Source organism: Hemicordylus capensis, chromosome 5 (genome assembly GCF_027244095.1).
Source record: "Hemicordylus capensis ecotype Gifberg chromosome 5, rHemCap1.1.pri, whole genome shotgun sequence".
Taxonomy (NCBI): Eukaryota; Metazoa; Chordata; class Lepidosauria; order Squamata; family Cordylidae; genus Hemicordylus; species Hemicordylus capensis.
In genome coordinates, this window is record NC_069661.1 from 141,427,095 (window position 1) to 142,367,500 (window position 940,406).

The 940,406-nt window shown below is 43.5% G+C and overlaps 4 protein-coding genes and 2 long non-coding RNA genes across 28 annotated transcripts in view; 3 read left to right on the forward strand and 3 right to left on the reverse strand.

Moving 5' to 3' along the window:
* Positions 1–18,189: 18,189 nt before the first annotated feature.
* On the reverse strand, positions 18,190–73,409 carry LOC128325715 (uncharacterized). 2 transcript variants are annotated; one of them, XR_008307571.1, is made up of 4 exons: positions 72,982–73,409; positions 64,491–64,610; positions 19,065–19,173; positions 18,190–18,858 (listed from the first exon to the last, which is right to left on the reverse strand). It is a non-coding gene; the product is annotated as an uncharacterized LOC128325715 (long non-coding RNA). The 2 variants fall into 2 exon arrangements; XR_008307570.1 differs by lacking the exon at positions 72,982–73,409 and adding an exon at positions 68,817–69,111.
* A 100-nt stretch (positions 73,410–73,509) lies between these two features.
* Positions 73,510–188,485, forward strand: FAM107B (family with sequence similarity 107 member B). Of its 5 annotated transcripts, XM_053251385.1 has the most exons (6): positions 73,510–73,624; positions 85,475–85,550; positions 173,842–174,025; positions 183,764–183,914; positions 184,389–184,554; positions 187,228–188,485. In XM_053251385.1, the coding sequence occupies exons 2-5, from the start codon at positions 85,508–85,510 to the stop codon at positions 184,503–184,505; spliced, it is 495 nt and encodes a 164-aa protein (XP_053107360.1). In that variant the 5' UTR covers positions 73,510–73,624; positions 85,475–85,507; the 3' UTR covers positions 184,506–184,554; positions 187,228–188,485. The 5 variants fall into 5 exon arrangements, with proteins under 5 accessions (XP_053107360.1, XP_053107361.1, XP_053107364.1 ...); XM_053251386.1 differs by lacking the exon at positions 73,510–73,624 and adding an exon at positions 159,486–159,564 and having other exon boundaries at positions 85,532–85,550; positions 184,389–188,485; XM_053251389.1 differs by lacking the exons at positions 73,510–73,624; positions 85,475–85,550 and adding an exon at positions 123,863–123,885 and having other exon boundaries at positions 184,389–188,485.
* Positions 188,486–261,004: 72,519 nt separating this feature from the next.
* FRMD4A (FERM domain containing 4A) lies at positions 261,005–875,976 on the forward strand. Of its 13 annotated transcripts, none has more exons than XM_053257645.1 (24): positions 261,005–261,019; positions 261,605–261,742; positions 655,192–655,257; positions 692,026–692,120; positions 701,229–701,321; positions 714,287–714,371; positions 732,632–732,688; positions 749,236–749,258; positions 759,039–759,122; positions 770,192–770,257; positions 771,774–771,831; positions 774,315–774,401; positions 799,853–799,929; positions 808,181–808,319; positions 819,605–819,746; positions 833,504–833,637; positions 845,197–845,319; positions 849,368–849,596; positions 852,424–852,480; positions 855,765–856,002; positions 857,590–857,754; positions 861,727–862,586; positions 864,420–864,516; positions 871,326–875,976. In XM_053257645.1, the coding sequence occupies exons 2-24, from the start codon at positions 261,680–261,682 to the stop codon at positions 871,426–871,428; spliced, it is 3,141 nt and encodes a 1,046-aa protein (XP_053113620.1). In that variant the 5' UTR covers positions 261,005–261,019; positions 261,605–261,679; the 3' UTR covers positions 871,429–875,976. The 13 variants fall into 13 exon arrangements, with proteins under 13 accessions (XP_053113620.1, XP_053113619.1, XP_053113621.1 ...); XM_053257644.1 differs by lacking the exon at positions 261,005–261,019 and adding an exon at positions 261,022–261,156; XM_053257643.1 differs by lacking the exons at positions 261,005–261,019; positions 261,605–261,742 and adding exons at positions 550,398–550,740; positions 868,426–868,497.
* LOC128328070 (uncharacterized) lies at positions 603,823–621,727 on the reverse strand. The gene is made up of 3 exons (XR_008308982.1): positions 621,703–621,727; positions 621,213–621,446; positions 603,823–605,370 (listed from the first exon to the last, which is right to left on the reverse strand). It is a non-coding gene; the product is annotated as an uncharacterized LOC128328070 (long non-coding RNA).
* A 260-nt stretch (positions 875,977–876,236) lies between the features above and the next one.
* Positions 876,237–897,635, reverse strand: PRPF18 (pre-mRNA processing factor 18). Of its 5 annotated transcripts, none has more exons than XM_053257657.1 (11): positions 897,416–897,629; positions 892,552–892,629; positions 892,413–892,439; positions 890,198–890,305; positions 889,513–889,626; positions 888,593–888,739; positions 888,352–888,420; positions 886,927–887,067; positions 885,151–885,222; positions 883,684–883,839; positions 876,237–883,340 (listed from the first exon to the last, which is right to left on the reverse strand). In XM_053257657.1, the coding sequence occupies exons 1-11, from the start codon at positions 897,479–897,481 to the stop codon at positions 883,260–883,262; spliced, it is 1,059 nt and encodes a 352-aa protein (XP_053113632.1). In that variant the 5' UTR covers positions 897,482–897,629; the 3' UTR covers positions 876,237–883,259. The 5 variants fall into 5 exon arrangements, with proteins under 5 accessions (XP_053113632.1, XP_053113630.1, XP_053113631.1 ...); XM_053257655.1 differs by having other exon boundaries at positions 888,563–888,739; XM_053257659.1 differs by lacking the exon at positions 876,237–883,340 and adding an exon at positions 884,213–884,255 and having other exon boundaries at positions 883,703–883,839; positions 888,563–888,739; positions 897,416–897,635.
* A 23,026-nt stretch (positions 897,636–920,661) lies between these two features.
* Positions 920,662–940,406, forward strand: part of BEND7 (BEN domain containing 7) — a 115,105-nt gene continuing 95,360 nt past the window's right edge. Inside the window, exons 1-2 of one of the 2 annotated variants that reach the window (XM_053256808.1) lie at positions 920,662–921,692; positions 929,797–929,880. In XM_053256808.1, coding sequence (XP_053112783.1) covers positions 921,632–921,692; positions 929,797–929,880 — 145 coding nt within the window. In that variant the 5' untranslated portion in view covers positions 920,662–921,631. The remainder of the gene's footprint in view (positions 921,693–929,796; positions 929,881–940,406) is intronic. The other variant, XM_053256807.1, reaches the window with a different exon arrangement.

Consider the following 940,406-nt stretch of genomic DNA (forward strand, 5'->3'; position numbering starts at 1 on the left):
TTCAGGCACAGGAGTGCCTGAAAACCAGGTTAAAAGATTGTGTGTCGCTGCAGCATGGCTCCACGCCTCAGCGACTCATGAGTTGCCTCCCGACTGGGAGCCTACAACAAGCCTCCCGGCATCAGGAGACTCCCCGCAAGGCACCGTGCACTCGCACTGTGTCTTATGGAACTTTTGCGGGCCCCAACTGGCTCCATGACAGAGCCGGTAATTGTCTGGGTGGCTGATCTGGCTGCCCAGGGAGGTCTGCCTGATCGTCTGTGGGAACAGCGGGTCAAGCCTGCTTGTAAAATGCGTGCGGATGTGCTGTAAATGTTTTATTTACTGGTCAACGTCAGGTTTCCCCATAGGAAGAATGCTAATTGTTCAATTATGGCTGCATTCTCACAATCACAGCGTTCCTGGTTGTTGTTGTTCTTGTTAATTCGATTTCTATACCGCCCTTCCAAAAATGGCTCACGGTGGTTTACACAGAGAAATAACAAATAAATAAGATGGCTCCCTGTCCCCAAAGGGCTCACAATCTAAAAAGAAACATAAGATAGACACCAGCAACAGTCACTGGAGGCACTATGCTGGGGGTGGTTAAAGGATTAACCAGGATTGCTGAGTCCTATGGAGCTGGTTGTGAGAGTGCAGATTTCCCAGGCAATCCTGGTTAAACCACATTTAAGATGGATAACCAGGATCTGATCTTAGGGTGGTACACCCTACTAGGGCCCACTGTACCACTGCAGTAGGGTGGTACAGGGCCTCAGCGAGGTGAAAAGGCAGCACAGAGATGTGGGGCTCAGGCAATGTGGCAACGGTGCTGAGATTCCTGCCTGGAGTCTCCTATACCCCACCATCACCAGCCCTGGAGCACAGCTCCTGACATAGCAACTGCACTCCAATCCAGTCAGACCTTGCGGTATGCTCTGATTGCGTGCAGAGGTCCTCTGGCCATTGCACACAGCATGAGATAGCATAAAACACAATAAAGGACAGCAGGAATAATAAAGTCATACACAAGATAAAACAGCAATCAGGACTAAAAACTAGTTGGCACCAAGACCCCATTGCAGCCAGTTTATAAAAACGTCTTTTAAAAGGAGAGTTTTAAAGTTCTTTTAAAAACTAGTCAAAGGTGGAGACAGATGAAGCCCCTCTAGGAGGGCATTCCAAAGATGTGGGGGCACCACTGAAAAAGCCTTATCTCTGGTCCCTGCCAACTTGTTCCCCGCCATGCGTTAATGGCAGCGCTGAGAAAAGGTCTCAATTTGACAATCTGTTGAGTCCAGGAGAACCACCACCACTACCACCACAAGCTACAGCCTTGGTCTTTCAGAGGGAACATGATCCTGTCCAAGACCAGATTTCTCTCACTACTCAGATCACCATTCTGACTGACCCAAAGCATTTCTATCTTACTTCGATTAAGTTTCCATTTGTTTACCTCCATCTAACCCAGAAAAGTCTCTGAACATGGGTTCAGGACTCCCTGGTATCAACAGATTTAAATGATAGGTACAGTTGAGTGTCATCAGCACACTACAGTCCACGACCTCTCAGTCACGGATGACCTCTCCCAGATATTTCATGTAGAAGTTAAACAGAATGGGAGACAAAACAGAACCCTGGAGTTCCCCAGGACCATCTTCTGGGTAAATCCTCCAGGTAGGACCAAAGCCACCCTAAAACAGTGCCCTCAAGTCCTAACCCATAAGAGTGACCCAGAAGATACCATGGCCAATTGTTACTGAAAGCTGTTGAGAGGTCTAGAAGCATCAACAAGGTCATATTCCTTCTCAGTTCCAGACAGTCCTGGATGAAAACAACTATTTAATCCTCCTGCTTATCAGCCAGCGTAGGTCATCCACCAGCACAACCAAGGCAATTTCCATCCCCTATACACACCAGAAATTGGACTGAAAAGAATCTAAATATTTGTTTTCATCCAGGATTGCATGGAGCTGACACCACCACATGCTGCAACACCTGGCCCAAAAAATAGCAAGTTGGGCAATGGTCAGAAAATTATCCAAGATGGCCAGACCCAAGAAAGGTTTTTTTCAGGAGAGGCCTGACAAACATCTTTTTTTCTTTTTTCTTTTTAGCAGGGGGCAGTTCTCCTGTTTTAGGGAAGCATTTATCACTCTTGCAACACAGGACCCCAGCCCAACTCTGGCCACCCTTAACAGCCATGAAGGGCAAGGGTCAAGCATGCAAGTGGTATGTCTCAGACTACTAAGCAGCCTATCCGATCCAAAACATATCCATAACAGGATGAGATAACACATTGGGAATATTCAGTCCTGGCTCTGCAAAAACCTTAGTATCAAAGTTGGTGCAGATTTGAGTGATTTTCTCCGCAAAATGTAAAGCAAATTGATCAGAGCAGACTGAAGAGGGTTCAGTCTGATGGTCTGTATGGCCCTCATTCAGAAGCTCCCGAGTCACTCAAAACTAAGGATGTGCAGAACATTTCTACATCAAAACATTTTGGCTCAAAACAGGCCATTTTGAGTGTTTCGAGCTCAGGGAAAAATGCCCTTTAAAGGCCTGTTTCTAGCTCGGAACAAAATGGAACATTGGTTTCACTTACTGTGAAGGCTCCTTCTTGATGCTGGAGCCGAGGACATCTCTCAGTGGGTTATCCTTTCCACGTGCTCCCAGGCAGGACTAATCAAAATTTGTTACTAGCCTTAAGAGCCCTGGACAGATAACCCCGCCCAGTTCTTTTAGGCCAAATGTGCAAATAGCATGGAACCAACTATTATTCAAACTGAATTAGAACAACATATATAAGAAATATACATGGTAGAGGAACACAAAGGCCTCTGGAAATAACAATTCTGCTCTTGTTCTATAATTCTAGTTTCCCATGGAGTAGGCCAGGACACCGCCTGGGAGGGCCGAGATGTCCTCGGCTCCAGCATCAAGAAGGAGCCTTCATGGTAAGTGAAACCAATGCTCCGTTCTCTGATGCCTGGATCCGAGGACATCTCTCACTGGGACATACCAAAGCCCTGGCCAAAAAACTCTCTGGGAGGGAGTGTCCGTGCCTACTCCAGGGGGAAGAACCTGGTGAAGCACTCTGCGACCAAATGCAGCTTGAGAGGACACATATAAGTCAATCTTATAGTGCTTCATAAAGGTTGATGGAGCCTTCCATGTCGTGGCCCTGCATATTTCATGCACTGGTGCGTTGGTTAAGAAGGCCGCAGATGTGGCCGCTGCCCTAGTTGAGTGAGCCAGAACATGCTCTGGTGCTGGAAGGTGTTGACATTCGTATGCTAGTGAAATTCAGGCACGTATCCATCTAGCGATAGTCTGTGAGGATACTTAACTTCCCATGGAAGCCGGTAAAAAACTAATGAAGAGAGCCTCCGTCTTCCTGAAGCTGTCCGTGCGCCTCAGGTATCTCTTCAAACATCTGCGCACATCCAGCTTATGCCACTCACGTTCCTTTGGATGAACTGGCCTAGGACAGAACGATGGTAGTATGATATCTTGTGAGTGATAGAATGCTGAAGAGACCTTTGGCCTGACAAATGGACTTGGAATGAGACTCACAGAATCAGTGGAGAAAACACATAAATTTTTCTGTGGCGATAAGGCTTGCAGTTCCGAAATCCTCCTCGCAGATGTAATAGCTATTAAAAATGCTGTTTTGTATGACAAAATCCTTAAAGGAATGGTTCCTATATGCTCGAACGGGTGCTTCTGAAGCGCCTTAAGGACCAAGTGGAGACTCCAAGTTGGAAAGCGGTGAACCACCATAGGTGACAGCAAGGTGGCATCCCCCAGGAATCTTTTTAAATGAGGGTGGTTTACCACCTTGGATTTGGATAGACCTGGTATAATACCTGCTAGGGAAGCAGCTTGCCTTTTTAAGGTATTCACCTTGAGTCCTTTGTCTAATCCGTCTTGTAAAAATGCAAGGAGATCTTTAATGGATGCTGCACCCTGAGCATTCTTCCTATGGGGAAACCTGACGTTGACCAGTAAATAAAACGTTTACAGCAGATCTCTTCAGGCGGAAGCATCCCTGATAATGGACTGGGTGGAGATTCACCTGGCTTCGATCATAGCCCATCATGTTCAGGGGGATCTCAACTCAGGGATGCTTCCGCCTGAAGAGAGCGAGACCTGGTCCTACCCTGTCTGTTTATGTGGGCCTTCGCCATCGTGTTGTCCGTACTTATCAACATGTGGCAGCCGGCAACCAGATCCTGGAATGCTATCAAGGCAAGATGAATGGCCCTCAGATCCAACCAATTGATGCTGTGAGCACTCTCGGCCAGTGACCAAAGGCCCTGAGCTGTTCTGTGATGATAATGGGCTCCCCAGCCGGTCTTGCTGGCATCGGTCATGATTAGAACCTGAGGCAGGTCGAGGAACCCCTTTCCTCTTTGAATGTTGGAATCCAACAGCCACCACCGCAGGGACGCTAGTATGTCTTGGGGAATGAGGATGGTTACATTGATCTTCTTCAAAATAGGAACTCTGAATTTCAGCAGAAACCATTGTAGTGGTCTCAGATGAAACCTGGCCCATGGTACTGAGTCCAATGTGGCCACCATTAGACCGAGGAGACTGCCAAGGACAGTAGTTTGGCCTGACGAGCTAACAGCACCTCTGACAGTTACTCCCTTAGGGTCTCAATCCGTTCTTCTGGTAGGAACAGACTGTCTCTTCGTGTGTCTATTAGTATGCCCAAATGGCGAATCCTGGACGATGGTTGTAAATGACTTTTTTCTAAGTTTATTAAGAACCCGTGCTGTTCCAGTGTGTGAAGGCTTAGCTGGAGGTCTCTTGTAGCCGACAGTTCCGAGGGAAACCTTAAAAGCAAGTCGTCGAGATAACAAAAAATGCGAACTCCTTGTAGTCTTAGATGTGCGATCAAAGGGGCTAGCACCTTGGTGAAAATTCTTGGGGCTGAGGATAGACCGAATGGTAGCGCCTTGTACTGGTAATGCACCCCACTGTATTTGAAACGCAGAAGGTGACAACTTCCTGGATCTATCAGAATGTGTAAGTAAGCTTCCTTTAGATCTATAGAAACTAATAGGTCCAGATGTTGTAGCGCTTCCGTTATGGTGTGAAGTGACTCCATGCGAAATCTGCACTTTGGGACCCACCGATTCAAGAACTTCAAGTCCAGAACGGCTCTGAGGGAGTTGTCCTTCTTTGGGACTGTAAAAATTATGGAATAAATTCCCTGACCTTGTTGTTGGGTTGGCACCAGTTCTATAGCCCCTATATCCCTTAAGTGCTGAAGGCCTACATGTTTGGTAAGCCAACACAACCTTGGGGTCAGTAGAAATCTGTTGGGAGGTAAAGATGTTAATTCTGTCTTGTAGCCCATTGCCACTGTTGAGAGCACCCACATGTCTGTTGTTTCCTGCCATTTTTGAAAGAAGGCTGACAGATGGCCTCCCAGGGCTCCTGATGGGGAGTCATTGCTGCTTTTGAGACTTAGGTTGATTGGCAAAAGGCTGTCTGCCCTGGTTGAAAGGCCTGGTGCCTCGCTGTCTGCCCCATTGGGGTTGTTGGAATCTGGAATCTCTGTCCCTCCCTCGAAAGGAGGGTCTGAAAGACCGAGGGCTGGTATTGGAACTGAAAGGCCCTTCTGGGAGGGGGGCATTCCTGTTTACGTGGGATGGCTGGAAGGGGCATGGTCTTACGCTTGTTTTTAGACTCGACCAACACTTCTTTAAGGGCTTCCTCCCCAAAGAGTTTAACCCCATCAAAGGGAACAGAGGCCAAATTGGACCTTTTTTTTTTTTTTGCTTTTAAATTTTTTATTGATTTTTACAATATCTTAACAATCTTGTTACATCCAATTAAACAAATGTTGACTTCCCACTCACCAATTGGCACGAATCACTAACTATACAATTCAACCATTGCTATAGTAATTCAAAACATATATCCTATACCTTACAAACTCGATTTTACTCTACTCAACCTGCTAATATTACTAAATTTCAAACCCTGTTGAAAAATCAATATTAGAAAAATAGTTCTTTAGGTATAATAAGAATGGTTTCCAATCTTCTTTAAAACATTCCAGGTTTTGATCTCTTATCAGTACTGTAAGTTTTGCCATCTCAGCATATTCCAAAATTTTTATCAACCAATCTTCTTTTGAGGGCAATTCATTATCCTTCCATTTCTGCGCATATACTATTCTGGCCGCCGTGGTTGCATACATAAAGAATGTTAAATTTATTGTGGAAAACTCTCCTTGTGTTATTCCCAGTAGGAAGGATTCTGGTCTCTTAGGAAATGTCATTTAAATTTTTTTCTTTAACTCATCATATATCATGTCCCAAAAGGCCTTTGCCTTCCTACAGGACCACCACATGTGGAAAAAAGTTCCTTCACAGTGTCCATATTTCCAATATTTGTTGGAAACATTTTTATACATTAGTGCTAATTTTTAAGGTGTCAAATACCACCTGTACATCATCTTATAATAATTTACTTTTGAAGTATAGCATGCAGTGAACTTTAAATCAGTTTTCCATAATTTTTCCCAAGCTGCCATATCTATATTATGACCCACATCTTGAGCCCATTTTATCATAGTCGTTTTAACCACTTCATCTCTTGTCTCCTCCAAAAGCAACAGCCTATACATCTTAGAAACTAATTTTTCATCATTTTCACACAGCTCCTTCTCAAATCTCGACATTTGATCCTCAAATCCAACTTTAAGATCCTTCTTATAAACTTCATTTAACTGATGATACTGAAACCAATTACTAACCAAATTTTGTACTTCAATTAGGTTTTTTAATTTACAGCCCTTTTCTTGGAAACATAACAAATCCCCATAGGTACCCCATTCCGGTTGCATATTTATCTCTTTACGTGCTAAAGCTTCAATCGGGGATAGTCACAATGAAGTTTTAGGTTCCAACCATTTTTTATATTTTACCCATACTCTCATTAGACTTCTTCTTACATAGTGATTAAGGAAATCTTTATGTACTTTACTTTTATCATACCACAAATATGAATGCCATCCAAACCTTCTACCAAATCCTTCCAGATCAAGTATTCTAGGATTTCTTAATGTTATCCATTCTTTTAACCACATCAAACAAACAGCATCAAAATACAACTTTAAGTCTGGCAGGGTAAGACCACCTCTTTCTTTAGCATCTGTTAAATTTTTAAAATTAATTCTTGGTCTTTTCCCTTGCCAAACAAATTTGGTTATGTCCTTTTGCCATTGCTTAAAACAAGTTAAAATATTAATTATAGGAATAGTCTGGAAAAGAAACAGCATTTTAGGTAAAACATTCATTTTCACAACTGAAATTCTTCCCATTAAAGATAAGTTCATTCTAGACCATCTTTGCAAGTCAGTTTTTACTGTATTCCATATTTTAATATAATATTTAAAAACAACAAAGCATTTTTGTTTGTCAACCAGATGCCCAAGTATTTAATTTTCTTCTCCACTTTCAGTTCACTTATTTTTAAAAAATCTATCCTTAGATTTCTGATCCATATTTTTTGTCAACACCTTCGTTTTAGTCTTATTTATATAAAACCCAGCCAGTTGGCCAAATTGTTGTATATTTTCCAAGAGTCTCCGATCTTCTCTAATGGATTTTCTAGAAAAAACACTACATCATAGTTTATACTCCTGTTTCCTAATTTTTGGGCCTTGTATTTGATCATCTTCTCTAATATTTCTACAAAGCACTTCCAGTACTAATATAAAAAGTAATGGGGAAAGTGGACATCCTTGTCTAGTTCCTTTTTGTATTTTACAATTGTCTGATGGTTCCCCATTTATAATAATTTTAGCATATTGCTCCAAATAGATTGTCTTGATAGCCCTAATGAAATTGTTACCAACTCCCATTACATCTAATAGCCTCCACATAAACTGCCAGGAGATATTATCAAAAGCTTTCTCTGCGTCCAGAAAAATCATAGCTATCTGTTTATCACTGTGTTTTTCGTAATACTCCAGTACATCCAAAACTGTTCTCACATTATCTCTTAATTGCCGTTTTGGCAAAAAACCTGCTTGATCTTCATGAATAAAAAGTCTTAATATAACCACTATTCTCCTTGCCAAAATGGCGGCAAAAAGTTTGTAGTCATTGTTTAAGAGTGAGATTGGCCTGTAGTTCTTGACTTGCATTAAATCTTGATCCGTTTTGGAATTATTGCGATATTGACGTACTTCCAAGACTCCGGCATAATCCTCTTTGCAAAATATCATTCATCATCCATTGCAAAGGCTGTAATATTTGATCTTTAAATGATTTGTAGTATGAAGCTGGTAGCCCGTCAGGCCCTGGCACCTTATTAGCCTTGCTTTGATTTATTACTTCTGTTATTTCCATTATTGATATAGGTGCATTTATAATTTCTATATGTTCCTTAGAAAGTTTTGGAATATTTTGTGTCTTGAGAAATTTGTCGATTTTTATATCTTCTACTTTGTTTCCTTTATATAATTCAGAATAGTATCTAAAGAATTCCTTTTTTATTTCCCTTTCATCATAGGAAAGCCCATTTTTTGTTAGTATCTTGGATATATACTTATTCTTTTTCTCAGTTCTAATTTTCCAAGCCAACAACTTGCCTGGTTTGTTTGCAAATTCAAAGGTCATTTGCAAATGACTTTTGATTTGCATATTTTAAGTTCAACTTCATTTAATACTAACATAGAGAGATGTTGCTGAAGCATTTTAATGACTTGAGTAATCTTCTTCTTATCCTTGGCCCATAAAAGTTCTCTTTCTTTTTTAGAAATCTCCATCAATAATGCCTCTTTTTTCAGTCCCCTTTGTTTTTTAAAGTATGCATTTTGTTGTATAAAAAAACCTCTCATAACCACTTTTCCTGCATCCCAAACTATTTTGTTATCCATTCCTTGGTTTAAATTCAATTCAAAATAGTCCTTTAACTTCCTTTTGGCTTTCTCCACAACATCCGGTTTTTTCAGCAAGTGTTCATTCAGTCTCCAGTGAAAGGAAACCGTTCCCTTCTTTTTCCATGTAAAGCAAATTGCATTATGATCTGAGAAGGTTCTGGGCAAGATATCCATTCTTTTTATACATGGCATAATAGATTTGGATGTCCAGACCATATCTATCCTTGAATGAGATTTATATCTTTCAGAGAAATAAGTATATTCCTTTGCATTTGAGTTTTTGATTCTCCACAAGTCATAAAGATCCATATGTTCTGCTAAATCAAAAAAAGCTTTAGGTAGCTTGCCTTGTAGGTTCCTTTCAGACATATCAGATTTTCTATCCAAGGATGTAGAGACAACTCCATTAAAATCTCCCAGTAAAACCAAATTAGCATTTGATAACTCAGCCATCTTCTGTTCTAGATAATTATAGAATTCTACTTTTTTTTCATTGGGTGCATAAATTCCAATTATCACCGTTTTGATTCCGGAAACTAAAATGTCCAAAGCTAGCATCCTGCCTTCTTCATCTTTAAAAATCAACTTGGGTTCAAGTTGTTGTTTCACATAAAACACTACCCCTCTTTTCTTTTCTTATCAGAGGAAACAAATTCTTGTCCCAAGGCTTTATTAACCAAATATTTTCTATCTTGTTTTCTAATATGTGTCTCTTGTAAGCATACAATGTCCAAACTTTGTTTTTTAAGAAAATGAAAAACTTTAACCCTTTTGGTTTTGCTATTTAACCCATTAACATTCCATGGAGCTATTTTGTAATCCATCTAGGCTAGTTAGAATTATGTGTTGAAGGCACTGGGTGCTCAGAGGTTAAAGTTTTTTTGTATTTCTGCCAAAATTCTTGTGCTTTGGGGAGCTCTGTAAATCTGTTCCTCTTTCCCTTGTAGAAAAAGGAGACCCCTTCAGGTAGTTCCCATCTAAAACGTATCCCATTGGCGTTCAAAGCATCTGTCAAAAATTTGTAATCCTTACATTTCCTTAAAATCCTGGATGGTATTTCTTTCAGAACTTTTACCTGTTGGGCTTCAATAGTAAGGGCTTTGGCAAAATGTGCTTGGAGTATCTGCTCTGTAATTGATTTAGTATTGAATTGAACCATGCAATCCCTAGCTAATTTATTTTTTGTGGCAAATTCAGAATTCAGGCGAAAAGCTGCATCAATCTGCGGATCCATCTCTTCACTTGAAATTCCCAAGAGTGATGCAAGTTCCTTCCTAAGCACTTTTTAAATGTCTTGACTAGTTTTTTCTGGGATTCCTCTAAACCTCAAGAAATGCTATTTTAGCCTCAATTCCAACAAAGCCATTTGATCTAATAATTTTTCCCTGTCATCTCTTAGTGATCCTACGTCTTGCTCCAAACTTTCCACCCTTGTTTTAAATTCTTTGTTATCTTGCGTCAATTTTTTCACTGTCTCCTCAATGTTTGATGTTCTCTTATTAAGTGTTTGTATGTCTTGACTTACATGTTGGAGGGTGCCTGTATTAGCTTCTAGTAACTGTTTCATAGCAACTAGTGTCTCATTTAACTCTGAAGACATTTTCCCTTCACCCAGGCCTGGGTTTGGAACAGAAAATCTCCTAGCTTGTGATTGGGTCTGTGTTTGGCTCTGTTGCTTTACCTTTTGCATTATTTACAACTCCTCCAGCAACACTGCTCTTACAGCAGGATTCAGCCTCCTTGCTCTGCAAGAAAGTACAGGCCTGCAATTATTTTCCAAATAAACTCAGCTCCAGACCGCAACTCTTGTATCTTATCACTGCCAGTTTAATTTTTCTCATGGTTCAATAATCCGCTTTCTTCCTCTAATTGGTAGACTTCATGATAGACATATTCAACAGCAAACAGCAAATCACTTATCCCTTAAGTTAAACTCTCTCAAAAGGTACTAAAAGAGAATAATAATAGTTCCCACTGCTTTGCTTTTTAAAAAAGTTTTAAAGCTTTTAGTCATCAGTTCAGATTTTCAATTCCAGCATTTAGTAAAACAGATTGAATTTCCATCCTTGATTTATAATTAGCAAACTTACGACATCTTCACAACAAGGGCTTGAGCTCCGTCCAATCTTTACAGCAAAAGCAGGTAGAATTCCAGAAATTTATCACTAATCACGCTGAGAGGTGAGCTTCTTGAACTTTAAGCATTAATTATAATCCAAACCGAAAGAAGTTAGATGCCTGACCGGCTTCAGTCCATTGGATTTCCGATGGAGGAGTGTAGCTTGATGAATTCCAACCCCCACCGCTCAACTTAAATCAAAGCTGTACTTTCCAGCACAGCCCTGAGATAAGGAGCAGGCTCCGGGGGGATACAGTGGTCAATCTTGATCCAAACCCTTTAATCCAGGGTGGTGAGGGGGGGTTATGAAGGCTCAAAACCCCCCTTAAAATACTCCTCCTCGGTCTCCCCTGTCGGGAAGCATGCAGCCTCGTTAGCAGTCCAACCGGAAGTCCTGAGGCCAAATTGGACCTTGAAGTTGCATCCACAGGCCAATGCTTTAGCCACAAGTTACGCCGTCCCATGACAGTAGCTGTAGAAGCCCTAGAGGAGAATCTTATAGCATCTAGGGTTGCATCTGAGACAAAGGCTTGAGCCTTTTGAATCTTTATGAGTTGGTGCCTTAAAGTAAATATATCCGTAGGAGGATCCTGAATAAGGTCATCTAACCAAACTATAGAGGCCCGAGACAACACTGATGCTGCCGCCGAGGCCCTAATGGACAGAGATGAGGCCTCATTAGCCCTTTTAAAAGAAGCTTCCAGTTTCTTATCATTTTGATCTTTCAGGGCTGATTCTCCATCTCTAGGCAGTAAAGCCCCATTTAGAAGGGCAACCACTGGAGCATCTGCTAATGGCACTTTAAACATGTCCATAGCCTCTTGTTGGAAAGAGTAATATTTATTTGCCAGTGCCAAGGATTTACGATTAGAAGTGGGAAGTAACCACTCCTCCCTAACCGTGTCAGCCAGAAGTTCTGGTAGAGATAACAGTAACTCCTTATTCTTAAGTTTAGGAAAAAGCAGAGAGCCCTTAGTAGGTGGAGCAGACTCCATGGCTACAGGTGTTTGGAGATCTAATGCATTAATGGCCCTAGACATGAGAGGACCCAGATCCTCCTGGGAAAATAATCTTTGTGAAAGTGTGGATGCAGGGTTGTCCTTGTGTTCCGGCCACTCTCCCTCTTCATTGTCAAGCCGGTCAATAGGAATATCCAGCCGAGCAGTTGGCATTGAAATAGGTGTTGGTACCATAGGAACTGGACATTAACAGGTCCTACAGGATCCGGTATATTTAGAGGTACCGCTCCTGTTCCAGAAGGAGTTGGGGAAACCGGTACATTAGGGTGAATGAGTTCACTTGGAGGAAATGGAGGCAAGGGGTTACTAGGTGTAATATCAGGAGACTCCCCCCCAGACCCCTCTGATGAGCGACCACCCCCTCCTACAACAACCACATCCTGAGGTGGCACTAAGTCAAGCCTCTCAGTGTTAGTATGCCTTCTCTTGTGAGTTGCTTTCCTGGGCGCCTGAGAAGTGGATTCCTCAGAAGAGGATGTATATACACATTCCCTGGCCCTTCTCTTCTTCCCTTTTTTAACCACCTCCCTTAGAGAAACAGCAAAGGTCTCTTTAATCCAATTCTGCCAATTAGCAGGCATATCTACAGGGAGACTAATGGTTTGAGGAGGCAAATTCTGAGCAGATTGCTGGTCATTTATAGGAGGACCCTGGCTAGCCGCGACAAGGAGGGATCTCACCGGTCTTTCTGGTCCGGAGCCAGCTCCCTGGCAGTTCGTGGAGGAAGCGCGGCTTGGACTAGCGGCGGTTCCTGGGTTTCCCGCCAAAACTGATAAACCACCATTTTCAGAGCCAGTTGCAGGGCCGCTAGTTGCAGGGCCACTAGAGGTCGCAGTGATAGAAGTAGCACGATCCGTCTCCCTGAGCTCTGGAGCTCAGGAAGGGGCGGGAACGAGACCAAGGTCTGGCCCGCACCATCCAAGCTCCTATCTTTCCTTGCTCTCGCTGAGCTTCTCATCGTGCGGGTGAGCAGGGATAGACCCGGTCTGGCGCCCATGCCCGCGGAGCTCGAGGGACCCGATCCGGCGTCCCTCAAAAAAATTTCTTCATCTTGAGCGGCCGTTAATGACGCGGCCACTAATGGCAGTGATATGGGCAGTGACCCCGGTGCTCAAGTAGCGAACGGGAAGCCCGCCGTTTGTCCTCCCCTGGGGACTAATATGCGTCTGATAGCCTGGCGACGCTCCATGGGCGCAGGAGAACAGAAGACAAATACAGAAGAGTAAGCGGGAAAGAGAAGGGCGGTTTTTTTGTTTGTTTGTTTTGTTTTTTTAACTAAAGTTAGAAGGCTAGGAAAGGCTTAGGAAAATTCACAGCAAATTAGAAGTACTGACATAAAGTAATACACAATTAGAAAGATTTGGAAAGAGCAATACAAACGGTCTCTGCCTAGGAGCACTGCAGGACTAAAAGAACTGGGCGGGGTTATCCGTCCAGGGCTCTTAAGGCTAGTAACAAATTTTGATGAGTCCTGCCTGGGAGCACGTGGAAAGGATAACCCAATGAGAGATGTCCTCGGCTCCAGGCATCAGAGAACAGCCCTATTTCGAGTTGAAATGTTTTGACGTTCTGAATACCATTTTGGATGCCTGTTTTCCCCTTGCTGATTGGTTTTCTGGCACTGGCTTCCAATCATATGGGAGTTTGGGGGAAAGATTAAAAATGTGTCTAAAATTGCCTGCTTGCCCATTTCTTTTGTGGGTTGGGTAGTAGATAGCACCCATCATGATCTACCACTCAACCCTCTTTGGTGTCCTTAGGAGCTATCCATGGGGATCAATGGGGTATTTTGAGTTTCCCCATTGTTCCCAATGGCCGAAACACTCAAAACATTTTGAGTTTTGTTTAGTTGAAACAACTGGGTTGACCACTGTTGCGATGAAATATTTCGGCCATCTCCAGTTTGTTTTGAGCTCAAAGCAAAACACAAAATATGTTTCATGCACATCCCTACTTGAAACAGTTCCACTGGATGACATTGAGGAGACACTATGTTGGTGAAGAAATAAGATATGTTTGCCTGCATCACCACCACAGAGTAGGCCCTAATATGGGCCCTAGCTTGTGTTTGGTCATTGCACACAACCCTTTTAGCTTCAACCATGGTTTGGGTGGAAGCAGACAATTTGCTACATCGAGGAGAGGGGCTACAATTGTGAGCTTCTGCAGTCAATTCCCAGTCTCTAATTGTGGTTGAAAGGTCCTTTGTTATGTACACATGATTCACAGTGACAATCTTGTCACAAAGGGGAGGGTGGGGAATATACAGCCCTAAGTCATCAGCTTTCATTCCTACACTGTAATGTAAATCAATCAATTGTTTTATAGCACCAGTTGGCTTTTTTTGCCTTTGTGGACCCACCCTCTTTTTGGTTGTAGTAACACTGGTGTAGCCAGAATGTGAACACTATTGCCATGTAAAATGTTCACAAGTGCTGACATGTCTCATTTCAAGGGGGAAAATCCCAGGATGTTACACCTTGAAGCTGACCTGCACCTAAAGAGGTCATTTGAAGAAACCTCAGCTGTTCTAGCAGCTCTGATTTCCATACCCACCTCGAGTCAGAGTCTAGTCTCATTTACAGTGACATTACTCTGTTGGGCCCTGTTTGGGTCTATACATACATACATCTAACATACATCTAACACATGTATGTATATATCTATACAATATTGAGCAAGAGAACAAGGGCATGTTAATTGAGCAGGATCTACTGGCGTATTTAATGGCATGTACCGTAGGAAACATGGGCTTTTGATTGTTTTTTATAAACAATCCTGGTGCAATAAACAATTTTATAAATGACTCCTGGTGCCCACAGAGCCCTGTGGTTTTCTTTTGGTAGAATACAGGAGGGGTTTACCATTGCCTCCTCCCACACAGTAACCTTCTACTTGTTAGTCAAGCATTTCCCCGCTGCACTATTAGGTGGCTTATTTTTTATATTGGGCCACAAAAAAGCAGAGAGATGACATTAGCAGCAATTTAGCCTTATCATATTTATAAATATATAATGCTGTGGTATTAAAAATTGTAATTCTGTTATGTAATACTCTTCATTTTCTTTTGGGCTGGTGGCCCAAAGAAATCCATCTCTGCCAATGAGCAGAAAGAGTTTCTGTTTTTCTCCTGAAGGAAATAAAATGTAATATAAGGCCAGGTATGATCCATGTGGATCATGGCTGGTAGAAGACTTGTTGCACCACCTGTTAAAGGGTTTTTGTGTGTGTGTTTGACTTCACTTAAAAGGAATTGTTGGATTCATGAAATCCAAATTTTTGTTTGGTTTTTATAGGGAAACAATGATAAATCCACCAGCTAAAAAGTTGCTTATTCACTGCAATAGCAATCTAAATTAGGGATGTACATGAAACACGGTTGAAGCATTTTTAGGTAAATTGGAATGGGAACTTTAAAAAAAGGAGAGCATGGTGTTGCTGGCCATGCAAATGGCACCTGCACATGCACAGACACCATGTGTGTGCTAGCGCCATGTGGGGGGTTATTGGGGTGTGCACTGCCCCAGCAGGAAGCTACATGGGGCAGCAGAGAGCAAGTAAGGACCTGTTCTCCTTTTTCTTAAAGTTCCCAGTTCAATTTACCTAAAAGTGCTCAAACCGCAGTTCAAACCACAGTTTGTGCACATCCCTAATCTAAATTAGCAATGACTTTTTTTAAAAGCAAAAATGTTAACTGTTGCCTTGGAAAAACATATTATTTGATTATTGTATTTTATTTGTTTGTAATGTATCATATTAGTTGTATGAAGTTGCTTATCTATCTATCTATCTATCTATCTATTTATCTAAGGCATACCCATCGCTAATCTCATGTGTGGCAGCTCTCACGAGAGTTTGCAAGCAAGCTGCTGACAGTGGGAGAGGAGAGCAGTGCCGCTGGCAGACAGGATTGCAGGCGAGGGGGGAAAGAAATCAGCGGTGGTGGAAGAAAACGGTGGTGGGCAGGGCAGGCAAGGAAAGAAAATGCCACTGCCGGCAGCGGGCTGGCAGGTGAAAGAAAGTGGCAGTGGCCGGTGGGGTGGTGAGAACAGAGGGAAAACTGAGAGGGGGGAAAGGAGGGGGTAGAACTAGAGGCGCAGATGCTCTGCACCTGGCCCAGCTAGTTGATGATTAACTGTTGAAATCACTAGTTGAAACTATTGACCTTGCCTTGTCTCTCATCAGAATGGAACAAGATGTTACAGCACAGGTATGCTACCACCAACAGCAGCAGCTCTGCATCTCCTCCTTCTCTTTCGTCTAGCATAGTCTAGTAATACAATACTTGTGACATGATGTCATCACATTGAAAGTTTCCCCGGCCACTCCAGCAGCAGCCAAAGTAGAGCAAGGGAGAGAAAATTTGCAACACAATGTTGTCATGTCATGTGTTTTGTTATGGGAGAGAAACAGGAGAACACTCAGGACTACTATTTTTTGTGGCAGCCACAGGTATGCCTCAATGCATACCTGCCAACATGTCCCTATTTTCCCATTCACCTGAAGGCGAAAATAGGGACATGTTGGCAGGTATGCTTAATGTATCATTCATGTTCTCTTTCAGGAGGTGAGTTCTTTTAATATAACAGAGAAATGGAGGAAGCAGGAAGAGGAAGTCCATCACAATTGATGTAGTACCTTTTAAAATTGTCACATTGATCTTATCAATTGAAAGCTGCTAGGGAACCAAAACGTAATCTAAGAGATGAATGAGAGATATATGGATGAGTTCATAAAAATAAAAGACCAGCACCTTATTCATAGTCCCCATGATGCACAGAAAGAGTTCTAAAGCCAGACTCTTGTATGTGCACCTGATCATGAGACTGGAAGGATCTTTTGATATAATTGGGATAGCAGAAGTGATCTAATCTTCTTCCTCCCAACAAAAGTTTAAAACCCATTTCCCCTCTTTAATTATAGATGGTCTGGCAGGAGTTTGGAAAATACATTTTTGATCTTCATTAGTGACAGACAAAGATTTCAATTTTGGTCCTTTGCTAAGAAATATCCGATTTGCGTAACTAGAGCCACTTATGCTATTGTTATGATGTCACCGATACACACGTTGAGCCTATTATAGCTGGGCAGATCAGGCTACATTTTTTTTTTTTGCCTCTTCAGCCAAGTAACTTGAGGCTACAGCACTATTGACTTAGCACTACCTCACCAGGAAGCATCTGTTCAGCCTCAAACTGTAACTGTAGCTTGCTGGGGAGATGGCTCTTTTGTGAGAGCTTTTTGTTTAGTCACTGACAGCTTTGGTGAAGAGTGTGAATCCATCTCGAAATAACTTCCTTCACCTGTGCCTCTTCTGCCCAAAGTGGGACATAGGACAGTCACTGTCTCCATAGGAGACCTGAGAGAAATGGTTCCTCAGTCCACCGTCTCTAAGACAATGGAATGTTCTGGAGTTCAGATAATGGGAGAGTAACAAGAAGACTGCCTGCTGGTTTTTGGGTTTTCTTTCCTCTAAGATGTGATGGTTCTACAATAAGAATGCCAGTCCCAAACATGGGATAAACAGTTGCAGCACCCTGCTATTCATGATGCATCCATTTCCTTGTTCGGCACTGCTCACCTGTTTTGGAAGTGTGAGAGAAAGCACTCCTTTTGACCAACCTGAGCCAAACTGCCTACCTGCCGAAGTGCAAAAGGCTGAGACAAACTCCACAATATGCGGACAACCATCTGCAGAAACCACCCACCCCTCCTCGAGTCACCAAGGAGAAGAGGTCGAAGAAAAAATCTTCCCACGCAGCCACTGTGCGGAAACAAACAGCAGTGTGGTTGCAAATTGCCATTCAAGCAATCATGTTGCTGCCCAGTCTGTGTCCACAGCTACTGATTCATCTGTATTTCCTGCTAAAGGGCTGAGCCATGATACAGTCACGGTTCATACGCATATACCCAGACCATCCATCATTGGAGTGCCAAAGGTGAGTGCTGGCAGATGTTATTATGCGCACAGATAAGGGAAGTGGCTCTTTAATAAGCTGAAGTGTACAACACAAAAGAGTAAATCCATAGTTCATATTGATCAGAATGTGGTTGAGGTAAGACTAATAGTAGCTTCCGTTTAAATAATAGAACGTGACAGCTCTTGCTTTTCTGGGCTGTAAAAGACAACCTTAAGGGAATAGATGTAATAAAACTAAATCTCTTGATTTATTGATGTATTTATTTTTAAAATTGATATCTTACCTCTACCAGAAGGAGAAGCCTACTTCTGAAAGATGCTCAGGAAAGCTGACAAATCAACAATAAAAATGCACTGAATCTTCATACAAATGGGCATTACAACCCTACAACACTTTAAAACTAAAATGGGGCAGACTTATAAAGAGTCCACAAATGCATCTAAACAAGTACATATTTTGTTAGTATTCATTATTGTTATTGATGCCTATAGTACTATAATTGCATTGGCAATTTACAGAGTAATGTAAGAGGGAAAAGTAGGTGCCTATCCCAAGAAGCCGCTGCCTACCATCTAAACTGAGAGTGGAAATGACAAAGAGAGTGTATGTTTTTACATTTCATTGAGCTCTGGATGAGATTTTTGATAACCTATGAAATACATTTTTTATCTCGACATATGTAAGTTAGGGTGAAAAATCCTGAGAATGTAGGGAAAAATGAGATATTTTAATAAGATATTTTAAAATGAAATTAGTAGTGTTTTCAGTTTAGCATTTCAAAACTGAGCTTTCGCATCCCCAGACACAACTTGCATTGTACTATTTCGTATTTAGAGCCAGTTCACATGTGCATATAAATCAGTTGGTTTGCAGTGGTGCCTGCAAAGGTGATGCTCACAAAAGTATTACCTGTGAAAAGAAAAGAAAAGAAAAATGATTGAAAAGACCTGCTCTAAGCCACTTAGATAAATAAAAAATGAATCCCCGTTTCATCTCCAGGAAATAATGCCAAAAATCAGTAAACTGACACCCAAGGCCTGCAAAACCTTTCCAGTTTTATCTTTATCACATAATTATTTTAGCAGGATTGTAACACTGGAGACGGTGAGGATTACCTTGTTAGGGCAAGAGTTCAAAGGTTAGAGCGGCAGTCAGGGGTTCTGATTCTCTTCTGCATGATGTTGACAGGATCACTTTAATTTTCCTGCCTTTCCATTTCTGGGCCTATATGAATGGATATATTTTATTAACACTTACCTAATGCCCAATGAAATGTATGAATTAAAATTTAAATGTAGATGAACAGCATAACTGCAGTAAGTATGTTACTGCACAAAGTTAGCACCAGCAAAAGTTAGTACAAAGTTAAAGTGTGCTGTTGAATCGATTCCGACTCCTGGCGCCTACAGAGCCCTGTGGTTTTCTTTCGTAGAATACAGGAGGGGCTTACCATTACCTCCTCCCGTGCAGTATGAGATGATGCCTTTCAGCATCTTCTTATATCGCTGCTGCCCAATATAGTACCAGTGGGGATTCGAACCAGCAACCTTCTGCTTGTTAGTCAAGCATTTCCCTGCTGCACCACTTAAGGGGGCATAGTACAAAGTCAGCACCAATAAAAATACCTTTTCATATTGTTCTGGCCATATTGTTGTGCCAAATGAAGAATTGGCCCTCACCCCCACACCACATATACACACCCCGCTTTCTCAAAGCCTGCTGTCTTTCATATGCTACAGGATGTTGGTAATTAATGCCCATCATGCTACCCTTTATCTAAATACCCATCATGGAAGATACCTAAAGACTCATCAGCCTGTTTAGTGGAGAATGAAAGGAACAGTTTATGTAATTTCAGTTTAGGGGACAACAGATGGAACAAAGCAAGGGTGGTGTCACGATGCAGGGAGTCCTAGGCAAAGCCCTCACCTCCCCGACCCATAGTGCACTGGGTCCTCCCCCTGTGGTGCAAACAGGCATGCATGCACACTGAGCCCTTTGGAAGTTCCTGGCCACTAGGGAAAGGTAAATGGGGAGCAGATGGACAATCTCTTTCTGCTTCCCATTTGTGGGCACATGTTGTGGGTCCAGTGCTGCCCAGCCACCAAGGAAAAGTAAAAGGAGAGTGGATGGAGAGCATCCATTTTATCTTTCCCAGGTGGCCAAGCACTATCAGAGGTGGAGGAACTCACTGGGCATGCCTGCATACCCACTAGGTCCTTGCTTCCCACCCATTTTGCTTGGTTTCATGGGAAAGGTAAAACAGGTCTGTCTGCTCCCCTTTCCCCCATGGCCCAGTGTGCATATACATCAGTACCACAAAAGGCCTAGGATAGGGTTTTGTCCTGGGACCAGGGGGGCAGGGCATTAAAAACTGAAATAGTGCTGCCACTGCGAGAAGCTTTTGCTGATGCCACCTGTCATTGCCCAGTAAGCCAGGGTGCAATGGGGAGGCTTACTGGGTGTAGAGAGCTGCAGCAGCGGCAGGCCCTTCAACAGGGGCATAGCAAAGCTGGAGTTGGCCCTGGACAAGAAATGAAGATGGGCCCTCCACCACCCCCTCCTTTCCCTGACACCCATGGCTTTACTGCAGTAGAATTATAAGCACTGTCCCTGGTTCAAACCTCACCTTAGCCATGAACGTTTTAGGTGGCCTTAGCAAGCACCATTCTCTTAGGTCTGAGCCAATAATAGCTCTTGTCCCTGTTAAAATGGTAGCTCTCTCTTACATGTAACAGCAAAGGGACAGTCATTGTCCCTTTTTAGCCCAGCATATCCTCTCTGCAGTGGCTTTTGCTGTGTGTGTGTGTGTGTGTGTGTGTGTGTGTAAGACTGTGGGCCTTCTTGGTGTGGTGTTTTTGGTCAATCCATTCCTTGATACAGGTCAGCTTTTGAATGGGGCTTGTATTCCTGGAGTAGAGGCAGGACTAACAAAACAGCCAGCAGCAAGAGCACTGAAAAGCCAGCTGCACTTGCCTCTCTGTACATAATATTGATTTCATTAAACTAATAATATTCCTTATTCCACTCCACTGCCTTGTTCTTGCATGCCACAACTCTTTCCTTTGGATTCTATACTTGGGACAGGGAATCATTTTCTTGTACCTTTTGCTATGGAAACTACTTTAAGATATATAACACAAACACATGTATTGTTTGTACTATACAAACAATATTAACTGAATAGGAATGTTAGTTATATTCACCAAAAGTATTTAAAAGATCAGTCGTGAACAATAAAAACCTGTATCTAACAGCACCTTTAAAAGTCAGCATACTTTTGTTCATTTGCAGAATTATTTATTTAAGCCAAGAGCTCTGGAGAGCATTCAAACTAAGCAGCTACTCAGTAGAGTTATTTCTTTTTCTCCAGCCTCTTTAGTTTTTGGCTTGTTTTTTTTTTTAAAGTACTTACCTTTACATTCATAAAATATTTGCTAGGGTCTCATTTATACTCTTCAAGGAAGAAAGGGGGGGGAGGGAGGAAGCTGAAGACTTTTATAAAAGGAATTGCAAATATTTGTAAATGTATTATGCCTTCCAGGTACTGAAGAATTAGGTTTTTCATCTGCATTACTTTCTTCCTCTCCATTGATGGTGGGGGAGGGGGAGGAGAAAAAGCCCACCAAGGACAGAAGATGCTCTCCCCTTACCAGACACAGTGCTTCATTGGTGAGGAGGGGAGATGCTAAAAAGCAGCTTAACTAAAGTAAAGCCACTCTGTTTATTTCCAGGAAAGTAAGTTACTGCTGTGCTGACTGCCAGGCAGTAAAAAGTATAGAGACAGTAAAGAGTTAAGTAAAGACCGCCAGGGCAGTAAAGAGCCCTGTCCCTCAGGGCTCCGTATTGTCTCCAATGTTGTTTAACATCTGCATGAAACCGCTGGGAGAGATCATCAGGAGATTTGGTGCAGGGTGCTGCTATCAGTATGCTGATGACACGCAAATCTACTTCTCCATGTCAACATCATTGGGAGGGGGCATAACCTCTCTAAATGCCTGTCTGGAGGAGATAATGGGCTGGATGAGGGATAAAAAACTGAGACTGAATCCAGATAAGACGGAGGTACTCATTGTGTGGGGTCAAAACTCTGGAGAAGAGATTGATCTGCCTGTTCTAAATGGGGTCACACTTCCTCGGAAGGAAAAGGTACATAGTCTGAGGGTGCTTCTGGACCTGAGCCTCTCCCTGGTCTCCCAGGTTGAGGCAGTGGCCAGAAGCTTTGGCTGATATGCCAGCTGTGTCCATTTCTTGAGATAAACAACCTCAGAACAGTGGTACATATGCTGGTAACCTCCAGACTGGATTATAGTAATGTGCTCTATGTGCAGCTGCCCTTGTGTGCAGTCAGGAAACTACAGCTGGTTCAGAATGCAGCAGCTAGGTTGGTCTCTGGGTCATCTTGGAGAGACCATATTACTCCTGTATTGAAAGATTTACACTGGCTGCCGATAAGTTTCCGGGCAAAATACAAGGTGCTGGTTATAACCTATAAAGCCCTAAATGGTTTTGGCCCTGGGTATTTAAGAGAATGTCTTCTTCCAGGGGCATAGCAAGGTTGGAGTGGGCCCAGAGACGAGATTTTAAAATGGGGCCCCCCCACTCAAAGTCCAGGGCCTCCACACACCCCAGGCCCCCAAGGATTTAAGTCTGATATTCCAAAATAAGTATGCTGCCTGGAAATACATTTCACTGAATACACACATGCACACGTCACAATATATAGTGATATACATTGAGTACTATACATTTGTTTTACTTTTAATGCCTAGAACACACTAGAAACACTAATTATTAAAATGGCCCCCTCGCTGCAGATTAGCAAAGGAGACTTTCAACCATGCAGGGTGAGCCTATGTTTGTTTTCTCAGAATTCTGAACAAATTCAGGAAAGTTCGATTCCAGGAGGTTTTTCACAGGAGGCTTTTAAAGCCCTTTAACACACATCTCCTCTGGAATGGAGGTGCTGCATTTACATGTTGGCCAGATTTACCCTGAAGTCCCTGCAAGTTATTGGGGAGCAGTTCACACACAAGAAAAATAAAATAAAATAAAAGCACAAGACATGCTTCACAGTTCTCACTCAGACCTTCTGGGTTGCAAAACAACTTGAACATAACTGCATTTATAAATGAATGAATGAACGAATAAAATAAATATAATACTGTTTCTTCCAGAAGTTTTTGTAATTTTCTGCCATGAAACAAGCCACTTCTAGGACTTTTTAGATAGTTTTTTTTTAAGCCAGCAAATTTTCCAAGCTGTTTAAAAATAAATATTTCTCAGTCCCTCCCCACCCCCCATATCCAAGCCCTATGGCAAGCAGATGCCTATATATCCGGGGGGGGGGGGAAGGTAAGCACAAAAAGGAGTTCACACTCTACCTGGCAAATGCTGGGTTCGGCAGGGCAGCAAGGGGTCTGCTGCAGAGAACAGTGGTGGCCTCTCTGGCTGCCTCCTCCTTCCTGGCTGGCTTGGGCCCTACTGGAGTTCAGGCTTCACAGCGGCCTACACGAGGCCTCCGTGGAAGCCCCGCCCACCCGCCGATCAGCTGAGAGGCGGGAGAAAAGGAGATCTTTGCAGCTTGCCTGCTGCCTTGATTGCCGGCCAGGAGAACAAGCTGGAGAGATGGCGAAGAGGGCAAGTGGCTGAGGGGCCTTGGGGCTGGGCAGGGGGCAATGGGGAGTCACGTGAGGTGCCTCTGGGGGGCCCCTCCAGGCAGTGGGGCCCCCAGACAACTGTCTCCCCTTGCCCGATCGTTGTTACGCGCCTGTCTTCTTCGTTATGAACTCCACCACACATTGAGATCATCAGGAAAGGTCCGTCTGCAGTTGTCACTGGCTGGTTTGGTGGCTACTCGGGGATGGGTCTTCTCCGTTGCTGCCCCAGAGCTTTGGAACATGCTCCCTGCTGAAATAAGTGCCTCCCCTTCTCTGACAACTTTTAAAAAGTCTTTAAAGACACACCTATTTACCCAGGCTTTTAATTAAATATTGTTTTAATAGTTTTAGCATTGTTTTAAAATGTTGTTTTAAAATTTTAAATTGTTGTTATATTATAACATTTATTATGTCATTTATTTTGTTTTAACGACTGTTTTAAGTTTTTTTGTTGTCATTTATTTTTACTAATTTTAGCTTTTTGTTTGTTGTAAACTGCCCAGAGACGTGAGTTTTGGGCAGTATAGAAGTGTGTTAAATAAATAACATAAATAATAAAATTGTTCACCATCACTCTGTTCTTCTGTCTCCACGGAAGAGAAAAGAAAAAACGGCACCAGGCTTTTTCTCCTCCCCACCACTGAGAGAGAGAGAGAGAGAGAGAGAGAGAGAGAGAGAGAGAGAGAGAGATGGTGCTTCTGTCCATCCTTTGGTCAGATTGCTGAGAATTCCCAATGCTGCCCCTTCCAACTTGCTCTCCAAGACCTGACCAAGGCACTGGCTGAAGTGCACTTTCTCTTGTGTCTGACCCACATGGTCCCTAAGTGGGAGACCTGAAAGCATAGTTCATGCACAACATCGCATCAACTATGGGTGCAGGGGCAGCTATGGCGCCTCGTTCCTAGTGGGCTAGTCCAGGTGCAGTTGTCACCCCTAGTTCTATAGTAGCTAGGGTCCTTCGGAGGTTAGTTGGGCTGGGTTGGGTGAGCCATTCTGTGGCTGTGGACCCTTGGCCTGTGCCTGACGCTGCTTCTCAAAGTAGGTGTTATGGAAGATGCATGGCTCTAGTTAACAGAAGGAAATAGTTCTATTTAAATCTAAAGCCCTCATAGTCATACGTGCACTGCTACTCACACAGCCAATGTTTGATCTCCAGTACCAATTCTATTAATGTATAGCAAAAATTTAGCATTAACAACGTACTAGGCACTCCTGGGATCACCATCATCAAGACGCACTTCTCTATGTGCCTGTCAACTATATTGATTTCCCAAAAGCTTTCAAGTTTGAAAGGATAATGAACTAATTACCTATATCTTCCAGCTGACTCACCCCACAGGGACATGGTCTCAAATATTTAGGAACATTATGGAGATGAATGAATTCAAGATTTGCCCAATTATTTATTCTAGGTAAATTACTATCAGAGTCCATCTGTTATAGACAGTATTCAGTCCAAATCTGATATATATATTTTAACTTCAGTAAATGCAAAATATGCGTTTAAGATTCTTCCCAGCTTTAATCTAGTTGCCAATGAACTATTTGCTTGAAAGACAGTTTTATTGTTTCAACTGTGTCTATTTAGATATAAAACAGCTAAGGAAAATTATATATATATAAAGAGAGAGAGAGAGAGAGATCTATTTTTTAACATGGTAAATTAATTTTTGAGAAAAATGTAGTTTAACCACTATAAATTTGTTTTGATGTAAACTGCCCTGTTTTTTTGTAAATCGCCCAGAAACTTGCGTTTTGGGCGTTATACAAATATGTTAAATAAATAAATCACAACTCTGTATTAGTTTATTTTATTAATAATATTAATTACATTTTTGGAGTGAATATAGATGATTATTTACTAGAGAGAAACTTCTTATGGCGTGCCTGTAACCACTTGTTAAACCAGTCATTTCTGCGGTAATATCCTATCAAGTGGCAAAGAGAATTTTACTGCACATCCATGCCTGATCAGAAATCCAGACCAGCAGAAGAGAAGTAAAACACTACAGAAAACTAGCTTAGGAAGTGGTTATTTTTACACCATAATAGCATACAACTGTTTATATCTTGTTTGTTTATTCTTCCTCCAAATAGCTCAGGGCAGATGCCCCCTCCCTCAATTATCCTGACAATTTTTGAGAGTGTGAGAGAGAACTCATAGACACCCAGTGAAATGCTCTATATAGACTTATGACAGCCTCACTTTTCTACATGGCCTACCATATTGGTGAGAAGGAGCAAGAGAAGGGAGCAGGACTATGGCACCCCGCCCCCATGGCAACACAAAGAGGATTATTTATCCCTAGTTCTATGACTATTCTGTTCAATAATGAATATTCAATATTGGTTATTCTGTTCAATATTCATATGAATATTACAAGGAACAGGGCTCTAGACATCCCTAAAGTGGTGGATATTATCACATGATATAATTTACTCCAATTCTCCCTCCAGGGATGTAAATGTAATTGTGCAGACGTGTTCAAAGAATACAAGCTGCCTATTGTGAGAAGCCATTGAGGGCCCCTCACCTGTTGCCCTGTCAAGCTCCCCACTCCCTTCTTTGGCCATGTGGAGTAGGGGCCAGCACTAGGTCCTCCATGCCGCCCCTTGCCTTGCTGCTGCCACCACCACTTTCTTCCTCTGTCTCCTCTCACCGTTCCTGCTGCCTCTGGTACCATTGCTCAGCTGGCTCTTACAGCAGTGAGAGGGAGGAGGATGGGATGTTTCCTCTCTTGCAAGACTGAGAAAAGAAACATCCCATCCCCTTGCTTGCCACTCCAAGAGCCAGCTGGGTCGTGGTGGTGGGAATGGAGGTGGAAGGAGGGAGGAGGCAGTGGCGTCAAGGTGGCTAGTGCCAGCCCTCAAACACAAGCAGCAGAGGGAAATGATGGGGATGGAACACAGTCCACCAAGTGGCTTGTCACACCCCTGTCTTCCTAGGGGGGAAAGTTCTGAAATGTATTGCTGTAGTATGCATGTGTGAACACTGCAGATGCAAAGCTCACACTCCTAGATAATACCTGAAGAGGTACCTAACATTGTTTGTCTTTGTTCATGTGAATGCTTACTACATTGCAAGAACTGGGTCTGGCCAAAGAGAATCCATGTCCCTTCTCCTACTTCCTTTCTGTTTGATTTCTCTAGAGCATTCAGAGGGGTGCATTTGCTTGGGTGGCTTTGGTAAAACACTGAGTTGTCTAATGCTTTGTAAACAAACTGAAGGATTTTGCCTGTAGTCACCTAGCCAAGGTCAGAAAGCAAACCTGGCTTAACTTGGGAACAGAATTGTTCTTCCTGCCTCGAATTACTGTGACTTAACTGCAGGACTTCCTTCCCATAAGCAACCAAAATATCCCTGCTTTCTACCTCTTACTCTAGCCCAATTCAGACAATATGTTGTATGAGTGTACAGATGTGCATACACTCTTATATGTGTTTGTGTGAATGACTGTACCTGTGTTCATTTTAAAAGTAAACCTGGATACTGGCCCTTCAAATGCATGGTACAGATAGGAAGTGTACTTCTGTACCTACATTCAGCATAGCATGTGAATGACTGTAGCTGTAAACAGATCTGAACCTGTGTACACTATACACTCATTGTACAAGTGTTGAACAAGTGCTGAATTGCCTCTTGTCATGACTCAAAGCTGCAAGCTTCCAACCATCCTGGAGGATTCCTCAGAAGAGGAGCCTCCAAACAGGTTCAAACACTGGAAGGTTTGAAGGCTCGGAGGTGGGGGTGTGTGTGTGTCAGACTTTAAAGGTGGGGGAGGGGGCACTTCCAGTATGATGCTGACTGTTGGAAGTGAAGGACTATGTGCTGTCTCTTGTCTCAATAACAGTGGAGGACAGACTAGTGAGTCAGAGGGTAGAGGGTGAAGACATTGATCATCCCTTCTCTACTGCTCTGACACTATCCCTTTGGAATGTAGATTGCTACTCTCAGGGATACTTCCTTCCTTCCAGCCACTTCCTTCCTCTCTCTCTTCTCTTCTTGTTCCTTCTACCTTGCAACATGGCAAGCTCCTCTCCCCTGCACCATGTGTGCAGAGATGCAGAATCCATCTGCATCCAGCTAGACAGATAGATTAGAGATCCTAACTCCTCACTTTCCTATCTAGAATGGAGTTCTTTAATAAGTGCCATATATATTGATTTGAAACTATGAACTGGCTCCAAGTTACTTTACTCTCAGCATACACGCATGCCTACTAAATTCCGCTGTGTTGTGCCTCTGTGCACTCTGCTATAATGAAAAAGGGATTCTCTTACCAGAGAGCATTTCCAATTTCTCTTACCAGAGAGCATTTCCATTTCCAATGGTGGAGGTGTGTGTGTGTCGGACTTTAAAGGTGGGGGAGGGGGCACACACCCACATGCGCATCGGCCACTTCCAGTATGATGCTGACTGGGGCTGTGAGGAGGTACACTGAAGCCCCACAGCACCAATTTTGGGGAGAGCGCTGGTGGGGGGAAACAAGTGGGGTAGGTAAGGGCACCCTCCCTCCCTTTGAGGCTCCCCTGCCTCCTGGGAGTGCACAAACCAGTTTGTGCACATGCCTAGTTGTTTGGACTCCTTGGAAATCTAGTACTGGGGTTGAGAATGGGTTTGGGGTTGGACAAAAAGGTTTGAAAATAACTGGATACTCCCTGTGAACCTTTAAGAAAACTAACTTAAAACCAGAGAGTTACAGGGGAAGTGAGGTAACAGTCTAAAGGAAAATGATCTCACACTAAAGAATTTCAAGAGAAACACGGAAATGGCTTGTGGCTGCAAATGTAAGTGAATAATGGGCTCAACTTGGGGTGGGGGGAATTAGGATGATATGGATGGTCAAACAGGCAGGCAGAAGATGGGTTCCCCTGGCTGTGATAGCTTTAAAATACCTTTCTCTATCATTTGGAGCTCTGGAAAAAAAATTTCTGAAGGGGGTTGGAGAAGTCCATTCTGAACTGGGGGTTTTAAGCTTGGGTTTGTGCGCTCTCTCCTCCACCCCACCCCACCCCCCACTCAAAATCTGGTAAAATTGGCCCTGGTCTGATTTTATGGATCCAATTTTGCACAACACTAATCTGTATCATGTTCCCCACCTGCTCAGTTCAGACCCTGGAGTAATTTGCAGCTGACTACAGAATGTTTGAATTTTTAATAAGGTGAAGGATGTATGTGTATACATGCACATGCGCTTTAAAATACTTATTTCAAAAACACAAAGCATGCCTGAAGCATGATCCAGTGGGCAAATGAAGCAGTTGCTGTGATCACTGTGGAAATGTTGTGTCTTCAGCTTTCATTTTTAATTGGTAATGGACAGAGAAAGTTGTCAGCCAGACATTCCTGGACTTTTAATATAATATGGATGTAGGCAATACCAATTTTTGCTCATTACAGCTTCTTCTTTCCTTTACGCTCCTCTAATGTGTCTCTGAAGACAAATGCCTGAATCCTTCACACCCATGTCAACTTTTAAGTAATTAACTTTTCTTCTCCAAAACATTAGGCCATGTGATTCAGAGTTCACCAAAAAGAGAATATCTCATTCAGAAGCCAAAGGTATAAATCTGTCATGTCAGTTAAGGCTGATTTACACATTAGGCAAACTAGGAATCTTCTATGGCAGAATGACAGCAATGAAGCACTAAGTGCATAAGCCTTTTAGAGTCTACAGGCAGGGTGCATGTACATTCAAAGAAACTTGACTGATCTGTACAAGTAACTTGTGAAAAACAAATTCACCTGGTAGATTCTAGCCATAATCACACCCCTCTTCCACTTGCTTCAAAGGATTTCCTGTGTAATTGGCTAACCCATTTTAATTTAACCTGTTTTAATTTTATTTTACAGGTATATTTATTTTAACAGTTTATATACCACTAGATATATACCACTCCTAGATAGGGCCAATAGTAAAAAAGATAACCCAGCAGACTCCCCTCTTGTGAGTGGGAGGAGCCATCCCTGGACTCCCAGGTATGTACTGACCTAGCCAATGGTGCAACATAAGAACTAGAGAACAAGAAAAAATGTAGTAACAGACTAAAATCAATCGGAATTAGAAGGATTAACCAGAACCAAAGAGCTTCCAATGTTTATGAAATGCAGAGAAAAGGTGTGGCAGATGTATTCTGTTTCCCTGATGAGAATGGAGCCTTCAGATAAGTACAATGTACCATTCTCCACCAGGGAAGGAGTGCATCTGACAGCTGGGCTTACATCAGCTTCAGTTCTGCTGGGAGGGAAATCTCTGCAGACTACGTTTTGACCACCTTTTGCAATACTCTCCTGCCGAAGGAAGAATCTGCTGATGCCAGAATTTAATTTGTAGTGCTGCATGAAGGTGGACAGAAAAGACCACATCGCCTCCCAACATATGTCAACTAGCAGAGCTTGTGTGGAGAAAGTGGCTGAAGTCACAACACTATGGATCACAGCAGGCGGTTGTATGCCGCAAAAGGAATAGACATGTGAAATGCAGGCTCTGATCCACCTGGAAAGGGTGGAAGGAGAAAACATTTTATCCAGTGAGCCAGCACTGAAGGAAACAAGGACTCTGATAACCAGAACACCTTAGTGCACTTCAGGTAGACCCTGATGGCCTGCCTCAGATCAAGGGTATGCTGGGACTTCTCCTTGGCATTGGCTGGCTTAGGACAGAAGGATGGAAGAAATAATTGTTGAGCGCTATGAAAGACTGTGTTAATCTTTGGAATGAAATATGGGTCCCTACAAAGAAACACATAGTCTGGAAAGATCTGGCAGAGCTCCTTCCTGACAGAAAGCCCTCTCAGTTCAGATACCGTATGGGCAGAAGTAACTGCAACAAGAAACAGGGCCATCCAGGTCAAGAACATAAGCTTCACAGACCTTATAGGTTTCAAAGGGAGCCTTGGTGAGAGCTTGAAGAACCAAATTCAGGTCCCAAGTTGAAAACCTGTGGACAACTGGTGGACTTAAAAGAGCTGGTCCCCTCACTTGTTTGGGATGCTCTAGAACCTGTCTTGGTTGAGACTAAAGAGAAAGAGAAGGCTATGTTGTCCTCCTACCTACGGCGTTGCAAAAGACTCTATGAACCTTTAAGCATGCATTAAGACAACCTATTTTGTAATTCTACTAAGTATTCATAACAGTCTAAAAGCTGAGAAAGCCTCAGACGGAAGCAGTCTGTAGTAATTGAATAAAACTGGGGTTTTTTAAAGTTCTTTTCTTTTTACAAGCCTCTCTGAGTTGGTTTTTAACTCAGGAATGTGGGGGGCGAAGGTGGATTTCTCTGGTGCAAATACATCCTCAAATGTTCAGCAGCTATCAGTTTTCTCACCACATGTAGGCTTGCACGTGAAAGATTTTTGTACTTTTCCAAGAGCCAAATTAAGAGAGTTTTTTTCTAGGTTATCCCATCCCAAGCCCAGAGAGTTTATGTTGATAAAAGGGGTGGTGGCGGCAGCATTTTGAACCTACCGATAATACAGAATAGTTTTAGGAGAAGCCTAGCCAGGCAACTGTCAAGGTCTGGCCAAATGCCAGGGAAGTTCACGGCTTGGCTGAACGCTGTCGACTGAATGACGTATGTTCTTTTTCAGCAAGGAGTAGATGGCTGGTGACAGGATTTATAGTGGAAGCCGATAGCTCCCAGCTGGCAATAATTCACGGCTTATCAGCCTTCACAGCTTATCAGCTGGCAGTAATTCACGGCTTATCAGCCTTATCAGGCGTTTGCTTCTTCTAATAGATTCTAATTGCGTCCTGCGTTTAGTGCGCCTGCGTTGTTGTGGTGTCAGTGTTTCATTGCATAGTTGTTCTTCCGATTGGTCCCTTACGCCTTCTGCTGACTCAGGCTGCCGTGCCTGCTCTAAATCATTAGTTGGATCTACCACAGCCGTTTCATGAACGCTGACAGCAGGGCTCTGCCCCTCAGACACTCCTGAATCGGCAGGAAAGTTGACAGCTTCCCCTTCCTCCTCGCTGTCGGAGCTCGAGGGCGTGACAGCAGCACAGCAGGGATGAATCAGCATTTCTTTCCCTCACATGAGTTTGCTCTGAGGCAAGGGCTTTAATCTGCTACAGTGGGCTAGGGCTGAAGAGCCCCATCAGCAAAAGGAGTCCTTGATTGATTGATTGATTGATTGATTGAAACTGGACCCCAGGATCTGCTGGCAATCTTGTCCTGGTGGGGAAGCAAGACCCACTGAAGGGGCACGAGTGGAAATGAGCCCATGGAATCAGAACACAGCAGGAGATCATACTCCCCAGAAGATGCACTATGGTAAACAGGTAGGGTCTGAGGTGACTCCACTCCTTGAGGCAGGCCTATGAGATGGACAACTGTTTGGCTTGTGGGAGAGAAACAATAACCCTCAAGGTATACAGGCTCCCAGATGGATTATTTTGCAACTTGGCTGTAGAGTGCTTTTCTTTAGATTGACTATGAACCCATGCTCCTGAAGGAAAGCAGGGTGAGCTCTATATCTGAAAGCCCTGTTGGAAGGTTCTGGATGTGACCAGTAGATCGCCCAAGTAGTGGTAAATATGAATGCCTTTTGACCTTAAATGCGCCAACACAGCCACCAATATCTTGGTGAACACCCGCGACGCTGAAGAAAGACCAAAGGGCAGAGCCCTGTACTGGAAATGACTGCCATTGTAGGCAAATCTCAAGAACTTTCTGGAATCCAAATTAATGGGCACATGGAGATAAGTCTCAATGAGGTCTATTGATGTCAAGTAATTCCCCGGTTGCAAGGCTGCCAGGATTGCCCACCACTTGCCATTTCTGGGGGGCACCAGAAAGAAAATCGAGTAAATGCCTAAGCATTTCTGGGTCTGAGGGACCCTGAGGGGCTTGAATGTCTAGGAGATGCTGGATGACCTCCAAGTCCAATCTGTGTTTTGTCTCCTTGTGGGATCTTGGGGATGGCATGTATCGAATGAAAAGTTATAAAGTTAGTTCCAGATGATACTCCTCCTTGATGGTGTCCCACACCCATTTGTCTGAAGTCATCTTTTCCCAAATGCTGAAGAACTTTAGTAGACGTTCTCCAAACAGGGGAGTAGGTGAGTCATTGCACCTGTTGAGGGTGTCTGAACTCTTTGGCATGCTGCTGGGGCCTGGACTGACCACTGTCCTTGGCTGGACCCTTGCCACGGGACCAGTGAAAATGGTCTTGCTTGGGCAGGGAGCCTCCCTGCCTGAAACGAAAGGGACAGTTGGAACAAAAGAAGGAATTTTGCTGGTGAAATAACTTTGTCCTCTTTGCCCTGGGAGGAAGGCATAGCCCTTCCCTTCTCCTTAGTCTCAACCAAGACAGGTTCTAGGGCATCCCCAAACAATTTTCCCCCTGAGAAAGGAGAGGATGCCAAGTTAGACCTAGGTTTTTGATTAACCTTCCAGTTTTTCAAACAGAGTTGTCTACGAACTGAAACATCTGCAGCAAGGGCCCTTGCTAAGTACTGGAGAGAATCCAGACCTACATCTGTCATAAAGGATGAGGCCTTTATTGAAGCCTTGTTTAAGCCACAGGTTCCCTTGTAGGACCAACTCAAGTAGCTCCTTGGTCCACATAATGGACACCTTGGAGAAAATAGAAGTAGCCATAGATGCACGAATAGAAAGCACCGAAGCCTCATGCGCTCTGGGGAGGACAGCCTCACAGCACCTTTCCTCAAAATCTCTAAGAAGCACATACCTGTCTTTCACTAACACTGCGCCACTGACCAAGGTGGCCATGGGTGCATCAATTAGGGGAAACTTTAAGAATTCTTGCCTCGTGACTAAGCCCATAAAAGTGCTTTGCGCATGCTGAGGATGGTGGTTTGGCAGTCCCTGAAGCTTTCCATTCCTCCAAGATAGCTTTCTTTAAATATTTTGGAAATGGAAAGTGAAGGTTTGTCATGAGTAGAAGGAAAGATTTCCAACTCCCCTTCCACTGAATTACTGCCTTGATCCCTCTCTTACTCACTAGATTCCAACTTAAGCACCCTGCCTGCCTTATGCAGTAGGATTGCAAAACTGACCTGCTCAAAGAGATGATTGGAAGGAGCAGTATCTGAATTGTCCTCCTCATCTGAAAGGTTTGCCCACTCATCATCAGAAACATGGTCCTTTGATTCAGAATGCTCTGACTATTAACCTTCTCCAGATCAGGTGTGGGGAGGGAGCCGTGGTCTTCCTTGTCCCAATGGGGTGAGTTAGGGATGACAGGGGCAGGATCATATGCGCAAGAGCCCCCAGCGTTACTGTTAAGTCTCCCCAAGGGGGATGGGGACCCCCTCTCTGAGTCCTCAGATGAGTGGGAGTAGAAACAGGGCTATTTGTCTTGTTGCTGAGCAGAAACAGGGGTTTTCCCACCAAAATTGGCAGATCATGCCTTTTCAGGGCCGGACTGGGGGCACTGAGAGGGTGGTGGATAATATGTGGGGAGGGGGCAGGTTTTAAGCAGAATGGGTAATTAAGGGTGGGAGTTGGGGCGCAGGGGTGGGGCGGGGCACACCAGGTGGGGTGGGGTGCAGCAGGTGGGGTGGGGCAGGTGGGGCACACCGGGAATATGCCCTGTTGCCCTAAGGGCAGTCTGAGCCTACTTCTCACAACCAATCGGAAGGAGAGGAGGTGGGGCTCTCCGGACAGGGAGAGGGGGAAAGGGGAGCCGGGCAGCTGGCACGGGGAGAGCGCAGCGAGCGCAGGAGGGTGCACCAGGCGAGGGTGCACCAGGAAAATGCCTTGCTGCTCGGTGAGCCAGTCCGAGCCTGTGCCTTTTTGGTGTGCCCCCTATTGTTTTGCAGGATTTTCTTGCCTGAAAGGCCCTTACTGACCTCCTTCAATACAATACCCCTCAGCCACAGCTGAATGGGAGAGGCCTGTCCCCCACAAAAGGCTTGAACTTGCCCTCCCCTTCATCCTCCTCCAACGCCGAGTTCAGGGCTATATCTTCTGACTCTGAGGAGCCTTCTCCGAGCGACGGTGTTGGAAAGGGAGGAAGCTGCATTCGCTGACTGTGAGGCCCTTTCTCCCAGCCTGATGGATTGCATGCTCATGCCTGCAGCAGCCATTTGAGGGCTGATTCCTCCGCTTGCTTTCTCTTTTTGTTTGGTGGTGCTAAACAAACCCCTTGAGGGCTTGGCATGCAAACTGCGCCAGGGCAGGGTGGAGCAGCATCAGCAGGAGAGCTGTCAGAAAACAGGGCACACTCCCTGGTTGACATGCCTGTTTGGTATCCTTTTTGCTTTTTAACTGTCTCCCTCCCCCCACCTTCCCAGGACTCAGAAAAAATAGCAGAAGATACCAAGCTTGAAGAGCACCCTGCCTTCTTGGAGCCAGACAGAGAGGAACTGGGAGTCCATGAATGGCTCCTCCCACTAGCAAGGGAGGGGGTCTGCACTGGGTTCTCTTTTTTACTATTGGCCCTGTCTAGGAGCAAGTGATAAGGAGCAACCCGCTGTCGGATGCACTCATTCCCTGCTGGAGAATACCTGAAAAATATTTGTCAGCCATTTAACCACTCCCGTATGTCTTCTGTAACAATTTCTCTGACTGTCTCCCAGTCTGTGCCTCTTTCCTGCCTCAACCCTGGCCCCAGTGTTTCTGTAGGGGGGGCTATGGTACCAGAATGTTGCAAACACCAATAAGAACACACAGAGTTGTTCACATTTTAATGACTCCTGCCTCATTAATTCAGATTAATGAGGCAGGAACCAATTACAAGGCTTGCCTTTGTTTTTAGAAGGGTTAGGATTAATATAGGATTAATGGGACTCAATATTCTCACCACATGCACACTCCCAGAGTGTGTTGTGAGAAGCCAGAAAAAGTTGGCAATTTTGGATTTAAACTGTGCCAGCCAACATTTCCCTAAAATGAATAATCCAAGTTCAAATATTAGATTGTTTATCTCAGGTAAAGGTAAGGTTGGCACACTGCCAACCAGAGATAGCTAACTTTTTAATGCACGTAAAGGACTTGCTGCAATTGTGTTGGCACATCTTGCCGTGATAAAGTGGGGACATTTGTGCTAGCAGCCCCAATATTATGGTACGCAGGACTAAACCAGCCCTGTAATAAGTTTTACACAGTAACAATTACAAGAAAGACCACTGACTACAACATAACATCTTGCATCTTGCTGTAGCTAATCCTTTAATTACCAGGTAGTGATTTCTGGAGATAAAATAATACACTCCTTCATAGCCAAAATAAAAACATGAAAGGCCTGAAGACCTCACAGGAGATGCATTGTACTCATTTTTTAAAAAAATGAGAGAAGAATTCTGGAAGTGTTTTGTGACAGATGTATGTAGGAGCATTGTAATGTGCTTTTCTAAAGCCATCATTATGAAACCGGAAACTATTGGAGAGATGCCTAGATCTGGGTTTCATTGCTCACTCTAAACTCAATCCAGGTGTATAGAAAAGGTCATCAAAATGTCACACTGAGCATTCCACACCCCTCCCTCTCTCACACACAATGTATACGTGAGAGCTGGAAGTTCAAACACCTATTGAGAGGTGATACCTCAATGGCACTCACTTATATAAGTACTGTAATGTTCTTTTGAGCCTTTTGCAGCAATGAAGTCCTACAATGTGCCCATTACATATCTTTACATAGACTGAAGAATGGAATCGATGTGTTATAGCATTTGCTGATTTTTAGGAAACAAAAGTTGTGTACTGTGTTAGAACCATTCAAGGAACAAGAGAAAATATTGAGTCACTTGTAACTGAGAAAGGAAATGACACTAAATCATATGGTACAGTGTGATCTGATTCAGGGATGGCTCCTCCACGAGGCAAGGTGAGACGACTGTCTTAGGTGTGCCCGCAACATGGAGCAGTGTTTGTGGGCATCCAGCCCCACCCCTACCCCCGGGTGTCACCTCACTTGTTGCTGCCGCCCCCCCTTCTTTCTTCCCCACTACCTGCTCCTCTCCTTCCCCCTTACCTTATGAATAAGGTAACTCTTACCTTATAACTCTTATAAGAGTAAGGTAACTCTCCATGACAGCCCCCATGGCCATGCCCACCCCACCAGCCAGAGAAGCTGAGAAGTACCGGCACTCCCTCCCCGAGCATCCACCCGCCACTATACCCCTGGGAGGCACTTTGAGTGGCATGAGCACTTGAGCTGGTACTGATCTGATTTGCTTCACTCATACAAAAAGCCATGACAAAATTCTCAGGGGATGCACATATTCCTCATATTGGCTTCTTTATGAAATAATCCATGTTGCTTATGTGGGACAAAGTAAATTTTGAGTCTTTGATTAATGCTTTATTTAGTTGTTGTTTTTTTTAAGTGGTTAGCGTGTTGGACTAGGACTGGGAAGACCTGAGTTCAAATCCCCATTCAGCCATGAAACTCACTGGGTGACTCTGGGCCAGTCACATATTTCTCAGCCTAACCTACCTCACAGGGTTGTTGGGAGGCTAAATATAACTCTGGGCTCCTTGGAGGAAGAGCGGGATATAAATGTAACAAACAAACAAAACAAACCATGGGTAGCCAATGGTGGCCTGCAAAGCAGTTTTATCTTTCTCTTGGTAAGCCCATCCAACTTAAATGTGAAAAAGTTGCACAGACAATTTATTGATCTGAGAAAATATTCAAGATTCCAATGCATTGTGGGATATCTAACCCTTGTTTAGCAAATACGGGATGCCAAAAGTAGCTTCTCTCATTTTTTTAAAAAAAAATCAAATGGGCATAATGGCCTTTGATTCTGACAGTTCAAATAATTTAAATCTTAGAGACAAACTAGATGTGGTGGGGGCAGACACATTTCTTCTCGAATGTATAGCCTGTTAACATATAAAGTGAGGGAGGTGCAGTTCTTGGTTTAATTCTAAAATAAGCAGCAGGAAGAGGGACATTAAATGGAGATGGGAATGCAAAACAGTGACTGGCAGGGCTGGTCCTTGTGTTTTTGGCATGCTAGGCAAAGTTTGACTTCCCACTGGGCAAGAAGGGCAGAGCCCCAGCTTTAACTTCAGCTGCCCAGACAGGGCACTTTCCAGATTAACCTTTACCATAGTGTCACTACGGACAGATAGGTGTTTCCCATAGTCTGGGAAACATACCAGCAGGGATTCGAAGTGGACACCTTCTGCTTGTTAGTCATTTCCCTCTGTGCCACTTAAGGTGACAGTGCTCTGAATACTGGAACTTAATAATTTCATGAATCAATATGGGGCAGTTTGCACAAATAATGGTCCAAATAAAGGAAGAGGGAAGCAATGCACCAATAGCACATCAGCCATAATGTCACTGAAGGTCTGTTTGGGTGCCCTTCAATTGTGTGGGGGGGTTGTTCATCCAAATGGCCCCTAATGGCCACCCTTACTGGCATTACAACAATAGCGTTGAGTAGACAGATGCCCCTATAGTTATTTTGTATTTTTTGCAAGAAGTTTATTTGCTGAGACTTTGTGTCATCATTTATATTTGACTTTTAGTTCTCATCATGAGAGGCACCAGGCCTGGTGTACTGCTAAGAAAAAATGGTACATGTAAACTCTCCTGCCAACCATCCCCAACATCGATTGCTTCCATTCACAAAACTCTCATAAAGTAATTCAGAACACACAACATTCATCTGGTACCTACCCTTAATCATTCTTTTACACATAGGCTTGTTTGGTAAGGAAGGCATCACAGTTTGATCTTTATTTTTCCAACCATTGCAGTCTGTGGGCCAGAAATTATGGTTGAGGTCTATAGACATCTGATAATTCTATCCATATGTCCTAATTACCAGACACAGTGACTGTAAACACAGGGTGGGGGGATGGGTTGCTATGGAAGCTGATTTATTGCCCTAAAATCAGCTGTGGATTGGGATAACCACACATGTCCTAAATGTTGGCCCCAGCCCAATGATTTATAACCTGGTTATATATAACAATGCTTATTTAGCACTGTTCCCAAGAGCTCAAAATCTTCACATACACTATCACAGCAATCCCTATCACGACCTGTAAGGTAGGCCAGTTTTATTATCCACATGTGTCAAGCATGCTGGTGAAACTCAGTGTGACTGAGGATTCTGGAGCATGTTCTAGGCAGCAATTCACATGGGACAGTGCTGGACCTCACCATTGCCATTATTAATGGAGAATGTGTCCAAGAATACATCCAACATTCCCCTATGAATGCAATTGCTGAGGAAGATCAGTAATGTTGGGCAAGTTGTGTCTCATTCTGGGAACACCTGGGTTCAAATCCCTGTTCCATCATGAAGCTCACGGAGTGACTTTTCATCACTAATTTATCTCTCAGCCTGACCTATGTCACAGGGTTTTTGTACATGTACATACTAAGGTACATCACAATGATGATTATAAGACTCCACTATAATGCAGAATATACTACAACTATTTAAGAAATATATAGAATATAATGCAATTCACTGTCTCTTTAGAATCAGCTTTAAACGTGCCGTGGAGGAGGGTATTGGACTGCCAACACTGTAATGATAAATTTCCTTTTCACAAACCACAGAAACTTTATGGTTAAAAAACACCTGCCAGTTTATGACCAGAGTGAAGGCTATCCACTTTCACTATCGCTATGGATAGATATAACTCTTTCTGGAAGTGTTACTGTAAAATCATTAAAAATCACAGGATTGACCAGTTTCATTGAAATAAAAATACAGAGTCCTGCCATCTTGGACTACATGAGTGCCCAATTTCTTAGTCCAGTCATTCTAGAAATGTTAATGGCTGGGCAAAGCGGAGGGCATGTTGCACTTTTTTTAATGAAGGCAAAGGGCAGATTCCTTCACATAGGGGTGGAATGATGGTCCATGGTGGGGGAGGGGGGGTGCACCTTCAGTTCCATTTTGTGTGTGTGTGTGTGTGTGTTATTTTCTGCCTCTTATAGGACTTTTGAATCTTTTAAATATCAATAAATTGACTGATCTGCTTCTAAATCAATACACAAAGTTCTGATGACCTGTCCTACATCTGTGCCAAATTTCAGAACTCTAGGCCAAGTCATTCCAAAAATATAAAAGGTGCCCTCTTTTTCCTTGGGGAAAATAATGGGAACCTCTAGGAGAGTGGACACATGGACCTGGGCCCCCAGATCCATACCTGACAGCGCCCCTGTTCCCATCTAGGATAAATGCTGTGGGAAAGTACAACTAGATTTCTGGGTTAGTTAGAAGGTCAGAGCCATCTATGATGATGAGTTAATTCTATTTGAAGAGACGAGAGACAGGCCGTGGGGCTGCCACCATCCAGCTTGCATATGGCAGCTGAGATGGCTCTTTCCTCCCAAACTGCCACCACAGAGTGACCAGGGACCATCCTGCTCTAATGAGAGAAGAAATACGTGATCCTAAGGCGCTCACCATATAAAGATCTATACATGTGGCTTGATGTAGTGTTCTTTAGTTAAGCTTTTTTTTTTAATTGCTTTGGGAAAAGCTGAAAAGCGATCTACTAATGCCATAAATAAATAATAAATATTCCAAGAGTAAATTCATGGGGAATTATCCCACTGCTATAGATTATTCTTTCTCCTTGTCCTTTCATCACTTGCCTTAGCCAGTTTCCTAGCTTGCTGGTAATTTGGTAATCTCTAACTATAAATATAGATCTATGAAAATGGTACACATTCCCTCAATATCATTTCACAGTCACCCTCCAAGAATATTATGCAGGCATTACTGGGGGGTTAAGCATGTATTTCCTGATACTCCTTACTTATGTTTAGTATCATCAGGGCCATGATCCATGACCTACTATGATTTGAAAATGTTGCAAAATCATTTCAAAAAAGGAAGTCTGTTGAAATGAATGAGATAAGTTAGTCATGATGTATTTGAACTATTTATTTCACTTTCTTAAAGAGAACTAGCATTGTCTGCATTGGGACCCAGGCCTGTTTCTCTTGGAAATTATAGTTCTTAGAGTCCTATTGGCATTTCTGTACTATTCAGTTTACTAGTAGTCTTGTCAGTCCTCTGCAAGGCATAGTAGCTCAGTCTTCTGCAAGGCATAGCGACATCCCATGCATTCATTGCCTGTTCCTAGGAATGAGCAACAGTAGCATGAGATGCAATCATGTCATTGCACTTGCCCACATGATGCTTCTTTACAAACATAATGCAGTAACATGGAAGTACCCTGTGTTGCAAAAGTAATGTTTGCATTTGGCCTATAAGGCCCTTTATATAGGTTTGCCATTGAAGAGAGGCTGTGGAACTGGAACCTTATAACCAGCTGGCATTTATGAATGGTTGTCTCAGGAATAAGTGGTGCTGACACTGGACAGTGAACTATGAAGAACAGTGTTGATTAGGTGTGAAACCACATGAAAGAAGGCTCATGGCTTGGTTGGAATACACCATATGCTGCACTAACTGAGATCAAGGCTTGTACATGGAAAATTGGGCCTACTTGGTTGGAATGGTACCGATGTGGTCTCAGCCAACAAGCACACCTGTAAGCATTTTATTTTAGGTGTAAAATGAGCCAGACACTATGATTGTGGCTACTCTGGGAAAAGTAAAATTACAGCCTGTGTTGATCCATCTGCTGCAGCCCTGAACTTAATATTTGCTTTAGGGACATTTACAATGCTTTTAACTGGCCACTCCTGCATTTCTTCCCAGTAATGTTTTATTCATAGATAAATGCATGCAGATTTAATTATATAAAACTCATACCAATGATCAACTAAGATTTCTTTAACTGGGTGACAGCCCTACATCCTGAGCAGTGGAAGGCATAGGGAAATGTGCCATAATATCAATTTAACTTTAGACTTTAGCTGATACAGCATGAGAACTTGTCCAAGGAAACAATAAACATAATAATATTGATCAGCCTAGAAAAACTGAGAGGTAATTCTTCTAATTCTTCTAATGGATCTCCATGGGTCCAGCCATTTGATAGACAGAGGCACTTAACAAGGACTTCCTTTCAAGGATGTCTATGTAACATTGACATTTTACTCAGTTCTGAAGGGGGAAAAACAGCATTTATTTGGTTTTAGGTTATACATGTAGATGTCGCAGCAAGGCAATCCATGGCTGAAAGGAGAAGAATTTTTTTTTTAAAGACAGGACTTGCCACGCAAGATCTTTTGAAAGTACTTAAATTAAATGAACAGTTGTCTAAAAATATCTGCTGCCAGACTGGTGAGGGCATCTCTTTAATCAAACAGTTCAGCTGATTAGCTTGACCTATAAAATGAATGAATATTGCATCTCTGTAAACAACTTCTCTTTACAGTGACACAATGTTTGTTGTTTCTCATAATCTATCATAATTGCTGGGTGGAATGTAAATAAATAAAATATAGGTTGCTGGTTTGTTTTTTTATGTCCTGACACTGCCAGATAGAGCTATGCTAGAAAACTTATTTTTAAAACTTTGGCAGGAAACAACAGCAATAACAAAACCTCTTCTGGAAAGCTCTGCTTGAAATGCTGGAATCCAAAAGCAATCTGATTCGTTTATGTCCAAATGGAACTGTTTGTTGCAAGGAAGATCAAAATTTTAAAACCATGTGTTATGATTCAAGGCAGTTTCATGCTGTGTGTTAACTTTAAGAGCTGGTGTTTAGCTTTTCTTTGTTAGCATTTTTCTGCATTTTGTGGTTTTATTGGTAAATTGAGATCCACTAGGAAAGTTAGCACATTAATTAAATATAAATTTAGCAGTGCCTTTCAGTTCAGTAAGAAAGATATTGCAGTGCTACTTGGAATTTTCCGGATTATGAGATTTGCAAAGGGTAAAGTGTTGCAAAGGGTGATGGAATACTGCAGTGGTTTGAAACCAAGAGTAAAACTTTATTCAATACTTCATTGTAGGCTGGTGGCCATTCATATTTTCCATCCATTGCAATGTGTTTTCAAGTCAGGACTGTCCATATTCTCCTTGAAACGTGTTTTTCTGCCCCTCCTCCTGCTCCATTTGGGCCAATGGAGTTGTGGGGGGGGGAGTTTTGACGTGGATTTTTTTGGGGGGGGGTAACTTCTTGGCTGCCTTGCACAAATCTGCCAGCAGGGGGAAGTGCCATTCCAAAAGAAAAAAAATTAACTTTGTCTTGCATCATTCCTGTTTTGCACAAGCAATAACGGGTCGGGGTGGTGGTGTTTAAAAACAGGGAGAGTGGGGTGCATGAGGAGATCTTTTGGAGTGACAAAACAAGGGAACTGCTTATCGGGGGGGGGGGGATGAAAGGGAATCCTGTGGCAAGCCAGGAAGAGGGAAAGACAGGAACTGGTGTGCCTCCAGAGAAATAGATAGATAGATAGATAGATAGATAGATAGATAGATAGATAGATAAAAGGACATGGAGGGGAGGGGAGCGCTCCTCCAGCAAGGGCTATGGGATTGCACAAAAGTAAATGAATCATCAGTTCAATGGGCTTGCTTTTAAGTAAGTGACTGTTCTCTCTCCCTGCCCTTTGCCTTGTAGTAAGCAAGTGGGATTGCACAGAAGTAAATGATTTATTCAATGGGCTTCTTCTTCAGTAAAAGTGCACAAGAAAGGGTTGGATTAAAAAAATCTGCTCAGCTGCACTAGTATGAGTCTCTGGCCAAAGTAGCAAATTAAAAGGGGACTGCACAAAAGAACCCTGGTAGGGGAATAAAAAACCAAACCTCTCCGATTTCCTCCCTCCCCCCATCTCCCTTCCCCTTCTGTGTTGACAAGCTCAAGTTATATTGGAAGCAAACGGAGGAGGAAGGAGGAGTGGGGTTTGGTATCTGTGGGGAGGAAAGGAGAGGAAAGCTGAGATTTCTCCCTGCCTGTTTCTCTCCCCGTGGCGAGGGGGCGGAGGAAGCAAGCATGGGGGGGGGCAAAGAACTGTCCATACTGCAACATGCTGCAACACATAAACACCATTGCAAGCCTCCCTACCACAGGAGGAGGCTACTTTCCTGCAGTGCTATTAACACGTTACAGGGCCATAACACATCATTAAAATGTGAATCATACCCCGAATCATTAAAACATCATTATTATGTTTCATAATGATAAAACATTATAATGTTTTAATTGTTTATTATTTTATGTAGTTTTATAATTTCTGTTTTAATTGTTACTTGATTTTAATGGTGTTTTAATGTAAACCACCCTGAGCCTTTTGGAAGGGCAGTATAAAATTTTAAATAATTAATAATTAATAATTAATAATTAATAAAATTCAAAACAAGGCATCAGAAATATGGACGGCACCTTGCTGACAGTGCAGCGAGCGCAATATCAAAACACTGGCAATATGGAGGGGCACTTATGGGACACATGGCAGCGTGTAATCTGGAAAACGCCCTGATGTGTGAAATGCGTCAAAACAAAGGAAAGTGAGGGGTTATTTTTAAATCACTGATTGGCCCTTCTAAGGGGCAATAAATGAATCATTTTTAATTCTATGCTCTCCATTTCTCCTTTAACATGCATCTTTGTCCAAGAGCCTGCAGGGCAAGGCTCTAGGCTAGGTTGTTTACGAGATTTTGCTTGTTGCCATAGTCTGTTATCAGGAAGTTTTTCACACGGGACTTTTAACTCATATCTCCTCCAGAATTGAGCGTGTTCATTCACATATCGGCCAGATTTACCCCGAAGACCCTGCAAGTTATCAGAGAGCAGTTCACACACTATTTGGGTTTTTCACTGCGTGTTAGAGTGTAGCCCAATTTATATCTGGGGTTAAAACTCCACTATTTGCGTTGGGTTTTGGGGACAACTTTGAGTTTGCAGTAAAGCCTCTGTCACGCCCTCGATCTCAGACAGCGAGGAGGAAGGGAAAGCTGTCAACTTTTCAGCCGATGCAGGGGTGTCTGAGGGGCAGAGCCCGGCTGTCAGCTTCCAAGAAACAGCTGAGGCAGATCCGGCTGATGATTCAGAGCAGGCACAACAACCTGAGACAGCAGAAACCGTGATGGACCAATCAGAAGAGGAGCTATGCAAGCAACCTCCACTGACTCCACAACAGAGGTGTGTTACAAGATGAAGAACACAGCTAGAAACTATCAGGAGGAGTAAACGCCTCTTGCAGAGGGCTGACAAGCCTTGAATTCCTGCCAGCTGGGAGCTCTCGGCTTGTACTATAAATTACGTCACCAGCTTTCTATTCACTGCTGGAAAGCAATGTTTGTCAATTTTGGTGTGGACAGCTTGCAGCCAAGCCCGATAAAGAAGAATTGTTCTGAGCCGTATCTTGTTTCTGCAGCTCCGTTTGGTACTGTGAACTTCCCTGCCAGGTGGCCAGATACTGACAGCCTCCCAGTAAACTTGTGGTAAAGCCTGCTGTGTGTAAAAGTCACAATTTTTGCTCAGAAATGTGGCAGTAACCACCCTTCATGATTTTTCTTTGCTTAGGAATGAAAAAAATTAGCTTCAAATGTTTAATATGTTTCAGGGATGAGGGGAGTCGACTGGTTCTGGATGGAGTTACACTCCCCTTGAAAGAGCAAGTGAGTACTGCTTGGGAGTACTGCTTGGGAGAGCTTGGGAGTACTGCTGGACCCGACTCTGCTTTTGGAAGCACAAGTGGAGGTAGTGGCCAGAGGTGCTTTTGCACAGCTTCGGTTAGTGCGCCAGCTGCGTCCCTTTCTCAAGAAGGCAGATCTGGCCCCAGTTCCCCATGCCTTAGTCATTGTAACATGCTCTTCACGGCGCTGCCATTGCAGAATATTCAGAAACTGCAGCTAGTGTAAAATGTGGCAGCTGGGATTTTATCAATAGCTTCCTGCCACCGAAGGTGGCGACTGGTGACGGCAGCTGCAGGTGGCCAGCAACAGTGGTGGAAGCCTCAGCCAGGGGAAGAGGGGTCAGCACGTATTTCTAAGACATGGAGCAGGAAATGAAGCTGGCAAAACACCCAACAGCATGATGAAATATAGGAGCACATGGTAATTGCAGGGCAAAGAGTCTGCTCAATATGAAGGTTTTGGCTTTGTGGACCATAGAACACTCTGAATATAACAGCATCTTGCGCTGGGCCATCTGAAGCTCACTTCCTTGATTGCTACTGCCTGGCTGTGCCTCTTCTATTCAAACACATTCTTGCCTCTTAATAATGACTAATAACTGAGTTATTCTCCATGAGTCATTCCTTTATCTGTCTCTCCAATTATTTCACCTTAAATCTTTTTCCGTGCTTTTCAAAATGCATTGAACAGATGCCACATGTTATTTTCTGCCAGCTTGCTCCATATTGGATTTGCCCCATTCTGGTTTGGCCTTCTCCTCTCTTTTGAGCGTTCTCTTGCCAAAATGTCCAGTGCTTCTTTCCTGGACAGATCTTGAGATCGCTTCTCATTTTATCTGACCCATGTGCAGCTGGTATAGCCAGTCTCTGCCATCCTTTTGCATTAATGGCAAAGGAGTTGCCACTGGAACAAACCTAGTTGTTCTTAGCTCATTCTTTTTTCTTTGCTTCTGGGTCAGAAGAAAGGACAATTTCACTGTCTTTTCATGTTTCATCTTTAGACGATGATTTAGGAGCTAATTTAGTGTAGCAGTCAAGTAACTATGCTGTGAACTAGGAAACTGTTTCAAATCTCATCTCTCTAATTATCTCACTAAGCAACCTTAAGCAGCCACTAATCTCGCAGCCTCAGCCCCTTGTCTACAATATGGTGATAACAATACTGGCCTACTTTGTAGGTCTGTAGTACAAAGACTGCTGATATAAAGGGATGTGAAGCGCTTTGGATGCTCTAAAAAGGTGGGCTGACTGCAGTTATGCATGCCCTGACTATGGGACTGCTTTTAAAGACTCTTCAGAAAATATAAAGGGTAACAAAATGAAGTAGTTAGGCTGCTACTGGTCCAAATAATAGGGAACACAGCTTGCCAGGTTGGAAAAAAGTGAGTGGCCACCAGTTTGTTACCAGACACAATTCAGAGTGCTGGTTTTTGTTGGAGATGGAGTTCCAGTGCATCGATCTTTTGCACTCAATATCCTAATGACCACTAGGGGCATTGGGAGTAGAGGTAGTTAGTGAGGGTGTCCTTACCTGTCTCTGCTTGCCTCTATGAACTCTGCCTTGACTCCTCAGGTTCTTCCTGTATAGAGTCAGTCCTCTTCCTTTCCTCTTAGAGAGTAGATGGAAACATATCTCTCTCCCCCTACCTATTCATTATGTAGCTGATAGTTAGGATAGGTCTTTCCTATCTCAAATGTACTTAATCAATAAACCTATTTAGTTTAGATTGTACAACAATCTCCATACGTGTTCTTTAAATAGCTGCAATGACTAAACTCTGAATTCTGCTCTGTAACTGGAGTGGGTAGCTTCCTTTCCCTTTTTTGGCACTTTGCTCAGGGGCGGAGCTATCACTGGGCGAATGGGTTCAAAGAACCTGGGCCCTGCCCAATCAGGAGCCACCATTCGTGGCCCTGACACGCCCCCGCGTCTGACGTCAGACGCGGGGGGCGGTAGTTTAGCTCCCAAGCGGGGGCCGCGTGGCCCCTTCGGGAGCTAAACAAAGACTGGTGCTGCGTTCACAGCGCCAGCCAGGAGCGGCTCTTCCCTGCAAAGGCAGGGAAGAGCCGCTCCTGACTGAGCACTGCGAACGCAGCACCAGCCGAAGTAGCTCCTGAAGGGGCCGCTCGGAGCTAAAAGACTGGTGCTGTCTTTGCAACACAGCCCAGGAGCAGCTCTTCCAGGGAAGAGCCGCTCCTGGGCTGTGTTGCGAAAGCAGCACCAGCCTTCATTTAACTGCCAAAGGGGCCATGCGACCCTTCGGCAGTTAAAGATTAACTGAAGGTCTTTCAGCCGAACGGAGCCTCCAGGCTCCGATCGGCCAGACCACGCCCCCACGTCAGACATCAGACGTGGGGGCGGGGTCAGCGAGGCCGCGTGGTGGCGGCCGTACACAGGCCGCCAGCGGTCCCGCTACGCTCCTGGCTTTGCTGAATAAATACAAACCCCAACAGTTTTTAACGAGGATACCTGAAGGAGGGTGTTGTATTCTGTTCAGTAATCTTTTGCAGTTTGCTGGTTTGGACATTTGTCCCCAGGGGGATCCTGTAGAGAGTGTGGGGGAGGAGTTGAGAGGGAAAGGGAGGGAAAGGAGAAGCAGAAAACTGAGTTGTTGTTGAATAAACCTTTAGTTAAATCTACTTAAGATTTCCTTGTGTGTATGAGGGAAGAAGCTACAAAGCAAGTGTTAAGAGCTACCTGGGTTGAGAACATACAGGAGAACCTCAGTATTTGTGGGGTTTTTATTCCAGGCTGCAGCCACGGATATGGAAACCGCGAATATCGAGTAATTGAATCCTATGGGATCACAGGATTAGGTTCCCGATTGGCCAAAAATTGGATGAAAAAGGCCGAAAATCAGACAAATTTCAGGGTGGGCTTCTTACCATGCTCTGCTGATCCCCCTGAGTCATGCTGTGCCCCCAAATTGGCCAAAAAATGGTTTTCTCCTCCCTATTCCCCCCCCCCACAAAGGACGGGAGCCCTTTTGTGGCTCCGTCAAAAAAAATGGTCGGAAATTACCTCCGCTGTCATTTCCAGCCATCTCTGACCCGCATATGTGAGGTAGGCATGTATCCCCCCACCTTTTCCCCACGTATGCCAAGGTCGGGTGTCTTTTCTCTCTAACCACGGATACGCGAATCCACGAATGTGTAATCCGCGGATATTGAGATCCATCTGTGTTCTCTCTACAGCTATCCCGTTTGGCGAACTGCTTGACTGCAAAAGACTTCACAGGATATAGTAAATGCAAGCCCTGGACTGTCCCTACACAGCTGGGCTGATCATTGGATTCCTCCTGAACAGGAACAATCAAAAGGCTTTCTGTATGAAGAAGGCTTTGCCTCTGTATCAGGGGTCTGCAGTTCCTAGTTTGTCTGCTTGATCTTGCTTCCGACTCTTGGCTTGCCTCTAATTCTGCCTTCCTGGTCCTGACTTTGGATTCTGAGCTATCTTGTAGTGGCTGCCCATGGCCCACCCTTGACAAAGGGTTATTTGCTTTCATATGAGCCGCATGACCGTTAAGAGCTTTGTCAGAGACCCTACTCTGACAAAGTGCTTCCAGCTTCTGAAATGAGGTGGGTGGCAACAAAGAACAGGACCTTCTTGGCCATGGCCCCTTGCCTTTGTCTCTTCATCAGGCTTTCTCTCGATGTTTTCCCAATGACAATTTACTTCTGCTTCACTACAATTAGGGTTAGGGGGGAGGGGGGTTCAGATGAAGGAGGCATTTACAGCTACTTCAATACGGTGCTGCTCATATAGCCAGTGGCATGATTCAGCTTTTTTCATGACAATTGTCCCTTAATGCATAATATATATGTCTTTAAAATATTGTATTTTAGGGGAGTGTAGAACATGGTTGTGTGCAATACTCAAGCATTTTTGTGAAGCCATATGGCGAGACCCCTGAGATGAAGCATGAGATAGAGGAGTGGCTAACTGTCTGGGAGTGACTTGGAGGGGCATCTGCTAGGCCTGCCACCCCTTTCAATTCCACTCCTGAGCGTAGTTGCTTCCTGTGCCCTGCAGTCTACTTCTGGTCCAGAGCTCCAACTAATAATGATTCCATGCCCCACCCTCACCCAGTGTTCTAGCACTCTAATAGCAGTGCACTAGAACAGCAGGAAGATCCACCTACTGCAAAATCCATAGCAGGTTTCAAGCTCTATAGTGCGGGATGCAGGGGATTATACGCCTGGTACACAGAAAAAGCAAATAGTGGTGGGGGGAGGTGGGAAGCCCGTGTTCCCTTTCAGTCGGTTATCCTTAAAAAAAAGGGGGGGGGCCTCCACAAGTGTTCTTGTGCAAGAACACCAGTATATCAGAACATCCCAGCAACATTTCCTTGCATAAACAAAGAAAGGAGTAATATCAGTCTGGCGGGGGTGGGGGTCGCTGTGGTGCACTGCTGAGATATCCTTTTCAATGAGGTAATAATTTGGTAGATCTTCCAGTTGCTCTAGTGTACTGGTGATCTTGCACAAGGACACCACTGTAAAATATTTTTTTAAAAAACAAAAAAACCCCTCCAGGTGACAGTGAGAATTGAAAGCACCTCCATTGCAGTTAGAAACTCCCCAGCCCCACCCCGTGTGAGACTGCAAAACATGGTTTGGAGTTAGTGCTCCATTACAGTAGCTGGAGCTTCCCATTGAACAATTAAGCTTCTCGTGGTTGCTCAAGAACACCGGGAAAATATTAAAGACAGAAGATTACATCTGATTACATAAAGATAGAAGATTATGTTTGGGGGGAGGGATCCGCAGGCATGCATGTGCATGCACATGTACTCTCCCCATTCTCTTCACTTCACTACCTGGGCACAGCTGAATGCACCAATTGGAAGCAGGAGGCAGGGCCTTCTCTACAACCCTCTTGGCCAGAAATGGTGGGGTGGGGTGGGTCGGGGGGAACTGGCTGTGTGAACAAACCAATGTTTGCAAAAACATAATGAAATGTAATAAACCATAATAAAAAGCAGCAATGTGAATGGCCCTGATTTACTGAATTTTTGCTCAATTTATGCTCATTTATGCTTGTTTGCGCTTATACACACCTTATATAATCTCATCCTAACTTATACCACTTCCTCCCACAGTAAAGCTCTCACTCTGGGAAACTCCTTTAAAAGGACCTGAAATTTTGTTTTCTTAAATGTTTAAGATGATTTAATGCTACTGTTATATTTGGTCTCCGTTGCTCCTTGTTTTGTTTCATTGTGACTTTGGAACAGTTATATTGTGAACTGGCTCATTAACCTTCTTGGTGGCAGGTAAAGAGGGAGAGGGAGAGAGAGAGACTGTATTATTTCCCCAAACTGTGTTTATAGCCTCAATACTGCACATCCAGACAAACATAATGAAGGTGAGTGGGGAACCTTGCTAATAATGTATGGCCTGCACCAATGGAGCTTTCTTTCCCTTAAAAAAAAAGGGGGGGGGAGGGGGGACAAATGGGAGGGGAAACACAAGACCATCAGGAACTGAATGGCAAAACAGGAATTTATTACGGAAAACAAGCCCTAATGCAATTCAAGGTCAAGTACCTCTTCCTCAGGGGACTACATAATAACACAACAAAAATTATAATAGGTAAAAATACATGTATATATTATAATTCTTACTATTTTACATTTTGCAGTCCCCTGAAGAAGAAGTACCTGACTTTTAAACACATTGAGACTTGCTTTTCATAATAAATTACTTTTGCACCGTTCCTGGTCTACCCTGATTTTATTATTATCATCTTCATCATCTTTTAGAAACTGCTCATCCTACTTAATCCCAAGAGTTGAACTGTTACCAGAGTGGCCACAAGCAAGCTGTAACCTCCCTCTCGTAAACCATAGGAAACATAGGAAACTGCCAAATACTGAGTCAGACCATTGGTCTATCTAGCTCAGTATTGTCTTCACAGACTGGCAGCGGCTTCTCCAAGGTTGCAGGCAGGAATCTCTTTCAGCCCTATCTTGAAGAAGCCAGAGAGGGAACTTGAAACCTTCTGCTCTTCTCAGAGCGGCTTCATCTCCTAAGGGGAATATCTTGCAGTGCTCACACATCAAGTCTCCCATTCAGATGCAACCAGGGCAGACCATTGTTGTCGTAACATAAGGACTGGACTATCTTTCATTTATTAGCTCTGTTGTTGTCGTCATTTACCATGCTTTCTTTGATGTCATTCACACAATCAAAAACTATGTTCTGCCCGGGTTTGGGAGATGTGTGTGCTCTCAATTTTCAGTTGTGTGGAAGCAAGGTAGGAGGAAAACCTGGGTAGCTGTGACTTCTACCTTGCTTCCACACAATCACTTCTACCCAGGATTTTCCTCTTACCTTGCTTCCACACAACTGAAAATTGGGAGCACACACATCGCCCAAACCCAGGTAGAACACAGTTTTTGATGTGTGAATGACTTCTCTGTGGTGGTGGTGGTGTGTTGTTGTTTTAAACAACTGATATTTTTTTACTGGTAGTAGCTCCACTGTAGCCACCTCCTTGTGATCATCATTTTAATCATGCATATATTCTGGGATGCAGTGTTACCATGGCACACTGTGGATAGAAAGAGGCTGCAGTCACGGCCAGAAAAAGCAAATCAAATAGCTTCTGTTATTTAAATTTGTTTTAAAAGTAGGTCCATTTATTGCCATTCCTTCCAAAGCACACTTGCTTCAGGACGAATCCACTTGCCTGTATACTTCTTATCCATACCACACATATTTATTAAAGGAAGTTGCAATCTGAAGAACAGCAACTACTTCAAAGGACCACTCACTATAGGATATTATCCCAGTAATGGTTACCAACAGTTGACTTTATCTGCATTTTTAGCATCACAGCCAGGGACAAAAGCTTATGAGATCATCATACCTGTGTGTCCCCCTCAAATAACGTTTGTGTTTACAGTCTGACACAAACAAAATCCACAGCATATGGAAGGAGGGGACGTGTGTGTGTGTGTGTGTGTGTGTGTGTGTGTGTGTGTGTGTGTATGTGTGATGGTTCAAGATAGTGACCACTCAAAGTACAGATAATTCATGTGCTACACATGTAACCTATGTGCTGACAGCTGGATACAAACCAATCTCCCAGCACATGGAAGGGGGTCCTAGGAAAGAGTCACCAGGTCAAAAGAAGCAGAAAGTGGATTATGTTCGTTCTGTTTCAAACTACGTGTTTATATGTTGTGTGCAGCAATTTCTGTGTGAACTGTGAAACATTTTAATCTTTCAGCTAGCCATCTTTTACTCACTCTGTAATTGCTTTACTCAATTATGACTCTTACAAAAAACAAACTTGACAGCTGTTCTAACAATGATGGTTGGCATTCCCTACTTCCCCTGTAATTCAGTTGGAATAATCTGACACTCCACTTCCTAAACCACATGTACAGCAGAAATAACTGAAACAGAAATGTTAACTACTGAGTTAACAGCTCTACTAAAATGCATTTTCCTTAATCAATTATGAATATGATGGTGGGGGTGGGGAGGACAATGGAGACAATACAGCCATCCTAACTAGAACATATGCATGCTGTTTATATAAAGACCTGCTTCTCCTGTCTTAGATACCATGGGAAGAGATCTGACATAGCTGGCAATAATAAGTGCAGTGGAGTGAGAGCCAGCTAAATATTGAAAGGTAATTTGCTAAATACTTCAGCATTTAAAAAATTGTTTTAACTGCAAACAGTTTAGGACTATTCTGCCAAATACTCACAAAAGCAGACTCTGAAGAGCAAAACTGATAAACTGATGAACCCAACTGCTAGGGTTCCGTTCTGGCAAAGCCTCACCATTGGCAAATTCATAGTTGGTGAGTCATTAAAGTCTATGGGAAACGGGGTTAGTGGAACCACGACCGCAAAAAGACCTAAAAATAAAGGAAAAAATACTCCCCAAAGTGCTAAAAAAAATCCTGTAATATCACCAAGTGTCACCAAGAAGAATGAGCAGAACAAACCGCTGAAACCCCCCCCATTACTGAACCCCCCCTTCCCACATCACTAAAAAAACCATGCCAACCATGGATACTCAGGTTGCGGTTGGCAAGGCCTGTCACAATTTCCTATTCGCATATACTCAAAACTGCGGTTGGTAGAACCGTGGTTGGCAAGGGATGACTATTTAATTCCCTTTTGAAAGTCTGGGATTCAGGGGTCTGAGTGTGTTGTGTTGTGTTGTGTTGTGTGCGATTATATTCATATAATCTATAATATAAAGCAATTTTGGCCTCACTCACTCACTCACTCACTGACATGAAACTCCCAGACCAAACCACAAAAGATAGAGACATGTCATTTTCGTAAGTAGGTTCCAGACCTCACCCAGACCACCAAACAATCCAAACGCCTAGAAACAGTCATTACTTTCCTGAAAAAATTGGACAAACTCTCCCATTGGAAAGAAAGTACGAGGAGAGCTGGTCTTGTGGTAGCAAGGATGAATTGTCCCTTTTGCTAAGCAGGGTCTGCCCTGGTTTGCATCTGAATGGGAGACTATATGTGAACACTGTAAGGTATTCCCATTAGGGAATGGAGCTGCTCTTGTAAGAGCACCTGCATACTTGTATGCAGAAGGTTCTAAGTTTCCTCCTTGGCACCTCCAGATGGGACTAAGAGAGACTCCTGCATGTAGCCTTGGATAAGTCACTGCCAGTCTGTGTAGTTACATTGGTCCATCTAGCTCAATACTAAGCTAGATGGACCAATGGTCTGATTCAGTTTAAAGCAGCTTCCTATGATACCTCATTGACCTACATGAAGACTAGACTACAATTACAAATGCCCCCGGAGACTCAGTTAGCAGGGGACTGCTCAGTTAGCAGGGGATTGAAAAGTGGTTGGCTAAGCACATTACCAAGTTGCTATACTAGGAACGGGGATGGAGGTCTAAGGGTGAAAGAAAGAGAAAAGAGGAAAGCTGTGTGTCATATCTACCTAGATCTCGCTGGTGGGAATCCTGCTCAAGCACAGAGCGAGCTCATGGGCATACCCAGGCAGTGTGTGGTAAGGTGCACATGGATGTATGGGCAGCAAGTGAGGCAGATTCAAGGACAGCAGGGAAAGCATGATTCCATGTTTGCATGGGATTCATATAGGCAAAAACATGTCCCAAGGCAAGGGGGAGACTGACAGATGGTTCCCTCAAGAAATTTTCCTGGTGACTTCAGGAATTACTGCTCCTGCTAAGGTGTGAATATTAGTTCTGATTAGGTTATGTCTGGATGATGCTTTCCTAGAGCAAATCACCTGGGGAAAGGGGAGAGAGGAGGGAACATCACACCCTCTGTCACAGACTCGCTCAACTCTGATAAAGATGGGGAGGAAGAGTTGAGTAGACCTTGGCTCAACTCTGGGAACTCTTATCCAACCAAAGAGGGGAGAGAGCTGGCATTCCTTTCTCTTTTGTTCCTTAATGTCCACGTGGGTCTGTTCTGTATTTCACCTGCTTATGCCATCATACAATCAGCGAGGGTATTTCCTTGGGCTTGTGGCAGGTCTTTTGCAACTAGACCTGAGTATGGGCCAGGTCTTTTGCAACTGGGCCTTTTGTCAGATCGACCGTTCACCTGGAATGCAGTCAACATTTCTCTTCCAGGCAATCATAGGGACAGAAAATGGCTGATACTTGAGTTTAGGAAGTACACTGAAGTACCCCCAAATGGAGCACCAAGCGGGTCTGGTAACAGTTTTTCTCCCCTGCCTCTACTATTCTTTGCAGTGCCCCCAACTTTTCTATCTAGTAATGTCTGCCAAACAGGAGTTCGTTGTATGCATGAAACCACCAGAGTGATGTAGTCATGGTTGCCCTTTGCCTACATTAAAAAATGTGCACAAGTGATTCTTTAAAATGAGAGAGTATGAGAATGAGCAAGCAAGAGAGTTTCCCCCCTCATGGTTCTTCTAAAGAAACGTGCTTGAGATTTGTTAAATTCTTTTCAATACTCCATGCTAGTTTTAGCTCTGATTGGGTGCCAAGTATTTGCTAAAGCTAAAGGGAAAATTGGACTAGAGGGGACAGGAAAAATAGTCCAAGTTTCTGAAGCAAGAGAAGTTTACAAGAAGAGTTTAGCTTCCACAAAGGAATAAATCTTTTGAATTCTCTTAGCCAGAATCACTTTTTCGCAGGACTAGTGTTATCCACTGTCCTTCCCCCCTTGATTTCTAACCCCTAAATTTAACTTATTTGTCATATATATATTTAATCTACTTGGATATTTAGGCCAATGCTGCTATGGTTATCATGTGAGAAAAATCACATTTTTTAGGCTTACCAAGTAGCTAAAGATGCTTTATCAGTGGTAATTAATGATAAGATCCTTGCTCAATGGCTTGTAAAGACTGTTGGCTACTAGCTACTGAAATATCCCACATGCTTGAGTAGGTGCTAGGCACTTTCCAGACTAGACCCTACAACGGGGTCAGGACGTATCTTGGAAGAGTGCTTCTACACTTGACATCATGACACCGCAGTCCCTACGTGGACAGCAGGGTGCTGTTCACATTTCCAATGCCTTGTTGAGAATTTAATCACTGCAATATAGAGCAAGGATGTCGTATATCCGGCATGAAAAAGTGGCTGTTTTGTTGGATTGTTAGTTGCTGCGAGACTGCTCCCCCTGCTGTTTACATTCCGAATGCGACTTGCCCGAATGGAGGCATTTTGCTCCTGATGAGCAGCTAGTCTGGAAAGCGCCCTAGAAAGAAAATAGTTGGGATTTGGAACACAGTGGATGAGATGTCTTATTTATTTATTTTATTTATTTATGCAAATTTCTAGGTTCTTCAACTTGCTTTGTGGAAAGGTGATGTGTATTACAGTCCAAAAATGCCCATCTGTGTGCTTGACTGCTCTCCTTTGCTCAACCTATGTATTAGTCAATAAACAGATACTACATGTATGTATGTATGCATGTATTTAAACATTTATATACCACCCAAAACTCATGCCTCTGCACGGTTTACAATAAAATAATATAAATTAAAACTAAATTAAAACATTAAAATAATTTAAAATTTAACACAAAATTAAAAACCTTTTAAGCCTAGTTAAAAGAGGTGGGTGAACAAATGTGTCTTAACCAGTGTTCCCTCTAACAGGGATTCCCAGATGTTGTTGACTACAACTCCCAGAATCTCCAAGCAAAGGCTATTTCAGCTGGGGATTCTGGGAGTTGTAGTCAACAACATCTGGGAATCCCATTTTCTTACTTACAATATTTCTATACCACCCCAAACCTGTGTCTCTGGGTGGTTAGAAGGAACACTGGTCTTAACTGGATTTTTAAAAAATTATCAGAGATGGGGAGGCTCTTATTTCTGCAGGGACTGCATTCCAAAGCCTCAGGGCAGCAACAGAGAATGCCCGTCCCTGTGAAGCCACCAGGTGAGCCAGTGGCAACTGCAGATGAACCCCTCCAGATTATCTCAATGGGCTGTGGGGCTCATGGTGTAAAAAATGTTTTCTTAAATATCCAGGGTCTAAGCTGTTTAGGGCTATATAACCAGCACCTTGTATTTATATAGTTATAACCAGCACCTTGTATTTTGCCCAGAAACTTATCAGTAGCCAGTGAAGCTCTTTTAGTATAGGAATAATGTGGTCTCTCTGAGATGATCCAGAGACCAACCTGTCTGCTACATTCTGGGCCAACTGCAGTTTCCAGACTACGTACAAAGGCAGTCCCACATAGAGCGCATTGGAGTAGTCAAGTCTGGAGGTTACGAGCATATGTACCACTGTTTTGAGGTTATTTATCTCAAGAAATTGATGCAGCTGGTATATCAGCCGAAGCTGATAGAAAGCACCTCTGGCCACCACCTCAACCTGGGACACTAGGGAGAGGTTTGGTTCCAGAAGCACACCCAGACTGTGTACCTGTTCTTTCCAGGGAAGCATAATGAGCTTTCAATCTAGAACAAGCAGATCAAAATCATTTCCCAAGTTCCAACCCCACACAATAAGTACTTCTGTCTTATCTGGATTCAGTCTCAGTTTGTTATCCCTCATCCAGCCCATCACGATCTCCAGGCAGGCATTTAGGGAAGTTATGCCTTCTCTTTCTTCTGTTGACATGGAGAAATGGATTTAGGAGTCATCAGCATACTGATAATACCCTGTACCAAATCTCCTGATTACCTCTCCCAGTGGTTTCATGTAGATGTAAAACAGCATTGGTGACAATATGGAGCCCTGAGGGATACCACATGAAAGTTCAGATTTTGAAAAGCAACAGTCTCCAAGGGACACCATCTGGAATTTACCTGAGAGGTAGGATTGGAACCACTGCAAAGCAGTGCCTTCCAACCCCAACCACTTCAGACGCTCCAAAGGGATACTATGGTTGATAGTATCTAGAGACACCAAGAATTCCAAAAGGACCATCGGAGTCACACTTTCTCTGTCAATTCCGAATTGAAGATCATCCACCAGGCCAACCAAGGCAGTCTCCACCCCATAGCCCGCCTGAAAACCAGTTTGAAATGGGTCTAGATAATCAGTTTCATCCAAGACTGCCAGGAACTGGGAGGCCACCACCCTCTCAATTACCTTGCCCAGCTACGGAAGGTTGGAGACAGGCTTATAGTTGCTTAACTCTAAGACAGCCTGCTCAACCTAGGCCTCCCAGCTGTTTTTGGACTACAATTCCCATATTCCCCAACCACAGTGGCCAATAGCCACTGGTTATGGAAACTGTAGGCCAACATCTGCAGGAGGGCCAAAGTTGAGCAGCCCTGCTCTAAGGGATTCAATGCAGGCTTCTTCAGAAGAGATCTAATGATTGCCTCCTTAAGATAAGGAGGCATCCTGCCCTCCCTCAGAGAAGCATTTATAATATCTACCAGGCCTACTCCCTGCCTGATAGTATAAGGATAATGGTCAAGAGAACAGATGGTAGGCCGCACCGTTCCAAGCCGCTTATCCACATCCCCAGGAGTCACAAACTGAAACTGATCTAGCCTAACCACATAAGAGGAGTAACTGGACACCTCCCCAGTCGTCTCCCTTGCTGCTTTAGCCCCCGTAGTTCTTCTACAGGGAGAACTACAAAGGGCCAGCTATGAAGCAGGCTGGAAAGAACTCTTAGGAGTGATCATGTCTACTGCCCATGTGAGTTTGCTGCTCCAATTCTCCACCAGGGCATCAACAGGATCACAGGCAGAGCCAACACTAATACTTTCAAGGTTTCTTGGAGTCCAGTTAGATCAAATAATCTTCTTGGGTGGACCATCCTAATAGACCCCTCACCCCTGTGGAGGAAGGGCATGGTTGTAAGTCCAACCTTGACCAGATGGTGGTCTATCCCTTACAATGTCCCCACCCACACAGGAGTCCCAACCCACGGAACACCACCCTGATCAGAGTAAAAGACCAGATCAAGTGTGTGACCAGCAACATGCGTCAGTCTTGAGACCACTTGAGATAGGCCCATAGTGATCATGGCAACTATGAAATTCTGAGCCACCACGGACAAATTAGTCCCAAAGTGAACACTGAAGTCCTCCTCCACCACAAGCCTGGGGAACTCCAACACCAAGTCTGAGACCAAGTCCATCAGCTCAGTTAGAGACTCTTGGGCTCTAGCAGATCAGTACACCAACAGATGTCCCAGTCTATCCCTGGCCCCCAACCTTAAGTATACATACTTAATATGGTCAGATACGTTAAAAGGGATCCTGGTAAAAGAGATGTTGTTCTTAGAGACCACAGCCACTTCACCTCCCTGCCCATGTCCCCTCACCTGCTTCTCAACAGAGTACCCTGGAGGGAGAAGCTGGGACCAGACTGGGCCACTAGCCTCCCCGAACCAAGTCTCTGTGATACATAATGGGTCAGCCCCTTCATCCAAAATCAGGTCATGGATTATTTCTGATTTATTCTGGACCAGCAGGATCAGAATATGCCATATGTAGTTGGTATTCTTGCTTTCCAATGAAACAAATTATATTAAAAACAAAAACAAAAAATAACTACCCCTGAAATGTCCTGCCCAGAAAAAAGAGAGAATTGCGTGCATGTGTGAGTTCATGTGCGTGTGTGCGTGTGCACAAGATGAACATGTATTCATACAAATATGCTGGGTTTTGCCCCTGATATTTATACTGTGGTCCAGAACAGCTCTCTAAGCATAGCACTCTTGATTGTCCATTCGTAGACATTGATCTAGTTTTAGCCTCAGTTGCTATGTGAAACCCTTAATTACTAGTTGAACATTGAAGCTTTTAAATCTATAGAGAAACCGTGAACCTAGATGTCTGACTGAATAGGATTTTACTGGGAGGTAAATCAATAGGTCTCAGATGGGAAATGTCTTGGATTAGAAAAACCTCAGTCCAGCTGTTTCATTGGAGTAAAATCCGATCAGCCTTCAAAGCAGAATATAAATTTATTCTGCCCCGTGGCAAAAGACTAAAATGCTACTCTCTAGGGATTAGTGTTGAATAACAATCTGGATTGCCAAATTCTAGTTGGTATTTACATATCAGTGTGTAGCTACCATAAGTGGTCATCTTATCTGAGATGAGGGAAAACATCTGTGATCTCAAAATTACATTTCTTGTCAGGTCAAGTGGCCAGATTTACTCTTAACTCTTAACATATTAAGAATTATTGTTCTTTTTTCCATTGTAATTTTCATTATCAGAAGATTATCAGGTTAATATTGCATTGTCAAAACTTTATCTTTCAAGAGCAAACAAATGAGCTTGGCTAAAACAGTATCATTTTAAGGAAAGGAATGAGATCTTAAATGACTGGTCTCAAGTGTGTTGTATTCAGGCACATGAATTATCTGTGCACAATCACAGATTGTGTGACAAACAAATGCTCAGCTTCCAGATTGCACCCTCTTCCCTTGGTCAAGATGAAACCCGGGCAGGCCTCTATTGAACAGTCAAGGTTCAAAAGGCAACCAATTAGGAAAGCATCATTGTGGCAGCTCAAAATTTATTTATTGTTAAATTTCTATACTGCCTTTCATTAAAACAATCTCAAGACGGTTAACACAAAACTTAAAACAGGACTACAAAAAATATACAATTAAAATATTAGCTAGAATATAAAAATACAGATCTAATTAAAAGATTAAAAAACAAGCACAATATAAATATAAAAGAATACAAAGCAGCGGCAATAGAAACAATCATATAAAAGCCTGGGTAAAATGCCATGATTTCACATGCTTTCTAAAAACTGTGATGGAGACTGATGGCCACTGGGAGAGCATTCCAGCATCTGGGGGCAACAGCTAAGAAGGCCCTGTCCCGTGTGCACGACAGCCGAGCATCTGTCATTGTTAGCAACCAGAGCAGAGCCCCTCTGGATTACCTCGCCAAGTGGGCAGTAAACTTTGGGACAGGGGCATAACAAGGTTGGAGTGAGCCCAGAGACAAAATTTTAAAATCCCCCCGTCACTGTCTTCCTCTAAAAATTGAAAATATATATATTTAAGGAAGCTCGGGTGGGCGTTGGGTGGGGGAGACACCTCTCTGGGGGCCCGCCTGAGGCAGGGCCCCCCAAAACAACAGTCTCCCCTTGTCCTATTAGTTACGCCTGTGCTTTGGGAACAGGCGGTCCCTCAGGTATCCAGGATGTTGGGCACTCACTAGATTCCAGTTGGATAAGAGGCTCATTCAGACACTTGCCTCAAAGATGGTGTACTGCTCGAATACACCATCGAGTAACCACCATCCCACCATCCAAAAGTACCCACCATTCCCATCATCCAAAGTGGAAATGTTAGTCCAGCCTCCATCATTCCCCTAATTTCCCCTCCTGCAGTGCTCATGCTTGCCAAGGAAAGCCTTTAAAAGCTTTCCTCAGTAAGCATTCCTCTGAAGAGATGACAGCTGTAAGCCTGATGGCAGGCATTTCTATAAGCAGGAGTCTCAGGCCCCCGCATCTCTGGATCATGGAAGCACCCGCCTGATGGCTTACAGCCTTCACCACTTCAGACGAAGGCTGTAAACCTCTGTAAGTGTGACTGCTGCTGGATGTGCAGGTGGGTGGGTAATGATGGACAACAGAGGTGGAGTGGGACTTCTGTTCCCACTTTGGATGGTGTACTCGAGTACACGGTCCTTAGGGCAAATGTCTGAAAGAGGCTAGGATGATTGATGGGTTGATGATTACTGATATGCTGAAGTTCTATAGATTTAAACATGTGCTTGTAGTTCAGCTGATTGCACAGTACAATACATAATAAAATGATAATTCTCAGAATGACAATACACAACCTGGGAGAAAATGTCCAGTAAACAGGTCTCCCCCCTCCCCGAAAATGCAGACCAAGTAGACATGATTGCTCATCCCAAAGCCCAACAAACAAATGATCCTGCCACCTAGTGACTAAACTAGAGTATGATGTTGCTCACACATTTTGTGAATGTGCTAAATGGCTCTCCATTGATTTGGGCTGATGCTGAATTGTTCTGTGACAAGAACTGAACAAAGAACAGCCTAATGTGGGGGGAAGCAGTTAGATGTTATTGATAGGAAATGACTTCATGAAATAGGCTTATTCTCTTTAAAACATTGATAGGATTTCCATGTACAGGTTGACCACGCTATATGCGGATCCACCATACGCAATTTCACATATCCGCAGTCAGGTGATTGACACCTAACCTCAGCATATGCATAAAAAACCCAGCCCACAAGGGGTTAATACTGCATATCTGTGGAATGGAGGCAGCTGGAAATAACTGCAGAGGTAATTTCCTGCCACCATTTTGTGAAACAGAACCAAAAATAGCAGGAAATGCTTTTAAAAGGACTATTTCCAACTTCTGGGGGCATTGCTGGAGGCCCAAAGATCACAGTAGGGCACTTTATTTTGCCTCTTTAAACCTTTCCTTCCTGTTTTGGGGGCAATTTGGGGGCCTCTGGGAACCTAACCCCTGCAATCCCATTGCCCCAGTGATTCAGTATTCACAGTTTCCATATCCACGGTAATTGCGGAGAACGGAACCCCTGCGAATACTGAGGTTCTCCTGTAGCTAGAACACTGATGAAGGTAGTGAGCATTATGAGTTCAAACAAAACAAGCTAACAGTCTGATTTAGTTGCTGTTTAGGAAGGCCTTTGCAAATGAGTGATGTTAACAAGAGCTACTGGAGCAAGAGTTTGATACTGCTAGTTGTCCTTTCAAATAATTGTTTTTCAGTGGTTGATTTTGATGATTAACTTACAGTTTAAATGGATATTTTTTTCCATTAGTTTTGAGTACTAAAAAAAAAAAATCCATTAAATAAATAATGAAATATCTAAATGTTGTTGTAAACTGCCGAGTGTTGCTGTAAAACCCCCCAGAGATGGAAGTCTGAGGCGGTCTACAAATCTGATATGTAAATAAATAAAATCTGGATATTTAGCATTCCTCACATTGACTTCAATCTCCACTTACAGCATTCTCAATAAGAGCCTTGCAAATCATGGTCATTCTAGTGCACGCTCTTTCCAGCAGCATTTAGCTTAGCTATATAGCTGCCAAAGGGGCAAAAGAAGCATGGTGCAGATTAATTGCTTTCTTGCAATAAGCCAGGCTGGGAAAACAATCTCTATTGTTTATCCGGATTTTCTTCTTGTGACACCTGCTAAAATTACATTGAGACACTTTCAAGTCAAAGTCCTTTTACTTCTTGGAGATAAATGGTTGACAGAAAAAGAAAAAACAGATAGTGAAGAGAGAGCATTCCTGAATATCTTATTGTACACTCTCCTACCACCATTTTGCTTCAATAGAAATCTGTAACAAATCATCATCTGGCATCATGGGCACTTGATGAATAACCGGAGATGAACTCCCAGCGGATTAGCTAGGCAGTCGCTCTTTGTGGAGGAGCTTTAATCAAAGGAAGTGAGCCAAAATTAAAGGATGCATGTATTATCCTAGCTCTATTATTTGCTGTAATTCTTTAACACTCTACTTCCCCCATGCAAGTATTTAACATTCATGAGGCCACAGGCAGTGGGTTCAGCTCGCAGGGGGAACTGGCAAGCTGAGATGGGCTAGTTCTTTAAAAGCAAAGGCAGCATTTGGATACCTAGCTCAGCTTAACTTCCATTGTCTGTCAAATGCCCTCTCTGTGACTTTGAAAGTAGAGCCCTCTGCCTCCTCTGCCATAGAACAGACAGCTCATACCTCAAACCTCCCTCCCTCTTTCAGGCCAGGACCAACACTATTAGATGCAGGGCCTGCTGGAGACATTTGGCTACTCTAGGCAGTTGTGCCATGCGCTCCGACGAGGGCTTACGTAACTCTCATGAAACCAACATGTCACTTACTCTTAAGTATGTCTAAAAATCTGAGCTTATGAATAACTTCAGTGGAAAAGTCACAGGAGTTGCCAATGAACTAGCAATTGCCAAAGTTCAGGACAAGCCAATTGTAGCTCTGAGTGTATGGACAAAGATCAGGAAAGAGGCAAATGCAAAAAATGAATTTTCTCTCTTGGATCACAGGAAGAGGGAACAGGCAGATGATGGGATCTGACATTCTGCCTCAGCTTCTGCTTATTGTCTGCCTGTCTTGGGATTCCAAAGGAGGAGGAGCAGACTTCCTCCCATTCATGGCTAGAACAGCTAACAGGGGACTGGAAAAACCTGCAGCAAGCCTGCGTTGCCCCTTGCCTTGCACTTAGAATCTTAGAGAGGATGGATGAGTATATTCTCCAACCACTCCCCCCCACCCCCGCTGCTTTTCTTTGCTTGTGGAGTGGCGGGGGGGGGGGGGGGAGAACGATTAGGATACTGTAATTCATGGGTTTTCTAGAGAGAGAGAGAGAAAGAGAGAGAGAGAGAGAGCTTGTGTGAGATGGGGTGCAGGTGATCCTCACCAAGGGGGATCACCAAGGTAAGGGGAAGGAAGGCAGACTAACTGAACCCCTGTGGACTGAGCAAAAAAGCACCTTTTAAAGGGGCAGATCTCTTGGATTAGTTGATAAATCAGCGATCTCTATTAAGCAGGAGGAGAGCAACTGTCCCTATCCAATCCCAGCCTTCCAGTGGCTGTTGCTAGTGTCTACCTTAAGTTCCTTTTTCTATTGTGAGCCTTTTTTTTGAGGAAAGATACCCATGTTTATTTTAGCTATCTAATCTACTTCTGTAAATTGCTTCGAGGACTTTTGTTGAAAAGTGGTATATAGGTAGTAGTAGTAAGGCAGGGAAGGGTGGTCATTTTGCGGCTGCTCCTCTCCCAAATGGGCTGGAAAAGGCAATATCTCCCCCTCTCTTTCTTATGACGAGGCTGCAACCCAGGTAGGGGGAATTGAGGCGGTGAGAGCAGCCACGCCGTTTGCTCGTCGTCAGGTGCCCCTCAGCTGGCTGCTTCCAGCATTGCTTCTTCCCCAACTTAATTCACCTGCTCTGTCCTCCCTCCTCCTAGTGCTGCTATCGCCACAGTTTCCTCTTAAGTGTGCACTCACTTGCTTCCTCCTCCTCCTCTTTTCTTCCGTCACCAGAACTGGCTCCTTCAGCCAGCCTCTCCGGTTTCCTCACAGAGTTGGCTTGGAATACACAGAGTGCAGGGAATACATATGTGTGTGCTATCAAGGTTAAAAACAAACAAACATAAAAGCTTATTTTCCATGAGATACAGGGGTGTGGGTTGGTTATAATAGTCTGTGGGGTATATGTGCGACAATACAGCAATTAATTAATTAATTAATTAAAAATATTTATACCCCGCCCCTCCAGTGCAATACTGCTCGGGGCGGCTTACAACAATAAGATAGACACAGATACAAGTAATAAAATTGATTTTTTAAAAAGTCACATTAAAAACAATTATTAGGTTCACAAATTCACAAATTTTCACTTCTCAAATTCTCACACATAGGAATAATTCACATATCCTTGGGGGCATGGCTAACAGACGAACCAGACCTCTATAATACCTTAAGCAATATACCTAGGGGCATAAGCCTTTAGAAAGATTGCACAAGCTGACAGAATCTATTTTATTTTATTATCACCCTTATGAACAAAATCACATTTTTTTCAGGATTGAAAAAATCCTGATTATCTCTCATTGTCTGGACAAATGTTTCTTTCTGTAGTCTAGAGTCACAAAACATTAATTTGCAATTCTTTAGTGTTGTTCCAAGCACCTGAAGCACTGATTGCACAAGGGGCCATTAACAGTTATTCAGTACCCCTTACCTCTCAAGTGTCCCTTCCGTCATTCAGTACTACTGCCTATTATTGAATTTATGTGCCTGAGCATGTTTAGCCTTCACAGCTGCATCTACATCCATGCACAGGAGTGAGTGAGAAGTATGGTATATAGTACTTAGAGGACTGAACCAGGGGCGGAGCCACCGTTGAGCAAACAGGTTTGAAGAACTTGGGCCACCGCCAATCAGGGGCTGCACCTGGAGCCTCAGCTACGCCCCCTGCATCTGACGTCAGATTCAGGGGGCACATCTTTGCTTGCAAATAGGGTCATGCGGCCTTGTTTGCAAGAAAGCCCCGCCCCTGTGTCTGATGTCAGATGCAGGGGTGGAGCTTAGTATCTGACATCAGGCAGGGGGTGGGGCTTGGGGCCATGCCAGTGAGCTGGCCTTTTTCAACAAAAGTTTCCAAAGCAGTTTACCTAGAGAAATAAATAAATAAATAAATAAATATGGCTCCCTGACTCCAAAGGGCTCATAATCTAAAAAGAAACACAAGGTGACACCAGCAAAAGCAACACTAGGGATGGTGTTGGATAGGGCCAGTTGCTCTCCCCCTGCTAAATAAAGAGAATCACCACTTTAGAAAGGTGTCTCTTTGCACAGTTAGTAGGGGGAAATGGTGACTGCTATTGTGTTTTTCTTCATTTTCTTCTCTTGAAAATGAGGGTCATGCTGGAGCAGCGGGGAATGTCATTTCTGGAAAGCCAGCTGCAGTATGAAAGAAACTTCCCTCATGAGAATTTCGGAGAAAATTCAATAGTTTGCTAGAAATTCATCAGAATTTCCTCCATCATATTCTTCTGATAAATTGTTGAGAATATTGGGGGAACACATTCTCCCCAAGTCTGCAACCATCCAGTTTTTGTCTTCTGCAACAACAGCAGCACCACTAAGCAGAACTACCTTGCTTTATTCTGTATGAGAGCAAATGGAGCTGCTGCCCAATTTGACTGGTGTTAAAATATAAATGAAGTTTTATTAGTCCAGTTCACTGCAAATAACATTAATATTTTTATACTTTCATTCAGAAGATTATTTTACTGTTAATCATTTATAGAGCACTTTTAATGTGCCATGCAAGCTAGCTGAGGACAGGGCAACAGTGCTTGGATATGTGCTGCCTAAGTGCCTGCAAGACTCTCCATCCCAAATTTGACTGTTGGGTACCCGTGTCTTTCTACCGGCAAGGCCCATTCTTCCAGGCCAGAGAAGCAAATACCTGGAGCGGGGAGGTGATGATAGACTATACCCAGGGGTGTCGCTATAATTGAGAAGATGGGTACAAAGAACCCAGGTTCCCCAGCTCCTGAGGGCCCCCCAGCTCTACCCCTCCCTATTTTCTTAATTATCTCCCTTACTTCAAGGGGCCGTTGGGGAGGGTGCAAAGATGGGCCCCCTCTCCCCTAGCTACACCTCTGACTATACCCCTGCTGCACTTCCAGAAGGTTGGCTAGCCAATCTGCCTACAGCTTCCCTCATCACTGAGGAAGCCAGGCTGAAGGAATACAGCAGGCCTCTTATCTATGTAGTAGGCAGTGGCACAGGCTTGAATTCTCAGGACCAGGAGGATTCTGGCCTGCATTGTTAATGTCCTTGCTAGAATTGCCTGCAATTCCTTCTCTGATGAGTGGCGTAGAGTGTCAAGGATTCATGCTGGAGCCTGCTGAGCTCTCCGTTCAAGCTTTGTGGTACTTGCCAGTGCTCTTTTATATGTGCCTTCTATGTTGTTTCCCTTTTGCATATTGTATTTACCTGACTCTAAGACTAGATTTTTTCCAGGCGCTTTAATATTAGGAATCAGGAGGTTGTCTTAAAGTCAGAGTCCAGTTCCTTTTGAATAAATGCAGGTATAACCCATATTTATCCTCTACATTTTAAGGGGTTCTTCTTAAATTCAGTCTTAAATTCGGATAAATACAGAAATTATTATTTATTTATTTTTTAAAAAGAGGTCCAAACACAATCTTTTGTTTGGACATGCAAGCAGTCCCAACTTTAGTTGGGCAGATGCTCATCCGAACGTAATGTATAAATCATTCCTCAGCAGTACTTTTTTCAGCTGCTCTTTGCAGTTATAGCAACAGCTACAGAACTATATTGCCCAATTCATTTCTCTCTTCAAGGGCATATCGGGAAATTTCAGGGTTGCTAGTGTGGATAGAAAAAGTGCAGGAGCAGGGTTCACATAGTAGGTTTCCTTGCTTGTGAATGCACTTTGTTCCTAAAGTATTTGTGTTTGTGAGAAATCTAAGAGAAGCTAGACAATGCAGCCCAAGAAGTCAAAGTGCAAAGTGCAAGTTAATCAGTTTTTAGGCTTTTGGCTATCTTTACAGTTACTGAAAAATTGTAGGCAATAGACTGCAGCTGTATTGACTTCCAGGGCCAGATTCATCCATTTTGCAGCATTAACTGATGAGGAAGCTCAATATAGGCATGCTTTATTTTTACAGTCTGTATTGGTAGCTTTATGCTTCCCACTTGCTCATCTAGAACAACAGCAACAACAACAAATGGGTATGTTCTTAATGAGATATTAATCTAAAGTTGTCTTGGGCAGGAGGAAGAGAGAGGGAAGAAAATCAGACTCCTCATATGCAGGAATTCCCATTCTACAATCTGTTCCATTTCCCCCCCACGTTTGCATTCTGGAAAACTCCTCCAGGCAGGAGCACTTCCTACACAAAGCAGCTTCTGCGGTTTTTTTTTAGTAAATCTGCTTGCATGCTTTCTAATTAAATTGTGCTTTAAAAGAAAATGCAGTTAGATAGATCTCTACTATGGGAATGTGCCAACTCGAGAGGAATTTTTTTGTTGCACTCAGAAGCCTTCCTTTAACCAGAATTTTTCTCATCAGCACACTGGATTCTCTGGGCTTGAGGGTCTTGTCATACAAGATGATATATAACATATTCCTTTTCCACAGAACATTCTCTATTTTTATTTTTTTAAAGTTTCCAACCACCCCTGTAAAATTCTCCTCTTGAAACAGTCAGCAAGAGAGCTTGGCTTAAGCATTCTTCTCTCCAACTGTACAAAGCATTTCCATTGACATCACATTTCCCCCTGGAGGCAGGAAATGAATGACATGTGAAATAAGCTTGAAAAATACTAAATATAAAAAGATGTGGCTGTTTTTCTGCTGTAGTAGATGGGTCTGCTTTGTATTCCCTCTGACCTGAACTGGAAACAGCAGTGTGAAATCAAATGGTTGGTTCCCAGAAAGTTGTTGACCTGAGTTATTAATTTCACTTCCCTCCAGAGCTGCTATAGATGACTTCAAACTGTTTGGCCCTAACAATTTGACTACACACTGTGTTAGGTCTGTGTAGGCTTAAACATAACTATACATTATGTTAAGCCTGTCATTAAGAGATAGGCCCAAACTAAAAGTCTATCTTAAATTTTAAAAAGCAGCTGTGGGAAGTGGGGAGCTGTGAATTAAAACCACAGCATATGGGGAAGGGAGGAGTTAACACTTTTCCCCAGCTCCATTTTTCAGCACAAAACTGCCTTTTGAAGCTGCTATAGGCTGAATTCAAACCATGGATAAGCATGCCCACGGTTGGCATTTCTTACCTTCCAAATGCTGGATTTCTTCCCAAGCACAGTTCTGTTAGTGTTTCGAAACCTCGATATGAACCCTCAGTTTCAAGTTAGGTTGCTGCAACCACGGGTCCACTGGCCCCACGGTGTCACGTGAATTCTGCACCTGCTGTAACCTGGGGTTCATGCTGAAGCTCCTCTCAAAACCATAGAGAGAGAACTTCAGAGCAGCTCTGAAATTCATCAGCTCTAGGCAGCCTGAGCCTCTCGCTGGCTGTTTCTCAGAGTGAATGCTCTGCCTTTTTTCACCTAGACTAGTCCATCTTACCCCTCCCTTCACTGCCTGGCAACAGGCATGCCAGGTTCCTAGATTTTCCTCATTTAAAGGCACAGAACCAGAAAAGATTATAAGGGCATGGGGAGGGTGGGTCATTGGGCACCTAAAACCTAAGAAACGCCCCTAAAAAAATGAAAAAATTGAACACCATGCTGAACACACAATAGCATTCCCTCCCCCACCCTCCAGAACAAGGGTATATGAAGATTTCTTCATATTTATCTGGGTTCTGTTTTCTAACCAGTATGGTGGGGCAGTATTTGGGGGCCACCTCCTAATACCCCTAAAAATTAGGAGCAATCATTCTGCTGTCTTAAGAGCAACTGTTTCACTCTAGAGCAAAACAATTCTGCAAGAAACAACAAGCAATTTTTCTAGAAACCAGAAGTGTTAAATTCACCCTGATACAGAGGCGTATCTAGGGTAAATAGTGCCTAGGGCAAACACTGAAATTGCGCCCCCTGTCCAAGCATCTGACACCCAGCTTTCAGATAACTTTACCATAATATCAGCTGGAAAATACAAGTCAAGCTCGTTAATCTTTTAATATTTCAAAAACTATTTAGCAGTGGACTTAGCCAGACCAAAAAATGCTGGAAAACTACAAATTTCAGTATGCTGGGGCTCATGAAATACCCAAATACTATGTGGAGATGTACTTGGAAAACTAAACAGAAGTGCCTGTCTAATTCTCTACTATGCATTGTATCATCACCATTACATAAGTTTTAAAAATAAATGGAGAATTTTACTTTTCCCAGATACTCTGTAAATAATTAAAGGATATGCAGAGTAAACTGTGTCACTGCTTGGAATATATTCTAGTCTTTCAGAAAGACAGTTAAAATGAGAGAAAGAGAGCAAGAAACACCCAGTGGGCCTTAATATTAAGGGTTTCACACTGATTCAAAGACAAACTCACCATTAATAGCCATATTAGCAAGACATCACATTTAACTCACTTATCACAAGAAGCAAAGTAAGAGCAAATGAATACAATCCTAGCTCTTAAGCGTCAGCTCAGTATTCACAAGCCCTGATTCTCTGTCAATCTGAATATGTGTACAGTGTTTTATATTATATTTTTATTATTATTATTTTTACCTGTAGCCCCTTTTGGGGGCTTCCTAAAGGCTGGGGTTTTTTTTTTGCAAAGATTCCCCCTCACCCCGCTGGCCTATAGGGCCTCTCAAGGACCATTTGAGCATGTGCAGTGGCCGTTTTTAAAAATAATCTTCTTTTTTTAAAAAAGGCCACTGAAAACAAAATGGCCACCGCGCATGCTCAAATGGCCTCTGCAAAGCCTGGCATGACCTAGAGCCTCACAGAGGCCATTTGAGCATGCACGGTGGCCATTTTGTTTTTGGCAGCCATTTTTTAAAAAAAAATTAATTTTACAAAATGGCGCCCCCCTTCAAGTGGCGCCCGGGGCACATGCCCTGCCTGCCCTACCCCTAGATACGCCCCTGCCCTGATAGAAGAACCCTCCCTCCTGGCTGCTGGCAACAGTATTCTAAGGTATAAGGACGGTGGCTCTTTGCCTGGTATAGAGGCACATTTTTTACTGTCTGATGCTGGGAAAAGGATTCTAAGAAGTCCAGCCTCACTACTCATAATTAAGGCAGCATAGAGCCCAGAATCTGTGGTCCCAGGATGCCACAGTGCTCAGATTTGCCTATGACCATCCCCTTTGGCAAACTGCCACAGTTTATTTCCTTTGTGTGCCCTTTTGGTTTCAACTTCATGCATGGGGGAAGTAATTTCAGCCTTGGAGTGGAGCCATGTGATGGTTGGGAGGAAAGGGTAATTTGTCTTTGCTGTGTCAAAGATGACTGTCAGATGTCAAGATGACATGAGGGAATCCAAGCACAGTGTACATGCTCCCGCTCACAATCATAGCCAATGGTTGCTGGGTGAGTGACACGCTGATGCCATGCCCACAGTCTGGCAATGCAAGAAGTGCCTGGAAGAGAGAGGAATGATTCTAAGCAGAAGGCGGAGGTAACAAAACCTCACTTACTGGCTTGTATATGGTGCAATTTCAGCTTCAGCACTTAACTTCATGTACGTGTACCCATGGTTTGGCATTATATCTGAATTTGGCTTTAGCCACTCAGGGGAGAAATAACCCCAGGGGTGGGGTTGGCAGGAGAATGGCACAGAGGGAAAGTATTTGGCATATAGCCATATGATTTTGAGCCAAAAACTCCAATGTGCTCCATATTAGGCTTCTTTCCATGCCACAATTGAAATGGTGTTGTATTTATAACTTTAGTAGACAATCTGTTTGTAAACAAGTAGCAGTTATAATTGCCTCTCCCCCAAACTTACTGTGTAGTCCTGCATCCAGCAGCATGCATCTGGCCATTTCTATTAAAGAATGTCTGGGTCTCACAGATGCAACAACATTTTGTTCTGGAGTACAGTGGTCCCTCGACTTACGAACTACTCGACATAAGTATTTTTCGAGTCACAAACGGCAGTTTTAGATCCGGTTTTAGATGCGGTTTTTTCGACTTACAAATTTTTAGATGGGGTTTCCTCGACTTACAAATTTTACATGTGGTTTCCTTGACTTGCCTGCCTGTTTACTGCCTGTTTATTCTTGAAAAGAAATGTTCCTGTGCAGTTTGCAAGCCTTACTGGGGGTCTGGGTCTTTTTTCTAGGCTCCAGAACGCATTAATCCGTTCCCAATGCATTCCTATGGGAAACCGCTTTTCAACTTACGAACTTTTTGACTTACAAATGTGCATTTGGAATGGATTAATTTCGTAAGTAGAGGGACCACTGTATATGGCATCATCATTTGCTATTCAATGCCCTCCATTTTCAGATAGTCAGTTATCTCAGAATTTGAGGCTTCCTTCCAAACTTATTACATACTCTTGCAACATATCTTTCAATTTTTCAAGTATTTGGTTTCTTTCACTTCTTTGAGAAAACCTTATTTTCTTATTCATGCTAATTACTTTCTTCAGAAGCCTCAGAGATCTGGGCCCATAACCTGTTGAGGGCTGTGAGGAGAAACATTAATTCTCACACAGCAGAGTATGCTATGGTGGGTAAAGAAGTTTAGCCCAAGAGATTATCTGGAGACAGCAGGTTCAGTTCAAAAAATAAAGATTTATTAAGAAACTAAAACATCACATACTAAGAGAGAGCCATTGAACAACAACACACAGACACTAGTTTTCAACAACTGAACAGACATAATGGACTCTAACTGACCAAGGCAGACCTATTAAAATCTCATTGTGCCTCTAGTGGCCAGAAGACTGCTAAGTGCTAAGCACTGCTAAGAGCAATGCTATCTAATTCTTACTTCTAACAACCCCACACCTCCTCCCCTTCCAAACCTTTAATAGTTCCTTTGGGGTTTTCTTCTTCCTTCCTCTTTCCCATGGTTCCCCCATGGGATGGGGGTTACTCTAGGCTTTCCTGAGATCTGCCCTCGTTAGAGAGATTGCTCTGATCCCAATTTAGGAGCACACCACACTCTTTCAAGGTAGGCTGCCACCAGTTGAACACTGATTTAAATCCACTGACCAGGCTTAGATACAGCTTCAACAATCTAGAACGGCCTGGCTTCAGACTTGCAGGCACTGTACAGCTGGAGTCCACACAACCCAGCTCTAGACAAACAGTATATCAATCTAAAAATAACTCAGCAGTAGCGCATGACCTTATGAGCCACATGGGGAAGAGTTTTGCAAGCAACCCTCCAGAACATTTTTAACTAGACTGAAGCCGCTTCTAAGTATATAAAATTTATTAAGAAATAAGGGGTGCACACAAAATAAGGAAGGGGGGAGTAAAGAAAGGCACACAGGAATACAAAACTAACTAGCACTGAATTTTACCTTAGTGTAGCAGTAGTCAGGTCCTTGGTTGAGAGAGTGTTCCTCAGCTTCTCCCTTTCTGGACACTAGTAGCAGCTGGTGATATGGTGTCTGGCAATTTATTCATGACTCTGCTGGTGACAAAGTAGTGGGGGACTGGGCCCCTATTTTATAGTGATTAAAAAGGCGGAAGGCTTTCCCACTCATCCAGAGATAGCTCTGGGATCCAATGGAAAGAGCCAGTGCTTCTCTGATATAACACCAGTCTTGTGAAATCCAGGGTTGAGGTTTTCCCTCCAAACTGTAGGTTCCTCCTCCTTAATGGATCTGAAATTATGGCCCAGGTCATATGTAATGCCGAACCACAGGTCCAATGGACCCATGGTTCCACACGCACACACCGCACGCGCTCACTTTCCAGTTGTAAAAAAGAGAGCTGCCTCTCTGCAGTCAGCAAGTATGAAGAGAGGCGGGGGATCTGGCTAGGCAGGCTTCCTCTTTTCCTGAAGGACAGCCCACTCAGCCAATAGCAGCCAGGGGGAGGGAGGCACTTTCTCCCTCAATTCCTGTTTGCAGTGAAGGCAAACTGTGGTTCCAGGTTCTGAAGTACCTCTGTTGCAACTGAAATACAGTTTATGGCTGCAAAATTTACTACAAACTAAAGGTGACAAATGGCGTTTGGGGAGGGAAACTTTAGGTCCATTTTGTTGTTGTTGCTGTTGTTTAACTCTAATTGCCCGGGTTCAAACATACAGGTTTGGGAACCAGAGGTGAAGGGACCTCCAGTTTCCCTTTACCTATCCACTGGGCCACTATGTCTAAAGATAGGTCTGGTTTGAGCTGGACACCTATTGTGAAAAAGGGGTTTAGGACTATAGCATGATAGTTCTGTCCCTTCAATGACAAAAACAAGGATTGTCTTCATTCAGTAACAAAAGAGAGGAATATTCCCCTTTCAGAGCACTCAGGGTGGAGTAGAAGCATCAGGCATTCTTTAGCTAAGGTGGAGATCTGTGTTTCATCACATTTCTCCCACTTTAGATCAGGGCGCTGTTCTTTGCTGTATACGCCCACGGAGCTGAACAGGAAGTTCAAAGTCTTACTATCATGACACTATAGCAAAGAATATATATATATACACCAACTACTGCACATTCTAGCAATCAATAGGAATACAAGACACACACATGGTGTGGAGCTACAAATTTCACCAAAACGCTGTTCCCTAAAGTCACTATGTAAACAAGCAAAGAGATACATAACTAAGCAAAGAAAAGTAATTCCATTATAGTGCTGAAAATGTAGATGGATCAAGAAAGGCAACAACAAATATTCAAAAGTACAAAGTTATAAAATATTATTGGCTGAAGAACCCTAAATAACAAGAATAACTATATGATTCTAAAATAAGGTTTTAGATTTCATTGAGTTCCAGTTTCTGGCACCTGCAAACTTAAACCATATTTGATTGAAGCTCCTCTAAAAATCATTGTCCACTTCTCAGCATCTTTGCGTGATGGTAAGCAAACAGGGCTTCTGGCATTCATGCAGAAATTCTGGCCAAAACAGCAGCAGCAGCAACAACAACCTTAAGCAAGCAGACAAGTATTGTGGGGGGGGGGAAGTATTGTATTGTATTGTATTGTATTGTATTGTATTGTATTGTAGAAAAAGTATTGTAGAAAAAAAATATTAACTTGCGCATTCACAGAATGCTGAGGTAAAATCAACTGTAAGGTTTCCTGCTTCTCTGGAAACTCATTTGTCCAGTCTTTGTATCTCAAAAGGTTGACCTGCTTCTTTAACATATGTATAGGCTCTACAAGATTAGATGGAAACTATAGCTTCCAGCATCAGCAAGTAAGTAAAATGGTTGGAGTCACAATCAGTCATATAGCATTCTTCAGATGATGATGATGATGATGATGATGATAATAATAATAGGCACAAAAGGCACACATTATTATAACAAAAGGCACACATAAAAAAAGGCACACATAACATATAACAAAAGGCACACAAAAGGAACACATTATTATAACACCAGAGGCACAAAAGACCAGCTGCTGATTGACAAAATGATTTTAGAAAATTGCAAGAGAAGAAAAACCAATCTAAGTGTTGCATGGATTGACTACAAGAAAGCCTTCTATTCATTGCCTCACACATGGATACTAAAATGTTTAGAAACAACTGGTGTCAGCAAAAACATTCAGATATATATTTAAAAAGCAATGAGCATGTGGAGTACACAGTTAACAATCAATGACAAGACACTTGGACAGGTTAGCATTAGAAGAGGCATTTTCCAAGGGGACTCACTATCCCCTCTGTTGTTTGTAATTGGCATGATCCCACTTTCACAAATACTAAACAAAACAGGCCTCGGATACCAAACATCTAAAACATCAAGTCAAATCAACCATCTGCTGTACATGGATGATCTGAAGTTGTATGGAAAGTCCCAGTCAGAAATCGAATCACTGCTAAACACTGTCCGTATATTCAGTAGCGATATAGCAATGGAGTTTGGACTAGACAAGTATGCTGCATTAATAATGAACAGAGGGAAAATAAGAAAAACAGAAGGAATAGAACTGCCCAATGGAAGCAAGATCAAGAACCTGGAAGAGAAAGAACATTACAAATACTTGGGCATTCTCCAGGCTGATAACATCGCACACACTGAAGTTAAAAGAAAAATTGGAAGTGAATACATCAGGAGAGTTAGAAAAATCCTCAAGTCCAAACTCAATGGCGGGAACACCATACAAGCCATAAACACCTGGGCTATACCTGTTATCAGATACACTGCAGGAATAATAGACTGGACCCAGGCAGAGCTAGAGACGCTAGATCGTAAGACCAGGAAAATCATGACCATCAATCATGCTCTGCACCCTCGCAGTGATGTTGATAGGCTATACCTCCCTCGCAGCTCAGGTGGAAGAGGAATGCTGCAAGTCCATCAAACAGTAGAGGAGGAGGAAAGAGGCCTTGAAGAATATATCAAGGACAGTGAAGAAGATGCACTTCAAATGGTCAATAATGCGAAACTATTCAACACCAATGAAACAAAGCAGGCCTACAAGAAAGAACAAGTCAAGAACCGAGCAGAAAAATGGAAAAATAAGCCCCTGTGTGGTCAATATTTGCACAATATAAGTGGAAAATCAGACATCACCAAGACCTGGCAATGGCTTAAGAATGGCAACTTGAAGAAAGAAACAGAGGGTTTAATACTCGCTGCACAAGAACAGGCACTAAGAACAAATGCAATGAGAGCAAAAGTCAAAAAATCCACCACAAACAGCAAGTGCCGCCTTTGTAAAGAAGCAGATGAAACAGTGGACCACCTAATCAGCTGTTGTAAAAAGATCGCACAGACTGACTACAAACAAAGGCATGACAAAGTAGCAGGGATGATACACTGGAACATCTGCAAAAAATACAAGCTACCTGTAGCCAAACATTGGTGGGACCATAAAATTGAAAAGGTTGAAGAAAATGAAGATGTAAAAATATTGTGGGACTTCCGACTACAAAGAGACAAACATCTGCCACCCAATACACCAGATATAACTGTAGTCGAGAAGAAAGAAAAACAAGTCAAAATAATCGACATAGCAATACCAGGGAATAGCAGAATAGAAGAAGAAGAAATAGAAAAAATCACCAAATACAAAGATCTACAAATTGAAATTGAAAGGCTGTGGCAGAAAAAGACCAAAATAATCCCAGTGGTAATTGGCGTCCTGGGTGCAGTTCCAAAAGACCTTGAAGAGCAGCTCAACACCATAGGGGCCACAGAAATCACCATCAGCCAATTACAAAAAGCAGCTTTACTGGGAACAGCCTATATTTTGCGACGATATCTATAATAACCAACCGTATTGATGATAAAATTCAGCCATCCCAGGTCCTTGGGAAGGACTCGATGTCTGGATAAAACAAACCAGTCAATAACACCTGTCTGACTGTGTAAACAAGAAATAATAATAATTCAATTTCTATACCGCCCTTCCAAAAACGGCTCAGGGCGGTTTACAAAGAAAGGTTTACAAACAAATAAGATGGCTCCCTGTCCCCAAAGGGCTCACATTCTAAAAAGAAACATAAGACACACACCAGCAACAGTCACTGGAAGTACTGTGCTGGGGGTGGATAGGGCCAGTTACTCTCCCCCTGCTAAATAAAGAGAATCACTACGGTAAAAGGTGCCTCTTTGCCCAGTTAGCAGGGGATGATGATGTAAGTTTCCTCAACACATGTACACACAGGTATTAGCAAAAAGGACGACAAGAAATTATTAAGAGAGCCAGCGTGGTGTAGTGGTTAGAGTGCTGGACTAGGACCGGGGAGACCCAAGTTCAAATCCCCATTTGGCCATGAAACTAGCTGGGTGACTCTGGGCCAGTCACTTCTCTCTCAGCCTAGCCTACTTCACAGGGTTGTTGTGAAAGAGAAACTCAAGTATGTAGTACTCTGGGCTCCTTGGAGGAAGAGCAGGATATAAATGTATAATAATAATAATAATAATAAAAAAAATTGCCTTTTTTCATTTGGAAATTATCTGCAGCACTTCAGACTGTGGCTTCAACAATAGCAAAAAAAACCCAAACATAGGTATAGCAAATATATATAGCAATTTCAACATAAGTTGCCCAGTTGTGGATAACCTTATCCCACAATGGGGTAGTTCTCTTAGGAGCTTCTCCTGCATAACAAAAGCAAAGTAAAGTTTGCAAGGCAAAGTTATGCATATAGTAAATTTTATTTACGGTCATTGACCAGCAATAAGCCTGTTAATTTGATGGTTTAGGCTTAGGTTGGCAAGGAGAACAGATACAAGCATACATTAAGAAAGCTTAACATTAACATAATTATGAACAGTGATGTGAGTTTCGGGAACACATTTTTCTTCATTCGCTGAGCCTAAAAGAAAAGTAACATGGTAAGGACTGAGGTTTCTAGTGCACACAGGGTGCTTTTGTGAGACCAAGGTCTCCATGCTGGGTTATAAGGCTTTCTCCTGTAATATCTCTGGTGCAAGCAAAGTCTGTGGTAGGGATATGCATTAGTCACAATTTGAACAGCAATTCGTATCACATCCCCCACACCTTTAAAAGGGAGGAGAACAGGTCCATACCTGCTCCTCCTCTGCTCACTGCCACTTCCTGTTTTGGCTAGGAAGTTATAGACTAGGTATAGAGGTCCTTAACTTTCAGGTGTGTACTGCTAACCTAAACTCTGAATTTCTGGGGATATAAGAAGGTTGCTTAACACTGGTATATATGTTTAAAATGCTCCCAAAACATTTAATAGCTATAACTCTGAAAGAAAGGTATTTTGAAATATATCAGTGATATATCTGATATCTTATGAATTACAGAAGTGTATAAAACTCAGACTGTGCAACAAAAACATTTCTTCTGAGTAAATGTTGGGGAAATCATGCATAAAATAAGATGTATCTGGTTATGAAATATTGTACAATCCAAAGTCAGTTCTTTAAGGAAGTATGAATGGTATAATAGATCAGATAGACCTGGAATACATTATGCAACCCTTATGCAAAAATTAGTATTGCACTTCACTGGAAATGAAATAAATAACCCAACCTATTTGATTGGTATTCCAGAATCTAGACTGTTGTGTGGATGGCGAAGCTCACAAACTATTTTAAACTCAGGGAAGGAAGGCAAAAAGAATTATTGAAAACTTGTCAACAATATAATTGTTATGACTCTATTATTTAAACGTATATTTTTTTTTAAAAAAAAAACTGGTACAGGGAACTAAAGATCCAAGGTCTTGTTACCTGGAAAGTTTCAAAAACCTATTTAATTTCCCCATGGCCATCTGTGTTACCAGACTCATAGATCTGTTTCATGGCTTAGGCTACTTCTGAGAGAGAAAGTGACTGGAGAACTACAGTTTTCATTACTTTTAAACAAACTTGTAACTAACAGGAGAATGGGATTGTGAGTTTCTCACTTCCCCTGTAAAAATAAATTTGGTTGCATCCTCAAAGTTAGAACTCCAACTCCCACTCAAATTAATTGGACAAATTAATCACGACTAACCTGTTTCATTGATTTAAATTGTGCCTAGTCATGACATCTTTCTTAGGCTACACCCAATATGTTTCAGATTTCCCTCCTCCTGAGCTGTTTCTGAATTTTTCAAAATGGGTGCTTTTGTATTTCTATATGCAATGAGCTTTCCCCCACCCCATGATTAAATATTCATTCCTTTTCCAAGTATGGGGAGGGCATCCGTCACAGGATGGGTTGTCAATCACTGCATGCTCCGAGACAGGGCCAATGAAATTTGAACACGTCCATTACTCCCCCTGTCGAGCCCCAGCATACCCAGTTCTGGTTCTGTCTTCACTCCGGGACAGTACTGCTTCTCTGGCTCAGCTTGCTTTATCTATCTTCTACTGTGTACAAGGGGGGGGGAGGAGTTGTGTCATCCTTATCGGTCCTTTCTTCAGTGCGGTCGGTTGAGTATTGGCTTTTTGTCTGCCCCGTTTGTTTTTGGTCCCTTTATAGTTCATATCTTCCCGATTCACTCCTCTCTCTCCCCCCCTCTCCCTCCATTCCTTACCGTCATTTTGACCGCATACTATGGAGATCACACACACTGGCGATATGCTGCGAGGTTCCCTCTCGGAGGGACCTCTGTCTGATGTCCCAATGGCTAAGTCCCCAATAGTTCCTTCGGGGGCTGGGGAGAGCAAAGTAGCTGCCACTTCGGGCTTGCTAACTGCCGAAAATGCGTCATCGCTAATTCCTGAGCAAGCGCAAACAAAGAGGAAAGTGCTCATGGAGCGCTCTAAGGCACTTAAGAAATTGAAGCACTTGGTGGCTGAGGGCACAAAGCCTAAAAAGAAGGAAACGTTTAAGAGCTCTGACTCTGCCAAAGCGCCATTGAGTGAAAGGCTACAGCTCAAGGCAGTGAGAGAGCAGCAACCGGGGGAAAAGCTAACTGCTCTTCCCACTCAAATCGCGCCCGCCATTTTGTCTGCGCCCTATCCCTCTGCGGCTCCTTCAATGTCGGTCGGGACCATTGCGGGGCCACTGGCTACAGCTATGCAAGCGCCCATGGGGGCGTTGGGGCAAACGTCTCTACAAACGTCTCTACCAACGTCCTTGGGGACGATTTCAGGATAATCGGGGCTATTGCAGGCTTCGCAATTGGTGGTGAGTGATTTGGTGGGAGAATCGCTGACGGACGCTGTGGGCCCAGGCAGGGAACTGTTGTCTACGAAAGAGCTTGCCTGGCTCAGTACTTTTGTCCAAAAGCATTGCCTGGCGGTGGTTTCCCCCCTATTGGCACAACAGGGCATTGCAGATCACCCCGGGCAGGGAGCCAGGTCTAATGAAATTGGAGGCACATCCACTCTGATTGCAGGTAGCTCTGTGCAGGGAGCTGGTTTGAATGAGACTGGGGGCTCCTCCATGCGAATTCACCAGCCACGCAGGGGGAGGCGTCCATCCTTTTCTTCCTCCCCGGACTCCAGCCCGGTTAGACAATCTATTCCCGTTGGAGAACGGGTCTGGCTGGCTAGGAATGCTAGAAAGAGGTGCCATAGAAGGACATCCTATGTATCTTCCTCTGGGGAAGGGGACCCCCCTATTGCAAAATGCTCCTGTTTAGCGGGGGGACACGTACTGGCGATAAAGCCCCTACAGCCGAACCAATTTCAGCTTCTGCCAGGGGGACTCAAGGGAATCAGGGGGCCCCTACATCTCACAGGGTTACACTTGATGCCAATTCGGGCGGAGTTTTCAGTCCACGGGGCTCGAGTTCGAGTTCAATGAGTCGGAAAAAGAGGAGGGGGAGCTCTCTGATGAACAAACTCCATCTGAAAAACCTTCCACTTCACGGCTCTTTTCTATTAATGAGTTTGAAATCCTTTTGACCAAGGCCAAAAGGGCTATTAAAGATGTCTCTAACGAGTCTACTCCTCAACCTGTGGCTGGCCTAGATCAGGATGTCTTTCCTTCAACTTCGGTATCCCCGGCCACAGTTCCTTTCCCCTCCCTATTCAAGGAAGTGATGTTAGCGGAATGGAGCGTACCCGTGGCATCTAAACCCGCTCTAAATTTCCCTAAAAAATTGTATACCTTGCCTCCTGATATTATGTCCATGTTAGCCGTCCCTGTGGTTGATGCTCCGGTGGCCCAATTGGTGACGGGAGCATTTGTGAACAAAGAGGGCGAGGAGTTCCTCAAGTCACCGGAAGAGAAGAAGACGGATCACCTGTTGAAAAAGGCACATGAGGCCTCAGCAACTGTCATCCGGGCAGCGTCCACCAACTCCATCTTCGCAAGGGCAACGATACTGTGGACAAAGGAGCTGGCAAAATTGGTACCACCAGAGCTCACCAAACTACGTCAAGGTTTGAACAAAATAGCCAGGGCTTCCGCTCTTATGGCGGACTCGAGCCTGGATTGTTTACAGCACGCCTCCAGGGCTATGGCGGCTAACGTTGCTGTCTGTAGGGGACTGTGGCTCAGGCAGTGGAACGTTGACACAAAGTCAAAGTCGGCTCTGGCTGCCACTCCCTTTCGGGGGGTGAAGTTATTTGGGGAGGCACAGGAACCGGTGTTGATAGAAATGCGTGATAAGAAAAAAGCCATGCCTGTAGGACGGGGAGAAACAAGAAGGCCTTTTCGGGGTGGGGCCAACTTTCAAAGTTCCTTTCGTCCCTTTAGGTCATTCAGAAGACCTGGAACTTCTGGCTTCCAAGACAACTTCAGAGACAGGGATTTCAGAGGGAACCAATACAGGCAGCCCTGGCGCCAGTCCTGGAACCCCAGGCCCAGAGGAACAGGCAAGAGAGGCGGTTCGTTCAGCACTGGACAAGAGCGACCCAACCGTAAGCAATGACTGCTCCCAGGTAGGGGGCAGACTACGAGCCTTTGCCAGGGTTTGGGGGGACACGTCCACAGACCGTTGGGTTCTTCACACTGTTACTCAGGGGTACCGCATAGAATTTATTTCGACACCCCCAGATTTTTTCTTCAACACACCCCTGTCAAAAAACCCTGCAAAGCAAAAACTGATGCATGGTGCCATACAACATTTGATGGACATTCGGGCGATAGAACCGGTTCCTATACAACAAGTTTCCGAGGGAGTCTTTTCCCTCCTTTTCCTGGTCCCAAAGAAGGACGACTCATGGAGGGCGGTCCTGGATTTGACAAGGCTGAATCGGTACGTGCGGAAAAGACACTTCAGAATGGAGTCCTTCAGATCCATCAAGGCTGCGGTTCTACCGGGGGACTGGTTGGCCTCTCTCGACTTGTCCGAAGCCTATCTGCACGTACCGATTCACCCGGATTTTCGCCGTTACCTCCGATTTGCATACAATGGACATTACTACCAATACATGGCCCTACCATTTGGCCTCTAATCAGCTCATCAGCTCCGAGAGTCTTCACGAAGCTGATGGTAGCAGTCATCGCCCACGCCCGGATGCAGGGCATTCACGCATATCCGTATCTGGACAATGTTTTGGTCTGCGCGCATTCAGCGGCAAAGGCAGAGGAAAATGTCTGTCATACGGTCCAGATCATGCAAAATCACGGCTTCCTCATCAACGTGGCAAAAAGCCACCTATGGCCTGCACAAGTTCTATTGCATCGCGGCGTTCTGTTCGACACAAGGGCAGCCGTTGTCCGTCTCCCAAGGGAGAGAAGGATAAAAATCTCTGCGGCAGTTACTTCTGTCCTGCGCAAGAAAAAGGCTCCGCTCCTAAGCCTGGCACAGCTCCTGGGGATGATGGTTGCCTGCTTCGACTGCATTCCCTGGTCAAGATGGCACTCCAGGCCTCTACAGTGGCTGCTGCTGCCTCACCAGGAGGACATTATGAACAGGAGGAACATCTGGGTCAAGATGTCCACAAGAGTCCAACGATCTCCCCTGTGGTGGACCTCGTTGGCTATGCTCCAAGGGCTTCCCTTGGAACTCACGGAGAAACGTGTGCTCACGATGGACGCGAGTTTTTTCAGTTGGGGAGCGCACTGCCTCAACCAACAGGCCCAGGGAACATGGGATCAGGTAGATCTCGAGCACAACATAAACTGGCTGGAGATGAAGGCTGTATGTCTGGCCCTGTTGAAGTTTCAAGTCTCACTGGAAAGACAGGATGTCCTGGTACGCACGGACAACATCACGACGAAGGCCCACATAAATCATCAGGGGGGCACAAGGTCACGGACTCTGATGCGCGAGGCCGATGTATTGTTCAGTTGGGCAGAAACTCACCTGAAATCCATAGCTGCAGAACATCTGGCAGGACACTCGAACCTACTGGCAGACTGGCTAAGCGGGCAGTCACTGGATCCAGGAGAGTGGTCACTACATCAGGAAGTGTTCGAGCAGATCGCTCGGATGTGGGGTCGCCCTGCGGTGGACCTCTTTGCATCTCCCTCGAACAGCAAACTTCCGAGATTCTTCTCCCGACACCTATGCTTTCACGCGGAGCAGGTCGACGCCCTGGTTTCCAAATGGCTGCAGGGAATGCTCCTATATGCATTTCCTCCATTAACTATTCTGCGAATTGTCATCAGGAAGGTGGTGGCTGAGAGGGCCGAAGTCGTCCTGATAGCGCCATTCTGGCCACGGCGCCCATGGTTCTCGGATCTGTTGGCTCTCTCGATCCGGAAACCATGGGCTCTACCCACGAGACCCGACCTACTGAGTCAAGGACCGGTGCTACATATGGATCCGGATTGGCTCCACCTTCATGCGTGGAGGTTGAGCGCAGGGCACTAGAGAATAAAGGCTATCCTGAAGCGGTTCAACAGACTATCCTGGCGGCGAGGCACCAATCCACGCACCGGATCTATCAGATGACATGGGCAGCTTTTTGTTCATGGGCGCGCAATGAGGGTCTTGAACCTTTGCATGCCAGAGTACCTTCCGTTCTTAGCTTTTTGCAGGCAGGGATTGACAGAGGTCTACGCCCCGGTACTCTGAGACGTCAGACCTCGGCGTTATCATCCATTTTAGACATTGCCAGCATGGACTCCCGTTCGCTACATGGCGACATTCGACGCTTTTTGAAAGGGGCGGCTAACCTAAATACTCCCCCGATTCCCAGGTTTCCTTCCTGGAATTTGGATAAAGTTCTTCAGGCACTCACAAAGGACCCCTTCAAGCCGTTGCAGAAAATTTCCCTAAGGTTACTATTGTTTAAAGTTTTATTTCTGGTCGCAATAACCTCGGCCAGACAAGTTTCCAAGTTAGCAGCTCTATCGGTGTGCGACGAGCTCTGCATATTCCAGAAGGAAGCCGTCGTAATGAAGTTAGACCCAACATTTCTACCGAAAGTGAATTCAGTATTCCATAGGTCTCAGGAGCTTGTTTTGCCCTCCTTTTGCCCTAAACCGCGACACCCTAAGGAGCGTCTCTGGCACTTTCTAGATGTGCGGAGGGCTCTTCGCATATACCTCAAACGGACCAAAGTGTTTAGGAAGTCAGATTCTCTATTTGTTTCATTCTTACCTTCGAAGCTGGGCACAAAGGTCTCTAAAGATACACTAGCGCGGTGGCTGAGAGCCACGATCTCTTTGGCCTATGAGGTTTCCAAGCTGAAGGTACCTCCAGGTATAACAGCGCATTCTACCAGAAGTGCGTCCACGTCCGCAGCCTTTTCGGCACGTGTTCCTGTGGAAGACATCTGTAAAGCGGCAGCCTGGTCTTCCACGTCGCCTTTTGTGAAACATTCCAAAATTCCTTCATTCCATGAACCACAGGCGGCCCTGGGCCGCACGGTTCTCCAAAAGGTGTTATAGGTATTCTATGGGAGCTCTGCATCCGTTACCCACCCCAGTCATTAGCTTGGATACGTCCCATCCTGTGACAGATGCCCTCCCCATACTTGGAAAAAGAAACATTGGTTGACTTACCGTGAAGGGTTCTTTTTCAGGTATGGGGAGGGCATCCGGCCCGCCCATGGATGCACAGGGGGGTATCTCGGGGTGGCGGAACAACTCCTAGGGTACACAGATCTCATGTATCACTGAGTCTCTTCTTGTCTGCTGTTCTCCAACTTTGCTCATTGACTTCCTATCTCTTCCATTTCTTGAGCTGAGTACTGAACACTGAGATACTGACATTGTCGCTTCACAAGACCAGAACAGGGTATGCTGGGGCTCGACAGGGGGAGTACTGGACTTGTTCAAATTTCATTGGCCCTGTCTCGGAGCATGCAGTGATTGACAACCCATCCTGTGATGGATGCCCTCCCCATACCTGAAAAAGAACCCTTCACGGTAAGTCTACCAATGTTTCTTTTTCTTTTGTTCTTTCTTGATGTAAAAGTGTTTTTAAAGATCCTAATTCTTTAAAAACCAAATTACATTAATTTATGAAAAGGAGTACATTTTCCCCATGCATGTTTTAGCTGTGACTTTAAGTATTCTGTTTTTTGTTGTTCAACAATGTTGTTAATTTATTGTTTTCTTCCATACTTTTCTTGTTAACAACTTAATAGGAAAATCAAGGAGAAAAACAAGTGGAATCACAAATGGATTCACATTTGCCAGCCCCTGACAACAGACTGTTAACAGGTATGCATTAAGTAGCTTTTACAGTTTGTTTCCTGACAACCGTACACTATACAAGGTGTGGCCTGTCTTATTTATGCAAGTTATATTCCCAAAGTCACTTCAAGATTGCACTGTTTCCCTGTCAGGCTTAATAGCTCCTTTGCACCTGGCTTATAGTAGCAAGATGGCTCCATGGCATAAACAGAGTACCAGATGCAAAGAAGAACAGATAGGGCTACAATCGGGACAGGGCCAGTGGGTTCATTGCCTCACCTATGACATTTAAAAACAAACAGGATTTTTAACATTTTAATTTGTGCCTTTTCTACATAATGAATGGATAGAAATTGAAATAGAAAATATTCTGATTAAAAAATTCCCCATGTGATAGTACTCCACATACCACCAATCTGACACACCCACCCAGGATTCCCCCTTGTGAATTTTTCAGGATCACTGTTGCCTTTATATTGACGTAATCTTAATAAAAATATCTTCTTTTACCTATTGCAAGTATGAGCAGGGTGCTTATATGGAGCAAGGGGTTAATGGTATTTATTTAAAGAAAGATATACATGGGTAAAAGATTCTGATCTTGAAAATAACTGAAGTTATCTGTTTCTGATGCTAAGAAGACATAATAAGAAGTCACACTAAAATATACATAGACATTTGTGCCTGAAAATATGATTTTATAAATTTCTATTTAGTATGAGGAGGAAATGATTGGTTTTTCACTCACTTCTTTGAAGATGTGTCTAGAACCCTGCTGGCACTCACCTTTGGTGAGGAAGGCTGGCTAGCTACAGCTCTAACTTACTTAAAGCTGTGATGATCCAAAGTACACTGTGGTTCACACACATGCATGAATATCACTTGACTTCTCTTATACATTAACAGCTACTTGATGACTCTTTGCTAAATATGTGAACTTGCCTCTATCAAAAATTGTTATATTGGAGTTGACTTCAAGTGATATGAACTAAATCTGTAGTGATTGAGTTCATGTGATTAAGCTATGATGGCTATTCAGATATGCAAGTCAACACTAAATGCTATAGCCAATGAAGATTAATATGCATGTGCCAAAGGCCTATATATATATATATATATATATATATATATATATATATATATATATATATACATACACACACACACACACACACACACACACACACACACACACACACACAGGTTGAGTATCCCTAATTGGGACATCCAAAATCCGGAAACCACCACAGCGTGCGTCCGCAGCACCAACTCAACGTTATTTTCACATGAAATATGAATTTTATCTCCACCTAAAATGCCATGTTTGAATCTAACATGACCAGAAGCATTATTGCGGTGAAAATTTTCTCGCAATTAGTTTTTATTACATTTATAGCTACTTGTAGTTATCATAAATTCAATGCTTATTTGTTTTTATACTTTAAATAAAACCTAAAAAAATAAAATACAGTGTACAGTAACCTTTCGTGTTTAGACTTGGATCCCATGCCCAAGATATCTCATTACAGTATGCAAATATTCCAAAATCTGGAAAAGTCTAAAATCGGGAACACTTCTGGTCCAAAGCAGTTTGGATAAGGGATACTCAACCTGTGTGTGTGAGATACATACATACATATATATATATATATAGAGAGAGAGAGAGAGAGAGAGAGAGAGACAGAGAGAGAGAGAGAGAGAGAGAGAGAGAGAATTTCATTGAAGAGCTAATCCGAGCAAATAGAATGCAGGATTATTAGTTTGCTTTGGGTTGGCTGGTGATTGAATGCATACTGAATCAATATGGCATGAGAGGCTAAGCATTTTTGCCATTAAACCATATTTTGGTATATCATCCCAATTTGGTACTTACTGAATTTAGAAGGCACCCATGCCCTTTCTGGCAAAATCTGTTCTGAGGTCATGTTGTATTCTATCTAGTAATATTTTGTGTTTTGGAAGTTTGTAGGGGGTGGAGTCAGAGAAGAAAAAGGGAGGGAAAGGAGGAGAAAATGGAGTTTTTTTCTGGAATAAAGACCTAGTTAATTCTACATAAGATTGTTTTGTGTTTACAAGAAAAGCATGTATAAAAGGTACCAGTTTTTACTCATCTTTGTATGCCAACATTCATTCTTGACCTTTTGCTGCCAGGCAAATGGTAGCTTAACAACCATTGTCCCTTTCATTCAGATAAGATGTGTTGGTTGTTAAGTATGCAAATTGTTTTGAAATGAGAGTGGAGATTAGTGCATTGATTACTGATGTCACAAAAGCACAGGGGAAAGGAGCAATTCTTCCATATGTAGTTCCTAGGAAGATATGGGGTGAAAGGTTGCAGTGAACTAGTTTGTGACTATACTGGTATATCCTGAACAGATGCATTAAGTGTGAAGTGCAGATGTGCATTTTGCCTTGGATCCCTAGCAGTGTTCCCTCTAGCAGGGATTTCCAGATGTTATTGACTACAACTCCACAAATCCCCAGCCAAAGGCCATTGTAACTGGGAATGTTGGGAGTTGTAGTGAACAATATCTGGGAATTCCTGTTAGAGGGAGCACTGGTCCCTAGCATGTCCACCGCTTGTTTAGGATGTCCCTAGAATGTTCACCTTCTTTTATTTAGGCTGCAGTAAGGTTATTCCATTGGAAACATTCTTGGGAGCTTGAGTTTTTACAGTAGCTCGTCAATATGATGCGATTTCTCTAACAAGGACCATATGGAATTTCTTGCGTCCCAACAGTCCTCCTTTCTCTGAGGTCCCTTTTCATTGTCATTTCTGATGAACAGGTTAACACAGATACATTGACCTGTCCGCTTGACCAGTAAGAACCCATATTGCATAATTATCCATTTTGGAATACCCCATGACAGTCTGTGACATTTCCAGCATTGTTTAGATGAAAAGTATTTCAAAGAGTCAGTGAAGATAAATAGTGGACAGAATTTTAGACAAGACTGGGGAGATCTGGACTCGGATCCCTATTTTGTCATGTTGCTTACCTTGGGCAACCCGCTCTCTCTCAGCCAAACCTACCTCACAGGGCTGTTATGAGAATTCAGGTGAATTCTCCATGGAGAATGTGTGGTGTGCAGAAAGAGGACCACTTCTATGAGGTAAGCACTCAATTCTATTTCTAGCTAATGAAAAATGAAGGAAAGAGCTCCATGGGGAATAGCTGGAGAGGTGAGATTGTGTTACATGTATTTTTCCACACTTCACATGACAAAGATGTGTAAGTTCATTGCTGTTGAAATTCACCTGTTTGCAGATCCTCCTCCTCTACACTTTCTCTTCCACTCTCTTACCTTGGCTTTTAAAAAGCCAGTGGCAGGAGAGCAGAGGAGAAAGAAGTAGCAGTGGTTAGTGGGATTGCTGGGTGAGGCAAAGTGGAGAGGTACAGCCAGGGGAGGTTGGAAGATCTGCTGGAATGAGTAGGCAAGATTGGGCGGCTGTTGCAGATGAGGGAAGATGGGGTGGAGTGTGATGGGGCAGGGGAGTTGGAGAATGGTGCTCTGCATGCTCTGGGGATCAGGATGGAAAGACTGTGCACCATTGGGGTGGGGAAGTATTGGGCATTTGAGGAAGGTTACCACACCACCTCAGGTTCTGGGGCAGGGCTTGGGTTGGGCCTGAAAGGTTGGGAGATGGCTCTGGAATATTCTAGTGTATGGGGAAGACATCAAAGTTGCCTTATCCTTCCCCACCCCAGTCAATGATGTGTGTGATTAGTGGAAACCAACTGCATACAGGCAGCTTTTAGGTTTTATTTAAAGTATAAAAACAAATAAGCATTGAACTACAGGTAGCTATAAATGTAATAAAAACTAATTGCGAGAAAATTTTCAACGCAATAATGTTGCTGGTCATGTTAGACTCAAACATGACATTTTAGTTGGAGATAAGAAAGAAAGAAAGAAAGGTGGAGAAAGAAATAGATTGGGAAAGAGAAAGGTGGAGAAAGAAAGAGATTGGAGTGGATACAGGGGAGAGACTGAGCTGCTAACTGGGCAAAGAGGCACCTTTTACCGTGGTAATTCTCTTTATTTAGCAGGGGGAGAGTAACTGGTCCTATCCACCCCCAGCACAGTACTTCCAGTGACTGTTGCTGGTGTCTATCTTGTGGTTTTTTTTTTAAGAATGTGAGCCCTTTGGGGACAGGGAGCCATCTTATTTATTTACAGTGTATTATCTCTCTGTGTAAACTGCCATGAGCCATTTTTGGAAGGGCAGTATAGAAATCAAATTAATAATAGTAGTAGTAGTAGATGGAAGTCACATTAGGGTGAGGGGGCATCTCTCTGGGGATCTGATGTAAGCTTCTGCTGACATATTGGGGTATTGCTTATTTCCGCCTGATGCCCAACTTGTAAATAAAACAAATCTTACTCATTCATGATCTCTCTTCTCCATAAATCTCTCTTTTCAAGGAAGTGCTAATCTAACAAATCTTAATAAAACATTTAGAGGGAAGCAGAGAAAGAAGGAAGAATGGAGGGCTTAGGAGAGGGATGGCAGTGATTAGCAGAAAGGAAGGAAGAGGGATCCAAGGCTTGTGAAGGCAGCATATTACCAGGATCAGAGGTTCGAGAGCGGTGGGGCTTTCAGCTGAAGGAGAGATGCTGTAGCTGGGAACAGCAGCTTGGGAGCAATGCAATCTTCTAGCCGTCAAGCAGGCTGGTCAAGCAGGCAGTTTGCTCAGAGCGAGGCAGAGAGTGGGAGTACCATGGCTGGGGAAGTCTTGACTTCTTACTGTGCAGCAGAAGTCACAGACAGTTCCTGTCCATGGACAGAGTTCCTGCTTGTTGCCCCGGGGCTTTGGCAGCAAACTCTGTGATGGCTCTTGAGCAAGTATGCTTTTAGGCAAGATTGCTAGCTCTCTGTCCAGTAAGCCTCATTCTTTATAGTTGTATCTTCCTTTGATCTCCATAGAGTCTATTCAAAATATCCTCACCCTTCCTGGGTCTCCCAAAAGGTGATAGTTTGCTATTACCTTCTGGATATTGTCTTTTAATTATTCAGGCAGTCCAGGGAGATCTTAATCCCATTTTCTGTAAGCTGCTATCTTGGGGAGGGGACAGTTCTATTTTGCCCAAAGCAAATCTGCATCTTTGAGCTGCAAATGGGCATCTTCTCTTGTCCCCAGATTTGGGGTCTGGTCCCATAAAGTGTTAAAAGGTGTTAGTAAAATAAGAATTAAAATCTATAGGTGTTTTCTTTGTGTGCATTTAACTAGAGTGGAATTTCTATAGACAGCAGTTGAATATCCCCTTTGGGCAGAGCAGAGGCATCATTGACAAGGATTAACATAGACTTCTTGCAACAGGAAAGAGGAGCTCAGCCTCTGGCCTCTTCCACAGACATTATCTGATAGTTAGTTACATTTTAGCATATTGATAGTTCAGGCCTAGCCCTTGTGTTTCTTTGAGTACCCATTTCACAATACAATGCTGCATTGCCTCCTCTTTCACACAGCAGTTAACAGAGGTAGTCATGAGACCTGGGTGTCAGTTCACCTTGAGTTCAGGCATTTAATTGAACTCTTGATAAAATAGAATCAGACACAGGCCTGAATCCTACACAATTCTGGGTTGGTATTCTGGGTTTAATGTTGGGGGTGGGTGGGTGTCCCCAACACTACCTTGAAACTTCTCACCACTTTGAAGGGGGGACGGGACACACATGTAATGCTATGGCATGCTAAGATTTTCTTTCACCTGATGAAGAGCACAGGCCCAAATACATATTGCAACTGTTATAGGATCCTCATTAATACATATGTCTCCTGTACCTGTTGGGTGGTATTGCTATTTTTGGTTTGTGGTGCTTGCTCTCCGTTATTTTTGACAGGCCATCAAGGAGATATACTGTGGCTATTCCTGACAACACTGACAAAGAAATAGTCATCCCAGGATGCCAAGCTGCATTTATTTAATAACTGCTACTGTGCATATACTTCAGCACTTGCTTTTTCTTTAATATATTGCCTTTGAACAAAATGAGTGATGTCACCAGAAGTGGGAAATTGAATTCTGAATTTGCTGGTGACAGGTGGCAGTGCCTTTGTGGCTAGATTTGTTTCCCTAGACTGCTGGTCCTGGTCTTGACTCTGATGTTGTTGAGGGATGATAGAAGCCCAGACCCCTCCCACTTTTTAGGACCCACACAGTGGTTCTTTCAGAGCCAAGGAGATTAATTAACACTTCCATGCAGCTGGCACGCACACAAATGACTCTTTTCTTGGATGAGAAATGCTCTCAGGTAAAGACTGAGGATTGATTCACATATTACCCTCCTCATGAGGATACACATGCATTTAAGTTCTCTGCTGTCTGTTTTGGAATCTCTAAATAGGGGTGCCAGCTGACTGGAGGCAGGGAAAACCTTATCTTCTCTCATATCTTTAATGGCACCCTGAGCTGCAGAAATCAGGACATAAAGATTAGCATTAGCATTGACATCTGCCAACCACGTTTGCTGTTACAGGTACAAGAGCAAAGCCTGTGTTTTTTAAGTTGGTAAGCAGGTCCTCAACCACCAGTAGCCAGAACTGGCAGCCTGGGATTAGAGAGGCTTTTGGGATCTGCTTTACCTTTTGGCCTTTTCTTTGCCCAGACAGGAGGAGGAGCTGCACTATACACTGCCAGTCAGAGCAGCTCAACCTACCTCTTTCGATTCAGAAGTGCCCTGCTTGATTTGGCAGCAGCTGCACTCCTGTTACAGAACAGAGTGAGATGCTGCTGCTTTCCAGCAACTTGGTAATGTTGTTCTGAAAATGGGCCAGTGTGTGGAAGCTCTTCTTCTCTGGCCTCTGCTGCTCCCTGATTTCTTGGGATGCAGCATTCATGAATTAGAGTCCTAGTTAAAAGTGTGAACCCAAAGATCTCCCATTCAATCTCACCGCAGCAATGAAGCTAGTAGGTAGTCTTAGGCAAGTCACTGACTTTCAGCATCTGCCACCTGATCAGCAATAGAAGGACATTAATACTGATCTGCCTTATGATGAATGTGCAGCATTTTGAATGTTCTGTGGTCACAACCCAACACAATTAGACAAGCTTAAACTCGTTGATTTCAGTGGGCTTAAGTATTTCTTACTCACTTGGATTGTACTCCAAAAGCACAATATAAATGCTCTGGATTAGTAGCTGAGCTGAAATTTCTTTTATGAGCATTTTCAGCTAACTGGGAGTGCTACATGTGTCTGAGGATGAAGGAACAAAATTGGTGATTTCAGGGTGGAGCAGAATTCTTAGTTTTGGGTGAACTTATCACTGGTTAGTGGTGGTTGTGGTAAGTGTCCTTTTTCTTTTCTTTTTTGAACTTGTTTACATCTTACCTCTGTGTGAGGTGGTGGTGGCAGCAGCAGCACAATAAGCACTGAAAAGTGTCCCTGCAGCTGGTTCCATCCAAGAGCCCCTTTCCCCCCCTTTCTGGAATGCCCCTCAAAGGATGCTACATCATGACATAGCACCATTCCTGGGACTTTCCAGGGGTGGTGGTGGTGGTGGTGGTGGTGGATTTAGATCCCCAGGCCATCACAAAGAAGATGCATGTTAGGAATGTGCACAAATCAATTTTTTGCCATTTGATTCGAGGTCGAATGGGATCAACCAGATTCAATTTGAACTTGAATCTGAAAACTCAAATCTGATCAGATTCAATTTGAATTGGATTTGATGATTTGGCCCACTTCTAAAGGTCCTGGGGCAAAAAAAATTGGGTGGTGGGTAGGTCCCCGTGGGTGCCACCTACTACCCAAATGTGTAGGCAGTGGGACACTTGGTTGACTTGTAATGATTTATTTTAGTTTTTACTGATTTTGTATATTTCCGCCATAGGAAATAATGGAGATTTGAACCCTAACATGGATCCCCAGCTTGCTTTATTTATTTATTTATTTATTTATTTATTTATTTATTTATTTATTTATAAAAGCTAAGCTCTAACCCTTGTAGAAGTGGAGTTATAGAGCAAAATGTGTTGTCACTATTTTTCAAGTGTTTTGACCACACATTTTGCTCCATAACTCCACTTCCACAAGGGCTAGAGCTTAACTTTTTTTTAAATGGAATCTGGGGGAATTAATAGAAGAAACCTGAATCTCAAATCAAATCCGGCGCAATTTGATTTGAGCAGGAATTTGGCCAGGAGTATCTGGGCAGATTCATTTCAAGCTCAAATCACCCGAATCAACCAGATTTGGGTCGAATCTATTTGAATCTAAATCGATTTGCACATCCCTAATGCATGTAGGCTGCTAGTCAAGCTGTGATGTGGGGGTTGTTTTCTGCCTTTCAGCAGTGCTAGATGTCCTGTTCTTTGCCTTCTCTGCACTAGATGTCCTTTTGGGAGTCCCAGACTGATAAATAAATTATCCACACATTGGGCAAAGCTGATTAAGATCTGGTACTTGAATAGCCACCTAATTTTGCCTAAAGCAAAATTTTGAAGTGAAGAAACAGAAAAAAGTTTAAATAAGCTGTATTATAGGTATAGTAATAATTATTAGAGGTAGTAATATTATTTACAATGCTGAAGTACAATAATACAAAGTTATTATTTAATTCAATGCACAAGCCACAGAAACTGTATGAGAAATTTGTGCAGTCCTCAAGCTTGCCAATGTTCACTTCAGCATTTCCTGTTTCTAATATGACAGCACCTAACATATGATACAGAGTGAGAAGTGCACTGAACAGAATCCAGAAGGAGGACTTATCTGAGTTGAGTGACAAAAAACAAAGGCCACAAGTCGAAAGACTGTAGGGAGGAAAAAGAGATCTTGAATGACAAGTTTTTAACTTACTTCATCTGTAGACTCTTTTCCATTAACAAAGGGTAGCAAAGAACAATATGTTTTTTATATACAAATCTTAGAAAGAAAGAGAAATATTTAGGAATAAAAACAAATGCAAGTGTTTTTGACTGTGCAGTGGACCTTCAGAGAGAATCAGGAAATGGAAACTTGCCTTCCTGAGCATATAAACCATCTTAGATTAGCAGTGATGTCCCAAGTGATATTCTAGTGTGTTTGAAGGAAACGAATGATCAGCAAGAGGGCAGCAGTGGCTGCCATTTTGAATTGCATTATACACATTTCTTCATCAGAATCAAACTCCTTTGTTATCTTCCAAAGTCTGCAATATGACAGACACTACATTTATTCTGTGCTTTGTTATCTGGTCTTGGATTCAGGTAGACACTGTATAATATCCTTTGTGGACTCTATAGCTAGATGGACTGTTCATCTGAGTGGAAATGCAGCAGCCGTATTCTTAGTGTATATTCTGATGCTTTGAAGTTTTCTGTGCCTTCTCACTTTGTAGCAATCCATCATTAGCTTCATCCAAAGTTCATGTATTGTATTTCAGTATAGCCCCAAGCACTGTGCTTCTTGTCTTGACTTTGCTATGTCCTAATAGCCAGAGGAGCAGCAGAGGGGACCTCTAGCTCCAGCCTAACTTCCTTGACCTCAGTACATGATTCGAGAAAAGGGCTTGAGGGAGAGTGTGGAGGAAGGCTGTTTTCACTTACCTCTCTGCAGACGATCCCTCTTCTCTCCCTGGGCAGGTGGATCATCCGTCCACACGATTGCTGCCACCAGCAGTGCAAAAAGTTGGGGGGCTGAGGCGCGTCATCCCAGATCCCAGAACTCACATAAGTTCTGTGTGTGCAGTACATTATGGGGATTCCCCGGACACCAGCTGGGAACCCCACAGTTTAGTTCTCAACACCATTTAAGAGGGTGGCTGGCTTGGTGGGTTTGCCACTGAGGTGCCCCCTGGTCTGGATTGGGCACGGACCTGACAGTTCTCATACATGGGGAAGACTGGGCTTGGCTTTGTTAGCCCAGTTTTGCCTGTGCATGAGAACAGCCTCTAGGTCTGTACAACTTGTGATCCACCAAGGTAAATGAAACTTACCAGGTATGCATTGTAGCCTGCCACGTGTTTGGCCCCTGCTTAAAAAAAATAAATTAAAATAAAGATTGAGGTAACTGGCAAAAACCAGGAGGCTTTTCAACCATAATAGACCTTACTACATGGTTGGTGGTGGATTCAGCTTAGTCCTCTCTGAAGCCTGCTATTACATCCTGGCCTGCAAATAGGGAAGTCTGTAAAAATAGTCAGATTCCCACTTGAATTGCCTTGTTTAATGGTTTTATTATGAGTTTCTGAGCGCTATTTCTAATTTAATTGGGTTGACTAGCTTTCAGAGAACTTCAAGTACAACTAAAAATTTTATCATCTTCACTGGAGAGAACATCCTGTAACCGATTAATGAAGTGCAAGGCAGGCAATAAAAGAGCCTTTCTGTAGGCTCAGCTTTCTGATAATGATTTATACTATAGGGCATAAGTACAGTGAGTGAGGTCATGCCCCCAAAAGAATGGAATACTTTGTTTAGTATGCACTGTCATTGAAACATTCATCTGCGTGCTTCCTCTCTCTTTATTACCATTTTACTGCATTTTTTCATATCAGGTATACTAGACAATAGTTCACACTAGGCAGAGTCTGGCTTGGAACATCCTATGGCTGAAAGATGTCTTGAATATATCAAACTGCCTTCTACTGACCTGCAATTGAGCCAACTAGCTCAGTATTGTTCTCTGGGATCAGTTCTCCAAAGGCTCAGGTAGGGGCCTTTCCCTACACCACTTGCTGAGGTGCCTGGAATTGAGGTATCTGGGAGCTTATACATGCAAGGCAGGCATGTGTTTAACTGTTGAAGTACCACTTGTTCCCAAAGTATTATATAAGGAGCTGCTATTGGTCCATGTCCATCTAGCCCAGTACTGCCTCCTCAACCTAGCAGAGATCTCATTTGTCTTAGGCATGAATCTCTCCTACCCCCACTACCTGAGATTTTGAACCTGCAGATGCTAGAAATTGAACCTGGTGTATTCTACATGGAAAGCATGTGCTTTGGCCCAAAGCTATGGACTCCCCTCTTAGTTTAAAATGTTTATGATTAGGGCCTTGTTTATATCTTGATGCACATAATAGCTAGCAGTTCTGGATGGGAATACTCATAGTGTAAGGAGGACCTGCCAGGGCTACAGCCAGATCTGTGCTCTGCTGCCCCCTGTGGCAAGCTTTCTCCTCCCAGTTCTATTTCCTGTGGTTACTTCCTTCCCACCTCTTCCTGGAAGTTCTTCACACCAGGTTTTTAGTTTGCATCTCCTCTGGAATGGAGGGGTGCATTCACTTATCAGCCACATTTACCCTGAAGTCCCTGCGCAGGGGTGTAACTATAATAGGGCAAGGGGAGACAGTTGTCTGGGGGAACATTGCCTGCCCCCCCCCCGAGGCAAGTCAAATGACTGACTCCCTCAGCCACGCACCCCCCCGGGCTTCCTTCAGTTGTATTCATCCTCCGAAATTGATGTGAGTGTTAAGACCTGGAGCTAGCAGAACAGCATGTCTTTCTTGAGTACCATTAAATGACTTGCATCGTCCACAATTTACAAAACCTTTAAAAAAATTTTAGGATGATGTTCTATTGTGGCACATAGGTTTTATATATAATGCTTTTTGTTACCACTATTCAGCCTCGTTTAAGATTTCTTTACTTCATGAGCTGAGCTTCAGTGAAGGGGCGGGGGGAGGCATTTTAAAATCTTGAATCTGGGCCCACTCCAACCTTGCTACGCCCCTGTCTCTGCAAGCTATCAGGGAGCATTTCACACACAATTCCAGTTTTTCAGCACATGTTTGAGTGTAGCCCGATTTATATCCGGGGTTAAAAAAATCAACTTTTTGTGTTGGGTTTTTTGGGCAACTTTGAACTCGCAGTAAAGCCTCGCAGAAAACCCATGGTAAAGCCTGCTGTCTGGGAAAGCTCCTGGCCCCAGCCATATCACTGGTCCAAATGCATTATGAATGCAATGTTTTGACTGCTTTTCTTGAGCCCTTCAGCTTCAAAACAAGCCACTGAGCTACAACATTATTTAATTTTAATTTTGAGGCATTTCTCTGTTGCTTTTTGTCTAAAGGCCCCCAAAACAGCTCGCAGCAACATCAAAAACATAATACAATAAAACCACATAAATCATTGTTCCATTTTTATAGATGGGGAATTGAAGGCCAATCTGGACAATTTGTAGACAATCCAGACATAACTGGATCTTTAAAAACCAGCTCTCTCTTGCTCTCTCTGTGTGAACTTTAGTTGAAGAGCAGTATATAATTATTCATAGTACTAGTAGAGATTACAGTTGCATCAAATCCATGGCATTGGGGGAGGTTTTATTATTTTAGCTCTTTCTCCTCTCCCCCACCCCCTGCAAAAAATATAAATTACCTGCCAATGCTATTTGCCCTGTTAGGGGCAAATAACAGGCGGGCAAAGGATGGAATTAACATTGGGAAAATGACATAGTGGGAAAGATTCTGTCTCCCAATACTACAGACCCGATGTAGTTAGACCCGATCTCTCTTTAAAGAAATTTAAAGAGACTGGAGATACAAAAACAGATCTTCAACATCTCTTCTGCTTTGGCCCTCAAGTGTGAGAAATGGTGTGACCTACTTAAAGCACAAAGCGGTCTTCAAATAAACCCAACAGGAAAAAGTCCAACACTTTATCTTGTCACAGTTAATGGACCAGTACAGTATATGGATTTAAGAGAAGGAAAAGTGATGATTAGTGGAGATATTTGTGTGCACTCTTTCCTAGCCCTTATTTCAATGGTGGATTTTAAAAGTAATTCAAGAGCACTGTTTGACATGCATCCTGACTAAATTACTCAATATACTACTCAGGAGTTGCTCTAAAGGACTACTAAATTAGGGATATGCATGAACTGTGGTTCAAGCACATTTCGGGAGTGGAGCCTGGGAGATTTAAGAAAGAGGAGAGCAGGTTCTTGCCTGTTCTCCGCCACCACATGCAGCTTCTTGCTAGCGGGGTGTGCCTCCCAAGAAGCCCTGTGCGGTGTCAGCACACATATGGCGTCTGCGCAGGCACCATGTGTGTGGTCAGCAACACCACGCAAATGTTCAGTGGTCAGCAACACCATGCTGACCACGCAAATGGTACCCACACATGCATCGACGCTTTGTGCATGCTGATCCTGTGCAGGCTTCTTGGGACGTACGTCATCCCAGCAGGAAGTTGCATGGGGTGGCGGAGAGCAGGCTCTCCTGCTCTCCTGTTTCTTAATGCTCCCAGGTCCCGCTCTCGAAATGTGCTTAAACTGCGGTCTGTGCAATCCCTATACTAAATTTCAATAGAACTTCCTTTAGCACATTTAGTCAGGATGTCACCCACTGTAGGTAACCATGTTGGGAAAAGTTAAATAATTTGGAGCCTTGCATTGTGTTTTAGAACACCCTGAATGTTACATCAAGCAAAACCACATTCCAACAGAAAAAAAAAATTTGGTATATATATGCCATGTTCTCATATTGTTTCATGTACATTATCTGACGACAATACACTAGGAATCCCCATACGATCCTGCCAGGCGCGGTTCATGAATGTGCCTCGGTGGGGGGGGCTTCTTTAAGGTAAACGGAGCCGGTGCTCCGTGCCACCCAGCAGCCCCCCCCCCCCCCCGCAGCAGGGAATCGCCTCCGTCACTCACCTGGCCTCCCCGGAGGCGAGCCCCCGCCAGCAGCCAGGTGAGTGGCAGAAGTTATTCCCCACCGTGGGGGCTGATGGGCAGCACGGAGCACCGGCTCCGTTTACCTTAAAGAAGCCACCCGCTGCCGCCCTGGAGGAGAGTTCACAAGCCGCACCTGGATCCTGCTCATTTGTTATGTCATCTATCAAAATCTGGCTCCAAATGCCTCCTCCATCCGAGCTTTGGTAGGTTGCTAAAACCTTTTTCGCCAGGCTTTTGCCCTTTGTTTTTTATCTTTTATCTTGTTGTTGTTGTTCACCGCCTAGAGTCCTTGGAGGAGGTGGTATACAAGAAATTTTAATAAACAAATATTACAAACATGGCTTTTTTGTTGTGGTAGTTCACCAGGTTCCTTCACTGACATGGGTTAGGTGCCAGACCTCATTTACCAAGACTTTTAGCAGTGTGTGCCTATGATAGTCCTTCTTGACAATAAGTCCTTTACTTTTTCATCCTGAGGCACACTTACATTATTTAGGGGTACACTGCCTCCCCAACACAACCCCTCCCTTTAGTGCCGGGAAAGCTGCCATGCAATTGTTTATTTATTAGTTTCGATTCCTTCCTCTTCTTTACTCTTATATAATTTTATTTTTATTGGTAGCTGTCCCTCCTGGAGCTGATTCATACATTAGTGCACCGGGATAGGTCACTCTTGGCACACAAGGGAGTAAGCTAGCTCCAAAGGTGGGGAGCTTAAACTTGCTCCCTTAGGCAATGGGAAGGAAAAGGGAGCAGATCTGATCTTGTGGTAGCAAGCATCAATTGTCCCCTTTGCTAAGCAGGCTCTGCCCTGGTTTGCATTAGAATGCAAGACTAAGTGTGAGCACTTTAAGTTATTCCCCTTAGGGATGGGACCCTCTGGTCTGTGAAGAACATCTAGGTTCAAAGTTTCCTTCCTGGCATCTCCAAGATAGGGCTGAGAGAGACTCCTGCATGCAATCTGGGAGAAGCTGCTGCCAGTCTGTGTAGACAATACTGAGCTAGATGGACCAATGGTCTGACTCAATAGAAGACAGCTTTCTATGTTCTATTATGTGGCAAGTCTTCATCAAAAGTAGGGAGTTTAAATTCCCTTCCTTTTTAGCTGACTCAGCAAGCCAGCTGCATACATCAGCCAGAGTCCTATGACACACTAGAGTGTCACGACACACTAGTTGGGGAAACACTGCTCTAGAACTGCTTTAAAAATAATTGTGTTTGGAGCAGTGCTGCAGGGACAGGCAGGGTATTTCCACCTAGTATTCCCCCCCACTCCATGGTCTCAGCAGGGATTCAAAGCCTTTGGTTTTCTACTATTCCAACCATTTGTATCATTCTTCCTGCCTTAGGAACAGAAGAAGCCCTTCTTGGAGATGCTGCCAGGGATTGAACCTGGGACTGTCAGCATGCAATTTCTATGGTGGACTAGTGTCAGGACATCCTAAAATGAATGATAGGGAATGTCCACTGAAATGCACTGGTTCCTTCCAAATGGCCTTAGAATATATTGAATTTCTGAGTGGCTGTTGGCCATTTGGAAATGCCATGCATTCCTATGGCCATTTGGAAGGCACCAGTGCATTTCACTGAGCATTCCCTGTCATTCATTCTAGTACATTCCCTAGATCCTTCACTTCTTGAAACAGAAACCTCCAAATTATTGCATCTATCTGAAGGATGTGACCAGTGGGATGGGCAGGGCTATGGGGCATGGCTGTCAAGGTGGATATGGCTATGGGGGTTGTCATGGAGAGCATCCGAATTTCTGAATTTGCAACTACATCGCTGTATTGGGGTGAGGTTCATTTGAATTGATTTTAAATAAGTTGCCACAGACATTTTTGTGAATGCTTGCAAAGCTGCCACCATTTTTTTCAGAAACATCACTTGGTTCAAAATACAGCTGGCAGGTTACAAACTAAGGCTGGTCACAGGCAATATCCCTTACTAGTTCTCAAACAATTGCACTGGCTGAAGGTCCCTTTCAAGGCACAATTTCAAGTGCTAGTGATTACTAGACTTGTGTACCACCACCAAAAATCTTCAAATTCCAACCCAATTGACAGTGGCACTGTCAGGAAGGGCCATGTCAGGTCCTTCCATCCTGTCATTTTGTGTTGGGGCATGTTGGAGATCCAACAGCTCTGTTGGACTTTCCTCCACTCACTGCTGCCTCATTCTCTTTACCTGTGACCAGCCAGGAGAAGGCAACAGTCTGTGTTGCTTCATCTTTGCTCCAGAGTGAGCATGTGCATGCAGGGAGCTGTCTTATGTGGCTTGAAATTTAAAAGGGATCTGATGGAGAAATTCCAGGAAATCTGGGTTTGTTTAATGGGCAGAGGCCCTCACCATCCATCAGGTTCAAGCTTTTATTAGTCACGGCATGCCGGGTGACTCTCTTCCAAGAGCACACACTCAGGCTTTTTAGCAAGAGTCTTTTATACTGTTTTCATACAAGCTATAGGATTGAGTACAGAGCCTATCAGAGGCCAAAGGTTCGTGGTATACACCAATAATACTAGTACAAGCAGAATAAAGTTTAACCATTGGTAGACAAGGTGAACCAATTACAAGGCAGAGACCAGCAATAATGCACCAATCAGCTTTAGCTGTGCTTATGCCTAGTCAGGCAGAGCAAGCTGTGGTCAACAGGTGTCTATCTCTACTCAGGCAGGGCAGAGTATTGTTTCCAAGAAAAGAGGTGCTTGTAACAACAGGGTGCAGAAACCTGTGACCTTTAGGACTTTTGTAGGTTACACAACTAGGTGAAAGGGGATAGTGGAATTTTCCTTCATCAGGTCCCCCCTGCCCCTGTTCTTTCACTTCTAGGTCCTGTGAGTGTATCATACAGGCTGGAGCTTCAGGGGAAAAAATCCATTTCCAGTCATGCCACTCAGGAAGACCTAGAAGGAAGTTTAAAAGGTGGGGGGACCTTTTAAATCTCAAGCCATGGAAGCCTATGTGTGCGTGTTACTTCCAGAGCAAAGATGAAGTGATACAGCCTGTCCAGGTAGAGGAGGAGGAGGAGATGGTGGCAGCAAGGGTCTAATGAAGCTGTTGGATCTTTGATGGAGGAGGATGCCACAAGAGGAGGGAGTTTCTGAGTTTCTGACTGTTGGAGGCTGCCTGCTGTTGTGTCTGATGGAGTTTTGCCAATTCCCAACACAAGATATGTTGAGTCCAAGTAGGGCATTGCTTCATCTTTGCTCCTCCTGAGTGGAGGAAAAAAAGAAAAGCTTAGATTTCCCAGCCTACTTCCAAATCTAACTTACAGGAGTTTGGCCATCACTAATGAATTTTGTGAAAGGTTCTAATCAAAATTTAATTGGGAGAGCAAACAATTCTCAGCCAAGATTAATGCAAAATAGATTCCTATCATGAAGAAAGAATCCATTGCACTCTCAGTGCTTTTTAATAATCTTCTAACACTACACGAGCCAGCGTGGTGTAGTGGTTAGAGTGCTGGACTAGGACCGGGGAGACCTGAGTTCAAATACTAGCTGGGTGACTCTGGGCCAGTCACATCTCTGTCAGCCTAAACTACTTCACAGGGTTGTTGTGAGGAGAATCTTAAGTATGTAGTACATCGCTCTGGGCACCTTGGAGGAAGAGCAGGATAGAAATGTAATACATACATACATACAACCAGCCTAAATATATATTCTTCCCTTGTCCTTAGTGAATAAAGAACTGTGGAAGTGGAATGCATGCCCTTTTATGATAGTGTTCATAATTCAACATTCAGCGTATAGATGCTTAAAAAGAAAGAGATCAAGATGAGAATCCAATAATAACCAAAGCTTAGAATCCATTACTTGAAATGTGTCAGACAGTGAGAAGACAGGTATGAGTCAGGGGCTATTGAGTCAGACTCTGGGAGTTAATAGCTGCATCCGGCTTGGCAGGCAGTCTGTGCCTGAGCAAAGATGGAAGAGCCAGGCAGAGCCAGCCGTTCTAGAGGGCCAGGTGGAGCCCTACTTGCCCCTCCTGTCAGCTGCTTCCTGCGGAGCTGTTAGCTGCAGACTCTTGGGCCGGTGGTGGGTTGAAGCACAGCAGGTGAACAGCTGCTTCCTCTGGCAAGCCACCAGAATCTCATGCAGAGACTTGTGGTCAGACTCTGCAGTTTGAGACCCCTGGTGCCTGCAGTGACTTCCTGACTGGAAATGACTCTGTCCCCTCCCAAGTTTTTGAAACCCCTTTAAAGCTTGGTTTTGCTTTTTTCCACCCCGCAGCTTATTGTGCCCCATGGTGTCCTTTATACTTGGATTACACATCCAGCCCCAGCAGACATTGGCCTCTTGTGAGAAAGACATTTTAGCTGTTCCAGATGAGTCCTTTTGATAATAAATAAATTGGATCTGAAAATTCTGCTGGGAGCAAGTGTGGCAGGAAGACGTGAGGGACCAGCCCTGCTCTGTAGCTGTGATACAAAGAGCCAGACTAAACATGAGCATTGCAGGGAAGGAGCAAAAGAAATGTGCTGCAGTGCTTACTTAGCTTTCAGTGTGCTCTTAGATTGTGCTCTTCACTCTCCAGGCCTGAGACTTGCACTTAGCCCCAGCCTACAAGATGAGATGCAGTGATAGCAGTTTTCAATGTTTTTCCTTTCCCATTGGAGGATGTGATCACAGTTAGCAATCCACTGTAAAACTGACTGCTTTTCAACCAGCCTTTGTAGCTGTGCCTTTTATAGCTTGTCATGCATAGATGTTAGCAATTGGTGATATTTATCTCCCTGCTATGAAAAGCTTCAACTACTGATACAAGATACAAGAGCAGGATAGACTGTATTTTCCTTGTCCGCTGGCAGCACTAGTCCACAGACACTGCTGTTAAGGGTGGTTGGTTTGCAACAGTTCTGTAGCTGCAGGTGTAGCTTTTTCTGTCCTACTTCTCTCCCAGATCCCATTCCTTAAATGTGGGAGAAATGCACACATTCACATTGCATCTGCAAGATCATCCCGACTCACCTGCAGCATTGGGCCACATTATGTGCACCAGAGTGACTGGCACAACAGTATAGGTGCACAAATACAACCAGTCTGGAGTCATGCCAGCCTCCCTGGCATCTCCAAGATAGAGCTTAGAGAGAGACTCTGCCTGCAATCTTGGAGAAGCTGCTGCTAGTCTGGGTAGACAATACTGAGCTAGAAGGACCAATGGTCTGACTCAGTAGAAGGCAACTTCCTATGTTCCTATAAGATGTAATTGTTATATGCCAACTGGCTCAACCTGAATCTGTATCAGGAACTGATAGACTAAAACCTAAGATGGCTACTATGCCGGCTCATGAAGCAAGAGACTCCTTGGCTGGAGAGCTCAGTGGGTTCTGTGTGAACTTGTTGAATTCTGGGAAATGTCTGCTAAAAGGGATTTGTTTGTAGTTACTCTGCGATAGTGTTTATTGCTTGTATCTGGTGAAATGTATACCCTTAATTATGCTTATCTTGAAAGCAAGTGCCTTGAGCTGGTAAAATATATAGATTGATTGTATCACACTTAGATCCCCGATTTCCCTCTTCCTCCACCCTGAATTACTTATGTGCCAATAATTGAAATAGAAAAAGACCAGAGACTGCAGTTTGAGCTTACATGTTTTTGCATAGTATACCTGGACTTCCAAAAAGCTTCGACAAAGTTCATCATCAAAGACTCCTGAGAAAACTTAGCAGTCATGGGATAAGGGGACAAGTACATATGTGGACTGCTAACTGGTTAAAGGACAGGAAACAGAGGGTAGGGATCAATGGAGCGTTTTCACAATGGAGGGAAGTAAGAAATGGGGTCCCCCAGGGATCTGTACTGGGACTGGTGTTTTTTAATTTATTCATCAATGATCTAGAAGTAGGGGTAAGCAGTGAGGTGGCCAAATTTGCGGATGATACCAAACTCTTGCAGGTAGTGAAATCCAAAACGGATTGTGAGGAGCTCCAAAAAGATCTCTCCAAACTAGAGGAGTGGGTGACAAAATGGCAAATGCGCTTCAGCGCTGGCAAGTGTGCACATTGGGACGAGAAAACTTCAAGTATACGTTGATGGGAACTGAGCTGTCGATGACTGATCAAGAGATCAGTCTTGGGGTCGTGGTGGACGGCGCCTAACTTACCAATGGTCTTGCTTGCCAGCCAGCCAGCTGGCATGATCCAGCAACAGATATAGTCCTTGCTGATGACTGCCTTGGGGTGGGGGAGACTTAGGGCAATGACTAACTTGTCTGTCCAACCTGTTCCGTATCTGTGCTCCAAGACCCACCTGAATCTGTGGCCGATGCCTTCGTCTAACTCAGGGGCGTAACAAGGCCCAGAGACAAAATTTTAAAATGGGCCCCTCTCTGATACACACACACACTTCACAGTATATAGTCATGTGACTTGCCTCATGTGACTTGCCTCTGGGGGGCCCCTCGAGGCATGGGGGCCCCCAGGCAGCCGCCTCCCCTTGCCTGATAGTAGTTACGCCCCTGGTCTAACTCCAACTATGAGCACTGCTAGTGCCAGCCTTCGCCGAGCCGCACCGAGGCAGGCTCTGTATTATGGGTGACTCTTTCCCCAAAATTCATAGCTCCATTCCTTTCTTTCCCCTTCTGTCCTCATTTGGTCTTGCATCCTTCTTCTCCTCCTTCTTCCTTGCCCTCCCCTGTTTTTCACAATGTTATATATTGTCAACAGTTAGATACTGCTAGCCACTGAGCTATCACACACCCTTGCTAGCTCATCTCTTTGTAATGCTTTAAAAATGTTTACTTAGGTTAATAACATATAGTCTGTGTCCGTGCCTGTTGCGTCCTTTGCGCCCAAAGTGCCAGTTTGGGCAGAGGCTTTGCAGAGAGAGGAGCTCTGTTTGCGAGCTCCTCTCTCCTTCTCAGATTATGGTCCTTGATCGCCTGACTGACGCGGGCCTAAGACGGGGGTGAGGAGGACTCGGGCAGCTGGGTGGGAGGGCGGTCGGTCGGGCGGCGGCGGCGGCGGCAGTTGTTTGGGCCGATTTGGCCCTTAATCAGGTGGGGGCGGGCGGACGGGGAGATTAGAGCCGGCAGAAGTGTCCGGCCTGACCGCTATTGTCTTTACTGCAGAGAGCCCAGAGGCGGCGATGGTGGGTCTGGCCCGGCCACCCAAGCACAATTCAAAAAGTTAAAGAAATAAAGGAAAGGAAAGGAATAAAGGGGGGGGGAACCTAGCGCCCGTTATTATAACGGGCTTAAAAATACTAGTAAACTATAAAAGTTAACTAAATTAGAACATGTCTCCTTATATTAGCGAAGTGGATCTACCGCATATAGATATGTTTGGAAGCCAAAATGGAGGTGGGAACAGGGGAGGTCAGGGAAAGAAACCTCCGCCCCACAAACACACACATCCTTTAACTTGTGAAAGACAATGTATCTTTGCAGTTTCAGGTATTGGGGTATGGGGAGATCAGTCTCAGATAATGCCTTTCCTCTAAAGTCAGTTCTCCCCCTCTTAACCTGTGAAATATTTTAATAGGCCCCACCCCTGGCAGTACTTTGGAGAACTTATTCACTTCTGCTAGTCATGAGAAGGGAAAGCAGCTACATAGAGCATGGAGGTCCTGCCCTCTTACTACTAGAGTTCCCCCTGACATCAGAATGAGGCCTTTCCTCAACACAAAGCCTATCTTATTTTATTTACATAAGAACAGCCCTGCTGGATCAGGCCAAAGGCCCATCTAGTCTAGCATCCTGTTTCACACAGTGGCCCACCAGATGCCGCTGGAAGCCTACATGCCCTCTCTCCTACTGTTACTCCCCTGCAACTGGTACTCAGAGGCATTCTGCCTTTGAGGCTGGAGGTGGACTATAGCCCTCCGACTAGTAGCTGCTGATAGACCTGTCCTCCATGAAGTTATACAAACCCCTCTTAAAGCCTTCCAGGTTGTTGGCTGTCACCACATCTTGTGGCAGAGAATTCCACAAGTTGATTATGCATTGTGTGAAAAGGTCTTTCCATTTGTTGGTCCTAAATTTCCCAGAAATCAATTTCATGGGATGACCCCTGGTTCTAGTGTTATGGGAGAGGGAGAAGAATTTCTCTCTATCCACTTTCTCCACACCATGCATAATTTTATAGACCTCTATCACGTCTCCCCGCAGTTGTCTTTTTTATAAACTAAATAGCCCCAGGTGTTGTAGCCTTGCCTCATAAGAAAGGTGCTCTAGGCCCCTTATCATCTTGGTTGCCCTCTTCTGCACCTCTTCCAGTTCTACAATTTATTTAATGTATATCCTGCCTTTCTTCCACAATGGAGCTCAAGAGTGGTGTATGTGGGATTCCCAGAAAGTCTCCCATCCAGACCTGGACTAAACCCAGGACCCTTCCAGATGGAGGCTTATTCCATCATGTATGCTCATTGTTATGGGCCATTTTGTGGGGTTTCCAGATGACCTTCTCCACATTCCATTAGTAATCTGTCCCACGTCCATGAAACACCAGTCTGTTTTCAGACCTCATTTATTCTCACTTAACGAGGCTAGCAGAACTTGTGTGAGCAAAAGTATTGATGTATCATAGTGCAGCTGACTGGGTCTGAGGAAGAGTGACTTTCTGCATAGGTGGTGGTGATACATCAGAAGATTTGCTCCCATGAGCAAACCCCTGTTCCACACCACAGCACTCCTTTGCCTCTTTGTTTCCAGGCATTGCTCTTTGCAGTTGTTTTCCCACTAAGACCAGTCTGATCACTATTACAATCTTTCACCCTCCCTTTCAGGAGTTTAGCTATAATTGAACGAATGGGTTCAAAGAACCTGCCCCCCGAGCTCCTGAGGGCCCCCCAGCTCCACTCCTCCCTTTTTCCTTCATTATCTCCCTCACTCTGAGGGGCCACTGGAGAGAGGGATGAACACAGGCCCCCTCTCCCATAGCTACGTCCCTGCTCTCTTTTTATATTTATTTTTAAATGACATAGCCTGCCTGGTTCCCCCATCGTTGACACAAGTGGAGCCCACTCCCCTTCATGATGTAAGCCACTCCTGGCGTAGCGTCTACCTTGAGCACTGAGAGAAAGCAAGGCCGACAGCTGAGGGCAGCTGCAGCCACCAAATGTGCCCTCTGTTCCCATCTCCTCTGCCTGCCTCTACAACTCATTGCTCTTCCATTGCCTCTCTTCTGTATGGCTTAGTGTGAGGCAAATGTCTCCAGCAGTGAACTCTGGCAAAATCTATCAATAATACATGTGCCTTAAGTGTTTTGCTGCTGCTAATTCAGGTGTTTGAATGAAGCTAGTATCCTCCAGCCTAAGAGTGCCCCACCACCACCACACTGCGCTCTGACCACTGAGAGGAAGGATTGCCAACCAGTGTTCCTTCTAACAGGGATTCCCAGATGTTGTTGACTACAACTCCTGTAATCCCCAGCCAAAGGCCGTTGCAGCTGGGCATGCTGGGAGTTGTAGTGAAAAACATCTGGAAATCCCTTTTAGAGGGAACACTGTTGCCAGCCCACAGGAACAGGCAGCTGCTTCCCCCACCTTGTCCCCTCCTCTTTAGGCTTCAGCAATGCCTAAGAAGCCGCCACCTCTTCCTAATAGCAACAAATAGCAATAGCCTAATACAAGCAATATTATTTATCAGAAAAGTGCATGGGCACAAATTTAAAAGAGAGAGAGAAGGAAATGATGTTCTCAATATTACAAACTATTTCTGTTTATGAGGGAGTAAGTCCCACAATGTTAAATGATACTTATTCCCAGGAAAGTGTTCATAGGGTTGTAGCCAATCAATTCAAGGGGAAGCCTCAGGTAAGTGGAAGAAACGCATTAAAGGAAGTAAACCTAATGGACTAGGTAGAGACAATGGCAGGGCTGGTGAAGGTACAGACATCAACTAGTGCAGATGCAAAATCGTGACATGGATATAACCCCACCCTGAGAACTGCTGCATGTGGAAGCTCCATTTCTCTTTTACATGCAGCTCAATGTGGAAACCCATGCACATTAGCACAAAAGAGCTGACTGTCTGGAAGACTCCCAGACTTAATTATTAAGGAGAAGTGACTGCATCATGTACCTCGGGACCATAGCTATAACTTTATCTTCCATCTTATCTTAGCAGCTATTAGAGCGAGAAAGTTTGCTGTCTGAAATGTTCAAGATGCTGTATTCTGTGCTCAGGGCCAAATTATGAGGCTTTTTTGGAACTTGTTCAACAGTGTTAAATACACACAGCCCTGTTCTAGGACTATGCTTGGGGATTATGGATTTGCACCTATGGTATCAAGTTTCTGGAAGTCCTTTCCCTCTTCCCTCTCATGGGATACTTGCACAGTCTTTAGTGCACATGGTACATAGAGCAGATCCACATGTGACAATCTCCGTATAAAGATGGTTTCTTCTGAATTGTGGCAATAACGTTCCTGAAAAGAAAGACATCTATAAACAATCCTATCTCCCATTTTGAGTGCATAAATCCTATTTATTTATATACGCATGGCCATGAGCAAACTGCAGCCATGGTTGCATTGTGGGATCCTCCTCCCCTTTCTCAAACTATTTCTAATTATTAGGGAGAAGTCTGTGGGAGCCCATCTTCAGATCATTCCTGTGGGAGCCTTTCTTCCAACATTCCTGAAAATGTTTTTACTCAAATATACACACACACTTATGCCTCTATTTATTTCATTCTTTCCCCACACCCTAGAAATCCTGGCAAGTTCATTACAGAGTTAGTTGGCTATACAGCCCTTTTAGTAACCCTCTTGATCAGTTGGGAATGTTGCTGCTGCAGATGTACAAAAGGCCTCCGCCTCCACCCTTCCCCTTCTCCCTCTTTTTCCTCCATTTCAGCACATTCCCATGATCTGAGAGACCCTCCAGAATTACCAAACTGCTTCCTGTTTCCTGCAATTGAACCACACCAGTAGTGTAGCTATTTTAGGTCCTATTTTAGGACATATTTTCTGATATGTGTAGTCTGTGAAATATTTATGCATACATGTCTACTTTGATCAGGACCAGTTCATGAAGGCAATTTGTCTTTCTTATAAGCAGTTTGTCCATGGCCATATGGAGAGCTGAGAATTTGAAACTGACTGTACAAAAAGATACCAGCATAGTGATTCCCTGATCAAGGCAACTTGGAAAAAGCATTATTCCAACAGCAGACCTTGCTTCCAACTCTATTTGGGCAGAATTTAGTTCACACTGGTATTCTCCAACAAGTTTGAAGGTAGCACAAAGGAGTGGTTGCGGATGCTTGTGTGCATGAACCTGCCCAAATTTCCGGAATACTCTGGACCAGAAGCACAGCAGGCTTCAGAGGATTCTGAGGCATGTTCAAGGGTGCTGGTGTAATTCATGTAGGGACACTGAACAGGCTCTCTCTCACTGTTTCCCCATTTGAATTGATAGTACACTCTGGAACATACCCAACACTCCCCTTATAGCACCACAGAAGAGATCAGTAGAGGTGAGCAAGCTATCTTTCAGGGAATTTTGTCTGCTATTAATGACCTTCTCATGAGAAAACCCTCGTAAGTTCCTGCTAAACCCTCAGGGGTTCAGCAATATATACTGTTTAAAAAGCAGTATATTAGGTTATCATAACAGTATTTTAACTTGCATCTGTGATCTTTTAAATTGTATCATTGCATTCAGAGAAGGGTTCTGTGCACAATATTAATTTACAATTGTGTGATTCAGTTACATAAGGACTTACAGAGTGAATGCTTTCAGTTAGAACAACTACCAAAAAAACCCCACCCCCGAACTTCCAGGAAAAGCAAGCAGGAAGCTTTTTTGTTTCCATTTATCTTTGTGATTAATATTTATATATTACTCCTTCTGAAGAAAAGTGTTCCATTGTGACTAAGAAGTTGCTCTGCATGGTGTTCTTTCTTTCTTCAGACCAGCTACCATATACCTCAGCCTATCCAGCCTCTTGTTGAAAATGCTCATATGAAGAGATGCCACAGTATCCCCCAGAAGCTTATTCTAGCCCTGCTCAGCCAGTCACCTACCACAGCCTGCCAGCAGGGGCGTAGCTATAATTGAGCGAAAGGGTTCAAAGAACACAGGCCCCCAGCTCCCGAGGGCCCTCCAGATCCACCCCTCCCTATTTTCTTTATCTCCCTCACTCTGGAGGGGCCGCCAGAGAGAGGGATGAACACAGGCCCCCTCTCCCCTAGCTAGGCCCCTGTTTACCAGCCCTGTATTGTGGCCTGCTGAGTGCTGACATTCCCCCTGTTCTGCAGCCCTAGGAAAAGCAGCAAAAGCAAAACCTTTATCAAGCTCCTGGTGGGCTGCCATACACAGCTGGTAGGCTGTATTCCTCTTGTTGGATCTCAAGTAGGGATGAGCCCGAAGGTGCTTCGGCACTGGCGGGGGTGGTTCTTTAAGGGTGAGGGAGGGTGCACTCACCTCTCCCGCTGCATTTCCCCTGCCGCTGCTCCATTATTTTCAAGCCCCATGGGGCGGCAGCGTTCCTCCCTGCTGCCCCGTTGCGCTCATCAGCTGAAGTAGCAATTGCGTGCGCAACAAGCACACACGCGATCGCTACTTCCGGCCATTTCCGGCCGATGAGGGCAACAGGGCGGCAGAGAGGAATGCTGCCACCCCGAGGGGCTTGAAAATAATGGAGCAGGGGAATAATGGAGCAGGGGAAATGCGGCGGGAGAGGTGAGTGCACCCTCCCTGCCCTTAAAGATCCACCCCCGCCAGTGTTGAAATGCCAAGCCCCGCCCCCAGAGCCGAAACGTTTAGGAGGCCTTTATAATGGGCTCAAGCCTAGTCTCAAGTTGTGTAGAGTAGGCCTGGCTTTTTCCCATGCTGAAAAGCTGTTGTGGCTGAAATAATCAAAAGAGTGAACAGCTTGAGTTTTCTAGGCAGTTATATCATCTGATAGCTCTATTTTGCCATTGTGTCAAACCACTGTGCTTGCCTAGTGTCTGGAGGCTGACAGGGTCTGGGTGGGCCAGAACAAGCTCAGACTTAATCCCACCAAGACTGAGTTGCTTTTGCTTACTTCTCGACCTCGCCATTGAATCTGAGTGTCTCTCTAGATGGCGTTTTGCTGTCCCTGAAGGAGGTGATCCGCAACTTAGGGGTCCTCTTGGACTTGCGGCTCCTGCTTGAGCAGCAGGTGGAGGCCATGGCCAGAGGTGCCTTTGCCCAGCTTTGGCTGGTCCGCCAGTTGCGGCCCTACCTCGACCGGCAGGCCCTGGCAATGGTAACTCATGCCCTCATCATCTCTTGTTTGGATTACTGTAATGTGCTCTACATGGAGTTGCCTTTTAAGACGACCTGAAAGCTTCAGCTGGTCCAGAATGTGGTGGCCCGCCTGCCTTATGGGCGCTAGAAGATATGATAGTGTTACATCTCTCCTACGGTCGCTGCACTGGTTATCTATTTGCTTCTGGGTCCAATTCAAAGTGCTGGTTCTTACCTTTAAAACCCTTCAGGGCTTAGTGCCTGTTTGCATTCAGGACCGCCTCTCCCGGCCAGTCCTGTCCCATCCTGTGAGATCTTCTCAGGTTGCCCTTCTTTCGGTCCCTGGTCTTAGAGCAGTCCATAATATGAGGGCCCATGGAAGAGCTTTTCCTGTTGCTGCCCCTTCACTCTGGAACTCTCTTCCTCCCCCAGATTCAGTCTGCCTTCTCCTTTTCAGCCTTTAAAACCTTATTGAAGACATTTCTTTTCCGCCAGGCATTTGCCCTTTAAAATATTTTCTTAAAAAATAAATAAATAAATCTCAGATGCTGTTCTTGCTTTGTATACCTATCAGAATAGAATGCAATTAAACTCTTAGAACATTGTGCCGATGGCAGTGTACTTGCCCAAAGCTATTCGTTTTATTAGAAGACACGAACTCCCACTGCATTGCTTTTTAATGTGGATATGTTTATGCATCTTTAGAAAACTGTACTACTACAGTAGTCATGGTGGCAAGAAAAATTTATTTGATTATGTTAAATATTTTGTTTCTAATTAATTTTGACCTGAACATAGCTGCAAGTGGAAATCACCATCTAAGAGTGCTTTGACATTTTCTTTATTTTGCTCACTTTCTCAAAGCTATACTGGAAGGTGACAGAAAATGAAATAATTTGTCCTTCTTTTCAGTGACTGAGTAATGAATTGCTCCCGTGCACTCTCCTTTTCAGTTGACACAGTTTAATCTCTTTTTGACATCTGAGATATTCTATAATTACTAATGCTTGATGTGTAGTGACGTCAAAAGGAATATACAACTTTCAACTACTTATGGGGCATTCTGTCTCCATAAATTTAGCACATTTGTTATTTTTTCAATGTCAAGTGACTCCCACTTCTTCCTGAGGGAAAGTTGGCTTTTGGGGGGGTGTCTCATCTTTGAAGTTATAAATGAAAGAAATGTATCTAGTGCATTTATTTCCATCAACATTGATGTATTGATGTATTTTCTAGATGCATGATAGTTGGCAGTAGGAATTGTTAGTTATGTTCAGCATTAGTGTTAGCACAAATAGATTTCTGCCATCACACAATAAAATTGCATTAATTGGAACAGTAATGATATATTGTTTCAGTAGAAGACGCATGCATTCTTGACTTAGAAAGGTTTTGCCATACTCCTGAGCATTCATGTTTACCATACTTATGAGTACTTTATCTTCCTCGTGTTCACTGGGGAGGTCATGTTTTCAATTGCAGTCTTAGATAATTGCATGAGGCATGCAGGATTAGATCAGGTTTTATAATGAGGGTACAGCAGCCAAGGATCTGATGCTTTTAGACAGAAGATGCATAATTCACTGCAATCCTCAACTGTGCTATGGTCAGTCAATACCACAATCTCAGAGAATATAAAGTTAGCCTCAATACTTGTCAAAATGTGAGTGCTTTTGTAAAGAGCACTAGATGGTTACACAAAAGGAAGGTCAGAGAGAAGAATGCTGTATGATCACATAGGGAATGATGTTTAATTTCAAAGGCATGTGGATTTAGAATGTATTATTGATTTGATTAATTGTTTCACTATCAACAGGGGCAAGAATGAGAAAGGAGATGAAATGAGAACTAAAACTTGTCAATATTTTTTATGTTGTGTTGCTTTCATCACACAAACATAATTTATTTGGCCGAGGGGGGGGGGGGACCCAGGCCATGAAAATAATAATATTTTCTGATTACTTTTACCCTCAGGTAGAGTCCAAGCATGGGGGAGGGAAGAATGGAACACTTTCTCTGGGTCTGGAGGTCCAAGCCATTCCAACCTGGTCTGCAAGCCTATTACAGTGACAAAACGATTGAGGCTAAATTGTAAATCTTGTCTGAAGATATTTTTAATGTTATTTCTCTGTAATTAACTAAATAATTGAATATATATCCCACCTTCTCACTATAGATAGAGCACTCAAGGTGGCATATAATGTACATAAAATAATTTAAAAAGATACATTACCAAACCATACAAAATTAAAGTCCAGCAGAAGGAGAAAAATAACAATAAGACTGAAACTATCAAACAGAAGGAAAGCCAAATAATTGCCTAAATAAGCATGCAAATTTAGCAAAGTCCCATGCTAACTGAGTAAAGAGACACATTTTAAAAGTGGTGGTTCTCTTTATTTAGCAGGGGGGGGGGAGCAATCGGCCTTATCTATCCCCAGCACAACATCCCTCCAGTGGCTGTTGTTGGTGTCTGTCTTATGTTTCTTTTTAAGATTCTGAGCCCTTTGGGGGACAGGGAGCCTATGTATGTGTATGTATGTGTGTATGTACATATGTAAATCGCTTTGGGAACTTTTGTTGAAAAGCGATATATAAATATTCATTGTATTGGTATTCTAAATAGAAAAATCCATTGGCAGAAAACTGAGATAAGGCAAAACAAAGTCAAAAGCTGGGGAATTTCACAGTCTGGGCCACAAAGACTATCTTCTTCCTTATTCTCGTCAAACTGTACTTCCTCGTGAAATGCATCAGGGCCTCTCCTGCTGACTGTAGGGAACGGGCAGGATCTCGTGCTGGAGATAGATTTTAAAGTAAAAACAGCTCCTTAAATTGCGCTCAGAAATGAATGAGCAGCCAGTGAACACGGTATAGGAGTAGAGAATCTTTCTTTCAGAAACTGGCTACACTCAGCAGCCTCACAGCAGCATTTTGTACCAACTGAAATTTCTGAATGCTCTTTAAGGACACCTCCATGTAGACCATGTTACAGTAGTCTATCCTTGATGTAACTGCAACATGCCTAACTGTGGCCAGATCTGTATTTTTCAGAGCTAGTGCATCAGCTGAAGATGGGTAGAGATGCTCCTGGCAACCACCATGAGGTGAGACATTAACAGCAGCACCAGATCCAGAAGTACCCCCAGGCTGTAAACGTGATTCTTCAAGGGGAATGCAGTCAAACAGGCAGGCTTCCTATTCCTGAACCACCTAACCAAGAGTCTGAATTAAGCTTTCAGTTTGTTTGCCACATCTGGCCCATAACTGCTTCCAGGCACTGGTTCAAAACTTCCACTGTCTCCTTGGCTTGAGAAGAAAAGGAGAAATGAAGTTGCATGTTGTCTGCATATTGATGATGGGAAACTCCAAAAGTCTGAATGCTAAAAGACCCCGTGCTAATTGAGCAAAGAGGCACATTTTAAAAGTGGTGATTATCTTTATTTAGCAGGAGGAGAGCCAGGGGCGTAACTATCATCGTAGGCGTAACTATAGGGGGGGCAGGGGGGGCACGTGCCCCGGGCGCCACCTGGCAGGGGGCACCAAAAAGTGCCCCCGCCGATTTGCCGAAAAAAATTATTTTTTTATTTTATTTTTTATTTTTATTTTTTTGCAGAGCAGTCCCCCTCCCCCGGTCCCGGCGTGCCCCCCCCATTGGCATTGCTCATCCAGCACTGGGCGCTGCGGCATCTTCGTAGTCCAAGTCTCTGACTCTCACTCCCTGGCGCACCCGCCGCCCCGCCACCAGTCGCGCATGCGTCGAGAGGAGGACACGCACCAGAGCAAACTTCCTGAACAACTCCCTCTTCTGAACAACTTCCTGAACGCCCGAACCAGTTCCCCTTTTTGCTCATTCAAGTCCTTCCTCCCCTATAATCTAACCACATTTTAACTGAAAATGTTCAGGGAGGGGGATATGGGGGGATGTGGAACCTTGGGTTCCACATCCCCCCATCTCTCCCTTCCTGGACTTTTTCACTATGTAATGCAAGCTAATTTAATTATATGTCATCATCAAAATGGATTAGCTGTTTCAGCCCATCAGGAAAGTCTAAACCTCCACCGATTTAATTAACCAGACTGAAAATCAGATGAACAGAGAATGTTTTAATGAAAGGTGGTATATAAATTTAACAATAAATAAAACTATCATTAGGAGCAATTAGCGATTAGTTAAACATTGGTGCTGCCAAGCAATTTGTAAATAAAACTGAAGCCCTTTGAAAATAAGCTGGAATTAATTGTAGGTTGGGCAGGGGGTGAAAGTATATACTTCTAAACATTTATTGTTAAATTTATATACCACCTTTCATTAAAAACAACCCCAAAGTGGTTTGGTTTTAGTCATGGATTTTAATTTTAATTGCTCTTTTTGTCAATGTGATGAAGATTAGTTAAATCTGAGTGGTCTTAGGCAACCAATGTTGCATCTGAAATGCCATTTCATTTTTTATTGTCATAAATACTCTCCAACCAATTTAAATAGCAAAGGTGTATATTATTGCTTTATTCAATTGCAGGGAATCTCAAAAAAGCAGGATTTGCAGCTAAGGCAGTGCATATCTTCTCTAAAATGGCCCTTTTATAGTTTTTCTAACTTTGAAATCGTAACATAAAACAAAGCATAAATGCATAAATGCTTCCCCCTCCATTTGAAACCTTTTCTGGTGTAAATAGCGCGCGGTTTTGGAAAAGGGGAGTCTTTCTTTAACAGTGGGAGAATAAGGAGTCTTTAGCACTATCACCCTAGTCCCTCGAATTACTTTGGAGTCCTTGGTTTTCGTTTTGTTAAAATACAGTCACTCACAAGGGAAAGTCAGGAACAGAACCAGGGCGTGAGGGAGGGGCATCATAATCATAATAATAATCATTGCATCATAATTCTGATGTTTGAGATACAAGCCAACTTCACAGGGTTGTTGTGAGGAAAAACCTAAGTATGTAGTGCATTTTGAAATTTTTGGTAATTTTGGTAATTTTTTAAATTTTTAAAATAAAAGTTTTCTGAAACACGTGTGTCAGTCAGATGTATGTTGGGGGGGGGCGCAATTTCAGTGCTTGCCCCGGGCGCCGTTTTCCCTAGTTACGCCTCTGACTATCATCAGGCAAGGGGAGACAGTTGTCTGGGGGCCCACTGCCTTGGGGGGCCCCCCAGGGGCAATTCACATGACTGACTCCCCCAGTCACGCACCTGCCTGGGCTTCCTTCTGTTGTATTCATCCTCCGAAACTGATGTGAGTGTTAAGACCTGGAGCTACCAAAACAGCATGTCTTTCTCGAGTACCATTAAATGACTTGCATCGTCCACAATTTACAAAACCTTTTTAAAAACAATTTTGGATGATGTTCTATTGTGGCACATAGGATACACACACACACACACACACACACACACACTCTATGTTTTTTGTTATCACTATTGGGCACATAGGTATGTGTGTATGTATGTATATGTATAACACATTTATATCCCGCTCTTCCTCCAAGGAGCTCAGAGCGGTACATGCTTATTTTTATCCTCACAACAAAGGGTGGGGGCGGATTTTAAAATCTTGTCTCTGGGCCCATTCCAACCTTGCCCTTGAGGAGAGCAACTGGCCCTATCCATCCCCAGCACAGCATCCCTCCAGTGGCTGTTGCTGGTGTCTGTCTTGAAACTTTTTTAGATTGTGAGCCCTTTGGGGACAGGTAGCCATTTTATTGATTGATTTCCCCACCTCTGCTTTGGGAACGTTTTTTTGAAAAGCGATAGATTCGTCGTATTGATATTCGTGAATGACTTACCCTAGTGGTTCAGTCATAAGGAGCCAGATAACTACAGAACCCTTTGGGACACCTCAGGCCCAAAGCTTTGAGCTGGAATCTCCCAGATTTAGTACTACTTTTTATGAACTTCAGCTGCTAAAGGGTGGATCTTCACCTTTCCTGGAGAAGATTGACCTGCCCAGTCATTCATGTTGTAGTAAACTCTAGACTGGACTTCTGTAGTGTGCTCTATGAAGGGCAAGTGTTTGGGAGCATCACCTGGTCCAAAATGCTGTTGCCATACTCTTGTCTGTGACTGGGTACACTGGGCATAATGTGCTGGTCCTTTATAATCCTCAGTGGTTGCCTATTCATTTCTGCAGACAATTCAAGGTGCTGGTGCTTACCTTTAAAGTTCTAAATCAAATGGCTTGGGAACTGGGTGCCTGATGGACTACCTTCTGCAATAAATGCCTCCTCTATACTTTGATCAACATTTGAGGTCCAGTTCAGAGTTCCCCTGAGTTCTGCAAGTGAGTTCAAGGGGCATGGCCTTTCCTGCTGAGATGCTGGCAGAAGTCTGCCAGGTCCCATCTTTCTTTTCAACGCCTTGTCAAAATTTGGCTCTTTAAAGAGGTTTTGGAGAAGGCTGAAGGGTTTGCTGGGCTTCATTTCTGTTTGCTTTGCCTGGGGTTGATTACCTTTTTGATTCTGCTAGTTGCTTTTCGATTGTTGGTTTTTAATGTGTTTTAATGTTATGGTTCTATATTGTGTAATAACTTTTCAAAAGCTGCTTTGAATCTTTTTTTTTTAAGAAACGCAAAAAAAGATTTTTAAAATTACTTTAAAATGCATGTTTTTCTACATGAAAAAGTACATATCTGAATACACATCCACATAATTTCTTTTTTTCTGAAGAAAACCTGAGAAGTCATTAACACAGTCAAAAACTGTGTTCTACCCGGGTTTGGGATCTGTATGTGCTCCCAATTTTCAGTTGTGTGGAAACAAGGTAAGAGGAAAACCTGGGTAGAAGTGATTGTGTGGAAGCAAGGTAGGAGGTTTCCCTCCTACCTTGTATCCACAGAATCACTATCACACAGTCACAATCCAGGTTTCCCTCCTACTTTATATCCACACAATCACTTCTACCCAGGTTTCCTTCCTACCTTACTTCCGCACAACTGAAAACTGAGAGCACATACAGCTCCCAAAGCCAGGTAGAACACAGTTTTTGATTGTGTGAATGACCTGAGTATTTTTCAATGTGCCAAACTTGGTTCTGATAAGAACAATTCCCATCTATTATTGATCTTAAAATGTACAGTATGTTTTGCTGTATCTTCTGCAATGTCCAAGGCAGCTACCTTGAATGTACTTCCAAAACTGCCTATATGAAACTAGACATCCTGCTAAAATATCTGTTTTCTCTGTGTACATTTCATATATACTAAAATGTGCCTGTGGTCTTCATAAATTACACATTGCATACCAGAAAACATCCTATATTCTACCAAAACTATATTCAACTTCAGAAATAATGCGCCCTTTCTTACGATCAGGGACTTGGGCAGGAGAGAATGCAGGGAGGAAGGCTACAGAAGCTTACCTCCCCCGCAGATGGCTGAGTCCCAGTTGCTGGGCACACAGATCACATGCCCCAATGATCCGCTGCTGCCCCAGGCAGTACAGAGTTGTGGGGGTCGGGACTCGTCATCCTAGCCCCTGGAAATCCCACAATGCACCACGCAAATGCACAGTGCATTGTGGGTATCCCCTTGGCAATGGGCGGGCACTTCTAAGTGTCTCAGTGCCAGCTGAAAGCAGCCAGTGAGTGTTGACACATGGTCAGTTAGGAACATAGGAAGCTGCCTTATACAGAGTTGGTCCATCTAGCTCAGTATTGCCTACACAGACTGACAACAGCTTCTCCAAGGTTGCAGGCAGGAGTCTCTCTCAGCCCTATCTTGGAGATGCTAGGGAGAGAACCTGGAACCTTCTGCATGCAAGCAAGCAGATACTCTTCTCAGAGTGGCCCCATCCCCTAAGGGGAATATCTTACAATGCTCACATGTAGTCTCCCATTCAAATGTAACCAGGGCAGACCCTGCTTAGCAAAGGGACAATTCATGCTTGCTACCACAAGACCAGCTCTCCTCCGTTAACCAGCGCTCACTCCCTTAACCTTGTTTAACAGCTGGGCTTCATAGCACTGTTCCCTCTAAAGTGTGTGCGTGCTCACAAGTTTTTGGATGTCCACTCAGTTCATTTTCGATCCCACCCCGGTTTAATCAGGAAGGCCCCATTCTGAATGCAGGTGCACACACATTGCCTTGCTACTGCCACCCAGAACAAAACTCATTCCACACAGATATGAAAAAAATTAGGGGGACCACTGCTTCATAGCTGGGTCTACCACTGAGGTGCCGCTGGGAGCCACGTGGCTCCTGGAAGTTCTCAAGGGCAGCTAAGCCCAGGCTTGGCTGCTTTAGCCTTCTTTTGGCTGCTCTTGAGAACAGCCTCAATGTTGAGAACAGCCTCATTTCTGTGAAAGAGCAGATCTTCTACCAATAATATATGGTGTCATAGGAATGACTGTCATAGGAATGATTGGTAACCATCTAAAAAAGGTGAAAGAGCAGATCTTATCAAAAACTTATCAAGTTTTTCAGTATGAGAACTGGATACATACAAATACAAGAAGGGACAGAAAAAGTATAAAGGGCACATTGCCACTAAGTGTGAAATGCTTAGTGGATAGTAGTAAAATATTCAGCATTTCTCAGAAGAGAGCAAGAAAAGTTTCTAAAAGTGACCCAATAAAACTTGTTTTTAAACAGAATTCACATTTTTCTAATAGCAGGTGGAAGATCTCAAACCAAGCAGGTGGAAGATCTCAGCACACAGCACAAATCACAGTTCTTGATTTTGAATATTTTGAGTCCAGCAGTGGTTTTCCAAACGTGTTTTGAGGTACCCTGAGGTCCCTCAGGAGTTTAACAGCCATTCCTCAATGAAAAGATCAATAATGGTGGACAAAATGTCCCTAAAAGACAGCTTGCTCCTCACTACAAATCTTCCCCAAGATGTTCAGCCACAGAGACATGTTGTCCTGGGAAGTGGTCTTAGACAGATAGATAGATAGATAGATAGATAGATAGATAGATAGATAGATAGATAGACAGAAAGAAAGAAAGAAAGAAAGAAAGAAAGAAAGAAAGAAAGAAAGAAAGAAAGAAAGAAAGATCTTTTATTACGGTCATCAACTAGATAGGCAATCATAATACAGTTTGCAGCAGACAATAAGAACCTACATCAAAGTAAGCATCTCTTTGCGTATTTTGCAAGTGATAAAGCAACATTTGGCCATATTTAGAGAAATCAAATCATCATGATCAGACAGAAGGGTTAGAAAACATATCAGTATTGCTGAGATAATTTACTTTAAAAGGTGAGATAAAACTATTCCAGGTATCCTTATAGAATGACCAATAAAGCAAAACATGCACATTGTTTCAATGGCACCTGTGCCACAAGTTGGCACAGTGATGGTGCACTGGTCCACACCATCATTGTGTGGCACATTGCCACACAGTGATGGTGACATCCAAGGTTTGGTCAGTGCTTTATGTAAACAGACTCCATTTCTAGAAAATGTCCCAGAATCTTCTGCAATGCACAGGTGTTCTATGGCAATGTGTGGGGATTCTTCAAGTCAGACTGGAAAGGTTCCCTGAAGGCAAGTTAAAGTGTGCTGTTAAGTCGTTCTGACTCCTGGCGCCCACAGAGCCCTGTGGTTTTCTTTGGCAGAATACAAGAGGAATTTACCATTGCCTCCTCCCACGCAGTATGAGATGATGCCTTTCAGCATCTTCCTATATCGCTGCTGCCCAATATAGTACCAACGAGGATTTGAACTGGCAACCTTCTGCTTGTTAGTCAAGTATTTCCCCACTGCGCCACTTAAGGTAGAATGTCTGAAAACCACTGAGCTCTAGGATAACACCAGACCAAGACTGTACTCCAACTGCTAACAGGTAGGTGATAACTTTTACTTGTATCCCACCCACATAAAGTTATGCTCTTCTGGACTACAGAATTGAGTGACTTCATACTTAACAGGAAGCATCCAAACTAAGTCTTGATTAAGCACCACGAAAATCAACAAAACAGATTAGATTAAGTCTCATTGATTTAAATGAGAGTTAGTCGCGACTAACTTAAACTGGATGCTACCCAATGCTCTGAGGTTTGCTACACAGTAGTCTCACCCAACATAATTTTTGTTATGTTTAGAACAGGAGAGGAAACCAAAGTAGTAGCCTCACACACCTTTTTTTACAGACAGGAAAATTCTGAGGAAATATAACCCTCTCGCCTTATCTCCTGCAACTAAGATCTCACATTATTCATGTATATGCAGAAAACAGGTGCAAAACTCTGTTTGAAATGTTTAACTTCTTGTTTGCTGAGCAGGACCATTTGAAATTTATCTTCAATTTTGCTTTTCTTGTGAAGCAAAAGCACATGACAAACACACAGTTTTTTAAAAACTCCGTTAAAATGCCCAGAAGAACTGAAATAAAAACAATTTTAAAGGCCACATACAATTAAAAAGAGAAACAAGAAAAACAGTAGCAACATTAATGTTTAAGGAAGGTTCTATTAAGCAAAACAGCTGTTGATGGGTTTGCAGATTTTTCTTGGCAGACAATTCCAAATGATGGGTGTCAGTTCAGAAAAAATCTTGTTCTATATAACAAGCAATTATACTTGTGATGAAGTGGCAACATAAAGCAAAATCTCACTTTCTGTTTGGGAGTGGGGTTGCTTTAGGCAAAATTATATGACAATTTTACTTATGGTGATGACAAGCGGTCAGTCACAAGCCCTAGAAGGGTTTCTTTTTCTTTCCCTTATCAAGAACAATTTGCCCTCCTGGGGAGAGTAGCTGGGTGTCTCTAGGGAGTGTAATGGGAAAATGAGTATTGTGCAAGGGTCAACCTTCTCTCAGCCACAGGGTCAGGACCTGGGTGGGGAGATTGCCAGGGTCTGCTCCTCTTCATGTCCCTAAAGGGGCTTTCCTTTCCCTTCCCTACCAACCAGCTAGTGTGAGCATGGGGAGGGGGCAGTTATAGGCTAATCCAGGGTTAGCTGTTTTTGGTCTACAGCTCCCAGCAGTGGTTTCCAACCAGGGTTCCTCCAGATGTTGTTGAACTACAACTCCCAGCCTCCCCAGCCACAATTGTGGCTGGCCTATAGTCAGGGATTATGGGAATTGTAGGCCAACATCTGCAGGAGAGCCAAAGTTGAGTAGCCCTGGGCTAATCAATGGGTTTTTCTCCTGGTACAGTTGCTGCTATATTTTTGCTTTGGCCATTCTTCTGGGCCTTTAACAGCAGTCTGTCATGTAGAAATGAAATAATGCTTTCCTCATCTTTCCTTCACACTAGATTTCTTTGTGACAAGCTTCAGTTAAAACAATGAAATAGGGCGGGGGGTGGGGGAGATGACTGTCCTATCTCTTGGATCCAAATTTCAGTCTAGAGACCTGGTGATACCAGCAGACTCGCTGTAGTACGTTTGAGTCAAAAGCATGCCATTTACAGAATATTTGGATGGTTATTTAATTATTTGCTCTTCCTTTTCAGATGTTTAGTACATTCAAGAACGATGTAAGAGCCAATCTATTAAAGCTCATGTGGTCACAACCTGTATACCACAAACTTGATTTTAATCTTTTAGATATTTCACTGCTGTGTTGTTGCAAATACATGCTTCATTTTTTCTTTCTTTCAATAGGCAGATGGAGAATCCAATATGATGCTATCCAAACAGCAAGAGTAAGCACTTCACTACCAAGCATGTTAGCGTTTGAGGGATAACCTATACAATGTTGCTTTAGTAGTCTCTCTCTTTCTCAGCTTTAATTGTGAGGTTGTTGAGATGATGTATCACATGAGCAACTGCTCATCTTCTTTCTGCCATGAACTTCTTGGGTAATCTCCAGCAGCAATATGGAGATAATCATACTTATTTGCCTTGCAGGGTTGTTGTAAGGAGAACATCAACATAATGCATGTGAAGCACTTTTCACACTTAGAAAGTGCTATACCAAGACTAACTCTTATGTTATTATATGAACACTGTAACACTGGAGGAGGATACTTGAGAGTGAGATTGCAGCATGAACTGGCTTTGTGTATTATGAAGCATTTCAGCCAGTCTATGAAAGCCTATGCCACGTGGTATTTACAAATGGCACATTTTGTGCTAATAACTTTACTCCCCTTCATCCTCATAACAGGGCTGTGGAAAAAGGAATGTTTTAAAGATCACCAGCTCCCCAGATAAAAACTGAAAGGACAATCTAAATGTTCATCTGTATCCTATGACAGCATTTGCTGAATTTTAAGCAATATGAATGCTTTCTTGTCCTAATAAATTCTTGAGCAGCTACACTTTCACTTCTCCAGCCTACAAGCATTTATGTATGACTGCAAATCTTCTTGGGTATCTTTCGACTGAAGGCTGTTAGAAGGGTTAACAATAAACACGTGGGGTTTTTTGAAACTGCTTTCTTTAAACACACACTAAGCTGGTAGTGTGAGGAATCATTTTGATTCTTTGCTGCAGTACAAAAACAACGTGCAGACCCATCACGTGATTAGGCAACAACCTGCCCCTCTAAGGTCAATGGAACTGGCACCAAAGTAAAAGGTAAAGTGTGCCGTCGAGTACACCACGTAGATATTTCTGCTGTCCATTCCTGTTTGTTTAATCGGAATCAAGTCCCATTGCATTCAGTGCGACACACTCCGAGGTAAGCGATTTTAGGATACATCAACTCTTGCATGGGAACAAGCCCAAATGAATTAAACGGCTTCGTTTCACAAAAACGTGCATAAACTTGCGCTCCTAAGCATGCTTACCAGGCAGTGAACTTCCACTGTCCTCAATAGGACTTTTGAGTAATACTCTCAGGATCGCCCTGCAGGGGCGCAATATTCCCTGAGAATATTGCGCCTATTAAGGCTACCATTACTACGGTAGGTCCCATTGAAATGGTGAGATTTCCTTTCAAGTTAAAAAAAATTGCATAGGATCGGGTTGCTCAAAGCAGAGTAAGTCCTAGTTCCACTTGCACACGCCTCCCGTCTTTTTATTTCTATTCCTGTATTTGGTCTTTGGTAGACACACTCTCCCTCGCCCCACCGCGCGATTGTAACAACAAAGAAAGACACAAAGCTTTTACCGCGACTACTAAGGGAAGCGGGCAAAGGCAAGGGGGCGGAGCCACAACCCGTGACTCAGCAGCCAGGCTCCCTCTCATGCTCCGCCCCGCAGCCTTTACAAGGCAAGGCTCCAGACCGTGCTGCTCGTGCTCGTGTGCGCGCGCTCTGGGTAGTGGGGAGTCACCAGCCAAGCCGTAGGAGTGAGTGGTGATGAGGATGAGTAAGTGACCGACCGACCAGGCAAGCTGTAGAAAGACGCACCTTTTGCAGAGCTGCCTTCCCCACCGTCATTGACCGGGCTGTGTCAATAGTGGCTAAAGCGGCACCTTTTGGCTTGTTTGGAAGGAAGTTCTCCTTTTCTTCCTTTGTAGGGCTGGGCAGCTTAAAGCCGAGGTAAGGCTTTTCTTTTTGTCTTTCTCTTTCGCTCTCTCTCTCGGCACACAAAGGCTCTCTGCTTGAGAAATGCGGAGAGAGTAAACGTGCGTTTGCGGGGCGGGGGGGGGGGCGGATGAAGAGAGGAAACGGATGGAACATAAACCTCTCCAGATGTTTAAAATGAGGGAGACTGAGAGTAGCCAACTGTGTGGAAAAGGATCCCCCACACACAATGAACGGTCTCCAAGTTAACAGAAATGTAAATCTTTAAATATGCTTATGTTGCAATGTTGGGCACGCGATTGAGAAGTCAACCGTTCCAGCTCTCTGGTGGAGGAGAGGTTTCCCCTGTTCTCCGCCCCCATTGTCGTCTGTTGGCTTCTGTCAGATAAGAGGTATTGTGCTAGGAAGGATGGTGGAAATGGATGGGTGGTGTATGACTAGAAGTAGTATCGGCGTTCACTTTCAATCTCCAATATATAATCATTTGGATAAGCCAAAGAAAGAGATTCCAGTGAATTACTTGGTTCTTTGAGAGAGTACACTGGGCTAAATCTGAACCTCGGATCCTGGGGTTGGGGGCTTGCATACATTTCGGTTTAGAGGCCAGAAATAACTTTAAAGGAAGCCTCTTCCTTTTATATTCCCGCTTTCTCTCCCCCCCCCATTTTAGTGGCGAATATTTGTTTGCCAGTTTTAAAAGTCTCCTGGGAAGCATAGCGCTCTCCAGCATTTCCCAGTGACTCTTTCCAAAGTCCTCTTTTCTGTGTTAAAACTTTACTGCCGTGCCATGCAACTTCCACACACCAGAAGGAACTGGAGGGGACAGTCGCATCCTCTCTTGCAGAATTCAAGTGTCTAGAGAGAAACTTTGTGGCTCTTGGTTGTAGAATCCGGAGGGGCGGGGGTCGTCTTAGCACTGCATAATTATCTATGTTGCTTTTGTCCTTAAATGGGCAGCCTTTTGGCAAAGGCATTCTAATGAGCAGGGCCATTGTGTTGTAGGTGTCCCTTCCCCACGTTTTGTGTAGTAAACATGCAGTGATTTTCTTTTCCTTATTCCTCTGGTATCCAGGTCTTGTTAGTTTAATTTGCTAGCTTCTAAAACACACACACACACACACACACACACACACACACACACACACACACACAAACACACACACAGAGGATCTGGGCTGAAACCCAGTATAAATCTAGAAGAGCAAGAGTGTGTTGGTTCTTAATATATTTTTTAAAAATATTACACAAATCCTGTTTGTGCTTGGTTATAAGGACTTCAAATGTGAAGGGTTTAATTACATTGTTCTTTGTCATGTCATTAATCTAAAGCAACTGCATATGTTCTGCATATGGTATACTGCTCAATGCTATGGGCTTTCTAAACTACATTCCAACTCTATGCATGTGGTTTGGTGCACATCTGTGCATGTATGTTTGTGGCAAACTTTTTCAATGAAATCCCAGTGAGGCTTTTTCTACATTAAAACATCAGAGGAATGAATGAGACACATTAGTGAGCCTAGTAGGGTTGCTTCACATCCTACAGCAATGTTGTGCTTGGATTTTCCTTTCCCATTACCCATGTATTGTGAGTGAATCTGTGTTTTCTAATACTGCAAACCTGCTACTGATAAGGATCTTGATTTTGCTACCTCTTTGTTGTCTTCATTTATATGACTGGTTGTCTATGCTAGAAGAGGAGTATTACGCCTTTACATATGATTAGCACTTCACAAATTCCTCAGCTCAAATGGTGTTAAAAGTAAACAAAAATTCCCCTGCTGTTTCAGTGTAAAGGTCCTTCCATTCCAGCATTCTGATTCCCACAGCAGCCAGACAGATGTCTCTGGGCATTCACAAGCAGGACAAGAAGGTGACCTTCCCTTGCTTTTTACCAGTATTTAGTTTTCAGAGTTATACTGCATTTGAACTTGGAGGTTCTGTTTTGCTCGTGTGGCTAATAGCTGCTGTTAGGTGCATGAGTTTATCCTCTTTAAAGAAGCCATCTAAGCTACTGGAAATCATCTTGTGGCAGTGAATTACATAAGCTAATTAAGCATTTTTTGAAGGACCTGTTTTTTCCATTTCTGAATCTACAATCTGTCAACTTCATTGGATGAGCATGAGTTCTAATACTAAAAGGAGAAAAGTTTCTCTTTGCCTTGCATAATTTTATAAATGTCAGGTTTTTGAAACTAAAATGCATGTAACAATGTAAATGAGAATTGCTTCTTGAAAGTGATTATGTGCAATGTAAACCTAGTCAAAAAAATTCTGCTGTCGCTTCTCCCTCCTTGCCTGCAAAAGAACTTAAGGATAACTTTGTCCACAGTCTGACACTATTGGCTTCAGAGAATGAGACACAGCTTTTGGGCAGTATATAAATATGTTTGAAAAATAAGTGGTGATGAATGTTTTAGCTACTTCTGCAATAACTGAGCCATGAAAATCCAATGTTAGTGTTGCTATTTTTCTGTATTTCTTCCATGTTATAGTGGCACCTGGTGATCCTTGCCAAAAATCAGATCTGCTAGAGAGGAAGTGAATTGCAGCTCATGTGGAGCACACATTGAATGAAGTTGGAAGCAAATGTTGAAAGTCCTGTAGTGTTTGATCAAGTTGAAGAACTGTACAGAGGCTGAAATGCTGATCTGTTCAGTCATCTGATCAGGCTGCCTCCTGAATGTTTTTTGTCTTACTCTTTAACTGGGTGTCTTGCTAGGTTTCCCTCTAACTCTAAAGTAATGGAGTTTTGCAGTGGTTAATCTGAATATTTACACCTTCAGAAACCCTAATTGTAGAGAGTGTTGCCTGCAGTAACAAATGTATAGCCATAGTAGGCTTTAAAAAACCTGTTGACAGCTGAAGTTCTGAATACTTTGGCCACACTGAGAGAAACTCAGCATCACATGAGAATTGTTTGTGTGGCAGCCTAAGACTGTCAGAAGTAAAGAATACATTATAGGCAGGTGTATTGTCCTATGTAACTGCACTTGGGATAGTTTGGCTGACTTCAGTAAAGATGTGTGTCTTCTGCATTGTTTTTTTATTTTTAGTATCATGCATATAAGGTGTCTAACACTTGGCAGGGAGGTCAAAGAGCAGTATTGTCTTACAGAGCTTGGTACAGTGTACCTAATACAGACGGGAGGAAGAGAAGGTTCAAAGTCGGAGGAGAGAAAAGGGTACTAGAAGTAAAATTGGGTCTCCTTGTGAACTACCAGTTAGGAAAAGGAAATAGTTTGAGGGCCAGTTACAGGTTACATCATCGCGTATTATATGCCATTATCCAATCACAGGTTAAATTATCACCTGCATCCTGTCCTTATCCAGTAAACTTGGGGTGGCGCATATAGGCTTATACTTCTTTATTCAAAAACCGCATAAGAGAAGTCTAAGTTGAGATAAAACCCCGTGAGCTTTGTAGTTGAACTGGGTATTTGAATCCTGGGCTCCCCGATCCAAGTCCAATATTCTGCCACCTGCACCACTTTAGCTCTCCTTTGACAATAGATAGCAATATTGTTTCATTTGACAATAGACAGTAAATCAGCAGAGGCTGGCCCGAAAATAAGCTGAAAGTTTCTCCTGGAAGAATGCTGCTTCAAGTTGGTGGTTGTAGGTTTGTGCCTTGCCAGTACAACCAACTGAAGGTAGTAAGATCTATGCTAGCTAAAAGATTGGATCTGTCCCACTTCTACGTTTGTATAATGACCAGCTCATGCTTCATTAAACTTGATGAGTGCCTTCAGTATGAGCAGGAATGCATAGTAATGCAATAGCCATCAGTTGCCTTTATTGCATATGGTGCTTTTCATCAGAAGAGAGAACATTCTATGGGACTAAGGGGAACTGCTAAAATTAGGAAGTGGAATTAATCTAATGAAACTTGGTTTAGTGGGTTAAAGTAAAGTGTGCCTTTTGAGTTGGTGTTGACACCTGGCGACCACAGAGCACTGTGGTTTTTCTTTGGTAGAATACAGGAGGGGTTTACCATTGCCTCTTCCCGCGCAGTACGAGATGATACTTTTCAGCATCTTCCTATATCACTGCTGCCCGATATAAGTTTTTCCCATAGTCTGGGAAACATATCAGTGGGGATTCAAACTGGCAACCTCTGGCTTGATAATTAAGTCATTTCCCCACTGCGCCATTAAGTGTTTAGTGGGTTACTCTAGTTTTATTGCGTGTTTGTTGTAGGTCTGTACTATCATAAAATGAGAAGAGGCATAGAATTGCACATCTTGCTCATGGAGGAAGACATAGGAAAATGTATCCCTTTTGTTTCCTGAAATCAGGACACCTGCACTCCATTTAAAAAATGCATCTCCCCACACCCCCAACATATTTGAAATGTGATTCCTTCATTGGGTGGTATATTGTGAAATTCATTAGATTTACTATATTCAGGGCATCCCAAGTACATCAGATTATAACCTATCTAGTATGGCTGTGCACAGAAAAAACATGTCTGTACCACAACAGGAGCAGCATGTTGTTACTGTGGCTGAGAATGATGCTGATATATAATGAAGAGGTCCTGTCTGAGTGTAGAGAGAGAGAGAGATGTCTGTTTACTCCTCTTAATGCTAGCATTTTCCCCAGCCCCATAATTTAGAGAATCAAAAGTGATGTAAAATTGACCACATCATTTGCAAGAAGTTCTAGTCTAGTCAGTTTCACTGATTAGAGATGCTGCAACGTTTTTCTCCTTGATACAGTTAATCTTGGGCAAAACAAAATCCACAAAATGATTAAAAAGGAAGACTCCACAACAATTAACTCAATTAACTAACCAGTGCTGATTACTGTTCTGTAGTGGTGATGATCAGTCTGTTTATGCCCAATCCAACAGGGTGAGTTGTGCAGGAAGATCAGCATCCATTATCGGAGCCCCAGCTGGGGCACAAGGAGGATCAGGGAGGTACAAGAACTAGGCAGGGTTGAGGTCACTGCTGGAACTGCTGACTGGAGCTCTTATGTGGAGCTGCTGCACTAGCAAAACTTGGATCATGAATGAATGAAGGACATGGTGAAGCAGGAGCCCACCCTGGCTGGCTGCTGGGGCCCACTCAGCAATGCTTCAGAGTGCCTGCCAGTTTTATTAACTGTGTAAACTCTTTATTAATTTATTTATTCAGTGCATATACTGCCTTCTCTAAAGTGACTCAGGGCAGTTTTAAACCAGATTAAAACTCAAACTAGATATCATTAAAAGCCAGGTTAAAAAGATAGATCTTTAAGGCTCTCCTGAAGGCCTCCAAGAAGATAAATCTCCTTATCCATGTGGAGTGCATTCTACAACCTAGGGGTGACAACAGAGAAGGTTTTACCAGGACTAGCCTTCCTGTTGTGACTTTGAAAACTTTGTAGCATCTAACTTCCATGCCCAATCTGAAAAAGTGCTAAGTAGTTGGGGGTGGGGGGAGCACCAAACACACACTAGTTTGTGCCAAGGGCAAAAAAAATTACTTGTGGATCTATCCCCCCGTCAATGGACTCATAGTTTTAACCAAGGATAGTGGGCAGAGAATAGGTGCTGTCCTTGTGCTCAATGAGTGGGGCCTCTAGAGTGCATGTCAGCCCCAAACAAATGCCAAGTCCTCTTCTCTCCCTAGTTGTTGTTGCTTTCAGGCTGCAATGCTAGGCATGCTTACATGGGAGTAAGCCTCACTGGGCACATCATGGAGCATATTTCTGAGAACACATGCACAGGATGGTGCTATAAGGCAGTTTCCAGCTCTTGTGTTGCTGCAGAATACCTGAGGGGCCAGTAAAATAGTCTCTGCAGGCCGAATCCGGGCCTTATGTTGTGCAGGCCTGATCTAAGAGCTTCAACCCTCTAGGCAGCACCAGCAGCAAAGTTGCTCTCCTGCTCACTTGAGTTGTCAAAAAAGCAGTATTAGTTTTTAAAGAACTACAGAAGGATGAGTGGAAATATGCAAGCATCCTTTCATATACTGAGATGCTTATAAAGAGTTCATTGAGCCTCATTTCTAAAGCAGCATTATATAAAGAAAAAAAGCTTTATAGCTTATATAAGCCCCTGGTGGCGCAGTGGTAAAACTGCCGCCCTGTAACCAGAAGGTTACAAGTTCGATCCTGACCAGGGGCTCAAGGTTGACTCAGCCTTCCATCCTTCTGAGGTCGGTAAAATGAGTACCCAGAATGTTGGGGGCAATATGCTAAATCATTGTAAACCGCTTAGAGAGCTCCGGCTATAAGGCGGTATATAAATGTAAGTGCTATTGCTATTGCTATTGCTATATGGTGTGGATGGCCACCTTAACTTGCAATTTCCATTCTCCTTAGGGCACAAAGTGTATCTTGAACTAAAGGGTTTTTGCATAACTGAATCGGCCAGCTTTTTAAAAAAGGAAAATCTAATTATTCATTGTGGGAAAGGGAAGTTTAACATTAGCTCTTACCCATGCTGGATTTTTTTAAAAATGTGAAATCTCTACATTCCTAGGCAGAATATCTCTGATGCAGAAAGTTCCAAAAGCAGTCTCCACCACCTTGTGTGTCCTTTCAAGGCTCTCTGCCATCTCAGCTGCTGCTTCATGCTCTCTCTCCTAAGTTGATTTGCCACCTCATTCTAGATTGTGTGCCCAGCCACTTCAGTTGAGAAGATGAATGTCCATAAAAGGAAAGGAGGGAGAATGGAATATCTGCTTTTCTTTATAATTGCCAGGGTGCTCCTAGATCTTCCTTATCAAGCAGCTATATTCAGAACCAGGAAGTCACTTGCCAGGACTTGCCCCTCCCAACTCTGGCTTCAGAATCCTCAAGGGGCAAAATGCCTGATACAGTAAATGCCCTTTGTTGATTTTACCCTTTTATTATGGGGACTTCAGAGGCTAATGAGGAACTTATTATTCAGGAAATACTGGATTGACCCCGCCCCCAGGCCAGCACAGGATTATGCTCTAGCATAAGCCTAAATTAAAAAAAAAAAACAATTTAAAGGGACATGGAATTATATTATCTGATGGCAAAAATGCATAGGCATCTATTGTTTGACATGTTTGATCACAAAACATGTGAGGCATCTCTCTTCAGGAGTTGAATTGCTATATCTCAGCCATTTTTTTTCAGTGGAACTGCATCAAATTTGAAGGGGTGGTGTCTCTGATTACCTAGTTGATATCTGCATGTGATCAGGTAGATCTGACACAGTTCTGATTTCATGACCGATATAATATTCTGGGTTTATAATGATAGAATACTGAAACAACTCCACATCTTAACTATCTTGGCACTACTATGCCAGTATAATCGCTGAGGTAAGTGGGGGAGGCAGCAGGCTTAGCTCCTGGCCTAACACTGTCCCTGAATGTGCTCCTTGACTTTCTCTTGCAGCTCATAATTGTGTGTGTGTGTAGGGGGGGGGGGAGTTTAGAGCTGTATTAGGACACTATTGTGATGAGGTAAAATCTACCTTCCATTTCCAGCCACTGGGTTCCTTGCAACATATATAGTCCAATATATGGCAAATATATCTCTGGACAACCCAAGATAGATACCTGTACCAGACACAACCAATAGTAAGGCAATAATACACCACCATTGGAGGGGCCTGCCCCAGCCCTCATTCCCACCACCAAAGGCCTCCCCTTTTGCAGCTGGACTGCCCACGAGCTGCACTGGCCGCTGTGCCGGAGGCTGTCCCCCCGCCATTGCTTTCCTTTATAGGGGTCAAAGGTTGGGGGTGGGGGGAACCCCACCAGGTGACTATCTCTCGCACCGTATGAGGCAGAGCAGGCCCAGGTGCTCAGTGTTAGAGCAATTGGGAAGAGCAGAACAACCAATAAGCTGCCAGGAGGAAGGCCGGGAGAAACTAGTCTTCAGCGACAGCTTAGATTGCTCTCGCAGCCCAGAAGGGTGAGGCGTGGTGGTGGTTGGGGAAACTCGAGTTTCTTTCCAGCATCTCCTTCTGACTCAGGAAGTTGAGCTGAAAGTGGCAATATGTGACTCAGGGCCAGGTCTTCTCTGTGGCTGCCCCAGGGCTTTTGGCATGCACTCCCTATCAAAATAAGAGCTTCTCCATCTTTGATTGCTTTTAAAAAGACCCTTAGAACAGTTTCCCCCCTCAAGCTTCTAATTAAACAAATTTCAAACTGTTTAATGGTTTTTATCCTGTGAAATTATTTTAATTCTTTCACACTGTGAATTGTGTTTAATTCTGTCAAAGTGTGTTAAGTTTATTTTTATATTGTAATTTAGATTGTGCACACTGCCTAGAGATTTATATATCCGGCGGCACCTTCACTAGCTTAATATGTTAAAACAATGGCATTTCATCCATACAGGGTTACATCAGTAAGCAAGGAGTAACCATTTTACTTGGCTTGGCAAGATTTTTGCCTAAACTGAAGTATTTTCTCATCTATATTTTTTTTACAAATAGCTTGCTACTGTTTAATTTCCTCTTGAATTAGTTTCAGTAATAACTACTACTCCTAGCCTAGTTCTCACTGAGGTGGTAAACCTGTATATGGGCTGCACCACTCCAGACTACAAGTGGGGACATCACTTGATGAACAGCTCCTTGTTGTTCTCCCTGCCCGCCCACACACACACACATTCTAAGCACACAGGAAAAGCAAGAACTATCAAGAAGAGAGGTTCTCGTATATACTTCTCCTTAGCATTACTGATTTCCGTGGCCAAGCCATTTTATGTATTGCAGAACAGTTAATGATGTGATCTCCATCTCTAGTGTGATGGCACATCCATGCATAGGTTTACCACCTTAGTGAATACAAGGCCTTTCATCATGCTAATGATTTCATAAATTGCTGTTTTTGTCAACTGGTTTTAGGAAATGGATGGGTATCTAGGAGTGACTGACTGCTCTGGATGTCACCAGTCTACCAGTGACTGGCACAGTGTTTCTAGTATGAATGTGTTTGTTTGGAGGGCAAGAAGTCAGAATGACACACTGTTGCTTTCTTACAGTATCCCTTTCTGTATAATATTAACATGACCTCATATTTGTTTGCTGTTCTTTGTCCAACTGAAAATTATGCACATAAAGTGCATTGTAGTAGTCCAGCCATGACGTGACTAAGGCATAGGTAACCGTGGCCAGATCTGCCTTGTCAAGAAAGGGACGCAGCTGGTGTACTAGCCAAAGCTGTGCAAAGGCACCCCGGCCACCACCTCCACCTGAGCATCCAAAAGCAGAGCCAGGTACAGCAGTGCCTCCAAGCTGCACACTCACTTAAGAGTCTTATCTGACACAGCTAAGTTTATTTGGCAATGGCTACTCATGTGAACACATGCTTGCTCCGTTCACCTATAAAGCAGGGGTGGGGATATCTTGTATCAAAAGGGTTGTGGAGAGGAAGGGAGTGAAAAACAATCAGTTGATTGTTTCATTCAGTGTGTAGCTTGACCATCAAGATTTCCTAGGACCTGCCTATCAATGCTTTTCCAGAGAGTTGTATATAGTTTGTAATGGGCATGATTGCTTATGGTCTGTATGCTCCTCTCACTGTTGCTTCTGATAAACAGGTGTTGCAGATCTTCGTATGGTTTCTTCTGTTTCTGGATAATACTGACTTTAAGAAGTTCAGATAATAAAAACTTCATTTTATTTACTACGGTGTTGATGGTTTCTATTTTCAGCTTTCCCCCCCCGCCCAATTTTTTCAACTGGCAAAAACTAAGGAGTTTAGGTATCTTTTTGGCTGCGTAATAAATCCCATAATAGAGATGGGGTATATTTAAATACAACTAAGGCATTTATTCCGTTGATAAATATATGAAATAATACTGTTTTCTGCCCTAAGTCATGCAGAATATATTCTATGTTAAAGTAGTAAAATACTTCAAAATTTTCCAAAATTCCTGTGGGTCACTGGGAAAACAAGGTGAAATCCACTTCAGTCTCAAAATTTCCATAAATTTTACATCTCTAAGGGACATCTTACAGGGACATTTTGAAGAGTGTGGTGATGTACTGAGCTGTGCATAGTATGGAACTGGATGGCTTGCAAACAAAAGTTAGTTTGCATATTACTGTGGTTCTGCTCCTACCTCTGTATTTGCCTTTCATTTTGTGCTGTTCATACTTTGTCCTCTTTAAAGGGCTTAGCTATATTCATGAAACTTAACACAATTCTTTTGGCAGTAATATCTTGAAATAAAAATCACACAATTTGCTTACTCGTGAGATGCTAAACTTGTGTATGGAAACATGTCCATAAAAGGAGGATGGATGGGTGAATATTCTCTTAGCTGGCTGTCCCTTCCATTTCCCCCTTGGGACTCGCACCTCTGTGTTCTGCTCATTTGTACGCTTCATGTCCTGTCGCCATCCAAGACTCATCAGTCATTACACCAATCCCCTCTTTATTTCAGAGAACTTAGTCCTTTCCTAAGGTGTGTTGGTTGCTAAGCATGCAAATAGGTCAGAGCTGAGGGTGGTGTAACAGTTGCTGATGTCAAAAAGCTACAGCTTTCTCCCTTAAAGTGGAGGAAAGGGATGCTATACAGATTAAAGTTTGCAGGGCCTCTAAAAGCACTGTTAGCTTTCCCTCTCAGATTTTCACAACACCTTTATTCATCCAAGCTAGCAAAATAATTTGGGAGGAGGAGATGGATGGACAAATTCTCAAAGAAGTGGGATATGGTTATATAGAGTGTTAACTTAGTTTGAAACTTCATCCACCAGCCTGACTACCAGCAACAAAGACTTGTGCTGTGAGCGTACACATCCTCCCTCTCCTCACACTCCTGGTATGCTGTGGCACTTTACCTTAAATCCTTGGTTCAGTGGTTTACTGCTGTTCTACATACATTACCACACATTATAGTTTAAACAACTATTTGTAGCACATGTAGAGGGATGTTGAACTGAACTGTCATGCTTGTGCAATGAATAAATAGTGCCCCAGCAGAGGGGAGAGGATGAGTGCACTCAATACACGTGTGCTCCCCCAGCCCCCACTCTGATTCTACATGGTTAGTTGGGTGGATAGAGTATTGTTCAAACCAGCCCAGTGACTCTTTCCCAAACCCTGAGGACACTTATTCCTAACATTAAAAAAGTTAACATTTGTTGAAACTTCTTTTAAGGTCCAAGAAAGCATTGTGCCCAAGTAGATAAGGCTCTTTAGCACCTCCAAGTTTTACTTCCTCCTGTACTTAATGGCTTTCTCTTTAGATAACACTGTCTTTAGAAACTGGAATAATAACAGCACAATGCTGTGCATGAAGTAAGTCCCACTGTGCTCAGTGAGACTTTGTCCAAGAAACTGGACATAAAAACACAGCCTACCCTTTTTTTTGTTCTAGCGAACCACATCCCTTGGGATTAACTAGGAGTCCTATAAAAGATACTGCAGGTAGCAGCCTTGTAACCAGGCAGTCTGTCTAGGATCCAAAAGGCATATATTTTAAATTTATGCTGCTTGGTGAATCTTTGCAAACTAGTGTCTTCACTTCCCGTTTCCCCACTGTAATCGGAGCCCATCCTAGAATAGTGGTATTCCCAACATGCCTCAAGGAATAGACAGGAAGTTATCCCCACCAAAATTTCCTCTTCTTTGAATCCCCGCTGGTATGTTTCCTAGACTATGGGAAACACCTATATCAGGCAATAGCGATACAGGAAGATGCTGAAAGGCATCATCTCATACTGCACAGGAAAAGGCAATGGTAAACTCCTCCTGTAGTCTACCAAAGACAATCACAGGGCTCTGTGGGCTCCAGGAGTTGACACTGACTTGACAGCACACTTTACCTAATAAAGTTGCCATAAGACTGCAAGACAAAGGCAGGTAAAGTTTAATTGATATCCCAAATAAGTTTTGGCTGACAGAATAAGATTAAAGCAGTGATAAATGACACTTTTGGCAAGAGAAGCCTTAAGAGCATATTGGACAGAGAACTGTAGGGTGGAGACTGGAAAAACCTGATGATCTTCATACTACTGGAATGAATACTACTTTATTTCTTTACAACAAATAGTATATTGATATGTAAAGCTGTTGTGAGGTAAATGGAAAACTCCTCTTATGATAAGAACTTCCATTAAAATACAAGGAGGTTGACAGCAAAGTATGTAATCAGTTACTTTAAAAATTGGAAGTTCTGCAACAAGGTTTGATAAGCTGTGTGCTGTGCAGGCATTGCCCAACTTAAAAACATCCATGCTTACAAGGCTTTGTAACTCTGTAAAGGAAGTCCACAACTTACACATACAAACAAGTTGTCGTTCTTGGAATGATACGTGTTCCGAGTTAGCAACATCTGACTTCCAGATGAACTTTTGAAACACAACCTGTTTTTAAGTTGGGGTCTTCCTGTGTTAGTCTGGGAATAGAGTAGAAGGCTAGAAAGTGTCATCCAACCAATATATGTGTGTGTTTTTAAACTTGTATTTCAGATGTGCTTCCTATAAATAATGGTGTCACCTTGGCACCACTGAGCAATTAAGTGGCCATAGTGATGCAGTGCATATGATTTTTTAAAAAATTCAAAGGTATGAGTTATTACATAAATGACAGGAAAAAATTACAAAAATCTATTTCTTTCCATTCTTGTGTGTGCTCCTGTATAGAATAATAGGCATTATGCTTATCTGTTAAATTAGTAACAAAATCAAATGTCTACCACATATATTTATTTTTATTTATTTTACATTTTATATCCTGCTCTTCCTCCAAGGAGCCCAGAGCGGTGTACTACATACTTGAGTTTCTCTTCACAACAACCCTGAGAAGTAGGCTAGGCTGAGAGAGAAGTGACTGGCCCAGAGTCACCCAGCAAGTATCATAGCTGAATGGGGATTTGAACTCGGGCCTCCCGGTCCTCGTACAGCACTCTAACCACTACACCACGCTGGCTCTAGAAAACAAAGAACAACATCTTACCAGCATATCAATCTTGGCCTAATGATGTCCATTAAATGTCTCCCTCCCTCAGCATTATTTATATGTGTGTGATTGTACCATTGCCTGCCCAGCCCGCCAAATTAAAAAAAAAAACCTACACACTTTATATAAAAAACAAAGCGAACTCTATGAACATAATCATCACCCAAGTTGTACAGTAAAATAAATCTTGTAGCGTGCACACATTTAACGAAAGGCTTTTTCAAATGAGTCCTTGCCATATGCCTAATAGCTAAGGGGCTGGATGAGCCTGACTTGAGAAGGAGTTCCAAAGAGTGGATGCCACCATTGAGAGAGCTTTGCTCCTCATTGCCACTAGACTAGCCTTTGAAGACTAAGGCCCTTAAAGCAGGTGTTGTGAGTTGATATAAGCACATGTTAGGAGAGAGGTGCCATATGGCTGACACTAACTGAAGTATCCTTATCTTGGGACATTGAGGGCTCAAAGGTAGGAAGCAGCACTTGTCTTGTGCCTAGAAGCTAATGGGCAACCACTGGAGTTCTTCCAGTACCACTGTAATACTTTCACTGTAACCCATCCAGCTTAAAAGCTGTCGGGCTGTATTTTGGAGCAGCTGCAGCTTCCTGATGGTCTTCAAGGACCATCTCCTATATATAACAGTGACTAGAACAAAAAAAGGTGTGGAGTACTAGTTAGCGTGTTGGATGAAGAAGTGAGTTGTACGATAGTACCTAATGGTGAGGAGATACAGGGTCTATTGAGGCAATGGTCTAACTGGCACTGCCCACCTGCTATGGCGACAGAAACATGTGTGTCGAGCTTCTGGTGTGGCGCCTGCCATGCAAGCATGAGACTGCAGGTTGGCACACTTGTATCCCTCCTTGTATGATAGGAAACCAGTGCATATCAATAAATACAAACTGGTCCATACTCATTAAATGTGGCCTTCCAGAAAGTACATCTGGTGCTCACAGTGCACCAGAATGGCTGATGTAGGGTGAGTGGAATCCTGCTAAATGATACAAAGGTTGAGTTCACATTTCTGATAACCGCACTTGAAATTGTAAGAAAACATGGGCTTCCTGTTTTTTTACTCATCTGCCAGATTAAAGGATAAATTGAAGCAGGAAGAGTTGGTGGCTGTTAATATCTGCCACGGAAACCAAAGCGCAACTGACAAACAAATGATCGCCCCTATCAAAAACATGAGCATACAAAGTATAAGAATTGTGACTGTCAAAGAGCACTAAAGAACAAAGTGTTCTGGTAAAAGCCAGATCCTTCTGTGTTGATGGTTAGTTTATGAGTTGCTGCAATAGCTGAGCAAGTGCTGGCTGACATAGTATGCAAGGGGATGTGGGCAGCTGGAGTACCATCCATGCCCTTGCATGCATGTAAAGGGCTGCAACTGCTAATATTATAATGCCCTTATACAAAACTGGTGCGGCCACACTTGGAGTACTGCATACAATTCTGGTCACCACATCTAAAAAAGGACATTGTAGAACTGGAAAAGGTACAGAATAGGGCAACCAAGATGATCAGGGGCCTAGAGCACCTTTCTTATGAGGCAAGGTTACAACACCTGGAGCTATTTAGTTTAGAAAAAAGATGACTGCGGGGAGACATGATAGAGGTCTATAAAATAATGCATGGTGTGGAGAAAGTGGATAGAGAGAAATTCTTCTCCCTCTCCCATAACACTAGAACCAGAAGTCATCCCATGAAATTGATTGCCAGGAAATCTAGGACCAGCAAAGGGAAGTACTTTTTCACACAATGTATAATCAATTTGTGAAATTCTCTGCCACGAGGTGGTGACAGCCAACAACCTGGATGGCTTTAAGAGGGGTTTGGATAACTTCGAGGAGAGGTCTATTGACAGCTACTAGTCGGAGGGCTGTAGGCCACCTCCAGCCTCGGGGGCGGGGTGCCTCTGGGTACCAGTTGCAGGCAAGTAACAGCAAGAGAGAGGGCATGCCCTCAACTCCTGCCTGTGGCTTACAGCATCATCTGGTGGGCCACTGTGCGAAACGGGATGCTGGACCAGATGGGCCCTGGGCCTGATCCAGCAGGGTTGTTATGTTCTTATGTGACAGAGATGAGACCAAGCCTTTTCCCTTGCTAGATTCAGTGTTTTACTATCTGCCGTGTTGAGGTGCTGTATGGCCAGAATTCCTGTTTCAGAACATCAGCGTCCAGGTGGTTTTGGGGAAGTGGAAGATTGATCCATTTATTTTTTGCTGTAATTTCTACAATGGCTTATGCGATGTGTGTGTTTTGGCCATGGCTTAAGGTTTATTCTGGGAGACATTTAGGGCTCTATGCAAAAATTTTAATTGGCTGATACCAGGACCTAAGTCACAAGGAAAGTAGCCAACCTTTTAGTGTCTGCCATTAAAGTACATAGCAAGCTGATGCAATTTGAATTCTGAGTCAATGTTGTTGGTTGCTTTTAGTGTCCTGTGAATATATAGTGTTAACGGCTTAACCTTTTTTTTAATAAATAGCATTTTTAATGGGTATAGCTAAACTGATAAATGAAGATAGCTGTTTTTAGGTAACTTTGTAGAGCTTATAGACTCTACCTGGACGAAGAGATTTATTGAAACTGGAGGACTACTAGATGCTTATATTACAGAACAAATGTCCAGAGGGAAGGCATTTAGCATTCTTCAGTGCTCTTTAGCAGTCACAATTGTGGTTATTGTTTCTTGGGTGATCACTTGTTTGTCAGTCAATAATTGTGAGCATTGAGAATTGTCATTCTCTACTATTGTCAGTGGAGAACATTCAGTAATTTAAAAATACTCTATGGTGTGTTTAAACATACAATGCTCAGTTTGTTGTGTGGCTTTAAGCATTTTTATTATCTGTTAGTATCTGCCAATAAGTGGGAGGGATTGGGATAACTGGCTGGTGGCAGTATAGACAGTTGCTGGCTTTCTGTGAACTATGATTAGACAAATAATACACACACACTTTTCTGGGAGTAGGACTTCGCTGCAAGAGTTTAAACTTCAGTATTAGCAGTGTTCCCCGCCCCCTGAATTGAACTGCCCTATAGAATTGTCATGATGCAGTCTAGACTGTATTGGTATTCAGTGTAGGGGAATTGTCTGTCAATACTACCTCTCTTCTAAAAACTTGTAAACTTATACAGTATGTTATTCTTAATTCTGTATATTCAGGGGATCAAAGCTCAAGAATGGCTACTTGAGTGCACCTATTCAGACAGTAAAGTTGTGCCGTCAAGTCGGCGATTCCTGGCTCCCACAGAGCCCTGTGGTTTTCTTTGGTAGAATACAGGAGGGGGTTACCATTGCCATCTCCTGCGCAGTATGAGATGATGTCTTTCAGCATCTTCCTATATCTCTGCTGCCTGATATAGGTGTTTCCCATAGTCTGGGAAACATACCAGCAGGGGATTCGAACCAGCAACCTCTTGCTTGCTAGGCAAGTTACTTCCCTGCTGCGCCATTAGGTGGCTATTCAGACAGTACTAACATGAATAAAAGCACCTCCAAAATCCCCCCTCAAAATGGGTGGGGGGAGGAAGGCAGGTATGGACAAAAATGATGGAACTGGAGTAGCACAATCCTCCGATTTCATGGTTGGCAACAAATTTTCTCAGGATCCATATTCTGAAATGAATCAGGCCAGAAGAGTCCGGAATATTAGCTGCATCAATAGGAAGGTGCTGAAAGGCATCATCTTGGATGTAGGAGATGGCAATGGTGAACTCCTCCTATATTCTACCAAAGAAAACTACAGGGCTCTGTGGTCGCCAGGAGTTGACACCGACCCGACAGCACAACTTTACCTTTTACCACTGATTGTTTACATCTCAGCTCATATGAGAAGGAAATGACTTGTCACTCCACTCTTCTGAATTGTGAACAGCAACAGGACCCTTGATAAAGCCTTGTTTTCTTCTATTATGCCGCTCGTTCCTCCCAGACACACCCAGAGGGCTGAGATATGTAACAGGAAGGCTCTTACCAAGGTCTCTCTTCCTGTTCTTGCTGGGGAAGAGGCAATTAAAGAACTTGTTGCCTGTGTGGAGCTGAGGAGGGTATATGTGGGTGTCTCTGGGCTACCAGTTGCCTGGCCTTTCCCTAGCTCCATTGTCTGTTAAACTGCTTTTGCAGCACCTTCTCCAGTTCTGTGGTAACTGCTGTTGTCAGATTGCTGGCATGGCAAATTCTTTCCTTTTGCAAACTGTCACATGGTTTTTCTTGCTGTTGAAATGTTCTCAACTAGAAGGGAAATGTAGAAATAAACCATAATGGCCAGATAACATGAATTTTCCCTCCAACAATTGCACATAGATAAAGGTTAGCTCAACCCAAAGGAGGAAGTGATGGGGAGCTTCCGTTGAGTTCAGAGACACTGAAATTCAGCTCTGTAGTGATCTACAGAAAACAAATATCTAATAGGAGTGGAATAAAGCTTTATTCTAACGCTTTTAAAATGTGCACACGATTTAAAAACCCATGAGTATGACACTTCACTATTTCACAATATTACTAGTCTTCTGTACTGGCTGAATGTGGAAAGACGATAGAACATCTTACTCTAGGGGAAGAGCTTTTGAGCAGCCTTTATTGGTGGTTGTTAAGCTAATGTGATCACATCAAAAGGGAAGCCAGATTCCCAGCAAGGCGTGTGCTCATAGAACTTCTTACTGCCCACGTGTAAGTTAGAATGTGTGTGTGGGAAGTAGTATGCTTGAATATCCCCTCCCTACATGCATCAAAACCTCATTTATGTAGAAAACTTGCACTCCAGAGAGAAGATTAGACTTCTCCTTGCATTCATCCAAGCAGTGCTAATGTACTTTCATTAGTATAGTGCCTTGTTCTTGTATTGTATTGGCTTTTATTCAGAATAAATATTGCACATGCAGCCCCACAAAAATAACTGGAAGTTTGCTAACCAGCTTGGTCTGGTTATGAAGCAATGTGAAGTAATTGCTTCACTTTGTATTGTTTGTCTGATATCCGCTAACATTTGGCATGTACATGTGTGGAAGAAGGATTCTGCTTTGTTTCATTGCTTAGAACAAGGCAAAATCTCTTGTTGCATCCAAACCTGGGGATTCTGACTTACTTAACCAAAGTTTCACAATAAACCAGCCTTGGATCCTGGTTTATTTTGAACACTGGCTAGAATAAGCCAGGATTGCCTAGTTTGGACATAACAAGAGATCTAAGCCAGGCTCAAAAGGAGAGTTCTTACTTGTCTTATGCTCTTGAGACTAGGGGATGTCTTGAGCAGGCCTGAACAACTCAAATCGTTCAGTGGGCCAGAACCAACCAGGACATGGTGTGGGGGCCAAGGTCAACTTGCACCACTTCAATTATTTTTAAAAAATATTAAATTTAATGAAAGACAAAGGCATTGAAACTAGTAAAATTTGATTCCAGAATCAGAACAGTAGTTCGACAATGTGCTAAATAAAGATGAAATAAGAGTCTTATTTAGCATATTTTTATACCGCTCTGTATATAAATTTCTGGGCGGTTTACAATATTAAACACTATAAAACTTAATAATAAAGATTATTGGGCAGCCTCCCAACTAAGTTAGTCATGGCTACTAAGCACCATGGATAGCAAGAGACCAGTTAGTCTCGCTTGGTTGAAGTCTCATTTTAGTGGGAGTTAGTTGTGACTGACTAGTCTGGGTTATGGTGAACCCTTAGCCCTGACTAAGCACCACTGTAAACAAGGAGCCGAGTTGGCTGTCACTCACTTCAGTCTTAATCATTTCAGTGGGAGTTAGTTTTGACTAACTTTGGATGCTACCCACAAGTTTACCAGTTACTTGTGTGTTGTGGCAGGAGCTGAAGCAAACCAGAGCCCATCTCCTTTCATGTCAGGCTTGCATCAAAGGAATTGGGCTCCGGTGGGTGAAGCCGGCTCTAGTCCACAATTTCCCCCTGCCACCAGTCTTTAAGGTGCTATAAAGCATAATCAGGGTTCTTTAACAGACCAGCATGCTACCCCACACCCCCTATAATTTTGTCTTTGTCCCACTGAGTTCAAATGGAGTTGCACTTGGATTCATCAAAACATTTTGCATGGCCTTCAGATTCAGAGCCTCAAACAGAAGCTCCCTTGCTCCTTCATGCTGCTGCCCACCACAGCTTGCTCTCGTAATGACGCTTCCTGCCAGTGTTTGCCCTTAACCCACTGTTGCTTATTAGTTGCTCTTATAATTCTTCTAACAGCCAGCACTTCCTCTTAGAAGCTGGTTGATAATCACAATCTGGATCATACACACTCTGTGCAGCTGTTATTTGTTTTGGAGAAAAGGCTCATGTTGGCACCATTGGCTAAAGATTACAGTATTCTGCATCCTGGACCCCCACCACCTCTCACTGCTCCTTGCCCCACCACTGCCTCTCACCACACTGTTCCACATCCAGTGGGCTCCCGGGCAGTGGGAAGGAGGAAGCTACCATTCAGGGCTTTCTTCCTTACCCCTTGCAAAAAGCTGCTTGGATGCAGAGGGAAAGAGGAAAGGTGGCCTGCTGGGCTGTTGCCTCCTCCTCCTCGTGGCTCCTGCTACTTGTTGCCATCTCTTGCCTCCCTTTGCCATGCTGTTCCTCATGCAGCAGGCTCCTGGACGGCAGGAAAGAAGAAACTCCTATTCAGGGCTTTGCTCCTTCCTTTCCTCCAAAATGGTCTCTTGGATACAGAGCAGCATGGAGTGCAAGAGGAAAGCCTAAACAGCAGCCTTCTCTTTCTGCCTGAACTGGCAACAAATGAATGACACATGCTCATCCTTAGGATGGTAGCTGGCACCCAGGGGTACCTGCCACCCAAACCCCAAAGCAATCGGACACTCGTAGGATATTTTTTTCTCATAGGGTATAATGGGACTCGAACCAGCCCATTATTCCCTATTGTGGAGCACCCATGGGTGCCAACCATGCAAACCCTGAAGCAATTGGCCACCCCTATGATTTTTTATGAATATTTGAAATATTTTAAATTTTCTCATAGGGTATAATGGGACCCAAACCAGCCCATATCCCCTATTGTGGAGCACCTAGGGGCATAAAAGTGGGGTGGGTGGTAGAAAACCAGGGCTGCCTACTATCCACAAAGTTCAAAGGCAATCAGACACTCCTCTGATTATTGGTGAATTTTAAAATTATTTTGGAATTCCTCATAGAGAATAATGAGGATTGCTGCAAATGTATAGCTTCACGTCGAGGAGAAAGGCACCCTCTTTGCACTAGACCACCACTCACTCTGGGCCACCCCAGCACCCCACAAGTGGCTTTAAGGTTTTTCTCCATTGGGAAGAATGCAGCTTTCAGTAGCCCCATAACTGCACATGGGTGCATTGGGGTGGCCCAGAGCGAGGGTGCCAACCACCTCCATGGGTAGCTAACCCATGGGGTACTGGGTTTTGTTGTTTCTGAGGTGTTCTGAGTGTAGATTCTTTGGTAGCATATAAGATTTTCAATGACAAACCATGAATCCACTCTCATCTGCTAACCTTAAAGACACATAAACTTCAAAAATCACTTAAAAACCAGCCTTTTGCCCAATTCCTTTCAAATAATTCTGATAGCTTCCTGGGCACACTTGGGCACTACTACCCACCACACTCTGCTCTAGGCCACCCCTTTCTCCCCGACATGAAGCTATACATTTGCTGCAATCCTCATTATTCTCTATGAGGAATTCCAAAATAATTTTAAAATTCACCAATAATCGGAGGAGTGTCTGATTGCCTTTGAACTTTGTGGATAGTAGACACCCCTGGTTTTCTACCACCCCCCTAGGTGCTCCACAATAGGGGATATGGGCTGGTTTGGGTCCCATTATACCCTATGAGAAAATAAAAATAAATTTCAAAAATTCATAAAAAATCGTACGAGTGTCCGATTGCTTTGGGGTTTGGGTGGCAGGTACCCCTGGGTGCCAGCTACCATCCTACCAATTTTTGGATGTCCAAACCAGTTCAAATTCGAACCGAACCAGGGGGAGGTTCGAGCAAAACCAAAACCGAACCACCCCCTCCTGGTTCTAACCTGTTTCGAATTCGAACCGAACCGCGCCAACTGGTTTTGTGCACATCCCAACCAGATAGTAATCTAGTTTTCACCAGATAGGACAATGGCAGCAAAACCTAGTAAACAACCAACAGAGTACCACCATCCAGTGTTGACCAAGAGACCAAATCGAGCATATGACGCACAACGTGCCTGGGACCAGAGTTCAATTGAGACAAGCGTGTGTGTGTGTGTGTGTGTATGTACACACACACACACACACACACACACACACACACACACACACTCACTCCTTTACAGACCCATGAGGGATTTTGAGCCAAACAGCCTGGTCCTCACCCTCATTATCCCCCAAAGGGGCAACCCCCTTTGGTGTCACCCCTTCTGTGGCAGTCCCACTGGTGGCGGGCCTGCCACCACAGGCAGCATTCCTATAAAGGTCCAAAGCTGGGTAGGTGATCCCATGAACTGCTGAGTCTCTCAGGAGCTGGTCCCAGTCCTGCACACGCTCCCCACAGGTGTTACACAGAGGCATCAGGCAGCGGCCCCACAGGGGAAGCAGGAGCAGGCAGGTATCAGCAGAAGGCGCCAACAGCACCCATCTGGCCTCTCAACCCAGGCAGCACTGGATGGAAAGCAGATGGGCTCTTCCTCTCCTCTGCTGGGCTTTCTTTTGAAATGGGCACATGTCTTTTTCCTATCCTTTCTTATTGGCTTTCATAAAAAAGACATTCAGGGCGCTAAAGTAAAATGTTTTACAATACAGTACTATCTTCATTTATGTTCAAAGAACTATACTCCCCACCAACACATCTTAAGATCTATGCAGTCACAATATCTTCTATGGATGATGTAGGAAAAAGCATTTGGTTTGTAACTCCCCCTCCCCCCCCCGTTTTCTAAATCTTAAGAATAGGGCCTTATTGCTCTGTGCTGACAGATATTTGTAATACTTATTCAAGTGGTGTTCATAAGTAAATAATTCAGATTCCTTGGGCCTGATTGTATAGTACTGAATCTGAGTGGATACAGGCCAGGACTTGACTAATGGAAAATGGGAAGTAAATAGCTGATATCCATTGCAAAGGAAATCATGGAGAACTAAGTGCAATGAGACCAAAAATAGTTGTTGTTTTAAAATCCTCCAAAAAGAGACACTTTAGTTTTGTTAATTAGCTGAGAGATTTTGGCAGTATCAAGCACCTAAACTGCTTGTTCCACATGTTCTGCAAAGACTAATCTTGTTTATTTATTATTTCTGTGTAAACTACCCTGAGCCATTTTTGGAAGGGCGGTATAGAAATCGAATTCTTCATCATGATCATCATCATCAAGGACCAATGCTTATTATTATCCCATTCCCTTAACCGAGCAATTCCCAGTATGCTAGCTTATTGCAGCTCACAGGAGCCTTATTTATTTATTGCAAGTACCTGCCCATGGAGTCACGGCTCTTGGCTTCCCTACTTAGGCACTTACGGGCAGAACAGTGACTTTACAGACATACAAGAAAGTGAGCTCTTCTGTAGACAGATAACTTTTAGATTCTGTTCACATATCATAAAAACCCGGATGATCCTGATTTCAAGCAACTTTCCCTAGCCTAGAAATGAACAGTGGTGTGCACATTAAGGAATAACTATTGAACTAGGCCTGACTCATGCACCCAAAAAGCTTTACTTCTGGTCTAAAAGAGCAAAGGGTGTTGCCAAGCCATACTTCGTAATTAAGGAAAAGGCTTCTTCGATATTGAAAGTTGGGGAAAGGTGGTCTTAAGAGATGTGCCAGCCTAGAATTAAGGCTGTTAAGAGATTTGAAACCTATTTCAAATCCTACTTTAGCGAACCGTAGCTAAGATTAGTTCTAACACAAGCCTTTCCAATTTTTATGGAGGTACAGTACAGGAACACCTCAGTATTTGCAGGAGTTAAATTCTCAGCTAGTGCCATGTATACCAAAACCACAACTACCAAGACATTACATCAGTGGAATCGTGTGGGTTAGGTTCTGAATGCCAAGGAAAATTGCAAAAAATGGGCAAAAAGCACAAACTCAAATATAGTGCCCTACCATGCTCGGTGAGTTCCCAGCATTCCAGCAATGCTCCCCAAAAGTTCTGCCATTTTTTGGTGGAAAATCACAATTTTAAGCATTTATTTATTTTGAAAATGAGCCTCAAAATGGCGGCCAGAAATGACCTCCAGAGGATATGCAGATTTGACCCTTTTAAATTGCCATTTCCCCCCTCATATATAGAGGCCAAGCGGTTGTATCCGCTACCTTTAACTTAGTGAGGTCATTCACACAATCAACAGCTGTGTTCTTCCCAGGTTTGAAAGCTGTGTTTTTTCCCAATTTTCAGTGGTGTGGAAGCAAAGTAAGAGGAAAACCTGGGTAGAAGTGATTGTTTGGAAGCAAGGTAGCTTTCCCTCCTACCTTGCTTCCACACAACTGAAAATTGGGAGCACATACAGCTCCCAAACCCAGGTAGATCAAGGTGTTGTTTTTTTTGACTGTGTAAATGACCTCTCTGTGTGTAAGAGCTCTGTGACTGCCTAGATTTGTTGTTTGTGAATACTACACAAGGTCTTTAAAAAGGTGCTGCTTTTCACTAAACAAGTAGCTTAATAAGAAATTTTATTTATTTAACACATTTGTATACCACCCTAAACACAATTTTATGTGTGAATTTTGTGTGTTTAATGTGAACTTGGGTAGGGACCCTCTCAAATGCATGGTACCGATAAGAAGTGTGTTGCTGTACATATATTGAACATAATGAGAAAATATGTACGTACTATGCAGCAGTGAAATGACTTGACTAGCAAGCCAGAGGTTGCTGGTTTGAATCCCTGCTGGTATGTTTCCGAGACTACGGGGAACACCTATATCGGGCAGCAGTGATATAGGAGGAAGGTGCTGAAAGGCATCATCTCACACTGTGCAGGAGGAGGCAATGGTAAACCTCTCCTGTAATCTACCAAAGACTCAGGGCTCTGTGGCCACCAGGAGTCAACATGGACTCAATGGCATACTTTACCTTTACAGAGTTGTACATATGTACACTGCACAAATTGTGCATGTGCTGAGCATAACGTGTGGACAGGACTTGAGTCTAACCCTATGTACCAGATAGTACTGTCTGCTCTTGCAAACTGTGGTTCTCCCCCATCTTTCTGGTCTAATGTTCATCTTAAAAAAGAGTATTCTGTACATCAGATTGACTTCATCAGATTGACTTCATTAAAACAAGGAACAGAATAATCTTTAAATTGGTACATGGATTAAATGGAAATTATTAGTGGGTGCCTTAATTAAAACATAGCAGCATGTTGTCAAAAGCCAAACTTGGATTATTTGCATTTGTGCTCTCATCAGTCCTTATTTGTTTGTTCTAGGTTATGCTTCCTTTCGCTTTGCATTTTCCCTCAAGCACTCAAGGCAGGGAGCTGCCTTGAAGTAGTTATGAGAGAAAGTTACTTTCCTTGGCTGAGCAGATTTTATCTAGAAGTTCCGTGTCTATATGTTCTAAAATTATGGTTTGTTTTAAGAGTACATCAAATAGCAGTTAAATTATTGCTGGGTGGGTATGTGTGATGGAGAGTGAGCAGCTATATTTCTGTGTTTTCCTGTCAGTAAAGCCCACTTACTGAAGCTTGAGAAAGAAGGGGTGGGGGCTGCTTTTTTCAGCTGTCAACTAGTTATAAAGGTGTATTTATTCAGATTCTTTTCTTGCACAAACTTGATAATGGATTCATACATGATTGCTGTCATGTTTGTCAATATGTTTCTGAGAAAAATACGAAGTGCTGGTTATTGCCTATAAAGCCCTTTATTAACAGCTTGGATCCAGGGTACTTAAGAGAGCGCTGTCTTTGTCATGAACCCTGCCGCTTACTGAGATCACATGGGACAGTTTGATTATGGCTGCCACCAGCTCCGTTGGTGACACAGGACTGGGCCTTTTCTGGCTGCCCCGGGGCTTTGGAATATTCTCCCTGTTAGTATGAGAGCATCTCCATTTCTGGCTGCCTTTAAAAAAAAAAAAATCATGCAAGACATCTGTTTTCTTGGGTCTCGTGCTAAAATCCTCTTAATTTTTGTGTTAAAACTATTTTTAAACTTTATGCTTTTATATTGTGTTAATTGTTTCAGTTCTATTTGATTTAAGTTGTGTAAAGTGCCTTGAGATTGAGGTGTGAGGCAGTTTATAACAGAAATAAATAAATGAATAACAAATGTAGCATTATTGAAAATGAGAGAAAGGAGTAGGAAAACATGCATTTGGACACTGCCTGTGATGGATGCTTTCAAACGGGAAATTGACAGAGGGAGTACTACTCAGGTCCTTTTGTATCTCCTGGCAGTTTTCTATACTATCAAACATTGTATCCTTCTGGACTGTCTGAGAGGGTTGGGAGTAGGATTTGCAGTGGTTCTGATTTGCACTGATTTGCAGTGGTTCTGCTCCTACCGCTTGAGATGATTCCAGATGAAGTCTCTTTGAGACAGTTGTTCTTTCAAAAAGTGAAAAATATGGCGTTCTCCAGGGCTCCATACTGGGAGAGATCATTCAGGAGATTTGGTGCAGGGTGTTACCAGTATCCTGATGGCACCCAAATCTATTTCTCCATGTCACAGCCATTGGGAAAAGGCAGAACCTTGCTAAACACCTGCCTGGAGGCAGTGATGGACTGGATGAGGAATAACAAACTGAGACTGAATCCAAATAAGATGGTGGTGCTTATTGTGCAGGATCAGAACTCAGGATAGTGTTTTGATCTTTTGGTTCTGGACAGGGTTAACTCCCCCAGAAGGAACAGTTATGCAGACTAGGAGTGCTTCTGGATCCAAACCTCTCTCTGGTGTCTCAGGCTGAAGCAGTCACCAGAGGTGCTTTCTATTGGCTTTGGCTGATACACCCAGCTGTATTTGTTACTTGAGATAAACGTCCTCAAAACAGTAGTACATATGCTGGTAACCTCCAGACTGCAATGTGCTTTATGTGGGGCTGCCTTTATATGTCCAATTGGTGCAAAATGTGGTAGCCAAGTTGGTCTCTGGGTTATCTTGAAAAGGCCATTATTACTCCTATATTAAAAGAACTACACTGGCTACCAATATGTTTCCAGGCAAAATACAAGGTGCTGGTTATAACCTGTAAACCTCTAAACAGCTTAGGCCCAGGGCATTTAAGAGAACGTCTCCTTTACTATGAGCCCCATCACTCATTGAGATTGTCCAGAGAGGTCTGTCTGTGTTTGCCACCAGTTCATCTGGTGGCCACTCGGGGATGGCACTTCTGTTGCCACCCCAGTACTTTAGAATGCACTCCCTGCTGAAATAAGAGCCTCTCAATCTCTGACAGCTTTAAAAAAAAAAGTCTTTAAAGACACATTTATTCACCCAAGCTTTTAACTAGAACTGTGATTTGAATTGTGTTTTTGTGGTGGTTTACAAATATAACAAACAAATAAAATTTGTGAACAGCATTATGTGTAGTTTCCTCAAAGAACCTTTTGGTTTTAAAAACAGTGCATAGCCTGGGTCCAGTCTAGAGAATTCACCAATTCTCAGGGGCTTAGCTAGGCCAGAGGGGGCCAGTGTTCTCTCCCTGGCAGCCCCTCAGATTGAGGGAGAAAATGAAGAAAATAGGGAGGGGTGGGGGCAGGTTCCTGGAAACCATCCACTCAATTATAGCTACATTCTTGCCAGTTCTGTAAGGTAGATGTAAGATGGGGCAGACATTAGGTAGTTAAGGAGCTATTAGCGGCTTCTGGGCTTAGCTTAGGCCTGCTGTGTAATTGCTGGTTTTTAAATGTCGTTGTGGCTGTGGGATGAACCCAGGTAAATGCAGTTCCCAGGGTGTGATTTAGAATCATGCATGATGTTATGCTGAATTTATTAACGCATAACAAACTTTTTTTTTAAAGCTTAAAAGTGAACTAGCAAGGAATTTTTGGAAATTGAAAGCTTTATTTGGGCGGAGGTTTCTGAGGCTGATTTTCAGTTGGATTTGTGTGTTTTTTTCCACCTAATTCCTCTGTATGTAATGATTGGCCAGTGTACTTAGCTTGCATATCTGTGACTTCGTAGCCCTGTTCGCACACATGCAACCCGTATTCTGCATCCACATGTATGGATCTGTCTGTACATACAGTTCACACATTCAGTGCATGTACAGTAGTCCACTTCCTATTTATGCCCTGCATTTGAGAGCACCTGGACCCAAGTTCATGTTCAGAGTGAACACAGATAACAGTCACTCACACAAAAGAATGCATACTTGTACAGACATGTTCACAGTATGGCATAATATCTGAACAGGGCTTATGTTAGTGATTTATTTTGATAGCTTACTGTAATTGTAAGTCATTTCAAGAGCTCAATGAGCAATGGAGTAAAAAGCTCAACAAGTGTTTGACATTACTGGTGGAAAGCATGTATATGCTTGCAATTAAACTACAAGCTGAATGGATCAAAGAATAAATTTTAGATTATTCTGAAGTTTATTATTATTATTATTATTAATTATTCAATTTCTATACCGCCCTTCCAGAAATGGCTCAGGGTGGTTTACACAGAGAAATAAACAAGATGGAACCCTGTCCCCAAAGGGCTCACAATCTAAATGTATACTAATGTGTATACATTATGTAACTGGGATTTTAAAAGCAAGGAAAGTTCCTTGCATGTATTGGAATTGTCAGGACTCTAATTTTGTCTATCTTGGCCACTCTGGGAAGAGCAGCGGGTTCCAAGTTCCCTCCCTGGCATTTCCAAGATAGGGCTGAGAGAGATTCCTGCCTGCAACCTTGAAGAAGCTGCTGCCAGTTTAGCTGGACCAATAGGTCTGACTCAGTATATGACAACTTCCTATGTTCCTATGGAAGTTAGAAAAGTCCCAGTAAAATTAGCTGTGTAAAGAAGTACACAATCAATATGGTTCAACTGACTTCCAGTGAGTGGTTTTTGACATGGGTTGCTGCAAGTGTTAAATGGAAATTTTAAGGCCAAATTTGCACAGTGATGTTGGGAAACCAAAATTGAAGGTACATTCTCAACCTAAATGAAAGTTCTATGTACAGAAGTAGTATACCTCTGAATCAGTGTTGCCTATAAGATGTGCACATGTGCACGCATTAGGGGTGTGCACAAAATGGATTTTGCATTTTGTTTCTAGCTCAAAATGAAATGCAAAACAGCGGAAATGTTGCATCAAAACAGCAGTAGAACAGACTGTTTTAACAAAACGAACTCAACACATTTTGAATATTTTGGCCATAAGGAACAATGGGGAAAATCCCAAAATACCCCATTGTTTCCCATGGGTAGCTCCTAGGGATACCAAAGTGGGTTGGGTGGTAGGGCATGCTACCTACCTACCACCCAACCTACAAATGAAATGGGCAAGCAGGCAATTTAAGCAAGATTTTAACCTTTTTCCCACACTCCCATAGTTAAAAATTGGTTAATTGCCTGCTTGCCCATTTATTTGGTGGGTTGGGTGGTAGGTAGCACCCATCATGCCCTACCACTCCAACCCACACAGTCCCTAAGAGCTACCCATGGGCAACAATAGGGTATTTCTAGTTGCCCTATGGCTGGCACATGCTGCACTCTGTGCACACACAGGTTTTGCATTGCAATTTGCTCACAGTAAAAGGAATCTGTCCCTCCCAACACAGAACACACATTTCAAATACAGTCCAAAAATGGACAAAAAAGAATCGTTGACCCATAATCCACTGCCAGTGAAGCACAAGGTAGTTTCAGGGCCAGACATGGAGCTCACCATCACCAAGATTATTTATTTATTTATACACACACACAGCTGCTACTGTCCATTTCGTGCTACAACATTGTTCTCACAAACAAAACAAACCACAACTCAAGGAAGGAAGGCGCCCAAGTTCTGCCTTTGTCAATCTGAGATCCAGCAAAACCAGATTGTTATAGCAGCAATAGCACAGCATATTATACTCAGTGTTGAGAAAATAATATGAATACAATGAATATTTATATACTGCTTTTCAACAAAATTTACCAAAGCGGTTTACATAGGGATAAATAAAATGGCTCTCTGTCCCCAAAGGGCTCACAATCTTTAAAAACAGAACAAAAGATAAGCAATAGCCATTGGAGGGATGCTGTACCACAAAATCAAACCTTCCTTGATTCCTTCCTCCTGAAAGGCACAGTGTAAGGGTTATCTGTTTCCCAGTCCCTTTGAATACATTTTGAAATTACCTTCTATGTCCCTCGCCCCAGCCAATGGGGCGGCCTTGCCCATGACAACACTTGATTGACTTTGTATGATAACTAGCCAACCAAGAAGCAAGGAGATTGCAAGCCAATCGGCAATGGAAAGAACAGGCCTCCAAAATGGTGCCTCATTGAAACTTCTCAATCGGAATGTGGTGGTTGTTTCCCGAGCTCAAAACAGGTCTTTTATTTAAAGGGCATTTTGTTTTGAGCTTGAAATGGCTCAGTTTGAGTCAAAACACTTCAGTGTAGATGTTCTGTACATCTCTAGCACACGCGCATAAGGTTTTGATGTCTGCTCAGTTAATTTTAAATCCTGCTGAATCGGAAAGACCCCACTTTGAATGCATGTTTGCACACACTGCCTTGATACTGCTGTCCAGAACCAAACTCATTCTGCATACAGATGAAAACAATTAGAGCGAACGCTGCTGAATACTAAGATGCTGGGAACAAGCAGGGGTCGGGGAGGACTGGAGCCATCTTCATGCCTCGCTTTCAGCATCCTAGAGGCATCTGGCTGGCCACTATTGAAAATTGAATTAAAAACTAGATGGACCCTCAGCAAGGCCTTACTACTACTTTTACTGATAAAGCACTTTTCATACACAACTCAAAGTGTGTAGGCTGACATGTGGCAAGCAGCTGGACTGTGGCCCTTTCTGGGAACACTTGCTGGACCTCTAGACCTGCCTTACATCCATGTAATGATCATACTTCTTTAAGTGGTACTCTGAGTACTCCCAGGAAATGTAGCATGTGTGGAGCTAACCTATGTTGTGTTGTGATAGCTGGATTAATTAGGAAGTGATTTCCTAAAATATTAAATTCTGTACTGAAATTTTGAGTGCAGGTTCTTATCTATGTGGTCGCTAAGAGTTGACAACCACTTGACAGCACTTAATCAATCAATCTTCCTTAGCTGCTTCTTTCATTCTACAACTGATGAATTGCTCTTTTTGTCCATCCACCCGCTGGACGCACACCCTTATTGGGATGCAACTGATATCACTTTTACAGGACTGTGTAACAATCTTGAAATGTGTAGAACCATTTAAATGTTCAATGTATAAGTGAGGCAGGAAAGATGCACCTGGAAATCAATGCAGGCATTACTGCCTGGTTCAAATTCCTTGGGAGGTTAGATTCTGCCTCATTTTCAAGACACAGAGCAACTAGAACACTTGTGGTGCTTGTGGCCTAATAAATGTTAATGTTCCTCTGTAGTGTCTCATTTTGTTCAGCATTGGCCTCATCTGTTGCAAAACCGGCAAAAGCAAAGGAACTGCCAAATCCGTTTGGAAAGAATCTGAACAGCCAGTGACCCTTGGCTTTGGCTGGTTTTCAGGCTGAAATTCTTAGTGGTTTTGCTTCCCTGTTCTACCCAGGTGTGTGTTTGTGTGTGTATTAACTAGATAAGATGGCTTAACATTTTAAAATTCATGATGAAATATTCTTTGGTCTAGTCAAGTATCAGCTGTTTGTATAGGGAAATTAACCAGCAGGTGTGCAGCAAATATCAAGCAAGTAACATGAATTATCCATTAACAGTGTACCCTGGCATGAAGATCTCTTATCTGCTTCCTAATACCTTGAACAAGCAAGACTTCATTAATCTTTTGCTCTTTGTTTCCTTTTAATAAGCATGTAGTATTGTTGGATAGGCCATAAAATATTCTTAACTAGAAAGTTTGTCCCGAGTGTGATTTGTATTGGGTGGGGTACTATTTAAAAAATAAAATGCATAAAAACGCCAGTTGTCATATCCTGTATTAAAAAGCTGACTGCATGCTATAGTTTTAGAATACTGCTCTATAGGATTTAGAAGAACCATAGCTTTGTGGTGTGTGTGTGTGTGTGTGTACACACACACACACACACACACACACACACGCACACACACACAGTGTTCATAGGCTGTTAGGGTGTCTGAATTCTGTAGCACTTTCTGCCTGTACATCTACCAATAAGAAAAACAAAACTCTGTGATTTGAATGAATTGTGGACTTTTCATAAACCATTGCATATGTTTGGGCAGGGGTATAGACTTCTTCAATTTCCCAGTGGTGGGGGGCACTAGGCTGAACCTGGGAAAGGTGCATGCAAGCTTACTCTAAACTACTATGCAGTCTACACTAACTTTCACATATAGTCCTATACTTTATTGCCTACATATTGAATCCCCCAAAAAAACGTATTACAGTGCTTTTTAAAGGGAAACTTGGAACTTCACAGTGGCGTGTGATCGAAATTCTCTCCTGCACACTGCACACTTTAGTTATTGGAGATTAATTTTGTTGCTGATCAGGTTAGGATTCTGTTTCCTCCAGTGACTATCATAAGGACTGGACATAGATGGAGAAGGGAAATAAATTTGCATGAGCATTCTTATGAATGCTTCTACACTTCAGCTTCAGATATTTCCCTCAAAGTAATCAAACTGCTTGCAGTATCAAAGTCTTGGATTCTGGAGGAGTTTGAACCCACTTCAGATTATCAGTCATTTTTTACGTCAGCTAACATAATAAAACTCTTTTCACGGCCAGAATATTAGAAATTGCCCGCCCTATTTTATTTCATGAATTAAAACAAACTTATTGCAGCTATCCAGAGAGCACCAGTTAGAAGAAATACATCATATAGCCATTGCTAGAATTCTTCCACACTTCTTGAATGTATTACTTCTGATTGGTTGGATGTGCTCTGATTCTTATGTCCAACTCCCAAGAGGAAAAGAATTGTTCCTCCTGTAGGCAGGGCAGACCTTCTGAGGCCCTGATGAGTAAATGGATTCCTCAATAATGTATTGACCAGAATCTGTCAATCTACTTCCCTCTAGGGATGTGCAAAAAATTTCGGGCACAGAACAATCTGTGCCCGAAACGAACAATTTTGGGTGATTCGGGGCCGAACCGAATCACCCCCGATGTCCCCCGATATTTTTCGGGCACGAGCCGAATCACCCGAATTTCGGACCCAAAAAATTCGGGTGATTCGGTTCATGGTTGATTTTTGGCAATTTTTTGAAGTTTTAGTGACTTTGGGGCAGTTCGGGGGCATAGCATGGGATCTGGGCAAAAGGAGTGGGATGGGGTGGTAGTGCCTAATGGGTGCAGGCTGCCACCCCAATTTCAGGGGGATTGGGCAAAGGGCTGATTTTTGGCAAATTTCTGAAATTTTCATGTCTTTGGGGCAGATTGGGGCATATTGGGGCAGAAAGTGGGGCCTGGGGCAGAATAGTGGGGTGGGGTGGTAGTGCCTAATGGGTGGAGGCTACCACCCCAATTTCAGGGGGATTGGGTAGAGGGCTGATTTTTTGAGAATTTTTGAAGTTTGGGTGTCTTTGGGGCAGATTGGGGGCAAAAAGTGGATCTGCCCCAAAGGAGTGGGGTGGGCTGGTAGATAGTGCCTAATGGGTGGAGGCTACCACCCATCCCCAATTTAAGAGTGATTGGGCAGAGGGGTGAATTTTGGTGAATTTATTTTTATGAGGTTTGTCTTCATAAGGTGAAGTGTGCTAAATTGATTACTTCCTCATATTATTCATAGTAAAGGAAAGTGTGAAAAAGTGAAAGTGGGGTCATGAGAGTTGTTTAATTGAAAAAAATCTCATTTGCTATGATAGAATGAGAATTCACACCTCAGAAAAAACTGAAAAAAACAATCCAAGTCCCCAGATGACCTTTCCCAGTAGTTTCATGTAGACGTTAAACAGCACGGGGGGCAAAACCAAACCCTGCGAGACGCCATAAACCAATGGCCACAGAGCTGAGCAGTAGTCTCCCAGCACCGCCTTCTGGACTCTTCCCCCAAGAAACAACCGAAGCCACTCCAAAGCAGTGCCTCCAATCCCTTTACTCATGAGATGGTCTAGAAGGATACCATGGTCAATGGTATCTAACACCACTGAGAAGTCCAGAAGAACTAACAGAGACTCACTCCCCCTGTCAAACTCCTGGTGTAGGTCATCCACTAGAGTGAACAAGGCAGTTTCAGTCCCATATCCAGGATGGAAGCCAGGTTGAAAAGGGTCTAGATAATCCATATCCAAAATGCTCTGCAGATGGGATGCCACCACACGCTCTGTCACCTTGCCCAAGAAGTGGAGGTTAGAAAATGGTCTATAGTTGTCTAGGTTGGAGGAATCAAGGGAGGTCTTTTTAAAATAATGGTCTTACCATCACCTTCTTGAGGCATGGTGGTAGCTTGCCCCCCCCCCATGAGGCATTGATTATAGCCTCCAATCATCTACCTGTATCCTCTCTGGCAGATTTTATTAGCCACAAAGGGCAAGGGTCAAGAGTGCAAGATGTTGCCCACACACTGCGCAGAATCCTGTCTACATGTGCAATAAATATCAATGCCATTGTCTCTTTGCTGCTAAGAAACGGAAGGACGGTGCTGGGGAGAGACTAGAACCCACGAGCCTTTGGGGACAGAGAACTGTGGGAATTATTTTGCCAGTGAATTTAAGCCATAGAAGCTGGAAAACTGCCAGCCCATAACTGTGCCCTGTAATCGGCTGAGCATCTCTCAATATGGTTCAGAAAGGATTTTTCCCATTAGCTGCTGAAAATATTTCACATGTCAGTGGTTCATAAAAGGATAAAGTAATTAGAAATACTTCTTGCTGTGTGTGCTGAAGTCTTTCCCTTACTTATAGGTGCCATGGCTGCTGAGGATTTATCATCTCTGCCCAGAAAATTCAGAATTTTCTTCACTTTAAACTTGGATCAAAATGAGTAAATGAAATTTAATTCTATTACATTTAACTTGCAGCAGTAATGATTTTTTGCTCTAAAATGTTACCTTTTACTATATATAGCAGCAGGGGAAAGAAAATATTCCTTGTTTCTGATTAAGAAATCAAGACATCAGTGTAATTCGCTAGACTTAGTTTTTAAATGAGCTGTGCAGTGAAAATACCAATGATAAATATATGAAAGAGAGGCTCGGCTCTTACGTATACTTAAAAGCACAGCCTTGAAGGTATAAAATGAATGTATTTTACAAGATAGAAATAATCAACCTTTCCCATCTCTCCTATAGCCTCCTATCTGCAACTTGCAATACAGGCACTTTCAGACTTAAACGCCTAACTTACGAACGATCCGTACTTAAAAACAAAGCTCTATAACATATTAAATTAATGAAGTCTGTAACCTACAAATGCCAGCCTGCACATACAAACAAGTCATCCTTCACAGAAACGATATGTGTTCAGAGTTATGGACATCTAACTTAGAAATGAATTTTTGGAACACAACCCATTTGTAAGTTGGGGACTCCCTGTATATACCATCTTCTCTCTCCACCCCTCCCTTGTCCAGGGGAACATTTTCCCAGGTAACTGAGCAGAAGATCTTTAGTAAATCGGTGATGGTTCACATGTTAGCTTCAGTACATATATAATCTGTGTACAGTATGTGTCCAGATCTGTACATATGCTGCACAGTTATTTGCACTATGCCTCAAGAAAGCATTTTTAAAAGTGTGGGGAGAGATCTTCCCTGTGATTAGAAATGCTGGGGTGCCCTGGTTACTGAACTCCTGAACAGGGCTTTAGTGCAGCATAGCTGCTAAGATAATAGAGCTGTCAAGTACCCAGTTGAAATGTCCCTTATGCCATGAACTTGCTAGATAATTTTAGGCAAACCCACTATTTCTCAGTTTCAGTGCCTGTTCTCCACGCTACTCAGATCCCCATCTGCAATATATGATGATGATGATGCAAGGATTTCTGAGATGCCATGTGAAGTAGTGTTATAAATGCTACCTAATATACAGAGTAGTTGCATATTTCTAATAGTGCCTTTTTAAAGATCTGTCTTGTTAAGGAAAGAGAATGTCCAATATTAAACAGTTTACTCTCATTGGAAAAAGTCAAATAGGACTGCTAAATGCAGAGTGCGGCTAAAACCACAGCTACATTATGCAAAGTTTCTTGGGGGGGGGAAGACGGCATTCAGATAGCTAGCGCATGGAGTTGCATCACTCCATCAAAACCCATAAAAAGAGTGTGTCCATTGTCAGGAAATGGGGAACTAGATTCTGCTATCCAGCATTTGAGAAGTGAATTTAGGTGATCAAAGCACTTCATAAAATCTTCATAATTCCTTACAAACAGCTCTATAAGGTAGGCCAGCATTATTATCATTGAACTGCAGTTAGAGTTACTGATTCTGACAAAAACAAAATTGTTTGGCTTGGGTAGGGGTTTTGTTTATACCAGTTAGCATTCTTTTAAATAGTGAAGCTGGAGTGTGTGTGTGTGTGTGAGAGAGAGAGAGAGGGTAAAATCAGCATAATTTTTCTTCATGTGGAAGCTTAACACTGTGTTTGTTCATATATGCTGCTGCATGAGGGACTGCAGGTGGTTCTTCCATAACTTTCCCACAGCTCTGACCCGAGAGAATGGTGTGGTAGGCAGAATAATGATGTGTTATCTATGGGGATTGCTCCCAGACCTGCTTCCTCAATGGACCCGGCCCTTCTTGGGTACTGGAATTCTTTTTAGTAGAGAGTTGGCAATCCTGGGTGGGGAGTTTAGAAAAGTGTGGATTGCCTGCAATCACCTTGGATAATCCCATCTCTCTTTACAACAAACTTATAAATTTCCAGCCTGTAATAATAAAGTGCGTGTGGAAACCCTATGAGAGACTTCTTTTTGTAAAAGGCTCAAGACTGCTTTTTTATGAAGCATTCACTAACTTGGAGGTAAATCTGTTTTCTTGCTGCTTTTAGAATGTCAACATTCTTTTTAAAAGGATTTGATATTATAATGCATTTTAAAATCTTATCTTATCCGTATCTCTCCCTGGGCATGATTTACCAGGGAAAGGTGTCTAGCAAATGATACTAGTAATATGCTAGGCTCATGTATTCAGCTATTACGTTTGGGTGCTGGTAGGACATCCCTTTAGCAGGAAAGTTGAGAAACAAAAGATATTGTAAACTAGATTGTGTGTGAACCACAGCAGTTGTTGAAACTTAAGCAATTTATGACGAAATATCTGTTCTGCAGAGGAGAAGGGAAAGCCTGTTTTGCCTCAGGACGGTGTTTGGCTAGAATTATGCTGAGTTCAAACTCATTTGTTCATACAATATTAAAAGATACTAGCTGGGCGCAGAGTATCTGCGCCCCTAGTTTGGCCTAGCCATGTTCTCCCGCTCACCCGACTGCCAGCCGCCAGCAGCACGGCTCCGCTGGCAGCTGCTCGCAAACTCTCGCGAGAGCTGCCACTCATGGGATTAGCGACAGGTACGTCTAAAAGAAATAAATATAAAGAAGATTGCTCATACAACTAAGAGAGTGCCTTTGTCATGAACCCTGTTGCCTATTAAGATCAACTGGAGAGGTCCAGTTACGATTGCCACTGGTTCGTTTGGTGGCGACTCAGGACCAGGCATTATCTGTGGCTGCTCTGGGGCTTTGGAATATGCTCCCTGTCAAAATAAGAGCATCACCATCTCTGATTGCTTTTAGGAAGACCTCAAGACCTATTTTCTCAGGCTTTTAAAATGAAACTAATTTTAAACTGTTTAATTTTTATCCCATGGAATTGGGTTAACTTCCTTTTGTGAAATTGGTTTTTATAAATGTGATATTGTTTCTATAAATATATTATTTATAAATATGATAAATATTATGTATAAAGCTGAATTTACCATGAATAGTGTAGGAGCTCTATATAAACACAATGGGACCTGCCGATGAAGTGGGCATCTCAATGGTGCAAATAAATATTCATATCTATTTGGACTCCATGAGGACAGTGTAGGCATTAGAGAGAGAAAAGAGAAGGATTTATTTTTTTTGAAGTGTGCGTGTGTGTGTGTGTGTGTGTGTGTGTGTTCTGTAGGATTCTGGGATGTGTACTACTTGCATCTTGAGAGTGGCGGCTGTTCTTACAATACCAGTTCAGTAATATTTGAACCCAAAGATCATGTGAGATGACCCAGGGAAATAACTGCAGCTTGGCCCTTTTCTTGGGATCTTGCTGTTCTAATAAGATAGGAATGGTGTGGGAACTGCAACTATCAGACTGTCCATGTTTAATACACCCAAATTATTTTTCCTTTGTATTAACATTCACAAAAATGTCTTAAATTTCTCTTATGCAAACTGACTCAGTACAGGCTGCCCTAACCTTTCCACTGCTGAGGTATGGAGGAGTAAAGCCTTAAAAAATAAAGTAAAATAAAATGTAAAGCTATTTTCTTACACAGTGTAGGAGGGTCCATGACAATGGGTTGTATTCCTCTACTTGTTCTATTTAGAAAGAAGTCAGGATTGGTCTTGGGTAGCTAGTTCAGATAAACAGGAAGCTGGTCCAGCCCCCTTACCCAGCAGGCAGTGGGAAAGAGAAAATTGATTTTTCTCCAGTTTATACTCGAGGCATCAGACTAAAATTCCCTAATCTGCTATCTGGAAGTAGCAACAACAATTCCTAATGACACCAAGCTGTTTTCTGTTACTCTTATGCAAACGGCTTCTGCTTCAAAACCCCTCAAGTATTGAAACTTGTACATATCTCTCACTAAATGAGCATTTGTGATACCCTTGCCAAAAATGAGACTATTGGATAAGAAATTATCATGCCCATAGCATAACTATCATGAACCTTGCTCTACCCAACTCCCCAACAGGTTTGGTTGTGTGGAGATTATGAAAATGAGCTGGATAGATTCAGCATGCACATTGGTTGTAGTACTGAAATGGATTTTGGTGAGGAGGGGGAGATTCCTGCATTTCTTGGGGGAATTCTGATTTGTGTTCAAATTCAGACTTGTAAAAAACACTACAGTTAAAGTTACTGTTGAATTAGGGGAGAGTGATTGTAAGAAAAAACTCTTCAAGTATTGAGTATGGTATACAGATACTTAACATTATTGCTGCCTTAAATACAAGGTGTGTGTTTTTTAAAATCTCTTCAAGTCAAACTTCAAAATCAAAGTTTTGAAAATGTGTTAATACTCAAAAGGTCAAATTGCAACTTTTAAACACCTTCAGAGGGTGTGTGTGTGTGTGTGTGTGTGTGTGTGTGTGTGTGTGTGAGAGAGAGAGAGAGAGAGAGAGAGAGAGAGAGAGAGAGAGAGAGAGAGAGAGTGAGTGAGTGGGGGAGGGGGGGGGAGAGAGAGAAATACTTGGTTTCCAGACTATTACAATGAATTTGTGATTGATTAAGTGCCGTCAAGTCGATGTCTACTCTTAGCGACCACATAGACTATTCTGGAGAGAATCTATCTTCAACTTGACCTTTAAGGTCTCTCAGTGATGCATTTATTGCTGTCGTAATCGAGTCCATCTACCTTGCTGCTGGCCATCGTCGTCTTCTCTTTTCTTCAAATTGACTTCTCAAGGGAGCTGGGTTTTTGCATAATGTCTCCAAAGTATGATAGTTTGAGCCTGGTCATTTGTGCCTCGAGTGAAAATTCTGGATTGATTTGTTCCATGATCCATTTGTTTGTTTTCCTGGTTGTCCATGGTATCCTCAAAAGTCTCTCCAGCACCAAAGTTCAAAAGCGTCAATGCTTTTTCTATCTTGCTTCTTCAAAGTCCAGCTTTCTCATTCATAGAGTGCCATGGGAAAAACCATTGTCAGAACGATTCTAATCTTTGTAGGTATAGACACGTCACGGCATCTAAATATCTTTTCCAAGGTCTTCATTGCAACCCTACCAAGTGTTAGTCTGCGGTGTATTTCTTGACTGCTGGATCCTTTACTGTTGATGGTTGATCCTAAAAGGCAGAAGCTAGCTACCACTTCAATATCTTCATTATCAAACTACTACAAATACAGTATTACAAATGCAGAACTAGAGGAAAGATGGAATTTTGACATGTCAGTTCAAAGTTACTACTTTTTTAAAATGTTTCCTCTAGTTAGCCCCTTGCTAGTTTCACCCTCAGAGCCCCTGCAATATTCTTGATATATCTGAATCTGGTTTGTTCTGTTATATCTAGCTTGTTTTAGTGGTGTCACGCTCTCTCACTCTCTCTTTCCCCCTCCCCAACATGAAGATGCTTCTGAATTTCTTACAGCCTACAACAAAGATTACTGCTAGTATTTAGTACAGTTTCAGATCATATTGTTGATTTTCTTGGTGTGCTGCTTGCCTCAGGGGGTGAAATACACTCTGTCCTGTGTTCTCTCTAATTTTTAGCCTACTTTCCAGTAGGCTTATGAGATAACCTGGCTTTCTGTGTGTGTGTGTGTGTGTGTGTGTGTGTGTGTGTCCCCACTATCAACTTCGCAACACCTGGACCAATATGAACCAAATTGGGTACAGTTGTAGGGACACCTCAACGGCATAGTTTTTAATGATGTCATCCACCTTGATTCAAGATGGCGGATGCGTAAACTTTGGAGGCTCAAGTGGGCTAAATTGTGAACCGCTTAACCAAGTTGAACCAAATTTGTTGCAGCTGTAGGAACACCTCAGTGGAATAGTTTGTGATGATGTCATCTACCCCAGTCCAAGATGGCAGATGCTTGAACATTTGAGCTGCAAGATATCTAATTTGTGGACCTCTATTTGAACCAGATTTAGTTCAGTTGTGGAGACAGTGAAAGGAAAGTAGGCTGATTAGTTCTTACTAGAACAACTTGTTTTCATCTGTGTGCAAAATGAGTTTTGTTCTTGGGGGCAGTACCAAGACAGTTTGTGTGCATGTATATTCAGAGTGGGACCCTCCTGATTCAACATGAGCGGGATCTAAAATTAGCAGACATCAATAAATTGTGCACACCTTAGAGGGAACATTGCCTGTGTCCGTAGGTTTCCAGTCTCTTCAATGACAATGTATGTAGGGCTTAAAAAGTAGCCTATTGAGTTGCTTATTCTCCACAGTTGAGGCAAATTCAGTAATGAAGTGGTACATCTAATGACTGACTGTTTTATTTAAGAGTGAAAGGTTATTCATAGTAATTAGGCTGCAGGGAAAATAAAGCAGCTACATTTTAGTCTGTTCTTAAAGGAGCCAAAAGAGCCTTAAACTCAAAGAGCAATTTTTTTTAAAATGTTGGAGCATAATTAAAAGGAGCTATTGGCAGGGGGCAAGGAGAGGGGCAAATGTCTTGCTTCAGTATTTGAAATGAGAGTAATACTTTTCATTTCAGGCAATAAAACTAATTTAAAATATAACCCCAGGATCAAAAGTTAGTTCAGTGTTTTGGGTTATTACATTGACACAGAATGCAGTGGCTGCCATACTGAGCAGTTATTTACAAGTGGAAAGCATGTTGTCCAGAGAGAAAAGGATTTGCAGGGGAGTTGTTCAAATGAATGTTCTGCCACTGGGCCTCTCAGGGTCTTAAAAGGGACCTGGGAAGGAGAGATCTTTCCTCGCTGCTTATCCCCTATACCAGGGCTGCTCAACTTTAGCCCTCCTGCAGTTGGCCTACAACTCCCATCATCCCTTGCCATTGGCCACTGTGGCTGGGGATTGTGGGAGTTGTAGTCCAAAAACAGCTGGGGGGGCCTAAGTTGAGCAGGCCTACCCTATTCTCCTATCTCTAGGGGAAAGAGAACTTTTTTGTGATGAAGCTTGTTTTCTAGTGGTACAATTACATAAAGATTCTGCCCAACTTTTAAAGATAGGCATTTGAGAATATGATTGAGATTACTGTACCTGTCTACGTTAAAACACAGCCTGCAGCTGGAACGCCCTAACGCAGAACAGAAGAAGCTGGGAGGAAACTCTGAAGTTTTAAGAGTTGCATTTATCTACCCTGCAGTTGTAAATGCATTAAAAAGAGAGAGGTTCAGCACTGCTTTTGAAGTGGAGAGACCTACACAGCATGTTGTTCAGCCATGCTGCAAGCGTTGCTTTGTGATTGAAAAGGCAGATGTACATACCACCAAACTAGTTTAGGCATTAGCCTTGCCCCTCTTGCCCTACTCCTTTCCCCACTACCTTACAAAGCTTTCCACAGCTGGATGCTTGAAACTGGAGGAGACTGCATTGGAACCCTTCAAACCCCTCCCATCAAACCTGCAAGAGGTTGCCAGGAAGGGGAAAGAGGGAGGAGCAAGTGATCACCTCCCTTTGTCCAGGGCTCCAAAGGGGAGAAAAAGCAGCAAAAACTCCTTAAGCTTTGGCTTGCAGGATGCTTAACTTTCCCAAGAGGGATGTAGTTCAACAATAGCTGGAGGGGCCAAGTTTGCCCACTCCTGATGTAGATGTTGCCGTGATAGTAGAATATGTACGATGAAAGGAGTAGCAAAACTGGGCTGTACTTGTGCTGAGTCAGCAGGCATGAAAGTGCATTGGTCAATTGGAGCAAATTTCTCAGATGCCTTCTCATAGGATCAAATCCATGTAAAGCACTGAATATAGTTTCTACTTCTGTCTCTAAGCTCTTTACCACTGGGTGACACTGTTTGACTGTGTCCTTGTGGCTCACAAAAGAAAGCACTAAACATCCTAGAACATAATATAAAAACTTGCATTGACATTAAATATAGTATAATGCCTAGGGCAGATCAGGATTTAATCTGTAGCAAACAGTGGATTTATCCAGGGTTCTATACAGATTGCATATGAATGAAATTTCTCATTACTACTTTGGAACGATGTTCCTGCAAAGGACTTTGTCTTATTTATTTCCCAGGGGGCCATCATTTGGGGCTATGTGATTCTTACTATACATGCCATCATGGTTTCTTTTGGGGTTTTTAAAAAATCCGATAAAAGATTATATTGCTTGCTTTGGGCTCATTAGTTATGGATATATTTTATCACATAATTTAGAAGTGGCATTGATGTGATACTGTGGCTGATTAAGGCCCTCTGAGGGCAGCTCCAAATTCTTGTAGGCCTTGAACAAGAGGTTTAGCTTTGTCTCTTCCTCTCTTAGTCATTCCATGTAACCACATTAGGCTTGTAAACCGATCCAGAATTACTGGGGGTGGGGGGGAACTATTCATCTGGCCCCTGTACATTCACTCTAAATACTAGTTTAAATATTTGGTGTGTTCAGATGTACCATGAAGATTCTGTTCATCAAATAGTTGGTGGGGTAAGAGCTATCCCATGGCTATGATATTTTTGTCTTTGGACCATGTAAAAATTTTCAGTATATATAATCTTCTCCATATTGTTGGCATTGAGCCTACAAAAGGATATCATATAGTCTCTCTCTCTCTCTCTCTCTACACACACACACACACACACACACACACACACACACACACACACAACGATGAATGAAAAGCAAACAATTAAGCATGAACTTAATTCTGGACGTTGGTATATGAACCTGCCAAGCATAATTTGCTTTTGCATTTTTATTATTCTGGAGGAGCATAATTAAGCAGGGAACTGAAAGAGTGCAGTGATGGAGGATATGGGGTCCTTCCCGCCTCCTTCCTGTGCTGGTCAAGATGTTCACCATGGATATCCGCACCTTAATGGAAAATGTTCCACTGTTAGTATCCTAGTAGAACTCTTCACAAGAGTTAGGACCATCCTGCTGTGCATTTTTGCTGTTTTTGGTCCATGTGAGTGGTATTTGCCATTGGTGGTTCTGACTCTCATGGAGTTCTAACTCATCAATACAGCCATTGGCGAGGTGGGGGGGGAGGATTTCAGTTATGGTTGTTGACCTCTGTGGCAGTTATAATGCCCAAACTAGTTCTGAGCCTGGCACTGGTGAGTTAAAGGAGGCAAAACCCTCCAAGTTACTTTCTCTACACAGCAAGGATTGGAAACAAGGTGGCTTTGTGTACCAAATAGTTACTTGCCCATGCTTCTGTCATCTTCTTAAGTGCATGGACCATTGCTTTGGTGGTCCCTTCTTTGTGCCAGCCTCAGGGTTTCTGTGATGCATCTGTTGGCCTATACTTTCAAATTGCAGCTGTGGGATCAAATATTTGAGTGCTTGGGTAGAAATGGAGGAAGAGAGGTTCTTGAGCATCATTAAACTTTTTCTGAAGAGGCCTCTATCCAAAATTTTTTGGAGGGAAGGGCAGTTCTAAAGAATGTTCTGTGTTTCAAAAAGTTAGCCCGTCCAAGCTGATAGCATAGGGCTGCAACCATGTCCAGGCTGTACTCCCATCTTGTTTCTCACTATTGCTGAGCTCTCTGTTGCTGTTGCTTATATCTTGCTTCCAATGGCAGCCAGCATATGGGCCAAAGACATTACACAGAGCTCTGGTTTTTAGGGCTTCTCAATGAAGGATCAGTAATAGTGGAAAGGCTCAACCGAGGGAGCTTGCTGTCATGGACTTGAATCCATTGTCACACTCTTAAGGGCTGGACCTTGAGAGCTCAGGATGAAGCGCCGTAATGGACCCCAGGAAATAGCTGTACATCCTGGCTGTGCACTGTAACTTGATCGTATCACCAGCAGTGTCTGGACTGCGTATGGAAGCTATGGGGATGAAGAAACCAAAGATGCACATGATACAGAAGAACCACCAGGCTGGGTGGTAAGGGGCAGTGGGAGATGGCTTTTCACAATCATTACCTGGTTACTGCTCAGCCCCTGCAAGCAGCAGCGCCCTGCCTGCCATCCTGCACCGAGGCTGCCCGACCATCAGCGCTATTCTGGCCTCTGTGCATGCGTGGCAGCCATGTTGCATGTACAGAGGACAGAAGAGACGCCGTAGGCAGGGCAGCCTTGGCATAAGATGCCAGGCTGGGCGCCGCTACTTGCAGGGACTGAGCAGTAGCCAGGTAATGATTGTTAAAGGTATCACTTGCTGCCCACCCTGGTGCTGTTCTTGCAGACAAGAACACTTGAAATATTCAGACTCGGAACATTGTCATTCCTTTGGAACAACCGGCTTGACTTGTTGTTCAGATGGAACGTTCCGAGGATTTGTGTTCTGTTTCAAGTAAATCCTGTTCTGAGCACATCCCTAGAATTTATGTAGCCTCTTTTAATTAGAGGCTGCAGGATTAGTGGCATTGGTACTCTTAATAGCCATGACCAACCAGTAGAATTAAATAAAATTGGAAGACACAGATACAGTTAAACTCTAAATCTGACATTAAGACTTGATTCTGGGGCTGGATCTTTTTTCCACCATTCAAGCAAATCTTCTTTGCCTTTCCCACTAGTACAAGTAGATGCAAGGCTTCACACTCTGGACTTCAGTAACGACTCCCATTAACTGCATGAATTATTATTGCCATGTTTGCTAGCTCAGCTGACTGTGCTTGCTGCTATTCTAATCAATGGAACATTTTGCGATAATCTTCTGATTTTATGTTTCAGGCATGGCTGGCTTAATTGCATGTCACTTACCGTTGACCTTCCAAGTCTTCCCCATTAATACTGTAAGAAACTGGGTGGATTTGTGAGAAAAGCCTACTGCTCTATGAAATAGCAGATAAACAGTAATTAACAGTCTGAATAGACACTGATATTTGGTGACTAGATTGCTAGCTTTTTCTTGTTTCAGCTAGTGCCTTTGTAGCCTTAATGGACAACCTCCGTGCTTTGATCTGTAGGGTTGGTGTTGCTAGCCATCTAGTATTTACAGTCCAAAATATTTCTGAATGGGCACTTTAAACAATGCACACATTGATATATGCAATTACTTATGCATATTCCCTCTTTTCTTCAGCATTCACATCTCCTCCTCCTCCTATGCAAGTAGGAGAATGTGACTGTCATGAAGTACATAAAGGCAAGCTGTTAGGCAGAAGTAGGTTTGTATTCTAGATGTTTGGCTATGGACATTTTGACACAGAACAGGCTAAAGTGTCTTTCTACATCTCTGATGCAATACCCAAAGTGGCATGTCTCCATGTGAGGTATATGTTCATCTGGAACGTGCTTCTCTCCTTCTGTGTCATTGGTCACTGCTTCAGACACTTCACTGGAAGCATGGAAAGAGAATGCATGAATCATCTGTGCATCCTGTTTAAGTGGTTCATGCACCCCCTGTCTTGGTACAGGGATAGGTGTTGGGTAATGAGGTACTCCAGAGAAACTGTATGTAATTAACCTTAACTATTGTTCCATAGTACTGCCTCACATTTTATGTAGCACTTGTAGTGTTCAAATACTTGTATTGGGTTGCATATTATTACAACACACCAGTAAACTAGACCCTGTCTGCATGTTGCAAATAATGGCAATGAGGCAGAGCAAGAATGGTGGAGGTGAGATTGGAACTGGGAACTTCCTGACATAGTTCAGCCCCAGTAGATCTATGCATATGGAAGCAATACCTGTTTATGCAGCTGAAGTTTTGTTCTGGGTATGTGCCACAGTACCTGCAACTGTCCTATTGACAGCAGAGCAATAATAAACTTTGCACTGGGTGCAACAAGCATAGGTTCTGCAAAAGATATGTACTGTATTTATAGTTTAATAATTAAACCTGGCTGATAGTGCCCTTCATTAAGTTCCGCAAATAATCATAAATGAAATCACATTGTCGTCTTGACTTAAACGTGCGTACAATCTTGTGAGTTGTTTGTGATTTGCACCATTTATATTGAAATGTGTGAAATGATGAACTTCCCTATAAACCGAGCTACAAGCGTTTCATGCTTCTTTAAGAAAACATTTCCTCAGCTTATCTCCAAAATACACCCATGCTATGAAATGTTGACCTTTTGAAAAAAGTCTGTATGTGCACACAGTAGCAAACAACGTTTTCCTTGCTCTGTGCTTCACTGATTATAAATTACTGAAGGGAATTTGGGCGGCCCAAAATAGAGAAATTTGAGATATAATAATATTGGACCCCAAATCCCAAGGTTTTGCAGATGCAGCTTGAAGGGTTTGGGGGGGTAAAAGATCTTGAGCTGATGGGTAAATGCACAAAGCAAGAGCCAATAATTAAATTGCCGGCATCTAACTTAGAGAGAAGTTTGGGGTGGGCTCTGCTTCTGAGGGACCACAGAGTGAGTGTGTGCTCATGCGCGCACTCTCTCTCTCCTTCCATTCTGTCTGTACTTTAACTCCTTTCTTTAAACGAATATATGGAACTTTGCTTAAGTGTTCCTGACTGAAGGCAGTGCAGCTGTCCAATGTGATGCTTGGATGCAGCTAGGCAGTTTTGGATACTGCACAATTAAGTGTAATGTAAGCTTTGGATGCAGATTCAGTTTGCTTTTTTTGGATGTTACAGCTGAGGTGAGTTAAGGCTTGTGAACATATGAACCCACTTAACTGAGCGATCCCTTCAGACTGGCAATAGCTCTCTAAGATTTGCGGCAGAGATCTTTTGCACAAGTCCCTCCTGTAATGTCTAAATGTGCTCAGTCTTGTTAAAAACAGAATGGGAAGGGCTCTTGGACTGCACCAGGTCAATGATGATGATTTTTTTAGAGCCTATGGTCTAAAAATATATATATATTGCTGTGAAACTATACTACCACCATGACTGTGGTGAAAGGCTAACCCAAACACCAGAGCTGCCCTTCTTGCTCTGAAAGCTTGTGTTCTGTCACACAGACTCAGACTAGGTTGCTGTTTGTAACCAAACATCAAATGCGAGTGTGCACAGACCTTTTATCGCAGTCCAAATTTGGACCGAATTGTGGATCTGCAAACGGGTTCAGTCGAACTGAAAGGTTGGTCCAATCCATTTGACCAAACCAGCTCGAGCCAGTTTGAGAGGCTATATAAAGTGGCTTGTAAAGGGGAATCCAGTTTAGATTCCCATTTTCAAGCAAAGGGGAATCATTCACAGAAGATTGTTAAAGGTGGCTTGGCCCTCACCATCTCCCAGGCCACTCTTTAGAAACCTTTTGTGAAAGATTCCCCTTTGCTGGTAAATGGGAATCTACAAGCCACTTATAACAAGCCACCTCAGCATCCCCCTTTACAAGCCACGTTACATAGCCTCTTGAACTGCCGAACTGGTCTGCCATGGACCGGGCTTGACTTCAGTTGTGGACCAGGTGACCTTCCTGAAGGCCAGTCCGGTTTGCTGCAAACCATTTGTGCAAACCCCTTACACCAAATGGTGTTAATGGGCAAGCCATTATGTAAACTGTTCTCCTGTTGTCCTTTGTATGGGTGATCATCAGAGTGATGGCTAAGCCACTGAGGTGAAACCACAAGTTCACACAGATATGCAATCTTGTTAACTGAGAAGTCAGTGTCGAACAAGGGGAGCAACTCCTTCCTTCACTTATAAATGTGAGAGATAAAATATACACGGGACTTTGGGGGTAGGGGCTTCTGTGAGGGACTCTTGCCTGAGTCCAACCTGCATGCTCTAGAGAGCATGCAGAGTTCCTTTCTCCCACATGGGCAAGGGAAGGCATCAATTGTGCTATAAGGTTTTCTAACATGAAATTCTTTTTTTTTTTTTTAAGAGGAAACTACCTCCTAGGCCCTGCCATCTTTAGCCTAGGATGTAAGTGAGAAGACAGTTTGCTTTTTAAAATAACCTTTGCTTTTCAGCTTTATTGATGGTAAACTGTTCCTTCAATTTTTACTTACTAAACTAGACTTTTTACTAGTTCTGCTATAATTCTGATCTGTGCTAGTAGTTCGCTCCTCATGCTGCCGCTTAGGTAATTTCGCTACAGAAAGGCTCTGAGATGTGTTTGAGGTTTCCCCTTTGGGGCTAAAGGGGGAACTCCTGTATTGACAAGCTGGACCTTCCCCTGCATGCTGGCGGAGGTCCAGGCTCCGGTTTTCAGGCTCCCAGTTTGCCTGTGTAATAACTAGGTGGTGGCAGCAGCAAAATGGCTTTGGGCAGGGAGTTCAGAGGTGAAGGGGCCAGAAGGTTAAGATTGTCATGCTCCAGGCACCCTTGCGACCACCACCTATTTATTTACTTTGAGCTGCTGTACGGATGCAGCATGTGAAATGAAATTAATGGCAACCATGTTACATTGTAACATGCTATGTTGTAGTTCCTGTAAGCTTACCATGTGGCACCTGTAACAACACAAGGATGCTTCCCACTCACCTCTGCAGCTCCAAGATTTGGGGTGCCTGCCAGAGAGCAGTGGCCCACTTCCTTGTGTAAGGAAACAAACAGAGCCCTATTGCTGAATCAAGTTGATTAAGCACAACTGTTTCTCTGCATTACAGATAACTTCAGTGAGGATTTTAAATTCAGAGAGCCTTCTCTCATTCTAAGAGATATCATGGCTGAACCGGACTACATAGATGAAGATAATCCGGAACTAATTAGACCTCAGAAACTAATTAATCCTGTAAAATCATCCCGGAATCATCAAGACCTTCACAGAGAGCTCCGCATGAATCAGAAAAGGTAAGAAATATGACATTCTACAGCCAACACCCAAACTCTGCACTGTTATATTTGCACGACACTTGCCCCTTTTGATGCAGTACCCTTTGGGCCTGATGATATCCATCAAATGATATTCAACCATTTTCTTTCATTGCAAGATGGTAATTGCAAAAAGGGATAGTATGTACAAAACTCTTGGCCTCTCCTCCCCGCCCCCCTTCCCAGTATTACCTTAGGGGTGGAATATTGCCTGGACAGGCATATGAATAATATATCCTTATATGGCTAGTGTGTAGATGATTAAATATGCATTTTATTGGACAGCAGTGTGGTGCTGCTAGTGATGTCCCAGCCCCACCCCACCCCTGAGTTCCAGCTTGAAATATTCTATGGGGTATTTCTTGTGAAAATTGTAGATCAGAGAGACATCTTGGGAAAACAGCCAATCTTCCTTCTGTATGGCTAGGAGACAGACATCTCTCCTGCTCTGTGGGTAAAGATTCTGCTGTATGCATAAAAAGAGGTAACCAATGTAGCATTACTGCACTTGCTTGTATCCATGCCCAAACCACACAGTCTGCATCATGCTTTGAAACCAAAATGGAGGAATTACCTGGAACCAAATGTGCAACCATGAAATACATTTATCATAGTCCAGACGGTGGCAAAGATATATTGGGGTACCCCAGAGAAGCAATAAAGAAATAGTTTGTCTTTTGTACCAAGCAGAAGCACAACACGAGTGTGTTATTTGGCAACTTTGGTAGTAGTAGGAGTGAAGGGAGGTCTGGGAGGGAGGGAGAGGCAAGGCAGAGATTTAGTTAGCCTAGCAGTTGGCAGGCAATGGAGTGTGAATGGACATGGCGGGGAGAGTAAAGAGGAACCTTTTATACCTATCCTTTAGTCAGCTTTCTTCTGGGGTCTCCTTGCAGGGACTGCAGAGGCAGGAAAGATCAAGAACCAGAGGAGATAATTGGGGATTTCTGTGTTAGAGACAGAGGGAAATGCACTTCTTGTTTAGATAGATTGCTCAGCCAAAAGGGTGCTAGAATGCCAATTCAATTAACTGCCTTGGAGCTTGCCTTGATTGCTTTTTAATCTGTGGTTGTTCAGTTCCTCTGGGTTTGTCTTTTGTCCAAGACTTCTGCTTTGTCCATATGGAAATCCAGCTTTATTCAGAATTCAAGGATACAGGATGGGTGCTTTGCCTTTCCAAGCTGCATGTGCCATCTTGGGTTTTGCTTGACTCTAATTGGACCCAATGGAGGCCTGCTTCTCACCAGGCCCCAAATGTCTCACCACCACTACGATGACGATGAATGTTCAAAAAAAATTCTCAAAGCGGTTTACATAGAAAAATAAATACATAAATAAGATGGTCTCCTGTCCCCAAAAGGGCTCACAATCTAAAAAGAAACATAAGGTTGACACCAGCAACAGCCACTGGAGGGATGCTGTGCTGGGGCTGGATAGGGCCAGTTGTTCTTCCCCTGCTAAATAGAAGAGAATCAGCACTTTAAAAGGTGTCTTTTTGCTCAGTTAGCAGGGGGTCAAAGCTGAAAGTGATGGAGTAGAGGCTGTTGTAGGAAAAGTCTGAAGATAGCCAGCATGTGAGACCTTCAAAATATAAATTTATATCTGATCAAAGTAGTATATGGAATACACATAAGGGAAAACAAATCCATGTGACTTATGATTATGTGAGTTTGCCCTTTTATATGTGTGTGAATATTTGCTTCCTGGGGCATATGGTGACCTCATCCAAATTTGGTTGTATAGCATATGTGTCAGACTATTGACTGTTCATAAAATGGATAGTTCTGTTAACATCATCCAAGTGTAGTTTGGTAAGAAAATCAATAGCATGACCTTTTGAAATCCAGTCCTCAGGAAACTTGAGCTTATTGTGGAGACTCCTTACACCATTTTGACTCCAGGATAGGATAGTAAACGTGTTTCTTTTTATTTTTTAAGAAATTAAGTCAAAGATAAAACTTGCCAGGAAAGAGCTACGGTCATATTAGTCGTCATTTTTCATTTGATGTAGCTTTATAGAGTATCGTAAGGCCTAAAATCTATAGAATCCATCTGTCTGCTCCAAGATGGTAACAACTGATGCTTGAAACCTGAATCACTACATGATCAATGAAGGCACATTTATTGGGTCAACTAAGCTACTTTCTGGTCTTCATGGTCAATGTGGCATTTTCCTTCCCCCACCCCTATCTATACTATTAGAACTTTTGCCAAGTGGAGCAATTCAACTTTCTCCAGTGTCTCAAACTCTCCCTAAATACCTTACTTCAGTACATGCAGTATTATTTCTCAAAGGACAAGTACACTTGTGTTCAGTGAGAATGGAGTCTGAGAATGTTGGCAGTGAGGTATGCCCTGCTTTACTGAATGGAATTAAACATCAAAGTCCAACTACCAACTCTGGTAACATTATTAAAGACCTAGAGAGAGAACTCTTAAAACCTAGAAATTACCATTTTAAAGGTTCTAGGAGACCTTAAAGGCAGTATTTTACTGTATTTACACACAAGTATGAAACCTTTCAAGCAATGTTTCCTGTACACGAAATCCTATTTAGTAAATCTGCTGATGATCATTATTATAGTAAAGGAAATACGAACACTGAAGATAGCAAAGTATATAATTCTTGATTTCCCCTAGTTTTATTGAAATGGCACCCCTTTGTCCCCTTTGCTAAGCAGGGTCCATTCCAGGTTGCATTTGAATGGGAAGACTACACGTGTGAGCACAGTAAGATATTCCACTAAAGGCATAGGGCTGCTCTGGCAAGAACACCTGCATGCTTGCATGCAGAAGGATCCAAGTTTCCTCCCTGGCAGCACCAGGGCTGAGAGAGACTCCTGCCTACAACCTTGGAGAAGCTGCTGCCAGTCTGTGTAGACAATACTGAGCTAGATGGACCAATGGTCTGACTCGGTAGAAGGCAGCTTCCTGTGTTCCTATATTAAGAAGCACATTGCTGAGTTGTGGAGCTAAATTTCCTTTTCTTTTGGTCAATCCCACCCTCCACCCCGCAAAAGGGGAAACAGTTTAACCTTTAAAAGTGAATGTGCAAAATGAAAAACAAGCCAAATGGCAAGTTCTTAGAGATGGCAAATGCCATCTCTAAAAAAGGCAAATGTGTCCAATTATTTGCTGAAATTGGCAAGTAGCCTACAGCCTGGCATTGCTCTTTGTCTGTTAAAATGAAAGTGATGTTGGGGAAACAGGGAAGGTTGCAAGGTAGTTGTAGAGCAGAAGAGACTAGATTTCAGCACTTGTAGCTTGAGCTGGGAACTGTGGAGAGAAGTTTCAAAGCCCAGCTCCACCTCAGATTATCATCAACAACAAATGGACCATGAACACCTTTCAATTAAACTGCAACTTAATTGAATTACACTTTTGATTCAAGTGCAAGGTGGTGCAATTAAACTGCACCCCCATCTTACAGATGGTGCAGGGTTGTAGGACCTTCAGGGTGGAGGAAGTCCCTCCCCCACAAGACAACTTGCTTGCCTGTCTGCTGCCCACCCCCAGTGCTAGCCCTTTTATATAGAGAGCACACATTAAACATATCAGGAGCGCATATGCATAGGGATTCTCACACACACACACACACACACACACACACACACACCCCTACCTTAACCACATCACTATCTCAAAAGCATAGAGATGGCATGGGTGGGTGCACAGTGACGCAGGCATGCATGTGCAAATAGAGGGAGCTAGACCTGGGAAGTTAACCCTTGACAGGATGACATAAATTTAGGATGACATAATTTTAATAAAATTAAAATAAGTGCCAGTACTTGTTAGCTATTCTAGTGTTGACACAATGTTAACTGCTAGACTAGAAAGCAACAGCTGCTTTGCTTTTTACTGAACCATTGGACAGAGTACTGCTTGTTTGCCTTCCTCCAATATCACCATTTGAAGGGGATGGGGACTTAAATATTTTTTAAAAATGAAAACTGAGAATTCAGGCTAGTAACTTAAAATCCCTGACTCCCTAAGAGGGTCAACCCCCCCTTTTCAAGCATGATTGTAGCCCAGTTTCAATCTGCTTGCATGCAGGGCGATGCCTCTAATGGCCGTTTTGCAGCTATTGGTTAGTCTCTAAAGTGCTGTCAGGACTGTCGGAATTAAACAGTACTACTTGTGTTTCTCTTCTCACAGTTAATATAGTTTGTTCTCCCTTACCATAGGTAATGATGGGAAAAAATTGTTTCAGAGATTAAATAGTCATCTTTCTTCTGTTAGGGCTATCACATGTATTCCATCACTAGATGCTGCTCTGTAGCACCACCTAGTGTTACATAATATTAGAACACCATTAGCCATGAAACCAAGCATCAATACAACCACTTGTAAAGTTGCAGGGGTTCCAATTTTTTATGGATAGATTTATGGCATCCCTTGGGCAAAACTGTACATAATCCAGGGCTTATAGTGACTAAATGCATTATTGTATAATCAATAGGTAAAACAAAGCATAGCCCCCTACTAATCCACATGGCTATTTAGTGTTCAGAATAGGGCTGACACAAGAACACTATTTAAGTATTGCTCAGATTTTAAAATTAATACATCTCTTTCTGCTGCTATTCTTTGCAGTCTGATCACCTGGAATGACTGGGCATAGGGCTTTGGTTTTGAGCAGAGAGATGTGGGAGGAATATGTATATTTAAATTGAAGTGGATTGGACAAATTGTTGGTTTTTAATATTTTTTTAAATTAAAAAACCAAAGCCCTATAAGTGGCTTGTTTCATGACAAAAAATTACAAAGTCCTTTAGGTTTCAGTGAAATGTACTTTCAGCTAAATGTGGTTAGATTTGCTGCCTGAGACTGCAATTCTCTACACACTTTTCTGGAAGCAAACTGTACTGAATTTGTTTATTTTCCCCTTCAAAGTATAATGTATAGAAATTGGAATGTTGCTTTATAGGCTTAATAAAATAAATTACAATCTGCTCTGAGATTTGAGGTAAAATAAGGCAATTGTGGAAACAGATTGTACTTGCTGAGGGAGGGTACAATTCATGGAAGTCACTAGAGATGCTTCTGTAGCTTAAAGCATTTTTTTAAAAACAGTGGGGGAAAGGAAAGGTGGTGCCATCGAGTTGGTGTCGACTCCTGGCAACCACAGAGCCACATGGTTTTCTTGGTAGAATAAAGGAGTGGTTTACCGTTTGTTTGTTTGTTTGTTTGTTAGTTAATGTTTTTATACCACCCAAAACTTACGTCTCTGGCTTACAACAATATAAAAACATTAGTTGAAAACAAAAACAAGACATTTAAAACACAACAATTTGAAAATTGTAAAACAATATTCTAAAACAACATTAAAAACAATCGAAACAGTATCAGTTAAAAGTCTGGGTGAACAGATGCGTCTTTAAAGACTTTTTTAAAATTGTCAGAGATGGAGAGGCTCTTATTTCACTAGGGAGCGCATTCCAAAGCCTCGGGGCAGCAACGGAGAAGGCGTGTCCCTGAGTAGCCACCAGACGAGCCAGTGGCAAATGCAGACGGACCTCTCCTGATGATCTCAATGGGCGGTGGGGTTCATAATGAAGAAGACGTTCTCTTAAATACCCAGGGCCCAAGCTGTTTAGGGCTTTATAGGTTATAACTAGCACCTTGTATTTTGCCCGGAAACATATTAGCAGCCAGTGTCCTTCAAAACAGAAGTAATATAGTCTCTCCTAGATGACCCAGAGACCAGCCTGGCTGTCGCATTGTGAACCAACTGTAGTTTCCGGGCTATATACAAGGGCAGCCCCACATAGAGCACATTACAGTAATCCAGTCCGGAGGTTACCAGTGGATGTACCACTGTTTTGAGATCATCTATCTCAAGAAACAGACGTAGCTGGCATATGAGCCGAAGCTGATAGAAGGCACCTCTGGCCACTGCCTCAACCTGGGACACCAGGGAGAGACTTGGATCCAGAAGCAGCCCCAGACTGCATACCTGTTCCTTCTGGGGAAGTGTGACCCCCATCCAGAACAGGCAAATCAAAATCGTCTCCCGAGTTTCAACCCTGCACAATGAGTATCTCCATCTTACCTGGATTCAGTCTCAGTTAGTTATCCCTCATCCAGCCCATTACTGCTTCCAGGCAGGCATTTAGGGAGGTTATGCCCTCTCCCGATGATGCTGACATGGAGAAATAAATTTGAGTGTCATCAGCATACTGATAACACCTTCCACCAAATCTCCTGATGATCTCTCCCAGTGGTTTCATGTAGATGTTAAATAACATTGGAGACAATACGGAGCCCTGAGGGACACCATACAAAAGTTCAGATTTTGAAGAACAGCAGTCTCCAAGGGACACCATCTGGAACCTGCCTGAGAGGTAGGAGCAGAACCACTGCAGAGCAGTGCCTCTCACTCCCAACCCCCTCAGACGCTCCAGAAGGATACTATGGTCGATAATATTGAGCCACCGAGAGATCCAAAAGGACCAACAGAGTCACACTTCCTGTGTCAATTCCCAATTGGAGATCATCCATCAGGCCAACCAAGGCAGTCTCCACCCCATAGCCAGCCCAGAAGCCAGTTTGAAATAGGTCAAGTTAATCCGTTTCCCCCAAGACTGTCTGGAGCTGGGAGGCCACCACCCTTTCCCTCTCAATTAGCTTGCCTAGCCATGGAAGGTTGGAGACAGGCCTGTAGTTACTCAGCTCTGAGGGATCCAAGGTAGGCTTCTTCAGAAGCGGTCTAATAATTGTCTCCTTAATACTAGGAGGCAGCCTACTTTCCCTCAGAGACACATTTCTAATCTCTACCAGGCCTTCTACAACAACCCCCCTGCCAGATAATATAAGCCATGTCAGGCAAGGGTCAAGAGGACAGGTGGTGGGCTGCACTGTTCCAGTCAACTTGTCCACATCCTCAGGAGTCACAAACTGGAACTGATCCAACCTAACCACATAAGAGGAATCACTGGACACCTCCACATCAGACACTGAAGTAATTGTGGAGACTGAATCTAGGTCGGCTGGAATACGAGAGATTTCCCCCACAAAGAATTCATTAAACACATCACAGCGGGTAATCTATGGTTCCAGATTCCAATTCAAGGGAGGAGGGGCACATACTAGCCTTCTCACAGCCCTGGACAACTCCACTGGATGTGGATGCAATACAGGCAGGAAAGAATTGCTTCTTTGCCGCACGTATTGCCTGAGTGTAGATCTTCAAATGAGCTCTATGTAGCAATCTGTCGGATTCAAGCCGAGTCTTTCTCCACCTGCGCTCCTGTCGTCTACCTTGCCGCTTCAGCCCCCTTAGTTCTTCTGTATACCAAGGGGCCAATTTTGAAGCGGGTAGGAGAGGATGCTTAGGAGCAATCATGTCTACTGCCCTGGTGAGATTTCTGTTTCAATTCTCCACCAGGGTATCAACAGGATTGCTAGCAGAGCCAACACTAAATTCCTCCAAGGTTTCTTGAAATCCTATGGGATCCAATAACCTTCTCGGGTAGACCATCCTAATAGGTCCCTCACCCCTGCAAAGGTGGGGTGTGACTGTGAGTCCAACCTTAACCAGATGGTAGTCTGTCCATTACAATGGGGAAATCACAGGATTCCCCACCCACGGAACACCACCCTGATCAGAGTGAAAGACCAAATCAAGCATGTGACCTGCAATGTGTGTTAGTCCCGAGACTACTTGAGATAGACCCATAGTCATCATGGCCACTATGAACTCCTGAGCCGCCCCGGACAAATTGGTCCCGAAATGAACATTGAAGACACCCAGCACCACAAGCCTGGGGGATTCCAATACCAAACCTGAGACCAAGTCCGTCCGCTCAGTTAGGGACTCTGTTGAGCAGCGGGGCGATCTGTATACCAACAGATTTTCCAGTCTATCCCTGGTCCCCAAACGTAAGCACACACATTCGATATGGTCTGACACTCTAACAGGAATCCTGGTAAGGGAGATATTATTCTTATAGACCACAGCCACTCCACCTCCCCACCCCCGGTCCCTCACCTGCTCCTCAACAGAGTACCCTGGAGGGAGAAGCTGGGACCACACTGGGCCCCCAGCCTCCCCCAACCAGGTCTTTGTAATACATACCAGGTCAGCACCTTCATCCAGAATCAAATCATAGATGGTTTCTGATTTGTTCTGGACCAACCTGGCATTACAGAGGAGCAAGGTGAGGTTCAAGGGTGGTCGGCACTGCTCCCCAAGGTCAAAGAACTGGCAGGACAGTCGGAAGGGGAAATGGCTATTAAATTTCCATGTCCCGTTACTTTGTAATGGCCTGCTGACCTGCCAATGTTACTTCTTCTGTTCCCCACCACCACCGGAATTGCTGCCCCACAGTCAGTGGACACGCCCCCTGTCTCCCCATCTCCAGGTAAGCCCAGACACATTATAAAAGATCATCACCCAGGAAAAATTAAAACAGAAGCCCCATTATTAAATGCCCACAACATACAAATAATTGGACCAAGAGACCTGGACCTCTCCCTCACTGTCCCCCAAAGGGGCGACCCCCTTTGGTGTCACCCCGCCGGTGGCAACCCCGCCGGTGGCAGGCCTGCCACCACAGGCAGCGTCCCTTATAGGGCTAGAGATTATCTCCCTGGTCAGGTGGAAAGCAGGGACTGCTGAGTCACTCTCAGGGCCCTGATCCTGCAAAGCAGCCACTGCCAGAGGCCACAGTCCCACACGTCAGGCAGGGGGCTGTCAGATGGTCTCACCCTCTCCTTCTCCTGCAGGCAGGCACTCAAGAGCAGTAGCAGACAGCCAACACCTTCATTGCCTTCTCCTGCGCAGTATGGGATTATGCTTTTCAGCACCTTCCTATATCGCTGCGGCCCAATATAGGAGTTTCCATATTCTGGGAAACACACCAGCAGGGATTCAAACCAACAGTCTCCTGCTCTATGGGCAGGTTGCTTCCCTGCTAAAATTCTAGACATTGTTCTATGTTGCAAGGAGAGGATGTTTTGTGTGGAAGCATGTTTGATACCAGGGTGTGCCTTGTGATTTGTTTCTATAACATCAAAGTATTTTGGAGATAAGCCCATAAACTATCTGAGAGCTCTTTAACCTACGAAGTTTTGAGAGAGAGAGCGTGTGCATGCATGAAATAGAGCTAAGTTTTCCTGGCTTTAGGAAATGGTTTTAAAACTACAGACCACCTGTTCTGAAGAATTTTGTTTTGAATATCCAGACAGTGAAACTACAATAATGTTTTGTGTTAACATTATTTTAAGATGATGTGCTGAAATAGTGAACAGTCCAGTAAGGCTGCAACATTTTGTTCAGATAGACTGAATGATTAATCAAACAAACATCAATCTGATCTATTAAAGAGTTGGAACTAAACTTTTTAAAAAGTTTGCTTTAAAAAAATAGTCTAGTTTTTTGTACAGCTCCTTACAAAAACCACTGGTGGCAGTCTCCATCTTAGAAGAGGCATGCTCCCCACTCACTTGAATTTCTCAGAAAAGAGGAAACCTCTCTTCTAAAATGGTGTGTGTAGTGACTAAAGACAGACTAAGGGGAGAACTAGTGCTAGTTTTCTCTTCAAAAGGTTTATTCATATTCTGTGTTAACCTTCCTTTAACATATGGCTGATTTTTCAACAGGTGCCACCTGAGTAGTCAAGTAATATAGTGAAAAGAAGTCATGTCAAAGATTTCTAGGTCAATACACAATCTCTTTCCTCTCTCTCTCTCTCTCTCTTTTTTTTTTTTGGTAAGGGGTCTAGCTCCTCAGAATAAGCCAGAGTTGCAAAAAGTGATGGAAAGACGAAAACGAGACCAGGTTATCAAACAGAAGGAAGAGGAGGCACAAAAGAAGAAATCGGATTTGGAAATTGAGCTACTTAAACGGCAACAGAAATTAGAACAGGTAAGAGGGAGAGAAATGGTGCTAGTAGACCTGATGTACTTCAAAATAGATGAGTGATTCATTGACCCAACAGCTTAAAATCATTTTGAAACACACAAAGAAAGATACAGAAAAGTGTCACATCTGGCTATTTCCACAGTTGTGTTTTTGAAAACAATTGGCAGTATTAGGTTCAAAAATTATAGGGGCACATTCATGGAAGATAGCTATTGACAACCCTATCTAGCAAGACGGTCAGAGGATGTATTTGAATGCAAGGTGACCCTGAGAAGTTGGAAGTGCGTGACAAGGAAGTGGAATTACTTCAAAACTTTCTACCAAAGCTGAACTTTGTATCCTGTCACCAAAGCATTTAATCTGATCCCCCCCTGCCCCGTAATGAATATTCTGAGAAACACTGCTACTTTGCTTGAATTTGTTTCTAATCGCTCTTTTAAAATGGCCAGAAAAAATAATCCTCTGTGTTGCTTTCAGCTTGAACTTGAGAAACAGAAGATCCAGGAAGAACAAGAGAATGCACCAGAATTTGTCAAAGTGAAAGGCAACTTGAGGAGGACGGCCCAAGAATCAGCAGAATCCCAAAGCTCCTAGAGGAGTAGCCTTTTAAAGACTTGAAGCCATACTCCCAGTGACTGCTGGGGTGAGGCTTCGGCAGGTTGTCTCACCCACTTGCCCTGGTGGAGAGGGAAGATAATTGGCATCTGGATGTAAAAATGTGCTCAATATGAGGTCAATTTCTAGAGCTTGTGTGGATCAATGACTGCACAACAAAACAGATTAAACTTGCCAATAAAACTATGGAGTTTGGAGGAGAAACAAGCAACCTGTTGTCAGTTGAAAGACCTGTCCAAAGTACTTGACCAGGGAAACAATTTGAATTGTTACATTGCTTGTTTGTTATTTAGTGAGCATCTCAGGCTAGCGTGTGTGTGTGTGTGTGTCTGTGTGTGGTTTTTATTATTATTTTTCTACTTTGTGGAGTTCTGCTATGCAGAAAAACAAAGTATTCTGAAACCACTTCTCATTACATTCTCTATTAGAACTCTGCTTCAGAAATGAAAGCACGCGCGAACACACACACACACAGACACACACATTCTTTCTACTATTAATATGCATTTCTTTAGACTTGAAGTTGAATTAATCTGGTCCACTACTAATGTGTGCCCCCACCCCCACAGACCCACACATCACCATTGCTGTGGGGCAATTTTGACCATGAAGAGCTTCATGTTTTCAGTGAGTAGCTGAAAGGTGTCATCGGTCACTTCTGTGCTCCTAGGAGAGTGCATATTTTGTGTACTGGAATGTGCACAAATGAGTAACTGATCTCTCCCTCACCCAGCCTTGTTTAGCAGCCATTCTGCTTTTTCATGCAACATTTCCTTTAACATGCACTTGCTCTAACTGAATTGCAGTTGGCCTTTCTTTGATACTTTGCCTTGCTTGCTTTCATGGGGATCTAGAGAACTGTACGACTAATTCTTGTAACTGGGTGTGTGTGCATCGCTGTGTTTCTTTACAGCAGCCCCTCAATGTGATTTTGAAAGGTGAGGGAACTTGCAAAAGCAATTTGTGGTGCAGCATAGGGGAGCTGCTTTTCTAAGAACATGGTTGTTTAAAACAAAACAAAAAAAAACAAAACCCCACTGCATATGCTTAAGACCTTGGACATGCCTCTGTTAGTGCTTTGAACCACTCCCTTTGCTCTTTATCTTGCTGCCAGCAGTTAAAAACTTAAAAATCAAAGAAGTGTACCCTACCTGTTCTACTGTAAAATCCTTTAAAGTGTTCGTCAAGACTTGATTACAGAGTGAGGTATTCAGAAGCTTGAAATCATCAGCTTCAGTGCCTAACTCATCTAGTTGGGTTTTTTGTTTTGAAAAATGAACCCTCTGGCTCCCTTGTTCAAGAAACTTTATTCCGTGGCTGGCTTTCTTTGTTAGCTGGTGGAAATGCCACTGCACTTCAAATACTGAACCTCGGGAAGGGGAGTTAGCTCTCCTGCTATACAAGCAGACTGTGGCGTTTTCGTCAGAATCACTTTAGGCTATAATTTGCACCAGCATTCTACCCAACAAGCCTTCAGCTGAGCTTGGATAGCTTTTAGTGAGGTCGTTCACATGGCCATGGCAGCAGCAGGGAGGGTGGACAGGTGGAAGGCAGGCTTGGACTTAACTCTCCTCCCCCACCCCATGATCCACGATAGGCGCCGCTGCAAGCTGTGCAGCGTCCTGGAGGCTGGGAAAATGAGTCCCAGCCTCCAGGTATCCCGCAATGCACTGCACAAGTATGGTGCATTGGGGGAATTCCCCCTGAGTTATCCGCTCAGTTGTCTGATTCTGTGTGCTTGGGCTGTACACTACCTCGGCCCTGTGTTTTGAGGGCGCACTCATGCCCTCTAACCCCGGTTAAGGGCCGGGATTAAAAGCGGGCTTGCGGTTGAGGGAGCACCAGGATTGGCCTCGATCCTGGCTCTGCACATGAGCAATCCAATCCAGGTTGGGCTGTCCTTGCCTGGGTTGGGCTGCTTGGGTGCACAGCCTCTTTCACTTTCTGGTAGTATGATTCTCTGCAAGAATTCCTACTGAATCTGAAAATGTTCCTTAAGACAGCTTTTTATTCTACAAAATCTGAGACAAATTACATGGTAGTCACGGAAGTTTTCGCACATTTACAAAAACAAAAAGTTAACCTAAAAAAGGCAACATGCAAAGTCTTGTCCTGAATGTGAACTGTATAGTCTTATTTTAGTACACATATGTGACCATGTGCAAGAGATTTGTAGAGATGTTTCTGGGTATGCTGATAAGGGAGTGATGCCCACCACTACAAGTCTGCAAAGCCAGCCTCTCAGTAAAGGTCAAATAGGTGTATGGGGAGTTTATCAAGACTGGTACAGATAATGAGTCAATAGCTACAGTTCAGTTGTTGCTTGCAGGCCCATTTTCTCTTGCCTAGGAATGCTGAGCAAAAATAAAGTTACATCCAAGCAAAATGCTTGGCAGTGTTTTATATCAGACTAGCCATGAGAGCAGGTGATGGTTTATGTCATTGCCACAAGTAGTGAACACTGGAAAAACAACTTTGCTTTTGGTCTTGGCCATAAAATTGACAGTGAGCTGTGTTCCCTTTGGCATGATGCTCTTCAAGTTGTCAGTACCCCAGCAGCTTTTCCAAGAGTACAAATTGCATTATCAATCCAAGTTGACAATAAATAAGTTTTGCTGGGATTTAATTTATTTCTAATTGAAATCATGACACAACTTATTTATCACTGGCCTGGACTTATGACGTGGTATGCATTTTTTAGGAGGCTAAATGTGAAGGCCACTGATGAAGCCATGCTGCTGGATTGAAAAAGATCTAACTTGGAATATTCAGTTTGGAGGTAGTGGCAGCTTGAAGATTCTCTTGCAAAGGAAACTCCTGAGTGCTACAACTTTTCATTTCATCTCATCATCCTGGAGGCTGGAGCTGGAAAAGTTTCTCATTTCTAATATCTAGTTCATATACTTGCACTGTAGTTTGATTTGCCATTTATCTTTTCCACAATCTGTGTATGCATGCAAAGAGTCGGGGTGATGGGAACATTCCAAAAACTGCCTTAATGCTTGTATCAACTGCTGTGTGTTCTCTCTCAAACATAATTTTGCCCCACATTCTCTAGACAACTAGACACACTTCTGGATTCCAGTTCCATAGCCAGCCTCTGGCTCAGTGGCTATGTTAAGGTGAGGAGGGAGCCCTTGCCTTGTATCACCACTTCAAAACCTAACTAGTACATTCCGGCACAAAGCCCTCTGAACATAATCGGGAGGATCCCATAGATTTCACTGGACTCTGGGTTAGACCTTTAGCTGAATGCACTGCAGAATTTCTCTACACCTCAAACTGTCATGGGTATAAACTTGCTTGTAAGGGGTTTTCTATAGCACCTGGGGGGAAACTGCTACAGTACGTAGTAGTCTTGGGGGTGGGAAAGTAATATTTTTAGTACAATGGAAGCATACTTTTAGCCCATCAAAGTCATCTTCAGACTCCCTTTTCTAGGAATCCAGAATTCTGTTTTGCATTGATATGACTGTTTTGAAGTGTGGGACTTGCCAGATTCTTTAGAATGGTTGAACTCTTTATTTACGGTGATGGAAGACCACAGTGCTGGCTAAAGTTCTGTTGAGTTCACAATCTTACCCTTCCTAAAATGTTTAAACTGCTGAATAGTTCAATTGAGCTACCTTTATTAAGTATGGCTAACTTCTTTTAACCAATTGTCTCTTAATGGATTGCTTTTAAAACTCATTTTGTTTTTAGGTCATTATAGTAGAAAGTTAGTGTTTCCCCCCATTTCCTTAAGCTGTATTTTAATCTTATATGTCTTCTCTTGTTTCTGAGTGTACATATATAAATATTAAAAAAGGGAGCCTTAATGGGTTTTGTTTTCATAATTTAATATTTTTTTTGTATTTGCTCATGCCTATTTGTTTTTAACTAAAAAGTGTTTCAAAAATGAGGGTGGAATTCTTAGAACCAAAGTTAATACTTAATAAAAATCTACTATGTGCTTGGAATATGCAACTGTGTGCGTGTATGACCTGGATCTCTTTTGCATTTAGTGCTTGGTCATTTTAAAATTGAATCCCGTTTCTCACTCTTCCTGCAGGGAACAAGTTCAAGGTCACACTGACTGATGCCTTTGAATCTGCATCCATAGTTATGCCCATTCAAGGAGATATTGTTTGATGAAATTAGCTTACCAGAGAGAGTTTAGTTTCCCAATTTGCTCTGAATTTGGCCTTGCTTCTTAATCTGGATAGTTGAGTCCTAAATGACATAAGGAAAGTGTACTGAGCTACTCTGGCTCCCTGACCACTCCTTTTTAAAAAATGGTTACAGATTAAATAATCTCTGGGAACTGCCTTTCTAGACTCAATTTAATTAACAGTTGTTCCACAGTTACAGCATTTAATTCTTATTAATCTGAATAAGTTTTGCATACTAAATCCATAGAATTTTGCTTTTGAATAAACATGGCTAGACCCTCAGCTGAATCCTCTGTAGCTGTGGTCAGCAACACATGTCACCAAACCCATGCAGTGCCAACAGCAGGCCTTGCTACCTTTCAAGAATCTTCTTCCTGGGAATTGAACAATTGGGGGGGGGGAGGGGATAGCACCTTGTTAAATAGGAGTTTGCTTAGTGTAAAGTCCCAAAGGAAGGCAACGTAGTTTGAAGAACTGGAGTTTGGAAAGGGTGTGGATGTGACTATGTCTACTCAGAGAGGAAGAACAGAAGAAAAGGGTCATGTTGTCCATAATCTGCCTGTCTAAGTTTAGGTTCCTGATTGTATTCTGGGGTGTCTGAATAGGTTAAAGGCTGCTCCGGCCTCACATGCCTCATAGCACATGAACATGTCGATCAGAAGCATCGGCATATAAACCATGTCCATCAGAAACTGAGGCTTCCTTAAGGGTGTGCATGACTCAGCAGCAGGGAGCCTCCCATTTCCAGGTGGTTCTTCCACTAGTCTAGCTTTGCAGTGCTGCTATCCAGTCCATTGTGAGGCCGAGCTCCTCAGTGGCATCAAATCCCTGCTTATGCTGAGGTGCGTCTTGCAAGTCAGGGATATGCAGCACAGAAAAAAGTGAGAGGGGGAGGATAATGCTTACGTTTGGTTGATTGTAGCCAGTTTTAGTTCCAGCATGGAAATCCTTCTCAAACTTTCTCATGAGGCCTTGTTTGTACACACTCTTTTAAGCTTGTCTTTGCCATTTTAAGACTGAAAAAACATAGCTTTCATTTAAAATAATCACAATTTTTGGAATGATTAATCCTGCAACCAGTGTGAACTTTGTGGTGTTATATAGAATGGCAAAACACTCACAAGCTCTGCCCATCATCAAGAATGTGGTCATATTACCAGTATGATTGAGGTGTTGATAAAGGCTAGGAAGCAGTAGTACTGGTGTAGCAGAGAAAGGAAAACTGAACTTGGGAACAGATGCCAGAAACTCCTTTTTCCCTTTAGAAAAACCTGTTTGAGCAGTTCAAATTCAGGTTCTCTCCAGTCCAGAGTACCTCAGATCTGGAGATATGAAAGTAGGATGATGGTTGCAGACTGATTTTAATACGTGGCCTTTGGATTTGGTTTGTGCCCTGTATTCTTCTCCTTGCATCAAGGCACACTGAGCTTCTGTTACTCCATCTGGATATTGCACAGTTCTTCAGAGCCACATAAAGATGGCTGGTGCTAGATCAGCTCCTGCATCAGCTCCCTGATTTAGATAAAAGGGGGAGGCAGATGATCAGTCATTTTCTCCTCACTCCATCCAGCCCTAGTTTTCAGTTGTGGTATAAATTTGCTAGGCAAGTCAAAATCTGAAAAAAGAAAGTTGTCTTCCTGGGTTATTTTACTGAACACTCCAGTGATACTTGCTGAGAAGAAATATGATTCAAGACTGTCAAATGCATAATATTGTTTAGCTTCCAGCAATCCTTGTGATGTTTTTAGAATTGCCTGCCTTTGCATAGTTTAAGGTGGTATTCTCCATTCTGTAGGGCCTTGCCTTAACAGCTTGGAGCCCTGAAATGTCTAGTGCTGCCCTGCAGTGGGGGGGGGTGGTCTGTGGGGGAAAAATGTCCCCTTCCTCAACCCATGTGTGTGTGTACACACACACGTACATTTCCCATCTGCTCTTCATCTGGAATATTCCAAATACAGTTGTTTGGTAAAGTTGCAATTGATTCCTATCTGGGGGGCAACTTTAATCAGGCTATTTCCTTAAATGCATGCTTCAGCACAAAAGCAATTCTTCCAAAATTTTGGTGTTTGTGCATTCCCTCTAATATAGAACAAAAAAGTAAATATTAAAGATACTCTTTTAACTTACAGTTTGTTACTTTATTTCACAATCCTTCAATAACTCTTCTTGTAAAAAAAAACAAAAAACCTGTATTGAGTTTCGTTCTAGAAATATACCAGGCTTACCATTAAGTAAATTACTAGAAATTTAGTTTACCTCCAAGTGGTGACTCAGACACCTTGATTTCACAAACTGTTATAGAATATTTATAGACTACTTTTCAATTTTTAAAATTCTCAGAAATTTACATAGCACAAGGAATGAGAAGATGGTTTCCTGACCCAATATGGCTCACAGTCTAAAAAGAAACACAATAAGACGCTGGCAACAGGCACTGGAATGGATACTGCTGGGATGAACAGGGACAGTTGCTGCTACTTGCATTTTTGGTTAATCCATTCCTTGATCCAGGCCAGCTTTTGAATGGGGCTTTAGTTACTTGTATTCCAATTTCCAGCCCTGGACTAGAGGCGGGGCTAACAAAGCCAGCACTGAAAAGTAGTCTCTGCACATTATATCTATTGCATTAAATTATTAATATCCCTGATTCCACTCTACTGCTTTGTCCTTGAATACCACAGCTCTTTTCCTTAGATTCTTCACTACTCTGCTACATATCAGAGCCACCACTCCAATAAACTTTGCCAGTTTGCTCATGGCTATGGACATTCAGTTGCAAAGCTGCTTCTGGCTGAACATAAGTGCTAGTTTGGGCAGGAATACTTTCTGATTTGTTGGTACAGAGACCAGCAATGAAAGTCTCCTATTGGGTTGTTGCCAAGATTTCCCAGTAAATTCCATTGTGCTCCTGTTGAAGTGATATCAAGTTAAAAATGAGGCACCATATCTCAAGCACCTCGTTTGGCTTGTGTTTTCTTTTATTAATGTTTTAAAAATCCACAATCTCAGAACACGCAGCAGTGTAAGGCTGTATCTTCCAAGTCTGAGATGAGAGATGTTTTTAAACAAGTGGCTTTTACATTCATATATCTGCTGTTATGCAGGCAAATGGAATCATAGGCTAGTAAGTTTTATGGATGGATGATTGCAAGGCTGCAATATTCAAATATATGAACTTGCTAATCAACTAATTAATCATTTTGATTGGGGGGAAAGCCATTAATGGAAAACCCTACTTTTTGTTAATTCTCTACTGATGAAACAGCCTTATCAAGCTGCTTGCTGAAAAATGTACTTGCAGAGATGCCCTCACCTCACCAACTCGTTGGTTTATTGATGTAGTCATTAAAGTGACACTACTAGAAATAAGGAGAAAGCAGCAGCCGCTAAAACTTCAAAGTGCAGCTATTTCTTTCTAAATATATGAAATGCCAGAGCTTGTTTTTATTTAACTTCATGCCTACTAGCAAAGCATGACCTTCAAGTAGTTATTCTAGAGAACGAAGCTGCAACTGTATCTCAGGAGGAGAGATGATGGTCCATCAGGCCTTAACATCACTACTGCCAGAGGGATGAAATCCCAACATTAGATTAAGGCACATCCAGAATATCTCTTGCAACTGCTTTTCTTCTCCTGTAGTAAATTATTTTGATAGCAATTTTGTTATGGATGTTTTCTTTTAGTCATTGTTTATACTTTGACCTTTCTGCAGAAGAAAATCCTATTTTAACAAGGAAAAAAGGGAAAAAAGGCTTGCCTTGGCAGTTGAACAATGAAGCAGCTATACAATGAAACTAGTTAGGCACTGTGTGATCCTGAGGTGGTTTGGCACCTGTCAGGATCAGCACATGTCCTCGTCTTTCTTTTTTAAAAAAGAACATGCTAATTATGTGTGTAATCTTTGATAAAGCTCTATCAGACCCCTAGTTTAGTTTGCCTTCTGTAATTCAGATACCATGATAGTTGGGATACTGATCCAGTGATGCATGCTCATATGAGATCACAGACTTCAGGAAAACACAGGATCCATGATAAATGCTTGGCTGTGGGTATGTTTCAGAGCCCATTTTTAGACTAATTTTACATATGGCAGCTATGATCTTTAATTAGTTGGTATTAACATTTATTCACAAAGTTGGTTGTGTGAAAACCCATGTCACATGCAAATTCTAAGCACAGGTTAAGAATATAGCGATGGGCCACTTCAGATGAACCTCTGCGCACAGTGGTGTGAACACGCCCACTCAAATGTCACTCAAGGACATGCTAGCACGATTGCAGTATGTCATAGGAACATAGGAAGCTGCCTTATACTGAGTCAGACCATTGGTCCATCTAGTTCAATATCTACACAGACTGGGAGCAACTTTTCCAAGGCTTCAGGAAGGAGTCTATCTCAGCCCTGTCTTGGAGATGCCAGGGAGGGAACTTGAAACCATCTTCCTGCAAGTATGCAGGTGCTCTTCCCAGAGTGGCCCCATCCCCTGAGAGGAATATCTTACAAGGCTCACAGATGTAGTCTCCCATTCAAATGCAAACCTGGGCAGACCCTGCTTTGCAAAGGGGACAATTCATAATTGCTACCGCAAGACCAGCTCTCCTTCCATATAATTTTGATTGATCATTTAATTGTGTGTGAGGGATCATCCAAATCACCCCCTACATGTGCTAGAAAAACCTGTTTAAACAGTGATCAGTTTGATCAAAGCTGCTTTAGATTAGCGATTGGGTAGGTTTGTTTAAGGCACAGGCACACAGCCTCCAGGGCAGGAAAATTGACTGAATCTTGTTGCATCACTACTAGCCATACATAAACATACTGTTACAGACCAGGCCTGATTTATATACTAAATATGCTCATTAGCCAGTATACAAAATAGGTCTGGACCAAGTTCTTTTATATTAGTGACCATGTATGATCTGGGCGCATGGAAGAAAGGAGATCAAACCAATCCTGAAAGAGTTCAATGGGCTTTATTGAGTATAAAAAGACTAACAACATAATCTAGCAAAGCAGAAAGCAGAACACTCTATCATATCAGCAACAGTATTTAAACAGAACATCCTAACCAGTACCAATATTCACCCGTGTGCCTAACTAACATATGTGTGTGCAATTAAATCTTCCTAGAGCCTAATACAATTCAGATGCAGGTGGAAAAGGGGGCGGGGTTGAGAGAGGCTGAGGGCTGGCATGGTTTTGGAATTAGTAGGGGAAAAGAGGGGGGGAAGGAGAAGGAGGGGGAAAAAGATGGAGGGACCCAAGGCTTGTCAAGGAGCAGCATATTTATCCAGGACCAGAGACTTCTCGTCAGCTGAAGAAGTGAGGCGCTTGGCTGGAGACAGGAGTTGTTGCAGTGCTCAGATCACGGCAGCTTGGGCAGAAAACTCTGGGATCCTCGTGAGCAAATCTTGCTGTAGGCACAAGATAGCTAAACTGCCATGTCCAGAGACTCCTTCTTATAGTGGTTCCATCCTTTGATGTCCATTTGAGTCTTCTGGATCACAAAAGGTGTTTATTCCTGCTATCCTCTGAATATTGTCTTTTAATTACCAAAAATCTCTCAGGATATTTGGTCAGTCCAGAGAGATCTTAATCCCATCTTCCGTTAGCTGCTATCTTGAGGAGGGGACATAGCCCAAGGCGAATCTGCATCTCTAAGCAAATTGGCCCCCAGATGTGCCAGCCTGGTCCCAAAGGGTGTTAAAACTCAGGAGTTAGTGGGAGAGAGTTAGTTCTATTGGTGTGAGACATCAATTACATTATTTCTTGTGTATTCAAAGTAACATCAAAAGGTATGCCTGTGTGAGGCAAGTTAATTAACACATTTGACTTAAGGCAGAAGCATCCTGTTACTGGACAACAGGTTAATTTCATCAGTGTGAGACTGGTAATTAAGCCTGACCCATTGTCTCAGTGAGTTTCCACAGACGCTGATAACCAATGCTAGCTTACCCCTGCCTCTACAACTCATTTACCAGGCAGTATCCAGGCAGATCTAATTGAACTCTTAATATAAAATGAAATCAGACACAGGCCTATATTTCACATACTTCTGATTTGGTACCTCTGGTTCTGATATGTTATGGACCGTTCATAACAATACATGCATCTTGGGTGGAAATGGAGGAACATCTCCAAAATGGAAAACCTCTCTGGATTTCAGGGCTGCCATGATGTCCCCGAAGAAGAAATTGAAATTCTCTCTGGAGAATGTGGACAGTTTTTTTCTGAGGGTTTCTCCCCGACCTTGCGGAAGGAAGATGCAGGCACTAAAGAAGAAAGGGAATACACATTCATGAGGAGAGGATGCTTGTGCTAAACCAGGGATAGGTAGATTTGGCTCTCCAGCTTTTGTTGTTCCAACAACAATAAATTGTGGCTGAGGATTATGGGAGTTGTAGTTCAACAATTTGGTGCTGGAGAAGACTTTTAAGGATACCATGGACAGACAGGAAAACAAACAAGTGAATCACAGAAGAAATCAATCCAGAATTTTCACTCGAGGCACAAATGACCGGGATCAAACTATCATATTTTAGACACATTGTGTGAAAACCCAGCTCCCTTGAGAAGTCCATAATGTTGGGAAAAGTTGAAGGAAAGAGAAAAAGAGGATGACCACAAGCTGGATGGACTTGATTATGACAGCAATGAATGTAACACTGAGAGACCTAAAAGGCCAAGCTGAAGATAGGTTATTCTGGAGAGAATCTATGTGGTCGCTAAGAGTCAACACTGACTTGATGGCACTTCATCAAACAATCAGTTCAGCAATTGGAGTTAAACTTGCCTACCGCTGTGCTAAGCAGTCCATGGAGGTGTTCCTTGATTCTTCATATTGTTCATCCCCCCACCATCAGATAAGTAAAGGGTAATGCTAGGCCTGGGGTCTATGGCCACTACTTAGATAACAGACTGGAGGGCAAGAAAGAGAAACCCTTCATCCAAGCAAGCATTTCTATATTGAACTTGAGCAATTCAGGGCACTCCCACATTAGAAGCTTGGCATGTCTGAAGGATAAGAGTGCTAAACAGTTTGACACATGTAATAAACTTCTTCTTGTAGCTATGAAACGGAGTGCAGTGCCACTGCATTGATTTTTTGATCAGGGGCTAACTGAGCAAAAAATAGTCACAAATTGGTTCCTTCTTTCTATACATTCCTTTAACACTTTCTGACCAACATAAGGAGAGTTTGTGCAACCAAAAATTTAGTTTTATTAACCATGTTTTAAGATCTGCCTTTGGGAAAATCTGTAAGAAAGCCATATAGACTGTACAGAAAAAGATTCCTTTTGGGCCATAAAATCTAGCATTTCAGGTAGTAGGATTGGGTGTCTTCTAAAGGAAGATCAAACAAGCCCTTCATTTTTAATGAACCCTAAGTCACTACAGAGAATCTAGCAGCGGCTAGAGAAATAATTACTCTCCAAGTGATGTATAATAACGGGCACTTCTGAATCTTCTAAATCAGATACATCATTCAGTTTAAATTAGCTGAAAATGCCCCCCTCCCAACTCTAACCTGCTATGAAATCTGAAAATGTGTGTGGGAGTGTGAAAGAGGAAGGATCCTAATTGACAGAAATGGAAAAACCTAGTTACAGAGATAAAAGAGGAATTTGAGGACACGGCTGCCTCACGTTTATATCATCAGAGCTGCCGACTTGCATTATTTTCGAGTGGATTTCAGTTTTTCTCTCTCCTTTGAAGAAATCCCAGCACCACCATGTTCGGGAGGAGGCCTTACTCATGCTTGCTATAAAAAAACACTTGATGCTGAAGTTGTGGTTCACTTGTGGAATATTTTAGAACAAACAGAATGGACTAAAAAGATGGGGGTGGAAGGAACAAAAGATGATGATGAAAGACACTGCAGGAGATTTCATATGCCCAAAGAGATGTGAATTAAGCAGGAAATAAGTAGCTATAGTTTTCCTTTACCTGTAAAAAGTGCCTGTCGCTTGTTTCTTACCCCCCTCCTACATTTGTCATTTCTAAACTTTTTTCTCAGTAGGAGAGCTGAAAGCTGTCAGATCTATATCGGCTCCAGAGTTATCTAGCATTGCTGAGCTTCAGCTGCTTCCTGGATGAGCTGCTTTTTAGACACTGTGGGAAGATGGTTTCAAGATGGACACAATTCCCTAAAGAGGCGGAGTTGTCATGGTATGTTGTGTTGTCTTTTAAGATCAAAAACCCTCATTTTGAGCATGCCCCAAGCACAGAGCACGAGTGTACACCAAACACAGGCACTGTCGCAGTGGCCAGATGTTTGAAATGTCTGCTCTATGCATTGTTTTTTTTCAAATTCTGCACAATAGCACTCCAAGGCAGGTTACTGTTATAGAAATCCAGCTGTAGGCCTTCTATGAGGCAAGGTAGGGGAATGGTTGCCGGAAGAAGATTTTCGGCATCATTAAGGGTGAGAAACCCATGAGAAGCAGACAGGTGCAACCCATGGGGGAGAGCAACTGTCCCTATTCATCCCAGCATTGCATCCTTGGTGGTGGCTATTACTGGTGTCTCCCTCTTGTCCCTTTTGTGGCTTGCCTGTCTTCATGCCTTGTGTACATGTTAATAATTGTGTGTGGGGAAAGGACTGGGACACTGTATGGATTTTCTTCCTTCCACACCAGCATGCTCGGGGCTAACTCTATGGAAATAACCAGAGATATAATCTTAAATTATTGCCATAACCATAGGTGAGAAGTTTTTGAAAGCAGACAGCCAATAGGTGTGTGTGTATGTATGTGTGTATATTGTAAGTATGTGTGTGTATGTGTGTGTGTGTGTGTGTGTGTGTGTGTGTGTGTGTGTGTGTGTATACACACACACACAATATATATTTATTCGGTCCTTGACCAGCAGTATTACAAATACAGACATACAAACATAAACTAAACATTTGCATGTATTTTACAAAGAATATAACAGTATTTAGCCAAATTTCTAATTTTATCTTCATCACATAGAGAAAATAAAAACCTCAATAAAACATCATCTGCTCTTCCGTTAAAATTTACCGGAAGGGGAGAAAGTAGCTTTCCTCTGGCTTCATCATAGAAGCTACAATGTAAAAAGGCATGTGCTATTGTTTCGACACAGCCCTTATCACAAGGACATACATGATTCGCCAAGGGAATTCCTGCATATCTACCAAACAGAACTGCAGATGGAAGGTCATCCAACCTGGCCAGTGTCATGGCTCGTCTATATTCAGGAATCGTAACTACCTGGAGATAGAGGGCCAAATTAAATCCAGTCAATTGGTCACCCAAGAATGATCTTTTAGATATCTGGGAAATTTCATATTGCAACTCAATATCCATTAGGCATTGGATAATTTGGATGCGAGCTCTGTCGTAATCAAGCTCCTGTATGGCCTCTAAGGAGTATCCACAGCGGGCCAACTTATCAATGGCCTCAGTATGCCATCTAAATTTAAAGGAGTCCTGTTTTATAAAAGCAAGCAAACCCTCCTGCAAAAAATAAATTTTTAACCAATAAAGAATAATAACTCTCCATAAGCATGTCTGAAGCCTAATCATTCCGACCTCTCTTCTCAGAGCCACTGTGGGGGCATATCTGGGAGCAGCCAGTACAGCTCTTAAAAATTTTGACTGCAGTGCCTCCAATGGATCAAGATTTTTAACTATGCCCAACTGAGCTCCATTAAAAAGTTGAGGCAAAACCTTTGCCGAGAATAGTTTGACCACGGCCGAAACATAGGATGCACCCTTAGTGTGATAATAAGAGAGTATTGATTTAACTACTGGTTTGAACTCCTAAATACCTAAAGGATTAAAGAACATAGGATGCACTCTTAGTGTAATAGTAAGAGAGTATTGATTTAACTACTGGTATGAACTCCTAAAAACCTAAAGGACTTAACCTGCTCTATCCTATGTGAGCTTATTGACCACTGATGCCCTCTGGGCCGGTTAGCAAAGACCATGACTTTTGTCTTTTGATAATTGATCTCCAAGTTCTCCTGTGTACAGTATTTATCTAACAGAAGGAGAGCATGCTATAGGCCATTGGTGTTAGCAAAAGAATCACCATATCATCTGCATATAATAGAATGGAGATATGCCTATTCACAATCTTGGGAGGATGTGTGAAAGGGGAGGAAATAAACGAAACTATAGAATTGATATACAGGTTAAATAATGTGGGGGCCAGTATACATCCTTGGCGGACCTCTCTATCTGAGGGGATTGGAGCAGTCAAAGCCCCTTGGAGGTTATAATGTACCTTTAGAGTGGAACCAGAATATAAAGTAAAAATTAACAAAAGCAGTCTTTTCTCGATGCCAAAATCCCAGAGTCTTTTCCAGAGTCTTTTCCAGAGTCTTTCTCGAGGGATAAGGTCGAACGCTATATGTCTGTCTGTCTCTCTATTTATTTATCTATCTACACACACACACACACACACACACACACACACACACACACACACAGAGGCTAGGGCAACCCAACCTAGGTTAGGATGCACCTGTGGAGGGCCAGGATCTATGTGGATCCTGGCACTGCCCACCCACCTGGCCCAGCTTGACCTGACAGAGCACACCCTTAACCCCGGGGTCATGTGACCACTCAGGTGCAACCTCATCACACAGAGGTACTGTATGCAATTACAACCTCTCTCTCTCCCCTGCATGTCTGGAGAGGGCATTTGTATGTAACAAGTCTAGTGCCTTCATCACAAAGTATGCAATTTCTAACTCTCATTGTGCCTCAAATTAAGATAGGTGTTCCTATTACGTTCAGAAGTCTCATTAGTAGCTATGGTGAGGAAAAGCAAAAAGAGAATATTGTCAGGTTGGGTTTGAAGCAGAACCCAGTTAATCAGATATAAATATGACATGTTTAATCCAGGGTATTTAAGAGAGAACCTCTGCGTTTGCAGTGCAGCCAGAAGACTCTTAAGATGCACCTTTTAATTATTTTTAATTGGTTTAATATCATAAAATTGTTTTAATCATTTTATCCTGCTTTTATATTTGTGGTATTTTAATTTATGGACACTGCCTGGGATGCACATCAGGTGGTATATAAATATGATAGATAAGTTGTCTATCTGTCTTAATACTCAACTAATGGAGTAATCCTATTCTAAGCCACCTAATGGCACCACGGGGAAATGACTTGAATAGCAAGCCCCACTGGTATGTTTCCCAGACAATGGGAAGGAAACTCTTATATCGAGCAGCAGTGATATATGAAGATGCTGAAAGGCATCATCTCAGACTATGCAGGAAGAGGCAATGGTAAACCGTTCCTGTATTCCAGCAAAGACAACCACATGGTTCTGTGGTCACCAGGAGTTGACACTGACTCGATGGCACACAGTGGCGGAGCCAGACTGCAAGCGGCCCGTGCTTGGTCGCTGCAGCGGCCCTGCTCACCCTGCGCCCCCCATGTCTGACGTCAGACGCGGGGGGCATGTTTGCTGCCCAGTATGGGAGGGAAGAACCGCTCCTGGCTGTGCCATGAATGCAGCACCAGCCATTTCACTTTCGAACAGGGCCGTGTGGCCCCGCTCAGGAGCTAAACCAGCACCCCTATGTCTGACGTCAGAAGCAGGGGAGGGGGGTGTCAGGGCCGCAAAGCATGGCCCCTGAGGGTCAGCAGCCCGGGTTGTTGTTGTCTTTGTTGTTGTTGTTATTTTATTTATTTGATTTGTATACTGCCCTTCCAAAATGGCTCAGGGCGGTTTACAATTAAAACAAACCACTAAAACAGTAAAGAGCTAAAACAAATTAAAAAACAATATAACAATTAACAATTTAAAAACATTTTAAAACAACAATTAAACAATTTCAGTGATTAAAATCCCAAAATCAGGTTTTTAATTTTAAAATAAACCAGATATTAAAACCCCCCAAATTTAGGAAGCTGAGAAAGCTTGGGTGAAAAGATGGGTTTTCAGGTGTTTTTTTGAAAATTGCCAGAGATGAGGAGGATCGTATCTCAGCAGGGAGCCCATTCCACAATCTCGGGGCAGCGACCGAGAAGGCCCGTCTCTGTGTAGCCACCAAACGAGTTGGCGGTAACTGGAGACGGACCTCCTCAGATGACCTCAATGGGCGGTGGGGCTCATAATGAAGAAGATGCTCTCTTAGATACCCAGGGCCTAAGCTGTTTAGGGCTTTGTAAGTTATAACTAGCACTTTGTATTTTGTCCGGGAACCTTTTGGCAGCCAGTTTGACTCCATCAGTAAAGGAGGTTCCATCAGTAAAGGGTTCTTTGAACCCGTTCTCCCAATGGTGGCTCCACCCCTGATTACAGACTTTACCTTTACCTTAAACAAAGCCTCAAAGTTGATGCAGGAGCAATGGTTTCCCCTTTAGCTCAATGTGGGAGACCTCTCTGCATGACATCTCTGTCCCATTTGTCTTCCACTAGAAATGCCAAAGAATAGATTGTAATAGAGTCTTCTGGCATAGGAACATGCTCAATTAGCTATGGCCCCACACTTTGACACTTCTGGGCATGCCAAAGAGTGTGTGCGCTTTCTTTTTCTATTGATCCTCTGCTCATTCCTCTGTGTAGCTTCCTCCTGCTGCTGTTTTTATCACTTGATCAAGATAAGCATGCCTAGTATCAGCTAACCTCCATTTTGATGTTTAAAAAAAATATTTGCATAAAAGCTATGTTATATCAGGGTAGCTAGATGGCTTGACACATTGGTATATGCATGTTTGCTGATTCAACTGGTACAAACAGTGCCAGAGCACAATAAAAAGTAATGTGAAATAGGGATTGCACTGGGAGGTAGGCACAGAATAGGGTTGCCAGGTTGCAACCCAGAAAGCCAAATTCTTTTTACATTCCTTGAGATTGTGTGAGCTGCAATTTCTCCTTTTAATTTCCTCCTATTGCCCATTCCCTGGAGTAACACTTATGGAGTCCTGCTCACTATCAGCAGATATAAAAATGGGATGAGAGAAGCCATGTCAGCCTTGGATGTCCCATCTCCTACTGCATTAAGGAATTTTAAGGTATGGTATTCCCAGACTATGGGAAACACCTATAGCAGCAATATATGAAGCAGCTGAAAGGCATCATCTCACACTGCTCAGGAGGACGCAATGGTAAACCCCTTCTGTGTTCTACCAAAGACAACCACAAGGCTCTGTGGTCACCAGGAGTTGACATCGATTTGATGGCACATTTTACCTTTACAGAATATAAGGTATGGCGTGGACCCAAGGAACCCTAGCACAGACTGTTTACTACAGTCCAGATGGAATCTATGGCTGTGTGTAGACAGGACATACCGTGTAGACAGGTTGGCACCCTCTGTGCACTACACCACCACTCACTCTGGGCCACCCCAGCAACCCACAAGTGGCTTTAAGGTTTTTCTCCATAGGGAAGAATGGAGGTTTCAGCAGCCCCATAACTGCACTTGGGTGCACTGGGGTGGCCCAGAACGAGGGTGTCAACCACCCCCATGGGTTGCTAACCCATGGGGTACTGGGTTTTGTTGTTTCTGAGGTGTTCTGAGTGTAGATTCTTTGGTAGCATATAAGATTTTCAATGACAAACCATGAATCTACTCTCATTTGCTAACCTTAAAGACACATAAACTTCAAAAATCACTTAAAAACCAGTCCTTTGCCCAATTTCTTTCAAAAAATCCTGATAGTTCCCACATTGGGAACTACCACCCACCACACTCCACTCTAGGACACCCCTTTCCCCTTGATGTGAAGCTATACATTTGCTGCAATCCTCGTTATTCCCTATGAGGAATTCAAAAATACTTTTAAAATTCACCAATAATCGGAGGAGTGTCTGATTGCCTTGGGGTTTTGTGGGTGGTAGAAACCCCTGGGTGCCTACCACTCACCCCACTTTTGTGCCCCTAGGTGCTCCACAATAGGGGATAGTGGGCTGGTTCATGTCCCATTATACCCTATGAGAAAAATAATTTAAAAATTTCAAATATTCATAAAAAATCGTAGGGGTGTCCAATTGCTTCAGGGTTTGGGTGGTAGGTACCCATGGGTGCCAGCTACCACCCCACCCATTTTTGGAGATTTGAACCGGTTCAGAACAGGGGGGGTTTGAGCAAAACCAAACCACCCCCTCCTGGTACGAACCCGGTTTGAATTTGAACCGAACTGGGCAAACCAGTTTTGTGCACATCCCTAGTCAAAAAGCGGGAGAAATTGTGTCCCGAACAGGATGAGCATTTCCCCGCTGAAAGTTGGGACATCCCACACAGTGCGGGACAGCTGGCAATCCTAGAACATAAGAACAGCTCTGCTGGATCAGGCCCAAGGCCCACCTAGTCCAGCATCCTGTTTCACACAGTGGCCCACCAGATGCTGCTGGAAGCCTACAGGCAGGAGTTGAGGGCATGCCCTCTCTCCTGCTGTTACTCCCCTGCAACTGGTACTCAGAGGCATCCTGCCTTTGAGGCTGGAGGTGGCCTTTAGCCCTCCAACTTAGGTCCAATTGCAACAAATGGGGCCTGTTTCCTTACCTGCACTTGGGCAGTTATAGCTGTCCATGTGTGGCAAATGGGGTCTGTTTCCTGATGTTGGGATTTAGAGGTGTTATTCTGAGCCAGGAATCCCTCATGCAATCCTATGCTCAGCTGCCAACATGCAACAGAATATAGTACTCAACAATGTCTGTTCATCACTCAGTGGGAAGCTACAGGATTTACAATTCTGCCCTGAGCAAAAGGTGCATGACTCATCCACTAATTAGAAGGGCTGCAGGGACAGTGAGAGATTTTATCACACTGCATACATCTCCATATGTAGGTCAAGCGTGATCATTGGACCATGAGATTTAACAGCTTGAGAGCATATTTCAATTAATAATGGAAACATGGTTGCTCTAATTGATAATCTGTCATAGACAAACACAGTCCAGCCAGGGCAGAGTCTTGATAAACTCATGTTACTGTTTAATATCAGCAAAGATGCTAATGCTTAGGCTTTCAGCAGTATAGCTCTAAGCTTTCAGATTTTCTCCCAAGATGATACTTAGAATTAAGTTTACTTTAACTTAATAAAAACTTTTCCTATTTATTCTGAATACTATCCATTGTCTCCACAGTCTCTGCCTTGTGTAGTATCTTAATTTATCTGGATGGGAGGCATTGAACTAGATGCTTCAATGTTTGAATAAATGGAAGAGCGTGTTGTAGAGATGTATGTTGAAATGAAGCTGTAATGCTGACAACAGTGGCTTCTGAGAAGAGTGAGATAAATGGTCCTGATACAGTGCCATTGTAATTAAAATGTGTCATCAGGACTGTTCCACCCCAGCACAAAAAAAACCCCAATTCTGCTCCTAGAAATATAATGCAAATCATTAGCATTGCTTCTCAGTTTCCAAGTTTTCTTCAGCAGCGGGAGCTGAGTTTTCCCGAGAATTGTATAAGAAAGTGTTAGAGGAAGCAGGAGAGGTGTATGAGTTTAGGAGGTGAGAGATGCAGATGCAGCTCTCTAACAGCCATGACTGTGTAATAAATTAGGAATATAGGAAGCTGCCATATACTGTCAGACCATAGGTCCATCTAGCTCAGTATTGTCTTCACAGACTGGCAGTGGCTTCTCCAAGGTTGCAGGCAGGAATCTCTCTCAGCCCTATCTTGGAGATCCCAGGGAGGGAATCTGGAACCTAAATGCTTTTCCCAGAGTGGCTCCATCCCCTAAGGGGAATATCTTACAGTGCTCATACTTCTAGTCTCCCAATCATATGCAACCAGGGTGGACCCTGCTTAGCTAAGGGGACAAGTCACGCTTGCTACCACAAGACCAGCTCTCCTCTGGGTGGGGAGACACTGTACTCTTGCATTGGGCCATGGCAGCAAATTCCATATTTCAGTGGGAGTGGGAAGGGTGATTTCTTTTCCAGAAACTGGAAACTGCATGGAGTATACATGGGAGTTACATTTAGCTGTTGATAGACTTGTCCTCTATTAATTTGTCTGATCTATTTTAAGTCATCTAAACTAGGAACATAGGGAGCTACCATATACTGAGTCAGACCACCATAGGTCTATGTAGCTCAGTATTGTCTACCCAGACTGGCAGCAGCTTCTCCAAGGTTGCAGGCAGGAATCTCAGCCCTATCTTGGAGATGCCAGGGAGGGAATTTGGAACCTTCTGCTCTTCCCAGAGTGGCTCCATCCCCTAAGGAGAATATCTTGCAGTGCTCACACATCAAGTCTCCCATTCATATGCAACCAGGGCAGATCCTGCTTAGCTAAGGGGACAAGCCATGCTTGCTACCACAAGACCAGCTCTCCTCTCTAAGGGGACTGGGTGGGGAGACACTGTACTCTTGCATTGGCCCACAGCAGCAAATTCCATATTTCAGTGAGAGCGGGAAGGGTGATTTATTTTCCAGAAACAACCATTTGTCTGGTGGGTAGTGTACAATCTAGTAGCAGAGGAAATATTGACTAACAATATGAGCATATTATTAGGATTAATAGACCAGCAATAATAGTACACACAGATGAGGTGTTAGCCTGGCTTGAGCATGGCTATTGAACTTTAAAAGAGCAGTATAACCTCTGAACTATCATTTCAGCTCTCTACAAAATGTAAGGGTCCTATTTTCTATATCTATAGTTCCATTTTCCACACATGGTCAAGTTTCATGGTTCTGATCAAGCTCATCTTATAACAAAAGCTCTAAGTTTATAATTTAATTGATGTACACATATTGGGAGATATGAAAGGTCAAGGAATAAGGGAATAAAGGTTCTAGTCTACCAATGTTCCAAAAAGACAAATAAAGGTCAAGGGTAACATGTTTTAAGGGTTTTGTTGCGGGACAATGGGTATAAAAGTGGTAAAGAAAGGATGGGGAAGTGTTTGCCAGTTCTGCAGAGAAAGTTCTGAGCTAACTCTCCAAGGCCTGGTCACCTCAATTAGTTGGAAACAGTTGTATTCATCTTGACCAGTGGCAAGCATAATAAGTACTTTTATATCATTAACTGAATACAGTAACTGTGTCTGGACATTTTTCTTTGGGTCAATAAGACAAATAGTTCTGGAGGGCGTAGCTATTAACTCACTGCTCTTCTGCTGAGGATAATGACCACCATGCAGAGGATAGTGAATGTTTCAGTAAAACTATAGTAACTTTGTGCATTGAAGGATTGAAGGAGCAAATGAAAAGACACTTTGTAAAGCATCCCTTAAGAAGAGAATGCCAGTGTCCAATGCTACTCCTTGAATGTTCATCTTAAAGGTAAGCCTCTAGACTTTTTTGCTTATTGAGATATAAAGAGAAATGTGCAAACTTACTAAGAAGTTAATTGGCTCCTCATACTTTGACCAAGGAATATAAAGGCTCTGGGATAACTGACAAAGCATGTTGGCACTTGAAGCTTATTTTAGTTTATTAAATGTTAACCATTTTAATAAAATTAATACAATTAATGCAATTAAAGAACTTTATTTTAACCATACTGGCTGACATCCAGACTAAAGTTTTATTGGCAGGTATTGCATTTTGAACATATTCCATTTTTTGCTAATCCCATTTTGTATCCTAAAAATATGTCCCTGAGGGCTGGGAATTGGCAGTCCTCATCCAGATGGAAGAGGCAATTAGCAAAAAAGCACTCCTCCATCCCATGCAATGTTCTTTTGATGACCGTTAGGATTATCTGCATTTAGATTTGTACTGATCTCTCTCTCTCTCTCTCTCTCTCCTAGCTACAGCCTGTACATACCCCCAATGTTCATATGTAGCACCTTTAAAAAAAATTAAGCACATCTCCCACCTCCCTTGAAAACATTCTAAGAGCACAATCAAAAAAAGTTGGGGGGTATTTCTAAACCACTGCTCAACCTTCTGCTGGTACTCAGTATCTGAAAACATCTGCTTGTCCAGCCTCTGAGTCCAGGCCATCTAGCCATTATAACCATTTGGAGGCCATATGCAACATAATGCTTCTTCATCGCAACCTTTCAAATATTGCTTCCTGAATTTCCATCAGTATATTCAAGATACACATTTTTTCTTCTTCAGAGTTTTGTATTCAAGCCTTGCACTGGTCTATCAGTTTTAAAGCATATGAGGATATGCTAAATTCGCATGACAGGCATAAGTCCTCCCTTATTCAATAAAGCATTCAAATGCCTACGGATGTCCCATTGAAAGTACTGATTAAGCAATTAACTTTGAAGTTTCCAAGCAAAAGCTGTGAATAAAAAGAAAAAGAGACAGATAATGCTAAGAGAGATAATCGGCTTCTTGGTCTTCGCAATCAAGGCCTTCATTCTAAGAAGTTGCTCATCTTGCTTCACGTGACCTTTTTCTGCATGACTTTGCAGAAAGAAGCTTCAAAGTACAAATACTAAATTTTGAACATCGCATTAAACTTGAGAGTTAATTTACGATGGGTGTATTCTTCTCATTATTATTTCTCCTTTGATGTAAGGCATTACTGGAATTAGGTTAATTCATAGACTCAGGGTTTATTCATACCCTTCTCTATCAGCCTAAATCCTCCAAGTTTAAATAGTAATTTCTCTGGCTGTATGTGTGTCTGTGTCATGGCACATGCATAAAGCTACTAATAAATAAGACATATAAACAGCCAAAACCTTAAAGGCATCATCCAATGGACATGATTCTGAAGCTGACCAGATGCAGAGCCAGACGCAGGCAAAGCTCCTACACCTTTTTCAAGTTGTACAGAAGAGTCCATTGAAGCGGTTGCAATTTTCACACCCATGACTCTCAAGCTACATCTGAATACATTTTCTCTTCTATGTTAATGGAGCTCAAGGGAGTGTAGTGTTTTAAGGACTGCCCATTAGCCAAGCTGAGTACTCATCCTGTGTACACCAGCTATTTAGAACAGGGGTCCATTCACTTAGCAGCAAATTCGTCTTTCTGCTGCAATTAACTGTGCTTTGTAATAGTTCTTGTGGAAGGACAGAAGATTTAATGTAACCTTTGTGACATTAAATTCAGGGTCAATTTGGAAAAATATAGAAGCAGTTGCCTAGCAACCACTAAAGGCTTTCTTATCCATCCCTCAACAGAGAATGCCAAAGTGGCATAAACTCCAGCCCCAATGAAGAACAGCTTTTTTTATAATAGGGCTCCACCAAGTCTCAGAAGAAATACATTCTTACTCACTTTTTACTGCAGTCACACAAACATGCTTCTTTATTGCTGGGCAGCACATACACTAACTTTGAAACCGAAAGGAACAAGAAAGGAAAGGTCGATGGTGGAGTCTAACTTCAGCACATTATAGAAATGTCTAATATTTAACTCTTGAATGGTCATGTTACTATGTATCTCCCCTTTTCATTTACAACTTAAAAATAGTCTTTCAAATTAGGAGTTCTTTTTTCTCTGGCTGGATAACAATGTTCTTTGGAAATTGGATTCTCATCTGGTATAGGGGATGTCTTCCCTCTCTGAAGTTCTGGCTACATGAACATCTGGAGGACTTCATCACAGGTTTTTGATGCTTAAGTAACACTGTTTGGACTCGGTTGCTCTGACTATTCGTTCCTCTCAGTCAGTGACCCACACTGGTTTGTCTGTGGGTGTGATCTTGATGTCATCTGATCATTTGGTCATCATGTAAAGCCCATTTTCTCAAGGTTTCTTCTAGATTATTCTACTTAGAAATGCTAAATTGGTGGTATTTTCACTGCCTGACCTGTTCCAAGTCCCTTCTCCTGCCCATATTGAAAAGGTAACACTATTTGTCATTATATAGCATTTTAAGTAGACCCTTAGTGTGTGTGTGTGTGGGGGGGGCGTTTACTAAGAATCATTGGCTGTCATTCCTGTTTGCGATGGAGTTCTTGTGCATCGACTTTTTGCACTGACTATCCTGATGACCACTAGGGGCACTGGGAGTAGAGGTAGTTAGTGAAGATCCTTACCTGTCCCTGCTTGCCTCTACTCTATGACCCCTGCCTTGACTCCTCAGGTACTTCCTGTAGTGAGTAAGTCCTCTTCCTTTCCTCCTAGAGAGAAGATGGAAACATCTCTTTCTCCCGACCTACCTATTCATTACATAGCTGATAGATAGGATAGGTCATTCCTATCTGAAATCTATTTCACTAATAAACCTATTTAGTTTAGACTTTACAGTGATCTCCATGCATGTTACTTAAATAGCTGCAACAACTAAACTCTGTAACTGGAGTGGTAGTTTCCTTGGCGCTTTGCTAAATAATCACAAACCCCAACAATTCCCCACTGTGTTCTAAAAACAGGAGGCCAGCAGGGATGCAAAGAGCTCAGAAATTAATTGTATTTCTTTTTCTGCTGCCCAGCAGCAGTGGGGCCTCCTAGCTTTCTCCTCCCTCCAAAGGGGCCATTCACTTGCAGGAATGTGTCCCTGAGGACTGTGTGATCCTAGAGATACATTCCTGCAAGCAAATAGTTGTATAGGAGGGAGGGAAAAGCTGCAAAAATTGTTCCCACACCCGCTGCTGCTGCTGGGTAATGGAAGAAGAAAGAAATGCAACTAGCTTCCAAGCTCTTTACATCCCTGCAGGGCTCCTTCCATTGTCAGAGCACTAAGGCAAATGTCAGCCATTGTTCTGAAATTAAAAGTTGTATGTATCATGCACAATTAGAGATGAATCAAGAACGAAGTCTTCAGCATAACAATTTCCAAACTGTATGCAGTGCCAAGGCACACTAGTGTGTACCACAAGAAAGAAAATGATAGATTAATAATAATAATAATAATAAGAAGAAGAAGAAGAAGAAGAAGAAGAAGAAGAGTAAGAATAAGAATAAGAAATAATAATAATAAATAAATAATTGTCCCCCAGTGAGGCACTACCTTGGCGTGGTTGTGGGGCTTGTGTGCTCTGAGAAAGGTGAGAGCTATGCCAGAGGTCCAACCATACTGGACAGGTCTCATCAGAGGAGCCAAAGAGTGCCTCTCCCATCAACAATATGGTAAGACGTAACTTTAATAAATCTATACCGGATCAGTCGTCGCCCAGGTCAACAAGGACTGCGCCAGGTGCTGGAGTCCCTGGACATCTGGTGGCAAGTGGGCAACAGGACTCAGGATCTTCAGTTGAGCAACCAGGGCTGGAGACTGCAAGGTTACTGGAAGAAACGTCACTTAAATGGAAAAAATATACAAAAAACGCCAACAAGGAAATAATGATCTGCTATTACAAGTCTAGTCCAACTAGTAGAGGTTATTTAAAAAGAATGTAACAAATTTGGAAAGAGAAGCATCCAGATACAGAAATAACAGAACAAAGGCTAGCAGACCAGAGAAGATTCATAATAAGAAATAAAGTATTCACAGAAGTTGAGCTGGAAGAACTGCAAAGAGCAACACAGGCTCAAGATATGGAAGAAGAATTACCACCAACTGAAGAAGTTGCTCAGGCGCAGGTAGAGGAGGAGGTGTTGAAAATAGAGGATGCCACTGTTGCTGAACTGTTTCAAAATCAAAACCAGGCACCCTTCCCTTTGCCTTAACCTCAAAAACCCAAATGCCGTTTAACAGAAAAGCAACAAGAACTAAAGCAAAAAAATAACTGAGCACATGAACCAAACAACCACCAGGTTTCGACTTCCAGCTCTAAAAACAGTTGCCAAAAAAATAACTTGCTCAGGCATTAAAAGATGTCAATGCTTCACTTGCAGAGATAACAACCAATAATTTGCAAGAAACAAACCAACTAATGTACAGTGCAGCAATAATAACACAAGAGCTCGGATATAAGATCAGTGGACCTGTAAAAAAAGAAAGTAGTACATCACCTAAATGGAAGATTAGATAAGAAAATAAAATCTCCAGGCTCAGATCAGATGCTAGCAAATTGAAAGATATGAAAGACAAGAAGCTGAAGAATGAAAACACCAAACAGTATCTGATCCAAAAATACCACCTAGATTCAAGGAAAATTAGAGAAGTCCTGGAAATAATAAAGCAGTAAATAACAGCAGTGTCAATGAAGATTAGCAGATACGAAGGCAGAATTACACAACACAGGCAGAATCTCCAATTCCAGTCGAATCAGAGACGTTTCTACCAAAGCATAGAAGGAGAAACTGCAAGAAACTTAGAAACACCAAATAAAGAAGAAACAGTGCAATTCTGGGGGAAATTATGGGACAATCCAATAGATTATAATAAAAAAAAAGACTGGGTGAAAGAGGTCGAAAAATGTAACCAACAAATGCAAGATCTACTAATAACACCAGAATTAATAAGTGAAAGAGCAAACAAAATTAAAAATTGGACTGCTCCAGGTGACAATGAACTGCATGGCTTTTGGCTTAAACACCTAACAAGCCTTCATAAACAACTATCAAAACAGTTTAATCACATTTTGCAAGGAGGTGATATTGAACAATGGCTAACAACTGGGAAAACTCATCTCATCATGAAAGACCCAGCAAAAGGTGCAGTTCCAAGTAATTATAGACCGATAACCTGCCTGTCAACCATGTTCAAATTATTAACTGGAATAAAAGCAGATGAAGTAATTCAACACTTATTAACTAACAAACAGCTTCCAGTTGAACAGAAAGGAAATTGTCCAAACACCAGAAGCACAAAAGACCAGCTGCTGATTGACAAAACGATTTTAGAAAATTGCAAGAGAAGAAAAACAAATCTAAGTTTTTCATGGATTGACTACAAGAAAGCCTTCGATTCATTGCCTCACACATGGATACTAAAATGTTTAGAAACAACTGGTGTCAGCAAAAACATTCAGATATTTATTTAAAAAGCAATGAGAATGTAGAGTACACAGTTAACAATCAATGGTGAGGCACTTGGACAGGTTAGCATTAGAAGAGGCATTTTCCAAGGGGACTCACTATCCCCTCTGTTGTTTGTAATCGCCATGACTCCACTTTCACAAATACTAAACAGAACAGGCCTCAGATCCAAACATCTAAAAACATCAAGTAAAATAAACTATCTGCTGTACATGGATGATCTGAAGTTGTATGGAAAGTCCCAGTCAGAAATCGAATCACTGCTAAACACTGTCCGTATATTCAGTAGACATATAGCAATGGAGTTTGGACTAGACAAGTGTGCTGCATTAATAATGAACAGAGGGAAAATAAGAAAAACAGAAGGAATAGAACTGCCCAATGGAAGCAAGATCAAGAACCTGAAAGAGAAAGAACATTACAGATACTTGGGCATTCTCCAGGCTGATAACATCACGCACACTGAAAAGAAAAATTGGAAGTGAATACGGCAGGAGAGTTAGAAAAATCCTAAAGTTCAAACTCAATGGCGGGAACACCATACAAGCCATAAACACCTGGGCTATACCTGTTATCAGATACACTGCAGGAATAATAGACTGGACCCAGGCAGAGCTAGAGACGCTAGATTGTAAGACCAGGAAAATCATGACCATTAATCATGCTCTGCAACCCCACAGTGATGTAGATAGGCTATACCTCCATCGCAGCTCAGGTGGAAGAGGAATGCTGCAAGTCCATCAAACAGTAGAGGAGGAGAAAAGAGGCCTTGAAGAATATATCAAGGACAGTGAAGAAGATGCACTTCAAATGGTCAATAATGCGAAACTATTCAACACCAATGAAACAAAGCAGGCCTACAAGAAAGAACAAGTCAAGAACCGAGCAGAAAAATGGAAAAATAAGCCTCTGCATGGTCAATATTTGCACAATATAAGTGGAAAATCAGACATCACCAAGACCTGGCAATGGCTTAAGAATGGCAACTTGAAGAAAGAAACAGAGGGTTTAATACTGGCTGCACAAGAACAGGCACTAAGAACAAACACAATAAGAGCAAAAGTAGAAAAGTCAACAACAAACAGCAAGTGCTGCTTTTGTAAAGAAGCAGATGAAACTGTGGACCACCTAATCAGCTGTTGTAAAAAAACCACACAGACTGACTACAACGGCATGACAAGGTAGCAGGGATGGTACACTGGAACATCTGCAAAAAATACAAGCTACCTTGGGACCATAAAATTGGTGGGACCATAAAATTGAAAAAGTTGTCGAAAATGAAGATGCAAAAATATTATGGGACTTCCGACTACAAACAGACAAACATCTGACACACAATACACCAGATATAACTGTAGTCGAGAAGAAAGAAAAACAAGTTAAAATAATGAACACTAACCGACCCCGCACAGAGCATCTGTTTGGCACTTTGGGGCCGGTTGTCCCCCCCCCCTTCCTCCTACCCTGGTCTCTCCTCTCTTCCCCCTCCCTCCAGCCCTGCACTCTCTAGCCCTCCTCCCCTCCCCTTTCTAGCTCTGCCTGGGTCCAGTCTATTATTCCTGCAGTGTATCTGATAACAGGTATAGCCCAGGTGTTTATGGCTTGTATGGTGTTCCCGCCATTGATTTTAGACTTGAGGATTTTTCTAACTCTCCTGATGTATTCACTTCCAATTTTTCTTTTCGGTGTGTGTGATGTTATCAGCCTGGAGAATGCCCAAGTATTTGTAATGTTTTTTCTCTTTCAGGTTCTTGATGTTGCTTCCATTGGGCAGTTCTATTCCTTCTGTTTTTGTTATTTTCCCTCTGTTCATTTTTAATGCAGCATACTTGTCTAGTCCTTGTCTAGTGTGCTGCATTAATTATTGTTAATTATTAATTAATTATTATTGTTATTATTATTATTATTAATAGTAGTAGTAGTAGCAGTAGTACTAATACTACTACTAGTAGTATATAAAAATAAACTTTATTTTTTAGCTGTCCCATAACAAATTGTTCTCTGCGTGGCTCACAGCACAGCATTAAAACATCAAGTAAAAACACATAACACATGAAGTCACAACATACCAAAAGAATACAAAATACAAAAACGTATAGCTCAAAGAACTCATGTGAACTCAAAGAACTCATCTACAGCAAGTGCCCTCTGAGAGTGAATCATTCTGATGCATATCTGCATCTGGCATGATTGGATCATTAGACCACTCTAGTATTGGAGATGCAGTGAATTAACTACCTTCTGAGGAGGCTGCTGATTACATTTCTGTAGGAGTCATTGCTCTGGGCTTGCCTCCTTCCTGTCAGATGTGCAACAGAGACTCATGCAACAACACAGGGAGGAGCTTCTCTGGGGCCTGGAAATTTTACTCTTTCACACTCTACAGCTACAAATTTTCAGGCAAAAAATTGAAATATACGTTCACTTTTAAATTGGGGGTGGGGGCGGGAGGACCATGCCTAATTTGCCTAAATTATCAGCAGCCTGGGATTAGTCCTTTAGCTATTAATGTAATTATAATACTTCCTCCAGAGAACATCTGTTTATTTGTGTGCCATACAAACTCAAAGCATAAAACAACAGACTACCCCATCTTTATTTCATGTTTTATCAACATACAAGCTGACCTGGCACATAGCATCTGCACCCCTAGTTTTCCCTTGGTTGTCGCTTTTCCTCAGCCTGCCGGCCAACCCACCAGCAACCACTTCTCCTCAACCCCCCGGCAGCCACTTCTCCTCGGAAGATCAGCCAGAAGTATGTGTGCTTCTTGGGTGACTTGCAGTAGGCATGTTAATACTTTAGGCAAGTATTTTTTTGGTGAAAGGTCATCATGAACAGTAACTTTGTGGATGTCTTTCTCCCAATCAGAATAATTACCAAGCTTGTGAAGGTCATGATTTATTCTTACCCCAGAGGAAAGAGCGTCTACATCACACTCGTCACCTCAAAAGCAGCAATTACCACACCCAACCCCAAGAGGCCCCCTGGAATATCGTGTTCCAGGAACACCTCACACTGAATTTGCAGCAGTGACAAAAAATGAGGATGCATGTCCATCACCATCCCTAACTCCACTAGAGCAGCAGCTGCCCAATGTGTGGGAAGTACAGCTGGAACAAGCTGCAGCAGAACCCATATGGAAGACTACCTCCATCGGCTGTGTGGCTCATTGCACCCAACCCATCACTACCCTACTAGGAACCCCTATACTGGCCCCTGCCAATATCACTACTGCCTGACATCGAAAAGACCAGCTACAGTTCATGTTCTCTCTCTCTCTCTCTCTCTCTCTCTCTCTCACACACACACACACACACACACACATGGAGCAGAAGCCATTCTGCCATACTGGAGGAATTCTGTTATTCAAATGTGTGTACAAAATTGTTTAGACCTCAGTTGTGGATGTGGCTCTAATCTACGTGTTCCAGTATAACTTATTTTTAAGTACATATTTTAATACCAAAAGGGGCGCAATTTAGCCAAAGCTAAGCACTCCTTAAGCTACTCCCATACTAAGAATGAAAGGTCTGGAGCAATAAAAAGAACTGGAACAGCAGTTTTCCAAGCACGGTTTCACTTTCTTTGCATGCAGTTCAGCAAACTTCTGAAGTCTTAGGCAATGGGAATTCATGCTCTGTCCAGGTGCAGAACAGGGTCCTTGTGTGGTTTCCTCAACCCCACCAGCTGGCCAGCTCTTGCTTTCCGTGAAGAACTGATTTCTACTTTTCTGGCAAAAGCTGGTTCTTCACAGAAAGTAAGAGAGTATTTATATACTGCTTTTGAACAAAAAGAAAAGTGTTTAGAGTGGTTTGCATAGCAAAAATAATAAGACCAAAATGGTTTGTGGGATAGCCTGAAGAGAGCATATAATACTGATCTTAAAAGAACTGCACTGGCTGCTGCTATGTTTCCAAGTGAAATACAAAGTGCTGGTTATTACCTATAAAGCCCTTAACGGTTTGGGTCCAGAGTATTGAAGAGAGCGTCTCCTTTATCACAAACCCTCCCACCTATGGGGAGGTCCAGTTACAACTAACACCAGCTCATTTGGTGGCTACTTGGGACCAGGCCTTCTCTGTGGCTGCCCTGGGCTCTGGAATGCGTTCCCTGTTAAAATCAGAATTTCTCCATCTCTGGGTGTTTTTAAAAAGACCCTCAAGACACACCTATTTTATCAGGCCTTTGATTATTTGTAATTGGTTTTATATCAAAATTGGGCTAGTCTTGTGGCAGCAAGTGTGAATTGTCCCCTTTGCTAAGAAGGGTCTGCTCTGGTTTGCATTTGAATTTGACTACATGTGAGCACTAGAAGATATTCCCCTTAGAGGATGAGGTCGCTCTGGGAAGAACATCTGCATGCTTGCATGCAGAAGGTTCCAAGTTCCCTCCCTGGCTTCTCCAAGATAGGACTGAGAGAGATTCCTGCCTGCAACCTTGCAGAAGCCGCTGCCAGTCAGTGTAGACAATACTGAGCTAGATGGACCAATGGTCTGAATCGGTATATGGCAGCTACCTGTGCTCCTAACACTGCCCATTTTTGGAAGGGCGGTATAGAAATCGAATCGAATAAATAAAAATAAATATGTCAGGTGCACATGTCAGGTGGTATAGAATTCATGCTCTGTCCAGATGCAGAACAGTGGGTAAGTAAAATGGTTCCCATTCCCCAAAAGGACTCACAATTTAGAAAGAAACACGAGACACCAGTAACAGCCACTAGGAGGGACCCTGTGCTAGGACTCTCCCTGCAAAACACGTCACCAGAAAGGTGCCTCTTTGTCCAGTCAGCAGGGGCTAATGCTCTGCTGCATTACATATTGAGTGCTCTTTCCCTCAGGAATGCTGCTCTGGGTTACAATATTAAGTTTCTGCACATGCACAGTCAGCATTTAGCAGACCAGGTGTTCAAAAGCCAGCTGCTTTCTAAGTGCAGATGTCCTTTAACATTAGCCTTCCACTGAATTAATTCTCATTGATTTGCTGCAAAACTTCATGGATGTTTAATATGGGCAAGTAATTTACAAAACTACACCACAGTATGTGAACCAAAAATCTGGGGGAATGTCCAAGCCATGATTCTGAAACATATGTGTTCACAGAAGTTTCAATCATGTATATCTACAAATCCCAAGGAGCAATATGTATTTGTTTGTTGCCCTTGTGATATACACAGTTAGCGTGCATGATTGGACATTATGAGCTACATGAGTGTTTTTCTGGACTTGCTAAGAAAGCTTGTAACTACTGAGAGGTAACACTGAGGAGAAATTTTACCATCTTTAAACATGTCAGAAGATTCAACAACAGGTGCCTAATGTGGACATGCAATAAATTAATGTGCATCTCTTTCTCTCTCCCCGCTCCCTCTTGTTTCAGAGCTGCTCTAAATATCTGAAGAACAGCCTCTTCGATTCAAATCTTTGCACTATGTATTAAAATAAAATCAAAAACCCAAAAGCTTTTTAAAAAGAAAATAATTACACATTTTCTATGCATACAATTACGGTTATTCAGCCTTGAGCGGCAGCTAAAAAAAGCAGAAATCTTTCCCCTGAGACATTGGGTTTGCTTCCAGAGAGATAATTTCTGAGAATTGCCACTGGCAATACAGTGAGCTTGCTAAAATAGGACTGATGGACTATTTTTATTTATGACTATATTTTGAGGCATGAGCCTATAGACATTGTTTTTCCAGAAGCACACAGGTAAACCCTTCTTAATGTTGCTAATTCTGTTGAAGCAATTTATTCTCACACAGCTAACAAAAATATTTCACTCCCAAATGCCAAAGAACAGTAAATGAATGTTGTCTGCTTCGGCAGCTACTAAACCACTAATTAATGTGAATGATTCTGAGAAAAGGAATTCTGAGAATTGTCCTCCTATCTTGGAAATCTCAGTCTATATTACATTGTGTGTGGAGTTGTCATGAAGAGACAATCTTGCACAATATAATATGGGCTGGGATTTCTGCTGGTTGCTGCCATATGTTTCATAGGGGCAGTCCTTCCACGAGGTGAACTGAGGAGGCAGCAGATCGAGCAGTGGATTCCTGAGGCATGGGGTGTGAGTGTAAGATACCCCCTACGCCACCTCACCTGCCTTCCCCTGCTCCCCCATCCCCACTATCTAAGCAGGTCTTTGCCCTCATTTGGCAGTTCCAAAACAATCCTCCTCCTCTTCACTTCACTTCCTCTTAAGTAGACCAGAGGTTCAGGCGGGTGCGCATCAAGTCAGGCAGTGAAGAGGCTGAGGTGTAAGTGGTTGTGTGCATGTGAATAGAGAGGAAGCATTTGGCACTCTGCCTCAGGCGCACTAAGCTCTTGGGCCATTGATTCTCCTACCAAGGTTCACTAGCTGACATACAGAGTTAGGATGCACTAGTGCAGTGCAGTGAGAGGGCAGCCTTCCTCTAATGGGTGCAGCGGGGAAGTGGCGATTTTTGACATTCTCCCTTCCCTTTCCCCATAAAGCCCTCTGGGCCACCCAAAAATATTTCCTCGAGGGTTGAGCAGCTACTAAATTTAGTTTGGAAGTGCTGTTAAGCTGCTCCAGAACATCCTTGCTCTGTATGTCAGTCACTGACTACATCCTCTACACTTGCACAGCGCTGTAGGGAGCTTGGCCAAGGCCATGTCTGACCAGCAGCTCCTCCACCCTCTAGTCTCTTCATCGAACGTGCCCCATGCCCCTTGCATCTGACATCAGACACGAGAGGGCAGGGCCAATGGAAAGGAGCTCCTTTTCAAGAATTCCACCAGCCACTGACAGGGGAAATGAAACTCTGCTGGGGCTGATAGCCCCGTTCTCAGCATTGGCCATACCCACTTGCATCTAACGACAGGCCCAAGGGGCAGGAAATGCCCTGGAGAGGGTCCATTCCTCCCCAGCCAGCATTTCATTGAAACACTGGAGAGGAGAGGGGTGTGCCTCGCGCTCCTAGCCAGCGAGTGCTTTGTTTGCTGGCTGTGTGTGGGGGGAGGTAAGAGGGAATTCTGGCCAATTGGGAGCATTGGGGGCTCCCCCAGATCCTGGTTGCCTGTGGACAATTGTCTGCCCTTGCTTCACGGTCCCTGTGGCAATTCTACTATATCTACAGTATTTGCTTTGCAATAACTCATCATATGATGGTTGTTGAAAGCAATGAATGTTAGCAGAAAGTTGGTGACAAGGTGATCATGTTCTAAAAAGGCTAAGGAAGTGTAATAGAATGGTTAATCTGACAGTGGCTCTGGTTGTATTTATTATAGATAAGTCACCACTCAGACGTATTCAGCAATGCTTAGGGGAAGTGAAGCATCAGCATTCAAGATTAACTTCTCCAAGTGCACCATGTGCAATGGCAGGCAGTAGACTACATAGTCTTAATGCATAGTTTTAATACACACATGCATAAGAATCCAGATGCATCTGCCATGGCTCACAGATTTAATTGCTAGAAAGCCAAGGGAGGCAGCTGAAACCTGAAAAATGGCAACTTGAGTGAATATTTGTGCACACAAGGATACAATAGCTACAACATTTGTCAATGGGGGTCAAACTAGCAGTTGTTTGAAGCACAGGATCAGTATTTGTTTTTTATTCAGTAAACTGTGGCCAGATCAAGGCCCCCTTAGAGAATGGGTCTCTACATGGGGGAAGATAGGCTTTAATCCTCTACCCCTCCAAGGTCCTGATCTGGATTTATGATGACTGCTATTTGCCCTGTGACGGAAAGCTCCCATTGGCTATTTTTTGGAGCTTCTCCCCAGTGGGAGGCCTTTCACCAAAACACCAGCTGAGGGGAGGATCCAGATCAGGACCATCAGAGGTGGGATGGAGGTAGAGGGATAAAGCTTCTCATACTATGGAAATATGGCAAGTGTTTGTATCTTTTGTGGGACCCACCATGCTGAACAAAGCCCTTCTGGCTTTGTGAATGGCAGCCCACTGGGACTAGAGAAAACTACTGCTTTTGCTACCTGCCCACAATTGCAAAAACAGGGGGTTAAGCACTTGGCAGGCCACAAAACAAGGCTGATGGTTCACAATTTATGCATCATGACCTATTGATTTTAATAGCAATCTTCTGTTGTAAAATTTAATGTTATGAATAACACTGCTTGTTTGCTGTCACCTTGAGTGATTAGCTATTTGCAGTCCAGTAGCCTACAACAATCTTTCATGCTATGAGATTGAAAGAGGGAGTGATGGAAGGGAGGCATCCTGAATATATCCATGAAACAAATGGAATGATGCTGTATTGATAAGGCCGGAAGGTGACTTGTGCCTTATTGTCCTCTGGAATTGTAGCATAGATGGATTACTGGGGTCTTAGTATCTTAATGGAGAATTTAGCAGGCATTCATCTCTCTTGGTAAGCAGACTCAGCCATGATGGAAATACAAATGGGAACGTTTATTCAGACTGACAATTGCCTCTCAGACAGTGGCAATGTGTTCAGACTGCTCAGGGTCCTGCGAAGGTTTCCAGCATCAGTCAAAATATTTCTTCACTGGTTCTTCATGAAATAGCATTTCAGATTTTTCCTCCCTGCCGTGTGTGTCATACTTGGGTCTATAACATACAGGTTTTCATTTCTCGTTTAATGCAGCATTGAACATATCACACCAGACAGAGTTAGATTTGGCTCTATCCGCAGCGCCAGTCACCTAGAGGGGCAAGTGAGGAGGGGCGGCAATGGCCTAGGTCACATGTCACCCCTGTGGGCTGGTGGGGGCGAGCCAGGGAGCGGGCTGGTGGAAGTGAGGGAGCAGGCAGGCGACTGGACGACAGACCAAACAGACACTGCCCATCCATCACCCACCCCTTGCTCTCTTCCCCTTGCTGGCCTGCACCCCCTCCTGCAGTGCATTAAAATACCATTGCCACAGTAGGAGAGGGTGGTCTGCCATGGCAAGAAGAGTGAACAACAGGGATGGGGAATGCCCCCTCATTCTCCTTGCCATGGCAGGCAGCCCTCTTCTGCCTCTGGCGGTTCACCGTGGCATGTTATAATGGCATAAATAACTCACTGTGGTAAACCACCATTGGCAGAAGCAGGCTTCTGGCCACAGCAAGGAGAGAGAGTGAGTGCTCCCCATCCCCATCGCTTACTCCTTGTTCTTCTTGCCATGTTGGGCGAGGATGGAGAACACCACCCCTTCTTTCTGCCACAGCTGTGAGGATGGAGAGCAAGTGGGTGAGTGATGGGGATGGGGAGCGCCTGCTCAGTCCATCACATGCCTGCTATGTGCCTGGTCATATGAGCAAAGGGGTGGGGCATGCGGGGCAGAGGGCACCTGCTTCGACTGGGGTGGCTGGCTTTGTCTATCAGCTTGATCTTAACTGTTGGCATGCAGAATAATGCTATAATTTAAATAAAGAAGGTCTGATGCTTGCTAGCTACACATTGCCTATGGCTCTGTACGAAACAGAAGACATGAGGTATAAAAATCTAAGTCCTTGCTTTATAATCTTCTGAAGAGAATCTTACATTGTGTTCAAAGATGATACTAAAGAGCATGTCAGCCTCTCATACTACTTATGTATGTGTGTATGGTGAACAGATGTAGAAGAAAAATCAAATACAGGAAGTCCTCTATATTTGGGGAGGTTCCGTTCTCACCTATAAGTGCAAATACAGAAACCATAAAGAAAGAAACCTTACCCCTATCCCCCGCCAATTATAGACCCATTAGTTTGCTCAATACATTAGTAAACTCTACATGAGACACCAATATGGGATTGGCTGGAGCAGGAAAATCTTCTTGCTGAGGAACAAGCGGGCTTCAGGGAAGGTTGCTCCACCATCGATCAGTGCTTAGTTCTTCAGCATCTCATTGGGAAATACTCTTCCTGCAGTGCGACCTCTCTCTATGCTGCCTTCATTGAACTTAAGGCAGTATTTGATTCCATCTCACACGTCAAACTATGGAAGAAGTTGGAAGCCTCCTCCATTGATCGGCACCTGCTATATCTTCTTTGCATCTTGCATGCAACAATATCGCTTAAGGTGAGGTGAAGCCCCCAAGGCCACCTTACAAGAGCTGTCACAACCCAAAAGGGCGTCAAGCAAGGATGTAGACTGGCTCCATTCCTTTTCAATTTTTACATTAACAGTATGGTGGGCCAGCTCAGCAACCCAGATTTCCATCCTCCAAAGCTCGCTGGGAGACACATTGCTATCCTGTTATATGAGGATGATGCAGCAATCCTCTCAAGCACCCCTATCAGCCTGAGAAGAGCATTGAGGGCCCTGATGGCTTTAAATGCTCAGAGGAGCTCCTCTGCCATTCTCAAATTCTTGTGGATGAGAGGAGACCATTATATACCTGTGGCTCTCGAAACTGTTCGTAGCCAAGCCGCTAGCTCAGCAACTCTATGGCACCCAACTGGGCCCCTTCCACAACTTCACAACTCTGGAACTTGTGCAATCTAAATTCCTGCAGGCAGCATGCCAAGTACCAATATGTGTCTCCAACGCCACCTTACGCCTGGAGACAGGCCTGATCAAGGTGGAGGCTAATGTGTGGGTGGCCATGCTTTGCTACCGGCTCAGACTATCTTTTTGCCCAGTTAGTCTTGCCCCCCACCGAACCCTACATGATTATTACCAATCTAGTTGGACTAGGTCAACTGAGACAAAAATAGCTACCCTGGGCTTCTCTCCTTCGACCTTATTTAGCATGGGCCAAGCCCAGGCAAAAGGCAACATCAAGCAGCACATTATAGACACTGAGCATCAAACTGATCTCAGCAAGGTCCCAAACTTTCATATCAGTGATGGGCTTAGATACTCTGCCTCTCCAGTGGCATACCTTACTCAATTGGAGGTTCCAAAGCATAGGAGGGCATTTGCTTTGGATCGCTGTCATGCTTCCCCCCCCCACCAGCAGTGCTAGAAGGCCATTATAGAAGGGCTCCATTTGAAGAGCGACTTTGCCCCTGTGGCTCAGGGCAGATTGAAACTGCCAAGTATGTCCTCCTCCACTGTTTGTTTTACAGAGACATTCACGCCTCCCTCATTCTTCCATTGCTATGCAAGTATCCAGGACGCTTGAGCCAATTATATGTCTCTTTCCTGCTTTCTGACTTTAAGCCTGCTATCGCATATAGCATTGCCAGGTTCTGTGCAGCAGCAACCAGCATATGTCAGCGGATGGTAGGCAGTGGGTACTATCAGCCTTAGTCTGACTTTCAGCATTCAGAATGGTCTCTACACCACGCTCATTCAATACTGCATGCCTTAGACTCTTCTCTTGGATTGATTGATTGATTAAGTGCCGTTAAGTTGGTGTCAACTCCTAGCGACCACATAGATAGATTCTTTCCTAGAAGATCTGTCTTCAACTTGGCCTTTAAGGTCTCTCAGTGGTGCATTCATTGCTATTGAAATCAAATCCATCCACCTTGCTGCTGGTCATCCTCTTCTTCTCTTACTGCCCTTATAGTCCTATAGCCTAGATCAGGGATCCTCAACGTTGGGCCCCCAGATGTTCTTGGACTTCAACTCCCATAATCCCCAGACCCAGTGGCCTTTGGCTGGGGATTATGGGAGTTGAAGTCCAAGAACATCTGGGGGTCCAACATTGAGGATCCCTGGCCTAGATACTATCCAGTTTTATTACTCATGCCTTTATGCCTTTTTTGTCTTTTTATCTCTCCTAAACTTTTTATATACCTTTTAATGCTCTCCATCCTTTTAATGACTTTTTATGACTTTTGTGCTTTTATATGACTTTTATGCCTTTTTAGGCTTTTTATGCCCTTATGCTACTTGTATATTTTTTTATATACCCTTTGATTATCCTCCTGTATCTTTACCATATGTGATCACTCCTTATACTTTATGCTGGTCTATGACCATAATAAAGATTGATTGACTGATACCCCTATAGGAATCCAGGGGCTTATTTATTTTATCTATTTAATACATTTCTATACCGCCCAAAACGCAAGTTCTCTGTTAGGTTCCTCACACCAAAAAAAGAATCCAAAAGGGGTGGGGTGGAGGAGCGAAATAAGATGACAAAGGCACAATACCTTGCTCTCGAGGTCTCCAGCAATGCCCCCTAAAACCTCCAAATCCTCAATTTTTTGTAAATTTTTTGTGGGAATCTTTTTTGTTTGTGTACAAAACAGAACAGAAAAGAACTTTATTATGGTTGTAGACCAATATACAAGAAATACAAACAACGCATCATGTAAATACAATTTAAAAAGAAGAGAGAAATATATAAACTACTTATGAAATGCATTGCTAAAGATCAGATCAAGTTTTGCAGATTATAAAGCAAAACCTGGCCACTATATTAATAATTTTTTCATCTGGGTTAAGTAATAAAAACTTCAAATAAAAATCATCAGAGTGTCCTAAAAACGTAGACAATAAGGGGGAGATTAAACTCAAGCGGGCTTCCTTAAAAAAAATCACAATGTAAAATTGAATGTGTACTGGTCTCCATGTGGCCAGAACTGCAAGGGCAGAGGTGGGCGGGGAAAGGGATGCCCTTGAACCTGCCCTCTAAAATGGCAGATGGAAGAGCATCCATTCGGGCTAATGTCAATGCACGTCTGAATTTGGGGATAATAACAGAATACAGATAGCCTGCTGGCTTGAGATTAAACAATTGCGCCCTGAGATAGACGGTCTTAGAAATAGAAGCAGCTTCCTCTTGCAATCCTACATCAATGATGCATTGTTTGATCTCCCCCTTAGCCTGCTCATTGCCCATCTGCAGCAGAATCTCTGGAGAAAACCCATAGTAAGTTAATTTATCACCAATCAATGAAAACCATTTAGATTTAAATGAATCAGTCTTAATGAGGGAAGACAAGCTTGAGCTGGAGGACATAAATTTTAACCAAAATAGGAAAATAGTTCTCCAGACTCCGGATTCCATTTGTGGCAGGCCAACCTCTCTTCTCAGTACCACCAATGGAACACAACGAGGGATAGCTAATAAAGATCTCATGAATTTAGCTTGCAAAACTTCTAAATTCGAGAAGTTTCAAGGTGGACCTAATTGGGCACCATAAAACAACTGAGAATACACTTTGGTGGTAAGTAGTCTAACCGCTGCGGGGATAAAAGAAGCACCTCTCGAATAGTAAAAGGAAGTTATGAGTTTTGCAGTGAGTTGAGCCGACATCAGAGAGGAATTATAATGGGCACTACGAGACCCTGAGGACTGAAAAGCAACTCCAAGGTACTTGAAAGAATTGACTTGGGCTATCTTATGGCCATTCAAGGACCAATTGTGGAGTCTAGGGCACTTAGCAATGTCCGTGATCTTGGTTTTTAAAAAAAAAAAAATAATTTATCGCAATAGCCTCTTGAGCGCAAAATTTTGATAAGAGAATCAAAGCACATTTCAAGCCAATTGGGGTTTGAGATATGCCATATTGTTGGCGTATAGCAAAATGGATATGCCATATTGTTGGCGTATAGCAAAATGGAGATATGCCTATTAGCAATTTTAGGGGTGGTGGGTGGAGGGGCTGGAAACAAAAGACACTACAGAATTGATATAAAGATTGAATAACATGGAAACTAATGAACAACCTTGACGGACCTCACTACAAGAGGGTATGGCAGCTGACAAAGCCCCAGATGCACTATAGTGGACCTTCAGCAGGGCACCATTATAAAAGGAAATTATCAGAAGTAGCAGTCTCCTGTCTATTCCTAGATCCCATAATTTCTGCCAAAGCCTCTCCCATGAAATTAAATCAAAGGCAGATTTAAGGTCAATAGAGGCTGCGTAAAGCCCCTGAGCTGGCTTGGTGGGATATTTCTCAGAAAGACTCTGAAGGATAAGGGCATGATCCAAGGTTGAGCAACCAGTCTGAAAACCAGCCTGCTCCTGGGCTAAAATATTGCCTTCATCAATCCAGTCCATGAGTTTAAGAAGGAGGTGTTTAGCATAAATCTTACTAATGACACTTAATAGACTGATAATTATTTGGATCATCCCTGTTGCCTTTTTTATAAATAGGGATGATTATGGCTATACCCCAGTCATGGGGGATTTTAGCCGTCCGATCTATATATGTAAAGAGAGAGGCAAGAAGGGGGACCCACCAGTCAAGTTAGCCCGGAGTGCATCAATAGTAATAAAGTCGTGGCCTGGGGCCTTGCCACAAGGGAAAGAAGAGATAAGCGTCTCAGTTTCAGAGAATGATACCGAGTCCCAACTAGGAAGTTCAGAACTATGTAATTCTTTGAAAACATTCAAATTATCGTCAGTGCCCAGAGCCTTTTTATACAGAGAGCGGTAGTGTGCTTCCCACACATCTGCTGAGATGTAGTGTGGAGGGGTAGACTTAGTTTTGCTCAATAGAGGTGAAACCAGCCTCCAAAAGTTAGTTTGACTGGAAGATCTAGCTGCCTCAATAAGATGAGCCCTTTTTTGGGGGGGAGAGCTGTGAGTTTCTTATCTCTTATTGTCCTTTATAATGGGATTTTTTCATGGAGACTACAGATTTAGAAGAAGTTGAGGAATCAGCCACATGGCTTTTTAAGGCCCCAATCAGATCCCTCTTTGCATTTAGACAATCCCTATTGAACCATGCCTTGGATATAGAACTAGAGAAATAACTAAAATTGGAACGGGATTTGGTAAAAACTGGAAAAATAAGCATCATAATGTTCTAATAACTAGAGAGGATACTCTCATCAACTTGAGGGTCAAATGGGGTTAATATAGCTTTAGAGCAGCCATTTCTGGCTGCTCTAAAATGGCAGCCAGAAATGGCCAGTGGTCATTTCCAGCCATTAAGGAACCACAGATAAGAGAAAATACCCTATTTTTACACACACAGAGACACAGACACAGACACAGACACACACACACACACACAGAGAGCAAAATTCTACACAAAAAATAAATAATTGAGGCTCCCTCTTCCCTCGCTCCCTCCTTCCTTCCCCTCCTCCATGGGTGCACACATTGCTGAACAGCCCTGATGTGATCTCCCTCTGTGCACCAGCAGTGGCTCTCCTGAGGTCTCCCTCTGAGACTCCTTCCCCTGCCCCAAGCTTCACTCACCAGTGCTCAGGTACCTGGGGCTGGTTGAGAATTGCAGAGAGCTGCAGCAGTCCTGGAGACGGCTGCTGCTGCTTTCCACCCGCTTGTGCAGCAAGACTTTGGTGAGGAAAATCCATGTGGCAGTTGAAGAGTTCTGTGTTGTTCGACAACCCTGGAAGAACAGCAGCATGCTTGCTGAGGGGGTGGCTGGCCATTTCTTGCCTCCCATACCTGCAGATTGGGTCCCATTGGTAAGAGGATTGGGGCAGATGAAAGGAAATAATTCCTCACATAATACATCACTGACTTGGGGAACTCTCTGCCACATGATTTGGTGATGGCAGGTACTCCCTTAAATGGTTTTAAGGTCAAATGAAAGAAAGAGAAGAGGCCTGTCAATGGCGGAGAGTCCCATGATTATTGGGAATGGAGGCTCCATGTTCAGAGACAATGTGCCACTGAATACTGATTACTGGAGAACAAAAAACAAGAGAAGGTTGTTGCCTTCAGACTTGAAGCATCTGGCTGTCCATGGTTAGAAACAGGAAGGGCTGGACTGGGCATGATCCAGCAAGGCAGTTCTAACCAGGAACAAAGGGAGACAAACTAAAGACTATCCAAGGCGAATTTAAGATAAAGAAGCATAAAAAACCAAACAAACGGGGGCCTTGGCAATTTAGCATGTAGACAGCAGACTGAGCACACACGGGTCATAGGCTTCCTCACTGTGGTGAGTTGTGCATATAGTAAAATTATATCATTTCTAAAATTACATCTACACATATAAATTAACACATGTACATTTTATGTAAATGTGTTCCCTCTTATTTTGTAATGGTCTTTGCCCTCTTTTTTTGGTGGCAAATATTTTCTTTTTTTTGGCGGTGTATCTAGCCACCCTTGCACCTGAATACCCAATGGCCCACCACTTGTATGGGATTCCCATACAAGATAAGTACATAAACTGGCCCTTAGAGGAAGATTTTCAGACATAGGAGTATGGTTTTTGTTCAAGCCTGTTCAATTTGTAATTTGCAAAGTGGAATACAGCCCACTATATATACCTTCACATATGAAGGCCCACCAGGCACTTGATAAATATCTTGTTTTGCTACCTACTGGTATTTGCAAAATGGACCTGCCAGGCGCCTGTTAGGTCCCAATACATAGCTACTGGATTTTGTTTGGCTTGGTGGGCCACAGGTTGTACAGGTTTGGTAAAACTTGGTTTGGTAGATGTAAATGTTTGGCATCACCAAGATCAGTTATTAGTACTAAGGAATATAAAACACTACAAAATTTAAGTTCAAATATATTGGAATTTTTCCTGATTATTCCTAAACTAGTGATTGGAGACAAAAACTAGCAGTGGTTTAGAGTTAAGATTCATTTTTTAAGATGGCTTGGACAACCCCCCCCCCTTTTTTTTTTTTTTTTTTTTTGCAAATTCAAAATAACCTTAGGCATCTTCTGTGACAAATATGACTCAGTCTGTAAAACTGTTCTTGGGAATTTTCCCAACAGCAACAAAATAATTTTACACTCCAAAATGATCAGGAAGATGTGCTCAGTTCTGTTACATAGGGGGAGTATCCCAAACTCATCCCTCCCCCAGTAAGTTCCACCATTTCTTTTTGATATCTGTTCACAACAAAATATATCTTGATATAATTAAGAAAAATTAATCAAGCACCATTTGAAACAATACACCTTAAGCTTCAAATAAATATTTAAGACTCTGAATTGGTAGCAGCCACTACCAATAAGCTGGGTGCTTTCCAGATTTCACCCTACAACAGTATCACTTTGTGTCCATTAAGTGTACTTCCATACTGCCTGTGTTTCGACATCGCAGTACCTGCGCTGACAGCAAGGTGCTGTTCACATTTCTGATGCCTTCTTTCGGATTTTATTCTTGTGTTTTAGTCCTACAACGTTGCATGTGCATCACCAAAAAATAATGATGTTTTCCCATTGTAGGAGGGTTGTGCAAGCTATTTACATTTTCAGAATAATCCTGCCAAGCCAAAGCATTTTACTGCTGAACAGCGTGTAATCTGGAAAGCACCCTGATGGGGTTCCCTTCTCTCAAGGGTGCTTCAGCAGCTTGCTTTGCAGGGAAGCAGGTGAATGACCAGCCCAGGTGGCTGGCTGTGAGGCGAGCAGCACATGAGAGAAAGGCAGCCAGGGCGGAGAGTGGAGGGAGCTCAAGCTGCCGCTTGTTTGCTGCCCCCTCCCCAGCTCATCGTTACCAGCCAGGACTGCATTCAAACTATGTAATGATGTACAAGATGGGACTTCCATTCAACATTACAAAATCAATGTATAAACACTTTTCTGGGGATCATTTGTATACCTCTTTTATACATATGTATAAAAATGTATACTTTCAAACATTTTGTGGTGCACAAAATATAATCTGAGCGATGACTTTTTCCAGAAAAAATAAAGCAGAAGACATCTGTATGCAACTTGTTTTCATAGATGGTCATGTACATTTCATATTAATTGGTGCCACATATTCATACTGAAGCACTTTAAATCAGTATTTTATGAAATTTATCTGAATAACTAATTATTTGACACAATGTATCCAAAAGGACTAATGCATACAAAAGCTTAATAACTGCTATTATGAAACATAGCTTAGTCTAAGACAGCAATTGATTTCAAACACAGAAAAAGTACAATCATTCCTTTAAGAATGTAGCACATAGGTTACTTCTAGGATAACAACTTGTTGCCAGCACAGATAATCTTACTACAATAATTTAACTTTATTTTTGGATAATTTATTTAAATGTACTGAATGGATTTTCTTGCCCTTTCCTCGCTACCACCGCAAAAATAAATTATATATATATATATATATATATATATATATATATATATATATATATATATATATAATCTTTGATTGGAAAAGGTTGGTAAAAATAGAACTTTGGTCAGCAACCAGAATTGCTGATGAGTATACAGTGGGAGATGGTGGGCCAAATTTCTTCTATCTTTTAAAGGGCCAAATAAAGTGCCCTGCCATGAGCTGTGGGTCTCCTGGTATCCAGCAATGCCCCGTGAATACATGAATCTGCAGATACAGAATCCACTTATAACAAGGTTCTTCTGTATTAGCTACCACACAAAAGTTTGCCATACAATGTGTAACTCCAGAAACCTCGTCTGAGAACAAGTACAAATATAAAAATTATCTGCACGGCCTGGAAAATTACATAAATAGGGAGCAATAAGTTAAGTTCAAAAATCATTATAAAATTTACAATATAGGAGAACATGAGAAATTGACTCAACCATTCCATTGCCACATGGGCATAAACGTGTTGCATAAGGGACTTTTTAAACCTACCCTCCAAAACTGCAGACGTCAGCTCTGTTTCCAATTAAAACATTCTTCTATATTTAGGAACTGTAAGCAAGTTACGATATCTTATGGATGCAATATTAGACAAATGATATTCATAGATAATTTTATTAGAGATACAGTTTAGCTCATCTTGCTGTGCATGTGCAATATCCAGAATCTTCTGCTTGAAGGCTACTTTGGCCCAATCACAATGCCCCTCAAGTATTAATTTGGGTGAAAATCCATATTGATGCAGTTTCCTTTCAAATTTGGGTTCTCCAGCTAGACAGGAAACTGTATGACTATTTCAGCAGGGAAAACTCAAAAGCTTTGGTCCCACAGGAATAACTAGCTTTTTTTGGTAAATTAAAGCCTTAAAATGAGTATAATCTAATAAAAGCATCATTTCATATTCTACTCGGATGTGCAATTTATTTTTGTTAATTGAGCTCAGTGCAAACATTTGATAAGGCCCAACTCTAGGCATGATATCTTAAAATGTGTCTGACAAGTGGAATAAGTGTGTGATATTTTCATCGTCCACCTGTTAGGATGTCAGGAAAAAGGATTGCATTTAACATTGCTTGTGGCAAACATGGCAACAAATTTATTAACTAAATAGGACCTGTGCCACAGATGAATGGAATCTTAATTTCATCCCATAGCATTGCATTGATATAACTGAATTTGACATTTTAAAATAAATTATCACTATTTAATTCAGAAAGAGCTATCTGAGTTGGCATTAGAAGGCAGCTGTTTCAGTTTTCTTCTGCCAAGTCCTCTGAAAGGTCACAGGCTTCTGTAAAAACATCCTCAAAATGGGAAATACATTTCAAAATATGTTGGCCAGAGTTATATTGTTCTTCATTTTGCAGATGCAGAAGTAGATGGTACTGATATTTTCCCAATGTGTTCTTCCCTATTAGTGTCTAGGCCTTTTTTGAGTCTAGTTCACAGAAACAGCAGATGGAGTTGCAAAATGGTTGCTGGACCATATCATCTCAGACTATAAGGGCTTTGCCAGACTGAGTTCTGTGCCACTTTCCCAACACGCTCCATAAAGTCTGAATAGGGCTTTTGTAAACACACCTATATACGATTTCTGATAGTACAGAAATGTGAGGCTCTTGGAGAACCAGGCACCTTCAGGCAAGTGGGAGGTACCGGCAGACTTGGGATGATCTGCAGATATGTTGGTGTTGAAAAATCAGAAGGAAAAAGTCTAAGGGGAGGCAATCCCCCACAACTGCCCCATGTTAGTCAATGAGACAGAATGTTCATGAGTTCAGGCGGTTACGGTTGGCAGACAAGCAAGTGGGCAAAAGTAATGAAACTCTGTAGCAAAGGAGGGCTTGACGAAAAAGAGCAGGGAATTTATCAGCTTGAACAAGATATTCAGGGGGAAAGGTGTATAAAACTCTTCTTTTCTCACAGCCATTTCACAACTTTGTGTTTCTGAAGGGAAGGAGTTTGAAAAGAAGCTGGGACTAAGCACCTCACCTCCCCCACAAAAATACTCAGAAAACAGAAAGGTTGCATATGAAGTAAGGCACTCCTGTCTTTGTTGCTAACATATGTTTTTTCACCATGTTCAGTCACAAGCGCAGGTAACACTTGCACACCAGGGATACACTGAGACATTCTGTTGCGGGCCCATTCTTGTAAACTGTTAATAGTTCAGCACTGGAGTGTCTCGGAGTGTTCTGTTCCCACAACGTAATAGCTGTCATCCCATTTTTGTGCATATGGTCTTTTGTGAATGGAAGAGTGTTCAATCATGTAAGCTGCCACCTGCATTATGAAGTGGTACAGTCCAGGGTTAGCACGTCACTGTTTGTAAAAAAAAAAATGAAGCCATTTTCTCTCTGCCATGTCATATGGCTTCTCTCAAAACATCCTTTCTTGCACCAGACTATTAATTTGAGTGAACTGCATTGGATCTAGCTGCAGCTGCCAAGCTGCCAAAGTGAGTCTTTTGTTCCAAGAAAATACAAAATGGGAGAAGCTACATTCATTCATTCAGTCATTCATTTGGTTTCTAGACCACCCTTCCAAAAATGGCTCAGGGCAGTTTACACAGAGAAATAACGAACAAAGAAGATGGAACTCTATCCCCAAAGGGCTCACAATCTAAAAAGAAAAATAAGATAGATACCAGCAACAGTCACTGGAGGTACTGTGCTGGTGGTGGATAGGGCCAGTTACTCTCCCCCTGCTAAATAAAGAGAATCACCACGTTAAACGATGCCTCTTGCCAAGTTAGCAGGTGGCAGGTGATTATCCATACCCCCTTTAATATGCCATGCATCTAAGACAGGAACACAGGGAATTAATTCATCATATACAGGCCTATCAGCCTGCTCGACTCCGTCAACAAGCTGTATGCCAGACACCTGCATGGAAAGCTCAAGGACTGGCACTTGCCCAGTATTGCAAGAGTGACCTCCTTGATACAAATTACCAAAAAACCAAAGTCCTGACCTTCATCAGAAGGCCCAAGTCGCACTCATGGAGTATCAATGGCCACAGAGTCAAACAAGTCACTTGCTTCAAATATCTGGGTGTGGTCCTCCATGCCTTCGGCTCCAGAAAGATTCACTGTGATCACGTTGCCATCTCTCCAAAGAAGAGCTCCACTGCTTTTTAAAGGTTTTTATGGACTAGAGATGGCCAATACCTACCTACAGCACTTAAGTTATTTGACGCCAAGCCACTGGCACAACTCCTCTATGGTGCCCACCCAGTGGTCCCCTTCAATATTACCACATTAGAGTGAGTCCAGTTCAATTTTCTAAGAGCAGCTTTTCAAGTGCCATGCTGCATCTCTAATACCACCCTATGCCTGGAAACAGGTAGGCTAAAGGTTGAGGCCAGAATGTGGATAGCTGTTCTTAACCACTAGCTTAAATTATCGCTTAGCCTGCAGGGCCTGGCCCTGCTGACACTACAGGACAAATTTCAATCCTCAAGGAAAAAGGCAATCTGGACTAAAGTGGCATTATTGGGATTTCTCCCTCCTCTCCTACTTGCTATGGGCCGTAATGGGCTAAAGCAGCTATCAAGCAGAGGATAAAGGACATGGAGAGACAAGCCGACCTAAGCAGGGCCGCAACTTTTTTAACCTCAGAAAGACACAAATACATCACCTCTCTTGCTGAATACTTGGTGCAACTGGAAATCCCAAACACAGAAGGGCCTTTACCCTTGCCCACTGTCACACCCTACCTTCTGGTGTTCTAGAGGGCAAATATAGTATAGTTCCATTCATGGAGAAGCTTTGTCCCTGTGACAATGGAGAGATTGAAACCATAGAACATGTATTCCTCTTGCCTCTTTTATCGAGACACTTGGGACAAGCTCTTACTCCCATTACTCCGCAATGACTCTGGAAGATCAATCTGAGCCTACACCTGGATGCTCCTAACGGACAAGGATCAGGCCCTCACGTACAACACTGCTAAGTTCTGTGCGGCAGCATGTAAGATTCATTGGACCTTGACTGCCAGTTTATAACCATGCTACTGATTTTCTTAACTGTTAACTACAGACTTTAGCTTGTCTGCTCAGTTAGATGTTCTTTTATCCATATCCTGTTTTTTAACCCACATACTGGTTTTCACACTTATTTTATAAACTGTACATTCTTAATTCCTTATGACCTGTTTAGGGCTTTATAAGTTATAACTAGCACTTTGTATTTCACCTGGAAACCTATCAGCAGCCAGTGTAACTCCATCAGAAATGGAGTAATGTGGTCTCTCCGAGATGACCCAGAGACCAACTTGGCTGCTGCATTCTGAACCAACTGAAGTTTCAGGACTATGTACAAAGGCAGCCCCACGTAGAGCACATTACAGAAGTCAGGTCAGGAGGTTACCAACAAATGTACCACTGTTTTGAGGTCACTGATCTCGAGAAACGGGCGCAGCTGGCGTATCAGCCGAAGCTGATAGAAAGCACCCCTGGCCACCACCTCAGCCTGAGAAACCAAGGAGAGGTGTGGATTCAGGAGTACTCCCAGACTGCGGACCTGTTCCTTTTGGGGAAGTGTAACCCCATCCAGAACAGGTAGATCAAAATCATCTCTGGAGTTCTGACCCTGTACAAAGTAACTCTGCCTTATCTGGATTCAGCTTCAGTTTATTCTCCCTCATCCAGCCTATTACTGCTTCCAGGCAGGCATTTGGGGAGGATATGCCATCTCCTGAAGAAGTTGACATGGAGAAGTAGATCTGGGTGTCATCAGCAAACTGATAACACCCAGCTCCAAATCCTCTGATGATCTCTCCCAGCAGTTTCATGTAGATGTTAAAAAGCATTGGAGAGAGTATGGAGCCTTGAGGGACACCATACTTAAGCTCAGATTTCGAAGAGCAACATTCTCCAATCGACACCATCTGGAATCTGTCCAAGAGGTAGGAGTGGAACCACTGTAAAACAGTGCCTCCCACCCCCAACCCCCTCAGATGTTCCAGAAGGATACTATGGTCGATAGTATCAAAAGCTGCTGAGAGGTCCAAAAGGACCAGCACAGTCACACTTCCTCTGTCAATTCCCAATTGGAGATCATCCATCAGGCTGACCAAGGCAGTCTCCACCCAATAGCCTGCCCAAAAACCAGTTTGAAATGGGTCTAGATAATCAGTTTCCTCCAAGACCACCTGGAGCTGAGAGGCCACCACCCTCTCAATTACCTTGCCCAGCCATGGGAGGTTGGAAATGGGCCTATAATTGCTCAACTGAGGGATCTAATGCAGACTTCTTTAGAAGAGGTCTAATAATTGCCTCCTTAAGACAAGGAGGCATCCTGCCCTCCCTCAGAGAAGCATTTATGATTTCTACCAGGCCACCTACAACAGCCTCCCTGCTAGATAGAACTAGCCATGTTGGACAAGGGTCAAGAGAACAAGTGGTAGGCCTCACCAATCCAAGCAGCTTGTCCACATCCTCAGCAGTCACAAACTGAAATTGATCCAGTCGAATAACATAAGAGGAGTTGTTGGACACCTCCAGTTCAGACATAAGATAAATTGTGAAGTCTCAATCTAGGTCGGCCCGAATCCGAGAGATTTTGTCTGTGAAAAATTCATTAAACACATCATAGCAAATGACTGATGCTTCCAAATTCTGCTTCAAGGGAGGGGGGCAGATACTAGCCCCCTCACAACCCTGGACAACTTCGCCAGATGTGAACTCGCAGATGAAATACGGGCAGAAAATAATTGCTTCTTTGCCAACATATCGCCTGAGCATAGATCTTTAAATGTGATCTACGTCGTAATCTGTCGGATTACCAGGGCATCAACAGGATCACTGGCAAAACCAACATTGAATCCTTCCAAGGCTTCTTGGAATACTACTGGATCCAATAACCTCTTCAGGCGGACCATTCTAATAGGCCCCTGGCCCCTGCGGAGGTGGGAAGTGGTTGTAATCCCAACCTTAAGCAGATGGTGGTCCGTCCATGACAATGGGGAGATCACAGGAGTCCCCACTCATGGAACACCACCCTGATCAGAGTAAAAGACCAAATCAAATGTGTGACCTGCGATGTGTGTCGGTCCAGAGATCGCTTGGGATAGGCCCATAGTTGTCATGGCCGCTATGAACTCCTGAGCTGCCCTGGACAAATTGGTCCCAAAATAAACATTGAAGTACCCCAGCACCAAAAGTCTGGGAGACTCCAACACAAGTCACACGACCAAGTCCGTGAGCACTTCTCTCATTGTATAAGACATAGTGAGGCTATTCACACTATGGGAGAAAATCGGGCTAGTGGAGGCCACCAGGCTTGGCTGCGAGCCCGGTGGTTCTTAAGCGGGTCACCTGCCCTTAAACCAGGTTTGAAGAGCAAGTGCTCCGCAAACCTGGTTTTTCTAATCGTGTGTTGCCACGATGCGGCTCTGCGCCACAGCAACTCACTTTGACCGGAAGGGTCAAAAGCAGCCTCCCAGCTGGGGGTCTCTCCAGCATGCCCTGCACACTCGCACAGGGCATGCTGGAACTCCTGGGGGGCACCGGCCTCCAATCTCCCCAGCCCCCGCCGACTCCATAACAAAACTGGCAGTCATGTGGGTGGCTGGTTCGGCCGCCTGGAGCAGCCTGACTGCTCATGTGCAGGGAGAGCAGGCTAAGCCCGCTCTCTCTGCTAACCCTCCCAAGGTGGGTTTCCTTGATTGTGAGACCCACCTCATTGGCTTTATAAGCTCTGTAGTTTGTAGTTTGATAATACCAGTATTTTGTAAATATATAATACAATTTTATTGTAGGAGAGTAATTGGCTAATAGTGATATTTTAGATTGTGATGTATTTTTTAGCATATGATGTTTTTTCCTTGCTCACGCCACTGTATGCTTTTTATTCTTGTGCTGGTCTAGGATCTTAATAAAGATTGATTGATTGGTTGGTTAGTAGGTTGAGGCATCCTTCAATTGTTTGTGTGTGTGCAGGGGGGCTAACCTAGTTCCCAAATGCACCCCCCACTCCGTGCTGCAAAACTCCACAGTAGGAACCACAGAAGCATGGTCCGGCACTGGGGGGAGTGTCACTTTAAGGGGGGGTGATAGTACTTACCCCCCCCACCGCTCTTCCCCCTCTGGCGCTGGTGCTTTTAAGAATGTTCTTAGGGCGGCAGAGTTCCTCCCTGCCGCCCCTGCCCCCGTCGTTGTCCCTGTAAGCATTTACCGATGAAGAGCTGGCGGCGCGCATGCGCCCTTTGTGGCGCGTGCTCGTCTCTGCTGCTGGTGTGCGCGAAGGGCGCATGCGCGCCGCCAGCTCTTCATCGGTAAATGCTTACAGGGACAAGGCAGGGGCGGCAGGGAGGAACTCTGCCGCCCCAAGAACATTCTTAAAAGCACCAGCGCCGGAGGGGGAAGAGCGGCGGGGGGATTTAAGTACTACCACCCCCCCCTTAAAGTGACACTCCCCCGTCCTTCTGAACCACCGGACCGCCAGAATTCCGGACCGGTCCAGACGTCTCTCCAATGGCCCCGAACCGAACCATGCACACTACTACTCCACAGCCCTGTCTGCGCATGCTTAGAATCACATTCTTCTTTACTTCCATTACGTCAGATAATCCAGGGACTGTTTAAAAAATAACTCAAGTTTTATCCCTGATTATTGTTTTTTATTATTCTGAAAACTATTTAACAAGCATGACAGTCATTTTAGGTAAAGCAGGGTACATTCAAAGTAATTTAGTATGCTTCTATTGGCTTATGGAAAAGGCACCCACTAATTGTATCTTAAAATGAAATATGATGCTATTCACCATGTTTCATTTCTTACAAATCAACTTTTTAACTAGTTAATTTATTTTTAGCTTAACGGTTTAGCTGAAAATGGAATTATTGAACTCCATGTTTAAGGTTAATAACTGTTTGCTTAAACTAGTTCATTTTTTCATTAACTTTTCCAATGGCTGATTAAAAACATATCACTTTTCATCAAAAAAAAAATTATCAAAGCAGTTTACATAGCAAAAGGTGTATGAAAACAATTCCCAGTCTCAAAAGAGCTCACCAGCTCGCTCTCTCCCTCCCTCCCACCGCGCTCCCTTGTGCTCTCTCTCTCTCTCTCTCTCTCTCTCTCTCTCTCTCTCTCTCTCTCTCTCACACACACACACACACACACACACACACACATACGACATCAGCAACAGCCACTGGAGATGCTATGCTAAATTGAGTAGGGACAGTTGTTCTCCCTCTGCTAAAAATGAGAGAGAGAGACTACAGGGAAACCTTGTTATTCACAAACTCACCACCTGTGGTTTCATGTATCCGTGGTTGGGTAAGGTCCATGGAACATGGTAGGGCACTTTATTCGGCCCATTTTCATGTTTTGAGGGCAATTTTGGGTGATTTGGGGGTGATTTGGGGCATTTCTTTTAAAGTCCAGGATCCTAACCCCTTCAATTTCCATTGACTTTAATGGACCGTTATCCACTATTTACCCCACTGTGGAACCCCCGCAAATAATGGGTTTCTCCTTTAGTTTAAAAGGTGCCTCCTAACTTTCTATTATTATGTTTACTTTCATTTATTCCTCATTAATCTTGCATCACTCATTCCTCCACTCTCTGCTGTTTTGGTATTCTTGTCTCCCATCTCTTCTTCCTATTTACACAATTTACTTTGTAAACTCCATCGTGGTAGGACACCAAATGGGGAGGGGCAGTTTACATCTCTCTAAACTTCTATGTATGCAGATGACACCATATCAATAGGTAGATAGATAGCCCAGTCTGCTATGAACATGAACAGAACAGCAGCAGACAAGAAAGAGGACAGGCTCAACTTGCAAGCCTCTCTAAAATGAATTTTCCCCTGGGGCTGCCACTTACTGGCACTGCTTTAGATTAATAAAGAAAAACATTTGCCATAAAACTGTGTTATGTTATCACTGTTAAACGCCTAGCAGCATAGTTAAATATGTAAAATACAGCCCTTGCCTCAAATTATTTTCATCACTGAGACAATCCATCTTAACATCAGTTCATTTTTCCGGGTGCTTTTAATAAAGCAATTTGCAAATTAGCAGCAACAGTATTTATGTCTGATTACTAATGCATTCTTGCTGTGAACTTTAGTGGTTGCCTCAATCTTTTAAGTGAACCCTCAGCAGAATATAGGAAACGGTGTAAAAGCTGTGCAATCACTTCAATGATAATTTATCATAATTAATTCATACGTACTTCCATATAGATGGCACCCTGCCAACAAAGCACTTGGGCCACTTGTGAATAAATTTATCCTTTTAGACGATATTTAGGTAGCAAAAATGACCTTGTTGCTTGGAATATGTTATTAAACTGGAGAAGCTGGGTGTGAGAATCTTAACACTTAACAACATGAGCAGTCAATACAGAAAGACAATGGGCCGGTTTGGATGCTACTTTTCTAGGTCACACAATTAAAAGGGGGACACATGCCAAGAGCACGCCCATTGAGACGTCTTCTGCGGATGTCCCAACACCCTCCCAGCATGTGCCTTTATAGGATTGGGGGGGGGGGCTGTTTGCCTGAACAGCCACTCCACCTATATTCCAAATACTATTTTAAACTAGTATTTGGGACACATGTAGAGCTGCTGTTAGGATGAACTGCCCCCTCCCACAATGAAGGGATGTGCTGAGAGGATATAAGAAGTCGGCATGCGATAATGTTCTATGCACTCCCTTTTAATCATATGAACCAGGAAAGTATAGTCCAGTCCAGCTCTGTGTTTATCTTCCTAGTCAGCAACTAGTTTTACAGGAGGGCCATTTGAGGAGCAGACAGAATGGAAGGTGGCGAGATAGACCAGGCCTTAACAAAAATTCTTTAAGCCAGTCCAAACAGACTACTCTTTCAGACCTCAGGGTTTCAAATGTTGCCTCTATGACTTATGAAAGACTGGAATTTACTTCACAAACACAATCTTACACCACCTTCAACTGCATATGTGTACAACAATTTAAAAAAAAAATACTTGCAAAGATATTTCTAGTTGCTTGGAACTTTTCCTCTAAGATAACTTCTCCCCCCGCCCCATCATAACAATACCATAATGACCAGTTCTTAATAATCTGAAAATATACACATGTTGAACCAAATGTAAAATTATTTCCATAGCAACAGCGATGGAATAGAACTTGTGAAAGCTAGTGCTTCATACATTTTTAACATGCACAGTAGACACTGTTAATGTTGACATTAGTTATAATACATTGTAACTTTATTTATTTTACTTACTTATTTACTTATTTGCAAATGGAGGTCACAGGTTGCTTTTTCCCAACTGGGTACTTTTTTAAAATTAACAATTGAAATGAATAAATGATGAGATTTCATCAGTTTAAAATTTAAATTTATTGCAATGTATTAAAACCAGCTTTTAAACATCTCATTAGCAAAGATTCATTTTCATACCGCAGATTCAACTACTTTTGGTGTCTGTTTTTCTTTTAGGTTAAAAAAGCTGGAAAACACTCAGATTTTGTTTTGTGATTTATTTTTGGTTCCAGAGTTGTTAAAACCAACCTTTAACTCATTTACTGACTAAGCAACCTATCTATCTATCTATCTATCTATCTATCTATCTATCTATCTATCAGTCTATCTATCTAAGGCATCTCCATGACTAATCCCATGCATGGCAGCTCTTGCGACAGTTCTCAAGCAGCTGCCTGGATAGCGACAGGTTAGGCAGGGGGAGAAAATGGTGGTGGTTGGCCAGCTGGCAAGTGGGTAACAAAAATGGCAGCGAATGGTGTTGGGCGGCATGCCAGCTGGCCAAAGGAAACAGTGGTTGGGTGGGGAAGAAGGCAGGGAAGAAGATGACCGGAGGGCAGAGGCATATATAGGGTGGGGCAGCCAGGACACATGACCTGGGTGCCACCTGAAGGGGGGGCAGGGCTATGCTGCTTCCCACCACCTCCCCAGTTTGTGATTTTTTTTTTTAATTAACCTGTAGCCCCTTCAGGGGACAACCTAAAAGGCGTGGGGGCCCCTGCAAAGGTTCTCCCTCCTCTGCCGGCCTTTTAATTTAACTCTGCAGCCTGTCCCAGGCTGATTTTCAGGCCCATTTGGGCCTGCAAACATTGGTGTGACAGCCATTTTGGAGGCTGCCACACATGCTCAAATGGCTTCTACAAGGCCTAGCATGGTCTAGTGCCTTGCAGGGACCATTTGATCATATGCGGTGGCCATTTTGTTTTCGGTGGCAATTAAAAAAATTTTTTTTTAAAATAAATGGTCACCGCACATGCTCATAGGGTCCCTGCGAGGCCCTAGGCCTTGCAGAGGCCATTTGAGCATGCTTAGCTGCCTCCAAAATGGCCACCATGCTGATCTTTGCAGGCCTGAATGGGCCAAAAAATCAGCCCGTTATGGGCTGCGGCAGTAAATTAAGAGGCCAATGGTGAGAGGGGGAACCTTTGCACACACACAACCCCCCCCCAGCCTTTAGGAAGCCCCCCTCCGAAGGGGCTACAGATAAAATGAATTCTTTTAAAATTTAATATAGTATAAGTCAGTGAGAGCCACTTCCCGTCAGAGAACACTATGCCAAGCTAGATGGAGTGTCTGACAGTATAAAGCAGCTTCCCATGTAATCTAAGTTGCTTCTGTAAATCTTCAGGAAAGCCAACAAGCATCAAAATCCCAGTGTATGACTATCAGAAGTTTTATTCAGCACTTTATGGCTTCTGAGTTTTTTGGTTTTAAAAAAAATATTTTTCAAATATCTCCCCAGCCAAAAGTAATAGAAGGGCACTTCCAGACTTGTCTGAAACTGTGACACTCTGTTTACTGGGTACATGTGTGTGCTACACAATGTAGTTCTCCATCCTTTGTCAGCCTGTACTGTTTATGGAACTGCCTTGGGGGTGATTGGTCAACACCCCCAGTTTGGGCAAATGTGGGGAATTTAGCTTAGAAGGGGAGAGAGTTCCAAGCAGTTTTAATTTGTGCAAGTGTCTGAACTCAAGAAAACTGGCTTGGGAGAGAGGTTTTAATTAACAAAAGGAGTTTATTGTAAGAACAAATAAAAGTAGTTTTTGCTACAGTAAGAATGCAAACCCTACAAGTATCTTTACTCAAAGTCTGAAGAGCTTGTGATAGGTGGATCCACTGCAGCTCTAGCCTACATATTCATTAAAATGATGTGGTATAGCCCTGAGGTGAAAGATTGAACACTGTACCACTTCAGGGTTGGTAAACCCCTCCTGTATTCTGCTAAAAGAAAACAACAGGGCTCTGTGGGCGGCAGGAGTAGAAATTGACTTAACTGCACACCTTACCTTTACCTTTTACTTCAGGGTGCCTGTGGGAATCAGGTTTTTGAGTGTCCCCCTTTCAGGTTTGAAACTAAAATGTGGGAGACCATATATAGCAATAGCAATAGCACTTACATTTACATACCGCTTTATAGCTGGAGCTCTCTAAGCGGTTTACAATGATTTAGCATATTGCCCCCAACATTCTGGGTACTCATTTTACCGACCTCGGAGGGATGGAAGGCTGAGTCAACCTTGAGCCCCTGGTCAGGATCGAACTTGTAACCTTCTGGTTACAGGGCGGCAGTTTTACCACTGCACCACCAGGGGCTCATTATATGCCACCCAGAGTTCATTATTATTATTATCATTATCATTATTAATTCAGTTTCTATTCTGCCCTTCCAAAAATGGCTCAGGGGGGTTAAAAAAAGAGAAATAACAAATAAATAAACAAGACTGAACTCTGTCCCCAAAGGGCTCACAATCTAAAAAGAAACACAACATAGACACCAGCAACAGTCACTGGAGGTACTGTGCTGGGGGTGAATAGGGCCACTTACTCTCCCCTTGCTAAATAAAGAGAATCACTACATTAAAAGGTGCCTCTTTGCCAAGTTAGCAGGGGACTGTTAACTTCTTCTAAGCAGGGGACTGCTAACTCTTCTCTTTAGAAGAAGAGTGGCATACAAATGTAAAAAATAAATGTCAAAGTAATTATTTCTTTGTTTCTCGGTTGTTGAGTGCAGGGGGTTCTCAGACATGGGTCCCCAGGTGTTGGACTACAACATCCATCACCCACAGTGGTTTTTTTGGCTGTGGATGATGGGAGCTGTAGTCCAGCAACATAAGAGGGCACACATTTGAAAACCTCTACTGTAATGAATTATGCTTCCTGTAGGGATCAATCGTGGATGGCTCAGTCAATAGGGAGGCAACAATTTGGGGGAGTGTTGGAAAACCCAGTTTACTGGGGCAGAAGGTGGGGGGAGGGCAGGAGAGGCACTGGGGGAGTAGATGGGGAGGGCAGGAGATACACTGGGGCAGGAGAGGTGGGGGGAGGGGGAACTGCCGGCCCCAAAGAGTGCACAGATGCTCTGTGCGGGGTCAGCTAGTAATTTAGTGATCCCTGTCTCTCCTCTCATTTGCCCCCCACCCTACCCCAGTTTGTTCTCCCTCAGTGGCTGGCCTGGCCACACCTTCTCTGCACAGCTTCTCCCTTGAGGCTGGCCGGGCTGCTGCTTTTCCTCTGCAGCCTAGGAGAATTATATATAAAGATATTTGCATTCTGAAAAGTTCACTGTCCAGGATTCACTGGACAGTAACAAACAGGAGAGGAGCTGACCAAGCAAAAATAAATTTAAAAAAAAATAAAATAAGAGCACAAATAAAGTATATGTGTGATAATGCAGTCACAAAGAGGTAGGCATATGTGAGCCAGCTCTATATCAAACCAGCGTGGTTCACATGGTTCAAGTTCAAACTGGACCAGCTCTGGTTCAGTAAAATAGTCTACTTGCCAGCCAGATGAGTTTGTCCTAAACAGGATAAAAGGATGAGTCCTTCTAGCTCTGCATGCTTGCTGTATGTACAGGAACTGGGAGGTATCTGGTTCGGTCAACAAAATCCCATAAGGTGCAGGTGTGCACATGTTTCGGATAAACCAGAAGGGGACAGAGTAGAGCAAGTTGTTGAGCAGAAAGAAATGTGCCAAAAAGGTCAAAGGCTGGAAAGGGGAATTGTACGTGCCAACACCAGGTGAGGGACTTGGCATATAGGTGTCTATATACCAATACCAGAAGCCTCTGAGCAAAGATGGGAGAGCAGGAGTGCTTGGTTACTAATGAAAACATACTATAGTGGGTGTAACACAAACCTGGTGGAATGATTAGAACCAGTGGGACATGGTTATTCCTGGATATAAACTCTACAGAAGGGACAGGGAGGGCATGATTGGGGGAGGAGTAGCACCATATATGAAAAAAGGGATAGATTCCAACAAGCTTGCAAACCTAGGTGGACCGGAGTCCTCCACAGATTCATTATATCTCCATAGAAACATTACGAGGACTGAAAGGAACGGAACCAACCAGAGAGATGGAGACCTTGGACATAATCCTGAGTGGTGACCAGGACCTGGTGCAAGATGTCAGAGTTGCAGAACCATTACTCAGCAATGACCATAGTGGGATCTAATTAAGCATATATGCAAGTGGAGAATTCTCAAGGAAGTCCAACGCAGATATGTTAAACTTCAGAAGATGAAACTTCTCAAAAATGTGGGGATTGGTAAAAAGGAAGTTGAAAGGGAAAGTCACGAGGGTCAAATTTATTTATTTATTTATTTTTAACACATTTGTATACCACCCAAAACACAAGTCTCTGGGAGGTTTCACTCCAGAAAGCATGGAACCTATTTAAAATCACAATACTAGAAGCTCAGTTGGAATGTATACCAAGAAGTAGGAAAGGTACCACCAAGTTCAGGAGGACACCAGCGTGGCTAACAAACAGAGTCAGGAAAGCTATAAAAGGGAAGAAGATTTCCTTCAGAAAATGGAAGTTCTGCCTAAATTAAGAGAACAGGAAGGAACTTAAACTCTGGCAAAGGAAATGCAAGGACACAATAAGGGATACAAAAAGAGAGTTTAAGGAACATATAGTGGAATGTGCTGCCTGCTGAGATATGATCCTCCCCATCTCTGGCAATTTAAAAAAAACACCTGAAAACTAGGGGTCTGCATTTTGGAATTTTCTTGTTTCGATTTGTATCCGAATCGAAACACCCCCGTTTTGTTTTGTACCCAAATTTTCTGAATCTGAATCAGCCCTGTTTTGTTTTGTAGCCGAATTTTCCGAATCCAAATCGATTTGGATTTTTAAAAAGGGTCCCAGGGCAAAAAGAGTGGGTGGTGGTGGTAGTGTCCAATGGGTGGAAGCTACCACCCAAATTTCAAAGGAATTAGGCAACGGGCTGATTTTTTGTGAATTTTTTAAGTTTACACATCTTTAAGAATTTTCCCATAGGGAATAATGGGGATTCCAGCAAATGTATCCTTCAAATCAAGGGGAAAGGGATGACCCAGAGTGGAGTGTGGTGGGTGGTAGTACCCAATGGCAGCAAGGAAACTTCCAGAATTATCTCAAAAGAATTAGGAACATAGGAAACTGCCATATACTGAGTCAGACCATTGGTCTATCTAGCTCAGTATTGTCTACACAGACTGGCAGTGGCTTCTCCAAGGTTGCAGGCAGGAGTCTCTCTCTGCCCTATCTGAAAACCCATCTTTTCGCCCAAGCTTTCTCAGCTTTTTAAAATTTTCTGTTTTAATTTTATGGTTGATTTTAAACTGTTGATTTGTTTTAACTTTTATATGTGTTTTAATTGTTTTATGTTAACAGCCCAGAGATGAAAATTTGGGCAGTATATAAGTTTGATAAATAAATAAAAATAAATAAAAATATAGTAAGAATTGTCAAGGGAAATAATAAACACTTTCTTAATTATATCAGAAGTAGAAAACCTGCCAGGGAAGCGGTTGGACCGTTAGATGATGAGGGTGTGAAAGGGATTATTAAGGAGGATATGTAGGTTGCAGCGAAGCTGAATGAGTTCTTTGTGTCCATCTTCATGGCAGAGGATACTGAGCATATACCTCTCCAGAATTGAGCTTTTCAGGTCTAGCGGCTGAAGAACTGGGCCAATTTGAGGTGACAAGGGAAGATGTTCTAAACTGTCTTGAAAAACTAAAAAATAACAAATCACCAGGGCCACATGGCATCTATCCAAGAGTTCTGAAGGAACTCAAATGTGAAATTGCAAAAATATGTAACTTGTCCCTACAATCAGGCTCTGTACCAGAGGACTAGAAAATAGCCAATGTAACTCAGTTTTCAAAATGGGATCTGGGGGGGAGGGGAGCCGGGAAATTACAGGCCAGTCAGCTTAACTTTGGTGCCAGGTGAATTGATGGAAAGCATACTTAAGGACAAAATTGTTAAACATATAGAAGAAAAGGCCTTGCTGAAGGAGAACCAGCATGGTTTCTGCAAGGGCAAGTCTAGCCTCACTAATCTTTTGGGGTTCTTTGAGAGTGTTAACAGGCATGTGGATAAAGGTGATCTGTTAGACATTGTATACTTGGACTTGCAAAAAGCTTTTGACAAAGTTCCATACCAAAAGCTCTTGAGTAAACTTAGCAATCGTGGGATAAGAGCCAGTGTGGTGCAGTGGCTAGAGTGCTGGACTAGGACCGGGGAGACCCGAGTTCAAATCTCCATTCAGCCATGAGACTAGCTGGGTGACTCTGGGCCAGTCACTTCTCTCTCAGCCTATCCTACTTCACAGGGTTGTTGTGAGGAGAAACCTAAGTATGTAGTACACCGCTCTGGGCTCCTTGGAGGAAGAGCAGGATATAAAATGTAATAATAATAATAATAATAATAATAATAATAATAATAATAATAATGGAATACGTGTGGATCGGTAACTGGTTGAAGTACAGGAAACAGAGGGTAGGAATAAACAGACAGTTTTCACAATGGAGGTAGGTAGGAAGTGGGGTCCCCCAGGGATCTGTATTGGGACCAGTGCTCTTGTTCATAAATGATCTAGAAGTCGAGGTAAGGAGCAAAGTGGACAAAATTTGCTGATGACACTAAACTATTTAGGGTAGTGAAATCCACAACGGACTGTGAGGAGCTGCAAAAAGATCTCGCCAAACTGGGGGAGTGGGTGACAAAATGGCAAATGCAGTTCAATGTAAGCAAGTGTAAAGCGATGCAAAAAACCCCAACTTCATATATATATATGCTGATGGGATCTGAACTATCAGTGATTGACCAGGAGACAGATCTTGGGGTTGTGGTGGACAGCTCATTGAAAATGTCAACTCAGTGCGCGGCAGCTGCATGATGCCTCTCAATACCAGTTGCACAGGAACAACAACAGGAGAGAGGGCACAACATACCTCTTGCCTGTTGGCTTCCTGGAGGCATCTGATGGGCCTGGCCACTATGTGAAACAGGATGCTCAACTAGGTAGGCCTTGTGCATGTTTACTCAGAAGCAAATCCAACTGAATCACATGGGGCTTACTCGTAAGTGCATAGGACTGAAGCCATGCAGCCTAGTCATGTTTACTAGGGATGTGCATTTCGTTTCGGGCACAGATCGTTCTGTGCCCGAAACAACGAATTTCGGGTGATTCGGAGCCGATCCGAATCACCCCTGAGGACCCCCGAAATTTTCTGTGCCCGATCCGAATCACCCCGATTTCGTGGAAAAAAAATCGTGTGATTCGGACCTCCGTGGGCATGTCTGCAGCCTCCATTTTGTGGCTGCAGAATTGCCTTCTTCTTCCCCCTCCATTTTAATTCTGACAGCTCTTTGAATTTCCCGCCTTTTTTTCTCCATTGACTTCAATGCAAAAAAATTTTCCCATTCACCTCCATTGAAAATAAAAGTTCCTACCTGCAGAGGAAAATGACCAAATAAGGTTTGGATAGTAAATCACACCCTCCCATTGGCCAGGTACAGGTGGAGGTAGGGTCAAGGGTGGGGGTGATTTTTGGAGGGCTTTGCAGGAGGGTATTTAAGGGGCCACCAGTAGCCATTTTCTTCCTTTCTGCTGCCTTGCGTGGGAGAAGAGACACAAGAGAGAGATCTGCTGCCTTGCTTAGTAAGTCTTGCCTCCATTTTGATTTTGGATTTTTATGGGTGCTGTTTTTCTGCATTTACGCCAGTGCTCTGCCTTGTTGGTTGGTTTTCTGCTTTATTTAAGCAATTTTTTTAAATAAAGAGAGAAGAGGGTGGAAATTTTTTTTAAAGAAACCTCTGCCTTGCAGAGGTTTCCCACTGCTCATTTTTAAATCCTTGTTGGGGCTAGAAGAGGGGGAGATTTTTTTTTTTTTTTTTTTAAGGAAACCTCTTCCTTTCAGGGGCAAACCGCTTTTCAATTTTTAATCCATTTTTGGATTAAAAGAGGGTGAGTTTTTTTTTTTAAAGAAACCTCTGCCTTGCAGAGGCAAACCCTCTGCTCATTTTTTAATCCTTGTTGGGGCTAGAAGAGGGGGAGATTTTTTTTAAGGAAAGGAAACCTCTTCCTTGCAGAGCAAACCTCTTCCCATTTTTTAATCCATTTTTGGATTAAAAGACGGTGAGATTTTTTTAAAAAAAGAAACCTCTGCCTTGCAGAGGCAAACCCTCTGCTCATTTTTTAATCCTTGTTGGGGCTAGAAGAGGGGGAGATTTTTTTTAAGGAAAGGAAACCTCTTCCTTGCAGAGCAAACCTCTTCTCATTTTTTAAAATCCTTTTTTGTGAAGAGAAGAGGAATAGATTTTAGATTTAAAAAAAAAAAAAAAACATCTGACTGGCTGCAAGCATTGCCAGCCTGCAGCCCTTGGTGGGAAAGGAGGGGTTTTTTTCTCCTTTTGAATACCCCCACCCTATTTTTTGCCAAACCACTTTTTTGGGCAATTTTTTTCTGCGGAGAGTCACTGCTGCCTGTCCCTGCCTGCCTGCCTGCCTGCCTGCCTGCCTGCACTCCAGGCCCGCCTGTGTGACCACCAGACCAGACCCTCAGAGGTGGACGCCAGAGACCCGGCGTTGGAGAAGCCTACACCTGAGTGAGATTGGCCCAGCCATTTATATTTTACACACGCACACAACACACAGACACACGCACGTCACACACGGCGTTCTAATCTGTAGTGTTCCGTTCCTTTAACTGTGCGTTTGGGGTTTATTAATTTTTCCCTGTTTTTAGGTTTTTGGGGTTTTCACTTTTCTCTATAAGTGTTGTGTGATAGTTGTAAGATTGGGTTTTAAATAAATAGTGTTTTAAATAAATAGGGTTTTAAAGTGTTGTGATAGTTGTAAGATTGGGTTTTAAATAAATAGTGTTTTAAATAAATAGGGTTTTAAATAACTAGGGTTTGTGTGTAGCCTTCCCCGGTAGCTAGCTATTAGGAGGAGGTTCAACTGTAGAGTAGCATTAGACTGTAAGAGTGGCCTGGCCTAGTAGTGCTGCAACTTTATATTTCTGTTGCTGCTTTCGTGTATTTTGCAGAAATATTTTTTAAGGGCCTAGTCTGCCCACAGTTACTTTTCCATCTTGTTTGCCTGTGAAATTGACACAGAGATAATTTTTTGAAACATTTTTGTAACTGTGTGTTACTTTCAGACCACAGAGAGAGTAACTTTCCCCTGTGGTGGAGTGCGTTCGATACATTAGTAACAACACAAGTTACTTGCAACAAATAAATTCTCCAGTCCATTCCATTCAAAGTGACCAACAGTCAGAGAAAGATAATATAACTAAACTTACTTTCACTTCTACTGACTAAGTGCACTGCACACTGTGTGCGCAAGGCTCCAGCCTTAAATAACTCCTCCTGCACCTGTGCACTGCACAGCAGCTGAGCTAATATTTTAATTTTTAATTTTTATATTTTTTTGTTGCACAGCCTGCTTCTGTTGTATCGCGCATCAAGTAACTCCCACTGTCTCCCAGTCCCTCTGTGACTGACTGACTGTGTCGTGTGATACACATTCATTGCACGGCGTAAGCAACTTCTGACTGGGATCTTGCAGCAACAGCATTTGTGCCAACAACAACAAGCCTTAAGCAAGGAGGCATTGTAAAGTCACCGGCACCGCAGCACATCCACTGTTTTTCTGGCCCTCTAGTATACCTGCTGCCCCCTGAGACAACTACCCCTTCTTCACATTTTGAAATTTTTAAAAAAGTTTTTAAAAGCAATGGTTGGGAGGACAGCAGGAAAAGGGAGGGCGCAAGTAAGTGGGAGGCTTGTCTTCCCTACAGCTGGTCATGGCAGGGGGCGGCAAGAGGGGCCTACTCCCCAAGTCACCCCCGGTCCTGCTTCGGCGCGCAGGCTTGACTTCTTCTCGGGTCAGCCTGGCCCTATGCCAGGGCCTGCAGCCAGGCAGGATTTAGTGGGGGGGGCTCCCAGATTGCCAGGGAAGAAGATCTTCCTGTGGCAGCTGAGGAGGTGGTGCTGGTGGAGGAGGTTGGCAGTCCAGCCAGATCCACCTTGCGGACCCCCCAAACGGTCACTATGGGGGGTGGGGGGGCTCAGTCTGGCATCTGAGGGGGCTCAGGAGGAGGGACGATCTTCTCCTGCCCCTGGGCCTTCCCATGCCAGCGCTGAGGGCATCGGTGGTGGTATGCCCGAGAAGGAACCAGCAAAAGTTCCACCAACAAAGCGGCCTCGTGTTGCTGGGGAGTCTGGCAGTGTGGTCTGGGATCACTTTGAGCATAGCCCTGGTGATCCCACCCATGCTGTGTGCACCCACTGCAAGGCACTGGTCAGCAGGGACCCTATGCACTTCACAACCTCGGGGCTGTGGTCGCACATGCGTCGGCGGCACCCAGGTGTGGAGACCTCTGCTGGCACTGGCAGTAGGCCCGGTGCCTCACCTGGTAGCAGAAGCAGTAGTAGTGGCAGCAGCAGCAAGCGGCCAGCGGCTCCTGCCCACAGGCAGGAAAAGCTGACCGACCATCAGTGGGTGCAATCTCTTGGGAAGCGGTCTGATCGTCCAAAGCCTCATCTTGTGACTCGGGCCATTGGTGAGATGATCACTCTTGATGACCAGCCGTTCTCCATTGTCGACAATGTCGGCTTCCGGCGTCTGCTCCAGCTGCTTTCTCCGGAGTACAAGATCCCCTCAAGGACCACTTTCAGCAGGAGGGTGGTCCCCTCCCTGTACCGTGCGTGCAGGGGGGCCGTGTTGGCCAAGCTGCGTGCAGCTGGGCCAAACACCAGTGTGCATTTCACTGCGGATATCTGGACTAGCCGCAGTGGGCTGCACACTGCCTTCATGTCCCTGACAGCCCATTGGTGGGGGCATGGGGGTGAGGGGACATCTGGCGCTGCTGGTGCTGTATCCAGCTCCTCCCATGCATGCACGCCTTCTTGGGCAGTGTTGCATGTGGAGGCGATGGACACAGACCACACTTCAGATGAGTTGGCTGCCGTCATGGAGTGGCAGGTGGGGGCGTGGCTGGCTGGGGAGCCAACCCTCCGCTGAGGCTTCATGGTGACGGACAACGCAGCCAACATCACCAAGGCTGCTAGGCGGGTTTAAGGTGTGAACATCGCTTGCGCTGCGCACACCTTGAACCTCGTAGTGAAGGGTGTGCTTGGCCTCAAGGAGGCACCGAAGAAGGCCAAGGAGCACCAGCGTGTTCGGGGCTCTTCTAGTAGTTTAGGTCAGGATCCTGCTGCTCCCGTGGCCGCCCTGGTGGAGCGTTGCCGCCAGGTAGCAGGCCACTTCCACCGGAGTGAAAAGGCAAGGCGCCAGCTCAAGGCCCGACAGATCGAGCTGGGCCTGCCTGAACACCAAATCCTCCAGGATGTTCCTACCCAGTGGAACTCCACTTTTCTCTTGCTCCGGCGCATGCATGAGCAAGAGGGAGCACTCAACAGCCTGGGGACGCGTGGTTGCTTGGATCTGTGCAAGTCTCTCTATGATGACTGGCCGGTGATCCGCGAGCTGGTCTTAGTACTAGAGCCGTTCTATTCTACTACGAACGACTTGTGTACTCAGACCGCCATGCTGAGCCTGGCTTTGCCCACTGCTATTCTCCTGGAGAAGGCAATGAGCGATCTCCAGACCACTCTGACCACTGGGGATGCGATTGCCCTGGCAGGTCGGTTGAGGACTGGGGTAGTTGAGTGGCTCAAGACACCATGGGCCGCATCTGCATGGCATGTCCTGGCATGCATTTGTGACCCAAGGATGAAGGGCAGCGCTGTGCCTCCTGGCGAGCTGCCCAGGTGGAGGGGCCACCTGGTCGAACACGTGAAGCGTGAAGAGGAAAGGAGGCTAGGGATAGGTGATGCAGCAGACGATCAGGAGGTCTTGGTCGCAGGCTGGCACTGCGCATCCCACCCCCAGCAGCTGCAGTAGCAGCACTGCCACCACCCCCACTTCTTCCCAGTCCAGCGGCGTGGTTTCTCCGGCAGTGGGACCAGCAGAGCAGCCAGTGCGACCTCGAAGCACCACCCGGTGGTTCAGGGGCTATGCTAGTCTCATGCCGGGGAGACAGGAGGAGCCTGTCCCTCGCCCCAGCCGTGCTGAGCAGACTGTTCTGCAGTACCTGGAGGAGGCAATGGAAGACGAGGAGAGTGAGCCGTTCCCCTTTTGGGCAACGCGTCGCAAAGTCTGGCCGGACTTGGCGTCTGTTGCTGTCCGGTTTCTCTCTTGCCCGCCAACCAGCGTCTCGAGCGAGAGGTTGTTCTCCATGGCCGGGGATGTGGTGACTCCTCTGCGCTCACGCCTGGATGCTGAGTTGGTCAAGCAGCTCATCTTCTTGAAGGCCAACCTCCCCCTGCTGGGCTACCCCAAACTGGCTGTGGAGGGCGAGTGACTCGCGTCACCCCCCCTATGCAGCACCTCCCACGCCACGGCAGTTCATCCTGGCCAGAAGATGTGTCACAGTCCATCCCTCTAAGACCACCCTGCCACTAAAACATGCCCCTTAGTGCTGCTGGCACATCCAGACACGCATGCATACACAGGCACCGCTGCACTGTCAGCCTGGGATGGTGGACTGCCAGGTGAGTGCTCCCAGCATGAGGGAGGGGTTACCACAGATGTGGCAGAGAGAGACTACAACTCCCATTTCCCACTGTCTCGATGGCTGGCCACCATCAAGACTAGGGACAATGGGAGCTGTAGTCGCTGTCTCTGCAGAAGAAATCTGTGGTGCCCCCCCCCCGATGCTGGGAGCACCCACTTGCCCAGTGCTGAAGGCTGGGCCGTAGGGCAGCGCACCATCCATCCACAACCTCAGAGACAGGCTGCTGCGTGTGCGTGTGGGGGGGGGCACAGTCAGGATTGGAAGGGACATCCCTGGGGGAGAGTAATGCCTCTGTGCAATGGGCCTGTGCCTCCTGGCGAGGGGGGCACACACACTGTCACTGGGAGGGCTTGCTGCTAATTGCTAGCCTGCTTGCCTGCTAAAACTGTCATCATTGCTTCCTCCCATGAACAATAGCATTGAAGCTGAAATCTAAAAAACGTCTGTCTGCTGCGTTTCTCAATGTGATGTGCTTATTTCTGATTTTGGCTTGCTGGTCAGGTGATGTTCTTTCTTAATCTTCATGCTCTCCTCTGTTCAAATCCAAATATGTGGTTTGCCTTGGTCTACTGAGCTATTAGGTTGTCGCTGCCACCGCTGAGTGAGATGGTCTGCTCTGCTGCTGCCTGCTTTTTCTGGCCACAATGGGAATAGTACTACTGCTGTGCCTGAAGCGGCACACACACACACATGCACCCCCCTCCCCTCCCCTCCCCCCCAAAAGCTGTGTTGCCAATGATGAGCTTGATGCTGGTGCAGCACAAATGTCTGTCTCACGCAGACAGAGAGAGCACACATTGCAACCTGAGGCGACACAGCCCTTTCAGCCCTAACCCTCTTGCAGAGTGTGTGAGCAGCACACCCGCACAGTGCACACACACAGGGGAATAAAGGCATCTAGACTCCAAACTAGTGGTAATGTTGTATCATGTGATTGCACACAGTCTTTCTGCCCAGTATCTGCGGTATGCATTGGGATGCAATCCGAAAAAGCCTGCAAATTCTAGCTTGCTTTGTTGCAGAGACCTCTTCGTGGTGTGTGGTGTTGTTGTGTGATGTGGTGTGGTGTGGTGTGGCCGCGTGGGGCCCGGTAAAGGACAGGACAGGTGCAATTCACTGTGCCTGTGCGTGTGTGTGGGGAGATGTATTATGTTTCCAAATGAAGATCGGGTCATGTTTGAGAGTTGATTGACAGCATTTTATTTGAAGATTGTGCTTGCCCATACATAGATGCGGCGATCTCATGCCACAGAGTCAGACAGGAAAAGAAATGTCCAGAGACACGTGCGTGCTGCCATTCTCTTCTTATCTGCCATCATCATCCGTTACTCTTCAAAGCTGTGTGGGCTAGGAGGGGGCAACAACAACATGCCAAGCCTTGCTGCTCCACTTGCGGAGTGTTGTTGTCTTGTGTGCGTCCTCCACATGCTATGCGTGTTCCCTCCTGGCTGTGCCTGTCTGTTTACTGTAGTGGGCCAAAAAAGTTTGGATGAGGTGAGGTTCAGGGCAGGGCACTGTTGCTGGACTTGGAGTGGGATATGGGGCAGCAGAGTGGGGTGGGGCGGGGTGGTAGTGCCTAATGGGTGTAGGCTGCCACCCCAATTTCAGGGGGGTGGGACAGAGGGCTGATTTTTTGTGAATTTCTGAAGTTTTTGTGTCTTTGAGGCAGATGGGGGGGCATAAAGTGGATCTGCCCCAAAAGAGTGGGGTGGGGTGGTGGTGACTAATGGGTGTAGGCTGCCACCCCAATTTCAGGGGTGTGGGACAGAGGGCTGATTTTTTGTGAATTTCTGAAGTTTTTGTGTCTTTGGGGCAGATGGGGGGGCAGAAAGTGGATCTGCCCCAAAAGAGTGGGGTGGGGTGGTAGTGCCTAATGGGTGTAGGCTGCCACCCCAATTTCAGGGGGATGGGACAGAGGGCTGATTTTTTGTGAATTTCTGAAGTTTTTGTGTCTTTGGGGCAGATGGGGGGGCAGAAAGTGGATCTGCCCCAAAAGAGTGGGGTGGGTTGGTGGTGACTAATGGGTGTAGGCTTCCACCCCAATTTCAGGGGGGTGGGACAAAGGGCTGATTTTTTGTGAATTTCTGAAGTTTTTGTGTCTTTGGGGCAGATGGGGGGGCAGAAAGTGGATCTGCCCCAAAAGAGTGGGGTGGGGTGGTAGTGCCTAATGGGTGTAGGCTGCCACCCCAATTTCAGGGGGATCGGACAAAGGGCTGATTTTTTTGTGAATTTCTGAGGGTTTTCTTGGGTGCAGCAGAGTGCTAGATTGATTCATTCCCATACTCGTCATAGTAATAAAGGAGAGTGTGAGAGAAAGTGAGAGTGTTAGGGTCATTTAGAGTTGAGAGTACTATGCTGCTTGATGAATGAATGAATGAATCTAGCACTCTGCACCCAAGAAAACCCTCAAAAATTCACAAAAAATCAGCCCTTTGTCCCACCCCCCTGAAAAAATCTCCAGCTTTTTTAAAATCCTAAAGCAAGGATGAGGGGGGAGAACTCCAATTTTTAGAACAGTAGTGATGAGAGATGGGGCGTTTAATTATTTTCGTTTGTGCCATTTTCCCATTCTAAATTGCCTCCCCTGCAGCAGCTGTGAGCTCTGCTGGGAATAGAGTGTGCGTGGGGGAGCAGTACCAGTGTCAGAGGTACCTATACCTGGGAGGAAAACTGGTCTTGTGGTAGTAAGAATGAATTGCTCTAGTTTGCGTTTGAATGGGAGACTATATGTGTGAGAACTGAAAGATATTCCCTTAGGGGATGGGGCCGCTCTGGGAAGAGCTTCTGCATGCTTGTATGTGAAAAATGTCAAGTTCCTTTCCCAGCATCTCCAGAACAGGGCTGAGAGAGACTCCTGCCTGTAACCTTGGAGAAGCCACTGCCAGTCTGTGTAGACAGTACTGAGCTTCCTATGTTCCATGCCCATATTTGTTTTCTTATTATTATTTGGACTAATAACTTTTGCAAGAGTGTCATTTAGATCAAATGTCAGTGTGCGGGAAGGGGTTAAACACTACCTTCTGCAGAATCATTGGTCCAAACTGGACCCCCAACAGCAGCTATAAAATTCTCCTGCATCACATCGGTTTTGACCCTTATTCCTGAGTACATACTCCTGATGAGTACTTTCCCTCCTGAGATTTCATAACCTGGTGAAGACATGGCTTTTTAATTAAATTTTATCTCCAACTGGTTAATATTTATTTATTTATTTATTGTTTGCACAGTCACACTCGTGTTATTTACTGATTTGTTTTATTATCCAGACATCGAGTCCTTCCCAAGGACCTGGAATGCCAGAATTTTGTTATCAATATTGTTGTTGTTATAGGTATCGCCACAAAATGTAGGCTGTTCCCAGTAAAGTTGTTTTTTGTAGTTGGCTGATGATGATTTCTGTGGCCCCTATGGTGTTGAGGTGCTCTTCACGGTGTTTTGGAATTGCCCCTAGGGCACCAATTACCACTGGGATTATTTTGGTCTTCTTCTGCCACAGCCTTTCAATTTCTATTTGTAGATCTTTGTATTTTGTTATTTTTTCTGTTTCTTTTTCTTCTGTTCTGCTGTCACCTGGTATTGCTATGTCGATTATTTTAACTTGTTTTTCTTTCTTCTCAACTACAGTTATATCTGGTGTATTGTGTGGCAGATGTTTGTCTGTTTGTAGTCAAAAGTACAATAATATTTTTACATCTTCATTTTCGACCACTTTTTCAATTTTGTGGTCCCACCAATTTTTGGCTGCAGGTAGCTTGTATTTTTTGCAGATGTTCCAGTGTATCATCCCTGCTACCTTGTCATGCCTTTGTTTGTAGTCAGTCTGTGCAATCTTTTTCAAAAGCTGATTAGGTGGTCCACTGTTTCATTTGCTTCTTTACAGAGGCGGCACTTGCTGTTTGTTGTGGATTTTTCTACTTTTGCTCTTATTGCATTTGTTCTTAGTGCCTGTTCTTGTGCAGCCAGTATTAAACCTGCTGTTTCTTTCTTCAAGTTGCCATTCTTAAGCCATTGCCAGGTCTCGGTGATGTCTGATTTTCCACTTATCTTGTGCAAACATTGACCATGCAGAGGCTTATTTTTCCATTTTTCTGCTCGTTTCTTGACTTGTTCTTTCTTGTAGGCCTGCTTTGTTTCATTGGTGTTCAATAGTTTTGCATTATTGACCATTTGAAGTGCATCTTCTTCACTGTCCTTGATATATTCTTCAAGGCCTCTTTTCTCCTCCTCTACTGTTTGATGGACTTGCAGCATTCCTCTTCCACCTGAGCTGCAAGGGAGGTATAGCCTATCTACATCACTGCGGGGGTGCAGAGCATGATTGATGGTCATGATTTTCCTGGTCTTACGATCTAGCATCTCTAGCTCTGCCCGGGTCCAGTCTATTATTCCTGCAGTGTATCTGATAACAGGTATAGCCCAGGTGTTTATGGCTTGTATGGTGTTCCCGCCATTGAGTTTGGACTTGAGGATTTTTCTAACTCTCCTGCCGTATTCACTTCCCATTGTTCTTTTAACTTCAGTGTGTGCGATGTTATCAGCCTGGAGAATGCCCAAGTATTTGCAAGGTTCTTTCTCTTTCAGGTTCTTGATCTTGCTTCCATTGGGCAGTTCTATTCCTTCTGTTTTTCTTATTTTCCCTCTGTTCATTATTAATGCAGCACACTTGTCTAGTCCAAACTCCATTGCTATATCACTACTGAATATACGGACAGTGCTTAGCAGTGATTCGATTTCTGACTGGGACTTTCCATACAACTTCAGATAGTCCATGTACATCAGATGGTTGATTTTACGTGATGTTTTAGATGTTTGGATCTGAGGCCTGTTCTGTTTAGTATTTGTGAAAGTGGAGTCATGGCGATTACAAACAACAGAGGGGATAGTGAGTCCCCTTGGAAAATGCCTCTTCTAATGTTAACCTGTCCAAGTGTCTCACCATTGATTGTTAACTGTGTACTCCACATGCTCATGGCTTTTTAAAAATAAATATCTGAATGTTTTTGCTGACACCAGTTGTTTCTAAACATTTTAGTATCCATGTGTGAGGCAATGAATCGAAGGCTTTTTTGTAGTCAATCCATGCAACACTTAGATTTGTTTTACTTCTCTTGCAATTTTCTAAAATCATTTTGTCAATCAGCAGCTGGTCTTTTGTGCTTCTGGTGTTTGGACAATTTCCTTTGTGTTCAACTGGAAGCTGTTTGTTAGTTAATAAGTGTTGCATGACTTCATTTGCTATTATTCCAGTTAATAATTTGAACATGGTTGACAGGCAGTTTATCGGTCTATAATTACTTGGAACTGCACCTTTTGCTGGGTCTTTCATGATGAGATGAGTTTTCCCAGTTGTTAGCCATTGTTCAATATCACCGCCTTTCATAATGTGATTGAACTGTTTTGATAGTTGTTTATGAAGGCTTGTTAGGTATTTAAGCCAAAAGCCACGCAGTTCATCGTCGCCTGGAGCAGTCCAATTTTTAATTTTCTTTGCTCTTTCACTTATTAATTCTGGTGTTATTATTAGATCTTGCATTTGTTGGTTACATTTTTCAACCTCTTTCATCCAGCCTGCTTTTTTATTATAATGTATTGGATTGTCCCATAATTTCCCCCACAATTGCACTGTTTCTTCTTTATTTGGTGTTTCTAGGTTTCTTGCAGTTTCTCCTTCTATGCTTTGGTAGAAACGTCTCTGATTCAACTGGAATTGGAGATTCTGCCTGTGTTGTGTAATTCTGGCTTCATATCTGCTAATCTTCTTTGACATTGCTGTTATTTGCTGCTTTATTATTTCCAGGACTTCTCTAATTTTCCTTGAATCTAGGTGGTATTTTTGGATCAGATACTGTTTGGTGTTTTCATTCTTCAGCTTCTTGTCTTTCATATCTTTCAATTTACTAGCATCTGATCTAAGCCTGGAGATTTTATTTTCTAATCTAATCTTCCATTTAGGTGATGTACTACTTTCTTTTTTTACAGGTCCATTGATCTTATATCCGAGCTCTTGTGGTGTTATTGTTGCTGAACTGTACATTAGTTGGTTTGTTTCTTGCAAATTATTGGTTGTTATTTCTGCAAGGGCAGCATTGACATCTTTTAATACCTGAGCAAGGTTTTTTTTTGGCAACTGTTTTTAGAGCTGGAAGTCGAAACCTGGTGGTTGTTTGGTTCATGTGCTCAGTTATTTTTTTGCTTTAGTTCTTGTTGCTTTTCTGTTAAATGGCATTTGGGTTTTTGAGGTGAAGGCAAAGGGGAGGTCGCCTGGTTTTGATTTTGAAACAGTTCAGCAACAGTGGCATCCTCTATTTCCAACACCTCCTCCTCCACCTGCGCCTGGGCAACTGCTTCAGTTGGTGGTAATTCTTCTTCCATGTCTTGAGCCTGTGTTGCTCTTTGCAGTTCTTCCAGCTCAACTTCTGTGAATACTTTATTTCTTATTATGAATCTTCTCTGGTCTGCTAGCCTTTGTTCTGTTATTTCTGTATCTGGATGTTTCTCTTTCCAAATTTGGTACATTCTTTTAAAATAACCTCTTCTATTTGGACTAGACTTGTAATAGCAGATCATTATTTCCTTGTTGGCATTTTTCGTTTTTTTTTTCGGTTAAGCGACGTTTCTTCCAGTAACTTTGCTGTCTCCAGCCCTGGTTGCTCAACTGAAGATCCTGAGTCCTGTTGCCCACTTGCCACCAGATGTCCAGGGACTCCAGCACCTGGCACAGTCCTTGTTGACCTGGGCGACGACCGATCCAGTATAGATTTATTAAAGTTACGTCTCACCATATTGTTGATGGGAGAGGCACTCTTTGTCTGGCTCCTCTGGTGAGACCTGTCCAGTATGGTTGGACCTCTGGCATAGCTCTCACCTTCCTCAGAGCACGCAAGCCGCACAACCACGCCAAGGTAGTGCCTCACTGGGGGATGTGTTTTAATTGTATTTTTTTAAACTGTTGTTAGCTGACTTAGATTTGATTAAAAGAAAGATAGGATATAAACCTTTCAATGAAATAAATCAATAAATATACATAGGATTTAAGCCATGGTGTTTTCTTTCAGCTTGATAATAAACATCAGCCTTTGCTGTTGTGTTTGATAAGTTACGTTTGCCTAACAGTGATAATGAGGCAGAGACTGTGTGCAAAGGATAGGGGGCAAACAATGCCAGTTGGTGCCACTACTGTTCCTTGTTGCTGGATCAATAATCAGTCCATACTGTATAGGTAGGGCTGAAGGCTGAATAATGGAGATTCTCCCTGTATTTCACTATTGTCTGGGAGTTAAGGCAGTGGTGGCTTCTCCTTTCCCCTGTTGTCTGCCTCTCCCTGTACTTTTGGCAGAAGTACTGCTGCTCGCTCACCACAGCAGTGGAGGTGGAATGCAGGTACAAATGCCAGGATGGTGATCAGATTGCTAGGATGTAATAATAGTTCGCAATTATGAACTTTGAGTGTTTGTTACACTTCATATGCATTTTCTTAAGACTCCATAATTAAGTCAGTAATAATATCCTCACACTGTAAATGGGAGTTGAGTCTGGAAGAGAGTTGCCTAGGAACATCTGTTCAATTCATGCTGGAGATAAGATTGAACCAGCAGTTTCCTGATTCAGAGTTCAGGAACTATGCTATACTAGCTTCCTAAGCTACATTGCTAACCACACTTACTAGGGAGTACATACACAGTAGGACTTTCTCATGAGTAAACGTACTGCATAAGTTATGGGGCAAAGTCCCTAATTCTGGGATAGGGAGGTTATGTATAGCATGAGCATAAGCCTGCTTACTCATAAGGAAGACCCACTGAATTCAACAGGAATTATTCTAACATAAGGGTGTATAGGACTGCAGTATCTATCTGGAACAGTATGAGGTTGTGTTAGTGTCTACAGAGGCGCTCTTACCCCCGGACCTTGGGGCTCCAGCCTGTGACCTCCAAGTCCCAGGGGGCCTCCCGCTGCTGCTGCAAGCCCCCTGCCACTGCAAGCCCTCCTCCCCACTGCCACAAGGCTGAACCGCCAATTGAGTAGAGGTTAAATTTTCTCGCTATTCCAGGTGACCAAAACCTTTTAAGTCTTGTCAGCCGTTATTTGTTCAGCCTCATCCAGGGGTCTTTTCCTTGGTCATCTAAAGGGAGTGGTCGTTACTTAGTGGTAGAAAATCCACATTTGACATGCTAAGGTCCCATGTTCAAATCCTGACACCTCCATTTAAAAGAGTCTTTGGTATCTGGGCCAGGAGAACTGCTGCCAACTACAGCAGACAGCACTGGGCTAAATGGACCAATGTCTGACTTGGTATTGTTCAAGTCCAGGATTTAAGGAAGCGACATGGAGTTGCCCTGACATTCTTGTGTCCAGGCATATGTTCTTTATGGGAAGCTCCATGAGAAAATCAATTTGACATCTGTAGATAAATAACTGAAATGGAAATCAGTGGAGTGGCTTTCAAAACAAGAAGCTTTTTTTAGATTCCATTGCTGTTTTCCCATTTACATCTACTCGACTTTAAACAAGGAGCTCATTATCTGGACTAATTCATTGTTGCCTTAATGGTCTCCTGTCTTCACCATTAGCCTTTGTGATGCCCATCTGAGCATCACAGGGGACTGTAACATGCATCTCTCAACTGAAGCAGAGACGAGTCAGAGAAAAATGGGAAGCTTGTCTGCCGCAGACATGCAGTACAGCCAGCGTGATCAGAACGCTAACAGGGCAGGCTGTGTAATTACATGTTTCTTGTAAGTGTGTTAGCTCCATGGGGAGCTGAGTCCATTTGGAGACAAGGAGAAATAGTTTTTTTCCCCTTTCAGTAAGGTGAAAAGGGTCAACGCACATCCCAGTTGTCATTCAGATATAATAAAGGTAATTGTTGTTCTCAAGAGCTTGTTCTCCTTGCTTTTGCTCAGTCATAGCTCATGTCTGGATTATGCAGATGCCTGCTTTCCAAATAGGGAAGCACGTTGCTTGGGGGAAGAAAGAAGACATTTGTTTTGCAAGCGGTATGTTGTGATGTATTTTTGCATTATTTCTGCACTGTTGGAAGGGAGGGGGGAAGGCTAAAATAAAATAGCAACATCTGGGCTGTAGAAGCTTGATATACAATGGAGATTTGTCTCCTGACAGTTAAAAGCAATTAATTCTATTTCCCAAGCCGAGGTGGGAGGCTTGGTAGAATTCTTTTATTTTTAACCTGACATGTAAGGTGTGTGTTACACATGAGTGCCATGTTCCTACTGCTGTGTGCACACATTTTTTTTAATATCCTGCAGATTCTGATCTGATGCTTCATCTTTCCAGCAAGCTCTCCATTTCATCCCTCTTCTCTCTCTAGTGTAAAATTTGGCCTAGCTCAAGCTCATTCCTGCCTTTCCAAATTTTTTTTAAAATTTTAACCTTTTCATTTTCCTCAAAGCATTTTCTCTCTGATTCTGGATTCTGTGTTTGTAGATTGGAAAAGGTGCCAGTGAATGCTTTGTCCTTGACAGAGGGCCAAAAGCTGAGTGAATCCAAGGGAGGATTTATATGCGAGAGGACAAGACGATGGCTGCGCAGCGAGCTCCTGAATCTGCTCTTAGTTTGTTGCTGGTAAGTGACTTAATGAAATGTAGAACTTGTGGTGGCTTCTGTTCATTCCAGATACAGAACATGCTGAACTGCAATGGGTTGTTCTGGCATGGGGTGAGTGTGTGTGGTGGTGAGGGGGGACGCTTTACAAAATGCATAAGGAAGGTGATGTGATGGTGCTTCTCAAATGACCCCAAATACAAAACTACTGCTAATATTTTGGAATAAACTTCAAAGTATGGAGATAATATTTTAATTATACCCTTTGAAAATGTGATTGCGTCTTTTGTTGTATGGGATACTTCAACAGAAAAGCAGATAAGTGTATTAATAAATATTAATGAATAATGAGAATATTTCTGCCTGTGCATTGAATATTACTCCTGCCAGTACATTGCAACCACTTGGGGTACAGTCATCTGTGTTCCTTAAGCTAGTGCCTGAATCTCTGCATTATTCAGTAAGTAAACACTAAGGGCCTGTACCTTGCCTGCCTACATATGTGTCCCCAATTAACAATTAATGGTGCCTTTAAGGATGGTTGGATTAGCAACTAGAGAATGGCTCCTAGGCTGCTGCATGCATATCCATCCCCCAGAATACCTACAGACCATGCAGAACCTGAAACCAAGCCTACATCAGCAGAGAAAAAGTAATGGATTGTGCATGCATTTCAGGCATTTTCTGCAACATGTAGAGCTACTGACCCCCTTTTCAAAATTCTGCAAATTTATACCATTTAAAGTTGGAGACTCATTTTGTGTAACATGGAGGCAGAATTCTTTCTGCTTTAATTAATATAAAACCTTGAATATCATATGGGACTGGATTCTAAATTATGTATTTCTATTGCTTTCTTTTTTACCTTCAGTGATAATATCTGTGTTGGACTTTTTAAATATTGGAGTCATCTTTCTTTGCTGGGGATTGGGAAGATTACAAATAGAGATCAACACATGTTGCATTTCTGCTTTCGGATGGAGTTAGAAATGGTCTCCTGGTACACAGCATTTGCAGACATGATAAGAAGCCATAGTATAATGGCATCTGGAGTGGTTAGCAAAGGTCAAGTGGAGAAGAGCACATTTTATGTCCATTAGTAAATGCTCTATTAAATATAATGATAGTTTGTCTTTATATTTATCATTGGCTGCCATATCATGCAGCCTGCAGTTTGTCCCTTGCTTGTCTATGTCCCCGATTCTTTAAAAGGCTGCTGTCCACCCCCAGCTGTTTCATCTTCTGCCAAAGGATCCCTTTCTTTAGGTTTCTGGTCCTCAAAGTGTTCTGCTGGCATTAATAGCTGTGGCCGACATCCTGACTAATGGATGCACTTTGAGGGACTGCAAAGATGCACCTCACACAATTAGCCCCCATCTACCCCTGCCCCCACCGTCGCTCTGCATGTGAACCAGAACCCTTCAGAATACTACTAAATAACCAACAACAGCTACTCACTTGTAGATTTTCCCAGTGCAGAAAACAGCAGTACTGCCGTTAGAGCAAAATCCTATCCTCGTTGCCACTGTTAAGTCTATGGGTCATACACAGACGGGACAAAATCCCCAGTAACAGGTTCTGTATTAATAGGCAACCAGCAGCTCCCTTAAGCGAAACAAGAACAGAAGCCCCCTAGAGGCTTGGCTTGGCAGAACTTACACAACATATTTGACCACTGCAACATAGTTCTAGTGCCTGATTGGTCTTTTCTCAAGCAACTGGGACTGTGAATAGTACGAAGAGCAAGTGTTGGGGAGTGTTGCCAATCCAAAGTGTTGGGGAGTATTGCCAATCCAAAGAATATACATTGCAGCACACATGTACAATTCCTGATCACCTATGTCATGCTACATCTCTTTTTAAGACGGCTGGTCTACAAATCAAGTACACTGAAGTATCAGTATTTAAGCTGTTTCAGATCCACTGACTTGGCTGAGACTTGAAATTAGTTATGCATGGACATCCCTTGATTTCTAATCACATGATGACTCTTAACTCAATATGTGAATTGATTCTGCTGAAAATCAGTGATTTTTGTGGTAATATGGAAGTTCTGAAAGTGACATTTGTCCTGTGACAGCTCATTCACATATGCATGTCACAAAGTGATAAACATGCATATATAAATGAACCCTAGGTTTGCAATATGAAACATGCTTACTACTACTACTACTACTACTACTACTACTACTACTACTACTATGGATATTTATGTACCACTCTTCAACCAAAGTTCTCAGAGTGGTTTACATAGAAAAATAAACAATACATAAATAAGATGGCCCCCTGTCTCCAAAGGGCTCACAAACTAAAAAGAAACATAAGGTTGACACCAGCAACAGCCACTGGAGGTTTGCTGTGCTGGGACTGGATAAAGCCAGTTGCTCTCCCCCTTGTAAATAAAGAGAATCACCACTTTTAAAAGATGCCTTTTTGATCAGTTAGCAGAGGTAACTTATTAGGCAGTAAACAGATTCAAACTCAGTGGCCAATATCCTGAGCTACTTGTGCAACAAAATTGTGCTAGTGCAAGAAGATTATGTAGCTGTGCCCAATCATTTGGATTTGCATGGTTTGCACTAGTACAACACTAGTCTGGAACACACACTCCAGACAGTGCAAGTTTGGCTAGTGCAATGTTAGCCAGTGGTACTTCCTACTTTATAAAACATCTTTAGGCTCAGGCTGAAGGTCTGCTTAACCTAGCTTGGATACAGAGGTCACCATAAAATCTTCTGTTGCTGGGAAGCTCATGCTATTGGTGTGGAAAGCAAATTCCAGCTAAGAGGCAATGATGTGCCTAATTCTTTCTCTTCCCCTCCCTTTCTTTTCTACTATGCTATAAACACCAGACAGAATTCTCTATCTTCCTAACACCTGTTTAGCTTCAATGCACTTCCTCTTAAAAATGTTTCCACCTTTCCGTGAGATTTGCTAATATAATTTCTTTATCCCATCACACTTCTGCAGTATGGGCATCATATTCCTAACCCATGTGAAAGGTACAGGGAGATGGCTTTTAATAACAAAATGGGCTATTCATGTCATGGCAGCAGTTTCTTAGCAACTAGCAAAATGCCCATCATTATGGTAAGTAGGGTCTGGAAGCATTTATGAAAAGGAGGGAGCATTTATATCTTGCAAGGATCCATGGGGTGGGTGTGCAGTGTTTCATCCCATGAGGGATCCCTGTCACTGAGAGCTACATCACCCAGTGTCAGGGATGAAGGGCAGGTTCTGCAACAGCAACCCCAAGCACAGCATTAAAAGAGGTTTAAAAGAGTGCATTAGATGGGTGCTGAATGTGTTTCGTTGATAATAAAGCTTGTTTGTGTTTCACAACTCTGCCCCTTTATCTGCATAGTGCTATCTTGGAATTCTGTGTCTTGGTTACAGTTGGAGGAACTATGTTGGGAACTGGCTTACTTATATAGTTAAGGAATAGCAGGCTTAGGCATCTACAATTTCTGGAAATCTTCTTGAAGTCATGGGGGGAAACAATTTTTTCCTTCCCCACCCCCCAGAAAAGCAGAATTCTTTTTGGAAGTTGAAATATATGCAATTTTTTTCCCAAGTGCCCTTTACAGGTCTAAAGTCACATTGTTTCTTTAGGAGCATTTATTATGCATAACCTACTTTGCTCATAACATTGATCATGTTTGGTATACAGATGGACCACGTCACACATGGTCCTGAAACCCATGGTTACGCATATCTGCATACAGGCAATGGAGACCTGACCTTGGTATATGCTTCAAAACAAAGGGTTAAGATCTGTATATCCGCGGTTCCTAAATTTTGCTGAAGGTCACTGAAAAATGACCTCCGAGGTCACTTCTAGCCACCCTTTTGCTTAAAGGAATCATTTTGCTGCTTTCAGATTTAAAAGAAATTCTGCAATTTTTTGGTGGGAAATTGGCCGGATTGGGGTTTTGGGTGGAAACCAAAACCAGCTTTCTTTTCTGGAAAGCTGGAGACCTGGAGAGAATGGTACATTGCTTTTTTGATCCTATTTCTGCCTTTATCTGACTTTCTTTGCCCTCCAAGAACTTAACCACCCAATTCCCATTCATTTAATGACTCATTATCCGTGGTTTCGTTATCCACGGTTGTAGGGCAGTACAAAACCCGCATGGATAATGAGGTCCATCTGTATTATTTAGTGGCACTATATCACTCAGCAGTTTCTGCTTCTTCTGATCCTTCATTTTTATCGTCTTAATGACTTATGAAAACTGAATTGCCTGTGTTGAGACAAGCCTCTCTGCCTTTTCACATGTTTCCAGTTTCTTTCACATGCTGCAGAAGATGGAGAAATCTGAAGCAAGCAAGAAACTTGGGATAGTAAAGGCCAGAACACCTTTCCTTATATGAATATATATGAACACATTTTCTTAAATATTTTATTCATAATCCCAAAAGAAAATATTTCATATTTTTTAAATTGGGGGGGGGGATCAAAAAAGTGCATCAGGGGGAAATGTGGGGGACTCACTTTCTCAGAGTGTTTCTGGAGGAGCTTTTTCTTTTATACTATTTTGGTAAGTCTGCTTTAATGCTTTTTTTAAAAAGTGGTTTTGGTGGTAATAGAAAATATTCTCAGTAAAGTTTAAAGACCTGATCTTGAATTTATTCAAGATTAAATCAAACAAAATACTGCATCTTTGAAGAAGACAGCCCACTTGAAGACAGCCTGCTCTCCCTGCAGACAACCAAGCAGGGAGCCCTGGGCAGCCAGATCGGCTGCCCACATGGTTGCTGGCTCCGTGACAGAGCCGGCAGGGGCTGGGGGGAGTGGGGGCCACATGGCCCCCGGAAGCCCCAGTATGCCCTGCGCGAGTGCGCAGGGCATACTGGGGAGAACCCCGGAGCCGGGAGGCGGCTTTTCGCCTCCCGGTCGGGGGTCTACTCAGGAGTAGCTGTGCCATGGAGCCGCACCGCGGAGCCGCACTGCGGCTACTCACGAGCAGATAGCCTGGGTTCGCGGAGCACTCGCTCCGCAAACCTGGGCTAAGGGGCGGGCTACTTGAGCGGGTTAGCTGCTCAAGAACCACCGGGCTCACTTGCGAGCCCGCTGGTTCTTATGATTAACAAAAATCGGGCTAGGCTCTCCTAGCCCGATTTTTGTTAATTTTGATAATAGCCCCCATGTGTTTGTGGTGCTGAAGCACCGCACTTGATTTCTGCCATGGAATCCTATGGCACTCTCATGACATTGAATCTCATGAGCTGTGGAGAATTTCAAAGTAGTCCCACCATCCAACGTTACCTTTGTCTTGGTTGCCTTCCCTTGTTCTGTCTCCTCTCATGATAGGAATTCAAATTGTAGATCCCTATCCCAATGAATTTGTTGGGGGTTTTTTTGCTATGTAAATCACTATGGCTTGGTTCAGACAATCATCCAAACCTAGGTTTAATGTGGCTTACAGTGGAGAAAGGAGTATTTTTTTACTTTGTTAAAGGTTTGCATTAGTTGACTGTATGTTAAGTTCTGGTTTGTATGTGCATAAAGACCTGGTGTGTTTAGTGTGGCTGCTAAAGAGTTAACAGAATATAAAGTGTGTAGCCAGGGCTTTTTAATAGAGCAGCCCCTGTGTTGCCCAGGAAACCCTATTTGGATTGTTGGGGAGAGAAGATGACAGTTAACGAGGCACTTCACACGATTGCTGTGAAGCACCTCAATGTGGTCTGTGGGGAGAGTGGGCTTAGCCTGCTCTCTCCGCAGATGAGCAGCTGCTCGTAGGCTGCCAGCTCTGTCATGGAGCTAGTGGGGGCTGCGAGGATCAGAAGCCACGTGGCATCCTGGAGAGACCCCCAAGCCCGAGAGGCTGCTTGCAGCCTCCTGGTTGGGGGGTCTGTTTGTGTGTTGCTGTGTGCCATGGTGACACACGAGCAAAAAAGTGAGGTTAACGGAGCACTCGCTCCGTTAACCTCATTTAACGGGAGGGGGAATTAGGCAGGCTAGCCACCTTGGGAGCTCTGGGCTCACCTGCAAGCCCAGTGGTTCCCACGATCCCTGGAAAGCGGGCTAAGCTACCTTAGCCCACTTTTCAGAGATCGTGGGAATAGCCTCAATGGGTTTTTTCTGAGTGGATTAGGAAATTTGGTGTCTGACTCTCAAGAGGAGAAGTTAGTTCAAGACAGTGTCCTGCTGTTTGGGAGGAATGGACTGATTTTTTTAGTTAAGCTCTCAATGAGAGGCAGGGTACAGGTTTTAGGGGCAGGATTGTATGGCTAGTTTCCTCTTAGCTGAATCATATACAAAATAAGTCCATTAAGAATTGCAGACCTTTAAGCTCATATACACAGGGAATGCTGTGAGGAGCAGTAAATTCACCTTAGCACTTCGGGAAACAGAGTGGGGAAAGGGAGTTTGGTCTGTTCTTAATTTAAAGGAAAAGCTCAAACTAACAGCAGGAAGGTAGCAAGAAAGCCAACAATATAATATGGATGTTTACATGACCAAGAGAAATGGGGGTGGGGTGGCCACCAACCTGCGTCCCCACACACGATCAAAGTTTCCTAGAAGGCTCTGCTGCTTGCGTGACACACTGGCTACACCATGGTGAGCGGCAGAGCTGGGAGCCGGAGGAGTAAGTCCTCTGGCATCCCACAATGCACCATGTCAGGAACATTGTGCACTGGGGGATTCCCCCACTGCTGGCTGCTCTTGTCACCCAGCGTTGTGCATGTTTGGGCTTCAGGCAGCCCAAGTGTGCATACAACTGATGACTGGGGCAGAAGGGTGTGCTCACCATGGAAACATTTAGGGGGAAAACATGGGCTACCCAGCGGGTCAGCGAAAGGATCGGGCCCAATCTGGCATTCCACACAAACAGCCCTACCCAGGTAGGGTTGTGCAAGCCTGGGTAGGGCTGCTCATGAGAACAGCCCCAATTTGTTGAAACTATTGTAAATGTACCATTTAGAAGAAAACATTAAGAAACTAGCTAATCTAGTGTAGAGCATCTGCACCCCTAGTTCTCCCTGTCTCTCCACCCCCCATCTTCATTTCATTCTCCCCACCCAGCCCCATTTCATTCTCCCCCCCCCAACCCCAGTTCATTCTGCCTTGACCAGCAGGCGGCCTGGCCGCCGCTTCTCCTCTCCACTGCTTCTCCCGGCGGCCCAGCAGCCTGGCCTCCACTTCTCCTCCCCACTGCCTTTTTTTGCGGGTGGGCGGCTTGGCTGCTGCTTCTCCTCCCTGCCTGCTCAGCCGTTCTCCTGGCCAGCAGTTTCCACCCATCCACATCACTAATCAGCAGCTGCTCTCAAACTCTCGCGAGAGCTGCCACACATGAGAGTAGTGATGCCTTAGAGAAATAAAAATAAAGAAGATACTGTAACCAGCCACTAAATTTGTCATCATATGCCATTTCAAAGGTATATCTGTAATCAAGTTAAGCATGAATACTCTGAACCTTGAATCCCCCTTGTAAATAAAAACTTTAGTATTGTTATTTTTATATGAAGTGTGGTGATTCGTATATGTGTTGCTTAAGATTTCTTTTCATTATGCTGGTCTTGGACTATAATGAGTATATCATCATGCTGAATTGTCATACTTTAAAATGCCATGGAAACCTCAAGTTGAACTATACTGTGGAGGGACTCACTTGTCTCTGGTTCAAACTTTCTCACCTGCCTACATATGGACAGACACAGGGACAAACAGCATTTTTCATACTGCTACAATACAGGAAGCATGAAACTGATACAGGAATTACCCATTATGTTCTGAACATAACTTAATTTCAGAGCAATCCAGTGTAGAAGACAGACAGATTCTACACAGCAGCAATTCCGTTTCTGGGTCCATACACTACTGAGTGTTTAGCTTAATGAGTCTTCCAGTCCAGTTTGAGAGACCCATAACATATTGCTCAGATTACAGGAGATAAAGTGTCACTTTACCCTCAGAGCTGGGGAATTAGACGACTGCTTACCGCAAGTATCTCTTTTTTATATCATTGCTGGTTGACACCTGGATTGCAGCTGCCTGGCTGTTTAGGCTACTATAAGATGTGCAGCTTCAATGCAGAGTGGCTATTGGATTTCTCATGTGGTTAGAACCCAAAGCACTGGTGGGAATAGCTGCTATTGGATGCCTGGTATTTTTTAAATGTTCACTTTATCCATCCGCAGGAAGGCTTTGAAAATCGAAAAGCATGTATTGATCAAAGAGTATTGAATGGCACTATAAGTTATGTCAGTTGGATTTGGTTGCAACAGCATCATGGCATTCCTGAAGAATGAGATCTGAGAGACCTGACCTCTAGACTGCTAGAAGTTTTTGTGCTCTGTAATCAGTATTTACTTGATGAAAGTGGTTCATAGCAAGAATGTGTCCACTATGCTCCCATTAGTTAAACTCCTGCCAACCACTGTGATTGCCTGCTATCCTCAGTAGCAGCCTGCATGTTTGCATGTGTCTGATCCCATAATGTGTCTTCCCCTTGTCTGTGTTCTTTCCAGTTTTGAGGTCTTTTAGACAGCTTTTTCTTGCTTCTTACTGTTAGGATCAGACTGAGGACACTGCAGTAGGCTTTTGAGCTTCAAGGCCTTTCTTCCAGGCCTTTCCATGGGATCAACCATAGGTTTCCCTTGCAGCAGGGAGGATATAAAAAGCTTCCTGTCTGACAAAGGTCTTTGGGGAACGAGTGGGGCTTCAAGTTTTCGCCTTAGAAGTCGAAGGGGGTGATTTTTACATGTCATTCAGTATCGGTGGCTCCCAGCTTGTTTTTGTACGGCTCTTGTATTGAGCTTGTTGCTGAATTTCGGTTTTTGGGAGTAGTTTTTGACTCCAAGCTAACGTGGATCCCCCATGTTCGTTCCCTTGAAGATCGTTGTAGGCCGCGTCTCAATTTACTGAGAAGTATTTCTGGTAACTCTTGGGGTGCGGACCGGGGGTCTCTTCTGTTGGTGTATCGTGCCATGGTTCGCTCGGTGATGGACTATGGATGTCAGGCCTTTTCATCTGCTTCCAAATCTACTTTGCACAGGTTGGATGTAATTCAGTCTACAGCTCTCTGGACTGTTTGTGGGGCTTTCCCTACTACTCCTTGTAGTGTTCTCCGGGGGGTGACTGGCGAGATGCCTGGGGCATTGCGTCGGGAATACCTGGATATTGTGCTATGGAACCGGCTCCGGGATTTTTCATTTGGGAATTGGGGCTCCGTGTATGAACAATGCTGGGAGTTTAGCGATCCTGGAAAGTTTGATGGAGGTCGCTGCCCTCATGCGGTAAGATTGTTCAGATGGCTTAAGTCGGATCTCACTGAGGGGCTACGGCAGGCGCAGAATGTGCCTTTGATCTATCCAATTTGGCTGTATAGTCCCCCTGAGGTTCTGCTGGACGGTTTGGGGGGAGGCCCTTTTAGGGAGTCCGACACTGTGTCAAAATCTCTGGCTTTGGAACGGTTATCAGCGGATTCTGGTTTTTGCAGGATCTATACAGACGGTTCCAGGACCATCTAGGGAGATAGGGTGTCTGTGGCGTTTGTTGTTTCCAGTTTGGGCGTGAGAAGGGGATATAGGTTGACTGGGGGTGTCAGCATTATGACGGCAGAACTCACCGCGATCCTCTTAGCTCTGGAATGGGTCCAGGGAATGCCCCCTGGGATGTATGTGCTTTTGTCAGACTCTAAGTCCGGTTTGCAGGCTATTCAAGGGGGTGCTTTTTTGAATAAATCCCCCGTTGTGTCTGAAATCTGGAACCTGAGTAACTTTCTCCATTTGGGGGGTTTTTGCGTCCGGTTTTGCTGGGTATGCTCCCATGTTGGGATCTTTGGTAATGAACTTGCGGATGCTGTGGCAAAGGAGTCTTTGGACTGCCCGGATGTGGATTGCAGAATCCCATTTAATGGTATGGAGGTTAGATCTTGGGTACAGTCGGAATTGCGGAAGGTCTGGCAGGTGGATTGGGATGTGGACTCCACGGGTCAAAGGGTTTATGCTTTCTGCCCGAAGCTGGGTGGTTTCAGCTTGTTTGGTGTTCTGGGTAGGCCCGGCAAGTCTCTTTGTTCAGGGTGCTGTCAGGTCACTGCTCGACTAGGGATAGGTTGCTTCTTCTTGGAAAATCGGGGGATGATTTGTGCCAGTTTTGTGGAGTTTCTGAAACTGTGGACCATCTTTTGTGGGATTGTATCCGTTTCAGCGACGATCGTGTTGGTTTTCTTCTCTCTCTTCAATCCGCTGGTTTTAGCGGTAGGTCTATACGGGAGTTGTTTCTGGATCGACGAGGTTGGAAACTGGCAATCTCACTTTTATGGAGTTTTCTCAAGTTGTCTCGTTTATTTGAACGTTTGTAGATCTTTATTAGTTTAAACGCTTGAGCTCTTTATCGATCTTCCAGTAGGGGGCGTTAGTGGGACCATATGGTCCTGGTACGCCTTTACCATCCACAGGAAAAAGAAGAAGAAGAAGGTCTTGTCTCAATTTCAAGGTCTCTTTGTGCCCATTCACACATTATGGTCAGCACTCGTATGACGAGTGTACAGTGCACACAGGTACAGTTATTCACATGTTTTGCTGATTGCAAGTACAGAAGTGCACTTCCTGTCTGTACCATGCCTTTGAAGGGCCTATATCCAGGTTTACCTTTTAAATGAACACAGGTACAGTCATTCACACAAACATGTGTAAGAGTGTACAGACATCATAATGTCTGAATTGGTCTTTGGTCTTGTGCATTGTGTCTGTTGTTGTTTTCTGGCTTGCACCAGAGACATTATTAGGTTCTTAAAAGATCTGGAGCCTGGTCCCATCCATTTTGATAATTAACCCTTTCATGCTGTCTATCACATGGACCGTCCCTGTTATATCTGGCTTGTTTTGGCCTGCAATACTTGCTTTATTTTCAAATGTCTTTTGCAATCACTTCCTGCAATAGCCTTGCCACCACATGTAATTTGGGGAGTGGGGGTTCCTTGTGTATTTGTATCTCACCCTTCAACCTTTACTTTCCTTAGGAAAGTAAGCATATGAGATCACCCAGCTTTGTGTATGTATATGCATCTGTCCATGTGTGTGTGTGTGTGTCCATGTGTGTCCCCCTTCAACTTTGCAATGCCTGAACCAATTTGAACCCAATTTCGTATAGTTATAGGGACACATAGGGACAGCTCAACGATGTAGTTTGAGATGATGTCATCTACCCCATTTCAAGTTGATGGACGTGTGGACATTTGAGGCACAAGTGGGCTAACGTAACACATAAGGACACCTCAACAGCATAGTTTGTTCTGATGTCATCCACCCTGATTCAAGATGGAGGATGCATGAATGTTTGATGCACAAGTGGGCTAATTTGTGAATATGGTAATTATCATTTAAGATGACAGTGAAAGGAAATTAGGTAGATTAGTTCTTACCAGAACTTCTTGTTTACTTTGTGGTGGTTTTGCCACCACACACTTTTAAAAAACAGGGTTTTGGGTTTGTTTGTTTTTGCAAGGAGTTAACAGTACTTTGCGGGGAGCTACCTATCTCTACCTGGGCCATAACTACCACTCTCTGCACCATGCTGAACAGGTGGGTTGCCAGCTGCCTCCTCTACATTCCACCACGCTCAACAGTTGGGGTGCTGCTGGGCATGATGGTTGGCTGCCACCCACTCCACCATGTTTGACAGCTGTATTGGCGCTGAATGTGAGGGCCATTTGCTGCCTCTCCACCATGCACAATAGCTGGGTTGCCACTCGGCAGGTGGGCTGCACACCACTGTGCACATCAGTTTGGATTTTTTGGTGGGGGGGTGGTTGTAGGGGTTTTTTTTTACATTTTATATCCCACTCTTCCTCCAAGGAGCCCAGAGTGGTGTACAACATACTTAAGTTCCTCCTCACAACAACCCTGTGAAGTAGGTTAGGCTGAGAGATAAGTGACTGGCCCAGAGTCACCCAGCTAGTATCATGGCTGAATGGGGATTTGAACACGGGTCTCCCTGGTCCTAATGTAGTCTAACCACTACACCATGCTGGCTCTTTTGGGTCTGCAAATCAGATCAGTTGGGTCTATCCCTCCCTTTTTCATTAAAATTGCACAGAGGATAGAGTCTCAGTGACAGAGGAGAGCAGGCAGTGATGGGGAGAGCCTTCTGGATTGGAATTTTTCAGTTCCAGCCCAGAGTTTGCTTCTCTCCACTGTCTTCTGCTTCTTCCAAAGAAGGTCGGGGTGGTGGTGGTAACCAATAGGATTGAGGCACCTAGCCAGACAAGGGGAGGCATGTGCTGCTTGTGCCCAGTGTTAGCCACACCAATACCTACCACTTTAGCCATTGGGCAATATAATGGCAAATGCACTTCAGTGTAAGCAAATGTAAAGTGATGCATATTGGGGCAACCCCCCCCCCACTTCACATATACAATGATGAGTTCTGAGCTGTCAGTGATTGACCAGGAGGGAGATCTTTGGGTCATGGACAGCTTGTTGAAAGTGTCAACTGGTGCGCAGCGGCCGTGAAAAAGGCAAAATCCATGCTAGGGATCGTTAGGAAGGGGAATGAAAATAAAAATGCTAATATTATAATGCCCTTAAATAAATCTATGGTGCAGCTACCCACACAGATTGGAGAGATCCTTTTGGAGCTCCTCACAATCTGTTTTGGATTTCACTATCCTAACAGTTTATTGTCGTTTGCAAATTTGGCCACTTGGCTACTCATCCCAACTTTTAGATCATTTATGAATAAGTTAAAGAGCACTTCCTGCTGCAACGGCACTGTCCCCAAAAATGTGCATGCTTGCACTACATACGGGTTCTTTTGGGCAGCGCCATCTCAGCAGGGAGCTGCATGTGGTGGCAGAGAGCAGGTTAAAACCTCCTCTTTTGTAAAGATCCTGCTCACCACTCTCCATGGTGCTGAACCAGTGCACGAACCTCAGTTTGTGCACATCCCTACTAGACAATCAGTCAAGCTAGATGTGGCACAGGACTTCCATGACAAGAAAGAAAGAGGGAGGTCTTGTCGTGAAAGTCTCATCTAGCTTGGCTGATTGCCTGGGTCTTATTGTACAGCAACCCAAGTTTTTATCTTTCAAAAGGCAGCCATGGGGTGTGTCCCAGTTTTTAACTGGGGTCACAGCACAGGGAAAGGATGGGACTAAAATTATCCCTCCTCATCTTAAATCACCCCCAAAGTTGCTATTAGCCATGGAAGGGAAAATATTTCAGTACAGTTTTTGTACGGGTAAGTTTTCCTTTTAATGACTACTGTAAGCTTCAGAGTCCTGATTTTGCTTGCCCAGCAGCAACAGGTTATCCCCCATCACAGAACTCTCACATAATAATTTCCACAGTTTGGCCTTCTCCAGAGCACAAGAACCAAAAGAGCAACAAGAAGAATCTTTGGGAAGCCGTTCTATAAATAATAGTGAGAATGGGAATGCTCTAGCTGTGCTCTCAGTAGCATCCAACATGCCTTGATAGGAAGAATCACGTTAAAGTTGAGGATGCTTTGCTGGTGGTATCACTTCTCAGGTTGAAATGATCTGCCTGTCTTTCTCCCAAGCCCAGCTTCTAATATCATGTGGCACTCTAACCTTCTTTCCTGTGGGGCCATTAACTATTAACCCAGAGCAGTCAGTGCTAGTCATTGTTGTATCATATGTCTCTGAGTTCACAGCTTCTTAAAGACAGTGAAATACAGATAGGATAATTGAATTTGTTTCATTGATGTATTTTTAAGTTTAAAAGCAAAATGGCAAAATATCCAATTGATTAGATTTATGTATTTGTTTATGTGTGTTGTCATATTTATATACAGTGAGGGAAATCAGTATTTGATCCCCTGCTGATTTTGTCCGTTTGCCCTCTGACACAGAAATGACCAGGCTATAATTGGAATGGTAGGTTTATTGTAGCTGTGAGAGACAGAATAACAACAAACAAACCCTCAAAAGCCCAGTGCCCAAAAGTCAGCTATGGATTTGCATTGTAGTGAGGGAAATAAGTATTTGATCCCCTATCAACCAGCAAGATTTCAGGCTCCCAGGTGTCTTTTCACTATATGCAGGTAACGAGCTGAGATGAGGAACACCCTCTGTAAGGGAGTGCTCCTAATCCCAGCTTGATACAGTACCTGTATAAAAGACACCTGTCCATAGAAGCAAGCAATCACTCAGCTTCCAAACTCACCACCATGCCCAAGACCAAAGAGCTGTCGAAGGATGTCAGGGACAAGGTTGTAGACCTGCACAAGGCTGGACTGGGCTACAAGACTATCGCCAAGCAGCTTGGTGAGAAGGTGACTACAGTTGGCACGATAACTCGCAAATGGAAGAAACACAAAATAACTGTCAATCTCCCTCAGTCTGGGGCTCCATGCAAGATCTCACCTCGTGGAGTTGCAATGATCATGAGAACGGTGACAAAGCAGCCCAGAACTACACGGGGGCAACTTGTCAATGATCTCAGGGCAGCTGGAACCATAGTCACCAAGAAAACAATTGGTAACACACTACACCGTGAAGGACTGACATCTTGCAGTGCCCGCAAGGTCCCCCTGCTCAAGGCAGCACATGTACAGGCCCATCTGCAGTTTGCCAATGCACATCTGAATGATCCAGAGGAGAACTGGGTGAAAGTGTTGTGGTCAGATGAGACCAAAATCGAGCTCTTTGGCATCAACTCAACTCGCCGTGTGTGGAGGAGGAGGAATGCTGCCTATGAGCCCAAGAACACCATCCCCACCGTCAAACATGGAGGTGGACACATTATGCTTTGGGGGTGCTATGGGGACAGGACACCTTCACCGCATTGAAGGGACGATGGACGGGATCATGTACCGTCAGATCTTGGGTGAGCACCTCCTTCCCTCAGCCAGGGCATTGAGAATGGGTCGTGGATGGGTATTCCAGCATGACAATGACCCAAAACACACAGCCAAGGCAACAAAGGAGTGGCTCAAGAAGAAGCACATGAAGGTCCTGGAGTGGCCCAGCCAGTCTCCAGACCTTAATCCCATAGAAAATCTGTGGAGGGAGCTGAAGGTTCGGCTTGCCAAACATCAGCCTGGAAACCTTTCTGACTTGGAGAGGATCTGCAAAGAGGAGTGAGACAACATCCCTCCTGGGTTGTGTGCAAACCTGGTGGCCAGCTACAAGAAACGTCTGACCTCTGTGATTGCCAACAAGGGTTTTGCCACCAAGTACTAAGACATCTTTTGTGAAGGGATCGAATACTTATTTCCCTCACTACAATGCAAATCCATCGCTGACTTTTGGGCACTGGGCTTTTGAGGGTTTGTTTGTTGTTATTCTGTCTGTCACAGCTACAATAAACCTACCATTCCAATTATAGCCTGGTCATTTCTGTGTCAGAGGGCAAACGGACAAAATCAGCAGGGGATCAAATACTGATTTCCCTCACTGTACTGCTATATATATATGCATGCAGTGTGCATAATCCAAGTTACAACTATTAAAACACTTTCACAGAATAAAAACAATTAAAAACAATAAACATAAAACAATTTCAGAGAGTAAAACAAACCATTTAAAATTAGTTTTAATTAAAAGCCTGAGAAAACAGGTGTGTCTTAAGGGTCTTTTTAAAAGCAAGAAGAGATCGAGATGCTCTTATTTTGACAGGGAGTGCATTCCAAAGCCCTGGGCAGCCAATGAGAAGGCCTGGCCTCAAGTGGCCACCAGATGAGCCAGAAGCATCCATAACTGGACCTCCCTAATTTTTTTTAATAGGTGGCAGGAGGTTGTGACAAAGGAGGTACTCTCTTAAGTACCCTGGACCAAAGCTGTTCAGGACTTTATAGATAATGACTGGCACTCTGAATTTTTTTAGGAAACATATTAAGAATTGGTGTTATATGGTCCCTTTGGGTTGCCTCAGAGACCAAACTGGCTGCTGTGTCCTGTACCAGTTGTGGTTTCCGGATATTTCTAAATCTTACAATTTGTTTTGGCCATATTCATGATTTTTATATATGATGGTTGGCAACCCACTGACCTCTCCTTTATAAAAATGAAATACATTTGTTAGTTCCTTTGAGATAATCATACTGATTGTCTCTAATGTGAGATAGGGACATGATGGCTGGGCATAGTCCAAGCAAAATTTTAACTCCCATTGACTTCAGCAGATGAGATTTTTTTAGCAGCACATTCTTAAACTTCCAGTGTCAGTCACTTTTGGCTAGAATGTGCCCATTGGAGCAGGGGGACAAAGGGGGCAAACTGCCTTGGGCTCCCACAAGGCTGAGGGCTGAGTTACCTTTAAAATTAAATAAGAAAGTGCTTACCAGCAGTATTCCCAGCACCTGCAAGCTACTGTGAGCAGTGGCACTCCACCTGGCATCCCATGCAGCAGTGGCATAGCTCCAGCACTCACCTGGCCTCTGCAAATGTGGGATGCCAGGTGGAGCGCCACTGCTCACAGTAGCTTGCAGGTGCCAGCAATACTGCTGGTAATCACTTTCTAATTTAATTTTAAAGGAACCCTTCGCCATCCCACCAGCACCACCCACACTGGCTGCCACTGTCCTAGACCTTTGAGGAGAGGAGAGCTGGTCTTGTGGTAGCAAGCATGACTTGTCCCCATAGCTAAGCAGGGTCTGCCCTGGTTGCATCTGAATGGGAGACTTGATGTGTGAGCACTGCAAGATATTCCCCTCAGGGGATGAAGCCGCTCTGGGAAGAGCATCTAGGTTCCAAGTTCCCTCTCTGGCTTCTTCAAGATAGAGCTGAGAGAGATTCCTGCCTGCAACCTTGGAGAAGCCGCTGCCAGTCTGTGAAGACAATAGTGAGCTAGATAGACCAATGGTCTAACTCAGTATAAGGCAGTTTCCTATGCCCTAGCAATGAAGCATTACTTGAAACATCAAGTCCTTTTTCTGTGAAAGAGTTCCCATAGTAATGGTGGGAATCCTCCAGCTATGCTCTCAGAACCCAGCCCCTGGCAGAATTTCGAATAAGTAGTTCACCAATAGCAAAATAACAGGGGAAATAACAGGGAATCTGTGCTAGAAAATGGAACTGGCAGCTCACAATTGGCGTTTTATTTATTACAATCAGCTCTGAGTTCCGAGTAGCTCTCACTATGCAGTGACTGGAATAAGGTCATGGCATGAGAAATCTGTGGTAATAGTTGTATATAGTTCAGGGCCATTAGGTGGCACTGTGTGGGGAGAAGGGAAAGGTTTGGAAAGGGTGAATAAAATTTAGTTTCTCTTTTAGTTCAACATGGTGTCCTGGATCTTTGTTATCTCCACATGATGTCAAAGTGGGGGATAACTGTACCATTTGCGGGGCACTGCAAACTTCATTAAGGAAAGAATCAATTCTACTAATCCAACAGGACAGTCAGCTACTGCTCCTGTTTCTGCATAGTACAGTTCCAGCCACCTGGGGCCTACAGTTGAAAGGGTTTGGCCTACAAGGACTTTCAAGGATGATTGCAATCCAGCTTCTGCTACTCTGAGCCCCACCCTGCTTCCAAGTAATGCCCCCTGCAGAATTTGATTTTAAGCATCCCGAAACCTGGTCTCTTTGGATAAATAGATTTCAAAGGTTTGTCCAAACCTCTGGCCTGGATAAACAACCTGAGGAGAAACAAGTGAATACCCTTGTATATACTATGGACCCAGCTGCAGAGAAGGTAATTCTTTCTAGGGGACTCACAGATGCCCAGATTAAACAATGCAATGTGGTAAAAGGGGAACTAGACAAGCACTTCTTACCCCATTGTTATATTATTTTCAAATGGGCCCACTTTCTTTCATTCAAGCAAGCACTTGGGGAATCTCTATCTGATTTTATCACAGTTCTATATGTCGTGAGCCAACATTGCAGATGTGGAGCAATGAGTGAAGAACTCATCTGGGACAGGTTGGTGGTAGGGCTCAGAGACAGCCACCTGTCAGAGATACTACAGAATGGCCCAAATCTCATCGTAGAGACAGGCAAAGCTAAGGCCCTTCAGGCTTCCTACGTAAAAGACCAACGGACTCTCCTCCAGAATGATTTCAAACAGGAGCCCACAGTTGAAGCCATAGAGGGTAGAAGAAAGTCACCCCAGATGCCATGGGCAAATAACAAACCCAGATTCCAGCAAATAAATTCCCAGATGCAGCTGGGACAGGGTTCTAAGGATATCTGCAAGCCAGGGATACAAAAGACTGCCCATGGTGTGGCAAGTCGCCCCACAGGAGAAGAGAGTGTCCTGCTTCTGATACAATATGCAGGAACTATAGAGAAATTGGACATTATGCTGCAGTAGTCCACTCCAAAACTATGTTTGCAACAGTATCACAAGAAGAAGACATGGAAGTAGCTTTCCTGGGCTCCATTGACAGAGACACTCCAACAGAACCACAAGAAGAATTTAAAATTGATACAGGGGCAGATGTAACTGCGATCCCCACCTCAAGGTATAGGAAATTGCAGGCACTGGCACCTCTATATATCAAAAGATATTGAAAGGACCAATATTACACTACCTTCATGGTAGAGAAACTATATTCCAAGAGACAAATATAGTGGATGGCCTCCACATGCCTCTCCTGGGCCACTCAGCAATCAAGGCTCTAAGCCTGTTGAAGAGCGGAGAGAGTATTACAACTGATCCAGCTACAGACATCAAGAGAAGATTCCCTAAATTGTTCTAACAATTTAGGCAAACTGGAGGGTGATTATAAGATTGAACTTAAGGACAATGCAAAGCCATTTGCACAAGCAACACCACAGAGAGTATCTCTGCCATTATTACCCAGAGTAAAGGAAGAACTGGAACACATGCAATAGATTGGTGTCATTTCAAGAGCAGATACCCCAACTGACAGGTGTGCAGGCATGTTGGTTGTTGTACAAAAACCAATTGGGAAAGTACAGATCTATTTTGATCTTACTAGACTCAACTGAAGTGTCCACTGAGAACAGCATGTCCTCCCATGTGTGGAACAGGACAAATAGGGGATACAAAAGTTTTCTCTAATCAGGATTTTAGCATATCCCATTGGCTCCTAAATCTACTCTAGCAACTGCATTTATCACACCATTTTGATGCTTTTGCTTTAATCGACTGCCATGTCGAATCAAAACCATTGAGAGATTTCTTAAGCCCCCAACAATCAGAGTATTGGGGCAAGGCACAAAGAACAGCTTTTGAAGAGATAAAAAATACCCTCGGCACACCCCCACTTGTGGACATCTATAACGCCCAGGTTGAGGCGGTGGCCAGAAATGCTTTCTGTCAGCTTTGGCTGATACGTCAGCTGCATCTGTTTCTTGAGGTGAACAACCTCAAAACAGTGGTACATCTGCTGGTGACCTCCAGACTGGATTACTGCAATGCGCTCTATGTGGGGCTGCCCTTGTATGTAGTCCGGAAACTACAGTTGGTCCAGAATGCGGCAGCCAGGTTGGTCTCTGGGTCATCTTGGAGAGACCATATAACTCCTGTATTAAAGGAGTTATACTGGCTGCCAATATGTTTCCGGGCAAAATACAAGGTATTGGTTATAATCTATAAAGCCCTAAAGAGCTTGGGCCCTGGATATTTAAGAGAACGTCTTCTTCGTCATGAACCCCACCACTAACTGAGATCATCTGGAGAGGTCCGTCTGTATTTGCCACCAGCTCGTCTGGTGGCTACTCAGGGATGGGCGTTCTCTGTTGTTGCCCTGAGGCTTTGGAATGCGCTCCCTAGTGAAATAAGAGGCTCTATGACAGCTTTTTAAAAGTCTTTAAAGATGCATCTGTTCACCCAGGCTTTTAATTAATATTGTTTTAATGGTTTTAATGCTGTTCTAAAATATGGTTTTAAAATTTTTAAATTGTTGTAATGTTTTAAACTTTTTGTTTCTGTTTTAACTAATGTTTTACTTTCTGTTTTTATTTTGTTGTAAACTGCCCAGAGATGTTAGTTTTGGGTGGAATAAAAGTATGTTAAATAATAAATAAAATAAATAATAATCCCAATAAAGCCATCAAGGTCTTACTGTAGCTGATGCCTCCTCTTATGCCTTAGGGGGAGTCCTCCTCCAGGAACAGTCTCCAGCTTGCTGGCAACTTATGAGTCATCAAGATCACTCATGCCCAACAAACAGCAATATGCTCAAACAGAAAAAGAGGCCTTAGTCAAAACATGGGCTTGGACTAACTTTTCACAAAGAAACCGATCAACTTTATTGCATTGTTGGGGTGCAAAATCCTAGACAAACTCTACAATGCTTGCGCAATCTCAAATGTACCTGGAAAGAACCTCACAGGAGTAGATACCCTTTCCAGGACTGCACTTCCTGATATGAAACCAGAGGACCACGCCCAAGAGGAACTTTTAACTTTGTTGCCTCCATTCTAAAATCTCTGCCTATAACAGATAGATGCCTGCATGAACAGAAATTCAAGCAAGAGGCAGATGAGACGTCACGCCATGTCATCATTTACTGCCAAGAAGGCAGGCCAGGAAAAGCTAAAGCAGATGCCTCCTTAAACCCATATTGGGCAGTCTCTAGAGACCTCACAGTAAACCAGGGCCTGTTATTGAAAGACTCCAGACTGGTAATTCTTCCTGTCTCCTTACAGCAAGACATCCTGCACAAACTTCACGAGGAACATCGAACAGTCACAAAATATAGAGCACACGCTGAGTACACAGAGTCAGAAGTTGGTTGAACGCTGTGATGTCTGTGCCAGCTTGCGAACTAATCCACCAGGACCACTTAAGACTTCTGTCCTCCCAAACGGACCTTGGCAAAAGGTCGGAACTAACCTTTTTTTACCTTGATAACAGCTCTTATCTTGTACTGATAGACTACTTTTTAAATTTATGGAGGTTGCTCAGCTACCCAGTACTACTTCTCAAGTGGTTATCAGCAAGAGTGGAGGGAGGCTGGTGGTAGCCCATGTTCTGCCACCGTTGCAGTCCCCTGGCTGGCTCCCACATCTGACATCAGAGGCAGGGAGCAGCTAGCCATGCCCCTGCATCTGATGTCACACACGGGGCGGGGTCTCCCTCCCAAACAGGACTGTGCAGCCCTGTTTGGAAGGGAGATTGGCCCGCACTGCGTTGGGCAGCTCGGGCCAGAGCAACTCTCCCCGCCTTTAAAGGCAAGGAGAGCCATTCCGGCCATGCTGCTAACACAGTGCAGGCCGATCTCCCTCCGAAACGGGGCCACGGGGTCCTGTTTGGGAGGGAGATCGGCCCTGTTGTGTTGGCAAAGAGAGAGCTAAGGAGATTTAAAAGGCAGAGAGAGTCACTCCAGTCATGCTGCCAATGCAGCACAGGCCGATTTCAGTCCCAAACAGGGCTGTGTTTGGGAGAGAAATAATGCCCCCCTGCATCTTATGTCAGGTAGGTGTGTGTGTGTGTGTGTGTGTGTGTGTGTGTGTGTGTGTGTGTGTGTGTCATCTGGAGCCATGAGGCGCAGCCCTGGGGGGGGGGCAGCCTGGGTTCTTTGAACCCATTCGCCCAATGGTGGCCCCACCCCTGGTTATCAGTAAAATGAAGCCATTTCCCCTCAGTTTGGAATATCTGAGCAGGTCATTTCTGATAATGCACCTCAATTTTCATCAGACCGTTTCCAAAAATTTGCAAAAGATTTTGGATGTCAACATATCACCTTGAGCCCACTCAAAGCAACGACAGAGCTGAAAGGGCAGTCCAGTCAATTAAGCACCTATTGTCCAAGGCTCCTGACCCTTACCTCTCCTTGCTGGCATATCGATCAATTCCCTTGGCTGATGGTTTCAGCCCTGCAGAGCTGCTCATGGGCCAGAAGCTTTGTTCCACAGTCCTACACAAAGCTAAATCCCTGCTGGCATTGAACCTGGAACCCGGCACTGAACTCTAGTATGGGTGAAGGACTCCCATGAAAAAGGGACATTACAGAGAAATGCAATGACTCCTCAGTCCTATCTGGTGGCAGTCCCAGCTAGTCTATCCTGGCCTCACAGGTCTTTACAGTATTTTGTATTTTTATTTAAATGGAAGGGAAAGTAGTTTTGGTATATTATTTCACTTTCTTAGAAAGGGGGATGTGCTAATACGGGTGGCCCTTATTATCTGCAGGGGTTCTGTTCCCACCAATTAGTGTGAATATGGAAACTGTGAATTAAGAAACTTTGCCCCTATGGGAATCCTGGGGGTGAGGTTCCTTACTCTGAAAAAAATGCTAAAAGAGCAGGGACAGAAATAAGGGTAGAAAAGTATAGTACCTTGTTTTCCAGGTCTCCAGGAATGCCCCCCAAATCACCCAAATCCTCTTATTTTCCATTTTAAAAAATGTTTTGTTTTTTTTTACAAAAAGCCACAAAATGTATCTGCACTTCAAAATGGTGGCTGGAAATGAAAGAAGTCATTCCTGGCTACTCAGGAACCAAAGATAGGTGGAAATTGCCTTTATTTTGTGCCATGGATGAAGAAACTGGGCCTCTAAGACTCACCCACAGATATATGAAACAGCAATCCGCAAAAACCATGGATAGCATGGGTCTCCTATAGTTGTATATCGTTCATATATACAGGGGCGTAGCAAGGTTGGAGTGGACCCAGAGACAAGATTTTAAAATGGGCCCCTCCCCTCACTGAAGCTCAGCTCATGAAGTAAAGAAATCTTAAATGAGGCTGAATAGTGGTAACAAAAAGCAGAGTAAAATTTGATCAGAGTGTGTGTGTGTGTGTGTGTGTGTGTGTGTGTGTGTGTGTGTGTGTGCCACAATAGAACATCATCCTAAATTATTATTTTTTAAAATTTTTGTAAATTGTGGATGATGCAAGTCATTTAATGGTACTAGAGAAAGGTAGCTCCAGGTCTTAAAACTCACATCAGTTTCAGAGGATAAATACAACTGAAGGAAGCCCGGGTGGGTGTGTGGCTGGGGAAGTCAGTCATGTGACTTGCCACTGGGGGCCCCCCAAGGCAGTGGGCCCCCAGACAACTGTCTCCCCTTGCCCTATGATAGTTACGCCCCTGCATACACTGAGGGAAATCAGTATTTGATCCCCTGCTGATTTTGTCCGTTTGCCCTCTGACACAGAAATGACCAGGCTATAATTGGAATGGTAGGTTTATTGTACCTGTGAGAGACAGAATAACAACAAACAAACCCTCAAAAGCCCAGTGCCCAAAAGTCAGCGATGGATTTGCATTGTAGTGAGGGAAATAAGTATTTGATCCCCTATCAACCAGCAAGATTTCAGGCTCCCAGGTGTCTTTTCACTATATGCAGGTAACGAGCTGAGATGAGGAACACCCTCTGTAAGGGAGTGCTCCTAATCCCAGCTTGATACAGTACCTGTATAAAAGACACCTGTCCATAGAAGCAAGCAATCACTCAGCTTCCAAACTCACCACCATGCCCAAGACCAAAGAGCTGTCGAAGGATGTCAGGGACAAGGTTGTAGACCTGCACAAGGCTGGACTGGGCTACAAGACTATCGCCAAGCAGCTTGGTGAGAAGGTGACTACAGTTGGCACAATAACTTGCAAATGGAAGAAACACAAAATAACTGTCAATCTCCCTCAGTCTGGGGCTCCATGCAAGATCTCACCTCGTGGAGTTGCAATGATCATGAGAACGGTGACAAAGCAGCCCAGAACTACACGGGGGCAACTTGTCAATGATCTCAGGGCAGCTGGAACCATAGTCACCAAGAAAACAATTGGTAACACACTACACCGTGAAGGACTGAAATCTTGCAGTGCCCGCAAGGTCCCCCTGCTCAAGGCAGCACATGTACAGGCCCGTCTGCAGTTTGCCAATGCACATCTGAATGATCCAGAGGAGAACTGGGCGAAAGTGTTGTGGTCAGATGAGACCAAAATCGAGCTCTTTGGCATCAACTCAACTCGCCGTGTGTGGAGGAGGAGGAATGCTGCCTATGAGCCCAAGAACACCATCCCCACCGTCAAACATGGAGGTAGACACATTATAATTTGGGGGTGTTTTTCTGCTAAGGGGACAGGACACCTTCACCGCATCGAAGGGATGATGGACGGGACCATGTACCGTCAGATCTTGGGTGAGCACCTCCTTCCCTCAGCCAGGGCATTGAGAATGGGTCGTGGATGGGTATTCCAGCATGACAATGACCCAAAACACACAGCCAAGGCAACAAAGGAGTGGCTCAAGAAGAAGCACATGAAGGTCCTGGAGTGGCCCAGCCAGTCTCCAGACCTTAATCCCATAGAAAATCTGTGGAGGGAGCTGAAGGTTCGGCTTGCCAAACATCAGCCTGGAAACCTTTCTGACTTGGAGAGGATCTGCAAAGAGGAGTGAGACAACATCCCTCCTGGGTTGTGTGCAAACCTGGTGGCCAGCTACAAGAAACGTCTGACCTCTGTGATTGCCAACAAGGGTTTTGCCACCAAGTACTAAGACATCTTTTGTGAAGGGATCGAATACTTATTTCCCTCACTACAATGCAAATCCATTGCTGACTTTTGGGCACTGGGGATTTTGAGGGTTTGTTTGTTGTTAGTCTGTCTGTCACAGCTACAATAAACCTACCATTCCAATTATAGCCTGGTCATTCCTGTGTCAGAGGGCAAATGGACAAAATCAGCAGGGGATCAAATACTTATTTCCCTCACTGTATATAGTTCTATATAGTTCATATATAGAACTATATATAGTTGTATATAGTTCATATATAGTGCTATATATACAACTATATAGTTGTATATAGTTCATGGCCACTAGGTGGCACTGTGCGGGGAGAGAGGAAAGTTTTAGAAAGGGAAAATAAAGGTTAGTTTCTATTTCAGCTCAGCATGGTGTCCAAGCTCTTTGTTATCTCCACAAAACCAACTGAACTTTCTAAAGGAAATTACTTCATGTGATAACTTTATATATAATAACTGGTACTGTCTAAAGGCTGAAAAAATCTGAGCTGGAAAATCCCCTGTGAACCTCTCAACCATTAGGTCAGTGGTTATTCTTAAGTGAGCCGCTATCTTTCAATCTGAGCCCGGCAGCAACAATATCATTTCATATGGAATATAATAATACTTGCCTATTGTCTATTTGTAAGGATTTCTAGGAGACTGTATTCTTATTTATTTATTTAAATTCAATTTATATACTGCTATTCCTAAAGAGGCTCAGGGCAGTTTACATTAAAATCAAATACACATAATAAAACTTTTTTTAAAGAACAAACAGATTAACATTAAAATTCAAACTTGATATCCTTAATAGCGAGGCTAAAAAGATGGGTCTTTAAGGCTCTCCTGAAGGCCTCCAAGGAAGAAAATCCTCTTCTATCCATGGGGAGCATGTTCCACAACTTAGGGGCGACAACTGAGAAGGCCTGACCCCAGGTCACCATCAGATGAATCAGTGTCACCTGAAGACAAACCCCTTGTGATGATCTTAATTAGCTGTGGGGATCTTCTAGAGACAGGTGCTCTCTCGGGTAACCCAGACCTAAGCCATTCAGGGCTTTAAAAGTAATAACAAGTTATATATAAATCTTTTACTATTAGAGCTGCATATCTTAATCATAGATTAAATTATAACATTTGTTTACAAACACCTTACATTGCATTAGATACTAAACATGATGAAAACACCTGAACCTGTCTCTTTCTCTTGAGATTTGCTTGGGTCCAGGTAAAAGAGAACTAAAGAAGTTTGTATTTTACTTAAGGACATTATTTATTAGTAGAAAAAAGCTTCTGAACTTCAAAATAGCTGTTCTTACTCATATATTTGTTATGCTTCAGTTCATGAACATTAAAATGCACAGAAACCTAGGTCTGGTGACAAGGCTGTAGAAGGTTCTGTTGGTTATTATATAATTCTTCGGTTTTCTATTTATTGAAGTCCCACCAAGAAATATGACTGCCCCGCCTAGCAAAAAAGGCTGGCTATGGCCTTCTTCTCTCCACTCTAGATGTGAAGGATATGGAGCTGTTTATCAAAAAGCAAAGCATTGCTTTCCTTCTCTAGTATTTGCACTACTGCATACAATATAGATTGAATTCTGCATAACAACTAGGAGGTAATTATTTATTTCTAGGAGTGGCCAGTGCTAATATGTTTCTAAAATACAGATACATCCTCTCTTTTGCCCACAATGCTGCATTATTCCTATGGCTCCTTGGAATTCCCCCACCCCCGCTCATAATTTTGTGTAAAGTTAATGAGCAACTGTTTTGTAACATATGTTTGGACTAATACCTGTTTGAAATGTGTGTGGTAGTCAATATATTAAAGCAGAAACAAGAACACAACCTTGATATAAATGAGCTTGAAACACTTTCCCTGATTCCGATTAACATGAACATAATGGTCAAAGCCCAATATGTTTCTAATTAATCACTGGCTGCCCAAAAACAATGCTTCGGACCATTACCTCAAAGCTATTAATTCCACAGGAAGTGACTAATCAAGGACATCTTCATTACATTATATGAAATATGTTGCCATGGGTACACAATGTAGCTGTTAGCACTCTATCCCATCCTCCGTTTTCAAAATGAGGGACTCAATCGGGGATTGAAAGAATGAAAGATTCCTTTTTTAGAGAGGTGCTGGGGGTTAATTATTCCAGTGAAGGCAATATTACTAAAGTGGACATTCTTGAAAATGACATGATAAAGCCCAGTCCTTGGACTCTTACTTGTTTCCATTAATGAGCTTTTCTTATGTGGATTACAACAGCGGGGCAGGGTTCATCATATGGGATGTAAGATGGTGAGATCATTATTGGCTATAGCCAGGCATTGGTGTATTTTATTTTTTTTAAATAGGAAGAGGATTATAGGACAGTCGATTTGCTTCAGAGTGTGCCTTTTCTGCTGATATTTTAGGTGACACAGTGAACATTTCTATGGCTGGCGTCAATTGTCTGTAACGGCTGGGATAAACCATTCAAGTACCATCTGCCTCAGCAATGCAGCAGATGCATAATTTATATTCGCAGCTGAGTTGCACTTGATGTTTTGCAAAGAGGGAATGCTAAATGTTGTTCATACATTGTAAGGCTCAAAATGCATGGGAGTCCTCTCTTCACACGGTCCATGTTTGCAGAACTGCCTTTTCTAACTTTTTTTAATGCTGAGGATAGGAATCCTGTGAAACATGTCTGGAATATGGCACATTATGAAGAGCATGTGATGAAGTATTATTGTGGTTTTAGGCTTTTAAAAATGAAAATAAATAAAATCTGCTAATCTTCATTACCAGCCAAGCCCATAATTGAAAATATATACATAATTTCTCTCTTACACGCAGAGCTGAGTATTTTTAAAGACTATTTCATTCTGTTGTTTAATAAGAAATGAAAAAAACAGCCTTTCCTTCTAACAATATTCTGGCTATAAAAAAATTAAACTAAAAATTATCTTACATTCCCTTCAGTATCTCAAGAAGTATCTATATGAAGAGTCTGGAATTATGCAAATTTATGTAAATACTGTTAATCATTTAAAGAGGAAATGATCAACTAAATGAATTGGCATTACAATACTTATTAAAAGATAAAATCCTCTCCATAAAATCTGAAAACTTCCTTGCCAGTTGCTTCGTTTATATCTCACCCTTCATTTATATCTCACTCAAAGCAGCATACATGGTTCTTCTCCCCCACTTGATTTATTCTCACAACAATAAGTTAGGGTCCGAGATAGTGGGAGGCTTCTTGTGATCTCCCAGTTCCCATGCTGTGCACACTCCTGTTGGACATCTGAAGCCACGGATGTGCTTGGTTACTGACCTCTGCCTGAGACTCTACTGAGAATCCAGCTTGACACCTAGATTTTGTGGAGATTCTCAAAAGGATCTCAGGAGGCGGTCGCAACTGGGCATGCCGGCAGCTTCAGATGACATCCCCTATGGGAGCACATGCACCACTGGAACCTCCAGTTCCCTTGTACTTACTTTCTATTTGCTTTGGTCATGAGAAGCTGCCCAATGACTGGTACAAGGTAGGGATGTGCATGGAACTGGTCCATGGACTCCCAGGAGGGCGGGGGAGGGGGTTTGCTTTAAATGACAGGGAAGGTGCTGCCTACCTGTCAGCCCCTGCCCCACTGCTTCCCGCCCCCGCTGGGACTCTCTAGAAAAGCAAGCACACTGGGCTTCAGTGTTCCTGCTTGCAGCCACAGCAGCATCACCACACTCATGGCTGGCAGGCACGTCACACACGTGAGTGATGTGAGCATGCATGATGTTGTGATGATTTAGCAAAGCACCAAGGAAACTACCACTCCAGTTACAGAGTGCAGAGTTTATTTATTTATTTATTTACCATAGTTTATCCTATGTTCATACCGCCTGATATGTAAATCTCTAGGCGGTTGCAGCTGTTTAAGTAACTATTTGACTATTTAAGTTGTTGCAGCTGTTTAAGTAACATGCACGGAGATCACAGTAGAGTCTAAACTAGATTGGTTTGTTGGTGAAGTACATTTGAGATGGAAAAGACCTCCCCTATCTATCAGCTACATAGTGAGGCTATGCTCACGGCCTCAGGGAAGCGGGCTAAGGGAGCCCAACCCGCTTTCCTCCAGTCGTGGGAACTGCCAGGAGCTGTGCGGCTCCCAGCGGTTAGCCCTTGTAAGCCCCCACCCTTAAATGAAGTTAGCGGAGTGAGCACTCAGCTAACCACGTTTTACTGATCATGTGCCGCCACAGCACAGCTCCACACCACAGCGACATATGAGTAGACCCCCCCAACGGGAGGCTACAAGCAGCCTCCCAGCCTCGGTGGTCTCCCCAGAATGCCCCGCACACTTGTGTGGGGCATCCTGGGACTTCCGGGGGGCTGAGTGGCCCTCAATCCCTGCCTCCCCTACTGGCTCCATGATGGATCAGTCATGTGGGCGGCCGATCTGGCCACCCAGGGACAGTTCCCTGCTTGTCTGTGGGGAGTGTGTGCTAAGCCCGCTCTCCCCGCCAATCCCGGTTCAGCTCTCTACACTGCTTGTGTGGAGAGCCTCAATGAATAGGTGTCATTTCCATCTTCTTTCTAGGATGAAAGGAAGAGGATTGACTCACTACAGGAAGTACCTGAGTAGTCAAGGCAGGGTTCATAGAGTAGAGGCAAGCAGGGACAGGTAAGGAGACCCTCACTAACTACCTCTTCTCCCAATGCACCTAGTGGTCATTAGGATAGTTGGTGCAAAAGGTCGATGCACTGGAACTCAAAAAATCTACCCTTATGGCATCAGAATATTTTGGCCTTCCTAACCTATAGTCATGTGTCAGCAGGAGGTTAATGTAAGACAGGCATTTGCTACATACCATACACACCCCAGAGAAGCCTCTTTATTACTTTTTTCTGAGTGAAGCTAAAGGATTGGGCTTTGGTGGATTGTCCATCCCTCTGAATCAGGGGCAAAAGATTACTATACGCATGAAGGCATCATGGTAATCTTTCCAGAGTCAGGGGTCAGTGAACTGTGGAATGCAATATTTGGCAGCATTATTGCATTTGCTTTGAAAGCCCAGGCATGTCCTGATAATTCAATCTGTCTCCCAGCTGCACAACCAATTCTGCCTTTTTGTATACCTAGCCTTTCTCATTATACAGCCCTTGGTAGTCAATGCACCCACCTCCCAGGCCCTTTTGGGCCACACTGATTATTTTTAATCAAACTGTTCCTAGGGATTGTCTGTTTCCTTCATGTCATTCAGCAGTGACAGTTACAATGCACTTACATGTCAGGAACAATCACAGAGCTTGTGACACTTTGGACTGGGTTAAAATAGAGTCATGTTACAAAGGACATGGTAAGGAGGCATGCATGGCTGATGTTTGTATACCCTCTCATTTTTTAAACAGATGGAAATAGGGACCCCCCTGTGTTAAAATCCAGATTTTAACTCCACTTATCACTGCCTTTGTCCTCCACCTCAAATAACATATTGAGGTCATTCACACAACCTCTCTGGGGTGGCTTGGCAGGGAGGCAGGCTCCTACCTGACTGCCTGCACATCATTTGCCTTCCTCTTACAGCTCTACTACAGCTCTACTCTGCTGCAGCAAGCAACAGAGCTAGGAGCTGGAGGAGGAAGTCCTCCAGCATTCCACAATGCACTGCACTTGGAGTGTGGTGCATTGGGGGATTCCTCCACTGCTGATCGCTCTCGCTGCCCAGCTTTGCGGACACTTGGGCTGCCTGCAGTTCACATGACTGGATGCTCACATGAACAGGGAGTGGGGTAGAAGGGTGCTTCTACCTCTATTAGCCTGGGTAAAAGACCCAGAATACCCTGGTGAAGAGTGTAGAGATCAGGGCAATCTCCATGCTCCACATGGGCAGCCCTACCTGGGTAGGGTTGTACAAACCCATAAGAACTAGATGCCGCTGGAAGCCTACAGGCAGGAGTTGAAGGCATGCCCTCCCTCCTGCTATTACTCCCCTGCATGTTTGGACATAGCAATTCATTTTGGCAATGCATGTTTGGACATAGCAAGCTCCTGCTGGAGTAATTATCTCACCAATAGCACTGAAGAGAGGTGAGTCTTGGCAATGAGCATCCATGCAGGAAATTATTAGGGGTGATCAAGGGTATGACAGAGCAATAAAACAATAATTTGTGCACCCATCACAATGAAGCCTTGCATGAATATTTTTCAGGAGCAGAACATCTAGTAAGAAACACATTTTTCTAAAGTAGCTCCTTTGTTCTTTCTTGCACTTTTCTTGTTGCAAATTCTACACAGTTGGACGTGGTTTGGAATGGATGATCTCATGCCTGGTATACAGTAGTTTCTTTTGAATAAGATTTGTTTTTTTAATTAAACGTGTCTTGGATTTCAACATGTACAAAAAAATAAGGTCTCCAGTTACTATATAATGCAAAGAAAATGCCCATTTTTCAATAATACAGAAATAGAAGAGCTAGAACTGAAACAATGTGGTATATGCAGGCACTTGAGCATATGACAAATGCTTATCCTGTTGATGAATTTTAAAAGTTTACCTGGGAGTATAGAGCACTTATTCTTTGTAATAAGTGTTTCTTGCAATGGAGTTTCCTGAGCCTGGCCTGAAAATGTTTTGAGGCAAGGAGTTGCATTAGAGAAGACGGCTACTAAGGTGGTGGGGACTGAGTGGGGATGGTAGACACTGAGACCTCAGAATGTGGCCCTAATGGTTTCTTATTTGTAATACTAAGTTTGATTTCATTTGTTTTCAAATGAAACGGCCCCTGCACAGGCAGAATAGAGTGTCGCAAGCCCATGACATCATGGACTTGCAACACTCTATTCTAACGGCACACGTACACCAGAGCACCTCACCGTACTCAGAGGCCATTGAGCTAGGCAGTCAGGCTCAGCAACCAATCCCACTCTGCCTGCTGCCACTGCCACAGGGTGGGGGGAGGCCTGCTCACCTCACTCCCAGCCCCCAGCCACACACATAGCAATAGCACTAGCACTAGCACTTACATTTATATACCGCTCTATAGCTGGAAGCTCTCTAAGCGGTTTACAATGATTTTAGCATATTGCCCCCAACATTCTGGGTACTCATTTTACCGACCTCGGAAGGATGGAGGCTGAGTCAACCTTGAGCCCCTGGTCAGGATCGAACTTGTGACCTTCTGGTTACAGGGCGGCAGTTTTACCACTGCACCACCAGGGGCTCTATATGGTGGCTAGAGTATTGATGGTGGGGCCTCGCAGCGGTAGGGATGAAGATTGATGGTGGCAGGGGCCTTGTGGCCGCGGCAGGATGCCACGGGCCGGGGCCCCATGTTCTGCAGGTAGGAGCGCGTTTTGATTGCAATCGTGCATATTGATGGTTTAAATCTCATTGAAGGTAACTGGATTTAAGCAGGCCTTTTGTGTTCTGGACTGTATTAATCAGTATGCTATCTATTTTTGATTTTTAAAAAATATTTTGAGAGAAGATATGTTTATGCCATCTACATGCAAAAAAGTGTTTCTGGGTTACTAGGAAATGTTCCTGGCTTCATGGTTAATCTGGTCTTCAGGAGACGGTCTTATGGTAGCAAGCATGACTTGAACCCATAGCTAAGCAGGGTCCACCCTCCTTGCATATGAATGGGGGATTTGATGTATGAGCACTGTAAGATATTCTCCTTAGGGAACAGAGCCTCTCTGGGAAGAGCAGAAGGTTCCAAGTTCCCTCCCTGGCATCTCCAAGATAGGACTGAGAGAGATTCCTGCCTGCAACCTTGGCGAAGCCACTGTCAGTCTGTGTAGATGATACTGAGCTAGATGGACCTATGGTCTTACTCAATATATGGCAGCTTCCTATGTTTCTAAATTTCAGGCTTTCTTTGAAAGGGCTTAAATTGCCACCCGAATCGATGGGAGCAGTTTGTTCATCATCGCATGAATCTTTTGCTGATGTAATATAGACCAAAGATCTTTTTTCTTTCTGTCACTCTGGAGGATTTGTTTGCATTCATATTCATGTTTGATATGATGGCAGAAGGGTCTGTTGTGGGCTTATTAGACAAGTACATTAAAACACACTGGTGCTAAACAATAGCGAATTGTCCAGAGGTCTGGTGAGACCAATCCTACCAAGACTCACAGTAGTCCTGGAGAGGGAGACCCTGACAGTGTGTCAGGGACAGACCACATTATTACTTGGGATTGCCAACAGTGTCTCGGTTGATGTAATCATTTCATGAAGCACTGGGTTCATGGTTCATTGCTATCTATATACTTATTTCTCTAAGATGGGCCATGCGTGGGGACGTGGCAGAAAGGAGGCAATTGGCTGACAGAGTTGGGGGAAGAAAAGAGGGGAGTGGCTGCCAGTGGGGGAGGTGAGTCGGGAGGGAGTTTGCCGGCTGGGGTTGGCTGCACAAAGGCACTGCGGAAAGTGGAGGGCTGGCAGGGAGGCCGTTGTTACTGCCCACTCGCCACACCCACCGTTGGGAGGGAGCTTGCCAGCTGGGGTCGTGAAGCAGGGAGTTTGGGGACCGGAGATGGAAGGAGTTTATGGTGGTGCTACATAAGGCACCAGGGAATTCGGTGGAAGGGGACAGCGGACGGTGCGCCACTTCAAAACGTGCCAAGGAGCTTGAGGCCAGCACAAGGGCACTGCAGAAAGTGGTTGGGCGGCAGAGAGGCCATTGTTAGTTCCTGCCTGCCACACCTGCTGGTGGAGAAATGGAGACTGACAGACAGTTGGACAACAACAGGTCGACACAGGCGAATGAGAGAGTTGGGGGGGGGGAGAATGTAAGCAAGAGAGTTGTGGGGGGGGTAGAGTGATGCATGGTGATGTGGCAGAAAGGAGGCGATTGGCTGACAGGGGGGAGGATGGAGGCTATTGGTTGGTGGGGGGAGGCAATTGGCTGACAGCACGCAAGAGTTTGGAAAGCAAGAAGGCAGCAGCTGGAGAAGAGTGTGGGCAGCTGCTTCAGAAAGCCAGGGAGTTTGCCGGCTAGGGTCATGAAGCAGGGAGTGGGGGGGGAGCAAGAGAGGGAGATGTAGGGGGAAGAGCACAGGCGAGGGAGCTGTGGGGGGAACAAGCGAGGGTGCTGTGGGGAGAGAGCAAGGGAGCTGGGGGGGCAAGAGAGGGAGCTGGGGGAGTGAGTGAGGGAGCTGTGGGGGGAGCAAGCAAGGGAGCTGTGGGAGGAGAGCAAGTGAGGGAGCTGTGGAGGGAGAGCAATCGAGGGAACTGTGGGGGGAGAGCGAGCGAGGGAGCTGGGGGGGGGAGCGGGCGAGGGAGCTGTGGGGGGAGAGCGGGCGAGGGAGCTGTGGGGGGAGAGCGGGTGAGGGAGCTGTGGGGGGGAGAGCGAGCGAGGGAGCTGTGGGGGGGAGAGCGAGCGAGGGAACTGTGGGGGGAGAGCGAGCGAGGGAGATGTGTGGGGAGATACCACAGGCTCACTGCACAACCGCACAGATGCTCTGTGCCGGGTCAGCTAGTATTTAGTTATTCCAAGATCCTCAGTTCTGGCTGTCCAACCATGTATGCACTAATAAAGCAATAACCTATCAAAGGCTTTCCATTCGTTTAAAGACAGGTGATGGAGACCTAACAATAAATGTAAAGGTATTGCAAGAGCTGAAATTAGTTCTCTTAATATGTTTAAGCCTTCTTGGGAACTTGCATTTCTGCAAGCAGAAAGTGAAATTACAGGTGAGTATTCTGTGCTGTACTGTCGTGATGAAGATTAATGGAGAAACAAACAAACATGATATCCCTCTCGCACATGGGATATGCCTTTGTGGGGTGGGGGTCTCCTTGTGGTGGGCAATTCAATTATTAGAGGTATAGAGAGATGGGTTTGTGATCCGCTTGTTGACCGCACCGTGACTTGCCTGCCTGGTGTAAACGTTGCGAACATCATACAGCATCTAGATAGGTTGTTAGGCAGTGCTGGGGAGGAGACAGCTGTTGTGGTGCACATCGACACCAAGGATGTGGGGAAATGTAGTTGGGAGGTTCTGGAAGCCAAATTTAGGTTGATAGGTAGCATATTGAAGTCCAGGACACCAAAGGTAGCATTCTCAGAAATGCTACATGTTACACGCTCAGGTACAGTGAGACAGGCAGATCTGAGGGGTTTCAACGCGTGGATGAGACGTTGGTGCCTGGAGGAGGGGTTTAGATTTGTTAGGCACTGGGACACATTTGGGGGCAAGCACGGCCTGTACAAAAGGGACAGGCTGCTCTTGAACTCCAAGAATTCCAAGATGGAATCAGACTGGCACTTAAAATCAAAAAGGTTGCAGAGCAACTTTTAAAATGATGCCTAGGGAACAGCCAACAGGAGCTGGACAGTATCTGGTTCGGCAAAATGCCATCCCTTAAAGTGCGAGGATGTAAAGGATGCAGATAAAACAGAAGGGGACAGAGCAGAACCGCAGACGGGGAGCCTGTGCCAGTTGGTCAAAGAGTCAAAAGAAAGATAGCAGACACCAGGGAAGAGATTCATTGTATAGGTGCTTATATGCCAGAAGCCTCCGAGCCAAGATGAGTGAGCTGGAGTGCTTGGTTGCTAACACAGAAATAGATATAGTGGGCATAACAGAAGCATGGTGGAACAGTGAGAACCAGTGGGACACTGTTATACCTGGATATAAACTCTATAGAAAGGACAGGGAGGGGCGCCTTGGAGGTGGAGTAGCACTATATGTTAAAGAAGGGATAGAATCTAACAAGCTAGAAAACCTGGGGGGACTGGAGTCCTCCACAGAAACCCTGTGGGTGACAATACAAGGCCTGAAAGGAAATGTGCTACTGGGGACGTGCTATCGCCCTCCTGATCAAAACGCTGACAGTGACTGGGAATTGGAGTAAGAAATCAGGGAGGCATCAAGGAGAGGCAGGGCAGTAATAATGGGTAGACTGGGTAAATTCACAGTCAGATAATGACAGAGAGGTCAGATTTCTAGATATGCTGAATGACTGTGCCCTTGAACAGTTGGTCTTGGAACCAACCAGAGAGAAGGCGACCTTGGACTTAATCCTGAGTGGCACCCAGGACCTGGTGCGTGATGTCAGTGTCATCGACCCTTTAGGTAACAGTGACCATAGTGCGATCAAATTCAGCATACATCTGGGGAGAGAATCACCAAGGAAGTCTAACACAGACACTTTGAATTTCAGAAGAGGAAACTTCTCCAAAATGAGAAGTATGGTGAAAAGAAAGCTGAAAGGGAAAATCAGGAGAGACACTTCACTCCAGAATGCATGGAGTTTACTCAAAACCACAATACTAGAAGCCCAGTTAGATTGTATACCCAAAAAGAGGAAAGGTACCACTAAGTCCAGGAGGATGCCAGCATGGCTAACGGGTAACATCAAGGAAGCCATAAAAGGGAAGATTCAGGAAATTAAAGGCCAGTTAGCTTAACGCCCGTTCCAGGCAAACTGATGGAAAGCATCCTCAAGGATAAAATTATAAAGTACATAGAAGAACAGGCCCTGCTGGGAGGGAACCAGCAATGCTTCTGCACCTTGCCTCAGAAGCCTTTTGGAGTTATTTGAGAGTGTCAGCAAGTGTGTGGATCAAGGTGATCCAGTTGACATAGTATACCTGGACTTCCAAAAAGCTTTTGACAAAGTTCCTCATCAAACACTCCTGAGAAAACCTAGCAGACATGGGATAAGGGGACAAGTACATGTGTGGATTGCTAACAGGTGTGGATTGCTAACAGGAAACAGAGGGTAGGGCAGGAGAGTTTTCACAATGGATGGAAGTAAGAAGTGGGGTCCCCCAGGGATCTGTACTGGGACTGGTGCTTTTTAATTTATTCATAAATGATCTAGAAGCAGGGGTAAGCAGCGTGGTGGCCAAATTTGCAGATGATGCCAAACTCTTTCAGGTAGTGAAATCCAAAATGGATTGTGAAGAGCTCCAAAAGGATCTCGCCAAACTGGGTGAGTGGGTGACAAAAGAGCAAATGCGGTTCAGTGTTGGCAAGTGTAAAGTGATGCACATTGAGACAAAAAACCTCAGCTTCAAGTATACATTGATGGGATCTGAGCTGTTGATGACTGACCAGGAGAGGGATCTTGGGGTCATGGTGGACATCTCGAAAGTGTCCACTCAATGTGTGGCAACTGTGAAAAAGGCCAATTCCATGCTAGAGTCATTAGGAAGGGGATTGAAAATAAAACTGCTAATATAATAATGCCCTTATACAAAACTATGGTGCAGCCACACCTGGAGTACTGCATACAATTCTGGTCACCACATCTAAAAAAGGACATTGTAGAACTGGAAAAGGTGCAGAAGAGGGCAACCAAGATGATCAGGGGCCTAGAGCATCTTTCTTATGAGGCAAGGCTGGGGCTGTTTCGTTTAGATACCTGGAGCTATTTAATTTAGAAAAAAAGATGACTGTGGGGAGACATGATAGAGGTCTAGAAAATCATGCATGGTGTGGAGAAAGTGGATAGAGAGAAATTCTTCTCCCTCTCACATAACACTAGAACCAGGGGTCATACCATGAAACAGATTGCTGGGAAATTTAGGAACAACAAACAGAAGTATTTTTTCAATGCATAATCAACAATGCATAATCAACTTCTGAAATTCTCTGCCACAAGATGTAGTGACAGCCAACGACCTAGATGGCTTTAAGAGGGGTTTGGATAACTTCATGGAGGAGAGGTCTACCAACGGTTACTAGTCTGAGGGCTATAGGCCACCTCCAGCCTCAAAGGCAGGATGCCTCTGAATACCAGTTGCAGGGGAGTAACAGCAGGAGAGAGGGCATGCCCTCAACCCCTACCTGTAGGTTTCCAGTGGCATCTGGTGGGCCACTGTGTGAAACAGGATGGTGGACTAGATGGGCCTTAGGCCCGATCCAGCAGGGCTGTTCTTATGAAGCCAACAGCAACCTATTAAACTGGTGGCATAGCCAGAACTACTGTATTTGGAGAACTTAATAGATCTATGACCAAAGTAGGTCAATTTTCCCTGACAGAGCTATGCAGAAAGGAGGTGAGAGAGTACAGTAGTTTACACAGTTAAGACAGTCCTCAGTCTTTGGACATTTTCACATTTTGCACTGTTTTGATGGGTATGTCTTCAGACTCTGAGGCGAGTCTCACGATCAGTGATACTCGCCAGGAAGAGGTTTGTGGGGAGAGCAGGCAGGAAGTCCTGAGTGGCTACATTGACCACCCACACGACTTTCCCACAGAAAGTTACGGAGCCTGCAGGGGCTGCGGTGATCAGGGGCCACGCAGCCCCTGGAAGTTCTAGCATGTCCTGTGGGGCATCCTGGAGAGACCCCCCAGCCCGGGCAGGGGTCTCCTCGTGTGTTGCCACACCACAGAGCTGTGGCAACACATGATCAAAAAACCCAGCTTAGTGGAGCGCTTGCTCCGCTAACCTGGGCCAAGGGGAAGGGGAATTAGCGGGGTTTGCTGCTGGGAGCCGCGTGGCTCCCGTTGCAGCACACGGCCGCCAAAAAGCAGGCTAGGCTCCCTTAGCCCACTTTTTGGTGATCATGAGAATTGCCTCTCTGAGAGGCATAATGTCCATTTGAGCCTCATCCCCCGCCATCCCCGCCAGTTTTCTCTGGCTGAAATGCTGCACAACATTACATGCACACAGTGGAACACAGCATTTGCACAGTTGAACAAAGCACTGTAGCGCAAGCACAAAAGTTGTGCAGCCAACAAAAATGGAGTTGTGCAAATGTGCAGCCACTATATATATTCCACTGCATGTGTAACATTTTGCAGTATGTTGTCAGCCACTGCATCCTTTGTCAATATAATAACCCAAAATACTGAAATAACTCTTGATCCTGGGGTTATATTTTAACTGATTAGTTTTACTGCCTTGAATGAAAAGGACTGATCTGATCATTTCAAATACTGAACCATATGTGGGGCAAGGGGGCTCCACATGTGGGCCCTGGGGGCAATTGCCCCCTTGCCACTCCCCCCTGCCATGCTGTTAGCAAATAGTGCTTTTTATTAATTTATGTATGTATGTATTCACTTATTTAGTTTATTTATGTATGTGAGTACTGTCTAAACCTGGGTGAGGGAAGGTGTGCCCCACAGTACCCAAGCATTCATCCAGACTGTGCTTAGCAATGTGTTCCTGAGAGAGGTGAGGTGGTACCTCAGTCCTTGATGAGGAGCAGTATGTAGTGACAACTGCAACACCCAGACATCTGGGTTGAGAGTTGATTGCTGTCTCCCAACATCTGCTTTTGCAGGAAAAGATCAACCCAGCTATAGCTCCCTGTCAGAGGTCTCAAAAATCTTAATAAGGTGTTAATAAGGTAATAACCTGTCAGGTTTCAACAACCCTGGAGAAATGATAGTTTGTTTTGCAGATCTTAAAACAGCGATTCACAAATATTAGCCTTCTAAGTCCCTATCCTGCATGGTGACAGAAACAGAATTTGGCTTCATTGTCAGAACCCATCGTTTCACAAACGGAGCACACAGTGCACTGAACCACCACTTTAAGGGTGGGGTGATAAGCTGGCCACTTTTTCTTCTTTTTTCTTTTGCCATGAACTTGACAGTTCAGTTTTCTTCTTCTGGCATTGGTAAAGTAAAGTATGCTATCGAGTCAGTGTTGACTCCTGGCAACCACAGAGCCCTATGGCTGACTTTGGTAGAATACAGGAGGGGTTTCACATTGCCATTTCCACGCAGTATGAGATGATGCTTTTCAGCATCTTCCTATAATGCTGCTGCCCAATATATATGTTTCCCATAGTCTGGGAAACGAACCAATGGGGATTCGAACCGCCAACCTTTGGCTTGCTAGTCAAGTCATTTCCCTGCTGCGACAAAAAGAGGTTTTGTTCTCCACTTGCTCCTACAGAAGAGGTCAGAATGCCACACTGTGCCTATATAGTTGGACCCTGGACACTAGTGTAGTGGGGACAGGCTAGGGCAAGTTGGAACACTGCAGACTTAGGAAGCTGGCTCTAAACTTTGTGCTGTCTTTGCTCTCTGAGTCCCAGCCATTGAAACTGGAGCAAGGGACCTGAAGTGTATCTTTCTCTATGGGCCAGCAGAGGAGAAACTCGTATTTCAGGGATGTAAATTAAATGAAGGGTAATGTATTTGGGGTTTTTGGTATTTGGAGCTCAGGCCACACTTGGTACTCAGTTCATGGCCTTGAGCAAATCCATCTAGCCCAACACTGTTTCTAACAGTGACCACCCAGTTGTCTCTGGGGCATTCTCCAGGAGGGTATGAGAGCGACATCATTCGCATCTGCAGCACTCTCCAGCATCTTGTATTCTGATGTATACTGCCACTAAACATGGAGGTTTCATTTAAATATGGGTGGGGAGGCTTCGACTGGCAGAACTGAGATAGATGAAGTATGAAAGTATGAGGAGGCAGAGGCGTATCTAGGGAAAATAGTGCCTAGGGCAAGTACTGAAATTGCTCCCCCTGTACAAGCATCTGACACCCATCTTTCAGATAACTTTACCATAATATCAGCTGAAAAATACAAGTCAAGCTCATTAATCTTTTAATATTTCAAAAACTATTTAGCAGTGGACTTAGCCAGACCAAAAAATGCTGGAAAACTACAAATTTCAGTATGCGGGGGCTCATGAAATACCCAAATACTATGAAACTATGTACTTGTACATACTATGTACTTGTACATACTATGTACAAATACTATGTACTTGGAAAACTAAACAGAAGTGCCTGTCTAATTCTCTACTATGTATTGTAGCATCACCATTACATAAATTTTAAAAATCAATGGAGAATTTGACTTTTCCCAGATACTCTGTAAATAATTAAAGGATATGCAGAGTAAACTGTGTCACTGCTTGGAATATATTCTAGTCTTTCAGAAAGACAGTTAAAATGAGAGAAAGAGAGCAAGAAACTCCCAGTGGGCCTTAATATTAAGGATTTCACACTGATTCAAAGACAAACTCACCATTAATAGCCATATTAGCAAGACATCACATTTAACTCACTTATCACAAGAAGCAAAGTAAGAGCAAATGAATACAATCCTAGCTCTTAAGCGTCAGCTCAGTATTCACAAGCCCTGATTCTCTGTACATAGTGCCAATCTGAATATGTGTACAGTGTCTTATATTATATTATTATTATTTTTACCCGTAGCCCCTTTGGGGGGCTTCCTAAAGGCTGGGGGGGTTGCAAAGGTTCCCCCTCACCCCACTGGCCTCTAGGGCCTCACAGGGACCATATGAGCATGTGCAGTGGCCGTTTTTAAAAATAATCTCTCTCTTTTTTTAAAGGCCACTGAAAACAAAATGGCCACCGTGCATGCTTAAATGGCCTCTGCAAAGCCTGGCATGACCTAGGGCCTCACAGAGGCCATTTGAGCATGCACGGTGGCCATTTTGTTTTTGGCAGCCATTTTTTAAAAAAAATTTACAAAATGGCGCCCCCTTCAAGTGGCGTCCGGGGCACCTGCCCTGCCTGCCCTACCCTAGATACACCCCTGTGAGGAGGTATGGCTGGGTAATTCCAAGGGAAGTTGTGGTAGGAGTGATTTGGTAGGGTAGATTGGAGCTGAAGTATTCTCAGTCTTTGGAGGTACCAATTGCCCATGGTTCATTTAAGAGAATCTTTAAAATAGAAGGGAGTAGATCCATTTTGCCTCCAACAAAAGAGAATCCAGCTTGGACTGGATAGAGCCAGTTGCTTTCCCCCTGCTAAATATAAGAGAATCATCACTTTTAAAAGTGTCTCAGTTAGCAGGGGTAACTCCCTCTTCCTTTCTTATTGTTTCTATGGAACAGGTTAAGTAACCTATAGCAACTGAAAGAATGTCATCAATCCCCACAATCATCCTATGATCAGATACTAGACTATAACATTATAAGAGTGCTTCAAACCTGCTATCTGGTATCTACCCCCTTGTTAGTTCTATCGCAGATTCTAAAGAAAAGTCACCAAATGCTGGAACAAAAGAGAAGAAACCCCAAGGTATGGAGAAGATCCACCCCACCCATCCAATTTTATTTTAACTCTTTGTCAAGGACAATTCATATTCAATTCTTTCGAGGAGTGACATTTTGGTTTTTGAGATAGTGTGGAAACAATTCTGGTCTCTCTTTGAAACAACCAAATGAATTGCCCTTATGAGAATTACAGTGAAATATGTTAGGCAGCAAATGATCATTTTTGCACCTTGAGGTCCCCTTCCCTTTGTTCTTGATTATAATGGGCCTGAGTTCATGGAACCATCATTGAACGGACTGAGTGATCACAACGACGTTACCACAACAGACCAAAGATTCTGTAGACTCTTCTGTGATAGAACAAGTGATACTTTGCAAAGGTAGCTGCTCTTACCTTTAGGAGCCCAAAGGACTCATATTATGACATACATAATCACTTGGGTATATCATAATTATCTGGCCTCCTGGATAATTAATTGCAGATGAGATATAATTTGTGTTTGGGACTTCATGTACCCAGGATGGATAGGTATTTAAATCACTTCATTTTCAGTTCAGGATATGAGTAGTGTATATCTTCAACTGAGAATGAAAGAAAAAGTTGGGAGATAGCATTATCTATTGCATAAACTCGATAAAATCCAAACTAGATAGCAAAACTTGACAAACCCAACTCCTAGTATCAGAGCCAATTAAGGAGAAAATGTGTGGCAATTTGAATTGCAAATCAATGATCTTCCCATTGCTGTTGGCAGAAGTGCATCCAATATGCCCCACCAAGTAACGGCTGTTCAAGATGCAGCTTCACACCATTGATGACTTCTTTGGCAGGGAATGAAAGAATCTGTGCCATTGGGTGACTTTTTGCCAATTCCAATAAACCCAAGGATTATTAGTCTTCTGGCTCTCACAATTGAGCAAACTCAAAACCATATGGTTCCTCTTCTTAAGCATTGCTTTCCAAAAGCAATAGTCTCATTGTTCCTACCTCCCTTCATCTCATGCTTAAGAGAGAGCAAAGCAACGATAAGAAGGAATCATAAATATGGAAGATACATGCAACTTTATGTATCCCCATTGTCTGCTCCATCTGGCAGTATGAAATCAGAACTGGGTTTTAGTGGTCCTTAAGCTTCGTTTCTTCTTTTACAGTTCTGCTTGTCAACTAGACACACTTAGTATATTTATGTGTTCAGAAAGACGCTCTAAGAGGTGTTCTAAATTGTGCTAATTACAATTCTGCTTGCCAATCTTATGAGACAGGGGCGTAGCTAGGAGAGAGGGGCCCCTCAGAGTGAGGGAGATAATGAAGAAAACAGGGAGAGGTGGAGCTGGGGGCCCCTCAGGAGTCGGGGGCCCCAGGTTCTTTGAACCCATTTGCTCAATTATAGCTACACCCCTGTCATGAGGTACATGAAAGGTTGCAATAAATTTTCTCTGGTGTTTAATTTCTTTTTTAAAACTATTCCAGTGTTTAAGGTCTCCCAGGAAGCCTTTCCTCCAAAACCTGATGTGGGAACTACTCTCTTTGTTACTCATTGAAGAAAAGGCACTCTGCACTTACTCAGAGACAGTTTTATCTCCCCATATGCTTCAATATTGTGTCTTAGCACAGAGCAGATCCTAGATCAGAGTCCTGAGGGCTATTCATATGTATGTAGGAAGCAGGCAGCCCTGGTTTTCAGGCTCATGAGAACCCTTGCAAACCCCTCCTACTCAGCATGCTAAAACATGGGTAGCCCAGATCCTGTACCTTGTTCTTTACCAAGGTAGGACAAAAGTAGGAGATATCCTGATTTGAAGTGTTTATCGTGTGAGTGCATTTGCTCTTTCTAAGGGTCCCCAGGAATGAGCAACCATGTCTGTAATAGAAGGCTGAAAATACAGGGGCTGTAATTTGTGAATGTGCCACTCTGCACAGCACACTCTATTATCCTTTACTAGCAACGCCTTCAGGAGGACTGGTCCTGCCTCCTGCCCTTTCATGGTCAATCAGGGGGTGGCTGATGATGCAATGGGACTGCCAGTCTCCTGGCAGCACAAAGCATGATGGGGAGGTTTTGCTGATAGGATCTTCTCACCCCCATCTCCTGTTTACATCAATTGAGACCACAGCGGCTGTGATTGTCTGGATGCTGTGATTGCAAACCCATAGGGTTTGCTTATCTGTGGGAAAGAGGGCAAGTGCTCTTTACACACACACCATCACTCCCATATGATTGTGTGCAAGGCCCTGTAGTTTGCCCTACCACAAATTTTATTGCTATTTTCCACCAGCTTTTGAAGTACAAAATGTCTATGCTTGCTAATAATTCCTCCAGCAATCCCTGGGAGAGACTGATTAAGGTTGTTCACATGAGCAGCCTAGTCCAGGCTAGGGCAGTCTAGCCTGGGCTAGCAGATTGTGTGGAGCATTGGGATCTGTGCAGTTCCTGGTGCTCCCGCCCAGCCCAACCCGACTCCAAAGCCCATCTCTTAGCTGAGGTTAAGGGCACAAGTGTGCCCTTTATCCATCTGCTGGGATTGTGTTGAATGGCTGCCTCTAGCGCCTGTTTCACAGGGGTATTTGTCAATGCACTGTGCTCATTGTGCTGTGCATTGTGTGATACACGTAGGCCAGGATGCTACGTCTTAGCCTTGGGAGATCCACGCTGCATGGATCATGTGAGAACATGGCCTGCACTTCCCACCAGCTTCTGGGATTGTCTGGGAAGTTAAGGTTTGTGCAGCCTCCCCACCACCCACTAACCCTTCCCACTTCTGGTCGTGCGTATGGCCTCATTATCTTGGCCCCTTTTTAGTCTGGCTTCTGACCTGGGTTTGGGACTAAAACAGCCTTGGTCATCCTAATTGATAATCTCTGTCAGAAACAAGACAAGGGGAGTGTGACTCGCTCAAGGATTTCTAATGGATATTCTAGATTGCTTTGCTGGGATGTGACTTGTGGGTACAATTCTCAGTTTGCTCTGATCCTTTCTGCAGGGTAGATTCCTGAAGGTGGTTGCTGGGGACTTCTGCTCAGTAGCTTGGCCATTGGCTGGTGTACAGCATGGTTCAGTCTTGACCCCCATGCTTTATAACATCTACATGAAAGTGGTGGCAGCAGGTGCAGGCCATGAACGCGCCGGTGGGGGCGGGGGCGGCGGGGGGCTTCTTGAAGTGTAAACAGAGCTGGTGCTCCGTGCCACCCAGCACAGCAGCCCCTGTGGCCGGGAATCGCCTCCACCACTCACCTGGCTCCCATGGAGGCGAGCCCCCGCCAGCGGAGGCAATTCCCCACCACAGGGGCTGCTGGGCAGCATGGAGCACCAGCAACGTTTACACATAAAGAAGCCCCCCCCCGGAGGCGCGTTCACGGCCTGCAATTGGCTGACAGAGATGATTCAGGGGTTTGGTGATGCTTGTAATCAAAATCTGGATTGTCACAGATTGTCTCTGGTTGGATGATTTTTCACACCTCCCGTTTTTAAATTAGCTTTAAGATATATCAGGAACCTGCAAGGTGTGCAAAGCTTTACTTTTAGAGACTACACTTCTATGCGTTCATGTTGATTAGGGTATTGTACTGAAAATATAAAAGGGTAAGAACTTGAAAGAAAAGCTTTCCACAAAGATATCTGTTACTTATATAGCATCTAGTACAGCATATATAGAACATAAAACATAGACAAAGCATAAGACATCAAAATAGGATTGATTACAAAGGATTTTATATGAAAAGTAATTAGGAATATGCAGCCATACTTGCAAGTTGCCCAAGAGCCAGGTTGAAGTATCTAAAACAACCTGTTTTTACATCTGGATTTACTCCCTTTGTAATCCTAAAGTTTCTAATGAAGGAATTCCTAAGAGAACTATGTCAGTGCTCTCTTAATAAAAAACTAGTTGTTACATAGTCTTCCTTTGTTCTGTTGTTACACTCAGCTATATAATTAACCCCTTCCTTAAATTCCTCCACTGATCTTTGTGTTTGAAGAGCAGAGACAAACAGATAACTAAACTTCTGGTTCAGCAAACATCTTGACGAACTTTGGGTTTCAGGTGAAAAGGTCGTCAGTTTCTAGGCCAGAATGGAATCAAACGACCAAGGGGAAGAAGTTGGTGGTTCTTTTCTGTTCAGTTGGTGGTTCTGTTCATGACAGGGGGACATCCAACTCTGACAGGTGATAGCCAACACTGTCTCTCTCTGCATCTTAGACTAGGGAGGCTGTGGAGGTCCTGAAACATGGTCTAGATAGGATCAGTGGCAGTGGCAGGTTGTAAGAGGTGAGGGAGGGCAACTGGAGCAAAGCCATGTGCGAAGTCTTTATGGTAGCCCAGCTTACAGGAACATGGGTGTTGGCACTGGCAGCAAATAGGATCACATCAACCTCCCTATCAGTGATTGGGAACATCCCACAGATGTCCCTGCAGCATCATGTTAGCTGACAGGGGGTACTTTGTTAAGGATCAGTGGCAGTGCCAGGTTGTAGGGGGTGGCAGTAACTGCTACCAGTTACTGGAGTGGGCACTGGTGCAAGTACTGGAGAATCAAGGTTCAACTGGATGGGCCCTCCTATGGGAATAGGCCCTCAACTGGTGCCCATTCTGGCTGGCTCCCGGCACAAGTCTAGACACCATGAAGGCTAACAAGCTGAAATTAAATTGAGGCAAGATAGAGGTGCTCTTGGTCAAAAGATCTGCCAACCCAGTGGTGGTGCATCAGCTTGTTCTAGACAGGTTAGCATTCACCTTGAAGGCCCAGATTCACAATTTGGGGGCATTCCTCAATGCCTAGGTGGCAGCTGTGACCAGAGGTGTCTTTGTCCTGCTTTGGCTGGTGCACCAATTGCATAGATTCATATTGATTAGATTTGGCCTCTGTCATCTTATGCACTGGTGACATCAAGATTGGATTGTTGCAGTACAATATTGTAAAAGAACCCTTGAAGACTGTTCAGAAACTCCAGTTGGTACATAAGTAAGTTTTGTGCAGTAAGTTTTGGATGGTATAAAAATATGCTAAATAAATAAAATAAAATAATGCAGTTGCCAGGCTGTTGACTGGTGCAGAGGCTGTGATCATGTCACACCTTTGTTTTTTCATCTTCATTGGCTGCCAGATAAAATAACATACCTTTGTGTTTTTTTTCATCTTCACTGGTTTCCAGGCACAATTCAAGATGATTACCTATAAAGCCCCAACCAGCTTAGGAGCTAGATATCTAGAGGATCACCTCTCCCCATATGAAGTTGCCCATCTCCTGAAATCATCGGGTGAGGCTCTCTTGCATGTCCCATCCCCATTTAGAGGCTCAGCTGGTGGTGACACATGAAAGAATCTTGTCTGCTATGGCACCCAGCCTGTAGAACTCCCTGCCCTGAGAGGATCATTTGGTTCACACTCTGCCAACATTCCACAGATGGTTGAAAACTCTTTTTGTTCTGCCAAACATTTTTAGTTAGTCAGGTCTCCTATGTTTTAATTTAATAAGTTATGCTTTCTCTGTGGTTTTTTTCCCCACACCAACATGAACAATCAATTATTTGGACAGATTTATTTGATGTTTTAATGATGTTTATTTATTTCATTTGTTCACTTTTTATACCACCTTTCATAAGAAATCCCAAAGTGGTTTAAAGAAGTTAAAACACAGTAAAACTCCATAAAATTTTTATTTATTATTTCTCTGTGTAAATTGCCCTGAGCCGTTTTTGGAAGGGCGGTATAGAAATTGAATAACTAACTAACTAACTAACTAACTAACTAACTAACTAACTAAAATCACATTTAAAACCCTAAAATTGGTTAAACAATAAAAACCATAACCCCCACCCCCAAAAAACCATTTAAAAAAACAAACAGAAGCAAGAAAGCTGAGAGACCGGGCAGCCCCTAAGGGGTAAAAGCCTGAACAAATAAAAAGGTCTTTAGTTGTTTTTTAAAACCTGCCACAGATGTCAAAGAGCAGATATTCACTTGGATTGCATTCCAGAGCCTGGGATCAACAACAGAGAAGGCCTTGTCCCACGTGCATGAAAATTTAACCTCTCTCAACATTGGCACATGGAGCAAAGGCCCATCTGATGACCTTGTTGGGTTGGCAGAAACCCTTGGGAGCAGGCGGTCGGTCCTTCAGGTATTCAGGGTACAAACCATTAAAGGTTTTAAAGGCAATAACCAGCAACTTGAATTGGATCCAGAAACAGTCAGTACAGCTCTTTCAAAATAGGTGTAATATGCTCTAAGAGGACAGTTTGAGAGACAACCACAGCAGCTGTATTCTGCACCAACTGAAGTTTCAGAATATTCTTCAAGGGCAGCCCCATGTAAAACACATTGCAGTAATCTAGCCATGACATGACTAAGGTATGGGTAACCGTGGCCAGATCTGCCTTCTCAGTCTCAGTGGCCAGATCTGCCTTCTCAAGAAAGGGCCACAGCTGGCGCACTAGCTGAAGCTGTGCAAAGGCATCCCTGGCCACTGCCTCCACCTGAGCATTCAAAAGCAAAGCTGGGTCCAGCAAGACCCCCAAGCTGTGCCTTTGCTCTTTCAAGGGAAGTACAACCCCGTCCAGCACTGGTTGAATCATCCTCTCCCAACTGACCAGCAGCACCTCCATCTTGTCTGGATTTATCCTCAGTTTGCTAGCCTACATCCAGCCCATGACGGCCTCCAGCCCCCAGTTCAGTGCATCCACTGCTTTCCTAGGCTCTTATGTCAGAGAAAGGTAGAGCAGAGTGTCATCTGCATACTGATGAAACTTCAGTCCAAACCCCCTGATGACCTCTCCTAGCAGTGCATGTAGATGTTAAACAGCATGGGGGACAATACTGAACCTTGCAGGACCCCACAGCCCAGAAGCCAAGGAGTTGAGTGGAGGTTCCCCAGCACCACCTTCTGGAACCTCCACCAAAGAAAGGATCAGAACCATTCCAGTGCATGCACACACCTGATCCCTATACCTGAGAGACAGTCCAGAAGGATACCATGGTCGATGGTACTGAACGCTGCTGAGAGGTCCAGCAGAACCAACAGGGACACACTTCCCTGTCTAGTTCATGGCGTAGGTCAGGATCAGTCCCAAACCCAGGGCAAAAGCCAGATTGGTCTAGATAATCCATATAATCTAAGACTCTTTGCAGCTGCACAGACACCATACACTCTATCACCTTGCTTAAAAAGGGAAGATTTGAAACAGGCCAATAGCTATTAAAGCTGGGGCTTGATAGCATCTTGCCTTCCCTTAATTAAGCATAAATAATTGGGTCCAGCCATCTCCCTGTTCCTTCCCTGGCAGGTTTTACTAGCCATTAAGGGCATGTACCAGAGTGCATGATGTTGCCCACAAACTGCCTAGGGTCTTGTCCATTTCCTCAGGCTGCACTAACTGAAAAGAATCCATCACAGTTAAACCAGATGGTTGCCGAGGCACATCTCCTGGAACTGCCAAAATCCTGGAGTCCAAATTGGCATGAATGTGAGCAACTTTATCTGCAAAGTGACAAGGAAACTAGTCACAGTGGGCTGCTGGTGTTTCTTCCCCCATCACACGGGGGCCTGTGTAAAGCAACCAGTGACCTTGCCACATGGAACAGCTCCACTAGCCTACACTGGGCAGATGCAAGGCAGAGAAAAAACATTTCTTTGCTGCCTCCACCACCATGGAGTAGTCCCCCAAATGGCCTCTAGCCCATGCTCAGTCAAATTAGTTATGGGTCTTCCTCCAGCGTTTATCTCGTCATTGCCTGAGTTGTTTCGTTGTCCTAAGCTCCAAGGAGTGGAATGGACTCCACCAAGCCGGAGAGGGCATTTAGGAGCGACCATGTCAATAGCCCAGGCTGTCTCCACATTCCAAAGATTCACCAGAGCCTCAACAGAGTCAGCGGTTCTGGACACTGGAAACTCCTCAAGGGCTGTCTGGAAACTGAGTGGATCCATAGGTCTTCATGGGCGGACCATTGTAATTGGTGCACCACCCCTTCAGAGGTTGGTCAAAGCAGTCAAATTAAACCCCATCAGATGATGTTCTGTTCATGTCCCTCAGGGACAAACACTCCAAGTTCTTATTTTGCCTAACTGGGTATCTAGAGAGAGGAATGGACTCGTGATAGATGACCACAACTCCTGCTCGCCAATCTTCAAGGTGGGGCTGATGTAGGATCATGAAACCTGGTGAAAACCCACTCCACCAAGCTCGCCAACCTGGTCTCAGTCATACATACCAGGTCAGCATGCTCATCCACAAGTTGAGCATGGATGCTAGATGTTTTTATAACATGTTTTTATAACATGGATGATATAAAAACATCATCCATGTTTTTATAACATGGATGATAGATATTTTTGCATTTACTGACCTGGCATTCAACAGCAGGAGAGAGACTGCCTGCAGGCAGCAAGCTCTGCCTGGAAATGAGATGGGGAGAGCTTGCTCGGGGCTTTTCTGCTGTTCATTTCCAGGCAGCTCTTACTGCCTGCATGCATTTATTTCCATCCCTCTCTCTCCAACTAGGGAGAGGAAGGGAAATAAATGCTGTCAGGCAGCAAACGCGGCCTGTAAATGAGGTGGGGAAAGCTTGTTCAGGGCTCTCTGGAGCCTGGGGAGCCTGTGTGCATAATGTCACACACAAAAGGGACAACCCAGGCCCCAAAAAACTCCAAGCAAGCTCTACCCGTCTTATTTCCAGGCAGCAATTGCTGCCTGCATGCATTTATTTCCCTTCCTCTTCCTCCAGCATGGGAGAAGAGAGGAAATAAATGCATCCAAGCAGCAGGCATTGCCTGGAAATGAGATCAGGAGAACTGGGGTATGCCCTCTTGTGATCGGGCCACACCCCCTTTGTGTTTGGTGGCCCGGGTTCTTTGAACCTGTTCACTTAATGGTGACTCTGCCCCGGACTCTCCTGTAAAAAGAGGTAAGCCAGAACAGAAAACAATAGTGAACTGTGTTCCATTCAGATCTTCTTGTGCCATTCATAAATGACCAAAAAAACACCCTCCAAACCCTGTGTAATACCTCTTATCAAATACCTCTTGTGAAGAAAAGGGATTCACTTTATACGTTAATTTTGGCACCTGTAGTAGCTTTCCTCCTGTGGTAACTCCCCACTCCCACCCCCAATGTTATCCTAATCTGGATCTGGATCCCCTGCAGCTGCTCTCTGCAAAAACCAAATATGTAGGTCCAAATAACATGTTTAACATCATGAGTAGTTTGACCCTCCCAAACAAATAGGAAAAAAGAAAGGGAGGGAGGGAGGGGAGGAAGAGTATGTGTATGCTTACATAAGAGCAAATCCTATTGACCACAGTGGAACGTACTTCAAAGTCAGCTAGGATTGTGCTGCACATCCCATTACTTCGTTATCATTTATAAAGCAGTATTTTAGCCTGGGCACGGAGTGGAACATGCAAGTATTAATCTCACTTGGGGCACTGAAACGTCTTATCTGGCTCTGCATATTGTACATGTAAAAGCACTGGTTCCCCCCCTCCCCCTTCTTCCCCGTAAGCCATGGAGAAGCTGTTTTCACTTATTCAAATACCTGGAGTCCAAACAGATCCCACAGAAGCCAATAAGACTTCTAGTATAGAACTTTGGGCACAGAACTTGTGGAAAGAGATCATCTGTCCTTGACTTTTGTAGTAGCATCAGATTTTCAAACACAGTCTTCTGCTCATGATTTATTTATGTTGTGTCATTTACTGAAACTCCAGGGTATTTCCCACTCCTCCTCGTTTGCATTATATCTTCAAACAAAGCACTTGCGGAAGGATTGTTCAAATAATTTGCTAGTGCTGGAAATCTAACAGCCTCCTGTCCCAGAGCCCACATGATAAAGCAGTCATAGGAACATAGGAGGCTACTTTGGTCCAGACCATTGGTCCATCCAGCTCACTATTATCTACCCAGACTGGCCGTGGCTTCTCCAAGGCTGCAGGCAGGAGACTCTCTCAGCCCTATCTTGGAGATGCCAGGAAGGGAACTTGGAACCTGCTGCATGCAAGCATGTAGATGTTCTTCCCAGAGTAGCCCCATCCCCTGAATGCTCACACATGTCTCCCATTCAAATGCAAACCAGGGTGGACCCTGCTTAGCAAAGGAGACAATTCACAAAACCAGCTTGAAGATGGCTTGTTGTCTTCGTCCATTCTTAAGGGAATATGTTTTCGTCCTAGAGAGCCAGCGTGGTGTGGTGGTTAGAGTGCCGGACTAGGACCGGGGAGACCCAAGTTCAAATCCCCATTCAGCCATAAAACTAGCTGGGTGACTCTGGGCCAGTCACTTCTCTCTCAGCCTAACCTACTTCACAGGGTTGTTGTGAAAGAGAAACTCAAGTATGTAGTACACCGCTCTGGGCTCCTTGGAGGAAGAGCGGGATATAAATGTAATAATAATAATAATAATAATAATAATAATAATAATCCTTACTGCTGAAGCTGCTATACAGTAAATGTTGCATTTTGCAAAACATGTGATGAGTACTTTGTAATGCTGGCCTGTCAGGCTCTCTGAGCTGATGTCAATGCCCGTTCATTAGCAGGGAAGCCCACTGAGGGGGCAGCAACACAGCAAGACGGGTAGGGCAACCAGCAGGTGCAAAGGAGGAGAGAACTTCTATACCTGTCATCATTATGGAAAAAAGGGAATTTCAGCAGTGTGTAACTTTGCCCACCTACATGGCCAGCTTTACCTACCACACAACTTCCTCTTCTACACAACTATGGAAGGCATCAAAGCTTCTCCCGGCTGCATTTGCCCATCCGGCTGCAGTGTGCTAAAAACAGCCTCCAGGACCAATGGACTCTTGATTCAGTTCATTCTTCCTATTGTGCTCCAAAAGGCATTCATTTCCCCCCAGCTGTGTTACTACATATGTTGCATTTAAAACATAATTCAGTGCATAGTTGGCAGGGGCGAATGAGGCTTTTTGCCACCCATAGGCAGCCAAGATTTGCCACGAGGCAGGGGGAGTTAAATCTTTTTTTAAAAAAACTGTTAAAACTGCCGCTGCACAGTGGCGGCACAGCATGGACAGTGGTGAGAGCTCCTAGTGAGCACCCACCTCCCAAATCCTGTCAAGTGCAGCAGGGCACTGCCTGCCTGGACGACAGCAGAGACAGGCCCCCAGGGTCCCCCGAAATCCTCTTTAGTCTGTCCTGGGCGGTGTGGTCGCCTGGCCAAGCATGATGAGGCTTAATTTTCAGGGGAGGCGGGGGTCTCTGAAGGCCTTTAGGTCCAGGCTCCAAAATTACCTAGGTGAACTTCTGGCCACAGTGCCTGTGCTGCAGTAACATTATTGGCATAAGTTGCTCTTTCACACACAGTTATGACTCCTTACTTCCTAGCATTGCAACAGCTGCCAAAGCAGCACCCTTACTTTATTTATCATATTTTTATACTGCCTGATATGTACATCTCTAGGCAGTGGCTTAGCAGCAAGCATAGCCATAAGCTCAATCCCAGGTTTGGGCCCGGGATACCTGAGGGACTGCCTGCTCCCAATGGTGCTGCCCGCTTGACGAGGTCATCTGAGGGGGCTCTGCTCCGGGTGCCGACAATGAGGGAGGCTCAGTTGTCGTGCACACGGGACAGGGCCTTCTCTGTTGCTGCCCCCAGACTCTGGAATGCTCCGGGAGGTGGCTATTCGCTCCTCGGTCTCCATCACAGCTTTTAGAAAGAGTGTAAAATCTTGGCTTTTTGCCCATGGTTTTATTTGATTGTCTGCTGCTGCTCTTTGTACTCTGTATTGCTTTTATGCTTTTTAAAAAAAATTTTAATCAGATTTGTTTTATATTTTTAGCTTAATATTTTAATTGTGTCTTTTTTACAATCTTGTTCTTAAATTTTGCTGTAAACCGCCCTGGGATTGTTTTAATGAAAGTCGGTATATAAATTTAACAATAAATAAATAAACTTCAGCCACATTTTGACAGAGTACACCTTGCAATGGAGACTGCAGAGCAGACCAGAACTGTGAGTGAAGCACAAGTTAGTATCAAGGCCAGACATGGTGCTCATCACAGCAATCACAAAGAAATAACACACACCTGCCACTGTCCATTTCTTGCCACAGCACTATTTCTCACAAACAAAATAAACCACAGTTCAAGGAAGGCAGGCACCCAGGTTTTGCCTTTGTCAATCTGAGATTCAGCAAAATCAGATAGTTAGAGAATTGAAATGGGGTGGTTTTATTTAAAGGGTGTATTGTTTTGAGCTCAAAACACTTGGAATGACCCGATTTGAGTATAAACATTTTGCACATCCCTACCAAAGACGAGATCCTGGGCAGTGTGTGGGTGACTTCGTGCGTTCCTGACCCTTGCCCTTCATGGCTAATAAAAGCTGCCAGGGAAGGGACAGGCAGATGGCTGGAGGTGATCATTAATGCTTCATTAAGGGAGGGCAGGATGCCATCATGCCTCAAGGAAGTGGTGGTAAGACCACTATTAAAAAAGCCCTCCCTTGATCCCTCCAACTTGGATAACTATAGACCTGTGTCTAACCTTCCCTTTTGGGGCTAGGTGATGGAGCGTGTGGTGGCATCCCAGCTGCAGAGGGTCTTGGATGATACGGATTATCTGGACCCTTTTCAATCTGGCTTCCGCCCCAGGTATGGGACTGAGATGCCTTGATCGCTCTAGTGGATGACCTACGCTGGGAACTAGACAGGGGGAGTGCATCCCTGTTGGTTCTGCTGGACCTCTTGGCGGCGTTCGACAGGGGCGTAACTAAGGTAGGGCAGGTAGGGCACATGCCCTGGGCGCCACTTGGTGGAGGGTGCCAAAAAGTGCTCTGACCAAAATCTATTTTAATTTTTTTTTACTTTTAGCAACAACAATAGGCAGCACTAGCAGCAGCAGCCGCGACCGCACAGCGCCAGTGGTGCCTCTCTCCCCCAGCGAGTGCTAGCCTGGGCGCCGCTGCCTGCCTAGAGACCCGCTCAGACCACCAAATTATCTTCTGTTCTTCTGAGGCAGGAGCGGTGCTCCCCCCCAGCGAGGGCTCCAGCTGCCCGGCGGTGCCCTCACTGCCTGCCACGGACCTCCTCATGGCACTCCTCCCCAGTCCCCATCCACCCCCACTCGCGCATGCACGAGTTTACCTCCTGCTCTCGTCGCCTCGCATGCACGTGTATTTCTGAGGCGACGACGAGAGAGCGAGAGCGTCTTGCTGCTTGGCTGCTGGGGCTCCCCCCGCAAGGACTTCAGGGCCCAAGAAAACAGCAACAACAACATCATCAACAGAGACACGACATCATCTCCAAGGAAGGACCACTGCAATAAAGTGTGCAACGGAAGGACAAGGTTTTATCCGGAGCTGCCCGTTGGGAGCACATCACCCCCATTCTAAAAGAGTTGCACTGGCTGCCGGTTCATTTCCGGGTCCAATTCAAGCTGCTGGTTTTGACCTTTAAAGCCCTTAACGGTTTGGGCCCGGGGTATTTGAGGGACCGTCTGCTCCCAAGGGTTGCTGCCCACTTGACGAGGACATCTGAGGGGGCCCTGCTCTGGGTGCCAACAATGAGAGAGGCCCAGCTGTCGTGCACTCGGGACAGGGCCTTCTCTGTTGCTGCCCCCAGACTCTGGAATGCTCTCCCAGTGGCCATTCGCTCCTCAGACTCCATCATGGCTTTTAGAAAGCTTGTTAAAACTTGGCTTTTTATCCAGGCTTTTACATAATCGTTTTTACTGCTGCTTCTGTGTGTTTTTACCTGTTGTATTGTTTTTATGCTTGTATTTTATAGATTTTAAATTTGGTTTGTTTTTATATTTTTTTGCTTAATATTTTTATTGTCTTTTTATTGTATGTTTTAACTTTTGTAAACCGCCTTGGGGTTGTCTTTCAATGAAAGGTGGTATATAAATGCAACAATAAATAAATAAAAATAAAAGACAAAACTAATATGCCCCCAAGCAGAACAAAGCTACTAATTGTACACCCTGTGTAAAGCACATGCACAGAAGTGTCCAGCAAAGACTGCAGTATGCTACAAATGTGGGAGGATGAGTCACTTTGCTGTTGTCTGTCATACCTGAAGAGTGAGAGAAGTTTCAAAGCAAAACAATCCAGATGTAAACCTCTATTTGGAACCAATCACCTGCTTAAATGGCTCTACTAACCCAAATTAATGGTGTTCTTGTGAAATTCAAAATTGATACAGGCACTGATGTAAACGTGATCTCAGAATTTGTCTACAGGAGCTTGTGCAACCCGCCACATCTCCAGCAGACATCTGCATGCCTCATTGGCCCTGGAGGGCAGAATCTAAATTGGATGGAGTATCTTACAGCCATTACCTAACACAGAGGCAATAAAAGGCAGCACCTATACAGATAAGACTCAAGGAGGGGGTAATTCCTCATGCAGTCCATACAGCTGGAACAATATCAATTCCACCACTTCTGAAAGCTTAATTAGAGAGGACGGTTACATGTGGAGTTATTAAACCAATCGCAGAACCTACTGACCGGTGTGCACCAATGGTACCAGTACCAAAGAAGGATGGCACGGTCCGTATATGTGTTGTCCGAAAACAGCTGAACAAAGCTGTGTAAAGAGAAAGATACATCCTCCTCATGGTGGACAATATCCTTCCATGCTAACAGGGCCCAAGTATTTTCATTGCTGGATGCAGCCAGTGGATTCTGGCAGATCCGGTTGGAACCATCCTGTGCCAAGCTAACAACAATCATCAGACAATTTGGAAGCTATTTCTTCCAACGATTACCTTTTGGAATTTGTAGTGCTCCAGGGCTGTTCCACAGGGTCATGTGAGAATCATGTCATTGACAGGGTCATGTCAGAGGTTTGGCAAAATCTGGAGGGGGTTTCTGTGTACATAGATGACATTATTGTTTATGGAATTACCAAGGACGAGCATGATGAGAGACTGAATAAAGTCTTGTATATTATTAAAGCTGTTGGATTAAAATTGAATGAAAGCAAGTGCCTTGTGCACCAGACAGAGCTCACCTATCTGGGACACTACATAGATGAATGTGGGGTGAGCCCAGATCCCAAGAAAGTGGAAGCCATTTCTGGGATTAAACCTCCAGAGTCTGTAGTTGAGTTGTGGAGATTCCTTGGCATGGCAAAGTATCTAGAAAGCAGAGGTGCCATGCCCCTTAAATGATTTGCTAAAGGCAAACACTGCTTGGTATTGGGGGCAAAAATAATATGAAGCCTTCACAAGAGCAAAACAACTTTTAACAGAGGCCGCAGTGCTGGCATTCTATGATGTCAATCACCACACTATCGTCAGGGCTGATGCTAGCAACTATGTGTTAGGAGGAGTGTTACTGCAAGATCATGAAGGAGAGTTGAAACCAGTGGCCCACTGCTCCAGGATGCTCAATGATGCAGAAACTCTATATGCTCAAACTGAGAGAGAGTGCCTGGCAGCAGTTTGAGCTTTTGAGGAGTTCTCAAAGTACCTTTTGGGCTGGAATCCTTTAAGCTCTATACAGACCACAAACCTTTGGTGCCACTGATACATTGCAAGGATTTGAACTAGGTGTCAATCCAATACCAGAGACTTTGGTTGATGCCCCACCCACTTGAGGATTGAGCAGATGCCTTTTTTTTTAAGCTCTGTCTATTTTTAGCGTTTTTCTGGGTTTTTTTAATACCTGAGACTTCTGCTCAGAATGAAGTGGCATAACCCTCTCGCCGAGTACAAGCAAGGCAAGACACTTGTAGTTGCAGGTTATTTGTCAAAATGTCCACTAAATTGTTAACCTACAAACCTCAAAGTCTATTTCAAACATGTTATTGTAGCTCATACACTGTCTAACTGCTGTGGATCTGGAGCTACAGGCAGTACTGAAGTTTGTTCAAAATGGTTGGCCATCATGTGCAAGCAGCGTACCAAATGCACTCATACCTTTCCTTGAGAATCGGAAGGGTTCTTAGAAAGCCAAATGGACTAGTTTTCTATGGTGATAGAATTGTCATTCCAGTCAAACTGAGAAAGAAACTGAGAAAGAAAACTTCACGAGGACCACCAGGGCATCTCTAAATGCAGAGAAGATGTATGGTTGTCAGTTTGATGGTCAACACTGGGTCAAGACCTTAAAGAATTGGTGGCAAGCTGTGAATTTTGCCAACAGCACAAGCCCTCCCAAAGGAAAGAACCACAACTAGTTACTCCAATGCCAGATAGATCTAAGAAATGGATTGTAGCAGATATCTGTGAAATACATGGAAGATATCTAATTTTCTAGGTTCTAGGTACTGAGAAATTGCACATTTTCCTGATCTTACAAGATCCATTACCATCAGTTATTTAAATAATATAATGGCTAGATGGGGATGTCCTGATGAACCTGTAACAGATAACGCTCCACAATTTACTGGGCGAGTTTGCTCATTTGCAGAAAAATACAACTTTTTCACATCACGGCCAGTCCCCACTATCCACAAGCCAATGGGGAAGTAGAAAGAGCATTCCAAACTGCAAAGTGGATTTGGCTCAGGAATCAGAATGCTCTATTTATGGCCTTATTGAGCTACAGAGCAACTCCGATTTATGCCACCAAGTTTAGTCTGATCATGCTGATCATGCATGGGTCAACAGCTATGGACACGTGTTTCAACCTTGCTCCCTCATGTAATTCCTATCAAGGATTCCTCATGTCCATGCTCCCTCAGTAATTCCTATCAAGAATACCCACCACAAATTAACTTAGGGCTTCCCCTTCCAGAGCACTCCAGTCCAGAGTGAGTCCCAAGCATTAAATCACCTTAAGAAAGACCAACTGGCTTTGGGTGTAGTTAGGGGAGAGGAGGGCCATGTTCACCCCTCTCTCCAGTGGCCCCTCGGAGTGAGGGAGATAATTAAGAAGATAGGGAGGAGTGGACCTGGGGGCCCCTCAGGAGCTCAGGGGCCTGGGTTCTTTGAACCCATTCACTCAATTATAGCTACACACCTGTGGCCACTTGAACTATTTGGCTAATTCTGAACCATTTGCCTAACAAAGCAATGGCCAGCCAGCATTTTTGGTTGCAAAGTCATAACAGCATGAGGCTGTTCTCACACACATCCTAACCCAGGCTAGGGATGCCCAGCCTGGGTTAGGCTGCATGTGAGAACTGCCGGATCAGGCCCTATCCCAGTGGGGCATTGCCACCGGGGGCTTTTCCCAATTATGAGATTTGCAAAGTGCAACAGTATGAGGCAGAGGCTTGAAACTATTAGTATAACATTTCTCGATGCGTTTCTCAAAGCATCGTGACAAGATTGTGGTGGTTTAAATTGCCCAGTGGGTTTTCCAGGCAGGGAGTGTCCATGTTCCACTAGAATCACATTTTCTGCCCCTCCCCTCCTCCATTTCAGGCCAATGGGGTTGCAGAGCAGGAATGATGTAAGTTTTTTTTTTTTTAAAAGAAAATTATCTGGGTGCTTTTGTGCAAAACCACCACTAGGGGGAGCACCATGGCACCAACTGCAATCCCTTGTTTGCCTCTGCACTAACCTAAGCAAAAAAAAATTAAAAAAAATCATATACGGAGAGGGGCTTTAGATATTAAATCCTTGAACTGTGGAATGAGCCCTCCACACCACATGGCATTGAGAACAGTTCGCAGGCTTGCTGGTGAATGATTCACACTAGGCTTCCTTGCAGTAAATAAAGGGGGGTGGGATCTGTTGCCTTGCAGTAAACAAATAGGATTGCCCAGATGTAAATGATTCAGTTCAATGGGCTTCCTCTTATAAAAAGTGACCAGATACGCACTTGCCTCAAAAGCAGAATGCAAAAGGAAGCAACAGTGGAAGAAGAAGAGCTGCAGCTGCCACTGCACCATGCAAAAGCCGGGCTGGGACGGCGAGGGAGAGAGAGAGCAGGGAGCTCGCCCTACCTTGGAAGGATGCACACAGGGCCCCTGTCTTGTTCTCCTTTGCCACAAGCCCCAGCACAAAAGCCCTCGTGTGTGTGCGCGCGCACACACACACACACACCACCACCACCACCACCACCACCAAGCCCATCTAAGAAGAGAGGCTGGTCTCCTGGCCCCTTCTCTGAATGTGTGGATTGAGGAAGAGGAGGCAGACAGGCAGGAGGTGGGGGTCGTTCCAGAAGCTGAACATGAACACCCTCCCAGTTCGTGGTTCCCCTCCACCCCAAGCGTGTCCCCTCTCTCCTTCCTTCCATCCCTGCTGGCCCGCCCACCTGCTCCCTCCACAGATCCTCTCTGCCTCTTCTCTTTCCTTGCCCCAGCACCACATCCCATCCCCCGGCTGCCTCCCCTCCTGCCTGCATGCCACCTGATCCCTTGGGGGGGGGCACCAGCGCTGGCAGCAGGGTGAGAAGGTGAAGGGAGTAGATGGAGACTCTTGGGATCCCGCGGCAAGGGAGCGGAGGAAGCAAGCATGGCGGGGGCAAAGAACTGTTCACACTACGCTACGCTGCAATTCACAAACTACGGAACAAGCCTCCTAAAAACATAAAAATACAGCTACTTTCCTGCAACTCGTTTACCACATAATAGGCCTGAAATGCATCAATAAAATTCAAAACAAGGCATCAGAAATATGGACGGCACCCTGCTTACAGTGCAGTGACTGCAATGTCAAAACACGGGCAATATGGAGGGGCAATTAGCAGACACTTTGCAAACCCGTTGCAATCTGGGAAGCGCCTTAGCCTCACTATTTACCCCCCGCAGTTAGCCGAGGTTAAGGGAGTGAGTGCTCCCTTACCGCTGGCTACTTTCTTGTGTGCGAGCACAGCCTGCTTCCAGCCTGGCCACACACAGAGATGGGCATCTAGAGTGCCCGGGGGAATCCCCCAATGCAGCGCATGCATCACACGCTGCATGGTGGGCTTCACCAAGGCTGAAACGAGGAGTCCCATCCTTAGATCAGTTTGCCTGCTCTGAGCTGCACGGAGCAGAGCTGATCATGTGGGAGCATGGAGTGTGCTCCCACCAATAAAACAACAATTGCCTGGGGGAAGGTAAGGTTTGGGAAGCCTTCTCCCTGCCCTCCCACCCACCTGCTCAATAGGTCATAGAATGGCTCCTTTATTTTACTGATCAGCTCATGATTCAATCAGTTATGTGAACCTGGAGCCAAAGGAAATATTACATGTTTTTGTACTTTTATTACACAGTAGCTGCTCCACACTTGACCTTGTTGTGCACAGCCAATGTAGTGTAAATATTTGGAGCTGTGTGACAAACCTTGCTGCCAAATTGCTCAGCTCTGTAGACTGAAATTTTCTTTGGTAGTTTACAGGGTTCAAGAGATCTCTGTTTTTATTTAAATTAGTGAAATTGGAAGATGGAAGAAAAAATTATTTGCAATGGAATTGCTTGAACCATTCTAGAAATTAAGATGACCAAAAAATGCAGAATATGGTCAGAGACCGATCCAAAGCTTGACTGGCTCCTATCTATCTATCCATTTGTGTTTGTAATAAAAATATTACCCTGCATGTAAATATAAAGGAGAATGAAGCTATCTGCAACAGTTCCTGGCATAAATTGCAAGGGTGGATTATCTGCTTCCTGTTTTCCATATTTCCATCTGACTGTTTATTTCAAATATGAAGATTTTTCTGTTTGTGAGAATAATTTGACTATATTGTCACTTGTGCTAGCTCTTTTGTTCAGCCAACAGTTTTGTTATTTAAGACTTTGGATCCCAAAGGTGAACTGTGATTTGTCAGAATGCAAATGCTATCTCTTGCTTTATTTATCATGATTTGGATGGTTCTGGAGTCCGTGACATCTACCTTTGCAACACTGTAAATCATTTTAACTAGATGAGAGCTAAAAATAAATAAATGAAATTTTTCTTGAAAAATGCTTAAGGTCAATTCTATGGACTAGTTCATACAGTCAGCAGAGTCTAGCAAATAATTCTTTTTTCCTGGGCCGAATTACTTCAGGCTGAAGATGGAAGAAACTAATTCTTGAATCCACCCACCATCCATAAAATGATGTCCTGGACATAGGAAGATAGCAAGCAAACAACTAGGCTGATCTCTTCTCACTGACACAGCTCCTGCTCAAAGTCTTTTGCCGTTACAGGCAAAGGCCAAGTCACCACCGCCAGCCCTTCCTCCTTCGCCAGCCCAACCTCTTCCCAATTACCTAGCGGCCTTAGCTTCTGAGTTTACCATTGCACCTATTCTGAATTACAGCAACAGATCACTTTCTCTATCACTTTCTTCCCACCTCACGCCGCACTTTCCACCAACAAGAATTGTGCACTGCACTTTGCTTTTAAGCAGAGCACATGTCTGTTGGTGGAAAACACAAGGAGGAAGAGAATGAGAGAGAAAGTGATCCAACTACTAGAGCTAGTAACATGGTGGCAACGAGGCCCTCACTCCATGCTAGAAGTTCTGCCCTCACTGCTGCCACTACTGGCTTGCAGTTTAAAACAGGTAAAATGGTGCACCACCCAGAAGCGAAGTCAGGGAAGAGGACAAGCCAGCAAGGGAGGCAAGGCCAGCAGTCTATATTAGAAGTGGGGCCAGGATGCATCTATATTAGAGGTGGGGGGTAGGGATGTGCATGAACCGAAGTTTGTGCGTAGGCACATGCTGAGGGGAGTGGCAAGTAGAATCTTTTTCTTTCTTTCTTTTTTTAAAAGGTGAGCAGCACTTGCCTCAAGTACCCACACATGGCACCAGCATGCACATGGTGTCTATGAATGCCCAAATGTCATGTACATGCTGGTACCACACACAGGTACTTGGGACAAGCACCACTGCAGCAGGAAGTTGCATGCAGTGGCAGAGAGCAAGTAAGGACCTGCTCTCCTTTTTTAAAAGGATCCCACTTGCTGCTCCTCTCCCCACGGCCCTGACATACTCATCTGTAAGCAGGAAGGATTGTTGTTGTTTTTTAATGAAGAAGCATTCCGAAATGCAAATTTCCCCCTCCCTGCCTCAACTTGCAACCTACATCCGTTGTAGGCCATCCTCTAACCATTTAACTCAATTAAAAGATTGATCAAAAGGTACTATCCTGTTTTAGGCTGAGCTAAGGTCTCCACAAGTGCGGCTGTGCTGGAGCCTGCAGAGTAACAGCATTGGATAACACAGCACAGGACAATGTGGATCCAACAAAATCTAGCCGACTGCTAGTATCTTATAGTGGCTGCCTAGGCAACTTCACCCATTCCCTTGAAAAGTCTTCTTTTCTTAAAGGGGCATTGCCCAATTCTTCAAGCACTGGCTGTGGGGCCTCCTCTACAACTGGCAGGTCCTCAGGGACAGCCATGGCTTGTTGTGGGTGGGGGCATGTCCAAGCATGTTGGTGGTGTGGGAACCAGTCAGAGAGGAATAGAGGAAGTAGGGAAGAAAGGAATAGCAGAATTCATACAAACTGTACTGGCTGTTCAGAAGAGGATCTCTTTCTTTTGATAGTGTGAGTTTGTCTGTGTAGCTGTTTTCACTGAAAGTCCTGGAGCAGGCCCTTCTGCTGCCAGATGGGTAGGCCAATGTTGTGTGTTCAGCTGGATAATCCCTGTGAAGCTAGAAGCATTGAGTGTTCCATTGCCAGGGTGCTTTCCAGATTAGACCCTGCAACAGGGTCACGGCGTATCTCTGAAGTGTGCTTCCACACTTCCTGTGTTGTGACACTGCAGTCCCTACCCTGACAGCAGGGTGCCTTCCACATTTCCGATGCCTTGTTTTGGATTTCATCGCTGCGATTTACTGATAAAATATTGTATGTTGCTCTGTAGAAATATTAGAGAAGATGTTCAATTACAAGGCCCAAAAATTGGGAAACAAGAGTATAAACTAAGAGCCTTTGTGGATGATGTAGTGTGTGTTTTTAGAAAATCCATTAGAGAAGATTGGAAGACTCTTGGAAAAAATATAACAATCTGGCCAACTAGCTGGGTTTTATATAAATAAGATTAAAACAAAGGTGTTGACAAAAAATATGGATCAGAGATCTAAGGACAGACTTTTTGAAATAAGTGAACTGGAAGTGGAGGAAAAAATCAAATATTTGGGCGTCCGGTTGACAAATAATAATTCTTTGTTGTTTTCAAATAACTATATTAAAATATGGAATACAGTAAAAATCGACTTGCAAAGATGGTCTAGAATGAACTTATCTTTAATGGGAAGAATTTCAGTTGTGAAAATTTATTTAGTATTTATTTATTTATTATTAAAACTTTTATACCGCCCTTCCAAAAGGCTCAGGGAGGTTTACATTAAAACACCATTAAAATCAATTAATCATTAAAAAAAATTATAAAGCATAAAACAATAATTAACAATTAAAAACATCATAAAACAACAATTAAATATTCAGAACTATTTAAAAACAAGTTTTAAAAAGCTGAAAAAGCCTGGTTGAAGAGGTGTGTTTTCAGGTGTTTTCTGAAAATTGCAAGAGATGGGGAGGATCGTATCTCAGCAGGGAGCGCATTCCACAATCTCGGGGCAGCAGCCGAGAAGGCCTGTCTCTGTGTGACCACCAAACAAGTTGGTGGCAACTGGAGACGGACCTCCTCAAGTGACCTCAACGGCCAGTGGGGCTCATAGCGAAGAAGACGCTCTCTTAAATACCCAGGGCCTAAGCCGTTTAGGGCTTTATAAGTTATAACTAGCACTTTGTATTTTGCCCGGAAACCTATTGGCAGCCAGTGTAACTCCATCAACAAAGGAGTAATGTGGTCTCTCCGAGATGACCCAGAGACCAACCTGGCTGCCGAATTCTGAACCAACTGAAGTTTCCGGACTACTTACAAAGGCAGCCCCATGTAGAGCGCATTACAGAAGTCCAGTCTGGAGGTTATCAACAAATGTACCACTGTTTTGAGGTCATTGATCTCAAGAAATGGGCGCAGCTGGCGTATCAGCTGGAGCTGATAGAAAGCACCCCTGGCCACCGCCTCAACCTGAGAAACCAAGGAGAGACGTCGATCCAGAAGTATTCCCAGACTGCAAACCTGTTCCTTTTGGGGAAGTGTGACCCCATCTAGAACAGGCAGATCAACATCGTCTCTAGAGTTCCGACCCCGCACAATAAGTACCTCCGTCTTATCTGGATTCAGCTTCAGTTTATTCTCCCTCATCCAGCCCATTACTGCTTCCAGGCAGGCACTTAGGGAGGATATGCCAGCTCCTGAAGAAGTTGACATGGAGAAGTAGATCTGGGTGTCATCAGCATACTAGTAACACCCAGCTCCAAATCCCCTGATGATCTCTCCCAGCGGTTTCATGTAGATGTTAAAAAGCATTGGAGAGAGTATGGAGCCTTGAGGGACAACATACTTAAGCTCAGATTTTGAAGAGCAACAATCTCCAATCAACACCATCTGGAATCTGTCCGAGAGGTAGGAGCGGAACCACTGTAAAACAGTGCCTCCCACCCCCAACCCCCTCAGACGTTCCAGAAGGATACTATGGTCGATAGTATCGAAAGCCGCCGAGAGATCCAAGAGGACCAACAGAGTCACACTTCCTCTGTCCATTGCCAATTGGAGATCATCCATCAGGCCAACCAAGGCAGTCTCCACCCCATAGCCCACCTGAAAACCAGTTTGAAATGGGTCTAGATAATCAGTTTCCTCCAAGACCGCCTTGAGCTGAGAGGCCACCACCCTCTCAATTACCTTGCCCAGCCATGGGAGGTTGGAAACTGGCCTATAATTGTTCAACTCTGAGGGATCTAATGCAGGCTTCTTTAGAAGAGGTCTAATAATTGCCTCCTTAAGACAAGGAGGCATCCTGCCCTCCCTCAGAGAAGCATTTATGATTTCTACCAGGCCGCTTACAACAGCCTCCCTGCTAGATAGAACAAGCCATGTTGGACAAGGATCAAGATGACAAGTGGTAGGCCTCACCACTCCAAGCAGCTTGTCCACATAATCAGGAGTCACAAACTGAAATTGATCCAGTCGAATCTTATAAGAGGAGTTGTTGGACACCTCCAGTTCAGACATCAAATTAATTGTGGAGTCTCCATCTAGGTCGGCCCGAATCCGAGAGATTTTTTTCTGTAAAAAATTCATTAAACACACCACAGCGGGTAACTGATGCCTCCAAATTCTGGTTCAAGGGAGAGGGAGCAGATACTAGTCCCCTCACAACCCTGAACAACTCCACCGGTCGTGAACTTGCAGAGGCAATACAGGCAGAAAAGAACTGCTTCTTTGCCGCACGTATCGCCTGAGCATAGATCTTTAAATGTGCTCCATATCGTAATCTGTCGGACTCGAGTCGAGTTTTTCTCCACTTGCGCTCCAGTCACCTACCTTGCCTCTTCAGCCCCCGTAGATCTTCCGTATACCAAGGGGCCAATTTTGAAGCAGGTCGGAGCAATCGTGTCTACTGCCCTGGTGAGCAGGTTGTTCCAGTTCTCAACCAGGGCATCAACAGGATCACCAGCAGAGCCAACATTAAATCCCTCCAAGGCGTCCTACCAGATGAATCCTACCGGATCCAGTAACCTCTTTGGGCGGACCATTCTAATAGGCCCCTCGCCCCTGCGGAGGTGGGAAGTGGTTGTAAATCCAACCTTAACCAGATGGTGGTCTGTCCATGACAACGGGGAAATCGTAGGAGTCCCCACCCACAGAACACCACCCTGATCAGAATAAAAGACCAAATCAAGCGTGTGACCTGCAATATGCATCGATCCAGAGACCGCTTGGGATAGGCCCATAGTCGTCATGGCCGCTATGAACTCCTGAGCTGCCCTGGACAAATTGGTCCCAAAATGAACATTGAAGTCCCCCAGCACCAAAAGTCTGGGAGACTCCAACGCAAGTTCCGCAACCAAGTCCGTGAGCTCAGTAAGGGATTCCGCTGGGCAGCGGGGCGATCGGTACACCAGCAGAAGTCCCAATCTATCCCTGGTCCCCAAACTCAAGTACACACATTCAATATGGTCCGATACCCTAACAGGGACCCTGGTAAGGGAGATGTTATCCTTATAGACCACAGCCACTCCACCTCTCTGCCCACGTCCCCTTACCTGCTCCTCTACAGAATATCCTGGCAGGAGAAGCTGGGACCAGACTGGACCACTAGCCTCCCCCAACCAAGTCTCAGTAATACACATCAGGTCGGCCCCTTCATCCATGATCAAATCATGGATGAGTTCTGATTTATTTTGGTCCGACCTGGCATTGCAGAGGAGCAAGGTAAGGTTATGTGGGATGTTGGCAGTGCTCCCCAAGGTCAAAGAGCTGGCAGGACAGCCGGAAAGGGGGACAGCTATTAGATTTCTGACCACCCTTCCCCTGGAGGAGCCTGCTGACCTGCCAGCGTTTCTTCTTCTATTCCCCACCACCACCGGAATAGCTGCCCCACCTTCAACGAAGGCACTCCCTGGCTCCCCATCTCCAGACAAACCCACACACATTACAACTTCAACCCAACCTCAGCACAACTTAAAACTGATTGAACAGAAGCCCCACTATTGAATGCCTCCCTCTATACAAATGGTTGGACAAAGTGTCCAGCCCTCACCTTCATTTCTCCCCCAAAGGGGCTCCCCCAAAGGGGAAACCCCCTTTGGTGTCGCCCCTTTGGTGGCGACCCCGCCGGTGGTGGGCCCGCCACCACTGGCAGCCTTCCTATATAGGCTGAGCAGCAAGCTCAGCAGGTGGAACCAGGAAAAACTGCCCACTCACCCTTACAGCCCCAGTCCTGCAAAGCCTCTCCGCAAGCAGTCCTGGGGGGAGGCAGATGGCAACCAGGGAGGGCAGAAGAGAAGATGCAGGAGATGGAATCCTCTTCTCCTCTTCTCCAGCAAGCTTGAATGAATGAATGAATGAAATGAATGTTTTACCTAAAATGCTGTTTCTCTTTCAGACTATTCCTATAATTAATACTTTAACTTGTTTTAAGCAATGGCAAAAGGACATAACTAAATTTGTTTGGCAGGGTAAAAGACCAAGAATTAACTTTAAAAATTTAACAGATGCTAAAGAAAGAGGTGGTCTTACCCTGCCAGACTTAAGGTTGTATTTTGATGCTGTCTGTTTGACGTGGTTAAAAGAATGGATAACATTAAGAAATCCTAGAATACTTGATTTGGAAGGATTTGATAGAAGGTTCGGATGGCATTCATATTTGTGGTATGACAAAAGTAAAATACATAAAGATTTTTTGAATCACTATGTAAGAAGGAGTCTAATGAGAGTGTGGGTAAAATATAAAAAATGGCTGGAACCTAAAACTCCGTTATGGTTATCCCCAATTGAAGCTTTAGTACGTAAAGAGATAAATATGCAATCGCAATGGGGTACCTATAGAGATTTGTTGTGTTTTCAAGAAAAGGGCTGTAAGTTAAAAAATCTAATTGAAGTACAAAATCTGGTTGGTAATTGGTTTCAGTACCATCAGTTAAATGAAGTTTTTAAGAAGGATTTCAAACTTGGATTTGAGGATCAAATATCGAGATTTGAGAAGGAGTTATGTGAAAATGATGAAAAACTAGTGTCTAAGATGTATAGGCTGTTGCTTTTGGAAGAGACAAGAGATGAAGTGGTTAAAACGACTATGATAAAATGGGCTCAAGATGTGGGTCATAATATAGATATGGCAGCTTGGGAAAAATTATGGAAAACTGATTTAAAGTTCACTGCATATTACATTTTAAAAGAAAATTATTATAAGATGATGTACAGATGGTATTTGACGCCTAAAAAATTGGCGATAATATATAAAAATGTTTCAAACAAATGTTGGAAATGTGGTCATTGTGAAGGAACTTTTTTTCATATGTGGTGGTCTTGTAGGAAGGCAAAGGCCTTTTGGGACATGATATATAATGAGTTAAATTTTTTTTAAAAAAATGACATTTCCTAAGAGCCCAGAATCCTTCCTGTTGGGAATAACGCAAGGAGAGTTTTCCACAAGCAATTTAACATTCTTCATGTATGCAACCACGGCGGCCAGAATAGTATATGCACAGAAATGGAAGGACAATGAACTGCCCACAAAAGAAGATTGGCTGATAAAAATTTTGGAATATGCGGAGATGGCAAAACTTACAGTACTGATAAGAGATCAAAATTTGGAAGGTTTTAAAGAAGATTGGAAATCATTCTTACTGTTCCTAAAGAACTATTTTCCTAATATTGATTTTTCAACAGGGTTTGAAATTTAGTAATATTAGCAGGTTGAGTAGACTAAAATTGAGTTTGGTAAGATATAGGTTATATGTTTTGAATTATTATAGCAAGGGTTAATTGTATAATTAGTGATTCGCGCGGATTGGTGAGCTGGAAGTCAATTTTTGTTTAATTGAATGTAATGAGATGTTTAAGATATTGTTAAAATCAATAAAAAATTTAATGCAAAAAGAAAAGAAAAGAAAATATTGTATGTTCGACCTAAAAAGGTTGCTGTTTTTTTGGGTTTTTGCGAGACTGCTCCCCTTGCTGGGTGCTTTGCTATTTTTGTTTTGAATGCGATTTGCCTGAACAGAAGCATACTGCTGCTGTTGAGCAGCTAAGCTGGAAAGAGCCCAGACGTCCTACTTGATGGAAATCTACCAGTCTTCAGGAAATGTTATGGCCCAATTAGTGTGAGAAGGCAACCATTTTACAGTGGGCTGCTCCACTGTATGTTTTGCCCGGGCTGCTCTTCTAGCTGTCTGTGTTCTGGTGCACTTGTAGGGACCCTAGCTCAGCCTGGAACAGGATAGTACCTTATGGACATTGCTCTTTTAGCAAAAGTAGCCCTGATTCTTGCGGTTCATTGCAAGAATGGCATTTTTTTTTTATCCTGACGTCTCGATTGTAATTTTGACTTTGCCTTTACAAGTCAATGTAAGTTAGAGTAGTGTGCTTGTGGTGTTCTTCTGGGTGAAAGCAGGGGGAAGAGTGCTGCAAAAGTCTAGGGGCAACTAGCTGGTGATACAGAGACTGAGACTCACCCTGGAGACCCCCTCTTGTCTTCAAATTCTAAACTAAAAGGAAGGGGAACTGCAGGGTTGGCTCCAGATATTTTAGACAGCTGGGCAAAAGACCTGCTCTTGCCTCCCTCACCCACGCACTGCTGGCAGCTCCTCCCACTGCTGCTCCTGCTCACCATCATCCACTTCCTGTCTGGGCCCCAATATGGCCAGGAGGAGGAGTGGCAGAAGCAGCTACAATAGCCCGTTCTCCTGCTATGGACCCAGTGAGATTGCTGCAGGAGGTGGGGCGCTGCCACCACTGCCAGTCACCATCCCATTATACCCAGGGAGAAAGCACAGGTGAGCTAAGGTTTTTACTCTTTTTCAACGGCAATCTTGGATCCAAAGATGAGAGCAGAGAGGAGGGGATAAAACTGGCAACGGGGGGGGGGGCACTTGCCATCATCAAGCAGCAGTTTAAGGAGGCTGCGTACCAGGGACTGGCAGACTTGAAGCAGGGACAGGAATGTGAATTTTATTTGTAAAATGCAAACCTTTGTGGTGTTTTTGGTTAATCCATTCCTTGATCCAGACTAGCTTTTGACTAGAGCTTTAGTTACTTGTATTCCAGCCCTGATTTAGAGGCAGGGCTAACAAACAGCCAGCAGCAAGGGCACTGAAAAGCAGACTGCATCTACCTCTCAGTTTAGACATAATATCTATTTCATTAAACTATTAATTATTCCTGATTCCACTCCACTGCTTTGTCCTTGAATACCACAACTCTTTCCCTTGGATTCTACAACTTTATTTACAGGCATCCATCTATGCCTTTTAATTGCATCCTTCCAAAAGTATCTTCAAAAGTATATTTTAACATGTCACTATATTATTTTATCGTGTTTTCAGCTTCTGCAGGGTTTTTTTTTAAACAAGGACATAAATTAGAAAGTATAACCTGCTTGCAGAGGATGCTGCATCCGACACATTTACCTGTAACTTGCTTTCTTTACAATTGTCTCCCATGTCAGAGGTTCACTGAAGAGTTTCAGCAAAAGAACAAAGTGAGAGCGGCATAAAACATGCTTAGAGTTGATGCTAATCCTGCTAATAAACACAGTCTTCTTTAGTCAGTCTTCACAGCTGCGAAAGCTTTATATAAAATGTCCATTCAAATATGATTTTCATTTGAAGCAGGATAAAAGCAGCTTTGTTTCAAAGAGCTAAGGTCATATAATAGGGGGCTTTGGATATCAGGACAATACAATTCTGATCTAACAGAAATCTAGGGGAAACACCACCTGCAGTTAAGCAATTTATATATTTTTATTTTTAGGATCTGAAGGAACTGTTCTGATCTAATTTGATTGTCTGCATAATACAGGCCTTGGTCCCATTAGACTGTATTTGGTAGAGTGAAACAGACTGGGATAACAGCATAACTTCAAGGTCAAGGCCCTCCAGCTTTCCTCTAGCGTTGAAAGAAAGTCTTCAGAATTCTCAGAGCCTGACTATTTTTCACATGGTAACATTTCAGTAGGTTACTAATTACAGCAACGAAATTCTTAGGCAATTGGGATTTTTAAAAATTAGGAAGGATCCATTGCAGGCTTGCATGCTCCCTCTTCCTTCTTCCCTTACCTTCTCTGTTCCATCATGGAGCTGTGAGGTCAATATCCTGATTTTTAAATCCATGGCTCTGCCACTCATGTAAAGCTGAACTGTGGTTTAATTGGCTTCCAAAGCAGGATGTGAAGCCAATTTTGAATTCTGGTTTTGCATCTTGGTTTGGAAGCCAGAATTATATGACAGTCCCCAGCTTTGCGTGAGCCACAAAACCTTGATTTAAAGGAACTGGAATCCTGGCCATGCGAACAAGAGGAAATAAAGGGAGGGACTTCTCCCCGTTCCTCCCTTTACTTCCTCTTGCTCTCATGGCCAGGAATTCTGGTTCCTTTAAATCAAGGTTTTGATTTAAATCAAGGTTGGTTTTATCACCCCCACAACCACCCCCACAGAGTAGGCCCAAAGTGGGCTCTGCCTGTGTTATATTCACTCAGAGTTTTCTGTCAGTGATGCCCAAGCTGTGTACCAGCCCACTTCATTGCCTGCAGTTCTCCTTTATAGCAGGAGGCTGCTTGGTCTCAGTGCATTGAGAGAGGATGCTTTGATGCAATCATTCCAATTACCCACCCCACCTCCTCATAGGAGAAGAAGACTAGGGCATCAAGAGCAGGAAAATCCACCAGAGCCATTGGAAATCCATTAGGATACATAAGTCTCTGGTGGTGAACAATGCTAACCAGACCCCTTGTGTTGGGTCCACCCTCAATCCAATCTTCACCAGACAGTGAACTGTCCTTGATAATAGTATTAAGGCCTCCTGGGCAAGCAATGAACCACTGTTGTGTGCTGTCGACCCAAAGACCAAATTGAATATATGACCTGCCCATGTGTGGAACCAGATATCAATTGAGATAAACCCATGTTTGTCATGGAGGACATGAATTCTTGAGCTGAACAAAATAAGGTGGTCTTGGCATGGATGTTAAAGTCCCCAAAGACTAACAGCCTCAGGGTTCTCAATACCACTGAGACCACCTCCAGCTCCTGATCTCAACACCATATGCACTCAATATAATCAGAATGGTGGACAGTGCATCTGGTGAGGAGGATGGCTTACCAATGGACCAGGCAACCCCACCTCCCCTGCCTTGGGTGATGATGCACCTGGAAGCCTGGTGGACACAACTGGGAGAGATTTACATCACCTCCCTAATCCAGCCAGGTTTCCATAGTTCATGCCCAGTCTGCCTGCTCAGGTTCGAGTCTCTTCCCCGTCATTTCTAGAAGCTCAGCATCTGAGTGGGGATGGATAGATCCATCCTGTCTTCAATTGCTCATAGATATCTATGCAGGGGCGTATCTAGGGTGGGGCAGGCAGGGCACGTGCCCCGGGCACCACTTGAAGGGGGGCGCCATTTTAAAAAATTACATTTTTTTAAAAAATGGCCATTTAAAATAAAATGGCTACCGCACATGCTCAAATAGCCTCTGTGAAGCCCTAGGCCATGTCAGGCCTCACAGATGCCATTTGAGCATGTGCGGTGGCCATTTTGTTTTCAGCAGCAATTTAAAAAAAAAATTAAAAATTGCCACCGCACATGCTCAAATGGTCCCTGCGAGGCCCTACAGGCCAGCGGGGGAGGGGGAACCTTTGCAGACCCACCATGGCCTTTAGAAAGCCCCCTGAAGGGGCTACAGGTAAAAAAGTTTTTAAAAAACAATATAATATAAGCCCCTGTACACATATTTAGTTTGGCACTATGTATAGAGAATCAGGGCTTGTGAATACTGAGCTGAAGCTTATGAGCTAGGATTGTATTCATTTGCTCTTACTTTGTTTCTTGTGATAAGTGAGTTAAATGTGATGTCTTAATAATATGGCTATTAATGATGCGTTTGTCTTTGAATCAGTGTAAAATCCTTAGTATTAAGGCCCACTGGGAGTTTCTTGCTCTCTTTCTCTCATTTTAACTGTCTTTCTGAAATACTAGAATATATTCCAAGCAGCGACACAGTTTACTTTAATCACTGCAGTAGACCTGGGTGGCCATATCGGCCGCCCACATGATTGACGGAGCTGGCGGGGGCTGAGGGGGTGTGGGGGCTGATCAGCCCTCGCAAGCTCCAGCATGCCCTGTGTGAGCACGCAGGGCATGCTGGCGAGACCCCCGGAGCCGGGAAGCGGCTTTTTGCCTCCCCTCCGGGGGTCTCCTCATGAGTAGCCACAGCGCAGAGCTGCGCTGCGGCTACTCACGATCAGAAAGCCCGGGTTTGCGGAGTGCTCGCTCTTCAAACCCGGGCTTTAGAGAGGGCTTCTTGAGCAGGTTACCCGCTCGTAAACCACCGGGCTCGCCTTTTGTTCAATCAACAAAAATCGAGCTAGGCTCTCCTAGCCCAATTTTTGTTGATCGTGAGAATAGCCCCAGTGTGTGTGTGTGTGTGTGTGTGTGTGTGTGTGCGTTCGTGTGTGCATGCATGTGAGACCTGGTAGTGCCCAGTGCACCCCAGGCAGTGACCCCTGTCATGAGAAGAGAAGAGTTTTATTTATTTATTTATTTATTTATTTATTTATTAACATTTATATCCTGCTCTTCCCCCAAGGAGCCCAGAGCGGTGTACTACATACTTAAGTTTCTCTTCACAACAACCCTTTGAAGTAGGTTAGGCTGAGAGGAAAGTGACTGTCCCAGAGTCACCCATCAAGTATCATGGTTGAATGGGGATTTGAACTCGGGTCTCCCCGGTCCTAGCCCAGCACTCTAACCACTACACCACACTGTTGGAAAGCATTACCCAATTTTCAGCTTGAGATGCTTGTTTCTGAAAAATAAATTAACATGAAATATATTATTGTTGCTGACATAGCCTGAAGGCATTTCTCTGCTTCCTAGTTCTTTTGTTTGGCTCTCATAAGCTTTATTTCTTGTTCACAGAACAATTTTCACTGCTTTTTGCTTTGCATGAAGATGTGGCACTCTGTTACACTGAACAGAAGTTTTTGGGAAAGCTTTGTTCATATTCCTAAATCCTTAGATTGGATAGCTAGCACAAGTTCTGTGATTATGACATCTTGCGGGCTACAGTGGGCCTCTGCATTCTTTGCGCACACAGTACAGGGTGCGCAAACACATCCTTGCACAGAACCTCTGCCAGCGGAAGCTGGGCAAACCAATGCAGAGATGGAGGGCAATTTTTGTCTTTGCCACAACAGTATCTCCAAGTGCATTTCTTACCTTTTCCCCATAGGAGTGAATCACAGTTGGCAGCCATTCACTAGCATGAGAGAAAGTAAAGGGCTGCGCCTGGGAGCATCAGTGGCATAAGATTCCAACCTGCTCCCTACCCTGGTGACACTGGTGATCATGGCCATTGAGAACCGTGGGTCTTCTCCTATTTACCTCACTCTATGCTAACTTCTTACAGCCAAACAACACTATGCAGAATGTAGAGTGAACAGCTGTGCTTATGTCTGGCAAATGTACTTTTTTAAATGAAAAGAGGGGGGGGGGAAGCAGCCACAGAGGCCCCTGGTCTGAACTCTGATCAGGGCTACATTTTGGTTAAAGAGAGACTCTGCCAGATTTTAGCACACCTCAAGGACACAGGCTATGTAATGTGTAGTTACCCCATAGTCACACTAAAGAGGTAACTGTATGTTGAAAACTGGCCTTTCAGAGGCATGGATGGTCTTTTTCCAGCACAATGGAACTTTTTACATACTACACATTCTGCTCTGAATCTCAGCAAAATGATGGTGTCAAAGACTGATTTTGCAGTGCACTGATTAAGTAATGCAAAGATAGTAATTGAATGTGTGTGTGTGAGGGGGTGACTGTGTCTGGATCTCCGTCCCAGAACATCTAGGTTATGCCATCTACTCTTTTCCCCTTCAGAGCTCTCCTAAAAACTTGCCTGTTCTGTAAAGCCATTGGTTTTGCTTTGGACCTCTGTCTTCATTTACAACTGCAGTAAGGTCTGTGTAACTGTTATTTGTTCACATGTTTCTCTGTGCTAACCCTTGCCCTTCCCATGTCTGGCAGACAGTAGTCTACATGTGTGGGCTGATGCCATGGGTTCTTTACAAGGAGATGTTTTTGAAAGTGTTTACTCTTTGAAGTGAAGGAAGCTCTTGTACAAGATGCAAAGTGGACTGGAGGCAAAAGGAATAGGGTGCTTGAACATCTATATGGTTATAGGGAGCTGCTGCCTAATATGACTTTTCCCAATATCTTCTATGATCCTGCTGTAACTTTTGCATTTTTATTGTTCTTCACCCAAACTAATATAGTCACTTGTTATGATTAACTTAATTGTGAGACACAGAAATTGGTTTTATTGCATCCTTTATAGTAGTAGTGCTTCTGAAAGTAAAGGTGCCACTCTGGTTAGAAAATATGTTGTATGTACTAACAACAAGGGCTGTGGTTGCCTATGTCTGATTTTCAAATGAAACCATTCAGTAGTAGCAAATGAATTCTGTTCAAGGGGTAAGCAGCTTTTTTTCTTGCTTGGTATGTGCTTTGATTGCAATAGTTAACTGTCAAATTGTATGTTACTATTATGAGCTAATTCATTTTTATTAGGGGTGGCCTGGATATTTTCCAAGAACCAGAAATTAGACTCTGCATGAAAATGTCACTCCTGACAATTTTGCCCTACATTTTATCAGAAAACCCTCAGTCTGCGAAAATTAGCTGCTTGCTTAGGAAACTGCTTTACTATGAGAAGAGGGAGCTGCGTGATAATATACTGTAATGTTGGTGCCAGAGAGGAAGTTGATGGCTTCCCACACAAACACCCACACATGCAAGCATCTTTTTTCTATGGTGTACCTTATATGGTGATCAGCTCTTGGACTCCAGGAGAAGTGAATTAACATTCACTGGATTCCCTTCCAATGTGAAATTCCCAAAGGGAATTATTTTCAATACAATTTAGAATGGAAAATAATTGGCCTAGTTCAGAAATATTCCATAGGAATGTGTCTGTTTTCCAGCCAGAGGGTGGCTGCATAAGGTTTATAGTGGCTGAAGGTGGGCCTTAGGAACATAGGAAGCTGCCTTACCAAGTCAGACCTTGGATCCATCTAGCTCAGTATTGTCTTCACAGACTGGCAGCGGCTGCAGGGGCGTATCTAGGGGTAGGGCAGGCAGGGCACGTGCCCCGGGCGCCACTTGAAGGGGGTGCCATTTTTTAATTTTTTTTTAAAATGGCCACTGAAAACAAAATGGCCACTGTGCATGCTCAAATGGCCTCTGTGAGGCCCCCATGCCAGGCCTTGCAGAGGCCATTTGAGCATGTGTGGCAGCCATTTTGTTTTCAGCGGCTATATATATGGCCACCACACATGCTCAAATGGTCCCTGCAAAGCCCTAGAGGCCAGCGAGGGGAGCAGGAACCTTTGCAGACCCACCCCAAAGCCTTTAGGGGCTGCAGGTTTTTTTTGTTTTTTTTAAAATTAATATAATATGTCACTGTACACATATTCAGTTTGGCACTATGTACAGAGAATCAGGGCTTGTGAATAATGAGCTGAAGCTTATGAGCTAGGATTGTATTCATTTGCTCTTTGCTTCTTGTTATAAGTGAGTTAAATGTGATGTCTTAATAATATGGCTATTAATGGTGAGTTTGTTTTTCAATCAGTGTGAAATTAGTATTAATTAGACTTAGTATTAAGGCCCACTGGGAGTTTCTTGCTCTCTTTCTCTCATTTTAACTGTCTTTCTGAAATACTAGAATATATTCCAAGCAGTGACACAGTTTACTCTGCATATCTTTTAATTATTTTCAGAGTAAATAGGGAAAAGTCAAATTCTCCATTTCTTTTAAAAACTTATGTAATAGTGATGCTACAATGCATAGTAGAGAATTAGACATTAGTTTTCCAAGTATACCTCCACATAGTATTTGGGTATTTCATGAGCCCCAGCATACTGAAATTTGTAGTTTTCTAAATTGTTTTTGAAAAATTAAAAGATTAACGAGCTTGACTTGTATTTTTCAGCTGATATTATGGTAAAGTTATCTGAAAGATGGGTGTTGGATGTTTGGACAAGGGGCGCAATTTCAGTGCTTGCCCTAGGTGCTATTTTCCCTAGATACGCCTCTGAGCGGCTGCTTCAACATTGCAGGCAGGAATCTCTCTCAGCCATATCTTGGAGATGCTACCAGGGAGGGAACTCGGAACCTTCCGCATGCAAGCATACAGGCGTTCTTCCCATCTCCTCCTGGGATATCTTAACAGTGCTCACACATGTAGTCTCCCATTCAAATGTAAACCAGGGCAGGCCTTGCTACCACAAGGCCAAAATGCATCTGAATGGGTAGGTGTGTAAAATTACTGTTAACTCAGATATTGGGACCCAGTGAAGATTCTCCAATGAGAACTTCTGGCATAGGTCCTTGCTCTTTTCACTTGCATAGCTCCTTGCTCTTCCCAGCAAACTCAGAATAAACTAGCAAACCCAGAATAAATTGTGCAAGATACTTTTTTTAAAAGTAAAACAAACAAACCCAGAGAGATTATGTAAAATAAGAGAAATCATGCAAACTTGCTTAATTTGCAAAATTTATAGACAAATTCAATTTTTCTTTGTACAGGATGTGGATGATCTGGGCACAGAATGTCCATGTTTTAATTAATATAGTGTGCACATGGTTCTGTGCTTAGATAGCCATTTGTAAGGAATACCTCCTGTTGTCTGTGGAAATGTGGAAGAAAATGAGACAGTAAGGCTATTGACTTTTTCTGGTACGGTGTTATCTGACTGTTCTCTGTTAGGTTATACTGTACTCCCAAGAATTGAGTTTCCCTTATGAGCTTGCATTGATTTCCTTGCGCTTTGCATTAGTTCCACTCACAAAGACACTCATTTCTCTATAACTAATGCAAAGCTAAAGCAAACATTTTCTTGGTGACTGGTTTTCTTGTAAGACAAAGGACTTCTAGTACATCTGGGAGTGTGTATTGCAAGAGCTAAAGGTATGAAGGTAGTAGGGGATAATCTGCCCTTGAAAAACACTTGTAAACAAAACAGGCTCCACTGATGCTTCTCTTCCTTTTTGCGCAATTTGCTACAAGTTGTTGCTGGTTGTAGCAATATGTGGAACTTGAAATCATGTTTCAGAAATGGTGGAGCTTGAACTGAGAGAACCCTGAGCTTCCACAGCACGATGCTTCTTCTGAGCAGAAATTTCAGCTCTTGCCTATAATTTTGTACTTGTTGCCACTCTCCTTCTTGTGGAGATATGATAAAGCATGAATGGGTAACCTTTCAACATAAGAGGGCCTGTGCTTTTAAAAGATGGGTGTGTAGAGTATCGAGCAAATTGCAGCCTCTCATGTCACAATGTTGCACTTCCCTCCTCATTTGGTGTAAGGCATCAGTAATGGACTGGATGGATGACTGCCAACAAATGGAAACTCAGTCACAGAGGTAATATTGGTGGGTGAGGTTCATCTGCTCATGGAAATAGAGTACAAACCATTCTGGACAGGATGGAGTTACATTTACCCTAAAGGTAAATGCTCTAGGTGCTCCTAGAGCCAGCTTTGACACTCGAGGCCCGACTTACCTTCAAAGACCAACATGGCTTGGGACTGAAGAACAAGAAGGATCACGTACTCAGCACAAATCTGCCTGGCTGCTTAGGTCATTTTCAGAGGCCTTCCTGTGGGTGCACCCATCATCTTAGGTGAAGTGGTGACCAAGGAGAGGGTTTTTGTTGTGGTGGTGCCCTGTTCATAGATTCTCTGCCCAGGAGGCATGCTAGAAACCTACGTGGATGCCCTTCACCGCCAAGCAAAGATCTTTTTATTCTTCCAGGGTTTTAAAAAATTGGGACTGAAAGTATTTTAATTGCTGTTGTTTTTATTCTACTGTCCCATTGTTTTAATCTATTTATTATTATTATTATTATTATTATTATTATTATTATTATTATTATTTATTGTTTGTGTGTGTGTGGTTTGTTTTTTGGTTGATGCCAGCCAGGAAACATTTTACATTGAAGGGTGGGAGATAAATAAAAATAAATAATTTAAGCATTAAAAGCCCTGATATCAAAGGGTTGGACATTAACTGAACCAGTGCTTTGGTACTGATTCCACATTTATGAAGCAGTCTCTCTTTTCTGATAAGATGGTAGTACAGCCAGTTCTAGCAACCAAAGGAAGGGGGGAAATCATGACTGGGGGAGACAACTGTAATCAAGAGGGAGAAAATGCCCACAAATCAGCTGAAAGTGCCAAATAATTAAGCCAGATAACGCTTCTTATCAGGCACTGATGTGCCTGTCCTGCAGCTGCTTACAATCACCCATGTCACCCTTAACTTGTAATGCTCTTGCACTTCTTGGTCATAATAATAATATCCTCAACATGGAGTTTGGGATTTAACTGGAAGTTTCCCCTTCTTCTTGAAACATATCTTCCCTGGAAGACAAATAGGGTTTGGGTGATATGCCATACTGGCTAATGAGGTAATTTAAATGCAAATTAATATATGAAGATATCTTTAAAATTCATGCTGTTTTGTAAATAAATGCAATTTAATACAACATTTAAAACAATGTTAATTTCCAGCCCCCTTTTAAATTCTACCAATATTTATCCTGGAGAGAATTTTCAAAGGCTAAGCTTAGCTTCCCTTGCTCATTCACTCCTACAACCCAATCAGAGCCTTAATAATGGGAGCAGTGACAATGTTAAGAATAGAAATGGAAATAGCAACTCGGTAACTGATTTGAAATAAAATATTTATATAGACTTGCCTTTGGATTGACAGTTAAGGGCCAATGAAATGTGATGTTGACAATTCCTTGTGCTGAAGAATGGAACTTCCCCACTAATGTAGGAAGGGGAGGAAGTGGAAGCAGCTCTCAGATTATATGGAGGTCAGAAGGGGGTTTCTACTAAACTTTTGTTCCATTTGCTGCTGTTTTTAGAAGGCTTTAGAAGCCATGATTTGGCTAAAATTGGGGGTGGGGAATTGTGGTGGGGCTTGTGGATTTCATTAAGTATCTCTCTAAAACACCCCCCCCCCCCGCATTCTAGCACTAGGTAGGCAGTCTGATTTTATATTATTAATAATAATTTGATTTCTATACCACCCTTCCAAAAATGGCTCAAGGCAGTTTACACAGAGAAATAACAAACAAATAAGATGGAACCCTGTCCTCAAAGGGCTCACATTCTAAAAAGAAACATAAGAGACACACCAGCAACAGTCACTGGAAGTACTGTGCTGAGGGTGGATAGGGCCAATTACTCTCCCCCTGCTAAATAAAGAGAATCACCATGGTAAAAGGTGCCTCTTTGCCCAGTTAGCAGGGGAAAGGGTGGTGCATGAGGAGTCCCCCTACCCATACCCTTCTGCTGGCATTTTTCACTCATCCAGAACTCTGATACAAGAAGTGACCCTGACATAGAGAATAAGAAGTTCTGATAAGAACTAATCTGCCTACTTTCCTTTCACTATAATCTTAATTGATAATTCCCAAGTTAGCCCACTTCTGCCTCAAATGTTCACACATGCACCGTATTGAATTCAGGTGAATGATGTCATCACAAACTACACTGTTGAGGTGTCCCTATGTATCACTACAACAACTGTACTAAATTGGGTTCAAATTGGTTAGGCCATTCACAAGTTATCCCACTTGCTCCTCAAACATTCATGCATCTGCCATCATGAATTGGGGTGGATGACATCATCACAAACTACACTGTTGAGGAAGTGGCCCTACAACTATACCAAATTTGATCCAGGCATTGCTAAGTTGAGGTGGGGGGGAGAGAGTGCTGGATGATCTTATAAGCTTATTTTCCTTAAGGAAAAATGCTTGAGAAGAGAGGTTGCAGGGGGGTAAGCCACAGGAGCGGGGAGAGTTCAGATATCCTCACTCACACATACCCTCTTCTTTTAAAAACTGGATTTCCCTCTTTCTTTCTATGTAATTAGAGCAATTCTATGTTTATATGCAAGATCTTCTGACGGGTTCTGTTTTGGCCCTCATATCTTTCTTAATCCATTTTTGAAGAGTCACAGTTTATTTATGTTGACGCTGCTTTTCAGGGTCACTTCCCCTGAAAGACAAAAGTCCACAGCTTGAGGATGCTTCTGGGCTCGACACTGTCCTTGGAGGCACAGGTGGTGGCAGCATGCAGAAATGCTTTTTTCCAGCTACAGCTGGTACGCCAGCTGTATCAATACTTGGATAAGTTGGACCTGACCTCAGTCATTCATGCTTTGGTGACATCCATTTTGGACTACTGCAATGCACTCTTTGTGGGACTGCCCTTGAAGATGGTTCAAAAGCTTTAGCTGGTCCTGAATGCTGCTGCAGGTAATACTCATGGGTGCAAGTCAGTTCATGAGTATTACACCCATCCTGCAGCAGCTTCACTAGTGGCCAGTCGGCTTCCAGATTCAAGATGCTGATCTTGACGTTTAAAGCCCTACACAGCTTGGGGCTGGTGTACCTGTTGGGCCGCATTCACCCATATGAACCTGCCAGGGTCCTCCATTCAGAATCTCAGGCCCTGCTCATGGCCCCACCACTAATGAAGATTTGGTTGGTGGGGACTAAAGACATGGCCTTTTTGGTTGTGGCACCTTCACTTTGGAACACCCTCCCAGAAGAGCTTCATCATGCTCCCTCTCTCAGTTGTTTCTTTTTAATCTATTAAAGATGCATCTTTTAAAAGAGTATTTTTAATGTTTTATACAATGTTTATGTCTGGTAAGGTTTTTTTAGTTCTTAGTTTTGAACTTTTCACTTATAACTTTTAATTTGAACCTTTTAAAATTTGTAACTTTTAAATGTGATTTTAGCTTGGTCTTTTAACTTGTTTAATTTTAATTATTTTGTATTGTTTTATATTGTATCTATGTTTTGAATGTTGTGAGCCACCCTGGTCAGTAGTGTACTGGAGGGGAAGGATATAAAGGTTTTTAATAAATACATTTAATATCTGCTTTTTTTTTTAATAGAGCAGGCCAAAATTCTTGCTGCTATCAGATTAAATTGTGCAAGTCTTGGAATATATATTTTTAAGTTGCACAGCAACAAAATGTCTGGGTTTATACTGCAAAAGGGAGCACGATTATCACTGAAAAAATAGTTAACTGTTAGATTTGTATTCCTTCTTTCTAAATAAAGGTTCTTGTATACCCTCAGAAGCAAGGTGGGTTCATTAGGCAAGTGACCAGGACCCTAGAAACAAAAGACATACCAAGAATGTGCTTCTAGACTGATGTATATGTCACTTTAAAGACCTGGGAGAGCATTAAACAGTAGCTTCTCAGCAGGCGGTTAATAACAGGGTTTCTAGATGCCATGTGACAGTGGTTCCTAGCCCATTTTTAGGATGATGGCTTGAATTTTAAGCAGACTGGAGGAGAGGGCAAGCTGTCATGCTGTTGCATAAAATGAGCTGGCAGCTCTTCAGTGCAATAGGGAAGGTAATGTACATCACCTCTCTAGGATCACAATTTTAATCTTTCTAAATTGTTAACTGTTAATAATTCCTGTTCCTGGTACATGACACAATGTGAGGGATTATTTGTATAGTGGAGGAAGGAGTGGGGGGAAGAGGGCTTGAATATTCCCTGAGGTACAAATGGTAACCCTCAATCGTAGCCTGCAGAAGCTGCTACCACCAAATTTGATGAAAGATGCTGGTGTTGCTCATAACAACCGTTGCTAAGCGACATTGGCTAGCAAGCAGAAGGAACAAAATTCACTGCAGAATTACAGTGCTATTTATCATAGTTGTGCCAATAGTCTTGTTAAGGAAATGCATGACATATAAAATTGTGTGCACATGGTACAAATGCCATGCATACATTGCAGGCAGAAGTCATAGAACAGAAGGGCATTAAGGAGATATGAATGTAGATAGATATATAGTGGTCTAGATTTGTATTCATTTGGCACTGCTTTTGACATTAATGGTTAAAACTTCAAGGAGAATATATGTTTATTAGGGTTCTTCATTAAAGACATCTTAGTCAATGATTTTTAATTTGATTAATGGATTCATCTGCATACATTTGCATGTGAGCATGATCTGCATACGTTTTGAAGTAAAATGTATCTTGGTTTTTAGAGGGAGCATGCATCATCAAAGGCTTCATCTTAGAATGGGGATTCCCTCCTATGTGTGAGAGAGAAACAGGGATGCCTCTTCTAAGATGACACCCCCACCTGCGGCTTTTGTAGGTACTTGTTTTAAACATATTTAGCTTTAAAAAAACAAAAACCCCTGCTGATTAGTGGGCATTTTTAAATTATCAGTCAAAAGATATTAAGTAACCAATAAAAAGCCTTAAGGCTGCAATCCTTTGCACATTTACCTGGTATTAAGCCCCATTTAACTCAGTGGAATTTACTTCTGAGTAAACATGCACAGACTTGGGCTCTAAATGTTGCAGCCCTAGAAGACAAGTGATTAGTCTTGCTGCTATTAGTTCCAGTTCCTAGTAGGGAGAAATATTCTCCCACATAGTTCTTGTATCACCACTAGCAAAATTCCTGATGACTTAGGGTGCATGTGTGGAGAGAGGTGGAAGGGAGGGCTGGAAGGGTGTGTGTGTGTGTGTGTGCGCTTGTTCTTGAGCCCAGAGACATATTGCTCACCAAGGAGATTAAATGTGTGGACACACATATTTTGTGCTTGGTGCAACATGGTGTCCAGTGCAGCATTTTATTTTATTTTTTTCCCCATGGCAGAGAATGATAGCCATTCCTTCATAAGGGAGAAAGTAAAGGAACGCTCTTGGGCACAATTAGGTGTCCAACCTACCCTATGCCCCTCGTAATCCAAATGTCAGGGTGGAGGTGCAATCTCCACTAATGGGTCCCAGATTGCAGCCATTTTACTATATTCACAGAGAGCCATTAAGAACCAAGCCAGACCACGCTACTATTTCTTCATCTGCATCTCCTTTTCCAGTTTCTCTTTCCTGATGTGATGCTATGATGAAAGAAAATTATCAGAGATGGCTCTCTTCCTGTATGGATATAATACCATAGTATACAATTCTATGTTGTCTATGTGTATTTGTAGTCCCACTTACAATGGCTACTGTCTGGCATAGTATTCATAGACTTCAAGTTCAGTGGATTTACTAAAGCTTTAACTCTCTGATCAAGAGTAGAATCTGGTCCACACAAATCAGGGTTTTAAACGGCTACAAAATGAACAGCTTCTATTCAATATTATGTTCTCTTTTGAGCAAATTGCCACCCCACTTCACATATAATTCACATTCTTGGGTGAAAGGGGTTTGTGCCAATACTTGTTTTGAGTTTAATGGATTCATTATGCTTTTCATCATATAATTCATCAAGCTTAATTGAATGGATTAGCTAAACATAATTAGGACAGGAGAGAAAGTGCATCTCCATTTTCTTTTGCTGCTCTTTTTTTACTCTAGCTTCTACTTGAATATTAATTTCCAATCTCCTTTATTACCCTTTCCAATTTAGCCAATCAATAGAATCTCAGTTGTCATGTTGTGGGTTCATATGGTGAGTTAGATGGCAAGTTAATTTAAGATCAAAAGGGACATAATTGACCTTTTGATCAAACTAATGTTTCGTTTTTGTTTTTGAAAAGACAAGGTATATCTTTAAGAAGTTTTGTAGGCTGGATTTACTGGAGAAAGCCAGCTGTTTACAATGGATTAGTAAAACAGCTCCAGTACTTTAGCAGAGAGTTCCGACAAATCCTCCTACATTCTTGTCAGTGAAGGGTAAATCACTGAAGTAAATTCTTTTACTTCACTGAAGTAAATCAATAAGTGATTGGGATGCCTTGGGACATCCCCCCTGCCCCGCCCCATGGGCAAGATCATCAGATACACTGTAGCTGTTTGGGCTTGTAAGTGCCATACCTGCCTCTCTTGTTTCTTCACACAGTGTTGGCATTTATTTAATTATTTCCTACTTAGGGCCAAACAGCTATAAATCTGTTGAAAGAATTTATTTACTAGCTTAGAGTGTTTTAAGGTTTCATAGGCAAGAAGGTTTTATCTGGGCTGCCTGATGCTTGCACATCTCTCTCTACAAATACTTTAAAACAATTGTGCAACAATATAAGATGACATCTTATCAACAGAATAATCCGCAAGTTGCCTTGAGGATCTTTATCAAACGTTGGAATAAAAATTAATCCTCTTCCCTTTAAGGAAGGCACATACCTTTTTATAGAAGGAGTTACCTTACTCATTCATGGCAACCTCATAAAACATACTGGCTATATGCTATATTGTGAAATATCCCATCTCAACAAAACAGCAGACATCACTTTCCCAGAATGCTCATTAGTCTTTAACCCCCAAAAGACTAACTCAGAAGTAAGCCTTAGAGTTCAGTGGGAGTTACTGTCCAGTAAATATGCACAGGATTGCAACATTTTTCTGTCAATCTCAGTTCAACTCCCTTAAAAGTTGATTGAGTATTATAGTTTCTGTGACTTTGGGCTTGAGTTCTTAGGAACCCATCCTTTCTATTGAGGAGCTTATGGTTCTGGAACAGAGTTGCCATATGTCAATTTTAAACTGGCACTGATCTATTTAAAATATGAATACATGCAAATGAATGAACATTAGCAAATTTGAAGTGACAAATGGTCTGTGTCTCTTTCTATGCTCTGTGAAAGAGGTTATATCCGTGTCATTATCTGATTTGCGTAGAAGGCGATTACAAACTTGCTAACTTACTGCCAGGAACCTGCCAACCCAGCTAATACACATGCAAGTGGGTCAGATAACACTCACTGTGAAAATGAATTAACTATGAAATATATAAATCTGTGAATGCTACCACTATGAACAGGAGGCACAAACTTATAAAACTGATCTTTCCTTACTGCACTTCTGACATCTTTTTTCTTCACTTTGCATTTAAAGGCAGTTTCACCTTCACTGAGGTTATTAAACTAATGTTGTTGCAATTATGGTAAGCTTTCCAGGAACTGAGTTTCCTAGCCAAAATCTGTCACCTTTATAAGTTACACATTTGCTTTGTGTTCCATATAGTTTCTCAAACTGTTTTTTTTTTAAACAAAGCTATTTTGGTTCCAAAGCAAACTCAGTTGACAAATCAGTTCACTGCATGACACTTACGATGACAGATAACGATTGTAACTAGGAATGTGTGGAACCTCCTTTAACTAGTCGCGTGTTGTTGCAGAGCAGATACCTCAAAGTTTATTTTGAAGTTTTTGCTCTCCCGACTCTCATGAGACAGCACAGATTACTCAGGATGTCAGCACTGTTGCACCACAGAGGTGCTAATCTAGACATGAGCTTCTAGCTATAGGATCTGCCAGGGTAGTGCTGAGACACTACGGGATCTGGCAGGGTTCCATCATGAACTAGAATGTGCAAGGTAGGCATGACATGGCCCTGTGATGTTTTTATATAATGTCCTACAACCTTACTTAAGCCACAAGACATACAGAACCCACCTTCAATTCTGCTAAGTTAACCCCAAGTACCAGAACTTTGGTAATTCAGAATAGATCACATATCACATCATGGGAGTTCAGGGGAATCCAGATGAAAAAAATCTTGCTCTACTGAGAGCTTTTTGTTGAAAAGTGATATATAAATATTCTAGATAATAATATCACTATTCCCAGAATGGAATGAAGCAGGTTTGCCAGTTTCTACATCTGGTAGTATGCATTCTGATCTATTGGAGTGCAATATTTCTATTAATTTTCTTCAGAAGGATCTCAGAGGCCTGTTAAAATTGTAAAATGCTTTTACCCCTTCAGCATCAAAACCACAACCTGGAAATAGATTATGGCCTACTCAAGTAAAGAATTGATACAATCTGCACAAAGCCTTTTCCCTAAGGTCCTGTGGAATGGAAAATCAATGTATTAAGTCTTTATCTTTTGAGCTCTTGAGCCTAGAGTTCAAACAATGATATTAATTTAATTCATTTTCTTGCTTGCTTGAGAATGCCTCCAATATTATTTAAGTTATTCAGCCACGAAACTCAGGCTCTTAGAATTATGAAGACTGCCTGGTTTACTATGTCATGAGCATCTATAGACACCCACCTGCTTCATCAGTTCTGGCCTCTACAATGAAGTGATATCACCTTTGTCTTTTTGTTGCTACAGACTAATACAACTGCCACTCCCACAGGACTGCAAGATGTCTCACACAGGACTATGGAAGTCCTTTTCATGTAGGAATGTGTGTCTAAATTCGCGTACAATGTGGAAATACTGAAATGCAACAACTGTTGATGACCTTTTGAAGGTGCAGTGTAGTTTTGATGAATTACTCGTTGTTTTAGTGCTAGCTGCTGTTAATGCCATGAAATCAAAGAGCTCAGTCTAGAGAGAGGTGTGTGTACATCTGTTTTTTTATTTTATATTTAATTTAACATATTTTTATACCGCCCAAAACTTAGAGGTCTCTGGGTGGTTTACCATGCTTTTGGGAGACATAGGTAGTATGCATCATGTTCCTGAACTCTGCCCCTCACATAGGTGATCTGTGCTGTAAAAGCTGACAATGCCAACTATTTCATTGGTGTTTGTGTGGCAATCCAGCCATCAAAATTATGGACAGCTCTATTTGTGTGTGATGTTCCCAGTCTGGCAAAGAAATCTGTTCCTGGGACAATGTCTGCGGTCTTTTTCCTGATACTTATTAAATTCAGTAGGGCTGTGTGTGTTCACAAACAGGCAAAAGATTGCAGGCCACAGCTGGTCTCCATAGTAGAGTGCGTGCTTTGAATGCCTGAGGTTCCAAATTCAATTGCAAGCATCTTCAGTTAAAGGACTTCTGGTAGCTAACCAGGGAAAGACTTTAGAAGTCTGTGTTGACAGTACAGGACTTGATCAATCATCCTAGGTTTTCATTGCTGAGCATAATAGTAACAGTTTTGGTGCATATTCAGTTGAAATATATGAACAAACAAATGAAAGTGCAAAAAGAGCCTTGAATCAATGTAGCATCAGACTTCCTAGAGGTGTGCTCTTTACATGAAAAGGGAAAAACCTGAGCAAAAATGTTAATAATTATGTTTATGATCCAGCCAAAGTTAAGTGTTTTTAAGTCCCATTGATTTAAGGGGCAGCTATTTGTCATAAACATAACTCTGCAACAGACATGAGTGGGACTTATAAGCACTTAACTTTGCAGTTTGGATCTTGCCCTTAGAACATTTTTAGCATGCAGAATCATTTCATTCACCAACTCCAAAGTCTTCCTTTAATACTTTGAGAAACAATCAGTTTGTATGCCAACCCATATTTTAACACAATCAACTTCTTGGCTGATGAGACTGCAGTGGTCCTTACTGTGCCTTGAGCATCTTGTTGTAGTTTCTCATTATCACACCTAAATTCTAGGTGCAAAATGACAGAGGCCCTGCCCACAGGCATACAACCTAATAAACATAATGGGAATAGATGAGGGAAGGGAAGGGAAGAGGAAATCCAGCAAATTAAGTAGAAGACTGAATCTGTACATGAGAAAACAAATGTTACAGTGATTGCTAAATCAGATCTGATATTAAAAGGCATGTCAGGCATGTGGTGCCACTGGAGACAAAGTTTCAATGCTCCTCACTGGGGATGTTTTCACTGGGGATGTGCTTACTAGTAATATATTTATGCTGGCAACATTGTCAGCCACCTTACATTTTACCTACTTTCACTTTTTAATGTTTTGTTTCTTCACCCAGATCTCCAGCATCTTGTCTTTCCAAAAAAGGTGAAATAAGGAACAAGTTTAGCAAGGCGTGGGAGAGGGAGACAGAGTCTTATTTTTAACATCAAAGATAATTATAATCTTTTCTTTTGAGATAATGCACAAAAGCTGTGCTTGGTACACTGGGGAATAGTTTTGACTTTGAAGTGCAGAATTGAGTTCATATTTAATAATGAGTTCTTTTAAAAGTGGAGCTTAGCTGATCATTGATAATTTTTCTGCCTCAGTGATAAAGATGCTAAACACACAAACATTTCAGATGATTGTACAGCTTCTTTTTTCTTTGCAAAGAGCATGACAAGCATTGTGCTACTGTGTCCTCACCAGACAGATTCCCATTTGGATTTCCCCTTGGATATATGAGGTGATATTTTATATTTACTGTACAATGTAACATGAGATATACTTTAAAACGTTTATTTCTCATACAAAGAAGAATGTGAGAGGGAGGGGTGTGTGTGTGTGTGTGTGTGTGTGATTGGCTGTCTTGTGATGCTCTACATTATGGTTCGTGATTAGTTGTCCTGAGGAAGAGTCTAAGTGCATGACCTCTCCATTCCCCTCTGCTGCTGCTTCTAGCCTGACAGGGATCAGCGTCATCTTGGAGGAGAATTGAAATTAATTTTACACTCTGCCTCTGCTGCTCTGGCCCTTTCTGATGCTGGAAATCCTGTTGCATTGTGAGTGGCTTTTATTGTGCAGCTGTGCTTTAAAACTTCAGGGCAGGGCCAGATTATGACATGCTGAGGCCCTAAGCTATGCCAAGCTTAAAAGGCCCCATAGTGATTTTTAAAAAAAATTCTAACAAAAAGGACACTGAAAATAGAAATAAAAAGCTTTGTTTTTACTTGGTGAAGATGCAATGAAAAATGAATAATCTAACAAAAACAGTAATCTTGCAATAAACCTATTAATGCAAATATTAGAAAAACCTTTAAATGAAAATCCATTATGTAAAACTTGAAATTCAGCCTTTGTTTTTATATCCAGAGGCCCCTCGTAATGTGAGGCCCTAAGCTGTAACTTACTTTGCTTGTGCCTAAGTCCGGCACTGCCTCAGGGTCACATTTGGACAAAACTCTGAAATCTCAACAGACATTTTTTTAACTTCTTTTCCTGCTCCTTCCAATGGAGGTGACACAGAACTTGAGGGAATGAAACTGTTTGTAATATGTGCTTCATCATGGTAAAGGTCTTGGTGGGAGTGGGACTTCAAGCAAAACATCTGGAATGGTCACAAAGCTTCCTTCGGCAATGGATCTATCCTTCCTCCAAGGACCACAGACAGCAAATTTCAGTATGCAAAGAGAAGGGGGGGCACACAAGCCCAAAGCTGAGGAGAGTAATACTAAACGATAATTAATTCATATTTTAGTGTGACATCTAAACCTGGCTCAGTGACTGACCCAAAGTCACCATGAGCTTCATTGCTGAGTATGGATTTTCCTAGCTTTAGTGGCACTCTAGTCCTTTTGGACTACAACTCCCATCATCCCCAGACACAGTGGCCAATACCTGGGGATGGTAGGAATTGTAGTCTAACAGCTGGAGGGCCAAAGTTGTGCAGCTCTGATTTAGAATGTGCAAAGGACTTTGAATATGCATTTGCAGTTTTCCATCATGAGAACGTGTGGTGGAATTTCAGTAGGAATCTACCCAATTTGCTTCAGTTCTGGGCACACACAAAAAGCAGACTCCAGGGTAATCCTTGAATCAGATAAGCATGAAGAAGAACTTGCTAAGGGAATGTGAACTTTCTGAGCCTAGTCTTTAGGGCCAGACTTGGGTAAACTCCAAAACTTGTTCTAACAGAGCGATGCTATTCTATAGGGCCAGATCTACATCACTTAAATTAGAGAGCAGAATGTAATTAAAAAGCAAGGTTCATCCAAATTAACAGGCCTATATATTTGGATCTCAGTTTTCATAGCTGAAAAGAATAATCATATTTTAGAAGAATAGTATCTTGTGGTGACACTCCATAATGATACATTACAAACAAGACACTCCATAGCAATAAATTACTGTCTGGCTTCCTGGCATAGTGACAAGATTTGATTTTTTTTTTTTTAAATCTATATAGCACAGTGGCTTACAGTTGGCAGTGAAAGCAGGCCTGTTCACACATATTCGGTGCACATGCAATCCTAGCCAACAATCTGGCAGGGTTTTAATGGAAGGTGGTATATAAATCTAACAACACACACACAGAGACAGCATTGGAAATATATATTCTGACTGAGTGGTTCTAATCTACAATGACTGTAACATCCTCCAAATGGGATTTGGTATACAAAAAGGTGGAGAAGAAAGCAGAGTACTGTATGGATTCTCAAAATGATAAAATAAATAGTTTCTCTAAATTGAGGGGAAAACCCTGTGTATTTCCCTTCCTCCTTGCATAAAGCTGAAGCCTACTTCCTTTCCATCGCAATACTGGGAAGAAGTGTTAGAAATGGTAAATTTTGGCTGGCACCAAAATGGACCAGGATCAGGGCAAAGCATTCAAAGGATCAACTTGCCTGTTGTCTCCACTGACAAAGCAGGAAACAAAGTAGCCACAGTTGCTTCCCTCAGTCTAAGCATGGATCTGAAAATCACTTTTATAGCTGCTTCTGTCTTAAACACAAAGTAATGTAGATTTATGTAGGTTTAACTAAGAACTGAGAAACAACTCCATTTCCTCCTACTCCTTTTCCTTCCTCTTCTTTCTGATTCCACCATCTGCCCACACACACAGACACACTGGCCTCATTCACATGTATTATGGAACATTCCATTCCTCCCCTCCACACGCACATTCTTCCGTCCACAGGACGAAATGGAGAGTGTCCTCTTGACAGCCAGACAGACTGCAGAGAGGAGGGAGGCTTTCTTCTTGCTTGAAAGACACCCTGCACAGCCAATCTAGCAGGGAGAGAAGGAGGAGCTTCCTCCCTCACTCCGGTCCAGGGGAATGCAACCTCCAATGCTGCATTCAGATGCAGCAGAGACTTCATGGAACCCTGGTTTTGGGCAGTGAAACTCACTACAAACTGAGGGTTCAAATTGGAGTCTCCAGAGCAAAACCTTGAGTCACGGAAGGAACGGGTTCAGAGTTGCACACATTTCGAGTTGCACATTTCGAGTTGCTCACAGAGTTGCACACAATCGTAGATAAATTTCTGGTCCCTGCAACTCCAGTTCTCTGTTACATGCGAATGCAGCCACTCTCTACAGGATCCCCACTGGGACAAACTTCTAAATTACAAAACATAAAATATGATTAAATAGAATACAACCACCATCAAAGACTTAGTAATTCTTGGAGGCCTGTTAGGCCTTACAGATGTGATGGCTTCTTCCTTTCTGGTACTTGAAAAAGATGAAAAAGCAGCTCAGTGATAGAGTTCCTTCCTGTTTGTATATGGAACTAACTACAGCATTCCTCCAGACAATACGAACCAGTTGAAACTTATAGTACTCAGCTGAATTCAGAGTTGATGCAGGTTTGAGATCTGAGCCTCCTACAATAAAGTATTTATTTAAATTTTATTTTTGAACCATTTTGATGTGCTTCTATGAGAGCCAATAGGCCACATTTCCAAATTCTATAAAGAAAATATTAAATATGGCCTTCAGCATTATTTGCTGGAAGAAGCTTTTGCTCATTAAATTATGTAGGTTACTCTACTCTTGTTTTCCTTCAGGGACTTCAAAAAATCAATTAACTGGTTGATGACTTGAAAAGCCAAACCTCTCATCAACTAAAAATTCCATAATCATCTGATTTGTGAGTACAATGCAGCCTGTTTCAGATGGGGTTGCTGTTTTACTCCTCCTGGAGAATTAGGATTTCAGTTTAGGAGTGCTAGTGTTCTTGAACCCAGGGCTACCTCTGAAGGACCAAGTAACTGTTATCACCAAGTGCCTTTTAAACTGATACTGCAGCTGTACCCTTTCCTAGAGCATTCAGACCTGGCCATAGGCATTCATACTAGTAACCTCCAGGGAGTTATTCGAATTTGGCTTCAGGCTTTGGGGTAAATGTTGAGTGAAGCCACTTCGAACTACACTTGTGGCATTGAGGGAAGCAGCCCCTACCCTCTGCTCTTGGTTTTCTTGTCAAACAAGTCCACATGCAGGTGTCAGTGAGGCTATTCACACGATGGGAGAAATTCGGGCTAGCAGAGGCTAGCCCGATTTTCTTCCATTGTGAGAACCACCGGGCTCGGCTGCAAGCCCAGTGGGTAGCAGGTAACCCGCTAAACTACCCCTGCCCTTAAACCAGGTTTGCAGAGCTAGTGCTCCGCAAACCAATTTTTTAAAATTGTGTGTTGCCGTGGCACGGCTCCACGCAACAGCAACTCATGAGGAGACCCCCGACTGGGAGACTGAAAAGCAGCATGCCCTGCACGCTTGCACAGGGCATGCTAGAGCTTCCGGGGGCTGTGTGGCCCCCAAACTCCCAAGCCCCCGCTGGCTCCATGACAGAGCCAGCAGTTGTGTGGGCGGCCGCTGCAGCTGCCCAGAGCAGACTGGCTGCTTGTCTGTGGGGAGAGTGGACTAAGCCCGCTCTCCCCACTAACCCTCTCCAGGCGGCTCCCAATGATCATGGGAACTGCCTCAGTGTTTTCCTTCTAGCCAATGGGATGGGGGGAGAGGTCCCTATAAAGATAGATATGCATTTCTGAATAGAGCATGCCTCTTATCATGCTAATGATTCTACATCAGCACCTTTCCCTGTTTGCTCCAGCATTTTCAGAAAATGTAGATCAAAACCAGCATTCTAAAAATCTGGAAATACTTCGAGATAAGCTAGAATTCACAAGACAAAGCCTGACTTGTGTGTGGAGAGGGTCCAAGAATCTCGACTGGACTTTGGGGTAAGTTTGGCTGGTGTGTGAAGGCACACTCTCTCTCCTAAAGGAGATTTGGGGCAGAAGCCCTGTGTGTAAAGCCTTCAGGCTTGATTGTTGTAAGATTGAGCTTCCTTTGAAAAGGGTTTGGAAACTTCAAATGGTACAACATGACCCTGCTATTGTTGTCTAGAACCATTCAGTCAGAACATATTATTTCAGTTCTGTATGTATGTATGGTTAGATTTATATACAACCTTGGTTGCCAGGAGTTGACACTGACTTGATGGCACACTTTACCTTTTTCATTAAAAAATGATCCCAAGGTGGGAATGTATGATTTTTTTAGTTCAATTCAATGTTCTGTTTTCACCAATGAACTGGCCATATCTACACTGAGTACCTTGCACTTTCCCAAGCCTGCACACAAGTGCTGACCATGGCCCAGGGTGGAATGGAGAAGTGCTAGACTCCAAGCCAGAGGACTAGCCCTGTACAATCTCTCTGCTCTCCAGGCAGGGAGGTGGATTCTGGGAGGCAGGGCCACCGAGAGTGGGTTTGGGCCCCAGTGAAATTTTTTCCCCAGCCCCCCACCACAAGGCTCCCCCCCCCACCGCTGCCATGAGGCTGCCTCCACCGTGAGGCCCACCACCACCACTGCTGCCAAGGCCACAAGGCCAAATCACCTATCTTTAACATAATTCTAGCCACCATGTGTGTGGCCGGGGGGTGGGCTGAGCACCCCCCTGTGGTGGCGGTGGGTGGAGAGGGAGTGGCCACTGAGCCTGTCCATCTGGCCCAGCAGACCTTGAGAACCGCGAGGCACTCCAGCATGCGTGTGCAGTAATTCAAATTGTGCAGGCGCACTGGAGCGCCTCACCATTTCTAGAGGGCCGCTGGGCTGGACAGTCAGGCACAGCAGCTGCTACTGCTCTGCCTGCCACTGCTGCCATGGTGGAGGGTGCTCGGTGGTTTGTCCAGGGCAGGCACAGGGTGGTGGCAGGATGCAAGAGGGGGGGAAAAGCAACATAGTTGGGCCCTGGGCCCCGTTCTGGACCACCAGGCCCCAGTAATTTGTACCAGCTCCACGCCCCCCATCTCATTGGCCCTGCTGGGAGGAGTAATTGTGCAAGAAGGCATATAAAACCTCATTCTATATCTGGCCCTCCTGGAAGCATATTTCTCATTTGGAGCTCTCCAGGTTTCTTGCCTTATTGATCCTTGGTTGCAGTACAGGACAAAAGCTCTAGACAGCTTGGCCACTCCAATTAACTCCCACTGAAGTAAGGTCCCTTTTATATGTACACTTTCCCAACTGATTGCAATTTTCCCCACAAGATGTAAATATTTCTGTGCTCACAGATTGCTATAACATTGCTGTGTGTGTGTGTGTGTGTGTGTGTGTGTGTGTGTGTGTATATACCCACTGTTTCCCATAGTCAAGGTTTCTGCATGTATTTTGTACAGCATATTGTACGAACAGAGCTGAAGGTGTAGCTTTTGAGGGCCAGTTAAAACGGGTAAATTGGGTGCAGATCAGGGAGTATGGCTTGTAGGTTTCCCTAAGGCCTCATCCCTAGTTTCCTCCCCATCCCATAATTTGAATACTGCAGTCAGTCATAGCGCAAAACGTCTGCATGCTTGAGGCAGGGTGCCAAATGCACCCCCCTCTACTTTTGTTTGTGGCAGTGACAGGGGTGTAATTATAATAGGGCAAGGGGAGACAGTTGTCTGGGGGCCCACTGCCTTGGGGGGGGCAGAGGCAAGTCACATGACTGACTTCCCCAGCCGCGCACCCGCCCAGGATTCCTTCAGTTGTATTCATCCTCCAAAATTGATGTAAGTGTTAAGACCTGGAGCTACTGGAACAGCATGTCTTTCTCTAGTACCATTAAATGACTTGCATCGTCCACAATTTACAAAACCTTTAAAAAAATAATTTAGGATAATGTTCTATTGTAGTGCACGTGTGCGCACACACACACACACACACGCACACATATTACTATGCTTTTTGTTACCAATATACAGCCTCATTTAAGATTTCTTTACTTCATGAGCTGAGCTTCAGTGAGGGGGCGCCCATTTTAAAATCTTGTCTCTGTGCCCACTCCAACCTTGCTAAAGCCCTGGGCAGTGAGGAGTGGCAGGAAGCATCTTACTGCCCTGTTCAGGGGCATAACTATAATAGGGCAAGGGGAGACAGTTGTCTGGGGGCCCACTGCCTTGGGCCCCCCCCAGAGTCAAGTCACATGGCTGACTCCCCCAGCCACGCACCTGCCCAGGCTTCCTTCAGTTGTATTCATCCTCCAAAACTGATGTGAGTGTTAAGAGCTGGAGCTACCAGAACAGCATGCCTTTCTCTAGGACCATTAAATGACTTGCATCATCCACAGTTTACAAAACCTTTTAAAAAATAATTTAGGATGATGTTCTATTGTGGCACATAGGATAGATACAGATATAGATACAGATATAGATAGATATAGACTATGCTTTTTGTTACCACTATTCAGCCTCATTTAAGATTTCTTTACTTCATGAGCTGAGCTTCAGTGATGGGGGTGGGGGGCATTTTAAAATCTTGTCTCTGGGCCCACTCCAACCTTGCTACGCCCCTGGCCCTGTTGATGCTGCTTAAGGCACTATGTTACCTTACCCTGTGAAAGGATCTCCCATGACAGCAGTATCTTTTCCCCAAGAAAATCTGTTTTACAAAGCTAGCTATTAAATTGTCTGTGGTAAATGCAAATATCTCCACTCTGGATTGCAGTTCTGATATCAACTGTTCCAGAAAAAATGCACCAGCACAAATATATCATTCTTTGCCAAAATAGGAAAATGTGATACGTAAATATTCATCAATGGACGTAAATAGTTCTTAGTCTGCCATTCCCTATTAAAGAAACACAAGGTGGCTTGCAATAAATATGAGCAAGGAAAACATAATGTAAAACTGTTTTTAAAAAAATAAACCGCTAGGGATAGGCTAGCAGAAGGCTGTACAAAAATGAACTGGGGTTTCACAGAATGCTTAAAGGGGCTCAATTCACCCCCACCCCCACCTCACCACTGAATGTAGGGAAGAGAGGAGGTGGTTAGTAGCCCCGCTTTCCCTGGCTTACTCTTCAAAGCCTGAGAGGGTAGGATTGGAGCTCCTGACCCTACACTTCTAGGCTTCAAAGGGCACATGTGGGGAGGAGAAGAAACTTCTCCCCTTGTGTACTCTTCAAAGGCTGAACATGCCATGAGTGGAGATCTCTGCTTCTCAAGCTAACATTAAATTGAACATGCCAAGTATGCAGTGGTGACCCTATTCTGCTTCCAGCATAGTGCTGAACCAGCATTAAACAGAATGTACTGGGATCAGAGAAACATGGATGCCTTCCTATGCTCTTAGCAAGTTCAGTTTCATGCTGACTAGAGAAGCAGAGACCTCGCTGTCTACCTAGCAAGCATTAAACTGGATGTGCTAGCAGCAGAGGAACGATGCTGAAAGAAGCATTCCTCCATTTCTGGTGAGGTGTGCAAATTCAGTTGGAGTGGGCAGCTGTATTGCCCGCCCCAATTCCACTCACAATAATGAAGCAATCCCACTGGATTTCTCATGACACCTTTAAAAACACTGATGAACGTTAAAGCAGCAGTCAAAAACAACAATCTTCAATTGTACAAAATACTTCACTACATAAATTAGTTGTATGCCATCCTTATCAACAGAATTACTGCTTTTTGTAAATCAATATTGATAAAATACAAAATCCCATCCCTGTCTCATGGCATTATCTGCATTCTCTAAATTAAAATGCTTCTCTCGTGTTTCACTCTGAGTGCTCTTACACACATAGTTGTAAAAATCAAAATCTTTCTAATTTGGGTGCTAAATTGTAATTATTATGGTATGCCATTTAATGCAAACAACAGCAACATGTGGAATAAGTGAGTAGCACAGAAAGCTAATCCAGATATTGTGTTTAAAACCCCTGATCTAAACTAAACCATAGTGGTCTCCGAACTGTTGTGAAGAATTTCCCAGAGGGGAAATCCTGGAGGGGTTTTCCATGGCAAAGAATGAAGAGCACCCTGTTGAACCCAGCTCCTCTTGCTGTTCTGTTCTCAGCCCTGGACAGTAGTGCCTGACCACCAGGTCAGTGTCATGCACACATCCAGCAACACTCAGGGCAATTAAGAGAGTATTCCTCACTAATGATCAACTGTGATCAACAGGAAGCAATAAAATAGGCAGGACCTTCGAACAGGATACCTTAATTAATTGAACATGATCCCTAAAAAAAATGCAATAATTAGTTGCTTGTCCCTGGTGCTGCAATTTGCATTATATTGAAACAAATAGCCACAAATAAGAACTGAAGAAACATGGGAGGACAAAGCAGAAAACTCTGGGCCGCAATAATTTGAATTCTCCATTTTTAAAAAAGTGAACAAAGAATGGTGATTCCACAGGAAAAGGCTAACATGGAAGCAATCCTCTTGCATTAAAGTTCAGGAGCATTTTCATTTGGTCAGTCAATCAAACAATTGTCTTTTTTACGGTCCAAGACCAGCATTTGGTCAGTCAGTGAAGAACCCCAAATGCCAGCCTCCATTCTGCCTTCCCCAAGCAGATCAGAGGATAGAATTCTGACTAGGAATGGCTGCATATGTGGTGACCATGTGCATACCACCACTGCACAAGGGGTGCTGGAGGCATGCCACCGCAGCAGGAAGCTGCATGGATCGACAGAGAAACAGGCACAGTCCTGCTCTCTTCGCTTTTAAAGGTGCCCAATCTGTGATTCGTGCACATGCCTGACTAACTCTGCTGCCAGGCATGGCGCAGCACCAGGAAGATAAAAGCTTCAGCAAGAAAGCACTGTTCACATCTCAAGATATGCAACAACAGCCCTGCAGTGCCTCGCTGGAACTAAAAATTCTCTTCAAAGGGTATTTCAGAGTTCCTCCCAAATTAAAACTGAAATTTGAAGAGAGTGTCAGGGTTCCACCTGACTGGGACTTTTACAAACCTGGCTACCTATTACACTTTCCACCATGAGAAAGCTTGAGAATTCTGGAGGTTCTCCCGTAAGCAGGCAGAGAAAGCTGGAAGGGGTAGAAATGCAAACAAAAGTAAACTTTTGCAGTGAAGCAAAAGATGCTGACTGCTTTTTCCCTCCTGTGCTTTATCTCCTTACTGTTGTCTCCTTACAGTTGTATCTTCTCTAGGAGATATGGAGAGGAGATGCAGGGAGGACTAACAAGGAAACGACTCACACCTCCTATAATCATGCATTGCAGGTTTCACACGGTTTCCTACACATCAGTGCTTTGTGTGAAATGATACCCCAAAGTAGAAAATAACAGATTTAATAGCTTAGACTGGTAACAGGCAATGGGTAGAATACAAACCACTGCTGGCAACACATGCCCCAACATTTTTCTCAGCCCTGCTCCCTTCTAAAGCTCCAGGAGCCCCCACCCCCAAAGCCATGGCAGAGGATTGAGGAGCCTTCAGCAATGGTATGGGATGTAGTATGGGTGACTGCAGGCAGAGGCAGAACCCAAAAACCACAAGAGGAACCACTAGCAGAGGCACCACTCTACTAGCAATTTCTGGGTATCCTCTGCCTCTCTGCAGCCTTCCGTGCTACATTCCATGCCATTGCTAAAGGTTCCATGATCCTCAGTTAGAGCTGAGGATTCCTCCAAAGTGAAATTAAAAGGGAATTCCAGAGATTCTTCCAAGCAGAAACTGGAATTCAAAGAGAATGTCAGGGTTTCATCCAAGCACAAACACTGGCAAATGTTTGCAGATGGTTCTTTCATGTCTGGATCCTCAGCCATGGCTTTTAGGGAGCCTGGAGTTTCAGCAGGCAGGAGGTGGTAAGGACGGTGCCTTGCACTGATGTACACTGCATCAGTGATACTGTGGATGCTATCCATGGTTTTTAAAAGAGATGAAGGTAGCACAATAGAGACATTACTGATTGATTGATTGATTGATTGATTGATTGATTGATTAAGTGCTGTCAAGTCGGTATCGACTCTTAGCAACCTCATAGAAAGATTCTCTCCAGGACACTCTGTCTTCAACTTGACCTTTAAGGTCTCTCAGTGGTGCATTCATTGTTGTCGTAATCGAGTCCCTCCACCTTGCTGCTGGTCTTCCTCTTCTTCTCTTTCCTTCAACTTTTCCCAGCATTATGGACTTCTCAAGGGATCTGGGTCTTTGCATAATGTGTCCAAAGGATGATAGTTTGAGCCTGTTCATTTGTGCCTTGAGTGAAAATTCTGGATTGATTTGTTCTATGATCCATTTGTTTGTTTTCCTGGCTGTCCATGGTATCCTCAAAGGTCTCCTCCAGCTCCAACATTCAAAAGCGTCAATACTTCTTCTATCTTGCTTCTTCAAAGTCCAGCCTTCGCATCCATTCAGTGTCATGGGAAAAACCATTGTCTAAATGATTCTAATCTTTGTAGGTATAGGCACGTCACAGCATCTAAATATCCTTTCCAAGGCCTTCATTGCAATCCTACCAAATGCAAGTCTGAAGCATATTACTTTTCTGCTGGATCTTTTACTTTTTATGGTCAATTCTAAAAGGCAGAAGCTATCCACCACTTCAATGTCTTCATTATAAATTCTGAGGCTGGCTGCTGTACTCGTTGTCATTAGTTTAGTCTTCTTTACATTTAGTCATAATCCCATTTTTTCACTCTGCTCCTTGACTTTCATTACTAGAGCTTGCAGATCATCCACATTCTCAGCTATCAGAGTGGTGTCATCAGCGTAGCGCAAGTTATTGATGTTTCTTCCTCCAACTTTAAAATCACGCTCATCTTCTTACAATCCAGCTTCTCTCAGTATATGTTCAGCATATAAATTGAATAAATAAGGAGAAAGTATACAGCCTTGTCTTACTCCTTTGCCAATCTGGAACCAGTCTGTTTTACCATATTCTGCCTGGACAGTGGCTTCCTGTCCTGTGTATAGGTTTCTCATGAGAACAATGAGATGTTCTGGGGTGCCCATTTTTCTAAGGATATTCCACAACTTGATATGGTTGACACAATCAAAGTCTTATCTATAGTCAATGAAGCACATATTGAATTCTTTGGGGTATTCTTTGCCTTTCTCAGTTATCCAGCGTGCATCATTAATGATGTCTCTTGTGTCCTTGGCCTTTTCTGAAACCAGCTTGAACATCCAGCATTTCTCTTTTCATGTAGGGCCCTAATATGTGTTGGATTATCCTGAGCATTATTTTGCTAGGCTATTCTTTATTTCTTGGTTCCACTGTTGTGGGGTGTCAGCACCACAGGGAATGATGCCTGTGTCATACCACTTCTGTAAAAACCATCATCTGACTGTCTCCAGCCTTGGTTCTTAGGCCTCTGACATGAGACTCTGCAGGGGGAGGTGGTGGTATGATGACAGGGAAAGATCTCTGACCTCCCTAGATACTCTGGAGAGCAGAGCAAGGTCTTGACTCTGAAAGCTAGATATTCTCAGTGAAAGCCATTGACCAAAGATTAATAAGTGACACAAATGGAATACTGGGAGGAAAATCAAAATTGTCCATCGGGGATAGAAAGCCTTGACTGTTGTGGACATGACTGTAGCTTGGATTTTTAGCTTAGTAGGTCATGAAAGCAAACCAGTAAACTGTGAACTATGAAGTTAATAGTCAAGGCACTGTAAATCAAATGGGAAAGACAAACTGAGTCAATAAAAATAAATAAGAGGGGAAAAGATCCCATGGGGGGAAAGAGACAGCAGTGCCTTTGTTAGTCTTCTAGAAGTCAAGCCCTCTTCATGCCCCCTTACAATTAAGGGAATTATGCTGTAAAAAAGCACAAGCTGAAACAGAGTGGCGGAATCATAGGTTCTGGGGACACACATTATTCAGTATACACAAAAGGTAACCATAATGGGAATAAATATAATAAAGGGCAATATAACTGCATGCTTATCCTGCCTTAGGTGACTAGAATTCAGCATGGAGTGGTAGAAACTGTTAAGAGGGGGATATAAGAAATAACAGAGACTATCCTAATGTCTCACCTTTCCCCAAGCTGACTGAGCTCTGCTGTTGGGAGCGCAAACCACGCTCCCAGATGAGCAGCGCTGTGTTCCTGCAGTACTGAGCTCCGGAAGCCGGGACAACACATCTCAGTCCCCAGAGATCCCAGAATGCACTGTGCAAGTGTGCGGTGCATTGTGGGGATTCCCCCAGTGCCGGGCGGGTGCCCATGAGTGCCTCAGCACCGGCTGCAGGCAGCGGACACTGACACATGGTCAAGTAAATGCAGTTATGGGCGCACTCACTTGCTTAACTTTGTTTAAGAGGCGGGTGCCCTAGGTGGGTTTGCTGCTGAGGTGCCGCTGGGAGCCAGTCTGCTCCGGCAGGTTCCCATATGCAGCCAAGCCCAGGCTTTGCTGCTCTAGCCCTGTCTTGGCTGCTCATGAGAGCAGCCTCCTTTAGTGCTCAGACTTAGGGAAGACCCTATGGAGTCCTGAAACACCTGAAATAGTTAGTCTCAGGATAAACGAAGCAGTTTGGTTCTCCAAACTCAGGAGAGTGGACATAGTCCCATCATACACAGACACCACAACCTTTGAGTGAGCAGTTAGAGGAAAGGGCTGCTCACAGACCTACGCCAACTCATATTGTAGCCATCTTTTTAAACAGGAGCTGTTTGTTGTTTGCTTCAGCAGCAGCCTTATTGCATGGTCTGGAGTTGATATCACCAACTGCCTCTTTACAACTATATCTGCAGCTGCTGTAGAGAACAGGTTGATCAAGAAGTTTCCTCCTTCCTCTCTCCTTTCCGAGAGCATAGGGTCACAATCCAGTATATCCTTGAAGCTGAATTCAGGGGTGAGATTCCAAATATTCAGAATTCCAAACAGGCAGAGAAAGAATCATGTCTAGCATCTGAAGGGATGTTTGAACCAAACCCTTTTCATTCTTAACAGGTCAAATACAATCACAGTGGTGGTTTAATATTTAATGATACTGGTTTAACATGTTCATGGATTAGGTCTGAAATATGAATCTTCCTTTTTATGTAAATAAAATTCTTGCCTATATAAATGTAGACTGAATACAAAAGAGTGTTGTGTAGAAGTTAGAAGGGATTTTAACAGGTGCAGCAAATTATGCAGAGAAGCTGAGAAGCTGCACCAACTGAAATTCCTTTTACTGTTACACAACTCTTAACCCTCATCCGGAGTCATGGATTTACTCATGAGCAGTTCTGTTCCTGGTCCTGTTGGTTACATTAGATGCCCCCATGTTTTCCAGACCACAGAACCAACAATAATTTTATATTTTGCTTCAGAAGAATGCAGCAGTAATCCCACCCCCACCACAAGCATGGCACTCTGTGAGTGAGCACAACTCACTGAGAATGTAAGTTGCTAGCTAAGAAAAATAATCATTGCAAATCCAACACTAATGAGGATGCAAATGCCAACTAATGCCAACTAATGAGGATGCAATTGCAAATGAGGATGCAAATGCCAGTTCTCAACATTTCAGGACACACTGAGGCGGGTCTCATGATCTGTGAGACCCGCTTTTTTAGAAACTGCGGGGAGAGTGGGCTATGCCCGCTCTCCCCACAGACGAGCAGGCAGGGAGCCTAGGGCGGCCGGATCGGCTGCCCACATGGTTGCCGGCTCCGTGTCGGAGCTGGCGGGGGGTGGGGGAGCGGGGGCCACATGGCCCCCTCAAGCCCTAGTATGCCCTGCGCAAGCATGCAGGGTATACTGGGGAGACCCCCGGAGCCGGGAGGTGGCTTTTCGCCTCCCGGCTGGGGATCTACTCATGAGTAGGCATAGCGCGAAGGCACGCCGCAGCTACTCACAATTGTAAAAAGCAGGTTTGTGGAGCGCTCACTCCGCAAACCTGCTTTTTACCAGGGGTTCCAGAGCGGGTTAGCCACTCCAGAACCACTGGGCTCGGCTGTGAGCCCGGTGGTTCTGACGATCAGCAAAAATCGGGCTAGCGGAGGCTAGCCCAATTTTTGCTGATCGTCAGAATAGCCCCTCTGACTGACCTAAAGACTTGTTATGTTTCATAGTGCCTACATAGGTCAACTTCTTGCTCAGGACAGCCTCTGCCAACTCTACACTGGGGAAAAGTTGTCACCGACCACATCCTTCTAAGAGCCACCTCAGATGAACACAGCCATGCACACATGATAACATTGGGGCCACAGCAAGAATGAGCCCACCCTAACAAGACTGGTGGATGTGCTGATGCGCTCTCTGTACATCCATTAATCATATGAGAGGGGTGTCCATCTGAATTGCTCTTCTATACATGCTCCAACATGGTTTTGGAGTGTGTGTAGAGGAGAGATTCCGATGAACCCTATCTGAGCAATTACAGTTTGTGCAGAGAGTGCAACAGCACTTCAAATGGTGATGGGGCGAGCATGCTCTTGCTGCGACCCCAGTGTTATCACATGTGCAGGGCTGTATTCATCTGAAGGAGCCCCAAGTGTTGCATGCATTGCTGCACAACTTGCAGGCCTACTTGTCTTTGCTGTAGTTCTCCAGCTTGCTTCCCAAGGTCAACATCTCCTGTCATTTGGTAGGATGTTTCTGTATCACAGCACCTCCCATATTTCCAAACCATATTTCTTTGGTTTGCTTGGTCTGTGTTGCCAGAAGGAACAGCACGCTCAGAAACCAAATAACTGTTCATCAACTGTTAGGCCAGACCCAGAAATGTAGCACCTCTGCAGTTGCTGCACAAACAAGGTCCAGATATCTCTGACAGGTAGAGCTTAGCAATCACTCTTTTATCCAGCAGTGTAGCTTTATCATCAGACCTTAAATCACCTGTGATACCCTCAAACCATCTCAGATGCAGCACTGCACAGAAGTAGCGATGCCCCAAATGTACTGTTCACATTTCCTGCAGTGCTTCATGACTGGCATGAGACACACCAGGCAGGACTAGTAGGCCTAGATAGACTTTCAGTTCTGCTAGGCTTACATAGCAAACTGCCATCTACTGAGTCAGACCATTGGACCACCTAGTGCAGTACTGTCTGTTCTGACTGTAAGTGGCTCTCCAGGGTTTCAGGTAGTATTTTTGCTATTGTATCTCTGATTATTTCACATGCTGTCCCAGTGTGTACACATATGATATCTGCATTGAGCCACTGATAGACTGGTATCAAGGTGCTGTAGACGATCTTCTGCCATTCTGCCTGTCACGTAACCCATTGTCTCAGTATCTTCACAGGCAAGTGAGTGAGGTTCAGCAGACTGTTCAGTGCTGCACATCCCACATCTACATCTTCTTGCTCTCTCCACCTGGAACCACGTTCCAACTCCCCTTTCATGTTAGAGGTTGTTGATTTTTACCCACAACAGGTAAAACATCAGAGCACTAAGGAATGAGCACACACTCCAGTTACAGAGTAGGTAGCAGAGGATGGTTCGGATATTGCAGCTATTTAAAGAAAACACATGGAGATCCTTGTATGACTAAACACTAAATATTTATTGGTTAAATACACTTAGATAGGAAAGACCTATCTCTAATCTAAAGGACTACATAGTGGGTAGGTAAGGAGAGAGAGAGATGTTTCCATCTGCTCTCTAGGAGGAAAGGAAGGATTGTGACTCAGCACAGGAAGTGCTGCAGAGTCAGTTCAGGGGTCATAGAGTAGGGACAGATAGGGTGACCCTGACTCACTGTCTCTACTCCCAATGCCCCTAGTGGTCATTAGGACAGTTGGTGCAAAAGGTCGATGCACTGGAAGTTCATCTCCAACACCCCTTCTCATCGCCTGTCGCACCTGGTCACGACTCCCATCTTCTCATGAAGCATCTGGAATCTGTCTTTGGATAATGGCTTGGTTAATCTATCTGCCAGCATCTCTTCTGTGGGGCAGTACCTCAGCTGGACCTCCCCTTTTTCTTGTAAGTCCTGAACATAGTGGTACTTAGTTCATCTCCAACATTTCATTGGGCTGTATCTCACCAGGAGAAGCGGGAGAGACCAGATATATGCAGTTGAAGGTTGGTCTCCTAATGCCAGGTATAATGAAGCTGAGATGTTGTGGGTGCTACCTATTGTGGTCCTTCCACCTTTGTTGTGGTGGAAGGACCTGCTTCTGTGAATCCATGTGAAGTCAAATGCTTCTGAATTGTTTACTCATTCCAAACACTAGTTCTCTGACATTGTGGGAGGGGCTAGTTTCATCTACTCATACTTGGAAGCACAGACCTATGCAGTGCCTCATACTATTGGCCAGACCCTATCACTTTTCAAGATCAATAGAGCTTGCAAAGGAAAACAAAATTTGCATTTCTGAAAGGAAACAGGCTGTGTTCAGTCCTGTCCAAATTCACTTGACATGAGGTCACGATAGAAACTACTCTAATGGAGAAAGTCCATGGACCGGGTCTCACAATCCGTGAGACCCGGTTTGGGGCAGTGAGTGGGAAGAGCGGGCTAAGCCCGTTCTCCCTGCTCACGAGCGGGGAGGGAGCCCTGGGCAGCTGGATCAGCCGCCCACACGATTAGCGGCTCCGAGGAGCTCGGCGGCCGCGTGCCCCCTGGAAGCCCCAGTATGCCCTGCACGAGACCCCCGGAGCTGGGAGGCGGCCTTTCACCTCCCCTCCAGGGGGTCTACTCATGAGTAGGCATGGCGTGAAGCTGCACCACGGCTACTCACAATTAAAAAAAACAGGTTTGCGGAGCACTCACTCCGCAAACCTGGTTTGGGGGCAGGGGTTCTTGAGTGGGTTACCCGCTCCAGAACCACCGGGCTCGCAGGCGAGCCCGGTGGTTCTGATGATCGGGGAAAATCGGGCTAGGCTTTCCTAGCCCTATTTTTCCCGATCATGGGAATAGCCCCCGTCTATTTCTGGGGTTGTTTTTCTCCCTGTTGACTTTCAATGGAAATGGAGAGAAACTACTCCACCATAGAGAGTCTATGCATTTCTGGAGTGGTTTTTTCTTTTAACCGTATGTCATACATTTATTGATAACATAAATATCAGAACTGGTGAGGGGCTATACGTTTGGATATATCGGGCATCAAAGTGCAGATGAGTATGACAAGAAGTGCGTAGCTGGGAGTACAATGGTTTGCTTCTTTATGCACATTTACAAAGCTGGGGATAAGTATTTATCCCCATAACTCAGGATGAGGGTTAAAAGCAGAAGGGCCCTATCCTTGTTTGCATTTGACCACCCAAGCCATACATCATTTAAATAAAGAAGGAAACCTTTATTTATCTATATCGAGCAGCTGCTAAATGCTGTGCAAAATCCAATCCCTGATAATGCATGGAATATGTTTGGCAAGAACAAGAAGAAGAAAAGCTTGGGTCCCCATCTGTGAAATTATGCAGTAAAAAGGAAGAGTGATGCGTGTGTGGGAGAGGTGTGCACAAATGCTCTTGGAAATCCATTGATCTCTTTCTTTTTTGTTGCTGGTTGGTTTCAATGAACACCCAGCTTTATGCATCGGAAGCCAGCTGAAAGGAGGGCACTTCCATCTCTGCCTCTCATGCATATTCAAGGATTAGCATGAAAGCTTTGAGTTATTTTTAAAAAATGGGCCAATTATGTCGATTTTACATGATTGTTAGCTTTGATATTAAAAGAACGCTTGCCATGGCAACACATGTGATCATAGCTGCTTGAGTTTGTCAGGCTGAAGAAAAGATAGAGATCTAATTCCCACCATCCCTTGCTCAAAAATGTAAAGAAACAGACATAGAAATAGACATGGGGAGGATGAATCTCATTGTCAGAGGTGACCCTAAAACTGACCCATGGGTGCAATCTGTGAAGTTATTTCTGAGCGTGCTGTTCCTTCTGGCAACACATGCCAAGCAAACCAAAGAAGTATGGTTTGGCAATATGGGAGGTGCTGTGATACAGAAACATCCACCGAAAGGAGCTGCGCAAATGAACTACCATTTGTTTTCATAGGTCTTTTGCAGGAGAACCTCCCAGTAGTTTGTGTCACAGTTTATTCATGTACGTGTGTGTGTGTGTGTGTGTGTGTGTGTGTGTGTAGTTGGAGGTGCTGCTTGAATTTTCTGCCTCAGACATCAAAATTGCTTGGGCATGACCTTGCTCATTGTTTGTGTCATATAATAATATGGAATATCTGAACTTATATCAACAGTATCAAAGCAAAATTCAAGAAATGGCATGCATGGGATCTTGCCACAAATCACAAAAGGTTCTTTTCCTGTACTTTGTGTACACTGCAGATTTGGCAAAAAACTAAAAAAACTTTAAAAACCCTACCCCACCCCCAGTCTCCACCACCACTTTTGTGTTTTGTTCCTTTGGACTTTCCCTATTCTCTAGAGTAGGGATAGTCAAATTCTGCATTTCCAAGGGCCACTGTATTCTCCACAGGGTGGTCTTAGAGTGAAGGTGTGTTGCTGCACAATCTGACCCCCGTCCAGGACAATTGGTTCTATAACAACATCAGCATCACTTTGCAATAGGGACTCTATACTTACCAAACATGTGTGAGGTACTCCAGTTGGAGAGTGTGGAGGGCTAAAGAGGGGATCTAAAAGATCCCCTCCAGATCCACTGCCTAGCAGTGATGTTTTGCCCTTCTGGAACATATATGACAAGATAGTAATGTGATACAATTCATATGGAATTATATGGAACAACAAAATAAGATTGTTCACATGACTGAAATCCCTGGTGGCTAGGGGGTCTGGGGGAAAGAAAAGAGTATACCTGATCCTCTTACTGTTCCGCACTGCTGCACACATGATCACTGCTGCATTGCAGCATTTTAGAGGCTGGGGAAATGCCACTTGGCCTCCAGAAATCCAACAATGCACCACACAAGTAGCGCAGTGTATTGGGAGATTCCCCCTCAAGCCAGGCATTCTAGGCACTGGGCTCTGTGTTTACTAAGGCTGCAAGCAGCCGGAGCAGACACAAAACCAGGATCCCTGGTAGAAGGGTGCAATTGTGCCCTTCTATCTGGGTAATAGAGCAGGGGGGATTCCTGGGTTACCCAGCAGCCACAATCCTGGCACTTCACACAAGCAGGCCTACCCCAGTAGGGCTGCACAAGCCCGGATAGGGCTGCTTGTATGAACAGCTTCAATGTCTCATTGCATCTTGAATCAGACTGGCAATTGGCTGTGGCATTACATACAAAACTCCAAGAAAGAGACACCATAGAAGAGTGTAATGTCTTTCCATCTTATGAGTTCTGCAAATTATTTTCTTTTGCTTGCAAGCAAAAATGGTAAAAACATTTACCACAGCTTGATTATAATTTGGTAAGGCCTCTAGGTACCAGATAAGATTGTTTTATAGCCACCTAATGGCGCAGAGGGAAATGTCTTGCCTAGTAAGCATGAGGTTGCCGGTTCGAATCCCCTCTGGTATGTTTCCCAGACTATGGGAAACACCTATATCGGGCAGCAGCAATATAGGAAGATGTTGAAAGACATCATCTCATACTGCATGGGAGGAGGCAATGGTAAACCCCTCCTGTATTCTAAACCCCTCCTGTATTCTAAACCCCTCTGACTCCTGTATTCTAAACCCTTCCTGTATTCTAACTAAGACAACCACAGGGCTCTGTGGTCACCAGGAGTCGACACCGACTCAGCGGCACACTTTACCTTCATAGGTCACATTCGTTTTGCAGATTTCCAGTTGGCCATCGCTACTCTAATGACAATTTGGCTTGGTTGTAGATAATAGACACACTGGAAGGAGAACAATTAAGGCACATGTGGGCATTTTGAATTATTTGTCCAAAGTCAGTTCTCAAGCCTATCACGTTAATCAATGTAGTCTGTTTGGCAGACAATAGGGTAATCAATTGGGTGAGACACTTATGAGAACTGGTCTTTCATAGACCCAGTAAGAAATGAAGAGCCATTATTTCAACTATAATACATAACGTATTGCATTTTATACATTTAAAAAGGTAACTACGCACACTTATTGAATACAGATTCTCTATTCTTCTGCTCTTTGGAAGCAAGACTGCTGTTAGTTTGTTGCTCAAAGTCTTTATGTTCAATAGGTTTGATTTTTCCAGCAGCTGTGTTGTCTTGCGATGTGAGCACTCTCCTCCACTAATCTCAATTCTTCTCCCTTTTCTTGTTGCCAGTTTCAGCTGCTAGGAACTGTGTGCAATCTTTCATCTTTCATCCCTAACTCCAAGTAGGTATGACAGCAGATGTTGCCCATGATATTGCAGTGCCTGAGGTGAGGTAGGGGATGGAGCCACTCTGGGAAGAGCAAAAGGTTCCAAGTTCCCTCCCTGGCATCCCCAAGATAGGGCTGAGAGAGATTCCTGCCTGCAACCTTGGAGAAGCCCCTGCCAGTCTGTGTAGACAACACTGAGCTAGATGGGCCTATGGTCTGACTCAGTATATGGCAGCTTCTTATGTTTCCATGAGGTGCAAAATGCTGTCTTGCCCAATGCCCCTGATGGGGGCCAGCCCTCTTTCAAACCAACTTATGCTAGCTTTGAAAGTGCATGAGAGCCTGGGGAGAAAGAATGTTGTTGGCAGCCTCCTCTTTTCTCCTTGTGTTTTGTGCACACTTTCCAGTGGGTGGAAGGAGAAGCACTCCTTGCAAACTCTGCATGGGTTAGGTTGGTCCCAAAGAACTACTCCAATGGCAGTGCTGCCACCCTGCTGGGGCCTCAGTAATTTGCTGCCTGAGGCAACTGCCTCACCTTGCCTCATGAAAGAGTCACCCATGTATGGCAGTCTCTTTGAAGCACATAGTTGATATATATGATGGTATATAAATATCTGTCATTGTAATTGACTCTAGTTTCCTCAGATTACTGCTCTACTCCATGCACATGAATGCAGTAAAGCTGTGGGGTGGGCAGTTTTTTTTGGGGGGGAGGAAGGCAACCTTGGGAAAAGGTACAATGCCAACATTTTAGAGATAGTATTCTGAGGCAAGTAGTGCCCTTCTCCACCAGCCAAAAACTGATCCACACTAGACTTGTAGGGGTGATTTCCTCATTCCCAGTGTGATCTGGGGAGTTCAGAAAGAGCTACTACTTTGTTCTTGTGTATCCCTTTGAGTAGCTTTGACAGAGACAGAGAATCAGCCTGTTCCATTCCTCATAGGAACATAGGAAACTGCCATATACTGAGTCAGACCATTGGTCTATCTAGCTCAGTATTGTCTTCACAGACTGGCAGCTTGGATTCAAGTAAATATGTTAACTTTGGCTCGCCTGTCTCTTCAGCTGCACACAACAAATGGCTCCTCTCTAAAAATAGTAGCTGATTAGATTTCTGTAGGCTCAGTTGTAAGCTCAGTCTAAGGTAAATAACCTTAGAACATATATAAGTAACTAATAAGTATGTGGCATCTAGGTCTTGCAAGCATATGATCTCCATGTTTTAAGAGCGGAAAGTCTTGGATATGGGTAAAGCACTAGCAGCTTTGGTGAATGCAATTTTAAAGTGCCTTTCAAATGTTTCAGCTTCTTCAAGAGAAGATAACATGGGGGCTTACAAAACCACTGGGAGATATTTGTTGCTCCAGACCCATTTTCAAATGGCAAACATTTGATGAGCAAAACAGATCACTGTGGAAAGGATGAATAGTGCAGGGTGTTGTTCACAAGATGCCTTTGAACTAAAGGTTTTAGAGCTGTTCATTGCAACCAGTGCTTGTTCTGCTGTTATGACATTGGGGCAGAGTGATTGCTTTCTAAGGAGGCACCAGTTGTGAGCAACTCTAGGGATAAAAGATGAGAAATTAATCAAGTAAAAAGAGTCAGAGAAGGGCAGGAATGCAAAAGCAATTCTGCCTCCAATAATGCAGATCCCTCCAAGGACATGAAAATTGTAATGATTAGTAATAATGATGGGACAGAGTCAAACATGGAAATGCCATTTTAATATAGTGGGTGACCTTGTCAGAAATAAATGGTGCACAAAGCATAATAATATCAAATGGGCATAAGCTGTGAAGATAAATATGTGTGGTTTTTGTATGTTTGCAATAAACTAAAATATTTAGATGAAATTCAGCAGCTACAATTTCTAGTTGATTACCATTTTTACCCCTTCCTGACAGGTTTTTATCTTTGTAATTTCACTATATACGGTTATCTGTAGAGATGTGTAATCCCTTTGTTTCTCATTTCAAAATTGGATTACATATGACAAACAACCTTTGCAATCAATGTGCTGCAATATTTGACCCCAATTTGTAGTTGTTGTTGTATCTAACTTTTACAATTGGACTGAATTTTAGTTCAGCTGTTCCATATGATATGGCATTTTTTCATGTGAAAGTTAAAATATTCCACCAGAATTGCAACACTTTTCAAACAAAAGTGAAAGTGTACTGCTGCAAATTTTGCTGGAGAAGGTGTTATGAGCAGCTCATTTTTCTGTATTAGCTGCAGAATGTTACACTCTGAAGCTTCACTGTACATTAACTTGAACGACAATGAGGATTTGCTAGACTGCTGTGGAGAAATAAGCACATAAAATATACTGCATGTGTCAATATTTACAGACATTAGCTATTGCCTGTGGGGGGGGGGACAAGACAAAATCTGAGGTGTTGCCACTGAGAGAAATAAAATTCTGATAGATCTATTAGAGGATAGATCATTTTTCTACCGAGACTTGACACAAATGTCATATTTTGAGTCCCTTGAGTGTAGGAGTTTGTATGACTGGAAACAGTCAGTCTTCACACATTGGGTAAATAGAAAGATATCTTTGTTTCTCAGCTTTCTATTCATTCAGAGGGTTTGTACTACGTTTAGAAGACTCCTCTTCTAGTGAGTGGTATTTCGAAGCTTGACATGTTTTATTAAGCCTTCCAGATGTTAATAAAAATGGAGATTCTATGTGGTTCGTTAGAATAGGGATCCACATCAAGAGTATTCTGTTAGAAAATTGTACAATGGGAAGATTCTTTAAGGCCACAAATATGCCTTCTAAAATCTAGAAGGCAACAGAAACAATATTCCGGTATTCACACCAACAAACTCCTTTAACGCTGAAACAAACTTAAGTTAGGAGAGAGGAGCATTACAAAGTTTTTAAAACTTTGGAAAGATTGTGGACAAAGTTGAGCAGTTTTAGGTCTAACTGATTTCTGTGGGAGAATGTTAAGCAGTAACTTGAATAAATTATACAGATTGACTTAGCTTGCAACATTTCTAGGCTGTAGAATTCAACTTCGTTGGTGCAGAATTTTGACTTTTTTCTTTAAGCACAAAATATATATACCTTGGGTTGACTCCCCTATTCTGGGATGTTGGCTGACATCCAGATAAGTATTCTAAGGATGAGCAGGAGCTGCATTATTCCAACAAGATTCTGCTCTTCACTGAAACAGAGTCCTCCTGAGCAGCAGAGTGCACATGTTGGGGGAAAGCAATTTTTACTGATTTCCCCTGCCTCTGTGACTGCTTCCAGGAATATGCCCCTGAAGATCACAGAACCCTCAGGGACATATGTGTAGAAGGCAGAAAACCAAAAGAAGAAGAAGAGGAGATCAGCAAAAATTGTTCTCTCACACAAGCTCTGCTGCTCAGGAAGACTCTTGCCGGAAGGATGTAGCCTCTTGCTGTGTCTTCAAAACAGTGCTCTGGACATCAGCCATTATCAGCCATACTCTTGAAGATGTTTGAATCTAATTATCCATTTTATTTATTTATTTTTGCATTTATATACCGCCTTTCGTTAAAAAGATAACCCCAAGGCGGTTTACAAAAGTTAAAAACATACAATAAAAAGACAATAAAAACATCATGTTAAAAATATAAAAACATAAAAACAGGCATAAAAACAATACAACAAATAAAAACACAGAGAAGCTGCAGTAGAAAACGATCATGTAAAAGCCTGGGTAAAAAGCCAAGTCTTTAAAAGCTTTCTAAAAGCCGTGATGGAGTCCAAGGAACGAATGGCCACTGGGAGAGCATTCCAGAGTCTGGGGGCAGCAACAGAGAAGGCCCTGTCCCGAGTGCACGACAACCGGGCCTCCCTCATTGTCGGCACCCGGAGCAGGGCCCCCTCAGATGTCCTTGTCAAGCGGGCAGCAACCCTTGGGAGCAGGCGGTCCCTCAAATACCCCGGGACCAAACCGTTTAGGGCTTTAAAGGTCAAAACCAGCACCTTGAATTGGACCCGGAAACAAACCGGCAGCCAGTGCAGCTCTTTCAAAATGGGGGTGATATGTTCCCAACGGGCAGCTCCGGATAAAACCCTCGCTGCCGCGTTTTGCACTAGCTGCAGTTTCCGGATATTCTTCAAGGGCAGCCCCACGTAGAGCGCGTTACAGTAATCCAGCCGCGACGTGACTAAGGCGTGGGTAACCGTGGCCAGATCTGCCTTCTCGAGAAATGGACGCAGCTGGCGCACCAGCCGAAGCCGTGCAAAGGCACCCCTGGCCACCGCCTCCACCTGAGCTTCCAAAAGCAGAGCCGGGTCCAGTAGTACCCCCAAGCTGCGTACTTGCTCCTTCAAGGGGAGTGCAACCCCATCCAGAACCGGTAAAATCTCCTCATCCCGATTGGCTCTCCTACTGACCAAAAGTACCTCCGTCTTATCCGGATTCAATTTCAGTTTGTTAGCCCACATCCAACCCATCACGGCCTCCAGCCCCCGATTCAGGACATCCACCACCTCCCTAGGATCAGATGACAAGGAGAGATAGAGCTGAGTGTCATCCGCATATTGCTGACAACTCAGTCCAAATCTCCGGATGACCTCTCCCAGCGGCTTCATGTAGATGTTAAACAGCATGGGGGACAAGACCGATCCCTGCGGGACCCCACAGGCCAACGGCCACGGGGCCGAGCAGTAGTCCCCCAGCACCATCTTCTGAACCCTCCCCTCAAGAAAGGACCAAAACCACTGCAACGCAGTGCCTCCGATTCCCATACTCGAGAGGCGGCCCAGAAGGATATCATGGTCGATGGTATCGAACGCCGCCGAGAGGTCCAGCAGAACCAACAGGGACGCACTACCCCTGTCTAGTTCCTGGCATAGGTCATCCACTAGGGCGACCAAGGCAGTCTCAGTCCCATACCCGGGGCAGAAGCCAGATTGAAAAGGGTCCAGATAATCCGTATCATCCAAGACCCTCTGCAGCTGGGACACCACCACACACTCCATCACCTTGCCCCAAAAGGGGAGGTTAGACACAGGTCTATAGTTGTCCAGGTTGGAGGGATCAAGGGAGGGCTTTTTTAATAGAGGTCTTACCACTGCCTCCTTAAGGCACGATGGCATCCTGCCCTCCCTTAATGAAGCATTAACGATCACCTCCAGCCATCTACCTGTCCCCTCCCTGGCAGCTTTTATTAGCCATGAAGGGCAAGGGTCAAGAGCGCACGAAGTCTCCCGCACACTGCCCAGGATCTTGTCCACATCCTCAGGCCGCACCAACCGAAAAGACTCCAACACAACGGGACCAGATGGTACCAAAGGCACATCTGCCGGAACTGCCAAAACTCTGGAGTCCAGGTCAGCACGGATGCAAGCAACTTTATCTGCAAAGCGACAGGCAAACCGATCACAAAGAGCTGTAGATGGCTCCTCCCCCATTGTCTGGGGGGATGTGTGGAGCAAGGTTTTCACCACACGAAACAGCTCTGTTTGTCTGCACTGAGCAGACGCAATGGAGGCGGAGAAAAAGCATTTCTTCGCCGCCCCCACCGCCACGGCGTAGTCCCTAAAATGGGCTCTAGCCCGTGTTCGGTCGGATTCGTGACGACTCTTCCTCCAACGTCGCTCCAGCCGTCGCCCGAGTTGCTTCATCGCCCTAAGCTCCGAGGAAAACCAAGGAGCCGAACGGGCTCCACCAAGCCGGAGAGGGCGCTTGGGGGCAACCGTGTCCATTTGATAACCTGAATAAAAGAGCTAAAATAATACCTTTGGGATTTAATTATGCATGCAGTATTGTTAATGAGTTGTGTTTTTCTGTTATCCTGGTTAATATCTTTACAGGCATGTAATATCTTTACAACATCCTGGTTAATATCTTTACACACTCTGTGTGTGTGTGTGTGTGTGTGTGTGTGTGTGTGTGTGTGTGTATTAATTGTGTCCTAAACGTCTTCATCATACAATCCATCATGCGTTGTGAAATGAAGTATTTTTTCTTGAATCGTGTGACAAGAGAATTCCTGCCTTCACCCACATCTTGGAGATCAGAGATGTCCTTCAGCTCCACCCTTCAGCAATTCTGAGTGCCTTTTTAAGAAAAAAAAATGTTAGAGGATGTACAAATGTCCCTTCCCTTTCTCTGGGCCCTTTTGAAGCTGCAACATTTCAGGCAACATACTGTAGCATTTTCAGAAAGCAAGGGTTTCATCTTCAAATGCATGTCCCTCTGTAGTACATATCTAACTGTATTGTGGGTAAAACATTAGAAGTTGCTTGTAGGTAGTTGCAAAGTAGGAAAAGTAACCTTGTATCAAAGGTTTCCTTCTTTTAAAGTACTTAATGGCCAGAATATTAGGAATCTAACGGAGAGCATAATAGCTGAGACTGAAACTAGAGGAACTGCATTTAATTTGACCTAGATATCACACACGTATTCTCTGCATGTGTCGGTGTCAGGAATGGGGGTGGCATTTGGCTCAATTTCAGGAGCCAAAATGTCTTTTAGGAACACCTTTTCATTTAGAATATGCTGCTTGTGAATGTTGTTGATGTGAGTACAGAAGCACAAGATAGACCTTTTAAAAAAAATCAAATTTACATTCGGGTCAAATATGGCTTTTTCATTACACATATGGGAAAATATAACTTGATTTAAGCATAATTTGTGAAAGAGAGCCTTAGCATTCAAGCAGCTAAATAGTTACATTTAAAATCATTGAAAATTCCAGGCACATAAAATAATAATAAAGAAAGAATCCCAAACTGCTCATGACTTGTAAGTGAAAACCCCATTTAATTATGGAAAATCATTGGCGAGAATAAACACAGATGGGGAGATGACTTAAATGGCTTTTGTGACCATGAGTGCTTTGCATGGATTAACAAATTTAGATTAGGAAATGAGTTCTCCACTCTCCCTCTTCTTAGAAACACTTGTTAGCCTAATTTTTCAATGAACTATCTGCTGAAACTGAATGATAATGTGTGTCTATATCAGCACACTCTGACACCCAAATCTATTAGCAATGATTTTGCAAACAAGGTATTAATCAAAGCTACACTTGACTAATTTTAAATGGACTGGCTCATTTTTACTTTTCATTTATTTTTAACAATTTCACCAGTTTCTATTTTAACTCAGCTTCATTGCTAAGCACTCCATAGCATAGCTGGCAATGTCCATTTAAACAAAATGTATATGCCGTTGAGGCTATTTGCCTTACATGTCTTATCAGTCATAAACTTTATCCTGACAAATTAATAAGATGAGCAGAAGATGGATCCCCTCACTCCGGAAAGAAGTAGTAACTCCAGTTTGAGTTGAACTAGAATTATCACCCCCTCTTCCCTATGAAAGCAAGAACTGCAAGTTGCATTCTACAAGAGGCTAAGTGGATCTGTAACTAAGAATAGCCCAGGGGTGGAAATGCTACATATAGTCTTTAGCCCAAATCTTGCTTATTCCCACTAGGTGGTTTGTTGGTAAAAGACAGGCAGGGAAGATATTTGAGCCTCTTCCTCTTTTGAACACCAATCTGAACACAAATTTACTACTCCTGTGTATTTATTACAGCTGTATCTTCCTCTGAGGCCACCTTAAGTGGCACAGCAGGGAAATGCTTGACTAACAAGCAGAAGGTTGCCAGTTCGAATCCCCACTGGTACTTTATCGGGCAGCAGCAATATAGGAAGATGCTACCAAAGAAAACCACAGGGCTCTGTAGATGCCAGGAGTCGAAATCGACTTGACAGCACGTTTGTTTGTTTGTTCAATTTATAGACCGCCCTTACAAAATAGCTCAGGGCGGTTCACAAACATCAAAGACCCTTTAAAACAATTTAAGAGCACTGGAAGGCCAGGCCGAACAGGTAGGTCTTTAGGGCTCTCCTAAATTCCAATAAAGAATTCAAATTACGGGTGTCTGCAGGGAGCACATTCCACAGTCTAGGAGCGGCTACAGAGAAGACCTGCCTCTGGGTCGCCACCAGACAAGCTGGTGGCAACTGGAGCCAGACCTCCTCAGATGAACTTAGCGTGCAGTGGGGATCAGATCGAAGAAGGCACTCTCTAAGGTAACCTGGACCTAAGCCATTTAGGGTTTTAAAGGTAATAACCAGCACTTTGTATTTTGTTCAGAAACATATTGGCAGCCAGTGCAGCTGTTTTAAAACAGGCATAATATGGTCTGTCCGGGTTGCCCCGGAGACCAGCCTTGCTGCCGCATTTTGAACAAAATGAAGTTTCCGAACTACGTACAAAGGCAGCCCCATGTAGAGCACATTACAGTAGTCAAGCCTGGAGGTTACCAGCTGGTGCACCACTGTTCTGAGGTCATCTTCATCTAGGAATGGATGCAGATGTCGAATCAGCCTACGCTGATAAAAAGCACTCCTGGCCACAGCCTCCACCTGAGATACCAGAGTGAGGCTTGGATCCAGGAGTACCCCCAAGCTGTGTACCTGCTCCTTCCAGGGGAGTATAACCCCATCCAGCACAGGGAGATCTAACTCATCCCTCAGATTCTGAGCCCCTACAATGAGCACCTCCATCTTGCTTGGATTCAGCTTCAATTTGTTATCCCTCATCCAGCCCATTACTGCCTGTAGGCAGGTATTTAGGGAATGAACGCCATTTCCTGATGAAGCAGATGAAAGAGAGAAGTAGATTTGGGTGTCATCAGCATACTGATAACACCCAGCACCAAATCTCCTGATGACTTCACCTTTACCTATCTTTCTCTGAGGAGCTCAGGGCTCTGCGCTTGGACTTGTCCCACTGTATTTATGCAACCAGGAGGAGCTATTTGCTTACAATGCATTGAGATTTATACAACTGGTCTCAATACTTTTGTCTCATGTTGGAACTGCCCACACCTTGCTTGGTGGCGCTGCCCTTTGGATGTTTTCTGTTATGCTCAACTGTGGAACAGATGGCTCAGTTGGGAGGTGGGGCGAAGTAGAAAAGGCTTAGAAGGGGGGAGTTTTAAAGGTGTGGGGAACATTGTTAAGCCCTCCTTGAAATTCTGCTCCTATACCTGTCAGCCCTTAAAGGCAAAGATGCTTCCTTGGATCTATAGGGGCTACAGCAGCAAAGCAAGAACCATGAATGAAAGGCACTCATAAATATCCATTGGTGTGCCACAAGCTGTATATTCTAAAAATAAAATAATACATTTCAACATTACAACAGCAACGGATGATCAGGATGCCCCCGCTCTCCACCCCATCTTTATACCTTTGTAGAATGCTTGAGACATTCGGCTGGAAAATCTCCATGGCAACTCCTTGATGCTACCTTTTGTTCAGCTGATATCCTGCCGAGTCACATGATCTCCAAGCAGCGTGAGGATGAAATGCTGCACAGCAGCAGCCCGCTTTATTGTCCTCATTAAGTGACTATCTGGGAACATGAAGGGCTACTGGATGGGGCTTCTTTTACAGAGATTCATGCCCAACATGGCAAGCTGCAGAGCCCCCACAGCTCACCACTCTTGATCCTGCTCTCCTTCCCTCATTTTATTGCAGTAGCTCTCCTTGTTTATTCAGTCAAATATACAATAGTAAAAGACTGATGCTCTCAAAAGGTGTTTCCTCATTATCTAGTTTGTGTGTGGGTGTGTGCAGGTGCTTGAGTGGATGTTACTGGATGAGTCAGCAATGCTTTTAAGGCCAGATGCTAAAAACATGTGCCGCAGGCATCACCTATACAGAGGTGAAAAATGAGTAAAAGGTCACACAAATGATGCTTTCCTTTCCAGTTTGCAATAACTAGGAGGCTCCCTTCCATGTTTCTACTCTAGCATGCCCAAATGGTGGTGTTTTTACAACTGACTGACAGCCCCAGACACAAGAAGAGCAACGTGGCAGATCCTGGCTTGACTGAAAATGGTTTCACACCAGAGGGTAAATTTCAGCTGGGTAAGATTTAAAAGTGCCCCTATTTCAAGATTAAAAGCCAAAACTCAACTTACTCTGAGACTTAGTGGGGAGAGCAAGCCAGGCAAAGTAGCAAAACTTCAGCTTCTTGTTGGCTCTGAGCAGGGGTGTGGCTAGGAGAGAGGGGGCCCATGTTCACCTCTCTCCCTGGCAGCCCCTGGGAGTGAGAGAGATAAAGAAAATAGGGAGGGGTAGGGCTGGGGGCCCTTAGGAGCTGGGGGGCCCAGGTTCTTTGAACCCATCCACTCAATGATAGTGACTCCCCTGGCTCTGAGCTTGTAGCCTAAGGGCCAAAGTAGGTGAGCAGAGCAACTGCATGTATGTTAAACATATGTTTGACCCATTTCACTATAAAGTGGTGGTAGGGTCTAGAGAAAGAGACTTTTCTACCTTATCTTGCTATACTCCACCATTTTGAAGCAGTTTATCCCTAGCATGGCTTCAATAAATAAGTGAGCCCTACTTTCCTTTCACTGTCTCTACAACTGAGCTAAATGTGGTCCAAATTGAGGTCCACAAGTTAGATCTCATGCACCTCAAATGTTCATGCGTCTGCCATCTTGGATCGGGATGGATGACATCATTACAAACTAAACCATTGAGGTGTCCCTGTATGTCACTCAATACAACTGTACCAAATTTGGTTCAAATCAGTCAGACAGTCCTCAAGTTAGTGCACTTGCACCTGAAAAGTTCATACGTCCACCATCTTGGATCGGAGTGGATGACATCATCACAAAGGACACCATTGGCGTGTAGCAAATTAGCACAGCTGTAGCAAATTTGGTTCAAATCAGATAGACTGTCCACAAGTTAGTGCACTTGCGCCTCAAAGGTTTACATGTCTGCCATCTTGAATTGGGTTGAATGACATCATCACAAACTATGCCATTGAAGTATCCCTGTGTGTCATTCACTGCAACTGTAACACTGCAACAGCCTCCGAGATGTGCAAAACATAATAAATAAGGAAGGTGGGGAAAATTTCTCTTATTTGTTGGTAAATTTAATTAAAATGCAGGTGCAGACGCTGGCCTCTACATTCCCTTAGGCTATGAGCCCAATTTACAATATACAAACTAGTGAAATCAAGTGACATTAACATCCAGTTTCCCCAAATGGATGTAGTATATAGTAGATGTGTTGGTGTTGCAAGTCTTGTACTGGATGTGAATCCTGTTTCCAGTCAGTAAATCATTAGCATTGTAGTGGAGTCCTGGTGTGCATGAATGTGATTTATTCAGCACTTATTAGAGTTCTGTAAGTATGGTTTGAATACAAATGACAAAGTCATCTAAATGAAATAGATATGTTTGATAACAGTCACAAAAGCATTTACTTTGCGCTGGCAAATGTATCTGTAACTTGTATTTGATCAGATGCGTTTGCATTTTAATGAAGACTTGCATTTGGATTGGAAAAATTGTTAAGAGCAATATCATTATTTTGGAATTAATATTAATGGTGCAGCAGTAGGTGGAACATCTTAGCAACCCACAAACAATAAGTAGTATGTAAAAAAAAACAAGAGCCTGCAGAATTGGTTAAAAAAAAAAAATCATAGTTAATGTAGACAAAGAAAGAGGAATAAGAAGAAGGAAGATACCAGGATAACGTAGCATGATCCAAACTGTTATTGCAATGCCTGTGAGGTTTTTGAAAAACCAATTCTCCTCTCTTATTACCTCTCGCAATAGTATTTTGCTAGAGGAAGCTACCATTGTTGGGTGGGGGCAGGGTGGCTCTCAGCATTGTGCAAGATAGATGCGTTATTAATAATAGGTTATAGTTCATAAACTAAGATTAGAGCAACACTGTATAATTTTTACACCTGCTTAACAAATATCAATGTTTGATTTTTAAACTGAGCAGGTCTATGCCTGGCTTGACCCCCAATCACAACAGGTATGCAAGGGCAGATTGCAGTTAGTTACTCACTGGAAGAGGGAAATGTACTCTGTGCATGCTCTGATGCACTCTTCTTAGTATTTAAGAGTCAGGAGTGAGTCTTGCAATGAAAACAGGTTCTGAGGTTAAGCCTTTGCAAATTTCTAAAGCTCAACACTGATTAATCAAGGTTGACTCAGCCTTCCATCCTTCCGAGGTCGGTAAAAATGAGTACCCAGAATGTTGGGGGCAATATGCTAAATCATTGTAAACCGCTTAGAGAGCTCCGGCTATAGAGCGGTATATAAATGTAAGTGCTATTGCTATTGCTAATGGATATATTGACTTAGCTGCCCTGATTTCCTATGGTGCCTAGCCAACTATTAGCTGAGTAGATTAGTTCTTTGGTTGCTGAGCAACTTTTGTTAAATGAAGGCTTCAATTTCCGTGAAAGGTTAAGCATGCCCAAACCCATTGGCTTAAATAGGTTTAGGAATGCCTAATTCTGCATAAAGACACCTAATGGCACAGCAAGGAAATGACTTGATTAGCAAGCCAGAGCTTGCCAGTTTGAATCCCCGCTGGTACCTAAATTGGGCAGCAGCAATATAGGAAGGTGCTGAAAGGCATCATCTCATTCTGTGTGGGAGATGGCAATGGTAAACCCCTCCTGTATTCTACCCAGGGGCGTAACTATAATAGGGCAAGGGGAGACAGTTGTCTGGGGCCCCCCAGATGAAAGTCACATGACTGACTCCCCCAGCCACACACCCACCCGGGCTTCCTTCAGTTGCATTCATCCTCCGAAATTGATGTGAGTGTTAAGACCTGGAGCTACCAGAACAGCATGTCTTTCTCTAGTACCATTAAAAGACTTGCATCATCCACAATTTACAAACCCTTTAAAAATAATTTAGAATGATGTTCTATTGTGGCACATAGGATATATATTATATATATTCTACTTCAGTGTGGGAGGGCCCATTTTAAAATCTTGTCTCTGGGCCCACTCCAACCTTGCTATGCCCCTGATTCTACCAAAGACAACCACAGGACTCTGTGGTTGCCAGGAGTCGACACTGACTCAATGGCACACTTTACTTTACATTACTTCTGCATAAGTATTGCCTGGATGCCATGGACTTTCAAATGGCAGCTTGTCGGTGAAAGTCATTTGGGCCCTTCTTTTTTCATATCAAAAGAAAAAGACAGATGGCACTTGCTGCTTATGGTATGTGTGCATTTGCAACTTGAACGCTTCATAGAGGGAACTGAAAGGTTGAAACTAATGGATTGTTCACACATTAAAATAGCAAATTCTAGTAAGGAAACTTGTGGGAATTTGCTTCATTCTGCTTTTGAAGTGCATATGCTTAGCAAACCTCACTCTGCCATGCTGTGGTTTGTAAAAGACAAACCGCAAATGGAGTGCAATCTAAATAACCACACATTTTTTACGCAAATATAATCCTAAGCATTTTTTATATCAAACTAAGTTCCAATAATTTCAGTAAAATATGCTTGTTAAGTGAACTGAAGGTCATCTCCTACAAACGAGTCAACTTTTGTATCAGTGACTTTATGATGACTAAAAGCAAGGATTTCCCTGTCAGTGGGTCAGATGTGTTTCGAAATGTCTTCCTCAGTGAGGAAGGGCCTTGTAAGAGAAGGTTACAATTTAAGTTGATGAAGATTTACTTTAAAAATTTTCTATTATAAAATCCTTTTTAAAGAGAAAAGGAGAGCCTTATACACAGGAGGAACAGTGTAGGAGGAGGAAATGTGTGAGTCAAGATAAATGAATTCTATAAAAGTGATGTTTTCCTGAAGGTACAGGTCACTGAGGAAGACTTGTGTCAAAATGCACCTGACCCATTGGAACTGACCCACTGAAAAGGATACTTATACTTGGAAAAGACTTCTTATTTCTTGGTGGAAAGGCATTTGGTCTTCATAAGGACTTTGGCTCACTGTGAGCCTACTTTGACTGCTCGGGGATGTTTTTGAATTCATTTTGTATTGTATTATTGTCTGCACGGGAATGTTTTTGTGGTATGATGTTAAATGTGTGTAGTTGTTTTATGTAGAACTTGTCAATTATATTACTATATCCATTTTCAGTTCCATTCTGAGTTTTTGGCAGTCTATTATTACACCCGTTGCTTGTTCTGGTCTTTCTTTGCATTTGTTTTTGGATCAGCACCCTATTTGGTGTTGTGTTTATTCTGAATGCCAGAGACTTGATTTTTGTCCAGCTTTGTGATGCTGTTAATATTGATTGTGTTGCTCTGCATTGTTCTCTCCACTTCCTACTTTCATCACCAGAAGAGCAGCAGCCTGAAGCAGGCAATCTTTGGTTTGCCAAACCTCCTCTCACTGCCTGGCATGAGTCTTCACTCCTTCACACTCAGACCGCCCAGAGCCTTTGGATGGAGTGGTCTATAAATGTAATGAGATAGATAGATAGATAGATAGATAGATAGATAGATAGATGCATTCAGCATCACCAAATGCCTTTCCACCAAGTCTTCACTACTTCACACCACTTCATGAGTCTTCACTACTTCACACTGTCCAGAGCCTTTGGATGGGGCAGTCTAGAAATGAAATGAAATCAATCAATCAATCAATCAATCAATCAATCAATCAGTTGCTTTCAGCATCACCCCTGTTCTTGAATTCAAGGCAAACTTTTTGGATGAAGCAATGAATCAAAAGTTGCATTTAAAAATGCACAGGAACCACATACTACTCGTGACTTCTGGCAATCATGAATTTACACGGTGCTTTTCAAAAGAAAGGGCCAGCCGCCTTTTTCACAGATGCTCAGCAGCAAGTCCGTACCTTCCACTTGTCCTGTGTGACCTGATCCCTGTGGTTTGCCTTCAGATCACTCATCTGTGGTCAATGCATTACGTAAGATGAGGAGCGTTTGTCAGTGTGGGATGGAGCTGCAGGCACATTGTGCGGGGGGAGGGAGAGCGCAAGTGGCGGAGCCGAGGAAAGCCTCCCTGCAAGCTGATCCACAGAGTGAGGAGTTTCCAGAAAGGCAGGTTGGCGGCGGCGGCGGCGGCTGCTGCTTCGGTGAGGGAAAGTCGCGCTGGGTTTTGACATGGCTTCGTTCCTTTGGGATACTTGAAGAATAACAAGAGAGACTAAGTTGGAGAAAGAGGATTGGCATGAGGAAGAAACCAAAATGGAAGGGCTCCTATCTCCAATGAGAACTAAGGTAAGGAAATGAATGGCCGTGTGTCCTTTGGAAGCTGCTTTTGAAGAACCTGAAAGAGGCCATGTGTCTGTCTCCATGAGGAGGAGGTTGACTTGGATGAAAAGTCTGTGCCCCCCTCCCGCCCCACGATGAATCTGTGCTTATGGATGCAGCTAGGTGGGTTTTAGAACGGCCAGACAGCTGGAGGGAGGAGGAGAGGAGAGAGACCTCATTCTTCTCCAACAGTGCTTCAGAGGGGTTGCTTTGTAAAGTATTTCTCCTCAGACAGTCCTACTTTAATCTGAATTTCTAGTCGGAAAGCCTCTCATTGTATTGTGTGAGGGAGCCTGAAAGCCTGCGCCCAGGGAGGGAGCTGTTCAGCTGCGAGAGTACCTGCATGTGTCAGGGGCTTTGTATTTGCGGAGGAAGCGCATTTTTCAGACAACAAATTGCAATTAGGCAAGGAGTCAACATGGCTTTTATTTACCTCTGCCTATTGTAAAGCATTTCTGTGTGAAAGGGATGGAATTTACTTGGGAGACTGTGAAAGGGCATACTTGAAGTAGGGCTTTGTGTCCTTCGGATTTGCAAGACTAGCAAACTAGTTGTTGCTCATGTGTGCGCTGAGAGAGAGAGAGAGAGAGGGCTCTTTTCTTTTTAGAAAATAAAGGGAATGCCAGAGAAGCAAAGTTCATGATCATTTTGCTTCTGTATTTGCAACTCTTATTTGCATTTGGTTAAGCAGAAGTAAGCCTCCTGGTGGGCCAGTAGTATCCCTAACATTCCTCTCTCTCTAACTTTGTGACGAACGAGTGATGTAAATATAAAATCTGTTACTCCTAATCCATTTGGCATTTTTAAATTTGCAAAATACTTAACTCTCTTCATTTTGTTGGCCTTCATAGCAACCCTGTGAGAGAGGGCACTGTTCCCAGTTTACACTTAGATAATGTGAGGAGAAATAATGACAGGTCCAGGGCCACTCCAGGAGTCTGTGGCAGAGGTGGGACTTGAGGTCAGCCTTCCAACATCCAAGTACCACACTGGCCGTGTTCATATGTTATGTTCAACTTTTGTGCAATCTGTGTACACTGTATACAAGTACAGAACTGTATGCAGGTACAGTTATTCACATGTTAAGTTGAATGCAAATGCATTATACACTTCCTGTCTGTATCCAGGATTTCAAGGGTTCACTTTTAAAATAAATACAACTACAGTAATTCAAACAAAAACATATACATATGTACAGACATCTGAACACAGGTATAATATAATGTCTGACTAGAGACTTTTTGCTAAGTACGTGTGTGTGTGTGAGAGAGAGAGAGAGGGAGATCGAGGGTGAGAATGAGTGTGTGTGTTTCTGGGTTATACTTCTTTGTCACTCTAACATTAACAAAAAACAAAATCCAAGGTGGAGATATGCAAATGGAGATAGGTGTGGTTCTCAGTACATCCCATAGGGTCCTGTGGGGCAAATGAATGGACTCAGTGTGGGCAAAACTTGTTCCAGACACTGCTGACAAGCACTCCTGCAAATGGGCCCTTCCCCTCTCTTTGCCATTAGTAATGACAGGCATTTAACTGTTGCTAGAGACGTTTCCTGCCAATCTAGCTTCATTCTGTTAGCACGGAGGGTGTTCATCTTACTATGATTACTGACTTACTACATTCAACTTGTTGTAGGGAACCACATGGAATATGGTCTTGGGAAACAGGCAGAATATAGTAGTGAAGTGGTCGACTATGTGTGAAATCACTTCATAAGGCTTGGTGTCATGTTGGTTTTCTTAGTCTGGGGACTGCGAGGGAGAGGGCGGGGAGAGATTGTGGAGATAATGATGCTATTCTCACATGCAACCTAACCCAGGCTAGGGAAGCCTGCACATGATAATCACTGGGATCAAGCCCAATCCTGGCAGTGCTGTGCTGCCAAACCTGGCTTTCTGCCCCAGCTTTTAACCAGGGTTAAGGGCATGGCTGCACCCTTAACCCCAGCTAACTGCTTGTGTGACTGCCTGGGCTGCTTGCAGCCCAAGCAGACACAGAGATGAGCACCCGTCTCCCAGGGGATTCTGTTAGTGTACTGTGCTTGTCACGTGGTGTATTGTGGGATACCCAATGTCGTGCGCCTCACAGGAGAGCCGCATGTGTGAACTGGTCCATCCAGTTTGCAAGACATTTCATGGAGCATCACTTTACCTGAACCCCCATAAACATCAGACTATCTCCACTGCATCCCAAGTACTCATTTCTTAATCCTTGAGCCCCTCACCCATGCCAGTTTTTATCCATTGAAAGCTTTGATCTTATGCTGGTGGGTGGCAACCCTGAAATGGGTCATGATCATATCTAAAGTGGGTGCCACACAAATATTGAGATTATTCTGATGATCAGGCGAAATTGGGCTGGGAGAGCCTAGCCCAATTTCGTCTGACTGTGAGCCACTGGGCTTGCATGTGAGCCCGGTGGCTTCCAGATAGTTAACCTGCCTAACTATCCCTCCCCTTAAACTGGGTTTGCGGAGTGAGTGCTTTGCAAACCTGGTTTTCAAAATTGTGAGTAGCCACAGTGCAGCTACTCATGAGTAGACCCCCAGCCGGGAGGCTTAAAAGCAGCCTTCCGGCTTGGGGGTCTCTCCAGTATGCCCTGCGCGCTTGTTCAGGGCATACTGGAGCTTCCAGGGGCCACGCAGCCCCCGATCCTCCCAGCCCCTGCTGGCTCCGTCACGGAGCCAGCAGTAATGTGGGCGGCCGCTGTGGCCACCCAAAGCAGACTGTCTGCTTGTCTGTGAGGAGAGCGGGCTTAGCCCCCCTAGAGGCTCTTCTCACTGATCGCGAGAAAAGCCTCGTTATTTTGAGAGAGAAGGAAAAAGAGGTAGTGATAAAGATTGTCTATGACTACTTATTTATATTTATATGCCACTTTTCAATAAAAGTTCCCAAGCGGTTTACATAAATATAATAAATAAATAAACAAACAAATAAATAAAATAAAATAAAGAATTCCTGTCCCCAAAGGGCTCACATTCTAAAAAAGAAATATAAGATAAACACCAGCAACAGCTACTGGAGGGATACTGTGCTGGGGCTGGAGAGGGCTATTTGCTCTCCCTCTGCTAAATAAAGTGAATCGGAGAGGGGAGATAGATATTAGATAAAGGTAAAATTAATGAATAGGATTAAAAGTGGGTCTGATGTTGCAGATTGGAGGGATAATGGTGAGTCTGCAAAGGTTGCAAGCCACTTACTGAAAGTGAATAAAGTGATTCTAAGGGACAATTTCACTTTGGTGTCCATCTGGTACATAATGCTTAGCTCTCAGATGCTGGGGGTTGAATCTCTTTTTTTCTGTCTAGAAAGCCCTCACCCCCACCCCCTGTTTGGAAATTCTTGCCTCGTGTGTGGGGACACTCTTTGGTAGTTCAGTGTGTAAAATGCACTCTGCACCTGTTTAGGTGTATTTTGAACTAGTCATTTCATATGTTCCAGGACTGTCTGCTGGTGCTAAAAACAGATGCCAGGACTGGTCGTTGGCACAAACTGAGCCTTGCCTGTACAAGGCACACTGTTCTTACATTTCTGAAATGTTGCATGTCAGCACTCTTGATATTAAATAAATGTTAATGATAGAAGCTGCAGCAGCATTGGAACAGCAATTAAAAAATATAATACCCCAAGCTATTCATATAGACATGCAACCATGAATAAAATATTGTTTTTCTGAGTGGGTGATTTGCCAAGCACTTATCTAATGTAGCCTGGTAGAAAGCAATGGTACTGTAATGAATTGCTCCCTTAAAGATTACTTAGAAATACAGATCCACACCCTTTACTGTTCTGCCTTTTAGAATAAGAGCCAACCAGTCAACTCTTTTTATGTGTTAGCTTCAAACTCTGTTACATTAAAAACCATTATATTAATGATAGAAAGCATTACAGCATAATCCAATGATTTAGCGGGGTTAAAAAATGGTTTTGATTTTGTTAATTGTTATAAAAATGCTGGGGGCCAACATTAATATGATCATTCTTTTTGTTTTGTTTCTTCCACTAGTGTGTTCTTTTCATGTTTCATTAACAAACTATCACCAGAAAACATTTTTCTATAGCTTAACCTGATGTAGTAATTTAGTCTTAGGAATTTACACCTATTATGAGGAGGGAGGACACGTGGCAATTGCTTCTTTAGATAGGATTTTCTTCAGTTAATTCCTGCCCCCCCTTAATCCTAGCTGCAGGTTTTATTAAAAATTCTGTGTTCAATTTGCTGGACTCACTGGACAAAATTGTAACAGTATTGTTGATATTTCCACTGTGCTCATTTGTCCATTTCATTGAAATGGTTGCCTGAGGCAAACTAGCATGATACTGATTTGCCATCTGTTTAACATCAGAATTACTGTTTGCTGTACATATAATATTGGGGTGGCATTTAATAATAAATATAGTCAGAACCTGGAATGGCAAGAATTAAGTGAAATAGGAGTTTATATATATGGGCATTATATGATTATATAATGATTATAGAGAGGAGAGCTGGTCTTGTGGTAGCAAGCATGACTTGTCCCCATAGCTAAGCAGGGTCTGCCCTGGTTACATATGAATGGGAGACTTGATGTGTGAGCGCTGCAAGATATTCCCCTCAGGGGATGAAGCCGCTCTGGGAAGAGCAGAAGGTTTCAAGTTCCCTCCCTGGCTTCTCCAAGATAGGGCTGAGAGAGATTCCTACCTGCAACCTTGGAGAAGCCGCTGCCAGTCTGTGAAGACAATACTGAGCTAGATAGACCAATGGTCTGACTCGGTATATGGCAGTTTCCTATGTTCCTATGTTCAAAATAAACTGCCATCCATCATAACTCTGCAGAGCTCAATAATATTTCCACAGCTCATAATCTTTGTGACACACCCAAAGTTAGAACAATTTTACTGGATCGGACAATGGTTGCAATCCATAGGTACGTTTTAAGCATTTCCAAGAGCCATGTACTGTGGCATTTTTATCTGAAGAGCACACACACACACATATATCTTCTAAATCTTCCACCCAAGACTGGTTTGAGAGGGACAGTGTGATTGCAAGACTGGTAAGTCATAAGATCATACCACACTGTCCTTGAAAAGCACCACTATTCTCATTTGTTAACACCCAAACAGTTCAGAAGCTGGTTGAGAGAATTCTCCCTTTGCACATCCTGTCTCTACCATGCCTTTTTTCTATCCTGTCCTGCTTCTACTAAAAAGTGTTTCATGTCCTGCCTGAAGGCTGCCAAAATCCTGGAGCCAACACAGTGTCTGTCTATTCCAAGTGCAGTTCACCATTTGGCATGGGGTGGAACAAACAGTTGTTTGAGAAACAAAAACCCTTGGGTATGCAGAATTAGTTACATAATATTGTGGATCCTGAGACCTCACAGTATGTCCTCTCTGCAAGAAGAGCTGAAAAAGAGAACTGCACCCAAAGCAAAAAAGGAAGACCTGTCTTGAAATGGTGCTAAACAAGCCCAGTTTGATTATGGACTGATTTGATTAAAGCCCTCCCAATATATTTCAATCTTGACATACCTGATAGGGTTAATGTATAGTTGATCACAAAACAGTTTGTAAGGCCTAGAGCCTTTGGAGTCAGGTGGTATATAAATTAAATGAATAAAGTACTTTGGGTAGTAAAAACTCCAGGCAAATACTAAATCAAACTAATGATAGATATATTAAATTTGGCATCCACATTGCATTTACAACAATACATGGGTTCAAAATTAAGGGAGGAAAATAGAGAGCTGACATTTCTCTCTGTGGAACCATATGGAGAGCAAGTTTAATGTATATTTTTAAACTAATTTGCGTACTCTCCAAAGTACTTAGCAGATGGCAAGAGCAAATGCTTGCAGTTCCAGAAGAATGAATGCAAATCCAGTAACCAAAAATGAAACCTTGTGGCTAGCATTTTTGTGTGTGCTTTATTGTGGTACAGTAGAGTTAATAGTAATTTGCCATTTAATATTGTTTTTCTACTTAGCAGATGCAGAATTATTTCACAGGCTGCTTTAAATCAAGTGTAATGTTAGGGAGTACCTTTTAAACATTGTTCATTTATCTACCTGTGTGCATTTGTGTACAATGAATGTGGAGTGTGATATATTGAACTTAGCCTGCAGTTTTCTGCTATCAGTTGATGTCAGTGGACTTCGAGATGTGTTACTGTGGCACTGGATTGCAGCTTTTGACCTGGTCCTACTTTGGGATTTCTTTAATAGAAAACAAAGGGATGTTCACAATGAAATGTACTTAAATGTGAAATAAATAAGTGAAATAACAGAATAATCCTTTTGTTAATATAATTTAGATGGTAAGCATTATTTTAAACTTGTGTTAGTGACTGCGAACAGAGCCATGAGCTAGTTAATCGGGTGGGAAGGGAGAGAGAGAGAAACGGGATTGTGAAGGTTTCTGTTAATCTTTGTGTTTAAACCAGGAGTTTGTACCCCAGCTATTGTTGAACTGTGGTTTGAGATGATGGGCATTGTAGTCCAAAAACATCTGGGAACCCAAGTTTGAGAATGCCTGTGTTACATTATTACCATGATTTCATGGTTGTATGAACAAAAGGATAGTTAAGAGTTATCTAATCTGTGCTGGAATTTGATAAATAATGTTTAAAGCTTTTCATTTGCTTCGTACTTTGTATTTTTTTATTTTATATGCTCTTACCAAGAACAGCATTGCAAATGGGAGGAAACGAATACAAAGTTGGTGATTTGTCCAAGGCTACACTCGTGTCCTGCTCATGAGATGCTTGATGCACACGCTGGATTCTGATGCACAAAGGATGTTGCCTTCTTTTTCTTTTCTTTTCTGGCAAGGCTCTTGTGCCTTTTAAAGCTTTTCCCCATTCCTGGTTGCCATGCTAGAAGAGGATGTTGCTGTGACATTCCTGCATGGTGTATGGTTTTTAAAGGCATAGGAGCCCTTCTAGAAAACACATGGTAACCCTAGATGTACACACAGATCTCCTGGTGTGTTTTTCACACAGCAGGCTTCAACACAAGTTTACTGTGAAGCTTTACAGCAAGTTAGAAGTTGCCCCTCCCCAAGCAACACAAAGTGGATCTTTAAACCCTGGATATAAATCTGGCTACACCCTAATGCACAATGAAAAACCCGAATTGTTTGTGAAGTGCTCCCCGATAGCTCACAGGGACAGTATGTGAATGCACACCCTCCATTCCAGAGAACATGTGATCTAAATCTCTATGTGAAAAACGCCCTGACTGCTCTTCTGTAACTAGGGACATGCACAGTACACTACTCATAGAAGAGAATGAGAGAACCTCTGCATACAGAGGTCCATGCACATGGAGACTTGGATCAAGGCAAAGGTAAAATGTGAACCGAGGTTAACACTCGGTTTTCTGTCCCTTGTGTCACAGTGGCTCTCAATTGCTATTACCCTTGCACAGCCTATGAAACAGGTGTCTCCCCTCCCTCCATCTAGTACTCCTCATTTATTTGCTTTCTGTACTAAGTTACTTTAGGTAAAGTATGCCGTGGAGTCGGTGTCGACTCCTGGCGAGCAGAGTCCTGTGGTTGTCTTTTGGTAGAATACGGGGGGGTGGTTACCATTGCCATCTCCTGCGCAATATGAAATTATGCCTTTCAGCATCTTCCTATATCATTGCTGCCCAATCTAGGTGTTTCCCATAGTCTGGGAAACATACCAGCAGGGATTCGAACCCGCAACCTCTGGCTTGCTAGTCAAGTCATTTCCCTGCTGCACCATTAAGCGGCAGGTTACTTTAGATGTGTTTATATTTTAATATAGAAATAAGATGAATGTAAGTCCTCTGGAAAGGACAAGTATTTCCTCTTGAAAGTCCTCAGTGAAGCACAGAATCTTAATGGTCTTCTGTATCTGACTGTGGGGGGGAAAGAGCAGTGAATGATATTTCTTATACCTTCTTTGTGAGATTAATCTTTATGTCACTTGAGCTCCAGAACCTTCTCTTGGAATCAGAGTTCAGCTCTGTGACATGAGTCTACATATCTGGAACAAAAGGTTTGGTTCAGTTGTACAGTGCTGGACTTGGCCTGAATTTTTCTGGGTTCACATCCCCTCTCAGCTGTAAAGGTTGTTGGGTGATTTGGGGTCAATCACTCTTTTTCCATCGAACCTACCTCACAGGGTGGTTGTAAGGATAAAGTAAGATAACCCTATGTATGCCATCCCTGAACTACTTGGGGAAAGGGAAGGATAAAAGTGGGATAGATAAGAAAATCTGACTTCAAGGAGGATTTAAGTCCTTGTGCCCTAGGTATGCAGAGGCATACCTAGGGAAGAGGGGCCTGTGTTCGACCCGGTGGCCCCTCAGAGTGAGGGAGATAATTAAGAAAATAGAGAGGGTGGAGCTGGGGGCCCCTCAGGAGCTGGGAGGCTGGGTTCTTTGAATACATCCGCTCAATTATGGCTACACCCCTGCAATCAGGCATATCATTTGCTATTTAGGGTTGTATAGACGTCCCTGCATTATCTCATAGAGATAATGTTTTCTCATAGAAAACATAGAGAATATATTTTCAAGATTTAGATTTCAGATACTAGTGGTTTGTTCGCTCAGCGGGTTCTTCACCCCTCCCATATTGTGGTTACTTCTTGGCAGTTATGAAATAAAGTGTTGAGGTAAATTGGACAGTAATTACATTGTACCATGTAACAGACTTAAGCACATTAAATCATGGGTCCTTAATGCATTTATACATTAGGATTTTCATAACTGGCACATAAATATGCATGAGCTTAAGGAGAATTGGTGAAATGTGGCAGTTAGATGGACTTCCATGTGGAAATTGAAGTCATTAAACAAAAGTCTTCTTCGCACTGTGATTGACAGATCAGTATCTTATGACAATTGGCAGATAAGTATCATATATGAAAATCAGTAGAGGGAGGGTTAGAAATCTTCAGCTCTGTAATGATCAGACTTAATTAGGATCGAGATCAATATTGCTAGCACATGCCTTTCCATGGGGAACTTTTTTATCTTTGAGGCAGTTTTAAATTTGCTTTTAAAAAGATTCAGTAGTACCATCAGTCTTAGGGTCCCAAAACACATTACCTTAAATGTATAATTTGTCCCTGCTGTTTGTTTTCTTGGTTTTTTTCCTAGGGTTAATAGCAGCTGCCATGGGGGGAGCAGGATTGGGACTATGACTTTGACCCTTCCCCTTCTGACAATCTCTTGTCAGATGAGGAACCTGATGCCTACAAAACTCCTGAGGAGAACAGCATGGCACTCAGGCCCCCAGCCCTTCCTGGCCTTGAAGGCACTCCGGACCCTCCTCCTCCAGCTGACTTTGGCCCTGCTGCTCCAGACCCAGCCCCCACATTCACATCAGACCCTGCTTCTGAAGAACTAACCTCTCCCAAACTGTAGCACCCCCCTGAGACCCCACTCCGGCCTCTTGACTCCCTAGAGAAGCCCCTGCAAGATCCCTCCAGCAAAGGTGCAGCAAGACCCCAAAAAATCCTCCAAGATTGGTACAGGAGTATATTCCTGGCTGCCAGTATTTGCCTCAGGATAGGTCTAAGAGGCCCTTTGAGTAGACCTCTTGGTTCTACTTAGTGAAGTACAACAGGAAGTACTTATTCACACAATTAACCTATGGAATTTTCCCCCACAAGATATATAGCAATAGCACTTACATTTATATACCGCTTTATAGCCGGAGCTCTCTAAGCGGTTTACAATGATTTAGCATATTGCCCCCAACATTCTGGGTACACATTTTACCGACCTCGGAAGGATGGAAGGCTGAGTCAACCTTGAGCCCCTGGTCAGGATCGAACTTGTAACCTTCTGGTTACAGGGCAGCAGTTTTACCACTGCACCACCAGGGGCTCAAGGTTGACCAGGGGCTCATATAGTGGCAGCTACCAGCCTGGATGGCTTTAAAAGGGGTTTAGATAGATAAATTCATGGAGAACAAGTCTATCAAAGGATACTAGTCTGTGGGCTATAGGCCACCTCCAGCCTAAAGCCACTTGGGTCATCATCTCCAGTATAAGGCCACTCTAAATACCAGATGCAGGGGAGCAAGAGTAGGAGAGAGGGCATGCTCTCACCTCTTGCCTGTGGGCTTTCCAGAAGCATTTGGTGGGCCACTGTGTGAAGCAAGATGCTGGACTAGATACCCAGCAGGGCTTTTCTTATGTTAACTGAAGTGTACTTGGGACTCGGAGTCACCTATGCTTGCAGGAAAAGGTATGGCTCTCCCAAGGACTACATTAGTTCCTTCCTGGCTCTGGACCTTTGCTGGTAGCAACTGTTTACTACAAGGAGCCCTCTCCCTGCCACTAACTCCAAGACCAGCTCCCTGACCCTTGACCTAGCTCTCCTTTCCTGAGCTATTGACTCTTGTTTCTCTGGTGCTGTTCTTGCAATCTGCAGTAGCTTCTGGGCTTCAGCTACACCTGACCAGCACTCCCTCCACACCTCTTCTACAGTAAGTACTCATGGGGCACATACCGACTCCTCTGCGCCCTGCCCTCCTTGCCAAAGTTGTAGTACTGAGAAAGTTAGATCCCTTCGCAATTGCTGTGCTAATAACTATTGAAGATTTCAATCTTATTTTAGTTAATGTTTATATTCCTCCTGCTGGTTCACGAATCTATGAGAAAGGGATGTGGCCAAGACTGGAGAGTTTTGTTCTAGAAATGTGCACCAAACATCCCCATGTACATTTGATTTTGGTTGGAAATTTCAATGCTCGGGCTGGCCCAGATGATTTCACTTTATTTAGAAAATTTCACCAGTTCCCTCCATCTCTACCTGTCCCCTCCCCATTCCTCGTGAGACAGTCCAAAGATGTAATATGCAATGCTCATGGTTTAGACCTTTTGTTATTATGTTACAAGGCAGAATTATTTCTGCTTAATGGTGCGGTCTCGACTGTGTCTTACTGACGCACTTAATTCAACTAATCTTTCCCGTCTTTGCGACATAATTATTGCAGGGTTTGCCACTTCTCTGACGAGATCTGTGCTAGACTGCAATGAGAGCATTTTGTCTCTATAGCTCCCTGTTCTTGTTAATTTTTCTCCTCCATCCATTAATTGTTTAAAGTTCTCCTCCCGCCCATGGTTTGACAAGGAGTGTGTAGTTGCAAAAAGAAACTTACTCAGTGCTCTTAAGTGTTATGCCGAGGGCACATCTAACATAACTACGCAGGAGCTTCACGCTATGAAATCACAATATAAGCAACTATTAAAATTTAAGAGATTCCAGTTAGTTAAATGCAATTGGGCTGAACTAATAGAGGCTGCTAAATCCAAAAGCTCCACCAAATTCTGGAGGCTAGCCTCACCCGTGTTAAATAGAGCTCCTACACCTCATCCATTTATTATATCTGCAGAGGTGTGGGAACGTCATTTTACCAGTATGTATAAGAAATCAGATGCAGCAGTGTGTAACATTGATATAAATATCAATGATCCCTCCCTGGGAGCCTGTCTCCTGCATAGAAGTTGAAAATCTCATTAAATAATCTAAAAAAGGCAAAGCCCCCGGAATTGACTATATTTCCATTGAACTTTTGTTAGCAAATTTGGATTGGTGGGTTCCGATGCTAACTTCTCTCTTCACGTATATAGATTTAACAGCTAAAATACCGAGGGATTGGGGAGTAGCTATTTTAATCCCCATTTATAAAAAAAGGGAAACGTGACGATCCTGCTAATTAGCAACCCATAAGCCTCCTAAACATAATCAGCAAACTATATGCCCAACATCTATTAGGTAAACTGACTGAGTGGATGGAATCTAACAATGTTTTAGCTTCTGAACAGGCTGGCTTTAGACCGGGCCGATCCACCATAGAGCATGCCTTTACCCTCCAATTTTTAGCAGCCAAATACATGCAAAACCCTGACTCTGCTCTCTACGTAGCCTTTATTGATTTAAAGTCAGCTTTTGACTACAATTATAGGGAAAGACTTTGGATGAAATTGAAAGAACTATCAATTGACACCCGCCTTCTGCTATTAATTATTAATCTACACAAGAATTCTTGTCTAAAGGTTCGATATACCCAAGAGGTCATTTATCCTCAAAAATTTCAACCTTTAGAGGAGTAAGACAGGGCTGCATATTGGCACCTATCTTATTTAACATTTATATCAATTCTGTAGCGTCCCGTCTTTCGACTCCTGCTATCCACCCTCCAAAATTGGTCAATAGACATGTTCCCATCCCATTCTTCTATATGCAGATGATATGGCCATCATGACTCAGACCCCGATAGGATTAAAACGTGCCCTTGGTATATTATATGATTTTTGCAGGGAGGAATCCATTGAGGTCAATTACCACAAAACGGAAATCTTAGTGTTTGCCAAACATCCAAGATATCACAATTGAGTTATGCAGGGGCACAAAATCGAGCAGGTCAGCTCGTTTAAATATCCTGGAGTTGTCATCCAGTCTTCTGGCTTACGAAATGCCCACTTAAATTTGACCATACAAAATGCTCAAATTTCTACAAACAAAATTAAATCATTTCATTTTACGAGGGGCCTCATTCATCCCAGCGGCGATTAAGTTATTTGTCGCTAAAGTTTATCCCTTATTTTTTTATGGTGCCCAATTGGGGCCCCCCAGTAATTTTGGCCCGCTGGAAGCTGTACAGTCTAAATTTATTAGAGCTATTCTTCAAGTTCCCCCCTGCATTCCCAATTCTCTCACCAGACGAGAAGTTGGTCTCGCTAGGGTTGAATCGGGTTACTGGACCTGTATTATAAAGTTTATGTTAAAACTGGTTTTTGCCAATGTAGGTCTGGCTTCCCTGGTAATGATTGATGACTTTAACCATAAGTGGAAGACCGTGGTTAAAAATAAACTTCTTCAACTTGGGTTCTCCCAGGAGGAAATTCTTAGATTAGGACATGATCAGGCCTGGCAGGTTATTAAGCAGCGTATTGCTGATACAGAATTACAAGCAGATACAGCCCGTCTAAGGAGTGGTATCTATCTGGGGAAACAACTTTTTAATTCCAAACCGGCAGCATATTTAGATAATATTCTTACCCCTAAATTTAGGCGCCCATTTACTCCTGCCCGCCTAAATGCCCTTCCGGCAGCTGTTAGGGATGGTAGATACAAAGGGATTCCATTTAACTTAAGGATCTGCCCCTGTGGAATGGGTGCTGTAGAAACTACCCCTCATGTTATTTTATATTGTAAATTTTACAGTGATGCTCGTTTAAAACTAATTTCTCCTCTCCTGGGGAAGTTTCCAGGGCACTCTGATGTATTTTACTTAGAATTTTTGCTATCCAATTTTTGTAAAGAGATTACCTTCAATGTGGCTAGGTTTTGCTACATTGTACTATAGGTTGTAGTCTCATGTAATATTTTTTCTTTTCTTTTTTCTCTTTTCTTTCCCCTCTTTTCTGTTGTTGTACTGTCTGATCTACGATCGTAATAAAGTTACTTGCTTACCCCTCTGTGCCCTGAGCACGACAGTCCCACTCCCCTTCAGGCTACTCTGTGGTTGCCATTTCCCTCAGGAGGGAAACTTTCCTTGGTGCAACTGAGTTGAGCCTCTCATGCCATGGTCCCAGTCCTGATTTCCCCCACAACTGTGATTTAGTCTAGAAAAAGCAAGCATTCTGTGTCAAACTATTCTTTTAATATAATGTTCAGTCAGTAGACAAACTCTGGAAGTCTAACTACATGTGTTGTTGCCACTGCCTCATATCTACCCAGTAATGTTTGGTAAAAGAACCATGTGCTGCCATTGTATTTAGCACTTCCCCACACCTACAGCCAGCAACCAATGAAAAGCCTTGCTTGGAGCAGGGAAAGCTGAATGAGATGATATCACATCACTTACTTAAAAAAATAAAATGGTGGGGACTGTGGATTGGAGGCAGCTGGCCATCTCCTATAACATCATGTCACTGCTTTATAGGAGGACTTGCTGAACTGGTGTGCTGCTGACATTCCTTCTAAAGTAGAATATGAAATGAATATGCTTAGTTCCTCTCTAGACAAATCATTCATGGAATCTCAGAGAAGCAAAAAGAGTTTAAACAACACTAGTAGCATCTCAAAGGGGTTGGTTGGGATTTGTGCCTGGTTACATTGTCTTCACAGGTCTTCACAGTTGAAGCTTTGAAGGAGCCAGTGAAGGTTGTCCAGTGGAAAAAGGATTGTGTTGATTTGGGTTTCAGACATCTGGACTCATTGCATAGTCATCTTCAGATCCCCACTGGTGAAATGAGAATAACAGTGACCTACAAGATGAGAATGAACAAAGTCAGAATTGAAAACCACTTTGCAGATTGACTAAAATGAATGACAGATGCCATGTGTTTGCTAAGACTGAGACTGCCATGCTTTTTGCTGGATGGGCCAGTTTAGTGCATCTGTGATCCCAGCATTCACGTACACCAAAAACTGCTCATCTGTCTCAAGGATGAAAGTTCTGAGGATCAGCAGGTCATCTGAATGGTATGTAGTAAGAGCTTGTAGGATTGTCTATGATCGCTCTTATGAGTCATACACTCTTTATAGATCTCATTAGAGCTCATTAAAGTTTAGGCTGTACCTTCTTTGGCAGTGAATGCCAATCTGATGATAAAATATTGTGCTAAGAATAAAATTACTTTGAATTTATTTGGCAATTCCTGTGGATTTTCCACATATCTGTTTAATGTTACCCTAGTGGTCCTTACATTAGGGCGTGCCACTCTTCATCTGGCTTCTCAATACAATTAATCACCTCTAAGGAAACTTAAAATGCCAGCAGCAGGTATTCATTTGTACATAAATACCTACAGTAATGTTATAAAATGCCACCCCAGCACTTTGGTGGAATAAATACAGCTGTGTAAAAAGATTGAAGAGACACAAATGATAATGAGCTTCCTTACTTTTTAAAATGCTGCCTTTAAATTTCTTTCATAATCTCTGACCTCTCTCAGTCCCTCTTAATCCCCAGTGCTTTGCTGTAGGCAAATACTGTTGGCAGGCAGGAGAATTTCAGTGATTTCTCTGTTATTTTGCTCCTAGCTTTTTCCAAAGCTTGCTGCTGAATTGGCAATGAGCACCTGCCTGAAAAGCATGCAAAATGGGCCAGCCCAGCTTTTACTCCTTCGTGGTCTTCTTTGAGAAGCATATAAGAGAGGTTTGGGCAGGGGCAGGATGGGAGTTGTTTGTTTTTCATTGTGCTGTTTTTGTTCAAAGCTGCTGTTTCTTTCTGAACCATCTCTCAGAGGGCTGAAAGAACTTTCAAATGGACTTCTCTTCTCTCCACAGATGCTCCCAGAATATAAATTGAGATTAATTATCATTAAATGCACTAAATGCTGCATCCACAGATAATGAATTTTTAGTGCTTCGTGTACAAAGAGTTGAGCTGAAAAGCTCAATAAAAACTGTGTGTAATGTTTAGATAGAGATTTAAACCTCTAATAGAGCTGTTCTATTACTGAATCTTATTAACATTATCAAATTATTTATAGGTTCTGAGGATTAGCACAATCCCAAATTACTGTTTGTTTGGTTTTATCCATGGCTCTGAATTCAAGAGAACCTGTTTTTCAAGCAATCCATTGCCTTTCTAAATGACTCTGTTGTCTGTATTCCCTGAATGGAATGTTTTCTATGTGTAATGAACAGTGTGCATTCATTTCATTTGTACCCTGATTCTCCTTCAAACAGCTTAGCATAGCACAGGTAGGTGTCTTGTAAAATGTCACTTGCTGTTCACCCATGGCAAATAACATCTTCAAGTGTCCAAACAGGAAATTAAGGGAGGGTGGGGATAGTCATCATAGAAGGAAAAACGAAACAGGCATATATGGGTGTGTGGACTGGTAAATGTATGTTTAGCTTACAAAGCTTTGTGGATTTGCTGGCCAGGTTAGGTTATCCCATTTTTATCTTGCAACTGTGTGGTTAGGGAGAGAGAGATTGTCTGGCCCAGGGTTGGCCAATTAGCTTCATGGCTAAGAAAATGCTGGAAAGAATTGCCCTTTGCAGTTTTACCATGGCCTTTTTAACATGTTAAAATGTCCCCAATAACTGATCTTGGAGAACTGAACAACTTGGTTTTGCTACAAGTATTTTAAGGTTTTAAAAATGTAATTTTTACAGAATTTACTGTATTTTAAATTTTGTAAACTGCCCTGAGTCACCTAATGGCACAGTGGGGGAATGACTTGACTAGCAAGCCAGAGGTTCGAATCCCCACTGGTATGTTCCCAGACTATGGGAAACACCTATATCGGGCAGCAGCGATATAAGAAGATGCTGAAAGGCATCATCTCATACTGCGTGGGAGATGGCAATGGTAAACACCTCCTGTATTCCACCAAAGACAACCAATGTGGTCGCCAGGAGTCGACATCAGCTCAACGGCACACTTTATCTTTACCTAAACCGCCCTGAGATGCATTATTAAAGGCAGTATACAAATTGAACAATAAATAAAAAGTATACATTCTAGGAATACCTACGAAGATGCAACACACCATTATCATTGGCTGGCATACTGCGCAAGAGTATGTCAGCCCAGTAATGTTGCATGCCCACAAGTCATGCAACTGCACAAATGATACTGCAAAAGAGCAAGCTCATTATTTCCAATGGACTTACTCTTGTGAGACATTTATGCAGTTGTGTAACTTGTGTGCATACAATGTTAGTGGGCTGCTGTGCCTTTGTGCAGTATGTTAGCACAAATGTATTAGATGGTTCTGATAACCATTAGCAATTGCACATATCATTTTACATGGTAACCAGTCATAAGGAAATTCTATCATTTACAAAGCTTTTTGTGAATATTGATTAGCCATACCAGCTAAATGGAAAGTCCTGCTTAGAGGCTGTCTGCTTCTGAACTCCTCTCCTGTGCTTGCCCACAGCACCGTCTGGCTAAGTGTTGCAATCATACCCTGATTCTCAGAGGCATTTGTTGTTGGAGTTGGACTGTTTTACTAGGTGGACCTCGATATCAGCTGGCAAGCTGGTTCTTAACAGTACTGATGTCCAGTCCAGAACTGGAAGCACGCCTGCAGTACATATCTGGTCATCTGACTCCAGCTACCAAGTCTTCTGTGTCCACTTCTGGAATATGAGGATGGTACTGAAGCCCAATAGACTCTGCTGTGCAGGCCAGCTTAAAAGACTAGGTGGGTCAGATGCAGCCTGTGGCCTTTACAGTACCAACCCCGATGTATTTACCTACAAGCACACTGACCCTACTCTCACTAGCTATTCATTTGATAGGCAGGATTCTCTTAAAAGAGAATCCCACTAATAGCCCATTCATGTTGGCAGTAAGAGTGCTATTATGCAGAGACAAACAGCTCTGATGACTCCACGTACTATAGTGAGGTTTTTATTGCACTATGCCTCATTTATGGCTGTGTCTGGATTTTTTTTCAATGGAAAACTGTGCTTTATTTTTGTAATGCAAATTTTGTGCATTCATTGGTAATAAATGTAAAGTGTGCCATCAAGTCGATTTTGACTCCTGGCGCCCACAGAGACCTGTGGTTTTATTTGGTACAAAGAAAGGAGGGATTTACCATTGCCTCTTGTGTTCACGTTCAAAGCACTTCACATTTTTATCTCAGTAATCCTTACAGCATTCCTTAGGCTGTGGCTAAGTTCCTGAGTTATGAATCGGGAAGTCCCTAGTTAGCTCACTAGGGCATTTTCTGGACTACAAGATTTGTAATGCTTAAAGCATTAAAAAGTGTCATGGAATAGTGAAACGTTTTGAAACCAAGAGTAAAGGGTTGTTCTATGTTGTAGGCTGATTGCCGTTCACATTTGCCATCCATTGCAACATATTTTCAAGGCAGCAGGTGTCCGTATTCTACCTTGTAGAATAGGAGGGCATTTTTTTGCCCCTCTTCCTGCTCCATTTTGGCCAGTGGAGTTGCAGGGGGGTGGTGGCATGACGACAAAATCTAGCTTCATTTCACCCTTGCACAAGTAATTCTAGTGATTAAAACAAAACAAAACTCCAGCAGACTGAGTGAGTGAGTGAGAGAGAGCGCAATCTCACAAGGAGGCAGGGAAACTGCCAGCTCTCAAAAGGGAAAAGGCAGAGGCTGAAAGACTGGGGGGATGAACTAGGCTTTTGGTCTGTCTGGATAAAGGGGGCCTCATTCAGAAATGTGCTGATTTCATCCCTATTAATTCACCCCATACCAGGCAAGTTAAGACTGCAGACAGTGTGTCATTCTCCCTGCTGCTGTTCCTGTGGCTGGCCTGGAGCGAGCAAGCTGAGGGAGCGCTGTGCAGCAGGCTGTGGACTGCGAGTGGGCACTCCAAGGTGCCAAGCTGGCTATGCAGTGCCGGGCAGCCTCCCCCATCATTGCCCGCCCACAAGCCTCCCCCTCGCCGCTGCAGGCACCACAGCTGGGTCCTGTGGTTGAGCTGCCCCTGCGTGCCCTCTCACCAGAGGTGCTATACCCCTGAACTTCAGGGCTGAAGTCCAGGGCCTCCACAGCCCCTGGGGGCCCCCAAATCCTCTTTAGTCTGTCCTGGGTGGTGTGGTCGCCCAGCAGAGCATGTATGCTTAATTTTCAAAGGAAGGGAGCCTCCAAAGGCCTTTAGGGCCAGGTTCCAACATTACCTAGGTGCACCTCTGCCACTCACTTTCTGTTTCTCTCTGACTCGCTGGCTTACTCTTAGGAAGCCCTCCCCACCTTTGCCTGCCTTTTATTGGCAATGGAAATAACCGTTCACACACCACAACTTGCTGCAGTGTATAAACTACATGACAAGCCTCCCTACAACAGAAAAATACAGCTACTTTCCTGCAACACTTTTGCCACCTTATAAGGCCATAACAAAACAATAAAATCCAAAACAGGGCATGGGAAATATGAACGGTACTCTGCTGACAACGCAGTGACACTGATGTCATAACACGGGCAAAATGGAGGGGCACTTAGTGAACACGAGTGACTGCAAGACTGTTGCATTGCGTAATCTGGAAAACACCTAGGTGGCCTTGGGCAAGCTACTGCCTCTTGGTCTGACCACCACCACACCATCTGCAATATGGGAAGTTGGATAGCATGTGAAGCCATTTAGATTTTAGAGTGTTCAGCATGCTGTTGTTGATATATATTGTTGATGATTATTTGCAGATAAGAATAATAACTTGCCTAAAACCACAGGATTCCTGGGTGGTTTTAGGTCTACACCCCTGATTTTTAAGCAGCTAAGAGATTAGGAAAGAGTTGTGGGATTTCTGCTTTCTCTCCCAATCCTCCCTTTTCTGGTGTAAACGTTGCCTTTTCTCAGAGGCCCTAACCATGGTTGAGGTTTAGATTTGCACAAAACTGAATCAATTGTTAATGCTAATCAGGTAGTGACTGCACAGATTATCCCGAAGCCCTTGAGAGTGCTGCTGGGGCCCCATCATCAAGATAAGCCCCAACAAGGGTATGTGGGAGGGAAGCTTTCCTGGGTGGCAGTGTGAAGCTCTTCATGTTACCAACACTGGCTACCAAGCTATTTTTTAAAATTAATGTAATTAGCTGGCCCTATAATTGTGTCACAGTCATGTATTGATGCAACATAGACATTGCATTGTGGTTAAGAACATGCTCTCAACCCAACCAGGCACTGGGCAGGACGTCAGTGCTGGACTGTGGACTTTCCAAAGGTCTGGGCTTTTAATCCGTGCCCGACTTGTCTAATCCTAGACGCTGCCCAACTCTTTCGCAGACTTTCTTGGATTGCTGATGCCGCTCAAACTATTTTCCTTATTTAAGATACCACAGCTCCAATCTTGCTATATGTCCTTTGTCACGGAACCTGGAAGACCACTCACCCAGGAGTTACAAGTTCCACCTGGGGTTGTGGACTAGCCAGACTGGCATTCGATTTGGTACCTGTGAAGGAAAGTCAATTGAGGAGGCAACGGGTAGCTAGAATCAAAACAATTTTATTCTTTGCAAAGAAGGTGCCCTGTCTCAGCAAGCCACGAACAGGAGACCATGTGGTGAATTTGCAACAAGTTTTATATAGCCAGAAACAGATATATAACATGCCAATCAAACGCTCCACCCTCGTGCCTAACTGTGTCAGTCAGGATAAGGTCAGTTCAAACTAGTCAGTTCTGGTTCTGTGATTACTAACTATGCTTTATTCGCTCCCCCCACCCCGCCTTCTAGTTCAACTCAAAGTCATCTTCCATTTTCCTTGTTCGCTTCACCGAGGCCATTTTAGGTTCTTTGTCACCTTTATGTAAGACACCATGAGGCTATTCTGATGATCACCAGAAAGCAGGCTAAGGGAGCCTAGTCCACTTTCTGGTGATCGTCAGAAGCAACCGGGCTTGTGGGTGAGGCTGGTGGTTCCAAGGCGGCTAGCCCGCCTAATTCCCCCTCTCCTTAAACGAGGTTAATGGAGCGAGCACTCCGTTAACCTCATTTTGTTGATTGTGTGTCGGCCATGGCTGACACATTTGGGGAGAGGGGAGGGGGATGGCGTCACTCCCCTTTCCCTGATCCCTGGAGCTCCCGATGGAGCTGCGTCTGGACACAGGAGCACCCTACCGGAGCAGCTGCTTGTCTGGGCGGCCGATTCGGCTGTCCAGCAACGAGTGACTGCTCGTGTGCGAGGAGAGTGGGCTAAGCCTGCTCTCCTCTCGAACCACCTTGAGGCGCTTCACTTTGATTGTGTAAAGCTCCTCCATAGAGTTGCCAGAACCTAGGGGGTATACTCGTGGGTCAAATGGGCCGTAAGCCAGAATTTGGCTTTTTTAAAGCCAAATCTGGCCACCTAGCCATAGCTCCAGCATGCCCCATTTTAGCTTTTACAGTATTTAGCTGCCTGTGAATTGCATATCTAAAACTGATACAGTTTATTTGATAGCTCAACTACAGTTTTTGTTGACTAACTGAAGGAGACTGAATTACATCGATAGGACCACAAGTGCAAGGCAAACTTTTTTTTAATCTTAGAGGCCTTTTTAAAATTCTGAGAAGTTACTTTAATAAGGAATAAAAAAATAAAATATTGGCTAACATTCTGGCTAATAAAGTATTTGCATAACCAACAAAGTCACGGGAGTGCAAGAAGCTGCACTAAAAATGCAGATTTGTCCTCTTGTATTATAGTGCTCTTGTTCCAGAGTTTCCTTGGAAACCAAATCAGGCATTGTCCATGTGTTTCATGAGCACAAGCATGCTTATGGTTGTGTAACACTAGTCTGCAATGCAAGCTCAAGATTTGGAGCAAGTAGCTTGTGCAAAAGCTTTGCATTAGCACACTTTCCTTTCATGGGTGCTTTGTTAATCAGGATGTCAGACATTGATGATGACCTGTCCTTCTAGCAAGGAGTGATAGCTTACAGTGTAATTTTAAAAGCTCTCTCACATTTCCTTTGGTGTCTGTTACCAGTACTGTGACTTTGGTAATATTTAGATTGGAAGCTCCTTGGGACAGATGTCTCATATTTTGAAAAGCACTTTATACACTGATGGTACTTCTTCTTGTTGTTAAGAATGAAATTTAATTGGTCTAAGTGCAGATGATACATTTTTTTCATTGGTTGACAGCCCTAGAAATATGATATTATCATGAGCACTTAGATTTGTTAGCAAACCTAAACAATAATCAAGAAAGACAAGCTTTCTTCCATACAGTTAATGCCAAATATAAGAAGTATTAAGCTTTAGAGCTATATCCACATTAATACTAGCTCAAATCTTCTTGATCAGTCATTAATGCTGAATATTCCAGTAGCTGATTTGAATGATCTTTATGTTGGACAGCACATATACAATGAAGGAGAAACCCTTCAGGTTTTCCAACTGCTTGGTGGACAAATTTTATAGTCATTTGTGGCAGCTGCTCCATAAATTTTATTATGTCTGCAATAGTACAATCCATTATTTTTGTCTGTGGTTCACATTTTTGGGGAGAGATGAGATGTGAAGTTAAATCATCCTTACAGGTAGGTGTCTGCCTTAAAATAGCCAAATGCTGGGCTTGAATGAAAAGGAATGAACAAAACTGTAATCCAGTCCCATTGATGAGGGTGGCACAAAACTAAGCACGTGCTTAATTCCTTTCCATAGATATTAATGGGACATAAACATGCTTATTTTAATGGTTTATGATCTCTCTTTCCTCCCAAACCTTCTAGAATATTATATTGAATAAGTCACTCAGCTAAGTCTAACAAGATTAGATCTTATTTGTTTTTTCTATTCTTAGATTAGCTATGCTGGACTAGTATGACCACCATTCAGCTGACTCCGCGCCTGGGGTGATCTCATAGCTTACTTAAGAAAAGTAGGCTAAAAAGATGACTAAGGGGAGACATGATAGAGGTCTACAAAATTACACATGGTGTGAAGAGAGAGACAGTTTCTCACTGTCACACTACAGAGGAACCAGGGGCCATCCCATGAAACTGATTGCTAGGAAGTTTAGGACTGAGAAAAGAAAGCACCTTTTCACACAGCACTTAATTAACCTATGGAATTCTCTGCCACATTATGTGGCTATGGCTGTCAACCTGGATGGCTTTAAAAGTGCTTGACCAATTCATGGAAAACAGATCTATCAATGGCTACTAGTCTGATGGCTATAGGCCCCCTCCAGCCTCAGAGGCAAGATGCCTCCATATACCAATTGCAAGGGAGCAATAGCAGGAGAAAGGGCATGCCTTCATCTCTTGCCTGTGGGCTTCCCAGAGGTATCTGATGGACAACTCTGGGAAACGGGATGCTGGACTAGATGGGCTTTAAGCGTGATCCAGCATTGCTGTTCTTATGTATTTCTAGCTTCATTTGGTGGTGTAGGATCATCATATCCGAAAGAATATGGTAAGTATATGCAAGTTAGCTTTGGAGGCTGCATATGGAGCTGCAGCCTGTCCAACTTCCCTTTTGGATAATACTTCAAGTTTAACAATGCAGCATTGTAACTGCTTATATTGGAGGGTATTACCTGTAGCCACACCGCAGGCACTCTCACATGTCCAAGAAACAGTTCTTAAGATGTCATCTTCAATCATAGACTCATAGAATGTTAAAGCTGGAAGATCCATGGAGTTTTCCAGTCCAGCACTCTGCTCAGTGCAGGAAATTGTTGCAGCATCCCTGACGGCTGTCCAGTCTCTGTTTGAAAACCTCCAAACAAGAGCCCACCACTGCATGAAGCAGTCTGTTCCATTGTCAACCAGCTCTTACAGTTATTATGTCCTAATGTCTTACCTGATTCTGCTTTCTTGTAATTTCAACTCATTGGTTCTAGTCCTGCCCTCAGAAGCAACAGAGGGAAAAGTCAGCGGCTCCTTCTGTGTGACAGCCCTTGGGATATTGATATTGATCTCTTCTGCTCTCCAGGCACCTTCAGCTGTTTTTCATAGGGCTTGGCTCCCAGACCCCTCACCATCATTCTTGCTCCCTTCTGAAACCATTCCAGTTTATCCTTCTTAAAATATGGTGCCCAGAATTGGACACAGTATTTTAAGTGAGGTCTAACCAGCACAGAATAGAGTGGAACGATTACTTGTTGTGATCTGGACACTATGCAGCCTAAGAGTGCATCTGCTTTTTTAGCAGCTGCTTCACATCAATGGCTCATGTTCTTCTTGTCCCCTGAGAAACCAAGTCCCCACATCCTGTATTTGCATATTTTTTAAAAAAACTTTTGGCCAAATTACACGTCTGATGAACTTATCTTGTTGCTTTTGGCCCAATATTCAAGCGTGTCCAGATGAGAGTGAATCTTGATTCTGTCTTCAAAGGTGATAGCTACTTCCTCAGCTTTGTGTCATTCGAGAATTTGATAAGTATGCCCCATGCTCCCTCCTCCTCCAAGTCACTTATGAGACTGGTGAACAGAACAAGGCCTAGAACAACCCAGCATCCCTCCACTTGATACCTCCCTCCGGAATGATGTGGAGCCATTAATTAGTGATGTGCACGGTCCGGAGAAGTCCGGACCGGCACCGAAGGGGGGCCTTGTTTCTAGGGCGGGGAGGGCTTGCTTAGCCCTCCCGCCTCCTTGCCCCCGCCAGCGCCCGTATTGAACAGTATAGGGGCGCTGGAAACCAGCCGCCCCCCCCCGCCGCCGCCGCGGCGAAATAACCCCCAAAGCCAGCCAGCCAGCCAGCCCTCCCTCCCTCCCAGCTAGCTGCCCGCCCACCCACCCACCCACCCGCTCGCTCACCCGCTCGCTCACTGCATAAGAAACTAGAGGAGCTCCGGCACAGAGCTCCTCTCGTTCGGAAGGCCTCCTGCAGAATGGCGGCTTGCGCGCGCGCGCGCGCATGCGCGCACCGCAAAGCACGCCGTTCTCCGGAGGCCCGGTCTACCCGCCGGGAAAGGGCCGGGTAGACCGGGCCTCCGATCGCTGAGTAGACCGGGCCTCCGATCGCCGGAGGCCCGGTCTACCCAGCGATCGGAGGCCCGGTCTACCCGCCGGGAAAGGGCCGGGTAGACCGGGCCTCCGATCACTGAGTAGACCGGGCCTCCGATCGCCGGAGGCCCGGTCTACCCAGCGATCGGAGGCCCGGTCTACCCGGCCCTTTCCCGGCGGGTAGACCGGGCCTCCGATCGCTGGGTAGACCGGGCCTCCGGCGATCGGAGGCCCGGTGTTGGGGTCAGTTTTCCGGGAAGGCTAAAAGCCCTCCAGCTAGTCTGGTGGGATTTTGGCTCTGGACTCTTATGATTAATTAGCCAAATTCAATAAGAAGCCAGAAAGGAGAATTAAGTATCTTTATTCAGCTGAGTAAAGGGTGTCCATTTCAATGCAAGAGAGAAATGGCACACCGCAGGAACAGTTACAATCAATTTTATACCTTAACAAGCAGTGACAAGCAACAAGCCCCCTCCCTCAGTTCCCCTTTTCTGTAGAATCAATGCTATTGGCTATATTCAAATAAGTTGTCGTTCCAGACATGGTGTCACATATATCAAGAGGTGGCTTCCTGTCTTTCCGCTTGCGGTTTCTAAGCTTAAGCATTTCTCAAGTGTTATCTTCCTGTCCTGTCTGGAACTCAGAAATGCTTACAACACCCAAAAAGAGATTTGCTTGCAATTTCTTACTATCATTTATTTCCTAATCAGCTTTTAGCAGTATTACAGAAGCAAAATGGCTACAGTTATGCTAAAGGCAAAACACAGCTTTTTCTAGCCCTCACATTCCTCCCTTTCCATTTTAAGATTCTGAGCTTCTGCTCATGAATCTCCCTACACTGTAGATTCTCTTTCATATTCTGGTTTGAGCAAAAATGGTGCACACTCCTTGGGCACTGTCCGTAAGATCATAGCTCTGGCCGGGGTATCAGGGTCCCTAGGGTTGGCTGTTACCACTAGCATCCCCTCGATAGTGCGAGACACCACTGACCGGATCAGAGGTATCAAGCATGGTAATAGCATTATTCCCCCAAAGGCCAGTACTATGATGAAAAGGACACGTTTCCAATCTCCAAAAATCCCCCCAAACCACCCATCGGTGTCCAGGATTCCTGTCCATTGTTGGACAGGAACATGCGCTAACTTTCTCATTCGAGTTGTTATTTCTTCGATTGCCTTTCCATTGTCATCTATTTGGAGGCAACAGTTTGTTAAATTGAATTTCCCACATACCCCCCCTTCAGTGGCTAGTATATAATCCAAAGCTAAGCGATTTTGATATACTGCTGTTCGAAGCTGAGTATTGGTTTTTGCTAGGAGAGTTAAAGCTAAAGAGGTTTCATTAGTAATAATTTCTAAGACAGCTTGTAAGCGTATAATGCGGTTTAGCATGTATATTGGAGTGCGATAGCCATATGACCCGTCCTGAGCCCAGGTAGCTGGGCCATACACTTGAATGATGCGTTCTGGGGGCCATTCATTATCCTCCCACTGCCCTATTTTAACTGTTCTTTTTGCTCTTCCTAATTCCTGGTAAACGGGCACTCCTAAGCGCTCACCAGTTGGTATGGGCAGCAGGAAAAAACTTGGTTTGATGGTCCCTAATACACAAGCTCCTGACCATTCTCCAGGAAGAACAGCATAGGCAGCTGTTCCGCAAATCCAATATAGGTTATCTGGGGCCCTCCATTCCATGTTGGTATTACATGGGGTCTCCCAGATGTTATATAGGAATCCTTGTGTGTCTTTATTAAAGGGGTTATTGGGTGGCTTGGCTGTCTGGTTGCCAAAGTTCTGATAAGTGGTGGTAGTTCCATTACAGACCCATCCAGATTCACAGGTCAGGGTACCAACAGAGACATTAAACTCCCCCGAATCGAGGCGAATGAAGCATCTGCCTCCTAAGATTGGGCTTTGGAGTATCCACCTCGTCGGTCTCCCTGTGTGGGTCCATGTTAAGTTTGGGGAGCTGCTGATATTTGTAAGATCCAGCTCCCTTGCTTCCCAGGGCCATTGCTCACCCATATTTGTTCCCCCACAGACAAAACAGTTTTTCACCTGGAGATTGGCTGCTACTTTTTCAGCTAAGTCTATAAAAAGGTTCTTTGTAACTGGGGGTATTTCAATTACTGTCCCCATTTCTTTCCAAAATGTGGTATGTACCTGGTGTTGTTTTGTAGGCTCCTTTCCCCTATAGATTTTGATACTCACTTGTCCATATGGGTCGCTACCTGAAGCATCTATTCCCAGACTGTATCTCCATTCGATGTTCCCATCCCCCTCATTGTTAAAGGATAAGCAAAGTGGGGTACACTTATGCCTGTTGCACTGGGCGGTGGTTGTCCCATGTGACATTTGAAATGCTTTCTGGGGTCCATCCACCGGTTTTTGGGAGTCGGTGTACCATAAGAACGCCCCCCACCTCCTGGTGTACCTATTTGTATCATAAAAGTAGTAGCGGTTCTGGCGATATGTCCTTTCCCAGCTCAGGCCCCCACATCCCTGCCCCTGCCCAATATCCATGGCCTTACACACATCGAAGCAGACTGTCAGCGGCCCCTCCTGACTGTAGGTTGACGCATTTGATGCCAGAAGGGAAAGCCGTTTCCTCGTGCCTGCAGAGTATCCATAAACCCAAACTCGAACCTGTTTTCTTATTCCCTCTGGCGTGTGACATACCGTTTTTCCATTCTCTATGCAGGTTTTATAAGTTATGTTATTTTGGAGGCAAATTTCCCCGGTTTTTCCTTTGCATGTATATGCAGTGTGGTAGACCAAGGTCTGGGATATGTTTCTTCCATTTAGGGTAGTGGTCACGCAGTGAGAGCAGGCAGCCATAGCTGGCTGGGTGGAGGGGGCCTGACGGCGTGACCGCCCCCCGGGAATCCCCACCCTGCACAATCCCATCCACCCCTCAGTGAGGTCCCTCAGGGAATGCACAGGTCTCTCCCCATTTGTCCCACAGTCAACAGCCATGGCTGTGGGGTAAGGGCCTGCGTACCCATACCGTGATCCCTGTAGACCTCCATGAAGGGTGAAAACGGCATCCCAGCATGTGCCCGGTGCCCAATGTCGAAAGACAACACACTGTTGGTATAGCTCTTGGGCAAAAAGATTGACCCTCTGGGGAACCCATGGCCAGTGGTCCAACTGATGTCTGTGGACACTCAGCCAGATGTTAGGGTCCACTGAGAGGGTGTGTGTGCACCTTCCAGGGTAGTGACCTGCGTTCCATTTAAACGCTATAGGTGTTTTTACCCTCCCATCCCTATACACCCAGTCCCAATATACTGTCCATCGGCCACTGTTACGGATACACAGGCTGGGGGTCAAAGGGTCGGAGGTAGCGTTCGTTCCCCGGCCCATCCCAAGCATCCCTAAGACCACTAGGACCAAACCACAAATCATCACTGTGTGTGCCGCAAAAGGTGCGGGGGAAACAGCAAACAACAAGGACAACAACAGAAACAGCAAAGAGTACAGCCAACACCTCCCACCACTCGTCCCACAGATCAACACCCATCAACATCAGTTACATCAATGAATTTGCCGTCCCCGATATATACGAAGTCCAGTTGTTCGTCTGGGTCTGCAGGGAGGTCGGTGTGGACAGGAACGGTCCTCCTGGTATGCAAGACTGCCGCCTCCTGACTTCTTGGGGGTGGAGAACTCTGGGTGTGGCGCTGGATCTTTAGGCGTAACGGGCCTAACTGCTCACACGCCCACTCGTCTGCTGGTGCTGGGACTGGCTTCAGGCGGGAGATATGGACCCAGGCTTTCAACCCTTCGACCCTTGCTGCTGTGGGTGTGCTGAGAAGGACCTGCTTTGGCTCTGACCACTTGGGCTCAGTGCAATTGGGATGTAGTTCCTTCACCAGGACCCAATTCCCCGGGTGCACCGTAGTGGGTAGATCTGGGCGCACCGGCAAGGCTGCTGAGACCTGGAGAGATAAAGCAGACAGATCCCCTACGAGTTTTCTAAGGTATGCCTGTGTGGTTTCGGGAGGGTCCATCAGCTCCGAGGCAACAAAAGGGCGGCCATACACCAGCTCGAATGGGGACAATCCCAGTCGAGAGGATGGGGCCGCTCGGACCCGGGTCAAGGCCAAGGGTAAGACCTTAGGCCATTTCAGATTAGTTTCCTGACACAGCTTGGCAATATTAATCTTCAGGCTTTGATTCATTCTTTCAACCTTCGCGGAGGACTCTGGGTGATATGCAGAGTGCAGAAACCACGGGATGTCTAACAATTTGCAAACCTCCTGAACCACCTTTGAGGTAAAGTGAGGCCCATTGTCACTTTCGAGGCCCCTTGGGACAGAGAACCTCGGAATTATGGATTCAACCAGGGCCATGACTACCTCCCGGGCTGTTTGGGTGCGGGTTGGAAACACCTCTGGCCACCCGCTGAACAGATCCACAAACACTAGGAGGTTATGTTTGGTTCCCTGTCTTGGCATTTCAGTAAAATCCACCTGCCAGGCCTCCCCAGGGCACCTGGCAGTGCGCAGCCTTCCCCTTGGGACTGGCACCCCTGTTTTAGGGTTGTTCCTTTGGCATATTGGACATGTTTTTGAGGCATTCCGGCATGCCTGCCGCAGCCCCTTATTGCTGTACCTCTGCTTCAGCCACCTGTAAAGGGTGCGCGCTCCAAGGTGTGTGCTAGTATGCATATTCTTAATGACATGGGGGACTAGGGCACTAGGGAGTTGTATCAGCCCATTCACCACCCACCACCCGTTCACCCATTTCCCGTCTGGGCTTAGGTGGTCCCTTGCATCATAGATTGAAGGCATCTGGGTGGGGGTGACTGGAATTAGGGCTCCCACACATGCTGTCCCCTTCGGTTCCCAAGCTGGGTGTAGTCCTCTGACCTCCTCCCTTTCCATTTGCGCCGCGTGTCGGGCACAGGTGTCAGCCAGGCGATTTCCCCGTGTCACGGGGCCATCATCTGTCTGATGCCCCCTGCAGTGAATCACAGCTATTTCTGAGGGCAGCAGAAGGGCCGAGAAAAGTCTTTCCAGAAGCGGCTTCATTTTCAAGGTTTTTCCATCTGCACCCCTAAAGCCCCTAGCCTTCCATAAGGAAGCATGGGTGTGTGCGGCCAGGAATGAGTATCGGCTGTCAGTGTAGATATTCGCTCGAATTCCCTGGCAGTAGGTGGCAGCAGCGATCAGGGCTTCAAGTTCGGCCACTTGAGCAGAACACTGTGGGGGCAGTCTTTTTAAGATTACTGGGTGTTCCTCAGTGACCACAGCATACCCTGTATACCTTTGTCCGTTGAGGACAAAAGAAGACCCATCTGTCCACAGGGAGAGGTCTGGATCAACAATGGGCTCCATCCTGAGATCAGGACGTATACCCACCGTCTCTGCCAAGACTCTAAGGCAGTCATGGACAGGGGTGACAGCTGGCAAAGGGAGCAGGGTAGCCGGATTGAGGCAGTTAGATTTATGTAAGGACACTGAGTCATTTTCCAAGAGAATAGACACATAGCGAGTAAGTCTGGCTGAGGTCGCCCAGGCCGGTAGTTTTTGATCCAGGAGAGCAGCCACAGAATGAGGGGACTGTACATGTATCGGGCTCCCTGCAGAGATTTTTAAAGCCTCTTCAACCATCGTTGCCGCTGCCGCAATGGCCCGCAAGCAGGCTGGCCACCCCTTGACTGGGCTGTCTAAATTTTTGGAGAAATAGGCTACTGGCATCCTGGCCGGACCCACGGTCTGGGTAAGAACAGCCAGGGCCACTCCTTGTTTCTCGTGTACAAATAGCTCAAAGGGCAAAGTCCGGTCGGGTAATGCCAGGGCTGCTGCAGAGGCTAGAGCAGACCGGATAGCTTCCCACGCCCTTTGGTGGGTGCCCGTCCATTCCCAAGCCATATTTAAGGCTGTCAATTCATACAGAGGCTTTGACAAGACAGAGAACCCGGGGACCCACAGTCGCCCATATCCTGCAATTCCCAGAAAACTACGGAGCTCCTGCACATTTTGGGGAGGATTTAAATCATTCAACGCTTGGATACGGGATGGATGCAGGTACCGAGTACCTTTTTCCAAAACATAACCCAAATACCGGACCTTTTGGGATACCCACTGGATTTTTGACTTGGAAACTTTGTACCCACAGGAACCCAAGTGATTTAATAATGCCACCGATTGTGCGGACGCTTCGTCCGCCGTTTTCGCTGCGACCAAAAGATCATCCACATATTGCAAGATGGTCACTGCGGGTGGCTGGAAATGGCTCAAATCAGCGGACAGAGCCCGCTGAAAGGCGGAAGGCGAGTTAGAGTAACCCTGCGGGATCCTCTTCCAGGAGAACTGGTTTTTATGGGATATGGGACCATCAGGATCTAACCATTCAAATGCAAAGATGGGCTGTGACTCCTGGGCCAAGGGAACACAGAAAAAAGCATCCTTCAGGTCCACTACCACGTACCAAGTTTGATCTCTGGTTAGGGTGGTCAAAATGGTGTGGGGATTGGCTACCATTGGGTGCAGTCGGAGTGTTCGGGCATTTACTTCCCTAAGGTCCTGCACAAACCGCCATGATCCATCCGACTTTGGTACGGGAAGGATGGGTGTACACCATGGGCTGGACACTGGCATCAGCAGATCGGCCTCTAAGAAAGCCTGAATTATAGGCTGGAGTCCAATGCGGGCCTCCCTTTTGAGAGGGTACTGCCGCACGGAAATTGGGCATGCCCCTGGTTTCAGTGGGACTTGATGAGGGGTTGCATATTTGGCCAATCCTGGTGTCCCTGTATACCAGACCTCAGGGTCTACCTCCCTCCACTCCGCGGGCTCGGGACCAAGTGTGGGTTCCAGATAACAGATGTAAGCAGTTTCAGGTGGGAAGGACAAAGAGAGTCCCTCTGGTCGGCAATGGATGTCTGCCCTTAGTTTGCACAAAAGATCTCTTCCCAAAAGATTAAGGGGGCATTTTGGGAGTACCAAAAAGGAATGTTTGACTGATGGGGTTATTGGGACGGGTTGAGTGACTGGCGCTCGGGATGGTTCCCCACCAATGCCCACCACTGGAGTGGTGAAAGTGGTGAGGGCAGGGACTGTGTCCCTGTGTCCAGCCAACACACTATAGGTAGCCCCTGTATCTACCAAAAATTTCTGAGGGCGACCCAAAACACAAAGTTCCACTAGAGGCTCAGGGGTCGCAAACAGGGGAGAGCCTCTGGGACACCCTCAGTCTTCATAAGCTTCTGCTGCCATGAGGGGATGAGGTCCCCCCACGGGTGGCCCCTGTGGCTTGGCACTCCCAGGTTGGGCTTCCCCTCTACGGACTGGGCAGGGGTAACGGTTACCCTCCACCATGGGGAAGCCTGATCGGGGATGAGGATGTTCCCTACCTTTTCTCTCCCCTGGATAGAAGGTGGCATAATTCTCCCTCTGTTGGTTGGGGCACTCATTCTTCCAGTGGCCTATTTGGCCACATTTGAAGCACGGACCCGAGTTTCCTCCTGGGCTTCGCCCGTTTGCCCTCGAGGAATGAAACCGGGGCTGGGGGTTCCCATAATTTTGTCTTGACTGGCCGGGGGCGGGCTGCAAGGCTGCTGCCAACAAGGCAGTTTGTGGTTGCAGGGCCGCTGCCAACAGGGCGGCCTGTTTCTGCATCTTCTGGTCCTCTTTCACTTCCTCCATCTCCCCCCTCTGATGGAACACTTGGAAGGCAGTCTGTATGAGGGTTTCCATGGGTTGGGCGGATGGGGCTGTCAGTTTCTGCAACTTCTTCCGAATGTCTGGGGCTGACTGGCCAATAAAGGCTGTTTTTATAGCCGCCTCATTTCCCGGAGCCTCTGGGTCCAGGTCTGTGAAGCGACGGAAGGCATCCTTCAGACGCACTAGGAATTCCGTGGGGGACTCCTGGGGTCCCTGTATCGCTTCATACACTCTATGGAAGTTAATAGCTTTTGGGACTCCTTTCTGGAGTCCATCCAAGACGGCAGTTCGTGCTGCCATGATCAAGACATTCCCCAACTCATTGTTAAGGTCGGTTGCAGGCTCTGGTGGGTTAGGGCTGATCAATGCCAGAGGTTCTGGCAAGTTGCCCGCATCATAGCGCCCCTGGGCAACCTGCTCCCCTCTCCAGGCAGCATAGGATGCATGGGCCTCCTTCAGCACCTGGCGGAGTTCATCTTCACTCAGAAGGCTAGTAAGGAGAGTGAAGAGGTCAGGGATGTGGGGCCGGTGGGTGGAAATTATCTGACCCACCAGATCCACATACTTCTGGGGGCTTTCCCGATACGGCGGAAGCCCCTGTCTCCAGTTATGAAGGTCAGAAGTGGAAAAGGGGGTATGGACTAAAACCAGTCTTTGTCCCATAGGCACTGCCCTTAGCGGACACTGCACAGCCCCCAATCTCTGAGGCTGTCTTCCCCTCGTGGTCCTGATTGGTCTCTGAGGAGTGGACCCTGCAGTGTCCCCTGCATCTGAGTCATCACTCTCCTCCTCCTCTGGAGGGGTGATGGCGCCCTGAGGGGACGACCCCGATGTCTCCAGGGAACCGGGAGAGGTCCCTGTCCCCGACAGGGTGGATGCCCCAGATGGGGTGGATGGCTGACCCCCGGAGTCCCAAGTAGGGGACATTCCCATAACCTGTTGGACAAACTGTATGGTCTGCCTGGCGAGGGAACCGGGAGAAAGCATCCCTGACGGTCCCTGTGATGGCTCTCCAGGCCGAACCGCAGGCGGGGCAGTTGGGTAGGGCGGGGGAGGAGAAAGACGATCGTAGGGGTAATCATCCTCCTCCTCAACCTTCCGTATGGAAGGGGCCGGGGGAGTTACTGGAAACACGGAGGCAGCCGCCTCCTGAGGCACTGGTTTCTTCACCACAGGGTGGATCTGGCTCCCCATGGATTTTGTTACAAGGGCTGGGTTTGGAGGGGGCAAGGATCCTGCCTTGCAACCCTCACAAAGATCTGGTCGGGTGCTCAAAGACAAAAACATTTCCATATATGGCCACTCTTTATCTTTAAAGTTTAAACTTAAGTAGATGGAAAGATAGTTAATTCGCACATCTAGAGCGCCCTCGGGTGGCCAGCGAGGTAAATCTTGGCCCAGAAAATACGTGGGCCACACAATTTGGCATAAATTTATCAGCTGGCGCTTTGTAAGTTTTTCAGAGCTCTTAGGTTTGAATTGCTTAAAATGGTCCAGAAGACATTGAAGAGGGGTAGTTTTACTATTCGTTCCCAATTTCCCATTTACTGTTCCCATCATTTATTCTTCCCAGTTTCCCAATTCCTTAACCAACCTGACCTAACCAAACCTCTGCAAGAATAGCCTAACGGGTTTTTTCGCCTCTGCCTCCCTTATCTCCACTAACACCGGGCTGGGCCTTGGCGCACGTCGTCCGCCCCCCTCAGGCTTGGGTCTGGGAACACTTGTCCCCTCCTTTAAGCGTACCGACTGTGGTGGACAGGTGGGGTCAGAAACGGGGTCAGGCCTCTCACCCCCCGGTCGAACAGCTATTCCCAGGCCAACCTCCTAAGTATGGACCCTTTTCACATTCACACACACTTGCGCTCGACCCGTTTCCGGTCGCGCCCGTCTCCGGGCCACGAAAACGCGGTAATAAGGTCTCCGCTCTCACGCTCCCGTCTGGGAATCTCGTTCACACAGGGTCACAAAATTCACACACCTCCCCCCTTTTTCCCAAATAATAATTTTATACTTACCCCCTCAAGTTCTGGTCCAAATCACAGCATCAACCTCCTTGTTCCCTGTCAATCTCCTTGCATTCGTTCGTGGTAACGCTGGGATCTGCCAGAAACTGCTCAAACGTGGTCTCCCAGCGAAAGGATGCTGGAGCGCGCTTTGAGACGACCAATGGGCAACTCCGGTTTCACCCAGGTACCAGTCTGAAGGCGCCCTTTGCTGCAAATGGCAGCCTCACAATTTTTGCCTTCAATTTCCCGGCCCAATGCACCAAGAAATGTTGGGGTCAGTTTTCCGGGAAGGCTAAAAGCCCTCCAGCTAGTCTGGTGGGATTTTGGCTCTGGACTCTTATGATTAATTAGCCAAATTCAATAAGAAGCCAGAAAGGAGAATTAAGTATCTTTATTCAGCTGAGTAAAGGGTGTCCATTTCAATGCAAGAGAGAAATGGCACACCGCAGGAACAGTTACAATCAATTTTATACCTTAACAAGCAGTGACAAGCAACAAGCCCCCTCCCTCAGTTCCCCTTTTCTGTAGAATCAATGTTATTGGCTATATTCAAATAAGTTGTCGTTCCAGACATGGTGTCACATATATCAAGAGGTGGCTTCCTGTCTTTCCGCTTGCGGTTTCTAAGCTTAAGCATTTCTCAAGTGTTATCTTCCTGTCCTGTCTGGAACTCAGAAATGCTTACAACACCCAAAAAGAGATTTGCTTGCAATTTCTTACTATCATTTATTTCCTAATCAGCTTTTAGCAGTATTACAGAAGCAAAATGGCTACAGTTATGCTAAAGGCAAAACACAGCTTTTTCTAGCCCTCACACCGGTCTACTCAGCGATCGGAGGCCCGGTCTACCCGGCCCTTTCCCGGCGGGTAGACCGGGCCTCCGGAGAACGGCGTGCTTTGTGGCGCGCGCATGCGCGCGCGCGCAAGCCGCCATTTTGCAGGAGGCCTTCCGAACGAGAGGAGCTCTGTGCCGGAGCTCCTCTCGTTTCTTATGCAGTGAGCGAGCGGGTGAGCGAGCGGGTGGGTGGGCGGGCAGCTAGCTGGGAGGGAGGGAGGGCTGGCTGGCTGGCTGGCTTTGGGGGTTATTTCGCCGCCGCGGCGGCGGGGGGGTGCGGCTGGTTTCCTGCGCCCCTATACTGTTCAATACGGGCGCTGGCGGGGGCAAGGAGGCGGGAGGGCTAAGCAAGCCCTCCCGCCCTTAAAGGCATACCCCCCACCCGGACCCGAACCAGGCAGGGCCGGACCGGTCCGGCAGTTCGGCCATTCTTTGGAATGGCCGCCGGACCGGTTCGGGCACACTGCTACCATTAATAAGTACTCGCTGGGTATGGTTGTTCAACCAACTGTGAATCCATCTAATAGTAGCATAATCTAGCACACATTTTACTAACTTGTCAACAAGAATATTGTGGGAGACTATGACAAATGCTTTGCTGAAATCAAGATGCACTATGTCTACTGTATTACCTACTAAATTGGTAACTGTTAAAAAAAGTCACAGTCTGGCATGACTTGTTCTTGACTAAATCTTGCTAGACAAGGTAGCACTACATTCTTTAATGTATTAACAGAATAACAGTTATCACAATCTTACTGAAGCTGAGAGGTATGGATGGAAGATGTGTAGTAGGCCCACATAAGCTCAGTATAACAACAGATCAGGAATGTTGTATCTGCACCAACCCAATAAAATCAGAGCTATTATGTGATTTCTGTAATCGATGGGCAACTTGCACTGCATACCATATCCAGTCCATGCACCTCTGACAGCACTGCAGTAACATGGTAAGTGTGGATGAAGTTGCACACTGAAGTGATGATGTATTTTCTGCACATTGATTCACCTTCATAGTATATCATTTTAATTGTGTGAACCAGTGCTGAGGGAGAAGAAAAGGGAGAGAGCGAGCTAGAGAGAGAGAGAGATTATTGTAAGAGGGAAGTAGTATGAAGAGCTATTAAAGAGCGAGGCAAGTTAAGGTTGGTTTGAACAAAAATCCAACTATTTATTTAAACCACTTCATCCTAATACAAGGGTGCCTGTGGTGGCTTAAAGAACAATTTAAAATAACAATAAAATCAATATCATAATAGTGATACATTTATTTCTGCCAGAGAACCATGGATGCACAAGTGGTATGGGGGGAAAATGAAAGTTGGATGTGCTTTGTGCTTGTCGCCTGGGTGTAGGAATTGTCCATCTTGTAATGGAATATGGCTGCTGTGAAAAGAGGCACTGGGAGATCACGTACACAAATTTCATTCCTGAAAGTCGATACTTTTCTAACCCCTTCTTGCCATTCAGAATGCGCCTGTCTGACAGAAAATTGTTCTTCTGAAACAGTAACCTGATTCACAGGGGGAAGTAAAATTCACACAAAGGGAACATAACAGACTCTATTTAAATGCCAATTTAGGATTATGTAAGGGATTTTCCCCCCCTCTTTAGGTAGAATTCTCATAATCTCATGGTTTTAAGATGGCAGCCCTCCACCCATATCTTGATAGTTCTGTGGAGCTAATTACTAGGCCTGTGCATGTTGGTAAAATTGGAATTCAGACATCAGAATTCCCTGCTCCCACCACCAGGAGATATTAGACTGTGGGGTAAGTGCCCCAGGTAGTGTCCCAGGAGTGTGTGTGTTAATTTACCACCCAACACTGGCGCCAGGGTGGCTGGGTTGCACAGAGTTACTTGGGAGTTCGGGGTGGGCAGGAAGCACAGAACTGCTCCCTGGGAAGCCCACACATATTTGGCAAAACGTGTGGTCTTCTGGGGATTAGTCTCATGCAGGACTTCTCCTCTTGAGAAGTCCTGCATGGTACCCCAATCCCTAGAAGCCTGCATGTTTTCCCAGGGAGCCATTCTACACTTCATTCCTCAAACTCCCAAGTAACTCTGCATCTCCCAGCCACCCCCGTGCCAGTGCTGGGCAGTGGGTTAAAGGGCCACCCCCACTAGGATGCTAACTGGGTAACTTGTCCCATGGTCTAATTATTAATTAATTTATTATTATTATTATTATTATTATTATTATTATTATTATTATTATTATTATTATTTTACATTTATATCCTGCTCTTCCTCCAAGGAGCCCAGAGTGGTGTACTACATACTTGAGTTTCTCCTCACAACAACCCTGTGAAGTAGGTTAGGCTGAGAGAGGAGTGACTGGCCCAGAGTCACCCAGCTAGTTTCATGGCTGAATGGGGATTTGAACCCAGGTCTCCCCGGTCCTAGTCCAGCACTCTAACCACTACACCATGCAGGGGCGTAGCTATAATTGAATGAAAGGGTTCAAAGAACACGGGCCCCCAGCTCCAGAGGGCCCTCCAGCTGCATCCCTCCCTATTTTCTTCATTGTCTCCCTCAGTCTGGGGGGCTGCCAGAAAGAAGGATGAACACGGGCCCCCTCTCCCCTAGCTATGCCCCTGACACCACGCTGGCTTGGATGCTAACTGGGTAACTTGTCCCATGGTCTAATGCCTCCTGGTGGTGTGGGAAAGAGAATTCCGACACTGGAATTCTGATTTTACCAACATGCACAGGCCTACTAATCATATAAATCCTGAATGTTTTATTGCTTAGAACATCAAAACCATTTGTCTCATCTGCTTGGCTATCAGCACACATTCCCTACATGATAAGAGACCCCTCCCTTGCAGATTTGGTGAAGATCTGTTGAAAAATGGCTTAGACAGAGCATTTTAAAGCTTTTACCTTTTGAACTGGGTTTTAAAGGGTTGGCAACATTCTTTCTGACTGAGGAAACGTTATTTAAATGATTTTTGTGGTCCATTTGCATAGTTTCAGCCTTTAGACTGCATGCTAGAACAGTGCCTTTTATCTATCTCTCTGGGACCCAATCAATGGTTATTTCACAATTGATCCTCAAAGTTGCATGTCCAGAGGCTGAAAAATGCATCTTTGACAGGAGAAGAGTCTGTGGCTCTGTGTAGTAGCAATTTTGATGTTCCAGGTGCCCATAGCACTGCCCAAAGTCAATATGGCAGCTGACTCTTATTCTCTCTGAGTCCCCAGAGCACAGCCATTGTTTCCTTTACTGCCCTCTTCTCCCTCTCTTTACTCCCGCTCTGAATCTGTGCTTTCCTGGTGCTGGCTGGCAGTTGGCGAATATAGATGGGCTGCGGCTGGAGGTGGGAAGCATGGTTGAGCCAGGCTGGGATGGGCTTTACCTGAGGAAGTGTTCTCTCAGTTCCGTCCAACCACGGTTTTTTTCTCCCTCCACAGCCAACACAGACCAGCAGTGGCTGGTGGTGTGGAGCAGACTTGCACCATTGGGCTGCACTGAGAAGAGCTTCCCTGGTGGAGGAGCTTGGGTCCAGCTTTTCTTGAAGGCATGGGAGGGAGACTGATGTAGAAAGTAAAGAGCACTCACTGGGTCCTTGTTCTCTGCCCTTGTCTTCATGTAGCGGGTTTAGTCAGTGCCTCCACTCCTCCAGCCAAGAGGAGACCGTCTATCTCAGGTGAGCTTGGGCCCCTCCTGCTGAGAGAAGGCAGTTTGCAAAAAGAAATCTGCCTCTGCTGGGCTTGCAAGGGAGCTGGTTCTCTCTCCTTCCTTTCACTTCTCTACTCACAGTCTTCCTTCCTTTCTCTACTCACAGTCTTCCTTCCTTCCTTCCTTCCTTCCTTCCTTCCTTCCTTCCTTCCTTCCTCTTGTCTATCTTTTCTTTTTCTCCTTTCTTCCTTCTCTTTTGTCCATCCATCCATATCTCCCACCTCCTTCCCTCCTCTTTTTATGTCCTTATTTTCTCTTTCTTGCCTTTCTTTCTTTTGTTCATCTCCATCTCTCTGTCTTTCCTCACTCCCTTTCCCTCCTTTCTTCTTTCTGTGGACAAAGGGAAGATGCCCTAAAATAACTTAGTTTCTGTACAAACAACTTCTTCCTTAAAATATATATATTTTTTTAAAGCTCATACTAGGATCCAGATTCTGCAAAACCCTAGCTGCACTGCTGGGAGGTGGCTGGCAAGATACTAGCACCCAAGGTGGGCTGGGAACAGTGTTCAAAGCCACAGAGTAAGAAGAAGAGTGATGGGCACCCACATCCTTCCTGCTGGATAAGGTCTTTCCTATACTGTCTAATCAGATTTTCCTCTTTAAAATGCCTGGAAATTCAGTAATCCAAAAACCTTTGTTTTGTTTTAAGATGAGAGTGAATATGCTTTACATTTTTCTTAATACTCTAAAAAGAATGGAAGTTGCAAATTAAGGTGCCCATCTTAACTTCCACACCTGTAAAGCTGTAAAGACTTTGTACAGTCTGGTATATTATAGAAATTGGGCTGGAGAGGGATGCATCCAGGCAGACATTTAACAGGTGCAGCTTCCCTAATCACTTCCTAGAGATGTCGCTGATGAATTTCTGCCTGATCAATCTGATCAAGGCAAAGTGTGGATTCTTGAAGCCTCATTTCTAAAGCCACCATCATATACCAGACAAGGTCTTTACAGCTTATATGGCATGGAAGTTAAGATGGGCACCTTAATTTGAAATTTCCATTCTTTTTAGAGCATGAGTGGAAATCTAAAGCATCTTAACTCTTATCTTAAACCGAAGGTTTTTGGATGACTGCATTTTTATTGATCAAAAATGTCTACCTTTATGTGATCAAAATTAGAAAATAAGCGTCAAGGATATTCTTAAAACATCTCCTCCGTGGGTGTGGGCTGCAGTGCCATAGATATGTGGATGACAGCTCTGCCTATCTTTTCAGTCAACAGCCCCAGAGAGGTAGTGGAAGCTCTGTTTGGGGGGTTTTGAGGCTGTTCTGGGCTGGATGCAGGCAAACAAGCTAAAACTTAATCCAGATAAGACTCTGGGTTGGTAAAACTGATCATTTGAATAGTGAGGTAAATCTGGTTTTGAGTGGGGTTACACTCCCCCTGAAAGTCACAGTCCACAGCATGATGCTTCTGGATCTGATGCTGTCCTTCGAGGCACAGGCGGTAGTGGTGTGCAAAGGTGCTTTTCACCAACTACGGCTGGTACAAGAGCTGCAACCCCCTAATTTGGAGCAGTCGCACCTGACCTCAGTCACTCATGCTTTAGTAACACCCAGATTGGACTGCTGCAATGCATTCTATGCGGGGCTGCCCTTGAAGATGCTTCAGAAGCTTCAGTTGGTCCAGAATGCTGTTGCAAGGATGCTTATGGGAATAAGTCACTTCACGAGTGTCACAACCATCCTGTGGCAGCTTCACTGGTTACCAGTCCACTTCAGGGTGCTGGTCGACCTCTAAAGCCCTACACGGCTTGGGGCTGGGGTAACTGTTGGACCGCATTTACCCACATGAACTTGCCAGGGCCATCTGCTTGGCATATCAGGCCCTGCTCATGGCCCTGCCACTAACAGAGATCCAGTTGTTGGTGACCAGAGACAGGGCCTTGGTTGTGGCCCCTTGGCTTTAGAACGCCCTCCCAAAAGAGCTTCACCATGCTCCTGTTGGAGATGGACTTCCAGTTCATCGACCTTTTGCACCAACTGTCCTAATGACCACCAGGCACATTGGGAGTAGAGATAGTTAGTAAGGGTCTCCCTAACTGTTCTACCTCTCTCCACTCTGTGACCCCTGATCTAACTCTTCCGCACTTCCTGTGCTGAGTCACAATCCTTCTTTTCCTCCTAGATAGCAGATGGAAACATCTCTCTCCCTTCTTACCTATTCATTATGTAGTTCTTTAGATTAGGTTTAGGTCTTTCCTATCCAAGTGTACTTAACCAATAAATACTTAGTGTTTAGTTCTACAAGGATCTCTATGTGTTTTCTCTAAATAGCTGCAACAACTAAACCATCCTCTGCTTCCCACTCTGTAACTGGAGTGTGTGCCCATTCCTTAGTGCTCTGCTGTTTTACCCACTGGGGTAAAAATTAACAACCTCATAACAGCCCTCCCCCAGTGTTTATTAAAAAAAAGACGCATCTTATTAAAGAGACTTTTTAATGTTTTATCTGCTGCTTATATCTGGTAGTTTAAAACAAATGTTCTTAGTTTTTATTAACTTTCAATTTGAAACTTTTAACATTTGTAAAATTTAAATGTTGTTTTAGCTTGTTTAGTTTTATTAAATTTTTACCTGATATTGTATCTTATTTTATTAATGTTGTGAACTGCCCCGAGCAATAATGTACTGGAGGGGCAGGTTATAAATATTTTAAATGAATGAATAAATGAATGATTAAATACATACAAACAAACAAACATACATACATACATACATACAACACCAAATATGCAGCCAGAAGTTGTAGGGTTACTAAACTTATTTTTCACCATATAGTTGTTGCATTCCAGAGGGAATGCAAACCCAACATTTTAAACCCTTGTCTCCCACTCATCATTCCCACCCTGCTGCCAAATAGCTGGCACTTGTAATACTCCACATGCCAAAATTGCCTTTTTTCAGCTGAGGGTGTGGCAGTGCTTAGGTACCCAGTGCCTATTCCAGTTGCCTTAGAAACTATCTCAGTATTTCACTTTCCAGAAATCTCTCCCAGCATTGCCTTCATCTACAGCTGGGCCCATCTAGTCAGAGATAAGAGCTGCTGGTAGGTGCAGCTAACTACTGTGGATATTTTTTTAAATGGCTGGCTGAAATGTTGAGGCAAAATTTGACTGCCCACTTCCCAACTTTTGGAAATCCAGGTGCAATGCAGTAAAATGCCAGACAAGTGTGGACTAGAGTGGTGTTCATTGAAGATCGTAGGGATTGGATGTACTGTGCATCAGAGTGCATCTGATCTCGGAATTTGCAACATTGCTGATATGCTGTTAAATAAATTTCTCCCCATGATCTGGAGTCATGCTGAATGTAAGGTCGGGCTATTTCAATATTTGGATTCATTCGTATTGCATTCTTAAAGGTATACTGAAAGCAAAAACGTATTTTAAGGCCCAAGAGTGTACTGGTGTGTGTATTTAACATTTAACATTTACAAACCCTTATATGTCTTATACTAATCTGCTGGAGAGCTGACCTCTTGCTAAGAGAGCTGCTTCTATCTAGCCTCGGTTCTTCCTTTTACCTTGCATATGCTAATTATTATTGATATTATCTTAAAAGCCTCAATAGATATGCATTTAGTAATGCTTTAGGGAAACCGATCACAGCAAGGACAAACTGTATTGTAGAAAAGATCTCAAAACGGTAGAGAGGTGCCTCTCCTGAAGCAGTACAGTTGGAAAAGTTGAGGAAATTCTAAGTGTGCTGGAGATTTTCTAAACCGCAATTTACTCCTGCTTTGCTAGGCTTGGGTAGGGAGGAATTCATATGAGGGGGGGAACTTTATTTATTAATATTTGATTGATAAAGTGCCATCAAGTCAGTTTTGACTCTTAGCGACCATATAAATAGATTCTCTCCAGGATGATCTGTATTCAGCTTGGCCTTTAAGGTCTCTCAGTGGCGCATTAATTGCTGTCGTAATCAAGTCCATCCACCTTGCAGCTGGTTGTCCTCTTCTTCACTTTCCTTCAACTTTACCCAGCATTATGGACTTTTCAAGGGAGTTGGGTTTTTGCATAATGTGCCAGTTTGAACCTGGTCAGTCATGCCTTGAATGAAAATTCTGGATTGATTTGTTCTATGATCCGTTTGCTTTTTTTCCTGGCTGTCCATGGTATTCTCAAGTCTTCTACAGCACCAAAGTTCAAAAGCGTCAATGTTTTTTCTATCTTGCTTCTTCAAAGTCCAGCTTTCGCATCCATTCAGTGTCATGGGAAAAACCATTGTCCAAACCATTTGAGATATAGACACATCACGGCATCTAAATATTCTTTCCAAGGCCTTCATTGCAATCCTACCAAGTGCAAGTCTGCAGCATATTACTTGACTGCTGGATCTTTTACTTTTTATGGTCAATTCTAAAAGGCAGAAGCTTTCCACAACTTATGTCTTCATTATCAATTCTGAGGCTGGTTGCTGTACCCATTGTCATTAGTTTAGTCTTCTTCTTTAGTCATAGTCCCATTTTTTCACTCTGCTCCTTGACTTTCATTACTAGAGCCTGCAGATCATCCACATTCTCAGCTATCAGAGTGGTGTCATCAGCGTAGCGCAAGTTATTGAAGTTTCTTCTTCAAACTCTAATACCACGCTCATCTTCTTCCTGTCCAGCTTCTCTCAGTATATGTTCAGCATATAAATTTAATAAATAAGGAGAAAGTATAAAGTGTTCCGCATATAAATTGAATAAATAAGGAGAAAGCCTTGTCTTACTCCTTTGCCAATCTGGAACCAGTCTGTTTCACCATATTCCATCTGGACTGTGGCTTCGTGTCCTGTGTATAGGTTTCTCAAGAGAACAATGAGACATTCTGGAATGGCTATTTTTCTAAGGATATTCCACAACTTGATATGGTCAATGCAATTGAAGGCTTTTCTGTAGTCAATGAAGCACATGTTGACATTTTCTGGGTATTCTTTGGCTTTCTCGATTATCCAGTGTGCATCAGCAATGATGTCTCTTGTTCCTCAGCCTTTTCTGAAAGCAGCTTGACCATCCGGCCAGGCGCGTAACAAGGATAGGGCAAGGGGAGACAGTTGTCTGGGGGCCCCACTGCCTGGAGGGGCCCCCCAGAGGCACCTCACGTGACTCCCCATTGCCCCCTGCCCAGCCCCAAGGCCCCTCAGCCACTTGCCCTGTTCGCCGTCTCTCCTGCTTGTTCTGCTGGCCGGCAATCGAGCAGCAGACAAGCTGCAAAGAGCTCCTTTTCTGCCGCCTCTCAGCTGATCGGTGGGTGGGCGGGGCTTCCACGGAGGTCTGGTGTAGGCCTCTGTGTAGCATGAACTCCAGTAGGGCCCAAGCCAGCCAGGAAGGAGGAGGCAGCCAGAGAGGCCTCCACTGTTCTCGGCAGCAGAAGACCCCCTGCTGCCAGGTAGAGTGTGAACTCCTTTTTGTGGTTACCTTCCCCACCCCCCCACCCGGATATATAGGGATCTGCTTGCCATAGGGCTTGGATATGGGGGGGGGAGAGACTGAGAAGTCTCTGACTATTTATTTTTAAACAGCTTGGAAAATTTGCTGGCTTAAAAAAAACTATCTAAAAAGTCCTATAAGTGGCTTGTTTCATGGCAGAAAATTACAAAAACTTCTGGAAGAAACAGTATTATATTTATTTTATTCATTCATTCATATATTTATAAATGCACTTATGTTCAAGTTGTTTTGCAACCCAGAAGGTCTGAGTGAGAACTGTGAAGCATGTCTTCTGCTTTTATTTTATTTTATTTTTCTTGTGTGTGAACTGCTCCCCAATAACTTGCAGGGACTTCAGGGTAAATCTGGCCAACATGTGAATGCAGCACCTCTATTCCAGAGGAGAGGTGTGTTAAAGGGCTTTAAAAGCCTCCTGTGAAAAACCTCCTGGAATCAAACTTGACTGAATTTGTTCAGAATTCTGAGAAAACAAACATAGGCTCACCCTGCATGGTTGAAAGTCTCCTTGGCTAATCTGCAGTGAGGGGGCCATTTTAATCATTCATCTTTCTAGTGTGTTCTAGGCATTAAAAGTAAAACAAATGTATAGTACTCAATGTATATAACTATATATTGTGACGTGTGCGTGTGTGTATTCAGTGAAATGTATTTCCAGGCAGCATACTTATTTTGGAAAATCAGACTTAAATCCTTGGGGGCCTGGGGTGTGCGGAGGCCCTGGACTTTGAGTGGGGGGGCCCCATTTTAAAATCTTGTCTCTGGGCCCACTGCAACCTTGCTACGCCCCTGCATCCGGCATTATCCTTTTTACATAGGGCTCTCATCTGCATTGGATGATCCTGAGCATTATTTTACTAGCTTGTGAAATTAAGGATATTATGCGATGGTTTGTGCAATTTGTGAAGTCTCATTTCTTTGGTATGTAGACTGACCTCTTCTAATCGGTTGGCCACTGTGTCATTCTCCAAATTTGCTGGCATAGTTTGGTTAGAGCCTTGACTGATTCTTCTTCTGTTGCCTGCCATATTTCTGGAGCTATTCTATAAATTCCTGAAGCCTTCTGACTTGGGAATGACCAGAGTGCTGATCTAACTTCATCTTCTCATACAAGAGGTTATTGCAAGTAGGGGATATCTTCTAGAGTATCTTGGATGTTGATGCCCCTGCTGTACAGATTTTCAGTATACTCCTTCCATCTCTGTTTGATCTTCTCTGAGTCAGTTACTATCTGTCCTTTGGCATCCATTAACATACCATTTCAAGGCTGGACCCTCCTCCTGAGTCCAGAGATCTTTTGGAAAACTTTCCTTGTTTTTCTGTGTCCTCAAGGTCTTTACAGATGTCATTGTAGTACTGTTCCTTGTCTGTTCTAACAGCTTTCTGAAATTCCCTATTAAGTTCCTTCATGAAGTCTTTATCTTTCCTGACTTTGGCTTCTCTCCTCTTCTTAACAATTTCCACCATCTGTCCTGACATCCATTTTGCTTTCTTCTGTTTCTTGGCCTTTGGCAGTCTCTTTTCACATTCATCCTTAACAACTTCTTTGATTTTATTCCAAAGTTCCTCTGGTTCCTTATCAATGAGATTCAGAACTTCAAGGCAGTTCCTGATGTTCTGCTTGAAAATGGTGGGTATCGTGGAAGGTACCGTGGGTGTCGTGGATCATATCATGGAAGCTAGATAGCTTTGTTTTTCTGCTTTAGCTTGACTAGGAACTTGCACATGAGCAGTTTGTGATCTGTTCCACAATCAACTTCCGGCCACGTCTTTGCTGTTATAACTGAGCTCTTCCACCTCCTTGAACCAATAATGTAATCAATTTGATTTCTGTCTACTCCATATGTGTTAGCAATGAAGAGATCATTGGATTGACAGAAAGTAATATGTCGTTTTCCTGCTTCATTTCTGTTTCCTTGGCTGTACAGTCCAATGTGTTTTCCTCCTTACCTTTTCCAACTTTGGCATTCCAGTCTCCAACCACCAGCATCACATCTTGTTTGCATGTTCTGTCAATTTCAGACGGAACTTGAGCATAAAACTCATCTTCCTCTTCTTCTGCATCAGTAGTTGGAGCATAGACTTGGAAAACTGTCATGTTAAAGGGTTGTCCATGAAATCTAATTGATATTAGTCGGTCACTGACCACATTGTACCCAAGAACTGTCATTGATAAATCCTTTCTGACTACAAAAGCAACAACATTCCTTCATTGTTTTTCTTGTCCTGAGTAGTAAATGGTATGATTTTCTGATTGAAAGTGTCCAATTCCAGTCCATTTTAATTTTCTGATGCCCAAGATGTCAATCTGTAATCAATTCATTTTATCTTTCACTATGTCAAGTTTTACCATATTCATGCTTCTTACATTCCATGTTCCCATTGTAATTCTGTCTTTGCAGCTTCGGATTTTCTTTCCCCATATGGCAACTTCAGCTGCTAGACGTCCAAAAGGCTTTAGCCTAACCACATCATAGACACCATCAGTACTCTGAGAGATCCTCAGCTCTTCCTCAGTAGCATGTTGAGTACCATCCAGCACTATTATGACAATCATTCTATCTTGTCTATCCATGTGGTTTTCTTGGTAAAATACAGAAATGGTTTACCACTGCCTTCTCCTGTGCAGTATGAAATGATGCCTTTGTTGTTGTTGCTAAAGTGACTGTCCTTCCTATATCACTGACCTTCGTGTCTTGGGTTACTCTACTAGGAGTATACCACCTGGCATACTTTGATCATCCCTCCTGGGAACACCCCCCTGCCATGATTAGGCAGCATAGCAGGACGAGGGGGGGGGCTTATAATAATTGTACACTGCCCCAAACCTCCATCTCTAGACGGTTTACAGCAACATAAACAAATTAAAACAAATTTACAGTGACTTCAATGCAGTAGCAACAAGGTGCCCTTCATACAGCCAGCAGCATGATTCAGCTATTTCCCTTGACAATTTGCGCTTAATGTGCAGTATATAAGTCCTTAAAAAGTTGCACTTTGGGAGAGTTCTGGAAATGGTTCTGTGTGATACTCAAGCCCCTCTGTGCTGCCCCCTGCCTTGTCACTTGCTTACTGCCTTCACCCTTCCCTCCTCCTCCATCTGTTCCTCCTGTCTCCACTGCCTGCCTTCTGCAGGCTCCTGCATGGGTGGATCAGTTGCTCTATCACATGCCTGAGTGAGAGTAGAAGCAAGCCATCCACCCTCTTGCCGGCAAGAGCTGACTGTGAATGGTGATGGATGTCACACTCCTCCTTTGCTCCTGCCTGTACACCCTTCATGAGTCCTAGTCAGCTCTTGCTGGCAAGAGAGTGGATGGTTTGCTTCTTCTCCCACTTGCTTGTGCACAAGAGAAAACAACCAATCTGCCTGCTCACTGGCAGAAGCTTGTGCAAGGCAGGCAGTGGAGGCCAGAGGAGGAGGTAGAGGCAGCGCAGGAGCACACACCTTTATATACTCGCGTCCTAGCTTAAGCCACTTCCTTTTGCAGTAAAGCTGGCATTCTGGAAAAGTTCCAGGCAGCAGAAGACAGGGTAAACAGTGGCTATGAACAACTACAAGAAGCAGTGGAGGGGAAAGATAGGAATAAAGCATTTTAAGGGAATAATTCAGTTCCTTTAACCTCCCCCACCCCAGCACATAGAAAATGTTCCAGTGTGAACACTTAATACAACTGTGGTAGGACAATATTCCTCCTTTCACCCACCCACCACCACCCAGTGTGTACAAGAACTGTGAAATGTTTACACTGGCAAACTGATTTTATTTTAGGATATGTTACTAAGGACAAACAAGAGAAATCAGGGAATATCACTGCTAATCCTCCTGGCACTATAAAGAACATTCTCCTGTTACTTTTCTGTCCTTATCATCCTTTCTAATAATCTATAAAATTTATAAAAAGAAACCTATACAAGGTTTCTCTTGTATAGGCAGATATCCAAAAGACACAGATCTCATCCCAGTGGAAAGTCGCTGTAAAATTTAATAGAAAACAGCCTGGAGATTATAACAGAGAGCTATCACATGGCTGGAAGACCTTTTCAAAAAACAACCCATATAATTCTGTATTAAATTTTATAGGCTTATAGTGATATTGGCTGTAAGTCTGTTAATTTCAGTGAAGCAATTCAATTTTATAACACCTTAAGGACAGCATAGGAGTTGCAGTGGCATGAATGATGGGAAACTTTAACCTAGTGATTTCCAGTCTGTGTGCTGTGAAATGAGCTGAGGTATATCTTGAAAAATTAAACCACTTTATGTCCACTGGGGAGAGGAGGCCCTGTGGAGCTTTAATCCCACCTCTCTTTGCCAAGGTATGAGCAGTTACTGTTAGAGATTGTGGAGGAGATATTTCTTTATCTACTCCAGATGCAGCAGAAGGGCACATGTAAGGAGAGTACTGCTAATTAATATTGTCTGGAAACATGGAGTTAAAGTTCTTAATAAAGTAGTTTATTTAGGAAATCAATCAGGGAGATAGGTGTGCCTACATGCCTGGCTGCTAGCTACATACAGGAAGTGGGGAAGGGAGAAGGAAGCCTCTTTCTCCGGGTGAGAGAATGAAACTGTGTCACACTGCAGTTGTAAGTTGCTGCCTATTTTTCTGGGAGCTGATTGAGAAAATACATGTGTAACAGTGAAGTGTGGCTCCCAGTTTGTCATCAAAGAGCTGTGCTCCAAGTATCAAAAGCTTGAGGAAATTGGTCTAGCCTATTTGAGTTTAGATGGTGTTTCAATATGACCTGGTGTTAATATTAGAGGCAATTGAATTTCGCCTAGGCCAGGGTTTCTTAACCTTGGGCCCCCAGATGTTGTTGGATAACAACTCCCAGAATCCCCAAGCAAAAGCCATTGCAGCTGAGGATTCTGGGAGTTGTAGTCCAACAGCATCTGGGGGCCCAAGGTTAAGAAAACCTGGCCTAGGCAATGGAATCCGATGTAGTATAGTCAACAAACTTCTTTATCTTAAAGATTGTGAAGACATTTAACACTTTCAAATAATTAAAAATTTGTGAACCAAACTTGCAGTGTACATAGTTCTAATTTGAGAGTAGGATCTCATGTTTTTCAGCTGTGGCTCCAGCATGTTACTTACATATTTGTTACCAGAACTGCCCCAGAGTGCAGTTCTAGATGTTCTGACTGTGCTTTTGGCTTAAAATGGGGAAATTAGCTTGGCTCGCTTCGGGAGCAGTTTGGTTCCAATATCGATTTGAGCAAATTTTGCATTTTGGAAAGGACGAGGAGGCAGAAATACAGTTCAAAAGTTTTATTAAGGATAAATAGATGTACAGGAAGGCAAAAGTTAGGCAAGGCAATACATCTCAGCTGTCATTCTAGGCAAGAGTTTAGCTAGCGGTAATTTAGCTTAAAGTCCTAATTAGAGATTGATTGGCTTGGCTAGATACTTGACCAGCATGTACCACGTGCCGGGTACTGTGTGTGTGTGTGTGTGTGTATGCACGCGCACACATACTGTCTGTCTGTCTGTATATTACTGTATGTGTATGTATGCATTCTCTGAAGTACCCTGAACTCAAGCCATTCACCTCCATCTTATTTGGCTTCAACTTCAGTTTGCTATCCCTCATCCATCCCATTACGGCCTCCAGGCAGGTATTTAGAGAAGACATGCCATTTCCTGATGCAGTTGGCAGGGATAAATAGATGTGAGTGTCGTCATCATATTGATAACATTCTGTACCAGATCTCCTGATGATCTCTCCCAGCAGTTTCATGTAGATGTTAAATAGCATTGGAGACAGTATGGAGCCTTGTGGAACTCCATACAGTAACCCTTGCTTTGCAGAGTAACAGTCTCCAAGTGACACCATTTGCAATGGGTACACACTATCTACCTGAGAGGTAGGAATGGAACCACTGTAATACAGTGCCACCTAATCCCACCTCCCTCAGGCAACCCAGAAGGATACCACAGTCAATGGTATCAAAAGCCACCAAGAGATCCAAAAGGATCAGCAGAGTCGCACTCCCTCTGTCGATAGCCAGTTGAAGATAATCCATCAGGCCGACCAAGGCAGTCTCAACCCCATAGCCCACTCAAAAGCCAGTTTGAAATCAGTCTAGATAATCAGTTTCCTCCAGGACTGTCTGGAGCTGAGGCCACCACCCTCTCAATTACTTTGCCCAACCATGGGAAATTAGAGACGGGCCTATATTTGCCTAACTCTGAAGAGTCCAATGTAGTATTTTTCAAGTATGGTCTAGTGATAGACCTCCTTGTCTTAAGGAGGCATCCTATCAGCCCTCAGACAAGCATTTATGATGTTTCTGCCTTCTCCGACAATCTGATTGTTAGATAAAATAAGCCAAGTTTGGCAAGCATCAAAAGAGCAGGTGGTAGCATGCACAGTCTGAAACAGTTTGTCCACATCCTCAGGTGTCACAAACTGAAAGTGATCCAGTCTGACCACATAAGAGGAGTTGCTGGATACTTGGGATGTTCACGGATACTAGGGATGTGCATGATGTGCGTGTTCGTGCCGGCCATGAGCATGGTGTTGCTGCTGGGGCTGCAAGTAGGAATGCTGCAGCCCAGCATGCCCGCTTTTCTGGAGAGTGCCAGCAGTTGGTGGAAGCGGTGGTGTCATTTAAAGCAGGCCCCCCCTGCCCTCCAAACCGGTTCCAACACTGGTGAATGGAACTGGTTCAGTGCTCCAGGAAGGGCGCGCCAAATGGTTCCATGCACATCCTTATTGGATACCTCCATAAAATACTCTGCCCTAATTATAGAATTCAGTTTGGCTTGAATAAGAGAGATTTTGTCTCTAAAAAAAATCATCAAGAGCATCACATCAGGTAACTGATGGTTCTAAATTTGAATTCAAGGGGGAGGGGACTCGCACTCACCCTCTCACAACCCTAGACAACTCTACTTGACATGAACTTGCGGGTGCAGTGCGGGCAGAAAAGAATTGCTTCTTTGCCACATGTATTGTATTCTGAAAGAATTGCCAGAGTATAGATCTTCAAATGTGCTCTATTTTGTAACCTGTCGTATTTGAGTCCAATCTTTCTCCACTTGCACGCTAGTCATCTACTTTGCTGCTTCAGCTCCCATAATTCTTCTGAATACTAATTATGAAGCAGGTCGAAGAGGACGCTTGGGAGAGATTGTGTCTACTGCTCTAGTGAGTTCATTATTTCAAGTTTGCACCAGAGTATCAACAGAATCATCAGTGGAGCCAGCTCAAAACTCTCCGAGGTTTCTTGGAATCCTATTGAATCCAATAACCTTCTTGGACAGATCAACCTAATGGGTCCTTCACCCCTGTAGAGGTGGGTTGTGGTTGCAGGTCCTACCTTAATCAGATGGTGATCCATCCATGACAATGAGGAAATAACAAGAGTTCCCATCCACAGAACACCACCCTGATCAGAGTAAAACAAAAAACCAAATTGAGCACGACCAGCTACATGCATCAGTCCAGAGACTACTTTGGATGGGCCCATAGTTCTATGGTCACTATGAACTCCTGAGACACTCCTGACAACCTGGTGCCATAGAGAACATTGGAGTCCACCAACAACAACAACAACAACAGTCTGGGTGACTCCAATTCCAACCCTGCAACCAGGTCTGTCAGCTCAGTTAGGGACTCCATTGAACAACAGGGTGATCTGTAGACCAACACTAGACCCAATCTATCCTTGGTCCCTAGGCTTAGGTATAAGCACTCAATATGGATTGCCTCAGTTGCAACCACAGCAAAATAAAACAAAAAAACCCTACACTTATAATTAAATACACATCGGCTCACCTAAGCAAGGGGTTAAGGCTGGTTCAACCTCTGTCTCATTCAGAAGAGAGACAGACATCCATTTATCTCCTTTGGGGTGTACTCACAGCAGAGTTAGCTACTCTCTGACCACACTCACCAGCCTGAACCAACTACTACACCCTATGCAGGAGTTCCAGTAGCACAGAAGTAGAACTTCTGTTTGGATCAGGAAACCCAGGAAACTCACAATTAATCCAGGTGTGGCGACCATTGTTGAAATGGGGAGCTGAAAGTCCTCCAAGGCCTAGTAGGCCTTCCCAGAATGTTTTGCACTGCCAACAGACTATAAAGCATCATGACAAAAGCAGCTGCTCTCTGGCCACAAAGGAGCAGGAGACAGAGCCAGCCCTGCTGAGTGCTGAAGCCGCTTCAGCTAAAGGATCATAGTGTATGCTTTGCATGGCAGTATGTTCATGGATAGCAGCCTCTGTAGCCACAGCTCTCTATTGTTTTTCATGCCTGCTGGGTACCAATGGCTGGGTAAGTGGATCCACACAACCAGACAAGGTAGGAGAGTTCTCTTCCAACCTTGGTTAAGAGTAGGGCACAAAAGCTTGGTTACCCTGCTTTGAGCAACCTGGGTTGGAGGAATTTACATTCCCATAGTTATGCTAAACTGGGTAACCTAGCCGTGATTTGAATGGCCATGTGAGCAGGCCTATTAGGAAAGAGAGGTTGGGAAATGTGCAATGACTGTTCTTGGTGGTAGTTGCACATTATTCATAAAATCTTCTTTGGCCATCATCTTCACAGCTACTGTGTTGGGTGGATTAGGCTAAAAGGCAATGATTTAACTGAGACTGCTTGTGAACTTACAGCCTCCCGCCTCTTTCCCCCCATTGGCGTCAGTTTTTTTAACAGCCAGAAGTCGCTGACACACCTGCATGCACCGGCACAGGTGTGCATAGGCACATCATGACTAATGGTCCTATCCAGAAGACGAGGGCAACAGGGCAGCAGGGAGATATGCTGCCGCCCCAATGGGCTGTTAAAAAAACTGTCACCAGTGGGGGAAAGTGGCGGGAGGGGTAGATGTGCCCTCACCCTACTCTTAAAGGGAGACCCCCCACTACCTTTGAACCGCCTTGCCACGGTTCCATGCACATCCCTAGAAACAAATATAACTGCTCTCAGTTTTGAAGAGTTACATCCTATAGACCAGGCTTCCCCAACCTGCCACCCTCCGGATGTTGCCGAACTACAACGCCCATTCCCATAAGCTACCACTTGGCTGGGTTGATGGGAATTGTAGTTCAGCAACATCTGGAGGGCTGCAGGTTGGGGAAGCCTGCTGTAGACACTGCCCAAGTAGCCTTTTAGCAAAATCTATCCACACCTGTCCAGCTCCTCCTTCAGTCTGCCCCAAGCTCACTGATCACCTGGCTGAGCCTTACCTTAATGGAAGTTGGATGTGCACTTAAGTGATCCTGTATTATAAAAATATTATGAGCTTTAGCAGTTGAAGGCTGGTAGAAGGCACTGCAAGGTTCAGGCCTTTAGAACAAGAGAAGTGTTAAGGCCCAGATTAAGCCACTTTGAGTCTTATCTGACACCAACAGGCACAGCACTAGAGGTAATCATTTGTTTCCTCTCACCCCTTATCATTTTCTTAATTAAATGTAGCCTTTGGTTTTCTCACGAGGCACCATTTCACCAGCACTGAAGTTCAGCAAGCAAAATCCTAAACATTTGCCAATTTGTAAACTGCAGAAATATGTACAAACTAATAACAACACAGGTGAATATACATCATTGCAATCTCCATGGCACTCAAATGTACGTGTAATTGTGGTACAATTAAATGAGATTAGAGAGTCTCATTGATCTAATCCCAGTTTAAATGAACTTCACAGGTTGGTTTATCAAATGTGTTGGTTCTTCACTGCATTGCAATGGAATGTTTTGATGTCTTGATGCCACTAAACAAATATGCCTTGGCAGTATGAAACAAAAGCCCTAGTAGACTAAACATGTATTATTCACATTTTTTTCTAGTTTTTTGTCCCCCATTTTCTCTCATTTATCTTTCTTTGTCCCTTTTTGCTGTTTGTGTGCTTGCAAGACAGACAGACACATGTGTACACACACACACACACACACACACACCCCTCTATACTGAAATAATTAAGGGGCAAGAGACACAAGAAGGACAAATACAAGCTAAGACTTAAAACTATAGGCCAAAGTGCTTATACACAAGTGGAATCTGCACTCAGATGATAATAGAGACATAATAGTATCAGATCCAGGATGCTATTTTAGGCAGGCTTAGGACCCACATTAGGGCTTCTGTTCTGGAGCATATTTACCCACAAATACATTAGGAGCAGAGCCATTACAGAGTTCATTGCTAGAAATAGTGAGGAGAATTATGGGGAAGTTGGTACATTTTACTGAAGCACTTAATTTCCCAGAACAAAACCCAGAAGGAGAGCCTTAATGATGGACGCTATCAACAATGAGGTTACAGACTCTTACCAGCTGTTGCTTGATATGTCCCTTCTGGGATATATACCTGGGGAGAACGACAGATGCATCTCTAACTTTGCTATATTGTTGGCAGTTGAGAAATAGCATTGCATAGGCAGCAATGAAGCAGCTGGATGACATTAGCAGTAATTGCTTAATATTGTCATTGCATTTGCTTACATGACCAGAAAAGCAACAGACTATCAGTCAGATGACAGAATATTCATAGTCTATGATCATAGTAAGTGCTTTTGAATGTCATGGCAACAGTCTCCTGAGAGCGACACTTGATTGCTTCATGCTGTGCTACTCATAGTAACTGCATCCATCTATTTTTTTTTAATGCAGCGTTCAACATGGCTATTTTCTGCTTTAAATTTTAATCTAAGCAACTTCTCGCCTGACTCCGTCTCCCTTTTCCTAGTTCCCATTCTAGTGTTTGGCTGTGTTTATCTATATCTATTCTTAAATTCATTTTTTTAAAATTAGTTTTTATGGCTTTGAAGTTATTTGACCTGCCAGTAATTTTATCTTACAGGTGATGTGTCTGTAAAATTTAATCATGATCTAAACTAAATTGTTTTACAACTATACCTTTGTAATCAAATCTGTGTTGTTGTATAACAATAACTCATGATAGCTCTTTGGAAAAATCTATGGTTATTCTATGAAACCAGGTCATATTGTAATTCAAGAACTGAAGGTTAGCAGTAGTTAAGCATCATTGTGATGATAAAGATACAGAATCATAGAATCATAGGACTGAAAAGAACCTTCTACTCCCATGGCAAAGCCTGATCATCCATAATTCAGACCTTATCTACCTCTCATCCTGTGCAATATAGACTCCTGTACGGTAGAAACTGAAGTTTTTATTTCAGACATATTGCCCCTTCTGATGGGACCAAAAGATAAAGATAGGATGGGATGGAGGCAGTGTTATGAAAACTAAGGGAGTAGTTCCTGGCAGAATCTGGCAGTTTATGGGCTGGCATTAGTAGATCCAGAGGCAGCAAAAAACCCTGATATTACTGATATTTCAGACCTGAATACTGGTTACATTACAAATTAGGACAATATTTTACTGGTGGCATTAGTAATATAATTATGCAGCTGACAACTGTAGTTATTGGATTTCTTGCTCTGTCCAAAGAAACTTCAGAGAAGGTGATCTCATTTCAGTTTCACAGCCACCATATATGTTAATAGACCCTTGGCTTGTCTGAGACTGCTGAAGTCTGCTAAAGACATAACAGGGCAAACTGGCAATTAAGAGATTGAAATCAGGCTGTGGGACTCTCCTTGCAACTCCTCCTTCCTTTGGTCTTGATTCCAGTTAAGGCAGTCTTATTTGTATTTGCCTTAAGGAGGTGTGTGTCTCTTTAAAAAGCTTGTAGATGCAGTAACAGCTTTAATAGTGTTCATGGCATATGGCTGATGCTGGTTGCCCGCCCCCCTGCCCCCATGATGTAGGGTCATTTGCCTGCCCATTGTGGGGTGGTTTTTTAAATGATTGTCAGCTGTCAAGAATGCTGTTAAAGTCACCACTGCCATGAAAAGGCTAAGAAAGAAAGACCCTCTCAACACTAGTTGCCTGAAGAAAATTCAAGGTCACCAGCAGTGACTGGATGAGTGGTCTAACCACTGGATGAGTAGTTAGAGACAACAAGACTGTTAAAGGATGTATTGGTACTGATGTTAGCCATAGTGAAGGTTAATCAGATCTCCCACTTAACTCAAATTCAAAGGTAGATAAGCAGAGAGCCTGATTTTCATCATTACTCACATCACTGGTATTTGGTGACCCGTTCTTCTCATTTATGAATTCTAGGCTCCATCTGTTGTACAGTACTAACATCCTTTCTCCAGAACAAGTATTTATTTCATCTTGAACTCTATGATTCTCTTTTGAGTTCTAGGCATTGTCTCATTTGCATTTGTAGCTTTAATTTTGGCTTGCTCCATCCATACTCAGGTTCTTTGAATATGTGCCATGGATTTTTCCTGATTCTGGCATAAAGAGTGCTTCTCAATTTAATTTTTCAGATGCTGTAATCATAATCCCCATGATCAAATTCCAATGGGTGCCCAATGTTGTTGTTGTTTGTTGTTGTTGTTGTTTTAAAAAAGCCATAGATTCTTAATGGATTTTGAGCACAAGCTCTTCTTCAGGGGGGAAAAGATAATGCAAGTGACCATGACAAAAAGTAAGGAGCTCTAAGGCAAGAACTCAGTGCGATGTTGATCAGAGGGATAATTATGGAGACAAAGCCCCATGTTTCCAGTGTGTCTCATTAAGAAAACCTGTGTTGTGATGAGGGGGCAGAGCCTCCCTTGTGCGGTCAGGTCCAAAGAACCCGGCCACCACTCCCTGTGGCGCTGCCCCATCCAACCTAGCCATGTCCCCTGTATCTGATGTCTGATGCAGGAGGCATCACCATATGTGGAAACAGGGCCACACGGACCCATTCACAAGGTGCTACAGTTAGTGCTGGGTTTCCAGCCTGCCTGGTAGTGTCTTTCCCGGCTTTGAAAGGCAGAGAGACGCATTCCCAGCCAGGCTGAGAACCCAGTGCTGGCTGAAGCATCCCACAAATGCGGCCAACATTTTGAGGTGCAAGTGGGCTAATTTGTGAACTGCTTAACTGATCTGAACCAAATTTGGTACAGTTGTAGTAACACATAGGGACACTTCAGTGGTGTAATGTGTGATGATATCACCCACCCCAATTCAAGATGGTGGGTATGTGAACATTTGAGGTGGAAGTTGGCTAACGTGAAGATGATAATTCTCAAGATTATAATGAAAGGAAAGTAGGCAGGTTAATTCTTAGAAGAACCTCTTGTTTTTTGTAATGCTGTGAGGCCTTTAGAGGTACCTAATGGTGCAGCGGGGAAGTAACTGCCCTGAGCTATTTTTGGAAGGGTGGTATAGAAATCAATCAAACAAACAAACTTGCCTAGGGAGCAAGAGGTTACTGGTTCAAATCCCCGCTGGCATGTTTCCCAGACTAACACCTATATTGGGCAGCAGCAATATAGGAAGATACTGAATGGCATCATCTCATACTGCATGGGAGATGGCAATGGTAAAACCCTCCTGTATTCTACCAAAGAAAATCACATAGCTCTGTGGTTGTCAGGAGTTGACACTGACTCAATGGCACAACTTTACCTTTACTTTATGGGGCCTTAACCTTAGGGCCTCAGCATATCGTAATCTGGCCCTGAACTTGGCTCTTTTTAGTGACATCTTCATGCATCTTCTTTAGATTGCATGCTTCAGCATGCATCTAATGCCAACCTCTGTATCTTCTCTGAGAACCTCTGGCAATACTGCACTCTTTTCTGCCATGTGAAAAAGTAGGAGCATTATCAGTTATGGTAACAGTTCATTAAGAGGTGAAAACCACTTCTGAAGAAAGGTCCTCATAAGTTTTCCACACTGTGCCAACATTTATTTAATTGTAGAATATGGCATTTTAATATCTATGAAGAGCTTTGATGTGTCTTGATTTGGAAGGAATTAAGCAAAGAAAAACATCTTTAACATGATTGTTGTCAGACATCTTAGTATTAAATTTACAAGTGTCAATCAAACACCTTGACTTGAAAAAGTGACAGGAATTTATTTGTATTTTATAGAAATAAACATCAGACTATGCCTTGGAGACTTGGTTACTTTTGTATACATATATTTGATTGAGGGTTATTTTAAATTGTTATATGTCATGCTTGTTTTAAAATCTTATAAGCCTCCTGAGTCTACTTTGCATAGAAAAGCAGGATACAAATCTACAGTATATGTAGGTTTTAATTAAATACATGGGGTTCCAATTTTCCACTCTCTCCCTGCCCCCTCCCCAGCATGGCATTAGCTGCTACTACATTAGCTGCTACTACCTGTAGTTATGTTTTTGTCATAAATCTGTTCAAAACCTACTTTAGAAGAGCAGTGAAAAAGCATTGGCTGCTCTTAATTATGGGATGATTAATTATTTAATCAGCCTGGGTATCTGTATGCACACTCGAACTTTCTCTCTCATTTTCAAGCTTGTGATACTATTAATCAGTGGACATTTTAAATGTAATAGGAGACAGGTTGATTTAAAGTATTGCATTGTTGTAACCTCTCCAGTATACTCTGACCTGTATGGAGAGCTCAAGTGATTGATCATGGAGAGCATCACTGTCAAACTGCAAGGCTTTAGCTAGATGAATATCTGAAAAAAGAGCAACTTCCAAGATACCTCCTGCAAGTGTGACTCAGGTTGCTTCCCTAATCTAGGGCCCATGTCTCACCAAAGCGTATCCAGACTGTACCACTTGATATTGCCGGTGGGGATTTCAATGACTGAATGTGCCATATAAAAAATGTTCTTTGCACATAGAAAACTAGCATGTCCCCAACATCTTATTTTCTATATGGAGGAAAGCTTTTTGTATGGAGGAGCATTCAGTCATACAAGTCCCTCATTGCAATCTAAAATGGTATCGTCCGGTTGGAACGTGACCATTTCTTTGAGAACTAGTCTGTGCTTAAGCCATGTCCCCCACATCCTCCCATGTATAGGAGACTGTTCAAGAAATGGCAGAACAAGTCTCCAGTTTCTTTACAGAACAGCTTGCCAACGCTGCAATTAAGAATTCCTTTACAGAAACAAACTGTTATGGGGGGTGATGTGCTGTGTCAACAAGATTATCACAGCTCTGTTGATGTTCAGATTGCATGGATGCAGAACCTGTGAGGGAGGAAGCTCCACCCCCAACCCACTCATCTTTGTCTGAATGCCTGAAAGGAACCCTGTGCATGCAAGTGTACACATAGGGGTCCAGTTTGGGTGTTCAAATGAATGCATGCTGATCTAAACACAGAGTTTCCACTCCCAGTCTGTGTGTATGCAGTATATTCATGATCTGAACTACTGAACAGGGCCCATTTTTCTAGACTTTTGGATAGGTTGCTTAGGAGGAACTATTTGATGATATACAGAAAGACGCAAAATCCTTGCCCTTTTCAGCTGGAACAGCCATTGACTTAGCTACACTAAGATTGAACATTTTTGCACTGAGGCAGAAATGTGTACTTACAAAGAAATTGTATTATGTTTATCACCAGGAACAGGCATAATTTCTAATTCTACCGAAGGCTAAAGATCATTGCCTTCTAATTAGCCCGTCTCTAGATTATTAAGTGTCCTTGATTAAGTAATGATCCCAGAATGGCATTTGAATGTAGCAAACGTAAATAAAAAATTCCTGTGTCATTTATTCCTAAATTGATTTAAACCTCTCCCCACCCCTTGTTGTTTCTTAAAGTCAGATTGTTTTCCAGATCTGACATGTTTAAGGCTGAAAGCATTCTGGTCAAAGTATTTGTTTATAGCTTATGGGGTGTTTCACACCTTATTTATTTATTTAATTTAGTACATTTGTATACCAACCTATACAAAACGTCCTTAGGCAGTTCACAATATAAAAGCCATTAAAACATCAACATGATTAAAACAATTTAAAATACAATAAAAACTCTAAAAACTGAAGCTTTAAAACTATAAACTATAAGTCTGACTAAACAGGTATGTTTTCAGGTCTTTCTTACATTCAGAGAAAGGGAAACTCTAATTTCATTAGCAAGTGCGTTCCAGAGTCCCAGGGCAACTCCTAGAAAAGACCTGGTTTCAAGTCATCACCAACCGAGCTGGTGGCAACTGGACCTCTCCAGATGATCTTAACAAGTGGAGGGATTGATGAAGAGGAAGGTGCTATCTTAAATACCTCAGACCCAAGGGCTTATATAATCACACTTGTATAAGCTTTTTAGGGCTTATCCATTATCTCAGAGTCAAACCAACTACACATGGAAGGGTTTTTTTCTAAGGTGCAACCAGACATAAAGCATACAGCTTAAAAACAAACAACCTCACACAAAAATTCCTGTTGTGCAGTTCTTTCAGAACTTTCAGGTGTACAGGTGAAACTCGGAAAATTAGAATATCGTGCAAAAGTCCATTAATTTCAGTAATGCAAATTAAAAGGTGAAACTGATATATGACACAGACGCATTACATGCAAAGCGAGATAAGTCAAGCCTTAATTTGTTATAATTGTGATGATCATGGCGTACAGCTCATGAAAACCCCAAATCCACAATCCCAGAAAATTAGAATATTACATGGAACCAAGAAGACAAGGATTGAAGAATAGAACAATATCGGACCTCTGAAAAGTCTAAGCATGCATATGTATTCAGTACTTGGTTTGGGCCCCTTTTGCAGCAATTACTGCCTCAATGCGGCGCGGCATGGATGCTATCAGCCTGTGGCACTGATGAGGTATTATGGAAGACCAGGATGCTTCATTAGCGGCCTTCAGCAATTCTGCATTGTTTGGTCTCATGTCTCTCATCCTTCTCTTGGCAAGGCCCCATAGATTCTCTATGGGGTCAGGTCAGGCGAGTTTGCTGGCCAATCAAGCACAGTACACTGTATACTTTTCAGAGGTCCGATATTGTTCATACTTAGGAGAAACCTAAGTATGTAGTACACCGCTCTGGGCTCCTTGGAGGAAGAGTGGGATATAAATGTAAATAATAAAATAAAATAAATAAATATGTGTAATTCAGTAAATTAAATCATGCAGAAGCTTGTATTATGTCAGATGATATAAAAAGTGACAGATAACAATGAGAGGACTAAAGTGAGTAGTCCAGGCTCCCCTAGAACCCAGACACTGACCAAGTGTACCCATTTCACTTCTTCTCTTCTTTCTTAGTTGTGGGGGTGGGGGTAAGCCCAGCAGTCACCCAAGGTACCTACCTGAAGGAGGTGCCAAGCTGAGCTTGGTGGCTCACTGTTTCTTACGCATACTGTCTGCAGTGAGCTAGCGAGGGGAAAAACACTGACAAACTATAGGGCTGTGCACTTCAGTAAAATCAGACCTCTAACATTGGAACTCCCATCCATCAAATGGGAGGCAACTTCCCCCAAGAAATTCTGCAACTTCTTCCAAGAAGTTCACAGCGGAACTACAATCCCAGATGCCCACACTTTCCCCCCAATCAACAGGTGCACGGGCTTCCCAGGCTGCCACGCGTCGTTCCCCGCCTGCCCCTCCCCAAGTTCCCATGTTCACTGCATTGCCCAGTCACCCACACACCAATGCTAGGATAAAGTTATCTATCCTGCTTAGATATTGGTTAATTTCAGGATTCCACTGAAATTCTGCATTCTCACAATCAGTTCCATAGGACTCACTGATCCTAATCAACTTTTCAGCCAGGTTCCTTGTGCAAAACAGCCCTTTGTTTTGTTTCCAGTGGCTCTGCAGAAAAACGGTTGTGCACATGTATTTTGAGACTCATCCATGATTACTTGCAAATGGCTCAGTATTATTTGATCAATATTGCACAAGAACTAAAGAAGCTAATTAACAGAACTGTGATTTTAACTAATTAATATTCACTTGGATAAATGTTTTATGTTTCCCACCCTTGAAATTACCTTTTCAATATTCTATGCTATTTTTGTTCACTGTTTACCTGATCTTTTAGTCAGTTCTCCTCTCCTACAACACCTTTCTTATGAGGCAAGGCTACAACTCCTGGGGCTATTTAGTTTAGAAAAAAGGTGACTGCGGCGAGGCATGATAGAGGTCTATAAAATCATGCATGGAGTGGAAAAAATGGATAAAGAGAAATTCTTCTCCCTCTCATGTAACACTAGAACCAAAAGTCATCCCATGAAATTGATTGCTGGGAAATTTAGGACCACAAATGGAAGTATTTCTTCACACAACGCATAATCAACTTGTGGAATTCTCTGCCACAAGATGTGGTGACAGCCAACAACCTGGATGGCTTTAAGAGGGGCTTGAATAACTTCATGGAGGAGAGGTCTATCAACGGCTACTAGTCAGAGGGCCACCTCCAGCCTCAAAGGTAGGATGCCTCTGAGTACCAGTTGTAGGGGAGTAACAGCAGGAGAGAGGGCATGCCCTCAACTCCTGCTGTAGGCTCCCAGTGGCATCTGGTGGGCTACTGTGTGAAACTGGATGCTGGACTAGATGGGCCTTGGGCCCGATCGAGCAGGGCTGTTCTTATGTTCTTATGTTCTTCACTGCTATCATACTTCCATGTCTAACCCAGTGAGGTAAGGTTCTCAGTTATAAATGTAGAAATTCTCCATTTGTATTGGTTTTGCAAAGGACAATTTCTGGTTTTTATCCTTATTTTGCCATACTTCTGGACTAGTCATGAAGTTTCCACTGGATCATCTTATCATCCAGGCACTGATGCTTAACTCTACTGTTGAAACCAGTAGATTAAGCTCTGTATAAATTTGGCTGGATTGTGCCCATTGATGTTTGAATCTGCAAGTTGCCAAGTTTGTTGTCTAGAAATGCAAGTTCATAATTTGTTTAACCACATCGCAAACTTATAAGTATACATGTTATTGACAATATAAACACGATACAAGACAGACATGTAAAAATAGAAATGATGGACAGACAAGAATACATAAACCTAATTATTGGATTAGGAGAATGAGATGCTAGGACAGTTTAGAATGGTCCAGTTTGGATGATACATTGGTTAGGACCCTGAACCATTGTGTGTTATCCGTGAGGGGTTGGATGGGGGAGAACAACATGTGCCTCCCTTAAGGTAAGACAGAGGTAAGATAAGATAAATGACTTGATTAGCAAGCCAGAGGTTGCCAGTTCGAATCCCCGCTGGTATGTTTCCCAGACTATGGGAAACACCTAGATTGGGCAGCAGCAATATAGGAAGATGCTGAAAGGCATCATCTCATACTGTGCAGGAGGAGGCAATGGTAAACTCCTCTAGTATTCTACCAAAGACAGCCACAGGGCTCTGTGGTCACCAGGGATTGACACCGACTCAATGGCATACTTTACCTTTACTGTTTGTTGAGGAACAGCCTAATCCAGAGTTAGATATTTCATCTGTCCTACATGGGGTTGGATTTCCCCAAAGGAAAAGGTTTGCAACTTGGGGTCCTTCTTGATCTGGTGCTGCTTTTTGGAGGCTGAAGTGCTGGCAGTGTCTAGGAGTGCCTTTCACCAACTTAGGCTGATGTGCCAGCTGCAGCCTTTTCTGGAGAGGTTGTATTTTGCCATTGTAATTCATACTTCAGTAACCCCTAGACTTGATTATCTTGAAGAGTGTCCAGAAATGTCAATTGGTGCAAAGTGTTTTAGCCAGATTGTTGACTGGGATGGCTTGCCTATTTGGCCCTAATATAGTTCCTACTAGACTGGCTTGCCTGTTTGTTTTTGGGCTCAGTTATTTGAGAAAGGTCTCTCAGAAGGGACCACCATGGAGAGCAAAAGAAAAAAGTGTGTCCCACTTTAACTTTTTTTTAAAAAGCATTTCTTCCATTTTTCAGTATTTTCTGTGGGTGATACATTAGTTCTGATCCAATGTATAGGTTCAATTTGGCGCAAACTGCCCCTTGGTATCAGAGAATTTCTCCAGTTGGCTCTGAAGCTGATCAGATCTGTTTCTGTGTTCTGTTCTTGGGCCCAGGATCAAGGAAGGATACTCACTAGGGATGGGCAGTCATGTATTAAGTGAGCAGCACCAGGGGCAGATGAGCTAACCAGGGCAATAACTGCCTGGCATCCTGACAGCCATGGAGACACAAAACATAGCCATCAGGGACAGGAAGGATAGGGCTGCAGTGTACTCTTGGGCATTCTCATGAGAGGCCAACATCCTCTCACAGGAGAGTGGTGTTCCCTCATGGGACTGCAGCAGGGAGTGCAGCCAGCTATTTGAGATTCTAGAAAAAAGTGCCAAGGAGGAGAAGCGGGTGGGTTCTGTGACAGTGGTGATTTCTATAGCAGCCTAGCTGGAGGAACAGAACCACAGTGAAGGAAGACTTGGGTGTCATCTTCTCTGTTGGACAGTGATTCAAGGGTGGAAGAGGAAAAGCTACAGCAAGGGGGACAAAGCAACAGCGAGGTTGTTGGGAACTTAAATGTGCCCAGCCCTAGGAAGAAACTAGAATCAAAATGGTGTCAAAAGGTAAAGACTCAACCCCACTGTTTAAAGTTTGTCTTCTTAATTAAAAACTTCATTTTCTAATTTTTTAGCTAAAGCTTTTTTTTTTTTTTGGTATGGGAGAGCTATACCCATTAACAGCAGTTGTCATAGCCTTTTCTACCTTTCAGATGTATCCTGCTTTCTAATGCTTATGCTGGTTCTGCAAGTCTTCCTGCAGAGCCAACTGTGTACAGTGCAGATAGCCTGGCACCCAGCTGTGATTAGCACAGAATGGCTGACAACTGTAGTCCTTCTTTTCCTCCACCCTGGGCAATTTTACATTTTACAAATGGATTGTGATTTGTTTGTCTTTTAAATGCTGCATGGATGTCCATGCATTTATAAATTGTCTACACCTTATTTATCTTTTAAATGTATAATCTATCTGTAAAACATTGTGAACTGTCTCTGGAATGGAATAATCTATCTGTAAAACATTGTGAACTGTCTCTGGAATGGGAGGATTACAACTGCCAGTCAATCAACACTCTGCAGGACTGATTGCCACCCAGTCTATGCACAGTCAACTCTGCTACAAAACCTGCAGAACTGATTTTCCCATATTCAGTCCTACAGTGAGAGAGCTGCAGAGTGCAGCAACCTCTCTTTCTGATGTGTGTATGTGTGCACACTTTCTATCATTCCGGTTCTAAATAGGTAAATCTACTCTTTCAACATTCTGTCACACACTAATATGACCAAGAAATAAAATCTAGCCCATGGATATGCAGATAAGCTGATTTGATTCTCAGTGGATCCTAGTAAATGAGATGCAATTTGGGACATGGTTGAGAGGTGGAAAAAACTGGTTCTCAAACACTGGCATTACCAGTGAAAGGGAACAGGGTGGTCTCCTACTGCAATGGTCCCTCTGTGCAAATTCCTTTATCTCCACTCAGATAAATGGACGAGTATTTTGATTTCTTATAGGGAAAGTCAGATGTTTCATTTGCAGAAAATGAAGGAGTGATGGCAATATGTTGCACATCATCTTCTGCTTTCTCTTCTTGTCCAAAACCAGAAGTCAGGTTCAAGAGGGGGGAAAGAGGGAGGGATCCTGTTACCAGAACTGCCCTGAGGTGCTGGCTAGACATCTAAGTTGTGCTTTTGGCTTGACTTGGGAAATTAGCTTGGCTTGGGGAACAGTTCAGTTCCAGTATCAATTTGAGCAAGTTTTGGGCATACTGGAAAAACAAGGAGACAGGAATATAGTTCAAAGGCTTTATTAAGGATAAAATGAGGGGTACAGAAGGCACAAGCCTTGGCTGATATTATAACTGTGAGTCTTACTGGCAATAATTTATCTAAAATCCTGATTAAGAGTAAATCAGGTTGGCTAAGGCTCTTTGACCAGAGCCTGGCTTAAGGCTTGCCATGAAAAGTGCTTGGGAAGCAGGGAGGGAGGGAGAGATATGATGAGGAGACTTAGAAGGGCAAGAAATTAGTTTACCTATCCTTCCCAGGTAAGTTGGTGCATTAGTTGCACATTGGCAGGAAGGCTTCCTCTCAGGGAACAGGCAGGAAAGCAAAGAAGAGGAGTGAAGAGTAAAGGGAGGAGTGAAGAGTAAAGGGTTACAACTCGCATGTATGAGAGATTGTAAGATAGTGATCCAAACAGATTCTGAGACCATGAGCTTTGGCTAGAGGTATATGTACCTTGAAACGTGCCCTGAGGCACTTTTCAAGCCATTCTGCTTACCTAGAGGGTGGCAGATTTCATGAAAGATAAAGAAATCTATTGCCCCTCGAACTTAATCATTCTGAGGGTAGCTTCATTTATAAGCAAAACCAGGAGGAAGTTATGTAAATGTGATTGATGTGGTGAATTGAACTGTGCTTGGTTGACTATCTTAAGGACAGGTGTGGAAAGATTACACATCTATAGTTTTTATGAACTTCTCCACTGAGTCTTTGCCAGCCAATTTGTTAATTCATGACTAATTTTGGAAATATGCTGCTTTATCTGTGTTACTCCCAAGGGTGCTTCACTATTGTCTCTTTTAAACAAGGAGATCCCTCCCATCAGTGAGTTGCCTTTTGAAGTAGTGTCTGAATCATCATCATCATCATCATCATCATCATCATCATCTTTATTTGTTAGCTGCCCCATAACAAATTGTTCTCTGGGTGGCTCACAACAGAGGATTAAAACATACAATAAAACACATTAAATCATAAGACAAAAAAGAGGGCCTGGTGTCCTTTATTAGCAAGGTGCAGGCACGTCCTGGTTTCCATCTGTCTTGATAGCTTAGACCTGAAGGCACACTGCCAGCATACCCTGTGCTATCAACCAGCTTTGAGTCAAGAGTCAAGTTCTTTTGACTAGGCAGAGTAAAGTGGGTACTAAGATCATGAGCCCATGATCCAGTGCAATTGAGACATTTGGGTAGAGGAGTGCTTTCTATGCTACCCCGAAATATGGATTGCTGACAACAATCCTGCCCAACCCCACACCATAAACACAGCTGGCAAGGGGGGAGTTGGGAAAGGGGAAGCATTCCCTACTTCCTCATAAGGGTCTGTATTCCTTGTGGAGGGAAGGACTGGAATTAACCATGTTGGGGAAAGGACTGGAACTAACCCTCTTCCTCTCTACCCTTCAAACTTAACAGGACTTCATCTCATAAGAAAGAACTGTTGTGGTTATTCTGTCACACAGATTTGTATCCATTGGAGACTGCTAATGAAAACCAAGCCACTTAGGCGTAATTTAGTTGAGTTCTTCCACAGCTGCTTCCAAAGTGTGCATTTACTTAAGGTTATCATTTTGAGCAGATTTTTAATTTAGATGGATGCCACAGACCCAGGCTATTCTTGGTGAGAGTCGATCTGGGCTGCCCTTGTACGGTGTGTTGTATAATTAGTATGTACTTAAACAGTGTGACTGTTCAATAACTGCTCTGTGTTTTCTCCATAATGGTTATAATTATGCCTAGCAACTGAACTCTGAGCCATTGCATACAAAGATGCCCTGTCTGCTTGTGATATAAAGGGATGGATTTTTAATTGAAGGCTAAGGCTAAAGTGGCAGGGAATTACAGGTACAAGCTGTGGGTGTGGTTCTAATTTCTGTTGTTTTATTGTACTCCCTCCCTGCCAAAGAAAGCCCTAGCTCATTTGTCATGCTCTCCCAAATCTAATAGCCATGCCTTCCATGTGGCTCACTAGAGAATCAATCAAAAATCAAACTGCATGAAGCTCAGCAGGTGTTATCAAAGCTAGATGTGAAGTAAAACACAGTCCTGAGCAAGATACTGAGTAGACCTTCATTACAATATTGACCAGTTAGTCAGTATTGTATTAGTTCAGCCAATAAGACTATGCTTTGTTGGATAAGGTAACCCTTTGGAAGGCCAAAAAAATAAAATAAATCCAAATTCTACCAGACTGTCCCTTAACCTTAGACATTCCACACTGGTTTCACCTATAACTCATTGCCCTGGTTTAATCCCAACCCATAAGATTCCATAGAAGGGAGGACTGGGGGTGGAGTAGCACTGTATATTAAAGAAGGGATAGGTTCCAACAAGCTAGAAAACCTAGGAGGACCAGAGTCCTCCACAGAAATATGGGTAACAATAGAAGGACTGAAAGGAAATATGTTACTAGGGATGTGCTATCACCCTCCAGATCAAAATGCTGAGTTACCTGGAGTTGGAGAATCAAATCAGAGAGGTGTCAAGGAGAGACAACGCAGTAATAATGGGTGACTTAAATTACCCACACTTATATTGGGTAAATTCACATTCAGGTAGTGAAAGAGAGGCCAAATGTCTAGACATGCTAAATGACTGTGCCTTAGAACAGTTAGCTGCAGAACCAACCAACAAGTTGAATTTAACCTTGGGTTTAATCCTGAGTGACACCCAGGACCTGGTACAAGAGGTCAGAGTTGCAGAACCATTGGGGAACAGTGATCATAGTGTGATCCAATTCAGCATATATGCAAGTGGAGAATTGTCAAAGAAGTCCAACACAGATGCATTGGACTTCAGAAGAGGAAACTTATCAAAAATGAGGAGATAAAAAGGAAGCTGAAAGGAAAGTCAGGAGGGTCAAATCACTTCAGAAATCATGGAACCTATTTAAAACCACAATATTAGAAGCTCAGTTGGAATGTATGCCAAGAAGGAGGAAAGGTACCACCAAGTTCAGGAGGACACCAGCATGGCTAACAGGTAGAATCAGGGAAGCTATAAAAGGGAAGAAGACTTCCTTCAGAAAATGGAAGTCCTGCCCAAAGGAAGAGAACAGGAAGGAACATAAACTCTGGCAAAAGAAATGAAAGGAAACAATAAGAGATGCAAATAAAAGAGTTTGAGGAGCATATCGCTAGGCGTGTCAAAGGGAATAACAAAACTTATTTAAATATATCAAAAGTAGAACACCTGCCAGGGAGGCAGTTGGTCCCTTAGATGGTGAGGGCATGCAAGGGACTATTAAGGAGGATAAGGAGATTGCAGAGAAGCTGGATGAATTCTTTTCACAGTGGAGGATACTGACCATATACCCTCTCTGGAAGTGAACTTCTCAGATATAGAGGCTGAAGAACTGAGCCAATTTGAGGTGAAGAGGGAAGATGTTCTAAACTGTCTTGAAAAACTAAAAATTAACAAATTGCCAGGGCCAGATGGCATCCACCCAAGAGTTCTAAAGAAACTTAAATGTGAAATTGCTGACCTCCTTGTAAAATATGTAACCTGTCACTACAGTCAGGCTCTGTACCAGAGGACTGGAAAGTAGTCAATGTAATTCTGATTTTCAAAAAGATCCATGGGGGATCTGGGAAATTACAGGCCAGTTAGCTTAACTTCAGCATTGGATAAATTGATGGAAAGCTACTTAAGGACAAAATTGTTAAACATATAGAAAAACAGGCCCTGCTGAAGGAGAACCAGCATGACTTCTGCAAGGGCAAGTCTTGCCTCACTAACCATTTGGAGTGTCAACAGGCATGTGGATAAAGGTGTTCCAGTTGACATAGTATACTTGGTCTTCCAAAAAGCTTTTGACAAAGTTCCCCACCAAGGGCTCTTAAGTAACGTAGCAGTCATGGAATAAGGGGACAGGTTCAAGTGTAGATTGGTAACTGGTTAAAGGACAGGAAACAGAGGGTAGGAATAAATTGACAGTTTTCACAATGGAGGGAAGTTGGAAGAGGGGTCCCCCAGGGATCAGTACTGGGACCAGAACTCTTTAACTTGTTCATAAATGATCTGGAAGTTGGGGTAAGTAGCAAAGTGGCCAAATTTGCAGATGACAATAAACTATTTAATGAAATCCACAACAGATTGTGGGGAGCTCCAAAAAGCTCTCTACAAACTGTGGGGGTGGGTGACAAAATGGCAAATGTAGTTCAATGTAAGCAAGTGTAAAGTGATGCATATTGGGGCAAAAAGACCCCAACTTCACATATACAGTGGTCCCTCTACTTACGAAATTAATCCGTTCCGAATGCACATTTGTAAGTCGAAAAGTTCGTAAGTCGAAAAGCGGTTTCCCATAGGAATGCATTGGGAACGGATTAATGCGTTCCGGAGCCTAGAAAAAAGACCCAGACCCCCAGTAAGGCTTGCAAACTGCACAGGAACATTTCTTTTCAAGAATAAACAGGCAGTAAACAGGCAGGCAAGTCAAGGAAACCGCATGTAAAATTCGTAAGTCGAGGAAACCCCATCTAAAAATTTGTAAGTCGAAAAAACCGCATCTAAAACCGGATCTAAAACTGTCGTTTGTAACTCGAAAAATACTTATGTCGAGTAGTTCGTAAGTCGAGGGACCACTGTACACTGATGGGATATGAACTGTCAGTGACTGAACAGGAGAGAGATCTTGGGGTTGTGGTGGACAGCTCATTGAAAGTGTTGACTCAGCACGGCAGCGGTAAAAAAGGCAAATTCCATACTAGGGATCATTAGGAAGGGGATTGAAAATAAAAATAATATTATAATGCCCTTATACAGATCTATGGTACAGCCATACCTGGAGTACTGTGTATAGTTCTGGTCACCGTATCTTAAGAAGGATATTGTAGAACTGGAAAAGGTGCAGAGGAGGACAACCAAAATGATCAGGGGCCTGGAGCACCTTCCTTATGAGGCTAGGTAACAGCATCTAACATAAGAACAGCCCTGCTGGATCAGGCCCAAGGCCCATCTAGTCCAGCTTCCTGTTTCGCACAGTGGCCCACCAGATGCTGCTGGAAGCCACAGGCAGGAGTAGAGGGCATGCCTTCTCTCCTGCCATAACTCCCCTGCAACTGGTTCTCAGAGCCATCCTGCCTTTGAGCAGGATGATCTGGGGCTCTTTACGTTGGAAAAGAGGCAACTAAGAGGAGACATTATTGTGGTGTATAAAATTATGCATGAGAGAGTGGACAGAGAGACATTTTTCTCTCTCACACACAACACTAGAACCAGGAGTGACAAACAATTGATTGATTATGATTAATCTATGAAATTATCTGCCATGGGATGGCCACTAGTTTGGATGGCTTTAAAAGGGGCTTAGACAAATTCATGGAGGAAAGGTCTATCAATGGCTACTAGTCTGGTGGCATGATGCCTCTCAATACCAATTGCAGGGGAGCAACAGCAAGAGAGCAAGTATATCTTGCCTGTGTGCTCTCGAGGTTTCTGGTGGGCCACTCTGAAAGAGGATGCTGGACTAGATAGGCCTTGGGCCTGATCCAGCAGAGCTGTTCTTATCTTCTATGTTCATTCTAGTTCCATCTTGATCTTCCAGATTCCAGCGTGCCAGGTTCTGCCTGACTACACCCCAGCCAGAGGTGCAGCCAGATCCTACTCCGACTCTACTCATTGACTCATCAGACCCTGCCCTGTTTCAGCCTCGGTCCCACTGAAAATGCTAACAATTCTAAACTAACAAATTGGCAAGCATAGCCTGTATATTATATTATTACTATATACATTTCATCAAGAAACACATGTCCTGCATATGTAGTACTATCTGGCTATTCTGCATGGTGGCTGCTTCTTGAGACATCTGTGACCAACAGATGTTACAATGCACAAGCATCCCAGGAGAATCACACCACAATGAGTTTCAAAACTAAACCATGGTGAAGGCTAAAGCCAACAGCCTTATGTAGTTGACTGTGTGATTGCATTGCTACTGGTTACTTAGGAAAAATATGTGCAAGATCCTTCTGTGCCATATAATTTCAGTTTTATGAAATATAAAATACATCATGGGCCTTTCTCATGCTTTTTGCCACATGAAAACAGTAAGCATCTCATTTGTCCTTTTGAGAAGCTGATCTGCCCATATACTTGTATTCATACATCCCCCAAGGACACTGTAGAGGTGGTCCTTAGCTTAATGCTATTTAAAGTCCCCTTGAAATCCTCAGCTTTAAGGTATTGGGAAGTACAAATCTTATCACTCTGTATTAAAGCCTTCAGGAAAATTCCAGTTGGGATTCTGTTTCTGGAAGCAAACACTATGCATGCTTCACTACCCAGAGTCATTTAACATTACAGATTATGAAAGAAAAATTACTAACTGTTTCTGACTAGGAGCTAATCTATGAGTTCCCCAAAGAATCCAAGCATGTCAAGCTCTGGCTGTGCAGTAGGTTGTGGGGTTTTTTTTTAAAGCAAAATGTCTAGGGATCTAATTTTCTTTACTGTTTCTTCAAACATAAAATGACAAGAGAGATAAAGCCTGACTGCTTTGTCTACAGTGTTTAATCTGTATGACAAGCTCTTAAGATACATCCAATCATTAGGAGCCAAGTAGACTGTATAGGAGCCAGGTTGGAGGGAGGACACTTGGAAGCATTAGAAGATCCTGTTCTTGCTGGTGCATTCTGATCTCCCTTCCACATTCCTCTTCCAGACAGAGTTTAGCTGAGAGATGTCAGCGTTCAGGTCTACTTGGGAATCAGTCTCTGATTAGGGAGCTCTTCCTCCAGTAAGTGACTGCTGAAAGTGTTGTTACATCACACATTTCTTTGTTCAAGCATTTACTAAAACAATGCCTGGTGGTGGTGACATAGATTGGTGGCAGCCAGATATCGCCCCACCACCACCACCAATGTTAAGTTAGGACCTCCATGTGTTGAAGATGCAAAAGGTCCTTAAGTAACCTTTTACTTAAAAGTAAAAGTCCCCAAAAGACCTTACACAATCTTTTCAATTCTACTTATATTAAACCTAAAATGACTGCAAAGAAGCTATGCTGCACCAGCACCATGGCCACCTTTACCATCTCAGGCTGTGGGGCATAACCATCTTAGAACAATTAACATATATTAATAGTTCTTAGACCTATTGCAGTGATATCGTCTTTTCTAGCAATAGGCAGGTGTAGCTGTTTCATGGCCATGGAATGGGAGGGATTAGAGAAACCTATATTGGTTTATTCTCACTGATGAGTATGAAGTGATGCTGCATTAAGTTGCTGCTACTGAGCTGATATGACTTGATATAGGTTTCAAGGTTGCTTTGGGGTTAAGGTAATCTACACCTTGGTAAGAAGATTAAGATGAGGTTACTGTAAATATGGCCTGTTTCATCTTCTTGCAGGACACAACCTCGTTAATTATCTTTAATCCACAGGCTCTGTGGTGAGCAATTCTCCTATCAGTAGCCATTCGAGAAGTAAAGAAATTGAGTGCATTTTGATGCATGCTTCAGAAAAGACGTAATAGCTTTCCTTATTGGATTTTCTGTACTTTTTTTTCTGGAATACTTCCTAGAAATATCAAAAGATCTCACAGTTGCAAATTCAAACTTTAGCTATGAAACCTGTCCTGGGTTACTTGTTTTGGGCCAGGAGACTTTCATGCTTTGCAGTAAGTGGTAAACAATAACCTATTTAGAATTCTGGCTAGTGCTTGGAATAAGTATTATTACTATTGTGTTACTGTCCCTTTAAAAAACAAGATTCTATCTGTGGTAGAGATCAAGTAGCAGAGGAAGCACCTGGAAGAGGGAAAAGTTGATTCCAATGGACATTTGATATACCCTACACAATTGTCTGCTGGAATGCAAGGGGGCCACCTTGCTTATATGCAACCAGCACTTCCATGTGGGATCTTAGGCACAGAAGCTGACATCTTAACAAAATGTGCTTGTTAGGAGATTCTCCAGGGAGAGGTGACAGAGGCCCAAAGACAACAAACCCAGTCCTCCATGCTCACTGTTGCACAAGCAGGTGGAACTTCCCTGCTCTGCCCTTGTTCTCTAAGAGAGGAAAACTATTGCTGAGGGTCAGTGATGTTATGGAGTGCTTCTGGAGAGTGGGCAGAGCTAAGAAGTTTTGCCCACTTGTGCAGCAGTACATACAAAGGAGGATTTGGAGGAGTTGTGCAGGGGTCCCCCTCTCCGTCATATCCCCACAGAGCCTCCTAATATGTGCACAGTTAGGATGTCTATTAGGATGTCGAGTTATCTAAGAGAGCGCCTTCTTTTACATGATCCCCACCGTACATTAAGGTCATCTGAGGAGGTCCATCTCCAGTTGCCACCAGTTCGTCTGGTGGCGACGCAGAGGCAGGCCTTCGCTGTAGCTGCTCCTGGGCTATGGAATGCACTCCCAGCAGAAATCCATAATTTGAGATCATTGCTGTCCTTCAAGAGAGCCCTTAAAACATACTTATTTGGCCTGGTCTTCCAGAATTTTAAATGATTAATTGTTTTAAACTGTTGCCCTGATTTTCAGGGCTTTTAGCTGTTTTATTGGTTTTATTGTGTTTTAATAGTTTGATTTTAATTGTTAATTTGTTTTAATTGTTTTTATCATGTTGTGAACCGCCCTGAGCCATTTTGGAAGGGCGATATATCAATCAATCGATCGATCAATCAATCAAGTAAATAAATAAATAAATGTCAGCCACCATCTGCAGTCCACATGCATTGACTGCACAGGGAGATTCTGTTTCATAGAACTGCTACCACCATGTTATCTCTTCATGTACTGAACCCACTGGCAACTGAGAGTCTAGACTGAGCTTTAGGGTTTGAGATTGTAAACGGAAAATTATTGGGGCCTGGACAAGGTGCTTTTATCAATCATCCTGGTATTTCCCCCTCATTCTGACTCAGAATCCAAGCATTATCTATCCATATGACTCTCCCACCATAGCTACTAAACTTTATAATTTCTGTTTGGCCCATAACCAATATTCTCCAGGAGGTTTATTCTAATTTGGCATTCATTCCCCCTTTTTGTGTTTCTTTAAAGCCTCTTGTTTTGTAGGTGTTTGTCAAGATGAGTGTATACTGTGTGAGTGTGACTAGACAAACATGCCATTAAAAGGCTTCCTGATGTAAATTGCCATCCTGTTAGCGTTAACCATAATCTGAGCAATTAGTGATGGCCCAATGTGAGCTTCAATTTCTCCCTCCCTTAGGAATACCTCAGTGGCACAGATGCAGTGCTATTTATATTCCCTAATCAAGCCCCAAACTGAAATAATGCCCCCAGAGAGAAGCCATATAATCAGTCCCTTAGCAGCTTCTCTAGTGGCTCAAAAGAAAATCCAGTTTAAATTATATTAATGAAGCTGCATGAGACAGCAGAAAGTCTCAGAAAGTCCTGCTAGGACATCATAGGCCTATGAGGGCAACTTCCGCTTGCGATCCTAGTAGGATTGCTCTGAGAGACCTTCAGCTTGTTGTTGTTATTTATTATTCGAATTGAATAAAATCAAAATAAATAATTGTCTACACTGAAACATTATTCATTAATCTATTGCCTTTTCATACTGTAAAGAACACGGAGTTGCAGTTTGATGAACTGAAGCAAGATAGATCTCTTTAATGATCCAAGACAGTATTCTGGGATAATCCAAAGCAGTTAGGCTTGTCCATCTGAGATTTTATACTGGAATACAAAGAGAAGGGGCATTCTGGAGTGAGGAATCAGGGAGTGTTTGGATAGATGCTTCTTTCATGGTGATTTGAGTTGTCCAATCTGCACAGTTGTTTATACATTACAATATGGGGATCTACATATTCAAAAGGAAGGGATTTGTATTAGAAATATAGAAAGCTGCCTCATACTGAGGTCCTCATACCATTGGTCCATCTAGCTGACTATTGCCAATGCAGACTGGCAGAGGCTTCTCCAAGATTACAGGCAGGAGTCTCTCTTCCAGCCCTCTCTTGGAGATGCCAGAAAGGGAACTTGGAACCTTCTACATCCAAGCATGCAGATGCTCTTCCCAGAGTGGCCTCATCTCCTAAGGGGAATATCTTGCAGTGCTCCAATGTAGCCTCCCATTCAAATGCAAACCAGGGCAGACCCTGCATAGCAAGGGGCAATTCATGCTTGTTACCACAAGACCAGCTATTCCACATTCCTCACCAGTTCTTCTGCACTCCTTACTCGGTTGTCTGGAGTGTAAGGTGGGTGGGAGAGGGAAGGAGCCACTCTGTTGGAGCAAGTGGATTCTGTGGGGTCTGGGAGGAAGATAAGTAGGTAATGGCTGTTATCCATGTTTGTTCTCCTCCAACTGTTGTTTGCGGAAGTTTTTGTGAGAGGGTCTGATCCCCTCCACTGCTGCTTGCCATGCACACCAAAGTTTGAGAACTGCAGATCTAGAATGTGGTTTTGTTATGTCTTTAATTTTAGCAATGGGAAAGTGCTAATCCAATAATGCATGACAAAATGTTCTGTTTGGGGCTTTTGTGGGTTTGGGTGGTGGCAGTTATATGGAAGTCTTCTAATTCTGAAAGTAATATACTGTATGTGATATATAATTGTTTCCTAAACAATACTTGTGGAGAATTCAGTTTCATTTTGTATTGGCACTGTACTGGAAATAATGTACAAATAAAGCACTTATATACAGTAAGTCACTTCCATTCTATGCTTTTCTTCCATATTTCAGTGCTATGAGTGTATAAACTCTAAAAAGAGTTTTAAAACCGATGTTTGTCAAATCAGTGGGAGCTTTATATGTGCTTTTAGTTAAGAATGCTTTTGAAAGATTTGATTAGATTGGCCACGTATGTTTCTACGACATGTTAATTGGGGCCACAGCTCTGGATTACTTATGACATGCCTACAGTAAAAGGGGATGGGCAGGCAAAGAAATGCCATGTGCTTAGTACTGGGATCTATAGGCCACAGTAGTTTAATTATTTCTAATTGCTTCATGTACAAAGAAACTGGAACTAGTGATCAATGTAGAGGAATGCTGGGTTTATACAAACACATACACAGCAGATAAGAGTCTCCCTACTCTCTCACAGAGGCTTCAAAACTTGAGAAGGTACTTCCAGAACCAATAAGCAGCTCAAATATAGTATGCTTGTTGTCCAAGGCACAGTGACTAGCAGAAAAGTCTGAAAGCATGACAATTATGTCTCTTGCTTGAAACATATTATACAATGTCTGCCTCATCATATCTGCCAGCACCTAAACCAGCTATGCCATACATGTGATGAAGTGTTGGGATTGGTCTCCCAATTTAACAGAAAGGAAACTAAATCTGGAATAAAGTGTCTCTCTTGATACAGTATCAGCTGCGGTGGTGCAGCAGGGAAGCAGCTTGCCTTGCTGTTAGCTTGAATCCTCGCTGGTGTGCTTCCCAGACTGTGCCTAGTAAAAATGTATTTGAAGTCACCTATTTGTAGTCACCTATATCAGGCAGCAGCGACCTAATGGTGCAGCGGAGAAATGACTTGACTAGCAAGCCAGAGATTGCCAGTTCGAATCCCTGCTGGTTTGTTTCCCATACTATGGGAAACATCTATATCAGGCAGCAGCAATATAGGAAGATGATGAAAGGCATACTCTCATACTGCACGGAAGATTTTATTTATTTATTTATTTATTTATTTTATTTTTTACATTTATACCCCGCTCTTTCTCCAAGGAGCCCAGAGTGGTGTACTACATACTTGAGTTTCTCCTCACAAGAACCCTGTGAAGTAGGTTAGGCTGAGAGAGAAGTGACTGGCCCAGAGTCACCCAGCTAGTATCATGGCTGAATGGGGATTTGAACTCTGGTCTCCCCAGTCCTAGTCCAGCACTCTAGCCACTACACCACGCTGGCTCTCTGGCAATGGTAAATCTCTCCTGTATTCTACCAAGAAAGCCACATGTTTCTGTGGTCGCTAGGAGCTGACACCAACTTGATAACAGCACAATCTTTCCTTGATACTGTATTTACCTGAATCCAAGACTAGTTATTCTCCAAGTTCTTTTATGGGTAAGGTTTTAAATTCAGAGTCCGCTTCCTTTTGGATAAATAAGGGTGTAACTTCTATGTAACCCCTGTTTTTAAGCTCCTTGTCTTAAATTCTAAAACACCGAATTATGGGCATTTGGTTATGGTGAGAGACAAAGAGAACATATATATATATATATATATATATATATATATATATATATATATATATATATAAGCGTTGGCATTTAGCCAAGGCAGTAGTCAAAGCATTAGTTTTCAATATGTATCTTTTTTGGTGGCGGTAGCAAAAGAAACACTAGGTTGTGCTGTTTCCTCAAATTCTTGCCTCCTTCCATTGTGCAGCTTTCATGGCTTGCTTATTTTCTACTGTGCTTGAGCAGAAAAGCCTGTTGGAAGAGTATTTCTATTCAGCAGTGTGTAAGGAAATGAATTGCTTCTGTTGATTGGAATGTTTTAAGGAAACAAGAAAGTATGTTAGACAACTCTGTTTGTATATGAATATTTTTCTTTAATTAAGCTGACCACTGATAAAGTGTAGCATTGAAATTATGACTAGCAACAAAGGTTTTTAATTAGGCCCTTTGTCAGACTTCCAGCATATAAGCTCAGAGATATTAGGAGGAAGGATTTCTGAAATAAAACCAACTCTTTCTTGATGTTAAGTCCAACAAGAAGAGCTTTCTACTGGTATGTTGTGTTGAAAATTGCAATATTATTTACTTTAAAAAATTGAGGCTGAGTATTTAGCATCCTAACAAAACAGGACACAGTATCTTAGGGAGAAAGTTGCTTAGATAAATAGCACAGTGATGCCACTATTTCTTTCAGATTCAGAAGCAAGAAAATTCCTTCTCCTCATTATATCTGCAGAAAAGAGAATCTTTGTATTGCAATGCTTAATGGGACCTTTTGTGTACTCCTGGGCAGTTAATTGGATAAGAGATATCAGATTGTTGGTTTCTATAAATATTATGAAATTCCCGCTTGTATCATGCAGTAGAACACAACTCAAAAGTCTTGCACCTTTTCTTTTAATTTTACAGAAAGTTATTTACAACTGATATGCTATAAAATATTTTCTTTATTGACTTGGCAAGCAAAAGTCTACAAGTGTTGACTTGGCTGAGAACAGCTTGATGCATCTTTCCTATTGTGTAGAAACAGCACAGAACACAAGGATGCTATTCTGTATCATTAAAACTTGACATGACTGTTAAATAATTGCTCAGCAGTGTATTTTTCTTGATCATGACATTTTACTCCATAGCTCTTCACACTGTATTTTATAAGGAAGGAGTCCTGCAGTATGCTCTTCACATGGGAAGCAAATCTACACAAATATTCAATCATTTAGGGTTGGGGTGACACAAAGGAGGATAGTGCTGCTACCTTTAATGGCATGAAGCGGAAGAGATTTGGGTAGGTGCATCTCCTGTAGTGGGGTGGGTGGGTTTCAGCCTCTGCTGAAAATCCTTCTTGTACACAATGGCTAATGGTACAGAGCGGAAATGACTTGACTAGCAAGCCGTGGTTGCCGTTTTGAATCCCTGCTGGTATGTTTCCCAGACTATGTTTCCCAGACTATGGGGAACACCTAGAGTGGGCAGCAGCGATATAGGAAGATGCTGAAAGGCATCATCTCATACTGCGCAAGAGATGGCAATGGTAAATCCCTCCTTCTACTAAAGACAACCACAGGGCTCTGTGGTCAGCAGGAGTCGACACTGACTCGACGGCACACTTTACCTTTACACAGTGGCTGACATCCAGACTAATGCTATGTCATTGTGCAAGGAGGGAGGGGTGATTTTCAATTATCTCCCCTTTCCTCTGAAACCTACTAAGGTTGCACAGCCCTCAGGGACATATTTTCAAAAGACACAAACTTGTCCAGACATTTTGCTGTAAACATGCACAGTTGTCTGGACACTCATACATGCATTTGGGTAAATGACTGTGTTCATTTAAAAAGTAAACCTGGATAAAAGCTTTTCAAATGTATGGTACAGATAGGAAGTGTACTTCTTTACCTGCATTCAACATAACATGTGAATAATTGTACCTGTGTACAGATGTGTACCTTGTGCCCTCATTATATGAATGTTGGACATAACATGTGAATGGCCCTACAGTGGGCTTCAGAGGGAAGAGGAGATAATTCTTTACATTTGTATAATGTATATAAAAAATGTAAAAATAAAAAAAAAATTAAACATCACTTCTCCCCCTTATGTGATGGTGCAGTTTTTGTCTGGATGTCTGGCACAGCTGCACTAGCTTACTGCTAGTCTGGGTGTTAGCCAATGGTTACAAACATATAGAAATACTGTCACCCTTTTGTATCTGGTTGCCATGCTTAGAGTCAATTATCTGGACCATATTAATAATAATGTGGTCAGAGTAAGTATTGGAAAAACTGTCCTATTAGAACTGACAGCTACCAACCCTGTGGAGTAAAGTTTTTGGCCAATAGTGCTCTGTCATAGTGATGTTTCTTACTACAGTCCCTGAACAAAACAGAACTCCTTTATCATACACTGTATGCATATAGTCTTGAAGACTAAGTTCACAGAATTCCGCTTCCCATCAATTAAAAGGAAAGCTCTTGGGAACATAGGAAATTGCCTTATACCAAGTCATACCATTGGTTCATCTTGCTCAGTATTGTCTACACTGACTTGCAGTGATTCTTCAAGGTCCAGGCAGAAGTCTTTCCCAGCCCTGCCTGGAGATGCCAGGGAGTGAACCTGGGACCTAAAATTTGCATGCAAGCACATGCTCTAATATTAAGCTATGGCCGAATCCCCTAAGGGGATATCATACATCAGATAACACTCACAGGTAGTCACCCATCCAAATGCAAACCAGGGCAGACCCTGCTTAGAAAAAGGGATAATTCATGCTCCCTGCTGCAAGACCAGCCACCTAAGGGCGCAGTGGTGTAAATGATGCTTGCCTAGCAAGCATGAGGTTGCCAGTTCAAATCCCTGCTGGTACCTATATCAGGCAGCAGTGATATAGGAAGATGCTGAAAGGCATCATCTCATACTGTGTGGGAGGAGGCAATGGTAAACCCCTCCTGTATTCTACCAAAAACAACCACAGAGCTCTGTGGTCACCAGGAGTCGACACCAACTTGACGGCACACTTTACCTTTACCTTACTGCAAGACGAGCTCTCCTCTTACACAACTGGGGAGAACTGGCTTTCTATCTATCTATATAATTCTCCTGGGTGTGCCTTTAGAACGTGCGTCCCAGCAGCCCAGCGGATTGGCTGGGCTGTGGGTGCGCCTGATTGGGTAAGGCGCACCCAGGAGAACAGTGGTGGCCATGGCCTGGCTGGGTGGCTGCGGAGGCAAGGCGGTGGGCCAGGCCCCGGCGTGGGCCAGGTGGCGGCAGGCCAGGCGGCGGCGGGCCCCAGCCTGGCCGCAGATGTGAGGCAGTGGGGGCGGCCCGGCCAGGCAGCACGGTGGTGGTGGTGGCGGGCCCAGCCTGGCCGCAGATGTGAGGCAGTGGGGGCAGCCCGGCCAGGCAGCACGGTGGTGGTGGCGGCGGGCCCGGCCGCGGCCGCGGCACTCGGGTTCAGCTAGTAACTGATAACAGAACAGTTTCTTTTGTGTTTATGGTTTTGTTTTTGCTGAATTGTGGCCAGAGGCTACAATGCTCAAGACCAATTTATTCAGTTATAGGGAGATGTAATCATTGTGTAATCATTTAGTGTGAGATCACAGAACATAGTAAGCTGCGATGACACTGATCTTTGATTCCGGTTCTCATGAATGTGTAGTATAGTTATCGTAGATCAACTAACTGTCTAACACCAAGCTTCCTATCACAAAAATGAAGGACCCTTCAAGGGAGGCAAGCTTTGAAATCAATAGAGACTGAACACATCAAGTGATAATTAGATCCAATGGAGCCTGAGTGCTTAGGGTAGTTTAATATTAAGGGCCCACTTCATATGTTACCACAACAAAATGGTTGCTATCAAAAAATGCTTTATGGTGGGGACTCCAATCACCTGTATGTAAGGTACTCGTCATGTAGATCAGAGCTACAAAATTGAAAGTTGCCATATCAGCATAAGCAGCCCCAGGAAAAGATTGCATTAGAAACATTCCATAGAATAGCTATATTACAAGTGCTTTCCATTCATTGTGTTGGTGGCATGTAGTTCCTGATATGGTGGTATATTTTCAATGTCAGCTACACTGTGATGTTAATGTATGAAGCAATTCTTAATTCTTCGTACAGATTTGTACAGCATAATGTTGGGTTTCGGAACTCTTTAGACTTGAGAAAAATAAAATAAAAAGATAAGGATTGTATGTACACTAAAAAGTACTATAAAAGTACTGGCACAAGACCAATTGGTTTACATGCATCACGCTGCTGGGTGAATCCTTTCCAAGTTGATAGACATCAAACTTCCCCAAAGGATTTGTTAGGTGTAAAGTAAAGTAAAGCATGCCGTCGAGTCGGTGTTGACTCCTGGAGACCACAGAGCCTTGTGGTTTTTCTTTGGTAGAATACAGGAGGGGTTTACCATTGATGATACCTTTCAGCACCTTCCTATATCGCTGCTGCCCGATATAGGTGTTTTCCATAGTCTGGGAAACACACCAGCAGGGATTCAAATGAGATGATGCCTTTCAGCATCTTCCTATATCGCTGCTGCCCAATATAGGTGTTTCCCATAGTCTGGGAAACACACCAGCAGGGATTCAAATCGGCAACCTCTGGCTTGCTAGACAAGTCATTTCCCCACTGCGCCATTATGTGGCTTGTTAGGTGTACTGTATAATAATTATATGAAAACACTGAGCTGTACATCTTGCCTGTATCACTCCCTAGGAAGTTGTGAAACTACACGTAAAATACTTGCCTAAAGCTTTGTAAGACTAATGGCCTAGATGAAAAATAATAGTGGGCTGTCATAAACTGCCATCTTGAAAAATTTTACTTGAAAAATTCAATTTCAGTCACCTGCAGGTATTTGATTACAACATTCAGTTCAGTGTTAAAACCAATTTGCTTCGGCTTTCTTGTATGTGGCTAAAATTTGGCTGCCAATTTGGTTCCATTTCTAACTCTAAAGTAGAGGCTGCCCTAGATTGGCTCGAAACTGATCATAACCTTCTGATAAATATAGTCAGGGAATATATTTGAATGGCTTTAAACTGGCAGTGTCTAGAAGAGTACTATGACTCTCTGCCAAACACATCTGTGAACATAGGTGCTCCTGGGAAATGGAAGAGCCTGATTAATGATTATTAGCATTCTTGGACTGTGAGACAGCTACATCCTCTGTTTACAGAGAAACAGATTTCACCTGGCACTTCAAAAACATCTGCTTATTGAAGTGGCAGGCTGGCTAGTCAGAAATATATCTCGGGCACATTATTTTATGATCCTGAACAATAATAAAGACTGCAGGGGGAAAACAGAACACATACCATGAGTGCTTGAACACTTATGATTCCTGCTATGAATCTTAGCCTATGCATAGCTACCATTGTAATGAAATTGTAGAGTGCATCTCTGCGTATGTTCTACTGACAAAGCAAATATTGTGAAAGAATTTTAATTCAAATGTGGCAGACATCGGGTTCAAATGTGGCAGACATGGGAAAGACAAAGTTCACTAGCATAGTTATGTGGACAGCAACTCATGGCTAGATACTTTGGCAACTCCTGTAGCTGCTAGGACACAATTAGTCCATCCATCCATCCACCCACCCGCCCCCACCTGCCTGCCTGCCTGCCTCCTTCCCTCCCTCCCTCCCTCCCTCACCCACCTCCCTTCCTCCCTCACCCACCTCCCTTCCTCCTTCCACTTTCATTGACACCAACGAAGAGCCAGCGTGTGGATAAATGACATATTTTGCTGTACACGGTCGCCCAGTGTTAGATTTGTTGGAGATGGAGTTCCAGTGCATCGACCTTTTGCACCAACTATCCTAATGACCACTAGGGGCATTGGGAGTAGAGATAGTGAGTAAGGGTCTCCCTAGCTGTTCTAACTGTCTCTACTCTATGACCCCTGTTTGGACTGCTTGGGTATTTCTTCCCTTCTTTTCCTCTTAGAGAGCAGATGGAAACATCTCTCTCTCTCTCCCTACCTACCTATTCATTATGTAGTTCTATGGATTAGGATTAGGTCTTTCCTATCAAAAGTGTACTTCACCAATAAATAGTTAGTATTTAGTTCTACAAGAATCTCCATGTGTCTTCTCTAAATAGCTGCAGCCTGCAACAACTAAACTCTGCATTCTACTCTGTAACAGGAGTGGGTACCTTCTTTAGTTCTGCTGATTAACTGGGGGGTAAAAATTACAACCTCCTACAAGATCCACCCCTGATCAAGTCAGAGTGGAAAAGGTTCCATGAATGCAGGAAATTAGGCAACTTAGGGACTAGATTTATTGAACATTCTTCATGTCTACCTTTTTGTCTTATGCTCCTTTTTTATGTGTAATGCATACAGCCTCTTTACACACAGCACCTGATATCCACACACAATCTTACTTAGAAATAGAATAGTTGGGTTTCCTTTCTCACATAGTTGTAAAATGGAAAATAACCCCACACTTCAATGCCCATCAATAGTTTCCCTAAATCGTAAGAAGGCAACGCAGATATAAAGGGCACTTTTAAGTGACTTGGAAAAATGTTTAGGTGTGTAACTTTCAAAGGAGGGCCTTTTACTTTCTTTGAAGCTCTTGTAGATCTGCACTGAAGCTTTTTGATGTGGTTTTTGCACTATGGACAAAAAGCAGCATTAGTGAACTTGTCATTCCAGCTGATAAAGCAGAGTTTATGCTGAGGCCACGTTGAAATAGACCCTAGATGCAGGTCAAGCACTGAAAATAGACTTGCCTGACCTGATTTCTAGGTTGCCGACCTAATTTATTTTTCTAACAGTGTGTGGTTTCTACTTGAGAAGAATTCTGAGTATAAAACAAGGTGGCTCAGCCAAGCCTGGAACACGATTTGTTTTCCTCTTTGTGGCAAGATTGAAAGGTGGGAATGAGGAAAAATTGGTTTTTAAAAAAACCCATAGAAAATTAATGAAATTAACAGTGCATTGCATTTCCTTTTCATATTGATTCATTTAAAACTTCTGCTTTTTCCATAATCATTCTCTCTGCCCTTGTTAGTACTTTTCTTTTCTCTTGCTCCATATCGCATAAGATCACCTAGAAAGGGGCCTTCTATTGAATAAGACCACTAGTCCATCTAGCCCAGTATAGTCTGCTCGGCCATTTGGAAGCACAGTCTACTTTGTCTGCTTAATCCCTTCTATGGCTATAGGTTTTACAGTACTGTGCTGGCTGTCTTGTTTTAGGTATGAGTCTCAAAGCTTAGAATGGTTACTTTGAACTCACAGCTCTCCTGTGGGAAAGGTCTAGAATTTACTTTGAATGCTAGTTTTGAAATGCTACAAATTGAACGAAGAGACACAAGGGCAGACTATGAGTGTAGAGGTGAAATAAAAACTATCCTGTTGGAGTACTTGCCATCCAAATTCAGTTGTTGCTGTTTCTTGCTCTTATTTCATACATACAAAAGCGATCATGTAAAAAAAGTCCTAAGAAGCACAACAATCACTATTTATTTTTCAAGTTATTTTGATCTGGATTTTGGAAGTACTAGAGAGAAGCTGCTTCATTGTAGCCACCCAAAATGTATCTGCTCATTCCAGTTGCTTGAATACATTGGCCCGCATGATGTGCAAGGCAACACCAGGGTTCTTGATTGGCTGGTACTGCTGCGCAGGTGGAAGTGCACCTGCACATGAGCACAAGCACTGTTGTGCAACTATTTAAAACATGCACAAATACTTGCACAGTACTACTTATTTTGGAAACTTATTTATTTATTTATTTGTTTATTTATTTAGCACATTTGTATACCGCCCCAAATCCAAGTCTCTGGTCGGTTTACAACAAAACAATAAAAGCAACAGATAAAAAGATTAAAACATTTCAAAAATTAAAATTTAAAATGTTACAACTATTAAAAACACAATTAAAACAATGTCTAATTAAATGCCTGGGTGAACAAATGTGTCTAGACTGCCTTTTAAAAAGTTGTAAGAGATGGGGAGGATCTAATTTGAGCAGGAAACGTGTTCTAAAGCTTTGGGGCAGCAATGGAGACGGCCTGTCCCTGAGTAGCCACCAGACAAGCCAGTGGCAACTGCAGACGAACCTCTCCAGATTATCTCAATGGGCAGTGTGGTTCATAGCAAAGAAGGTGTTCTCTTAAATACCCAGGGCCCACGTTGTTTATAGGTTATAACCAAAACCTCATATTTTGCCTGGAAACTTATCAGCAACCAGTGTAGATCTTTTAAGACAAGAGTGCCATGGTCTCTCCAAGATGACCCAGAGACCAACCTGGCTCCCGCATTCTGGACTAACTGAAGTTTCTGGACTATGTACAAAGGCAGCCCCATATAGAGCACATTGCAGTAGTCAAGTCTGGAGGTAACATCTGGTAACATCTTTTAGGTAACATCTTTAGGTTACATTTAGGTAACATCTGTTACCTAAATGATGAATGCTGTTTTTCATTCATTTCACATCGTTATGGGTATCTGATGGGGACCATTGCTGATGCAGTTCTCACTGACTGCTATATTTGAACTGTTTAAGCTGGTTCCCCTCCTCCTCTGTTCTCTGTCACTTCACCTCAGCTTTCACACTGCCCATTCATTGTGACTCCTGAAATTGAACAAAGAAGCCACTTTTTATGCTCAAGAGTAACCAAGCAATTGGTTCTGAATGGTGTGGATGAACACATGGTGGCTAGTGCTAGTGAATATTACTATTCCTTGCAGGGGCGTAGCTAAGGGAGAGGGGGCCCGTGTTCATCCCTCTCTCGGGCAGCCCCCCATAGTGAGGGAGACAATGCAGAAAATAGGGAGGGATGGAGCTGGAGGGCCCTCAGGAGCTGGGGGCCCATGTTCTTTGAACCCTTTCGTTCAATTATAGCTACGCCCCTGATTCCTTGGCTGCAATGGTAGTCTTTAAAAAAAATTATTTAGCTACCTATGGGAAGAACGTTGGGATGTGAGATTGTTGGCTTCCATTGGCTTTCCAGAGCAGACATACGTACTGTCAAACCCAATAGGTGGCTTTCCCATTTGACCAATAATCAAGGTAAAGATAACAAAACTAAGATAGATATTTTAATATTTCACATTGTTAATGAATACTAAATCCAGAAACATTAAGATATTTCATACTGACATGCTTGAGTGCTGAACCAGTAGATTTAAACTAGGGATTCCCAACCTTTTAAAACAAGTGTACCCCTTCTGTCACAAACCTTCTGCTTGGGTACACCATAGAGATTGCATATTTGTGTGTTAAACATTAAATACATTAAATACTACAGTAATGAGACAGGCTACTCCAGTCACTGACTTACATCTAGACTGCATTACTCATGAGTACTCCCATGGCAATTAATAGAATTTCCATGGGAGTATTCAGTGCTAGTTTTCTGAAGCCTGTCAGTCAGGCTGAGGAGAGGTATATGCTGAGTTTCAGCATGTAGCCAGCCAATCAGGAGGAGGAGATTCTCTCCCCTTCTGCACCAGACACATCAGAGGACACATCTGCTTCTAGCTGGTGATCCTCAGTTGGAGAACAAATAGTGCAGCTGCACTGTGGGGAGATAGGAGGGCTCTGAGTACCCCCTGGAAGTCCTTCAAGTCCCCCTAGGAGTACTAGTACCCCCAGTTAGGAACCTCTGGTTATTGTTATACTATGTGCATGTAAATTTTGGTGTGTCTCCTGTTTAGATTTGTGGGTTAAAAAATCACCCCAACTCCTAACATTGTGTAAGGAGATTTTCACAAGAGACCATGATTCGTCCAGAGTGAGGCCTTGCCATCAAATGTGTGTTGCTTGGTTTGGGAACAGAATCTATGGAGTTTCTTTTTAAATATTCCTCCTCTTTAGATAAGGGCATATGGATGTTTTCTTCTTCACCACCATCCCCCCGCTCCTTTTAGGTTGCTGTTCTAATATTGTGTAATGCTTGCATTGAATTACTAGGTGAAACTGTAGTACAGGTCTGAGTAGCAGAATCTGGGCATTGGCCCTCACAGAAAACAGAAATGTTCAGTGAGGCTGTAATCCTGCTCCTACTTTGCTGTGCAGAGCGTGCTTCTCTCCAATCATGTCATACCTAGGTACCAAAAGTAAAATCGGATTCCATGCTCATGAAAATGGATGCCTTCACACCTGCAGCATTTGCCTCTTCAGACAAGCACCATAGGTGGGAAGAGAGCAGGGAGGGTGGTGCTTCTCGGTGCTCATGTGCCAAGGCAGGACCTCTGGGTATGCTCTGAGACTCTGTATGTGAGTACAGCATCATTGTTTAAAAATGTCTGAACAGGGCTTTTTGTTACTGTATTTTATGTCATGGATATAAGAACGTTTTATTCTTAAGTAAAAAAATTATTTTATTCAGCTTGGTAATGATGGTTTAGGTCATAAGACATGAACCATGGTCAGGAAACTCACACACCACTGCTGCTTTTGAAGGAGGACTGTGGGGATTTAGGAGGGACAAAACAGTTCAGTTCAAAGTTTATTATGGTCTATGGCCAGCACAACAAGGGGAAAAGGAGGGACAAAACCTAAAAACAAGCAATGTGGAATTAAACTACTGGCTGTCTGCATAAATTACATTATGGTTGGGGTAAGTGATGTCTGCAAATGTCTTATATGTCAGATGCCTATAACACATAAAAGCCTAGAGTTTAGCTAGATGCCTATAACTATGTTGGCCTGCATAGGAAACATTATTTCTGTTTTCAGAAATCCCTCAAGTGCTTTCTCTTGATCTCTTTTTGAATTTCTAGAATGGTAGAATGAACAAATGAAAACAAAGCTCAAGCTAGAATCAAGAATGTTTGATCATGCATATACATGTACACAGACAGTATTGGCAGGTAGGAAGGAAGGCCTGGGTGCAAAAGTGTCTAGGCATACAAATATACAAGACCAGATGGCAAAGAGTTTTCAGATGGGATTCAGGATGGAAGAGGGAGTGGAAAGTAGCTTATCGACATGTAATAACCAACCTGTTGAACTCTGAATGACTCTGCAGATCAGCAGGCCTGGAGGGAGAAATGACAACAGGGATTTCATTTGCAATTAAAAAGGAAGCACATTTGTTTGGAGGAGTTAAGGCTTAAAAATCTAATTTCATGCTCTTAGCCATTTGGCTCTTGAACACAAGTTACAGCAGTAGAAGAAACCTCACACAGTCCATCTGGACAGCCAATCTTTTTGCCAGAAATTGATCAGCTCCTGTTGATGTAAAACTGCATAGTTATTCTGGGATTCGATTCCAGCATGGTTCAGTGCTCCCCACCCCCCAACCCTGCTTCCTTGATCTCGGCTTCAGATTTAATTCATAGGAACATCACAGCACATGGAGACTGCTTGAAATCATTGTGTGCATTAGCTCCATGACCAGAGTAATTCATTTATGTACAGACACATGACATTTTACACAACTGTTTCAGCAGACCTCATTAAACCATATTTATGGTTTGCAGTGTGTGGAAAACAAAAGCCCACACACCTTTGCATAGTGGCACCTAAACACAACCGGCTTACTAAGGAAAGGAGACAAGGCATACAGCAACTTTGGGCCCATTTCCAGAGGGCCTTTTTATATACTCCTCCTTGATTCCAGATTACATTTGTAATTCTATGGATGCTAGCCAACTGATGCCCTCACAACTGCCTTCTATTCAATTCAAAGTGAACTACACTGCAAATATGTACAACTGGTTTTGCAGAGCACACTTAGGGAGTGATTGGCAACTGTAGTTGCTTTTGTTCTGGGCTGCCCTCCTTGTCTCTTTCTCCAGCTTGAAGCCAGTTGGACACTGCTTCAGGGTTGTCTCTGACTGAGCAAGGGAGAGAAAGGAAGCACCCAGCTGGCAAATGAAGCACTTGCTAGCAGGGAAAGGCAGGCGGGTGGCCTATCTGGGCCCTGATACTGTCATGCCGTGTCAGGGGGCATGGCCAGTGCCAGGGGTATTGTCAGCTGGGGGTCCATTTTCAAATGTAGTCCAAGGCCCACTCCATCTTTGCTACACCCTGATTACCAGTTGTGACTGTATCTCCCAAGTGTGACTACTTTGTTCAAATGAATGAGGACGTGACAACCCAATGCACTTTGATTCTTTGAGAAAAAGCAGCGGAGAACTGCTATCAGCCTAAATAATAGACTGAATGGCAGTGATTTCCCCTTAAAAGTTCCCCAATGTCATGAGTTGTGATCTCTCAAGTAAACATTGTCAACATATTGAGATGTAAAGCCTTCTCCCACTGATGCACAGGAGGTTGCTCAGACAATAAAATAAATGATCAGCGTCAATTTCTGCAATACTTAGTAGTATCCAGATTGAACCAGAGACAAGAACATATAAATTTGGTGAAGAGTACGACTTGTGATTCTTTTGGGAAGATATATTATTTTTAACCAGATACACATACATATTGGCAATGGTCACAGTTGGATTTCTCAGCTGGAATCCCACCCTGGAGATGGAAATGTTTTGTGTAAACGGTGTTCTTATTAGATGTTCTTGTCTCTGGGATGAAGTTGAATATTGACAGTAGAGGTTTATTGCACTTGACCAGAGTCAATGACCCTTGATTAAATGTAAAGCATCAGCATTCAAGGCAGCCTTCAATCCCAGTTTTTCCCTTGCTCTCATGAAAACTCTAGAGAACTTGGCTACATGAAATTACCAGAACAGTACATACACGTGACTGCGTCAAAATTTGTAAGAGCAGAATTAGTGCAGGAGGAATTAATTGTTTGAGAACTAAAGATACCAATTCATTTACTTTACTGGTATTGGTAGACTGTGGTTTTTGCTGCACAAATGTGCCCTAGTCACACTAGTGAGCTTCTCCATTAGATTAAATACAGGGGTTCACAAGTGGACCAATGGTCTGACTCAGTATATGGCAACTTCCTATATTCCTAGGTGGATGGAGAAAGCTTAGTGTGGAGCAAGCACTACATCTGGTAAGCTGGCAGTTATCTTCCATGTACTACAAGTGTGCTTTCCACTTGTACCAGCAAATTCATGCTAACTTTCTCCATTCAGGGAACCATTACATTCAGTGTGAACCAGCGTATGGACTGTGTTTTCTATGGTATGTTCTTACTTTTTGTGTCTAAGGAGCTTTTGTATTAGATCTATATAATATAAGAAAAGTGTTTGTATCTTTTTAAAATAAGTACATCTTGGAGCTAAACTAAATTAACAGAAGCCCTTCATGATGCATCTCTTACTGGGCTTTACCATTCAAGATAGCAGGAGGGAGATTAGGTATGTGAATGTTCTCCATATTCAGATATCTTCTACATATTCAAAACTAGTCTGTTTCTAAGCTAGAGATTCCCTGATACGCTGATTCTGTTTGTGCAAAATGCATTTTATTTGGAGGAACTCTCAAGAATTTGATATCCCCATTTTCAATCTAGTTGCATAGCTCAGCAACAGATACAGTGTGTGTGCACACATGCATGCATATATACATACATACAGTGCCATCCATGTACATGGTGTTTTACAAAGAATGAGGACATGTCCTTGTCTTGAGAGGCTTACAATCTAGATACTGACACAAGGGAAACGGAGGAAGGAGAAATGGAGGCAGGGGTAAGCAGGGGGATAATATACCAATGTCCTTGAGCTTATCTGCAGTAGGGAGTGAGAACTAAGACGTTGTGCCAAAGGCTTCACAGGAAAAGCAGGTTTTAAAGAAGTAAAAGAGATGGCATCATGGAGATGTTCTGGGGGACAGTTCCAAGTTTAAGGCAGAAAAGGGTGAAGATGTCTGAGTCAGCTGACAGACAGTGTTGAGTGACCTGGGGCTTACACTGGCCTGACCAGGTTTAGAAATAAACATGGTCATGTCTGCAAAAACATCAGGAAATGTCTTGGCTTACTTAGGAGTCAATGCCCCCACCTTCTCCCCCATCACCACATCCATACCTAGGTGTTAATCTCAGCAAGAGAAGAATTTGGGGACTCCCAATGTTTGCTTGCTTTGTTGAGGCTCCAGCCCAATCGGTTTTGCCAACAACTGTGATCATATGAAGGTTCTGCTTGTCTGTTTTAGCTCTCTCTGTGATCAGCCCAATAATACTTAAATTTGGGATGCTCAAAATGAGAAGCAGCTTTTTTGTCTTGTAGCAAATACTATCTTTCCTATAGCAAAGCCTGCAACAGCCTTCACAAAGGAGGAAAGTCTGCAGATCCCAGAGTTCAGTGAATACCTTTGGGAATAACAATTCCTCTCACTTTTGGTAATATTACAATAAGGAGCACAGAATACATGCCTTTGACAGCTGTCCCGACGTTAGAACCCAGACGGCTCTTAAGAACCCTTGGCTGTGGCCAGTGGAGCAGACAAACATGACAGGTGGCTACAGGAAGAAAGCAAATTAAGGAGATTGTTATATGTTCAGCTGAAGCCTCCCCCTGCCATCCCTACTCATAGCACTGCTTTCATGGTTTAGTGGCTCTGAAACCTTAAAATTCATATCATGTGAATAGAAAAAGGGGTTAAGGGGGCTAAGAGAGCTGCTGCTGCCTGCCTGACTCTGTCAAATCAAAACATCAGTCTGAACTCCATGGGATGACATCAGTTGGCCAATGAGATTTTAATACAGCTAAGAGACTGTTAATGGGGCCTGTGTCAATGCCTCCCTGAGCTGAATATCGTGCCATCCTGTCAGAGGTCTTATAGAGCAAGGACTATAATATATTTATCAACTCTCCATTGTGCATTAAACATTACAAGAAATCATTTGTATTGCAATGAAATGTCTCATTTTAGTCTTCCTAGCCAGACAGCAAAATCCATCTGCAGGTGAGTAAATATATGACTTATTTGAAGCAGTATTTCACAGGCATAAGGGGGGGGGGGAATTCAGTCCTGTATCAAATTCTTTTATCTTAAATACTGTATACATTGAGGCAGCTGGAAATTAAATGTATAGGAACCCTGCATAGATGAAGAAACTACTTTGCACTTTCTACATTCTCAAGTGGAAAAAAGTTCCCAGAGCAGATTATCCTCATAGCTCTGAGCAGAAAGACATTTCAGGGCTAGTTTCCATTTTAAGATGTATATCTGTAAGGACATCAATATCACAAAAACAAGTTGAATAGCAGGGAGCCAATAAACACCCAAACAGCACTAGTTTTTAAAGCAATGTGAAGTTCCGGGCTGCTTGAACGGGGGAATCTGGCAGCAGAACCGCAGTGCCTTAAATGCTGCTCCACAGGGCAATGCTACCCTAATCTCTGCTCCTCTGCAATGCTGCCACCCAGATAATAACTGGAAATGTTTACTGCCGGTCGTCTGTCCTGCTAGACCAGGTTCAGGTTTGCAGGGCCTTTGGCAAACTGTGGCTCCCCCGCTAAGGTTTATGGTGAATCAATGAAAATAGCTGAGAGTCACTCTGTCACCACTGCATGAGTGCTGAGGGCGGAGAGGTGGTCTTAGAGATTGGCAGTGGGCACTTTGGCAGTTGCCCAACAATGCCAAGACCCTAACTCTGTCCCTGACCCAGCTGGCTTTATATTACTGCTGCCTTACACGTGGCTCTCCAGCCTAAGCAATCTGCCAGATAAAGTATCTCCTTTAGGTTCCTGCACCAGCCCCGCTTCTTTTCCAGCCTTTTGAAACCTCACCATCAGTCTGTATCAAATTATGTCATCTCCCTCTGGCAAATCCTTTGGTATTTGATCTGTTGCCAGCCTTGGACTATGCTCCCTGCCTCTGCCTGCTTGCAGATCTGACTTTGCAGGGTTCTAACAAAAACAAACACAAACATTGTAAGCCAATCTGAGACATACTAGGCTGATTGATTCCTCAGGCAGCCAATCAGAGTGCCCAGAGTGTGGGGAAGTCATTTTATTTTATTTGTTTATTTATTTAACTTGTATACTGCCCAAATTTTCATCTCTGGGCGGTTAACATTGACATTAAAACAATTAAAACAGATATAAAAAGTTAAAACAGTTTAAAAACAGCATAAAATTAAAACCTACAAATTTAAAAAGCTGAAAAAGCTTGGGTGAAGAGTTGGGTCCTTTCCCTTTAGCTACTCAGAAGAATCGAATCACCACTTTGGTTAGAGGGCTGGCTGGCTGGCTGTTGGTAAGTCTGATCTTTTGCTGGCTTCTTTGTTTGGGGGGAAGGAATGCATCCTCTGCTTCCTCTCCCTTGCTCTCTGACCTGACCTGATCTGTAAATGCAAAGCCCATTCCCAAAATGGCATGCCATAAAACATTGTAAGGAACAGCAAACTGTAAGACTGGACTAATTAGATTAGAAACTGGCAGAAGAAGCCAGAAAGTTCTTTTAGGGCATATGCATGGATTTCTGAGTCCAAGCTGCTTTTCAAATAATTGCAGAAGTGGCTTTCAATGTGAGTGTGTTGTATGTAGGGAAGGAATGGAAAATAATTTTTAAAAATCTATTTGCTATGTAGAGAGCTAACCATGTTTTTTTTTTTCTCGATTGTGGCCAATATCTGTAGCATTAATGTGTCCAATGGGTGTTATGGTTTATTGAGCAAAGATTAAGGGAGTGATTTCTATATTTTTTTTTTAATGTTGCTTGCTAGGATAAGTGGTAAGCACCTAAGGTGGGCAGAGAGTAGCACCCACCTGTTCAGCAGGCATGGAGTAGGAAGAGGGTGTCCCCATGCATCTTTGCTTCCCATGGTGTCCTCTAAGTTACAGGAGATGGTTCATAGCTGCAGCAAGCATCCTTGGAAAAGCCTGTGATTTTCCTGTTTATGTATGGATTTTTGGAATAGGCTGGCAGAGTTGCCATTGCAACTTCAGAATGCATTTGTTCTCCACTTTCGTAGCTGGTCTCTGCTTTACCTGTGGCTTATATAGATTTATTTACTTTTACATGAATAGCCTGTGCTTCCTCCAAGAAGCACGAAGTGGTGCACATGGTTACATTTATCCTCCAAACAGCCCCCACACAATACAAATGGATGGAGGGGGGCCAGGCCTTGCACTAAAGTTCTTAGCCCCAATGTACATGAGTAAGTCACTCTGCATAGGCGGCAGAAATACAAGCTTTTTGTGAGGATGAATTGGGCAAAATCCTATATACGTGTCCTATTCCCCTGAGGCCAACAGACCTCACCAACAGGTCTGTTTCAGGACAGTCACAGGGACATGGGTACTGGGAAAAGGTGCAGCTGAGGTATAGCTGAGCCGAGATAGTACTGAATACTGGAGCTACAAGTTGTTGGTGAGACAGGTCTTTAGGCAATACTAAGTGTGAGGAGACAAGAACTAGGCTGTCTGGAACAAGGTATTGGGACAGGTGGGGTCACACAGTACAAGACCTGGAACTAGTGAACCGGAAAAAGAACAAGGTCTAGGATCAAGAGGACTGAGCTGGGGGGCGGGGGGGGGGGAAGCAGCTTGGTAAACCATTGAACCAGCAACTGATCTGAGCAAGGGCTGAGCTTACATGGTAGCCAGCAGGCCTCCACCCTTCCTCTGTCTCCTCGGGGTTCTGTTTGTACCACTTGGTACAAACAGTTCAGCTTCTCCCACTTGAGGAGACCCCTTCTCATGAGAAAGCCGTTCCTAGCTGAGCAGTCGAGCTGCAAGGCATGTACTCTTGCACCATTGCAGCTCTACCCAAGATCAGGGCCAGCAGCTCTCTCTGGGGCCTGGTGACTCTCCCCTGAGTGGGGTTCTGATACCTGTGCCCCATCAGTATCCCCAGGGGCAAAGTGTGGAGAGGGATCTGATTGCAGAGACTCTACCACCTGGGGTTTGGTAGTGTTGGTATCTGGGGGTTCCGTTGCAAGAGTTTCTGTAGAGCCTATTATCAGGGGTCCCTGACACGTGGGTGCCTCTTCATTAGACCTGATACAAGCCAGCTAGCAGGCTCTGTATCTGTGGCTGCCACTCTCTCAAGTTCCCAGTCTGAAGGTTCATCCTCGGGGGGAGCCCTGACAGTACGTCACTCTGAGTCCCTTGGAAGAAGGGTGGAATACACACATAATACATAAAGGGAGGGAGAGCCACTCCTGGTCCATCTCCCTTCCAGTCGGGGCCGCGCGGCCCCATTTAGGATAGAGATTGGCCCGCGCTGCATTGGTAGCGTGGCCAGAATGGCTCTCCCTGCCTTTAAGGCAAGGAGAGTCATTCCGGCCTGCTCTGCTCAAAGCAGCATGGGCCGATCTCCTTTCCAAACAGGGCTGCGCGGCCCCGTTCGGAAGGGAGACCACACCCACACGTCTGATGTCCGACGCGGGGACATGGCTAGCTGGGCGCGTCTGACATCAGCGTGGTGTAGTGGTTAGAGTTCTGGACGAGGACCGGGGAGACCCGAGTTCAAATCTCCATTCAGCCATGATATTTGCTGGGTGACTCTGAGCCAGTCACTTCTCTCTCAGCCTAACCTACTCCACAGGGTTGTTGTGAGGAGAAACCTAAGTATGTAGTACACTGCTCTGGGCTCCTTGGAGGAAGAGCGGGATATAAAATGTAAATATAAATAAATAAATAAATGATAATACATTGAAAACTAGGCCCTGGAACCTTTGGGACTTATTCCAAATAAATACTTTCACATCATGATATAGATCATTAAAATGTATGCTGTCTGTATAGCTTTCTCATCATGGTATAGATCATTAAAAGGTATGCTGTCTGTTAGTGGCCATATTTATTATAGGATATGTCCTTAATGTGGAATTAGGTTATGCTCATTTGTACTGAACACTCTGGGCAGAACCACATGTTCCAAAGAACTCAGGTCTTTTGCCAGTATGGTTACCAGCACCCACATGTACAGTTGGCCCGTTACCTCTCCATAGCATCTATAGAATCATTCTGTACACCAGGGCTACTCAACTGTGACCCTCCAGCTGTTTTTGGACTACAGTTCCCAGCATCCCCAGCCACAGTGACCAATAGTCAGGGATGATGGGCATTGTAGTCCAACATCTGCAGGAGGCAGAGTACATTGTGCCAGCAGAGTAGCCCTGCTGTACATTGCAATGTTCTAATTTCACCATAGTGTGCATCAGCTCCTGCTCCACATCATGGCTGTTGGTCATGGGGAAGCATACATTGTAATGACATCAGGATACAAAGTATGTTGTATTCCATGATGTGGAGGAGATGGGACCAACTCAGTACCAGGCTTCTGTTTTCAAGTAGTTCCATTTTAACTTTTACTTTCTCAAGTGGCAAAGGGAGCTAATAATATCCTTAGGAAAAAATTAATGTCCCAGCAAAACTTCAGTTCCTTGTTCCTTACATGTCTGTGCTCTCCTCTGTCAACAACAGACAGTGCACAGTCTGATAGGCTTTTGACAAAGAACTATTGATAGTGTGGCTGTGTGAATTGGCCTGGCGTTGGTCACAGCCAGCTTCTGTGGGACCTGCTGCCCCCATTTTACAATAGACTCCAGTGTATTAAGTCGTTTATTGAAAGGTCAGAAATGAACAGAGAAATGGACTAGAGTTAAAAAAAAAAAAGTACTCCTATAAATATCACTCACTGTTAAAGACACTTTATTCCACTTCCCGTCCCTAATGCCCTTGTGTGTATGTGAATCTTTCTCACGAATGCTGTATGTTGTGACTCTCCAGATTCAATGCAGTTGTTCTGACTGTGAACATATTTGAAGGCGAAAGTAGCAGCTTCTATGTCCAGTTGTGTCTTTGTGTCTAAATGGAATAATCGTGTTCCTTCAGTCGGGCACTCTGAGGTTTTAGGTGTTTTGCCTGGTGTGCAGGAGAAGGTTTGAGTGTCTGAAGTTGTGTAAATAGCCAAACTGCATCAAGTTCAGTAAAGTAGTTCACCATTAGCAAATTTGGATTAGGGTTCTTTGAATTCTTCGGACTGCTGAAGCTGAACTAGCATCTGCCTTCACAATGACTTTAGCAGCCAAGCTAGAAGACATTGAAGCCACTCTAGAGCATCTGCTAATGGATGTGTTTGTAAGTAAACCCTGATTTTGTATTCAAAATGATGTGCTGATCATTTGGAAAGTAGCAGACGAATGTAATGTAATGATGTAGTGTTTCATAATCACTTCGATACCTCAACAAACTGTATGTCTGGCAATATGAGTACAGGAAAGAATAGCAATGCTTTCTCTTTTGCTCACTGCAGAGATATGTAAACTAGAGAGATCTGACTGGGAGGCAGAATGTGTTTTGCATTCATTTTCTAACACACATTTGTGTTATTCTAATGATCTGTACATGCTTGGGAAGTTTGACTCTGATATGCTTCTGTAGCAAAGCTTACTGAAAGTTATGCTGATAGCAAGTAGAGAGGAGAGCTGGTCTTGTCCCCTTACCTAAGCAGGGTCTGCCCTGGTTGCATATGAATGGGAGACTTGATGTGTGAGCACTGTAAGATATTCCGCTTAGGGGATGGAGCCACTCTGGGGAGAGCAGAAGGTTTCAAGTTCCCTCCCAGGGTTCTCTAAGTTAGGGCTGAGAGATATTCCTGCCTGCCACCTTGGAGAAGCCACTGCCAATCTGTGTAGACAATACTGAGCTAGATGGACCTATGAACTTACTCAGTATTTGGCAGCTATGTATTCCAACTATATGTTGCTCAGCTGGTGTTGCAAGATAAATAAGATTGTGCAGTACAGCTCTCCCACATGATTGTATGGAACTATGGTGTTTCTTCTGTTCTACCAAGCTGTGGTTTTCTCAAGATAAAGAGCCATTTAAGTCTTCTAAAACAAGAGGCATCCTTTCATGCAAGAGGTGTGTGCTTTTATTTAAGAGCTGTGTACATGTGCATATATGTATTTGTGATATATTCTAAGTTCCTAGCAATCTAGCTTCAACTACACTGCCTTTGGCTCTAGACTGAGAAAGTTGCTATGGTTTTAATTTTAAAGGGATGAGAGGAAACGTGCATTGAATGCATTAAGATACGTTCATCCTCCTCCCCCCACCGTGCAACCTTTTATCTGAGGTTTTTCTGTGTTAGCAATAAAAAGAGCTAGTCTAGATTTACTGATAGGTATTTAGGACCAGAATCTAACCCGATTTCCTTAAAGCATATATTTTAAAAAGTAAAAAGGACTCACTGTACTTGTATAAGTGATTGCATCACCTCTTCCTTTACATCTCTTAATCTATTCCCCGTTATCTTCTGTCTACATGATCTTGAGGCACCTCTCCCTTACATACAAGAATTCCATCATTTTTGTACAACCATATCTCATCTCTCTCTCCTCCTGTTTGTTGTTGTTGTTTTTGTTGGTGGTGGTGCTTGTTGGTTGTGCTGTCGAGTTGGCTGTGCTGTCAAGTCAGTGTCAACTCCTGGTGACCACAAAGCTATGTGGTTTCCTTGGTTGAATACAGGAGGGGTTTACCATTGCCATCTCCCGCGCAATATGAGATGATGCCTTTCAGCAGCTTCCTATGTCGCTGCTGTCTGATATAGAAGTTTTTTTCCCATATTCTGGGAAACACACCAGCAGGGATTTGAACCAACCTGCTCTCTAAGCAGGTTGCTTCCTCGCTACGCCATTAGGTGGCCCTGTTTCTCTTTACAGCCCCTTTTTTCTGTTCAGTCATTTCTTTCTCCCACTCTCCCATGCCACATCTTGTGCCATCAACTTCTCGATCTCTACTTCTGTCTCTGACTACCTGTCAGTTCATATCCTATACCTGTTATTTCCACATAGCTTTTATGTGGACTTCCATAGATTCACCTGTTCTGCACTGCCTTCTTTTTCTTTTGCCCTTAGCTAGCTATTAATTCAGAAACCAGCCTGCGATTCAGTGTGTACATGGAGCTCTTGTTTGCAAGGGATGCTCCTAAACTTCAAAGAGGCAGCAGGCAGTATACAACTGTAGTTTTGCTTCCTCTTTTAAAATAAATGAGGATGGCCTAAGTTACTTTTGATTGAGGAGGGATGCTTGATTTATATTCTGGAACTGCCCATAAGAATTCCATAAGAACATGCCCATAAGAAATTGCTGGCTTGTTTGTTTTTTAATTTATGCATTCAATAGCATGAATGTAAATGTTGTTTTACAAGGGTTCATGAACAAAAGGTCTCTGTCCCCAAGGAACTTAGAATTTATGTTTTTAAATGGGGAGACCACACAGACAGAGAAAGAAATGGCAAGAATAGCATGCAGTGGAGAGAACAGAGCTATAGAGAAAGGCAAGGATGAAAAATGGAAGAGCATGAGCCAATGCAAGTATTGATTACATTTCCATCCTGCCCTTTCTTCAAGGAGCTCAGGATGGCATATAAAGCTCTCCCACCATTTTATCTCCACAAACAACTCTGTGAGATACATTAGACTGAGAACTAGTGACTAGCCCAAGAGGTCACTTGGGCACGCTAAGCCAATTTGAACCTGACTTTCTGTGCTCCTAGTTTAACACTCTACACCGTCATACCACACTAGCTCTTATGGATAGTCATAATAGATAGCGTTGCTATAGCACTTTCAAGTGGTCAAAGTTGCTTCACATGAATTATCTTGCTGTTATTCTTACAACAACTCTGTAACATAGGTAAGTAATACTGCCACATTGCAGCTTAGGGACTTAGGTTTAAAAGGAGTGGCTTGCCTAAGATCAGCCAAGGAGCTCATAACACAGGCGAGAATGAAACTTGGGGGAGTCCTGATTCGTAACTCAGTCCCTTAGCCCTGATGCTGTGCCAGCTCGCTCAGATACCTTATACAGATTAGGCTTTGTTTCAGTTGGGGATAAAGCCAAAAACCTAACAGGAGGAGTCAGGTTTAAGAAAGAAATTGAAGGATTAGGATTATATCATACCTCCATTTCTTCAAGTTGCACAAATTACAAGCCTATTCAGTGGCATCTATGTTATTTTCATATTCTTTACAATGCCAAAAATATTTGGAGCAACTATTGTGAAGTTACAAATACATTGCCATGAGCACATCTTTTCTGTGCAAAGTTAGCTAACAAATTGTATATATATACATAGACTGACATCAGTAATAACAACAATACAATCACATTCACACATTTGATGGAGTTGTTGACAGTGCAGCTGAAGCATTCTAAATTTCTTGTTCTTGTTTTTAGCATGTGGTGGTGCTTAGGATTTATTTTATTTTATTTTATTTTATTTTATTTTATTTTATTTTATTTTATTTATTGCTCATTTAAAAAACTTCCTTGTCATGGTGTAGAAAGTGCTGTTTGAATTTAACAGCTCATAATCTTGTCTGTGCTATTTCAAGCATAAACAGTATCAAGAACCACATCCTACCTCACTGAATTGGATGCACTGTATCAGATTGGGTATCAGGCACTCTATTCTGTAACGCCAACAGCAGATACTGCTATTGTAACTGATAATAGTGGAAATTATAACATTTAAAAAAATCTAATCAGGAGGGCTCCCCTTATGTTATTATGCAGCCAAACTAACAGCCAGCACTCCCAGCTCTAGCACTGTTCATCATATGTGGGGAAGGTGGTGGGGGTGGGGGTGGGGGTGGGGAGAACTAAACTTGTGGCAGCATGCATGAATTGTTCTCTTTGCTAAGCAAGGTCTGGTTGCATTTGAGTGGGAGACATGTGAGCACTGTGATATTCCCCTTAGGGAATGAGGCCACTCTGGGAAGAGCATCTGTATGTAGGTTCCAAGTTCCCTCCCTGGCATCTCCAAGATAAGGCTCAGAGAGACTCCTGCCTCTAACCTTGGAGAAGCTACTGCCAGTCTGTATAGACAATACTGAGCTAGATGGACCAATGGTCTGACTGTATATGGCAGCTTCCTATGTTCCTAACTAATGCAGGCACCTCTCTCCCATACTTCCCAAAAACCTATTGGAGCTTTCAGGCCATGTTAATTCTGGGTTGTTTTTTACTTATTTCCTCCACCATTCATTGTTGAAAGACTCTGCAAAGCAATGTATGTTTGAATAATGAAATATAATTAAAGTGCTCTGCCATCAAAACCATCTTTTTAAACCATGCAGTTAAAACCAACACCAGTGAACCCACAAAACCAGTAAACAATAATAAATAGATATCCAGTAGAAGTATCAACAATTAACCAGCTCCTCTGAAAGGCTTTGTAGAATAGACACAGAGGTGTATCTAAGGAAAATAGCGCCTAGGGCAAGCACTGAAATTGCACCCCCTGTCCAAGCATCTGACACCCATCTTTCAGATAACTTTACCATAATATCAGCTCAAAAATACAAGTCAGGCTCATTAATCTTTTAATATTTCAAAAACTATTTAGCAGTGGTCTTAGCCAGACCAAAAATGTTGGAAAACTACAAATTTCAGTATGCTGGGGCTCATGAAATACCCAAATACTATGTGGAGGTGTACTTGGAAAACTAAACAGAAGTGCCTGTCTAATTCTCTACTCTGCATTGTAGCATCACCATTACATAAGTTTTAAAAATAAATGGAGAATTTGACTTTGCCTTGCAGAAAATTAGTGTTTGGTTTCCTCTCCCCCCCCTTAATGCTAATTCCAGCATCTGAGCCATACTGTGTGTGTGTGTGTGTGTGTGTGTGTGAGAGAGAGAGAGAGAGAGAGAGAGAGAGAGAGAGAGAGAGAGAGAGAGAGAGAGATGCTTTTATTTTCAAGGAGTAATTAAACTGAACTGTTGCCTTGGAGTGATTTGCATCCTTCAGTCATCTTTGGTGGGGCCCATCCAGGTTGGTGGCAGTGTGCGCTCCCTTCTGATCCAGCCATGTTGTGGCTCAGCTGACAATGCATCCCAGAAACTATTGTTGCCTCTCATTGAATAGGTCTCTTACCAGGGCTGCAGTTTCGCAACTGCCAACACTGCTGACTTCTAGCTCTTTTGCAACATAACCCCTTGTCTCTTTCCCCCAGTCTCCATTCTAATATCACTGCACCAAATCTGTAAGAAATCTCCAGCTCCAGTCTATATTCTAATTTACAAATTAGAACAAACAGTATCATTTAGTGTACTTTAACAATGTGATGCCACATTTTTGACATTTTGTTGTCTTTCATTGCTTGTCACTATTTATTTTTTTTGTACAAAGGAACAACAAAGAAGATGCCACATTGCTCAACAAATTGTGTAGGTAATTATGCTTTAAAAAGAGCAAACATTTAATTCAGTATGAAATAACAGGGGAATGCAAAGTATATTTTCACTTAAACTCATTAGTAAACTGCTAGGCATTTTGCCATCAGCATGAAAACTAATATTCAGATTAGCATTTGGCCATTTGACTGGAATGAGCTGCTTATGGATATTGTCTCAGGTAATGGTAGCCACCTGGGAATGAAACCCCCCCCCCCCCCATTTCTCATACATCTTTATCTGTGTCAATGTTATTGGTTTAAAAGTGAAATGATTCATTCTCATTGCATAGTGCTTTCAATGCTCCTGTGGCCTTCTTTGTTCCAAACTGAGGTATACAAATGTGAGTCATCGCAAGATGCAATTCTGGGGCCTTAAAATCCCACCAGTCCTATAGAAAAAGCCTAAGGTTGGGGGTGGGGAGATGGGGAATTGTCTGTTTATGTTTTTTGTTTTGTTCTTTCTACAAGAACGTTAATCATACTGATGGATTTATACAGAGCAATAATTAAAATGCAGTCACATTAACGTAAATCTGATGCAGGTGCAGTATTTTGAAGACTCCAGATATGCAGAAGCCTGATCATATACGTGAATAAACTCAGGTGCCACTGACACATAATGAGAAGTAACCAGAATTTGCATCACAAGTCTGTAGGCAAAATCCTCGGTGGCAACTCAGTGGCTGATCATATTTTGTTTGCAGGTATGAAACCCCAGAGGTCATCCCTGTGGTTTCTTGTTAAGGAACAACATGTAGCAAATCTCTGAGAGCCCTGTGACTGAGACTTTCTGCCAGTGAGTTATGACTGAATTAGATTGACTGGACCCTTGGTTTGACTTGTTATAAGCTGCTGCCTTTAAGCCGTTGGCCATGACAAATAGTTGGACCAGCAGAACCACTTCATTTTTCTTTTTTAAGGATTAAGAGAAAAAATAGAGAAGGAAGAAGGAAAAAGAGGAGAAGTAGGAAGTAAAGTAAAGTGTGCCATTGGGTTGGTTTCGACTTCTGGCAACCACAGAGCCCTGTGGTTGCCTTTGGTAGAATACAGGAGGGGTTTACCATTGCCATCTCCTACACAATATGAGATGATGCCTTTCAGCATCTTCCTATATTGCTGCTGTCCAGAGGCATATCTAGGGAAAATAGCGCCTAGGACAAGCACTGAAATTGCACCCCCTGTCCAAACATCTGACACCCATCTTTCAGATAACTTTACCATAATATCAGCTGAAAAATACAAGTCAAGCTCGTTAATCTTTTAATATTTCTAAAACTATTTAGCAGTGGATGCAGCCAGACCAAAAACGCTGGAAAACTACAAATTTCAGTATGCTGGGGCTCATGAAATACCCAAATACTATGTGGAGGTGTACTTGGAAAACTAAACAGAAGTGCCTGTCTAATTCTCTACTATGCATTGTAGCATCACTATTACATAAGCTTTAAAAATAAATGGAGAATTTGACTTTTCCCAGATACTCTGTAAATAATTAAAGGATATGCAGAGTAAACTGTGTCACTGCTTGGAATATATTCTAGTATTTCAGAAAGACAGTTAAAATGAGAGAAAGAGAGCAAGAAACGCCCAGTGGGCCTCAATATTAAGGATTTCACACTGATTCAAAGACAAACTCACCATTAATAGCCATATTATTAAGACATCACATTTAACTCACTTATCACAAGAAGCAAAGTAAGAGCAAATGAATACAATCCTAGCTCATAAGCTTCAGCTCAGTATTCACAAGCCCTGATTCTCTGTACATAGTGCCAAACTGAATATGTGTACAGTGACTTATATTATTTATTTATTTTTTTAAAATTACCTGTAGCCCCTTCAGGGGACTTCCTAAAGGCCATGGGGGGGGTGGTCTGCAAAGATTCCCCCTCACCCCACTGGCCTCTAGGGCCTCACAGGGACCATTTGAGCATGTGCAGTGGCCATTTTAAAAAATGGCTGCTGAAAGCAAAATGGCCATCGCGCATGCTCAGATGGCCTCTGTGAGGCCTGGCATGGCCTAGGGCCTCACAGAGGCCATTTGAGCATGTGCAGTGGTGATTTTGTTTTTGGTGGCCATTTTTTAAAACATTATTTTTTAAAAATTGCGACCCCCCTTCATATGCCGCCTGGGGCACATGCCCTGCCTGTCCTACCCTAGATACGCCCCTGCTGCCACCTGATATAGGTGTTTCCCATACCCGGCAACCTCTGGCTTGCTAGTCAAGTCATTGCTCCACTGTGCCATTAGGTGGCCAAAGTAGGAAGAGGGAGAGAGTTATAAGAAAGATGGATATTGATGGTCAAGTGTTGCAAATTGATAGAAAAGGGTAGGCTTAAGGTCAGAAAAGCTGAAGACAACTCCTGTAAAGCATATTGAGACAAGACGAAGAAGTAAATATTCAAGTCAGTGAAACCGTTCAGAACAGGGGCGTAGCTAGGGGAGAGGGGGCCCGTGTTCACCCCTCTCTCTGGTGGCCCCCCAGAGTGAGGGAGATAGTGAAGAAAATAGGGAGGGGTGGAGCTGGAGGGCCCTCAGGAGCTGGGTGCCCGTGTTCTTTGAACCCTCTTGCTCAATTATAGCTACGCCCCTGGTTCAAAATAAAGACTGGGGAGTCAAAATCTTAGCCCAGCGGTTCCCAACCTGGAGGCCTCCAGATGATGCTGAACTACAACTCCTATCATCCCTAGCCACAATAAATTGTAGCTGGGGCTGATGGAAGTTGTAGTTCAGCAAGTTAGTCAAAGCCATGAGATTCCTCAATGTTGCTTTTCAGGCTTCAGTAACAGATGCAATGCCATGCTGTAGGAAAGAGGCTGCTTGAAATGCAGTTGTGCTGGAAGCTACGCTTATGTAAAACAGCTCCCCATGGGCTTTTTCTGCCATGGCAATGCAAACTGTGCAAAAAGAGGGACTGCTGGAGCCTCATGGAGAACTGCTTCTCACAGCTATCTTGCTGCATGATGTTGTACCTACGCAGCTGTTTCAAGCAGACATCCCTATATGGCAAGTTGCTGCAGTTTCCAGATAGAAACCAGGTCTGATCTTGCATCATCATGGTCCCCTTCTTCCTCTACATTTGGTATGGAATGGTGTTTTGTTTTGTTTTTAGCAGAATCTCCATGTACACCAGCCTCACACTATCAGCAGCTTCCTTGGAGGACATCATGTTCTTGTTACAGCATTGGCATCACAATATCTCCAAAGCAGCTGTTGCCATATCGACATTTCATTTCCCTTTATTCCAAAAGGACACTAGAAAGCTTTGTTGGATACTGTGGTTTGTGGGATGAGATAAAAGGGGAAGTACCAGACAGGGCACAACATAAGTAGCTGTCATCACTTAGCTGTCATCGGAGCATGTTGAACAGAGAACCTCGCAGTGGTGGGCAAACCACAGCCAAAGAATTACAGAGGGGGTAAGGATCCAAAATGAAAGGGATTTCTTTGAAACAAAGAAAAGAACATTAGCTGGCTTTCAGGACTTTTAATAAGTCCAGGAAATCTTTGCTATATCAAGAAATACCGGCAGAGCTTACACAACTTTTCCATTGTTTGCGTGACTTCTTTTAAAATGCATATTTTAAACAGTATTGCTCTGTTGACTAGGATAGGGTTCAGAACAGTCATGAAAGCCAGAGAACTAATCTGATCCCAGACAAAATGAAAATTCATAGTTCAACACAAATTTGTTCTGGAAAGAAAATATAGTTTGTCAGTTTACTAACAGTACTGGAGGATAAACATAGGCCAGATAACTTTCTACTTTACATGGGAAAACTAAAGTGGAAAGTTACCTTAGACAGAAGTGTCCTCACTATGTAGGGAATCTCTGGCATTCCAGCTGTAGAATAAATAAATACCGCCCTGAGCCATTTTTGGAAGGGCGGTATAGAAATCAAATTTAAAAAAAACAAAAACATAGATACACAGACAGCACCAGAAATCAATAGTATGGATAATGTTGCTTGTTTTCTCATTCTTGATATAATTACTGAATTTGTGCTGTTGCTTCTCTATCTCTACTTCATAAACCTAGAAAGCAAACTCCACAAGGAAAAAATGCAATGTGCCTTATTACATGCTTTAATTGCACAAACATCCTTGCAGTCTCTTGTGATCCTTGGAGTTTGGAACATGACATCAGTCTTAATGAAATGTGCCATAACAGATGGCATTATCAAAATATAAAGTGATCCATTAACCTATATCGAAGCAATAGATGTCTCAGTTTGGTAGAGCTGCTGGGACTTCCTAATGGAACAAAAGGGAGCTAGATGGTACTTTGAACAGTCACAAATTATAGATAATGTAGGAGCTGAACTACTACCCTTGCTTCCCGTAAAATAACCGAGAATATTTTCACTTATTTATAAAGGGGTGGATTTATCCAGGCAGAACTGTGCCAAGAGTAACCTTATAGAATTCATCTCTGCATCTAGTGCTTTTAGTGTTCGCACATGAAATTCAAGGTTTGGAATCTGTCTTCTCCTGCCCAGAGTGCTTGAAGTCAATTTCTAGAGCTTCAGCTGGAGCTGTTTCACATGGTGCTTTTACCTCAAATCTCCGCTGGGAGGGACTGTGTGTGGTTCACACATCAGCCAGATTCTCCCCAAACTCCATGCAAAGTCTTTGAGAGCTGTAAATACACAACTCAAGTTTTTCTTTCCGAATTTAAGCTTAACCCGATTTATGCCCAGTGTAAAAAACAAAAACAAAAAAAAACCCCTGTATTTCAATGTCTTTTTCTGGATAAAGCAAGAGCGACTGCCAGTCAAGCTTTTGAGGTGCAAATAGGAAGCTGCCTTCTGCAGATGCAAAGAGTGGAAAGATGAGTTTTCAGGCAGCAAGCTGTGTTTTGCTGGCTGGCTCTAGGAAGCCATTGGCCAGAAGGAAAACCAAAAGCAAGCAGTGTGAGCATACACAAAAGAAAACTCGGAGAGAAGAGGAGCTGCTTCCATAATGCTGCGATTCCTATTCGAAGTGTCTTCACTTGTCTGATACGCCAAGAGCTGAAAGCACTGTCTGAAAAAGCTCCTGGTGGGTGGAGTATATCAGACAGAAAGTATTGCTCTGTTGACTAGGATAGGGTGGAAGACCAGGCTGCTACTATTAATACCACCTCCAGCTAATCCAGAGGTTTCATAGCAAATGTGACAATGTTGAGGAATATGGTAACAAAAACAGAGGAGTTCATGAGAGCTAGGGCAATGCCATCACAGTGCCAAACTAGACGAGTAAGAGATGTGCTTATTATTGGAAATGCCTCAATTTACTTTACCAACTCATTTAATCAGAGTCTAAAGAAAACAGTCTATGACTGTTAAGGATATTTATATCCCGCTTTTCAAATGATTTTCAAGTTTTCAAAGCAGTTTACATAGGAAAAAGAATTCCTCAGCATTTGAATAAATATAGATATGTCATGAGAATGCATATTTACAAGAAAACATTACCAAACAGTTACAGAGATCTTTACAAAATAGTCACGATGGCATTTTCTAGATTACATGCGGCAACAGATTCGCAACGTGTCCACTAAGTCCCCCTCCACATTGCCCATGTTGCAACATTGCGGTCACTGCACTGTCAGCAGGTGCCATCCGTATTTCCAGTGCCCTGTTTCGGATTTTATTGATGTGTTGTAGCTCTACAGCATTGTAAATCCATTGTAGGAAAGTAGTTGTGTTTTTCTGTTGTAGGAGGCTTTCCCCATCATTTATGCATTGCACTGTGATGTTGTGTGAATGGTTCAAATCACAGTGCAACGATTTGTTGATTTTTACAGTCCCTTTCCGTCCCATGCATGAGAAATATATCTTTAAAAAAAAATTCTGCCCAGATTTTTGCGCAAAGGTACAACCTGATTCTCATCTGCTTTTGGCTTTTAATTTTGATCACATTTGCTTTGGGTTTTCATCAGATTTACTCTTTGGACACGTTCATGTTTCCTCCTGTGTGTGTGTGTGTGTGTGTGTGCTGTGGATTGGCTGGATGATTCGGCAGATCGAGGATATGTAAGAGCATATGTTTTTAAAATATATATATTTCCACTCTCTTTCATTTCCTAGTGTTCTTTCTTGCACAAGCAGAACAGAAGGAGCTGCACTTCCCCATTGAACTAAATCATTTACTTCTGTGCAATCCCATTTGTTTACTACAAGGCAACATTGCAGTCCAGGGCAGGGAGAGAGAAAGGTCACTTACTTAAGAGGAAGCCCATTGAACTGAATCATTTACTTCTGTGCAATCTCATTTGTTCCCTGCAAGGCAACAGACCTTTTCCCCCTTGTTTACTGCAAGGAAGCCCAGTGAACTGAATCATTTACCAGCAAGCCTGCAAACTGTTCTCAGTGCCATGTGGTGTGGAGGGCTCATTCCGCAGTTCAAGGATTTGTTGAGATCTAAAGCCCTTTTCTGTACATGAGTTTAAAAAAAAAAAAAATTGCTCGGGTTCTTACGCAAGAGGAAATCAAGGAATTGTTTGTGCCATGGTGCTCCCCCTAGTGGCGGTGTTGCACAAAACCTCATCACGTCATCCTCCTCTGTGACCCCATTAAAATGGAGGAGGAGGAGGGGGCAGTGAATGTGATTCAGGTGGAATCTGGACACCCCCTGCTCGGAAAACCCACTGCTTTTATGGGCAAGAAAATGGCCACAACTCTGACACGATGCATTGAAAAACGCATTGAGAAATGCTGTACTCACCATTTCAAGCCACTGCCTCATACCGTTGCATTGTGTAATACTTTAACTGGTGCAAATCTTGTAGTCCGGAAAATGCCTATGTTGGCCTTTCTTCTGTCTGAAACAACTGCAAAAAGATGGGAGAGTCCTACAAAATTCCTTTAATTTCTTGGCTTCACCTGCACACATGATGAATTCAGTCTTGGGCACAAGCTAAACTCCCTAAAAGCACAGACAACACAGAAAAATGAATAGTAGAAGCCTCTCATGATTCCACAATCTTCTAATATACATCTTATTTTATTTTCTTTTAGATGTTTATATACTTGTCCTTTATATGCGACCAGTGCAGAGAATAATTTGGATTTTATCTTTTCCCACATGCCTCTGAAGGGTAGTCATTAATCAGAGAGGGAAATTGTTTGGCATGGCAGCCTTTGAGACACATTGCATTGACATCGCCTGGGGAACAGAGAAGCAACGTTTGGCTTCAAGAATGTACATAAACAAAAAGGGCTCTTTGGTGGGGATACCATGTTCTCACACCATGGTCTGGGGAAATTGACCTCACTCTGACATTCATACTAGCTCAGTTTTCTAGACTACTGCTGTGTGCCCCTGTTTGCCATCCTGGTTGCTGCTGCTCAACATCATCAATTTCCAGCAGCAGAGGGAGGGGCCAGCCTTCATTTTCCTTATTTGGACTGATTTTAGCCTAATTCCTTTATGCAACATTGTTTTTGTTAGCCACTTGAGTATGCTAGTAGGAAGGTGGGATATAAATGTAATTAAATATAGGCTATCTTACATTTCCTTTAGGAACTGTAAATTTCTCTTAGCCTTTTGGCCCCATTCTTAATGCCTTCAAACAATCATAATAATCATTTGCTGCTTGATCTTTTATATTGTTTAATATTTGTTCTTGACATTTCTGATGTCATTCAGTGTTGTATGCTGCTTTAAGGGCCTGCATTTCCTGAAAAATGGCACATATGTTTTAGTATGTATGTATGTATGTATAAACAAACACATACACATACATGTAGAAATATAAACAGAAAATATGATGCTGTGTAATTCAAAATATAGACATGAAGCTTATATAGAATTACATAAAAGTTTAAAAAAAAGAAAACACCACCCTGGAATTTTCCAAATTACACACTACAACAGCGGTAAAATGCTTTGGCTTGGCAGGATTGTATTGAAAACAACCCCCAGAATCTCAAACTCCTACAATGGGAAAATACAGCTACTTTTTTGTAATGTACATGCAACATTGTAGCACTATAACACAAAGATAAAATTATTATTTCTTGTTTACACAGTCAGACAGGTGTTACTGACTGGTTTGCTTTATCCAGACATCGAGTCCTTCCCAAGGACCTGGGATGCCAGAATTTTATGGTCAATGTTGTTGCTGTTGTTATAGATATCGTCGCAGAATATAGGCTGTTCCTAGTAAAGCTGCTTTTTGTAATTGGCTGATGGTGATTTCTGTGGCCCCTATGGTGTTGAGGTGCTCTTCAAGGTCTTTTGGAACTGCACCCAGGGCGCCAATTACCACTTGGATTATTTTGGTCTTCTTCTGCCACAGCCTTTCCATTTCAATTTGTAGATCTTTGTATTTTGTGATTTTTTTCTATTTCTTTTTCTTCTATTCTGCTATCCCCTGGTATTGCTATGTCGATTATTTTGACTTGTTTTTCTTTCTTCTTGACTACAGTTATATCTGGTGTATTGTGTGGCAGATGTTTGTCTGTTTGTAGTCGGAAGTCCCATAATATTTTTGTATCTTCATATTCTTAAACTTTTTCAATTGTATGTTCCCACCAATTTTGGGCTAGAGGTAGCTTGTATTTTTTGCAGATGTTCCAGTGTATCAACCCTGCTACCTTGTCATGCCTTTGTTTGTAGTCAGTCTGTGCGATCTTTTTACAACAGCTGATTAGGTGGTCCACGGTTTCATCTGCTTCTTTACAAAGGCGGCATTTGCTGTTTGTTGTTGATTTTTCTACTTTTGCTCTTATTGCATTTGTTCTTAGTGCCTGTTCTTGTGCAGCCAGTATTAAAACCTCTGTTTCTTTCTTCAAGTTGCCATTCTTAAGCCATTGCCAGGTCTTGGTGATGTCTGATTTTCCACTTATATTGTGCAAATATTGACCATGCAGGGGCTTCTTTTTCCATTTTTCTGCTCGGTTCTTGACTTGTTCTTTCTTGTAGGCCTGCTTTGTTTCATTGGTGTTGAATAGTTTCACATTATTGACCATTTGAAGTGCATCTTCTTCACTGTCCTTGATATATTCTTCAAGGCCTCTTTTCTCCTCCTCTACTGTTTGATGGACTTACAGCATTCCTCTTCCACCTGAGCTGCGAGGGAGGTATAGCCTATCTACATCACTGCGGGGGTGCAGAGCATGATTTATGGTCATTATTTTCCTGGTCTTACGAACCAGCGTCTCTAGCTCTGCCTGGGTCCAGTCTATTATTCCTGCAGTGTATCTGATAACAGGTATAGCCCAGGTGTTTATGGCTTGTATGGTGTTCCCGCCATTGAGTTTGGACTTGAGGATTTTTCTAACTCTCCTGATGTATTCACTTCCCATTGTTCTTTTTACTTCAGTGTGTGCAATGTTATCCGCCTGGAGAATGCCCAAGTATTTGTAATGTTCTTTCTCTTCCAGGTTCTTGATCTTGCTTCCATTGGGCAGTTCTATTCCTTCTGGTTTTGTTATTTTTCCTCTGTTCATTATTAATGCAGCACACTTGTCTAGTCCAAACTCCATTGCTGTATCGCTACTGAATATACGGACAGTGTTTAGCAGTGATTCGATTTCTGACTGGGACTTTCCATACAACTTCAGATCGTCCATGTACAGCAGATGGTTGATTTTACTTGATGTTTTAGATTTTACTTGATGTTTGGTATCCGAGGCCTGGTTTATTATTATTATTATTATTATTATTATTATTATTATTATTATTAATTCGATTTCTATACCGTCCTTCCAAACTCCGGAAAAAGGCACCGGAAATGTGAACAGCACCTGGCTTCCAGCACAGGGACTGTGGTGTCACAACACAGGAAGTACAGAAGTACAGTGAGCAGATCTGTAGTGATGCTGTTGTAGGGTTTGATCTAGAAAGTGCCCCTGAGGTGATCCATAAGAACGCTGTGTCTGAGTGAGGCTATTCACATGCACAGCAGAAACAGGGCTAAGGAGCCCAGCCTGGTTTCTGCTGCATGTAATAAGGGCCAGGAGCTGCACAGCTGTTTTGTAGGTTTGGGGTCCGAAGTTTTGGGCACCCAAAAACTGGGCTTCGGGATCGTGTGTCTGCCACAGCTGCTGCAGCTGCGGCAGACACACGGGGGGGGGGTTCCCAGTAATGCACCGTGCACGTGCACAGTGCATTATTGGGGCTCTGGAGGGGCTCCATGTGGCAGTGCTTGCTGCAGCTGACCCCCAGAGCACCTGAGTGAGGTGAGTATTGGACAGAGCTAATAATTTTAAAAGTAATATGCCAATAGCCAGCAGTCACTTTTCCTCTGCCAATGTGCACAACCCTGGATAGGACTAAAGGTTAGATTCTTGTCTGTTCTTTGACCCAACAGGAATGCTGACTTTCCCCATCCTGTATACAATCTGCTTCTTTAATTAACCTTTACAATACAGAGAAATATGTCTGTGTAGGACTGTGCCAGAAAGGGGGGGGGGGGTTGTATAGACAAACCCAGATAGATAGTGATGAGCAGTTGGGTACCAGACCTCTGGTGTGTTGTCATTATGAATTCTAGAAAGAAAGAAAGAAAGAAAGAAAGAAAGAAAGAAAGAAAGAAAGAAAGAAAGAAAGAAAGAGAATTCTTCTGTATACGCATCAGTTTTTAATGGGAATGTAAATGACACTGAAATACATCCAATGTTGTTGATGGGTTTTGCAGGCCTAATAAAATTCATGATTGCCAGAACAAATGGCGTTCTGCAAACAGCTGTTTCTATGAAAATCCACCCCAGTCCGAGGTCTTTCTCAACCAACACTAATGAATTACAGCAAGTGAAAGTTTAGGCTGTCAGCAATTAAAGAGGTGTAGTAAGGTTCTGTGCCAATTATAGATACAAGTGAAGAGTAAGCAAAACAGGCAATGAGAGAGCCTAGTGATTGCAGTTGCTCTTGTCTTGATGAGCAAGAGTAAAGAGAGATACCTTCATTTACTGCTGTGGCAAGCATTTAGCTTGAATTGCAGAACTGGAACCAGACTGTATCTGTAGTACTTTTGATTTAATCTAGCTGCACCATTTGGCTGAATAGACTGTAAGTGGCAGGTCTACACATGGGTGGTTGAGTGATGGACAATGTAGATGAATGTGAGAGACAGGCTTTTCTCTGACAATTAGTGTGAATTGTGTTTCCTTGTAAGTCTGTATTCTTCTTTTCTTTTGAGATTTAATAGAAAAGGTGGATTAAAAGTGATTCTTCACATTCCGCATAGACATGTCAACAAAGCCTACACACAGACATTATTCAGAATGGCGACAAACATTGCAGTCATTCATACAACCAGGGCTGGTCTCATGCAGCACCGGGATTGCTCCTGATCCTAGTGCTCTACCTCTGGGTAGACCTGGTTTTAAACCTGGGCTAAAAGTGAAGTAGGAGGATATGCAGAGGCGTAACTATAGGGGGGGCAGGCGGGCACGTGCCCCGGGCGCCATCTTTTCTGGTCATGTGGGGGGGCGCCGCCATGAAATTTTAAAAAAAAATTTTTTTAAATTTTTTTGTTAATACAAATGTTTCCTGCTCAGTGCAGCAGCGCTGCAGCAGTCAAGGGAGTGCGTCAGCGCCCCCTCCCCCACAAGCGGTCCCTTCCGCACCGCCTGCGCCCCCCCCCCATTGCTTTGCTGGTGCCTGGCGGCCAGTCAGTGGCCTGGCTTGGCGGCGGCGGCGGGCGCTTGTGAGGAAAAACCTAAGTATAATGTAGTATGTTGGGGGGGTGGGGGGGGCGCGATTTCAATGCTTGCCTCGGGCGCCGTTTTCCCTAGTTACGCCTCTGAGGATATGCGTTTGCCTCCTACCTCACTGCCTGGTCATGTGGGTGCTCAGGCTTCTGGCAGCTCTTCCCAGATGGCTCCCTGTCCCCAAAGGGCTCACAATCTCAAAGGAAACATAAGACAGACAGCAGCAACAGTCACTGGAGGTACTGTGCTGGGGGTGGATAGGGCCAGTTACTCTCCCCCTGCTAAATAAAGAGAATCACCACGGTAAATGGTGCCTCTTTGCCCAGTTAGCAGGGGTGCATTGTGGGACATCTGGCAGCCTGGCTGTTTTTTCCTCACCGCCTGCTCACTCTGCCAGTTGCTGCTGAACTGCTCATCTGAGTGCATGAGCAGCAGAGCCCTGTTTGGTCGCTCATCATGTGGGGGAAGGCAGTAGGCTCCTGCCTTCCCACCAGCCCTCTCCTGCCATCATGGAGAAGGACCTTATTAGGTTTTCCAGAGTTGTGAGCAAAATCATTGCTTTTGGTATGCATGCTCATCTAATTATTCACACAAATCAGGTTTTGGATAGAATTTCAAAAACCTACAAAACCTGTTAGATCAAAGACAGTGAAGGTAATGGCACATTTCTCATGTCACTTTTATACCTCTCAGTTGTCTGCCTTCAGTTCTGTCGCAAACAGCAAAGACAGTAGTTGTTTCACCCAAGGCAGCTGTATTCTTGCTGCATGACAGATATATGGGGTGTTCAGCTTTTCAAAACACTAGTGTTCTGTGGGGTACAATCTCCTTGCACTGAGAAGGGCCCAATTCAGTACTCAGTCCCAGTAGGAATTGGGGGAGCTGGTCTTATTGTAGCAAGCATGAATTGTCCTCTTTGCTAAGCAGGTTCTGTCTTGGTTTGCATTTGAATGGGAGACATGTGTGAGCACTGTAAGATATTCCTCTAAGGGGATGGAGCCACTCTGAGAAGAGCACCTGCATGCTTGCATACAGAAGTTTCCAAGTTCCCTCCCTGGCATCTCCAAGATAGGGCTGAGAGAGACTCTGCCTGCAACCTTGGAGAAGCTGCTGCCAAGACAATACAGAGCTAGATGGACCAATGGTCTGACTCAGTAGAAGGCAGCTTCCTCTGTGGCACACCAAGAGAAAGCAATGGCATCCAGACCTTACTGGGGGAGGGGGAACCAGGACATCTGTAGGCAAGTACACATGAATCAAAGGCCCCACGACTAAATCTTTCACATGTAGTCCCTCCTGTTAACTTGATATGTTGAGTCTCTTAAACCCTTTTACACACTATCTTGTAATGTACGTTTCTGAGTAGGAACAAACACAATGCCCATGATAGGGATGAGTGCAATATCCAAGGAATCATTTAAAATAACATTTGAGATGTTTAAGGGAGCCAGTCCCTGTACTAAGGGCCCCTGTATTGCTGTTAAAAATGCAATGTCTTCTGTATTCAGCCTTTGGCTGAACTTCCCTAGAGAGGGATTTTTCACCTGAGAGGAGGAACTGTCAGACCACACTGTGGGGAACATTTACACACCAATTAATTATATTATAAATACTATAATGACAGCTGAAATATAGCCATCTATTCACGCATGCATGTATGCATGCATCCTTATATGTTTGACTATTCTCAAACCTACGCAGCTATATGTGAGCCCTACCACTTCATTGACTGCTTCCTGACTTCTGCTGGTCAGACTAAATGCAGACTTCAAGATAATTATTGTCAGGAAAGAGAAGTGGTTTTTCACGAGGATAGCATACATTCAGGTAAACAGATGGATGAGTACTTCTTCTGTGTGTTGTTTGGTCACAGTGTCTTGTCTTTTATAGCTTTAGCAGCCTCCTAGACCCACCCCTAAAGTGTAGTAGTGATTTTGCCAGGGACGTAGCCACAGTTGTACCAACAGGTTCAAAGAACCTGGGCCGCCAATGAAAAGGGCCACCAAAGCCCCGTGGCTTGGGCTCTGGAGGAGCCCAGAGTGAACTCACCCCTCCCACAGTCGGGCTGCTGAGAGCCTGGGCAAACTCTCCATTTGTTATTTCAGGCAGCGCCAGCTGCCCAATAAGATGTTTTTCCCTTTCTCTCCCTCCAGAGAGGGAGAGAAAGGGGAAAACGCTATTGGGCAGCTGAGAGCTCTCTTGGGCTCCCAGCAGCCAGGGCCAAGCCCCTTTGCATGTGATGTCACACGCAAAGGGGGCATGGTCCAGGCTGCTGAGAGCCTGAGCAAGCACTCAACTTGTCATTTCAGGCAGCCTGAAATAATAGATGGAGAGCTCTGCCACACTCAGCAGCCCGAGTGTGTGGGGGAGAGTTCACTCTGGGCTCCTCCACAGCCCGAGCCATGCCCCCAAGCGCATTACATCTCATGCACGGGCATATCAGGAGGGGGCCATTAAGTGGGGCCAGACCCAGGCCACTGTTTGGCTGGCTCCATGGCTGATTGGTGCAAATCTGATCACCCTGTGTGATCCTACCCTAATCCATATGCCCATTGCATTATCTGGCCATGCTTGAGTTTCATGAACGTTATGACCTATCTTGCTTTTGCAAACTCACCCTCTTTTATCAACTATCTCTACATTTGTTCACTTCAGTTCCTCAGGCTAATGTTTCTTAGTTATTTAATATACACTCATATAATATATTTAACACATGCCTAAAATGTAAAGTTAACATGTTACGTTAAATGTCTCATTTTGCCCTGTATTTTCTTATTTTTACTTTAAGAGCAACCATGGGGTGTGTGTGGGGGGGGGGGGGTCACAATCATTTCCCATCATGGTCCAGATAAAAGTCACACACCCAAACTGCAGGTGTAACATAACATGACCCTAAGCCAAAGGACTGGGTTGTCAACCTCTTTCAAGCAAGGCAAGCCCTTCTAAAAACCCATAAATAATCATATTGCATAAATAATCATATTCTATCATATTCTGATCAGTTTATAAAGAAATTAGTTATGGAAAATACATTCCCCCTTACCCACCACAAAGGGAATCCAACCATTTTCAGAAAGAAACTTCATGCAGGCTATAGGATTGCAGGGGGGATCTTTAGGCAAGACATCCTCCACGTGTGCCCCTAACCTGCAAGAAAGAGGCTGCCACTCTACAAAGTGAGAATGGTGATGATGTTGGGGCAGTCAAAACGATTGCTGATCTGCTGGCAAACCCTTGACTTTGCCAGCCTCTGCTGGTGGCTCTGGACAGAAACTTCTATTTCACAATTTTGGAGCTTTTGATGCCATTGCCCTGAAACATGACCCTGCAGTTCCAAAACACACACCCAGCCACTCAGTAATACATTTTGGTGATATCAGCTTATTATTGTCCCAGCAGTGCAAGCAAGCTCAGACACTCAGCCATAGATTCTGGTTTTCAGTTAAAGACTAAATGGGTTTTCGAGTGTGAAATTAAGAGAGCAAACATGGAATTCCCTGTGATACACTTATCTAGTCACAGACTATTTGTTTAATGCAGTGTGTACATCCATCCATGTGAAGTGGCCAGTGGGGCCTAGTGGATAGGGATGTGCACGGAACTGCGGCAGGGAGGCTTGAAGGCAGCGGGGGTGCCGCTTTAAGAGTGGGGGAGGGTGCCCTTGCCCCTCCCGCCGCTTTCCCCCCACCAGCGTCCTTTTTTTGGAAAGCTAATTGGGGCGGCAGCCCCCTTGGCCCGATATGTCCGGAAGTCCCTGATGCGGCTGTGCACGCTGGCACACGCAGGCACATCAGGGACTTACAGCCATATCTGGGCAACGGGGCAGCAGGGAGGTACGCTGCAGCCTTGATTAGCTTTCCCAAAAAAGGACACCGGTGGGGGGAAAGCGGCAGGAGGGGTAAGGGCACCCTCGCCCTCTCTTAAAGCAGCACCCCTGCTGCCCTCGAACCGGGGGAACAGCTGGTTCTTTGAACTGGTTCGGAGGCTCATAAAGGGCCTCTGAACCGGTTCCATGCACATCCCTACTAGTGGATAGTGATTGTACAAGAAACATAATTTCTCTCCCACTCTTGATGACCAGAGCATTTTGTAGCAGTGTTAAAAGGTTTTTAAAATTATATTTAATATGCAAAAGAATAGTTGCACTTCTGTTTACCTGTTCAGGCAAAAACGCTGTGCAGGCAATTCCCCTGCCCTAGGGGCTCCCCTAGGAGGCCTTGCCAGAGGGATTGCTGCTTTGTGTGGGAAGAAACCATGTATGGCCAGGCTTTGTTGCTACAGAGCTTCCAACGACTGAAAAGTAGAGATTCATAGAATAGACTTCCTTAAACTTTTGCAAGATAGACCAGAGTTGCTAACTTTCTCTATTCATACTCACAATGCATACACTTTGGTGGGGACCAGCCACGAAGTAGTGTGAAGAGTGGACAGGTCACTAGTTCTGGAGTATGCACACTCTGCCTTGTAGTATTAGTCAGCCGTCTCCCAAAGAAGCCTTTTGCAGAATAACCCCCTTTACAACAATAACCAATATTTATATACTGCTTTTCAACAAACATTCCTAATGTGGTTTCCTTTTATACTGTTCTCTATCTCATCACTGCCTTGGGTCTTTTGTGCTGATATGTCACTTCATGACTTTCTCTGACAGCCATTGGTTTCACAGTCTTATGCTCTGGGAACCAATGCCCTCCCTCAGAAGATTCTATCTTCTGTTTGGCCAACCATCCTGCTAATGCCTCTCAACTCAGCACCTTGGTGGCAAGCTAAACTTGTCCTCCTCTGGGCTTCAGTCTTCAGGCTATTCTGTATGTGCTAGTGTCCTGGTCACTCCAGACTCTCTGTGTATATGAGAACTATGCAAGCATAATGAAGGAGAGAAAATGGGGAAGCCCATACATTCCACACCTAAATGTTTTCCCCATACTCATAAAAGTCTTGGGACAGGTGAACTTGACTAGACAAATCCATTTCCTTTGGACAAATCCAAATCCTTTTATGAGTATGGGGAGCCCCTGATGGTGCAGTGGTAAAACTGCCGCCCTGTAACCAGAAGGTTACAAGTTCGATCCTGACCAGGGGCTCAAGGTTGACTCAGCCTTCCATCCTTCCGAGGTCGGTAAAATGAGTACCCAGAATGTTGGGGGCAATATGCTAAAATCATTGTAAAGCTTAGAGAGCTCCGGCTATAGAGCGGTATATAAATGTAAGTGCTATTGCTATTTTATTTCTAAAGCAAACTGCACTCCACGCCTCCCTTTCTAAAGAGCAACATGAGTGTATGTGGGACTGGGTGTGTTGTGAACCAGCCTGGCTGCAGGGGAAATCCATTGCTGCAATTTGTCTATATCCTGCTTGAATTGATCTTATATATTATCACAAAAGCAAATTATACTAATGTTCCACTAGAATATAGAGAATGCATGTGGGGAAAGGGCGAGTGGGCATTTGTTCAGGGCATTTGTTCATGGATCAGGGCTAGTGGCATGCCAGCGTTAAGAATAAAGACAATGTTGCTTTTATTTATTTGTGTGTATGTATGTGTGTGTGTGTATCTAGAACAATTTTGTTTCATGCAATGGAATCCCCCTTGATCATTTGAGGTGAAGCAAGCAACATCTGTCTCAGAATGCTTGGCTTTATACAGGAAGGCAGTTGTCAAACAAGATATATTCTTTTCTTTTTCTTTTTTTTTAAGAATCAAGAAAATTTTGTTTTCATTTTCAAGGCCAATGCTGTAACTCTAAACCAAGACTTTTAAAAGAATCTATGGGAATCAGTCATGCTGAAGCCATTTCCGTCCTTTCCTGCTTTGCTTTCCCTCCCTTCCTCCTTCCCTCTCACATGCATACACTAACTCAATTTGCAGTGCACATATGGAACTAATTATGAACAAAGCCTGATTGTTTTAATATTTGAAATTTCCCACATCAAGCTGCTGCTTTTTCCTTTAATGCCTTTTAATGTGTGTGTGCAGTTATGCTGACCAGATTCAGTCTTTTCCTCCCCCTACACCCCTGCCCCCAATCCTCTTTGTTTTAAATGGTGTTTTTGTATATTACATTATTACATTTTCCCCCCTGTTTTGGTTTTTGACCAAGAACACTTTCCAGCTTTACATTAAACTAGGTATTTGAATAGACCAAGAATGACCAACTTCTTGATTCTCGGGAGCCATTCTACCTTCCAGACAGTAATCTGAGTGCTGGAAGTTTATTTTAGTACACAACTGACTTCTTCACAGATGGTCAGGCTTTGTAAGTGACTCACCAAGCTGAAGGTAACTCCCTATCAGGTACTATGCTATTCAGGGGCATAGCTAGGGGAGAAGAGGCCTATGTTCACCCCTCTCTCCGGCAGCCCCTTGGAGTGAGGGGGATAATGAAGAAGATAGGGAGGGGTGGAACTGGGGGGCCCTCAGGAGCTTGGGGACCCGGGTTCTTTGAACCCATCCGCTCAATTATAGCTACACCCCTGATGTTATTCTAGTTGCTTGGCAGCCTCTCTCTCCCACTATTTTTTGCAGTTGCAGGCAGGCAGCAAAAACCAGAAGGTTTATCATGCCCCAGTGGACCACCATACATCCCTGTTTTGTTTGGCCTGGTGAGTCACAGACTTGCTCTCTAATAAATTTACCACCATTAAGCCGTAAGGGCTTCACAGTTATGGAACATGTGCTCAAGCACAGCCAGGACATTGCATACAAACTCCAGCAAGAAGTGTCAAGTGTGGACAATCTTTACTTACAACTGAATAATATTGTTTTGTTTCCCCTATGAATGAATTGTGTGCAAACCTTTTAGCGCTCCCTGATAAGACTTTGATTGGGCTAGCAGAGGTCAGATGAAATTGCTTTGTTGGGCAAGATCTAGGGCTGCCAATTAGGGACTATTATAGAGGACAGATGACTATTTGGGGGACCAGATGACTTTAGTTGCATGTGTTGTGGTGCCCAAAGTTCTGGGGAGCAGCTAGAACATTCTGTTCACCCAGAACACTTTACTCTCATGAGCAGCATCTTTTCCTCCACCTCCTTCCCACTGACCGATCCAGTGTGGAAGCCAGAATGGAGGTTATGCTTGAGTGGCAGGTTACAGAGCCATGTGAAGCAGGAGCATGGATGTGTGGGCCCAGCAGGTGCAGGTTGCTTCATTCATGTGGTGGTTGTAGCAGTGAGCAGTTAGCTAACTAAATTTATTCAGCAGCTACTCTGCTAACTGGGCAAAAAAGGCACCTTTTAAAGTGCTGCATCTCTTCTGTTTATCATGGAGAGAGCAACTGGCCATATCCAACCCGAGCACAGCATTCTTACAATGGCTGATGCTGGTGTTACCTTGCATTTCTTTTTAAATTGAGTTATCTCAAGTTATCTAATTTTGATCAAAATATGCATGTAAAATACCAATAAACCCATGTAAATTTTATGCAAAGTGGAGCCTTTTGGGAGATTTTTTTGGTGAAATGTGTCCTCAATTTTCACTTTGGGGGGGGTGATGGATATTGACTTTTTTCGCTATTTGGACCTGGCAACCCTAGCCAGATCTGGCTTGTACAGTGACAAATCGCCATCCTTTAGCTAGGAAGAAGGAATTAATTATTTGTTCTGTTTTCATACTTCATTGACTTATAGTTGTTGTTGTTTTGTTATCTAACAAATAACTTTAAGGGAATTGGGGAAAACATCTCTGGGTATTGCTCATTGCTTGGTGTAAGTGTTTAACGCACAATCTAATATAATTAATATACTGGTCATGTTTCTATGCTGCCTCCTCCAACTAGGCTCAAATATCCATAGCAGAACTGAAAAATGGACACACAGAATGCACTTTGCAAAATATGCTCTGACTTTGTTGCATGTGTTTGGATTGGGATTGACCCTGCCATTGTGGGAAGAAACATACTATGTCTCTAAGTATCTGCTGTACAATAAATATGTAATACTATGGTTAACCTGCAGAACCAGGATTATAGGGGAAAAAGCAAAACATTGCTCCAATAGAAATAGTATTAAACAGCAACATAAAAAATGTAAGGTAGCCTAAATTTTTAAAAGCAGGCCTGTATATTTTATTGGTAATCACAAAGAATTCAGTAATAACCATCTGAGGTAGATTAGGCTGAGAAATCATGACTGACACAAGGTCACTCAGTGAGCATCATGGCTGGGAAGAAATTTCAATGCCAGCTAACATTTCAACCTCTCTACTATACATGTTCGTTTTCTTGCTGGGGCATCATTCTGCATTTCAGTGACAGAAAGGGATGGAGAGATGTACAATAAAGGTCAAAGGTCTGGTCTTAGTGTATTCAAGATTAAAAAGCAAGAAAGTAAGTATAATGCTTACTCTTCATGCCTAAAAATAAATGGAGAAATAGGCACTCCTGAGGAATAATCCCATCATCTGAAATACAGGGTTGTCTTGTGGCAACCTTGCCTTTTTGTTCTTTTCAGTACACTCCATTTTGCTCCTGTAACTCAATTATTGGTGCTCTCTGATGACTGAGTGCCATTGTCTTGCTATGTCATGTGTCTTGGACCGAGATATCATATTTGCACGGATAATCTAGGGTGTGCACTTCTCTTCTGTGCCTCCAGTTTTATACTATGACGTATGTATTCTGCAATTTAGGCATAGCGTTTTGCTGTTGTCTTGAGCAGCCGTGCAGATTTCTTTTGTTCCCTGCTGAATTTCTATGATGCTCTCTTATGTCTGGAAGGGAGTAAAATCTGAACATAGGATTTAACATTAATCTCCACACCAGATGGTGATACACCAGATATTGTTTTGGAGGCAAACACGTGATCTAGTGTAGAGCAAACCAGAGGGGGTCTACAGTATAAAGAAGTCTGATATAGCTTTGATTAGACAACTGACCTGGTTACCATCTGTAGCTACAAGAAGCGAGGTTGACAGTTTCAGAACAATCTCCCCAGAAGCTGAATGTCTCCAGCTCTGTGGCACAGCAGTCTTTCTGTGCTGGAGAAATAGAAACCAGAGGTAAAGATACACTGCTTGAAGCATACTGTGAAGGGGCTGGATTTTTTTCTTTGCTTCAGACAAGCTTCAGACAAGCCACATCTTGACTCATAGCCTAAAGTTTTTTCAAAACAAAACAAAACACCACCCACTTAGTTATTTGATATTTGCAAACTGGGAACTCCTTAAGTCATTCCAGAGGAAAACTCTCTGGGCTGATCATTCCTTAATTCATTCATTCATTCATTCATTCTCTCTCTCTCTCTCTCTCACGCACGCACGCATACGCACGCAGTTTAGCACTGCACTATGGTGGTGCAGGCAGCCGTTACTCCAAGCAGGAGCCGAAAACTTCTCTTCAAAATACCATATGGATCACTGAGAAGACACAGTGTGGAAAGGGTAAGCAGTGATTTATTTGTATAGATTAACCAATGTTTCTGAGTAATGGAGAGGTCTCTGTTTTAAAACCAAAATGCTTTTGCCAAAGGTTCTCCAGTAACATATATCAAAACCAGCATAGTTATGCCTATTGGATGATGTATAACGTATGGCCAAGTATTATGTGGTAAAGCATAATAGTAACAGTAGTAGTAGTAATAATAATAATAGTTAGGAGCTGCACAATAGCATATAGCTTTCCTGGTCCATTCCAATATTATGGCAAATGGAATGTCATTGGTCATGGCTATATATTAGTAACTACTAATGAAGATTAGCGAAATTTGTAATCAGCATTAGTGTTGGATGGCTATGATTTATTATAACTGGTACTAATGAAATTTCCCTCATATTGCCAAGTAATCAGTGTTCAGTGGGGAAATATGGTGATGGAGAGTGGTAGTTTATGCTAGAACTCATGTGTAGGGTGGTTAATTAGTATTCATGACACTTCTAAGGCTCTAAATTACTGGCCTAAGATATAGGAAGATGTATAGGATTAGTGCACGTTAGACACAGTTTGTGGTGTGGGATTTTGAAAGTTATGATTTAAAGCAGTACACAGTATTTAGTTAAAAGTTCACATTCACTTAAAGCATGCCCTGTTCCTTTACATGATCCTCAGGGAGTGCTTACCAACTAATCTGTAATAGAGCTTCATTTATTCAGGTGGCTTGCAGGACACTCAAAACATTTGTCAAAGGAACAGAGTTCTGTCAGACCTCAAGGACTAACAAACTGGTTGTGACATAAGCGTTTGTGGGCTTATGGCACAACAAATTGTTTAGCAATAGCAATAGCACTTACATTTATATACCGCTCTATAGCCGGAGCTCTCTAAGCGGTTTACAATGATTTAGCATATTGCCCCCAACATTCTGGGTACTCATTTTACCAACCTCGGAAGGATGGAAGGCTGAGTCAACCTTGAGCCCCTGGTCAGGATCGAACTTGTAACCTTCTGGTTACAGGGCGGCAGTTTTACCACTGCGCCACCAGGGGCTTAAAGTTTAGACTTTAATGTGTCAGGACCTCTTTGTTATTTTTGCTACAAGACTAACACTTCTCTAAGATTGAAAAAGCATGGATAAACAAATGTTTAGATAAACTGAAATAAGGTTACTCTGAGACAAGCCTGCATGGAGAGGTATGGGGGGTATGGATAATCTGGTGATTTGGATAATGGGTGAAAGATGTCTTCTGCATTGACAACATGCTGTTTATATGTGGGGAAGGAGGTGATGAAAGGCAGGCAGATTCTTGGAAAGAAGTGAAGGCATGTAAGTGCCCAGAACATTTGAATGTGATTGTTAATGTTGGGAAAGGAGGATTTGCTTTGTGACATTACATGGAACTGTGACTTTGGGGAAAGCAGAAACCTAAGGTGGCATTACTGCAACTCAGTTTGGTGTAACTTCTGAAGACATTGGTACTCTTTTTTATGCTGTGGTGGTGCGGTTATATCAGTTGGTCACCACCCTTGAATAGTAACTGTGAGGGAGCAGGGGCTTGCTTATGTATGTGTAGTAGTAGCAGCAGTGGAGAGAGTTATGTAACTAAACAGTGCAGATGCCATCATGGTGCACCTGAGCAGGAGGCCTCAGAGACCAGCATCGGTGCAAATGAATGATGCCATTGGTTCCTGCTTGTCTCTGAGGACCACTCCATAGGCACACCATTCTGACTGTCTGTCTAGACTAGTTTACCCTGCTCTGTCACCTAGCAGCAGCATCCTCCGGTGTTTTTGTTCGTTTTTACACTTATATCCCACTCTTCTTCCAAGGAGCCCAGAGCAGTGGACATGTTAGGCTGAGAGATAAGTGACTGGCCCAGAGTCACTCACTGAATTTCATGGCTGAATGGGGATTTGAACTTGAGTCTCCTCTGTCCTAGTCCAATAACCAGCACTTGCTGATCCGACACAGAGAATCTGCACCCTTAGTTCTCCCTGTCTCTCTCCCTCCATCTTCATTTCATCTTCAGCCCCAGTCCGTCCCCACCCCTATTCAGCCCCAGTCCATTCTCCCCCTTCCAGTCCACTTTCTCTCACCACCCTCTGGCAGTTCTTTCCCTCACCGCCCACCGGCCAGCCAGCCTGGCCACTGCTTTCCCTCATAGCTGGCTGGTCTGGCTGCCGCTTTCCCTCCCTACCCGCTGACCAGCCAGCCAACCTGGCCACTGGCTGGCTGTTCCCACCGCTATTCGACAGCTGTTCAAGAACTCTCATGAGAGTTCTTGAACAGCTGCCACGCATGGGATTAGCAACAGGTATGCCTAAGAGAAATAGATAGATAGATAGATAGATAGATAGATAGATAGATAGATAGATAGATAGATAGATAGATAGATACTACCTCATCTGTAAATAAGCATAAAAATAAGCCCCTCTCTACCTTGACTGCTGTTCATTAGCTCCCAAGCAGAGTAGTCCATCCCTCCCCAACACACCTACAACTGTGATTGTTTGCACACCTAGAGGTTTGGACCATATTATAGGACAACAAAGACAGAATATACATTAACAGAACATGTAATATATGTAAGAATTGAAGTCAACAATGACCAAAGAATGACTTGACACAAAGTATATGAATTAAAGCATGAGTATACCTTTTATATATGTTATTTTATCTAATTAGGAATTACAGAAGTGGATACTATTCTTCATCATGTAGGTTTTAGGCTGTTTCCTACATTGAGTCCGAAAAAAGGTAACACTCTTATTGATGTGAAAGCTGCTGAAAGACAGCTAGGTTGCATATTTGGTGACCTGATTTATTTTATGAATGATTATATGCTATGTATGCATATAACACTTTTGAGAAGTTAGTTGATGATGGTGTTTTATTCATTGTGACAACTTTAATTTGTAGAACAATGCACTTTCTCAATTGAAGTGTAGTTCTCTTTGACAATTGACAGTCTTGATTCTTGCACATATTATAGGGTTTGGATCATAATAACATTCCTATGAGCTACTGTGTTGCATTGCCTAGAATGCTGGGCAAGTCCAGGGAGATGAGGGGGTCAGATCTCCACTTGGGCACAACGCTTCCCAGATGACCTGGGGCCAGTCACTGTCAACCTAACCTGCTTCATGGGGTTGTTATGAGGATAAAGCAGGCATCTTGGACTGAACTCCTGACAGGATGAACATAAAATTAACTCTTGTCCCATTTTAATGGCAAGCACCCCAAATCTCACATAGGTGTGCCAACAACCCATTTCTATTTCCTAGATCCCGCCATAAAATATTTATTCTGTTGAATATGTATGATAGATCTCTTATCTGAATGCTGTATAATTGGTTGTTTCTATATCTGATCTATGATCATAATAAAGTCATTCATTCATTCATTCACACAAGCGTGCACTAGAGAAAGAGTTGGACAGAAGTGAGGCTACAGTTCATCCAGTGAGTGAATTCAATATGTCATTATATTGAACTGTACACAACCCAGATGCCATGGGTTAGCCGAGCATTGGAACACAGGATGCCTTGGGGTTGGCCTCTGTGCATGCCAGCTGTGCAACAACTGCCGAGCTTGTCACATCCTGTAGTTGCTTTCTGCTTTGCTCAATTAGAGCTGCTGAACACGTTACTACCTAGTCATGACTTTCGGGGGAAATGTTCAATATCATGAATCTTCATTAAGCAGACTATAGAGGAAATGTCACCTTTAACTTCAGTCACTCAGCTAACATGGATCTAAGGTGGAAGGGCTAGAATGGAATAAAAAGGCCAAATGTCCTAACAAGAGGCTTCTTTAACTTCCTGTAATTTTTTTAAAAAATGTAGGTGAAATTAGAGTTTATTTTAGGATTGCTATTTTGTTTTTCTGGCAGTTTCTACATTTCTGACATTTTTTTTGTTAAAATTGCTCTACCTGTTCAGTTTCTGCCTGGCATAAATTTTGCACCTTTGCTATAAATGTTGCAGCATGTATAACAGGCAGAAATTGAACAGGTAATGAGTATTGCCTGTTTCATCTCTGTGATAGAAAATGTTTCACCTGTTGAACAGCCGGGTGTGCTGTTTTTAAAGGTGCAACAGATCTGCCAGAAAATAAAGATAACAACATCTGATTATATATCACCTTTAAATATTATTACCCACTCCAAGCTCTGAAGATAGGGAAGACTGAAAATCCAAATAAAATCAGGCTTGTGAAATTATTGTAATAACCTTTGAGTTTTCTTACTCAGATATTTAAAAATGCTTGTGAAATAACAATTAAGTTGTAAAACGAGTTGTCCTCTATTACTGGTTAAGTCAATGAACCTTCTTATTGGATATCCATTAATACCTTTCCCATTGAGTGAGATGCATGGCAGGGTAACACTTAAGGAGATAAATGCCACCCAAAGGATAAAGGAGAGAGGATCAACCTGCATTAGTTTAATAGACATTTGCATGTTCTTTAAAAAGAGCAATAAACACCAGAGCACCAACTGTCCCTGTCTGACCCCTCCATCTGGTCATCATTAATTGGCTGATTACCTACATCCACCATAGTGAGGGAGAAATGGAGGAAGAGGAGGAGGAATGGGAGAGCAAGGAAGATATCTTAAAAGTCATCTGAGAGAAAACTGCTACTGCCTAGTGTGGATATGCATCTGTAGGGAAAATATTAGATATTGCTTGAGAAGTTGGCACATGTTTAGGAAAGATGAGCAAAATGGGTTTGGAGCATTGTGACCAATCAAATGCATAACCTCAGGCTGGCCCTCCAAGATGTTGACCTGGAGGGTGTGGCAATGTTTTGCCACCTGATAGACAGACCTACCTCTCCTTGAGCACTTGACCTGTTTTGTGGCCCTAGGTGGGGTTCACTCAAACACTGACTCATAGAGACCAGTTAGGAAGAAGTGGGAGGAGTTCCAGAATAGTGCTCCAGCTCAGAAAGCGGAATGTGCATGATGCCTATCAGCCTGAGATCTCCCTCTCATTGGGATTCCTCCTCCTCAGGAGGAGGGGGAAAACCATCCTAGTGCCTTCCTGGGAGAAAGGCTACCCTAGGAATTCAGAAAGGGGTGGGACCCCTGCAAGCTATCCAGACCTTCAGTCATCACCAGCCCTTTGCTTGTTCAACAGCTCCCATCAGAGCTCATGCCTCCAGACTGTCTTGCTTGATACAAATTCAGACAACATCAGGCAGAAGCTGATAATGCCCCCCCGCCACCCATCGCACCACTGCATCCTCATGCCATTGCTGGAACTCAAAGACAAGATAGAAAACATTTCTGCTTGCACAAAATGCAACAGTGCATAGTCAGTACATAGATTGTTGGTGCATGCACAGAGTAAAGCCAGGTTCTCTCCTCCACTTGGTCACTGTATGGTAGTGTCAGCCTGCAATATTTCACATGTGCAAACTCTCCATAGACTAATTTGACTGATTAACCCTATAAAGCAGTGTTTTCCAACTTGCTGTCTTAAGCGAACCCTTCCATCCATTGTCTTGCCTTGCCTGGAGCTCATGTGTGTTGCAAAGGCAGCATTCTAAGTAGGACTAAATGCCCCCCAACGTCATTGGCCTATTCACAAGTTGCAAAGTTGGGAGGCATTTCAACCATTTTGTGGGCACCCTGCAAAGTTTGACCCATTTAATCACTGGCAGTGGCACCCAGCAGCATCAAGAAATATCACTGTCAGCTGTGATGGTGGTAAACCTGTCCTTCAGAGTGCTGAGTTGCCAGGTCTACCCAATATTTGGGGTGCGAGGCACCCTACCACCACCCCCTGAATGCCATTAGATCTGGCCACTGGAGCAACAGAGGCCAGGTCTACACAGGTGTGGGAGGGGGAGGTAGACCTGGCCTCCCATGCTGGAGTAGCCCTGGCCACTATTACAAAGGTGTCCAGGTCTAACCACCAACTTTTTTTCTTGGATGGGTAGCCCTGGCCTCCAGAACTGGTAGACCTGGTTGCTGGCTTGAAGGGGGTGAGGCCAAATGCCAGCCAGATTGCCTTTCCTCAAGGACATTCCTCTTTTTCATGGAAATGAGGATCTGTCCAAGGGAAATGAGGATGTATGGTGTTTAGTGTTAGTGAAGGGTGTTTTGTGAAAATGCTGTACCCCCATCTCCCAAAAGCATAATGTTTGCGCCAACTAGGTTCACTCAAGAACTTTTTAGGCTCTTAGTTCTAAAGTGTATACTCAGTTTGCGCAGAGCATTAGCCATACCAGTTGGAACTCGCCATCACCTTATATGCTCTCTAAAACACATCACACACCTGTGGCTACCTAGTGCAGAAGATCAGTAGTAGTGGGCGAGCTATCTTTTTGGGGAAGCCTGACTGCCATAACTGAGCTTTGGACTGAGGAATGCCTGAGCTTTCTGGAACACAGTTTGAAAACCACTGCTTTAAAGTGTGGGTGCAGTCATGGGGAAAGTCTGTTACTCATATGTACATTGACTGTGTGTAGGGCTGCAGAAGCCAGAAGGTTGGGAATTGTGTTCCTGCAACTAGTATGTGCAATTGCTGCTGACAATGGAAACCAATCATGAGTTGTGTAAGAGGTGCCCATGATACTTACTTCTACAACTGTATTTCACATAGCAGTCACAACAGCAATGAACACATTGTGTGTATGGTGCTAGCCTTTGCAAACTTGGCAATCTAGCGATGGGCCCCTGGCATCTTCCTCTCTGTGTCACTGTGGCAGGTTGCTGTCAAAGGGAGCTGCTGGTCTGCTGATTACTGTACTGCTGCACCAGCAAACCACTGCAAATGGCCTGCGTGTTGTAGGTCACAGCTCAGGTAACAGATGATAGCCAGCTGATCTCAGCCAGCAGAGGTCAGAGGACAATAGGGTGCCCCTTGGACATATCAAGAAATTGACTCTGGCCTGGCTCCTTGGACCGAGCAAGGAACTTTCTGTTCCAGCACAGGCTGAGCTGCTCTTGGACTGCCCTTCCACATCCGTCTGCATGGCAGCCTGCTTGCCTGCAGATCACCAGCCCTGATTCTGTTTTTGCTCAGATATCCCATTTTCTTCAATACAAAATATTGTACAGTTCTTCCAGTGCTTTGAAAATGCAGGCAACAAAAGTACTGCTCCCACGGAAGATGCGCAGGCTGGGCAATGTGTTGTTTTTATTGTGCCAAAAGCCAGTTGTGTAGAAAGGGCCTCATTACAAACAGCATGCTCTGGCTCCTGCTCTCTCTTCTTATGCCTGTTGTGAGCCCTGTGACACCCAAAAGGGGTGGAGGAACATAATTAAATGGATATTCTTATGATTAAAACACAGAGCACAAAATCAAGATGTGCCTCCCAGTTGTGAAAATATGTTACACTTAGTGAGGGTGTGGGGATTCATCCTATGAATATACATCTTATGAGCCAAGAATTCAGAGCCAGAAGAGAGACAAAGATGGTAATTTTTGAGGCACTTTTTCTGGAGACATCTCATTAATAGTGCTGGGACATTGCTTCCACCAGCCAAAGACCGTCTGATTCCCAGGCTAAAGCGTATGAGAGATTTTCCCATGCTAGCCTGCCTCTCATTATGACCTTCTGTTATTGGCAAAGGAATGCTTTATTGCATTCCTCTTGTCTTGTTACTGAAATTGACCAGCTTGCATATGGTGTTATTAAAGCGATCTCTACTAGGCATAATCTGCCAGGAACATCTTCTGGACAAGTTCCACTGAAGTAAATGGGAGCTGCAGACCAGTAACCCCTTTGGATGGTTTTCAGTCACTTCCACTACTGCTTAGTCACATTAACTCATTGCAAGATGGTGACTGGGAACAGACATGTAATGAATGAATAACAATATTCGTATGGAATATTTCCAACATGAAAGCTTTCCCAGACAGGATGTATCGTGTATTCTATCTCCATTGTTTTGAAAAATTGATTCTTCTATATCATGGTGAAGGCAGTTTAGACTTAGATTTTCTAAATATAAAATCTTTACCAAATTCATTTCAAGTTGGCAGTTCTTGTGAGCTCTTTGGCAAACATTTCCTCTCTCATAACCTTCACTGCCAAAGCCAGTCTGTTGAGTAAAAACTGGGGGAAAATCCTGATATTTAACATGCACATATTACTTAACAAAGTGATATTTGTGGAGAAACATGCAGACTTTGGGCTACTTTTTGTTGTTAGAAACTCAGATTTCATGATTGAGTGCAAGACAGCTGAAGGAATGAATGAATGGAAATAGTTGCATGGTGAATGAATGAATGAATGTAGTTAAAAACTGACCAGCTTTGTTGTACCAAAGAGTATGCATCCACTACACTATGAGCAATAGATAGTCTAATGTACCTCTTAATGAAAATGCAAGTATGTAAATAGAAACCTAATTTGAAAAAACAAAACTTGGATACTAGGATACTAGTGACATGATTGTCACTTATGATCACTGAAGTGCCACTCAGTTGTACCTTCTTACTCTGGAGTTAATTTTTTCTGACTCCTGCACAAGCATTTAGAACGCTTAATATACCTAAAGATGTACATTTGGATTTCCCCCACCAGCACCACTGGGCCTCAGTGGAAATTTGTATATACTTTTTGACAGTTACTGGAAGTGTAACCAATCAAAATAGCCTTTTTGTTTAAAGGTATCGGAACATCTAATGGAGAGCTCAGACAACATGATCAGCTAATAAACTGTGACAGGGCATCAGAAGCTGAGAATTGGCACATTATTCAGAGGAGCATCTACAGCTCTCAAGATTGAGCTGTTCACATCTTCGGAATCCACAGGCCTCACAAATTTTTTATTTATTTATTTATTTTTACATTTCTATACTGCCTTTCGTTAAAAGAAAACCCCAAGGCGGTTTACAAAAATTAAAACATACAATAAAAGCAGTAAAAACATCAAGCAATAAAAACATCAAGCTAAAAACATATAAACAAGCATAAAAACATGACAACAGATAACAGATTGAGATTTCTCAGTTCAATTTCTAGGATTTGAGATATGGTTATTGTATTGCAATTGGAACTTTCTGCTCCAATATTGTTTAAAGTCCAGACTGTTTATGTTGTCAGAACATTAATAGGAAGTGTGGAGGACAAATAGATTTTTTTAGATTCTGGAAAGTGATGGCAAGAATTCTATCCTTATAACTAGAGTTCTAGGTATGAAGAGACTCAACAGCATGAGTCTGCTTTCCTCCTCCTGAACACTGACTGTTATGAGTTGCAGATGTTTAGGGCAAATACACAACCCCAGCTCTAACCCTTCCCTGCTTTTCTGAACATCCAGCCTGGTGAGCTCAAAAGCTTACTTAAGAGTTTGTGCCATTTTGATTGGTTCTAATAATGGAATTACAAGATCATATTGTTGTTTCCTCCACCACCACCACCCGCCCTACACCCAATGGACCAACGTGTTGGACTATGACTTTTAGGCTTGAAGAGGTTCTTCATACTAAATCCTTTCATCAGTTCCTACTAATAATCTTCATTAGATAGCAAATAGTATATGTTGCTGACACATCATCTCACAATGTGCAGTGCCCTGTTGATCTCTGATTTCTCAGTACCCTTGTGCAATACCCTGTTGATCTCTGATTTCTCTGAAGTACTTAAAATGTATAAACTCCATTCATTTGCTCAGCTTAAAAAAAAACCCACACTAACTCCATGAGAGAGGGGGGCAGGAGTAGCCTCAGCTGGCAAATTCTGAGTCTCAACAATGGCAGTAATAGTCTGTTATTTTAGCACTTGTTTAATAAGTGAACTTGAGAGGGTGTCCTTACACTCTGATCGGTAAAATATAAGGGTTTGAGGTTGCAAAACTCATTTCTGGAATATTCAGATACATTTTTCACATATCCTACCCTATCTCCTCCTGGCCCACTCATGGGCTCATGTGGTGGTGGAGCGCTTTCTTACTACATATTTGTATATTTATATTTCCAATCAGATTCAGGGAGCAGCAGATGCATGTTGCAACAGGGAAAAGGGCTATTTAGATTTCCCAGATTTTTCCCAGATCTAGCCTTGACAAAAAGACTGAAGAAATCTATGCCCAGTTCAGTTTTTAGTGAACCAGAATTCTCCAAGCATACATCCTCTAAACCCTCATCCCACACATGGTGTTGTTTGCATTTTCTGTAGATGTTAGAGGCAATTTGAATACAATCAACCTAATGATTCTTTCAGATGTACATTTGGGGTGTGTGATCTAAATATCCACTATCTCTTTGTGATAAGTTCACAGTTCAGGATACAGGTTTGGAATAGATTTTGATACATTAAGCAAATAAACAAATTTTAAAAAATAGTAAAAATATATTCCATGAGATCTCTTCTTCATTTTGACATTTTCCTGTGTTTTAATGGTCTTTGGATAAAGTTTCTGGTGTCCAAACCTTCACTGAGTTTTAAAATATACCATGTCAGTTACATCCAATTTCCTGTGAAGTGCTAGCATGATACTCATCATGATTACCAGGTGACAATCTCAATCAATGGTGCATGGCTGTGTATATTGGGACATTTGTTCATTTCATTCATACTGGAGGTTTTGTAAATAACCAGGGAAGAAAACCTGTTTTTAAGTTTTATAATATTGTGATGCACTTTCAGCTAGATTTTGAGCTTCTCTGGGACAGAGAAACATAAAGGCTATTCACAGGACCAAAGGCAAAGGGGGCAGGCGGAGCAGGGGGGGGGAGGCTGCACTGAACTTACCTTCCCCCAGATGATCTCCTTGCTCTCCCCACTGCCTCCTGGCCCCACAGCTCAGCCAGGCACATGAGCAGCTCTCTGGAGGCTGTGACAATATGTCCTGGCCTCCGGGAATCCCACAATGCACTGCGCAATGAGTGCAGTGCATTGGGGGATTCCCCTGTCAGATGGGTGCTCTAGGAACCTGTCACTGTGTGTGCTTAGGCTGCAAGCAGCCTGAGCAAACCCATGATTCTGGCTGCTGGGTTAAGGGCACATGCACATGGCCAAAAGCCGGGTCAAAAAGGTGGGTTAGGTGATGCAGCAGTCCCTGGATCCACTTCGATCCCAGCAGTGCTGCACACAAGCAGCCGAACCCAGGCTGGGCTGCCCTAGCCTGGGTTGGGCTGCTCGTGAGAACAGCCTCATAGAATAATAGAATCATAAAATGGCAGAGTTGGAAGGGACCTGGCAGGTCTTTGAGTCTAACCGCCTGCTCAGTGTAGGAAGGAATTTCCTAGAGCATCCTTGGCAAATGGCCATCCAGCCTCTCTTTGAAAACCTCCTGCAGAGAGCCCACCACTGCACAAGGCAGACTGTTCTTCTGTCAAGCAGCCCTTAGGATTTTTTTAACCTAATGTCTAAAATCTGCTTCCCTGCCATTTCAGTTCATTGCTTTTGATCTTGCCCTCGGGGGCCACAGAGAACAAGTTCACCCCTTCTTCTATGTGATAGCCCTTCAGATATTTAAAGATGGCTATCTAAAGATCCCCAGCTCCCTCAAATGTCCCTCGTAGGACTGGTTTCCAGACCCTTCATCACCTTAGTGGTCCTCCTCTTATTCCTTTACCATGTAAACAGCTTTGAAAACTTTTTGTTGGAAAGTGGTATATACATTAGGGTTGTGCACAGATGCAGGGGCGTAAGAAGGCTGGAGTGGGCCCAGAGACAAAATTTTAAAATGGGCCCCTCACTGATACAAACACACACTTCACAATATATAGTCATGTGACTTGCCTCTGGGGGCCCCCTCGAGGCGTGGGGGCCCCCAGGCAGCTGCCTCCCCTTGCCTAATAGTAGTTATACCCCTGCACGGATGCAAATGTTGGAATCGGGTCTGACCCAATCTAATTGGACCACACAAAGATGTTGGTTTGGGGCCAATCGGGTTCCAGTATTTCAATCAATTTTTAAAAGTAACCAGGATATTTGCTGTGGACCCAGAAGAAAAGTAAACTAATATCCAATAATCTCAGGGGAAGTGATATAACATCAGAGAAGCTCAGGGGAAGTGATGTCACACAGTAGAAACCTGGAAAATAGCCACTTATGAGTTAAAAATGGCCTTTAAAAACATTTTTTAAAGGAGATATTTATGGGCAGCAAGATATAGGGCAGAAGATGGGGTGTTTTTTGCCCCCCCTTTTTTAAAAGCACACTCTCGCTGCCATGTGTAGCTCTGGAAATCTCCAGTTTTTTCTGAAGGAAAAACCAAAATGTGCTTCCTAAGTTTGGATTGGGAACTTCTCTGACCTCCTCTGAAATGGCCCATGTTGAGAACTTTCCGAAGTTCCTGATCCAACTTTTCACAGGGCTAATATACATGTTCTAAAAAACAATAATAAAAATAATCTGATTTCAAATGAAAATGCTGCAAATGAGAGTTGCTAAAAATTATGTACTTCAGGCACCCTGGCATTCCTGGTAAAACAGCAGTGCTTTAGAATGTATTTTTAGGATTGTGCAAAGTTTGAAACAAAGCAAGCAAGTACTAATTTAAGTTAAATTCCTCTGATTGTGACACACATTTGTTAAATGCAAACTTTTGTTGCAGAGGGGCTGCTAAGCAGTGTCTGTTTTTCAGTCCAGCTTTTGCTTCGTCATGCATTATTACTTAACTTCCCTTTGAAACAGTTATGAGGCTGAACAACCTTCAGTTACTGTATTTGGACTGATACTCCAAAAGAGCACAATGTTTACTCTAGGCTAAACTCCAATGGATTTCATCTTTCCTAATACTTTGGTTAGGTGGGGTAAAACTGTTTGCTTTTCTTTCCATTGAGAGAACATAAAATGGGATAGACTTTGTAAAAGCAAACACTGGTATAAAAGATATTTAATTTTTATTTATAAACCTTTCACAAGGGCTCAGGGCAGGTAACAATCTTTATAAAAACATTACTATACAAATATTAACCATAAAACAATTATTTGTTATATAATAAGCAGGGTTGGTATGTTCCAAGTCCATGAGAATCCAGAAAAAAGCCACTCTGGGTGCTATTGGCCGCAGAATTCTGCTTTCAGGTTTTTCGTTTTTCGTTTTTTAAAACAAGCTTCTAGCCCTTTTTGTTAAGATATCCTTGAAAGCACGTCCATCCTTTGGGCAGGGCGACTGAGGCAGTCAACTCCAGCCCTACATTTCCCTAGGCCCCATAGGCACACTCTCCCACCTACCCCCTCAGCCTAGCAGCAGCAGTGCATCTGCAGCTTTGAGGTGGTGCATGGCTGGCAGGCCCCATGAGGGCTGCAGGCTCTCTCTCCTCCTCCTCCTCCTCCTCCTCCTCCTCCCCACCACTGGCAGCTGCATGCATTTTCTCCCTTGGCCCTGTCCCCCAAGTGGCTGCTATTTGGAGGAGGCATGTGCGGGCTGGGCCCAGGACTCTGGGCACACTCTCCTCCCAGAGAAAGGTGTTGAAAGTTCAGGGACATAGGAAGCTGCCGTATACTAAGTCAAACCATTGGTCCATCTAGCTGAGTTTTGTCTTCACAGACTGGCGGTGGCTTCTTCAAGGTTGCAGGCAGGAATCTCTCTCAAGCCTACTTTGGAGATGCCAGGGAGGGAACTTGGAACCTTCTGCTCTTCCCAGAGCGGCTTCATCCCCTGAGGGGAATATCTTACAGTGCTTACACATGTAATCTCCCATTCAAATGCAACCAGGGTGGCCCCTGCTTAGCAAAGGGGACAATTAATTCATGCTTGATACCACAAGACCAGCTCTTCCTCTGAGGACGAGGAACCCTCACACCTCCTCCAAGTGGCAGCCACACTGCCGTTGCTAGGCCCTGGGCTGCAGGGGGTGATTGGGGCAGGCAAGAGAGTGCACATGTGGGGCCTGAGGACACCCACCCTTTCCCCCAAGTGGTTGAAGCTTGGGGGGTGGGGCTTATGGGTCAGAACAGGACTTGGAGGAACTCTTGGGACTAAGTCAGGAGGCTCCCTGTAGAGGTGGTGGCAGTGAGAAGGGAAGACACACGCCGCTTGGTGCCCACCCAGTGCCCACCCTCCTGTCATGGCCAGAAGGGTGCCCAAGCAGACAATGGTGGTGTCTGGAGTGCCCAGCAGGATTGCCAGGTCCAGATGGTGAAAAAACTCGATATCCATCACCAAAAAAAGTTGAAACAGAGGACACTTTTCAACCAAAAAGTCTCCACTCTGCATACAATTTGCATGTGTTTATTGGTATTATATATGCATATTTTGATAAAAATGGGATAAATTGAGAATAAATACGGCTTACCACTGTGAAGCTTATGACCGGGTGAGCTGTATCTCTGCTCATTCTGCTGTCTAGGTGCAGAGTTCTCAAGGCTCTGCTTCTTAACTGTAAATTCATCTCCTGGTTAGGTTTACCACAGACAGAGTGCTCTGTCCTCTTTCCCACGGGTCACCCAGCCTCCTCTCCCCAGCAGCTTCACCTCTTAGCTTGAGGCAGGGTAGTCAGCTAGCTACCGAGCCAGCCAATTTGCATTCTGGCACAGTGGTCCATGTGCAGTCTCCCCAGGGTGGCCAGAACCTAAGGGGTATACTCATGGGTCAAATGGGCCATAAGCCAGAATTTGGCTTTTAAAAGCCAAACCTGGCCACCTAGTCTCCCACTCGCTTGCTGTTCTCTACAACTACAAACATTTATAGACCACTTTTCAACAGAAGGTCTGACTGTGGTTTTCAGAGAAAATCGTCGTCATCATCATCATCATCATCAAACGGACAAACATCTGCCACACAATACACCAGATATAACTGTAGTGGAGAAGAAAGAAAAACAAGTCAAAATAATCGACTTAGCAATACCAGGGGATAGCAGAATAGAAGAAAAAGAAATAGAAAAAATCACCAAATACAAAATAACCAAATACAAACTGAAATTGAAAGGCTGTGGCAGAAAAAGACCAAAATAATCCCAGTGGTAATTGGCGCCCTGGGTGCAGTTCCAAAAGACCTTGAAGAGCACCTCAACACCATAGGGGTCACAGAAATCACCATCAGCCAATTACAAAAAGCAGCTTTACTGGGAACAGCCTATATTCTGCGATGATATCTATAACCATTGACAATAAAATTCAGCCATCCCAGGTCCTTGGGAAGGACTTGATGAAGGAAACAAACCAGTCAATAACACCTGTCTGACTGTGTAAACAAGATGATAATAATAATAATAAGAAGAAGAAGAAGAAGAAGAAGAAGAAGAAGAAGAAGAAGAAGAAGAAGAAGAAGAAGAAGAAGAAGCTCCACTGTCCCCAAAGGGCTCAATCTAAAAAGAAATACAAAGTAACACCAGCATCAGGCATTGAAGGGATGTTGTGCTGGGTTTGCCAGTTGCTCTCCTCAAGATACAGAGAAGAGATTCTGCACTTTAAAAGGTGCCTTTTTACTCAGCAGGGCTAACAAACGGCTAACTTCTCACTGCTGCCACCACATGAAAGAAGCAAGCTGTACCTGCTGGGCCTACCTATCTGTGCTCTTGCATCATGTGGCTCTGCAACCTGCTGCTGAAACAGAACCTCAATTCTGGCTTCCCCAATAGATGGATGGTCAGTAGAATGCAGAGAGAGATGGTGGAAGAGAAGCTGCTCATGAAAGCAAAGTGTTCTGGGTGAACGGAATGTTCCAAAGGCTTCCGAGAACTTTGGATACCAGAACACATGCAAAGAAAATTGTTTGGTCCCCAAAATAGTCGCATGTCCTCTATAAAAGCCACTAATTGGCAAACTAGTGCCTAGGTGTGGGGAGGGCACCTGGACAGGCAAGGGGGGGGCATCCAGGAGGGCTTTGTCTTGGGTGCCCCTGACCCTTTGACTGGCCCTGGGGCAGAGACTCCTCCCCCAACCACCTGAAGCTGCACGTGCACTCTCCCCCACAACCCCCCATGAGGCCCTGCATGTGCTAATTGCCTCCCAGCCCCGTGCCCCCCTAAGGACAGCCCTGCTTGGAAGTGTGGGTTCCATGATGTTGGCAGAGTAAGATGGACACATGGTGGGATTTTCATGCCTTGTATAGCTCCTAACCCTTGATTAGCAGAAGCAGAATAAACTATACAAATAATAAACATTTCAGAATAAATTATACAGAAACAGGAGTAATTATGCCAATTTACATAACTTATGTAACTAGACCCACTGCAGAATGCGTTTTTGAAAAGTTTGAGTTACCTTAATAAAAATGTTGACTTTTTAAAAATATATACAGTACACACAGCCCTAATGATAACACTAATGATAATGGGGAAAGGGCCATAGCTCAGTGGTAGAGCATCTGCTTTGCATGCAGAAGGTCTTAGGTTCAGTTTTGGGCATCTCTAGGTAGAGCTGAGAAAGACCTTTGTCTGAAACCCTGGAGAGCCACTGCCAGTTAGTGTAGACAGTATTGAGCTAGATGGACCAATGGCCTGACCAGTAATAGGGATTCCCAAATATTGTTGACGACAACTCCCAGAACCCCCCAGCAAAAGCCATTATAGCTGGGGATTCTGGGAGTTGTAGTCAACAAAATCAAGGAATCCCTGTTAAAGGGAACACAGGGTCTTATACACTCAGTATAAGACAGTTTCCAATGCACCTAAGTCACTGATATACATATATATATATCCTTTGGCTGGTTGCCCATTGAGGAATACCTCCTAATCCCTGTGCAGGTGTTCTAAATGCATACAGATTAATCTGTGCAAGAGGAAGTCAGATCACACCTGGTGGCCCTATCACCAACCTCAGTTATGTTCAAGGTCCCATCTCTGTGAGGGTACAGATCACACATTCAGAGTCTCTTGGAATTTTTCCAGGAAGGATTGAGGGCAATAGAGAGAAGGGGATCAGCAAAAGTAATCTCTCTCTAGTTGCATGATCAAAATACTCTTATGCAAGGGCAGTGTAATTTAGATGCTGCCAGGATCTTGAAAGTATGGGTGAAGCCAATATATTTGATCCCAGTGCAACCACCTTCCCTGTATTCATCTGTACATGGCTTTGCATGTTCAAAGAGGTATCAAAAAGTGTGTGTATGAGTGCTTCCATTGAACAACATAACTGGAGAACATGCACCTCTCCTCTCTGGCAAGAAACATGCATTCCATGCACGTTTGGAACTTGCATCACTTCCAGCACACAACAAAGATAGCATTCCCTCCAGCATTTCAAGCATTGCATTGTTTCTTCAAGTTAGTCCTTCAAATATTCATCATCTTGCTGCTTCATAGCATGAATGGGAAAGGGCACACTTTGGGCTTCCAAATATGTGGCCATATAGCTCAATGGACAGTGTGAACATGATGGTGTACATAGATGTAAACTACCCCCCCCCATACCCAAATATGGATATGTGTGAAGTCAATTGGATGTTAGCTTGATTACCTGATAAGTACCATGGGGAAAAGTTTGTTGTATCAAAGATTTCATTGGCTGTTCATTTAGAAAAACATGCACAAACTCAGTTTGCCTTGATTTGCAGGCATTTGAGGACAAACATCTGTCCTACAGAAAGTGCTGTTGTCCATAACCTCTTACCCTGAAATGACCTGGTTAGATGAGAGAAGGGAGGACAAATACCATTTTCTCCCATGATAATTTTCCAAGCCAGCATTTATAAAAATTACTTTCAAATCTTTGGGTTTTTTTCCTTAGTGTTTTGTCCCATTCATAATAAACTTATCAGGAGATTAGAATGTTGTTCTGACAAACATAATTACTTGTGCAACACATTACATTTCCAATAAATCTTACACTTTCAGAATGTCTCTTGTCTGACCCGATTTCTGTCTGGGATGATGTCAACATCATTGAAATTTAGATGCAATTCTGTCCCAAGTGCATTACCGGTTCCACTGTGCCAGATAAATAATTCAAGAATGAGGGATGTTCTGATATTGAGGGTGTCAATTGCATGGAAGTGGAGGGTGTTTATTCATGTAAAATATGTATATCCCACCTCCCCTCTCCAGTGCAGTGCTGCTCATGGTGGTTTGTTTGTTTGTTTGTTTGACTTAATAATTTTTTTATACCACCCACTACTGAAGTCTCTAGGCAGTTTACAGCATAAAACAAACCAAGAATAAAACAAACCAAGAATTTAACCACTAAAACATAAAACCAGATTAAAATTTCCATAAAAACACCAACTAACTAAAAAGCTTGGCTGAAGAGATGTGTCTTCAGCTGTTTCCTGAAAGTCAACAGGGATGGAGCAGCTCTAATCTCCGTGCATTCCACACTCCTGGAGCTGAAGAAGTGCATTCCACAGTCCCAGGGCACCCACAGAGAAGGCACACCTTTGAGTTGCCACCAGATGAGCTGGTGGCAGGCTTAGACAAACCTCCCCTGAAGACCTTAATAGGTGGCGGGGTTCATAATGAAGAAGGTATTCTCTTAAATACCATGGGCCCAAGCCATTAATGGCTTTATAGGTAATAAACAGCACTTTGTATTTTGCCAGGAAACCTATTGGTAGCCAGTGTAGATCTTTTAGAATGGGAGTAATATGGTCTCTACAGGACGTCCTGGAGACCAATCTGGCAGCAGCATTTTGCACCAATTGCCGCTTCTGGACTATGTACAAAGGCAGCCCCACATCAAGTGCATTGCAGTAGTCAAGCCTGGAGGTTACCAGCATGTGCACCACTGTCTTAAGTTCACTCACTTCCAAGAAAGGACACAGTTGGTGAACCAGCCAAAGCTGACAGAAAGCACTCCTGGCCACCACCTCCACCTGAGGTATCAGAGAGAGGTTTGGGTCCAGAAGTACTCCCAAACTGCAAACCTGTTCCTTCTGGGGGAGTGTACAGAACAGGAAGATCTATCCCATTTTCCACACTGTGGCTTCCTACAGTGAGCACTTCTCTTTTTTAAAAATTCAGTCTCAGTTTGTTATCCCTCAGCCAGCCCATTACTGCCTCAAGGCAGGCATTTAGGGAGGTTATGCCATTGCCTGATGAAGCTGACATGGAGAAATAGATTTGGGTGTCATCAGCGTACTGATAACACCCTGCACCAAATCCCTTGATGATCTCTCCCAGTGATCATCTAATTTCATCTAATTTCATGTACATGTTAAAAAGCATTGGAGACAAAATGGAGCCCTGACGGACACCATACAAAAGTTCTCATTTCATAGGGCAGCAGTCTCCAAGTAACACCTTCTGAAATCTGCCCAAGAGGTATGAGAGGAACTACTGCAACACATGCCCCTTACACATGCCCCCAGTCCCTGCAGGCGATCCAGAAGGATACCATGGTTGATGGTATTGAAAGCCACTGAAAAATCCGAAAGGATCAACAGAGTCACACTCCCTCTGTCAATTTCCCATTTGGAGAGGCAGTCTCCACTGGGGTGGAGACTGCCAACCAAAGCAGTCTCCACCCCATAACTTGCCTGAAAGCCAATTTGAAATGGGTCTAGACAGTCTGTTTCATCCAATACTGTCTGGAGTTGAGAGGCTACCACCTTCTTAATCACCTTGGCCAACCACGGAAGATTGGAGACAGGCCTATCATTGCCCAACTCTGAGGGATCCAGTGGAGGCTTCTTTAAAAGAGGTCTAATAATTGCCTCCTTTTAAAAAGGAGGCATCCTACCTTCCATCAGAGAAACATTTATGATCTCAACCAGGCCCTTTCCAACAATCTCCCTGCTTGATAATATAAGCCATGTTGTGCAAGGGTCAAGAGAACAGGTGGTAGGATGCACAGCTCCAAACAGCTTGTTCATGTCCTCAGGAGTCACAAACTGAAACTGATCCAATATAACCACACAAGAGGAGTTACTGGATACCCCCGCTAAAGAATCTGTGCATTTTATGCATAAAATCATAAAAGCACGATTTTATGCATAAAATGTCTTGCAAACTGGTCACAATGGGATTTAGAGGGAGCTTTCATCTCTGAAACCAGAGCATGTAATAAAACACTTTGGCTACCTGAAACAGCCCCACTGACTGGTATTGTATGGATACAATGGTGGTAGAACAATGTTCAAAAATACTTCCGACCCATGGAGCTCTGTTTTCTGGCCTCCAAGAAAGGGCTAGGAAGCTGAGCATCAGCCCCAGCTGCCACGTTTCTTTCCCCACCTCCCGCTTCATGCCGAAGCAGCAGCATTGCTCTCCACTTGCTGCCACTGGCTGGCTACCTGCTTCCATCCTTCCTTCTTTCCTCTGCCGGTATTTCTCTCCCCCTCCCCCACCCCTCGTGCTTGAATGCAGAAGCATTTCTTCTTTCCTCTGCACTGCTATGCCTCTCCCTCATGCATCCTTATGGCTCTTCAGTGCACAAAGTGAAGACAAAACAACTGAGTGGAGGGCAAGGGAGAGATGAAGCGGGGAGAGGGAGGGAGGAAGGCAGAGGGTGAAAGAAAGGAGGAGGTAGACAATGATGAAGACAGAAGGCATCAAGAGGCATCTTCCCTTGCATGAGTGAGGACAGGGGAGGTGGGGAGAGGGAGGAAGGAAAGAAGAGAGTGGGAGAAAGAGGAGGAGGAATACAAAAGGCGGTGTGAAGCGGATATGGCCTCCCAGAGGTGCATTGGAACTGAATCCAGCCCACCATCCAATTGTGTTTGACATCCCTGGTGTAGCCTTTAAGACGAGCTCTGAGCTGCATTTTGGTAAGATTTGACCAGAGCTTTCCTCCACCTGTGCTCAGGTCATTTGTCTTGCAACCAACTCTGGAGTGCAAACCAACATAAGGTCTTATGAGAGGGTGCCTGCTCTCTGGGCACAATCATGTCAAGATCCTGAACTAGTTGTTTATTTCACTGTATAAATTTTCTTTTGTTGCTTTACTATTTTCTACGCATTGTATTTTAATTGTGTTATTACAAGCTGCCTTGAGCCAATTGTTAAAGTTGGGGTAAAAATGCCCAGATAAATTAAGCCTGCCAAGTAAGTGACAGGCTGGCCAACATCAATGGCTGAATATGCGGAAGCATTATAGAAACCAACTGGGTGTATTTGTCTCCAAGAGCCGATAGGCTTAACCGGTCCTCTACCCCGTGAAGGTCCAAAGAATCTACAGTGCGGATACTGCCCAGGTGGCGATCAGATCAAGGATGCTGTGGGATGGTGCTATTTGACACATCATGGGCTCAGGTGCTTTTGCACATGAATTTGTAGATACTTATCTAGGAGAGTTCACTGTCATTCTGATTTTACTTTTGTCTTGTTTCCCCCTTGTGTGTCAATTACAGGAAGATAATTTTACCTTGGTATTCTGATTTAATTACTTCCTATATTGTCAACTTTCCACAATTGATGAGATGATGTACGCACCAGCTAGTAGGATTTTGTTTTGCTTTTGCTTTTTGTAAAGCTGTGCATGCTCTGCTCTGGGCCCTCCTTGCCTCCACATATTGATGCTTTATCCCTAGGTAGCAGCACAGTTTGTGACTCTCACACTTTGATGTCCATGCCCTAGCACAGTGATTAGGTGATGCGTTGCCAAGACCTGTGTGTAGAGGTCTGAAGACAGATGTCGGCTGATCCGGAATAGTCATTTGAAGCAGTAGCAGAGAAAAATCATAAAACCACAGCAGCACATGATCCAATATGAGTTAGACACAGCGATTAAAGGAACTGTGTATTCCAGTGGGAATTTTTCATGCTTGGAATAGTATCTTGTTATGATCTAATTGTCAAAGACAGGGCTATATCTCAGTGGTTTGTGCATCTGGATCCTGGACTGATGTAGCTTATGGCGGAATGGAGATGATAATGCACAGAGCTTGAATTATGGAGTGAGGACTGCATTACTTATAGCCCAAGGGGTAATAAATGTAAGGAGTAAGGCCAATTTACATGACCCAAGTGATGTCGTATAAGAATATGGGTTAGATGCTGAAGACGTCATCCGGCTGCTTTACTATGCATTTAGCTTGCAAATCAACCTAATTTGCCCTTCATCATAAGATGCCAAGCCTAGTGTGGAAAAAGAACTGTAGAAGCATAGAATGTTCTAGTGGGAGGGGACTCTGGAGGTCTTCTAGTCCAGCCCCCTGCTCAGTGCTGTAGCATCCCTAACAGATGGCGGTCCAGTCTGTTCAGAAGCCTTTGGCAAAGGAGAGTCTACTGCTGCATGAGGCAGACTGTTAACACTGTTGAACAGCTCTTACAATCTAGAAATGCTTCCTGTTGTCCGGTCTGAATCTGCTTCCCCGAAATTTCAGCCCTTTGATTCTAGTCTTGTCCTCTGGCGGAAGAGGCAACAGGTTCGCTCCCTCTTCGATGTGACACCCTTCAGATATTTGTAGACAGTTAGCATACCTCCCCTTCTTAGTCTTCTCTTCTCCAGGCTAAACATACCCAGCTCCTTCCATCATTCCTCAACAGAGATTTGTTTTCCACATCTTAATTTCACCCAGCAATGTATCCTCATCATCCTCAGGTATGTATACAAAATGCAAGTGAGAATTGGTCCAAAATTACCGTCACTAGAATGCTCTTTATGTTGCTCCTTTTAGATGCAAGCCATCTTTATAAACACAGTATAGTTCTAGGAGAACTATAGGGTATATCTCTTCTTTCAAAAATGTTGACTGGTTCATGCAAGGAATAATTAAAATGTTAAAAGTACTCTGCAGCCCTTCTAAACATTAACCACGGAAGTGGCTGCTTGGGGTATTAATAGGAACAGACTCTGTAAGGGACGAGAAGTTTTACAAGTAGGGATGTGCACGAATCAATTTTTTTGTTTTGATTTGTACCTGAATCAATTCACCCCCCATTTGTTTTGGGTCTGAATCTGACACACACCCCGAATCACCCCAGAGTCTATTTGTACCTGAATTTTCCAAATCTGAATTGATTTGGGGCAAAAAAAGGGACCCAGCGGCAAATGAGTGGGGAGGGTGGTAGTGGGTGGAAGCTACCACCCATATTTCAAAGGAACTGGGCAAAGGGGTGGTTTTTAAAATGATTTTTGAAGTTTATGTGTCTTTAAGCTTTCCCCCCATAGGGAATAATGGGGAATTTCAGCAGCCCCATAACTCCACTTGTGGGGGGTGGGCACCAGGGTGGCCAAGAGCAAGTGGTTGTGTAGTGCACATAAGGTGCCAACCACCCCCAAACACACAAGCCCACGGTACACTGAGATTTGTTGTTTCTGAGGTGGTGTTCTGAGAGTAGATTCTCTGGTAGGAAATGAGAGTGGATTCAATGACAAACACCCTATGTGCTCTACACCACCACTCACTCTGAGCCACCCTGGTGCCCCCACCCCCCAAGTGGAGTCGCGTAAGATGCGTAAACTTCAAAAATCATTTTAAAAATCACCCCTTTGCCCAATTCCTTTGAAATATGGGTGGTAGCTTCCTTCCAACCCCTGGGCATTACCACTCACCACAACCCACTCTGGGCCACCCTAGTGCCCCCCACGTGGAGCTATAAGGCTGCTGAAATCGCCATTATTCCCTATAGGGAAAAGCTTAAAGACTTTCCAAAAAAATTTTAAAATCACCCCTTTGCCCAATTTATTTGACGTTTGGGTGGTAGCTTCCACCTATTGGGCACTACCACCCAACCCACTTTGGCCACAAAATGGAGGTCCGAATCTCTGAATTTTTCAGTTCCGAATCTGAGGTGATTTGTTTTGTACCCAAATCTGGGCAATTGAGGACAGGGGTGATTTGTTTTGTCTACAAATCACCCGAATCAGCCAGATTCGGGTACAAATAGTTTTGTACCCAAATTGTTTCTCACATCCCTATTTACAAGGCCATCTTATTTCACCCAAATCATCAGCTTTCTGAATCTTTGTCTTGTTTCATCTCTGCATCTGGCCCAAATTATGATTTCTAGTTCTTCATCATCTTTGCCTTCGACTCCAGACTTAGACTCTGCAATTCCTCCCCCCACCCCGCTTCTTTTCCTTTTAAGCTGCCATTTCCTTCAGCTGCAAATGATTTGATCGCCTTGGGCTTTGTGTGATTTGAGTATATTTTCTTGTTCTCTCTTTGCTTCACAGCTGTGACCTACTTAATTACAAGCAGGAAGCAAACTACAGAATCAGTAGACATTCTGCCTGGGTTTTGAAGGGCAGGGGGTGGGGGCTTGTGAAGCTTGTGCCGCTAAATACTAGGATGTCCTCCTTAATAACAGGAAGCTAGGTTTCAGATAGCAGCATAGCGCATTTGCACTCATTGTGCATCAAGATAAGATAAGTGAATAGCATATTTTTCTTAATTTCTTATTCCTTATTCCATAGGGAGGGGGAATAGGGAAATGGCAGAAGTTTCAAGCAACCACAGAAAAAGGAATGAGTCATACACTTCTGGATTGCAATCATAAATCCTTTTTGTTGCCTATCGATTTCGGCCTTCTCTGAACAACCTCAGTCTGCTTTCTTTATAGGCAAAGAAATGTCTAGAATCAGCTGGCTGTTTAGTATTTTAACATCCAGTTCTTAATACTATCAAAATATATTAGTAAATAGCCTAGAAATTGAACTCATTAGGGGAGAAATCGTTTATAGCTCAAACAAGGCAGTAAGTTTTAAAATATTTGTGCTCCTCTGCACTGTGTTTTGAGCTGATTTTTTTATCCATGAAATCATTGCCGGGCCAGGATTAGGGATTACAATTGTGTGGGAAGAACCCGAACAATTGGTCCTCCTTCCCACATTGTTTTGTGCCCTCAAAAATTACAGTGGTAACATGGTATTTAATCATGAAAAAGTGGTCCCATTAATAGCATTGAAGTCTAACTTATAAAAGCAGCCTGAATGCCAGCAGGATAAACCAAGCCACACATACAGCAGAATAGAGGGATATGGGGAAACCCCCAACCACATTCTTGAAACAGCCTTTGATTGGAGTAACGGATAACCTGAAGTGACAAACAGGAATACAAGTCTGAAAATGGTACAAGCCACATGTGACGGAATGGATGAATGTTGGAGTTGCCTGTTTTTATAAATTTAACCATTCTCAAATGTGTGTGTGTGGTGGGGTGCAGTAGTGTCTCTAATTTTTTTCATCTCTGCGGAATGAGTTTTGTTCTGGGTGGCAGTATGAAGGCAGTGTGTGTGCATGTGCATTCAGAGAGGGGTCTTCCTGATCCAACCCGAGTGGGATCTAAAATTAACTGAGCAGACAGCAAAAGAATTTGTGAGAGTGAGCAAATGCGCATACCTTAGTGGGGACACTGGGTGGGGAGGCTGATTTCTCACAGCATTCTGGAAAATATCTATATTTGTGTAATGATCAAAAGTGGCGATTGATACAAAATCTGTCCTCTAGCTGTGAGGAATCTCAGGTAGGCTGCCACCATCTACTTTTTTATATGAGCAGATTCACCCTTGCAAGGGAGAATAAAGTGGACAGAAGGCTTCCTACAGAAAGGCTTGAGCAGTCTTAGGCTTTCAATAGCATGTGAGTAGGGCAGGACCCAGTAAAGAGTGACACTCCGACAACAACAACAAGGATTTATTAATAATTGGATGATCAGGAAAATTATAGATGCATCAACAATCACTGTTTCCATTCAAATAATGCCCTTCCCCAGGAACTATAAGAAGCATGCAGTCAGATCCAAGCATTAAACAAAAATAAATTACCTGATGCATCTAGCTAAACTGACCCCTATCCTTCCTGCTTACTTCCAGATAAGGAACTTCCAGTTGATTCCCAGACCAGGGCTGTTATTCTCCCCTTTTCCTACAGTAGCTGCTGATCAGACCTCCTTCAGAGGCCTCCTGGGAAGAACTTAACTCTAACATACCCATCCCCTACTTCTCTATAGGTTGGTGTCCAGTAAACCCTGCCCCTCACTCTGGATTGGGCCACAGGGATTTGATTCTCCTGGGCTTTCTTCCTTATTTGGAGAGGGCCACCCTCTAAGCAGTTACCCTATACTTGAGGCCCAATCCTCCCTCAAGCCTGACTATCACTGCAATTTGCCTAATGCAAGCTGCATTTACTAGTTATAAAATACTATAGTTGTAGTTAGTTTATGTCGTAAATCTGTTAGCTCGACTAACCCAATAGGATTTACAACCCTCTTAGGCACTCCCCCTGTGAGTTAACAGAGTTAACAGTTAACAGAAAGTAGCAGCAAAGCTGCACAAAGGAAAATGAAAGGCTCACAAAGAAAACAGTAAATGAATCAAGTTCCCTGAACTGAACTAGGTACCCTCCTCTAAAAATAACTAAATAAAAGAAAACAACAGAGCAAGGAATGAAAAAGAACAAAGGACACCAGAGCAAGGAATTAACAGAACAAGAACACAGAGCAGGAAAGAACAGGGCAAACTGAAATTTGGAAAACTTGAGAATTCAAAATAGAACACAGTCCACGGTCAGCAAAAGTTGCTAACAGCATCGGTAGAAATCACCGACTGCTTGATATATGGCTCAAGAGAACCAGCAGCCAATCAGGCTTCCCTGAGTCAGCACTTCTGCTTCCTCTCTTGTGATCTCCTGCGCCTACGTGTCTCCCACTGAGCTTTCCTCTTGAGATGTCTTCTCAAGACAGGTGAAATCCCTGCCTCCTCCTGATCAGCCTGCTCCTGATCAGGATTCATGTCTGGCAGCTGTTCCGATTCCTCAGCTCCAGAGTCTGTTCTCCCTCCCAAATCCTGTTGCTGTGCCTCTGAGCCCTCACTAGCAGGCGAATCCTCCCATTCCTCCTCTGACTCTTCTGAGTCAGAAGTGTGAGCCATGACAGTTTATTACTGTCACAGACCAGATTAACAATGGATAACAATTAATAACATTAATAACAAAATTCAAGAAAATTCAAAATTTACAAAATTACAAACTATTCAAATTACTAATACAGTCTTTATGGAGCTTTGATGCCACAAAACAAAACTTTGCCACATAATCTGAAATTACAAGTTTGAAATTTGATAGCATAATTTCCAAATAAAATTGTTCTGTGTGACCAGGATAAATGGTTAAAATGGGTGCAATAAATTTGGTGCGGGCATCCCTATAAAATTTGCATTAAAGAATAACATGGGTGATAATATCCCCTGAGCCACAAGGGCAACAGCGCTGATCATAAGAAAGTTGTTTGAATTTACCATCAAGTACTGCCGAAGGGAGAGCATTCAATTGCACGAGGGTCAGAAATCTCCTAAATTTTGGTACCAAGATCTGGTCTAAATATTCAGCCGGTTTATAGTTAAAAATTTGAAAACCTAAATATATTCCCTTGGGCAGCTGTGTGGACTCCTCCTGAAAATCTATATCTCTGAGCTGTTGTTTCACAAAGCAAAGTGCCTGCTCAACTCCTCGCCCAATAAGAGCTTCTTGAGACATGCCCAAGTGCTGCAATTTTAATTTCAGAGCTGATTTCCATTTGGAAGTGAAACTGTCTGATAACACTAAAGGGGCAAGACCAGCCAGAAAGAAGACCAGGCTTAACCAAAATTTAATTATGCAAAACCATACTTTCGCTTTCAGAGTGGTGACCCCTGCTTTCCTACGAAGGATGGCATTTGCTGTACCCCTGGGTACTTGAAAAATAGCCCTCAGGAATTTAGTTTGTAATGTTTCAAGCTGAGAGAAATTTTCCAGAGGACAAAATACTATAGTATTTTATATAGTTATAGTTGTTTTATATAAAATAGTTATACAAACATGATGTTGGAAGACTGTGATGGCTAAATATGACCTACAGTATGTCCTTCCCAGATCAGTTTGAAGGCAAAACTGAATGCAAATGCACTCTAATTCAAACTGACTACCACTGCTACCAACCCTACTACTAACCACTGATCAACTGACCAGGGGGAAATAGTAAATTGTCTGTTCTGCTCAGTTTAGTAATTGATTGGATGATGTTAGCAACATGGACATAAACCAAGGACTCTATCCTTCCATTTCAGACCAGCCAATATTTCAGTTTACTTTTGATTATTGATTTAAGTTGATCAGATCAGAGCTCAGTTATTATGATGTGGTCATGTTTCCTCAGCATATAATCTCACTCAAGGGAGTATCAACATATTACATGTGATGAGGAGGAGGATACATCCAATCTATATAATTTATTTACTACAATTTAACGTGGTATTGTGGATATTTTTAAAAGAAAACTAATTTCTACCTTATTAGGAATCGTTAGCAGGTCCCTTCTCATCATCTGAAACTTCCAGTCAACCAAGTTCAGATTTATAATTGGAACAGCTGAAGATAAAATAAGACTCTTGAGAAAACTTAGCAGTCATGGGATAAGGGGACAGGTTCATGTGTGGATTGCTAACTGGCCGAAGGACAGGAAACAGAGGGTAGGAATATATGGACAGTTCTCTAAATGGAGGGAAATAAGAAGTGGGGTTCCCAAAGGCCTCGGTACTGGGACTTATGCTCTTTAACTTCTTCATAAAAATGATCTAGAAGTTTGGGTAAGCAGTGAGGTGGCCAGATTTGCAGGTGATGCCAAACCATTTAGGGTAGCGGAATCCAAAAGAGATTGCAAGGAGCTCCAAAAGGATCTCTCCAAACTGCGGCAGTGGGCAACAAGATGGCAAATGTGGTTCAGTGTTAACAAGTGTAAAGTGAGCTTATTGGGGCAAAAAATCCCAACTTCATATATACGCTGATGGGGTCTGAACTGTCAGTGACTGACTAGGAGAGGGATTGTGGGGTAATGGTGGACAGCTCATTGACAGTTTTGACTCAATGCGTGGCAGCTGTGAAAAAGGTCAGTTCCATGCTAGAGATCTTTAGGAAGGGGTTTGAAAATAAAACTGCTAATATTATAATGCCCTTCTAAAAAACTATAGTGCAGCCACATTTTGAGAACTGCAAGGGGTATTGCTCACCATACCTCCGAAAGGACATTATAGAATGGAGAAGATGCAGAAGAGGGCAACCAGGATGATTGGGGCCTAAAGCACCTTCCTTACAAGGCAAAGCTATGACACCTGGGCCTTTTTAGTTTAGAAAAAAATGACTGAGAGGAGACATGATAGAGGTCTATAAAATCATGCATGGTGTGGAGAAAGTGGATAGAGAGAAATATTTCTCCCTTTATCATAACACTAGAACCAGGGGTCATCCCATGAAACTGATTGCCAAACAATTTAGGACCAACAAAATGAAGTACTTTTTACACAATGTATAATCAACCTATGGAATTCTCTGCCACAAGATTTGGTGACAGCCTGAGTGGCTTTAAGAGGGGTTTAGATAAATTCATGGAAGACAGGCCTATCACTGGCTACTAGTCTGAGGGCTATAGGCCACCTCCAGCCGCCAAGGCAAGATGCCTCTAAATACTAATTGCAGGGGAGTAGCAGTGAGGGCATGCCCTCAGCTCTTGCCTGACAGAGGCATCTGTGGGTGAAACAGGATGCTGGACTAGATAGGCCTTGGAATTGATCTAGCAGGGCTTTTCTTATGTTCTTATGTAAGTGGAGTGCCTTAGAAGTGATAGGGGTGTGTGTGTGTGTTAGGGTTGTTCACGAACCATGGTTTGAGCACACTTTGGGAAATTCGACCAGGAACTGTAAGAAAAAGAAAATGGAGAGCAAGTAAGCAGGTGCTTACCTTCTCTCCGACACCCCATTCAGCTTGCTAACTCCGCACGCAGTGTCAGCACAGAGATTTTCAGGATATTAAGAACCAAGCCCACCAAAAAATGCATTAAGAGCCATAGATGAGATTCTTCCCCCCACCCCCCACCCCAGAACAGATACTGTCCACAGTGTTAAATGCAATTCAGTATAATTTTGTATGAGAAATATAATCTTAAACAATCAGGCAGTAACATATATACTGACAGTGGCCAATTTATGTGAATCTTTCCAACATAGAACATGATCATATAAGTGAGAAATTAATTGATTTTTAAAATAATGTTTCATAAATTTTGTGAGACCCTGCAGTCATGTGAGAGACCCTGAAATTTTGTAGCTCCAAACTATTGTGGCAGCAGGGTAAACACAAAAGATGGGGGGGGGTTTGTACAATTAAAGGGCAGCCAATTGTCAATTATTTAATTATTTACACCGGGGGTGGTGGGGGTGGTGTCAGATTTCTTGCCTTTGGGCAGAACCAGATGTTACAAAGGATTTGGTGCTCCAGCCACCCCATAGCTCTTCTCCCCCATTCCCCTGCCGCCTGCTCTTCCAGTCATACTGTAACATCAGAGGGTGACAGGAAGAGGGTGGGGAAGAGAACCAAATACAATATCTTGTTTAATACAACACGTATCATGGCTGCCATCATGCTGTGTGTTGCTCCACCCCCCACCTGACATCATTGGCTTATGGGGCGAGAGAGAGACACGTTATGCTAACTAGATGTTACAAGGAGGAAAGGAGGAAACGACACAGATGTCTCTGCTAATATCTAGTTTCCCCTCAGACACCAAAATAGTTTTGGTTTATCTGTAAGTGTCCTGCATTACCCAAGATGGTTGGCCTGGCTCAGGCCTGCTCAACTTCGTCCCTCCTGTAGATGTTGGCCTACAACTCCCATAATCTCTGGCCACTGTAGCTGGGCAGTTGTAGTCCAAAAACAGCTGGGGGGACAAACTTAAGCAGGCCTGACCTAGGTATTCAGATATCAAAATACATGCATTCAAGTATCTTTCAGAGATTTGGAAGCTAACTCCTAAACAGCTCCTTAGATGTTTGTTTGTTAGATTTATAAACTGCCTGATATGAAGCATCTACATATCATTTATTATCTCTGTACAGTGATATGATATGGTATGATATGATATGATATGATAAAGTTTATTATGGTCATAGACCAGTTAATCTTTACATTTTACAAAATATTTGCTTAAGTAATGCAGGCTTTACAAAGCTTACATACAGTAAAACAAAATTTGGCCACATTAACAGTCATCCCAGGTTTAAAATTGGACAACAGATACTCCAAGTAAAAAAGATCGGTATGGCCCAGACAATTCTTTAGCAAAGGTAAAATAAACTTAGAACTACTATCCCTATAAAATTCGCAATAAAGAATTACATGGGCAGTGGTCTCTATTTCACCTGCACCACAGGGACAAAGGCACGCCGCAGAAGGTACTCGCTTGTATTTTCCCTCCAAGACCGCGGTAGGAAGTACATTGAGGCGGGCCAGGGTCAATGCTCTCCTAAATTTAGATACTAGAATGTTATCTAAATAATCGGCGGGTTTAAGATTAAAACCTTGGGGGCCTATATATAGCCCTCTTGTCACGCGTGCATATTCCTTGCAGCTCTATATCTAGAGCTCGTTGTTTGATAAATTGAATAGCCTGATCGAATCCCCTCCCTATAAGTTCTTCCTGGGATGTACCAAGATGATGCAACTTTGTTTTTAATGCTGTTTTCCATTTGAATGTAAAGCTATCAACTAATACTAGAGGGGCAAGGCCAATAGGAAAAAATACCAGGTCCAACCAAAATGTGATTATACACAGCCAAATTTTCAGCTTTAACATGGTGACCCCAGCCTCCCTTCGGAGAGCAGCATTAGTAACGCCACAGGGAACTTGGAGAACAGCCCTTAGAAACTTTGTCTGGATTACTTCCAAAGGAGTAAAGTTGCCATAAGGGCCAAGCTGTGTACCATAGAGAATCTGAGAGTATACCTTAGCGATAAAGAGTTTAATGGCCGCTGGAACAAAAACTGTACAGTGTTATCTGAGATAGTTATCTGCATCAGAGATAGTTATCTGCATCAGAGATCTTAAATCACTGCTGTTTTCATGTTGGAAGCCGTCCTTGGGCTGTATCAATATTCAAGCAGAATTTCAAAAAATGTTTGAGAAAACATACTGAAAGTTTTGTTTTAAAAAAATCTAAAACACAGTTTAAAAACCTTTGACATGTAACCTGGCAAATACAGTTTAAATGGTATTGTTTTCCTTTGAAGAGGAGGTCTACTTTTTGGAAGGGAGTCTTTATAAGCCTTATGAGAAGACTGATGTAATCTGAACAATGTAATGTCTTCCAGGGTAAGTTTGGATAATGGCTTGTTGACAGTGTGTACTGGGGAATGTTTCTAAGAATGGTTCTTTCATCTCTTACAAAAGAGAGATTAATTAGAAAGATCAGTGCCTGCTTCATACTTCCCCAAGGTCCTGAAATATTTTTATGCACAATAATATGAGAGATTCCCCCCCCCGCCCCGGAACTCGATATTGTGCTAGTAAACATCCAAATTCCCTCACTGTTCGTTCATGTTAAGACCAAGTGGCCACTAACCTTTCCTGAGGGTCCAGCTTTATCACACAATAATATGGGGGCTTCTTGAAATTTCTTTATATACCTATATCTCTTCACTCTAGATTGATTGATTGATTGATTAAGTGCCGTTAAGTCGGTGTCGACTCATAGTGACCACACAGATAGTTTATCTCCAGGATTATCTGTCTTCAACTTGGCCTTTAAGGTCTCTCAGTGGTGCATTCATTGTTGTCGTAATTGAGTCCATCCACCTTCCTCCTGGTTGTCGTCGTCTTCTCTTTCCTTCAACTTTTCCCAGCATGATGGACTTCTCAAGGGAGCTGGTAATCACTCTAGGTAGACATAAGTCTAGGTAATCACTCTAGATTACCTAGACTTATCTGTCTAGGTCTGTCTTTTCTTTTTCTCAGCCTCTCTCCAAAAGATGGTTTTACTGTCACTGTTGCAGCTTAAAGGTAAAGTGTGCCATCAAGTCAATTTCGACTCCTGGCACCCACAGAGCCCTGTGGTTTTCTTTCGGTAGAATACAGGAGGGGTTTATCATTGCCATCTCCCATGCAGTATGAGATGATGCCTTTCAGCATCTTCCTATATCGCTGCTACCCGATATAGGTGTTTCCCATAGTCTAGGAAACATACCAGCAGGGATTCAAACCATTGCAACTTAATTTAGGGGAAATCACAATGAAAATTAAAACTGAAAGTTCACCTTAAGCAAGATAAACTAAAAAAGAAATTGGAAATCATCTTCTGGCAAAATGTCTGAAGAATGATAAAGAAAGCCCTTCTAACAAGACTAGCATGTTTTCTCAGTGAGTTCTCTACTACCTTAGGTTGCCACTGGATTTTACTTACTGTAAAACAAAGTACAAAGAGAAACTGTACAAAGATGAAACACCTGAGAAATATTGAGGAAGTATGCTATGAGTTTCAGTCAGGCTAGTGAAATTTCTTAGGAGAGTTCTTCACAGTCATGAGCCCTTGTCATGATGACTAGGTTTTGAATGATTTAGGGATGAAGACCATGGAAATATGGCTAGCCCAATTATTTTGCTGCCTGAAGGAAAATACTTAATTGGTGATTGGTTAAAGTGTGATCTGTGGACAGTTGCAAACTGTCCCTCATTACGCGGGACGTCCCTCATTTCAAGGATGAAATGTTGTTCCCTATAGGGACAGCATTTGTCCCACATTTTGGTGGTGAGGCAAGCAGTGGCAGTGTAGAATACTTGCAGTGGGGGGCATTTTATTCCTTTTGCTATGTAAACTATTTTGAGAAGTTTTTGGTTATAACCTGAATATGTTTTAAATAATAACAATGCTGGCATTATTCAATAGCATATAATTCAATAACATATATGTCATTGATACTCAGGCTCTTGATTACCACTGCATACACCTCCCACCCCACCCCTCCACACTTGTGTCCCTAATTCTGGCAATGAAATGTTGGCAAACCTGTGTGAACCCTTCATCCCTCAAGCCCATTATACATACCAATGGATAAAGTGATTATTGCATTCTGCAATTGTGATTGTGAATACAGAGCATAAAGTAGAAATGAATTCAGATTAATAAACTGTTGGGGTTTAGCAAAGCACCAAAAGAAGCTACTCACTCCAGTTACAGAGTAGAGTGCTGAGTTTAGTTGTTGCAATTATTTAAAGAATACACATGGGCATGTTTGTACAATCTAAACTAAATAGATGTATTGGTGAAGTACATTGGAGATAGGAAAGACCCAGTCCTATCTATCAGCTACATAATGAGGCATTTCACACAACCTGTGTGAAGTGACAGATGGGGTTTGGCAGGGAGAGCGTGTGATCAACCCTTAGCCCTGGGTGGCTGGATCAGCCACCCACACAACTACCGGCTCCATCATGGAACTGGTAGGGGCTGCGGGAATCGGCCGCCCGGCCCCCAGAAATCCCAGGATGCCTCGCATGAGTGTGTGGGGCATTCTGGGAAACCCCTGACACCATGAGGCTGCTTGTAGCCTCCCAGTCGGAGGTCTACTCATATGTCACCATGTGCCGCAGTGGCACATGATTAAAAAAACCAAGGTTCATGGAGTGCTCCGTTAACCTTGTTTAAGGGGAGGGGGAATTAGACATACTAGCCGCCTTGGAACCACCAGGCTCACCTGCGAGCCTGGTGGTTCCGATGATCACTAGAAAGCGGGCTAGGCTCCCTTAGCCCACTTTCTAATGATCATGGGAATAGGCTCAATGAATAGGTAGGGAGAGAGAGATGTTTCCATCTGCTCTTTAAAAGGAAAGGAAGAGGACTGACTCACTATAGGAAGTACCTGAGGAGTCAAGGTAGGGGTCATAGAGTAGATGCAAGCAGGGAAAAGTAAGGAGACTACTCCCAATGCCCCTAGTGGTCATTAGGATAGTTGGTGCAAAAGGTCAATGTATTGGAACTCCATCTCCAACATAAACTGGGCCTGATCTGCTCAGGTTTTACATTTGGGTTCCCAAGAAGCCAGCAATATAAAAAATGTTAGGATCAGGCTCATTATAGGAATACAGCAAATATTTATATACCATTTTCCAACAAAAGTTCCCAAAGCTGTTTTATGAAACATAAGATATACACCAGCAACAGCCACTAGAAGGATGCTGTGCTGGGATTGGATAGGGCCAGTTGCTCTCCTCCTGCTAAATAAAGAGAATCCACACTTTTAAAAGGTGTCTCTTTGCTCAGTTAGCAGGATATATGGTTGGACCATATTACCTACAGCAAAATTTTAGTTACAGATAAATTGTATGATGTGGACCCTTAATGTTCAGCTGCTGGTGTTTCCGATGGAAACAAGTTGTGTTTCTTCCTTCTTCTGCCGCCCAGCAGCATTGGGGGTTGGGGCAATTTTCAGTGCTTTCTCTCCTCCCTCCTAAAGCACTATGCACTTGCAGGCTGAGCAGCCCTAAGGGACACATTCCTGTAACTAAATAGTCCTTTAGGAGGAAGAGAAAGTAGCAAATGTTCACTCCCCATACCCACTTGCTGCTGGTCCATGGAAGAAGGAAGAAATGCAACCTGTAATCAAGTAAAGTTCTTTGCATCCCTACAGGGCTCCTTCCATTGCTGGAGCACTGTGGGAAATGTCAGCCACTGAGTTTTAGTTGGAGAAGAAGAGGAGGAGGAACAAGAGGAGGTGAAGAGGCAAGGCAAGCAGAGCAGGCAGAGGAGTAGAAATGTCACCAGAGCTGTGAGTGAGCAGCTGTGCTTATTATTATCATCTCTATATTTAATTTTCTAAGACATGCCCATGATTAATCCCATGTGTGGCAGCTCTTGTGAGAGTTTGTGAGGGATAGCGATGGGCACAGGCGGTGGGGGGGGGAATGACGACGGTGGAGGCAGCAGCCGGGCCAGAAGGAAAAAAAGGCAGTGACTGGGCAGGCGGCTGGGTGGGCGGCTGGAGGGCAGAGAAAACAGTGGCTGGTGGGGAAGCAGCGGCAGCAAAGAAAGATGGCCTGCACTGAAGAAGATGGCCCACTGAAGAACGGCCAAGCAGGCAGCGGAGAGGGTGGTGCAGCCTCCCTCTCCGGGCCCACCTGCTGGCCAAATGACCAGAGAGTGGGGGATAGCAATAGCACTTACATTTATATACCGCTCTATAGCCGGAGCTCTCTAAGCAGTTTACAATGATTTTAGCATATTGCCCCCCAACATTTCTGGGTACTCATTTTACCGACCTCGGAAGGATGGAAGGCTGAGTCAACCTTGAGCCCCTGGTCAGGATCGAACTTGTAACCTTCTGGTTACAGGGCAGCAGTTTTACCACTGCGCCACCAGGGGCAGAAAGCTGGGGGTGGGGGCAGAAAGTGGGATAAATAGAGGCACAGATGTTCTGTGCCCGGTTCAGCTAGTTGTTGTTTGTTTTATTTATTAGTTAACATAACTAAGAATAATCTACCACTCTGAAAATCTGCCACCTTACACAGCTCGCTTCATGGACATTCTGCTTCTGCACAGAAATCTGGATATCATTCTTGATTGTTGATGTTGCTATAGTTGTCATATAAAAATATGCCCCCCCCCTCCAAAAAAAAGACATTACAAAAGGATGTGGTATAGACATTAAACAATCAGCCAGACTTGAAGAAACTGGCTATGTGGCAACTTCTAAGTGGAAACCAAGAGTAGTCCCCATCAAAACCCAACTCCACCAGATCAGACCTCTTGCTTAGGAAAATATTTCTCTGTACTTTTAATTCTAATTTTATATAATAACAGAGAAAGAAGTTCCATTATGTAATGCTTTGCAAATGGTGGTTGGGCCCTGGCGCCAAGTTGCATCATGCTTTACAACTGGTCTTTTCAGAAAGAAAACGTGAAGTGAACTATGACAGACATTGCTGACCATAAAGTGTTTGGCCACCTATGTCATCAGCTGTCAGCCATTATAGCAAAAGGACTTCCATGTTCACTGGCCGTAATACCTCTTGAGTACCAGAAGCTGCAGACAAGCAGCATTTGGGTGACAGCCATCATCATCTCAGGCCTTGCTTGCAAGCAACAAGAAGGACCTTGGTGGCCCATGTTGAAAACGGAATGCAGGGGTCCATTGGACCTTGTTCTGCCCTAACAAGTCTTTTCTTACGTTATTGTGAGAGGAAAAGCTTGAAAGTTGGAGACAGCATTCGGATGTGAATAATAAAAGATTTCTGGATGTTTGTTTCTCAAAGAACAAAGCATGAAATGGCATCATCTCATATGAAATGAACATTAATGTACAAAGCCCTAAGATAACTCATTTGCACAAGATCATAGATATTTTAAAAAGATGATCAAAGAAAGATGGGTTTGAATTAAAGTTTAGATCTTTTAAAAGGAATCTGAGGTTTTGAGCTGTAAAAATAATTAACACCAGATGGTGATCAAATACAAGATGTGTCTGGCACATTTATATTGGCTAAATTGAACATTACAAGACTCTCTTAAACCCACTGCCAAACCCTGTAGCTACTTGAAAACCAATAACGAGGCTGAGAAAAGGGACCTAATGCTCTTGTCTAGGCATGCTGGAAGCCCTCACTGCCTGTGTCACTGGTGTAGTGGTTAGAGTGCTGGACTAGGACCAGGGAGACCCGAGTTCAAATCCCCATTTAGCCATGATACTTGGGGCCAATCACTTCTCTCTCAGCCTAACCTACTTCACAGGGTTGTTGTGAGGAGAAACTTAAGAATCTTAATGCACAGAGGCCCATCTATTTTTGACACCCTGCAAAAGGTGATATTTTTGTTTTGTGTTGGGAGGTGATGTTCTTCTGCTGTTAGGGTGACCAGATAAAGAAAGGAAGGAAAAATACAAATGAGGGCAGCTATTTATTTATTTATTTATTTGACTTCTACACCACCCTTCCAAAAATGGCTCAGGGCGGTATACACAGAGAAACAACAAATAAACAAGAAGGATCCCTGTCCCCAAAGGGCTCACAATCTAAGAAGAAACATAAGATAGACACCAGCAACAGTCACTGGAGGTACTGTGCTAGTGGTGGATATGGCCAGTTACTCTCCCCCTGCTAAATAAAAGTTAATCACCATGTTAAAAATGTGCCTCTTTGCCAAATCAGCAGGGGCTTCTGACTAGGGATGTGTACCACGATTTGAGGATGAATCAATTCAATTTCAATCAGGTTGATTTGAATGGTTCAACCTTGAATCAAATCACCATTGACTTCACTGGCAATTCTAGAGGTCAAATCAAATTGATCCTGGTTCAATATGAATTTATTTGACTATTCAAACCACCATTTTGTTTACCCATTCTACTGCTTCTTAATGGTTTTCTGTGGGGAGAGCAAGTCTACCAATGGGTTTCCTGGGAGAGCAGATCTACCCATTAAAACCAATGAGTAGACCAGCTCTCCCAAGAAAAACAGTGCTTCAATTGCAGTTTTTCCAGACAGACCTGCTCTCTGTGGAAAAATAGAACCGATTCATGAATTGAATTATGGAATCAACTGGCAAGTGCCAGCTGCTCTGATGATTCAATTCAAAATTTTGCTATTCGATTCGAGGTCAAATCAAATAGCAAAATCCAATACATGCACACCCCTACTTCTGTCACTGTGAAAGGACTTTCACAAACTGCTCATGAATTTTCGCAAGTGTACGCTATCTGTTGCCTGCCTGCATGATAATCTGTATATGCCAACCATTCCTTTTCCTAAACAATTGTTCAATGTATGGGAGCCCTCGCCGTTCTCCTTTCCATTTGGTTGCTCTGTTATGTGAATTCTAGAATTTAGATCTATATTGCACCTTCACTCCATTGGAAGCTACTTGTGTTTTAACAAATCCATGTTAAATATTGTATGGGTCGAATCAGCTAAAAAAGCTCCACAGGAGGCTAAGCAGGCTGTTCTCGATCAAGCAGGCCTATGTTTTAAAATGGTGATTTACTTAGCCTTCATTTAATGGCTCCTGTGGAGTCTCTGCCATTAAATAAATAGGTACTGTGATTCTTTTCAGGAAGGTCCCATGAACCACTCCTGTCTTCTGAACAATTATTTGTTTGGAATGTGGTGATAGTGATGCCCAAAATTCTCCTAAATGGTAAAATTGTTTTAGTCTCCTGTTACTATCTTCCCTTTCTCCTCTTTGAAAACCTCTATTATGTAAATAAGTAAGTAATAAGTTCATTGCAGTCACAGACCAGATTAACAAACAATAACAATTAATAGCAGTTAGATCATGTTATGGAAGCCAAATATGAGATGCAGGAGATCCATGACTGTATCTCCTGACATTTCTGTTACACCTGAAAACCAGCCTTGGGGCTCTCTGAATTTCATCAGAGCAACAGCTTTGAGGGAGGGGGAGTTAACTCTACCCCATATGCCATTTCTCTGATCTAAATCCTTCCTCGAAAGCTGCTGTTTGCTTGCAGGGCAAAACATACAGGTAGTACCTGCTTTGCTGTCCCTGCTTTGGGACTAATAGCAACTTCAGGGAGGCAATTTAGATCTAGAACAAGCCTGCTCAACTTGGGCCCCCCAGCTGTTTTTGGACTACAACTCCCATAATCCCCAGCCACAGTGGCCAATAGCCAGGGATTATGGGAATTGTAGGCCGACATCTGCAGGAGGGCTGAAGTTGAGCAGCCCTGATCTAGAAACAGTGAGTGCACAAAGGAAAAGGGATTAACCCACTGACTCCTCCTTTAGCACCACTGCTCTGATCAAAATTGTAAGTGAAAATAGAAACAGTAGCAGATTGGGTATCTCCCATGTCCCAAGTAGTTTGATAAACAAAACACAGAATGAAGGTCAAACTAGATATTATATGAGAGTTATGTGACTCCTTCTGAAATATTTTTCTTTATGAAAAAGCAGCTAAAAAAAGGAGAGGAATTTTTGGATTTGGGATTATTTTGATTTGACCCATGGCGTGTGCTTCATAGCCTTGGTGTAAATCCTTCCTGGTAGTTGCTATTAGCCACAGAGGGGGAAATGTACTAGCAAAATTTTTGTGCCAATGAGTTTTCACTTCTGCAACTAATAACAACTTGGGGAAGGCAGTTTAAGCCAAGGAAACAACTCAGGAGCAAAGAGAAGGCTGCAGCTCTTCCTGATCTAATCCAAAGCCGCACCCTCCACCCCCAGCCCAGCTCTTAGAAACAGGAAAGAAGATGAAGCATTCCAATAGCAGAATTCCCATGTTTGGCCCTAATCTTCTAGCATTGTTTTCTTTAATTGAGCATATTTAATGTTTCTGCTGTCTCCGCCTTTTTGCCAGGACCCTTATATGCAGAATGACTTCTACCCTGGAGATTCTCCCACTTACAAAAGCTCACACTAGACCTGCTGCCATAGCATCAAGCCACATTAGGGCGATTAACTTGCCCTCTTACTGGTAGGGTTCCTCTGCCTCTTAGCAACTGCAAGACTAGCAGAAATTCACAGGTTAGCCTTTGATTTAATGTGATAAACTGTCATCCAGGGCTAAAACCACATAAACTGGGATGTGATAGAGTGTAATATCTTCAGTATTTTCATGTTTTTGTTGTAAGAAAGATATTTTGTGTCGCAAAGCCATTCATCAGCTGTAGTACTTTGCATCTTAAAGAGTTAAATAGAAAAATGGAATGTCTTGAGAATGTTGGCAGAGAAGGGGAGAGAGAGACAGAAAAGGGGTTTGTTTTCCATCCTATCTGGATGGAATCCCAGCACTTTGAAGGCTAAGTGATGATTCTGGAGTTAAGTTTGTTTCTTGGTTCTGCTGTATAGAGCTGAGCAGAGAGAAGCAACATATACCGGGAAACTAACTTTTGAAAGATATGCAATTCCCTCTGTAGCAAAAAGATGGATATTTTTGCTTCGTCCCTCGTGCAACAGTATTTTTTTTAGAAAGTACATAGAGAACCTTTGGAGAACAATATTCTCAGGAGGGGGAACTCTTCCTACCAAAATGGTTTGGTTTGGATTTGTGGGTTTTTTCTTCTTCCTTTCATGGAAAATCACACTGACATTTTAACCTTGCCATTCTTTAGGAGTCACAAACATTAGCAAACCACCTGGGATTACCAGTGCTTGACCTTCCGTGTTGTTAGCTGGCATGGCTGCTGTACTTCTTAGGTTGGAAGATTTGTTTTATACTTGGGACAGCCTAGCGTGGAACCTGACTTCGCGGGTCCTGGGTACTTCTTGGTTCAGAAATCTTCAGGTTGTGCGACTCATGCTTAAACCATGGTGCATCTCCAGAGCTGTATACCAGGTAGGGTGGAATTATTTAAAATATGGGGGCGGGGGGGGGACACCCAAGATCAACTTAGATCAATCTGAAGGGAAATGCCTGGAAAGTCATGCAAGTCTTAATCTTCTATGGCACTAGATAGTAAACTTTGTTATATTGAGGACATTTATTCTAATGCAGGGCATATCTAACCTACCAACTTTATTGTGTCTTAGGTTGTTTTTATTTGTTTGTTTGTAATATCAGTATCTCAGCCTTCCTCCAAGGAGCTCAGGGTAAAGTAAGTGGCGAATGCCTCTGGCAAAGAACTTATTCTGGCAGCAGGATACTTTGCATGGTGGATAAGAGGTAGAAATCAGTACCATCCCCACAACCATTGTCTGATCATATCACTTCTTTTCTCTAGCCTGTTCAGGAACAGGCAGGGCACAAGTTGGAGTGTGCCCCATAACCTTCTGCATCATCACAGAGTGCATTGACCACATCCTCATTTTGCACAGGGAAAGTGGATCAGAAGTGGTGCACAACTTTTTAAATCACTGTTATTGGTCTAGTTGCTGCCACCACCCTGCACACAGATGGAGTGTATGCTGGAGCCTTCTAGAAATGGTGCAGAAGCACACTCCAGCTTTGCACGGGGCATTAGCATTAGCCAGGCCAAAATCAACACGAAAAAGGGAGAGGTGCTGCTTCTGGCCCAGCTGCTGTAAGAATGCACACTCAACTCTTGTACACTCAGCTCTCTCAGCTGCCTCTCTTCTCCATATCCCCATCCAGCTCTCCTTGCTTCAAATTCTATCTTTCGTGAAATACCATAGATGGTGTTAGAATTAGAAAACTTCATGGAGAATAATCTTAGCTAAGCCCACATTTAGCTGTGTCAGGGACTCACCCGAGGTTGGACTAGGAGATTAGTGTTTAAAACATAGAGATGTTAAAAGAAACAATGTGTTTGTGACCCTTTTGTTTCTTTATAAACCCTTTGTTTCTTTATTACACTGCCACCACCAAATTATATCCTAATTTGGATTTCTAACACTAATTTTGGTATTGCACCCGAGTGGTAATGTGGGCACAGTTGAAACAGTTTTAACATTCTAAACCAAGTAAAATAGCTTTATTCCGGAACAGTAGCTTCAGTGGGTTTCTATTCTCTACAAGGTAGGATCGCACACGTAATGGTTTCTGAAACAAAGTGACAACTTTATTATTTACTTGCTTGTCAGTACACCACTTCTTATATTTCAATCTGGTATTCAAAACTGTGGTACTTATATAAGATTGTGTCAGTGTGTCAACAAAGGCTTTACAGTAAAGATACTGAGGTCTCTATTAAGGGGAAACAAGCTTATTTAGACTTTCAACACCTTTCCTGGGACACAACCTATAATCAACCTATGGAATTTTTTGCAAAAAGATGTTGTGACAGCATGGATGGCTTTAAGAGGGCTTTAGATAAATTCATGGAGGACAGGTCTATCAATAGCTACTAGTCTGAAGGCTACAGGCCACCTCCAACCTTAGAGGCAAGATGCCTCTAAATACCAGTTGCAGGGGAGCAGCAGTAGGAGAGAGGGCATGCCCTCTGCTCTCGCCTGGCATCTGGTGGCCCACTGTGTGAAACAGGATGCTGGACTAGATGGGCCTTGGGCCTGATCCAGCAGGGCTTTTCTGCATAACCTGTGTAGATAGAGAGATAAGTTTATTTCTGTCATTGACCAGTAAAGCATAACATATGTATTAAACCACACACTCCCAGAATTCACATCGTGATAGTCAAGTTTGATTTTCAGATTTGTACAACCTAGCCACCAACCTCCCAGTTCCACCCTCACTCAGTCCTGCTCTAGAGACCCTAACCAGAGATCTTCTCTCTAGTCCTAGTCAACCTTATCTATCTCTCTGAGCTGTCCAGCTCTATCTAACTCTGGCTCCCTCCAGCCCTATCTGAGAATGTCATTTATCTCCAACTGAATTTTATAGACCCTGTTTACTACATCCTATAGCCCCTCCCTTTAGGAATTATCTCCAGAGGAGGTTCCTAAGTTTAAATTCCTTTTGATTGACAGTGATGCTCTTCACACTAGCAGTGTAAAGAACCTAAAGGGGGGTTGCAGGGAGAGCGAGTTTAACCCGCTCTCCCCGCAGACAATAGTTTAGTTGTCCCTCTATGGCCAGATCAGCTGCCCAGATGATTACCAGCTACATCATGGAGCCTGTGCGAGCGGTGGGGTTTGGGGTCCTCCCGGCCCCTGGAAGTCCCTGAAAGCACTGTGTGAGTGTGTGGTGCCTCCTGGAGAGACTCCCAATGCTGGGAGCCATCTCCTAGGGGAATCCCTCAGTGCACTGTGCTCAGTGCGCAGCACATTGTGGGCTACCCGGAGGCCGGGATGCATTGTCCCGACTCTCTGAAAATGCATTGTAGCAAGCAGGGAGTGTGGATGGTGCTCCCAGCAACATTTTGCTCATAGTATGAGGGGAAGAGGAGTGTAGCAAAGGCTCTCACCTTCCCAACTGATCATGTGAATGATCTTCCTGTATCTAATATGAGTGACCCAGTCGATTGCAGTCAAAATGTAGCTTTATGACAAACAAACTCAAATTATAGTCTTTGGTAGATAAGCTGAGCAAAATGCTTTGTCTCAGCCACAAATACAAGATATGTAAAGTGGGTGTAATTTTACTTACTCATCATTACACCTGCAGTCTGCACATCATCTTCAGCTTGTAGTGATTTATTTCAAGGTGCTTGTTTGGACAGTACTTTGACACTGCCCCTAGAACGTGATAAGGCACAGCATGAGCACATCTGTCCTTCTGCCCTTCCAGAGTGCTGGGGTACCTTACCAGACGCGTAACTATAGGGGGGGCAGGCAGGGCACGTGCCCTGGGCGCCACTTGGTGGGTCATGGGGGGGCACCAAAAAGTGCCATGACCCCCCCGATCCCCCCCCATCCCCACAAAAAAAATTTTTTTCAGGGCGGCAGCCGCATGCCCTTGCCAGCTCGCGTGCCCACTACCTGCACCCTGGCCGGTGGCCTGACGGAGTCGTCGTGTGCCCCCTGGGATGGCTTGTGGGGAGTGAGCACCAAGGTCGTCAGCCCCCCTATCCTTTAGCGACCGCACAGCGGTGGCGGGCAGCAGTGGATCACTGAGTACAGAGCAACGCCGAGGCCTGCTGTCTGGCCCGGCGTCGCTTCCCAACTGCAAAGCGCACCTGCGCAGTTCAGGCCCGGCGTTGCTCTGTACTCGGCGACTCACCGCTGCCGCGCGGTCACTAAGGGATAGGGGGGCTGACGACCTTGGTGCTCACTCCCCACAAGCCATCCCAGGGGGCACACGACGACTCCATCAGGCCAACGGCCAGGGCGCAGGTAGCAGCGGTGTGAGCTGGCAAGGATAGAGTAAGGATGGGGGGGGGGTCGCAATTTCAGAGGCAGAGCTTGCCCGGGGCACCGTTTTCCCCAGTTATGCCTCTGCACCTTACTGTAATTGCATGAGGGCACAGTTTGGATGACACGCCCCTCTACACATCTTACAAATAATAGCTCATATAGAGTAGTGGTTTGGACAACACACACACACACACACACACACACTTACTTGGGGAAAGGCAACCAGGCACTTCAGGAGGGGGAAAGGAAGTGCACACTCATGGCACACACAAATCCTTATTGCATACACTTGGCTGGTAGATGAAGTATTTCCAAACCCATCCACTGTATATCCTGTGAGAAGCTTTATCAGTGCAGAACAATAGGTGACACTGACTATGGGGATGTCACTGGAAATGGCAGCCCAGTATTGAGTTCTCTCCTCATTCTTCACTGTAACATTTAAGGAAACATATCCATTTGAGACATTATCACGTCATGGAACCCTGCCAAATGCTCCATATCATTACTGGTGCTCCTGGTGCTGGTGGGGAATGCAGAAAGTGATGGCTTTACAACAGTGGAATGTGTGACTAAACATTATGGGGTGAAGAGACAAGAATTCTTGCTTTTTTTGGTGGCAGCCGTATATGGTGTGTCACATCTAATTACTGGAGTCAGCTGATAATACATACTTCTGCAGTCGTGAGTAGAAATCACGCTTTCATCAGCTGTGACTTCACTCCTCCACTCGTATTTTTTAACCAGGGCTAGCACTACATGAAGCCGGGTGGAGCAGGCCCCTTCGGACCTGTTCTTAAAGGCAGCGTGGCAGTCCACCCAGCACCCTCCAGGACACCTCACTGCTTTCTTCTTCCTTTCTTAAATCAATTTGACAGAAGGAAGGCATTAGAGGTGTCATTTTAGTAGAGAAAAGAAAAGCGGAAGTGCCATTTGGTGGCAGAATTAGAAGGGGGAAGAATTAGAAGGCCCATGAGGCCCCCTCCAACTCTATTATGCTGTAGTTCTAAGGGCTGCATGAGCAGATCACAAGAAGTAATCATTCCAATCAATTTTGGTTTTCTATAGTAATCTGGAAATTGATGCCGATGCCTGGAGACCCCAGGCCAGAGGAGAGGGATGAGAGCTGGTCTTGTGGTAGCAAGTATGAATTGTCCCATTTTCTAAGCAGAGTCTGCCCTGGTTTGCATTTGAGTGGGAGACATGTGTGAGCCCTGTAAGACACTCCCCTGAGGGGATGGGGCCATTCTGGGAAGAGCACCTGCATGATTGCATGAGAAAGTTTCAAGTTCCCTCCCTGGCATCTCCAAGATAGGGCAGAGAAAGACTCCTGCCTGCAACCTTGGAGAAGCCACTGCCAGTCTGTGTAGACAATATTGGGCTAGAGGGACCCATGGTCTGACTTGGTATATGGCAGCTGCCTATGTTCCTATGTTCCAGTACTGGAGGCTGGCAATCCTACATCCTTACAGTACAATTGAAATTGCTTGCCATGAAACACCTCTTCCTGTAACAGTTGAGTGAGAAAGGAAATTTGGAAAAAATGTTAGAGTTAGACCAGATGACATTCAGCAGGGTAGTGTAGTTTGTTATAGGAAAGATGACTTATTGTCAGAAGCAGCAGCTTAACAACATATGCTTCCTTCTGGTCTTGTGCTAAAACATGGGCATTCATAAAAAGTAAAATGATAGAATGTGATGCAGTTGTGAAGGCATTTTCAATCATAAGGATTAAAGCAGCTCCTGCTTCAGACATTTTGTCCATGCAAATGTAAAACTTGGACTTGTATATTTGGACTTGTAAAGCTTTCACTTTAAAAAGTAAATCTCTAGGCCTTTACTTGTGGAAATATAAGAAAAATTGTACTATTCCGATTATATTCTTCCCAGTTGTTCACAGAGAAGGAAAACGGTTAAATAAATTTGAACACATTGGGTTAAGAATATTTATGTTCAAGATGTTCTGCAATAATTCCTGCACCCTTGAGCCCCTCATCACCACATTTCTAGCTACCTGGTGGCCTGCATTAAGTGGGCAATTTAAAAGTCTATGTCTGGAGTCTTAGTTACACGGTGGCGATCCTGGTGAGACAGTTTCTTCTACTTTATATCCTCCTTCCCTAGCTCTTGGGCCTAGAAATGATTAGCTAATTATGCTAGCTGCTGAATCATTTATCCAAACTGGAATGCTGTGGATGGACCCATAACACTAATCTTTGGAAGCACATTTGAAGTCCTCTTGTGCTATGTATCAAAGCCCATTCAGGGAATACAAGCATGTCCATTCTACATGCATTCATTTTGCATCCTCGTTTTAGCTTTAGGTAACTTTTGGCATGGTGGATGTACAAAAGTATGGAGTCCTTATGTGCATATAAAAATATGGACTCCTTATGCCCTATGTTGATGTTTTGTGAATGATGCTATTTCTCCTATCCATGTTTTGGACATAAGCATTTCATTTTCAATAGCAGGCATGGGGACTTCCCCATGTCTAGGCCTACCCCTCTTCCTTGTAATGTCTAATGAAGCTCACTGTGTGACATCACATTGCATCATTATGCATTGAGTTTCCCACTCCACAGGATTGGCTGCTGCTGGCAAGGAAACTCATGGCATGCTGACATGTCATGAGTGTGTTTCGCTAGCTGTTACAGGGAAGAGGGAAGAACTAGACACAGGGCTGTTGTTTTCATCCACAGCTCCATTAGTGCCATTACATCGTTGAGTTCTGCCCACCATCACAGCTTACAAGGATATGTGTATGGGCAGATAATGCTGAATAAAGTTATAAAACTTCATGGTTAAATGGAGTTAGATAAAAGGAGAACTGTACTGCTCAATGAAACCAAACCCAAAAATGCCCTCTAGGGTGTAATAGACACATTTTATTGTTTTGTTTTCAAGTTCTTTTGTGCCTTTTTATTTATGCACAGTGTCAGAGGCTGCATTAAGAGTGGAGTTCCACTTCACTGGTTTAGTGGAAGCCTGAGAGAGTTGGAGACTGTTTCCAGATTTGGGCCCTCAGTTCTTGCTGCACAGGAACTGAAAATGCCAAACTTTGTCTGAAAGGGCCTTTAAACAACAGGATTCCCATTGGGATCTCCCGCCCTATTTTGCAGGCAGGATATCAGGTTGAGACATAGTTGCACATCTGTTCCCAGGCAGAAAACAAAATAAAAAACTTGGAAGGGCAGCAGGAACTGAAAAATATTATTGCATGCTCCCCATTTCCCTGAGCAGTGAGAACTTCCAGGGGCAGCACTAATTGTTTCATCTCCTTTTGGATGAGAGAGAGCTTTCAGACTTTGGGCATATTTGTGATGTCTGTTTATTTACAAACAGCATGTCCAGTTTGAAGAAGCAGACAGACATCCAGACAGACCACACTATGTAAAGCAGCATCAATTGTCCAAAATCAAGCAGCATCTCCCCAAGGAACATAGGAACATAGGAAACTGCCATATACTGAGTCAGACCATTGGTCCATCTAGCTCAGTATTGTCTTCACAGACTGGCAGCGGCTTCTCCAAGGTTGCAGGCAGGAATCTCTCTCAGCCCTATCTTGGAGAAGACAGAGAGGGAACTTGAAACCTTCTGCTCTTCCCAGAGCAGCTCCATCCCCTGCGGGGAATATCTTGCAGTGCTCACACATCAAGTCTCCCATTCAGATGCAACCAGAGCAGACCCTGCTTAGCTATGGGGACAAGTCATGCTTGCTACCACAAGACCAGCTCTCCTCCCCAAGGCTCATCCTTCTAGCCACCTGCAAAACTCAAACCTCTGTTCCCCTTGAAGGCTACATTGCATTCCTTCTGACTGTTTTTCCTCCCCCACTCAGACACTGCAAAACACTGGTCTCAACCTCACCTTGGTTAGTGTGTGCATCCTGGCAGTGTGATGTGATGATGTGAGCAGTATCTTCTGGGTCAGTTGACAACTTTAGTCTATTCACATGTACATAGCATCATGATGTTGCCATTATGATGGCTACGCTAGGGGTGTGCATGGAACCGGCTGTCCTGGTTCATTCTGAGACTGGACTCAAACCAGGCCAGGTCAGTTCAGTCCGGCACCCCTCAACACACACACCCCAGTTCAGTCCGGGGAGGTTTGCAGACCTTTTTTTAACCAAGAAACCCCTACCTTACCTTCTCGGGGGAGCTGTTGGAGGCGGTGGGGGGGTGTCCGTCCATGTCCCCCTTCCCCCGTTGGCCTCCCTTGCAGCCCAATCCAGCCCATTCGGCCGGCTCTTCGGCCCATTCGGGCCTTCCCCCTCCAGCACAGCAGCCATTTTGGAGGCCGCTGCACCTCAATTGGCCTCTGCATGACCCAGGCCATACAGAGGCCAATGGCACAGGTGTGGTCTCCTCCAAAATGGCCTCCGTGCTGGAGGGAGAAGACCTGAATGGGCCAAAGAGCCAGCTGAATGGGCTGGTTTGGGCTGCAAGGGAAGCTGGTGGGGGGAGGGGGAACCTCCGCGGATTCCCCCCCTCCAACAACTCCCCCGAATGGGGTAAGGTAAAAAAAAATTTAAGGTCTGTGAACCCCGCAACTGTTGGGGGGTGTTTGGTCCAGGTTCGGACCAAACAGGGGATGGTTCAGTTTGACCCTGAACCATCAAACCGAACAGGTTCGATGTCAAACATGTTCAACGTTGAACCTGTTTGCACATCCCTATAATACATATGTGAACCACAGTCCTTAGCAAACATCTTAACTGCAATCCAAACCACCTCATCCACTGTCTGCTGCTCTGCTTACTTCCTGGGCATAAGCCAGGGGCGTAACTATAATAGGGCAAGGCAAGACAGTTGTCTGGGGGCTCAGTTCCTTGGTGGGGGGCCTCCAGAGGCAAGTCACATGACTGACTCACCCAGCTGCACACCCGCCCGGACTTCCTTCAGTTGTATTCATCCTCCAAAATTGGTGTTAAGACCTGGAGCTACCAGAACAGCATGCCTTTCTCTAGTACCATTAAATGACTTGCGTCATCCACAACTTACAAAACCTTTGAGCTGAGCTTCAGTGGGGTGGGGGGCCCATTTTAAAATCTTGTCTCTGGGCCCACTCCAACCTTGCTATGCCCCTGGCTTAAGCACTCTGCACTACAAATGCTGTACCATATATTCAAACTTTAGGGAAATAGCAACAGCCTTGCCTTCCTTCAACTGAGGGCCAAACTAGATGTTTGGAGCAACTGTGTTTCTTAAATATGTGCTTGTCCTGCTTGCCTATAATGTGGTGATGGCACAATCTACATTTTTCTACCAAAAGGAGCACATAGGGAAGGGAGTAAAACTTAACACCCTCCTTCCCTCTCTCTACATTGCTGTGCTCTGCTACTCTTAAACTCTTCTTCCTCCTCCGCTGACTCTGAAAGCTAGGTAGAGTAGAAACTGCTTAAAGCAGCGGGACAGAGCAGGCAGGGAAGGGATAGATTTTGTCAATCTCCCCTCCATTGTGTGCTCCATTTGTTATAAAAGACAGCCCTCCCCCCTTACCTCAGCTTAGAGGTGAACAGGGCAAAATAGTTCTTTTAAAAGTGAAGTAAATCAGACTTCTTCCCGAGTCAACCTATCTGCATGGCTTAGTTGAACTAGAGTTGCTGGGTTGGGAATACTCTAATTGTGATGCATCTTTATTTGTGAAATAGAGGATACAGGATGCAAATGGACCAAGATCTGGGATTATCGCTTCTCTGTACTCAGGCTATGTTGTAATGGCTGTTGTGACCTATTCAGTGTATATTTGCTAATAGTCATGATGATGTTTCCTTAGAGGGCAGTAATGGCTGGGGGTTACTACCAGGAGATCCCATTGTCTTCCAAAGTTGGGCAGGGCTGAGAAGGAGCAATTCCTGACAGGCTGAGTTTTGCTGTGTAAACAGGCACAGGCACACAGCTGTGTGGAAGACACATGGCCAAGCAGTTGTTGGTACACCCAGTCCAGAGTATTTATTTGCTGGCATAACAAGTTAGTATCATCTTTAATGTAGATATTTCAAGTGCAGCATCACACTGATACCTGCCCTTGGGCCCTCTTGTGCTTGCCATCCCCCCTCCCGCCCCCACAACAATTTGTCCCCTTTGAAAATGCTTATGTCAGGGGCATTGTGGTGGTGGTGGGGAGAATGGTATCTACCCATCTGTGGCCACAGAAAGGAGGGGGAAAGCCCAACTTTCCCCCCACAACCAGACACCCAACCCACCCACAAACCTTAGAGGGACTGACTCACACTACAGGATGCCTTGCCAAGGGTCCCCTCAAACTTGGAGCCAGTCAACACATGGCCTAGAACTGGCTAAGAGGGCAACGTGGGGCTGGGTATTCTCAGAATGGGTATTCCCAGTCTTCATCTGGTATAGAAGGAAACATTGGCTCTGTGTTAGTTAGGCTAGAAGCCTCACCTTATGTGCTTGCCTGGTCAATAAAGCAATGCCCTCTGACTGCTTCAGAGTCTGGAGACTGGAGTCCAGCTTTCTCAGCCCTGCCAACTCCCAGATCCAGCACAACCCTCGGCAACTGACCTCAGGGTCCTTAGGCTGGAGAACACCCTCTGAGCCTATATTGAGATATGAAAGCCCAGTGTCCCAGCCTGGCCAGATATGACCATTTTCACAGTTTATATTTATGGAGCAGTCCAAGGAAAGCATATTCAAGACCAGTTTGTGATGTACAAAGTTAGTGATTAGCTCTACAATAATGTAAATTACAAGTGAGCTCATCGTCCCACAAAATCTGGATAAATATAAGCACACAACCCACAATTTCTGAGTTCAAAATCATTATGAATTAATTCTCTGAATCCCAACACTGCCGATTTGATACAGGAAATATTTGTCCAAAATATTTATATTGTAACTATATTGTATATAAGTATACAGTATACAATATTGCATATTGTATATATTTATAGAATATATTGTATCAACAATAGTTATATTGTAACTTTGTAATTTTAAGTCTGTGGTTTCTTCAACTGCTAGATATTTTGCTGTTAGAAATAATGCTTCATCTGCCTCAAGTTACCCACACATTTAAATCCCTTTTCAGCTCAAATATTTTGTGGCTACTATTACTAACTCAGGAGATGGTTTAGTTCTGCCTGTTCTGGATGGGGACACACTCCCCCAGAAAGAACAGGTACATAGTTTGGGAGTTCTCCTGAAACAAAGAACAGCCCTGATGGATCAGGCCCAAGGCCCATCTAGTCCAGCATCCTGTTTTACACTGTGGCTCACCAGATGCTGCTGTAAGCCTACAGGCAGGAGTTGAGGGCATGCGCTCTCTCCTGCTGTTACTCCCCTGCAACTGGTATTCAGAGGCATCTTGGCCTCTGACTAGTAGTTGTTGTTAGACATCTCCTCCATGAAATTATCCAAACCCCTCTTAAAGCCACCCAGGATGTTGGCTGTCACCACATCTTGTGGCAGAGAATTCCACAAGTTGATTATGCATTGTGTGAAAAAGTACTTCCGTTTGTTGGTCCTAGATTTCCTGGCAATCAATTTCATAGGATGACCCCTGGTTCTAGTGTTATGTGAGAGGGAGAGCGTTTTTTCTCTACCCACTTTCTCCACACCATGCATGATTTTATAGACCTCTATCATGTCTCCCCGCAGTTGCATTTTTTCTAAACTAAAAAGCCCCAGGTGTTGTAGCCTTGCCTCATAAGGAAGGTGCTCTAGGCCCCTGATCATCTTGGTTGCCCTCTTCTGCACCTTTTCCAGTTCTACAATGTCCATCTTTAGGTATGGTGACGAGAATTGTACGCAGTACTCCAAGTGTGGTTGCACCATAGTTTTGTATAAGGGCATTATAATATTAGCAGTTTTATTTTCAATCCCCTTCCAAATGATCCCTAGCATGGAGTTGGCCTTTTTCACAGCTGCCACATGTTGAGTCGACCCTTTCAAGGAGCTGTCGCCAACAACTCCAAGATCCCTCTCCTGGTCAGTCCCTGACAGCTCAGATCCCATCAGCATATACCTGAAGTTGGATTTTTCTGTCCCAATGTGCAATGAACCACGTCTGCCATTTTGTTACCCACTCACCCAGTTTGGAGAGATCCTTTTGGAGCTCCTCACAATCTGTTTTGGATTTCACTAAATAGTTTGGTGTCATCTGCAAATTTGGCCACCTTACTGCTTACCCCAACTTCTAGATCATTTATGAATAAATTAGAAAGCACCAGTCCCAGTACAGATCCCTGGGGGACCCCACTTCTATATGAGATGCTTTGCTCTCACATACATATGTAACTGCCTTTAACTGAGTCAGACCATTGATCCATTTACCCCAGAACTGTCTCCTTTGACTAGTAGCAGCTTTCTAGAATGTTGAGCAGAGAACTTTCTTAGCCCTGCTACCCAAGATCCCTCCCTATTTAACTGAGAGTGCCAAGGATTTAACCTCAGAATTTCTGCTTACAAAATAGTGTTCCCAAACTGTTTTCCCAAGCCATTAATTTGCAGGTATGGTTATGTCCAGCGCTGTTTGGGAGAGTGTCTCAACGAGGGTGCACAATCTCTTGGATAGAAGAGGTATAGATAAAGGAAAGATAGAACAAAACAATCCGCATATACCTTTCAGTTAATGTTCCCATTCTTCCATTTGTTTGAAGACATTTTATTATATTTCATGGTGATTAGGCATCCAGGGCTGAAGACACATTACACAAGCTCCCTATAAAGACAAGGCTGATCAATGTGCATGTGAAAGATGAGGCCTGAAATATTAAACATACCATTTAACATTTGCAAAACATATGGTTCTTGATTGATAACTCCATCATTGGTTAGATAAATGTGAGATTTGAGCTCTCTAGATGCCTTTTTCTTTTCTTTTTTTGGCTTTGAGGCATGAGGTCTTAACATTCCACATTAATCTACATTGAGGCATGAGACTATGAAGCTTGAGGAAATGGAGACTGGGAAGTGGAATGAGCTCGATTTATAGCTAACATATTATTACGATGGGTGTATGACCTGATTCCAAAATGTCAGTATAAATTGGGAGCAATTCTTCTTGGCTGAAGGGGAGAATCTTCCCACCAGCAGGAAGATCAGGACATAAGTAATACAACAAGTAAGAGGTAACCAGTAGCAAGGCCATGGGAAACTCCTAGGACCAGTTCTCACTTTAACACAAAGAAGACAAACACATTCAGTTATCAAAACAAGAAGAAGGATCAAGCCTGACACATTATTTGAGGTTAACCTTTCTCAATGAAAAGGTTTTAGAATCTAACGTCTACTCAGGGAAGAAGCAGAAGCAGAAGAAACAACAACAACAACAGTATTTGGCTGCAGTCCATATATGTTTACCTGGGAGTAAGTTCTATTGAACTATATAAGATTTACTTTACAAAGCCTTGCACAGTTGGAATTGCAAAACAAAAGCGCTTTATTTATGCCTTTGTTTAATGCAGTGCAGTTCTGCATATCTCTGAAGCACACTTTAAAACACTGAACAAAAGAGTGTTACCATCCAACCAATGGAAATCACTTAACACAGAAATCTGTCACTGCTGTATTTGTTTACAACCCAGCCTAATTCATGTTCACTCAAAGCCTGCTGTGTTCAGTGGGACTTACTTACAAGTAAGTGTGCATAGAAATGCAGCCAGAAGCTGTGTCTTCAGTGATCTGCTCACATAGCCAAAACAGAAAGGGGGAATGAGCACTATCATATGCTACTCAAAGGGAAGGAGAGCTATTATTGAACCACACATTTAATGTCAGGAGGTTATCCACAGATATCTAGCTAATACCACAAAACCAGACTTGGCTGTTCAATTTCAGAAAACGTAAGACTCCAAAATCATTCCCTGTAGGTGGAATGGATGCTAGTAGGTTCAGAATGAGCTACTGGGAGCTTTTCAGTAATAGTTCAGATTCAGATCTCTGTGGTCAGACTGTACTTAGAATACCGTAATGTGATTCTGAACTCCATGGGAGTAAATGGATTATGTTCTGTGGAAGTTAACTCCTGCTTATGCAAAGATGTAAAGATCCTGGACCTTGTAACGGGGGGGGGGGGGCTGTAACAGTGTGGTGTTTCTATAGTGCTACGTCTAGAAAATAAGCAAACTCTATAGCCACCCTTGAGAATCCTCAGACTTTATGGTTACATGTTTAAGCATTTATGAGTCTGAAATAGCTTTCCTTCAAGAAGGAAAAAAGTTCCAGAAAGGAATAATTAGCCCCAAATGTTTCATAAAGTGCTTGACACGTTTGTGTGTGTGTGTGTGTGTTTTAACCTCTTGCTCTGTTTCATTGTGGGTAAAGAAAAAGGTTTTTTTTGGGGGGGGGAAGAACATGTTTAAAACTTCTAGTTGCCAGAAAAATAATATGATAAAAATTCTGTCTGAGAAATCAAAGAAACTGCACCTGGAAGTTTTTCACACCCGGCGTTTAGTTCAAATTTTCTCCGGAATGGAGGTGTGTGTTCATTTATTGGGCAAATTTACCCCAAAGTAAACACACACAATTTGGGTTTTTTATTGCACCTTAGTGTCCCAGTATACTTCAGTGCAACCTGTCATCTTTTGCATTTGACACAATTCAGTCCAACTGTTCAGCAGTACCTTTCTTGAATCATATTCTTAAACTGTAAAATACTTCCTCCCATAGCTGTTGCTTCTTATTTATTTTGTTTTATTCTACAAAACTTTTTATTAGGTTTTATCCCATCTTGCTTCCACTATGGCACTCAAAACAACATGCACAGGATCTTAGTAGGTCTCCCATCCAGACACTGGTCAGACCCAGAAGCTATTCTCACAATCACTAAAGTGGGCTAGTGGGCTAAGGGGGCTTAGCCTGCTTTCCAGGGAATGTAGGAACCACCGGGTTCACAGGTGAGCCTGGTGCTCCCAAGTCGGCTAGCCTGCCTAATTACACCCCCCTTAGATGAGGTTAACAGAGTGAGCGCTCCGTTAACCTCATCTTTTGCTCGTGTGTTGCTGCAGCGCATGGCGGCACATGGGTAGACCCCCCAACTGGGAGGCTGCTTGCAGCTCGGGGGTCTCTCCAGGATGCCCCACATGCTTGTGCAGGGCATCCTGGACCTTCTGGGTAGGGATGTGCATGGTCCGGAGCAGTCCGGACCAGCACCGAAGGGGGGCCTTTCGTTTAGGGCGGGGAGGGCTTGCTTACCCCTCCCGCCTCTTTGCCCCCGCCAGAGGCTGTATTGTATCTAATAAATGGGGCGCTGGAAACCAGCCGCCCCCGCCACCCCCCCCGCGAGCGGATTAGGGGCAAAAATTAGTAAGGTACTGCCGCTGTCCCTGCCGCCATCCCGCCCCCCCGAGTGCTCACCGCATTGTTTCTTAGAAAAGAGAGGAGCCCGCCGAACAGAGCTCCTCTCTTGGCAAAGTCTGTGAAGCAACTGAGGACTGGGGCGCGCATGCGCGCGCGATACGACGTCTAAACTTCCGCTGGAGGCCCGGTCTACCCGGCGGGACGATACAGTATGGCCTCTGGCGGGGGTAAAGAGGCGGGAGGGGTAAGTAAGCCCTCCCCACCCTTAAAGGGGGACCCCCCACCCGGACCCGGACCGGCCAAGTCCGAACCGGTCTGGAAGTTTGGAGGCCTTTAGAATGGCCTCCAGACCGGTTCGGACACACCCTACTTCCGGGGGTCATGCAGCCTCTGATCCCTGCAGCCCCAGCCGGCTCCGTGACGGAGCCAGCAGTCATGTCCGGCCGCCCAGGGCTGCCTCTTTATCGTCTGCAGGGAGTGCAGGCTAAGCCCGCTCTCCCCGCAGAACCCTCTCCAGCGCTTCACACCGATTGTGTGAAGCGCCTCCCACTCTTGTTTTGTTTCCACAAGGTGGCTGTAGCATATTTCCCCAGACTGTTATCTGAGACCATACTCTATGGCCAGCTGAATTCAAATGTATCGGACTACTGTGACAGGGAACACAGAGCATTTTGGTCAGACACAGAATCTATTCTCTACTTCAACCAGTTTGCAGCTGGAGGCAGCCATATGCAGTTCTGATTGGCTGGTGCCTGTGTTGTCACTAAGAACTCCCATACATACATTTTTCCAAAGCAGTTCTTACAATTTCAAAAAAAACCCTACAACATTAGTTTCCCCCATAAAAATTAGGTGCCAGTGGGAAATGTGGGAAGAAGCTGGACTTACCCCACAGAAGGAAAAAGTGCATCAACTCGATTTTGCGGTACATCTTATGTACCTTTAGCCATCTCTTGCATATCTCTTTTTTGTCAGGAATTTAAGTTGCACAGCAGGGAAATGCATGACTAACAAGCAGAAGGTTGCCGGTTTGAATCCCCATTGGTACTACAGGTGAAACTCGGAAAATTAGAATATCGTGCAAAAGTCCATTAATTTCAGTAATGCAAATTAAAAGGTGAAACTGATATATGAGACAGACGCATTACATGCAAAGCGAGATAAGTCAAGCCTTAATTTGTTATAATTGTGATGATCATGGCGTACAGCTCATGAAAACCCCAAATCCACAATCCCAGAAAATTAGAATATTACATGGAACCAAGAAGACAAGGATTGTAGAATAGAACAATACCGGACCTCTGAAAATTATACAGTGTACTGTGCTTGATTGGCCAGCAAACTCGCCTGACCTGACCCTATAGAGAATCTATGGGGCATTGCCAAGAGAAGGATGAGAGACATGAGACCAAACAATGCAGAAGAGCTGAAGGCCGCTAATGAAGCATCCTGGTCTTCCATAATACCTCATCAGTGCCACAGGCTGATAGCATCCATGCCACGCCGCATTGAGGCAGTAATTGCTGCAAAAGGGGCCCAAACCAAGTACTGAATACATATGCATGCTTATACTTTTCAGAGGTCCAATATTGTTCTATTCTTCAATCCTTGTCTTCTTGGTTCCATGTAATATTCTAATTTTCTGAGATTGTGGATTTGGGGTTTTCAGGAGCTGTACGCCATGATCATCACAATTATAACAAATTAAGGCTTGACTTATCTCGCTTTGCATGTAATGCGTCTGTGTCATATATCAGTTTCACCTTTTAATTTGCATTACTGAAATTAATGGACTTTTGCACGATATTCTAATTTTCCGAGTTTCACCTGTTTATCGGGCAGCAGCAATATAGGGAGATACTGAAAAGCATAATCTCACACTGCACGGGAGGAGGCAATGGTAAACTCCTCCTGTATTCCACCAAAGAAAATCACAGGGCTCTGTGGGCACCAGGAGTCAATACCGACTCAACGGCACACTTTACCTTTACCTTTAAATACTCTCAGTACTAACTCCAAGTACAGCAGCTGTCCCTGTTCCCTGATCCCTGCTCTCTTTTCCTTGCCTCTTGCATCCAAAACCCCCCTCTCTCAAAACCTCTCCCTCAGCCTACTCTATTTTCACATGCACCACTTTTTACAGTTCACATAAGCACCTTCCTTCCTTCCTTCCTTCCTTGTAACAGACTTTTTAAAAAACCCTATTTCTGAAGGCATTCATCTGCTCCAGTTTGCTCACCTGTTCCTCAAAAACTGCTGGCTGTATGCAGTTCAAATTGGGTTTTTCCCCCTATTAAATCTCCAGATTGGCTGACAAATCTCCCCCTCCCTCAATTTAGAAAAGTTATCCAAGGTCAAATTCTTGGAAGCCATGCACTTGGACACGATGCACATCTGGTAGTCCACTAAAGACTAGCTTCTGTCAGGCACCTGGCAAAAGTAATAATGGGTCTGTTGTGGTGCTTAACTTGTAAACTCATCTGCACAGGATAAATGTGTAATTCTTGTGGTCAGTTTAGCATTGCTACTTATAACCATTGGGCTCAAGAGGTTTTGCTGGCAGAGGATCTGACTTCCATGAGAATTACTTTGGAGTCCTTGAAAATTGTGCAATGGAATATTGCATCTCTTCAAGGACTACCAGTCTAGAGCCTCCATTGTTTAGGCAGTACTGTAATCAGGAGGGAGAGTTCTTATCTAGGGAATATGGTGCCAGTGAGTAAGCTAGCATTGGACCAAACACATTTTTATAAGCTACGTTCTTTGCCAAATGACACTCAATGTAATTCATAAGAAAAACTAAAAACTTGTGTAAAAAGCAATACAAATATCAATGAGAAATGGAAAGTTAAAAACAAGCATAAGAATAAAAAAGGCAGCTAGATTTGAATACCAGCAGCAGACATAATACAACACACCATCAGTGGGATAGAAACACCTTTAAAATAAAAACAATTATAATCTGCTAATGGAATCATAGCAAGGAAGGAGCCAGATAGACCTGCCAAGGAAGCTTATTCCACAAATGGGTGCCATGAGAAGCTGCATCAATTGAATGTCTAACTGGATCATCCCTCCCCAGCCCAAAATCTAGCTGAAAGACCAAGGCAAAGTGTGGGTTCATGGAACCTCATTTCTAAAGCCAGCATCATATACAAGATCATAGAAAGTCTTATATGGTGTCAAAGTTAGGTTGGGCACCTTAACTTGCCATTTCCATGCTTTTTAAAGCACAAATGAAAACATAAAGTATCTTAACTTTCCTCTTTGAAGGTTTTTGGATGACTGAATAATGAAGCCCAGGATGGTGAGAAAAACTAGTGACAAGTTATTTGCGCACAAAATTTGTGCACAAATTTGCACACAAAAATATTTTGTGTGCAAAAATATCCCATTTGTGCACAAAAATATAAGGCAATTAGTAATGATTTAAAGTCAATAAATATATGTCTTAAATTAAATTGTTGTAATGTTTTAATCTTTTTATCTGTTTTTATTGTTTTGTTGTAAACCACCCAAAGATTTGTGTTTTGGCCAGTATACAAATGTGTTAAACAAACAAACAAACAAATAAATAAATACTGTGGTTGACTGGGAACATTAATGAGCTCTATTTGCAGTAATTAAGGGACGGATTGTGGTTTATAGTTTGACTTTAGCAGAGGATTTTCCACTTGTGGCTTTCCATGATGCTCTTATTATTAATATTTGTATGATGAAACCAACATGAAGTGAACATAGAATTGACATGGTCCTAGCCCAGATGGTTTACAATCTGCATTAAATAGACAAGAAAGGGAGAAGAAGAGAGGAGGACATGGATCTTATCATAAGCAGAAAGGTTTTGAGAAGAGGCAGGTGGCAGTACATAGGGAGAAGTATGGAGAATGAAACCAAAGGAAAAGAGGCACTAGGGGCAAACAGCAGACTGGTGATAAGAGTGCCATATTTCCCTGAATAGAAGGTGACTCTGAATGTAAGACGATTACTTAAAATAGTATTTATTTATTATTTATTTGATTTCTATACCGCCCTTCTGAAAATGGCTAAATGCATTTTAAAGATAGAGGAATCTGAATCTAAGATGACCCCTGCTCCCCATATTTAATAGGAAATAACTTAGATTCAGGTAAATACAGTACCAACAAGATGCCTAGGTTTAAATACAAACTAACCCTATTAGCAAACCTGTTGTATCTCAAAGCTGCATTTCTTAAGACTTAGCCAGGTTACAGCATATGTTATATCAACAAGTCAATGGGATATTTAACTTGTTTAAAGTAGCCAAAGAAGGCTGAGGAGTACAGCTTAATAGAACGCTGCATGTCATTTTACTTTTATAAGTGTTGTATTAGACTAAGGATAAAAAATGAGGTGTTTCCCCCCCGTCTTACAGTATTGTGATTTCTTTTCCCCCACACATTACCTTTGAACTGTGTATAGTGTACAAGAGAATCTTGGGTAGGCAATTTAGGACTATTATTTTATATATATATATACATACATACACACACAAACTCTCTCAGAGACTACATAGCTATTTTCTTGCATTAGTTTCCTAGACAGCTGTTTATTTTGGATACTTCTCAAGAATTTGAGATTTTGGTTCTGCACTATATTTAGTTTGACCTTCTACTGATATTTTTAGGGCAATAACCTTTGACACAGGGACAAATTTTTCTGAGGGGAAAATTTCAGTTCTCACATAAGTGGTGGGAAAATGTAAACCCTAGAAAAAACAAATGTTTCTAAAATTGGGAGCAGGGGCTTGGAAGCCTTCAGGATAAATTACATTATAAATAAACTCTGTCTGTTGTGCCAAATGCTTACAGCGTAGTATTGGAGACTCTTTAATTGCTCTGTGTGGGATGGAATTTTGCCAACAAGTTAGAACTTCCTCCTTCAGTTTTTACCATAAGAGGAAGAATAGCTGGCAATCTGATCTTCCTTTAAAGAGACAAAATTAATTACTGTAATTACCATTAAATTTATTTCTCTCTGCCCCCATTTTCACTTAGTGAGGCTCTTTTGGTGAACATGATGGATTATGACTTAGGCATGAATGAAGTACTGGAAAGGGAAGGAATGGAGAATCTGTGTTATCATTAGCCCTATTCAGATGTTATGTTGTATGAGTGTACAGATGTCTGTACATTTGTACATGTTTTTGTGTAAATGAGCCAGTGTGGTATAGTGGTTAGAGTGCTGGACTAGGACCGGGGAGACCCAAGTTCAAATTCCCATTGAGCCATGATACTTGCTGGGTGACTCTGGGTCAGTCACTTCTCTCTCAACCTAACCGACTTCACAGGGTTGTTGTGAGGAGAAACTTAAGTATGTACTACACTGCTCTGGGCTCCTTGGAGGAAGAGCAGGATATAAAACATGAATAACAACAAGACCTGATCTATACCTATTATTACATACACTGCAGGAATAATAGACTGGACCCAGGCAGAGCTAGAGACACTAGATCGTAAGACCAGGAAAATAATGACCATCAATCATGCTCTGCACCCCCGCAGTGATGTCGATAAGCTATACCTCCCTCGCAGCTCAGGTGGAAGAAGAATGCTGCAAGTCCATCAAACAGTAGAGGAGGAGAAAAGAGGCCTTGAAGAATATATAAAGGACAGTGAAGAAGACGCACTTAAAATAGTCAATAATAAGAAACTATTCAACACCAATGAAACAAAACAGGCCTACAAGAAAGAACAAGTCAAGAACCGAGCACAAAAATGGAAAAATAAGCCACTGCATGGTCAATATTTGCATGATATAACCAGAAAATCAAACATCACCAAGACCTGGCAGTGGCTCAAGACAGGCAACTTGAAGAAAGAAACAGAGGGTTTAATACTGGCTTCACAAGAACAGACATTAAGAACAAATGCAATAAGGGCAAAAGTAGAAATATCAACAACAAACAGCAAGTGCCGCCTTGTAAAGAAGCAGATGAAACAGTGGACCACCTAATCAGCTGTTGTAAAAAGATCTCACAGACTGACTACAAACAAAGGCATGACAAGGTAGCAGGGATGATACACTGGAACACCTCCGCTAGCCCGATTTTTGCTGATCGTCAGAACCACCGGGCTCACAGCTGAGCCCAGTGCTTCTGGAGCGGCTAACCCACTCTGGAACGCCTGGTAAAAAGGTTTGCGGAGTGAGCGCTCTGCAAACCTGCTTTTTACAATTGTGAGTAGCCGCAGTGCGCCTTCGTGCCGTGCCTACTCATGAGTAGACCCCCGGCCGGGAGGCGAAAAGCCACCTCCCGGCTCCGGGGGTCTCCCCAGTATGCCCTGCGCACTTGCGGGGGCCGCGTGGCCCCCTAGCTACCCAGCCCCCGCCGGCTCCATCTTGGATCCGGCAATCGTGTGGGCAGCCAATCTGGCCGCCCAGGGCTCCCTCCCCACTCACCCGAAGAAACCAGGTCTCACGGATCGTGAGACCCAGCTCCTAGACTTGTTGCTTGGGGGAAGTATTACAGCATGTTAATCTTTGTTTAACATTTTAGCAAAATTACAATTTGTTCTAAAGGCAATATAAATGTGTGGTACTTGTGCTGTAGAGTATCTGTATGCTCTTCTCATACAGAGCATTTTTTTAAAAAATCAGACCTATTTCCACATGACTCCTTGTCTCATTTTTACACTTGGTCACCCCAACACATTGCTAAATTTAAACAATCATTGAAATAATCAGAATATGTGTGGTTGCAAGTCAAGCTCAAGAAAACCTCTTACACATCACCCCATTGACTTTTGTCTAGAGAACTGAAAGATTATGTTCTTCTGTGTTACCCCTAAGCGTTGATTGTAGGTGGGGGAGTTAACTAGGTGAACTGCCTTTTTAACAATCAGCCTCAGGAGAAGTAACCTGATTTTTGTAAAGCTCTTGGTTCTGCTGAAATGGGTTCAGCTCTTCCAGGTGAATAAGAGAGTAAGGGGAGAGAAGCCTTATATTTTGCCATTCTTATTAGCTGCTAATTTTCCAGATCACCCTTTACTTCACAAACTGTATTCTCAGTGGAACTAATTATATCATATGTTGTTTGAGACCTCTTTTCCATAGTACAAGCTGTTTTCAATTCCCCAAAGGTTTTATATGTTGTGAATTTGACATGCATAGTATTTCTCAGTGGAATATTTGCTTTGGGGGTGATTTTTCTATATATTCTAAGTTCCCTTTGTAATTTTGTACATTGAATTATCTGCTGGAGACTTTGCTTAATATATTTTCAGAAGGGTCTTTGATTTTCTCTTAGCAGCATCACAAGCTTCCACAGCATATACTAGAGCGCTGCCCTTTTTTCTTTTACTAACCCTGTAAATGGGCGGATGGAACACATAGGCAAGATAGTAACTTGCCTACGGCGACAAATTCCGAGAGGCGGCAATTTTCTTGGGGGGGGGAGTTAAATCTTTCTTTAAACTGTTTTCAACTGCTCCTGCACAGCAGGGATAGTAGCAGACATGGGGAGGGCACTCAAAGAAGTGAGGGGAGACCGAGGCGGGGCAGGCAGGAGGCGGCAGTAAGAGTTCCTTCCCTGAGCCCTTCTGCCTTCTGCTACCCAAATGACAGGTCAGGCCATTTTTTGCCCATTTCGGGGCTCTCTATGCATGCTTTCCCCCATGATCTTTTGTGTTTTTCAGTAGTGTAGGCCTGCATCTCTGCCCTAGCCAGGGCCACAGACCCTCCTCTCCTTCCAGGCTAGATGTTCCATTACTCCTCACTGCCTGTATCCTTGTGGCATCTGTATTGCAGTTTGGCAACTCATATACTAAATCACCAAATGCAAAGGGAGATAAAACTCTTTTCTCTTTAAAACTGGTTGGAAAGAATATATTACAGGGGCTCCACATTTTCATAGCTCTGCTTATGAACAAGTTGCTCCTTCCAAAATTCCTTTTTCTCTACTGCTATTAAAGGTACAGGAGCCCTGTCTTCCTCTATATTTGGTTACTGCACTCTCCTCATATAATTCTGTCCTAATTCATTCTAAACAGTTTCTTGCATCAGGCAATGAACTGCATATAACCCCTGCTAACTTGGCAAAGAGGCACCTTTTAATGTGGTGATTCTCTTTATTTAGTCAGGGGAGAGTAACTGGTCCTATCCACCCCCAGCACAGTACCTCCAGTGACTGTTGCTGGTGCTTATCTTATGTTTCTTTTTAGGTTATGTGCCCTTTGGGGACAGGGTTTCATCTTATTTGTTTGTTATTTCTCTGCCATTTTTGGAAGAGTGGTATAGAAAATAAATAGAAAGAAAGAAAGAAAGAAAGAAAGAAAGAAAGAAAGAAAGAAAGAAAGAAAGATGTCTTTTGCAATGCCCTATGTAGGATAAGCGTAGGCTAGTGTTTCTTATTTTAATTACATTACAGGTAAACAATAATAGAACAGTACCAGGAATATGCAAAAGCATGCACACACACACGCACACACACACAACATCCCTAGCACAAAGTCTGACTAAACAAACTTTTCCCTAGATTTAACTTCCCTTTTTCTTGAACTCACTAAATGCCTGATGAGAATTCAAGCTTCCTGCCCTCCTGTCTTTCAATGATCTGCAGAGTTATTCTCCTATAGCCAACCTCCATGGCCACATGTCCTCCTGTGCAGCTCCAGCCTAGCTTTCCCTCTAACAAAGAACTCCCTTCTTCCTGGCAATAGCTCTCTAGGTCCCACCCACCTGGTGTGTTGATTGACTGAGCCCTGGAGTTCACCAGTCTGTCAGTCAAGACAGGGTTCACTTCTGGTTAACTCATTAGAGGGAGGGGAGACTTCCTCTAATGGTTCTCTGTAGTAACCATCTGAGAATACCAGGTGTTGTAGATTTGCAGATTCCTGCACTAGCCAGGAGGCTGGATAATGATCTCTGTGGTCCCTTCCAAACCATGACATTCTATTATTCTAGCTTTAAAGGAGTAATCTTCATATAGGTCCAACAAAACAAGACATCTAAAGAATGGGACCGAAGCAGTGTTTGTAAGAATAGTCATCTATAGCCTAAACAAAATATACATCCAAATAATGAGTTACAGCTAATTGAGGCTTAAGCAGAGCTTGTCACTGTCCAGTCCAAGTTAAGAAAGAGCATCTTTTCTTGCCTGCAAGTTTTTATATGTAGCAGATTTTGCTTTCTAGGTCGGTGATTGGCGGCCATTCAGTACAGTTGCAGTTCTTGAAAAAATTGATTTTAGATGTCATAATTGCACATATACTTTTCATACTTGTGTATTCTTCTTACGCTCCAGTTGAAGCATGTCCTTCTGCTGACTTGCCTAAGGAGCTTCGAACCTCAGTTATATTCTTCTTAAGCATGCTAAAACTGGCTTCACAGAAAGCATTACTGTGTGGAATGAGTAACAGATTCTTGGCAAATTGAGAGAGGGCTTGGAACTGATTGTCTAGTAGCTGGATCTTGTACCTTGGATAGATGATGTCAAAACTGATCAATCCTGACTTCTTCTGAAGACTTGGCAGGTATTTATGTGAAACACTAGTACTGCATGAACTCTATACAAATAGCATTTTGTCTACTCTGTGGCAATACTTTAGGGAATTCTTCCAGAAGAGACTCTATCAGTGAGGACCTCAGATTTTCTCCTTCTATAGGATCAAGCACAACCGCTACCTGCAGTACTGAGTCATTAACAGGGAATTTTGTCTTCATATACGGCAGTGGGTTCTGATAAAATATCCTCACTTCAGCACCAAACCTGGCGGTTTCAGGTGATCCATCAAGATCCTGCTTTTTGATCAGTTGAGATGCAGCAAAATCTATAAACAAGTCTTGGCCTGACCTCTGAGAATATTTGGGGGTGATATCAAGAGACAATACATTATCTTTGTGCTCAAGTATGACCGCTGGTTTAATGAAATATCCTAAAAGGCCTATATATAGTTTGATCATGGCAGGATGTAGCCTGTGAGTCATTGGTTCCTCACACTGAAGCAGTGCATTGAATTTCTCAAAATGAGGTATAATGGCATGCAGAAACAGAATGTACAATTTACAGACTGGATTCTTGACTATATTTGCTAGTCTGCTTTCTCAAGTTACTCCTGTTCTGTTAGATGGAGTTGGCTCTTTATCATCACCATAGTGAGATTCAAAGTCACATTTGAGGACACCCCAAATATTTAGTACCCTCTCCAGTGTACAAGACATGCTCAGCCATTAAGTAGATGCATGTTTTAGGACCTTTCTGACTGTTTAATCACAAAATGAAATGTCTTCTCTGAGAAGTTATTTTCTTTTGGCACTTTTTTCAAAATGATAATAGCTATTGATGAGAAAGTCATGTTGGCCAAATGAAAGAACCTTTGCCCCATGTTTTGCTGCTAGATGTGCTAAATGGTATGAACAGCCAACACCAACAGTTTATTTCTTCTGCAGAAGCCTTAGGACTCCATTGTTTTTCCCAATCATTACAGAGGTGTTTTCTGTGGCATTGGTGGTGGTTGATCTGCCCCTTATTCTATCACATGCAGCCCACAAGCTGCCTCAATGTTTGTTTCTGAGATTCATGGGTGATTCTGGAGAAGGCAGGATGACACACATGCACACTCACAACTGTTAGTTTTAATGGGCTTTATTAAGGCTAATGATTACAAAAGTGCAGGTCATTAGGCATATAGGCAAGTAGTAATCCATTTCATTTTTCTATGATTGTAGTACAGTGTTCAGTAACAGCTAAAAGCATTCCTAAAATCATTTCCCCCTTTTTCAAAATGCAGAGCTGCTAACTAGGAAAGAGTTTTGGCCTCACCAAGAAACAAACAGTCGTGTATCAGTAAGCTGAGAAATTCTTCTTTGTGCAAGAGCACCTTATCTGCTGTTACATAGCATCAAGTCAAAATAATTCCCCAACCTGGCAATTTAATCAGTGTTTCCCTTTTAATTTGGTCTAATAATTTCTATGACAGTTAACTCATACCACTAATAAATGCAAGGCATCCTTACTCTTAACTAAAAAGGCATTTCTTCCTAACTCTTCTACTAAATGCTGAATAGTTTAAAACAGTTTCATTTCTTTTGGAGCAAGTGGCTGAAGATCTTTTGCTATCTCCTGATTGTTCCAAAACAATCCTAGAAGCTGTGCTGGCAGAGAGGGCGGGGGGGGGGAGCTAAAGAACAGTTTTCAAGAAGAAAGTAAGACCAAGAGGAATTTCCATTAAGACAGCATAGGAAGAGGGACCGGAAGGAGGGGGGAAAGACACACGCCGTTTCCTGCCACCTGGCAAATGATGGCTGCAGAAGGAGCTCGGATAGGTAAGTGACAGATCCAGGGACAGAGAGGAAAAGAGGGAGCGGGGGGAGAGATATGTTAGTCAGAAGTGGCTGGTTCATGGAGGTATAGCTCTAGGCAATATTTACCAATTTTCAGGTGAGCTGGAACAGATCTCCTCAGGCTTCTCTGGTGGGAGGGTGACTGGCTCTGAAAATATAGGGAGGGGCTATATGGTGCCTCTTCCATGAAGAAGCCCATGCCTACCCTTCCTATGAGTGGCTGTCTGCATCTTTTTATACCCTTTTGCCAACTCTTCAAAGCCAAAATAATCACCTCATCTACTCAGAGTGTCTCCTCTTTGATAAACGAAATCAGGCCTGGGTCTCTGAATCCCCCTGTCTGTCCTCCAGGCGGGGAGATAATCAGGAGCCCGGCTCTTTGTCTGATCAGTCTCAAGATAGAGACACTTTTGTAATGTCCGGCTGGCCCTGGCTTGTGGTCATTTTGGTCTTGATGTTCTTCAGCCCAGAGAAATATGTTAGAAGGACAGAGAATGTTACATAAGTGGGAGGGGGTCTCAGTGTTATATGAATATAATGTCCCCCATAATACAGCATAGGCGTTATCATCTCTATGTGATTTCTTATAATTTTTCATAAGTGGGAGGGGGTCTCAGCGTAAATATGAATCTAATGACCCCCCATAATACAGCGTAGGTGTTATCATCTCTATGTGGTTTCTTATAATTTCCTAAATCAGCTAGATATTATGCTTGACATGTTAAACTAGTTCTCATGACTAGTTTTTAGCACAGCAACAAACTACCCAAGGCTCTTTGTAAGGAGAAAAAATAAAAGTCAGGCTTCAGCTTCCTGCCAAAAAGGCAATTCAGACACAGGCCTCAATCTAGCCTTTTGGCTTTTGGGGGTCTCAGAGCAGACCCTGGTTCTAAAAATGGGTCCACCCACCTGTTCATATCCTTTTCAGCATCTGCATAATTTACCATGGGCATATCCAAAAAGTGAGTCCTAATGAAGCTTTCTGAATCCTCAAAGGTGACAAGTACAGGAAATAGCTTGTCATCCTTGTCACAATTGTCATCTGAGCTCAGGGGAAAGTATTTCTTTCATTCACCAAACATTGCTTTTGGATGGCGCCTGTGCTCTCTTTTCCAATACAGTGGATAAGGTAGTCACCTTATCCACTTTTGTGCATCTGCATGCATATTTCTTAGCTATTTCACTGTCTGGAAACATTCTGCCTACCAGTTTACTGAATGTGTTGTTCACAGCAAATGGCAAATTGTATTGCAGTACCAACCCATGGTAAACCCCTCTTGTATTCTGCCAAAGAAAACCACAGAGCTCTGTGGGCGCCAGGAGTCAAAATCAACTTGACAGCACACTTTTACCTTTACCTTTACCAACCCCTGGGAAAGTAGTTCTGCCTTCACTAACTTGTCTGTCACTGGGTTTTGTGGATTGGACCAAGTGCTCATCAGTGCTTGGGGGGACTTTATGCTCTTTTGACTTTCTGTATTTGTCCTGTGCTTCACAGTCACTATATGCAGTTTTACATCATGAATCCCACCATGAGATGCCGAGAAGTCACAGGCACATGTTGAACAGAAAGCATAGGTCTTCCCTTTCCTAGATGGCTTTATGAATCCCCTGCCATCTGAAGATTATGATGAAGTGAATGTAGTTTCACAATGTGTTTGCTTTGATTTTCCCTTAGGCATACTGGCGTTTAGAGGGTCTTTAAAATAAACTGAAAAAGTGTTTTTCCAAGCAATGTGGATAAAGCTCCCAAATAAAATACTGCCCCTATTGCAGGGATATGGGAAAATTTAACTGAAGGAGTTATGAACAAGCTGATGGATAATGCTACCAAATATAGGATCTTACTTTCTGCATAGATATTAGAAAAATAAACTGAAGGGCTTGTGAACAAGCAAGGTGGATGTGGCTCCCAAATGGAATATCTCCTGTTCTGCAGGGACATAAAAGGGGGTGCTGAAAAGTTCTAGGCCCAAAGAAGAAGGGAATGACCTGGAGTCATGAAACTTACATGCTATTCCACATATTCACCCCGAAGTTCAACACACTTGGCACATCATTTCTCAAGTTTCTTCAACCCTTCCAAAAATAAAATCTGATGTCTGGTCACTGAAATACTGCTCTGCTGCTGCTATCACCTTTGAATCATTTGAAAATTTCCTCCCTTTCAAACTCTTTTTAAGGTTTGGAAATGGGAAATAATCAGATGGAGCAAGATCTGGTTAGTAGGGTGGATGGTCTATGCACTCAAACCCCAAATACTTCAAAACATCCATCGTCTTGCCAGCCTTGTGAGCAGGTGCATTGTCCTGCAAAAAGAGAACACCATTCTGCAGCTTCCCTCACCGTTTTTCTTTCAACACTTCCTTTAATCAGCACAGCAAGTTAGAGTAGTATTCTGCATTAGCTGTTTGGCCCTTCTGAAGATAGTCAGTCGTAAAAATACCTTCCTTATCCCAAAAAACTGTGGCCATGACCTTTCCTGCTGCTTTGGGTCTTGAATTTCTTAGCAGAACCCAAGTGCCACCACTGCAAGGACTGTTGTTTGGTCTCTGGATCATAGTATTGTAACCATGTTTCATCAACAGTGATGAGTCGTTCCAAAAAATTATCACTCGATCACTCAAAATGCTGCAAAATAAACTTGGAGGTTTCCACTCGATAACGTTTCTTCTTATCATCCAAACATTTCAGCACCCACTTGGCTGATAGCTTCTGCATACCCAGCTGTGCATGACTTATAAACCCAACACATTCCCTGGATATCTCTAGTGTCTCAGCAATTGTTTTAGCCAAGATTTGCTGATCTGCCAAAATCAGGCCGTGAACATGATCAACAATTTCAGGAGTTGACACTGCTGAAGGCCTCCCAGAAATTGCTGCATCTTCAGTCCCAAAATCTCCACACTGAAAGTTGGCACATCACTTCTTCACAATTGAGTATGACGGGCACTTGTCACTCAGTGGTTGCATCATACACTCATGGATTTCCTTTGGAGTTTTCTTCTGCAGGAACAGTAACTTCATAATGGCCTGGAGTTCAACACCTGAAAATTCCACACTTTTCATTGACATGGTTCGCTCAATGATCTGAAAAAGATTCAAAACTTAGTGCTACAATCCTGCAAATTGGCACTTTACAATATAAAAGAACACTCTTTCCAGCTACAGTGACAAAATTATGCTCAGATTTTGGGAAGTGGGTCGGGCCGAGAACTTTTCAGCGCCCCCTCATATAATATAAACTGAAGAAATTATTCTGAAAAGTCATTGCTCTCTCAAATGAATCTCACCCTTTTCTGCAGGGAAATCCGCACACTATGAGACAGACAGTGAGGCTGTCTGGAGGCTTCCTTCAGAGAGATGAGGTCTCTGCGTCTCTCCTCTCTCAAAGCTGGAGAGGGCAGAGAGTGAGAGTCCAACATCTCTCTGAAGGGTGTGGGGAAGGAGGCAGTGGTAATCATGAATTTCTATTGCATGGCTGTGAGCTGAGAAATGAAATGGCAAATCGTGAGTGTCACGGGTAAATTTGATTTCATGTTTTAAATTATTTTAATTGTAAACTGCCCAGAGATGTGAGTTTGGGGTGATAGATAGGTAGGTAGATAGGTAGATAGGTAGATAAGGCTAGTTAGCAGGTCTGAGTTACTCGATATTTTTCTTCCCACCTCCACCCTTTCCCTCAGAAATTTCGTTTGTCAGTTTCTGAAGCAGAAATACTGTTTTAGGATTCGAATTGCCTTCCTGGAATTAGCTTCAGTCTGCTAGTGCCATATTATTATTATTAATAATAATAATTAGAGACTTGTCAGTGGGATACAGTGCAGCTGATTGGTGTGGTGCATACCAAGTCTTTATGTGTGTCAAAGGGCTACTTATCTTACAAATGCAAACTGGGATTCCCATATAATAGGAAATGGGTTGGGGAAAGCAATTAGTAATTGGTACTAATATGTCTGTCATTTTAAAGAGAATCTAATGCCTACAGTGAGCGTTAGCAAGGCTGAAATATCTGGTTGTTCTCAAGCTTGAAATAAGATCTCTCTCTTATATACCTTGTGAAACCAGGGGAAAAGAGCAGATTCAGATTTGTAGGCCTCATTGTGATCAGTTCAAATATACATCTCCAGGTCTACAACTTTGTAACAGAACCTGGTTGTAAGCAGCATTAATTGCCTCGAGCTTGTAACATCATGAATTTCCTTTTAACAAGTAAAGGATAGTCATGCATCTGGCACTTCAAACACTTTAAAAAATAAAGTAGACAGTCCACATGAAGTAGGGCAAGTGATGGCTGAACCATCATTTGATTCACTGGTCTGTCCATCTACCTTGCAAAAGACAAAGCCAGGAAGAAGTCAGGGTCACACACCATAGATAAAGAACCTGCTGTGACGTGTTTTTATATTCCATCTGTCTTCACCTTAATAAGCTTAGAAGAAACAAAGAGAAAGTAAACTGTGTACAGTTCTCTTACAAGCTATGCCAGCTCAAAATATCCATGAGTGATCACTTGTTTGCCCGCACATCACAGTTTTCTTCAGAGTAGAAACCTAACAGGACAAGGCTCCCCAACTGGTACACTTTCTAAGGCTCTACACTACTACAAGCTTTTATTTTTGTTACCACAGACTAACATTGCTGCCTCCTTAGAACTCAGTTTTCTCTTTTCTAACCAATATTCTGATTCAGAGTGCCATTTGCCCATAAGTCACATTTTAATAAGTGGGGAAATATCTGATAGACTACAATATTGGCATGGCACAATCATCGTCATGACAGTAGCCCCAAACCCCATGACAGGAACTACCTCTAATGAAGAAGTTTCATATCATGAGTTGCCTTCCTTCTGCTGTAACTCATAACAGTGACATTGGAAAGCATGTCAAATGTAAAGCAGGGTATCCCACTTAATGTAGCGCCCCTGCTACAAGTGATGGTCTCTTCTGTCTCTTAACAAAATTTGATCTTTGTCACTGTGGATCAAGACAGATAATAGTTACTTCTTCCTTTATATTTCTCTTTATCCTGTTGAGATTTTTCCATAGACTATGGGGCTATTCTTACGATCACAAAAATTGGGCTAGGAAAATCCTAGCCCGATTTTTGTGATTGTCAGAACCACCAGGCTCGCAGCCAAGCCCGGTGGTTCTGGAGTGGCTAACCCGCTCCTGTAGCCCGCCCCTTAGCCCGGGTTTGTGGAGCGAGCGCTCCGCAAACCTGGGCTATCTGCTCGTGAGGAGCTGCAGCGTGGCTCCGTGCCGTGGCTACTCGTGAGTGGACCCCCAGCCGGGAGGCTTAAAAGCAGCCTCCCGGCTTGGGGGTCTCCCCAGTATGCCCTGCGTGCTCGCGCAGGGCATACTGGGGCTTCTGGGGGCCACCCGGCCCCCAAACTCCCCAGCCCCCGTCGGCTCCGTCTCGGAGCTGGCCATTGTGTGGTTGGCCAATTCGGCCACCCAGGGCTCCCTGCCCGCTCGTGAGTGGGGAGAGTAGGCTTAGCCTGCTCTTCCCGCTCACCACGAGGAACCGGGTCTCACTGATCCTGAGACTCGGTCCATTTTCTCTGTTCTGGTCCAGGCATGCTTGTCTATGTGTCTGTGTCTGTGTTCAGGCTTGTGGGGGGAGTCTAAGTCTCAGTTTAACCTTCTTGCTTGCTGTCTTGAATTTCTAACTGAGAGTATCTCCCTCTCTCTGCATAAGAGACTGTTCGCCTTTTTGTTAGTTAGTAATAAATATCAAACTCTAGTTACTCATTTTAAAGTTGGCTTCCTGTGTAATCACTTATACAAGACAAGTAATTACTCTGTAACATATCCAATGAAGAAAAAGGTTGTTTCAGCAGTGTCTTAGAGGTGGTACAGAATCTGCCTGTAGAGTAAGAGTATGCATGTTGTTTTCTGCACATGGTGTCATGAACCTGGAATTTTTCCCTGCCTCATCCAGAAAGAGAAAATAAAAGGGCTACTGACTAAAATACCCTCTGAGGGCATCTTAAATGAAAATATATACCACAGGCATATTCTGTTTGTGCTAGTGAGGCCAAAGTGCATTTGGATCAAAGTGCATCTGCTCAAACTGAGGCATATAATCTTTCCACTAATTTATTTCCAAAGAATTGCCTGTTGGAGGTTAAACTACCTTTTTTATTTTAGTGCTAGAAGCTGACTGTGCATTTCTCTTCTCTCCACTTTTAAAGAGAAGCACATTTTTAGATTTCCCAAATAAGTTCTTTCTTAACCCCTCACTGTAGCCACCTTAAATGGGGAAATGCTTGACTAACAAGCAGAAGGTTGCCTGTTTAAATCCCCACTGGTACTATATCGGGCAGCAGAGATATAGGAAGATGCTGAAAGGCATCATCTCATACTGCGTGGGAGGAGGCAATGGTAAACCCCTCCTGTATTCTACCAAAGAAAACCACAGGGCTCTGTGGGCACCAGGAGCCGAAATTGACTTGACGGCACACTTTACCTTTAACCCCTCACTTGTGGTACTTCTTAGTGCTGCATCTGAAAATCCTAGAGATCTTTAACAACATTCCCTTTGCTTGCTAATATAGAGTAATGGGTGGCAAGTGACCAGCTTTTCCTGTCTCTTCAATGGGTACTAAAGTCCAGAAGACGTTTGGTAGTTACTATTTTCTAACCTGGTCCTGCCCCAATCCCATGTAAAGCGGGGAGGGTGGAGTCTGTTTTTTAGAGCTCAACTCTCCCCTGCCACACCTACTTCTTCCCAGCCACCTTTCCACACTGATAATTTTCTCCCCACTTCAGCTCCGACACTAAAAATGTGCTCAGCTGGGAGGAAAACATTTGAGGGAAAGGCTCTGGGGAAGTCCGCAATGGGTACAGGGAGAGTTCAGCTCCTTTTATCATATTCCCCTTTTGCTCTGCATACAAACTGGGACCTCCTTTATGTGTGATTGACACAGATCCATGGTATATAGTTTGAGTGTTTGTGGGCGGGGTAGAAAAGGAAACTATTTGAGCAACTGAAGAGCAAAAGAGAGATGGATCTGAGATTTGAAGTTGGATGGAAGAAAGAGCCTTGGAGAGGAGCTTGAAGGTGGTACTGTTTGCTTTACCCCCTGCTAAGTGAGCAAAGAGGCACCTTTGAGTCTCTCATATTTAGCAGGGGAAGAGCAATTGTCTTTACCCAACTCTAGTACAGCATCCCTACAGTGACTGTTGCTGGTGTCTGTCTAACGTAACGTAGGGTCTGTCTGTGTAACGTTTCAGAATGTAAGTCATCTTTATTATTTTTTCTGTGTAAACCACTTTGAGAACCTTGATGAAAAGCTATTATTTATTTATTTATTTATTTATTTATTTATTTATTTATTTAACTTATTTTTATACTGCCCAAAACCTAGGTCTCTGGGTGGTTTACAACAAAAAATAAATGACAGCAGAAAAGTTAAAACATTGGTTAAAACAAATAAATGACAACAGATAAATTAAAACAGTGGTTAAAATAAATAACAACAAAAAATTAAAAAATTACAGCAATTTAAAACAAAACAATATTTTTTAAAAATGTTAAAACTATTAAAAAGCCTGGGTGAACAAATGTGTCTTTAAAGATTTTTTTTTTAAATTGTCAGAGATGGGGAGGCTCTTATTGCAGCAGGGAGTGCATTCCAAAGCTTCGGGGCAGCGGCCCGTCCCCGAGTAGCCACCAGATAACCCAGTGGCATCTGCAGATGGACCTCTCCTGATGGTCTCAATAGGCGGTGGGGTTCATTACGAAGAAGACGTTCTCTTAAATACCAGGGCCCAAGCCTTTTAGGGCTTTATAGGTTATCATCAGCACCTTGTATTTTGTCCGGAAACTTATCAGCAGCCAGGGTAGCTCTTTCAATACAGGAGTAATATGGTCTCTCCAAGATGTCCTGGAGACCAACCTGGCTGTGGCATTCTGAACCAGCTGTAGTTTCCAGACTACATACAAAGGCAGTCCCACATACAGCACATTGTACTAGTCAGGTCTGGAGGCTACCAGTATATGTACCACTGTTCTGAGGTTGTTTATCTCAAGAAATGGACACAACTGGTGTATCAGCCGAAGCTGATAGAAGGCACCTCTGGCCAATGCCTCAACCTGGGACACCAGGGAGAGGCTTGGATCCAGAAGCACCCCCAGACTACGCACCTGTTCCTTCTGGGGAAGTGTGACCCCATCCGGAACAGGAAGATCAAACTCATCTCCCGAGTTTTGACCCAGCACAATAAGTACCTCCATCTTATCTGGATTCAGTCTCACTTTGTTGTCCCTCATCCAGCCCATCACCGCCTCCAGGCAGGCATTTAGGAAGGTTATGCCTTCTCCCGATGAGGTTGACATGGAGAAATAGATTTGGGTGTCATCAGCATACTGATAGCACCCTGCACCAAATCTCTTCATGATCTCTCCCAGCGGTTTCATGTAGATGTTAAACAACATCAAAGACAATATGGACACCATACAAAAGTTCAGATTTTGAAGATCAGCAGTCTCCAAGGGATACCATCTGGAACCTGCCTGAAAGGTAGGAGCAGAACCACTGCAAAGCAGTTCCCCTCACTCCCAATTCCCTCTGACACTCCAGAAGGATACTATGGTCGACAGTATCGAAAGCCGCCAAGAGGTCAAAAATGACCTATTTAGTAGTAGTAGTTTGGTGAAAACTGATGCTTAGGTCTTTCAGTCTGGGTCCCTGTCTGCTGCTTCTTGCTCTGTGTGTATATGTGTCAATAAACATCACAGAAATGGCAAACTTGCTATCTCATACTCAGCTCTGTCCCTAAAACATTTTACTGCTCAGGGTGGAGAGTGCATTACAATACTAATGGGGTCTGCCCGTGAAATCAGTTTTATCATCACAATGTTCCAGAAATCCAAGGTGATCCTGCTTCTTTCATAAAACCCACTGTCGCTGATCTGCAGTGTGCACCTGGTCACAAGAAGTTCACACACAGCTGTGTAAATAAATACTCCTTTTTCTCAATAGGAATCTAAACAATTGTAGTTGCAAGGAACAACATACACCATAAAAGGCATCTATTTAGAATGGTCACAATGAAAATGTTTTAAAAGTGGGGAGTGTTCCCAACCTTTCCCAAAAACAAAGGAGCACCTCAGGACCACAATACACATCATGTTAACAGATAGTTTGGTTCTGAATCTTTGTGTTTATGAGCTTAAATAGCAGTCATGGGAGGGTGATCAGGATCAGACCCTTGTCAATGGGAAAGGGATATTTATTTAGCCTTGCCTTTTGCACTGTGGTTTTGATGAAAATGCCCCTGAAGCTGTTATTAGCTTCTGGAGGGTGCCAATGAAAGTTTTCCTCTTAAGGCTAAAGCAGCTTCATCAGGACCATTTTTGTTGGGACCATGGCACAAGGGGAAAGGATTGAATACCTCTCCCAATTCACTGCAGTCCTGACCAGACCCCTCTGCCCATCTCAGCTTTATTTAAGGTAAAAACACACACATGTTCAGGGCCAAACTATGTCAACTTACCATACAATTTGGCTTTCATTTAAGGGAACCGACCTTCATTTAAGGGACAGGACCTGGGTAGCATAAACAGCCCTAACATTAATAGGAGACTGACTGGAGTGACCTGCCCCATATGTCCACTGTCCACTTCCCTGCAGTCTGAGTATGTAAAGACACAGTAGCACAGACCCAAGCACACACACACACAGCTACAGTTCTGCAGTCAAAGTCTGATCACCCACAGTAGCCACCCAGCACACTACCTGGCATTGCCTCTTACGTGCCATTCAGACCAGTGTTCCACTCAAAAATCATGAAGCAAACAGTTCCACTGCTCTTACAGCTAGGAAGTTCCTCTTAATGAGGCCATTCATACAATCGAAAACTGTGTTCTATCCTGGTTTGGGATTTGTTTGTACTCCCAATTTTTGATTGTGTGGAAGCAAGGTTAGAGGAAAACCTGGGTAGAAGTGATTGTGTGGAAGCAAGGTAGGAGAACCTCTAACCTTGCTTCCGCACAATCACTTCTACCCAGGTTTTCCTCTAACCTTGCTTCCACACAATCAAAAATTGGGAGTACAAACAGATCCCAAACCAGGGTAGAACACAGTTTTTGATTGTGTGAATGGCCTCATCGTCTAGCCTGAATTTGCTTCCTTGTAATTTCAACCAATTAGTTCTAGTTCTGCCTCCAGGAACACCAGAGAACAAATCTGCTCTCTCTTTGTGCAACAGCCCTTCACGTATTTGAAGATGGCTGTCACATATCTCCATAGTCTTCGCTTCTCCAAGGTAAACCTGTCCAGCTCCTTTGACTATTCCTCAGAGGACTTGGCTTCCAGACCCCTCACTATCTTTGCTGCCCTCCCCTGAATCCATTACAATTTATTAGACGTTGCTCTTAATACTGTGTCCAGTTCTGGACATTTTAAGGACTGTGATAACCCTCCAAAAATAGTGTTACATTGAGCGGTCCACTGTCCCCATTCAGCCCATGTACAGGTGACTACTCCAACTGATACAATCTTATATGGAAATTTGCCTTATCTCCTTAGGGAATATCCACCCCCACCCCCTTCCCACTTCTCAACCCTGACTTCACAAGATCAGGCTAGCAGAATTTTGCAAGGCAATCTCTCCCCTGCTGCTCTTCCCTGATCCTCTTCCTTGATCCTCAGCAATCACCCACACAGGTGTAATTGCTGAAAAAGAGGCCCCTTAATATTTTATTCATGATAGTTTGATTGCAGGAGATGTTTTTATACATATAGTGCTATTAATAAACATGACACTTTACCAGACTGACAGGCAAGGAAAGACTGATTCCTGCCCTGAGAAACTTGCAGTCTATATTTTGGCAATAGGAGAAACAAAGGTGAAAAGGAAGAGGCCTGGAGTAAGTGTAGCTGCACATACTTCGACTTTGATTCCGTTAAATAATGAAGCTATTCACACGCACAGCAAAAACGGGGCTAGGGAAGTCCAGTCCAGTTTTCGCTGTGCATGAGGACTGCCAAGAGCCACGCGTATCCCGGTGGCAGCGCAGCAGCAAGCCCAGTAAAGTAGCCTGCCGCTTAACCCAGGTTTGAGGCGAAAAACAGGGCTTATTGATTGTGTGTTGCTGCCGCATGGCTTCACACAATACCAATACACAACTAGCCTTGTGACCAGTGTTGGGAGGCTCCGTATAATGCACCACACACTTGCGTGGTGCATTGTGTAGCTTCCGGGAGCCAGGGGACCCCCAAACCGCCCGGCTCCCAACCGGCTCCAAAATGGAGGCGGTAATCATCTGGGCGGCCGATCCGGCTGCCCAGAGATGTCTGGATGATCCTCTGTGGGGAGGGATAAGTTAACCCACTCTCTCCTCAGACCCGCCCGAAGCTCTTCACGTGGATTGTGTGAAGAGCTTCTTTGTAAAGAATATGTCCCTCCCCTGAAGCATTCACATAGATTTTGATGAGAGACTACAACAGGGGAAGACTACAAAAGAGAGACTGCAGCAGGGGGAAGAGAAACTGGCCCTTTTCACCCCCAGCACAGTACCTCCAGTGACTGTTGCTGGTGTCTTTCTTATGTTTCTTTTAGATTGTGAGCCCTTTGGGGACAGGGATCCATCTTATTTGTTTGTTATTTCTCTGTGTAAACTGCCCTGAGCCATTTTTGGAAGGGCAGTATAGAAATCAAATTAAATATAATATAATATCTATATATATAATTCTCCTGGGTGTGCCCAGGGTAAATGCGTCCCGGCAGCCCCTGGTGGTGCAGTGGTAAAACTGCTGCCCTGTAACCAGAAGGTTGCAAGTTCCATCCTGACCAGGGGCTCAAGGTTGACTCAGCCTCCATCCTTCCGAGGTCGGTCAAATGAGTACCCAGAATGTTGGGGGCAATAGACAGCTTCTGAAACAGACTGAATACTTAATGCTAGTATTAGTTGATGTCTTTTTAACAGTGTGATTGTCTCCTTGGAATATGCCTGCTCTTTCACCGGGGTACCATATATGGAGTTATCTCATTTTACTCTCAGGACAACCCTGTGTGATAAGTTAGACTGAGCTGAGAGATTGTGCTTGTTTGAGGCCATCCAGTGAGCTTCATGACTGAAAAGGAGTTTGACCCCAGCTGCTCATGTCTAACTCAGAAGGAATCCATCCATCCATCTGTTTTGTTCTAGTACTAAACATGAGTTGCATTTTAGTGAATTTGCACATTTGTAGATGGATTTTTCAACAGTTGTGCCACATTTATTTTGGGAGCAGCCACTCTTGCTTACCTGGAGAGAGAGGTATCTCCCAGAGTAAGCAAAGCACACGTTATTAGTAGAAATATATTGATTAGGCCTGTACAGCCTAAAAAGTGTCTGGTCCAATCTGACTCAACAGATATATTGTTGGAAGGGCCAACATTGCAAAATTGTCAGGTCAGATTGTGTCAGATTGGAAATTCAGTATGTCTTAATATTCCTGTCAGACCCCAGTTAAATGGGCAACACAGCACCTCTCAGCTGAGAGGTGACTCACTGACCATGTAATTTCAAAATATCCCTTGCAGTGCCTCTCAGCCATTTAAAAGTTAAATGGCCACCATGCCACCTCTCATTCCATCAGGAATGTTGAAACATCAACTGAGTTCAGACATGACAGAAGGGAGCTCAACCAGAGGTTCCTACTGTCAGGGCTCCCTGCGGTCATCTCTGAACTCATTCTTATAATGTCCATCAGAGAGCATATTGGGTCCAACATGCCAGTCAAACCAACCTGACTGCACAGCCATAATCTTCTATATATTTAATTCTCTTTGGCATAGCCATGATTAATCCCATGTGTGGCAGCTCTTGCGAGAGTTCAGAGAGCTGCTGGATAGGCTAGCCAGCAGCAGAACAAGCAGGAGGACAAAACAGCCGCAGGCCACGGGCCGCATAGGCGGGCAAAATGGCGAGGGATGGGCAGGAGGACGGGCAAGTGGACAAAGTGCCAGTGACAGCAGCCGAGGAAGAAGGCAGTGATAGCAAGTGGAGCAGTGGGCAGGGGAAGGAAGAAGCTGAGTGGGCGGGGTGGGGGTGGGAGAGAAAACAACGGCGATGGGAAACAGCGGCGATGGGGGGGAGGTGGTGGTGGTGCAGGCAGCTAGAGGCACAGATGCTCTGCGCCGAGCCCAGCTAGTATTTATTATTATGCTTTTCAACAAGAAAAGTTTTCAAAGTGCTGTGTGTAATTGTTCTCTCCCTGCTAAATCTATTATATATTTTGTAGAGTTTGTATGAAATAAAGTCATACTTTCCGATGACCTACAGATGCCAAATTTTGCCTGAACAATCTTGCCACCTGAATTAGCTGAATGCAATACTTTTCATACTGGAAATCTGAAAATTTCTTTTCAGTGAAAATTTCAGTACTTTTTTGGTAGTTTTTTTTTTTTTAAGAAAGTGTGAATATCATATTTCCAAATTACCTACAGATACCAAATTTTGCATGAACAATTCTGCCACTTAGATTAGCTGAATGCACTACCTTTTATACCAGAATATGCCCAGGGAAAGGTTTATTTTATTTTAAAGAAGAAATATAATTATATTTTACTGTTATTGTTTTCAACAGATTTTTAACACTCAATAATCAGATCAATAATTCCAAAATGACATCATGCCCAAGAAAAGCAGAAGATCTTTCTCAGATTCAAATTTACTATGAATTAAATTTACCGTATATGGTCATTATTCAATAAAAATGTTTGAAGTTGAAATCCTTCACATTTCAAACTGTTCTTTTATTTCCCTTTTGTAAGCACATATTTTTTTTATTTAAAAAAACCTACTACATATATTTGATTTCTTGAAATTTCATAGTTTCGTAATTCACTATAAGTGTACTCTACACAAAATGACTTTGCCTGGTCAACAACAGGCCTCAACTACTTGTATAATATAAAATATACCTTTGTCCAATTAGCAGGAAGCAAAACAAAACAAAAACAAAAAACAAAAAAACCCAGCAGTTCACAGCTGCTTTCAGAAGCTGTGTGTTACCACAGAGATAGAAGAAAAGTAGAGTCACACACAAAAGTTGAATTACTGAATGTCGCCATTAGTCACAATTCTCTATGGAGGTAGAGTGGTGTCTCACTATTCCTGGCATCTCTATGGTGAAAATTGTATAAGTTGTGCAGCGACAATTACAGTGGCAAAAAGTACAATGTAATACTATAATTGCCTGTAAGAACTTATGTCCATGATGAATTTTCCCAGATGTGTGGCTACCATTGAGTTGGGGAGGTGAAGTCTTGGGATAACTCCAGAGGCTGCCTGCTGCCTCCCCCACTTTCGCACAAGTGCCCACATTCACATTACCTGTTGGAATACTAGCACTTCTAGCCATCTCAATGGCCACACTCAACCCCAACTCTGTGTTGGCTGCTCTCTGACTAAGCCAACATGGAGGAGGAGCTACCCAATCCCATCAAGAACAGATGGCTCCATTAAGGTAGGCCTGTTCTTGCTGGATTTAGGGTAGCTCTGCCTCACCAGCTTGGTGATGTTATCAGACCATGTCAGATTCACCAGAGAGTGGCTGGCACAGAGGTAGGGCCAAGTGCGACCATTGATTTGGCCATAGGTACTCATGTCCTGGCCACCTAATGGTGCAGTGGGGAAATGACTTGATTAGCAAGCCAGAAGTTGCCAGTTCAAATCCCCGTGGGTATGTTTCCCAGACCATGGGAAGCACCTATATCAGGCAGCAGCAATATAGGAAGATGTGGAAAGGCATCATCTCATGGTAAACCCTTCCTGTATTCTACCATAGAAAAAACACAGAGCTCTGTGGCTGCCAGGAGTCAACACCGACTCGACGGCACACTTTACCTTTACTTTACTCATGTCCTGACAGGCACTACCTGCTGCCATTGCCCAGGGTGGGGTGGGCCATCTGCAAATCCTGTCCCAGGGCCCACTCCTACTTTGCTGTGTCCTTCGATTTTAAATCCCTGTGTGCTGCAGCTGCTAGCCAGGAGGATGGTGATGAACCAGTGTGAGCATCAGCTACAGCACCCCCTCCCTTCAGTGTACCGGCCACTGATGAAAGAACTTGCTCTCTTCCACAGGATTCCAAAACAATCCTGGGGAAGAGAGGGAGAGGGAGAGGCTCACAAGCACATTAGGAACATAGGGAGCTGCCTTATACTGAGTCAGACCATCAGCCCATATAGTTCAGTATTGCCTACATAGGATGGCAGCGGCTTCTCCAAAGTTTCAGGCAGTTTCTCTCTCCACTACAAATTGACACCACTCTTTGTATCTCTTCCTTAAGAAACTACAGACCAGCAGTATAAAGATAAGAAATAGGTCTCATTTTCTTTCTTTTTGAATCAAACGTCTGACACAGAGGCAACTTCGTTTAATTGGTAGCTTAATTTCCTGAACTGAATATTCCACCATGTACTGGACAAGAATTATTTTCCCTACAATTATTTTTCCTCCTGTATTTCTTTATCCTCTTACATGTAACTCTACAGGAAGAAAGAAGAAGCTCATGACTCCAAACAAACAGAAAAACAATCTGTTGCAGCTGAACAATTCTGTTTTTTCTGTTTAAGCATCAGATCTGATTAAACCATGACTGATAGTAATACAGAGCAGCTCTTTTACTTTTTTCTTTCATGAAAAGCATTTGAAAAAGCTTCAGTGCAATCATCCACCAGTATCAGGACTTGCTGAAATCACATGCATCTTTAAAAAAGAAATATATTCCCCTAGCCTGAACACATTATGTTATAAAGAAAGAAAATAAAATCAAGGGAACAACGGTGTGAGTTTTCTAGCAACCGACTGCATCTTTATTTGATATGTACATTTTTCAGAGTTTCTATTATTGAGGACATTTTGTTGTCATGCCAAGAAGTAAATCCCTTTCCAAGTGGGGAACAAGTGCCAACACAAATATTTGAACAGGGGTCAGTTTCTCATTGACGGGGATTTATAGCTCACTGGCAGACAGCACCAGAATCAGGGAATAGTCATGGAGTCATCCACCATTATATTGTTCACTTCTTTCTTTTTTAATCACTTAAGTATGACTGGTTTGCACAAAGCAAAGGGTTTGTGTGAAGAAAAGTTACCAGCAACAGCTGAATCCTAATACATAACTGAATATCATTGCTTGTAAGCAAAGACTGATCAGAAAGGTTGTGAGCCAAACATCTGACGTGATCCAGCTCCCCTACAAAGAGGCACAGAGCTGTCACTGTTCCAGGCCTCACCACCCTCCTCTTCCCCCTGATGGATACAGTTTAGCCCTTTGTCTATCAATTTGTTGCCTCCCCCTCCCCCTCTCTCTGTATTTCAAGACAGGTATTTATTTATTTTTATTTTGCTCCAGGAATTGGGGTGTTCCTTGGTGACATCATGTGGCACCAGTCAATTGACACAGCCAGTGCACAAGTGACTTCTTCTGAGTCCAGTTGCTGAACTGGTTTATTTTTTCCAGAGCTTGACCCCAGAAGCCTTTGGCAGCAATGCAGTGAGGATGCTCCCAGGATAGCTTCACTGCTCTGAAATTATTGGAATTTGCTATGAAATGGCACAGATCATGATACCTTCCTCCCTATAGCCATTTTCTGAGATAATGCAGACTGTATTGGTCAGAAGCTTATTACAGTGCAGAGAAGGCAGGTCAGGTGGGCCTAATAGGAAACTGCTCATGCAGAGGTGGCCAAAGCCTCTTTTCTGACCATATCCCTTTTGTCTATTTCATCTACTTCAGCATTTTGTTTTTAACAGCAGCCAGATGCTCCAGGACATTCATTTTTGTCCCCAGCATCTGCTATCTAAAATATACTGCCTCTGTACATGAAGGGTTTCCTTTGGCTACCATGGCTAACAGTGATTGAACATTCCTGGAGGATGGATCTAACCTTTTTAAAGACATCTAAAGCCATCATCACATCTTGTGGCAGTGAACTCCATAATTTAATTTTGCATTGTAGAAGTATTTCCTTTTGTCTGCCTTAATCATAGTAGCAATGGGTTTTATTGGGTGACCTTGAACTCTTATATTGAGGGGGTGGGCTCTCTGGCCTCTCCACACCATTCAAACAGCAGCTTTGAGGTGCGATTTGTGGTGGGGAAATGGTGTGGGGGAAATCTTTGTTTGTTTTTAAACCCTCCTTGAGGTGGTTCCCACGATCAGTGGGAACCGCCAGATGGGGTTAAGCGGGGAGAGTGGGTTTAGCCCACTCTCCCCGCAGACGATCCTGCAGGCTGCCCTGGGTGACCGGATCAGCTGTCCACATGACTGCTGGCTCCATTATGGAGCCGGTGGAGGCTTGCAAGTTCAGGGGCTGTGTGGCCCCTGGAAGTTCCAGCATGCTCTGCGCAAGCACACAGAGCATGCTGGAGAGACCCCCCGAGCTGGGAGTCTGCTTTTTAGCCTCCTGGTTGGGGTCTACTCATGAGTTGCCACAGCGTGGAGCCGCACCATGGCAACATACAATCCATTAACCCCGGTTAGCGGAGCACTTGCTCCACTAACCTGGGCTAAGGGGAAGGGTAGTTAGGGCGGTTTGTTGCGGTGAGCCGCTCGTCTCACGTGGCAGCACACGACCGCCAAAAAGCGGGCTAGGCTCATCTCATACTCTGCTGGAGATGGCAATGGTAAACCCCTCCTGTTTTCTACCAAGACAACCACAGGGCTCTGTGGTTGCCAGGAGTCGACACAGACTTGACGGCACACTTTACCTTTAATATGTCCCATAATTTGTCTAATGTATCAGAATGGGTATCCGCAGGGCTGAATTATTCATTAGGATAATTTCCTCACAGGAAAGTGTATTGTGGGCTGAGATGGGGAGAGTTTGGTGACAAGCCTCCCAATGTTAAAATTGCTTTTAGAATGTGTCTTGCCATTTTTGGAACTTTTTTTTTTAAAGGGGAGCACTCTTTTTCAAAGCTGAAATATGTAAAGAACTGGTTTGCATAAAGCATGGTACAGAAATGACTATCTTCACTTGCACTACTCTTGACTGAGAATGAGCTTTTGCAAAAATTGAAAATGGAAAATGTAGTACATGATTTTGCTGACAAAAAGAACTGCAACATTAATCTTTAATGTACATGTACTTAAAATAAGTTGGAGCAAATATCATTGAACTTAGTTATCCAACACTCTACATTGTACTATTTTTGTTATGCTGTTAAAGAAATTCAATTAAAACAAATTATTAAGTTGTATTTAGCAGTTTTCTTTTCTCTTTTTTTTAGTCATCTGAGATTTGGGGGGCCTAAAAATTTTTTGTAGGCCCTTGGGACCTTTATAGGCCCTAGGCACTGTGCCTATTGTGCCTAATGGATAAACCAGCCCTGCTTAGCACTGATCTTCTTTCCTCCTACAGCATATAGAAACCACATGGATCTTTTGCGGAGTTGCGGGTTAAAGCTATGTTGTTGGACCGATAAATGCAGAACATACGTGTATAAGATTTTGTGCGTTTGTGATGTAAGAGAAACATATAATAGAACAGTTTAAAATTTCTCCTAAAGCTTCCCTTTTGGAACCATAGAAGAGAAACCAAACCAATCAAATGCAAACTTGCAGTTCTACCCACTGAACCTTCATATCATTTCTTGTATTACAGAATAGTTATATATCAAGATGATGATGATGATGATGATGATTTTACATTTATATCCCGCTCTTCCTCCAAGGAGCCCAAAGCGGTGTACTACATACTTAAGTTTCTCCTCACAACAACCCTGTGAAGTACGATAGGCTGAGAGAGAAGTGACTGGCCCAGAGTCACCCAGCAACATGCTGGCTCCCACTACACCACGCTGGCAAAATGATGACTTTATGTTGTGAAAACACACACTTGTATGCTAATGCCTGCAGAATCCTTGCTGGGAGTATATTATTTTGCATTTTCATCGCTCTGGGGATTCTTTTTCCTCAACAAAAAATGACTTTAGTTTACTTTGTTCTACAGCATAACTCTATAATTATGTTTAAATGCCACCCTTTACTGAAAGGCAACCATAGGCTATTTCAAGCGCTAATGTCAGCTAGCCATGACCTTAAAAAAATGGTTTGTGAAATACACATGTAATGCATGCTTAGTTGAAATGCTAAGAAAAAGCACTGCCTACGGTGGTAAATAGCCTTTGTTAGGTCCACAAGCTCACTATTTTGCTAACATGGTATTTACATGAGGCCAGGCTGAGCCAGATGATAACTCATTGGTGAGCTTGGAGTACACTTTTCATCCACTCATTTCATTTCTAATAGACATCCTGCCAACCACTGATTTTCATTATTAAATAGCAACATCAGTTGTGCTGTGATGAGGACACATTTATTGCTAATAATTACTGCAGACTTAGGAAGTCACACATTAATTCTTATTCAAGATGTCAAGTATATCTTACAGTAACAGTTAAGGTCTTTATCTTAACTGTGCATAGTATTTGTGCATCAGTGCAGATATTGTACATGCAGTAGGTATCGTTTGTACATCAGTTGTGTTGAGCATTGTTTGGCTTTGCTTTGAAGTGAAAGCTTCATCACATAACTTTAGAGGAGCCATAGCTCTCAGCCACAGAATGCCTGCTTGTATATAGATAGTTCCATGTTCACTCCCTGGCAACTCCAGGCAGCAACCCCGGGGGTCGGGTGGGGGGTGGAGTTCTTCTTGCAGCCTTCCAGATTTACTTCTAACCGAGTAGACGGTACCAGTCTAGGCTATATGAACCATTGCTCTGACTCAGTATCAGGCAGTTCTGTATACATCCCTGCAATGTAAGCCTCAGACTGTACTCAATACTGTACTCAAACTCTAGTAGAGATACAGCCAATTAGAAAACTGAGAGCTAGTGGGGGAAAGTTACTTCTTGATTTAAAAGACAGTTTATATGGTTCTGTGCCCTCTCCTCGCCTCTCCTAATACTGAGAAGCTCGAGCGGCAGTCTACACACTTGAAGTTCCTTTGAATGAGAGAGCACTTGAGTCTAATATTTGTAATATTTGTGGTTTTTTTACAAATCTACCTGCTGAGCAATGGAAGCAAACAGATAACCCTCAGCAGACCTCAGATCCCCAGAGTAACTTGAGCTGCTTTCTAGACCTGTGTCAGTTATTCAGCTTCTAATCATCACAGTCAATACACAGAGCACTGCTGGCACCACATGGGGATGAGTGGGGTTCCAAATGTGCACCTCTGCATGGGACCCAGTGCTTTAAAGTTCTGGGTCCAGTTCCAAGAGCCCCTTAAAATCACATAGCTGTACTGCATCCCAGTGCCCTTTTGGAAGGCACACTCGAAGAGCTTGATGTGGAAAGTGCTGAAAAGGACTCCACTTCCCAGCACGTGCTGTGGGAACACTTAACTCTGCATGGAGCTAGCAAGGCTGTGGGCATTGACTTTGACTGAAGTTTTAGTTCTTCTCAACTTACTTGGATTCCAGCCACAATCCAAGAAAAATTGGACCTTTTAAAATAGGAGTTGAGGATAGCCGAGTAGTCAGGAGGCAAGAAGAGGACATTCGCCTAAGAACGGATGTGCCTGGGAGCCAGAGCCAGGGCCAGAGCTGAACTAGAACGATATGAAATGCCTGACAATTCTACATCAGGTGGTTTGGATTCACCTCCAAATACTTCCAGTCAGGAGGTTATGAGGGCTAGAGGTGAACAGATACTCCTCAGGTGCTAGAAGAAATCTGAGGAGAGGTGTTATCCAGTGAGAGAAAGGAGAGTTCCTGATTATTTGAAGGATTCTGTTTGGCTTGTGTACTAAGAGGGGAAGGATGTAGTAATGTACTGGGACTTATAGGGTTAAATACAAAGCTAAAAACTAGATTCTTTTTGTAGTTATGTTTGTTTCCCCCGTTAGTCTGTGTTTGCTTCCTATTCAGTAAACTACCTGCCATTTGGGGGCCTTCAAACCGTGAGTAGACTCTGCCTTATTTTAAGAGCAAGAACTTAACACAACTCCTGATGGAAATTTTCAGCTCTTTCCACAGCCATCTCTCTCTCCCAGTCTTTGTTTTGGTTTCAGACTCCCTGCTGATGCAGCTCTGAGAGCCAACTGGATCCTGATTTTTGAATGTTGGAGTGCCTGCTGTGGGAGCACAGATCCCATCAGCCTCCTCCCACCCAGCCAACTGATTGAGTGATTCATTGTTGCCATGCCTGGTTCTCCAAGTATGGCAAAAGTCATCAAAATGTGGCATAAAGGAATTAAGAGATGTTCCAAGGTCAAGCCCTGCCATTGAAAATAGATTCTGGGCCTTGGGAAGTGAGTTTCTGGTTTGACACCATGTCCTGTCCCACTTTGCCAACAAGAGCCCATGAGGTCTGAAAGGTGAGGAGGTGAGGCAAGACACCTCCATGGGACAAGTTATCCCAATGACCATCAGAGTCAGACTGAGCTCTTAAGTAGCTCTAAGCGCAGGACAGTGGAAGACTTAAAGGGTCAGCGTTCAGACAGGGAGTCTGGTGCTCCTCCTCTTCCTTACTGGTGCCGATATACAGATGTAGTGTCATGGTGTGGCAGGGGTTAGCTCCTCAGGGGATGGGGTTCCAAGGATGACACCTTAGGGGGCTCAGATGCTGAGTCTGGGCTTCAGATTCAAAATGGGGTTCCAACTCTATAATTATCTCAGACTCTGGACTGACGTCAGGGCCCAGGACTGGGTCTCATCTTAGAGTTACTAAACAGTATGGGGACCATGACACACATCACCCTGTTGTCTTTATTATTAGAAGCAACTCTTTCATTTGTTGAGGTTATATTATCTGGAATAAAGCATGGCTTGTGTTATATAATATACAGGCGCCTGGTTACTCATTACCTCATTAGCACAGTGATGTATGAGCAACCACACAAGTAGGGTAAAATGATACCCTCCTGCAGTATAAACAAAATTGGCTCATTTAAAATGCAATCCTTTCAAAACTGCGCTCTCTCTCTCTCTCTCTCTCCCTGCAGAAGTTACTATATTTAGGAACATTATAAAGCATGCCAAATAGCTTATGTATTTCACTATAATTTTAATTGTTTCAGGAATGAATGTCAAAAACAATGGTAGAATGTTCCCCTTGGCAGTAGCCCAGCAACATCTGTTGCTTTGGGAATCTATTCCAATTTTTCCCTTTTCTTTATACCTCAAAGAGTGTAAAATGCACAATGGTGTGTGTGCGCGCACGTGCATGTGTACCACTAGTGGCAAATATGACAAAATGATTTATTGTGAATTAATATTCAACCATATACTTTCCCCCAAAACATTGCCTCTTCTATTTATAAGTGAAAATTAACAACTGAATAGGTAAGCACAGTTATTTTAAAGGAACATTTTGAATATTGAAACTTATTGGTGAGTGTCAACACCTACCAAGTTTCTGACATTTTACTGTAAGACAGAGGTTTTCAAAGTTTGGTTCCAGACCCCCTGGGGAACTTCAAACAGCTTAAAAGAGGGTCTGGAGTTAGGAGGGAGATTTGAGAGGCAGAAGTCCTACCCAACATCTCTGAGGACAATGAGAGGCAAGGGGAGGTGGAGAGGGAGACAAGAACTGACAAACACCTGGCTTCTCCACCACATACAAAGCCAAGGACAAGCACAACAGTGGTGCTGATGAGCTGGAAGAGGAACTTTGGCTCATGAGCCAAAGAAACTGCTGTGCCTGTCCCTAGCTTTGCATGCAGTGGAGGAGCTGGGAGGTTGTTGGCTATGTCTCCCTGTCTGCCTCCCATTACCCAAAACCTTCCCCATGCCTTGGAAGCATTGGCTCAGGGTAAGTACAGTGTTGGTGTTTCTTTGACTAATAGATCAGAAGAGCGTTTCCTCACAAGAGCTTGTCTCATCTGATCAGTCAGCTTTAATAACTGAGGGATCATGTAAATCTGGAAGCTTGCCACAGTACAGGGACGTCTTCCCAGCATGCTGATGCTGGCTTATTCAGGATGTCAGCCAGTGTTTTCCTGCCCCAGCTCCAATTCATTGCTAGTTGCTTTTAGGGGGCATTGCAATGACAGATTTGTTTGCTATATTTGTACACCACCCCAAACTTCCATCTCTGGCAGTTTACAGCAGCATAAAACAAATTAAAACATAAATTAGAACCTTAAAACAATTTAAAACCACAAGTCTAGTTAAAAAGTGTCTTTAGAGACTTTCTAAGAGTTGTCAGAGATGGGAAGGCTCTTATTTCAGCAGGGAGCACATTCCAGAGTTTCAGGGCAGCAACAGAGAAGGCCTGTCCCTGAGTAGCCACCAGACAAGCTGGTGACAACTGCAGATGAACCTCTCAATGGACAATGGGACTCATAGTGAAGAAGACATTAAGGCTCTACACACAATCTGTGTGTAGAGCCAAAATGGGGTCTGTGAGGAGAGTGGGTTACCCACTTTCCCCACAGATGATCAGGTAGCCCTTCCTGGGTGGCCGGACTGGCCACGCAGATGATTACCGGCTCCGTCTGGACCCCATCCAGAACAGGCAGATTAAATTAGTCTCCTGAGTTCTGACCCCACACAATAAGTTCCGACCCCACACAATAATATGAGTTCCGACCCCACACAATAATATGAGCCCCTGGTGGCGCAGTGGTAAAACTGCCGCCCTGTAACCAAAAGGTTACAAGTTCAATCCTGACCAGGGGCTCAAGGTTGACTCAGCCTTCCATCCTTCCGAGGTCGGTAAAATGAGTACCCAGAATGTTGGGGGCAATATGCTAAATCATTGTAAACCGCTTAGAGAGCTCCGGCTATAAAGCGGTATATAAATGTAAGTGCTATTGCTATTGCTTTAAGTACCTCCATTTTTTCTGGATTCAGGCTCAGTTTGTTATCCCTCATCCAGCCCATCACTGCCTCCAGGCAGGCATTTATGGAGTTTATGCCTTCTTCTGGTGATATTGACGTGGAGAAATAGATTTGGGTGTCATCAGCTTACTGATAATCCCCTGCACCAAATCTCCTGATGATCTCTTCCAGTGGTTTCATGTTATAGAGCACTGGAGGCAGTATGAAGTCCTGGGGGATGCCATATAAAAGTTTACATTTTGAAGAACAACAGTCTCCAAGTGACACCATCTGGAATCTGCCAGAGGTATGAGCAGAATCACTGCAAAGCTATGTCACAAAGATGTGACATCACATATTTATTTTAACAGATGTTACCTGGGAGAAGAGATTTATTTATTTAGCACATTTTTAATACCACCCCTTATGTAAATCTCTGGATGATTCACAATTTAAAACACAACAATAATTAAAACATTAACATAAAAACTCTAAAAACTTATAACTTTACAATTATAAACTAAAAGCCTGACTAAACAAGTATGTTTTCAGAGCCTCCTTTAAAACATCCAGAGAAGGGGAAGGCTCTAATTTTGTTAGGAAGCACTCCCCAAAGTCCTGGGGCAACCCTAGAAAAGGTTTGTTTTTGAGTTGCCACCAACCGAGTCAGTGGCAACTGCAGACGGACCTCACCTGGTGATCTTAATAGGTGGTGAGCAGTGTTCCCTCTAACAGGGATTCCCAGATGTTGTTGACAACAACTCCCAGAATCCCCAGCTGCAATGGCTTTTGCTTGGGGATCCTGGGAGTTGTAGTCAACAACATCTGGGAATCCCTGTTAGAGGGAACACTGGTGGTGAGGTTCATTAAGAAGAAGGCGTTCTCTTAAACATTTTGGAAACAAATCATTCAGGGCTTTGTAGCAGTAATAGGCAGATGCCCATGTTGAAATGACCCTCAATGTAGCTGGTAACTGAAAGCTTGTTGGAGTATGGAATGATGCTCGCTTCTCCAATCTGGTAGTTGCACAGACAAGACAGGTGCTCTCTCCCTCTTTGATGATCAGCAATTCTCAGACAATCATTTGGGGTGTGCTGCAGCTTCTGTAAAAGGAGGAAGATATGCTGAACTTGAATATTCCCTGGATCTGTAACTTTCATTGTGCCCAATTTGGGCATTCTTAGAGCAAGAAAGCTGAATTAATGTCAATTATCAGCCCAGGGTATTCTCAGTCTTTTGATTACCGCCAGTCTTAGTCCTTTTCTCTGGGGCACTAGGAAGGCCAGATCATGCTGATTGCATTCCAATGCTCATAGGTCAATCATGGCTACAATGGAGGTCAGGTAGAAAGAAATGGGGTTCAGGCTGGCTCCAGTGGTCCCTCTAATTTTTTTCATCTCTGTGTGGAATACATTTTGTTCTGGGTGGCAGAATCAAGGCACGGTGTGCGCATGTGCATTCAGAGTGGAGTCTTCCTAATTCAACCTGAGCGGGATCTAAAATTAACTGATCGGACATCAGAAAACTTGTGAGCGCACGCACATGCGCATGCCTTAGAGGGAACCGTGGCTGGCTGCCTTTAGCAGCTCTGGGCCCTTTTCATGGGCATTGCTAGGGAAGCCTGGGAACAGAGCCTGTTACACTGCAGCATCTCTCATCAAGAGTCAAGGTATAATTAAAATTCAAGAAAAATAAAGGATGTACCATATTTGATTATAAATGGTGGGTTTTCTGATGGGCCCCCAGATGGTCCATGGACCCCACATTAAGAACCCCTGAGTTAGACCCTCCAATTAAGTCCAATTGATACAGTATTTCACATGTGGTGAAATATTGTTTACTGGGCATGTGGTTATGAGTTTTCAAACAATTTGAAGTGAAATGCTGTACTAGTATGTTCAAATGAATTGTCAGGGAGAGAGAATTAACAATGTAGGCCATTTGACCCCATGGCACAGACTTTTACGATCACTTCAGCTCAGATTAAAGGCCCATCATACAACAAGTAAACAACACTCCACCACACACAGGGGCTTGGCTTCCAATACCTGACAATTTCTATTAATTAAGCTTCACTGCCCTTTCTTTCAGAATTCATCAGGGAATTGTATACCTCCATTTTGGTTCCAGTGATCCTGGACCACCATAGATGGACGTGCCTGCACACTGTAATTTCAGGATTTCAGTTTTGAACCACACCTATCTACAGGGCATAGTTTTGTTTCATGGAAAACAACAATGGTTAAGTTTAGACACCCTCACTTGAGAATATACAAGATCAAACAGGTCACAATAAAGAGGTAGTTCCTCAGAGGGTAAGCTGAGTCATAAAATGAATGACTCCTTGGATGACGTTCCCATTTAACTAATAATCCCCCAATTCCCACTGCATCTCTCATGCTGAGACTCGGTGATATGGATTTTGTGATTTCTAAAATGTCCCTCTGTCAACTACATTGTTAGCTGGTGTTGGTCAATGACCGAATAAATTTATAACTAACTTGTTGGCTGGATCCAATTTTTCTAGAGTAATAGTTGCTCAGTTTACCAGTTTGTGGTTCTCAAAATTCGTCAAAAGATCAGTTTGTGAGGGAAGGAGTGAAGAGTATGGCCATGTCATATGTACCGTTGCATTTATATTAAAACAATTTCTGTGCAGAAAAAAACCAAGTATGAAGTTACATATGAAGTATACCACAAAAATTTATTTGGCATCAAGTAAACAGACTGGCAGTTAGGAAAATAGTTGCTTACACAAGTTTGCCACTGACTGCTCAATCTAACCAGTCCTTGCACTGGTTACATCTGACCCATTATTCTGGAACACGGTATTCGTTATTCTTAACAGTCCCATGCATGGTGTGAAACTGTGGAAAACTAATCATGATTAGTCCTATGGGAGGTTCAGAGTCAACATTCTTCCTTGTTCCCTTTAATTTTTCTATACGTTTGTTTTTCCACAATAGCTGTTAATCACTTTCCTCTGCTTTTACAATGTGTTTTGCTGTTGCTTGTCTTGGAATAAAGGACAGCTGTGGCTGGATAAAGGGTGCAGATAAGCAATCTTTTATTTATTTTGTCAATCAGAGCATCTGATCTGCATCTGCTCTTGAGTTTTAATTAAGTAAAGTTTTACAAAACTCAAGAGAAGGTGGGTCACACACTGCAAACTGTTAGGTTGTTAAGATCTGATACCACTTGCTTACATAAGTGTGTGTCTATGCTTTTAGAACAAACTGGGGGAATTAGCTTGAAAATCAAATTTGCAAGTGTGCATAACAAATAGACCACAGGCTGGATACAGGCAAATGCCCATGTTAGGGTATCTCAGGGAAGCAACAGACTCAGAGACAATAATTTTGAAATTAAGGAATAAAGTTTATTGATAAACCAGAAGCACAATGTGAACAGTGATATTTTGCAACTATGATACTATTGCGGTTACACAAGGAGTGAAGGTAGCTTCTGGGGACTAGATAAGGAGGGAGAGGAAGTGAAGGCTCTAAAAGTTTGGTGATTGGCAGGCATTGGAATGTGGGTAGAAAAAGGAGGGGGGGTGAGTGAGGGGGGAGGGGAAAGAGCATTTTGTTACCTGTCCATATTTGCTGTTGTGTGTGCAGTGCCAAAATTTTATTTATTTATTTATTTATTTATTACATTTATATCCCGCTCTTCCTCCAAGGAGCCCAGAGCGGTGTACTACATACTTGAGTTTCTCTTTCACAACAACCCTGTGAAGTAGGTTAGGCTGAGAGAGAAGTGCCTGGAGAAGATTTGAGTTCCCTTGCAAAGGTTCTGCCAAAGGAGGGCGAGGAGAGGCAGCAGGGTGCCTGCATGACAGTGCAGATGCCCATAACCAGCAAAGGGGAGTGCTGGGATTTCCAGATGGTCGGGTGCAGGGAGTAGCCAACATCAAGCCCACCTAGGGAATGACCCAGCCTCAGAGGTTTCTCTTTAGGTTTCTGCTTGGGAGTCTAAGAACTCTCAGGTAGTCAGGCACAGGGATAGTCCTGTGACAAGCCCACACAGAACGTGATCCAAGGAATCTAGCTTACTGTGTATACAAGACCTCGGAGACTGGAAATGGTTTTTATTTTATAAATGTATTTTTAAAGATTCTAAATGGATGAAGTGAAGTAATAATAAAAGAAGTGTTCCTGAGCTGAGTTTTACCTGGTGTTTTTTTTTTTAAAAAAAATTGGTTTCTTTTGTATGTTTATGTAAATATCAAAGATAAGTATTGGGGTGGGGGGAAAGTGTTCATGGCAGTCCAGTGTAGTCCTCACAACAATTCCACGTAAGGAGTGCTCAGGGCTGGTGATTTCAGCTCAATAACTATTCTGCAGTCCAGTGCTCCAACTTAGAGGCTCTGCAGCCAGTGATTCAGCTTAGCGGCGAAAGGTGGTAAGCACAAAGCTGGATACTTGGCTAGGTGGGTTTCTGGAGCAGTATTTGGCAGCTTGCATCACCAAACTCCCATTGCAGTAGCAGTTATTATACTTCCCAAGAACCTCCAGAATGAACCTCTAGTACAGGATCAAAAAACCATACATATCTGTGGAAGAAAGGACCTTATTATAAGGTTCTGTGCTCTGCAAAATCCCCAAGGCAGGAAAATGTTTGGTTTTGAAATTGACAAAGGGACCAACTTCACTTGCTTTTAGTACTTCTTTTGTTGTGCCAGGAACTCAGGCTTAATCAAAGACACATATGATTCAGTGGGGAGTATCTTACTCTTCCTAGGCCATTTTGGTGCTGGTTCAGCTCTTCATGACAGCTCTGCTAATGCTTGATTCAAGCAGAGGCCAATTTCCTCTATGGAAACAACAAGCACCTGTCCATGCTATGCTTCTACTATGTTCTTGTAGGAAGTCAAGAGTTTGCCAATGATGAGCAGATAAGAGGGGCTTGTTCTGTTAACAGATAAAGAAAAATTAATAATTGAACTGCAGATAGTTTCAAATAGTGTTTTTAATCTTTCAACATGGTTAGAGGGGAAACCACCAGATTGTAAATCCATATAATTCATCAATTCCTAATTCTACACATATCCCATATTACTTTCTATAGGGTTGTGCTGGCACCCTTTGCTGCCACTATTTGATGTTATTATAATAAGGTCCAAATCCAGAATAAATAATTCTGCTAGGGAACTGCAGACATGGCAAAAGTTTAGCCAAGGCTGTCACTCAATTAAATAAATGTCTGTCAATTAATTGTATGATTTTTAGTTGATTGTATTTATTAAATTTGCATAAACTAGTGTATGTATAAAACCAATAGCTTTGATGAAAAATAACATGCTTTTTATTTTATTTGTTTGTTATTTCTCCGTGTAAACCGCCCTGAGCCATTTTTGGAAGGGCGGTATAGAAATCAATCAAATAAATAAATAAATAAATAAATAAATGCTGGTGAAAAATAATGCAATGATATATTATTACTATATGTAGTAATTTTCATGTCATTTCCTGAGACAGTCGATTCTCTTACTTATTAAGGGATCCTGATCTTCTGAATCTTGTGCATTTGCTTATGAAAAACAGCACACATACATCATTAAAACCTTCAAATCACTTAAAAGTGGTGGTATGGATTGTTTACCCAATGGATTGTTTACTGGCAAATTCTCCCAGTTTACTGTGTGTGTGTGTGTGTATAAAAGTACATAAGAAAAGTCTGCTGGATCAGACCAAGGGGCAAGTTAAGAACTGTTGGATCAGGCCCAAGGCCCATCTAGTCTAGCATCCTGTTTCACGCAGTGGCCCACCAGATGCTGCTGGAAGCCTACAGGCAGGAGTTGAGGGCATGCGCTCTCTCCTGCTGTTACTTCCCTGCAACTGGTACTAAGAGACATCCTGCCTTTGAGGCTGGAGGTGGCCTATAGCCCTCTAACTAGTAGCCGTTGATAGACCTCAACTCCATGAAGTTATCCAAATTCCTCTTAAAGCCATCCAGGTTGTTGGCTGTCACCAAATCGTGTGGCAGAGAATTCCACAAGTTGAGTATTTGTTGTGTGAAAAAGTACTTCCGTTTGTTGGTCCTAAATGTCCTGGCAATCAATTTCATGGGATAACCTCTGGTTCTAGTGTTATGTGAGAGGGAGAAGAATTTATCTCTATCCGCTTTCTTCCCACCATGCATGATTTTATAGACCTCTATCATGTCTCCCCACAGTTGCATTTTTTCTAAACTAAAAAGCCCCAGGTGTTGTAGCCTTGCCTCATAAGAAATGTGCTCTAGGCTCCTGATCATCTTGGTTGCCCTCTTCTGCACCTTTCCCAGTTCTACAATGTCCTTTAGATGTGGTGACCAGAATTGTACGCAGTACTCCAAGTGTGGCTGCACCTTAGTTTTGTATAATATATTAGAAGTTTTATTTTCAGTCCTCTTCCTAATGATCCCTAGCATGGAATTGGCCCTTTTCACAGCTGCCACACATTGAGTCGACCCTTTCAATGAGCTGTCCACCACGGCCCCAAGATCCCTCTCCTGGTCAGTCACTGACAGCTCAGATTCCATCAATGTATACTTGAAGTTGGGGTTTTTCATACCAAGTTGTCCAGCATCCTGCTTAAGAGTCTTCCCCATCCAGAAAACAGTGGGGGGACCTATGCTGGAGTGGAGGCATTGTGTCAGGTCTCGCCCTGCTTTGTTTACTTCCTGCCAGGTTGGTTGAGGCAAGAAACTACTTCCAGGGAGATGCAAGTGCCATTCTCAGCACAAAGTAACCCTTCCGTGTTAGTGCTATGTTGGCTTGAGCCTGAGAAGTGCCCAGTTCACTGAGGCCTTTTAAAAACTGGGATACAGGTGTTTGGTTAATTATTCAAAGAGACTAATCAATTAAACATCGCAGTCCTAGTTTCAGGCATTAATAATACCACAAAGCTAGGGGCACTTGACACTTTTGGTCAGACATGTCACTGGCTAATATCCAGACTAGCAGTGCTGAGTTTGAAACGACTGGTACACTGTCACACAAGTGGAGGGAGGGGCAATTTCCCTTTGAAGCCCACTGTGCATCACAAAAATATGTCCTGAGGATCCCTGTGTCATCAGTTCCCATGTTGCAATGGTAGTGTCAGTATTGGGGGGAAACAAGTGAGATATGGGACATGTATAGTGAATAACCACACTATCTCTCCTCCTATTTCCTGGATGCAGGCGTTAGTGATGTGATGCAGAACCCAGCCATGTAGAAATGGCTCCCACTCTTTTATGGCTGCAATACTTTGCATACTTCTGCTGTGACTATAGTTTCAAATACAAATACTCTTAACAATCAGGTATTCAAAGAATCCTTCCAAAGCAAGGTTTTCCCATCAAAATGTTCTGTCATTTGGTTATTTTTTAAAGGCATTAGGCAGTGGCGCTTAAATGTAAACACAGGCTCCATTCCTAAGTAAGCTTCCATGCTGATGCACAGTTATGTTCAGGACTGTGGTCTTTTGGGGTCAGAAATATTTTCAGAAAAAGCTTGTCCTGATTACATTCTGTGAAGTGAGGATTTGCTGTAGGTAAGCCTGCTATGATTACCTTGTAAAACTGGAGTTCTCTTCTATTAAACTCTTGCAAATGAAAATCTTAATACAAGCATGATGAACAGCAATTTGTTCATCTTATAACTAAGAGATTGAGAATAGTGATGGCTTTAGATCTTGGAAGTTGTGTAGTAGGTAAGGACTATATGGAGATGAAGGATGACAGTCAGTCAGTTACAGAATGATTAGGCTTCATTGCTCTGTATATATATATTTACAAAGACATGACTATACCTACTCTCACAACTAACCACCACTGACCATGAGTCAACTGTTTGTTATTTTTATCCTCAGAAATCTGTATTAAGACATGGATGAGAGAGTGAGGCTGTTCACACGAACAGCCCTAGCTGGGCTTGTGCAGCCCTACCGAGGCAGGGCTGCTCATGTGTGGGGCAACAGGATTGGGCACCGCCGAGTTCCCCCCCACCCCGGGCTATTACCAAGGTAGAAGGGCGTGAGCATGCCCTTCTACCTCTCATCCCAGTCATGTGTCTGCTCAGGCTACCTGCAACTCAAGCAGCCACAGAGCCGGGCACCTAGAGCCTGGTGCACTGAGGGATTTCTGGAGGCCAGGCTTCCTTTCCCTGGCCTCCAGATAGCTGTGTGGCTCCTGGCAGTGCTGCTCATGTGGATGTGTGAACTGCACAGTCAAAGGAACAAACAGGACCATCTTGGGGGAAAAGTAGGTGTGATCCTGCCTTCCTCCCTGCCCTCTCTGCCCAGCATATACAGGGCTATGTGAACAACCTTAGTATGTAATTTAGCACTGTGTGTGCACAAATGTAATTATTAGGATTATTATTGATGTGATCTCAGTAAGTATCACATTGTACTGTCATTGGGGTGGGGGGCCCTAGGAAGAACCAGCTCCATTTGGTTTTCTCAGGTGAAATTGGCTGCCTTCTGGGCAGCCACAACAGTAGCATTTTAAAATGCCACTTTTCCTTCCTTTCTCCCACCCTACAGTGCAATGAAGAAAGAAGCAAAGTCACAATGTTGTGTCCCCTCTCCCCAGTGCATTACTGGAAAGAAAATGGCCTCTCCCTCTAATTACAGAGAGCAACTCTTTTCCCACTGAGGAATGGACACAACGTTGCTTTCTTCTCCATTGCATTGTGGGGTGAGAGAAAAAGAAGGAAAGGTGGCATTTTAAATGGCAGCTGCCCAGAAGGCATCTTATTTCTCCTAAGAAGATCAAAGGGAGCCAATTCTTCCTGGCAGGTAAGACCCCAACCCCAATCCAGTCCAATTTGATCTGATACAATATGAAACAATTGAGTACTTTATCAGAGAAATGTTTCATCATGATTGTTTCCAGTGATAAATCCTCTGAAAGGGTTTGTATCACCTCAGATCTGATTATTGGACTAGCTTCCCCCTCCCTGATCTGGAGTTTTTATATGAGAAAAGAACTTATTTGGATGTCTGACTTGTTTACCCAGTCAGTTAGAAGCTGGCACTCTTTGCACTGAGGAAAGAAGCACCTAAATTATTTAGGGGCTGTTGATGCATCTTAGTTTCATCTTGGGATGCATTATTGTATTGCATAGCAATTATGTTGGGTTTGCACATGTAAGTGGATAGAATCTAAGAAGTTATCAAATTTTGAGCAAACCAAATCTGAGGGTTTGTAGAAAGCAAAGAGATCCTGGAGCCTATTGTTTGTCAGCACCCTTTATACCACCCAATTCCATTCTGCTCTCTCTGAAAAGTAATGGGAGAAAATCACTGGGACTCTTTAGAGAACTAACTGCAACCTTAGGCATTCCAGACCTGTCACAACTTGCATGACTTTTGTGTCTCAGCAGCTGTGATGCACTTGGTAATTTTGGAGCCTGGACCTAAGAGCCTTTGGAGCCCCCCTCCCCCCGCTACAAGTTAAGCATCATCCCCCTGCACACACTGTGACGAACAAAGGTTTCTTAACACGTGGGTTCTTGAGGGCACAAACAGCAACCAAACTCACAAGAATGTAAGAATATAAAACAGGTATATTTATGCAAATACGCATTAGCAGAAACATTTCAACACACAACATAACATATTCCAATCCCACATATTTCTTTCCACACTCTCCACTCTGTCTCTAACACACCCGGCACAGGTCACAATCACCCTCGGCCCCCCGGCACAGTGTGGGCCAGCACTGACCTGGGTGACCACACCACCACCCAGGACAGACTAAAGAGGATTGGGAGGGGGGCAGAGGGTGTGGAGGCCCTGGACTTTGGCCCCAAAGTTCAAGGTTAAGAGCGCCAAAGCTTAGCAGAGGGTGAAGGATGGTCCCAACAAAAAAATAGTTGACTTCCATGTATATCAGGGATATGATGATGATGATGATGATGATGATGTTGTTGTTGTTGCTGTTGTTGTTGTTGTAACAGTCAGACAGGTGTTATAGACTGGTTTGTTTTATCCAGACATCAAGTCCTACCCAAGGACCTGGGATGGCTGGATTTTATTATAATTTTTTTTGCTGTTATTATAGATATCGTCGCAGAATATAGGCTGTTCCCAGTAAAGCTGCTTTTTGTAATTGGCCGATGGTGATTTCTGTGGCCCCTATGGCAGGGGTGGGGAACCTTGGCACTCCAGCTGTTTTTGAACTACAACTCCCACCATCCCCAGCCACAATAATTGTGGCTGGGGATGATGGGAGTTGTAGTTCAACAACAGCTGGAGTGCCAAGGTTCCCCACCCCTGCCCTGTGGTGTTGAGGTGCTCTTCAAGTTGTTTTGGAATTGCACCTAGGGCGCCAGTTACTACTGGGATTATTTTGGTCTTCTTCTGCCACAACCTTTCTATTTCAGTTTGTAGATCTTTGTATTTTGTGATTTTTTTCTATTTCTTTTTCTTCTATTCTGCTATCCCCTGGTATTGCTATGTCAATTAGTTTGACTTGTTTTTCTTTCTTCTCAGCTACAGTTATATCTGGTGTATTGTGTGGCAGATGTAGTTGGAAGTACCATAATATTTTCACATCTTCATTTTCTACAACTTTCTCAATTTTATGGTCCCACCAATCTTTGGCTAGAGGTAGCTTGTATTTTTTGCAGATGTTGCAGTGCATCATCCCTGCTATCTTATCATGCCTTTGTTTGTAGTCAGTCTGTGCGATATTTTTACAACAGCTGATTAGGTGGTCAACGGTTTCATCTGCTTCTTTACAAAGATGGCACTTGCTGTTTGTTGTTGATTTTTTGACTTTTGCTCTTATTGCATTTGTTCTTAGTGCTTGTTCTTGTGTAGCCAGTATTAAACCCTCTGTTTCTTTCTTCAAGTTGCCATTCTTAAGCCATTGCCAGGTCTTGGTGATGTTTGATTTTCCACTTATATTGTGCAAATATTGACCATGGAGTGGCTTATTTTTCCATTTTTCTGCTCGGTTCTTGACTTGTTCTTTCTTGTAGGCCTGCTTTGTTTCATTGGTGTTGAATAGTTTCTCATTATTGACCATTTAAAGTGTATCTTCTTCACTGTCCTTGATATATTCTTCAAGGCCTCTTTTCTCCTCCTCTGACTTGCAGCATTCCTCTTCCGCCTGAGCTGCGAGGGAGGTATAGCCTATCTACATCACTGTGGGGGTGTAGAGCATGATTGATGGTCATTATTTTCCTGGTCTTACAATCTAGTGTCTCTAGCTCTGCCTGGGTCCAGTCTATTATTCCTGCAGTGTATCTGATAATAGGTATAGCCCAGGTGTTTATGGCTTGTATGGTGTTCCCGCCATTGAGTTTGGACTTGAGGATTTTTCTAACTCTCCTGATGTATTCACTTCCAATTTTTCTTTTAACTTCAGTGTGTGCGATGTTATCCTCCTGGAGTATGCCCAAGTATTTGTAATGTTCTTTCTCTTCCAGGTTCTTGATGGGCAGTTCTATTCCTTCTGTTTTTCTTATTTTTCCTCTGTTCATTATTAATGCAGCACACTTGTCTAGTCCAAACTCCATTGCTATATCGCTACTGAATATACGGACAGTGTTTAGCAGTGATTCAATTTCTGACTGGGACTTTCCATACAGCTTCAGATCGTCCATGTACAGCAGATGGTTGATTTTACTTGATGTTTTATATGTTTGGTATCCAAGGCCTGTTCTGTTTAGTATTTGTGAAAGTGGAGTCATGGCGATTACAAACAACAGAGGGGATAGTGAGTCCCCTTGGAAAATGCCTCTTCTAATGCTAACCTGTCCAAGTCCCTCGCCATTGATTGTTAACTGTGTACTCACATGCTCATTGCTTTTTTAATAAATATCTGAACGTTGTTGCTGACACCAGTTGTTTCTAAACATTTTAGTATCCATGTGTGAGGCAATGAGTCGAAGGCTTTCTTGTAGTCAATCCATGCAACACTTAGATTTGTTTTTCTTCTCTTGCAGTTTTCTAAAATCATTTTGTCAATCAGCAGCTGGTCTTTTGTGCCTCTGGTGTTCGAGCAATTTCCTTTCTGTTCAACTGGAAGCTGTTTGGTAGTTAATAAGTGTTGCATCACTTCATCTGCTATTATTCCAGTTAATAATTTGAACATGGTTGGCAGGCAGGTTATCGGTCTATAATTACTTGGAACTGCACCTTTTTCTGGGTCTTTCATTATGAGATGAGTTTTCCCAGTTGTTAGCCATTGTTCAATATCACCTCCTTGCAAAATGTGATTGAACTGTTTTGATAGTTGTTTATGAAGGCTTGTTAGGTGTTTAAGCCAAAAGCCATACAGTTCATCGTCTCCTGGCGTAGTCCAATTTTTTTCTTTGCTCTTTCACTTATTAATTCTGGTGTTATTATTAGATCTTGCATTTGTTGGTTACATTTTTTGACCTCTTTCACCTAGCCTGCTTTTTTATTATAGTCTATTGGATTGTCCCATAATTTCCACCAGAATTGCATTGTTTCTTCTTTATTTGGTGTTTCTAGGTTTCTTGCAGTTTCTCCTTCTATGCTTTGGTAGAAACGTTGTTGTTGTTGTTATTATTATTATTATTATTACATTTATATCCCACTCTTCCTCCAAGGAGCCCAGAACGGTGTACTACATATTTGAGTTTCTCTTTCACAACAACCCTGTGAAGTAGGTTAGGCTGAGAGAGAAGTGACTGGCCCAGAGTCACCCAGCTATTTTCATGGCTGAATGGGGATTTGAACTTGGGTCTCCCCGGTCCTAGTCCAGCACTCTAACCACTACACCACGCTGGCTCTCCTAATTTGCTCCAAATCCCTCTGCAAAATGCACCTTTTCTATTCATCCTTTGTCTCAATGCCTTGGCCCTCTTCCCCAGCGAAATGAAGCCTAAATATGTCTAACTGCATTTGGTCACGCCCATCCCTTTTCTCTCCCTTCCCTCCTCTTTTCTTTTGTTGAAATCTATATTGTAAGTTCCTAGACTAGAGAAAGGACCCTGTCTTTTTCCCCTAATGGTACTCTGTTAGGTGCCACATACATTGGTGGTGATATAGATATTAGCCAGTTCCCAACATTCTGCCACACACAGGTATGACTGAGAAAGCAGAACCCCGATGGGGACTACCAGGCTTTGTTCTCAATAGCTGGGTCATCAAAGGCAGGTAACAAGTTTAGCCTCCATTTATACTCAATTACCTTTCTCCATATACTGTAAATGGATGGTTTCCATTTATTCTTATGGAGAAAAGTAAAACACTGTACTTAGAGACACTTAGGGAAAAACTTGCCCATCACCCACTAACAAGGATCCTACAGTCGATGCATGACATCTTCCAAGAGTCTTTGCAGTTTACAGGCACCTGTAATGACTAGGATTTTGCTAGTAGTAATACTACTATTCTCACAACAGAATAGTTTGTTCTTACTAAGCCATCCAGAGATCCTGGGAGTGCTGTGCTAAATAGGGCAGCAGTGTCATAAATATGAGAAACTCCATATACATTGCTCTGACCTCCACTTTCCAAAGTCACCTGGGCAGCATCCCAGCCTTTTCCTCTATTAAAGATTTTGCTCCTTCACATTCAGTATGAGTTATGGACATTCCAGTTCTGTTTAATGTGCCTATCTAAGCAGTGCAGTCTTCTGCCAAAACCACACTTTTCTTACTCTAATGAATGGAGGAATTATTGCGCTGACTTCCTCCTCTGACTCTTGGAGATTATTTTAAGTGTAGTCTGTGTGAAAATTGAGCTGAAGCCCTGGAGGCGTATTTTGTTGAAAACCAAATCCTTCCTCTGTTCCCACCATTTCTTCTTCGGAGATTGCCCTGGGAATTAGCTGAAGAGGTGGGTGGAAATGGAAGGTTTTGCCGCCTCTAGAGTTTAAACAGTGCTTTCTCTTAAGTTAACTGGTAACATCTTGGAGATATATATAGTTCAAAATATACTGCAGTTGTGCAATGGGCATTTAGTATTTTATAGGTTTTATCCCCTCTGTTGTTTGCAGGTCATCTTGTCTGGATCTCATTATGTGAATTTGGTGCCTTTTATGGCTGATTCCGCTGTGCATTTTTGAGTGAGCTGTCTGTGGTTTGGGGGTTGCTGCTTTGGGCTCACTATTTAAAAAATCTCGGAAGAGCAATTAATCACAGTTTAGACTGAATGGAACACGAGAATGTAAGAACTGCCACAATGGATCAGACCAATTGCTTACTTAGCCTAGTATTCTGTTTCTGAGTCCTATAACAGCCACTTCAGATCAGAATCATGGAATTATACTGCATTTATTAGATATTTACTTCCATTCTTTGGCAAGCAAATGTTTTAAGAAAAAACTGCAAATGAAGCTGTGTTTTCTCTCTTGGTTGGTTCATCATAATTCCTCCAGAATTTAGGGTACTCTGGGTTTTCCTAACAATACATTCCTGAAGATTTTTGCAAACCCCATGTTAAGATTTTGGGACATCTCTGATACCCACTGGTAGGAGGAACAATATTTTCATCATCCTTTTGAAGTGCAAACCAACCAGCATAAATGCTTTATATCCATGTTATTATTTATTTTATTTTAAAAATGTATACCTCACCAATTTTCACTATGTGAACTCATTTATTTAATAATAGATGAAACAAATTTGTCCCTTCCTGTTTTCATTTTCTCCCTATCTTCTTTACCTCAAGTTTCTCATCAAGCTTTATCTCCTGCTAGCCTTCCATACATGCTACACAGTAAGGCTGTTTTCACGAGCAGCCTAACCCAGGCTAGGGTAGCCCATCCCTAGCTGACCCAGCTTTTTACCCCAGCCTTTTACCAAAGTTAAGGGCTCAGGTGGTCATGCGAGTGCTCGGGATGCTTGCCTAGACCACCTGCTTCATGCAGGTATCCCCCAATGCACCATGTTCATCATGTGGTGCATTGTGGGATGGGATATGTGGAAGCCTGGACGCATCATCCCAGCTTTTCCTGGATTGTCTGGGGGGAAGGTAAATTCTGTGTGGCCTCCTCCGTCCCCGATGTGTGAATAGCCTTAGTGTCTTCCAAACTTCTGATACTGCTGAGGCAGATTTTTTTAACTAACAGCTGGATTCAGATTTTATTCTTATACCCTTAAAGGTTGAGTTTTAGAGAGCCTGTTCTCATGACTGCAGATTCCTGTGGTTGTGAGAACAGGTTTGTTCATGAAATTGTTTGTTGTATGATAACAACAAACATCTTTGATATACCATGTATCTGAGTATCATTTTGTAAGATTGTGAGATGAACAAACAATTACATATTATATGCTGTTTTGATTGTATTATTTGTATATTTATTTGGACACTTCATTTTCTATTGCATTTCATGATACTACTTCCCCCTTCTTTGGTTAGTACCATATAGGACAGTATTAACTCGGGAATCTGTGGCTGTCTAGGGAATTGGGAAGCTACCTAACCCAGCAACTCCAAACCTGGGTAGCCCATATCCACTACCCAGGTTAAAAGTGAGGTAGGAGACAGGCTGCCTCCCTGCTGCTCACACAATGCATTGTAGTATAGCTGGAGGCTGCATCTCCCAATTTCAGCTCTGGAGAATGGTGCTATGGTATTCATGTGGGTGGGTGAGCTGCAGAGCCAAATGGAGGTTCTGGTTGTCTGCTATGGTGTTCCAAACATATGGTGTTCCATATGGTGCTATGGAAGGTAGGCTCCTACCTTCCATCTAGCCTACCTCCATTTGGTTGTGAGAACAGGCTCAGAGAGTGTTAAAGGGAAAACAATCCCCACTCAAAATAGCCCATGTTTTTGTATGAGTCACTGTCCTGGGCATATTTCCTCTGAAGACAGGTAATTCTGCTGCATCCTGAATGTGCATCAGGAAGAACTGAAATGATCCAATCACACTCAGTGCAGAGACACAGCAGAATTTCTCGTTCTGGCCAACTGGAGGGAGGCTAGACCAGAATAGTAACTCAGTTACAGTGCAATGTTTGTATGTTTACTCAGTAATAACTTTCCAAGTATATCCCATTGAGTTCAGTGGGTCTTGTGCTGTGCCAGCTTGAGCAGGGGTGCTGCCAGAGCCAACTCTGACCAAGCCTCTGATGCCAGCATCACTCTCAGTGGGTGGTGCCAGTTGTACCTCCTTAGTGTGGATTGCCAGGATGCTTGGCGTTTGGAGCATCAGGCATTTAAACTGGAAATTGACAGGGAGCCCATCCCCCATTTAAATGCCTAACTGTCCAGAACGTTAAGCACTCCAGTGAACCTGTGCAGGAGAGGCTACAAGGGAGGCAATAGAGAGAACAAAGCTGGGCTCAACAAAGCTCTCTTGTTGCCTCCCCCACCCCCCGCCATGTACCTTCTACCTATTTATCCATCTAGTTAGATGGATATCTGGACATAGAAGATGCAGGGGGAGCAAAAGAGAAAGTGCCCATCTTTGCTCTCTCTGTTGTTTTCCTTCCCCTCATCCGCGCATGGGATTGCCAGGCTGCTTCCTGGACAGCTGGACATTTAAACTGGAGATAAGCTCCCTGCTGATCTCCATTTTAAATGCTCCACTGCCCAGATGATTAAGAAGCCTGGTGATCCTGTGCAAGGGAGGGAACACAGAGAGCACAGAGCTGGGGACCTCCTCGCTCACTTTCTTTCCTCACCCCACACCTAGATGGACACCTATAGCTGGAAGTGGGGAAAGAGAAGAAGGGAGTGCCCAGCTACACTTTCTTTGTCAGCCTCCCTTCCCTTATATGGGATCACCAGACTGCTTAACCTTCTAGGCAGCTGAGTATTGAAACTGGAGATTGACTGCTCAGAAGATTAAGTAGCCGAGCGATCCCTCATGAGGGAAGGGAAGGCGGCAAAGAACTAGGACCAGTAGCAACAGCAGGAGGAAAAGTGAGGTGATGCCTGTGGGTGGAGCAAGATGCCCTCGCTCACCACTCCAGAGCACAGGTGCCGCCTGAGCCCCTGCCTCATTTTGCCTCATTCAAGTCCCTGGTTGGGAGTGGTCTTGTGCATAAAACTGCAGCCCTTGATATGCATGAAACAGCTTAGGCCCTGGCCATGTGTCCCACCACCACCACCCATCAAGATCACCTTGAGAGGTTCATCTGCAGTTGCCACTGGCTCATCTGATGGTTACTCAAGATCGGGACTTCTCTGCTGCCGAGCCTCCCCATCTCTGACAAATTTAAAATGGCAGTTAAGACACATTTGTTCACACCGGCTTTTAATTAGACTTACAGTTTTTAACATTGTGTTACATTTTAAATTATTTTAATGTTTATTTTATTTATCATATTTTATACTGCCTGGTATGTAAATATCTAGGTGGTGATTTTGTTTTAATTTGTACTGTTTTATTGTAAACTGCTCAGAGACATACATTTTTGGAAGTATATAAATATGTTAAATAAAATAAAATAAAATAAAATAAACAAGGCAGCCTCCTTTGTGGGTGCTTATTTTGAGTTCAAGAAGGCATTAATATTTTATTAAATGTATTTCAGCACATTGTCAGGTTTTTGGAACCACCTAATGGGGAAATAACTTGACCAGCAAGCCAGAGGTTGCCACTTTGAATTCCCACTGGTATGTTTCCCAGACTATGGGAAACACCTACATTGGGCAGCAGTGATATAGGAAGATGCTGAAAGGCATCATCTCATACTACATACTATGTGGGAGATGGCAATGCTAAACCCCTCCTCTATTCTACCAATGACAGCCATGGGGCTCTGTAGTTGTCAGGAGTTGACACCGACTCGACAGCACACTTTACCTTTATCAGGTTTCCAGTCTGGGATTTATTTATTTATCTATCTATCTATTTATCAAACTTTATTTATTTATTTATTTATTTATTTATCAAACCAAACTCTAAAGAATCTGTCACCCACTCTAGAAAATGCTACTCTGGGATATCTGTACAAGAGACACAAACTGAGGCAAATTACAGCTGCCTGCTTTAGCTTTCCAGAAGCAGCACGCGATCTACTTTACAAAATGAGAATTAAACAAGTTATTTCTTGACTTTTATTTGTTACTAAGTAACAAATAAAATAAAGGTCTCTATTCATGGGCATAGCAAAGTTGGAGTGGACCCTGGGACAAAATCTGAAGATGGGAGCCCTCTCGCCTTCCTGTCCTCCCCACACCATCTTCTTGGAGTCATTTGCAGGGCTCCCTCTCCATTGTTCAACCTCCTCCATGATCAGCCCCTCATTATTCCCTTATTCCCATAGAGCTCTGCATGATGTACAGCCCTGGTGGATGCCAGGCAGGGTCACTGTCAGGTGTAGTCCTGCTGCTTTGCCAGATAGTGGAGGCAGATGATATCTGTTGTAAACTGTTCTTGCTGGAATTGAATGAGAGCTGGGATCTCCTCAGTGATGACATCAGGCCATGTCAGCTCAGAGTTGAGGCCAAACATGGCCATCGAGGTGGCCAGAAGCATCCGTGTCCTGACAGGTATTGCAAATGGGGGCACCCAATGCAAGGGTACAAGAACCCCCATTCTAGGCACTGGGGAGGTGGCAGACAGCCCCTGAAAACTAGCAGCCCCAGGACTTTCAAGCCCCCAGCTCAATGGTGGCTATATGCCTGTATCTATTACTGTTTTTGAATCTTATAATCTGATCTATGCATACTTTAAAGTTAAATGTTCTTTAGGATTCCTGCTTGGTTGTGGTGCTTGGGTTCATGCCTTGGAAAACAGCAATTTGTTGCCGGTTTCTGTCCAATTAAGTGTTGCTTCTTTCAGAGTAAAAGACATAAGAGGAAGAAGTTTGGCACAAATGATGTTGTTTCTAGTTTTTCCTCGGAATTTTGGTAAAACATTCTTAAGAAGTTGAAATAAAGGATGCAAATAATTATGGGGAAATCATGAAAATCCATTTTAACAACTATAATTTTAACACTACAATTCAGTGGACAGTTCCAAGGGTGTAAGCTCCATTGAACTCAGCGGGACTTCCTATTTATGTAAACATGCATAGGCTGTTAATCTGCTTTTCTAAGGGCTGCTATAATGAGTGGATTAACCAACAAATGCCCCATCTGATTAGTTAGTGAGGCTAGATATAATTGGTAAAGACAAATTGGAATTGGAAAGGCTATGTTACTATAACAGAGAATCAATAGGAAAATACTAAACATCATCTTGGACCATGGCCCAATACAGATGTAATACCAGCTTTCTTAAAACTCTGGTTGAGAAAACAGGAGCTAGTCTTAGAAGCCTTGATTAATCATCTGTCTTTTAACAGACTGAATAATTAAATTTAAATACATCTGCATATTTTCTAAGCCTCAAATGAGAAATTGAAGGAAGTATGAGGTAACTTATAATTTAATAAACAAAGCTATTGTTCAGTGAGATATGGACATAATGCTGATTTTTAACCACAGTTAAGGAACTCCTCCCCACCCCTTGTGCCACTTTAAAAGCTTGAAAGGGTTGATTTTGGAAAGGGGCTACCCCCCATGGGCAAGGGATAAGGCAGAAAGTACCTTTTGCCACCCCTATTTGCTCCAATGAGTCCAGAGTAAGGTATGTGGGAAACCTAGACGGCCAGGTTCTAGCCAGGCCATTCTCTATACCAGAACCAGCTTGAGATCCATTGGACATTAAGACAAAATATCTTCCTGCTTTCTGTGTGTGGGAGGGCTTACTCTTCTTGTGGTGGCATTGAGAGGACTTATTTCTTTTTTTGTTAGCTGTACTTCTGTGGGCCCACTTCTAGGGGCAGCAGCAGTTTAAGAACATAAGAACAGCCCTGCTGGATCAGGCCCAAGGCCTATCTAGTCCAGCATCCTATTTCACACAGTGGCCCACCACTAGATGCCTCTGGAAAGCCCACAGGCAGGAGGTATGTGCATGCCCTCTCTCCTGCTGTTGCTCCCTGCAACTGGCATTTAGAGGCATCTTGCCTTCTCAGGCTGGAGGTGGCCTATAGCCCTCAGACTAGTAGCCATTGAGAGACTTGTCCTTTCAACACTGCTTGAAGTACTGATAATGTTCCCAGCAGCTGACTCCTGTAGGTTGCCATTTTTCTTCTCTAAAATGCACCAGGAAATCGCAATGTCATGTGGGGTCATTTCCTGGTGCATTTTAGAAGGAAAGAATGGCAACCAACAGGATCCAGCTTCTTGGAACACTATCAGTGCTTCAAGAGCTGCTGAAGTTGCCACTGTCCATAGAGGCACAGCAAAAAAGAAAATAATTTTAAAAAGAAATAAGTCCTGCCAGAGGCGTAACTAGGGGAAACGGCGCCCGGAGCAAGCACTGAAATGGCGCCCCCCCCCAACATACTACATTATACTTAGGTTTTTCCTCACAAGCGCCCGCCGCCGCCGCCAAGCCAGGCCACTGACTGGCCGCCAGGCACCAGCAAAGCAATGGGGGGGCACGGGCGGCGCGTAAGGGACCGCTCGTGGGGGAGGGGGCGCCAACGTACTCCCTTGACTGCTGCAGCGCTGCTGCACTGAGCAGGAAACATTTGTATTAACAAAAAATTTAAAAAATTTTTTTTTGTCATGGTGGCGCCCCCCACGTGACCAGAAAAGATGGCGCCCGGGGCACGTGCCCCCCCTGCCCCCCCTATAGTTACGCCTCTGAGTCCTGCCATTTGCCTGACGAAAATTCCAGATCACAAGTGATGACCATGCAAGCGCTTAGAGACAAGACCACTTTAAAGTTAAATTATATTCATGGTATTTACAAGCATGTTGAGAACATTCTGTTCTGCACATGAGCAAAGAAGTGTTGGTGTTTGAAAGAGTTGTGGACTGGTAGCTTGGTGTCGCTTGTTGAAAAAGACCATACATACCTGTGCTCAGTTGCACTTTTCAGAGAGGTTTCTTTCCAAATGATTCAGGCCTCCTGATGGATTTGTTTTGGTTTGAAGAAGGGGTAGGAATGTGGGGGGGGGGGGTTTACAAAGCAAGGAAGACAAGCCTTCTTCCTTCACCTTCTTCCTTTCCATTAAGACTGTTCACTGACTCAGCAGAGCTCCTTCCTGCTCCTAACATAGCTCAAACCATAAGTTTGGTTTCAACAACTCCTGCAGGAAAAGGAAATGGAAAGATGAACAAATCAAGGCTACCTCTTTTTTACTTTTCTGCCCCACCACTCAGTACGGCTATTATGATTGAAAGGCAAGTGAGGAGAAGGAGAATCCCGGTCTCCATTTCCCTCCATTTCCCCAGTCTCCTTTTCCTGCTCACGTTTGGTACCACTGCCAGTCAATTCTACACCCAGATGAGAGCAAGCAGAGCTGAAGAACAGACTCTGGCCAGCATCCTCACATCCCGCCTGACCTTGCTGAGAGCTCTTGCATTTCGCCTCACCCAGCACTGGCCGTCGGTCGCTAGCTGATGCTTCCCCCACCCCCCGCGACTCTCTCCTTCTCTCCACCCCTCCGCCCGCGCATCAGTCCCCCTCCTTTGCCCTTCCCACCATACGCGTTCAGCGGGCCAACCAACCAAGCAACCAACCTCGACCCATTCAGTCTGTGTGTTTTGTCTGCGTCTGAGCCTTTAAAAATAAACGTCTCGGGGTGGGGCTGGAGGGGTTAAAAGAATGGACACTTTGCAGAAGAGCCATTGGATGGCAGCGGCGCTTGTAGTTCTCGGCTAGCGTGTTTCGGCAATAAAATAAAATGCATGAAAACCTCACAGCTTGCACGGTGGCTCTTTTCTCTCTCGCTCGCTCTCTTCCCGCCCTCTGTGTGACAGTGTGTGCGCGCGTTCGTGTGTGTGTCTGTCTGTCTCCTCGCACTCTGACTGGGCTGGCGGTGAGCTCTTGAGGATGGATCTCGCTGCGGTGCGCTCTGGAGCTGAGCCAGTGTCTCCGAGAGACCGTTAGGAGGGAGATGGGATGTGGTAGCATTGTGAGAGCGCTCCTTGCAGACACAGGGAGGGGAGGGAGGGAGGGAGACGAGAGCGAGAGAAAGGGCTGTGCCTGAATTCTAGAAAACCACAGAGGAGGAAGTCCAGGGAAATGGGTGCTGCTGCTGCCCGTTAGGCCAAAGGCCTGCTTCAACTGGATTTAATGGGGTGCTTTTCTTCCTGGGGACAATCAGGTTGAAATCTGAATTGCTGCTTCTGCTGCTGCTGCTCCTGTTGAGTTGAAAAGAAAAGAAAAGGTAATGTGTGTCTTTGTTTCCAGAAAGGGAAGCCATTGATAATTTGCAGCATTTTTTGAAATTCTGGCTGAAGAAACGCCCCCAATATAGTTGATTTATCCTGTCAAATGGTCTAAAATATGTTTAGAACATAAAATGTCTTAGGCTTTCCATTTTATTTTGAATGTGTAGGTTTATTGGGGCGGGGGATTAAACCAAACAGAAAACACTATGAAGGAGCTAAGGAAAGCCAGCAGTAGAGAGAGACTGGTTGTGTATGTGCTGGGGTTTTGTGGGTGGGGGAGGAAAGGTGTGAGGGATTATTTAAATCCAAACCAGTCTGGATGCTTCTTACTAGGATCTGCTAAAATGGAACTCTTATTTGCATTCCAAATGGCTGCTGCATGTTTAATGCAGAGCTTGAAGCTTGCAAAAGGTGAAACCTCTGGGATATTTTTCTGATTCATTCAGACAATATTCTTTTCTCCTAAGGTGCCACAGGAAAGTTGTTCCACATTCAGTAAATCAATCAGTTTTCCATTCTCTCTGCAGTCACCTCTTTCTCCCTTGCTGCAAATACATCCATATGAGATCGCTTTCCTGATTGTGTTATATTAAGCATGTTTGCTACTAAGTGAGGAAAGCAGAAAAGTAGATTGAAGCATCTATGCAAAATTTCCAAGCGAGACAATTGTTTCTATTAATAGTACTGGCAGCATTTTAATAATACACATACAGGCAAGTGAGTGATCCAGCAACACATGTTCTGAAAAAATCCAGGCTATCAGAAAAACGTGAGTTGTAGAAATGAGCCAGAGTAGCTGAGATATTTTAAAAAACAAAACCCAGAAAGAGGCGTACCCTTGCATTCATGTAAGAGGTTGTGTGTGGGAATATTCTCTTTTCCGCTTCATGGTTAAGTGCAGTGCTGTGATTTTATAAAAGTGCCAATACTGATTTCTGAAGCTGTGGAACCTGACTGTGGTTCATCTTTTTGGCAGCATCACAGGAGTGTAACTCCATTAGCTGTATTGGATTTAATTCATATTCCCACTGAAATAGCTTTTTTGCAGTCAAATGTGTCTCTTGAAATGTGTCATTTCTGTTGTATATACCAGCGGGTGGGCATTTTCCTTCGGACCCCCACTCAAGCACCAAAATGGGTGCTAGGGTGTTGAATTGCATGGAGGATTATTTTTCCTAGACTGCAGGTACAGATGACAGAGGGCCCAAAAGGCTGACTGCTGTATGAATAGCTGACTTCACACTAATTGAACCCATCACTGCTGACCCTGGCAATATTGTTTCAGTGTTGGCAGTTTGTAGCTACTTGTTCTAACCTTTTCTGGCAGAAGTTGCCCGCTCCAGAAAATATGCTGCAGATAATTCATTCTTGTATTAAAGAGTGACACCATTACTGTGCCTCAGCTAATGTTATTCAGGCTAGGATTCCAAAATATTTTAACCCTTTGAGTCCTGTACACAACTGCATTGATGTAAAATGACTTTATTGACTCTGTTGACTATTAAGTGGGCTCAGTAGTAATTTGTTAGGGTTTATTGTATTACGTTAAGCATTTTCTTCTTGAACGCATAATCGCTTTGCATAGTTCCGGAATCAAACTTTCAAATCCAAGAGCAAGGAGAGTCCAGAGTTGGTAGGGGGTCATAACTCAGTTATAAGAGTACTTATTACTACATGCAAAAGACCTTAAGTTCAATCCTTGGCAAGTTCAAAAGATTTCAGGTTGCAAGACTGGGAAAGACCTATGTCTTTGACCTTGGAGACAAGAAAAAAAAACCCTATAAAAGTATAGGGGAGTGGTTTGGGGGGGGGTGTTCGCTTGTTTGCCATCGAGAATCACTTCCAGTTAGAGTGCTAGGTAAGTCTGGCTGGATTTAGATAAACTTGATAAATGCAGTAAAAGGCAGTTTCATGAATGTCCATTGTACCTTAGATAAGGGACGTCTATTTCACTCTAAAGCAGGGAAGCACCACTTCAGTTCTCCAGCTCTCGTTGGGCTATGTGGTCTTTGTGGCTGAGAATGATGGGAGTTGTAGTCCAACAACAGCAGGTGGGCTGAAGTGGTGCATCCCTGCTCTAAAAGGCCATCATATTCTTAGACAGAGGTCATGACAGTAAAATATCCCATTAAATAAGGGGGATCTGGTGATCCGGTTGTTCTTACGTCCTATAGAAGAGAATATATGGCTGATAGGTGCTCCAGAAGTTTTAATGCTGCAGCTACAGAAACTCTAAGGGGTGAAGAATACATTGTTCATAAGCCACTTGATGTACAATATCAAAAGCAGACACTCCCAACTAATATTCTGCCCTTTAAACAGTGGTTTGTATTTGATTAAACAATATGCATAGGATACCCTTGCAGCTCATTAGTTGCTGGATGTCTAACTCTCTATTGCTCCTTTTTTAATTAGAGACAGATGGGTAGAGAAATCAACACCAGTCTGTGTTACTAGAAAGGAATAGCGTGCAAAATGAGAGCACATTCAAAAGGAAGGGTGCATGCTCTTTGTGAACCAGCTTTTGCCACTCAGACTAATAAAGCAGCGCCTTCTTATTTAAGATTGGTTATTTGTGTAACAAGCATGCCCTGATAACAATATGTATCTATGACCATGCAAGGGGCATGTGTTGGAGAATCATGGCAAGTCAGTACTTCCCTATGCCTTGTCTGTTAACAAACATGCACATTCACTTCACACAATATGGGTGTCTTTCACACAGATCCTTTGCACAGAGCTGGTCTTGTGGTAGTGAGCATGACTCATCCACTTAGCTAAGCAGGGTCCACCCTGGTTGCATATGAATGGGAGACTATAAGTGTGAGCACTGTGAGATATTCCCCTTAAGGGATGGAGCCGCTCTGGGAAGAGGATCTAGGTTCCAAGTTCCTTCCCTTGCATCTCCAAGGTAGGGCTGAGAGAGATTTCTGCCTGCAACTTTGGAGAAGCCGCTGCCAGTCTGCGTAGACAATACTGAACTAGATGGACCTAAGATCTGACTCAGTATATGGCAGCATCCTATGTTCCATCCTTATTAAAGATCTCCAGTGAAAGAGAGCCCACCACCCCCTTCAGTAATTGATTCAATTGTCAGATTGCTCTTAATGCTAATAAGTTTCTCCTGATGTTCAACCAAAATATGTTGTCCTGTAACTTAAGTCCATTAGATCTAGTCCTGCTATCTGGGGCAGTAGAGAATGTCGTTGCCCTCTTCTTTGTGATATCCTTCAGCTATTTGAATCATGTGATTCCTCCCCCCTCCAGTCTTCTGTTCTACAGCTAAACATATCCTTTTCCTTCAGCCTTTTCTTATAGGACTTACTTTCCAGACCCCTTGCCATCTTTGTTGCCTTCCTATGAACGCACTCCAATTTGTCTACTTGTTTCTTAAAATGTGGTGCCTAGAGCTGGACACAGTACTCGAGATGAGGTCTGACTAGTGCAGGATAAAGTGGAATTTCTTGTGGCTCTGAAAAAATAGTTCTATTAATACAGCCAAAAATAGAATTAGCCTTTTTTGCCGCTGCATCAAATTGCTGATTCATGTTGAATTTGTGATCAACTGCAGTCCTGAGGTTCTTTTCAGTTGTGTTACTTCAAAGCCAGGTATTCCCCATTCTATACCTGTGCAATTGATTGATTGATTACCTTAGTGGACAACAAGTTCAACATGAGCCAGCACTGGGATGCAATGGCTAAAAAAGCGAATGCAATCTGCATTAAAAGAAACATAGTGACCTGATCATAAGAAGCAATCTTTCCACTCTATTCTGTGCTGGTAAGACCTCATTTGGAATGCTGTGCCCAGTTCTGGGCAATGCATTTTAAGAAGGATGTTGATAGACTAGGATGGGTTCAGAGGAGGGCAATAAAGAGGGTTCAGGGTCTGGAAACCAGGTCCCATGAGGGATGGCTAAAGGAACTGGATATGTTTAGCTTGGAGAAGAGTTGACTAAGGGGGATATGGCAGCTGCCTTCAAATATCTGAAGGACTGTCAAATAGAAGAAGGGGGATGCTGGTCCTCTGTTGCTCCTGAAGGCAGAACAATGGGTTGAAATTACAAGGAAGTAGGTTTAGGCTAGGCATTAAGAAGAATCACCTAAATGTAAGGGCTTTTCATCATCTGAGCAGTCTGCTTTGTGCAGTGGTGGGCTCTCCTTCATTTGAAGGTTTTCAAAAAGACACTGGACAGCCATCTGTCCAGGATGCTGTAGTTGTTCCCTGCACTGAGCAGCTACACTGACTAGAAGAATTCCAAGTTCTAAATTTCTATTATTCATAGCAACCTGGTCCAAATAAAATATATAAACTTAGTCTGGCAGGATTTAATTTTGACATGTTGGCTTCTACTAATCACTACATTATTATAAAGATGCTTACAAACTGGCGTTGTTTTAGTATCTTCCCTAATGTTATTGTTGTTGTTATTTTATTATTATTTTTTACGTTTATATTCTGCTCTCCCGCCAAGGAGCCAGAGCATTTTACAGGGTTATTTTTATCCTCACAACAATCCTTTGAGGTAGGTTAGGCTGAGAGATACATGACTGGCCCAGAGTCATTTAGTGAGCTTCATAGCTGAATGGGGATTTGAACTCAGGTCTTCCCAGTCCTCATCCAACACTCTAACTGACTTGTAATTTCCTGGATGATCTTTGCTCCCCTTTTTGAAAACCGGAACAACATTAGTCTTTCTCCAATTTTATGGCATCACACCATTTCCAGAATTCATCTGGAATCCAGTTCATCTGGTCTTGAAGTAATTTAAGGTAAATAGGTGTTCCTGCGCAACTCTTATCCATCTAGACTGCAGTTTTGATCCCTCGTTATTAATTATGCTTTTGTCAGGATGTACACTTTCCAGTATGGGAGAATATGGAGACAACATAGGAGTTAAGGAGTTCCTCCTCTTCTTTGTTATCTGTTAGAATGTCACCATCAGTGGTCCCTCTAATTTTTTAAATCTCTGTGTGGAATGAGTTTTGTTCTGGGCAGCAGTATCAAGGCAGTGTGTGCACACATGCATTCAGAATGGGGCCTTCCTGATTCAACCTGAGTGGGATCTAAAATGAACTGAGTGGACATCAAAAAACATGTGAGTGCATGCACATGCGCGAACCTTAGAGGGAACAGTGGTCACCATCCTTTCTGAGGAGTGAGATTTACTTCCTCTTATTTCAAATATACCAGAAATGCACTTTTTATTGCCCTCACCAATCTGAGCTCTCTCTAACCTGACACTGTCAACCTAACCTACAGCACTGAGCTACTCATCCGTATTGATGCTTTGCAAGCTGTCTCTCCTTTCATTTCTTATCCCTTTCTCTTTTTTCCAGCTAATCAACAAGTGTTTGGCTCTTTTAGATGACTCCTTCCCCCCCACTTACTGGAGTTGTTCATTACTACACCTGTAGTAATTCCTTCTTCAGGAACTCCCAGTGATCTTTGGCTCCTTTCCCCATCAGTCTATCTAGGCAAGGAATCCTACATAGGACCTCTGAGATCAAGAATTTCTGCATGATATGGTCACTTTTTTCCAAAGATCAACTCCTTCAACTACATAGACCAACTCTTCCCTAGTGGTTAGGAAGGATCAAGTCAAGGAAGAGGAGTTTATTCAGTCCCCTTGTTCTCTCTTCCACCTTCTGAATGAGGAAGCTGTCAGCAAGATATGTTAGGAATTTATTAGAGATAATCTATGCTTAGTGGAGTTTGTCTCCTATCAGTTGAAGTTCCCCATTACTATTAATTTTTGTTTCTTTGAAACATCTGTAATTTGTTTCAGGAAAGCATCATTTACATTTCCTTGGTATGGAGGCTTGCAATAGACTTCTACTACAATGTTACGTTTTCCATTTATTTTTGCCCATTTATTTTATGCTCTATATTGGGCTACCACCCTCACTCTCTTGGATTACTGTGCAGGTATATCCATTCTTGACATACAGTGCTACTCCCTCTCCCTATTTGGTTGGTTGGTTAGTTGGGTTTTTTGTTGTTGTTGTATTTTGCATCTGTTCCTGGGGTGTCAAACTCATTTGGGTGGTGGGTCAGATCTGATTCCAATGAACCTCTGGGGAACTGCACCCGCCTCACACCATCGTCTCACACCCACTTTGTGCCCAGTGCAGGAGCCAGTGGAACGGTGGCCCCACTGTGCATGCACTGTTCACACAAGTAATACCCCGTGCTTGTGATGTCACGCATAAACAGGCTGTGTCCAGGGCTCCGAAGAGCTCTCCATGCAAGTTCTCTGCTCCAGAACTAATTTCCAACCAGCATTTACTGGCTGCCTGCATTATTTCCCTTCTTCTCCCTCCAGAGAGGGAGAGAAAGAGAAATAATGCAGTCAGCCAGCAAATGCTAGCTGGAAATGAGCTCTGGAGAGCTCTGGACACACCCCATTTGCCCCATTTGTGCATGACATCACATGCAAAGGGGGCAAGTTCAGGGCTCCATGAAGCCCATGTGAGCTCCTCAGAGCTCATTTCCAGCCAGAAATGATGTCATGATGTCATGCACATGGGGCGTCTTGCATGGCCCTTTTCATTGGCGGCCCAGGTTCTTTGAACCCTACTGCTCAAGGTCGGCTCTGCCCCTGCTCGCACCATTATCTCAGATCTGCCTTGTGCCACCTTCTCTCTTCCTCTGCTCTCTTTCTTTCACTCTCTTCCTTCCTCCCCTCTGCTCTTCCCCCATCCCTTGCCCTCCACTCACTCATGCAGGGGAAGGCACCTCTTGCTGCCTTTCCTTGCCCTCCACTCACTCGTTCCGTCTTCCTTCTGCCCCACTTTCACCTCCAACCTCTTTCTTCTGTCTTTGTCTTCTTCCTCCACCCTCTTTTTCTCACCCTTTGCCTTTCTTCCTCCCTCTCCCCTCTTCCTCCCTCCCTTGCCCTCCACTCACTTGTTCTGTCTCTGTCCTCTGCTTTGTGTGCTGAAGAGCCACACGGATGCAGAGGGGAGGAGCATGGCAACGCAGGAGAAATGCAAGCTGGCTTAGACGCAACTGGCTTACAGAGAAGCTGGATTTCTGGAAGTTCAGCAGATTGCCGTCCATTCGGGGCGTAACTATAATAGGGCAAGGGGAGACAGTTGTCTGGGGGGGCACTGCCTTGGGGACCCCTCAGAGGCAAGTCACATGACTGACTCCCCCCAGCTGCACACCCGCCCGGGCTTCCTTCAGTTGTATCCATCCTCCAAAATTGATGTGAGTGTTAAGGAGCTACCAGAACAGAATGTCTTTCTCTAGTACCATTAAATGACTTGCATCCTCCACAATTTACAAAACCTTTTAAAAAAAAAATTAGGATGATGTTCTATTGTGGCACATAGGTTACACACACACACACACACACACACACACACACACACACACACACACTTTTGGTTACCACTATTCAGCCTCATTTAATATTTCTTTACTGAGCTTCAGTGGGGGGGGGGGGCGCATTTTAAAATCTTGTCTCTGGGCCAACTCCAACCTTGCATCCATTTGTAACAACATTTAAATAAGTTTAAACATAAATTACATCATTTGGACTAATTTTCTGAATCAACTATACTTCTGAATGTAACATACCAATAATAAATGTATTTTTTTTTAACATAACCTGCTCATCCCCACCCCACCACTTTTCCGTTGGTGGTGCATGCTCTCCAAATGGCCACATGGGGCTGTGGCATTGTTCCCTGCAGCCTCTGTATGGCATTGGCATGCACATGGCCAGCATGCATGTGCCCATGCCACACAGAGGCTGCAGGGAAGAGCGCCATAGCCCCACACAGTCATTTGGAGAGCAGGTGCCACAAGCGGAAAAATGCCACAGTGCCACAAGGCAGGGATGAGCAGGTATGGAGCTCCTTATCTGCATTTTAAGGGAATTTCTCCCCACCCCTTCGAGCCAGTTCAAATACCAGCACCCAAGCTGGTTTGGTGCTTCCCAGAGGAGGTGCCAAACTGGCTCGTGCACATCCCTAGGTTCAACCTACCTTCCCACAGACAACTGAAAAATGCGTGCCCACATGACAGAAACAGCACGGATGAATCTCCATGCTGCTCTCAGCAGTGTGGGTAAACAGAGGCCGGGACCCATCATCCCGACCTTCAGAGATCCTACAATGCACCACCCTAGGTGCCCGACTCTGTGTGTGGCCAGGCTGAAAGCAGCCTGGCTCACACACGAGGAAGTAGTCCTTGTTAAGGGAGTGCTTGCTCCCTTAACCTTGGCTAGCAGGTGGGCTAAAAAGCTGGGCTAGGCAGTGCTCAAAAATTTGGTAGGTCCCCCCCCCTCCGAAAAAACTGGGTTTTCACCATAACTTCAAGATTTCTGGAAATTTTAAATCTTTGTGCCCAGCTCAGCATTGTAAAAAGTGCCAGCTGCACCAGAGCTGCTGTTCGTGATTTCCTAGGCCGTGTCAGGTGCATTGCTAAGAGTATACCTGAGTGAGTTGGTTGTGTCATACAGTGCAAATAGACATGGCATGGAGTTATGTGGCAAGTGGTGTGCTTAGATTAACTCACCAAGTGGAAGTGCACGCCTAAAGTCTTTGCTAGGGTTTCTGAGGTATATTTGCTGCTTTTGGGCATCTTACACTATCATCCGTTTATTACTTGTATATTCATGTCTACATCCTAGTTCAAGGTCACATCCATGAAATTTCCCCTTATAATCCTCACAACAACAGTGTGAAGTAGGTTAGGTTGAGAAGGTATGCCTGATCCAAGGTCACCCTCTGAGTTTCAGGGCTGAGCAAGGATTTGAAACCTCTTTTCCCCAGCCCAAATTGGGCTCTCCACTATATCACACTGAGCAGAGTCTCACGATCAGCCAAAAGCGGGCTGAGGGAGCCAAGCCCGATTTTAGGCGAGTGTGAGAACCACCGGGTTTCCTCAAAGTGGGTAACCCTCTTAGGTAGCCCTCCCCTTAGATGAGGTAAGCGGAGTGAGCGCTCCGCTAACCCCATCTATTTGATCATGTATTGCTGCTGCGCAGCTCCACACCGTGGTAGCACATGAGGAGACCCCTACCAGGAAGCTGAAACAAGCCTCCTGGCCCTGGGGTCTCTCCAGGATGCCCCGCGCAGGCACGTACTTATGCGGGGCATCCTGGAACTTCCAGGGGCCGCGCAGCCCCCGATCCCCGCAGCCCCCACTGGCTTTGTGATGGAGCCAGCAGTCGTGTGGGCGGCCGATCCGGTTGCCCAGGGCTGCCAGCATGCTCGTCTGCGGGCTTAGTCCGCTCTCCCCGCTAACCCCATTCAGGTGAGTCTCACTGATCGTGAGACTCGCCTCATTGGCTCACTATGTGGCGTAGATCCATGAGGACAGCCAAGGCTCCAACATCATCCTGGTTTTGTTTTGTTTTGTTTGTTTTTGACATATCTATAGCTAGTAGACATATATCTAAACACCAGCCATGTGGGTTTTCTTCATATCCTATTCCAGACAAGTGTGGCACTATATGCAGTTAATAGTTGACATGTTCCATGCCAGAAGTGTCAGGGCTTGAATAGTGAGTAATATTAGCACTCCTGTTAATTATAGTTTATGCCTAGTGTGTGAGTGGGAATGAGCTGTTAGCTGAAAGAAAGCATTCCTAACATAACTGAGCTTTTAAACCACATCAGAGCATCTGTGGGTCTATATGCTACAACTGTGGTAACTGTGAATGGCAGGCTGGCAGAAATGCCCTTTGAGAAAACCAGTCTTAATAAATAGAGTCTTCTTTTATTTTTATAGATGTTTTGATGCTGTTGATGTGGTCAGTACTACAGCTCAGCCTAGTCCGTTTTGTGTTTGCAAACAGAAGCATTTTCTGAGAACAGAAAGAGAGTTCTGCTCATTCATGGACTCCCTGTGTGAGTGCAACTCCTTTTTTGTTTTTTTGTTCATGGAAGGAGCGTCCACTGACAGTGCTGCACTGCATGAAAGATCTGGATGCTGCCCATTATTGGCAGTGCTGAAAAATGCATCCCCTTTCAGTTATTTTTTCAACATTCATTGCAAAAATGTTTGCTTGTTCATTTCCATTGACCTCAGTGGCGTCATGATATAGTTGGATAGGCTATGTGGCTATGTTGTTATTTTCATCCTATTCACTGTGTAATACCTGACTGGTATTACCCACATGACCATTCTAAGAAGAAAGAAGCAACAGAAGTCAAAGGAAACAATGGCACTAAACATAATTTTAAAAAGATAAAATTTGAAAAATTAAAATGTCTATTTTGTTGCGCACTCTAGTCAGTATGCAAAAATTGAAACAACTGAGTATTCAGTAATAATTATCCAGTCTGCTTGAAATATTTAACAGTTGTATTGCATGAGCTGCTGTAATGGATGGCAAAGGAAAGCAATCTAGATGTAATGTTTTCAGGATGCATTTGTATAAGCCCTGCCAGCTATACAAAACTGCCTAAACAAGCAAAGAGACAACAGAATCAGCACAATTAAAATCTTCGCAGCAGCATTTTCAATTGGGCTCCCTAAATCTGTAAATCAAACAACTGTTTCATCCTATACCATTATCATGTGCCTGCCCTTTAAAATATAACTGAGCAAGAACATCTTTTCATGTCTTGCCAAGTCCATGATCTTCTAATGAAACTCTGTACTGAAATGTGATAGGTGACCAGATACACAATAAAGATTAACCATTTTTTTACTATTCTTTTTCTATGTAAACTGCTCTAAGAACTTTTTTGTTGTTGAAAAGCAGTATATAAATAATAATACTAACAATGAACCTGTACATACAGTAACTATAATTAGTAAGATTATTTCTTTGGAGAGAGAGAGAGAGAGAGAGAGAGATATTTTTATTTATATATATATATATATATATATATATATATATATATATATATATGTATGTATAAAAATGGCTGATGTTCATCTTCATGCAATATTGATGCTAGCCCTTCCAACAATTGAAGGTTGATCTCCCACCCAAGAAATGAATCACATTATGGGGATGGGGGCAGGGGTAGCCACACTGTTGTCTGCAATTCCTTCCTTCCTTCCTTCCTTCCTTCCTTCCTTCCTTCCTTCCTTCCTTCTTAACAGAACCAAATTACCTCCTTACCTACTTACTCAGGGGCATAGCTATAATTAAGCAAAAGGGTTCAAAGAACACGGGCCCCCAGCTCCTGAGCGCCCTCCAGCTCCATCTCTCCCTATTTTCTTCATTATCTCCCTCACTCTGGGGGGCTGCCAGAGAGAGGGATGAACACGGACCCCCTCTCCCCTAGCTACGCCCCTGTACTTACTTCTTATAACTGTATTACTAATCACAATTTAAAAACAATAACACAGTAACAGAAAAATAGCAGGAAAAACAGAAGCAGAAAAATAACAAAATGAAATATCAGTTGCCTCCCAGGGACCCAAACATTTTTCAGAATACAAAGGTTCTTAGTCTAAATCTAAAAGTCAGGTTGGTTTGTGTAGGCAAGAAGTTGCATATGAAAGCTACTGTGAACTCTCTGCCAACTCCTGCCTCCAGACCCGTCTGCATCCCTAGAGAGCTGCTGCTAGTCAGTACTGACCTAGATGGACCAGTGGTCTGATTTAATATAAGGGGGGGGTGTGTGAGAGAGGGAGGGAGGGAGAGAGGGAGGGAGGGAGGGAGGGAGGAAAATATGAAGATAGCAGACATCCACTGGAAGGGATCTGAAACAGTTTTTATTTATTTTTATTTATTTATTTTTGCATTTTTATACCGCCTTTCGTTAAAATATAGCCCCAAGGCGGTTTACAAAAGTTAAAAACATACAATAAAAACACAATAAAAACAACATGCTAAGAGTATAAAAACATATAAAAACAGGCATAAAACAGTACAACAAATAAAAACACCCAGAAGCAGCAGTAAAAACGATTATGTAAAAGCCTGGGTAAAAAGCCAAGTCTTTACAAGCTTTCTAAAAGCCATGATGGAGTCCGAGGAACGAATGGCCACTGGGAGAGCATTCCAGAGTCTGGGGGCAGCAACAGAGAAGGCCCTGTCCCGAGTGCACGACAGCCGGGCCTCTCTCATTGTCGGCACCCGGAGCAGGGCCCCCTCAGATGTCCTCGTCAAGCGGGCAGCAACCCTTGGGAGCAGGCGGTCCCTCAAATACCCCGGGCCCAAACCGTTTAGGGCTTTAAAGGTCAAAACCAGCACCTTGAATTGGACCCGGAAACGAACCGGTAGCCAGTGCAGCTCTTTCAAAATGGGGGTGATATGTTCCCAATGGGCAGCTCTGGATAAAACCCTCGCTGCCGCGTTTTGCACTAGCTGCAGTTTCCGGATATTCTTCAAGGGCAGCCCCACGTAGAGCACGTTACAGTAATCCAGCCGTGACGTGACTAAGGCGTGGGTAACCGTGGCCAGATCTGCCTTCTCGAGAAAGGGACGCAGCTGGCGCACCAGCCGAAGCCGTGCAAAGGCACCCCTGGCCACCGCCTCCACCTGAGCTTCCAAAAGCAGAGCCGGGTCCAGTAGTACCCCCAAGCTGCGTACTTGCTCCTTCAAGGGGAGTGCAACCCCATCCAGAACTGGTAAAATCTCCTCATCCCGATTGGCTCTCCTACTGACCAACAGTACCTCCGTCTTATCTGGATTCAATTTCAGTTTGTTAGCCCACATCCAACCCATCACGGCCTCCAGCCCCCGGTTCAGGACATCCACTGCCTCCCTAGGATCAGATGACAAGGAGAGATAGAGCTGAGTGTCATCCGCATATTGCTGACAACTCAGTCCAAATCCCCGGATGACCTCTCCCAGCGGCTTCATGTAGATGTTAAACAGCATGGGGGACAAGACCGATCCCTGCGGGACCCCACAGGCCAACGGCCACGGGGCCGAGCAGTAGTCCCCCAGCACCACCTTCTGGACCCTCCCCTCAAGAAAGGACCGGAACCACTGCAACGCAGTGCCTCCGATTCCCATACTCGAGAGGCGGCCCAGAAGGATACCATGGTCGATGGTATCGAACGCTTCCGAGAGGTCCAGCAGAACCAACAGGGACGCACTCCCCCTGTCTAGTTCCCAGCGTAGGTCATCCACTAGAGCGACCAAGGCAGTCTCAGTCCCATACCTGGGGCGGAAGCCAGATTGAAAAGGGTCCAGATAATCCGTATCATCCAAGACCCTCTGCAGCTGGGACGCCACCACACGCTCTGTCACCTTGCCCAAAAAGGGAAGGTTAGACACAGGTCTATAGTTGTCCAGGCTGGAGGAATCAAGGGAGGGCTTTTTTAATAGAGGTCTTACCACCACCTCCTTAAGGCCTGATGGCATCCTGCCCTCCCTTAATGAAGCATTAACGATCACCTCCAGCCATCTGCCTGTCCCCTCCCTGGCAGCTTTTATTAGCCATGAAGGGCAAGGGTCAAGAGCGCACGAAGTCGCCCGCACACTGCCCAGGATCTTGTCCACATCCTCAGGCCACACCAACCGAAAAGAATCCAACACAACGGGACCAGATGGTACCAAAGGCACGTCTGCCGGAACTGCCAAAACTCTGGAGTCCAGGTCAGCACGGATGCAAGCGACTTTATCTGCAAAGTGACAGGCAAACCGATCACAAAGAGCTGTAGATGGCTCCTCCCCCATTGTCCGGGGGGATGTGTGGAGCAATGTTTTCACCACACGAAACAGCTCTGTTTGCCTACACTGAGCAGATGCAATGGAGGCGGAGAAAAAATGTTTCTTCGCCGCCCCCACCACCACGGCGTAGTTGGGACCATGGTTTTATTATTTCATGCATTTATATGTCGACTGCTATCAAAAATTAGAGTAATGATAATACCATGGTGTACTTTGTTTCTTTTTAAAGAGCTCAGCATCTGAAATCGGAGAGGTTTTTGAATGAAACTCAGATTCTCATTGTAAAGTAAATATCAAGTATCCCTCCCAAAAAAGCACTAACGTATCTTCAACAGCCAGACATACAGAAGAATTTGCAGTCCTGCATTAAAAGAGCTAAGGTATTTTGTTTCTCAGAGTACAGATATAAGCTAGAAAAAACAAACAATTTCCAGGCCACACCATAAGGACAGTTTTTAAAAATTATGTATTTATTATTTATTTATTACATTTATAAACCACCCCATCCAAAGGCTCTGGGCGGTGTACAACAAATTTAAAAAGACATAAAATCACACACCATCTAAGACAAAGAACAATTTAAAAACCATTTAAAACCATTTAAAACTAATTAAAATATTTTAAAAAACAATTTCAAAACCTTGGAAGGCCAGGCCAAACAAGTGTGTTTTTAGTGCTCTCTTAAAGGCCAACAGCAAGCCTAAACTGCAGCTATCTGCCAGGAATGTATTCCATAGGCCTGGAGCAGCTACAGAAAAGGCCCGGTTCCAAGTCGCCACCAGATGTACCGGTGGTAACTGGACATGGACCTCTCCAGATGACCTCAACAAGCAATGGGATCATACCGAAGAAGGTGCTCTCAAAGTTTGCAGTATCTGGATGGGCATGGAGAACCTGATTTGGCAAAAGTGCAGGACTAATAGCTTTAAAGTAACAGCCTTAGGCATTTGTTTTAACAGTAGGCCCAAGCTTAACTGCTTTGCCAAATCTAGGCTTGTGAACAGTCAGGATTGTGGAATGGGAAGAGGGAATAGCAAGCTCCTTTAAGTGCAGGAATGAGGTGTTGATGTTTGTTTAAAGACCTGCTTGTTTTTTACTGTTTGCCATACAACCACATCTAACCTACTGTATGTTTGTTTGCACACTGAAAACTTCAGAATCCAGATTTGTAAATATTTGAACACATTTCAGCAAGGGCTACACAGAGCTGAACACCTGCTGCCAAAAACAGACTTTCTGTGGTGAATGATCTTTTAAGTTCTGCTTAAAAGAGCCTTGAAAAGTAAACCCTCCTGTATTTGCTGCCTGTATATCTAAAACACGGGAGAGTTGCCAAGCAGCTGGTGGGCCACTGTGTCTTGCTGATGACCTGTGTTTGATTTGAAGAGTCACAAGCTGTACCGGTCTGCTTGAAGAGCATTTACAGCATGATGCTTGGCCATCCTGTGACTTTTCACATTCCCCATTCTTTGCTGCTGCTAGAAGCAACATAATGGCTGAGCTTAACATTCTGTGCTTCTAACAGTCCAGTTCTGTGCAGAATTGGATGCACCTAAGCCCACTGATTTCAGTGTGCATAAGCAGGCCTGCCTCTGCAGAGGCTTAGGTTGTTGATGTTATGTTCACGATCACGACCGGGATCGCATATCATCCAGGGGCCATCTCCAGTGTTGTACTGGAGGGGATTGGAATGTATGCTCCAGCCTTTAGCTTCTCTAATCCTAGCACACAAAATTTCTCAACTACCACTAGAGTTCCCTCTATGGCAGCTGTAGAGCTCTCCTTATGCATGGTTGCCCAACTAGTTCAGTTCCCTAGCTCCTTAGGAAAGAGCAATTTCAGCATCTGCATGCATGGTCCAGTCATGGATTTCCCATGTAATGTGCAGTTTGGCCCTTAGATAGCACAAGCTGTGTTCTTTTGTGGGAGTAGGAGACTCCAAAAGAAGGCTGGGGTTTGGTAAAGTGTTGAAAATGTCAAGTTATAAATATTGGAAATAGCCTCTTTTCAAGCAAACATAAGGTAAGAATTAAGTAAGGAGGAAAAGGAAAGGGGGTGGTCTGGTTCTCTTTAAAAATACCTACATATACTCTGAAAAGCCGTGTGTGATATTAAACAGCACAGCAGCCGTTATGTGGCATGACAGCCAGAATATGCAAAGGGGGAAAGTATCAGGTTAATCTTTTAAAAATGGAAAGACCTTTTGGGACAAGAATTCTCAAATTGTGGTGTGTATACCACTGGTGCTGAAGTCTGCTGTGATCAGTCTGAGAAGAGGTGTTTGATGTTTGATACATTATTACAATCAAAAGTGAAAAATGTTGTAGCTGGCAACTTGTGAGTATTGTAATATATTTCAAAGCTGAAAACTCCTGGTACTGGCATGCCACCATGACAACTTTATTGAATATTTGCAGTCAGTGCCAGTTCACATAGTCATCTCACAGTGGGCAAGTCGGAGTGGAGAGAATGTGGTTTGAGAGAATATGATTGCTCCAGCACAGATCTTGATTCCAATTTTACCTTATTTCTTCAAGCTTCTGAAAATGATCTGAGCAGTATCAAGGAAAAATTGGTGGGCTTCAGTTATGAATGCCCTTGCGTGGCTCTGGAGAAGTGACTGAATCTCAGCCCCGCTTGCTTCAAAAGGTGGTTTTTATGCTGTTGATCTCCTTGGAGGAACAGTGGTATAAAAATATATTAAATTGATGAAATGTATTCACTGATTCCCACCTCAAAAAACTCATTGTGTGTGGTAGGGGCAGAGGGGAATAGGCCTTCAGTCGGCACCTGCACATTAGACTGGCTAACAGGGAGGTGATGCCTTTCCCTCCAGTCAAACAGGGACTCAGTGCTCCCACTGGCTTAGATGGAGGGGGAGAGTAGCAGGAGAAAATCAGATGCATCTGGTGGAGAAAGCATGACACAGTGAGGAAGGAGCCAAGCCCAGTTTTGCACACTCATGTGAACCACCGGGATTGGGCCCGATCCCAGCGGCTACATGGCAGCAAACCCGCCTGTGAAGCCTCCCTCTTAAATGAGGTTAAGGGAGTAAGCGCTCCCTTAACTTCAGGGTTTTTAAAATCGTGGCTGGCACACTCGGTGGGGGAGATCCAAATAATGCACTGTGCACTTGTGCGGTGCATTATTGGGGGGCGGGGTGAGGCACAGCGGCACATCCTGGCACCCAACCCCAAGAGCTGCAGTGGGAGCCACTGCTCGTCTGCGTGGGCAATCTGCCTACCCGGGGACTTTGAGGAGATTCTCTGCACGGAAGGTAGGTTGAACCTGCCTTCCCCACAGTCCACCCATGAGCTCTTCTCACGGATTGTGAGAAGAGCTCTAGTATTTTTCTTGCGCCTTTTCTCCAGGGACATGGCTTTCATAGGCGATTGTTGGCATGTTTGTGGATGACTGTCCAGGACTAGCTAAAGTCAGTATCAAGTCCTTTTGTGATTTAGGTTCTGTATGTCAGTTATAGTTTGTTCCTCAAAGTGAAAGCCTGTTTGTTTCAATGGAATTTGCACTGGTGGAATCTGAAACTGATATAGTAGAGAACAAAAAGACGTGATTATTAGAAAGCTGCATTTTCCTTCAGCTTCAGCTGAGCAAAGCATACATGTGCTTGTTGGCAGAATGTTCATTCTTCAAAGATGTTAATTTCTTCATTGTGGAGGATTCTTGTCTGGATTCTTGTCTCTTTCTACCAAATATTTTATAATTAAGCAGATATGGTAGTGGTAAATTACACTGTGAACAGAACTTGTTAGAGGATATCTCATTACTAGATCATCTTTTGAAGAGATTAAAACATGAGGGAGTGTATGAAAGAGTTTCAACTCTTATTTTTTAATTTCTGTAATCATAATTTTCTATTTTATTTGGAAAGAAGCATTAGTTCTTAGATTCTGACTGTCTCTCAGACATAAAGAAATATAGAGTGCCTTTTAAAAATTACTTGGCTGTCTATTGTTGAAATTCGAGTTTGAGTCCTGTTAAAATCAAGCCTTTGCTATTTTGAATACAGATTAATTGAGGCCTGTTTGCTCAAACAGCTCATCCCATGGTAAAATTGCTCCTGAGATATACAACTATTGAGAGCAGGTGGGGGATTGCTTGGTTGAATGTTCCTCATGTTAAAAGTCTCTGCAGGGAGATAACTAAATATCAGGGATAAAGGTCTAGCACAGCCTTTATCCCTGATGTGCTAATTTTTTATGTGCATTGATTTTATTAGCCTACTTTACTTAAGGAAAGTAAGCTTATGAGATCACCCAGCACTCTTTGAGAGCATTGTTAAAGAGTACTGGTCCCAGTATAGATCCCTGGGGGACCCCACTTCTTAATTCCCTCAATTGTGAAAACTGTCCATTTATTTCTGCCCTCTGTTTCCTGCCCTTAATCAGTTACCAATCTACACATGAACCTATGTCCTTATCCCTTGACTGCTAAGTTTATTCAAGAGCCTTTGGTGGGGAACTTTGTCAAAAGCTTTTTGGAAGTCCAAGTATACTGTGTCAACCAGATCACCTTTATCCACCTGCCTGTTGACACTCTCAAAGAACTCCAACAGGTTTGTGAGTCAAGACTTGCCCTTGCGGAAGCCATTCTAGTTCTCCTTCAGCAAGGCTGGTTCTAGGGATGTGCATGGAACCACGGTCCGGTGGTCCAGCACTGCTGTGGGGGGCTCTTTAAGGGCAGGGGAGGGTGTACTTACCCCCCCACACACCATGTTTCCCCCACCAGCGCCTTCATTCAGTAAAGCTTTTGGGGCGGCAGGATACCTCCCTGCCGCCCCTTCCCCCAGTCGTCGGCAAAAGGCTTCACAAAGCCTTTTGCGCATGCGCGCATCGCGCGCTCGTCACGTCTCTGCGACGCACGCACGCATGTGACACGGAGAAGTGACGTGCGTGCGCGACATGCGCATGCGCAAAAGGCGGCATGCGCATGCGCAAAATGACTGGGGGAAGGGGCGGCAGGGAGGTATCCTGCCGCCCCAAAAGCTTTACTGAACGAAGGCGGCGGTGGGGGAAACGCGGTGGGGGGGTAAGTACACCCTCCCCCGCCCTTAAAGAGCCCCCCACAGCAGTGCCGGACCGCCCTCAAGTCCGAACCGGTTCGGAGGCCTTCAAAATGGCCTCCAGACCAGTCCGGGCTCATTCCTAGCCGGTTCTTCTATATGTTTAACAATTCTGTCCTTAAGTATGCTTTCCATTAATTTACCAGGCACAGGACTTTAGCTAACCAGCCTGTAGTTTCCTGGATTCCCCCTGGATCCCTTTTTGAAAATCAGAGTTATATTAACTACTTTCCAATCCTCTGGTACAGCCTGACTGTAGGGACAAGTTGCATATTTTTGCTAGGAGAGCAGCAATTTCACATTTGAGTTCCTTCAGAACTCTTGCGTGGATGCCATCTGGCCCTGACAATTGGTAAATTTTTAGTTTTTCAGGACAGTTTAGAATATCCTCTCTTGTCACCTCAAATTGGCCCAGTTCTTCAGCCTCCAAGCCTGAGAAGCTTATTTCTGGAGTGAGTACATGGTCGGTATCCTCCGCTGTGAAGACAGATGTAAAGAACTCATTCAGTTTCTATGCAGTCTCCTTATCCTCCTTAACAATCCCTTTCATGCCCTCATCATCTAAGGGTCCAACTGCCTCCCTGGCAAGTTTAATGCTTCTGATATATTTAAAGAGGTTTTTGTTATTCCCCTTGACACTTCTAGCTATATGCTCCTCAAACACTCTTTTTGCATCCTTTATTGTCTCCTTGTGTTTTCTCTGCCAGAGTTTATGTACCTTCCTGTTCTCTTCATTTGGGCAGGACTTCCACTTTCTGAAGCAAGTCTCCGTCCCTTATATAGCTTCCTTGACTACTTGTTAGCTGTGCTGGTGTCCTCCTGAATGTGGTGGTACCTTTCCTCCTTCTTGGTATACTTTCCAACTGAGTTTCTATTAATGTGGTTTTAAATAAGCTCCATGCTATCTGGAGTGATTTGACCCTCCTGACTTTCCCTTTCAGCTTTCTTTTTACCAGTTCCCTCATTTTTGAGAAGTTTCCACTTCTGAAGTCCAACACATCTGTGTTGGACTTCCTTGGCAGTGCTCCACTTTCATATAAGCTGAATTGGATCACACTATGGTGTGATCCACCAACTTCACTGTTCCCCAGTGATTCTGCAATTCTGACATCTCTCACAAGGCCCTGGGCACCACTCAGGATAAAATCTGAGGTTGCTTTCTCTCTGGTTGGTTCCATGACAAACTGTTCTAGGGCTCAGTCATTTAGCATGTCTAGAAATTTGGCCTCTCTGTCAATACCTGAACGTGAATTTGCCTAGTCTGTGTGAGGATAATTGAAGTCACCCATTATTACAGCTCTGTCTCTCTCTGATGCCTCTCTGATTTGCTTCTCCAACTCCTGGTCACTCTTTTAGCATAACTGAAAGAAATATAAGCCTCATTCCGATGTTCATCTCAAAGGACAGTGTACTCACATATTCCGTCCCATGCAGAAATGGAATTTCCACCCCACCTGCGTGTGAATTATTTTGTTCACTCCTTCGCTCATGGCAGTCACACTTATAGCCTTCATCTGCTGTTGTGAAGGCTGTAAGCGTGATGGCGTGTGCTTCCATGAGCAGGAGACTCATGCGTCTGGGTCTTTCAGTCACAGAAGCACCCGCCATCATGCTTACAGGGGCTGCCGCTTCAGATAAAGTCTGTAAGCATGACTGCTGCAGGAGGGGGAGTGAGTGAAATGATTGACAAATTGGCAGAGCATTCCATTTCCCCGTTGGACGGGGCACACAATTACACCATCCTTTGAGATGCACGTCTGTATGAGGCTATTGTGATGAGAACATTCATCAATTAATGAACATCTCTGGTACTAATGGTTTTAAATCTAAGCATATGTCTGTTTTTTTTAATTACTTGGAACCAAACATGAATGAACAAAAATGAAAACTGAAGGAGGTGAGATTTCCTATATGTTATACTCTCATTATTCCAGTTTATTGTGTGAATACACTGAATCTCCTGGAGTTGTAGAATTGGAACATCCTGCCTCCATGCCAAGGTTTGAAGTGATATTAATACTTCGTTTGCTACTTTTTGAATGGCCTTTCAAAGCACTTCCAATACATTATCTCAGTAGTCTTCACAACAGTTTTTAGAAAGCGTGTCAAATCATGGCGTTTTGCCCAGGCTTTTATATAATTGTCTCCACTGCTGCTTCTTGTGTTTTGTACTGTTTTTATGCTTGTGTTTTAATTTTTTTTAAAAAAATCAGATTTTAAAAATATTTTTTAGCTCAGTAGTTTAATATATCTTTTTTGTAGTTGTGTTTTTAAATTTTGTTGTGAGCCACCTTGGGATTTTCTTAACAAAAGGCGGGGTATAAATTTTACAATAAATAAAATAAAATAAGCAGCCACTGTCAGGTAAATCAGTATCATCTCCATACTGAAGACAGCAGGCACAGAGCCTGACCGCTGGCAGCCCATGTGCGGCCACGGCCCCGCTGACCCCACATCTGACATCAGACATGGGGGCTAGTCACACCCGCTAGGGATGTGCACGGAACCACAGAAGCGTGGTCAGGCACTGGGGGGAGTGTCTCCTTAAGGGGGGCAGTAGTACTTACCCCCCCCCCCGCCGCTCTTCCCCCTCCGGCGCTGGTGCTTCTAAAAATGTTCTCGGGGCGGCAGAGTTCCTTCCTGCCGCCCCTGCCCCCATGGTTGTCTCTGTAAGCCTTAAACTACGAAGAGCTGGCAGCGCGCATGCGCCCTTCGCGGCACGCGCTCGTCTCCACTGCTGGCGCGCGCCCGCAGAGTGACATATGTGGCGCGCACACGCCAGCAGTGGAGACAAGCGCGCGCCGCCAGTTCTTCGTAGTTTAAGGCTTACAGAGACAACGACGGGGGCAGGGGCGGCAGGGAGGAACTCTGCCACCCCAAGAACATTTTTAGAAGCACCAGTGCCGGAGGGGGAAGAGCAGAGGGGGGGTAAGTACTACTGCCCCCCCTTAAAGAGACACTCCCCCGCCCTTCCAAACCGCTGGACCGCCGGAATTCCGGACCAGTCCGTGCACACCACTAACACCTGCTCGTCTGATGTCAGAAATTGGGGAGTGGTCTGGCTCCCGAACGGAGCCTCGAGGAGCTAAATTAAGGCTGCTGCTGCTTTCACAGTGCAGCCAGGAGCGGCTCTTCCCTGCCTTAGCAAGGAAGAGCTGCGAACACAGCGCCAGCCTTTTAACTCCTGAAGGGGCCGTGTGGCCCCTTCACGAGCTACTTAAGCTGGCGCTGCATTAGCAGGGAAGAGCCTCTCCTGGCTGCGCTATGAATGCAGTGCCAGCCTGAGTTTAGCCCCCGCTCGGGAGCTAAACCAGCACCCCCGCATCTGATGTCAGACGCGGGGGTGTTGGGGCCGTGAGGCACAACCCCTGATTGGGCGCGGCCCAGGTTCTTTGAACCTGTTGGCCCAATGGTGGCTCCGCCCTTGGAAGACAGAGAGCTAAGACTAAGACTGCTTAGTAAGTTTATGGCTGAGGAAAGATTTGAATGAGGGACTTCGTACATCACAGTCCACACATTTTTTGGGATTGTGCCCACCCAGATTTACCTGGATTTCAGCTTTCATTTAAAAAGAGGGGGGGAGCTAGGCTCTAGCCCATGTAGAAGTGGAGTTATGGAGCAAAACATGCAGTCACTATTCTGCTCAAAAATTATTTTCAAGCCAATTTACATAATATGCAAATTAGGCACACAGATTTGGAAAGCCGGAATATGGCAACCCTAGCCTCCAGGGACCATCTCTGATGCCGTATTTGCAACTGCAGTATGGCTTTTGGAATGATTCTCATTGAATACATACCCCCATTTTCACTGAAATGTACCTCATGGGCAGATGCATCCTGGCAGTGCCAAAAGGGCACTGGCCATTTGGGAACTAATTGGATAGCATTTGGGGGAAATATATTTCATTCATTTGCTGCAACTGACCTGATGGTTACGTTACAGATGGAGAAAAGGAGGTGATAAAGTAATTAAATTTTGTTCAGTCCCTTTTAATATAGGTCAGCATCAGAGATTATTCTGTTCATTTCTTTGAAGGTTTCCCTTTCAAAGGTTTCCCCTTCTCCCTTCTGGCTTAAAGGGGACACTATACTAGTCCCCTTAACTCATGTTTGGAGTTGCAGACAAAATGCCTAGGTCAGGCACTAAACTCCCAAGATGGTTAGTGGAGCAGTGAAACACAATTACCCTTTTCTCTGTGTGATCCTTAGCTGAGAAATCCACTGGGTAAATATTTGGGCCAGCAGTCTGTAAATGAGATTTAAAGCTATAGACTGATGTCAGAGGTAACTACAAAATCCTTTCTTAATGCAAACAGGCCAAGATCTGGTAGTTGCCAAGTAACTTCCTTTAAAAGGAATTTCCTTTCTGCCTGCTGAATGAATGCCATGTGTGGGTCATTGGAGGTCCCAAAGAGAGTGAGATAATGTTGATAAGATGTATCCAATACATAAAATCAAATGTGGGGTGTGGGGGGGGGACACCTGTCCTGTATTTGCTGAACATATACATATGTTTCTCTGTGAAGGCTATATTGAAGCTTTTATAGCCAAGCAGAGAATTTTCAAAAGGTTCAGTGTGATTCAAGAGAAAGGTCTATTTCACACAAAATACTTTGTCTAAAAAAATTAAAATATTAGTTCAGGAATAACATGCATATTGTTCTTTGTGAAGTCTAGAATGCACATTTGTTTTGCCACCAGCACATGCATGGGAAAGTTTGTTGTTTTGTTTGTTTATTAAACCTATAATTCTTTTGGATGATCCATATCTAGCAGTTGTGGCTTTATTAGGGAGTTTGCATTTTCATAACCTAATGGGGACAGATATTCCATTGGAAGACCACACGTACAAAGCTTTTCAATAATTAATCTTGTCTAATCAGAGGGGTATTCATCTTCTGATACCAAGGGGGCTAATCCAGTTTGGGCCTCTCAAAATTTAAAAATATCTATCCACAAACATTTCCCCATTCTTGGAAGACATGTCTCTAACTATGAAATAACATTGGACACACAACACGGAGTTGCAAAGATAGACCTAAGAATCTTGAACTGTACCCACTTCAAAGCCACAAATCTGAGAACCATACAATAACTGTAACTATACAGGAGAACCTCTATATTTATGGGAGTTCCGTTCTTCGCAATGACCGCAGATATGGAAACCACGAATACTGAGTCATTGGGGCAATGGGATTACAGAGATTAGGTTCCTGGAGGCCTGAAAATTGCCCCCAAAATGCAAAAGAGGAGTTAAAGGGGCAAAATAAAGTGCCCTACCATGCTCTGCAGGCCCCCAGTAATCCAGCAATGCTTCCCCGAAATCAGAAATTATCCATTTTTAAACCTTTTCCAGTGGTTTTTCACTAGGTTTTTAAAAAACTAAATGAGCCTAAAAATGTTTCCCACACTCAAAATGGTGGCCAGAAATTACCTCCAAGGTCATTTCTGGCCACCCCCGACCCACGGATATGTGAGTTTAATCCCTTTTTTGATATCCCCCCCCCCATATATGCTGAGGTTGGGTGTCCATTACCCGACCGCGGAGGATCACCTGAGGGATTTGGGGACAGGAGGCACTGTTTTATAGTGTTTCTGCTTTTATATGTTGGGTAGAATTTAGATGGTGGCACTTGGTGACAGTTGCTCTTCAAAATGGGAGCTACAGTATAGTGTCCCTCAGGGCTCCATTCTGTCACCAATGCTTTTTAACATTTACATGAAACCACTGGGTGAGGTCATCGTGATTTGGTGCTTTGTGTTATCAATATACTGACAATACGCAAAGTTAAGACAACCCATAGTGGGGGCCTGTTGCATCCCTTTCCCCATGTTTATAGGGTTCATCAGATGCCCCAGCAAATTGCACCTAAAGTAGGTGCCCCTATAAAGATTTTAAATTAGTAAAAGTAATTGTCATAGAATTTGCCAATTTATTCCATAACTAGCTTAACCCACGCAGAGCATCTGCATGCTAGTACCTGATTTCCCTCCACCCTCACCTGAGCCGCACTCCTGCTGCTCCTCCTCCATCTGGTTGCTTCCATCCTCCTCACCCCTCTTGGTCACTCCTCCATCCCTTTATTCCATCCCCCTCACCCCTCTTGGTCATGCCTGCAGCGTTGCTGGTGCCTATTGGCCAAGCTGCAGCCCCCTATCCTCAGAGATCTCCCCACCCTCACCCTCACGCCACTCCTGCTCCTCCCCACAGGAGCAGCAGCAGTGGTTGACCAGGCCCTTCCTTGCTGCCACCACCCTCAGCTCATTCCCCTCAGGCCACTGACAGGCTTGTGCCCATCCCTCATCCTTCCTTCTTCCTCTCTTCCCCTCCCTTCTTTTTCTCTCTCCGCCACTCACTCTTCCCTTCTGTCTTTCTTCACATTCCTTCTTTTTTCCCTTTCTCTCTTTCTCTCTCCCTTCTTGAGTTAACAGATCTTGTTCATCTTGTTTTCTCATCTAATTCACACAACGGCAGCCTCCTTATCCTGAAGGGGCTCTTTCCTCCCTCACGACCCCTCTCTTCACACTATCCTTAGATAGATAGATAGATAGATAGATTCCTCTCCTCTACAATCAAGAACATCTTCTGACCAGTAACAATTGCATTCCAACTGTCCTTAAATATCACAGGTTCCTCCTCCCTATCTGTATATTGAATCCCCACTGCCCAATCGCCATGGTGCTTCTGCTCTCACAGGCTCCTCCTCCCTATCTGCATGTGGAATCTCCACTGACCAATCGCCATGGTGCTTCTGCTTGCAAACTCTCACAAGAGCTGCCACACATAGGATTAGCCACGGGTACGCCTTAGAGAATTATATATATAGAAGATATATCATGTGGGATAAAATAAAAAGCTGCCTTAAAATCACTAAAGATAGCATACAATACTCCCCTCAGCTTGTTTTTATATTTGTTCACTAAATGTCACAAACCAAACCTTGATTTGGATTCAAACTCCACAATTACTGCAGTGTATCGGAGTACAATCGGAGGTGTCCAGTGACTCCTCTTATGTGGTTAGGCTGGATCAGTTTCAGTTTGTGACTCGTGAGGATGTGGACAAGCTGCTTGGAGTGATGTGGCCTACCACCTCTTCTCTCAACCCTTGCCTGACGTGGCTAATACTCATCTGGCAGGGAGGTTGTCATAGAAGGCCTGGTAGAGATCATAAATGCTTCTCTGAGGGAGGGCCAGATGCCTTCTTGTCTTGAGGAGGCAATTATTAGACCACTTCCGAAGAAACCTGCCCTGGATTCCTCCGAGTTGAGCAACTATAGGCCTGTCTCCAACCGTCCGTGGCTGGGCAAGGTAATTGAGAGGGTGGTGGCCTCCCAACTCCAGATAGTCTTGGATGAAACTGATTATCTAGACCCTTTTCAGGCCACCTTTTGGGTGGGCTATGAGATGGAGACTGCCCTGGTCAGCCTGATGGATGATCTCCAATTGGGAATGGACAGAGGAAGAGTGACTCTGTTGGTCCTTTTGGACCTCTCGGCAGCTTTCAATACTATCAACCACAGTATCCTTCTGGAGCGTCTGAGGGGGTTGGGGTGGGAGGCACTGCTTTGCGGTGGTTTCACTCCTATCTCTCGGTCAGATTCCAGAAGGTGTCTCTCAGGGACTGTTCTTCAAAAACTGAACTTCAGTTAGCACGTAAAGAGATAAATATGTAACCTGAATGGGGTACCTATAGGGATTTGTTATGTTTCCAAGAAAAGGGCTGTAAGTTAAAAAACCTAACAAGTACAAAATCTGGTTAGTAACTGGTTTCAGTACCATCAGTTAAATGAAATCTATAAGAAAGAACTTAAAGTTGGATTTGAGGATCAAATGTCGAGATTTGAGAAGGAGCTGTGTGAAAATGATGAAAAATTAGTTTCTAAAATGTATAAGCTGCTGCTTCTGGAGGAGACAAGAGATGAAGTGGTTAAAACGACTATGATAAAATGGGCTCAAGATGTGGGTCATAATATAGATATGGCAGCTTGGAAAAAATTATGGAAAATGGATTTAAAGTATACTGCATGTTATACTTTAAAAGAAAATTATTATAAGATGATGTACAGGTGGTATTTGACACCCCAAAAATTAGCATTAATGTATTAAAATGTTCCAAACAAATGTTGGAAATGTGGACACTGTGAAGGAACTTTTTTTCATATGTGGTGGTCTTGCGGGAAGGCAAAGGCCTTTTGGGTTATGATATATAATGAGTTGAAGAAAATTTTTAAAATGACATTTCCTAAGAAAACAGAATCCTTCCTGCTGGGAATAACGCAAGGAGAGTTTTCCAGAAGAAATTTAACAATTTTTATGTATGCAACCACGGCGGCCAGAATAGTATATGCGCAGAAATGGAAGGACAATGAAATGCCCTCAAAAGAAGATTGGCTGATAAAAATTTTGGAATATGCTGAGATGGCAAAACTTACAGTACTGATAAAGGATGAAAACTTGGAACGTTTTAAAGAAGATTGGAAACCATTCTTACTATACTTAAAGAACTATTTTTCTAATATCGATTTTTCAGCAGGGTTTGAAATTTAGTAATAATAGCAGGTCGGGTAGAGTAAAACCGAGTTTGTAATGTGTAGGATATATGCTTTGAATTATTATTGCAATGGTTGATTTGTATAGTTAATGAATCGCACAGATTGGTGAGCGGGAAGTCAATATTTACTTAATTAGATGTAACGGGATTGTTAAGATATTGTAAAAACCAATAAAATTTTAAAAAGCAAAAAAACCCAAACTGAACTTCGGTATGATGTTCCTTAGGGCTCCATATTGTCTCTAATGTTGTTTAACATCTACATAAAACCCCTGGGAGAGATCATCAGGAGATCTGGTGCTGGGTGTTATCAGTATGCTGATGACACCCAAATCTATTTCTCCATGTCAACGTCATCAGGAGAAGGCATAACCTCCCTAAATGCCAGTCTGGAGGCAGTGATGGGCTGGATGAGAGGTAACAAGCTGAGACTGAATCCAAATAAGATGGAGGTACTTATTGTGCAAGGTCATAACTCGGGAGATGATTTTGATCTGCCTGTTCTGAATGGGGTCACACTTCCCCAGAAGGTACAGGTACGCAGTCTGGGGGTGCTTCTGGACACAAAACTTTCCCTGGTGTCCCAGGCTGAGGCAGTGGCCAAAAGTGCCTTTTATCAGCTTTGGCTGATATGCCAGCTACATCCATTTCTTGAGATAAATGACCTCAGAACAATAGTACATCTGCTGGTCACCTCCAGACTTGATTACTGCAATGCACTCTATGTGGGGCTGACTTTGTACGTAGTCCTGAAACTGCAGTTAGTCCAGAATGCAGTGGCCAGATTGGTCTCTGGGTCATCTCAGAGAGACCATATCACTCCTATCTTAAAACATCTACACTGGCTGCCGGTAAGTTTCCGGGCAGAATACAAGGTTTTGGTTATAACCTATAAAGCTTGGGCCATGGGTATTTAAGAGAACATCTTCTTTGCTATGAACCACACCACCCATTGATATCATCTGGAGAGGTTCGTCTGCAGTTGCTCATCTGGTGACTGCTCGAGGACAGGCCTTCTCCATTGCTGCCCCGAAGCTTTGGAACATACTTCCTGCTGAAATAAGAGCCTCCCCATCTCTTACAACTTTTAAAAGGGCAGTCAAGATGCATTTGTTCACCCAGGCTTTTAATTAGATACTGTTTTAATTGTGTTTTAATAGTTTTACCTTTTTAATTTTAATTGTTGAAATGTTTTTATCTTTTATTGGCTGTTTTTATTGTTTTGTAAACTGCCCAGAGAACTTGTGTTTTGGGCGGTATATAAATAATAATAAGTAAATACATATATTTAGAGTAGTTTGCACAGAACTAATCCCTTTGTTCATCTGCTTTTGTGATCCAACCAATTAAGGAATTTCCAGTATAGGTTTCTAGCATGCAATTTAATAATTTACTAGGACAAAAGACTCAGCGGTCTATAATTGGCTGGATTTTTTTATTACCTTTCTTATAGATCAGGATTATTATAGACAATTCCAAGTCTCTAGGCATACATACTTACTGATCAATAAAAGTGAATAATAATGCCGCTAGAACCACACCATATTAGATTTAATAAGTTCAATGGGAATAAAGTATCTTCTGGGGGGCGTCCCTGTTTTTTTGTTGCTTTGTCAAGTCTATAATCTTCAGATTAACTGGTCCCCATTTTGGTAAAGAGAGATCAATTTCACCATCTATTATATAAGAAGATTCTAAATCTGCCATAATACTTCCATGTATGATAAATCACATAATTGTGTCATAATGGATCTCTCAATTGAGCAGTAGTTTTGCTTTCCCTTTATCTGACTATGAGAAAGTCCAGAGCATGATTTCTTGGCTCATCATCCCTTGAGAAATGTTGAGGGCACCAGCACAACATCACAGTTCATGTGGACTAGCACATCCTGAAAAGTGTCAAGTACAGAAACCTCTGTGTGATAGGAAGGCACTTTCTCATTTCTGCTCTTGCTGTGCAATGAAATACTCTGACAAACACATGCAGTTGTGTGTTTTTTGTCAGAAGAGCATGGAAATACACCTTGACATTCCTTCAAGAGTTCATAAATAAGCCAGGAAGTTGGGGATTTGCTGTGCTGCTGTAGATGATCTCTCCTTAGGTACCCTGTCTTTTTGTTTGCTGCCTAGCAGAATCAAATGATAGTCACAAGCCATCTGGCTCGAAGCAAAAAGTATCTTGCTATCTAGAAACTCCACACTGTTGCAATATGTGCGGCAAAGCAACTATTCTTTTCTGCCCCCATTGCATCCGCAAGCTAACTTCCAGCAGAGTTATCCAGGGCTGTGAGAGGACTAGTACACAGCCCTTCTTCTCTGAATCTGTATTTGGAACCATCAGTTACCTATTGTGACATTTTAAATGAATTTTTTGTGCATAAAATCTCTCATACTCAAGCCAATCTGGACTCCACATTTATCACAGAATCTATAGTGGAAGTGTTCAGCAGCTCCTCTTATATGGTGAGCTTGGATCAGTTTCAGTCTGACTCCTGAGGACATGAACATGCTGCTTCGAGTGGTGCTGCCTACCATGTGTTCTCTTGACCCTTGTCCAAATGGCTTATACTCTCTGGTAGAAAGGTTATTGGAGGGGATCTAGTAGACATCATAATTGCTTCTCTGAGGGAGGGCAGAATGCCTTCTTGTCTTAAGGAGGCAGTTATCAGGAGAAGAAGCCTACATTGGATCCCTCTGAGTTAAGCAATTATAGGCCCATGGCTGAGCAAGGTCATTGAGAGAGTGGTGGCCTCTCAGCTCCAGATGGTTCTTGATGAAAAAGATTATCTAGATCCATTTCAAACTGGCTTTTGGGTGAGTTATGTGCTGCAGACTGCCTTGGTCAGCCTGATGGATAGGAATTGACAGAGCGAGTGTGACTCTATTGGTCCTTTTGGATCTCTTGGCGGCTTTCAATGCCATTGAACATGGTATCTGGATTCTGGAGCATCTGAGAGGGTTAGGAATGGGAGGTACTGCTTTGCAGATTCCAGATGGTGCCACTTGTAGACTGTTGCTCTTCAAAACAAGAGTTCTGGTATGGAGTTCCACAAGGCTCCATAATGTCTCCAGTGCCAGCATCATCAGGAAAAGGCATAACCTCCCTAAATGCCTGCCTGGAGCTGGTCATGGGCTGGATGAGATATAACAAACTGAGACTGAATCCAAATAAGATAAAGGTACTTATTGTGTGGGTTAAAGGCAGTCAAGACACATTTGTTCACCCAGACTTTTAATTACTCATAGATTTTAACATTGTTTTAATGTCTGAGATGAAAGTTTTGGGTGGAATATACATTAGCACTTGGCAGATCAATACTTCAGAGTGAGAGAGAGGATAAAAAGTAATGTCTTCTTATTCAAAGTCATTCTTCAAGAACAACACAATTAAATCAGCAGTGTCACAGGACACATGATGCATCTCCTGCTAGACTGGACTGTTTCAGACAGCAGGTGGGGTGAGGGATCAATTGTAGGTGGGAAGAAATCAGTCAAAACCTAGCGTAGAAATGTTTAATCAATTTAAAATATCCTGATCAATTAAAAAGACAGCATGTTAAAAATACTGTAAGTACTTACAGAAATGCATAGGCAGCAGGTGCCTTCTTAGAAGAGGTATTCCTCCTCCTTTATCCCCTACATGGGAGGGAATGCCTCTTCTTATGTACCTGCTAGGACACATAACTGCAACATCTAAAACAGGGCTGCTCAACTTTGGCCCTCCTGCAGATGTTGGCCTACAACTCCCATAATCCTTGACTATAGGCCACTGAGGCTGGGGATTATGAGAGTTGTAGTCCAAAAACAGCTGGAGGGCCAAAGTTGAGGAGTCCTGATCTAAAAACAAAGAACAAGTCTGTTGTTCATTTTATTAATATGCATATTTCTGTGAGTTTAATCAATTAAAACACATATGATAACTTTAATAAAATTTCTGCATTTGAATGACAGTCCTTCTAATACAAAATCGTTTTAAAAAAAATTAGGAGCCTATCTATTTGATATCAGCTAGGAGGCACTTGAAAATCACTTGAAAATCCTTTTCCTGCCAATTTTCAACTACAGCCACTACTGTTCACAGGATTCTGCTTCTAATATCTGCAGGCATCATTTTTTACCCTTGCTTAAAACTGAATCCTGTAAGTGACTGGCTGGCCAAAGGACAGATCTAGGTTCTCTTAACCTGCTTTCTACTGATTGTGGGAATACCTTCCATGTGTCCCTTCCCTCAATCTCTGAGAATATTACAATGGCAGCCTTACAGTGTAGCATAAGAGATACTTCACTAGTGGTTTTTAAATGCATTTCAACTATTTCTCTACATGTAATTGTATGCTCTCTAAAAATTCCTTTTTGTGAGGGACATTCTTCATTTGCTAAATTCCCAGCTGCTCTGGAACTCAGAAATTGAAAGGTTTGAAAAGTCTCTTAAGGGGAGGCAGGGCAGGGCAGGGCAGGGCAGGGCAGGGCAGGGAGATAGATAGATAGATAGATAGATAGATAGATAGATAGATAGATAGATAGATAGATAGATAGATATCCATGATATGGATATGGAGAATCATGGGAAGATGGGGACCCAGACTAATTGAGAACCAGAGTGATGTACTGGATAGACTATTCTACGAGGCAACTCCTCATTCAGCAATTAAACTTAATAGATAAGTCACCATATCCCAGCCCAATCTACCTCACAGAGTTATTTTGAAGATAAAATGAGATAACCCATGTTCTGTGACCTAAGCTTCTTGGAGTAAGATATAAATATGACAAGTCATTAAATAATCACTTCTAGAGAAGTATGTGGTAAGTAAACAGCACAGAATTGAAGTGGCTGGTGCAAAATTCTTAGGGTTGCCAATAGGTTTTGCTGGGTCAGGCCCTAGTCTGGCAAATGCAATATCTCACCATATGAATGGCCCTGTACGCTCTGGGACATCCCAGAGATTTAGTGCCCACCCCCTATCCCCAGTTTGTTCACTTGAACCTTCTTGTCTCTGGTCCTGGAAGTAGCCCCAGGCTAAACCAGCTTGCATGGCTCTTGCCATTACCTTACTAACACCACAGAGATAATGGGGATTGCATTATATGGATGCCATGTTTACTCTCATGTAGCCAGTTCAAGAGCCAGTTCCATGAACTTCCTTCTCCCATTGCAACAATCCCATTCTTAGGGCTCAGTCATTGTGTGCTGTTCCCTAACAGCTGTTAGGGTGATGTTTTGTTTTGTTTTCTTTCTCCTTCCAACTTTTCTTTTTGACAGTGCCATGGAAAGCTACATAGTGAATGGGAAACCCTTTGCCATGACAGTGTTTGGAGCAGCAAAGGTTTCAGCATGTTAGCAGTAGCTTGTGACGTTTGCCAAGCCTGTGAATTAAACATCCACTGAAACTCTCTCTTCTCTCCCCCTCCTTTGTTTTCTAGATGACAGAGGGCCGCCGGTGTCAAGTGCACCTTCTTGATGACAGGAAGTTGGAACTCCTTGTGCAGGTAATGAATTCCATCTGCAGATCTGAGGGCTTGCCACAGCGCTTAATTTTGCTCTATGCAGAAAAAGAGGGTTTTAATTAAATTAATGGAATCTCCATTAGTCGGCTTCCTTCTGAGTTTTGATCCTCTCTCATTTGACAAGCTAAGCTGGATCAAGGTGGATCGATGTGTAGACAAGAGACCTAGAAAGGAAATCCCAGGATTTTGTAGGAAGTGACTGCTTGTTGTGCTTCCCTTCATGGGGTCAGTGTTTCATTGTCATGCTGGAGGATCCTTTTCAGATGTCAGTTGAGAAACTGAAATCATTAATGATCCCACAGCACTCTTTTGCAAGTAAAAGAAGAGTCATTACTCAGTGAAGAGGCCCAGCTTCAACTCCATTTATGCCTCTGAAGCTTCTGTTGCCTGTGTTACGAGGTCTGCAGGAGGTATGTCAGCTGCCACCCTCCGTGAATATGTTGTGGCACAGGTGGGGAAAATTAGTGTCAAATGGTACAGATCCGTAAACAGCAATAAAAATACCTTAAGGGCTGTGCAGGACAGGCAGCTGTGACATGGATGCACTGGAAAGAAAGAGGGTGGAAACATGACCCAGAGAACCAAGAGTTGCTTTATTGAAGGGTAATAGGGGAAGTAAAGTAAAAGTATGCCATCCAGTTGATTTCAACTCCTGGTACCCACAGAGCCCTGTGGTTTTCTTTGGTAGAATACAAGAGGGGTTTACTATTGCCTCCTCCTGCACAGTATGAGATTATGCCTTTCAGCATCTTCCTGATGCTGCCCAATTTAGTACTAGCTGGGATTCGAACTGGCAACCTTCTGCTTATTAGTCAAGTGTTTCCCCGCTGCTCCTTTTAAGGTGGTAATAGGGGTACAGGAAATGAAAAAGTGGTTGGTTAGACACATTACTAAATTGCTATACTAGGAAGTTGGTTAGAGGTCTAAGGGTGAAAGAGAGAGAGAAGAGCAAGTTATGTGTCATATCTGCCTAGATTTCACTGGTTGGAAACCTTCTCTCCATGGAGCTCAAGCACAGGCTGAGCTCATGGGCATATCTGGGCAGCATGCAATGGCAAGGTGCATGCAGGCATACAAATACAAATACCCCAAAGGGTTCACAATCTAAAAATGAAATGTAAGATAGACAGCAGCATTAGCCACTGGGGGTGGGGGAATTGAGCCATTTGATCTCCCCCTGCTAAATAAAGAGAACTACCACTTTAAAAAGGTGCCTCTTTTCTCAGTTAGTAGGGGAATAGGCAGCAAGCGTACAGGCAGCCAAGGTGGCAGATGCGATGACAGCAGCAAAAGTATGATCCCAAAAGCAAAAGCGTGATCACATGTTTGAAGGGGGTTCTTATAAGCAAAAACATGTCCTAAACATGAGTTTAGGAAGTACACTGAAATACCCCCCAAATGGAGAAGTGAGCGGTTCTGGTAACACTTGTGCTTATGAATAGAACACTTGTGCTTTAGAATATATGTCTATATTCTAAAGCTTCAGCATCCTAAAACTTCACTGTCAAGTAGTTGTCATCTATTATCTCTGAGATTACTTGGCTTCTGTGCTTGGGTGAAATGACCTACATAAATATAGGCTGCACGTCACGTTGCATTTGTAGCACAGCCTTTGAGATACAAAGAGGTTTGTGGCAATAATATGAGTCTTAATTCCAGTTCTCACCAAGTTGGTATGTCTGTATCTGAGCAATCCTTGAATATTTTTGCACGGTGTTCTTCACCTTATTCCCTCCACCTGTTGTGCATCCCTTCTTTCTGCCTTTACACAGAAAACTAGCATATCAGAGAGAAAGCTTCTTGATAGCTTGTACCCTGTGTGCTGGGATTTCCCCACTACCTGCTATCTGAAGGCTCAGACACAGGTTTAGCACCTCAGTGAGAACTTGGTCTTAAGATATAGTAGGAAGGGAATTGACTGTCCACCATGTGTGTGAAGAAAGATGATATGAGGAAGGAAGGTCAACTTCTGTATTCTCAGGTGGTTGTGACACAGTGGCCCAGGGGCCAGAAGTATATCCCCTCTCTCCCTCCACAGGTTGACACCACCTAAGTGCAAGGGCTTTGCAGTGATTTATCATATTTGCATCCTGCCCTAGGAAGGCCCCCCCCCATTTTACTTTAATAACAATCCTATGGGCTAGACGGAGACTAATAGCACTAGTGCTGGGATTAACATCTGAGGGTCAATACCAACACAAGGCTTTCTTGTCTTACCAAAAAAGGAGGAGGAAGCATGATTCTAAAATAGCAAATCAGTATGGTAGTGAGGTATCACCCCGAACAACAAATGAATACAAATGATCACAAATGACCAGGCTCAGACATAATGCTAAGTCATGATCAAACCATGATTTTCTGTCATTAGCACAGTGCTTGCTTGCACTTGCATGTTCTCCCTGTCCCTTTGCATGTGAGGGAAGGAAATTTGTAGCTTCTGTTCCTGATTTAAAAGAAAGAGAAGATATCTCACTGTGTACAAATCAAGAAAAACCCTGGTTGTTCTTACCATATTTTGTGAACACAGCAGAATATGAAACCATGATTCAGTCCTTATAACCTGTTCACAAACTGGGATTAGAATAAACCAGAATTCGTTGGTTCATGTGCAGTGACAAACCCTGATTTGTTTTAACCCAGGAACAGAAAGTGGCAAATTTCCTCCCCTCACACATAAAGGGAGGAGGAATGCATGAGCCTGAGGCTCAGGCTAGTAACACTAAACCATGATTTATGCATTATTTTTGAATCGATTGATTGGGTACTTCCAGATGATGGTTTATTCCTCAAACACTGATTGTTACTGGGAATTTTGCACAGCATCCAGATAGCATTCTCCAGATCCCCTTCCTTCTTTGCATGATTTGTGCAAAAAACCACAAAACATCAGTTTCTTTTCAGACCACTTTTTTCTTACTTATGCTAGAGGGAAAGACTTGCATGATGAGCAAATATGTTGGCAGACCATATCACAGCTCTGAGGGAAGTTGGTTTCAGTGTAGGTGGTGACATTTGTCTGGGTTGGCTCCCAAAATCATGACCTTCCCTTCTGCACATGAAAGCAACTTCCACTTTGCCACTTGATTTCTGGTAGTTGCCATTTGTAAGTCCTCAGAAACCACTACTCTTTTATTTTAAAAAAAAAATAGAATCCTGCTAGCATTCACATTTATTAATATGAATGGGAGCAGGATGTATATAAATATGTTATATAAACAAATACATACCCAAAGAGTTACTCAGATGCAAGCCTCACTGCTGTTAATGGGAGTTCCTCCCATGAAGTAGGGACGAGTGGAGAAAAGGAGAATAATGAGTTTGGAGGTCAGTCAGCAGTTGATTTTTAAAAATTTAGCTTTTAGGGGAAGATGTTTCCTTTCTCCCCCTCCCCAGCCTCTCTCTCTCTCTCTCTCTCTCTCTCTCTCTCTCTCTCTCTCTCTCTCTCTCTCTCTCTCTCTCCTCCCCATCAAAATGATTGTTGCTGCTCTTTATTAGGAATGTGCAAATAGATTCGGGTTCAAATTGATTTGTACCCGAATCTAGTGGATAGAGGTGATTTGGAGACAAAATAGATAACCCCTGTGGTCCATTGGCTAGATTCGGGTCCAGATCTAATCGTGCCTGATTTGATTCGAATCGATTCGGATCCGTCCTATTAATTTCCACATATTCCCAGCTTTCTTTAAAAAAAAAAAAAAAGCTAAGCTTTAGCCCTTGTAGAAGTGGAGTTATGGAGGAAAATGTGTGGGGTCACTATTTTTCAAGTGTGTGGATTCTTTAGTGTATAATAACTTTTCCTCACTGAATCCCTATGAGGATTCATTACACACCCTCATTTCTTCTATTCATTGGTCATTTATGTACCAATAGTGGTCACTATTTTTCAAGTGTGTGGTCTGAATCTATCCAAATCCGAATCAAATAAATACAAATCGAATCGAGTGATATGAGGGGTAGATTTGGACACACAAAAAATCAGGGGTGATTCGATTTGGGCACAAATCAAATAAAAAAAATCGATTTGTGCACATCCCTACTCTTTATTCAACTTTGCAAAGAACTAGGAACCATTTAAACCACACCAAAGGGACATTATTAGAAACATTATTCGTGTTCTGACTGTTTGATTTGCAGCCATTTAAATGGCAAAAAGCCAAGCCTCAAAACTTTAAAGTGAGTGTGCTTGCACAGAAATGCCTATCTTCTTAATTGGGTGGCCTTACAAGGATCTGCCATGCATGCAATTGTCAACTCATTCTGACAAGAAGAAAAAAGTTATAATTGTATTAGTGATTTCTCATTATAGTCTATGGCCTTAGCATTGGGGAAAGAGAGAGAACAGCTGAGTGTAGCAGCAGCAGCAGCCTCTGTGATCTCCTCCTCAGGCTTCAACACCTAAGTGATCTACCTTCTCCTCTTCTGCATCCTGTGGTATTGCTTCCCAGGCATTTAATTTTTTGAGAAACATAAGCACCTTTGTGAAATATTTTTCCTCCCAGTAATCAAAAGAGCAACAATTTGATATTACTTACTTATTCCAAGGAAAATGTGTGTAGAATTGCAGTCAAGTCATTAAAAGGAGATGATGGAGCAGAAGGAAAGGTGGAACAATTCAGCAGCACTCCAGGTAGTGAATTACTGTGTGGTTAAAATAGATTCTGCAGGATGTTGAAGTACTACAAAAATCTATTTGACTAAAGGTGCCATTGGGATGAAGATTCTCCCAACTGCAGTGCCTCTTTCAGTGTTGTGAAAAACTATTCAGTCTCCAGCCTTGCTTTCTTTATATCACTGACATTGAATGAATTGTTTCCTGTTCAACAATGGCCATGTTTCCTTGCTTTGGCCATAAGCGAGAAACAGAATGAGAGACTGCATAGCAGGACAAGGACAAGAATACTTTGTATTTATAAATTACTTTCCCTAAATACACAAAGAACTTCACAAGCATTATCTCAATGATCCTTACAGTAACTCTATAAAGTGAATCTTTATTGTACTTGTATGATGCATGGTTTTTATATGTCTGTCCTCCCCATTATTGATCTTAGATTTTTGATCAAAGCTTTCCCAGCTTGTTCTCGTAGCCACTGAGCTACATTGGCTCCCATAAAGTATCCAAAGGGTTAATTGGAAGGGTTAGAAAATGACTTTTAAAAAATGCTGCTTGGTGTAGTTGGAAACAGGAAATGAAACACACAGCACTTAAATTGCTGTCCAGCAGCCTGCATTCTTGGGTGAACTGGGTTGAATCTTAGTCTCATTCTAGCAAAAAAGGAAGAAGATGAATGGAAGCCTTTTGAAAATGATTTGTATCACAGGAAACGCATTTCAGGATTGCTTTGTGTTGTATAATGGCTCATCAAGGTTATTTTTCAGGCAAAAGGAGCAACAGAAAATGATTAAGACTGTTCTTGTAAAAATATTTTTTTAAAGAGATGTCTTTGGCATTCACAGTCACTCCTTATGCCGAGGCACTATTTTAGGGGATGGTTTGGATGATGCTCGAAGTGGTAGCAAGCATGAATTGTCCCCTTTGCTAAGAGGGTCCACCCTGGTTTTCATTTGAATGGGAGACAGAGACTACATGTGTGAGCACTGTAAGATATTCTCCTTAGGGGATTCAGCTGCTTTGGAAAGAGAACCTGCATGCTTGCATGCAGAAGGTCCCGAGTTCCCTCCCTAGCATCTCCAAGATAGGACTGAGAGAGACTCCTGCCTGCAGCTTCCAATGGTCTGACTCAGTATAAGGCAGCTTCCTATGTTCCTAAGTAGGCTTGCATGTGCCTTCCCATGCAAATGCATCTATCCTGACTTGGCACTCTGAACATCCGTGCATTGGATCTAACATCTGCATATAGCCTGCACTCACATGTCCAACACAGCTGACCCATACATGTTGACCTGTGGTTTGTGGTAGCCATTATACAAATAAATATGTAGCCTTTACATAGGAACATAGGAAACTGCCATATACTGAGTCAGACCATTGGTCTATCTAGCTCAGTATTGTCTTCACAGACTGGCAGCGGCTTCTCCAAGGTTGCAGGCAGGAACCTCTCTCAGCCCTATCTTGGAGATCCCAGGGAGGGAACTTGAAACCTTCTGCTCTTCCCAGAGCGGCTTCATCCCCTGAGGGGAATATCTTGCAGTGCTCACACATCAAGTCTCCCATTCAGATGCAACCAGGGCAGACCCTGCTTAGCTATGGGGACAAGTCATGCTTGCTACCACAAGACCAGCTCTCCTCTTTCTTAGGGGAATCTAACTCTATGCAGGGTCCTAAGTTCTTTCAACAGGGGATTATTTTCCAAAAAAGGATTGCCTTTCCAAAATGGCAATTTTACTTTGCTTCATGACAGGAAGGGTGAGTGTGCATTCCTACATTGAGGGGATTTATGTCAAAGACTGTGTGAGACATCAGGGTGCCCTCCATACACTGGATTTTTCCTTGTACATTGGAACTTAGGCCACATTATCATCATGCTAAAAAGTTTCTTTGTGCTAAAAAGAAACCCACCCACCCCGGCATGGTTCCCTGCCCCTCGCGGCACCCATTCTTTTTCTTCCATGCACCAGGGGAGCCCCTTTTCTCTCCATTGCATGTGTGGGACTGGCAGCAGCCTCCCTGAGGGAGCAGCCCAATGTAGGCTGTCCTGCCCCACCATGCTCCTCATGCCACTGCACAGAGCGGGAACAGAAGGTAAGTATGTGTATGTATGTACTGAGAGGAAGCATACCCAAGAGTCAGCAGGAGAAGGGTAAGCACAATGGGGGCCTTACAGTTGGGTCTCCCCCAACTGTAAGACTATATCAGACTGGAACCTGTATGTGCAAAGAGGTGGTGGCATCTGAGTGGCAAGGGCAGGGCAGCCTACTCCAGTCTTCTCCCTCAAGGAGGTTGCTGCTTCTTTCGCCGCATAGTGGGGAGAAAAGGGCTGCCAGGGCTGCCGCTGAATGCCCGTCACGGCGAGCATGGTGGCCCCATGGCAATTACAATTACAGCTCCACCCCTGGAAGAGTTCCATCTGCTGGCAATAGGCAGAATTTTTACTGTAAGCTTTACGAGGAAATAAAATGTGTCTTTGTGGTTGGTCTGGCAAGGCATTGGTCTTGTGGAAGTCTCCTCCCAAATAAGTTTTTGGGGTTTTTTTTAAGGCAATTGAAATAAATTTTCATGGGCCCAATTGAAAATGTTCAAAGACACACACCACACATGCACAGGTAGGAAAGAGGAGCAGCATCCCACCTCCTCTAGAAAGCCATTGGCCAGAAGGGGCCAGAGAAAGACCAAGGAACAAGCGGTATGAGTGGTGCATGGGGGGAAATAACAAGGAACAGAGAAGAACCCTATTAAAACAACCCTGATATGAACAGCCTCTAGGTTTCTCCAAATTATTTTTATTGCACTTATATGAGGCTATTATATGCCTCCGTAACTCGCTCTACTTTTACCCCACTTAAACCCATGGTAATGCTGGCAGTCTGGGAAAAGCTCTGGTCTGGGAAAATAATCCCCTGCTGAAAAAAAGACCCTGTCCATTTAGAAGGTTGTGTTATAGATGACCACTGAGTGCTTCCAGTGGCAGGGGAGATGAGCAAAATAGTGTACCCTATGTGAACCATGTTACTGCACTAGTCTGCAGTGTAGCAGTGTCCAGCCAAGAACATGTTGTGGACTATATTATGCTCAGAGTTCACCCAGACCAGAAGACATAAGCACTTCAAATAAATAAATGAATCATTTGGAATACATTAGTCTTAGAACAGGCCATCAGTTTATTAACTGATTTATTTATTATGTGTTAAGAGTTTATTATGTGTTTATATAATACATGAAGAAATGTTTCTAATTAATAAACTATACCACTGTTCCTCATTGTGCGACCCACAGGCCACTGATGAGCCACTGGCTGCCTGCACAGACCTCAGTGGTGTCTCCTGGCTTGCCCCATCTATTCTGGGAGGAATAGGGAGGTGCTAAGATCATGAGTCAGAGCAATTGTCACTAGATTTCTGCATAGATGTGGAATAGAACTAGTTGCAAGAAAACATTTCAGAATTAAAGCCTTGTCTATACAAGCAGCAGATCATGTAGTAAAAAGCAGTTCTCAGGTTGTACCACTTGAGAATACAGATAGGAGTTTGGATGACAGAATGTTCCTGCATTAAAACAAACAAAAAACAAGTCCTTGCATATAGGGAATGTTTTGTGAGGAAGAAGTTTCTAGCCTGACATACTAGCAGGTTTTTTATGTGTAGGGTTTTTTGTGCAGGAACATTAAAAAAAATAACCACCCCCTGTGCACACATAGCCACCTAATGGTGCAGCGGGGAAATGACTTGACTAGCAAGCTGGAGGCTGCCGGTTTGAATCCCTGCTGGTATGTTCCCCAGACTATGGGAAACCCCTATATTGGGCAGCAGCGATATGGGAAGGTGCTGAAAAAAGGCATCCGCTCATACTGCACAGGAGATGGCAATGGTAAACAACTCCTGTACTCTACCAAGAAAAACAACACATGGCTCTGTGGTCACCAGGAATCAGCGTTGACTCGATGGCACACTTTACCTTTATGCACACAAACCAGCAGTCCCAAATAACAGTGTCCAGAAACCAGTTTATCATGTGATCTGCTTCCTGTATAGACAAGGCTGTAATTCTGAAACGTTCTCTTGCAACTTGTTCTATTCTGCATTTATGTAGATATCTAGATACCATTGCTCTGACAAGTGATCTTAGCACTTCTGTATCCTGCCCAAAATGGGGCCTCATGCTGGTGCAGATGGGCAACAGTTTTGAAGATGCTGAACTGCAAAACCTTCTCAATTTGAGGTTATGAAAAGTTAGGTGAAGAGAGTTGATGTAAAAAGAGATCTCACCATGTCCCCAGGGAACTGTGAGCTGAGTTTCTTCCAAACTTTGTAACTGAAATGACAGACACACATTTCAATAAACTGAACATTGACTGAGGTGTCAGTCTTGCCCTTGTGCTTTAGGTGCATTTTTAACTCTCATCCTGAGTCATGATATTTTACTTGTGAGTAGGACTCCTTACTTCCAAGTAGTCCCATTGGCTACATTAGATGCCCCCAACATATCCAGACCAAGGAACCTAAAAAATGTACATTTTACTTCAGGGGAGTGCAGTGATGCCCCCTACCCCACCCCAAGCATGGTGCCCTGTGGAGTCGCACAGCTCACAGGGGCTGCTTAGCTAAGACAAAAAAAGCTTTCAGCCTCAACACCAATGAGGATCCCACATCTCAGTTCTCAGCATTTCAGCTGGCCCTTTCCCAGACTACTTTCCCAGGTTCAGAGCCATGACAGTTAAATTACTTAGTAGTAGTAGTAGTAGTAGTAGTAGTAAGTTTATTACGTTCCTTAGACCAGCTCAACATTTAAAATAAACACATTTATAATTTACAAAATATTAAGGTTGCTAATAGAAACTCTACGAAGTTTGGATGCAACAAAACAAAACTTGGCCACACTGATAGAGGTAACAGATTTAAAATTTGACAGCAAGAAGTCTTAGTAAAATTGATCCGTATGGCCAGGATGATTCTTTAAGAGATGAGCAATGAACTTAATACAAGCATCCCTATAAAACTGACAATACAGAATAACATGAACAACTGACTCTATATCCCCTGAGCCACAAGGGCAACAACTCAATGCATACGGAACTCGTTTATATTTCCCGTCTAGGAGTACAGACGGAAGGGCATTCAAACCATCAAGGGTCAATGCTCTCCTAAACTTAGGTAAAAATATATTATCTAAATATTCAGCCAGTTTATGACTGAAATTTTGGGAGCCTCTATACATTCCCCTTGGTAGTTGTGCACACTTCTCCTGCAGATCTATGTCCAATAGCTGTTGTCTGACAAAACCTATCGCCTGATCTAAGCCCCTCCCTATAAGGTTTTCTTGGGATGTGCCCAGATGATGCAATTTCATTTTCAGAGCTATTTACCATTTAGACGTAAAGCTGCCAATTAACACTAAAGGTGCTAGACCAACTGGGAAGAAAACCAAATGCAGCCAGAATTTGATTATACAAAACCAGATTTTCATTTTGAAGGTGGTAACCCCAATCTCTCTATGAGGAGTCACGTTAGCTATGCCTCTGGGGGCTTGAAGGATGGCCCTTAATAATTTAGTTTGAACTGCTTCTAATATTGTAAAATTATCAAAAGGCCCAATTTGTGCACCATAAAGAATTTCAGGGTATATTTTAGCCTTCAGTAATTTGACAGCCTCTGGGACATAAAGAACTCCTCTTGAAAAGTAGAAAGATTTAATAACATTTGCCGTCTGTCGGGCACTGTGAGAAACAAAGCTAAGATGAGCTTTCTGGGATATGCTGGAATGAAATACAACCCCTAAATATTTGAAAACCTTGACTCTCAGTATTATGTCCATTTATGGGTTTGGGGGCATTTTGCAAAAACCATCACCTTAGTCTTGATATAGTTTACCTCCAAGGCCTCCTTCACATTATAGACAATCAGGGAGGTTAAGGCACAGCTTAGCCCTATCTTGTATTAAATTACTGAAAATGAGCTTATTCTAAGTAAAACAACAAGCCATGGAAACTTCTGATTTACATCAATTTACAGTGTATGGGCCAGCTCCCTCTTGCCCAGCTTATACGTTATTTGTTTGTTTCTGAATTTTACCATTTATCTTTGAGCCTTTTTGAATCTTGACCTCTTAATAAACTCACTCTCCTCATTCTTGTGATCTCATTCTTGGAGGTATATTTGCTCATGACAGTCGACTGTAAGGGAAATTTGGGGTGGTCTGGTGCCTGAATGCATTTCTTTCTCCTTTCTCCACTGTTATCCCCTCTGAGTTATTTCTTGTCCTCCAGGGATGTTTCGTTTTACTCTGTGTAAGGGACTATTGTAATTGCACGGCCTAGAAAGCAATGCGTTATTATGGGAGCACACTACCCTTCTCTTCCCTGCCAGTCTTCTGCAAGACCTACTGGGGGCAGGGGGACTCCCTGTGGCATTTGCTGTGTCTCCTATGATGTGGCATGTCAGGATGCTTTTACGGCTAAAAAGATATCAGCTCTTCCTAATTGCTTAGACAGAGACGCTGACTGGCGGCTTAGAATTGGGTCATGTTTAAAAATAAATGCAACTTGCATTACCTCACCATGAGGAACAGGATATATGGTCACTACTGTCAACTTCTTTTCCTTGTCCTCTTCCTCACAAAGAATCTTTCAGATAAACAGGGCACAAGCAGATTGCCTAATCTTTTTCAATTGTCTGTCTTTTTATCTGTACATCTATCCACCAGCATTCATAGCTTGGTCATCATCCTGATCTCTATGTCCTAAGGCCACTGTTTCTCTAACAGTGAACAACTTTCCCCATAGTTCAACTCTGGCACTAGTCCTCCTCTTCCAGCATAAGTTGTTCCAACAGCAGTACAAATGTAATGGGAAGAGATCTTGTTGAAGGAGACTTTTTACTCTATTTGCTTGATCCCTAATGAAGGCCATTGTTCCTAGCCCAATACTAGTCAATGGAATGGTGAAATAGACTGGATCACATACTTTCAATCTAGTCAATTTCATGTACAAACCTGGGAGGTTGTGGGGGTGGGGGTGTAGATTATATTATGATGCTGGCCTTATATATTTGATTATCATAGGGAATATGGCAGAAGATAGGAATTATGAGAAATCATGTCTGTGCTCCTTAATTGTCAGAACATTCTCCAGAGATGATCTGAAAATAGCAACATTTGAAATTTGGAAGCACTATGTTGCAACAACCAAATAATAAATATTATTGGAGAATTAACTTTAAGTCGATAGTTTTTCATAAAGGCCAGACAAAATGCACAAGTACTTTCGATCAAGGCAAGTTGTTTGTTCAACAGTTTCAATCTATGCATAATTACTATTTGTAGAATTAGATTTTACCACTAAATTATCTTTTATTTGTTGAAGATTTAGCTTTTGCTGTCTTGGTTATTTTTGAATTGTGAGTGGTGGGTTATTCCACCACTTATTATTCCATTTGGGTTATTCCAGCAGTTATTCCATTTCTATTTGAAAAGTGTATTTCCCCCTCTGAATATAATAATCTATATATTTAATTTTCCTAAATGTACCTATTGCTAATCCCATATGTGGCAGCTCTCGTGAGAGCAGCAGTCTGGGGGATAGCAACGGGGACGGGAGATAATGGTATCGGCAGCAGGCCAGCCCAGCCACCAGTTGGCCAGAGGAGGTGGCAGCAGGCCGGCATGGCCCGGCCGCCGGTCGGCTGGAAGAAGCGGTGGCGGGCCGGCTTGGCCTGGCCACCGGGAGGATGTGGCAGTGGCGGGCCGGCCTGGCCCTGGCCAAGGCACCAGTCGGCCAGAGGAGGTGGCAGTGGCTAGGCTTAGACTGGCCCACATAGGAACAGGGCATATTTCTGGTGCACCCCACCCGCGGGGCACCCCTGCACCCCACCACACTTGGTAGCAGTGTTTACTCTCATCCTTAAGTACCCATTCTGCTCAAAACTTGTTGTCCTCCCCACATACATTCCACCGCCCTCTCACTGCCCCCGGTCTGGCCCTGGCGCGGATGCCAGGAGGAGGGGGTGGGCTGGCTTTCCAGCTGGCTCGCAAACCAGGGAGTGGCCGGTCGGCTGGCCGGCTAGCCAGAAACCTGGGTATGTCGGCGTTGTGGGTGGGCCGGTTGGAGGCTCAGATGCTCTGCACCTGGCCCAGCTAGTGGCTCATATTAGTCAAGGCTATGTGGTTGTCATATATTAGGAGGCATATTAAACATCACCTTTATGGTCATGTTTCTTGGGACTAATATCATCAGCGTTGGAAGCATTGTGGAAAAATATACAATGGGTTTGACAAGAAAACAGGATCCATTCACAGCCTAAGACTAGCACCACTGCCACATTTATTTTAGGGTTTTGTTCAGAGGCCTTGACAGTGTTGGACTCCCTGAGCAGGCAGCTCAGATGAATTTTTGAGTGCTTCAGTCTTCCATGTTGCCTGACATTGCTGGATGTATTGGTGATTAATAGCTTCAAAAACAGGAAGAGAGCAGTTGATTCTTTTAGAGAACGTAAAAAGGTTTAAGTATCAAAATGTGGGTGTGCTATGGACCTCAGCCAAGTCCTGTGGTCTGGACCCCAGTACCTAGCAATGCCCAGGGATACTCTTACCCTGGATGTCTGGGCCAAAATCCAGGGTCTCCACACTCCCTGGTGCCCCACAAATCCTCTTTAGTCTGTCTGAGGTGGTGTGGTTGCCTGAACATTGGAATGTTTCTGCTAATGCATATTTGCATAAATAAACCTGCTTTATATTCTTACATTCTTGTGAGTTCAGTTGCTGTTTGTGCCCTCAAGAACCCACATGTTAAAAATTGTGCGTTTGTGTGTGGGGGATGATCTTAGCTTGCAGCAGGTGTGGCGGTGGGGGGAGGGCTCCAAAGGCCTTTAGGTCCAGGCTCCAAAATTGCCTAGGTGCACCTCTGGCAATGCCCCTAGTATTGTTGCTCTGTTGGTTTCACAAAAATCAAGACAAAGTATGAGGAGAACAGATATCATTGGAAGAGTTAAAACACATGCTTAAATCTTCCAAATGTGCATCACTGTGGCTGGATTTTGCCCAATATTTTTTTATTTGGCCAACTCCAGTTATATTAAATCAGATCCAAATATTTACATAAAGCAAGAGGTGAAGCAAGAGGAGAAATTCAGCTCTCATAGCAGCCTCCAGCACCTTCTTAGAAGGGGCCATCTTTCTCTCTTTGAAAATCTTTACACTAAACAGTAATAGCTTATAGTTGTGAATGTCCTTGCATGGCTTGATAGTACTTTGTTTTTTCAGCAAGATCAATGTACTGATTAACTATTATTATGTTCCCTGGATATTGCATGCATGTGAGAGGTATTGTCAGCCTAGGAAAAGCAGTGAAGAACAATGTACATCTAAGGAGAATGTAAGGTTAGCATCCATTTGATACCCACTTCCTCTAGTGCCCTGCTTTGAAAGCCCAAACAAAGTAGTATTGATGCCTGTCTGTCTAGATTAATCCCATCCAGTTTATTTGTTATGGTTGGCCATCTTGGCCATTTGTGTTATCTTCAGTTTGATAGTTTGTTAGATTTTTCCCCCCAAGACAGAGACCTATTTGTTTCTTAAATAAAATTCCCTAAGCTAGCCCATCTATCCTTTAATGTCAATTTGGACTTGAAAGCATCTCATCTTGTTTCCAAACCCAACCGCAGTTTGTTGCAAATGCTTCTTTCCGCTTGTTTGATCTTTATTAAGGAGGAATGTGTCCATTCACTCCTTGGTCTTGTGTAAAAGCCAACCCATTGCATGGGAATAGATTTTAATAGCAAGGCCCTGGGACAGCAAGAGGGATGGGAAGGGGGAAGGGATGGTTTGCAAGTAAGAACAGGGCCTTCATGGTTACCAAGAAGAATGTTTTCCTCTGTGTTTAGAAGAACCATCTAGCTGTCTCTTGGGGTAATTTATATTACTTCCTTTCAATTGCCATTTTGCTAATGTATGCCATATGTTAATACCTTTCTGCTTTGTGATTTGTGAAGTCGTTACTATTCCTTTTTCTTCTTGTAACCTAGAAAATTGGCACAGCTGAGACAGATTTATGCTTCCCTCCTAAAATAAATCTCAAAACCAGCTCTTTTGGTCATGATAAAGTGTTCCAGGACCCAGCAGGGCTGCAGCTCGTATTCCCAAGATCTTCATTTTGTAAACACACAGATTTCACAACCAAGTGTAATGTTTGATTCTCCTTCTCTCTGTGTGTATGTGTGAGAGCGCACATGTGTGTGAGGGGTAGGAGGCTAGATTCAAGCTAAACTTCAGTTTGTTAATAGGTTTTGTGATTTGCCATTTAAAAGCTATATAAAACAGATTTTTGGCGTATCTGGCTCCATTCAAGTTTACTGGTAGTGACATGAGAGCCGTTTCCCTATATCAGGATCCTGCGCTGCTGTAATAAGTGTCTGAATACAGGAACCTCCTGGGTAGAACCAATCATGCGTGTTCTTTGCACTCACTTTACCAGGCTGAGAGAGCAGTGTTTTAACAGTTAAGGTGTTGCTTTTTAATGTGTTAATAAGGTGAATGATAAATATGTATGTGGCTCTCTTAAATAAAGGGGAAATGCTGTAGAGGCTCTGCCCATAGCAATGCCCCCCAAATTCAAGATTTTTCTCAATTACAATTTTTTTTTACACTTAACAGTGTATTTTCCCTTTCTTTGATCCTGCAACTTATAGCTTGTTATTTTTAATTGGTTTTCAAAAGGAGCAAGTAGTAGACTGTTTTCCCTCCTCTCACTGCCCCCCCTAAAAGAAAAATTCTCCTTATTTTCATTATATTTTATCTAACTACTGAAGCTGGATAGAGTAACTGCAGCCACTGTGAGAATGAGGAGTAAATCACTCTGAAAATGTTACATCTGTACACAGTCTGAGCTTATGAACTTCTCAAGTAACCTAGTGATGAATACTCAGAGGGTTTCGGAAAGGACCATAAATCCATTGAGTACCAAATGTTGGTAATTCCACACTATTTCTATCAATTTGCATATATTCTGTTTAGACCTCTGAACATAAGAGGATTTTGTTCCCCTCTTTCTCCTTAGAGTTCCTACTTAGGTGTGGGATTGTTAGCTTGATGGTGCTATTGGCAGCTTTCCCCATGGGATCAGAAGGCTAAGGTTATAAGAAAGACTAGGAGGCGGTTCCCATGATCAGTGGGAAGCCCGCTCTCCTCGCAGACGACTTGTCAGTTGGCTGCAGGCGGCCGAACCAGCCGCCCACACTACTGCCGGCTCCATTACAGAGCCAGTGGGGGCGGGGGAGTTCAGTGGCCACGCAGCCCCGAAAGCTCCAGCATGCCCTGCGCGAGCACACAGAGCATGCTGGAGAGATCCCCAAGCTGGGAGGCTGCATTTAGCCTCCCCGCCGGTGGTCTCCTTGTGAGTTGCTGTGGCGTGAAGCTACACTGCGGCAACTCACGATTTAAAAAAAGACGGGTTAGCGGAGCGCTCACTCTGCTAACCTCGGCTAATGGGAGGGGGAATTAGTGGAGTTTGCTGCTGGGAGCCACACCGCTCCCGTGGCAGCACACGATCCACTAAAAGCGGGCTAGGCTCCCTTAGCCCGCTTTTAGTGGATCGTGAGAATCTCCTCTAGGACTCATTTGTACTTAATGCAATATCGCTCAAATACCCCTGGGAGGGAAAAATTGTTCAAAATTATTCCCTTAACCAATGGAGCTTGATCCCTGGCTTGCTATAAAACCTCTGATGGTATTGCACACTCTCATGAGAGGGTGGTTTGCTACCAGAAGCCTGAGAGAGAGATGTATCTTTTGTCACTGACTCTCATAGCCACAGTATTCTCAGTGAGCAAATCTCCCATCTCATGAGGTTGTGGTCTTAGGTTGACCTTGAGTTGAGAGTTGAGAGTCCCTATGGGGTTCTCTTTTTATTCTGGAGAAGAATTGATTGCGTTCCCCTTGGAAAAGGGAGATCCTCTTCCATTACTTTAGTAAAAGATAGATCCTAAAGCTTCTAGCTTGATTGGCTGGAACTTTAAACACTAATACCCACACATCCTCATACATACTCAAGATGGGAATGGGGAAATGGGGGGAAAATGTAAGAGAGGGTCAAGGAAGAGAAGGCCGTCCTCTAGAATTACCTTGTTCAGATGAAATGCATCTGAGAGGGGTCCAGCAGTCCCAGGAAAAGTCCTTGGAACTTCTCCCCTTGGGTTTTGCCTAATTATTCTTATAGGTAGTGGTAATTTTTATTTTGGTCACTGATCAGCAAATAAATAAAAGGAAAAAGGAAAAATACATTAAAAAAATTCCTAGAAACATTTAAACATATTAGGGGGAAACGCCAACATCATTTGTAGGGAAGCAAGAAGAGAAAAACTGAATCAGATTATAACAGCTATCCTCGGTAGATAGTGATACTTGGTTGTTCAACTACATAGCATGGTTTTCCAAATTCTGCTGGCAATTAGGCAGAACCTGGCAACTACATATTTTAAAAAACTCTTACATATTTGTCCACCGCCCTGAGCCATTTTTGGAAGGGCAGTATAGAAATCAAATGAATGAATGAATGAATGAATGATAGCATATGTAGAAATTATTGGAACAGCCCAGAAAATTTAATAAATATTGAGTAATGTGCCTATTATAGATGTCCCTATAACAATTATAATATAGTACTACATGCACTGTTGATTCTATTGCTCCTGAATCTCAGGGACAAAAGCACTCCCCAAATGGGACATTGTTAAATCTGCCTTAAATCTGAATTTGAATGGCACCATTTCTAATACTACAGAATTGGAGTATGAGCCAAGTAGGGTGCTGTACATCAGTTGAGCCAGCGCTTTGGATTCAATCAGCCTTATTGTAGCAGGAATGAAACAGGCCCCTCTAGAGTTGATTTAAAAAAAAAAAAGCCAAAATGACTGATGTGGAAAGTGCATTTTGAAGCACATACTAGGAGTGGGCCTTACAGCTGCCAGAATATTGAAAAACTATACCTAAATACTTAGAACAACTGACTTGCTCAATCCTGAATCTGTTGATAGACCTCCTTGGGCGCTTTGCAAACCTCATGATTTTAGTTTTGGTATGGTTAATCTGAAGGGCATGCTCCTTGCAATAGAGAGCAAGAGAATTAAGTGCCCTTCTCAGGCCAATTAATGTTTGGGATAGTATTATAGCATCATCAGCTTAAAGTAATAGTGGCCAGTTTGTGGGAATGAAAATCAGAATTAGTTAAAAAGGCGACAATAGAATTTATATAAAAATTAAACAAAAGCAGTGCTAAAATACAGCCTAGTTTAACACTTCTGTATGTTGAGATTGCCTTGGAAAGATGGCCTGCTGCAGAGCACTTTACTTTGAGACAAGTATTCTGATGCAAACTATATATCTTGTTGTAAACTACCCAGAGTTTTGGGTGGTGTAGAAATGTGCTAAATGAATGAATGAATGAATGAATGGCAGTCAACTGCGGAAGCTTTCAATTTGTGCCATAACTTTTCTCTCGATATAAGTTGATTTATTTATTTAAAATCTACAAACGCTGTGAAAAGGGCCATCTTAGGTCTTGAAGTGTATTTTTCTACCAAATCTTGTAAGATCAAAGCCTGAGCTAAGGGAGAATGTCCAGTTCTGAAACTTGCCTGCTCCAGGGCGATAATATCTTCAGAGTCAAACCAATCTAACAACTTCCCATATAGATGTCTTCCATAAATTTTACTTATAATGCTCAGGAGACTTATGGGGCAATGATTTTCAGGTAAATCCCTTTTACCCTTTTTATAGATAGGGATTATGATGGCTGTGTCCTAGTCTTTAGGTATATATGCCGTCTGGTCTATATATGTAAACAACAAAGCTAAAACTGTAGCCCACCATTCAAGGTCATTACAAAGTCATTTCCAGGAGCCTTCCCAGCCTTAAGAGGCATGACTAGATTAGAAACCTCAGAGCATGCTACTGGGGGCCATTCTGGAAGGGAGTCAACTGATAGTTCCAAATCAAAATCTTGGGCCTCTTCCTTAGCATAGAGCATATGGAAGTGATTGTCCCATATAGTAGCTGGGATGTGACAATCCAATCGTGATGGGCTGCGGTTAGGGTCAGAATTCTGGGCAACACAGCACCAAAAAAGAGTGGAATCTTTGGACCGAGCAGCTGCTGTCAGTTGGTGCCATGCCGCTCTCTGGGAATTGCTCTTTTTGGATTTCAAAAGTAATTTGTACTGTTTGTTTAAAATGTAAAAGGTTCTGGGGGTGGGGCTAGTATGAGGTTCTCTCTATAGTTGGCATGTATGCTATCAAGTAATTGTTTAGCGATTTAACATTCTTGATCAAACCAATGCTGGGAGTGATACACTTGAGTGGTGTGGTTTTCAGGACAGGATGTGGTTAAAACAGGCTGGAGGGCCTGGATAAGGTTACTATAATGCTCTAAAGTATTGCTCTCCAGATCATTTGTAATAAGCAAGGCACAGATTTGAAGGTAACTGTGAGATGATAGAACAGTTGCAGAGTTATCATCTAGTTGTTTAGCCCACCTGACACGAAGGGGGCCAGATTAAGCTGTTAATTCAGGGTACATGGTTGGCTCATCATCTCAAATATAGAGATACTAATAGAGATGTAAGTTTTGGGCGGTATAAAAATATGTAAAATAAATAAAATAAATATCTATCAAGAGATCCAACAAAAAGCATCACCGGGAGATGGTCACTTTCAGGCTGGATATTGATTTTTAATTGGTCTAAAACACTTAGTATGTTTCAGGAGACCGTGATGTGGTCAGGGGTACTCATTTTGCTTCCTACCCAACAACCTTATCTCTAGATTGCCATACCAGTAATAGTGGATCCAAGGTCCTAACAGGTGGATGCATAGCATTGTGTATAGTGCCTGATTGTTGGAGTGTTCTTATAGGACTCAGGGATGGGGAACCTTGGCACTCCTGCAGATGTTGGCTTACAATTCCCATAATCCCTAGCTATTGGCCTCTGTGGCTGGGAATTATGGGAGTTGTAGTCCAAAAACAGCTGGAGTGCCAAGGTTCCCCATCCCTGTTACAGGTTGAAGAGGAGGTCAGCTTGGCTTCCTGTGTTAGTGTTAGGTTATTGACACTTCCAATAGGAAGGCAATGAAGCTGCTTAAAGGGACAATAGGTTTCAAATGGTGCCATTTGAGAAATGGGGATGTCAGGAATAGCCTGGGGGAAATTCAGGATATGTGGGGATCCCTGTGTTAGCACAGATCCAGGAGGAACTGGGCCATTTGGTGCTTACATGCAGGAATGCATAGTGTGATAAACATGTTCTGGAAGGATCAGACAATGGCGACTGAGTCTGGGGAAGCTATCGCGACTCAGTTGGAAGTAACAGGGCAGTCAGGGTGATTTTAAAGTGTATTTTCTGTGCTACTTTTCTCTCTTTGGTCTCCTAGGCTGTTTCCAACATCAGACACTGATTCATTCCTTGACTGTTTCGTCTCAGACACTAGTCAGTCCATGCCAAGCACCTTTGTAAGGGTGCCCAAATGAAAGGGGGGGGGGGGTTCTGTAAATTTTGAGACCCCGTAACATGATTTTGTTTATTACTCTGATTTTATTTATTTATTATTTATTTTAATTTTTACATTTTATATCCCGCTCTTCCTCCAAGGAGCCCAGAGCGGTGCACTACATACTTAGGTTTCTCCTCACAACAACCCTGTGAAGTAGGTTAGGCTGAGAGAGAGTCACCCAGCAAATATCATGGCTGAATGGGGATTTGAACTCAGGTCTCCCTGGTCCTAGTCCAGCACTCTAACCACTACACCACGCTGGCTTCTTTTACTGGCAGTCGCACGTAAGACTTAGTACAGGCTAGGATCTGGAGCAGGACTATACTTCATCCTTCTCGCAAGTGCTAAAGTCTAGCCCTGCCCTCCATACTGGTGCAGAATCCATCACAATACTTCTGTGCCTGCCTCTAGTTGACACATAAGGGTCCTAGCAGAGCTTGGAGGAAGTAGGGTAGATGGGGAAGTGGGGCCTGAACAACAAACACTAATAATAATATTTATTATTATTTCTTGTTTACACAGTCAGACAGGTGTTATTGACTGGTTTGTTTTATCCAGACATTGAGTCCTTCCCATCTATCTATCTATCTATCTATCTATCTATCTATCTATCTATCTATCTATCTATTTGATTTCTATACTGCCCTTCCAAAAATGGCTCAGGACAGTTTACACAGAGAAATAATAAATAAATAAATAAATAAGAAGGCTCCCTGTCCCCAAAGGGCTTACAATCTAAAAAGAAACATAAGGTAGACACCAGCAACTGGTGTCTGGGGGTGGATAGGGCCAGTTACTCTCCTCCTGCTCAATAAAGAGAATCACCATGTTAGAAGGTGCCTCTTTGCCAAGTTAGCAGGAGTAATGGCATTTTTGGTGGAAATAATGGCATTTTAGGTGGACTTAGAGACAAGTGAAGCATAGCTATATGGTTCTGGAAGTATCTAAACACCCTGCTACTGTTGTAGCAGCTAAAGGAGCCATATGGGATTTGATTGCATATAATTATTTATTGCTGATTGTTTGGGCTGATAAGTATAAATTACATATTAAACTGACTTATAATGAGTCAGATCTTTGTACCTTGCACCACAAGCTGTCCAGCTCAGTAACTTACCAGTTAGTAGCATTACAGTGAAATATTTCTAGATAAAGATGATGAACTCTGTTGTAGTTCTTGTTTGCAAAGGAGCTCTTTTTGAAAAAAGAAAATCAACTCTGAAATAAACCTTTTAGAAGATGCAGGAGAAAACTTCTGCCTGATTATTCCATTTGACTAAAAAAAAATTTAAAGCCCTAATCCAAGCCCTGTTTTCACAATGGATCCCTGACAGGCGTGACTGTCTCAGAACCTGATGCAATGCTTAAGGTTTGATTAGCCATGTATGATATACAGTTGAATGGCTTTAAAACATAATTGCATTTCTTGATTTTATCCATTGCATATCCAGTAACTCTAGAGGAAATAATTCTGAAATATGTTCTGCCCTACATACATTTGGAGTATTAGTTAGTGGGTTTTTGTTTTTTTGTTTTTTTTTTGTTCAGCTGCATTTCATGGAAGAAACCCAACAGTAAAATAAGGAAAACAAATATTTTTCAAATAGAACTCCAACCCCCCGCCCGCCCGCCCCCAAAACCAACAGTGGTTCTCCCTCCCTCCCTCCTTTCTTTCTTTCTTTCTTTCTTTCTTTCTTTCTTTCTTTCTTTCTTTCTTTTTCTTTCTTCTTTTACTATATTCGCTATGTTTAATTCTCCTGCTAGAGTGAGTGAAGGGGATAGAAAGGAAGGGAGTGAGAGAAAGAGGGAGGAGAAGGAAGAAGACAGAAGGCACGAGGCGGGTATGAAAAGGCAGCACGAGGCAAATTCCGTCTACCAGAGGTGCATTGGAATAAAATCTGGCCTACTACCCAATTGAGTTTGAACCCAAACCCTAGATGGTTTGGGTTCAGGATTTAGGAACTGATTGCTAGCCATGCCACCTGCTGACACACTGCCCATTAAGGATGCCCTCTGTCCAGTCAGCTAGCTTAGTGCTGGTTGGGGTGGGGTGGGGGGGCATGCAGAAAGACTGGGGCAGACCAGACTGATGATTTATCCACTTTTGTCCTGGCAGCTAAATACAGAACCAGTCTAAATACAGAATGCAATTTATAGTTTTAATTTTGGTTTAATTATTCTTTTGTATTTTTTGAATGTATTGTATTATTGTGCTTGCTCTGTCTTTGTAAACTATTGAAGGGCAACATATTTTAAGAATAAAATAGACATTTTAAAAATAAAATAGAGATGTTATAGCCATGGCTCAGAATAGCAGCAATATGTTAAGTGGAATCTATTTGGTTTAAAATAAAAGAGAAGAAGGATTTTAACAGAAGTGGAGTGTGTATGTTGTGGTGTGCTGCATTGCTGTAAAAGGTTCAAGTTCTGCCTATTTGAATGAAAGCCCCAGTGAATGCCCACGTGTTAGCAGGATTGAGTCTAGGCTGCTTGCCAAGTTAGGTGTATGTGCCTCACAGCTATTTGTTTCTTTCTCCTCCTCTTTTGAGTCCTGCTGCCAGACAGTAAGGTGGGTGGCCTAGAATTTGCACATTCCCTAAAGAAATGGGGTGCTCTGAGCAAGATGGTTAATTTGCTGGTACTTAAAGCCTATGAATAGAAAACAAAACCACCCTTAAAAGCTCCAGCCACACTTTCATCCTGCTTCCCTTCACCCATGGAAATAGCATCTTATACTGAGCTAATCCATCAGTGAGCTCTGGAGGAGCAGAGAAAAGAAAGGAACAGATCTGGAGAGGGTGTGGGACTACATTCTTATATAAAGCCATTTTTGCTCAGTGGGTAGGGTGCATTTTCCATAAAAATTTTAGACCAGATGTCCCCAAACCCTTTAGTGCTCAGAAGAGAGATTTACAAATCTGTGAAATGGAGATACACTAAGAGAGGAGAGAATGAATGTGGGATTTTGTGATTTGCCATTGCCTGGAGCTTTTATACACATGGCTGTTAGCTCGCATCTTCTCCAGAATGGAGGGTGCGAGTCCACATATCAGCTGGATTTATCCCAAAGTTGCTGTAGGCTATCAAGGACCAGTTCAGACATGACTCTGTTTTTCCCTGCATTTTGGCTTAGCCCGAATTATGGCCAGTATTTAAAAAATCCTGTATTTTCAGTGGCTTTTGGGGAAAAACCCCGATGCTTCTGGTATACCCCAACACTTATCTGCAATGTGTGGAGGGACCATTGCCGATAATTCGGTTTCCCCCCAAACTTGCACATTATTTTTTTTTTAAAGTTTGCTGGGTGGAATTCCGAAACACCAAGTATCAGCAGTTAAGGCCAGTCAAGGAAAAGGAGTCGAGGAGTACCATCAAACTACAGGTAGGTAGGGATGTGCAAACAGGTTCAAATTTGAACCAGTTCAAATTCGAACCATTTCGGTTCGATGATTCGAATTCAAACCGAACGAGGCATTGGGTTCAATCTGCCGGTTCGAATTCAAACTGAGCCTGCTTCATTTCAAACCTGTTTGAACTGGTTAGAGCTGGTTCGAGCCTCCAAAACTGGGTTGGGTGGTCGGCACCCTTGGGTGCCAGCTACCACCCAGACCCCAAAGCAATAACGGCAAAGCAATTATTTGTGATTTGTGAATTTTTGAAGGGTTTTTTCCCTTCATTTTTATTCGTCACATAGGCAATAATGGGGATTCCAGCAAATGTATCACTTCATGTCAGGGGGAAAGGTGTGGCCCAGAGTAGAGTATGGTGGGTGGTAGTGCCCAATGGGGGCAAGGAAGCTACCAGAACTATTTCAAAGGAACTGGGTAAAGGGCTGATTTTTTGTGATTTGTTGAAGTTTACGCGTCTTTAAGGTTTTCCCCATAGGGAATAATGGAGGTCAGGGGGAAAGGGGTGGCCCAGAGCAGAGTGTGGTGGGTGCTAGTGCCCAATGGGGGCAAGGAAGCTACCAGAATTATTTCAAAGGAATTGGGCAAAGGGCTGAGTTTTTGTGATTTGTTGAAGTTCACGCATCTTTAAGGTTTTTCCCATAGGGAATAATGGCGGTTTCAGCAGCCCCATAACTGCACTTGGGGGGTGCTGGGGTGGCCCAGAGTGAGTGGTGGTGTAGTGCACAGAGGGTGCCAACCACCCCCATGGGTTGCTAACGCATGGGGCACTGGGTTTTGTTGTTTCTGAGGTGTTCTGAGTGTAGATTCTCTGGCAGCATATGAGATTTTCAGTGACAAACCATGAATCCACTCTCATTTGCTACCAGAGAATCAATGGGATGCTGTGTTAACATAACGCCAAACAGGTGCTCACACTCTGCTACTTTGGGGATGTACCTGAAACATTATCTCTTTTGGATTCGGTAACTCATCATGGGACATACATATCCTGTTGATCTTTCTAGGAATAAGTCAATTACACTCAACCCCACTTCTTTGTTCCCTAGGGTGCTTGATAGGAGCAAATTGTTTCATTTTCCATTTCCATTTCTTTCATGTAAATTAGAGACATGCACTTTAGAATCTACCAATGACTTTCTGAAACAAGTATTGCCCAGCAGGTCTGTGAATAATGTTTGCTTCAATTAACTTTAATAGCAACACAGTTCAATTATTTAGCAATTAAAAGAAGATGGTCATTTCAGTGAAGACATTTATCCTTACATGTTGATATTTTTCACACAAATCAGTTGCAGCCAGCTTTGATTGTGTGCAATCTGTTAATGTGGGGTTTTTAAAAAACAAAATGGCAGATCAATCCCATAATAGAAAAAGTTCGCTATGCATAAATATTGCATAAATATCACAGCTCAAATATTCAGCCTGAGTGAGTTATTATACAAAGTTATTATATTGTACCCTGATGCAAAGATAGCTGCAAGGACCATTATTTTGTATTTCTGAAAAATGTGTAGTTTACATTTCTCTCTTTTTAAACTTTTAAACACTCTGTCCAGCAAGGCTGGCTGTGCTTACTTCCGAGGAAGGAGTGGTGAGGGGGCCCGAGCAGGCAGGGATGGGTGTCAGCCAGGGAGAAGCGGAGGAAAGACAGCCAACGGGCAGAACCTGAGAATTGGTTCCAGCATCGGAGGGGCAGAGACGTGAAGCTCGCGCGCGACGTGCGTGTGCGCAAAAGGCTCCGGCAAGCCTTTTGCACTTAAGCAGGAGAAGGGGCAGCAGGGAGGTATCCTGCCACCCCTTTTACTACAAAAAATACGCGCGCTGGAGGGGGGAAAGCAGCGGGAGGGGTAAGTAAACCCTCCCCTGCCCTTAAAGGAACCCACCACACCCGAACTGAACCGGCCAGGTCCGGACCGGTCCGGACAGTCTGGAGGCCTTTAGAATGGCCTCTGGACCGGTCCGGACCCATCCCTAGTGAGGATATAAAGATCCTGGTGAAGAGATTTTATCTAATACACAAAGGGCATGAACCAGCCAAAGTTAAGTATTTTAAAGTGATTTCTACTTAAATGTCTCCCATTGACATCATTGGGAGTTATAAGTGCTGAACTTGGTCTGGGTTGTGCCCAGCATTTGTCCACCACTTTTCTTACTGTAAACAACTTTTCTCTCTCTCATTGCTTATATAAACATATATTCCCTGAACTTCATGCCCATAATGCCTTTGCATGCAATATCTTACCTTCTCCATCATCCCCATGCTGCTTAACAATAGGTGGCTACAGATTACCATCTGTGATGTGGTCCCCTAGGATGGCTAGGTACAAAAGAGGACAAAGGTTGTGCATCCTACTGCATTATCAGCAGTTGTGCAGAAGAGGGAGTTTGAGCTGGTACAGCTTTCTGAGTGACAAGCTACACTTGCTGAAATGCCCTCTCCTCTACAGTTATTGGAGGCCCAAGAGCCAAGTCCACTGTGGCATTTGGTCACCCCATGTAAACATGTCACAGTCCATACCTGCTCTATTTGATTGTGCTGATTAGGGCTGCTGCTATTTTACAGGGCCAGTTAGATGTCACATGGAGCAAAGATTAGACCTTCAGCTACTTCTCTGCATCATGTGCCAGAATGCTTGCCAGGGGACAGGTCTAGGGCTTTGGCAAGGCAGAGCAGGCAGGAACTCCACCGGACCCACCATCCCAGTGTTAGCTCTGTTGTAGCAGAGGCCAGGTTCTTTGCACAGAATCAATGGACAGCACCTAGGATGAGACTGGATCAGGCAAAGCAGGAATTGGAAGGTTTCCAAAGTAGAGCCCCCAAGAGTGCTCAGGAAGCATGTCCTATGCAAACAGTTGTAGCCAGCAACTGACCAGGAAGAGGAAGTGTCTTAAATATCCTTGGAAAGGTCCATGCCTGTTTCCTTTTGCCATGGTACCCAGCTAGTCTTGGGGGTGGCTTTAGCCCTAGATGTGCTTGGGGAATCAGCAGCTGGGGTATGGCTGGGAGGATCCCCTGGGGTGGGCAGCTGGAGCTGAGGGTGGTGGCAGCCTGATGTTCTCCTACAATGCGGGGGGGGGGTGCTTAATGAAGTATCAGGTAGGGAAGGGGGTCTTCCTCGGGGACAAGTACCAACGCAGGTTCAGGGTCTTCTGCTGATATGTCTTCCACCCCAACCTCTGTTGTATTAGCACATCTAGATCAGCCAGGGTCTAGGGGTGGGGGGCTCTGAAATTCTGTGTCAGTTAGGTGTGGACAAATTCATCTTACTAAGTGTCCAGACGCATTGGATGAGTGCCTTTTGGGCACCTGTAAGCTCCCGCTTGGTATTTCCTTTTGAACTCTTGCTTTTGGACTCCTGCTCCTCAGTCAAAGGAATAAGGCAAAGGAGTTCAGGCACCTTCCCCCCTGCCTGCCCTGTGAGTCTCAGTTCTCCCCTTCCAAAGGGGTTGTATATTTGGATGCTCTGCATTGTGTCAGGCAGATGGTAGCCTGTTTGGAGTTCACCCTTCATCACTGAAGGATGAAGGATGAAGTCCTTTATGTCCTGACAAGTGTGGCAGGGCTTGTGAGGGGATGAACTTCTGCATTGTGAGGGTTCTTTTCTCAAGACAGCCCAACTGTGAAAATCTTGGGAAGCTGGTAGTATCGCCCCACCAATGGTGATGCCAACAGCCTTATTCCCACTAACTTCTGCCAGTGTCTGAACAATAGCTGTATTCTGGGGTTTGTGAGTGCAGTGGACAGTTTCTTCATGTCTTGTAGATGGGGATAGGTGCAGCCAGCTATCCTGTTAGAACCTGCTGGTCCCTGATGGCACTACTGTTTGAACTGCCAGCAAAAAATGAAAGCTGCCATTGGCTATGATTCTCTTTGGAACTTGAGGGGTATCGGTCTATCCTAGGGTAGTCAAACTTGGCCCTCCAGCTGTTATTTATTTATTTTATTTTTAATATATTTATTTATTATATTTGTATACCACCCTAAACTTCCATCTCAACATAAAACAAATTAATTTTCTGATGTTTACATCAACACAAAACAAATTAAAACAAGAATTATAACCTTAAAACAATTTTAAACCACAAGTCTAGTTAAAAGCTTGGGTGAATAAATGTGTCTTTTGAGACTTTTTTAAAGTTGTCAGAGATGGGGAGGCTCTTATTTCAACAGGGAGTGCATTCCAGACCTCCTCCTCCCAACCCTCTCAGACATTCCAGAAGGATACTATGGTCGATAGTATCGAAAACCACAAAGAGATCCAAAAGAACCAACAGAGTCACACTCCTCCACTGGAGATCATCCATCATGCCAACCAAGGCAGTCTCCAACCCATAGCCCACCTGATAACCAGTTTAAAATGGGTCTAGATAATCAGTTTCCTCCAAGACTGCCTGGAGCTGGGAGGCCTCTACCCTTTCAATTACCTTGCTCAGCCACAGAGGTTTGGAGACAGGCCTATAGTTGCTTAACTCTGAAGGATCCAATGCAAGCTTCCTCAGAAGAGGTCTAATGATTGCCTCCTTAAAGAAAGGAGGCATCCCACCCTTTCTCAGAGAAGCATTTATAATCTCTACCAGGCCTTCTCTCCTGCCTGATATTATAAACCATGTTGGACAATGGTTAAGAGAACAGGTGGTAGGCCGCACCACTCCAAGCAACCTCCCACATCCTCAGGAGTTACAAACTGAAACTGATCCAGCCTAACCACATAAAAGGAGTTGCTGGACATCTCCTCTTTATTTATGGCTTTGCACCAATAAATTATAACTGGGAATGATGTGGGGTTTAGTTCAATAACAGCTGGAGGATCAGGTTTGCTCTCCCCTGCTCTATCCTGTGATGTTTCAGTAGATTTGCATTAAAATTAGAATGCAAACTGGTCCAGTTCTAGACTGCAGGTGATTATAAGAAGTGCATCAGTCTTTTCCTGGCAAATTGGTAAATGTGTCTTTTTACAAGGGTTGTGCAGAGGATGAAGCTGAAAACAAAGCTGAAATGGTCTCACTTGCGCATTCTAAAGGGATCAGGGCAAGGCTGAAAACTGATTAATGAGAAGATTTGCTCTGACAACTGTTAATATCAGTACTAATTTTTGTGAGAGAGAGAGAGAGAGAGAGAGAGAGAGAGAGATTGAAATTTTGATACCACTGATAGGGAACTGAGATTTATATTTAGCTCATGGTCCTGCCACTCACAGGATGTTTTTCAAAGGAGGACAGGAAATCAGGGTGAGGTGCTGGTCTTGCCTTTCTTTCCCTATCTTTGAGACTCTTGGTATTAGTCTCTGGTGGCAGCAGCAGAGGTTCAGTGATACAAAGTGTTTTGTTGATTGAAAAACAAACAAGCTTCTGGAAAACAAAGTCAAGAAATTTAATTACAAATTGAAAATGCAGTGCATGAAGCTGCTGATGTTCCTAATGAGCTATTTGTGGGACTTGCATGAAAAGAGGTCATTACTCACAGCTTTTGCCTTGTGAATGAACACCAATCAGCTTCTCTGGGCTGCACCTTTCAGCGCACAGGTCTCTCCAGAGATATTAACAGAGCCTTACTATTCTTGGCTTTCTCTCCGCAAGGATGTGGCTGCTGCTCTAGGTGCTCAAACACCTGTTGCATATACTCAGACTCCGTGTACGTGATCAAATAACACCATTTTAATACAACACTGCAAATTATGCAGTGGAAATACTCAAATGGCACATATTAACCTGCCGCTTCTCCTTGGCCTACCCCTCCTGACAGCAGTCTTTGCAGCGGCAATTGACATGAGTTTCAATCTATGTAAAATGGTACTTGTAAACATTTATTTAATTTTTCCTTCTTCCTCATATTCCTTTTGTGTCTTGTTAGATTATAAATCATTGATAGGGACTTTTAAAATGTGTCTTAATTGTACTTCATTTAGCACCTTAAAGTAAAGTTGTGCCGTTGAGTCGGTGTTGACTCCTAGGGACCACAGAGCATGTGGTTTTCTTTGGTTGAATACAGGAGGAGTTTACCATTGCTATCTCCTGCGCAGTATGAGATGATGCCTTTCAGCATCTTCCTTTATTGCTGCTGCCCAATATAGGCGTTTCCCATATTCTGGGAAACCCACCAGTGGGATTTCTGTAAGCCTCCTGTAAGCAAGAGCAGGTCTACCACCCAAGAACTGTGAGAGGGAGGGAAGTGTAATAGTCCAGGATGGGTTGTAGGTCATTGATGATACATTATGATATCATGGTTTGATATCAAATCATGATGATATCATGGTTTGAGCTGGAAGTGGTAGGTGACAACCAGTGGTGTTTTATTACTTTATCCTCTGGGTATGTCCTAAGAACATAAGAACAGCTCTGCTGGATTAGGCCCAAGGCCCATCTAGTACAGCATCCTGTTTCACACAGTGGCCCACCAGATGCCACTGGGAGCCTACAGGCAGGAGGTGAGGGCATGCCCTCTTTCTGTTACTCCCCTGCAACTGGTATTCGAAGGCATCCTGCCTCTGAGGCTGGAGGTAGCCTATAGCCCTCCGACTAGTAGCCATTGATAGACCTGTTCTCCATTCATTTGTCTAAACCCCTCTTAAAGCCATCCAGGATGTTGGCTGTCACCACATCTTGTGGCAGAGAATTCCACAAGTTGATTATGCATTGTGTGAAAAAGTGCTTCCGTTTGTTGGTCCTAAATTTCCTGGCAATCAGTTTCATGGGATCACACCTGGTTCTAGTGTTATGTGAGAGGGAGAAAATTTTCTCTCTATCCCCTTTCTCCAAACCATGCATGATTTTATAGATCTCTATCATGTCTCCCTGCAGTTGTCTTTTTTCTAAACTAAAAAACCCCAGGTGTAGTCTTGCCTCATCAGGAAGGTGTTCTAGGCCCCTCATCATCTTGGTTGCCCTCTTTTGCACGTTTTCCAGTTCTACAATGTCTTTCTTTAGTTTTGGTGACCAGAACTGTACACAGTACTCCAGGTGTGGCCACACCATTGCTTTGTGTAAGGGCAATCCCTTTCCTAATGATCCCTAGCATGGAATTGGCCTTTTTTCACATCTGCCGCACATTGAGTTGACACTTTCAGTGAGCAGTACAACACGACCCCAAGATCCCTCTCTTGGTCAGTCACCGACAGCTCAGATCCCATCAATGTATACTTGAAGTTGGGGTTTTTTGTCCCAATGTGCATCATATTACACTTGCCAACATCGAAATGCATTTGTCATTTTGTCGCCCACTCCCCCAGTTTGGAGAGATCCTTTTGGAGCTCCTCACAATCTGTTTTGGATTTCACTACCCTAAATAGTTTGGTATCATCTGCAAATTTGGGCACCTTGCTACTTACCCCAAGAAAGTAGTATAGTAGGTTATTCCATGAGTACTAGTCTGGCCTTGCCAATCTCTCTTTTCACTTCATTGGGTGCTTATTATACTCTTAGGAATGCTTAATGTACATTCTTCAGGTGTGAGTTCCTGTCTGATGATGAGTTGAAACAAGTTTGGATGTATCATAGGACTTAGCTGTAGATGATGGATTTTGAAGTTTGTTCTGGGTGGAAGTGCAACTCGTGTAGATATATGTCATGGTTGGTAGATTTCTGGAATAAGGTGGTGCCTATATGCCCATCACCTTGTTTCACTGTGGTGTCCAGAAAATGAACCTGCTGCATTAACGGGTGCAGGCTCAAGTTGATGGTGGGGTAGAAGTGGTCCTGGTGGGATTTCTCAAGATCCTCTGGCCTGTAGATCCAGCTGATGGAGTGTTTCAGTGTATCATCAGCGTATCTCAGTTAAAGGAAAGGCCTTAGGGGATGGGACAGGAGCCAAAGAGCTCTAAATAAGCTTTGAAAATGTTGACGTACTGTGGAGCTGTGTGAATGCCCATGGCAGTGCCATTGATCTGAAGATACAAGCAGTCCCTAAAACTGAAATAATTATGGGTGAGTTCAAAGTGTTAAAGCTTTGTAGCCAGATGTGCTGTAATATCAGAAAGATGCTATGAAATATAACAATATTTGTTGTGTTTTAAATTTAACACATAGCAGGTGGCATATAAATATGATAGATAGATAGATAGATAGATAGATAGATAGATAGATAGATAGATAGATAGACAGATGCATTTCACATGATGATAACTAGAGTAGGAGATGCCTCCTACCCTAGTTCTGGAGCTGTCTATGGTCCCAATATATGCTCGTCTGAGAGGGGGAAACAAGGTTGGAGGCTCCTTCCATGATTGTCTGGTAAGTACCAGCTGAGTCAGAGGGCTCCCTCCTGCCCAGCAGCTGTACCCAGGTGCTGAATGAGGTAGGAGGAAAAGCCCTCCGGTCTAGCTGCTACTTACCACACAGTCATGGAAGGAGCCTCCGGCCTTGCTTTCCCCTCACAGGTGGTCAGGTATCAGGGGCACACACAGCTCCCAATCTAGGGTAGGAGGCATTTCCTGCCCTAGAAATCATTGTGTGAACCACCCTATAGTATAATATTTCTGGTAGTTGTAGTTCATCTTTGTAGATGATGTTGGTGTAAAGGACCTCTATATCCATTTGTGTCCCACAGACAGCTAAGGCGTGTGCATAAGGTCTGAGGGCAGAATCCATATAGCCCAACTTCTCTACTGTCCTAGTGCCAAAGCCCAGTGGGGCACCCAAGGGTTGTCCAGTTCGTATATTCTGGGAAATAGATAGCATATGCCTGGAGTGCATCAGTTCAGATTTGCTCCTGCATATCCTACCAATGTTAGATTAGGGATGGTACATACTAATGGTAAAGAGAACATAGGAACATAGGAAACTGCCATATACTGAGTCAGACCATTGGTCTATCTAGCTCAGTATTGTCTTCACAGACTGGCAGCGGCTTCTCCAAGGTTGCAGGCAGGAATCTCTCTCAGCCCTATCTTGGAGAAGCCAGGGAGGGAACTTGAAACCTTCTGCTCTTCCCAGAGTGGCTCCATCCCCTGAGGAGAATATCTTGCAGTGCTCACACATCAAGTCACACATCAAAGAGGAAATGGCTCCTGTTGCTCCAGAAAAATAACGGCCTATAAACAACTTTACAAACTTTTTGCAACTGATCAGAGAACTCTCAGAGAAGCAGCTAAGATTCTGAGCCAGGAGCACTGAAAAGAACAATAACTTTGCACGACTGCAAGCAAAGCTTAGGATGACTGTGGAAAGTCATCTTGGAGAGGACTAGCAGGACTTAGCTTCACAATCTTAAGTCCTCCAGGGAAGCCAAGCCAGTAACTAACATGACTTGCAGCCATGCTGGTTCAGTCTCATCTTTTGTTTCCTCTCCCCATTCCTTTTTGTCTCCCAAAGTATTATCTTTTCTTATCTGCTACAGCATATTTTTAAACAGTTATGGTTCTTGCTGTAGATCTAGGAACATAGATCCTTGATCACTGCACCACCCAATCCCAGCTGAACTAATGAGCCAGGAAGGAAATTCAGTTGTAACTAATAGTGTTTTGGTACAAAACTGCAGATGGTACAAAACAGGAAACAAAAGGCAGGGGAGATGGGAGGGGTTGGGGAACCCTGTCACACTGGTACCTATAGTATGCCCTAAAGGATGACCTCATGCATCTTTAGCAATCAGAATCCCTCACTCCACAAAAATAATGAGCAACACTTTGCATTTATTTGGCTGATTAAAGTTCCCAGAGGAGAGCAAGATGCTTACAGCAGCTGCTATTGCTACTGCTTAGATGACTAAGCCTGGGAAATGTTAAGAACTATTGCAGTTGGTGACTACTAGGAGACTGAGCTGTGAACTAGGAAGTCACCTCTGCTCAAAACTCGCCTCTGCCATTTGTAGTCTGGTGTCACTAGGTGGTCTTAGACTCACACAGCCTCAGCCCTGCCCATTTGCAATGTGGGTATAATAATTCTGACCTTCTCACAAAGGGTTGTTGGATGACTGAGCAAGCAGTGATGCAACTACTAGTGGATAGCCGAGTTCAGTGAACACAGGCCGCCCAGTGGGGCCAGGGTTTCACATTTCCAGCCTCTGCAGCCATCCATATCCCTTCTTCCCTATAGGAACAGCATAGCGCTGGCGTAAGGATTGGGGGAGCCACCCAATCACTTTTATTTCTCCCTCTGCCTTCATCGGCACTGGCCAAAATTGAATGACATCACTGCCCAGTGTTTGTTGCCAGGTGGTAACATCATTAGCTAGTGTGCCGGCTCTTTACCAATGCCAACAAGGGTAGGTGGACAGCTCCACCAGTACTGTGCTACAGTGTTCCCTCTAAGGCATGCGCACATGCTTGCGCTCACAAGTTTTTTGATGTCCGCTCAGTTAATTTTAGATCCCGCTCAGGTTGAATCAGGAAGGCCCAATTCTGAATGCATGTATGCGCACACTGCCTTGATACTCTTGCCCAAAACAAAACTCATTCCGCACACAGATGAAAATATTAGAGAGAACACTGCTTTGCTAGTGCCAATGAGACAGGTAGACAAGCAAGCGGACAGCTTCCGAGGCCAGCAATAGTGGTGGCAGGAGCCACCAAAAAATCTAGCCACAAACTGCCATCTCGTCTCTTCACTGTGCTTTGAGCACAGATGATCTAGTGAATGGCTATATGCAGATCTACTCTAAAGAACTATATAATGCTAAATATTATTCAGAGTTTCCAAATTGCTTTGGTAAGACCCGGTGTGAACTATCTGTGCACCCTAGAGCATATCCTGGAATGCAGAGTGTACTATGCAAAAAACAACTTTAATCTGTATGCTGTCACACTCCACCCACACCAAGCCTTTCCAAGGAGTGGGTGCATCTTTTGGAATATAGAATCCTATGGTTACCTGGGACAAAAGACTTACTGTTTGTTTGTCCTTGCCAGTTTCAGTGAAAATGCTCAAAGTGGCTTACACAACTAAAAAGCAGTTACACAATAATGTGTAATAAAGACTGAATGCAATCCACCCCCCAAAAAAGATAACTAGACAAAGAGAGCCAATAAATGAAAAGCAACCAAAAAAAAAACCCAAAACAAAAACAAACCCCAAACAGCCGGTAAATCAAAAGGCTTGTTGTGTATGTGGGGGGGGGGGTCTTCAGTTGCCAAAGGAATACTGGCAAAAGGGAAGGCAGATGAACCTCCTGGGACAGTGTGTTCTTCACACACAAGAACACAAAGTATCACAACAAAAAAGACTCTGTCATGTGTCTTCATCATGCATACCTAGGGAGGTGATGGGATGCCCAAAAAGGCAGAAAAAGGTGGGGTGGGGTGGAATAACATACCACCAGTGAATTGAAGGGGGGAAATGGATGGAAATATTCCTTCAGATGTGAGATATAATCCCTGAAAAAGAGGAAAATGTGTAATTTGGAAAAGGGAATGATCTCCAAGCATAGAGTAGAACACTGGCAGAAGAACACAATGGCAGCTGATATATGAACTTGGGCCTGCAATTCTAAAATTATTTACTTGTGAGTAATCATAACTGAAAGCAAGATAGGACATTTACTACTACTACTACGGATATTTTATACTGCTTTTAAAAGTGTTTTACACAGAAAATAAATAAATAAGAAAGATGATTGAGTTCCAAAAAGGCTCACAATCTAAAAAGAAACATCAGCAGCAACCATTGGAGGGATGTTGTGCTGTGATTAGGTAGGGACAGCAGCTTTTCCCTTGATAAATATAAAAGACTCGCCACTTTAAAAGTTGTACTTTGCTCAATTAGCAGGGAATTTATACAACATGTAACATATGCACCTAATAGAGCCAGACCTATGCTAGGACCAAAAAAGGTACAGGTCACCATGGAGACAATATTTTAAGGTCGTTTCAGCTGCTTGTGGTTTACCAGGATATGGCCGCACGGAAACTGTGATGTCTTGTTTGGCAGATCCTTGTATAGACTCCACTTGCCAGAGCAATTCACATGAATGGCAGGGTACATGTTTTAGTTGCTTACATCCAAGCAAATCTCCCTACATGTTTTAGTTGCTACATCTAAGCAAATACAAGGCTGAAATCTGGAGTGTGCTTCATGGGTCAGACATTGCTCCCTCCACAAAGCTGCATCACTGAGAATATTTTGTCCTCTCCAGGGAAGCAGGCAGCAGCAACCTTTTGGAATGACCCTCTGACTAATGCTTAGCCACATCTTTGTGCAAAATTAACTTCTGCATAAAAATTCCTTCCAGGAGTGTAACAAGAATGTTATACATTCAAGTCAAATTTTATTTATGGTCTTAGACCAAAACAAAAAACATATACCATCTGTGGATACAATTACAACTATATAATAATACATTAACATCCTAAAAACAATTCCCCTATATATATCCTGGAAGCAATATAGCAAAACCTAGCTACAGAGACATCTTAGAAACTGAGGCATCTTCATCTGAAAGTAAAAATTTAACAAGATATTCATCAGACTGGTTTGACAATCTACATATCAAAGGAAAAATAAAGCATGTCCTTAGATTTAAGTGTAGTTTACATTGCAATAAAATGTGGTCGATGGTTTCTACTTCCCTGGATCCACAGCTACAACATTCTTCTATGGAGATACCTGGGTATCTCTCTACTAATAATGCTGAAGGAAATGGGTTAACCCTGAATGTTATACATTTGCTTCTGTCCACCCATCTAGTCATGTCTCGTTTCAGATGTGTAAAAGCTATATGAAAAATTAGCAGTCATGAATTTTGAGATGCGAAACGTGTCACTAGGTAAAGCTCTTCTTAGCACAATGCTGATATTGAGTGGCTGCCTGAATGTTTATGACCAAGCTCAGCTGAGAAGGATTAGCTAGCCACCATTCGAGCAACTGCTCAAGAGAGGAGCCTGTAGTCAAAACACACACGCAGCACTATGTTCAGGGATTTGTGTGTCCATACAAGCTTAACTGCTGGTGCCAGTCTTTCTGCCTGGGCAGCATAATTGCTGATTTATAGAATGATCTGAACTGCAGCAGAACTGTAGCTACCAGGCATTGCCAGGTGCAGAGCACAATGCTTGCAATATATGAATTTGAATGGAGCCTGGCTCAGCTAGCCTCTGTTAGCAGCTCTGGCTGCATAGATGATGCTGTCATTGTGCACATGTCCTGTAAAGTCCTCATGAAATTGCTTCAAAAGATACAAGTCTCCCTCCTTGTTGTGCCTCTCCTTCCCCTTCCCCAATGTTGTTTGATAAAGCAGTTTCTACCCCACCCTCTTGTTTTCCAGCCCAAGCTTTTGGCCAAGGAGTTACTAGACCTAGTGGCATCACATTTCAACCTGAAAGAGAAGGAATACTTTGGAATTGCCTTCACGGATGAGACGTAAGTGTTGCAGGATCGAGGTGTGAAACAGTTCATAAAGCTTGAAGAAACTGATAAGGGTTTCTTTTCTGGAGTTCAAAGGCAGGCTACACATGGGGCAAAAAAAGCTCCATCCCCTGAAGACTTCTGTACTGTCTGTTTTCAGGGTTCTGAAGTGTTGCTACAACCATGAGGACTAGAAACCTGGCCCAATTTATCAAGACCTGCTGCTCATATATAGGTTATATGATTTCAGTGGATGCTAAGTAGGAGCTATATACTCCCAGTCCTCAACTTGCCTGAACTGTCACAGATGTGCAAAAGAATAGTATTTCATAAAAATCAGGACTGCAAGCAATAATCAGTTAGCCAGTAGGGTTATTAATCAATTAGCTAATCTGGCCAGTTCTCTCCTGGAATTTAGCAAAGTGGCTTTCAGACTTTCTAGCTAAAGCAAATAATTTCCACATCAGTATGTCTGCCAAGAAAGTTCTACATGTATTCAGTGGAACTCCTATGTTTTGCCGAGGGTTCTGGTAGTGTTGTTTGTATGGTCCAGGCTCAATTCATGCAGTGTGCTGGCCAGGTCTGCTTGATCTCGTGAACTCAGAATACATTCCAGCACAGAGATGGCTGACTTCAGGCTTGTGGGATCTATTTTGTTTTTTACTAGAAACCAAGGCCTGTCAGACTGTGTTGGAGCAAAATAGTGGTCTAAAATATTTCAACAACAACAAAAAGTAAAATAAAAATGAGGAGGAGGAGGAGGAGCAGGATGCCTCAGCCCAGGAACTGGTTTTCAGCACAACATTTTCAACACAAAAATACACTTCTAAATTTTGCAACAGAATTTAGAAAAATTAATCCCACCTCCTTTTCCCCCTTTTTGTTGTTACTGTTGTTAAACAACTGAGAGTCATAAACTCTTGAAGATCAACAGCAAATTGCCCAGAGAACTATCAGTAGGATCCCAATCTGCCTTCTGCCAACTCTTGCACTAGAGAACACACAGTGCACTTTGGGGCCTGCACATTTTAGGGGAGTATCAATAATGTCTTTTGGGAAAGCTTGTCTGCCTTTTTTATTGTCTCACTGAGAAACCCCCTGATAAACCTGTGAGGAACCTTTCAAATGTAGTTTGAAAAATGCTGATTTAGGAGGCTAGTTTTTAAAAAATTGCTTGGAAGCCATTTCTTAAGTAAATGATTGTTTGAGTACTGGCTTTGGTTGATGTACCTTTAAATGAACTGAACTGTACATTTATTAGGATTTTAAAAACTGATTTTAAATTGCTGTTGAATTTTATTGGTTGCTTTATTGTATGATATTGTATTTTGTGCAGATAATTGGTAAGCTGCTTTGGAAAATGAGGAAGAAAGGTTGTAAAGAATCATTGCAAGTTAAACTGTAGATTTTAATTGGGTCCAACTTTGTGAAGTAGGTTCACAGGTGATGGCATTGCTATAAACAGCATTTGATATTTTTCTCAATTTAGACAATGGTTGGCACCTAAAGTTTGTGTAGTCATGAAACTCCCACTGGTAGTTTTGACAGACAGGGCTATATGGGTGCATAGGATACATTCCCTAGTGCAGGTTTACAGTGGGTCCTTCCAGATGGCAATAAACTGGAAAGGGCCATCTCACTGACCATACCCATGCTCGTATAGGCTTCATTGTTCCTTCCTGTTTGGATTTTGCACTGTGGGTCACACACCAATCAGAGACCTCACATTATTTTTTGCAGTATCACTTGCCAACTAGTGCTTGCATTCTGGGAAGAACCCGCTCCCTTTTGAAGACTACTTTTGTGGTGACTGCTGGTTCTTCCCAGAATTGCCAGAAGGTGGTGGTGCAAAAATTGTGTGAGGTCTCTGATCGACTTGTGACCACAGGGTAAGATCCTGATAGGAAGGAGCACAGAAGCCTATGGGAGTGCACGGTCAATAAGATGGTGATTTGAACTCGTGTAGAAGTTTTCAGTATTATGCAGTTTATTGCCATTTGGAAGAACCCAGTGGGAGAGCCTACTTGTGTCAGCAGAGCTACAGTGCTTAAAAGCAGCCAGTAGATTTGTCTCCCAAAACACATCAGCCCCAATCCAACTGTATTCAAGTGGAGCAGTCTTTTCTGAAAATCTGCAGTTGTGCCAATCAGCTGTTTGGAAAGAAGCAGGAGGGACCAAATCCAGCCCTCTTTCGAACTGTTGCTTGGTGCTATCACCGACGTTCTGAAAGATCTTTGTGTATGTCACCCCTGCAGCTGAATAGATGAGGAATGATACAAAGAGCACACCTTTGTGCATGTGGCCCCTCATCCATCTAGGGATGAGGGGCTTGCAGAGCAAACTTCCATGTCTTCCCCTGCAGCTGGATTAGAGTGACCTTGTACACAAGTAGTATGGATGCTCCCACCACCATGTTTTCTCTTGGGATCTGTGAAAAGGCTTCTGTGAGTGTGGTTCTTCCATCAACACATTTAGCATTCATACCAGCAGTATATCTCACAAGGGACTGGTGATATGTTATACATTGCTGCTGGAGGAACTGCATGGATGGAAACCTTCGCATGGTTGATAAAAACCACAGAAGTGGCAGCCACCAGGCCAGTCAAGGTACATGCAAAGGGGTTCTAATGATTAAATAGGTTTAATCAAGAAAATGTATTATCTGAATGAAAAATCCTCTTAGTGCCTCTGTATTAAAATATTGTACTACTAGCTTAACCCGTGTAGAGCATCTGCATGCTAGTACTTGATTGCTCCCCTCACCACCGCCACAGCCCCCTCACCTGAGCTGTGCTCCTGCTCCTGTTGCTCCACCCCCATCCCCATCTTCTCCACCCCCACCCCCATCTTCTCCACCCCCCCCATCCCCTCACCCCTCTTGGTTGCTCCTGCATCCTGTTGCTCCATCCCCTTCACCCCTCTTGGTCTCAGCTGTTGCGTAGTCAGCACCAATTGGCCAAGCCACAGCCCCCTAACCCAGAGATCTCACCCACTCCCCGCTCCTGCTCCTCCCTGCAGGAGTAGCAGCAGCAGTTGTCTGGGCCCTTCCTCACTGCTGCCACCATGGCTGCTCGTTCCCCTCAGGATGCTAACAGGCTTGGGCCCATCCCTTGCCTGCCTGCCTGCCTCCATCAATGGCTTCTGTAGCTCCGAGCAGCAGCTATGCTTGACTGGGCCCTTCCTTGCTACCGCCATGGCCACTCATTCCCCTCAGGCCGCTGACAGGCCCAGGTCTTGCACTTGCCCTTTCTTCTTTCTCCCCCCCCCTTTTTTCTCTCTCCTTCATTCTCTTTCCCCCTCTGTCTTTCTTCTCCTCCCTTCTTTTTTCTTTCTTCCTTTCTCTCTTCCTTCCTGAGTTAACAGATCTTGTTTCCTCATCTAATTTACACACTGGCAGCCTCCTTCTCCTGAAGGGGCTCTTTTCTCCCTCACAATCCCTCTCTTTGCAGACCTCTGCCTACTTATATATCCTTCTCTCATCTACAATCCTCCCACCAGTAACAGCTGTGTTCCAACTCACCTTAACCATCACAGCCTCCTCTTCCCTATCTGCATATGGAATTCCCACTGCCCAATCACTACGGTGCTCCTGCTCTGTTACCTCTGATTGTTAGAGCACTGTGTGGGAGGGGCTTGCCACGGACCATTTTCCATGGACCACCTAAGCCATAGATAGATAGATAGATAGATAGATAGATGAAAATTTAACCAAAGGACAGCTACCTTGCTTTTAAAAGCTGTCCAAATTCATTGAGAGTCCTAGAAAATAACCACAGTTGTTAATTTTGATAATGTTTCTAAAGGAGTTGGGAAGCTTGTGAACAGCCTTCAGCTAATATGTATGAAAGTAATTCCTCAACTCAAGAGGAAAATCTCTGCAGGTGTAATTTATTTAGAAATGATTTGTACCGGGGATTTCAATTCATTAGCTATACTGTCTCATGACAACCTGAATAGGAAATCAATAGGAGCAACCTTTGTGTTTGTGACTTAATAGCTCCTTTTGGTAATATGGAGTCATTACTTCATGCCGCATGACCAGAATTAAATTGCCGTGCTATAAAAGTAAAAATAATAATGTTCATGTTTTAGAGGTTTTAGAAACATGCAAAAACACACAGAGAGACAAAACTATTTGGATTCAACAATTAGCTGCAATACAAAAAGGAATCCAATAATATAATACAAATATTCAATTTAATAAAACTATATGTCATACAATTAAATATGGTTCTTCCAAATCAATTCAGTAAATCCATATGGCAAAATGACATCCATTAATATTGATAAATGAGATATCATAGAAATGTCCACTATGTAACTGTTAGAGGAGTTAAGTCCAAGAACATCTCCGCTGATTCATCTTCAAAGTGTTGTGCTGTTAACTTGTAGGAGAAAAATGGATGAATGTCACCAAACTATTGCCAGTGCAGTACTCATTTGAAAGGTAGCTTTCAAGATGGTGGACACCTAAACCTTTATTTATTTGTTTGTTTGTCTGTTTGTGTTTGTTTGTTTGTTTTATTTGACACATTTGTATACCGCCCCAAACACAAGTCTCTGGGCAGTTGACAACTAAACAATAAAAACAACTGATAAGAAGATTAAAACATTTCAACAATTAAAATTTAAAACGTTAATTTAAACTATTAAAAACACAATTAAAACAATATCTAATTAAAAGCCTGGGTGAACAAATGCATCTTGACTGCCCTTTTAAAAGTTGTAAGAGATGGGGAGGCTCTTATTTCTGCAGGAAGTGTGTTCTAAAGCCTCGGGGCAGCAATGGAGAAGGCCTGTCCTCGAGTAGCCACCAGACAAGCTGGTGGCAACTGCAGATGAACCTTTCCAGATGATCTCAATGGGCGGTGTGGTTCATAGCAAAGAAGACATTCTCTTAAATACCCAGGCCCCAAGCTGTTTAGGGCTTTATGGGTTATAACCAAAACCTTGAACAGAACAGAACTTTATTACAGTCATAGACCAATATACAAGAAATACAAACAATTCATCATGTAAATAAATTTAAAAAGAAGAGAGAAATATATAAACCACTTATGAAATGCATTGTTAAATATCAGATCGAGTTTTGCAGATTATAAAACAAAACCTGGCCACTATAGTAATATTTTTTTCATCTGGGTTAAGTAATAAAAACGTCAAATAAAAATCATCAGAGTGTCCTAAAAACTTAGACAATAAGGGGGAGATTAATCTCAAGCGGGCTTCCTTTAAAAAAATCACAGTGTAAAATTGAATGTGTACTGGTCTTCATGTGGCCAGAACCGCAAGGGCAGAGGCAGGCGGGGAAAGGGATGCCCTTGAACCTGCCCTCTAAAACGGCAGATGGAAGGGCATCCATTCGGGCTAATGTCAATGCACGTCTGAATTTGGGGATAATAACAGAATACAGATAGCCTGCTGGCTTGAGATTAAACAATTGTGCCCCGAAATAGATGGTCTTAGAAATAGAAGCAGCTTCCTCTTGCAATCCTACATCAATGATGCATTGTTTGATCTCCCCCTTAGCCTGCTCATTGCCCATCTGCAGCAGAACCTCTGGAGAAAACTCATAGTAAACCTTGTACTTTGCCCAGAAACTCATTGGCAACCAGTGTAGATCTTTTAAGATAGGAGTGATATGGTTTCTCCATTTGAGGCTCAAGTGCACTAACTTGTGGACAGTCTAACTGATTTGAACCAAATTTGCTACAGCTGAATGGACACATATTTATTATTATTTACATTTTACATCCCACTCTTCCTCCAAGAAGCCCAGAACGGTGTACTACATACTTAAGTTTCTCCTCACAACAACCCTGTGAAGTAGGTTAGGCTGAGAGAGAAATGACTGGGCAAGAGTCACCCAGCAAGTATTATGGCTGAATGGGGATTTGAACTCGGGTCTCCCTGGTCCTAGTCCAGCACTCTAACCACTATACCATGCTGACTGTCAGCAATCTGGCCACCCAGAAGGGAAGTCCAGGAAGATAGTCCACAATACAAACTGAGCTGCAGAAACGAAACACGGAATAGTTCTCTATATCAGGCTTGGGCTGAAAGCTGTCGACACGAGGGTTGACAAATGTTGTCTTCCAGCGGCTAACAGATAGCTGTTGACGTGCTTTATAGTCCAAGCTGATAACTCTCAGCTGGCAGGGATTCAAGGCTTATCAGCCCTCTGCAAGAGGCGTTTACTCCTCCTGATAGTTTCCAGCTGTGCTCTTCGCCTTGTGACACGCCTTTGCTGTGGAGTCAGTGGGGGTTGCGTGCACAGCTCATCTTCTAGTCTGTCTGTCGCTGTTTCTGCTGCCTCAGACTGCTGTGCCTGCTCTGAAACATCGGCCGGACCCTCCTCAACCGTCTCTTGGGAACTGACAGCCGGGCTCTGCCCCTCAGGCACCCCTGCATTAGCTGAAAGGCTGTCAGCTTCCCCTTCCTCCTCGCTATCTGAGATCGAGGGCGTGACACTGGCTCACATAGGGATGCCCCAATGGAATAGTTTGTGATGATGTCACCCAGCCCAATCCAAGATGGCGGATGCATAAGCACAGGAGCAGACCACCAACAGCCCTTGTGCAGCAGCGGTGGCCCCACTGACCCCGCATCTGACATCAGATGCAGGGGGCATGGTCTGGCTCCCGAACTGAGCCTTGAGGCTCCATTCGAAAGCAGTGCAACCAGGAGCAGCGCTTCCCTACAAGGAAGAACTGCTTCTGGCTGCGCTGTGAACGTAGCACCAGCCTTTTAATTCCCGAAGGGGCTGCGTGCCCCCCGCTCCGGAGCTAAACCAGCACCCTTATGTCTGACTTCAGGCATGGGAGGGGGGTGTCGGGGCCGCAAGGCGCAGCCCCTGATTGGGCACGGCCTGAGTTCTTTGAACCCGTTGGCCCAACGGTGGCTCCGCCTCTGCGTAAGCATTTGAGACACAAGTGCACTAACTTGAGGACTGCTGAGTCAGAGATACTTTAACTACCTCTCTTGCTGCCCTCAGCACCCGTTCCACACTGAACCAGTCCACCTGACAGGGCTTGGTTTGGTTTGTTCACAGACCGAACTGCCCCCGGTTCAGATCATGGGAGCCACCAAACCGGCCCGGTTCAAGACAGACTGGTTTGGCATCAAATAGTTCATGCACACCCCTATACTGCATAAACAAGTTGCAATGCACCAATCTCCAAAATCATGCTGCATGGCATGGAGTTAAGGGGACAACCAGTAGAAGTGGAATAAAAAGGAAAACAGTAAGTTTTGCAACAGAAAGGAGCTGTTGTGGGGCAGCAATAGTCTTCCCTGCCACCTGGCAAGAACAGGTCTCCTAAACTTATTATTTGCTCTCATGGAATCCTCATTAGATCTTCATTGTTTCCCTGATCAGATGTTGCTAATATCCGATCAATGAAAATATTCCATGTGATCCATAGCCAGAAAATATTTCCTATATATATATTCTATATATTCATATTGAATACACAGAAAATGGAAAATACTGACAGTCATTTTTGAGGTTGAAAGTGGTCTGCTGCACAAGCTGTACAAACTTAGGTCTTTTGTCCTGCTGTCCTCTTTGGTCAGAGCTTTGGCAGATTTTTGAGGCACTATGAAGAGAACAGAAAGATGAGTGTTCATGCTACAAGCAAAAGTTGGGCAGGAGCCCCTGGTGGCGCAGTGGTAAAACTGCCGCCCTGGAACCAGAAGGTTACAAGTTCGATCCTGACCAGGGGCTCAAGGTTGACTCAGCCTTCCATCCTTCCGAGGTCGGTAAAATGAGTACCCAGAATGTTGGGGGCAATATGCTAAATCATTGTAAACCGCTTAGAGAGCTTCGGCTATAGAGCGGTATATAAATGTAAGTGCTATTGCTATTGCTATTGCTATTCCTCCATTGTACCTAGCCAGACCTGCCCAGCTTCTATGATCACAACTGGATACTGTAGACAGGATTGGGTCTACAGCACCTATGAGCCCATGAACAACCATAAAATTACAACAAGGAAGTCTGTGGCTTATCTTTTCCTTGGCATCCAGGAATTAAGCTGTGCATCTTGCTCTGCATTACCCCTCCGGGCCTCACACAAATCAGCTACCAACATTTGACTCTGTGCAGCATGGCATCCCGTCCACTGTTCATTCAGAGGAGGAATCACAGCTCAGAGGTAGAGCACATACATTACTGGCAAAGGGTTTCAGTTTCAATCCCTGGCATCTCTACTTAAAAAGGATCTCCTGTAGCAAGACCAGAAAAGACCTGAGACCTCGGAGGACCCCTGCCAAACAGAGTAAAAAGTATGGGGCTGGCTAGCTGGACCAGTGGTCTGACTCCGCTTCAAGTGTCTTTGCATGCCTCCATGCCCCTATTCCGCATGCAGCAGTGCCATGCCTTTTCCCCACACAGCGTCTCTTGCCAAGCAAGGGCCAAATGTCCTCTCATCACAGTTTCTATCATACTACGTTCAAGTCTCTGCATCAAAACAAAGCAAAAACCCTTACCGATTGTCTTTAAGCTTCAAGAGGAAAACAGTACAAAACATGACAAACTGGGAGCCACATGTGGTAACTGGAACTGACTGTGTGTGCATGAGGGAGTGTGAGAGAGAGAAGCAGCAGCTGTGCTTTCAAAAGCTCTTGAGAAGCAGCTTGGCAGGCACTATTTGCAAGGCCGCTCCAGGCCTACTGGGTGGCAAATAAAATGTCTGAGATATTGTTTGGCTGCGTTTTCGCCTGCAGTGAAATATGGCAGGCCTTGTGTAAACTCCTAGCATTTACGACTTTTAATGGAAAACCTGACAGACTTTCAGTTATATAGCCACACCAAGGGTGGTGGGGCTGTAATAAAAGACAAAAGCCCTTATCTCTTTGGTTCTCTGTCTTCTCATTATATATCTCTAGTTCTCAGTCTGACAGGATGAACTTTATATGTTAAACATTGAAGCCTAAAATGTTGCCAGAATGATATCAGCTGTAGCATTGTGTATATTTTCAAATGCTAGGCAATTACCTTAGAGAAGTAGCTCTCTGTGCCGTTTGACTTCTTTGTTGTGCTTACAGTTTCAGTCATTGTAGGCAGTGGGGAGAAGCCTTTTGTTGCTTGTCGCTCAGCGTCTCTCTTCTTTGTCTTATCAGGGGGCATCTGAACTGGCTTCAGCTGGACCGCAGAGTGCTGGAACACGACTTCCCCAAAAAGTCCGGACCGGTTGTTCTGTACTTTTGTGTGAGGTGAGTAGGTGGTTTGTCAAGTCGGCTCCCAAAGTGTACCACAGTATGCTTCTATAAGAGCACAGAGGTCTAGAGTGTGATCTGTGATTTAGGAAGAGCCCACCACCAGACATCCCTGGTCACAGAACAGGGCCCAGTGCTAGAGCACATGCTTCATCTCCAGTCTAAAGGATATGAAGAATCAGAGTTGCCTAAAGGAAGGGAGGGAGGAAGCGAGAGAGAGAGAGAGAGAGAAGGGTGGGGGGGGGGAGAGAGCAGCCAGCCAAAGTAGAAAATTCTAGAATGAATGGAGCAGTGGTCTGTCTACAAACTCACTAGCTGGTCTTAAACAAACTGCCATTCAACTTCAGCACCCTATATCCAATTTTTGATCATTCCTGCCTTCTTTTCAGGGCTCTAATATGGATTACTCCGGTAATATATGTGAAACTCTTTGAACACTTGAAATAAGCTGTATACATGCCAAGTATTGCTTTTATCGGGTTCTAGTAACTTGCTCCTGGTGGCAAACCTGCTTTCAGAGCCAGCCTTAGAATGTGATTCAGGGAGCTCCCTTAGCCCCATTTTTTTTAATTATTTGTCTGCCAGCTGGAGGACTGTGGGGCTCCTAGACGGCGTCGGGGGAATCCTCATAATGCAACACACATGTGTGCTGTTGCTGGTGTCTACCTTATGTTTCTTTTTAGATTGTGAGCCCTTTGGGGACGGGACCATCTTATTTATGTGTTACTTATTTTTCTATGTAAACCGCTTTGAGAATTTTGTTGAAGAGCAGTATATAAATAGCAGCAGCAGCAGTCGTCATAGTAGTGTGGTGCATTGTGGGAGTTGCGGGGGCTGGGACAAAGTACCCAGCCTCGGAACCTGCTGGCGGCAATTGTGTGGACAGGCAATCTGCCCATCCAGGGAGCCAAGAGGGATCCTCTGTGGGGAGGTAAGTGCAAACAGCTTTCCTCCCCACTGTCCCTCGAACCCTTTCTCACCAATCGTGAGAAAGGGCTTGATGTGTTATTAAGTGGGAAGACTGACAGAATCATACACATGCACCTCCAACTTAAACATTTCCACTGGAATAGCTGCCTGTAAGAGTATTATCATGCTCCTGAAGTCCCAGTAGGATCCCATGATTTGTGAACTTGTGTTTGCACAGTATATCTGGAATATTTTATCTCCTGAAAACTATAAACCATGTTGTTGAGAGGTTTGAGGGGGCTTCACTGCAGGACACACAGTAAAGTTCCCATTATTCATACCAGAATGTCCCATTGCTACCTTTGTACCCATAAGGCTGGCCCCTATAGATTGTGGCAGATCTGGGGATACCATTCCAGGGCAGCGAATTGTCAGTTACTTTGTTTATTATTCTATTTTAACCTATGGGGATATGCCATTTAGATTATCTGCCTCCGGCACCAAAAATACTACCTCTCCATATCCCAGCCTTCTTTTAAGGAGTGGCTTATGGGAGTTCCTTCATTTTATCCTCACAACAACCCTGTCGGGTAGATTAAGGTGAAAGATAATAAGGCTATTCTCACAAGCAGCAGAAACCGGGCGAAGGGAGCCCAGCCCGGTATCTTCTGCTCGTGTGCTGCAACAGGAGCTCCTGGAAGCCAGTCCTCTTAAATGCCCCCCTGTTGGTTTTTTTGGTCATGTGTCACCACACCACGGCTCCATGCCACAGCAACTAATGGGTAGGAACGGTGCCTATCCTACCCAGCTCCTGCCTCCCACATGATCACTCTCCTCTCCTCCTCCTTAATCTTTGCAAATGCACCATTGTTGATTTGCACCACCCTGGCTGGGCACTCCTCCAACCCCGTTCCAGGGTTGAACAGGCCTAATGTATGCTGAATCTTTTACAAAAGACACTTCATTATAGTTTTATTTCCACGTACACTTCCTATACACCTTGAAGGCTCTTCACATGATTGGTGTGAAGCGCTTCAGGTAGGTCTGCAGGGAGAGCGGGTTTCCCCGACCCTCCCCACAGAACAATTCCTTACCTTTCCCTGGGCAGGTGGATCACCCACCCAGTCAAGCGGCAGCTCTCCTCGCCCAGCTCGCCCAGCAGCTCCAGGGGTCGGGCACAGGGAGGTGCCGCAGTGCAGTACCCCCCCCCCCCGCCACGAGTCCAAATAACGCACTGTGCATGAGTGAGTGGTGCATTATACTGGGAGCCCCCTCCCAGGGTGCTTTATTAACACCCAATCAATTGACCTGGTGTTCCATAACCTGGGTTAAGCGGTGGGCTATGTTGGAGGTCCTGCCACCGGGAGGAGCCACGTGGCTCCCAACTATTCTCACATGCAGCGAAAACTGGGCTGGGTTTCCCTAGCCCGGTTTCTGCTGCATGTGAGAATAGCCTCTTGGTCTAAGCTAAATGCTCCTTGGTACAGGAAGTCCAGCTCTCCTTGGAGTGTTTCCACACACACGCTCTGCATACATTGTAATGAGTCACTTTTACTGTAACCAGAGTAGATTGATCTGTTCACATCCCTGGAAGTGCAGTTGCTTTTAGAGGCTTTGTCTACTGAGAAACAATTGGTAATGTCAGAACGATACTACCACTAAAATACAGCATCTCTGCTTTATCTGGTCGTCACCAACAAAGGAATATCTGTTTTATAGAAGCTGTATAAGGCACATAGATTATTATTCGCTTTGTTAATGTCAGGAAAGAAGATACTGTTAAACCCTTGAATACACTTCTGTATTCAACCCTTCTGGGTATCAAGGACTGCTCTGTAATGAAGTGGCTCCAGATCTGTTGAAAAACAAGACTTTTGAACTTCTTGCTGCCACTTCTCTAGTTGAGGTATTCTGTACCACTCAAGACAGAAATGGGGTGGTCTGCGAGGTCCCAATGCAGGCATTGATCAGACTCTGTGATAATGATGTGGGGTAATTGCAATGGGTTTGTTGTCTTGATTCTCCAGTTTAGTTGTACATTAGTTACAGGAGAAATGACCTGTAGTGCATACCTGCCAACATGTCCCTTTTCCCCATTCAGGTGAATGGCAAAATAGGGACATGTTGGCAGGTATAGTGGTGTGGATCTCTCACACCACTTTTACACAATATTTCATATTTCATATGGTTCGATCACACCACCATATTTAGCTTTGTTTAACTGAAGGGAGTATTGGAAATTATGCTTTTAAAGCACATCTTTAAGAACAGGTATGTAGAGCCGTTTGGACATCTAAAAAGCATCCCTACCACCTTAAAACAGGATCTCTGGCCTCACAGCCACAGCACCATCCTTTCTTTTGCTTGAGAATGCGTTTCTTTTCCTGATTGCAGCTGTTCCTTTTTCCCAGAGGCCATAATCATGGAGATGGCTTTCAGCTCCCCACATATGCAGCCCAGTCCATGGTAGCCTTGGAAGTGATCAAGTTGACTTGCATTGAGTCAGACCATGGTCTGTTTAGCTCAGCATTGTCTACCCTGACTAGCAGCAGCTGAGCTCCCCAATGCAGAGACCCTTTCGACCTGAGATCCTTTTAAGGGGAGCTTATAGAACTTCCAGGCTGGGACCTTCTGCATGCAAAGCATGTACTCGGTCACTGATCCATTGTGCCTTCCTGTGCAGTTGTGTGTGAGAAAGGTAGATAGAAAAGAGATGAGGGCTTTTATGGCAGAGTGGTAACTAAGCCATCTGGTGCCAAACCTTGGAGTATGTTTTAGGTTTTCATTAGGTTCAGTCATGATTTCCTTCTGTCAGGTCTCATTAATTATTGAAGCCTAAAAAAGGAGCAGCCAGTCATTTTTCAAAATGAGAAACTGTTAGAGGGTTTTAAAAAATTGATAAACTCGGAGTAACAGAAAGCAAATACAATATTTTAAAAGTGCATCACATGGGCCATGTTAATAGGTCTGGAAAAGTTGGAGACTACCGGCATTTTTTGGTGAGACTGCATCACATTCTTTTTTTAAATGGTGGCCTTCTCTCAAGTTTTTTCATGATGTCATGTCACCCAGGCTTTTAACTGATATTGTTTTAATTGTTTTGAATGTTGTTTTTAGAATATTGTTTTAAAATTTTTAAATTGTGTTTTACATTTCTTGCTTTTAAATTTTTGTTTTGTATTGCTTTTGTTTTTAATTAATGTTTTACTTTTTAATCTTGTTGTAAACCACCCAGAGACGTAAGTTTTGGGCGGTGTAAAAATATGATAGATAGATAGATAGATAGAGAAAGAAAGAAAGCTATTCTCCCCCAACCCCAGTTCCTAGACATCATTGCTTCACCAGCTACTTAGGCTATGTTAGTAACATTGACAAAGATGACCTTGATGTAAAGTGAATCAGGCTGACTAGATTGTGTTCTATAGAAGGAGCTGAGAGTTAAGTCAGCTCTAGTCCAATATATATAGCCCTAGTGCTTGAGGGCGAATACACACCAGCTACTCCTCCTTAGCAGGATTGCATTCAGCTTTGGAATAAAAAAAATCAGAACCCATACACATTGGCAAGATGAAAGCAGATGAGATTTGCCCTCCCTGACTACTGGCTGCAACATATCAAAGCTAAATTGCCCATCATTACTTCTGATTGCTGGTGTTTTGGAACAGAATGAGAATAGGACGGAGCACAAGAGGAATCCCACTCTCTTTGCCCTCCCAAGACTGACACACTAGATGTTAAAATCGATTTAAAGTGCTCTGCTCTCAAAGGAGGAAGCAGAAGAATCTTTTTCTACAATTTGTGTTCCTTTCCAGCTGATTACTTAAAAGATCAGCAACAGGATTGTTCTTACTCTTTTTTTTCCTTGCCAAGGAATGGTGTGTGCTTTTCATCATGTGCACCCATGAATATTATCCGGAAGCAGGCAGAAAAGCATTCTACCATTCATGGATGGAACTGTAGCAACAACATTATAGTCCATTGGGCCTGTCTATGTAATATATGCATCCTTTATTTATGGAACATTGCAATGGTGGAACATGATAATTGTGGGTGATTTCATGTTCAGCTCTTCTGCAACTCAGATCAGACTGAATCAGGCTGCAGGCAACCTCAGAGGTGTCAGTATCTGTCTGAGCCAAGAAGTCTGCATGAAGAGGGTGGGCTGTACCTGGGCTGTAAATGTTCATCAAGGCAAGGAAAATGTTGGCAGACTGGGAAGGGAGCAGGCAGGCAAGGTGGTGCAGCAAAGTCACCTATAGAACCACCTTCCCCGCCAGGACAGCCATGAGATTTGACAGGACTCTGGGAGTCTTCTCCATCTCAGATTTTTCCATGAATACATTCAAAATGCCAGCAGGGAAAAATACTGGTGGGAATTCTTCTCAGTTTCATGCCTTCCATTGATGTCTGTAACAATCAGAAGTATCATTTTTATTCTGTTCTGGCTGCTTAGAAATTAGTACAGACAGTGTTGGTCTTTACAGTCTTGAATGTCAAAAAAATACATTGACTCCAGACTACCAGTGTGAAAATCTGTGGTCTGTGTTGAACAGGCTTGTAGTCTCAAAATCACTCCAAAGATCTCAGACCAATAAGTGCATAAAAGTTTCCATGGATTACCAACATCGACAGTGTAGGTTCCTGATGGATAGATGATGACTGGACTAAAGTCACATGAGGAGCATCTGTGACAGAGATGGCAAGTTGAATACCAGAAAACATTGATGTTCCAGTTCCCAGTGCCTTACTCGCAAACAAGGTCAGCCTACTATGATTTTTCACTGGTAGGAGCTGGATCAATGAAAATAGATCACATTATTGATATAGTAAATAGTGGCTGTTGGAAAGAACATTTTTTTCTCTATTTGGGACTGAGAGATGTTAATTAGCAAGGAAAATATTAACACCTACCAGGTGAATGGAAAGCCATTATTTTACTTCTTTATGATTCTTATAGCTCCAGCTATGAATCCAGAGGGAGCTAGCTACAGTTCTAGTTTTCTAAGTTTACAATTGAAAGACAGTTTAAGAAATGCAATGCTGCCCCCTGCTGTTCAACAGGTGCGACTTGTTTGCTCAGCAAATATCTTACAAGCTGGATGAGCGAACCGTAGATAAAATTCTATCTAAATGTTAAACAGCACTCCTTTCTACATTTTTATGACAGTTATACTGCAACTAGCAATGCAAAAAGGCCTTATGAAATATGCCCATTAGATGATGAAAATTCATAATGTAATTTGATTTTCTACTTCACCACGAAACCCACTGAGAGATCTTGGACTGTCTGCGTAATCTACTTTAAAGTGTCCTTCTCAGATTAAAATCGTTTTTAAAATCATGTAAGCTCCCCTGAGCTTCTTGGGGGAAAGATAAAAGATAAACATTCTAGTATAACAAGTGAGCAAACGTTCCATGTAATCTGTTGCTGGACTGTACCATTTTCGGCTGCAGGTACTGAATATGTGAATTCTTCTGCAAATAAGCATACAGAACTACACATACAAAACTACCATGCCAAGGATAAGGTTCTATTTTGCCTGTCCCTTACATTTAAAAGAAAGTATTATTATTTGGAGGGCAAGAAGTATTTTACACGGAGGAGTATTCAGATGTTTAATCCCCCACCTACAGCCTGAAATTATATAGACCAACAAAAGATGCACCGCTAAGGGCCTCCTTCCCATGGATTTTAACTTTGGATCAAAATCAAAGTGAGACTGTCCATTATTGTGATGTAGGTATTATCGTTTTTTAGAGAGAATATCAGAGTGCTGAATATTAGGAAAGGGGGAAGTTGGAAAAAGAAAGTGTTTCCTGGCAGCAGTGTTCTCTCTAATTTTTTTCATCTGTGTGCGGAGTAAGTTTTGTTCTGGGCGGCAGTATCAAGGCAGTGTTTGTGCACATGCATTCAGAGTGGGGCCTTCCTGATTCAACCTGAATGGAATGTAATTTAAATGAGCAGACATCAAAAATTGTGTGAGCACAAGCACATGCACATGCCTTAGAGGGAACACTGCCTGGCAGGCAAAGCACCATTAAAGTAAAGTTGTGCCGTCGAGTCGGTGTGTACTCCTGGTGAACACAGAACCATGTGGTTTTCTTTTGGTAAAATACAGGAGGGGTTTACCATTGCCATCTCCTGTGCAGTATGAGATTATGCCTTTCAGCATCTTCCTATAGCGCTGCTGCCCGATATAGATGTTTCCCATAGTCTGGGAAACATACCAATGGGGATTTGAACCAGCAAACCTCTTGCTCCCTAGGCAAGTTACTTCCCGGCTGCACCATAGTCTAGGGCAGGGCAGTGGGATGGGGTGCCAAATCCCTTCTCTCCTCTGATTTACCCAAATGCTTCTGCCAGCACGCCCACTGAAGTGGAAAACCAAGGCCCTGCCTGCCCCCATGTTTCTGACATTCCTGAAGCCAGCTGTGAGGAGAAAGTTGGCTGGAGTTAAGGATTCCTTTTAGTCACTAGCACAAGCCTGCTCAACTTTGTGCCCTGCTCAGCTTTTTTTAGACTCCAACTCCCATAATCCCCAGCCACAGTGGCCAATAGCCAGGGATTATGGGAGTTGTAGGCCAACATCTGCAGGAGGGCCGAAGCTAAGCAGCCCTGTAATAAAAGGACAAAGGTAAGTGCTGAGCTAACTGGTCTATCTCTGGTCAGCCCATCTCTGGTCAGGATTTGGCCAATTGCCAATCTTTGGGGCAGTATGTTAGCAATCCAGCCCCCGACAAGCCTCCCCGCCCCCACACCTTGCCACACTCCAAAGTGAAGGTAGGCCTCCACTTGGGCACTCAGACTGCACACCCAGGCCTTTGAAAGAGCAAAGGATGCGGGAGGGAGGAAAAGGGTAGGAGGCTAGGTCAGAGCGAGTGGAGGTTAAAGGAAGAGGGAAGAGGGCTTCTGCTTTTCTTGAACATCATGTTTTGAAATTATTGATCTTTTTGAGTGTTAAAAATATGTTGATTTCATTTGGTCAAAGACCGTAAATAAATACTAAACTGAAACTGTGTTGATAAAATCATCGTTAAAATTTATTTTCATTTATATTTATATTTTCTCTCTGAGCATATTCTACTATAAAAAGCAGTCTATTCAGCTAATTTCAATGGCAGGATTGTCCATGCAAAGGTTGGTGTCTGCAGGTTAAAGGAAGTATGTTATTCAAAATTAACCCTAACCCACCCCACCCCCCCGCAACCTTTCCCTTTCCCTTACAGCTAATGTAAGTGGCAGGATTGCCAGTGCAAAATTCGGTGTCTGCAGGTCATTTCAAAGTATTTCTTCTAAAAATACAAACAAAATTTCAACCTCCCCCTGAACATATTCTGGTGTAAAAAGTAGTGCAGTCAGTCAATTAAAATAGCTGGGCAAGGGAGGGAGAAAGAGGGGAGAGGGAAGAAAAAAAGAAGAGTGAGAGAAAGAGGGTGGAGAAGGAAGGAGTCAGAAGGCGGTGCGAGAAGGTAGTGCAAGGCTATGTGCAGCCCTCGAGAGGTACTACATTTTTATTTATTTATTTATTTATTTATTTGTTGTTTGTTTGTTTGTTTACATTTTATATCCCGCTCTTCCCCCAAGGAGCCCAGAGCAGTGTACTACATGCTTAAGTTTCTCCTCACAACAACCTTGTGAACTAGGTTAGGCTGAGAGAGAAGTGACTGGCCCAGAGTCACCCAGCAAGTATCATAGGAACATAGGAAGCTGCCATATACTGAGTCAGACCACTGGTCTATCTAGCTCAATATTGTCTTCACAGACTGGCAGCGGCTTCTCCAAGGTTGCAGGCAGGAATCTCTCTCAGCCCTATCTTGGAGAAGCCAGAGAGGGAACTTGAAACCTTCTGCTCTTCCCATGGTTGAATGGGAATTCTCATGGTTGAATGAGGACTTGGACTCGGGTCTCCCCGCCAGTCCTAGTCCCGCACTCTAACCACTACACCACATTGCACACCCAGGCCCCAATAATTACAGGACATGAATAAATTGGAAGAACTAGGGCCACTTTATTGATTGAATTTACAAATAACCTGCAATGAGGAACATACATGTGAGTACCCCTATGTGGGTCAGCCTCATAAGGAGGACTGCCCAGAACAGGGCAAAGGTCTGGGTGTTGATTCAGCTTGACTCCAGGTCTGGACATCACCACAACTGTGAGGTTTATCTCTGCTGAGAGGAGGCCAGCCTGCTCCATCTGACCCAGGCCGCAAAAAACTGATGGGTTGGTCCAGCCAGCCTCCAAGTAGGGGCAGATCGCAGCCCAAGGGCTGCAAAACCTGCAAGGGCTGTTCCTCGGCTTCCCACTTACCTTAATCGGTCCTCCAGTCGAACACCAATATGAGACAATCTACCCCAATCCGCACTCTTCTGCAAAGTGGCCAAAACATCCTAGACAATGAAACCCTGCCAGGAAAATCAGTGAAAAGTAGGTGGGAAAGGGCTACCCCCCAAGCCAGTCGGGTGTGACTCAAAAAATTCCTATTTGGCCCCAAAAAGGCGCCCAGATAACCCTCACTGAAATGGGATGGGCGGGAGGGTGCCTTGCCACAGAGCAACTGAGAATGAGCGTAGGGAGCCCGCCGCTTATGCAGCTGCTCCCTCGCTCCAATTGGCCAGCCACCATCACGTGCTGGGGGAACAAAATGACAGCCCCCGTGCCTGACGGGGCCGGGCACACAACTCCGCCCCCGCCTTATTGTGAAGTGTGGCAGCGGGGAGCGGTTTTACAATCAAATTCGACCAGCCCACCACCCAATTTGAGTTTGACACCCTTGGCCTCGGACCTGTGAAACTTGAGTTTTCATCCCTTTGCGATTTTGGGCAATTTTTCTTATTTCTTTTTCATATTTCTCTTTAAGTACTTTTGGCAGAAAACCAGTACAGACAAGTGATGATAAAAAAATTTCAAGTTTTCCAAGTACTCTTCTCTTCTCTTCTCTTCTCTTCTCTTCTCTTCTCTTCTCTTCGCAGTCTTTGTGCTAGCCTCGTTAGCTAAAGTAGACTCATTATTAGCCCTATATTGCAGGGTGGAAGCTGAGGCAAAAGTGGCTTACCTAAAGTAACCTGTTCCGCTTGTGGATGAGGTGAAATTTTAACCAGCACTTTCTAGCTTCCACGTGGGCCGTTCTGCGACACATGCTCTCATTTCCTGATCCATAAAAGTTTGAGGTCTACCATTTGTATCAAATAAGTACAGATTATGTTTAATTAGTATGCTATTCTCCTAACTTTCGGAAACTCTGAGGTAGCAATCGGATCTGAATCTGCTACCTTATCTCAATGTAACATATGGAAATATACCCACTTAGGGTTGCAACTTGCAGCTAGGATCACAAGGAGTACCCTTCTTTCTCTTTAGCTTAGCAACTGTGAAGAATGATGTTGCTATGACTTCTCCCACCCTTCTCCCTCCATAGTGCCACCAGCCACCCGCTCCTGAGTGCTGAGGGGCAGACTGAGAGTTCTTTTAGCAGCTGGAGCAGAGATAGGACCTGGAGAGGAAGACCGTGGGAGAAGTTGAGGTTTTGAGGCTATTAAAAAGAAGGAGCCATTCTCTAGGTCGGCAATCTGGTATCCCTAAATAACATTGTTGCTAAATAGGTTGGCCTTGCTGAAAATCTGAACATCAGTAATTGGCACAAAATAATATGGGATATATGCTTGAGGAGTTTATTTCAGCTCGATGTAATAATAGTCAAGAAAAGTTAAATAGATATGATTTCAAGCGAGTATGGAAACCTGTTATAGATATTATTATTATTATTATTATTATTATTATTATTATTAATTCGATTTCTATACCGCCCTTCCAAAAATGGCTCAGGGCGGTTTACAAAGAGAGATAACAAACAAATAAGATGGCTCCCTGTCCCCAAAGGGCTCACATTCTAAAAAGAAACATAAGACACACACCAGCAACAGTCACTGGAAGTACTGTACTGAGGGTGGATAGGGCCAGTTACTCTCCCCCTGCTAAATAAAGAGAATCACCACAGTAAAAGGTGCCTCTTTGCCCAGTTAGCAGGTATTGTTGAGAGAAGCAGGGTTTATTATAACCCGAGTAAGATTTTGGTTGAAATGTTCAGGAAGATGATGTATTGAAATATCAAAAATATGTAATTGTGATTGATATACCTGCTAAATATGGTTATACCAATTGTACATATTGTAAATGTTTTATTTCCCCCCCTCTTTTATTTTGATATACTACCAATTTATTATTCAGCTTAAATAATAGGTAGGTAGGTAGGTAGGTAGCCTAGTCCTGTAAGAATACATTAAAAAGAATAGTAGGTGCATCCTAAATATTTACTACAAGATTTATGTTATTTTAATGCCTGGTTATTTTACTATGTCTGTTTACTTATTATTTACATTTATATACTGCCCTTTGTCATATGCTGAATGTTATAAACTCTTTTGGCTTAGAGGCAGGTTATAAATGTGAGCAACAAATGTGAGCAACAACAGAATCAAGATCCTGCAAATTTTAGCTGCATCCAATAATCCTTGATTCAGAAATTCTCTCTGTTGGGGCTACAAAGTAAGGACCTCAATACAAAATCACATACTGCAAACATACTGAGCCAACGTGGTGTATTGGTTTGAGTGCTAGACTAGGACCAGGGAGACCCGAGTTCAAATCCCCATTCAGCCATAAAACTAGCTGGGTGACTCTGGGCCAGTCACTTCTCTCTCAGCCTAACCTACTTCACAGGGTTGTTGTGAAAGAGAAACTCAAGTATGTAGTACACCACTCTGGGCTCCTTGGAGGAAGAGTGAGATATAAATGTAATAATAATAATAATAAATAATAATAAATGCACAATAGCCTATTTACTCCATTACTGTTTTCCACAAACAACAGGCATGGTGGGAAGGAAGTGATCGTATGTAGCATTTATATAGACCAGTAACTATTATTCCCATGCTACAAATTGAAGTGAAGGACTGAGTAGAGAGAAGGTGTTGAACCACCTAGAAGTCACCTAGAAAGGTGGCCACCTTGAAAGTTCAGCCTACAAGTGAGGTTTCAGCCAGGGACTTGCTACTTACACTTCAGTCTCTATGAGGCTGTTCTCACGAGCCCAGGCTTGGCTGCCCATGAGAGCCACGCGGATCCTGGTGGCACCTCAGCAGCAAACCCGCCTAAGGAGCCCGTCTCGTAAATGAGGTTAAGGGACTGGATGTACCCTAACCCTTGTTAAAGTGATCTTGTGACTGTGCCAGCTGCTTTCAGCCGATGCTGCTGCACACTAATGGGTGCCCAACTGTTGCTGGGGGAATCCCCACAATGCTCTGCACCCTTGTGCAGTGCATTGTGGGGTTTCTGGGGACTGGAACAACACATCCTGGGCCCCTGTGCTCCCTGGGAAAATTCGCGCACCCAGATGATCCTCAGAGAGCGTGTGCAGGGAAGGTGGGCTTCTGCAGCCTTCCCCGCCCATCGCCCTGCCTGGTCATGAGAATGACCTCTGCATCTGAGGCAGATACAGGAATGTACTGGGACGTTATGTGCAGCAGTGCCACAAATATGTAGAACTCCACAGATTCTGCACCCAGGAATAGTTTTAGCTATTTTCATTTTAATTCTTTATTCAGGGGACATTTTCCCCTTTTATCGTTTCTCCCCCTGAGAACCCTTTCAAAAGCAATTCCTCATGGACTATGATGCAACCATTTCTTAAGAAGCAAAGCCACACAGTTCTCAAGGACAGGGAATGGGGGAAAGGAAACCATCCCAACCTAAAATATTTATGGAGCTATAAATCAGCCTGTGAAATAAAACAAGCATTAATGCCTTTCATATTGGCCAGGATTTACACATATAGCAATGCCGAATGATCATGTCTTAAGGGACACACAAATCTTACCAAGAGTCATAATACAATCACTGAAACAAAAAAGGAATTCCTCTTTCAGCCCTCAAGGCTCCACTGAGCACATTTTTTCACATAATAAAAGAACACAGAGTAGGATCTTATTTATTTATTTGGTGGCTGCAATTTCTTTCCTGGGTTTATATGACTTCTCTGTATCATTTTTAGGTTCTACATTGAGAGCATATCTTATCTCAAGGATAATGCTACTATTGAGCTGTTTTTCTTGAATGCAAAGTCCTGTATATACAAGGTAAGGCCTCAATTTTATTTCTTCATATCACTGTTGTTGTTGTTGAACATTCCTTAAAAATAAACACAGTCAGGTTATGCCTCATTTTACCAAATATTCTTTGACATCTAGCTAGCTATTTGTCACACAATGAAGTATTCTCATGAGCAGCAGAAACCAGGCTAAGGGAGCTCAGCCTGGTTTCTGCTGCTTTTGTACACCCATGGGAGCTGTGCGGCTCTTGGCAGCAAGCCCGCTTATGGAGCCCTCCACTTAACCTGGGTTTTGGGACGGGTGTGCCCACAAAATGGGTTACTGGTTCAAGTGACTGCTGCAGCTGCTTGCAGCCATGGTGGACACACTTAGGGAGGGGGGGTAGTGCACTCACACGGTGCATTACTGGGGCTCCGGGGGGTGGGGCGCTGCACGGCGGCACTTCCCTTCACCCAGCCCCCAGAGCTGCCAGGTGAGGCACAAGCAGATGCCAGGAGAGCCACTGCTCGTCTGTGCCGCTGATCTGCCTGCCCAGAGCCCTGGCTGTGATAGTCTGTGGGGAGGTAAGTGTTTTGGGGCTCCCTCCCCACAAAAGAGGGTAGCCTTCTCACGCGATCGTGAGAATAGCTTCTCTATGTCACACATTCTGTCACACTTTCATATGACCAAGAAACAAACTCAGGGTGGGCCTGTCAAGATAGGAGCAAACATTATTCTTAGTGCCTTGTGTTACCATGGGCAGGAAACAGGTTTTGCCCCATCCCATGGTGTGCCCCTTTACTTTCTCCCATATCCTGTGCATAAATGACTACCAGTTACTCTTGTGAAAAGGTAAAGCACTACACTTGGGAAACTGTTGCAGTGAAGGCAAAAGCCTGGCCTCTACCCCGACAATGTCCTCATTGACAGTCACCCACCCACACACAAGCCCTTCCACCACATATTCATCACCTGTCATCATGATGGGCATTTTGTTCATATGTAACACATAAAAGAGAAAGCTTTTGCCTTTCCCTCATACAGGTAGAGCTCCTGGGGAAAAGACAGACAGAAATCCAATAAGTATAGCTGTCTGCCTTTCATGCAGGTGTTGCAAAGAGCCCTGCCTGAATAGAGAGATAGTAAATATATAATTCCAAAACTCTCTAGATAGAAAAATAATGTTTTTCAGTTAAACAAAAACAACTTTACATCAGGTTTCAAAATAGCAATCATATTCCGGATAGCATGGAATAATCTATATGAAGCATTTTGTCAAAACAAGAAGAAGGTGATCTTGCATTGGTTCAGGGACCTAGACTAGACAACCTTTCAAATCTACAGCTTTCTAAGTACACAAATAAATCCATTTTTGGTCTGTTTGAAGTGGGTTATCAGGCTGTTTGCTACGTGAGAATTTAGCACTGTTTCCAAGTAACCCCATGATAGCTGGAGGTCATTGGAGGCATCCATCAGAAGAGGGCACTCTTGCAGCTGGATTGCATACGGGGCGGGTGCTGTTGTCCACTGCCTGTTTCAGGGAGGCCAGAAACTTGCCATGTGCATCAGAACAAACACAGTTGCAATCAATGCTGATCCAAAGCTGTTTGGCCTGATGGGCTTTTTAAAGAGGCCATAGTCTTGCTGCTGGTTACTTAAAACAAAGCAGTCCCAAATGTAGAATGTTGTGCAATACATTGACAGATGAACGGCTTCCTTCCTGATGCTAGAATACTGAATGCTGTATTAGAAACAGAATGCTAAGGATGCACAGTTGTTCTGTGCTATGTGAAGGGAAAAATCCCTTAAGATGAAAGAAATCAGTCTTACTAACTTAAACCACACAGAGCATCTGCACACTAGTACTTGATTGCTTCCCTCACCCCCTGCCACAGCCCCGCTTACCTCAGAGAGATCTCCACCCTCACCTGAGTCACACTCCTGCTCCTCCTCCTCCATCCAGTTGCTTCCATCCCCCTCACCCTTCTTGGTCACTTCTCCATCCCTTTACTCCATCCCCCTCATCCCTCTTGGTTGTGGCGCCTATTGGCCAAGCTGTAGCCCCCTATCCCCAGAGACCTCCTAGCCCGAGCTCTGCTCCTGCTCCTCCCCACAGGAGCAGAAGCGGTTGACCGGGCCCTTCCTCGCTGCCTTCCATGGCCACTCATTCCCCTCGGGCCACTGACAGCCCCAGGCCCCTCTTTGCCTGCCTGCTTCCGCCAATACCCTCGGTAGCCCCAAACAGCAGCAGTGGTTGACTGTGCCCTTTCTTGCTACTAATAGGCATCGCCAAGGCTGCTCATTCCGCTCAGGCCGCTGACAGGCTCAGCCCTGTCCCTCGCCCTTCCTTCTTTCTCTCTTCCCCTCCCTCCTTTTTGTCTCTGCTCCACTCACTCTTTCCCTCCCTTCTTTTTCTCTCTGCTCCACTCACTCTTCCCCTCCTCCCCTTCCTGAGTTAACAGATCTTGTTCATCTTGTTTCCTCATCTAATTCACACAATGGCAGCCTCCTTCTCCTGAAGGGGCTCTTTCCTCCCTCACGACCTCTCTCTTCGAAGACCCCTGCCCACGATCCTTTTATATATATAGATTCCTCTCCTCTACAATCAAGAACATCTTCTGATTAGTAACAATTGCATTCCAACTGACCTTAACCATCACAGGCTCCTCCTCCCTGTCTGCATACGGAATCCCCACTGCCCAATCAGGTGCTTCTGCTCACGAACTCTCGCAAGAGCTGCCACACACAGGATTAGCTATGGGTACGCCTTAGAGAATTAGATAGATAGATAGATGGTTTCCCTGGAAAACACCCTTAACTCTTAAAACCACCCCTGCCTGTGTGGTTTTTGATCACTTGATTAGCGATTTGTGAAGATTCCCAGGATTGGCTCAGAGACTTAGGAATGAACTGAGTCATTTCCCTCCAAACTGGAAATAATTCTGTTCTTCATCTGAGAGTCCAAAGAACAACCTCCTGGAGCCTTTTCAGACGGTGACTTTACCTTGAGAGGGTGGATTTGTGTTCACATATTGGCCAGATTTACCCTGAAGTCTGTGCTATATTTCAAGGAGCATGTCACACACGATTTGGGGTTTTCCTTCCATATTGCAACCTAGCCTGAGATATGTCCAAGGTAGGGGAAAAAAATATTTTTGCGTTGGAGTATCCGAACTTGCAGTAAACCTTTCAGTAAACCCACAGTAAAGTCTGCTGTCTGAAAAAACTCCTGGCAAAGCAAAGGATAAAATCACTTTTGCTTAGCTAAGGGGCTTGAGGATCCCCCAGTGAGGGTTGCCTTTTCTCCTTCTTCCCCACTCTCTGATTTCAAGGCAGAGCCCGTCAAAACTAGCCTCAGAGCTAAGTTGTGGTCTTTGCTGTGTAGCTGTGAGGCCAGTTTTGAAGGGTTGTGCTCAGGAAATTGGGGTGGGGGGAGCAAATGCCACCCCTACTGGGGACCCTCAAACCCTGATATGGAAGGTCTGTCTTTAGTGTAGGAACAGTTCACATTCACAAACATTCTTGTTTACACAGTGAAGGAATAAGAGGGAATTTGTGCCAGTGCATACATGGTGTGTAACCAAGGCCCAGTTTGCATGGTTTTTAAATTATTGTTGTTGTAGTAGTTGTTTACACAGTCAGTCAGGTGTTATTGACTGGTTTGTTTTATCCAGACATCGAGTCCTTCCCAAGGACCTGGGATGGCTGAATTTTTTTTTCAATGTTGTCAAAGATATCGTCGCAGAATATAGGCTATTCCCAGTAATGCTGCTTTTTTTAATTGGCTGATGGTGATTTCTGTGGCCCCTATGGTGTTGAGGTGCTCTTCAAGTTGTTTTGGATGATGATGATGATGATGATGATGATGATGATGATGAAGAAGAAGAAGAAGAAGAAGATGATGATGATGATTTTGAGTAAGAAGGACTGGGCAAATTGAGTCTATGGCCAATCTGATGTTGTAACTAATGTGGATCAGCCATTACTGGTGAATTTTTAGAAAGCCTCCTTTATCTCCAATTATTTTAGTAGTATTTTCAGTACCTTGATCTATGCTGAGGAGGACTTTTTAAAATTTATTTGGTGTTATTGTTTGCAATAGAAGTTTGATTGTCTTCTCTTTTACATTTGTTTTAATCTCATGCTGGTCGCTGACCGAAATAAAGAGATTGATTGATTGAGAAAGCAAGTGGAGGCAAGATTGAGGCTCAGCATGTCCTGGCTGAGCCCAAATGTAGCACGATGGGAAATGTCACTCCTTTATTCCAGTAAAACTGTTGTTGACATTAAGCTTAAGGGCCTATGACAGACTGGGGGTTACTCTATGCTTTCTTGGGATCTAGGATCTCCCTCAGTAGAGAGATTGCTCTGATTCTAATATTGAAGCACTCTGCCATAATGAGATATAGGCTGCCACTTAAGTATGTTGGGACCATGTTGTATTAGTGTGCGACTTTATCTGAGATTCATGGAAGGTGGCTGTCAATACAAGGTAGGCCTAGCTCTCACAGAGGTGATAGACCCGAGCTGTCTCACTCCAGCCTGCCATGACTTACATCTGTCTTTCTAAATGCAGGGATTTTAGTCATATCTCACCTTGCTTTCATTATAGAACTCCAAGCACCGAACACAGGGTTCCCAGGTAGACTCTCACTAACTAGACCCAGACTTTCTTAGCTCTTCAGCAAGCAACCCTGAGACCATGCCTGGAAAATAAAAGAAACAGGGGCAGGATTTCTGAGAACAAGATTCTCAGCAAGGTTTTCAAGGATAATTCTTGAATCAATTCAGCAGCATATCTTAAGAGAATTTTTGTGGTTACATTTTATGCATATAACTGTAGCAATGCTATCAACACTGGTCAGACTCTTCTTTTTTAGCAAATGGATTTGTGTCTTTGGTTTGCATGCCTGTTTCATAGGATCACATAACTGTATATCAACATAGTTCCAGGGCCAGCTGCCCCAAGAGATAAGGCGAACTGCAGCAGGACAAAGAGGACAGTGACAAAACCAAACGAAAACAAAACAAAAATAACCTACTGGTGTAAAAATAAGTATTTTATGTTGAGATCCCAATGCTGGGATGACATAAAATACCCCCCCCCTTTTTTTTTTTTGCATCCGTGGATTATTTTTTTTCTAATGTGAGGCAACAGCCTCAGGTGGCAAGTGTGCTATGGGGCAGCAAGTACAGGCACCCTGCCCCATCCCCGAATGGGTGCTACCCACCTGCCTAGGGCCACCACCCCTGACTGTGAATTTGTCTTACCAACACCCATACCACCCTGCTCCTTGCCTCAGTGGCGGACACACTTTCCTCTTCCCCCTCACCACCGGCCTTCTGTGGTGATCCTTGCGGCAGTATGGAGCATGCATCCAACAGTGATGTCAGCAGCTCCTTTGCTGGCTGGCCTTTCATCATCACTTGTTGACGAGAGGGAAGCCAACAGAGGAGCTGTTGCTGTTGCTGTTGGATGCATGATCCATGCTGCCTCACCAGCATGCAAGTAGAGATGTGCACGGACTGCGGAGGCATGGTCCAACGCCGGGGGGTGGCTCTTTAAGGGCAAGGGGGTTGTACTTACCCCTCCTGCCTCTTTTCCCCCTTTGGTGCTCCATTTTCAAGTAAAATCTTTGGGGCAGCAGCAGTCCTCCCTGCCACCCCTGCCCCCTTGTTGATGATAAATGCGGAAGTAACTTCCACTCATGCGGCTGCACCATGTGGTGTGTGTGGTGTGCGCACGTCAGTGGCAGCCACATGCACGGAAGTTACTTCCACATTTACCATCAACAAGGGGGCAGGGGCGGCAGGGAGGATCGTTGCTGCCCCAAAGATTTTATGTGAAAATGGAGCGCTGGAGGGGGAAAAGAGGCAGGAGGGGTAACTACAACCCCCCTGCCCTTAAGGAACCCCCCTCCCCCCCATGTCAGACCACCAGACCGGGCCACTTGCGAACCAGTTTGCAGGCCTCCAACATGGCTTGCGGACCAGTTCGTGCGCATCCCTATATGCAAGTAAGAGAAGGCTGGCAACAAAGGGGGGTGAGGCAAGAGGCAGGCCAGTAAAGGAGGTGGGGGGTGGGGCCAGTGAGGGGCCCAGGGACATCAGTGTCCACTCCAGCCCAGGGGGCAGCACCAGTGGGGGGAGGGCAGGGCAGCTTGTTGCCATTTGCATTGAGCGACAAGCATGAATGAAGCAGCACTGGTCAGTTCACAGAAGCTGCGAGTAAGACAGAAATATGGATGCTCCGGCCGCGGAACCAGTCGAACAGTGGTCCAGGTCCGGCCCCGCTCGGTGGCTCCCTCCATGATGTCACACATACAGGGGCGTGGCTTGGGCTCCAGAGGAACCGCCTGGGCTGCTGAGAGCCCGAGCGAGCTCTCTGTTTGTTATTTCAAGCAGTACCAGCTGCCCGATAGGAGGTTTTCCTCTTTCTCTCCCTTGAGGAAAGAAAGGGGAAAATGTCCTCTTGGGCTCAAATTCAAAGGGGTATGGCCCAGGCTGCTGAGAGCCCAAGCGAGCTCTCAGCTTGTCATTTCAGACAGCGCTGGCTGCCCGAGAGGACGTTTTCTCCTTTTTCGCCCTCTCAAGAAGACAAAGGGGAAAAACATCCTATTGGGCAGCCAGCACTGTTTGTAATAACAATCAGAGAGTTTGCCCAGGCTCTCGGCAGCCCAGGCATGAGAGGGGGGAGTTCGCTCTGGGAGTCTCTGGAGCACAAGCTATGCCCCCCCCCGTGGGCTTTGGCGGCCCTTTTCATTGGCAGCCCAGGTTCTTTGAACCCGTTTGCACAATGGTGGCTATGCCCCTGGGATGCTCTTAAGGAATACTACTCCTGTTCTGAATAATATGAGAGGAGAGGCATATACACACTCATGCACACTTCCACTCCGCCCTCCCCATGAAAAAGATGGTGATTAGAACCTAGCACAATGTATATGGTGCTCTCTGAAGTACGTGGCTGTTCAGAGATGCAGTGACAATCCAGAATCAGGATTAAATCCTGACTTTGGGTAAAATCTCCAAGCCTTTGAACTACATTTTCCCTGCTACCCTTCATGCAGGACGAGACTGAGAAGAATTCTGGGTAGGAACAAGCCAGGATCTCTCACTATATCTTCTGAGGCTTGTGGAGGATGTGGCTTTAAATCTAAATCAGCCTAGTATTCTTTCAAATGCATCATTATGGGCCCTATGTACATTTCACATTTTTGTATGTACGTTATTTTTTTTATTGGGCACAGGTATAAAATAAGTACATATGGCCCTTTCCATTTTCATGTGACCAGTATTTGGAAAAGTTGTTTGAGTAGCTAGCTTACAACCTTTCAGCTTCCAACCTAGGGGAATATTTCAGAGAAAGGACGGCTTTGTGGTTAAAATTAAGCTGGAGGTGGGACACTACTGAATTTGATTCCTTGCTTTGTCACATAGTCCCCTAACACGCCTTGGGGGGAATTGGTTAATTTACTGAGTGCCATAGCTATACTGTGGGAACTATCTGGTTTTCTTTCTCCCAAGGTGTTTTTGAAAGGGCTTTCTTGTATTACACTCGTTAGCTCTGCCTGGGATGCAAATTAATAACATGGCCTTTTCTCTTATCTGTCTGAACTGTTAGACCTTCTAGCACCACAAATCACAGTCCTGTTGCGACCCAGAGGGAGAAATAAATCTGGGAGGATTGTGGGGTGGGAAGTATCTGAAGATCTAATATAGCATAGCTTAGTGACTAAGAGAGTCAGGGTTCATGGTTCAAATGTGATGACATGAACTCATTAGATAGCCTTTGGCAACCCACTTTCAAATTCCATTAGTCCTCGGTAAGCAATATGGAGATCAGACTGACCTATCTTATGGGCCCACTGTAAGAATTACTGAAATAATTTCAGATGTGATGTGTAAGCACTATATAAATGATAGGTATTATTATTTTTGTTGTCATCCACCTTCATCTGGAATTTATTTATGGAACTTTACTTTTATTCATTCATTTGTGGATTTATATCCCACATTTTCTTTTTCAGTTACAGTCCCAGATGGCTAGCTCGTAGTACAAGCAGAAGCACAGTATTGTGTGGGAGAGCAATATTTGCCTATCTCCCCACACAGTCTCTCATTGCAGGACCTGTGGTCCCCCTGAAAATCTGCTCCCCGGGGCAGGCTAGGGTAAGAGCAGGATAGCATGTGACACACAGGACTGCAGCAGGCAGGGCCATCCTTGGGTGAGGGCAAACCAGGGCCCTTCTTATTTGCCCTGAGCCCCACACCAGTGGAGGAGACAAGGAGATTCCAGCCGGGCCTCAAAGCACAACTCTCGTGGCATGCTCTGCTCAGCTGCATGAAGTGCAATAATTTGCCCAGAGAAGAATTCAAACCAGCTGAAAGTCTTCCACAACCGACTTTTAACTCGCATCTCTGGAATGGAGCAGGCAGGTTCACATATTGGGCAGATTTACCCCAAGGTCCCTGCGAGCTATCGGGGAGCACTTCGCACATGATTTGGATTTTTCATTGTTCGTTAGAGTGCAACTAGATTTATATCCAAGGTGTTTTTTTAAAAAATCCACTTTTTACTTTTTTTTTTTTTTTTGGATATCTGCTATCAGTAAAGGATATCAGTAAAGCCTCGCAGAAAGCTCATGGTAAAGCCTGCTGTGTTGAGAACTCTTTGGAGTCACCAATGCATGCAGCCAAGCAGAGCAAGGTGGGGGCTGGGTCAGTGCACAACTGCTGCTGGGGGCTGGTGGGGGTGAGGAGGTGCAGCCGGTAAGGCTGAAGTAGGGACCGGGGGCGGGGGAGAAGTCAGGGGCACAACTGCATCTCTCTCTCTCTCTCTCCCCACCCTCCACCGTGGCTGTCTTTTTCTCACCCTGGCTTTAGCTGGAACTGAGTGGGTTGGTCATTCATTGTGTTCTCTCTAATTTTTTTTCATCTGTGTGCAGAATGGATTTTGTTCTAGGTAGCAGTATCAAGGCAGTGTGTGTTCACGTGCGTTCAGAACGGAGCCTTCTTGATTAAACCTGAGCGGGCTCTAAAATTAACTTAGTGGACAGGCACACATGCACACGCCTTAGAGGGAACACTAGATACAACCCAATATAAAAATTACAAAAGGAAAAACAACACTTTAAAATTCAAATATAAAAAATAATAAATAATAGCATAGTAAATTTGACCATCTGTTTTTAGCTAATAAAAACAATTTAAAAGGCCTTGAAAAAAGAAAGTTTTTAGAGGTTTCTTATGCCTTTGACTGGCAATGTGGGATCATCATGGCTGAAGGGGAATTTGCAAAGGGAAATGGTGCACTCTGCAGCTGTGCATACAGCCCACACAACTTGCCTTTGCGTATAATGGCTGACATCCTGACTACATTACTTGATGGAAATCTTACTGAAGTGAAGACGTCCTTTAGAGGAACTCCCGGGTAGTACTGCTGAGTAATGTAGTCTGGATGTCAGCCAACATTCCTGTGCTGCCCGCCAAATGCAGAAGTGACTGCAGGTGGCTGTGTGTGATCGTCATGCCCAGCTCTGATAAATCATTATTCGCTCCTCTTCAGAAACAGGGGAAATGAGGCTGAGATATAATTGTTTGTCCAAGATCATCCAATGAGTTTTGCTGAGCTAGGATTTGAAACCTCAATAGGCAATGTACTGATCCATGCTGCCTACATTAGTAAAATATGGAACTAACTTTGGTCTACCAACAGCAATTTACTTGGAAAACTGGCTCTGTTATTGAGAATAATGTTGGACATTAAAAACATAGGAAGCTGCCTTACACTGAGTCAGACCATTGTTCCATCTAGTTCAGTATTGTCTACATAGACTGGCAGTGGCTTCTCCAAGGTTTCAGGCAAGAATCTCTCTCAAACCTATCTTGCAGATGCCAGGGAGGGAACATTTTGCATGCAAGCATGCAGAGCAGCCCCATCCCCTAAGGGGGATATCTTAAAGTGGTCACACATGTAGCCTCCCATTCAAATGCAAACCAGAGTGAACCCTGCTTAGCAAATGGGACAATTTGTGCTTGCTATCCAGAAGACCTGATTTCCTCCCCTAAACATGGAGGGAAGAACAGGCACTCCTTCTACCACTTGTTTAGAACTTCCAAAGCTCAAAGCCTTCACACCTTACTTTGCTCCAGATTCAGAGACAGCATATTCCTCTTTCTGTGCAGGGGAGATGTATATGCTGAACTTCAGATACTACTCATTAGACCCTCATCTGGATTTGGGAGTGAATTTCCACCCCCAGCTGCATAAAAGTGCGTAAACAAGCAAACCAATGCACTTCCAGCTATTCTCGTTGTCAAACTCTTACCTGCACTCTGGTACATGATATATATGCACAAGTATGCCCCCCCAACTTATGATATTAATAACAATATATCACAGCATAAAATGAAAACCCCAAAATGAATGGGCTCTCTATGGTGGGGTGGTTTCTATCCCATTCCCATATTAAGAGGCTGTTCTCACGTTCAGCCTAACCTGGGCTAGGGATGCATGTAAGAACTGTTAGGATCGGCCCCAATCCTGGTAGCACCTCAGCGGCAAACCCGCCAGAGAAGCCCTCCAGTTGGCGCTCATACCCTTAGCCTCTGTCTAACTGCTCTATGTCAGCAGGGCCTTGCAGCTGGGCCTGGGACACTGCAGGACTCCTGGCGAGTGCCGGGGAGATCCCCAAAATGCACTACATATGCAGTGCATTATGGGATTTCTGAGGGCCAAGGCAACATGTGCTGCCAGGGCACCCACCCACCCACCTAGCACAGACCCAACAATCATCTGCGGGGGAGGTAAGTTTCAGCAGCCTTCCTCCCCACGTGCCCAGTAGCTCTTTGTACTGATCATGAGAAAGGGCCCTAAGTCAGTTGGGAGAAGAACTGCCTTAGAAATGAATGGAATCCCTAGGGTAGAATGGTTTTTATCCCATGCCTAACTTAAGCCCTTTGGGATGGGGAAGAACTCGCTGTTTCTTTTTGAACTTCAGTTTTGTTTCTCTTGATGATGATAGTGTCTCAAATGCAGTCTGAGGTACTGCGTAGTTCTGTGTTCATGAGTTAGGCCAGATGAAACTAGCCCCTCCCACAATGTCAGAACTTGTGTTTGGAACAGGTAAAGCATTTGGAAGCATCTGATCTCTCAGAAGCAGGGCTTTTAGCCAGCAGAACAAAGCCAAAGGGATCACAACAGCAGCAACCACAATTCATATCAGGTTCAGTAAGCCCAGCATCAGTGGATCAAATACTGGATCAATCAATCAGTACACCTCTGGTCTTTCCCCATTTCTCCTAGTGGGATACAGCCCAGAAGGGAGGGGTGGGTTGGAGCTTGGTTCCAGGTGGAGGGAAGAAGAAGATGTAGAGGTGGGATCTGTGGCACTGAACAATCTGCTGAACTTCACTCAACTGCCAGTGATGGTAACGAGGCTCTTCACACAACACATGTGAGGGCGCCTGAGGGGGTTCTGCAGGAGAGCGGGCTTAGCAGACGAGCAGCTGCTTGTAGTTGGATTGGCCGCCCACACGACTTCCCGCTCCATCATGGAGCCAGCAGGGGCTGCAAGGATCGGGGGCTGCACAACCCCCAGAAGTACCAGGATGCCCCACGCAAGTGTGTGGGGCATCCTGGAGAGACCCCTGAGCTGGGGAGGCTGCTTGCAGCCTCCCAGCTAGGAGTCTACTTGTGTGTCTCCATGCACCGCGGCGACACATGAGCAACGAAATGAGGTTAACAGAGCGCATGCTCCGTTGACCTCACTTAAGGGGAGAGTGGTTTAGGCAGGCTAGCCGCCTTGGGAGCACCAGGCTCGCCTGCGAGCCCGATGGTTGCCACAACCTCTGGAAAGCGGGCTAAGCTCCCTTGGCCTGCTTTCCAGTGACCGTGGGAATAGCTTCAATGGGTTTATATGAGAAGCAGAAATGACCAGGGGCAGAGCCACCATTGGGCCAACGGGTTCAAAGAACCCGGGACGCTGACCAATCAGGGGCTGCGAGAGCAGCCCCGACACACACCCTGCGTCTGATGTCTGACGCAGGGAGGCTAGTTTAGCTCCCGAGCGGGGGTTGCGTTGCCCCTTCAGAAGCTAAACAAAGGCTGGCGCTGTGTTTGCAGCGCCAGCCAGGAGCAGCTCTTCCCTGCAAAGGGAGGGAAGAGCTACACCTGGTTGCATGCTGCGAACGCAGCACCAGCCTAAGTAGTTCCTGAAGGGGCCGCATGGCTCCTTCAGGAGTTAAAAGGCTGGCGCTGCTTTTGCAGTGCAGTCCAGGAGCAGCTCTTCCCTGCCTTTTGCAGGGAAGAGCCGCTTCTGGGCTGCACAGTGAAAGCAGCTCCAGCCTTAACTGCCGAAAGCAGCTCCAGCCTTAACTTGGGGAGTTAAAGGGCTGCCGCAGCGGCCCCACTGACACCTGGTGGGAGGTCTTGAGGAAGGGAGGGAGAGAAGAGCCGGCAGTGACTCATGCTTGGGAAATAATCTCTCCTGCTGACTGTCGAAAAAGTGCTGCTCCTGCCCCCTCAGAATGCGAGCCGCAATGCTGCCTGCTACTCTTTGATCCGCTCGCTCTGTTTCGGCGTTCTGGGTCTCTCGCGCTTCTTTTCTCAGCACGCCCCGCTTCCCACTGAGAATAATGTGTCCAGTCTGGGAAGGGGTCCAAGCCAAAGAAGACCAGCAATAGTGACGTCTCCTGACTGACAAGTCTTTTACAGGGCGGGGGTCGAAATTTTCAGCTCTCCTGCAGGTAACTCTGGCCAGTTTGGGGGAAGTTTCCAGGGAAAGCGCAACCTGCTAGAGACCGCGGGAGGAGATTGGCCTTGACTTAACTGTCGAAGGGGCCGTGTGGCCCCTTCGGTAGTTAAAGGGCTGGTTCTGCTTTCACAGTGCAGCCCAGGAGTGGCTCTTCCCTGCAGGGAAGAGCCACTCCTGGGCTGTGCTGCGAAAGCAGCGCCAGCCTTCGTTTAACTGCCGAAGGGGCTGCATGGCCCCTTCGGCAGTTAAAGAGCAACTGAACTGTCTCTCTCCGGCTGAACGGAGCCTCAAGGCTCCGTTCAGCCAGACCACACCCCCGCGTCTGACGTCAGACGCGGGGGCGGGGGCGGCTGGGCCATGGCAGCCGCCGCACACAGGCCGCCGGCAGTCCCGCTCCGCCACTGGAAATGACAACAGGTGTTCTACAACCAGTCTATCACTTGCCCACTGCACAGTGGTGAGATGGGGTCAGCGTCCTCTGGCTAGAGACCAGACCAAGAGAAATTTAGTCCAGCAGGAGGGGCAGTGAGTAAAGCAACTCCCTCCCTTACAATGGGAGAGAGAGAGTGTGTGTGTGTGTCATCCTGAACCCTGAGGGAGGAATCTGAATTCTGCCTGAAGTCCTGGAGAGCCACTGCCAGTCAGAGTAGACAGTGCTTCTCTAGAGATGGATCAACAGTCTGACTCAGTAGGCAGCAACTTCTTATGTTCCAATGGAAGCACCTTGACTTAACAAACTGAAAGCATATCTTAGTCTGCTGGTCCTGGCTGATGTGTTTCATGCCAATCATGAAGCACTGCAGGGACTGTGGGTGGTATATCTGGGACCCTCCTATGTCTGTGTCATGATGCAGCTGAGATGCTTTGAGGACATTACAAGTAATTTAAGGTTAAATGGCAAAGCCATATGTCAGGGTAGAGGAGTGATTGCACTGTTGAAGTATGGCTCCTCATTAGTGTGGGATTTGAAATGTTCATTCTTGTTTGCTAACAGCTCTCATTTTCAGTGAGTCATGCATGGCATAGGGCACCATGCTTGGGATGTGGGTGTCACTCAGGGGTGTAGCTAGGAGTGAGCTACATGTTCTCCCCTCTCCCTGGCGGTCCCACGGAATGAAGGAGATAATGAAGAAAAATAGGGAGGGGTGGAGCTGGAGGCCCCAGGTTCTTTGAACACATCCACTCAATTATGGCTACACCTCTGGGGTCACTGATGCACTCCCTGGAGTGAAATGTTAGATTCAGTAATCCAAAAAACTTTCAGTTTAAAATGAGAGTTAAGCTGCTTTATATTTATATTTTCACTCATGCCCCAGCTCTTCGCAGGGGGATGCTTGTTCCTGGCACATGGTTAGGATGTCCCCCCCCCCCACTGCCACAAAAGTGATAGGCAGCGATTTTTTTCAGAAAGTTGAAAGCGGTTTGAAAGAGGAATTGCAGCTCATTATATGAGCACTTCCCACAAGTTTTGTAGCTTTTTGAATTTTTTAATAATAGTAATAAATCTGCAAAATCAATTTCACCAAAGGTGATGGACAAATAAATATATGTACTTCATGACAAGTGAAGCTTTTCTTAAATGACTTCCAACTCTCATAAAAGCTGCTGTCTGTCTCTTTCCTACTAGTAGTTCATTAAGCAATATCGCAGAAGCTAGCCACTGTAGTTTGTTTAACAATTTTGTTAAGTAAACTGCCAACAAGTGCCAACTTGTAGTTTCCAGACTGAATTCCTATAGAAAAGGGATGAAATCAAATCCCCTGCTGGGAAGAACCTCTTTCTACCCACAGGGACATTTACACACATAAAGAACCCATAGATGTAGCAGAGCCCCTCAAGAAGTGGATGCTTTATCTCTCAATGGCTGAGTGGTACAAACATTTCATTAGTATATCAATAGGAAAGCTGGCTTGGGCATAGAGCCAAAGAGCCTAATGAACATTGCTGTGATTGTCCACATCAGGAGCTTTGCTGAATGAAAGGAGTAGGTGGGGAATGACCCCAAAAAAACAAAACCCCCACTTGGGCTGATTCAGTGATAATGCTGTGCCTCCATTCGCAACAGAAAGATGTGCTAACTCACCTCAGTAGTGGTCACATGACAAGCATGGCTAATGTTCTGGGTTGGTTGCCTAAGAAAGCACCTTTGGGAGTCATCACAGGAAAAGCTTGTGCTTGGCATTCCTCTTTTTGCAAGATGAAGATTAATACATTGACTGTTCAGTGTAGAGCCATTATGCTTATACTGTGAGTGGTAGGTTTTAATTTTTGTCGTAAGATGTTTCCGGGGTCATGTGAATGGCAGGGAATGCAGCATATATAAATAACTTTTAAAAAGAACCTTTCTCTATTTTGACACACCATTAGTTTGCACAATACAAGCTCAAGTCATCTTTACAGACTTAGCCGACTCTATGATTCTTCCTCCTTATGCCTGATACTCCCTCCTACAGCCTCCTCAGCCCTGGCCACATTTCTGAAAGTGGAGGCACACTTTTTTTGAATTCGGATTGGAAGCTCACTTTACTGTCCGTCCTCAAAATAGTGTGTTAGAGAAAAAGCCCATCCTCCAAGGAGCCCCTCCCCCTAGTGCTTTTGAAGAGGCTGCAGGGTCTTTGGGTTGTGACCTGGCAAACCTATTTCTATGCACAGAGCATTCCAAATATGTGGTAAGTGCACTCCTTTCTTTGGCCTGTTCTGACTTGAACTTTATTTATACTTCCTGGGTGTTGCCCATTAGTATACCACATCAATTAAACATCTCAGCCAAATTTTTAAAAAGCAACAACCTGCATGTGGATGGAGAAAGGTAAGAGGAAGAAAACCTCTTTGTTACAGACTTCTGGGACTAGCCACACTGAATGGTTATAGAAGAGCTGAGGCAGGGCATTATTTCAGCATGGAAGAAGACTCAAGCATACCTGAATACAATCTGTTGCTTCATATTTCCCAGGGGCAGAAACAGCACAGTTATTATGGCTTATGAAATGAGGTGTGTCATTCACTTGAATGGCATGTATTATTGCAATGTAAATCTTGGGTATTTTGTGCCATTTTTCTTTCCAAGTGAATTAAAACCATTCAAACAAAGGTGTAAATGTAAAAGGCCAGCAGGGGCATGCAAAACAAAATGTGGAGGTTAGATTCCTTCATCAGAAGGACTGGAACATGCTACAGCCTACAGTCCTGTGAAACTAACTCATGGGAAGAGGAGCCCACTTGGCCAGGAATGAAAATTACTCAACTCGAAGAGACCAATAAGCACAATTTTATTTTAAGTGTGTCTCTGAGGCTGTCATCTCCATTGTAACACACTAAGGAATTATGTGTTGATAATGATGATGCTTTTGGCAGTGACTGGCTGTGTTGCTGAAATGTCACAGGGGACAGAGCAGGCCGAAAAGTCTCTAGCTGCTGTTGGCTGAAGTGCTATTCGCTAAGCTGCTCTGATCCCAGAGAGAGGCAGGACAGTCAGAAAGACCTTGGAAAATTAGACAGATGAATTGGGCACCTAGGGAATATAGTGGCAAAGGCATGATAAAGCAACAAGCCAAGAGAAGTGTGGAGACTTAAGAAAGGAGGACTGGAAGAAGTAGTAGTCTGGGGAGTGAGAGGAAGAGGATATACCCAGACAGAGGAGCACAAGAGGGGAAGGAAAACAGAGGATGAGACTGGGTGGGTTCACATGACCTACCAAAAGTTGGTAAGAATTTCAGGAGAGGGAAGCAGAGATTCCTGTAGTATGTCTGCTCCCATGTGTTGTGTGGTACAGAACTGCCCAAGTCCTGACTTGTTACCAACTCCAACCCTATAACCAAGAGTTGAAGTTGACTTGACAAGGTTGATAACAAGTTGGGTTGGCCAGGATTTGGGGGATTGAGGGAGCCGGGGTTTGGATGAGACGCTCCACGGGAGTACGCACACCACAGGAACTGCCAGCTCCCTCACTCAGACTTCTGGTGGGTTGTGTGAACCCACCCAATGGGCAGAAGGAAGAGAGTACTTATGAAGAGTTGCTTAGGAGAGCTGAAACAGTGATTTGAAACAGCCAGCCTAATCTTTGGCTTTAGAGTCCATGCATTGTGAGGAAGGAAGCAGCTAAAATGTAGTCCATGAGGCTATTTTCACGATGGGAGAAAACCGGGCTAAGGGAGCCCAGCCCAGTTTCCCCACATCATGAGAACCACACCGGGCTGGTGGACAAGCCCAGTGGTTCAATGGTGGCTAGCCTGCCAAGGTAGCCCTCCTCTAAACAAGGTTAGCGGAGCGAAGGCTCCGCTAACTCCATTTTCAAGATCGTAAGATGCCACGGTGTGGCTCTGCACTACACTGTGGAGACTTGTGAGTAGACCCCTGGCTGGGAAGCTACAACAAGCCTCTCAGCCTCAGGGGTCTCCCATGAATGCCCCACGCACTTGCACGGGGTATCCTGGGACTTCCAGGGGCCGTGACAGAGCCGGTAATTGTGTGGGAGGCTTATCAGGCCACCCAGGGCTGAGTGCCTGCTCAGCCTACTTCTGTGTAGGGAGAGCGAGCTAAGCCACGGAGAATCGTGTGTAGAGCCTCTGTGTCTCAGATACTAGATGACTGCTACAAGTGTGTTTTGTGTGGTGTAAGGCATGGGTGGTTTGCACATAGGGCCCTAGCCATAACAATCTATAATAAATTATGACTGGCCTGCATCTGATATGAGCAGCTGTCTGCAGTATGCTCATGGAGTGTCAGTGGGGTGTACTATTTTGGAGAAAACCTGAACTTTAAATCTAAACACTGCCAAAGTTTCAGCTTGTGTCTCATCGCTGTTTTATGGAGGATTTTATCAGCTGCCAGAAGAATGATCTAAATAATTTTAAGACACGCTAAATACAGTTCCCACAGAAAAGCAAAAAAAAAAAAAAAAAAATTAGCCTACAGTTTCAGCTATGAACTACTTTCCTGGGAGCTGTGATGAGAATTGGAATAAAATCTATGCACAGAGGGGTCGGATTTGATTCAAACTCCATGACATGGCTCATCTATATGGTCACTAGTTCATTCCCCTCCACACCTTTCTCCCCTGACTGCACACACCCTCTTGAGGAGGAAAATGGGGTGAGGGAGGCACGAACGCTTTGCTTGGCCTAGCGTCAGATTCTCTCAACTCATTTTGAGCAGTTCTCACACAGCAGTTCTGAGCAGCAAGCTCTGAGCAGCAGCTGGACAGCAGCAGCCATGTGGAGGCCCTTCTGCCATCCCTGTGCAATGCAGTTCGCCACTGGTGTCACACAGTATGGTCAGATTCGCTACAGGGGTTCACTGAGAATATTTACAGGAAGCAAAAGAAATACACTTCTAATCCTAATGTGAAACAAAAACCAACTCCCCTAAAGTACTTCCATACACATTTCTTCTATGCCACTAAAGGATGTTGATGCACAAGCCCCAACCCAAACGATGTTCAGAATGTTCCACTATATAATGGTGAGAAGGATGCACAGCTTCTTTTTGGGACAGCAAAAGCAAATCAATATTTTTCTTATCTCTCCTCCCACCCCCCACCCCCTTTCTCATAAGGAGCTCATTGAGGTTGACAGCGAAGTTGTGTTTGAATTGGCTGCATACATCTTGCAGGTAAGTTATGCTGGATTTGTTACAGTTTTTCGTTTCAAGACTTGTCACTAAGAATTTTTTTTTTAAATCACATATGGGAAATAAACATGAGAAACAAAGCTTTCGTTTTAGCACAATGCAGCTTCTCACGCTGCAGCTTGCCTATGCACATACTTACAGATGTGACTGCACTGTCTGCAGGATCTGTGAACTGCAGTATCTGGTATGTGGTTCACAAATCCAGTTGAGATCAAATCTCCTGCATTACGAATTCAGATAAAGCATCTGAACATGTGTGCAGCCATTAGAAAAGTTTGCACAAGTCACTCTGGGAATAAAAAACACTATGAGGCTCTACACACAATCAGTGCATAGAGCCTTAAGGGGTTCTGCGGGGAGAACAGGTCAAGCCCACTCTCCCCTCAGACAAGCGTCAAGCTAGCCCGGCTACCCATACAACTACTGGCTCCATCATGGAGCCGTCCGGCTCCTGGAAGCCCCAGGATTGCCCGTGCGAGTGTGCGGGGCATTCTGGGAAGGCCCCTGAGGCCAGGAGGCTTGTTGGAGCTTCCTGGTTGGGGGCCTCCTTGTGAGTCACTGTGGCGCCGCGGTGTGGCAACTCACAATTGCCAAAACAGGGTTAGTGGAGTGCTCGTTCCACTAACCTCATTTGAGGGGGGATTAATTGGGCTAGCCACGCGGCTCCCAGTGGCTCTCACAACCGCTGAGAAGTGGGCTGGACTCCCTTAGCCTGCTTTCAAGTGGTCGTGTGAATAGCCTCTGTGGATAAAGTAGCCCTCATTTTGCAGTGAAAGAAGCAACCAGGGATGATCCCTCTGTTGTTCTACTCTTTTTTAACTTTAAGACTTCTGTTCAGCCCGTCTGACAAAGCTGCACCTGAGGGTTCTAGAATTGCCAATAGCCTGATTTTGTCAGGACAATTAATCTAGAAACATCATGGATTGAATCAGAACTTTCAGGACAAGAGCATAGGGAATAGCAAGCAGTGAAACCATTCTAAATATATACTAGCAAAGTGCCTCCATGGCATTTAGTAATCCAGAGTCCTGTTAGATGTGCAGGGGGGGAGGAATTTTAGGCAATCTCTTCTTCCCCCAGAAACACTCTTTAACACCCTGAGGTGCACCTCTGGGTAATTTTGGAGCCTGTACCTAAAGGCCTTTGGAGGCACACTCACACACACACACCCCACACACACACACAACTATCCCCCCCACACACAAACACTGTGAAACACGCAGTATTTTTAACATGTGGGTTCTTTAGAGCACAAACAGCAACTGAACTCACAAGAATGTAAGAATATAAAACAGGTATATTTATGCAAATATGCATTAGCATAAGCATTTCAATATGCAACTTAACACGTACCCATCCCACACATTTCTTCCCCCATTCCTGCCTCTGTCTCTAAAGCGGAGATTACACTAGGCCACCTGGCACAGGTCATGCTTGGCCGCTCGGCACAGTGCAGGCCGGCAGTGCAGCACGGTGACCACACCACTCGAGACAGACTAAAGAGGTTGTGGAGGCCCTGAACTTCAGCGTGGAGGTCCAGGGGTAAGAGCACCTCTGTTAACTCCTCTAAATATATCCCTGAGAGCTGTGTGGCCCTCAGAGACATATTTAGCAGTATTAAAGAGCATTTCTGGAGGAAAAAAAGATCAGAGAAAATAGCAACTACCCCCTGAGCAAAGGACTCTGGATTACCTGCAGTATCACTGCAATGGGAAGACTGGCTTCTGTTTTCTTCATGTTTATGTTGTCTCCAGACCACATAAATTCCAGACAAATAAATATGGAGTTCCAGCCAACAGGATTGCCTTTTCCAGAACAGGTCTGCACAACTTGTGACCCAAAAGCTATGAGCCATGTATTTTGGCTTGCCAGGTGCTTGACTACTGCACTATTTTTGTAGTCCAAGGGAAGCATTAAAAAAAAATAAGGAGGCTATTCACACGATGGGGCAAAATCGGGCTAGCTGAGGCTAGCCCGATTTCACCCCATCGTGTGAACCACCAGGCTTGGCTGCAAGCCTGGTGGTTCCTAGGTGGATAATCTGCCTAACTTACTACCCCTGCCCTAAAACCAGGTTTGTGGAGCAAGCGCTCTGCAAACCTGGTTTTAAAGATCATGAGTAGCCGCACTGCGGCTCCACACCATGGTTACTCATGAGTAGACCCCCAGAGGGGAGGCAAAAAGCCGCCTCCTGGCTCCGGGGGTCTCCCCAGTATGCCCTGCGTACTTGCGCAGGGCATACTGGAGCTTCCAGGGGCCATGCGGCCCCCGAGCTCCCCAGACCCCGCTGGCTTCATCACGGAGCTGGCAATCATGTGGGCAGCCGATCCGGCCGCCCAGAGCTCCCACTCTGTTCGTGTGCTGGGAGAGCAGGCTTAACCTGTTTTCCCCGCTCATCCTTCCAAACCTCAAGGTTTCCTATAGTGGCCATACATGACTAGTAGACTGCATTTGTCTACTAGTTGTGTTCCAGAGCCAGATGTAACAATCCTTCCTGAATTCAGGGTGAATTTGCAAGTTTCACTTGACCTTTTTTCAGTGAGGCCCAGTGCAAACATAATGATGGCCGGTGCAAACCATGATTTGTTGCCTAAACCAAGGTTAAGACCCCAAACAATCCCAAATATACAGGGGCACATCTAGGCAATTTGGGTGCCCGGACTGCCCAACCGTGAGCCCCCACTCCCTGTATGAGTCCCCTCCCCAACCTCCATCACAGGCTTGTGATAATCATGTCACGTCATGGACTTACGACGATCTCAACTGCGCAGTCACACCTTGCAGTTGGTAAAAGAAGCTGGCCCAAACGGACAGGTTCAGCATTGCTCTTGTCCCCACTGCCGCTGGGGAAGAGAGGAGAAGGACTGCTCCGCTCCCCTGCACAGCCACCCCTTGGTTGCTGTAAGAATTTTTTTTAAACTCACAGCGGAGGTATGGCAGGGTGTGGGGTGGCTGCCAGAGGCCCTTTGCCCCAGCCATTTGGAGGCCCACCCCCGGACCTTGGAGGACCAGACCGGGGGTTAGAGCACCTCTGCAAACATACACCATGTGGGAAAAGCCCGCACCCATCAAGAGCCTACAGTTCATTAGCATCCTTGTTAAGAGTCAGTTAGAAAGCCCTCATCCAACTTCTATTCCCCTCCTTTTTCTACAATTGGAAACTCTGCAGAAAGGGGGCTGACAAGCTTTCCTTTGCAGCATTGGCTACAAGGACACGGAGATAAAGTGTGGCCAGAGTGGACCTGCACAGCCTTAGGGAGAAACAAGGCAACAGCAAGCAGGAGGAATGCTGCCCCAGTAGCAGGGGCAATGGGAAAGAGAAATGAGGTGTCCAGGAGATGGACATTGTGGACAGTGGCAGCAACAGGGAAGAGAAACAGGGAGGCAGGGAAACCCGATGGTCTGTGTGTCTTGCTGGAAAGCTGACACCTCTTTAAATCCCCACATCCCCCTTGCTTCCATTTGCAAAAAATTGGATAACCTGTGGGTTATGTGCATACAAATATATGGTAGTTAAAACATGGTTCAGCTTCTGTTATGGTTTGGTTAGTGCAGATGTAATACTTGACAATGCTTAACACAATCCATGGCTTGCAATTTGCAAACCCATTTCAAACCATGTTGCACATCCTAGTGTGCAAGCAATCTGTGACCATGGTTTAGGTATTCAGAAGCAGTGCTTATGTTTGCAGGGGGCACGCCTCGGAGGCATATTTTTCTTTAATTTAGTCCTCATTATAGTAAATGGACAGTTTTAAATGTGTATATTTCATCAGTTATATGAAATAACTTATAAGCAATGTCATTTTTCCCATTGGAAGAGGTGGCAGCTCTTTAGCATAAACTCTTAACCCCCAGAATGAAGGCCTTAGAAACTAGACTCTCTCTTGCCCACTGCCATCTTCACCAGCAGAAAGTTAGCAACGCCCCTTGCCGTCAGGTGCTTGGAGAAGGAAGCTGCACAACCATCTCCCATTTCAGGGGCCTAACTGTGGAGCATTTTGTTAATTTTAGTAAGCCAGAAGAAAAAGAGGAAGAGGCAATTGTGGACAATGAAAGGTGCAAGCAGGCAGGAAGGAAGTTGGAGGCCTCATGGGCTTGCACCAGAGTTCAATTTGCTGTTGTGCTTATCTGCTTACCTGACAGGTTCATTGCAAAGGTGGCCTCACAGCATAGCTGAAGAATGTGCTGTGGGCACTTTTTAAAAATGCTGCTGCCATCCTCCGTTTATGTAGCCCCAAAGGAGTTAGTTGTCCCTGCACAGTTCCTGCCAAGTGGAAATCTTTTAGAAGGAGATTCCCTTGCCACCTAGACATTTTTCACACAGGGCTTTTAGCTCGCATCTCCTATGGAATGGAGGGTGTGCATTCACATATTGGCCAGATTTACCCCAAAGTCCCTGTGAGCTATTGGGAAGCACTTCACACACACAATTTGGGATTTTAATCCCTCATTAGAGTGTAGCCCCATGTATATCCAGGGTTTGTGTTGTTTTTCAAAATCACTTTTTATGTCAGGTTTTTTGGGCAACTTCAAATTTGCAGTAAAGCCTATTGTGTGAAAAATGCTCTGGCGACAAGGGGCTTTGCTAATTTTGCTAACTTATTCCATGAGGAGGGTCTCTAACAAGCTACTAGAAGAACCATCAGATGTTTTTATACTTACTTTTCAGGAAAAAGAACTTGGGTCATCTTCCTTGTAAGGAAAATGATTTTGCATGTTGGTAAATAGTGAAAATGAAATATAATAATAATTATAATAATAATAATGAATAAGAACTGCATGACTTTTGGCTTAAACACCTAACAAGCCTTCATAAACAATTATCAAAACAGTTCAATCATATTTTGCAAGGAGGTGATATTGAACAATGGCTAACAACTAGGAAAACTCATCTCATCATGAAAGACCTAGCAAAAGGTGCAGTTCCAAGTAATTATAGACCGATAACCTGCCTGCCAACCATGTTCAAATTATTAACTGGAAGAATAGCAGATGAAGTGATGCAACACTTATTAACTACCAAACAGCTTCCAGTTGAACAGAAAGGAAGTTGTTCCAACACCAGAGGCACAAAAGACCAGCTGCTGATTGACAAAATGGTTTTAGAAAATTGCAAGAGAAGAAAAACAAATCTAAGTGTTGCATGGATTGACTACAAGAAAGCCTTCGACGCCTTGCCCCACACATGGATACTAAAATGTTTAGGAACAACTGGTGTCAGCAAAAACATTCAGATATTTATTTAAAAAGCAATGAGCATGTGGAGTACACAGTTAACAATCAATGGTGAGACACTTGGACAAGTTAGCATTAGAAGAGGTATTTTCCAAGGGGACTCACTATCCCCTCTGTTGTTTGTAATCACCATGACTCCACTTTCACAAATACTGAACAAAACAGGTCTCGGATACCAAACATCTAAAACATCAAGTCAAATCAACCATCTGCTGTACATGGACGATCTGAAGTTGTATGGAAAGTCCCAGTCAGAAATCGAATCACTGCTAAACACTGTCCGTATATTCAGTAGCGATATAGCAATGGAGTTTGGACTAGACAAGTGTGCTGCATTAATAACGAACAGAGGAAAAATAACAAAACCAGAAGGAATAGAACTGCCCAATGGAAGCAAGATCAAGAACCTGGAAGAGAAAGAACATTACAAATACTTGGGCATACTCCAGGCTGATAACATTGCACAAACTGAAGTTAAAAGAAAAATTGGAAGTGAATACATCAAGAGAGTTAGAAAAATCCTAAAGTCCAAGCTCAATGGCAGGAACACCATACAAGCCATAAACATCTGGGCTATACCTGTTATCAGATACACTGCAGAAATAATAGACTGGACCCAGGCAGAGCTAGAGACGCTAGATCGTAAAACCAGGAAAATAATGACCATAAATCATGCTCTGCAACCCTTCAGTGATGTAGATAGGCTATACCTCCCTCACAGCTCAGGTGGAAGAGCAATGCTGCAAGTCCATCAAACAGTACATAAGAACAGCCCTGCTGGATCGGGCCCAAGACCCATCTAGTCCAGCATCCTGGTTCACACAGTGGCCCACCAGATGCCGCTGGAAGCCACAGACAGGAGTTGAGGGCGTGCCCTCTCTCCTGCCATTACTCCCCTGCAACTGGTACTCAGAGGCACCCTGCCCTTGAGGCTGGAGGTGGCCCAGTAAAGGAGGATAAAAGAGGCCTTGAAGAATATATAAAGGACAGTGAAGAAGATGCTCTTAAAATGGTCAAGAAGAAGAAACTATTCAACACCAATGAAACAAAGCAGGCCTACAAAAAAGAACAAGTCAAGAACCGAGCACAAAAATGGAAAAATAAGCCACTGCATGGTCAATATTTGCACAAGATAAGTGGAAAATCGAACATCACCAAGACCTGGCAATGGCTTAAGAATGGCAACTTGAAGAAAGAAACAGAGGGTTTAATACTGGCTGCACAAGAACAGACACAAAGAACAAATGCAATAAGAGCAAAAGTCGAAAAATCAACAACAAACAGTATGTGCTGCCTTTGTAAAGAAGATGAAACAGTGGACCATCTAATCAGCTGTTGTAAAAAGATTGCACAGGGATGATACACTGGAACATCTGCAAAAAATACAAGCTACCTGTAGCCAAAAATGGGTGGGACCATAAAATTGAAAACGTGGTAGAAAATGAAGATGTAAAAATATTATGGGACTTCCGACTACAAACAGACAAACATCTGCCACACAATATACCAGATATAACTGTAGTTGAGAAGAAAGAAAAACAAGTCAAAACAATCGACATAGCAATACCAGGGGATAGCAGAAGAAAAAGAAATAGAAAAAATCACCAAATACAAAGATCTACAAATTGAAATTGAAAGTCTGTGGCAGAAAAAGGCCCAAATAATCCCAGTGGTAATTGGCGCCCTAGGTGCAATTCCAAAACAACTTGAATAGCACCTCAACAACACCATAGTGGCCACAGAAATCTCCATCAGCCAATTACAAAAAGCAACTTTCCTGGGAACAGCCTATATTTTGCAATGATATCTATAATAACAGCAACAACATTGATAATAAAATTCAGCCATCCCAGGTCCTTGGGAAGGACTCGATGTCTGGATAAAACAAACCAGTCAATAACACCTGTCTGACTGTGTAAATAAATAAATAAATAAATAATATATCTCAAATTCCTAATTATCCTGTTTGCACACCATTCAATTAATCTCGTTTGCTGAGGCTGGGTAGAAATTGGTACCAGCTCAGAATTAGCTAGCATTTTACATATCATGTTAGTTGTCAAGCGAGATAATAACTATTTAAATCTATAGTGCTTGTTAAGAACATTATAAAATCAAGGCCAGTTAAATGTTCAGTTCTTTTGGCTTTCATGGACTTGTATTTTGTTATACCAAACTGGAAGTCAGCTCTAGGATATAATTAGCAGGAGCGGAGATCACCAGCCCCAAGGGTACTATAAAGTAGCTTTTCTCCCCTCCCACTGTAGCCCCAATTAAGTGATTGCCAATTAAATGGAATTAACAAACACAATTGTAAATTCTACTCTAGACATCCACAAACATTTCCTCTGAGCCTTAGCAATCAATTAATTTGAATTAGAGTAGGAGTAGTTAAGCCTAGTAAAACCTCCAAAGTATAACTCTTCTTGGGAATGGAGGTAGAGGGAGAGACGGAGAAAGGGACAGAAGAAATAATTTACTATAAACAGAACAAACAAAATTTCTCTCTTCTCTTTCATTCTCTTCTCTTTTCTGAGCAGGAATGGTCAGGAAGATACAGACAGGTTTGTCAGGGGGGCATTGCTAGTAACTAGGAAGTTTTGGGGTTTTTTTAAAGGTATAAAAATCCATGTGCAGACCTATTCCTGAAGTACCAGCAACTGAAAGGCATCAATGGAATTTGATGGTGTAAACCAGGCCTGCACAATTTGCGACTCACCAAGCTGAATGCAGCCCCCTAGTAATGCTTTGTGGCCTGGTAGGTGCATGGCAGACCCCCATTTTTTCAGTCCTTAGCAGGCAGCAAAACCAGGAGGTTTATCAAACCCTTAGCTATATTGAGTTTGTGTCAAAAGTTGAACCAGCCAGGTATAAACATTCTGAGATTACTGGTTTCAAAGTGGAAGGTGGACCTTAGCAATAGCAATAGCACTTACATTTATATACCGCTCTATAGCCGAAGCTCTCTAAGCGGTTTACAATGATTTAGCATATCGCCCCCCAACATTCTGGGTACTCATTTTACCAACCTCGGAAGGATGGAAGGCTGAATCAACCTTGAGCCCCTGGTCAGGATCGAACTTGTAACCTTCTGGTTACAGGGTGGCAGTTTTACCACTGCACCACCAGGGACCTTCTCCAAGCAGTACAGATAGTTGCTATAGAAATCATATGACACCTCCCTAACCAATCATGAAGAGGCCTGTTTTCTGAGGGAAGTACAATTTTGTGTAGGCGACAGAACAGATTGGCTGGATTTAAAGGGCAGTGTAACTGCTAAACAGAACATATAGGAGTTTTAGTTCATTGGAATTCCTGATTATGGCTGTACATCTTTGACCCAAACACAGCATAAGAACAGGGATTCCCTGATTTTCTATGATGGTGACTCCTAGAACACAAGGAAATCCTGATCTCCATACTGCAATGTACATCACTGCCTGATTGTGTCCTCTGTTATGGCCATTGCAAGTAAGCAGAGGCCTGACAATAGCTACATCCTGTGCAAGGCAAGCAGGTAAAAAGTGGAAAACTTCAACTACTCACTGCTAGCAGAAAGTGGAGATCCCTTGCTACATCTCCTGTCTATTGACCACCAGCATTAGGATTTCAGAACCACTCTGGTGCTTCTCAGGGTACAGTTTCAGATGCCCAGTACGGTTCCCACCCCTTTATCTATACCACCATATTCCTCTTTCCATTCAGAATTCTATGTGGAATTTCGGGCATCCTGAGAATTTCTCCTCAGTGCCTGAACAGCAACACCAAAATCTGTTCCTCGTGCCATGTCAAGACCCCAATCCAGAGGAGGCCATTGTGTGAAGCATACACCACATTTATGCTCAAGTGCCATTGCAGTTAATGGTTAGGACTCCCCATCTGGAACAGGAGTCCTTGGTCTGAAATAGGAGTGCTTTTTCCAGAATAAGGTTCCTGTTTTAGGCTAAGGATAACTGTGGATGCTACGCAATGAGGCATAAGTAGGTCACTGCTAGTGTATTTAATTGATTTCTGTAGGTTTTAATTAGTACTGGTCAGTGTGGGCATCGCTGGGGGGCAGGCAGCAAGAGGCACCTTTAAGCATCAATTACCTCTGCTCTGGCCACACCTGCAAGCTGCGCCGAGCGGCAGTGCCCCACCCAGCACTCTCTGGGGTGGAGGATTGCCTCTGCCGCTCACCTGTCCACCAGCAGGGGATCGGCTCCATGGAAGCCAAGTGAGTGGCAGAGCTGATCCCTCATCGCAGGGAGTGCTGGGTGCAAGCTGCTCCTTGCTGCTGCTCAGAGCAGCTTGCAGGTGGCGGCTGGAGCGGAGGTAAGTGCCTACTAATTTGTAGGGATGTGCAAAAAATTTCGGGCACAGAACGATCTGTGCCCGAAACGAACAATTTCGGGTGATTCAGGGCCGAACCGAATCACCCCCGATGTCCCCCGAATTTTTTCGGGCACGAGCCGAATCACCCGAATTTCGGGCACAAAAAATTCGGGTGATTCGGTTCATGGTTGATTTTTGGCGATTTTTTAAAGTTTTAGTGACTTTGGGGCAGTTCGGGGGCATAGCATGGGATCGGGGCAAAAGGAGTGGGGTGGGGTGGTAGTGCCTAATGGGTGCAGGCTACCACCCCAATTTTAGGGGGATTGGGCAAAGGGCTGATTTTTGGTAAATTTCTAAAATTTTCATTTCATTCATAAAATCTCATTTGCTATGATAGAATGAGAATTCACCCCTCAGAAGTTTTTTCTGAGGTGTGAATTCTCATTCTATCATAGCAAATGAGATTTTTTTCAATTAAACAACTCTCATGACCCCACTTTCACTTTTTCACACTTTCCTTTACTATGAATAATATGAGGAAGTAATCAATTTAGCACGCTTCACCTTATGAAGACAAACCTCATAAAAATAAATTCACCAAAATTCCCCCCTCTGCCCAATCACTCTTAAATTGGGGATGGGTGGTAGCCTCCAGCCATTAGGCACTATCTACCAGCTCACCCCACTCCTTTGGGGCAGATCCACTTTCTGCCCCCAATCTGCCCCAAAGACACCCAAACTTCAAAAATTCTCAAAAAATCACCCCTTTGTCCAAACCCCCTGAAATTGGGGTGGTAGCCTGCACCCATTAGGCACTACCACCCCACCCCACTCTTTTGGGGCAGATCCACTTTCTGCCCCCAAACTGCCCCAAAGTCACCAAAACTTCAAAAATTCTCAAAAAATCACCCCTTTGTCCAAACCCCCTGAAATTGGGGTGGTAGCCTGCACCCATTAGGCACTACCACTCCACCCCACCCCACTATTCTGCCCCAGGCCCCACTTTCTGCCCCAATATGCCCCAATCTGCCCCAAAGACATGAAAATTTCAGAAATTTACCAAAAATCAGCCCTTTGCCCAATCCCCCTGAAATTGGGGTGGTAGCCTGCACCCATTAGGCACTACCACCCCACCCCACTCCTTTTGCCCAAATCCCATGCTATGCCCCCGAACTGCCCCAAAGTCACTAAAACTTTAAAAATTCACAAAAAATCAGGACTTTGCCCAATCCCCCTGAAATTGGGGTGGTAGACTCTACCCATTGGGCACTACCACCCCACCCCAAAATTTTGCCCCTGGGCCCATTTTTACCCCCCCAAATCGATTCGGATTCGGATTAAATCCGAATCCGAACCGAATCAAGGGTGATTCGGGTGACCCAGATTCGGGCACAAAACAGAACGGGGGTGATTCGGCTTGGGTCCGAGCCGAATCACCCGAAAACCCGAATTGCACACCCCTACTAATTTGTGCTTAAAGGTGCCTTTCACTGTCCCTCCCAGCGACACCTGCACCGACCATTACTGGTTTTAATTATTAACTTCTGGATTGGGGTCCAAGTGGACAAGAGTTTGTTTTCTGTTCACACTTCAACCTTACTGTCACATAATATGATTTTACATAATATGTAAAATAATATATACCCACATAATATGATTTTAACAGAATAGAGAAGAATACTAGAGCTGCACAATATTAACCAATTAAATAAGTGCTAGTTGTACTTATAAAGGTAAAAGTAAAGTTGTGTCGCCTAGACAGTGTCGACTACTGGCGACCACAGAGCCCTGTGGTTGTCTTTGGTAGAATATAGTAACAGGAGGGGTTTACCATTGCCATCTCCCATGCAGTATGAGATGATGCCTTTCAGCACCTTCCTATATAGCTGCTGCTCAATATAGGTGTTTCCCAGAGTCTGGGAAACATGCCTACGGGGATTCGAACTGGCAACCTCTTGCTCCCTAGGCAAGTTACTTCCCTGCTGCCCCATCAGGTGGCTACAGTCTTACTGGTACTGTACTACGTTTCAGTAAACATTTTGTAATGGCCTCCATTTGGGAAGATATCCTTCCTGTCTCCTTCAAATAGTGTCCGCAGTGCCTGCCTGATACTGTCTGCACTCTTGGGAGAGGCTGGGGCCTGCTGGATGGTGAGACCTGACCTCCTGCAAGACGTTTGCTGCTCCTGCTATTGGGGCCAGCATCCTAGTTGTGTTGAGGCTGCCATGGGTGCAGATTGACATGGCCACCATCCCTGCAGAGTTCACTCAGGGTCCTAGAAGCCATCCTGCTTCTTCTGCCTTTTCTCAGGCTTCCTGGCAGCTTGTCATCTGATTCTCTCTCTCCCCATCCTCCACTAATTGCAGGAGATAACCTACTCCCCAACACCTTCCTTGACATCTTCCTAGACTCAGACTCTCTCCCATTGGGGCTCCTGAGTCCTGACATTAATGTTTAAATGGCTAAACTTTGGAATTTCAATTTAAACACATTTTTTAAAAAGTTGTTTGCATCCCTAAAAGATACTATTCAATAAGCATCATAGGTATGGCATGCTGATCTATTGCTGTGTGAATCAGTACCTGTCTCAGTAGGCTTGTTGTAAGAATTAGCAGCAAGGATAATAATCTGTAGTTAGTTCTTTGGAAAGAGCATCCAGCTGAATAGCCTGGACTCTTACCTAATAGACATTCAAATCAAGAAAAATCGGGGAATCCCCTGTAACTATCTGATATCAAGTATTCCCTTCCACAAACATTCTGCTTAAGGACAAGAGGATTGGTTAGTAAAGGCCTCCAAATTTTAGAAGTATGAAGTCACTTTGGTAAACAGCAACAAGTTACTCATGGTGACCAAAGTACTGGGAATGTGAGAGTGCACAATTCAGGGGATTCTCCAGTAAATATTAATAATTGTTGTTGTTTGTTGTTTACACAGTCAGACAGGTCTTATTGACTGGTTTCTTTTATCGAGACATCGAGTCCTTCCCAAGGACCTGGGATGGCTGAATTTTATTATCAATGTTGTTGCTGTTATTATTATAGATATCTTCGCAGAATATAGGTGGTTCCCAGTAATGTTGCTTTTTGTAATTGGCTGGTGGTGGTGGTGATTATGATGATGATGAAGATGATTTTATATACCACTTTTCAATGAAAAATTCTCAAAGTGTTTTACATAGAGAAAAGGACATTATTATATTAGCAGTTTTATTTTCAGTCCCTTTCCTAATGATCCCTAGCATGGAATTGGCCTTTTTCACAGCTGCCACATATTGAGTTGACACTTTCAACGAGCTGTCCACCATGATCCCAAGATCCCTCTCCTGGTCTGTCACTGACAGTTCATATCCCATCAACATATACTTGAAATTGGGGGTTTTCGTCCCAATGTGTATCACTTTACACTTGCCAACATTGAACCACATTTGCCACTTTGTCGCCCACTCACATTTAGAGAGATCCTTTTGGAGCTCCTCACAAGCCGTTTTGGATTTTCAAGATCCCTCTCCTGGTCAATCAGCGACAGCTCAGATCCCATCAACATATACTTGAAGTTGGGGGTTTTCATCCTAATGTGCATGCTTACATAGGAACATAGGAAGCTGCCATATACTGAGTCAGACCATTGGTCTATCTAGCTCAGTATTGTCTTCACAGACTGGCAGCGGCTTCTCCAAGGTTTCAGGCAGGAATCTCTCTCAGCCCTATCTTGGAGAAGCCAGGGAGGGAACTTGGAACCTTCTGTGCTTCCCAGAGCAGCTCCATCCCCTGAGGGGAATATCTTACAGTGCTTACACTTCTAGTCTCCCTTTCATATGCAACCAGGGTGGACCCTGCTTAGCTAAGGGAACAAGTCATGCTTGCTACCACAAGACCAGCTCTCCTCTCCTGCTCCCCAAATGCCTCCCTGTCCCCAAAGGATGCACAATATAAAAAGAAGCTCAAGGGAGACACCAGCAAGAACCCCCAGAGGAATTATGTGCTCAAGTTGAATAGGGCCAATTGCTCTCCCCCTGCAAAATATAAAGAGAGACACCACATTGAAAGGTGCATCTTTGCCCAGTTGATGGGAGGGGAGAAGTATGGAATATAAAAATCCAAGACAGTCAGTTATGCTCTCTCATATAGGGCTGGAGTTTAAAAAACAGAACTTCTGTGTCTATTCAGGCCTATAGCCAAACATTTGTGGTTGGGGAAGCTGAACTGTTTGGGGTGGCAGAAGGGAGAACATAAGACAATGTGCAGTAGCAAAAACTGAAATACTAACAGCCTAATATGTTTAAAGTTATTCATTCATTAAATAATATTAATAAAGTCCAATTATAATATGAGGCTGTTCTTGTGTGCAACCAAGACTAGGCTAAGGCAGCCAAGCCCGGGCTTGGCTGCGCATGAAAACTGACGGCAGCTGCATGAAATCCACCAAAGGCCCACCCACCAACCATAATGAAGGGCGCAAGCGCATCCTTAACCCAGGCTAAATGATCATGTGTTGGTGCTGTGCAGCGCCGACAGGAGCCCAGCCTCCCGGCCAGTGCTGAGGAATCTCCGAAATGCACCATGCACTCGGGTGGTGCATTATAGGATTTCCAGGGCTTGGGAAGACATGTCCCAGCCCCCAACCCTCCATGCTGCTAGGAAAAGCCAGTGTCTCTGGGCGTTGAAACCAACCCCAAGTATGGATCCAGTGATAGTCTGTGGTAAGTGTTACCAGCCTTTCTCTCCACGTGCCCTCATGCACATCTCACTGATCATGAGAAGGGCACTATAAGTGTTAAACATCTAAATGCTTCTCTGACATCCCAGTGCTTATTCGGCCAATGGCCAGAACACTGGAAGTGGGTTTAGTTCTACCCGAGTAATAAATTATTCTGCCTACACATTTTCCCATATATTTCAACCACAAGTTCTCCCTTTTCTTTTTCTTTTGAAAACAGACAGTTCAGGGAAGGGGTCTAGAAGGAGCCCTGAGGAGGACAGGGCCCTTCTTTGTGTGTCTTCCTTCCAATATCCTTCCATGGTACAGCCCTGGTTCTCGTGGGAGGTGACTGCTACTCAAATTCTTACCAGATCAAAGCAATGGTACTTTAAACTTCAGGATTTTACCTTTGATCCCACAGCACAGTATTGAGTATTACTCAAATAACACCCCTGCGTCTGATGTCAGACACAGGCACATGGCGAGGGCACAATGGTGACTCCACCCCTGGAGCTTCCAAATGTACCTAACTTTTAAGGAATCCTGAGCCCTGAGACATAGGGCTGTCCGTCATGTAGGCATCCGAGAATTGGAGCTTTTTGAGCATGCTGGGACTTGGAGATCTTCATACTCTTCACAGAATTATGATTCCTTAAAATTCATTGGCTAATTGGAAATTAAGTAGTCAAATGGACTACTTTATGTCTTCTACTTGCTAGGAAATGATGGGCAGATCTCAGTCTGATCCTGCATGATACACCTTATGCTCTTAACAAAAATGTATGCTTAGGATCACTTAAGATAAATTCATCATCATTTCTTAACTATAAAGAGATCCTGAACACACACTCATGCTTTGTAAATTTCAGACCATCATGGAGTCTAGTAACAGAGAGAGAGCGAGAGAGTGCTGACACACCCTGTAATGGGCCAGCCTATCACACCCACTCTTTCACACACTGTCACCCCTCTTGATGTCTGCCAATCAGCGGCGGAGCAGGACCGCAGGCAGCCTGTGTGAGCTGCGGTGGCCGCCCCCACTGACCACGCCCCCTGTGTCTGATGTCAGACATGGGACTAGCCACGCCCCTCACATCTGACATCAGACACAGGGGGCGTGGTCTGGCCTTAAGGCTCTGTTCGGGAGTTGGAGTTTAACTCCCGTAGGGGCCGCGTGGCCCCTCCAGGAGTTAAACTGCAGGAAAGAGCCACTCCTGGCTACGCTGCGAACACAGCGGCAGCCTATTAACTGCTGAAGGGGTCGCGCGGCCCCTTCAGGAGCTACTTTGGCTGGCGCTGCATTTGCAGCGCAGCCCAGGAGTGGCTCTTCCCTGCTAAGGCAGGGAAGAGCCGCTCCTGGCTGGTGCTGCAAACACAGTGCCAGCCTTAGTTTAGCTCACAAAGGGGCGCGTGGCCCCTGCTCAGGAGCTAAACTACCACCACCCGCGTCTGACGTCAGATGCGGAGGCATGTCGGGGCCGCAAAGCGTGGCCCCTGATTGGGCGCGACCCGGGTTCTTCGAACCCATTCACCCAGTGGTAGCTCCGCCTCTGCTGCCAATAACAAGCTCAGCAGGAGCAGGTACAGTGGTTTTGATTAAGATGGCCAAACTCCAGAGGGCTGGCGCTTTAAGGCTTCCCCACTACAGGCAGGGAAGTGGATCCCTGGTAGGGTAACAACATAGGAAGCTGCCATATACTGAGTCAGACCATTGGTCTATCTAGCTCAGTATTGTCTTCACAGACTGGCAGTGGCTTCTCCAAGGTTGCAGGCAGGAATCTCTCTCAGCCCTATCTTGGAGGTGCCAGGGAGGCAACTTGGAACCTTCTGCTCTTCCCAGAGTGGCTTCATCCCCTAAGGAGAATATCTTACGGTGCTCACATATCAAGTCTCCCATTCATATGCAACCAGGGCGGACCCTGATTAGCTAAGGGGACAAGCCATGCTTGCTACCACAAGACCAGCTAGCTTTCCTCTGGTCTTGTGGTAGTTTGGTACTTCAGGGCTCTGTCTGCCTGCATGGAGTGTTGAATCAACTTACTCCCTCCAAGGTCTTGTGGATTTGTCTTGGCTTGCTTCACCCTTGCCTTACCTCATGGGTAGCCAGGAAAGGACACACCCATGCTCTCAACTGCATGTAGAAATGTTTTGAAGATTAGATTTTTAAAAAAAACTTTTTAATGCTTTTAGGCAACAAATATAGAAATGTATCTTTTCTTCATTATGTGCAAATTAACTGATATTTCCCCCTCTACTCCCTTTTTGTCATTTTACAGGAAGCAAAAGGAGATTTTTCAAGGTGAGTTTTGCATGAAAATTCTTCAAGTAAAGTAAAGTAAATACTTGCAAATGATGCATTTTGTAATTATAGTATAGCTCTTAGTATTGTTATACCTTAGTCACATTTCCACTCATCATTCAACCCAAAAATGCAGTCCGTGACTAGACCACATATGGGAAATAAAATTGTTTGCTTGTACATTGTTCGTAGATGCTTTCCTGTACTTGTGGAGTAAAGGAAATACAATAATCTTCCCCTGTACAGCAGAAGGAAATTTCTAAGGAAATGACTAGTTCCGCAATAATACATGTACATGGACTGTTGCTTTAAAATAGGACCAGACTTTGGGTTCTCCTCATTGATTGCATAAATGAGTATGAGGGCTGGTGAAACAGATTGCATAAGTAGCAGCAACTGGTAGACCCTAGAACTAATCCCATTCTACATCAACTGAGAATTAGATCCCCAATTCCAGAGGAATCTGTTCCCCTCATTGAACACTGAGGCTGTGAACATTGCCTCAAAAGCCGTGACCTCACAACACTGAATCCATTCTGGAGGCAAGACCAGACCTAGACTTTGTCTCACAGAACAGTTGATATTCTGTTGTGGGAGAAGGAGAAGTTTGCAGCTGAACCCGCAGCATGCGTTACAGTGGTGTCTTTATTGCTTCCCTCTTTAATCACCAAGGCCCACTTTGGTCATAAAGAAGGCTTTTAAGTGTCATCTTTTCAGATGTCATATTTTTAACCAATCCCCCAAATTCATTTAATTGGGGGGGGGGAGAAGAAGCAAAATGAATGTAAATCACTGCAAACACTTCATTCTGCAGATGTTAGGAATGCAAAAATGTTGCAGTAGGAAGCACTGAGACACTGAAACATCACTTTCAGAACTTCAAACAACTTGTGAAATCTTGATGTGTTTGTGACAAGTCTGTTCTTGCTGTTATCTCTCAATTTGTAAACTTTCAGATTAGCTTAGTGATTAATAATACTGTTTGGTTACAGGGCTAGTGGAGAAGTATTTAGGTATTTTACCATGCATGTTTGTTTACTGCAGCGCAGCAGAAGAATAGTTGCCAGCTCCTACCAGTTCTCATCCAATACCAATATGTTACTCTTCCACACCCCAAGAATTTAAGTTTTACAGAATTTACAGGCAGTACTGACAGTATATACATTCACAGTGGCCAACAGCCAGACTAGTGTTGTGCTAACTCAAGGACATGGCGTCAAGTAGCTCTGTAAAGATGGGAGCTTCTGTTCCAGACTAGTGCTGCACTTGCACAAGATGTTGCATATCCTGTTTCACAGCCAGTGTTACACAAGCATTATAATGGCACTACCAGCTGCTACAATTCCCACTGCACTGCAATAGTTGTAGTAACTTCTCATATCTCCACAAACGTCTTTACCTGAATCCAAGACTACATTTTTTCCAGGTTCTTTGATGTTAGAAACTGGGTGATGGCCTTAAATCCAAAGTCCTCTTCCTTTTAGGCAAATGCAGATATAACCTGTATTTAACCTTTATTTTTAAGGAGGTCATCTTAAATACAGTGCCATCTTCTATTCAGGTAAATATGGGTGTGTCCAACTTCTCTCATTGTGCGAGCACAGCACTAGTCTGGATGTCAGCCACTATTGATAATATACCACTCACATTCCACCCTCATCCACACACACAGTCTTAACTGCTGGCTAAAGGTAAAGTGTGCCATCAAGTCAATGTTGACTCCTGGCGCCCACAGAGCCCTGTGGTTTTCTTTTGGTATAATACAGGAGGGGTTTGCCATTGCCTCCTCCCACACAGTATGAGATGATGTCTTTCTGCATCTTCCTATATCGCTGCTGCCCGATATAATACCAGTGGGGATTCGAACCAGCAACCTTCTGCTTGTGAAAGCATTTCCCCGCTGCACCACTTAAGGTGACTGAACTAGTACTTTGATAATGCACCCCATTCCTTTCTCTGCTGAATACCTTTCTCAGCACCAGCTATCCCTGTAGTTGTTTCTAGTCATTTGATTAGCTAGAATGTCCACAGACAGTCAGGAACATACCTCCAAGCCAATGGCTGTCCTGATCCAGGATACACGCACACAACTGGAAATGAAGCAGATGATTTGGGTGATGAAACAGGATGGAACCAGTGACACCATGCCACTGGGACACTCCTATCCCACCAAGAGAACCAGGGGGGCATGAGCAAGCACCCCCATCACAACCTAAGGACATGACCCTGCCTTTGTCTTCCAGCTCAGAAGAGTTCCCTGATGATCTGCCAGTCTTAGCAGAGGTCCCCCAGTGTTGCTGAAGATAACAACACACCAAAGGTCAAACCAAGTAGTCATTAGGAGATACAGGGTCAGTGAAAAGCCAGAAACACCCCAAACATCAAGCTAGGAAGCAGTCAAGAGCCAGAGATTCAGAACAAAAGCCAGGAACAAGCCAAAGATTACACCAAGCAGAACACCAGGAGACACAGCAAGAAAGCCCTGATACAGGTGGCCCTCATTATCTGTGGGGGTTCCATTCTGCCCTACAACCACGGATAATGAAACCATGGATGAGATCTTGATGTTCTCCACATGAGCAGTGTGGAGAGCATGTAGGGGGTCTGCAGGGAGAGCGTGCTAGACCCACTCTCCCCACACACAAGCAGTCAGCTTGCCCTGGATGGCTAGATCAGACGCCCACACGATTACTGAAAGGGATTGGAGGCCTCCTGGCCCCTGGGAGTCCCAGAATGCCCCGTGTAAGTGTGCAGGGCATTCTGGGGAGCCCCCCGATGCCAGGAGGCTCGTTGTAGCTTCTTGGTCAGGGATCTCCTCGTGAGTCGGCACGGAGCTGCACTGACACACAACCATGCTAACCTCATTTAAGGGAAGGGTAAATTAAGCGGGCTTGCTGCCAGGAGCCACACAGCTCCCGGAAGTTCACATGCGCAGTGGAAACCGGGTTTCCACCATGCATGATAATAGTTTCTTTGAATCAATGGGAATTGGAGGATTGGGTTCCTAGAACTTTAAAAAGGGCTAAAAAAAGAAGGGAGAGGGCAGAAATAATAGAAATAAAGTAGTGTGCCATGCTCTCCAGGTCTCTAGCTATCCATTGAAAATCACAGGAATTTTTATTTTTTTTTTAAGAAAGAGCCACAAGATGTCTCTGTGGTGTAAAATGGTGACTGGGAAGGACATCAGAAGTCATTTCCAGCCACCCAGGAACCACGGATAGGCACATTTTAAGGTGGGTTTGGGTTTTTTTGGCACCACATATAACGAGGTCAGGTCTATATAGCACTGATCACGGATGTGCAAAACTGTGGGTGCCAGGACAAGGATAACAAGGGCTACCTGTATTTAGGGATGTGCATGGTCCGGACCAGCACCCAGGGGGGGTCTCCCTTTAAGGGCGGAGGGGTAGAACCTACCCATCCTGCCACTTTTCCCCCTCCGGCGCTGAAGCTGCCTGCCAGGTCTCTGGGGCACTAACCAGTCTGGAGGCCATGTTGGAGGCCTCCGGACTGGTTCGGATCCGGACCAGACCGGTCCAGCAGTCTGGCACCGAGGTGGGGTCTCCCTTTAAGGGCGAGGGGTAGAACTTACCCCTCCCGCCACTTTTCCCCCTCCGGCGCTGCAGTTTAAAGTGAAGATTTTGTAGCGGCAGCGTTTTCGCTGCCGCCCCTGCCCCCGTCGTTGCCTGGCAGTCTTCCTCTGAGTAGCACGCATGCACGCATGGTGGCGCACGCGCCCGTCGCCACCATACACGCGCGCCACCTACGTCACAGCGGCACACGCACACGGTGGCGACGGGCGCGCGCGCACCACTGCGCACACATGCGTGCTACTCAGAGGAAGACTGCCGGGCAGGGGCAGGGGCGGCAGCGAAGAACGCTGCCGCCCCAAAATCTTCACTTTAAACTGCAGCGCCGGAGGGGGGAAAGCGGCGGGAGGGGTAGGTTCTACCCCCCCCACGCCCTTAAAGGGAGACCCCCCTCGGTGCTGGTCCGGACTAGTCCGGACCATGCACATCCCTGCCTGTATTGAGGCAAGGTCTGCCTCATCGAGAAAGTCATTTATACTCCCTGCTACAAGGAAAGCCCAGTGAGTGCTCCCATAGGGTGGGGCCTGTCCAATCTTCAGAAAGCCAAGAGGCTGCTACAATGTAGGAGGCTGCCATAAGGGCCTCAAGGCAGGGCATTCATGACCCCCTCTGAGCTGTCTGAAGTGTGGTGTATACTTCTGGATATACCTACCTTGGTGAAAGCCCTGGCTTAGCCTGGAACAGGATGATGGCTAGGGGGCTTCATTTTAGTCAACTAAACTAAGGTCCAAGCTTTTAAAATCAATAGCTATGAAGTCTGTACTCTGCATTTACTCTTAGTTCCCCCCCTCCCCCGCTTTGCTGAGTTTGTCTGATGGGGAGTGTAAATTAGCAAAATACATTTTTTTTCCCTTAAAATCTGTGTTTTGCTCTTTTGATATCTCATCTCTATAACAATAGTAACTCCCATGAAAGTCTACCTGAAAATACCAGAAACATATGCAAAAAAAACCCCTTAAACTTATTTTTGAACATGATCGGAGAGTTAATGAAAGGGTAAATGGGGGATAGTGGGTATGTGTAAGCCTGATTGCCATCCGCTTCTGTAATGCTTGAATGTTGTAGAGCCATGCTTTTACTCACTGTATGGCGTGCTATGTGCATTAAGATGAGAACTTGCTGTCTGTTGCTCAATAAAAGTATGTCCACTTGAAACTGGACATAGGTGTGAGGAGGGCAGATGGGGAGAGAAGTTTCTGCATAATAGATTTAGGAACATTAAAATTCTGATCCCATCGCTTTCTGAGAGTACCCAAATAAAACATTAGAAAAGCCACAGTTTGTTATCAATAGACTGCTTCAATTCCATGGATTCCAAAGAGAGCCAGACAGTAATTATTTGAAGGCCCTGGAGTCAATAAAAGCATCATTGTATAACTTCCCTCAATAGTTTCTACACAAAGAATGTTCCTCGTGTTGGATTTCAAGATCCATCCCCCACCACCAAGAAGTTTACTTAAGCTCAGGTGGAGTACTGGATAATTGTTACTCAATTGTGGATGCTTTTCATTTTGCTTCTTTTTAAAATAAAAATTGGCGAGCTCTTGAAAGTAAAGGAAAATTGATCCTTTTGTTTATTTTTTAGTCAGGAGCTCAAAATGCATGAGTCTAAAAATATTCATTGATTCTGAGGGTGACTTCACACATTCGTTTTAAAACACAATTATTGCTAAAAACATCTTTTAAAATGGTAGACAATGGATACACACCACAGAAAGCTTCAGTAAGCCATGTAACCGTCTCCCAGAACTGATACAAACTAGAGTTTGAACCAAAATTGTGCAAAAATTCAAAAATGACAAAAGAAATCTATGAAGCTGTCCTGTGAGGTTTTTTCTTTTTTAAATTATTTACAAGCAGCTGGGAGAACCATTTGAATCAGGGCTGTGGCACAAGGAGACTATTCCCACCCACCCACCCCCGCTCCACTGTGATGTTTTCCTGATTTAAATGCTCCCCTAAGTTACTGTTTACCCCATGAGGGAAAACATAAAAGTAGCTGTATGGTATTTATATGTTTTTCCCCACAGGGCAATTTGGATTGGGGCTGTGGCATTTCCCCAGCCCCAGTCCAAATGTTTCCCTTCTCACTGCTCTTGCTTTCTTTAAAGCTGGAGTTCCTATTCACAGATCTCTGTTTTGGAGCTCTCTATTCACAGATCAATTTGGCCTTTTGACTTGTTGTTGGTGTATCTTGACTCATTTTGATTTTGGGCAGGTGTCAAATCTTGTAATCTGTCAATCTGTCTAAATACTGCTGCAAGTCAGCTAGCTATCAAATACTATTGTGTATTAAATAACATTGCCTATCAATTATTAAATACTCTCGAATAATCATCAAACAATCTAATACAAACCAAAGTCACAAAGGAGTCTCCTTGAACAGCAGCCATTAACAACCCATCTTTGGCCTTTTGAGTTGGGAAACCTGAAGCAGAGAGGAAAAAGCATCTAGTTAAGGAGTACTAAATGGTGTTAATTAGATGAGAAGAAAAACAGAGTAGTAATTTGCTACTAAGGAATATATTTACATAATGGAAATGTTCAGTTTGTAATGTTCATTTCTTGCAATGAATTTGCAGTTAAGCAATTAGTGCTTGTTAATGAATTACAGGAGCAAACATGCAGCCTTTCTGATTGTACCACAATAGTGATGATAAAAATTGCTCTTCTGCCAGCATCCTTTTCCTGAAGAATCTTCAAGCTTGTTCTTTACAATTTTAATTAACATTTAAAACAGTTCTATACAACTTGCCAAGCCAAATGTATCCCACCAGCCACGTATAGTGACACCCCCACCACCCAGAGCTTGGTAACCTTCCTGTTTCTGCTGCCTGCCTAGGATTTCAAAAGGAGGTGGAGTTTCAAAGTACCTGTCAGGCCACGCTACACAACTGGTCAGTTGTGTTCAATTTGGTGTGTCACAGAACAGAAACCTGTACAAACCAGGTTTAGAAATGAGCATTCAAAATTCAGTTCAAAAAAAGCTATGAGCTCAATCCACAATGGATTGTATTCTTCAAGGTGCTCTGCAGATTCTCAGCAATTCTTAAGGACTGGTGGCCATTTAGCCCCACTGCTGTCAGCTACACTTCTGGGGAATCAGGAGCACTGTTTTAACTGCCCCCAGTTGAGAGCTGGAAACCTTTAATATCCTGTTCCCCAGCTAGGCCCTATGCAACATGGCCTAAAATGTCATTCATAGGAGCTAACCAGTCGAGGGCCCATTTCATGATTGTGTGAAAATTGTGCTCTAAGACTTTACTGTAGTGCAAATGGCATATAACAGGGGTCTAAAAATGACAAGAATGGTTTTTTATTCTTGCTCATGGTTCAAAGGAGCTTTCAGCACCTGCAGTCAGTGTAATTAGTCACTAAGAGATTTGTCATACATATGGCAATTGTCTTTTGGCTTGAAACTTACATGATGGAAAATCCCCCATCTCGATTCCCAGGCATTCCCCTGTTGTGTTTGGGCAAACCACCAAAAAGTCCTTTACTGGCAATGATGATGGGCTCAGGCAAAGTTCTTCTATCAGAACAGCAAAGAACAATTTAGCTTCCTTGTAGAATACAACGAACTAACCTAACTTTCTCAGCTTTTCAAAGAAAAAAATTGGCACAGATCGGATGGAGGGAGACTTGCCTGTCTAAGCAAGTATAGTTTCATTATGCACATTACAATATCCTTTTATTTACTGCACTTTAGAACAGGGTTGATTTGATTTAAATCAAGTTGATTTAAATGATGATTTAAATCGCTTCACAGAAGGACTCAGTCTTAATTATTTAAATCACAATTTAAATCTCTAGTTAGGAAGTTTCTATTTAATCATTTTCTAGTAAAAGTACATTCTTGTTGTCTAATAATCTTAATACATATTCTGAGATAGATTTGAGTTTCATTTTTAGATGGTTATGTACACACCATAATATCTCATCTCACATCTCATAGATGCTGTTTCATTTGGGCAGCCAGGCCTTGGATTTCTTTATTGCACTGTTTGCATTTCACATGCCTGCCTGTCTTATCCACAGGTACAGGAATTTCATTAAAATATTCCCAAACAGGGTCTCTCTTACGGTCTGCTGCCATGATAGGTGTTGGAGGATACACTCCAAAAACGTTTCCTCAGGAATGCATGAATATGTTCTGTTCACTTTTGGTTTCACTTTCTGTTCCCCTCCCCATCTCTTGCATTTATATCCAGAGTCCTCGTCCTCGCTCAGATCTACTCCATCCCCCTCCCAATACTCCATTCATTGGCCGCCTTTAACCTGATTCAGACATTATGCTGTACGAGTGTACAGATGTCCGTACACTTGTAAACATGTTTATGTGAATGACTGCACCTGTGTTCATTTTAAAAGCAAACCTGGACACAGGTCCTTCCTATCTATGCATGTTACAGATAGGAAATGTACTTCTGTACCTGCGTTCACCATAACATGTGAATGACTGTACCTGTGTACAGTATACCCTCGCCATACGAGTGTTCAACATAACTTGTGAATGGGCCTAATGTCTTTGCACTTGGGGGGACAAGGGTCTGACTCTGTGTGTGTGTGCTGCATGTACACTACCTGCAAAATAGGATTGATCAGGTCTGTTATTTCTCATCCCAATAAACTGCTGTTAACATATTCATAGAATATAATTAAAAGCTATGATTAACATTCATGATCTCATTTACATTTTTAAATGACTTTTTAAAATTAAAATTCAGTTTAAATTTTAAAATATGATTTTAAAAGTTTTTAAAACTTTTGTTGATACAGTTTGTATCAACCCTATTTTAGAAATAGAGTAATCTAGGCTGGATCAATATTGTACTAAACCTCTTTTTTAATACTAAATATGCATGTACTTTTGTTGCAGAAGAACCATACCTAATTTTAAAAAGTGCATTGTTACAGGGATATGACATCTCTAGAACACTCATACAACACTCCCCCCATTTGTACCACAGTTGTGATTATAGGTTCTATGTGGAATGTGGCTGTGCAAATGTTAAAGGTAAAGTGTGCCTTCAAGTCAGTGTTGACTCCTGACACCCACAGAGCCCTGTGGTTTTCCTTGGTAGAATACAGGAGGTGTTTACCATTGCCTCTGCCTTTCAGCATCTTCCTATATTGCTGCTGCCTGGTATAGGTGTCTGGAAACATACCAGCAGGGATTCGAACCGGCAACTTTCTGCTTGTTAGTCAAGCATTTCCCCGCTGCACCATTAGGTGGCTTTGTGCAAATATTAAGAGTACCTATTTAATAGTCATTGTTGATAGTTTAAATTATCATGCTAGTGGCCTATGATCCTGGTACATACCATGCTGATATATGGACATTTTGTGCATATCCATCAATGCAGCAGGCTAAACACCTTTTAAATATGATGCTGGTTGTGTGAAGCACCAAGTGCAGGTGCCATCTTAGAGGCTAGTGTGATAATCTTGTAAAAACAAAGAATGCTTTAGTCTTCAAAAACTGCTTTTTTATTCATATGGAAATATATTGAGATTTAATAGAATAATCGTTCAATTGATTCAATTAAAAATCTTATGATTAATCAAGCAAGATGACAACCCTCAGCCAAACACAAGCATTTCCTTATCATTTCAGGACTTCTGCTTTTTATATGTATTTCTTTAGGCTTTGCAAGCTGTGCTTTCCAGTGCTGAGGCTGACATTTCCGCTTGTTTTCCCACAAAAGAGTAGTGAACAAATCCTCACACACACACACACACCACTGCAAGCAACCCTGGAGCTGAGGGGAAAGAGAGACTTGATAAGACATAAGTACCAGGTGGATGTTCTAATAAACTGCTGCATTTCTGGAGCACTTTGTAAGTTGTTAGGGGAGCTTGTGTATCCCGCCCACCCCTTGTACCATAGAGACCTCCCTGGAGGATCTTGCTCTATGAAAATACATTGTTGTGTTTTTTACATTTGGAGCGAGGAAGGGGGGGGGGGAACCAGACATCTGTGATAGCTTTGCTCTGATTTTGATACTATAGTGAAAAGGTTGCTATATTCCCTAATGTGAAATAAATAAAGGGAAGGGGAAAATCCTACCCCACTGCATTTCATTAAGGGAGAACAGATGTTCAAGCCAAAGCAGCCAGCCAGCCATAGCAAATCTCATAGTTAATTTCATATGGACTGAAATTCTTTTTGTATCCTCTTTTCCCCCAGCAATGAAATCGTAAGGACTGACTTAAAGAAGCTTCCAGCTCTTCCAACACAAGCACTTAAGGAGCACCCATCTCTTGCTTACTGGTAATTTTTCTATGAGCAATCTTCTTAGTCATTTTGAGGAGAAGCAGCTGTGGGCTTGGGGTTTTAACTTTTCAGTTCCCAACCACTTCTCAGCTGAAAAACAGTGTGGGCTGCTCATTTGCTGTACACATGTTTCGTTATGGGAGTAGTTTTGATGATCCTCAGGGTTGGGGATATAAAATTTATAAGGGTTTTCTCTTTAAATTTTAAATCCCAGTGGGAAAACCCACAATAGACCCAAAGTACCCCCACAATAACTAAATTTGGGTATAAGAAAGTTGCCAACAAAAGGTCAAAACTGTGTAAGCTAAACCTGTGATTTTCAAGCATCTTCTGTACCAGTTTAACAGCTGTGGATTCTCCCAAAGAGCTATGGGAATTGTAGGGAATTGTGAGGATACTGAACAGTGTTCCCTCTAACAGGGATCCCCAGATGTTGTTGACTACAACTCCCAGCATCGCCAGCTGCAATGGCCTTTGGCTGGAGATTAAGCCAATTTAGATTGGCAGTGTACATAGAGAATATAGTCGTTAAAACTATGAATCCAGGGGTGGAGCCACCATTGTGCTAACGGGTTCAAAGAACCCAGCCCGATAGTGAAAAGGGTAGCCCAAAACACCCCTTCTTGTGATGTCATGTGCACAGGGGCCTGGCTTGGGCTCCAGAGAGCCCTGAGTGAGCTTTCCCATGCCTGGGCTCCAGAGAGCCCATGCGAGCAATTCCTCCATCCATTTCAGGCAGCATTTGCAGCCTGACAGCCTTCCCCCCCCCCTTCCTCTCCCTCCAGCAGAGAGAAAGAGAAATAAAGGCTGTCAGGCAGCAAATGCTGCCTGAAATGAACGGGGGCGAGCTCACTTGGGCTATCCACACCCCCTTTCCATGTGATGTCACACAGGGGCATGGCCTGGGCTCCAGAGAGCCCAAACGAGGTCTCCCCCATCATAGCAACATAGGAAACTGCCATATACTGAGTCAGACCATTGGTCTATCTAGCTCAGTATTGTCTTCACAGACTGGCAGCGGCTTCTCCAAGGTTGCAGGCAGGAATCTCTCTCAGCCCTATCTTGGAGAAGCCAGAGAGGGAACTTGAAACCTTCTGCTCTTCCCAGAGCGGCTCCATCCCCTAAGGGGAATATCTTGCAGTGCTCACACATCAAGTCTCCCATTCATATGCAACCAGGGCAGACCCTGCTTAGCTATGGAGACAAGTCATGCTTGCTACCACAAGACCAGCTCTCCTTTCATCCATTTCAAGCAGTGCTTGCTGCTTGGCAGCATTTATTTCTCTTTCTCTCCCTCACTGATAAATAACAGTTCACATCTATATCACATATTATGAATATTTTAAAAACCCACATACATTATCTCAGTAAAGGAGGCCAATTTATTATCCCCACATGGCAGATGGAGGACTGAGGCTGTGGCTTGTCCAGGGTCATCTAATGAATTCATGGTTACAGTTAGATTTGAACCAGAAAGCTCTGAGCTTTACAACCACTGCTCTAACATAAGACTCCAAGCTCTGTATTATATCACAACAACCCCGTGAAGTAGTCTGTGAAGGAGACGGTGGCAACTAGCTTAGAGTCACCCTGTGAAGTATATGGATGAGGGGGATTTGAATCTGGGTTTTTCTAGTCCAATTCCAACATTCTGTCTATCACAACAGGCTATCTGTGCAGGCTAATGTGATGCAAGCTTTGTTGGGCAGTGTTTCATTGGAGACAGGCCCATCCATTGGGCAGGGCAACTGAGGTGATTGCCCTGAGCCCCATGCTTCCCTGGGCCCCACATGTTCACTCTCCCACCCCAACGTACGGTCTGAGAGGAAGTGCACGACCGGCAGACCCTACATAGGCCACTCATGCACTCTCTCCTCCCCCCACCTGCAACTGTGCACACTTTATTTCTATCCCCCAAGCAGCTGCCACTCAGAGGAGGTGTATGGCCTGGACGTGGGACTCGGAGGAACTCTCGCCACTCTCTCCACCAGGAGAGGAGAGTGCTGAAAGTTACTACTAGCCCACAATCCACACCTCCTCCGAGTGGCAATGGCCCTACATTCCCCTACATTCACTCACGCACACACAATTCACAAGAATGTAAAACAAGTATGTTTATGCAAATATGCATAAATATACATTAATACTTTTATAAATATAATATACATTAGGTAAGGCCACCTCCAGCCTAAGAGGCAAGACTCCTCTAAATACCAGCTGCAGGGGAGCAACAGCTACATTTGGAAAGCCCATAGGCAAGAGAGAGGGCATGCCCTCAGCTCTTGCTTGTGGGCTTCCCAGAGGCATCTGGTGGGCCACTGTATGAGACAGGATCCTAGACTAGATAGGCCTTGGGCCTGATCCAGCTGGGCTGTTATTATGTTCTTAAAATGTGGTGACTGCCACTAGCTTGAATGGTTTTAAAAGGGGCTTAGACAAATTCATGGGGGATAGGACTATCAATGGCTACTAGTCCTGATGGCTATAGACTGCCCCCAGGTTTAGCGGAAGGATGCCTCTGAATATCAGTTGCAGGGAAGCAACAGCAGGAGAGAAGGCATGCCCTCAGCTCCTGCCTATGGGCTTCCCAGAGGCATCTGGTTGGCCACTGTATGAGACAGGATGCTGGACTAGATAGTCCTTGGGTCTGATCCAGCAGGGCTGATATAATTCCAGAATGGCTGGGCAGAAAGTTATCAATGCATATGGTGGAAGCACATTTAGGTAGCATTCTGTAGTTAATTGGCCACCCAGGAATTTTTCATATATTTTTTACTCATGGCAGAAAATACAGCAGAGAATCCACTCTTTGTGTGAAATTTCAAACCTTTCTGCCAAGCCACTCCAAAGTTATTATAACATTGCAAGTTATGCAGGACTTGCTTTGGGGCCTTTACTGTCCATCCAACTCATGCATGCCATAACTGACCGCCACCTCAGCGCACCACTTCCCAAATTAATTTGCCCTACCTCAGAGATTTTTTTTTTTTTTAAGCAGTATACTCTTAGTCTCTTAACCCTAGCCTGTGGGATAAAGTCAACTATGGAGCTTACACATGAAATACCAGATCTTAGTATATCCGGTACAAGTTATACACATCAACAATGGCCATTTGAAACAACAACATGCTTCTATCAACTCTGTATACAGGTTACTTTCAGGCTCCTTAATGCTCCACTTTTCCTTTCCCCTACATAATTGTGAGCTATTCTGGGGGTAGGGGGCGTTATCTGTAGTCTTAAAAGTTTTGCTGCTATGTAACTTTTTTGTTGTTGAGGGGTAGTACAGAAATATATTTTAAACAACGAGGCAAAGACAGAAGAAGAAAAAGCACAAACCAGATTAAAACCAGCAAACAATTTAGCACCCAGCCTCACAATCAGTCACCACATGGCAACTCAAAATCAGAAAGAAAAATTTAAAATAGGTTTTTCGCTCTAGCAAAATTGAAAAGTTTAAAAACTAAACCAACCCCCACACCCAACAGTGACTTCCAAATGAGGGAGAAAAGAACATCTCTCCCTCAGAAAAATACACACAGAGACTAACTCAATCATGGGGGTGTGGGCAAATGAAAACCAGAGAGAGAGAGAGAGATCTCAAGCATGGGCCCGGGGGTGGGGGGAGGACCACACACACACACACACTGAGAGAAATCTTACACAGAGAAAGCAACTCAAGCTTGTGGCAGTGGGGAAGAAACCACACACACACAAAAAAAATCAGAGAGAGAAAGAGAAATCTCACAGATTGCGGGGGGGGGGAGAGGGAATCATACACACAGAAAAAATGAGCTGAGCCAATCCACCACTCCAGTCCTCAGCTGACCTGCCAAGGCAATTGCTTCCTCAGTGTTCAACGTGGTCTGGAGCTCACCCATCATCTTCTCGAGGAGAAGAACAGCGGGAAGAGCCTGGCTCAGCATTGTTGTCTCAGTCTTGGCCATGGAAAAGTGTGTCAAAGTATTTGGGTAATTTTATCCTTGCAGAGACTTTCTGGAAGCTACAGCACCATTGGTAGTTAACCCTTTGCGATTGTCACATATTTATAAATCTGGTCAAAATAGTTGTCGGAGATGTCAAAGCCCTAAAGCAGGCATTACCATTTGTTTTGGGCTTGTCCTCTAATTACACTATTCTTGTCAAATGTTCTGAGTCCTTTTTAGTTGTATCAAAGGGGTAGTTTTGGAGGAAGATTTAGAACTGGGTTTTTTGTTTTTCAGCTGCAAGACTGTATCTCATCTTTTTGGAAATGTTCATATCCACTTTCATTAACAGATAGTTGTAAACACATCTGGGTCATGCACTACTTGTAAAATTAACATATTTTAACTTATTTTAGAAAATCAGAACTGAATGTAAAAGCAGACATATTTGTACAATGATGCATTCTGTTTATTACTTTTTAGAACTCAAAATTTAATGATGATGTACTCCCTTACTCTAATTGTTTGTTGTAATTGCATGGTGTATTCTTTGTTATAATTATATTTTTGTATTACGATGTTTTTTCATTAAAAAGAAGAAGAAGAAATGGCAATATCCTATTTAAATTCAGGATGCCCTAGGGAAGAGTTCTCCATCTGCCTCTCCCATCCCTTTAATCAGTGCAAATATGAATTAGTTTGGGGAAATGAATGCTGTTTGATACAAGTGAGATGTGTTTGGCTGCTTTGCTGCTGGTGGCTCTTTCATGTTTCTCTTTAAAGCATTAAGCTTCAAGCCCAGCTCTGGGTGGGAAGTTTCTTATCTGCTGCTCCTTTAATTTCTTCAGCCTTGTAATTTGATGACAGCAAGGGAGTATGATTTTCATTTTGTGGTATGGGGTCTTGTTCAGGGACTAATTCAAAATTAGTGTTAAACTGAAGCAGGGCTACAGAGCAGTTAACCTGTGGAATTCTAATATAGTTTCTGCTCCCACCAGGAAAATTTCTATGAACTATATTTTGAACTATATCCTAGTTTGGAGCATATTAGATATTGTGCCATATCTAATCTTAGTTGGAATTGGTATCTACCAGCCACTAGGCTTGTGCAGTCGGATACATCCAATATAATGAGGAATATTGGATACATTGGGAATAATTCCAATCCAGTATTTAGAAGCCTGCACTAGATCAGAATCATCAAATCGGTACTCTAATATTGAAAAAATATCGGGGGAAACACTGGCATATCAAAAGAAAAAAAATTGTTGGAAATACAAAATGACATCGGCATCTTTTGGCAGTTAGAACAATTTTGAGGGGATGGCAATTTAAAAAATGGCTTCAATCTTCTGCCTGCCTGCCCACCCATGCATGTACCTATGTTCCAGAGCACAGAATAGCCTCTCCTCTCAAATAGCTGCAGTTGGGATTATTCTTCCCTGAAGCTTTTTTATTTTTATTTTTAAGGTTTGTTAAGATGTTATTGTGCAAGAATACCTTTTTGGCTTGACATAAAGGTGCTCTTGCACAAGAAAACCTTTCCAAAATATCAACATTAAAAATCAGGGGGGGAAATCTCCATAGCCATTAAGTCCTATGAATAAAGGTTTCAGGAACAGGCCAGAGTTCAAATATTAGTTATTTTCCATAGACTGATTAGTTATTTTCCATAGACTAAGTGAAGTCTTAGTCTATGTGACATCCATGCTGAGAACTTGTTATTGCAGTTTTATTTCACTACCGAATCTTTAGCAACTTTACTGCATGTAGAACTCCTTATTCCTTAGAGGTTTCACTTATCTCCTTGGATATAGAATTCTCTCCAGTATTTGAAAAATCTGTCCAGCGCATTGCTACATTTTGGTCAATATGGAATGTTCAACCTGGAACAACTTGAAAACTCCAGGTTGAATAAATGTTTACATTGATTTACTTCACTGTGTGCATTCTCTCTTTCTCTCTGTCTTTATTTTGCTTGATCTGCATATTGTTATGCATCCATCTAAAACATGTCTTCTTTACAATATTATTCATTTTCTTTGAAAGGTTTCATAAGGATGTTTGTTTGTGTATTTATTTATTTAAAATATTTATACCCTGTCTCTCCAGTACACCACTGCTCAGGGCAGCTCAAAACATTAGTAAAATATATAAAATGTAAAATAAAATATTAATAAAGTTAAACAAGTTAAAAGACCAGGTTAAAACCATATTATAAAATGTTATAAAAATGTTATAAAATGTTATAAAAATTTCAAATTAAAAGTTATTAATAAAAAGCTAAAATCAGAGCTATAAAAATGAAAGAACCTACCAGATATAAGCAGCATATAAAACATTAAAAAGCCTCTTTTAAAAGATGTGTGTTTATTTGCTTTTTAAAAACACTGAGGGAGGGAGCATGGCTAAGCTCTTTGAGGAGGGGGTTCCAAAGCTGAGGGGCCACAACCAGAAACGCCCTGTCTCTAGTCCCCGCCAACCAGATCTCTGTTTACAAGCTGTCAGCCATGCAGCAGCATTTTAGCTTTGTGCTGTTTCATGCATTGCAAAACCATAGCCATCTGAAGTTATACTGCATTAAGAATGCGTTTATATGTCATTGAAGTGGTGACAGTTTGGAGTCAGTGTGATGTTAGCAGGTGGTACCAGTCACTGTGCAACTGTCAGTAACCCCACTTTGTGGCTAAAAGATGAACAGCTGAAATGACAGACAAGCAACTTAAGGCCTTTCTGTTCACTTAAGTTCTCTGTTTGTCTTTTGTACTGCAATAAGGATAACTAGGTGGCTCAATATCCCTTGTTGCCACAGCACTGCCTCCTCCTCAGCCCTCCTCCTCCTCCTCCTCAGCAGCTGCCCCTCCATCCACCATTCAGCCCTACTCTATGCCTTTTCTCTCCTCTAAACAACTCTCACGAGATGTGCCTGAAACACTGGCTCAGTTCAGGCATCATACCAAAAAACTATAGTTTGCAGTAACTGTAGTTTAGAAGCCAAACCATGATTTGCAGTTTGAAACATATATAGTTTCGAGCTGCTAGTCTGCTTCACTTGCCTTCAGCCTACATTGTGCTCCAGTCTCTTGGTGTAAGCTCCAGAAGCAGAGCAAGGGCTTTAACTATGGTTTGTCAATTCAAACATCACTCTACCAGAATCAGTACAAAATAAACCATGATATAAAAGCCACTTCAGACCATTTTCCTGCTTCTTATTTGATGGCTGATTGCAGGCTATGGTTTGTCAGTTAACACATCACAATATAACATAGGCATGCTTTCTTAACACCAATTTGGCATGAAATCTGAATTGAGCTTTGATGTTGTAGCAGGAACCAAAGGTGTCCTTTCTTTGAAGGACCTTTAAAGAGGGGAAAACTTTCAAGTAGAGATGTGCACAAAATGATTTTTGTGATTCAATTTGAGTTTGAATTCAGTTGCCCTGATTCAATTAGAATTCGAATCTGCTGCCCTTGAATCAGGGTAGATTTGATTCAAATTCAATGTTAATGTGCTAGGGGACAGCAAGGCTGGTTGGGTGGCAGGGCACCTTGGATGCTGCCTACCACCCAAACTGCAAAGCGATTGGGCAAATGGTTGATTTTTAAAGAATTTTTTTAGTTTTAAATGCTTTTCTATTTTTCTACCATCGGGAATAATGGGGATTCAAAGTGGCCCTGTTATTTCCCATGAGTAGCACCTAGGTACTCAAAAGCGGGTTGAGGGGTAAAGCACTATAGGTGCCAACTACCACCCAACCCGCAAGACAGTGGGGCACCATGGTAATTTTTACAGATTTTTAATGTATTTTAGAATATCTGGTGTTAACTAACTTTTTCTCATAATGAATCCCTATGAAAAAGCAATGTAACATCAGATTATCTAATGTGTTTATATTACTTCTACATAAAGATTTATTATGAGAAAAAGACATAAAAATTCCCCAAAAATTACCCGTATCCACTGCCTTGTGGTTTGGGTGGTAGTTAGCATCCATACTGCCCTACCCCCATACCCTCTCTGGAGTAACTAGGTGCTACCCACGGGGAATAATGGGGCTGCTTTGAATCCCCATTATACCCTATGGCAGAAAAATACAAAATCATTTAAAACTTAAAAAAATCCTTAAAAATCACCAGAGTGCCCCACCAGAGAAGCTCAGAGGGACATGATGAAATGGAACATGACTAAAGGAAACTCAAATCTTGCATCTATTTGAACTGAATCTGGGGAGATTCTATTCGAGTTCTATTTTGGCCGGGGGTGCCAGGCCAGATTTGGTTCGAGGTCAGATCACTCAAATAGACCAGATTTGAGTCAAATCGATTCAACCTCAATGATTTGCACATCCCTGCTTTCAAGTCACCAATTGATTAGCCAAGTGCTATTGTCTTGTTAATCAGAGAGGGTCAATCAAAGTCAAACAGGTATCAAGACAGTCTACTAAAATGGAATCTGAAACCGTGTTGCTTATTCTGGAAATGAATGCACAGGAGGGTTTGTTTGCATGGCATACAGAAACAGACTAACTATTTAGGTTACCTGGTTCTAGGGCCTTTTCAGTTGATATTTTCCTTTCATCTACTCCAGCACAAATTTCCCCCTTCCTTTACATGTCAGACTTGACTAAGGTTCAATGTTGTATTTTGCATTACTGCTTACTATGTTTAGCACTAGCCACAGTTTCCATTTAATTAGGATTTGGAACTAAGCGTTAGTAGCAGTGTAGAGGTAACAGTAAACCATTGTTGGGAGTTAGAAATTCAAAACAGAATGAGGGAGTGTGCAGCCCTCTCCCATCACTTCACTGTGGTTAAGAGATTGACAACATTATATCTAGAACCCTTCCAGACAGTGGCCGCATTTGCACATAATGGGGAACCAGAGTTGGAGAGTAAAGAGGTCTCCGTACCATTACATCCGAATGCTTGCAACTCTGGTCCTGTTACTTCTACGACCTAACACTTCATAAATTGGGGTTCCATGGAGCCTCCGTTACATCTGAATGCAGCACTGGAGGCTGCATCCCTTCAGACCAGAGTTGAGGGAGGAAGTTCCTCCTTCTCTCCCTGCATGATTGGTTATGCAGGCTGTCCTTCAAGCAAGAAGAAAGCCTGCACGGCCAGTTCCCCCTCCTCTATGCAGTCTTGCTGACTGCAAAGAAGACGCTCTCCATTTCATCCAAATGCAGAAGAGTGGGGGCGGGGAGTAGAACTGCAAGTCCATTGGACCCACAATTCCGTGTTATGTGTGAATGCAGCCAGAGGTTTATTCCATTATGTACACTGTTTGTTACAGGGGATTTTCCATGGTATCCAGATGACATCCCACGTGTGAGGTACCCTACTCCTGTGAAACACCTGTTTCTTTTCATTGCTGTGCTATTTGACCTGAAAATACTAGCAGAACAACTTGTTTGATGCAGAAGCATGTAGTTGGACCATAGCACAACTTGTCTAGTTCCAAGGAGAAGTGGTTTTGTGTGTAAATTGTGACATGTTAGAAGGTTGGCTCCAGTGTTCCCTCTAACAGGGATTCCCAGATGTTGTTCACTACAACTCCAAGCATCCCCAGCTGCAATGGCCTTTGGCTGGGGATTATGGGAGTTGCAGTCAACAACATCTGGGAATTCCTGTTAGAGGGAACACTGGCTGGCTCCTACTGGCATGCTCCCTTTTACACCTTACTAGATTCCCCTTTACAAGCATTAGAACCAGGGTGTTGAAATGGTTCGACTCTGGTTCTAGACATGAACTGAAGTGTAAGTCAGTGAGGAAAGGCGAAGGGAAAGATAAGGAACAAGGGCAGGTGAAGACAACCAACCAGCAATGTTCCTTCCCCTCCCCGCCTTGTGCAAGTGGAAAATAGTAACATGAGTACAAAAAAAGAAACCTGCAAGGATTGCTGCATGTGGATTCTCTGTTCTGCATATGGTTCAATGCGAAACTTATTGGGAAAAAGTTGTGTCTGGAAGACCTGTCCACTGGCCCTCTGTGAGGTATAGGGAAGCCAATGATGCATAATAGCATCTCATACATACACGAACTTTCATGGGGTCCTCCTATTCACTTTCGTTAGAATATCTGTGTTTGGATATCATTTCCTGTGCTATACAGGCAAACCATGCTAATTGTGGACCCAGCATCCACAGTCTCGCGTATCCGTGGTTGTCTAATTGCCACCCAGCCTCTGTATACACAATAACATTCAGCAATTAAAGGATTAAGACTTGCATATCTGTGAGTTGGGGATGGGCGGAAATGGCCTCTGAGGTCATTTCTGCCTGCCATTTTGAGCACAGAAACTGTTTTGTGGCTCATTTTGTGTGTGGGGGGGCGTGTTTAAAAACTGTGATCTTTTGCAGAAAAGATCCATGATTTGGGACTTTGTGGGGGCATTGCTGGACAGCTGGGGATGCACAGAGCACAATAGGCACTCCCCACTTCCAATTCCCCTCACTTCCAATCCTTTTTGTCCTGTTTTTCACTGCCTCCAGAATTCCCATTACCCTGATGCCCTGTTATCTGTGGTTTTGCTATCCACGCCCCCCCCCCCCCACCGGTGGAACAGAACCCCTGTGAATAACAGGGTTCTCTTGTATACCATATGATGTTTTCCTATCATTTTTTGTCAAGAAAATTGCATGTTAGAGTATGCATTTATCATTAAATAAAGTGAACATAGTTTTTTAAAACATTCATTGATACTGTTTCTGCATTTCTTTAGTAGCTACTATATTATAAATGTAAAGAAAAGTGGTATATAAATATTCATAGTATTAGTATTCTGTGCCAGCTATCTTTGTTTTTCTGCTTTCCATTGCATCTTGTGGTTGTCTTCGAGATTCCTTGGGCTAGTTGACACCATTGTTCTTTCTAATTTTTTCCATCTGTGTGCAGAATGAATTTTGTTCTGCGTGGCATTATTAAGGCAGTGTTTGCACACGTGCATTCAGAATGGAGCCTTCCTCATTAAACCTGAGTGGGATCTAAAATTAACTGAGCGGACATCAAAAACTGTGTGAGTGCACACACACGTGCACGCCTTAGAGGGAACACTGGTTGATACCCTCTTCTACTGTGGAGGTCATTCTCTGTTTTCTCAGCTGTGCTAAAGTTAAGATTCTGTTTCTCTCATTCACAGTGAAGACCGAGTTATTGAGCATTACAAGAAGCTAAATGGCCAGACAAGAGGTCAAGCCATTGTCAAGTAAGTTGGGAAGGGGAATTATATGCTATGACCTTTGCCTCTGGGATATAGCATGCTTTGGTTGTAAATGCTGCACATAATTGCATCTTGCAGCTCTCTTGTAGTGGTTTTTGTTTCTAAACTGTGTTCCAGAAATCTTTTTGATTCTTCAGATGATTACTTGTTATTTCTTAATAAGAAGATCAATAATGGCAGATAAAGTTCCTTGGAAAATAGCATTCCTATCACTGATCTTTCCCTGCAATCCAGAGCTGCAGAGGGGTGTTCAGTGTATTCTAGAGTACGCACTCAGTAGATGCAGGGCAATGGTGTCACCCTACATGAACTGAATGGGGACCCTAAAACATATCCCAGAACCCTTTGCAGGGATTCCTCAGCAGACAAGTTGATATAGAAGGGGTCCCCTGAAGGCACAAAGTTTGAAAGTCTTAATTTAGTACATGCAAAAGATGTAGGATGGAGAAAGGAAGTACTTTTTCACCCAATGCATAATTAATCTCTGGAATTCTCTGCCATGGGATGTGGTAATGGCTACTAGCTTGGATGGCTTTAAAAGGGGATTAGACAAATTCATGGAGGACGAATCTGTCAATGGCTATTAATCATAGTGGTTATGTCCTAGTTCTAGGCTGAGTGGCAGTATACCTTTGAATCCATGGCAAGAGATCAATGGCAGGAGGGAGCTATGCATATGGCTACTTGGGGACAGGCCTTCTCAGCAGCTGCCCCAAAGCTTTGGAACATTCTCTCTCCTGAAATAAGAGCCTACCCATCTCTGACAATTAAAAAAAATATATTTAAGGACACATTTGTTCATCCAGGCTTTTAATTAAATACCATTTTAATAGTTTTAACATTATTTTAAAATATTGTTTTAAGGTTTTAAATTGTTGTAATGTTTTAACTTTTTGTCATTTATTTTAACCTATGTTTTAATTTCTCTGTTGTCATTTATTTGTTTTAATTAACATTTTAACTTTTCAGTTATTTTTTGTTGTAAACTGCCCAGAGACATAAGTTTTGGGCTGTATAAAAATTTGTTAAATAAATAAATCAAGCAAGCAAGCAAGCCACTGTTTTGGTGTATGCTGTTTCTGAATAGATAACAAATTGTTGTTGTTTTTTAATTTAGATTTTACTGAAAAGTATTTGAAAAGTGGCACTCAAGGATATAAAACATTACAGTATAAACCATTATTCAGAAAGATATAACAAATAGATTTGCCATAATGCTTAAGATGGCTGGAGGGCACAACTGAAACAAACGAACACTCTTTTCCCTTTAACATGTCTAATAATTCACCCTACTCACCCTCATGACGTCTCATCGTTAGCCTAATTAAAATATGTTTTTGTGTCTTACCAAGTTATGTTAAATGCATTAATTCTTTTCAAGTTCAGAAGAATTCATGTCAGTGGTGTCTGCATATGCTAGCAAGAGAGCCTACTGTAAGTGTTCATGAATGTCTTCTCTTGACACAAACCTCTTGCTATTCTTTTGTGCTTCTTTCCACAGTTACATGAGCATTGTAGAATCCCTTCCAACGTATGGAGTCCATTATTACGCAGTCAAGGTAAGCACTGACTGAAAAGCCTCGTTTGAGTAAATGAATTGGTTGATCATGAACAGTAACAGCAAAAAATCTTTATTCTTCGTTTACATTATCATCATTATTTATTTATTTATTTATTTATTTACATTTATATCCCGCTCTTCCTCCAAGGAACCCAGAGTGGTGTACTACATACTCAAGTTTCTCTTCACAAGAACCCTGTGAAGTAGGTTAGGCTGAGAGAGAAGTGACTGGCCCAGAGTCACCGAGCAAGTATCATGGCTGAATGAGGATTTGAACTCAAGTCTCCCTGGTCCTAGTCCAGCACTCTAACCACTACACCATGCTGGCTCTCATTGGCCAACATCCTGAAGCAGGAATGCACCAGGATGATGTAGCCATGCTGCTGAGCATCAGGCATGCAGCTGGGGAAGCAAATTTCGACAATCTGTTCTGCCTCTGGAAGTGCCCTGTGCCACCTGAAAATATGTCCCTGAGGGTCATGCAGCCTTTAGGGGCATATTTTCAAGTTACACAGGACACTTCCAGAGGCAGAGGAGATAATCAGAATTCCTGCTTGCTGTATGCATGGGTGCAGCAGTAGTGGGGAAGCTGTCCACAATGCAGACACATCTTCTTGGCATGCCCACGCTGCATTAGTCAGGATGGCAGCCATTGCTCTTTCATGAAAGGCTTATCTCCTGTGTTAAGATAAATAGCTTTAATATTGATGTACTCTCAGCCGAAGAATCAGGCACCTGCAGTAGATGATGGGACAGTGCAATTAGTAGTAAATGTTCAGGGCTTAACAATTTTGATCCAGGCTTTCATAATCTTAGGTATTTGAGAATACCTAGTTTAACAGCTGGGTTACTGCAGTATTGTTGGGGTTGTGCAATCAGTTAAAGAAACTCACAATTTAGATTTTTGAGATTACAAGTGTATTTGGCAACTGTAGAATGCCATTTATTTTTTAGTCTATGCATTGAGAATGCTTCTAGTCATTGACTTGTGGAACATAAAGGAATCATGTATTAGCATATCAAAGCCAGAAATAATAAACATATTCAAGTGCAGAAAAAGACTGTTTCCCTTGTGTGTTTTATATTGTCCAAAGTCTGCAGTTAGAAATAAGTGAACAATCCAGTCTGTTTTTATTTGCTGCTTGTATATAATTTGTTTCTTTATTTGTAATCTTTTACATTGGCCTTCAGGTTTCAACTCAATGGAGCTTACAAAATTAAAAACCACCATAGATGACAAAAACATTAAAATGCAATAGCAGTAATAAAAGCAAATTCAGTAGCATAAAAACAATATAGCAACTTAAATCAAGCCCTTCTAAAAGGCCCGTGCAAATAGGAAGCTTTTCACTTGACTAGGAAATGAAAACAAACAGCACTGGACAAATTTTCCTAGGAAGAGCATTCCACAAAGTGAGCACCACCTCAGAAAAGGTCTTCAGTCTATATATTGTTAATATACCCTTTCCAATATGTTGTTGAGCTGCTGGCCGTTATGTTAACTAAACCTATTTAATAATTCAAAATAAGGCTCACATGAAAAACCATGCACTTTTGTGTAAAATAGTTCTGCTATGTAGTCATTTGACTTCCCCACACACACTACTCCAATCCAACAGATCTATTTGATCAGTAACACCCAGAGGCGCTCTTACCCCTGGATTTTGGGGCCGAAGTCCAGGGCCTCCACATTCACACACCCTGGGGAGGGGGGGATCCTCTTTAGTGTGTCCTGGGTGGTATGGTTTGTGCCCTCAATAACCTATGTGTTAAAAATGATGTTTAACTTGCAGCAGGGTTCCAAAGGCCTTTAGGTCCAGGCTCCAAAATTACCTAGGTACACCTCTGATAACACCCCTCTGGAGGAAACAAGAACTGAGTAATTAAGCACCAGTTAAGAGGCTATTAATCAGTAATGTTTCTGTCATGTTGAACAGGAGGCAATAAAGAGGGCAACTGTATGTAAAAAGCTAGTCCAAAGTTAAGATAAAGTATCCTTGAAAAGCTATACCTAAGTCTTGAAAAGAAAGGACAAGAAAGAAATCACTGGAATGCAGCTAGATGTCAATGATGTCATCTGGATTCTCTGTAAAAAGTGTGTGAACAAAGGATAATGAGCCCATCCAGACTAGTTAGTCATGACTAAGCATCACTGAAATTAATGAGACCAGTTAGTCATGACTAACTTAAATCTGATTCATTTCATTGGAACTTAGTTGGAACGTTGCCTGGCAATTCCAGACTAAACTACTTGTCTGTTTAGAAGCAATCTGTGTTAAGAATATGCTCTATAAGTCTCTGTTTTTGTTCCATGACTGCCCACATATACTGAAAATATTTAAAAGCAAATAAATTTGAGTAGCCCAGAAGGTAAGAAATGATCACTTCTTTTGTCCCTAATCTTATGCTATCTGGCCAACCCTCCTTCAGTACAATATTGATTTTTGTGTGTGTGTCCGTGTGTGTGTTTTGCACCCCTAGGACAAGCAGGGAATTCCTTGGTGGTTAGGACTTAGCTACAAGGGGATCTTTCAGTATGATTACCATGACAAAGTGAAACCAAGAAAGGTAAGTATATTCTGTGAAGGCATATTATATGTTGTATATTGATTAAATAATGGACAGAGACATTAATTTGTATTGCTAGTTTGTCAGGATTTATGGGAGCTTCTCTTGTGATAACTCCCATAAAATCCTCTGAGAAGAGTTATTCAAATGATAACTGTTCTCAGAGTTATCTCTTGAAGTGATAACTCTGAGATTCTCAAGTAATCTCTGATTTATGGATGTGCTGCAGCTATTGCACCAGGTGGGCAATGCAGCATCATTAAATGCTAGAGCTTAAGCTGTTCTGTTGAATTTAGTATACCTCATTTCCTCAAAGGTGCCAAAGGCAGTGACAAGTGTTCTGAGATCCAGTGTTTAATGTGTTAGTGTCTTGCTATGGGTTTATAACAGTTTAAAATAAGGCATAATGGGGAAAGAGACGAGGGTACTGCTTGACAGTTCTCTTGGTAAAATTTTAAGTGCCCACACATCATTTGAAATTGCTTCAGCATTTGAATGCCTGAGTTATCCTGAGAACAAAATAGCTATTGTACATACTCAGAAACATTTAAGATGGTAACCACCAAGATATCCCATAAATACTTCACATTATTATAATTTTAATAATTTGTTTTATATCATTTTTATTGTGTTTTATGTATTTTAATCTGTGATTTTAATATTAAAATTTGTACACCGCCTATAGATGTATATATCAAGTGGTATAAAAATATGATAAATACTTTCCATAGCCTAGCAACCTAGTATTGTTTTTGCTGAGAGATGAGGCAACCCCGTCTCTTCCTAAAAGTTTTGCCCATGCTCCTTCTTTCTCTTCCAATAACTCCCCTTCCAGCTTTTTACTTCCAGCTTTCATGGATGAAGCTTCTAGTAGCCTTTGGCTGACAGATCCTTTCCCCATACCAGAAACAAAGAAGCATGAAAGCACTACCTACCCGGAATCTAGTGTTGATTCTTTAGTTTATTCCAAATCACAGTTTAAAGGGGAGAGGAAGCAACATGTTAAATGTCTGCATCCTTTCTTCATTTGAATAAAGGTAATGGCAGCATGTAATGGTCATCAACCTTTGATGACTAGGCTCTGGACACCAAGAAAAGAGGTTTTCGGGTCCTAAAAGTAATGGAATGTTGGGATGGCTTACCGCCAGGACTGACCAATTCCAGCAGTCAGTGTAGGAAGTTACCAGTGACATCTGAATTCATGAAAACTAGGGCTTCTCTAGAAAAGTCTAAGGCAGAGGACAGAGTTGCCCCATCCACTCTCATTTTCCCAGTTGCAGATCCTTCCCCTTGCTCCACTCTGCTGTACAACATGGGAAATGGTCTACAATCAAATTATTCACAAATTATTATTGTGAATAACTATATGTGCATACAAATATGTACTTGCATACATTGAATGTAGATTATACTTGCATTGAATGTAACATGTGAATGAACACTCTTCATGACAGGAGTTTAAAATCAGGCATAAAGATCAGTGGTATCCAGTTCCATGTAAGGTACTAGGATATTCCCTAGTACCCTATTAACTAGGATAGTTAAAACTATTCCTGTCAATTTCCATTAAAAGTTAGTAACATTAGGACTGTACATTAGTGTAAAAACTGCAGTCAAAAGATGGTCATGTGAGATACAGGCCCATTAGTTTTATTGCAGAGCATAACCTGTACATCATTGCCTATTAATTTTAATTTTTATAGAATTAGATCTAGGAGACCCATGGCTGTGAGTTTTGTCTTTTCTCAAGACACATATATCAGTTTTAAACCCTGACCAGAGAGCAAAATCCCCTTTGGGTTGCATTGTCCCGAACAAGTCATCCTGGATGTCTGATGTGTCACCTTAAAGGCTACTCTGACCCACCATTTGAGAATGACTCTCATCTGGATTTTTTTTAAGAAGTCTTCAGATTGATAAAAAGACTACAAGTGTTTATCTACTTCTTTGTGATGTGAATAGTAAGGCTGTACATTGGAAGGAAAATACTTGATCCAATGCCAGCAATAATTGTATCATTTCTTCAGTTCAAATATTTGCCTGCTTCTGATTGGTCTGATGCATAACTATGGAACCGATGCATTGGCCCATAGAAAATAATGGATGACCATGGAAATGCCTATAACTTTGTTGTTTTAAGTTCTGATGGGATGAGGAGGTTCGCCTTCTCTTTTACTTTTTTCTCTTTATTTGGAAGCTTTTAGACATGGTCTGAGAAGACTGTTCCCTCCCAGGTTGCAGGCAGATAGGTGACTGGAAACACTATATCAAATAAAATCATGTCTGTACAAGGAGGGAGGGGTAATTTTTGCCAGTTCCTCCATTCGCCCTGCTGTCCCTGATGCCACCTGAAAATATGTCCCTGAGGGTTGGAGGACCTTCAGGGACATATTTTGTGAGCCACTGTGATTGAAAGGGAATTGACATGCAGATCAACAAATCATAGCATGTTTACAGCAGCTGCAAGCCTGATTAGTCATTCCCTCATTGACCAGCTAGAATTGTCGATCAGAGAACTCATAAGAACAGCCCTGCTGGATCAGGCCCAAGGCTCATCTAGTCCAGCATCCTGTTTCACACAGTGGCCCACCAAATGCCGCTGGAAGCCTACAGGCAGGAGTTGAGGGCATGCCCTCTTTTCTGCGGTTACTCCCCTGCAACTGGTACTCAAGAGGCATCCTGCCTTTGAGGCTGGAGGTGGCCTATAGCCCTCCGACTAGTAACCGTTGATAGACCTCACCTCCATGAAGTTATCCAAACCCCTTTTAAAGTCATCCAGGTTGTTGGCTGTCACCACATCTTTGTGGCAGAGGATTCCACAAGTTGATTATGCGTTTGTGAAAAAGTACCTCTGTTTGTGGGTCCTAAATTTTCTGGCAATCAATTTCATGGGATGACCTCTGGTTCTAGTGTTATGTGAGAGGGAGAAGAATTTCTCTCTATCCCCTTTCTCTACACCATGCATGGTTTTATAGACCTCTATCATGTCTCCCTGCTGTCCTCTTTTTTCTAAACTAAATAGCCCCAGGTGTTGTAGCTTTGCCTCATAAGAAAGGTGCTCATTTTGCAACCTCCATATCCTCAATAATTCCTTTTACTCCCTCATTTTCTAATGGTTCTACCACCTCCCTGCATCTGATGTATTTAAAGAAGTTTTTGTTATTCCCCTTGATGCCTTTAGCTAAATGTTCCTCAAACTCTCTTTTTGCCTCTTTTATTTTCGCCTTGCATTTCTTTTGCCAGAGTTTGTGTTCCTTTCTGTTGTCTTCATTTGGACAGGACTTCCAATTTTGGAAGGTCTCATCTCCTTCTCCACGCATCATTTCCCATGTATGGAATAGCATCCCATTCTCAGCCAGCCTAAAACAGATACAGAGTTTTGAACAACAACAAAAAGTACACACACACAAAAACCCATCCAATTTGCCAGTGCAATCCAATATATAAAATATTGGACAATTTTGTATTGCATCAGTCCAAAATATAAAATTCTGTGTCAGAACCAATCCAATATAAAGTAATCTAACATGAGCTATATCAAATTCGCTAGAGTAATTGTTCCAGTTTGATGAGCAACCCTAGTGAATAGTTCCTAATATTACTCATAGAGGTGCTTCACACGACACATGTGAAGTGCCTGACGGGGTTCTGTGGGGAGAGCAGGCTTAGCCCGCTCTCCCCGCAGATAAGTAGCCGCTTGTAGCTGGGTGGCCAAATCGGCTGCCCACACGACTGCCAACTCCATCCCAGAGCCAGCAGGGGTTGTGGGGATTGGGGGCTGTGCGGCCGTTGGAAGTTCCAGGATGCCTCGCACGAGTGCATGGGGCAACCTGGAGAGACTCCCAGCTGGGGTTCTACTCATGTATCACTGTGCACTGTGGTGCTCATAGGGGAGGTTGGTTTAGGTGGGCTAGCCACCTTGAGAACACCGGACTTCCCTGCGAACCCTTAGTCTGCTTTCTAGTGATTTTGTGAATAGCTTCATAGTTTCCTATCTAGAGCAGATGATCCCAAAATCTTCCTTAGGTTTTTAGATTTCAAAGATAAGAATTACCCTAGACCAGGCCTTGACAAATTTTCTTAAGTCTGGAAGCCAGTCCAAAATTTAGCAGCCAGACAGTGGACACTTGGCAAAATTACCGGACTTTATTATGGATGTTGTGGAGAGGATGGGCAAATGGATTTTTCTTTACAAGTAACATACTTGGAAAAGAAACAGGGCTGCCTGGAGCAAAAATAAAAGAGATGCTATTAAATAATTCTACCTTTGAATATCCTAGTCTAGAAGCCACGGTTAAATTTCTGGGCACCATGGCTTCCTGGCCCCTGAGATTTGTCAAGTTCGGTCTTAGTCCACAAACTCCTCCTCCCATGCACACACCTCCATCAGTGCTACATGGTTGCCTAGCTATTGCGGGGCACTTGTATTGTGGGACACTTGTCTATATCAGGCCATTGTTTGGCCTGATCTGGGTCTTGCAAAATAGGTAGCAAAAAACAGTAGTGCTTTGTGATCAGGATACTATATTTGATATTTATTCCTTTGCCTCAATGAGCAGGCTGATCAGTGTTGGGATCAACTGCATCCATGAATGGAAAGAGTGCACATGTTTACATACAATAGTAAATTTTTGATCCGAAGAGGGATGTCTTCCATCCTTGTTGATCTAGAAGAGCATATCCTTCAAAGCTACAACCAGCTTCCCCATTCTAAGCTGGAGAGTGGGGATGGGAGGGTAGCCTGGAGGAGAGGAGAAATGGTTCTCCTGTCTTCCCACCCTTGCAGAACATAGGGCAGGTTTCTGTAAGGAATCTCATAGTTTTTCTGTCTTTCTAATTTAGTTTTTGCTCATTGCCAAGACTGAAAACAAATAAAACAAAAATACAATGGAAAATAATATTTCAAGCATAATGCGGAAATGTGTGGAACAAAACCAACCCAATCTGAGAAATGCATATGAAATGCATATAAAAATCCTTGCTTGTTTCACAAAATAAATTGTCATACTTTCCTATTTGGTCACCCTAGAACATTTTTCATGCTTATTGTATATGCCACACTGAATAACTGAGCCTTGTATTATACAATCCCATCAGCATAAAGTCAAAACTCAGCTTATCTTAAATTGCTTCAGCAATTAGGCTGGGACTCTGCAGAATTCGGGCTGCCTTTATCATCATCATCATCATCATCATTATTAAGAGAAGAGCTTGGGCAGATTGTGGGCTCACATTCTAGGGTTCCATTTATACCCATTTAAATTCCAGGTTATTCTGCTAATGCCATCAGAAATGCAATTGGGCCTTTAATATGAGAGGGCTTGAGTGGAGAAATGGGGAGGAAATCCAATTAGAATGCAGTTTCTGAAAGCCATGAATGGTACCCAGTAGGATCCTGAAGGCATATTGTCTGTGCTTTAGTTGACTAATGAATTGGAGAAAGGACCACTTTTTAAACTGTATATCTACTTCCCTGATATATTGTACAAGGAGTAGCCAGCTTTTAAAGCATGAGTCACTGATAAGGGTCGGGAGAGTGGACACAGATGAGCAGTTGGCTGTTTCTAGCGCCTGGAATGTTTAAACGCGTACCTTGAAAATGTATAATGAGCAGGTCAGCAGCATTAAATAATATTCTCTCTTCTGAGCAGTGAAAATTTCATGTCAACCTTTATAGGGCATGTTTCCGTTCTGTCTATTTTACAGGCTGAGCAGACAGACAGAGGCGCAAAACACACAGCCCACAGGCAGGCAAAGCTAGTCCTAAAGGTGCTGCAGCCTAGCAATTTGAATGAAATCCTCAGTAAGCTCCACACAGCCCAATCTAAACTGCTAAACACCCTCCCCATGCAAAATTGATTTAAGCCCGCAATCCTAATGGGAGAGTGCAGGTGGCATTCAAAACCCTTGAATAACCAACTGCTATCAATGCCTATTGTTCCTAATCAAGGATCAGGCCACACCAAGAATCAGGCAAAGGCCTACTCCACAATAGCATTAGCAAATATTTAAGGAGTCAGTAGCACCTCATCTGAGAATGAGTTGGTTCCTTCAGCGATAGGAGCAGGGTACTTGATGCGGGCAGAGTCCATGCAGAGCAGGGCAGCTGCACAAGGGGCAAATGGCAGCCACTGTACATTTTATGAAATTTTAAGGGTATAATCTGATTCCTAATCATCCCCCACCCCAGCCACCAGTGGGAGCCACAGTGGCTATTCACTGCAGGTGGAAGGGGTGGCGGTGCCCTCATCCAAAATTTGGTGCCCTAGTGCACAGGTTGGCCTCATTAATAGATTTTTTAAATTTCCTTTGGCAAATCTTTTCTCAGTCATGTTAAGGAATCGGAGCAAAAGAAGCCACACACAGCCCTGTGACTCCCTCAGTCCTATCTATACATTGCAGGAGACAGGAGGGAGGTTAAGCACTACTGATGTCATAATCCCCTCAACCAGTGGGAGAGCATGCTTGCTCTGCCAGGCAAATATGAATCTTTAAACAGTTGTTGTTGTTTTAAACTACTTCACATAAGATAGAAAAAATTGCAACCCTTTCCAATAGTGAGTTGCCCAATGGAGTACTGTTACCAAAAATGTGATGTGAGATTTTGGAGACACCCACTTTGAGATGCACACAAATCCTCAAGCCCTTTCAAGGTGAGCAATGCTACTACTTTGTACTGCATATGGATATTTTTGTTGCAAAGTGCTTTGAAGGACATGTATAGTATGGATGTTGAGCTTTGTTTGCATGCTTTTGAAGTTACACAGCATTTGTGCTGTAAGATGTACAATAGCCAGATTGTCATTTAGTGGCAAGGAAGGAATTCAGTGGCTTTGAGAGTTTGCTCATTTTACGCTAGGCTAATAAAAGAGCAGGAGAAAACAGCACTAAGTACTTCCAGAAGCAGAAGTGGCATTCCCAGAGCCTGTATAATAATGAATATTGTGTCCTTGAATGCTATGTAGGTGGGCATTTGTTCTGGCTGAGAAACTCCCACTGTTTCAAGAGCCCAAATGCTATTCTCTAGTGCACACATTCTAATAGCTTTAGCAAACAATTAGCTCAAAGAAAGCAGGAGAGCAAATGATTGACACAGCTTGCCAAACATCTTTCCATAGGGCCCATAAACAGTTTCCAGTACCTTTAATTTTCCACTTGGAAAGGGGAAAGGAAGCTTACAAGGGAGACAAGAGTTTAGGAGAAAATGTCATTGATCTTTGCCTTGTTTTCCAAACCTTTTCATGAGCTGTGAAGCCAGAAGAATATCTCTACAAAAAAGAAATCAATAAATTAACTATGGTTCTGGTGTGTAGAGCTAAAACGTTTCTTCAAAAATTGTGGCTAGTCCTCCCGAGTAGATCATAAGAACTACTGTATTATCATCTGGATGCTTATGGTATTCTAAAGATAAAGTGAAAGTTTATTCTAGTTGTGAATGGGCAAATCAATATAAATGATTTTCTGGATCCTCCTAGGAAATAACTTAATTAACTACAGAGTACAGGAACTCATCTACAATGCCATGTCCATTCTCTAAGTAACTATATTTCAGATCTTGATATTCAAATCCTTTCAACATAACATTTTCCCCAAATACTTTACATTATGATTTTCTATGACATTAAATCTCTGAGATAATATAAAAACTGAACAAAACCAAAGGTATATCAAATCACTATAAGTTAGCAAAAAGAAGAATGAACAGAGAGAGTGAGTGCAGTTATTATGTTAGTTAGTTGTTTATTTACAATCTTAGATCAAACAGCAATAGAAACAAAATATGCTCAGTAAAGAGAGAGAAAAAATGAAAACAAAAACTAAAATGTTATCAGATACATAAAATCAAGAACCTTTGGCAGCTGATTGCTGTGTTTTAGCATCTCTTAATTTAGTCAATGTATAACAGAATTTGGCAACCACCAATGATATTATTGGGTCCCTATCTTCTAATAAACATGTAAGAATCGTCTCCTCCGAGTGGCTTTTGAGACCTTTCAGGTACTGGGATAAAAATAAATCTCTTTCAATGATGTAAAGCGAGCAATGTAACAGTGAATGCTTCAGTGTTTCGGGAGCAGATCCGCAAGAGCATAGTCTGAGTCTCTCATCATAGGGTTTTCTCTCAAATTTCCCTGATAACATCGCTGAGGGTAGGGCATTCAGGCAAGCTCTTGTAAATGCCCAGCGAAGTTTTGGTGAATAGATTGTGTAAAAATAAGAGGCTATGGCCCAATCTTTCTTGGTGCTTAGCAGTTGTTTATAGGCCTCTATTTATAGAGGCCCTTTCCTCCTGGAAGTTTATGTCCCTGAGCCTTTGTTTTAACTAGGCATCTTGCCGTTGACTCACCATACTCTTAACAATTGTGCTGGAAAGAAGCCCATCTTCCGGAGTCTCTCCTCAACCGCCTTACACCAACGGGGTTGTGGGGTAGTGGCAAGGAGGTGAGGTATAAGTCCTACCGAGTAAAGATAAGTCTTAATCCAATACAGGATGATAAGAAGCCAGGCCCTAGTCTTCAGTTTCAAAAGCCCAGTCTCCAGCCATATTAAGGAGTTCAGGATGCATTTTGATACCCCAACAGTGATCTCAGACGGCCCAATTGGATTTTTTCTAAAGCTTGTAAGTCTTTTAACGGTCTAACCTGAACCCTGTATAGCAGCTGAGGTATCACTTTAGCCTGAAAGGCTTTATTTGCTGCCGGAATGTAGCCACCACCTTGTGCCCAGAAAAATTTCCTAATTGCCATAGAAGATCGGGTAGCATTCAATTTAGCGCCACTGGTGTGCATATAAGTACCCCCATTGAACTGAAACACCACCCCTAGGTATCTGTAAGACTTCACCTGCTCTACTCTAGCTCCACTTATAGACCATCTAAAGATCTGTTGCTTCTTTGCAAATCTCACAATTTTAGTTTTGGTATAGTTAATTTCCAAAAATTCCTCTTTGCAGAGCAGACTCAAGCATTCTAATGCTCTTTTTAGGCCAACTCTGGTCTGTGACAATAAGGCCGTGTCATCTGCATACATGAGGATAGGTAAACACCTATCCCCTATCTTTGGCATGTTTGTTTCAACTTGCCATAGGCACGTGATTAGGCCGTTTATGTAGAAATTGAAAAGAGCTGGTGCTAATACGCATCCCTGCCGGACTCCGCTTCCTACAGGGATCTCTCTGGATCATTGGCCATTATGGTCACATTTTACTCTCAGACTCGCATTCTCATAGAGTTTATATTTTAGAGTTAGCAATCTCCTTATCAGTAGAAGAGTTTGCGAGTTTCTCCCAGAGAGCATCCCTGGATATTGAGTCAAAGGCGCTCTCAGAGTCTATAAAGGCCACATATAACAGCACCTTTCTGCCCTCAACGTATTTCTCTATTAAACATTGGAGGACCAAACAGTGATCCATCACTGATCTTCCTTTTCTGAACCCCGCTTGTTCTTGTTCTAGAATGTTTTCTTTCTCCATCCAGTCCATCTGGATTTGGAATTTAGATGTTTAGCGTATAACTTACTAATTACGCTTAATAGACTTATGGGTCGGTAATTCGACGGGTCATCAGGCGGGCCTTTTTTGTGAATTGGGATGACAATTGCCTGTCCCCAGCCATTGGGCATATTTGTTGTTAGGTCTATATAAGTGAACATGGAAACTAAGAGCGGAGCCCACCAGCTAACATTGGCCCTTAAAACGTCGGGGGGGATATAATCTTTTCCTGGGGATTTGCCTCTCTTATCTGTCCAATCAAATCCTCCACTTCATCAGTGGTAACTGGAGGCCATACAGGCAATTCCTCCGTGGGGATGCTGGGCTGAGATGGAGAGGTTAAGTGTACTTGTGCGGCAGCATAGATTTTAGTGAAATAGTTTACCCATCTTTCCTCCGGGATTGAAATTTGTCTAGGGAATGAATTAACTCCAGATACTAAGCGCCAGAAACTGGCTTCATCCTTATTATTAAGGGCCGTTATGAGTTCTAATCACCGTCTTTCTTTCAGGGCCTCCTTTTTGGCTCTAATCAGAGACTTGTAACTTCCCTTATAATGTTTGAATTTCGTGTCTAAGGATAAGGTATTATTTATTTTGCGGTCAGCAGAGAGTTGTAGCAGTACTTTTTTTGCCTTTTTACAGTCCTGGTCGAACCAGGGTTTATTGTAAGATACGTGCGAGGCGGCCCTGGCTTGAGTGCCTCTGACCAGTAAAGGAATAAGTAGAGAACTCTCCTTGCAACTAGGGCAGCCAGTGCCAGCCACCAATCAAACTCTCTCATAAGAACATCCCTGATGGATCAGGCCCAAGGCTCATCTAGTCCAGCATCCTGTTTCATACAGTGGCCCACCAGATGCCGCTTGAAGCCTACAGGCAGGAGTTGAGGGCATGCCCTCTCTCCTGCTGTTACCCCCCTGCAACTGGTGTTCAGAGGCATCCTGTCTCTGAGACTGGAAGTGGCCTATAGCCCTCAGATCCTCTCCTCTCCTCCCTCCTGTGTCCTGCCTTCCCATCTCACACTGCCTCTGATTAGTTGGTTCAGGAGCACATGTGTGTGGTGCTTCCTTCATGATCACCAACTGAAACTGAATTGCATTGCACTCAGCCTGGACAGTGGACTCTTTTCTGTTATCTGCAGCTGCTCTCAGGTAAAAGGATTGGTGGAGGCGGAGCTCTGTTGGATGTGGGGAGGCAGCGGAAGGGAGGCAGCCAAAGCAACACAAGTGGACTCTCCTTCTTCTTCTGTTCTGTTATTATCTGCTGCTGAGGCAAGGGGATTGGTGGTGGAGTTGGGTTGCTGGGGAGAAGCAGCTTATATTAATTTTCAGCCTGCAGCTTAATTATTAAGGTAATTTAATATTAATTATATAATTAATACAGTTCAGTAACCTATAACAGCACTGATACCCAGACTATTTATTACCCTAGCATTCACCTTCCAGCCCCTGTCCAATGGCCTCCACCCCTCCAGCCCTTATGGGCTGTGTCCCTTATTTGGGCAATGGAATATTTGCCACCCTTGTTTGTACTGCTGTTTGGAAGCTTCAGCTGGTCCAGAATGCTGCTGCAAGGAAGCTTGTGGACTCTGTATTACACCTATCTGGAGGCAGCTTCACTGGCTGCCAGTTTGCTTCCAGGCTAGATTCAGAGTGCTGGTTTTGACCTTTAAAACTCTTATTAGATGGCTTGGGACCAGGATGCCTTATGGACCTCATTTCCCCATATGAAAATGCCAGGGCTCTCTCAGCTCATCCAGTGAAGGAAGCCCTTCTCTCCACCCCACCATTGACACAATCCGGTTGGTGGGGACCAGGGTCAGAGTATTCTCAGTGGTGGACCCATCTTTGGAATGTCTTTCTAGAAGGACTTTCCCATTCTCCCTCTTTGCTTAGTTTTTAAAAGAACTTTAAAACCCTCCTTTTAAAAGATGCTTTTAAAGACGAACTGTGATTATCATCTTGTTTTAATCCTGGCTTCTATTCTACTTTTATCTGCCCTGTCTTCTATAATGTTTAAGGTGATTTTATCATGGATTTTTAAATGAGTTTATCTTGGATTTTATGGTTTTGTACTTTTACTTAAGCCGCCCTGGGCAGCAGTGTGATGGAGGGGTGGGATATATATATATCTTAAATAAAATAAAATAAATACATAAAGGATCTTGTGACACTTTAAAGATTAACAGATTTATTGTGGCATGTGTTTTAGTGGACTAGTGCCCACTTCAGATTTATTTATTTATTTATAAATAATACTTTTATACCAACTTACATCTCTGGGTGGTTTAGAACAATGATGTAAGCACTCATTCAGTCTCCTTAAAAAGCCAGCCAACAAACAGAAAATATTGTACTGGAAGCAAATCATAGTAAACTCTTGAATATTTGCCTCGAGAGTAACAGAGGGACAATTTACAAAGTGAGCAAAAACCAGTGTTATTCAGGGACCATCCGTAAAGCATAATATATCAAGAAGTGGGAAAAGATTGCTAAGATGTATCAAACAAGGGATTGGCCATTGCTTAAAATGGGGTCAAGTCTGACAAGATGGTGGAGATGGATTTTAAAAGGCCTGTGAATGTATGACATACTTAATGGATGGTCTCCACCCACTCCCATAGTTTGAAGTGGTACAGCCAAGACTGGCTCCAGAGTGTTGAAGCTGGCATGTCCCAAGGCTTCAAGGTTTGCTGAGGACCCACTGCCCAAACAATAACATAATTCACTTTGCATGGAACACCCAAGAAGGCCAGAGACAGTGAGGTCATTCACACAATCAAAAACTGTGTTCTACCTGGGTTTGGGAGCTATGTGTGCTCCTGACTTTTGGTTGTGGTTTTGGTTGTGTAGAAGCAAGGTAGGAGAAAAACCTGGGTAGCTTTGACTTCTACCTTGCTTCCACACAACCTAAATTTGGGAGCGCACACAGCTCTCAAACCCAGGTAGAACACAGTTTTTGATTGTGTGGATGGCCTCAGTATGTGCAAGAGTCCTCCGTTTGCATGCCTCACCTCTTCCAGGTAAAGGGGGCCCATTGATGGTGCCTTGTCTGAGAATGCTTAAAGACCTGGAGCTGGCTCACAGCAGATATGAAATAAATATTTGCATGTTCATCATATAGTAATGAAGCCTGAGCAATGACCTAATAGGCAAATACCCAGGTCTTCTACCTTGCAGCTATGTTGCATTAATCAATGATGCAACATAGCTGCATCAATCAATAATGGAACTTTGTTCATAACAAGATTTTTTTCTGTCACCTCACTTGACTTTAGATGAATGGCAAGGAACAGTAAAAAAATTCCAACTCTAGAGGGAAGAAAATGGACTTAGCTCAAAGTAAGGAGTAAAAGACTACTTAAAGCACCCTTTCATTACAGAGCAGTGATTCTTTGTGCTTAGGAGCATAGTGAATCACTGAGAAGTGGTAACTCAATAGATTAATCATTAATCAGTAACTTCATAGGCTAATCATTAATCTAGATCTCTTTTAGAAGAAAAACACAAAGCACTGAATGTATACAGAATAATAAATTATCTGGATAAGAATGCCCTGGAACTTTACTTTTGTAACAAAGGCATAAGAGAATGCCTTTTAATTGTTTTAAAGGGTCTTTGATGTTTGTGAACCACCCTGAGCTATTTTCTAAGGGCAGTCTAAAAATCGAACAAACAAATAAATAAATAAGAGGGGGAAAGCTGTAAAGAAGGTGGCCAAATTGTAGACTGAAAAGTCTACTGCATTGAACACTGAAATTAATGTGCAGAGATTGACGTGCCACTCACCACAGCTGCGAGATCGTGTGAGCGGGTGAGTGGCATGGCAGGGAGGGAAAGGAGGTGGTGTGGGGGAAAGGTAGGTGTGATCCTGTCTCCCCAGCATCCCCTCAGCCCCACAGGCAGCAGTTGTGTGAATGATCCTACTATGTTAATATGCAGTTTATATGCATATTAACTATGTTACTATGTGACTTTTTTATACTCTAAAGCTGTTATCTGTAATACTCAGGCTTGCTTTCAGTTTCATTCCTACAGGCCAGATAAATCTAGTGTAGCAATTTATTTAGCAGCTGTATTTATTGTCAGGCCATCTTGTTGTTTACCAGCATCTTGTTGGAGTCGGGTGGATCACTTGCAGCCCAATACTGATTACATTTACCCGGAAGTAAGTCTGATAGAGACTTGCTTATTTACAGGTGAAACTCAGAAAATTAGAATATCGTGCAAAAGTCCATTAATTTCAGTAATGCAAATTAAAAGGTGAAACTGATATATGAGACAGACGCATTACATGCAAAGCGAGATAAGTCAAGCCTTAATTTGTTATAATTGTGATGATCATGGCGTACAGCTCATGAAAACCCCAAATCCACAAACTCAGAAAATTAGAATATTACATGGAACCAAGAAGACAAGGATTGAAGAATAGAACAATATCGGACCTCTGAAAAGTATAAGCATGCATATGTATTCAGTACTTGGTTTGGGCCCCTTTTGCAGCAATTACTGCCTCATTGCGGCGTGGCATGGATGCTATCAGCCTGTGGCACTGATGAGGTGTTATGGAAGACCAGGATGCTTCATTAGCGGCCTTCGGCAATTCTGCATTGTTTGGTCTCATGTCTCTCATCCTTCTCTTGGCAATGCCCCATAGATTCTCTATGGGGTCAGGTCAGGCGAGTTTGCTGGCCAGTCAAGCACAGTACACTGTATACTTTTCAGAGGTCCGATATTGTTCTGTTCTTCAATCCTTGTCTTCTTGGTTCCATGTAATATTCTAATTTTCTGAGATTGTGGATTTGGGGTTTTCATGAGCTGTACGCCATGATCATCACAATTATAACAAATTAAGGCTTGACTTATCTCGCTTTGCATGTAATGCGTCTGTCTCATATATCAGTCTCACCTTTTAATTTGCATTACTGAAATTAATGGACTTTTGCACGATATTCTAATTTTCCGAGTTTCATCTGTATTTGGTGACATTGCCCTTCTGGCTTAGAATACTCTCCCGTTGTATCAACCTGCAGAATTCTCATTGGCTCTAATGCTGCTATTCTACCATGAGGAAGGGGAAGACCTTCCTCTTTCTCCTTTCTCTTACAGCATCAGAGTTTCCAGGAAACCTACCTTGCTTTCTGCCTCCTAGCTGATCTTGTCCTTAAAACTGATCAAGCAGAATATTTGCTTTGGGGGCAGTTGCCAGAAAGCAAGGGCCAAGGCTGGTGGTGTTTTGTTGTAGTTTTTACACTGTAGCCATTTGTTAGTGTGTTTTAGCTGTAAGATTAATAGAAGTCCATACATGCCCAAAAGGGTCCATAGCAGTGGTGCATATTTATTTATTATTATTTATTTATCAAATTTGTACACCGCCCCAAACGTTCGTCTCTAACAATAGCTTTGCATGGAAAAGGACCTAGCTTAAATCCCTAGCATCTTCAGAAAGGGTTGGGAAAGAGCCATGTCTGAAACCCTGGAGACTCACTGCCAGTCACTGCAGACAGTACTGGCCAGGACAGACCAGTGATCTGATCCAGTATAAGGCCACTTTGGACTAGGTTTTTTCCAAGTTTTTAAATATTGGGATTCTAAAATCATCTTAAATTCAGAGACCTATAACTTGGGTAAATACAGTATGTGTACAAAAAACCTTGAACACTGGCTCTGAGTTCTGCTCCTAGACCTGCCCCCAATAATGTTGATTTGTGCTCCCTGGCTTTGCTCTCTGAGGTCCATTTCCTAGCTATATACCAGGGTTCTTGCTTTTTATTTTAAAATTTACTATCCCCACTGCCAAGTCATTCTTCTCATGATGGCAGCAAGGTATCACCATCTCAAAGCAGAGCCCTGCATGTGGGGTTTTGCATTAGCACAAGTTACTTAAGCCTCAATAGTCATTACAAGGAAACCTCATTATCCACAAATTCATTATCCGTGATTCGTGTATCCACGGTTGGGAAAAAGACATCCCACCTTGGCATAGGTGGAGGAAAATTTAAAAAATAAACACATTGATCTCACATATCCACAGGGTCGGGCTTGGCTGCAAATGACAATGGAGGTCCTTTCTGGCTGCCATTTTGTTTCTCAGAGCCTCAAAATGGCTCAATTTAAGAAAGAAAGAAAGAAAGAAAAAATTGGGGGGGGGGCATTCCAGGCACAGTGCAACAAAGGGGGGGCAGTAAAGCAATGGTAAGGAGCTTTCCCCCCTGTGCATTTCCCCATGAAATTTGACCAATATTTGGCATTTTAAAACTATTTTCAAGCCGACTGGGAACCTAACACTCACGATCCCAAAGCCCCCAATACCTCAATATTTGCCATTTCGGTATCTACAGCTGCAGCCAGGAATGGAACCCCCATGAATATTGAGGTCTGCCTGTACTGCTCTTCTCCTCTTGGGCTGTATTGAAACCACTTTCCCATCAGTTTCACTGTGAGCTCATTGAAAACATTGTATCGCAGTGAGAGAAGACTGGCCTTAAGCTGTTGCTTGTGACAGTCCACATGACCACCATCCCCTCCTCGAGTCTTTTGTGCAAAGTAACTCTTTCATTTGTCACCTTATAGCATTCTCCTAAAGCTATCAACATGATTCTGGGCTCTTCTTTAAATGAAACAGAGCTTTGATGCTAGTGGCAAAACAGTTAAGAGCCTTTCTGAGACTGCTGAAATAGATGCAAGTCTCTAGACTTCTCCACCAGCCACAGCTTAATTATGGAGCAGCTAGCAAACATCCCCCACCCCCCGCGTGCTCTCTCCTATATGGAAGAGAGAGAGAGAGCACACAGTGGAATTTTAAATTATCTGATTGTAGCTCTTATTTAACTAGACAGAAGGACTTGGTAATTTGCCAACTATTCCCAGGAATAGTTTTCGTGGAGGATATTTTTCAGTCTTGCACCTGGATTCCCTACATCATCACAGAAATCCCCCCTCCCAATCCAATTCTTCCTCTCTTTCACAGTTTTCTAGAAGAAAGCAGCAGAAGTTTTTGGCTTCAATCTCTGATCACCATCTCAGAGTGCAGGTCATTTAATAAAGCCCTGACCCATTTCAGACTACACACATGCACTCTCCAATGTTAGACAAAAATTCCCAAAGAAACATTTGTTTTCTACAGTTAAATACATTTAACAGGGACTGTATTTTAACATCAAGACTGACATTTCTTGGAGAAGTTGAGGCAGATTTCACAGAGGTTTGAAGAGGAAGGTTACCGGTCAGGTAAATATTAGACATAGGTGTCTTTCTTTTTAAAGCCCTTTGCATTCATACTTCAATTCACAGCATAGTAGGAAAAGCAAGAGAGTTTGGCTATCCTAAGAGCCAAAATACACATTGCACAGGAGATCCTCGATTGGATCTCTCAACCTTTTCTTTTTCAACCAGGTGCCAATTTTTATTGAAAGTGTCCATGGGGAAAACAGCCACTGGGGTGGGTGGGTATTTTGATCAGGAAAGTAATGCATGGGGAAAAGGTTAAACACCCCCCTCTTCAGAGCTTCCACTGCAATAAAAATGGCAGCCTTCTGGGGCTTCATTTCATTAAAAGAATAAAGGAACAGAGAAAAAGAAAAGATCCGATCACAGGGCTTCCATGTGACTGTATGATTTGGTAAGAATAGTGGCCTCATCTGAGCTCCCTGTAGACAGGTAGCCACATCAGAGAAACCACTACTGAAAATCACAGCTAGTGACCCAAATAGCTTGTCTTGGGAAAGAAACACTTGATTAAAGAGGCATGCCTCTCTTAGTCATGACTGACCACTTCCTGACAGTGGCAGATGCTTGCATGCTCCAGACCATGTTATACCTAATTTTACAAGCAGATATTGGATTTCATCCTCACAAGCTATGACTTCACAAGCACTGTGATCCCAGTTGGAGTTTTCCATTGATTTCAAAAAATATTGGATAAGTGTAGGCCTGCAGAACACACAACCCACCATACAAACACAGACTACCAATCCTGTATGTTAGCCCAACAGGGGCTCAATAAACCTCTTGTCCTTCATCATCTTTCTGCATTCTCATTTCATTCACTCTTTCATTCATTTAATGCATTTATATACTGCCCAATATAAAATCTCAAGGCTGTTTACAATTTAAATAAACAGCAACTAAAAACCTGAAATCATATAAAACATATTTAAATTACCATAAATAGAACTTTAAAATTTCATGTTTGGGGTCTGCACCTGGGAACTCCTAGAGCTTTTGCTAGGAAATTGGTGCTCACCACTCCCTCCCCAAAAAGAGAGGTACCCATGCATTAAGAGATGGCATGAGCATCTTCCTATCCAATTCTCCTCTTGTGCCACATCAGCAACATCTGAGGAGAATACCTCTGCAGTAGCATGTTTGCTGTGGCTTTAGTCCATGTTGGACTCTCTTTTCTCTCTCTCTTGTTTTCTTTTGTCTTTACAGACTCTCACCAGCCTGCATAAGACCCTCTAAATAACTATAAAAATCTAAACAAATATTATGTGCATTTATATTTATCCTGTGCTCGATTGTTTAAATGGCTCATCTTCACTTGTGAATAATTAATCTGTGGCCACTATTTTTAAAAAATGACATGTAAAAGTAATGCTGGCCATTTATGGGTCATGCTAATGGTATCCTATTCAATCAGCAAATTAAATATATTGAGCTGAAAATGGATGCAATCTAATGAATTAGGCAGATTGCCAAGGCAGAAAACAGCTAAGAAAGAGAAAGGGGGAGGGGAGGTTATGGATCATTTACGCTGCAAGGAATGAGATTGGCTGAGAGTAACATTCTCAGTAAGTACTCAGGTAGGTAAGTTTTTCTTTTCTTGGATTAACTACTGTTGGTTAAAAAGTATGCAGATTTGTTTTGATATTGAATTCTTTATCAAATAATCAATCAATCAATCTTTATTACAGTCCAAGACCAGCATAAGAGCAAAAAGGCATATAAGGCCATGAGCAAGGAAATAATATCACAAGCTAAAATATCACTATTATCCAATAACTGCCCTACAATGGAATTATAATATATCTATAACTACGAGATACTAATAGTGTATCACTACAAACAACAGATTTTACAAAGCCACTGTGTCTTATACAGTGAGAGAGGTGATGTAAGAAACATGGATGATTAAGGACACAGCAACCAAAATAAGTATAAAACAGGATATGTTTGACAGGTTGCAAGGATAAAAACAAGTCATGAGGAATTAGGAATATACAGGTTGTAAAATAAATGATTGCACCACCTAATGGCGTAGTGAGGAAATGACTTGACTAGCAAGTTAGCGGTTGCCGGTTCAAATCCCCGCTGGTGGAAACACCTAGATCGGGCAGCAGCAATATAGGAACATGCTGAAAGGCATCATCTCATACTGCGCAGGAGATGGCAATGGTAAACCCCTCCTGTATTATACCAAGAAAACCATATGGCTCTGTGGTCACCAGGAGTTGACACCAACTCAACGGCACACTTTACCTTCAAAATAAATGTAAAACTGGAAAATAGACCAAAAATAGGATGTATATAAAAGGTCAGCTGAGTTAAGAAAGGAACATGGTTATAAACTGGTAGTCAGGGAGGTGGGTCTCACAATCAGTGAGACCCGCTTTGTAAGGGTGAGCGGAGAGAGCAGGTTTAGCCCGCTCTCCCCGCACACAAGCAGACAGTAACGGAGGCAGCAGGTGCTGGGGGGAGCGGGGGCCGATTGAAGAGACCCCTGGAGCCGGGAGGTGGCTTTTCGCCTTCCCTCCGGGGGTCTACTCATGAGTAGCCATGGAGCCACGCTGCAGCAACTCACAATCGGGAAGCCCGGGTTAGCAGAGCACTTGCTCCGCTAACCCGGGCTTAGGGGAGGGCTACATAAGCGGGTGATCCGCTTTGACTCAACCGGTCTCGGCTGCGAGCCTGGTGAGTCTCATGATCGGTGGAAAGCGGGCTAAGCACCCTTAGCCCGCTTTCCACTGTTCATCAAAATAGCTCCAACGTCTGATGAATTCTACATGCTGCCGCACAGGTTTCCTTCTGATTTTATCTCCAACAGCCCTGTAAGGTAGGTTAGTCTGAGAGAGTGATTGGCACAAGGTCACTAAATGAGGTTCATGGCTGAATAGGAATTTCAACCTGGGTCTTCCTGGGCTGCTACTTTATCTACAATACTACATGGGAGTTATTTTTATCATTATTATTCTAATTCCTAAAAACCCAAAGTTATGCTGACTCCTAGGAATTTCCACCCAGCACACAATCCAAGCACAATTTTCCACTAATTTACTATATTTAACTCGCCAAACCCAGATGAGAGAGATTTCAGATCCTAGGGAAATAAGCCTTAGAGTATACACCAGCACAATGGATTAATGTGTGTGAGTTATGCAAAGCTCTAAAACTCACATGGAGAAGATTGCAGTAGGTTTGGCCGTGGTTGCTGTCAAGCCCAGGAGAAGTTGTTCATCCCAGCTATTCATAATGCACACCTAATTGGAAAGGCAAATTGTTATTCCCTTTTTAGGAATGGTGTGATAATCAAACCAATGTGAGACTGGGTAAATAAACATAAGACCTTAAACAACATGAGTCTTTTAATCCATGGTTTTCAAACTTTCCACTTCCAAAGGACATTTTCTACACTGATTTGCCTGCTGAGGAATCTTTGTGCATCTTCCGTGAAACCCTTGTGCATTATAGAGGTTTCTAGAATGTACAGTATCCCACATCCATAGCAGATGAAATCTAAAGGTAGGACTCCAGTTAGATTACAGCCCATGTGAATGTAGCAGATGCTGGACTGTATTATTTAGGAGATTAAGCCACTTGTTCTCCTTGAAATCACATTATGGATGTACAAATCATTTTGACTTGAAACAGGCTTTTTTTAGAGTTTCGAACTTGAAACAATGTGCCCTTTAAATAAAGTGCTGGTTTCAAGCTCAGAACAACCCCGCTTTTTGAAACAACTTTCCCCCCTTGCTGATTTCCCCTTTTTCTCCCTTGCTGATTGGTTTTCTGACGCTGGCTTCTGATTGGCTTGCGATCTCCTTGCTTCTTAGTTGGCTTGTTTTCATACAAAATTTGTGTTGTCATGAGCAATTGTGCCCTCATTGTCTGGGAGGAGGAACACAAAAGGAGGGAGTTTCAAAATGTATTGAAAGGGACTGGGAGACAGAGAGAGCCCTTATAGTACACCTCTTATAGTGCACCTCCTCTCCATCAGGAGGAGAGGAGGGAGGAATCAAGGAAAGTTTGATTTTGTGGTGTTCTCAGCACCAAGTACAATATGCTGTGCTATTGCTGCTATTACTATATGGTTTTTCTGGAACTCAGATTGACAAAGAAAGAACTTGGATGCCTGCCTGCCTTGAGTTGTGGTTTGTTTTGTTTGTGAGATAGTGTTGTGGTGAGAAATGGGCACTGGCAGGTGTGTGTGTGATATTTCTTGGTGATTGCTATGATGAGTTCCATGTCTGCCCTTGAGACTAACGTATGCTTCCCTCACTGCTCTGGTCTGCTCTACAATCTGCATTGCAATGTATACTCAGTCAAAATTTGACTGAAGTTGCTCTAGTTGAACTTATGGCTATGCTTGCTGCTAAGGGTGCTGCTGTGGCACCTGTTGCAATGTTAGGAATTGTGTGAGAGAGCGAAACTTGTGCCAATGATGTCACTGCAGCACAGACACTGTGGCTGGCAGTAAATTCTGGGTCAGTGATTCTTTTTTGGCCATTTGGACTGTGTTTTGAAATCTGTGTTCTGTGTTGGTAGAGATACATTCCCTTTTACTGTGTGCTTCTGCAGTGTTTTTCAAGGCAGGGTTGCAATTTGCAATGCAAAATTTGTGTGCATGCATTCTGTGAGTGCAGCTTGTTCCGGCCATAGGGAACAATGGGTATACTCAAAACACCCCATTGTTCCCCATGTGTAGCTGCTAGGGAAACCAAAGTGGGCTGGTTGGTAGGGCATGATGGGTGCTACCTCCCACTCAACCCACAAAAGAAATGGGTAAGTGGGCAATTTTAAACAAATTTGTAACCTTTCCCCAAACCCCTATGGGAGCAGTGTTCACATGTTTTTTGATGTCCACTCAATTTTAGATCCCGCTCAGTTTGAATCAGGAAGGCCTCATTCTGAATGCACAAACACACACACTGCCTTGATACTGCCGCCCAAAACAAAACTCATTTCTCATGCAGATGAAAAAAAAATAGAGACAACACTGTATGGGAGGTTTGGGGAAAAGTTAAAAATGTGTTTGAAATCACTCACTTGCCCATTTCTTTTGTGGGTTGGACGGTAGGTAGCAGCTTCCATGCCCAGCCCACTTTGGTTTCCCTAGCAGCTACCCATGGGGAACAATGGGGTGTTTTGAGTTTCCCCATTGTTCCCTATGGCTGAAACACTCAAAACATTTCAAGTTTGTTCCATCAAAACAGCTGGGGTTGACTGCTGTTTCAACAAAACATTTTGCCAACTGTGTTTTGTTTCAAGCTCGAAACAAAACATAACATCCATTTTGTGCACATCCCTAAGTCACATAGTTCTGCCAAGTAATGCCACTTTGGTTTTGCACTGAGCATTTTGCCACAATGAAAGGAGAGGTGTTTTGTTGTTGCTTTAAGATAACAGGAAACTGTCCTCTCTCTATTTCAGGGATGCTGGATTTCAAAACATGCCAGATGTTTGCATTGTGGAAGTTTCCTTCTTGCATGCAGAAGTGGGGCTTGGGGGAAGGGAATGGAGGAAAGAGAAAGTGTCGAGCATACTACCTTGTTACCCTTGAGCATTCAGATACCCTCCCTCCAGATAAAACACCAGATGCTTGAAATAGCTGCTAAGGATTGTTTCAGTTTCAGCACAACAAAAGCTGCTAAACTACCCCTGTGCTCTGCAGTCACCCACATGGTCAGCTGAAGCTGGCAGGAAACAAAAACCTCCACTGTACTAGGCTATCATTACCAAGACTCTCTTCTCCCCAGTCTGCTCCCTGTGGAAACATTAGACGCTTCACCAAAGAATGAGACAGAACTAGATCTACATGGTTGAAGGCATGCATTTTCCTATGACTGAAGTAAATGGCAACTCCCTCCCCACCATGAAATGAACATAGAAATCTTAGAGAAGGGGATGTAATGGTCAGAGCATGTACATATTGTCAGGGATTAATCAATGGCAAGAGATAAAGGAATCCAAAAGAAGAGGGCCACATGGCAGTTTCCCATAGTTTTCAGTTCATTTATTTGAGGCACTGTTGGACATGTGGGAAACTCTATGCTCCATTGTTTTTACTGGGAAGCTGTGTGTATTTCATACACTTGGAACTCTGGGATTCAGCTCATCCCACAGTTAGAATGCAAGAGTGTAAGGCTGGCCTTGGTGGATGAGGCCAGAGTCCATCTAGTCCAGCATTCCACTGCAATAACGCCAACCAGGTGCCTCTGAGAACTCACAAGTAGGGCACAAAGGTGGCAGCCTTCCCTTATAGTTTGTCCCAAATGCCTGGTATTCAGTGGAACACTAACTCTGTACATGGAGCTTTAGTGATTGTGGCCAATAGCCATTGATCAACCTATCTTCACATTAATTTGTCTAGTCTTTTAAAAACACCTAAGCTGGTGGCTATCATCAGATGTTGTGCTAGTCTGTTGCTCAAGCTAATTAGTATTCAGTGAACAGTACATTCTTCTGCTGTTTTACATGAGCCTACTTACTGCAAATCCACTTCATTGTGTGATCCAGATTTCTAGACTTATGAGAGACAAGTTAACGTCCAAATTAACTTACTGAATAGCACTACTCAGGAGTTGCTCTAAAGAACGACTTAATTTCAGTAGGACTTCTTTGGAGGAATTTAGTCAGGATGACAGCTACTATATTTAGCACATGGTAGGTTGTGCTGCTTGATATCCTGCATTGTGCATGCATTGCAAAAGAAACTGTTGACAGCACTGTTCACCTGTTGGGGAGAGATACTAGCCCAGCATATACTTTTAAATAATTTTAATAAGTCCCATGAATTTCAGTTTTCTTAGTGCTCCTATTTGGTAGCAAATTACTTATTTCGGTTCCCCATAAGAATCAGAGTTAACACATGTGTAACAAGTGGAGACACAATTTGTACAATTCTTGTTCTCAAAAAGGGAGAAGGGATTGTGCAAATCCAGTATTTGCATATATGTGCCTTTTCATGGAGCGTTTATACCACATAATACTTTAGATCAGGTGTTCCCAACCTGTGGTCTTCCAGATGTTGCTGAACTACAACTCCCATCATCCCCAGTCACTGGCTAGGGGTTATGGGGTTGTAGTTTAGCAACATCTGGAGGATCACAGGTTGGGAACCCCTTTTTGCCAGATGGTGGTAGAGGTTGTGGAAACTGAGAAGCTGCATTGCTACTGCTTTCAATTGCTCTTTCCTCCTACAAGGTCCTCTGGGAGGAAGTCCACTTATTATTTTTTTATTTTATTTTATTTTATTTTATTTTATTTTATTTTATTTTATTTAACACTTACTTACTGTTGTGGGAAGTGGAAGTGGAAGGAGGAGTTGCTGCTATGGACTCCGTGGTCGCATCAGCTCTTCTGCTTTCTGCCCTCTGAGGGTGAGAGCTGCTGTTGCCACTGCTGCCAGTTCCCTCCCAGTTGGGAGTCTGAGGTGGGGAGGAGCTGCCACAGTGTCTCCAGCTCCTCCCTCCTCCACCCTTTGTTGGGGAGGAAGGTGGAAGGAGGAGCCCCTCATGCCCACTGCGCCTCAGTTCCTCACCTGACTCCCATCAAGGTAAAACTGCCACTTCTCAGGGGGCACAGTGTGCTCACCGCAGGGACAGAGGTCCCCCACAGACCTGGAGGTTTCTCAGACAGCAGGCTTTACCGCAAGTTCAAATTTGCCCCCCAAACCCAACATAAATTGAGCTCAGTTCCAATATGCAGAGGAAAACCTGAATCGTGTAAGGAGTGCTCTCTGATATGTTGCATGGACTTCAGGGTAGATCCAGCCGAATTGTGAACGCACACCCACCCTCCAAAGTAAAGTCACCATCTGGGAAAGTTCCCGGCTAAATGTCTGAACGAAGCTCAAGACTCTGCAGACTAACATTTTAAATGGCTTGAATATACGACCAGCTTTTAAAACAGGTATTCCTTGTACACAAGAGGAAATAACAGTAAAAAGAAGAAGTGGCACATTGCTACAATGTGCTTGCAAACAAACAGTCCACACACAGTGTTGTCCTGAGATATAAGGGCGGCTCGAATGCTTCTAATTGCTCAAACATTCTCCCTGTGTGTGTGGAGTGAGGTGGGCTGGCGGGGCGGAGGGAACAGCTTCACAAGCCCATATTGTTATCTCATGTTGCCTGGAATGAATTAGGGTCACAAGAGCCTCCGCCCTCAGCAGTGACTTTCAACATTTCAGAGCTACGGCCAGGGGCTCTCGTGCACATTCGTTGGCAGGAAGTCCAGTCCCTGTGGGAGAAAGGGGAATTTGAAATTTCATTTCAGCACCCTTGAGGGGAGAAAGCTTCAGTTCAGCACTTCTATGAGCTTCTCCCCTTCCTTTTTCTTTTTCTGCTGAGAGACTTGGAGTCTTGCAAGGGAGTGCGTGTGGATTTGCAGAGGCAAGGAAAACGAACAAAGGGAAACAACTTCTTGGAAGGAACCTGTTTTGTTCCTTAAGGGGGGTGGGGAAGATAAAGTGGCAGGGAACTCCACATTCCAAGCTCCCCGCCTCTCTGCGGCTTATTCTCGAGGTGTTGCCTTCCCTTTCTCTCCCCTCCCTGCATTCAAGTCTCCTCGCCGGAATAGCGGGGCGACTGTTACGTTTGCCAGTAGCGACGAGCACAGGAATCAGCGAGTTTGATAAGGAAAGGAAACCAGCCAGCTGCAGGAGTTGAAAGAAGGACAAGAGGCGCCTGCCGTAAAGTCTGACTCTCAATCAACTTGGTGTTGTTGTTGTTTTTAATTTATGTAGATCTTCCAATGGAGACAACTAGAGAATCTTTACTTCAGAGAGAAAAAATTTTCTGTAGAAGTGCATGACCCCCGCAGGTAAGAGTCAAGACAGCAATATTTCATTCCATGTGTGTTTAACTTCTGGACAGCATAATTTAATGTGATAAATTCTGCTGTATATGGACAGGAAATCTGGGTTTTCAAGCCTTCTAACAGCGAATTTGTTTGTACCATTGATCTTCACATGAAGATAATTTTGTCTCCCTTTTCAAAGTGACTTGAAATCCTCTTAAAAGCACCACAGTATTGTTAGGTATCTGTTTCTTTTTAGCCGTCCTGGAACTTTATGGAACAAATATAAATAGATATGTTACCTCTCAACAACTTAAGATTTTGAACTCTTTATGTTTACCATTGTAAATCTAGACTAGAGTAACTCTTCTGAAGCCAGTTACAGGTCTAACAGTGTGATATCCAAATGTTTCTTTATTGTGTTCTGTTTATTTAGAGAGTAAATTGAAAGGGAGAATATAAAGCAAATACGAACTTGACCCTTGTTATTGCTCTAAGCTATATTCTGCTGGATGTTTTTCTTTTTTAATATTCTGTTTTATCTGTGTCAGTTTTATTTACTGGCTCTAATTTTAATGTTTTTGTGTTGGACACTAACTTTGAATTAAAAATACAAAAGGTAACAGTTTTAGGTCAGCTATACTTATGTGTGTTACATTGAGATTTGTTCATCAAAATACTAATTTTGGCCTCTGTCCACCAGGAAGTTTTCATATGCATGCCCCATTGAAATTAATGTGAGTAATGCAAGAGCACCATTGTTCTTGGTTGTGCTGTTGCACTGTTCCTATACATTTTAATGAGGCTTGCACAAGAGAAGTTCCTGGTGGATTGTGCTCCTTGCAGTGAGTGAGGCTTAATAGAAAAACTAGTAATCATGATCTGCATTTATTGTTGAGGATACATGTTACTGATCTTAGCAAGATCATCTTGCTAAGGCCTTTGGAAGCAAGCCACAAATATTTGTTAAATGCAACAAATATTTCCATTTTCAGCTACGTTGTAGAACATGTAGAGCTTTGATTGACTCACTCCATATATAAACTAATTTAGAGCCAAATCCTATGCATGCTTCCTCAGAAGTAATGCCCATTGTCTTCTCTAGCAAATGTGCTTTGGATTGTAATATTATTATTATTATCATCATCACCATCATCATCATCCATTTGCACACAGTCTACTGGATGTTATTGACTGGTCAGGCCCTTTTCAAGGGTCTAGAATAACTGAAGAAAAATTAAAGATAGCGTCGTAGTATTCATGCTGTCCTGAGTAGTGCATTATTATTATTATTATTATTATTATTATTATTATAATTATATCCTGCTCTTTCTCAAAGGAGCCCAGAGCAATGTACACAATTATTATTTTTATTCTCACAACAACCCTGTGAAGTAGGTTAGGCAGTAAGTTAAGTGCCTGACCCAGAGTCACCCAGTGAGTTTCATGGCTGAATGGGGATTTGAACTCAGGTCTCCCCAGTCCTAGACCACAGCATGCACGGAACCACTCGGGGTGGTTCAATTTGAGTTTGAATTGAACTTGAACCGAATCACCTGGTCCACAAGCCCATTTGTTAGAACCAGCCGGCCATTTGATTCTTGCACTAGAACCAGGTTGAATCAGTTCAGCCTGATTCTGCATGCTTGCAAAGGGGAATCCAGTAAGGATTCCCCTTTACAAGCAAAAGGGGAAACCCTATGGGGTTGAAAAGGGAGGGCAGATGTGGGAGGTCACTTTACGCGACATGGTGGTGATGCACCAGTGATGGATCGCTAGGCCCAGCCAGCATCCCCCCCCCCATCAGCGCAGGAGTACCAGCGGGGCCTAGAGAAGCCGCCACCAGCCCGCTGCCAAGGAACTGTGTCACCACTGTGGTGCATAAGGTGACCTCCCACCTGCCTGCCCTTTTCAACCCCATAGGGCTCCACCCTTTTGCTTGTAAAGGGGAATCCTTACTGGATTCCCCTTTGCAAGTATGCAGCACCAGTCAAACCGGCCCCGGCTCGTCCTAGGACTGGCCCCCATTTTTGGAAGGCTGGTTTGAACTCAAACTGGTCAAACAAAGCCAGTTTGAATTGAACCCAGTTCAATTTGAACCAGTTTTGCACATCCCTAATTATGATTTAAATTACATACATTATGTGTATAAGGAACATTATTAGTACTAAATACTTTTTCCCCATTCATTGCAATAAAGATTTCATTATGTAGCTTAAAAGCTTGCATGCAATCTCCTCTATGGGAGAAGAGTTGGTCTTGTGGTAAAGTGTGCCGTCGAGCTGGTGTCGACTCCTGGCGACCACAGAACCCTGTAGTTGTCTTTGGTGGAATACAGGAGGGATTTACCATTGCCATCTCCCGCGGAGTATGAGATGATGCTTTCAGCATCTTTCTATATCACTGCTGCCCAATCTAGGTGTTTCCCATTGTCTGGGAAACATACCAACAGCGATTTGAACCAGCGACCTCTGGCTTGCTAGTCAAGTCATTTCTCTGCTGCGCCATTAGGATGAATTGTCCCCTTTGCTAAGCAGGGTCTACTCTGATTTGCATTTGAATGGAAGACTGCATATGAGTACTATAAGTTATTTGCCTTAGGGGGTGGGGCCTCTCTGGGAATAGCATCTGCATGCTTGCATGCAGAAGGTTCCATGTTTCCTCCCTGGCATCTCCAGATAGGGCCAAGAGAGACTCTTACCTGCAACTTTGGAGAAGCCACTGCCAATCTGTGTAGATAATACTGATCTAGATGGACCAATGGTCTGACTCAGTATAAGGTAGCTTACTGCTACTACTATTATTTATATATCGTTTTTCAACAAAAATTCCCAAACCAGTTTACATAGAGAAATAAAAATAAATAAAATAGCTCACTGTCCCTTCATATGTTCCTTATTGATACGATCACCAACAAGGTGATCCAATAAAAAAGAAATTATCCTGATGAGGAAGAATTCTGTGTAACTAAAAAGCTTCGATGCTCTTACTAACTGAAATACAGCAGCAATGCTGCACAAGCCCAGAAAATTGGAGATTATGGAGAACATGGCATTTGGTAAAGAATTTATCTTCTCAGGGGTCTCAGCTTTCATTTTAAATCCCTTACATCCTGTAAATTCCCGTGTGCATTTAGGAAATTCGGATTCGACCTGATCCAAACTTGACAATATCAGATTCAGATTCTATGGGCTCTGGTAATATTGGATCAGAATCAGAAAACAAATTTCAACTTAAACTGGGATTTTCCCCCATAGTAGTTAATGGGGAAATAAAAGAAAATCACCCCAAAAATCACCAGTTGGTCCTAGAGCCTTGAAATGTGCCACACATATGGGAAAGGAGATCAGGGCCCCCTATAGTGAATTCAAAGAGAATTGGTTAATAGCCTGATTTTTGGTGAATTGGGGGGGGGGATTAAAATGGCTAGAATTTAGAAATAGTGAGATCTGGCATGAAACAAACCAAAACTTTATAACAAGTTTTGGATCTGAAGCCCCTCCTTGGACCATCATTCTACAACCCATGTAGAGGGAAAAGGACATTCCTTTGATTATATATTAATTTTTTCCTTCCCCATTATAGGAACAGGCCGACCTTTTAAGAGAGATTAAAAGGACTCTGCACCTTTTAATCCTTAATGGCTAGAAGGGAAAGTGAGAGATTCTTTCTAACCACAAAATCAGAAACATTCAAACGAATTTAACGCTTACTGACTGTGCTTCTGCAATGGGAAAGACAAAAATTAATATAAAAATGAAAGGACTGTTCTTGTTCCTCCACATGGGGGTGGAAGTCCTAGGGAGGGCTTCAGATAAGAAGTCAGAGCAGTCCCATAAGGACACTTTTCCACTGGTCAGCTTGCTTCTTGGAAACAATGGAAGTAGTGCTGTGTGACTGCCTGGAAGTGGTTTTAAATCATTCCGCAGTCGCCTCAGTAGCTGCTCATCATGTTGGCCAGCTTTTGTGAGGGGACATTTGCATGTAAGAATTGACAATCAGAGGAAGCATCTTTGTAACATGTAGTTCTGGCCAGAAAAATCAGGACTGCTGTACATTGGTGAAGCAATCACAAAACTGTGAAATTACAGAGAAGCTATTCCCACAACCAGGAGAGATCGGGCTAAGGGTGCCTAGCCCAATCTCTTCTGGTCGTCTGCTGCCACAGGAGCTGCACAGCTCCCAGCAGCAAACTACCAAAACTCCTCCTCCCCTTAAACGAGGTAAGCAGAGCGAGCACTCTGCTACAGTGAGGGAAATAAGTATTTGATCCCCTGCTGATTTTGTCCGTTTGCCCTCTGACACAGAAATGACCAGGCTATAATTGGAATGGTAGGGTTATTGTAGCTGTGAGAGACAGAATAACAACAAACAAACCCTCAAAAGCCCAGTGCCCAAAAGTCAGCGATGGATTTGCATTGTAGTGAGGGAAATAAGTATTCGATCCCTTCACAAAAGATGTCTTAGTACTTAGTGGCAAAACCCTTGTTGGCAATCACAGAGGTCAGACGTTTCTTGTAGTTGGCCACCAGGTTTGCACACAACCCAGGAGGGATGTTGTCCCACTCCTCTTTGCAGATCCTCTCCAAGTCAGAAAGGTTTCGAGGCTGATGTTTGGCAAGCCGAACCTTCAGCTCCCTCCACAGATTTTCTATGGGATTAAGGTCTGGAGACTGGCTGGGCCTCTCCAGGACCTTCATGTGCTTCTTCTTGAGCCACTCCTTTGTTGCCTTGGCTGTGTGTTTTGGGTCATTGTCATGCTGGAATACCCATCCACGACCCATTCTCAATGCTCTGGCTGAGGGAAGGAGGTGCTCACCCAAGATCTGACGGCACATGGTCCCGTCCATCGTCCCTTCGATGCGGTGAAGGTGTCCTGTCCCCTTAGCAGAAAAACACCCCCAAAGCATGTGTCCACCTCCATGTTTGACGGTGGGATGGTGTTCTTGGGCTCATAGGCAGCATTCCTCCTCCTCCACACACGGCGAGTTGAGTTGATGCCAAAGAGCTCGATTTTGGTCTCATCTGACCACAACACTTTCACCCAGTTCTCCTCTGGATCATTCAGATGTGCATTGGCAAACTGCAGGCAGGCCTGTACATGTGCTGCCTTGAGCAGGGGGACCTTGCGGGCACTGCAAGATTTCAGTCCTTCACGGTGTAGTGTGTTACCAATTGTTTTCTTGGTGACTATGGTTCCAGCTGCCCTGAGATCATTGACAAGTTCCCCCCGTGTAGTTCTGGGCTGCTTTGTCACCGTTCTCATCATTGCAGCTCCACGAGGTGAGATCTTGCATGGAGCCCCAGACCGAGGGAGATTGACAGTTGTTTTGTGTTTCTTCCATTTGCGAGTTATTGTGCCAAATGTAGTCACCTTCTCACCAAGCTGCTTGGCGATAGTCTTGTAGCCCAGTCCAGCCTTGTGCAGGTCTACAACCTTGTCCCTGACATCCTTTGACAGCTCTTTGGTCTTGGGCATGGTGGTGAGTTTGGAAGCTGAGTGATTGCTTGCTTCTATGGACAGGTGTCTTTTATACAGGTACTGTATCAAGCTGGGATTAGGAGCACTCCCTTACAGAGGGTGTTCCTCATCTCAGCTCGTTACCTGCATATAGTGAATAGACACCTGGGAGCCTGAAATCTTGCTGGTTGATAGGGGATCGAATTTGCATTGTAGTGAGGGATTTCCCTCACTACAATGCAAATCCATCGCTGACTTTTGGGCACTGGGCTTTTGAGGGTTTGTTTGTTGTCATTCTGTCTCTCACAGCTACAATAAACCTACCATTCCAATTATAGCCTGGTCATTTCTGTGTCAGAGGGCAAACGGACAAAATCAGCAGGGGATCAAATACTTATTTCCCTCAGTGTAAACCCATTTAGTTGATCGTGTGCTGCCGCAGCGCAGCTCCATGGCACAGCAACACATGAGAAGGCCTCCGCCGGGAGGCTAAAACAAGCCTCTCGGCCCCGGGGCATCTCTCCGGAATGCCCCGCACACTCGCACGGAGCATCCTGGAACTCCAGATCCCCGCAGCCCCCTCAGACTCCATGACGGAGCCGGTTGTTGTGCGGGTGGCCAATCCAGCTGCTCTGGGCAGGATTGTCTGCAGGGAGAGCGGGCTAAGCCCTCTCTCCTTGCAGACCCAACAGAAGCTCTTCTCATGGATCGCGAGAAGAGCTTCAGCGATTACATGCAACATTTCAACATAGTTCCAAGATGATGTGGATTATTTGCTCCCCTCCATATATTTGACTGCTAGATTAATCTTGTCTTTCATATATGTCTGTATGGATACCCTGATGAAAACTTTCTCAAAAGAAGTGCTGAAAAACCACTATATGACTGCCACTGTCTTCTTTCCATCTCAACTGAGCAATTCATCTTTTAAAAAATCATCCCACTTGGCTGGGAGCCTAGAATCTTAAATATGTTCCCTCTGGATCCAGGTTTCCTAGTTGGCAGTTTGAACATGGATAACGTTTTAAAGAAGTTCATTAGATTTAAACATAAGACAATATACATTGTCTGTGCTATCTGGTTCATATTCAACAGAATGCTATTTTGTGCCATTAAAAAGCAATTCAGAAACAAACATTTTGTACAGTGGTGTGGTTTGTCAAAACAAAATAGGGAGTATGGATTCTGTATTAGGCTGATAGAATGCTAGCTAATCCATTCCATTCTAAGTATGTTGTAGCATAGGGCTCTGGATCCTGATTTGGTGTAAATATCTAAAGGTGCCCACTATAGAGACCATGCTCAATCTGCTTCCTGCACTTACTACCCATGAAGCTGAACTTCAAATTTAACTGAAATTTTAGTGTCTGTGCACTGTCACACTTCTGGTGTCTTTGGTACTCTTTTCCCTTAATAGGCACAGGGAGTGAAGTTGAAATCATCCATATACAACAGTTGTCATCCTGCTATGAAAAAGCCAAGTCTAGTTGGCATTTTCATTGTTTGATCAGGTGCAGGGAATCCCCCTATGTTACAGCAGTTTTACTGGCTTCATTTCAACATCACTTTAGCCATCTACTTTTTCTTGATTGCGGAAACGTTCCTTATCTGAAAAGAAACCAAAAGTGTGATAATTGTAATTGTGTATAGATACTAAAATTTCAGTTAAATTTGAAGTTCAGCTACTTGGGTAACAAAACAGCCTAAGGTCCAACCTTTCCATACTGCATGAAACTACTTTCTATGTGACTCTCTCACCTGCTGTGAAGAATTTCCCTGTTAGCTCCAGCTACCACCATGAGCAGATTGGACTGACATAGAAACTCTACTCACCAAGGAGATAAACTACATGGAGTGCAGCACTATATGTAGAGGCTGTTATACATTGGCTGTTGAATAATGACATTTTATTATTTTTATTTTTAATCACATTTCTGCAGTAAAGTGCCCTATGCAGTGTACAGAACATCAATAAAATTGATATAAAATACCAGTTATAAACATAGTAGAAGCAATGAGCAAATATAGCAACAATTAATTTAAAACAAGGCCATTTGATAACTGGCACCATCTAAGAGTTGACACGGACTTGACAGCACTTAATCAATCAATCAATCAATCAATCAATCAATCAATCAATAAAAGCCTAGTAAGCAGCAAAGAGTCTCAGCCGGCTGCAGCAAGCATAGGAGGAGGGCAAAAATAAAGGGAGCAGGAGGTTCCATGTGTGAGCACTGCAAGATATTCCTCTCAAGGGATGAAGCTGCTCTGGGAAGAGCAGAAGCTTTCAAGTTCTCTCCCTGGCTTCTCCAAGATAGGGCTGAGAGAGATTCCTGCCTGCAACCTTGGAGAAGCTGCTGCCAGTCTGTGAAGACAATACTGAGCTAGATAGACCAATGGTCTGACTCAGTATATGGCAGCCTTCTATGTTTCTATGAAAATGATGGCTTGCTCTTGTGCAACTGCATTTGAGTAGGTTGTGCAGCTTGTGTGACTATAGCTTTACTGGGCTGATGTTCCCTTGTGTACAGTATGTCATCCAGAGTTTTAAATTATTGCAATGTCCTTCTAAACATGCTCTGCACAATGGTTTATGCTTGAATTTCATACTTGCATTATTGAGAAGAGCTAGCTTAATTGGATATAGTCATTCCTGATTTGTTATATTGTTTTCAGTAGTTCAGTTGATGAAATCACTTATTGTTTCTTATTTTTCCCTTAGTGTGTCTTGTGCAAAATCATAAAATAACTAGATTGTATGTTTGTTCCTTTTTTGGACATTGCAAATCAATTGTTCTTTTCCTGCTCTTCTAGGGCATCTGTGACTAGAAGGACTTTTGGACACAGTGGCATCGCTGTACACACATGGTATGCCTGTCCTGCCTTGATAAAGTCCATCTGGGCTATGGCCATTAGCCAGCATCAGTTCTACTTGGACAGAAAGCAAAGTAAGGTGAGAATCTTAAGAAAGAGGGAAAGAAAAAGAACAACCCTGAATACTGCCTACTTACAGTCCATCTTCTGATCCTACAGCCTCAATGTTCATTTTCCCTGTTGATATTGTTAAGGCTAATGGCTGTATAACAGTACAGTTTGACTTGACTTGACTATTTAGTTACAAAAGGCAAGTTTTCAACAGCAGCAGTGGATTCTCAAGGGGAAAACTCGCTCTCTCCACAGATATTTTTCTTAATAATTTCATCCAGCTCCTCTGAAGGATTAGCTTTATTACTTTAGGAGCGGTGGTTTATTCCAGTTCTAGGCAGTTACCAAAGCAGAATATCAAAGTGCTATTTGATTTGTTTTAGCCAGCTACACTTAGACTAAACTGCAGTTGCCCAAGATTGTATGTAATGGGAAAATGTGGATTAGTCAAAAATCAAAGCAGAAACTTTCACTCTCTTTCACTCAAAAGAGAAGAGGTAGGGAATGAAAGCACGCCAGCCCAAGGCTTGCTGTGACTCCTTCACAATAATCCAAACCTTGATTGAACTTTAAATGATCATCTGAACCAGACCCTAGAGCAATGATCTTCATTATTTTTCAAGCTTCGGAGGAGCTGTGGCCAAAAAAATAATTCAGTGTGAGAGCCCTTTTCCACTGTGCTGACCTCCACATAGTACTGTGCTTTTCTCAGGGCTGGGAGACCCTTTAAGAGAGATGAAGCCCTCTGTTAAGAGCTCTATGGGAAAAGCACTGGGAAAGTCTACACTTCTGAACACTCCATGCAGACCTTCAAAGATAGTGCAAAGGATCAAGAGGGCTCTATTTCCTTTAAAGGAGCCACCCCTGGCTGCTGCACTTCGCAATGAGAATGATCGTCTCCATATATATTTATATATATAAATGATTCCCTAAATGCCTGATGCATACAAAGGAAAAGTCATTATAATGTGGAAATAGGCCAATTCCAAGGGAAAATATTCCTATTTCTATTACTCATTCCTAGGGTCAGTTCCTTTTTAGAGAACTTCCCTGGAATCAAGGTTGTTACCTTTTAACCTAGGCAGTTTACACAGTCCAGCTATTTATAGCTGAGGGAAATCAGAACTCTATCAAGAGATTTATTATGGTCAAATATGAGTGCTGTTTATGTTATTATTTATATAATACTTATTTTATTTTAGTTATTAAACACACAGTTGGAAAACAGATCACTGATGTCTAATGATCATTATAACCTTTTATTGCCCTACATAGTTGTTTCAGAGATTATACACATACTAATATTATGCATTCAAGTCAAAACATCTTTTTATGCTTGACTTTGCTGCTTTTGGAAGCTTGTTTTCACAAACATGTATTTTTGAAAATGACGACAGATAGAAGTTTGTTTGGATGTGCAATTCTGGCTCCATATAAAGCTCCATCCAGAATAAATTATTTACTTATTCAGGACAAAGTCCAAAATTAAAAATTAAGAACAGGTGGCAACAACCCTACCAGAATCTATTTGACTTGATAGGCTTTCAAAATAAAATTACTTTGAAAATAATTCCCATCAAGTAGGTCTCTCTCCTACAAAAGCGGGACTGAAATAATTGCTTTCAAATATTTCAGAAGTGAGGGAAGAATGAAATGGTCATGGTGGATTTGTAGTGAGATACATATGGTCCAGGCTTTCATCAGAAATTCTGCTATTACAAATCTGTCCTTGGCCTGAAATGGTCTAAATGCAATCAGTTGTTGAGTGGAGTCCAGTTTCAAAAGCCTTCCAGATATATCATAAAGCACCAGTGATCTCATTGGCACTAGAAGGGCATTGGGTCAATCAACATAGAAAGGAAATTCCTTTCCCCTCTTGTAGTGCTGCTTCATCAGAGTTTAAATTTATTATTGAAATTGGGTCTGGTTACCTGGATTCTTATGTTTGATGCTAGTGCCTAGTAATTTGAATATTTTTTCAGCCTTCTGTATGAGGTCTGTTTTTTTATAAACTTGTTGAAGACTTCTAGAAAATTGAAATATGTATTTCTAGCCCTGGTTAAGACCAATGAAACTGATAGACAATAACAAATTGATAGACCTTGAGCCAGTGTGGTGGTGTGGTTAGAGTGCTGGACTAGGACCAGGGAGACCCAAGTTCAAATCCCCATTCAGCCATGATACTAGCTGGGTGACTTTGGGCCAGTCACTTCTCTCTCAGCCCAACCTACTTCACAGGGTTGTTGTAAGGAGTAAACCTAAGTATGTAGTACTCTGGGCTCTTTGGAGGAAGAGTGGGATATAAATGTAAATAATAATTATAATAATTATAATAATTATTATTATTATTGATAGTTGCCCTTCAGACTTCATTGCCATTGGGCTCAAGGACCACAGGGGAACCAAGGCAACTCCCCATCCTTTCATTGTTATCACATTGTCAATCCTGCTAACATAAATAGATCGGTATAACACACCTGAACCTTGGTAACTACTAGCATCCTGATGGTCTGCTGAGACTATTTAGCAAACCTCCTAGAAAGTCTAGGCAGACTTTGTCTCAGAAGCCCTGGAATTCTCCAGAATTCTACACTCTAGCTTTATTCTTTTGGGCTTCAGGATGGCACTGTTTTTGTGGGATGGCTTGTGTTGCCCTGTGTGAAGCAAGTTGATATTGCAGCATAAAGTCCATGCCACAGTAGGAAAAACAGTATGCTGATGGAATCACTCTGGAGGGGGGTCCCTTGTGTCACACTAAAGTAAAGTCCTTTATTTTGCTTTTCCCCTTCCCACAATGAATAGCAACAATTGATTATTGTTGTCTTAAAATTGTCCTGTGGTTTTGCATGGGGAAGAGTAGTTGCATGGATGAACTGAATCTTAGAGTGCTCAGTGTAACTCTTATGCCCAATGAAGCTACTTGGAGACTTCTGACATGTTCATTTCATTTTGTAACATAGCCCTTTGGGGTGTGAGAGGGGCCCAAATGGATATTAACTGCTTATCTGAATTCAGCCTCTTTGTTTATCTGTGTTGCTTCTGGACAAGGGATATTAGGATCCTGCATTATTATTATTTTATTTATATACCCCCACTTTCTTCCAAAAATTGGAACTCAAGGCAATGTACAATAAAAAGAAGGCAGTTAAAACTGCAATCACAATTTTAAAAATACAAAAACCATAACCAGCTTCTTAAAACCAACAATATGCTAATCAGTCACTGGCAGGGAAGAATACCCACAGCAGACCAAAATACCTAACTACAAATATTTCAGGTTAAAAAATGATAAATAGAACTGCAGAGCCTTAACCTACATGCAAAAGGGTGGTGGCCTCATAGCTCCAGACAGTCTTGGAGGAAACTGATTATCTTGACCCATTTCAAACTGGCTTTCAGGCTGGCTATGGGGTGGAGACTGCCTTGGTCAGCCTGATGGATGATCTCTAATTGGGAATTGACATAGGAAGTGTGACTCTGTTGGTCCTTTTGGATCTCTCAGAGGCTTTTGATACTATCAACCATAGTATGCTTCTGGAGCGTCTGAGGGGGTTGGGAGTGGGGGGCACTGTTTTGCAGTGGTTCCACTCCTACCCCTTGGGCAGGTTCCAGATGGTGTCTCTTGGAGACTGCTATTCTTCAAAATCTGAACTTTTGTATGGTGTCCCTCAGGGCTCCATACTGTCTCCGATGTTGTTTAACATCTACATGAAACCGCTGGGAGAGATCATCAGGAGATTTGGTGCAGGGTGTTATCAGTATGCTGATGACACCCAAATCTATTTCTCCATGTCAGCATCATCAGGAGAGGGCATAACCTCCCTAAATGCCTGCCTGGAGTTGGTGATGGGCTGGATGAGGGATAACAAACTGAGACTGAATCCAGATAAGACTGAGGTACTCATTGTATGTGGTCAAAACTCAAGAGAATTTTGATCTGCCTGTTCTGGATGGAGTCATGCTTCCCCAGAAGGAACAGGGATGCAGTCTAGGAGTGCTTCTGGATCCAAGCCTAGTGTCCCAGGTTGAGGCAGTGGCCAGAGGTGCCTTCTATCAGCTTTGGCTGATACGCCAGCTGCATCCGTTTCTTGAGATGAATGACTTCAAAACAGTGGTACATTTGCTGGTAACCTCCAGACTGGATTACTGTAATGTGCTTTATGTGGGGCTGCCCTTGTTTGCAGTCTGGAAACTACAGTTGGTCCAGAATGCGGCAGCCAGGTTGGTCTCTGGGTCATCTCGGGGGGACCATATTACTCCCGTACTGAAGGAGTTACACTGGCTGCTGATATGTTTCCGGGCAGAATACAAGGTGTTGGTTATAACCTATAAAGCCCTAAACAGCTTGGGCCTTGGGTATTTAAGAGAACGTCTTCTTCGTTACGAACCCCACCGCCCATTGAGATCATCTGGAGAGGTCTGTCTGCATTCGCCACCAACTCATTTGGTGGCCATTCAGGGAAGGGCCTCCTCCACTGTTGCCCCGAGGCTTTGGAATGAGCTCCCTAATGAAATAAGAGCCTCCCCATCTCTGACAGCTTTTAAGAAGTCTTTAAAGACGCACCTGTTCACCCAGGCTTTTAATTAATATTGTTTTAATGGGTTTTAATGTTGTAACCTGGTTTTCAGGGTTTTTAAATTGTTCTGATTGTTTAATTGCTGTTTTATGATGTTTTAATTGTTAATTATTGTTGTAGTACACTGTTTTATAATTTCTATTTTAATCGTTAACTGATTTTAATGGTTTTGTTTTAATGTAAACCACCCTGAGCCTTTCTGGAAGGGCGGCATAAAAATTGAATGAATGAATGAATGAATGAATGAATGAATAAATAAATAAGAACAAAGTGGGGGCCTAGCAAACCTCAAGGGACAGATATAGGCGCTGCCACTAAGAAGACCCTCTGTGCAGTGTTCCCTCTAACAGGGATTCTCAGATGTTGTTGACTACAACTCCCAGAATCCCCAGCTGCAATAGCTTTTGCTTGGGGATTATGAGAGTTGTAGTCAACAACATCTGGGAATCCCTGTTAGAGGGAGCACTGTCCCTGTCATGGGTCACACTAAGTCGTGCCTCAGAGAAGCGTGGGGCTTGGAGCAAGGACTCCCCGGAAGATCTCAATGACTGGTATATACAGGGTATATACGGGGTTCACATGCTCCTGGGAAAATCCCCAGCTGCCACATTCTAGACTGACTGTAGCTTCTGTACACTTTTCAAGCGCAGCCCCACATAGAGCATTTTACAGAATCAAGCCTCAATCTGACCAAGGCATAGGTGATCATGGCCAGAACTGCTGTATCTAGATAATGATACAATCGGCACACAACTTGAAGCTGAGCATGGGTGCTCCTGCCACAGCTGCCACATTCTTATGCAGGAGAAAAACAGGCTCCAGAAAATCCCCAGGCTGTGAATCTGATCCTTCAGAAAAGGCAATCCCATCCAGAACAGCTAATTCACTTAAACCCAGGTCTGCTTTCCTGCTAACCAGAAGGAACTGGTTATAAGACCAGAAAGTCTTGTCTCATTTTGATTTCAGTGCGTTAGTCCATATCCAGTCTATCACTGCACCAAGGTAAATAGTTCAAGACTCCTACATCTTCCTTGGCATTGGTGTGGAGAGGTAGAGCTGGGTGTCGTCTATGTATTTATTTATCTATTTATTTTATTTAGCACATTTCTATACAGGCCCAAATAAAAAATATCTGGGTGGTATACAGTTTAAACCCCAACAATAATAAAAACATTAACACAATTAAATCAATTTAAAATATAGATTAAAAACTCTAAAACTTTAAACTTTAACATTACAAATAAAAAGCCTGAATAAACAGGCATGTTTTCAGATTTTTCTTTGAAACCTTCAGAGAAGGGGAGGCTCTAATTTTGTGGCGGTTGGATTTAATTAGGTGTGTATATCAAAATACTTTACTTAGAGTTAAGTACAACCTTAGAGAACACTTTTTGGAATGTGTGCCTACAAAAAGTTAGGTCAAACAGGGATGTGTTCTGGCTGCACTTTTATTTAAACTTTATGTTAATTATCTTGTTGAATGATTACAGGGGTAAGACTTCTACTCTCCTAAGATTGCCAATAGACATTTATTGTCTTTCTTGTATGCTGATGATCTTGCAATTTGATCTAGAATGGTTATAGGACTAAGAGTTTTGAACTCCCTTGTTCTTTGGTGTTCTGAAACAAGCTATCTATTAATTACCTCAAATCAAATGTATTGGTCTTTGCAAAATGACCTTAAAAACATGGTTGGATTGTTAATGGTATAGTGCTTGAACAGATTAATACTTATAGATATCCGGGTGTAGTTTTTCATTCATCTGGGTGTTGAATGGCCCATGCTAAATATGTGACTCGGAACCCACAGTGGAGCATAATGGTAATTAAGAGTTTTTTTCAAAGCAATGGAGCTTATTATATTCCCGCAGCTCTGAAAGTCTTTGAAGCAAAAGCTCTCTCTCAATTATAATATGGAGCTCAACTTGGATTATATTCTAATCCCTCCCTATTGGAAGTAGTTCGAGTTTCTGAAGGAAATTCTTCAGGTCCTAAAGTGTGTCCCAAATGTGATTCTTAGGATAGAGGTAGGAGTGCTAAAGGTAGAATCTAAGATTTGGTTTACCTTATTCAGCTACTGGCTAAAACTCAAGTATGTCCCGGTTGGATTAATTCCTTTACCATTAACTGATTCCATCCATTCTTCATGGTTTCTGTCATCCTCTTGAGTCTAAATATATCTTATGACCTTTCAATGGGATCACTTTTGGCAATTGGCTTTGAGAGAGCCAAGGGATCCATCAAACTAAGAATAAGTGATGTTGACCATCAGAATGATGTCGCTTTAGGCCCCAGACACTATAATTAAGTGTCTGTAAGATTAAATTGTACATTGAAGCCAGCAGCTTATATTTTTATAATTTAACAACTCCCAGTCATATAAGAACCTATACCTTAGCAAGGTGTTAATTTTGTTAGGGAGCGCGTTCCAAAGTCCCAGGGCAACCCTAGAAAAAACCTGGTTTTGAGTCACCACTCACCAAGCCAGTGGCAACTCAACCTGAGATATCAGGGAGAGGTTTGGGCCCAGAAGTATTCCCAGAATATGTACCTGTTATTTCAGGGGGGATGTAACCCCATCCAAAATAGGCAGATCTAAACCACTTCTTATGTCCTGAACTCCCATAGTGAGTACCTCTGTCTTGTTTGTATTCAGCTTCAGTTTGTTCTCCCTCATCCAGCTCACTACTGGTTCCAGGCAGGGATTTAGGGAGGTTAAGCTAGTTCTTGATTAAGCTGATATGGAGAAATTGATTTGGGTGTCATAAGCATATTATTAACACCCTGTACAAAATCTCCTGATGATCTCTCCCAGTGGTTTCATGTAGATGTTAAAAAACAATGGAAATTGAATGAAGCCCTGAGGGACTCCATACAGTAGCTCATTCTTTGAAGAGCAACAATCTCTGGAATCTATCTGAGAGGTAGGAATGGAACCACTGCAAATCAGTGCAATCCACTCCAAACCCCATCAGGCAGTCCACAAGGATACCATGGTCAATAATATCAAAAGATGAAAGTTCCAAGAGGACCAATAGAGTCACAGTCCCCATGTTGATTCCCTAAATCATCCAACAGGCTGGCTAGTCTCCACCACATAGCCTGCCCAAAAGCCAGTTTGACATGAGTCCAGATAATCTGCTTCTTCCAAGACTGTCTGGAGTTGAGAAGCCACCACCCTCTGTCACCTTGCCCAACCATGGAAAGTTGGAAATAGGCCTATAATTACCCAATTCTGGGGGATCCAATGCAAGTTTCTTCAAAAGTGGTCTAACAATTTTCTCCATGAAACAAGGAGGCATCCTGCATTGATTCAGGTAGGTATTAATGATACTAACAACTCTCCAATAACCTCCTTGCTAGATTGTATAAGCCATGTATGGCAAGGGTCAAGAGAACAGGTGGTAAGGCGAACCTCTCCAAGCAGCTTGTCCAGGTCCTCGGGAGTCACAAACTGAAATGGATCCAATCTAACCATACAAGAGTTGTTGCTGGACACCTCCATAATAGATTTTGCAGTAACCATGGAATCCACTTTGGCCCAAATCCAAGATATTTTATCCAAACAAAAATCATTAGAAATATCACAGTGAGTAACCAGTGGTGCTAAGTTCCTATTCAAGGGAGGAAGAGCATGTACTAGTCCTCTCACAACCCTAGACAGCTCTGCTGGATGTGAGCTTGTGGATGTCCCGCCCCAGAAAGGTGGTAGTATTGAAAGCCATTAAGAGGTCCAGCAGAACCAACAGGGACTCCTTGTGTCCAGTTGCTAATGTAATTCATCAACAAAGGCAACCAAAGCAGTTTCCATCCCAAAGCTAGACTGGAAGCCAAATTGATATGGATTAAGATTCTCAGTCTCATCTAAAAACCTCTGGAGTTAAGTTGCCTGCAGCCACACATTACATTGTTATGTTAATACCAGCAAGGAAACATAAAAATGTAATGTGTGACTGTAGGCAACCTGCAGGCAATCAAAGGGAGCTAGTCTGATTGGCACTGATTTTACATCCACTGGACAGGATGGTACATGTTTTATCAACAGCTAAAGATGTCATTTAGATAAGGTACTTTAAAACAACAACACATATTTATATACCACTTTTCAACTAAAGTTTCCAAAGCAGTTTAAATAGAGAAATAATGAAATGAAATGGATCCCTGTCCCCAAAGGGCTCACAATCTAAAAAGAAACACAAGATAGACACCAGCGACAGTCACTGGAGGTGCTGTGCTGGGGGTGAGTAGGGCCAGTTATTCTCCCTCTGCTAAATAAATAGAATCACTGCATTAAAAAGGTGCCTCTTTGCCCAGTTAGCAGGGGTTTCTGGCTTATCAGGTTCTACACTAATTTCTCCCTTCAACTAGTTCACTTCAACCCCTCATGTTGGGATTGGAGACTACCTGTAGAAGCAAATATTTTACAGATAATTACCACTGATGAAGACATTCTAGTTGAAACATGTTTGGCAAGATTGATTAGAAATTGGAGAAATCAAGATTTTACACTTTATTTCTGAACCACAATGCAACATTGCTATTACTTTGGAACATAGGTTAACACTTCTTCCATTTGGGTGGCGGGGGTGTATTTTGGACATAAACTATTGTTTTCTATCTTCTCAGCTGGATCCATAGGCACAATGAAATTGTACTGATCATTTTTCATCTATTTTATGAGAGAGAGAGAGAGAGAGAGAGAGAGAGAGAGAGAGAGAGAGAGAGAGAGAGAGAATTCATATGGATTTATTATATACGACCTAGTCTGGATAATTTTCAACCATCCAGTTTTAATACTATGATATTAAAACATTAGTATATAGCAACTGGGTTCTTTTTTGATGTCTTGATATTGTTGAATCCAAACAGGCTTTTATCTTCTGCTGTTTAACAATGTGTATACCATCCCCTTCACACTTTACACACTTACACTTTGCAGTAGCAAACAATTTAGCAGATTCGCAGTTGCTAAGTGAGAAGTGGCTCATTTCCAGTGACCTGGTGGCTCAAACTACATCCCTCAGTCAATCCACACTTTAAAATATTTGAGCTTGATCCAGTCATCTTCCTTTGTGGCACCTTCTTCTGTTGTGATTAACATATTTTTAAACATTGTTTCCTGTGCTCGAGCCAAGCCTTTCCACAAACAACATGTTTATTGGTGTGGGGATTGGGGTAGAGACTGTGGTGAGAAAGTGCTGAGAGATACAGTGGAGAGGTGGATGTGAAGATGTCATGAGAGGAGGAGAGAGAGATATTGAGATTCTTCTATTGGTTGAGTAGCTAGGAGATGGGATGTGTGTACTGGAACTTCCCAGCCACCAATTGTCCTCAGGACTTCAGTCTCTTGTAATGCAGAATGCCATTTGCATTGGGCATTTTGCATTGTTGTTGTTGTTGATCTGACTAAATATTGAGCCTTGACACATGATCACTTTGGGTAGGGAAAGAGCCTGACCCAGGTTGGCATAGAACACATGAACAGCAGAGACGAGTGCTGTAGCACCTAGCCATAGGCATATGATTGGCGGCAGGGTGGCAGTAAAGCCCGTGAGTGGTAGTGGCCAGCCCCACCCAGTTCCAGCGGGACTTCCGGATATGACGCTACTCTACCTCTATGTCTCGCGCTACCAGCAACCTGGCAAAATCTCAGTGATGGCACCAGCCAGCCCCCAGTTTGCCCATAGGGCCCATGTGGCCACTGCTACCTGCCCAAGAACACTCTGGAAGCTTCAGTGCTCCTCAGTGGACCAGTGCTTCACCCTGACTCACACCCTCAGGTGCCAGCATCCACCACACCTGGTAGGGGTTAGGCAAACACTAGCCCCTCAAGGCCCCATGGGATAGGGGAACAGCATGCCATAAGCTGTAGGTGTAACCAAGGGTCCCAGATGGGGTCTCTCCACATCTGCCCCTTGCATGCATGCCAGCCCTGCACACTGTTGGCAGCCTTGCCAATTAAACTAGATGCCGCCATGGCTGGCACAGACTAATTATGCGCCCCTGATTGCTCTCCCCTTTCATTTCCAGGTCTTAACACTCACATCAATTTTGGAAGATGAATACAACTGAAGGAAGCCGAGGCTGGTGCGCAGCTGAGGGAGTCAGTCATGTGACCTGCCTCTGGGAGACCCCCAAGGCAGTGGGCCCCCAGACAACTGTCTCCCCTTGCCCTATTATAATTACACCCCTGTAGAGGTCAGACTCTCCCTCCATGGTTTGCACTTCTGCCTCATTATGGTGTCCAATTAGCTTTCCTGGTTCTGGGCACCTTCGAGGTGGAATGAGGGAGCAGCTGTTGCACTGTACAGCTGTTGCTGATTCCCCACTGCCACCCAGTAAATTTCCCCATTGGGCCCCAGCCTGGACAGCTTACTGGACAACAGCAGCAACAGGCATCCTCTTCCTTTCATATGAGAGTCATTTTTTGTTTCCCCATGCCCCCACTTTCTGACCCCTGTGTCAGGGTTCTGGGGCATCTGGAAAATAAAAAAAATGGCCCCCTATCTCAAAGGAGGAGGATGTCCACTCCTGGTAAGCTTGCCCATTGGCAAGGCTTATTGGGTGGTGATGGGCAGCAAAGACTTCAGAGGTCAGCTAGGTGGGCCCTTGGAGGGTACCAGGAGATGTACATTGTGTTTGTAGATAATGTAATGAAAGTCATGCTGCTTCAAGGATGGTAGCCCTACTTGATAGTCATTATAGCACAGACACAGATGTCTGCTTTCTTTTCCAGTCCAAAATTCATGCAGCAAGAAGCCTGAGTGAGATTGCAATTGACCTGACTGAAACTGGAACTCTGAAGACCTCCAAATTAGCCAACATGGGAAGCAAAGGAAAGATTATCAGTGGCAGCAGTGGGAGCCTTTTATCATCAGGTATGTTCTTTTGGGATGTAGAGTTGTTTCTTCAGTAAAAAGGAACTGAGGGTTGTTATAGCATTTACTGGATGACCATGTCTGAGCCAAGCATTTTGGATTTGTGCCATTGTTCACACTGTGCAAATCTCTGGATTACTTGCCACATCTGGGAAGCATTGGCTGTAGCTGTGAGATCTGAGAGCAGCCAGATTCTATAGCGTTGGGTTACAGTGTATGTAATTATAAAGGTGTGCTTCACCAAGGGATTGCAGACCTCTTTTACTATAGTCCAGTGTTCCTAAAAACCACCTTTAACCCCAATCTCCAACATGGAACTTGGTGGAGGGGAAGCCAGTGATACAAGTGATCTTTAGCTGCTGCTGCTGCTGCTCCTCAGCAAGCCTGCCTCTCTCTCTCTGCTTCCTGACTATCTTTATAGAAGCCTAAAAGCTGGGCACCCCTTGCAATGTCACACAATGAGGTTGTTCACATGACACAGACTGCTTGGGTAGAAGAGAGTTTACCCAAGCAATCCATGTTGTTTGGGCAACCGGGAGGCCTCCTGACCCAGCTGCTGCACACCCAGGTAGCCCAGATCCTCTACCTGGGCAAAAGATAAGAAAGGAGTGGAAAGAAATCTGTCCTACCTCACTTTCTGGTTGTTTGTAGCACGGGAGCTCTAGAAACAGCCACCAAGAGTGGCGGCCATAGAGTCTAGAGCGCAGTGCATTGTGAGATGTGAGAGGACTTCCTCCTCCTGATACCACTTCAGGCATACACCACCACAATGTTTGTGTGGACGCAAGAGCAGTGGAGCCCCAAAGAGGCTCTGATCATCTGGGGGAAGGTCGGTAGCATCCTGCCTTCCCCAAGCTCCCCCACCTCCACCATTTGGTCATATGAATGATCTCTTTGTCTTGAGGGATTGAACTTCCAGTTTTGACAAACCTGAAAAAGTATCTGTTCCTAGAACATCTGGGTTCACAAGTTAGTTCCAGGATGACTGATGACTTGCATGAACTGAATGGGTTGAGCCACAGCTGACCAGTCAGCTGACAAGGATACAAATCTGCGCCCCTGTCCAGATGCGCTCAAAGCGATGCGGCAACTATGCATCCAACCATCTTCTCCAAAAAGGAAGTTAGATGCAAGACAATAGTGGTCTGTTAAGAAAGATAGAAGTCATTGTTAGATGTAAGAAAAGAGCTGGCAGGGATGTCCATATTTCAATATGATTTCTTCAACAGAGCCAGTGTGGTGTAGCGATTAGTGTTGGAGGACTAGGACTGGGAAGACTTGAGTTCAAATCCCCATTCAGCCTTGAAACTCACTGGGTGACTCTGGACCAATCACTCAGCCTAACAGAGTTGTTGTGGAGTTAAACATAACCCTGTACTCACCTCAGGGGCGTAACAAGGCTGGAGTGGGCCCAGAGACAAATTTTTTAAATGGGCCCCTCGCTGATACACACACACACACACTTCACAATATATAGTCATGTGACTTGCCTCTGGGGGGCCCCTCGAGGTGTGGGGGCCCCCAGGCAGCCGCCTCCCCTTGCCTAATGGTAGTTATGCCCCTGACTCACCTCTGTGTCCCTCAGACAAAGAGCGGAGTATAAATGTAAAAATAAAATAAAAGCAAGTCTATTATTAGGCTGTGCACTGTGCCCTGTCTCAAAAAGGGAAGGGCAGTTGCAACAAACAGAGGTCTCGGGGTGGAAGGAAATAGATGAGACGAAAAAGAATATTTGGCTGCCACTGAAAACAACAAACCTGCATGGTGTTCTCTCCAAAACATGTAGGGAGTCATTGGCTGGGTGCGTTGGGTGCTCGGGACACATAAAATGGTGATGTTGTGCCAGATGTTTCCAATACTACACATTATAGAGAAGAAGTGTAGGAACCTGTGATGGGCTTGCGTCAGAAAACCTCATGCTTTCTGTCACATCTAGTTTTGCCTTCAGATTCTTGCATTTGATCTTCACCAATCAAGAAAGTTGAAAGGTCCAGTTCTCAACAAATTGTCTGGTAGCAACAAGTACCTTTTTTTTTTTTTTTTTTACACTGGTGATAATTACTGATCAAAGCTACTATAAACAAAAGGTGATCCTGTGACAGAGACATGTGCACACTTAGCTTAGGCTTTTCATTCTAACAGCAGTGTTACAATTATATCTGTACAAAAATGTTTAAATTGCAATATATAGATACAGGCAATAAAATCAGTACATTAGAAGTAATTTCTGATTTAACAGGCTGCTTTTATTGAGTGAAGCTATCAACTTATCCAATAAGTTCAATGTGGAATGCATAGGGGGTTGAGCAGAGCCAAAAGTGGAAGACAGTTTCTAATTCTGACTTTGTCTAATCCTTTGTCCTATCCACAAAATGGCAATTGTTGGATCTCTGAAGAGAATCCTGTGGGATAGAATTCTATGAGATTCACAAATGAAATATGTTCCACAAGTGCAAAGTATTATTATATCACAGGGGGGTCTCATATACATAAAATCCAAGTGTGGAAGACATTAATTTATGCAGCTTTGTGAAAAATCTACAATAATAGAAACGTGGTGTGGTATCGCCGTCTGCTTATGATTACGGACGGAAACATGTACACCAAGAACACACAGGCTCTCAAAAGGAATTTGTGTTAACCCTCTAGGATCAATCTCCAAGTTTCCTCTTAGCATTGTTTTTAAATCCATGCTGCTTTTACCTTGGAAAGGTTCCACAGAGGGTTAAACAGTATATAAATAGATGCACAGAGCTTCCATGGCTGTTTCTGGTGGAGTTCCCTTCTCTAGCATGTGAACAGAGATGTCTTTCTCCTCTTTGTGCTCTTAGGGGTACTGCAAACAGTCCAGTGTTTGTTCTCAGAATTACTTGTTGGAATAGCAGTAGCCATTAGCAGTAGAGTTTCTGGTTTGGTATTGAGCTATTGAGTGAGTGAATGTATGCCTGTTTTCTTATCCTTGTTTGTTTGGCTTCTTTCCCCTGAATGTTTAACTAAGATAAGCAAAACCCAGGAAATGCTTAGTGTGTCTTTCAGGAATTCCTGTGCTTGAGGGCAGCATTCCTGCATTTGTAAAAGTTGTTGCTGTTGTTTTATTCTTAGAATACATTGATTCTGCCTCTTTGGGCGGAACTAGATGCGATAGTAGCAGACCCATATCTTCAGATATAGGTTGCTGCACAAACCCTGTAAAGGGCAATTTCAGTTGGAGAAGTATGGGCAGCAGGGGGTACTCAACCCTTCCTCTGCCTGCCACCCTCCCCCACCCCTCGCACAATTCCTTCCCAAGAAGCCTCCAAGCCAAGATAGGTGAGTTGGAGTGCTTGATTGATAATGCAGAAATAGATATCGTGGGCATAACAGAAACATGGTGGAACAGTGAGAACCAGTGGGACACTGTTATACCTGGATATAAACCCTATAGAAAGGATAGGGAGGGGCGCCTTAGAGGTGGAGTAGCACTGTATGTTAAAGAAGGGATAGAATTGAGCAAGGTAGAAAACCTAGGAGGACCGGAGTCCTCCACAGAAACCCTGTGGGTGACAATACAAGGTCTGAAAGGAAATATGCTACTGGGGACGTGCTATTGCCCTCCGGATCAAAACGCAGTGACTGGGCGTTGTAGGAGGAAATCAGGGGGGTGTCAAGGAGAGGCAGGGCAGTGATAATGGGTGACTTCAATTACCCACACATAGACTGGGTAAATTCACAGACAAGTAATGACAAAGAGGTCAGATTTCTAGATATGCTGAATGACTGTGCCCTAGAACAGTTGGTCTTGGAACCAACCAGAGAGAAGGTGACCTTGGACTTAATCCTGAGTAGCACCCAGAACCTGGTGTGGGATGTCAGTGTCATCGACCCTTTAGGGAACAGTGACCATAGTGTGATCAAATTCGGCATACATACGGGGAGAGAATCACCAAGGAGGTCTAAGACAGACACTTTGAATTTCAGAAGAGGAAACTTCTCCAAAATGAGGAGTATGGTGAAAAGAAAGCTGAAAGGGAAGATCAGGAGAGTCACTTCACTCCAGAATGCATGGAGTTTACACAAAACCACCATACTAGAAGCCCAGTTAGACTGTACACCCAAAAGGAGGAAAGGTACCACTAAGTCTAGGAAGATGCCAGCATGACTAACTGGTAAAGTCAAGAAAGCCATAAAAGGGAAGAAAACTTCCTTCCGAAATTGGAAGTCCTGTCCAAATGAAGAGAACAGAAAGGAACACAAACTCTGGCAAAAGAAATGCAAGGTGACAATAAGGGAGGCAAAAAGAGAGTTTGAGGAACATTTAGCTAAAAGCATCAAGGGAAATAACAAAAACTTCTTTAAATACATCAGATGCAGGAAACCTGCCAGGGAGGCAGTTGGACCGTTAGACAATGAGGGAGTGAATGGGATTATTAAAGAGGATGTGGAGGTTGCAGAGAAGCTAAATGAGTTCTTTGCTTCCATCTTCACGGCAGAGAATACTGAGCATATACCTGCTCCTGGACCAGGCTTTTCAGGGATGGAGTCTAAAAACAACTGAGTCAGATAGAAGTGACAAGAGATGATGTTCTAAACTGTCTGGAAAAACGAAAAACTAGCAAATCGCCAGGGCCGGATGGCATCCATCCAAGAGTCCTCAAAGAACTCAAATGTGAGATTGCTGACCTCCTTGCTAGAATATATAACTTATCCCTACAATCAGGCTCTGTACCGGAGGACTGGCAAGTAGCCAATGTAACACCGATTTTCAAAAAGGGATCCAGGGGTGATCCAGGAAATTAAAAGCCAGTTAGCTTAACGTCCATTCCAGGCAAATTGATGGAAAGTATCCTCAAGGATAAAATTGTAAAGCACATAGAACAACAGGCCCTGTTGGGAGAGAACCAGCATGGTTTCCGCAAAGGTAAATCTTGCCTCACAAACCTTTTGGAGTTCTTTGAGAGTGTCAACAAGTGTGTGGATCAAGGTGATCTAGCTGACATAGACTTCCAAAAAGCTTTTGACAAAGTTCCTCATCAAAGACTCCTGTGAAAACTTAGCAGTCATGGGATAAGGGAACAAGTACATGTGTGGATTGCTAACAGGTTGAAGGACAGGAAACAGAGTGTAGGGATAAATGGAGAGTTTTCACAATGGAGGGAAGTAAGAAGTGGGGTCTTCCAGGGATCTGTACCAGGGCCAGTGCATTTTAATTTATTCATAAATGATCTAGAAGTAGGGGTAAGCAGCAAGATGGCCAAATTTGCAGATGATACCAAACTCTTTTGGGTAGTGAAATCCAAAACAGCTTGTGAGGAGCTCCAAAAGGATCTCTCTAAACTGGGTGAGTGGGCGACAAAGTGGCAAATGTGGTTCAGTGTTGGCAAGTGTAAAGTGATGCACATTGGAATGAAAACCCCCAATTTCAAGTATATGTTGATGGGATATGAACTGTCAGTGACGGACCAGGAGAAGGATCTTGGGATCATGGTGGACAGCTCCTTGAAAGTGTCAACTCAATGTGTGGCAGCTTGAAAAAGCCCAATACCATGCTAGGAATCATTAGGAAGGGGACTGAAAATAAACCTGCTAATATTATAATGCCCTTATACAAAACAATGGTGTGGCCGCACCTGGAGGTACTGCATACATTTCTGGTCACCACATCTAAAAAAGGACATTGTAGTCACCTTAAGTGGCACAGTGGGGAAATGCTTGACTAACACGCAGAAGGTTGCCGGTTCTAATCCTGCCGGTTCTAAAGGCATCATCTCATACTGTGTGGGAGGAAGCAATAGTAAGCGCCTCCTGTATTCTACTAAAGGAAACCACAGGGCTCTGTGGGCACCAGCATTCGAAATTGACTTGACGGCACACTTCACTTTACTTAGAACTGGAAAAGGTGCAGAAGAGGGCAACCAAGATGATCAGGGGCCTAGAGCACCTTTCTTATGAGGCAAGGTTACAACACCTGGGGCTATTTAGTTTAGAATAAAGACGACTGCAGGGAGACATGATCGAGGTCTATAACATCATGCATGGTGTGGAGAAAGTGGGTAGAGAGAAATTCTTCTCCCTCTCACATAACACTAGAACCAGGGGTCATCCCATGAAATTGATTGCCAAGAAATTTAGGCTAGCAAACGGAGGTCCTTTTTAACACAACACATACTCAGCTTGTGGAATTCTCTGCCACAAGATGTGGTGACAGCCAACAACCTGGATGGCTTTAAGAGGGGTTTGAATAACTTCATGGAGGAGAGGTCTATGAATGGCTACTAGTCAGAGGGCTATAGGCCACCTCCAGCCTCAAAGGCAGGATGCCTCTAAATACCAGTTGCAGGGTAGTAACAGCATGAGAGAGGGCATGCCCACAACTCCTGCCTGTAGGCTTCAAGTGGCATCTGAGAGCCAGCATGGTGTAGTGGTTAGAGTGCCGGACTAGGACCGGGGAGACCCGAGATCAAATTCAGCCATGAAACTAGCTGGGTGACTCTGGGCCAGTCACTTCTCTCTCAGCCTAACCTACTTCACAGGGTTGTTGTGAAAGAGAACCTCAAGTATGTAGTACACCGCTCTGGGCTCCTTGGAGGAAGAGCGGGATATAAATGTAAAAATAATAAAAATAATAATCTGGTGGGCCACCGTGTGAAACAGGATGCTGGACTAGATGGGCCTTGGGCCTGATCCAGCAGGGCTATGCTTATATTCTTATAAGACTGATGCTGCACTAGTGGTTTCTTTGAGAATGGATGAGCCTCCTGCATTAAGAATATTGTCATTATTATTAACCTCTCTGAGCTATTCTGCTTGTTAGGTGAAAACACATTCATAGTAGTTTTGCATGATTAAAAGTATTGTTTTTTAAGCACCTTGGGGTTAAGCACTGTTTGAACTGGTGCTGCTTCCCAGCCTCCAGATTAAACTCCCCCATCCTAGATACAGCAGAAATGCAATAAGATGGATACACAAGGAATTTGTAGTCTCTAATTCCTTATCCCATGCTGGTGGCAGCAGGGAATTGGCTTGACTACCAAGCCAGAGGTTGCCGGTTCAAATCCCCACTGGTATGGGAAACACCTAGATCAGGCACTAGTGATATAGGAAGATGCTGAAAGGCATAATCTCATATGCGCGGGAGGAGGCAATGGCAAACCCCTCCTGTATCCTACCAAAGTCAACCACAGTGCTCTGTGGTCAGAACTCAACAGCACACTTTACCTTTATGCATTTGAATAAACCTGATTAGTCACATCTTTTCCTGTTCTTGTTCTCACCATTCAGCTTTGTGAGGAGTAGTGAGGATGGTATGTACATTCTTTGGATGTTCCATGAGCATAATGTGTTTTATTGTTGCAGGTGGCAAGTCATTATTGCTGATCTAGATTTTACACCCAGATCAGAATGCTGCTCAGCAGACATAAAGGCCCAGTAATTAGCACAACCAAAAAATATAGATTTGCTTACTGATAAAGGGGAAACTAACAAACCCTACTAATTTGGCAAAGAGGCACCTTTTAACGTGGTGATTCCTTTATTAAGCAGGGGGAGAGTAACTGGCCCTATCCACCCCCAGCACAGTACCTCCAGTGACTGTTGCTGGTGTCTATCGTGTTTGTGTTTTGTTTTGTTTTAAATTGTGAGCCCTTTGGGGACAGGGATCCATCTTATTTATTTATTATTTCTCTGTGTAAACTTCCCTGAGCCATTTTTGGAAGGGCGTTATAGAAATCGAATAAATAATAATATTATTTTACACTCGGGTCTCCCACTCTTAGAAGCACCCTCCATTACGCTTACAGCCTTCACCACTTCAGCCAAAGGCTGTAAGCCTCGGTAAGTGGGAGGGTGAGTGAGAGGGGATGATGGACAGTGGTGGTGGGGAGGGATTTCCATTCCCACTTTGGACGGTGTACTTGAGTACATCTGAATGAGGCTAATGTTAAACATAATATAGTATAAATATTCAGTAGAGTCTCCAGACAGTTACATGATTCTTGTACTGCTGGATTCCGTCCAACTTCAACATTTTGTCATTCTATGAAATACACCAAGGAACCATGACTGGCCACAGATTTCTGGTGTGTATCATTATATGTTTACAGGCACATGTATTCCCTTAACACAAAATATTTGAGGCAAGTTCATACTTTTTATATGGCAGTCATGTTTACCATGTGTACTATGGTATTTGCTGTAGTCAAGAACATAAAGTTAGATACAGCCAATCAAGAACACCTTTTTGCATGTCCATCACATGTTGCTCAGCATTTAGAAATGTGTCTGTCCTTCACGTGTTCACCATAGCAAATGCCATGTAAAATACAGCCTTATATATATTGAGAACATAATTATGAAGAGAATACATGTGGAGTTTTACTTCAGTTCTTCTTGTAAGTGCCCTCATATTACTCTTGCCAAGGACTTGCATTGTTTTTTGAAGAGCAGTAACAATGCCTTATTGTTGCAACATTGATAGCATCCTTATATATCTAGATAGAATAAACAATAACCAAGAGGATTTGTAAATGTACAGGCTATAAATACAGAGAGGTGGCCTAAATCATGTGTGAGATTTTTTCCCCCTATCCATCACTTTCACGTCTCAGTTCCTATGTTATGTTTTTGCTTAACCTAGTTTTCCTTTGCGCTTCTATTTATTGATCTTCCTTCTTTTCACTATTGAATTATGTAATTCCAATTTTTGTATGGACTCTTTCTGGTTGTGTTGATGAAACTTCATGAAACCACAAATGCTTTTCAGTTATTTTACTGATTGCTGCATTGTACTGCCTTTTTAAAAAGATGTTTATTGGTTTTATTAAAAATATAAACAAACGACAATAGAGAGAGCCCACCCAATAGAGGAAAAGTGGGAGGAGGTCATAGCTTCTAGAAAGAGAGAAAAAGTGTGCTATTTCAGCCTTCTTATTTAATAACATGACCCCATAAAGCTGAACATTCTATGAGTTTGCATAACTCAAGAGTATTCTGGATAGGTCAGAACATAGGTATGAGTATTCTGGATAGGTCAGTTTCAGCTATTGCATTGCTACTGTTGAAAACAGCAGCCATGTGGTCTCTTCCTTTTCCTTAATAATGCCACATACAAAAATATGTGATGCGACATCATCATCACTCTGAGTTTCCCCATCCCACAAGTGGCAGCAAATGAAGTGTAGGCATGTGAGCAGATGGTTTCAACACCTCTAATTCAAGCACCAAAATGATTCAAGTTGCCGTAGCCTAAATGTTTTGATGGGGGGTGAGCAGTAGGTTTAAGGAGCAGGTATGCAGGTGCTTAGCTGCTCCTCTCTGCCCCACCACCATTCCAGTTGTGGCACTGTGTTGCCAAAAACAACATGCAGAGCTGCTTCCTTGTTCCCAGCAGCCTGCACAATGTGCAGCATTGGCACATACCAACACCGTGTACATACCAGCACTGTGCGCAGGCTGCTGGAAACAAGGAAGCAGCCACGCATGTTCTTTTTGGCAACACAGCACCACAACCAGAATGGCGGCAGGGCAGCAGAGGAGCAGTTAAGTACCTGCATACCTGCTCCTTAAACCTACTGCTCTTCCCCTGCCTGCACAAAATGTTTCGTGCACATGCCTAGTGAAGTGCAGCAAGCTCAGGGAAACTCTTAGCAGATGCTATGTTACAGATTTTATATTGCTCAGTCACAGATCTTGTATTGCTCATGTTATTGGAGGAGAAAGGAAGAAGGGACCCCACACTTGCTGTTTTTGGCAGTAACCACGCCACCTCAGTTCCATCCTAGTTCTGAAAAGACAAAGCAAGAGTATGAGGGGACAGCTGTGACTTGGCAAAAATCACATAGCAAATCAATAGAACTTTAGGTCAATTTACATACTCCCCCCTCCCAGTATATAGGTTTCTGCAAGGTGGGTTGCCAGACTTGGACTCGCATGTGGTGGAATGCCACCGGTGACCTGCTTGTTATCTACACATGCACATCTGTTTGCTCATTCACTAACCACAGAGAAGGAAAGAAGAGTGTGTGAGAGTAGAATAAAAGTGCACTCCACCCTGAATTAACCCCCAACCCCATTTCAAAAGAGACTCAAACACAAGAGACTCAAACCAGACTTATGAAATTCAAATACAGGCTTGGTATTTAGGCCTTAAGAATGTTTTAAATGTTAATATGAACTCAGAGTAAGCTTTTATGAGTATTACTTTGCTTTTATTGTGAATGCTTTGGCATAGCTTTAATCCTGTCTCCTGTCACATTCCTTTCTTAAAACCTAGATGGGTCCTTTGTCCTTCATTGTGGCAAACTCCCATAATTTGCAGAGAGAGAAAGGTGATAGAGAGCTTCCAGATATGTGTGATGAAAGGGAGATATATATTGGCAAAAGTTAGTAATGACAAAGTGTTTAAAGAGTGCACAGCTAAACATCATGGCTAACGTTCGTGGGCTTAAGCCTGTTGTGGGGGTGTGTGTGTGTGTGTGTGTGTGTGTGTGTGTGTGTGTGGAGTGTGTGGGGTTTTTTGTTTTGTTTTGCTTTGCTTGTATGTACCATTCCACATGGTAGAAAGGCTGCCATTTCTACAGCTTTTCTCTAAATAATTCGGAATATATTTGAACATGCTCTAGACATTCAGACCAGTATTTCCTCTTCACATTTATGAGTGGACTGTCTTTTCCCATCACCACATCTGTAGACATGAACTTCCTGTTGCTCTCTACTTGATAAATAGTGAAACTGTCCAGTCATCAAGGCAGCAGATAAGCAAAAGGGAGCTAATGCAGAACAGTCATATATACACACACATACATACACGTATCCTGTGCTGCGGGAATTCCAGATGGGTACAAAGTCATTATCTTGTCTGTATGCTGTGAAGGATATCCTATTTGTTAGTCAGAGCTGAGAGATAGTGGCTGTTTATGGCCACTTTCTGTTGTTTGCTGACATCCTGAGGCAGTGAATCACGCCTGACTTCTAGCATGAGGGAACATACTCTGTACCTTCACCGCCAGTCTGAGTTCTTCAGAGTGTGTTCCAGATGGCCAGCTTTTGGCTAAGAGCCTTACACTGGCAGCCAAGCAACAGAATACACCATGAATAGCAGCTACATTGAAATATTAATTGTTTATGGCATTAGGACATGTAAGAAATAAACAAAAGCTGTTTCAAAAGGGCCACACTGGATTGCACATCTGGACATCAGTGATGTCATATGGCTGATGCTGGGAATTTTCCCCTTTTCTGGGCATTCATTCAATCTGCTTTTGGCTGGTTTTCTCTAACAGTATTCCTCAGAGGCACATTTCTTTCACCTGTTGTCCATGCCTCTGTCATCCCTCTCTCATTTTCCTCCCACCTCCATTTCCCTTTTATCTTCACATTACTTTTTTCATCATTAGTAAAGGCCTGTTTTGGAAAAAATGTGTACATCTCAGTGTGTGGATGACAGTGTGGCTCTTTTTCTGGGAAGACCCTTTTACATGGCTGTTCCTTCTTGCCTTCTCATTCTGGTCTCTTATTTGTTTTTTTTTTTGTTTTTTTGAAAATTTTCTTGAAAATTTTTGAAAATTTTCTTGAAATTTTTCTTGAAAAACTGGAATTATTATTATTTATTTATTTACTACATTTTTATAGTGCCTTTCTGCCTTGACAAAGGCACCCAAAGCAGTTTACAATATTAAAAGATGCAAATTGCAGAAGATCAATAAAACATCTCAGGCTGTTGGTCTTTTCAGGAGTTGAGGACAAGTGCTCCCTGGCCTGGTCACCTCTTTTCTTGCCTTCCTCTCAGGGCACACTGGTCTTTCAGTACTCCTGGGAAGGAGGAGGAGGGGCTGCCCCGACACTGCTCACAGGCCAGAGCTGGTCTCTATGGGGGACGACGTTATGCTCTCCCCTGGCTTTGGTGCCTCCTTCCATGCCTTCCTCTCAGGGTACACTGCTCCATTCTACTGTAGATAGTGATGGAAAGAATATCTGTTTTAAGACCAGTTTACACAATGAGCAGAAGCAAATAGTAAAATGTTTCCTGAACTCGGTGGGGGTTGCTTAGTTGAATGCTCTCCCACACAAAAAAATCTCCCTACCCATAGAAAACAAGCTGTCAAGGACAAGAGTTCAGCCTAGGATTTATTCTGACAGGTTAGATTACGATAGACAGGCCTTTGGCTTCTAGGGGGGGTGCTCTTTTTACTACTTGTGCTGTTTGATGAGCTGTCTTTTATGGTTTTATGGTTTTGTGTTTTTAATTGTTACTGATTTTATCTTGTTTAAATATTTTTACTGTAGTTTATTATTGTGTTAATATCTTTTTTGGAAACCTCCCTGAGACAGTTTATGAAAGGTGGTATATGTTGGTAGCCTTTTAATATAATGGAACAGTCAAACATTTAGTTATTTATTTAAATCCCACCTCCTTATGGCTCCTGGTTCTCAGGGGCAGATGGAAGAGGCATGGCAGGGGGGACAACGATGTTTGTGAGCCTTCCCCCAGACCTCAGATGTGCCAACTGCCATTTCATTGCTGAATCTCTGGGCCACTGAAGGTCTCTTTGAAGATAACCCTAGCCTGGAAATGGCTTCCAGAGCAGCCAGATGTTAAGAGTTCCTTACAGAGATGTATGAAATCTCTCTCCTAAAGGATTAAAACATTTACTTAGGTATCAAAAAACAAAAAGTCTGGAACATGTTTTCAAATGAAACATTGGTGGAATGGTGGTTGTGGTGGAACAGTCTCATAAGGTGTGCAACTAACCTGGAAGGATAATCTGTTGCAAAGGTTATCTGCACATTTAAAAAACAAACTGACTCGAAGTTCTGTTGAGCAAAGTCCCAGTCTTGTTCTTAATTTCACTCTGTGCTCCATATAGATGTTAGATTAAGGTGTGCTGCAAATGTCACGTTACTATAGATATAGAGATGTGGTTGTGATATCGTTAAATGGCAGCCAATGTCTATGAGTGTCTTCATTTTAAATATTTTACAGGAAATCTCCTTTTTTTCAGAGCACATACCCTTGTAAAAGTTTAGTCATACTGAGGAAATGGACAACTTTGGAATGTGTAGAGCAAGGGACACAAAGGTGGCCTGGCACCAGTTGTCTTTTCTTGTGGTCACTGTTCATGCATGTGTGGCCTATTTTTGCAATCGCAACCCAAGTTTAAACTGTGGAAGCAAGCTGTGCTGGCTTGTACAGTGGTTGCATGTAGAGCCAGTTTCATGGAAAATTGTCTGCATGCAGTCAACAGATGTAGGAGATTCTTTTTCTCCCTTAGTGCTGTATACACAATTGCTGCAGCGGTTTGAGCCAGCCATGTCTATGGATGAAAGTCCTTGTTATTGACTGGATGGTGGAGTAATTATATGAGACTAACTGGAGAGCATGGACAGTGCAAGGCTGCTTGAAGGAGCACTTGGCAGAAGTTGAAAGGGAAGTAGGACCTTGACCAGGAAGAGGGTCTTGTGCTAATGAACTGTTGCAAGAATGCCTATGACTGAGACGTTTCTTCAGCTTTGCAAATATAAATTGTAGGAAATGTTAATAGTGACATCTTTAAAGAGTCTTGTTTTATCTGAATGAATGTAAATGCATTGTTTAGATGTTCATGCTCTTCCCATTAGTATAACTATTATGAACTTGTCATGAGCAAATGCAGCCATGCAACACAGCACCTGTTTCTTTTAGTTGTCTGGTTCCTTTTCAAGTGTCTGTATCCATCAGCTTCATTACTACTGCAGATGTGTGCTATAATGTCAGCTGACCTAATGATATCATTGTTTATTGACAGGTTCCCAAGAGTCAGATAGTTCTCAGTCTGCCAAGAAAGACATGCTCGCTGCTTTGAAATCCAGGCAAGAAGCTCTGGAGGAAACACTGCGCCAGCGCCTGGAAGAGCTAAAGAAACTGTGTCTCCGAGAAGCAGTAGGTGTTAGAGGGTTTTTATGATCTTGGGAAACCTTTATTGTATCTAATGGGCAACAAAGTAGAGTTTGTGTAGAAGGGTAACAACTTATGGGACCTCTTTCTAAAGGCTAGTAATCCCCTAAACATCCACTGTTCTACTGAAGTCAGTGAAAACGCTGCATGCTATTCTGAACAGTTTGCCATTGAAGTTTCAAGTTCTACAACTGCATTTGGAACATTGCCAAAAACAATTCAAATCTGAATTGGACAATTTCTAATATAGGCAATCTCTCAAATTTAGACAGGCAAACATTTATTTCTTTGTTTGTTTTATTAAAAACATTTATATTCCACTCAAGTATAAATATTTTGAGTGTCTTACAATAAAATCAACACTTCAGCTTGACTAACAAGCAGAAGCTTGCCGGTTTGAATCCCCGTGGGTACTATATCGGGCAGCAGCTATATCTTTCAATATAGAAAGATGCTGAAAGGTATCATCTCATACTGCATGGGAGGAGGCAATGGTAAACCTCTCCTGTATTATTCCAAAGAAAACCACAGGGCTCTGTGGGCGCCAAGAGTCAAAATCTTGATGGCACATTTTACCTGCTGAGCCAGTGTGGTGTAGTGGTTAGAGTGCTGGACTAGGACCGGGGAGACCCAAGTTCAAATCCCCATTCAGCCATGATGCTAGCTGGGTGACTCTGGGCCAGTCACTTCTCTCTCAGCCTAACCTACTTCACAGGGTTGTTGTGAGGAGAAACTCAAGTATGTAGTACACCGCTCTGGGCTCCTTGGAGGAAGAGCGGGATATAAATGTAATAATAATAAAAATAATAAAATAAAAGGATCAAATTCATTAGTGTCACAAGAAGACTTCATCCCAGTTCACATATTATGTTGGTAGCATGGCTGCCATCACAATCCCCAAATCATGTGGACACTTCTCCATATGCTACCTGCTTATATGCATAGTTTAGGCAAAATACATTCATTTAATTTTGCACTTAAGGAATTACAACAACTTAAGGAAGTCCTTCATTTTCTGTAGATTCACTATGTTATGGTAAGACTCCGCCCAAACCATACCTATTGACATAAGCAGGTAACCATACAACCCATGAGTGTTCGGATCACAATCAGCATAGAAACGCTGGGGAATAGCTATAATTATCATGATTGTAATAATTATAGCTGTTCCCCAACATTTCTATGCTGATTCAAAAATTTTCTTTTTCCCCTGTTATTTTTCTAAGACTTTGTTTTGATTATGTCGTTTCTTCTATTCTGATTAATTTTAAGAAGGATTGTGGCACATTATTACGTAGGGGCTATGTATCTTCCTATAGCTGAATGCTGATTTTTTAAAAAAATGCCCTTCAGAGACATTAAAACATTTGTTCAAGCAAACTGTTATTCTCCTCTAGAAGTTAGATGTGATCTCTTCTTGCCTTGGTGAATGTGGTCATTAACCTACTTTCCTTAAGGCTAGAGAAGAGCTGGTCTTGTGGTAGCAAGCATGACTTGTCCCCATAGTTAAGCAGGGTCTGCCCTGGTTGCTTCTGAATGGGAGACTTGATGTGTGAGCACTGCAGGATATTCCCCTCAGGGGATGAAGCGGCTCTGGGAAGAGCAGAAGGTTTCAAGTTCCCTCTCTGTCTTCTCCAAGATAGGGCTGAGAGAGATTCTTGCCTGCAACCTTGGAGAAGCCACTGCCAGTCTGTGAAGACAATACTGAGCTAGATAGACCAATGGTCTGACTCAGTATATGGCAGTTTCCTATGTTCCTAAGGCTTTCTGAGTCCGTATATGTGTGTGCATACGCGCATGCATGTCTCTGTCAATTTCACAATGCCTGGACGGATTTGGACCAAATTTAGTACAGTTGTAGTGACACATAGGGACACCTCAACAGCGTATTTTGTGATTATGTCATCTGCCGCAATTCAAGATAGCGGACACAAGAACATTTGAGGCACAAGCGGGCTAACTTGTGAAATGTGTAACAAATTTGAATCAAATTTGGTATAGGTGTAGTAACACATGGGGACACCTCAGCGATGTAGTTTGTGATGACGTTATCCACCCTGATTCAAGTTGGTGGATGCGTGAATGTTTGAGGCAGAAGTGGGTTAACTTGTGAAGATGGCAATTCTCAATTAAAAGGAAAATATGCAGATTAGTTCTTACCAGGTTTAATAAAATGCATTGGTTGCCCAAATTAACTGATTGGCAACGTAACCTCCTCTCAGTCTTTCCCTCATTTTCACTTTGTCTGACTGAGCATTTGAAGCTACCTGGTCCTGAATCAGACCATTGGTTCATCTAGCTTAGTATTGTCTACATACACTGACTAGCAGCTGCTCTCTGAGGTTTCAGACAGGGCTCTTTCCCATCCCTCCTTAGAGCTGCCAAGGAATTAACCTGGGACTGTGTTGTGTGTGTTCTTTTTATTAACTAGGAGGGAGGAACCTGAATAGATTCTACTTTTAAAGCTAGAAATGTGTTTGTGCTTCTAAACTGGAGAGGAGCAAAACCCTAAACCTAAAAAAAGTAGAAACAGTAGAACTGCATTGGCCATTTTCATCTGCCAACAATAAGGGTCAAAATGGCAGGGTCAAAATGGCAGAAGCCCACCAACCCAAACAGTGTTGAGGCCAACAAAGCTTTTCCTGGATTTCATCATTGTGGGTTGGAGTAGGGTCACATATTTAAATATTCCTTTCCCAAACCCCAGTACAAAAGAAGCTTCTCCAGTATGTCAAGAAGAATGCTGGATTGAACTTTTCTCCTTAATATTTTGCTTTTCTCTGTGCAGAATTAGTTGTAGAGCAGGAGGCATTTTACAGACTCAGTCAATTTATGTGTGTAGGCAATGGCCATTACAACATAAACAAGTGTGCACAAACGGGAAGCATTTAAGTGTGGTGCAGTACAGGCATTGTTTGTTTGTTTTCTGGTGGAATGCACTGGAAAAGAATTCTGGCACCATTTTTCTGTTAATTAAAAACAGTGGCACCATAGGACCTTATCGCTGCTCCCACAGTCTGTCAGCAGCATCAGGAATATTTTCCCTGTGCCGACACAGGTGCCAACTTGGAGTTTACTCCTCTGAACTACTGGCTCTCCCGGCTCAGGTGGGAGAGAAGGCTGCTGCTCCTCCCTCCATCCAACAATCAGCTGTTTGGTGGGTGGGTGGGTGGGCCTGACTGAGGCAGAGTGCTGTGAGCGTGATGCTGTCTCTGTACAGGCCTTCCTGCCTGCCCACCAATCTGAAGCTCTCCCATGTAGGTAAACAGGCTGCTTTCCTGCTTGGAGGGCTTAAAAGACTCAGAGTGGCCACCTTTGCACAGGGTGTGTTGCACATCTTCTGCTTGCACTTGCTGCCTCTGCCTGCTTCCTCCAGAGTTGTCCTTTTGCCCTCTTGGACAAGGGTCCATTCTGCTGTTGCTGCTCACTCCAGCCAGCTTTGTGAGTAGTCTAGGTCGTCTCTGAATCAATCCTGGATGGGTAATTTTTTCCTTTCCCCAATAATCTAACTTGGTATGTGAGAGGTCTAGATGGTCATTGAATTGCCCCCTTCCCCGAGGAGTTCCGGTATCTTCCCCCCCCCCGAAAAAAGGACTGAGTACTGGAAAAGGTTAGCCATTTGATTCTGCCATATAAAATAGCCCTTAGTTTAGATGGAATTTGGAGAGAAGTGTCAAATAGTTCTTCAACTCAGGCAGCAGAATGAATAATTGGTACTTACCTGAAAGGTCACTCTCCTCAGTGGTCAGGAGAGTATCCATAGGTCAGGTTGCTCCCTACCTGCTTCTGAGATGGGGCCAATAGCAAGGCAGCTCAGATAATGACAACAATGATGAATATTTATATACCACTCTTCAACCAAAGTTCTTAAAGTGGTTTACATAGAAAAATAAATAATACATAAATAAGCCACGGTGGCAAATAAATCCACCACTAGCTGAATGAACTTGTGCACTGTGCGTGCAAAGGCCTGATCTCTGAAAGCCCATTCTACCTGGTAAGTCTGTCTGTGGCTTAACCATACTGCTAAAGCATTCAATTCCCCCTGCAGATTGGCTGTGAGAGACATCACCAGGCATGTGGCTATCATTGAGCAGGGAGCGTGGGGAGCATCGGGGGCCACCAGAAGCTTGCCCCTGCTTCCCCACAGACCTCCAGAGGGCTGCCAGATGCTCAACCACCCTTGCTTTGACCTCACCCGTAGCTATGATGGACGCACTGCCCTTTCACTGCTCTCACTTTGTCCTTTATTCACACACCATTGGAGTTGGCTTGGGTTCTCTGCTCTGAGCAGAGAAAGAATTCGCTGGCCACCCCCAATCCAACTCCAACAGCACGTGAACGAAGTGCCAAGTGAACGAAGTGCCAAGCCACATGTGAATGAAGTGTCGAAGTGCCAAGCCGCACGTGAACGAAGTGCCAAGCCACAACCCAAACCCAACAGGGCATGAACAAAACATTGAGTGAGAGCAGCCAAGGGGTAGTGCACCCATCTTGAGACTGATGGTGCCCCCTTGTGCGTGATGTCGTACATAGGGGGCATGACCACTAGTCTCAAGAGGGTGCACTTGACCCCTCACTGCTCTCACTCAATGTTTTGTTCATGCCCTGTTGGGTTTGGGTTGTGGGGGGCGAATTTTTTCTCTGCTCAGAGCAGATAACCCAAGCCAACCCCAATGGCATGTGAATGAAGCACCAAGTGAGAGCAGTGAAAGGGCAATGCACCCTCTTGAGACTGGTGGCCACACCCCTTGCTATGACATCACACATAGGAGGTGTGGCTGTGCACGCTTGCACACACGTGAAAAGTTACAAAGGGGAGGGAGGTGCCAGCAAGAGCTAGTCCCTAAGCCGCCGGTGTGCTCCCTATACCTCTGGACATCACATTGGTTTCTGCCCATGTTAAAATCAGCTGTGCTTCTAACATTAGTGACCTGGACCTCATGCTGTCCTATGAGTTGAGATGGACCTTGGTGGTAAAGTTGTTGGTTCTAATGAGCACATGATAATGTATCAGAAGCGGCTAGAACTCCAGGAGAGCATTTTTAATTGCCTGGAGTTCCAACTAGTTAGTGCTGTGTTGCCTTTTCTCATATGTGTGTGCAATGAATAATTACAGCTGTCTAATAAATCCTAATAAAGCATTTAGAGAGAGACAGAGAGAGAAGGAGGAAGAAGGGGGTGGCAGTGATTAGTCGGGAGGAGGGAAGTGGGGAGCAGGCTAGGCTGTGCATTGAATAGCCATCTCACCAGGTTCACAAAGGGACTTGTTCATTGCTGGAGCTTGGAAATGATGCAGACTTCAGATGGAAGAGAAACGTGGGTGCTGGAGAACAGAAGCATGGAGTGCAAGCTTCAAGCAGGCTGGGGGCAGCTGCTCAGAGCGAAGTGGAGCACCATGGCTGGGTAGTCTGGACTTTTCACTGCGCAGCAGAAGTCACAGACAGTTCCTGTCTATGGAAAGAGTTCCTGCTTTTAGCCCCGTGGCTTCAGCAGCAAACTTGGGAATCAGTCAGGAGCAAGTATTGCTTGTTAGGCAAATATTGCTAATTTGCCATGTCCAGAGACTCCTTCTTATAGTGGTTCCATCCTTTGATTTGAGTCTCCTTGATCACAAAAGGTGTCCATTCCTGTTATCCAGTGGATATTGTCTTTTAATTATCTATATTAGTTCAGGATATTTGGTCAGTCAGGGAACACAGGATCTCAGTTCATCTCCTGTTAGCAGAGTATTGTTCTATTGTCATTTCCAAAGTAAATTTGCTTCTCTTGGTCCCAAGAATGTTAAAAGTCAGAGGAGTTAGTGAAAAGATCTAATTGTATGAGACAGCAATTAAATTACTTCTTGTGTACATCTATCTAGTGTGTAATTATAACAAAAGAATGTTTAAAGTAACATCAAAAAGGGGTACATGTTTGACGCTAGTTAATCAATACATTTGACTAAGGCAGAAGTATCCTGCCAGCAAGGTAAGGGGATTACCAGAGAGCAAGTTAATTTTAGCAGTGTGAGACTGGTAATTAAGCCTGACCCATTGTGTCTTTTGTGAGTTTCACAAGCAGTGATAAACAATGCTAGGTTACCCCTGCTTTCACAAATCATTTACCAGGCAGTCATGAGGTCTGGGTATCATGTACTGGTTAGGTCATCTGAATTCAGGCATTAATTGATTCCTTAATAAAATGGAATCAGACACAGGCCTGGGTTCCATATAATTCTGGGTTGGTAGCTCTGGGTTGAATGTTGGGGTCAGGGTGTCCCCAACACTACCTGAGATGGAACTGTGGCTCTCCTTAGAAATCTGATAACAATTTGGTCCTGCCAAGGCAACAGAGACCACTCAAGGGGGTGTTCATGAAATCTTGCCTAAGGAACCATCTCTATGATGGAAATCATGGACCCCTGGAGTTGAGCATAGGACTAAAATGGTTGCCTCTTAGAGAGTTGCACGTCTTTATTATCTTGTCCCTTCAGCTGACAGGTAGGGATGCCAGGCCCCTACTCCTGTCCATAACAGCACCCAGGTAGTGGAATTGGGTGCTTGGAGACAGGGAACTCTTTTGCCTGTTTACAAATCCACCTGCATGTTTCCCAGCAGTCAAGTGTCTGTTGGACATTCTTGAGACTTTGCAGTCTGTAGGGTGGTTGGATTAATAGATCATTCAAAGAAGGATATAAATGTGCACTCTTGCTCTGCAGATGTGCCACATGACCTTGGTGAACACTCATGGTGCAGGGCTCAGACTGAAGGAGAAGTGTGTAATGTTGGTAGCTGATTGTTGTACATGAGCTCTGTGTAAAAGGTTGTGGACATGGAGTAGTATCATCAGACTCACTGGGTGGAGAAGGTGGGAAACCTCCTGGTTACCCTGCTTCTATGGGTGGAGAAGGCACTTGCCCTTCTAGATTGAGGGTCCTGTGGACCTTGTGCAGTAACCTGGCAAAATATCCCTGAGAGAAGCAGAATATGCCAGGCCAGTTCTCTCCTTGCAAAGTTCACCCTCCTTGCCTGAAGAGGAATTGTCTGAGTCCTCCCTGGGATGGCAGAGAGCAATATGACCCAGCTGGAGTAGAGCTGGGGGCTAGAAAACCCTTAGGAGGAAGGATGAGGCCCTGGGAGGCTAGAAAACCCTTAGGAGGAAGGGATGAGGCCCTGGGAACTGGAGAGCCTTGAAGAGAGAGGTTGGGTGCCTCTAGGTCATCTGAGTGGCCTACATAGCTAGGGTGATCCCTCATAGGAGTGAATAGAGGCCTCTCTGCTTCTCTGGAGTGGTGATCACCCTCTACTGAAGACCTTGTGTTCAGGGCCAGGGCTTCTGTAATGGAGGATTTACCCACCTTTCCCCCCCTTTTTTTTCTTTTTTCTTGAATTCTCCTTTGCCAGACTCGAATATGTTCAGGGATTTCCTCCACCCACACTGGCACCAAGTTCCTTGAACCCTGAGGCCGTTGGGGGCTGCCAAGACTCACACCATATGTGATATATCCTGGCTGAGCCACATATGCTGGCCCTTGGGAACTTTACAGCCCTCCTCCAGGCCTTCAGGGCAGTTGAGCCCCCAACATCGCCTGCTGCATATGCAACCAGTTCTCCACCACATTTGGCTGCAGCTGCTGCTGAGCTGGAAAGGCAAGCCGGGTCCTCTCCACTTGGGGGAGACCATGGCTGCACCTTAGAGTCCCGCCACTTCTTTGGTTGGGACTCAGAGTCTGCCTGGGGTTTGCGCCACTCACAGCATGTGTAGAGGAGGCAGACTTATCCAGAAGGGAAGCCTCTCTCTTGCTACTTCCCTTGCACTCCACTGTCCCTGTGATTAAACAAGGTTTGGTGGGTTAAAAACAAAGATCCTGGCTGGTTTATGCAGCCATGTCCCCTCTTCATTTCTCTCCTCTCCTAAAGACACAGGGACAGGAAAGGCACCAAGGCTCCTGCTCTGGAGCTAGACAGGGCAGAAACTGGAAGGCAGTGTGTATGCCCCTCCTACATGGGTTATCTGAGCTGCTTTGCTTTTGGCCCTGGTAGGAGGAGCAACCTGACCTATGGATAAAATCCTCCACTGAGAGAGAATGGCTGGGGCTGCCCCTGCATGGGGAGGGGCAAGGAGCCATGCAGAAGCCCCACCCATTTACTGGAAATCTTCAGATTCATCCACCTGTCTAGTTCCTAAGATTTTACTAGGCATTGCTCACACACATCTTCACAAGCATGAAACCTAGAAACTTGCCTTTTTAAATGAAATTTTAGGTTCTTGGGAAGCTGAGGTCCAATGCCAAATTTTCTGCTTTTTTCTGCATTCCCCTAAACTCAAAGCTTACACACAACTCTGCCTAATTGTACCTTTAATAGGTGTCTTGTTTCTGCTATAAACTCTGACTAACCCCAGAAAGAACTAGTGGTAGAAAACAGCTTTTCTGCAAAAGATGTAAAAGGAAATACCTGACCTGCTGACCCTTATTTAAGCATTCTTTCTCACATGAAAAACAGCAGCTGAGTTTGGTAGTTTGCCCAAGCAAGCAAGGGTTATGAGGTCAGGTCAGGTCCCACATGTCTATGCCAAAACAGGCTTGGTCAAATCATCTGCATAACTTGTAAGAAGGCTTAATCATCATCTTCTAGTTTTAGTGTAAACTTCTTTCTTCAGTCTTCCATAAATCACTGTTTGTTTGTTTTCCTGTGGGAACTGCTGCTTTTTAGTGAGGCTGGCAGACTGAGAGAAGGAAATTAATTAAAAGCCTCGGTATGTCCAAACTAAGCCTGGCATCTAACCATTTGAAACAGTGGTATCAAATTTCTGCAAGCTTTGATTACTAATTAGTGAGCTAGGTTGCTAACATACTTTTTATTTTACAGGGTGAATAGAGTAGTCCAGGACCCATTTGTTACTGCTCACCTTAACTAAAAAAAAAAGGGGGGGGCACTACCATGCCCCTTTAATCCCATAGAAGAGAACATGTAGCTCTCCATCATTTCCTATTTGTTAGAAAAAGTTTCAAAAGGGTTTTGGTCTTTGCAGACTGGCATATAGGCCTTCCCTTGGGAAGGAGGCATAAACATTTCACTACAATCCAGCATGCTACTTAGGTTAAGCAGTGAATGGGCCAAGGTCTCCTTTCCCAGTGACCTGAAAATAAGAGAGGGGGAGCTCTATTGAAGATCAGGGTCAGGGAAGCAAGCGGGAGCAGGGGCGTAGCAAGGTTGGAGCGGGCCCAGAGACAAGATTCTAAAATGCACCCCCCCCACACTGAAGCTCAGCTCATGAAGTAAAGAAATCTTAAATGAGGCTGAATAGTGGTAACAAAAAGCAGAGTAGAATTTCTATATCCTACGTGCCACAATAGAACATCATCCTAAATTGTTTTTTAAAAGGTTTTGTAAATTGTGGATGATGCAAGTCATTGAATAGTACTAGAGAAAGACATGCCCTTTCTGGTCGCTCCAGGTCTTAACGCTCACATCAGTTTCGGAGGATGAATACAATTGAAGGAAGCCCAGGTGGGTGCGTGGCTGGGGGAGTCAGTTATGTGACTTGCCTCTGGGGGCCCCCCCAAGGCAGTGGGCCCCCAGACAACTGTCTCCCCTTGCCCTGTTATAGTTACGCCCCTGAGCGGGAGGTTGTAGAGAGCCTCACTTAGTCACTTGCCTGCTACACATTAAGTTCAGCTGCTCTTACGTATGGTTTTTGTTTGTTTGTGTGTGTGTTTGTTTGTTTTTTGCAAGAGATTTGGGATTTTTTGCCTAGTGGAATCACTAAGTGCTAGTGTTATAGGCAGAATACAAAGCCTCTTTTTAACTTTGGCTTGAAGCCTTTTCCATACACGCTGCAGGTGTTTTTCCCTACCACAATGGCATTGTGTGTTTCTTGATAGGCATTTAAACAGCTTTAAACATATTGCTGTGTAGGGCAGCCACGCTGCATATGCCAACAAAGCCAGAACGTTCACATTAAGGATAGTACATATTAGGTTGGGGTGTGCTTGAAACCGGCTGATCCAGTTCGGTTTGAGTCCGAAACGGACCTGAACCAGACTGGGCCAGTTCAGTCCAGTCCAGGGGTGTTCACGGATGATTTTCTTTTAAAAAATTGTTTTGACTTACCCCCTGGGTGGGGGGTTCTCTGAGGCAGCAGGGGGGGTGTCCATGGAGGTTCCCCCTCCCCCCACCAGCCTTCCTGCCTTCAAAAACAGCCCCGTCCGGCCATTCTTCAGCCCATTTGGGTCTTTCCCCTGGCGTGGTGGCCATTTTGGAGGCCGCCATGCCTGCACAATGGGCCTCTGCATGGCCTGGGTCATGCCCTTTCAGTCCAACATGGTGTCATGCCCAGGCCACTTAGAGGCCCATTGTGCAGGCATGGCGGCCTCCAAAATGGATCAGGGTCAGATGGGGAAAAGCCAAAGAATGTCCGAACAGGGCCATTTTTGAAGGCAGGAAGGCCAGTGGTGGCGGGGACCTCTGCTGACACCCCTCACCACCACCTTGGAGAATTTCCCCCTAAATCGACTGGATGGTGTTCAGTACAGGGTTGAGCCGAACTGGGGTTTGACTTCGAACCGGTTCAGTTTCAAACTTGTTTGCACATCCCTAGTACATATTATCTTCTTTTTAAAAAAATCATTAGCATGCTGCTCAGTGGCCTTTGTATGTGAAGGTCTGCTGTGTTATTTTAGAGTAATCTGCCCAAATGCCCTTTCAGTCCAACATGGGGCTGAAATTCATATTGGGGCAATTTGTCCATGAACGTTTGGTTAAATGCTTAAAATTTCCAATTGATAAATAGTTCACTGTTTATCTAAAATAGTTTTTTTAACTACTACTACTACTTCTATTACTATTCACTTTTTATTTAATGTCCATGGTGTGGCAGTTACCATAAAAATTATTAACATTTGGACAGTGCCATTGATATACATGGTGTTTTATAGAGTAATACAAGCAGAAACCAAGTTTCTGCTCTGAGAAGCATTCAGTCTAAATTTAGATAAAATGTAGCAAGGAGACAATAAAGGGAGGGAAGGGAAGCCGTGGCAGAGGTAAGAAGGGATTACAGTTCAAGGAACGCAGATGTATTTCAGTTGCAGATAAGAACTACAGGGTTAAAAAAGGCTTAACAACATAGGCAGTTTTTAAGCTGGGATTTGAAGGAAGAAAGAGAAGTGGCACCATGTAGGAATTCCAAAGGGCAACATCATGGCTTCTTCACTGTTTTGATCTTAGAAAGCTTGACAGATAATTAATGAAAGTAACTGTTGATTTTCAGCTTCTCGTTCTCTGTTGACCCCACTGATACACAAATGACAAAACAAATATGATTTAACCACCAATCCTAGGTAGAATTTGCACAAATCATTAGTTCTAAACAAACAATACAGTTGCACCATGATTCAGGTTGATGCTAACCAATACATTTCTCGGTTGTACATGGACATCAGTAGTACATGGACATTTCTGCTGAAAGACAATATTTATTGAAGCTGTTGATTTTGTATATAAGATCCATTTGGCTCACACACATAGCCAAATTCTAATATTTTATATACATTGACAGGAACTTACAGGAAAATTGCCAAGAGAATATCCCCTCGATCCAGGAGAAGAGCCCCCAGTTGTGCGAAGAAGAATAGGTACTTCCTTTAAACTGGATGAACAGAAAATACTGCCAAAAGGAGAGGTGAGAACTATTTTCAAATCCAAACTTTCTGTGTCTTGGTTGCAGTCTTAAATCACTGAAATGCAGTTTCCGTCAGGATCTGAAAAGAAACATTAAGGCTGTTCTTACAATTGGCCAAAACTGGGCTAAGGAAGCCAAAACCAGTCTTGGCTGATCATAAGAATCGACGGGATCGTGCCTGATCCCAGCAGCACTTTGATGGCAAACCTGCCAAAGAGGCAAGCCTCTTAAACAGGGTTACGGGAGCGAACACTCCTTTAGCCCCATTGTTGTTTTTAATTGTCTGCCAGCACTGGGGCTGAGAGACTGCGAGGCCCCCACCCGTTGCTGGGGTGGGGATACCCAGAATACACTACGCACTTGGGGTATCAGAGCATTGTCTGGGTGTGCGGTCCACGTACCCAGCTCCTTTGACAGATCATCTGCAGGGAAGGTAAAGTTAATGATCCTTCCTCCCCAGCTCTCCGCTAGGCCCTTCTCATGGATTATGAGAAAGCACTCATAAGCTTACCATGAAAGGTTCTTTCTACACTATGGACAGGAGGGTATCCTAATCATGAGTTGTACCTCTCACTTGCTCCATGCAGTCAGGACTGGTATCAATTAAAGGTTTCCCCAGAATGCTGTGGGAGGTAGACCCACCTAATTCCAGGACTGTTGTAGCTTGAGGGCAAAACAGGGTATATAAGCCAAAGTACATTAGCACACATATAACAATGGAAACAGTAACAGAAGGAAGACCAAATGTTCTTCTAGCGCTTCCAAAAGAACCTGAGAGTTCCTGCCACCCATTATGGTTTGTAATTATAAGCAAGTATAATTATTAAGTAAGTAATAATTATAGTATCAGGAACAATGGGTGGGGCAGATACCCTGCATCCACTGTGTAGAAATAACCCTTATTTTATTCTTCTAAACACCCAGGCCAGACTGAGATGCAGTGACTGGCCCAGCATTACCCAGGGCACTTCATGGCTGAGCTTTCTGAGGGAATGCAGATTTCCCCAGTCCAACATTTTAGCCACAATACTCTACTGGATCAACTATCTAACTGAGGATGCAAAAACAAAACGCAATTTTGTGCGTGCGCGCGCACGGCAGACGGGCATGCACGACGGGCGCTCACAACTTCCGGCCACTTCTGGCTGATGGGGGGAACGGGGCGGCAGGGAGGAACGCTGCCGCCCCGAGAGGCTTGAAATTTGCAGAACGCCGGCGGGGGAAACGCGGCGGGGGGGTGAGTTCACCCTCCCCCACCCTTAAAGTACTACCCCTGCCGGTGCCGAAGCACTGAATACCGCCCCAGCGCCGAAACGTTTCAGAGGCCTTTACAATGGCCTCTGAAACGTTTCGGGCACAAGCCTAATAATTACTTCTGATTTTTACCCATGGTTACAAATCAAAGGCATTATACCCTTCCATCCATACCTAAGAAACGCAAGCATCATCCTGACCCTACTCTATCCTATAGAATTTTGCTTTCTGCTTTTGTAAGTTTGTCAGAGTGTGGTGGTTCTGAGCCTGTTCCCTGGGTCAGTGCTGTGAACCTTGGCTATGAAAACAATCCTGCTGCAGCAGAAAGGCAGGGCTGGAATAGGGATAGTTTTCTAAGTTAGGTGCGGTAATTAACAAACATTTCCCAATATTGCTTGCTTACTGTAGCAAGGAGAGGGAGGTTATAACTTCTCATCTTTTATTTTAATTGCCACTACATTTGTAGGTATACACCTGAAATGCTTTAAATGCACACATACATAAGTAAAGGTCAAATGTGACAAAAACTGCAAGCACATGTATCATACAGGTACACTAGTCCATGCCACAGTTCCTCTTGAATTCACACTCTGCTAGAAAGAGTTTTCCTCTGCTTAATGTGTGAAATGCCCATAACATGTGAGTCGAAACTAAAATTAATATCTGAAAGTAGCAAACTCTTTTTGAGGTTTAGTATGAACATTGTCAGTAAGACTTTGCCATTAAAGAAATTTAGAGAGAAAATGCATAACTGTACTTTAAAGGTTTCCTTAATCTTCTGCCTACACTGGTTGTTGTGGGAGATTTTCCGGGGGTGGGGGAAGGGGGAAGGCAGATCAGGATCTAAGTCTTAAAATGAATTGTGCTGATTGCACATTTAATAAATTTAGTGTTGACAGAGCTTATGAAATGTTCAAAGCAAAACTCTTTCTGAAAAACAACAGCTGTTCAATCTTCAATAATGTGGGGAGAACTGTAGTTATAGATCTAAAGTGGTACTGATTCATTACTGGCAGAAAAGGAGGCTTTTAAGCCAAAATGTCCCAAATGAATACTTCAGAGAGCCATCTTGACTTGAAGAGAGATTAATCCACAGCAGTGTCAGCTTCTTTTGTGCATGTGCGTACACTGGTAAGACAGAAGATCTATATAATATACTAGTAAAACGGGCTTGCTGTTTACAAGCTTTCCTCCTGCAGCACAAAATGGCCAAGCATGGTCACTGGTATCATTGGTACTTGATGTGCAGAAGAGTTTGTGTGTTTCGAAAAATGTATTGATCTCTCCAGCACTTAAGCTTTCTTGTGTTGTTTTTTTAAATTTCTTATAGCAGTTTTCATGCAAGTCTGACACAGACTGAAATGCAGTGAATGGAAAAATATATATTTGTAGCTTGTTTGTTGCATCAGAATTCAATGAAAGTCTGGACTTTCTGTCTGAAAAAATACCTGAGAAAACTGCCACAATGTGTTGGAAGGTTTCATTCCCCATGCTTTTCCAATGGAAGAGTTTTTCTGCATTTTCTGGCATATTAATCATTTTTTCCTGGGATTTTCAATTTTTCTAGTATTCTGGGCATGGTCTCAAACCTACCTGTAAAACAACATGTTCTTAAATTTTGCAATTTGGTCTGAGAGTTTCATGTCAATCAGTCAGTGAGGCCCAAGCAGCTAGCTCTTTCTTTCTTTCTTTCTTTCTTTCTTCATTCACACACACACACACACACACACACACACACACACACACACAGCCTTGGATTAGGCCCAAGGCCATCCCATTTCACACAGTGGCCTACCAGATGCCTTTGGGGAGTCCATAGGCAAGAGGTAAGGACATGCCCTCTCTCCTGCTGTTGCTTCCCTGCAACTGGTATTGAGAGGCATTGTGCCTCTGTGGCTGGAGTTGGCTATATATATTCGGTTAATATGAGGCAGTCTAAATAAGTTTAATGAAAACATAAATTGCCTATCAAATGGAACTTTAAAACATTTAGCCCATGAGACTCAGTCTTCTGAAAAGGGTAGGGTTGGGGACAAAAATGCTGGAGGACAGTAACCATGAAAGAGACAGAGATCTTTCAAGGCCGTGAAGACCCACCTATTGATCTCTCCTGTATTTAATTCTGAGGCTTTACCTGACATTGCCCACACATGTTCAGTCCCTTCCTCTTGTCCCTGAGGGCTAAAAACCTGGCTTTAAAAGGTTCTCATGATGCCATGCTCTGCACCAGATTCCATATTTGTGTGGGTACATGAAATACATGCAACTCCAATCATGATTATACAAAATGGGCTGTGCTTTCTTTCAGTTTGCTATTGGCTCTTTGTTTTCAAGTTGCTAACATGGTATTCAGCATGCACACTGACTGTGAATTAGCAAATGCCATAAAAGATAGACCAGGAATGTCACAATCATAACACAGTGGTGGCTAAAGTCCAGGATAAGTTTTATTCAGGTGTTGTGCAGTCACTTATCTGCAGCTGGATCCCATGCCGCTTTGGTAACATCTCTTAGAAGGGTGTTGGTGAAGTATGTTGTTTGTACAGTGTCTCTGAAATCATCTAAACTGAATGATGTAAGCAAAGTGGAAGTAATAGTTCCATTGTGGCAAGCAGTGTAATGGCAGCTGTTTCACAGATATTCTCTCTAGTAGACAGCACCTAGCTTGCCAGTAATGTGCCATCAGTAAAGCTACTCTGTTTTGCAACTGCAGAACTGCCAGCTGTCTAATATAGCTAGTGCACTGATAGCAAAAAAAAACAACCAAACCCCCAACATATTTCTTGTTGGACAGGAAGCTGAGCTAGAACGCTTGGAGAGAGAGTTTGCCATTCAGTCACAGATCACGGAAGCTGCTCGGCGGCTAGCCAGTGACCCCAATGTTAATAAGAAGTTGAAGAAACAAAGGAAAACCTCCTACCTTAATGCACTGAAGAAACTCCAAGAGATTGAAAATGCCATCAATGAGTACCGTATCAAATCTGGAAAGAAGCCAACACAAAGAGCCTCCCTGATTATAGATGGTAAGTAGCACTGAAACCTTGTGGCACTCTGATCTCATTGATAACCTAATGATCAGTGGGGTCCAACAGTTGCAATTGGTGGATGCCAAGAAACCAGTAAAAGGCAGTGCTTTTTAAGGTACTGATGGGGAGATGACTTTTTGGAAGGATAATACAGAAGTTTCCAGAAGGTTCCTGACCCTATTGTAGCAGATTTGAGCACTGGAAACCCTTTTTGATAGGTAGGTCCGGGGCAGATTGCCCTTTATATCCCAAGAAAAACATCTGCTTTTAAGTATGTGGTTTGCAGGCCTTTTTGAAGACAAATTTCAGTTGTCAGATGCTATTAATAAGAAACGGGTGGATGGACAACAAAATAGTAAATAATATTCAGTGTAAATGTATAGCGATGTATATCAGAGTATCACTGATGGATCTGAACTGGCTGTGACTCCACGGGAGATCTTGTATTTGGTTTTTTGTTTTTTGTTTTTTGTTTTTGTTTTGAAATTTATTTTTTATTAATTTTTAACAATAATCATAACATCCATAATAAACACAATTGGACTTCCCGCGCACCTCTTTTCGTGAAATAAAAACTATAAAGTTTACCTTATTATAGTATTAATTTTAAAAAACACAAATTTAAAGCTTAAAGAAAAAAGTAAAAACCATTAGTCTACCCAACCTGCATTTCAAACTTCAAATCCAGCTGTAAGATCCATATTAGGAAAATAATTCTTTAAGTACAACCAAAAAGGTTTCCAATCTTCCCTGAAACGTTCTAAGCTTTGATCTTTTATCAGTGTTGTAAGTTTTGCCATCTCTGCATATTCCAAAGTTTTTATCAGCCAGTCTTCTTTTGAAGGCAATTCATTAGTCTTCCATTTCTGTGCATATGTTGTTCTAGCCGCCGTAGAAGCATAGAGGAAGAAAGTTAAGTTATTTGTAGAAATTTCTCCTTGTGTTATTCCTAGCAGAAAGGATTCTGGCTTCTTAGGAAATGTTACTTTAAATATTTTCTTTAATTCATTATATATCATGTCCCAATAGGCCTTAGCCTTCCCACAAGTCCACCACATGTGAAAAAAAGTACCTTCAGAATCCCCACATTTCCAACATTTGTTTGAAACATTTTTATACATTAATGCCAGTTTTTTTGGTTTCAAATACCATCTGTACATCATTTTATAATAATTTTCTTTCAAAGTATAACAAGCAGTGAATTTTAAATCATTCTTCCATAACTTTTCCCAGGCTGCCATTGGAGATCTTGTATTTGTGAGGGATAGCTCAATGAAAACATTGACTCGCTGTGTGGCAGTGGAGAAAGGCAAATTCCATATTATTGATTATTAGGAAAAAGATTGAAAATACAGCAGCTGGTATCATATTGCCTTTACCATGAATCTACAATTGTATTTTGGAATACTGCCAGGGGCATAGACACTATTGGGCGGCCGGGTTCAAAGAACACGGGCCGCCAGCCCTCAGGGGCTGTGCCTCGTGGCCCTGACACGCCCCCCGCATCTGATGTCAGATGTGGGGGTGGGGCTGGCTTAGCTCTTGAGTGGAGGCGTGTGGCCCCGTTCAGGAGTAAAAGGTCATTGCTGCAAATGCAGTGCTGGCCCCGATCTAGCTCCCGAACGGGGCTGTGCAGTCCTGTTCGGGAGCCATACCATGCCCCCCACATCTGACGTCAGACGCAGGGACGTGGCTAACCCCTGCATCTGACGTCAGATGTACGGAGTGGGGCCACGGCGGCTGGACACAGGTCGCTGTTGGTCTGGTTCTGCTACTGAATACTGCATTTCAAAATCTGGACCCCCATTTTTAAAAGGACATTTTAGGTGCAGGATATTGTAAAAACAATATTTTTAAAGGTGCAGAAGAAGGGAACCAAAAATATCAAGGTTTTCAGTACCTTCTCTGTAAGTAAAATAAAAGTATTTGGGCCTTTTTAAATTTGGGGTGGCAGGGAGTGGGGGATGAAAATAAAGGAAGATATAATAGAGGTTTCTAAAATAATGTAGAAAAAGTGGATAGAGTGGTCCAAGAGAAATCTCTCTATCATAATTCCAGATAAAATGCAGGATCACTCAGTAAAATTGATAAGCAGTGGATTCAAGACAGACAGAAGTACTTCTTCAAGACAGAGGTCAGAGGTAGACAAATTCATGGAGTAGAGGTCTATGCTTTGTAAGCTAAATGGAACCTCTGTGTTGGAATGGAGGCATTATTCCTCTGAACATCAGTTGCTAGAGGAATACTGTTCTTATATGCTCTTCTATTCTAGAAAAGCATGTCTGGCCATTGTTGGAAATATGATTCTGGACAAGGTGGTAGGGATGTGCCTGAGCCATGGTTTGAAATGTGGTTTGAGCACTTTGAGGGAAATTAAAAGGGAAACTTTACAAAAATAGAGAGCAGGTCCTTACCTGCTCTCCACCGCACCTTCCAGCTTCCTGCTCCAGCTCTTTGCCGCCCCTTCCAGCATGCGCAGGCACCATTTCTGTGCTCAGCAACACCATGCTGACCATGCAAATGGCATCCACGAATGTGCGGACACCACGTACGTACTGACAGCTAGCAGGACCGTTTTGGACACACGGCACCCCAGCAGGAAGCTGGAAGGGGCAGCGGAGAGCAGGTAAGCATCTGCTCTCAATTTTCGTAAAGTTCCCTTTTTAATTTCCCTCAAAGTGCTTCGAACCGCAGTTTGGGCACATCCCTACAAGATGGATCCATGGTTGCTCTTGCTTTCTTGTTAGTGAATTTTTGCTGTGCAAATTATAGTGATCTTCGGTGTTGAATGACAATGACCCATGTGTGTGTTTTCACTTCACAGATGGAAATATTGCCAGTGAGGATAGTTCTCTCTCAGATGCCCTCGTTCTGGAGGATGGTATGTAAAACTGTAATTGTTGTGGGCACTGTCATTGCAAGAAGAAGAAGACGACACTAGTATTGTGTCAAAAGGATAAGGACATAATCCAGGCAGAACTAAGCACTTTTTCTATAGGTTCTATGGGAGAGATTTATGTGCATCATCTCACCCTTTAAAATCAAGCTGTAAACCTAAAAAGGACCTAGATGAGTTCAACGAAGTATATATACCAAAAAAGAACCCACCATGATGTAGTGGCCTGAAAAAGTATTCTTTAAAAGTATACACAGGCCTTAAAGAACTATTGAGCCTATAGGTAGTAGTATAACGCCTCTGAGCACCATGAAGTAAAAGAATATAAAAGAAAGCATGTAATAAAGAATCTAAGTTAAAACATCAATAGACAATGTATATATAAAATATAATGAGTATATATATCAATCAAAAACATGAGTACAAAATAACATGCTTATGTGAAATCAACCTCACTACTAAAGTCTCCAAAATGATTACACAAGAAATGTTGCAACTTCCAGTTTAATCCTCCATAAGATGTCCTTCTGAGTTTCTAAATGTCCAATATGAATGGATGAGGAATCCAGTCGTCGTTGAATGAATGCAGTAAAGATGCAAGTTTCATATCCTGTAGGAAATTGACATCAGCTACAAAACTACACAAGGGGAATTATGTTCACCACATAAGCATGTTTTTCTCATGTTTTTGATTGATATATAATTCATTATCTTTTACATACATTGTCTATGTTGATATTTTAACTGAGATTCTTTATTAAAAGCTTTTCTTTATTTTATTCTTCTACTTCATGGTCCTCAGAGGTGCTGTATATTTCTACTGCCTACAGACTACCTATAGCAAGGCCAATGCATACTCTTAAAGCAGGGATTCTCAAACTTGGGTCCTCAGGTGTTATTGGACTTCAGCTCCCATAATCCCCAGCCTCAGTGGCCTTTGGTTGGGGATTATGGGAGTTGAAGTCCAATAACACCTGAGGACCCAAGTTTGAGAATCACTGTCTTAAAGCATAATTTTCCAGGCTACTACATTGTGGTGGGTCAATGGGACTTAAATGTGCTTAGCTTTGTTTGGAACACAGACATGGACAAGAATTCATTTTTGCAAGTGGTAGTTAGGGATGTGCAAACCGGTTCACTTCAACTGTTTGGGGTCGAACTGAACTACTCCCTGTTCATTCCAACACCGGATACACACAGACCTCCGGAGGTTTACAATTTATTATTTTTATTTTATTTTATTTTTTATTTTTTACTCTTACCCCCCTCCAGGGGAGTTGTCCAAGGAGGCGGAAGGGGGTCCGTGGAGGTCCCCCCCCCCCCGCTGGCCTCCTTTATTCCAGGAATCGGCATGGAATCAGCCCATGCAGAGGCCTATTGCGCAGGCACAGCGGCCTCCAAAATGGCCACCACACCAGGGGGGGAAGGCCAAAAACCGGGCAATTCCTGGAATAAGGGAGGTCAGTGGCGGGAAAGGGAATTTCTGCAGACACGTACACACACACACACCACAGACAACTCCCTCAGAGGGGGTAAGTGTAAAAAAAAATTGAAAAAACCCTAACCCTAGGATTGAACCAAACTGGTAGTAGTTTGAGGGGGAGCCAGAATGAACTGGCCCATTCCGGGTCCAGTTCAGACACGAACCGGCCCAGACCAGCCAGTTCCGTGCACACCCCTAGTGGTAGTTAGGCTTCCATGACTTTCTCTCTGATTTTTCCCTAGAAAAATATATACTTATATTCTCCTTGGTGGATCCTGTAGTATGAATTTATATTTTTATTTGTGGGGCAGAGCTCTAAAGTAACATTTCAGTGATGGAAAGATGTCCTTTTGGGATAGTCTGTTTCAAGCATCCATACGACTTTTTGCAGCTGTGCGTTAGAAAGGCATAACCACATGCTGAGTACATGTTACAGAAGAACCTTGAATGGGGCATAGCTAGGAGAGGATGGGTCTGTATTTTCCCCCTCACCACCGACCCCCACCCATTTGCAGTGGTGCACACGCAAAGCACATCGGTGGCCTTGCCACCAGTGCCTTGAGCCCACCACTCATCTGTTCCACAACCAGCCAGCTCCTCTGGGCAGTGGGAAAGGAGAAAAGCCCTGAATGGGGTTTCCTCCTTCTGCTTGGCCCAGAACTGGCTGCAAATGAGGGATATGCATGCATGCAAACAGGAACAGTTTTTTCCCTTGTTTCTAAGAAAGAGCTTCAGAACATATTCATTTTGGCATGTCTTCAGAGGCTGGTGAGATAAATGTCTGTTTTGATCTAATCTACTTGTTGACTGTTGAATTTGCTGTTATGTTTTATGATTTGGGGCCATGGTTTTAAATTGTTTCAGTGGCCAACATCATGATGTGCAACAGTACATCAGCTTCAGAAGGGCCACAGGTCCACAGGGAGCTTCTAGTGATGGCTGTGTGACCCTCAGGAACATATTTATTCAAGTGGAAAGGGAGGCACAACAAATGCTTCCCCTCCATGCCCAATCTTTTGCACACAAAAAGCCTTTAGTGCAGGGACACTGAATGCTCCTTGCAAACCCGCAGCAGCCCTTCCTCCACCACTTAGCTGCGCAATGGGCCATCGCCACAGGGATGCTAGAAGCTCCCTGAGTACCTTCCTAAATTGACGTACTGCTGCTTATCAAATGGGCCACTGTATTTTTTTTATATAAACTGCTTTGAGCATAGGAAAAGTGTTATGTGTATGTATGAGTACATATATGTATACATAAAATAAGTTTATGTATGTGTTACTGAAGCTAGCACACGCATACACTAGTGTAGGGGGCTTCCCGGTAACCCAGGGACAGGCTGTCACTGTTAGGACCCCCCGCCCACCACTGCCTGCTGCACACCCCCAGCCATGCCCCTTGTGCCAACATCAGAGGCACAAAAATGCATGGGGCATGGACAGGATTGCGGGGAGGGGGGATACAAGCATTTAGTTCCCTGGCTGGATGTGGGAGGGGTGCCCTGGAAGGAGCAAGGGGATGCTGTGGCAGACCCCAGTGGCCCAGGGACATTTGTTCTCCCTTGTCCAATGGTGGCTATGCCCCTGCATGCATATCTTGTTTATCACTGCCTTCATCTCCTCTCCCTCCCTTTATTGTTTTCCCTGTGTCAAATTTTAAACTGTAAGTTCTGTGAGGCAGGGACTTGTCTTTTTGTAATCTGAAAAGCATCATATATATTGATGACAATATATTAATAAATACATGTGTTCCAGTGCTTTAGTTTTTTCTTCTTTTCTAATTTTAGAAGATTCTCAGGTTACCAGCACAATATCCCCTTTACAGTCACCTCACAAAGGACTCCCTCCACGCCCTCCCTTGCATAATAGACCCCCGCCTCCTCAGTCGCTGGAGGGACTCAGGCAGATGCATTATCACAGGAATGATTACGACAAGTCCCCTATCAAGCCCAAGATGTGGAGTGAGTCATCCTTAGATGAACCCTATGAGAAGGTCAAGAAACGCTCCTCTCACAGCCATTCCAGGTGAGTCAGGAGCATTTCCATACAGTCAGTCATCTTATTTCTTGGTGTCTACTTGTGAAAGTGACATTAATGTTTTGCCAGCAAATCCTGTTGGGATATTGGCTGCAACCGAAGAAATGCATGGAGTTTGGGAAATGCATATATAATTAGACGTTTTCTGAAAGGATTAAACTACCATAGAGACTAGTTATTAAAAAGAAAGAAAGAAAAAGAATTGCAGTTGGCTTCTTCAGCTTTGGGAATAGCTATAGTGAAAACATCTCAGAAAACCAACTATGCCACTGGGCCTCTATGAGGCAGATTGCCACTTCCAAATAGTAATTCCCCACCCCCACCCCACCCCCAAAAATATTATTCACCAAATGCATATTTACAACTACTCAAGAAACGTACCATAGAATATGCCTAAAGTGTAATTTTATTCAACTTACTTATTTTAGTTATTTTAAAGAGTATTTAGAGAAAGCACAACTCTCTTGTGTCTTTCGATACTTCTTGTTTTATTTGATTGTGCCTGAACCTTAGTGAACACTGTTTTATAAGAAAAAAGAAGATATGCAGAGTATATTATATTGCAAGGATGTATTGTGACTAAGAGAATGAGCAATGAGCCAGGAGGCGCTCCCCTGTTCACATAGGTCACGGGCTCACTAGATAAGCTTAGACAAGCCACTTTCTTTCAGTCATGGTCCTCCAGCTGAAAAAAACAATGAACTTTGCATGCTTTTTGTAAGGACTTTAAGGCAGGGGTGTCAAATGGCCCACATACCAGATCTGGCCCCTGAACCTCCATTTTCCAGCTCCCAAGCAGCTGAGTATCAACTCCGGCCATCATGTTTGCTTCCCCCTGCCCCACAGCAAGCTGAAGTGGCAGTATTGCTCCCCACTTACTGCAGCCGGCTGACTCGTTTGCTGGTTTGTTTGTTTGTTCCTTCCTTCCTGCCAGCTTCCACCACCAGCATTTCTCTCTCCCTCCACTCAGAACGATGTATTTCTCCTTCTGCCCACCCTATCACGTTCCTCTCTCCTGCATCCTCATGGCTCTTTATTGTGCGGAAGATTAAGACAGGAGTGAGCGGAGGGCGAAGGAGGAAGAGGAGAGAAGAAGGAAGAGAGTGAAAGAAAGGGGGGGAAGACGAAGACAGAAGAAAGAGGGTGGAGGAGAAAGGGGGCAGAAGGAAGACAGGATGAGAATGGAGGGAGACGGAGGGAGAATGAGAGAGAGGAAGACAAAAAAAGGTGGGGAGAGGCTCCTTTTCCTGCAGAGTGAGTGGAGGAGAAAGGAGCTGGGAAGAGGGGAAGGAGAGAAAGGAAGAGGAAGACATAAGGCACAAAGCGGGTGCAAGAAGGTGGCATGAGGCGGGTACGGTCCCCTGGAGGTGCACTGGGATCAAATCCAGTTTAGAGGATGCCTGTGAAGTGCTCTGAACCCTTTTTTAAAAGCACTGTGTAAAATAAGCCCTGTTGTACACACACAAGCCAAGAGGTCTCTCTGGGATCACAACAGGTTGGTCTGCATACATTAACATTAGGTTTCCAGATGAAGAGTTTTGTCTCTCTGAAGGCTATGCCACCTTTTGTTCACAGCAGTCACAAGCGGTTTCCCAGCACCGGGAGTTGTGCAGAAGGTGGAGGGAGTAACTCTCTACAAAACAGCCCAATTAGGAATCTTCCCCATTGGAACTCCCAGTCCAGCATGCCATCGACACCAGATCTACGGGTACGCAGCCCACATTATGTGCATTCCACTAGGTAAGTCCCTCCATTCCAAGATTTGATCAGCTTGCCTATCCCCTCTCTCTTTTAAATATGAAATAATCCCTGCATGATTCTCAGTATCATGTCACTGTGTTGGTAACTTTTATTGGGTTGATCAGGAGCTGTCAGCTAGGAGATATTCAGCTATCCTGAATTGGTTTGTATCCCAAATCCTGAATTCTGTTTTAATGGAAATAAAGATTCTATTCTTTGTAAGGTAATGAGGAGGCCTGTGCAAAGATCCAACCTCTAATAATTTGCGCCTCACCCCTAGTGCCACATGGCGGCGACCCCTCACCTCCCTGATCTCTGTGCAGAGCAGTCTGTGCACAGCACCAGGTAAGGCATACAAGGGAGTGAAGCTGCAGGAAGCCCTGGTGACCTTGTGGAAGCCACACAGCACAGCTCCACAGAATACAAGGAAGTGTAATCCTTCTTAGCACTTTCCCCATAGAGCTCTTTGTATAAAGCTCTGAGGAGGACTACATTTCCCAGCATTCATTATACATCATCCTACACAGCTTCCACAGTGTAACTGGACTTCCCACCGCTTTACTACATTTAATGGCCCTTCCTGGTGCTCTCTGCATGGACCACTCTGCACAGATATCAGTAGCGGATGCAGCTGCTTCCATGAAGGACCGGGAGAGAGGTGCAAATGGTTTGCCTCTATGGGAAAGTGTTGTGCAGCCCTCATGGACATGTTCCTGGCAGTGCAAACAGATTTTGGAAGGAGGGGAAAGAAATGAAAATTGCACCCTACCCTCTCACAGCTGATGCTAGAATATGGAATGAGGCTGGGAGTGCTGTGTAGCTCTAGCCCTTTTTCAGTGCTGCAGGGTTACTTCCACTGATGTAGCCCTGCATGTTATTAATAATTTTTAATTAACATTTTTTAATTTAATTTAATTTTTTTAATTTTAATTTTAATAAAAAATGTAATAATTTTTAATTAACATTTTAATGTGGTTAACAACGTCCCCTCTCCTTACCCACCCCGCCCACCCAGAGAATGGTTTGGGTCATCCCCTCCCCAAACCGTATCAGCCATAATACTTAAAATACTTTGAACTAACATTTTGAAGGGTGCCCAGTCACTCTTTTTCAACCTAACTTACTTCATAGGATTGTTGTGAGAATAAAATGGGAAGGATATCCTGAGTTCCTTGGAAGAAAGGCAAGATAAAAATGTAATAGAGGCTTTGGTAGTGGGTGGTATACAAATATGCTAAATAAATAATAAAATAAAATAAATAAATGGAAAGGAATCCCTTTTTCCTAGTTCTTTAACCAGTTCTAGAATTTGGATTTTCCCCCCTAATTTTAAATTTCCTCAATTTTCAAAATTTTATAGGAATACTTATATTTTTAAAAGAGTTTCGTATCCTGTTTTAGCACTTCTCCATGTTGTCCACTACGCACTGTTCACATATCTTTGCATAGGCTGTTTTCTCAATGAGAGCTGGTTCATCCTTCTTCACCACCACCACCACCACCACTCCCGCCTCATCCACTGAGCAGTGGGAAGAAATGGACATTTTATTTTAGATAAGACAAAGGAGCACAGGAACAGGAAGTGCTAAACACTCCCCTCACTCCAACTCCACAACCTCACCATTTTCAAAGCTATTCTTAGTTGGCACTTGCAGAGTTGCCATTTTTGGCCAGTTGCAGTGGTTACCTCAGGCTTTTCCATACTTTCCTCTTTGTGAATTCTGGCCAGTTTATGAGGATCCATGGCATTATTACATGGACCCAAGGCATTATTACTCTTATCATGCATCACTTGAACTCGTCCTTAGATTATTGAAATGCATTAATGTGAAGGTATATTCTGAAGCTGTTTTGGATTTCTATAAATGGTTTAAATTGGAACTGACTGCTAAGAAAAAAGGTTGTTTGCATTAGGAGATGGATGCCAATTTGTTACACATGTTTTGGGGTAAGCTTAGTGAGATCTACGTTTGGGGTCATGCGTACGATTCAGCTTGACTTCTTTTGTTGAATGCTGAAGTGACTGCTGAAAAATTATCACCCCTCTGCACAAAAGGTTTAGCTGGAGGGAAAACTGATCACACTGTCAGATTAGGTACAGTAGAGCCTTAATGATGATCAGGAGACTATGTATCCAGTGTAAATATTTCCAGTAGCAAATAAGTGGTGATCTGCATGGGCCTCCCTTGTGATAACAGAGAAGAAATAATGTTAGAACAGGGAGGCTAGGACAAGTGGTTCCAGATGCAATATAATTTATTATGCACTCTTTGTTTCAAATTAAATGTGGCCATTTGGGAGACAAACAGTGTGAAGCAAATAGGGCATTATCTCATAGAGATGCATAGACAGAGTAACTCCTGTTATCTGGGTTATGGTACTGCCACCCAAGCAGCACCCTTTCCAATGGGAAGAGGAAATGCAGAGTAATTTGTAACTTTTGCCTCCCCTCCATCTCTATAACCTATGAAAACATTCTTAGAAATGTGATCAGATATTATACATTGGTACAGTGTTCTTTTCACACTCAAAACCTCTAGTTATATAAATTGATCTGAGCACAAATATGTGGTGATACACAAATATTAAGAGTACAATTCTTGTAACAAAGAATTGCATATTTTCATGGCTTTTTATGTTTTCACTCCTCCTGTATCTTATTTAAGACAGTACAAATGAAAACATCATCATTTTGCAGTATCCGAGTTAAAATATTATTTCACTAATTCCAAAACATTAGCTTTACAGCATTTAGAATTATTCAACATGCAAAGCTTTAAAACTGATATACTGTAGCTGCTCCTTTAGCACACTACATTAACCTGCAGGGCCCTCCAGCAACTCTCTACTTATGCTTTCTCCATCCCCCCCGCCCCCCCCCCCCAAATTGTATTCCCAGTGTTGAAGACCTTGTGTCTTTAAACCAGTGGTCAGAAACTACACTGATCTGTAGCCTGATAGGTCACATGGTCACATGACTAAGATCCCTCCACTACTATTAAACTGTTTCATGAAAGCCAATATACTCATAAGCTGGCTGAGGCTGAAAGCTCCACACTGCATCTCACTGCTTGTTCTGGATGCAAAATGCAGGAACCAGATGAGCAGGGCAACTTATATGCTACTTGTAGTTTTCCTTCCCTCCTGAAGCCAATTGCAGAGCTTGGCTGGAGCTGAAGGATGTCTCTTAGTCACTAGAAGAGCAGAGTTAAAGCAGAACCAGCAGTTGTCTGCAGGCTAGATCCTGGCTGGGGCCGCCAGTTGTCTGCCACTTCTTTTAAGTACCATCCATCTCCAGACTAGTAAAGACAGCCTGCAACTCTTTGCTAAGGCTTTTCTCACATTCATGAGGTTATCACATTATAATGTAACATTGCAGAGACAGGAGTGAATCCTGTTGCTACTGAAGATGGTGAACCCCTAGTAAACTGTATTTTGAAATCTTGAATAGGAGAGCAAGTGCAGGCAAGCCACTGGCCTGTCATTTGCCTTAATAGAAAGAATTGTTTACTTTGGCTGCTGACTGAGGATGGAACAGTGGATTTAAAAGCAGGAAGTAAGATTTAGGTTAAACATTAGCAAGTGCTTTCTAAGTATAAAGAGAGTGCTGAGGAAACTCCTCCATTGGAGGACTCAGGAAAACACTGCTCTGTTGAAGGTGTGTTACAGATATCCTCTCTCTTTCTTTCGACACCTTTTTAAAAGGATATCTCTCAATATAGAGAATGGGGTTAATGACCCATCAAAGCTGAAGGCTAGAATCTTATCATTGTGTTGTATCCATCCATGTGCCTGCCAACTGAGTTAACATTGCTCTTCCCCGTGGATTAGAAGATGTATTTAGAAGCTAATCATGTTCTTCAGCAGTGAATGATCTTATAGTTTCCTGGTTTAAATATGGAGGCTGAAGCAGGTTGACTGTTTGTGAGATATTGGTAGGCCAACCTTTCTTTATTTTTACTGTACCTACAGATCAGTGGACATCAGCCCTACTAGGCTGCATAGTTTAGCACAGCACTTTAGACACAGAAGCTCCAGTTTAGAGTCTCAAGGCAAGCTCCTTGGGTCGGAAAATGAGACGGGGAGCCCTGATTTCTACACCCCCAGGACTCGTAGCAGTAATGGCTCTGACCCCATGGATGATTGCTCCTCCTGCACCAGCCATTCCAGCTCTGAGCACTACTACCCAGCTCAGATGAATGCAAACTATTCCACACTGGCTGAGGATTCCCCCTCCAAAGCTCGCGAGCGTCAGAGGCAGAGGCACAAGTCGGCGGGGAATCTGGTCTCCTCTAATTCAGGGAGCATGCCCAACCTGGCTGCGAGGAATGGGACTGGCCACCATGGAGTCTATCTGCACAGCCAGAGCCAGCCTTCCTCCCAGTACAGGATCAAAGAGTACCCTTTGTACATTGAAGGGAGCTCCACACCAGTGGTGGTGCGCAGCCTGGAGAATGACCAGGAAGGACACTATAGCGTGAAAGCACAATTTAAAACGTCCAACTCGTACACCGCAGGAGGGATGTTTAAGGAGAACTGGCACGGGGATGAAGTAGACTCAGTAAGACTGACCCCTTCCCGTTCTCAGATCATAAGGACTCCATCTTTGGGCAGAGAGGGTCATGAGAAGGGGTCAGGAAGGACTGTGGTGTCAGATGAACTGAGGATGTGGTACCAGCGGTCCACGGCCTCCCACAAAGACCACAGCCGCTTGTCGCACACAAGCTCCACGTCATCGGATAGCAGCTCCCAGTACAGCACCTCCTCACAAAGCACCTTTGTGGCACACAGCAGGGTAACAAGGATGCCTCAGATGTGCAAAGCAACATCAGGTGAGCAGAAGATGGTCTGTGTCATGTTGTACATATAGAGCAATAATTCCTCAAAGGTGTGCTGGAATATAATACTAGCTCAGGGGTAGGCAACATTGCTCTCCAGACATTGCTGAACTACAACTCCCATCACCCCAGCCATTTATTACAGCTGGGGGTGGAGAACTTTGATTACATAATTAACCAAGGCTCCTCCTGTGTGCCTTACCCTCCGACTCGCTGGATGATGCATTGCTCTGGCCATGCTGCCTTCTGTTCAGAAGGTATGCTCAGAACACTGGTTCACATAGAAGCATAGTTGGCTCTTCTCAGGGTGGGCAATTCTTCCTCTTTCCGACTTCAAAAGTCACCTTTTGGGATTGTAAGAGTGAAGTTGGCCTCGACTTGTAATTCAGGGGGGAGGGGAATATGCCTCAGCTGTTGCTTAGAAATAAGCACTTAAATGCTACCCATGCCAAACCAAACTTGGAACCTGCCTGCTGTTTTAATGTAACTAGCACATGCAGGGGAAACATACAGGTCAGGGCCACAATAGGAACAAAAGGTAAACGCCCCCTTTCCTCATCCCAGTCAAGTTTGGGGACTGCTATGCATGTTTTTTACCTTGGAAAAATGAGACATGCAATCGACACAAGACTTATATCACCTAATTTGTATCTGGCATCACCAGACCTAGTTTCCTCTGCATTGCACCTTAAAATATTTGGTAACTTAGTGAACAGGATCATTCTAGTTGGCAGCTAAGAAATTACCAGAGGCGTAACTATAGGGGGGGCAGAGGGGGCACGTGCCCCGGGCGCCATATTTTCTGGTCACATGGGGGGCGCCGCCATGACAAAAAAATTTTTTATTATTTTTTTTAAATTTTGTTAATACAAATGTTTCCTGCTCAGTGCAGCAGCGCTGCAGCAGTCAAGGGAGCACATCGACGCCCCCTCCCCCACGAGCGGTCCCTTCCGTGCTGCCCGCGCCCCCCCCCATTGCTTTGCTGACGCCTGGCGGCCAGTCAGTGGCCTGGCTTGGCGGCGGCGGGCGCTTGTGAGGAAAAACCTAAGTATAATGTAATATGTTGGGGGGGTGGGGGGCGCGGGGGGCGCCATTTCAGTGCTTGCCCCTGGTGCCGTTTTCCCTAGTTACGCCTCTGGAAATTACATTTCATTTGAGATTTGAGGGACAAAAAATTTATAACCTTTATGCTGAATCCATTACTCTTGGACAGGGAATTTCAGCTTGCTTTACCATAAGCCATTATTATGGTCATTATATATTTGCATTTAATTCTTCATTCCAAATACACATCCATACTAAGAGAGTTGAAATGACAAATTAAGGCAAAGTCAGCCTTCCCGGTTCATTATTCAGGTGCTCTTTCTTGATAATCAGAGTCATTTTAGTGCAACACTTGAGTCACCAAAACAAATCAGAAATAGATGTGTGTGTTTTGTGTGGTTTTTTTGTAACTTCACAAGAATTGGCAATTTCAAGTCATTTATTATTTTGCTTTGAAAGGATAGAGTATGTTAAGGTTGTATCAGAAATCAAATGTACACTTTTTTCTTCTTTTGCTTGAGAGGGATACGATTAAGGCATATGTTACAAGTTTGCTCCAAACACGTTGCGTGGAAAAACTGGTTATCCCTGAAGGTAGCACAGCCATTGCCAAAAAGCCTAGTCATGTTTCTCCAGTTCTAAATTTGCACTCAATGGCAGATGCCCATTGCCTGAGTCACATGCATCATGCTTGGTTTCAGCTACATGCATTCCTGCTGCACAGACATAAAAACATCATTTGCATTCCAGTTTTCCTGACTTGATATATCAATTGCTTTCCAGCTGCCTTACCACACAGTCAGAGGAGTTCAACACCATCTAGTGAGCTAGCAGCTACACCACCAAGCAGCCCACATCACATCCTAGCCTGGCAGACAGGGTGAGTGACGGCAGATGGAAGGGGGAAACAGCATGATGTTTTTCAGGGATTCCAGTTTCAAATTCATCTGTTAAAACTATACTTGCTGCAGGTCATCAGTTCTACTATGGTTATATTTGCTACTTGGCTTTACAACTAGTGCAGATGTCTTCCTTTATTTGTAAAGAAGAGCAGAAGAGGAAAGAGAGACCCAAACAATGCTCAAGTTCAAATTTCTGTGGTCTAGGCCCATCTCCACAACTGCCATTTTCTAGAGACAGCGAGAGTGGGAGACAGGGTATATATCTGAATCTAAACCCCACTCCGCCAACAAGTATTGACTGTGGCACAAATGGCATTGTAACTGTTCTCCTTGAGTCTGTTGTTCCATAAAAGAATGAAAGAGAATTAGGTTAGTCATTTCCCACTGGACAGAACTTATTTTTCCTGCTTCTGAAGAACAAAACCAATAGACTAGATCCAGTGTGACCAAATATAAGACTTGGGGTGAAGTCACCCAACAACCTATCTCTCTGCCTAACCTGTTTCACAAAACTCTCAAAGTGGAATAATGTACAAATACCCTGAGATTCTTGCACCAGAGGTCAGTTGAAGGCAAAGCAGGATCATTTGGTAGGTCTCTGAGTGACATGGAACATATCATCAAGGTTTCTGCCTCCCAATAGTTTTGTAGCAACAAATAAAATTGGAAACTTAAAAAAAAACTCTGTGCCCTGACTGGTCTTGTACTACTTGCTTATCTTTCAGCCTTCATGAGCCTCACCAGTATGAACTGGTTGCTTTTGTGCAGCTCTTCTAAACTGCTATAGAGTTCTGTATTAGGATCTTTAACATAGAGATCTATATTAGAACCTTTAATCCACAGTAGGTGGTGTACATGATCCTGCAGGTTATTGCAGCATATGTCTAGTGAGATGTAGTAGGTCAGTGGCTCCACCCTTGAGCCATCTTATGCACCTGGCTCTGTGCATATGCACTGGTTCACACATCAGGCAATGCAAGTGGTAGGAGCATTGACAGTGTTATGCCCCAGGGCAGTTCCACTGTGGCATAACATTGTGCAAACACAGTTGAACAACAGGAAAGCCACTGGAAATAACGTGCATCCTGTGACAACTGCATTTGCCCAACATTATGCTGAAGTGGTATGTGAACTCCTATACCTTGTTCCAGTAGACCGTCAGCTCATCTAATAAAAAGAATGAGGCTCCCACAAGCTTGAAAGTCTACCTTAGAAAAAAGCCAGGATAAAAATGTGAAATTAAATACTTCCATTTTGCTACAAAGATATTTTATTTATTTTTTAATAAGAATTTTATTTTTGAAAAAATAGAAGAAAAGAATGGTTACATCTCTGAGCTTCCAACTTCTCACACATATATAACAGTATAGCAATATTTGCACAATACAAGATCTCTTCTGCTCAAACACCTTTCCCCATTCTTTACAGGTCAGGAAATATGCTTATGTTAAAAAAGTACAAAGCAATCTATGTAATTCATGAAATAACTCAGTTACATATCAGAATGAACCTAACTCCCATATATTTTGTATTCTAGATTAACCACACATAAAATGAGTCTAATCATAAAACAAATCTTCTGTTTCTGACATGAATTATGCTATTAAAAAGAATACAAAATGATTCAAACCAGGTTTCGTTATTAATGGGAATCTGGTTTTGATTAAAATTAAATAAACTCTAGAACAGCAGTAGAAGTTAATCAAGAAAAGCAAAAAAGGGGAAAAAGAAAAAAATCATCTAAACTAAATTGGGACCATCACCCCTAATGTTTATTCTGAATTACTGTATCTTAAACTGCTTCCACACAAGCAGAACTTTATTTTTTATCTATTCTTCTGATTGATACTAATCCAAAATTTTAAACTTCCTCCTGCAGCATATAATCTAATAATCTTGATTTTATATCTAGGTCTTCTAATTAATCTTAAACCAGGATTTTATCAAATACTGTTAGGTATCTTTATGAAATCTTGAACTTATTTCAGCAATGTATCTAATAATCTTGATCTTATATCAGATCTGATTAATCTTAATCCAAGGTTCAATGCATACTGTTAGGGAAAAATTGCATTTATAAACTATTTTGAATCTAAAAACATAAATATCCACAATCTTCTATAATCCGGAGAGAGTTCTTGCCAAGAAGGCACTGCCCATCTGTGTTTGATTCTTTTTGCCAAGAGTATAGCAGTAGTTGGAAACATTAACATTTGATGTCTTCACAATCTGTAAATCTGCTGTCCAGTTGATTCCGTATTCCGGAAAAGAAAAGCTTTGTGTAAATAAAATTACTTCTGTGAAAACGGAACTGGAGCGGACATCAAAAATGTCCATAATGTCAGAAAGGTCTTCTAAGTCAAATCCATATAATACTTGTGTACTCTTCTCAGATGTCAATTCCCCCTGGTAAGTCTTCTGGTATTGTTCACTTGATTTACTTTCAGCCCCCTCACATCTGGATAGAAATGCTGTTTGCAAAGAGTCCAGCCTCGTGCCAATTTTGGGGGAAACTGTAGTAATTTCTGCAATAATAAGTTCTTGAAATTTTAAAGAGAGATAACATTTCATACTGTGAGTTAAGTCCCACTCCTTCAAGTCCATTTGAGGGATCCTTCCCCTTAATTTTGGAGGCATTGCTAAAGTTTGTAGATGTAGTATTCATTATGCAGGTATTTCTTATTTAAAAGTGTTTCTTCAAAAACAAACACATTTCAATGAAAGCGCTATTTTCCTTTGGGATTTAGTTAGGTAAAGTTTTTTTTTAAAGTCCATATTTTAACACAATTATTAAATGGCTATTTAATTCTTTGGGAGTAACCCATTTAGTCTATATATTTGAGATATATTATATGGTCCTTATTTCTAAATAAATTTCCCTAAAAATAAAAGATAGCAAAATAGCTGTTATTACTTCAGGAATCTAGAAATTAGAGTCTATGTTAATAACAGTTATTTCATTATAACTTGCACCAACAGCCAATAAAACAAATCAAACAAAATGAAGGTAAATGTAAAGAAAATTATTTAAAAATTTCAAGGGGGAAAAAATGAAATCCACAATAAAATCTCTAGTTTAAATGCCAAGCATTAAAATAAGATTAACAGATTCTGCACAGGTTTTTCCAAAGATATTTTAAGTGACAATTCCACTGCTAAAAGTACTTCAGAAGAATTAGCATACTGGTGTAGAAGAGAGGCCTGTGGTTCAAATGCTAGGTGACTGAGCTTCAGACTTCCATCTTCAACATGGAGATATTAATATCAACAGGGCTATTATAAGGACTATTGGGATGGTGTATGAAGTGCATTGACCAGCTGAAATCTGCTGTGTAAATGTTAAGGAATTATTTCTTTAAAAAGAAAGTCAAGCAGCTGCTTGGATACCTGGCTGTATTAACCACATTGGCTGACATGATGCACCCTGGGGCTGCTGTGGATGCCTAAGGCATCCCTGATGCGGTTCAGAATGACACTTTCCCCATTGCGGTAAATGGGGGGGGCGGGATTTGCGCCTGCCTTTGGTGCCTGCAACAACCCTGGGGCAGAGCATTACATCTCTGCCATGTGGCGCATCATGTCAGCCATTGTAACCATTCTGTGCTGTAGGAGGCAAGCACTTTTTATCACTGTAGGAACTGTGCTGACTTGCCCAGCAGAAAAATGATTGTTTGCTTCTATCCTTCTTCACACACCAATCAAAGAACTGTAAAGTCCACTTGACTTGTTTGTGTGTTACTAACTTCCTTTTGTCTTCAAAGATGATTCACCAACCTGTTTCTGACTCAATTAATGAGCTCTTAACAATGTTTTGTGTCACTGCTTTTCTTTAACATTTCCTCTTTCCTCTTCCTTTCCCTCTTATTTTTTCGCTGTCCTTTGTTCAGAGATGCAACAGACAACTCACCCACTATGGATGAGTCTCATTCTCCAACTCAACCAAGTACTGATGAATAGAGGTATAGTGAGGGGATGTTTTGTACGTTAACCCTCCCCACTGACCCCCTGATGCTTCCCTGTTGCCTTTGGCCTGTAGAGCACCCGCTGCAAGATATTTTTTTGGCAAACATGACAACTGTAAAGGAATTTATATTGATGATTACTAGGCACTGTTTAGTCTCCAGATGTAGACACTGCAAGCAGGAGCAGCAACAGAACATTTGTGAACTCTTCAGAGTCTTTCTGTGGCCTTCACACCAGGAGAGCTGGTCTTGTGGTAGCAAGCATGAATAGTCCCCTTTGCTAAGCAGGGCCTGCCCTGGTTTACATTTGAATGGGAGACACATGAGCACTGTAAGATATTCCCCTTAGGGGATGGGGCTGCTGTGGGAAGAGCACCTTCATACTTGCATGCAGAAGATTCCAAGTTCCCTCCCTGGCATCTCCAACATAGGCCTGAGAGCAATTCCTGCCTTCCTTGGAGAAGCCGCTGCTAGTCCTTGTAGACAATACTGAGCTAGATGGACCAACAGTCTGTCCCGGTAGAAGGCAGCTTCCTATGTTCCTTGAGCATGTCTTCACATACACTGTGTTACAAAAGGGATGCAATCACACAGAAGACGGTACTGGAAAGCAGTCTGAAAAAGTAATCTGGCTTTGAGGCTGATTACATGGGTAATATATTTGGCTGAGGGGTTTCAGGATCTTAGCTTTCTTCCTGTGAGTCCAAACTGGCTCATATATATCAGCATCACAGATTTGTGCAGTGTTATTCTGCAGAAGACAACTCCCATCTCACTCTACGCCTACCCTACACACAGCTCCTCCACAACTACTGTGGATGTGTAGGCCACTTCTTGTCTTCCTCTGCCAGAATTTCAGGAGTGCAAAGAGAAGGGAGCCTACCTTAGGATCAGCTTCATGGTACATCAAGGACTCTCTTCTCTAACCTCAGAGAAACAGAGAGAGAGAGAGAGAGAGAGAGAACAGTCTACCTAGCACAGCCCTCTGTGAGATATACCACTTAAATTGTGCATAGTGACCACAATGTCAGTCTCCCATTCTAAATTAATATCCTTCAAATGCTGCAGCCACTATTAAAACCAGGTTTTAAACAATTGTCCCATCAATTAGGTATGCAAAATCCTGATTGTCACTCTTTTTGTGCCTCAGCTCCAGGAGCCCAAGGGGGGGCACTCTTGATGGCTCTTGCTATCTTGCACAGGGAAGTCATCAGTGGCCCTACCATCTACCTACCCCAGATAGGTTTTAGGGAAGGGCTGGTGTTGAATCCTAGCATTGCCACTAGTGATGAGGTTTGCCAAAGTTTTCCACTACCTCAGCTCCTGTACTGTTCATAGCAGCCTGACATATATGATAATTTAGCAACTGTGAAAGCTTCTCCTGTCATGGAAAAACAGCAAAACCAGTTTCAGCCAATACATTTCTGTGGGTCAGGCTGCTGTTGGCAGGGCCATTGAAAAGACTGCCCTTGGGCCAACGATGGAGACTCACCCCCATGAAGTCGCAGGGCAGCATACTAGTTCATAGGGCTAGGTCAAACAATCCTTGAACTTACAGGATAACTGTTGCTTTGTGCATGCTTCATTCTTGGAATGCTTCTGAGTTACGTTACATGAAAAACCAACATCATTATGCCTGCTCGCCATTCTGTGTTCTAGGCATGCCCCTCTCCATAACTATACAGATGTTGGCTTCCTCTCCCCACCCACCACCTCCCCAAATTTGGGGCAGAGTTCCTTTATCTGTATGAAAAATAAATATGAGGCAGGGATTTGGATCATTTTAATCACCAAGTGATTAAAATTCTTTGCTGGAAACACCCACTGGCTTGTGGTATAGGTGACTGCTAGAAGTAGTGAGATCTCCTCCTACCATGTTGGTTTGTTTGTAATGATTAGCGTGACCCATATCTCTCACCCCTTTGGCAGTTACCACTGCTGAATACCAGTGGGTAGCCGAGAGACATTTCTATGAAATACTTTAAAAAAAAAAAAAAACCCTGCTTCATCTAAATAGTCGGGGGTCTAGAGCAGGGATTCCCAACCAGAATGCTTCCAGATGTTGCTGAACTACAACTCCCATCATCCCCAGCTACAATTTATTGTGGCTGGGGATGTTGGGAATTGTTGTTCAGCAACATCTGGAGGAACTGTGGTTGGGAACCATTCGTCTAGAGTTCCTCCCCATGCTCCCTGTTTAGTAAAGCCTAAATGCAAGAGCTGCATATATGAGATTTAGGCTGCATTTCTAAGCTTTTTTTTTTTTAACTGTCTTCCTGAATTTTATAGAATTTATTTTTGACTAAACATGCTTAGGACCATAGTGGCAGCTACATTTTGAATGGAAAAGGCTAAGGATTGATTCAGATAATTCATTTTATCCCATCCCCACTTAGTGGTAGGAATCCATTGTCTGAAGAGCCAACCTACAAAAAAACTGTGTGGGTAACCTACCGAATAGCTAGTGTAATAAATAGTCTACTGCAGGGATCCTCAACGTTGGGCCCCCAGATGTTCTTGGACTTCAACTCCCATAATCCCCAGGCCCAGTGGCCTTTGGCTGGGGATTATGGGAGTTGAAGTCTAAGAACATCTGGGGGCCCAATGTTGAGGATCCCTGGATCTACAGGATCACATCATCATCCTACTGGAATACTGCCATAAGACTCCCATTAGGAAGGTCTTGCTGTGATACAAGAAAATAGCTGGGGGAGAAGCAAACCTAACTCAACTCCTCAGTCCTATCCTTTTCTAATTTGTCTAGCTGTGCTTCCACTGTCTCTACCAATTGTGCTAATTTGAACTTCTGTCTCATCTTTCTGTAGGAGCTACAGTGATAGCTGTTACTTGGATTCCCCTCTCTATTCAGAATTAGCTGATGTCCAGTGGTATGGACAGGAGAAAGCCAAGCCTGGAACTCTTGTGTGAATCCCCTTGACCTCAGTCGTTGAAACGCATCAATGCCATTCTGAAAATCACCTCACTGCCTCTCATTTGCCTTACCCAGATGCACTGGCGCCTGACACCAGCTTAAGTTAAAGCACTTTTCGCAAAGGCAATTGAAGATGATGTTACAGAAGTCGCTCTGATATGAATCCATGCCCAGTCAGTGGTGAAAGACAAGTTCCTTCAATTCAGGTTACTGTAGACTGCCATGTGCCTCACAGACTCAACCAGAAGCAGAAGGCAACTCTACAAAGAACTATGAAGCCAGTAAACAGCCAAGTCAAGCTACTGAAGGTTACATAAATAATCTTGCTCTTTGGCATGTAAAACTATCCTAACTATTGAACTCTAAAGTCAAAGTACTAGTTAAAAGATAGGGTGACAGCTATTGTGAAATACCTTTACTGAAAAGGACTTGGGAGCGAACACAATACTATCATTTCAAAGATGGGCCAGAATACTGCAATTTGTTCTGTACTGCCAAAGATTTCAGTAGCTGTCTGTCTTGAAGCATATATCTAACATTTTCTGACTTTTCAGAAGTAGACCTAATATTCTGTTACTTGTTCTGCCTTCTTCATCTTGGTGCCCCCAACACCCAATTAAATCAGTCTTATATGAAATACTGCAATCTTGGAAGATCACTTGGGTAAAGCCACGGGAACAGAGGCACCCAAGGGCATCAGCAAGAAGAGGGGCAAGTATAATTGCTTCTATTAATATCTCTATGAATAGTTGCAAGCAAAATCCTTAATACAATTTAAGAACGCCTTCTGTGATCATTTGTGAAATAAAAATGCCAAAAAGCTTTAGGAATAAAATATATCAATTGGTGTAGACAACAACATGTCAAATCAAGGGAAAACATAGTATGGTCTAGTAAACTGGACCTCAAAATTCATTTATACTGGTGTAGCAAAGGGCTTATTGACTGGCCAAGGACATGCACTATGCTTTAAAGGGGAGGGCTTTGATGTCTATTTGTTTACCAGCAGGCTAGGTCATTTTCCTAGACTACTAAAAATGGACCATTAAGATTTTTTGCATTTGATATAGAACATTGTTGTCTGCCAATACCAAAAGAGAGGAAACTTCAAGTTTACATATACACTTGAGCAATGCTTTTTATACACACATCTAGAAAGCCATCAAACTTTTAAAAGGCCTCAATACTTTTATAATGAACACATGCACGATCTCTAAGCCCCTGGTCAGCAACTAATTTTGCTAGAGGACCACTTTGCAAAGAGACAGTCTGGGATGGGGGGCGGGGGGGAGATGACAATCCTCAACTGCCCATGGTCCTGCCTGAAAGTCCCACTGTCACAGCCACCACTCCCTCACTTTCCTATTTTGCCTCTAGACTTGAAATTGTGAGGGCTAGAAAGCACCTTTCAGGGGTTGCAGTCACGAGTCCGCCCCTAAGTTGGAAGATTGTGGAGAAGGCACATCAAGTCTTCTGCGGTGCTGTGCTGTTTTTATGGCATTGGATGGCCAAGTGTTTTGTGCCCCTCCCCCAGTTGTGTATACATGTGCAGCTGACAAGATAAAGGACACTCCAAGGAAATTAATGTGCCAAAAGAACTAAATAGGCTTTAGTTAGCCTTTAAAAATATCTGTGTGCATATTCCAAGGAAGAATCCCATGCTGCTAATACCAGAAAAGCAACAGTAAAAAAGAAAAGAATCCCAATCCCCCAAATTGAGCTTAAAAGCAACTGCTTTTTCAGCAGGAAAAGGTTTCCCACAGGCACTGTCTAAAAGCAGGAACAGAACAAAGAGAAAGAGAGATAGCAAACAGAACAAGTACACATAGGATTGATCCAGGATATTTGTCATTTCTACTACATATTCACTAGGAAGACTTTTCCTAAATACCTCCATCCTAAATACTTCTGCAGTGACAGCAACCAAGACCCACCGACAGGCAGAACCTGTATAACAGCAGTCTCTCTTACTCAGGACAGTGGCCACACTCCTTCACAAAATCAAGCTGCTCAAATTCCAGTGACTTCTGTGAGATTTAAGCACCTTAAGTTTGGGCAGCTTTGCAGATTTATGGTGCTGGGTTTTTAAAATGAAGAGGAACACACACAACATACATCGACAATGGTTATTTTAAAGTTTCCTTTCCCTCACAAACATCCTCGCCTTAATAGATTTATGGTGCTGGGTTTTTAAAATGAAGAGGAACACACACAACATACATCGACAATGGTTATTTTAAAGTTTCCTTTCCCTCACAAACATCCTCGCCTTAATTTGTGTTGACTCTGCCACTCTACTGGCATCATCCAGCTGGTGACTTCTAACACAAATCATAAATTAGACCAGGGGTCTCCAACAGGGTCTGCTAGTACCCCTAGGGCTCGGAGCCCTCCTGTCTCCCTACGCTGAAGCTGTGCTATTTCTTCCCCATCTGAGAATCACCGCTTGAAGCAGACACATCCTCAGCTACGTTTCCACTGCAGGAGGGGATGGAGGAGGCTGAAGATTCCCCTGTTTCTAATTGGCTAGCTATCCACTGAAGCTCAGTGTACTCAACAGACTTCATAAAATTAGCACTAAGTACTCCCTTTGAAATGTAGAAGCAATTTCAGTGTGAATATAGTACTCATGAATAACTTAGTCTGGATGTATGCCAGTGATTGGAGTAGAGAGCGAGGGAGGAAGAACGTACAGACTCTCTCTCTATAAGGTAGCCGAGTTGAAGGTTTGCAACAGAATGGGTACATACTTGTTAAAGGTTGGGAACCCCTGGACTTAAACCAATTTAAACAGTCATTTCCTCACCTCAAGCAACTGTAGTTCTTGGGGTGGGGGTAGGGATTATTAACATAATTCTTAGCCCCTTCATATAATCACCAGAATTGTTCAGGGGGAAGCAATGACAGTTGTGTTTTAAACCAGTGTGTGTTATACACCAATCACCACCTAAGCAACATTGTTTTAATTTGTACTGAAATTAACCAAAATGCTTGCTCACCATCTTGCTTTTAGTAAGCAACTTCTAAGAAGCAACCTTGACTTTTGTGCACCATCTCTCAGCCTCAAGAGCACACATTCCTGCCCCTATCCACAGGAGTCAGAAGAATTCTGCTTCCTAATTGGGCTAGAAACAAGCTAGGATTGGTCATGACCTCTGAACTGGCTGATCCTGGCTAATTCTCTTCATAAACCACAATCTGAACCCAGAGTTTGAAGCTAGGTTCAGATTCTGATTTATTTTAAGCACCTTTCTTAGAATAGTGTCACAACTGATCCTAGCTTGTTTCTAAATAGTGTCTTCCTGTGCAAGCAGGGGAGGCAGAAGTGCTTGCTCCTGAGGCAGAAAGATGGTGTGTGAAGCCAAGATTTAATCCCAACTCCCCAGGATGTCTCAACTGGTCCAGTGGGAACTATGGCCCATTTAAGTTATTTGTTACCAGTGTATTTCATTAGTTTCGACAGGACTTAGTCGCACCTAACCGGAGTTCTTTTTCACCAGACAGTTTAGATTAGCTACAATAATATACAACCTTACCCATCTATTACATCCTAGTGGGATCTGGCATATTTAGCGGAAATGGTGGCACCCCCTAAATAAATAATTTTGGGACTCAAAATTTGCAAAAATAAAACACATTCTTGAACTGTCTGCAAACAGACTTGGGGAGGGGACAGCTTTTGTTGTTTGCGGGAGGGCAATTTTTTTGTTTTGTTTTGCAATCAAGGCACTTGTGAGCCAGTCTGGTAGTAAAGACAGAAGTTAAGTAAAACAGGTTTTACTGTTTAACTCAATTCAGTTATACAAAATGTATATAAAATGTTAATCAGGAGATTAACGTGTTTTGAGTATAACATGAAGGGGCAAACCATAGCTATTGTATACAAGCACTTGACTACCCCATTAAAAAGCCCTTTCAATTTTGCTTTTATATACATTAAAATTAAAATGGTATCTGGTCTGATATTGCATTTTGTCTCTATGTACAAACTTCCCCCATCTCCCTGCCTAGCTTTGTATATGCATATACATCATATGACATGGTGGGCAGGGTTTATTTTTTAAATGATATTATATAAGTTGAGTGTTGAAAATGTTCAGAAAGAAAAAGGTTCAATTTGGGGTTTCCCCCCACCCCACCCAGTATTAGTTTTAGTTTTGGACATAGCAAACCCCATTCAGGTGCTATCAGATGACCAGTTACTGCTTAGTTAACTAGATGTAAAGTTTCATATATATAAATATATATATATTAATGTCAATAGTTTTATTACAGGTTGTGCAAAATGGACTCTAGTTTAAAATAAGAAAAAGATTAGAATTCTTCTGAAACTTACTGTAGAGCATGTAAAAATGATTTTACTGAATCCTGTGCAACGGTAATCAAGGGGAAGAAAAATGTTAAGTTGTAGAAAGTTTGCAGAATTTTTTTTTAAAAATCTGCTTTTAATTTATTCTTTTTGTATTAAAAATTTGTATAGTTACCTTTACATTTTGCAAAAACAGTGTTGTCAACACTTCCTTATTAAAGCATTTTCAAGATGAGATTCTGAGCTGTGGGATTTTGTGTTTTGTTGGCAGTATCCAAGACTCCTAATGATTCCTGTGCATAACTGCACAAACCATCTATAGAGTTTCTGTCGTCATTCTCTGTAAACTTTGAAGTAACCAAGCATACATGTAGAAGAAACATCACTTTCATGTATAAAGAGCTCTAGGTAGCCTGTATTTTCTACCTTTTTCCTCCTGAATTTTCAACATCATGTTTGCAATTTTTTTCTCTTGCAGTAAATCTGACATTCATATGATCCTAAAATACTTTTATTTGTACCACATTTAGATTGAAAATTACCCAAACTGGTGCACAACTGAACACAACAAACAATATACAATATTTTGGGCTGATTTTTCAGACATTTTTTATCCATGAAAGTCTCTTTCTAGATTATACAGCACCAATTCAGAAATGAAAGGACCTTAAAACTGATCCAGGGAAATACTATTTTCCCGTTCCCTCTACATGGCATACTTTATGCTTAACATGACATTTCATCTTTATTTTGTGGGCCATGAGTCTAGTGCTGCGAGATGTTTCTACAATACTATGCGGAGGGAAGCTATCCCAATCCCTTTAAAAATCACAGCTTCAATAATGTAGGCTTTGCAATCAAAATAGAAGACAGTTTTCTCTATGCTCCAGTTCAGACATGGAATCTTCCAAGAAAGTCTTCTGAGGGGGCAAGCATAGGCCTGTCACCATACAAATAACATTGTGCATTAGCCAGTTAATTGTGCATATAAATGTGTGATCCATCTAATATCCTTGGCCAGAGATTTGGAAAGGGAAATAATCAGTTACTGGTTGAATCATGTGTATTGTTATATGCACGCACTGAAAAGGAACATTTAACAGTACCAGCAAATGAACTAGAGTGCTCTCATGTTCGCAAGCAAGCTTGAAAATCTTTAGTTCGTTTTTGTGTGACCAATCTCTCCTCATGTGCGTGCAAAATAGCCAGCTGGGCCAAAACCAAGCTGAGGATTTTTCATAAGAATGTAGCCTAAAGCTGCAATACTACCAAAAAAATGTTTTTTAACTTCCTGTTCATGAAACTATTACAAAACTGCACACAGCCCTCCACTATGATATAATGCAAGGTTGTTTATCAAGGCTCAAGAAACCTTCCAGAACTGTCCAATTCAATCGAAAAACAGTTGTCTTACTCAGCAGCTGGTGATAGTTATCCAGGCCCTAGAAGGCTGCCAGGAAATCCTTGCTCTGAACTCGTCTTCTTGAAAAAGGGGATAGTTAACTATCTGAACACAAGCTTAGGACTGCAATTCAAGTCAACCCTAGCAGCAAAGAGCATCCCTTAAGCTAGGAATGAAAAACATTTGACATGGCAGTATGCTCATAGTGACACAGTACAAGCTGCAGCTGGCTCTCACAGTTGGGATGGCTGGAAACTTTTATATTAAAAAATGCCATGAAGAACTATTTTTTTTCAGTTTTTATGTTTCCAACAAGGTCCCATTCCATAGATGGTTAAGGAATAAAGTTTTTCTGACACAGGATGCAATATGGCACAGGAAGATTGTTTTAGGGACCACCAGCTAGTAGCTAAGATAGCCCATAAATTAAGATGATTGTTCAGAAAGGAATTGTCACTTGACATGCATTGCCTCCAAAACACCTTTGTACATTCTTTTTGAATTCCATTTAGAACCATCTAAAACCATCTATTTACATTAACTATAGAGGATACTTCCTCAGAGTGACACATCCTATCACTAAAAAGCATTCCAAATCCCCAAAGGAATCTGCTTCTCTCTCTTTAAGAAACTGTGCTCCTCCTTGCCTTTTTCCTCTATGGCAAAATTATAGTTCTCTTATTTAAAAGAGACAGCAATGTGTCGAATTATTTAGAGAGTTCACAACCAAGGCCAAGCTAAAGGACTGGATTTGGAAAATTGTGGCAAGACACAGAAGAGTGTTGTGATGCAAGCAATATTTCTTGCTATATTAAATGCCCTTGAGTTGTGCACAGAGAATGGGTTTACAACCCACCACATTTTTTAATGGCACCTTGATACCTGCTCCCATGTATTCCAAGTCAGATCAACTACAGTCCTGCCTCCTCCAACCTCCACTTACATTTTTTCACAAGTTTTTACTTATTAGTTCTAAACTGAAAAGCTTTTGATCTCATCTCCTGGGATTTCATACTTGAGACTGAAACATTACCCAGCCTATGAGATGTCAAATGACAGAGCGAGACAAAAAAACCCCATGGAGATACTGTATTAAAGGGAGCCAAAAGAAAGTCAAGCAGTTCCATTATCCTTTTATAGGGCAAGTTAAATAGTGAAGATTTTTAAAAATCCAAATGCTGGTTCCCTCCCCACCCCACCGCCATTTCTGGCCGGAAGTACACATTCTCCAGCAAGACACAGAGATTCTCAACCTTATTTGTCCCTGTCACACAAAGCAGCATCTGCACGAACCAACAGGGTGCTTTGCTCTCCTTCCTTCACTTGCAAACTCTGCCTGATGCCTCATCTTTACATACTCTACATTCTTTTAAAAAGGGATTTGTATATCGCTATGAATTGTTTCAAGACAGGGAATTAAAGCACTGCAGAGGACAATATGCCACCTACTGGGGAGAGGGGGGTAGTTACATGGCTACGCCAAGACACATCACTGTCCCCTCCCATATGACCACCCCAGTACTTATTATAGGAGTGTCAAGGGAGGCAAACCCACAAAATGTGGCTGCTACTAGGACTGTGCTTTGGAACATCTCAAGCCTCTTTGGAAACAGCTGCCCTCCCAGTGTGCCCTCCTCTATGCAGTACTGCACATTTCTAGTACCAGCGGTTGGGGAGAGATCTTTTACAGGAAGACGAGCTCCACATTGTCCCAGCAATACCTGGGAAGGCACATGTGGAGTGCTGGGAAGTGTAGTCCTCTCCCACAGAGCTCTATGGGAAGAGTGCTTGAAAGGACTACACCTCCTAGTGCTTCATGCCCACCTTCACAACTGTTGCTGAGGCAGTATGGGGTTCATCCTACCCGCACCAGAAGTGTGCCATACTGTATGGAGATGGGCATGCTGGGAGCAGTGACCTCCACATGGCTCCAAAGGGAACCTGGCACAAAAGCAGTTGCAATCGCAATATTTACCTTATAATCATTCCCTCATCTTCATGGCACCAAATGGCTAAAAGGAATGGAACCAGATTTTTAAAAAATAAAGATCTAATAAGCATTTTAAGTGTTGACTGGAGTGTTTATGCACAACTTCCTAAAAAGAAAACCAAATTTACAGTGACCATAAGTCTGTATCATTTATAAGATACAAACAGATAATATTTAAGAAAATTCTGCTGATTTCAATGAAAGTGGAGGGTGGGGGTTAAAAAAGGAGGAACACAAGAGAGCCAGAAGTTTGACAAACAAATCAATAAAAACCCAGTGTCAAACACCTGGCAGAATGGGGGGGGGGGTCTTGAATGGGACTCAAATAGAATTTTAATCGCTGGAAGCCAAAGCACATTTTATAAAACTAGGCACTGCTTACATTGTATTTAAACCATACATGCTCACGCAGACTAAGGTATCCAAGCGGCCCTAAAGAACCTCCACTGAGCCTTGAGACAGTAATTCACAAAGTGTGTGCCATAGCACACCAGTCTGCCATGAGAAATGCATTCAATAATTAAAAGCTCCTGCGAGTCCAAAGCACACAGGTCTGCATAGGTTCAGAGACCTGCTGTGGCCTCAATTCTTTCCAATCAGCTTCGACAGCAGAGTGGGTAATTCCTCTGTGACTCTACATCAAGCGTCAAGTAGTTCAAGCATTCTTGAAGCGGACTCACAGCAGAATTATCTGCCTTCAGAGGAGGATGACCTTTGCATCTCTGCTTGGAGTCACTGCTCTGAGGGCGTTTGAGGGCCCTCTTGGTTTCTTCCCACCACTAGTTTGGCCTCGGCCTCAGTGGCAGCCTCCCATGCAGGCTGTCAGTCTGCTGTTCCGCCTTGGACTGTCAGACACGCTCTTCGTTCAAGAACACGCTCCAGCTCTTCTTTGCAGACCTACTCCTCGATCCAGCTGACTTGGAGCTCTGCCCTCTTTATTTCTCAGACTGAAGACTGTTGGTTGATTTCCACGCTGGCACCCAGAGCCAGAATGGCATAGTTGGACCAGGGGTTGAGGATCAACCAACACCTGTACACCCCAAGGTCTGGGGGTGCCCAAATGCGGTTGATCCTCACCGCCCCCTGGCTGCCAAAATGCATGCATCGGGCTCCCGTCCTTCACTCCCATCCACCACGGCTGTTGCTGCTGGGGGCTCCAAAGCAGGCGCTATAGTGGGGCAGGTGCTCCACTGGGCAGAACTCCACTTGGTTTGGTACCTGCATAGCCACATCTCTGAGCCCCAGCTGTTCTAGGGAGGTACATGACTCCCCAGAAGCCACGGTGAGGCTCTCAATGTTCTCAACCCAGTAGTGTTAATCCATCAGCCACCTGACTTCTTCCTGGGTGGCCAGGGTGCCTCAGCCATAGTAAAAGCCTGCCTCCTCTTCCTCTCGGCTCCCGAAGACCTTGACTGTGCCTCTGCCACCTCCTCCCAGCTGTCGGATGCCCGCCCTGCTCCCATGGAGGTCACCCGGTCACGGCAGCAGGAGGCTGTGTGCTCTTTGCTCCTCCCTCCTCCTTTATGCCACCAGGCTGGCTGCCAGCACTGTGCTTCTCCCAGACTTTCGGATGATTCTCTCTTCCAGGGCCGTCAGTTGGTACTCGCCCGGCTCCACTAGCACCTCTTGCGCTGCCGCTGGCTGCTCAGCCCATCTGTACTAGGTTGCGTCGGTTCTGCCTGTGGCTGCCTGCACATAGGTCTTTCTCTCTGGCGGGACAGCTGTGGGGAGCAGCACTGTTCACGCAGATGTGTCTGTTGTGGCCAGTCTTTGCCTTTGCTGGTTGGGCTCTTTCGTTTGCTGTGGTTCTCTCTGCCTCTGGAGTTCCCTTCATTTCTCCTGCTGCACTTGGGATGCCTCTGTGTCTCTTGCGGACCTCAGGGCTCTGCTTGCTCCCTCTTCTATCATTTCCATCGCTTCCACATCTATGTCTTCAGCTTCCTCCTCACCCTCGGCCAGGTGAATGATGTTGCCTGGGAGGTTTAAGGGGTGTATGGGGAGCCAGGATCTTCCTTGCCCTCTTCCTCGCTCTCCTCCTGCTCGCCTTCATCTTGCAGCTGGGGGTGGGGGAGTAAATCAGTTCTGGCAACAAGGAAGTAGTGAGGGGGGAGTTCTCTAATTTCTTGCTGCCTTGCTTTTCTTTCCATCGGTGGAGAGTTTGGCCATCGCTTTCCTGATGACAGCCGCCTGGGTCTGAGTAGGCAGGTAGGTCAAGTTCTAGATGTTGGGGTGCTGGCTTTGTTCTGCAGTTGCCAGCAGTGGCTGCGGCTGCACTCTCCTTGCTTGAGCGGTTCTCGGGGACGGGGTGCCCTCGACCAAGACTTCCGGGAGCTGTTCTGCAAGTAAAGTGTGACCTGGGTCTCCTCCTCCTCCAGGACTGTCTCCGTGTCTTCTTCCACCCTCTCTTCCTCTTCCCCCATGGTCTCCTCGATGGTGAGGAGTGCTGCCTGCAGCTTTTGTTTGTCTTCTCGCACTTCCAGGTGTGCCACCACATCTCCAAGCCATGTGACCCACTGGGTCGCCAGATGGTTTGCTGGCTCGGAGCGACTGCACTTGTGGGTAGTGCTGTCGTCCACAGGGGCTCCTCGGTGATGGGTGCTCTCAACTCTGGATGCTAGAGCCTGCCCCGTTGCTACCTCTGTTGGTTTTCCTCCACCTCTCTCTTCAGGGCCATGTCCCATTGTTCCTGGAGTTGCCACTGGGGGCTCAAGGCCTTGCTTCATTTTCCTCTGCTTGCCCCTGGTGCTGTTTGTCAAGAGGCACTCTAATATCAGGATGGTGGAGATGACCGCCTGGGGGACTTGTCTGTCCGTCTGCCTCTCATTCTCCTCGGGCTGCAGGAGGAAGTAGGGGGCGATGAGCTACCAGTCTTCGTGGAGCCAGGCCCACAGTTGGCAGTAGCTCTTTTGCTTCCAGACGTTTGGATTGGCAGGGCTGGATGGGACCTGGTTCTGGCCACGATGTAGGCCCAGGTTTTGAGCACGTCCAGTTCCTTAGGAGGCATGGTCAGTTCAATAATCCATGCAGAAACACAAGAGATGAGTCCCCTTTAAGGACAGGCTACTTTTACGCTTACACATATGAAAAGTTGTTTTTGTTGGATGGAGGGAAAGTGAGGTTTTCCTCCATTCTTAATTTTAAAAGAAAGAAAAAAGAAGTCTGAAGGGGGTCTTAAAACCTGCAATGGCTAACACAACAGTTTATACTTGCCACCATATGAGTTATCTATCCCTCCTGAGAAATATGGTTAGAATGAATTGGAATTATCATGCTCATTAAATAAAAAAACTCCTTAAATATACACCTTTAAACTATATTAGCTTCTCATTGGCCAATGAGGGTGCCTGCAGTCTTTTATTAGTTTATACTATGATGTACTTATACTGTACAACAAAACATTTAGCTTTTGTCTTCATGTCTATTTCCAAATGCATCTTCTTTCTCTGTTAACTCTTACCTTCCTGCCACATTGTCAAATTTTAGATTGTAAACTGCTCAGGGGCTTTCTTTTCGTTGCTCTTCTGCAGAGTGGTATGCAAATAATTCAGAATGGAACAATGACTGTGTTAACCCTAAAAATGACACACTACATTTTGAGGACTGGATGGCCTAGTAAAAGGCATCACTGAAGTTATTACATTACTGCCCTGCAAAAGCTTTTTTTTTTTTTTTAAGGTGAGTTGTGAAAAAATATCAAAAGATTGTCACATTTTACCTCATTGTGCATATTTCTTAGAAATGTATTGTTCTATAAATGTAGCACAAGAAATTAAAATGGCCCCATATGCAGCAATTATTAGAACTCTGCTTCACATGTGTGGCAAAAGCATTTGAAAGGCTGAATGCCAAGAAGCTGAACCTCTTGATCCGCTGAAAGTTACACTTAGAAAACCTCCTCCTCTAGGGGTGGTTCATAATAAGCCTGCAAGATGCATTCCTGATGAAAGAACACACACACGTTGGTCAAAGCAGAAGTGCATGCAACTTGTTCAACTGTTCCTAGACCGAGCAACTTCCTTTTCTCTCGCCCCAGTCCGCACTGGTCCCCAAATCAAGAGTTCTCAAGGACGTTGCCCTCTTTGCTTCCAGTCTGGGTATCCAAGAGCAGAAGCCAAGTGCCACAGCATCACAGTGCATTGTACTCCACACATTTGGAGGGGTCTGTAGGGAAGTGTTTCTGGCAAATAGTCATAAGTCTCTTCAAGCCCTAAAGAGAGAAATGAAAATAAGTTGGTAACACACACCACAGTGACCAAGACCAACTGTTATGGCAGCTTGTTGATCCAAGTCCAGCACCTGTTCTTTTTATTATATGTGTTTACAAATGCTGAACTTTTAAGGCAGAGGTAGGAGACCTTTGACACTCCAGCTGTTGTCAAACTACAACTCACATCAACTCAACTCCAGTCAAAATAATTCCTGGCTGAGGATGACTGGAGTTGTAGTTCAACAACAACTGGTGGGCCAAAGGTTGCCCACCTAAAGGTAGGCGATGGTACCCAATACCCAAGATCCTTACTTAAGTCATCTCCCATTCTCTTCCATCTTACCTGGATGTATTTCCTTTGAGTTTCATCATTTAGAACATGGGCCACATGTTTTGAGAAAATCTTCTCTCGACCGGTTCGGGCATGAATGCCGACCATAGTGACACCAATAGGCCAGGGTGCATTCCCAATGGCCATCTGAAGATAGGCGTCATTGGCCTGCAGAAACAAAAGGACTGGTCATTAGTTGAAGAGGCAGAGTTGAGAGGTGATTTAACAATTCTGAGGCCTAGTGGCCAAGAGCCCCTGCTGTCCACATGGTTGCACCTTGTACATGACATACCTCTGCGCTCTGCGGACCTGTCAAATGGCCACAGTGCAAGCTCATTGGCCAGCTGAGTGGTAGGGCTGGGGTATGCAGTTTGTTGGTTGTGTGAGATGCCAGGCAGCAATGAAAGCATGTACCCAGAGTTAAAGGTATACTGCCACTTCTGCTCCGTGCCACCCTTGCCCAGTCTCCACTGCTCTGTATTAATTATCTATATCTATATCATCTATATCTATATATACACACACACACACACACACCTACCTCTGCATCTGACATGGCAAACGAGACTAACGTTCTAACATTTCTAGAAAACCAAAAACATTTTACTAGTCAATTCAAAAAGTAAGATCTCAAACGAGCATATCCCAGAAACAGTTAATTAAAAACACAACTCTGCAGAAGAAATTTTGAAGGGACCATGCTGGACTGGGCTGGAGACCGCCAATTCATCCTAACCAAATTGCCAATGGCCAGGAGTCAATACCATACCCAATCCAGTCAATCTTTATTATGGTCACAGACTAGGGAGATCACAGTACAAACAGCCAATACGCATTGTGAAAGAGCGATCAGCTCTTGCAGAGTTCTACAAGCAGACAAGTAAAATCTGGCAACATTCAAAAAAAGAATAATCATTTTGATCACAGAGTAAATATTGAAACCCAACCCAAATGTTGTCCATTCACGTTCATAAGGAACATTACAGTGGAGCACATTTTCATCCCTGTGCTTGGGTCCAGGCAGTGGCTGATATCCTAAGTAATGAAGCACTGCTCCAGATGAGTCCGAATAGTGCTAACACAGCACTGACCTTTACATGGGGATGGAGAGGTTTTGACAACCTCCCCTTCCCCTAGAGGTCCTCTGTGTCACCCAAAAATGTGCATCTGGGGTTGTGTGATCTTCAGGGACATACTTGGTGACACAGAGCATTTCTGCAGGAAGGAAGAAGCTGTCAAAATTTGCTCCCACACCTGGTACATGTCCAGTGCCAAGTTAATACATCCTGTCTGCAGCACTGACACACATACCAAAGCACCAGCACTTGGCTAGTTAGGATGTTGGCCAATATATGCATGTCTGAACATGTGTTCTTATGCTTGACCTTAGCAATATTACTCTAAAGAATTAAACTGGTGAGACCTGATCCAATTCAGATGCAGGCCTGAATGTCCTGGAATCTTGTAAATGTTAAATACCTTCACATACTCCCTCTGAAGCATAAACTTGATAATATCCGTTATTGATTCTTTGATGTCTGCAGGAATAGTCTAGAGAGAGACAAAAGCAACAGGTGGGAGAAGCAATATTCTGTGCTACCTGTTTCTGTAACTTTTGACAGGAGTGGCACACTTTTTAAAATTAAAATTGGAGGCACGTTTATTCCCAAATGGTCTAATTTATTTTATTTATTTATTTTTATTTTTTAGTGCATAAGAGTTGGCTAGTTTCTTATTACGTTTCTGCATGAGTTACTGACCTGGACATGCTTCCTAACTGGAAGGGGGCAAGTTCAGAGCAGTGGGTTATTCAGCACCATAATCGGCAATCTCCTCTAAAAGTAGGCATTTCTGCTGCACGGGGAATGACTGAACGAATGATCCAATCACACCTAGCACAAAGATGCAACAGAATGACGTGCTCCAACTGGAGGATGATCCAAAGGAGGCAAGCCTGCACAGACAGAGCAAGCAACCTCCTCTGTGAGTGGCTACTCTGGGCTCACTGAAGCTTTGAGTCAAGTAAGGTTAACTCAATTTTGCAGATAACTAGGAGGGCAGCAGTCTGCCTCTGATCTGCTTTAACAGAGCAGCTCCTCCCCACCATCTGACATTGCTGCATCATGCACCTACCTGCCTCTGCCATGGTTATATGCAGCACTCTGTTTTTCACTCTCTTCTAGTGTTAAAAGGCTGTCAGCCCTTTAAGGCTAGAAGGAGAAGAGATTATTTTGCTTCTCTGAATTTTCCTTGTGGTCCAGACACTGTGGTGCTCTCTTTCTCACTCTGTCCACTAAGAGGCAAGTTCTTTCAAAGATCTGGTAATTGGCTGGACCAACAGACACCTTCATTTCCTCCCTAGAGCCAGTCGCTGCTGACATAGCAGTGGGAACCCCTAGCCTAAACCTAACATACCTACTAAGCAACTTAATCTTCTACAGCAAAGTAGGGTATTGTCTGGTAAACAAGCAGAAGGAGAATTCAGAGTTTCCCAATCTCCCTATTTGTCACCATCCGCTGGTCCAAACACAGAAGCTTATCACAACAGTACCCCACATGTTCAGGGAAAGAAAGACATGCCTGAACTTAAGCTTGCAATACTCACGGAAGCACATGCTTCTCCAGATGCAAATGCATTGATCTAATTGCTAGCAAGGATGTGAATGGAAAAATCAGGTCACAACCCCAGACCCCATCACACTGGAAGCCCTGCAATGAATAACCAAGAAATGGCCACACCCCTAAGAGCATGGCACCATTCTTTGAGGTGGGGACTTGCCTAAGGCCTCACAGACTTTGGTAAAGTAGGCCCTAAACCACTAGTCTTTTGGGGCATCTGATACCTCCTCTTGACCTGCACGTGATGAGCTGGGAGGGGGGTGGCGGTGGCTATCCAAAGGATCCAAGTAATTCCTAGTCTGGACAGGTAACAAGTTGGGAAGATCTCTGCACACAAAAATCTAGCATGCGAAGTGAAAAGGCTAGGCTAGAACTCTTGCACTGACATCTAGTTTTCTATGCTGAGAGGCATTTCGTTTGTTGTTGTATTTTGTTTGTTTTGTTTTTAATTAAGAGGGCACCTATCTGCATTCTGAAGAGATCCAGGCCAAGAACAACTTTACCACATTATCTGGTGTTGTGTAGACTAGCTGTCAGGTTTTACCTGCTTTGTGTGTACTGAAGAAAACACAATACTGAAAGTACTATGTACTCGGAAGAGATGACAAGGGGGAGAGACAAACTTGCTGACGTTACCCTTTTCCGAAGTTTTCGAAACAGAGGTCTTAGATATGATTCTGTTTGCTTCTGTGTGGCACTGTTCAGCTTTCCCTGGACACCACGTTTCACATAATCTTCTCTAGCATTCAACTCCTTAGCCCAGACGCCAAGGAGAAACTGAAAAAGATGGGAAAGAAATTAGGTCATACTGCCACACAGTGGCCACATACGAAAGGACTTGGGTGTCCATCTATCTACACAGTTACTGGAAGTAAGTCCCATGGGCTTCCGTGCATACAACTGGGATATACATTTTAACAGTCATATCTAAACATTTTATTCATTCATATGAATAACCTTCCTGAAGTGGCTGAGGGTGGTTTCTATTAATATCAAAGATAATAAAACAATCAAAATAAAGAAAAACATTTAAACCAGATTTAAAGTATATCCCATTAAAAGCCAGGCTAAAAAGATAAGCAAAAAATAAGCTGGAACTTTCCAAATAATAGAATCTGGAGTTTTTCATCCTTGGCACCATACTTGTGGTAGCTCAACCTAATGCAAGTAACAGACCACCACACTTCTATCATTTATATAACTAATTTGAAGTGTTCAAAGCACTAGATGTTGTCTCAGGGATTCTTTACAACAGTTCTATAAGGTAGGCCAGTGTTACCATTCCCACACTGCAAATCAGTGGAGGCTGAGAAAACAAGAGATTGTCACCAGGTGATTTCATAACTGAAGTCAGACTAGAAGCAGACTGTGGATAGGAGAGAATTACCAATCTTTCAGTAAAGTAGGGTGTGGGTATGCGCATGCATGTAAATGTCAGCCTTTCCACATGCAGAACAGCCATTGGCCACTTTTTTTATTCTTCTTGTTAAGTTCAGGGTAGCTGTCTGCTCCAGCACTGCAGCCAAGAATGCACAGCCTAACAAGTGAATCTGCCATACGCAAAGGAATCTAAGGGAGATATAGGCAAGAAGCTGTAGCCTCTTTCCCCCTGCAAACATTTTCCGCATTTGACAAAGAAAACTCAGGCTTGCTGGAGGGTAAGGAAGCGAAACAGTCGGGGAGGCGGGGCTGCAGATAAAAATGTGATGGACTAAAAGGCACAACACTTTAGAACAGTTTATTCTAAGAACATAAGAAACAGTTAGGAGGATAAAATTAAATTCAAACAAGCAGGGAAACTGAGACTTAGTAACTGATCATGCTCAACAGGTGTGCACATGCTCACAAGTTTGTTTTTTGATGTCCGCTCAGTTAATTTTAAATCCTGCTCAGGCTGAATCAGGAAGGCCCCACTCTGAATGCATATGTGCACACGCTGCCTTGATACTTCCGCCCAGAACAAAACTCATTCCACACACAGATGAAAAAGATTAGAGGGAACACTGCTGCCCAGACATGTACATTTTTGGCTATAGATCAGAGCCTTAATAGGCTTTTTACCTTCAAAAATTTGGTTATGATATCCATGTCTTTATGATCATCACCTTGTCCTAATGATTCGCCCAATGCCTAAGAGAGAGGGGGGGAAATGCAGGTATCAATTTGCATAATTGCTATAAGCTGAAGAATCCGATTTTCGTGGCATTCTCCTCCCTCCGCTCCCCCCAAAATGTAATTCAATGTAGCAGTGTGGAGTACACACATCCCTTACCATAATTGAAGTGAAATAGCACTTCAATACCTCCAGTTCCTCAATAGTTGTGTTCTCTTCATGGACTTTGAGATCATTCTGTGTGTCATCTTCTCCCTGTTCCTGGCCACCAACAATTTCATTCAGATACTGCTGGTCAATCTTATCCAAAGCAGCCTTCAGGTCGTTCCTCAAGCCCTAAGACGACAACAGGTGCAGAGCTCAAGTTAATCTGAAAAAGGTGTCATAATCCAAGCCTTGAAAAGACTGGGATCTGTGCATAACTTCCTTGTGAGTTTTTTAAGAAGCTGGGCAGATGCTTTGCATACAGTCTTTGGGCACTGGAGTAGACAAACTATTCATCATTGTCACCGGTAGGACTCTAATGTTAAGCACCAAGTGCTAACTCTTCTCTCTTACACATGATTGCTTCTAGGAGCACAGGGGACCACTGGCAAGAGGATATAGGAGCACAATGCACACGGCTACAACCTGAGTAGTCAAAGTGTCCCTTTCTCCATATAGGGGCAACTGGATTTCTAACTGGGTCCCGAGATTCAGGATAAGATTGTGCTTAAATATTTTCATTATAGAAACAAAAATCATAAATCACAACGTCTAGTACTTGCTTTCTAAAAAGACACACTTCTGGCAAACACACGGAGCCAGGGCATTACACAGGTTAAACACCACTTCTTCACCCGATGTTTTAACCCTAATTAATAGATGCATAGCCTTTGACAGCATATCATATGCTAAATAAAAGGTCCAAATTAAGACTCTTAAGCAAACCAAAACTGTTATTTACAGCACGGGGGGGTTGGGGGGTGGGCATTTTCTTTAAAAGCACACCCATTAAGAGCTAGGAGGCAAGAAGCAAGTTACACGTGGGTGTCACATTATATGGACACAAATATGATACTTGGCCATTGCTCCTTAAATGATCTTCCTTCTGCATAGACATAATTTACCTTGTTAACTTCGGGCGCCAAAATTTCTATCTTCCGCAACCGCTGAAAGGCATCATAATCCGTTTCTCCAAATAGTCTGATAGGCTCACCCCGTTCCCTCAGTCTCCTAATGACCTGCAAAGAGACAGCAGAGGGCTTTCTTTATGCAAATGTGAAGAAAATTAAGACACACAAGATAAATTATGTGCTTAGCATAAAAAAAAAATTAAGAAGAAAGTCCCACATATTAAATGAAGCAACAAAACCATTCCAAAGACATAAATCTTCCAAAACTCATAAAGCATTTCAACTCAAGAATTATTCTTGCTAGTCTCACAAGACGTATTTTTGGTGCCTTAAGCCTCCTTCCTGTTGAAAGAGCACCGACTCTGGTACAGTCATTCACATGTTATTCTGAACGCAGGTACAGAAGTAAACTTCCTATCTGCACCATGCATTTGAAGGGCCTGTATCCAGGTTCACTTTTTAAAATGAACACAGGTACAGTCATTCACACAAACACGTCTACGAGTGTACAGACATCTCTACACTCATATAGCATAACATCTGGATCAGGCTTCTGAATACTTAAGATTTCAGCTACTATATGATAACCAAAATGTACATGCTATTACAAGTGCCTATTGTCATGCTGTTACATAGATTAACCAGACAATGATGGTCAACGCCAGAGATTTGTCTTTACCTCTTGTCTAGAAAGTGTCATAGGCAACTTCTCCTCTGCCAACTCTAGTTCCAACACTGGATTTGATGAAGTTATTGTCTTCTCTTCCTCTTCTTCTTCCTGTTGCACCTAGATAGCAAAAAGAAGCCTCATCCACCATTTGAAAGATGCGTCCAGAGAAACTCAATATCTAGGCATACGGGTTGCTTCTTACAGCATCTTTTAACAATACAAAGCATAGCGGGCATGCAGAATCTGAATGGCACTTCATGGAACTGCTGTTTAAGTTATTTAGTTAAAATTTGCTTTGCCCTCAGAATTGTACAACTTCAAAACCAAGCTGGAATTTGAGGAGCTCTGGAGGAATAGGCAGTGCATGTTCAAAACTATTTAAGTGGCACACACAAAAGTTCTCAGAAGGCAACCATATACATTTTAAACCTCCCAAGTTTATTAGCTCAAATAATATTTTTTAAATGCCTAATTGTACACACAAATAATTGAATATGTTCATCTGTGAAATGGATGTTGATGATAATAAAGGAGTTACTCCCAGATGGAAAGAGTTCAGCCATTCCACCAGGAGACAAAGTCGGTGCCTTTTTTGCACGCTTCAGGACTTCCTCTTTAAAGCAACTCAAAACACTAAGGCAATCTAAGCAAAGCAAAAGCACCTACATGTGTAAGATGCTGTCAGCTTTCTGTCTCTTCTCTAATACGTTCAAGTTTAAATTTAGACATCTGGGAGGCTTATACAAGCATTTCATGACTACAGGGTATTTCTAGTCTGCCTTTCTTCCATGCTCGCATCCATGGGATTGCCAGGCAGTCTCCATCCAGGCACTGGCCAGACCCTGAACTGCTTCGTTTCAGCAAGGTGCACCTTCCAGTCAGTTGTGAGGCTGTTGTGTTTATTCAAAAAGATTCTTCAATGTAGCCCTGCCCACATTGCTCACCCTTTCATCAGTAAGCATTATAAACACTAATAAGTCTCAACATTCCTGTTCCCAACTGAAATCATGTTGGAAGAGATCCTCCTTTCTAGAAGTCTGACAAGGAAACATTAAAAACTCCTGTTTTTCATAGAAGTTCTGTAGACTTCATGTTTATATACTGGATATCCAATGAAGATTCCTCTTCTTTGTTTTTATATCCAAAGAGATGCAAGACTTTTAGAAGTGGGGAATGCTTTGATCACAACTTCCAAACCCAGAGGAATCCTTTGAAGAATTTAAGGTCATATGATACTACCCTGAGCTTCGCCCGCTCCAACATTACTCGGCTGATTTTCATAGGCCTAATGGCATATCAAAGATACAGTGTCATCTTCCCAGAAGCTAGATTGACATATCAGGTCTGGCCAGCCCCACATGATGCAAGGTGAGATGGTGTGCTTCAGGCAGCAGGGTCTTCGGGTACCATTAAAGGACAGATAATGTTCAACTAACTAGCTGTTTAAATAGTTTTACCGGGGTGGGTGAGCGTGCACGTGAGCACACACATGCTGCCGTTTGAATTTTCTGCTTCAGGCCCCAAGACATCTTAGGCCATCTTTGAATAGAAGAGAGGGAGAGATCAGCAAAAAGATCTCGACAGCTTTGCAAGTTGACAGACTGTTCAAGTCAGTATTTGTGAGGGGTTTTAATTTCACCTAGCAATCTGGGTTTGAAGCAAGCTTCCAATCTGAAATAGCCAATTCAATTGTGGAGACCAAAGGAGGTAAACTCATTACTTTGATCATATCCAAGCTGCTTTTTTCTGACAATGCTTAATGGGGACAGGGAGAGATAGAAAAGAAAAGCCTTCCAGATGACTCATTTATTACACAATGTACCTCAAATAAAAGCTGTATCATTAATTTCACACTAAATAAACAAAGAAGAACATAAGCTATTGTCTTTCAAGAACTGGATCTTCTGGGCTAAAAAGGCATACAGCCAAAAGTATGCCAGTTGCCTGAGCTGTTAAGCAGCACTCAGTTTAGGAGCTCAAAGAGCCCAGGCCAGCAACCTAGAGGTTGGCAGCCTCGGCTGTTGCTCTGTAAGAGGAGTGGGTGATATCGGACCCAGGGAGCATGCCTGCTGGAGCACCATGGAAGAAGGAAACAAGAGCAGCTTTATTCTCAAGCAGCCTCATGCCTTCCACAGCAGAAGCCAAATTATAAACACAAATCCAAGGAGCAGCATATCCATGCATGCTTCTTCCTGCATTGCAAGTCTCAGATAGAAACTCGTACCTCTCCGGGTGGCTTCTCGTTTACAGGCTAAAGCACAAGAGTGACAGGTCAAAGAAAAGGTCATTAATAGGTTTCAAAATATTATCAAATAGACACTGCAAAGCTTACAGAGAGGACACCATGTGTATTACTGCATTACCTTGTAACCACATCTTTCAAAATATGCTTCTTCCTCCTTCTTTGCTAGCTCACTGCGCTTAAAGTATTTTTTATTTCCCTGAAAGACAGTAAATTGGTTATATTTCATTAATACCTTATATCTTTTCCTTCCACTAATGCTAAGTGCAATGGAGTGGGATGGTGAAGAAATCCAACTCCTCAAAGATAATTAACCAGAACTGGGTACCAATTTGGGTACCAAATAAATAAAATTGGTGCACTAAAAACAATCACCCATTCCTGCCCATTGCTTCATGAGGAAAGAGGCCCCTGGCACACCTTTTTGTTCATTCACACCCACTGGCCAGCAAGTTTGACAGTCTGAAAACTATCGGCTTCTGTAGGATAAGTGAAGTTTTGAATATGGACAATTTAGATATGGCAAATACAGGAAGACCCCCTACTCGGAACGCCTGTGCCCCTGAGATTCTGGGCAAGTTGAAACAACACAGCTTGCCCTCCTGCACCGCATTCTACAGAGACATTCGTATTGCCCTCATTCTTCCATTATTAACTGAGACCCCAGGTCACCGAAGCAAATTCTACGTCTCTCTTCTGCTCTCTGACTCTAAACCTGTTACATCACATAATGTTGCCACAGTTTGTGCAGCAGCGTGTAAATTTCGCTGGGTCCTGCAAGAATTAAGCAGGCCTGACACAGTGCATGTTCATACACTTATCTTTATCCTTTTTAGCATAATTTACTGACTTAGTTTTAATTCCATAACATTTTATAGTTTTTACTGACTGTCATGACTCCTACCATAGCCAGAGGAGGTGTGGCGGGGGGGAGTTCACTGGGTCGAATCCTTTTCTGTAAGGGATTCACATTAGGCTGCCACCATCCACTTCATTTTGATGTGGTGTAAACCACTCTCCATATAAGGTTCTTGTGGGGGTGGGGGGTGGGTGCTGGTTTAAAGTGGCAAAACCCTCCCAAAAAGGACTGACAAGTCCTAGGCTTTCAAAGGCGTTTGACTAAGGCAGACCCAAGAGAGTAGCAGCATACTTCACCAACAATTTATTATTAGATTAAAAGAAAAAACAGTATGCAATAACTATAATTGTCTATAATTACTATAACTATAATTGGAGAGGAGAGCTGGTCTTGTGGTAGCAAGCATGACTTGTCCCCTTAGCTAAGCAGGGTCCACCCTGTCTGCATATGAATGGGAGACTTGATGTGTGAGCACTGCAGGATATTCCCTTCAGGGGATGAAGACGCTCTAGGAAGAGCAGAAGGTTCCAAGTTCCCTCCCTGACATCTCCAAGATAGGGCTGAGAAAGATTCCTGCCTGCAACCTTGGAGAAGCCACTGCCAGTCTGCGTAGACAATACTGAGTAAGATGGACCTATGGTCTGACTTCCTATGTTCCTATGTCTCCTCATAAAGTAGATTGTAAGAGATAGTTTTCATTAAACCAGGCAACTCAGATTCCAAGCAATACAGTAAAGAAAAATAAGTTCCCTCAAATAAGTTCCTAACTAAATGGTTCCTAACTTGTTACTCACAGGCTGTGGCCTTCCCATTTCCCCAGCAGCTCTCAGCCAGCCACTTCCCTGGGGCACTCCTGGGACAAACTAACCAACCAAGCAAAGTTTTCTCTCCTTCAGTAGGTAGCTGTGTGGGTAGTTCTCCCCCACAGTCCTCTGGACTGGTCCTTCAGTTTTGGATTTCCCAGGCTTTTTACCTAATTAGGAAAGGCCCACCCTCCCAGCAATAGAGATGTACATATATGTATATGCCTAGAGATGTACATATCAGGTGGTATAAAAATATGACAAATAAATAAAATTGCTCTAAGTGAGGCCTAATCCTCCCCTTAAGCCTTACTATACACTTGCTTACACTGAACCACATTTGCCATTCTGTTGCCCAGTTTGGAGCTCCTCTCAATCTATTGTAGATTTCACTACTCTAAATAGTTTAGTGTCATCCACAAATTTGGCAACTTCGCTGCTTACCCCAACATCTAGATCTCCTTCCGCAAGGCCTGTTCTTCTATATGTTTAACAATTTTGTCCTTTAGTATGCTTTCCATCAATTTACCTGGCAGAGAAGTTAAGCTATCCGGTTTTATTCCCCCCCTCCCCGGATCCCTTTTTGAAAATTGGAGTTACATTAGCTACTTTCCAGTCATAGGAACATAGGAAGCTGCCATATATTGAGTCAGACCATTGGTCCATCTTACTCAGTATTGTCTACACAGACTGGCAGCAGGTTCTCCAAGGTTGCAGGCAGGAATCTCTCTCAGCCCTATCTTGGAGATGCTAGAGAGAGAACTTGGAACCTAGATGCACTTCCCAGAGTGGCTCCATCCCCTAAAGGGAATATCTTACAATGCTCACATGCAGTCTCCCTTTCATATGCAACCAGGGCAGACCCTGCTTAACTAAAGGGACAAGTCATGCTTGCTACCACAAGTACCAGACCTCCTGTACTGAGCCTAACTGTAGGAACAAATTACAGATTTTTGCTAAGAGATCAGCAGTTTCACGTTTGAGTTCCTTCAGAACTCTCAGATGGATGCCATCTGGCCCTGGCAATTTGTTAATTTGTAATTTTTCGAGACAGCATAGAACTGTCAGGACTCTCCCCCAACACCCAGCGGGGCAGGGCACTCAACCAAACGAGCAGTAAACAGATCAATGGCCGGGGGTTGCCAGGCCACACACGAAGCCAACAGCAACCATGCTGGGAAACAGAGGAGGGCAAGGAAGCAGAGAGGATGGCCGCCCTTGACTGGACAAGAATAGCCAACAAGCCTCTGCCTAGCTACAGCCAGGAGCTAGCAGATCCCTACCCTCTGCAGAGACCATGGGGGATGATGCAGGGAGAGGAAATAGAGTCCTGTAAGGTGGCCTCTTTAAGGGTTAACTGGCAGAATATAGGAGGGCAGGAATGCAAGGCAGGAGAGGGGTTAAGGGGGTGGCAGCTGACCCTGTAAACATATAGAATGAGCTTCAAGCCCATTATGAGGAAACCAGTGGAGATTGAGGGTGGCTGCCTATATTGGCTCCTGGAGAGGTGCAAGGCATTCCCTGGCAGTTGGAGGAGAAACCGAGTACTTAGAACCCCCTCCCCATCCTTCTGAAGCCTGTATCTCCAGGGGTTGTGAGGCTTGTGAAGAGGAAACACCATAATAACATCCTCTCTCATCACCTCAAATTGGCTCAGTTCTTCAGCCTCCAAGCCTTAGATAGGATTTGCACAAACCTGTTTGAAGGCTCTTTTACAGGCCTCCGAACAGGTTCGAACATTGGCCAGTTCGAATAGTTCAACGGCGGAGGTAGGATAACTTTAAGGGCGGGGGAGGGTTCCTCCATTTTTCCCCTGCCAGTGCTGGCTGGAAAACTGGTCCTGAGGGGCAGCAGCATACCTCCCTGCCACCCCATCCGCTCTTCGTGTGCATGCTACTTCCGCATACTTCCAGTACAAATAGCAGATGGGGCAGCAGGGAGGAACGCTGTCACCCCAGCAGACCGATTTTCCAGCCAGCACCGGCAGGGAGAAAGCGAAGGGACAAAGCGAAGGGACAGGCAAGTGCACCCTCCTCCGCCCTTAAAGTTATCCCACTCCCTCTGTCGAACCGGCCCTTGCTGATTCCATACACAACTCAGAAGCTCAGTTCTAGAGCGGGTATATGGTCAGTATCCTCTGCCATGAAGACAGATGCAATCTCCTTAATAATCCTTTTTATGCCCTCATTAGGGTCCAATGACCTCCTTGGCAGGTTTTTCTGCTTCTGATATATTTAAATAGGTTTTTATTATTCCCCTTGACACTTTTAACTATATGCTCCTCAAATTCTTTTTTTGCATCCCTTGTTGTCTCCTTGAATTTCTTTTGCCAGAGTTAATGTTCCTTTCTGTTCTCTTCATTGGGGCAGGACTTCCATTTTTTAAAATGTCTTCTCCCCTTTTACTCAGGGCTGTTGGGTTTCACTGTTGACTGAAGGTCAAACTGCATAGTACATTAGGCACATAGTTAATGCTGACATGCTTGCTTTTGAGTATCAGATTAACTGAGACTGCAATGTGAGGGTGAAACTTCAACCCATTGGTCCCACTACAGTCCTAAATCCAGTTGCCCCTGCAGCTGCCATTTGCCATCTAAGGGAAGCAGCTTCCCTTCCAAGGCAGACAGCTGCTGTGAGGGCCTGATCCAGACCAGCATCACAGTGGGGGAAACCAAAGTGCCCACCCCCATGCCACAGTCCTGATCTGTCTACCGTTTAAGAAAAAAACGAGCATACCAGTCAAATTTAAAAGAACAAACTCTTCTATTGCTGGCCCAATCATCACCCACATTGGTGGCCCTTTAAAGCCAAATTCATTATCTTGTGGAAAGCTGAAAGAAGAATGAGAGCTGGAGTTTGTTTTTTTGTTTAAGTCACAATTATTTCTGAACAGCAGTGAGAACAGGAAATATGACTAGCGAGGCAAGGTACTTTGAAAACAGGACCAGCTATTTTTCTTACAAAAAGAGCCGAATTCTTACAAGAAGAATTTTCTTCCAAGAAGAGTTGGGGGAGATGTGTTCCCATCTCCCCCAACTGGCTTATAGTCATTCGTACTTCCCCAAATCGTCTAGAATCACCACTCTTGTGTCTCGGAAGCGCTTCTTTGCTTTTTAATAGATATACGGGATACAGGAGTTTAGCAGATACGCCACAGTGGGGACCTTCACCTGCTGAATTTCTGGCTGCCGCCTTGTTGCTAAAGGTGCACCATCAAGGGCGGGGTGGCGACAGCCTACGCTACCTACCAACCCCGCTACGCTGCATTCCCCGGCCTCATTTCCCAGCGGCTTCCCCGCATGAAGACCGGCCCCTTTTTCTTACCCCCACCAGCTCCTTCTCTTCCATCAACTTTCGCTTCCGTTCGATCTCCGCCTTGAGCACATCCATGTCTCCCCCAGCACAGGAAGACTCAGAGGCCCCCTATCTCATCTAGGTCCGGTTCCCCTACTTCACCGGAAGCTCCGCAACAAAACAAGCTGACTTCACTTCCGCGCAGCTGCAGTGGAACGCCCAGGAACTGACCCACAGTTGCTTTGTCTGCGGATGGGGAATTCCCGGTTACTCTTGACGCCTGGGGACTTCCTGGTTATTCTTCCTTTACGTCGTAGTAGAGAAATAAAAACATATAGAGATAGAAAAAGACTAGAGTCACACATAGCTTGAGCTTCTGGTTTCTCTATGGGCTCCAGAGACTTAATTAGGAATTAAAGTGTTCCACCAACAATAACTCCTGAAATAGCAGAAATTCGTAATCTTAATTCCTTACTGACCTTCAAGAGAGCCCTTAAAACCCATCTGTTTGGCCTGGCCTTTCAGGGTTTTTAATTTGTTTTAATGGTTTTAATGTTTGCTCTAGTTCTCCAGTGGTTTTAGCTGTTTGAATGTTTAATTGGTTTTATTCTGTTTTTATAGTTTTGATTTTAATTGTTAACTGGTTTTAATTGTTTGTATTTTGTTGTAGACCACCCTGAGCCATTTTGGAATGGTGGTATATAAATCAAATAAATAAATAAAAATAATTAATTAATTAATAGCAGGTATGTCTCTCTTTCTTGCTACTTTTTGTTTGGAGATGGACAAGCTGGTACCCAATCATTGATTAAGTGCCGTCAATAGCAATAGCAATAGCACTTACATTTATATACCGCTCTATAGCTGGAAGCTCTCTAAGCAGTTTACAATGATTTAGCATATTGCCCCCCAACATTCTGGGTACTCATTTTACTGACCTCAGAAGGATGGAAGGCTGAGTCAACCTTGAGCCCCTTGGTCAGGATCAAGCTTGCAACCTTCTGGTTACAGGGCGGCAGTTTTAGCACTGCGCCACCAGGGGCTCCACTGACAAGTCAGTGTCGACTCTTAACAACCACATAAATAGATTCTCTCCAGGATGATCTGTCTTCAACTTGGCCTTTAAGGTCTCTCGGTGGTGCATTCATTGCTGTTGTAATTGAGTCCATCCCACCTTGCTGCTGGTCATCCTCTTCTTCTCTTTCCTTCCACTTTCCCCAGCATTATAGACTTCTCAAGGGAGCTGGGTCTTCGCATAATGTGTCACAAGTATGATAGTTTGGGCCTGATCATTTGTGCCTTAAGTGAAAATTCTGGATTGATTTGTTCTATGATCCATTTGTTTGTTTTCCTGGCTGTCCATGGTATCCTCAAAAGTCTTCTTCAGCACCAAAGTTCAAAAGCGTCAATGCTTTTTCTATCTTGCTTCTTCAAGTTCCAGCTTTCATATCCATAGTGTGTCATGGGAAAAACCATTGTCCGAATTATTCTAATCTTTGTAGGTGTAGACACGTCATGGCATCTAAATATCCTTTCCAAGGCCTTCATTGCAAGCCTACCAAGTGTTAGTCTGTGGCGTATTTCTTGACTGCTGGATCCTTTACTGTGGATTGTCGATCCTAAAAGGCAGAAGCTATCCACCTCTTCAATGTCTTCACTATCAATTCTGAGGCAGGTTGCTGTAACCGTTGTCATTAGTTTAATCTTCTTTACATTTAGTTGTAATCCCATTTTTTCATTCTGCTCCTTGACTTTCATTACTAGAGCTTGCAGATCATCCACATTCTCAGCTATCCGAGTGGTGTCATCAGTGTAGCTCAGGTTATTGATGTTTCTTCCTCCAACTTTAAAACCATGCTCATCTGCTTCCAGTCCAGCTTCTCTCAGTATATGTTGAGCATATCCTTACCCATAAAAGCCTTGGGCGTGCGTCCGTGCCGCCCGTGTCTTTTTCGCCCGATCTGGGCATGCGCGGAGCGCATGCCCAGATCGGGCGAAAAAGATACGGCCGCCCAGAGACGGGCGGCCATGTTGGACCAGGCGGTGGCCGCGGCGGAGCGACTGGCTCCGATGGCGGCCGCCGCCGTTACGGCGAGAGGGCCGGGAGGAGCAGAAGCGGCGGGCCAAGGAGAAGCGGCCGCCGCCAACGGCAGGAGGAGAGTGTGGCCGAGGCGGCGGCGGAGCCGCGGCCTCGGCCAAAGGTAGTTGTGGCCGCGGTGGGGCGACTGGCCCCGTTGGCGGCGGCTGCGACGCCACCGAGAGTGCGGGTGAGGCGGTGGCGGGGCGACTAGCCCCGATGGCGGCCGCGGCCTCAGCAAGAGGTGGCAGTAGCTCCCCTTAAGGCTAGCGCCCGTTATTACAACGGGCTAAAAATTACTAGTAAGTTGAATAAAGAAGGAGAAAGTATACAGCCTTGTCTTACTCCGTTGTCGATCTGGAACCAGTCTGTTTCACCGTATTCCATCTAGACTGTGGCTTCCTGTCCTGTGTATAGGTTTCTCATGAGAACAATGAGATGTTCTGGGACGCCCATTTTCCTAAGGATATTCCACAACTTGACATGGTCAACACAATCAGAGTCAATAAAGCACATATTGACTTGTTTGGCTTTCTCAATTATCCAGCATGCATCAGCAATGATGTCTCTTGTTCCTCAGCCTTTTCTGAAACCAGTTTGAACATCTGGCATTTCCCTTTCCATATAGGGCTCTAATCTATGTTGGATGATCCTGAGCATTATTTGCTAGCATGTGAAATTAAGGATATTGTGCGATGGTTTGCGCAATCTGTTAAGTCTCCTTTCTTTAGTATGTGTATGTAGACTGACCTCTTCCAATCTGTTGGCCACTGTGTCGTTCTCCAAATTTGCTGGCATAGTTTGGTTAGAGCCTTGACTGATTCTTCTTCTGTTGCCTGACATATTTCTGGAGCTATTTCATCAATTCCTGTAGCCTTCCGACTTGGTAATCACTGGAGTGCTGATCTAACTTCATATTCCCGTACTACAGGTTCTTGCAAGTAGGGAATATTTTCTAGAGTATCTTGGATGATTAAGAGCCAGCGTGGTGTAGTGGTTAGAGTGCTGGACTAGGATCGGGGAGACCCGAGTTCAAATCCCCATTCAGCCATGATACTAGCCGGGTGACTCTGGGCCAGTCACTTCTCTCTCAGCCTAACCTATTTCACAGGGTTGTTGTGAGGAGAAACCCAAGTATGTAGTACACCACTCTGGGCTCCTTGGAGGAAGAGCGGGATATAAATGTAATAATAATGATGATGATGATGATGATGATGTTGACATCCCTGCTGTACAGATTTTCAGTATACTCCTTCCATCTCTGTTTGATCTTCTCTGAATCAGTTACTATCTGTCCTTTGGACTCCCTTAACATAGCAATTCGAGGTGGGAACCTCCATCTGAGTTCAGAGATCTTTCGGAAAACTTTCCTTGTTTTTCTGTCTATTTCCATCCTCAAGGTCTTTACAGATGTCATTGTAGTACTGCTCCTTGTCTCTTCTAACGGCTTTCTTAAATTCCCTATTAAGTTCCTTCCTGAGGTCTTTATCTTTCTTGATTTTGGCTTCTCTCCTCTTCTGGGCAATTTCCACCATCTGTTCTGACATCCATTTTGCTTTCTTCTGTTTCTTGGTCTTTGGCAGTCTCTTTTCATATTCGTCCTTAACAACTTCTTTGATTTCATTCCACAATTCTTCTGGTTCCCTATCAATGAGGTTCAGAACTTCAAGGCAGTTCCTGACATTCTTCTTGAAAATGGTGAGTACATTCTCAAGATCATATCATGGAAGCTGGATAGCTTTGTTTTTCCGTCTTAGTTTGACTTGGAACTTGCACATGAGCAGTTCGTGATCTGTTCATGTTAAAGGGTTGTCCATGAAATCTAATTGATATTAGTTGGTCACTGGCCGCATTGTATCTAAGTACTTGTCATTGCAATATCCTTCCTGACTATGAAAGCAACACTATTCCTTCTTTGGTTTTCGTGTCCTGAGTAGTAAACAGTATGATTTTCTGACTGAAAGTGTCCCATTTCAGTCCATTTTAATTCACTGATGCCCAAGATGTCAATCTGTAGTCAGTTTATTTAATCTTTCACTGTGTTGAGCTTTCCCATATTCATGCTTCTTACGTTTCACATTCCCATTGTAATTCTGTCTTTGCAGCTTCAGATATTCTTTTCCCGCACAGCAACATCAGCTGCTGGACTTCCAAAAGGCTTTAGTCTAACCATGTCATAAACACCATCAGTACTCTGAGAGATCCTCAGCTTTCCTCAATAGCATGTTGAGTACCATCCATCCTGAGGGGCCCATCATCCGGCACTACATCGACAATCATTCCATTTTATCTATCCATGTGGTTTTTCTTGGTAAAATACAGGAGTGGTTTACCATTGCCTTCTCCCGCTCAGTATGAAATGATGCCTTTGCTGTTGTCGCTGAAGTGATCATCCGCTTTCAGCACCTTCCTATATCGCTGCTGCCCAATATCGATGCCTGCTTGCTTTAGCTGGGTAGCTGGGATGACCTTCGTGCTTTGGGTCACCCTACTGGGAGTATACCTCCCAGCGTACTTTGCTCATCCCTCCCAGGAACACACACATGCGCCACGATGAGACAGCATAGCAGGACTTGGGGGCAGCCCAATCATAACTAACATGAAATCCAGGATTCCTCCATTGATTTCTATGGGCAGCACTCTGGTTCTCTCTGAGGATATTTTAAGAAGGATTTTCAGTGTGGACCAGGAAATGGCCTACAAAGACATAACAATAATTTTCTCTGTTCTGTTTCTGTCTCTGTGGGTAAAACTGTAGACGCTCCTAGGGAATTACAGCAGAATCCATAAGAAGGCAAGAGCAGCCCTACTGAATCAGGCCAGGGCCTATCTACTGCAGCATCTTGTTTCCCATTGTGGCCAACAAGATGTCTCTGGGAAGATGAGAAGCAAAAAATGAAGGCTTTACCCTTCTCTTGGCTATGTGTTACCCTGCAACTTATATTCGGAGGCATACTGCCTCCGAACCTGAAAGTAGCACACGGCCATTATGATTAGTAGCCATTAATATATTGTCCTTCATGAATTTGTCCAATCCCCTTTTAGAACCATCTAAGCTAGTGGCTTGCACAGCTTGTGGCATCAAATTCCATAGAGTATTTATTTATTTATTATTTAAAATATGTATACCCTGCCCCTCCAATACATTAACTGCTCAAGGCGGCTCACAACATTTATAAAATAGTTACAATATAAAATCAGACTAATCAAGTTAACCAAATTAAACAAGTTAAAACTCCAAGCTAAAACCACAATCAGAATTAGCCTTTACAATTTCTAATTAAATTCTTTAAAAAGCTGAAATCTAAGAATTATAAAAACTAAAGACTAAAGAGTCTACCAGATATAAGCAACAGGTGAAACATTAAAAAGCCTCTTTAAAAAGATGTGTTTTTTGTTGTTTTTTAAAAGCACTGAGGGAGCGAGCATGGTGAAGCTCTTCAGGGAGGGCGTTGTAAGCTGAGGGACCACAACCTAAAAGGCCCTGTCTCTAGGCCTCGCCAACCAGATCTCTGTTAGTGGTGGGGCCATGAGCAGGATCTGAGATGATGAGCGGAGGGCCCTGGCAGGTTCATATGGGCCAATGAGTCTTCTGGGCTAGATTCGAGGTGCTGGATTGACCTTTAAAGCCCTACATGGCTTGGGGGCAGGGGACGTGTTGGACCGCATAATGGTACCCCTCCCCCAAGCCATGTAGGGCTTTAAAGGTCAACCCAGCACCTTGAATCTAGCCCAGAAGCAGACTGGTAACCAATGAAGCTGCCACAGGATGGGTGTGATACTTGTGAAGTGACTTGTACCCACAAGCATCCTAGCAGCAGCATTCTGAACCAGCTGAAGCTTCCGAACCATCTTCAAGGGCAGCCCCATGTAGATCGCATTGCAGTAGTCCAATCTGGATGTTACCAAAGCATGAGTCACTGAGGTCAGGTCCGACTTCTCCAAGTAGGGTCGCAGCTGGCTCACCATAACTGGTAAAAGGCATTTCTGCACACCGCTGCCACCTGTGCCTCCAAGAACAGTGTTGGGTTCAGAAGTACCCCCCAAGCTGTGGACTTTGTCTTTCAGAGGGAGTGTGACCATGTCCAAGACCAGATTTACCTCAGTACTTGGATAATCAGTTTTACCAACCCAGAGCACTTTTTGTTTGTTTATTCTGTTTCTATACCACCCTTCCAAAATGGCTCAGGGCAGTTTACAATTAAAAACTTCCATCTTGTCTGGATTAAATTTCAGTTTGTTTGCCCCCAACCAGTCCAAAACAGCCTCCAAGCCATGGTTCAGAGCATCCACTGCCTCCCTGGTGTCTGCCGACTTAAAAAATAGGTAGAGCTAGGTGTCATCAGCATACTGATGGCACGGCAGCCCACACCTACAGGTTACCTCTCCCAGAGGTTTCATGTAGATATTAAACAGCATGGGGACAGAATAGATTCCTGTGGCACCCCATAGGCCAAAGGGTGGAGCAGGCATCCACCAGACCTTCAAGGTAGGAGTGGAGCCACTGTATAACCGTGCCCTCAGTTCTCAACCCAGAGAGACGTCCCAGAAGGATACCATGGTTGATAGTATTGAAAGTGGCTGAGAGGACTAGGAGAATCAGCAGAGTCACGCTCTCTCTGTCTATCTCCCGGTGTAGGTCATCTACCAGGGCAACCAAGGCAGTTTTCATCTCATATCCAGGTTGGAAGCCAGACTGGAAAGGATCTAAGACTAATCAGATTCATCCAGAACTGCCTGGAGCTGAGACACTACCATGCTCTCCAAAACCTTGTCCAAGAAGGGGAGGTTAGAAACTCGTTGTACGTTATTCAGGTCATCTGGGTCCCATGAGGGCTTTTTAGGAGGGGCCTGATGACTGCCTCCTTCAGCTGAGGGGGCACCACTCCCTGCCTTAGGAAGACTTTCACCACCCCTGCCACCCATGGACCCAGTCACTCCCTAGAAGCCTTCCCCAACCATGAAGGACAAGGGTCAAGCACGCACATGGTAGGCCTCAGCCTTCCAAGCAGCCTGTCCACCTCCTCAGGCAACACAGTCTGAAAACCATCCAATATAACAAGCTCAGGAGGTACATCGGCAACATCCAGTTCCGGCACTGCAAAAATCTTAGCATTCAAGTCAGAACAGATGTGAGCAATTTCATCCATAAATGGTAATGTAAATTGGTCACAGCGGGCTTCTGGGGGTTCTGTTTGATGGTCTTTGGGGTCCTCACCTAGGAGGCCCCAAACCACTCGAAAAAGCTCCACTGGACAACATTGAGCAGACGTAATGGTGGCGGGAAAGCAGAGGCGTAACTATAGGGGGGGCAGGGGGGGCACATGCCCCGGGCGCCATCTTTTCTGGCCACGTGGGGGGCACCGCCATGACCAATTTTTTTAAAAAAAATTTAAAAAATTTTGTTAATACAAATGTTTCCTGCTCAGTGCAGCAGTGCTGCAGCAGTCAAGGGAGCGCGTTGGTGCCCCCTTCCCCACGAGCGGTCCCTTCCGCACCGCCTGCGCCCCTCCATTGCTTTGCTGGTGCCTGGCGGCCAGTCAGTGGCCTGGCTTGGCTGTGGCGGCGGGCGCTTGTGAGGAAAAACCTGGGGGGGGCGCCATTTCAGTGCTTGCCCCGGGCGCCGTTTTCCCTAGTTACGCCTCTGCGGGAAAGTAGATTTCTTTGCCACCATCACCACCATCAGGCCATCAACGGGATCATCCACTCTTTCAGTAGGAAACTCCCCCAGAGCCATCAGGAATCCATTAAGGTCCATAAGCCTCCAAGGGCAGATCATCCTAACTGGTCCCCCACCCCTGCAGAGGTGTTTTGGGTCCACCCTCAGTCCAATCTTCACCAGATAGTGATCCTTCGATGTGGCGAACTGGTGTGTGGAATTTTCCTTTCCTGACTCAGGTCAATAAATGAATAAACTGGCTGAACTGGTTTTAACCAGCTCTTAGTAGCCTTCTCAGTCAACTAGCTCAGAAATGACTCCTATCAGCGATGAGTCATTTCCGCAGCATGCTCAGAGAAGCTGCCTATGAACGATTAAAAATCCTTATCTTTCCAAATCCAGAAAGCTAGGGGAAAGATTCTGCTAAACCCAGAAGTTCTTGTAGGTTACTACTGTGACTAGATCTCTCCTACAGGCTACTCTGAACAGACCTTGGAGTGATCAAAGATCCCCGTTCGCCTTTTCCTCCTTGCTAACAAGCAAGTGTATAAATCTTATTGTCCTCCCAGGCGTATGCCTGCACATGGTGTTAATTGTTAATTTGGCCAAGCTCTCATTGAGACACATTTTGCACCAGAGAAATCCACCTTCTAGCCCCACTTTCTCTTGCTGGGTTAATAACCAACCCTTGGAGACTTGTAAAAAGTAAAGAAGGGTGCAGGGAAGGCTTATTATTAGCATAATCACCCAGCATTCTGTGTGAGTGTCTGTGTGCCCCCCCCCCCGCCCACATCAACTTCGTGACACCTGGACCAATATGAACCAAATTGGGTACAGTTGTAGGGACACATAGGGACACCTCAATGGCGTAGTTTGTGATTATGTCATCCACACCGATCCAAGTCGGCAGACATGTAAACTTTTGAGGCACAAGTTGGCTAACTTGTGAACTGCTTAACCAATTAGAACCAAATTTGCTACAGCTGATGGGACATATAGGGATGCCCTTATGGCGTGGTTTGTGATGATGCCATCCTTTCCATTTTCAAATGGCAGCTGCGTTAACATCTGAGGCGCAAGTGGGCTAATCTGTGGACTGCCTGACCCATTTGAACCAAATTGGGTATAGTTGCAGTGCGTGACACACAGAGACACCTCAATGGCGTAGTTTGTGGTGATGTCATCCACAACGATTAATGATGATAGACGCGTAAACTTGTGAAGTGCAAGTGGGCTGACTTGTGAACCGCTTAACTGATCTGAACCAAATTTGCTACAGCTGAATGGACACATAGGGACACCTCAATGGCAAAGATTGTGATGATGTCATCCACCCCAGTTCAAGATGGTGGACACATAAACCTTTGAGGTGCAAGTACACTAACTTGTGGACAGGCTAACCAATTTGAACCAAATTTGCTACAGCTGAATGGACACATAAGGATGCCCCAATGGTGTAATTTGTGATGATGTCACCCACCCCAATTCAAGATGGTGGATGCATAAACTTTTGAGGCACAAGTGCACTAGCTTGAGGATTGTCTAACTCAGTGTTTCTCAACCTTTTTGGAGTCAAGGACCGCTAAATTCTTCGTGCAGAGTTTCAAGGACCGCTACATTCTTCATGCACAGTTTCCCGGACCGGCAGTTAGTAAAGGGGTTTCAAATCTATCTATCTATCTATCTATCTATCTATCTATCTATCTATCTATCTATCTATCAGACTTCTATACTGCCCAAAACTTGCATCTCTGGGCAGTTTACAATTAAAATAATATAAGCATTAAAATAATTAAATTTGGAATCTTTTGCAAACATGGAATATTAGGGGTTCTCAACCTTGGGTCCCTCAGTTAAACTCCCATAACCCCCAACCACAATGGCATTTGGCCATTATGGCTGGGGATTATGGGAGTAGAAGTCCACCAATGTCTGGATACCCAAGGTTGAGAACCCCTGAATCTAAAAGCCTGGGTGAACAAATTTGTCTCCAGTATGTCTTCAGTATGTGTGGGGTGGGGGTGGAGGTGCTTGTGATTACTCAATGGAGAGGGGATGTTGGGCCATTAGAAAAATTCAAAAGCTACATGGGGGCAATGAAAACAACACACAAGCAAGCTTTTGAATCCCCCAAAATGCTTCATCAGGCTGGATGTCAAGCAAAGCAAAAAGGAGGTGAGGAGAGGAGAGCAGGGCAAGCTCAGTAGAGCCGGAAATCTACAGTTTAACCCTCTCATGATGGAGGTGGAGTTTTAGCAGGAGTTGTGTAGTTGCAGGGCAGGATCCAGACAACGTTAGTCACGACCACCCACTGAAATTAATTTAGTCATCTCTCATTTGTGTCAATGCTGCTTGGTCATGATCACCTGACTTGATCTGGATCCTGCTCTTAGATGTGCACTTTGTTAGGTGGACCTAATGAAACCCGTGCAGCTCCTCCAAAACTCGTTAAATTCGTTACATGGCAGGTGCTGGGAATGGGGTTTTTTTTAATGGTGAAAGAAAATGTGAAGAAGAGCGGTGGAGACCTGGCATTAAAAGAAAGGGGGTGATTCTGAGATGGCGGAGGGTGTGGGGCGTTGTAGTGGTAGATGCCTCATTTTCCTCGCTGGGGAGACGAGGCACTGTTCAGGGTGGGTGAGGCAATGGTGCACCGGACTGCACTCGGAAGGTCGCCTGGGTCCAAGAGCTGCCGCCACTGTGCTTGCGCACCAGAGTGTAGCAAGTGTTCCCCATCCTCTCTCACAATGTGCACTTCTGTGCCCCCCTCTCAACTCCCCTGCGGGAGCCAATCACACCAGTCTGCCTTTGGGGCCACGCAGCTCACGTGGTCCCACATGCTGCCCGCGCATACCTGCGAGGTGAGCCAAGGCGGCCCTCCTCCCTCCCTCCTCTGCTTAGCCCTCACCGCGGCATGATCCCGGCCAGAGATTGTCCCCCGCACCCGGCGAGGTCATAAAGGGGACCGCCGTCCTCCACCAGCGGTGCAGACCAGGGGGTTACAGGGGGCAGAGGGACCACAACACCCCACCGATGCAAGAGGGAAACAGCGTTCCCTCTCAAGGCGCCTCGACCACAATAGGCAGCTGGGTTTCAATCAATCAACCTTTGGCTGCAAACAATGAGCATGCAAGAACCAGCAGCCCTTCAAGTGGCAGCCCTTCAGGTGGCATACCTTCCACACCGCATACAGTTTGAAGCTGTAAAGATAGGGAATAAAATAGCTGTAGGAAGATCACAGCAGCACGTGGAGGCAAGGGACAAGAAGGTGATACTCTTCCTCTTCCGTACCATGTGCAAAATTGTTGAGGAAGTGAGTGCCTTGATTGCAGTTGTTGGGGGGGGGGGTTTGACTCCCAGTCAGGGACCGGCGCTCAACCCTTCGGGGACCGGCAGCGGTCCCCGGACCGGTGGTTGAGAAACTCTGGTCTAACTGATTTGAACCAAATGTGGAACAGCTGTAGTGAGTGACACACAGGGACACCTCAATGGTGCAGTTTGCAATGATGACATCCAACCCAATCCAAGATGGCAGACACATGGACATTTGAGGCTCAAGAGATCTAACTTGTGGACCTTGATTTGCACCAAATTTAGTCCAGATGTAGAGACAGTGAAAGGAAAGTAAGCCAATTAGTTCTTACTAGAAGAACTTGTTTTGAAATGGCCCAATGTGGCCTGTGGCATTCCATTCCTAGGTGGCCAGATTTGGCTTTTAAAAAGCCAAATTCTGGCTTATGGCCCATTTGACCCACAAGTATACCCCTTAGGTTCTGGCAACCTTTTCCATTCCTGCTTTTACGCCATCCTGAACTAAAGTGGAATTCCTACATAAAACAGGAAACCAAGACTGCTTCCTCACGTCAGTTTGGTGTGTCTTTTTTAAAAAGCTCCTATCTTAATTAATGACAGGCTCTCTAGATGCCTGCATCTGCTTCCAAAGACACTCATTGTCTTTCTCTGCTATTTTCAGTACTTCAGCCAGATGGGGAGCACCTTCCTTGTGCTTTTTTTGGAGCGCTACTTGCTGTCCAGTGCTTTTAAGTGGTAATGAAAACAAACAGGAAAGTAAGCACAAGTACTCCAAAAATAGTGCAAGGAAGGTGCTGAAGTGCCAAAAATCACAAAGCGAGACAATGCTTTTCTTCAGAAGCAGACACAGGCATCTGGAACCTGTGTGAGAGCCCTTCATTCATTAAGATGGGTGCTTTAAAAAATGCACTAAACCGAAATGCAAATGACCAACTGATTGGACCTCTGTATTTTAAATGGCACAGCTGAGAGGGATAATCCAGGAGAATTTACATTTTGGGCAGGTTAAAAAATATTTAAAATTGATTATGTTATAATCTCTCAAAATCTATTAAATTTTGTGGTATGGTTTGAGATTGCATGCCACCCAGATAATGACTTACCTTTAGTCTTGAGCCTAAAATCTGTTGATTTCCTATTATTTATAGAGCCTGTTTTTCAACCAGTTTTAGTGGCTGATACGCGACCAACTAGAATTAGATGGTCTGAGTGGACAGAGTTACCTCAGATTTGTTGAAATCTGATGGGCTTCAGCAGCTTTGCTCCTCAATGCTAACAATGGGCTCAGAAAATATTATTCTAGGATAGTATTATAATATTGTGCAGATGCCCCAGGACCCTTTGACATCTAAGAACTATGAGAAAATTAAGTCCCCTCATGATAGAACTAACTATTGATTTGACAGGGATTGTGTTGAAGCCAAGAATACCCTTATTGCTACCTACAACCTTTACAGAAGAAATACACAGTCAGTATCTTTACAGGCCCTATCACTCCAGAAGAAGCAGTATAAACAACTTATCAAATATATAAAGAGGTGTGCAGTAACTAATGGTCTAGCAACAGATATTTTAACTAGTAAGAACCAAAAATTCAACAGAATTCTGGTGTATTACTGCAGAGCCCCCTAGCAGAGGAATGTCTCAGTTGGACTGCCGTATTCCCACAGAGACCTGGGAGGCTCATTTTCAAGCATTATACGCAGAAGATAAAAACCAGTTAACATATTCCAAAATTAGTTTTGGTCCTTGGAAATTACTAAATTAATAGCTCAAATGAAATCTGGTAAGGCTCCAGGTGTCGATTATATTCCTTCTAAGCTGATCAAATCTAACACTGGACATTAGGCTCCTGTTCAATCATCTTTATTTGCATTTATTGATTGAACTGCCAGTATCCCCAAGGATTGAGGCCTGGCTATTATTTTCTCTATCTTTAAAAAGGGTCAGAAGGAGGACCCATCAAACTACCATCCAATTAACCTCCTGAGTATAATTAGCAAGTTATATGCTAGGCATCTATACCAGAAATTACAAGATTGGTTAGACCAGGGAAATATTTTGACAGAGGAGCAAGCTGGTCAATCAACTGGATAGTTTTACAATGGGCTAGTTTTACAACACATGGTTGAGAGATACTAGTGAGCCCAAAACGTCTCTTTACACAGCCTTCATTGATTGCAGATGTGCATTCGATCTTATCTCTAGAGACCGATGATGATGATTTTTACATTTATATCCTGCGTTTCCTCCAAGGAGCCCAGAGCGGTGTACTACATACTTACGTTTATCTTTCACAACAACCCTGTGGAGTAGGTTAGGCTGAGAAAGAAGTGACTGGCCCAGAGTGACCCAGCTAGTATCATGGTTGAATGGGGATTTGAACTCGGGTCTCCCCAGTCCTAGTCTAGCACTCTAACCACTACACCACGCTGACTCTCCATGGGGAAATCTTGAGGCCTCCTTGATAGACAGGTGCCTGTTTCTTCTTATATACAGATTTTATGATAATACATGTATACAAGTTAAGATATAAGCCACAAGGGCAACTCACTGGCCCTGTGCCTACTCGGGTTTTAAGCAGGGATGTATCCTTGCACCGCTTTTGTTTAATTTTTATAAATTCCTTAGTTGCATTTTTAATAGATCTGAATTCTACCCTCCTAAATCAGCTAATATCAATATTGCTCTATGCAGAGGATAGGGCTGTTTTATTTCAAACACTTACTGAACTTAAGAGGGCTTTACAAGCCCTTGCTGTATACTGGAAGGAAGAATGACTATTGATTAATTATAACAAAACAAAGATCATACTGTTTGCCAAAAGATCAAAGTCATATAATTGGTACATTAATAAAATAAAGAGAACAAGTTGAATGCTTTAAATACATGGGAGTGCTCTTCCATGCAACCAGTAGGCAGAGGGACCAATGTGATTATGCAGTACAGATGGCCTAAAGAAGTGTAGCAGACATTGTGAGGCTTTATGGAGACAGAGGAGGTAATTGTGTTCCAATGGCCATCAAATTATTTGAGGCTAAATCTCTCATTTTAATCCAGTGGAGATCACATAAATGACATTTGTTAGAGTAATTGTACAGGTGCCCCACTATGTGACAAATGTAACTAAAGTCCAGGTTAACAAAGGTGGAGGCTAGGGCATGGATTATCATCTTTAACTTTTGGTTGAAGCTGATCTTCTCTTCCATTGGTCTCACCCCACTGACCTTAGTCAATGAATTCCAATCTGGAAACTGGCTGTAGTAGAAAAACTTCAGGCATGTGAATTTTCTCCTGATTTGTTGACTGCACTGGGATATCAGCAACAGAGGCATAACTAGGGAAAACGGCGCCCGGGGCAAGCACTGAAATGGCGCCCCCCCCCGCGCCCCCAACATACTACATTATACTTAGGTTTTTCCTCACAAGTGCCCACTGCCGCCGCCATGCCAGGCCACTGACTGGCCGCCAGGCTCCAGCAAAGCAATGGGGGGGGCGGCGCGGAAGGGACCGCTCGTGGGGGAGGGGGCGCTGACGTGCTCCCTTGACTGCTGCAGCGCTGCTGCACTGAGCAGGAAACATTTGTATTAACAAAAAATTTAAAAAAAATAAATTTTTTTTTGTCATGGCGGCGCCCCCCATGTGACCAGAAAAGATGGCGCCCGGGGCACGTGCCCCCCCTGCCCCCCCTATAGTTACGCCTCTGATCAGCAAACTATGTTAACCCTCAGGCAATGTATCTTAGACACTGAATAGCAGAATAATTTAGTTTTGGCCCCAACTTTTATTAGCCAAAGGAAGCCAAACGATAATACACTACCTGATTATTTTTCTACACTCACTGTAGCCAAACATTGGAGAGTGTTTACTTTGGTGCGATTCAATGTCCTCCCTTTGGTGCTGCTTGAGGGAAGATTTCAGAAAATCTCAAGTGCAGATCGAATATGCCCCTGTGGCACTGGATCGGTTGCAACAGTGGGGCATGTCTTGCTGTATTGTTCTTTCTATCGTGATCTCTGTAAAACTTTTATATTTCCTATTTTAGTGAATACACCAGAATGTTGAGACGAATTTTATGTACACCAACTTCTGGCTGACCAGAATTCAGTTCTGACATAGAATGTTGCTAAATTTTGCACGGCAGCTTGTAGAATCCGCCATGAAATAATTTCAAATTTTGTAAACATCTGAGAATGTGAGTATAGCAAATTAGTGATCAGACATAGATATAGTGATTAGATAAAGTAACAACATTGACAATGGCAAATTGTTCTGTATTTGTATAAGCTGAGAGCTTTAAGTTTACAGTATTTACTGTTTTGTTTTGCTGGTCTAAGACCGTAAATAAAACTTTCTTACTTACCAATGTGTGAAAAATCCCCACGAAGCATGTGTTGCTATTTGAATTTTTTTTAAAAAAATGCATCTTATTGTTGTTTATATTTGTATTCCACGCTTCTTCCAAGGAGCTCAGGAAAGCATATATCTTTTCTTTTCCCTCACAACAACTAATGTGAGGTAAGTTAGTCCAACGTTACTGAATAGGGATTTGGGACTGAGTAGGGATTTGAGAGTGGTCCAAGGTCACTGAGTAGGCATTTGAACCCAAGTCTCCCTGCTCCAAATCTAGCATTCTGTCAAATTATAATTAAGTGGCAAGTCTCCTTAGAGAAGAAATTGGGGAACTTGCAACAGCAACCTTCTGAGTTGACAGAAATGTGAATATAGCAACAGTGAAAGTTTTGGAGAGCTGATCAGAGCAGCTGGGTGTGCTGATAGAGAGGATCAGGGCAGACTGAAGGAACAGTAAGAAGATCCAAATAAGTGGATTAGCACCATACCAAAGCACACATCATTTCTAGTTTTTAACCTCCCATTGATTTTGGTGTAAGAGTGTTTACTTATAAAGAAAGAGAAAAGGATCAAAAGGGAATTTTTAAAAAAGCAGCTGGAAGCAATGACAGGAGTTTGGCTGGAAACTTTGTGGTGCAATGTGATGTCATTATTTGTTAGCCTCAATCAGGATTTACAAGGAAAGAAGCTGCTGTAATTTACTTGTAGTTCTGATACAGTCTCCTGCAGCTCATATGAGTCAGATAACTGCTGTGGGTACCAGAGGCTAAAACTATAGGTTGTTCATAACTGTTAACATCAGTGGTCATCAGGATTGATGGTTAACATCAGGAACCATGAGTGTGTTCTTTGGCTAGGGCAATGAAAGCTCAAGGAAATGCTGCAGGCTTGACTAACAGCTACACTTGGCAAGACACATTTCATTTTCTCGGTCATTTCCAAACAGCAACAAGTTTTCAACAATCAGGCTCAAGCAGTTCTGCAAAATGCCACTGCGTCTCCTTTATCAGGAGAGATTGACTGTTCAGAATGAATTTGTGTTTTGTCCATTTATAATTTGTTCTCTTTAAGGAAATATTAAATAAAATGTAAAACATATATAATTGTCAACCTTTAGATTTTCTTTACCTTGTAAACCTTTAGACTGGGCAGTATCAACATGTAACAAATAAATAACACATTAAAAAAAACAAATTTAACTAGAAGCAAATTAATTATAGTTTTATTTTGTTTCCTTCATTCCTACTCAGAATTCAATAGCAAAGAGATGGACATACATTTTTTCTATGCAAACTGCTTTGAGAATTTTGTTGAAGAGCGGTGTATAAATATTTGTAGCAGTAGAAAAAGCAAAAACTATTTCAAAACTCTCAAAAGATAAAGAAAGTGATGGGGTAACAGTTGAAAGAAAAACCTACAAAGAGTAACAGAAAATTAATAAAGCCTCATTTTAAGCAATGCATTTGCTACCAGGTCTCTTATACGCCCATCTCCAGCTGTTTAAAAAGAATAAAATAAAGGATGCTTTGGGGATAAAATAAAGGATGGTTTACCTATCTTATCCTTGGCATAAACCTCATTAAGAATGAAATAATAAGGCTGAGCACACGACCATCCCTGGGGTGGGGAGGGTGGGCAGTGGGGGAGGCAGGGTTGGACCTACTTTCCCCCGCAGATGAGTGACACTTTCCTCTTCTGCGCACCACAGTGCACCCACATGATCTGCACTGCTCTGCGCAGCATGGATATCTCAAGGCTTGGACTTGTTTTCCCAGCATCCAGGAATCCCACAATGCATTGGGAGATCCCCCCGGGAGTCGAGTGTTGTAGGCACCTGACTCTGTGTATGCTTTGGCTGTGTGCAGCCCGAGCATACACACGACCCTGGACCTGGGGCACAGGGTGGGCTCAGGTAAAAGCCCAAGTAAAAAACTCAGGCTACCAGGGGAGGCAGCGCTGGGATTGGCCTCGATCCCAGTGCTGCACATGAGCAACCTGGGTAGGACTGCTCATGTGCACAGCCTCAATGAATGGTTATAAATCCATAGACAGGTTAGGAACATAGGAAGCTGCCATATACTGAATCAGACCATTGGTCCATCTAGCTCAGTATTGTCAACACAGAGTGGCAGTGGCTTCTCCAAGGTTGCAGGTAGAACTCTCCCTCTGCCTTATCTTGGGGATGCCAGGGAGGGAACTTAGAACCTTCTGTTCTTAACAGAGTGGCTCCATCCCCTAAGGGGAATATCTTACAGTGCTCACACATTAAGTCTCCCATTCATATGCAACCATGGTGGACCCTGCTTAGCTAAGTGGACAAGTCATGCTTGCTACCACAAGACCAGCTCTCTTCTTACATAGTAGATTGCCCCTTTTTTGGTTCCACTAGACAGGAATGTCTTGGTATGTTGATGGCATAGCAGGATATAAATACAAAAATTAATCAAGAAAATATGCCATACAGCAAGCACTCCCAAGGCCTCTACCATCGCAAGACTAAAGTGTGCCATTAAGTCGGTGTCAGCTCCTGGTGACCACAGAGCCCTGTGGTTGTCTTTGGTAGAATACAGGAGGGATTTACCATTGCCATCTTCTGCGCAGTATGAGATGATGCCTTTCAGCTTCTTCCTATATCACTGCTGCCCGATATAAATGTTTCCCATAGTCTGGGAAACATACCAGCAGGGAGTCAAACTGGCAACCTCTGGCTTACTAACATTGCCTATAATGACCTTACAATGATGAGAAAATGTATGTATGGGGTTACCTGTGTTTTCACAATATCCTGTGAAATATGAATTTGGCACTAGACATACCAGCAAAGAGATAGATAATGTAAAAGGGTGACCTCCACCCTGAATTTTGCCTTATAACCAGAATCAATCTATGGTGGAGGACCAAATTCATATGGAAGCATTCCAACTTCTGTGTTGTTAGCACTTGAAATGATGTTGAAATCAGATTTACCAAGATATGGCCATAAGTTAAGGTTTGACCCTTTCTCTAGCCTTTTATTATCTTAATAGCTATATATGCTGCTTTAATGAGCACTGATAGTTTCAAGCTTAACTGAGCATTGATGGCTGGTGATGATTAGCTACTGAGCACACCAGACCTGCTTGGTGCAGTGAAGAAGTCATTAGTCTACAGCTGGTAACCAAATACATGCTCTTTGCTTTGGGGAAATGGCTGCTGCTTCAGAGTATCACAGTCTGACTATATTGCTGCTAAGTGCTAACTGAGCAAAGAGGCACCTTTTAAAGTGGTGATTCTCTCTTATTTAGCGTGGGAGAGCAACTGGCCTTATCCAACCCCAAAACAGCATCTCGCCAGTGGTGGTTGTTGGTGTCTGCCTTATATTTATTTTTAGAGGTCTTTGGGGACAGCAAACCATCTTGGTTTTTGTTTATTTTCTGTATAAACCACTTTAGAAACTTTTGTTGAAAAGCAGTATATAAATAGGAGTAGTAGTTCATATAGCCACCTAATGGTGCAGCGGGGAAGCAACCTGCCTAGAGAGCAGGAGGCTGTTGGTTCAAATCCCCCCTGGTGAGTTTCCCAGAATATGGGAAACTCCTATATCAGGCAGCAGCAATACAGGAAGGTGCTGAAAGGCATCATCTCATACTGCGCAGGAGAAGGCAATGGTAAACCCTTCCTGTATTCTACCAAGAAAACCACATGGCCCTGTGGTTGCCAGGAGGCGACACTGACTTGACAACCTTTCCTTTAGTAGTAGTACATACTTCCCTGCTCTTCCATGTTCAACTTGAATATTTCTAAATAAACACATACATACAAAAACATATAAGTCTCTGTTTCTCACTCTGAGAACTTTCGTTGTTGTTGAAAGTAATAATGTGAATATGATTGATTGATCTCTCAAGGAGACCAACCCTGCAACTGTATATGACCCAGCACTTTCACACAAGGCTTAGATTGTCTGTATTGCAAATGTAAAACCTATATTGTCTAGAGTTTACATTTTATTTCCTTTTATTGTCTAGTTGCATTAACTACTTTCACAAGCAAGAGGCTCAAAGGTGCTTTTGACATTTTGACAGGCAAGCTTAGTTCAGTTTGTAATGCAATTGTACAACCTACATTGGTCAGATTGTAAATTCAATGTATTTTTTGCAGTCTATCCCACTTCAACAGCACTCACATGATATAAGCTGCAGACAAGATGCTCACTCAATAATTGAGTTGAAAGTGGTTTGCAAGGTTTTGCTTCTCATGTTACATACACACATTTCAGGTTGAGGGACACATGTATCCTCAAGGATATGGAGACGATTCAGACATAATTATTTTGTCCTTTGTGCTATTTTAAGGTAAGTCATATTCTATAGAGCTGTTTCCATGATTAGTCATTTTTGGTTTTGTATACAGTTTTTTCGCACCTTAGATTACAAATTATGTCTTCACAGTATTTAGAGACTGTACAGTAAAATCCTGGCAAAACAATGGCTCTGTGAAGCATATTCAGTAGCCTGCTGGACTTGTTTGTTTGCTAGGCACATCCACACCAGTGTGAGATAGATATATAGATAGATGAATAAAATGGTATATGTAGGATGTTCCTTAGCATCATTTTGTTTCAGTTCCTTGGACCACTTTTGTTTGTTGCAGCCTGAGGATACTTGCAGTTTACCACCAGTGTGCTTGACCTTTGCACATCTTGCCTGGTAACATCTAGATGACGAGGGGTGGCCACTTTGATCCCAGAAGGTGGTTCATGCATCATTGGTCTAGTTGCAGATGTCACACAGAACCATGGTTTAATCATGGTTCTGTGTGACATCCACAAGCCTTGCTCTGAGCCATGTATTGGGGGCCCAAGCTCCACGAGCCATCCCCTAATGATGTCCCTGCTCACAAGTAAGGGTGCAGTCAACTTGTAGTGAAGGTAGAACTTTATTGTAAGGATATATCCCTACTCATGAGCAAACAGCATTACTCATGAATAGTCCCTAGTTAGCCATAACTGTGGGGTCTACACTTGAGTACATAGAAACATAGAAACATAGAAAGCTGCTTTGTCTGTACAAGTAAGGGTGAGGTCTACTAATGAGTAAAGGGTGCTTGGAGACTCATTTCTAAAGAAGCATAACATACAAGACTGTACAAAGTATATACAGTTTATATGGCATGGAAGTTAAGATGGGCACCTTAACTTGCAATTTTCACATTTTTTAGAGCATGACTAAAAGTTGAAATCATCATAACTCTAATCTTGAACTCCCAATATTTAGCTCTGGATAAATCAGTTTCTTCTGGGCAAACAACTCAACAAGCATCCTGGTTTCAACAAGCTAGGATCAGCTCAAAAGTTCGGAAAGAGTTACAGCTACAGGGTGGGAAACTTAGAGATCTGACTGAATTTGAAGAATTAATCACCCGAAACACTGATCATTTATTAGGCAGAATTTATAAACTATTACTGAAGTATGAAACAGAGACTGAGCAGATAAAAGAATGTATGATAAAATGGATGCAGAACTTTAATAGATCGATCAATCTCTCGGACTAGGAATACCAATGGAAAAAGAATGTGAAATTTACTTTGTGTACCAATCTAAGGGAAAATTGGTATAAGATGTTTTTCAGATGGTATATAACTCCTTTGACTATTAATAAAATAGATGATTCTTTTTCAGAGAAATGTTGGAAATGTAACTCACATTTAGGTTCATTTTACCATATGTGGTGGAGTTGCGGTATAGCTCAACAGTTTTGAAAACAAATTCATATGAAAATTGAACAAATCTTAGAAGTTAAGATCCCCTTCCTTCCAGAAATTTTTCTTTTAAGTATGATAAAACCTTATATTCCTGCTAAATCAAACGAATTGTGTTTATTTATGATTACAGCGGCTAGGATTATATATGCATCTAACTGGCGTACTTTGGAAATTCCTTCCTTAAACGATTGGTTTTTGAAAGTATGGGACTATGCTTCAGTTTCAAAAGTCTCAGCTTATGTACATGGTATCTCTACTAAATCATTCATGTCTGTTTGGAACCCTTTATAAATTATAATATCCGTTATGGTCAAACTTTGTTCCCATTTTCTGGATTTGACTTATAGTCATTTTCGATATGTAACTTACAAGAAGCTGAACAGATTATATTTTACAATTTTAAGAGCCTGAATTTCTTTTGCTTTATCTTGTTTTAGATATTTTTTCTTTATTGCTTTAATTAATTAGAAAAATGAGGTTTTTCATTACAAAAATGATTTGTTTTGTATTGTCTTTATGGTGATTTGTCTTTGTCTTCTTTACTTCTCAATAAAAATTCTTATTTAAAAAAACCACTCTAATCTTGAACTGAAGGTTTTTGGATAACTGAATTAACAGGCTTTTTGAAAAATAAAAACTGACTTGTCACTGTGGGAGATGGAAGTTTAACAATATCTCTTACTCATAATGGCTAAGTGGAGCCTCCATATTCATAGGCAGTATATCTTTGATGTAGGAAGTTCATGTCCAGTCTGCCAAAGGCCTTTCCTTGCAAGGGCTCCTGCCATCTTGCCACCACCTCCCTCCTAAGTCCATTTCCCACCTCACCCCACTTGCATGCCTCAGTAGATGAAAAAAAATAAAAGCCCATAAAGGGAAAGGGAGTGGGGAGGGAACATCTTTTTATCTCTAGAAGCAAATATATTCAGAACCCGGAAGTCATTTGCCAGGACCTGCTCCTCCCAATTCTGGCTTCAGAACCCTCAGTGGGCAAAACTGACAATAAGTACTCTTTGTTTATTTTACTCTGTTATTTTGGGGACTTTAGAGGCTAATAGGAAATACTGGATCATTTTCTTCCAAAGCAACACAGGGTTGTGCTTCAGTATATACCCAAATTCTTAAAAAAAACATATATATATATATGAATGATGACAAAAAAGGCATAGCAAAAATGAGGCATCTCTTTTTAGAAGTGATATTTAAACTGCTGCATCTCAGCCATTTTTCAATGGATTTGCACCAAATTTGGAAGGGTAGTGACTCATCATCTGGTCATGACGTGCGCATGCGCAGCGGCCACTTCCAGTCCACGATGTACCGGAACGGCAAAGAAGTATGATGCTGCCGCCCTGGTGGGACCATTTCTGAGAACAGCGCCAGCAGGGGAAATGCAGGGGTGGGGAGCACTCTCTCCAGTCCTTTAAGTTATCCCCCCCACTTTTGAACTGGCCAAACCGCCAGTGCTTCGAACCAGTTCGGAGGCCAAAAAAACGCCTCTGAAACAGTTCCATGCACAACCCTAATCTCTAGGCCATTTAGGGCTAAAATGGTAAAATGTGGAAATAACTGCATCAGCAGTACTGGCACTACTTAATTGAAGCTAATCTAGTGAATTGTAAAGATGTGTTGGAATGTAACATCTGGCCCCTCCTGTCCTGTATTGCCCACTTTTCCTTAGGTTATTAGTAATTGTGTTGCTTGATGTATTGGTACTTTTGATATTTTAAATCTGATTTTACTGAAACTAATTATTACTCATTTAACTATTTGTGTTTACTATAATACGTGCACTTTACGATGACATTTGAGATCCAACAGTACTACTTCAAACTGTATGCCCATTTCTTTTCTCGCGCACTGTCACTTCTGGTCACACAGCTCTTTGGAAGGAACAATACAAACACCTGTTTGCCTGGAGCTAAAACAGCTGGGTGTGGACTGGGCACACGCACAAACACACGGGTAAACGGGTTACGCGTGGCTCTTTCGGCACTAAGACGTAACTAATCCGTGCAAAGCGGTCTTGCTAACGTGTCCTAAGTGAAGTCCTGGACTTTAGTACACTGACTGACGTCCGTCCAAGGAGAGCTCCTGCCTTGCCTCGTTCCTCTAGAACTGCCTCCTTCCGCCTGCCGCCACCCTGCCCATCTCTGCTCACGCAGGGCGGGAGCAGGAAAAGCAACTTGTGCGGAACACGGAGAGGGACTAGGAACCAGCAGCCTCAACACGGGCTGTGTGTAGTGTATGGGGCTTCTTCCAGGGGGTGAATAAAAGAAAGGCGGTGGGAGGGCACAAAATGGCGCTACTCTGTTCACCCCCCCCCCCCATCCCTTTCCTTCCAATAGCCAAGACTCTGAGCCACCCACACGCCCCCTTCCAGACTCCACACACGCGAAAAGGAAGGAGGGCGGGCGGGCGAGCAGAGGTGTCGCCGCCTCCTCCATTAACAAACATGACACTGAGCTCTGCTGCGTCCTCCTCCCCACCTTCCACCCTCCTCCCCCTTGGGGCCCGCAGCCGCCTTCGCGTCCTCGGTGTGGCGTGGGGTTCCAGGCCGGCCTCGGGGTGGCGGCCTGCGGGCCAGGCTCCCTGAGCCGCCACGGGGCGTGCTGTGGCGCGCGGTACGCAGGCTTCCCCCAGCAGGTGGCACCGGGGTCCCAGGCGCCGCCGCCGCTTAGTCAGTGCCACACGCAAACCATTGATTTGCTTCCTCCTTTTTCCTCCCCCCGCTCCTTCTCCCTATACGCGCTCCCCTTGTTGGGCTCCCTGCGAAAGCCGGCAAGGCTTTTCTCTTCCCTTCTCAACAAGGGGGCCGGGGAGAGGAGGGGGGGACTGGAGCCCCTCTTCAAAGTTTGGAGCTGAATGTGGGGGAAGACCGAAGCTGAGGCGGTGGAAAGTCTGGAGCCAACTTGTCCCAGTTCCTGTCTTTCTCTTTCGCTACACTTGGAACTGAAATCTCCCAGTTCCAGTTTTATTTTTGCTGATTAAAGAGACGGACCTTGGTCTTCCTTGCTTGGGTGACTGCTGTACCCAGCCCTCTCTCTCTCTCATCCCATTTCTTCTTCCTTTCTTCCTCCTTCCTCCCTCTTTGCCCACACTATGGAGTTTACTGAGAGGAAGCGGAGCAGAAAATCCCAAAGCTTTAAACTGATAAATCAAGGTAAGGGGAGGGGGGTGATATTTGTTTTCGTTGGTGGTGGGGGGTACTTTTATATAAATATAGTTGGGTTATTTCAACAGAGGAGGAACAGGATGTTATGAAATGTGTGTCCTTCCCTTCTGTCCACCTCTTCTAATGTCTGTCTCTTTTTCCTTATTATTTAAACTACCTCATCGTATTAACACTGTGAGGTGGTGGATTTATTTGCTTCATCGGAATAGATACCCCCACCCCCGCCGCAATCAGATGAAACACGTAATATTAAAGTTAGATCGTATTTAATTCCAAATGCAATTGGATAAAAATGCCTAAGCAGAAAATTAGCAAAACACTGATACTTGGGGGAGTGATGATCTTTTGATATTGAACTCCTTTAGGTGGACTATGTTCATATTCACCCCACCCCCTTATGAATCGATTCAGAAACGAAAAGCTTCATAGAGGTTGCCTTAAGCACACACATCTACAGCGTAGCTAATTAATCGTACATGAGCAAGGGGAATCGTTAGCATGCAACTTGTTCTTTCAATGTGTGTAAGTGAGCTCCTCGGAAGAAGAAAACGGATCTTGATGCAGAATAATTTCATTAAATATTCTTCAACACATCCTCTCACTTTCTTTTTGAGATATATATAGTTCCTTGGTGTTGTATAACAGGTGTTCTACTTGGAAGGGTTGGTACTCTATTTAATTTGACTTTAAAACATGGCTGAAAAAGATCTTTAGCATTAAGCACAAATATCTCCATGAACGGTGGATGTGCACTGCATGATAAGTTCAAGGCAAATAATTTTGTGAGTAATATCTGATGGTTCAGCATTAGATTTATCTAGAGAATTGCCTCTTAAACGTGTTGTTTGTAGGGAAACCTAGATACAAGACTTTTGAGGTCAAAATGAAAGAACTTTACTATTGAGAAGCAATCTGACATAAATGTTGGTTTTCTACTTTTTACGTCTGTAGCAATGTATTCTTGACATTTTGTTCTGTTTTTGATAAAATAGGCACAACTATAAGTCCGTGTTTATAATGTGATCACTGCCTTGTTGGACAGTAACAAGAAAAGACTGACATTTGAAACTGTCAGGCAGTAAAAATGGGCCTGATTTGTTTCTTAACTCTTTCACTCCTAAACTCCAACTTTAGTAATAATATATACAAATAGATTTCAGATACCATATAGTGTACTAATGCATATGTTCCCATAAGATTCCATCAGATTTCTTCAATACTAAAAAGTCTGTGTAGGTTATTTTATGTGCTCATGTTAAAATACATCAGAATACTACCTTATCTTGCCTCTCATTCTTTTGCAAAATGGTTTCACTGCTTAAGCTTATCTGAGAACACTTTTGATTATTTCAGTTTCAAGAATACTGTGCACAAAGTATTGTTTAATAGTTTATATACATTAGTGTGTGGATTTAACACTTCTGTGGTGCTCTTTTCCTTTTATGTGAATATTATTTAAACAATAATTGTGTATTAATAGGTGGCTTCCTTGTGCTAGGCCTGCTCCTTCTGCTTGAATTATAACAGCAGGACAGGTGACCCTTCTTTTCTGTTGTGGAACTGATATGCACTTCACAAGCCTTGGATTGTAATATTCAAGTGAATGTGAATGCTATTTATTCATAAACTACCTGTACCAGTTGTAGCTTTAAACTTAACTCTCATGTTACATAGACAGTTTATGACAGTTGAGCACTTGATTAGGGCCGATTCATCATTTTGACATGGTAGCTATATAACAAACAACACAAGTTGTTTAGTCTTCTTTGTAAAGTGCTCCATTTTATGTATGTTCTGACGTGTGATTACTGTTTGCCTGGCTTAAACTACATAGCAAAGGTTCTCCAGGAACTGTTAACTAGTGGCCTAAATTGGAAACATGTCAAAGAACTTATAAGGATGGTGCCACACCAGAAATAACAACTTGTGATTTCACTGTGTCAGTATCACATCAAAATGAATCTGTTGTGAAACTGCCCACTGCTGAATGTATGATGAGTCTTCCCCATTGTAAGTAGTAGGTGTCAGTCTCTTACTTTGAGTCTTAAGTGTCTTCTGCTGCATTGTTTGTAGCATTGTGTTTGTTGGTTCTTTTAAGTGTTTACAGACTGATTCTGTTAACCTTTTAAAATCAATCTGCTGAAATTCCAGATCTTTAGGGAGTTGCCACCTGACACCAGCCAAGAGATTTTTTATTTTTTGCAGGTTTTCCAGAAAACGCATGTTTAGTTCAGAGGGGGAGAGTTCCACAGAGGTGGGGAAACCATTCAGCATTTATTTTGGATACCACTGCTATCCTTGACATTGCTACTCTTGCTATTGGCTAGAATAGCCAAGATGGTGTTCTTCTTAGCTGATGTTTGTGATTGTGGTAGACATAGGACACACAGCGAAGAGAAGGTGCATGAGTACAAACCATTTTAGAAATTGGTGGAATACAGAAAGATCACATTCTGTTCCTATATTGTATCTATACAAAATGCAGAAGTTAGGGGAGACAAATACCTCTGAAAGTGCTAAGTGTAGAATTGCTGGAAATGACTTTGTTCAGGGATTCCACTGCTTAGATGGGACACTGTCATAGATAGATATCAATATGAGTTTGTCCTAACTGGAACTCTTAGTTTAGTCTGCTGCGTGTGCTTAGGGTGCCAACTGCATTTGTTTCAGTCTGAACGTGAGCACTGCATGAGCCCACTGAAATAAATGGAAGCTGTACAGCCACTGCTTTGATACATCATGTTTTTGATTGGGTAGTGTAGTATATGGTGTCTCCTGCATATCATTTAGTTGGGAACAACTTGGAATCATGAGCCAGGCTCTACAATCATTATTAAAAGTTTAGTGTCAAGTCATTCATTTCTTTAAAAGTCTGCAATTTAGAAATCTCTATTTATTTGTGATAGAATTAACCTTTGGAACCCATACCGCCTTGGGATTGTTTTAATGAAAGGTGGTATATAAATTTAACAATAAATAAATAAATACTGTAGTCACATTTTATATTTTTCAGTGCAGACATGTTTCCTAGCCAAGGAACACTACATTGCGTATTGCATTTGGCTCATAGGCTATATGCTGTGTTTCTTTTAGATCACTTATAATTTCATTGCCCAATTGCATTTGGAATTTGGCAATCCATTTTGCCATGGGTGGGGGAGGCACAAGGGAGGAATTGTTTATATAGCATGGCAAGCTACAGACTCTCTTGTTTGCCCCTTCACCAGTCCTACCCCAGATTGTGAAATGTATGTTTGGACTGCCTGGTCTTCTCTAGTTTTGAGATCTTGCATGTGACAAACTACAAATGAACAAGCTGTTCTTGTCCTAAGAATGTACATACCTCTACTAACCTGGGGTGGTGCAGCAGGGAAGCAGCTTGTCTAGAGTGCAAGAGGCTGTTAGTTCAAATCCCTGCGGATGTTCTTCCCAGACTCTGCCTAGTAAATTCATTTGTAGTCATCCATATTGGGCAGCAGCGATATAGGGAGGTGCTGACAGGCATCATCTACTGCGCGGGAGGAGGCACTGGTAAACCACTCCTGTATTCTACCAAGAAAATCACATGGAATGTGATCGCTAGAAGTCAACCTTGACTCAACAGCACAATCTTTCTTTACTTATCCAAAAACCTGCTCCCAACATTTCATGTGACCCAAGAAACGAAACCAAGCTATGCAGATGTAGGGGCAGGACTATGGAGTGCAGAATTGTTCCTTAATGGCTGGAGTAACTGGCGATAGAGAGCACTTTCAGCCTCCACCAAAGTGGTGTCTCTGATGTCCCCATTGAGTCCAGTGTTGACTTTCTCATATGTAAGTGAATAGTTCTCACTTGCTCTTATGAATAGGAGCAACTTTATAAATAAACTGCTGAATGTGAAGATACAGCTGAAGAGAAGGCAAAACCTGCGGTCTGCATCTTACACTGAATGACTCAGCCCTCGCGGGCAGGAATCTCACAGAGAGATGCAATGACTTGGATCCAAAGGCTCCCTTCCTCTGGAGGATGAGGACCTTTGCATCCAACCCAGTGTCTATCTTACCCCTTAGGGGTTCTTGCAGTATACTGCCTATCCCCAAGCATACCACATCAATCATATTGACAGGCTTTTTAAAAAAGTAAGATAGTATTATAGGCAGAGAGGAGAAGGAATAACCAAGTCTGGTGACATTGTGGTTAAAGTATATGCTCCTTTGGTGGCTAACATTTTCCTAAGGCTGCAATACTATGCATGGCTGCCTGTGTGAGAGGCCCATTAAATGCAATAGGATTTACTTATGATTAAACTTGTTTAGGATTGGGCTGTAAAAATGATTTAGGCATCATCCTTGCATGTTTATTTGGAAATAATTACCTTTTGAAGTCAATGGGACTGAATTCCCAGTAATTGTGTTCAGACATGGTTTTTCCTGGAGCTTCAAAAACCAAGTACTTTTCCTAAACTATTGGAGTACTTCATATAGATTAGCTCAGTAATCCTTACAACTACCCTGTAGGGCAGGTGGATATTGCAATATTACAGATAAGAGGCCGAGGATGAAAAGTAGTGACTTGCCCAAAGCCCTCCAGTTTAGTTCATTGCTAAGTAACATTTGAGCCAGGGACCTTCCAGCTCATTTTCTTAAACCTTGTCCTGTACTAGCCCTCTAACTTTTGCTATAATGCTGTCTTTCATTTGGTGTCATTCTGCCCTGTTAGATCCCTCATCTCCCAACATTTCTTGTAGGCATGTGCCCGAAACGTTTCGGAGGCCATTGTATAGGCCTCCGAAACCTTTCGGCGCTGGGGCGGTTTTCGGTGTTTTGGCACCAGCAGGGGTAGCACTTTAAGGGCGGGGGAGGGTGTACTCATCCTCCCCGCCGCATTTCCCCCGCCGGCGCTCTGTAGATTTCAAGCCCCTCGGGGCAGCAGCATTCCTTCATGCCTCCCTGTTCCCCCCGTCGGCCAGAAGTGGCCAGAAGTTGCGGGCGCACACGCACTCGCAACTTCCGGCCAATGGGGGAACGGGGCGGCAGGGAGGAACGCTGCCGACCCGAGGGGCTTGAAATCTACAGAGCACCGGCGGGGGACACGCGGCGGGGGGGTGAGTACACCCTCCCCCACCCTTAAAGTGCTACCCCCACCGGTGCCGAAGATCATTCGTGCACATCCCTAATTTCTTGCTAGCTTACAGTACTCTTTTCCCAAAGTAGTTTGTGTTCAGCTTTAGTACTTTTTTCACTGTTTCTTTTTCTTGTCATCATAATTGCGTGCCTATGCCTATGATGAACATTATCAAAATACAAATGCCTTTTTCTGAGTCTTTCATATTTTATAAATTGTACTCACAAATCATTTCTAGCATAGTAGTTGCTCAGTGGGGAAATGCTTGACTAACAAGCAGAAGGTTGCCAGTTTGACTCCCTGCTGGTACTATATTGGGCAGCAGCAATATAGGAAGATGCTAAAAGGCATCATCTCATACTGTGGAGGACGAGGCAATGGTAAACTCCTCCTATATTCTAACAAAGAAAACCACAGTGCTCTGTGGGCACCAGGAGTCAAAATTGACTTGATGGCACACTTTAGTTGCTACATGATCCCCCCGCCCCCAGAATAATAGACTTGTACATGCAAACGGGCCTATGTGCTGTGGTTTCCACACTTCCATGCAGCTTGCCCCATTGTATGTGCTGACTCAAAAGAACCTTTTCTTGTTACCTCTGTCACAGGAATCTTCCTTTCTCAGTCAAGAAAAGGGACCCTCCCTTGGTCTGCAGTAGTGGTTTGCAACATATTTTATGGGACTTCCAAGGGACAAGCAGGCATTTGCCAGGGCTGGCCCAAGTCTTCTAGACTTCGTTGGGCCAGCAGATCAAGTATCCTCAGTTTAATATAATGTACTAGATTGTAATGCCTTATTTGTTGTGTTGGTGAGCCGTGTTGTGAGATCAACAAGTATTTTGTGTAAGGGTTTTTTGTTTTTGTTTTTAAATATTCTATGGTCCCTCTCACAGAGACTTCAACGCATTTTGTGAGCTCATGTAAATCCCACTGCCCACCAAACATCTTTTGATTTATTGGCCCCTGAGCTGGGGAGAAGTGTAAGCTCTGTCAGGGGAACTCTCTGGTTTAAGATTTGCTATTCCAGAGAAGGTTCAAGCAGTTGTTTTCTTGCCTTGAGAGGAGACTTGGTGCAACAAAGTTTGAGATTCTCTTGCTCTTTAGGCCTTGGAAGACTGCACTTGTAAACTAGTGAGGGAGAGGCTGCTTGATTTCATAACCAGTTCTTGGAAATGCTTCACTCAGACAATAACCCTCACTGCTAACTTCTGTTGATAAGAGGGATTAGGGTGTCTTCATAGGATTCCTATTTTTTCACATTAAGGAGATTCTTTCAATAGTTAGCAGCATGTTTGATTCCCCTTAAAGTAGTTCTAATATTAGTACCAAGCAACTTGTCTGAATAGGGCTGCCAGTTGCCTCTGATTTTAAGACTGTTCTTCCTTATTTGAAACTGTTATATAGATCACATCTCCATAGAACTCAATGGATATTCCTTATATATTTATTATTATTATTTATTTTTATTATTTTACATATTTTATACCGCCCAAAACTTATGTCTCTGGGCAGTTTACAACAAGATAAAAACAACATTAAAACAGTAGTTAAAAAAAACAAGAAATTTAAAACACAACAATTTAAAAATTTTAAAACAATATTCTAAAACAACATTAAAAACAATCAAAACAGTATCAGTAAAAAGCCTGGGTGAACAGATGAGTCTTTAAAGACTTTTTTTAAATTGTCAGAGATGGGGAGGCTCTTATTTCACCAGGGAGTGCATTCCAAAGCCTCAGGGCAGCAATGGAGAAGGCCCATCCCTGAGTAGCCAGCAGACAATCTGGTGGCAAATGCAGATGGACCTCTCGTGATGATCTCAATGGGAGGTGGGGTTCATAACAAAGAAGACGTTCTCTTAAATACCTAGGGCCCAAGCTGTTTAGGGCTTGTATTTTGCCCAGAAACATATCGGCAGCCAGTGTAACTCCTTCAATACAGGAGTAATATGGTATCTCCTAGATGACCCAGAGGATCCCAGAACTCTAGAATGTTCCTTATTTCTAAATTTTTGATCTGGCAATTGCAGGCCTAAGGTCATAGTGTGCCATATTTGAGTCAGAAGCCGATCCAGGAATATAGTTTTCCTATAAATAAAGGTAAAGTCATGCTGTTGAGTCATCGAGTTGGAGTTGACTCCTGGCGACCACAGAGCCATGTGGTTTTCTTTGGTGGAATACTGGAGGGGTTTACCATTGCCATCTCCTGCGCAGTATGAGATGCCTTTCAGCATCTTCCTATATCGCTTCTGCCCGATATAGGTGTTTCTCATAGTCTGGGAAACATACCAGCAGGGATTCAAACCAGCAACCTCTTGCTCCCTAGGCCAGTTACTTCCCCACTGCGCCATAAATACCTGCCATCTTTGCTCTTTTTCTCCAGTATTTACATATAAGCACATTTATTATTACTTATGAAATAGGTAGTTGTGATAAAAAAGGAAGCATCTACATTCATTGTCTGTATTCAGTTTTATTTGAAATTGCTATTAATTTCCATTCATAGAGCCTGATCTGTTCCCATTAGAATTCATTGGCAACCTTCCCAGATAAAAGGCCAAGGAGCTAAAAGGTTATTCCTTATGCTTCCTGCTAATTTGATTGTGAGGTAAGGCTTGCAAATCTGTTGGTCTATAATGGTGGTAAACTTTTCATTTCTATTAAAAAATAAACTCAAATGGAAGACAAGAGCCCATAGTTGGCATCTGATGTGTGAATTTACTGTGCAAATGAACACCACAACTGAGGCCAGACATAGCTGTTTGCTAAAATATGTAAAATATTTTGGTTAAGAGTCTTCAGAATAAGCAATGGGTTTTATTTGTTTTTAAGGAGTGCTGACACAGAACACATTTTCTCTGACTGATCTGATGTTCATGGAATAAAACGGCACATACATTGACAGATTATGCGATAAAATTGTCATAACATATTCAGTGTTCATTTTTTCCAGATCACTTGATTTCTAATTTTTTTTTAAATTCCAGATTATCCTCATGAGACATTCAAGATCTCTGATTACAGTAATGATGTTAATGGAGAGGTCAAAGAAGCACAACCATTTTATTTAGGTATGTTCTTTTGTTGATTTATTTCTGAATGATGCATTATAGATATTTGTGGTGGAGAGGGAATGTATGCCTGTTTTATAGCTGCCTTCCTCACAAAATAATATATAGATTTAGCTAATAGTTTATTTCCTTTTCTTTTTTCTAAGAGTATTTCCTTTTTCTTGGAGTTTATTTCCCCTTTCTCCTCCTCCTTTCCCTCCCTTTCCCTTTCTGACTCCACTACCCCCTACTCCACACACACACACTCTCTACAGAATCCCACTAGGACAACAAAACATACAAGATATTGGATGGGATACAACATATCCCATCCAGCATGGGATGGAGAGGGATAGAGAGCCAGAGTGGTTTAGTGGTTAGAGTGCTGGACTAGGACCGGGGAGACCAGAGTTCAAATCCCCATTCAGCCATGAAACTAGCTGGGTGACTCTGGGCCAGTCACTTCTCTTTCAGCCTAACCTACTTCACACTAGGTTTGTTGTGAAATAGAAACTCAAGTATGTAGTACACCGCTCTGGGCTCCTTGGAGGAAGAGCGGGATATAAATGTAAAATAATAATAATAATATTCCTCCCTTTATAACCAGAATTGAATTGATTGAATTGATTTAAAATTCAATGACAAAGTCTTGAAGTCTTTTAGGTGGTCTTGTGTCATGCACACCTTCTCCTAATACTTGGGTGCTGTTAATGATGTTATTTCTGTTACAGAGGATTGTCCGTCACTTTCATCAGCCTCCTCTGTGAGGTCAAAACTGGAGGCAAGATCAAATCCTCCTCAGTTCCTCTCTTGAGACTAGACTCCCTTCCCTCTTTTCTCATAGTATGCATACTGGAAAGTTTCAAGCTGTTTCAAACTATTTCATTTCTTTCCACCATCCGTTATGACAGAATCTCCTCAGATTTTGATTGATTGTTTTAGTCCAAAATATTGGAAACATCCCTTTCTTACTTTATAAGGCAGCCGTACTGGAATCAAGTTCCCTACCTTAAATTTTTGCTGTTTGCACCCTGTTTCCAATCCATATACAATTTGTATTTTTGTTGCTTCTCCCTTACCCGATCACAAATCTCTGCATCCTCAGGGTGAGATGGCATGGAAAGCCATGTCAGTTGTTGTCATTGTGTAAGGTTGGTGGTAGCTTTGTATCCTCTCAGCAGTTCAAAAGGTGATTTTCCTGTAGTGGAATGCGGAGTAGTTTGATAAGCAAATAGAGTTTCATGGATTGCCTCTTTCCAGGGTTGTTGTAGCATATTAGCCAGTTGTAAACATTCTTTCAATAATCTGTACATTCTTTCCACTAAGCCATTCCCTCAAGGATGGTACAAGGAAATAGTCTTGTGTTGTATCCCATGGTTATGCAACAATTGCTCCATTTCAAAGAACGTAAGCTGTGTCCCATTGTCAGTCTCTAGTTTTTTGGGGAGACCTTCCCTTGCAACAAACTGCAGCAAACTGATGAATTGCAAACTGATGAATTGGATCACCTTGTTTGTAGAAACGTCAGCAAATGAAACTTTTGGAATAGTAATCCATCATAACTATAACAAATCTTTGTTTTGTGGTTCAGTTATCAAAAACCCCAGCAGGTTTTCCCCAGGGACCACTAGGATACTCTACTGGAGTCAAGGGGGTAGCAAATGTCTTCTGCAACATGTTAAATACAGCAAAGCCATACAGTGCTAGAATGTGTTTGTCCATACCTGGCCACCAAAAACTTTCTCTGATTTGCCTTTTTGTGAAGATCAAGCCCAGGACAATTTTGATCACTTTTGCTTGTATGGAGGTTGGCACCACCAAACGATTAGTCCTCAGCACCAGGTCATTGAGAAGAGACAACTCACTTGCTATGTGAATGTATGATTGGAGCTCTTCTGGTACCTTGTTTTTGTGTGGCCATCCATTAGTTATGTAAGGTTTAAGTTCAGTAAGCACCTGATCAGCACTGAGGGCCACTTTCCATTCAGAAGACATGATCACTCCATGAGTAGATGAAGCTATTTGCACAATTACCACTCCTTTATCCTCATATTTTGGGATATCCTCTTGGCCTGGAAATGGAAGTTGAGATAAACAATCTGAGGTTGTATTCTGAAGACCTGGAAGATACTGCAGCTGGAAAACAAAAGTCTGGTGATCCATTTGGCTATTGTGGTTGCTCAACTTGATCCCTGAGTAGTAGATAAAGCAGAGAAAGGTTTATAATCTGATTGTAAAGTTAATGTTCTGCCCCATTGAAGTGTCTCACTGTCCAGAAACATGTTAGAACTTCTTTTTCAGTGACAGAATACGTCTTATCTGATGCTGTAAGCACTCTGGAAGCAAAAGCAACTGTAACTTCCCTGTCCCCTTTTTGCTGGGTCAAGACAGCACCCAAATCATATTCAGAAGCATCAGTAGTTACAATAGGGTGCCTATTGGTGTCAAAAGAAGTGAGAGCAGAGCTTTCAGCAATGGCTGATTTGATAGTCTGAAAACTAGCCTTGCAGGATGCACCCCAGTTAAATGAGACATTTTTTATAAAAAGGAGAGTCAACTCTTTAGCCAAATTTTCTTTTGAGAAAATTTAGAGTAATGCAGAGTCCTAAAAATGAGAGAAGTGCTCTGATGTATGGCTCTGGTGTTTCTCAAATACTTTCACCAAGTCTGTTTTGGGATGTATGCCACTGTGAGATATTGTGTGTCCCAAATACATCGCCGAGTATGTGCAAAACTGACATTTCTCTGCAGAGATAGTAAGTCCATGTTGTTAGAGTTTTCTTTCTATCAGTTTAGCATCATGCTCCTCAATGGTTCTGCCATACACTAAAATGTCATCCTGAAAGTAAGTGATCTGTAGTCACAAAACTTGCATGCATCATTCTTTGAAATACCTAAGCTGTAGAGGCTAATCCAAAGGGAGGTCTTTTCTACTGAAAAAGACACTCTGGTCTGTTTAAATGAATGCTGTGTATTTGTGAGAACTTTTAAGCAGAGGAATTTGATGATAGGCCGAAGTAAAATCCAAAGTTATAAACACTGAGGCCTCTTTCAGAGTAAGCAGCATTTAAGAACATAAGAACAGCCCTGCTGGATCAGGCAAAAGGCCAATCCAGTCCAGCATCCTGTTTCACACAGTGGCCCACCAGATGCCACTAGAAGCCTACAGCAGGAGTTGAGGGCATGCGCTCTCTCCTGCTGTTACTCCCCGCAACTGGTACTCAAAGGCATCCTGCCTTTGAGGCTGGAGGTGGCCTATAGCCCTCCGACTAGTAGCCGTTGATAGACCTCTCCTCCATGAAGTTATCCAAAACCCTCTTAAAGCCATCCAGGATGTTGGCTGTCACCACATCTTGTGACAGAGAATTCCACAAGTTGATTATGTGTTGTATGAAAAAATACTTCTGTTTGCTGGTCCTAAATTTCCCAGCAATCAATTTCATGGGATGACCTCTGGTTCTAGTGTTATGTGAGAGGGAGAAGAATTTCTCTCTATCCACTTTCTCCACTCCGTGCATGATTTTATAGACCTCTATCATGTCTCCCCGCAGTCATCATTTTCTAAACTAAAAAGCCCCAGATGTTGTAGTTTTGCTTCATAAGAAAGGTGCTCTAGGCCCCTGATCATCTTGGTTGTCCTCTTCTGCACCTTTTCCAGTTCTACAATGTCCTTTTTTCGATGTTGTGACCAGAATTGTACACAGTACTTCAGGTGTGGCCGCACCATAGTTTTGTATAAGGGCATTATAATATTAGCAGTTTTAATTTCAACCCCTTTCCTAATGATCTCTAGCATGGAATTGGCCTTTTTCACAGCTGCCGCAAATTGAGTGAACACTTTCAACGAGCTGTCCACCACGACCACAACATCCCTCTCTTGATCTGTCACCAACAGCTCAGATCCCATCAACATATACTTGGAGTTGGGTTTTTTCGTCCCAGTGCACATCACTTTATACTTGCCAATACTGAAGCGCATTTGCCATTTTGTCACCCACTCCCCTAGCTTGGAGAGATCCTTTTGAAGCTCCTCACAATCAGTTTTGGATTTTACTTCTCGAAAGAGTTTGGTATCATCTGCAAATTTGACCACCTCACTGCTTACCCCTACTTCTAGATCATTTATGAATAAACTAAAAAGCACCGGTCCCAGTACCGATCCCTGGGGTACCCTACTTCTTACTTCCCTCCATTGTGAAAACTCTCAGTTTATCCCTACCCTCTGTTTCCTGTCCTTCAACCAGTTCTGGACAGGTACACATACACCTGTTCAACAAGTACACATGTACTTGTCCACTTATCCCATGACTGCAAAGTTTTCACAGGAGTCTTTGATGAGGAACTTTGTTGAAAGCTTTTTGGAAGTCCAGGTATACTATGTCAACTGGATCACCCTTATCCACATACTTGTTGACACTCTCAAAGAACTCCAAAAGGTTCGTGAGGCAAGATTTACCTTTGCAGAAGCCCTGCTGTTTCTCTCCTAGCAGGGCCTGTTCTTCTATGTGCTTTACAATTCTATCCTTGAGTATGCTTTCCATCAGTTTGCCTGGAACAGACGTTAAACTAACCAGCCTGTAATTTCCTAGATTGCCCCTGGTTCCCTTTTTGAAAATCAGTGTTCCATTTGCTACTTTCCAGTCCTCTGATACAGAGCCTGATTGCAGGGATAAGTTATATATTTTTGCAAGGAGGCCGGCAATTTCACATTTGAGTTCTTTGAGGACTCTTGGATGGATGCCATCTGGCCCTGGCGATTTGCTAGTTTTCAGTTTTTCCAGACAGTTTAGAACATCATCTCTTGTTACTGCTATCTGACTCAGTTCTTTAACCTTCATCCCTGAAAAGCCAGTTTCAGGAACAGGTATATGCTCAGTATCCTCTGCCATGAAGACAGACGCAAAGAACTCGTTCAGCTTCTCTGCAACCTCCATATCCTCCTTAATAATCCCTTTCACTCCCTCATTATCCAAGGGTCCTACCACCTCCCTGGCAGGTTTCCTGCTTCTGATGTATTTAAAAAAGTTTTTGTTATTGCCCTTACTTTTAGATAAATGTTCCTCAAACTCTCTTTTTGCCTCCCTTATTGTCACCTTGCATTTCTTTTGCAAGAGTTTGTGTTCCTTTCTGTTGTCCTCATTTGGGCAGGCCTTCCAATTTCGGAAGAAAGTCTTCTTCCCTTTTACGGCTTCCTTGACATTACCTGTTATCCATGCTGGCATCCTCCTGAACTTAGTGATACCTTTCCTCCTTTGGGGTATACAGTCTAACTGGGCTGCTGGTATTGTGGTTTTGAGTAAACTCCATGCATTCTAGAGTGAAGTGACTCTCCTGATTTTCCCTTTCATCTTTCTTTTCACCATACTCCTCCCGGCACCAATGTCTCATCCACGCATTGAAACCCTTCAGCTCTGCCTGTCTCACTGTACCTGTACGTTGAACAGGTAGCTTTTCTGAGAATGCTACCTTGGGAGTCCTGGACTTCAAAATGCTACCTATCAGCCTAAATTTGGCTTCCAGGACCTCCCAACTACATTTCCTCACATTGTTGATGCTGACATGCACCACGACAGCTGTCTCCTCCTCAGCACTCTATAAGAGACTATCTAGACGCTTTGTGATGTCCGCAACCTTCACACCAGGCAGGCAGATCATCATGAAGTCAACACACGGGTCACAAACCCATCTCTCTATACCTCTAATGATCGTATCGCCCACTACAAGGAGGCCCCCACCCCCTGGAAGAGTATCCCCTGTGTGAGAGGATATGAGCTCATCATCCACAGAAGGGGTCCCTTCTAAAGGAGAGTTTCCCTCTTCCTCAGACCGATGTCCTGCTTCCCCAAGACCTCCATTCTCCCTGACAGCAGCAGAGCTGTCAGCCCTGGAGTGGGATGCCACTACCACATCCCTGCAGGTATTGTCCTCATGTCTCTCTGAGCTTCTCCAGATTCACCACATTGGTCTTGAGGGAATGAATTTGTTCCCTGAGAGCCAGGAGCTCCTTGCACTGAGCACACACCTATAACTTCTGCCCATGGAGCAAATAGTCATACATGTGGCACTTTTTGCAATACACTGGGAAGTGCCCCCTCTCCTGCTGGCTTTCTAGCTTCGTAGTGGTTTTGTTGGCTGTTTACGGTATTTAGAGATAGTTTATTTGAAGGATAGGTCTCAGCTGTAATGGTCAGCTATTTAACTGTCCGAACAGCCTTTTTCAGGAATATGAGGGAGGGATTTGTACTTACGTTCTCTTCTCCACTGGGCTCCTTGTGATCACAGGGGCTTGTTCCAGGCTCCCCCGCACACTTCCCGCTAAACTCCTGCAAAACCCCAACGTCCGGCTTGCTATCCTCGTTGGCTATACTCTGTTCCCTATGCTCTCAGGCCTTCACCTCTTATTTATGATATTGATATTAGGTAAAGGATGATGATCCACTACCATATTGGAGTTCACATCTCTTAAATCTACACACATTCAAAGTGTACCATTTTATTTCTTTACAAGAATAATGGGAGAGACCCATTCTGATGAATCAACAGGCTCTGTGATGTCAGCATACTCTAGTCTTAAGAGCTCCTCTTTAAATGGTTGGCGCAATGCTGTGGGTTATGTTCAGTGTGTTCTCTAATTTATTTTTAATCTCTGTGCGGAATTAGATTTGTTCTGGGCGGCAGTATCAAGGCAGTGTGTGTGCACATGCATTCAGGGTGGGGCCTTCCTGATTCAACCTGAGCGGGATCTAAATTTAACTGAGTGGACATTAAAAAATGTGTGAACATGCACACGCCTTAGAGTAAACACTGGTTATGTTCCTCACTTTGAGTTGTACTGTTATTGCATTTGCCTTCATTTGAATTTTATGTTTTAAATGTGTGGTAGTGCCAGGAGTATTGGCAAAAATGTCTGAAAAACCCGCAACCATATCAGCGTATGGATGCTCCGTCATCTGTTTCATGCTATTATTCCATGCTCTAACACTGTCTTGAGATCTTTCTGATGTTTCCAGGCCAATTATTTTAATGTTAAAATAATTAACATTATTTTAATGTTAATGATTTTAATATTTAAATGATTTTAATTAATTAATTTAATGTTTTAAATTATTTTAATTGTAAACTGCCCAGAGATGCAAGTTTGGGGCGGTATAAAAATATGTTAAATAATAAATAATAAATAAATAATATTAAGTCTCCTTTTTGTGACACGTATACTTTCCCTTCTGCAGTACGTCCTTTGTATGGACAGCAGTTGAGTACCCATTTATGGTAATAGGGGAACCTCCATATCCCCATGGGTGGATGTCCGAAGGCTGCAGGTGCAGATCTGATGTAGTAAGGCGTTTCTTGTAAAGTAGATGGGAAATTATAGTGTGCAGAGAACCAGAATCAGCCATCACCCGCATTTCATGGCAGTTTTATTTGACAATGTAGAGAAACAGGCTCTGATGCTGTCAGGAGGTGGTTCATCTGCCTCCTCATCATATAGAGAATCAGAAATGGGGTGGGCAGCAGACTTGCAAACCTTAGCAAACTGTCCCCTTTTTTGAACCTGTTGCAAGTGACCTTCCGTGCAGGACAGTGAACAAAATAGGCTTTGAGTCTCCACATTGGTAGCTCTTCCTTTCTTGTGCTTCCACTTTCTGGGGCAGTGCCAAATGAGAAGATTGGGTTTCGAAAGATTTAGATTGAACAGCCTGGATTTCAGGAGGTTGGTTTGGGGGGTACCAAAGAGTGATTTGGCACAGTGAAGAGCATTTTCCACCCTCTTAGCTTTATACTTTATACATATAAGTTATATGTTATACAAGGTAAGTTTCTGCTCCAATTGCAGTTTTTCATACAGTTTGGAGCAGTTTGTTTTCATAACAAGCTGATCCCTGATCAGTTCATCAGTAAAGCTGGCAAACTCACAGATTTCATTTAAGGGACACAATGCTGTGACATACCGATAGATAGATTCACCAGGCAGTTGAATCTAGAATAGAACTTACAATGTTCAGCAGTCACATTCAAAGTAAGGTTGAAATAATCATCTAAGGTTTGAAGAGCAGCTTCATAAGAATTGGCATCCCCTTCCAAGTTGGCAGGAAAGGGCAAATGATTATATATTATTTGGCCTTCAGGGCCCAGGCAGTGAAGCAATATAGCCTTCTGCTTTGCTGGAGTAAAATCAAGGGTCTGTATAGTGAGTAAGTAATTACAGAAAGAGAACCTCCATTGTTTCCAAGGAAGAGCAGGTTATCCTGGGGTGAACAAGAAAAAAGGTGGTGGTGAGATCTGAGCCATGCTGCAGTGGGCATCCAGTGAACAGCAGACTCCAGGATTGATAAGAAAACAGTACCTTCAGGGGCTGTGCAGGTCAGGAAGCTGGAGAAATTTCAGCAGTAATAGTAGAAAGCAGTTCAGGAATGTAGGCCCAGTGATGCAATGGAATGAAGTTGCAAGAACATTCACAAGCTTTGCCGGGTCACAGGCTTAGCTGGTTCAAAATCTTGTCACCAAATGTTTTATAACTGCTTCCCTCACAAACACAAAATAATCTTATATAGATAGATTTAACTAAGAGTTTATTAGAAACAACTCCCTTTTCTTCTTTTCCTTTCTGACTCCACCCCACACTCCCTCTACAGGATCCCTACTGGGACAAACTTCTAAACAAGAAAACATAAAAGATAGTGGATAGAATACAACAATGCCTAAGAATTTCTACATACAGGTGAAACTCGGAAAATTAGAATATCGTGCAAAAGTCCATTAATTTCAGTAATGCAAATTAAAAGGTGAAACTGATATATGAGACAGACGCATTACATGCAAAGCGAGATAAGTCAAGCCTTAACTTGTTATAATTGTGATGATCATGGCGTACAGCTCATGAAAACCCCAAATCCACAATCCCAGAAAATTAGAATATTACATGGAACCAATAAGACAAGGATTGTAGAATAGAACAATATCGGACCTCTGAAAAGTATACAGTGTACTGTGCTTGATTGGCCAGCAAACTCGCCTGACCTGACCGCATAGAGAATCTATGGGGCATTGCCAAGAGAAGGATGAGAGACATGAGACCAAACAATGCAGAATTGCTGAAGGCCGCTAATGAAGCATCCTGGTCTTCCATAATACCTCATCTTTTAATATGCTGGCCTTGGGCCGAAATAAACAAATAAACAGAATAATACCTCATCAGTGCCACAGGCTGATAGCATCCATGCCACGCCGCATTGAGGCAGTAATTGCTGCAAAAGGGGCCCAAACCAAGTACTGAATACATATGCATGCTTATACTTTTCAGAGGTCCGATATTGTTCTATTCTATAATCCTTGTCTTCTTGGTTCCATGTAATATTCTAATTTTCTGGGATTGTGGATTTGGGGTTTTCATGAGCTGTACGCCATGATCATCACAATTATAACAAATTAAGGCTTGACTATTAAGGCTATAACAAATCTCGCTTTGCATGTAATGCGTCTGTCTCATATATCAGTTTCACCTTTTAATTTGCATTACTGAAATTAATGAACTTTTGCACGATATTCTAATTTTCCGAGTTTCACCTGTACATACATACAAGAAGTAATTGCTATTGTTTGATAGGATGTTCTTTTCAAACATCCTTCTCTTTTGCAGATTCCAAACATATCTTTTATTAATAGTTGTTCAAAATGTTGTAATCTGAGATGTAAATGTTGATTAGTGTCTACACACTGCTAATTATCACTCACCCAGAGAACCAGATGCTGACTGTGCAGTTTTGCAGTTCAGTGCTCAACCCATTTACATTGCATATTTGCTAGTATGCTTCACTGGCAATAGTTTGTGTAATTGGGGTATTACATCTTTGACATCTGGGTAACAGAAATTCAATTTCCAGGAAGCCACTACTTGTTTGGTTTTGCTTTGATCATGGGTGGGATTAATGTGTTGTCTTAATGTAATGTCCTTTCACCTCTGCAAACAGGCCACTTATCTTAAACATGGTAAAATTAAATTAAATCAGCTGTCAAAAATGTGTAATAACAATCCTGAAATGTAGTCTGCTTAACTGAAGCTTGATAGGACTTATCAGCAAATTGCTCATTATTTTCATGGTTGTCCCTGTAATTCCATTCCTTCATATCCCCGTGGTCATCCTGGCTTCATTCCAGAAGAGTGCTTTGTTTAGTTATAAAATGTATAGATTGCTTAATTGCAAGGATTCTAAGCGGCTTACAATAAAACTGATTAGGTTTTCCTATTGAGAATGACCAAGCATTGCAGATGTCAGTGTAATATAAAGATACTTGCCCATGGTGGCCTAGCCCTCATATAAACCTAATTCTTTAATTGTATTTCAGTGGTAGCACTTGCATTTGAAAGCAGTTGTGATGTCGGTGGCCCCTCAGATAGGGACAACTGTTGTTCTTGGTGCTCATCGCCCATTTTCCTTTAACGTTGTACTTGCCAGCCATGGCATCACACCTCTGTCTTCTGGAATGGGTAAAATGGTTGGGTTGGAAAAAGTATAATTCTCACCAACAGAACAGTAATTGTGATAGCA

What these genes read in the sequence shown, in the direction of transcription:
- PRPF18 (XM_053257655.1), bottom strand. Translation starts at nt 897,481, where the DNA reads ATGGATGTGCTCAAGGCGGAGATCGAACGGAAGCGAAAGTTGATGGAA. An exon ending in AAGAGAAGGAGCTGGTGGGG is followed by an intron (nt 892,630 to 897,415) that starts GTAAGAAAAAGG and finishes ACTGTCTTTCAG; the next exon opens with GGAAATAAAAAATACTTTAA. An exon ending in GCTATTTCACTTCAATTATG is followed by an intron (nt 888,421 to 888,562) that starts GTAAGGGATGTG and finishes CCTCTCTCTTAG; the next exon opens with GCATTGGGCGAATCATTAGG.
- FRMD4A (XM_053257640.1), top strand. Translation starts at nt 550,582, where the DNA reads ATGGCTGCTGTACTTCTTAGGTTGGAAGATTTGTTTTATACTTGGGAC. An exon ending in TCTCCAGAGCTGTATACCAG is followed by an intron (nt 550,741 to 655,191) that starts GTAGGGTGGAAT and finishes TTTGTTTTCTAG; the next exon opens with ATGACAGAGGGCCGCCGGTG. An exon ending in CAAAGTCCTGTATATACAAG is followed by an intron (nt 714,372 to 732,631) that starts GTAAGGCCTCAA and finishes CTTTCTCATAAG; the next exon opens with GAGCTCATTGAGGTTGACAG.
- FAM107B (XM_053251385.1), top strand. Translation starts at nt 85,508, where the DNA reads ATGGATTCACATTTGCCAGCCCCTGACAACAGACTGTTAACAG. An exon ending in TGACAACAGACTGTTAACAG is followed by an intron (nt 85,551 to 173,841) that starts GTATGCATTAAG and finishes TCTGCATTACAG; the next exon opens with ATAACTTCAGTGAGGATTTT. An exon ending in CTCCGCATGAATCAGAAAAG is followed by an intron (nt 174,026 to 183,763) that starts GTAAGAAATATG and finishes TTTTTTGGTAAG; the next exon opens with GGGTCTAGCTCCTCAGAATA.